Source organism: Bos grunniens, chromosome 7 (assembly GCF_055505025.1).
Source record: "Bos grunniens cultivar Pamir isolate PY7600 chromosome 7, Bosgru_T2T1.0, whole genome shotgun sequence".
Lineage (NCBI taxonomy): Eukaryota > Metazoa > Chordata > Mammalia > Artiodactyla > Bovidae > Bos > Bos grunniens.
In genome coordinates this window covers 106,793,289-107,829,778 of record NC_141171.1, presented here as the reverse complement: position 1 = coordinate 107,829,778, position 1,036,490 = coordinate 106,793,289, and the positions used below count along the sequence as shown (strand labels likewise).

Below are 1,036,490 nucleotides of genomic sequence, written 5' to 3'. Positions count from 1 at the left end.
CCTCTGTCGTCCCCTTCTCCTGCTGCCCTCAATCTTTCCCAGCATCAGGGTCTTTTCAAATGAGTCAGCTCTTCACATCAGGCGGCTAAAGTATTGGAGTTTCAGCTTCAGCATCAGTCCTTCCAATGAACATTCAGGACTGATCTCCTTTAGGATGGACTGGTTGGATCTCCTTGCAGTCCAAGGGGTCTCAAGAGTCTTCTCCAACACCACAGTTCAAAAGTATCAATTCCCAGGTGCTCAGCTTTCTTGATAGTTCAACTCTCACGTCCATACATGACCACTGAAAAAAACCACAGCCTTCATTAGATGGACCTTTGTTGGCAAAGTAATGTCTGCTTTTTAGTATACTATCTAGGTTGGTCAAAGCTTTTCTTCCAAGGAGCAAGCATCTTTTAATTTCATGGCTGCAATCACCATCTGCAGTGATTTTGGAGCCAAAAAAAATAAAGTCAGCCACTGTTTCCCCATCTATTTCCCATGCAGTGATGGGACTAGATGCCATGATCTTAGTATTCTGAATGTTGAGCTTTAAGCCAACTTTTTCACTCTCCTCTTTTACTTTCATCAAGAAGCTGTTTAGTTCTTCACTTCGTGCCATAAGGGTGGTGTCATCTGCATAGCTGAGATTATTGATATTTCTCCTGACAATCTTGATTCCAATTTGTGCTTCATCCAGCACATAATTTCGCATGATAAACTCCACATAAAAGTTAAATAAGCAGGGTGAAAAAATACAGCCTTGACGTACTCCCTTCCTGATTTGGAACCAGTTTGCTGTTCCATGTCCAGTTCTAACTGTTGCTTCTTGACCTGCCTACAGATTTCTCAGGAGGCAGGTCAGGTGGTCTGGTATTCCCATCTCTTGAAGAATTTTCCACAGTTTGTTGTGATCCACACAGTCAAAGGCTTTAGCGTTGTCAATAAAGCAGAAGTAGATGTTTTTCTGGAACTCTCTTGCTTTTTGTAAATCCAGTGGATGTTGGCAGTTTGATCTCTGGTTCCTCTGCCTTTTCTAAATCCAGTTTGAACATCTGAAATTTCACTGTTCATGTACTGTTGAGGCCTGGCCTGGAGAATTTTGAGCATTACTTTGCTCATATGTGAGATGAGAGCAATTGTGCGGTAGTTTGAGCATTGTTTGGCATTGCCTTTCCTTGGGATTGGAATGAAAACTGACCTTTTCCAGTCCTGTGGCCAGGACTGAAAAATTTGCTGGCATATTGAGTGCAGCACTTTCACAGCATCATCTTTTAGAATTTGAAATACATCAACTGGAATTCCATCACCTCCACTAACTTTGTTCGTAGTGATACTTCGTATAGCCCTCTTGACTTAGCATTCCAGGATGTCTGGCTCTAGGTGAGTGATCATACCATCGTGATTATCTGAGTTGTAAAGACCTTTTTTGTATAGTTCTCCTGTGTATTCTTGCCACCTCTTCTTAATATTTTCTGCTTCTGTTAGGTCCATACCATTTCTGTCCTTTATTGAGCCCATCTTTGCATGAAATGTTCCTTTGGTATCTCTAATTTTCTTGAAAAGATCTCTAATCTTCCCCATTGTATTTTTTCCCTCTATTTCTTTGCATCGATCACTGAGAAAGGCTTTCTTATCTCTCCTTTCTATTCTTTGGAACTCTGCATTCAGTTGGGTATATCTTTCCTTCTCTCCTTTGCCTTTTGCTTCTCTTCTTTTCACAGCTATTTTTAAGGCCTCCTTGGAAGAACAGACTGGTTCCAAATAGGAAAAGGAGTTCATCAAGGCTGTATATTGTCACCCTGCTTATTTAACTTATATGCAGAGTACATCATGAGAAACGCTGGACTGGAAGAAACACAAGCTGGAATCAAGATTGCCAGGAGAAATATCAATAACTTCAGATATGCAGATGACACCACCCTTATGGCAGAAAGTGAAGAGGAACTAAAAAGCCTTTTGATGAAAGTGAAAGAAGAGAGTGAAAAAGTTGGCTTAAAGCTCAACATTCAGAAAACGAAGATCACAGCATCCAGTCCCATCACTTCATGGGAAATAGATGGGGAAACAGTGGAAACAGTGTCAGACTTCATTTTTTGGGGCTCCAAAATCACTGCAGATGGTGACTGCAGCCATGAAATTAAAAGACACTTACTCCTTGGAAGCAAAGTTATGACCAACCTAGATAGCATATTCAAAAGCAGAGACATTACTTTGCCAACAAAGGTCCGTCTAGTCAAGGCTATGGTTTTTCCAGTGGTCATGTATGGATGTGAGAGTTGGACTGTGAAGAAGGCTGAGCGCCGAAGAATTGATGCTTTTGAAGTGTGGTGTTGGAGAAGACTCTTGAGAGTCCCTTGGACTGCAAAGAGATCCAACCAGTCCATTCTGAAGGAGTTCAGCCCTGAGATTTCTTTGGAAGGAATGATGCTAAAGCTGAAACTCCAGTACTTTGGCCACCTCATGCGAAGAGTTGACTCATTGGAAAAGACTCTGATGCTGGGAGGGATTGAGGGCCAGAGGAGAAGGGAAAGACAGAGGATGAGATGGCTGGATGGCATCAGTGACTCGATGGACATGAGTCTGAGTGAACTCTGGGAGTTGTTGATGGACAGGGAGACCTGGCGTGCTGCGATTCATGGGGTCACAAAGAGTCGGACATGACTGAGCGACTGATCTGATCTGATCTAGACAACCATTTTGCCTTTTTGCATTTCTTTTTCTTGGGGATGGTCTTGATCCCTGTCTCCTGTACAATGTACAATGTAACCTCCATCCATAGTTCATCAGGCACTCTGTCTATCAGATCTAGTCCTTTAAATCTATTTCTCACCTCCACTGTATAATCATAAGGGATTTGATTTAGGTCATACCTGAATAGTCTCATGGTTTTTGCTACTTTTTTCAATTTAAGTCTGAATTTGGCAATAAAAAGTTCATGAGTTGAACCACAGTCAGCTCCCGGTCTTGTTTTTGCTGACCGTAGAGAGCTTCTCCATCTTTGGCTGCAAAGAATATAATCAATCTGATTTCGGCATTGACCATCTGGTGATGTCTCTGTATACAGTCTTCTATTGTATTGTTAGAAGAGGGTGTTTGCTATGATCAGTGCATCCTCTTGACAAAACTCTATTAGCCTTTGCCCTGCTTCATTCTGTACTCCAAGGCCAAATTTGCCCATTGCTCCTGGTATTTCTTGACTTCCTACTTTTGCATTCCAGTCCCCTGTAATGAAAAGGACATCTTTTTTGGGTGTTAGATCTAGAAGGTCTTCATAGAACCGTTCACCTTCAGCTTGTTCAGCACACTGGTCAGGGCATAGACTTGGATTTCTGCGAGCGTGAGTGTGATGGATGCTGTTAAAAAACATACAGCAGTTCTGTGAGTGGTTCCATGTTGTAAGTTCTCACCTCTTCCAGAATCTGGAATGAGGGAAGAACTGAAGCTGGTTTGCTCCGCCTCTGAGGCACCCTTCCCCAAAAGAACTTAGTGGAAAATGAGTAATTGGAGCTGCAAAAAGACACCTGGGCGATCTGTAACTGTGTGACAGGTGTTATTAGTCACTGTTCCAGGGTGTGTTTCTGTGACCGACTCTTTAAAGCATTGTGTAGTAACACTGCATTGGCTGGACCACAATCTTTTTCTGGAGCAAATTTTAAGGTCAACCCAAACTCCATCTCCCCCTCCAAAATTTGTGTATTACATGGGAACCAGAGAACAGTGAATAATTAATTCATAGTTGATCACTTCTAAATAGTTCCTTATTTTACTGTAATGAACAGCCCTATACATAGAAAAACAAATTTTAGACTTAACATGTATACTCTGTTAAAAAACCAAAATGTGCTGTGAAGACAAAAAAAAAAATTTTTTTCTATTGTCTTTTGGGGGTTTTGTTTATTTGTATTTTTTCAAGACTAAAAGAGCTTTTATTCTTAAATTTTTCTATATTTGAGAAAGGTTAAGCAAAATTACGAAGGTTAGACATAACCAATTAGAATCAAAATGTAAAGACAGAAACTTTTAAAAAGTTGCTTAATTCACCCTACTGAAGCTAGAAGGTATTTCCCTTTCTTAGAATATTTGCTTTAGAAAATTGGTAATTGTTGTATGCTTTTTCATTGCTTTGAAATGTATACAAATTATTTTGAAGACTGGATAGGTCTTAGTCATTTTTTTTGTTAGCTTTATATCCCAGAAATGTCTTTATTAAGGACCTGGGACCTCTCTCTTTGAAATGCAAATATCGAGAAAAACAGTGCCAATGAACGGGTAAAGATGTTGTGGTTACATACATATACAGGGTAGAATATTATTCGGCCTAAAAAAAAATGAAATCTTACCATTTCAACAACATGGATAGACCTTGAGGGCATTATGCTTAGTGAAATAAAACAGAGAAGTACAAATGCCATGTAATCTCCCTTACACGCGGAGTTAAAAAGTAAAGAACTCATAGATCACAGATACAGAAAACAGAATGGGTGGTTGGCAGAGGCAAGGGGTGAGAGGTGGTTGAAATGTGTGAAAGTGGTCAAAAGGTACAAACTTCCAGATATAAAATGAATAATGGGGATGTAATAGACATCATGATAACTGCAGTTAATAATACTCTATTGTATATTTGAAAGTTGCTAAAAAAAAAAAAAAGTAGATCTTAAAAAGTTCTCTTCATAAGAAAAAAATTGTGTAATACATAATGGATGTTAACTACACTTATTGTGGTGATCAGTTAAAAATATATACAAATAAGGAATTATGTTGTACATCTCAAGCTAGTGTAATAGTTATACCTCAATTAAACAGATGGGGGAGAGAGAGCTATGTCACCTCTCTCCCAGTTTCTGTGGGATGGTAGGAGCCAAAATTCTTGGGCAAATTTTCCCAAATTGCAAAACTACCTTCTGTCATAAAAATGAAATGTTTGTTTTTCCTGTGGATAATGCTTATTAGCTAACACTGATGGTCATCCCAATTATGAAATAAAGGTAAGATGAATTATATGTGCCTTGTTATCAAGGCCTAGTACTTGATGACTAGTTATTGTTTAACTCGGAAACGTAATAGGTTGTATCTGCTGGGCTGTGTAAAGGATGCCTGCTGTCTTTGCAGTCACTTTGTGGATTGCCTGCATTGCCCATCACATTCTGGTCTAATGCTTATTCAATAAGAAAAGTGTTTTATTTCTCCACTACCTTTGTGAAGAGAATTTCTGGGTCAGGAGAACATTTTGTTTCTAATTATATTCTCCCCAAAATACCTATGCCCGAAATATTGAGACTATAAGTTAAAGAAAGTAATTAGTTTCTAGTTTTTTATTTATTCTTGAAAATGATGTCACATTGGGTAATAACATCACCGAAACTAAAGATACATTTTAATACAGTCAGAAATAATCAAATTAATGTTTGGTGTGTATTTTGTGATGACTGTTCACAAACTAAAGATAGGTGAATAAACCTCTTAAAATCGAAAATTTTCTGTGAATATTAAATTCTGTGGTATGTGTCAAATCAATATGAAAGAAATTGATGAATGTTTATGCGTGAAATGGTTAGACAAAGGCAAAATGCAACTTTGGGGATTGCTTCACCAAGGCACATCTTCTCCAAGAAACTTAGAATGCCTCTATCCTTATACAAAGAAAAATCTAAACCTGGAAAGATATGTTTGTTGAATTTGTGATTACGTATTTGCAGAGAGTAGCTTTAAGTAAAAGTCTGGTGTGAAAAATAGAACTATTTGCTATACACTGTGTCTTTGTGTGTGTGTGTGTGTATGTGTGTGTGTGTGTTTTAAGGAACTCAGATCTCTGAAAAGATTAAGAATCTTCATAGTTCTTCAACAATTCTCTCAGTTCTCACCTGTTCACGCCAACCTAAAAACTGCCTGCCATATGCCAAGCACTGTGCCAAGAAATGCAGTTTTGAGTGAATGTACTTGAAATAAATGAATGTGGCAAAAATCTATGCTATATTTTTGAAACTCAAAAAAACAATTATAGGAAATCCATTTAAAATGTTCCTTCTGTTATAATTATCACTGTGCATTGCAACACAATTAGCAAACACTTTGTTTCACTTGATTGCTGTGCAAATTTCCTTACATCTTGTAAATGTAGGGAGATTACAGAGGAAAAAAGGAAAATAATTTCCTGTCTTGATGATCTATGGGATCCATAAAATACTAGACACCCACAAAGGGCCTGAAGGGATATGTGTCTCAGTTGAAGTTGTTAGCATAAGACTTTAAAGATGCATCTTCTGTCATTAAAATTTAGATCTATACCAGGCACTGCAATGACTGTAGAAACGCCACAGTCTTTGCTAGCTATAGATGAGTTTTTGCTGTGTAGTCCATTTTCCCAAGTACCAACTTTTTACTGTTCTAGTGACATTACTTACCTGAACAAATGAATACGATAACATTGATGTTGAACCTTAGGTAGTAAAAAATGATTTAAAAATTTTTTCCTTACCCTGTGTCGCCACTCCCCCACTCCCATTTACCTGTGTAATTGTTTCTCACAATAGTCTTTAAGAGAAATTTTGGCCATGTGTCATCTTCGTTCAGTGGCTTCCACATCTATCCTTCCCTCTTTTCCCTAAATTTATATCTCCTCTTTTCCTCCTGCTCACCAACTCCTTTGCTTTGTACTTTCTCTAGTCCACAATTCACACCTAACAGCTTACACATATCACTCCTTAAATGAAGAGACTTGAGGCAAGGAATATGGAAATCATACCTACCTTTATGCTATACACACTTCAGTTTCTGTTTTCAGTGCGTACAAATGTCTTTGATTTTTAAATTGCTCTCTTGAATGAATCCTATCACTAGAGGTCATGTCTGTGTGGAACTTTATTTTGATATTTTTTTATTTTTGTTTTTCCTTTCTAAATGTCAGTTTCTTTTAAAATGGCTACGTGGTTTTGTTTTACAAATCTACCGCAAAAACCCCATGATCAGTATGAAAAGGCAAAAAGATATGACACCGGAAGATTAGCATCCTAGGTCAGAAGGTGTCCAATATGCTACTGGCGAAGAGCAGAGGGCGATTACTAATAGCTCCAGAAAGAATGAAGTGACCGGGCCAAAGCAGAAACAACACTCAGCTGTGGATGTGTCTGGTGGTAAAAGAAAAGTCCAATGCTATAAAAACGTTGTATATGAACCTGGAATGTTAGGTCTATGAACCAAGGTAAATTGGATGTGGAGAGGAGATGGAAGAATCTTCCAGGAGATGGAAAAATTGAACATCAACAACTTAAGGATCAGTAAAATAAAATGGCTGGGAATGGGAGAATTTAATTCAAATAACCATTATATCTACTACTGTGGGCAAGAATCCCTTAGAAGAAATGGAGTAGCCTATATAGTCAACAGAATAGTCCAAAATGCAGTAATTGGGTGCAACCTCAAAAATAACAGAAAGATCTGAGTTTATTTCCAAGGCAAACCATTTAACCTCAGAGTAATCCAAGTCTATATCCCAACCACTAGGCTGAAGAAGCTGAAGTTGACCGGTTCTGTGAAGACCTAAACACATTCTCGAACTAACACCAAAAAAAGATGTCCTCTTCCTCATAAAGGATTGGAATGTAAAAGTAGGAAGTCAAGAGATATAACAGGCTTAAATTGAAGAAAGTAGGGGAAACCAGTGGAGAAGGCAATGGCACCCCACTCCAGTACTCTTGCCTGGAAAATCCCATGGCCGGAGGAGCCTGGTAGGCTGCAGTCCATGGGGTCGCTGGGAGTCAGACACGACTGAGCGACTTCACTTTCACTTTTTGCTTTCATGCTTTGGAGAAGGAAATGGCAACCCACTCCAGTTTCTTGCCTGGAGAATCCCAGGGACGGGGGAGCCTGGTGGGCTGCCGTCTATGGGGTTGCACAGAGTCGGACACGACTGAAGCGACTTAGCAGCAGCAGCAGCAGCAGCAGGGAAAACCAGTAGGCCATTCAGGTATGGCCTAAATCAAATCCCCTATATATTGGAGGTAACGAATAAATTCAAGGGATTAGCTCTGGTAGACAGAGTGCCTGAAGAGCTACGGACAGAAGTTTGTAACATTGCACACAAGGCAGTGACCAAAATTATCCCAAACAGAAAGAAATGAAAGAAGGCAAAGTGGTTGTCTGAGGAGGTTTTACAAGATAGCTGAGAAAAGAAGAGAAGTGAAAGGCAAGGGAGAAAGGCAAGATATACCCAACTGAAAGCAGAGTTCCAGAGAGCAGGAAAGAGAGAAAGAAGGCTTTCCTCATGAACAGTGCAGAGAAATAGAGGAAAACAATAGAATGGGAAAAACTAGAGATCTCTTCAGGAAATTTGAGGTATCAAGGGAACATTTCATGCAAAGATGAGCAAGGACCTAACAGAAGCAGGAGAGGTGGCAAGAACACACAGAAGAACTATACAAAAAAGGTCTGAATGACCCAGATAATAACCATGGTGTGGTCACTCACCTACAGCCAGACAGTCTGGAGTGTGAAGTCAAGCGGGCCTTAGGAAGCATCACTACAAAGCTAGTGGAACTGACAGAATTCCAGTTGAGCTATTTAAAATCCAAAAAGATGATTTTGTTAAAGTGCTACACTCAATATGTCAGCAAAGTCAGAAAACTCAGCAGTGGCCACAGGACTGGAACAGGTGTTTTCATTTCAATCCCAATGAAGGACAATACCAAAGAATGTTCTAACTGCCATACAATTGTGTTCATTTCATATACTAGGAGGGTAATGCTCAAAATCCTTCAAGCAGAGTTCAGCAATATGTCAACTGAGAACTTCTAGATATACAAGCTGGGTTTCAAAGAGGCAGAGGAAGCAGAGATCAAATTGTCAATATTTGTTGGATCATGGAGAAAGTAAGAGAGTTTCAGAAAAACATCTACTTTGTTTCATTGACTATGCTAAAGCCTTTGACTGGGTAGATCACAAGAAACTGGAAAATTCTAAAGGGGATGGAAATACCAGACTACTTGACCTGCCTCCTGAGAAACCTGTATGCAGGTCAAGAAGCAACAGCTAGAACCAGACGGACTGGTTCAATGGACTGGTTCCAAATCAGGAAAGGAGTATGTCAAGGCTGTATATTATCACCTTGTTTATTTAACTTATATGCAGAGTACATCATGTGAAATGCCACGCTGGATGAATCACAAGCTGGAATCTAGATTGCCAGGAGAAATATCAATAACCTCAGATATGCAGGTGACACCATCCTAATGGCAGAAAGTGAAGAAGAACTAAAGAGCCTCTTGATGAGGGTGAAAGAGGAGAATGCAAAAGCTGGCTTGAAACTCAACAGCAAAAAAAAAAAAAAAATCCTGGTATCTGGTCCCATCACTTCATGACAAATAAAAGGGGAAAAAGTGGAAGCAGTGAGATTTTTTTCCCCTTGTGCTCAAAAATCACTCTGGATGGTGACTGCAGCCATGAAATTAAAAGACACTTGCTCCTTGGAAGGAAAACTATGACAAACCTAGATGGCATATTAAAAAGCAGAGACATCATTTTGTTGACAAAGGTCCATATAGTCAAAAGCTAGGGTTTTTCCAGCAGTCATGTATGCTGTGAGAACTGGACCATGAAAAAGTTTGAGCGCCGAAAAATTGATGCTTTTCAATTGCGGTGCTGGAGAAGACTCTTTCGAGTCCCTTGGACTGCCAGGAGATCAAATCAGTCAATCCCAAGGGAAATCAACACTGGATATTCATTGGAAGGACTGATGCTGAAGCTGAAGCTCCAATACTTTGACCATCTGATGGAAAGAGCCAACTCTTTGCATTGGAAAAAAACTCTGATGCTGGGAAAGATTGAAGGCAAAAGGAGAAGCAGGCAGCAGAGACTGAGATGGTTGGATAGCACCGACTCAATGGACATTAATTTGAGCAAAGTCTGGGAGATAGTGAAGGAGCGGGAAGCCTGGCATGCTGCAGTCCATGGGGTTGCAAGAGTCAAAAGTGACTGAGTGATTGAGCACTCATTCACTATTCCCAAATAGGTGCTTCCTAGGTGGAGAAGGCACTGGCATCCCACTCCAGTACTCTTGCCTGGAAAATCCCATGGACGGAGGAGCCTGGTAGGCTGCAGTCCATGGGGTCCTTAAGAGTCGGACACAACTGAACGACTTCACTTTGACTTTTCACTTTCATGCATTGGAGAAGGAAATGGCAACCCACTCCAGTATTCTTGCCTAGAGAATCCCAGGGATGGGGGAGCCTGGTGGGCTGCCGTCTATGGGGTCGCACAGAGTCAGACACAACTGAAGCGACTTAGCAGCAGCAGGTGGCTCGGTGGTAAGGAATCTGCCTGCAAGCAGGAGACTCGGGTTAAATCTCTGGGTTGGGAAGATGCCCTAGAGAAGGGAATGGCAACCCAGTACAGTATTCTTGCCTGGGAAATCCCATGAACAGAGGAGCCTTCTCAGAGGGCTAGAGTCCATGGGATTACAGGAGTCCAACATGAGTTAGCAGCTAAACCACCACCACAACAATTCGTAAATAAACTTATTTTGCTGGTAATATAGCTGGTTGTTTTGTTTTTTAAGTCAACACTTTCTATGGAAACTGACTTGTCCATGGAAAAATACTTTTACAGATACTCTAGGGAGGGGAGAATCTTCCAACATTCAGATTCATTGCCTTATCACATCAAAAGTGAAGTCTGTCAATCCACAAGTTCAAGTAATGCAATTAACTTCTCTCATTCTTAAATTTGAGGAGACGTTGGGAATTACCACACTTTTGAGGAAACCACAGTCATGAAAATCAGACACTAAAACAAAAAAAATTACCAGAAGAGGTGAGAAAGATCTGAACAAAACCAAAGGTAAGAGCAGAAGAAAGTTTCAGAACTATGAGCAATACCATTAAAGAAAGAAATTCCATGAATAAAAAGAGGATGCCTTTTAAAAAAAGAAATATTCAGAGGAAAGAAATGAACTTTTGGAAATTAAAAAAATGAAAAGTCTTAACTTGGTAGTAAATGATAAAATGAAGTTGAGAAGTTTCAAGAGAAAAGCAAAAAGCCATTAGGAAAATATGAGATAAAAGAAAATTGAGGATCAATCCAGGAAGTTGTACAGGTAAACTAAGCAGTTACAAAAGGAGAAGGGGAGCAGGATGGAAGTTGTGTGGAATTATCAAAGAAAGGCATTTCCCCAGAACTAAAAGAAGTATGTTTCCAAATTGAAGTGGATCTAGTGACTGCCTGAAAAATAAATGAAAAAGATTCACAGAAAGGCACTTAATCCTAAAATATCAGAACAGCAGAGATAAAGAGAATTCCCTAAATGCTTCAAATAGAATAACAAACAGATTGCAGACAAAAGATCAGACATGATAACAGAGGATGACATTGGGCTTTTCAACAATAAAACTGGAAGCTAGAAGAAAACAGAGCAATCTCTTCAGATTCCAAAGGGCTATTACTTACAATTTACAATTTCCTATAAACTCAACCATCAATCAAGTCTAAGAACATAATAAGGGCATCCTCAGATATGCAAGATCTCAGAAAATTTTCTTGGAAAGGAACGTTTTATTAGGAGGACACTTGAAAATGTTTTCCACCAAAAAGAAGGACTGAAAAAGAGAGATGAAGAAATGAATCAATACTGCTACTGCTAAGTCACTTCAGTCGTGTCTGACTCTGTGCGACCCCATAGACGGCAGCCCACCAAGCACCGCCGTCCCTGGGATTCTCCAGGCAAGAACACTGGAGTGGGTTGCCATTTCCTTCTCCAATGCATGAAAGTGAAAAGTGAAAGTGAAATCGCTCAGTCGTGTCCAACTCTTAGGGACCCCATGGACTGCAGCCCACCAGGCTCCTCCATCCATGGGATTTTCCAGGCAAGAGTACTGGAGTGGGGTGCCATTGCCTTCTCCGTGAATCAATACCGGAAAAAGAAAATTCCCAGAATGATGATGAAAGAAATTTCCAGGATAATAACTATATGAGAGACCTAAAAAGCAGCCAGTACAGACTGAGGAAAGAGAATGGAAGTCTGAGAACTGATGTCTCCAAATAATGAAAACAATGACAGGATCAGTAGGTAACTTGATGTATTTCACTACCAAAAAAGATGCATTAGCATCATGACACAATTTGGAGATGACTTAAAGAGTAGGCATATAAGATATGAAGCAAATGAAAAATGACAGTTATGAGCCACAGGAATGTAACTTTATTAAAAAAAAACTTTACATTAAAAAATGTAACCATAGTGTACATGTGACTCAGCCTAAAAAGATAATTACACAGTCATCCTACTCTAAACACTGAATGCTGATTCAACAAAAAATTACAATATTGTAATTCTTGTAATACTGTAGGAATACAGTGAAGGAAACTCTTGAGTGGAAATAATTTGAGAGAACTAAATCTTCCTCTTTAATAGTAGGAAGCCAGCATATATTTGCTAATTCTGAAAAATCAAGACAGGGTATTGAAAGTCTGCCTCACGCTTGCAAGGATAAAGTCCAGTGTTTGGAAGTAGAGTTCAAGCATGGGGAGGAAGATGGGAGCTGCAGAGTAACAGGGGTTAGGGACAGAGGCTCCCTTATGTCATGAATCTCGGGCCATCGTTTCACTTGCATTGCTTTGCTAAACATAAACGTTAAGAAGAATATGTTGGTGAATCTGTTGCACAGCCAGATTTAAGAACTGGCACCCCACTCCAGTACTCTTGCCTGGAAAACCCCATGGACGGAGGAGCCTGGTGGGCTGCAGTGCATGGGGTCAAGAAGAGTTGGACACAACAGAGCGACTTTACTTTGACTTTTCACTTTCATGTATTGGAGAAGGAAATGGCAACCCACTCCAGTGTTCTTGCCTGGAGAATCCCAGGGATGGGGGAGCCTGGTGAGCTGCCATCTATGGGGTCACACAGAGTCGGACACAACTGAAGTGACTTAGCAGCAGCAGCAGAATGAAGAACTGGTGGCTCAGATGGTGAAGAATCTGCCTGTAACTCGGGAGACTCGGGTTCGATCCCTGGGTCGGGAAGATCCCCTGGAGATCAGATCAGTCCCTCAGTCGTGTCCGACTCTTTGCGACCCCATGAATCGCAGCACGCCAGGCCTCCCTGTCCATCACCAACTCCCGGAGTTCACTGAGACTCATGTCCATCAAGTCAGTGATGCCATCCAGCCATCTCATCCTCTGGCGTCCCCTTCTCCTCCTGCCTCCAATCCCTCCCAGCATCAGAGTCTTTTCCAATGAGTCAAGTCTTCGCATGAGGTGGCCTAAGTACTGGAGTTTCAGCTTTAGCATCATTCCTTCCAAAGAAATCCCAGGGCTGGTCTCCTTCAGAATGGACTGGTTGGATCTCCTGGAGAAGGGAATGGCAACTCACTCCAGTATTCTGGCCTGGAGAATCCCATGAACAGAGGAGCCTTGTGGGCTACAGTCTTTGGGGTCACAAAGAGTCAGACACAACTGAGGGAGAAACACTTTCAGGGTAAAGAACAGGACAAGGAGCACCTGTCTCTATCACTGCACATAGCACACACGGTTAAAAGAATCGTGCCAGACGTAATCTGCTTTCTAACTTGGATGGCTATTCACTCAGATATTTCCTGAGCACCTATCTCATGTCAAACACCGTGAGCAGCTCGGAGGATATGACAGGAGACTGCAGGGCAAGCCTCTTCATCTGAATGCAAGTCGGAGATGCAGACAATAAGCCAGAAACCTGCGGACCATCGAAAGAGATCAGGCTAGGAAGGAAATGAATAAAATGGGAGAAGACAAAGAGAACTGGAAAGAATCAAACAGCTGAGACTCGGGTCTCGGCTTCGGATCTCTACTTCACAGTATACTGTGAACGCAAACAAAACCCTTAGCCATTCTGAGCCTCCATTTCTATGCCTATTAATTGCACATAGTAATTCTATCTTCACTGATCCTTATGATAATCGAGATAGAGTAAATGAATGAATTTTCAATAAATAAATTCCTATTCAGATGTAAGTTTTTTTACCCTTGGAGAGCCCTTATCAGTTCTTAATTGGTTTCTTGGTCTGCTTCCCTAGTGTTCTACAGTACACATTGTCAACAGATTAAGCCACCTAACCATCCTTTTCACTTTGATATTTCCAGATTCAAATGCTTTAGCTTGCACGCAAATCTAGTCTCCTAACCTCGACTTCAGCCTTGGCAAATGTACAAGCAATCTGACTATCCACACTTCTCTCCACCTCACTGTTGCCTCTCCCCATTCACCTTCACCGACAGAATACGTTATGCCTCCACATGTAGTTTAATTTATTTTTAATTTCTATAGTTATTAAACTATAATAACTATAGACACTGTTATAGACACTGTTTTGGTGTACAGTTCCATGAGTTTTGAGCATGGCATAGCCATGGAACCACTACCCTGATCAAGATGCAGAGCAGCTCTGAGCCTCTCCTGCCCTCGCACCGCCCCTCAACACAGAGTCTCTTTACGTTACCCCTCTGAAGTCGATGCTGCCTCACACAGCCCCTCATCTGTTCTCCCTCCATCTGTTCTCATAGTTTCGCCTTTTCCGAAATGTCATTTAAATGCAGCCTAAGAGTATGCAGCATTTGAGTCTGACACCTTCGCTTAGAATAATGCGTTTGAGAATCGTCTATGTTTCAGCATGCCTTAGTAGTTTTTTCCATTTTATTGTAGCGGAGTATGTCATTGTTCAGCAGTTTCCCAGTTGAGGGACATTTGGGTTTTGTTTTGCAGTTGTCAGGTATTATGAAAAATGTTGCCATAAACATTCACATAGAGGTTTCACGGTGGGAACACAAAGACTTATTTCACTTGGGAGAATATGAAAGAGTGAGATCGCTGTGCCCTGTGCTCAGGGCGGATTTGCAGGAAACTGCCAAACTTCCTCCAGTCCTGCCACATGGATTTACACTCCCACCGGTAATGCATGACAGTTCCACTTTTGCCTCATTTCCACCCACACTTGGTGTTGTCAAGTGTTTTTTTGAGGAGGGGGATGAGGATTAGTGGTTTGTTTTCTCATTCTGATAGGTGTATAGTGGTATCTTGTTATGGATTTAATTTACATTTCCCTATGGACTAATAGTGTTGAGTATCTTTTCATGTGCTTATTTTCTATCCACGTATCTTCTTCGGTGAAGTATCTGTTCAAAGCTTTCGCCAATTTGAAAAACTAGATTGTTGTTTTGAAAAGAAAGAACAAAGTCAAAGGGCTATTACGATCTGATTTTAAGACGTATTATAAACAACAGAGTGAGGTATCAGTGAAAACATAGATATACAGATCAATGGAATGGATAAAGAAACCAAAAATATCCCCATGTAAATACGATTAGTTGACTACTGGCAAACATGCAAAGACAGTTCAGCAGAGGAAGGAACTGCTTTTCAACAAGTAATGCTGTAACTCTTGGACACTCACCTGCAAGTTTTTCTGGTGGCTTGTTTTTTACCCTTATCTCTCACCTTACACAAAAAACTAACTCAAAATGAACCAAAGACCTAAATATAAAATGAAAAACAAAAAAAAGCAGGAGAAAATCTTTGTGATCTTCAGTTAACAAAACAGTACTTCGATAAAACGCCAAAAGCACGACACGTGGAAGGAAAAACTTGGTAAGTTGGCCTTGATTAAAATTAGGGAAAAATTGATCTATGAACCTATGGGCAGGAGAATGACAAACCACAGAAAATATTTTCAAATCACACATCTGATGAAGGGCATGTAGGCAGCATATAACTCTCTGATTTTAAAGAAATGCTTTTCATTCTTTCAAGCTGAACTCCAATTTCATCTCTGTGAAAAATTCAAAGACCAGATGAACTGGAATTCATATGTCTAGACCACTAGTGGATGAATGAATGAACATTTCTCAGCCATTATTACTTTTCTGTAAAACAGTACACACTAGTAAATATACTCTTATATTCTGGTCTCTTTTTAAACTGAAAACTTAAATGTATTTGCCAGACACTTGATATACTGCAATGTGTTCCCATGGAATGAAATGAAACTTTATTGACTGAAATAACAAGTACTATGGATGGATCGCATGATCTTACAGATTTCAAATTGGTCACATTATGTATTAGCCTTAGGGAGGTTATATCTAAGGAGGGCAGGTCTTGCAAGTATATTCTGAAGGTATATATAGTCTTATATGGATTCGTGAATATGTATTTGTCTAAGTATATAGTTATAGAAAGTTAAGAAAATGGAAAAACTCTGTCATATATTTTACCTATTTTGTTGAAATAGCAATTCCCTTCAGTTTTGATTTTTGCCAAATATACTGTTGTATTATTATTTTCTTTGAAAATCAGAAGCTTTGGTCTCTTCTAGTGGCCATTTAGCCTAACTGCATTTGTCAAAAGGTCATGATTTGCTAAATTTAAATGCAGCCTCTTTGCTAGGCCTAGAATTAGTGCTAAGAACCAAACAAGGAGCCCATAACAAATTAGTATCCCAGGCAGCACTATCCTAGGAATCAGGAAAGTAGTAGGATTGATATTTCCCCCAGATATTTTAAGACCAGAGGCTTATGGTAAACAGGGCTTTCTAAGGGAAGAGTGGGCCCAGCCAGCAGAGTGAGCACAGGCGAATGCTGGCACAGGTGCCCCCACTCAGGAGACCCTGTCCTTCATTGAATGCTCCCCTTGGCAGGCTTGGGATGCTTCGTAACTGTATCTTTGACCCTGTGCCTTGGACTTTGAGTCGGAAGGAACGATGGAATGTGCTGTGCACAGAGAAGATGCGCTCGGTGCGGGTTTGCCCTGTTCCTTGCCACTGGGCTCAGCAGTGCGCCCTGCGCCCCGGCGTCCCGCCCCCTGGGGACCCACGTGCTGAGGGCTCGGCCATCCACAGTGTGCACAAGGCCAGTGCGTCACGCCTATGACGGAGTCACCAGGGACACCGACAGCCCTAAAGGCTAGGCTTTCCGTCCAAGTCAGAACTCGCTTCAAATGCAGGAAGAAGGCAATGGCATCCTTCGAAACGTGAGCCAATAGGAATCCTATCCTATTCTTTCTTATTTGTGTTCCTGCCTGTATTGGCCAACTACTCATATTACCAGACCACCTGACCTGCCTCTTGAGAAATCTGTATGCAGGTCAGGAAGCAACAGTTAGAACTGGACATGGAACAACAGACTGGTTCCAAACAGGAAAAGGAGTTTGTCAAGGCTGTATATTGTCACCCTGTTTATTTAACTTATATGCAGAGTACATCATGAGAAACGCTGGACTGGAAGAAACACATGGAATCAAGATTGCCAGGAGAAATATCAATAACTTCAGATATGCAGATGACACCACCCTTATGGCAGAAAGTGAAGAGGAACTAAAAAGCCTCTTGATGAAAGTGAAAGAAGAGAGTGAAGAAGTTGGCTTAAAGCTCAACATTCAGAAAATGAAGATCATGGTACCTGGTCCCATCACTTCATGGGAAATAGATGGGGAAACAGTGGAAACAGTGTCAGACTTTATTTTTTGGGTTCCAAAATCACTGCAGATGGTGACTGCAGGCATGAAATTAAAAGACGCTTACTCCTTGGAAGGAAAGTTATGACCAACCTAGATAGCGTATTGAAAAGCAGAGACATTACTTTGCCAACAAAGGTCCGTCTAGTCAAGGCAATGGTTTTTCCAGTGGTCATGTATGGATGTGAGAGTTGGACTGTGAAGAAGGCTGAGCACCGAAGAATTGATGCTTTTGAACTGTGGTGTTGGAGAAGAGTCTTGAGAGTCCCTTGGACTGCAAGGAGATCCAACCAGTCCATTCTGAAGGAGTTCAGCCCTGAGATTTCTTTGGAAGGAATGATGCTAAAGCTGAAACTCCAGTACTTTGGCCACCTCATGCGAAGAGTTGACTCATTGGAAAAGACTCTGATGCTGGGAGGGATTGAGGGCCAGAGGAGAAGGGGAAGACAGAGGATGAGATGGCTGGATGGCATCAGTGACTCGATGGACATGAGTCTGAGTGAACTCTGGGAGTTGTTGATGGACAGGGAGGCCTGTCGTGCTGTGATTCATGGGGTCACAAAGAGTCGGACACGACTGAGCGACTGAACTGAACTGAACTCATATTAAAATGATGGCACATGAGGACACACCATACATGAGAACAGATGACATAAAGTGAGGACAGATTTCCTTTTTTGTCCTTTCTTACTCATTAGTAAGCTAAAGCTAGAGGGAGTTGATAGATGTGCAAACATCAAAAAGTGAACTTTTAAAACCTGAATTTAAAAAAAAACTGAGTTAGTTTTGTGTAGTTTACACTGTTCTGGTAAGAATGAAATACATACTCATATATGAACTATGTAATATGAATTCTGTAGTTTTTGGTGACTATACAAGTTAAATATTCTTATATAGGCACTTAAAATTGCTAACACATCATAGAAAGATGAATAGTAAAATAATTTAAAATTAAAGATTCTATCTAGTGGCAAATAAAAAACCTATCTCAATAGAGCCAGAGAAAGAAAAAGAGGCTGCAGAAGAAAGGTGGGGAAAAGCCTTCGATTTTAGCAGCTTTAACATTTTTTTCCCTGCTTTAATGAGCACAGTTTGATTGATATAAAAAGGCATTCTTTAAAAAATCCTTTCCTTGCAGAGTGAGCCTGGGATTTTGTTGCCTATTTAATGATATTAATAATGTCCAAATTTAGTAAGAACTCTTTAATACTCAGTCCATTACCAGTGGCATAAACTACACAGGAATTGTTTTTCTTGTAGCAGTTATAGATTGCATTTATTCACTGATAAATTTATATTTCATCTCCTCTTCCCCAGGCCTGAGTGAACTACTCACAAGCCCAAAGGGGCCTAAAGGTAAAGGTTTTACTGTCTTCTTCTTCAACTGGGCTTCTGAGTATCAAATGTTGTTGTTCAGTCACTCAGTCCAACACTTTGCAACCCCATGGACTGCAGCATGCCAGGGTTCCCTGTCTACTATTTCCCAGAGTTGGCTCAAACTCATGTCCATTGAGTCAGTGATGCCATACAATCATCTTGTTCTCTGTTGTCCCCTTCTCCTCCTGCCTTCAATCTTTCCAGCATCAGGGTCTTTTCCAATGAATCAGCTCTTCGCATCATGTGTGCAAAGTATTGGAGCATCAGCTTCAGCATCAGTCCTTCCAATGAATATTCAGGGTTGACTCCTTTAGGATTGACAGCTTTGATTTCCTTGCAGTCCAAGGGACTCTCAAGAGTCTTCTCCAACACCACAGTTCAAATGCATCAGTTCTTCACTGCTCAGCCTTTTTTACTGTCCAGCTCTCACATCCATACACGACTACTGGAAAAAGCATAGCTTTCACTAGATGGACCTTTGTCAGCAAAGTAATGTCTCTGCTTTTTAATACACTGTCTGAGTTTGTCATAGCTTTCCTTCCAAAGACCAAGTGTCTTTTAATTTCATGGCTGCAGTCACCATCTGCAGTGATTTTGGAGCCCAAAAAAGTAAAGTCTGACACTGTTTCCCTTCTTTCCCCATCTATTTCCCATGAAGTGATGGGACCAGATGCCATGATCTTAGTTTTCTGAATGTTGAGCTTTAAGCCAACTTTTTCACTCTTCACTTTCACTTTCATCAAGAGGCTTTTTGCCTCTTTCTGCCAAAGGGTGGTGTCATCTGCATATCTGAGTTATTTATATTTTCCCCGGCAATCTTGATTCCAGCTTGTGCTTCATCCAGCCCAGCATTTTGCATGATGTACTCTGAGTATAAGTTAAATAAGCAGGGGGGCAATATACAGCCTTGATGTACTCCTTTCCCGATTTGGAACCAGTCTGTTGCTCCATGTCCAGTTCTAACTGTTGCTTCTTGACCTGCATACAGGTTTCTCAAGAGGCAGGTAAGGTGGTCTGGTATTCCCCTCTCTTTCAGAATTTTCCAGTTTGTTGTGATCCACACAAAGGCTTTAGTGAAGTCAATCAAGCAGATGTAGATGTTTTTCTGGAAATCTCTTGCTTTTTCAGTGATCCAGCGAATGTTGGCAATTTGATCTCTGGTTTCTCTGCCTTTTCTAAATCCAGCTTGAACATCTGGAAGTTCTCATACTGCTGTTCTCATACTGCTGAAGCCTAATTTGAAGGATTTTGAGCATTACCTTGCTAGCATGTGAAATGAGTGCAATTGTACAGGACTATGAACAACATTGGTATTGTCCTTCTTTGAGATTGGAATGATTTTTTTTTTAAGTCACTCAGTCGTGTCTGACTCTTTGTGACCCCATGGACTACACAGTCTGGAATTCTCTAGGCCAGAATACTGGAGTGGGTAGCCTTTCCCTTCTCCAGGGGATCTTCCCAACCCAGGGACTGAACCCAGGTCTCCCACATTGCAGGTGGATTCTTTACTAGCTGAGTCACCAGGGAAGTCCTGAGATTGGAATGAAAACTGAGCTTTTCCAGTCCTGTGGCCACTGCTGAGTTTTCCAAATTTGCTGGCATATTGAGTGCAGCGCTTTCACAGCATCATCTTTTAGGATTTCAAATAGCTGAGCTGCAATTCTATCACCCCCACTAGCTCTGTTCCTAGTGATGCTTCCTAAGGCCCACTTGACTTCAAATTCCAGGATGTCTAGCTCTAGGTGAGTGATCAAACCATCATGGCTATCCAGGTACTGAAGACCTTTTTTTGTATAATTCTTCTGTGTATTCTTGCCACCTCTTCTTAATCTCTTCTGCTTCTGTTAGGTCCATACAGTTTCTGTCCTTTATTGAGCCCATCTTTGGATGAAACGTTCCCTTGGTATCTCTAATTTTCTTGAAGAGATCTCTAGTCTTTCCCATTCTGTTAGTTTAATCTACATCTTTGCATTGTTCACTTAAAAAGGCTTTCTTATCTCTCCTTGCTATTCCTTGGAACTCTGCATTCAGATGGGTGTATTTTTCCTTTTCTCCTTTGCTTTTCACTTCTCTTATTTTCTCAGCCATTTGTAAGACCCCCTCAGACAACCATTTTGCATTTCTTTTTCTTGGGGATGGTTTGATCACTGCCTCCTATATAATGTTATGAACCTCCGTCCATAGTTCTTCAGGCACTCTGTCTATGAGATCTAATGCCTTGAATCTATTTGTCACTTCCACTGTATAATCATAAGGTTAGAGGATGTTTTTATATGCAGTATTGGGTTCCAATAAAAATAACACACTGAGTATTTGTTATACACTTAGATATGTACCAAGTGCTTTTATACTCACTGTATCATTTTAAGTCTTATAAAAAACCCTATGGGATAGGCACTAATATTATCCCAATTTGCAGAGGCTAAAACAAGAAGAAGAAAAGAGAGTTAAATATATGATTTGTAGTCTCACAATTTGTTAGTATAGATACTGTGATTTGAATCCAGAAGACCTAATGCAAGAACCATTTAACTGTTCTCTACGCTGCTTTGCCAGTCAAGTCTATTTATTCAGAAGCAGGGGAGTGATTTTGAGAGGAAAGAAGGATGATCAACATCCAAGCAAAGTGACAAAATGGTAGGGGATATCAGATTTTTAAATAGCATGCTATTTTTTTAATAGCACAGCTAATATGAAAATCTCTTTAAATAAAATATCTAGGAATAAACCTACCTAAGGAGACAAAAGACCCGTACTCTGAAAACTATAAGATGCTGATGAAAGAAATCGAAGAAGGCATAAACAGGTAGAAAAATATACCATGTTCATAGACTGGAAGAATCAGTATTGTCAGAATAACTATACTACTAACTATAAGGTAGTCTACAAATTCAATGCAATCTCTATCAAATTACCAATGGCATTTTTCACAGAACTAGAACAAAAAGTTCTCAAAATTTGTATGGAGACACAAAAGACCCTGAATAGCCAAAGCAATCTTGATAAAGAAAAAATGGAGCTGGAGAAATCAGGTTTCCTGACTTCAGACTATACTACAAAGCTACAGTGATCAAAAGAGTATGGTACTGGCACAAAAATAGAAATACTGACCAATGGAACAGGATAGAAAACCAAGAAATAAGCGCATGCACCCATGGTAAATTAATCTATGACAAAGGAGGCAAGATTACACAGTGTTGAAAAGACAGTCTCTTTAATAAGTGATGTTGGAAAAACTGGGCAGATACAAGTAAAAAAATGAAATTAGATCATTCTTTCACTCCATACACAAAAATAAGCTCAACGTGGATTAAAGAGCTAAATGTGAGACTGAACACTATAAAACTCCTTGAGGAAAACATGTGTGTGTATGTTAGTTCCTCAGTCATATCTGACTCTTTGTGACCCCATGGGCTGTAGAGCACCAGTGTCCTCTGTCCATGGGATTCTCCAGGCAAGAATAATGGAGTGGGTTGCCAGTCCCTTCCCTAAGGGATCTTCCCAACTAAGGGATCAAACCTGGGTCTCCTGCATTGCAGGTGGATTCTTTACCAACTGAACCACCAGGGAAGCCCAAGAATACTGGAATGGGTAGCCTAGTCCTTCTCCAGGGGATCTTCCCAACCTAGGAATCAAACTGGGGTCTCCTGCATTGCAGGCAGACTCTTTACCAGCTGAGCTACCAGGGAAGCCCAATAAGGGATTAGTCTCCAAAACTTACAAATGGCTCATGACATTTAACAGCATCAAAACAAATGACCCACACTAAAAAAATGGGCAGAAGACCTAAATAGACAATTCTCCAAAAAGACATATAGATGGCAAGTAGGAACATGAAGAGATGTTTAACATCACTAATTATTAGGGAAATGCAAATCAAAGCTACAATAAATTATCACCTTACACCAGCCAGAATGGCTATCATCACAAGCAATAAATGCTGGAGAAGGTGTTGAGAGAAGCAAACCCTCCTACACTGTTGGTAGGAATGTAAATCGGTACAGCCACTATGGAGAACAGTACGGAAGTTCCTTAAAAATCTAAAAATAGGGCTACCATATGACCCTGCAATCTCACTTCTGGGCATGAAAAGTAAATTAGTCCCTCAGTCATGTCTGACTCTTTGAGACCCCTAGCCTGCCAGGCTTCTCTGTCTACGGGATTCTGCAGGCAAGAATAGTGGAGTAGGTAGCCATTCCCTTTTCCAGGGAATCCTCTCAACCCACAGATCGAACCTGGGTGTCCTGCATTGCAGGTAGATTCTGGACATCTGAGCCATCAGGGAAGCCATATTCCTGGGCATATATCTGGAGAAAACATGATCTGTAAAGATACATACATTGCAATGTTCATAGTAGCACTGTTTACAATAGCCATGACATGGAAGCAATCTAAATGTCCATCAATAGGGTCATGGATAAAGAAGAAGTGGTACACATATACAACAGAATATTACTCAGCCACGAAAAAGAATGAAATAATGCCATTTTCAGCAATATGGATGGACCTAGACAGTGTCATATTGAGTGAAGTAAGTCAGAGAAGGAGAAATATCTTATGACACACCTTACATGTGGAGTCTAAAAAGAAATTAACAAACAGAAAGAGATTCACAGACTTCAAGAACAAGCTTATGGTTGCTGGTGGGGGGTGGGGCTAGTTTGGGGGAAAGGAATAGTCAGAGAGTTTGAGATGGACATGTACATACTGCCTTATTTAAAATGGATAACCAACAATGACTTTCTGTATGCACGTGGAACTCTGCTCCATGTTATGTGGCAGCCTGGATGGGAGGAGAGTGTGAGGGGAGAATGGATACATGTATATGTAGAGCTGAGTCCCTTCACTGTTCACTTGAAACCATCACAACATTGTTTGTTAATCAGCTATAACCCAACACAAAATAAAATTTTTTTAAAGATCTCTTTATTGCTCTAAAAGCACAATAAACCTAGGCTTGAGAACCTGCTCCATGATTTCCCAGCTTTGTGCCTTAGGTAAATTATTTACCTAAAGCTTAATGCTCTCACTTGTCAAAATGAGGACAGCAGTAGTGGCAACTTCACAGCATTGTTGTGAGGATTAAATGGCATTACGCACAGAAAATGCTTATCATGAGGATCAAATGGCATTACGCACATAAAATGCTTATCATGAGGATCAAATGGCATTACGCACAGAAAATGCTTATCATGGCGCCTGGTAACTGCTTTACAAGTGTTAGCTACTGGTACTGTTATTTTTAGTATTTTACTTACTTGAGTTTCTTATCTTCAAACACCCCTTTTCCTTCTGTCTTTGTAGTCTGAGTCATTCTTCCTACAATTTAAGCAGGAGTTGACCCCTACCCATTAAATCTCCAGGCAATCAGAATCTTCACTTTCTTCTTGCAATTTTATTTGCCACCCACTAGGTCTCAACTGATTTAGTTCCAGATTATAGATTTTCATCCACACATTTTAATGCAGAACCTTCGTTTTTCTCTGGCTTTGAAGCACATTGTGTTAAATTCCCAAATGGTACCTTCAGAGTTCATGGCAAAGTCCTTATCATAACTCTCAGAAAACTTAAAGTTGTTCTCAGGGGAACAATCATTGCTTTGCATTTCATTATTGAATAAAAAATCTGGAAGGACAATATCAACTTTTAAATGAAATTATACACCTGGAAGGGGAGTACAAATGTAAAAAAAGAGATCACCTCATTATCACTCTTTCAAGATGCTAGAGTGAAACTTGAGTCATTGTATATTCCAACTTCAAAAACTCTCTGGGATATACTAAAGAACATCATGATGCACACAGCAATAAAATGAGGTTATCAGAGGGAGCCACTAAAAATAAAAGATTGCCAAGACAGTTTCTTAAAATGGATACTACAATAAGCTCATTAATAAGTATTCTGAAATAGCTCTAAGATTTTCCAAATGAAACTGAATTCCTTAGAGTTCTTAACTAGTCAAAGGAATCAAATTTATTGCTATTTTTTTCTGTTTGGTTAAATCATCTATACCTTTTTGCTGATCCAGGCAAGAATGTATCTACCTGTATCTATCTAAACACGAAGAAACATTTGACTTGGGGATTGGTATTTATTAGAGTGCTGCTGCTGCTAAGTCGCTTCAGTCGTGTCCGACTCTGTGCGACCCCATAGACGGCAGCCCACCAGGCTCCCCCGTCCCTGGGATGCTCCAGGCAAGAACACTGGAGTGGGTTGCCATTTCCTTCTCCAATGCATGAAAGTGAAAAGTGAAAGTGAAGTCGTCCAGTCGTGTCCGACTCTTAGCGACCCCAGGGACTGTAGCCTATCAGGCTCCTCCGTCCATGGAATTCTCCAGGCAAGAGTACCGGAGTGGGTCACCATTGCCTTCTCCTATTTATTAGAGTACTCATGTGAAAATGAGTGGAATTAGGCTTATTTTTAAAGACCTGGGTTACTGACAAAAGCCTTTTGAATGAAGAATTAGGGTATGAAAGGAGTCACTCCTCACCATCTTGCTAAAGTCCTCTAAACTGCCTTCATAAGGTAGAAAGTCTTCTAATTGCAGAATATCTAGAAATTAGTGCATGTTTCTTCAACAAACCGGCATAAAAGACTTATTTTTGATTGATAAGCCTACATTTATAGATACATATACCAAGCACTTCATTTCTCCCTTTTCCTTTTATCTCATACAGAATAAGCCAAGTTTCAAACGGGATCTAAGGCACGCTTTCAGTACTTTCGGCTCTGTGAACTTCTCATCTTTAATGTTTGAGGTTCTATTAAAATCATTTTCCCCCCTTTCCTTGGTACTTATAACAAAGAACGTTGTTAGTTCTATATGGGGTACGGGGCGGGGCGGGGCGGGGGGAGTCCTGATCCCATTCTCTGCCCAATGCTTAGGCTATCGCTGTGAGGGGCTCCTTTCATCCGCATCCTCCACATGGAGCTGCTTTAGCAGAATTAGAAACAAAGAAATGCACAAGAAGTCGTTTGAAAATAATAAAGACAAACTAAGAAACACTAGGGTTTTTTTTTCCCCCACGCAGCAAAGAGAGGTGGAATTGTGGGCTAAAATTGACCACGGTTGTTCTCTGAGATTTTTAGAAATCAGAGATCTTCCAGAGAAAGCCAGCCCGCCCGTGGAAGCAGAGCACCGGCCGGAGCGTCCCGCTCTTCCAACCTTCCTACAATTCCTGGCCCCGCGCGCTCTCAGGAGCATTAGCCCCGGGCCTGTGTCTCGCGCACGAGCCGGGTCGACACACGCCCGAAAGTGGGCGGTCCCGGCGGGGGTCGGCCCGGCCCCAACCACAGAGCGGCGGAGCCTCCGGCGTCCTAGAGCGGCCGCGGGCAGCCGGCGCTGGGCCGGGGTCCTGGGGCTAGTCTCGCGGGTCCTGAGCTCCGCCGCCCGCTTCCGGTCCTGGAAGATGCCGGCCGTCTTTCGCTCGGGGGCGCTGGCCCCGAGTCCTCTCGTCAGGTGGCGACGCCCAGGCGGGGCGGCTTCCTCTGAGGAGTCGGGTTCCGCCTGTTAGGCCCCCGCGGCCTCCGCCTCGAGCCTCCTCCAGCCGCGGAGACGAGCTTGTCTGCGGCGGGCCGGCGGGCGGAGGGCGCGCCTGTGGGCCGCCGCGTGGGTAACGAGGCCCCGCGCCCAGGAGGGCCGGCTCCCGGGCCGGGCGCGCTCCCTCTCGTGTCGCCTGACTTCGGGCGGCCTGGTGAGCCTTCCCGAGTTTTCTGAACGTGAACGTGAAGTCGCTCAGTCGTGTCCGACTTTTTGCGACCCCATGGACTGTAGCCTATCAGGCTCCTCTGTCCATGGGATTTTCCAGGCAAGAGTACTGGAGTGGGTTGCCATTGCCTTCCCCAAGGGATCTTCCCAACCCAGGGATCGAACCCGGGTCTCCCGCATCGTAGACAAACGCTTTACTGTCTGAGCCGCCAGGGAAGTTTTCTAGACCCCTCAATACCGGCTTCCATACGTAGCGGGCTTTGTGAGAAAGAACTGAAAAAATAGGTGTGGACGTGAGTCAGTGCTGTTTACTTCTTGACCGCTTCCTGTGGGCCTGGTATTATTAACCGCTAAACACGGAAACACTTCTTTTCAGTAAATGCTTGGAGATTGCGTGCTGTGCGGCAATCAACACTGCAAGGCGCCTGCAATGCTGCGAGGTGAGAACACTCACCCCTTGGTGAGGAAAACTGTCAGGGCGCGCCCTTCTGAAGCTTATTTGAAGATGAGCGGGTGGTTGGCATATGAAAGACGAAGTGTGTTAGTCACTCAGTCGTGTCCGGACTCTTTGCGACCCTGTGGACTGTAGCCCACAAGGCTCTTCTGCCCATGGAGTTCTCCAGGCAAGAATACTGGAGTGGGTCGCCATGCCCTTCTCCATATGAAAGAGGAAACGGCAACAGATTCTAAATAATTAACCCCCAAAACACATAATTTTAATTATGGCGTTGAGGATTTATAGCAGGGAGATTCCTATGGGACGGAGGTGGAGATGGGGAAGAGACCTGAAAGGTGAGGAAGCATCAGCCAGATTCTGCTAGTATTGCACGCCTAGGGATGAGTAACTGTGAGGATTGACGCTGGAAGGATTTGCAAAGCACCAACAGTGGGCTTTACTCCTGTTTTCTCTTCCTCTTTTATGTCTTTCCCGTCTCCATGGTAAAAGGCGATGAAGCGGGCAGCTGATTTTGGCCCTGATCGGTTTTTACTTATACTAAAGCACCACGCAGTTTCTGTCTCCTGTTGGATCAAAACAAGATGTTTTTGAGAAGCCAAATAAAACAGTATCCTGTCTCTGGTTTCTCATTGCCTTCAAATGCCATCAGCCAACGTGCCCACCTAGTCCTCAGTTAACCCTACTCAGTTCCAGCTTTTGCTCTGCTGCATCTTCCGCTGTTTTCTTCAGTTGATGTTGGCTTCCTTTGGAGTCGAGTCTTCATCTCAAATTTTTCTAATCTAAAAGCTGTTCAAAGCATTACACATTATGAAGCAGTTGTGTTCTTATTGGGACACTGATTCCTGGTATCTGAAATATTTAACTGTAGAAAATGTTTATCCTTTAACCACTGTTTGCTAGCACAATAGAACAATACTATTTTATATAGTTGCAATTATTGATATAGGCACACTTTATGTGTAAGAATTCTATCCAAGTCCAACATATAAATTGTTTACTGTGCCTGGATTCCTTTTTTCCCCACTCCGGAACTTTTCACCTCGGAGTCCTCCACCCCAGAGGCCAGCCAAGAGTTCCAGAACCATTTGAGACTTCCAGGATGGAGGCTGGCTCACCTCATCCCACCATCTACTTTCCTGCCTGACTGGATGTTGTGTATATATCTTATTCTTTAATTTCCTTTGTTTATTGCAGCTCACAGTACCATAATTCTACTTTAGGCATCTTCTCTATGGTCATAAGTTTTATTTGTGAACTAAAAGAGATCTGATTGTAAGATAGCATAGTCACAATACTGTAGGATGTTAATACTAGGTGGTGTCAGCTAGCATAGCCAACTGTTCCTCCTCTCTGCTTCCACAGTATCCAGTGAATATGTCCAAGACCGGATTATCACATTATGACTAGTTTTTTGCATTATTCTCCACTCACTAATTAAACTTCCCTACTGACAGACTGAGTCTTTCTTTGGTAGAAACCAAAATTTGTATTTTTCTTACTGTTCAAGTAATATAATGACCAATAGAAAAAATTAGAAATTCCAGGTAAGCAAAGCAAAACAAAGCAGAAGGAAATAAAATTCACCCATGATTTCATCATTCAGGGCCGACAGTTTTATGCATTATGTAAATATACTGCACACACATTACATACAGAGGCAATCACACTTTTTCTTAATAAAAATGGAATCACACAAGTTTAGCCCTTTGTAATCTTTTTTGCTTAACAATATGTGATAACTTTTTTCTCTTGATTCACTTTTTCAAGAGTTTTTTTCAGCCTCAGAGTTATTGATAGTTGGGCCAGATAATTCTTTGGGGAGAGAAGGGAAGGCAGGGCTTCTCTATTTTAAGGTGTTGAGCAGCATCACTTTTACCCACTAGATATTCCTCACTTTGGCGTGACTAGCAAAAATGTCTCCAGACATCGACAAATATCCCCGCTGTTGCTAAGTCGCTTCAGTCGTGTCGGACTTTGTGCGACCCCACAGACGGCAGCCCACCAGGCTCCGCCATCTCTGGGATCCTCCAGGCAAGAACACTGGAGTGGGTTGCCATTTCCTTCTCCAATGCATGAAAGTGAAAAGTGAAAGGGAAGTCACTCAGTCGTGTCCGACTCCTAGCGACCCCATGGACTGCAGCTACCAGGCTCCTCTGTATCCCTAGGGGGACAAAATCAGTTAATTTATATAATCATATGTTATAGCATATAATGTTAATCATTTTTCATGACACCTGTCTACCAACTATTAGAAATCAATAGTAAATGCTTTTCAAATTTTTTTGTTGTTGTTGTCTGCACCTTATGGCTTTCGGGGATCTTAGTTCCCTGCCCAGGGATTGAACCAAGGCTCCGGCAGTGAAAGCCCTGAGTCCTAACCACTGGACCACCAGGAAATTCCTGTAAATGCTTTTCTTTTGCTTTTCACAGTTTGCTTTAGAAATAGTTAGCATCAAATGAATACTAGAAATTTTTAAAACATTAGATGTTTTAAATTCTTTATTAAACTGCAGTAATGCCACCAGACTCATGAATTTTTTCTCATCTTAAAATGTGCCTTCTTTTTAACTCTCAAGTTTGTTATTGTTCAAAATTTAAAAGGTGACTTTGAATGACTAAAGCCGAAGTTATCTCAAAGCAAAGCTATCGTAGCATTGTGAGAAAAGCATTAGAACTTCATAGCCTTTGAGAGGAGTGAATTGCCAAATGAGTGATCTTGATAAAGGTTTCATGCACAGATATAATGCATTTGATGATTATTGTCATTGTAACCTCTTCTAGATTTTTCCTTTTCAAAAGATTTTTAAAAGCATTCTTAAACTAAAAATTTATTAACATCTCTCAAAGGCTATTTTAAAAATTCAAGGGAAGTTTTGGAATCTGTTACATAGTTTAAAAGTTTGTTATTGTTAAGGATATATAGAACATGCACATTGCATAAAATATAAACATGCAGTTTAATGAATGACTACAATTTGAACATCGTGTAATCAATTCAGGTAAAGCGGCAGATCACTGGCGAAACTCAAAGAGTACCCTACTTCCAGGCCCATTCCCAACCAGCTCTTCTGAAGTGTAGTCCACTCCTGGCATTTGTGGGAGTGTCACGGGGTTGCTTCTTGTCAGTCTTACTCTGTAAGTATCAATCTGTTTGCATTAGTTTAGCTCTGCTTGTTTTTGAAGTTACATAAATGGAATCACACAGTAATCCTTCAGAGTGTAGTCTTTTTAGAACGGCGTTATGTTCATGAGATATCTCTGTGTCATTGCTTACACTATAATGTATTTATTTGCATTGTTGCATTGTTTTACATGCTGTAAATTTATCATTACCCTTGACAGACATTTAATTGTTTCTGGGTTTTGGCCGATGAGCATTCTTATACATGTCTGCTGGAACGTGTATGTCCACATTCCTAATGAGTATATATCTAGAAATTGAATGGCTGCTTCATGGAGAACACATTCTTCAACCTAATGGCGTAACAAGTTGTCTTCCAGAGTGGTTCTATCAGTTTGTACCCCCACCGGCAGTGTATGAGACTTCCCAATTCTTTATCCTCACTGACACTTGGGGTTTTTTAGTCTTTCTAATATTTAGCCATTCCAGTGGGTTTGTAGCAGTATTAATTTCTTTTTTTCTTTTGACTTGAAGACTATCACACTGCTTGAAGTAAGTCAGACAAAGCCAAATATCACAAATATCATTTACATGTGGATTCTTTGAAAAATGATACAAATAAACTTATTTATAAAACAGACACAGTCAATAAACTTATGGTTAGAAAAACAGAAAGGTGAGGGAGGGATAAATTAGGACCTTGAGATTAACAGATACACACTGCTATATACAAAATGGATTAACAGCAAGGACCTACCATGCAGCACAGCGAACTCTATCCTGTCTTCTAACAACCCGCTGCCGCCTCCCTGGAGCGGCTTTAATTCCTGAGCCGCAGTGAGGTAGAGCACCATTCCACACGTTCGTGAGAAATGTGATCTTTAACAATCTGCTCAAGCTTCTGGCCTGCTCGTCCACTGTTTTCCTTCGGTCTTCTTTTTAATATTTTATAGAAGTATTTTCTCCATCTTATTTATGTTTCACTCTGTGACTTGCTTCTGTACTTTTTAATGCTTAATATTTTAAAATAGTTTGTATTAGGAATATATCTTATATATAGCATTTAATTCGATTTTGTTTTACAATCCTTTTGAGAGTCATTTTGTTTTCATAGGTAAATGTATTGATATGATAGATATCCCTTCTGTTTTCTAGCTTTTATTTTTTTTTACTAAATATGCACCATATACTTTTATATTTGTATTTTGTATTTTGTACATGTGTTTCTCCTGAATATGTGAAAAAAATTAGTACTCTCAGTTGCTTTAAGCTCAAAGTTACCATAACTTTATATAACATACTTTATTCTCTATTTCTTTAAAAAAAAGATATTAGTATACATAATTAAAAAATTTTTATATATATATATTTATATCACCACCATGAATAGTATCCAGTTTCTGCTTCCTACCCTCTAAAACCTAATTTCAATTAACTGCATTATTTTTCTATTTTTTCTAATGTTTGCTTTTATATCTTGAAATGTGGTTTTACAATGATGACTTGATCTGTCAGCTTTAAAACATACCTTTACAACTTCATCTGTAACACAGCAAATCAACAGCTTACACACATCCCATCTTTGCACCTGCTTCTCCTTTCCTCTTTTTTAATTATATTATGTCTACATTGTCACAATTCATAAACTTTACATTATATTCCATAACCATAATTTTCATGGTGGTTTTCATCTTAAATTAAATGGATTCACTGCTTTCCTCCAGCACTGTTGGAAATATTACTAGCTCCACAGTGTTGTTAAGAAGATCAAGTGAAAATACTGAGTCAACATCCATTAAACTTAACTGAGGGTTTGCATGCCCTGTGCCAAGTGCCTGAAAATATAGAGGGCAACACTGTTTCCTCTGCCTTTAGGGCACTCCATGTCTATGGAATACACAAACCATTTCAATGCAGTGTGATGAGAGCTATGTCAGACATGAGAACGATGTGCTCCAGACATGGGGATGGGGCAGAGAGAGGATTCCTGGAAGAGTGGTAACTGGGTTGCATCATGGAGGATGAATACGATAGGGCCTCCTGAGGACAGGGTGAAAAGCATTCCTGGCTTGCTGCTGCTGCTGCTGCTAAGTCGCTTCAGTCGTGTCTGACTCTGTGCGACCCTGCAGACGGCAGCCCATGAGGCTCCCCTGTCCCTGGGATTCTCCAAGCAAGAACACTGGAGTGGGTTGCCATTTCCTTCTCCAATGCAGGAAAGTGGAAAGTGAAAGTGAAGTGGCTCAGTCGTGTCTGACTCTAAGCGACCCCATAGACTGCAGCCCACCAAGCTCCTCCGTCCATGGGATTTTCCAGACAAGAGTACTGCAGTGGGGTGCCATTGCTTTCTCCGATTCCTGGCCTAGGAAACAGCAAAGGCAGAGGCCTGAGAAAGAATCCAAGGTCAGGGATTTGTAGGAACTCTGAATGTTCGAATGTGAGCTCAGCGATTAGGTGAGGACAGGAGAAGGGATGGGGCTGCAGAGATAAGCAGAGGGAGTGCCGAGGCCTGCGTGGGGTCACTATGGCGTCTTAAGAAGTGACCAGATCTGCCTTTCTGAGGAACACAGGCAGCAGGGAAGGAGGTAATTCGATAAGACTGGGCCAGAAGAAGGAGATTAGTTGGAAAGTCATCTTGGTCATAACCAGGTGATTCTTGGTGAGACTGATTTCGAGGTTTTAAATGTTTCATGAGACTGAAAATAAACTAGAATAAGGTTGGTGCAGCCAAACAGCTTCGCTAGGTTGCTGACCGCCCATGAGAGATTATTTTAAGAGTGAGTTATCCAGGCTCTGACAAATCGGCTGAAATTGGCAGGATTCTGATAGTATTATTTGGGGACTGGGTCATATCCTTCCATGTAAGGGGTGTGGTGAAGTTTTGTCTACAAGGAATTTAAATTCAAATGGGGGGAAAACTACCCTTTTTCTGGTAGCAGAGTCAGTTCGGAATGGACTGACTGAATTGAATTGAATTGAAAGCAATTCTGGCCCTGCTGCTGCTGCTAAGTCACTTCAGTCGTGTCTGACTCAGTGCGACCCCTGAGCAAGTTGTAACTACCTCATTGTATATCCTTTTTTAAAATCCCTAAGTATGCATAAAAATTTGTTAAAACTGACAGTCTGGACTCTACACCATGGGGGAAATCAGGAAATGCTCTTCCTGTGCTGCAGAAAGAGACCCAAAGGGGTTTGCAGTATACCTCCTCCTTGAGACCAGTCTGCAGTAAGCCATGCCCAGCCAAGTCATCAGTGTGATCTTAAAGAAGACACAGCAGCATTCAAACCTTAGCAAGGGCGAGAACCCTGTGGACCTGCTCAGGAGACCACAGGGCAGAATCCTGGGAGGTCTCAGAAGCAGCTCGAAGATAATTTGACAAGATGATTTCTGGGGGTTAGTCAGAATTGAGACTATTATAGTTTGTGTACTAAGAAAAAGGTGTTTCCTTCTTGTATAGCCGCAGGCTGGTGTGATCTTGGACAATGAGGTCACATGGTAATCCGGGAAACAAGGATAAGGCCAAACTAAGGCAGTGGTATGAGGGCAGCGAGAGTGACAGGAAATAGTGAGGACAGAAAGTCAGGATGCGGTAACATTGCAGCCTGGGCTAGAGATAAATATTTGAAACTCATAGAGATGAAAGTTGAGGCTGTGGGCATAGATAATATTGCCATGGAGAGACTGTTGAGAAAGAATTTTGTAAATGGTAAATCATTGTTGAAATGTTAGCGATTAATTTCACACACTATCAGAGTGGTTTCATTACTTTATAAGCATGTGTCACATATGTATATTCAGTATAAATTATATCCATGTATATGTTTTAAAAGAACATTTTACCTTTCTTCATATACTAAACTAATAGGGACAAAAGTCTTCAGTGAGTTCATCAGAGCTGTTGGTACCTTTAGTTTCCACTAGAGCAGTATCTCAGCCCTGGTGCGGTTAATCACTTGCTCTGGGGTCAGGTAATTCTTTACTCTGGGGGACGGGTCGGTGCACTACAGGCTGTCTAGAGGCAGCCTTGGCCTCTCTAACCACTAAACACGCTCACTGCTAGTAGCAGCCACCCTCGTCCACCCGTGTGGCAAATAAACATGCCCCAGATATTGCCAAATGGCCCTTGTGGGCGAAATCAGGCCTGTTTGGGCACAACCCTGGGAATGTATATATCCAACGAACTTCATGAGTGAGAAATAGGAGAGTGAGGTTTTGTAAAATAACAGATTCTTTAATGTGGTCCTTCATTCATTCTAGCTGTCAGTTCATTCAGTCATTTCAGTCGCTCAGTCACGTCCAACTCTTTGCGACCCCATGAATTGCAGAACGCCAGGCCTCCCTGAACATCACCAACTCCTGGAGTTCACCAAAACTCATGTGCATCAAGTCGATGATGCCATCCAGCCATCTCATCCTCTGTTGTCCCCTTCTACTCCTGCCCCCAATCCCTCCTAGCATCAGAGTCTTTTCCAATGAGTCAACTCTTCGCATGAGTTGGCCAGAGTACTGGAGTTTCAGCTTTAGCATCATTCCTTCCAAAGAAATCCCAGGGCTGATCTCCTTCAGAATGGACTGGTTGGACTCCTTGCAGTCCAAGGGACTCTCAAGAGTCTTCTCCAACACCACAGTTCAAAAGCATCAATTCTTTGGCACTCAGCCTTCTTCATAGTCCAACTCTCACATCTGTACTTTTTTCTAATTGCATATGTTCTGTGTACAAGGCTCAGGCATTCATAAAATCAAAGCTGTGTTTCCCACAGAACATATCAAAGACAGCCTCAGTAGAACAATTAATTTGCATCAAACCAATTTGGAAACTTGTCAGTATCCATATGAAATGTACATGGAAGTACAGACTAGACACACTGCATCCATGGCTCCCCGTGGTTTCAGGCTCTCTTAGTCAATAAGGGCCCAGCAGGAGATCACGGAGAAGGAGGACAGTGCGAGCAGGGTAATATCAACTACTCTAGCTACTACAAGGCTGTCTTGGGTTGGTTGAGGGTTACTTCTTTTCTGAAAGTGGTACACTCCCTTTACAAGTCACTCCCTGCATCCCTTTGGGTAAAGACTGATAATAGCTTCTTACAGAATAAAGAAGAACACTACAAGGAATAAAACATTAAGGACTGTATAAGGTTTGTGCGTATAAGGATTCAAAAATGCTCCGACTTCGACGGACTGCGCAGAAGCCTGGTGGAGAAGAGCTACCCCTCACCCAAGGTCAGGGGTTGTGACGGCACAGGAGCGGCCTAGAGGAGCTACCCCACGCGCGAGGTGAGGGGTGGCGGCTGAGACGAGATACCACACGCCAGAGGTCAGGGCAGTGGCCAAGAGGAGCAACCCCACGTCCAACAAACAGTGGCTCTGCGGGCACAGGAGGGACTAGAGGAGCTACTCCATGTTCAAGGTCAGGAGGGGCAGCCATGAAGAGATAGCCCACGTCCAAGGTAAGAGAAACCCAAGTAAGATGGTAGGTGTTGCAAGAGAGCATCAGAGGGCAGACACACTGAAACCATACTCACAGAAAACTAGTCAATCTAATCACACGGACCACAGCCTTGTCTAACTCAATGAAACTAAGTCATGCCATGTGGGGCCACCCAAAATGGGAGGGTCATGGTGGAGAGGTCTGACAGAATGTGGTCCACTGGAGAAGGGGATGGCAAACCACTTCAGTATTCTTGCCTTGAGAACCCCATGAACAGTATGAAAAGACAAAATGATAGGATACTGAAAGAGGAATTCCCGAGGTCAGTACGTGCCCAATGTGCTACTGGAGATCAGTGGAGAAATAACTCCAGAAAGAATGAAGGGATGGAGCCAAAGCAAAAACAATACCCAGCTGTGGATGTGACTGGTGATAGAAGCAAGGTCCGATGCTGTAAAGAGCAATATTGCATAGGAACCTGGAATGTCAGGTCCATGAATGAAGGCAAATTGGAAGTGGTCAAACAAGAGATAGCAAGAGTGAATGTTGACATTCTAGGAATCAGTGAACTGAAATGGACTGGAATGGGTGAATTTAACTCAGATGACCATTATATCTACTACTGTGGGCAGGAATCCCTTAGAAGAAATGGAGTAGCCATCATGGTCAACAAATGAGTCTGAAATGCAGTACTTGGATGCAATCTCAAAAATGACAGAATGACCTCTGTTCATTTCCAAGGCAAACCATTCAATATCACAGTAATCCAAGTCTATGCCCCAACCAGTAATGCTGAAGAAGCTGAAGTTGAACAGTTCTGTGAAGACTACAAGATCTTTTAGAACTAACACCCAAAAAAGATGCCCTTTTCATTATAGGGGACTGGAATGCAAAAGTAGGAAGTCAAGAAACACCTGGAGTAACAGGCAAATTTGGCCTTGGAATATGGAATGTAGCAGGGCAAAAGCTAATAGAGTATTGCCAAGAAAATGCACTGGTCATAGCAAACACCCTCTTCCAACAACACAAGAGAAGACTCTACACGTGGACATCACCAGATGGTCAACACCGAAATCAGATTGACTATATTCTTTGCAGCCAAAGATAGAGAAGCTCTATACAGTCAGCAAAAACAAGACCAGGAGCTGACTGTGGCTCAGACCATGAACTCCTTATTGCCAAATTCAGACTTAAATTGAAGAAAGTAGGGAAAACCACTAGACCATTCAGGTGTGACCTAAATCAAACCCCTTATGATTATGCAGTGGAAGTGAGAAATAGATTTAAGGGACTAGATCTGATAGACAGAGTGCCTGATGAACTATGGACTGAGGTTCGTGACATTGTACAGGAGACAGGGATCAAGACCATCCCCATGGAAAAGAAATGCAAAAAAGCAAAATGACTGTCTGAGGAGGCCTTACAAATAGCTGTGAAAAGAAGAGACACGAAAAGCAGAGGAGAAAAGGAAAGACATAAGCATCTGAATGCAGAGTTCCAAAGAATAGCAAGGAGAGATAAGAAAGCCTTCCTCAGCGATCAATGCAAAGAAATAGAGGAAAACAACAGAATGGGAAAGACTAGAGATCTCTTCAAGAAAATTAGAGATACCAAGGGAACATTTCATGCAAAGATGTGCTCAATAAAGGACAGAAATGGTGTGGACCTAACAAAATCAAAAGATACAAAGAAGAGGTGGCAAGAATACACAGAAGAACTATACAAAAAACATCTTCATGATCCAGATAATCACGATGGTGTGATCACTGACCTAGAGCCGGACATCCTGGAATGTGAAGTCAAGTGGGCCTTAGAAAGCATCACTACGAACAAAGCTAGTGGAGGTGATGGAATTCCAGTTGAGCTATTTCAAGTCCTAAAAGATGATGCTGTGAAAGTGCTGCACTCAATATGCCAGCAAATTTGGAAAACTCAGCAGTGGCCACAGACTGGAAAAGGTCAGTTTTCATTCCAATCCCAAAGAAAGGCAATACCAAAGAATGCTCAAACTACCGCACAATTGCACTCATCTCACATGCTAGTAAAGTAATGCTCAAAATTTTCTAAGCCAGGCTTCAGCAGTACGTGAACCATGAACTTCCAGATTTTCAAGCTGGTTTTAGAAAAGGCAGAGGAACCAGAGATCAAATTGCCAACATCCGCTGGATCATGGAAAAAGGAAGAGAGTTCCAGAAAAACATCTATTTCTGCTATATTGACTATGCCAAAGCCTTTGACTGTGTGGATCACAATCAACTGTGGAAAATTCTGAAAGAGATGGGAATACCAGACCACCTGACCTGCCTCTTGAGAAACCTATATGCAGGTCAGGAAGCAACAGTTAGAACTGGACATGGAGCAACAGACTGGTTCCATATAGGAAAAGGAGTACATCAAGGTGTATATTGTCACCCTGCTTATTTAACTTATACTCAGAGTACATCATGTGAAATGCTGGGCTGGAAGAAGCACAAACTGGAATCAAGATTGCTGGGAGAAATATCAATAACCTCAGATATGCAGATGATACCACCCTTATGCAGAAAGTGAAGAGGAACTAAAGAGCCTCTTGATGAAAGTGAAAGAGGAGAGTGAAAAAGTTGGCTTAAAGTTCAACATTCAGAAAACGAAGATCATGGCATCTGGTCCCATCACTTCATGGCAGATATTTCGGGAAACAGTGGAAACAGTGTCAGACTTATTTTGGGGGCTCCAGAATCACTGCAGATGGTGATTGCAGCCATGAAATTAAAAGACACTTACTCCTTGGAAGGAAAGTTATGACCAATCTAGATACCATGTTCAAAAGCAGAGACATTACTTTGCCAACAAAGGTCTGTCTAGTCAAGGCTGTGGTGTTTCCAGTGGTCATGTATGGATGTGAGAGTTGGACTGTGAAGAAGGCTGAGCGCCAAAGAATTGATGCTTTTGAACTGTGGTGTTGGAGAAGACTCTTAAGAGTCCCTTGGACTGCAAGGAGATCCAACCAGTCCATCCTAAAGGAGATCAATCCTGGGTGTTCATTGGAAGGACTGATGCTAAAGCTGAAACTCCAATCCTTTGGCCACCTCATGAGAAGAGTTGACTCATTTGAAAAGACTCTGATGCTGGGAGGGATTGGGAGCAGGAAGAGAAGGGGACAACAGAGGATGAGATGGCTGGATGGCATCACCGACTCGATGGACATGAGTTTATAGTGAGCTCCAGGAGTTGGTGATGGACAGGGAGACCTGGCGTGCTGCAATTCATGGGGTTGCAAAGAGTCGGACACAACTGAGCAACTGAACTGAACTGAAGGTTTGTGCCCTAGAAGAAGAAAGAAAACATTTTTAGTATGTACAATAACCATGATGGTGTGATCACTCACCTAAATCAGACATCCTGGAGTGTTAAGTCAAGTGGGCCTGAGGAAGCATGACTACATGCAAAGCTAATGGAGGTGATGGAACTCCAGCTGTGCTATTTTAAATCCTAAAAAATGATGCTGTGAAAGTGCTGCTCTCAATATGACAGTGAATCTGGAAACTCAGCAATGGCCATGGCACTGGAAAAGGTCAGTTTTCATTCCAGTCCCAAAGAAAGGCAATGACAAAGAATGTTCAAACTACCACACAATTGCACTCATCTAACATGCTAGCAAAGTAATGCTCAAAATCCTTCAAGCTAGTCTTCAGCAGTATGAGAACTTCTAGATGTACAAACTGGATTTAGAAAAGGCAGAGGAACCAGAGAACAAATTGCCAACATCTATTGGATCATAGATAAAGCAAGAGAATTCCAGAAAGACATCTGCTTCATTGACTATGCTAAAGCTTTTGACTGTGGATCACAGCAAAGTTAGAACTGGACATGGAACAACAGACTGGTTCCAAATTGGGAAAAGAGTACGTCAAGGCTTATATTGTCACCCTGTTTATTTAATTTATATGCTGAGTACATCATGCGAAATGCAGGGATGGATGAAGCACAAGCTGGAATCAAGATTGGCGGGAGAAATATCAATAGCCTCAGATATGCAGATGACACCACCCTTATGGCAGAAAATGAAGAAGAACTAAAGAGCCTCTTGATGAAAGTGAAAGAGGAGAGTGAAAAAGTTGGCTTAAAGCTCAACATTCAGAAAACTAAGATCATGGTATCTGGTCCCATCACTTCATGGCAAATAGAAGGGGAAAAAGCGGAAACAGTGACAGATTTTATCTTCTTGGGCTCCAAAATCACTGCAGAGAATGACTGCAGCCATGAAATAAAAAAAAAAAAAAAAAAGCTAGCTCCTTGGAAGAAAAGCTATGACAAGCCTACAAAGCATATTAAAAAGCAAGACATTACTTTGCCAACAAAGGTCCATATAGTCAAAGCTCTGGTTTTTCCAGTAGTTATGTATGGATGTGAGAGCTGGACAATAAAAAAGGCTGAGCACCAAAGAATTGATGCTTTTCAACTGTGGTGTTGGAGAAGACTCTTGAGAGTCCCTTGGACTGCAAGGAGATCCAACCAGTCCATCCTAAAGGAAACCCTGAATATTCATTGAAAGGACCGATGCTGAAGCTAAATACTTTGGCCACCTGATTTGAAGAGCTGACTCATGGGAAAAGACTCTGAAGCTGGGAAAGATTGAAGGTGGGAGGAGAACGGGATGACAGAGGATGAGATGGCTGGTTCTCATCACTGACTCAACAGACATGAGTTTTAGCAAACTCTGGGAGATAGGGAAGGACAGGGAAGCCTGACATGCTATAGTTCATGGGGTCACAAAGGGTCAGACTTGACTTAGTGACTGAACAACAGCAAATAGAAATGTCAGGTGAAATAAAGAGTGTAAAAAGCCTTTTAAAAATAATCATGAGGGTGTTGAGTGTCACTTCTGTGTTTTGCCTGTAATAGGTTCTTTAGACATTTTCTCTCAATCCTTGTGGTAATCTTATGAGATGAATTTATTATCCTGATTTCTCAGAGAAGGTTCTAAAAAATTCTTCTTCAAAGTCACAGGCCTAGTTACTATGTAATGGAATCAGAATTTTGACCCAGGTTTTCTGACTTCAAAGCTCATCCTACTAAGTGCCATGCTATTCCGTCTACATGTTACCAGTAAATTAACAATCGGGGAAATACGTTCTCTTAGAACGTAGTCTACATGGCTTCCCTGGTGGTCCAGATGGTAAAGAATCTTCCCGCAACGCAGGTAGACCTGGGTTCAATCCCGGTTTTGGGAAGATCCCCTAGAGAAGGGAACTGCAACCCACTCCAATGTTCTTGCCTGGAGAATCTCATGAACAGAGGAGCCTGGGGGGCTACAGTCCATGGGGTCGCAAAGACCTGGACATGACTGAGCAACTAACACTCATTTCAAAGCTCATTGTACTAACTCCCTTGCTGTTCTGTCAATATTTTACCATTAACAATCAGGAGATTATGTTCTCTTAGAATGTAGTTTCAGTTAAGTGATCAGAATGTGTCATAGTTTCAGAGGAGTGATGAAGCTCGATGCGATCATCGATGAAGATCATCTGATCTCGAGAGGTTAAGGAATGAAATGTCAAGGATATAAACATGGCAGTGGCATACCAGCTATTTCATAAGTCTAGTAGTAACAGCTTGGAGATGAGTAGTATTGATTGCTAAAATGTTTTGTTTTATTTTTTTCCTAAAAATTCGGTGTCACACAAAGTCTGACCTTTCTCATTCTGAGATGTGTCCACTACATTATTCCAATAATGATGCCTCAATTCCAGAAGTCTTTCCTATCCTCACAGGAAAAAGAATCTCAGACAAGTTCCCTGAGGCAGAGCGTCTCGTTTGTTTCTGCATTCCAACCACAAAGCCTGGTGCGCTTTGAACCAGACATTGTGATCTGGGTTCCACAGTCTGAGTCTTCCTGTAGGGCGTGTTTATCCTCATTAACAAGCCTGTGACTGTCTTCCAGGTCACCTTGTCCCCGCAGCACAGAAAAAGATATTTATGTCTGCTATCCTCCTAGCTTTTCTTCCTAATAGCTTTGCTACCTATTATTTAAGCACAGACAGGTGCCATTTAATAAAACATTTGTAAGAAGGTTGAGGGAATGTAAAGTTTAACCTTGGATCAGCAACTCTCCAAAGACAGGGACCATTGCAATCACTGGAAACAAAATAATTTCTCTGAGGATAGTAGTAAAAATGTAGAATGAAAACTAATGCCCAGATTCCTGGTGAATAGGTAATGGAATAGGTAACTAAAAGCCATTTTTCCTCCCCATCATAAGCAAAAATCAAGAAGATTTATCTCAGGTCTCATAAGAAAGATGTGGAATTTCCTAAACAGAAGAGCACTGTTCAGCTAACTTAAACTTTGCTTCTTTTCATATGTCTTTCATATTGCATTTTTACTTCCTTCAACTCGCATATTTTATGCTATTAAAATGTGTTTCTTAAAAAACCCTTTACCATAAAAGTCACCATTATTAAATCATAGAACACAATAAATGCTCTTCAAATAATTAGGTCAATAAATGCGGGAAAGAAGGGTGGTAAAGGCTACAGCATAATCCTCTTAGTCAAAAATCAAATACATCTAACTAGCCTGGAGGGGAGGGCGTCAGCAGAACACAAGCTGTCCTTACAAAAGACTAACAATAGTAATAATAATGACGATAATTACAGTAAAGCTCCAATTTGAAAATTTAATTAAATTGGAAGCCAAGGAAAATTGCTAAGTATAGAGCAAATATCTACTATTTCTGGTTTAAACTTTAGAGAGTGAGTTAAAAAGGTATAAAAAGAGTGCTTTACCACAGGACCACAGGGTGACTTCCCTGGCGGCTCAGACGGTAAAGCGTCCGCCTACAGTGCGGGAGAGCCGGGTTCAATCCCTGGGTCGGGAAGATCTCCTGGAGAAGGCAGTGGCACCCCACTCCAGTACTCTTGCCTGGAAAATCCCATGGGCGGAGGAGCCTGGTGGGCTACAGTCCATGGGGTCGCGAAGAGTTGGACATGACTGAGCGGCTTCACGTTCGCTTTACTACAGTACAGATGAGGAAAAGCGACACTTTGAACAAGAGTTCCACGGGGCCTTCCTGACCCAGGGATCAAACCCAGGTCTGCACTGCAGGCAGCTTCTTCACTGTCTGAGCCACCAGGGAAGCTGTAGATTTACTCTTAAGTGTACACAACGTGATTGTGCCGAACTCAAGGAACCTTCGCTTTTACAACGGGGTGGGGGTGGGGCGTGGAGGGGGAAGAGAATATACGCCGCCAAGTGGAAATATTTCACCAAGCATTTGACTGCTTTTCATTGTTGATGCAAAATAACATTTGCATTAAGGCAGCACAGGGCACCTCTAATGACGCTCAGTGGCATCAAGTTATACACAAGGTCCTTGGTTGCCCTCTCACCAGCTTGTTCTTTGAAGGTGAATCTGCTGTCTAAAATAATTTGGCTGTGCGATATTTTTTAAAAATATGCCATCTCTAATCTCTACAATGGAGAAGGCAATGGCACCCCACTCCAGTACTCTTGCCTGGAAAACCCCATGGGCGGAGGAGCCTGGTAGGCTGCAGTCCATGGGGTCGCTAAGAGTTGAACAGGACTGAGCGACTTCACTTTCACTTTTCACTTTCATGCATTGGAGAAGGAAATGGCAACCCACTCCAGTGTTCTTGTCTGGAGCATCCCAGGGACGGGGGAGCCTGGTGGGCTGCTGTCTATGGGGTCGCACAGAGTCGGACACGACTGAAGCGACTTAGCAGCAGCAGCAGCAATCTGTACAAATGTATAAAGTGCAATTTATAATCTTTATTAAGAGACCTGGGTTTGATCCCTGGGTTGGGAAGATCCCCTGGAGGAGGGCATGGCAACCCACTCCAGTATTCTTGCCTGGAGAATCCCATGGACAGAGGAGCCTGGTGGGCTACAGTCCAGGGAGTCACTAAGATTCGGACATGACTGAGCAACTGAACTGAACTGAATTATCTAATATTTGACAATTATTAAAGTCTGATTTGTTCTTTTGAAGAAATATTCAGCAGCCATATTATGAATATTATGTAAACACAAAGGGAAAGTTTTAGAAGAATAAGACAGCATGGCTTACTGATTAAAACAGTGGGCATCTGAACCAGATTGAGTACGTTTTAAAAACACCTGCTTTTTAATAGCTAAATATCTTGATAACCTTTTGGATTCCCAGCTTTCGTAGTTGAGGAATAATGCTAAGTCACTTCAGTCATGTCCAACTCTGTGCGACCCCATAAACGGCAGCCCATCAGGCTCCCCGTCCCTGGGATTCTCCAGGCAAGAACACTGGAGTGGGTTGCCATTTCCTTCTCCAGTGCATGAAAGTGAAAAGTGAAAGTGAAGTCGCTCAGTCCTGTCCGACTCCTATCGACCCCATGGACTGCAGCCTACCAGGCTCCTCTGTCCATGGGATTTTCCAGGCAAGGGTACTGGAGTGGGGTGCCATTGCCTTCTCAGTGAGGAATAATAGAATTGACTTAAAGCTTTTCTGAGACTCAAAAGGATTGTGTCTCATCTATTCTTTTTTTTTTTTAACTTTACAATATTGTACTAGTTTTGCCAAATATCGAAATGAATCCGCCACAGGTATACATGTGTTCCGCATTCTGAACCCTCCTCCCTCCTCCCTCCCCATACCATCCCTCTGGGTCATCCCAGTGCACCAGCCCCAAGCATCCAGTATCGTGCATCGAACCTGGACTGGCAACTTGTTTCATACATGATATTATACATGTTTCAATGCCATTCTCCCAAATCTTCCCACCCTCTCCCTCTCCCACAGAGTCCATAAGACTGTTCTATACATCAGTGTCTCTTTTGCTGTCTCGTACACTGGGTTATTGTTACCATCTTTCTAAATTCCATATATATGCGTTAATATACTGTATTGGTGTTTTTCTTTCTGGCTTACTTCACTCTGTATAGTAGGCTCCAGTTTCATCCACCTCATTAGAACTGATTCAAATTTATTCTTTTTAGTGGCTGAGTAGTACTCCATTGTGTATATGTACCACAGCTTTCTTATCCATTCATCTGCTGGTGGGCATCTAGGTTGCTTCCATGTCCTGGCTATTATAAACAGTGCTGCGATGAACATTGGGGTACACGTGTCTCTTTCCCTTCTGGTTTCCTCAGTGTGTATGCCCAGCAGTGGGATTGCTGGATCATAAGGCAGTTCTATTTCCAGTTTTTTAAGGAATCTCCACACTGTTCTCCATAGTGGCTGTACTAGTTTGCATTCCCACCAACAGTGTAAGAGGGTTCCCTTTTCTCCACACCCTCTCCAGCATTTATTGCTTGTAGACTTTTGGATCGCAGCCATTCTGACTGGTGTGAAATGGTACCTCATAGTGGTTTTGATTTGCATTTCTCTGATAATGAGTGATGTTGAGCATCTTTTCATGTGTTTTTTAGCCATCTGTATGTCTTCTTTGGAGAAATGTCTATTTAGTTCTTTGGCCCATTTTTTGATTGGGTCATTTATTTTTCTGGAGTTGAGCTGTAGGAGTTGCTTGTATATTCTTGAGATTAGTTGTTTGTCAGTTGCTTCATTTGCTATTATTTTCTCCCATTCTGAAGGCTGCCTTTTCACCTTGCTAATAGTTTCCTTAGTTGTGCAGAGGCTTTTAATTTTAATTAGGTCCCCTTTGTTTATTTTTGCTTTTATTTCCAATATTCTGGGAGGTGGGTCATAGAGGATCCTGCTGTGATGTATGTCGGAGAGTGTTTTGCCTATGTTCTCCTCTAGGAGTTTTATAGTTTCTGGTCTTACGTTGAGATCTTTAATCCATTTTGAGTTTATTTTTGTGTATGATGTTAGAAAGTGTTCTAGTTTCATTCTTTTACAAGTGGTTGACCAGTTTTCCTAGCACCACTTGTTAAAGAGATTGTCTTTAATCCATTGTATATTCTTGCCTCCTTTGTCAAAGATAAGGTGTCCATATGTGCGTGGATTTATCTCTGGGCTTTCTATTTTGTTCCATTGATCTATATTTATGTCTTTGTGCCAGTACCATACTGTCTTGATAACTGTGGCTTTGTAGTAGAGCCTGAAGTCAGGTAGGTTGATTCCTCCAGTTCCATTCTTCTTTCTCAAGATCGCTTTGGCTATTCGAGGTTTTTTGTATTTCCATACAAATTGTGAAATTATTTGTTCTAGCTCTGTGAAGAATACTGTTGGTAGCTTGATAGGGATTGCATTGAATCTATAAATTGCTTTGGGTAGTATACTCATTTTCACTATATTGATTCTTCCAATCCATGAACATGGTATATTTCTCCATCTATTAGTGTCCTCTTTGATTTCTTTCACCAGTGTTTTATAGTTTTCTATATATAGGTCTTTAGTTTCTTTAGGTAGATATATTCCTAAGTATTTGTCTCATCTATTCTAAGGAGAATATTTTTCACACATCTCTGATACTGGACTGTGACTTACCATTGAAGGTGTCCTACAATCACAGAGTTGCTGTTGCTTACGAATGTAAACCAGGCCATCAGTGTTCATGTGATTGTCACAGCAGCTGAACTATGTACATTGTAGTAGCACACAATTTGAATTTAATTGCCATTTTAAGTCCCTTATAGTCACACTATGATCAACATGGAAATCAAAGTTATTGTGTATGGAAAAGGCAGACTAACAGAGCAGGAGGACTTACCTGTGATTCTTGCAAACAAATATTTGTCCCTAAAGGAACTCAGTCCTGAATATTCACTGGAAGGACTGATGCTGAAGCTGAAACTTCAATACTTTGGCCACCTGATGCGAAGAGCTTACTCCTTGGAAAAGACCCTGATGCTGGGAAAGATTGAAGGTGGGAGGAGAAGAGGGTGACAGAGGATGAGATGGTTGGATGGCATCACCAATTCGATGGACATGAGTTTGAGTAAACTCTGGGAGTTGGTGATGGACAGGGAGGCCTGGCATGCTGCAGTCCATGGGGTCACAAAGAGTCAGGCATGACTGAGCGACTGAAATGAACTAAACTGAAAGGAAAGACTGCAGTTCCACATAGTCGTGCAAAGCAGCCTTGAAGAGGAGGCTGTGTTATGTTTTGTTGCTGTGAGATGAGCTTGTCATATACCAACCAGTGCCACAGAGGGCAAGAGAAACCATGAAATAGCTTGAAATTGATGAAAGCAATCTCAAAGGAATGAGAGGGTGGTCTGAGCAACTCATGCCTTCTGTAGAGCCATCATCGGTGGTAGAGTCAGTGGGTCAGGAATGCCCTATTGCCTCTAGACAGAGGCTGCCTGACCTCTAGACACACCTGGCTCATTTGAAGGGGAAGGTCCATGTGTTGTCTGTGTAACAATTTAGCAGGCAGTTTTTTTAAGTTCTTTCTTAATTATACATAAGGTAGAGATTCATCTTAAGTCAATAACACTTTAATTCCCATGAAATATGATTTGAGGAAATTTATAATCATATGAAAAGTATTTATTTCCTGAGTTACATATAAGAAAAACAAAATCAAAGACAAACCAAGCAAACAAAAATAAAACCAGACTATAAACTAGGGTGTGTGTATATTTTGCTACAAGAATTTAATAAAGATGGATTTAGAGAAAATGTACACCAAAAAACCTATAATAATAGGTTGGCAGGTGTTAATTAGTATTTTTTTTTTCTTTCTGTTTAATAACTGTTACAAAACTTGCCACTTTCTTATAATTAAAAGATGTTTTTAATTGAAAAAAATGTATTTAATGAACCTAGCAAAAATTTTAAAAAGTCAACAGGTTAAGGGGTATATATAAAGCAAACATAAAGCTCTTTCCGATCCAAGACTCCACTTTTGTCTTTCCAGAAGCAATTACTGATTTCATTTTCTTATATGAACTTCTCAAATTTTCCTATGTATGAACAAACATATACATATATGGTGTAAAATATTAATAAACAGAATGTGTAATAAACAGAAATTACATGAGTTGGAGACCAGAATGGGGAGCTCTGTCGACCTGTGAGGTAACAGAGTTCAAAAGGAAGCAGACGCTTCTTTCCTGGCAGGGACTCAACCAATGAAAAGCCTCGGCCTCTGTGTCCCTATAGCCTCCCAACTTCCTCTCCCGCTCTGTAAAAGGCTTCTTTTCCCCTGCCGGGTGGTGGCTTGCTGTGGTTGCAGACACCCAACTGTGATTCTCTCTGACCCCAAATAAACCCATCCTTGCTGGACAAATGTATGGCTACTTGTTTCAGGTCAACAATATAACTAAATATACACACGTGTAGTTTTTACACGAATGAAAATACACTTTACATACTATTCTCGACTTTTATTATTTAGTCTAATGCTATAACTTGAATATTGTTCTACAGCCCATAGAGATTTTAATTCTTCTTGACATCCATATCATATTTTTATCTGTCAGGATTCAGTGCATGAAACAGAAATCAATCCAAGAACTTCAGATAGGAAGGGATTTAAATATGGTACTTACAGAGTTGTAGGCTGGTTCAAGGAGCAGAAGACGGCAATGTGCTACCAAATACCAATTTCAAGGGCAGGGGTCAGCCGACTGCTGCTGTTTTTTCACTGCTAGAGCCCACAGCGGCCTCGGAGCCCCCGAGGCTGGTGACCAGGCTCTGACTGCCACATCTGGGCTGTGGCCTCTGGATAATGACAAGGCTGATAACTAGACTTTGGAATGTTGAGACTGGCTGCAAACACTAATGAGCTGGCGGCTCGTTACAAGGGAGGCCTTCCTCTAACTTCCAGCTTCCAAATCTCACACACACACACTGCCTGGTGGAAGCGAATTCTCATTGAGAACGCCAGCCGCAAGACAGTTTGAGAAAAATAATTTCTTCTTCTGGAAAAGAATGGATGCCAAATGCTGATTGACCGTAAGCCGCACAGTGTCCCACAGCAGGCACCCACTGCGGATCACTCAATCAGTCCTCCGCTGTGTGTGCTCCGTGTGTACGACGCGTAGGGCTCTCAGAGCATTCTGCTGTCACAAACAAGGCACCAACACACGTCGATCTAAATATGTCTTTGAGCACCTTTGAAATTCTAAGAATAAAGTCTAAGAATTTAATTCTAAATTCTGCAGTAAATTCTAAGAATTAAAATAGGAGGGGCTACCTTTGGTTTGTTGATTAAAAAAAAAAAACTAATAATCAGTCAATCTAAGAAAGAAATTGAAATTTTCATTCATGACAAATTGAGGATTATGACCTGGGGACAGCCTCTCAGCTCTAAGAACTGTTCTGCTAAAGGTCAAAGCACACTTATACATGAGATTTTGAGACAGAAGGCTGTACACTAAATGACGTATTATCAACATTTGGCACAATCCTGATCTAAGTGTACGAAGCGAGTAGAGGGTCATGTGTTGCTGTGGACCCTTCCAAGATTAAGCAGAAAGGTTATCTCCTGAGGAATTACCTTGTTGACGCTAGGAGACTGTTGCTCTTAATGGCTGAGCAGCTATTTCCGTGGATGGCTTGGTTTGGTCAATAAATGATGAGGTCACACAACGTACCGTAGAAGGGAGAGAGGAGATCAAAGGGCAGGGGAAATTTTCTTGTTTAAATTTTCCTTGCCTTAGACGACAAACTTTTATTTCATCAATAAAAATTGATGAAAAAATTGTACACATCTCTACATGGTGAGATGGGAGAAAAACTTATTCCACACTGCCTGAAATACAAATGACATTAGTAGCTCAATTGTGACCCCAAAGATAGGTTAAATTATTTTTAAAAACGCTAATCGTGTGACATTTTAATCATACAGAAGAACATCCCACACCTCCACTTGTTCTCCTAGCTCTGTGATATGAATGAAACCCCGCCATCCCCCCGGCTTAAAACCTGCAGTGGAGCTGGGTTTCTAGGCTCAGGCTTCTCACCAAATCCCCAGCCCCAGTGAATTCACGGTGTTTACCAATCCTGCCCTGAGGTCAGCACAGGAATGGGTGTGGCTGACCAGCCGGCCACCGGGGAGGGAACCTAGAGTTCACTGGTGTCGCATTCTGACCACCTACGCCACACCCAGGCAGAAGAACAGCGACGGGTGCCGTCTCTGGGGTCGCACAGAGGCAGACATGACTGAAGCGACTTAGCAGCAGCAGCAGCAGCAGCATTCTTGGAGTGCTTGCCAGAGACCGGGTTCCTTCTTTCAATTCCTAGGATGATCCTTAGAGGAGTAGAAGAACTTGCCCAAGGTCAGAGGCTGCCCTTGCCACCCTCCTAGGGTGTGAATTTGTTCTGTGGTTCATGACTAAGCAGGAACTCCTGACATATGAGTCTGGCAGAGGCAAAGGAACTAATATTCGGTGTAGCCAAACAAGATGTAGAATCCCAGTCTCAGGAAAACCCACAGAGGGCTCTACAGCCGCAGACTCCACCTCATACCAGCGGTTCTTATTACGATGATGAGCAAGAAAGTGACTGCAAATTGAAATAAATCTATTACTGGAAAAGCAATGCATAGTGCATGTATATATTCATTTAGTCCATCAGCCAGGATACCTTCATTAACTGCTATTTACAGAATACTGGAGGTCTGTGGGGCCAAGAAAATAAGACAAGCCTTATGCTCTCAAGGAATTTACAATCACTTTCAGTCAGTTCAGTCGCTCAGTCGTGTACGACTCTTTGCAACCCCATGAATCGCAGCACGCCAGGCCTCCCTGTCCATCACCAACTCCCAGAGTTCACTCAGACTCATGTCCATCGAGTCGGTGATGCCATCCAACCATCTCATTCTCTGTCGTCCCCTTCTCCTCCTGCCCCCAATCCCTCCCAGCATCAGGGTCTTTCAAATGAGTCAACTCTTCGCATGAGGTGGCCAAAGTACTGGAGTTTCAGCTTTAGCATCATTCCTTCCAAAGAAACCCCAGGGCTGATCTCTTTCAGAATGGACTGGTTGGATCTTTGGTGATTAGAATAGATAAATACACACCAAACATTGGAGTAACAAGTAGAGTTCAAGACAACATAGTATCTTTGTAGTGGCCTTAAGAAATTTAAAAAAATTTACACTTTAAGTTTCTATTTTAAATATAATTTGTTCCTATCATACAATCCTATCAAAATCACAACTGTAACTTTATTAACCTACTACTGTGGGGTGTACGAAAGGGAAGCAAAACTCTTAAAGGGCTCTAACAGTGAACATGTTAAGGGCTTTCAGCACAGCTACGGGAACTTTAGTGCTCTATCATTATGTGCGCCATTCAATTTTCAACTCCATGAGAATTACATGTCCTTTTGGAGGGGTGCTGGAAATTTTTATTTACTTATTTTGTTGAAGTATAGTTGATTTACAATATTGTGTTAATTTCAGGTGTACAGCAAACTGATTCAGTCATATATATATATATATATGCATTTTGGGGATTATTTTCCATTATATATTATTCCAAGATACTGAATACAGTTCCCTGTGTTATAAAGCCTTGTTGCTTATCTATCTTATGTGTAGTAGTTTGTATCTGCTAATCTCACACTCCTAATGTATTCCTGCACCCTCCCCTTTCCCTTCGGTAACTATAGATCTGTTTTCTGTGTCTGTGAGCCTGTTTCTGGTTTGTATATACATTTGTATTAATGTTTAGACTTCACATGTAAGTGGTATTGTATTTGCCTTTGTCTGACGTCACTTAGTATGATAGTCTCTATGTCCATTGATGTTGCTGCAAATGGCAATGTCTTACCCCCCTTTTGTGGCCGAGTAATATCCCACTCTATACACGTACCACACCTTCTTTATCCACCCTCTATCGATGGCGTTTAGTTTGTTTCCATGTCTTGGCTACTGTGAACGGTGCTTCTGTGAACACTGTGATGCAGGTATGTTTTCAAATTAGAGTTTTCTTCATCTTTTCCTGATAAATACCCAGAAGTGGGATTGCTGGACTATATAGTTAATTTCTAGTTTTTTAAGGAACCTTCATTCTGTTCTCCATACTGACAGTACCAATTTCCATTCCTACCAACAGTGTAGGAGGGTTCACTTTTCTCCACCCTCTCTGGCATTTATTATTTGTGGACTTTTTGGTGACGGCCATTCTGACTGGAGTAAGGTGGTAGATTCTTCACTGTGGTTTTGATTTGCATTTCTCTGCTTATTAGCAATGTTGAGAATCTTTTCATGTGCCTATTGGCTATCTGTACGTCTTCTTAGGAGAAATGTCTATTGAGGTCTTCTGCCAATTCTTTGATTGGGTTGTTTTTTCTAAATTAAGTTGTATGAGCTGTTTATGTAGTTTGGATTGTTGTTGTTCAGTCACTCAGTGGTGTCTGACTCTTTGCTACCCCTTGAAGAGCAGCACACAGGCTTCAGGCTTCCCTGTCCTTCACCATCTCCTGGAGCTTGCTCAGACTCATGTCCATTGGGTCGGTGATGCCATCCGACCATCTCATCCTCGGTCGTCCCCTTCTCCTCCTGCCCTCAATCTTTCCCAGCATCAGGGTCTTTTCCAGTGAGTCAGCTTTTTGCATCAGGTGGCCAAAGTATTGGAGCTTCAGCTTTAGCATCAGTCCTTCCAATTTTGGATATTAACTCCTTATCAGTTGGACTGTTTACAAATATTCTCTTCCATTCTGCAGCTTGTCTTTGTGTGTTGTTTATGGTTTCCTTTGCTGTGCAAAATCTTCTAAGTTTAATCGGATCCCCTCGTTTAGTTCTTCTTTTCTTTCCTTGGGATACTGGTCCAAGAAAGTATTGCTATGATATATGTCAGAGAACATTTTGCCTATATTCTCTTCCAGGAGTGTTATGGGGTCCTGTCTTATATTTAGGACTTTAAACCATTTTGAGTTTATTTTTGTGTATGGTGTGGAGTGTTCTAACTTCAGTGATTTACATGTAGCTTTCCAGCGTTCCCAGCATCACTCGCTGGAGAGACTGGCGTTTCCCTGTGGTACACTCGTCTCCTTGGTTGGAGAGACTGGCGTTTCCCTGTGGTACTCTCGTCTCCTTGGTTGGAGAGACTGGCGTTTCCCTGTGGTACACTCGTCTCCTTGTTGGAGAGACTGGTGTTTCCCTGTGGTACACTCGTCTCCTTGTTGGAGAGACTGGCGTTTCCCTGTGGTACACTCGTCTCCTTGGTTGGAGAGAGTTTATTGACCGTAACCGTGCGGCTCAGCTTCAGGACTCTGTGCTGTCCCGGGAGCCACATGCTGCTTTCCTGCCAATAACACTCTGTTTTGATTGCTGCACCTCTTAGCGTTGTCGGGACTCTGGGAGGCTTATGCCTTCGAATTTGTTCTGTTTCCTCATGATTGCTTTGGCAATTCTGCATCTTTTGTGGTTCCATATACATTTTAGGATTATTTGATCTAGTTCTGTGAAAAAGATCATGAGTATTTTGATATGGATTGCATTAAATCTATAGATTGCTTTGGGTAGTATGGCCATTTGAATAGTATTAATTCTTCTAATCCAAGAGTAGGAAATTACATGTATTTTTAATCCTAGTTCTAATTTCTACCAAAGTCAATGATTTTGTTGAGATGTATTCGTAAAAACTTCCCATAGAAATCATTAAAAAAAAAAAAAAAGCCCTGTCTCCTGTGAATAAAACTGAAGTAGCAAATAGTCCCTCTCTCATCAGCTAAAGCACTTGGGGAGGGAAGGTGTGTGTGTATACACCAGTCTTGGCCAGCTGGATGTGCCTTTGTGGGGTGCGGGTCAAGGCATAGCCTGAGATGGGTTCTGCATGGCAGCCAGCACTCGTGCCATCCTGCCGGAGGGTGGAGCCTGGTGGGATGGCATGAGCGCCCGTCCAGTGGTCACAGACTAGTACTGGGATGTGATTTTGACTGTGGGTTGGCCCCGCTGGCTCCCGGCCCCTGTTTAGTTCACATTCTAGCTCAATGGACTGGCTACCCAATAGCCTAACAGTAAGTTCATGTTGTTTGTCTAAATTAGATGGACTCAGTAGTTGCTTTTTGCCATCAGGAATACAGAGGAATAAGAGCCTGGGGAGCTTGGGGCCGGGGCTTGAGGGCACTGAGTGTGTACACGGGCGGTAGTGGGTGCTGCTGCAGAAAGAACATGCCGGGGCCTCTGTTATCGACACCAGTGGCAAGAATACGTCAGCCTGCTGCTTACTTAAAAAGCGAGAGGCAGCTTGGGCCCCTACTTTTGCCACCTGCTGTGTGGCCTTTTAAAGCCTATGTTTATCATTCACCCTTTACAGTGAGGAGGACAAAGAATCTGTAAGAGCCCTTCCTACATTAAGACTCTGGAAGGGTTGTCTCTGGTCGGTCTAGGCATCCAAGCTTCTGATTTTCAAAATGTATTTATTCTTTGTTCAATAAATACCTATAAGTTATATGTTTCCAGTAACAAAACAAGAAGTTATTAAACTGAGTAACCATAACTAACACTCACTGAGTATGTGTCAGGCACTGTATTACACTACATTATTAAATACTATACTGTATGCACAGTCTTCCCAGGTGGCTCACTGGCTAAAGAACCCACCCACCAGTGCAGGACTTGATCCCTGGATCAGGGAGATCCCCTGGAGATGAAAATGGCACCCCACTCCAGTATTCTTGCCTGGGAACCCCACGGACAGAGGAGCCTGGGGGCTAGAGCCTGTGGGGTCACAATGCGTCAGACACGACAGAGACGGAGAACGCGCGCATCGTGTGCCTGTGTGCCCATTTTATTGTGTTTCACTTTGCTGCACTTTGCAGACACTGCATCTTTTACAAATTGAAGGTTCTGGCAACACCGGTTTGAGGAAGTCCATATTTTCAGTAGTATTTGCTCAGTTTGCTTCTCTGGGCCCCATTTTGGTAATTCTCGCAATATTTCAAAGTTTTTCGTTATTATTATATTTGTTATGGGGGCTTGTGATCCGTGATCTTCGATGTTACTGTTGTGATCGCTCTGGGGCACCACAAACCACAGCCATATCCAAGAGTAAACATAGATTTAAATGTTTGTTCTGACTTCTCCACTGATGGCCGTTTCCACATCTCTCACCTTCTCCTTGGGCCTCCCTATTCCTTAAGACACAATGAGTTGAAATTAGGCTAATTAAGAGGCCAACAGTGGCCTCCAAGTGTTCAAGTGAAAGAAAGAGTCCTGCATCTTGCACTTTAAATCAAAACAGAGAAACGGTTAAGCTTGGTGAGGAAAGTACGTCAAAGGGCAAGACAGGTCCAAAAGCAGGCCTCTGACACCAAGCAGTTAGCCAAGTTGTGAATGCAAAGGAAAAATTCTTGAGAGACGTGAAAAGTGCTACTCCAGTAAACACAGGAATGATGTGGGGGAGGGGACAAAAAACAGCAAAACAGCCTTACTGTTGATGTGGAGCAAGTTTTAGTGGTCTGGGTGGAAGATCAAAACTGCCACCACGTTCCCGAAGCAAAACCTGGTCCAGAGCGAGGTCCTGAGTCTTCATTCTGGGAAGGCTGACGGGTGACGAGGCCACAGAAGGCAAGTTTGAAGGTGGCAGAAGCCAGCTCTTCAGAAGATCTGCCCAAGGTAATGAATGAAAGTGTCTGCACTAAACAACAGGTTTTCCGTGTAGACAGAACAGCCTTTTCTTGGAGGAAGATGTCTTCTTGGGCTTTCATAGCTGGAGAGGAGAAGTTAATGCCGGATTTCAAACTTTTCAAGCATAGGCTGATTCTCTAATTAGGGGCAACAGCAGCTGATGACTTGCGGTTGAAGACAATGCTCATTTTACATTCCCCAAGTTCTAGAGTCCTTAAGAATTATGAGAAAGCTACTCTGCCTGTGCTCCATAAACAGGGAGAAATGCTGAATGACGGGACCTCCGCACACAACACGGTTTCCTGAATATTTCAAGCCCACATTTGAGATCTACTGCTCAGAAAAAAAAATTCTTTTCAAAGTAAGACTGCCCGTGGACAATGGTCACCCAAGAGCTCTGATGGAGAGGTACAGTGAGGTTTTTGCTGTTTTCATGCCTGCTAATACAACTTCCATTCTGAGGCCCATGACTCAAGTAGTAATTCTGAATTTCAAGTCTTATTATTTAAGAAATATGTTTTATAAGGGTACAGCTGCCATCAACAGTGATTCTTCTTATGGATCTAAGCAAATTAAACTGAAAACCTTCTGGAAAGAATTCACCATTTTATATGCCATGAAAAACATTTGTGATTCCTGGGAAGAGGTCAAAATATCAATATTAATAGGAGTTTGGAAGAAGTCAATTCCAACCCTCTCGGATGACATTGAGGGGTTCAAGATTTCAGTGGAAGAAGTAACTTCAAATATGATAGAAATAGCATGAGAACTAGAATTAAAGTGGAACCTGAAGCTACAAATGAATCGCTGTAACCTTATGATAAAACTTTAATGAACGAGAGCTTCCTTCCTATGGAAGGAGTTTCTTGAGGTGCAATCTACTCGCGGTAAACATGCTGTGAAGCTTGTTGAAGTGGAAACAAAGGATTCTATTACATAAACCTAGTTGATAAAACAGCAGCAGGGTTTGAGAGGATTGACTCCAAATGTGGAAGTTCTACTGTGGGTAAGATGCTATCAAACAGCATTGCATGCTTCAGAGAAACTGCTAACGGAAAATTGCCTAGATGAGGCTAACTTGGAGAAGGTGATGGCACCCCACTCCAGTACTCTTGCCTGGAAAACCCATGGATGGAGGAGCCTGGTAGGCTGCAGTCCATGGGGTCGCAAAGAGTCAGACACGACTGAGCGACTTCACTTTCACTTTTCACTTTCATGCATTGGAGAAAGAAATGGCAACCCACTCCAGTGTTCTTGCCTGGAGAATCCCAGGGATGGGGGAGCCTGGTGGGCTGCCGTCTCTGGGGTCGCACAGAGTCGGACACGACTGAAGCAACTTAGCAGCAGCAGCAGCAGAGGCTAACTTAATTGTTGTCTTATCTTAAGGAATTACTGCAACCACTCCAGCCTTCAGCAGCCAACCCCTGATCAGTTAGCAGCCATCAGCATCAAGGAGAGATCTTCTACCAGAGAAGATTACAGCTCACTGAAGGCTCAGGTGATGTTTAGCATTTTTTAGCCATAAAATATTTTTCAAATAAGGTAGGTACATTGTTTTCTAGGCATAACGCTATTGTGTACTTAATCAGATCAGATCAATCGCTCAGTCGTGTCCGACTCTTTGCGACCCCATGAATCGCAGCACGCCAGACCTCCCTGTCCATCACCAACTCCCAGAGTTCACTCAGACTCATGTCCATCAAGTCAGTGAAGCCATCCAGCCATCTCATCCTCTGTCGTCCTCTTCTCCTCTTGCCCCCAATCCCTCCCAGCATCAGAGTCTTTTCAAATGAGTCAGCTCTTCGAATGAGGTAGCCAAAGTACTGGAGTTTCAGCTTTAGCATCATTCCCTCCAAAGAAATCCCAGGGCTCATCTCCTTCAGAATGGACTGGTTGGATCACCTTGCAGTCCAAGGGACTCTCAAGAGTCTTCTCCAACACCACAGTTCAAAAGCATCAACTCTTCGGCACTCAGCCTTCTTCACAGTCCAACTCTCACATCCATACATGACCACAGGAAAAACCATAGCCTTGACTAGACGAACCTTTGTTGGCAAAGTAATGTCTCTGCTTTTGAATATGCTATCTAGGTTGGTCATAACTTTCCTTCCAAGGACGAAGCGTCTTTTAATTTCATGGCTGCAGTCACCATCTGTGGTGATTTTGGAGCCCAGAAACATAAAGTCTGACACTGTTTCCCCTGTTTCCCCATGTATTTCCCATGAAGTGATGGGGCCAGATGCCATGATCTTCGTTTTCTGAATGTTGAGCTTTAAGCCAACTTTTTCACTCTCCTCTTTCACTTTCATCAAGAGGCTTTTGAGTTCCTCTTCACTTTCTGCCATAAGGGTGGTGTCATCTGCGTATCTGAGGTTATTGATATTTCTTCCGACAATCTTGATTCCAGCTTGTGTTTCTTCCAGTCCAGGGTTTCTCATGATGTACTCTGCATATAAGTTAAATAAGCAGGGTGACAATATACAGCCTTGATGCACTCCTTTCCCTATTTGGAACCAGTCTGTTGTTCCATGTCCAGTTCTAACTGTTGCTTCCTGACCTGCACACAAATTTCTCAAGAGGCAGATCAGGTGGTCTGGTATTCCCATCTCTTTCAGAATTTTCCACAGTTTATTGTGATCCACACAGTCAAAGGCTTTGGCATAGTCAATAAAGCAGAAATAGATGCTTTTCTGGAACTCTCTTGTTTTTTCCATGATCCAGTGGATGTTGGCAATTTGATCTCTGGTTCCTCTGCCTTTTCTAAAACCAGCTTGAACATCAGGAAGTTCACGGTTCACATATTGCTGAAGCCTGGCTTGGAGAATTTTGAGCATTACTTTACCAGCGTTTGAGATGAGTGCAATTGTGTGGTAGTCTGAGCATTCTTTGGCGTTGCCTTTCTTTGGGATTGGAATGAAAACTGACCTTTTCCAGTCCTATGGCCACTGCTGAGTTTTCCAAATTTGCTGGCATATTGAGTGCAGCACTTTCACAGCATCATCTATCAGGATTTGGAATAGCTCAACTGGAATTCTATCACCTCCACTAGCTTTGTTCGTAGTGATGCTTTCTAAGGCCCACTTGACTTCACATTCCAGGATGTCTGGCTCTAGGTGAGTGATCACACCATCGTGATTATCTGGGTCGTGAAGCTCTTGTTTGTACAGTTCTTCTGTGTAGTCTTGCCATCTCTTCTTAATATCTTCTGCTTCTGTTAGGTCCATACCATTTCTGTCCTTTATTGAGCCCATCTTTGCATGAAATGTTCCTTTCGTATCTCTGATTTTCTTGAAGAGATCTCTAGTCTTTCCCATTCTGTTGTTTTCCTCTATTTCTTTGCATTTATTGCTGAAGAAGGCTTTCTTATCTCTTCTTGCCATTCTTTGGAACTCTGCATTCAGATGTTTATATCTTTCTTTTTCTCCTTTGCTTTTCACTTCTCTTCTTTTCACAGCTATTTGTAAGGCCTCCCCAGACAGCCATTTTGCTTTTTTGCATTTCTTTTCCATGGGGATTGTCTTGATCCCTGTCTCCTGTACAATGTCACGAACCTCATTCCATAGTTCATCAGGCACTCTATCGGATCTAGGCCCTTAAATCTATTTCTCACTTCCACTGTATAATCATAAGGGATTTGATTTAGGTCATACCTGAATGGTCTAGTGGTTTTCCCTACTTTCTTCAATTTAAGTCTGAATTTGGCAATAAGGAGTTCATGGTCTGAGCCACAGCCAGCTCCTGGTCTTGTTTTTGCTGACTGTATAGAGCTTCTCCATCTTTGGCTGCAAAGAATATAATCAATCTGATTTCAGTGTTGACCATCTGGTGATGTCCATGTGTAGAGTCTTCTCTTGTGTTGTTGGAAGAGGGTGTACTATATAAACGTAACTCTTATATGCTGGGAAGCCCCCCAATTCTTGTGACCTGTTTGATTACAATATCTGGATTATTGCGTTGGTCTAGAACCAAACCTGCAATGTCTCCAAGGTATGTCTACATTAGGCAGTATAAGTATTACACTACAAAGAGAGTATTATTTCATTCCATAGACATAAGGCACAATACGTTAGAATAGGAGCTGTTAGTATTGATGCTCCTTAGATAACGGAGGGCTTCCCAGGTGGTGCCCGCCAATGCAGGAGACGCAAGAGAAGCAGGGTCGATCCCTGGGTGGGGAAAATCCCGAGAAGAGCATGGCAACCCACTCCAGTATTCTCAGCTGGAGGATCCCAAGCACAGAGAGCCTGGTGGGCTACAGTCCATGGGGTTGCAAAGAGTAGGACACAACTGAAGTGACTTAGCACGTGTAGATACAGAAGACTGGAGCTCACAAAAGTTAAGCAGCTTGTCCAAATTACCCAGCTAATTAGAGGAGAAGTCAGGATTTAAATCTAGGCCTGCTTGTTGGAAAAGCATGTGATTTTAACCTCTTAATTAGATGTAAAAAAGAAACAAAATAGTGCCACCAAAATAAGGAACTACTAATTCTGTGAATTTATCTTAGCTTGGATTCCCCTCCGAGGGAATCTGAGACAAGGCTTTGAATGTATGTGAGGTCATCTGAGAGGGGATCTTGGGAGGCCCAGGGTGAGGAGGTCAGGCGGAGAAAGGAGGGGGGCTGATGAAGGATGCATTAACAAACACATTTCTGTGCGGGGTCGGTCCCCTTGGGAACTTTGAGACACTGTAGAACACAGCTCAAAACGGACTGACCAAGGAGAAAGGAGGCTGGCATATTTACTTGCCAATTCTCATCCTTTATTGACTGATTGAGGTTCCTAAAGGGATGAATTCCCAGGCATGTCTGGTCTGCAGCATACACGTGCTGAGCCAGAGGCGCAGATGTTTAAGCAAGGATGTCTTCGGTGTACGTGGGAACCACCAGTGAAACACAGGAGATCTTTGGGTTAGGCCCATGACATATGAGTGGGACGCTGACAGCATCTGCTACAGGACACGGATTAATTCAGAACAATCACCAGACATTTTACTAATTGTATTAGAACAGCTTACTTCATAAATAAGTGAATTTCTGCTTTAGTCAAATTGTAACAAAATAAATTAACTTTCAGCTTTAATTCTCAGTTTAAGGAAGTTTTATAATATAAAAACAAAGTAAGTAAATGATGTTCATTTCCAAGACCATAGTACAACTGATTACAGGTGGAATTACATATTAAAAAACATTTGCAGCATTAACTGGGCCAACCCAGCATTGCTTTGGAGTATCACTAACCATTGTCAAATAAATAACTGCTGCTTTCACATGGAATATGTAAGTACGTGTGATCGAACTGCCCCTGCAAGTCTGAAAGTCTACAGGTGTTCTGGAGGATTCGGTCTTGTTTCATTGAGATGCCATCCTAATGACTTTTTAAAATAAATCTTGTGTATACCCTTGTGACCTAATTTTTATTTGCTTTTGTTACATCAAACCGCTCTAAAATCTGTTCAGCTACTTTTTCATCCTATAGCAGTAAGCAAGCAAAGACTCCATTTTATTTAAGAAACCCCATTTTCTTTATATAGGTAACAAATTGCATTTCATAACTGAAATAGACACAGATAGTAAACAGTCAAATTGAAATTTCCCCAGAGTTCAGAACTGTTTTAAAAATTGTTTGCTTCCTTCTCATATAGTTTTTAATTGGTTCTAAATCATGAGTGTCAATAAATGCTTTTCCTATGCTTCTCGTAGTAGAGGAAGAGGAGCCCAAACACTTTCCTTTTAACATTTTGATTGCTGTGTGTTGATTTTGTAATTGATGAGTTTGCTGCTGCTGCTGCTAAGTCACTTCAGTTGTGTCCGACTCTGTGTGACCCCATAGACGGCAGCCCACCAGGCTCCCCCGTCCCTGGGATTCTCCAGGCAAGAACACCGGAGTGGGTTGCCATTTCCTTCTCCAATGCATGAAAGTGAAGAGTGAAAGTGAAGTCGCTCAGTGGTGTCCGACTCTTAGCGACCCCATGTACTGCAGCCTACCAGGCTCCTCCGTCCATGGGATTTTCCAGGCAAGAGTACTGGAGTGGGGTGCCATTGCCTTCTCCGTGATGAGTTTGCAGGAAGGTTAAAGACTGGTAGTTTAAAAATTAAGCATTTCTTATGGAGAAATGAGAAATTAATTACAGAATTTTTAGATTTACCCTCTAAATCTAATTTTTAGATTTACCCTCTGAATCTAACTTCTTCACTGACTCCCTAATGTGGAGGGAGTCAGTGAAGAAGTTCTTGAAGAAAAATGGAAAGGGGGAGAGAGATGCCAATTCAGTATAACAGTTAACTTGAGGGTGTACTCCTGGAAATACTCAATTATCATCAAATCCTAGGCTAAAAAACCCTCTAGCTTTTTAGCTTTGAGTTTATTTCCTATAAATACCTCAGCCACTGAGTTTATTTAGTGGAGGCTGCAGTTATTGCCTCATAGAAAGAAAGGACCCACAACACATCTCCTTAAGGAGAGAGGGAGAGAGACTGATATAAATCCAGAGGCGGGTCAAAGAGGATTAAATATCCCCGGAGTTTGAAAAGCTGAAAACTTGTTGATGGGAAATCTTTAGTCATTCTAAAAAAAATTTTTTGGCCTTCTAATAAAGCATGGCAGAAAAATCCAAATGTGGCTTGGGATTATAATATTTATTTAATATATTTAATATGTGGCTATTACCATCAATATTTTCTTTAAATCTAGAAAAGTGTTTCAAAGGATAATTAGACTGAATAACAACTTAAAAATGAAATGATTTCCATCATAATCAAAGTCTTGTTTCTAATTTAACATTCAGTATTTGAACCCATCTAGGTGGCTAAGCTGGTAAAGAATCTGCCTGCAATGTGGGAGACCTGGGTTCGATCCCTAGGTTGGAAAGATCCCCTGGAGAAGGGAAAGGCTACTCACTGCAGTATTCTTGGGCTTCCCTTGTGGCTCAGATGATAAAAAATCTGCCTGCGATGCAGGAGACCTCGGTTCAATCCCTGGGTTGGGAAGATCCTTTGGAGAACCCTAACCCTAACCCTAACCCTAACTCCAATATTCTGGCCTGGAGAATCCCATGGATTCCATCAAGTCACAAAGAATCGGACACAATTTAGTGACTTTCACAGGTGGCCAAACTTGGGAATTTGGAGAATTTTTTTTTTTTTTTACTACAGTTCAGCAGGCAAAAGCTTAATCTAAAACTGCCAGACCTTGTACTCTATGAATACGAAGTTACCCTTGTAAAATTCTCTGCCTTTTTGCTTTGTCTGCAATGATTTCTCAGGTCTCAGTTGTAATTTACATTGATAATTTGCTTGTGTTAGGACACGGGGAATACAGAACATGTATTACCTGTCCTTTCCAACTGTTATCACCAGTCTTACCATTAGAATTATTATATGGGATTATCTTGTTATTGATATCTGCTCACAGATATAGATAAATATTTGAGGTTAAAAAAAAAACGTGAAATGATAAAATATAACCACTTCTAAGACATGATATCTTATCACTGCAGATGGTGATTGCAGCCATGAAATTAAAAGATGATTACTCCTTGGAAGGAAAGTTATGACCAACCTAGATAGCATATTGAAAAGCAGAGACATTACTTTGCCAACAAAGATCCATCTAATCAAGGCTATGGTTTTTTCCAGTGGTCATGTATGGATGTGAGAGTTGGACTATAAAAAAAGCTGAGCACCGAAGAATTGATGCTTTTGAACTGTGGTGTTGGAGAAGACTCTTGAGAGTGCCTTGGACTGCAAGGAGATCCAACCAGTCCATCCTAAAGGAGATCAGTCCTGGGTGTTCATTGGAAGGACTGATGCTGAAGCTGAAGGAGAAGGGGGACGACAGAGGATGAGATGGTTGGATGGCATCACCGACTCAATGGATGTGAGTTTGAGCAAGCTTCAGGAGTTGGTGATGGACAGGGAGGCCTGGAGTGCTGTGGTTCACAGGGTCGCAGAGTCAGACACGACTGAGCCGAACTGAACTGAACTGAAGACATGATATAAAAATTTTAAATCCTACATATAGAGTAGTAAAAATAGCTGGTCTCAGATTTTCTTAATTGTTTTCAAAAATGAGAAAACAGAACCTGACTACCATGGACTGGATAGGAATGCAGGACTTCATTTCTTATCGTACTATGTCTATATTAATGGAAAAATAACCTCAGCATATAGACTTCTGGATATTACATTTTCATAAACACAAGCACAAATAAAGTCACACAGTGCCTGCCATGAGTGCCTATTTATAGATAACAAAATTACTGTATTCCTGTCTTCTGTTATCTTTCTTCATTTTCAATTTTAAGTACAAATATTTTTGTTGCTGTGTTTTAATCCATACATTCTCTTTGAATTAACCGTCTTCCTCTATCTTTAGCAGCATCTCTCTCTCTCTTCCAAGGATTTCCAAATGTTTATTAAATTCTGCACACTCCACTCTGTCATTAAGACAGTGGTTGCTAGGAGAACTGCTCGCTGCCTTGTAACCCAACTGGAATTGCACAATGCCACTTTCTGGAGGTTTACAGTTTGAAGATACTTAGTGCATAAATTAAATCAGATGACAAATTTAAAATGTTTCTGAATGTTCAGTTATCCTCTTGAAGGTCAAGACACACCAGCGCCATGAACCTCTTCCCGCATCTCTGAAGTGAAGTGGGCAGAACACAGTCTACAGGGTTTCTTAACTCTCACATCTGTATCTCGGCTGTGGGATTGGAAGGCCTGGGTCTGAATCCTGGGATACTTCTTTACCGCCACAGGAAAATCACTTAAGCTATCAATTAATGAGGATAATAATACCTGCCTAAGAGGGATTACTATTACAAAGTCCACCAGGACTACTTCCCTGGTGGCTCAGACGGTAAAAGTGTCTGCCTGCAATGCAGGAGACCCGGGTTCAATCCCTGGGGTGGGGAAGATCCCCTGGAGAAGGAAATGGCAACCCACTCCAGTGTTCTTGCCTGGAGAATCCGATGGATGGAGGAGCCTGGTGGGCTACAATCCATGGGGTCACAAAGAGTCGGACAGAAATGAGTGACTTCACTTTCACTTTTCACTTTAATAGGGATTACTAGCAAATCAAAAAAGTTAATGCATGTAAAGCACATTGGACAGTACTTGGCATATAAGTATCCTTTAATAATTATTCAAGTTAATTTTATAATATCTTTATTTTATAAGTATTCATTTAACTCATGTGTTTAACAATTATTTATTCAGTACCTTACTTTGTATAGGTACGGGGAAAGACATTATCACTAGCGTCTGGGATCCTAGGGTCTCATGGAGAAGAAAATCAAGTAAACCTATGATTACAGTTCGGTGCAGTAAGAGCCTTAATAGCAGAAAGAAGGCTGGGCCTGGGTGGGGTGGGCTGAGGGATGGCTTTGGGGCTGGATTAGATCATGTCTCAGTTAAATTCCCACACTTGAACTAGAGTTAAGCAGAGTCAGCATGGGCAGAGGGCAGTAGCCAGCGCAGGGGCCGAGGGACGAAAGGAGCAAGGAGGGCCATACAGGTGGAACGTCTTGGCCGAAGAGCCAGCCCAGAGCGTTCAGGATGGTAGCTGGTTCTGCGCGTCTGGGGAGGAGGATGTATGCATGTGGCAGGCAAGCTAGTGAGGTAGAGAGGACCACATCTAAGAGGCAGAGAGACCTGGGGAGGAGACTGAGAAGGGTCAGTCGGAGGGGCAGGGGGAGAGTCAAGGGTAACTCAGTTACACGCACTCAGTTACACAAGCTGGAGCAGACGCATCGCTACTTTATTCCCCTTTGTCTGGCTTCCTTTGAATTAAGTATTTTTTTCATGCTTCTGTTTTATCTGCACTATTGATTTATTAGCTATACTCCTTTGTTTTGTTGGTTTTCCAGTGGTTATTCTGAAGCATGCTTGACAGATTTTACTCTCTAGGTCCAGAGAGTAAATCTTTTAGGCTCTGTGGACCACACAGATATGAAAATAAAGGGCTTGGCTGTGGTCCAATAAAACTTTATTTATAAGGCATGGCAGGTCAGATTTGGCTCACAGGCTACAGTTTGCTAACTCCTGCTCTAGGGTTTACAACATACGTCTGGAACTTACCGCAATATGCCTGCAGATAGTATTGCACCAGTTCAAAGTATCTTTTAGAACGATGCTACAGTTCATTCCAGTTCTGCTCCTCTCTTCCTTTGTGCTGTTATTGTCATACGTTAAATGTTTCCCGTGCGTTCTATAGCCTCCACAACACAGTTACTATTTTTGCTTAATGTCCATTATCTTTTTTTAAGGATTTTTTAAATGAGAAAAATTATTATTTTTCCTGCACATGTTTACCATTTCCACTGCTCTTTATTTCTTTACCTAGGCTCCAATTTCCATCCAGTATCCCTTTCTTCTGCCTCAGCCAAGATGGAGATGGTTGGAACCGTGAGGAGGCTGGTCAGACACTTGTCTCTTTCTCCGTGTGCCCCCTTCACTTGGCTAGCTTGGCTTCCTCACCGCATAGCAGTCGCAGGGTAGTCAGAATTTTTATATGAAGTCTGGCCCTCCCAAGACTGGGTCGTTTCAGGGACCCAGAAAGAAGCTACCAGATATTCTATTGCCTAGGCTTAGAAGTTATGCAGTTCCATTTCTACTGCATCCCCCTGGTCAAAAAGTGAGTTACAGAGTCAGCCCAGATGAGAGGTATGCAGGTGTGCTGTTTGTAGGGTCCTTGAGGGTGAGGGGAGTGAAATACCCTTAAAGACAAGGACCGGTAGCCCAATGCCTGTACACTGAGGAGCTTTCCCTTCTTCCTGCACACCGACATACACACAAGGCCAGACCCAGGGGAGACAGAGATTCTCCTTCTGACACAGCTCCTGGGCAAAGCAGGCCGCCTACTGGGCGACATTCTTCTTTCCGATCCGGGAAAAGTCATGGGAGGAGTTTGGCAGCGAGGACATACATATGGTTAATCACATCTCCCCTTTTCTCCCAGGAGAGCACCTAGCTAATGCTAGCCTATATAAAAGGGTGCCATTGAACACATCAGAGATGTAGACCGCATTACATTGTTTTCCAGGGATGCAGACACCTGGAAAACTGGCACTTTCAGAATAAAAACGGGCACGTGTTGGCTCTTCTGCCTTGAGTATGTATCATTATTAGAGCTCATTTTTTCTTCTACACACCCATGTTTCTCCCCAGCTGATCACAAATTTGCTAAACTCTGACAGAAAGCAGCTGCATGAGGAAAGTCATAGTGGGTTATTAGAAAGTAGAGGGAAACCTAAATATTGCTAAACAGATCATAAATGAAGCTTTAAATGAGGAGTTAGATAGTCTGAGTACTGATTAGAGAAATTAAAAGGATTTAGTTCCATGTGACATTGGGTTAAAAAAATTAAACTATTTAATGAATTTAGCCACACCCCATAGATATGAACATGTTTTAAAGAAGAAATCCTTTTTGTGTCTCTAGTGAGTTTGAGGTTTTTTTTCATTTTATGAACTAACCAGCCAAAATCAGTTTCTTCCCTGTAATAATTGCCTTTCCACCCAAACTAGAATGATAATCAAACAAAAAGTATTTATAACTAATGTTTTAAAACAACTGCTTGTCCTCAAATTTCAATTAAGAAAACAGTAAGGAAAAGCAGCCACAGACAAGGTAGACAAGGTGCAGATGCTGAACACAAGTGACTAAAAACTGCTTATGTGAAAATATGTTCAACCCTCTCAACAAAGACTCAAACTGATATCATAACGTGGTACTATTATTTTCCATCACAGCAATGAAAAGTTTCTAAAAGATGGTATTTGATAAGAGTAAGTGCTCAGTTGCTCAGTCGTGTCTGACTCTTCACGGCCCCATGGACTGTAGCCTGCCAGGCTCCTCTGTCCAAGGGGTTCCCAGGCAAGAACACTCGAGTGGGTTGCCATTTCCTTCTCCAGGGGATGCTAGTAAAGGTACATTGAAATAGTCACTCATACATTGCTGATGGGAGTGTAAAATGATGCGGCCTTTCTCAGAATGAATTTGGCAATACATACGAAGAATAGTAAACATGTTCCTACCTTTTGACCTAGGATTTTCTCTTCAGGGAATCTACTCTAGGAAATAATCTGAGGGGTAGACAAAGATTATGCACCAAGTTTGTTGTAACGGCAAAATTTATAAAATACTTTTTGTCAGAATAATTTTAACTGCAAGTACCAGAAACCCTGATACGAGCTTACTTGAAGAAAAGAGAAATGTATCTCATATAAAAGGAAGGGGGGAGGAAGGTAGGTTTCAGGGTTGCGATTCAGTGGTTCATCAACATCATTGGAAAACTAGGTTTCATTAACCTCTTCTGCAGCCTTCAGAGCTGGAAGAAAGTAAGATGGTTGTCCATCCACAATTCACAGTGGTCCCAAGAAGAAGAGAGTCTATTACTTCTTGTGACTGTGTCTTAGATGAGAGAAAACTTCCTCAAATCTCTCCATCAGAACTTCCCTGCACATCTTACTGGCTGGAAGCAGCCACATACCATTTCTGAACCAATCACTGGGAAAGAAAGTTGTATTATTCTTAGACCAATCAGGTCTGGGAAAAAGTTCCAGGCACACCTTGGAATTGTTGAAAAATAATTTGGGGAGATTTCATATTGCTTTTTTTTCTTTTCTGTTTTCTTATCAGACTCTATTTTGGAGTACTCCAAGCTGTTTCCGTTGCACCACCAAGTAATGAAACTTGTGTGTGTGCCACTTTGCAACCTCCAGTCAAAGGAAGCAGAGAGACTCAGGGGGCTGGGTGCAGTGGCAGCGTCAAAAAACCTTTAGGAGGCAAAGGGATAAGCGCTTTGCCCAGGGATTCTTGCAGGAACCCTTCCATTGGAAAATTTCTTTTTAAAAAAGTAAAGGTTTGATCATAATCAAATGAGGTCTGCAACCCAAAGTCTCATTCAACTTTATTCTCACTTTTCATGTTCTTGAGATCTGTTGTCATGGCAACATCATGACCTGAGTAGTTCAACCTGCATGCTTGTCCATGTCTGCTCTGCTATTTAAAACCGCAAGCTTTTCTAAAAATGGAAGTCTTCATATTTTATCTCCCAACCATCTCTTCGGAAATCTTTCTGTGGACTTATGATGCGTCTTCCTGATGTGGACACCAGATCCATGTTCAACACATAAACAGTCTCTAAGAATTGTATCACAGGCTTCATTCTCATGCATAGAGATTATGTATAAAATGACATCTTATTTTTGCAGAATTATACAAATAGATGCATTCTGTGTTGTATGTTATACACTGTTCTATACTTTTTTCACTAAATGTGATTATCAGAAAGTTCAAAAAAAGAAGAAAAAAATCTTAAAATGTGAAAATCCTTATATAGCTAACAAAAGCACACAACCAAAAACTTTCAAAAATATGAGAGTGAAAAATACATTTAAAAACAAATGATTGGTATGTTTTCCAATACTGGGTGCTATTGAAAAAAATGTATATATTTAATATTTAAATTTACTGCTCCAATCTTGACAAGTTCTTTGAATGCTACAGAAACTACACTGAAAGCATGATTCAACTCCCTCTAAAGACTTTAGGCTAATGAGATGCATTTTCTTTGTTTTCTTAAATTAGCATGTGAAGGCACCACATTAGCATCTGAATGCTTTCGTGTACGTTGACTGAATCAGCCTATCTAGGATGTGCAGCAGGAAAGTATGTTTGAGAAATGAACCGTTATCTTTCTTTTCATTTCTTCTTCTGCCTTTCTCTCCATCAGGCTATGTATTATTTCAATCAGATGGGGAATGGGGCAGGGTGAACTATCCTGGCTATCAGGCAGACTGCTCACACGCCACTTCCGAGTGCAATTCTTGTGCTCCAAATGATGCCCAGGAACAGCAGAGAGCCGCTGGCCTTGCAGGAGCCGTGCTGACCAGCACAGTGGACCATAAACTGGGCTTGTGGGCAACTGACACTCCAAGAGCTGTCTGGAACCACAACCCAGCTGATGAGAGGCAGCCAGGGGTTGGAACAAATCCTAGAATTGGGATACAAAGCTCTCCAAAGAGACCATGTTTACATTTTTTGAAGGTAAGCAAAATGGGGGCTGACCAAGATGGCCTAAATATTTCCCTCAGCTTGACAAAGCTTTAGAGGAACTTGTTCTTGACCAAGGGCGTCCCAGGTGGCGCAGTGATAAAGAATCTACCTGCCAATGCAGGCAAGGCAGGAGACGTGAGGTTGGGAAGATCCCCCGGAGAAGGAAATGGCAACCCACTCCAGCCTTCTTGCCTGGAAAACCCCATGGACAGAGGAGCCTGGCGGGCTGCAGTCCACGGGTTCACAAAAAATCCTTGATAATAGGCTCCTGACCACCTCTTTCCTGGAGCACTCACTTTAGAAAACCTGCAGTTGTAAATTATTGTTCTCTTTGAAATGTAAATTTTATGCAACCCAGAAATGTTTTTCTCAGGGACAAAGGGAGCCATCCTTTTGAAATTTAATCATCAAGAAAGATAGAGGCCTTGTCTCCTAGACTCTGGCAGAAATTAGGAACCTAACTTTGGTAAGTGACAATTAGTAAATATGGATAGCCTAATCACATTGACAGACTGCTCCCATAATTTTCCACTAGCTCATCTCAGCATTTAAAAATCTTCCCACTTTTCATGTCAATGGAACTGAATTCAATTTCTCTCCCCTATTGCAATCATCTTGAATAAAGTTTTCCCTGACTATTTTACTGGTCTGGCACAATATTCCTTTTATAGGACTCAGAAGTAAACAATTAAGCTGTCATATAAAAATTTAAAAATTTTATTTATTGTACAGTTCAGTTTGTGTCATAAGAGTTAAAAATAGAAACATTTCTGCTCTGTAGCTGGCTGAAAGCCTGGTTATTTTGTATATTGGAGTCAGATTAAAAAATGAACTGTTTCCTTATATACCTGCTTCCTTTTTGGAATGATGTTTGCCTATTCCTCTTACCACCAAAGATGGTTACTATTTCTTCCCCAACTTGATCATTTATATTCTTTTCTGGAACATAAAATTATTCTCAAGATTGAAAGTAGGGTCTGTAAACTAAATAGCCTTGTCCCTGATAGACATTCAGCCAATGCAAAGAGAGTTGTATCCTTTCATCAAAAGGCCAATACATACAATGCATGTAAATTGCTTCAATTGTGTCCAACTCTTTGTGACCCTATGGACCATAGCCCGCCAGGCTCTTCTGTCCATCGGGTTCTCCGGGCAAGAACACTGGAGTGGGTTACCACGCCCTCCTTCAGGGGATATTTCCAATCCAAGGATCAAACCCATATCTCCTGTGTGTCCTGCACTGGCAGGCAGGGTCTTTACCACTGGTGCCACCTGGGAAGCCCCATACACAGAACAGTCCCTTAGTCAAGAAGGGAAAGTTCTAATCTCAAGATTTATTTTCACAGCTTGAGAAGCAGATATAATTATTTTTTGAGCTATAAATAACAAAGGTTTTAAATCCCACATAACAAGAGGGAGCACTCTAATAGTTTTACTGCTGCTGTAAATAATGACCACAAACACAGTTCCATAGATTAGAAGTCTGCACACAGCCTCTCTCAACGGGGTCTGCTACTGAGGGCCTTCCTAAACTGAAATCAAGAAATCAAGGTATCAGCTGTGTTGGGCTCTTATCTGGAGACTCTGGGGAAGATCCTGCTTTCTGTCTCATTCAGATTATTGGCAGAATTCAGTTCTCTGGGGCTTTGCAGGACTAAGCTTCCATTTCCTTGATATGGCCTCCTCCATCTTTAAGTCAATAGTGGTCAAATCCTTCTGATGCTTTGACTATCTGCCTTCATCTCCTGCTAACAGCTAGAGAAATCTCTCGTCCTTAAAGAGCTCATGTGACTACATTGGGCCTACCAGGATAATCCAGAGTAACCTTCCTATTCTAAAGTCATCTGATTAGTGACCTTAATTACACCTGCAAAGTCCATTCTGCCATGTAAAGTAACATATCCACAGGAGAGACATCACAAAGTAAAGATCAAGGGGACCAAAATTCTGCCTACCATGGATGAGTTTGGAATATATTTTGGAGGTGCAGGTGAAAAGATGTGCTTCAAAAAATATTTCATGTTTTATCTAATGAGACATTTACCCCTTCTTTAGAAACTTCTTACAGGTCCCCATCATTTCCTTGAGTACATGGCATGGATTAGTCTACAAATATCCTGCCTGAGGGCTTTCTATGTGCAAAAACAGGGGAAAGGCCACTCTCATTCAAGAAAAATTTGAATGTGATCATAAGAATTGTGGTTTGTGAGGCAAAGACAGGATGAAATTAAGAATTTATCAGTGTGGAAGTTACTTTCTCCACTGTTCTTCAATATGGGTATGGTGGTATAAACAACAGTAGAATAAATGAAGAGGAAGGTAATCTCAGCCTTGAGCTCACATACAACATGTGATGTGTTTGTCATAGTAAAGAAGGGAAAATGGGAAAAGACCCAGAAAGTCCTAAATAGGAAGAGGCCAGATAAAGGCAGAAACAGCAGTAGGTCCACGCATCACTGATTAGCTAACCACTTTGGAAGAAAAATGATCAAGGTTCGTACACTTTAAAAAGAAACCGTTTTCATGTAAGTCAAATCTCACTAGCTGAATTAATCTGGTCATTTCCTAATGATAATGCATTACTAATGAAATGCATCGAGATCCTTCACAAGTACATTATATATACATACACGCATACATTTGTACATATTCTTTGACAGCAGGACTCCTGTTGTGGGGACAAAAAGTCCAAATGGAGATCAAGCAGACAGCTTCATGAACCTAAGACAGGAAAATATGGAGAACCTGTCGACATTCTAGGAATCAGCAAACTGAAATGGACTGGAATGGGTGAATTTAATTCAGATGACCATTATATTTACTACTACGGGCAGGAATCCCTCAGAAGAAATGGAGTGGTCATCATGGTCAACAAAAGAGTCTGATATGCAGTACTTGGATGCAATCTCAAAAACGACAGAACAATCTCTGTTCGTTTCCAAGGCAAACCACTCAATATCACAGTAATCCAAGTCTATGCCCCAACCAGTAATGCTGAAGAAACTGAAGTTGAACAGTTCTATGAAGACCTACAAGACCTTTTAGAACTAACACCCAAAACAGATGTCCTTTTCATTATAGGGGACTGGAATGCAAAAGTAGGAAGTCAAGAAACACCTGGAGTAACAGGCAAATTTGGCCTTGGAATACGGAATGAAGCAGGGCAAAGACTAATAGAGTTTTGCCAAGAAAATGCACTGGTCATAACAAACACCCTCTTCCAACAACACAAGAGAAGAGTCTATACATGGACATCACCAGATAGTCAACACCGAAATCAGATTGATAATATTCTTTGCAGCCAAAGATGGAAAAGCTCTATACAGTCAGCAAAAACAAGACCAGGAGCTGACTGTGGCTCAGACCATGAACTCCTTATTGCCAAATTCAGACTTAAATTGAAGAAAGTAGGGAAAACCACTAGACCATTCAGGTATGACCTAAATCAAATCCCTTATGATTATACAGTGGAAGTGAGAAATAGATTTAAGGGCCTAGATCTGATAGATAGAGTGCCTGATGAACTATGGAATGAGGTTTGTGACATTGTACAGGAGACAGGGATCAAGACCATCCTCATGGAAAAGAAATGCAAAAAAGCAAAATGGCTGTCTGGGGAGGCCTTACAAATAGCTGTGAAAAGAAGAGACACGAAAAGCAAAGGAGAAAAGGAAAGATATAAACATCTGAATGCAGAGTTCCAAAGAATAGCAAGAAGAGATAAGAAAGCCTTCTTCAGTGATCAATGCAAAGAAATAGAGGAAAACAACAGAATGGGAAAGACTAGAGATCTCTTCAAGAAAATCAGAGATACCAAAGGAACATTTCATGCAAAGACGGGCTTGATAAAGGACAGAAATGATATGGGCCTAACAGAAGCAGAAGATATTAAGAAGAGGTGGCAAGAATACACAGAAGAACTGTACGAACAAGATCTTCACGACCCAGATAATCACGATGGTGTGATCACTCACCTAGAGCCAGACATCCTGGAATGTGAAGTCAAGTGGGCCTTAGAAAGCATCAATACGAACAAAGCTAGAGGAGGTGATGGAATTCCAGTTGAGCTATTCCAAATCCTGAAAGATGATGCTGTGAAAGTGCTGCACTCAATATGCCAGCAAATTTGGAAAACTCAGCAGTGGCCACAGGACTGGAAAAGGTCAGTTTTCATTCCAATCCCAAAGAAAGGCAATGCCAAATAATGCTCAAACTACCACACAATTGCACTCATCTCACACACTAGTAAAGTAATGCTCAAAATTCTCCAAGCCAGGCTTCAGCAATATGTGAACCGTGAACTTCCTGATGTTCAAGCTGGTTTTACAAAAGGCAGAGGCACCAGAGATCAAATTGCCAACATCCGCTGGATCATGGAAAAATCAAGAGAGTTCCAGAAAGGCATCTATTTCTGCTTTATTGACTATGCCAAAGCCTTTGACTGTGTGGATCACAATAAACTGTGGAAAATTCTGAAAGAGATGGGAATACCAGAACACCTGATCTGCCTCTTGAGAAATTTGCATGCAGGTCAGGAAGCAACAGTTAGAACTGGACATGGAACAACAGACTGGTTCCAAATAGGAAAAGGAGTACGTCAAGGCTGTATATTGTCACCCTGCTTATTTAACTTATATGCAGAGTACATCATGAGAAACTCTGGACTGGAAGAAACACAAGCTGGAATCAAGATTGCCAGGAGAAATATCAATAACCTCAGATATGCAGATGACACCACCCTTATGGCAGAAAGTGCAGAGGAACTAATAAAGCCTCTTGATGAAAGTGAAAGAGGAGAGTGAAAAAGTTGGCTTAAAGCTCAACATTCAGAAAACAAACATCATGGCATCCGGTCCCATCACTTCATGGGAAATAGATGGGGAAACAGTGGAAACAGTGTCAGACTTTATTTTGGGGGGCTCCAAAATCACCACAGATGGTGACTGCAGCCATGAAATTAAAAGACGCTTCCTCCTTGGAAGGAAAGTTATGACCAACCTAGATAGCATATTCAAAAGCAGAGACATTACTTTGCCAACAAAGGTTCATCTAGTCAAGGCTATGGTTTTTCCTGTGGTCATGTATGGATGTGAGAGTTGGACTGTGAAGAAGGCTGAGCGCCGAAGAATTGATGCTTTTGAACTGTGGTGTTGGAGAAGACTCTTGAGAGTCCCTTGGACTGCAAGGAGATCCAAGCAGTCCATTCTGAAGGAGATCAGCCCTGGGATTTCTTTGGAGGGAATGATGCTGAAGCTGAAACTCCAGTACTTTGGCCACCTCATGCGAAGAGTTGACTCGTTGGAAAAGACTCTGATGCTGGGAGGGATTGGGGCAGGAGAAGAAGGGTACGACAGAGGATGAGATGGCAGGATGGCGTCACTGATTCGATGGACGTTAGTCTGAGTGAACTCCAGGAGTTTGTGATGGACAGGGAGGCCTGGTGTGCTGCGATTCATGGGGTCGCAAAGAGTCGGACACGACTGAGTGACTGATCTGATCTGATCTGAAAGGGCCCCTTGGAGGGTGGTCCACTTACTCTCACAAGCCCAAGGCCTCTGCAAGAAACGCCTACAACAACCATAGAAAATGCACGTTTTATTCTGCTGCTCCTTCTTGCAGATACTGACTTGGATTTTTAATGAAAAACAAGCCTGCACTCATGATCCAAAATTTAAAGCCTCTAGGTCCTTGTATGAGAATCAGATGAATAGATTTTGCTTTTCCTTGCTTTGGATCAGCTATAGCAATCATGCCCTCTAGCCTCTGAAATCTGTACTGCAACGGCCATTTTAACAGCAGTTTTTTCGGCGTTATCCTCCTCAGCTTTGGTTCTTGAACTCAAAAGTCAGTAAAAATGTGATTCAGATGCACAAAGACTCCTCCAGGTGAAAGTAAAGCAAGCAAGTAATCTCATCTGGCTGCACAAATATGGCTGTTGAGCAGTTCATTTGCCTTCCTAGCTCTATTTTTTAAAAAAGAATTTTAAGTGGCATTTAGGCTATATACTTTCATATTACAGGAAGAATACTCCCTAAAATATTGCCAAGTAGGAAGTTATCCATCAATTCCTAATAAAGGCACACAGCTAAACTCATAATGACAAATTATGAAAGTTGCCTGCCTGACCTTCATTAACCATCTGGCATTTAGAATGCTAATCTTTAAAAAGCCACTTTGGCATCTATAAAAAAAGACTTGCAGTTGATTTCTTTCTACTGCTTTGAGATCATCGAACAGGAGGTCTGGGCACACTTTCTGTTTGCTCACTGGTTCCTGTGACACCTTCACGCCCTGTCTGCATGCCAGGGCACACCTCCCCCGACAGAGCTCGGCAGCAGTTCTCAGGAGCAAAAGTGTCAGTCAGTGCCATCATCTCGGGCCACCTTTAAGAGAACTTCATCCTTTTTCTCCTTGATTTAGAACAGGGCACACATGTGTACACACTGAAGCCATTCTGGCAATGGATTTGGAATTCAGATCGGTTGTCAGGCTTTTGAAAATGCCTTCCTACCTGAATTGGATCACGGCTAATTGCTCTGATCAAGTGTAATACATACTTAGGAGAAGAAAAAAGAATAATGAGAAGAGACTTCAGTCAATATAGTTTTCTTTCATGGACAGAGACAAATGACTGGTTTATTTGGGTGAGGAAATGTTAGAGTTGGACTGTGAAGAAAGCTGAGCACCGAAGAATTGATGCTTTTGAACTGTGGTGCTGGAGAAGACTCTTGAGAGTCCCCTGGACTGCAAGGAGATCCAACCAGTCCATTCTGAAGGAGATCAGCCCTGGGATTTCTTTGGAAGGAATGATGCTAAAGCTGAAACTCCAGTACTTTGGCCACCTCATGTGAAGAGTTGACTCATTGGCAAAGACCCTGATGCTGGGAGGGATTGGGGGCAGGAGGAAAAGGGGACAGAGGATGAGATGGCTGGATGGCATCACGGACTTGATGGACGTGGATTTGGGTGAACTCTGAGAGTTGGTGATGGACAGGGAGGCCTGGCGTGCTGCGATTCATAGGGTCGCAAAGAGTCGGACACGACTGAGCAACTGAACTGAACTGAAATGTTAAAGATTAAATGCTTCCAGCAGTCGGTTTCTGGGTCTCCAAGCACAAATGACTGATCTCATTTGGTTATTTTAAAGGCTACTCAGAAATAAAATGAGAGCAGTTTGAGAGATCTTCCCTGGTATAGAGAGTATTTGATTCAAAGCAATAGCTATGTGTAGGGATTCCCTGGTAGCTCAGCTGGTAAAAAATCCGTCTGCCAATACAGGAGACACAGGAGACCTGGGTTCGATCCCTGGGTAGGGAAGATCCCCTGGAGAAGGGAAAGGCTACCCACTCCAGTATTCTGGTCTGGAGAATTCCATGGACTGTAGAGTCCAAGGGCTCACAAAGAGTTGGACACGACTGAGCAACTTTCACTTCACATACTTCAGTGGCTCTGTGCACAGAGCATTTTCTATTACACTAACTTCTTTGTTTGACAGCTCCATCAGAGAGCAGAAATAAACAACCCAACATCACCTTGGAACTTTGAGAGCTGAAACCATCTTGGAACTTCAAAAGGTGTCACTTCAGAAATGGAGGAGTTGGGGGTGGTATGCTCAGGAGCTAGTGCAGCTGAACGGATCCCCCAAAGCCCAGGGCTTTTCCTCACATTTTCATTGTTTCACATTGCTTACAGTTCTCATTAGGAGGCCTTCGTCTCTGGTATGGGCTTCCATGGGGGCTCAGATGGTAAAGAATCTGCCTGCAGTGCAGGAGCCTTGGGTTCAATCTCTGGATTGAACCACTCCAGTATTCTTGTCTGGGAAATCCCACGGGCCGAGGAGCCTGGTAGCCTATGGTTCATGGGGTTGCAAAGAGTTGGACATGACTGAGCGATTGAGTCTCTCTGGTACTATGTAAGATCCCAGGTGGCCAGAATCCCCAGAATTCTGATGAGCCTGGTGCTGAGCTCATCTGAATTGAACTGAGACACCCAAGATTTGTGATTATGTGGTTTTCTGCTGATCCTTGTATCCACTGCCTCTGCACCAAGTCAGCCACTGGGCACAACTGTCAAGCCCACCACCTCTCCACTTCTTCTAGGTTCTAGAAGGCAACTGTATTCAATACTTAGAGCTGGGTTCTACCCCTCTTATTCAATTAACAGAGGCCTCACACACTATACAATCTTGCTGTTAAAAAATCAGTACTTTGAAAATAAAAAGTCATTAACCTTCCCCTGAGCAAGTAAGGCTCTAGACCTTCAGGATATTACTCTTTTGAGCACTTGTGCTCTTCATGGCCCTGCTCTGTAACTAAGAATTAGGTAGAATTTCTCTAAGCTTCTTCACTCATAGCTCAGTTGGCAAAGAATCCGCCTGCAATGCAGGAGACTCCAGTTTGATTCCTGGGTCAGGAAGATCCCCTGGAGAAGGGATAGGCTACCCACTCCAGTATTCTTGGGCTTCCCCTGTGGCTCAGCTGGTAAAAATCTGCCTGCAATGTGGGAGACCTGGGTTTGACCCCTGGGTTGGGAAGGTCCCCTGGAGAAGGAATGGCTACCCACTCCAGTATTCTGGCCTGGAGAATTCCATGGAAGGTATAGTCCATGGGGTCACAAAGAGTCAACATGACTGAGCGCCTCCCACTCTCACTTTCTCTAAGCTTTGTGTCTTTCCTCTCAAATGCCACAGCCCCTCACAGGATGCAGAGCACAGACTGGCCCTGCCAGGGTAGACTAGCTCCACGCGGGCTACCTCTGGGCCTCCATTCTTTCATCATGAAATGAACAGCCTTGCCGGATCAGCTCTCCAAAGGATTGGGTATCTAAAGCTCCTTACCATGATGAGTCTGACCCATATTGGTTCTGTAGCAGCATTTTTTTTTTTTTCTTTAGCAAGATGTCTCAAGCTCTGAACTACTCACTTATGAAAAATTAGAAACAAATCCATTGTAATCTGGGTATTACTTGCAATGAGCAAGGGTCTTAGCACATTAACATTGATTCAGAATCAACTTGTAGCACAAATTCGTTCTGGCACTCCTACTGACCTTTTTTTTTTTCTTTTAAACAATTCATAAACTTCCCAAAGATCTGATTCATTTTGGATTTTTAAAATACTATTTTAGTAAAATTTCTCCTTAATGAAGTGGTTATACATTACACATAATTCAGTGCATTATCTCTTTCAGCTCCAGTAAGAAAACACCAGGAAAGTAATTTCGTTTCCTCTTCTGTATATAATGAATCTTTTCATGTTTCTTCTAGTTAATTCCTTAAAAAATTAAAACGAATGACAGCCTGAACCATTTTCTCCACATTCATCTGTGATGTTGTGTGGTTAATAGTCCAGTCTCATATTTGCTTGGGACCAGCTGTCAAAGATGGCACCGTGGGGAATGCACTATAATTTTAAGACCCGTTGCAGAGTCACATATGTCCATAAATCTGCATCACTAGAATGCTTATGGGAAGACAGTCATCACCAGATTTGAAAATAAATCCTTTATTGCTTTCATTTTGAACTTCACTCTTTACTTGACTCAAATTATCTTTATCAGATAATGGATGAGGGGCCCTCATAATGAGTGAACAAGTTTTTAGAAGCCATCTCATTTGCACAACTTCTTAACGTTCTTGCCAGAGCCCATTTTGAACACAGCCAGTGCAATTATCTCCATTCCCTTGGAGAGATATCTTCTTGACCTAGTCAAATCCACATCTTGGGTGAGTTTTTCAATACACAGAACTTTGAGGGAAAATATTGGGCATGTTCTACAAACCTCTCTGAGCCTCCAGGACTTCATCTGTGGGCAGAAAATACTTTCATGTGGGAAAATTAGACAAGATACAGGAAGAAAGGTGGTCAGTTTATTATCCCTTCAGCGTGAGTTCCTTCTCCAAGCGTGGCCGTGGTATCGCTGTTTAAAATCGGTCACCGGCAGCCTCCTCTCACTCGCTGGCTTCCGCCCCACGGCCCTCCTCAGAGGCTGCTTCCCCTCGCTGTGTCAGCACAGCGGTCTACCGTCTCCAGTTCTCCACAGGGCCCCTCAGGGAGGCTGAAGACACCCCCGGGCTGGAGTTCCAGGCGCCTTGTGCTGGCCTCAGGACAGCCCCTCCTGTCAGCCTTCCGCCCGGCGCAGAGTGCTCTGTGGCCGTTCGCCGTGGGGCTGGTTCCCGCATTCCCCTCACGGTCTCTACCATCCCTCACCAGCCTTTCTCTCTCTCAGCAGACGGCCTTTCCTCCCACGACGCTAAAACCTAGAGACTCCAGGCAGCGCTCACCGTCTCAGCTGCTCCTCCGCGCTCATCCACCCGTACTCCGCGTCGGGGACCTGCAGTCTTGCCCTCCTCACTGACTTCTCCTCAGCACAGAAACGTGGCCACGCCCTTCCAGCTCCGGAAGAACTGTCTGTCGTGCTTTCTCCTTAGTTGCCTTCACCCCCCAGTCCTGCTAAAATTTCTCTTTCGCTGCCAGTGTTTCTGAAAGCGTACCCGGCCTTATTGCCCTCTTTTCCATCCAGTCTGGGTGGCTCTCCTGCCGCGTTGTCGATGCCGCCGTGCTTAAGGAGTGCCCTGACTGACTCAGTTCCTAGGAATGGTGCAGGGCACCGGGACATAGCAGCAAACAAGGCAGGTATGAGTCCCGCCTTCATGGAGCACAAAGTATGGTGGGTGCATCTTTCAGGACTTCTGAAAAAAAAGTCGCTGAAACAGGATTAGACACGCAAGAGATCCGTTGGGGGAAGTGCCCGTGCAGGGTCGGGAGCTGGTGTAGGCAGGGAGAGCTCCTGGACACCATCAAAGGAGAAGAGGACGGAAGGGTGGGATGGGAGAAGTCACAGGCTAGAGCGAAGCTCCAAGAAAGTCTCAGCTGCGCTGATGGGACCTGACCCAGCACAAGTTTCCTGTTGGAGAAGCCGTGGAGCAGGGCTGGGTGGCTCTCCAACTCCCGCTGTGCTCAGCCAGTGAGGGCAGGCGGCCTGAGGGAAGCGTGGCCTAGTGCTCCTCCGAGCAGCAGGAGGATAACGTGCCTTTATTCCTGGCGGGAGGCTTGGAAGAGGGAGGTGTGAGACATGAACTGTGCCTCCTGTGGCTACATTAGGTCTCACGGCCTCAGTGATAACCGTGCTTTCCCTCCTTCCACTCTCAGCCCTCTTCACTCCCAGACACCCTCTTTGCTGGCTTACCTATGGGGTAACCCAAACCCTCCTACCCGAGGGGTCTGATACGTTGAAGATCACAGCCTTCTCAGTCCAGGGTTGCTGCCCACGTCCGTTCACAGTTACAGCTGGGTAAGGAGTGCCAAGGAGCACCCAGCTGGGCCATCCTGCTGCCACACAGCTTCTTTCCTGCCCTCATCTTGTCGAAACAGCCCTTCCTTCCTTCTGTTGGTTGGGGTAAAGGATCTCTGCCAAGATGCTGACTCCTCTTCTCACTTGCTGGTCCTTGGATTGGAGGGGTCTGAGTGGTTGGGCAGCAGTCCTAGCTTGTAGTTCAAGGGACTCTTGCCATCCTTCCACACAAGAGTGTGACCCCATTGGTGACCAGGCCCTCCAGCCCTGCAGAGTCCAGAACTGAAGGAAGAAGATGCCCAGAGCGCCCCAAGAGGTCCCTGAGAGTGGTGATAAGTGGGCTACTTCTGTGCCTACTCCTGGCTCCCAGGTGCTCGTATTCTTCCTGCATGCATGCGTGCTAAGTCACTTCAGTCGTGTAGACTTTTTGCGACCCCCATGGATTGTAGCCAAGCAGTCTCCTTTGTCCATGGGGTTCTCCAGGTGAGAATACTGGAGTGGGTTACCGTGCCCTCCTCCAGAGAATCTGATGCAGGGGGTTTCAACCCACATTTCTTACATCTCCTGCATCAGCATGCAGGTTCTTTACCACGAGTGCCACCTGGGAAACCCCATGTATTCTTCCTACTGAGACATTTAGAGGCCCTCTGATGCCAGCCCATTGCTGGTAGCCTGCTGGGCCTAAAGATGGTGCTTCAGATGTATCTTCATAGGTTGTTCCAGTATTCTGTGAGGCTGACTGATTCTGGAGGGGGCAGTGGGTGATACCAACTGTGTTCTTGGCTGGGAAGTGGTCCCCTGATTGGATGCCATGTTACGTGGATTCTGTCCTGCAGCTCGAGCATTCTGTAAGCCTCCAGACAGGGACACTGCCTGAGCATCTGTGAAGAGGAAAGGCAAATGCGTATCCAGAACAGGGATCGATTCCTCTGAGGGTGGGCTACCGGCCCTTCTAAAGTAGGAGGGGCTCAGTGTTGTTCGCCTGCCGCCACACAGACGGTTTGGTTTGCTCAGTGAGTAATGCCAGAGCATGGAATCACACCCGTTTGTGTCTGTGGTTCACAGGCTAACTATTCGGAGGCAGTGGCAGCTAGATCAGCCTTAGCAAACGGAAGTGCACGTCGTAGAGTCCCATGTAGCGGTCATCTCTGCTCCTGGCTCAGTATTCCCACCCTGCCGTGACAATAGTGAAAGCTGGCTTGTGCCAACTGTCATTTTCGTTTACTTGATTGCTCACCATCTCTTCCACAGTAGAGGCTTTCTGCCGGGTGTCACCGTGGGAAATAAAAATTCTTCATACTCTGTGCACATAACAACTTGCCATCTGTTTGCTTCTGTCCCAGAACTTCTTGTCCCTAGTCTTCCAGTGTTTTACCTTCTAGGTTCTGGGTTAATGGTCTGGGTAGGTCATCGGTCCCTGCCCAGGAATCTATATGTATATTCTTGCCTAGGGTCTCTTTTTGTTACACACAAAAGTAATTATGAGACACATCACTTGCTCTTTGGGGAGCTTTCTGCTCTCCACTTGCCTGGAAACTCCCATGGACAGAGCAGCCTGGTGGGCTGCAGTCCACGGGGTCTCGAAGAGTCGGACACTGAGCGACTTCACTTTCACTTTTCACTTTCATGCATTGGAGAAGGAAATGGCAACCCACTCCAGCATTCTTGCCTGGAGAATCCCAGGGACGGGGGAGCCTGGTAGGCTGCCATCTATGGAGTCGCACAGAGTCAGACACGACTGAAGGGAATTAGCAGCAACTGTGTTACAAAGCCATTTCTGAATATAGCTATATACAATTACCATACACTTTTAGTTTCCACTCACATATTGACCTGATCCATAGGCACACCAAGCTTAGGCTTTTTTTCCCTCCTACAGCTGGTCATAAAAGGCCCCACAGATAGTCCTAGATGTGATCTGGGACAGAGGCTACCTGTTCATGAAGCTGATTCTTGCCCTCTGGTCTTGCTCCTGCTTGTAAACGTTAAGCAGCACTGGCCACTTTTGCCCGTTGGTTTACCATACTCTTTTAATTTTCTCTACAACTTCCTGGATCAAGCATCCTTGGCCACCACCCTGTCCTCACTGTTGTTATGATAACTGTGGCCTTCTGGCTGTTAGTGGCTGAGCTGCACCGACTAGCGTCTCTTACTTCCCATCCTGAGTGCAGTTCTGTGAACTGCCTGGCCTGCAGACAAGGCCACCCTGAACTCCTTCGTGTTATCAGTGACCCTCTCACCAGCACATTCCCAGTGGCTTTGGAATCTTCTGGGCCCCTCATGGAACATACGATCCCTCAGTAGGCCTCCTAGCATCAATAATATATCTACTCCAGCATCCCAGTCTCTTTAGCTTTTTTATTCCCTGGCATTTCCACTTTGTCCAGCCTAGGACATTGTGTTTTCCAGGCTTCTAAGAGCCATCATAGCTGAAGGTTTATCCCATCCCCTTGGGTCCTTGCCAGGGTAGTAAATCCCATGTCCTGAGAAAGTTGTCTCAGGTTATGAATTTTTTCTCATCCAGTTTTATTTTTTAACTCCCTTGATCAAGTGCTGTGTCCCCAGAATTCAGTCCCAGAGGCACTCTCCAGCTCATGTCCTCATATAACACATGATGATTCTTGCAGCTTCTTCAGCGGAAATCCGTTTCCTTCCTTCTCAGGTACAGCAAGTCTTCAGTCAGGTAATGCGGGGTTAATCCTAGTAATTAGCTTGGCAGTCAGACATGTGGGTAGAATTAGTTCCTGAGGGGTTATCTGGTGTTTTGTGGGAAAAGAACTCAGCAGAATCTTCCTTCTTGGAGCTGCTAGTTCTTTCTCCAGGGAGGCAGGCCGCTTCTCCAAGCTCTGGTGATTCAGGGGCTCCGCAAAGAAGCACCCAGCCAGATTTTCCCGTTTCCGTGCCCCAGGTTTTCCCAGTTCCAGCCCTTCACTTATCACACAGACCTCCTGTGGCTGAGTACTTAAGTATCACTGATGTTCAGATCTTGATGCTCTCCCTCTGCAGGAGATAAGGGCCTCTTTGTAAACTAGTTAAGCGCTCACCTTGAGCCTTGGTTTCTAATTATCCCTCTGTGAGGCTTCGGTATAACTTAGTAGTAACCAGCCAACATCACTGCAGGCTGTGTTCTCCGCATGGTCTTCATACGCCTGCATCATCTCATCAACCGTGAGGGCATTTCCCTCCCCTGGATGCCTCCCAGATCATCGCTTTCCCAACATCATTCCAAACTCCTTTTCCAGTCTCATCTCCCGCCACCCCTCTTCTCCCACCAGCATATTAGCCTCCTCGCCCTTCTCCAGGCATTTTTTTTTTTTGGCCACACCGTGCCTACACTGCACACCTTGACCTGTGGTATTCCCTGTGCCTACAGTTGCCACGTTTCTGCACCTCTGTGACCCATTGGTCAAACCCAGCTCAAGCATCATCTGAGAAGGTCATGGAGTAGACATGCATTTGCTTTAAGGTCAAACAGACTTGGGTTGTAATTCCAGTTTTATCACTTCCTGCTGCAAGAATCCAGCAGCTTCCCTGGTATGTAACTCTTCTGTTGGTGCTCAGACAGCGGGGAGGATGGGTCTCCTGGTGCAGCGTGGAGTGCAGCTCCAGGCAATGGTGAGGGTGCAGTAACGTCTGCCCATGTGGGGTGCAAATGGAGCGGGGCTGGCGTTTTTTAAATGCATCCAAGGATTTCTAAATGTCAAACCACCTCCGCAGGCCATGGGAACCCTACACCAGTTAGAAGAGTCAAGGCAGTGATTGCTGGAGTGGGTGCTGAGAGGTGTGAGCTGACTTAGCAGTTAAGATTCTGGAGCCAAACGGGTCTACACTCAAGCCCTAACTCTGGTGCTCAGTGGTGTGACTGTGGGCGATTTACCCAGGCTCTCTGGGCCTCAGTTCCCTGGGAAACCTGGAAACTGTAAGGGTATCTCATAGCATGGTCGTGTGGTTAACTGAGGGAATGCATAGAAAGCATCCAGTGTTCTGCTCAGAGCTCTACAGGCTTGGCTGGATGTAAAGGTGACACTGACTGGGCCCCATTCCCGTCCCAGGTGAGGGTCTCTCTAGGACAGAGAACCTGTCTCAGGTGGGGAAAGGCATCTTCCAGGCAGCCTGCGGCCTGTGGCCTGATGAGCCTGCTGGCCTCCTCTGGTCGTTAAGTTTCCTTGCCCCTCCTTCTCTCCTGGCTCTCTCCTTTGTTTTCGGGGCCCCATTTCTGCCCAGATTCCTGAGCCCCCTTCTTCCCAGGCTGTGCCCAGTGCTTTGAATCTCGTTTACTCCCTCACCAGCATCAACATTTACCTGTTCTGTCCTCGTTCAATTAGGGCCTTGCTGGGGAGCCACCTAATTAATCTGGTGAAGCAATTAAGGGCAGGGCATTAGTGGCTGGTAATGCTGCATTCCTCCTGGGGTGTCTGCCGTTCCCTTTAATAGGGGTCTCCTTAACTTGATGCAAAGGAATTACTGATGGGCTCATTTCAGGGCCCTTGCAAGGTCAGCATCACTGGAACGCCGGCTTTCACAAAATCTAGCCGGAGGGCTGAACAGGAGCGTGAGGCTGAGGGCAAGGCTCTCCTGCTCCTTGATGTCAGTTCTCGTCGCTGGGGGCACAGAGATGCTTCAGGGGGCATTTCTGAGCCCCTGCGTGGATCTGGGCCTTTCTTGCCAGGACTGGTGGAGAAGCACTGTCTCAGAGCTTCCTGCCTCCTTGAATAAGTCTCTCTCTAACCTTTTCCCAAACCACCAGTGAGGGACGTTAGACCATACCTTTCTAAGGGTGTCATCCTCTTGCTTAAAACCGGTTGCTGGGTCCCCATGACCTTCGGGTCAAGCCTGAACTCTTTGGTCTGACACCCCCTCCTGCTGGCACCTCTGCTTCCTCCCCCAGGGTCAGTTCCTGCCACCCTCGTCACACCAGCCACGTTCCAGGCCAACTGAACGACTTGCTGCTCCTCGAGTCCCGGGGACCTGGTGTTTGCAGTCCCCACACCCACGCCACAGCACTTCCACACCACCCCCGTCTCTCTCTCTTCCTCCTGTAGATGGCCCCATGAGCGCCTATTAATTTTTTCACAACTCGTCTATTATTCAGTCAGTTCAGTCGCTCAGTCGTGTCTGACTCTTTGCGACCCCATGAATTGCAGCACGCCAGGCCTCCCTGTCCAACACCAACTCCCGGAGTTCACCCAGACTCATGTCCATCGAGTCAGTGATGCCATCCAGCCATCTCATCCTCTGTCGTCCCCTTCTCCTTCTGCCCCCAATCCCTCCCAGCATCAGAGTCTTTTCCAATGAGTCAACTCGTCACATGAGGTGGCCCAAGGATTGGAGTTTCAGCTTCAATATCAGTTCTTCCAATGAACACCCAGGACTGATCTCCTTTAGGATGGACTTGCTGGACCTCCTTGCAGTCCAAGGGACTCTCAAGAGTCTTCTCCAACACCACAGCTCAAAAGCATCAATTCTTTGGCGCTCAGCCTTCTTCACAGTCCAACTCTCACATCCATACATGACCACTGGAAAAACCATAGCCTTGACTAGATGGACCTTTGTTGGCAAAGTAATGTCTCTGCTTTTTAATATGCTGTCTAGGTTGGTCATAGCTTTCCTTCTGGTAAAGTCTTCACTATCCCTTCACTATTCCACCTTGGCAGAATGAGCCATTTTCTCTTCTGTCCTACCAAGTGTGAGAAAAGTGAAAAGTGTTACTCACTCAGTCATGCCCAACTCTTTGTGACCCCATGGACTGTAGCCCGCCAGGCTCCTCTGTGCATGGGATTCTCCAGGCAAGAAAACTGGAGTGGGTTGCCATGCCCTCCTCCAGGGGATCTTCCTGACCCAGGGATCGAACCTGGGTCTCCCACATTGCAGGCAGATTCTTTACGGTAGGAACCACTCAGGAAGCCTACCAAGTGTACCTCCATGATGATATTCCCACTTTCAAGAAGGTCCTTGTTTTATATGTATCATCCCACATTAAGTGAAAGCTCTTTGGGTATTTGGAGCATGTCCTGTTTGAATCCTCAGCCTCAGGGATTCCAGGTGATCAATAAATGTGTTCTGAATGAGATGAATATGGCTATGGATGAACAAAACTTAATTTGCATTCTGTATCTATCATACATTATCAAGCAATTTATTTAATCTCCGAGTGCTCCCGTTTCCTATTTTGGCAAACGGGAACAAAAGACTAACCTATGGAGACAGAAAGGAGATTTTCTGTACATGAGAGCTCTGCGCCATGCAGGGCACAGACCAGGCTGTCAAGTTGGGCTGCTCCTCTCTGCCTGACCCACCTGGGGACATATCTGAGTTGAGCTGAGTCACGGTACTTTTGAAGACACATGCCCGGATTCACAGGAGAGATTGAGACCCTTAGGGGAAACCCAGTGTTTGCTGAGCACCTTTTGTGGGTGTAGCCTTGCGCTTGACATTTGCACGCTTTTCCCAAAGTTCTTTCTTCGGGTGTCCAGCTTGCCGACTGCGTTGTACTTAGAGAGTAACGGTGGTTGCTCAGTGAACATTTTAATTTAAATAAATTGAACAGTCTTTTCTACATCGATTCAGAGTTTGAGGACCATTTTCTTCTGCTGCACCTTCTCGGTAATTAAGCTACAGATTTGCCTTGAACAACTACTATTATGCTGACAGATTTATATGCTGTTACTGCTGATGGCTTGAAAGAGACTAGTCCTTCAGAATGGAATAAACGTGTTTGGCTTGCAGTTTCTGCCCAATTCATGAATAAAGAATTTTAAGAAATAAATCTCAACTGTAAATTGACATTTTTGTCCACCAATAACATACAGATAATGAGAGAGAGGGATAGAAAGGGAGATTCCTATGTGTTTATGAACATGAGGAGATAAAGTTTCCTCCTTTGGTAGCTATTCAGAGCCTAGCTTGGAATTCTGGAATAGCTTACTTGTTAAATGCTAGGATAATCAAATAATTGCAAGTTGTTCAGATTGCTATAGAATGTCAGTCTTTGAGATGTATTGTCTATAAAGACTGACAAGAAAATCTTTCAGGAGCCAGAACCCGAAGACTTTCTAGATATAAGAGGAAAAAAAATCCTACAATGAGCTTTCGGTTACAAAACAGTTTCAGACAAAGGGAGGCGACAATGAAACATAATTTCCTGGGCTTTGCACAAACTGTCTGTCAGCGCCTGGGTGAGACTCTCAGCCCTTCCCTGTCAGACACGGATCCTACTGCATGCCTACAGAGTATTGTCTCCTAAGAACTGTGTACCCAGAGGGGTACACAGGTAATGGTATTTTGCTGATGTCTGATGAGTATGTATTTATTTATGATGAAGCAGTTATTTATAGGATACCTCATAAATGCCAGATAGTTCTTTAGGCACTGGGAAAATGGCAAAGAGCAAAATAATGTCTGCTCTCACAGAGTTTAGCTTCTGAAGACTGGGGCTATGGGTAGGTGGAGAAAACATGGCTGCCAAATAAACTAATGAACAAGAAAAATATCAGCGTGAAAAATGATAAGCGTAGGGGAACATTAACGTCCCTACAGTGGGAATGGGGTTGGCATGCTGCAGGAACAAAAGGCAGGTCGCCGTGGGTGGAGAGAGGAGATGAGGGCAAGGTGGGAGCCGCGCTGGAGCAGCAGATGGAGGTCTAGGCGCTGGGTTTGGATCTTACTCAGCGCGGTGGGAAGCTGCCGGGGGATTTTAACCTGAGCAGTGACAGACTCCAAAGAACATCTAGAAATGTGGGCAGAGAACAGATCCCAGTGCGCTGAGAGTGGATGCGAGGTTTCTAATGAGAAGGTGCAGTTCTGGCTCAGGAAAAACACGGTGGTGTCACAGACCAGGGAGACACTAGTAAAGACGGAACGGGGAAAATAGCCTACGTACGATTTGCGTCCGGCTCCTGTTTATTAACTGCTCACGAAACTTTTCCAAATGAAATTTCAGGCAGGAAAACAAACTCCCATGAGAAACTAATGTAATTCTGTCAAAGAAGTGGCAAAGGAACTAGACTGTCTTAGCCTTTTTGACATTTAAACACTAAATGTAAGCCAAGATCTGTGGTTTATGCTTTATCTTATTTAATCATTTCAATTCTAAGAAGGAGATATTACAATTATTTCTATTTTATGATATGAGGAAACTGAGGCTAAGAGACCCAAGCTCACACAGCTAATAAACAGTATAGTTAACAAACAATACAATTTTTAAATGGGCATATAGTTAACAAACAGTATAATTTGAAAAACAGGCATTTTTCCAAAGAAAACATTCCGATGGCCAATAGGCAAATGGAAAAATGTTCAACATCACTAATTATCAGGGAACTGTAAATCAAAGCCACAATGATATCACCTCAGACCTGTCAGGATGGCTATCATCAAAAAACCAACAAACTGTAAGTGTTGGCGAGGATGTGGAGAAAAGGGGAGGCTTTGGGTAAAGCCTTTGGAATGTAAATTGGTGCAGCCACCATGGAAATCAGTATGGAGGTTTCCCTCCAAGTTACAAATAGCACTATCATACGGTCCAGCGATTCCATTCCTGGGTATTTATACAAGGAAAGTAGAAACACCAATTAGAAAATATATATGCACCTCAATGTTTATAGCAGCATTGTTAACAGTAGCCTAGATACAAAAGAAATCGAAGTGTCTACCAACAGATAAAGAAAATATGCTGTACACACACACACACACACACACACACACTGAAATACCAGTCATAGAAAAGAACGAATCTTGCCATTTGTGATAACATGAATGGACCTGAAAGTGAAATTTGCTCAGTCATGTCCGACTCTTTGAGACTCCATGGAGAATTCTCCAGGCTGGAATACTGGAGGGAGTAGCTTTTCCCTTTCCAGGGGATCTTCCCAACCCAGGGATCGAACCGGGGTCTCCTGCATTGCAGGTGGATTCTTTACCAGCTGAGCCACCAGGGAAGCCCTAAGTCAAACAAAGAAAGACAAATATTGTATGCTTTCCCTTACACGTGGACTCTAAAAAACAAACAAGTATAACACAACAGAAACAAGAGCTGCAGATACAGAGAACAAACTCGTGGTGATGAGAAGCGAGAAGGGTGCGGGCAGGGGTGAGATAAATGAAGGGGATTAAGAGGCACAAATTTCCAGTTATCCAGTAAAGCTCACAGTGCTGCAACGTGCAGCTGCCAACCCTCTCCCTAGATGGCTGGATCCTGATAACAGTTCCAGCAGGGTGTTATTCCACCAAGGGGAGTTGTGCATTATTCCTGTACCAAACAAGTCTGGAACAGTATCCTGGTTGCCCACCACACCCCTGACTATCTCACAAGCACTGAGTACAATCTCAACACACCCAGAAAAAATTTTGGCTTCAGAATCTGTACGAGCTGCTGTGAATGGACATATCAGAGGACACCCAGAAAACATTAATGCCTCCCTGCACCAGGCGCAATGCTTCCTCCCAGCTGGCATTGTAGCGGTCCTGAAGACCACCCCAGACGGGTGCTTGCCGGAGTCCAGGCATTTCACCTCCGGGACCCCACTGAAATATAAAAAATGACATCGGTCACTTTCACTGAATGTCTATATGCACAGTTGGTGCAACAAAAGTTTGTGCCAGACCAGCGGAGTGGACACAAGCTGACTCCTCTGTCTCATCCCCAGTCCTGAGCCCATGAATTGGGCATGAAGTGGGCTCGTGGATCTGAGATCTTATGCTCCAAATGTAGCACATTTTTCTGACTCCAAGAAATGCTTTGTGACTGCCTCACCATTCTGGGCTGGCTTCCTTGAAAGTCTGAAAAAGAGTGATCACTTCAAGGGATTGATAGAAGGTTCTGCTTAGTGCCAGGAAAGGCTAGAGATGGCAAAGAGCTGCTTCCGGCTCTCTCTAAAGCGGCCAGAAAGTATACACGCAGAAAGAATCTGCCTACCATTGCAGGAGATCCCTGGATCCAGAAAGATCCCCTGGAGGAGGAGGAAATGGCAACCCACTCCAGTATTCTTGCCTGGGGAATCCCATGGACAAAGGAACCTGGTGAGCTGCAGTTCATGAGGTCGCAAAGAGTCAGACAGGACAGAGCACCACCACCACCACCACCAAGTAGGGAGTACAGTCAGTATTTTATAATAACCTTGTCCTGTGTTGTGGCTCAGCTAGTAAAGAATCTGCTTGCAATGCGGGAGACCTGGGTTTGATCCCTGGGTTGGGAAGATCCCCTGGAGAAGGGAAAGGCTATGCACTCCAGTATTCTGGCCTGGAGAATCCCCTGGACTCTAAATTCCATGGGGTCACAAAGAGTTGGAGACGACTCAGTGATTTTCACTTTCATCAAACTATACTTTTCAAGAATGAAATATATGTGATTTTCGGTAAACATGCAGGACATTTCTTCGCTTTACCAAGGGCGCTCTCTGAAGCAACCACTGAATATATGTCAGGGCCAAGAGCACACGGCTTGAGTCTGCGGCTGTGACTTTGGAACAAGATCTAAAGAGGGCCAAGGACTTGCCAGGTGGGTTGTACGTTTCCTGTGAAGTTCTAATGTAGGGGCACGTACCTCACCAAGCACTTATGGGACAGTCTTGACCAGTGGAGAGCTGCTCATGATGCAAGTTTATGTTCTAATTTCGAAACCCTGTTGATTCTACCTCAGTGCCTCCTAACACCGTAGCCCCTTTTCTATGGCCTCTTTCAATATTTTCCTTAGGCCCTTATCTCCCGGTAGTTAATCAGAACAATATTACTTCTGACACATCTTTTCACATTATTACCTCGACTCTTATGGCATTGTGAGACAGATATTATGTTTTGTCAGTTTCTTGATACATAAACCTTTTTTCACATTGTAACGTCTTTGAAATCGTAATAGGTTTTATTCTCAATGGCCACTTGCACTTACTCTCCGTGTAGCAGCAGTGCCGTATTAACAGGAAGGTATCAGTAGCGGTGTATTTGTCATTGCCTAAGCTAGCTCTGTCTGACATATTTTTCCTGGTGAAATAAATGGAATTCATTGTTGTCAACTGCTAGCTCCTAACAGACTATTCAAGGAAGGAATATGAGTCTTGGTTATTGCCTTAAAACCTTCTATTGAACAAACTGGGATATTTTCCAGCAACAATACTTTCAGAATGAATGGGGCTTTAAAATCGCAGAAACAGTAGCGCAGCATTCTTTAAACGTGGCACGCCACCAGGGCATCCATGGCACAGAGGGTGTTTCCGAGCAGATGAAACGTGGGTGCAGACTGCTGTGAAACTGAGAGGGACCCAGGAAATGTGCATTGTGAATGTGAACAAACTTCAGGAATACCCAGAGATTCTCCAACTTTATTGGTTCATGACATTTCCAAGGTCTGAGTTCTTCTTCATAGCACATCTAGGCTAAAAGAAATATCCAACAGTTTCATTTTTAAAATCCTTTGATCCAACAACTTAATAGCCATTTGTAAAATTAACTTTTGGGGCTTCCCTGATGGCAATGCAGGGGACACCGGTTTGATCCCGAGTCCGAGAAGATTCCACATGCACAGAACGACTAAGCTATTGAATCAGTGCTCCAGGGCCCGCGAGCCCCAACCCCTGAGCCGAGCCTTTGAGCCGCGGCTGCGGAAGCCCGTGCAGCTACAGACTGTGCTCTGCCGCTGGAGAGGCACCGCGATGAGACGCCCTCGCCCCGGACGGAGGGGAGCCCCGCTCACGGCCAGAGAAGGCCCATGCCAGCAACAAGACCCAGGACAGCCAAAAACAGAAATAAACAAAGACAGAAGTAAGCTCGTAAAAACCCCTTTGAATTTCACGCTTAGATAGCTAGAATACTCACTACTGGAACGGGTGTGCCTTTGGGGCGCTACACACCTTTTCAAACCGTGGAATCAACTTGGACACTGGCACCTTCCCTTCCTGACCCACGTTGTTTTTTCAGTACTGGCTTTCTTTTATCACAGCAATTGCCAATAACCCAACTTGACAAAATACAGCGTCATCGAAGTGTAGTCTGATCCCACGTTGAATTTATGAATAACTTGGAGCTCATAGTTGGCACCATGTCTAACATACGTCAAACATTATTGTGTTTCCCCTGAAAATATAAACCATCCCATGGTACCCCCTTTAGTTCACTGGCTCCTTGAGGTGGCTTGGTGCATATTTTGGGAACCATGACCTTAACCAATTCATTTGGCTCATGGTTTATTTTTATGAATGCATAAGGGTAATACATAATAAAAAAGTTATGTCTAAGTAAGTATATGAGACCAATTCAATACATATAAAATAAACACTCCAAAGTGATAAATCATTTTGTCATAGTTGTAGTGACAGAAATTTTTCTTTCTTTGAGGAACATAAGTGCTTCTTATAACTGATGGCATCTTATGTTCTATGCTGCTGCTGCTAAGTCACGTCAGTCGTGTCCAACTCTGTGCGACCCCATAGACAGCAGCCCACCAGGCTCCGCTGTCCCTGGGATTCTCCAGGCAAGAACACTGGAGTGGGTTGCCATTTCCTTCTCTAATGCAGGAAAGTGAAAAGTGAAAGTGAAGTTGCTCAGTCATGTCCGACTCACCCCATGGACTGAAGCCTACCAGGCTCCTCTGTCCATGGGATTTGCCAGGCAAGAGTACTGGAGTGGGGTGCCATTGCCTTAGATCAAGCTAATAAGGCATTAGATTCTGAATTGATCTCCCAGCCTCCAGCACTTAATGCTATGCTCTTTTGCCAGATTCGTTTCAACTTTTCCTTATCAGAATATTCAAAATTTGCCTTTGCCTGTATGATAAAACCTAGGTTTCTCAATGTGACAAGCAATGCTTTCTGCAGCATATTCTAATCTACCTACCTCTGTTAGCCTTATTCGTTACCTTTCAGGGCCAAGAGATGCTCAGCTTGCATCTTCTAGTAACTGGTAAAGCACTTCTCCACTCCAGGCTTCAGTCTCGCCATCTATAAATTGAAAGGTTGGGTCACTTCTGCAGTTTAGCTTTTTTGAAAAAAAAAAAAAATATGGAGACTGACATTGGGTTCCCAACGTTTTAGTCTATGATTAAATTTGGTGTTCATATAGTTGGCCTATTGTAATAGGACTGTGTTGCAAAAAAAGTGAACTATAACAACATAAATGAAAAAGCTGAATGAAGTTAGCTATATAAAAACTCAGCAACTGGAGTTTGAAGAGCGTCTGGGTTGGGGTGTTGGGAGGGAGGCATACCTTTCAGGGTGTGGAAACTGCATCCCTTCTCCCACACCTTGCCCTGACAGCACCTGTTCCATCTGGCTCTTCCCAGTGGTGTCCTTTTATGGTGAACCAGCAATCTAGTAAATAGAAAAAGAAAAAAAAACCTCAGTGCATCATCTTTATTGTCTTCACCGAGCTCTGTGGACCTTACAGGCCACTGAGTCTTAGTTCTTAGACCAGCGTTCGGGCCCATCTAGATTCTTACTACTCAGATTGAACTCAGACCAGGAGCATCACGTCACCTGGAAATTTGTCAGAAATGCCGGATCTCAGGACTGGTGGAATCAGTCTGCAGTTTGAACATGACCCCCGGGTGATTCACAGACACACTGAGTGTGAGAAGCCCTTGGACCCCGTGCTGTCGAGCAGGAGCGCTCAGTATCTGTGGTTCCCGGGTACAGACTTGACCGGCTGCCAACCCCTGGCTTGCGGTCTGATTTGCATCTGACTATCTGCTCTTGTGTTTCTGCATTTCTTTCCCCGTGGCACCTCCATGCCCTCCTCCTACTGACTCTTCAGGTTCATCTTTGCTTCCCTGTCCTTTAGCTCTGCCAGACTTTAGTCAAGTTGGTTTTCCAGCCTAAGTCACCATTTCCTCAGCTATGAAATGGGAATGATAGTATCGATTTCGTTAGGTTGATGAGCTAAGATATGGAAACTTGGTGCCACAGGGCTTGCGTAGCTGCTAGTGTTGTTGTTCTGTCTGGAATGGTGACAGCAGTGTATGGCACACACAAAGCCCCCTGCCTGGGGTGTGGGCGCTGCTACATCAGCGCCTGTTGGTGCTGGAGCCTCATCTTGACTTGCCAGGCAGCTCCTCACAGGCCCAGTGGGTCCTGGAGATTGTCAGAAAGCTGACCGTGAGATTTCTGTACGTGTGTGACATTGCATTTTTGCATCATACAGGTTTTTCTCGCACATCCAATGCCAAGCGCCTCGTTTCTGTGTTTGGGCCTCTGGCACTTGGCCCTTGCCAAGCAGGCGTGGAGGGTGGAAGGCTTTCCGGAAGCCTCCCTCTCAGAGCCTCTCCTGTCCTTCCCTGTGATGTCGCTGTGGTGCAGGGTGTCGCAGCAGCCAGCCAGGGTGAAGGTGTCCTGGTTCCAATCAGACGCTCTCTCTGCATCACACTGCTTGTCTCAGCTGTTCAACGCGGACGTCTGCATTCCAGGCTCACTCTCTCACAGCTGTCTTGTCACAGATGCTGATGGCTTTAGGGAACACGTCTGTCTAGAAGGAAACAACGACAACCCACAGGCTGGTACTGGTGCTTTGTCCACTGTAGTACAACAGACATCCTTTCTCCCTGACTTCCTGTAGTGTCAAACGCTATTGTAAAAATATCTTGAAAACTTTTGATTTAAATGTTAGAGCAATTTCAGGGAAATAGAGATCCGTCACATGGTTCCTTTGGGCCTTTTCCACCCCCAGCTCTAACTGATGCTCATTCTTTTTTGGTTAAATCACCAAATTTATTTTGGCAAATCTAAAGTAAACACACTTCACCCTCTTTCTTACTACTCCCCTTTGGTAAGGTCAGGGCTGGTGTTTGTGTGAATCAGTTTCCTGAAACCAGGTCAACATGAGCAGAGAGGGCTTAGAAACCAAGGACCTCTGGCATTCACTGGAACAGCTTAAGATCACTTCTAAACTGAGGCCATCATCCTCACTGGGATTTCATCACCATTTTCCTGATCAGCTTCTCTTTCTATTACAAGCCCTAATAAAGCTGTATGTCTCACTGGAAACACCCAGGTTCTCTGCACCCTCAAACCTACCATTTAAATCCAAGATGCTCAGGGAGATCATTAATTCAGACATTCGACTGAACAGAGCCCTTTGCCCTTTTTTCCCCCCAAGTAGCAAGTTATGCTAAGTGCAGGAGAAGAAAACTCAATAACTCATGGAAAAGGCATTCATTTTACTTTTAAATTTCAATCACCAGAGTGAAGGGTCAGGAAAGGCCACGACAGAAATTCTTGCAGAAGAAAATCTCCCTGTTGCCCCACAGCCAGTCATCTTCCTGCTGCATAAATCATTGCATTCCATGCTGTGTCAGCTCCGTCTGTAATCCGAGTGCCAAAGAGAAGGGCTTTCTTCAGGGCTTCCGAATGTGATGGTTGTATTTATTTTGGGTCAGCCTGATGGATGAAGGGCCCTTTCAAAATAGCATGATTCATGAAAGGGTCGTTCCTACATATGCTCTTGGTGCTGGCCCAGTCCTGCTCTGGGAACGAGGGATCTGCAGTGCTATGTACGACCCCACCTGCAGCACACACAGGCCTCCTGTCCCTTCTGGGGCCACCAGCGCTGCTCTCCACATCCTCCTGCTTCACTCTTTCGGTTGGATACCAAAATACATAAAGATAAGGAAGGTGTATATATTTTTTTTTCTTTTTTTTTTTAAATTTTATTTTATTTTTAAACTTTACATAATTGTATTAGTTTTGCCAAATATCAAAATGAATCCGCCACAGGCATACATGTGTTCCCCATCCTGAACCCTCCTCCCTCCTCCCTCTTCCCTCCCCACACCATCCCTCTGGGTCATCCCAGTGCACCAGCCCCAAGCATCCAGTATCGTGCATCGAACCTGGACTGGCAACTCGTTTCTTACATGATATTCTACATGTTTCAATGTCACTCTCCCAAATCTTCCCACCCTCTCCCTCTCCCACAGAGTCCATAAGACTGTTCTATACATCAGTGTCTCTTTTGCTGTCTCGCATATAGGGTTATCATCACCATCTTTCTAAATTCCATATATATGCGTTAGTATACTGTATTTATGTTTTTCCTTCTGGCTTACTTCAGTCTGTATAATAGGCTCCAGTTTCATCCACCTCATTAGAACTGATTCAAATGTATTCTTTTTAAGGGCTGAGTAATACTCCATTGTGTATATGTACCACAGCTTTCTTATCCATTCATCTGCTGATGGACATCTAGGTTGCTTCCATGTCCTGGCTATTATAAACAGTGCTGCGATGAACATTGGGGTACACGTGTCTCTTTCCCTTCTGGTTTCCTCAGTGTGTATGCCCAGCAGTGGGATTGCTGGATCATAAGGCAGTTCTATTTCCAGTTTTTTAAGGAATCTCCACACTGTTCTCCATAGTGGCTGTACTAGTTTGCATTCCCACCAACAGTGTAAGAGGGTTCCCTTTTCTCCACACCGTCTCCAGCATTTATTATTTGTAGACTTTTGGATCGCAGCCATTCTGAGTGGTGTGAAATGGTACCTCATAGTGGTTTTGATTTGCATTTCTCTGATAATGAGTGATGTTGAGCATCTTTTCATGTGTTTGTTAGCCATCTGTATGTCTTCTTTGGAGAAATGTCTATTTAGTTCTTTGGCCCATTTTTTGATTGGGTCATTTATTTTTCTGGAGTTGAGCTGTAGGAGTTGCTTGTATATTCTTGAGATTAGTTGTTTGTCAGTTGCTTCATTTGCTATTATTTTCTCCCATTCTGAAGGCTGCCTTTTCACCTTGCTAATAGTTTCCTTTGATGTGCAGAAGCTTTTAAGGTTAATTAGGTCCCATTTGTTTATTTTTGCTTTTATTTCCAATATTCTGGGAGGTGGGTCATAGAGGATCCTGCTGTGATGTATGTCAGAGAGTGTTTTGCCTATGTTCTCCTCTAGGAGTTTTATAGTTTCTGGTCTTACGTTTAGATCTTTAATCCATTTTGAGTTTATTTTTGTGTATGGTGTTAGAAAGTGGTCTAGTTTCATTCTTTTACACGTGCTTGACCAGATTTCCCAGCACCACTTGTTAAAGAGATTGTCTTTAATCCATTGTATATTCTTACCTCCTTTGTCAAAGATAAGGTGTCCATATGTGCTTGGATTTATCTCTGGGCTTTCTATTTTATTCCACTGATCTATATTTATGTCTTTGTGCCAGTACCATACTGTCTTGATAACTGTGGCTTTGTAGTAGAGCCTGAAGTCAGGTAGGTTGATTCCTCCAGTTCCATTCTTCTTTCTCAAGATCGCTTTGGCTATTCGAGGTTTTTTGTTTTTCCATACAAATTGTGAAATTATTTGTTCTAGCTCTGTGAGGAATACTGTTGGTAGCTTGATAGGGATTGTGTTGAATCTATAAATTGCTTTGGGTAGTATACTCATTTTTACTATATTGATTCTTCCAATCCATGAACATGGTATATTTCTCCCTCTATTAGTGTCCTCTTTGATTTCTTTCACCAGTGTTTTATAGTTTTCTATATATAGGTCTTTAGTTTCTTTAGGTAGATATATTCCTAAGTATTTTATTCTTTCCATTGCAATGGTGAATGGAATTGTTTCCTTAATTTCTCTCTCTGTTTCCTCATTATTAGTGTATAGGAATGCAAGGGATTTCTGTGTGTTGATTTTATATCCTGCAACTTTACTATAGTCATTGATTATTTCTAGTAATTTTCTGGTGGAATCTTTAGGGTTTTCTATGTAGAGGATCATGTCATCTGCAAATAGTGAGAGTTTTACTTCTTCTTTTCCAATTTGGATTCCTTTTATTTCTTTTTCTGCTCTGATTGCTGTGGCCAAAACTTCCAAAACTATGTTGAATAGTAATGGTGAAAGTGGGCACCCTTGTCTTGTTCCTGACTTTAGAGGAAATGCTTTCAATTTTTCACCATTGAGGATAATGTTTGCTGTGGGTTTGTCATATATAGCTTTTATTATGTTGAGGTATGTTCCTTCTATTCCTGCTTTCTGGAGAGTTTTTATCATAAATGGATGTTGAATTTTGTCAAAGGCTTTCTCTGCATCTATTGAGATAATCATATGGTTTTTATTTTTCAATTTGTTAATGTGGTGTATTACATTGATTGATTTGCTGATATTGAAGAATCCTTGCATCCCTGGGATAAAGCCCACTTGATCATGGTGTATGATCTTTTTAATGTGTTGTTGGATTCTGATTGCTAGAATTTTGTTAAGGATTTTTGCATCTATGTTCATCAGTGATATTGGCCTGTAGTTTTCTTTTTTTGTGGCATCTTTGTCAGGTTTTGGTATTAGGGTGATGGTGGCCTCATAGAATGAGTTTGGAAGTTTACCTTCCTCTGCAATTTTTTGGAAGAGTTTGAGCAGGATAGGTGTCAGCTCTTCTCTAAATTTTTGGTAGAATTCAGCTGTGAAGCCGTCTGGACCGGGGCTTTTGTTTGCTGGAAGATTTTTGATTACAGTTTCAATTTCCATGCTTGTGATGGGTCTGTTAAGATTTTCTATTTCTTCCTGGTTGAGTTTTGGAAAGTTGTACTTTTCTAAGAATTTGTCCATTTCTTCCACGTTGTCCATTTTATTGGCATATAATTGTTGATAGTAGTCTCTTATGATCCTTTGTATTTCTGTGTTGTCTGTTGTGATCTCTCCATTTTCATTTCTAATTTTGTTGATTTGAGGGAAGGTGTATATTAAAAAATGGAGATGTTACTTTGTCAACAAAGGTCTATCTAGTCAAGGCTATGATTTCTCCAGTAGTCACGTATGGATGTGAGAGTTGGACTATAAAGAAAGCTGAGCACCAAAGAATTGATGCTTTTGAACTACGGTGTTGGAGAAGACTCTTGAGAGTCCCTTGGACTGCAAGGAGATCCAACCAGTCCATCCTAAAGGAGATCAGTCCTGGGTGTTCATTGGAAGAACTGATGTTGAAGCTGAAACTCCAATACTTTGGCCACATGATGTTAAGAGCTGACTCACTGGAAAAGACCCTGATGGTGGGAAAGATTGAAGGCAGGAGGAGAAGGGGATGACAGAGGATGAGATGGTTGGATGGCATCACCAACTCAGTGGACATGAGTTTGGGGAAACTCCTGGAGTTAGTGATGGACAAGGAAGCCTGGTGTGCTGCCATCTATGGGGTCACAAAGAGTCAGACACAACTGAGCTACTGAATTGAACTGAACTGATGTTCTTTTAAAAAAATTATGTTATTTATTTTAAAATTGATTTTCCCTGTGCTGGGTCTTCACTGTTATACATGGGCTTTACCCTAGTGGCGGAGAGTTGGGGCCACTCTCTGCCTGCAGTGCCCAGGCTTCGCGTTGCCGCGGCTTCTCTTGTTGGTGAACACGGCTCTAGGGCAGGTGGGCTCAGTACTTGCAGTTCCCGGGCTCTAGAGCTCAAGGGCTGTGGTACATGGGCTTCGTTGCTCCATGGGCGGTGGGATCTTCCTAGATCAGGGATCGAACCTGTGTCTCCTGCATTACCACTGAGCCACGAGGGAAGTCCAGGCTCTTGACTCTAATCGGTAGCAAATGAACAAAGTAGAAAATCTGGCAAAGCTAGTTTTCTAAACTAGATATTCCTGGGCTTCTTAACCCTTCAGATTCTTCCCCACCCTCTGCACAGTAAGAGGTTAGAGGCTGGACTCGAGCACACAGAGAAGAGCACGATCCTTGGCTTTGGCAACCTTGCCTTGCCTGTTGGTCTCTCCCACATGGCACCGTTTCCTTCTCACCACCTGTCTTCTCAGCTCACCTGCCAGTCTGTGCTCGTAGCCCTGTCCTGCTCCTTTCCCCCTTACTGGATCATGCCAGCCTCTTGCCCACCATCTCTCGTGACAACGTACCTTCACCCCCCACTCACCCCTAAGCCCTCACTTGGGTTGGAATGAATGTTAGCGGTGTTCTGGTTTATTTGTGAAGGAGGAGACCGCAGCTCAGAGGCTTGGAAGCTGCCTCCGCCCTCCCCTGCCCCTGCACACCCAGGGCCGTGAGTGCCTCTGCCATGCCAGCAGCCTCACTGTGCTCTTGGCGAAGGTGAAGCCTTCCTCCATAGGTTCACCGTCCTTCACCATCCTCCGTAGGCTCTGTGACCTGTGCAGCTGAGGGCTGTCTGCGGGGGTCTCAGACTGAAATTGTCCATGTGCTTCCAGGAGGGGAGCACGAAGGAGGGTGCAGTGAGGAGTGGAGTAAAACAGTTCGAGAGCAGGACGATGGAGTTCTTATCCAGATTAAAACTCCTGTCTTGCAAATTACTTTTCACTAGGACATACAACTCGGTACGTTAAACACACCGTTATTGCTTCTGCACCACACGTATTTTACTTACCTTCACAGCAACCCTATAAAGTAGGTATGGTTACTATTTTTTTTCAGGTGAGGAAATGGAGGTTTCAGAAGATCAATACTTTGGCCACAGTCACACGGTGACTCTGCTCCAGAGCAAAGATCTTAGTCCTGCGCTGGAATGCTGCTTTCACAAGAGCTGTTGGAATGGATGTGACAGAGACGAGAGGAGCGGATGATCCACAGAGGAGTTATTTTGAGAGCAGTTAACTAGAGACTTGGGGATAGAAAGATTGTGCGGACCTGCTAACAGCCTTGGAGAGTCAGAATATACATGAGGAATGAGAAGACAGTGGAAGGAAGAAATGAGAACTTTCAATTATTAGGGAAGAGACCAAGAAACAAATCAGCTGCTCACACCATCTGCTCTGTGAGCCTTCCTGGTGCCTATCCACTGAGACCGCCTGGGCGAAACCCCAGGCTCTGGACTGCTCTTCAGTACCTCCTGGGACGGTCACACAACCGATGGATGCAAACACAGAAGCCAGCTCGAATGGTCATCTGCCCCAGGATCACTCTTGCTCTGGGCCTCCGTTACTGTCTCCTGGGATGACCTTGATGTTTCCCCTTTACCTGTATGCACCTGGCTCTGCTTCTGGATTGTACTGACTTCCCTTTCCAGCTGCCTGATGAAAATCTCCACTGGGAGCATCACTGTCCTCAAACTCAGCACTGCCAAGCTCAACTAATTTCACCCCCAAACTACTCCTCCTAACTCCCTGTTTCTCCAGTTGACCAGGTTTGCAAAAAAACAATCATCTTTGATGACTCATTTTCTTTCTCTTCCACAGAATTCAGCTGATCACCAAGTTGATGCAACTTCCATCTCTAATCCATCACCTTCACATTAGGACTACAATTCTAGTTTGGACCCTCATTTTCTTTTTCAGAAATGATTATTGATAAGATTATTGATAAAAGAGCCTCTTATCTCTCAACTCTCTTATTTTTTCCTTCATCTTGGGGTCAGATCATTCTGGAACAGCTTCCATCATTCTGCTTCTCTGCATTAAAATATTTGATGACTCTCCTCAGCCGAATCAAGTGCATATTCTTCAGCTTGGTTTCAGAACCCCCAGGTTATGTATGGCCCCTTGTGGGGACACCTGCTGTTTTTCCATCCCAGAAGCCAGCTCTTGTTGTGGTGGTGTCTTTAAGATTCCTTATGGGGACTCATTCCCTCGTCCATATGAATTGACTGGCACTGACCCCTCTTTTTGGCTCCAGGAGTGGACATAAGACACAGTAATTGGTTCAGGGAGAGGCAGAAATGACTTAGATCAGAGGATCTCTATTCTGAGTCTTGGCTGAGCAGTTGAGAAAAAGAAGCTCGTTTTCAGTTGAGACTGCTAGAATTGGTATGAGACTGAAGCTGCCAGGAGTTAACAACTAAAACATGATAATGAAACCAACAGGGAGAAAAGAGGAGACATTTACAGGGCAAGGTGGGAGTCCCCAGATCCAGCTTTGGTTGAAGCCAGAGCTCCCCTTGACTCTGCAGTGAAGTGGGCCAATTCTTGTATTTCTGAGCTTAAAGAATCCTGAACCTAAAGAATTGTAATACAGCCTTCGCCTACCCTTTCAACTGTCTCCTCCTACCCCTCTACAATTACGCCAAACTATTTGCTCTTGTCTCTGAGCCTGATGATCTTGTATGCTCAGGCTTGTGCTGTTCTTCCAACATGGAACGCAGCCTGTTGCCATCTCCACCTTCCCGGTCCTTTTAGGTCTGTTTCGGATGTTCCTTCCCATCTCGTGTCTTTTCTGCCCTGTGGCCCCCATTTGAATCCCACTCTCCACACTGAGGCTTCCCTGTCATTCAGGATCCGGCATCTTTCACCAGTGGCCCATACTAGATGCTCAATAAACCAGTGTGACTTGGACCAAAGAGAACAGGAAAATAAAGGGTTTCCCGTGTAAAAATAAAGCTAACATTTGTTGCAGAAAGCTGACTTGAGGTCCTAAGAAAAACAACAGGAAATAACTTTTATCCTTTCTACTTCTTACCTATTCCAGAAGACACGTAGGCATTTCCGCTGTACTTCCTTAATCACACAAGTGACGGTAAACTATAATTTTGTGGCACAAAAGCGCTTTGAACCTGTGGGAGGCAGCAGGACTTCTGGCTACAGGAAGACATTTTATTTACTTTGATATCGGCTGCTTCCTTTTAAATATAGACTTTGTTGTTGTTTTGTTGTTGCTTTAGTGTTGGGTTTTTTTCCTTCTCAAAGTCAATACTGTAGATTTATTTTACTAGCAATGTCAGTATTTCTGAGGCTATTGTATTGCTTTCTTCTTCAGAGTACTGCAAATTCTTTGAGCCTTGTGGGTTTTACCATGACACTATTTGAAAGGAATGTTCAGTTGTATTCAGTGTTTATATAACACCTGCCAGTTTATCCTCTAAGTGATTTATGGCTCCTCTATGGAGGAGGAAAATAATGACACTGCAGTCTGGCAGAAGAGGGGCTCTTTCTGTAAATGCCAACTGAAGAGCTTACACAACAACAAGCCTTGAGTCTCTTGTCTATGTGGTGTCAAAGACTCCCTTTTCACCCCACACGTTAAAATAGTTACTTTGATATCATATAAACACAACCTATGGAATCAGACATTGAATTCAATAGGAATCCTAGGGCTGAAATCCAGACCTTTCCCCGCTGTATTTCTTGAAGAGCTTCTTTATAGCTTAGCAGAAAAGATATCAGGGAGGTTGTGTTTTCATTAGTAAGTAGCTTAGAAAAGGAACTTCAGGTAGTCTGTGCTTTTTTCCCACCTTCCTGCACTGATATTTTTAGTGTATGAGACTGTTATTTTCATGAAAGGTAAAAAGCCAGAAAAGCATGCTGACCAAGGCTGTCCTCCTTAAAAAGGATTCCCCAAGGCCCTGTCTGATTCCACTGGCCTTCATCTACTTCCTGTTTCTGCTTTTCCTGCTCCTGCTCTTTCCCTCTTCCCCTCTTTGGTACGGCTTCTATTTATCGTCGCTCATTACTCCTGATTATTCATGACTTTGATGTCTTACTTTCTCTCCTTGGGTATTTCACTTAATTCCCCAAATGGATGGTTCATTCTAACGCCTTAAATTCAGAACTCTTGAGAGGGATCTATCTAAGGAAAACTCACCTGTTGGCTCTCCTAAATTGGGTTGGAGATCACATGCAATAGTGAGATTTTGGGAACGATCGTGTCTGAAAAGGGCTGTGGGCATGGCAGGTATTCCCAAGCTTGGCCCGTCCAAGACGAGGCAGCTCATAACTCACCACTGATGTGTATGGCTACATTGCCTAGAAGAGCATATAAACAATAAAGGATTTCCACATCCTTATGGTATCAGGGGACATTATCAACATTTTAGAAAACTGTTTAAAGGCTACTCAAAGGAAAAATTTTTTTGAAAGGATAAAAGAAAGGAAGAGTGTCGCATATTACCATCATTTATCCCTCTTTGGGTATCTTGACTGTCATTCCTTTGGGATATGGAGGAAGAAAAAATAAACACAGGTTTTCAGTCAAGTTTCTGAACCGGAACCTGGCTTCTGCATTTTGATGGGCTTAAAGTTCACTTTAATATCATTTGCATCCTTAAAAGCAACATACTTTCACCAAGTAAACCTTCTCACTGCTTTCTTATTACAGCAGCATCATAGTGAGCAGAAAACATTAAAAGAGGTGAATCTTAGGGAAGGAAAAGTTCAACCACCAGCAGACAACTGAGTCGATGGACTAATTATGAACGTCGTTGTCTGGGAGGGACTCATCTCATGGGAACTTTGCTGTGATGGACCATCCGTGGGTTTTTCCTGATATGCTTTGTGCCTGGGAAAGAAAGGAAGAAAACTAATTTCTCGAGGTCTGAATCTTATTTTCAGGATGCAGTGAAGTTGGTAAGAAAAATCTAGAGGCTCAACTCAGATGGGCCAGCAAGTAACATTTGTTGTCTGGTTGACAGTCTTTTTTTTTTAAGTCAGCAAGTGGTAATGATGACATCATACAAAACCATGAAACAAGAATCAGCAAAATTCTCAACACAAAAGATCTGTAGTGAATGCTTCTTTTCCTCATTTTTTATTGACATTTTTCTTTTCCTCAATGGTGTGACAGACCACCCACTGTTGGGGTAAAGCTCAGCACTCACTCAGCTCATCTGTGCTCTAATAGATGGCACGTTTATCAAACACTTAGCAGAGGGTACATTTTTAGCCTTTGGTCAAGGGATAGTAATTTCATAAATAACCTATTTGATATTGAAACATATGATCTTGCCTATAATCCTTGGGCTTAAGCAACTGATAAAAATCAAACAGGCTGCCTAGACTTATTTACCTATTTAGACATTTACTTACTATTAATTTCTGTTGCAGCCATGAAATTAAAAGACAGTTGCTTCTTGGAAGAAAAGCTATGACAAACCTAGACAGCATATTAAAAGCAGAGACATTACTTTGCCGACAAAGGTCCGTCTAGTCAAAGCTATGGTTCTCCAGTGGTCATGTATGGAAGTGAGAGTTGGACCATAAAGAAAGCTGACTGCTGAAGAATTGATGCTTTTGAACTGTGGTGTTGGAGAAGACTCTTAAGAGTCCCTTGGACTGCAAGGATATCCAGCCAGTCCATCCTAAAGGAAATCAGTCCTGAATATTCACTGGAAGGACTGATGCTGAGGCTGAAACTTCAATACTTTGGCCACCTGATGTGAAGAACTGACTCATTGGAAAAGACTCTGATGCTGGGAAAGATTGAAGGCAGGAGAAGGGGATGTGATGGCTGGATGGCATCACCAACTCAACAGATGTGAGTTTGAGTAAACTCCAGGAGTTGGTGATGGACAGGGAGGCCTGGCATGCTGCAGTCCATGGGGTCGCAAAGAGTCGGACGTGACTGAGCGACTGAACTGAACTGAATTTCTGTTGTGTATTCTGTATTATGATGTATTTTAGGAATAGGGGATGGGTTGGGATCAGCAATCTTAAAGTAGAAACCCCAAATACTAACTGGGAGTCTTTGAAACCCCAAATATTAACTGGGGATCTAGTTGAGTATATAAAATACATGTGGGGCAAGTTGTAAGGTAGAATCCCAGTGGTGCTCAGTCTGAACTCTACCTTATAATCACTTGGGGAGTTTTAAAAATTACTGATGCTGAGTCCTTCCTCCAGAGATCCTGATCATACAAGGTACTGGATTGTCTGGTGAAGACTGTAAGTCCTAGTGTTTGATTCTTGACCTTGGGAGCACATCTAGAGTCATAGGGAGGACTTTTAAAGGTCCTTGCTCATAGTTCAGTAACGTCAGAATCTCTAGGGATAGGAGCTAGTCTGCAGTATCTCTTGGGTTGACAAGCATGTCTTTAAAGACATTCACAGCAAGGGAAGAGAAATGATGTCTGGTATAGTCAAGAAGATCCCGTGGAGAAGAGCACAGCATGGTTTGACCCAGAAGGTGGCAGGCTTTCATGTGAGGAAAAACAAGGGCACAGACCTGGAACCAAGGCTGGTGGAGGCTCAGTTGGAACACAGGCTGGACAACAGTAGGATGTTCTTATTTGCAAAAACGGCAAACACATTTGGAGAGACAAGGTAAATAGAATCAGGATTTAAAAGTCAGGCTGCAACACTTACAGAATGGCAAAAATCCCAAACACTGGCCACACCAAGTGCTGGCAAGCAAGTGAAGCAGTAGGAACTCTGATTCGTTGCTAGTGGGAATGCAAAGAGGAACCGCCACTTTGGAAGATAATTCAGCAGCTTCTTACAAAATTAAACATATTCTTACCATACAATCCAGCAATTGCACTTCTTGGGATTTACCCAAATGAGATGAAAACTGTGTCCACACAAAAACCTGCACTCGAATGTTTATTGCAGCTTTATTCATAATTGCTGAAACCTGGAAGCAAATGGGAATCCCTTCAGTAGGTGCAGAGAAAAACAAACTTTGGTACATCCAGACAGTGGGATAGTATTCAATGCTAAAGAGAATGGAAAGCCATGGAGCGATCTTAAATGTATATTACTAAGTGAAAAAAGCACATCTGAAATGGCTGTCCAACAATATGGCATTCTGGAAAAGGCAAAACTATGGAGACAGCAAGATTGATGGTTGCCAGGGGTTGGAGAAGAAAGAGGGATGGACAGGCAGAGCACACAGGATTTAGAGGAGTGAAACCATTCTGTGTGGACCACAGGGGTGGGGACAGGTCACTGTACATCTGTCAAAACCCAAAATAGCACAGCAAGAGTTAACCCTAACGTAAGTAAGGACTTTGGATGATAATCAGGCCCAGCGATTGTAACAAATGTACCACTCTAGTCCAGGAGGCTGATGATGAGGGAAGCTGTGTGTCTTAGGGTGGCGTGGGGGGAAGGAATATATGGGAATTCTTCATTTTCTGCTCAGCTTTGCTCTGATCTTAAAAAATACTCTAAAAAGAAAGTTGTTTTTTTTTTTAATAGGGGCAAAAAAGCCAGTATGGAAAGTTTAGACTGGAGGCAGCAAGGTGCTTTTATTTCTTGAGCAGGGAATAAAGTGATAAGAGCAATGTCTTAAGAAGACGACCTTGGCCACAAATGTACGGAGTGGATCAAAACAGCAAGGAGCTGTGGCAACAGAACAGACGCTAGATGATGACAGAGCTTGAAGATCTGGCGACGATCTGAGACTCAACGCGAAAGCAGCCTTCATGACTGACATCTCGTCTTGAGCCCTATGCTTCTCTTTCCATTATTCTGATAAATGAAAGCAGCGTTGAAGCTACCTAAAAGGGAAAGGTATGAAAAAAAGAGTTGAAATGTGCACTCTGCTCTGAAATATCTGGCTCCGGAATGAGGCTCGAAGGCGGCATATGGGAAGCACTTGAGTGCATTAAAAAGCCACCGTGTGAATTATTTTAAAAATCTAATTTGCAAAGGCCATTGGCATTGCTTGGGTGCATTTGTAAATCAGGCAGTCGCTGTAGTCATCTTGAACAGCTAGAGCTATAATTTCCATGAAAAGCTTCAAAATATTAAAACATTAATTGAAAAAGAGCACTTTGAAAACCCTGTTTGCAAAGTTCAGTCCGCTGGGCAGGATAGGGTCAGGCCAGTTTTTCATCTGCAAGATAGGCTAAGCCTTTTTGCATGATTGCCCTGGAAAACAAATCCTTCATAGGGTAAATGAATGGCTCCTTGGTCTGTTTGCTTTATTAAAGGCGAGCGCAGTCCTTTTTATTTATCATGCTCTCAGTTTCTGCTAAACTCTCAAACTCGAATATAAAATATCCTGCGTTATTTAATCTGCAAGCTATTGTTTATTCCCCCATCATGTGAAGCCAGGGCTGGCAGACTCCGCTTTTATCCTAATAGCTGTGAAGTGTCAGGGGCATCTGTGATGAGCAGCCTAGCAGGACCGGGGTCTGCTGTCCCCTGCTCTTCTCCTGCCGGCTGGCAATCTGGGGTGGTGGGCGCAGGCGCTCCCCAACGTGCTCCGTCCTGCCAAGCCTTCGATCACCTTCACAGAAGAGAGGGCGGCTCAATGTCGGCAGCTCACACAGCCTCATCTTTCCTCTGAGGCAGCTGCCAGAAGCCGCTGAGAACAGAAGGGTGAGTGCGGGCTTGTCTCTGAAGGTCTTTGCTGGTTTCAAGGTCAGGTAGTGAAGGCACGTGGAGGCTGGATCAGAGGAGACGCGCGCCCGAGCCTGGAAGGACGGAGGAGGAGGAGGAGGAGGAGGAAGTCGGACTCGCGCTTCCTGGCGCAGGGAGTTTGCATTAGCACGTTTTATGCTCTTTCCGTCTTATGAGAGGAGAAACGTTCTTCCCACCAGCAAGCGGCCGAGTGGGCGCTGAGCCCCGACTGCCCAGCTTCTCAGCCCGAGCGCTCCCCAGCTCCGCTGCTTTTTGCCCTGGGCCTTCGGCCAGCCCTTCCGGGACCCCGAGGGTTCTCTGCTCCCCCGTCTGCGTGACCCCACCTGCACTACTTCTGAGGTCCTTGGCCGGATGGCCGAGCCTCAGGGGCCCCCCGTGGAGAGCCGCTGCTCCGCACTCCAGACGGCAGGCCAGCTGAGGAGCGCTCATTGGCGTCACACACCCGGTTTCTGTGAGCGGCGGGATTAATGCAGCCCGTGAAGCACCTTCCCATTAGGCTTGCGGCTTAAGTGAGGCGTCAGAATGTGGTGTCTAACGTCTCATGAATAACACTGATGTGCTGCTGCTTTGATCCCTTTTCACAGCCGGTGTTATGACCATCTGGACACTTCCTTCTCTTGGAGTTTCTTGGCTGGTGGCCAAAGCAAGTACAGAATGCTGAACAGATCGATATAGTTAAGCACATTACCATAATCCGCAGACATTAAAACGTGAAGACCTCATTCCCCTGACAAAGCTTATATCAAGCAGAAGGTTCTTTGGCACAGGAGATAGATTCATTAGGACATCACCTTTGGGGACGGGTTTCCGCACAGCTTAGGTCACTTGGGAAGAGTTTCGTGGTGTGGACTTTGCCAAACTTTGTTTATTGGCACTAGGGCTCCAGTCACAATCTGACCACGCTAGCAGCCTTTCCTTACAAAAGGGGCACTTCCCACGTTTGTCACCTAAACACTTGGCGTTGGCACAGGAATTCATTTGAGCTCTGTGTGGTGGATATCCTGGTCTAGTGAAAAAAAAACACCTTTTTTTAAATGTTTACACTGTGAAGTTTCACGTGTAATCCTTTCAGTATGTGAAGTCAAGATAGGAAGGCTTTTAAAAATCAATGAATATTTCTCGAGCATTTACTGTGTGCCCAGTGCTGTTCCAGGCACTGGAGTTGCAGAGACGCTGTGTCACAGACTAGGGGCTTTCCCTTCACCGAGACAGACAGGCAAACATAGAAGGTAATTTCAGGTGCCTGGAGATGCTGTGAAGAAAGGCGATGTGGAAATGGAAAGCTGGACAGGAAGGCAGTGTAGTGAGATAAGAAGTGCAGAGAAGCTAGGGCCATTATGTGCAGAGAGAAGTCATGCAGAAGTCAGGAAGTCAGGGGAGAAGTAGCCTAAATAGAAAGAATACCAAGGGCAGTGTCCTGTGTGAGAATGCGCTTAATTTATAGGGGGAATAGCAGTAAAGCCACTGGGAGCTTCAAGGTGAGAGAAATTGGCAGAGCTAGATCATGCAGAGCCTTCCTGGACATACGGAAGACTTGGGGAGTCAGCGGAGGGTTTAAAGTAGGGAGGTGACATTAGTTTTATTATTTTATCTTAATATTTATTATCATTATCTGTGAGTTGTTGTTTTAATAAAAACTGCTTTGGCTATGGCAGTAATTCTTGACAGGGGACGATTGTGCCCCCCAGGAGATACCCAGCGTCCGAGGTCAGGGGCGGCGGCTGGGAGGAGCTACCCCACGCCCCCATGCCCGAGGCCAGGGGCAGTGGTTGGGAGGACCAACCCCACATCCAAGGAGCCATGGCTGCAAGGGCGCAGGAGGGCCTAGAGGAGCTATCCCACGTTGAAGGTCAGGAAGGGCGGCAGTGAGGAGATAACCCTCATCCAAGGTAAGGAGCAGTGGCTGCACTTTGCTGGAGCAGCCGTGAAGAGATATCCCACGCCCAAGGTAAGGGAAACCCAAGTAAGACAGGAGGTGTTGCAAGAGGGCATCAGAGGGCAAACACACTGAAACCATACTCACAGAAAACTAGTCAATCTAATCACACTAGAACCTCAGCCTTGTCTAACTCTGTGAAACTAAGCCATGCCCGTGGGGCAACCCAAGATGGGCGGGTCATGGTGGAGAGATCTGACAGAATGTGGTCCACTGGAGAAGGGAATGGCAAACCACTTCAGTATTCTTGCCTTGAGAACCCCATGAACAGTATGAAAAGACAAAATGATAGGATACTGAAAGAGAAACTCCCCAGGTCAGTAGGTGCCCAATATGCTACTGGAGCTCAGTGGAGAAATAACTCCAGAAAGAATGAAGGGATGGAGCCAAAGCAAAAAGAATACCCAGCTGTGGATGTGACTGGTGATAGAAGCAAGGTCCGATGCTGTAAAGAGCAATATTGCATAGGAACCTGGAATGTCAGGTCCATGAATGAAGGCAAATTGGAAGTGGTCAAACAAGAGATGGCAAGAGTGAATGTTGACATTCTAGGAATCAGCAAACTGAAATGGACTGGAATGGGTGAATTTAACTCAGATGACCATTATATCTACTACTGCGGGCAGGAATCCCTCAGAAGAAATGGAGTAGCCATTATGGTCAACAAAAGAGTCTGAAATGCAGTACTTGGATGCAATCTCAAAAACGACAGAATGATCTCTGTTCGTTTCCAAGGCAAACCATTCAATATCACAGTAATCCAAGTCTATGCCCCAACCAGTAACGCTGAAGAAGCTGAACGGTTCTATGAAGACCTACAAGACCTTTTAGAACCAACAACCAAAAAAGATGTCCTTTTCATTATAGGGGACTGGAATGCAAAAGTAGGAAGTCAAGAAACACCTGGAGTAACAGGCAAATTTGGCCTTGGAATACGGAATGAAGCAGGGCAAAGACTAATAGAGTTTTGCCAAGAAAATGCACTGGTCATAACAAACACCCTCTTCCAACAACACAAGAGAAGAGTCTATACATGGACATCACCAGAGGGTCAACACTGAAATCAGATTGATTATATTCTTTGCAGCCAAAGATGGACAAGCTCTATACAGTCAGCAAAAAAAAAGACCAGGAGCTGACTGTGGCTCAGACCATGAACTCCTTATTGCCAAATTCAGACTTAAATTGAAGAAAGTAGGGAAAACCACTAGACCATTCAGGTATGACCTAAATCAAATCCCTTATGATTATACAGTGGAAGTGAGAAATAGATTTAAGGGACTAGATCTGATAGATAGAGTGCCTGATGAACTATGGAATGAGGTTCATGACACTGTACAGGAGACAGGGATCAAGACCATCCCCATGGAAAAGAAATGCAGAAAAGCAAAATGGCTGTCTGGGGAGGCCTTACTAATAGCTGTGAAAAGAAGAGACACGAAAAGCAGAGGAGAAACGGAAAGATATAAACATCTGAATGCAGAGTTCCAAAGAATAGCAAGAAGAGATAAGAAAGCCTTCCTCAGCGATCAATGCAAAGAAATAGAGGAAAACAACAGAATGGGAAAGACTAGGGATCTCTTCAAGAAAATCAGAGATACCAAAGGAACATTTCATGCAAAGATGGGCTCGATAAAGGACAGAAATGGTATGGACCTAACAGAAGCAGAAGATATGAAGAAGAGGTGGCAAGAATACACAGAAGAACTGTACAAAAAAGAGCTTCATGACCCAGATAATCACGATGGTGTGATCACTCACCTAGAGCCAGACATCCTGGAATGTGAAGTCAAGTGGGCCTTAGAAAGCATCACTAAGAACGAAGCTAGTGGAGGTGATAGAATTCCAGTTGAGCTATTCCAAATCCTGAAAGATGATGCTGTGAAAGTGCTGCACTCAATATGCCAGCAAATTTGGAAAACTCAGCAGTGGCCACAGGACTGGAAAAGGTCAGTTTTCATTCCAATTCCAAAGAAAGGCAATGCCAAAGAATGCTCAAACTACCACACAATTGCACTCATCTCACACGCTAGTAAAGTAATGCTCAAAATTCTCCAAGCCAGGCTTCAGCAATATGTGAACCATGAACTTCCTGATGTTCAAGCTGGTTTTAGAAAAGGCAGAGGAACCAGAGATCAAATTGCCAACATCTGCTGGATCATGGAAAAAGCAAGAGAGTTCCAGAAAGGCATCTATTTCTGCTTTATTGACTATGCCAAAGCCTTTGACTGTGTGGATCACAATCAACCATGGAAAATTCTGAAAGAGATGGGAATACCAGAACACCTGATCTGCCTCTTAAGAAATTTGTATGCAGGTCAGGAAGCAACAGTTAGAACTGGCCATGGAACAACAGACTGGTTCCAAATAGGAAAAGGAGTACGTCAAGGCTGTATATTGTCACCCTGTTTATTTAACTTATATGCAGAGTACATCATGAGAAACGCTGGACTGGAAGAAACACAAGCTGGAATCAAGATTGCCAGGAGAAATATCCATAACCTCAGATATGCAGATGACACCACCCTTATGGCAGAAAGTGCAGAGGAACTCAAAAGCCTCTTGATGAAAGTCAAAGTGGAGAGTGAAAAAGTTGGCTTAAAGCTCAACATTCAGAAAACAAAGATCATGGCATCTGGCCCCATCACTTCATGGGAAATAGATGGGGAAACAGTGGAAACAGTGTCAGACTTAATTTTTCTGGGCTCCAAAATCACTACAGATGATGACTGCAGCCATGAAATTAACAGACGCTTACTCCTTGGAAAGAAAGTTATGACCAACCTAGATAGCATATCCTAAAGCAGAGACATTACTTTGCCAACAAAGGTTCGTCTAGTCAAGGCTATGGTTTTTCCCGTGGTCATGTATGGATGTGAGAGTTGGACTGTGAAGAAGGCTGAGTGCCGAAGAATTGATGCTTTTGAACTGTGGTGTTGGAGAAGACTCCTGAGAGTCCCTTGGACTGCAAGGAGATCCAACCAGTCCATTCTGAAGGAGATCAGCCCTCGGATTTCTTTGGAAGGAATGATGCTAAAGCTGAAACTCCAGTACTTTGGCCATCTCATGGGAATCGTTGACTCATTGGAAAAGACTCTGATGCTGGGAGGGATTGGGGGCAGGAGGAGAAGGGGAAGACAGAGGATGAGATGGCTGGATGGCATCACTGACTCGATGGACGTGAGTCTCAGTGAACTCCGGGAGTTGGTGATGGACAGGGAGGCCTGGCATGCTGTGATTCATGGGGTCATGAGAGTCGGACACGACTGAGCGACTGATCTGACCTGATCTGGACCTTTATCACTGTCTGGAGGCATTTCTGGTTGTCACAAGTGGAAAGTGCTACTGACATCTAGTGGGCAGAGGCCAGGCACACTGCTAAACACCCTATGATCCCCGGGATAGTTCCCACAGCAAACAGATCAACAGCCTAAAATGTCAAGAAACTCTGAGCTTTGGTGTAAAGATCTGATATTTTAGGAAGGAGGAAAGAGTGGAAGTAGAAGCCTGGGGCAGGAACCCGGGAGAAATGACAGTTATTTGGACTAAAATGGTGGCAACAACGCTGGAGACAGGTGGAGTGATTGATTCAGGGTAAGTTGGATGAGTTGGCTGCAGGACGTTAAGGAAGGGGGTCAAGGGTGACTCCCACGTTTCTAGTCTGAGCAACTGGATAGATGAAGACATTTTCCAAGGTGGGAAAGAACAGGTCAGAACTAGATTGAGAAGGGAAAGTTCAAGAGTTTTGCTCTGGGCGTCTTAAATATGACATCTGTTAGACCGTGGAGAGATGGCGTGAGTTGCGTGAGCAACTGAATGTGAATCTGAAACTGAATGTCAGGGTTAGGAACGAAACCATGGGTGATCATTAGTCAAATCCATTTCACCTGAGTTCACTAATCAACGTTCTCTCAAAAGACTTGCATGTCCCCCAAGCTGCAGTTAACTAAACAATAAGGTACTTGTAACTCAGCTGTGTCTCGTTCCAGCTGAGCTGGTTAAGACCGGTTAGAACTGGTTTTTGTGATGTCAGAGGGCCAAAGTTCCACCCTCAGAGCGTGCTGAGTGCCTGCAGAGACCTGGCGCTAGTTATGCCTGTGCAGGATAATCAGCACGCCTTTTCCAATCACCTTTCCCCACGCTCCCCATGCCTGCTTCTCTGTTCTTTATCCTGTAATTACTCTCAGCCCATTGCTTTTGGAGAGGCAGATCTGAGACCTCTCGCCTCTCCTTGCTTGACCGCCTTGCAAATATATCCTCTCTTTGCTTCAAATTTCGGCGTGTCAGGGCTTTGGCAAAGTGAAACTAGTTCAGTTGACAGTTTAGTTCAGTCGCTCAGCCGTGTCCGACTCTTTGTAACCCCAAGGACCGCAGCACCGTCCTGCCCATCACCAACTCCTGGAGTTCACTCAAACTCATGTCCATTGAGTCGGGGATGCCATCCGGCCATCTCATCCTCTGTCCTCCCCGTCTCCTCCAGCCTTCAATCTTTCCCAGCATCAGGGTCTTTTCCAATGAGTCAGTTCTTCGCATCAGGTGGCCAAAGGATTGGAGTTTCAGCTTCAACATCAGTCCTTCCAATGAATATTCAGGACTGATCTCCTTTAGGATGGACTGGTTGGATCTCCTTGCAGTCCAAGGGACTCTCAAGAGCCTTCTGCAACACCACAGTTCAAAAGAATCAATTCTTCTGTGCTCAGCTGTCTTTATAGTCCAACTCTCATATCCATACATGACCACTGGAAAAACCATAGCTTTGACTAGACAGACCTTTGTTGGTTAAGTATTGTCTCTGCTTTTTAATATGCTGTCTAAGTTGGTCATAGCTTTTCTTCCAAGGAGCAAGTGTCTTTTAATTTCATGGCTGCAATCACCATCTGCAGTGATTTTGGAACCCAAGAAAATACAGTCGGACACTGTTTCCACTGTTTCCCCATCTATTTGCCATGAAGTGATGGGACCAGATGCCACAATCTTAGTTTTTTGAATGTTGAGCTTTAAGCCAACTTTTTCACTCTCCTCTTTCACTTTCATCAAGAGGCTCTTTAGTTCCTCTTCCCTTTCTGCCATAAGAGTGGTGTCATCTGCATATCTGAGGTTGTTGATATTTCTCCCGGCAATCTTGATTCCAGCTTGTGCTGCCAGTTACCAGCATGTAGGTAGTGTGTAAACCCCTGAGACTGGATTAGATAGCCTAAAGAGAGGGTTACTGGGAGGAGCAGAGGGGAGAGTGCTGATCTCCCCAGTATTTAGGGGCCAAATAAAGGTAGAAGATGCAGTGCTGGGCATCGTGAGGGATGTCAGGGAAGAAGGGAAGCTAGACATATGTGGCATCCTGGAAGACATGAGGGGAGGTGGAAGAGGTTTGGAGAATGGAGCTGTCATCTATATTGAATGTTTCTAAGAGGTCACATAAAATCAGAGCCAAAAAAAAAAAAGACCCCAAATTTGTCCGGCTTAATTTGGCCAAGGCAGTGTTGGCACAGGCTAGGGTAGGCTTCTGTGAAGTGGATGGGACTGAACCCCGACTGGAGTGGGTTGATGGGAACATGGAGGTTTAGGAGATGTAAGAACAAATAGTAATTCTTTCAATAGATATTGCTGAAAAGAGAAGCAAAGAAATGCGATGGTGACACAATTCCAAATGTAGAATAACAATTATTTTAATAGAATCCCCTTGTTTTTGCAAGTCCTAATTTGTAACATTTACTTATGACATTAACCAATAAGAATTCAAATGAATAATTTCATGGTTTCCTAGGTGTTGGTATATAAGACATGTATTTTATTAAAATAGAACTCTATTTCATGAATGAAGTTAAAGTAAAATATTCTGAAACCACTGAAGAACCACTAAAACTTCAGAGCAGTAGTTTTTCTAAGAATGTATTTGGAAAACCACTACACAAAATTAATTTTAACAACCAAACTTCCTGTACCAGCAAGGGCAATAAATTTTTACTCTCAATAAGTCCTCTCTTCTGAGCCTGAAATTATAGCAAGATTTTAACCTTGGCACTGTCACTTCTTAGCTCTTTGAACAAGTTGCTTCATCTCTTGAAACACAAGATTTCTCATTTACAAATCAGTAGGGGTTACTGTGAAGATTAAAGGAAATAATATATGCAAATTGTGTGTGTCCTACATGGGCCCGTCTCCTTTTTTCTGGAACGTTTTCTCCAGGACTCTGGCTGAGGGTGGTGGTGCCGTGACCTTGTGCTGCAGTGTTATATGTAATAGTGCTGATCATCGTAGGGAGCTCCGCTTTTTTCTCTTATCTCACCTCTGCTGTCTTTTCATCTTAGCAAGTACAAAGCCCACAGGGCGACAGACTGCATCCACTTGCTTCCGGTTACCCCTGAAGCATCTAAGTGACATTAAAAATAAGGCAAGATTTGTTTCTGAGACCCTGTAGATAACCAAATATGGAAGCTGTGACAACTTCAAGGGAAGATCACCAAATTTTTGGTTTAGGATTTTGATACAGCCAGAACCATAAACAATTAGGTTTCCCCAATGCTCCTAACATAAATGGAAGGTTCTTCTAAGAAAGGAAAACCAAAAAAGACCAAAAAAAAAAATTAAAATGAGAGCTCTTGAATTATTTATACAAGTAGAAGTGAGAAAGTTTCTGCTGACTTAACCTTGAGAGTGTTGAAGGGACCTGTGAGAGGAGTATTGATGAGTCAGAGTGCTGGGGGAGGATCATGCCCTTTGTACATACAGACCGTGTATCAAGTCATGGTTTGAACCCTCCGGATAGACTGAAGGGTGTGTGTGATCTCCGTGCCAGCTACAGCTGTAAGAACTTTCACATGTTTGTCTCTTCCAGACCCCAGTTCCCCACTACTGCACTGCATTCCCTTAGGTTGCAGCCTCAACTTCCTAAAACACCACTGATGTGAACATTCTGAGATGTGCCTAGCGGACAGGAGATAATACCCCTGCATCAGAGTAGAGAACTGTCTTTGACTCTGGCCTATGTCTAACACCCTTCCTGGGGCAGCTTCCATGATGAATGAACCCTGTCTTCAAACATGGAGCTCATCTGGGCTTTTGAAAACATGAAGAGCTTTCACCATCACACCAGTCAGCACCAGTGAGGACTAACCTGGCCTGGTGGTGGTTTCCACCATGCAGATATCTTTTACATAAACTGTCTTGTTGAGACCTTTACAACTCAGGGGAGTGAGGGGTTGCTTACGGAAAGTCCATGATCCCTCCCACATTATCAGTATCTTCAGTACCAGATTTCTGATACAGAAAAGCTCCAAGAAAGACTGCATTCATTCTTCAGAGGATTTCTCCATTTCTGTCTTATTTCATTTTCCCTTAATATCATTGTATTTGTCTCAGCATCATTTTATTTTATATAATGTTTTTATATATATATTTTATATAATGTTTCAGTTTGTGTGGATCAGCTTTTAGCTTTGAGATAAAAATCAATTCATAGCACCTTAGCAGGGTCTAGTGATTCTCAGGGTTTTCACAGTTAAGATCCTTTAACAGTTAAACATGTTTCCTGATCCCCACGTTGTAAGAGCAGATCTTTCTTGTCCATTGACTGAGAAATTACATAACGACAAAATTAGAAGCATGTGAATACCTTGCAGTGGAAACTGAACGAGTTCACAAGTCCGAAGGGCAGCAGTGCCCCGTCCTTGAGTTGTGTCAGCCCTCGCTTCCAGGGAGCAGATCCTCTCCTTCAGCGGCCACTCAGGAGTCTGTGCCCCTTTCCCACAATCCCCCGCATCCCCACACAGACTTCCGTGAGGAGAAACTGAGCAGCTTCCTGAGGCGCCTTCCTGGAGACAGACTCCCTCACCCGCCAGGTCCCACATCTGCCTCTCATTTGTAGGAAACCTCTAGCCTCCTAGGCCTTCTCCAAGTTCCAGAGAGCAAATTTAATCAGAGAAGTGAGAAAATGCAGAAACAGAGGGAAACAGTCAAGCAAGACAAAAAATAATAATAGTCACCCTGCTTATTTAACTTATATGCAGAGTACATCATGAGAAATGCTGGACTGGATGAAGCAGAAGCTGAAATCAGGATTGCTGAGAGAAATATCAATAACCTCAGATATGCAGATGCACCACCCTTATGGCAGAAAGTAAAGAAGAACTAAAGAGCTTCTTGATGAAAGTGAAAGAGGAGAGTGAAAAAGTTGGCTCAAAGCTCAACATTCAGAAGACTAAGATCATGACATCTGGTTCCATCACTTCATGGCAAATAGATGAGGAAACAATGGAAATAGTGAGAGACTTTATTTTTCTGGGCTCCAGAATCACTGCAAATGGTGACTGCAGCCATGAAATTAAAAGACGCTTACTCCTGGAATAAAAGTCATGACCAACCTAGACAGCATATTAGAAAGCAGAGGTATTACTTTGCCAGCAAAGGTCCGTCTAGTCAAGGCTATGGTTTTTCCAGTGGTCATGTATGGATGTGAGAGTTGGACTGTGAAGAAGGCTGAGCGCCGAAGAATTGATGCTTTTAAACTGTAGTGTTGAAGAGAGTTGTTGTAGTGTTGTAGTGTTGAAGGGACTCTTGAGAGTCCCTTGGACTGCAAGGAGATCCAACCAGTCCATCCTAAAGGAGATCAGTCCTGGGTGTTCATTGGAAGGACTGATGTTGAAGCTGAAGTTCCAATACTTTAGCCACTTGATACAAAGAACTGACTGTCTCATTTGAAAGGACCCTAATGATGGGAAAGATTGAAGGCGGGAGGAGAAGAGGACAACAGAAGATGAGATGGTTGGATGGCATCACCAACTCGATGGACATGAGTTTGAGTAAACTCCAGGAGTTGGTGATGGACAGGGAGGCCTGGCATGCTGCAGTCCATGGGGTTGCAAAGAGTTGGACATGGCTGAGCGACTGAAGACAAAATACAAAGTCAAGGATCTTTGGTTCCTCCTCGAGGACTATAGATAATATCCTGAGCAATATCCTCAAGTTGTTTTGTAGACACTAAAACCCCCACCAGGTGGAAGAAGCTAACTGCATGATGACCATGAGCACGCACCCCCAGACCAGCTGGCGCCTGAGAATTGGTAATTGTGAGACTGAGACCTCACCATCAGCCAATCAGAGAATCATTCACAAACTGATCAAGCTGTGACCCTCTCCCTCACTTTGTCTTTAAAAACCTTCCCCAAAAGCCATCAGGCTTCCCAGGTGGTGCTAATGGTAAAAACAAACAAAAAAAAACAAAACAAAACAAACAAACAAAAACCTGCCTGCCAATGCAGGAGATGCCAGACACATCGGTTTGATCCCTGGGTCAGGAAGATCTCCTGGAGGAGGGCATAGCAACCCACTCCAGTGTTCTTGCCTGGAGAATCCCATGGACAGAGGAGCCTGGTGGGCTACAGTCCATGGGGTCACAGAGTCAGACATGACTGAGGCAACTTAACATGCATGCTTGCAAAAGCCATCAGAGAGAGTTCATGTCTTTGAGCATGAGCTGTTCGTTCTCCTGGCTTCGTCCCACTTTGGACAACTTGCACTAAATACTGTTCTTTATTTCACCAAAAACGAATGTCAGTCAATTGACTTTGCTGCACATCAGGCAAATAGACCCAAGTTTGGTTTGGTAACAGAAGTACCTGTATCTTTCTTAAGCAGCCTCCCAACTCAGAACACTCACTTGGTTTTGGCCAGTATGCAACATAAACCTTCTGGTTTGACTTTATTAGATCCTAAGATAAAACCTTACCATTTTGGAGCTAGGAGTGATGGTAGCGGTCCTCTACTTTTATCACTTTAATTTCCAAATAAGAAACTTAAGGCCACGGTAAAGGACCGGCTGGCCCAGGGGAGGGAGAGGAGGACAGAACTAAGTCCTCAGAGCATTTGACCCCTGTCCCTGCCTGGGCCCTGTGTGGGGACAGGCGGGCCTGTGTCCTGAACACTGGCTACTCCCTGTGGCCAGGAGGTTCTCCAATGTGTCGGGCTATGCCCTGCTCTTAGCACTCTACTCATGTAACTTTTACCCAGAATCTATTCCTCCCCACAATTACCTGGCAGAGATTTAATTTATTTTCAAGACTCAGCTAGAGGAAAGACTTTCCATGAAGCATTTTTCGGTTCAGTTCAGTTGCTCAGTCGTGTCCAACTCTTTGCAACCTCATGCACTGCAGCACGCCAGGCCTCCTTGTCCATCACCAACTTCTGGAGTTCACCCAAACTCATGTCTTTTCAGTCGGTATGCCATCCAGCCATCTCATCCTCTGTCGTCCCCTTCTCCTCCTGCCCTCAATCTTTCTCAGCATCAGGGTCTTTTCCACTGAGTCAGCTCTTCACATCAGGTGGCCAAAGTACTGGAATTTCAGCTTCAGCATCAGTCCTTCCAGTGTACATTCAGGACTGATATCCTTTAGGATGGACTGGTTGGATCTCCTTGCAGTCCAAGGGACTCTCAAGAGTCTTCTCCAACACCACAGTTCAAAAGCATCATTTCTTCAGCCCTCAATTTTCTTTATAGTCCCAACTCTCACATCCATTCATGACAACTGGAAAAACCATAGCCTTAACTAAATGGACCTTTGTTAGCAAAGTAATACCTCTGCTATTTAATATGCTGTCGAGTTTGGTCATATCTTTTCTTCCAAGGAGCAAGCATCTTTTAATTTCATGGCTGCAGTCACCATCTGCAGTGATTCTGGAGCCCAAAAACATAAAGTCTGTCACTGTTTCCACTGTTTCCGCATCTATGTGCCATGAAGTGATGGAAAGCATCTTTAGACCTTCACAAGCCAAATAAAGCAGGTTTTTCATCTCTACTGTAGAAAGAGCAGTAACCATGGCTAACCGTTATGAGCACCTACTCTAAGCCAGTCCTGTTTACATGTTTTATCTCAGTTAACCTTCCTAACAACGTATGCCATAAAAACTAATTTTTATTTACAGCTTAAAAGGGAGGAAACTGAAGCTCAGAGAGATCGAGTCGTTTTTCAGAAGTACCGGAAGTGAGAGGCTCCCCGGCAGTGTGTCGGCTAACCACTGCGCTGAATTACTGTACTGTATTGTACAGCAGTTGCAGTGTCGCGGCCATAAGGTGGATGCGCTTGTGTTTAATGTAAATCTGCCTTTCTGACTGGACTATCAGCCTCTAAGCAAAGGGATTTCTCTCTCCCCATACCTAGCAGTTTCTGGCAGAGGAACTTCTCAGTACGTGTTTGCTGAATGAATGCATGAATGAAAGAAAGTGCAGTTCCCGAACAGTCCATGAGTCGTGGTCATTTATAAGTGAGAGGGCTGGACTGGTGATTTATCAACCTGAAGATGATTTCCCAAATCGATACTACAGATTATTGGCAAAAATGTCACATAATTAAAAGGCTTTATGTGTTAGGTCAGTATGAGAACTTCTGATTTCTCTCTCTTTGTCTCTCTCTTTCTTGCTTGCTGAGGAAGAAACCGAGAGCTAGAGAAGTAGGGGCAGTGGGAGCAGTATTAGGGTGGTGGTCAGGACAGCTGGGCCCTCCGCCTCCTCATGGCTTCCTCTGAGACTCCTGCAGCTGAGAGAGCCTGCTCTTTCTGAGCAGGGCATGCACGCGTGCTCAGTCGCTTCAGTCGTGACCGACTCTCTGGGACCCCATGGACTGTAGCCCACCAGGCTTCTCTATCCATGGGGTCCTCTAGCTAAGAACACTGGAGTGGGTTACCATGCCCTCCTCTGGGCGATCTTTCCGACCCAGGGATCGAACCTGAGTCTCATGTCTCCTGCACTGGCAGGCGAGCTCTTTACCACTAGCACTCCTTAGACCTTTTCATTGTAAACCTTCTAGAATTCTAAGATTCGCCAGGTGGCGTGTGAGTGGATCCAAAACGCAAGTCAAATAAAAAAGCTCTGCCACTTTGGACTTCCCTAGAATACATATATTCTGTGTTGCAAATTTGAAGCTGCTTTTTATAAGACAGAAAATGGAGACTTAAAAAAATGAAATTTAACCTATGCTTCTTTTCCAGGGACAAGGCCCTCAACGATCTTGTGTTTGTGATGGTGAGACTAGAGAAACTCACCTGAAAGTTGTCTTCAGACAGAAAGAGCTGGAAAGATGCTGCGACTTTAAGCTAATCCCCCAGCCCATCCTCTGCATATCAGATGGAAGGGCAGGCCTCACTGAAGGGCTTCTTCAAGGGCAAATGTTCCATGATTTCATACTTCTGGAATCAACTCATGATCTTTCTTCACGCCACCAACACGTGTGGGCCCTGGATCGAATACCCCGGGACAACACGTGACCACTTCTGCCGCGTCTTTCTGTTAGCGCTCCAGCTTTGGCCACATCTATCACCACTCTGTGACTGTGGTCAGTTCAAAGTCATTGCTTCTTTTTCTTTTTTTTTAAATTTGATCACTGTTTACAATTTTTTTTTATGATTGTGAATTATCTAAGTAAATACCAATTCTCACTATGTCATCCTCTAGCCATGAATCTTGGGTTCACACTCATCTCTTACGATAAGAGAAACACAATATGTTTGTGTTTGATATGTGACTTCTTTTGGGAAGAATATCCTTAATATCATAAATAGATAGTTTATTTGTTCTGACATTTAAAATTTTCTTGATTTTTAATCTTCATAATCTCTTGAAATGCATTTTGCTTTTAAAAAGACACAAGTAATAAAGATTAAGTGTTTGAAATTGACTCTGAGTGCCCATCATTCAATTAATAAGAGAGAGTGACATTTTCAGTGGTAAGTTATGAAGCCCACTGCATACAAGTTTCTGATAGATATTTCTGGACAAGTCACATCAGCTGTTCTTAATACCATGAGCTTCCTTTTATCCTCTACCACTTTCCTTTTTAAACTTGCTAGATATATTTACAGAGCATCACATTTTCCCCACAAGCTGTTTTAATTTGCATTTTTCTCAATGACTAATCTGACATACCAGAGAGGAGATTTTTATTTTTTTCCAACTCAGTGAATGTTAACCGAGTATCTTGTTTTGTTTTTGTGAATTCTGAGAAATCTAGCAATGACAGATGAGAAATAGGGTCCAGCGTCTTCACGCTCTCACTCTCACGATAGCCGTGTTTTTGAGATTACCCTTTTTGCGCAAGGCAGTCCCCGTTTCCACTTCAGTAACTTTGCTGTAATGGAGAGTCATACAAGTGTTGCCAGAATCAATGTTTTAGATTCTTGTGTCTGTCTCAGAGGGTTCATGGTGGCAATGCTGTGACCGTGGCTTCTCTTTGAAATTATCTGAGTTTCTTATTTGTAGTTATGCTGCACAACGGTGTGATTCTGACGCTACTTTTCTTCCGAAGCAATACGTAATTGTATTACCTCGTTTTTCAGAAGAACGCACTTTCTTATTTCTCAGACATTGAGAGATTGTTCCATTTCTCTGTATTCGTACCAAGAAGAAGGAAGCAATTATCCCTTTCTATTTCTTCTCTGTTACATTAGTTGCCAAGCTAATCCTCCTGGTGCTTCCAGTGGACATTTGCTTCCTGGTTATTTATAGTCAACTAAAGATCACTCTTGAGGAACTCTTGTCTGTGTTCCACATGTTTGATTGTAATAAGGCAATCAGCTGGCAAGAGAGTTCAATGAGGAACCGCGCAGAGACTGGCTTCAGGATTTTCCACATTTATTGCTGATTAGAGATAGGACTTGGGAAGTGTAGCCGCACCGCATTTTATTGCACTGTGCTTTATCGTGCTTTGCAGGTACTGCATTTTTTACAAATTGGAGGTTTGTAGCAATTCTGTCTCAGGTAACTCTATTTCCAACAGCATTTTCTTACTGTGTCACAGTTTGGTAATTCGCACAAAATTTCAAATCTTTTTCTTATTATTAAATCTGTTATGGTGATTTGTGATGTTACTATTGTAAAAAGATTACAGCTCACAAAAGGCTGGATGATGGTTAGCCTTTTTTAGCAATGAAGCATTCTTTAATTAAGGCATGTACATACTAGAGTATGCAGGGCTTCCCAGGGGGTGCTGGTGAGAAAGGACCTGCCTGCCAGCAGAAGATACGAGAGACATGGATTCAATCCCTGGGTTAGGAAGGTCCCCTGGAGGAGGGCATGGCAACCATTTCATTTTTTTTTGCCTGGAGAATCCCATGGATAGAGGAGTCTGGTGGGCTTCAGTTCATAGGGTCGCAAAGAGTCAGGGACAACTGACTGTCCACTAAAGATTGCAATGCCGATGTGGCTTAACACATACTACAGTCTACACTACTGTATAAACACAACTTTTATACACCCACTTGGAAATCAAAAATTTCCCATGACATGGTTTGTTGCAGTATTTGCTTTGTTATGGTGGTCTGGGACTGAACGCACACGATCGCCTGGTATGCCAGCATTCATTCTGCCCTTGTCACCAACAGCACATCAGGGGTTACCATACACGGAGGCATCCCCATGGGAGCAATAGTCTAGGTCCCTAAATATAGACTGTGTGTGATCGTGCTTTTGCCAATGGTGTTTGCATACCTTAAATCTTGCATCTAGATGACGGGATGATTCTTTTCAGAAACACCATGACTGTGGCTATAGAAGCCACTAAGTTCAAACAAGAGCCAGGAGTTGAGGCTGAGGGATAGCAAAGATTGAGAAGGAAACACTATTTCAATTTTCAAAAGGATTGAGGGAAGTAAATGGCCTGACAGAGTGCTAGCTTTACTTGTGGAAAAATCATCAGGTCCCTTGAGAAGTTAGGTAGAAGGACCCCAGATTGACAATAGGGATGAGACAGGTTAAACAGAAATCTCTAGACAGAGAAATGAGTAAAATCTGTTTCTAAAGCTAGAGAACTCAAGACTAACTTATCTATTCAGTAGCACTGACCGAAGATCTAGAGCAGGTGAGTCAGCAGTCACTACATGACTTGTCCACTTCACCACCAAACAAACGGTTCCTTTGCTGGCATTGCGATCTTTAGTGGACAGGCATTATTGAGTCTACCTAGAACGGCACCCCCGCCCTTCTTCCGGGAAGTGTTCCTCACTCATTTCGACCACGGAACTCCGTAGAGGCCTGCAGGGCTCTATCTATCAGGAAAAGCGGGCACTTGCCCAGGCTGGTCAAATCTTTGATCACTTCCTCTGGGCCACAATGACTGTGGGATGGTTTGTGACCTATGTCAAGCCAGTGAGAGTATTTATAGCTTATATCATCCCTCAAGATTTTCCTGGAGGTGGCAGGGCAGAGCTCTCATTCATACTGGGTCAGGAAGTTACCAGGATGTAAACCTAAATCTGGCCATTCCCAGAGCCTTGTGAGGACAGCTGGCCTGGAAGACCAAAGCTGACATATGGAAAGAAGCAGAGAAGAAGCTTGAAAAGACACAGAGAGAGAGACTGTTTTGTTCAGCTTTTGAGTCCTATATCCAATCATCCCTGGGATCAGATCCCAGCTTTTCCATGGTGTGTTTTATAAACTAATTCATTTCTTCTTTAAATAGTTGGAACTGTGTTTCTACACCTTACCACTGAGATCTTGAGAATCCATGGAAATCTCTGCTTTAATTAAGAATATGGAAAACACTATCCAATTCTTGTCACGACCATCCTAGGATGGAGTTTTAGGGGCAAAAAAGGGCTGGAAGGGCTTCCCTGGTGGTCCAGTGGCTAAGATTTGCATCCCAATGTAGCGCCGGGGGTGATCCCTGCTCAGGGAGCTAGGTCCTCCATGCCGCAACTAAAGATTCTTGGGGCCACAGCTAAGACCGAGTTCAGCCAAATAAATAAATAAATATTTTTAAAAGTTTTAAAAGTCTTTTTTTTTTTTTTTTGAGAGATCACTTATACATTGGGAAGTTGGAGGCAGAGGAGGTGTGGAGAACTACATTCCCAAGGCTTGGCTCCAGAAGAAATCAAGCCCGCAGTAGAAAGGCAGGGAGCAAGCTATCAACAAACATCAACAAGAGACCACTTGTTCATTCAGACACCAGATTTGTCCAGAGCTACCTCATTGTCTTATCAAGGAACCACTGCTAAAGCACACACTCAGGTTTATTTTCCAAATCCTGATCTAATATCATGTAGTTCAAGAGTCACCCTACTCTAATAGCATGGCGTTTAGTTTATCTGTCTTTTAGGATTATGCAGAAGCCAAGCACTCAGAAAATAATTTTCAAATCTTGGGAGAGGCAGGACAATACAATGGAATAAAGGTTAAAAAGCAACAACAACACATTTTAGGCTTTATTGTACTGATTTAAAGAAAGCAACTAAAGGGAAATAAAACTTCAATGGAAGATAAGTTACAGTGTGCTAAGTTGCTTCAGTCGTGTCTGACTCTCTGCAAGCCTACGGACTGTAGCCCGCCAGGCTTCTGTGTCCATGAAACTCTCCAGGCAAGAATACTGGAGTGGGTTGCCATTTCCTTCTCCAGGGGATCTTCTCCACCCAGAGATAGAACTCGCGTCTTTTATGTCTGATATATTGGCAGGAAGGTTCTTTACCACCAGCACCACCTGTCTCCCAGACAACTTAGTTTTCTAAGTTATACAAGCTGGAATCAAGATTGCTGGGAGAAATATCAATAACCTCAGATATACAGATGACACCACCCTTATGGCAGAAAGTGAAGAACTGAAGAGCCTCTTGACGAAAGTGAAAGAGGAGAGAGAACAAGCTGGCTTAAAACTCAACATTCAGAAAATTAAGATCATGGCGTCTGGTCCCATCACTGCATGGCAAATAGATGGGGAAACAGTGGAAACAGTGACAGACTTTACTTTTGGGGGCTCCAAAATCACTGCAGATGGTGACTGCAGCCATGAAATTAAAAGATGCTTGCTCCTTTGAAGAAAAGCTATGACCAACCTAGAGAGCATATTCAAAAGTAGAGACATTACTTTGCCAGCAAAGGTCCATCTAGTTAAAGCGGTGGTTTTTCCTGTAGTCATGTATGGATGTGAGAGTTGGACTATAAAGAAAGCTGAGTCTGGATGGCATGACATGGACATGAGTTTGAGCAAGCTCCGGGAGTTGGTGATGGACAGGGAGGCCTGGCATGCTGTGGTCCGTGGGGTCACAAAGTCGGACAAGACTGAGCAACTGAACTGAGCTGAACTGATAGATAACTAAAACTCCAACTCAAGCTTGGAAGGGGATGTACAGCTTATATCATCTATGGCTGGGGCTTCAGGTGAGCTTTGATCAGGGTTTTGTGTCTATCTCTGTCATTCTCTTAGCTTTCCCAGCACTGCAGATGCAGGCTTCCAGAGAAGGCCTCTCTTAGAAAACATGCACTTTCTTCTTTGTTTTTGTACAAGCCCTCTTACCCCTAAGCTTGCCTTTTTACTTTAGGATCTTAGTGAAGACCATAAAGCAGTCTAACCCACTGAATTTTTCTCACCAGTGTTTCTAGTGCTATATCCTTTTTAGTCACATGACCACCATTCTTAGGCTTAACTGTTTTGCTATCATATGACAATGGTTGCCAGTTTTCCACTTTAGAATAAAGTGTGTTCAATACCTAATTTCCATTCAATAGCTCTCACATTTTATAGTCTGTTACTTTAGGCACCGTATTTCAGGGAATAAATTCTGTGTCTGTTAGGATGCATTTGGCTGAAGGGATTAGAATAGAGAAAGTGGTTTAAAAACCTGACAAGTGCTTTATTGGTTGTGTGGTGGAAGGGAGGCTTCAGGCATGGTTTGATCAGGGCTTTGGCTCCATTTCATGCAGTGCTGGCTCTGCCCTCCTGCTGGGTTGGTTCGACCTTCAGCCTGGCTTCCTTCAGGTAGTGAGATGGCTGCTGATGACTAACAAGGCTACCTGTTTCTTGTTTACAAATAATGAATTTCTCTCTAAATTTCAGTTTTCTGGCACATTAATAGAAAGACAGCAGCTCCGGTTCATGATGAATCTGTACTAAACAGTTCCCACATCTCCATGTATTAACTCAATATGTACTCCTAACAAAACGTAATCCCCTCATTCAATACGGAGAGAGGAAATCTTGGCCCACCTATTTTCACAATCATTTTATTTCAGAATACTTTATTCTAAGCAGCTTTTTCTCTTATCAGGCTCAGAACCTATTTTTCTTTTCCTCTTGTCATCAAATAGAACAATTTTCTTATGTCCAGATTGATGTCTGAGAGCAAGGAGGATACCTGGTTGTCGGCAAAAATGGGAAAACGCTGGAAAAGAGGCTGCACCAAGAAAATAACACTATTATGCTACTTCTTCCTGATGACTCTCTTCCTGTTTATAGAGGTGTCATAGAAAGAGATAATGTTGCCATTCCCCGTATACACACAGCCTGGAATTTAGAGATCCTGTTGCACTTTCGTGCCACCTCTGCAGGGATCCGTGGATACCACTTTGTACGAAGCACAGTTGTATTTTAGACTCTTCAGTTCAGTTCAGTCACTCAGTTGTGTCTGACTCTTTGCGACCCCATAGACTGCAGCATGCCAGGCCTCCCTGTCCATCACCAACTCCCAGAGTTTATTCTAATTCAAGTCCACTGAGTCAGTGATGCCATCCAACCATCTCATGCTCTGTCATCCCCTTTTCCTCCTGCCTTCAATCTTTCCCAGCATCAGGGCCTTTTCTAATGGCCAAAGTATTGTAGTTTCAGCTTCAGCATCAATCCTTCCAATGAACACTCAGGACTAATTTCCTTTAGGATGGACTGGTTAGATCGCCTTGTAGTCTCAAGAGTCTTCTCCAACACCACAGTTCAAAAGCATCAATTCTTCGGTGCTCAGCTTCCTTTATAGTCCAACTCTCATATCCATATGTGACTATTGGAAAAACCATAGCTTTGACTAGATAGACCTTTGTTGGTAAAGTAATGTCTCTGCTTTTGAATATGCTGTCTAGGTTGGTCATAGCTTTTCTTCCAAGGAGCAAGCATCTTTTAATTTCATAGCTGCAGTAGCCCTTGCTATTTTATTCCTTGTTGCTAAGGCATAGCCCAACACATTATGATTTTCAAGTAGAATTCAAACCACTTCCTCGAGAATGAACTCAGTAAAAAGAACTCAGTAGTAGAGTAGCTCATATATAAACCTGGCTTTACTTAGAATGTAAAACCATATGTTAAACTAAAAAGAAAAGTGGTTATGAGGAAGATGTGGTCACAGTGGCACCTGCTAACCTGCCAAGGCAGGAATCCAGCTGTCCTGCCTTGTGTCTGGGAAATGTGCAGAGGTGTACAGAAAACAGCCTGTGGAAAGTCAGGCGGGAAATGCTCCCTCCTTCTTAAAAGAGGTTTTGGGAAATTCCCAAAGAGAAAGAGCAGAAGAAGAGAAATTTGAAAGGGAGACAGAAAGAACTCAGAATCTGCAGGAAACTTCCCTGGTGGCTCAGCTCGTAAAGAATCCGCCCGAAATGCAGGAGACCTGGGTTCAATCCCTGAGTGGGGAAGATCCCCTGGAGAAGGGCCTGGCAACCCACTCCAGTATTCCTGCCTGGAGAGTCCCCATGGACAGAGGAGCCTGGTGGACTACAGTCTTTGGGGTTGCAAGGAGTTGGACATGACTGAGAGACTAAGCACAAACATTGGATCTGGTGGTTCGAGCTTATAATTCCTCCCCCAGTGCCATTCTTTGGGACTGTACATGGAACTGTATCTTAAAACCTAGACTTTTCCATCACAATGCCCTTTGTGAATTTAGATGTCACAACCAGAGTACAATCTGACACTACCTTAGTCATGTCAGCAGATTAAGACCATATGTTTATAACCTGAACTAATCTGAATCTGCTTGTGGGAGGGCTCTGCTGGATTGGAGACTGTTGGGGTTCAGTCAGTGGACAACTGGTCTGAATCACGCAGGGCTCTGGCTCAAGGGCACCTGGTTCTCTCAGAACAGCTCTCACTTCTCTTTCAGGCAGCTACCCTGTCCTGAAGCTGCTCAAAAGCCTAGCAATTCGACCATGTGGTGATAAATACACATACAAAAACTTTTGGCTGTTCTCTCTTTATTATGAGCCCTGAAGGGGAGTCCATTTAAGGGAATAAGCATTCAAGGGCAGAAACGGTTATCGTGTTATCACTGTGCAAAAAAACAGGTGGATGTAAATTCCTCACTTTATTGTTTTGCTTCATTTCCATCCAGCCAGACCTTCTTCCTCTTCACATCACCTGCTTTGTATTCCGCTGGTAGAACTCGCGCCTCCTCACCAAAGAAAGCAAGCTAAATTGTTTTTAGATAAAAATGTCATCTGCCTCCCTCCAAATGGGAAATTCAATCATACAAATGACTGTACAAACGCCTGTGGAGGCCGGTTCTCCGTTTCCAACGTGGTGTCACTTAGGTGGAGATGTTCTTCGGCAGCTGTTGCGCGTTATTACAGAGGCTGAAAGCCCGTCCCACCAATCACGGCAGAGGTTACCCAGAGCTGCGCTGCCTCCCTCAAACAGATGACTTCAGGCTATAAAATCGTAATTGTCAAAAGCAACCAAGAGAGCAGACTGCATTTGGGAAGTTCAATGCATCAAGCTTAGAGTACAGGCCAGAGACAGAAACATAGGCTCAGGGATTCGCTGCGCGGTCTAGGAACAAACAAGGACCAATCACAACTGGGACGGCCCCTGTGACACTGGGAGTAGAAGGTCTGAGAGCCTTCGGCGCGGAAGGGGCTGCAAAGCTTGGCGACCTGTCAGCTGGCTTCAACCAGATTTCTCTTTGCTCATTCCAACAGAATACTTGCCTGCTATTGCCGCTCTTCTCTGCCGAATAGAGCTCTTAGGTATATTCAGAGCACGTTTTTAAGATCTATTCATTTCATTAGATGCAACTTAAAGAAAACTTTAGATTATGTAATGCATGTATTTGGAGGGCAAAAGGCTACTTATTAAAGACATCTAACAGGAAACAAGGGCTTCCCTGATAGCTCAGTTGGTAAAGAATCTGCCTGCAATGAAGGAGACCCCAGTTCGATTCCTGGGTCAGGAAGATCTGCTGGAGAAGGGATAGGCTACCCACTGCCGGGAGCCAGCGTGAGGAACTCCGCCCGTGGCAAAGGTCATGAGGAAGGAGGCTCCACATACGCAAAGGTGGGATCGAGCCTCAGGAGTCCCCCTGGAAATTCTCGAGCATCTGCCCCCAAAACCAGAGTCTGCCTACTTTACTGTTTTGTGCTCTCACCTACACCTCTGACTTTACGGGGGGGGGGGGGGCTGTCCCCCACAACCTCTCTCTGAAAAAGAGTTAACTTACAGCTCCAGTTAATAAAATGCCTTGGCGTGACAGGAGTGTTCAACCTACAAACTCCTCTGAAGGTTCTCTAGCCTGCCTGACAAGCTTGTCCGGCCACATGTGATTGTTCACAGCCTCCCAACCGTGAGAGGCACGAGATGCTCTAAACTTTCTAAAAACAGATTCTTTTGAGAAGTTAGAAAATTATTAGTACAGTGGGCTGATTACAAATTGTATTGGTGAAGGATTTTTCATTTGTTGAGCCAATGTTTGCTGCTAAGTCTCCACATCCCCTGCCCTTATACACATTAATGAATATATAGAAGAAATAAGTATTAACCTTTGATATTAATCACGTTAGGCCTTAGGCTAAGCAAATTCTTTCCTTAATTAAAACCCACTGCACCCTCACCCTATAAAAATGTAACCATTCTGGTACCTTCGGAAGGTGGTGTCTGTTTTAAGAATAATCACCCCTGGAGAAATAAGTGTTGTGGTTGACTGACGGCTGTCACATGGAGAGGGTCATAAATTGTCAGCAGGCCCCCTGGCCAGAAGATGATGTAACACCCCTAAGACCTTTGTATGAAGCACCTGATTTTGATAGAATCAGGACTGCTGACCCCGTGTGACTTTTGTATAACATCTCAGTGTATAAAAGTGGACCCTGGAAAATAAAGAATGGGATCAGTTCCTTGAAAGACTGGTCTCCCCGTGTCGTTCTTTCTCTCACCTTCTGGCTGAATTTCCATCTGGAACGTGGAGGCTCATCAAGCCTACTAATTATGTCTGGGCTTCTAAGATCTGACCAGGGAGGCCTTAGTGTCTCCTCTCCTTCGGGAGAATGGGAGGATGCCTGCGGCCTACGTAGGTGATGTAAATTCCTTGCCTTGGAATTTTATTAGCTTTCCACGTAAACCAAGTTATTCAGCCTCTTTTCTCCACTGAGTTTTCTCACTGAGCTATCCTCATTCTATTACTCTTTATATCTTTGATTAATATTTAATTAAAGCCAGTGTATTCACCGACGCTGTATCTCCTTCAAATTTCCCTGGACCCACTGGGGCTGGACCCCGGCAACCCACTCCAGTATTCTTGGGCTTCCCTTGTGGCTCAGCTGGTAAAGAAGACACCTGCAATGGAGGAGATCTGGGTTTGATCCCTGGGTTGAGAAGACCCCCTGCATAAGGGAAAGGCTACCTACTCCAGTATTCTGACCTGGAGAATTCCATAGACTGTAGAGTCCATGGGGTTGCAAAGCGTTGGGCACAACTGAGCAAATTTCACTTCACTTTCACTTCAGTAGGAAACAAGTCAGTGAAAATGTACAACAAACCCATTCTAGTCAGACAACTGTTATCCCCAAAAGAATGGGAGCAATACATTAACATGCCTTAGCTTCTTCATAGCATCACCAACTCAATGGACATGCGTTTGAACAAACAATGGGAGACAGTGGAGGACAGAGGAGTCGGAGAGCTGCAGTCCACAGGGTCACCAAGAGCTGGACACAATTTAGCAACTGAACAACAACAACTGACTTCTTATCTGGCATCCACCAAGACGGAGAAAGGAGGGAGCAGGGATGCACCACGGGCCCACTTGGGGCTAGGCTTCTGCGTGAGGGAATTTCATGTACATTGTCTCAGACAGTCCTAGTAAACCCTGTTAGATAGGAATTATTATTTCCATATTTTCCAGCAAGGATATTGAGGCTGACAGTATCTAAATTGCCCAGGTTTCTACACAGAGTGAGTGAACTAAAATTTGACCACAATCATGGGAATTTTCAGCAGAGTAAAGCATCAATCCTCGGAGAAGGCAACGGCACCCCACTCCAGTACTCTTGCCTGGAAAATCCCATGGACGGAGGAGCCTGATAGGCTTCAGTCCATAGGGTCACTAAGAGTCAGACATGACGGAGCGACTTCACTTTGACTTTTCACTTTCATGCATTGGAGAAGGAAATGGCAACCCACTCCAGTGTTCTTGCCTGGAGAATCCCAGGGACGGCGGAGCCTGGTGGGCTGCCGTCTATGGGGTCACACAGAGTCGGACATGACTGAAAGTGACTTAGCAGCAGCAGCAAAGCATCAATCCTAGGAAAAATGTGATCAGATCCCTCTAAAAACTACTAAAGTTACAGTCCAGAACAATCCATATAATTTCTCCCTCATCAAAACTCACCCTTCCAAAAAACAAATACCAACCAACCAACAAACAAAACCAGACAAGAAAATACACACACACATCCCACAGAAAAATTATGCCTGTGTCTTATGGCCTGGCTGGTGAGCTTATTATGTAAAGAAATCATTGGCCTTAGACCTGGTTGTCAACTCAGGACCTCTGATGGGAAGTGAATGGTGGTTTGGCTGGCTTGGCACTGCACACTGTGTCCGTCTGAGGGTTTGTCCAGAGAATTCAGAGAGGGAAGGGACAAAGCAGGTCAGCAGACTCCCTTCAAGAGAAGGGAAGACAAACGGTCAAAGGCAGGACGAAAGTTGAAGGCTCCAGAGCCAAGATGTTAATCTGGTAGAAGCAGAGAGTTAGACAAGGGAGGATAGGAAAAGAGCAAAGACAACTACCATGAACAACATTGATCAGTCCAGTTCAGTTCAGTTGCTCAGTCATGTCCAACTCTCTGTGACCCCATGAACCGCAGCACGCCAAGCCCCGATGTCCATCACCAACTCCTGGAGTTCACCCAAACTCATGTCCATCAAGTTGGTGACGCCATCCAACCATCTCATCCTCTGTCATCCCCTTCTCCTCCTGCCCTCAATCTTTCCAAGCATCAGGGTCTTTTCAGATGAGTCAGCTCTTCGCATCAGGTGGCCAAAGTATTGGAGTTTCAGCTTCAACATCAGTCCTTCCAATGAACACCCAGGACTGATCTCCTTTAGGATGGACTGGTTGGATCTCCTTGCAGTCCAAGGGACTCTTAAGAGTCTTCTCCAACACCACAGTTCAAAAGCACCAATTCTTCTGCGCTCAGCTTTCTTTATAGTCCAGCTCTCACATCCATACATGACTGCTGGAAACACCATAGCCTTGATGAGACAGGCCTTTGTTGGCAAAGTAATATCTCTGCTTTTTAATATGCTGTCTAGGTTGGTCATAATTTTCCTTCCAAGGAGTAAGCGTCTTTTAATTTCATGGCTGCAATCAACATCTGCAGTGATTTTGGAGCCCCAAAAAATAGAGTCAGCCACTGTTTCCACTGTTTCCCCATCTATTTGCCATGAAGTGATGGGACCAGATGCCATGATCTTAGTTTTCTGAATGTTGAACTTTCAGCCAACTTTTTTACTCTCCTCTTTCACTTTCATCAAGAGGCTCTTTAGTTCTTCTTCACTCTCTGCCAGAAGGGTGGTGTCATCTGCATATCTGAGGTTAGTGATATTTCTCCTGGCAATCTTAATTCCAGCTTGTGCTTCATCCAGCCCAGTGTTTCTCATGATGTACTCTGAGTATAAGTTAAATAAGCAAGGTGACAATATATAGCCTTGAAGTACTCCTTTTCCTATTTGGAACCAGTTGTTTTTCCATGTCCAGTTCTAACTGTTGCCTCCTGACCTGCATACAGGTTTCTCAAGAGGCAGGTCAGGTGGTCTGGTCTTCCCATCTCTTTCAGAATTTTCCAGTTTGTTGTGATCCACACAGTCAAAGCCTTTGGCATAGTCAATAAAGCAGAACAATCTTGAAGAATCTGTAAACCTTCCATTTCGAGATTGCTCAGTTTTTAAAGTATAGGACATGTGAGGTGGGTGTTATATGGTAGAGTAGACAAGAATCCAGGATGGAGATTCATAAAAATTATCCATGAAATAGATTTGGGTTTCATTGTTGTTCTTATCATATTATTTTAGATCAACTCTCCCCAACCCCAGCAACTACTAGCTTCATTCTCTCCCTGAGGAAGCATCGTGTCTGTCTTTCTGGACCTCTTCCTGATGCGTGTATTGTTGTGCTTCTTTCTTGCTTGTTTTCTTACCTCCCATTTCTTGCCATGTTTTCTATTATCTATATTATCCTAAATATGACTTGCAAGTTTTTACATTTCCTGCTTAATTCTATAGTTGTTTACTTGGATTTTTTTCACAAAACCCCCTGAAAAAAAAATGTTACAGTCCATGGAAACAGAGTATTATTGCCTGTAAATTAAAATAGAGATGCTCAGAATATCAGCATTCAGTTAACTTTCTCGCCATACAAACAGCCCCCTTTAGTGTTCCACAAAGAAGAATCTGGTACTTAAAGAATCCCCCTGGAAAATATGTAAGCATATTTATAAACTTGCTTTTCAATACCTGCATAAGGGACATTGTCATTCAACCTTGAATAATAAGACACTGAAGTACAAAATGTTGTTGGGAGTTCTGTGATTAAAATAAAACTGATGCAATTCTCAAGCTGGATAATCCCAGAGACAGAGGAGCCTGGTGGGCTACAGTCCATGGGGTCACAAAGAGTCAGATGTGACTGAGCCATTTAGCAAGCACACAGAGGAGAGGAGTACTTGGAGCTTTTTCTTGGCCAATACCCTCATGCTCTTCCAAGAGAAAGAAAAATTCTTTAAATAAATGTATTCAGAAGGGTGTATCAGAAAGCAGGACAGTCTTTCAATCACTCTATTCCTTCTGCACACACTTCTTCAGAGAATGAAGGAGGTGTCAAGACCCTGCCACCAGGTTGGTCCCAGCAAGTCTCTCAAACGACTCTTGAGCTCCATTCGGGCAGCCACCATGGAGTGGTATTTTCTTCTCTCTGTGACTCTGGAGTTTGCTTTGACTGAACATTTCAAATCAATACGAGACACATCAGACTCAAGTTTTGTCAGGGTTGAAATGTGTCTGAGAATAGGTGGCTAGCATACTGAGCCAAAATTCAAAACATTGTCTTCTTTTGAATTCAGAAACCCTCCCAGGGTCTCTTCTGCACATCGTCACACAGTCTCCTTTGTGGGCCCATGGTTAGGTCCCTTAAAAGCAAATCCAAAAGCTATTTGCCTTAATGTATCTGCTCTAGGCTGAGAGACTAACTTAGTATTTGTTGTATTTCCAGATCTTTTTGGTCTCTAACGGTTTGGAAATGGGAACGCACAGCTGCAATGTGGCAATCAAAGTGGGGGAGGTGATCATTTACATTCTCACACACAGAGATTTCCTAGTCAAGGTTACTTATAAATCAAATAGATGTCATTTCATAAACACCCCACCAAACAACTGTACTCCATTACCGAAATGGGAAGCAGGGCTGTTAATGGGTATCTAAGGACTAAAATCAATTTAACTTACAGGCACTCAGCTGCTACAACAGTTGTGAACATGTCTGAATGTTAATAAACACTGATTAGTATTAATATCATACAAGATTTTAAATGTGGCTGGCATGAAATTCTCATTCTAATGGACAGAGAAGCCTGTTGACACAGATTTATTCTATGTCCTTTATCCAAAGAAATTTCCCACAGGTTTGACAGTATTATTATCAGTTTCACAAAGATATTATGGCACTTCTTGAGTTTTAGAGACCGTAACGTTCTCATGAAAAGAGAGGAAGTTGAACGTTCATTTGTCACTTGAAGACAACACTGAAATGATACACCATGAGCTGCAAGTGGAATGTGGAAATTAGGAGAAAGACAGAGTGCATATACGCAGACCATGATAGTGCAGAACAGCTGGGAGTGAGGGGCTGCTCCTCAGAGAAGCTGACAGCAGCCAGGACCTGCATAACAAGTGGGAGGGCTTGGACAAGGCTCTACTTTTGTTTCCTTTCAACATGAGTGTAAAGGAACAAAATGAAGGGAAGTGAATTGGCTCGATTGGAATTTCAAAGTGGTCTGATTTTAGCAAGTTTCATGTGAACTCTGAGAACTCTAATTTCTTTCTATTTTTTTCCATCATTATCTGCCTTGTCTACCCTGTGATGTGAAATGATTAGACTCAGAGTGGAGAGTTAGGATTAATATGAATCAGTGGATTTTACTTGAATGGCATCTATTATCTAGGATTGCTATGTATTTGAATAGCTTTATTGAGGTATAATTGACAAATGAAATTTGTATACATTTAAGGTACACATCATGACATCTGGTCCCATCACTTCATGGGAAATAGATGGGGAAACAGTGGAAACAGTGTCAGACTTTATTTTTCTGGGCTCCAAAATCACTGCAGATGGTGACTGCAGCCATGAAATTAAAAGACGCTTACTCCTTGGAAGGAAAGTTATGACCAACCTAGATAGCATATTGAAAAGCAGAGACATTATTTTGCCAACAAAGGTTCATCTAGTCAAGGCTATGGTTTATCCAGTGGTCATGTATGGATGTGACAGTTGGACTGTGAAGAAGGCTGAGCGCCGAAGAATTGATGCTTTTGAACTGTGGTGTTGGAGAAGACTCTTGAGAGTCCCTTGGACTACAAGGAGATCCAACCAGTCCATTCTGAAGGTGATCAGCCCTGGGATTTCTTTGGAAGGAATGATGCTAAAGCTGAAACTCCAGTACTTTGGCCACCTCATGTGAAGAGTTAACTCACTGGAAAAGACCTGATGCTGGGAGGGATTGGGGGCAGGAGGAGAAGGGGAGGATGAGATGGCTGGATGGCATCACTGACTCAATGGGCGTGAGTCTGAGTGAACTCCGGGAGCTGGTAATGGACAGGGAGGCCTGGTGTGCTGCGATTCATGGGGAAAGAGTTGGACACGACTGAGTGACTGAACTGAACCGACTGAAGGTACACAACTTGACCTTTTGAAATATGTGTACACTGTTAAATGATCACCACAATCAAGGTAACAGCATATCCATCATCTCACATAGTTACCATTTTTCCTTTTTTGTGGTGAGAACACAAGCAAATTTCAACTATGCAATAGAGTTTTGTTAATTGTATTCACCATGCTGTACATTAGCTCTCTAGAAATTATTCATCACAGAGATAACGATGCAGTGCAGTGGGGGAAAGAAATATCTTTTCAGCAATTAGTGCTGGGTAAATTGGATGTCTGTACAGAGGAAAAAAGAATTTGTATCCCCCTAAGGATATATATAAAAATAAATTCTAAGGGGGTTGCAGATTCTAATTGGTGAAAGGTTAACATTTTAGGAGAAAAAACAGGAGAATATCTTCATGACTGTGGCACAGGCAAAAAAAATCTTTAACAAGACATGCAAGGCATTTAAGTATATTGAGAAAAATTGATAAATTGGACTATAAGATTAAAAACTGTATATCAAAAGATACTATTACAAGAGTAAAACTACAGCTCATGGTGTGAGGAAAGATATTCGTGATACAGATATCCAGCCAAAGACTTGGAAACATGTTGTGTTAAGAAAAACACAGACAATACAAAATTTTACTTGAATAGAGAATGTCCAAATGGTCAATAAACATATGAAAATGTACTCAACTTCATTGGTCACCAAAAAAATTCGCAACACTGAAATCAATAAAATAAGCTTGTCAAAAAGTATAGTTACCTAACAAACTTATGATTACCAGGGGGTAAGGAGAAGAGGGATAAGCTGGGGGATTGGAATTGACATATACACACTGCTAGGCATAAAATAGATAATTAGGACCTACTGCATAGCACAGGGAACCCTACTCAATATTCTGTGATGACTCAGATGGGGAAAGAATCTTAAAAAAAAAGAGTGGATATATGTATAAGAAAATGGATTCACTTTGCTGTACACCTGAAACTAATACAACACTGCAAATCAACTGTCAGATCAGATCAGATCAGTCGCTCAGTCGTGTCTGACTCTTTGTGACCCCATGAATCACAGCATGCCATGCCTACCTATCCATCACCAGCTCCCAGAGTTCACTGAGACATCACGTCAGTGATGCCATCCAGCCATCTCATCCTCTGTCATCCCCTTCTCCTCCTGCCCCCAATCCCTCCCAGCATCAGAGTCTTTTCCAATGAGTCATCTCTTCACATGAGGTGGCCTAAGTACTGGAGTTTCAGCTTCAGCGTCATTCCTTCCAAAGAAATCCCAGGGCTGATCTCCTTCAGAATGGACTGGTTGGATCTCTTTGCAGTCCAAGGGACTCTCAAGAGTCTTCTCCAACACCACAGTTCAAAAGCATCAATTCTTCAGTGCTCAGCCTTCTTCACAGTCCAACTTTCACATCCATACATGACCACTGGAAAAACCATAGCCTTGACTAGACGGACCTTTGTTGGCAAAGTCATGTCTCTGCTTTTGAATATGCTATCTAGGTGGGTCATAACTTTCCTTCCAAGGAGGAAGCGTCTTTTAATTTCATGGCTGCAGTCACCATCTGTAGTGATTTTGGAGCCCAGAAACATAAAGTCTGACACTGTTTCCACTGTTTCCCCATCTATTTCCCATGAAGTGATGGCACCGGATGCCATGATCTTCACTTTCTGAATGTTGAGTTTAAGCCAATTTTTTCACTCTCCACTTTCACTTTCATCAAGAGGCTTTTGAGTTCCTCTTCACTTTCTGCCATAAGGGTGGTGTCATCTGCATATCTGAGGTTATTGATATTTCTCCCGGCAATCTTGATTCCAGCTTGTGTTTCTTCCAGTCCAGCGTTTCTCATGATGTACTCTGCATATAAGTTAAATAAACAGGGTGACAATATACAGCCTTGACGTACTCCTTTTCCTATTTGGAACCAGTCTGTTGTTCCATGTCCAGTTCTAACTGTTGCTTCCTGACCTGCATACAAATTTATCAAGAGGCAGATCAGGTGGTCTGGTATTCCCATCTCTTTCAGAATTTTCCACAGTTTATTGTGATCCACACAGTCAAAGGCTTTGGCATAGGCAATAAAGCAGAAATAGATGCTTTTCTGGAACGCTCTTGCTTTTTCCATGATCCAGGGGATGTTGACAATTTGATCTCTGGTTCCTCTGCCTTTTCTAAAACCAGCTTGAACATCAGGAACTTCAGGGTTCACATATTGCTGAAGCCTGGCTTGGAGAATTTTGAGCATTACTTCACTAGCGTGTGAGATGGGTGCAATTGTGCGGTAGTTTGAGCATTCTTTGGCATTGCCTTTCTTTGGGATTGGAATGAAAACTGACCTTTTCCAGTCCTGTGGCCACTGCTGAGTTTTCCAAATTTGCTGGCCTATTGAGTGCAGCACTTTCACAGCATCATCTTTCAGGATTTGGAATAGCTCAACTGGAATTCCATCACCTTCACTAGCTTTTTTCATAGTGATGCTTTCTAAGGCCCACTTGACTTCACATTCCAGGATGTCTGGCTGTAGGTCAGTGATCACACCATTGTGATTATCTGGGTCATGAAGATCTTTTTTGTATAGTTCTTCTGTGTATTCTTGCCACCTCTTCTTCATATCTTCTGCTTCTGTTAGGTCCATACCATTTCTGTCCTTTATCGAGCCCATCTTTGCCTGAAATGTTGCTTTGGTATCTCTGATTTTCTTGAAGAGATCCCTAGTCTTTCCCAATCTGTTGTTTTCTTCTATTTCTTTGCACTGATCGCTGAAGAAGGCTTTCTTATCTCTTCTTGCTATTCTTTGGAACTCTGCATTCAGATGTTTATATCTTTCCTTTTCTCCTTTGCTTTTTGCTTCTCTTCTTTTCACAGCTATTTGTAAGGCCTCCCCAGACAGCCATTTTGCTTTTCTGCATTTCTTTTCCATGGGGATGGTCTTGATCCCTGTCTCCTGTACAGTGTCACGAACCTCATTCCATAGTACATCAGGCACTCTATCTTTTAGATCTAGGCCCTTAAATCTATTTCTCACTTCCACTGTATAATCATAAGGGATTTGATTTAGGTCATACCTGAATGGTCTAGTGGTTTTCCCTACTTTCTTCAATTTAAGTCTGAATTTGGCAGTAAGGAGTTCATGGTCTGAGCCACAGTCAGCTCCTGGTCAACTATACTCCAGTGAAATAATTTTAAGTATTTTTTCACCTCTTAGGATATTTAGTTATTGATGTTCTTTCTCCTGTGTCTCTGTGTTTGTTTAGTTCAGTTCAGTCGCTCAGTCATGTCCAACTCTTTGCAACCCCATGGACTGCAGCACGCCAGGCCTCCCTGTCCATCACCAACTCCCGGAGTTTACTCAAACTCATGTCCGTGGAGTCAGTGATGCCATCCAACCATCTCATCCTCTGTCGTCCCCTTCTCCTCCCGCATCAATCTTTCCCAGCATCAGGGTCTTTTCTAATGAGTCAACTCTTCACATTAGGTGGCCAAAGTATTGAAGTTTCTGTGTTTGTACATACAGCCAATTAGCCAATGGTAACAGGTAGGTCTCATGTTAGTATCTACATGTACTACCCAGACAGGTGAAGAGAGTTGAGTTTATCTTCTTTTTGTATCACGTGTATAACTATTACTCCCACACAGTCTGCTGACTCAAAGCATAGGGTCTACATAGTACATACGTCTTTGCTTTATATGTGGGCTTATATGTAGGACACAAGGTGTCTTTATCTGGGCGTTGATTATATGAGGGGCTCAATTTATAACTATGCATCCAACTGTGCACTCCTAATTTGTTTACACTTCTGTGTAAATGTTGTACATCTGTTATAACTGTTATACTTCAGTAAAAAAGTTGTAAAACTCAAATAACACCTGAACTAGAGTGTTTGCTACACCCTACAGAAAAGGGCTTCCCAAGTGGTGCTAGTGGAAAAGAATGTGGCTGCCAATGCCAGAGACGCCAGAGACTTGGGTTCGATCCCTGAGTCAGGAAGATCCCCTGGAGAAGTAAATGGCAACCCACTCCAGTATTCTTGCCTGGAGAATCCCATGGACAGAGGAGCCTGGCAGGCTACAGTTCATGGGGTCGCAAAGAGTTGGACATGACTGAGCACACGTCACACACACACACACAGAAAAGTTAAAAGATTATAACTGGACAAACGTGTGTGCTAAGCAGCTTCAGTCATGTTGGAGTCTTTGTGATCCCGTGGACTGTAGCCCCCCAGGCTCCTCTGTCCCTGGGATTCTCCAGGCAAGAATACTGGAGTGGGTTGCCATGCCTCCTCCAGGGGACCTTCCTGACTCAGGGATCAAACTCGTGTCTCTGGCGTCTCCTACTTTGGTAAGCAGGTTCTCTTCCACCAGGGTCACCAGGGAAGACCACAGTTGGACATGCGTATACTCCACATCTATATCCACTAGTCATTAAAATTTTGCTGCAATTGTTCTCTCTTTCTCTCTCCTCCTCTCTCTATTCACACACACACACACATTTTATTTATGCCAAGCAAAAGCTGTAGACATTACTATAGTCCACTTCTGAATTCTTTGGTGTGTATCTCCTAAGAACACGGTCATGAACCACATTTAAGTACTACATAACTGCAATTCTACTATCATACTGAAAAAAATTGTTTCTTATGTAAATTCTGTATTCAAATGAGCTCAATTGTCCCCCAAATGCCATAAAATTTGTCTGTTTCAAGAGCCAGTTCTCCTCAGGGGCGGTTGCCCCGCTCTTCCCAGCTGCCCCAGGAGTGAGGCTATCCACTGTCTCCACCCACGGCCCCCGGGGGTCTGTGAGAAGCCTGGAAGTGCCAGGGCGGCCTGTGTGTGAGGCGCCCAGAGGCTGTGTGTTCTTGTGCTCGCGGGCCCTCATCTTTTGGCAATTCATTAGGAGACCTGAAATCCTCCCACTTCCATCTCCCTTGGTGCCCTGCCTCAGGCAAACCAGGGTTCATTCCCTCTCCCTTCTTGAAGGCATCTATTTTTAACTCAGACTTCATGATGGTTGGATGCACTTAGCTCTTAGATGGGTTGAAGAAAGCAGTTATACAATATACAGCCTGTGCCTGTCCCTAGGATGGGAATGACACTTTTTCTAACTTTCCCAATCCTAGGGGGAAGCCCAAAGCTCACTCTATTGTTACAATTCAATGTCTTGTCTTCCACAGTTATTCTTTCTGATGCTCAAGTTGTCCCAAATTCCCAATTTGGCTGGTACGATGCCCTCAAGCTGGCCCTTGTGACCTTTTCTTGGCTTGTCATTTGTCCTTGAGCAATCTTCTTCTAGCATAACATCGTCCAGGCTTGCTTTGTGTTTTCGTTGCCTGAGGCCTGGGGTCACATCGTTTCTCCATGGACATTTGGTTCCTTTTACTGGGGAGTAGCAATGAGAAAGCCGAGCACTAAATGTGCTCATTGCCACATGCGTCATTATTTCTAGACCATTTCAGTGACAAAGAGAAAAAATATGAGCTTCTTTTTCTTAATCATCAGTTCATATGGACATTGTCTATTCCATTTCAACACCACCTCCATTTTTTATGGTGTTTTCACTCCCACAGTGAGAACTTGGGTTCCAAACATTGATGAATTTAATTATTTATTCTATAATAAAAATAAAATCATTTTAGAGTCCTTCTCCAGGGGATCTTCCTGACCCAGGGATCACGTTGGGTCTCGTGCATTTCAGACAGCTTCTTTACCATCTGAGCCACCATACTTATACTACTACCAATAATAAACCAGCTAAGTAAAACCCCAGATTCCTTTGCAGTTCTGAGCACATAATTGTGTACGTACAATAGACCGTGTTCAGATGGTCCTTGAATTGATGCATTTTTGTGTTCATGTTGCAAATTTGATATGAAAAATTTTAGGTTCACTTGTTTCTGTTTATATCCCATTTTAGGTTTTTCCCCTCCTTGTTGTTATAATTATACTGGTTTAAATATATAAAACACTGATTTGATTCAAAGGTAAGACTTATATTAAAAGATATACTCAAAAGGTCTCACTCCTTCCCTATTCCTTCCATTCTGTTCTCATCCATCACTTGTGGGTAATCAGTTCAATTCTACTAGTCACACACCCTACCCACCTAGCCACATGCACATTTTCCCTTCTTTACTTGAACTAAAGATCATCAGGGTATTCAAGAGGATTTTCTAGCAGTTAACTTGGTTTACAGCGCAAGTTCATTTGTAGGAGAGGAAGAAAATTCTAAAAAGCTTTTTTTCCCATAAGGGTGACAACTGCCTTGAGAGATCAAAAGCTTATTGAAAATAAAATCTGTGTGCAGAGAACTGTATTTTCTTGCATCATTTGTCAAATATAAATGTTGGTTGTCTAAAAGTATAATAGGAAATGTAATTGCTAGATTAGAACTGTAATAAATCTCAGTTAATTTCTTCCACTCTTGCTCCTATTTTTTCCTTCTCCTCTTTCTTCCTCCTTTTTTCCTTTCCATTCTTTCTTTATTGCATGGATACTGGACATCCTTCTTTGCATGGGGGTACAGAGATGGACAACAAAGATGAAATCTCTGCCCTTAAGAAACTATTCTATTTGGAGAGACAGACAGTGCGTGAATTATAATAAAGTAGTGCAGTTGGCCATTTCTGCACTGTACTGTTGGGTGGTAACAGGGGTTAAGGTGATAGTTAAACAACAATAGTTGCATTGTGTAAAATATCTCAGTAGCCATGGAATTCAAGGAAAGGTAATTAAGGGTATGAAATTTTCCTCCTTCCCTGTGTTTAACTGACCAAATTTGCTTTGACATGATGTGTTGGAGATAGGAGTATTGGGGATAAAGACAGTAAAACAGCAGCTCTTCTACAAACCAACTTTCACTTAGGAATCTGGAGAGATTAAGCTAAGTTGCATGCTTGTGCAAGAGTGTCAGATCCGCCCCCTCTGTAGACAAATGGGGTCAGCGGCTGTCTGCTGACACAGTGCTGATCATTAGCAAGTTCGTCTCATTTGTGCTCTGTTTCCAGATCGATTACAAACCCTGTCAAATTCCCTAAGTGCAAAAACATAATAGTATTCACTGTGTTTAGAAAAACAGGTGCGTGTTTATGATGGAAACCAAAGTAATTGTGTCTACACAAATATTCACACATTGTCCATACACGCGTTGGCCTTATAGATAAATGGACTTAGTATCGAACTTGGGATTCACTCAAATTTAACTCAGATGACCATTATATCTACTACTGTGGGCAAGAATCCCTTAGAAGAAATGGAGTAGCCATCATAGTCAACAAAAGAGTCCAAAATGCAGTAGTTGGGTGCAATCTCAAAAACAACAGAATGATCTCTGTTCGTTTCCAAGGCAAACCATTCAATATCACAATAATTCAAGTCTATGCCCCGACCAGAAGCTGTGGGTCAACAGTTCTATCAAGAGCTACAAGACTTTCTAGAATTAACACTCCAAAAAGATGTCCTTTTCATTATAGGGGACTGGAATGCAAAAGTAGGAAATCAAGAGATACATGGATTAACAGGCAACTTTGGCCTTGGGGTACAAAACAAAGCAGGGCAAAGGCTAACAGAGTTTTTGTCAAGAGAACGCACTGGTCATAGCAAACAGCCTCTTCCAACAACACAAGAGAATACTCTACACATGGACATCACCTGATGATCAACACCAAAATCAGATTGATTATATTCTTTGCAGCCAAAGATGGAGAAGCTCTATACAGTCAACAAAAACAAGACCAGGAACTGACTGTGGCTCAGATCATGAACTCCTTATTGCCAAATTCAGACTTAAATTAAAGAAAGTAGGGAAAACCATGAGACCATTCAGGTATGGCCTAAATCAAATCCCTTATGATTTTACAGTGGAAGTAACCAATAGATTCAAGGGATTAGATCTGATAGACAGAGTGCCTGAAGAACTATGGATGGAGGTTTGTGACATTGTACAGGAGGCAGGGATCAAGACCATCCCCAGGAAAAAGAAATGCAAAAAGGCAAAATGGTTATCTGAGGAGGCCTTAAAAATAGCTATAAAAAGAAGAGAAGTGAAAGGCAAAGGAGAAAAGGAAAGATACACCCATTTGAATGCAGAGTTCCAAAGAATAGCAAGGAGAGATAAGAAAGCCTTCCTCAGTGATCAGTGCAAAGAAATAGAGGAAAACAATAGAATGGGAAAGACTAGAGATCTCTTCAAGAAAATTAGAGATACCAAGGGAACATTTCATGCAAAGATGGGCTCAATAAAGGACAGAAATGTTATGGACCTAACAGAATCAAAAGATACAAAGAAGAGGTGGCAAGAATACACAGAACTATACAAAAAAGATCTTCATAACACAGATAACCATGATGGTGTGATCACTGACCTAGAGCCAGACATCCTGGAATGTGAAGTCAAGTGGGCCTTAGAAAGCATCACTACAAACAAAGCTAGTGGAGGTGATGGAATTCCAGTTGAGCTATTCCAAATCCTGAAAGATGATGCTGTGAAAGTGCTGCACTCAATATGCCAGCAAATTTGGAAAACTCAGAATTGGCCACAGGACTAGAAAAGGTCAGTTTTCATTCCAATCCCAAAGAAAGGCAATGCAAAAGAATGTTAAAACTACCATACAATTGCATTCATCTCACACGCTAGTAAAGTAATGCTCAAAATTGTCCAAGCCAGGCTTCAACAGTATCTGAACCATGAAATTCCAAATGTTCAAGCTGTATTTAGAAAAGGCAGAGGAACCAGAGATCAAATTGCTGACATCTGTTGGATCATTGAAAAAGCGAGAGAGTTCCAGAAAAACATCTATTTCTGCTTTACTGACTATGCCAAAGCCTTTGACTGTGTGGTTCACAACAAACTGTGGAAAATTCTTCAAGAGATGGGATTACAAGACCACCTGACCTGCCTCCTGAGACTCTGTATGCAGGTCAAGAAGCAACAGTTAGAACTGGACAGGGAACAACAGACTGGTTCCAAATCAGGAAAGGAATACGTCAAGGCTGTATATTGTCACCCTGCTTATTTAACTTATATGCAGAATACATTATGCAAAATGTGGGGCTGGATGAAGCACAAGCTGGAATCAAGATTGCTGGGAGAAATATCAATAACCTCATGTATGCAGATGACACCACCCTTCTGGCAAAAAGTGAAGAAGAACTAAAGAGCCTCTTGATGAAAGTGAAAGAGGAGAGTGAAAAAATTGGCTTAAAACTCCACATTCAGAAAACTAAGATCATGGCATCTGGTCCCATCAGTCCAAGGTAAATAGATGGAGAAAAAATGGAAACAGTGACAGACTTTTTGGACTCCAAAATCACTGCAGATGGTGAGTGCAGCCATGAAATTAAAAGACCCTGCTCCTTGGAGGAAAAGCTATGACCAAACTAGACAGCATATTAAAAAGCAGAGGTATTAGTGTGCCAACAAAGGTCCGTCTAGTCAAAGATACGCTTTTTCCAGTGGTCATGTACGGATGTGAGAGTTGAACTATAAAGAAAGCTGAGTGCCGAAGTACTGATGTGTTTGAACTGTGGTGATGGAGAAGACTCTTGAGAGTCCCTTGGACTGCAAGGAGATCCAACCAGTCCATCCTAAAGGAAATCAGTCCTGGATATTCATTGGAAGGACTGATGCTGAAGCTGAAACTCCAATCCTTTGGCCACCTGATGCAAAGAACTGACTCTTTGGCAAAGACCCTGATTCTGGGAAAGACTGAAAGCAGGAGAAGGGAATGACAGAGGATGAGATGGTTGAATGGCATCACCGACTCGATGAACATGAATCTGAGTTAACTCTGTGAGTTGGTGATGGACAGGGAGGCCTGGCATGCAAAGAGTCGGACACGACTGAGCAACTGAACTGAACAGATCGACCTTGGAAATCTAAACTGTACATAAGTGTAGGAGTTTCTGAGCTTTAAAATATGAGACTCAATCCTATGTGTTTTAAATTATACATATTCCCTTAGCATTGACTTCTAAAATTTGTGTGTAAGTCAAAAATCCTTTGTACTGTGGAATATTGGGGCAAGACCCTAGCAGCTGCCGGGACCATTTGTCCTGAGGTTCTTCCCTTTAAGTTTCCCTGAAGCAGCACAGGCTGCCCCCAGCGCTTGGCAGTTGAAGCTAGGAACAGACAAACTTCTATGAGTCAACAGACTCAAAAAGAAAAAAAAGGAAATCCCTTGTAGTCAAAATAGTCTTTGAAATTTTCTAAAATGGCTTGTGTATGCAACTTTAGATAGTAATTCTAAAATTTGAGCACTACTGATTTAGTCTTTTTAAAAAGGTGGGAAGTGGGGGACAAAAGTAAGCTCTCAATGCTGATGTCTTATCATTAAAACCATTCAACCTTTAAGACAATCATCAAATTTCTGAGTGTAATGGAGGAAGGAAGAGGATTCTAAACTGCTTTTGGGTATCCTTCGACTGATTTCCTGTTTCAAAAGCAATAGGCACGGTTATTTTTCACACGTGATAATGTGTGTGTTGTTTTGAGGACTAAATGCACTGTGTATGTGAGAGCAGTTGGTTCAGGGCTCAGCACATGGTTGGTTCTCAATAAATAAATCGGAACTGATTTGGGGCCTAGGATTTGCTTGATCAGATTCAGATGCAAATGACTTTAAAGAGTAATAGAGAAATACTCAGCAGCCTGCTGCCTGTCATTGCAAATATGCTTTTCTCCAGGCTCTGTAAACTGCTGTCATAGTAATGCGGTAGGGAATTGGTCTCAGAGCCCCTTAAGTGGGGTCATGCTTACCCAGGCGGTCGATTCTCAAATCAGTATGAAAACCAAGCGCCTTTGGACAGCGAAAGTCAGGTCTAAGTGTCTCCTTACCTGCCGGTCAGTGCACGACTGCCCCCTCCGCTGCTCCTGAGCCTCTGGCCCCTTCCCATCCTCCCGCCTCGCGCCCATCAGAGCCCACGGGAACTTGCCGCCCAGTGCTCCAGTGCTTTTCCTCAGCAGCCACGTGCAGTCTCTGCGAGAAATTCCTTGGTCACTATTTTAATTCTCAGTAATGAGATAGAAAAAAATCAATAACACCTTCTCTTAATGTTACTTGAGTATCAATTAATTTGGAAGGCAGTGTGTATTTTTCTCTGTACACATTTGGGGCTAAACTAAAATTAACCCCTAAGAGGAAATATAGACTGTTTAGAGAAGTGCTCTTCTTTAAATATTTTACTATCAATTTTTTACAAGGAAATTGCAAATATAGTCCTCTTATTAAAAACAGACAGTACAGAAGAATCTAAAGTGAAGATCATAATCCTTACTACTCCCTGCTAGTTCCAATCCAGTCTCCAGAGACAACCAAGTGCTCTTAACAGTTCTGTGTGTATCTTTCTGGATTTTTTAAATTTATATATGTATTGATATGGAATCCCTTGGACAGCAAGGAGATCAAACCAATCCATCTTACAGGAAGTCAGTCCTGAATATTCACTGGAAGGACTGATGCTGAAGTTCTAATACTTTGGCCACCTGATGCGAAGAGCCAACTCATTAGAAAAGACCCTGATGCTGGGAAAGATTGAAGGCGGGAGGAGAAGGAAACAACAGAGGATGAGATGATTGGATGGCATCACTGTTAATGGACATGAGTTTGATCTAGCTCCGGGATATGGTGAAGGATAGGGAATCCTGACCTGCTGCAGTCTATGGGGTCGCAAAGAGTCAGACACGACTGAGTGACTGAACAACAACAAAAATTGATATGTAAGTATATGATATTGATGTAGGAACACATAAAAATATCTAGGGTTGTTTTCTTTATGTTTTACAAAACTGAAGTTAAATAACAATGCGTCATAGTTTAATTTGCTTTTTCCAGTTTATGATGTCTCGTGGGAAGCTTGCCTATGATTGATCGCACTGTTTTAAACTTTGCCCTATTTCATAGTAATGCATGGGCCATATAACCTACTGATGTACACTTCCTTATGGACAACATGAGTAAGAAACCACTCAGTAGCAGTTTTCACTACTAAAAATAATGTTCCAAGCAATGTGATTGCTCCATGATTGTGCATATTTGTGCTTGCCTAGAGCAGATGTTTGAGAGTGAACTTTCTGGGTCATAGGTAAAATCAAAAGACTTTGCTAGATGCTACAAAACTGTTCTCTAGTAAAGGCTTGGTCACTGTTCACCAAGAATGCAAGAGAATACCTGCTTACCTTACACCCTTGCCCTCAGCAGCTAGTGTCCTCATTTTGAAAATAAGATAGAGAATAAATTACACCTATTTACTTCGTATGCTTTGTTCTCATATCTAAAGAAGTAAACCATTTTTAAATTACCTTTATTAGGTTATTTATATATTTTCTTCTATGTATTATTCTTTGTATGCATTTTAATGTTTGAATGTCATTTTCTTGATGAGCTTTAAGAATTCATTATATAATCTTGACATTGTTTTAGGTCTAATACTTCTGTAGGTTTTTATTTTATATAAATAATTTCTTAATCATAGGAATTTCTTTTGGTGTACAGAGTAGTCATCGGATTTTTTTCTTTTTTCAAATAGATAAGTAGTTAATCCAACTATTACTAAATACTCTATTCTTTTCTCACACACTTGAAACACTTCCTTTATCTTACACTGCTGCTGCTGCTAAGTCGCTTCAGTCGTGTCCGACTCTGTGCGACCCCATAGACGGAAGCCCACCAGGCTCCCCCGTCCCGGGGATTCTCCAGGCAAGAACACTGGAGTGGGTTGCCATTGCCTTCTCCGACTAAACAATATACACATTTTTTATATCAGATGGAGTATGTGCCACACTGTTCTCAGTTTGTGGGTTTCAAAATTCTTTGTATAGCTATTAGATCATACTTGCTAACGTTGTTATTTAAATAGCATTGCTTATTTTTCATCTATTTTGTCAACTATTTATGAGAGGAGTAAGTTGACATCTTCTATTAAAATTTTTTTTAACTTTTCTTTGTAAACATAATGATAAATTTACATATCTGTGATTGTCAGCATATTTCAAATCTATTATTTCAGATGCATAAAACTTCTTGACTGTTACGAGGAGTTGGTGAATAATAATGTCTGTTAAATTTAAACATCATTCTCTTTTTCTTTTAATACATTTTATCTTTCAAATCTACTGTCACATTTGTTTTCTTTTATAGCCTTTGTTTAGAATATCTGTATTTTTCTTTTACTTTTTAAATTTCTTGTGTCATTTTCAGCTTGTATCTTGGTTAATAGCATATAGCTGGATATTTTTTTCTGTAACCTGGGGTTATTTTATTTGGAGTTCAACTCATTCTCAAATACTACTGTTCCCACTGTGTTTATCCACTGTGAAGAAGTTGATTTGCTTGAAATTTCTGGCTGTACTGTATGCACAGCAAAGGCTGTAATAATGCCTCTGCATTGTTAATGGATTCTCTCCCCACCTGAATACCCAATGCATGGATAACCAAGGCAATTTCACTGCCTTCAAATGACTAGAACATTTTGATGAAATAGATTTTGTAAAGAAGCCATCAGATGCAAAAAGAGAGTGAAATCAGGTTAGCAGCTGCTCTTCGGGAACTGATGTGGAAACCCTGAGAGAGGACAACTGCACAGGGAGTGATGGAGCTTCCTGACTGGATAGTGAAGTGCAGAATGTCTCATCCAGAGATAACACAGCGTAGGTTAGCCCACGATTTAAGGGAGAGATTTTAAAGAATCAGACTTTGAAAAGGGCATGGAAGTATGAAGTCAAACAACATATACAACATTTACATACCTATACAAGTTGACTGGCCCAACTCACAGGTGGTCAGATTTGAACTCAATTTATAGGCGCCTGTACGCTAAATGCATATAAGAGACCAGGGCATAAATTCCGATCCTGAGAGAGTAATAGTAACTGACATATAGGACAGGCGAGAGCCATTTCACATGTTCTTTCAGCAGAAAGGATAGTAAAGGCAATCAGAGGAAAGGTGTTTTAGAGAAAGCCAGGGCTTGCAAAATGGGCCAGGTGGAAAGAATACTAATTGTAATACAGAAGGCAAGCATTCAAGGGTGAAGGACTCAAGACTGTAATCCATCCTTTTCTATACCAGACTGAGTGCCATCCACACCAAGCCAGGAAAACCTTCTATTTAGGGCCAGGAACTCAGTGGAAAATTGAGGAGCAACTATAAATTCTATTCACTTCCTTTTCCAGTTCATTAAAGATATTAAACTGGACCAGACCCAACATGGACCTTTGCAACAGCCCACTACACATTGCCCTAGACTTAATTATGCGATCATTAATCATTGCAGATTGTTTATAATCACCCAGGCATTTTAGGTATAACTAGATTCTTACTCAAGCCTGTTTTGAATTAATTTTGTCAATAAGATTTGGAGGCTCAGATACAATGATCCATTGGCACCCACATTCATCAGTTAGGCAGCGTTCTCCCTCTCTCTGCCTTGGGAGTTGTTCTGGTGAGTTCTGCCTGCCCCCTATGCAGAGCCAGCTTTCTGTGAGACACGGTTCTTCTGTGCTCTGGCTGCTTGTAAGTCTTCTCTTTCAATAGCTGCACTACAACTTTTTAATCTGTTGACATAAGAACAACCAGATGACGCTCACCCAAATCATACTTGCTTCTTAAAAATGGATTACACATCTGTTTTGTGTCCTGTTCACTTTTGCACCCGCCATGCTCCTGTTTTCAGCAATATCTTTGTTTTCCACTGGAAATAACTTGATGTATTTCTTTAACATTTAGATCCTTTTATGGTCTGTGGTGTTGGAGAAGACTCTTGAGAGTCCCTTGGACTTCAAGGAGATCCAACCAGTCCATTCTAAAGGTGATCAGTCCTGGGTGTTCATTGGAAGGACTGATGCTAAAGCTGAAACGCCCATACTTTGGCCACCTGATGTGAAGAACTGACTCATTTAAAAAGACCCTGATGCTGGGAAAGACTGAAGGCGGAAGGAGAAGGGGACGACAGAGGGTGAGATGGCTGGATGGCATCACTGACTCAGTGGACATGAGTTTGACTGAACTCCGGGAGATGGTGATGGACAGGGAGGCCTGGTGTACTGCCATCCATGGGGTCGCAAAGAATCAGACACGACTGAGCGACTGAACTGAACTGACGGTTGGATGTGTGTCACATACATAGCCAATGTGTTTTTTCTCTTTTAAAAAAACTTTATAGGAGTATAGTTGATTTTGTTGTGGAGGACAGAGGATCCTGGCAAGCCGCAGTCCATAGGGTTGCAAAGAGTCAGACATGAATTAGTGACTGAACAACAAAATAGTTGATTTAAAGTGCTGCATTAGTTTCTACTATAAAGCAAAGTGAATCAGTCATACATATACACACATCCACTCTTTTTTAGATTCTTTTCCCATATAGGTCATTACAGAGTATTTAGAAGAGTTTCCTATGCTACTCAGTGGGGCTTTATTAGCTGCCTATTTTACATATTGGCATTTTGGATGTATTAAATGTTTTATAACTTTCTTAGACTACATTTTGAAAAGAGCTATTTTTCTTAATTTTTCTACAGACTTAAATTTTTTCTACAGACTTAAAAGCTTCTATACTTCCTTTAAAAATAAGTTACACATCTCTGCATTTGTTAACAGGTTCTGTTTTTCTGGACTAAATTCTTTTCTAGCTCTCAGTATCTTTCCCTATTTTTAACTAATAAAACCCAAGTTTTACATGTACATACTATAGAATCAAATAGTTCTACAAGGTTTATAATGAAAAAAAGTAGTTCTCCATTCTCACTTCAGCATTTACCTCTCCAAGAGACAATAGATTTCAACTCTTAGCTGAGTTTTGGCATTTCCTTCCAAGACTTCAAAGAAGGTGCTTGAATTTTTATCATTAACTTTTGCTTTAGACATTATCCATTGCCTTCCCATTATAAAAATTAGAGTTGGCTCCTTTTCTTTCCCTGATCCTACCATACATGTGTTCCCTTTCTTTTACCTTATCCTCCTAATATGATTGCATCATATTTTTTATTATTATAATTAATAAATTATTAATAGAATTAATAAAAAACAGGATTTATTTTGATTATGTAAGTGCTATCTATAGCTGGAATGGTAAATTCTGATATAAACTTTTGTATAAACTGTTATTCTTTCTTGCACAATTATCTTTTCTCTGGAGTTAATAATTGTCTTAGTTTTTTATTTTCTTGATTTTTTAATTTACTTATCACTAATTTATCCCCCCTGGGCTTCCCTCAGAGCTCAGTTGGTAAAGAATCTGCCTGCACTGCAGGAGATCCAGGTGTGACTCCTGGGTCAGGAAGATCCCCTGGAGAAGGAAACGGCAACCCACTCTGGTACTCTTGCCTGGAAAATCCCATGGATGGAGGAGCCTGGCAGGCTGCAGTCCACGGGGTCACAAGAGTCTGACAAAACTCAGCGACTAACCCACCACCAGCCAATTTATCCCCTGACTTGCCATCAGTTGTCAAAAGTTCCTCTCAATACTGTCATGCTCATTAGCATTCCCTCCATCTTACCCTTCTAAAGAAAGGCCTTACAGAAGCTTCTGCCGTGATCCGTCTGGAACGCTGGGTCTCCAGGTTGAAGTGTGGCTCGCGTCTCGGGGCCTCCTTTCTCCATCGGGCTGGCATTCCTCTCATCTTCTAGTCCGTCTCCAGGGTGAAGTGTGGCTCGCGTCTCGGGACCTCCTTTCTCCGTCAGGCTGGCATTCCTCTCATCTTCTAGTCCGTCTCCAGGGTGAAGTGTGGCTCGCGTCTCGGGACCTCCTTTCTCCGTCAGGCTGGCATTCCTCTCATCTTCTAGTCCGTCTCCAGGTCGAAGTGTGGCTCGCGTCTCGGGACCTCCTTTCCCCGTCATCCTGGCACTCCTCTCATCTTCTAGTCCGTTGCCTCTCCTGGTCCCTCTCTTCTGTTTTCCTCTTTCCTGACTTGATCTCCAAGAGCCCTGAAAACACAGAAATGGGAGGGGATATTTTGGGAAACTTGAATGTCTGAAGACACTTTATGTAGGTCTTACACACTGATTGGCTGGGAACAGATATCTGGATTTGGACCATTTTCTTTAAGGCATGACTCTGCCACCTCCAAGCTTTCAAAGTTGCTGGTGAGAATCCTGAACTTTCCTGATTCAATTTGTGTAATATTTGGCCAGTGTCTTTTTCTTTTTCTCTTCGTGTCCTGTGTCTTGAAATTTCACAGGGATGCACATCAATGTGGATCTCTTTCCATCCACACGCGCTGCATACATGGTGCAGCCTTTCAACCCGGAAGCAAACTGTGTGATTCCAGGAGTTCCTTCCTCAGTTCCTTTGTTGATTATTTCTTCCTTTCTATTTTTCTTTCTTTCTTCTTTCTGAAACCCCAGTTATTTGAACATTAAGACTTACTAAATTAATATTCTAATTTTATTTTCATTTTGATTTTTTATTTTCCATTTTTTGTTCTTCTCTACTTTCCGGGATATTTCCTTAATGTCTTTCAATTCTTCTATTAATCTGTTCGCTTCTATTATATTTTCAGCTTCTACTGGGTTTCCAGTTTCTAATTTTTTTTTTCAAATAAGTTTAGTTTCAGGTTCTAATAGAACTTGAATTCAGTCTGGTTTCACATTTGAACTGTTTTCATTATCTAAGCGTGTTTCCTCCAACATTTTATTACAAAAAATTTCAAACATACATACATGGTAAAAGAATCAGTTAATTCAGTCACTCTGAAAATATAATAGAAGTGAATAGATTAATGAATAATGAAAGAATAGTATGATAATAATCATGTGCACACTATTCAAATAACTGTTAACATTTTACTATAATCTGTTTTATCTATCTCTATATACAATATATGTGCATATATGTTTTGCCAAGCCATTTGAAAATCAATTGCAGATATCACGTCACTTCACCCCTAAATTCATTGGTGGGTATAGCAGAGAAGGAAATGGCAACCCACTCCAGTATTCTTGCCTAGAGAATCCTGTGGGCAGAGGAGCCTGGTGGGCTGCTGTCCATGGGGTCGCACAGAGTCGGACACGACTGAAGCGACTTAGCAGCAGCAGCATAGGGTGATAAGGTCATCCTTATCTGCCCAGGATTTTCCTGGTTTTTAAAGTGACTGTCTGTGTCGTGAGGACCCCTCCAGTCCTGGACAAACCAGTACCCTTGATCAGCCTAAGTGGGTGACTCTAGTGAGGACATTCTCCTACAGAACCATAATAGCATCATCACACCTAAGAAAAATGCTAACACCATCACGAGATCATCTTAGTTTTGCTCTACATTATATTTATCCAACTGTCTTTTATAGTGTCTATATGTGTGTATGTGTTTAGGTCTCCACTCTCTGTTTCTGTTTGCTTTTTAAGAAGTTAAACCAGTCATCTCACAGAATAATGTTTTATCATATTTTGGATTTGTTTGATCCCTTCTTCTTGACGTCTTACTCCTCTTTTAAAACTATATCCTATATATTAACGGTAAGACTGGAAGTTTAATTGGATTGAGGTAAAATGTATTTGGCAAGAACGTTCTGTAGGTTACAGCATGCACCTCAGGGTGCATCACTTTAGGAGGCACAAAGTGTCGAGTTTTCTCCATTGTTAGTGATGCTAAGTTTGAATTCTCAGGTAAGCTGATGATTCCCAGATCTCTCCATTAGGAAGACACATTACTTCCTTTGCAATTAGCAAACAATCCATGGGATGATATTTTAGGACCCTTCATGTATTCTGCTCCTCACAGTCTTTCATCTCATGATTTTAGCACGCATTGATTATTTTTATCTGGAACATTCTTTCAAATGGTGTTGCAAATGGTGTCATTTTTAAATTCACTTATTTGTTCTACATTTATTAGCTGATATTCTTCTCTAATTATGAAATTTCCCTGAACTTGGGATAAACTATATTTTCTCCTAAGAAGACGTAGTAAATTTTAGTCTTTAGTCTTTCATTGCAATTTTCAGAGTGAAGAATGGTACTATTGTCCCTCCCAAGGTGGAAAATAAGGTCTCTCTCTCTTTCTCTCCTTCTTTCTCTTGTCCAATGTGGACTTCTGGCTTTTGTTGTTGATGTTAATGTAAGAGATTTAAAAGTTTGTTTACTGAGCCTTTTTCAAGTTATACTGTATAAGAAGCTTGACGGTTACTTTGGTTTTAAAATGAACCACATGCTTCATCACTTTACCATTGCAGTGGTGTTTAATAAAGTGCTTCTTGCTCATTTTTAAAAAACAAAATTTAGTTTCTCAAATTACGTTATATATTTATCAGCATATCTTCCCCAGTGGAATGTAATCCTCAGGAAGACTCTGTGTTGATCTCGAGACACTCTGTACAGCTACTGCATTAACCAATAACCGGGATCCAGAACAAAGACACAAAGAATGGAATAAATGCATTTAAAAAGAGAACTAACATCAACACAGCACCTAACACACAGCAGTCTCTCAACAAATAATGTTATTACATTTCAAAAGATATTTAACTTCCAATACTGTAAAAATCTCATTGAGAGTACTCTCAAATCAAGATAAATGGCATTAAAAAAAAGTATATTCAATGAAAGAATAGTCTTTTCAATAAATGGTGTTAGAACAACTAGGCATCCACATGCAAAAAAAATGAAGACCCCCTATCTTACACCATATATAAAAATTAACTCAAAATGATCAAAGACCTAAAGGCAAGAGCTAAAACAAAACCATACAATTCTTAGAAGAAAATGCAAATGTAAGTTTTAGGGACCTTGGAATAGACAGCGGTTTCTTAGATATGGCACCAAAGCATAAGCCACCAAAAAATAAAGAAATTGGATTTCACAAAAATTTCATATTTCTGTGCTTCAGATCAGATCAGATCAGATCAGTCGCTCAGTCGTGTCCGACTCTCTGTGACCACATGAATCGCAGCACACCAGGCCTCCCTGTCCGTCCCAACTCCTGGAGTTCACTCAGACTCACGTCCATCGAGTCAGTGATGTCATCCAGCCATCTCATCCTCTATCATCCCCTTCTCCTCCTGCCCCCAATCCCTCCCAGCATCAGAGTCTTTTCCAATGAGTCAACTCTTCGCATGAGGTGGCCAAAGTACTGGGGTTTCAGCTTTAGCATCAGTCCTTCCAAAGAAATCCCAGGGCTGATCTCCTTCAGAATGGACTGGTTGGATCTCCTTGTAGTCCAAGGGACTCTCAAGAGTCTTCTCCAACACCACAGTTCAAAGGCATCAATTCTTCGGCGCTCAGCCTTCTTCACAGTCCAACTCTCACATCCATACATGACCACAGGAAAAACCATAGCCTTGACTAGACGAACCTTTGTTGGCAAAGTAATTTCTCTGCTTTTGAATATGCTGCTTCAAAGGATAGTTAAAAAAAAAATTAAATGACAGTCCACAGTATGGGAGAAGATATTTTCAAATCATATATTTGAAAAGGATCAAGTGTTTATAATATATAAAGAACTATTAATACTCAATAATAAAAACTCTTTTTAATGAGAAAGAATCTGAATCCACATTTCTCCAGTGGATATGAACACATGGTGAATGAGAACATGAAAATATGCACAATATCTTTAGTCACTAAGAAAAGGAAAACCAAAACCACAATGAGATACACTTAACACCTACTGGGATGGACGCTGTAGCCAAAAAATAAAAGGAAAGTGATCATGGCTGAGGATATGGAGAACAGTGCAGCCGTTGTGGAAAGAGTTTGGTGGTTCCTTGAAATGTTCAAATGTAGAGTTACCATCTGACCCAACAATTTCACTCTTACGTATACACCCAAGATATCTGAAAACATACGTCCAAACAAAAGTTTGAAAAAGATAAATACAAATTATGAGCACATTAAAAATATCCTGATAGGGAGGGAGATGGGTGGGAGGTTCAAAAAGGAAGGGGTATATGTATATCTATGGCTGATTCATCTTGAGGTTTGACAGAAAACAACAAAAGTCTGTAAAGCAATTATCCGTCAATAAAAAATAAATAAATTTTAAAAAATATCCTGATACAAGGAAGAGTGTTATTAGTTTTCTCAATCTGAGCTGTAATTTTCCATTTTTAATTTTTAAAAAAGCTTTGAATGAAAGGCAATCATTAAAAAATTTCAGTGAAACAAAGCTAAGGTGCGAATCAGAAGGAAAGAATTTAAAGCAGCACGTGGTCATTTAGTTCTTTCCGTGTGGTCATTGTGTACGTGAGGAGAGCTGCTCCGGGGCCAGATGACTTCCCAGATTCTGCACCTGTTTCTGTGATATCCTACGGTACTATGGTTTGTATTTCTGGAAATTCATATGAATCTCTTTGTAGCTAAATTAATCCTCCTTTAATTGGACTGACATGACTAAGTTACTGAAATTAGTTGTCATACAAACCTGATGAGAACTAGTATTTATCTTCTGTTTTGTAACTTTTTCACTTAATCATATAGTATGAAAAATCTTTTCAGTGTCAACAAACATACATATGGATCATTTAAAATGACTGCATAGTATTCCATTGTGTGACTGACATAAAATTTCATAAGTCTTCTATGATTAGACTTTTAAAGACATGACTGTCCTCCCCACTTGCCTGATTTTTGTTCCATTTTAAAAATTTTATTTCCCAAATAGGTTTTTTATTAGACAGATCCTAGAAAATAGTCTTTAGATAAAACAAAAACAAAAATCTCAAAAGATGAAAGATCTGTAATGAAAGGATTAAAGCTATTATTCTGGGACTTCCCTGGTAGGGCAGTCTCCACATTTCCACTGCAGGGGTCACAGGTTTGATCTCTGGTCAAGGCACTAGGATCCCACAGGCTGCATGGTGCGGCCAAAAAATAGAAAAAATAAAAGCAAACAAATAAATAAAACTAATATCCTAACATTTATTTCTCAACAACATGGCTGAACATGAACCGGAATTAAAGATTTCAAAAGAGAGAGCTGGGGTCAGAGAGTTGATGGCACAGAGCCTGTGTCCTGACTGCCATAAAAGACAGAATCGAACAATGACTGGTCTCCCGTCTCTGGCAGAGGAATGTGCTTCTAAAAGCCAGATTTTAAAACTTGGGTACGATTCAGGCTGAGTTTTCTGGCTCTGGAAACACCAACCAGCTGCGTTCTTTACAGAGTCTGAGGTCTGAGTGCCCTGGCAGTCACAGCAGAGCAGTAAGTTACCACCCTCAGATAAAGACATCCTTTTCTTACTTACGGTTAGCTAATGTTGAAGGGTTGTGTGTATCTGTGGATGGCAAGCAGAAATTTCAGAAAAAATCATTTCTCTCCCAAGAACACATTTCAAGTTTTTATTTTTCCTCTCAGTGTAGTTTTGTCTAAATCTCAAACATTTTGATTTGTGATTTAACTGGTATCATTTTAAATGTCTTTACCAAGCAGATATTTTTAATGAAGCACATCCATTTGGAATTTCATTTCTTGAAATTTAAGATACATAGTTAGTTCACAAATGGCATTCATCTTAGGAATAACTGACAATGGAGGCTGTATGGATCCACATGACTCTCCTCTTCCCATAGAGTTAGAGCTCTAAGAGATGGTTGGCATATTTTCCCCAAATAAAAATAGAGTCAGCTTTCATGCACTTCAGTATGCATTTCTAGATGGGACATGAAAAAAAAAAAAAAAAAACTTGGGTACAATTCATCCATAATGAGGACCCTTCTTTTGCAATCATATATTCAGGAAGCAACTGTTAGAACTGGACATGGAACAAAAGACTGGTTCCAAATAGGAAAAGGAGTACGTCAAGGCTGTATATTGTCACCCTGTTTATTTAACTTATATGCAGAGTACATCATGAGAAACGCTGGACTGGAAGAAACACAAGCTGGAATCAAGATTGCCGGGAGAAATATCCATAACCTCAGACATGCAGATGACACCACCCTTATGGCACAAAGTGCAGAGGAACTAAAAAGCCTCCTGATGAAATTGAAAGTGGAGAGTGAAAAAGTTCGCTTAAAGCTCAACATTCAGAAAACGAAGATCATGGCATCCTGTCCCATCACTTCATGGGAAATAGATGGGGAAACAGTGGAAACAGTGTCAGACTTTATTTTTCTGGGCTCCAAAATCACTGCAGATGGTGACTGCAGCCATGAAATTAAAAGACGCTTACTCCTTGGAAGGAAAGTTATGACCCACCTAGATAGCATATTCAAAAGCAGAGACATGACTTTGCCAACAAAGGTTCGTCTAGTCAAGGCTATGGTTTTTCCTGTGGTCATGTATGGATGTGAGAGTTGGACTGTGAAGAAGGCTGAGCGCCGGAGAATTGATGCCTTTGAACTGTGGTGTTGGAGAAGACTCTTGAGAGTCCCTTGGACTGCAAAGAGATCCAACCAGTCCATCCTGAAGGAGATCAGCCCTGGGTGTTCTTTGGAAGGAATAATGCTAAAGCTGAAACTCCAGTACTTTGGCCACCTCATGCGAAGAGTTGACTCATTGGAAAAGACTCTGATGCTGGGAGGGATGGGGGCAAGAGGAGAAGGGGACAACAGAGGATGAGATGGCTGGATGACATCACTGACTCGATGGACGTGAGTCTGAGTGAACTCTGGGAGTTAGTGATGGACGGGGAGGCCTGGCATGCTGCGATTCATGGGGTCGCAAACAGTCAGACACGACTCAGCGACTGATCTGATCTGATCTGATTTGAAAAATGCTTTACTAAAATGATCTGTTCCCTAAAACTAATTTTGTTTTTAGCTTTCTTTTCAGTCAACCCTAACCAAGTTATAGGAAATTAGATTCAGATAAGTGTGGATGGTACTAGAATTGTTTATTCTTCTTTCTTAGCTCACTTACTTCAATTATTATTTTAAGCATAATAGATTCTAATGAGCTGACTCATTGGAAAAGACCCTGATGCTGGGAAAGACTGAAGGCAGGAGGAGAAGGGGACAACAGAGAATGAAATGCTTGGACGGCATCACCGACTCAATGGACACGACTCTGAGCCAGCAGGTTTGAGATGGTAAAGGACAGGGAAGTCTGGGGTGCTGCAGTCCGTGGCATTGCAGAGTCGGACATGACTGAGCGACTGAACTGAACTGAACTGAACCGAACTGAATAGCTCAGAGTGTTTGACCAAATTGCTTATTCCAGACACACTGGGTTTTCAGGGGTTAAATTTATTTCAGAGGAAAGATGACAGAAAGGGGTGGGTGGGTTTATAAGGACAGAATGATGAGCCTAAAGGAAAGGACTGGCTGGCTGTTCTTTAATATCTCCTTAAACTCCAGATTTCTTGACCCAGTTATCCTAGTGATAATTCAAAACCCTTTTCCCTAAAATTCTTCTCATTTACAAAATGGATTGTGATAGCTTCAGTTTGTAGGTTTAACATTTTGAAAAAAAATTATTCTCTGAGTCATTCCCAAAGGATAGTTTTTACCCTGATTTGCAGTAGGGGATTAATTCTGCTTCACAGTGAGTATATTCAGGAATTTCTAGGTGTGTGGAAGTAAAACTCTGCTCAAGGATGGGCCAGTTTTCTGGACATTGTTACACACTCCTTCATGAGTCCAGTTCAGTTCAGTTGCTCAGTCGTGTCCGAATCTTTGCGACCCCATGAATCACAGCACTCAAGGCCTCCCTGTCCATCAACAACTCCCGGAGTTCACTCTTGTCCATCGAGTCGGTGATGCCATCCAGCCATCTCATCCTCTGTCGTCCCCTTCTCCTCCTGCCCCCAATCCCTTCCAGCATCAAGGTCTTTTACAATGAGTCAACTCTTCGCATGAGGTGGCCAAAGTATTGGAGTCTCAGTTTCAGCATCAGTCCTTCCAATGAACACCCAGGAATGATCTCCTTTAGGATGGACTGGTTGGATCTCCTTGCAGTCCAAGGGACTCTGAAGAGTCTTCTCCAACACCACAATTCAAAAGCATGAATTCCTCGGTGCTCAGCTTTCTTCACAGTCCAACTCTCACATCCATACATGACCACAGGAAAAACCATAGCCTTGACTAGACGGACCTTTGTTGGCAAAGTAATGTCTCTGTTTTTCAATATGCTATCTAGGTTGGTCATAACTTTCCTTCCAAGGAGTAAGCGTCTTTTAATTTCATGGCTGCAATCACCATCTGAGTGATTTTGGAGCCCAAAAAAATAAAGTCTGACACTGTTTCCCCATCTATTTCCCATGAAGTGATGGGACCAGATGCCATGATCTTAGTTCTTTGAATGTTGAGCTTTAAGCCAACCTTTTCACTCTCCTCTTTTACTTTCATCAAGAGGCTTTTTAATTCCTCTTCACTTTCTGCCATAAGGGTGGTGTCATCTGCATATCTGAGGTTATTGATATATCTCCCAGCAATCTTGATTCCAGCTTGTGCTTCTTCCAGCCCAGCATTTCTCATGATGTACTCTGCGGAGAAGTTAAATAAGCTGCTGCTGCTGCTGCCAAGTCTCGTCAGTCATGTCCGACTCTGTGCGACCCCATACACGGCAGCCCACCAGGCTTCTCTGTCCCTGGGATTCTCCAGGCAAGAACACTGGAGTGGGGTGCCATTGCCTTCTCCAATGCAGGAAAGCAAAAAATGAAAGTGAAGTTGCTCAGTCGTGTCCGACTCCTAGCGACCCCATGGACTGCAGCGCACCAGGCTTCTCCATCCATGGGATTTTCCAGGCAAGAGTAATGGAGTAGGGTGCCATTGTCTTCTCCAGTTAAATAAGCATGGTGACAATATATAGCCTTGATGTATTCCTTTTCCAATTTGGAACCAGTCTATTGTTCCATGTCCAGTTCTAACTGTTGCTTCCTGACCTGCGTTTAGGTTTCTCAAGAGGCAGATCAGGTGGTCTGGTATTCCCATCTCTTTCAGAATTTTCCACAGTTTATTGTGATCCACACAGTCAAAGGCTTTGGCATAGTCAATAAAGCAGAAATAGATGTTTTTCTGGAACTCTCTTGCTTTTTCCATGATCCAGCAGATGTTGGCAATTTGATCTCTGGTTCCTCTGCCTTTTCTAAAACCAGCTTGAACATCAGGAAGTTCACGGTTCACATATTGCTGAAGCCTGGCTTGGAGAATTTTGAGCATTACTTCACTAGCGTGTGAGATGAGTGCAATTGTGCGGTAGTTTGAGCATTCTTTGGCATTGCCTTTCTTTGGAATTGGAATGAAAACTGACCTTTTCCAGTCCTGTGGCCACTGCTGAGTTTTCCAAATTTGCTGGCGTATTGAGTGCAGCACTTTCACAGCATCATCTTTTAGGATTTGGAATAGCTCAACTGGAATTCCATCACCTCCACTAGCTTTGTTCATAGTGATGCTTTCTAAGGCCCACTTGACTTCACATTCCAGGATGTCTGGCTCTAGGTGAGTGATCACACCATCGTGATTATCTAGGTTGTGAAGATCTTTTTTGTACAGTTCTTCTGTGTATTCTTGCCACCTCTTCTTAATATCTTCTGCTTCTGTTAGGTCCATACCATTTCTGTCCTTTATTGAGCCCATCTTTGCATGAAATGTTCCTTTGATATCTCTGATTTTCTTGAAGAGATCCCTAGTCTTTCCCATTCTGTTGTTTTCCTCTATTTCTTTGCATTGATTGCTGAGGAAGGCTTTCTTATCTCTCCTTGCTATTCTTTGGAACTCTGCATTCAGATGCTTAATCTTTCCTTTTCTCCTTTGCTTTTCATTTCTCTTCTTTTCACAGCTATTTGTAAGGCCTCCCCAGACAGCCACTTTGCTTTTTTGCATTTCTTTTCCATGGGGATGGTCTTGATCCCTGTCTCCTGTACAATGTCACAAACCTCCGTCCATAGTTCATCAGGCACTCTATCAGATCTAGTCCCTTAAATCTATTTCTCACTTCCACTGTATAATCATAAGGGATTTGATTTAGGTCATACCTGAATGGTCTAGTGGTTTTCCCTACTTTCTTCAATTTCAGTCTGAATTTGGCACTAAGGAGTTCATGATCTGAGCCACAGTCAATTCCTAGTCTTGTTTTTGCTGACCTTATAGAGTTTCTCCATCTTTGGCTACAAAGAATATAATCAATCTGATTTCATTGTTGACCATCTGGTGATGTCCATGTATAGAGTCTTTTCTTGTGTTGTTGGAAGAGGGTGTTTGTTATGACCAGTGCATTCTCTTGGCAAAACTCTATTAGCCTTTGCCCTGCTTCATTCCGTATTCCAAGGCCAAATTTGCCTGTTACTCCAGGTGTTTCTTGACTTCCTACTTTTGCATTCCAGTCCCGTATAACGAAAAGGATATCTTTTTTGAGTGTTAGTTCTAAAAGGTCTTGTAGGTCTTCATAGACCCATTCAACTTCAGCTTCTTCAGCGTTACTGGTTGGGGCATAGACTTGGATTACTGTGATATTGAATGGTTTGCCTTGGAAACGAACAGAGATCATTCTGTCGTTTTTGAGATTGCATCCAAGTACTGCATTTCGGACTCTTTTGTTGACCATGATGGCTACTCCATTTCTTCTGAGGGATTCCTGCCCACAGTAGTAGATATAATGGTCATCTGAGTTAAATTCACCCATTCCAGTCCATTTCAGTTCGCTGATTCCTAGAATGTCAACATTCACTCTTGCCATCTCTTGTTTGACCACTTCCAATTTGCCTTCATTCATGGACCTGACATTCCAGGTTCCTATGCAATACTGCTCTTTATAGCATCAGACCTTGCTTCTATCACCAGTCACATCCACAACTGGGTACTGGTTTTGCTTTGGCTCCATCCCTTCATTCTTTCTGGAGTTATTTCTCCACTGAGCTCCAGTAGCATATTGGGCACCTACTGACCTGGGGAGTTTCTCTTTCAGTATCCTATCATTTTGCCTTTTCATACTGTTCATGGGGTTCTCAAGGCAAGAATACTGAAGTGGTTTGCCATTCCCTTCTCCAGTGGACCACATTCTGTCAGACCTCTCCATCATGACTGCCCGTTGTGGGTGGCCCCACACGGCATGGCTTAGTTTCATTGAGTTAGACAAGGCTGTGGTCCTTGTGATTAGATTGACTAGTTTTCTGTGATTATGGTTTCAGTGTGTCTGCCTTCTAATGCCCTCTCGCAACACCTACCATCTTACTTGGGTTTCTCTTACCTTGGACGTGGGGTATCTCTTCACGGCTGCTCCAGCAAAGCACAGCTGCTGCTCCTTACCTTGGATGAGGGGTATCTCCTCACGGCTGCCCCTCCTGACCTTGAACGTGGAGTAGCTCCTCTCAGCCCTCCTGCGCCTACGCAGCTGCCGCTCCTTGGACGTGGGGTAGCTCCTGCCAGGTGCAGCCCCTGACGTCTGATGTGGGGGTAGCTCCTCTCGGCAGCTCCTGTGCTGACGCAGCTACACACTACTTCATACATCAAGGAATAATAATTCTCTCGGATTTTCTTACTCCCTGATTTTGCACCTCAGTCTTTTCCATTCACAATCAAATATTTGATCCACTATCGAGCCAACTCTAGGACCCTTGGGTTCCCTGGAAGGTTTACCAGTCTTTTTAATTTTAATACAGAAAGATTTTTAGTGGGAAGTCCTTTTTTCCTCCATATTGAGGAAGCATGTTGAAGTTGCTAAGTGATGGGAAGTTACATTTGAATTCACCATGGGTCCGCACTTCTCTCCGAGATGAGCGTGAGTCTGTAGGTGTCGTGACAAACCTTACGGTCAACATCTTTGCCATCTGCGTGGTTTTTACACTCAGGCTGATTGCTTTTCTCAGCTTCACAGTTCATCCTTCCCTTTAAATGGGCAATGCAAAGCTATGAGTCACTGTGATTTGAATAATGGCCCCTCAGATTGGATGTCTGGGCAGTCTCTGGTTGAGCAGTGTCTTTCCTGACTGTAATGGACATGTAGACTTTGCCCTGTGATGTCAAGAACCTGAGGGGAGTTTGAGAAACAGAGAGGTTAGATTTGAATCTTGGTGGTCTTCTCTTGAAGGGGGTTGTGACCTCACAAGGAGAACGGTCTCAGCCTGATGGTCTGTGAGTTAGTGCAGTTTTGCTGTTTTCAATAATTTGACTGAGTTTAATACCAAGTGTTCAATTTAACACAAAACTGAGTCCACAGTCTCTCCTAGACACTGTAGGCCTAGGATGCTGTGGGTTACAGACAGCCTCTGCCTTGCGTTCATCCAGGTGACCAGGTGAACTTGGGCCCGGCTCAGAGACCTCTCTGGTTGTTCGCTCTCGTCATCCATGGATGTCTTGGGGACCATGAAGTGGTCTATGGGACTATGTGGAAGTTGAGCTCCTTGGAGTTCCAAGGGAACAAACAAATAAGAAGAATGTATAAGTCAGACTACAGACGAGTAACTTGAATCTCTTTTCAAAATTTTTTCCACTGTTTCTGGAGCAGGGGAGCAATTGTCCAAGTTCCTGAAATTGTCCAAGCACTGAAAGCTCCAGTGCTCCACGTTTCCGGTACGCTTGGGGGTCCAGATTATTCCCGCTGTTACACTGCTTCACTGTCCCTTGCAGTGAAGTGGCTTTATGCATAATTAGCCCGATCCTGGCATCTTGCATGCAGTAGTTTCTGTGAGAAACATACCATCCTCAAAGTCAGCCTTGGCCTTCATAAACCCTAAATACACATTTTTTTCTTCTTTTTCAGCAGTGCTGCATGGTATGTAGGGTCTTTATGCCCCAACTAGGGATCAAACCTGTGCAGCCTTAGTGGAAGCATGGAGTCCTAACCATTGGACCACCGGGGAATTTAAAATCCTATATGCACATTTTTGATGGGCATGAGTCACTTTTCCAAAATTTACAAATGTCACCAAGGAATAACATTTTCTTTTAAAATGTAAATTTTGAATATACATGGGCTGAACACAAATTTGAACTATGTTCTTTACGCAGTGGGCACTGGTGGGAAGTTTTCCAACATATACAGTATCCTTTATTTCCTTTTGGTGTACTGTACAAGTCAGAGCTTTGCTGGGCTTCTTTTTAGGTTATGTATCTGATTTTCACTTTGGCTCACTGATTACCTGATCAGCCTGGCAGCCCTTGCCCTGCCTCACACATCCTTTCCTTAATAGCCAGTGTCAAAAACACACCTATTCTTGTGTGCACCCAACAAACCTCATGACGGTTCATTGATTCAACTTTTTCAATCATAAATTATAATTATCCTTCTTTCACTAAAGTCTCAAATTTCATCAATGGGAACCCCTTCAGGCTGGTTTTTGTGTTCTTTAAATAGAGTTCCATTAATCGTTACTGATTTGCTTTTTGGCAAAACGGCTTGTTCTTTATCTGCCCTACACCTAGAATCAACCATTTCTCCAAGGAGTCCTGATTCTGTGAGTGGGGAATAATACAGAAACCACAATCTTTCAGAAAATCATAATAGCTGCATAGTATCCCCAACAGGCCCCTTTGGAAAATGCATGGAAAAACAGATAGAGAAACCCACATAACTCCCTTAAGCATACCTAAATGCACAGAGTGAGAAATCTGGAAGGAATTATCTGTCAGAAAAATACACTGTCACAGTTTTCCCTCATGTTAAGGAAACTCTTCTTTTTCCCCTTATCATCTGTGGTAGTTTCAAAATATGTCTACAATTTTTTAGACCCACCTCTTTTCAAAGATGAGCTCTAATTCCTCTCTCCCTGAAAGCAGGCACTACTTAACTTCTAACAAAATGTGGCGGAAGTAACGCTCTGTGATTTCTGTCTGGTCTGTCTCTCGGGACACTCGCCATTGGAACTCAGCCACTGTGTTATGAGCGAGCTCAAGGCGCACAGAGAGGCCACATGTGGGTGTTTTGCCCTGCAGTCTCCGCCAGGTCCTCAGCCAGCAGCCGGGATTAACAGAGACCTGGGAATGAAGACGCTTTCATGAGATTTCTGCCCCCGAACACTGTGGAGCAGGAATGAGTCATCCCTACTCCACAAACCGTGAGAAATAAGAAAGGATCCTTGTTGCTCGAGGTCTAGTCTCTTCGGTGAGCCTGAAATGGAAAAACACTTAACTTACTCCTGAGAGATGTGCTCAAGCTTTCAAAAGCATTCTGCTGACCTTCTTTTCAGGAGTAAGGACAAGAGAGAAAGCACACCAGTTGGCTTTTTATTTCCTAACAAAGCATCATGCTGTTCAGCTGATCATCTCTACCTCTCTTGGTTGCAAGTTTTGGAAAATTTAACCAAAAGTAGCCTAGCACATAAGGATTTCTTGCTTCATGCATCTGATGGGTCCAAGTGTGGATCTGGATTCAGAAGCAGCTGAAGTAAGGAAACGGAACAGCGTCATGGGGACCCAGTGTGTCCCCTGCTTTCTGTGACTCTGAGGCTTTCCCATTTCTTCACTCTTAGATGACACATGGTGATAAGAAGGCACCAGTAATTTCATACTAACAACCTTCCGGGTTTAAATCTAACAACGACAACTAATTGCCTTTTCCTCAGCATACCTAGCAAATAGTCTTATTATATTTCACTGGCTCTGATAGAGTGTGTGTGCATCTCTGAACCAATAACTACAAATTAGGGGATACAAGTTCTGACTGGCTAGATGAGTTACCTGAACTTCCCGAGGTACTGGAAATGAAAACGGAGAAGCTGATTTTGAGAGGAAATCAGGCGTTAGTAACCAAAATATAGATGGGTAGATAAAGATAATCATATAGCAAAGTTAAGTTAAATGTACCATATGGATAAGCTGAAATTTTCTAGTACACATTAACAAAACACCTTTTGGAATTTCTTCCCTCCTGCCTCCTCAGTCCAATGAACAAGTGCAAAGAACAGCATACTGTTCATTGAGGTGCTGTAGCAATTTCATCTTTCCAAAGAAAAATGAATTTCCCATCGATTTTTTTCCCATCAATTTTTAAACGCTATTTACAAAAAGCATCACTTACTGCTTCTACTTTTAAATACTTTGAGCACTTCTAAATATCCGGAAATCCTAGCTATAAGAATTTATTTGTCCACTATGTACGCAGCACTGCTAAATAAAATTGCTGATTACAGGGGCTTTCCAGGTGAAAGGGATTCCCTGGTGGCTCAGACGGTAAAGCGTCTGTCCGCAATACAGGAGATCTGGGTTCAACCCCTAGATTGGGAAGATCCCCTGGAGAAGGAAATGGCAACCCACTCCAGTACTCTTGCCTAGAAAATTCCATGGATGGAGGAGCCTGGTGGGCTACAGTCCATGGGGTTGCAGAGAGTTGGACATGACTGAGTGACTTCACTTTCCAGGTGAAGAATCCACCTGGCAATGCAGGAGATGTAAGAGATGTGGGTTTGATCCCTGGGTCAGGAAGATCCCTTGGAGAATAGAATGGCTACCCAATCTGGTATTCTTGCCTGGAAAATTCCATGGATAGAGGAGCCTGGTGAGCTACAGTCCATGGGACTGCAGAGTCAGACGCAACTGAGCACAATAATGGTGATAATCTGAGGTACCTTTCAAATACGACCATTCGGGCCTTAAACCATTCCCTCCTCATTTCCTATTCCTCACCACCAATCCGGTGGACAAGTGCAGGCATGTGTAAGGCCTGGAGGTGAATTCAGACACATTCATATCTGAGAGTCATTTACAGAGGACAAGCTTTCCCATGAATTTCAACACAAAGTGTACAATATGTACTAACATTACCAAATACTTCATCATATACTGGCAACTTCTTTAACAACCAGAGATTAGATGTTGCAAAATGAGGACTCATTTTTCAAGTGTGAGCACATTAACCTATAACATTTTGCAATTTTTTTCCTCCCACTTCCTGCAAACCAATAAAAAGTATAGATAATAATGTACCGCTCACAGAGGTGATTTAATAATTCTAGTCTCCAAAGGCAATATTTCCTATGAATTTTAGCAAAAAAAGATATTTACAAAGCATATTTTTCTACCTCTACATTTTACATATACCAGGCATTTCTAAATTATTGATGGACTAGATGTTTCAAATAAGGGGTTAATTTGTCCACTATATATGTATGTATGTATATATATATATATATATGTATGTCCACTTTCTGCAATTAGGGCGGTGTCATCTGCATATCTTAGGCTACTGATATTTCTCCCGGCAATCGTGATTTCAGCTTGAGCTTCATCCAGAAGGTGAAGAGGAACTAAACAGCCTCTTGATGAACGTGAAAGAGGAGAGTGAAAAAGCTGGCTTTTTAAAACTCAACATACAAAAAACAAAGATCATGGCATCAGGTCCCATTACTTCATGGCAAATGGCAAACAGGGAAACAATGGAAACTGTGACAGATTTTATTTTCTTGGGCTCCAAAATCACTGAGGATGGTGACTGCATCCATGAAATTAAAAGGTGCCTGCTCCTTGGAAGAAAAGCCATGACAAACGTAGACAACATACTAAAAAGCAGAGACATCGCTTTGCCAACAAAGGTCTGTGTAGTCAAAGCTACGGTTTTACCAGTAGTCATGTATGGATGTGAGAGTTGGACCATAAAGAAGGCTGAGCCGCTGAAAAGTTGATGCTTTCAAACTGTGGTGCTGGAGAAGACTCTTGAGAGTCCCTTGGAGGCAAGGAGGTCCAACCAGTCAGTCTGTTCAGTCGCTCAGTCGTGTCCGACTCTTTGCGACCCCATGGACTGCAGCACGCCAGGCCTCCCTGTCCATCACCAATTTCCAGAGTTTACTCAAACTCATGTCCATCAAGTCGGTGATGCCATCCAGCCATCTCATCCTCTGTCGTCCCCTTCTCCTTGATAGTGAAAGACAGGGAAGCCTGGAGTGCTACAGTCCATGAGGTCACAAAGAGTCAGACACAACTGAGTGACTGAACAAAAAAAGCATATATATATGTGTGTGTGTGTGTGTAATATATAAACAAGCATATATATACACATATATATATATATATATATATCTCCACAGTCTTGAATAAACTACACACATGTAGCAACAGCTATAATCTAAAAGTGTCTTCAAAATGTAAATATTCTTAAAACCCTTCCCTCCTCTCATCCCTCTGTCAGTCTAGGGGTCTATAATGCTCAAATTTTCAGAAGATGATCTTTTCCCAGAAATTTTTGTGCAAAACGCACCAAATTTACCTGTTTACTAACTCAACTTTTTTCATACACTGCAACCTCTTTAATGTCTAGAAAGACTGCTGCTGCTGCTGCTGCTAAGTCGCTTCCGTCGTGTCCGACTCTGTGCGACCCCATAGACGGCAGCCCACCACTAGATGTTGTCAATTAGGACTCATTTGTCCATTGTACACACAACAAAAAACAGGAACACGAGAGACAGCGGTAAGTTCTCGCATTGGTAAAAATACACTGGCACAGGGCTCTCTAGTTCCTTCTCCTCTGCCCTCCCCTGTATACTGCTTAAAGACGTTTTTGGTTATTCCTCTCAAAAAAACATTTCATACGAATTTTAACAAAAATATACTTAAAAAATGTGATGTATCATTACTTCTACTTTTAATATGTATCAGGTATTTTATAACATCTGGAAAGATTAGATCTTCAAAAAAGCACTTAAAATTGGCAACTATACACACAGTTAGTAAGAATAAAACGCACTTAACAGCATTAGTGAGACTGTCAGTCACGCAGTCGTGTCTGACTCTTTGTTACCCCATGGACTGTAGCCCACTGTGCTCCCCTGTCCATGGAATTCTCCAGGCAAGAATCCTGGAGTGGGTTGCCACTTCCTTCTCTGGGGGATCTTTTTGACCCAGGGATCGAACTCGGGTCTCTTGCATTGCAGGCAGCATGAAAATGCCCTCTATATTTGACCTGTCTGGCCCAGAATATTTTTCTTTCCATCTCATGGAAGCAACATGCGTATTCTAACTCTCCTCTGTCTTACCCTTCTTGCTCAGCGTGTAACCTGCCTGTGACAGATGTCATCGATTATCAGAGCTTTTGTGCTTAGCTCCCGTTCTGAATTCTTGGCCTTTCTTTGGTGCCCTTCCATTAACCTACTGGCCCTTCCACAAGGCTTCACTGTTTTGGCTCCCAGCTAAGTCCCAATTTTCAATATAACATCGCAATGGAAATCTCTATGGCCTTTAAATTTCCCTAAGTCCCAGACAATATGCTTGCTTAGTTTGCTTTTTTACAAGTTGAAAGCTGAATTCTAGTGTAAGTATAGAATTGAGTTAGTCCTTGAAGGCCACCCTACTTGGATTTGACTCAATTCTTATAATAAAAATCAATCAACCAGATCTTTTAGTCTCTGAAATTCTTAACCTTATAGGAGGATGAGAGGAAGCCAGAAGTATAAATTCAATGACACTTTTTTATTTTAACAGCAAGAAAAATGAAAAGCAATCTGAAAATTGGAAGTTTCTTATCTTCATCACACAATCTTTTCTCCTAAGAATCTGTAGTATGTGGCTAAATTTTAATTCATGACATTATATACTTCAATTCATCAGAGATTATTTGAAAGAAAGGAGGGGTTTAATATTAATTTTCATTAATATTATAAAAGTTATTTATAATGAAGCAATCTCTATTTTATGATTTTGAGTCAAAAAAAGCAATGCCTTTTTTTTTTTACTTTGGAGTCTTTACTATGTTAGTTCTGTAATCACACTTAAAAAATTTTATCCTCTTCCCCATTTTGGGGGAGAATTTTACTAAATAGATCATAGGATGTTTTATCAAACATACAGAAATAACTAGCCAAGGATTCTGTTACATGTAATCATAAGTGATATGATACTTATATAAATATCTACCCTCGTCTGAACTACAAATATGCTTTGCCCAGTACAGTGATAAAAATATGATTCTGGATCTATAGTGTAAAAAGCCTTATATTTATATGCATTATTCTTTAGGAATTACATAAAATGCAGTTATAGAAATGTATTTAGAATTATTTACTTTTCTTTGTAGTAACATTTTAAAAATGCATATTTTTTCAATAAGTTTTGTGCACAAATTTTAATCATTTTAATTATTAATTTTTGCTGTCAGGAGACTGTTCCATCATCTACTAGTTTTGGAACCCAAAGGACACTGAGCTACAGCCATGAAAAGGAACAAATCTGAGTCAGTTGTAGTAAGGTGGATGAACCTAGAGACTGTTATACAGAGTGAAGTAAGTCAGAAAGAGAAAAATGAATATCATATATTAATGCATACATATATGGTATCTAGAAAAACAGTACTGACAAAGCTATGTACAGAGAGGAGATGGAGGCATAGACATAGAGAAAGAACTTGTGGACACACAAGTGTCCTTTCTGACACCACATCCAGAAACGTTTGATGATCAATTAAGACACGTATTTCTAGTCTCTGTCTAACCCTAATGACATCCATGCAATCATTGAATCTGCCACATAAAATATCAGCTCCAGAAAGAATAGAAAGAAGAGGCCTACTTAGACTTGAACCTTACTTTCCACTATTCTTCAAGAGTTGCTAGATTCCCTGCATAATTTGGCAGTCATCAGCCCAGCTCTAGACCTTATGAACCCCATTGTGTGGGTACCAAGGCTACATGTCCCACTTTGTGGAGGACCTACACATGGAGAACAAAAGGAAACTCGTCAACAGACATTAGTAGAAAGGCCAGGAGAAAGTAGCATTGTCATATAGACACTATCATATTTAAAACAGAGCTAGCAGGAAGCTGCTGCATAACACGTGGAGCCCAGCCTGGCATTCTGTGATGACCTAGAGTGGTGGAATGGGAGGGGCAGGGAGGCTAAAGGGGGAGGAGGTTATATGTATATAGTTATGACTGACTCGTGTTGACATACAGCAGAGACCACCACAGTATTAGAAGCAGTTATCCTCAAAAAAAAAAAAAAAGAACTCTGAACTAGATAAACTGAGGCTTTGAGCTCTACATTTAAACTATGCAAAATTCTCTTTTAACAAGAAGAAAGGGATTTTTATACACTGATCAGTTGGCTGATGTTATTTATGCTTCATGAAGGTAGAACATGGGTTTAGCCCTAGATAGGGTAACTTCTTTTATCAGTTTTATCAGTTAGCAAAACCAAAAGATTCTAAACTGAATATTGTGTGTGTCTGTTCAAGATCCAGTATTGCTGTTATTATTATTGCTGACACACTCCGGGTCACTGCCCCCTGCAGCATCTGCTGGTCATCCTCTTTTTGTTCTCCACGTGTTGGTTCTCCACAAAGTAAGACATGGAGCATTTGTCCCCACACCTTGGGGCTCACAAGGTCAATCACTGGGCTGACGACTACCAAATCATGCAGGAAGTCTAGCAACTCTTGAAGAATAGTGGAGTGTAAGGTTCAAGTCAAAGCAGGCCTCTTATTCCTATCCTTCCTAGAACTGATATTTTATTGGGTGGGTCCAATGATTCCATAGATGTCATAAAGGTTAGGCAGAGACCAGAAACGTGTGCCTTAACTGCTCATCAAACATTACTGGATACAAATGTCAGAGAGAAATTGTGTAACAAAGATGAGTGGCCTCTCCTGGCCATGCAGGTGGGTCTGTTTCTTTGCGGGCTCCATTTTGGTTCATGTGCTAATTATCCTTCAGAAATTAAAAGACAGTGCTAATTATCCCTCAGATTCATTCTCCTTTGTTCCTTTTACTTAAAAAAAAAAAATGCCCACCGTTTTGGCTTGACACATCACTGACTGGCTGGAGATTGCTCTTCTCAGCTTGTGTTGTGGCTCCATGAGGCCAGCTGGGATGCAGGTCACTGGGAGCAGAGCATAAGGAATGTGGGAACCTCTGGTCATGTCCATAAAGGCAAGTCCTTCTCCTCGGTCTCTCTCTCTGCCTCCTCCCATCATCCATGGGGAAATGGCAACAGCAAGAGGTGCTGCCTTGGATGGAGATGGAAGTTGCCTAGCAAGGATGCTTGGGCCAACACGGTACCCTGCTCTTTGGCTGAGAATGTGGTAACAGATTGCTTACTTCTGAGCTGTTACATGAAAAGGAAGGAAACTTCTAATTTAAGTTACATTATTCGGGGTCTCTTTGTCCTAATTAATGGAACAATGTAGAAAATCTTAAGTGCTGTAGGATCCAGCATAGCCGTTACCATTTTTGATAATGACTAATGAAACATAATTGACCTAATGATATATAATATGACCACCTAATGTATTCACTGATTAACTTCTCAAGTCAAGATTAGCATATTTAAAAATCCGCAATGACAACGTATAGCATAATAGGTACAACACAACACCCTGTGAAGACACAATGACAGTCGCAAAAATACACCCTGAGGGGTGTTTCCATGCCGAGCGGTGTGCGTGTGCGGGCTTCACACCACCTCACCAGAGACTGGAGTGTCAGACAGGAGGTGACATGCCTACAGATCCTTTGGAAAAGGCAAGAGTGTAACTGAGAAATGGGAACAGAGAGATGTAGCTAAAATATGGAACCACAAGTTGTGTTTCTCTTGGAAACACGTTTGCTGCTAAATAACTGGTACTAAAATACATTTTGAAACCAAAATTGACAGTTTCAGTGAAACTTTAGGGCAAATATACCACTCACAGAGGGCAGAACAGCAGAGGAATAACATGCCTATCCAATTTGTGCCTTTAGGTAAAATCTATCACCTCTTTAGACTGCCACGTAACAGGCCTGCTTTCTGCCACTCACCCCTTTATCCTCAAGAGATAAGGCTGGCTAAGCAGACACTCAGGGCAGCTGCAGGCTGACAGAAATTCCTGGCAGTGAAGCTGTCTTTAGGTTTCTCCGTATAATTAGAATTCTATTTCCAAAGGTTTTTAATGCAACAATGAGATAAATGAGAATACTTGCTTTATTCACTAGTCTTGCTTAGCTACATACTAAAGAATTTATTCTAGATTCAGGGCAATGTCTCTGGGTCTTAGAAGTCTCATAGACTTGTGTAGTCCTTTGAATATTCCGCAAGAGGCCAATGTGAGCATTTCTCCTTGCAAGATAAAACAGCCTCAAGCATCTGAGACCTTGGTGCCACAAATTTACCCTCCCCTGAGAAGCTCAAATCTCCTCTCCAAATGGATGGATATGTATAGAGGATCTTGCCTTTCATGCCTGACTACATGGGGGCATGTACTGCTGAAAATCTCTGAAAAATAGACTTAATTAATACAAGAATATGCCTGAAAACATTCCTATAGAGACAAATCAAATGACTCTTTATAAAGCTCAGCAAACAATGTTTCTTGCCCAGAAATCTTGAAAACACAAGTTATTCATTTTAAGTGGTCATATTTATAATTCAGATTAGTGAGATTATCATATTCCTGCAAAGTCACCAAAATCTGCACTACTGTGACCCCTCTGTTGTGTGTCCCCTCGTTCATTCAATGCTTTAAGTCACTTGAGGGCAAGACACTGTGATGGGTCCCTGCAAGGTGAACGCATTCCCCGTTTTCACCACACAGCTGACTGTTTCCGTGTGTTAGATGTTGCATTGACTGTAAAGAATAATGACAACTCGTCACTGTTTTTATAAAACCTAGAATCTAGCTGAGGAATGTGACTGGTTTAACTCTTTTTCAGGTAGTTCAAGGCCAACTGTAATTAGCTGCTAAGCAGAATGAGCGGTATAATAAAGTAGGCAAAATTCTTAACAAAGTGCCCAGCCCTGGGCCAAGGACTTTCCACTTACTGTTCCACCAATTTTCTTTATCACCGCTGAGTGACTGTTCCCATTAGAGGAAACTGAAGTTTAGAGAGGGAAAATAATTTGATAAAATCCATGTAAACTAGTAACGGAGGGGGTCAAGGACTAAAATCCAGACCCCTCTCCTCCAATGACCTGAGTTTTTAGGGAGAGAAGTGATCTGACTTGAGCAGAGTCTTGAAGGAAGGAAGCTTTGGCAGGGGGAAGAACAAGGGCCTCCTGAGCTGGGCTCTGAGGGAACCAGGGACTGGGAGGACTGCCTGCCCAGGAAATGCCCGCGATCCTGGGGTCGATCACCTCTTCCTCTTGTTATACAGAGAGCTAAGTAGCTGGCTGTCTCTTCTATACTCACTTTCTAACTGAGTTAGTCTGGGGTATAGAAAAACCTGCACTCTATAATTCAAATAAAAAGCCCCAGTTTCTTTATAGAGAAGGGCATCTGGATATTAGCATTTCCAATTGTGCCTTGGAGCCAGGGAGTAGATAAACACATCAGAACGTTGACTTTTCATTATGTCCTTGAGCAGATCACTGCAATGGAAACTTTAGCCCAATTAAGGTTTATGCCACAGACCTAAGGTTCCAATAAAGCCACTAAATTTGTAAAGAAGATTCTGTTTTAAACCTGCTGCAAATTTCAAGCTGGTATCTCCCAGGGTTTCTAAGATACAGTCGCCTCCAAATTGGCCTTTGTGTTGTGCCCTAGGGCAGCTCAGCAGTGCTGCAATTGTGTCTAATTAACCTCCTGCTAAACCCGAAATGTCAGAAAGGCGAAGCATCAAGCTAGAGCTAGATGCTGGGTTGTTGTTATTTTCAACAGGAATAGAACTAGCTGTTTTCATTTTTGAGGCAACTGTTCTGGAGTCAAAGTGTCGGACACGACTGGGCGACTTTCACTTTTCCTTCTGAAAGTTGGCAGGATATTAGCACTTTGTATCAGGATATTTGCATGTTAAATATGAGATCTGAATCTGTCTTAACTTTGATACAGTCACATTTTAAAACCAGTAGTGGGGAAAGACAGAGATAATTATAGCTTGATATTGATTTAGCAGGACGATTTTTAAACTACTTTTGATTCAATGTAAAATTCTGTTTTCTACATAACTTGAGGTAACTAATATAGCTGGATATTTTTTTCCTTATTTAAAAAATCTGGTAGCCAGGTGGGGAGAGCAAAAGACTGCATTATGATTCAGTTGGGATAGGCTAAACTATGCTGGAGTAACAACTCCAGAATCATAGTGGCTTTAAATATCACAGCTTTATTTTTCAATCATACTACTTGTTCATTAGGTCAGCTAAGACCTAGCTGAGAGCAGATTGTATCTCTGTGCTGCCACAATTGCCAACCACTCCTCTGTTTCTGTGTACCAAATTATCATAAATTAGCAGCTGAAAATAACACGCACTATTATCTTACAGATTCTGTAGGCCAGAAATCTAGGTACCAGTTAGCTGGGTCCTTGGACTTGCAGTCTCTCACAGGGCTTCAGTCACGATTTCCGGGCTAGGAGTCTCATCTGAATGTTTGACTGGGGAAGGATTCGCTTCTAAGTTCATGTAGTCGTTGGCAAGAATCAGTGCCTTGCAGGTTGTGGGATGGGGACCTGTGTTTCTTACCATGTGGGCCTCACCACAGCAACTCAAAATACGGCACCTTGCTTCAGTAAAGCCCACAAGGGCAAGAACAGGCCTGCAAGACAGAACTTACAATCTTATATAATAATGGAAATGACATCCCATTCACCTTTGCATTATTCAATACTGGTTAGTATTGAGTCATCAGACCAGTTTATACTCAAAAGGCCTGCCCAAGGATATGAATTCCAAGATGTAGAGGTCTTTGGGGATCATCTTAGGCTCTGTCCAGTACTCGCCAAGACAGAGAAAAGCAAACGTGAGGGGCCATGCACTGAACCTTAAAGACACATCACTTCACTTATATTTCACTGGTCACACCAAGTCACATGCTCATAACTATCTTGGGAGATGTGTGTGCTGGTGGTCAGTCATGTCTGACTCTTTGCAATCCCATGGACTGTACCCGCCAGGTTCTTTTGTTCATGGGGATTCTCCAGGCAAGAATACTGGAGTGGGTTGCCATTTCCTTCTCCAGGGCATCTTCCCAACCCAAGGATTGAACCCATGTCTCCTGCATTGACAAGCAGATTCTTTACCACTGTGCCACTTGGGAAATTAATGAAACTAATATCTTGGAATGGGGAGATGCAATTCTACATATGCCTGGGAAGAGAAGAAACAATATACTTGCCAACACTCCCAACGACAGCCATGTCTGTCTACGAAATAAAAGTACTTTAGGCTCTGTAGAGGAATTCACCAGTTACAGACAGATCAATGCACAAAATAACAGATTAAAAAGTAACTAAATAAATTAGGTGCTCAGTCACTTTAGTCATGTCCAACTCTTTGTGACCCCATGGACTGTAGCCCACCAGACTCCTCTATCCATGGGATTCTCCAGGCAAGAATACTGGAGTGGGTTGCCATGCCCTGCTCCAGGAAATAAATTATACCATTGTACAATTGTCTTAGCTTAGGCTTCCCTAGAAGCAAACCCCGAGATAAGAAATTGAGTAGAAGTAATTTATTTTAGAATTAACAAATTAATTTATTTAGATCATAGTGGATAACGATGTCAAAGAATAAGGAAAGAAAGCTAAAAATGAGTGTGTGATAATAGTTGCTACTGTGGGCAACTGGGGCTCAAACCCTCTGACAGTACTCCAAAGAAGATGTCTCATCTGTAGGATAAGTCAAGTAGGATATTTTCCCTTGAACACCTGTCTGTCTTCGGCTCAGGACTGTTCCCAGGGGAACAGCTAGCCTGTACTTCATTGGGCTGAAAGAAAGGTCTCAGGTAAAGAGTTCTGAGTGCTTGCAATATCTAAGTCGACCAGCATGGTGAGTGATAAAGCTTTTATGGGCCAGATCCAAGAGCATCTTCTACAAACCATTAGACTTGTCTTGTGTGTAAGCTGAAAGTCCAGGGAACTGGTTTCAGAATCAGGTTGTTATGCTAAGTGACTTGATAACTGTGTCATTGAAAGTCTGTGCTTCTCTCCTACCCTGAGCTCAACTTCTAAGTGTGTTTAGGGAAAAAAAGTAATAAGAAGGAAACTCTAAGCTTCTTAGCTGTGTATAATCAGACCACTTCTTCATTACTATTATTAGTAATAGTGATGCCTAATAATAATGAAGGGTTTGATAGGCCATGTTTGCTTTTATTAATAGTACTGGAGGATTGTAGAGGAAGAGGAAAGAGGGGGGCAGTTTGCTATCATTACCAACAACTTTCCTAACTTCTTATCCACTGACGGTTGCTGCTGAAGTGCCATGGAAATGGTAGGGTTGAAGGCATCAGAGGGTGGGGGGCTCTGGAGGTTGTGGGGACACAGGAATAGGAAGGTAACCTCGTGGCTTATGGTAACTTCTGTCTCTGTGCATTAATGTGCTAGGGCTCTAATAATGCGTGTTCAGTTGCTCAGTTTTGTCCGTCTCTTTGCAGTCCCAAGGATTGCAGCCCACCAGACTCCTCTATCCTTGGATTTCCCAGGTAGGAATACTGGAGTGGGTTCCCCTTTGCTCTTTAGCGGGATCTTCCCAACCCAGGGATTGAATCCATGTCTCCTGTATTGGCAGGAGACCACCTGGGAAGCCCCAGGGCTGTAATAATAAAGTACCACAAAGTAGGTGGCCCAAACAGCAGAAATGCTTTGTCTCACCGTTCTGGAGGCTGGAAGGCTGGGAGCGAGTTGATTGGATTGTTTTCTCCTGAGGGTTGTGAGGAAGACTCCATTCCAGTCCTCTCACCTAGCTTCATATGCTGGCAATCTTTAACATTTCTTGGCATGTAGAAGAAACACCCCGACCCCTCCCTTCATCTTCATATGGCCCTGGCTTTGGATACATGTCTGTATCCAAGTTTCCTTTTTTTTTTAATGACACCAGTTGTATTTGATTGAATGACCACATCTTAGCTAATTATACTAATATCTGCAGCAACCAACCCTATTCCAAATCAGGTCACATTCCAAGGTCCTGGGGGTTAAGAATTCAAACTATTAATTTGAACAGGGGGACATTATTCAACCCATAATATCACATAATTCAGAATATATTGTTTCTCTATAGGTTCAAAATTCAGCTTTTCACCTAAATCCTAAAGACTCCATGAAGATCCTCTCTTTGTAAACATATAGATGTCTGCCTTCACAACCTAACAACCTGCAACTGATTTTAGATAAGCTTGCATTTTCCCCTGTTACACATGTGCAAATATCTCCAAGTCAAGTTCCTCAAAGACTGGGATCTTAGGAAACATAAGTCCAAGATAGGACACATTTTACATTGCTTTAATATGTGCTGACAGAACATCAGGTAACTTGAAACCTTTTTCAAAGTAAGTTCTAGAAAGGCAGAGGATCCAGAGACCGAATTGCCAACATCCATTGGATCATAGAAAAAGCAAAGGAATTCCAAAAAAACATCTACTTCTGCTTCATTGACTACGCTAAAGTCTTTGACTCTGTGGATCATAACAAACTGTGGAAAACTCTTCAAGAGATGGGAATACCAGACCACCTGACCAGCCTCTTGAGAAACCTGGACGCAGGTCAGGAAGCAACAGTCAGAACTGGACATGAAGCAACGGACTGATTTCAAATTGAGAAAGTAGTACATCAAGGCTGTACATTGTCACCCCCTGTTTATTTAACTTTCATGCAGAGTACTCATGAAATTCTGGGCTGGATGAAACTCAAGCTGGAATCAAGATTGCTGGGAGAGATATCAATAACCTCAGATATGCAGATGACACCACCCTAATGGCAGAAAGAGAAGAAGTACTAAAATGCCTCTTCATGAAAGTAAAAGAGAAGAGTGAAAAAGCTGGCTTAAAACTCAACATTCAAAACACCAAGATTATGGCATCTGGTCCCATCACTTCATGGCAAATAGATGGGGAAGCAATGGAAACAGTAACAGACTTTATTTTCTTGGGTTCCAATCACTGCAGATGGTGACTGCAGCCATGAAATTAAAAGATGCTTGCTCCTTGGAAGGAAAGCTATGACAAACCTAGACAGTGTATTAAAAAGCAGAGACATTACTTTGCTGACAAAGATCTGTATAGTCAAAGCTATGGTTTTTCCAGTAGTCATGGTATAGATGTGAGAGTTGGACCATAAAGAAGGCTAAGCACTGAAGAACTGATGCTTTCAAACTGCTAGAGAAGACTCTTGATAGTCCCTTGAATAACGAGGAGATCGAGCCAGTCAATCCTAAAGGCAATGAACTGAATACTCACTGGAAAGACTGAAGCTGAAGCTTCAATACGCTTGCTACCTGATGTGAGGAGCTGACTCACTGAAAAGACCTTTATGCTGGCAGAGAATGAGGGCAGAAGGGGCACCAGAGGATGAGATGGTTGAATGGCATCACTGATTTAATGGACATGAGTTTGAGCAAGCTTCAGGAGATACTGAAGGACATGGAAGCCTGGAGTGCTGCAGTCCATGGGGTCACAAAGAGTTGGACACGACTGAGCTACTGAACAACTCTAAATGAGCAGTAGTTCACAGCCTTACAGAACTTTACGAATACACATTCCTGAGCCGCATACCGATCTGGAGAATCATATTTGAGGATAAAATCAAAAAGGCTGCATGCTCACAAGTTCCTTTTGTGATTTTGATCAATACTTGGGAACCTCTAGGATAGAGTTCAGTTCCCACTGAGCCTTTGACCACTGCTTTCAAGGCTAATGTCAGTTTTATATATTTCTAATTCTTCTGGGGCAACAAAGTATAGAGCTTTATTTCTTAAAGCTCACAGGCGTGATATTGGCAGAGATCCATGATCAAATATGGGAAGTTAAGAGTTAATCAGAGTGAAATAAATGTACTTACTGTAGGACTTTTCAAAAATTTTAATAGGATAATGTACATTGTGAACTGGGGTAAAGAGGATAATACAAAACTCTTCTTACCTTCTTTTTAAATTTTGTTTATTTATTTTGGCCGCATCAAGCGGCTTGTGGAATCTCAGTTCCCCAACCAGTGACTGAGCCACAAGTTCACCAGGGAACTCCCTCTTCCAGCTCTTTCATTAAAGAAACTTTTTTTTTCGCCCTAGAACATCTCCCAAGACAATTCCTTTTAAGGACATTTTTTGGAAAGTGAAGCTATTTTCAGGAGGCCTAACTTTCAGCTCCAATATATTATTCACAGAAGATAAGACCTCTTTGACTTTTTTTTTTTTTTCATCTAGAAAGTTGAGGAAATTTGCTCCGACATATTTCTAGATCTTTTAAAAATAGCTTACTGATTTGGGGCTCACGATTTGTCATGATGTTATTTAATATAAAGCCTGCTTTACTGTGGTGCCTTTGCTTCTTTCTATCACATTAGGGAGAAACTGAGTTTCTGCTGTTACAAGGTGCTCCGCTAGGCACTTCTGGGGAGATGAATGAGAAAGAACAATGACCCTTCTCTTCAAGGAAGTTTCAGTCATGTTGGCGAGTCAGGCACATATACCTTCATTTCTCTCTTCCCTGTGTTCCCTCTCTCTTCATATCACCTATGTCTGTCTTTGGTATCCAGAAGAAATACATGCAGCCGAAGAGGCAGTACAGAGCTATGTTATTTCTCTATTTGTCTTCATTATCTCCAGAAAGAAGATATGCCAACATAAAAATTAGGAAAGATCAACTGTCCCTTCTCCTAATATGGGAAGTGTTTCAAATGGTTTCTTAGAAGAAATGGGTGTTGGATCCCTTTGTGACTTCCTTTAAATTAAAGTGAGCAAGGAGAGGGATTTCCCTGGTGCTCCAGTGGTTAAGACTCCAGACTCCCACTGCACGGGCACGGGTTCCATCCCTGGTGGGGGAAGTAAGATCTCACATGATCCAAAAAAAGAAAAATAAATAAGCAAAATAAAACAACTAGTTTCTTCTAAAAGAATAGTGAATGATTATTTTTAAAAATAAAAATAAAGTTATCACAGAGAACAAGCAGAATGACAAGTAAACCCAATGCCATAGGTGAGTTTGGACTGAACCCCAAAACAGTTTCTGATACGAGAGGACTCCTGCGTGCTGAGCGGGCGACGCGGAGGGGAAGCAACCGTGGGCTCGCCCCTGCTGCCTGCCTCTCCTCCTCGCGAAATGCTGCCGCGTGCCCGGGGTCATGATTCCAGATGCTGGATGTTTGGTTTGAGGTCTTGAGGGTAGCCTGCTGAGCAGTGGTTCTCAAGAGATCAGTACCTCCTTCTAGGGTGTGGTGGCCAGGGTTAGCAAGTAAAAATACAGGATGCCTAGTAAAATATAGATTTCAAATACATAAATTTCCTTCATTGGAAGTATGTCCCAAATATTGCACAGGACAAATTTATATTGAGAAATATTTTGCTGTTTCTCTGAAGTTCAAATATAACAAAGCATCCTGGATTTAATCAGATAAGCCTACTCTAGAGAGGTTTTTTTTTGTTTTTTGTTTTGTAATTTGTGGCAGGAATTTTGTCACCATGGTGATGAAGGGAGGAGGGATACAAGATATTGTGCACATGTTGACCACTCTTACAGGACAGGGAATTGTCCCAAAGCCATGTGACTTCTGAATATCCCACTGGACACTCATGAAAACAAAGTAGGAGTCGTTTTAATCTATAATGAATTTAGCATGTAATGGAGTCTTAAAAATCAGAAGGCAGCAACTATGTAAATTAAAGGATGACTCTATTAATACCGTTTCATTTCGTGTATTACCAGCAGTCATTCCAGAAACCGCACCACCTGTGGCGCCAGTGCGCGTGGTATTGAGTCACCAATACGTCACACAAATTATCTGCGGCTGTCACCATCATAGTGGTTCTATATGTGTGTGCCCACGTACTGGATTATTCACTATTCTTACAATACTGAGCCCAGATTCTTACGTATGAAAAAAGGAATCTATTTCTCTTTTTCATTAAAATTAGGACATGAAATATTTTGTTTAAAATATTTGTGGAGATAGATCACATTATCTATGAACTCATTTTAGGAGAGGAAGGGGGACTTGGGTTTGATAGGTTCAACACCCACTGGTAGAGGGGCTTTGGACCTGTTTTGTCTACAAGGCAATGTGGATAGGCTCCAGTGAAAAAAAAGAACTTTGAAAGAAGAAAGGGTCTAAAATTTTAGAAGAAAAATCAAAACGGCATGACTGTGCAAACGATTCAACCTTTTCACCTTTTCTTTTCTCATCTTTCTAAATCCCCCTGAGAAACACAGAATTCCAAAGTTGATTCTGCTTTGAATATTTTTTAAATGTTATTTTTTTCCTCTAAGTTTTTAGACACTAATTACATCACTGCAGGTTAGATATATTTCTTTGCATTAATTCAGGTTGTGCTTTATGAATTCTGACAGATCTGAATGGAAAAGAAAGTCAAACCTTGAGGCCCCATAGGGCTCAGTAATACCAATACTTCCATGAGCATAAGTAACTATAATGTTGATTAGAGCTTTTAAAAACTCTATTTCCGAGTGAATACATTGTCTCACCATGTAGAAGACAGACCTAAATCCTGAAGATATCCAAACATAATGATTACAATCCACATTCTAGTCTATTAAGCAATTTGTCTAGCAATTAACTTTCTATATTGTTCTCTGAACCACTGTTATCATAATAAATAACATTTGGGTAAAGCCAAAGTTGGGGAGGCTATGAGGCTGTCCTGGGAAGAAGAAGGGGAAAAAATAGATGCTAGTGACAAGGAGAGACGCCAAAGAGGAGGAACAGCAATGAACTAGGGTGCCCCGTTGTCATCGCTGTGAAATAAATTCCCCTCATGGCAGCAGCTAAAAACAACAGCCACATTAACTGTATTTCACAATTTGGGGGTCAGGAATTAATACAGGGTTCAGGTATGCAATTCTTCTGCTCCACGTGGTATCCACTGGAGTCGCTCAGGTATTTGGCTGGAGGATGGGCTGGCCTGCAAGGTTCAAGATGACCCATCTCAACGGGCTCAGTGCCTTGACAAAGAGGTGGGAAGCCTCAGCTTGCCTGGGCCCTTCGTGCTCTCCACATCACCTTTTCTGCAGAGTAACCGAGCTGTTTACGTGGTGGCTCAGGAGTGCTTCCCGTGAAGAGGAAGCAGAAGCGGCCCAGAAGCCGGTGCAGCGTCGCTTCTGCTGTATTCTCTTGGTCACCGTCACAGGCAGTGGATAAATTGAGAGGGAAGGAAAATAAACATGCCCCGTCAATGGAAAGAGATCGAGGAATTTTGGGCCACTTAATCCACCAAATCTGAAGGGAAAAAAAGAGGCTGATGACACACATTACACCACCCCAAGATGCAAACTCTTATGTCCATGCAGAAAAAACAGTGAGAAGAGAGACAGAGGGAAACAGCCCAGGGAAAAATGAATAGGAAGGTCAGCAGAGGCACTGGTACTGTGCTTCCGGAGGAGTCTGACAATGAGTTACATTTACATCATGAAAGATCACAGCATCTGTAATGTGAAAACGTCATATAACTAGTTAAAAAAGTATACCAGGCTAATATTTTGAAGCATTTTATTACCCGTATTTTATTCCTATAAGATTACTTCTCAAAGGCCCTCTTCAGAGTGATGAAAGAACACAGCAAAGACGAAAGTTTATATGTTCCCATTTGGCCTTCCTCATTAAGTTCATCAAGCCCATTACACACAACAGTGTGAGAGTCTCAGGTTGTTTACCGCCAGTAAGGACTTGTAGTTTTAAATGAGCCCGAACTTATGGGGAATCAGAAATCAAAGTTGTAAAAGGGACCACGAAGAGGAAGGATAAAGACACAATTGTTTTCTCAAGAACTGTGAAGTGTTATGCCATCTGCACAGTTACCGTTTATATGTGAACACTGCAGAGGCAGGAAGCATGTGGGCCAGAGGAGAGCTCCTTATTGGCACGACCAGATCAACAACCAGCATACCTTTGCAGCACGAGTCCCTCACATCTAGAACCCAGGCTTCTTGATGAGAGCCATGGAATCTTTTCAGTTCTGTTGGCGGGTGGGGGTTGAAGAATAATGGATTTTCTGTTTATGCTCAGGAGAGAAGCTGCCTCCACTCACCTCCCAAAATAAGAGAAGAAAGAGAGGAAAAAACCTTTTGTTGCTTTCCGATGAAGATGGAAAGGATGCTAGGTTTTACCCTAACCATCTGGATTGTAAATCAAATCTCTCCAGGAGTCAGCCAGCCCAGAGTGTTCCACCTACAGAGGTCTCTGGCTTCACATCTTTTTATAGATATATTCCTAGGAGCCAACCTGGGTGCTTATCTCCGGATGTTTGGTTTGGGGAGAGATAAGAAAGTTTTATTATCCTTTCAGATCAGAGCAATTAGCTGTATCATTAGGGAAACAAATGGCTCCAGATCTAATCCTTATGGTATGTGAAAATGTGTCCAGGGGAAATGAAAGCCAATATTCTCTATCTTTGTATCATTTACATTTCTATGTCTCGGGAGACTCAGGCTTTTTATGATAGCACTAAGGAATCCAGGGAAGTTTTATTTCCCCACCATGATGTAATAGCGGTTTCCTGACATGCAGCGTGGCAATAAAAAAACCCTCGCTAATCTGGGGGGTGCAGGTGGAGGTATATTTACGGTCAGCAAGACTAAGGTAAATATGCTGCTCAAGTCAGTCAATTTCTTTTGTTTTTACCTTCAAGTAATCTGATCACAAAGGTGTAAGTAAATAGGGCTTTCTTTTTTCCCCTCTAACAAGTGGTTGTTAGAGGGGAAAATGGTTAAAGATAAGTGAATAGATGAGTAGTTAAATCTGTACTCAATCATCAAGGGTCCTCAATCACCAAGGCCGCCTCCGAGCTTCTCACTGCCGCCGGTATGTGTCTTGCTGGTTGCAAGAAGGCTGCTCTACTTCCTGGCATTACTTGCGCATTCTAATCAGCAAGGAAGGGGTGAGACAAAGGCTAGAGGCTTTTTCTCTTCTTTCTCTTGGAAACAGTAACTTCTGAAAAACTTACCCAGTAATTTTCACTTATATCTTACTGCCATCCCTAGCGAAAGGAAGTCTGAAAAGGTAAATATTGTACTAATCACTTTGATACCCTGAATATAACTCGGTTTCTTGTAGCAAGGAGGATGGAAGGAAGAGCTAACAGAATCACTACCAGTAATGTCCCCCATCCCCTGATTGTAAGGAAGACTGAAAATCCCAGGTGGCTTGGGAGTAGCCTGAAAGCAGAAGAGGTTTCTGTCCCATTTCCTGTCTGGAACTGTGGAAGGAGACTTCTCAGTTGGCATTGTCTCAGGATGGATGGGTAGGACGGTGTGTTTAGGCAGAGAGAAGACCTGACCATGCAGAGGCTCCAGGAGGGGGAAGAGGATGCAGAAGATGGATCTGGTTGCCAGAGGCTCTGGCCGAAACAGCAGCATCAGCATCATTTCTTGTCCAAGCCCCCCAGCCAAATGTGATCTGGTACCTCAGCAGCAGATGAAGTGCTACAAAGACTGGTCTCTAAGGAGCCGGTGGAGGTTGGCAAAGAGCTGAGGCCAGCCGGTAGACCACATATACCGCCCCAACACAAGTGATGGTATGTATGCTCCCCCGGGACCCCAGAGACCTCCCCCCCCACAGGACCATGGAGAGGATGGAAAGGCTATAAACTTCGAATTGCGTGACTGACTCTAAATCCTGAACTGAACCTAATTAACTGAGAGACTAATTTTTAAACTGAATGTGCCTAAATTATCCTTAATCTGCAAGGTCAAAATTATTTTTCCCCACCATCTTTGTCAGGTTTTGGTATTAGGGTGATGGCTTCATAGAATGAGTTTGGAAGTTTACCTTCCTCTGCAATTTTCTGGAAGAGTTTGAGTAGGATAGGTGTTAGCTCTTCTCTAAATTTTTGGTAGAATTCAGCTGTGAAGCCATCTGGACCTGGGCTTTTGTTTGCTGGAAGATTTCTGATTACAGTTTCAATTTCCGTGCTTGTGATGGGTCTGTTAAGATTTTCTATTTCTTCCTGGTTCAGTTTTGGAAAGTTGTACTTTTCTAAGAATTTTTCCATTTCTTCCATGTTGTCCATTTTATTGGCATATAATTGCTGATAGTAGTCTCTTATGATCCTTTGTATTTCTGTGTGGTCTGTTGTGATCTCTCCTTTTTCATTTCTAATTTTATTGATTTGATTTTTCTCCCTTTGTTTCTTGATGAGTCTGGCTAATGGTTTGTCAATTTTATTTATCCTTTCAAAGAACCAGCTTTTGGCTTTGTTGATTTAGGAAATGGTGAGTGGGGATAGGGTGAGGTCCTGAGTCAGCTGAATTCAATCATGAAGATATGAAAAAGTTACATTTCTACAGACTTCAGTAGTACATACTTTTTAAAGCTATAGTCATGGGTAAGTCTATGCTTTTGGTGGGAAAGGCATTCATCATTAGAAATAAGTGTCTGACCATTTTTGATACACAAGCAAAGAAGTTCCTTTATTCAGACAACAGTGACAAAGCCTCCCGTGAACAGATGCTTGCATCATTCGAACGGCTAGATTTCAACTAGTAAAGTGGGAGTACAGACTGTCTCTGGGGCTCTCTGAGCACAGAAGAGGGGGCCCCACAAAGACAGCTTCTGCATGTTCAGGTTCTGAATAAGGTGACTTATACGGTGTGCATAAGGCTGAGGAAGTCTCAGCAACCTCGGGAGAGAGACTGGGCACTATCTCTGCCTCAGTACCTAGGTCACTCCTAGAGAAAGCAAGAAAGAGAACGTTTTCCAGGACTTAGCTGTCACTGCAAGGAATTCTTAGGAGGAAGTGATAGAAGTGGAAGATGATCAGAAAATAATAATGATGACACACACTTATAAGAGCTATTATTGGCTGCCGGGAGCCGGCATATTGCATACTGAGTGCATATTGCATATTGAGTGCAGCACCTTCACAGCATGATCTTTCAGGGTCTGGAATAGCTCAACTGGAAGTCTATCACTGCCAGGAGCCGGCGTGAGGAACTCCTCCCGTGGCAAAGGTCATGAGGAAGGAGGCTCGGCATACGCAAAGGCGTGATCGAGCCTCAGGAGTCCCCCTGGAAATTCTCGAGCATCTACTCCCAAAACCAGAGTCTGCCTACTTTCTGCTTTGTGCTCTCACCTACACCTCTGACTTTATGGGGGCGGGGGGCGGTCCCCCACTACCTGTGTCTGAAAAAAGAGTTAACTTATAGCTCCAGTTAATAAAGTTCCTGGGTGTGATAGTGTTTCAACCTACAAACTCCTTTGGAAGTCCTCTAGCCTGCCTGAATAGGTTTTTCCAGCCACATGTGATCGCTCAGAGCCTCCCAACTGTGAGAGGCAGGAGATGTTCTAAACTGTCTAAATACAGAGTCCTTTGAGCAGTTAAAAGATTGATTAGAAATTGTATTGGTGAAGGGTTTTCCACTTGTTGGGCCAATGTTTGCTGCTAAGTCTCCATATCCCTTACCTGCTGTGTCCCTGGCAGTGTACTGATTAATATAATTGGTGTAAGTAGTAGCTTTAATGTTTGTAACCTTGGACCCTTGAGTTAATTCTTTTCTTGATTGAGCCCACCTCACCTTTGCCCTATAGGAATGCAGCTTTGTCCAATGCTTTTTTGGAGGCTGGTGCCTGACTTTGGAATAATCACCTTTAGAGAAAAGTAAGTTTCTTAAAATGTTAACAGGCTTCCTGGCCAGAAGATGATGTAAATCACCTGAACTTTTGCATATGTTAAGTTTGAAAGCCTGGCTTCGATTAGAACCAGGAACTGCTGTCCTTGCATGACACCACCCCTTCCCGCATTATCCTCTATGCATAACTTAAGGTATAAAAACTACTTCGGAAAATAAAGTGCGGGCCTTGTTCACCGAAATTTGGTCTCCCCATGTCGCTCTCTCTCTCAAATTCTGGCTGAGTCTCCATCTGGAGCGCGGAACCAGCCATGCTTACTAATTATGCCTGGGCTTCTAAGATCCGACCAGGGAGGCCTCAGTGTCTCCTCTCCTTCGGGAGAACGGAAGGATGCCTGCGGCCTACGTAAGTGGTGCAAACTTCTTGTCTTGAAGTTTTATTGGTCTCCCGCGTAAACCAAGCTACTCAGCCTCTTTTCTCCACTGAATTTCCTCACTGAGCTATCCTCATTCTATTACTTTTTATATCCTTAATTAACGTTTAATTAAGCAATTGTTTCCTGATCCTTGCCTACGCCGTCTCTCCTTCGAATACCCTGGATCAGCCAGGGCTGAACCCCGGCAATTGGCTATAAATTTCTACTCCATAGGAAACATGAAAATAATAGTTACTTATCATCTTCAGTTCTCACAATGATTCTTGTGAGGTAGGTATTTTTATCCCCACATTTGCATATGAGGAAACAGGGGGATTAAGGCACTTTAAGCTGATGGTGGCCGGGGAGTCCCATGTCAAAGCAGGGTGCTTTTCACTAAGCCAGTATATAGGTGGCTACTGCACAGAACCAGGAAAACAGTCTTTGGTCATTTATCCCAATCCTCTCACTCTGAACGTGGGGAGAGGTTGTCAGAGACAAGGAGTGGGGTTTACCCTTTGTCCCTGGATGCCCCACCTCCCACTCTTCTCAAAAAGGCAGTGCCTGAAGCTCCCTGTGCTTCCGTCTAGGTCCCTAACCAAGAAAATATGGGTCCATAAGTGGGAGGACTAGGATCTTACACAGACAGTTTTGTGGTAACAGCAATAGACTCCTGATTCCTAAAAGATGCAGTCAGTGTTCCTGGTATAAACACAGAGAACTTTCTGGAATTCATAACCAATTACATGTGCATTTGGGATTTTTCCATTACATTCTTTGAGATACTCCCTCTCAACCTCAAAATAAGTGATGTCACCCCTGGATGGCCACCAGGGAGCACAGGGATTTCATGTGTCTTAAATCTGTGTCCAAATTATAATAGCATAACTAAGTCACATTATAGTATTTATAAATATTCAACTTGTTATTTTCTTTGACTCACTGGAGTATAGCACTAAAAAAAAAAAAAAAAAATCCAAACATCAATTTTTGGTTTATTTCTCAGAATAAAACTCATTACATCCAGAGTTTTATGAGTCCCTTTGGGAAGATAAGGACAGATCGAATCTTACTCATAACAAAGGAAAACAACCATTACAGCTACTCTGTGGCTTTCAGCTCTTAGATCTAACTTCCTCCTTTTGCCCAAACTTCTAACGGTTCTGTGGGGTGAAAAGATAAGGGGGTTTGGATGGGTAGGACAGAATTACAGTGTGTCCTTCCCTGACTCAGGATAAGAGGATCTGATGCTTGGAAATTGATATTCCAAATATTTTGAGCTTTTCATATATATAAAAAAGTGGAAAGAATATGGTATTTATTGACATATTTCATGGACTAAATTTAAAACTTTGCTGTCAGAGGCTCTTGAAGTAATTTATAACCCGGCCCACACTGTGAAAAGTCCACAAATACAGATCTATAATGGGATAATGTCATCTCTTGTGTTGCCCTTAAAAGTGATCTTGCAAGAAGAAGGGAATAAGTCCAAGATGGCAGGATCAAGGCTGGTCTTGATTCCACAGCAGGCCAAGCCACAATGTCTTAGGGGACTTGATCTGGGTTGGATATGGCAGATGAGTTTTGCTACAAAGAATGTCTAGAGTAGACTAAAGCAAACTTAGCTTAATGGGACAAGACCAGAGCCAAATGTTGGGGTAGAACCTCAAGGATGTTTACAAATAATAGATTCCAGTCCCCTAGAAAAGAGAATGAAAGTGCTGGGTGGGTTTTGGGCAGGGTTCTAGTACCAGCAGGACAAAACACTTTAAGAAACCAAAGCAAAAGCCCAGTTATAAGCAGTATGTACCATCAGGGAAAAGGGGAAATTCTGCAGCCTGGTAAGCCCAAGATGCCCAGAAACCGTTCTCTAGGTACCACAGGCCAAGTCACAGGTGGGAAAGAGACATTTAATAGGTTCATGAGATTGGCTCATGGATGAAGGAGCACAGAGGTTTGCTTCATTCCACAGATCGGAGGAGCATGTGGATGGCACCTCTTGGCACTGCCCAGGATGCAGGCTTCAAAGGGAATGCGATGTGAATAGTATCCACTGGAGTCCTCCCACAGGGTGGCCGTGAGTGGGGGATATTTAGTCCAAACATTTAGGTCTTTACAACTCTTAGCCTGGTACAAATAGAGCAGAAGGTACTGACTGTAAATTCATATTTATCTGTGCACATTTAGACTGATTTATAAGTTTCCCAGGTGGCACTAGTGGTAAAGAACCTGCCTGCCAGTGTAGGAGACATAAGAGATGCGGGTTCATCCCTGATTGGGGAAGATCCCATGGAGGGGGGCATGACAACACACTCCAGTATTCCTGCCTGGAGAATCCCATGGATGGAGGAGTCTGGTAGGCTATAGCCCATGGGGTCTCATGACTGACAGTTGGACACGACTGAGGTGACTTAGTATACACAGCACAGACCTGTTCAGATGTAATTTTAAAACCTCTTGCTCCATGTTGTATACTATACATTGCTGGATGTGAAGAGCGAGGGAAGCAGTTCTGCTGAGGCAAAATTTGCTTGTTGGAGATAAGAATCAGAGATTTTTTTTATTACTAAAGTGCTTTGATTCTCATCTTTATGAGAATCATTTATAAGAACCATTTTTAAAGTCTTTATTGAATTTGTTCGGAGAAGGCAATGGCACCCCACTCCAGTACTCTTGCCTGGAAAATCCCATGGACGGAGGAGCCTGGTGAGCTGCAGTCCATGGGGTCGCTAAGAGTCAGGCATGACTAAGCGACTTCACTTTCACTTTTCACTTTCATGCATTGGAGAAGGAAATGGCAACCCACTCCAGTGTTCTTGCCTAGAGAATCCCAGGGACGGCAGAGCCTGGTGGGCTGCCGTCTATGGGGTCGCACAGAGCTGGACACGACTGAAGTGACTTAGCAGCAGCAGCAGCATTGATTTTTGTTATGATGTTGTTTTTGTTTTCTGTTTTGAGTTTTTGGCTGTAAGGCATGTGGGATCTTAGCTCTCCAACCGGGGATGGAACCCACACCCTCTGCATTGGAAGGTGAAGTCTTAACCCCCGGAGTGCCAGGGAAGTCCCTGATTCTCATCTTTAAATTGACTTATACAAGTTTCTCACACGAGCCTGGAAATTTTTACACAAGGAAAATCAGCAAACAGCTAAGCAGTGAAACCAAACAGGCCTGAAAATTTGAACCCAGGGCATTTCCTTGCCAGAGACCACAATTTCTGGTTAATAGAGCACATTTATTTCCCTCCAATGCTGTGTCTTCAGAGAGTGCCCAGCTGTTACTCCTTACGTCAATATTCTGGTGTCCAAACCACCTTCCGCTCAGGCTGGAATGGCAAACTACAATCTGAAGAGTTGTAAATGTTTGCCTGGAAAATCATTCACTCATATTTTCTTCGGGCATTTTGTTTGGCCCAGATCTGAGGCCATAACTGATTAAGGTCGGTCATGATAGCACCAAGCTAGAGCTGTGATCACTCAATGTCCCTTCATCTGAGAAAATAAACCAAGGGGAGCAGTACCATGTGGCCGGGAAGTGAGGTATCTCAGGGTTGTTTCTGCGGCAGGCTGGGAGAACGAGTCAGTTTCCCACGGAGCTTGAGTCTCTCAATTTCATTTTCTTGATCAGCTTAGCTGCTTTTCAAAGACGCACCGTGACACTCACGTGGGGGGAAAGCTTGTGTTACTTGGCTCGGATAAATATGCTGACAGTGAAAGGGTTAGGAAGCACTTCCCCCTTTTTCCCCTTAGTGAATTAAAAGGCACTTTGAAATTATATTTGGTGTCTTTGAACTTTTCTGTGCTCACTGCTGGTAGCATTTATAGAAGCCACATGGTGATAGAGAAGTCTGAGTCTCAAAAGCAAGCTGAGATGAGTGAAAATAATGATCTAAATAAATATTCTGTCCTGGTTTGGATGACAAAGCAGGTTGAGATGACAGCAGGATCCCAGTTACCAGAAGCCTAGACTCCCCGATGAGGCCTCCTCTTCCTCTCTTCCCCTTCAAATCCTTCATGCAGCCCTATTGATGGTACCTCCTAAATAGCTCTTGAATCTATCTGCTGTTTCCATCTCCACCAAGAACACCTGACCTTCAGCTTTCACCAGGGTGGACAGACACGTGCACATACACACACACACCCACACACCATTCCCAATCCATGGTCTCCTTCCTTTCATTACTGTGCTCTCATAGTCCATCCCTCCCCGCTTCCTCACAGAGCTGAAGGGATCTTTCTATAATGAGGTCTTTTTATAACATCAATCAAGGTATGTCACTCTTCTGAATTAAATCCCTTTCTGGGCTTCCTCTCCCACTCCAAATAAAATCCAAACTCTTTACCAAGGCTTTCAAGTCCCCCAGTTATCTACCTCTCTCTCCATGTTCATTTCCTACAACTCTCCCATCATCCATACTGCTCCAAACACACTGCCCTTTATCCTGCTCCTTCAACTTGGCACTTCTGTCTCTTTCTAGAATGTGCTTCCTTACCATCTTGATTCCTTAGTAACAGGTAATCTGATTAAATGTCCACTCCATAGTCTTTCTTGATTACCTATAGATTTTCACTCCCTGCCAAATCTGTCATGTTTTGTAATTACTTAATCATTTACCCATTTGTTGCTGCCTTCCAACAGACTACAGGACCCATGAGAACAAGTATTTGTTCAGACAAGTATCTCTCACTGGTACCTCTTACTCTGGCTTATTTCTCTAAAAAATCAGATCAAACTGCTAAGGGATGACCTCCTTTCCTATGGGCAGAAGAGTTGCTACCACCCTGTTAAGGAAGCTGAAAATTTGGCATTTGGTCAGCTAATCACTATGTAGACTCCGCCAAGTTCAGGCTTTAGTAAGTTCTAAGGGAAAGGAATGTCTGTCCCCTGGAAGGTCAATTCAAGTTCAGGCTATGCTTTTAGACAACACAGTGGCTACCATAAAAACCTGTCACATGCTAAATCCTGCCATCCTGCTACCCACAGAAATAGGTTCCTTGAGGCATGATTGTATAGAAACCGTTGTTGTTGTTTAGTTGCCAGGTCGTGTCTGACTCTCTGTGAGCTCATGGACTGTAGCCCACCAGTCTCCTCTGTCTATGGAATTTTCCAGCCAATAGTCATGATCTCTTCCAGTCACCTGACCTAGGAAGTAAACCTCTCCCAAATGCCAAAGAGGAATGGTTCATAGACAGAAGCAGTTTTATGAGTGAGGGGAAAAGGCTGGTGGGATACCCAGTAACCTTCCAGATGCAAGTCACAGAGACAAGAAGCCTACTCCCAGGGACTTCTGCCCAAAGACCGAGCTGAGAGCCCTCACCTGAGCTTTAGAGCTCAAGGCAGGAAAGATCTTACATAGACTCCAGGTACACATATGTCATCCTATACTGACACTTGGCTATTTAGAAGGAAAGAGGTATGCTTACTGCAAAGAATGAAGCAATGAAACACAGCTGAAACATACTGAGAGTCCTAGAAGCAGTGCAGCTTCCCAAAAGTGCAGCAGTGACTTATCATAGGGATCACCCACAGAGGGATGCAGAGGTGATCAGGGGAAATGACAGAACTGACACAGCTGTCTACAGGGCAGTCCTGGAATCGCTAAATTGGCAACACCTCTCATACTCCAAGGTCAAATCCAGTGGCTCCCCAATCTAAACAAAGGACGAATTAGACAAATTCCAAAAATGGGGCTCCAGTGGAGATCTAGGAGGCCATGTGTGGCTAGTTAATGAACATGGGCAATAGTTCTTTCCTCAAACTACAGCTTATCAAGCCATCAGAAAGGCTCATCCAGGAACACAGGAGACAAGCCCTATGTAAGTGGTCAGCCGAGGAAATGGTAATTCCTGGCATGAAAAGTAAAATCAGTCAAATAGTGAGACATGTCCCATCTGCACAATAAACAACTCTAAAACTATAGCACTCCAGAGGTCCCCAGATAAGGCCCAACCAGACCAGATGAATATATCCTGGGGAAGACTGGCAGATTAATTTTACTGTCATGTCAAGCGTACCAGGAAATTTCAGGTATCTCTTGTTGTTTGTGGACACAGAACTGAAACAGCAGCTGAAGTGGCCAAAACATTAATGAAAGAAATAGTCCCCAAGTTTGGGCTTCCAGGATCTCTACAAAGTGATAATGACCTAGTATGTGTGTCTGAAGTGACAGAGGGGATAATGAATGTCCTGGCATAGAAGGACCTTACACTCAGCTTGGAGACTTCAATCATCCAGGCAAGGAGAGAAATTCAGTGAGAACTTGACACAGACCTTACCAGAGTTATATCAGGAAACCCAAGAAAACTGAATTAAGTTGCTTTCAACTGTTTGGCCCTGAAGATAAGTTAAGTGCATTTGAACTCCATTCCCCGATGCCCCAGAGAAGAGACCCTTTAAGCCCCTTGAAGTGAACAACTCAACTATGCCCTCAGGTAGAAGAAACCAAGAAAGATTTCATTGAACGTGGTAACCAAGGGGCCTTCCCTGGTGGTCCAGTGGTAAGATTTCACCTTGCAGTGCAAGGGACACGGGTTCAAGCCCTGGTCTGGGAAGATCCCACATGCCACGGAGCAACTAACCCTGTGCGCCACAACTGCTGGGCCCATGTTCTAAATCCCGCGAACAGCAGCCACTGGGCCCGTGAGCCTAGGGCTCCTGCTCCCAACAAGAGAAGCCACCGCAGTGGGAAGCCCACACCCCACAACAAAGAGCAGCCCCGGCGCCCCGCAACTAGAGAAAGCCTGCACAAGAACGAAGACCCAGCACAGTCAAAAATGAGTAAATAAATCTCACAGTCAAAAATGAATAAATATACCTCTTTCAAAAATATGGTAACCAGGTGCTGTCTGCACCCACTGACCTGGCTCTCCACCCTTTCAGGCCACGAGACTGGGTGCACATAAAACGTGGAAAACCAGCAACCCGAAAGACCCCCTCCCAGCTAAGTGGAGTGGACCCCACTGGGTGACCCTAACCACGCAAGCTGCCCTGAAGTTGCAGGGATCACTCCGTGGGCACATCACACCTGAGCAAAGAGGGCCCCAAGCCCCACAGCTGCCCTTGACTATTTCTGTCTGATCTGAAGTTTCTCTTCTTGGAAAACAAGTGTGACCAGGGAGGCTCAGGTCATGGCAGTAAGCCTCAACATCAGGGCACACTTATGCCTACAGACTAAAGACCTAGATAACTTCATTTTTAGGAAAACACGGACACATGACCACTTTTCTCTTGCTAATATTTTGGCCATGTATCTTAAATTGCCTGGCGTCCTTTGTCACCAAAACTTTAGACAAATGGTGGCCGCTCAGGGGCATGAACCGTCAACCCTGAGGCCTGGTGACATCACCCATATTTAAAACAGGCTGGGAGAAGTCCTGCTTCTCCACCAGGGGACAGGACGAGGCCCAGACTCAGTAGGAAAGAGTTTCAGAAGAGGAACCTCACCCCTCAGAGCCCCTCCAGAATGAGGAGTGGGACAAAAGATGGAAGAGGGATTTGTCACCATTAACAATTCTTGGGAAATAAAAATAGAGCCTGGGTAATAAAGTCTTCATGTTTTTGAACTGTGGTGCTGAAGAAAACTCTTGAGAGTCCCTTGGACTGCAAGGAGATCCAACCAGTCCATCCAAAAGGAGATCAGTCCTGAATATTCATTGAAAGGACTGATGCTGAAGCTGAAACCCCAATACTTTGGCCACCTGATGTGAAGAACGGACTCATTGGGAAAGACACTGATGCTCGGAAAGATTGAAGGCGGGAGCAGGAGACGGCAGAAGATGAGATGGTTGGATGGCATCACCGACTGGATGGACATGAGTTTGAGTAAACTGCGGGATTTGGTGATGGACAGGGAGGCCTGGCATCCTGCAGTCCATGGGGTCGCAAAGAACCGACACAACTGAGCGACTGAACTGACCTGACTGAACCTTTCTTTGCTCAGTTTCACTCGCTCACGGGGCACTGCGTGCGGAGGCCTTTCCATTGTCTCAGACTGGAGCTCCGGCCGTCAAAGAGCTGCTCCTGACGCCTCAGCTCCACCGCGCGTGCGCGCAAGCGCCGCCCTGAGCTTCAAGATGGCGGCGGGGAGTCCGGGGCTGAACGAGAGGAGCAGCGCGCAGCAGGAGCGCGGTGTGCCTGACGGTGAGAACTCTGCCCCCTCGTTTCTGGAGGACAGGAACCCTACAAAGTAGCCCCATCGGAGGGCTGTCGGGGAGTGTGCGCTCTAGTGCAGAACTTAAGTGCAGGCCTGCGTGCTCAGCCGCAGGGTCCTGTCAACTCTTTGCGACCCCATGAGCCCGCCAGGCTCCTCTGTCCAGAGGATTCCCCAGGCGAGAAGGCCAGAGTGGGTTGCCATTCCTTCCTCCAGGGGGGTCCTCTCACACCTCTCCGTTAAAGCTTCCTTTTGCTCCTGAACCGAACTTGGTCTCGTTCTGTTGTCTGGAGCAACACGGGGCAGGAGGACCCTTGTGGGGAACAGACTCCAGAGGCTTAGTAATGGTAACACTGTGCCGGTATCTGGGGCCTGGGCCTTAAGGAGCTGGGGGCTTTCGCTTCCCGCGCTGGGGAACACACTCTTAGAGCCCTGAGCCACCAGGTAGGAAGTTCAACCACCCGGTGGAAAGAGCACGTGGAAAAGCCCTGCAACTACAAGAGAGGGTCAGGGGCCCCGCAGCCCAGACGTCAGTCAACACAGATGAGGCACCAGACATGTGAACGAACCCCTCTTGGACCCTCCAAATCTAAATGGCCACCAAACAAATACAACTGAGTGACCCCAGTCAATGCCCCACGAGGCAGGAGAATGGCCTAGCTAACGTTCCTAACCTAAAGATTTTGAGCTTAATGAAATGACTCTTGTTATAAGGGAGTAAGTTTTGGCTGGTTTGTGAAGTGACAAGCAGGTAGATTGACTTTTATCCTTCAAAGAAGGCATGACTCTCTACTCCTTAAAAAAAAAAAAAAAAAAAGGTTATAATCACTTAATGATATGATTGATATGCAAAGAAACTATAATCAATACTTAAGAATGAGGATGATGGGGAAAAAAAAATGAGGGTGCTGAATGCTGGCTTCACAGGTTCAGAAGCAGATTTCTGGCTGTTTTCTAAGATAGTCTAAACCACAATAATATCAAGAATATCTCCTCTTATAAATAAAAAATACCATCATACTGTCCAATTTAATTCCAATACAGTTTCCCTCCAGGCCTATCGAATGAGTCTACCCCAATAGTGTGTAATGTAGTAATTATAGGTTCACTTTATCAGATACTGATACAGGATCCAATCAAAATTTTAGATTTGTTTGAGGATGTACAGCATTTTCAGAACTGAATCCCAAAGAACCTTCCGTACCCTCTACCAACCCATCTACCAATCCCACTAACAGCAGATAAGAGAAAATATCTAGCGATTTTCTTGATATTGTCTGAATCTGATATGCAGGAGAATATAGTTTCTGTTGGTTTTAATCACATATGTTATCTCCAATGCCTGGAATAGGTCCTGTGACATAGTAGAAACTCAATAAATACTATTAATAAAATACATCACTGAATTAGAAAAAAACTAAAAATACAATTCTGGGAGAAGAGTTCACTTTCTCAGGTTATCAGACCACCAGTACCTCTTCAGGACCTTAGGAATGAATAGCTGCTATTCAAAAGATTACAATACCAATGTATTTCATTTTAAATTTAAGAAATTACAAAAGGGGAATGAAGAATAACATAACTAATACCTATGTACTCTTACCAGCTTAAGTGACAATATATTGCCAACAGTGTTCAATTCACCCAGTATGGCCCTCCCTAGGAGACTTCCCCACTCTCCCCTGCAGTGTAATCACTGGGCTTAATTCGGCGTTTATCTTTCTCATATTTTTTTGGTAATTATATTATATGGATATGCATCTTTGAGTAACAGTAGTTTTATGTTGCATGTTTTTTTTAATTATCAATTGAAGTAAAGTTGATGTGTAATATTATGTTAGTTTCAGGTATACAACATAGTGGTTTGACATTTGCATATATTATTAAATGATCACCACAATAAGCCTACAAACCATCTGTCCCCATATAAAGTTACTACAGTATTATTGATTGTATTCCTTATGCTGTATATTACATCCCATGGTTTATTATTGTGTTGCATATTTTAAATTGTGTGTTATGCTCTGAATTCTTCTGCCATTTACCTTTGTATTTAAATATACATCCTTCTAGAAGTCCTACACACATGCCTGTGCACACACATACAGATACATGCTAGTTGGTAGCCTCAGTTTTTCTTTACAGTTTTTCATTCTAAAATATTTCACAAATACAAGAAGTAATATAACAAACTCATTTGGACATCCCTCAAGATAGAAAACGTTGCAAATATACTAGAAACCTATGTGCGCCCTTCACTGCGTTTGCCTCCTCCACGCCCACTCCTGTCCTCCTCCCATAACCAGAATCTGGCGTTATTTTATATCCCCTCAAAATATCTAATATTTGTTCTTATTATTTTAAAGCTTTATATAGCATCCTCTTCTAGAAAGAAAAATACTGACTTTCTGAGAGTCTGGGGTTTCTACAGGGGTGTCAGTTCCAACACCCCACCTGATAAGCGTCCCATGCCTAATTTCAAGCCCTGTTTACAGCCTAGCTTCCAGATTCCTCAGGACTTGAGATGCCCCAGGGCAGCCTGTAGGCATCACCACCATCAGGTTTTATCTCTTCATTTTTGACACTGGCAGATTTTCATTGTTTTATTGTGAGCTCATTTATGCATTTAAAATATGTTTATTTTACTTTATACAGCAGAGAGTTTTTCAAAATATCAAAGTTGCTAAATTTCTGGAAGTAAAAGTCTCTAAAGTTTTTCCTAAATATTCTAAATATACGGCAGTCAACACAAGCATACTGTCATCTCCCATAAGAATCTTACAGTTTAAATAGCTGACAGGTACTTATGAAACACCTGCTGGAATTTTTTTTTTTAGAGATGTGTCAATTTCTTTAAACAACTCACTTTGTTTCAGTGTTAATGTATTGATATGATAATTTTTGTTTACATAAATGCGTTTTTAAATAGAGAATAACAATATATGCCTAAGAGGTTAAAAAACTAGCAGACGTTTCCTTTGTTAGAGTAAAAAGAGAGGGAAATCTTTCAGAGGCAATTGGTAGAGTGTTTTGTAAAAAATGTAAGGCAAAAACAAAAAAAGCAAGACAGTCTCCAAAACGGTTAGACCAAGTTTAGTGACAGAACATTTCTGAATTGAATTGATTAACTCAAGTATGAGGAGGGGCCTATTGTCTAGTAAAAGGGGGTTCGGTGATAACAGTAAAGCAAGAATAACTCTGGTCACCACCAGTGGAACTCTGTAAAAAGTCTGTGTAATAAAAACTATATACAGCACAACAGATAGACCGGTATTCCAAGTGAGGTTCAAGTTTGATTATCTTTCTATGGGCTATATGAGTTAGTCTTTGTTTTGCTTTGATACTCTTTCTGCATTTGAAAATCCTCCCTGATTCAGTAAGCACCCCCCATCTTCGTTGGCCCCTCCCCTGTCTAAACTTGTCTACCCTGCTCTAGCCTCTGGAGGCTGATTCACTGTCACAGCGGTCACTTTTGGACCCTTGACTTTCAGTTGATGCAGCTCATGAGCGAGGCCCTGGGCTGGGAACAGAGGGTGGAAAGAGAATGCACCTGGTTGTTGATTTCCCCAGCACCCTCCCTGACAGGTCACGGAGTATCTGCATCCCTCTACCCAGGGCCCCGGCTCCAGCCAGATAATATTTCTATCACTTACCATCTCCTCATCATGATAATTCTCCCACTCGTGCCCCTCTGGCATTGGGTGGTCCTTTTACCTCTTACTAGTATCCCCATAGTCCATTAACACTGCCCATATCTTTATTAAACTCTTTACAAATTATCCAGCTGGATTATACCATGTAATTTTTGCTGGAACCCTGACTGATACAGATGGATGATTTTAGTATGCTAACACGATCAGATACATTTTTAAAAAAGATTTCTCTGGCTGTAATACTGAAAACAAATGTAAGAAAGCCAGAATGGATGTGGGTATGTCAATTAGGACATTTTGTCAGCTGCCCAAGAGAGACTAATTGTGCTTGTCATGGATAAGATGAGATAATGAAGATTACTCCTAGGTTTCCAGCTTGCATAACCAGATGGCTTTAACATGGAAAATGCTGGAAAAAAAAAAAAAACCAACAGGCTTTCCAAGTCAAGCAAGTGAGCACAGTGAGGAGCTCCTTTAGTTTGATTCAGAGTATATTTGCTATGAGGGGCTTTTGCAGCACTTAGGATGAAGGCAGGTAACCAGCTGGATATATGGTTTTGGAGCTGGGAAGAGAGTATCTAAAGATGTAAATTTGTGAGACGTTGACCTAAGGACAGAGTAAAGAATGAAAAGAGGAGTGGGCTAGGAATGAGATTTGAGGAATCCCATCATTTAACGACTGGTTAGAGGCAAAGTACGCGAGCAGACTAAAAAGGAACAGCCAGAGAGAAAAGAGGAAATCCACCTATAGAAATAAGTCTGTGTAATAAAAATAGCTGACAGTCTGACTGATAAGAGTTTTTAACACGCAGACCCGTCTCACCTGGTGATGGCAGCCTAGGGTGGCAAAGTCTCTTTCCAACTTTGGAAAACTAGAGACAGCACAGCTAAAAGCAGGGTTAGGAATACTGGTTTCAGACTCAGACAACCCAGATTGGCATCCTTGCTTTGGCATCTATCAAGTATAACCTCAGGCAAGTTGCTTCACCTGTCTCATTGATAAAATGGGGATAAATTATTTTTTCACTTTAAGATTTTATGAAAATTAGATAAAATAAATGTATTCAAAGTCTGTATAGCACAGTTCATGACAGAGTACATGTTGGATATCTTTCTTATTTCTCATGGAAAATTAGAAAATAACACTAGGAAAGCAAACAAAATAAAAAACATAAGAAAAATGAGTAAAACTTAATAAAATGCCTGGATGCACTTCATTCAAAAGGTTGGAGGGATTGGGGAGTGAGGAAAAAGCAGGGTCAGAACACCAGGAGTAGCCTCACCCTGCAGAACCGAGCTTTCCCACCAGCTTCAATGCCCCTTCTAGTGCTCTTGCAAAAAGAAAAAGTAGTGAAAAGATCAAAAAGGAAGGAGAGTGGGAAAATGAGGGAAGAGACTGGCCTTCCACCAACTACATGATAAAGTTCCAAATGACCAGGAGAGAATACTGCATATTTTTTTTTCCTGAAGTTTTGTCCTTTACTGTAAGCAAACAACTCATAAATGCACTTTTGTAAATCAGTGAAAAATAGTATATGTGGTTCACATTGAAGTTTCTGATTCCAGACATTTTAAAGATGTAGAGAGTCATTTCATTTTGTGAAGTGACTGCCTTGTGAGGGTAATCAACTTGTCATGGTTGCCTAGAACCTTCCTGGCCTTAGACCTGAAAGGCCATGTCCCAGAAAACCAACTGTCTTGGAAAAATTGGGATGGTTGGTCATCTGACTGATATTTGCCTCTTTGCAGAAGAAAGAGACTTCCACCCGAATCAGTTTCACAGCAGGGGACATAACCAGCTTGCTGTTTGTGTAGGGAGAGGAGGTAATCTGTACAGGATCTAATTTGAAGGGTTATCAAAAACCTTGTGCTTCCGGGGGTCTTCTCTGGTGGTCCAGTATTTAAGACTCACTGCAGGAGGTATGGGTTTGATCCCTGGTCGGAGAACTAAGATCCTACAGGCTGCATGGCCACAGTGTAAGATTAAACAGCAACAAAAAAAAACCCTTATGCTTCCAAACCAAACTGTTCGTTATCCTCAGCCCTGTTTATGCTTCCATTGAAATTCTGAATTGTCTGACTCGAGCTGGGGCTACCTGAAACTTCTTTTCAATGCCAAGGTAGGCTGGGAAAGTAAGAAAGCTCTTATTGGGTCCTCACATTTTCAGTTCAGTTCAGCTCAGTCACTCAGTGTGTCCTACGCTTTGCGACCCCATGGACTGCAGCACGCCAGGCCTCCCTGTCCCTCACCACTCCCAGAGTTTACCCAAACTCATGTCCATTGAGTCAGTGATGCCATCCAACCATCTCATCCTCTGTCGTCCCCTTCTCCTCCTGCCTTCAATCTTTCCCAGCATCAGGGTCTTTTCAAATGAGTCAGCTCTTTGCATCAGGTGGCCAAAGTATTGGAGTTTCAACTTCAACATCAGTCCTTCCAATGAATATTCAGGACTGATCTCCTTTAGCATGGACTGGTTGGATCTCCTTGCAGTCCAAGGGACTCTCAAGAGTCTTCTCCAACACCACAGTTCAAAAGCATCAATTCTTTGGCTTTAAGCCAACTTTTTCACTCTTTCACTTTCATCAAGAGGCTCATTTTACCTCCAGAGGCCTAACATTTTACCTCAATATAATTTATCAGACTAGTCAGTTCCCTGGCAGACTCTGGTGAAAATGGGTTAAAATCACACATTTTGATGGAGTATGGAACAGATCGAGAGATTCAGATCATGAAAGGACTTTACTTGTGTTGAATTTAGATAGAGTAAAATTGCGGAAACTGAAACTGTGGGTAATTATTAGTCAAACCCATTTCACATGCTGTCACAAAAATTTTAATTGTTTCCACAAAAGACTTGCATGGGGACTTTACCGGTGGTCCAGTGGTCAAAACTGTGCTCTCAAGGCCAGAGGTGCAGTTCAATCTCTAGTCTGGGAACTGAGATCCTAAACGCCTCTGGGTGCGTCTAAAAAAAAAAAAAAAAAAAAAAGACTTGCGTGTCCTCCAGTCAGCATGTAACTGAAATATTAAGATGTTTGCCAGAGCTGTTTCCCATGAACTTGGGGGTCAGCTGGGTCTAGTTCGACCTGAGCTGGTTAAGACTGGTTGGGACCACTAACCCTCCAAGTGGTCCTGTGTGTGTCTGCTTGGTGGCTTGGTGATGTTTTGATGTTGGAAGGCTGAAAGCTCCACCCTCAGATCCTGCTAAACACCTCCGTGTCTGTACCCGCAAGAGGCCCGTAGCCTAATTACATCCGCTCAGGGCAGTGACTACCACACCTTTTTCCAATCACCTTTCCCCTCGCTCCCCACACTCCTCAGGCCTCAGACCGCATGCTGCTTTATTCTTTATCCCATAAATACCCAAGACTCTGGCCTTCGGGGTGGTGGTTCTAATACTTGATTTTCTGTTTCCTTGCCTGTCTGCCTTGTGAATTAACCCTCTGCTGAAAATCCTAGCATCTCAGCATTTTGGCTTGTTACACATTGGGCCACAAAACATCTAGAGAAGAATTTCCAGATTTTTTTCCTTGAAATACTTGGTCCAAGTTTCTCTGTATAAAAGTGCTCCATGGCAAATCGATTTTGGAAAATCCCATTTGCTCTTTGCTTTCTCTGGAGACTCTACATGATTATAGCATGTTAAGAGCTCTGAGAAGTCCAGCATCAAAGAATCCTTTTCATTTCTGTTTGACTCATCATTTCTCCACTTTATTTTATTACTTAATCTTTTTGTGATAGCATCTTGAAGAAATAATTATCATAGAATGCTTTGGGGGAAAGATGTTACAATTTTGAAGGAGGAAAACATTTTTTTTCCTTTAGCACATTTGAAGTAAACAGGTTCTAAAGGAATAAACTGACAACCCAACCAGATGGGGGTTTCTGTAAAGAAATTTTTTTCATGTGCTTCACAACATAATGGTGCACATACCTGTCCATTCATTTATTGCACAAGTATTTATGAATATTGAGCATTTAGGATTGCCCACTATATGGCAGGCAGAGTTCCAGATGCTGGAGGTATAAGCAAGAGTTAGGCGGAGACCCTGCCTTCAGTGAAGTGTCAGTCTCGTGGGAGAATATAACACTGAATCAGGTCCACCACAGCTTGAAACATGTTTGTAAAATCAACCTCCAGGCTGCGAAGTAAGATGCCCGACTGGTGTCTGGACAATTACCTCGCCATCTCCTGACTTCACAAACCTGGCTCTGAACTCCTAGCTCTACAAGCCCCCTCCCCCTCTTCAACTCTTCTGTCAATGTCCTTGAACTTCAGCTTTCTCCTGTGGAATTGTCTCTCCGGATGTCAGCAGGGTGCGGTATCTTCCTCAGAGTAACACGCTCCAGCTCTTACCTGCAGTTCCCAGCCCTGACGCTGCTGATGGATCAGCCCTAAATCTTCAGGGGGCAGGTCGTGGTGAGGCGGTAGTGCTGAAGGAGGTGTTCAGAAAGAATGGGTCCCACACAGTGTATATGCAACTGCGTGTATACCGGATACACTGCGTACTTGAAAAGTCACATAAATTTGATAAAACGCTCCATTTTGTTAAACAGCAAGGGGGAGAATTACTCTAAAACTTAAACATGACTATTAATAGACATATAAAGTACTTGTGTCCAAAAGCAAGGATTCAGTCATGTCTATCATAGACCTTTTCAGATGTTTCACATTTATTGCTTTTGAGACAGAACATCTGAAGCTCTGTTATTCAGTTATATAAATCTAAAGAAAGGCAAGAGGAGTTAGAAAATTAATGCTCTGGTATGTACTTGAATTTGTAAGATGAAATCATTACCCAAGTCTTCTGGCCAGTGGCCCAGGTAGCATGTCTGTTGCAAAAAGTGAGGGTAGGGGCTTCCTTGGTGGGCCAGTGGTTAAGGATCCTGCTTGCAGTGCAGGGGACACCGGTTCAATCCCTGGCCTGGGAAGATCTCACGTCTGTGGAGCAGCGAAGCTGAGTGCCACAACCACTGAGCACACAGGCCCCGGAGCCCAGGCTCACGACTAGAGAAGCCACCGCAGCGGGAAGCCTGCTCTCGGAAACTAGGGAAAGCCCAGGATGGCCAAAACACAACACAAGTAAACGAGAGTAAACCCATTTTCAGTACTTCCTCTGATGCGGGACTAAGTTAACATCCTAGTTAACTCTGATGACATCTGAAAAGCTTAATTTTACTTTTCAATGTCCTAAATGCAAAATGCCCGTGAAAAAGAAACACGGAGCTAATGATTTCCTAAAACAACACCATTCTCTTCCATTTTAAATTACTAAAATATTAAGACACTTGTCCCTATTTTATAACTTTAGACAGTAATGTGCTGGTAACTGTTTACCAGCTGGCCCTTTGCAGGGAAAATATTCTGGTTTGTAACATTCACCAGTTTCTACAGTGTAAATTCGCACACCATGGCTGATTCCAAGCCACCAACGTGACAAAGACTGCTGAGTTGAGAAGAGATACAGGTAATCAGACCTGGAGTCAGTGACAGTGGTCCACCGAGCACCACTGACTCTAAGCTGACAAGTTCTTGGAAGAAATTTTTTTTTTAAGATTCTTCTTTTACAATGAGGGGAACTGCCACCAAAGATACTCTGATTTTGTTTATGTTTCCAGAAACACAGATAAATCCATATCACCAATCTTGTATTTTCAAAGTCTACCTGAAAGAAAAACAAAACCTCAAGCTGTAACTCTTTATTAGAATTTCTAAATCACAAAGATATATTTAACATTTTCCTTAAGAGGTATATAGCACAGTGTGCTAGGGAGTCAGAGTCCTGATTTTGAGTTCAGGCCTTACCCCTCTGTCTGTGATGTGGGCTCATTATTTTCTCTCTCTCTCTGACATCATTTCATTACCTGTGAATGAATAGGACTAATTATCACATTGGGAGCTTCCCTGGCAGCTCAGTTGTTAAAGAATCTGCCTGCAGTGTAGGAGACTCAGGTTCGATCCCTGGGTTAGAAAGATCCCCTGGAGAAGGGAATGGCAACCCACTTCAACATTAACGAATAGAGTTATTGTGAAAGTCAAATGCAAAAGTGCTTTGCAACAGTGCAGAGCACAGAGTGAGGATATAGTAAATATTAATGTTTTTGTATACTTGGCTGCTGCTGCTGCTAGGTTGCTTCAGTCGTGTCCGACTCTGTGCAACCCCAGAGACAGCAGCCCACCAGGCTCCCCATCCCTGGGATTGTCCAGGAAAGAACACTGGAGTGGGTTGCCATTTCCTTCTCCAATGCATCAAAGTGAAAAGTGAAAGTAAAGTCGCTCAGTCATGTCCGACTCCTAGCGACCCCATGGACTGCAGCCCACCAGGCTCCTCCATCCATGGGATTTTCCAGGCAACAGTACTGGAGTGGGGTGCAATTGCCTTCTCCAATACTTGGCTACTTCTAGTGAAGTAAACACATAGTTAATTTGGGGGATGGCTCAGCAGCAAAGGGTGAAGGGACTTTGCACTTGGCAAGTGAAGAGAGTGGGTTGGGGTCATGCAGAGGCTTGGCTTGGTCTCCTTGGCCCACAGCTTACTAACTTTACTTCTGTAAGGCTGAACTTTCTTATATGGAAAACAGGCATGACAATAGCACCTAACTCATGGCATTGTGGGGAAGTTCAGTATCCATACATAATAAAGCGCTGAGAACAGCATCCTAGCATGTAGTAAGAACTGAATATCAGCTACCATGGTTGAAGTACAGGCTGCGTTGAGTAGGAAGGGTGCTATAGCTGTAACTTGGCCAGAAGCACAAGCCTAGGACTCTAAGCATTGTTACCACCTCCCACTGGTATGGACTCAGGACATGGCGTGGAATTGCACATAAGGGCAGTTACTTGAATTAACTCATGGGAAAGAAGAAAAACAAGGAAATGAGCTACTGTCTGAAAAAAGATAACTTGATAACTTTTCCAATAATAATTTCTATATTGTTTTGATAACAGCTTAATATTACTCTGGCTAATTCTCCATGTTGTATTAATAATTGCCTTCTAACTTGTTTGAACTTGTCTCTGGGAGACATATTGCTCCTAGAAACTTCACTGTACATACAACCACCTGGAGTAATTATAAAACACTCTGATGCCTACGAACCAGTTCAGTTGTTCTCAGGTAGGACCTGGACACCTGTAATTTTTTTCAACTGGCCCATATTATTTCAGTGTTTAGCCAGGGCTGAGAATTTCTATCCTAGAAAAAGTGTTTCAGAATTAAATCAATTTTCATCAAAAACCTTTTTCTCACAGCTGCTAATTCTGAGTACTTCAACATGATGAATAATTGCTGACTGTCCCTTTTTCTAACACTCTACTGAATTCAGAATTTAATTTCTCTTTATCCCACTAAGCAAAGTGAGAAAGGAAAAAGAAAAAATAAGCTTCAATCAATCAATGTTTTTGTCTTTATTCAACCAATATTTATTGAATTAATTTTTGCATGTAGTGTAAGGTAAGGGCCCAGCTTCATCCTCTTGCATATGGATATTCAGTTTTTCCAGCACTATTTGTTGATAAGACTGTCCTTTCCTTCATTGAACGATCTTGCCACCCTGCTTAAAAATCATTTAACTGTATTTGCAAGGGGTTACTTCTGGCTGTATGTTCTGTTCCATGCTCTCTGTCTGTTTTTATGCCCGCTCTTCAGGTGAAATTTTGATAAGTGAAAGGTAACTGGAGTGTCAATAAAGGATCAAAGAAAATATCAGAGCTAGAGAAATCTGGGCCAATATTTTATTTTTAGGCTGGAAACATATAAGCCATATATACCCATTATAACACAGGTCTAGCCAACTCCAGTTTGTTTCTAATTTGGTCTCTGGAGGAAGCAGAAACGGTAGAACCGTCCAGAAGCCTCTGAGAGTCTCTTCTCATCGCCCTTCTTCCTGCGAGCCTCTGTGATCCTGCTTTATCTGCTCTTCTCCCAATTCCAACACAAAGGCTGAGAGAAGGGGGTTTCAGGATTTGAACTTACTTGGTGTGGGGTGAATTAACATGCCTGGTTGTCAGTCGTTTATACTTTAATATAAAATACAGAATGCTGATAACTCTGGGATGCTTAGAGACCACCGAGATGTAAAGATGAACATTTAATCTGACATCTACTCTATAGAGTCAGGCCTGTAGAAACTCAGATACACATTCAGGGTTTTCTTTGCTCCTATTGCCTCTTCAAGGTGGAAACAAGAACAGGAGTTTTAGAAGTGCGACCAAGGAAAGCTCAGTGCTTTGGGTTGGGTTATGAGTGTTAACAGTGTGGAACAGGATACAGAAAAGGAAGGTAGAAATGAAAGGCATTGCCGGCTTTTGTATTTTGCTGAGTCCTAGTTCTTGATCAGTTTGACCGTCGGAGATGAGTTGGGTATTTTGGAATTCTGGACTAGCCTCAGAAAAGCTGATACGTGTGCCATTCCTACTGAAGTTTGCAAGATGCTCAGAGCTCCTCAGAGCACGCATGCAGAGCACATATTTGAATATCAACCATGAGAATAAAGCTATTTTTGTCCTGGGGTTGAATGGAGGATTTCCATTTCCCACTGTTTCACATTCTGCTTATTACGAAAAGAGAGAGTGAACTTCTTTCACAGCAGGTGAAGCTCTTTCCTCGTCATTAGAAATCCTCAGGGACGTTGTGGCTTCCAGTTATTCTCTTAATCTCTGCTGTCTTGATTTTGACTTCACCGTATACAAAGGATAAGACATTTGTAAATGTCTTATACAAAGGACATCCCTCATAATGACAGTTTAGAATAATGCTATACAAGAAAAGAGTCTTCGATGTGTTTTCTGTGTAAACAGGCAAAATTTACACAATTAGTACATTTTCTTCATTATTCCCCAGGGGTTCAGCCAAAGCCCAAATTCAGATCAAATCTAGGCTGAAAGACAGTCTACTTGTGCTGCCTGACTTTGTAGCTTTTATGTTCCTCCCTTGTGATTTTCATGGGCTACCAACCTGATACAAAGTTGAGTACTTCTAAAATCCATGTTAAGTGTGAAGATTTGCTCTTAAAAATGAAGGTGAGACAGGAAGACAATATACAATTGCACCATTTTGAAATTATGACTGGACTGGATGGCATTTGTTCAAAAAAGATTTGTTCTGATATCACTCCTAATAGCTATCAGGTATGGTCTAGGGCCAAACTTTATAAATGCCTTTAAAAATTAAGATATTTTAAAAAGGTATTTTTGATGCTACATGTTTAGTCTTGAAATCATTTGCTTGGGTGTTGCTGCCCCAGGTTCTCAGTGCTGTATTTGGAGAGAAGTTTCAATGGACAGTCACTTAGAACATTTAGAGTACTCAGAGGAAATAAGCATTTGAATGAATCATTGACTCAAACAAGAGAAGTGTCTATATTATTTTAAATGTGTCATGCATGCTCAGTCATTCAGTCACATCAGACCCCATGGACTGTAGCCCGCTAGGCTCCTCTGTCCATGCAATTTTCCAGGCTCAGTGGAACATCCCTGAAGCCCAAACGCATTAGAGACCCTAAGATAAGTAGTAGCAAATGTGAGTAGAGTGGAACGTCCCTAGATCTTTGCTCCAAGACTAGAGGGGTGAATGATCATTCTGGGGCCCATCTAAAATGAACATTCTTCAAGACTCCCTTCATAGCACTTAATACAGAATGTTTCACTTCATCAGAGAAGAGTATGAGTAAGCTGGTATTAAAATGTATAGTCCAGCCGGGAAAAAAAAAGTTATTCCTTACAATTTTGTTTTTCTGTGAAAAGAAACTTTTGATATTATCCAAAACAAAATCACTGCAGATGGTGACCACAGCCATGAAATTAAAAGACACCTGCTCCTTGGAAGAAAAGCTATGACAAACCTAGACTGTATTAGAAAGCAGAGAAATCACTTTGCCGACAAAGATCCATACAGTCAAAACTATGGTTTTTCCAGTAGTCACGTATGAATGTGAGAGTTGTACCATAAATAAGGCTGAGCACTGAAGAATTGATGCTTTCAAACTGCTGGAGAAGACTCTTGAGAGAGTCCCTTGGACAGCAAGAAGATCAAACCAGTCAATCCTAAAGGACATCAACTCTGAATATTCATTGGAAGGATTGATGCTGAAGCCGAATCTCCAAAAATTTGGCCATCTGATGCGAAGAGCCTACTCATTGGAAAAGACCTTAATGCTGGGAAAGATTGAAGGCAGGAGAAGGGGCAGCAGAGGATGAGATGGCTGGTTGGCATCACCGATTCAGCGGACATGAGTCTGAGCAAACTCCGGGAGACAGTGATGGACAGGGAGGCCTGGCGTGCTGCAGTCCATGGGGTTGCAAAGAGTCGGACACGACTGAGTGGCCGAACAACAACAGCAATATCCAAAACAACTCTACTAAATAAACAATAAAAATTAAAATGTTAATTGGCTATACTCTCTTATCTGTACAAACTGACACGTAGACAAGGGTGTTTGTAGCAGTATTGCTCACAAGAGCAGAAGATAGGAAACAATCGACATATCTACTGGTAGTTGACTGATTAAATAATGGTACAGTCATACAATTACATATTCTTAACCCCAGAAAAGAACGGTAATGTTCTTTATGAGTTGCTGTGGAAGTATCTCCAAGATCTACTACAGGTGAAAGATAAAAATAGAATGAAGGACAGTGTGTGCAGTATACCATCTTTCACACAGGAGGGGGACAATGTGTATTAGGATTTGCTTGTATAGGCACAAAATATGCCTGGAAAGACATGCCAGAAACTCATGTCATTGATTTCCCAGCAAGGGAAACTGAATGGCTTGAGAATAAAGATTCAAGGAGAACTTTTCACCATCTCGCTTTTTGAACATTTTAAGTATTGGAGTGAATGTGTTGTTTCCAAAATAAAAGGAGAAATTTTTAAAAACATGTCTATGAATAATTTCTGTCTTTTCGAGTAATTCTTGCAGACTGGACTAACTGGGTGCACAGGGTGATCTAATCTTGCTTTAAGGACTCAGTAGGAGAGACAGTCAATGTATGGGGTACATTTATGTGAAAGTTCCAGCAACTTGTTTTGTGGTATGTGATGATTTTTCGTGACTGTGTTCCCAAGTTGCCTTTGTTAGTAAAAAGGTAATTGCTAAAAAACTACTCGAGGTAAAAATTGTGGAAGGTAATAATACAGTCTCTTTCAATATTGGTTCCATTACTCTAAGAAATTCCAGTAAAGAATGTGGTTCAAATTCAAATTCAATTCTATATTTGCTGAAATGTCACTTATTTTTTTGGAAGAATGTCTTTGATGGAATGCCCTAAACAGAAGCTGTAGGACACAAGAAAAGACAGTGTTGGCATCAAGACCACCAGCTTGCTGGGTTGGTGTCATGTCTCATTGTATATTCAGCAGGCATCCAACATTCTGAAAATAATCACAACAGGCTTTGGCAGTTAATTATCAAATGGCAGGGCTGTGCAGCCGGTCTGACTGACTGTGCCAACACTGACCATTGAAATTAAAGCAGCTGAAAAAAATCAGACCACATGTAGCAATGGCCTTAATTACCCCATGGTGGTAAGATATATGCTTAGGGAAATTATGTAAATCTTTCATTCTATTAGGGGTGACAGGAAATTTTGTAGTGATCACATTTTGCTTTCTACGTGGCACAGAAATCACACATTGAGGAGAGGTGAATCTAGCTTTCAAACCAATTTTTAGCCAGCATTAAAAGACCAATTTTTCCCACCACAATACTTTTATGTAAGCTATTACCAGTATTGCATTTTGCCAGCTGACCTACAGCACTTTTTCCTCCTGCAATACAGGCTGAATCTAGTTTGGGATAATTGCAGATAACTGTCATGCCTCTAACCTCTTTTAATCTGAAACATTTCCATAGCCTTCCCCCGCCCCCCCCACAACACTGACATTTTTAAAGAAAGCTATCCCTTCTAGAGCTTGGCTTCCCAGGTAGCACAATGGTAAAGAACTCATCTGCTAATGCAAGAGTTGCAGGAGATGTGGGTTCGATCCATGGGTCAGGAAGATCCCCTGGAGTAGGAAACGGCAACCCCCTCCTGCATTCTTGCCTGGAAAACCTCATGGATAGAGGAGCCTGGCAGGTGGCGAGCTACAGTTCACGGGGTCACAAAGAGTCAAGCATGTAGGCACACACATCCCTCTAGAAGTTTCTTCCTCTTGTGCTTGTCCAATATTTTCTCTTACTTAAAGTTTTGCATTCTTGGGTGGAGGTTTGCACAGGACAGAGATGTTGAGTTCTTAGAATGTGTCATCTGGAAGCACACATGAATTTTTCCCACATGGACAATGCTAGTTTTGATCACCTGGTTCAAGTGTTGCCCAGTTTCTCCCCTCTTTAATTTCTGGGGTGTGTCCATTACCTGCAATAAGCAGTCTGTGGGGAGCTACTTTAAAGCGATGCAAATATCCTGCTCTGCTCTTCTAGGTCTACCATGCATTGATGATTCTTGTATAATCCAGTCTTTACCATTACGGTAGTAAATGATGACTTCCTGAGTCCAGCACTCTCTCTACATGTACCAGAAAGGCCTAGTCTTTCAACTTTAAGCAAGAGAAGTCATCCGCCTATCCATCACCAGTAAAATTTCATGAATACATATTGTTCCATTGATTTAAAACTCATTTGTGCTTGGTAGTGTCCAATTCTTTGCAACCCCATGAACTGTATTAGCCCACCAGGCTTCTCTGTCCATGGAATTATCTCGGCAAGAATACTGGAGTGGGTTGCCATTTCCTTCTCCAAGGGATCTTCCCGACCCAGGGATGCAACCTTTGTCTCCTGGAGATCCTAAATTGTCAGGTGGGTTATTTACCACTGAGCCACTTGGGAAACTCATTATTAAGACATTATTTTACTTACTTGCAAATGGAAATTCCTTCAACTGGTTTCTATGTCTTTGTGACATATCTCTATCATGTTTTTGAGTACTTCTTTAGTTTCTGGAATAACATAGTGATCCCGTATCATCTTTTAACTACCCTGCCCCAACCCTGGAATCAGTTATTTCTCTGAGAAAACTTAGTTGTTTTTAGTGATGCTTATATTAAAGATAAAAATCTGGATGCTAGGTACACTGATTGCTGCTAGCATGTCTTTTCCTTTTGGCCCTTTCTGCAGACAGTGCTAGAAAATATACACCTTTATATCCACAGATTCATATACATACACAGAAATAAATGTACATACATGCACATATACACATGCACATACACACATGTTTTATGATAGCCATGCCAGCTTCCAAGATGGCCTACAGTGATCCTCGCCTCCTGGTGGTCATACCTTGCTGTGCATACAACATTGTGTTTAATATAAGATTTGGTCTGAGTTTGGGCTTCCAAAGAAGCCCAATAAAGAATTTTTCAATAAAGAATCCACCTGTGATGCAGAAGATGTCAGGATGATCCCCTGGGAGAAGTAATGGCTACCCACTCCAGTAATGCTTGCCTGGAGAATTCCATGGACTGAGGAGTCTGGCAGGCTACAGTCCATGGTATTACAAAAAGCAGGACATGACTGAGAAACTAACACTTGGACCTTCTCACTTCGGTCTGTGGGACCAACAGGACATGGCAGAAGTGATGCTGTGTTTACTGCTGAGATTAGTTACTAACCACACTGTGGCTTCCATTTTGGTTCCTCTCTCTTTCCTTTTCTCCCTCTTCTTTCTCTGGGGGATGTCAACTGCCACGAGCAACGTATGGAGAGGCCAATATGGAGAAGAACTGAATTTTCTACAACAAGCAAATCGATGAGTTTGGAAATGGTCCTCCAGCCTCAACCAACTGTTTAGATGACTGTAGCCTTAGTCAACAGCTTGATTGATATGTCACTAGAGACAGTGACTCAGAACCACCCTGTCAAGTCATTCCCTGGTTTTTAGCCCACAGAAACTGTAACATAATAGATGTTTGTTGTGTCAAGCTGCTGAGTTTTAAGATAATTTGTTAGGCAGCAATGGATAACTGAAAGGTGCCTATACACCTGCATATATACATTTTCACGTTCATATATACATTATACAGTTCATATCTCCAACTCCAGTCCATTCCCATAGTGCATATTTATATATCCCTTCTTCCTCACTGGAAACTCATGTGCCCAGCATCAGCATATTAATTTATTTGCTCAACTCTATTATACATCCAGAGTTCTTTTGAAACTGTAAGAGTCCACCTCTCTTCATGTCCTCCCTTTAGACTCATAGCCTTTTATTTAAATAAAATATATGTCATACATTAAACAGTTAAATTTCTTGGCATATTCGTTGATGTTAAACATGTATTTCCTTTACAAAGACTATATTACTTTTCTATTGCTGCATTAAAAAATTACCACAAAATTAACAGCTTAAAATAAAACACCTTTATTTTCTCAGTTTCTCTGGGTCAAGATATTGGATATGAATTAGCAGGGTCCTTTGCTCAGGGATTCACCAAGCTGAAATTAAGCTGTCAACTAGTGATGAGGGTGTCATCTGATGTTTGAAGTCCTCTTCCCATGTTCATTCAGGTTGTGGGCAGAATTCGGTTTCTTGCAGGTGTAGGTCTGAGAACCTCAGGTTCTGGGGACACCTCTGTGTGTAGGCAATTCACAGCATGCCTAGTTTTTTTAAGATGCACAGGAAGGTATTTGCTGTTGTTTCTTGACTCTTTCAGGGTTTTCCTAACTAGGGTTAGCCCACCCAGCTGTTCTCCTTTTGATTAAGTCACAGTCAACTATCCAGGGACCTTGTTGTGTCTATAATATCTCTTGCCATAACATAACATAATCATGAGGGTGTCATTCATTATACTCACAGGTTCAGCCCACACTTGAGAAGGGAGATTATACAGGGATTATATTGTACAACAGGGAAAGGTGGAATTTCCCTGGGCCATCTTGGATTTCTGCCACAGATATCAGAGATGCTTTAGGGGAAAAAATTCCCTAAAATATCCCACTTTTTTGGGAGTACACTGAAGTGACTACAAAAGCTAGCCAAGTGACATAAATGAGTAACCTAAGGTAGGCTGCAGTCCGTGGGGTCGCTAAGAGTCGGATACGACTGAAGTGATTTAGCAGCTTAGCAGCAGCAAGCCAAGCATAGCTCTGTTTAGCAATGCGGCAGCTACCTATCCCCAAACAAATGTCACTCAAGGATGTGGAACTATTATCAGATTACCTGATTTTTTTTTCAAGAGAATTTAGAAATCTGAATTTGTATATGTAATCTACCTTTTAAAGCATGTTGCAAACTAGCTCAAATTAAAAAAAAAGAGTTGTGTGGACCAATGGTTGCTAGTTGGGACTCCATTCAGACTGCTGTCTACCATTTTATGAAATGAGTGATCCCATGATTGTGTGAGTAAATAACAGGTTAGGAGGCCTGCTTGAGTATCCCAGAAATACTTGTGTCAGACTTTCAATTAGAACTCAATTCTTGTGATCCTTAGCATTCCCTTTATCCTTAGTAATCATTGAACTTACTCCACTGTTAAACGTATTCAAATAATCCACTTGTAATTCAAAATGCTTTAAATAGGTTAATCATTTCTCAAGACATTTACCTTTCAAACTAAAAAGAAAAAAAAGAATCATTTCCCCTTCCTTTATCTTGAAATCAAATACCACTGGGCAGATTTTTATCAAAAGTTCCTCTACAAAGACAAGGTATAATTTATCAAGCTTTAGTAACATATTGATGTATCACTTTTGAAAAAAAATCTGCCAAGAGATTAGTGATGTGATATCTGAAAAACAGTTGCCTGCAAGTTGAAAAACAAAGGTTCTTCTCAATTACTTTATATCACATTAGACATTTATGTCAAGTGGGTGCTTCATGGAGTTTGACATCAGGACAAATATTATTAGTAATAAATCAATCTTTCAGGTGTTTTGTAAAGTATAATTAGTTACTATCTGAAGAGTGCTTTGTATGTAGAAAATGCTTTATAAATCCCAAGTATGAGTTCTCATTAATAACCTTGAATGCATTTCACATTAATCAAATGTGAGTTAATATGACATGAATCAAAATTGCCCATGACCCAAGAGTGGTATAAATGGTATAATTATAAAACTCAATGAGTCTAACCAAGTTCAAAGGAATGAAAAGTGGAAAGAGATATAGTTAAACACAATTCCAAAACAGTTTTAAGAATCCAAGGAAAATTGTTGTATAGGGGAACAGCATAAGCTTTAGCTATTTGACTATTGCTTTGAATTAAAGTGAGATTCTCTTCTTTTTAGAATTGATCATTTGACTTCATGTGAAAACCTTAAAGGGATCAAATCAAGGAATAATTACCTGCCATAAATCCTTGCAGTACTGGAAGACATAAAAACATTCTAGGATTTACAGATTGGAATCTTTTCTGAAATGAAGAGTTCCTTTTCAAAATGTTGCCCAGTAATTTGGAATTAAAACTATTCCTATTAGAACTTTACAACTTAATAATAAAAAGACAAATAAACCAATTAAAAATGGGCAAAGGATCTAAATACACATTTCTCCAAAAGAAAAGTATAAGTGTTAGTCGCGCAGTCATTTCTGACTCTGCAATTCCATGAACTGTAGCCTGCCAGGCTCCTCTGTCCATGGAATTCCCCAGGCAAGTATGCTGGAGTGGGTAGCCATTCCCTTCTCCAGGAGATCTTCCCAAGTCAGGTATCGAACCCAGGTCTCCTGCATTGCAGGCAGAATCTTTACCATCTGAGCCAACAGGGAAAGCTTTCCTTGAAGGAAGACATTCAAATGACCAGTGAACCCGTTAAAAAAAAAAAAAAAGCTATTGCTGTTTAAGTCCCAGATACTTCTTAAATATCATTTTCATGCAAGCACACAAATAAATGTATTTGTATATAGCATCTCTGATGCTGATCTCAAGCAAGCTCCTGAGCACCTCTCTTCCCATCAGTTAATCCCATGATTTTCTTTCACAGCACTTACATCATGATTGAAAATTTCTGCCCTACTGTATTGGTTTTGATTCACTCATTTCATAGTGCCCGGCACAGTGTCTGGCACACAATTGGTGTTGAATGAATGAATGATTGGGGTCAGGGTTTGCATGAATAGCTGTGGGTTTTATCAGTTAGTAAAGTAACACTTGCAGAATCGATGGGTTGAAAAGCACAAAGAGAGTTCATATAAGGCAGTGAATGGCATATGATTCTCAAAGTTGCCTTAGGAGTCCACCCCAGGAGACCTACTATAAGCATTATTGAATACAGGGTATGCATCTGTCAAAGAAAAGTTCACCCAATTGTGATTTTAAAGTGATGAAAGGGGTTTCACCACCTAATGGTTAGGGTGGTACTTTGTATTTGGATAAAAGATTGACTTATCCATTATGTGAAAATTGAATTGGGGAGATAAAATGGTAAAAGAACCTTAAATCCTAGAAATAAACCCGAAAAGGTGCCGATATTAGAAAGAAACTACCAGAAAGAGCTCAGGAGATCTGAATTTATTTAGATGAAAGAAATGACATTTCAGGTAGAAAAACACTTTTAAAAATAGTGGCTAACTAAGAGGAAAGCAGACTTTAGACCGAAGAGACCTGAAGAACAGCAAAACCAGAAGAGCAAAGGGCAACCTCAAACTGACATGAGGAAAATATTCCTGGAGCTAATTGCAGTCGGAAAGAGGCACCATTTCCCTAAAGAAGTGATGATGGTAAGCTCAGTAGTGATGTTCAAATGGAAATTAAATGTTTACAGAAAAATGTGTTCCCTCCTGATACAGGAAGTTCTGCCCGCCGCCTCAGGAGTTCGTCGTCCTCTTCCACACTCTCCTCCTCTCCTTGTGCTTCCTGTGAGGTTTCCGATTTCATTCGAGGAGGGGCCTGATGTGTGTTTACACCTGTGTGCTTAGGTAGCATCTTATGACTGACTGATTTCCGGCCGCGCTGGGTCTTCCTTGCTGCACTCAGCCTTTCTCTAGCTGCAGGGGGCAGGGCTACTCTTCGTTGCAGAGTGCTGGCTGCTCGTTGCGGTGACTTCCCTTGTTGGGTGCTAGACCATGTGGATCAGTAGTTGTGGTGCTTGGGCTTAGTTTCCCCAAGGCATGTGGAATCTTCCCAGACCAGCGATAAGGCCCGTGTCCCCTGCCTTGGCAGGAGGGTTCTCAACTGCGAAACCATCAGGGAAATCAAAGAGGCACTTACTTGAACGCCATATTTTAAATCTCACCTGAAAGACTAGGCCAGTGAAGGTTATACAATATGGTTTTCTCAGCTTGGTTTCAGTGCAAGAAATGCTATCTTGGGCCAAAACTTCCAAACCTAAATGCCATTGTCCATTAGTAAGCGATTCAAAATATCTTAGACAGTTAACTTTCTACAGAAATATGATATATTTGTGGATTTCCCTGGTGGCTCAGACAGTAAAGCATCTGCTTACAATGCAGGAGACCCAGATTCGACCCCTGGGTCAGGAAGATGTCCTGGAGAAGGAAATGACAGCCCACTCCAGTATTCTTGCCTGGAGCATCCCATGGACAGAGGAGCCTGGTGGGCTACAGTCCCTGGGGTCTGAAAGAGTCGGACACAACTGAGCAACTTCACTATTCACTTATGATATATTTATTGGATATAGATACAAATTGGAATTTGTGGTTCAAGCAGCAAATTTATAACATATACTTATTTCCTCTTTCTTCCTAGACCCCAGTAATATGGCAGTAAAGAAATAAGCCCATATTATATTTTGAGTAACTTCTGGAAGATAAAAAGGAGGCCACCCTGTTCACAGATTAAACAAAGCAAAGACAGGACAACTCCAAGGATGGTGTGGCACTGAGAGGGGAATTCTGGTCTTTCCAGCAGAAACTCAGGGGAAGCAGGTTCCATGGGGAGGTAGGGGTGCAAAGGGGAAACAAGAGAGAGGCTGAGGCCTGCTCACCCTGTGAACAACTCCACCCTACAGCCTCCTCCCCTTTCTCTCCCCACTGTGCAGGCCCCCAAACCTTCAGTTCAGTCGCTCAGTCGTGTCCGACTCTTTGCGACCCTATAGACTGCAGCACTCCAGGCCTCCCTGTCCATCACCAACTCCCAGAGTTTACCCAAATTCATGTCCATTGAGTCCGTGATGCCATCCAACCATCTCGTCCTCTGTCGTCCCCTTCTCCTCCAGCCTTCAATCTTTCCCAGCATCAGGGTCTTTTCTAATGAGTCAGTTCTTTGCATCAGGTAGCCAAAGTATTGGAGTTTCAGCTTCAGCATCAGTCCTTCCAATGAACGCCTAGGACTGATCTCCTTTAGGATGGACTGGTTGGATTTCCTTGCAGTCCAAGGGACTCTCAAGAGTCTCCTCCAACACCACAGTTCAAAAGCATCAATTCTTCAGCACTCAGCTTTCTTTATAGTCCAACTCTCACATCCATACATGACCACTGGAAAAACCATAGCCTTGACTAAATGGACCTTTGTTGGCAAAGTAATGTCTCTGTTTTTTAATATGCTGTCTAGGTTCTTCCAAGGAGCAAGCGTGTCCACGACATCTAGTGCGTCAAATCCCCAAGGATTATCACCCCCAGCCACAGCACTCGCATATTCTGTAGGGACTCCTGCAGTAGCTCTTCTGTGGCCTTCGGTATTCACTTCCATTATACTCTTCCCTGTAGCATGTAAAAATGCAAGAGAGTGTGTCAATCTCTCCCTAGATTAGAACCATCTAGTGACTTCCCAGTGCTCTCAGGATGAGGACTACAATAATTAGCTTGGCCGGAGATGCCCTGCGGGCTTCTTCGGTGGCTCAGAGGTAAAGAATCTGCCTGCAACTAAGGAGATGCGGGTTTGATCCCGGAGTCGGGAAGGTCCCCTGGAGGAGGGCATGGCAACCCACTCCAGTGTTCTTGCCTGGAGAATCCTATGGACAGAGGAGCCTGGCGGGCAGTAGTCCACGGGGTCACAAAGAAGCGGAACCAGCTTACGTGACTTAACGCGCAGGCATGCACGGAAGAGGCCCTGCAAGGTCTGGGCCCGCCAGCCTCTTGGGCTCATCTTGCACGCTCTCACCTTTGTTCTCTGCACTCCATTCACAAAGACCTTTCTCTGGATGGAAAAGCAGTTTTCGTTCTCCTGCCCCAGGTTTCGGGCGTCTGCTGCCCTGCTTGTATGTCATCCCTTTAGCAGGCTGTATTTTCTTGAACCTTCAGATTTCATTTCAAATGTCACTTCCTCAGGGGAAGCTTTCTTGATTAGGTCAGCCCTAGGTCTATCATTTCTTGTACTTTTTCCTCCACATCAATCTCTTCAGTTTTCCGACAGCAGGAACAATGTGTATTTTACTTACACCCCCAGAACTTGACAACAGTGCCCGGCATACAATAGTGCGTCAGCAAAGCAGACCTTTTCCTCTCAAGGCCCTGGCTGTCTCTCAGTTCCTGGCCTTGCCTCAGAGTGTTTAACCTTTTCTTTCACAGGAAGGACAAAATGAGCTGTGCCAGGCTTCTCCTTGGCCAGAGAAATGAAGCAGGTCACTGTTCCCTAGAATGGGGGTAACGAGAAGGGGTGGGCCGTCAGCGCAGCGGGATCTTGCCTGTCTCACCCTGGCTGCCTTTATGGCCCTCTGCACACTGGTCTGCAGACCAGAGGTGATAAATGCAAGCCACAGAAGAGAGTTCTGCCTGGGAGAGTAAACCCTGACACTGATAACCTTGGGTTCACTGGTGGTGAAAGACTAGCCCTGAGGCAAGACTGCCAGCACAAGGGGCAGAGCTCCCACTGCTCGAAGGATGGGGCAGGGGTGGTGGTGATGAGTATGAGAGGCCATTCAAAAGTCTTTTAAATGACTTCTATTACAGTAATACTATTTATCAATCATTTTTCATGAGATGGGCACTGAGCCAAGCATTTTAAACATATTACCTTATTTAATCCCGTCAACAACCTGTGAGCTAGGAAGTATTATTTTACCCATTTTACAAATGAGGAAAGACCTTTGGAGAGCTCAGTAACTTGCAGTCATCTCACAGCTAAATAACTGGCAGAACCCACTTTCCAGTGCAAACCACTGTGCTGTGTACTGCATCATCGTTGGCACCATGAACCTTCTAATGGTAAAAGTGGTACAAACAACTGCAATTTACCAAAGCCAAGACATTGACGAGGCAGTCAAGACATGCTGTTAGGCAATTTTTCTAGCAAATGTAGCCTGCTTCTGCTGCTGCTGCTGCTAAGTCACTTCAGTCGTGTCCAACTCTGTGTGACCCCATAGACGGCAGCCCACCAGGCTCCCCCGTCCCTGGGATTCTCCAGGCAAGAACACTGGAGTGGGTTGCCATTTCCTTCTCCAATGCATGAAAGTGAAAAGTGAAAGTGAAGTCGCTCAGTTGTGTCCGACTCTTCACGACCCCATGGACTGAAGCCTACCAGGCTCCTCTGTCCATGGGATTTGCCAGGCAAGAGTACTGGAGTGGGGTGCCATCACCTTCTCCAAAATGTAGCCTAGTGTAACTTTTTTTAAATGACCGACTCAGTATCTTTGCCTCAAGTATATTCATGGTCGCGTTAAAGCACAATATGCATGATTTTAGATGTGCTGGGTACTGCCATAAAAATTGTTATTCCAAGGCATAGGAGCTATAAATGGTTAGAGACGACATAATATGTTCCATTATTGAAAAGTTTGCCTTGAAGTCTTTAGGTCAGTAAACCCTACAGTTGGGTCTGTTTGGACCATTCTGAACAACTTGCTATCAAGCATTTTACCTGTGGCTATAGTATGTTGAAACTTCCAGCTGTGGGTGTGTGTGCATATCTACTTCCTAAAATTAGACAATTGCAGAAGCAAAAAGAACTTCCTGTTTTTCAGATATAAAAACCAAGATTTGGAGAGATTAAGTGAATTTGCTTTAAAAAAAAAAAAAAACACATTTTTCCAAAGAAATTTCCAGAATTGGAAATGATTCTTAATTCATCAGAATAAAAATGGTTCAGTGGATGGGGAGAGCACTTAGACATTTCTTTTATAGCTTGGTTCAAATGAGATCTTTTAGGACAAGAAGACCTCTTCCTGGGTTCCTTTTCTCTGTGCCTCACCTGTCTACGGCTCTAGGTATTAGTTTATGCCATACAAAAGCTCTAGGCTTTTAAAATCTGTCCAAAAAAAACCTCCCCTACCCCCCTTGTTACATAAGGTACCCTGAGAATTGAACAGAAGTGATACTGGGCAGTTAGATGACCAAAGTATGAGATGAGGACTATCGAATAGAGAAAATCAATTGCTTTCCTGTCCTCCCCAGAAAGTGTCCTGTAGGGGCTAGATAAGTGCCCACTGTAATAGTTTATTACTTGGTGGTTCTTCCTAATGGCAGGCAGCCCTGAAGCTGACCAAGTAACAAGTGGTCACTCAGCCAAAGGTCACTTTTTCTGGCCCAGCAGCCTTTCCAATTGGAAATACCATCCGGGTCTAATGTTGATTTGAAAGGAGAGGTCATTATACCACAGAGCTCCAGGCATCAACGTTCTGAAGGTTTTTAAATTGTGCTTCTTTTAAAAATGAACTCAAACCTGTGGCATTTGTGCTTTATTGCTAGTGAAAAGAGCTGATTACCATGGTTAGCGTAACTGCTTTTATTGAGATGTGGAAGCCAAGTAGTGGAAAATAAATCCTGTAGCTCTATGTAGGAAGTCTGAAATATAATTCATCGCTTCAGTTAGCTTTCAGAAATAAAAGGCCTGGGGACGGGGCTCTGGTTTCTTTTGATTACCACTGTCCATGAAATCAGATGAGGGGGCTGAGTAGGGTCTACAGAAGGTCACTAGGGGTTTCCAGGCAGAGAGAGGGCCCTCCAGACAGCAGAGACTCAGGTCCAGTAGCAAAAGGTGAGTTCTGGGTCACCGTGCTCTGGGCGGAAAGGCCAGAAACCCCACAGACAACTGGATTTACATTTACAGTTAAAAAAAAAAAAAAACAAACCTGCCCTTGAGGCTAAATCTAAGCAGTTCTACTGGAATTGGGAGAGTGGTGGTGGGTACTTTAGTTGCTCAGTCATGTTCAACTCTTTTGCGACCCCATGGACTATAGCCTGTCAGGCTCCTCTGTCCATGGGATTTCCCAGGCAAGAATAGTAGAGTGGCTTGCCATTTGCAGAGGATCTAGTGGAACCTACATTTAAAGATGCAATTTTTATTTCCATTCAGGGAGCACATTCTTCCCCTTTTGGAGTCACGGATTGTATCAGCCGTGTTGGCCATGGCCAGTTCAGGTTCACTCATTTGGCATTGATTCAGGTTTGGCTCTTTTGGGGCCAGTTAGCTCCAAGTTGAATAATATTGATTATTACACATGCTGTGTTTTCCTGATTACATCCCCTGTTTAATCTCTAACACTATATACACATTTACAATTTTTTTGGCTTATGACATTATGTTTCATGTGTATAACAGAATTTGACTTCTGTATACACTACTGAAGTGTGTATATATATGCTGCTAAGTCGCTTCAGTCGTGTCCAACTCAGTGCGACCCCATAGATGGCAGCCCACCAGGCTCCACCGTCCCTGGGATTCTCCAGGCAAGAACACGAGTGGGTTGCCATTTCCTTCTCCAATACGTGAAAGTGAAGTCGCTCAGTCGTGTCCGACTCTTCGAGACCCCATGGACTGTATCCTACCAGGCTCCTCCATCCATGGGATTTTCCAGGCAACAGTACTGGAGTGGGGTGCCATTGCCTTCTCCAGTATACATAGATCAGATCAGATCAGTTGCTCAGTCATGTCCGACTCTTTGCGACCCCATGAATCACAGCACTCCAGGCCTCCCTGTCCATCACCAACTCCCGGAGTTCACTCAGACTCGCATCCATCGAGTCAGTGATGCCATCCAGCCATCTCATCCTCTTTCGTCCCCTTCTCCTCCTGCCCCCAATCCCTTCCAGCATCAGGGTCTTTTCCAATGAGTCAACTCTTCGCATGAGGTGGCCAAAGTACTGGAGTTTCAGCTTTAGCATCATTCCTTCCAAAGAACACCCAGGGCTGATCTCCTTCAGAATGGACTGGGTGGATCTCCTTGCAGTCCAAGGGACTCTCAAGAGTCTTCGCCAACACCACAGTTCAAAAGCATCAATTCTTTGGCGCTCAGCCTTCTTCACAGTCCAACTCTCACAACCATACATGACCACAGGAAAAACCATAGCCTTGACTAGACGAACCTTTGTTGGCAAAGTAATGTCTCTGCTTTTGAATATGCTATCTAGGTTGGTCATAACTTTCCTTCCAAGGAGTAAGTGTCTTTTAATTTCATGGCTGCAGTCACCATCTGTAGTGATTTTGGAGCCCAGAAAAATAAAGTCTGACACTGTTTCCCCATCTATTTCCCATGAAGTGGTGGGACCGGATGCCATAATCTTTGTTTTCTGAATGTTGAGCTTTAAGCCAACTTTTTCACTCTCCACTTTCACTTTCATCAAGAGACTTTTGAGTTCCTCTTCACTTTCTGCCATAAGGGTGGTGTCATCTGCATATCTGAAGTTATTGATATTTCTCCCGGCAATCTTGAGTCCAGTTTGTGTTTCTTCCAATCCAGCGTTTCTCATGATGTACTCTGCATATAAGTTAAATAAACAGGGTGACAAAATACAGCCTTGACAAACTCCTTTTCCTATTTGGAACCAGTCTGTTGTTCCATGTCCAGTTCTAACTGTTGCTTCCTGACCTGCATACAAATTTCTCAAGAGGCAGATCAGGTGGTCTGGTATTCCCATCTCTTTCAGAATTTTCCACAGTTTATTGTGATCCACACAGTCAAAGGCTTTGGCATAGTCAATAAAGCAGAAATAGGTGTTTTTCTGGAACTCTCTTGCTTTTTCCATGATCCAGTGGATGTTGGCAATTTGATCTCTGGTTCCTCTGCCTTGTCTAAAACCAGCTTGAACATCAGGAAGTTCACGGTTCACGTATTGCTGAAGCCTGGCTTGGAGAATTTTGAACATTACTTTACTAGCGTGTGAGATGAGTGCAATTGTGCAGTAGTTTGAGCATTCTTTGGCATTGCCTTTCTTTGGGATTGGAATGAAAACTGACCTTCTCCAGTCCTGTGGCCACTGCTGAGTTTTCCAGATTTGCTGGCATATTGAGTGCAGCACTTTCACAGCATCATCTTTCAGGATTTGGAATAGCTCAACTGGAATTCCATCACCTCCACTAGCTTTGTTCATAGTGATGCTTTCTAAGGCCCACTGGACTTCACATTCCAGGATGTCTGGCTCTAGGTCAGTGACCACACCATCGTGATTATCTGGGTCGTGAAGATCTTTTTTGTACAGTTCTTCTGTGTATTCTTGCCATCTCTTCTTATATACTCACCATCAAAAGTCTAGTCTCAATTCATCACCATACAGTTAACCCCCTTTAGCATTCAGCCTTTCCTCCCAAGGGCCCCTTTCCCTGCTGGTAACAACCGATCTGTTCTCTGTATCTGTGTGCTTATTTTTGTTTTGTTTGCTTGTCATATTTCCATGTATGAGTGAAATCATACAGTACTTGTCTTTCTCCATCTGACTTATTTCACTTAGCATAGTACCCTCAAGGTCCATCCATATGGTTGCAAATGGCAAGATTATAGTCACAAATTTCATAACACCTGCTTGAATATATTTCCCAAATCTCTGAGTCTATGCAGTCACTCTTAGAACTAGACTAACTGCATATTTCATAATTCAGCCCATATTACTTGAAAAGGGACAATGACTCAGCCACAGTGTATACACATTTCTGTGGTTTACATTTTGAAACCTAACTGTTAGCAGGTTATTCAGCATGTCTAATAATTTCTTTGGGAATGTCTCTTGAGTATGTGAATATACTTTAGACGTGAGCTATTGAAGCTAGCTTGAATTGTGTGCTGACCTTGTGGTAACCTCATACTATACTGGCCATGGTTCTTTCACTTGGGCAGCCCCGACTTGTCCCACCCAGTAGCACTGTAGCTTTATCAAGGGGCCCTCTCTGCTGCAACCCTCAGTTGGACCGCACTACAGGCCATTTTGACTCACATGGAGCTGAAATCAGAGCGTTGGTTCCTATTATATTTCCATGAAGAAAATGCATTCTCAGAATTAAGCTGACTAAAATGAACAAGACTTACTTGAGGTCCAGTGGTTAAGACTCTGTCTTTCAGGACTTCTTTGGTGGTCCAGTGTGTAAGAATCCACTCGCAGTGCAGGGGATATGGATTTGACCCCTGGTTGGGGAACTAAGACCCCATAGGTCAAGGAGCAAGTAGGACCACACAGCACAACCGCAGAGTCTGTGCACTTCCACAGAAGGTCCTGCGTGACACAACGAAGGCCTCATTGCCACAGCTAAGAGCTGACCCAGCCAAACAATTTTTTTTTAAAAAAGGGGGATGCTGGGGATGTGGATTCGATCCCTGGTTGGGGAACTAAGATACCACATGCCTCAGGGTGCAGCCAAAACTTAGATGAATGAAATGAACAAGGGATTTTATTTCAAAGAAAATAGATGCATTCGTGACAGTTTATAGATTAATCAAATCATAAGTGAAAGTGAAGTCGCTCAGTTGTGTCTGACTCTTTGAGACCCCATGGACTGTAGCCTACCAGGCCCTCCGTCCATGGGATTTTCCAGGCAAGAGTACTGGAGTGGGTTGCCATTTCCCGGATCGAACCCGGGTCTCCCACATTGCAGGCAGATGCTTTACCATCTCAGCCACCAGGGAAGCCCAAGATCCTAATAAATGAAGTGCAAAATGCACAGAGACAATCCTCAAAGAGTAAATACAGCCAGTAAACAAGCTTGAAGAAATGTTCAGTCCTTATGTCCCTACCAGTAATCCAAGAAATGCAAATTCTTAAATGAAGATATTGCCTTCATTCTTTAAGTCAGCAAAAAATTAAATGAAATTAAAATAACCAGCACTGCTTAAGTGACAGAGTCTGTCACTTTGATCCAGGCTGTCTTTTTATTGGCTCCTTCTTTTAAAGACTATTTTGACAATAAATACTGAGAGCATTAAAGCCAGGTATACTTTTGGTTCAATCCCTTCTAAGAAAATAATCTAAAATGAAACAAAATCGCTTGTGCATAAAGATATTCACTTCAAAATTATTTACATTAGCAGAGATTTGAAACAAGTTCAGTAGTGAAAAATAGGAAAACGTTAAACATAAATTAATGTAATCATGAATAATTATTCATATAAAAAACTTTATAGACTTATGGTCAGTATGATAAGTTTGATATTTCTTCTCCACCTCAAGTACATTAAAATTTCACTTAAAAAATTTACATTTATAAATAAGCTCAATTTAAAAAAATGTTAAGCCTCAAAGCACACGTTGAACAGTGGCCTAAATACAACCAAAAATGAGGTATTGAATTGGGAAACCTAGAGAATACACTGAGAATTCCAAAACAAGATGAAAAGATAGAAAACATGAACAAGATATTGAGACATAGAGACTAGAAAAATCAGGTATAACATATAGCCAACTGAAGTTTCAGGAGTAGAGGAATAGAGAGAATGGGAAGAGGCAACATGTAATTAAAAAATGACTTAGATTCTCCAATTGTAAGGAGAAAATAAAAAGGACATGCCAAAATAAGAGTAAAACCAGTGCACATCTAACCACATCACAGTAAGGCTGCAAGCATCAAAATTACAAAGAAAATCCTGAAAGCTACCAGAGAGAAATTCTGATTACCTTCCTAAAAAAGAACAATAACAGCCTTGGGTAACTCACTTCTAAGGCATATTCACATAATACAGAAAAATCTCAGTGGTATTACTGGAAATGCTGAGCCTCTACCAGTAGTTGGATTTCTCAATGTTGCCTGTTCTTTGTATCTACAAAGATTATGTATTTCTATATAATTTTGTACTCTGATGCCTTACTGAATTTTCTCAGGGTTTACATAGTGTTCTAGTTGATTCTCTTATTTTATTCATCTATATAATTTTATCATCTAAAAATAATAATACACCTTCTTTTACTAATGTGTATTCATTTTGTTTCTTGGTCTTGTCTAATGCTGTTAACCAGAACTTCTGGAACAATGTGAGTTAGCTATGACATTTTATCTTGCTCATTACTCTCCAAGGGCCATTTCCAGTACAAGCTTAAATTATTTGAGGGTGGATTCATCTTTCCTGCTTTATTTATAGATTCCTTATGAAGAATAAATGTTGAGCATTATTAAATACATTTTCAGCATGTGTAAAGATGATCATGTGATTTTCCATTTTGCTTTATTAATATGATAAGTTATGTTATGGGGATCGTCCTCTATGCACCGTCCTTGACCCTCAATGCAGGTGAGGAGTCACAGTCCCTGGCTCCCAGCCACTGCAGGCTAGGGAAAACCTTTGGGAGGGGCAGGTGGAGGAAAGAATGCAGAAAAGAACCAAACCTTGACCAAGGAATTATTCCACTCTGGGCCCTTGGCTGGTCTTCACTAGAGGTGGAAAGCTAATCAAACATTACCAGGCCCCATCTGAATTGGTTAATCAACACCTTTTGGTGGAGCTTTACAAACCCTTTTTTTTTTTTTTTTTCATTGTGGTAAATGATTTATTTCATCCTTGGCCATGGTTTATTATCTTTTTAATGTGCTGCTGAGTCTTGTTTGTTAATGTCTTATTTAGATTTATTACATGGATATTCATAAGAAAGATTGATCTGTCATTTACTTTTTATTCCTTTTTGGTTTTTTGTTGTCATATTTGGGTTCTGGTATTTCTATTTTGTCACTTTATGAAAAGAATTTGGAAGCTTAATTTGTTTCATATGTTCTGTAACAATTTACATAGCACTGGAATTATCTGTCTTTTAGGAGCTAAGTAGAATTCTCCTGTGAGAACATCTGGATCTGATGATACTTGAGGGGTTGCTTTTTGACAACTTTTCATATTTCTTCTCTGGTAATGGCTGCTTGTATTTTCAAATCTCTTCTGAGATCTTTTATTTTTTGTAATTTAAATTTTTTGTGTAGTAAATTAATTATTTAATGACATGTCCATCTTTCTTCATCTGAATCCCTCTTTGGAGGAATAGTGTCTTAATTATTTATTAATTAACAATGCTTAGCAAATAATTCTTGATGCCCAATATATGTTTATAAAATGAATGAACTAGTGGACTGTGTCCATCACAAACCGACTCTACCCTGTATAACACATAGGTCTTACCTCTTCCTGTGGTTTTATTTTCTATGCCATGCAAATTCAAAATTGAGATTTTTTTTTCCCCCTCAGAGTATGGAGAGAATGTAGTATTTTAGACTTGATACATTATGAGACATCATTAAAGTGCTATTTCTCCCAAAGTAGTTCTGAGAGTGTGGCTGCTCTTCTTGGCTTGACCGACCCTCCCGGCGCCTCTGCTTGGTGGACATCCAAGACGCCACGCTGCGCACCCTCGTCAGCACTGGGTGTGCTTGCAGACCTCACAGTCTGTAGGCTTGCCGTCGGTATCCAAACTCTTCTAGCTGGGCAAGAAGGATTTCTCTCTGGGTATAAAAACCAAGGATATTTTTCAAAAAAGTAACTTTTAGCCAAAACCCACTGAACACTGTGTGTGTTTATCACAATCACATTCCTCCACTCTAGTTTTTACATCTTCCCTCTAAAACCTCAACTTGAACTCAGAGTGAGTTCTTAAAGCTTCAGAAAAATACAGTGCTTTCTGACATTTTCCTGGTTTGCTTTTTCCAGGAGAAGAGTTGCTCAATTTCAGTGAGATGTGAGAAGGTGAAGGAGGAAATTGTTAAAGATAAAGGGAAGAGCCACAGAATGATCTGACCCAATATGTCTTTTTCCCCATGTTCACAAAAATAGCTTTATTTTTTAAATTAACTTTTTTTCTTTTTAAATTAATTTTTATTGGAGTATAGTTACTTTACAAGATTGTGTTAGTTTCTGCTGTACAGCAAAAATAAATCAGCCATACATATAAATATCCCCTCCCCTTTTGATCCAATCTAAGTCTTCAGAATGCCATCAGCCTTTCAGAATCAGTATTCTAGTGGTCATTCATCTCGCGATGGGCTTAATTTTTCAGAATATGGGTGAGGGAAATGTGTGGGGTGGGGATTGTGTGATGACAAAGGCCAGCTCATTTGGGTGCGGCTAAGCAGGTGGGAGACCTTCCGGGCCTTCTGATTGACTGGGGAAAGCCATTGCTTTTCACATGGCCTGAGGGAGGGGTATTACCACAGGAACTCTTGAGACAGGAAGGAGGGAACAACATTCCACTTTGTGCTGTGAGAAAATGGCTAAAGAGGAGACACCACAGGAAATAGTAGGACCTGCCACTGATGGCTAGAACTAGGCTGCAGGCAGCTAAAGGTAGCCCTTGTGTCTTATCTCTCGTATCTCTGAAAATATAGATGGCTGTTTCTTGTCCTGTATCAAAAAGGATTGAGAAATACTGCTTGACAGAGTCTTTGGGGCTGAACCTTCATCCTTATAATCTGGGGGAGAGTATTACATCTGTGATTTCCTAAATCAGTTTCATCTCTATTCAGAGTAAAAATACAATTAGGTTATGACAATTCTCTCCAAATATTAAGGTCTGGGTTTCCTGCTATTTTAGGGGGGGAAATGGTAAACAACTTAACAAATGATCCCAGCATGTATAATTATTTCTACAACTACTGTTTGAACAAAATTTACATTTTTAGTTCAAAGTGTGTAACATCGAGGTGAAAAATAATTTTCTGAAATCTAAGATATTTTAAATCCCTCCACATTTCAAAATGAGAAGCTAAAACTTTTCTTCAAATTCAGGCCATCACAAGAATTCTTAAAAAAACACACTTCAGGAGACTCATTTCTTTCTGAGGGCCATTTGCACAGTCTGTGATGACTAGAGGTCTTAAAGGCATTTAAGGTTGTTGTTTTCTAACTGTCTGATAATCTAAACTGTGTTGATCATAAGATTAAGTTATCATCTCCTTAACACTAAAACCAACATTTTTAATGTTAAAGTTCCATTGATAACTTTTGGCTAACTGAAAAAAAAAATTCACCCCATTGTCTCTTTTTAAAAAAAGTATGTATTTATTTAGCTGTGCAGGATCTTAGTTGTGTTATGTGAGATCTTTTAGTTGTGGCATACAGGATCCAGTTCCCTGACCAGGGATTAAACCCAGGCTCCCTGCACTGGAGCTTGGAATCTTAACCAGTAGACCACTAGGGAAGGTCCTGCCCAGTTGTCTTTTAAATTCTTGCAGCCATTCTCTTGGCTTTCCCTACAGCAGTAGAATTTATGATATTACAGAAAGAATGGCCATTTTCTTTGCTTCAGTCACTATGTTTTAGGACTGGGTTAACAAAAATATAAATAAGTCTACTTTAAAATATTAATACATAAAAGTGTCAAGAGATTGAAAACAAGCTTTAGAAGGGATCCACAACTATTCCTCCCTCTAACCTGAAGAGATGCAGAATATGCAAGAAAATCAAACAAATTCAGGATTAAAAAACCCCTGTGGTAACTACTGATCCACAAAAATCAAACAGGAAATCTCTGGCTGAATTCATGTGATTACTATGGTGCAAAACTCTAATATTAAATTATTTCTGTTTAGCACTACATAACCAATACTCTTGGTTGTGGGGAAACAGCTGAACGACCTTGCTAACTTAGAAACTCAACTTGTGACTTCAGTCATGGTACAGCCAGGGCTTCCTGGATAGCGCTAGTGGTAAAGAACTCACCTGCCAATGCAAGAGACGTAAGAGACTTCGGTTCAATCCCTGGGTTGAGAAGATCTCCTGGAGAAGGGAATGGCAACCCACTCCAGTATTTTTGCCTTGGAGAACCCCATTGACAGAGGAGCTGGGTGGGCTACAATCCATGGGGTCACAAAGAGTCAGACACAACTGAAGTGACTTAGCACACACCACAGCCAGCACTTCTACAATCAACAGCAGAAAATAAGAACATTCTCTTGTAATAAATATTAGCAAAGGGTGTATATATTTCTGTTCTTTAGATGACTGTGTCAGTTTAATCTAATTTCAATTCAAAGATCCATTTGTCTCTGGTTCTGCATCAGAGGCAAAAATTACTTTATTTGATTAACTCTGAGAACTGGGGAGAAGTCTTCTATATATCTTAATATTCAATTCTAATGCATTCATTAGGAAGAAACAATTCCATAACCTCAAGTAAATCGTTTCAAATTGGAATGGTCAAAACAGAAAAGTTAATATCCAAATAGAATTTGGTGTGTTACATAAGCGTGTGCAATCATCTAAAATTAAAACTAATCACTTCATATCAGAAGCCATAATAAAAGCCAAGGTTCTGCCTCATTGTTCTCCACTGAAGCATGAATAATTCATGATTCAGGTAAGCTTTTCTTCTCCCCTGAGTCTTCCATAAAATTTTACCAATTTTATTATTAAAACTGTCTCTACAGCATTTCAGCTTTACTAGAATTGAACTGATAATATGTGTTGTACCTTCTGATATTACTGTTTGTAGTTCTGTCCTTCAGCCCTCATGCAAAGCAGACTATGACCAGGTCTCATGTAACAAAACAAAATTTGAGGGCCTGGCCTTGCTTCAAGGCTTCTCATTCTCCCTGAATCTGACCTGCTTCCTCTCCATATTTTTCAGTGTTCTCTTTGAATCCAAATCTTTTCTTATTCAGAAATATCTTTTCCCATCTATCCTTCCCAGAAAGCTGCCAATAGTGAAAAATTAAAATTATCCTCTTCTAATAGTATGTTTTCGGGCTTCCCTGGTGGCTCAGAGGTTAAAGCATCTGCTTGCAATACAGGAGACCTGGGTTCTATCCCTGGGTCAGGAAGATCCCCTGGAGAAGGAAATGGCAACCCACTCCAGTATTCTTGCCTGGAGAATCCCATGGATGGAGGAGCCTGGTGGGCTACAGTCCACGGGGTCACAAAGAGTTGGACACGACTGAGCGACCTCACTTCAATAGTATGTTTTACTTCTCAATAAATGCCCCCATCAATAGTGTTCCTAGTTTCATCCATCAGATATATACATTTTTTAACATTAAACATTTATTGTGTTTCTACTGTGGGTGATGTGGTAAAGACAGAAAAAACTCAAACTCTGCCTCCAAGGAGGTGACAGATGGAGCAGGCTGGATATTGAAACACCAGCAGTAAGAGGTGCTATTTCACATAGAGCAGAAATGTGAAAATGACGAGCAGGGGTGGAGCAATTATCTCCACACAGACACAGCTGAATCACTCTGTGTCTTGGGGAAAACTGAAGAGGTTTCTGCCTGATTCTATTTCTCCATGAAGCCGGAGATGAGATCCTTTCTTGAGAGTCATGGTAGGTTGAAAGATATGAGGAGAGTAATAAAGGCTTGAAGTGGTTGCCAAAGTGATAGAGAAAGACAGCTACTTAGGAGAATTAGGACCAATTCCAGGTAACATGAAAGATGAGCATACATTTGGAGGTCACAAATCTGTGAAAGTCCCATAGCAGCCTGACTGAGTGGCTCTTCTCCATGGAGGCTACAGTGACAAGAAGGGGCCAGAGTGAACGGTGCTTATATGTCACAGATCTTTGCCAGAAGGAAGAAGGTGAAGCCAGGACAAGGCTGATAACCTGAGAGACGATGGATGGATGAAGGGGCAGGATACTACGGAGTAAGGCACTATGAGAACAAAATGATAGGATGTGCAGGGGTTTAATATTTCAGTGGGATCCAGTGTGGTTCAAGGATAAGTCATGGAGCAGGTGACTGAATGGAAGGACTTCAAGGGGGGAAGTATGCAATAATTCAGTGAAGTTTCACAAAGCCCAGCCTGGTGTCAGGTACTGTATTAAGTCATGAGTCAGACCCTATACAAACCAAAAAAGTTCAGAGTAAAACTGGTAAATATCCCATTTCGCATGTGATAAATAGTAACTGGGGCTTCCCAGGTGGATCCATGGTAAAGAACCTGCCTGCCAACACAGGAGATGCAGGTTCAATCCCTGGGTTGGGAAGATCCCTTAGAAAGGGAATGGCAACCCACTCCAGCATTCTTGACTGGATGGACAGAGGAGCCTGACGGACTACAGTTTATGGGGTCGCAAAAGGGTTGGACACAACTTAGCTACTAAACAACTACAACAAATAGTAACTGAGATGAAATGCCCAACTATACAAAGGAGCAAGTATAGTCCCCAGCTTGGCAAGTTCAGAGACGACTTTGGCAGTCATTTGAGGGAGTGCAGTATGAGGAAGCAGACATACGACAGTGATGAAGAGAAGCTAACAGCATCCAGTCTCATGACTGGCAATGAGGGCTGCAAGCCCCAAACATGTTCAAGAGGAAAATGATACCTCCCTTCCAACAGCTCTGGCTGCCCTCAATCCCACCTAAACATTTCAGCACATCATCACCTCCACTGCTGGCCTGAAGTACCACTTTCAACACCTCAGTTTCCTCTTTAAATCCTTCCATTTCTTCCCAGCTCCTTCACTATTAAAGAGCCTTAACTCTCACATCACAGACAAATGAGTGTTATGAGGGCCTTTGGCCTTCCTCTCCCCACACTCCCTGTCCAGCAGTATTTCTCCCCGCCTGCCCACCATGTGCTTCTGCAGTGTGTCACCTGCCTCCCCTCTCTCTGATTCATAAACACTCATGCTCATTTCCACGTTTTGCTCATCTGTAACATTTCTCCCTTGGTATCTCTAATTTTCTTGAAGAGATCTCTAGTCTTTCCCATTCTGTTGTTTTCCTCTATTTCTTTGCAACTGATCGCTGAGGAAGGCTTTCTTATCTCTTCTTGCTATTCTTTGGAACTCTGCATTCAGATGCTTATATTTTTCCTTTTCTCCTTTGCTTTTCGCTTCTCTTCTTTTCATAGCTATTTGTAAGGCCTCCCCAGACAGCCATTTTGCTTTTCTGCATTTCTTTTCCATGGGGATGGTCTTGATCCCTGTCTCCTGTACAATGTCATGAACTTCATTCCATAGTTCATCAGGCACTCTATCTATCAGATCTAGGCCCTTAAATCTATTTCTCACTTCCACTGTATAATCATAAGGGATTTGATTTAGGTCATACCTGAATGGTCTAGTGATTTTCCCTACTTTCTTCAATATAAGTCTGAATTTGGTAATAAGGAGTTCATGATCTGAGCCACAGTCAGCTCCCGGTCTTGTTTTTGTTGACTGTATAGAGCTTCTCCATCTTTGGCTGCAAAGAACATAATCAATCTGATTTTGGTGTTGACCATGTGGTGATGTCCATGTGTAGAGTCTTCTCTTGTGTTGTTGAAAGAGGGTGTTTGCTATGACCAGTGCATTTTCTTGGCAAAACTCTATTAGTCTTTGCCCTGCTTCATTCCATATTCCAAGGCCAAATTTGCCTGTTACTCCAGGTGTCTTCTTGACTTCCTAACAGAAGCAGAAGATATTAAGAAGAGGTGGCAAGAATACACAGAAGAACTGTATAAAAAAGATCTTCACGACCCAGATAATCACAATGGTGTGATCACTGACCTAGAGCCAGACATCCTGGAATGTGAAGTCAAGTGGGCCTTAGAAAGCATCACTACAAACAAAGCTAGTGGAGGTGATGGAATTCCAGTTGAGCTATTTCAAATCCCGAAAGATGATGCTGTGAAAGTGCTGCACTCAATATGCCAGCAAATCTGGAAAACTCAGCAGTGGCCACAGGACTGGAAAAGGTCAGTTTTCATTCCAATCCCAAAAAAGGCAATGCCAAAGAATGCTCAAACTACCACACAATTCCACTCATCTCACACGCTAGTAAAGTAATGCTCAAAATTCTCCAAGCCAGGCTTCAGCAATACGTGAACCGTGAACTTCCTGATGTTCAAGCTGGTTTTAGAAAAGGCAGAGGAACCAGAGATCAAATTGCCAACATCCGCTGGATCATAGAAAAAGCAAGAGAGTTTCAGAAAAACATCTATTTCTGCTTTATTGACTGCCAAAGCCTTTGACTGTGTGGATCACAATAAACTATGGAAAATACTGAAAGAGATGGAATACCAGACCACCTGACCTGCCTCTTGAGAAATCTGTATGCAGGTCAGGAAGCAACAGTTAGAACTGGACATGGAACAACAGACTGGTTCCAAATAGGAAAAGGAGTACATCAAGGTTGTATATTGTCACCCTGCTTATTTAACTTCTATGCAGAGTACATCGTGAGAAACGCTGGACTGGAAGAAACACAAGCTGGAATCAAGATTGCGGGGAGAAATATCAATAACCTCAGGTATGCAAATGACACCACCCTTATAGCAGATAGTGAAGAGGAACTAAAATACCTCGATGAAAGTGAAAGTGGAGAGTGAAAAAGTTGACTAAAAGCTCAACATTCAGAAAACGAAGATCATGGCATCCGATCCCATCACTTCATGGGAAATAGATGGGGAAACAGTGGAAACAGTGTCAGACTTTATTTTTTGGGGCTCCAAAATCACTGCAGATGGTGATTGCAGCCATGAAATTAAAAGACGCTTACTCCTTGGAAGGAAAGTTATGACCAACCTAGAGAGCATATTCAAAAGCAAAGACATTACTTTGCCAACAAAGGTCCATCTAGTCAAGGCTATGGTTTTTCCTGTGGTCATGTATGGATGTGAGAGTTGGACTGTGAAGAAGGCTGAGTGCTGAAGAATTGATGCTTTTGAACTGTGGTGTTGGAGAAGACTCTTGAGAGTCCCTTGGACTGTAAGGAGATCCAACCAGTCCATTCTGAAGGAGATCAGCCCTGGGATTTCTTTGGAGGGAGTGATGCTGAAGCTGAAACTCCAGTACTTTGGCCACCTCATGCAAAGAGCTGACTCATTGGAAAAGACTCTGATGCTGGGAGGGATTGGGGACAGGAGGAGAAGGGGATGACAGGGGATGAGATGGCTGGATGGCATCACTGACTCGATGGACATGAGTCTGAGTGAACTCCAGGAGTTGGTGATGGACAGGGAGGCCTGGTGTGCTGCGATTCATGGGGTCGCAAAGAGTCGGACACGACTGGGCAACTGAACTGAACTGAACATTTCTCCCGGAGAAGGCAGTGGCACCCCACTCCAGTACTCTTGCCTGGAAAATCCCATGGACGGAGGAGCCTGGAAGGCTGCAGCCCATGGGGTCACTGAGGGTCGGGCACGACTGAGCGACTTCACTTTCATTTCTCACTTTCCTGCATTGGAGAAGGAAATGGCAACCCACTCCAGTGTTCTTGCCTGAAGAATCCCAGGGACGGGGAAGCCTGGTGGGCTGCCGTCTATGGGGTTGCACAGAGTCAGAGACAACTGAAGTGACTTAGCAGTAGCAACATTTCTCCCAAACTTCGCTTCCAAGTTAAGTCACTTTTCACAGCCTGACTGGAGATCTGTGGCTCCCACGATGCCTTTCCTTGACTCTGAGTTATTTTACTGCATATTGTGGTCTTTAGAACTGTGTTATCTCCTGGTATTCTCCAGTAGTTCATCTTTTCAAATAAGGTCCCTGAAGTCTCGATGTGTACCTCTAGATTCCCACAGTGATTTGTAGAGAGTTGAACACATAATAGGTGTTTGAGAGGCAAATTAATCTGGTAGAAAGTACCCAAGTCAGGAGATCCCATTTTTTAATTCCAGCTCTACTCCTCAGGCTAAACTCTCTTTACTCGTGAATTGAGGAGCCTGACCCGTGATCACTCAGATGCTCTTCACCTGCTGCAGTCTGAGTCTAGAAATACTAATTATTTTATCTGACCAGAAGCTCTGATAATGCATACCATGCATTCTTCTTGCTCTTTTTCTAAGATACTATCACATAGCATGTACCATATTTAATAAGATTCAAACTAAATATTCAAAGTACACTTTAATTGTAAGAGTCCAGTGCAATGTATGACTTAATATAAATATTCAACAAATATCTATAAAATGTATTCATTCATTCAACATTTCAAGCACAATTCTAGACACTGTAGGATGAAGTGGTAAATAAGATAGACAAGAAGAACTTTTTTCTCTTGGAGCTTATATTCTAGTGGAAACAAATAGATGGTAATAAATATATTATTAATATAAGGGCTTCCCAATAGCACAGAGGTAAAGAATCCCCATAGCCGCAAGAGACAGGTGTTTGATCCCTGGGTCAGGAAGATCCTGTGGAGGAGAAAATGGTTACCCACTCCAGTGTTCTTGCCTGGGAAACCGCATGGACAAAGGAGCCTGGCAGGCTACAGTCCATGGGGTCACAGAGAGTCAGACACAGCTGAGTGACTGAGTGTACACACACACATATAATGTCACGTGCTATGTCATTCATGTCAATAACTGCTATGAAGTAAAATAGAGAGCAGAAAAAGGATAGAGGCATGGGTGATTTCTGAGGTAGTCATCTTAATTTCCATTCCATACAGTGATGACATGGGCCTTCTTGTAGACATGACATGTATAGATGTAAACACAGATACAGGCATAGATGTACAGAGAAATACGACGCTAATGTTCTGCACACAGCGCCATGTGCCACATAACGAGCTAAGGCGTGTCATACTCACTAGTTTATTTCATCTTCCCAACAGTCCTTTGAGATATACTACCTCATTTTATAAATGAGAAGACTCAGAGTCACTTCACTAAAAGTGCCAGTACTAGTACTGGAAACCACATTCTATTTGCATGTCATTTGCACAAACAAACATGTTACATTAGGTTTCTTGTACAAAAATATTCTAAACTAAAATAGGAAAATAAGCCATCATGTATGCTGGTTGCCATCTTTTTATTTTAAATATATCTTAAAAGGTCAGTCCTTTGCATATTCAAGAATTGTGATGGAGGGCCATATCACCATAAAAGCCAACAAAATAGCTGAATGTAGAGATCTCCAAGATATATTGGTATAAGAAAAGGCAAAGTGTACAGATGTAATACATTATGTGGCCATGTGTATATAAAAGTGGATGGATTTTTTCATGTCTGTGTATAAGCACAGGATATCTCTAGCAGGATAAAAAATATATTCGTATCAGTGGTTTCCCTAAAGATGAGTAAGAAGGAGGCTTATTTTTTTACTGTACATAATTCTTAAAACTCTATGTGCATGTATTACTTGTTGAAAAATTAGCTTGAAAATTTTAATGCAATCATTAATATCAAAAAGGCACCTGAGGACTTACTGGTGGCCCAGTAGTTAAGACTGCACTTTTCCACTGCAGGAGGGACGCTGATTCAACCCCTGGTCAGGGGAGTTCCACGTGCTGTACAGTGCAGACAAAAAAAAAGACACAAATTATTTAAAGAATAAGCTTTTGCAATTCGATCCTATTCTTAACAAGGCATACAAATTTTCCATGAGAGAGCTTTCACTAATGTGTAACCACAGTGAAAGTTAATGTTCTGAGAAGCTTGGCCTACTTCGTGATTGTTTATAGCCAAAGAATAAATGGACACTTGAACAGGTAGAGTAGGAAGTGATGACACTGGAGAGTAGGAAGTTACAACATAAATGATCTGAACACCACAGTTAGAAACAGTAATTCTCCACCAGACATCCATGCAATAACAGGATCCTAAAAGTTGCTTGTAAGTATAACAGAATAAAGATGTGGATTATTTTTTAATCCTTTACTCTTTTGTAACAGTTTCCTTCAAACTTTCACGTCTCCACTGAAAACTTACAAAGGAACATGTTATACACAAGAAAGTGGTGGGGAACAAGTGAGAAAATATCAGAAATCTCTGTATAAAATTTCAGGAATGTCAAATTCCAGGGTTATACTGTTATTTAATGTATTTAAAATATAAAATGTAGTTTATACTAATCATTTGCCCTTTTGAGTCATGAAATGCAAGTTTGTAGGTAATGAGCATGTAAGAAATTCTACCTAAATCAAATGCATGCCTCTGTTAAAACAGGTGGAGTCCAGGGTACAGCCTTACATGATCCACTGGGAATTCAGATCTGTAATCTCTCACTCTTGGGACTCACTACTTGCCATTCAATGTGAGTGCAACTGAGAAGGCATTTATCTGGAAATCAAAAGCTTTTTCTGTTATATGTGTCAGCTTTGCATAGTCAGTTAGCTCTGTAATTAACTCTCCTTTATAAAAATCTTTGGAGAAGGATGTAGGCATACAGGCAAAGAAATATGGCTGGTTGTTGCTTTGTGTCATTTTGTGAACTAGCTACAGCATCAGGAAGAGAAGGGTGCTGGGTCAACACAGGCTGGAACACAGCATCATATGGATATTTAATTTCTGATATTATTTAGAAATAAATGACTCTGGTTTGACATGGACCCTGCATCCACAGAAATGTGAGCTCCTCACTTTGGAACTTCACTCACAATGGTGAGGTTCCCACCCTGTTTTCTTCCTTACAGAGCAGGCGACTCACTGAGATCACTGTCTACACCAAAAAAAAGTGTACATATTTAGAACAGAAATTTCATCAGCATAAAACCACTTGGGCTGAAATAAGGCTCTTCTGACTTTATGTAATTAGCATCATGTTGTAACCAAACACCCCGGATAACTTTGAGTCTTTCACTGGGTTCCATAAATAATTAAGCAGGGACTCTGATGGCTTACCCAATTAATGATATAAATTTTATTTCCAAGAAAGATTTTATTCATCTCTAATAAGTGTTTACCATTTTATGAGATTTTTTTTTTTTTAAGAAATTTGGGTCAGGAAAACCCAAGGGATTTCTGTGACTCACTGACAAGTGATCAGAACAAGAGTAGAATAACCTGGAATGTACAAAATAAGTAGAGCAGATTTTCCATTAAAGTGGTTTCATAACAGAGAAAAACATATTGGAAAATATTTCCTTTGATAAAACATAGAGAGGATTATTTTAAAAATGTTTTTTTAATAGTTGGAAAAATGAGATGTTCACGATTAGAGAGTTCCATTAGTCACATATCTGGACCATATGCTTGAAACAAGAAATCTTCTATCTGGAAAAAAATGCCCTGAAATCACCTTCTGTCTACAGATGGCCCTTATCGCTCAGCTTTTGTGTATGCAACTAGATCTCTGAGGCCAAGTTTCCTTTAAATCCCCACACAGGTATATGTGGTAGACTGAGGAATCACTTTTCCTACCCACTGTGACATAGCATGACAGTACATTGACCCCTTTAAACAAACGAGGCTTGTGCCAGGAGAAGCAACGATGTGTACAAAGAAAGGCCAACAGTTTTGCTCAGATCTCTAGCCTTCTTGTGTTACTCCATCATCCCTGACTAAATAATGTCATTTCGTTTCTACCAGACACAAGACAAGATGATGGGAATAATACAAAAAGGGACATTAATAATATTCTTTTCTTCTCTATACTGAATAAGGAGCATGCAATTGCTCAGAGCAGATAATAACATAGTGATAATAAGCTTGCATTCTCCCAAACACAGAACAATAAGTAACAGTATTTGATCAGCTCTCCAATGCATGGGAACGACCGTACAGTTACAGACAGTTTGAATGGGGATTGATTCAGGTGGGCCAGAGTTAGAGACTGGAAACATTAGACTGTGAGATGACTTTGGACACATGAGAGAGTTGAGACAGGTAGGAAAATGTGCCTTAACTCAAAGCAACTATTTAAATATTGCATAAATGCAAGAACAAGCAAGGCAATTTCAGGAAACATTGATAAGGCCAATGATGGTCTTGGACTGGCTACAGAAAGAAGAGGGGGTCAATTTAGAAGAACAGCTACTACAAAATATAGACTATGGATTGGTCCCTCTTGACATCAAACACCCTCACTAAAAGGTCATGAACAAGATAGTAAGCAAGGGAAAATAAATTATGCATATGTGCAGAGCTTAGCTATATAAAAAGTCCCTGAAATTTTAAATTAGTTATAAAAGCACTTAACCAAAGGTCAAGTCCTCATCTGGACATGGTTGAGAAAACATGAAAGAAAGCAACAAGGAACCTTTGAATATCCAGAGGGGGAAAAAAACACAAACCCGTACACTAAGATTATTCAATTCTCCGTGAGAAAATTGACTCTCACTTAGAGGCTGTTCACTCTTATTTTAGAGAAAATCTAACTCCTCTCTTCATTGCAGATTAGAAGCAGGAAATTAAAAGGGGTAGCTTCTAGACTCAGGCATTCTGACCATTGTAATATTTGAGAGCTGACAGTCTGACAATAAGAAGGAGGTGGAAAAAGTATTAAAAACGGCCAGAAATTGAGAGATGTAGTAACTGTGTACTTGAAACTAAAATCAATTACCTCAGTTTAAAAAAAAAAAAAAGTCCTCACTAAATCATCTTACTGCTGTATTTTCACTTTCTAATAATTTTGTTTCTGTAATAGAAGCTCATATTGTACAATAGAAGCCAGAAGAGAATGGTTTAAAAATGTGCCCAAAAAGCCTAACTTTCTCTGATTTCCTGACCAATTACAGATGTTACATCCTTTACTTAATTTCCCATTACAACATGTGGTTGTACTTACACTAGACATCTATAACATTTGCTTCAAGGGAGCTAAATGAAGGCTATTGTACCTATTGAACTACAATGTCTTCCTTGTAATACTGTAATCCTAGCTTTGCCAGGAAGTAAAAAAATTTTAAGTAACAATGTTTAAAGGCATATGTGGTCTAAGAAAATGTCTTTTTTTTTTTTTTTTAACTAGGGAGAGTTCTTGCCAACAGAGTTTTCTTCTCATTGATTTCATATCATACAAAGTGTTCTAAGTGAACACATAAAAATGGAAATTTCTTCCAGGCTGAATAAAATCCTGATGCAGCAGTCATACTTTGTTGCTTTTCTGTATTAACCATTAACCTACAAGAAACTGAAAACGCTAAGGTCCAGCCTAGAGTCTTGTGTTTTGTACCTTGGGCTGTCAGATTGTGTCCAAATGGGGCTGAAGAAAAAAATGAGGGGCTTCCCTGGTGGCCCAGTGGCTAAGACTCCTTGCTTCCAGTGCGGGGGTGCCTGGGTTCAATCCCTGGTCAGGGAATTAGATCATACATGCAGCAACTAAGAGTTCTCAACTAGAAAGATTCTGCATGCTGCAAGGAAGATCAAAGATCCAGTGCACTTCACCCAAGACACAGGATAGCCAAATAAATAAATAAATATTTTTTAAAAAAGAAAGAAAGCAATAAGGATGGTATCATGATGTAAGAATCCAAGGACCTATTCTTGGGCCATAGGTTGTGATGCCTAGTATTAGAGCATTTTGAGTACTTCTTATACCCAAGCACTGTTACAAGCTTATGACCTACATTAACCCATTTAATTTTTTTTAAGCCCTATTAGGCAAGATTAGGGCTTCCCTGGTAGCTCAGCTGGTAAAGAATCTGCCTGCAATGCAAGAGACCTCAGTTCTATTCCTGGGTCGGGAAGATCCACTGTAGAAGGGATGGGCTACCCACTCTAGTATTTTGGGGCTTCCCTGGTGGCTCAGCTGGTAAAGAATCTGCCTGCAATACAAGACACCTGGATTCGATCCCTGGATTGGGAAGTTCCCAAGGTGAAGGGAAAGGCTACCCACTCCAGTGTTCTAGCCTGGAGAATTCCATGAACTGTACAGTCCATGAGATCGCAAAGAGTAGGACACGACTGAGTGACCTGCACTTTCAGGCAAGATTAATATTATTCCTATTTTAAATATGAAGTAACTGTGGGTGGGAGGCTAGTAAATTTGACCATGATCTGGGAAGCAAAACCTAAATTCAAAAAACTATTCATCACATAGGAACTCTTCTTTTTATTAATTACTGTACTTTTCAACCAAATACTAAGATTTGTTTCAAAATTATGGAGTTGACAAGATGATATAGCACCTGTGCTGATTATCAGCACCAGCTGGTTATAGCTCTCTGCCATGCCAGTTTTACAAAAAGAATAAAGGACAGTAAAGCAGAATTCCAAAACACAGCACCAGGAACCTGCAATACAGTTGCTGATCTTCAGGAATATGGCAACAGCTGATTTTGTGGAAAGAAAGTGAAAGTCGCTCGGTCATGTCTGACTCTTTGCAACCCCCTGAACTATACAGCCCATGGAATTCTCCAGGCCAGAATACTAGAGTGGGTAGCCATTCCCTTCTCCAGCAGATCTTCCCAACCCAGGGATCAAACCCGGGTCTCCCGAGTTGCAGGTGGATTCTTTACCAGCTGAGCCACCACGGAAGCCCTAATTTTGTGGGCTCCTCCTTAGTAGCTGAAGTCCTCAGTGTAACAGTACTTCCTTACAAAGGCAAATACAGCCATACAACTGCTCATGAGATTCAGTTTCTGGTCACTCCCATTGTGTTATTCAGGATTCTTTTCATTGCAAAGGGCAGAAACCAACTCAACTAACTTAAGCTAATGTAGTTTTAAGGGTTCACCACTGGCTTCAGCTGAAGCAGATCTAGGTGCCAAAACAACGTAGTTGGTATGTTCTCTGCCTCCCAGCCGGCTCACACCCCATGTTGCTGTCGTCCTCAGACTGACTGCAAGGGGAAGCAAAATGAGCATTAGAAGGTCTAGGCTTAGCATTCCCAGAAAACAATGCGAGTTTCTCTTTCCCAGTGCTTCTAACAGAAAGTTCTAAACTGATGTTTATGGCTCTGACTGGCATGCTTGGGTCACATGTCTGTCTCTAAACTAGTCTCTCTGGCCAGGGCATATAATGCTCTCATCTGTCATGTACCAACCACTGGCTTCAAAAGAAGGTTCAGCCCCAGCTGACTCACAGGCTGCGTCAGTGGAAGAGTGTGCCCCCCAAAAGGGGATGGCTTGACCTCGCTACAGGGAAACAGACGCTGAGCAGGGTAAGCCACAGATGTCCATTACATTCAGCCTGGCACGCCAGAAAAATAAGCTGCCATCTTACCATAACATTTTGAGGAGCTATAGGAGTCTCCATCAAAATGTCTTTCCTACAGTGAACTATCCTCTGGCGAGTTAAGGCAAGAGTGCGCCAAAGAACGTCAAACAAGGTTTCCCTGAATCAAATCTATGCAGATGTGTACACAGAGCCGCAGCTGTGCCAGCCAGCTGTGCCAACCTGAGATGGGCAGCTATTTAGGCAAAGGCAACCTGTAGCGTAGAGGGTAGAGAGGCATTGCTACTAAAGTACTTTGCCACACCACAGTCAACAGACTGAATTCACACGGATGATGATTCTTGTGAAAGTAACTGCAAGTCATGCATTCGTCAGACTCTGTGGCTTTGCAAATATGCTGAAAGCAATGTTGTCAGCAGTAATACCTTCAAATGCCAAGAATTCTATTTGGAAATAAAATATGAAAGAGTTTCTACATTTTCCTGTACACAAAGGTTATTCTGATTTAACTCAGTTTGTCATGCTGCATAGATTTCCATTCATTAGAAGTTGCAGTCACCCAATTCAGAGAGTTCTCTTCTTATAAATACATTGTATTAAAAAATTTCATTTGTAAGTCAATGCCTTTAAAGTTGGAATCTATTTTTCCATTGAAGATGTATTATAAATGGTGAGTGGGTTCCAGGGCTAACCCATGAGTATTAATTAAGTAATTTGAATATGCTAGGTACAACTGCTTGCTTGCATGCATGCTAAGTCACTTCAGTCATGTCTGACTCTCTGCCACCCAGTACACTACAGCCTGCCAGGCTCCTCTGTCCATGGGATTCTCCAGGCAAGAATAATGGAGTGGGTAGGCATTCCCCTTTCCAGGGGACCTCCCCAACCCAGGGACAGAGCCCAGGTCTCTAAGATGTCTTGCAGGCAGGCAGGCTCTTCACCACTGGCACCACTGGCAAGTCCAGGTGTACTGCCTATCACACTGTGAAACACGTAGTGGGTATAGCTATCATCATTAGCTATCGTGATGCGAACAAAATGATCAAATTAAAATTATTATTTAAAATAACAAGAATTAAGCTAATGAGCATTTAGAAAAATGATAGGGAGGACACTCAGTAAGTTACTATGAAAAAACATGTCCTACTTCTTTTAATTCCTAATTCTACTTCGAAGAAGATATTTAATAATATATTTTAACTTAAAATTATTTTTCTTACTCCAAAATCACTGCAGATGGTGACTGCAGCCACGAAATTAAAAGATGCTTACTCCTTGGAAGGAAAGTTATGACCAACCTAGAGAGCATATTGAAAAGCACAGACATTACTTTGCCAACAAAGGTCCGTCTAGTCAAGGCTATGGTTTTTCCAGTGGTCATGTATGGATGTGAGAGTTGGACTATGAAGAAAGCTGAGCATCGAAGAATTGATGCTTTTGAACTGTGGTGTTGGAGAAGACTCTTGAGAGTCCCTTGGACTGCAAGGAGATCCACCCAGTCCATTCTGAAGGAGATCAGCCCTGGGTGTTCTTTGGAAGGAATGATGCTAAAGCTGAAACTCCAGTACTTTGACCACCTCATGCGAAGAGTTGACTCATTGGAAAAGACTCTGATGCTGGGAGGAATTGGGGACAGGAGGAAAAGGGGACGACAGAGGATGAGATGGCTGGATGGCATCACCGACTCGATGGACATGGGTTTAGGTGGACTCCAGGAGTTGGTGAATGACAGGGAGGCCTGGAGTGCTGCGATTCATGGGGTCGCAAAGAGTCGGAGACGACTGAGCGACTGCACTGAACTGAAAAAAAGGTTTAGGATTTATCTTACTATTTTTCAATATAGAAAACTTTTTAAACATTGTATTATATTTTTATTTTGCTATTCTCTGTAGTTGCAAAACTGAATCAAATATTATGTGTATAACTAGGAATAATGTTTAATGAATTGCTTTTTATCTACTGAGAACTTTTCACAACTTCTCCTTCCACCCACTTGCCTCCAGATATAATTTCATTTATAAACTGAGGATGCAGGATATTTCTATCCCCTTAAAAAGAGCTGTAATGGGGATGACCATAATCGAATTTACATCTTAATTATTTACTCTTTTTTTTTTTTACAGCCTAAATATTGTATGCCTTAGAATTGTTTTGCAGATAAAATATCACCCATGATGAGTCACGCAGATACTCTTTTGACATAGGTGAAAAGTTCTCTTTGGTAACTCACATAATTTCTCATAAAAATTCACTTCATTTAAGAATGAATTCCACAGGAAAGGGAACGCTCCTGCACTGCTGGGAATGTGAGTTGGTGCAGCTACAATGGAGAACAGTATGGCAGTTCCTCAGAAAACTAAAAATACAATTAGCATATGGTCCAGTAATCCCACTCCTAGTCATATATCTAGACAAAACTATAATCCAAAAAGATACATGCATCCCTATGTTCATAGCACACTATTCACAATATCCAAGGCATGAAACATTGACAGAGGAATGGATAAAGAAGATGCATATACAATGGTATAAGAAAGAATGAAATAATAACACTTGCAGAACATGAATACAACTGGAGATTCTCATACTACAGGAAGTCAGAAAGACAAACACCGTATGAGATCACTTTTATGTGGAATCTAAAATATGACGCAAAGGAACCGAGAACTGGGAGGGGCCAGACCCTGCAGAGCATGCGGGTCATGGTAAGGAGGCTGGATTTCCTTGGGTTGCAGTGGGAAGCTATTGGGTAGTTGGGAACAGGCGAGGGACAAGATGTGAAGTTTGGGAAAGAGACTCAGAGAGACAAGCAGAAGGGCATTTCAGTAGCTCAAGCAAAGGCCGACACTAATGCGCTATTATAATATTCCTCTCTGCTGCCTAATTCCAAGATGAAAAATAAAAATCGTTTCTGCACAAGTGGTGTGTTGGGAACAGAGAAGTCAGCTACTTAGCTCGAATAGTACAAATGGAGCTAGAATAAAATACCTGTTTCTATAATGACTGTAGAGAAACTACTCACCCGAACTGTCAGTTTACAGTGGATAGTAAATTAGGGGAGAGTGTGAGAGGTCAGGATATTTTGAAACACATCTACCACCTTGTCTCCTTCCCCTCCTGCTAGCAACAGCACGACTCCCGGGTGCTGTTATGAATAGAAAAACGCCGAACACCTTTCAAAGTAAAACGCTGCCATCTTGAGGTTTCCAGAGCACAAAAATAATACAAAACACAAAAAATCTGTTTCAATTTGTGGGGGGGAATATAAATAATTATATATATATGTAAATAATTTGAAAGAAACAGAGTAACCTGACCAATTTCACTCCCGTGCTTTGCTTGGCCCAACCTCTGCTCTATCAAAATGGCCTGTTTGCAGCTGATTTTGCACACTTTCTTTTATGGTGGGCAACAGATTCATTAGTGTGTGTGCTCCTTAGGGCTTCCCCCACTCCCCAGCCTCTCTCTATAATAACATTAGGTCTGTTGCCTTTTCAAGTGGTAAATCTTTGGCTTCCCTTTCATGATTATTGGCCTATTCAAGTTTTATATTAAATTTTGATAATTCATATTCTTATACGAAAACTATTACTCCTAGATTTTCAAATTCATTGTCATAGAGTTGCATATAATATTCTTCTATAAAAGTTTTAGAGTCTCTCTTTGCGACCCCATGAATCACAGCACACCAGGCCTCCCTGTCCATCACCAACTCCTGGAGTTCACTCAGACTCACGTCCATTGAATCAGTGATGCCATCTAGCCATCTCATCCTCTGTCATCCCCTTTTCCTCCTGCCCCCAATTCCTCCCAGCATCAGGGTCTTTTCCAATGAGTCAACTCTTCACATCAGGTGGCCAAAGTATTGGAGTTTCAGCTTTAGCATCAGTCCTTCCAATGAACACCCAGGGCTGATATCCTTTAGGATGGACTGTTTGGACCTCCTTGCAGTCCAAGGGACTCTCAAGAGTCTTCTCCAACACCACAGTTCAAAAGCATCAATTCTTCGGCACCCAGCTTTCTTCACAGTCTGACTCTCACAACCATACATGACTGCTGGAAAAACCATAGCCTTGACTAGACGGACCTTTATTGGCAAAGTAATATCTCTGCTTTTCAATATGCTATCTAGGTTGGTCATAACTTTCCTTCCAAGGAGTAAGCGTCTTTTAATTTCATGGCTGCAAATCACCATCTGCAGTGATTTTGGAGCCCAGAAAAATAAAGTCTGACACTGTTTCCACTGTTTTCCCATATTTCCCACTGTAATTATATATAATTTTTCATACTTAATATTATATCTTTGTCAGTTCAGTTGCTCAGTCGTGTCTGACTCTTCACAGCCCCATGAACTGCAGCATGCCAGGCCTCCCTGTCTATCACCAACTCCCGGAGTTCACTCAGACTCACATCCATCGAGTCAGTGATGCCATCCAGCCATCTCATCCTCTGTCGTCCCCTTTTCCTCCTGTCCCCAATCCCTCCCAGCATCAGAGTCTTTTCCAATGAGTCAACTCTTCGCATGAGGTGGCCAAAGTACTGGAGTTTCAGCTTTAGCATCATTCCTTCCAAAGAACACCCAGGGCTGATCTCCTTTAGAATGGACTGGGTGGATCTCCTTGCAGTCCAAGGGACTCTCAAGAGTCTTCTCCAACACCACAGTTCAAAAGCATCAATTCTTCGATGCTCAGCTTTCTTCACAGTCCAACTCTCACATCCATACATAACCACTGGGAAAACCATAGCCTTGACTAGATGGACCTTTGTTGGCAAAGTCATGTCTCTGCTTTTCAATATGCTATCTAGGTTGGTCATAAGTTTTCTTCCAAGGAGTAAGCGTCTTTTAATTTCATGGCTGCGGTCACCATCTGTAGTGATTTTGGAGCCTAGAAAAATAAAGTCTGACACTGTTTCCACTGTTTCCCCATCTATTTCCCATGAAGTGATGGGACCAGATGCCATGATCTTTGTTTTCTGAATGTTGAGCTTTAAGCCAACTTTTTCACTCTCCTCTTTCACTTTCATCAAGAGCTTTTGAGTTCCTCTTCACTTTCTGCCATAAGGGTGGTGTCATCTGCATATCTGAGGTTATTGATATTTCTCCCGGCAATCTTGATTCCAGCTTGTGCTTCTTCCAGCCCAGCATTTCTCATGATGTATTCTGCATAGAAGTTAAATAAGCAGGGTGACAATATATCTTTGTATCTCTCCCTTTTATTGCAGAATTTTGAGCAGGAGAATGATACATTTGGACTCTGTAACAGGAAGGCAACACTGATGATAATGTACAGAATGGACTGAAAGAGAGAAGCTATGGAGAATACCATCTAGGAGGCATGTATTCCACCTCGAATTCATGGTAACCATAGGCGCAGTGGTAAAGAATCTGCCTGCCAAGGCAAGAGATGTAAGAGACACAGCTTCACTCCCTGGATCAGGAAGATCCCCTAGAGGAGGAAATGGAAAACCAATTCAGTGTTCTCGGGGGGATAATCCCATGAACAGAGGAGCCTGGTGGGCTACAGTTCGTGGGGTCACTAAGAGTTGGACACGACTGGGGGACTGTGCAACATGCACACAACCATCTGAAAGAGGGAAACGAGGATCTGAAGGGCCCACAAAACAAAACCAGCAGGATTGGTGACGACTGACCTGTGTTATAGAGAGGAAGAAGGCCAATGCGATGCTGCAGTTTCTAGCCTAGGATGATGGAAGTGTCCTTAACCAAAGTGGGGAAAATAATGATTTCCTCTGGGGACACTGGCGTTTGAAATAGTGGAAGGGTGGTCTGGATTCAGAAATATAAGTCAAAGCTGGAGATGATCACTGAAGATGTAAGAAAACTTGAGATCAGTTTAAAAAAAATCTACAGAGGGATAAGAAATAGTGTATTAAAATATGAATAATTAAGAATTTTTTGTAGACACTTATATTTTCAGGCAGCTGAACAAAATCAGAGAGTATATGAGAGAAGCCAAAAGAGTAACAGATTTATGGAGAAGGAAATGGCAACCCACTCCAGTAATCTTGCCTGGGAAATCCCATGGACAGAGGAACCTGGTGGGCAAAGAGTCAGACATGACTGAGGGAGGCTCAGGCGCTCGCTAGAGGCCCCAGAGCTTTTGATGGCAGAGCCAGCACTGTGGCTGAGGACTCCTGGCTCCCAGGCCTCTCTCACCAGATAGGAGCGTGGAAAACTAGTCTAAAATATGCCTGAGGGCTTTCCTGGCGGCTCAGTGGTAAAGAATCGCCCCCCTGCCAAAGCAGGGGACGCGAGTTCCACCCGTGGTCTGGGAAGACCACACGTGGCAGAGCAGCTGAGCCCATGCATCACAGCCACTGGGCCGGGCTCTCGAGCCCGGGAGCCGCAGAACTGAGGTCTGTGGGCACCAGAGCCCATGCTCCGCAACAAGAGGAGCCACAGCTAGAGAAAAGCCCACGCAGCATGAAGACCGTGCACAATCATAAATAAAATCATTAAAAAACAAACAAACAAAAAAAGAGTAACAGATTTAAAAAGAAGCAGAGAGTTTAGGAAAACCGTAGGACAAAACACTAATTAAAATGATGGAGAACTAGACTACACAAATAGAAACTTGGACATGGAACAAGGTACCATGAATAAACTAATAAAAAATTTGAAAAGTACTTCCAACACACCTGACACTCATGAGATGAATTTCTCTAATATATGAGCCCTTAAAAATCAATAAGACCATAAAAGAAAAAACGATAAACTGGACTTTATCAAAAATTAAAACATTTGCTCTGTGAAAGGCTCTCTTAAGAAGATGAAAAGACAATCTTCAGATCAGAGAAAAATAGTTGCAAACCACATATCTGAAGGAATTTTATCTAGAATATATAAAGAATTCTCATACCTTAACTGCAAAAAAACAGATCCAATTAGAAAATAGGTAAAAGGCACAAAGAGACTTTTTATCAAAGATGAAATATGAATGGTTAATAAATACAGGAAAAGCTGTTCAACATCATTAACTGTGAAGGAAATGCAAATTAAAGTCACCATGAGATATTGCACACCTATCAGAATGTGTGAAATTTTTAAAATGGTGATAATACCAAATACTGGAAAGTATGCAGAGAAACTGCATTATTCATAAATTACTGGTGAGGATGTAAAATCGCACAGCCACTCTGGAAAATAATTTTGCAGTTTATTATAAATGAAGCATGCCCCTGCCACACAGCCCGTAGTCACATCCCTGGGCCCTTATCCCAAGAAATGAAAGCATAACATTCACACAAACTTATGTATATGAATGCTCAAAACACCTTTGTTTTCAATGTCAAAATTGTAAACATCCAAATGAATAAACGAATGGTTAACAAACTCTGGTTTCTTCATCTAATGGAATATACTGTGTGCGTGCTCAGTCATGTCTGACTCTCTGTGACCCCATGGACTGTATAGCCTGCCAGGCTCCTCTGTCCATTGGATTTACCAGGCAAGAATATTGGAGTGGGTTGCCATTTCTTTCTCCAGATATAATGGAATACTACTCAGCAATAAAAAGGAACAAATTATTGATCTGCAAACAACTTGAATGAATGAAAAGGTCATTACACTTAGTGAATGATGCCAGTCTCAAATGGCTGTGTGTTAGATTGTACTTGTATACCACTCTTTTTTTTTAATTAATTAATTTGCTTGGCTGTGTCAGGTCTTGGCTGAGTGGGATCTTACAGCATGTGGACTCTCGGGTTGTGGTGTGTGGGCTCAGTGGTTTCAGCTCACGGGCTTAGTTGTCCCACGGCATGTGGGATCTGAGTTCCCTGACCAGGGATTGAACCTGAGTCCCCTGCATTGCAAGGTGGATTCTTAACCACTGGACCACCAGGGAACTCCCTTGTACCATTATTAAAATGACTAAACTATAGAGACGGAAAACAGATGAGTGGTTGGTAGGGGGCAGGAAGGAGGGTGGGCCCAACTCTAGATGAGTCATGTGACGGGGATCTTTGTGGAACTAAAAGAGCTCTGCATCTCCATTGTGTTGGTTACACACATCTATGTGTGGGATAAAACTGCATAGAAGTTTCTACACACAGACAGCCGGTAAGATGCATGAGAACACGACCTTATCTGCCTTGTTCCCTGCCGTCTTAGCTTGGTTTACTCCCTAAATAGACGGGTATCTGGTTACTAGGGAAGTAATCACAGGCCTAGGCAATCCTGGGAAGGAGCAGGCAGGGAAGAGAGACAGAGGAGGAAGAAAAGTCAATAAAAGCAATGACCAGTAATGGGCAGGTCAGCACTGGGATCACACTAGGTCTCAGTCCGCTGGAAAGGTAGGGAGGCTGGCGCATTCATCAGACACCTCCTGGGCCCATTGGTTAGAAAGACCTTCAGAAGCATTCAGTCATCTGTGAGCACACGCCCAGGCCTTAGGAGAGAGGGCTGAGGAGCCCCGGGCACCACGAGTGGCAACTGTGCGCAGGCCACCTCAGACAGGCTGGGCAGGAGCAAAGGCTCCGTCCGTGGGGGCCTCGGGTAGTAGTTACCTAGTTCTTCATAAACTGCACATAGTTTGTGTAGTTCTTCATGAAGAACTATGCAAGGTTACTACAGAACAGGGCAGACAAGATCCTGCTCGCACAGCTTACCACGTGTCTGTGTGTAGAGACTCCTATGCAGTTCTATCCCATGCATAGATTCGTGCAACCAACACCACAATCAAGAGGCAGAGCTCTTTTTAGCTCCACAAAGATCCCCGTCATATGACTCATCTAGAGGTGGACCCAGCCTCATTCCTGCCCTACCAACCATGGACCTGCGTTCCATCTCTAATGTAGTTCTAAACTACCTGTAGTTTATGCAGTTCTTCATAAACCACACTCAGTTCACAGTTCAGTCACTCAGTCGTGTGCGACTCTGCGACCCCATGAACCGCAGCCCACCAGGCCTCCCTGTCCATCACCAACTCCTGGAATCCACCCAAACTCATGTCCATCAAGTCGGTGATGCCATCCAGCCATCTCATCCTCTGTCGGCTCCTTGTCCTCCTGCCCTCAATCTTTCCCAGCATCATACAGTTACATAAATGGAGGATTGGGGATGAATGAATCAAAGAGGGGATGAAGTAAGTGATATGCCAGAGAAGACTGGTTTTTCTTTCTCGGTGTTGGCCTTGATTTTGACCCAAGAGCTTAGCCTCCATCTGCCGGTCTAAGAAAGGTCCATCAGACTTCTCCTGCCACGTGTTCTCTCCTGTTTGCCTCCTTGGATGCCGCTTCATACACCTCCTTGCTCAGAAAGAGGTGTTTCCTGGGCTGGTTCCACTCTCAGAAAAAAGACCTTTCTGACTGACTTCATTCTTGCTCAATTTGCAGTGAGAAAAGCACTGCTAGGTTTCTTGGAAATAAATATACATTACTTATTGATCCAGTTTTCCTGGTATGAAAGCTATTGCCTATAAATTAGTTGGCCTACTTTTAGAAGTTGCATTAATTCTTTTGGGCCAACTGAGTACCCTTTAGTGCACAAACAGCAGGAGAAGTTGAATTTACAGCGTTGCACACTGCAACCATTACTTTAGATCAATGCATACTAGGGACCACTTCCTGCGTTTCTCCTTTTTATGTAGTTTTCATCTGTGCTATGAATTGGACATCCTGTCCTGAAGAAAGAAATATCGTATCTTTGGGATATTTAAATTCTTGATTAATAATAGTCAAAAACCTTTTAACCTTAAGTGAATATTGCTGATGTGTGCATTCTTGTTTTCCTCCCAGAGATCTTGGTTCACATAAACTCAGCTTAATTCTGTTACATAGCAAATCCTCTGTGGGACTGAACTTTCTTTAACCATGTACACAGTAATAATGAATTTGAAGTTGCTAAATAGATCTGATTATATTTCTAATTGTTTTCTATAGGACCTTCTCTCTCATTTATCATACTCAATTGTTGTTTCTTTTTTTTTTTCTGGCTTCCTAATGACCTGCTACAATGCTCAATAATTAATGTAGCTTTCCTAGCAGAGGTCATCTAAGTAGTACTATTTGAACATAAAATTATTAAAGTAACTCACTTATCTTTATGGTTCCTGTGATGGTTAGTTTTTTGGTGTCAAGTTGGCTAGGCCCTGGTGCCCCAGTTGCTGGCCAAACACCAATGTAGACATTGCAGTGAAGATATTTTTTAGGTAGAACTAACAGTTAAACCCGGAGAAGGCAATGGCACCCGACTCCAGTACTCCTGCCTGGAAAATCCCATGGACAGAGGAACCTGGTAGGCTGCAGTCCATGGGGTTGCTAGGAGTCAGATACGACTGAGCGACTTCACTTTCACTTTTCGCTTTCATGCATTGGAGAAGGAAATGGCAACCCACTCCAGTGTTCTTGCCTGGAGAATCCCAGGGACGGGGGAGCCTGGTGGGCTGCCGTCTATGGGTTCGCACAGAGTCGGACACGACTGAAGTGACTCAGCAGCAGCAGCAACAGTTAAACCAGTAGACTATGAGTAAAGAAGATTACCTTCCATAATGCAGGTGGGCCTCTCCAATGAGGTGAAATCATTAAAGGAAAAGACTGAGGTCTCCCTAAGGAAGAAGGAATTCTGCTAGATCACCCTGAGACTTGAGACTGCAACATCCACTCTCCCCTGAGTTTCTAGCCTGCCAGCCTGTCTTGCAGATTTCAGACTTGCCAGCTCTCACAGTGGCATAAGCCAATTCCTTAAAATAAGTCTCTCCCACACACACACACACACACACACACACCCTTTCGGTTCTGTTTCTCTGAAGATCACTGATTAATCCAGTTCCTAAATCTTCAGAGGAAAGTCCTGTATGACTTTTTCCATGTATAGAAGTATTCTTTCTTTGCCTCTCCTCCATCCTTCTAGACATCATGTTGGGTATTAAGAACATGAATAAGGACGCCTGAAGTTTCAATATGAGATAACAAGAGAGAGAGGTGGGAGGGAGGCAGAGATACATACAGACAGGAAGGGAGGGATTACCCAATATCAGGAAAACCTGAGAGAGCATGACAGAAAAGTCACATTGAAGCTGGATCTTGGGAGATCAGTAGGAGTTAGCTAACTAGTATAGGAAGGAGGGCATCTTCTAAAGAGTTATGACATTGGGTTCAAAAACATGGCAGCCCCCTGCCGTTACTTAACTCATTAATTAATTAATGAATTAACTCATTCAAGAAATATTAATATTTATAGACTGCCTGTTGTATGACAGATGTGAGTTTTGTCCTTAATTTTGACTCACATCTTTTCAGCTGCGGAAGGTCCATCATAGTTCTCCTGCTGGGTGGCTGCCTCTCTGAGCTGTGTTACTGTCGGGTACTATAACAATTGCTGGGATAAAATTGGGAGCAAAAGCAAACAAATACATGAAAGATGTTTAGGATTACCTTTAGCATCTGGTGATGGAAACCCCCAAATAACAATGGCTTGAGCAGGAGAGATTTTTATTTTCCTCTCCTCCAAATGCCCGGCCCTGTAGCCTAGAGTTGGAACGCTAGCCTGAGGTTTCTTCAGTCTCGCAGCTCTGTCAGCCGTGATGATTCAAGATGGCGGCTCTGGCTCCACGCTCTTGTCTCCGTTAAGCCAATAGGAAAGAGGAACGGAGGGGGCGATGGCTGTTCATCTTCTCTTCACAGACACTTCTGGAAGTCACGTTCACCACTTTTTCATAAATACCCCCATTTTCCAGAGCTTAGTTATACAACTAGATTCATTGAAAGTAACAGTCGCTCAGTCGTGTCCGACTCTTTGTGACCCCATGGACGGTAGCCTGTCCGGCCCCTCTGTCCGTGGGATTCTCCAGGCAAGAAAACTGGAGTGGGTTGCCATTCCCTTCTCCAGAGGATCTTCCTGACCCAGGGATCGAACCCAGGTCTCACACATTCTTTACTGTCTGAGCCGCCTGGGAAGACCATTAGTGGTAGCCATATGCCCAGAGAAAAACTGAAGAAAGAGAGACTTCCCTGGAGGTTCCGTGGTTAAGACTCCAGCTTTCCAGTGCAGGGGGCATGGGTTCGCTCCTTAGTCGGGGAGCTAAGATTCCACATACCATGCAGCTGAAGAAAAAGGAAAGACAAACATGGAGAGCCAATGATCTCGGCTGCAGAAAGGAGAGAATACGAATGAATATGACTCTGCAGACTATACCCTGAAGCTGAGAAATAGAGTTAATAAGCAGGAGTTAATTGCTGTTTTAATGTCTTTTAAGATCTTTACTACATAATTACATTGTCTTGATGATAGCCATTTAGAGCTAGTGGTTTAAAAGTTGAATTTTTCAAAAAATCAGGAAACAAATTTATTGTTTTTGTGTGAGTCAATTGACCAATGGTTAAAGCAATTGGTTTTTAATAGTAAATCTATATCTATTAGATATATCTTCATTCTTTCATGTTTTGAATGCTTTATATAATACATATGAGAGGAAAAGACAGCCATTGAAAACACAAAATAGAATTCAACAACAGGACTTGTCACTGATAGCAGATGCCTGAAGTTTTTGGTTTTTTTATATTGCATTTAACCACATCTATGTGGTGGCCATGAAGGAGCACTGCTCACACTCACCCCTCTAAGAACTTACTATGAGGAGGATTATTGACTGACATGACATGTGTCTAAACCTTCAAAAGTTTCTCACTGAGGCAACACACCCTCCGGATGCTCCTGGCCAGAATGACTAAGCACAGTGGGAAAACTAGAGAAGGGACCCTTGGATTTCCAAGTCTGGTTCTCAAAGGATTTTCAGCTTCTGCTCTCAGTCTTCACCTTCCCATACCACACAAAGCCCAGGCATCTGCCTCAAAAATAAGAGACTAGTAAATAAGAGAGTGGCTTAATCAATTGCTGACACCAACCACCAAATCTGTGAAGACGTTTTAAAACATCGAGCTCCAGTCAAATTGCCAGATGACTTGCAGCCACGTGAATAATCCTAGGTAAGGCCTGTAGACGACAAAGGATGAGATGGCTAGATGGCATCACTGACTCGATGGACATGAGTCTGAGTGAACTCCGGGAGTTGATGATGGACAGGGAGGCCTGGCGTGTTGGAATTCATGGGGTCACAAAGAGTCGGACACGACTGAGCGACTGAACTGAACTGAACTGAAGACCTGTAGAAGAACCCCTTGCCTGAGTTCAGTTCACTTTGCTGAACCACAGAATCATGAGCAAGTCAAGTGGTTCCCCTAAAAAGCTTCTAAATTTGGGAACGGTATAATAGGCAGCAATAGATAAATTGTGTGTGTGTGTGTGTGTGTGTGTTAGTCGCTCAGTCATGTCCAACTCTTTGCGACCCCAGAGAATGTGGCCCACCAGGCTCCTATATCCCATAGGATTCTCCAGGTAAGAATACTTAAGTGGGTAGCCATTCCCTTCTGTAGACATAACTGATACACACCCAAAATAAAATGTACAGACTGGAGACTAATATATATAATATTATATTATATTATATATATATTAGTATATAGTAATAACATATCGCAAATACTAACAAGATGAAAGTTCAGCATTCTATATTAATACCAAACAATAGATTTTAAGACAAAAACTATTATTAAAGAGGGTCAATATAATTCTATGCTGCATACATCTAGTAAAATATTCTGAAAATAAAGTAGAAAAAAGAAAAAGATGGAACTACAAGAAGAAATAGGCAAATTCACAATCAGTACAATTATATTAAAGATTAAAATAGCTCAGTTGGTAAAGAATCCGCCTGGAATGCAGGAGACCTGGGTTCAATCCCTGGGTTAGGAAGATCCCCTGGAGAAGGGAAAGGCTACCCATTCCAGTATTCAGGCCAAGATAATTTCCATGAACGGAGGAGCCCGTTGGATGGCAGTGCATAGGACAGCAAAGAGTTGGCCAGGACTGAGCGACTAACACACACACCATGTGGGAAAGCTCAGGGCTAAGAGCAGAGTGGGCTTTAGGAGCTGAGAGCAAACCTGGGCCAGGACCCAGTAAGAAAGTGAGGCCTGAGGGTCTCAGCTGAGAAACGCAGGTCTACAACTGAAGGCAGCTGAAATCTACCAACAACCCAGTGAGCTTGGAAGAAGACACTGAGCTGCTGACGAGAACACTGCTGCTGTATACGTATATATGCCCTAAGCAGAGAACTCATGCCTGGACTTCTGACTTACAGAAACTGTGAGATATTAAAAATGGATGTTTTAAACCTCTAAATGTGTGTTAATCTGTTAAATAGATTATAACACCAATGTAGACTCAACCATTAGAGAAGCATATTCTTCTCAACCACACATTGAATATTTACTAAAATTGATCACAAGCAAGGTCTTAGGGCAAGTTCCAGGAAATTTCAAGTAACTAATGTTGCGTAAGCTATGTTCTTCGATCTCGGTACAATTAACACAACAGTCTATTCATGAGTTTAGGTGAATTTAAAGTTTTTGGTGAAGGAGGAAAGAGGAGAGTGAAATAGTTGGCTTAAAACTCAACATTCAGAAAACAAAGATCATGGCATCTGGTCCATCACTTCGTGGCAAATAGATGGGGGAACAATGGAAACAGTGACAGACTTTATTTTGAGGGGGCTCCAAAATTACTGCAGATAGTGACTGCAGCCATGAAATTAAAAGATGCTTACTCCTTGAAAGCAAAGCAAGAAAAGCTATGACCAACCTAGACAGCATGCTAAAAAGGAAAGACATTACTTTGCCAGCAAAGGTCTGTCTAGTCAAAGCTATGGTTTTTCCAGTAGTCATGTACGAATGTGAGAGTTGGACTATAAAGAAAGCTAAGCGCTGAATAATTGATGCTTTTGAACTGTGGTGTTGGAGAAGACTCTTGAGAGTCCCTTGGACTGCAAGGAGATCCAACCAGTCCATCCTAAAGGAGATCAGTCCTGGGTGTTCATTGGAAGAACTGATGTTGAAGCTGAAATTCCGATACTTTGGCCACCTGATGCGAAGAACTGACTCATTGGAAAAGACCTTGATGCTGGGAAAGACTGAAGGCAGGAGGAGAAGGGGGCGACAGAGGATGAGATGGTTGGATGGCATCGCTGATTCGATGGACATGAGTTTGGGTGAACTCCAGGAGTTGGTGATGGATGGGGAAGCCTGGCGTGCCGCAGTCCATGGGGTCACAAAGAGTCGGACACGACTGAGTGACTGAACTGAAAGTTTTCGGTGCCTTAGTGTAGCCTAAAAGTGCTAAGAGGGGTGGCTATATGCAAGCAGGCACTGAGGTCAGGAGACAGAGGCTCCAGGAGTGGACACTTTGGAGCCAGGAGCGCGTGACTGTAACCGTGGGCTCACCAGCAGTTCTGACTCATTGGAAAAGACCTTGATGCTGGGAAAGACTGAAGGCAGGAGGAGAAGGGGACGACAGAGGCCTGGTGGCTCCGTGGCAAAGAATCTGCCGGTCAGTGCACGAGACGGGGGTTCCATCCCTAATCTAGGAAGATCCCATATGCCTTGGAGCAACGACGCCTATGTGCCAAGACACTGGAGCCTGTGCCCTAGGACCTGGGAGCCGCAGCTCCTGACCCTGGGCGCTCTAGAGCCTGTGCTCTGCAGCAAGAGAAGGCGCCGCAATGGGAAGCCCGTTTACAGGAACTAGAGAAGAGCCCGCACAGCGAGGAAGACCCCGCACTGCCAAAAGTAAATAAACAAATAAAATCATTCAAAAGCTATAAAAGGTATTTTTTAAAAGAACATAATGCAGCACTGTAAAGCAAGTATTCATATACCACAATAAAGAGAAAATTAAAAATAAAAAAGAATGAGCCTTGAGCCCAAATAGAACGAATCTCCCCTTCGATGATGACAATGAAGACAACTAAAAGGGAGACAGATTAAGATACTAATCTGGCTTGTTTTAAAATTTGGTTGTTTTCTCTGCTATAGGACACAGGTAGCTGGTGAGGTGTTTTTTCCCCTGTACCCGAGAAATGTGTGATTAAGAATTTTTTTAAAACACATCACACATAATTTTCTTTAAAACTAATTTGAAAGAACAATACTTAAATTTTAAAACCACATCTAATGGCAAATATCTGCTTGACAGACCTATCTCTACATCAGCATCTGAAACTCAGATTCTTAACAAGGACCAAGAAGGTCACGTGCATGAAGGAAGTGGACGAAGTTTTAAAAATTAGGATATGGTGGAGCCGTTGGTAACTTGAGAGGCACATGCCCTGAATAAATAATCGTAAATTCTTAAATTTATTCCTTTAAATTCTTAAAAAATCTTAAATTCTATCCAGTGGAGCACCATCTTGCTTCTTTCATAATATGCACTATGTATCTATTAGTTTTCTGTAGTACGGCTTGATCAAATTGTATCATAGCTAAATATTTTTATATCAGTTTCCTCCACAGAGACATCTGCCAGATGCTGAACAAGTGTCCTATTCATCTTTCTATCCCCAGAATATATCCCCTAGCATACACCAAGCCTGCAGTAAACGCTTGTGGTGGAACTGGTGAATGAATGAACACATGAGCAGGGGCCCATCACAGCAGATCATCCAGATCAATGCATGAACTGAATGATGGCGAGATAATCAAATCACCGAGGAGAGCACGAGGCACCTCGAAAGGGTGCCATCCATAACGTGACTAGCAAACAGCTGACGCCCCTTGGCTTCATGACAGTCTGCAACCTGGGACGCTAGAAGCTCAGATTTGGAAAGACACTGATTTCTTTCATTTTTAATTAGGTGACCAGTGATTAGATTATTATTGCTAGAGACAGGCTGATTAAGAAGTCGCTGACGAGTCATCTGTCCTATGAGGAGGGCTGTCCTGCAGGCACATTTACATAAGGATAGCTTCCCACTGGGGCCTCTGCTCTCTGGTCCTGTCACTTCTGGATAAATGCTGGTCCCTCGCTGTTGGGGGCTTCAGGAACTTTCTCTGAGCAGGCATCCTTTAGAGGCCGTTTTAATTGAAAAACTTTAGAAATGGAAATGCAACCAAAATGAATTTGCTAGGGCTTCTAGGTGTGTCTTGGAGAAGGCAATGGCACCCCACTCCAGTACTCTTGCCTGGAAAATCCCGTGGACGGAGGAGCCTGGTAGGCTGCAGTCCATGGGGTCACTAAGAGACAGACACGACTGAGCAACTTCACTTTCATTTTTCACTTTCATGCATTGGAGAAGGAAATGGTAACCCACTCCAGTGTTCTTGCCTGAGGAATCCCAGGGACGGGGGAGCCTGGTGGGCTGCCGTCTATGGGGTTGCACAGAGTCGGACACGACTGAAGTGACTTAGCAGCAGGTGTCTTAAGGTGGCAGTGGTAAGACAGCCGAAGGAGGCAAGGGTTCCACCGGAGAAAGAGTGCTCTGGAGAAGTGGTTAAAAGAGCATCACGTGGTGGGGGAGAGAGAGAGAGTTTGGGTCGGGGGTTGGGAGTGGCCGGGGTAGGAGGTGGAGACTGGGGATGGTTGAGAGGGTCTCTCCTAAATATTGGTGTGTCTGAAAAGCAGAAAAACATCTTTTGCCCCTGGCAAAATTTTCAAACTACTGCCAGCCTCTACGCAACCTTGTTACTTCTCTTTTTTCAATTTTTAATTTTCAAAGGCCTTTCAAGGCTCATTTGTGTTTCTCCATTTTTACATAAACAGTTGATTATATGCATTAAGTCAAAGAGTCAATGAGATAAGACAAAGAGAGAAAGAGTGAGGGAGAAAAAGAGAAAACTCCACCTCTGATTATTTTAGATTAGTAAAGCCTTGGTTACTTTCTAAATGGAATGCCATTAATCAAGTCCCTGCTGCTGCTGCTAAGTCACTTCAGTCGTGTCCGACTCTGTGTGACCCCATAGATGGCAGCCCACCAGGCTCCCCCATCCCTGGGATTCTCCAGGCAAGAACACTGGAGTGGGTTGCCATTTCCTTCTCCAATGCATGAAAGTGAAAAGTCAAAGTGAAGTCGCTCAGTCGTGTCCGACCCTCAGCGACCCCATGGACTGCAGCCTACCGGGCTCCTCTGTCCATGGGATTTTCCAGGCAGGTGTACTGGAGTGGGGTGCCCTTGCCTTCTCCAATCAAGTCCCTAAGTTGAATCAAAACACACACACACACATACACAGCAAAAAGCCAAACAAACAAAAAAAAACTAAACTTCAAGTGAAGCCTTCAAAACATTTTGAAAAATACAACACATTTGGATTAAGGGTTCCAAATTTAAAAGTCTAATAGTGTGAAATAAAATTGGTTTTACAGTGGTGCCGGCCAGGAGTCCTTCTGAACTACCTAATGTGTTCTACCTATGTGTCTCAGATTTTCTGAAATAGGTGAGACATTTTTAAACATTTTCTAGCATTTTTCATTTGCTTGATAAATTTATTTTTCCATAAATGGTGATGGTTATGCTCAGTGCAGTGTCCAAATTATGGGACTGCATCAAGAGTTCTTAAAAAGGTATATTCCAAGAACACAAGGAATTTAACAACAGAAAATTAACAGATTAAAAAGGAAAAACATAGCAACACTCACTATTTATTTTGCTCAAGAATTTGTCATTTGGGTATGATTTGGTAGAGATAGTCCATCTCTGCTTCACACAGCTTTAGTTGGAGTGGCTTGATTGGGGCTCATAATTTAGCTGCCAAGAGAGCTCCTTTACAAGCAAGGCAGTACCAGCTGTTGTCCAGAAGCCCCGATGGGATGTTGGGGAGACTCAGTTCTTCTCCACAGAGCTGCTGGGGCTGCATGCAGCTGGGCTCCAAGAGCTGGCATTCCCAAAGACTTGGGTGGAAGCTGTAAGACTGCTTAGGAGTTAGACTTGGGAATTGTATAATACCATGACGCCTGCATTCTATTAGTTAAGCAAGTCTCCTAAGCCAGCCCAGGTTCAAGGGGAGAGGATGACCTAGTGTGGTTTGGAAGTGCTGGCTTTTGTAGGAGTTGTATGAGAATGCTAGCTGTGTGCACTCAGAGATGATGGGGTCTGTGGAAAGGAGCAGCTCCTCTTCTTTTAAGGGGCAGATATTCTCATCGACATGTTCAGTAGTTAGAATAGGAAACAGGAGCACAGAATGGAGGTGGCTAAAAGATAAGGAAGGGAAAAGCCCATGAAAATAGAGCAAAGGAACATCCGAGGACCGGAGTGAGGGCCTCAGGTAGAACAAACAGCACTCCTGGCTAGCCCAATTTACGTAGGGCAGGCCCAGGGGCGTGGGGTCGGGGGGCAGAAGTGTATAAAAAGAGGAGCCGAAGGGCCAGGGGTGTCTCTTTCCTCTTCGTGTCTTTTGGGTAGGCATGCCCTCATGCCTCAAGGATTTATTTTCCTTTACTTTCTAAATAAAAGTGAGCTGTAACACTGGTCCGTCACTTCAGATTTTTGTTGTGATGAGACAGAACCAAGGAAATCACACACTCCCCTACAAACACTTGTTGTTTGCCATCTTAAAACAAAATTACAGCCATTCTTACAGTAAGGGTGAAGTCATGTCTCAGGGTTTTGGTTAGCATTTCTCTAATGACTGGTGACATTGAGCCTCTTTTTCCTGTGGTTCTTGGCCATTTCTGTATCTTCCCTGGAAGTCCTGTTTTCTGCATTGGCTCTCCTCATATGCCTGGAAGTCCTTGGCTTTCTGCCCTTTGTTAGAGAGATCTGAAAAGCTACCTAGGAACACTTCACCTGTGAATGAAGCCTGTCCACTCTGAGGTTCTCTTTCGATTTATCTGGATGAGGCCATTTGACGTTGATATATTTAGGGATTTCCTCTTGGCCTGACCGTAGCTATAAGAGTCTTCGATGCTGACTGGAGGGCCAGAGTCTAGTTAACTGTTTCGGAAGCTCGTGAAGGATGTGGGTCTCTGCATTCAGCATTCAGTTAAGTATACAGTCGCTTATTCCCCGATTTTGGCTTTGTACCCATGCTCCCTCAATGTGGATGGATTCTCTCTACTATCACTGGCTGTACAGAGATCCTGTTTTACTTTCTCTAGAGATAAACCTCCATCTTCCTGCCTGGATGGACATTGGGCAGTTGGCCAGAGGCATGGAGAGGAGGAGGGAATTTTAAAATCTAGTCATATCACAAAAGATATTTACATTATTATTGTTGCTGTTGTTGTTCAGCCACTAATTTGTGTCTGACTCTTTGTGACATCCATGAACTGCAGAACGCCAGGCTCCTCTGTCCTCCACCCCCTTCCAGAGCTTGCTCAAATGCATGTCCATCAAGTCGGTGATGCCATCTAACCATCTCCTTCTCTGCCGCCCCGTTCTCCTTTTGCCTTGGAACCCCATGGACGGTATTTACCCTATACTCTTCATTATAGCTTGACCCCAGCACACACACTCATATCAAACACGCTTCACATCCAGTCCCAAAGGTGCCTGGAACTAACAGTTCCTGAGCCTTCTCAAGACTCTGGAATAAGCTGTGAACTGTGTTCATTCTCAGTCTCTCAGCTGTTAGCACAAGAGCTGGGCTTCTGGTCGGTTCACTCTCCACAACCCACTTTTCACCTTACAACATGGTGTTGCTGTTTTCGCCTCTCAACTTGGGACCATGTTGACAATTTTCAACTTTTTAAAAGCAGTATTCATTTATTTATTGTGACTGCACCAGGGCTTATTTGCAGCACTCGGGCTCTTCAGTTGCAGCACTCAGCTGTGGCATGTGGGACTGTTCCCTGACCAGGGATGGAGCCTGGGCGCCTGCACTGGGAGCGCCGAGTCTTGGCCGCTGGACCACCGGGGAAGTCCCGACTTGTTAAAGCGTACCTGGTCTGTGGTCAAAAGACATAAAACACTTTCCGCATGCTGACTAGAGTTAGTACTATAGTTAATACAATACTGTATTGTCTGTTTTAAAGTTGCTAAGAAAGTGGATCTTAGTTTTCACCACAAGAAACAAAATTTGTAGCTATATGAGGTGATTGATTTTAACTTATAGTTACTGTGGTGATCATTTTGCAATATATACATATACCAAATCATTATGTTGTACAGCTTAACTAATACAACGCTGTATGTCAATTATACCTCAATAAAACTGGGAAGGGGAAAAACCTTGCCTGAAGTTTTAGCATGGTTTGGGGAAGGAATGAAGTTATATACATCATTTTATTCCAGTCAGCATCTTAATGTAGAATCTTTGTTTTGCTATATATATATATATGCACATATACACATACACATTTGTACATATTCTTCTAGCTGCTGGATAATGTTTAAGTTTGTTCCCTACTGGAAATGTTAGCTCTGAAAGTGAGTAGGGAAGATGTAAACGGAGGGACTGTAACTTTCTGATGTATAACCAAGCTTGTAAAAGTACTCTGAAATGGCTAACTACTGTATATTCTTTGGTAGTTTAACATCTAAAAAATTCTAAGTTTATTGGTGTATAAAAGTTTATTGGATGGCACAGTGACTTCATGGGTTTGAAAAACAAGAACTTGGGTAGTTTATTGAATTCCTTTGAGGCTTATTTTGGTCAGTTCTAAAAACTAAATGATGAATATTGACCTTATAGGTTTATTGAGAGGATGAAGTGAGTTAAAACATAAAAAGTGCTTTCAATACTCCCTGGTATCAGGTAAGTACACAATAAATGTTAGAAGTGAAATGCAATTTAAAGTATTGACCTTAAATTTTTAAGTGTGCAAAACCTTAAGATAGGTTTCATTTAGTATTTACGAAATTAAATGACTTTACCTATCTTAAAAAGAGTGACCTTTGAAAAAGTTAGCACTTTTCTCTCTTTAACAGGACAATTTAAAACAATAATTTTTAGTTTGTACCTACCTTAGACTTCATCCATTCTGTTAAAACTTAGGAGAAAATAACCCTTTACATTTTTATTGTAACTTTATTGACATAAATTAAAAGTATGAAGTAGTCATAGTGTATGTCAACTTAATAAAGCCGGTGTATAATTAAGAGCAACCTAAGATAATCCCTTCATTCTTTAAGTGACATGTGTTTTAAAGAATTACTTCTTTTTTTTGGTAATTAAAGCCAAGTACATTTTTTTGTCTCCCTGCTATCAAAAATGAACTTCCTTTTAAGTCTTTTTGCTTAATTAGAGGATGTAAGGCTTCCCTGCTGATAAAACTATTTTACCACTTGAAAACCCACATTGCATTATCCCTTCTAGCTATTGGTTGCAATAAAGCATGAAGCAAGAGTGACATCTGGTGATCACATAGGTTCATTACATACAACTTGGAATTATTTCATTGGGGTTTTAAGGCTCCTTTTTATTAAACAAAGAAACAAAAATAAAAAACGTTTCACTGAGTACTTTCATTTTTTATGAACTTCAAAAGCTGTTTTGAGGTAAAACTTGTGCTCAGTAGCTTCAGTCATGTCCGAGTCTTTGAGACCCCATGGACTGTAGCCCACCAGGCTCCTCTGTCCATGGGGATTCTCCAGGCAAGAACAGTGGAGTGGGTTGCCATTTTCTTCTCCAGGATATGTTCTCAACCGAGGGATCGAACCTGCGTCTCTTATGTCTCCTGCATTGGCAGGCAGGTTCTTTACTACTAGCGCCACCTGGGAAGCCCAAAATTTACAGAAAACTTGTAGAAGATTACAAAAGTAATAAGGGATTTGCGTACAATGAAAATCAATTAGGGGATATTTTGAATTCCAAAAATACACACACAAAAAATGACAGCTAGATTTATCTTGTTTCATTGTTTTTAGGTTACAAAATACATACTGATTCAGAATTCTGGAAATATATAGGGATTTTGCAGATGATTCCTCCCACAAATCAATTTAAAAGACATCAAAACCAAAACCAAATATATACATATATATGTGCATATATAACAGCACACACACACAAAGACTTCCCTGGTGGCTCAGTTGGTAAAGAAACTGGCTGCAATGCAGGAGACCTAGGTTAGATCCCTAGGTTGGGAAGATCCCCTGGAGGAGGGCATGGCAACCCACTCCAGTATTCTTACTTGGAAAATCCCATGGATAGAGGAGCCTGGCAGGCTACAGTCCATGGGGTCACAAGATCAGACAAGATTTAGTGACTAAACTACAACCACAACAAAAAAAAAAATATAAGCAGAGCTAAAGACAATATTATCAACATGAAACGAAGGGGACATATGTAATCTTGTCTATAAACTTCACGAGGCTCCAATGAAGAATAACTCAGTTTTGAGCAGGGTAAGTGTAAGTGGCAGGGGCGAAGAGTAAAGGACAAGCACGCAGGGCAAGACACTGTGAAAAGCTTCTCACGCTGTCCAGTGTGGAAGTACCAGAGCTGGAACTGATGAGAGGAGCATACTGGGAAAACGACATGGCGTTTGGTCTTTGAAGCCCTTTAGCCCACATTCCAAGACAGAAGTTACAAGAGACAGCAAGCAGGAGAGCCGTTGTCTTTGACCCCTTACTAAATGGAGAAGGAATGGGACTAAATCCTGGGACTGCTATCTTTTTTTTTCTCCTAATTTATTTATTTTTAATTGAATGATAGTTGTTTTACAGTACTGTGTTGGTTTCTACCGAACAGCAACATGCGTCAGTCACAGGCTTACCCTTTTCCCCTCCCACCTGAACATCCCTCCCCCTTCCCTCCCCGTCCTCCCCCTGTAGGTTGTTACTGAGCCCTGGGTTGAGTCATACAGCAAATCCCCCTTGGCTGTCTATTTCACATACGGTAGTGTACGTTTCCATGTTGCTCTCTCCATACATCCCACGCTCTCTTTCCTCCCCCACCCTCAGCCTTGTCCGTAAGTCTGTCCCAATCTCTGCATCTCCACTGCTGCTCTGCAAATAGGTTCATCGGTACCACCTTTTTGGATTCCATGTGTAAGTGTTAAGTATATGATATTTGTTTTCTTTCTGACTTACTTCACTCTGTATAATAGGCTCCAGGTTCATCCAACTCATTAGACTGACTCAAATGTATTCCTTTTTATGACTGAGTAATATTCCATTGTATACATGTACCACCGCTTCTTTATCCATTCATCTGTCAAAGGACATCTAGGTTGCTTCCATGCCCTAGCTACTGTAAATAGAGCTGCAATGAGCAATGGGGTACCTGTTTCTTTTTTCAATTTTGTTTTCCTCAGGGTATATGCCTAGTAGTGGGATTGCTAGGTCATATGGTGGTTTTATTCCTAGTTTTTTAAGGAATCTCCATACTGTCTTCCACAATGGCTGTATCAGTTTACATTCCCACCAACAGTGCAAGAGGGTTCCCTTTTCTCCACACGCTCTCCAGGATTTTTTGTCTATAGATTTTTTGATGGTGGCCATTCTGACTGGTGTGAGGTGATAGCTCATTGTAGTTTTAATTTGTATTTCTCTAATAATGAGAGATGTTCAACATCTTTTCATGTATTTATCGGCCATTGGTATGTCTTCTTTGGAGAAATGTCTGTAAAGGTCTTTTGCTGGGACAACTATCTTGATCTCGAGTGATAGTGGCAAGTAAAGGCAGATAAGTGTGGAGAAGTAGGTGTAGCCACATACATACAGACACACACACACACACACACACACACGAGACAAAATATGAGATGACTGTTCCCCAAAGTGGTTCACTCATCCTAAAGAGAAGAGAAAACCACACTAAAGTAAAATGTCTTCACAACTGGTTAGGAAGTATCACCATCTCAATTCATCTAGCCTCAGGAGTGTGAATAGAATTATGAAGAAAGAGAAAGCAGAGATAAATTTCCCTGAAGACAGGTACCTATAGACATAGCTTCCTCCCTATTCGTCTCATGCAGCTACAGAAATGAACAGAGAATACAAACCATTTCATCTTCAGGCTCTAAAGATTCAAACAGTGCCCAGAGAAATAGGAAAATAACTCAGTACGAAGCCATAGGTGGTATTTCTAGGCAAATAATAACCGCAAATATTATTTTGATTCGAAGTTCAGAATAAAAGAGACAGTCAATCTTTAACAATATCTATAAAAGAGAAAAAGAAATCAAACACCAGCATCAAACAGCATACCCTAGACAAAGTTTACTCTTGCAAATAAAAATTGGGAAAAAAATTTATAAAATAATGTTTAACAATGTCAGAGAAAATTGATACGAGAATAAAATAAAAATAGCACAGAGTTCTATTGCCCTAAAGGTCTGGGAGTGAGCAACAAGAATGAAGACAGAACAGGAAATCTGGTGCAATGGGTCAGGGGACCTGCAGCCTCTACTGGACTGAGGGGCAGAGTCCACTCTGAGTCCAGCTTTTATTCCCGATTGCAGACTACAAGACTTTCTTTGATCTATCTTTCCCAAGACACTACACTGACATAGTCCAGATCTGCTTGTTTTTACCCCAGGTCATTCTCTTCTGGGATAGTCTCAGGAACAACCAGCACTGTTCATACCCAAAGCTGACCCAGTGTTCCAAGGTCCATGCTTTCATGATCCCAGTCATACTCCCTTCTGGGTCTGGCCCTGGAGTCTGTACAAGGCTATTATTCTAAGAAAAACATGAAAAATAATTATCAACACAGTTTCTTGATATACGTTGTTTTTCCAGATGCTATTTCTATGAAATTTCTCAAGGCTGTGAAAGTACATTATTAGAAATTCCCTCTACAGAGTTCAGTGTTTTAGGAGGGAGATAAGATTGCTGGATCTCAAATTCATTTGCAAAATTTACCCTACAGAAAAATGAAAAAATAGCATTGAGATATGTTTAAGATGTCCAAAAAATGCAGAAGAAAAAAATGGATCAAGATAATTTAGAAAAAAAGATTATTAGATATAGAAGAAAGACAATAAAAAATCAGACTATAAAGAATTGGTACAAATAAAAGGACAGGCTCTATAGAACATTAACAATTTTTTAAAACTTTCAATAAGTAGTTCAGTTCAATTCAGTCACTCAGTTGTGTCCAACTCTTTGCAACCCCATGAATTGCAGCACGCCAGGCCTCCCTGTCCATCACCAACTCCCGGAGTTCACTCAAACTCATGTCCATCGAGTCGGTGATGCCATCCAGCCATCTCATCCTCTGTCGTCCCCTTCTCCTCCTGTCCTCAATCCCTCCCAGCATCAGAGTCTTTTCCAATGAGTCAACTCTTCGAATCAGGTGGCCAAAGTATTGGAGTTTCAGCTTTAGCATCAGTCCTTCCAATGAACACCTAGGACTGATCTCCTTTAGAATGGACTGGTTGGATCTCTTTGCAGTCCAAGGGACTCTCAAGAGTCTTCTCCAATACCACAGTTCAAAAGCATCAATTCTTTGGCGCTCAGCTTTCTTCACAGTCCAACTCTCACATCCATACATAACCACTGGAAAAACCATAGCCTTGACTAGACGGACCTTTGTTGGCAAAGTAATGTCTCTGCTTTTGAATATGCTATCTAGGTTGGTCATAACTTTCCTTCCAAAGAGTAAGCGTCTTTTAATTTCATGGCTGCAATCACCATCTGCAGTGATTTTGGAGCCCCCAAAAATAAAGTCTGACACTGTTTCCACTGTTTCCCCACCTAATTCCCACGAAGTGATGGGACCAGATGTCATGATCTTAGTTTTCTGAATGTTGAGCTTTAGGCCAACTTTTTCACTCTCTTTCACTTTCATCAAGAGGCTTTTTAGTTCCTCTTCACTTTCTGCCATAAGGGTGGTGTCATCTGCATATCTGAGGTTATTGATATTTCTCCCAGGAACCTTGATTCCAGCTTGTGCTTCTTCCAGTCCAGCGTTTCTCATGATGTACTCTGCATATAAGTTAAATAAGCAGGGTGACAACATACAGCCTTGACGTACTCCTTTTCCTATTTGGAACCAGTCTGTTGTTCCATGTCCAGTTCTAACTGTTGCTTCCTGACCTGCATATAGGTTTCTCAAGAGGCAGGTCAGGTGGTCTGGTATTCCCATCTCTTTCAGAATTTTCCACAGTTTGTTGTGATCCACACAGTCAAAGGCTTTAGCATAGTCAGTAAGTAGAGGCTTACCTAAATCTACGGATTTAAAGGGATCATTAAACATAAATAAAATCAGATTTTGTATTAAAAAATAAAGGTATCATTACCACAGATAGAAATTAATTAACTGGAATAAACTGCTCTACAAAATCGTGTATAAATATGATTAACATCTTATTCATTTGATTTAATTATTCAGGTTCCCAGCTGCTTTATTAGCAGGAAGTCCAATTATCTCCCTCTTGAATCTCCATCCTCCTACAGAACTGTCCAAGCATTCTCAGTCTCCAAAAGGTCAAAAGGAGGCCACTCTGGCCTCCACCTCTATGCAGGAATAGAACTGCATCAAGATTTGTCCGCTCACATCAGTAGCCTCCACTGCAACCCAAGAGGTTACTGAAAATCAGTTCATATAGATGAGGCTAAAAGCAGGTCACCATTAAGCAAATAGAGTAAAAATGTGGCAGGCGAGAGCCATCCATGGATGCCAAAATGAGTCTCAAAGAATCTCCCTCCAAGATCTTTATTGATTGAAGAGAAAAAAATCAAAACACCATATTGGAAAAATGCTGCCAACACCAGTTTAACCAAGGGATCAAGGTTAATGTCCTCTCCAGCAATGGGACATCGTTACAGTTCATGGTAGGAGGCACTGATAAGAACATCTTCACTTCGGTGGGATTTTTTTTTTGCCAAAAATATGTAATTTCCTTCTAATCATGCATGATAAAATACCAGACAAACCTAAATTGAGGGAGATTCTAAAAAAATAACTGACCAGTAAGTGTACTTCAAAAGTGTCAAGGAGAAAGACCGAGGAGGACTGAGGACATGTGACAGACAGAGGGGGTGAAGGAAACGTGAACTAAATGCAGTGTGGCCTTCTGAATAGGATACTGGCCTGGGGAAAGGACACTAATAAGAACCCTGAACAGATGTGAATAAGCTCTGTGGATCAGTTTACTGTTTCCAAGTTAATTTCCTGGTTTGGGTAATTCTGTTAAGATTATGAAATCTGTTGTTAATTTTAGGGAAAGCTGAGTGAAGGGCAAATGGGAATTGTCTGTACAATTTTTGCAACTTTTCTGTAAGTCTAGAATTATTTCAAAATAGAAAGATTTTTCTAAGTCCATAGAATTCACCTAATCCTGACACAGACCCCTGTCAGGGGCATATTGTCCTTTGAAAGGGAGTGATCCTCAGAGCTGTCCAGCCAAGTTAGTCCCACTCTTGGGCTCCTCAGCGAGTAGCTTTTAGTGCTCAATTCTTTCCCTTTTTTTTTTTTTTTTTAAATATGCAGGTACATCTCAGGGTCCCTGTTGGGTCAGAAGTTCTGGGGTGGGACTGGTTTCTGATTGTGACTTCTTTGTGATGTTAAAGGGCACTCCCCAGGTGGCACTAATGAGAAATAACCAGCCTGCCAACGCAGGAGACTTAAGAGAGGCGGGTTTGACCCCTGGATCTAGAATATCCCCTGGGGGAGGGCATGGCAACCCACTCCAGTGTTCTTGCCTGGAGAATCCCACAGACAGAGGCGCCTGGTAGGCTACAGTCTATAGGATCGAAGAGTCAGACATGCCTGCAGCGACTTAGCAGCAGCATAATGTCAAAGCTATGTCTGCCTTTCACCACAGAAAAGCAGAGTTTTTATTTTCAATTCTTGAAACATGAAAGGTCAGATTATTGCCTTTTCCCTAAGGTATTTTCTCACCACTCACTCATCCCAGATGGAGCAGACATAGCTGGTTCCCGTCCCGCATCCCCTGACCCTGTGAGGTCATGTGCTCCTGCCATAGGCAGGCTCCAGTCTGCTGGGGTTGTCACTCACAGGGACTCCTCACCTGAGAGGAAGAGGCACTGAGGGGCCTTAGTCCTGGGCAGCAAGGAAACCTCCAGTGGCGGGAGGAGGTGGGATGGCTTTGTGAGACAAGAGAGCCAACTGCTCAGATCAATCCAGGGTTTAGGATTGAGTCCATTGATTACCAGTCTCCTCAGATGTGACTTTCATCAGGGCCCAACTAGCTGTGCTGGTGCAGACGTGAACAGCAGAGAGCTAGGTTCATCCAGGGTAAGGTTTTGCTAGACATGGAACAAAAGAGAAAAGGCACAGCAATTTAGGGAATAAGCAAAGGCATAGTTGAAATGATAAACCTTTTAATTTAAGCTGGAAAAAAAGAGAGGTGTTTACAAAAAGGCTAGCAAATGGGGAGAAAATGGAGAAATGAGTAAGTATATTTTTATGCATTTCCATCTTTATGCAGATGTTCTACATTTGCTGAATGAATTACTCCTTTAAAAGAGTGAGATTTTATTTTTATTCTTTATATTTTATATAATATATGTTATACACTCTTGTATCAGTTCAGTCACTCAATCGTGTCCGACTCTTTGGGATCCCATGGACTGGAGCACGCCAGGCTTCCCTGTCCATCACCAACTCCTGGAGCCTACTCAAACTCATGTCCATCGCATCTTGTATATTTTATGTTAATTATCAAATATTTTACATAAAAACACAATGCAGAGGTGAAAACACAAAAACTCTGTTATAAATCTCTTTACAAGGTAGATAATAAAGCTCAACCTTCCATTTACAAATTATGCAACTCATGCTTTGTTTCTCAGATAGAGGATTTCTTTTTGTTTTGAAAAAGAGTAGTCATGCTTAGTTGATAAAGGATTCGAAGTGCCTGTTTTCAGGGAGCTTCCAGTTGGGGCAAGAATTTCGTTCCAGGTAGAAGTGATAAAACATTGCTTTAGGAAGATTTTCTGACCACACCTGATCATTATATTCTAGCGTGTTTTCCTCACCATGTCAAGTAAGACCTGGCTCATGCAAACAAAACTCTCCAGCTGCCCTGGCCCAGCCAGCAAGGATGGTGGAGTCTACATGACAGTCCAGATGATGTTCGGTACTGGCTGCCACAATTTGGCACAACCCTGAGGGGGCTTCCCTCATTGCTCAGCTGGTAAAGAATCCGCCTGCAATGCAGGAGACCTCAGTTCCATCCCTGGGTCAGGAAGATCCCCTGGAGAAGGGAATGACTTCCCACTCCAGTATTCTGGCCCGGAGAGTCCATGGGATCTCAAACAGTCAACACGACTGAGCGACTCTCACTGAGGCGACAAGAAAATGCCTCATAGAGACTCCCCAAACGCCCTCGGATGCGCAGCCGGCCTCGCTGCAGCCGACACCGCACCTGTGAGGAGAGCCCGCTGAGACCGCAGGGCTTCCCTGTGACGCGGCTTTGGCCTCACGCTTGTCTGACCAGAGCCCTCTCCTGCCCTCTGGTGATCCTTAGCGGAAACGCACACCCCAAAGCTCCCTGAAGGTCTGCAGGAAGGAAATCTAGTTCCGGGTGAGAGATGACCCGGAAGTGAAGCTGCAGGCGCACCTCCCCGAAGGTCGCTGTGGCGAGAGGCTCAGTGACAGACGCAGAAGACCCACGGGTTCGACTTGTGCGCATCCTTTCCGACCCCGCTCCCGTCTATTCCCGACAGCTGGCGATTCTGACTAACAGCACGGCGGGCCCCAGGCCCGGCACCGCGTGCCCGCTGCACCTCAGAGGTGACAGCCAGGGGGCGGGAGCGGCCTTCCGAAGACTTTGACGCCAGCCCTCAAGACTTCCCTGGCGGCTCAGACGGTAAAGCGTCTGTCTACAATGCGGGAGACCCGGGTTCGATCCCTAGGTCGGGAAGATCCCCTGAAGAAGGAAATGGCAATCCATTCCAGTACTATTGCCTGGAAAATCCCATGGACAGAGGAGCCTGGTAGGCTGCAGTCCATGGGGTCGCAAAGAGTCAGACACGACTGAGCGACTTCCCTTTCTCAAGAGACCGCGACAGCCCTTGTCCAGTTCCTGTCAGTTCAGTCGCTCTGTGTATAGGACTCTTTGCTACCTCATGGACTGCAGCACGGCCAGGCCTCCCTGTCCATCACCAACTCCCGGATGATGCCATCCAACCAGCTCGTCCTCTGTCGTCCCCTTCTCCTCCTGCCTTCAATCTTTCCCAACATCAGAGCCTTTTCCAATGAGTCAGTTCTTCGCATCAGGGGGCCAAAGTATTAGAGTTTCAGCTTCAACATCAGTCCTTCCAATGAACACTCAGGACTGATCTCCTTTAGGAAGGACTGGTTGGATCTCCTTGCACTCCAAGGGACCCTCAAGAATCTTCTCCAACACCACAGTTCAAAAGTATCGATTCTTCAGTGCTTAGCTTTCTTTATGGTCCAACTCTCACATCCTTACATGACTACTGGAAAAACCATAGCTTTGACTATACAGTCCTTTGTTGGCAAAGTAATATCTCTGCTTTTAATAAGCTGTCTAGGTTGGAGAAGGCAATGGCAGCCCACTCCAGTACTCTTGCCTGGAAAATCCATGGGCAGAGGAGCCTGGTAGGCTGCAGTCCATGGGGTCGCTGAGGGTCAGACATGATTGAGCGACTTCACTTTCACTTTTCACTTTCATGCATTGGAGAAGGAAATGGCAACCCACTCTGGTTTTCTTGCCTGGAGAATCCCAGGGACAGGGGAGCCTGGTGGGCTCCCGTCTCTGGGGTCGCACAGAGTTGGACACGACCGAAGCGACTTAGCAGACAGGTTATGAAGCTATCTGGGGAGAGACTGCCCCTCCCAGGGATAGCCAGTTCTTAGAGATGGCAAAAACTGCACAGGAAGCACATCCTTCACAGACAAGGCAGCCAGTCCCAGATTTATAAACCCAACCACGTATTTGTCTTATTCTCACATATCAAACCATTATTCACCTGCCTTAAATCATCCCAGGGCCAGGTACCATCAGTTGAAGACCCATATCCCACTGGAATCACTCAGAGTATCTACTCCTCAACTTTTCTTTGCCCTCTGAAGCTCCAGTAAAGCTCCTTCCTCTTCCCTACTCACAAATAGAGGGGAGGGGAAAGGGGGTAGGTTTTGTAGGCAGCGCCAGTGCTGTTCTTCGGGAAAATTGTGAAGTGTATGTGTGTGTGTGTGGATTCCTCAGCACCCTTTCTGTGCTGCTCCCAAATTTCCCAAGGTCTCCCACCTTCCCCTGTCCTCTTGGTTTCTTGGAGAGAGACCCAAGTGCCTCTCTCCATTCTCTAGGGCAGTTGTCTTCATTTTTGTTCATTTTTGTTCACTTATGGTTTACAATAAGAAAATCTGTGTACCCTACTGCTCATTAAAAAAAAAAGAACTTTGTATTTAAGTGTAGCAGATTAAAAATGTTGTGATAGTTTTAGGTGAACAGAGAAGGGACTCAGCCACACACATATATATACATGTGTCCATTCTTCCTCAGACCCCTGTCTCATCCAGGCTGCCACACAACACTGAGCAGAGGTCCCTGTTGCTGTTCAGCAGGTCCTTGTCGCTTGTCCATTTTAAATATAGCAGTGTGTATGGCACCTCACTCCAGTACTCTTGCCTGGAAAATCCCATGGACAGAGGAGCCTGGAAGGCTGCAGTCCGTGGGGTCGCTGAGGGTTGGACCCGACTGAGCGACTTCGCTTTCACTTTTCACTTTGATGCATTGGAGAAGGAAATGGCAACCCACTCCAGTGTTCTTGCCTGGAGAATCCCAGGGACAGAGGAGCCTGGTGGGCTGCCGTCTATGGGGTCACACAGAGTCGGACACGACTGAAGTGACTTAGCAGCAGCAGCAGTGTGTACCTGTGCACCCCAAACTCTCTAACCATCCCTTACCTTCATCCTTCCCTGGGCAACCAGAGGTTTGTTCTCTATGTAAATAGAGTAAATAACTTCATTTGTATCATTTCTTTTTAGATTCCACGTGTAAGGGATGTCATATGATATTTCTCCTTCTCTGACTTACTGCACTCAGTATGACAATCTCTAGGCCTATCCATGTCGCGTAATAATAATGTGAATAATAATAATAATAATGTGAATGGCATTATTTCATTCTTTTTGATGGCTGCCTACTGCTCATTTTAAAATCACTAAAATTTTATCATACATTTGAATAAGTTTGTTTCTTGTTAATCGTGCTCATGTATACTTGCTCAATTGTGTCTGACTCTTTGTATCCTTATGGACTGTAGCCCGCCAGGCTTTACTGTCCACAGAATTCCCCAGGCAGGAATACTAGAGCATGTTGCTGTTTCCTGCTCCAGGGGATCTTCCCGACTCAGGGATTGAACCCACGTCTCCTGTGACTCCTGCATTCGCAAGTGGATTCTTTACTTTTGTGCCACCTGGAAAGCCTTCTTATTAATAGATCGTCCAAAATATTAAATATCTTATAATTTGAACTAGAATGACTGATTATAAGTGGAATCAATATTTTAAAATACATTTTGATGAAATAGGTCTTGACTACTCTGCTGAATGGGCTTCCCAGGTGGCACTAGTGGTTAAGAACCCACCTGCCAATGCAAGATATTTGAGAGACACAAGTTCAATCCCTGGGTTGTGGTCAGGAAGCTCCCCAACTGGAGGAGGGCCTGGCAACCCCCTCCAGTATTCTTGCCTAGAGAATTCCATGGACAGAGAAGCCTGCCAAGCCTGGCAAAGCCTGGCAAAGCATAGGGTCGCAAAGAGTCAGACATGGCTGAAGTGACTTAGCATATATGCAGCTTGCTGAATAAGCATAGCTCACCTAAAGAAGTGATATTGCACTTTATCTGTGAGTGTTATCCAGTGTATACATAATCGTTTTGGTAGCCTCACAAACCATTCGATTTATATTTAAAGGAATAAGCATCATTATCCATGCTTTTTACCCTGTTGTGAATTTAATGTTCCAACATGGGCCTAACACCCTATTTCTCAGGCTAAACTTCACTTTTAATAGAAATGTATGTAAGATACCTATGCTTTGTTTAATCATTGCAAAAGGGTTACTTGAACAAAAGCTTTGATACTTACTTGTTTTGCTCTCAGAGGTATGAGCCAAGCACTGTGGTGAGATCTGAAATAGGGTTGGAAGACAGGTATGCCATCATCTCATACCACTGGGGAGTGAGGCATTTCATGCAGATCAATTTTAGGGAAAAGTACACAGAAATGGTGACATCACTTACAACTATTCGTGTAAGTGCACACTTTGGAAAGTTTTCAGGTATCATCGTGGCTGTGAATGCCTATTGTTATCCTTTAAACCATAATTCTATTTCAGACTTTATATTAATGAACTAAAATCATTCATCCTGTTAAAAGAAACTGGATATCATGGAGCTAATTGTAAAACATATTTTGGAAGGTGGTGACTGCAGCCATGAAATTAAAAGATGTTTACCCCTTGGAAGGAAAGTTATGACCAACCTAGATAGCATATTCAAAAGCAGAGACATTACTTTGCCAACAAAGTTTCGTCTAGTCAAGGCTATGGTTTTTCCTGTGGTCATGTATGGATGTGAGAGTTGGACTGTGAGGAAGGCTGAGCGCTGAAGAATTGATGCTTTTGAACTGTGGTGTTGGAGAAGACTCTTGAGAGTCCCTTGGACTGCAAGGAGATCAGCCCTGGGATTTCTTTGGAAGGAATGATGCTAAAGCTGAAACTCCAGTACTTTGGCCATCTCATGCGAAGAGTTGACTCACTGGAAAAGACTCTGATGCTGGGAGGGATTGAGGGCAAGAGAAGAAGGGGACGACAGAGGATGAGATGGCTGGATGGCATCACTGATTCGATGGACGTGAGTCTGAGTGAACTCCGGGAGTTGGTGATGGACAGGGAGGCCTGGCGTGCTGCAATTCATGGGGTCGCAAAGAGTCAGAATTTGCCTGCAATGCAGGAGACCTAGGTTCAATCTTCCTGGGTCAGGAAGATCCTGTGGAGAAGGAAATGGCAACCCACTCCAGGACTCTTGCCTGGAGAATTCCATGGACAGAGGAGCCTGGTGGGCTACAGTCCATGGGGTCATAGAGTCAGACACGACTGAGCGACTGACAGACACACACGGTCGATTTACAATGTTGCATGTTTGTCTTCAATATATAAAATAACACATTACTTGAGACGTTTCAAATGGGATTGATTTTTTTTTTTTCCTTCTGCCACAAGTCCTCATTTCTTCTTTAAGTAGCCTAGAAATGAAAACCTATCTTTTTAGTAGTTGGGCTTTCCTGATTGCTCAGATGGTGAAGAGTATGCCTGCAATACAGAAAATGCGGGTTCGATCCCTGGGTTGGGAAGATCCCCTGGAGAAGGGGATGGCTACTCACTCCAGTATTCTTGCCTGGAGAATTCCATGGATAGAGGAGCCTGGTGGGCTTCAGGGATCACAAAGAGTTGGACACAACTGAGCAGCTTTGTAGTAATGTCAACTACAAATTGGCACATGCCAAAAGCATTGCCAGCAGCTGAACAACAAGGGCATCTGCCATCTGCCTCCATGGAGACTGAGCCCTGTGCTGCCGAAGCTATTGACTTTCAACATCCCCTGAGGGAGTTCAGGATGGACTGAGGCACTCTGTGCTCCATGGAATCTGGTGGGACAGGTTGTTAGATAGTTGGAAATTTTCAGGAACAGATTTTATGATCCTAATCCTTGCATCTCCTCTTATCTAGAAAGGCACTAAATCCCTTCATGATGACATCAGATCCTCATGATGTCTTTTCATGACTAGCAGAAAACCTCTGATAAAGTAAACACTTGATTGCATTGAAGTCCCCCTTCACTGAAAGCTTATATATTGACCTTCCTCCACTACATCTTTGGAGCAGTCTCTCAGAGCTATCTGGTGCTGCTTCCCAGGCAGAGCTGGACCATAAAGAGAGCTGAGCACTAAAGAATTGATGCTTTTGAACTGTGGTGTTGGAGAAGACTCTTGAGAGTCCCTTGGACTCCAAGGAGATTCAACCAGTCCATCCTAAATGAAATCAGTCCTGAATATTCATTGGAAGAACTAATGCTGAAGCTGAAACTCCAATACTTTGGCCACCTGATGCAAAGAACTAACTCCTTAGAAAATACCCTGATGCTGGGAAAGATTGAAGGCAGGAGGAGAAGGGGACGACAGAGGATGAGATGGTTGGATGGCATCACCGACTCAATGGACATGAGTTTGAGTAAACTCCAGGAATGGTGATGGACATGGAGGCCTGGCGTGCTGTAGTCCATGGGGTCGCAAAGAATTGGACATGACTGAAAAACTAAACTGAACTGAAGTCACATCCATACATGGCTACTGGAAAAACCATAGCTTTGACTAGATGGACCTTTGTTGGCAAAGTAATACCTCTGCTTTTTAATATGCTATCTAGGTTGATCATAGCTTTACTTCCAAGGAGCAAGCCTCTTTTAATTTCACGGCTGCAGTCACCATCTACAGTGATTTTAGAGCCCCCCCAAAATAAAGTCTGTTACTGTTTCCATTGTTTCCCCATCTATCTACCATGAAGTGATGGGACCAGACACCATGATCTTAATTTTCTGAATGTTGAGTTTTAAGCCTACTTTTGCACTCTCCTCTTTCACTTTCATCAAGAGGCTCTTTAGTTATTCTTCACTTTCTGCCATAAGGGTGGTGTCATCTAATATCTCAGGTTATTGATATTTCTGCGAGCAATCTTCATTCCAGCTTGTGCTTCATCCAGCCCAGCATTTCGCATGATGTACTCTGAGTCTAAGTTAAATAAGCAGGGTGACAATATACAGCCTTGACGTACTCCTTTTCCTGTTTGGAACCAGTCTGTTGCTCCATGTCCAGTTCTCACTGTTGCTTGGTGACCTGCATACAGATTTCTCAGGAGCAGGTCAGGTGGTCTGGTATTACCAACTCTTGAAGAATCTTCCACAGTTTGTTGTGATCCACACAGTCAAAGGCTTTGGCATAGTCAATAAAGCAGAAATAGATGTTTCTTTGGAACTCTTTTGCTTTTGTTGATGATACAACAGATGTTGGCAAATTTATCTCTGGTTCCTCTGCCTTTCCTAAATCTAGCTGGAACATCTGGAGGTTCATGGTTCACATACTGTTAAAGCCTGGCTTGGAGAATTTTGAGCATTACTTTACTAGCATGTGAGATGAGTGCACTTATGTGGTAGTTTGACCATTCTTTGGCATTGCCTTTCTTTGGGATTGGAATGAAAACTGACCTTTTCCAGTCCTGTGACCATACTGAGTTTTCCAGATTTGCTGGCATATTGAGTGCAGCACTTTTGCAGCATCATCTTTCAGGATTTGAAACAGCTCAACTGGAATTCCATCACCTCCACTAGCTTGTTCATAGTGATGCTTCCTAAGGCCCATGAGACTTCGCATTCCAGGATGTCTGGTTCTAGGTGAGTGATCACACCATTGTGATTATCTGGGTCATGAAGATCTTTTTTGTGTAGTTCTGTGTGTTTCTGCCACCTCTTCTTAATATCTTCCGCTTCTGTTAGGACCATACTATTTCTATCCTTTATTGTGCCTGTCTTTGTATGAAATATTCCCTTGGTATCTCTAATTTTCTTGAAGAGATCTCTAGTTTTTCCCATTCTATTATTTTCCTCTATTTCTTTGCATTAATCGCTGAGGAATGCTTTCTTATCTCTCCTTGCTATTATTTGGAACTCTGCATTCATATGGGTATATCTTTCCTTTTCTCCTTTGCCTTTCACTTCTCTTCTTTTCTCAGCTATTTGTAAGGCCTTCTCAGACAACTGTTTTGCCTTTTTGCATTTCTTTTTCTTGGGGGTGGTCTTGATACCTGTCTCCTGTACAATGTCATGAACATAGTTCTTCAGGCACTCTGTCTATCAGATCTAATCCCTTGAATCTATTTCTCACTTCCACTGTGTAATTTTAAGGGATTTGATTGAGGTCATACCTTAATGGTCTGGTGGTTTTCCTACTTTCTTCAATTTAAGTCTGAATTTGGCAATAAGGAGTTCATGATCTGAGCCACAATCAGCTCCCAGTCTTATTTTTGCTGACGGTATAGAGCTTCTCCATCTTTGGCTGCAAAGAATATAATCAATCTGATTTTCGTGTTGACCATCTGGTGATGTCCATGTGTAAAGTCTTCTCTGTGTTGTTGGAAGAGGGTGTTTGCTATGACCAGTGTGTTCTCTTGGCAAAACTCTGTTAGCCTTTGACCTGCTTCGTTTTGTACACCAAGGCAAAACTTGCCTGTTACTCCAGGTATGTCTTGACGTCCTACTTTTGCATTCCAGTCCCCTATAATGAAAAGGACATCTTTTTGGGGTGTTAGTTCTGGAAGGTCTTGTAGGTCTTCATAGAACTGTTCAGCTTCTTCAGCATTACTGGTCGGGGCCTAGACGTGGGTTACCATGCTATTGAATGGTTTGCCTTGGAAACAAGCAGAGGTCATTCTCTCATTTTTGAGATTGTATCTAAGTAATTGCAAAATGCAGTCCTCATTTTGCCCCAAATAAGACTTAATTCACAACTCTCAAGTTGTGCATCTTTTTTAGTCAACAGTAGTTACAGTTTAGATAAAGTTTGGCAAATTATAAACTGTGCACCAAATTGGATCCAATACATGTTTTGTATGGCCCCTAAGCTAAGAATGGTTTCTACATTTTTAAACTGTTGAAAAAAAATCAGAGAAAAGTAATGTTTTTTTAGAAGAAAAACTACATGAAATTCAAATATCAATGTCCATAAATAAAATTTTATTGGAACATGTGTACAATCTTTTAGCCACAGGTTGCTTATAGTGATGGGTATATAGTTCCTTGCAGTGACAAGGTTGAGTCAGATCAGATCAGTCGATCAGTCGCTCAGTCGTGTCCGACTCTTTGCGACCCCATGAATCCCAGCATGCCAGGCCTCCCTGTCCATCACCAACTCCTGGAGTTCACTGAGATTCACGTCCATCAAGTCAGTGATGCCATCCAGCCATTTCATCCTCTGTCGTCCCCTTCTCCTCCTGCCCCCAATCCCTCCCAGCATCAGAGTCTTTTCCAATGAGTCAACTCTTCGCATGAGATGGCCAAAGTACTGGAGTTTCAGCTTTAGCATCATTCCTTCCAAAGAAATCCCAGGGCTGATCTCCTTCAGAATAGACTGGTTGGATCTCCTTGCAGTCCAAGGGACTCTCAAGAGTCTTCTCCAACACCACAGTTCAAAAGCATCAATTCTTCAGCACTCAGCCTTCTTCACAGTCCAACTCTTACAACCATACATGACCACAGGAAAAATCATAGCCTTGACTAGACGAACCTTTGTTGGCAAAGTAATGTCTTTGCTTTTGAATATGCTATCTAGGTTGGTCATAACTTTCCTTCCAAGGGGTAAGCATCTTTTAATTTCATGGCTGCAGTCACCATCTGTAATGATTTTGGAGCCCAGAAAAATAAAGTTTGACACTGTTTCCACTGTTTCCCCATCTATTTCCCATGAAGTGGTGGGACCGGATGCCATGATCTTCGTTTTCTGAATGTTGAGCTTTAAGCCAACTTTTTCACTCTCCACTTTCACTTACATCAAGAGGCTTTTGAGTTCCTCTTCACTTTCTGCCATAAGGGTGGTGTCATCTGCATATCTGAGGTTATTGATATTTCTCCCGGCAATCTCGATTCCAGTTTGTGTTTCTTCCAGTCCAGCGTTTCTCATGATGTACTCTGCATATAAGTTAAATAAACAGGGCGACAATATACAGCCTTGATGTACTCCTTTCCCTATTTGGAACCAGTCTGTTGTTCCATGGCCAGTTCTAACTATTGCTTTCTGACATGCATACAGATTTCTCAAGAGGCAGATCAGGTGGTCTGGTATTCCCATCTCTTGAAGAATTTTTCCACAGTTTATTGTGATCCACACAGTCAAAGGCTTTGGCATAGTCAATAAAGCAGAAATAGATGTTTTTCTGGAACTCTCTTGCTTTTTCTATGATCCAGCGGATGTTGGCAATTTGATCTCTGGTGCCTCTGCCTTTTCTAAAACCAGCTTGAACATCAGGAAGTTCACGGTTCACATATTGCTGAAGCCTGGCTTGGAGAATTTTGAGACTTACTTTACTAGCATCTGAGATGAGTGCAATTGTGTGGTAGTTTGAGCATTCTTTGGCATTGCCTTTCTTTGGGATTGGAATGAAAACTGACATTTTCCAGTCCTGTGGCCACTGCTGAGTTTTCCAAATTTGCTGGCATATTGAGTGCAGCACTTTCACAGCATCATCTTTCAGGATTTGGAATAGCTCAACTGGAATTCCATCACCTCCACTAGCTTTGTTTGTAGTGATGCTTTCTAAGGCCCACTTGACTTCACATTCCAGGATGTCAGGCTCTAGGTCAGTGATCACACCATCGTGATTATCTGGGTCGTGAAGATCTTTTTTGTACAGTTCTTCTGTGTATTCTTGCCATCTTTTCTTAATATCTTCTGCTTCTGTTAGGTCCATACCATTTCTGTCCTTTATCGAGCTCATCTTTGCATGAAATGTTCCTTTGGTATCTCTGATTTTCTTGAAGAGATCTCTAGTCTTTCCCATTCTGTTGTTTTCCTCTCTTTCTTTGCATTGATCGCTGAAGAAGGCTTTCTTATCTCTTCTTGCTATTCTTTGGAACTCTGCATTCAGATGCTTATATCTTTCCTTTTCTCCTTTGCTTTTCATTTCTCTTCTTTTCACAGCTATTTGTAAGGCCTCCCCAGACAGCCATTTTGCTTTTTTGCATTTCTTTTCTATGGGAATGGTCTTGATCCCTGTCTCCTGTACAATGTCATGAACCTCATTCCATAGTTCACCAGGCACTCTATCTATCAGATCTAGGTCCTTAAATCTATTTCTCACTTCCACTGTATAATCATAAGGGATTTGATTTAGGTCATACCTGAATGGTCTAGTGGTTTTCCCTACTTTCTTCAATTTAAGTCTGAATTTGGCAATAAGGAGTTCATGGTCTGAGTCACAGTCAGCTCCTGGTCTTGTTTTTGCTGACTGTATAGAGCTTCTCCATCTTTGGCTGCAAAGAATATAATCAATCTGATTTCAGTGTTGACCATCTGGTGATGTCCATGTATAGAGTCTTCTCTTGTGTTGTTGGAAGAGGGTGTTTGTTATGACCAGTGCATTTTCTTCGCAAAACTCTATTAGTCTTTGCCCTGCTTCATTCCGTATTCCAAGGCCAAATTTGCCTGTTACTCCAGGTGTTTCTTGACTTCCTACTTCTGCATTCCAGTCCCCTATAATGAAAAGGACATCTTTTTTGGGTGTTAGTTCTAAAAGGTCTTGTAGGTCTTCATAGAACCATTCAACTTCAGCTCTTTCAGTGTTACTGGTTGGGGCATAGACTTGGATTACTGTGATATTGAATGGTTTGCCTTGGAAACGAACAGAGATCATTCTGTCGTTTTTGAGATCACATCCAAGTACTGCATTTCAGACTCTTTTGTTGACCATGATGGCTACTCCATTTCTTCTGAGGGATTCCTGCCCACAGTAGTAGATATAATGGCATCTGAGTTAAATTCACCCATTCCAGTCCATTTCAGTTCGCTGATTCCTAGAATGTCGACATTCACTCTTGCCATCTCCTGTTTGACCACTTCCAATTTGCCTTGATTCATGGACCTGACATTCCAGGTTCCTATGCAATATTGCTCTTTATAGCATCGGACCTTGCTTCTATCACCAGTCACATCCACAGCTGGGTATTCTTTTTGCTTTGGCTCCATCCCTTCATTCTTTCTGGAGTTATTTCTCCACTGATCTCCAGTAGCATATTGGGCACCTACTGACCTGGGGAGTTTCTCTTTCAGTATTCCCTTTTCATACTGTTCATGGGGTTCTCAAGGCAAGAATACTGAAGTGGTTTGCCATTCCCTTCTCCAGTGGACCACATTCTGTCAATCTCTGCACCATGAGCCGCCCGTCTTGGGTTGCCCCATGGGCATGGCTTAGTTTCATTGAGTTAGACAAGGCTGTGGTCCTAGTGTGATTAGATTGACTAGTTTTCTGTGAGTATGGTTTCAGTGTGTTTGCCCTCTGACGCCCTCTTGCAACACCTACCGTCTTACGTGGGTTTCTCTTACCTTGGGCGTGGGATATCTCTTTACAGCTGCTCCAGCAAAGCGCAGCCATTGCTCCTTACCTTGGACGAGGGGTATCTCCTCACCACCGCCCTTCCTGACCTTCAACGTGGGATAGCTCCTCTAGGTCCTCCTGCGCCCACGCAGCCACGGCTACTTTTAGTTGCAACAAAAACTGTATAGACAGAAATGTCAAAAATATTTACTATCTGGTCCTGTACATATGTTTTTCTTCTCTGCATCAGATAATTTTCATACAACTAAGAGTGTGCTCCAGGGTCAACATAAAGTAGTGTGCAGACTGAGTTGACTTTGCACATTGTTTTTAAAAGACCAGAAAAGCATGGTTTGAAATAGAATTCCATCTAGTGGTTTTCTATACCCTTCAGAATGAAGTCTAAGTTCATTATCATGGTCAAGAAGGTCATTCTTGATATTGTGCTTCCCTATTTCTGCTACACTCTGCCCTCAGTCACTCTGGCTCTCTGCTAAAAGTTGCTGGGAGGGATTGCGAGCAGAAGGAGAAGGGGATGACAGAGGATGAGATGGTTGGATGGCATCACTGACTCAATGGACATAAGTTTGGGTAAACTCCGGGAGTTGGTGATGGACAGGGAGGCCTGGTGTGTTGCGATTCATGGGGTGGCAAAGAGTCAGACACGACTGAGCGATCGAACTGAACTGCTGTTGTGGGACGCCCAACTCAGGGTCTTTGCACTGGACCTCCCTGCTCCACACCCCCCCGCCCCCACAGGTATCAGCATAACCTACTTGCTCATTGCATTTTTCATCCTGTTCGAATGTTATCTCACCAAGAGGCTTTCCTTAACATACTTTTATTTGCTAAAATATAAACCACTTGAGAGCAGGAACTTTAAGACAGTTTAATTCAATACTGTATTTTAGAAGTGCGGCTCAGAGTAGATGCTCAAGAGTATTTGTTGATTGAATGAATACATGATCCCCTGAAATGAATGTGTGAGTTACTACATCCAAGAGAGATTCATATTTAAAATACTGCAAGTTCCATTGACAGAGCACATGTGTGCACACACGGACTATCCTGCTTCATTAATGAAAAGATTTAGGGCAGAAAAGAAAAAAGTGAGTAAAACACCTTGGAACTCAGAAGACATTTGCGGATAAAACTGAACCACTGTCGGCCAGACTTCATAAACCCGCTATAGCCGTGGGCACTCAGAAGCTAGTTGCAGTGTGCTAGTCGCTCAGTCGTGTCCGACTCTTTGCAACCCCATGGACTGTAGCCCACCAGGTTCCTCCATCCATGGGGTTCTCCAGGCAAGAATACTGGAGTGGGTTGCCATTTCCTTCTCCAGGAGATCTTCTCGACCCAGGGGTTGAACCTAGGTCTCCCGCATTGTAGGCAGACGCTTTACCATCTGAGCCACCAGGGAAGATCCATTGTATTATTAGGGCCCCTGATAATTGTCTGTTAGTCATTAAAGGGGTCTGTGGTGTGGACCTTTTTAACGTTTAAGATTACTGACTCCCAGAGAAGTTATTTGCCTTAACTCTCACTTTCCTATGCAACTGAGCTAGTGGATTCTGTGAGTTTAAGGATTACCAATTGGAAAACCAATATGCAGGTGGTGTTTTGCAATATGAAAGTATGCCTAATTGAAACTCTTCGAAGCAGAAAATACATAGTTTTTATAACAATCCGCTATGGAAATAAGATAGGAAAATGGGTGGGATTTGTCCAAAACCGAAAGTTGGCCTGGAGACAGAATGCAAATAGAGGAAATAAGTGAGAATTGTGAAGAGTTGATGTCTTAAGAATTGGTGGTAAAATCCACCTTACTTAGCGTCTTTTTAAATGACCTGGAGGAAGCTCTATTAAAGAATTATCGGATTTAAATCGACTTTTTCATTGTTTGGCAGGAAGGGTTTAGATAAGAGATAGCAGTCATTCACATGTTAAGGAATCCTATCTCCACCTGAGGGATTTGAAAAGCTGACTTTGAGCTGATAAAATGCACTCTTACCACCCCAAAGAAATGTGGGTTAAAGAAAAAAAAAGTTTGTGTGCCCACTTGCAAATGCATGCCCTGTTGTTGGAGTCATGGGGGAAGTACTCATTACCTGAATTATTGACTGAACGTGGAATATAAACAAAAATTTTGGAAGACAAGGAGCCTGAGTGAGTTTTGGGTTAAAATAATATTTTTCTAAAAGGTAACTGAAACCTCCCTTGGAAATTCTGACACCACCTCCAACTACCACCACAAAACAACCAAAAAACCTTTTCCTACTCTTATGTAAAGGAATGGGGTTGATACAGTAGCAATATTGTGTAGTTTTTCTCTTTTGTTACTGGGGAAAACAGCATTTTTGAAGGGCAACTAAACTCACTGGAAAGACTGGGGCAGGCATGGGTAGGAGACAGCTGAGAGATCGTGAAAGTGCTATGAATAAGTTGAGAAGAAAGAGGAATGTAAGATAGAAGGTGAGAAGGTGATTTTTGCCCATTGTTTTGTTTTTTTTTTTCCACCAGTCAAGACCTGCCAAGGTTTGCATATCTATTGTTGGTTTCCCTAGGTGTAACTGAATACTTTACATAACCTGGATTCAAATTACCTTTCCAAAATCTTCTTTCCTTCCAGCCTCAGACCACCAGCAAGCAGCATTTAAGTGTACCTAACTAATGAATGTAAATTGTTGGCATTCTCATTTTTATTCTTGAAAACCCATTCAGCTGCCCTATTCTGTGAAAGTGAAAGAGAAGTCGCTCAGTCCTGTCCCACTCTTTGTGACCCCATGGACTGTAGCCCACCAGGCTCCTCGGTCCATGGGATTTTCCAGGCAAGAATACTGAAGTGGGTTGCCATTTCCTTCTCCAGGGGATCTTGCCAACCCAGGGATTGAACCCAGGTCTCCCGAATTGTAGGCAGACGCTTTACCATCTGACATTGCCCTCTTCTGTGACGCCGTCCCAAAAGGCCTCCCTGCCTCCTGTGTCAGGATTGCTGCTGCTGCTGCTGCTAAGTTGCTTCAGTTGTGTCTGACTCTGTGCAACCCCATAGACGGCAGCCCACCAGGCTCCCCCATCCCTGGGATTCTCCAGGCAAGAACACTGGAGTGGACTGCCATTTCCTTCTCCAATGCATGAAAGTGAAAAGTGAAAGTGAAGTCACTCATATCTGACTCTTAGCGACCCCGTGGACTGAAGCCTACCAGGCTCCTCTGTCCATGGGAGTTTCCAGGCAAGAGTACTGGAGTGGGGTGCCATCGCCTTCTCCGGCGTCAGGATTAGCTGATCCTTTTTTTTCTGGCCTCTCAAAGGAGTTCTCTTACTGCTGACCTCAGCACTTTTATTCTCACTCATTTCATAGCTAATTGTTTACTCCTCCCCACCCCCCAATCAGTGGCTCCTCTAATAAGTGAGGAAATCTTGTTATATCCAACTTCAAAATTTGCTCTGTGTCTTAAGATTTCTACCCAATGTACAAAGAAGGGAACATATTTTAAATGTTTTTCTAAGATAGAGCTGATCTCTTGCAACATTTGAGGCTCATTTAAAGGATCTGGGCAATGGTATAGATCGTGTGTGACATTTTGGCCCAGCCAGGGTGAATCATTAGTTCCTGTCAGAGGAAAGTGACTGTAAAATGATAAAAATTTGCTGGCCTACCCTTTGACTTATATCTTTGGTACTTCTTCACAGTGTTCTTAGAAACTTAACTCAGAGAAAGGAAAATGAGAACTTGAATTCTAACTGGTGATAGTAAATCATAAGGGTAGGGACTGGAGAGATGCTAAGATGAACACAAATTTTTATTGATTGTTTTCTCCCAAAAATGAGAATAATAAGAATCTTTCCCTAGACACTGTTAGCAGAAACACACTGACTGAAACTGCCTACCCTGGCCAAGCACCATAATAACCATTTTCATGAGTTATTTTACATTGGGAGGTCCTAGTAAGAACAGGGAACTAACAAGCCACCACCGGTAGGAAGAGTTCAGGAAAGATCAAAAGGAGACTCCACGTGTCTGACCACCTCCCAGAATCCTTCTCTCTGGCATCCATCTTGGCTGAGGAATGTGTTCACCACCAGGAAGGACTCTGGGTCAGAATGGTTGGCCAAGATCAAACCCAGGTCTCCTGCATTGCAGGCGGATTCTTAACTGTCTGAGCCACCAGGGATTGTAGGAAAATGGAAATTTATAGCCAAGGAGCAGAGTGGGATATCAGGGGATGGGAAATTACTAAGGAAAAAAAAAAAATCAGGGATCAGGAGATTTCTGGCAAAAAGTTAATCTAACCAGATTTTTGCTGAAGACAGGCCAGGGTATACAGACCTCTTCTGGGGGATGGTGGGGAGTGTTGGGCTTTCCTAGTGGCTCAGATGGTAAAGAATCTGCTTGCAATGCGGGAGACCTGGGTTGGGAAGATTCCCCTGGAGGAAGGCATGCAACCCGCTCCAGTATTCCTGCCTGGAGAATCCCCATGGACAGAGGAGCCTGGTGGGCTACAGCTCATGAGGCCTCAAAGAGTCGGACATGACTGACTGACTAAGCACAGAGGTTTTTGGAGGGGATTAGCAACCTGATTAGTTATCCTGGGTGATCAAATATCTAGGTGAAGGACTCTGGTTAAAGTGACTAGCAGGGTTCTTGATAAAATTAGATTTTACAGGGAAATTCATGGATGGTCCTAGGAGAAGGTTCAGGAGCCTGACTAAAGTTTGGTCAAGCAAAGAGTCTTTGTCACCATTATTTGCAGGAGAAAATACTGCAATAACTTAAAATAGACATGTGTAGTAAGTTTCAATAAATTCCACCGTGTTTAAAAACTGCATGAGATGTGAAGAAATGTGAAAATAAAAATAACGTTAAAGACTGTAACAGTAGAGCTTTAACTGTTTCAACTCTTCTTAATAAAAATAGGAAACATCAAATTTAAATGATCTAAATCACCACATTGAAGTATCTACTTTTGTTTTAAGTAAATAAAGTTCTGTGCTGTGCTTAGTCACTCAGTTCTGTCTGACTCTTTGTGACCCCGTGGTTTTTAGCCCTCCAGGCTCCTCTGTCCATGGGGATTCTCCAGACAAGAATACTGGAGTGGGTAGCCTTTCATTCCTCCAAGGAATCTTCCCAATCCAGGGACTGGACCCAGGTCTCCCTCATTGCAGGCAGATTCTTGAGCTTCCTTGAGCCACCAGGGAAGCCCAAGAATACTGGAGTGGGTAGCCTATCCCTTCTCCAGGGAATCTTCCTGACCCAGGAATCGAATCAGGGTCTCCGGCATTGCAGGGGGTTCTTTACCAGCTGAACTACCAGGGAAGCCCAAGTAATTAAAGTACTTCATAAAAATTATCCTACTTTTTGCAAAATGGAAAACACATTACTCACATTTTGTCACTATAAGTTGACTTACATGAGCAAAATGGTTTTAAATGACTACTAGAGCTTAGTCATTCACCCAATGATCATCGTCCCCTTCAAAAAACAGATGGGTACAGATTTCGAAACATGCCACTTATGCAAGTGCTTGTGTGCTCAGTGGCATCCAGCTCTTTGGGACCTCAAGGACTAGCCCGCCAGGCTCCTCCGTCCCTGGGGTTCTCCAGTGCTGAAGTGGGTTGCCATTTCCTCCTGCAGGGGATCTTCCCGACCCAGGGGTCAAACTCATGTCTCCTGTACCTCCTGCATTGCAGTCCGGTTCTTTACCTTGAGCCACTGGGGAAGCCTGCCACTTGTACAAGATCCACCAGTACATCCCGGCTGCTGCCGAGACCTGTTTGTTTCCCTGGCCGCTGGATTTCATATGACCTTTGCCGTGAGCTTGTCTATGAAAATAGAAGATCTGAAGATCAAGAACGGCTAGAGCTGGACTGCCTGTTTCCCTTGCATCAAATACTTATTCCCTATAAATGGTCTAAAGAATTTTTACTGTATTTTGCTACCCATTAAAAATACCTTCAGTTAGAGATCTCTTTTAGGACAACAAGCATCTTTACTATCGCTGTTAGGGTACCCACACCTTTGAGAAGATAAGGTGTAAAGGGCTGATAGCTTCTTAATATAAATTGTCATATTTAATAAATTAGTGCTTTTTCTCAACATTAATGGAGATGAACTAGATGGAGCCAAAGGTGAATGGACCTGGGATGAGGGAGGGGAAGCAAAGGGAAAGGGCAGGTCTCATCAGGCTGCCTTTGTGAGGACGGAGGGAAGGGGCGTGCTGAGAGCTGGAAAGTCATGTCAGGAGAAGTTGTGCAAGACTTTGAAAAATGGGAAAAAAGATTACTGAGTGTTCTGTGGAAGGTTAGGCATTATCCAGTCCAAGCTTCCTGGTTGCCCACGTCTTTCATGGTCTCAGAGATATCACTGTCCACTGAAGGAAAAGGTAACACGGTGGGGCTCAGGACACACTCTTCCAAAGTATGGCGCCGTAGAGCATTGAACGTCTGAGCCTGCAGGAGTCTGAGAAGCTACAGAAGCGAGAGGACGTCTCTGACACTTCCTTCCGCACCCCAATGCCTTCCCTTCTCCGCTGAACTCATAGGACCGTCCTATGAAAAGGCCTCTTCCCATCCCCGGAAGAAAGGGTCAATCCTGTCTCCAAGATGGAAGAACGTCTTGGATGGCATCCCTGGCTCGATGGACGTGAGTCTGAGCAAACTCTGGGAGATGGTGAAGGACACGGCAGCCTGATGTGCTGCAGGCCCCGGGGTCGCAACAGTCGGCCGGCTCAGCGACTGAGCCGCGAACCGCAGCCTCATACCCTTTGTCCCACAGTCTTTCTCCGCGACTGTCCACGCCTTGGCAGACCGCGCGGGAAAACGTTCAGGTTTAACCAGTTCTTTAGTTCTTCATTTCCTTATGAAGACTCTCATATCAGATAAAACTGAAATAAACTCACATGCTTTTCTCTCGTTCATTTTAATTTTCAGACTCAGCCAAGGACACTTAAGAGTATCAAGGAAAATGTTTTTCCTCTCCCACAAATACAAATAATTCTTGTGTGTAGAAACACAAACAAGTTTTTGCTAGTGGGGATGTAATTGATTATTGTGTTGGGAATATTGACCAGTTTGGCATCTGTTGCCAAATTCATTTTAACCTATCTGATTGCATGTATCTATGTTTGCTCTTTGAAGTCTCTTCTGACTTGTTTTTTTCAACACCTTCCATTTTTTCCAACACCTTCCTGGTTACACCATTAATTAACACATTTAAAAAATATCTTTGACATATATTCATTTTACATTTGATCAACAGCTATGATTTTCCTTTTTTAAAAAGGTTTAAATTTTAATAATTAAAGAGATCATCCTCGAACATGCCCAGTGGCTTTTCCTGGCAGAGCCAGGGAACACAGACCTGAGAGGCAGCCCCAGCACCTCGGCTGTGGCTTCAGGAGACGAATTCCAAGCAATAGCAGAATTTTAGTCTTTGTTGACTTTTCCCGCTGTTGATACAAACTTATATAGATCTCTGAGTTTTTATGTTTCTTTGTTTAATCTTAACTTGTGGCTGAAGCTATAGAACTGGAGTTATGAGTACTCAATGCATCTGTGTGTGTGTGTGCGTTTATAATTCAGAAAGGCCTTTTAAAGTGATAGTCACTCAGTTGCGTCTGACTCTTTGCAGCCCAATGGACAGTAGCTCTCTAGTCTCCTCCGTTCATGGGATTCTCCAGGCAAGAATACTGGAGTGGGTTGCCATTCCCTCCTCCAGGGGATCTCCCCGACTCAGGAATTGAACCTGGGCTTCCTGAATTGCAGGCAGATCCTTTACTGGCTGAGCCACCAGGGAAGAAAGGCCTTAACCTCTTGGTTTGGCCTTTATCTATTGGCCTAATCTATTATCCAAAGATTTTCCTATCTTTGGATAATATTAATATAGTAGTTAATAAAGTTATTTAAACAACTTTATTCTGATTGGTTTATGAAGAACTAAGAGTTTATATAAATTGTATGCAGAAAATAAAGAAGTTAAATATCCAATATTTTGAAAGTCTTGTACTTCAAAATAAATCTATCCTACAGAAAAAGTGAAGGTCAAACATTTTAAGAATTTAAATGTACATAATTTAGGTGAATCTTGGATAAAAGAGAATAGCTAAATAATTTTGGTTAAAAAAAGAGCATTCTTGTCTTCTCTTTGATTTCTCAGTGTTGAGAATAATATAAATGTATGTCATGGAAAAAAAACTTTTCCTCTACATTCTTAGGTTTAAGATTTGGGTGCTTCAAATTAAATTGACAAAAGACAGATTAGCAAGAGAAAAGATAGAGTTTTAGGTATGTACCTACATATATGTAACAGAATTTCACAGAAAAATGTGACTCAGAAGGGTGATTAGAGTTTGAGGCTTATATACCACTTCAAAAGGACTGGAGCAAAACAGAAGAGCATTTATGGAGAAACACATGACTTTTTGGAAAGATAAACGGGTCATGGGGGAGACAGAGTTTCGTCGCAATGTGTGTTTAGGTGTGGTGTGGAGTCTTCTCATTTCAGGTGATGGCTCAATCTTCCCTGGTTGCTCCCAGGGAGGGGAGTTATGACCATTAAGTTCTTCTGAGTTCTTTCGGAGGCTCTGCTTTAAGGCAGATAAGGGATTTCAGGCACTCAGATGCCTTCTGTTCAAAATAACTTCTGTGCTGCAGCAGCAAATTCTGGACCCCTTCCTGGACACTTTACTTTACTTGGATTTATTTCTCTTATGTTATAGGCATATTGATCAAATAAACTGACTTTGCTCTCACACAATGTTTAGGACTGTGGAAAATGTAAATTTTGTTAAATTAAGTCACTATTCTGATAAACTTTTTAAAAGACAGTTGCTTTTATTTTATTTATTCTATTGAAGCATAGTTCATTTACCATATTGTGTTAGTTTTAGGTGTACAGCGTAGTGACTCAGTATTTTGCAGATTATATTCCATTATATAGGTTGTTACAAGATAACGCGTGCAACTCCCTGTGCTGTACGGAGACCCTTGCTGCTCATCTCCTTTGCATTCAGTAGTGTGTGTCTGTGCTGTACGTAGGCCCTTGCTGCTCATCTCCTTTGCATTCAGTAGTGTGTGTCTGTGCTGTACGGAGGCCCTTGCTGCTCATCTCCTTTGCATTCAGTAGTGCGTGCCTGTCAGTCCCACTCCCTCCCTTTGTCCCTCCTCCTCCGTTCCTTCTCGCCTTGGTAACCACACGTTTGTCTTCTACGTCTGTGACTCTGTTTCCGTTTTGTATATGAATTCATCTGTATGATTTTTTAGATTCCACGGATAAGTGACATTATATCGTATTTGTCTTCCTTTTTCTGACTTATTTCACTAAGCATAATATTATCTAGGTTCATCCACACTGCTGCAAATGGCAGTTTTTTAATTCCTTTTTACGTTTGAGTAAAATTCTGTTATATGTACACATGGAAAGAAAAAAAGAAAGTGTTAATTGCTCAGCTGCATCCTACTGTTTGTAACTCCATGGACTGTAGCCTGCCAGGTTCCTCTGTTTACGGAATTCTCTAGGCATGAATGCTGGAGTGGGTGGCCATTCCCTTCTCCAGGGGATCTTCCCAACCCAGGGATCGAACCCAGGCGTCCTGCATTGCAGGCAGATTCTTATTGTCTGCGCCACCAGGGAAGCCCCTGTATGCCACATCTTCATAATATAATCATCTGCTGCTAAGGCGCTTAGGTTCTTTCCATGTCCTGGTATTCTGACAAACTGTTCATTTCAACAGCAATTATGTTTTATTATGTCAGATTTAAGATAAAATCAAGACCTTTAGTTACTTTAAAACCTTATACTGTTAGTAATTTGAACTACCTAATAGATAATCCCTGAATACCAGGATAATTCTAAGTAAATTAGAAGCGAAGTTTGAGGTTTATTAACTTTCCTTCTTATTTTATATACTACAGAAAGACTGTATCATTCAGTCATGTTAACGAATATGCTCATTTTTGCCATCTTAAGAGGGGTAAAAGAGATGTGCATTGCTGGAGAAACTTATGTGCGTCACAGGCTAGTTTGCTCAAGTGCTTATGTATGGTATCCAGTTCAATAATTGATCCTTTTGGGGAAGAAAACTTTTCCTTTATCCACTTAGGTTCAATTCTTTGGGGCCTTGTGAATTAACTGACAAATGAACAGGAGAAAAAAACAAAGTTTATTTGAATACACCAGGCTCCCAGAGTAATGAGTAACTCACTGAACAGCTGGGGGCAAAGGTTTATATACCAACTTAGCAAAAAAGAGGCAGGTTTAGGGTTTCACTGGAAAGTATGGAAAGTTCTACTGGGCATCAGGATGCTAATGAGTAGCTGAATTTGCACTGCCTGGGGTGAAGGGCCAGTCTCCTTCAAACAGGAAAATCTCTGAGAAGGGTCAATGGCAGTTCTGTTTTCAGGAGTATCTGCTTAAGTACAGATAATGTTTCTTTCTGGAGCAGCTGATTGTTCAGATGTTCTAAATTTAAAGATCTTGTAATTCCTTCACCCCCAGGCCATCCTCTTTTCTGTGAAATAAAAGTTACTTAGTTAAAAGTTAAAATTGTTAGGAGTAGTTGAAACCATAATAGGAGCAAGAGTTACTGAAATAAAATTGTGAGTGTGCTTTTGTTCATCAAAACAAGAGTAGGGTTTTTTCTTTTAAAATATATATTTTTTTATTCTCTGGACTCCTTTACATTTAAAAATGATTGAGGACTCCAGAAAGCTTTTGTTTGTACGAGAACTATACAAAATATTTATTTTTTGATCATTGGAAAGCAGCAATATTATAGGTGGTGGTGGTTTAGTCGCTAAGTCCTGTCTGAGTCTTGCGACCCCATGGACTGTAGCCTGCCAGGCTCCTCTATCCATGAGATTCTCCAGGCAAGAATCCTGGAATGGGTTACCATTTCCTTCTCCAGGGGATCTTCCCGACCCAGGGATCGAACCCAGGTCTCCAGCACTGCAGGCAGATTCTTTACCGACTGCGCTATGAGGGAAGCCATAGGAACCCAATGCATATTAAAATAATAATATATTTTTATGAAAAATATATTTTCTAAAGCCAAAAATATGAAAATGGTATTATGTTTCTGAAATCTCTTAAATGCCTGGCTTCCCAGAAAAAAGCTGGAGTCTCATGTCTCCTTTTGCATGTAATCAGTTGTAATATTACACATTCCATAGCATCTGTACTGTACACTTGTGAGAAAGTGAAATGAGAATGAGAAAGGCAAAAAACATTTTAATATTGTTATGAAAACAGTGTTTACTCCGTGCATCCCTGAAATGAGCTTTAGGGCTCTGTCCTTGCTATAAACTGAATGTTTGTGTCCTCTTAAAAATTCATATGTTGAACCTAATCCCCAATATATTGGTATTAGGAGGTGGAGCTTTTTGGAGGTGCTTAGGTCAGGAGAGCAGAGCCCTCATGAAAGAGGCTGGTGTTCTTACAAAACAGACCCCAGAGAGCCCTCTTACCAGCTTCCAATCCTAAGAGGACACAGTAAGATTCAGGCGTCCATGAACCAAGAAGCGGGGCTCCCACCAGACACTGAGTCTGCAGGACCTTGACCTTGGACCTCCTGGCCTGCAGAAATGTAAGAAATGTTTACTGTTTAAGCTGCCCGCTATGTGGTCTTCTGTTATAGCAACTGGTTGACAGAAGGAATCAGTAAACCAGTCTACAACAGGAATGGAGCAGAGTTTCATTTGAGCTAAACTGAGGACCATAGCCCGGGAGACACAGACTCAAGAAGATCTGAATTGTATTTCTCTGGACTACAAAATGGCGGAGGCTTTTTAAAGGCAAACCCCACAGAATTACATAAATTGTTTGTTAAGAATTAGGATTGGAGCTAGCAGGAAGTAAGTGTGCTTGTTGGCTTCCCCGCTGGCTCCGCGGTAAAGAATCCACCGGTGATGAGAGTTCCATCCCTGGGTGGGGAAGGTCCCCTGCGGGAGGGCACGGCAACCCCCTCCAGTATTCTTGCCTGGGGAATCCCATGGATGGAGGAGCCTGGCGGGCTACAGTCCATGGGGTCACAAAGAGTGAGACGTGACTGAAGCGACCTAGCGCGCAGGCACAAGGGTACGTGTTAAGCAAGGGTCCAAAATGGTTGCCTAGTTCCAAGGGGAGACATCGAGACCGTAAGACTGCAGCTGCCACGTGCTAGCAGGTATTGTTTTGAGAATGGCTAGTAGTGTCCTTGAGACTGATACAGTTCACAAAATCAGTTCTCACTGATGCAGGAATCCTTCTGAAACCACACCCGCAATGGCCACCTGGCTTCGTTTTGAATATCTGAACCACAGTAATTTCATTATGATTTTTAGCTGCATTCTTTTCTCTAATGGTTAAAGCAGATATAGGCCATAAAACAGGTTGTTTGAGTCAGCGTGAAGTTCAAGCCAAATCACATATAAGCCAGAATGACTTCCCTATACCTCTGTATGTGAAAATTTCTCCCATGAAGCCCAAATGGATTAATATGGTCTTTAGGAAAAGTGTCAGTTTACTCTAGAATATGAAACAGTATAATGGACAAAACTTGGAAAGTAAATTTTATTTTCTTTGGTTTTATAACACCTGAGTTTGAAACTAGGCTATAAAATATGTTAAATTTTAGCAAAGATGACTCCATTTTAATGGATTACTTCCTTGGTTCACTGATTAATAACCTTCAATTATAATACGAAAGCTCATTCTGTAACTTTTGTGTTATCTGCCTACATAGTCGAGATTCTGTGGCTTATCAGAATAATTTTATTTAAGAAAAAAATCTCACTTTTGAAAGGACTAAGGTTCTTTACATTCATGTTACCTTATATATTTACTTTTAAAATCTTTTATTGTCATTTTGATTAAATAAGTAACTGAGTATTGTTGCTCAGTAACCCATGATCCTACCTTAATTAAGCATCCATATATACTCTGCCAGTTCTTTCGGAGTTGCTCTCCCAAAATCAAAACACTAAATTTAGGGGAAAAAAAATATCAGGTTGTTCTTTACAGCTAAATGTGTCTTTGGATTTGGAAAAGGTTACTGGGAAAACCGCAATGATGTGGTTTCTCATCTTATAGATAGATGCTAAAAATAATGAGGTTCATTTGAGATGTTCCTATTTTGAGACTTGGATGGGAAGAGTCGTCATATCAGATGAGATATATCTCTTATCATATCAGATGAGACAAGATATCACTCTTGTCTACAATAGGTTCGGAAAGACAAATATTGAGATGACTTTCAGAGCTTGTATCTCTTTTTAAGAAACTGATTGTTAAAAACTCTGTTTATTTCTGTTTGGCTGAGCTGCGTCTTCGTGGCTGTGTGGGGTTTCTCCGGCTGCAGCGAGCAGAGGCTCCCCTCTAGCTGAGGTCCGCGGACTTCTCTCGCAGTGGCCTGTCTTGTGGTGTGGTGGTGCACGGGCTTAGCTGCTGCGCGGCATGTGGGATCTCCCCAGATCAGGGATGGACCCCGCATCTCCTGCACTGGCAGTTGGATTCTTGACCACTGAGCCTCCAGGGAAGCCACAGAGTTTTATTCTTTTCTGAATGTCCCTAGAGGTTTGCCAGTGCCCTTGCTGCGCATAATAGGTGTTTACTCTCAGGGGAAATCAGACGAAAACTTATGAAATACGTGTGCACCGTACCCCAGTAGAGTTTTCCTTTCTTTCATTCTGATGTTATTAGCCACAGTAATAAATGAACCACAGCCACTGAGTCTTTGAAACCTATCTCTACCTATTTCTTTCTATCTATATGGCTTCCCAAGTGACAAGGTGGTAAAGAACCCAAAGACTAGGGTTGGGAAAATCCCCAGGAGTAGGAAATGGCAACCCACTCCAGTATTCTTGCCTGGGAAATTCCATGGACAGAGGGGCCTGGCAGGCTACAGCCCACAGAGTCTCAAAGAGTTGGACACGACTGAGCCATTGAGCATGCATGCATACCTTTCTATCCATCATCTATAGCCTGTAATCCGATGTGTGCCTGAGGACTCTGCTGTAAGTTACAGCCCAGAGTCTGTGTCCTAACAAATAAGGATGGTCTCAGAAACTAGTGGGAAAAGACCATAACAGGCACTTCAAAGTGCTAGCATTTCTAAACCAAACTCTTGCCCACTTAGGTAACTTTCAGACCTTACCAGTAAGTGGAGTCAGAACTTCCGGAGCTCCTGTTAGTCCCAAGAGCGGACTGATGAAGAGCCAGCAAAGCAGACATTAATGACAGAGGCCTAATGGAGTGCAGGGGAGATGTGAGGATGACTACTTTTTTGGAATATTGTTCAGGAGCCCCCTGTTTGGAATATTGTTGATGCTGTGTTGTTGTTTCATTTTTTGGTTAGATGAAGGAGCCCTTTCTCTTTAGCAATCTATAACCCATACAGCTTAGTAGACTGCTTTTGTGAGCTAAAACATTTTTATATGGTATTTGATTCTCACTTGCTCTCCCAAATTCAGACACTTTCATGGTCTTGTTGCTTTTTATGATAATGTAGTTATTTGCATACATTCAATAAGAATCTATCTGCCTTTCTATCAGGATACAATTGGACAAACTGCCTGGAATTTATGATTTGAGAATAGCCCTTTTAATCAGCTAGGCAGGTCATTTTTATGGAAAAAGAAGATTGATTTTACATTGGGACCAATACCTGTTAAGCCCTCCTAGGAAAATTGCCTTTCAGAGTCCCAGGCCTACAAATGATAAGAAAACATTATTTACTGGCAAGCTAGGAAACTTAGTCAATTTTGAGGACCTCAGAAAGAGTGGATGTCATCAAATTTACAGGTACTGCAGAAGAAATCTGGTGGAGAGAGGTTTGGGAACTTGATTTCTTAGCCTCAGGGTAGCAAATAATAGCAGCATTTAAGATTCCAGTCCAAGATTCCTTACAGTATTTCCAAAAAAAAGATTCATTACAGTATTTCCCAATCAGAAGTTTATTTTGTGGGCTTAACGCTTAGTGGTTAAGTCTGAAAAGCAAACTCAAGGAAGCTTATATGGTTGGTTAACACTCTTGATCACAAACTTTTCTATGAAAGGCCAGTAGTAAATATTTTAAGCTTTGCAACAGGGCCAGGATCAGGGTGCGGTGAAATGCAGCAATTCCTTGCCAAGCCATATTGGAGCCTGAGGCTAAAGGGAGAAAAGGGAAGACATCAACATTACTGATCCTGTCTTCATTTAAGATTTTGACCTTGTGGTAAATTTGCGGGGGGGTGGGGGGTGGTGGGGGGAGGGGGCATTCTTTCGATTTTTAAAAAATATGCGTCAAAGTATTATTCATTCATTTCTTCATCACTTAGTTTTTGGTGCCCTCTTAAATCTTGTGCCCAGGGGATGCTCCTGAGCCGCTTCACCCCATCCTGGTCTTGTTCTGTGACGTTTCTCAGTTCTGCCAGTGTATCCAGAAAGCAGCAACAGACGTGTCACTGAACGAAGGTATTCCAGTGGATTTTTAGCTATGGGGACTGAAATTTGATTTGCATATAATTTTTATGTCACAGCAAATTATTCATCTTTTGGTGTTTTTTTTTCAACCGTTTAAAAATGTGAAAACCATTCCTAACTTGCAGGAGGTTTGGAGAGTCAGACCTTGTTTGCTGACAAGGCTGTCTTCTGCTGATTCCTGCCCTCGCTTCACCTATACAGACAATCAGGCCAAACCTAAGAAAACCGGTCTGTGTGTGTGTGTGTGTGTGTGTGTGTGATTAAGAATAACTTTTAGAATTATCCTTATTACAGGGAGAGGAGACTGCAAGGAAAAGTTGTGGAAGACTTTGAAATGACAAAAGGAAAAATATGAGAGGTGACCTATGAAATGCTTGGTCATGATTTGTAACTTGCACTCCCTCTGAGTAATTTTACCACTTCCTTACTTGTAGTCAACTGCTAGTAATGCTAATGATTTTTGCCGGTGAAGATGCAATTAATACCTTCCCTGTGACTTTTTGCCCATTTTTTCATCTGTTAAATTTATTTCGGTACTCCTGATTGCCATTATTTGTGTCTTATCTTCAGAATCTCCTTAAACTGGCTTTTTACAGTTCTCTAGTTTCCTCGATAATTGAGTTAAAGCATTCTTTAACACATGTCTATTTTATATTTGCACAAGGTTCATGATTTTATCTTACAAAAATATTCCCCTTAATAATAGGTTAGGACAAACATAAAATTATGAACATCCAGTTAGCTCTAGGATTACCCAGTCAACATCTGCTAATCACCAACTATGTGGCAGAGTGTTGGGGATACAAACACGAATAGGGAAGACCACTTCCTTCCTCTGAGAGTTCATGATCTAGAGAACATTCTGGTCCTTAATACTGGTTCACCCACTCACTTATTCTCACACTACAAGTATTTTTTGAGGCTGACTGTTACTACTATAGCTCAGTCACATTTGAGTTGAAAAAACTTTTCCAATCTGATCTTCAGGTGTTTTAACACTTTTACCATTGTTGCTGTGGGAAAAAAGTGTTATGCACCTCAAGCAACATTCTTTGATTAAATAAAAACTTTAATAAACTAACACAACATTGTTAACCAACTATATATATAAAAACATGCTAAGACGCTCAGTCATGTGCAGCTCTTTGTTGCCCCATGGACCGTAGCCCACCAGGCTCCTCTCGATGGAGGATTTCACAGGCAGGAATGCTGGAGTGGGTTGCCATTTCCCTCCCCAGGGGATCTTCCCTCCCCAGGGATTGAACCTGGGTCTCCTGCATTGCAGGTGGAGCCGCTATGTTCTTATATATATATATATATAAAAACACCTTAGTAACATTTCTACAGCTTTTAAAAATAGAGGTGGTAAAGGTCCTACTTTCATAATTTTTCATCACTAAAGATTAGTAGCAATTTATGAATTTTTAATTACTCTGTTATATTGGGAATTGCCTGTTTTATCTATGAACTACAGATACTTTTATGAATCATGCTGTTTTTGTTGCGAATGTTTTTCAGAATTCTTCTTTGGAATTGCCTTCAAATGTAGAAGTGCACTATTGTAGAAATTCATTTAAAAAGGATTTGATTTTAGAAAGCATCAAAAGTCTTTGGGGAAGAATTTTGGTCTTATTGTACAGATATGAGACTAAGGATTAAAAATGATAAAGTTTTAGATGACTTCCTTTCCACCTTGAGTCTTTTACTACAAGAAAAGTAAAAATCATCCAAAAACCTTTTTAAGTATAGAAGGCATTAACTGTAGAGTACTAAATGAAATTTCTACTTGAATTCTGATTCTGTACTTCATTTACCAGTGGGCACCATTAACAATATGATGGGTGTCATCACCAAATTATTTAGGAGTTGATAAAGACAGATGCAAATACACTAATCCCATATGTATTCTAAAAACCTTGAATTGTGTGATACATATTTGCCTACAATTTTCCTTTTACTCATAACACTCATGGGCATTTGATATATAATAGAGGTGGTGTTCTGTATCAGAGTTTTATCACTACACTGAAAAGACATTATGTGGTAAGATTCTTCCAGCTGGTTTCAATAATGGTCAGCACTTCTCATGTCTCCCTCCTGCCTTTTTTTTCTTTGCAGTACCGTTTGAAAGTAAGTTATAAATACCATGACATTTCACCTTAAATCTTTTAGCATACATCTCCTTAACAAAAATATGTAATCTTAATATTCTTTTAATGCCTAAGAGAATTGAAAATAATTATGTAGTATTATCTAATTTCCAGTCCATATTCAAATATCCCCAACTGTACAAAGATAGTTATCTTGGTTGTTTTGTTAGTTATTTTAAACTAGAATCCATTCTAGGTTCATAGATTTCATTTGATATTTTTGCTTTTTCAGTCTCTTTATATTTAGTTCAGATACCTACTTTCTTTTCTTTTTTTAAAATTAATGACTGAATTTTGGAAAGTCTGGTTTGTATGTCTTATAAATTACTGTTCTATATTCCTTTCTTTTAAACTCAGGTTTATTAAGATATAATTTATATAGTATGAAATTCATCCTTTTTAGTGGATAGTTCCATGAATTTTGACAAATTCGTTCGGTCGTGTAACCACTGCCAGGATCAAGATATAGAATACTTCTAACTCCCCTCACAGAATTCCATTCTGCCTCTTTGAAGTGAACCCTCCCCCCAGTGCCAGGTCCTGGCGACCACTGTTCTATTTTCTGTCCCTGCAGTCTTGCCTATTTGGGGAAAGTCATGTAAATGGAATCACACAGGATGAAGCCTTTAAGTCTGCCTTTTTTCACTGAGGCTAACGTGCCAAAGATTCGTTCATTGTGTAGATTTACCACAGATCATCTCTAAACCAGTGGAGAATGTTTGTGTGCAGGTTTTAACAGTTGTGAATAAAGTTGTTATAAGTATTTGCATACAGGCTTTTATATAAACATATGTTTTCATTTCTCTTTCATAAACACGTAGGATTAAGATCTCTGGCTCATATGGTAATTGCGTCTTTAATTTCATAAACACCTGGCAGAATGTTTTCCAAAACGACTGTTATCATTTTGCACTTCCACCATCCGTACGTGAGGGTGTAAGTTGTTCTGCATCCTTGCCAACATTTGCTGTGCCAATGTTTTAAATCTTAGCCATTCCAGTAGAGGTGTGATGGTATCTCAATGCGATTAATTTGAATTGCCTTAAGGAATGATGGTGTGCACCCCTACCTTTCAGGGGTCAGGAAAGCTTCTGGACTAAGTGCCATTAGAAATACACTAGCCCACCAAAACGTTAAAGTCATGTCTCTGTTGCCTGTTTGTTTGTTTCCTCCTTTCAAGTTTTCTCTCTTTGGGCTTAGATTATAAACCAGTCATGATACCTGTCTCAGTCTAGTCAGAAGGCTGCCAAAATGTTCCTGATATTTTTTACCTGCTTGTGTGCATCAGCTGGATCATGGAAAAAGCAAAAGAGTTCCAGAAAAACATCTATTTCTGCTTTATTGACTATGCCAAAGCCTTTGACTGTGTGGATCAGAATAAACTGTGGAAAATTCTTCAAGAGATGGGAATACCAGACCACCTGACCTGCCTCTTGAGAAACCTGTATGCAGGTCAGGAAGCCACAGTTAGAACTGGACATGGAACAACAGACTGGTTCCAAATAGGAAAAGGAGTACGTCAAAAATGCTGGACTGGAAGAAGCACAAGGTAGAATCAAGATTGCCGGGAGATATCTCAATAACCTCAGATATGCAGATGACACCACCCTTATGGCAGAAAGTGAAGAGGAACTCAAAAGCCTCTTGATGAAAGTGAAAGTGGAGAATGAAAAAGTTGGCTTAAAGCTCAACATTCAGAAAACGAAGATAATGGCATCTGGTCCCATCACTTCATGGGAAATACATGGGGAAACAGTGTCAGACTTTATTTTGGGGGGCTCCAAAATCACTGCAAATGGTGACTGCAGCCATGAAATTAAAAGACGCTTACTCCTTGGAAGGAAAGTTATGACCAACCTAGATAGCATATTGAAAAGCAGAGACATGACTTTGCCAACAAAGGTCTGTCTAGTAAAGGCTATGGTTTTTCCAGTGGTCATGTATGGATGTGAGAGTTGGACTGTGAAGAAGGCTGAGCGCCGAAGAATTGATGCTTTTGAACTGTGGTGTTGGAGAAGACTCTTGAGAGTCCCTTGGACTGCAAGGAGATCCAACCAGTCCATTCTGAAGGAGATCAGTCCTGGGATTTCTTTGGAGGGAATGAGGCTGAAGCTGAAACTCCAGTACTTTGGCCACCTCATGCGAAGAGCTGACTCATTGGAAAAGACTCTGATGCTGGGAGGGATTGGGGGCAGGAGGAGAAGGGGATGACAGAGGATGAGATGGCTGGATGGCATCACTGACTCGATGGACATGAGTCTGAGTGAACTCTGGGAGTTGGTGATGGACAGGGACACCTTGCGTGCTGCGATTCATGGGGTCACAAAGAGTCGGACACGACTGAGTGACTGAAATGACTGACTGACTGACTGTGTGAATCAGAGTTTCTCTACCAAAGTAAGAAAATAAAGTTAGGGATTGTTAGGTACTTCTTGGAAATCGTTATCAATGGGGGCACACACAAGTGGCTTTATCTCTCATTATCTCTCTCTTGCACAGAGACACACACCTACATGCATCTCACAAAGAACTGATGGCTTCACAGAAAATGTGTTCCACGCTCATACTTTCCTTTAGAAATGATTATTCCCCCGTTCACCCACCCTCTAGAATTTCTATTCAGTGTTATCATTCTCCAATGTGATCTTAGCAAATAGTCCTTATACTGTGTCTGAAAAGAATGATTCGTTTTCTCCGTAGACTATTCTCCAAAACTTGATCCATAAGAAGAGCCTCTGGGAGCGTACCTCAGTACTGCTGAGGTGTAGGCTGGAGTGGAGAGGCACGCTCAGAAATGAGGCATTTCGGGGGCAGGGGAGGCTGGTTGGTGATGAAAGCAGGTGAAACAGCATGACACAGGCAACACAATGTAAAGTAGGTTTTAGAGTTACTGTTCCTTAGAATTAAGTGTCTTTTGAAAGAACAAATCTTCTTGCAGTTCCTGTCCTTGTCACTTGACTATGTGCTCCACGCATCTTTTCAGTGAAGATTCTGAGACCCTTGACATGCCCGTAAGACCACAAAATAAATTTTCTTCTTTCATTTTTTAATTTATAAGAATGTATATGGTATGTTGGTCATAGAGAAATTGTTGTTTATCATGTTGTGGTTGACATGGAAAACAGCTATATTGAGTTTAAAAACAGAGTGCCTCTGGCCCACAGCACGTGAAAACATTACCTAGCACTATCTCAGTTTTGTTACCTGTCGGGAAGTAAACGCCTTTGATTTGTAGCCCAATAAAGATTCAAACTATTCCAGTTAGATCCAACTCATGAATGTTTAAGAATGTCAGTTTTTACAAATACGGAAGAAAATACATTGATTTGTCAGGGGAAATCACTGGCAGAGCAGTAGGAATTGGGAAGAAGTCCTCTTTCCCTGTATTCTTCCCCAAGATATACACACTCACACACACACTTACTTCCAATGTAAGGTTGAAATGAATATATAAAGTGAAAGGAAAAGAAGTCACAAAAAACAGCATGCTTCCTATAAGAGTTCAGTTCGGTTCGGTTCAGTCACTCAGTCATGTCTGACTCTTAGCGATCCGTGGAGTTGCAGCACGCCAGGCCTCCCAGTCCATCACCAACTCTGAGTTTACTCAAACTCATGTCCATTGAATTGGTGATGTCATCCAACCATCTCATCCTCTGTCCTCTCCTTCTCCTCCTGCCCTCAATCTTTCTCAGCATCAGGGTCCTTTCTAATGAGTCAGCTCTTTGCATTAGGTGGTCAAAGTATTGGAGTTTCAGCTTCAGCATCAGTCCTTCCAATGAACACCCAGGACTGATTTCCTTTAGGATGGACTGGTTGGATCTCCTTGCAGTCCAAGGGACTCTCAAGAGTCTTCTCCAACACCACAGTTCAAAAGCATCAATTCTTCAGCACTCAGCTTTCTTTATGGTCAAACTCCAACATCCATACATGACTACTAGAAAAACAGTGGTTCTCAGCTCTCTGGATCTATTCCCCTGGAGGGGGCAAAACGTCCTGGGACCCTATTTCCTCATTCCCATCGTTAGGTGGAGGTGGGAGGTGCGAGAGCTGACTCTGAATGACAAGCTTTGCTGCATAACCAAACTTAGAAGAGATTGTGTTTATCTCTGCCTTCACAGTTGGGTTATAGATGACATAATTTTTAATTCCTGTACCCTACTCTTAACATTTAATTAGTGGGAAATGATGGACTCCAAATGGGGTTGATTTGTTTGCTTCACAACATACTGTAGGCATAATTGAACAAACATACAAAAAACTAAACTAAACATCAGCAAACATTAATGTGCAATTCAAAAGCAAGTAGAACAGAATTGAAACCCAAAGCTACTCAGGATAACACAGGTGGTATACCGATAAAGTGTGTCCTTCCAGAAAGTTGAGGGAATTTATGTAGTTTATGAGGTTAAAGAGAACAGTTGCTAAAATCATTTCTTCCATTGTTTCATACTTAGGTATGACTCTAACTTTCTATCTTTGGAAAAAATAAAAAGTATTTTAGAAAAATAACTTTAAAAAGTACCTTATCATCCCTTTCTACATCTAAAGAGAAGTATCTACTCCCTGAATGGCAAAAAAGAACATCTTATCACTTGGCTAAGGAGGCAACATAAAACAAGAAAATCTCATAATCCAGTGGCTAATGAGCCAGCAGTGTCAGACAGAAGTCAGAGAAGAGGTGAGAGTCACCCCACATCACCTCTCCGGCCACCCTCCTGTCTCCCACCTGCCCCAGAAGGGGTTAAACCTTGAACGGTCCATTCAGTCCCTCTAGTGTGTGGATCCTGGTTATGACTGCCTTACCTCTGGAAGGAGAGATAAAACCCTTAGGAAAAAGGGAACAGGTTACGAAGGGGCAACTGGACACTCGTGATACGATTTGGGAATGCAGCAAACAAATATGGAGTGTAGACGCTTGGTTATTATACTGATACCACCAATTCTCAACGTTTAGAATTGTGGCTTGCCATTTCTGGGTCACTTAATAGTAATTATAATTATCTGTCATTTCTTTATTGTGAGCAACTGTATAACACTTCTAAATTTATATAATAAGAAACAAAAATGTTATTAAATTTAAGAGGGAAGAACATTAAATTGGTTAGGGAGTCACCCGTAACTTAATTCTTTCTAAAGGTCCTACTTTACCAGTTAACAGTAAAAACGTATTAGTTGTGATATAGAATCTGGGCACAGAATTGAGGGAATAAGGCTCAGCAGTGGAAACTACCTGACAATGCAGGAGATGGGGTTCATTCTGTGGGTGGGGAAGGTCTCCTGGAGAGGGGAAGGGCCGCCCACTCCAGAATGCTCGCCTGGGCACTCCCGTGGACAGTGGAGCCTGGTGGGCTACAGTCCATGGGGTTGCAGAGAGTCGGACATGACTTAGTGACTAAGCAGCAACAAGCGGTACAACGTCTCTGTGCTTTAGTGATTTCATTTAGGGCTTCCCCAGTGGCTCAAGTCGTTCAGAACCCGCCTGCAATGCAGGAGACGCAGGAGAACGGCTTTGATCACCGGGCAGAAGAAAAGATGAATATGTGATCTTAAGTTAAAAAAAGGAAAAGGAGCCCCTGCATTTGCCTCAATCACCACATTAACTTATATAAAAGTGGGAGAACAATGAATTTTCTGTTTTAAACTCGGTTAATTGCTTCCTTTCATGAGCCTGAATTATCTTTGGAGAGTTTTGGGTGATAATTGGTTGTTTTGCTTTCTTTTCCTCCCGTTAAGCTGCATGAAGGCTTAGTTGGTGAAAACATTTCTATTCCCTCGATAACAAATGATGACACATGGAGTGATTCACTGTTTCACAGCTCTGTAGTCAGGGGTCCTGGCCTGGGCGCATATCCCCAGGGGTCTGGAGTCCAGGTGTTCGCAGGGCCGGGCTCCCTGTTGCCCACGCCTTCTCCCAAGTCTGTCCGCAGAACCCCGAATTCCGCGGGATGGGAATTCCCGGCGCCCTCCTCCGCAAGGGAGACTGCATCTTCCAGGCCAACAGTGAAGCAACCGCTGCTGCTTTGAATCTCACCGTCTAACTGTCTGTAAAGATTTCCCACCATTACATCAGGCCACCCGGAATAGCTTCTCTTTAAAGTGCAACTGATTAGCGACTTCAGGTACTGGTGATTCAAGCATAAAGAAAAGAAAGTGAAAGTGAAGTCACTCAGTCATGTCCGACTCTGTGCGGCCCCGTGGACTGTAGCCCACCAGGCTCCTCCGTCCATGGGATTCTCCAGGCAAGAACTGGTTGCCATTTCCTTCTCCAGGGAATCTTCCCCACCGAGGAATCAAACCTAGGTCTCCCACATTGCAGGCAGATGCTTTACTGTCTGAGCCACCAGCGAAGCTCAGGATAAACAAAGGGCTTAATTCTGACAGGGGCGATGGTCAACAAATCCTGAAGGCCCCACAGCTGCCTGCTGTGGTGACTGCTGTAAAGGAGATGGACCGGGAGGTGTGACTCCAGGGAAGGGTCGCCTGGGCTGAGAGCTGCAGGTGAGCAGGACTCAGTCATGGGGTGAGCTGGGGGCAGACGGGGGAGGTAGCTGCTGCACTTATACTGTGCCTGAGACAGACCTACTGGAATAGACCCTGATCCTGGGCAAGATGGAAGGCAGGAGAAGGGGCCGACAGAGGACGAGACAGCTGGATGGCATCACCAGCTTGATGGACATGAGTTTGGGAAAACTCTGGGAGTTGGTGATGGACAGGGAGGCCTGGCGTGCTGCAGTCCATGGGGTCGCAAAGAGTCAGACACGACTGATCGACTGAACTGAACTGAACTGAACTGAACTGAAACAGACTCTTCAAGAGTACCGATCACTTCCTGAAGGAAATCCCCTGAAAGATGGCTGTTTCTCCATCTTTGGCTTTTAGTAGTGCACCCACTCCAGTGTTCTTGCCTGGAGAATTCCAGGGATGGAGGAGCCTGGTGGGCTGCCGTCTATGGGGTCGCACAGAGTCGGACACGACTGAAGCGACTTAGCAGCAGCAGCAGCAGTGCAGCAAAAACACAATTACGTCTGAGTGACTGAACTGAAACAGACTCTTCAAGAGTACAGATCACTTCCTGAAGGAAATCCCCTGAAAGCTGGCTGTTTCTCCATCTTTGGCTTTTAGTAGTGCAGCAAAAACACAATTGAGTAATGAATTAAGTTTATTGAACACTTGGGGTGTTGCATGATTTCCAGATGCATAAAACCATGTCTTCTGCCCCCCAGAGTGTCCTTGTAGGCCATCCAATGCCCCTGCTGCAACCAGAGAGACCAACAGTACATTGACTGAGCTCCACTTACATCGCTGGTGCCACAGAGTGCATTGACCATTTATAACAGCCATCGTTACCCAACTGCAAGCATGAGAAACTTATGTCTTTGGGTGTGTTTTTACAGGCAAACGTGAACTTCAAAGTGAGTACATATATTTTATATCACCAAAGAAGAAAGAAAAGGCTTTTTTTTAAAAACAGTTTTTAAACATTTTAAATTTAGATACTGGTTTTTAGTGTGAATTTGAGTATAACACATATATACCCCAAGTTTGAATTTTATTCAAATATGTAAATATTTTGTATTATAGAATCTATTAGTCATTATTACACTGAAATAAGACATATGATCCAGCCAGTCCATTCTAAAGGAGATCAGCCCTGGATGTTCTTTGGAAGGAATGATGGTGAAGCTGAAACTCCAGTACTTTGGCCACCTCATGCGAAGGGTTGACTCATTGGAAAAGACTCTGATGCTGGGAGGGATTGGGGGCAGGAGGAGAAGGGGACGACAGAGGATGAGATGGCTGGATGGCATCACTGACTCGATGGACATGAGTTGGGTGAACTCCAGGAGTTGGTGATGGACAGGGAGGCCTGGCGTGCTGCGATTCATGGGGTCACAAAGAGTCGGACATGACTGAGCGACTGAACTGAACTGAAAGCATATGAATGTACAAGTTGCTCTTCTGGGCCCTTCATTTCTTCCCTACCCATCATCCTCTCTCTACCTAATTCATAAATAAGTTACTAAATCCTCAAGACTCTGTTTCTCAATCCCACTCCACACTTTATTATCCCCACCATGATGGCCTTGATTCATGCTTTTAAAGTCCATCCACTGAACAATTCCTAACTGGTCTTACTGCTAAGAGCCTCTTCTTACTCTAGTTCATTTTCTACACAATTGCCAGATTATCTTCCTAAAAAACTGAACAAAATCCCAGTTCTCATGGAGTTTGCACTCTAGTGGGAGAGATTAAAAGTGAAAAAAGAAAAGACAAAATAAACATGTCCTAATGCAATATAAAGAAAGTAAAAGCATGATAAGAGGAAAAGTGGGTTTCCCAGGTGGCGCAGTGGTAAAGAATCCTCCTGCCAATGCAGGAGATGTGGGATCAGTCCTTGGCTCAGGAATATCACCTGGAGGAGGGCATGGCAACCCACTCCAGTATTCTTCCAGGGAAATCCCATGGACGGAGGAGCCTGGTGGGCTACAGTCCATGGGGTTAAAGAGAGCAGGACATGACTGAGCAGGCATGCAAGAGGAAAAGTAAAGGAGGGTGTAATTTATTTTATTTCAGTTTAATTGATAATTGACATACAGCATAAGCATAAACATGCAGCATAAGGAAGGAATAACTTTAGATACGGTAGTAACAGTTGATAAGGTGGTAACCAACGTTAATGCCCTCTAGCCAAAGACCAACAGGAACACATGCATAGTTAAATGAAGTTGGGTTTACTGACCTGTTGCAAAAGGCACACTATGAGGAACTGTAGAGAGTCTCAGTAAGAAGGCATAAAAGGTCTGCAGGATTGGGTTTGTGCTTGGTGATTTCTGAGGAAGGTTTAAGGCTTCTTTGCTCTGGATCGGATGCTTTCAGGAAGTAGAGGTTATTCTGTGATTGGGTATTTTAATAATTGCTAGCTAGAATGTAGGAAGAGTGAAGCAAGGCTCAGGTTGCAATTGTTCAAGAAAAAGTAATAATAATTCATATTAGGCAGAATGGTAGGTCATTTTTGTGGTTTGGAGCGTCCTTGTGTTTGTCGTCTTAGACACGATTATGGAGGCATCTTATTTTTTCTTCTCATAGTCACACAGAGTGGCCATGTCCAATGTTGATGTCTTGTGAGATTGTTTTGTTCAACAGAACACTCAAGTCCAGTTGAGAACACCAGTAACATCAAGCCCTGGCCAATAGTTCCAGGCCTGCTGGTTGTTCAGGCTGCTTTCCTTTTTTTCACTAACAAAGCCATCCAGTGCTATCACTGTCTCTAAATTGCAATTTGTTACTCTTGTTCATAATTCTGTTTCCTGAATATTTAAAATACTTGTCAGTGTTAGTGAGTGATGAATTCTAAAATTCAGTTATCTCTGGTGATGCTAGTAGTAGCTTAATACTTACTAAAACATAGAACCCCTCTGCTACATGCTGCGGGATAGCAGGCACCTGCTTGTGGCTGAGTGGCTGTGGAACTGGGAGGAAGAACCAGTGCTGTCAGTTTCAGAAACCCCTTCAGAAGTCTCAGAGTCACTTGCCTTCTCTCTGAAAACAAGAAGCTGTAGGTAGATCTTACGTGTAGTTCTGATAGGTCTGCATGGTGCCAGGCTGTCTCTATAGTCATCATGTGGGACCTTGTTAAAATCAGGAATTCTGGGCCTCCGATTCCAGAGTCTAATACAGCCAAAAGGTTATGAGATTCCTGCGTGTTGTTTACCTCCCTCACTTCAATTGTGAGTGGTATTCTATCAAATGAGTACACCAGTTCAGCCATTCTTTACTAATGGACATCCAGATTGTAGATTTTGATTGTTATGAATAAAGATGCTATGAATATTTTTGCACAAGTCTTTTTTTAGGTATATGCTTTTATTTTTCTTGGATAAATACCTGTAAGTGGGATTGCTGGGTTGTATGTTTAATTTATATGCAACTAGTGGGTCCACAATTTTAGAGAAATAGAGAAATAAAAAGCTTAAAATACCCTCTCCTTTTGCTCAAAGTGTAGTCTGGAAGAGATGCAAAGGATCGTGTTAAAAAGCCTCAGATAACCGTGTCACTCCTCACCTTTCTTCTGGAACCCTGAGAAATTCCTTTAAAGTCAGAGGGATGAAAGATGTGTGGATAATATCTGTAGGTGAATGCAGTTTGGGCAATACCTTGAAAGAAACCTATGTAAAACCCTTTGATGAATCTCTGCCTGTAGGTTTCTTGGAATTCCATCTCACTGTGATCAAGCTCAGAACGGGAGATCTTAAAATAAAAGTGAAAAAAAAAAAAAGAAAAAAAAAGTGAAAAAAAAAATAAAAGTGATTCCTCTCTATTAGCAAAAGTCTGATGGCAGGTCAGGTGAAGACTGGGTAAGGCTGGCCAGTGTGGTGGTAAAATCAGGAATGCTCAACAGTCTCTATGCAGATAGACCTTGAATGTTGCAACACTGTTTTCTCAGTCATCTTTGATCTATCCTTGCCTTCTTCCTTCCAATCACAATGAAGACTGTATCCATCCACAGGTAATTGCCATTTTATCTTCTCAAGGGCCTCGTTGTATTATCTCTTTTTATTTCTCTACCTCCTCCTTTATACTGGCTCATTCCCATCATCATTCCCATCAGCATGTCCAAGTCCTTGTGAAAGCCATTCCCAATTTCTCCCTTGTGAAAACTAACCTTCTTTCAACACCAGGTACCACTCCTAGTTACTGCTTTATGTCTCTGATCTCATTACAGTCAAATCTTCAAAAGGGCTGTCTGCAAAGACTATTTCCTAGTTTTCTGGGGAAATCTGAGTCTCCAAAGTCCAGCTAGAGCCCTTTGTCTCTGAGCAAGCAGTAAGCAATCATTTTTTAAAAGTCCTGCGAGTGATGGATGGAACAATGGGTACAGAGGATGGAGTCCTCCATAGCTTGTGCAGCCTGAGATGCTGCATGACTAATTGGGTTGAGAAAATGTTTATCTGTGTGTGTCTAAATAACCTGAAAATGTGAAAAAGTTGGCTTAAAACTCAACTAAGAAAGAAAACTAAGATCATGGCATCTGGTCCCATCACTTCATGGCAAATAGATGGGGAAACAGCGGGAACAGTGACAGACTCCAGTACTCTTGCCTGGAAAATTCCATGGATGGAGGAGCCTGGAAGGCTGCAGGCCATGGGGTCGCTGAGGGTCGGACACGACTGAGCGACTTCACTTTCACTTTTCACTTTCATGCATTGGAGAAATGGCAACCCACTCCAGTGTTCTTGCCTGGAGAATCCCAGAGATGGGGGAGCCTGGTGGGCTGCTGTCTATGGGGTTGCACAGAGTTGGACACGACTTAAGTGACTTAGCAGTAGCACCAAATCACTGCAGATGGTGACTGCAGCCATGAAATTAAAAGACGCTTGCTCCTTGGAAGAAAAGCTATGACCAACCTAGACAGCATATTAAAAAGCAGAGCCATCACTTTGCCAACCAAAGTCCGTCTAGTCAAAGCTATGGTTTTTCCAGTAGTCATGTATGGATGTGCGAGTTGGACCATAAAGAAAGCTGAGCGCCGAAGAATTGATGCTTTTGAACTGTGGTGTTGGAGAAGACTCTTGAGAGTCCCTTGGACTGCAAGGAGATCTAACGAGTGAATCCTAAAGGAAATCAGTCCTGAATATTCATGATGTTGAAGCTGAAACTCCAATACTCTGGTCACCTGAGTGAACAACTGACTCACTGGAAAAGAACCTGATGCTGGGAAAGACTGAAGGTGGGAGGAGAAGGGGACGACAGAGGATGAGATGGTTGGATGGCATCACCGACTCAATGGACATGGGTTTGGGTGAACTCGGGGAGTTGGTGATGGACAGGGAGGCCTGGCGTGCTGCGGTTCATGGGGTCGCAAAGAGTTGGACACGACTGAGCGACTGAACTGAAATCACCTGATAAGTGCGTTCATCCCTAAATGTACTTAGGGAAAACCTGTCCGTCCCTAGCAACAAGTGTCTGCAGACAAGCGAAGAAACACGGCAGAGCCGGTCCACCCGTGAGTCCCTCGCGGGAGAACCATTCTCGCAGGCCCAGGGCCGCGCTCCCGCCGGCGCAGCGGAGAGCCCGCCGGGCACCCGGGCTGGCCTCGGGCGGGACCGGGTCTCCTCAGCGGCCTCGGTGTCCTGGTCGGGCGGTGAGAGCGCCGGTTCCCGGCCAATGGCGGTTACCGAACGTGCGCCTAGCGACGTCAGCGCGGCTGTGCCCACGGACGTCACCCGGCGAGCTCGGAGGCGGCTCCCCCCAGCACCACGAAGGGGGCGTGGGCTCCGGGAAACCGCGGGCGACGGGGACAGAGAGCGGTGAGCCCGCACCCGTGACGGCTGGCCCGGCCGAGCGGCCGTCAGGCGTCGAGCAGCCGCGCGCGCCGCCGAGGCCCCGCCCACTTCCCGATCGGCCACACCCCCTTCCCGAGCGGGCCGCGCGCTTCTGAGCCGCCCCCCCGCCGCGCGCCGCTGAGACCCCGCCCCCTCCCCGATCGGGCCGCGCGCTCCCGCTTCGCCACACCGCCCGGGCCTCCGCCGCGGCCCCGCCCCCTTCCCGATCGGGCCGCGCGCTCCCGCTTCGCCACACCGCGCGGGCCTCCGCCGCGGCCCCGTCCCCTTCCCGATCGGGCCGCGCGCTCCCGGCGCGCCGAGCTGTGCCGCGGGCGCGCGCGCCGCCGCCGGCAGAGCCGCCGTTAAAGTGGTCTGAGGCGCGCCCCGCGCTTCCCCAGCCGCCGCCCTGACCAACTGAGGCGGCGGGCCAGGCTGCGAGCGGCCGCGCGGTCAGCAGGGTCGCCGGCCTCCGTCGCGTCCCCAGAGCTCGTGCCCCGCCGTGGTCTCTCGGCGTCCCGGGGCAGAGCATGTAGCCCCTCAGCGCCGCGTGTGTGCCCGTGTGTGTGTGTGTGTGCCCGCGTGTGCCCGCGGGCTCAAGGCCGACCCCCGCGCGGCCTGCCCCGGCCCGGCCCCTGCGCGGGGCCTCCCCTATGGGCCTCCTGCTCTCGAAGGAGCCGCGTCGCCGCCCGCGCCAGAAGCGGCCTCGCTGCGGCAGCTGGTGGCGCCGCCGCCGCCGCCGGCCTCTCCTCAGGTGGCCCCGTGGGGCCCCGGCCAAGGCGGCGGCGGCGCCCCGGGGCCGGGACTGCCTCTTCCGCGGGCCCTGCATGCTCTGCCTCGTCGTGCACGGCCCCGGCGCGCCCGCCCCCGCCGGCCCGGAGGAGGAGCCGCCGCTGTCGTCGCCGCGGCCGCTCGGGGCCTACGGCGCGGCCGCCTCCTCACAGCCCCCGGCGCGGCGCCGCGCGGGCCTGGCCGCTGAGGACGCAGCGCGCCGCCTCCTGCTCTCGGCCGCCGCTGCCGCCGCCGCGCCGCCCGCCCCCGGCCGCGGGGAGCTGGGGCCGGCCGCCGCCGCCGCCCGGGAGCGGCCGGCCCGGAGCCTCCTGTGGGCCCGCGCGGGGCCCGTGCGTCCGCCCGCGCCGCCCGCCGCCTCGCGGCCCTTCCGGGCGCCGCCGGCCGAGCCCCCCGCGCCCCCCGAGATGGTGTGCAAGCGGAAGGGGGCCGGGGTCCCCGCCTGCACCCCCTGTAAGCAGCCCCGCTGCGGCGGGGGCGCCTGCGGCGGCGGCGGCGGCGGCGGCGGGCCTGCGGGCGGCGGCCCCGAGCAGCACCCCCCGCCGCCGCTCCGCGCCCCGCGCTCCCCCGCCGCCCCGGGAGGGGCCCCAGCGGAGGCCGGCGGGGACGCGGTTCGAGCGGGGGGCGCCGCCCCCTCGGCCGCCCGGCAGCCGCAGCACGAGTGCGGCGACGCCGACTGTCCGGAGGGCCCCGAGCCGCCGTGCGACTGCCACAGGGAGCCGCCCCCCGACGCCCCGGACATCAACCAGCTGCCGCCCTCCATCCTACTCAAGGTGGGTCTGCGCGCCCCCCGCCGGGCCCGCTCGGGGGTCCTCTCTGCTGCACTCCCCGGGGCGGGGGGGCTCCCTGACAGCCGGTTATTTCAAGTGCAGGGGCTTGGAGTCCGCTGAAGGTCCTTTTAATCGCTTGAGTCTGCTGCGCGTAATCCCGGGTCCACCTAGGAGAGTCCCAAGCCCACTGTTGTAGAAACTGGAAACTGTAGGTTTTCTGTGAAATGTTTTTTTTTTTTTTTAATCCCTTGAGCGGTTTGCGCTTAATCGGGTAAAGACTTGTATATTAGTGTTAGAAAGTATTCAGACAGTAATTTCAGATTTGATAACTGCTAGCTGATGTTGAAAAACAGTTACCTTTTATCTATCGAGTACTTGACCAGGATGATCAGGCACAGTGCCAGAGCTTTATATACATAATATCTCACCGAATTCTTCACTTGACGCCGTGAAAGAAATATTGTTAACATCTTTACACAAGAAGAAACCGATGTATCAGCGCCCCATGCCTACAGTCGTAAGTCAGGCCGACGTGGTGTGTATTCCTATGGAGCTTACAGTCCAGCGGGGCTTGAAGGGGTTGAATGACTTGCCCAAGGTCACACACAGACAGATCTGCGGAGTTTAGGCCTGTCTGACTGGAAAACCCTTTTATTTATGCTATGTTCTATTATCTTAGGTAAAGCAGACAGATTACCAGACGGTAAGGACAAGTGTATTTTTTGTTGGGGGGATACGTGAGTGGGGAAGAGGTATCCCGTGGAAACCGTGTCCCACTTTCAGCTACCAAGTAAAATTTGCAGTTTTGTCAATGCTAGTGATAAACTTAATTATGTGATACTTTGTAGTAAGTTAGTATTAAAAAGTTTCTTTTCCGTTCATTTTCTCTCTTCTCTCTCACCCCCACACTCCAGCTTTCTGGAGCTTAATAAATACAAACCCCCTTTATCACTGAGGATGATATTTAAGACTAACTAGAAAAACCTAGATAAGAATTTGGCTAATTTTATTGTTACTGAAGTAGCTGTCATCAATTATAATTTTTATTCTCAACAATATACTTTCGACTTTTTGCATATAATCCTGTGTGTTTGGATTTGTTTTACTGTGATATTAATATTTTTGTAAATAATATAGCAAAGAACTGGGAAAGCTTAATTTTTCCACATGTCCAAGAGGATGAGATGGTTGGATGGCATCACTGACTCAAGGGACTTGAGTTTGGGTAAACTGCAGGAGTTGGTGATGGACAGGGAGGCCTGGCCTGCTGCGGTTCATGGGGTCACAGAGTCAGACACACTGAACTGAAGTTGTTTACCTTTCAGTGGTGTATTTTTGAAGGAGTAATTGCTGCCTCTGTATGTTCAGGCTGTGCGTTTTAGGGCAGAGGGAATGTTCTTGAATCTTTTAACTTAGTGGACAACATGGACAAATGAAATATCAACAAATATTTGGCATAGAGGTTTGATTGCTGTCTTGTTATTTGGTAAGTAAGACTGGTTAAAAACAAAGTAAAAAGCTGGTACCTCCCACTTTCTACCTAAACTATCATTATTTCATGAGGTAGAGGACATTTTAATACAAAAACAACAAGAAAAGAAAAAGATAAGAAGGGAGGAAGGACATGATTTCATAATTAAGAGAGTTCCATTACAATAAGTTTATTTTATTTACAACATTGTTCTTTTCCACATTTTTGGTAAGGACTGTCGAAAACTTGTTCTAGGGAACATTTGGGGAAATTATTCATTGGACTTCCCCTGTTGTGCTGCAGTATTTACACGTTACGTAGATTTCCATTACTCGTATAAGAAACAAGGATAGAGCTACTCTGTGTGGTTTTCATGGTCCCCGTGATGTTCAGCATAAGCATGAGTTGGACTGTCTAGAATGAATTGAAATTAGAGTTTTTTAGTGTTTAGCAAGCCAATTAACTTTTGGGGATCAAGCTTTGAAGGGCAGAGGCTCTTTCTATTTAAATATTGTTCATTGCTCTGTCTCCTCCCCTAAGTGCAGTGCCTGGCATTTAATAGCACTCAGTAAATATTGATGAAGGAGCGAATGACCAGGTGTTTAGGAAGTCTGGGTTGAGACTCTGCGTGAATACACACTATGCCAATAATGGAAGTCTCTAAGAAGTGTTTGTGCCCTGAGTTGTTTTGAGCCACAGTAGAGCCTTGCATGGTGACAAGTTTCTGGCTCTATTATGGCTTGAAGAAGGACTTAGGGAGCGATGACTTTTTTTTTTAACAGTACCAGAGGGTTGTGCTTATAGAGGCAGAAATCCATTACCCCCATTAGAAGGTATGCCCAACTTCCCTGATAATGGGCCATAACTTCTAAAATTGTACTGCTGAGTCCTTTGTACCAGAAGTTACTATAGTTACAGAGAATGGGAAGGTGGAGGGGAGAGAGTTTGGGAGAAAAATGTGACGAAATATGATTTAAAGATGTTTTTAGGGGAGTTGACTCAGACCACCATACTTGTTCAGTTTTTCCCAGGTCTGATAAAAGCAAAAGAGAAAAAACTCAATTCTTTTTACTCTACTTCAGTCAAATTTTTGACTCAATATCAATAGGTCTTTTTCAGTTTTGGTTTTATGTAAGTAGTGAGTATTACCTGCTTTAAGTTCCCATAATGCAGGGAAAGCAAAAGTTTGCCTTGGTTCCCCGCTACCCTCCATCTAGTTTTCTCTCCAGAGGTCACTAACCACCATTACCAGTTTAGATTTTTTTCGTAGACTTACTGTATTGTGGGGTACAGTAGTTTCTAGTCACATATTACTATTTATATGAGAGTCCCTTGGACAGCAAGGAGATCCAACCATCCGTTCTAAAGGAAATCAGTCCTGAATATTTATTGGAAGGACTGATGGAGAAGCTGAAACTCCAATACTTTGGCCGCCTGATGCGAAGAACTGACTCATTGGAAAAGACCCTGATGCTGGGAGGGATTGGGGGCGGGCAGGAGGAGAAGGGGACAACAGAGGATGAGATGGTTGGATGGCATCATCGACTCAATGGACATGAGTTTGAGTAAACTCCGGGAGTTGGTGATGGACAGGGAGGCCTAGCGTACTGCAGTCCATGGGGTCCCAAAGGGTTGGACATGACTGAGTGACTGAACTGACTGAACTGATTACTATTTAAAATAAAGTAGTTAAAATTAAGTAAAATTTAAAATTCAGCTTCTCAGTCACAATAACTGTATTTCAGAGATCAGTAGTCACGTGTGGCTGGTAGCTACCGTATTGGACTCTGCATATCCAGAATATTTTCTTCATTGTAGAAAGGCCTGTGTAAAACTTCATAGCCTTTTCCACAAATGGCATAAAAATGTACATGTTCTTCAATTTTTTTATTAACTGTATGAACTGGAGGTTTTTTGTTGTTAGTGTATGATTTCCTTCATTCTTTTTAGTTGTGTAGTATCCCATAGTATTATGCAACACTGTATTTATTTCAATATAGTGTGATTCAGTTCAGTTCAGTAGCTCAGTCGTGTCCAGCTCTCTGTGACCCCACGGACTGCAGCACGCCAGGCCTCCCTGTCCATCACCACCTCCCGAAGTTTACTCAAACTCATGTCCTTGGAGTCGGTGATGCCATCCAATCATCTCATCCTCTGTCTCCCCCTTCTCCTCCTGGGAGCTGTGTAAAAATGAATTCTTTACATGGTGAGCTTCACTGGCACTTGTAATTATGTAACTTCAGGAAGAGACCTTTGAGGTCATTTGATCACTCCCTACGCTATGCGTGAAAAGAAGCAGGCCTAGAGCAGTGAAATGGCTTACCCCGGGGCATTTCAGATAGTGAATGGCAGGCCCTGGGCTAGAACTCAGCTCAGTGTTTCCAGGTCGTGAGGTCTTTTCAACATACGGGGTAAAAGGGCTTGATTAACCTTCTCTCAGAGATTTTATGAAAGAAATTCCTTAATTGGAAGGCAGGTGGAAACTTAACACCAGTCAACTTCTAACCATTATGAGTCAGAGGCTAATTTTATAATTGGGTCTTTGGGGTTGAATTGTTTTAAATACAAAAAATTTGAGAAGCAGGGAATGGCCCTTCAAAGTTCAACTATGGGGATATAATTTTCTTAGGTATTGAACACTTAATTAAGCCCATTACGTTTGATCTTGAACTGGTTAATATATTGTTTTAGATCAGATAAGGTAGCCTCAGTCTTTGGTAACTGTTGCCTTTAAAACTTTAAGCAATCTTGCCTACTGATATCAGAATTAGGTTTTTATATAGTAGAATCACTATAACAATTTTATCAAATGACAGCAGTGGAATATTTTTAAGTAGTTGCTATTTGAGTAACTGGGTATTTTGAATCTATATTTAAATTTCAGAGGCTTTGTGTGCTATATATTTAGATACCTTGGTCTCTGTCAGCAGACTATTTCTTTTCCAAGCCAACCGGGTGAGAGATCCAAAATCCATCACCACCATTAGAAAACCACTTTACCATGAATGCGTCTCTGACAGTGTGTCAGTAGTTAATTAAATCTGTATTTTTATAGCTTTATTACCAACAGGTTGCTTTAGAGATCAAGGAAGAGTTTTATAAGAGAAATGTGTTTCGGAGGTAAGCTTATGTATTTGATCTGTTTTTTTTTCAGATATGAAAAAAGCAATGAAAATGGGAGTCAAAGAAAATGAGTAATACAACTTTTTAAAGCTTTGAATGTAGATTAGTAGTGGGTAAGAGGAACTAAGTTAATGTAGTTTTTCGTGAATGCTTTGACCTAGGTTCCAGTACCACATAAATTCTAGAAGGTACGTCTCTGGAGTTCCAGGGATGATCTTAGCCAGTGCTGAAATGAAGTGTCCTTAGGAAGTCAGGTTCAAGATATCTTTTGGCTGGAGAATGCCTAGAAATCTTGGATAACTTAATTAAATCAGATTACCAAAAGGTGAGACTTGTTTTCTTCTCATTTTGGGAAGTCTGTAAATTTTTGTGCCTTGTAATGAGTAGCTGTTCAAGGGAGTTAACCTTGAGCTGTTCTTTATCAGCTTAAGATATCAGGTTCTATAAATGATAGGGAATGTGAGGGAAGATACATGAAGGCAAATATGGAAGCATTTACTATTAAAATAATACTTTCTTAAAAAGTTATTTTCCTTTGGTTAAATATCCTATTTTATGCTTATCAAGAGTCTTGAAGCAATAAGCACATAGTGTCCAGCACAGGGAAATACAGCCATTATTTTGTATGACTTCAAATGGAGTATAATCTGTAAATATATTAAATCACTATGTTGTACACCTGAAGCTAACATAATATTGTGAATCAACCATACTTCAATTAGAAATAGAGAATCTTGCCCAAGTCTTGGCCAGTTTGGAGCCCAGGTGGCATGGTAAGGACACCCGTGTCGGGGGAGAAGCTAGGAGCGTGTCAGGAGATGGGCTGCATGTGTAAGGACACCCGTGTCGGGGGAGAAGCTAGGAACGTGTCGGGAGATGGGCTGCATGTATGCATTCATGGATGCAGTGCCTTCCTCTGCCCTGAGAGGATCTCTGAGCAGCAGTGCCCAAGACAGGGAGTATGCTTAGTGTCCGTATCTTAGCTTCTAAATACCATTCTCTGCGAAAAGGAATCAGTGTTCTTGGAGAAATGACTGATTCCAGAGTTGGGACAAGGAAGACACAAGATGAGCTTAGACTGTTTTGAGCTGGAACACAAGGAAGTGCTCAGAGAGTCCTGGAGGTGTGTCAGAGGACACATCGTTTATATCATAGTGTCTCCTCCCCGAATACTCAAAAAGGAGTCATGTTTTATTGAATTTGGTGACTTGCTTTAGAATAAAACTTATTCTTGTGTGAATACTTGACCATAGACTGACACTCTGTGTAGTTATAGTTGGGGTTTTATTGGCTTGCTGTGCTTTAAATTTTAAAGGTTAAACTATGGAAATTATTTTGATTATAGATTAGGAAGTAGTTTTAGAATCTATGACTTCCCTTTGGCTGTATGGTTAGAAAAATACCAGAAAGGGAATTCCCTGGAGGTCAGTGGTTAGGACTCCACGCTTTCACTGCCAGGCCCGGGTTCACTCCCTGGTCAGGGAACTCAGATCCCTGCAAGCTGCACGTGCAGGTTAAAAAAAAAAGGAAAAATACAAGAAATATATTCTGTGTCTCTGTTTTTCTAAGTGGTGCTTTATTCAACAGACTAGTTAGTAAATGTTTCTTTCAGGCTTTTGGCAAGTTGTTGTAAGCAGACTATTTAAGAAAGAGGCAGTATATGATGTTCATAGGAAAAAATTGAAAAGACCAGAAAAGTTGAACTGATACAGAGAAGATAGTCAATATGAAATTGCTACACAGATTTACTTCTTTTCTTTCTATAACTTGCATGCAACCTGCTTGCTTATAAACCTTATCTCCATCTTGTAGTAATGTCTGATAGCAGGTAAGATCTCTTCATTAAGAAAAGAAATGGCCAAATATAGGTGTCGGCATGGTTGATTTTTAAAGGTCTGTGGGATATGTATGCCCAAATGTTAAGCAACAGTACGGTCTCTGGAAGTTTCTTTAGTCTGAAGTATCTTTTGATGACTTATAGCCATGCCTTAGTCAAAAGTAGAATCTTCAAGGCTTGACAGTACTTGGGTATTGGCCTGGTAGTGGTTAGTTCAGATTGTATCAGTAATATGACTTGTACATTTTCTGGTAATTAATAGTTCAGTTGCGTTGTTCAGATCCGCCCCTTAAAGATCTAGGAATATTAAGCGTTTTCAACCCAGGTCTTGACTAGAAATCATCTCTGTTTCCTGATATCGTTCCCTCTATATTGTTGTTGGTAACAGAACCTACCGTGTTCTAGCTAGGCACATGGCCACCTAACCAGAGCCTGTTTCTTAACCTCTCATGGATAGGGGTGGCTGTGACTAAATATTAGGTAATAGGGTGGGAGTAGAAGCAATGTATACAACTTCCAAGTCATATTGTAAAAGGCAGCTGCTTGTCCTTTGCTTCCTCTTCTGTTTTCCAGGGCTTGTTGTTGTTCAGTCGCTCAGTCATGTCGGACTCCTTGTGGACATGGACTGCACCATGCCAGGCTTCCCTGTCCTTCATTATCTCCCGGAGCATGCTCAGACTCCTGTCCGTCGAGTCAGTGATGCCATCCAGCCATCTCATCCTCTGTCGTCCCTTTCTCCTGCCCTCAATCTTTCCCAGCATTAGAGTCTTTTCTAATGAGTCAGCTCTTCACCTTAGGTGGCCAGAGTCCTGGAGCTTCAGCTTCAGTCCTTCCAATGAACACCCAGGACTGATTTCCTTTAGGATGGACTGGTTGGATCTCCTTGCAGTCCAAGGGACTCTCAAGAGTCTTCTCCAAAACCACAGTTCAAAAGCATCAATTCTTCGGCACTCAGCTTTCTTTATAGTCCAACTCTCACATCCATACATGACTACTGGAAAAACCATAGCTTTGACTAGATGGACTTTTGTCAGCAAAGTAATGTCTCTGCTTTTTAATGTGCCGTTTGTCATATCTTTTCTTCCAAGGAACAAGCATCTTTGAATTTGATGGCTGCAGTCACCATCTGCAGTGATTTTGGAGCCCCCAAAAATAAAGTCTCTCACTGTTTGCCCATCTATTTGCCATGAAGTCATGGGACTGGATGCCATGATCTTAGTTTTTTGAATGTTGAGTTTTAAACCAGCCTTTTCACTCTCCTCTTTCACTTTCATCAAGAGGCTCTTTAGTTCCTCTTTGCCTTCTGCCATAAGAATGGTGTCATATGCATATCTGAGGTTGTTATTTCTCCTGGCAATCTTGATTCCAGCTTGTGCTTCATCCAGTCGGCATTTTGCATGATGTACTCTGCATATAAGTTAAATAAGCAGGCTGACAGTATACAGCCTTGATGTACACCTTTCCCAATTTGGAACCAGTCCATTGTTCCATGTCCAGTTCTAACTGTTCTTCTTGATCTGCATACAGGTTTTTCAGGAGGCAGGGCTAGATGACCTGGATTAAAAGAGTAACTCATTTTCCCCTGTATTTTAGGACAGTGAGCAGCAAATATAAGATGACCCATGCCTCTATCTTTTGCAGCCTTAGAATACCTTCTTGGTGTGGACTTCGGTCATACTCAAGCCGTTCTTAATAGGACTGTGTTAACGTAAGCAGCTTCCTGGCTTGATCCAAGTGCCATTTCAGTTTTTCCACTGTCATTTTTTCCTCTTTCTTAATTAACAAAAATGTTGGTCCAGGTCAGTCCTTTATGTTCTTTTTCTTCAAAGCAACCTTTGAAATGCTCTTTCTCTTCAATATCAGCTTATCCAAAGATAATTCAGACATGTCTTTGAATATATAATTTTGAGATCAGTGAGCAAATCTCCTACCTTAGTGTCTCCCATAGAAGCCCAGGTACATGTGCACAGATGTTTGTTAAATGAATTAAGAAAAACACCATGGGGCAGAGTCGTTATTTTCTGAGGAGTTAGGGAGTGGGCGAGATAGCATTTTAATGGCTGTTAAGAAAAGCTGGTATATTAAAGCATATGTTAGTTAATTATTTCTGTTTAACAAGTTTGGCAGTTTAAGACCACAAACATTTATTATTTCATGTTTTCTGTGGGAATCTTTTCATGGCTTTGCTGGGTCCCTCTGATCCAAGGTCTCTTATGAAGCTATGATCAAGGTGTCACTGGGGCTGCTCAGCTGGGGCTTAAGAGTTTTCACCCAGGCTTACACACGTGGTTGTTGGCAGGCCTCAGGTCTTGCTTGGCTGTTGGACAGATGTTGAAGTTCCTTGCCATGCCATTTCAGACTTCTCCAAAGGGCTAATCACATGCAACAGCAGAGTCAAGAACACCCAAAATAAGAAGCCGTGGTTTTCTTAACCCAATCTCTTCTGCCATACTCTTTTCATTAAAAGTGAGTCAATTAACCCCGCTTATACTTATGAGGAGAGGCTTACACAGGTGTAACTACCAGGAGGTGGGGTCAGTGAGGGCCATTTTATAGGTTGCCTACAACAAACCATATGCAGAGATCTATTGAATATGCACTGGTGTTTCAGCTTCGATTTTGCTTTTTTTTAATTCATCTTTGCTGGTACTGGTGTTATCTTCCCTTCACTCACTCATTGAATTTCCTTTCACCTGAATAAAATCTACCTAGATTTAGTCAATTATCTGTTGTGACAATCATCTTACTTTTGCAAAAGAACAAATTAAGGTCCAAAGAAGGTGCTATCCAAAGTCACACATATTTTAAACAAGGCGTTTCTTGGTTCCAGAATGTGCCACACAGCTTCTGTTTGCTAAGGGACAAATTAGCCCTTTAAAATCATGTAGTCCTTTAACCTTCAACAAATGATCTGATTTCTCGAAATCTTAATTTTCTTGTCTATGAAATGTGGAGGACAAGCATAAAAAAGTCCACCAGAGAGGAACCTCTGACTTTGGCTGCATGAAAACTTTGGTGAATCCTCTCTGCAAACAGGGCGTGTATATGTATATATACACAGACACACATATGTCATATATGTATATGCACACATACCAATACCCATATACATATATATGGAAATAACTGGGAAAAATTGCCCTGAACTATTTGGGCTTTGGGAATTGACCAAAGGCAGACAACAAATTGATATGTATTTATTCTTAGGAAAACTGCTAGAGCTTCAGGTAAGAACAGTGGAAGTCTGGCCGCCCCAGTGCTCTTGCCTGGAGAATCCTGTGGACGGAGGAGCCTGGTGGGCTGCAGTCCATGGGGTCGCGAAGAGTGGGACATGACTGGGTGACTTCACTTTCACTTTGATGCATTGGAGAAGGAGATGGCAACCCACTCCAGTGTTCTTGCCTGGAGAATCCCAGGGACGGGGGAGCCTGGTGGGCTGCCGTCTGTGGGGTTGCACAGAGTCGGACACGACTGAAGCGACTTAGCATACCACTCTTGAATTGAGACCTCTAACAGCAGTAGATCAAACCAGTCAATCCTAAAGGAAATCAGTCCTGAATATTCACTGGAGGGACTGATGCTGAGGCTCCAGCTCGGATACTTTGGCCACCTGATGTGAAGAACTGACTCATTGGAAAAGACCTTGATGCTGGGAAAGACTGAAGGCGGGAGGAGAAGGGGATGACAGAGGATGAGATGGTTGGATGGCATCACCGACTCAATACACATGAATTAGAGCAAACCCCAGGAGATAGTGAAGGACAGGGAAGCCTGGTGTGCTGCAGTCCATTGGGTCACAAAGAGTCAGGCACGACTTAGTGGCTGAATAGCAACAACTAGCTGTTTTGGTGTCTTAAGAGGGTAACTTAGTTACCCTCAGTTCAGTTCAGTTGCTCAGTTGTGTCTGACTCTTTGTGACCCCATAAATTGCAGCATGCAAGGCCTCTGTCCATCACCAACTCTTGGAGTTCACTCAAACTCATGTCCATTGAGTCGGTGATGCCATCACCAACTCAGTTAGCGGCAATGAATAACAACCTGTATCTGTCAGCTAAACGTGATGAACTTTGTAGGAAGAAAATGGTTAAAACCCACATATTTTCAGGTTTGATATTGTGGTGCCAGTTGGGATGAGGTGGGGATCAGCTAGGAATTTAACCAGCGGATCTTGGAAATGAGAGACCCATAAAGGGATAATACGCTCTTCACATATCCTTGGTTTACTCAAACTATGCACATGTCCTGGGGAGACTTGAGAGTATCTAGCAGAAAGCAGGCCAAAGCAACCTTGAGAATAAGCCTTGAATATGCTCTTCCCAACCCATGCACAGATTGAAGAGCAGGCTCGAGGTATTTGAGCATTTTTTTTTGGCCCAAATTTAGACACAGGGAAGCCACACTAAAGAAATATGAATAAGAATTAAAAGTTGAGCAGAGACATGCAAACAAACATTCAAACTTCAGATCCTACCATTTAAGGCCAGGGAGATTAAAGTTGAAACATTTCAGATAATCAAATTCCTGAGTTGCTACAAATGTTACCTAAAATGTCTGGTTTTGAATGAAAAATTATGAGACGTATAAAGAGACAGAGAAAAAGTGACCTGTACTGAGAGGAAACAAAACAGTTAATAGAAATTGAGTAAGCACAGATATTAGACTTAGGAGATAAAAACTTCAGACTATAATAAACATGTTAAAGAATGGAAGGAAACATTATTCAAATTATAAGAGATTATAACATTGACCCAAAGAATGGAAAGTTTCAATATAAAGACATGGAAACTGTAAAAAAGCATTTTCTGATGCTATTAAAAATAGCAGTGCTTTCCTTTTTACAATTGTATTTATTTATGATTGTATAGGCTGTCTCTGGTTGCAGTGAGTGGAGGCTTCTCTTGCAGAGCACAGGCTCTAGATTGAGTGTTGAGTAGTTGCGCTGCACGGGCTTAGTTACTTTTCAGTATGTGGAATCCTCCTGGGTCAGGGTTCAAACCCGTGTCTCCTGCATTGGAAGGTGGATTCTTACCCACTGCACCACCAGGGAAGTCCTTCCTTATTTTATTTCTGAGTTGTTCATTGATAGTGTATAGAAATATTTGTTTCTTAGCTCTAAATTTTTTTGTGTATGATTTTTCTATATAAGATCATGATAATTGTAACTATAGAACATTTTAGTTTTCTAATCCGAATGCCCTTTAATTCTTTTCCTTATGTAATTGCCCAGGCCAGAATCTCTAGTACGGTGTTGCGTAGAAGTGGAGACAGCAGAAATCTTTGTCTTGTTCCTCATTTCAGGGGAAAATATTCAGTCTTTCACTATTAAATGTAATAATAATGGCAGAATTTTTACACATGCCGTCTATCACATTAAGGAAGTTCCCTTCATTCCTAGTTTCCTGAGTATTTTTGCCAAGAGAGGGTATTGCATTTTGTCAAATGCTTTTTCTACATTAATTGAAATGGTTGAGTTTTCTAAACCTTTATTTTATTAATGTGGTGTGTTAAATGGATTCATTTTTGCCTGTTGAACCATTTTTCCTTTCTTGGGATAAATACCACTGGACCGTGGTATATGACCCTTTTAATACGCTGCTTGATTCACTTTGGTGATATGGTTGACTCTTGAATAGCATGGGTTTGAACTATGCAGGTCTTTTTACACTCAGGCTTCTTTTCGATAGTAAACACTATGATAGTACGTGGTCCTTGGTTGGTTCAATCTGTGGGTGATGAATTGCACATAGGGAGGGCCGACTATGAAGTTACACTTGGGTTTCAACTGCATGAAGGGTCAGCATCCCAATCCCTACATTGTTCAAGGGCTAAGTAGGCTTTTTAAGGATTTTTTGCATTTAAATTCATAAGAGACATTGGTGTATAGTTTTCTTGCGATGTCTTTGACTTTAGTGTCAGAGTAATGCTAACCTCATAGAGTTAGCAAGAGTTCCATTATACTTCAGTTTTGGGAATCATTTAAGAAGGATTTCTATTTGTTCTTTAAATGTATCACTATTAGGGCCCTCTGGTCCTTGGCCTTTCTTTGTTGGAAGTTTTTGATTACTGATTCAACATTTTCTCTTATTATAGGTCTATTGAAATTTTCTATTTCTTCTTGAATCAGTTTTTTGTAGTTTGTATATATCTACAAGTTTGTTTCGTTTAGATTATCTAATTTGTTGGCATACAATTGTTCATAATACTCCCCTATAATTCTTTCTTTTTTTGTAAGGTTGGCAATAATATCTCTTTGTATTCATGATTTTAGTAGATTGAGTGTTCTTTTTTTCCTTTCTCGGTTCTCACCTTAGCTACTCCCATATCATACTTCCTCTTTAGGACAGCCCATAATAGTGACTCTTTTAATAATGGTCACTTGTACTAAAATGGTTTTCTGTTTTAAAACGTTAATTTTTCATGGCTGGAAGGATGACCACCCCTCACCCATGTTTCTGTGGGGAACCTGGCGCTCAGCTGTTCAGACAGTGTGCTTGGGGTTTCTTATATAGTAGAGCAGCTCCCTTGCTGTGATCAGTCCTTGATACAAGGGATACATTTTTTAAAAAAGATTAATTTTTTCTAACTGGTAAAAACTTTTATTGCCTTTAAAATGTTTAACACATATTATGTGGTTCCTTTTTTATTCACAGATATTTTCCAATTTATCTCTGGATGAACGTTGCCTTTCTGCATCATTGGTTTGCAAGTACTGGCGTGACCTTTGTTTAGATTTCCAGTTTTGGAAGCAGCTGGATCTTAGCAGTCGTCAGCAGGTATGGATTCTGATTCTACAAAAACACTCAATTTGACCTACTCAAAAAATATCTTTTTTCTTCTTAGAAATTACTTCTTTCACACTGTAGTTTTTCAGGATAGTTCAAATGACTGAAATCTATAATTCTGTGCTTTAGTAATTTTTTTTTTCAAATTCAAGTTGAAGCTAGGTTTCTGTGATGGATATATCTTTTAGTTTGGATTGGCAATTTGGGGTTGCTTCTGAATCCTTTTTGTTGTAGTCCTCTTTGTTTCCCCCACCGTATTACTATTTTTTTCTACTACATTTGAAAAAGTTACTAAACTTTTCATTTTTTGGAGAGAGAATTAGTAGACAGCCATGGCAAACACTTAAATAGTGCTGCTGACTTGCCATGTAGGTACTGTTCTGTGAGTTTTATGTATATTCATTTGATCAACAGCCTTATGAGTTGATACTATCATTATCTCTATTAATATAATAATATACTTTTGATAATAGTATTCTTATAATGTTATTTTGTGTGAAGAAATGGAAGCAAAATGGAATAAGGTAACTTACTTTGTTTTAATTTTCACTTTGATGAGTTTTCCAATCCTCCCCATTGCCCAGCTGCCCATTATGTTTATATGGTGGTGTCATTTAAGAAAGAAAGTACTTTATATTGCCTTATTTCAGACAGTTGGTTGGACTTGTTAAATTCTTCCTTGGTTGTCAGTACTTGGCTTTGGAAACATAAAATATCCACTAAAAATAGGGTTTTATTAGAGTATTAAACCTGCTCAAAACCTCCCATGATCTTGTTAGTAGTGATGCGCTGGTGAGTGCTTTAACAGCTGGCCTCCAAAAACAAATGAACAAAGAAGAGGCCCTGATACTCTCCCCACAACCAATTTCAAGCTAAAAGTGTGATGTCACAGAATGTGATGCTATCACTGATGTGGAAAGTGATACATATTCCAGACTCTCTGATTTGGCACAAGCCAACTCCAGCATACCACTGGTAGCATATGTGTCTGTTTATAACACATGCACTGTAAAAAAAATAACTTCCTGAGCATTTGTTTTTAAGTTTCCTTTTTGTTTGCCTGCCTTATTGGTAAGGGTTAAGACAGTTATACAGTGTTTACCTGCCTGAGTTCATCAAGTTTGTATCCAGGGGGCATGGTGAATACTTGGTTAGTTGTGGCTGAGAGTGTAGAGAGCAGTAATGTGAAGTAATCCATGGGGTTTTAACTTCCTTAGTCTTGAATATCCCAGCTATTTGTTATAAGCTCAGACTATTAGCTTTTCTCCTCTGCTGGTAGTTAGGTTTGGAGGTTTAAAAAAAAAGAAAAGAAAATAGAGAAAGAGGCACACTGTTTCCAACAAGTAGAAACAAAGTGGTTTCAGCCTTTGTTCTTACACCTTGTACTCCTCAACATGCCCTGATTCTTTTCTTCTTCCTTTCTAACTTTAATCATATGTATTTTCTCTCATTATTTTTACTTAAAACACTTCAATAATGGTAACTCTTGGTGTTTTTTTTTTTTTTCTTTTTGGAAGTATGATTGGTCAGGGAATGTGAACAGGTTGGTTTTTAAAAATTGTTTAAAATATCAAGATGGTCCTGTGAGTTTTTCACTAGATGAATTTTAAGATTACTTATATTTAGCTCTGAGTCTTCTGAGATAAGTTTTTTTTTTTTTTAATGGCCTTTATATATAGTCTTTGGTGTCCTAATATCCAAGATGATATATAGTATAAGCTGTGGATTTAACTATATGTAATGTATTCTGATAGAAGTAGGAAAGCAATTGAAATTTATATACTTTGGTTCAGTTCAGTTCAGTCGCTCAGTCGTGTCCGACTCTTTGCGACCCCATGAATTGCAGCACGCCAGGCCTCCCTGTCCATCACCAACTCCCAGAGTTCACTCAGACTCACGTCCATCTAGTCGGTGATGCCATCCAGCCATCTCCTCCTCTGTCGTCCCCTTCTCCTGCCCTCAATCCCTCCCAGCATCAGGGTCTTTTCCAATGAGTCAACTCTTTGCATCAGGTGGCCAGAGTTTTGGAGTTTCAGCTTCAGCATCAGTCCTTGCAATGAACACCCAGGACTGATCTCCTTTAGGATGGACTGGTTGGATCTCCTTGCAGTCCAGGGGACTCTCAAGAGTCTTCTCCAACACCACAGTTCAAAAGCATCAATTCTTTGGCACTCAGCTTTCTTCACCGTCCAACTCTCAATATCCATACGTGACCACTGGAAAAACCATAGCCTTGACTAGACGGACCTTTGTTGGCAAAGTGATGTCTCTGCTTTTCAATATGTTGTCTGCTGCTGCTGCTGCTAAGTCACTTCAGTTGTGTCCAGCTCTGTGCGACCCCATAGACGGCAGCCCATCAGGCTCCACTGTCCCTGGGATTCTCCAGGCAAGAACACTGATGTCTAGGTTGGTCATACCTTTCCTTCCAAAGAGTAAGTGTCTTTTAATTTCATGGCTGAAATCACCATCTGCAGTGATTTTGGAGCCCCAAAAAATAAAGTCTGACACTATTTCCCCATCTATTTCCCATGAAGTGATGGGACCAGATGCCATGATCTTTGTTTTCTGAATGTTGAGCTTTAAGCCAACTTTTTCACTCTCTTTTTTCACTTTCATCAAGAGGCTTTTCAGTTCCTCTTCACTTTCTGCCATAGGGTGATGTCATCTGCATATCTGAGGTTATTGATATTTCTTCCGGCAGTCTTGATTCCAGCTTGTGCTTCTTCCAGCCCAGTGTCTCTCTAATGTACTCTGTTTATAAGTTAAATAAGCAGGGTGACAATATACAGCCTTGACATACTCCTTTTCCTATTTGGAACCAGTCTGTTGTTCCATGTCCAGTTCTAACTGTTGCTTCCTGACCTGCATATAGGTTTCTCAAGAGGCAGGTCAGGTGGTCTGGTATTCCCATCTCTTGAAGAATTTTCCAGTTTCTTGTGATCCACACGGTCAAAGGCTTTGGCATAGTCAATAAAGCAGAAATAGATGTTTTTCTGGAACTCTCTTGCTTTTTCTATGATCCAGTGGATGTTGGCAATTTGATCTCTGGTTCCTCTGCCTTTTCTAAAACCAGCTTGAACATCTGGAAGTTCACGGTTCACATATTGCTAAAGCCTGGCTTGGAGAATTTTGAGCGTTACTTTACTAGCATGTGAGATGAGTGCAATTGTGCGGTAGTTTGAGCATTCTTTGGCATTGCCTTTCTTTGGGATTGGAATGAAAACTGACCTTTTCCAGTCCTGTGGCCACTGCTGAGTTTTCCAAATTTGCTGGCATATTGAGTGCAGCACTTTCACAGCATCAGCTTTTAGGATTTGAAAGAGCTCAACTGGAATTCCATCACCTCCACTAGCTTTGTTCATAGTGATGCTTCCTAAGGCCCACTTGACTTCACATTCCAGGATGTCTGGCTCTAGGTGAGTGATCACACCATCGTGATTATCTGGGTCGTGAAGCTCTTTTTTGTACAGTTCTTCTGTGTATTCTTGCTACCTCTTCTTAATATCTTCTGCTTCTGTTAGGTCCATACCATTTCTGTCCTTTATCGAGCCTATCTTTGCATGAAAAGTTCCCTTGGTATCTCTAGTTTTCTTGAAGAGATCTCTAGTCTTTCCCATTCTGTTGTGTTCCTCTAATTCTTTGCATTGATTGCTGAGTTAGGTATCATCTAATATTATGTGTGAAAAGTCAAGATTTATGCATCATGTTGACTGATACATACCATTTGTTGTGTTAAGAACCAACTCAGAATTCTAATATAGTTTTGTTTGTGGGGAGTTTTTGGTGAGTTTAAAGGTTTAATTAAAGTGTGTTTTCCTAACAAGGATAGATTTTTAGGCTTTTATTGAAAGCCAGTACATTATATTATCACTTGCTGTTTCTGACACCAAATGTGTGCTTTTTTCCACGCTAACAAATTCTCTGACGCTAACTAGGTGTCCAACAGTTCAGTTCAATTCTGACACTAACTCCTGGAGTTAGTGCAGACCTTACAGTTTAAGGGCTCAGTCCCATGACTGTCCCTGCTTAGTATACCCGTCACAAATCCTGAAAGTGAAGTCGCTCAGTCATGTCCAACTCTTTGCGATCCCATGGACTGCAGCCTTCCAGGCTCCTTTGTCCATGGGATTTTCCAGGCAAGAGTACTAGAGTGGGTTGCCATCCCCTTCTCCAGAGGATCTTCTCAACCCAGGGATCGAACCCAGGTCTCCCGCATTGTAGGCAGACGCTTTACCATCTGAGCTACCAGGGAAGTCTGGAGCCACCTATACTTCTGACTGACCATCTTTAAAACTAGAAGTTCCCCATGTCCCCTGCTCAAGCTGATAATTTGCTAGAGTGATCAGAACTCAGGAAAATACTAATGTTTACTGTTTCAGTGTAGAGGATGTAACCCAAGACCAGATAAATGGAAAAGATGCCTAGGGCAAGGTTTCAGGGAGAGGGTATGGAGCTTCCCTGTCCTCTAAAGGCACATCACCCTCACAGCACTTTAATATTCACCAACTCAGAAGCCCTCCAGATCTCATTGTTCAAGAGGTTTTATACCCATCTTCAGCTTCCTCTCTTCCCAGAAAGTCAGAGGATGGGACTGGAAGTTTCCACACTCTAATCACATGGTGTCTGGTCTTTCTGGTGACCGGTGCCGTCCTAAAGCTCTCTAGGGCCCCCACTTGGGTCATTCCATTACTGTAAACTCAGTCGTGGTCACAAGGGGCTAGCTAAAAAGAGCAAAAGACATTCCCATCACTCAGGAATTTCCTAGGACTTCAGGAGCTCTGTTCTAGGAACTGCAGACAAAAGACCACATATAAATATATTTTTTAAATTGTATGACAGTTCTTATTATGCTTTAATATTAAGAAGCTTTTTGATTGTGGTTTTCATGCTATAATCTAATTGTTATATATTAGAAAAAATTTAATGAAAGAATAGAAAGTAAGTTTCCATTTTTAGCAAAGTTTTAAATTTATTGCTTTTTTTCTCCCCTCTCATAGGTCACTGATGAATTATTGGAAAAAATTGCATCAAGAAGTCAAAATATAATTGAAATCAACATTTCTGATTGTCGCAGTATGTCTGATACTGGCGTATGTGTTCTAGCATTTAAATGTCCTGGACTTCTTAGGTATACAGCTTACAGGTGTAAACAGCTTTCTGACACCTCTATTATTGCAGTTGCCTCTCACTGTCCTTTACTTCAGAAAGTTCATGTAGGCAACCAGGACAAACTGACTGATGAAGGACTCAAACAGGTAAATTTTAGAATCTATAAGATGGTTTTGCATGTATTAATGGGTTTTTTTGCAGCATCACTTTGAAAGATTTTTATGTTAAAAGTAATACTCAGAGAATGTCATTTTTTTATGTATTCATGAATATTTGGGTTCATGAACTAGAGTGCTGTGGCTGTAATGGACAAATTAACTTCTTTGGGTGTTTTAATAAGTGCTTGAACTTCTTTGACCAGCCATTTTATTTCTTTATTCTTTTGTTACTTAAATTTTGTACTAAATTTTGCTTTATGTAGGAGCTTCCCTGATAGCTCAGTTGTTAAAGAATCCACCTGCAATACAGGAGACCCTGGTTCAATTCCTGGGTCGGGAAGATCCTCTGGAGAAGGGATAACCTGTCCACTCCAGTATTCTTGGACTTCCCTTGTGGCTCAGCTGGTAAAGAATCCGCCTGCAACGCGGGAGACCTGGATTTGATCCCTGGGTTGGGAAGATCCCCTGGAGAAGGGAACAAGCTACCCACTCCAGTATTCTGGCCTGGAGAATTCCATGGACTGTATAGTCCATGGGGTCACTAAGAGTTGGACACAACTGAGCAACTTTCACTTGCTTTATGTAACAACAGTATGCAGTTTGGGTTAGCATGAGCTTTTAAAAATTAACTTTTAATTCCTCTTTTATGTTACTAGGTGAAATGCTTACATATTTTAAAATATCTTTTAAATGCAACTCTAGGTTGAGGAGTATAAAGTGAAGCAAAAGATGTTAACTACCTATATTAGGCACAGTAGTTGGGTTTAAATACAGTATCATGTATTTTCTGGTTGATGCACTTTCTTTGGAAATGGTGTTTAAAGTTTCTTGTCTCAGAGTGAATATTGAATGGATTCTATGTGCCAGTCCCTGAATTTGTGAATGTTTTGAATATTTAATAATAGTACCACTAATGTCCTGGTCACTTTTTGTGTTTTTTATATTTAACCCTTGAAGTAACTTTGTGGGAGTTGTTGATATTGAACTTTTTGTTTAATTTTCATTTTATAAAGGAAGAGATTAAGTCTTAGAGAGATTAAGAAACTTGGCTAATGTTTGGCAGACAGTGGACCTGGGACTGGAGCTTGGGTTCCCTAAAGCCCTGCTGCCTTATTATCTTTCTGGTTCTCCTTGCCAATCGACTGTACTCTCCTCGACCTTGAATAAGGCAGCGTCTCCATGAAGGCAGAAGCTGTGCACATTCACCACTCTACACACAGTGCCCAGGCAAACATTTGTTGAAAAAAAGAATTAATTATTAATAATTCCATTTAAGAACTTTGTCAGAACAGTTTTTTAAATTCAGAATTGAGATGTAGTCCCAATACTTCCTAGTAAAAGCAGAATATCAGTGAAGTCCTAGATTTAAGTCTCATCTTAGATGAAACCAGAAATAACATGTATATGCCTAAATTTAGGCACTATATACGGATTAACTGAAAACTGAGCACTAGAAGGAATTTGGAAAGTCTGTCCTAAATGGTACTGGGTTTGTCAGTCCGATTTACGCAGTAAGAACACTTCAGTTCCCTGGTGGCTCAGACGGTAAGCGTCTGCCTACAATGCCAGAGACCCGAGTTCCAACCCTGGGTCGGGAAGATCCCTGGAGAAGGGAATGGCAACCCACTCTAGTATTCTTGCCCGGAAAATCCCATGGACAGAGGAGCCTGGTGGGCTACAGTCCACGGGGTCGCAAAGAGTCAGACACGACTGAGCGAATTCATTCATTCGTTCATTCATTTTGTCTGCAAAGACTAATTGTGTAATAACAGTTTCTGCTATTTACAGGATTACTCACTAGCAAAGCATTTTACACAGTTAAGTCTATTAAAATAATCTTTATGGTAAACTATAAATTTTATAGACATGATGTGATTTTTTTGTGATTAGAAATTTCTCAGCAGATTATACTTTGCAGTGAAACATTTTAAAAAGTCTATATATTTATTAAGAAATGGATTAAGTTTGTTATATATTTAAATCTGATGTAACACAAATAGATGCCAGCTGAGCAGAGTGCCATGGTACACACCTTATAGTAAAGTCATATTTATGGTTGAAATAGAGGGAAACTAAAGAGTTCTTTAAGGAGCAAGATTTAATATGCCACTTAAGTACTATGAATTTATCTAATATTTACAGCTTTGAGACTAATTATGTAAATGTTTCCTAGAATGTGACATGTTTTGAAACCTGTTAATTTATGACAGATTAGAAGTTTGCTTCAGATTTTTATGGTTTCTGAATTATGAATTAGTTATATATGAAGAAATAACCTGATAAAAGTAATAAAATAGTTTAAATCTTTTTCATCCTAATTAAAAAATTTTTATATATTTTTCTTTTTTAAAAAGTTCATTTTTAGTATGCAGATAATTGCTTTATAGGGCTGCGTTAGTTTCTGCCATACATCAATGTGAATCAGCCATGGGTATCCATATATGTCCCCCCCTTGAACCTCCCTCCCGCCTCCCAACCCATCCCACCCCTCTGGGTTGTCACAGAGGGCTGGGCTGAGCTCCCTGCGTTACACAGCACCTTCCTGTTAGCAGTCTGTTTACACGTGATAAATGTATGCATTTCAGTACTGCTCTCTCGATTCTCTCACCCTCTCCTGCCCGCCCCCTGCGGCCCCCGCTGTGTATATGAATCTGTTCTCTTTCTGTTCATCCCAAGTAATTTTTCAAAGTAATTGCCTCTGAACCTCACTGCAATTCAGGGAGTAATCCTTTCCTGTGCTTAAGACTGTGCTGTGGCGGGGGTGTGTGTGTCCTCTTTTAGCCTCTTTGTTCTGATGGAATAGTGTTGTGGAGTAGAATAGTAGAGAATGGCTTTTCATGTATACATAAAATACAACTAAAGGTTTCATGAAATAATTTTCTATTCTATACTGTTATGTTAAATAAATATTGATCTTGATTCACTCAGTAAATTAATTTCTCATTGGTATCTGATAAGCTCTGCTGTGGAATGTATTACAGTTTTAGTGAATTAACAACTTAAAAATGTATAATAAAGTTTCAAAGGCCTAGGATGGAACTTTCATAATTGATAAATTTTCCTGGTATTTTTTTCTTTTCTACTCATAAACATAGCTATTAAATTGTTTATTCTACAGATCAAGTTAAAAGGTTTTAAGAATATTTTCCTGTTAGTAAAAACTGACAAATGTTTTAGAATGGTATACATGTATCTTATTGATAGTATCTTTAAAAATATATTTTTATCATAACTACTATAATTTTAGTTGACTTTAGCAAATACCATATGAATATGTTTTTTAAAAAAATTATTTTTAATTAGAGGATAATCGCTTTACAATATTATGTTAGTTTCTGCCACACATCAACATGTACATATGTCCCCTCAATCTTGAACCCGCCTCCCACCCCATCCCACGCCCGCGGGTTGTCTGTGAAACACAGAGTTTGAGCTCCTTACATCGTACAGCAGCCTCCACCGGCTGGCTGTCTCACACATGACAGTGTATGTGTCCCATCTTCTCCTTTAGGTCATCCCACCCGCCCCTCCCCCGCTGTGTCCACAAGTCTGCCTCCATCGCTGCCCTGCGACTAGGGTCAGCAGTGCATCTCTCTGGATTCCATATGTATGTGTTAATCTGTGACATCTGCTTTTCTCTTTCTGACTTACTTCGCTCTGTATAATTGGCTCTAGGTTCATCTACATCATTCGAACTGACTCCAGTGTCGTGGCTGAGTACTCCTCCACCCTGTTTATGCACTCATCTGCTGACGGACATCTAGGTTGCTCCCATGTCCTAGCTGCTGTAAATAGCGCTGCAGTGAACACTGGGGTACATGTGTCTCTTTCAGTTATGGTTTCCTCAGGGTATGTGCCCAGCAGTGGGACGGTTGGGTTATATGGTAGTTTTATTCCTGGAGTTTTAAGGAATCTCCATACTCTTCTCCATCGATTTGCATTCCCACCAACAGTGCAAGAGCACACACCCTCCTTAGTATTTATTGTTTGTAGAATTTTTGATGATAGCCATTCTGACCTGTGTGAGGTGATACCTCATTGTAGTTTTGATTCACAGTTCTCTAATACTGAGTGATGCTGAGCATCTTTTCATGTGTTTATTAGCTATCTGTATGTCTTTGTATAATGTCTATTTAGGTTTTTTGCCCACTTTTTGATTGGGTTGTTTGTTTTTTCTAGTGCTGCCTGAGCTGCTTGTAAATTTTGGAGATTAACCCTTTGTCAGTTGTTTTGTTTGCTATTATTTTCTCCCATCCTGAGGGTTATTTTTCTAACTTGTTTATAGTTTCCTTTGCTTTGCAAAAGCTTTTAAGTTTAATTAGATCCTACTTGTTTATTTTTGTTTTTATTTCCATAAATAGGAGGTGGGTCATAGAGGATCTTGCTGTGGTTTATGTCAAGCAGTATATTCCCTATGTTTTCCTCTAAGAGCTTATAGTTTCTGAACTTACATTTAAGCCTTTAGTCCATTTTGAGTTTACTTTTGTGTATGGTGTTAGGAGTTGTTCTTGTTTCATTTTTTAGATGCAGTTGTCCAGTTTTCCCAGCCCTACTTATTGAAGAGGGTGTCTTTTGTCCTTTGTATATTCTTGCACTATGTATTCTTACTGTATTCTCCGTTGTATATTCCTCCTTTGTCAAAGATAAGGTGCCCGTAGGGGTGTAGTTTATCTCTGGGCTTTCTGTCTTGTCTCATTGGTCTGCATTTCTGTTTTTGTGACAGTACCATACTGTCTAGATGACTGTATCTTTGAGGTATAGTCTGAAGTCGTGCTGTGTGATCAGTCTTGTCCAGCTCTTTGTGACCCCATGGACTGTAGCCTCCCAGGCCCCTCTGTCCATGGAGTTTTCCAGGCAGGAATACTGGAGTGGATTGCCATTTCCTTTTCCAGGAGATCTTCTGGACCCAGAGATCAAACCTGCGTCTTTTGCGTCTCCTACATTGGCAGGCAGGTTCTTTACCACTGAGCCACGTGGGCAGCCAAGGAAGTCAGGAAGATTATTTCCTCCAGCTCCTGTTTTCTTTCTCAAGATTGTTTTGGCTATTAAGGGTCTTTTGTGTTCTATACCAATTGTGAAATTATTTTTTTTTCTGGTCCTGTGAAAAAATACCATTGGTAGTTTGATAGGGATTGCCTTGGATCTGTAGGTTGCTTTGGGCACTGTAGTCATTTTCACAATATTGGTTCTTCCAGTCCAAGTAACTGTGTATTTCTCCATCTGTTTAATGTATTTTTTGACTTCAGTTTATAAAAGCAGTTACATAAATCATTTTAGTTTGGAGTTGTAATGGATCTAAAATTTAATACATTAAGTATTGCATTCACCTCACAGTGTTTCTTAAACTTTTGGAAAATACCTGATAGGCTGTTTTTGGCTGTATTCTCTGTTCTTTGTGAAATACCACCTTGAAATCCTGATATTCTTATTTCTATTAAAATTATCATTGCCATATTTCTGTTATTTATATGTATCTTGTGAAACTAAAATCACATATTTAGGGGGAAAAAGAGCTATTTAATTAAGAATAGTAGGCCGTGTATGTTTTTCTAGTATTTTACTACCATCTAGCACATCACAGCAAACAAGAGACAGCAGAGTAGTGAAAGTATTCAAAGACATCTAAGAAATTGTATCCATTAAGTTAATAATTTATGTGACTGCTCGTATTTGATTACAACAGTTTAACCCCTCAATCCAGTTAATGGATCTCTGTAGAAATTCTGGAAATAGCCACTGAAGGCATCTCCTAGATTAAAATGTACAAAATAATAGATGTTGCATTAGTAAATTTGGGTCTTGCTCTATTATGGGATTTTAGGCCTTTAAAAATAAATATGTAAAGTAAGATCAGCAGAATGATGGAGTGGACAGCTCCCAAACCCCATTCCTCCACAAAAACATTTGAAAACAAACAGAAATCATTAGAACCAACTTTGCCAGAACTCAGAAAAATAGTGTTTGACAGCAGAGTGAATGCTGGGGCAGGGGAAAGGCAGTTTAAGAACAGTGATAGAGCTTTGTGACACTTTACCTGTCTGTGCCTCCTGCCTTCCCCAGCTTGGCAGCAACACTGAAGAAGCAGCGTGTGCTCCCAGTGTATGTCCCTGCTTCCAGAGGGAGCAGAGCAGACTTTATTCCCAGTTTACTGGGTTTGTGTATTCTAACCTGCTTGGGAGCTTCTTAAAGGACTCATGTACGATGCTCATATTTATTTCACCTAATTCAAAATACATTCAGAGTGGATATTGTAAGCAAATACAAAAATCTGCAGTTGGGGCAAAAGATTATGGCTGAATCATGCACTGGATCACACAAGGCCTGAGGGGAAAAAGCCAGGGAGAGAATTTCTTTGGAAAGTTAGGATAATCAGCTTTCTTTATGGTCCAGCTCTCACATCCATACATGACTTCTGGAAAAACCATAGTTTTGATTATATGGACCTTTGTTGGCAAAGTGATATCTCTGCTTTGTAATAAGCCGTCTAGGTCTGTCATAGCTTTCCTTCCAAGGAGCAGGCATCTTTTAATTTCATGACTGCAGAACTTACTTTGATTATAATTGGATTAAGTTCTCTAATTAAAGGGCAAAGATTGGCAGAATAAAAAAAAAATCAGCCATGCATATAAAGTCTAAAAAAACATTCCTTTTAGATATTGACACAATGAGGTTGAAAGTTAATACAAATGGAAAGAATTATTCCACTCAAATTCTAATAACCAAGGAAAGCTGTAGTGCTCCTCAACTTATGGTGTTTTGCCTTAATAATTTTTTGACTTTATGATGGTGTGAAAGCCATATGCATTCAATAGGTGCTGTACTTCAGATTTTGAATTTTCATCTTTTCCTGGGCTGGCAGTATGTGATGCAACACTCAGGTTTCTGGATGGTGACAGTGGGCTGTGGTTCCCAGTCAGGCACACAGTCACGAGGGTAAACAGCTGTCACAGTGACAGCCATTCTGTACCCATACTGCGGTTCTCTCTTTCACTTTTGTTGAAATTATACAAGGTACTCAACACTTTATTATAAAGTAGGCTTCATGTTGGGTGGTTTTGCCCAACTATAGGCTAATATAAGGTTCTGAGCCTGTTTATGGTAGCCTAGGCTCTCCTGTGGTGTTCAGTAAATTAGGTGTATTAATGCATTTTTGACTTATGATATTTTCAACTTACAGGTTTATCAGGAATTAAGTCTGTTGTAAATTGAGAAGGATCTGTATTATTATGAAAAAAAATTTTAAGTAAAAAGGTTACTGGAAGCAATGAAGGTCATTATAGATTGATAAAAATTTCAATTCATCAGGAAGATGCAGCAGTTACAAGCATATGACCCAAACAACACAGCTCCTAAATATATAAAGGAAAAATGCTCTTAAATATATAAAGACTTAAAGGGAGGAAGAGACAGTTACACATTAATAGTTGGAGATTTTAATACCCTACTTTCACTAATGGAGAGAACAATGAGAAAAAGATCAACAGTAAACCAGAGGGCTTGCACAGTGCTGTAAACCAGTCACAGTAAGTGTCTGCTGACAGATGCATACAGTAGACTGCACTTAGCAACAAAAGCGAGAAGGCGATGGCACCCACTCCAGTGCTCTTGCCTGGCAAATCCCATGGACAGAGGGACCTGGTAGGCTTCAGTCCACGGGGTCGCTAAGAGTCAGATATGAGCGACTTCACTTTCACTTTTCACTTTCATGCATTGGAGAAGGAAATGGCAGCCCACTCCAGTGTTCTTGCCTGGAGAATCCCAGGGATGGGGGAGCCTGGTGGGCTGCCGTCTATGGGGTCCCACAGAGTCGGACACGACTGAAGCGACTTAGCAGCAGCAGCAGCAGCAGCAACAAAAGAGTGTGCGTGAAATAGTCTCAAAGTTAGACTGTATTTCCAATCACAAACAACTTTTAATAAATTTGGGAAGATTGAAGCCAAACAAGAATCTTTTTTGACCATAATGACATGAATCTAAGAATCAATAACATAAAACTGGAAAATACACAAGTATCTGTAAGGTAAATAATATTCTCTTACACAACCAATGGGACAATGAAGAAATCACAAGGAAAATTAGAAAATATATTGAATGAAAATGAAAATACAATATACCAAAATTATGACAACAAAAATAGTGTTCAGAAGGAAATTTATAGTGTAAAAGTTTATGTTTACAAAAGAAGAAAAATCTGAAATAAGTAACTTAATTGCACGCCTGGAGGACTTAATTGGACACCTGGCATGCTTGCTCAGTTGCTGAGTTGTGTCCAGCCCTTTGCCACCCTATGGACTCCCACTGGGCTCCTCTGTCCATCCCGGGAAGGATACTGAAGTGTGTAATTTAATACCTGGAGGCACTTGCAAAAGAAGACGAAACTAAATCCAAAGCTAACAGAAGGAAGGAAATGATGACCAGAGCACAGAAAAATGAGCTAGAAAGCAGACAAGTTATGGAGAAAATCAATGCAACCAAAACTGGTATCTGAAAATACCAGCAAAAATGACAAACCTTTAACTAGATTGACTTAAGTAAAAAAGAAGACTCAACTTACTAAATGGGAAATTTAAGAGCAGACATTACCACTAACTATAGAAATAAAAAGGATTATATAAGAAAATTATGAACAACTATATACAACAAAAACTGGATAGCCTAGATGAAATGGGCAAATTCCTAGAAATGTACAAGCTACAAAACTGATGCAGAGATAAGTAGAAAATCTGAATGCAGATTTGTAACAAGTAAGGAGATTGAATCAGTAGTAAAAATCCTTTCAACAAAGCAAAGTCTGGAATTTGGTCTAACGGGTAAGGAAGAAATAATACCAATCTGTCTCTCAAACTCTTTCAAAATATTTAAAATAAAGCAACTCTTGGTAATTCCTGTGAGGCCAGCATTACCCTGATTCTGAAGCCAGGGAAAGACACTGCAAGCAAAGACAACTGTAGACTAATGTGTTTAATGGCTATAGATGCAGAAATCTTCAACAAAATACAGCAAAGAGCATTCAACAGCATGTTAAAAGGATTATATACTATGACCAAGTATAATTTATCCCATGAATGGAAGGATGACTCAACATACAAAAATCAGTCAGTGTAATGTACTGCGTTACCAGAATGAAGGAAGAAGCACCCACATGATCATCTTAATTGGCTCAGAAAATGCATTTGGTGGTCAAGCTCCTTTCCTTGATAAAGCACACAATGGAATAGGAATAGAAAGGTAGAATAGAAAGGAATAGAAAGGTATCATGTTTCTCAACATGATAAAGGCTGTATGTGACTAACGTGCAGCTGATATACTCAATGGTGAATAGCTGAACAGTTTTCCCCTAAGATCAGGAACAGAAACAGTGTTGCGTGTGCTGTGGAAGAATTTGGTGGTTCATCAAAAGATTAAACATAGAACTATCATGTGACCCAGTAATTCTTCCCTAAATATATAACCCAGATGATTGGAAACAGTGACTCAAATAGATCCTTGTTTACTTGTTTTCACTTATCATTATTCTTAACAGCCAGAGGATAGGAACAACCCAAGTGCCCATTGAGATGAATGAGTGAATGAAATGTATGTATACGTGATGAAATACTATTAGGCCTTATAATGGAATGAAATGCTGTACCTGTTACCATGTGAGTGAATTTTGAAAACACATTCCAAGTTAAATAGGCCGGACACAAAGAAAAAATACTGTAAGGTTCTACTTACGTAAATTCCCTGTTAGTCGCTTCAGTCACGTCTGACTGTGCGACCCTGTGTAGCCTGCCAGGCTCCTCTGTCCTTGGGATTCTCCAGACCAGAGTACTGAAGTGGGTTGCCATGCCCTCCTCCATGGGATCTTCCCAACCCAGGGATTGAACCTGGGTCTCCTGGGTCTCGGGCATTGCAGGCATATTCTTTACTGCTGAGCCAACAGGGAAGCCCTATAAATTACCTACTAGAGGCAAATACATAGAGACAGATGTAGGTAGAGTGTTTCATGGGGTAGGAGAAGTGGAGAATGGGTACTCAGTTGGCTTCAGTCGTGTCCGACTCTTTGCGACCCCGTGAATGGTAGCCCACCAGTCTCCTCTGTCCATGGGATTCTCCAGGCAAGGATACTGGAGTGGGTTGCCATGTCCTCCTCCAGGGGATCTTCCTGACCCAGGAATCAAACCTGCATCTCCTGCATTGCAGGTGGATTCTTTACCACTGAGCCACTGGGGAAGCCCAGGGAATGGGTACTTATTGCTTAATGGGTAGGGAGTTTCTATTTGAGGTGATGAAAAAGTTTTGGAAATAGTGGGGATGGTTGCACAACACTATGGAAATAATGTCACTGAATTGTATACCTAAATGTGGTTAAAATAGCTATTTTTATGTTACATATATTTTACCACAATAAAGGAAAAAAGAAACATTACTTGTTTTTAGATGCTGAATTTCTATGAGATAAAGGAAACTCTAAGTCTCATCTAATCTATCTTTACATGTTGTAGTGATAGTTAAATAAAGAGCAGGTATGTAACCTTTATGGAGAAGGCGATGGCACCCCACTCCAGTACTCTTGTCTGGAAAATCCATGGACGGAGGAGCCTAGAAGGCTGCAGTCCATGGGGTTGCTAGGAGTTGGACACGACTGAGTAACTTCACTTTGACTTTTCACTTTCATGCATTGGAGAAGGAAATGGCAACCCCCTTCAGTGTTCTTGCCTGGAGAATCCCAGGGACGGGGGAGCCTGGTGGGCTGCTGTCTATGGGGTTGCACAGAGTCGGACACGACTGAAGTGACATAGCAGCAGCAGATGTAACCTTTATGTTGCTGTTCAGTGACTCAGTTGTGTCCAACTCTTTGTGACCCCATGGACTGCGGCACTCCAGCCCTCCCTGTCCTTTAGCATCTCGCGGGGTTTGCTCTGAATCACGTCCAGTGAGTTGGTGATGCCATCCAACCATCTCATCCTTTGTCGCTCCCTTCTCTTGCCCTCAGTGTTTCCAGCATCAGGGTCTTTTCCATTTCGTTGGCCCTTCGCATCCGGTGGTCAGCATATTGGAGCTTCAGCTTCAACATCAGTCCTTCCAATGAATATTCAAGATCGATTTATCTTAGGATTCACAAGTTTGATATCCTGGTAGTCCAAGGACCTCTCAAGAATCTTCTCGAGCGCAACAGTTCAAAGCATCAGTTCTTCGGCGCTCTGCCATGTGTTAGCCACTGTTCATATATTCTGACTGTATATTCATACATTTAATTTCTCTCTTGATTTACTGCCACTCTGTGAGGTTGGTATTGTTTCATTTTTATAGATGAGTAAGTTGTTACAGAGAGACTATCAGTAATTTATCTGAGATAAAGTAGTAAGTGATAGGGCTGGCATTCATATCCAGAGGTGCCTTGAGTTCATACTCAACCCATCTAGCTCATTTCCTCCCCTCTGCACATGGCATCCTTGTATGCCTGCTTAATCGTGTCTGACTCTTTGTGACCTCATGGACTGTAGCCTGCCAGACTCCTCTCTCCATAAGTTTTCCAGGCAAGAATACTGGAATGGGTTGCCATTTCTTTCTCCAGGGGATCTACCTGACTCAGGAATGGTACCTGTGTCTCCTGCATTGGCAGGCGGATTCTTTACCAACCGGTGCCACCTGGGAAGTCATAACACTCATTTTTTATCCCTGTAATGATAATTGTTACTTACAATGAGGCTGAGAAAGTAGAGATCTTGAAAAGCATTCTTTATCAAAATGTTTTATAGTTAAGTAGTTTAAGAGTGTTTTAAGCCGTCTGTCTCTAAATTAGCATCACAATTGACAATGGGAAGTAAATGTATTTTAGGTGCTTTTTATATGTGACAGGCATTGTATTTTGTGCTTTCATATTTTGTTATCCACTTTAAGCTTCACAGTAGCCCTGAAGTATTTCAGGATGAAAAATTGAATCTTTTGAAATTTAAGTAACTTACCCACGTTCACATAGTTGGGAAGTTATGGAGCCAATATTCTCTGTTTTGCTTGATTTCTGAATCTTGTCATTTGAGACCATATTCTAGGATTTTAAGCTGAGATGTACAATTCAATGACTATAGAAAATATTTTCCATCTGTAACTGGGAGTATTGAGGCTTCATATAATTCAAGAAGGCCTCTTCATGGGAATTTATCTTTATAGTACTTATAAAAACTTCTGTTCTCATGAATCCTAGTGAATAGTGTTCTAATAGCTTCCTTCTATACCCATTGATAGTAATTATAATGTATAAAATGTTTACTTAGTACTTTTATATGCTTTTCAGTGTGCCAGTAAGCATTTCTGATTGTTATTTTTAAAAAAATCTCCACAACCCAGTGAGGTACAGGTGTGCATTGTTAAAATTCAGTGTAAGTCTTCTCACCTAATGGGCCTGAGAATGGAAGTTGGTCAGTTAACTGAAATTCAGTTAAATGATAGAATCACAAAATCAATATGTATGATAAACATTTTAATTAAAAGTGTTATATAATTGTAGATTCATTTAGTGAATCTTTTGATATAGAGTCAAGGCCTTTTTCTTGAATTAGAGATAGAGTTTTACTTTATTTTACTTATATAGATTTACCGATGGCTCAGCGGTAAAGAATTTGCCTGCAATGCTGGGGACACAGGTTTGATTCCTGGGTCAGGAAGATCCCCTGGAGGAGGAAATGGCAGCCCACTCCAATATTCTTGCCTGGAGAATCTCATGGACGGAGGAGGCTGGTGGGCTGCAGTCCATCGGATCGCAAAGAGTCGGACGTGACTGAGCATGTGATGGATGGATAGATTTTATTTAAAGTATAACAATGATGTGGCACTGCTGATTTTCAGTTTTTATTAAAAATTGAAGTGGGACAGGAATATGGGTGCAGCTTCTTTGAAATTGTGATTTTCCCAATATTTTATAATTTTATAGTGTCCTACTGAAAACTAATTTATTGGCATGTTTTTATGGCTTGTTCTCATTGAATGTAGAACATTCAACCAACTTTTTATAGCATGAGCTTTCTTTTTCTTTCTCATTTAAGTCAGTTTATTTAATATCTAATGTAATTATGTTAAAATAATTATAATTAGAAAAACAGGTTTGGAAAGAAACATCATTTCCTGTTGACTTATTTATTTTTTTAATCTCAAGTTTTCCTGGCATTTGTTTTTTCAATGTGGTGGTGGTGTTTTTTTTTTTTTACTGTGGTAGAATCTTCTTAATATTTACTATTTTAGCAAGTTTTTCATTTTAACAGCTTTTAAGTGTGCGATTCAGTGGCATTACGTATGTTCACCATGTTGTGTAACCATCGTGGGCTCTATTCTGATTTCTGATTAGTGGACTTTCAGGACCTATTCTAGCTACCTCATGTAGGTGGACTCGTACACTCCTAATTCTTCTGCGTCTGGCTTATCACTTGCATAATGTTTTCAGTGTTTCATAAAGTCAAACAACATAAATCTAGGAAAAAGATTCAAATTTGAGTCCTTAAAGTGGGTCAGATGAGTGGCAGTTTGAAAAATTTGCTTTGCTTTCTTTCATATCTCGTTGTTTGTGTTCCTCTACTACCAATGAAACTACTGAATCAAATTATGACATTGTTATTTTTATGATTTCACAGACATGAGTATTTAGTGTAGTTGGGTGAAGTTACTATAAGATATGGATTAGGTTTTTTCACTGCTTTCTTGCATATGTATAATAGTGACAGTGGTGATATATCAGGAATGGAAAGAAGGAACAAATTTCCTCTTCTATTGAAGGCATACCTCATGTTTTAAAAATATGTTTTTACTACTGGTTTTGAAAAACTTTCCTGTGACCTTGGAAAACCTAATCTTACTTCTATCCCAGTGGTTCTGTGTTGTGGTTTCAGTTATCTAGATTCTTTGTCGAATTATACTCTTCCTAAGGTGTTTGTTTTGTTGTTATCTATAAAAATAACCCAGTAACAGCAAATAGCTTGTTAAAACATATTTTCTTCTGTAAATTCTTAAGGGTAGTGTGCAAAATTTTAATTAAATTTTGAGATTCAGGGAAAATCATCTCCAAGTATTTTATTTTTTATTTATTTATTTTTCATCTCCAAGTATTTTAGAGAAAATTTTGAAAAATACCTTTGGAGTTCTAGGGGCTTCCCTGGTGGCTCAGATGGTAAAGAATCTGCCTGCAATTCAGGAGACCTGGGTTCGATCCCTGAGTTGAAAAGACCCCCTGGAGAAAGTAATGGCTTCCCTCTCCAGTATTCCTGTCTGGAGAATTCCATGGACGGAGGAGCCCTGTGGTCTATATCCATGGGATCACAAAGAGTTGGACATGACTGAGTCACTAACACTCAAGGTTCTGGAGCAAAACTGTAAATAATCTTAAAGGAAAAGAATCTTAAATGACTGTTATAAAGAGGAAAAGAATAAGGATAATCCTTTTTATATTAATTTAGTCTATAGTTCTAATTGCTGTCATGTGCTAATATGAACTATGGATTAATAGGTGGCTTCATTTAAGTGATAATACCCTTTGTATTAAATGCTTTCCTTCAGAGTTGACTGATGGGTACCCTTGACACATTAGAGTTAGAGGAGAGTTTCTATTACTGTTCATTCAACGTGCACCTTTCCTAGGGAACCAGATATTGGACTTGACTTGATAGAGATTCATAGCCTCCTAAATGACATCCTGGGTTCTGTGTCTTAGGTGCCTAAGACCATTTACTGGAAGAATGAGAGTTCGGGTTGTGCCTGGCATGTCAGGTGCAAATAGCATTGAAGGGCAGGCTGGGTGTGAATATGTGTGTGCGTGTGTGTTTATTTCTGGGCTCTTTGTTCTGTCCCGTTGGTCTGTGCCTGTTTCTGTGCCAGTATCATACTGTTTTGATTACTGTAGCTTTCTAGTATAGCTTGAAATCAAGCATGTGATGCTTCCAGCTTTTTTATTTTTCCTAAGGATTGCTTTATTTGAAGTCTTTTGTGGTTTCATATAAATTTTATGATGATTTGTTTTAGTTCTGTGAAAAATGCCATTGGTATTTTGATAGCTATTGCACTGAATATGTAGACTGCTTTGGTTAGTATGGTCATTTTAACAATATTCTTCTAGTCCACGTGAATGGTTTATCTTTCCATTTATTTGTGTCATCTTCAGTTTCTTTCATCATTGTTCTATAGTTTTCAGAGTACAGATCTTTTACCTTCTTGATTAAATTTATTCCTGGAACTTTAGAACATTCATTTGGGGTAACGTGACTAGTACAGATGGACACCAATATGGATGCAGTCTTTCCTAGTATTTTCAATGAGGTTGTCTAAAATAGAACATCAGTTTCTTCAGTGAGACTAAATGATGGTGATTGTCCCTCGAGACGCTCTTCCCTAGTAAGTTATTAGGGTCCTGTGCTGCTCATATCTGTTGAGACCATTACCATGGTTCTTATGTATGTATGCCTGCCCATGTGGCTGTTTGCTCTATGGAAAGTCACAGTCACTTGTTTGTAGATAAAGGCATCAGAGCTACTTGCTAAGGTCAAAACACCATGTAATTGGTTTAAACATCTCTTCCAGACTGCAGCAGTATTCAGTTCAGTTCAGTCGCTCAGTTGTGTCCAACTCTTTGCGACCCCCCCATGAACCGCAGCACACCAGGCCTCCCTGTCCATCACCAACTCCCGGAGATTACCCAAATTCATATTCATCGCATCAGTGATGCCATCCAGCCATCTCATCCTCTGTCGTCCCCTTCTCCTCCTGCCCCCAATCCCTCCCAGCATCAGGGTCTTTTCCAATGAGTTAGTTCTGCACATCAGGTGGCCAAAGTATTGGAGTTTCAGCTTCAGCATCAATCCTTCCAGTGAATATTCAGGACTGTTTCCTTTAGGATGGACTGGTTGGATCTCCTTTAGAGGGGAGACTCCAGGGGACTCTCAAGAGTCTTCTCCAACACCACAGTTCAAAAACATCAGTTCTTCTGTGCTCAGCTTTCTTCACAGTCCAACTCTGACATCCAGACATGACTACTAGAAAAACCATAGCTTTGACTAAATGGACCTTTGCAGCAGTATAACTTACCTGTTTTAACATGAGACTCTACCAAGCTGTCCACAGACGTTGATGTCTAAGAGTCTTATAGACACCTGTTACTTCTTTTATCCAGATTCTCTTCTGTTTCTCAGTAATCCTGGCTGGTGCACTAAGTGTTGAGGTCTCTTTATTGCTCAGTATCTGAATAAATTGACAAATAAGACATTGGAATAGTGGCAGAGGGAAAACACCAGCTTTAATACACAGAAAGGCTAGATTGGGAATGTTGCTTACTAATAGAGTTGAATACATCTGTTAATGCAAATGCTATAGTTTGGTCAGTGGGCATAGTCATCGTTCACTAGGCTGAATCAGCAGTGTCCTGCAAATGTAGAAGTAGGGTGCTCCTTGTGGGCAGTTTATTCTCAAGGGGCAAAAGAACAGAGATGAACTGAACATATTCAGTTTATTAATGTAAGCTAATTAATAATCCGTGTAGAGACCAGGAGTTAGACCAGAGTTCACAGGAAGGACGCAATAGTAGAGAAGCATTTCCTGTCTGTTTCTGTGTCTGTTTTCTTGATTTATTCATTTTAGAACATTTGTGCTGTTTCCTTGCTATGGAAAGATGAGGATTTAGCTCACTTATCCTTTTCTATCTCCTATCCCTTCAGAGTATCAAAATAGTTCTAATTTTGATTAAATAAGTATTCAGTATTTACATTTTATAATTGTGTACTTACCTTTTTCCATTTGGAATTTTGTTTTTATCAAAATGAATAAATACCTTTTGTCCTCATTTACTTTACTAGTTTTTATATCTTAACAGTGATGGAGCCCACAGCTCCCCCCCACCTGTTTTAGTATCTATATATAGATGCTTAGTTAAATTTATTTTCTTAAAGCAGACAACAGTCTGGACTTCTTGAATGTATGCTGCTGCTGCTGCTGCTAAGTCACTTCAGTCATGTCCGACTCTGTGCAACCCCATAGACGGCAGCCCACCAGGCTCCCCTGTCCTACTTTTGCATTAATGGTCATCTTAGTGTCTTACCGTCACTGTTATTTTCAATGTTTTCTTCTTCTTGCTGTTCTGTGAGATGTCCTATTACCTAGACGTCATGCCTTGTTTCTCTGGATGTATTCTTATGTTTTATAGAGCACAGACTGTGATCACTTCCTGTATGGGATGTATGAATATATGGGACGTAAGTCTTTTTTGAGAATTTGCACGTGTGAAAATGTCTCTTTTCTACCCCTCACACTTAATAGAATCATAGATTTGAAATAATTTTCCTTCAGTATTTAATGGCGTTGCTCTATTGCTTTCTTTCAGTGTTGTCATTAAGAAGTTTGATGCTATTTTCATCTTTAACCCTCTGTATGAAATCTGTTTCTTACTAGCGATCTGCAGAATATTTTTTATACCCACAGTTACGAAACTTTATGATGATTTGCCTTGGCATAGATCTTCTTTTGTCATTTGTGGTTAGATGTACGGGTGAGTCCTTTTGGTCTGGAAGTCCGTATCCTCTCATCCTGGAACATTTTATGGAGTTATTTCTTTTAATTCCTCCATTTTCGCTTTGAAAACAATCATCCTCACATTTTCAGAAGTGTGCTGTTGCTCTCGTCTGCCAATGGCCTGCCCCCGTCGGAGGACGCTGTGGTGCACGGCCCTCTGTGGTGCACGACCCTCGGTGAACCCATCTTTCCCTGCTGTCTGAGCGGGGCAGGGGCGGGCTCTGCAGCAGTGGGCGGTGCTCTGAGGGGCTGACTGCTTTTTTACTGCACTTCTCAGGAACCCTGGTGTCTTCCACACCAGCCTTGCCCTCACTGCTGTACACATGTGACCTTGTTGGGTGTGTTGGTTGTGAGCTAAGATACTACTGCTCTGCTTTCTTCACTTACTGACTTTCAATTCAGCTCTCTGGTCTGAGTAACATGTATGTTTGTTCTAGAAATATATGTGCCTTTTTAATGTATTGTAAGATCTGGTAGCACATCTAACGAACGTGATGAAAATTGATGACAAAAATGCTATGTCACTGTATCTGCAACAGCAGTAACGGTACATGAGATTATTTTTGCTTCCTATTCTTTACAGAGTTATGCATACTGCTAAACTACTATGATTGTCTATTAATAAGTGAAGGAGAGGTTAAAGTTCATTAGAGAATAGCAAGTAAATAAAAATTTACCTTTTTTTTTCCCTTTTGCATTTACCTGGAATCCTTGATTTCCACCTGTGGACCCAATTTAGAACTGTTGAATTAAATAGAACACGGTAGTATATGGGACCATAATCATGGATCCCTTTATTTGTCCATTTTTCAAAAAGACTTCTTTACAATGAAAAACTCTGATCAGCCTTTTCAGTCATTCAACAAATATTTACTAAGTATCAGCTGACTATTAGACATGGGCACCAGGGCTACATTAGTGAAATCTCTGTCTTCATGGAGTTTATATTTCCAGTGGAATATATATTTGGTTATTGTGTTACCTAGATTAAAATAACATGCCTTGTGTATATCACCATTCCTAGAAAAATAGTTGAAATTGTGTATCTTTCTTACTTTATTTGAAACAAAACTTGGAAGTTTTTGTTTACAAATGATTTATTTGCAAAAAGATGTGAGAAGATTGGTAAAAAAGAAAAAAAAACAATACCCATTATTGTACCGATCAGAAATAACTACTGTAAACACGTGGGTGTATATTTCATCTCCTTTCTATACATATGTATATGTTTAAATATGTATGTGTATACATAAACATTCATAATTAGTAGAATTATATTATAAAAATATGTACAGTTTACATTTTATTTGTCAAGTGTTTACTTCAGTTTTTTTTTGTTGTTGTTGTTCAGTTACTCCGTCATGTCCGACTCTTTGTTACCCAATGGACTGCAGCACACAAGGCTTCCCTGTCTTTCACCATCTCCTGGAGCTTGCTCAAACTCATGTCCATTGAGTCAGTGATGTTATCCAACCATCTCATCCTCTGTCGTCCACTTCTCCTCCTGCCTTCAATCTTTCCCAGCATCAGGGTCCTTTCCAATGAGTCAGCTTTTCACATCAGATGGCCACAGTATTAGAGCTTCAGCTTCAGTATCAATCCTTCCAATGAATATTCAGGGTTGATTTCCTTTAGGACTGGCTGACTGATCTGCTTGCAGTCCAGAGGACTCTCAAGAGTCTTCTCCAACACCACAGTTCAAAAGCATCAATTCTTCAGCGCTCAGCCTTTTTATGGTCCAGTTCTCACATCCATACATGTCTACTGGAAAAACCATAGCTTTGACTCTACAGACCTTTGTCAGCATATTAATGTCTTTGTTTTTTAATATGTTGTCTAGGTTTGTCATAGCTTTTCTTCCAAGGAGCAAGTCTTTTAATTTCATAGCTGCAGTTACCATCTGCAGTGATTTTGGAGCCCCCAAAAATAAAGTCTGCCACTGTTTCCATTGTTTCACCATCTGTTTGCCATGAAGTAATGGGATGGGATGCCATAATCTTAGTTTTTTGAATGTTGAGTTTTAAGCCAGCTTTTTCACTCTCCTTTTTTACCTTCATCAAGATGTTCTTTAGTTCCTCTTCGCTTTCTGCCATAAGGGTGGTGTCATCTGCATATCTGAAGTTATTGATATTTCTCCCAGCGATCTTGATTCCAGCTTGTGCTGCATGCAGCCTGGCCTTTCTCATGATGTACTCTGCATATAAAGTAAGCAGGGTGACAATATACAGCCTTGATGTATTCCTTTCCCGATTTGGAACCAGTCTGTTGTGCCATGTCTGTTTCTAACTTGCTTCTTGACCCGCTTATAGGTTTCTCAAGAGGCAGGTCAGGTGGTCTGGTATTCCAATCTCTTTAAGACTTTTCCACAGTTTGTTGTGCTCCACAAAGTCAAAGGCTTTCAGTTCAGTCGCTCAGTCATGTCCGACTCTTTGCGACCCCATGGACTGCAGACGCCAGGCTTCCCTGTCCATCACCAACTCCTGAAGCTTGCTCAAACTCATGTCCATCTAGTCGGCGATGCCATTCAACCATTTCATCCTCTGTCATCCCCTTCTCTTGCCTTCAATCTTTCCCAGCATCAGGGCCTTTTCCACTGAGTCATTTCTTCCCATCAGATAGCCAGAGTATTGGAGCTTCCTTCAGCTTCAGCATCAGTCCTTTCAGTGAATATTCAGGACTGATTTCCTTTTGGATTCACTGGTAGAAATTATTAGTCAGTCAGTGTAGAACTGCCTGAAATCAAAGGCTTTAGTGTAGTCAATGAAGCAGAAGTAGCTGTTTTTCTGGAATTCGCTTGCTTTTTCTGTGATCCAGTGGATGTTGGCAATTTGATCTCTGGTTCCTCTGCCTTGTTGAAATAGCTTGTACATCTGGCAGTTCTCGGTTCATATACTGTTGAAGCCTAGCTTGATGGATTTTGAGCATTACTTTGCTGGCATGCGATATGAGTGCAATTGTGTGGTAGTTTGAGCATTCTTTGGCATTGCCTTTCTTTGGGATTGGAAGGGAAACTGACCTTTTCTAGTCCTGTGGCCTCTGCTGATTCTTCCAAATTTCCTGGCATATTTGGAAAAGTGTGGCACTTTCACAGCTTCATCTTTCAGGATTTCAAATAGCTCAGCTGGAATTCTTTCACCTTCACTAGCTTTGTTTGTCCTGATGCATCCTAAGGCCTACTTGGCTTCACATTCCAGGATATCTGGCTCTAGGTCAATGATCACACCATCTTGGATATCTAGGTCATTAAGATCTTTTTTTGTATAGTTCTGTGTATTCTGCTTCTGTCCATACTGTTTCTGTCCTTTATTGTGCTCATCTTTGCATGGAGTGTTCCCTTGGTATCTCTGATTTTCTTGAAGAGATCTCTAGTCTTTCCCATTCTATTGTTTTCCTCTATTTCTTTGCACTGATCACTGAGGAAGGCTTTCTTATCTTTCCTTGCTATTCTTTGGAACTCTGCATTCAAATGGGTATATCTTTCCTTTTCTCCTTTGCCTTTCACTTCTCTTCTTTCCTCAGCTATTTGTAAGGCCTCCTCAGACAACCGTTTTGTTTTTTGCCTTTCGTTTTTTGGGGATGGTTTTTATCACCGTCTCTTGTACAGTGTCACAAACCTCCGTCCATAGTTCTTCAGTCACTCTATCAGTTCTAATCCCTTGAATCTATTTCTCACTTCCGCTGTGTAATCTGAAGGGATTTGATTTAGGTCATACCTGTGCAGCTTAATAGTTTTCCCTTCTTTCTTCAATTTAAGTCTGAATTTGGCAATAAGGAGTTTATGATCTGAGCCACAGTCAGCTCCCGATCTTGATTTTGCTGACTTTATAGAGCTTCTCCATCTTTGACTGCAAAGAATATAGTCAGTCTGATTTCGGTATTGACCATCTGGTGATGTCCATGTGTAGTCTTTTGTGTTGTTGGAAGAGGGTGTTTGCTATGACCAGTGCATTCTCTTGGCAAAACTCTGTTAGCCTTTGACCTGCTTAATTTTGTACTCCAAGACCAAATTTGCCTGTTACTCCAGGTATCTCTTGACTTCCTACTTTTGCATTCCAGTCCCCTATGGTGAAAAGGACACCTTTTTTTTTGGCATTATTTCTAGAAGTAACTAGACCTACTTCTGGTAGGTATGCATAATAACTGTTCAGCTTCAGTTTTTTTGGCATTAGTGGTTGGGGCATAGACTTCGATTAATGTGATATTGAATGGTTTTCCTTGGAAATGAACCAAGATTATTTCAATTTAATGGTTATCTAATATTCAATTTTATGCAAACACCATAATTTATAACTTTAAGTTATTTTCTCTATTTTACTATTTAAAAAAGTCTTGTGCTAATTTCTTGTAGCTGTTACCAAACACCTTTAGTTAATTATTTCAATAATCTGTTATGAATAATTTTAAATACATGGAAAATTTGAAAGAATTTTAGAATGGACACCTGAATACCCACTATCTAGGTTGTATAATTAACTTTTAGTGTGTTGACTTTACTGTACATCTAGTCAGTTATCCATTCTTCTTACATTTTTTGGTAAATATTTAGATGCCGAGTCATATAATTTTCAGGCCTATTTTATAAAATTTAAAAAAGTTTCTAAATTCTCCATGATTTTTAGTAATAATTTATACACTTTGAACTCTTGTCAACACCGGGTTTCTTGTTTTAATGTAACTTTTTAGATAATTTTTGATTTATAGATTTTTACTAAATTTTCTCATTTTATCTAAGATGACTTTCTTCATATGTAACACTCATAAAACAATGTTTATTTATCGTTTGCTTTAATTATCTAATTTCTACTCTAGATTTTGGAAATAAATGTATATAATTTGTTCTATATGGTGCTTCATGTTTTTTAAGGGGGACATTATACTTGTTACTTTTTAATGTACACTTGAGGAAAGTAATCAGGAAATCACTAGTCCCTTTTCTTTTAGTGTTTGCAGTAAGTGTGTAAATAAGTGTTAACTGGAATATTGGCTCTAGCACATTCAGTCTTTTTTCTCTATCACAGTGTCAATGGGCCGATGGAGAAAAAGGACACATTGCGGGCAGTCAGAGCTGGAAGCAGAATCTCATGAACTAAGCACTCGTTCACTCACTCACTGCATCATGGTTCACTTCTTGGACTTTGGTTTTATCCCTTGGATCTCTATTCCTTTCAGTCTAACAGTATGACTGATAAAAAGACTTAAGAGTAACACAGATACAAATTTGAAGTGTTAAGGAACCTAGGCCTTTTGGTGGTTGGACAGTGTGAGGCAGTTGAAGCAAGGAAATGATTAGAAGGTCACAGGGCTTACACAGCAGTGTTTTAAATGAGAGATTGCCTGCATTCTATTTTAAGAGGAATTGATGATTATTTAACTTTGGTATAGCTATTTAAAAAGTTATTTGGAAATCCCTCTAGAAATATGTTGACTTTGTTATTTTTGGAGCATTCAGCGGAATCTCTTTATTTACAGCTGGGGTCGAAATGCAGAGAACTGAAAGATATTCATTTCGGCCAGTGTTACAAGATCTCAGATGAAGGCATGATCGTCATAGCTAAGGGCTGTCTGAAATTACAGAGAATATACATGCAGGAAAACAAATTAGTAAGTACTTCTTATCATCCTTCTGTTTTTCATTTAACTCTTGAATTCCTTATAACGCAGTGTTATCAGGTTTTTTCTGCTGATTTCTTTTGGTGGTTTAGAGGCAAATTCTACTTCAAAGCAAGAATCTTCTGAAAACAGTGATTTTTATAATTTGATTTTATAGTCATGTGGATGCTTGCTTATATGTGGTACTTACATGTTAAAAATTCTTCATTAGCATGTGTTAATGTGTTTTTTCCTAAACTGTGACGGTGGTAAAAATTAATTGGAAAAAATGAAATTTGGCTGCCAAACATGAGTATGTAGTTGTCATTCCTTCTGACTCCCCTAGGGGTTATAATAATTTTAGATAGTTAGGGATTTTTAACATTCAAGAAGATGTACATTTGTGAAATAGAGCCTTTCACTTAGTATGGCATAAAATGGGATTCAGTAAATTGAGACAGATAATCTTGGTAGTTACATAGGTTTTAGAGTGTTACATAGAATTTATATTATGTTTTAAGCACATGTGTAGATAATCATACACACTGTTTAAAACCATGTAATTTTCTCTTTTTGAGATATACTTTACATATCATAAAATATACCTTTTAAAAATGTACAATTCAGTATTTTTTAGTATATTCATAAAGTTATGCAGTCATCATCACTAGTTCTAAAATGGTTTTATTATCCCATAAAGAAACTTTGTGTCCATTAGCTGTCCCTCTTCATTCCGCCTTCTTCTAGCTCATGGCAACTGGTAGTCTACTTTTGGTTTCCATGGATTTGTCTGTTCCAGGCATTTCATATAAACAGAACACAATATGTGGTCTTTTGTATCTACCTTCTTTGCCTTACCATATTTTTTCAAAGTTCATTTGTGTTGTAGCATGTATCAGAGCTTCATTCCTTTTTATAGCAGAATAATATTCCAAATTCATTTAACTTTGATTTGATGAGTATGCAGTATAGAAAAAGAAAACTTTTTAACAGAAAAAGTTGTCACTGCAGAGGCATTAGTAGAGTTCTAGATGTCGAAAAAATACTCTACATTAAAATGTAGGCAAGATGGTCCTGACCGTGTATCAGATTTATAAAGAAGATGTGCTTTTTAACTCTATTTGCAAATGAAGAGATCTTTTTGTTGCTCCCCCCTCCTTAGAGTTAGTTTACAAAATTTAGTAATACCTCTCATGTATTAAGGTAAGTTTTGAAAAGTCTCTAAGAAACCTCAGCACTTCAAGTAAGATAATGCTTTTTTTTTTTTTTTTAAGATTATAGTAAGAAAAAAATTGAAACATTGAATTAAAAGTATATGCTTTTATTAACACATAGAATTATATGTTTCTCTAAAATTACATAATAAAAATACTTCCTATTCCTCTTTACATTTAATACAATTTTAATAATCACTCCCGAGTCTTTATGTTCTTTTGGAGACAGTAAGGTCTTCTGGGTCAGAGAGAGTGAATTTTTGAATCCTGCATTGTGACCCTGGTAAAGCTACTTAGGGTTTCTGAACGTCTTTTGCAAATTGGGTTATTAGTGTTTGTCTTTTTGCGGGTTGTGGTTTTGAGGATTAAATGACATAATGTCCTTAAATTGTGCAGTATTAATTTTGACTCATAGGAAACATAAAAAACTAGTGGTTGTTATGAGATCTTGACTGTGTGTGTCATCTGTTTCCACTTTACACTCAAGATAAATTAAAAGATGGTAATCCCGACTTACAGTTTTTAATATTTCTCATGTAATGGGAACATTATTGACTGATTAATATTTGTTTTCTTGTTGAGCAAAACCAGAGAAACATTTTTCTTTTTTTATTTGTCTTTAGGGTGAAAACCTTTTATTAATTAGAGAAAACAACATAAAGTGAAATTTAAAATTGACATTTAGAAAGGGCAAAACAAATCCTACCTGATCAAAGTCTTGTTTGTTTGGTTGTTCACTTTTAATGTCCCAAATCAACACTACAAAACACAAAGGTGGCGCCTCTGCACCCAAGCCAAGAGCGTTTCAGCCACCCAGAAGGTGACTGATCTACAGTTTGAAACCCTGCTCCGAGCATAGAATCCCACATACAGAAGATGCTCAAAACATCTTTGTTTCAGCAAAAAATTTTGGTCAGTGGTTTCTCAAAGGAATTAACCATGTTTTTTGACGGTTCTGAAGTGAAGTGAAGTCGCTCAGTCGTGTCCGACTCTTTGCGACCCCATGGGCTGCAGCCTACCAGGCTCCTTTGTCCATGGGATTTTCCAGGCAAGAGTATTGGAGTGGAGTGCCATTTCCTTCTCCAGGGGATCTTCCCAACCCAGGGATCGAACCCGGGTCTCCCGCATTGTAGACAGACACTTTACCATCTTAGCCACCAGGGAAGTCCAGTTATATTCAAATATCCTTGATATTATGGTCCATTAGAAAGATATTATGTACTTAGATGCTAAAGGAAATAAGTTTTTTATGTAGTGTTATTCAGTAAATATTTTGATTTCATTGTAAATTTGAAGTAATTTTTCCTATATTTTAGTTCAAAGAAATTCTTTCAATTTAGAAAGAGAAATTGAGAATCATTTGAACTCTTTCTGTTGGACAGTTAAGCTGTTGATAACTCATCTCCCATAGGAACTTTGGTATGTATTTTTAGGAATTATGAAATAAGGATAAATATTTGAATTACTTGCAAAGCTGTGACTTTAAGTAGTCTGGGTTTTTTTTGCTCTGAGATGTATTATCATTAGTCCCTTAGCAACAAATATTTTAAACAGGGTAAGTAGAAATAATAATCTGCTTAATGATAAATAATATTTATATATGCAGATATATAATTATACTGTATATTTAATTATATACAGGGATAATAAATGTCATTTAATAGAACAAACAACTAATACAGCTACTTAGGAGAATATTGTGTTTGAAAGGATGCTAGCAGAACTTTACCTGTACAGATAGATATTGATCATTAGCCAAATTATTTTGCTAATTGTCGTATCTATCTTCTTAAGAACCTTCTCCAGAGTGTTCGAGTTTCATTATGTGGCCTGAAAACAGTCACAGTGCAGTGCTTTTCTAAAGCGTAAAGCTTGCTGACTTTAGAATATCAAACTGTGTGCTTTTCTATACACTGAGTATCTGACTGTATCTTGGCCTTTAGATGGCAGCATTGTCTTTGTATATTTCAGTGACACAGCTTTTGTGTCCTTGATATAACTGTAAAGATAAGATGCTTGTACATGGGTTTTTGCAGATATTTATGGTTTATTTTTAATTTTGTTGTTTAAATGATTTTAGGGAAATTTTCTTTAAAAATATGAAATGCTTAGCTTTATCTTGAGTGTTAAATGGTAAACTTGCCATCTTACCCAAAGTAGCAGAATATTTGAGTGTGCTTATTTGTGGCACTGTAAGTAAGGTAGACGTTAGAATGAGGAAAGGGATGTGTTATTTACCAGAGGGAGCTTTATGCAGGCGTCAAGTGAGGACAATGACTGGACATTTTTGGATTCAGATGATTGATGGTGAAGCAAAGAATTGAGGACTTAGATGTAAAATCTCCGCCCCCCCCCCCCAAATAATGGGTTTTTGTTTTAGTCATTTTTTGAATGAGACAGGTGCCATGCACCTAGATTGGATGTATTTTGCATTTTCTATAAAATATCATATAGATTATAAAAACAGATCTGAGGAATACAACTATAATGGGTGTCTAGCATATTGTGTATAGCCGTCTGTTGTCTATTAGCTGTAGCATTAACATCACTTCTGTGCAGGACTGGCTAAAATTATTCTAAAGCCATGTTTAGTTTGTGTATATAGTTACTGATGATCTAGAAACTTCATTAAGTATATTTTCTCTGCTTTTTAATTTCCTTGCTCCAGATTCTGCTTTTCTACATTTTGGACAGAAGTTCTTTGGGCACCTTTTTATTTAATTTTAAAATGATGGGGTCAGTTAGATTATCTACATTTGCTATCCAACTTGATGTCTTGAAGTACTTATGTCTTAAAGATGTCTTAAAGTTTTATGATTTTGAAAATGGTTTCTATCCTAAGGCTTAGGGTCAGCATATTTGATATATATGTGTTATATTTATTTGGCCTATTTTTAGCATCTTGTACTTTGTAGAGTTATGAACTAGTATAGATTTCGGAGTTACCCAAGAAACTAGTAATATATTATGAATAGATTTTAGAAAGTTTTTGGGAAATGATGTATGTTTTCTGGTTAAAACTTGATTTCCTGTAAGTTAATTATGACTTTTTGTTTTTTTCAACCTCCTGGTGAATTATTTTACTAGTTTTATAATTCTGTACCATCTCCTTTGGCTCCTGCTGTAACATTATTTGTAACATTGTTTTTAATGTTGTTATCCTTTGGAGGCCTACATGTATGAAGTAGGATCTAAATTTACCTCTCTTGGTTTCCTTCTTCCAGGCTGGAAGCATTTTAGGGAATGAATGAAGCAAACACTTAAGTTTGAGTTGAAATGAATTCATCCTGTGATCCAACTGTTTCTTAATCATGTGATGCAGTTAATTATCTTAATTTTTGAACTTTGATCTCCTTGTTTGTAGAAAGGAGATAGTACTACCTCAGACTTGTTCTTAGGCAGATCAGACTAAAAGAGATTGAGGTGAAGTACAAAATGTTGTTCAGTCGCTCAGTTGTGTACAACTCGTTGCAACCCCATGGACTGCACACCAGGCCTCCCTGTCCATCACCAGCTCCTGGAGTTTACTCAGACTCATGTCCACTGAGTCAGTGACGCCATCCAACCATCTCATCCTCTGTCATCCCTTTCTCCTCCTGCCCTCAATCTTTCCCGGCATCAGGGTCTTTTCCAGTGAGTCAGCTTTTCACATCAGGTGGCCAGAGTATTAGAGCTTCAGCTTCAGCATCAGTCCTTCCAATGAATATTCAGGACTGATCTCCTTTAGGATGGGGTGGTTGGATCTCCTTGCAGTCCAAGGGACTCTTAAAGAGTTTTCTCCAACACCACAGTTCAAAAGCATCAATTCTTCAGCGATCAGCCTTCTTTATGGTCCAACTCTCACATCCATACATGACTACTGGAAAAACCATAGCTCTGACTAGATGGACCTTTGTTGGCAAAGTAATGTCTCTCCTTTTTAATATGCTGCATATAGTTCCAAATGTAGGAGTCTTTATTAAAAGCTTTTTTCTTCCTCTCCCGATCAGAGTTCACTTTCTGGAGTCTACCAGTTTGAACTGGCCATTGTCAGTGCCCGCTGTCGCTGACTGTTCTGATTTCATCTGTTAGTTACCCACACAGTTTAATTCTTTATTTTTGCTGCTTGCTGTAATTTGAGGTTGTTGAAGCAGTTAAGTGAGTAGACTGGTAGCCATATTATCATCAATTAGGGTAAGTAAGGTAAACATTTGCATCAAAGCTTAAATAGCAGTAACTAATTCAGCATTCTATTAAGGCTTGTCTTTTCCTGACTCTTCAACTTTGAGTGAATATATTAAGGGATTTGGTCCCCGCTACCCTCCAGTACCCCCACTACATTCTTGATATCTTATTCCTCAAATACTCCTTGAGAAGTGAGTTTACTTGTAATCCCAGACATAAGTGATGTACATTTATGAAGGATTGCATTTTGTAAGTACTCACTTTGGCTTCCAGAGTCTCCTAGGGTAGATACTCGTCTTCATTGCCTTTCCCCTCTGAATGGACAAAGCATTTACTTGCATCAAGAGTGGTAGTTCCCAGTAAACAGTGATGCACAAATATGGCATTCTAGAGAAGGTGACGTTAAGTTATTAAGCTTCATCTTGTCTTTGTTACTACATTTCAGAATTTTGCTTTCAGTTTTTGATGTTTAAAAAGACTTAGTAGTTGTTATCTCACTGAGTGTTTATCATGTACCCAGGTACAATGTAGTTTCACATAATTAATTTTCACTTATTCCATTTTACAGATGAGGAAATTGAGGCCCCGAAAGATTAAGTAACAATAGGTAAATGTCACAGTCAAGGTTTTAACCCAGATATGTCGGATTCCTGAGTATTTGTCTTCAAGACCTTTGATTGCCTGGATACATCACAGATGGAGCTAAATCTATATGCCTTTGAACCAAGCAGTAATTTCCAAAAGGCATTATCCCTCTTAAAACATTTGCCGACAGGTTCTGTAAGGCACCAAAGGAGGAAGTTAATTGTTAGCATGAGCAGAAGATCCTTTTGCTAGAATAATAACTTTTTTTTAGGGGGAGCTGCTAATACTAATAGAGATACACTGAACTCTTTTCTAGGAAAATTAGTAAAATTGTCAAAGAGAAGAAGTGTCTTCTGGAGAGTGTTTAATGTTGATATTAACCCTGTATAAATATAATTAATTTTATTAGAATTGCACTCATGCAACATTTTTTACTTTTCATAAACATAATGTATTTTTTATGAAGTTTGTATTTAGAAGCTAAATATTTTGTCTAATAGATTTAATAAAAATTCTAATGAGTTAATGAACTGATAGCTTTCCACTCTATCCCTTAACACTGTTTCAGATGTTGATTTGGTGCAGTTAAAAATGGAATACATACTGTGTGCCAGGCACTCAATAGTGTTAAGGAATTTAAAAAGTTATACTGCCAAAGAAAGGATATCCTTTTCTAGTGATAAGTGCTGTGGAAATGCCAGTCACAAAATAAGTACTTCTGTGAGAGGCCAGGGAGGAATCAGGAAATCCTGTTAATAATCGGTGGCGTTGGAACTGGGTCTTGATTGATACGTAGCGATGTGGTGACTATGATGCAAGCAGACATTTTGTGAGAAAAGTGCTGCTGTGGGAAATAGCGTTGACAAAAACAAGGCATTAGAAAAATATGTGGAACGTCCAGTTAGTAGTGGAGAAGGAAATGGCAACCCATTCCAGTGTTCTTGCCTGGAGAATCCCATGGACAGAGAAGCCTGGTAGGCTGCAGTCCATGGCGTCGCACAGAGTTGGACACGACTGAAGCGACTTAGCAGCAGCAGCAGCAGCTAGTTAGTAGTGGGTGTCCAAGTAAGATTAGGATTTTATCGTAGTTGGGGAAGTGTTCATAATTGGGTCTGTGAAGGAAGGTGGGGACCAGGTTGTTAAGTTTCTTGAGTGTTATGATAATAAATTTGTGTATCTCTTGGTAACTGGGATTGTAGTTTGAGATTTCTAATTTGAAATGTGGTCAAATATTTTAGTCTTGTATATTTTCTAATTTTAGGAAATTAAAAAAATTCAAAATACTGAAAAGAGTAGTAACATCTGTAATATAAGCCCGTCGTCACCTAGACATTGACAGTTGTTAGCCTTTTTGTCGGAGAAGGCAATGGCACCCCACTCCAGTACTCTTGCCTGGAAAATCCCATGGATGGAGGAGCCTGGTGGGCTGCAGTCCACGGGGTCGCTAAGAGTCGGACACGACAGAGCGACTTCACTTTCACTTTTCACTTTCATGCGTTGGAGAAGGAAATGGCAACCCACTCCAGTGTTGTTGCCTGGAGAATCCCAGGGACGGGGGAGCCTGGTGGGCTGCCGTCTATGGGGTCGCACAGAGTCAGACACGACTGAAGTGACTTAGCAGCAGCCTTTCTTTTAAATTTGTTTCTTCTTGAATTAATAAAGCAAATAAACTTGAAGTCTCTTGTCTTACATCCCATGTTACCACTGTCTCTTTCTAGAGGTAACTACTGTGATGATCTAAAATGCTTAAAAAACCAACAGCTTTAGCACACATAATGGACCACAAACAGCAGTGCAGTGTTGCTGAGTGTGTGGTCACAGTGGTTGTGTCTGACGTTACAGGGTTAGCTGCTGGTCTCACGTAGTTTGTCAGTCTGCAATCCCCTTTGTTTACTTTTAAGTTGTTTTTGGTATCTAGCTTAATGAATATGTAATTCCTTCTTTTAAACTTTTAGTGTTCTATAAATGTATGTATCTCGTGTTTATCCATTCACATTAAGGGACCCTTATATTGCTTCCATTGTTTTGCTTTATAGGTAAGGTTAACAATAAAAGCTTTGTGCAAGTCTGTTGGCTTATCCATGAGAATTTCTCTGGGAGCTAGTCTAGAAATGGAATTAAAGGGAGCTAAGATATCAGATACATTTTGAAAATTTTGATAGATGTCAAGTTGCTCTTCATGAGTAACTGAAATCATGGTTTACAGGTGTATCTTGCTGATGGGTTGTCAGCTCTTTTGAGGATAAAGAGTATCATGTTTCCTTTTTATCCCATCCACCCACATATTGGCACATAGTAGATATTCAATAAATGTTGGTTTAGTGACTAATGGCTTACTGTTGAATTGAATATACTTTTAAAGGTATTTCTTCTAGCATTTTGGGAACATGCTTTAAAAAGTGGGTGGACTTAAGCTTATAAATAAAAGCTTGAAGAATAGGTTAAAGATGGAGAGTCTGTGGCTTTCTGACTTTGCAGTATGTACATCTCTTTGATCTGGTTACTGTATCAATGATGCTGTTCTTCATGTATCAGGTTTACCCAGCCAGAGTCATTCATGTTCTCAAGGGTTATTTTCTGGGATAATATTTCTTAACAACATGCCATTCTGATGAACTAGAATAAAATTTTATCCTTGTAAAAATTACATTGACTCGTACCTTCTTACCATTTATAAAATTGGCTTTATTTTGTTCAGTGATATTCAGAAGATCTACTTTAATTAAAAGCTAGAGTTATTTGGCAAACCTGAAAAAAAGTTAAAATGTTATTTGGCATATTTTTCAATCTGCAGAATGAATGCATTTTTATTCATTATACATTCTTTGGTAGAGCTTACCATCTTTCTTTTAGAACTGTTTTTCTGTTTTCCTTCTGTAGGTATCTTTTTTGTCAGGTATCTTGGTAAGGACTTAACTGAATTGTATTCCTTCATTTTAAAGGCATAGAATACCGTGAAGAGTGAGTGCATGTGTGTGTGTGTCTGTCTTCTCCTGTGGACCGGTGTGGTAGAGGACAGGCAGTAGCTTCGATAATATCCAAATAATTTTTCTTTGGATTACGTCAGTTTTGTTTTTTGTTTCTTTTTTACCCAGCATGTTTATTTAACTAATTGTATTAATTTAATGACATTAAATTTAGTTCACAGATTTTTGGGGGCCCATCAGCTGATGATAGGAGTTCCTCAGATTCAAACAATCACAAGTTGAAGCAAGCTTGGTGTTGAAAACTGATACAGGTATTCCAGTGTTGATAATGAAGAATTTATTATAGCTAAAAGTTTTGTTGTTATTGTTGTTTAGTCGCTAAGTTGTGTCTGACTATTTAGCGACCCCATGGACTATAGTCTACCAGGCTCCTCTGTCCATGGGTTTCCCAAGCAAGAATACTGGAGTGGGTTGTCATTTCCTTCTCCAGGGGATCTTCCTGACCCGGGGATTGAACCTGAGGCTCCCGTCACGTTTCCTTACCACTCAGCCACTAGGGAAACTCGGAATAGGAGACTCAGATAGTATTTGCATATTGTTAATATTTTGTGGGGGGGGGGCTCAGATTCTAGATTACTGAAAATAAATTTATTCTGGGTTTAAAATTTATAGTTGATAGGTTATCCCTAGTATTGCAGTTCTTTTACTGGTGTTACTTTCCACTTACATACTCTGTAGTTTAGATCCTTTTTTTTTTTTTAATGTTTTTATTTTTTCTAGGAGTGCATATTAAAAAATCAGAGATTTGGAACAAATCAAATTATTTCTCAAATATAAATGTGAAAGTGCTGTCTTAGTCTCTGTGCTCAAGTGTTGGCAAGTGGGTTGAGATAAAGAGCCAAATGGTTAGACTTAGCAAATAGAAACTTTATAAGGTTAAATAAGAGTGGAATGCTGGGAGTACATTAAGTCTGCTGTTTATGAGCACACATTCTTCAACTGCCTATCTAGGCTGTCAGTCAACAAGTGAGATGTGTTGGTTAGATCTGGTGAGAAGTTTTGGCTTATAGCTGTCACAAGGCTGTTAGTGTATTAAGATATGCAAGACTTAATTCCATTTACTGTTTTCGTGATTAGGCTTTAGGGGAGAAGAATTTCTCGTTTTCTTTCTTTTTTAAGTTGTGCCTTTCAGAACGTCTTTTATAAACTATAGTTGAATCTGGCTACCAGGTGATAAGATGCTTCTTTCCAAGTATTTTATTGTAGTTATTATCAAAAGAGGCATTGTCATGAAAGTGCATCCAGACATCCTGTGGTGAGGACTGCTCCTATTTCTGCTGCAGACTTTGCTTATCCATATTGCCTATATTGTTTCTTTTTGCTGTCTTTCTTCATGTTCTTATTAAAGGTCTAGAATGAGTTTACAGATGAGAGTATTGTGGTAAAATCTTTCCCTTGGACTGTACCTTCTGGTTTTTAGTAGCTGAGAAATTGAGGCCAGATGAAATATATACTATTTTGATATTACTTATTTTTTAACCCTCCAATTGCTTCCTATTTTATGTAGCTACATAAAATTTAGGTTGCAGAAAAGACCAATATTGTATTTTTCTTTAATGAGTGCTCTACTTCACTATTTTTGGTTTCTAAACTGTGATAGACTCCAGGAGAGTCCTTGGGAGTAGAAAATTTGTTGAGTCTATTACCAGGTTTTCATTGACTATTTTTGATTTAAGCATAATATCTAGGTATTTATCATTCAGTGTAATGTGATACATAAATGAATATATTGAGAATTTGTAATCCGAAGATAAATAGTTATGTATCAGACTCCTAATTAAACTGTGTCTGGGTGATTATTCTTATCTTTTATTTTCCCCTTATTGAATATATATCTCTGAGAAAACAAAGAGGAAGGTATATATTTATATACATTGTTTTTAAAATGCCTATCAAACGACTACAGATTATAAAATTATCTTGATCATTTAATGCTGGATTTTTGCTTTGACTCCTCTGAGAACAAGGTATGATTAGGTTAAGCCATGACTTGTAGGTTCACTGAGTGGGAATCAAAATACAGTCCCATGCCTGCTTACTAGGTTAATGCTAACTTTAAATATTTGATGATACTTACGGATACTTTGGGGGCTTCCGTTGTAGCTCAGTCGTTAAAGAATCTGCCTGCAGTGCAGGAGACCCGGGTTCAATCCCTGGGTTGGGAAGATCCCCTGGAGAAGGAAATGGCAACCCATTCCAGTATCCTTGCCTGGAAAATCTAATGGACAGAGGAGCCTGGTGGGCTGCAGTCCATGGGGTTGCAAAGAGTTGGGCGTGACTAAGCGACTAGCACTTATAGATAGTTTGATATTTTTTATGTTTTAAGTTCTTGCAGGACACAATTTTATATACACACATATATTGATATATTAATAAGTACTTTTTAATCATATATAACTGTAGTCAATTCCATTGTGTAATCTATGATATATTTTCATAAACTACAATTGTGTCAAGCTTATGAGTGAAGAACTTAAAGGAAAACAGTGTGAAAGATAATGGTATATTGTATATTCCACTGGATTCTGTCATGGCCTAAGACATTTCTAAGATTGGCTTTGTTATTTTTTAAATCTACAACTCAGAAATACTCTTGCTAAACTACTGTATTCATCATTTCAGGAACTTGTAGTGGTTGACTACAAAAATTTCTCCAGTTACTTGTCTCTGTTCTCATTATGTTCTCAACTAGTCTATTTACTCTACATTTTCTGTTGTCATCTTGCTTTCTTCCAATATGTGTTCAAGCTGAGCGAAAGATGATTGTTTGGTTAAATATTCTTTAAGAATTCGACCACATTTATTACTTTCTAGTACTCTGTCAACTTCCTTTATTATTTCCTATTAATCCATTGATAATTTGTTGTAGGTTTCAAGGCTTCAGTCTAATCATGTAAGCTCCTTAAAAATAGGGATGTCTTTTTTTTTTTAATTTGTTTATAGTAACTGACTATATATTTGTTAATGTTTTGACTAAATGGTTAAAAATTAATCTTTTTATACTTAAAAATTATAAATTTTCTGAAAAGGACAGTTAGTTAAGATGAACCTTCTATTCTGAATTTTTCTTCTGGAAAAATTCTTTTTGTGCCCAAAAGAAAGATCTTAAAAATTAATATCTTTAATGAGGTACATGTCAGTCACTTTAAGTATGATTATGACCAACCTAGATAGCATATTCAAAAGCAGAGACATTACTTTGCCAACAAAGGTTCGTCTAGTCAAGGTTATGGTTTTTCCTGTGGTCATGTATGGATGTGAGAGTTGGACTGTGAAGAAGGCTGAGCACAGAAGAATTGATGCTTTTGAACTGTGGTGTTGGAGAAGACTCTTGAGAGTCCCTTGGACTGCAAGGAGATGCAACCAGTCCATTCTGAAGGAGATCAGCCCTGGGATTTCTTTGGAAGGAATGATGCTGAAGCTGAAACTCCAGTACTTTGGCCACCTCATGCGAAAAGTTGACTCATTGGAAAAGACTCTGATGCTGGGAGGGATTGGGGGCAGGAGGAGAAGGGGACGACAGAGGATGTGATGGCTGGATGGCATCACTGACTCGATGGACGTGAGTCTGAGTGAATTCCGGGAGTTTGTGATGGACAGGGAGGCTTGGCGTGCTGCGATTCAGGGTTGCAAAGAGTCGGACAAGACTGAGCGACTGATCTGATCTGATCTGATGTATATATAAGATACCTTTTAGTATAAAAGATTCAGTTTTTATTAACGGCTAAACTGGTGAAATATATTTATTCTATAGTGATGTCAAGTGATTTTCACTAGTGTTCTTCCCAGAAAAATGGCAGTCATACTTTGAGGAAGTAAAATCTTTCCTCGAAGATAAGAGAGAGGTATGTCCTCCTCAAGAATTAAGTAGCTTTTAAGAACTGATTTTTAAAAGCTGAATCAAGTCTTGTGACTTTAAAGCTGTTTTCTTTTTTATTGCAAATTACCTGTTAGATACTTGGTTTGCATTCCATTGAGGATATTTGAGTTGTTCCATTGCTTTCACCAGTGCATTTTCCTTCCTTGCTTTCAGAAAACTCTAACAAAAATCTCTTGAGCTTGCTTAGAATTGTGGTCCTTTTTCTGTTGTCATTTTTAATCACTTGATTTTTCTTAAAAAGATGAAAGTTAACATCTTGCATTTATGTTTGTTTGGAAGAGCTTGCTTTTATTGTTGCAGTTAGAAAGAGATAAGTATAATATTTGATACATATATTGATTGCATAGTACCCAGAAAATGTATCAAACATATCTGGCATTAAATTTAATTAGAACATCGACATTGCATGCTTATATACCATGATATACCATGCAGAAGATTACACTGGCAATTTTTAATACTTTATATTCTTATTTTTTAAGTATCATAAATTGGTTCCATTTATGTTATTATCTTTTGGTTCTTTAATATGTCCTAATAGTTTTATAGAATCAAAAATTAGGGAAAGAATACAGCAAAAGAAGCATAGATAGGTATCTAGTTAGAATAATGTAGTTTACTTCTTCATTTTCTTGGAGAATTAAGTGGCATTTGGAAAACTTAAGGAAAAAATTGGTCAAGTATTGGGTCAGCAAGCTGTATTGTTTATCCTTGGATTAAATTGTGCTTTTTCAGTTTAGAAGTGCTACCTTTTTCTGGTATACCTAGATGACTTTCTTCTGTAAAGTCACTCTGAGTGTGTATATAAGCATCATCTGTTTTTATATATTAGAGTCTATTTAAAACCATCACATTATAATGATATACTTTATGATACTTTTAGATTACAGTCAAGATAGACTTTTTTTTCAAGAAGAGTGAAATAGTGCTGACTGTTGGTCACTATTAGTATAGGAGATATTTCACATACAGTCTTCTTCAGAGGTATAAATCAGTATCAGTTGGTGTATGGATTTGCCCAGTGTCGCAGTTTCATTCTTCAGATGTGAGAGCCTTTCCCCTTTCTCTCCATCAAGGCATATCTTTCTTTAGCTGTTGTACATACTAATTTCTCCAGTTATTGGAATTAACTTGTAATCACCTTAATGCTTCCTCCTCACCTTTGAGATTTTGTATTTATCCATGTCTAAAGTTAGTTATTTGATTTTATGCATTATAATATTAAAAGTATATTAAGTTTGCATGGGTATATTATTGATCAAGTACTTCCTTCTTCTGACCTTTCCTTTCTTAAAAAAAAAAAAGTGACAACCTTGAAAGTGATCTTAGAAGGCCTCTAAACCTGCTTTCTGCAAATCCTTTTATTGCATGCCTGATGAGCTGTGTGTGTGTGTGTGTGTGTGTGTGTGAAGGTTATTTATTAATGAATATATAAGAACTCATGCAATATTCTAATGACAGTTGAAAATTTGTTAGTGAAATGGTATCAAAGTGGTATTTGACCAAATTTTTAAAATTTCTAGCATAAGGTTACATATACTCACCACATTGTTTAAACAAAACTGGAGGAACTTATTTTCAGTACTGATTAGCACCAAATTAGTGTGAGAATCTGCAATTTAACAATCTAAACCTTGCCTCTTCTGAATATGTACATTGTTTTAGGGGACGTTCCCATTTTAGGTGGTGTATGGTGCTAAGTAGTGGTCCTCTAAAACTTTTGTGGTTTCATTTACAATTAACATGCTCTTTGACAGCTGGCCTTTATTAATCTCACACCATGGGTTTGAAACTTTTTCCTTAAAGCTTTATAGTTGAATTACAATACATTGTGTCCTTTGTTTTCTCCTGGAAAAGGATTTAAACAAACTTTCTATTGCACCTGTTGAATATGTATTTCATAGTAACCACCATGAAGTTTGCAGCATTTAAGAAGATGAAGAAGCAGAGATAAAAGATACATATTCAAGAAGGCTTGGTTTCACAGTTGGTGCATAATCCTTTCTGCTGTCATTGGTACCCTAACCCTGTACCTACCAGAACAAAAGGAGCTGAATTGGAAATTGTGGGAGCTGGGGAGCATTCAGTTGGCAGCCCATCGCTTGGCCCATAGGCGTTGTCAGGTCTCAGTTTGATGCCCTTTATTCTTTCTGACAGATGTGAGGTAGGGTCTTCGAGGGGGAAGTCATTACTAGAGAGAGGGCAGTGTCAGATCAAAAGTAACCAGTGATCAAACAAGGTAAAGGGCTGTGGAAAATAGGCTCTCTTTCTGGCCTCAACACCTGCCTGATCACTGAAGGGGATAGTTTTTCTGTGTTAGGGCAAGTTGATTTTCTTTGATGTACAGTGAATTAGAAGTCAGAATGGAAGCTTAACTGGAGTACAGAAGATTTTTACATCCTAGTTCTTGAGCAGTTTAGGTGTTTAAACATTTTACTTTAATTATCTGGAGGTTATAGAGTCATTCTCTGTAGAGTAAAATATAAAGACTCACCCTGACTAACTTTGTTATCAATATTTCTTTAGAGATAGTATTAATGAAGAAGCAAATTTCAGTATAGTATACTACAGGCTGAGAAGTCATTGAACTCTGCCTTTCAAACATCTAACTAGAACTAATCAGAACATTTATATGATTATAATGATGTATAACAAATGCTAAGCATGGCACATAGTAGGACCCTTCAGTGGTAAAATTTCAAAAGTAACCTCACTAAATAATTTAAAAAAATGAATTAACTCTTTCTCCCTAGAGGGAAAATTATTACTGTTATTATTAGAAATTATTATTGTATTTTGTCTTAAGGTAACCTTTCCTAACCAAGTTATTTGAAAGAAGATTTACTGAGACAGTCTCACTGAGGTTTTACATGTGTGCTTCTTTTCCTTGCCCTTTCATCTTTGTAGGTATGTGACTAAAGTCTGGAAGACGATGATATTTTTATTTTCTGTTAGTTTTCTATGTGGATAAATTGACAATTGAGGCATATTTCTAAAAATTTCAGTTTTTCTTCACATTAAGGTTAAAGATTTGACTGCTACTAGATTTCACTGTCCAATTTTTGGCATTTTAAATACTGCTGAATTTCATCCAAGCTCATAGTTAGCAGTCATTTGTCTTCAAATGAGAATTTACAGCCTTTTAAAAATTATTTTTAATCTAATAATTTATCTGCTCATCTTTGCCAAAAGTTTCATTTTTGTCTGTTTTTGATAATTAGGTAACATAAATCTCCTTTCTTCATTCAGGGTCTCCTTTTTCAGTATGTAATTTGACTTAGGAATTCTAATATTGGCATTGAGTCAGGTGTCATAAATTTCTATTTGATTAATTTCATTTGGAATAAAATGTCTTATAAATTAATATTCTATTTCTATTTTTGAAACTTTAAAATTTAAGAAATCTTATTACAGACTCATTACACAATCTAAATTTTAACATTATCTAAGAGTGATATAATTTAGTAAATTATTATTTTTTTTTAATTAATTTTATTTTATTTTTAAACTCTACATAATTGTATTAGTTTTGCCAAATATCAAAATGAATCCGCCACAGGTATACATGTGTTCCCCATCCTGAACCCTCCTCCCTCCTCCCTCCCCATACCATCCCTCTGGGTCAATTAATCTAAGGAAAGTATGTTTCTAATCTTAAACTTGATACTATTTAAATCTAATTTTTAAAATATTCTCTGTTGCATTTGTATGTTCTTTTTAAATTGTTAGATTGAAGGTTCAGTGGCTCCATGTTGGTCTCTTGGATTTTGTAACTTCCCTTTATAAATTGTTTTCATAAATGTGGAAAATGAGGTCTTTTCTTCTTAGGTTTGATATACTGCAATTGTAGCAATTCCTATTACTTGATTTATGGGTTTAGAACATTTACTTTTTAAGTGGTAGTGGTAATTGGTCAGGATTATCTAACTAATTACTAATTTGATATGGAGGTAAGTGAATTTTAACCTTACCAAATGACCTTTATGTTTTATTTACCAGTTTAGAGTATATCACTGGTAGTTTAATAAATCCAACCACTGTCATCTTGCATAAGAATAAGATGATTGTACTAAATTTCTTTGACTGCTAGACATATTATGCGGAGAAGGCAATGGCACCCCACTCCAGTACTTTTGCCTGGAAGATCCCATGGACGGAGAAACCTGGTGGGCTGCAGTCCATGGGGTCGCTAGAGTTGGACACTACTGAGCGACTTCACTTTCACTTTTCACTTTCATGCGTTGGAGAAGGAAATGGCAACCCACTCCAGTGTTCTTGCCTGGAGAATCCCAGGGATGGGGAAGCCTGGTGGGCTGCCGTCTATGGGGTCCCACAGAGTCGGACACGACTGAAGCGACTTAGCAGCAGCAGCAGCATATTATGACTTTTTAATAACAACTTTTGGGGGAATAAAAACTCTGTTAAATATTTATATTGGTTTTAAGACTTTGATTTTGTGTTTAGTCGTGTCTAGACTCTTTGCGACCCTTTGGACTGTAGCCCAGCAGGTTCCTCTGTGCGTGGGATTTCCCAGGTAAGAATACTGAAATGGGTTGCCATTTCCTCCAAAGGATCTTCCTGACCCAGGAATCGAACCACATCCTGCATTGGCAGGTGGATTCTTTACCACTGTGCCATCAGGGAAGCCTCCTGTGATTTTAGAGCAACTTGATTGTAGAATGGCTTCCCTGATGGTGAAGATATATGTGTGTGTGTGTGTGTGTGTGTGTATTCATATCTGTCTTTATATTTTTGCAAATATGGTTGATTATACCTAGGAATAGTTCATACTCAGTACATAGGTATTTTCTGTATTCCTAGGAATAGTCAATTTAATGATATTTAAATATTGAGTGAGCTAACTAATAAAATGTTTTTGGAGATCACATTAGCACATTTCAACTTTGATTGCCACAGATTTTTTCCTTTGAAGAAGTTATAACCAATCATATCTGTAAGAATGTAGAATAGGGAATAAATTTATGTACCAGTTTCCACTTTTAGAGAGTTTCAGTCTAAATGGAGATCTCAAATGTGTGCGTGTATGTGTGCTTATACATAAATACATATGTAATATATATTTGTGTCTGTATATTCAAAATAATATAAGATAGTGAAGTAATTTCAAATTAATGTAATTTGAATTTAAAAGGGAGTTTTTTTGTTCCCTGGATTATGCTTTGCTTTATGAAGGAGTCTGAGGTGTCCACATTGAGTGTTGATTTGTCTTTCTTTGCTCTCTAAAGTATATCTTAGTGAGATTGCTTGAGTGATAAATACAGCTGGCATTAAGTATTTAGGGTTAGAGTTTGAAAAGCTGCATGCAGTTCATTCCATTGAAGTTTGTTCAATATTTTATATTGTGAGGCATACCTGAAGAAGTGGAGCAGTAGATCCCTTGCATGCTTCTTAGAAGTGTCAGACAGCTTCAGGAAGATTTGGTGGTTTAGTTTTGGTATAGTTCCTTTGGTTTTTCTCAGTGCAGACCAATCATTTAGGTAATTTATTGGAAAAAAATTATTAAATACATTGATTTATAATATTTGGGAGAAGAGAAGCTAAAATTAGAGGCAAAGATTAGAGGGTGGAATGACATTTTATACCCTAGAAAATGATATTGAAAGCCTGGAAATTAATAGGTTAATAGTGCTAAAGTTACAAGTGGTGTAATTCTGGAAAATGTGTTTTCCTTAGCTCCTTCATGGTTATATACTACATGGATCAATTATTTTCCATAAGTCCAATCTCTTCCCATCTACTTATTCATTCATTCATTGTTTATTGAGTAATAACCACATACATGGGCTTCCCTGGTGACTCAGTGGTAAAGAATCCACCTGCTGTTGCAGGAGACGTGGGTTCGATCCTTGGTTTGCAAAGATCCCCTGGAGAAATGGCAACCCACTCCAGTATTCTTGCTTGGAGAATCCCATGGACAGAGGAGCCTGGCGGGCTAAGGTCCATGGGGTCCCAAGGGTCAGACACAGCTTAGCAACCAAGCAACAGCAACAGCAGAACCACACACACAGCACTGTGCTTCTAGACCCAGGTTTCCTTGGGCTGTGCCAGTCCGCTTACTATAAAGAAACTGAATTAACATGAGCAGTTTCTTTCCATCCTGTAATTACCTGTGGATGAGTCCACTGGGGAGAACAGTAACATCGCCCTAGTAAGGCCATTGCGTTAGAGCTTGGACTCAGCCTTTCTTATATTGAAAACTACATTTTAAGAATATGAAAATAATGATGTCTAGATATTTTATTTGCTAATGATGATAACCTCTAAGTTAGTTACCAAACTAAGGTGAAATATTTTGAAGATTAAAATTAAAAGGAGCTGATATATGGTATGGGGTTCCCTGGTGGCTCAGAGGTTAAAGCGTCTGCCTGGAATGCAGGAGACCCAGGTTCAATCTCTGGGTCTGGAAGATCCCCTGGAGAAGGAAATGGCACCCCATTCCAGTACTCTTGCCTGGAGAATCCCATGGAGGGAGGAGTCTGGTGGGCTACAGTCCACGGGGTCGCAAAGAAAACATGGTATATTCATTAAAATGACTTGCTAGCTTTTAAAGAAGACTTTGCTGTTAAAGGTAGATTTGTCCCATTGAGCTGTAATAGTATATGGGTAGCAGTACTTGAATTGAGTTTTTGGCATTATTCTGTTTAATTATTATTAGTATATTTGTAAGGACTTTGCCATCTCTGTCACAGAGTTTTCCCTCATAAGAACCCTCAGTTATATAGTCTCTCTGGGCTTGGTGCTGGGGAAAGCTAGATTTCTGAGCAATTGCTTTCCTTTATGACTTAATACTGTGAATTTTATAAACTATATTGTGGTCTCATTTACCTCTTTTCTTTGATATCTTAGAAATTAAGAAACATAGTAATTGATGTAAAAACACTCAGAATTTCTCTCTTTACTATAGAATAACTTTTTCATTTTAACCCTTATTTTCCAGTGCCTCAGTTCCTACTTGTTTTTCTCCTGTAGGGTGAATTTCCATGACCTGTCTCAATTCCTTTTTTGGAAAGAGGAGGGATATACCTAAATACAAACTGAAGTACTTATATAAGTTTATTTTAACTTTAAAACACCTTTGTCTTTGAATAGGCAGTGTGGTGTAATGGAAAGTGCTTTGAGGTTTGAATTAGGGAGCTATAGGTTTATATATATATATATATATATATATAAAAAATGGGGCTTCCCTGGTGGCTCAGAGGTTAAAGCGTCTGCCTGCAATGCAGGAGACCCGAGTTCAATCCCTTGGTGGGGAAGATCCCCTGGAGAAGGCAATGGCACCCCACTCCAGTATTCTTGCCTGGAGAATCCCATGGACCAAGGAGCCTGGTGGGCTACGGTCCATGGGGTTGCAAAGAGTCGGACACGACTGAGCGACTTCACTTTCAGTTTCAGGTTTATATAAGGTTTCTGTATCCTAGTTGAGCCACTTTGGGAAAATCCCTGTGAGGTGTTTCCTCATTTGTACTAAGTACTCATGTGTACTGAGTTGCTTCAGTTGTGTCTGACTCTTTGCAGCCCTGTGGACCATAGCCTGCCAAGCCCCTATGGCCACGAGATTTCCCAGGCAAGAATACTGCATTGGGTTGCCATGCCCTCCTCCAGGGGATCTTCCCAACCCAGGGATTGAACCCGCGTCTCTTGTATCTCCTGTACTGGCAGATGGGTTCTTTACCGCTAGCGCCACCTGGGAAGCCCATTATCTCAGGCAGTTTATGTAAAAGTGGTAGTCTTGTATTAAGTGAATAGTGAGACTTTTCCTGTAGTCATTTATCTATTACACTATTAATAATATTGAAAGTGAACCATAATTAAAAGAGTATTTGAGAGGATCTTACAAAATACTAAGAAATATAAGAGGCTTAAATAACCCTTGTCAGAAAAAATCTTCATGCATGTTTAAAAAATTCTAAAAGTACAGAAAAGTACAAAAGGAAAACTTCCTGCTAATCCATCTGATGATTGTTTTGGGAAAGCTTTTAATGCACATGCAAATATGTATACATATATTTTTATTTGTCTATCATTCCTTTAAAATTTTTAATTTAAAAAATTAAATTGAAGAATAGTTGATTTACAATACTATTTTAATTTCAGAAACATAGTGATTCAGTGTTTTTCTTGATACATGGCATTCAAAGTTATGACAAAACAGTGGCTGTATATCCCTGTGCTGCACAGTGTATCCTTGTTACCCATTCATTCTATGCATGGTGGTTTGTATCTCATAAATCCTGTAGCCCTATCCCGTCCTTTCCCACACTGCCATCTTCACACTGCTAACAACTAGTTTCTTCTTTATATTTGTGAGTCTGCTTCTGTTTTGTTACAGGCATTTGTTTATATTTTTAGATTACACATGTAAGTGATAACATAGAGTATTTGTCTTTCTCTGTCTTATTTCACCAAGCAAAATAGCCCTTCTGGGGCCATCCTCATTGTAGCAACTGGCAGAATTCTATCCCTTTTCATGGCTGAGTAATATCCTAGAGTGGGCCTTAGGAAGCATCACTACAAACAAAGCTAGTGGAGGTGACGGAATTCCAGTTGAGCTATTCCTAAAATATTCAACTATTCCAGTTGAGCTAAATCTACTAAAAGATGATTCTGTGAAAGTGTTGCACTCAATATGTCAGCAAATTTGGAAAACTCAGCAGTGGCCACAGGACTGGAAAAGGTCAGTTTTCATTCCAATCCCAAAGAAAGGCAATGTCAAAGAACACTCAAACTACCGCACAATTGCACTCATCTCACACGCAAGTAACGTAATGCTCAAAATTCTCCAAGCTGGGCTTCAGCAATACATGAACCGTGAACTTCCAGATGTTCGAGCTGGTTTTAGAAAAGCAGAGGAACCAGACATCAAATTGCCAACATCTGTTGGATCATTGAAAAAGCAACAGAGTTCCAGAAAAACATCTATTTCTGTTTTATTGACTGCCAAAGCCTTTCACTGTGTGGATCATAATAAACTGTGGAAAATTCTGAAAGAGATGGGACTACCAGACCACCTGACCTACGTCTTGAGAAATTTGTATGCAGGTCAGGAAGCAGCAGTTAGAACTGGACATGGAACAACAGACTGGTTCCAAATAGGAAAAGGAGTATGTCAAGGTTGTATATTGTCACCCTGTTTATTTAACTTATATGCAGAGTACATCATGAGAAACGCTGGACTGGAAGAAACACAAGCTGGAATCAAGATTGCCGGGAGAAATATCAATAACTTCAGATATGCAGATGACACCACCCTTATGGCAGAAAGTGAAGAGGAACTAAAAAGCCTCTTGATGAAAGTGAGAGAGGAGAGTGAAAAAGTTGGCTTAAAGGTCAATTCAGAAAACGAAGATCATGGCATCCGGTCCCGTCATTTCATGGGAAATAGATGGGGAAACAGGGGAAACAGTGTCAGACTTTATTTTTCTGGGCTCCAAAATCACTGCAGATGGTGATTTCAGCCATGAAATTAAAAGACACTTACTCCTTGGAAGGAAAGTTGTGACCAACATAGACAGCATATTCAAAAGCAGAGACATTACTTTGTCAACAAAGGTCTGTCTAGCCAAGGCTGTGGTTTTTCCAGTTGTCATATATGGATTTGAGAGTTGGACTATAAAGAAAGCTGAGCGCTGAAGAATTGATGCTTTTGAACTGTGGTGTTGGAGAAGACTCTTGAGAGCCCCTTGGACTGCAAGGAGATCCAACCAGTCCATCCTATACGAAATCAGTCCTGAATATTCATTGGAAGGACTGTTGCTGAAGCTGAAACTCCAATACTTTGGCTGCCTGATGCAAAGAACTGACTCACTAGAAAAGACCCTAATGCTGGGAAAGATTGAAGGCAGGAGGAAAAGGGGACAACAGAGGATGAGATGGTTGGATGGCATCACCGACTCCATGGACATGAGTTTGAGTAAACTCTGGGAGATGGTGATGGACAGGGAAGCCTGGCGTGCTGCCGTCCATCAGGTCGCAGAGAGTCGGACATGACTGATAGACCAAAGTGAACTGAATGCCTAGCAGTGGAATTGCTGGATCATATGATAGTTCTGTTTTAGTTTTCTGAAGACATACATTTTAATTGAAAAAGGAACACCACATATTCTGTTCTACAGACTTCAATATTGGTGAATACTTTGGCTTTTTCCTTTTGTTCCCCATTAGAAATGATAATGCCTATAAATTTCAGTGGTTTTCTAGCAGAATATATTTTCATATGTACCCTTTTTATGATATATTGTTGATAACTTTCTCAAAACTAATAAGCATATCTTCTCTACATACTGTCCTTCATTTGTCTGCCAAGTGTTTTTGTTTTTCTTTCAAATAGTGACCATGTCCGCTGCTGGAGTTTTCTGAGAACATCAGATAGTTTTACACTTAGAGGTGGGATAAGAATAAACAACGTACTTTAGGAACTCCTTGATACTCCTATGTTCTGTTTTATCATTAAGGGACATGTTTTTCTAGTGAGAAGTGACTGATGCTTTCCCTTAGGACGACAGGTCAGACAAAGGAACCAGTGACACCTCTTAGTGCTTATTCTTGTCAAAAGGTTGAGCAAGATAGCTTCTGTGTCAGACAGGTATTGATTCCAATCCCTGCACGACCAATCACCAGGTCACAAGTTCTGGATTTCTTAAGCACTTGGATTTAAATTTCTTGAAGATTTGATTTCCTTAGGTTAAATGGACAGGAGTTTGAAGAAACTCTGGGAGATAGTGAAGACCTGGAAGCCTGGCATGCTGCAGTCCATGGGGTTGCAAAGAGCCTGACACAGTTTAGCAACTGAGCAACAACAGGTGTTTAAATTGGAGATGATACCATTTACTCTGCTTGACCTTTGATGAAGTTACATGGATTGAGATGGTGTATATGTATCATCCAACAAGGCATCTTGGCAAATAGCAGTTCGTAATTAAGTTAAACATTTTATGTAAAAGAGTTAAACGTTTCTGTCTTTTCTTGTTAACTTCCCAACTGCCATTTCACTTCTCTCTCTTTGTGACTAAAGAAAACCTGGAATGAAGTCACTGCCAGAAGTTTGCTGGTGGTGAACATTTTTGTTGTTGAGCAGCTTGGCAGGTGGTAGAAGTACTGTTGGTTGTTTTACACATGTGATAATGCCCAGTGAACCGTTCATCTTACGGGGAGTTTTTGGAAGCGTTATTTTAACCCCTAGTATTTGTGGTTTTCTCAAAACACTATGTATCTTTTTTTTTTCAATTTATTTTAATTGAAGGCTAATTACTTTACAATATTGTGGTGGTTTTTGCCATACATTCTATCTATGTTTCTTACTGCTTTTATATTTTTTACTCCTAGTAACTTATCCACAGTGGTTATTCCAGTCTGTTACTTTTTTTCAGGAATTCCTATCTTTTTCTTTGCCATAAGCTCCCATCATTAGCAGTTAAATCCTCCTACTGTTTAATGGGGAATATGGAAATCGATCTCACGATGGTGTGATCACTCTCCTAGAGCCAGACATTCTGGAATGTGAGGTCAAGTGGGCCTTAGAAAGCATCACTACAAACAAAGCTAGTGGAGGTGATGGAGTTCCAGTTGAGCTCTTTCAAATCCTAAAAAGCTGATGCTGTGAAAGTGCTGCACTCAATATGCCAGTACATTTTGATAACTCAGCAGTGGCCACAGGACTGGAAAAGGTCAGTTTTCATTCCAATCCCAAAGAAAGGCAATGCCAAAGAATGCTCAAACTACTGCACAATTGCACTCATCTCACATGCTGGTAAAGTCATGCTCAAAATTCTCCAAGCCAGGCTTCAGCAATACGTGAACCGTGAACTTCCTGATGTTCAAGCTGGTTTTAGAAAAGGCAGAGGAACCAGAGATCAAATTGCCAACATCCGCTGGATCATGGAAAAAGCAAGAGAGTTCCAGAAAAACATCTATTTCTGCTTTATTGACTATGCCAAAGCCTTTGACTGTGTGGATCACAAGAAACTGGAAAATTCTTCAAGAGATGGGAATACCAGACCACCTGACCTGCCTCTTGAGAAACCTATATGCGGGTCAGGAAGCAACAGTTAGGACTGGACATGGAACAATAGACTGGTTCCAAATAGGAAAAGGAGTATGTCAAGGCTGTATATTGTCACCCTGTTTATTTAACTTACATGCAGAGTACATCATGAGAAATGCTGGGCTGGAAGAAGCACAAGCTGGACTCAAGATTGCCTGGAGAAATATCAATAACCTCAGATATGTAGATGACACCACCCTTATGGCAGAAAGTGAAGAGGAACTAAAGAGCCTCTTGATGAAAGTGAAAGAGGAGAGTGAAAAAGTTGGCTTAAAGCTCAACATTCAGAAAACGAAGATCATGGCATCTGGTCCCATCACTTCATGGGAGATAGATGGGGAAACAGTGGAAACAGTGTCAGACTTTATTTTTCTGGGCTCCAAAATCACCGCAGATGGTGATTTCAGCCATGAAATTAAAAGACACTTACTCCTTGGAAGGAAAGTTATGATCAACCTAGTTAGCGTATTAAAAAGCAGAGACATTACTTTGCCAACAAAGGTCCATCTAGTCAAGGCTATGGTTTTTCTAGTGGTCATGAATGGGTGTGAGAGTTGGACTGTGAAGAAAGCTGAGTGCCAAAGAATTGATGTTTTTGAACTGTGGTGTTGGAGAAGACTCTTGAGAGTGTCTTGAACTGCAAGGAGATCCAACCAGTCCATCCTAGAGGAAATCAATTCTGAATGTTCATTGGAAGGACTGATGCTAAAGCTGAAACTCCAGTACTTTGGCCACCTCATGCAAAGAGTTGACTCATTGGAAAAGACTCTCATGCTGGGAGGGATTGGGGGCAGGAGGAGAAGGGGATGACAGAGGATGAGGTGGCTGGATGGCATCACCGACTCAATGGACATGAGTTTGAGTGAACTCTGGGAGTTGGTGATGGACAGGGAGGCCTGGCGTGCTGTGATTCATGGGGTCGCAAAGAGTCAGACACGACTGAGTGACTGAACTGAACTGAAATGAAGTATGAGCTACATCGTATCATCTATGATTCACTTTATTCCAAGTAACAGACAACCTGACTCAACCCGGTTAAACAGTAAGAAGTTTATTGGCTCATAACTGCTGTGTTATGGAGGTCGGTCAGGCTTTCGGATTGATCTGATTCAGTATCTTTTACTGTGTATATATGGAGCCTGTTCTTTCTGACTCTGCTTAGCTCTTTTCTAACTCATCTTCAGTCTTAAGTCTGGACCGTTTATAGTTCAGAGATTGCTGACAGTAGTTCCTAAGTACATGTTGTGCATTTCTGTAGTTAATTACTGTTTACTAGTACCGTTTACAATGTACCTAGTATGTTGTACTTAATTTGATATTTGGGTGCAAAGTATAAACACACAATAATTTTTTATCCATTTACCTGTTAATGGACATTTGGGTTGTTTCCAGTTTTTCAACTATTAAATATAAACCTTCCATAAATGTTCATGAACACATCTTTAATGGACAGAGGTTTTCATTTCTCTCGAGTGAATACCTAGGTTTGATATGGCTGGGTCATGTAGTTTGTATCACTTAAATGTCACTATTAATAACTGCCAAAGGATTTTACAGAACACTTGTAAAACACTCGTTTGTTTTACGCTCCTTCCAGTGGCGTCTCATAGCTCCATCTGTGCTCCATCTTCACTAGCAGTGGCAATGTCTGATTTTTAAATTTTAGCCCGTCTGAGTGGACGTGTGGTTGTATCTTACTGTGGTTTTCATTTGCTTTTCCCTGATGTCTAATGATGTTGAGCACCTTTTAATTGTGCACATTAGCCATTACTCAATTCTTTAGTGAAGTGTCTGTACAAATATTTTTAAAAATTTTGGATTTCAAAAAAAAAAATTTTGGATTTCTTCTTATCACTTTGTAAGTTCTTTATATATTTTAGGTGCAAGTTCTTGTACCAGATCTGTGCATTGTGGTTACTTGCTTGTCTGTGTCTTTCCTTTTCCTTTTATTTTCCCTTGAAGAACAGGTTTTAGTTTTGAGGACGTCAGATTTATCATTTCTCCTTAATGATGATTGCTTTTGTGTCTTGTGTAAAACTTCTGGCTAGTATCAGCTGTCTTTTCTTCATTACTGTTTGTGTATCATCTTCCTCTCCTAGAGTGTAAACTCCAGAGTAGGTAGCTCATAGATGTATCTTCTGTCTAGAAAATGTCAGGCACATAGAAGTTGTTCAAAAGCAATTTTTGAGTGAATGGATTTGTTTGTCTTATAGCCTTGAAAATTGTATACCAGTTAAGCAACAGAGCAGCCCCCATCCCCTGGGAGCCCCCGTTATCCATTGCTTGTCCTGCTCTCTCCCATGCCCTGTGCTTCACTTCCCCTTACCCTGTCTTGACTGGGCCTTGCTTCCCCAGTCCTGCTGCTCAGTCTTTGTTCGAGGCCCTTTAGTTTTGTGCCCATAGTGCAGTTATTTTCTTAAGCTTGTCAGATACCACCCTCTTCCCTTTAGGGTTTACCTATAAACCAATGTCAAACAAATCAGTAAGATATTTACTCTGTGTCTCAAAAGTGCTACTTTTTTTTGTTTGTTTGTTTTTTGCAAACTGACTAAAGTTTTATTGTGGATGATGAGGTAGAACCTGCCATCTTAATATTCGTCTTCCCCTTTGTTCTTACTTTTCATAGTGGTCACCTTTGTTTATTCTTCTCATCTCTGGAATACTGTTTCTTTCCCTCTTTCCAAAATAAATTCTACTTACTGTTTAGGACTTTTACTTATTCTTAAGATCACATTTTTGCCTAAATCCTCTTGCTGAGTGTTTCATGCTATCATGTTTTACCCTTCTGGGTTGTTTTACTTTGTTAAGAATTCTTATATTCTTCTTTGGTAAGGCTTTGGTCATAGAGGTGATGTATCTTGGTTGATCACTTTTTTTTTTCTTGAGTGAATTTGATGGTGACACTGCATGAGAAAGCATGCCTTCTATTAGCTTTTACCTCTTTTAAAAGTCATTTTATTTTTAATTTTAAAACATATGTAACATAGCATTTGCCATTTTAACCATTTTAACCATACAGATCAGTAGTGTTAAATACATTCAGATTGTTGTGCAACCATTCTCTAGAACTACTCATCTTGTAAAACTGAAATTTTATACCAGTTTAGCAACAAAGCAACCCCACGTTCCTGGGAGCCCCCATTATACTTTCTATCCCTATGAATTTGATTCCTTTATCTCATATAAGTGGAATCTGAAGGAATCCGTGTTTGTTTTTTGGTGTTAGCCATCTTAATGGATGTGATTTATTATCTCATTGTGCTTTTGATTTGTATGTCCATAATGAGCATCTTTTCATATGCTTATTGGCCATTTGTATATCTTTGGAGAAATGTCTTTTGAAGTCCTTTGCTCATTTTAAAATCGGGTTATTTTCTTGCTGTTGTTGAGCTATAGGAGTTCTTTATATGTTCTTTGATTATTAACATGTTATCAGATATATAATTCAAAAATATTTTCTCCCAACAAATAGGTTACTTTTTCACTCTGTTGATTGTTTCCTTTGATGCACAGCCTTTTAAATTTTTATGTAGCCCAACTTAGGTATTTTTACTTTTATTGCCTGTGCTTTTGGTGTCATATTCAAGAAATCATAGCCAAATCCAGTATCATGAAAGTTTCCCACTATGGTTTTTCCTGAGAGTTTTATAGTTTGAATTTTATGTTTAGGTCTTTGATCTATTTTGAGTTAACTTTTGGATATGATGTAAAGGAAGGGTCCAACTTAATTTTTTTTTGCATGTAGGTATCCAGTTTTCTCAGCACTGTTTGTTGAAATGACTGTCCTTCCCCCATTGAATGGTCTTGCCACATTGTTGAAAATCATTTGACTGTGTAAGTGAGGACTTATTTCTGGGTTTTCTGTTCTTTCCATTGATCTATATGTCTGTCTTCATGATGGTACTGTCTATACTTTTGTTTACTATAGCTTTATAATAATTTTTTTGAATCAGGGTGTGTGAGAGCTCCAACTTTGTTCTTTTTCAAAATTGCTTTGGCTGTTAGGGGTCCCTTGAAATTTCATGTGCATTTTAGGATAGATTTTTCTGTTTCTGCAAAAAGTGATGTAGGGATTTTGATTAAACCTGTATATATCCGTTTGAGTAGTATTGACATTTTAAATATTCCAGTCTGTGGACACAGGGTGTCTATTCATTTATTTGTGTCAACTTTAATTCTTTAAGCAATGTTTTGTAGTTTTCAGTATACAATTGTTAAAACCCCTTGGTTAACTTTATTTCTAAATATTTTCCATTTGTTGCTATTATAAATAGAGTTATTTTCTTAATTTCCTTCTCATATTTTTCACTATTAGCCTAGAGAAATAAAACTAATTTTTTTTTGGTTTTAATTTTGAGCATCTCTGCTATACTGAATTAATGTATTCTAATAGTTTATTTTTTTGTTTAATATTAGGGTACTCTATGTATAAGATCTTATACTCTACAGTTAATTTTGTTTCTTTCTAATTTGGATACTTTTAATTTCTTTTTCTTGCTAAATTGCTCTGACTTTGACTTCCAGTACTATATTAAATAGAAGTGGCAAAAAATGGACATCTTTGCCTGGTTCCTGATCTTCATAGAAAGGCTTTCTGTATATTCATTGCACTCTTGAATGGGACGCTATCTGTGGTGTGCCCAGTTTTATTGGACAGTATTGGTTACAACCAGTGTTCACTGCCTCTAGATGTAAACTCACCAAGCTTATTGGCATTAACATTTTAAACTTGGTCTTCTATTCCAGTAAGCACCTCAGTAATATATTTAATGACTTTACAGGTGTTTACATGGCTCTTGTGATCTTATCATTCTGTTTGGGAACATCTATTAAATAATTGATGGCAATTTTACAAGTGATATAAGAGAGCTAACGTAGTACTTTTTGCCACTAATATTTGGCAGGTCAGCCATTTTGATTTTAATTTTTGGAGAAGTTACTGGATCATAAATAACATACCAAGAAATCTTGCTTCTGTTCATTTCCATCTTCTCCCTTGCTCCCTATAGGTAACCTGTGTTTTTAATGAAAATATAAGAAAATAGAATACTATATTTTTCTTAAATAAAAAATAGATAGTACTTACATAAAGAATGGCATGCTATTTACATAAAAGTTAAATTAGTATATATATTGCACTTTTATTTTTTTCATTTCTTAGATCTCATAATAAAATAATCTCTTCCATAAGGTTGCTTTCATTGTTTTTTTCTCTCTTCTGTAACTGTGATATACCAGTTAATTTTTTTGGAAGTAGCATAATACATTCATTCATGTATGCACCTAATTTGTGCCAACTCTCTTGCTATTACAAGAATTATTAGGTCAGTTATGTATTTATAATTTTGTACAAGTTTAATTATATTTGTAGGAGAGATTATCAGAGTAAGATTGCTAGTTCAGTGGACACAAGACCTATGATATTGGTAGATATTCTTGGATTCCGCTCCTCAAGGGCTGAATCATTTTGCGTTTATGTAAGCAGTGGGTTTGCATCGAGAGTGATCATTTCCCACAGCCTTGCTAGTAGTGTATTGTCAATCCGCTGGATTTTTGCTGTTTTGATAGGTAAGAAGTGGTATCTGAGTTAGTTTTAATTTGTATCTATCCCTTTATGAGTCTGATTGGGCAGCTTTTCATATGTTTAAAAAGCCATTTGGATTTCTTTGTGATTATTCATCATTGGGGTATTTTGCCACCAAGTTGATGATCTTCCTCTCTTGTGTTCCTGGAGCACTTGTAATATATGTTATTAATTCTTGTAGGAGTTGTAAATGTTTTTTTTGTTTTTGTTTTTTTCCATTCTGTTGTTTTGCTTTAGCCTTTGCCTGTAGCACTTGTGCCATGCAGAAGTTTTATTTTTTAATGACTTTTAAAATCTGCATTAGTCTTCCACCTACCCCTTTTGGCCTCTGAATCTTGGGTTTCAGTTAAAAAGGCAGAAGCAGTACTTTCTTTGTGCATGGCCTGGGCTATGATCAGCCACTTACATTGTACACGCTAGTGGGTGGGAGGCACTGAGAGGCTTCCCGGACACTGGGATGCAGATGCAGTCTTGCCTGGTAGCGTCCAGCACCAGCTTGCACTTGTGCAAGGCAGAGCCCGCTGCACATGCGGACACAGTGTGGGAAGAGTGCGGCCATTCTTTCCAATCTGCATTAATACAAGACCTGCACTTAAATTGGAGAAGGCAGTGGCACCCCACTGCAGTACTCTTGCCTGGAAAATCCCATGGACGGAGGAGCCTGGTAGGCTGCAGTCCATGGGGTGGCTACAAGTCGGACACGACTGAGCAACTTCACTTTCACTTTTTAGTTTCATGCATTGGAGGAGGAAATGGCAACCCACTCTAGTATTCTTGCCTGGAGAATCCCAGGGACAGGGAAGCCTGATGGGCTGCCGTCTATGGGGTCGCACAGAGTTGGACACGATTGAAGCGACTTAGCAGCAGCAGCAGCACTTAAATTTGGCCAGCATTTGGGAACAAGCATCCTTCTTAACTCTTGTATCCCCAAAGGAGAAGCAGAATAAATATTATAAAGTCCTGAATATATCTCTAGACATAGTCATTTCAGTATCCATTTCTTTCAATTTAGTGCCTTATTGGTAATATATTCAGTAATTAGAGATTTTAAATGTGAGTATTGCTATAGATTTGAACATATTACAATAAGTGCATACATGCCACATAAGTGTAGTAATAATATTATATTTATTAGCAACAGCTGTTAGGCAACATGAAAATTACGCTCATTAAATATATCACTGAATGCATACTATTAGGACACCCTTGCTAAGTGAACCAATTGGTGATAATTTGTTTAACTTTAGATTTTTGTCATAAAGCTTTGTTTGCATAAATAGGGGTTAAACTTGTGCTTTTTCTTTAAATGAATTTGTATGATTGTTCTGAAATTAAAATCAGCATTATCTGTTGTTGCAAAGCTAATCTTTTTTTTAAAAAATTTTGAAAATAACCTAATTAAATATAATGATATGCTGAAAGTCAAAGTTTCAAAGGATTATGGAATTGATTTAGCTATTTATTTTTAATGCAAAATGTTGGATTTTCATTCTAGAATAAGCTAGAAATTACATATTTAGTAATTGACCCTCCATTAGTTCAAGCAGAAATTGTGAGAAGCAGAAAACAGTTTTGGCTTCTCTCAGATGTCAGTGTTTAATAAAAAATTGTCAAAACGTTTAAAGTCCTAGCTTATAAAGGTTTTGTTTAAAGGATTTTTGTGTTCAATAGACTTGTAAAAGTGATTGAATTATTATAGTCCAATTATTTTTTTTAGTCCTTTTTTTCTCGACAAGGGAGAAGAAATGAAAAAAAAAATTTGGATGCTTTCCAAGAACTCTATGTGTGTGCATGAGAAGTTCTAATCACTTGCTTCAGGTCTGAGTGTTATTGGACAGGCTTGTCTGGTGGGTTAAAATCCCCTCATGCTGTCGCAGATGATAACTAGCTTATTTTCCTCCCCTTAAAAATAGTAAGAGTTTATTTTTTATAGCTGTCTCCAACCTGGGGACATAAGCCACTTTGGCTTCAGATGATGCTGGCTTAAAGAAAAGAATGAAATATGAAAAGACAAAAACAAAGAAGGGCGTAAAAGACAAGGTAAGGAAAGGGACAAAGCTCAAGGTAAAAGAACAGGAAAATTGTGGAGATTAAAAAAGACGAAATAAGTTCAAAGTTAGTGGGGAGAGATAGGTATGCAATGCAAATGTTCTGAAGGAGGATCTCATTGTCATCTTAGAAAATGTTTTTTGAGGTGACGGAATGAAATTTTTTTAAAGAAAGTAATTTTTTTTTAAAAATTAGGGATATCAAAATTAAGTAATTTTTCATGGTGGATAAATAATACTCAAGGCCAACAGATCACTTTTGGACCTTAGGACACAATTTTAGATTATACTTGATAGACTTATTTTTCATTGCACACATTTCAGATACACATATTTGAGAAAAAATATTGCTGCTCACTTTTTGGTAGTGTCTAGCCTGGGTTTTAGAGGTAATTATTCTAGTTTTTATAATAATATTAATAGAAGTGACACATTTAGAAATAAATTGTTAAATTTAAAATGAAAATTGTCAAAAAATTAAATTACATTGTTTCTCTGAGATAATTTTATCTAATTAAAATAATTACTTTCAGAGTATTGATTTTTATTTAAAATATATAATTTTTAGGGGTGGTAATAATAATTATTTTCGGTATTAGTTTGCATTTATTTAAAAATGTTTAGGAAATAATTTAATGCTGATAAGAAAACGTCAAAATCTTCACATTATTTCAGATGTCTTATGAAGTAAATTCTGTTGAAAAATATTAGTAATTCAGATTTTTTCATTTGTTAATACTTTCTGTATGGCAGTGCACAGCTAACATTCATTAAATATAACTTCCCCCTAATGGTAGTTGCTTGTCCTGACAAAAATAGGAATGCTTTAATCCAGGAAATATGATACTTAGTTTTTGTTCCACTGTAGGTTTAATGCCACACTGATAATTTAAATATCCAGTACATCTTCTGTTTTAAAAAATGTCTTTATAGGAATTTTTCTTCTTTTTTTATGTTGATAATTCTGCTTGTTCTGCACTTAGATTGGTCCCTTTCAAGAATTAGATTGGTTATATAAATTTAACACTGTTACGTGGAAGAAAACTTAAGTGAATGCCTTGTAAAAAATCTCTTTTTTGTTATCTGTATGTATAGAATGAACCTGCTGGAAGGCGGCTCCGTTTGTCCCCACGTTGTGTCTTTCGGGAGCAGACGGAGCAGAATGTTCCAGCTGTGTCAAATCAGGCATGGTGTGTGTTGGCCTTGATTTTGGGATTTGCTGTAATTTGGTTTATAAATGAATATATAATTTCCACTGTTGATTTTTATAGCTGTAAAGTTAAAAGAATTTTTAAATTATTAATTAGTTGTCTTATCATAAATGTAATGGATGTTAGACAGTTGTTTTTGTAGCCATCACTTGTTTGGCTTATGATTTTAAATGCCATAGATGGGAATGCTGAATGTTTCACTATTTGAGAGCAGTCACATTGTATCTTTATCTTGTTGCTAGTGATTCTTTGTACTGGAAGTCTCTCAAGCCTGTGAAATTAGATTGCTGTTTTCTCTTTTCTATATCTGTTTGCATCCAGTGCCAGAAAAGCTTAATTAAGCAGTTTTGGTGAAGAAGAATGAAAATAATATTTTAAGAATTATATACAAATGGTAAAAGACATCAAATGCTATCCATCTTTAAAACTAGTTACCAGTTCTTGCATAAAATTTCATGTTCTTTTTGCATGTTGGTTATTGAAGAACATTTTTTTCGATATGCATTTATTCTTTTAGCAATATTGGATTATTTGGGACCTATTTAAAAATTGAAATAGAAATAACTCCAAATATATTAACATATAGCACATACCACAAATATATTAATACATAATTGCAAATATATTAAGATAGTAATAGGAGGTCGGTAAATATTTTTGCTTGATGTCTGTACGTCCTACCTGCTGTTTAGCAAAGCCATAGGAAGGGTATAAACCTGCTCATAATGCATTAAGTTACTGGATGTTGTATTCTATTTTTGAGTATGATATAGTCGGACACGACTGAAGTGACTTAGCATGCATGCGTGCATTGGAGAAGGAAATGGCAACCCACTCCAGTGTTCTTGCCTGGAGAATCCCAGGGACAGAGAAGCCTGGTGGGCTGCCGTCTATGGGGTCGCACAGAGTCGGACACCACTGACGCGACTTAGCAGCAGCAACATACTGGATATAGCTCTAAAATAATTAAGAATACTGGATATCGTTTTGTTTTGTGCATGGGTTTTTTATCTCTGTATTAGGGAATCTAACATTCGTTTGTTAGAAAGGAAAAATGTTTACAGTCTTTATATCTATCTCTTAGTCTGTTATTTTATTGTATGTACAGACATTGAATTGTTTTATGAACTGTTTCATAGAAGTCATTTTGGGCAAGAAGCATGTATTGAATTGTATAGTTACTTAGTGATCTTATTTTATTTGCTTTCATTTGGCAAATACAGTATCAATAAAAACAAGGCTTATGTGATTATATGCAGATAAAGGTACATACATTAAAAGCCTTTGCATTTAAATATCCATATTTGTTTATGGATATACAAATATCCATATTTGTTTATGTATATTTGTAAGATTCTTATTACTTTTACAGTGAACAGTACTCTCACTTGATTGACAACTGACACTTTGAGTAGATCTTGGAATACATGTTTAATCATTTTGTTTTGGAATAATATTTTTAATGTGACTGTAAGTAGTATGTACCTACTTGTATAATTTTTTTCATGAATCTGTCATGTTAAGATGTGTGGAAATGTTTTCTTACTGTACTTGAGGTAGTTAACCTTCAGCATAACATTTTAATTTTTATACCAAAATAGTTATGGCATGTTCTTTAGCAGGTTGCAGAAAAATTAATGTCATTATTAAAGGTGCTCTTTGTATCAGATTTTTTAAAAAGTTATGTCCATGGTTTTGGGAATATGATTTTTAACAAATAAATGAATATACATAGGTTTAATTGTTGGAGAACTAATGTGTCAGATTTACATATATTGAAAAAGACTTTACAATGGAAAATTTAATGAGAAGAAAGTTAACATTTACCAGCCCAACCATTCCACTTGAAACTTGATGGGATTTGACAGAAACATAGTATAGAACTAGATATTGAGACCATTATATATAATTTGAAATTATTATTATAAAGATTTTAAAATATGATGGATATATACACTAACAAATAGCTTTTAAAGAAGCTAATGAGGAAATTATATTGGCTTGACATTAAAACTGATACTTTATATAATTAGCTGGGTTTATAACTTACAAGGTCTCTAATAGTTTAATAATTTGCTATGAATTAATCACTACTGATCTCTAAAATATCAACAACATGATTTCCAATATGTATAATTTTTTGATCTCTTCTGCTGTGCTTTTACCTAGTTCATTATTTGTTTATTGTATTAGGCTATTATTGTACTATTTAAAAATGACTACTTGATTGTCTAATAATGAATAGATTACATTGAACACAGGCAATCAGTGTTGTCTTCTGAATTTGAAGATGTTACTTTTTGTTTTGACATTTTCATATTAAAAATTTTACAATTCTTTTTCAAAGGCAGTCATTTATAAAACTTTTGAATGTCTGCTAGCAGAATGATGACTAGTGCTTGCATTTTGAATGATAGGATTTTATTAATCATCTATTAAGTGTCTTTTTTAGATCTAATTTGTAATCTATGACAAATAATTTATTGTTATAGAGAATTATTTAATGAGAAATTAGAACTTAAATTTCATATTGCTGTATAAAAATGTTTTACATTTCAACTATAGTTCTTTTCTTGTTGTTTACCTTTTAAAAAATGTATTTGTCTAGCAGGTATTCACTAGTACATCACCAGACTTTTTCTCCTGTTAAGTTTTTAGAGGGTCAGGTAAGCAGGATGGACTTTACCGAGTCTTACTCTTTCTTAAGGATAGAATTTCATTGGATACATAATATAACATTTTTCATGGATCATAATACCTCATGTTTGAGATAATCTGTGTGGACCTCTTTCAAAGAGGTTACATTGCTGAAGACCCTTGTTAAATAGATATCCTGAGATGGCCTCATCAGCAAGGTGTGTGTGTTTGCAGGGCAACATTGCGATTAGACTCTAGTTATGTTTTGTACCCATTTTAGGATGTTTAAAAAATGATTACCTATTAGATGTACTCTATGTATCAAAGATGACTTTCTAACATTATAAATCTAAAGTATTATATAGATTTAGAGCATGTTAGTTTGTATTTTAAAATATTTGAAAGATACTAGATTTAATCCTAATTGCATTACCAATGATATATATTAGAAAGCATAATTTCAAGTTGTGTTTGAGGATTCTTTGAGTCTTTATGAGACTATGTTACTGAATTAAATAAGCATATGTTGATACTTAGTTACTTAAAGGTTCATATTTTGCGAAGAATATGAAAGGTCTCTTAGTTGTATTATAATTGGAAGAAAAATAGTGAAAGAGAACTGTTACCAGATTTAGCTAAAATTATGCACATTTGGGGTAACTTATAGTGTTTTTTCAGTTCATTGACATAAGAAAAATGTTTTGAAATTTAATGTGTTTAACATAATTAATTTATAGCAGTGCTACTAAAATTATAAATTACATAATTACATATTTTCTCATTATTGAAAAACAAAATATTAAATTATAAATGAGAGAATCTTCATGATCTCTTTCTCTGATCTCAATACTAAGATATTTCTATTTTTAACAACAAATTTTAAAAAAGTAAAACTGAGAATAAGTCACTCAAGCTGATTTTCTCTGTCGTCTTCTCTAGATCTCATAACTCTAGATAGATTCTGAAAAATATACATGAGAATTCTTTTTGTGAATTTATTTTTTTTACTTCAGTAATAAAGTAACCTTATTGATATATTATTTTTCTTCCTAAATTTCAATTATCTTCCCCTTACTCTCTGTAAACTGCATTTTTACAGCCTTGTTAGTTGATCAGTTTCAAAAATAATTAATCTGTCATCCTTGATTGATTTTTAGAAATAGTTCGCATAGTGAACATAGTGATATATTACATGGCATTTGTTGAGTATCTTTTTGTTTATGAAGCTATAAATAAAAATGGAAAAACTTTTAAAATATGAAAACAAGACAGTAAGTGATCTTAAATTTTATAATAGGTTATAAAACTTTTCTATTAGTAATATGATACCTATCTTACTTGGCATGCAATGTTATGAGACTAAAATATGATTGTAGATTTTAAGCATTTTATAAAGTATTAATGTTACATAAATATAGTAATTATCTTTTAGAACTGCAGTGATTTTAAAGTAATGAAATGAGGTTAAAATATTTCATTACTCTTGTAAGTAGTAATTTCAGAATCTGAATGTTAATTTTTACTATTTGTGTGTGTGTGTGTGTGTGTGTGTGTGTGTGTGCACGTATGCTTAATTTCTAGGCAGTATAGACAGACCATAACTATTGAACATTGTATTAAACTTAATTAAGTTTATAATGTAGAAGAAGAAATAAACTAAGAATAAAATTGAGGATTAAAGTAAATATTTCCTCAGTATGGCATTTGGAACACAACATGTGCTATCTATATGAATAGGATACTAAATTATACATTATTTTGCTTATTGCACTCATTTTTGAAATTCACCTGTGGAAAATCTTAAGAATGTGCTGTTTCACACCATTTTGACTTTGGCAGGCTATGCAAAATCTCTGATTAAATACAAATAAGGGTGTATTATATTCTGAAGAATATGGAAAATGTTAGCATTTAAGGCTGGTTGATTACTTTTAAAATATTGGTTGTACTAAAGACAGTGTTTCATATCTGATGTTTCTTGCCTTCATTTTAGGTGTTTAAATTGTTTTATTTTGAAATAATTTCAAAGTAAAGTGTTCCAAAAGTAGTACAGATATCTCACAAACCTTTTACCTGGATTCAGCAATTTTTTAAATTGAAGTATAGTTGATTTACAATATGGTTGTATTTTGATTTACAATATGGTATTTTGTTTGCTATTTGATTTATGGTATTTGATTTACAATATGTATTTTGATTTACAATATGGTTGTACACCCAAAACTACAGCGAAGTGATTCAGTTACACATATATATGTTGTTTTTTCAGATTATTTTCCACTATAGTTTTAAGACATTGAATATAATTCCCTGTGCTAAGCAGTGAATTCTTGTTTTTATCTGTTTTATGTATAGTAAGTTGTTAATCTGTTTATTAGATTTATTAATTTTTAATATTTTGATTATCAAAGCATACGTTTTTCTAGATGCTCATCTACTAAGAATTTTATTTTCAGATATTTAAATTAGGTTGCCTTCACTTTTGCTATTTAAATCTTTTGTTATATAAAATAAAGTGAACCGTGTAACATTGAATATCCAGAAATGGTTTTCATATATGCTTTGAGATTAAGACTTATAGGCATTAAATAACTGCAATGTATAGAATTGTGAGTGGTGATATTTGCCTACATATTTTGCAGAATATGTTGTCTTCTTTGTCATTGAGGCTGTTGAGTGAAATGATAACTTAGTAATGAGTAGAGAAGTAATATACATATATAATATATAAATATAAATAATTGAGGACAGTCACTAAGCCTGATACTGACCTATGTTTAATCTTTCTGTTGCTACTATCCAACTCTGACTGAAAGGTTAATGAGCAGAATAGTTTACTATTGCTACTAAGGGTATATTTTGCAGTTGTTATCTCGCTGTAATGACTGACAGAATTAGGTCTCTGTGTTTTAATTTTTCCCCAGATAACACAGTGATGGACTTGTATGTGGTGAAAGGTACAGCTCAAATTAAAGGGCCTAAAGTTTCTTTGTTTTGAAGATGCTTGGTCCACCGTTTTCAGATGGTCATATCTAGTCCCCAAGTGTATGTGTCCAGTCAGGTGCCCAAGGCGGGAAGTAAACGTAAGTGGCATGCAGGACTTACTCCAGAGGTGGTGTGGTCTCAGGTGCTTCTCTGAACAGAAGGGTCTATGTGTGAATCAGTATCGTTGGAAGGACTGCTCATCAGGCAGAACGCTGGAATAGATGAATTCTTTTTTCTAACGACTTTATACATCATCTTTTCTTAAAAATTCTCCTGTGTGTTCAATGGATCAGAAGAACTGAAAGTGGAAGATGGAAGGAGAAATAAAAGCAGCATGCACATTGGACAGTCAGATCTTTAGTAACTGAGATTTGGCTGTAAGTGAAATGTTTCATTTGAAAAGAGGACAGAAATCACCAGTTAAAGTTTGTAGTTAATTAAGTTTAAATTCATGTTGTATTTCATATGAGTAACTTGGGTCTGACTTAAAAGCACAGAGTTCAGAGTCTCTCCCGTTATTATGGTGAAATTAGGAATATGTTTTAACTACTGAACTGAGTATGCATTAGCTTAGAAATGGTCACTTTTGGAGCATTTTAATTAGAGGGTTCTGAAAAAATAATACATTTGTGAGTAGATTATATAGACTAATTAAGTTGATCTGCAAATAATAATGGAGTAAAAGTCATTCTTTTGTATTTCTACAAAGTAGTAAATTTACATGGTTGTATTTTAAAGGCTATATAAACATTTGCTACTTTACCTGTACTTTTAAAGTAACAAATGCAGAATTAGAACACCAGGCTTTTTTTCCCTCAAGTTTTAAGGGACTCTTCAACTGAAACTTAGGTTTATAAAAGTTAATTTCTTTGCTCACACTTTGGCATTTGGACAGTGTCATAACATGTGTGACTGCTTAAATAGAAGATACGTGTGAAATTACTCTCATCCTACTGTTGGATTGCCTTCCAGCAATGGCTTGGACTGCTACAATCAGGCAATCTGCTACTGAGGATATTTAAGTTTAGAAAAAGGAGATCCATTTTTTTATATATGTAAGAAGAAAGGAAATTGCTTTTCTACATGGGAATGTTGCTATACTAGCTTTGATTGCATCAGAAACATATAGGTAGTTCATGATATACAAATGAGCAGTGTTTTAAGAGTTGGTTTTTAAGGTTGTGTATTTTAGGAGTTGAACTAGGAACACATTTCCTTTCTAGGAGTGTTTTATGTAATGGGTCCCTAATCTGGTCTTTGGTAGCCTTTTACATGAACTGTGATGTTGATGTTATAATGGGATCCAGCCAACCTTTATAAGAATGTTTCTGTGGGAAAAAATCTTCAGAGCACTAGCTTATTTTAGGTGGTTCAAAGGACACATCTCTGTCTTCTGTTGTTGGCTCCATGGTGCCATTTGGGTGTGCAGGAGTGGATATTGGGGTCTAGAGAATGGGTTTTTTAGTTTGAAAGCCAAAGGGTCTGACTAGAACTCTTGCATTGGAAATACTGGAGCACACTCAACAGTTCCTGGCACTGAGCCTTCATCTCTTTTTTTCCTTTTTGTAACTAGGATTTCTTTCCTCTTCATTTATAAGACACAAAATAGTATTAGCATTTCTTCATTTTTTCTTGTCATCAGAGCAAGTCCTTTATCTTTTTGAGAAGTTTTCTAGAGTTTATACAGATATCAAACAAATAGGGATTTGGGAAAGGAATAAAAAGACTCCTAGGAAGGGATCAGTCCAAGAAAAGATACTAATGGTGAGTTTGGACGTGCCCAGAAACAAAGTCTGTATGTATTTGGAAGAATACTCAGACTTCCTTGGAGCATTCCTAAGGAGGAGTGTGAAGAGAATTAGTGATAGAAAGTACACGAGGAAAGGGTAGATAAGTTTCTCCAGTGGGGATCAGAGGCAAAAATGCAGTGATTTCAGTAGTGCTTATCTTACCTCCAGAAGTCATGACTTCCCTGGTGGCTCAGACGGTAAACCATCTGCCTACAATGCGGGAGACCCGGGTTCAATCCCTGGGTCCAGAATATCTCCTGGAGAAGGAAATGGCACCCCACTCCAGTATTCTTGCCTGGAAAATCCCATGGACGGAGGAGCCTGGTGGGCTACAAGTCCAAAGGGTCGCAAATAGTCGGACACGACTGAGCGACTTCACTTTCACTGTCTTGCCCTCACTCCCTTTCCCACTTCAGTCCTAAATTTAAATTATGTTGACTTGGTCTGGAATTATGCCTTATTCAAAACCAACATGGCATGGCTGAAGTTAACCTGAAGAAGTTTGCTGACAAGTTTAGCTTGGAGGTTAAACCTCAGCCAGCCAGCAGCAGATAGTGAAGGAAAATCATTGTGGACTTTTCATCCTTGGATTGTGTAGCACGTGTGTAAGTAAGGGATGCTTGTAAGTCACATATAACTTTTTGTTTAAAACCAAAGACTTAAATTCTACAGTATGATGCTTCAGTGATGGTTGTTTAATATGGCAGTTACAGAAGGGCCCTGCAGTAAAACTGAAGAAATTTCCTGACATACATAATTTGTTAATTGTGAGTAGATACTTCTAAATTGGTTTTTTGAAATAGTTTAAAAATATCACAAAGTTCTAATGGAAATTAATATTTTATTCTTTCAATTTATTAGAATATTTCAAATTATATATATTGTAACCACAGTTAGGTTATATATTTGAAGCTATAGAGTTTAAGTGGTCAGTTTCTGACATAATTAAACATTTAGAAATATAGATAGCCTGATGGGATCATTAAATGGAAATAAGGTAGTTAAATTTGGGGCAGAGAATTTTTAAAAAATGGTTTCTTAGAGTAAAAATAGCTTTCACATTTTGTAATGAAGAGATACTTGGATAGTCAAGGAATGATTAGGTCATAATATAAGGGTCAGGGTAAGTGGATATGTGGTAAGTGCTTTTTTCTTAACCTCACAGTCCTTTGGCAGCTATTAAAGAAGGTAGCCCACTCACATACTACCTGTTTTGTGAAACCTTGCAATTGTAAAACTGATTTTCTATAGGAAATTCTGTTTCAGAAAATCCCAGTCATGCTCAGGAAGACCTTGAATTTTCCTCAAACAGAATTATTTAAAAGTAGCCCTTAATGCACAGAAATTCACCTGCTTTAAAAAAAAAAACCCTTAAATATTTAATTTGTAGACTGATACTTTGCATTTTGATAGAAATTTTCAATTTTAGAAAAACTTTTTAGTGATTTTTAGCCATCTATTGTACATATTCTAAATAGAATAGAATACATTTGAAGTGTTGGATATAGAACTTGGTGTCTTAAGTATAAACGGTTAAGAGGCGAAGAATCCTTATATTTCTTTATTTTGTCTTTTCAAATTACAAAGTCAGTACGTCCTCGCTAGAGAAAGCCTGGAAACAGAAAGCACAAATGGGAGGAATCATGTTACCCACAATCCCTAACACAGAGGCAGATAAGCCACTGCTGATATCTGAGCGAATGTTCTGTTTTTTTATGTAAATAGAATTTCTATTTTCCAAGAAAGTTATACTTGATTTATGGCTTCACTGATTAATATATATTGAACATTATGCCACAACAAGAAATAGTCTTATAGAACATTACTTCTTCATGGCTGGGAGGTTGTTTATTTGGTATTTAAATTGTTTTGGTTTTTGCTCTTTATGGTGTGGTTCAATGAATGTCTTGGCACATGCATTTTCATAGGTACCTTGATTATGTCTTTTGTTTTTAAAGGATATAAATGCAAGAATATCTTGAAAATGGCCCCTTTTCTTATTATGAAAATAATACATGTTGATTGGAACTTAGTACAGAAAAGTGTTTCTTAAAGTATTTGTTTTCAGAGTTTTTGCAACTCCGTAATCTACTAGTAACAGTCTGGTCAACTCCATTTTAGACTTGTTAATGTACATAGGCAGCTGATATAAATATTAATTTTAATATAAAAATGGCTCATATTAAGTGTTGCTTTGTGTAATCTTTTTCCAGATTATCTCAAATGTATTTTTCTGTTAGTAGTTACAGGACTGTGCCGTTATTTGTGAAAGCTGTTTTTTCATCCACCGTGTCAATGTGCCGTGCTTTGTGTGTTACTTTTAGTGCATATTTAAATTGTTTCCTACTTCTCATTGTCGTCAACATCCCTGAAGTAACGAGCTATTGCTGTATAAGTTTCTTCTTTTTTCTTTCAATTTTGTAATTATATCCCAGGAATTTATTCTGAAAGTTAAAATTTGGAGTCTAGCGGGTATTTGTTTTTAAAAATTTGCTACCTGTTGGCAGAATATTCTTCAGGATGAATGGTTGTGTCAGTTTGTACTCTTACAGTATATCTAAGTGCTCATTTCCCTGTGTCTCTTCTAAACCATTTGTTATCCATCTTTTAATTCCTGAAAATCAGTTAATGAACAGTTGTGTTCATTAAAAATTAATGTTACCTATTTATTTTCTTTTCAAAGCAAAATAGTTTTCTCATCTATTAAGGGCAAAGGATGGAGGAAATGAGGACAAAGGTCACTGCTAAATAGCAGCAAGAGATGCCACACTGCTTGTTTAGATTCTTATAGGAGTTAAGCAGTTTTAAAGAATAATTGCTTACATATATTCCACAAGGGAGGTACCCCCAAAGTTAGATTAATATTTCTATTAAAATTTCTATAAAGCAAAAAATCTGTTTTGACTGCAGAACATTCTAGCAAGAGTCAGGATTATATGTAGTGTTAGGAGGCCAAGTTGGTTTGAATTTCTGTTCCATTGCTTACTAGCCATGTAATCTTGGGCAAGCTACATAAACCTCTCTGAACCATAAAATGGTAATAATATTTTCCTCATATAATTGTTTCATTGAGAATATGTGTGTGTGTGTGTGTGTGTGTGTGTGTGTATGTGTGTGTGTGTATAATATGCCTAGCATAGTGCCTATACATTCTAGGTACTCAAAAAATGAAAATCACCTTATTTGTTGTTGTTCCTATTCCTGTTACTATTATTTTTACTACTACTACAATCACCATTGTTACTTTTACTATTAGTACAAATGGTCTTTCTCAATCCTTAATTTTACTTGATATAAATTAAAAAATGAAAAGCAAGATAGTGAGAAATAGTTGTAGTAGCAATTTCCTTAGGCATATGGGGTAGAAAGGGGACAAAGTTGTGTTTCTGTCAATTTATAGGAATAAACAGAACTTAGAACATGAATTTTTAAGGCTGTATTCACTGATCAACTGATATTTAGGGAATGATATCTTGTTGTTAAGTCTTTCATAACACGTACTACTTAAATAGTTTTCTTGTAAACTGCATACACACAGACAAAACTTAAAGCAAACTAGAGGTCTCAGAACCCTTATAAAGGTCAATCTTTTCCTTATTCCTCGATATTTTATAACAACATATCTCAGTAGAAGCTACTCATTACAAAGAAGATACCTCCATGGGTCAAGATTAAAGGTAATTTGTTACATAGAGTATTTTGTCCAGTAAATCTTATTGTCTACATATCGGCCAGTTGCTTTCATTCAAGGATCACGTATAAGCAAATGGAAATACATATGTTTAACAGAATCAAGGGAGAAGGCAATGGCACCCCACTCCAGTACTGTTGCCCGTAAAATCCCATGGATGGAGGAGGCTGGTAGGCTGCAGTCCATGGGGTCACTAAGAGTCAGGCACGACTGAGCAACTTCACTTTCACGCGTTGGAGAAGGAAATGGCAAGCCACTCCAGTGTTCTTGCCTGGAGAATCCCATGGATGGAGAAGCCTGGTAGGCTGCAGTCCATGGGGTCGCACAGAGTCGGACACGACTGAAGCGACTTAGCAGCAGCAACAGAACCAAAGGTTGATGTTTATAGAGTAAAACGGGATTTTACTTATACTAAAAAGGAGTTAACATCTTAGACTAGATAACTGAAGGTCACTCATTACAATTTAAACCTTTTTTTAAAGGCAGTCTTTCTAAAATATCATGTTAAAGAGAATGTTTGAAGATACTTAGCCTTTTCTTGGTGGCTCGAGGTCGTCACTGTGACTATCAGTGACATTACTGTAACCTACAGTGACACGTGCAGGGATAATTGAAAGGTGTGGGGTACTTCACATGATAGTCAGTGGTTCCAGACCTATTACTTTTCAGGTATACTATCAAAAACGGAAAGTGTTAAGTCCTGAAAAATGACAGCTATTGAGAAAGGCACGGTCATTAAATGGTAAGGGGCAGTGACTAGTGCCAGTGTTTTGGATTTTTTATATACTCACAAGTGACAATTAGAGAAGAGAGTATGGAGGTTCAAGTTCTTTTTTATATAAGAACTTCAAATTGCACTTAAAATACTATGACTCAGCAGTCTGTGGACACTGTGATGGAAAAATGCCAGCTTTATTCGCTATACACAGGAAGATAAAATACTTGACAAACCACACAGTGGAAGCCCCTTCACTTAAAAGAAGTAAGAATCTAGCTGGATAAGTTAAATAATAATAATTTTTAACATTTCAGTCCAACACTCTGTGAAGCAGTGTATGTATATTCCTTTGATTTCTTTAATTCTCACATCAACCCTGTGAAGTAGGTACTGTTATTATCTCCGTTTTCCAGGAGAGGAAACTTGCAGCACAGAGATGATAGCTAGTAAATTTCAGGGCCGAGGTTGGAATCTGGGCAGTGTGACCCTAAAAATCCAATGCTCTCTGCTACCTGTATTATAGCAAATTGCTGAACCTAGTGAAAATACCTCTTTGAGACCTTTATCCATGAGTAATGTGAGTCAGACAGCTAACCACCAGTGTATCTGTCTCATTCATTTCACAGCATCACACATTAAATCTTTAGGTCTACTTGAGACACTGGAAGGCATATTCTCTCTGACTATTTAAGTGCTCACAGAATAAAAACAGTGATAAATATATCTATGTATACATTTTTCATGAAAATGCACAAAGACTTAACCCTCAAAAGGATCCTCTAACAATATACAAATTCATATATTCTTCTATATACATAGCTGTGAATAAGACTAAAAAATCCAAATCTAGTGGCTCCTAGATATAGGAGTCTGCTCTGAGTACTGCAAGAGTTCCTTAAATCATTATTCTGTCAGTGAAGCCTCTAGGAGTAGGTTTTGATATAAATTTATTGGACCCAATTTGACAGTTTTTTGAAATAGGAATGTAAGCTATCAGATGTATTACATAGTAAAGGTCAATATTGTTTTAAGAAACTTTAGTTTTAGAAGTTGATAGATAAATGTATGGATGTTTCTGTGGAGGTTGGTCTAAACAGTTCGAAAAGGACTAACAACTGCTTGAGTTCTGAATGTGAAGTCAAGTGGGCCTTAGAAAGCATCACTACAAACAAAGCTAGTGGAGGTGATGGAATTCCAGTTGAGCTATTTCAAATCTTGAAAGATGATGCTGTGAAAGTGCTGCACTCAATATGCCAGTACATTTGGAAAACTCAGCAGTGGCCACAGGACTGGAAAAGGTCAGTTTTCATTCCAATCCCAAAGAAAGGCAATGCCAAAGAATGCTCAAACTACTGCACAATTGCACTCATCTCACACGCTAGTAAAGTAATGCTCAAAATTCTCCAAGCCAGGCTTTAGCAACATGTGAACCATGAACTTCCTAATGTTCAAGTTGGTTTTAGAAAAGGCAGAGGAACCAGAGATCAAATTGCCAACACCCGTTGGATCATGGAAAAAGCAAGAGAGTTCCAGAAAAACATCTATTTCTGTTTTATTGACTATGCCAAAGCCTTTGACTGTGTGGATCACAATCAACTGTGGAAAATTCTTCAAGAGATGGGAATACCAGACCACCTGACCTGCCTCTTGAGAAATCTGTATGCAGGTCAGGAAGCAACAGCTAGAACTGGACATGGAACAACAGACTGGTTCCAAATAGGAAAAGGAGTACGTCAAGGCTGTGTATTGTCACCCTGCTTATTTAACTTACATAAGCAGAGTACATCATGAGAAATGCTGGGCTGGAAGAAGCACAAGCTGGACTCAAGATTGCCTGGAGAAATATCCCTAACCTCAGATATGCAGATGATACCACCCTTATGACAGAAAGTGAAGAGGAACTAAAAAGCCTCTTGATGAAGGTGAAAGTGGAGAGTGAAAAAATTGGCTTAAAGCTCAACATTCAGAAAACGAAGATCATGGCATCTGGTCCCATCTCTTCATGGGAAATACATGGGGAAACAGTGGAAACAGTGTCAGACTTTATTTTTTTGGGCTCCAAAATCACTGCAGATGGTGACTGCAGCCATGAAATTAAAAGACGCTTACTCCTCGGAAGAAAAGTTATGACCAACCTAGATAGCATATTGAAAAGCAGAGACATTACTTTGCCAATAAAGGTCCATCTAGTCAAGGCTATGGTTTTTCCTGTGGTCATGTATGGATGTGAGAGTTGGACTGTGAAGAAGGCTGAGCACCGAAGAATTGATGCTTTTGAACTATGGTATTGGAGAAGATTCTTGAGAGTCCCTTGGACTGCAAGGAGATCCAAGCAGTCCATTCTGAAGGAGATCAGCCCTGGGATTTCTTTGGAAGGAATGATGCTAAAGCTGAAACTCCAGTACTTTGGCCACCTCATGCGCAGAGTTGACTCATTGGAAAAGACTCTGATGCTGGGAGGGATTGGTGGCAGGAGGAGAAAGGGACGACAGGGGATGAGATGGCTGGATGGCATCACCGACTTGATGGACGTGAGTCTGAGTGAACTCTGGGAGTTGGTGATGGACAGGGACGCCTGGCGTGCTGCGATTCATGGGGTCGCAAAGAGTTGGACACGACTGAGCGACTGAACTGAACTGAACTGAACTGGAGTTCTGACATGAGCTGCACCCTGCATGCTAAAACTGCTGGTAATTCTCTTAGTCTTCTCTTTATAAACCATTATTTTCAGTTCAAATTAAGCATGCCAAAACTCAGTGGAACTAAACTCATTATCTTACCTACCTCCTTCTTCTCAGTCTATTTTTCTGTTGTGTTCTTACTCTGGGGTAAAATCCCGAAGTGTTTTTTCCTCTCATGTAGGGCAGAAACCCCACACTCTCTAAAATGGTCGTGAAAACCCCTCTTGGCTTGGTTTCTGCTAGGCACGCCTTGTTCCTGCTTTGTCCTCGCAAACCCACTCTGCCGTAGCTGAGTCTACATGTGGTTTGCAGAACACGCCATTCACACTGCTTCCTGCTCAAAATTCTCTTTCCCCCATTTCTCTCCAGACTCATCTTGTAAGACTTGTTGATTTATGACAGCTTTTTGAGGTGGGTGTTATTATCTCCCCATTTTTCAGAGAAGGAAATTGAAGCCTAGAGAGTTTGCCTAAGAACTGATCAAGGTTTTCTCTTGGGAATTAGAAATTGGAAAAGAAAAAATTGATCATTTTTTTCATAGAAAAATTCTATTGTAGATCCTCCAGTAGAGGATCAGTTTCAAATGGCAATGTTTTATTTTTTTACTTTATTATAAAGAAAGATTCAGGAGGTCTCACTGTGCACAGGGCAGGGAAATTGTTTTTTTTTTTTTTTTATCAAGCATGTATAAAGGGTGTGATATGAGGAAAGAAAATAAACAGAATGTGAGAGGCAGAAACAGCACCTAGAGAGGAGTTGAAGAGCTCTTCAGGTGCCCAAGTCTTTTCATTCTTGTGTTGATAAGTGTTGAGATTTCCTTTCTCTGGAGTTCATTTGAATTGATTTTTTGTTCTTGGCAACCCAAAGGGAAAAGTAAAGCAACATGTGTATTTGTGTGTACTTGCCAGTTAAGTTTCAATTAATTAGAGGAGCTCTTCACTGAAAAGTGATTGTATTCCATAGGTTTATTTATGAATTTGATTGGAATTTAGAAAGTGGTTTCTCATGAACACAATTATAAGTGCTAATAATGTTCTTTATAAATGTGGGGTTAACCGCTTAGATTTAACTACTAAAAGTTATAATGAAATAAAAATAGATAACACTACTGAAATGTAGTCACTAAAGCAGAATCAATAATTCAAATTAAGACTAAAATAGTTTTTCTTGAATGCTGGTAGTTGAAGAAAAACAGGTTTAATTAAAGAAGCATAAAGTAGTAGATATAAATTTGGGTGGAAATTGAGGCTGCTTTGTATTTATTTAAAATAGCTATATCGAGAGAGTGTTTAGTGTTCCTGATAAATTGTTTTGTGTTTAAAACCGCAGTACAATTAAAAGGGCTGGAGATAGATGTCTTGGGGCTGTGAGAGTGATCGAGGAAGGAACTCAGTGAATGATCTGCCCTCCGCTGAGAGCAGTTTTTCTGGGAACCAGCCCTCCTCGGGCCCCTGCGTGTGTTTCCCTGGCTGCTCCGGGCCTTCGCTGCTGCGCCTGGGTTCTCGCTCAGTTGTGTGGGGCGGGGCCTCGGCTTCGTTTGGCGGCGCTGCCTGCTTGCCGCGGCGATTGCTGTCGCTGCGGAGCACAGGCTCTCGGGTGCCGGGCTCGGCAGCTGTGGGTCACGGGTTCAGTCGTTACAGTACCTGGGCTTAGTTGTCCACAGCATGCGGGATCTTCCCCGACGAGGGATTGAACCCATGTCCTTTGCATTGCAAGGCGAATTCTTAACCAGGGAAGTCCCTGTTCAGTGGTTTTTAATCTCTTTGGTTTATGGACTTCTTGTTTACACTCCTAAAATTATTTAGGACTGTAAAGAGCTTTTTGTGTTTTGTTGACCTTTGAAATAAAAAATGAGAAAATTTGAATATACGATCGTATATTCGATCATTCATCCACTTAACTCATCACAGGTCATAGAATTTCTGAAGAACTTCACTGTATATTCAGAGAATGAGTGGATATAACAATTAATGTGTTAATATTATTATTAAAAGTTTGACATTGCAGATACCCAAAGCAGAGAATCCCTGGACCAAACTTTAGAAGTTGCTTCTATAGTTAAAACATTTCAGTTTTGAATTTCTTTATTGTAAATCAGAGAAGCCTTTAGTTGAAGTAAAAATGTGTATTTTATGTTGAGCAAACTCATATCTCTCAAATTCAGAGTTATTTTCCACAGTGAAATAAAGCAATTTGACTTGTCTTTCTTTGCATTTAGTCTTAAATTAGACCAAAATATGGAAAAAAGAATGGGTAGTATTGACTGTGGGAAGTGTGTGTGTGTGTGTGTGTGTGTGTGTGTGTGTGTGGTGGATGTGGTCTAGTCAGGTGTAATCGAGGTCATACTAGAATACTAAAAGTGTGTTCTGGGGGATCATTTTGCTCTGTCTTTAGCCATATGTTATGGTTCAGTGTATGGCTGTACTTATACACCTAGTTGTTTAGAGGCCACAATTAGTAAAGGGACTATATTTTGAAGCATTTCTTGTATATGAGAGAATCTCATGATCTTTCTAAAGCCTTACGGAGAGTGTTTATATTAAGATTTCATCATTTTATGTTGTTGCTACCACTAGTTGGATCTGAACTAGCTACTTGAATGTAATGGTTGAAGCTGTACAATTTCATGTACAACTGTTTTCTTGCAATGGTAGTATTTGTAGCTTTTGGATTCTCTCTTTTAAAAAATGAATGCAAATCTTGGTAACGTGTGTAGTTGTGACATTTTGGGCCTAAAATAATTACGTGACTTTTTTTTATAAAATGAAAACTTATTCTGAACAATGAATTATCACCGATTGGTCTTTCAGCATCAATTCTTTTTAAAAATAAAACATATCTATGAATTCCATAGGTTACCTTATAGAAAAAAAACTGTTAGTGCATATGCAAAAGATACATGTCAGTTTCTGAAAAAAAATTTTTTTGTATTAAAATACCCCACAAAATACAAGCATTTTATTCCTTAAAGTATTATTTAAACATAGTAGAGCATTTAAATTAAACATTTCTTAATGGTTCAGTTGGGTTTAAGGGTTTGATGAGGTAAATTATTGTCTTAATTGCAGTTTTAATTTTTTTTTTCAGTTTTAATAGATTTTATTTTTTTTAATATAAGTTTATTTTAATTGGAGGCTAATTACTTTACAGTATTGTATTGGTTTTGCCATACATTGACATGAATCCGCCACGGGTGTTCCCCATCCTGAACCCCCCTCCCACCTACTTCCCCATACCATCCCTCTGGGTCATCCCAGTGCACCAGCCCCAAGCTTCCTATATCATGCATTGAACCTGGACTGGCAATTCGTTTCACATATGATAATACACGTTTCAATGCCATTCTCCCAAATCATCCCACCCTCACCCTCTCCCACAGAATCCAGAAGACTGTTCTATACATCTGTGTCTCTCTTGCTGTCTCGCATACAGGGTTATTGTTACCATCTTTCTAAATTCCATATATATGCATTAGTATACTGTATTGGTGTTTTCCTTTCTGGCTTACTTCACTCTGTATAATAGCTCCAGTTTCATCCACTTCACTAGAACTGATTCAAATGTATTCTTTTTAATGGCTGAGTAATACTCCATTGTGTATATGTACCACAGCTTTCTTATCCATTTGTCTGCTGATGGACATCTAGGTTGCTTCCATGTCTTGGCTATTATAAACAGTGCTGCAATGAACATTGGGGTACACGTGTCTCTTTCAGTTCTGGTTTCCTTGATGTGTATGCCCAGCAGTGGGATTGCTGGGTTGTATAGCAGTTCTATTTCCAGTTTTTTAAGGAATCTCCACACTGTTCTCTGTAGTGGCTGTACTAGTTTGCATTCCAACCAACAGTGTAAGAGGGTTCCCTTTTCTCCACACCCTCTCCAGCATTTATTGCTTGTAGACTTTTGGATAGCAGCCATTCTAACTGGTGTGAAATGGTACCTCATTGTGGTTTTAATTTGTATTTCTCTGATAATGAGTGATGTTGAGCATCTTTTCATGTATTTGTTAGCCATCTGTATGTCTTCTTTGGAGAAATGTCTATTTAGTTCTTTGGCCCATTTTTTGATTGGGTCTTTTATTTTCCTGGAATTGAGCTGCAGGAGTTGCTTGTATATTTTTGAGATTAATTCTTTGTCGGCTGCTTCATTTGCTATTATTTTCTCCCATTCTGAAGGCTGTCTTTTCACCTTGCTTATGGTTTCCTTCATTGTCCAAAAGCTTTTAATTAGGTCCCATTTGTTTATTTTTGCTTTTATTTCCAATATTCTGGAGGTGGTTCATAGAGGATCTTGCTGTGATTTATGTCAGAGAGTGTTTTGTCTATGTTCTCCTCTAGGAATTTTATAGTTTCTGGTCTTACGTTTAGATCTTTAATCCATTTTGAGTTTGTTTCTGTGTATGGTGTTAGAAAGTGTTTTGCTGCTGCTGCTAAGTCACTTCAGTCATGTCCAACTCTGTGTGACCCCATAGATGGCAGCCCACCAGGCTCCCCCATCCCTGGGATTCTCCAGGCAAGAACACTGGAGTGGGTTGCCATTTCCTTCTCCAATGCATGAAAGTGAAAAATGAATTCTAGTTTCATTCTTTTACTAGTGGTTGACCAGTTTTCCCAGCACCACTTGTTAAAGAGATTGTCTTTTCTCCATTGTATATTCTTGCCTCCTTTGTCAAAGATAAGGTGTCCATAGGTGTGTGGATTTATCTCTGGGCTTTCTATTTTGTTCCATTGATCTATATTCCTGTCTTTGTGCCAGTACCATACTGTCTTGATGATTGGGGCTTTGTAGTATAGCTTGAAGTCAGGCAGGTTGATTCCTCCAGTTCCATTCTTCTTTTTCAAGATTGCTTTGGCTATTTGAGTTTTTTTTGCATTTCCATACAAATTGTGAAATTATTTGTTCTAGCTCTGTGAAAAATAGCGTTGGTAGCTTGATAGGGATTGCATTGAATCTGTAGATTGCTTTGGTAGTATACTCATTTTCACTATATTGATTCTTCTTAAAAATGAAACATATCTATGAATTCCATAGGTTACCTTATAGAAAAAAAAAAGTTAATGTATATGTAAAAGATACATGTCAGTTTCTGAAAAAAAATTTTTTTGTATTAAAATACCCCACAAAATAAAAGCATTTTATTCCTTGAAGTATTATTTAAACATAGAGCATTTAAATTAAAACATTTCTTAATGGTTCAGTTGGGTTTAAGGGTTTGATGAGGCAAATTATTATCATAAGTACAGTTGTTTAGTTAGAAGAAAATTTTTAGACTTTGTATGTAGGAATTATATTTTGCAAGCATCTTGATTTTTTCAACACTTCTCTCATCCTAAACAATGATAAGCTAATTTACTTTTTAAGAAGGGTTAATTTGAAAGTGATTGTTTCCTGAGGCTAACTCACTTTGGGAGGCTTCTAAGATTAGAAGCCTGATTAAGGTCAGGAAGCAGTATGTGTTTCCAAGTTTAATTTTGGAGTTTTGTTTGAAATGGTTATTCCATAAACCATAGGTGAATCCTCCATCCACCTTTTTGAGAGAAATTTCTCTTCAGTTAACATGAATTGATGTGTTCATAAAGTTATTTTTGACTGCTAATGACTTTAGAGTCATATAGGGATAATCATTACCCTATCTTTGTCTCTATTTTAGTGTAAACTTTTGTTTTTCCTGGGCTGTGTTTGTTTAGTTAAATTGACATTTGTATTTTCAGCTAAGTTAGCCTTGACCAACTGCTTTATTGATTGGTCCAAATTTATGGCATGTTTTTCAGAAAGACTTATGATGGGTTGGCGCAAAGAAATGTCATATTCCAATCACTACATGAGAAATGGTTGGATTCCCTGTCCTACTAGGAGGTATTAAAATTAGTTATCCTGTTATTGTATCTACCACTAAGAATGAGAAATACCTGGATTTTGTTATTAGCAGACTTAAAAACATGATAGATAATTGTAGATCCATGGAAATTATCTTCTAGAACTGATGTGCCAAAGATTTTTGGATCCCAAATTTTTTATGGTTCTCCTAAATAGAAAAATAGTGTCTCTTAGTTATTAACCCATTCCATTTATATTGATACCTAATACATATTTTCCAGGAATAATGCAGTTTTGTTGTTTATAATTCATGCAGGAATAAGTGTTATTTCTCCAGTGTTTGTCTGTTTTCTTGGGGTTGGATCTATGGTAATGCAATTAAAAATACAAAACTTACTACAACTAATTTCCATTGCATTCACATAGTAGTTAGTTAATACAGTGTTTACATTTCTGCCTGTTGGAATTGTAACTTAAAGTGCTGCATATGAAAGATATAAGAATTTTGCATCATGTACAAGCTGTAGTAATTGTGTGCTAAAAGAAATTTAGTAAAATTGCTGGCTTAGATTTGTTTTGCAATTCAAGTGATGTTAACAGTTTTCCATGAAAAGAACTGTTTTGTTCTTAAAATTTCCTTATTAATATGAATTTTTAAAGCTCTTAAACTCATCATAGATTTTTATCGCTTAATTTTTCTGTATAACTCTGTGCCCCCTCCATTTTAAGACAGGGTAATCAGAAAACTGAGCAACAAAGCCAAAGGTGACAATTAATAAGTGGTGGGAATAATAGAGTTCAAAGATCCCTGAGTTTTATCTGATTCTTTTCTTAAAAATCAGTAGACAAAAATCCAGTAAAGAGCTAAAATTAAAATGCTATAGTGGTTACTCCAGGAATCAATTTCATTTCAAAAAAAAAAAACACCTTAGTAGGTTGATTACTTTTTATTATGTTCATGTACATGTATACTACATTTTACTTTCTATAATCTGGCTACAGAATATATTTTAAACTATCAACATTTAAGCATATATACGTATTCTTTAATACTCATTTTATTTTACTAACTACTATCTTTTTTGTAAGTCATTTTGGGTCATCAGTTTTTTGGAACTAGGGGAATTTTACCCTTATATATGTAAAGCAATTGCATATTGACCTTCTTTATAAAAATTTGAGGTAATGAAAATGTAGCCAGAACTACAGATCTTTATTTTTCCTTTCTCTTTGTTGCCTGTTTTTGTGTAACAGAGGCTAGGTGAGTCATTTTATACTAATGAATCATTTTTAGGTCTAGGAGCTGCCCTCTAGGTTTTCTCAAATTGGTACCATAGCAAAATAAAACTAAGCAAAACTTGGTAGAATTAATACCTCTCTTCTGTATATAGAGCACTGTTAAACATACTTTACAGGGAAAAAAAGAACTCCATATGGAGATAATTAAGTAGTATAAAAGAAACAGCTCTTTTATAGTTATTAATTTTTTAACAACTGCCCTATAATACAGTAGATCATTTGGTCCACACACTTAATTAAAACCATTATCTTTCTTTTTGGAAGCATTTATTATACAGTTCCAAAATTGTTCATGAAAACAAAATCATGAATCTACTTGTCTCTAAATTGGGGCACTGAACAAGCAGTGTAAAGAATCCTTCATTTTAGATTGGACTATGTTTTAATTTTCAAATGAATTGAAATTTAATTTGCTGTAATTTTTTTCATCAAATAGAATTGTATCAATTGAGTGAAACTTTTGAAACTTATTTAAGTCCCTAAAAGTTTTTTGAATAAGAGATCTAAGCACTGAATCATTTAATTTAAATAGTAGCACAACCAATGAGTCATTTAAAATGTGTTTTAAAAATTAAAATGAGACACTGATAATATCTCTTTGTGGCTTTAAAAATTTTAAATTCTACTTTAAAAATTACACTAACTCAAAACAGTAATCAGAATTCTTTGTGAGAATGGACACATTCCTTTTGAGCTTTAAGAAATTCATTTTCTGAAACTTTAAATGTAGGGGGTAAATTTGGACGTTTAGGTTCATTTACCCATCACTTCAGATGTTCTGGGAAGAAATATCTAATGATTTTTCCATGACATCTACCCTTTTTTTCAGATTCTCGACTGACATTTTATCGTGTTATTGTGTTCCACGCTATTTAGTTCCTCCTGGATCCTTCCGAATTTCACATGCACTGCTTCAATCAGCTCCTGCAGAGCGGATAACATACCTAGGGACCCAGGTCTTACTGGACAAGCAGCCAATCATGCACAGGGGCAGACTTGGCCTTACATTTTAATTCTTATATTTTTTTGCATTTCAAAGTATAGATATTCATTTTATCTATTAAAAAGTAAAACCCAGTAAGTGTACTGTAGGGAATATTTATCTTACAAAGGAAGGATTATGTAGAAATGAGCCCACCTGCTGGTTTTACTTTCCTTTCCCAGTAATGTTTATATTGTAACTTAGACATTTTTCTGGCTCTACAAATTAGGTATGTCTTTGTTTTCTAGTGCATATTTCTGTTATGTAAACCTGCTTGTACACATGAAGAAAACCAATGTGAAACATTTCTGTTTATGCACAAAGTATACCTTAATGGTATCTTGGGCAGAGGGTAAGAATCTCACCTTTACAAGGGAAGTAGAAATGGTGGATTTGCTTACGGAACTTTAAATTATGTAACTGTAAATTGGGAATTTAGTCTGTATGTCAGAAAGATACAGCCAATTCTGCCATCCGTTTAAAAGAAAAATAAGATTTTGGTGAAATCTTGTCTAAGTGGCTTTAACACTATTAGAGAATTTAAAAAACTGTTATAATAAATCAGACTGTTTTAGAATAGCAAAATAAAGTTGGGGTTACTGTTTCAGATGTATATTCATGTAAAAATTAGGTTTCAGTATTGGCACTTAGGTAACAAAGGAAAATATGATATATTTGTATTTTAATGAAATACTGGCACTATATAAAATGTTAATTTTTAAATCAGTGAGCCAGAATTTCAGTGTGGATAAGGAAAAAGATTGTCATTTTATAAACTGCAAGAATAAATATATGTGTTTTAAATACTGAAGTATTCAGTTTGAAATTTTTGCTTCATTTTGAAAACATGTAAGAACTAAATTAGATTTTTACTTAGTGGTTAATAGCAGTGAATAAATAAACCTGTCTAAAAATTAAAGAATGAATGTAGATTAAGATTTCTGACACTTTAAAATTCTATAAGAGGAAGATTGTATGTTATCAAGGAACATAGTATATTTTGTGTTGATCATTGCTGTTTTAAAAATGTGTATGTTCTATGATTACAATGTTTCCCATACCTCAGACTGAATTTGAGTTGATGTCTTCTTAACGTGATTGGGTTAGTAACCAGTGGCATTTAATTTTTGTAATGCAAAACTTAAGGCTTTAGGTGTTCCCAATAAAACTTTTATATAAGCCTCTTGAAATTGTTTTGTTTAGATTTTAGTTTAAACCTATTTTTATCCTGCTTTATTGCACTCCCTTTCACTAGTAGAGTAGCCACACCCCCTCCTTTTTTTAAATGCAGTGTATACAAAAAGTAATTTTTCTTAGTGTCATAATTTCTTTTTTTTTGTTTTTGCATTTAGGAACCAAATACCATATGCCTTTTTCCTACCTTTGTATTAAGTAGCAAGAAGACTATTACATGAATAGATTAAATTTAGGTCATTTTCTATCATATATCCTATATTATTGCAAAATTTCTGTAGTACTTTGTGTTTCTTTCTCCCAAAGAAGAAAAGAAATTTAGCTATGTAACATAAGTTAAATTTTTATAAACCCCACTTGGGCATTTGTGGTATTGCAAAAGTGAAATTGTTTCATCATGGTTCAAATAAGAAGTAACATAATTGCTTTTGGTGAGAATAGCTTACATTTAGAATCTGCCAGAAAATTGAGTCTTAAGCTGTTTTTACAAATAAAGAATATAATGCCGTATAGAAACCTGAATTTTAAAAAATAGGCTGATTCTATTTTAGCCAAATATCTTAGTTTTTTGTTAGTTTTAAAAACTTTCTAGAAAAGTATAGAATGTTAAGTATTATACTTAATAAGAATTCTAAAGCATGATTTAAGCTGGTATAAAATGACTTTAGTTATTTCTTAATTTATCATGAATACCGGCTAAATTTTAAAAGTTTATTTCTGTGTAAAATTTTACAGTATTGAAAGTTACTTTTTAAAAGAAATGTTTCAGCAACATTTTAAAAACTTTTAACAAAATCTTTTGTGTATGAATGGCAGTCAGTATCAGTTCTAAAATCCTTTTGCAGTGTAACCAAAGTAATTTTGTTCTTCACAGTACAACATTTAAAATAAAGTTTATGCATTGGATTTTTGGACGTTTAAGTTTTAAAATGGCCACATAGTCTTAAACTGATTTCATTGTTTTGGATTCTTTACTGTTTGAGCCACGAGGGAAGCCCGTTTGGAAATACTTTGGGGAATATTTATTCTCTTTATAAATGGAGGTTGAGCACCACCTGTTGGTCAAACTAATGTATTTTAATTTGTGAATTCAGCAAAAATGTTTTTGGTTTAATTGAATGATTGTATTCCTTAACTGCTGATGTCTTGTATATTATATAATGCTGTCATAGTATAGATTTATGTCTAAAAGTTATATTCATGAAATTCATCAGAATGGCTTATTATAGATTATAAAATAATGCACTTTTACCACCTTTACTATTTGAGTCATCACTTTGCTCTTTGCCACTGAATTAGAAAGTTACCCTTTTTTAAGGAAGTGAGTGGTCTCAAGGCTGGGTTTGTTTATGAAGTTTTTTAAAGAAGGTGATTATTTTATGTGCCTCATGTGGAAATTATAATGAGAAAATCAGTTAGACAATTCCTGTGTTATTACCTATGTCTTGGCTTCCCAGGTGGTTCAATGGTAAAGAATCTACAAGAGATGTGGGTTTGATCCTTGGGTGAGGAAGATCCCCAGGAGGAGGAAATGGCAACCCACTCCAGTGTTCTTGCCTGAAAAGTCCCCTTGAAAGAGGAGCCTGGCAGAAAGAGTCAGACACGACTGAGCATGTACCTGTGTGTTAATTTTTAAGAAAATAAAGTCATCTGTTATCTGTTTTTCTTACTTAATAACAAGTTGAAGTTTAAAAACAATGAACTCTTGTATTGAAAATAGCAATTACTAATTTTATTTCAGTTTTATATCTTTTATAATTTAGACGATTGAATGTTTTATTTCATTTGAAATGGATGCTTATAACTAGTATACATTAATAAAGCAAGTTGGTTTTAATAGTTATTAATGTTAATTTTAATATATATTAATACAAAATTAAGAAATAAAGTATTACTCAGAGCAAAGCAGAAAATGTCAAAAGTGACATTTGATACCCCAAGGTATTAAAAATATATTTTCATTTAGACTAAGTATAGAAGGCAGCTGGGGTACTTCTACCACTACTGACATCAAAGTGAGTGCTACAGCTGTATCAAAGTCTTAACCTTCATACATTAATAATGTACAGTAAATAAATCAGTGCTTTTGGGTTTTAGGGAGGTTGATCTTTTTATTTTAGGTCATACTTTCTAAGAAGAAATTATTCCATACTTAGTTTAGATGTATTCATAACAAGAAAATGGTATAAATAAGGGTCAAAGAAAACAAGTTTCAGGAACTTACATTAGTATTTCATATATGGTAACAGAAAGCAGCTCATTTTTTAAAATATGAAAATCAAGACTTGTAGTGTCAGCTATATTGTTTGAAATCATGAATTATACCCCAGTTCCCCTCAATTTCTGTTGCTTTTTTCTGTATCCATTTAATGTTGTCACGTGTAAGTCTTTCAGTGCAGAAATTTCGGACTTGATCCTGTCTCTTATCTTTTCCATCAAACTCAATTTCTCTACTTTGAAAATGACTCTTCATTCTTTCTTCTCTATATTTTCTTTCTGACTACTCTAGAAGGTTTCTAACTAATGTTATTGTCTTCAACCGCTTTTCTTTTCCACCTGTCTTGAGTAACACTGAAGAGTATTTTTGCATTTTTCTTTTGAAACTGAAACACTTGGCTGGACAGAGGAAACAGCCTTTCACGCTCAGTTGCTTACACAGTTGAATCTAATATCCTTAGAACAGCATTCACTGGGACCTTAGCACTTGTTTCTAGTGTGCCTTTCTAGAGTTCCCCTTCACATTCCCACCCTTTGAAACCAGATGTCACCTGCTTTGTGAAGAGTCACTTTGTTGTTTCTGTTGTTCAGTCACCAAGTTGTGTCAAACTCTTTGCAATCCCGTGGACTGCAGCACGCCAGGCTTTCCTGTCCCCCACTATCTCCTGGAGTTTGCTCAAATTCATGTCCATTGAGTCAGTGATGCCATCCAACCATCTCATCCTTTGTTGCCCCATTCTCCTCCTGCACGCAATCTTTCGTAGCATCAGGGTCTTTTTCCAGTGAGTCAGCTCTTCGCATCAGGTGGCCAAAGTATTAGAACTTCAGCATCAGTCCTTCCAATGAATATTTCAATGAGTATTCAGGGTTGATTTCCTTTAGGTTTGATCTTCCTGCAGTCCAGGGGACTCTCAAGAGTCTCCTCCAGGATCACAGTTCAAAAGCATCAATTCTTTGGCACTCAGCTTTCTTTATAGTCCAACTCTCACATCCATACCTGACTACTGGAAAAACCATAACTTTTGACTGTGTGAATTTCTGTTGGCAAAGTGATGCTTCTGCTTTTTAATACACTGTCTAGGTTTGTCATAGCTTTTCTTTCAAGGAGCAAGCGTCTTTTAATTTCATGGCTTTAGTCACCATCTGCAGTGATTTTGGAGCCCAGGAAAGTAAAATCTGCCATTGTTTCTGCCTTTTCCCCATCTATTTGCCATGAAGGGATGGAACTGGATTCCATGATCTTAGTTTTTTTGAATTTTGGGTTTTAAAGCCACCTTTTTCACTCTCCTTCACCTTCATCAAGAGGGTCTTCAGTTCTTTTTCAGTTTCCATCATTAGATTGATATCCTCTGCGTATCTGAGGTTGTTGATATTTCTCCTGGCAATCCTGATTCCAGCTTGGATTCCATCCAGCCCAGCATTTCTCATGATGTACTCTGCATAGAAACTAAATAAGCAGGGTGACAATATATAGCCTTGCCATACTTCTTCCCCAATATTGAACCAGTCCATTGCTCCATGACTAGTTCTAACTATTTCTTCTTGACCTGCATACAGGTTTATCAGGGGACAGGTAAGGTGGGCTGGTATTCCCGTCTCTTTAAGAATTTTCCACAGCTTGTTGTGATCCACACAATCAAAGGCTTTGGCATAGTCAATGAAGCGGAAGTAGATGGTTTTCTGAAATTCCTTTGCTTTTTCTGTGGTCTGACAGATGTTGGCAATTTGATCTCTGGTTCATCTGTGTTTTCTAAATCCTTTGTACACCTGGAAGTGCTCAATTCATGTAATGCTGAAGCCTTGAAGAATTTTGAACATGACCTTACTAGCATGGGAGATGAGTACAATTGTCCAATTGAATATTTGAACAAATTGAATATTTGTTCAGTTCAGTCGCTCAGTTGTGTCCAACTCTTTGCGACCCCATGAATCCCAGTACTCCAGGCCTCCCTGTCCATCACCAACTCCCAGAGTTCACTCAAACTCATGTCCATCAAGTCGGTGATGCCATCCAGCCATCTCATCCTCTGTCGTCCCTTTCTCCTCCTGCCCCCAATCCCTCCCAGCATCAGAGTTTTTTCCAATGAGTCAACTCTTGGTGGCCAAAGTACTGGAGTTTCAGCTTTAGCATCATTCCTTCCAAAGAACACCCAGGACTGATCTCCTTTAGAATGGACTGGTTGGATCTCCTTGCAGTCCAAGGGACTCTCAAGAGTCTTCTCCAGCACCACAGTTCAAAAGCATCAATTCTTCGGCACTCAGCCTTCTTCACAGTCCAACTCTCACATCCATACATGACCACTGGAAAAACCATAGCCTTGACTAGACGGACCTTTGTTGGCAAAATAATGTCTCTGCTTTTGAATATGCTATGTAGGTTGGTCATAACTTTCCTTCCTTAAGGAAAGTTAGTACTGCCTTAGTACTGCCCTTTTTACGAATTTGGATGAGGATTGACCTTTTCTAGTCCTGTGGCTTCTACTCAGTTTTCCAAATTTGCTGGCATGTTGAGTACAGCACTTTCCCAGCATCCTCTTTTGGGATTTGAAATAGCTCAGGTGGAATTCCATCACCTGCTCTAGCTTTGTTTGTAGTGATGCTTCCTAAGGCACACTTGACTTCTCACTCCAGGATGTCTGGCTCTAGGTGAGTGATCACACCATCATGGTCCTCTGGGTCATTAAGATCTTTTTGGTACACTTCTTCTCTGTTCTTCCACCTCCTCTTAATCTCTTCTACTGCTGCTAGGGTCTTGCTGTTTCTATCCTTTGTTGTGCCATCTTTGGATGAAATGTTCTCATGACATGTCCAATTTTCTTTCTCTCTAGTTATAAACTTTTTTCCTATTTCTTTGTATTGTTCAGTTAAGAAGGCTCTCTTCTCTCTCCTTCCTCTTCTCTCAAACTCTGCATTTGGTTGTGTACATCTTTCCTTTCTCTTTTGCCTTCTCTTCTCTTCTTTTCTCAGTTATTTATAAGGTCTCTTCAGGCATCCACTTTGCATTCTTGCATTTCTTTTTCTTTGGGATGGTTTGGTCACCGCATCCTGCACAGGTAGGAACCTCTGTCCATAGTTCTTCAGGCGCTCTGTCTACCAGATCTAATCCCTTGAATCTATTTGTCACTTCCACTGTTTAATCATATGGGGTTTGATTTAGGTCATACCTGAATGGCCTAGTGGTTTTTCCTACTTTCTTCAATTTAAACCTGAATTTTGCTATAAGGAGCTCATGATCTGAGCCACTTTAAGAATTAATTACACCGATTTGAGCTCTTTGAGCAATTGGATCATATTACTAGAAGTCTCTCATAACTAGAAAAGTTATTGGCTTATGTGTGTATAGTTATGAACTCTTTGAAAGCAGTGACTGTGTGTTTTGTTTGTTTGTGTGAACTTTGAGTTGCAAGTCCCAGGTATAGACCTTGGCACAGAAGAGGCTGTAAATTTATAGTAAAGAGTATGAATTCTGGAGCAAGACTGCCTGTGTTCAAATCCCAGCTCTTCTGCTTTGTCCCCTGGAGAAATTTATTTTCTCAACCACTAAATAAATGTGTTTGTATATGTAATATTCTTAGAACAGCACCTGATACATAGTAAACTTACTAAATGCTAACAGTTTTTACTTTAAAAATGAAATAAGCTAGTTAGATAATATATTTTAAATTGAGAAAGTACACAAATTTGAAGCATAGTTCTTAAAGATCTTTTTTTTTGGCAATAAAATGCCACGTTTTATAACTAATTTAAAATATTTCTTTGAATATATGTAAACAATTTTGTTTGAAAATTTCTTAAGAATTGAATTGTGTTAAGTTTAGTAACCTTATACTTAAGACTTTGGAGAATATGCACATGTGTATAAATAACTGTTTAATCATTTATTAGAGTTGTTGCTATATTATGTTATCATAAAACACTCTAACTGTGAACTGTAATGGATATATAGAGAAGTATTGTTTGGAAATACAAGACAAAATTGGCACTTGGTATTTTTAGGTAGATTTTTAAATTAAAAAATGAAAATGTAGCATAGGCTTTTTCTTTTTTTTATCATAGGGTGAGTACAGTCAGTGTCTTCAATTTAATGTTTTGTTCTTATAACTTTTCTATCCTTGTTGAAGTGATGAATTTTTTTTTCATCACTTCTGGCCAAGTTGAAAGTAAAGGTTTTCCTGTTTTCTTTCCTTTGTTCCTGGGCGAGGGAGGGCAGGTGGGATGTAAGGAAATGTCGAGGAACTATTTTTCATACACACGTGCAGTGTTACAGTTAGATCAGATTTCTTCAGCTACTGATTTTTATTCACCATTTGGCATTGGTAAGATGAAGGTTAAAAGCATCCGTTGGGATCTGTGCTTCTGAATCAGACAGTTCTCCTCAAAAATTCATAAAAACATTCATAATGAATGAGAATCACTGAGTAGTGTTAATATTAACTTAGATTGTAAATGCAAAGTATTTTAAATGAGCTTACAACTTCTTGGAATTATAAAATGTATGTATTTCAGACAATAGAGTAAACAAATTTGATCTTCTGTTTGAATTGCATATTTTGCAATCTGGTACCATTGAGTATACACACTGCATAAGTTTTTTAAAATATTATTGATATGTATCATTTTTTTCTATGGTCGAATGCTTTTATTAGAAATAAGTATAAAATTGACCGTCTGTGTTTGCTTAATATTATGTGTGTCTTTATTCAATTATTTTTCGTAATGATTGATACACATTACTTCTGAGTGAGATCCTGTTATAGTGTTTCTAAGTAATGTGTACAGTTTAAGATGAATAATTTAACTGCAGATGGCTTTCTGCTTATTTTTGTATGTTTCATCATGTGGTTATAAAATATAAGGTGATTTAGAAAATATAATTTATTTAGGGGATTTAATTAAACATTTCTGTGTAAATTTAGTTTACAGAGTTTTAAAGTTATATTTTTTTTGTTCAGTAAATTGAAAATTATTCACTCCAGGTTGTATATTCAGAATCAAGTAGGGACATTACAAATTAGAGGAAACATTAATATTCCAGAATTATTTGCTGGGAACAAAATTATGCTCATCTTCATATATGAAAATAGCTTTTAATTATTGGATTTACAACTTTCACACTTAAAGATTAGAAAGATTTTAATCATTTTTAAATGAATAAGCCGCTTAAAATTATTATAAAATATTTCAACTTTATATATAAATCATATTTGTATTTCATTTTATAATGCAGATTCCTTATTGTAAGATGTAATGACTCCTACCCAGAAGTATTTTAATTTCAAAGTATCAGTGATAATTATATTTTCAGATTAATAAGAAGCTAATAGAAATACATAGTATTTATTCTGATGTTTTTTGATGACTGATGAATACTGACACTGTGTTATAAGTCCAGGTTAAATGTTATTTAGGAAGAGAAAGACATTAATAGAGAATTAAAATGCAGTGTTATATGTGCTATATAATAAGTCATGATTCAAAGGAAACTTTAGAGCAGTGCTTGTCTTCTTCAGGGTTCAGAGAAGGTCTTTGTGAGATGATGAGGCTTTGTTTTATCTGAAGAATATTTCCAGTTGGTCATAGAAAGTAAAAAAGGGATTTAGGTTAAGGGAACATTATGTGCAGAGGTGTGGAGGCATTTAGAGAGTACAGCTAGGAAGAGGAGGTTTTGGACCTGTGAGGCTGACTGGAAACGTGGGCTATAAAAGCTCTTTGGATGGTGTGCTAAGAATGTTGGGTTTTATCCTATAAGCATTGGTTGGGCATTAAAGAATTTTTGAGTGGGAGAGTAACATGTACCTATTTGTATTTTCAAAAGGTTTTCTGGTAGAGAGTGAAGGTGGAAAGACCACTCAGTTACTACAGTAGTTAGAGGAAAGATGATGAGTGCGTGATGCAGCCAGGGCGGTGAGCAGAGAGGAGGAAGACTGAGGCAGAGTCAGTCAGCGTGTCCATAACGTTCTGTGGGAGTGCCCGAGAGCAGCTGGCTTCTAGGTTCCCAGGTGGGCGCGCCACTCACTGGCGCAGGGACGGGTGGAGCGAGGACCTGGTTTTGGGAGTTGAGGAGGACTGCCCTAGTGAACAGGTCACGTCTGGGATGTCAGAGGACTCTAGTGTAGGAAACGTGCAGGTGGGGAGTCGGACGTCCAAGATTTGGAGCCCGAGAGAGAGATTTGGAAGTTAGCATGCTGGTTCCAAACTCGTTTCATCAGTTGTTTTTGTTTTTCTGCTAATGACTCTTAAATACAGAGAATAAAGACATTTTAGAAGTTGAATTAGAGAAATTTTGGGAGAATAGATGTCTGTGCATACTCCATTTCAGATCTTAAGGAGACTGTCTGGAATTCGTTTCTGCTGCCTCTTCTCTGCCACTAGCTGTCTCGTGTAGTCAGTGAAGTTGTCCTGAGGGAAAGGAGAGCAGATGATGACCCAGCTTTCCGGATGCTGATAAATTTAGGGAGAGGCCTGATTGTTTAGTGCACCTTCAACTCCCTTGGGTTGGTTATCTGTAGTTTTCTGTTGCACGCATCAGGGTATCTCTCTGTTGGTGAGGGCAGTTGAGAGTTGACTCCAGTAAAATCACTGAAGTGAGCAAGAATAATTGTTTTGATATCACACTACACTCCTGTCATTTATTTCAAGGTTTCAGAAATGAATCTCATCCAGTATTTGATAGCCCAACATTTTATAGGCATTGTATAATATTATACACGAATATGGGTCTTTTGGATGCTGTGTTCTTTCCAGGACAATTTAAGTCTGTACTTCACTTGTTTTAAATGAAATTACCTATGTTACCATCCTTATTTGGACTTTTGAAGTCTTAATATTCTGTGTATCTTGGAAGTGTTTTGTTAGATTTTAAATTATGATATGTGAAATATATAGAAAAGCAAGATTAAACATATTAACATTAATCTTATTATCATATATGCTTGAGATTACTAAATAGTCTATCAATTTACAGAACATAATTTAAATGCCATTTGCAATAAAAAAAATCCCCAACAATAAATACCGGGGACTAAATCCAACAAAAGATGTGTATGACCTTTATGGAAGAAATTATACAATTTCATTGAACCTAAGAAGCTAAATAAGAGCTACCTAAATAAGAGCAACCTAAGAGCTAAATAAATGGAGAGGGATACTATGCTTTTGAATGGGAAAGTATAAGAATAGAAATTTTCTCCCAAATAAATCTAATAAGTTCAGTAATGAAAGTCTGATCAAAATCCCACCTAGTATTTTTTTTTTTTTACAGCATTACATAGTCTAACTTTAAAATTGATATGGAAGGGGCAAGAAGAGCCAGATAATTTTGAAGAACAGTGTGAGTGAACTTACCCCATCACATACTAAGGTTTATGCTCTGTCCCACAAAGCAGTAGTTAATTCACTAGGGTGCTAATGGCCCAGGTAAACTAGTGGACTAGTTTGCCTTTGCGCCCTTGTTTCCTGGCTCCTCTTTGTACACAACTACGTGCCAGCCTACCTGAGCTATACATGCCACATTCATGCCTTGAGAATTTCAGTTCTGTGCCTTGGGTTGCCATTCTGTACAGAATTCCCTTCATCCTTGTCTACTCTACTTCACTGAATCTAAGAGCATTGTTATTTTACAGTGGCACCCCACTCCAGTACTCTTGCCTGGAAAATCCCATGGACGGAGGAGCCTGGTGGGCTGCAGTCCATGGGGTTGCTAAGAGTTGGACACAACTGAGCCACTTCACTTTCACTTTTCACTTTGATGCATTGGAGAAGGAAATGGCAACCCACTCCAGTGTTCTTGCCTGGAGAATCCCAGGGATGGGGGAGCCTGGTGGGCTGCCATCTATGGGGTCGCACAGAGTTGGACACAACTGAAGCGACTTAGCAGCAGCAGCAGCAAGAAAAAATGTTGTCTGTTAAACTGATACATCATCATTGCAGGATACATTGTTTCAGAGAATATTTAAAATGCCAGTGTCTCCACAAAACTTAATCCCTCATTTCTCTTGAGTGAAGTGAAGTGAAAGTCACTCAGTAGTGTCTGACTCTTTGTGACCCCATGGACTGTAGCCTGTCAGGCTCCTCTGTTCATGGAATTCTCCAGGTCAGAATACTGGTTCTGCAGTCTTAAACTCCAAGCTCCAGTCTCTTATATAAAAATCTGGATAACAGAAATTGCCTTACAGAGTTGCTTAAGGGTCAAGATAATATTCTTAAAGCAACTATCACATGATTCACTGTAGTGCTCAATATTTGGTAACTCTTGTTCATACTAGAATTGTAGAAAACACACACTTTCAGAAATGGAAAATTCAGTGGAAAAGCCTTCAGACATATCTGCCATTCTGTACAGCTTCTGCAAAAAAGATATAAATAAATGATGTACAAATTCTTAGGGAATTTACTTGCAGGTAAGAGAAATGGGCTTCCTAGTGGCTCAGATGGTAAAGAATCCACCTGCAATGTGGGAGACCTGGGTTCGATCCCTGGGTTGAGAAGATCCCCTGGAGGAGTGTATGGCAGCTCACTCCAGTGTTCTTGCCTGGAGCATCCCACAGGCAGAGGAGTCTGGCGGGCTGCAGTCCATGGGGTCACACAGAGTCGAACAGGACTCAGGCAGCTCAGTACACACATGTGCCAAACACTCCACCTGCAGCAGCTCACTTAATTCACAAAGTAACATAATCAGGTAGACACTGCTGTTACCCATATTTTTCACATGAAAAAATGGAGGTGAAGAGTCGGTAAGTCATTTGTACGTGGTGTCATTGCTGGTTAATAGAGAAGTTCCAGTTTGAAACAGATTCTGCACCCTTCCCTCTCTGTTTAGGATTTCTGTTTTTAAACTTGGTATAAATGATTATCAGTAGTTTGCAACTTTCTTTTCTACTCCCAATATCCTTTTTGTTATTTTGTCAGTGTTGATTCATGTGGTTCCACTTCATTCAATAATTTAAGAAATTTTTAGAAAACTCAGTGCACATAGTTTAAAAAGTCAAAATATGTTAGGTTTAGAATGAAAAATGGGCAGCTCCCTTTTCATTCCTTAGATGCACAGAGATAACTGCTTTCAATATTTTGTTTGTGTTTCTCCTTTTTATTTACCTCTATATCCTGAAATTCATACTACTATTTTCTGTTACTATTTGCAGTTTTAATTACATAGTGTCTTTCTACTATGAAAATTATTTAAAATATTTAGCATGTTATTATTATTTAGCATATTTCCCCCCTCTCCCCCGACTGTACTCTGCTTCCTTTTCTTCTCTGCTCCTCTTCCATTATATTTAGACCATGCTGTTATGACTATGAACATTCACAACACAGCTGTATAATGTACTGTGCTCACTTTTTGCCCTTGTGTAAATTTTCTTGAGTTACTGACTTCCCCCCCATTAGCTTGGTTTTCTTTGTACCAGTTACTAGTTCTTACCCTGAATTCTGACAGAACTATAAACTCTTTTCAATATGACGAAGCTGATAACATAAAGCAAGAGTGTGTCTGTGTGTTCTGGTTAGAGACATTGCTCCGGGAGTCCTAAGCCTGCTTCAGTGTAGAGTTCTCCTGTCTCTTCTGCGTTAGACCCATTTCCTGATTTCTGTGTTTTCCTTTTACCTTTTTTACTTCCTCAGTTTTAATTCCAGCAGTGGTTTCTTGAGAAAGCATGCGTGGAGTTTATATTCCCTACTTCCCCCACCCTGAAAGTTTAAGGTGATATTTTATGTAGAGTTAATTCTCTAAATCCAGTAAAATCTGATGTTTTTTCAAATTGCCCAATAGTAAATAAAAGTTGTTTATTCTTATCCTGTGGTTAAATAGTTTAGGAGGAAAAATGTTAGGAAGTGCTAGCTTGTGGAAACTTTGCCCCTCCAGTTAAGCACTATCAAAGATTTCAGGTTATTTGAGTTTAATAAGTGGATAAAATACATGGAGATTTAGAGAAGACATAGTTAATACAACTAATTATATAGAAGAGGTACTGTCAATTACAAAGCAGTGTCATGCCTCTGTTTTCATTGATACAATGGATTTAAGTAATTCTTGGCTTAAATGAAAACATTTAAATTGTAGTGTTTAGAGGCAGTTAGAAGCTAATTTCCATATGAAGATGTTCAAGGTACAGTCTAAATATAGATAAATTTTAAAATGTCTTTTCTAATTGCCTGAGGAAAAAATTTAACCAGAGTATGCATGTAGGCTTGTCTTTTATGGTTTTTAAGTGGAAGCTTTCTGTTTCTGACATTGTGGAGAAGCCTTTTCACATAAATAACCTCCCATAAGTCATTTCAAAATGTCTAAGTAAGGGCCTGAATAATTTTTTTCTTGAGTAGTCTGCAAATGACATCTCAGTCATTAACTACTTTAGGATAAAAGCATTTTGCTAACATTGAACTTCACTCAAAATTCTTAACTTGTTTAGATTGGCATCTGCTGTTTATAGTATTGTATTTGGCTTGTTTGTTAGATGTCTTTTTTTCTTTCCTTAGAAAGAAATTTTACTGTTAGTTTGTCAGACATCATTGTAAATAGGGGGATAAAAATCGTGGTGGTAGATTGCAGTGTTTTATACTGAGCATTATTGATCCATAAAGACTTACAATATATTATTCTAAGATTGTCATTGCTAGAAAGGCTTGAGGAAGGATTAAGAAACTACATTGACAGAAGTCATCATTTTAATGACAGGCAATTTAGTGTGAGGTAACTGAAGCAGGGAAAAAAGCAATCAATCATCACAGCAAGGATTTTCACAAATGTTTACCAGTCTATAATGAATGTTGTGTAGATCATCAAGGTCATTTGATAGCATCTCTGAAAGTAATGTTTTCATATTCTAACAAAGCAATTCAAATATTTAAAATAAGCTACTATGTCCACTTTATAAAGTTTTGTGGCACTATGAAGTGATGAAATAGAAAGGATTAAAAAGTTTGGAAATAGGAAAAAAAATCCAGTTAATTCATTAAGCATTTCATTTCATCCTTGAAAATAGACATGTTTTCTCTCCAAGTGATAGTTTACTCAAATCTTTGGCTGAAGAATACATACACATAAAAGATAGTTTTATATTGGATCACACTTACTTTCTTGTTTTTTTGTTTTCAAGTTTTAATGCTGTGTTAAAGTTTACATTTTAATATCTTCAAATTAATTTCCCTGGATTACTTTGAAGGGATAATCTGCATTCAGATGATCAGTATCAAGTCTCTTTTGTTTGGAGTCCTCATCCACAGTAGTTCTGGGATTGTAAATGGGAAGGAGTGCTGAGTTAGGACGGAGACTGGCCCAGAGAAGGAAGTCAGAGGAGGTGTTTTCCAGCGTGCATCCTGGGCTGCTTACGGAATCCCTGGTTGCTGAAGCCATGTAGTTAGTTTGGGGTTGAAATCTAGGCTCTGTCCTTAAGGTATGGGTGATCTAATCCAGAGCCATAAATCTTCCTTTGTCCTCATTTCTGTTTGTGCAGAATGGGAATAATACCTTGCCCAGGTGGTGGTTGTGGAGGTTAATCTCACAGCTTTTGTAGGGGGGTCGCAAAGAGTGGGGCGTGACTGAGCACCTGCACAGCAACAGCGTGGTTCTGGACGCAGGGTAGTGCTGCGGAGATGCTGGCTCACGCCTTCCTCCTCTGTCGGAGAGCAGAGAGAGCAAAGCACTGGTCTCTTTAGTGGTTACAGAGGCGGGCTGAAGGGAGGCATTGTTACTAGTCGACATTTCAGGAAAATAAGAGTGGATCACAGCGGCTTTACCATAGGCCACGCTGCCGAGAAGGTGAAAATTGTGATGCGTTTTTAAAGTTTTTCTTTTTTTTTTTTTAATAATGATTTCATATAACTGTTTGGATTTAAATTATACCCCCCACCTCCACCTAAACAAAAACTTGACTTTTAAAAAAGTAATATTTTAATTGAAGGATAATTGCTTTACAGAATTTTGTTGTTTTCTGTCAAACATCAGCATGAATCAGCCATAGGTATACATATGTCCCCTCTCTCCTGAACCTCCCTCCCATCTCCTTTGATCAAATGGTTTGTTGGAATCTTGGGTCTTAGGCACCACCTCCGCCAACCAGAACTCTTGTTGTAGTTTATGGGGCAGGACATATACTTGTCATCTACTTTGTGAGGTACACATTTGCATTTCGTTCAGCATTCTTGATAGGTCATCTTAAAGGTCTGCCTGTCTCTGTCCGTGTATATTTTATATATAAATTCCGAGTGAATTGATGATTGTGGATGTGGTGTTCATTCTGATGAGCAACTCCGATTTGGGGTTACAGAACCTGGACTTTAATTGTGATTTAGTCACTTCCCTTGTGTGGATTTGGGTGGCTATTTAACCTTTCTGTTCTTCCCTTATTTCCTTAATTAGGATGATAATAGTACTGGCATTTGTGGTGTCATTTTTAGATGACTTAGGTATCTTGAGACAGAAGAACAAAGCTGGAGTCCTCATGCTCCCTGATTTCAAGCTATATTACAAAGCAGTAGTAGTCAGATCAGTACGATGTTGGCATAAACACAGGCACAGATTTAATGGAACAGAGTTGAGAGAACCCAGAAGTCAACCTGCGTGTCTGTGGTCCATTGGGCCTCCCTGCTGGCTCAGTGGTGAAGAAGCCACCTGCTAATGCAGGAGGCGGACTTTCGATCCCTGGGTCAGCAGGTCTCCTGGCGAAGGAAATGACAACCCATTCTAATATTCTTGCCTGGGAAATCCCATGGACTGAGCTTGGCAGGCTACTGTCCATGGGGCTGCAAAAGAGCAGGACACGACTTGGTGACTAAACAGCACAGCAACATATGGTCCATTAATTTATGACAAGGAGCCAAGAATATAAAATGGAGAAAGGACAGTCACTTAAATAAATGGTGTTTGGAAAACTGGATCCCTTATCTTACACAGTACACAAAAACTAACTCAAAATGGATTAAAAGCTTGAAAAACATAGGCAATAAGCTTCTTGATACTGGTCTTGGCAATGATTTTTTGGATTTGACACTAAAAACCAGGGCAACCAAAGCAAAAATAAACAAATGGGAGAAGATCAAACTAAAAAGCTTCACAGCAGAGAAAACCATCAACAAAATGTAAAGACAACCTGTCTAATGGGAGAAAAATATTTGCAAATCACCTATCTGATAAGGGGTTAATAATATCCAAAATATATAAAGAGCTCATTCAACTCAGTACCAAAAAAATCCAGCTAAAATGGACAGAAGATATCTCAAGTATTAATAAGAAAGATATGAAAAAGTCGAGACACAGAAAGTGCTTCATATTTATTAATTATAATTATTTTTCCATACTGTATAGATTATTTTATTTTTATATACACATACACACATGTATAAAAATATTCATAACATTACTTTTTACAGTTAGGAGGCTCATGATATATGTAATAGGTTTTTGACAAAGAGAATATTGGTTTTTCTCCTAAGTATTTTGGAAGGATTTTTCCAACTGAGTGAAAGGATCTACATGAAATATTAAGATTTCACAAAAGGATACATGGTGCAACCTTGCATTTATAACTATCTCTCAGCATGTTATTTACAGTTGTTGTTTTATAGTGCATAATTTATTGGTAGGTATATCCCCAAGTCATAAACCACATACCAGAACACAGATGTGTTCTTAAGAAATTGGCTATAAAAAGAGTTTTTTTTTTGATAAAAAGAGTTTTATTTGTATTAGAAGCCCATCTTTCATAGTGAGTGGGTTGGTGCACCTTCCCATTTTTTCCTCCATAGTTTGAATCTGTGCTGTAATGAATAAAGAGAACTCTTGTGACCAGGTGTCGAGGGCTCACCAACTATCTTAACTTCCTTTGTTCTTCCGTGTGTGTGTGTGTGTGTGTGTGTGTGTGTGTGTTCCTCTCTGTTGTAGTTACTAGATTTCTGAATGAGTAGAGAGAGAACAGAAAAAGCCAGAGAGCCCATTTATATCATGGACTAAGTCTTGGGTTTGGAGCAAACTTCCTCCCTAATTTCAGCCCTCCTTACCCAGCAGTGATTCTTTCTAGCCCAGGCTTAGGGTCTGAAACAGAAGATGCTTGTGATGAATACAAATAAATGCACGGATGAGATGACCTTCCCTTTCTTTAGCTGTAGTTTTCTTTTCTCATTGCAAACAAATACTGGATGTAAAGTGAAGGGAGGAGAGGCCTCTCCCACCCGTGAACGCTACTTGGGCGTTTGTGGGGTTAATAGAGAAGACAGGTCTTTTAATAGGGAAGAAGGCTCCAGGTTTAACAGTTTATTTCAGTCGTTCACTAGGGAAAGTCAGAGTACCAGCTGGGTTTTTACCACGATTTGCTTAGGTATAGGTACTGATTTTCATTAACCACTTTCTTTCCTGTGCCATTCTTTGTTTTTTTGCACTGTTTTACTTACTAAATCATTTCTGTTTATCGTGTAATTATGTGGAAAGGAGATGAGTCCCATGAGTTCCTGTGCATGCCAGGCTATGAGCGGGGAGGGGGAGGGGAAGGAGGGGGAGAGGGGTGTGTACTGAGGATAGATAGACCTCGGCACCGAATTTCAGCAACCTATTATGCTTTATTTTATGTGATTTTTTGCCCCCTACTGATAATATTAAAATAAAATATTGTTAACAGAACTTTGTATAAAGTTAATACTGAGAGGAAATTTTAAGTGGCGTTCATTCTCAAGGTTAATGACTAATGAATGCTCTGTTTCTTTAGTTTTAATAGATGAATTTCCTTGGGGACATGAGGTTTTTTAAATAATCTAAAGTGTGACTCCTTTTCATTTTATTGTAATGGTTGTGCAATCCACAGTTTAGCTGCATTTGTAAATGTGCGCGGGGAGCACCCTTCTTGAGATCTGCCGGTGGAATGGAGTGTAAAGAAGTCATCACTTCTTTGTGGGATGTCTGCAGACACAGAGTTTCTCAGTATTCAAGGTGCCCTTTTTGTTCTTGTGAGCTCCTGCTGTTTCTTCCGAATCTTACCATTTATATGGCAGCATGCCTGGCAGCCCTTCTTTCTACCTCTCCTCAGATGTCTTCTAGGTTCTTGGAGATTGTTTACTTCTCTGTTTTTTAATCTATATGTTTGAAAACTCTATTTCAGAGTCGTTGAGGAAACCTTTCAGCTTTGGGTATTTGCCGGTGCTGCTTTTGCTTTTATTTTGCGGGGACCTGATGAGTCTGTTTCTGAGGGGGCTATAGCCATACCACTTTGCACTGAGATTTGTAGTAACAGAAGGAGGAATTGTGTTTTAGGGCCCTACCAAAGTTTTACTTGGTATTTCTAGTAATAATTTGTTGAGAAAAAACTCATCTAAAAGATTTCAGGAACATTTTTCTTTGAATATCTGTTTTTGTGGTAGTTTTGTCTTAGGTGCTGGAGATTCAGTGGTGAATAGTACATGGTCCTCTCTTTGTTTTTTTGGGGAGATATGAGTCTGGGTGGTGGAAGAGGGGCAGGGAAAGAGAGGAGATATAATACCCACATTTTCATATTCTTGCCTCACCCCAGATCGCTACAGGTTGGAGAATCAAGATTCTTCTTTTGTGCCCAGCTTTATGATGATAAGAAAAATACTTATAAATGAAAGGATTTAGAGGGGATGAATAGGCAGAGCACAGAGGATTTTTCAGGGCAGTAAAATACTCTCTGTGATACCATAATGATGGAGACGTCATTATACATTGTCTAAACACACGGGATGTGCTCCAGCACTAAGAGCGGGTCATAATTAAAATAAGAACTTAGGGCGACTGTGACGTGTCAGAGTAGGTTCATTACAGCACTAAGAGTGGGTCATAATTAAAATAAGAACTGTGGGCGATTGTGATGTGTCAGAGTAGGTTCATCAGCTGTAACAAATATATATATATATCAAAATACTCTGGTGGGCATGTTGATAATGGTGAAGACCACGCATATGTGTGAGGGCAGGAAATATACGGGAAACGTCTACACTTCCCTGTCAGGTTTTCTCTGAACCCCAAGCTATTCTTAAAAAATAAAGTCTCATCAAAAATAAAGGAATTCACATAGTTCTTCATTTGTATCCAATATAATTAAGTTTGACGAAGTTAGTCTTTCTGTGTACATTCTTCCTATTAAGTTCTTCAGATTATTCCTGTCTTGAATTATCTCTAGATAATGCTCTCAGTACTCATATAAGTTAAGGACTGAAAGCTTTCATAACAGTATAAGGAAAGTGTACGTTCCGAGATAATTTAATTTATACAGTCAATTGCAAAGTCCTTAAGTTAAAAACCTACAGAAAGAGTTATAACAAGCAACAATTTACATCAACTCTTGTTAGTAGTGTTTGTATATCTTTACAGAAGATGAATTTCTCCCCTCTAAAGTCATTTTTTCCCCCAAAGGTTGAATTCTGACTTTTTAGTTTGACACTTAAAAGTAAATTGAACATAGTTCTGATTGAACAGTTTATCAGGGAAGGAGTGAAGAATCAGGCTTTCTGCAGTGACTGAAGTATTGTGCCAAGTGGCTGATGCATCTCCGAAGAAAAACATGAGAATTTATATAATCTAAAGTTCTGGTCCTTTTCTGATAACGTTGAACCAGAGCCGTTTCATAGTTACAGATTTGCCTTTAAACCTTACACTTTGAGATAAAATGCTTTGAAAGCAAAAAGGGGAAAGTGCTGGGTGAAGTTTGGTATAAAAACCATGGCGCACACACGCCTGTGTGCAGAGACACACACCCCACTCCACTAAAATTCTTGCCTCTTTGGAGTAAAATGAGAATAGAAATGTCACTTACTCATGATTTATTCATGAACAGTTTATCCAGTTTACTGATCATTCAGATCCTTTATTTCTCTTTATTCTTCCCCTCTCCCCTGTTTCTCACCTCTAACTTCCTACCAGTAAACTTCTAGTTTTTCTTTTTCATTACTAACTCTTTACCTATCAGAGGGTGGAACATGCTTGGGACACACAATAATTTAAATTAGCCAGCTTTGTACCTTGTTAACAGCTCCTGAACTAAAAACCAGACCTTGGTGGGAACTGTTTTTGGCATATAGCTTTTTTTTGCCATCTCTGTTTATAATGGATAAATTAAAGTTAATTTTTCAATAATAACATTTAGAAAATATATTTGAAATGAAAAGGACATAATCAAGCATTTTAGGGATAGATCTCCACACAAATGTAGCTTTCTCAGATGGATCTTCCACAGTGATTTAGTCACCAAGTTGTGTCTGACTCTTATGACCCAATGGACCATAGCTCCTCAGGCTCCTGTGTCCATGGGATTCTCCAGGCAAGTATACTGGAGTGGGTTGGCATTTCCTTCTCCAGGGGATCTTCTTTCAGTTCAGTTCAGTTCAGTCTCTCAGTCGTGTCCAACTCTTTGTGACCTCATGAATTGTAGCACGCCAGGCCTCCCTGTCCATCACCAACTCCCAGAGTTCACTCAGACTCACGTCCATCGAGTTGGTGATGCCATCCAGCCATCTCATCCTCTGTCGTCCCCTTCTCCTCCTGCCCCCAATCCCTCCTAGCATCAGAGTCTTTTCCAATGAATCAACTCTTCGCATGAGGTGGCCAAAGTGCTGGAGTTTCAGCTTCAGCATCATTCCTTCCAAAGAAATCCCAAGGCTGATCTTCTTCAGAATGGACTGGTTGGATCTCGTTGCAGGCCAAGGAACTCTCAAGAGTCTTCTCCAACACCACAGTTCAAAAGCATCAATTCTTCGGCGCTCAGCTTTCTTCACAGTCCAACTCTCACATCCATACATGACCAGTGGAAAAACCATAGCCTTGACTAGATGGACCCTTTGTTGGCAAAGTAATGTCTCTGCTTTTCAATACACTTATCTAGGTTGATCATAACCTTTCTTCCAAGGAGTAAGCGTCTTTTAATTTCATGGCTGCGGTCACCATCTACAGTGATTTTGGAGCCCCAAAAAATAAAGTCTGACACTGTTTCCACTGTTTCCCCATCTATTTCCCATGAAGTGATGGGACCAGATGCCATGATCTTTGTTTTCTGAATGTTGAGCTTTAAGCCAACTTTTTCATTCTCTTTCACTTTCATCAAGAGGCTTTTTAGTTCCTCTTCACTTTCTGCCATAAGGGTGGTGTCATCTGCATATCTGAGGTTATTGATGTTTCTCCCGGCAATCTTGATTCCAGCTTGTGCTTCTTCCAACGCAGCGTTTCTCATGATGTACTCTGCATAGAAGTTAAATAAGCAGGGTGACAGTACACAGCCTTGATGTATTCCTTTTGCTATTTGGAACCAGTCTGTTGTTCCATGTCCAGTTCTATGTAGCCCTAATAGAGCAACCCAAGTCTTTCTTTATCTTTTCACTTAACTTTATCTTCATGGGACTGACTGACTGACCTGAGTCCCATGTTTATTAGGACTGACTGACTGACTGACCTGAGTCCCATGTTTATTAGGACTGACTGACTGACTGACTGACCTGTGTCCCATGTTTATTAGGACTGACTGACTGACCTGAGTCCCATGTTTATTAGGACTGACTGACTGACTGACCTGAGTCCCATGTTTATTAGGACTGACTGACTGACTGACCTGAGTCCCATGTTTATTAGGACTGACTGACTGACTGACCTGAGTCCCGTGTTTATTAGGACTGACTGACTGACTGTCCTGAGTCCCATGTTTATTAGGACTGACTGACTGACTGACCTGAGTCCCATGTTTATTAGGACTGACTGACTGACTGTCCTGAGTCCCGTGTTTATTAGGACTGACTGACTGACTGACCTGAGTCCCGTGTTTATTAGGACTGACTGACTGACTGTCCTGAGTCCCATGTTTATTAGGACTGACTGACTGACTGACTGTCCTGAGTCCCATGTTTATTAGGACTGACTGACTGACTGTCCTGAGTCCCATGTTTATTAGGACTGACTGACTGACCTGAGTCCCGTGTTTATTAGGACTGACTGACTGACTGACCTGAGTCCCACGTTTATTAGGACTGACTGACTGACTGTCCTGAGTCCCGTGTTTATTAGGACTGACTGACTGACTGACTGTCCTGAGTCCCATGTTTATTAGGACTGACTGACTGACTGTCCTGAGTGCCATGTTTATTAGGACTGACTGACTGACTAACCTGAGTCCCATGTTTATTAGGACTGACTGACTGACTGTCCTGAGTCCCGTGTTTATTAGGACTGACTGACTGACTGACCTGAGTCCCATGTTTATTAGGACTAACTGACTGACTGTCCTGAGTCCCGTGTTTATTAGGACTGACTGACTGACTGACCTGAGTCCCGTGTTTATTAGGACTGACTGACTGACTGTCCTGAGTCCCGTGTTTATTAGGACTGACTGACTGACTGACCTGAGTCCCGTGTTTATTAGGACGGACTGACTGACTGACCTGAGTCCCATGTTTATTAGGACTGACTGACTGACTGACCTGAGTCCCATGTTTATTAGGACTGACTGACTGACTGACCTGAGTCCCATGTTTATTAGGACTGACTGACTGACTGTCCTGAGTCCCGTGTTTATTAGGACTGACTGACTGACTGACCTGAGTCCCGTGTTTATTAGGACTGACTGACTGACTGTCCTGAGTCCCATGTTTATTAGGACTGACTGACTGACTGACTGTCCTGAGTCCCGTGTTTATTAGGACTGACTGACTGACTGTCCTGAGTCCCATGTTTATTAGGACTGACTGACTGTCCTTTGTCCCATGTTTATTAGGACTGACTGACTGACTGTCCTGAGTCCCATGTTTATTAGGACTGACTGACTGACTGACTGTCCTGAGTGCCATGTTTATTAGGACTGACTGACTGACTGTCCTGAGTCCCATGTTTATTAGGACTGACTGACTGACTGTCCTGAGTCCCATGTTTATTAGGACTGACTGACTGACTGTCCTGAGTCCCGTGTTTATTAGGACTGACTGACTGACTGACCTGAGTCCCATGTTTATTAGGACTGACTGACTGACTGTCCTGAGTCCCGTGTTTATTAGGACTGACTGACTGACCTGAGTCCCATGTTTATTAGGACTGACTGACTGACTGTCCTGAGTCCCGTGTTTATTAGGACTGACTGACTGACTGACCTGAGTCCCATGTTTATTAGGACTGACTGACTGACTGTCCTGTGTCCCATGTTTTTGTGACAGGTAGTTGTCCACTCTAGCACATTGCAGCCCCAGACTAGGCACGAAATATTTGTTGAACAAACCATCAGCAAGGGAAGCAACTTTCTCTGTTTTATAGAAATGGAAGTTAATACTAAAATATAATAATTTTACCAAGGTTACATTACTACTAGTAGGGGTAGGATTAAGTAACATTGTGAATCTTATAATGAATGTCTTGAATATTGACAATTCACATAATTAAGAGTTTCCAACCACTTAAATTTGTCTCTATATAAAGTCTGTATATATTAATAGTCTGTATATAAAGTAAAAATTGTTTTGTGGTTATATATCATTTCATAGTGGAACTTTTTGATTTTCAGTCTAGTAGTAAAAAATTGGGTCTAATTTATTCAGGTGTTGTGAAGTATGTCTTGGAAATGTTGTCTCTGCTATGTTTGTAGGATTCTGTGCATAGCCATTTCAGAAATACCAGGTATTCTGTTATACAGCAACTGGAGAGTCTATTGGAAAAAATAAGCTTGAACATTTGGATTCATGTGTGTAAATTTAGAAGCTTTTCAATAACAGAAGGGTACACATTTTAGAAAATATTAACATTTCCCAACTTAAACCTTTTTTCAAAGTGGTATTTGTAACTTTTGTTTAACAAACTTATAGCTCATATCAACCCAAAAAAATAAAATTAGGTAAACACATTATGAAGAATTTGATAGAAAAATTTGAATATCTAGATGCAAACATTGCTAGATATTTGATAGATTATATAACATAATGGCAAATATAAAATATAATATTATTGATAATAGTATTTGTTTTCCTTCAAGTTTTCTTTATTTTATTTAGGGAAACTGGTTCTGTAATGCCAACTAGATTTTTAATGATCCTCTAAAAAATTTCTAATGATATCTGTTACTGAAAAATCCTGAAAATATTATGCTAGTCTTTTAAAAATGTCAGTAATATCTAAATGTTAAATACTTTTAATGGTATTTTAAAATGGATTTTAAAATAATTTTTGTGGGAAATTTTAAATACTTGCAACTTATTATGCTATAGAATAAACATAAATTCCTCTGTCATTAATGTTATTAAAAGTTATTTCCCAGTTGTTGTTTAGTCACTCAGTCGTGTCCAGCTCTTTGCGACCCCATGGACTGTAGCCCTCCAGGCTTCTCTGTCCATGGGATTTCCCAGGCAAGAATACTGGAGTGGGGTGCCATTTCCTTCTCCAGGGGGATCTTCCCGACCCAGGCATCCAGTTGTGTCTCTTGCGTTGGCAGGTGGATTCTTTTAAGGGATTCTTGCCCACAGTAGTAGATACAATGATCATTTGAGTTAAATTTGCCCATTCCCATCCATTTTAGTTCACTGATTCCTAAAATGTCAATGTTCACTCTTACCATATCCTGTTTGACCACTTCCAAATTATTGATACATCATTTTTAATCATTCTGCCTCAGCACATATAGAAAACCCCTCCAAAGGACAGTTAAGGGGGCCCAAGTTTCTAGTGGTCTAAGTGCCAGAATGTGTGATACCGGTATTGGTGGAGTATCTAGAGCAAGCCTGTGCATCTCCTTTGCTGGAAGATCAGGGCGCTGCTGCTGCTGCTGCTGCTGCTAAGTCGCTTCAGTCATGTCCGACTCTGTGCGACCCCATAGATGGCAGCCCACCAGGCTCCCCCGTCCCCGGGATTCTCCAGGCAAGAACACTGGAGTGGGTTGCCATCAGGGCGCTGGTGGAGCCAAATCTGGTCTAGGGCTGGGTGCGGACCGCGCCCCCTAGTGGCCATTTACCCCCCGCCCCAACACCCCCGCGCTCCTTTCTCCGGCGCGGCTCAGTTAACTGCAGGACAGCCGCAGCGGCGCTTCTCCTTGTGGGCCTGACTGTAACACTTGAGAGAAATCGGGGAACCCACTTCCTCCCTGCCTGCTTGTAGAACTGGTTGCCTGGCATGACTTTGCCCTCTCCTCCACTTCCCATCTCCCATCTTTTCTTCACACCTATCAGAAAGGAAAGCCAATGTGCTTAGGGTTCTGTGTTGATTTAACTGTGGGTGTCCTTTATAGTCAGATTTCTAGATCTTTTCTCCTTCCCAGGACATAGCCTCTCTGTCTCTTAATGTGAACTGAGAAGGCTGAAGACCAGCCTCTGGTCATGATTAATCTTGCATAGTGAACTCCAGGCCCTGCTGATTTCCTGTGGATCACTCTTTGTCTCTTCACTAGCTAAGGGTTTTGCTTTCACCTCGTGAAAGTCTTTAAGCTGCCCCCCTTTACCCAGTTCATTTCAGTCGCTCAGTCGTGTCTGACTCTTTGTGACCCCATGGACTGCAGCATACCAGGCCCCCCTGTCCATCGCCATCTCGCGGAGTTTACTCAGACTCATGTCCACTAAGTCGGTGATGCATTTACTCAGACTCATGTCCACTGAGTCGGTGATGCCATCCAACCATCTCATCCTCTGCCGTCCCCTTCTCCTCCTGCCTTCAATCTTTCCCAGCATCAGGGTCTTTTCAAATGAGTCAGCTCTTCGCATCAGGTGGCCAAAGCACTGGAGTTTCAGCTTTACCCTGCTGACATCAGCAGCCGGGCCTCTGCTGCCCTGTCTCCGTGACAAGGTGACGGTGTGTCCATTTCACTCGTCTCCCGGGAGGCGCAGGAGCGGCCCTGCCGAGAGCCGGCTCCCCCGCCTGCCTGCAATGCACTGACTCCGGCGCGATTTTCTTTTTCCTTCTTTTTTTAAGTTCCTTGCACTGTTTCCCTTACTAAACTGTGGTTTCTCCTGAACTGATGTTTGTGGAGACAGCCAGTGCTGTAGGGAGTTTATCCATCTTGATAGGAAATATACTACCTTGTAAGTAGCTACAGAGCAAGTTTCATCTTCACCGAGGTTAAAAGACTAGTAGTCTCAAGTTAGAAAGTTTAAAAATGGTATTTTATCCCACCGCCTCTGGTATTCAGATTTTAATTTTACCAGATATTGAAATAATGTTTTTTTTTTTTTTTAGGGTACTGTTGGTATCCTCATATGATTCTTTTGCTTTGGGAAATCTTTTTTACCTTTTGCTTTGCTTTGTACTTTTTACGTCTCATACTGTCACATCTTTGACATGGGGAAATTGAGCGTGCCTTTGGGCTTCCTAAAAGCTCTCCCTTTTTTTCACAGCATCTTTATGCAGCCCTTTAACATCTGTTAGTCACATTACTTTCTAACTGATGCCATGTGGAGAAAGCCGTAAGGCTCAGAGAGGTCACTTTGCTGCCCACAGTGTCACAGTCAGGTTCAGTTCCAAGGCTCTGTCTCACGTGCTCCAACCGTGTGGCAAAGAATTACTTTACATTAGAATTCTCTCAGAGAAGGCAGTGGCACCCCACTCCAGTATTGTTGCCTGGAAAATCCCATGGACGGAGGAGCCTGGTAGGCTGCAGTCCGTGGGGTCTCGAAGAGTCAGACGTGACTTAGAGAGTTCACTTTCACTTTTCACTTTCATGCATTGGAGAAGGAAATGGCAGTCCACTCCAGTGTTCTTGCCTGGAGAATCCCAGGGACGGGGGAGCCTGGTGGGCTGCCGTCTCTGGGGTCTCACAGAGGCAGACACGACTGAAGCGACTTAGCAGCAGCAGCAGCAGAATTCTCTGGATTTTTTGATAACTATTCCTAATTCTATTTTTTTAATAGTAAAATGAGTTTCGCAGTTTTGGCTGTTTGGAAACTTTTAAGCCAAGGATTGCCACAAACCCATGTATTAAATGCTGATATGCATTTCTGATTGTATTTTCTTTAAACCAACATACTTGCTTTGTACCTGACTCCCTCCTATATCAAATCTCTTCAATTCCTGAATCTCACAGCTTGAAAAAGTGTTGTTTGTGCTTTCTTTTTCTCCGATTCAGATTATGCTGTGAAAATAGCTGATAGCAGCCAAGGACTTATTGTTGGGAGGAAAAACCTGCCACTTTTAAATCACAGAAACTTGTTATTTAAATGGAAATTATGTAATTGCTTTCATTATGATCTATAGACTGCCTTGGAAATATGTATACTCTGGATATAGCATATCACAGGTTTTTATTATGTTCAGTTTTTCTCCCGGTTACTGGGATCTAATTTGTGTCATTGGAATTTCTTTTAAATTCTCAGTGTGTTACTGCTTTAAGAATATATCCTGAGCAGACTCTTCTATTGACTAGTTTTTTACCGCCTACATTGTAGGATCCTAGGGTGTTTTAGCAGAAAAAACTTAGAGATCATCTCGCCTGACTTCTGTGATCATCTCTGGGCAAATGGAAAGATTAAATGATTTGGCCAAAGCCAGCTTGCAAATAAGGGCCCACGCCTCCTTATGAGCCAGGTTTTCTGATCCCAACTCTCTCGTTCTTTACACTGTTCCAGGTAATCTCCTTAGTGAATGGTAAACAGAAACTTTGTGTTTTTACTTGAATCTGTTCCTCTTGTGGGAACCACACTTAGGTTTTCTTTTCAACAGTTGACTGCCTCTTGCTGCCTGTTTTTAGGTCCAACATAGGAAAAGGTAGAAGGAGGAAGAAGAGAGAGCTAATATTATTAAATTTCTTCTAAAGTCTTGCTCTGTTATTAGTCTGTTTGGGCTGTACCATAGACCAGGTGGCTTAAACAACAGAAATTTATTTTCTCATAATTCTGGGGGCTGAAAAACCTAAGATCAAGATCCAGTCAAGTTCCTTTTCTGGTGAAAGCCCTGTTCTTGCCACTCTTGCTGTCTTTACATGGCACAGGGCAGGAAAGGAGCGAGAGGTCTCTGTCCTTTTTTTTCCCTTTCTTATAAGGGCACAGTCCTGTCCCATAAGGGCCCCTACCCTTGTGATTTCATTTAACTTGAATTACTTCCTAAAGACTATCTCCAGATGTAATCACAGGAGGTCAAGGTTTCAACATATGAATTTTGATGGTGCACAGTTCAGTCCATAGTATTCTCTATTATCATAACCCTGTGAAGTAGCTAGCACGCCTTATAGCTGCTGACAGGCCTGCCTCAGTGGCCTTAACGTGATCTGTCTTCAAGGTCAGGGTGTGACTGGTCTGAGGAGAGGCAGATGGATGCAAGCACAATTTCTCCTGCAACCTTTGGCAAAACAAACTCACGCACCTTATAGGATTGTTCCTAATTCTCCAGTTCAGGCACAAATAGGCCTGTGTTTAAAAAAGAAAAATCTCTGATGAGTTTAATATTATTTCATTGTTTACACTGCTGTTTAAACCTTCCTGGGAGGCATTATCAGATCATGACTGAAGGCACACATCCTTGTACTTTGGTATCAGAACACCTCTTAAGTCTGGACCCAGGCTCTGCCACCAAGTGGCTGTGAACCTGGGCTGGGTATTTGTCACTGCCTCAGCATCTCATCTGTAAACTGGACGAAATCCCCTCACAGCTGCTGGCAATGAGGGTTAAAGGAGAATAGGACCTGCTAAATAGTTGGTATTCAGTTAATAGTATGCAGATTATCATCATCTTCATTTGCTATTCTTCCTGACCATCAGGGCCCAAATGACTCAAACTTACTCTCTTTAGTCCTTGCTTTGTCATTTAGGGCCTTGGTAAGTAGACGAGGCTATGTTTTTTCCAGTGGTCATGTATGGATGTGAGAGTTGGACTGTGAAGAAGGCTGAGCGCCAAAGAATTGATGCTTTTGAACTGTGGTGTTGGAGAAGACTCTTGAGAGTCCCTTGGACTGCAAAGAGATCTAACCAGTCCATTCTGAAGGAGATCAGCCCTGGGATTTCTTTGGAAGGAATGATGCTAAAGCTGAAACTCCAGTACTTTGGCCACCTCATGCGAAGAGTTGATTCATTGGAAAAGACTCTGATGCTGGGAGGGATTGGGGGCAGGAGGAGAAGGGGACGACAGAGGATGAGATGGCTGGATGGCATCACCGACTCGATGGACGTGAGTTTGAGTGAACTCTGGGAGTTGGTGATGGACAGGGAGGCCTGGCGTGCTGCGATTCATGGGGTCGCAAAGAGTTGGACACGACTGAGTGACTGAACTGAACTGAGCTGAATTATTCCTGTAGGTGGAAAAATCAGAAATCAACTTACAATATTCCAATCATCTCTATTTTGTAGATAAAGAAACCGAGGCTCAGAGGAGTTAGACTTGTTCAGCTGGAGCGAGCCAGAAATCTCTCCCTGGTCTGCCTTCATATCTGTGCTGTTTCTATTTGTTGTTGTTGTTTAGTTGCTAAGTCATGTCTTGCGACCCCATCGACTGCAGCCCGTCAGGCTACCCTGGCCGTGGGATTCCCAGGCAAGGACACTGGAGTGAGTTGCCATCTTCCTGCTCCAGGGTATCATACTGCTGCTGCTGCTGCGTCGCTCCAGTCGCGTCTGACTCTGTGCGACCCCATAGACGGCAGCCCACCAGGCTCCCCCGTCCCCGGGATTCTCCAGGCAAGAACACTGGAGTGGGTTACCATTTCCCTCTCCAATGCATGAAAGTGAAAAGTGAAAGTGAAGGTGCTCAGTCATGTCTGACTCTTAGCAACCCCATGGACGGCAGCCCGCCAGGCTCCTCCGCCCATGGGATTTTCCAGGCAAGAGTACTGGAGTGGGGTGTCATTGCCTTCTCCTGGGGATCTTTCCAATCCAGGGATCAAACCTGCATCTCCTGCATTAGCAGGAGGGTTCTTTACTGCTGGGCCACCAAGGAAGCTGTTTCCACGATACCATATTAAAAACAATTTAACACTTTTGAGTGATGATCTGATTAGCATCAAGTTTTATAACATCTGAAATATCTGTGGCCCATATAGAGCCCAGGTAGTCTGTGACCCAGGCCTTGTGTAATCCTGTTCGCTGAAGCAGCATGTTAGTAACTGAAACACTGTGAAAAATAGCTTAAATGTTTGTGCTGTTCCTGAAAATGCCGAAGTTCTGCAACAGTCATAGTGAGCATCAAAACTTCTAAACGTTTTCTCTGGCAAGGAATTTGGTGTTGAAGTCACAATACACACTTTGATAACTAAGCAAGGAAGATACAGAACAACCACCACAACAAGCTCCAAGACATTGATGAACCTCACAGAAGTAATAATATCTCACTAAATGCTTTGGCTCCGGATACTGTTTGTTAGTCATAATTATACAAATGCCAATATGAATCTAACCAAAATTATAATATAACTAGGTAGCAAAGATTGTGTGTATATTGGATCTGGGTGGAGGAAATAGAACTCAACCCTTGTTTCATGTTGAAAAGTCAACAGAGAATGGCCTAAAACTTGAAATCAAGAAATAGAAACATAAGCATGGTGTTAATTCCAAAATCATCTTGTGAAAGAACTGGAAATGTTTATTACTTCTGGGAAGGGGGAAATTAGGATGGAGGAGAAGACCCTGTTGTTTTTTAAGATAAGAAACCTTCTGAAGTTATTTGCTAATTCAAGCCAGATGCATATATAATTTTAATAAAATGCAAGCTAAAAATAAGAAAGAAAGCAAAAAAAGCAAACTTTAGCCTAATGATAAATATTTTGACTTGAACTTAGTGGATGCTTTGTTTGAATGTCAAGATAGCATTGATTTTCTTTACAAGGCATCACATTTAATTAATTTGCCTAATATTAATTTAATATCTGCAAGGTACGAGGCATGGCAGGGAATGTAAATGTAGACAGTAATCCTTGCTTCCAAGGAAGTTGTGATCTAGTCACGAGATGAGATATATGCAAATAACCTGCATGGAGCATGGGCCAAAAACCTGCTGGGAGAGCAGCCTTTCCTCCCCAATCTGAGCTGCGCCTCAGGCCTTGGGTTAATCATGCAGCTCTTGTTTCCAGTGATCTTGGCCCCATTTATGCATTTGCAGAGTTGACTTTGTTCTAGACTTTAATCTGTTTCCACTCTTGATAGTTCTCACAGTTTCTCAGGACTTTTTTGAGTGGGCTTCACCTAGGAAGATTCTTGGCGGGTTAGAGAAAGCTGGTAGGCAGGAACTTCAGCAGCTCTACTTTTAGTTCTGATTTTACTTATATAAGAACAGATGTGTTTTGAGTATCTATGGTACGGCAGAGGCAAATGTTCTGGAGGTTGTTTATAATATTTATATGAGATCGGAGCCAGATGTCCTCTCTGATTTCCTTCCAGACTGCTCCTCTGAGTCAGAGACTCTTCTGACTGTAAGGGTTGGAATCCAGGAGCATGGCTTACACGTGAAAAAACAGGCGTAGAGAGGTGTAGTGGCTTGTCTCAGGGCAGGGAGTTGGCTGTTTTAGAGTCAACAGAGCAGTCAGTACTCAAAGTTGTGGCTTAAGGTTTTCCGTGCTTCCCCTGTGCCTGCTTTTCGCTAGCACTTGTGCAAGGCTCTCACTTCAGTACTGCTTTGTGCTTTAGGCATCATCTCCTGCCCCTAGCACTTGTGCAAGGCTCTCACTTCAGTACTGCTTTGTGCTTTAGGCATCATCTCCTGCCCCTCCCTGATAGCCAGAGAAAGAGTTTGAGATCTGCTTTTAGTAACATCTTCAAATGTGAGTTTTTCTAAGTGGCTTATCTAGGATTGCCAAGCTATAAAGAGGCTTTAGGAAAAAAAGTGATAATGTTGTTGGGAAAAATTGCATGATTTTGGATTTTAAGAACGCCATCATTTGATTTTCAACCAATTCAAAACAATGTAATATGTGAAAATAACAACGTGTGGAAATAAATTGACGTGTCTCACGTGTAAGAAATGACATCCTGGGAGGTAGAACCAAACCATGGTATGCACTTGGTCAGTCTTTCCCTGGACTCAAGCCCAGGATTCATTGGGGTTGAGCCTCCATATGAACCCAACACAGTTCTATCTCCAAGAGCCAGGGAAACCTGTTGCTGCTGAAGTAAAAGTCTGTTATTGGCTGCTTAAAAATATTCTGAAATCTGTTCTTTCTCCTTTATGAATTTACCTTTGAATCTGCCTAAGTGTAGGGATCAATGAGCGTATATTGAAAAGTGTATCATTTTCTAAATTTATGATTTTATGGAATACTACAAAAAAGGTAGTAACAACCAAATGAAAAAGTTAAGATCAAGTTTACAGTGTATATGTATTAAAATATGCTGCATATTAAGCTTTCAGGACCCTAGAACATAACTTATTTTATTGATAAAATAATTATCTTCTGCCACAATTATCCTCTGTCTTAACGTTTTTCAGGATTGTGGAAAAATATATTTCAGTATGTTAGAGAATAAACAACAAATGTGTGTTGAGGTACATGTATATGAATTTCCTTCCAGATTGATTAATCTCTTTGACAGAGATGCTACTCAACACTGTTCCATTGCATTGTATGAATTTATTGTGCACTCACTGAAGCCACACTAAATTATTTCTAATATCATAGATACGTGTGTAAAGTAATATAGTATGCAGGTTGCATAATATCCAACTTCGATAAATCTGTGAACCAGTAACTTGTAATGAGTCAATTTGAGGAGGATATTAAGATTAACATAAGCATTGATTCTGAATAATTTTCTTTTTTTAAAAAATTGAAGTGTAATTGATTTTACAAGATTATGTTATTTTCAGGTTTATAATATAGTGATAAATATTTTTATATGTTACAAAATGATCACCACGATTAAGTCTAGTTAGTGTCAGCATACAGAATTATTGGTGTTGTTGATTATATTCCCTGTGCTGTACCTTACATTCCTGAGACTTATTTTGTAACTGGAGGTTTGTGCCTCTTAATCCCTTACCTATTTCACCCATCCCACCCCGCCACCTCCTGTCTGGCAACCACCAGTTTGTTCTCTGAATCTGTGAAACTGGTTTTATGTTTCATCTTTGGTTTTATATTTTTAGATTCCACATATAAGTGAAATCATATGGTAGTCGTCTTTCTCTGTCTGACTTATTTCACTTAGTATAATACTCCCTAGGTCCATTCCTGTGTTCTGCATGATTTTCTGAAGGGCATAATTCAGTGCCTCTGACAGCCCTGTGTAGGGAGAGCAGAGAGTAGGCTTGTCTTCTGTCCTTTGTTTTTACCATTCTAACTTAACTCACCTTTGCGGGATAGAAACATATTTTTGTGAAATTATGGCTTTTGTTAATTGATTGAGTATTCTACAAGTTAGCATGTTGTGTTCTCCTTGGAGTACACTTAAGTAGGAATCCATTACTCTAACATTACAGAATTAATGGTGGAGAAATAATTAGAGGCATTTATGATTTCCATTTTCTCTTAGTATTCCGTTCATCCCTTGGGAATAAGTGATGTCTTTAGGATGTCTTAATGATTACTTAAAATTCATATTGGGTCATCAGACTTAGTCACATCAGTGATTTAAATAGTGGAGAGAAGGAAAGCATGAGGGCCGGTTTTCTCTTTAGGTGGGTACTGGATTCAGAAAGAAGCTGTATGTAGTCAGAGAGTTGAAAATTGGTAATTGATGTCTCCTCTGAAATACAAGCAACTATTTAATTTAGCCAATTCAAGCTCATTTGAGGGAATCTGCTTGAATATGTTGCAATTTTTTACCACTATTCTTCTCTATTTCTTAGAAGCAGAGTTTGGCATTTAAGAACTGATTCACCAATTATTTGTTGTAATGAACCTTGAAAATTCTTTACGTTGGAAGTTCTAGATTCTATAAATTGTATTCATATCTTAATTAGTTTTTTGCTTGAATTCAAAGCACAGATTTACCTAAGATACCAATATTGTAGGAAATGGTGATTTCATATTTATTATTACCTTCATGTAGATACTTGTTTATAGATTTTTTATTATTTGCCTAAATATTTCTTAAATTATTGCTCCTTCTAACTATCCTCAGTAGTTAATGCTGGATGTGAGAAGCAAGGAGGATGAGTATCAGCTGGTAGCAAAATCTGACCTACTGGGAGAGGGAGCCGGAAAGAAGAGGGAGAGGGGAATAGTGTTTCAGAAGTGATACTGGTGAGCCTTAGACACGAAGGAAGCCGTTGAACGGTGAGATGGTGCTCCTGCAATCCAAAGGACTGTAAGTGGAGAGGCGGCGGCTTATGCTTTAACAAGTGCAAAGATATTAGTAAAGATTTAAAGTAATACATTTAGCAGGTATGAATGATTTGAAAGCAATCTCAAAAGAACCATGAGTGAGTGAGTGAGTGAAGTTGCTCAGTCGTGTCCGACTCTTTGCGACCCCGTGGACTGTAGCCCCCCAGGCTCCTCCGTCCATGGGATTCTCCAGGCAAGAATACTGGAGTGGGTTGCCATTTCCTTCTCCATAAAAGAACCATTCCACATGCTTAAATGCAAGGATTACCATTAGAGACAACCTGCTGAGGCACAGAAATGAAGATTAAAAAACCTTGCTTTCTTAGAGTAGAATGTCCTTTCTGTAATTCATGTCAATTGTCTCTAAAGAGAAATTTCACAGACAGGCTAGGAAAGCTTTGCTTTTCTACATTAGCCTCAACATTGCTTTGAACATGCAGTAGCCATGTTGAATGTTGTTTTCTGAGAACGCTTGTACTTGCTGAGCTGATGCATGAATATAGGTTTTTGTTTGCTTGTTTTCTTGTGTTCTTTGGATGTGCTGCTTGGCATGTGGAATCTTAGCTCCCCAAGCAGGGATCCAAGCCAGGTGCCCTGCGTTGGGAACACAGAGTCTTAACCACTGGACTGCCGGGGAAGTCCCCTGTGAATGCCAGTGTAACGGGTTCATCTGATGGCGGCCCAGGTTCATTATGCATAAGCGAATTTGAGAATTTCCCAGTTGGAACGTAAGGAACAGCAGCAGTCCCTGTTACCCAGCTGTGGTGTGGATAGAATGGTGTTTGCCCTCTGCTGTCATGGAATCTGGTATCAGGAAAGCTCTCTTGGAGGCCTGGAGTTATTTCTATGACTTTTACCACATATCAAGTCAAGGCATTGTCTGATGTGTTTCATGTATCTTTCTGTATGTAGCATAGTATACTTAAATGGTATTTAAATTCTCAGACATGTGTACCACCAACTTTCAGAGAAGAAATGATCACTGGAATCCACACCAAATATGTTACTGCACTTTTCCTAGTTTTTGTAGTTTCACTTGTTCCAGAATTTCTGGAAACAGTTTGAAAATAGTGTTTTTTTAAGAATATTGTTTTTCCAAAATTTGTTATCAACAATGATTTTCTGATTTAGCAAAACACTTGCTGAGTTGACTTTGTACTTCTGATATTTTTAAATCTGTCAAGCACTATTCTTCAATCATATATTAGTATGTTTCCCGTTTTTGCTTAATTGCTCTGAATGCTATACAGCCTAAGCCAGTTTTATATCTGGTAACAAGAAAATCCAAACCCTTTGACTGCGTGGATCACAATCAACTGTGGAAAATTCTGAAAGAGGTGGGAATACCAGATCACCTGACCTGCCTTTTGAGAAACCTATATGCAGGTCAGGAAGCCACAGTTAGAACTGGACATGGAACAACAGACTGGCTCCAAATAGAAAAAGGAGTACGTCAAGGCTGTATATTGTCACCCTGCTTATTTAACTTATATGCAGAGTACATCATGAGAAACGCTGGGCTGGAAGAAGCACAAGCTGGAATCAGGATTGCTGGAGGAATATCAATAACCTCAGATATGCAGATGACACCACCCTTTTGGCAGAAAGTGAAGAGGAACTAAAAAGAGAAATATCAATAACCTCAGATATGCAGATGACACCACCCTTATGGCAGAAAGTGAAGAGGAACTAAAAAGCCTCTTGATGAAAGTGAAAGAGGAGAGTGAAAAAGTGGGCTTAAAGCTCAACATTCAGAAAACGAAGATCATGGCATCTGGTCCCATCACTTCATGGGAAATACATGGGGAAACAGTGGAAACAGTGTCAGACTTTTATTTTTTGGGGCTCCAAAATCACTGCAGATGGTGACTGCAGCCATGAAATTAAAAGACGCTTACTCCTTGGAAGGAAAGTTATGACCAACCTAGATAGCATAGTGAAAAGTAGAGACATTACTTTGCCAACAAAGGTCCGTCTAGTCAAGGCTATGGTTTTTCCAGTGGTCATGTATGGATGTGAGAGTTGGACTGTGAAGAAAGCTGAGCGCCGAAGAATTGATGGTTTTGAACTGTGGTGTTGGAGAAGACTCTTGAGAGTCCCTTGGACTGCAAGGAGATCCAACCAGTCCATTCTGAAGGAGGTTAGTCCTGGGTGTTCGTTGGAAGGACTGATGCTAAAGCTGAAACTCCAATACTTTAGCCACCTCATGCGAAGAGCTGACTCATTGGAAAAGACTCTGATGCTGGGAGGGATTGGGGGCAAGAGGAGAAGGGATGACAGAGGATGAGATGGCTGGATGGCATCACCAAGTCGATGGACGTGAGTCTGAGTGAACTCTGGGAGTTGGTGATGGACAGGGAGGCCTGGCGTGCTGCGATTCATGGGGTTGCAAAGAGTCGGACACGACTGAGCGACTGAACTGAACTGAACAAGAATATCTCCCAGTTATGAAATTATAGGAGTGGAAGAAATATAAGTAATAAACTAATAGGTGCAGATATAGAAACTTTAAAAATATGTCCAAATTGCTTTCCAAAATGCTTATGCCAATTTATACTCTCAACAATAATGGAAAGGTATTCTCTTTTTTAATATTATCTCCAACACTTGTGCAAATGGATTCAGCAATTTCACTTCTGGGTACACATATATGTGTATCTTGCAGAGGCTTTTGTACATATTTCAAAGAGATATGCAAGAATGTCCATTGCAACTTTGTTTGTAAGAATTTAAATATAAATTGATAATGTAATTGATAAATATATCACTGTTTAATAAAGAATTGGAAGTGGTTAAATTGATGGAGTAGATTTATGTATCAATATGTCTCCATCTCAACAACATAATGTTGAATGAAAAGCAAACTGTAGAAGGATATATAAAGTAGACTTTTATAGAAAGAATAAAACCTGTAAAATGCTACTTTATAGGATTGGTGTAATATCATTTAGCTTTTTAGAGGGTTTATATGGTATGGAGAAATGTGTGTTGTGTATAACAGGTAGATAGCCATCTATGATGTGGCTGTGGGAAAGCAACTGTGTGATGTATTTACCATTGTATGTCTTCTTGTTTGTAACCTACTTGTCTTGTAGTCTTGCCAACTTCTTTTTACTCAATCTCAAGAAACCTTGTGAATTTTGAAAACCAGATATTGGATTTTATCAGGGTAATAAAGTGTGGCTGTAGAAGGATTTCTTTTAAAGGGTCGTTTGATTCAACTGATAAGGGATCGGCATTTATTAAGTAGCTGTTATCAGACCCTAAACTAAAAGGGTCAGACTTGATTTTCGTGTTCTAACTAAATAAGGAAATAATAATAGCTAAGAACAACTATCTCTGAATAAACATGAGAAGATTTATTTCTTCCTTATTAATACTTAAAGACTTCTAAGAGAGAATACCTTGAGATCTTTTGTATCTTGCAGGTTGCTGAAAACAAGAGGTGTGATAATAGCTGGGGGTGCATATGAGTCATAGTGTTTCTAGAAGATACTGTAGCAAAGTCTCTCAGAATTAAAAAGAAAATGTTCTTTACCCAGAAATACTGCAGATAAGTTTCACATGTTTTTCAAAATATATATACAAGGATATTCAGTGAAGTACTGTTTGCAATAACAAAACAAAATAGACAACAAAACAATAAATAACATAAATATAAAACCGGTTAAATAAGTTTGCATTTTCATAGGATAGAGTACTTTGCAGTTATGTAATTGAAGTAAGCCTACACATGCTGATGTGGAAGATCTCCAAGATATTGTAAGTGAAAACAGGAAAGCTGCAAAACAATGTATCGAGCTTGAAACTGTTGGAGGAAATTAGAAAGAAAGACACGCAGGAACACATATTATACACGAGCATATACATTAAAATCTTTTTGGTAAGAAACTTGAGTGATTACTTTGGGAAATGAAAGTGAGGAGAAGATGGATTTTACTTTTCATTTGGTAGTTTTCAGTACCCTTTATATTTTCTAAACTAACACATGTCTAACTAGTGTTTTTTTTTAAATGCTAAGAGAATTCATCTCTGATTTTCTGTCTCTTCACCCACCACCCTTATTTCTGCTTTTATGATAAAACATACAGCTACAGCAAGGAAACAAGCAAAAATCAACAGAGTGATTATATAAAACACAAAAACAATAATGTTTTCAGTGAGTATAGATGGTCACTGAAAAATATTCTTCAGAATAGGTTGGTATTAGTAGTTATTTATATTCTTGGTAGTTTAAAACATGCTGTAAAGGGCAGGACAGTAATGTCTGAAGCCAATTGGTCATTAACTGTGTTAATCATTGACCTTAAAAAGAATCGGTCTTCTAAATGATTTTCCGAAGTTAATAACTATATTTGAAGATTAGCAGTTATATTGTGATGGTGACAAGCGTGCCAAAAGACATTGGCCCCATTCATATGAAAAATTATGTTTTTAGTGTGTAATTTGCAATGGCATTCATCAAAATTATTCATTCTTTCTAAAAGGAAAAAATTGATTGGGAGCAGTCACAGTGCCAAGGTTAGCATTAATGGTGCTAAAGCATCTAAATTTCCTGGCTTTTAAACCTTTTAAAAACATTTGAAAAGATTTATATGGCTTCTTGGATATGTAACAGTTCTTAAAAAATAATAAGGTCACTCTTTTCTTGCATGCAAAAATATGTGTTTCCCAGTTATAAAAGAGAGATGTCAGGCTTTTCTAACTAGTTTTACAATCTCTTCATTCATTGGGGTTTACTTTTGGGTAAAGGAAAGAGAAGTTGGTTTCTCTGCCCTCATGTGGCGGCCTCCAGTGGGGCCTTTCCCTGCGCTCATGTTTTGTTAGTATAGAATGTGTCTGATGGTGGGCAGGTGACCTCTAATAGTGTATTTCAGAAGGCATGGGTCACATGTGTTTTTCTCAGCTCTGCGCTGCTCCTCGGGGCATCTTGCCTGGGGTGGTGGACTGTGGACCGAGGCCACAGAGGGGAGGGCATTTCTGAATGCAGGGGCGCAGTGCTCCATCTTCATGCTGTGTCTGTAAGTTGCACTCTTAGGCAAGTTCATGGCTTTACAAAGATACTAGCAGACAACCAGCTTCACTATTTGAATAAGTTAAATATAGAATTCTCCCAGTAATAAAATATGCATGATAACTTTTTTAATATGGATTCACTCTGTTTCTGTAAATTAGCATGTTGGTACAGAATAAAGCAGTATATTTAGTAGTGTTTGGCCAGATTATAAGTAGGAATCAGCCTTTGCTGTTAATCATTTTTTTAAAATCATAGTTAAAATAATGTTCAGAGATCTTATATGAGATGCATTCCTGGCTTGTCTCACAGCGTCCCTAGCAGGGAAAGAGATGAAAGCCTCCTTTCTTAAAGTGGTAAGTGGGATAAAGCATGTCTAGACATATAGTGCAGGGTCAGGAAGGACTTAGGTCTCTAGGCCAAATGATGAAGATAGTGCATCCATTTGCTAGTTGAAAAAGAGAAAAGAATAGGGTGTGGGGAGGATTAGGATGGGTTGAAACCTGGCTTTGGATTTTTCTCAGCCCATCCTTGCTCAAATGTTTCAATATCAAATGTAATTTAGAAGACTCAAGAGGAAGAGTGAAGTTTATTGTATTAATCCAATTTTTTACTTTTTCTCTTCCTCTTTCTTACTTCCCAATGTTCCAAGAGTACTTTTATTGTTTATTTTCCTTTTCAAGAACTATTTGCTATTTTTTTAGGGTAGGTCTGCCGACAACAAATTTTGTAAGTTTTTCTTCATCTTTGAATGAATGTCTTGGTCTCCTAGTCATTTCTGAAGGATATTTTTGCTGGATATAGAATTCAGGCTTGACAGTTCTTTTCTTTCAGCACTTGAAAAATATTGTCCCATTTCCATCTAGTACTCTTGGTTTCTGAGGAGAAATCTGCTATAATATTGAATTGTTTTTCAAATTCCAGCTTTAAAGAGATTTTGCTGATTTCAAGATTTGTTTGCCTTAGTTTTAGAAATTTGATTATGATACGTTACAGCATGGGATTCTTTGTGCTAATCCTTTTTGGAGTTCACTCATTTATTTGAATTTGTAGGTTTATTTTTTTAACCAGGTTTGGGGAAATTTCCACCATTATTTCTTTGAGTACTGTTTTAGTTCCACATTCTTTCCCTTTTTTTTTTCTGGAATACTTATAGCATGAATGTTACTTTTTTCTCAGTCTGTTTTCTCTCTGTTTTCATATTGGGTACTTTGTATTTTTCTATCTTCCACTTACTGGCTCTTTCCTCTCTTATCTTCATTTTACTATTGATAGCATCCAGTGACATTTTTTCTTTTGGATTATTTCAGTTTTCAGTTCTAAAACTTCCAATTTTTTTTAATATATTTTCTATATCTTTCTGAGACATTTTAAAAATTCTGCTTCAAGAATGTCTGTACTTGTTTATTGGAACATTATTATGAGGTGTGATTTCACGTTTTTGTTGGATAATTTCAGCATCTCTTGCTCTTTCCCTGGGAACCTGAAGACAACATAGTGGTGAATTCTCTGTCTTATTTTTTTGCCTCACACATCCCTGATTGAGTGCTGGAGAAGCTGGCAGTCTGGAAACATTGGTGAACATAGGCAAGAAACCAAAAAAACAAAAAACAAAAAAAGCAAAACTCAAGAAAGCCCCACTGTTGCCCTTTTTCTGGCCAAAGTGTCAGAGTCTTCATGCATTTGTTTTATTTACATATAATGCCCACCTTTTTTTTTTTTTTGCTCTACTTCTCAGGAAGAGTAGGCTAATCCATTCTGTTCTGGAACTAGAAGAGAAACGCTGTGTGAATGTTAATCCCTGACATGTGGGAAATGTGAATCATGTCCCTTCCTAGCTTAATGTAGATGACGATACAAACCCCCGGAAGCCATGAATGCCCTGAAGATGTTCAGAAGGCAGTCCATGTTAAATGCCAAGAGTGAAAAATAAAATGTGTTCAGAACTGTAGGAAAAAACCCAACTTTGAATATCAAAAGTTTAGATATAGTAACTTTTAAGGAAATCTTGTTAAATTCAGACCTGACGTTAGAAGAAATAAGATAGCAGACTAAAACAAAGTTAACTGTAATTGTTTATACTTATAGGAGAATAACCTTATATATGACAAAACTCTAATCTGATAGTCTTATCTCCATTTGTACAGAATATAAAACTGAGGTAGAGAAGATTAAGAAATAATAAGAATTCTAAGGTGGCTACAAGTGCTGCCTAGGGCATAACCAGATTTTTGATGCTTGGATGTTTTCATTCTTACCGTGTATTCTGTACATTCACATCTCTGGGCCTTTGTACTGTGGTTCTAAGTGGTCCTAGCTCATGTCCTATGCCTGAAATGGTCTTTTAAAGGTCTCTCCTTCAGGATACCATTTGGTCCCCACACGAGTGCACAAAAGCAATTTTCATGTAACTATTTTAGCACTTATGTATGTTGTTATGGGTACCTGTGTAGACCATTCTCCACCACCACTGCATATACATATATCCTGTACAGAGCTTTCACATACTTGATGATGAACATTTGTAAATTGAGGTAAAATTAAAATCTGGCTCCCAGTTTGGTGCTTCCGTTGTCGTGTTTCAGTGCCTCCTCTAAATACAATGAATTCCACAATATTAGGCGAGGACAGATTTGCTTCAGATTTCGAAAGACCAAGCCTCTTCAACTAAGGAAACCAAAAATCTCATTGAACAAAGATATATTTCTTTTGATGCTTTAGTGTTTCTTTCTTTTTTTTTTAATGAGATTCCAAGAACTTGGTTTTCACCCAGATTAAGATATGATCTTTTCCCTCTTTTGCCAAATTAATGAATTCATTTGAAAGCAGCTGCATTGAGTTTGTAGTATGTGAATTCCTTACATGCGCTGTCTTTTTTAATCCCCACACAGCTCAGTGGCGTTGGGTACTGAAGTACCTGCAAAGAGAATATTGGAATCTGGAGAGGTTAATTATGCAGCTGGCAGGAGGCGAAATGAGTGACTCGGGTCTAGTCCTCGTGACTTCAAGCCTAGACCATGTGAAGCTGTAGAGACGCCGCCTGCCCATTCTTCTGTTTAGGTACATGCTCGTGCACATTAGATATGCCTATCTTGATGTCTTGAAAACGCGAGGAAGAGGGAGAGGTCCATGGGAGGGCAGTAAGCAAAGCTGCAGGCTGCACGGCGTCTGTTCCTCACCCGCCCTTGGTGCGCATGTGCTACGCCGTTTCAGTCGTGTCCAGCCAGGCTCCTCTGTCCATTGGATTCTCCATTAGGAATACCGGGCTCCCATGACCCGCCTCCAGGGGATCTTCCCGACCCCAGGATGGAGCCCACATCTCCTCTGACTCCTGCATTAGCAGGCGGGTCCTTTACCTCTAGCGCCGCCTGGGATGCCCGAAGCCTTGGCGCTCGGGTTTGATTCCTGTGGTTAGTTAGAGGAGAGGACCAGCACCGGAAGGAACGATGTACGGAGAGACAGGCATTGCGAGGTGGTGCGCCCCAAGCGGAAGGCTTTGGGGCTCAGGCGGTGAGGATGGGTACAGGACCAGAAGCTTCGGCCTTTGGGCGGAATCACGCAGGAGTAGTCACGAGAACAGGAAAAGCCGGGAGCTCTGCTGAATGGTACGGAGGCCACGGGAACCAGAGGTGGTGGCCAGAGCAGGGCAGCACCCTGGGCAGCCGCAGCTAGTAGGCAAGCGTCTGAGCAGGAACGAGGGCCTGCTTGGGCATCTCAGAAGCCTGGAGAGCATTGAGAGAGGCCGGTGCCCACCAGTCAGGCTGGTGGGGAACTCTGCTTCCCTCATTAGGTTCCTGAAAGCAAAGGAAACCCTGCTTTATGATTCCATGGTAGTGAGGTCTGGGATATATTTTATTATTATTTTCAGATAAAATACAGATGAGAAGCCGTGTAATGCAAGCACATTATCACCATGTCGCTAAAGCAGTTGATTTTGAGAATTCCTGGGTTGCATCTTTTCACTAAGCATCTCATATTTGTGTTCATTTGAAGTATTTTTTAGTACAGCCTTGTTTGTTATCCAGTTATATGTTGGATTTGGTGTTTACCATTTTTTTGCTCTTCATTTTCATTCTAAACTAGTGAACTGACTCTATATAGTATTTTTTATGTTTCTTAATATCTTTTTATATATGGGGAAATATATAAACGAATTTTCAAAAACTTGTTTTTTGGCTTACCCAAGCAAAGTGTACTTAGGTATATTGTTTATTGTTTTATAGTATATTTTCTTCTTATTGCGTGGAAGAATAATGACTAGGTAGAAATATGGTACTGATTTATAAATTAAAATATTTTATAGGTTAAAATAAGTTATATTCTCTTTTTCTAAATTCTAAGAAAATTTTCATTTTGTTTCTTAAAATTTCTAAAGTTGCAAGAAAATTATTTAGGTTTAAATAAGAGTAAATTGTATTTTATTTCTGTTATTATTTTTTAGAGATTGTGCAAGCTGTCTGTGTTTATTTCTTTAATGTACCTAAAATTCATCTTCTAGTTTCTTGTTGGGAAAAATGCCTCAAGTTCGTGGAGACTTTCAAAAGCCTTATCACATAGTTTTTTCCTTTTTTAAGCATTTGTTTTTTGTGATCATAAGAATATAAAAATATTGATGTAGAACTCTGGAAAATAAGAGGAACATAAAGAAAATTAAAACCACACTTAGTGCACTAGCAGGAGGCAGTTGACGTTTTATCACTTGAGTCTTTCCTTCTGCTTATATACTGAGCAGAGTGATGCTCAAACTCCTGACAATTGTATAGTCCTGTTTTAGCAGACTGTATTTTTCTGACTTCATGAGATGTTTAAAAAGGTATGATCTTTCATGGCTACATGGCAGTCTGTCAGAAATACGGACGTTAATTTAGCCACTATCCTATTTTAACACATCCGAGAGGCTTCTGTTCTTCTGTTGCTGTAAATGCTGCTGCGGTGAGTGTCCTGGCCCACAAAGCTGCCCACCTCTCTGCTGGGCCCGTTGCCCAGACGTCCCTAGACGTGCTCCTTCTGGGTAAAAATGGGTAAACACCTTTAAGACCTGTACACTGTAGTGTGCATAAATGTAAATAAAGTCAGCTGGGCCAGTGCCTGGAAATAGGCACTCAGCTACCGGCTCTCTCTTAGCAGTAGAAATTCTGCAGTATTGTTATTTCATTCTCAGTGAACTGGTGTTTCCAGTACCTGTCTTTCCCAGTTTGTTTCATCCCTTCACGCATTCAATAAATGTGCAGTGAACAGCTACTACCTACCAGGCCCAGTGAAGGTGTCTGTTGACTTGGACTTAGAGGGGATGTTTTGAAAATACCGAAAGACCTCTGTTGACCCCTTTTCCTAGAGAGATGAATCTGGATCTTGACATTGCTCATGAGCTCTGCTCTTTCTGAGCTTCTAATTTGAAAAATGAAATTAAACATATTTATACTATACATACTTTTTCCCCCTCTGCCAAAATTGACAAGGAAAATGCCTCCTTCATATTCTTGCTACTTAGCATGGCGTCTTTTGTGAAGGTTAAGTGTGCAGACCAAGTGGACTAGGTCAGTGTGGTTGGTGGACTTGCTGTCTTGCTTCTGGTTATTGTGGGAACCTCATCAAAGGAGGTGGGATTTTATGAGCTGTTTGAAATGTAAGAAAGCGAGCTATGAATGTATTTGTCTGACATGATGAAAAATGTATAACCTAATTTTAGGTTTTGTTTTTTGATAATAGGTTTTCTTGTTTAAAGAATGTTAAACATGAATATGTAAGAAATGTTCTATATTCATACATTAGGGTGTTGGTACATTTTTTCTTTTTAAACAGGAGATTATTGGCTTTCATTTATGATTAAAACACGAATTGTTAGGACTTTATACCTTGGTTAGATTTTATTCATCCTGGGAAGAGTTTTCTGTTGTTAAAATATTAAAACTTAATCTGAAATATTTTCACAAACACGAGTGACTCTTTGAAGGTTGTTCTCTTGATTCTATATATTTTCATTTTGCATATTATATATCACCCTCCTAGGGAGGAGGTAGTTCTTTCTTGTTATAGAATATTATACTTATAAATCAAACCTTCTCATATATTGATGAGTTCCTTAAAATCGCAGGAAAGAAACTTCGCTATTCTACTTACTATCTGACACGTTGTATATTTAGGAGCATCACAAAGCCCAGTTTTGGTGTAGATACTTGTGCTTTCCGAAAGCTGAAAGAATAGTAGTGATGTACTGTCATATCCAAGTGCTGTTAGACTAAAATAGTTTGCAAGTTAGAACATTAAAAATAGAGTCAATGTACCCTTAGAAAATAGAGAGTTGTTTGCATTGCTTCCTTTTATTACCGACATTTTTAGATGTATTACAAAGTATAGGTAAACCTGTGTACAATTAAACTTTCTACTGATATTTTACCAACTGAAAGTCTCATTTAACTTACATTTTTCTCCCAATATGTGACTTCAACCTGGTGAACAAGTATAGAACCATTCATGTATTGTTGTTTCTGTTTCTAATGACTTGGTGGTAGGTGGGACATATCATAACAGAGACTATCACTAAATGCTGCTTTATATATTTTATCAAGTACAATGATAGGGAAAGAAGTTAATTTTGTACAGTAACGTTCGGAGCACCAGCTGCACGGAATGGGGAAAGGAGGCACGCACACTGCGTGGTACACGTATGCAGTGTGTCCAGCACATGGGGATTTTCTTGGAATGCTCACAAGAAGCCTGTTAGGTTTCTATCTCATTTTCATATTTTTGGAAAGCAGATAAATTCTTTAAGGTTGGACAGCTAGGAAGACGAGGAGCTAGATTGCAATTCAGGCTGAGTCCAGTGACTTCAGATAATCTTACATTTCTTAGATAAAGGATAAGTTTAATGTCACTGATTTGAAATTAATACAATGATTATATTTAAAATCCTTCGTAAATTGCTCTTATTATGAACAGCCAGTTAAGAAAAGGTGTTCAGTTCAGTTCAGTTCAGTTCAGTCGCTCAGTCGTGTCAGACTCTTTGCGACCCCATGAATCGCAGCACACCAGGCCTCCCTGTCCATCACCAACTCCTGGAGTTCACTCAGACTCACGTCCATCAAGTCAGTGATGCCATCCAGCCATCTCATCCTCTGTCGTCCCCTTCTCCTCCTGTCCCAAATCCCTCACAGCATCAGAGTCTTTTCCAATGAGGCAACTCTTCGCATGAGGTGGCCAAAGTACTGGAGTTTCAGCTTTAGCATCATTCCTTCCAAAGAAAGGACAGAATGTGGTCCACTGGAGAAGGGAATGGCAAACCATTCAGTATTCTTGCCTTGAGAACCCCATGAACACTATGAAAAGGCAAAATGATAGGATACTGAAAGAGGAACTCCCCAGGTCAGTAGGTGCCCAATAAGCTACTGGAGATCAGTGGAGAAATAACTCCAGAAAGAATGAAGGGATGGAGCCAAAGCAAAAACAATACCCAGTTGTGGATGTGACTGGTGATAGAAGCAAGGTCCGATGCTGTAAAGAGCAATATTGCATAGGAACCTGGAATGTCAGGTCCTTGAATCAAGGGTAATTGGAAGTGGTCAAACAAGAGATGGCAAGAGTGAACGTCAACATTCTAGGAATCAGCAAACTAAAATGGACTGGAATGGGTGAATTTAACTCAGATGACCACTGTATCTACTACTGTGGGCAGGAATCCCTTAGAAGAAATGGAGTAGCCATCATGGTCAGCAAAAGAGTGCGAAATGCAGTACTTGGATGCAATCTCAAAAACGACAGAATGATCTCTGTTCGTTTCCAAGGCAAACCATTCAGTATCACAGTAATCCAAGTCTATGCCCCAACCAGTAACGCTGAAGAAGCTGAAGCTGAACGGTTCTATGAAGACCTACAAGACCTTTTAGAACTAACACCCAAAAAAGATGTCCTTTTCATCATAGGGGACTGGAATGCAAAAGTAGGAAGTCAAGAAACACCTGGAGTAACAGGCAAATTGGCCTTGGAATACGGAATGAAGCAGGGCAAAGACTAATAGAGTTTTGCCAAGAAAATGCACTGGTCATAGCAAACACCCTCTTCCAACAACACAAGAGAAGACTCTACACATGGACATCACCAGATGGTCAACACCGAAATCAGATTGATTATATTCTTTGCAGCCAAAGATGGAGAAGCTCTATACAGTCAGCAAAAACAAGACCAGGAGCTGACTATGGCTCAGATTGTGAACTCCTTATTGCCAAATTCAGACTGAAATTGAAGAAAGTAGGGAAAACCACTAGACCATTCAGGTATGACCTAAATCAAATCCTTTATGATTATACAGTGAAAGTGAGAGATAGATTTAAGGGCCTAGATCTGATAGATAGAGTGCCTGATGAACTATGGATGGAGGTTCATGACATTGTACAGGAGACAGAGATCAAGACCATCCCCGTGGAAAAGAAATGCAAAATATCAAAATGGCTGTCTGGGGAGGCCTTACAAATAGCTGTGAAAAGTAGAAAAGCGAAAAGCAAAAGAGAAAAGGAAAAATATAAGCATCTGAATGCAGAGTTCCAAAGAATAGCAAGAAGAGATAAGAAAGCCTTCTTCAGCGATCAATGCAAAGAAATAGAGGAAAACAACAGAATGGGAAAGACTAGAGATCTCTTCAAGAAAAGGTGTAATAGTGGGCATAAAGGGTTCAGAAGGAACACGAGGAAAAGGAAGGAGAAGAACCAGGGAGAGGTAAGGGAATTGGTGGAAATGGAAGAGAGGGCCGCACATGTCGGGCAGGGGAGGAGGTGTTTGGGCAGGGGCTGAGGAGGAGGCAGAGAACACCTGTTTTTGTAGATAAAGAGAGGCCTCGATGGTGTGGGAGTCTAAGGAAATTACCTTTATCGTGGTGGTTTTTCTCTTCCTCCGTGACTTTTAGCAAGCCTTTTGAAATACTAACTAGCTCTTCTGCTATTCCGAGCACTGTTCTTTGTGTGTGAGCTTTCTGGGACTTCAGTTCATTTTACCCTTTGTGATGAAACCCATTCAAAGTTACATGAGTCAGAATTCAAGTTGTGTATACTACTTCTATTTTTCCCTGTTTTCTTGCATAACACATGATGCATCCACATAGATTTTGGTAAGTGATCTGTCTGGTGGATTTAATTTAGCCTTCAGTCATATTCTTATGAGTTTCACTTTATACTCTTTGAAATATACTAACCATATCTGTTAATTTAAAAGTTGTGTTTAGAAATGAAATAAAGCTTGGCAGAATGGAAGACGCTTTACTTTCAGAGAATTGAAACATTTTTTTCTGTGATATGACCAAAGAATTAAATTAGTTGCATGTTTATGAAATAAGGACTTTTTTTTATCAGCTATGTTTATTTATTACTTAATGGGTCTCAAATTTAGCACTCATATAGATTCTTTGATTGTATTTTAAGTACATTATTGAGTATGTTGTAATGCACAGGGCACTGGGCTCACATATAAGGTGGGGCAGGTTACTTTAACTTCTGTGTTTCTTCATTTGTGAAATGAAATTTGCACCTGCCTGCTTATCTAACTGGGTGAGTGGACAGATGTGTATGTATACTAGAAAATGCCTTGTAAATATCATTGCTAAATACAACTATGATTGTTAGGTTTGGAGATTTCTCTTTAGATTTATTCCTTTCATTAATTAAAGGGTGAGCTGATGCAGAATAGACTAATTATTCTGTTTCATTTACATTACCCAAGTATTGAATTTCAATAAAATAAAGTATTAGTTAAAGAAACATGGTCAGCAAACTAGAGGGAAATGGTTGAGTCATAGCTGACTTAGCGTAAATCTTTTTAGTAGGGACACGTATCTGTGCCGCTAATTCTGGACCAGTGTCTTTCCCTTTCACAATACTTTAATGCATAACTTATAAATCTCTTTTTATCAGCCAATCTGACTTCTCTAAACCCAGACTAACATTAAGCAAGACAGAATGAGCAAAAATCAGGCAAGGTCAAACAAGCAATCAAATAATCAGATTCTCATTGGCCGCTAATGGAATTTTAGAGTTTTAGAAAATGATTAGTTATGAATCTCAGTGCCCTTGTTGACAAAGGGTCAGTTTTTATAAAATTGTTGTAAATTTTTAATGAGATTTTTAAATTACCATGTTGGATTATCTCCATAAAACTATACATAGTTCATTTTTCATATTAAGTCTCACATGAACATTTTTCCTGGGATGATAAGGGTATTATGGCTCTGATTTTTAAAAGATCCTATCTTTTAGAGATATACTGAAATATTTACTGATAAATGTGATGTTTTAGAGGTGGATAGGGCTATTAATAAAACAAAGTTGACAATGAGCTAGTAATTATTGAAGGTAGATGATTGGTAAATGGAGGTTTATTTTATTGTTTTTTCTACTTTTTTATGTTTTTGAATTTTTTCGTCGTAAAATGTTAAAGGCTTTTGCTGTCTTGTGCTTCTGATTTACCTAATGAGTAGTTGAGTCATGCTGATTAACAGCAGAGTTGTATTAGTTCTATTAGTAAGTATGAGTTCTTAAATAATCCTTGTTTTTTTCATGATTTATAAAAGCAATACATATTCTAGCCCTCTACTGAAATGATATTGGGCATATAATGATATCAGGCATACAATAACTTAAAGTATTTGAGAAGAATCTCATTTGTATAATTGAATATAATTTTTAGTCATACTTTTGACTTCTTTCCATGTGTTGTTGTTGTTTAGTTGCTAAGTTGTATACGACTCTTTTGTGACCCCATGGACTGCAGCCTGCCAGACCCTCTGTCCATAGGATTTCCTGGGCAAGAATACTGGAGTGGGCTGCCATTTCCTCCAGAGGACCTTCCTGACCCAAGGATCAAACCTGCATCTCCCACATTGCCAAGTGGGTTCCTAATCACTAGCCCAACCTCCTTTGTGTACCGTGTAATTATTGCACATATATAGAAAGGAGTAATTGGTAGGCTACTGCAAGTGATTAAAGGAGGGGTCACACTTATAATAACTTTCGCATTTACTCCTCTCACTGGATTGTCAGCTCTGTGAAGGTGGATTGTCTTGGTCGTGGTGTGTAGCGCAGCGCTTGAGCCGTGGTATTTACTCACTAAATGTTGTCTGACTGTAGTTTAAAAGAATACTATCTTTAAATAATGTTCTTTTAGATTTCTTTTTAAAAGTCACTAAAAATATGAAATTTTTATTACAGTAAGAGCATAGTGAAAAGGTCTTACTGAAATGATTCATAAGGCGAATCCGTACCAAGTACTTTGTCTCCATATTTAGCTATTTCCTTTTATATGGTCGGTATGATTCTCTTTTGTGTTTTTGTTACACTATTTAAAAGGAGGGTGCATTAATTGTAAGTGTTTTATAACCTGTGAAAAAATAGAATACAGAAAAGCAAAGGAGGTGAAAATGAAAAAGAAATTTTCATAGAGTTTGAAGACTCAATAAATGGAGAAATTTTATTGTATTTCATTTTAAAACTCCTGAAGTATCATGTATATTTGAAAGTGAAAGTCACTCAGTTGTGCCCGACTTTTTGTGACCCCATGGACTATACAGTCCATGGCATTCTGCAGGCCAGAATACTGGAGTTGGCAGCCTTTCCTTTCTCCAGGGGATCTTCTCAACCCAGGGATCGAACCCAGGTCTCCCGCATTGCAGGTGGTTCTTTTCCAGCTGAGCCACAAGGGAAGCCCATGTATATTACTCGGTATCTAAATCAGATTCTTCACTTGGGACTTGAGTCATTATAGCGCCTCACATAGTACTTGTTCGTCCGTTGTCAGATGTGGATGCTTACTGACTGGCTCGGCCTAGTGCTGAAGGCGCCCCTTGCTGTAGTATACTGCTCTTCTCACAGGGCAGGACCCTGCTGTAGGCGTGACCCACTGGCAGCCTCCCTGAGGCCAGAATATCCCTTTAGTTGGTCCTCAGTTTACCTGATGGGCCTTGAAGGACAGCTTCCCTTTATCACCCTTCCCTTAGAGCCTTTAATGAACGGCACCATGCGGTAGGTGCGTGCAGGAGGCTGGAACTCAAGGGGACCTCATAGTTTCTTTAACCCATGTATGTCTCACGTTATCAATAAAATAGATTCCTTCCAAACCAAATCACAACCGTTCTGCCAGACATCCAACCCTCCATAGCGGTGGTTACTTCTTCAGACTTGGTTTCAGACCTGGATAGGGGATGGTGGGATGATGAACGAGGTGGAAGAACTAGGGAGGAGGCAGATTGTGCAGGGCCTTGTAGATTATAGGAGTTTGGATTTTATACTTCGAGCAATTGGTATCACTGGAGGATTGTGAATGGCAGACTGACACGATGTGATTTGTACACGTTGAAAGATCGCTATGGCTCGATGGGTGGAGGATAGATTTGTGGAATCAAAAGTGGCAGAAGGACGTTCAGTGTGCAGGCTGCTGAAAATGCCCAGAAGGATGGCATGTCCTGGACCTTGGTGGTCTGTGGTGTCAGTATAGGTCAGCAAAGAGATAACCCCATGACGCCACGTGTGCCCAGGACCATCTTCAGTGCTAGCACTTGGAAAGGCTGGTTAGTTGTTAGATTTAGTTGTGAGTTGTTTATGACTTGACTCCATAAGAATCTTTAAGAGAACTTATTAGAAGTATGTATTTCCAAGTCTGAATTTGTAGGTTTGGGGTGAACTCTTTAAGAGAACTTATTAGAAGTATGTATTTCCAAGTCTGAATTTGTAGGTTTGGGGTGAACTCTAGCGAAAACTTTTTTCTAAGTGAAGTTGTGAAATACTTTATATTATTTAATACATTCATGTAGGATTATATGGAACAATTCTTTAATGTCCCAAGTGTAAAAATGTACAAAGATTTCTTGACCTTTTTAGAATTAATGATATAAATTTCTTTCTTCTATTGATACACTAGCATCATTCCCCAAATTTAATCTTTCAGCACAGATTACAAATCCCTTTTCATTGACTCAGTCTTATTCTGATAAAGATAGATCTCTCCACCCATGTTCTAAGGAAACTTTGTCTTAAAATAAGAAGAAGCTGCATCTCTTTGTTTAGAGTCCTGAAATTTAAGTAAAAGCTTTTCCCATCCATATTTTCTTAGTCTTTAATTTTAATCCTTTTTAGGTGAAAGTGCTTTCTTGGATTATCAGTTTCTACTTATGTGGTTTTATAATTCACTACCATTAACCCAGCTTCTTCATCACCTCTGAATTAGATAATCCCAACCCACTTTTGAGCTTCCCCAAAGGCTCAGCAGGTAAAGAATCCGCCTGCAATGCAGGAAACACAGGAGACATGGGTTCAGTCCCTGGGTTGGGAAGATCCCCTGGAGGAGGAAATGGTAACCCACTCCAATATTCTTGTCTGGAACACACCATGGACAGAGGAGCCTGAAGGGCTAATAGTCCATGGGGTCACAAAGAGCTGGACTCAACTGAATGCGTGCGCGCGCGCGCGCACACACACACACACCCCACTTTTACGCTTCTTGTTTTGGGAGGATTCTTAGGATATACAGGAAACTATCATGGCATTTCAGCACATCTATTCTATCCTTAGGAGATGAAAAAAGTAATCAAGGGTAGTGCTTCTCTCTAGAAAATTCTTTAAAAAATAGACCCATTGTGCCTTGATCCCTGCCACTCTACCTCTCTGGGGCCAGAGGGAGGGCCTTAAATTTGCTTTTGCATTTGAGTGGAAATTAGCACCACTAACTAAATGAATCACAGCCTAGTATATATAAGTTAAAGAACATGGATTATAAAATCTGAAAGACCAAAGTTTAAAGCCTGCTTGGCCATCTGTTAGTGGTTTGATTTGGGAGAAGCCAATCTCTGATAGGCTTATTTTAGTCACCTGTAAAATGGGGCTAGGTCTACTCTGGAAGAGGGCATGGCAACCCGCTCCAGTATTCTTGCCTAGAGAATCCCACGGCCAGAGGAGGTCCATGGGGTCACAAAGAGTCCGGCATGACTGAAGTGTCTTAGCACTAAAATGGGGCTAATATTGCCTGTCAAGGGTATTATAGGGATCCCCTGTTACAGAGAGGACTTAGCTTGGCCCACAGTAAGGCCTTAGTAAATACAGCCATTTTATTTTCTATTCCCTCTTAAGCTACTTTGGCTGCTGGTACCCAAACTTTGAGCTGTGTTCAAAGACTGAATCTCTAGATTCAGCAATTCAAAAATATTATGTAAACAATAATATAAATAATAATTTTATAACAGTTAACTCTTCAAGCAAGATTAGTGACCCTGTGCTGCCCACCTTCTGCTTTTTCTCTTCCTTCTGGTTAGAATATGTTCGTCATGTATGGACATTTCTTCCATAGTGGCCATTACATCTGCATTTTCTAGGCCTTGTATTTCTACCTCCCGGGGAGGGTTCTTCTTGTGCCCGCATTTGCTCTCATGAGAACCCACCCTCAAAGGATGTCTGGTTGAGTGCTGCTCAAGAGCTTTTGAGAACCAGTATCTTCTTTCTGCCTTTGCCTCTGTGTTTCTGGCTTCCGTTTGTTTGGGCTCCAGCAACTAGAGAGGGCCCCTTAGGATTCACAGTGGAGGCTCCACTAGAATCTTGCGTGTGTCTGTGCTATTGAGGCTCTTCATGGCCCTTGTGACTCTGAAGGCACGGGGCATTCCTTGTCACCAGTGCGTCTCCTCATCGTAACACTAAATGCACTGCGTCTTCTCCACGCTGGTATCAGAATGTCAGTTGGCTCTTAGAGTGTCAGCTTAAGGAGATGGTCCTCTCTGTCTCTGTCTTGTGAAGAGGTGACACTGTTGAATCTGAGGTTCGTCTTCTCTTTTTCTCCATCACAGCTTTGACTAAAAGGTCAAAATCTGCTTTGCCAGCTGGTCTCATTCCCCGCTAATTTTCTGATACCACTTTCCAAATCCTGAGCCACGTTTCTCTTTGCATATGAATTCTTATTTACTGGCTGGTTTTATCACAGTCTGTGAGTAAGTATGATCCCTCAAAATCAAACCATTCCAGATGGTCTTTTCAACAAATAGGACAATTCATGTGCAAACAGAATGAACCTTTCACCTTACTTCACACTGTTCACGAAAATTAACTCCAGGAGCACCATAGGCCTAAATGTTGGTTCTAAGACCACCATCAAGGAAATGAAAAGACAAAGCACAGAATGGAGGAAAAGATTTGTGAAACAGATACCTGATAAAGGACGTGTATTCAAGTTATATAAAGAACTCTTGCAATTTAATAAGAAAACAACTCACATTTAAAAATGTCTAAAAAAATAAGCTTATCATATGACTCAGTAATTCCAATCCTAGATATTTATGCAAAAGGAATGAAACATATGTCCAAACAAAGACTTGTATGTGAACTATCACAGAAGCATATTTATCAAAGCCCCACACTGTAAACAAAATGTTTATAACTGGTGAGTGGATAAACAAAATGTAATATAGTTATACCATGCAAATCTACCCAGAAGTAAAACGAGCCAACTACTGATACAGGTAATAGCAAGGGGGAACCTCAAACAAACAAACAAAAGAAATTACTAGCGAAAGAAGCTAGACACAAAAGACTTTATTGTAGAATCCTATTTACCTGAAGTTTCTAGAAAAGGCAGCTGTAGATGTGTAAAACAGATCACAGGTCATCTCGGGGCAGGAGCGGTGACTGACTGCATGTGGGCATCAGGGAGAAAGGGACTTTTAGGGCGGTGTGATGGAGGCGTTCTGTGACTGGATCGTGGTGTTGGTTGCACAGTTGTGGTAAGGTCACAGAGCGCCCCTGTCCCCCAGGCACTCCCTCTAGCCTTATTCGGCTCTTGGGGCTCTGTTGCTGCAGGAGGCACCTCCAACCTCTCATTTGACTCTTTGAGCTAAAAGAGGAAGACCCACAAAGCCAGTTTTAATACTTTGTCTCTGAAAGCTCTAACACCTTGGACCTGAGCTTTCCTGTGTCCTTCATCCTTATCTGAATTCCTCTTCCCCCTTTTGAAGATGGATCTGGGAGAAGCCTGATGTCAGATTAGGCAGGATGTTGAACCAAATGGCGATAGGTGTTGAACCTGTTTCCCTCTCCTTCCCGCCACCCTCTGAGGTTTTTTTTTTAAATGGAAATTGGTTTTCACTGAAGCTTCAGGCAATTTCAGTGCCTTAAATATTCTTTCTTGACATAATGTTTTTAGAAAGCTGAGTGTCAGGAAGGCCCATTTTTAATTTATCAGTGGCACCCTTAGTCTTAACATGCTGAAGCACACTTTACTTTTGAGGGCAGAATTAATCTTTTATCAGATGTACCATGGACGCTGTTGGTTTGATTATTTTAGGAAAACGTTCTTGTGTTGTTTCAGAATTAATGCTACCCACATAACTTTATTTTCCAATATCTGTTCAGAATAGATAAGGGAGAGACAAAGTAAGAGTCACCCATATTAAAGTTAATGCAAAGTAGGTGTAAGTCACTGCTGTTTGAAAAACTAACAGTGTTGTTTAACTTGTTGATTTCATCTTGACTGAGGAAAGTGAAGCTGAAATTAACCCTATCATAGAGACTATCTGGACCTCCTTTTATATGCTACAACTTGTAGAATAGTGGAGAAAATCTTAGCACAATTATAAGAAGATGATTTTATATATGGAAAGCTTTTGGAGGCTGGAGGAGACAAAAAGGAATTTCAGTTTGCCCTTTGTTTAAAGCAGGGCCATGCAGAAATGCCAAAAGCTGTCAATGTAACTTTTTTGCAGCTCTGGGGCTTCAAGTTTTCACATCCCTAAGAGTCACTTAGGGGCTTGTTAAAAATACAGATTCTTGGGTTACACCTATTTTGACTCTGAGGTTTTAATAAATTCCTCACGGGATTCTAATATGTATCACATTAGTTAGGGTTCTTCAGAGAGTCAGAATTAGTATGAGGGGTGTGTGTGTGTGTGTGTAGAAGAGATTATTGTAAGGAATTGGTTCCTGTAACTCTGGAGGCTGAGAAATCCCCAAATCAGCGATCTGGAGACCAAGGAGAGCAGATGGTGTAGTTCTAGGCTGAGTCTAAACGCAGAGGAACCCGGAGAGCTGATGATATAAGTTCCAGTCCAAAGTTGAGTCTAAAGGTGGGAAACTGGTGGCTAAATGTGAAGGTAGGCAGAGAACGAGAGAAGGAGGGAGAGAGAGAGGGAGAGGGCAGATCCTCCTTTACTCCCCTTTTTGTCCCATTCCTTCATCGGACTGGATGTGACTGAGGTTGAGTGGTCACCTCGGGGAGGCAATCTATTTTATTCAGTTTGCTGTTTCAAATGTTAATCTTACCCAGAAACCTTCACGAACACACCCAGAATAATTTTTAATCAAACATTTGGGCATCTCATGGTGTAGTCAAGATGACACATAAATTTAACCATCATACCCTCCAAATCTGAGAAGTTTGAAGCAGTGAGGGGCAAAACCAGATTTCTTAGAAGAAACACTTGTAGGGAGAAACCTTATAAAGAGACTGTTGTTGCCGTTTAGGAAACAGTTGTACAATTTCAGTTATCAAATATGTCGGGACTGAGCAAAGCTGTAGTGACAGAAAGCTGCCAGGACTTGGAGGCAGGGTTGGAACTGGGGAACGGCTGCTGATGGCATGGGGCTCCTTTCTGGGGTGAGAAGCATGTTCTGGAGTTAGACGTTGGTGATGGTGGCACGACTTGTGAATCTGATACAGACCACTGGACTGCTCCCTTTGAAATGGTGAATTTCATAGCACATGGAGTAAATGTCAGAATGCATACATGTCTATTGAGGGAGGCATGAAGAGGTGGAGGTGGATAATGTGACGTCTCTGAGACGTGAAGATGTAAACAAACATGGGCTGACAGAAGGGAATGTGGGGTTGAGGGCGGATTTAAAAAGCACAGGACGTCGTGCAGCATGTCTATGGATTCAAACGGCCCACTGGAAAAGGAAACGTTAACAATGCAAGGTAAGGCCGGGGGAGTTTGCAGTGGTGAAATCCTGCAGTGCTGTCCTGACTCTCTCTCTTCCCTGCTCTCCCCAGGTGACGGACCAGTCCGTGAAAGCGTTCGCTGAGCACTGTCCTGAGCTGCAGTACGTTGGCTTCATGGGTTGTTCGGTTACTTCTAAAGGAGTCATTCACCTAACCAAGGTAGGTTCCACGGCTACATCTCCTCGGTGTTTCCCAGCATCATTCATACCAATGCCCTCGCAGTGTTCCACATACTTGAATGAGGACTGGTCAGACCATAATAGAAGTGTAAGTAGTGTTTGGTATAATAAAAATCAGTTTAAGTCAACAATATAAAATCTATCCTTTCTGAAATGGGACATTCATTTAAACAAGAAGCTTGCTTTTTGGCATTTTTCCTTTGCTAATAACTGTGAATGTATACAGTAAAGAAACTGATATATATGACAAGAATTATTTAGATTTTAATGTTATGTATTGTTTTAGATACTTTAATGAAAGTTTTCACTGGTCAAGTATCATTAGATCTTCTGAGTATTTGGCTTTTAAGAAGTGCATATGGTCAGTTCATATGATTAAGCTGAACATACATGGTGAAAAGAGAAGTGAATGTATGCCAAAAATTAACTTCATAGTTCAGAGAATTTCCTTATATACAAATACAGGAAGTCTCATATTTTAGCGATAATGAAAACATCAGTTCCTTTGTAATCTCTCACTTGTCACGCATCATCTGTGCTGTTTTTCAGAGTTCTATAATAATTATGAACTAATTCTTACATACATGTTTTAGAAAACTGGCTACTATAAAATTTACTTGTGTCTTATTCAAAATTTGTCATGTCTCTTCAAGCTTACAGTTTAGGGAAAAGAATTTACAGTTTCTTTCCTCCTAGTGAAAGTGAAAGTCGCTCAGTCATATCCAACTCTTTGAGACCCTATGGACTATACAGTCCATGGAATTCTCCAGGCCAGAAGACTGGAGTGGGTAGCCTTTCCCTCCTCCAGGGGATCTTCCCAACCCAGGGATCAAACCCAGGTCTCCTGCATTGCAGGTTGATTCTTTACCAGTTGAGCCAACAGAGGAGCCCAAGAATACTGGAGTGGGTAGCCTATCCCTTCTCCAGCGGATCTTCCTGACCCAGGATTCGAACCAGGGTCTCCTGCATTGCAGGCGAATTCTTTACCAACTGAGCTACCAGGGAAGCCCTCTTCCCTCCTAGGAAAAGAGCAAATGTTTATAAATTACCTAGGACTGTGGCAATAAGGCCCAGAGGGTAGGAACCCAGGCTCTGTTGTCAGCTTGGGTTTGAATCTTGGCTCTGCCGTTAATCAGCTGAGTGAACAAATTATTTTTCAGGGAATTAAATTGAACTAGTATATGCAAGATGCTTTCCTCAGTATCAGGACCATGGTAAGTGCTAGGTAAACTTTAGCTGCTGCTAAGTTGCTTCAGTTGTCTCCGACTCTGTGTGACCCCATAGACGGCAGCCCACCAGGCTCCCCTGTCCCTGGGATTCTCCAGGCAAGAACACTGGAGTGGGTTGCCATTTCTTTCTCCAATAAACTTTAGCTACTATTATTAAAATTAGTGGTGGCTCAGATGGTAAAGAATGTGCCTACATTGCAGGAGACCCAGGTTTGATCCCTGGGCTAGGAAGATCCCCTGGAGTAGGGAATGGCAACCCACTCCAGTATTCTTCCCTGGAGAATTTCATGGACAGAGGAGCCTGGCAGGCTACAGTCCATGGGGTTGCACAGAGTTGAAGACAACTGAGCGACCAGTACTTTTACTCTCCTTGAAAGAACTGGTGCTTGCGCGCGTGCTCGGTTGTGTCTGAGTGTGTGCCACCCGGTGCACTGCAGCCCGCCAGGCTCCCCTGTCCAGGGGTTCTCCAGGCGAGAATGCTGGAGTGGGTGGCTGTTCTCTTCTCCAGGGCATCTTCCCGACCCAGGGACCGAACCGACGTCTCCTGTGCGTCCTGCACTGGTCAGCAATTATTTACCACTGTGCCACCAGGGAAGCCCAAAGAAGTGCCACCATAACTAAACCGCTAGAAGTTTAGAGCAAACCTTGAGGGAGAAATCAAATCACTGTTTTATTCTAGTGCGTTTGAAGCAGTGCCTGTAATTATTCTGTGTCTTCCGTGACTGATGGGCTTTAATTGTATTTGGAGGATTAGAACCTAAAACTGGCAGAGAGCACAGGCACGTTATCCTCTATTACTGCTCCATCAGAACATCTTCGTGTAACCAAGACCATATGTAACCGTAATTTTTTATTCATCTTCTATAACCTTGGCCTGAACATTTTCGTAGATGAATGCTTTTCCCATCACATCATCTACTGCTGTTTATAGTGCAGAGTAGAAATGCCTTTGGATGAACAGATTGTGCACAACAAGTGTTATAATGACCATATGTGGGCTTTTTACGATCACTTGAAATTGTACTCATTAAAGACAAAACAAGACTTATTAGATCAGTAAGCGCTTCCCTGAACATTCTGAGATGGCCAAAAATTATGGTACACTGGTGCTTAAAAGATCAGAATTATTCTCTGTGACAAAGTAGCAGCAACGGCAGATGTCAGCTTCGGAAGGCTTAATTTGCTGCGAAGAGTATTCTGAAGATTGTATTCCGGAATTGGGAGTTTGGCCTGTCAGCACTCGGAATCTACTGGATTCATATCAAAGCCGGTCCGCAGCGTTCTAGGCTCATCCCTGTGCTCAGCACAGTGTTTTGGTGAGAAGACCGGTCTGTGGCATGACATTGCTTAGTTCATGGATTCAGGTAACGGCAAGATAGCCTTTTAAACATACGTTACTTTGGTTGAACTAGTTTAGTTGTTTCAGCTTTTGAAAACCAAGGGTAGAACTCAAAGCTTTTTGTTAAATTCGTTCTGACAGTGTTTTTATACTAAGACATTATACAAAATGTAATTTACATTCACACAATGTTTGTAAATATATAAACGTTCCTAGAAAGTTGTGTTACCCTTATTGTCCTCACGGTGTATAGTTTTCAATATTTTTTTCTCAATATTTTATGTAATTTTTAAATAAATGATTAGAGGATGTGAAATGCAGAGTGTTATCAGGATAAATATATTTAATTTTATATGATTGAGAAAATCTCTCCAACTTCCTACTTTCCAGTCTGTGACTCTAAATTTGCTAAAGAGGCAAGTGCCATGAAAGCTCCGTGCCTTAGTTTCCTCCTGTGAAGAGGCATGTCTGTAATAGAGGATCTATCTCTAGGGTTTCTTATAGCCAGACAAATCTCTGAATTTAAGAATTGTTGGCCTGGAAGGGACTCTGAGTGGCTGTCCTTGAATGCAAGGAATGTCAAGTCCTTACTAAGTTAGAAGGGAAAATTGGGGATTTGTGACATCTTAGATTGTTAAATCAAGGGCAAGAAGACAGAAGATTGATAACAAGAGAAAGAATATTGATATTCTATTACTGTGGTCTCGTGGACTTAATTTTACTTTGGTGCTCTCCGTCTTGTCTGAACTCTATTGATGACACACCCTTAGTCTTCAGATACGTTCTGTTAATATCAAGCAGTAATGGACTTCCTTCTAAGCTGCTATGACTATGTAGATGAGAGTCCAGAAATAGCTAACAGCGCACGCACACAGGTTGAGAAGGTAGTCAGCTTTCCTGGAGTGGGTTTGGAAGCGGGGATGAGAGCTTCTGAGGCTTCTGTTTTGCCTCCGAAGTTGAGCACGTTAATGACGTGCCATGTCCGGCAGAATTGCGTCTCCTCCAACCCAGGACTTCTCTCAGGTGTTGGAAGCGTTTCCAGCTCATAGCACAGGGAAGGACAGCCCAGGCAAAGCCGAGCAGGCGACCTGAGTAGACACAGAACAGGAAGTCCAGGGAGACCGGGGTGGCCAGGGCTCAGGAGGACAGAGTACCAGAGCAGAGACAGCTGCATAGAAAACCCCGGAGATGAGTGTATGTTCTCCCATGCTTATCTGGTCCTAATAACCCACGAGTAAAGAAATCCCAAGAGAAACAAGGAAGTAGTAATATTTTGAACTGACGGAGAATAAAGACAAAACACACCAGATTTAGTGGGATGCTGCTAAAGTACTCACTTTGGTTAAATAGCACCAAACACCTACATACGAAAAAAAGAAAGGTCTCAGGTCAACGGCCGTAGCTTCTACCTTATGAAACTTGAGAAGAGTAAATTAAACTCAAAGTAAGCAGAGGGAAGGAAATAATAAACATCACAGCGGATATTAGTGAAATGGAAAACAAAAAGAAATATTAATGAAAGCGCAAAGCTGGTTCTTTGATAAACTAGATAAATCTGTATTCAGACTAATTAATAGAGAGAAGGAGACATTGCCAGTGCCATGACTCAGAGGGGCAGCATAACTGCAGAGTCTCCAGATATTAAAAGGGTAACAGGAACATCATGAGCATCTTCACACCTCTAAATTCAACAAGTTAGATGAAATGGAAAATATATTTGAATGTTGTGAATTTCCGAAGCTCGCTCAGGAAGAAATATTCAGTAGATAACCTGGATACCTCTTTTACTTAAAGAAATTACTTTTGTTGTTAAAAACCTTCCCTCAGTGATACTCCCTGCCCAGAGTGCTTCACTGGTGAATTCCACCAAATATTTGTTATATTTCAAAACTTTTTCGGACCTCCCTGGTGGCTCAGACGGTGAAGAATCTGCCTGCAACCCAAGAGACCCAGGTTCGATCCCTGGGTCGGGAAGATCCCCTGGAGAAGGGAATGACTACCCACTCCAGTATTCTTGCCTTGGAGAATCCCATGGACAGAGGAGCGAGATACGTACTTGAGTGATTTACTATTGGAATGATATAGCATTAGGGCTTTGTATCAAAATATCATACAGCAGATGAAAAAATAGAAAAGTGGATAGGCCAATAAAGGAAACAAAAATGGCAAAATATAGATAATTGAGGTAAGTTATAGGACAAGAAGGTTCATTATGTTATTCTCATTACTTTTGTTTATCCTTGAAAATTTCCGTAATAATGAAGCTTTTAAGAGGTTAAAATTGATATTAATATAACATGATAAGTCGTATTATTCAATCACATACTTTTTAAGAACTCAGTAACATGGAAAAAGCTCAGGATGATAATGAATACTCAAGTGCATTATATATAATATTAATTTAAAATCATTTGAACAAATAAGCCAAAGGAGTCTGAAATATCAAAGTGGCATGTTATATAGTACATGTAGTTGGTGTGCAAACTTTAGGTCTGCTCTGAGTTCATGAGCTTCATGCCACTGATCCATTGTGAATTGACTTCAGTCACTTCGAATGATTTCAACCAACAGTCAGGAAGATGGTATTTTTATTCATAAATGACTAAATACTCATTTAATGACTAGTCAATAAATGACTGTTAAAAAGATGAAGAATTTTTGAGAAAACTTCGTTTTTGTTTTATGCTATATAAAATTTATATTTGTCATACCTTAGGGATAGATGTTTTTCCTTTTTAGATTGTTGATATATTTTAAAGTTGTTAATTAATTAATGATATTAATTCTGATGCTGTGTATGCATGCTAAGTCACATCAGTCATGTCCGACTCTTTGTGACCCCATGGACTGTAGCCCTCCAGGCTCCTCTGTCCATGGGATTCTCCAGACAAGAATACAGGGGGGGGCGGGGGTTGCCATGCCCTCCTCCAGCGAATCTTCCTGACCCAGGAATTAAACCCATGTCTCTTATGTCTCCTGCACTGGCAAGGGGATTCTTTATCAGTAGCACCAGCTGGGAAGCCTGTCTTAGATATTATTGTTGTTTCAGTTTTCAGTTTAGAAGCACAAACTGAATTCTTGGGGTATGTCAGATATGGGTATGTTTGTTTGGTTTTGTTTTTAAGGAGAGGTGTTTTTTGGAAGGTAGCAGCTAAAAAAATTCAGATATTTTCTTGGACCATATCATATTTACAGAACTTTTGTAAAACACATAGTTTAAAAGTGCTTATGGCTGAAAATATGAAATGTTTTCTAAAGAAAAACAAAATTGATTTTTTTTCAGTTAATTTAACGTAAGTAAGTGAAAGAATGTTCATCCATGCAGCTAACTCAATTCTCATCTTCCTTGTCATGTTTATTCAGAGACTAGAAATGAAAGATGAACTTTCTTGCCTTCTAAATTTCAAAACAACTGATCAGTTTAGAATGTCTTATTCTAAAGATAGAACATATTATTTTGCTGCTTTTGGGGTGATATTGCTGTTAAGCTATAGATTATAATTTTGTTTGTTTCTGATTAATTTATAGGAACTTGAGTGGTATTTTGAGATGTGGAAAGTGTGTTCTTGAATTCATTCAGCTCTGAAATATTCCCTTCTGAGTAGACCAGTGATGACTCTGAAGAGGTGTTTGTAGGATGCTCTTGGTTTTTTTAGCTTTTGGGGAGTTAAGAGTTGAGCTAGAAAGCAAGTTTTGAGAATTTAGGCAATGATTCTCTAGGCCTGGTGTGATCCATTAATAGATTTTTTTTCTTAGAAGTTTAAAAGGGACAGCAAGCCACTTATTGCTGTCATCAAAGCTAATGGTGTGACTGTTGATCGTAAGACTGGCATTTCACGTAATCTCTTACTCTCAGTTTTCTCATCTGTAAAATGAGGATAATAATAGCATCTACCTATCTCTTGGGCTGTAGAGGAAGGGTGTTTGGCACATACTAAAGCAGCATTTGAAAAATAATATAAAGAAGTAATTGTAAAAATGTTCATTATTATGTACAAAGTCTGCTTATAACTCTTTAGTCCTAATCCATTCATGTTCTTTTATAAAAATAAAAATGTAAAATGATTTTCATGAAAATAAATCTCAGTTAAAAGCTTTATGACCCTTCATTCTACCTGAGTGCCGATTCAGAATATTAAGATGAATAACTGTCTGCTCTTCATGAGTTTGTTTTCTCTCCTTTAACCCACTGAACAACTAAAACAATATTTTAAATCATCAAAAAATTCCTACCATAGCAATGCACTGAATCAGAGGAATATAGTATTGTACCTCATTTAAATTTTTTCTTATTGAAATAGAGTGGATTTACATTGTTGTGCTAATTTCCACTACACTGCAGAGTGATTCAGTTACACGTACATGTGCGTTCTGCTTCAGCAATACCCTTGCACTGTGGTTCATCACCGCGCGTCGGGTCCCGTTCTCCGTGCTGTACGGCAGGGCCTTGTCGCTTGCCCGTTCTGCGTGTACTGCTGCGTCTCTGATTTCGCACTCCCAGTCCACCACCCCACCAGAGTCTGTTCTCTGTGTCTGTGATTCGCTTTCTTTTTCATAAAAGCTCATTTGTGTCGTATTTTAGATTCTACATACGAGTGGTATCGGCTGATATTTGTCCTCATTTCTGACTCACTTCACGTGGTGTGGTGGTAATCTTTAGTTACATCCACGTTGTTGCAGTGGCGATATTTCACTCTTTTTTATAATATTCCATTGTGTGTGTGTGTGTTGCATACCTACGTGTGTATACGTATAGGGCTTCCCCAGTGGCTCAGTGGTGAAGAATCCACCCGCAGTGCAGAAGACACAGGAGATGTGGGCTTGATCCCCGGGCTGGGAAGATCCCTGGAGGAGGGCATGGCAACCCACTCCAGCATTCTTGCGGGAGTGTCCCCTGAACACAGGAGCCTGATGGGGTGTCGTCCATGGAGTCACAAAGAGTTGGACGCGACTGAAGTGACTGAGCGTGCACGCACGTGTATGTGTATGCTGCGTCTTCTTTGTCCATTCACTTGTCATTGAACATTTTGGTTGTTTCTCTGTCTTGGTTATTGTGAATAGTGTTGCTATGAACATCGGGATGCATGTATCATTTTCAATTATATTGTTCTCTGGATATAGGCCCAGGAGTGGGATTGCTGGATCGTATGGTAGCTTCACTTTTTTGTTTTTAAGGGGCCTCTGTACTGTTTTCCATAGCGGTTGTGCTAATTTACATTCCCACCAGCAGTATAGGGGGTCCTCTTTTCTCTCCACCCTCTGCAGCATTTGTTATTTGTAGACTTCTTAATGATGGCCATTCTGACTGGCGTAAGGTATGTTATACCTTACTGCTATCACACAAATGAGTGACTTTGGTTTTTATTTTTCAAACTAGTGTAGGCAGTGTCTACATAAGCGGTAGCGTTTTATCACCTTTACTTTTTTCATTCTACTGAGCCAGTTATATCTGTTCAGTGAGGCTACTCTTTTTATATTTTACAACCCTATTACCCTCACTCTAGTTATAATGTCTGTTTGTGCTACATTTTCATTCCAGCAGCTGCCATAGCAGCATATATCAGTATGAGGCTAGTAAAATAATGAATGCATCTTTCAAATGACTCAGTTTGTGGAAGTCCTAACAAGTAAAATGAACGAATACATTTCTTTGTTGTATCTGTCCTTTGATAAAATGGTTTCTTCAGGCTTTAATGTAAATATATAAATATTAAATGAGGAAAGTTGGCTATCTGTCTTGAAAGGACCTTTCTTGGATCTTGGCTTTATACTTTATATGTCATTTCACCTTGCTCACGTGAGCCTCAGTTCACTCCTTGCGTTTTTATCACACACTTGTTGTTTATAAATACAGAGTACTTCTGTAGGCAAGGATTTCAACTTTACTTATCTGGTCTCTAACACATGAGGTCAGTCTTTATCCAGGAAAGATATTAGGAGATACTGCTCTCATGCTCTTTTTGACTTTCAGATTCATTCACACTGTGTAGTGACAGAAATTTTATTTAAGGATCAGTGTGAGTCTGCTTCATTCAGTCTTGTGGTTTATATATAAATACATAATGGTATCAGGCACAGATGGGGTCATGTCTCTAAGTCGACAGAACAGGCTGCCTGAATTAGAGAATGAGATCTGGGGCTTGGTAAGAATAAATTGTAATGAAACTTAAATGAGGAAATGTTCCACTGAGGGAAGAAAAGTGAGTGGATCTCATTTATTAATTAATTTTTATTGAAGTATAGTTAATTTACAATGTTGAGTTAGTTTCAGTTATACAGCAAAATGATTCATTTATCAATTATTAATTTAAAATAAACATGTATTGAAAATTACAGAGTCTGGTTAATTTAAAACATATTCAATTGATTAAAACATTGGGGGCAGGAGGAGAAGGGGACGACAGAGGATGAGATGGCTGGATGGCATCACTGACTCGATGGACCTGAGTCTGAGTGAACTCCAGGAGTTGGTGATGGACAGGGAGACCTGGCGTGCTGCGATTCATGGGGTCGCAAAGAGTCAGACACGACTGAGCGACTGATCTGATGTGATCTGATATTTACTTAATAGTTTTGAGTTCCTTGGACTCAAGGAGATCACACCAGTTAATCCTAAGGGAAATCAGCCATGAATACTCACTGGAAGGACTGATGCTGAAGCTGAAGCTCCAGTACTTTGGCCACTTGATGTAAAGAGCAACTCACTGGCAAAGACCCTGATGCTGGGAAAGATTCAAAGCAAAAGCAGAAGGGGATGACAGAGGATGACATGGTTAGATGGCATCACTGACTCAATGGACATAATTTTGAGCAAACTCCAGGAGGTAGTGAAGTACAGGGAAGCCTGGTGTGCTGCAGTCCATGGGGTTGCAAAGAGTTGGACACAAATTAGTGACTGAAAAAAAAAGTTTTTGAACATTTATAAAATATTTAATGGTGTTTTATTGTCAACTAATTCAGCTATCTTATTTAAACACTGTTTCCAGTGCACCTGGGCAGCTCCTGTTAGCCACAGGGAAGTCCCTGCATATGTGCAATATTATATATTCACTTACACACAAACACACGCTGTGTCGATCATTAATTATAGAGAATCCAGATAATCATATTTTTCTTTACAATTTTGTTTATCATTGTGCAGTGTTAATAATGATGGCCTAAGGCTCTCCTGGATGCTGAGGGAAAGATAAATTATGTTGCATCTTTATTGAAGTCACCGTCTTTGAAAACAGGGAATTCATTTCCATGGTAACTCACTATTAGTCAAACATAGAAGGTGTGTGTTCAAAAATTTTAGCTTGGAACCGCAATATTTATTTGGGTCTACATAATATTACTCATTACTTCCCATAATAATTTTTGGAATAGAGTTTGTTTGCGAGCTCCCTCTTCTCTGGGCACACTGGCCCAGCAAGAGAGTCCAGTAGCGTCCATTGACAAAGGCAGTTGAGCTCCTCATATGTCTGCTCTCCAGCCCAGAGGTATCACAGGTGGTTACACAAAAGCTGTTGATCACAGTGTATCTGCAAAACTGTCAGGAGCATCGCCACTTCCCTACTGTAGACTTCCTCACAATTGATTGTCTCCCAGTGGGATGATAGGCTATCCACATTTTTCTCCACGAAAAAAGCTGCCCACTGGAGCTTTCTCTGTTATATTCACTAGTGGAAATGCTTGGTTATTATGTTCAATCAGAGGTACTTTTCGACATGCAATTGGCTATCAATCTTGGATCTTTAAAAACGAAACAATATCCCTGTGCCTGAGGAAGCCGACAGCAGCTCCGGATACTTTTCCGCTTTCATCTGGCTCAGAGGAGAAAACAAAATCTGTGAGCACCCTGGGGTTCCCAGGCAAGGCGTGGGGCATACTCTGGGAGTTCCTCCTCCTTCTGGGCTATCACCATGAGCTCCCATTAGACTGACTGTTTCTTTTCATTTGGAAGCTGGCCCGCCTTTCTCCTTTCCCTCCTTCTGCTTCGAGCCGGTCCTAGGGCTGTTCGCCCTCCTATCCTCCCTTCTCTCCGAGCGTCTCTTCTGTGTCACAGGGGGCTTCTCTATGCAGGCTGCATTTAGTGGGAGGCAGGAAGGCTGAGGGAGGGAGTCCCTCTGGTGTTTCTTTCCCTCCTTCTCTGTCTCAGGTTGCGTTTCTGGCAACAGGCTTCATCTCCTCTGTGATTCCAGCCCTGGACAGACCTCCCGCAGCCCCAGCTTGCACTGGAAGACCAGGCATGTGGTTTTCATGAACACTGAGTCTTCTTTCTTGTCTCTCTAGCCTTGGGGTGCTCGTGGCGTCCTGCTGGTGGAAAATCTGTGGCTTACAGTAGCCTCTCTTCTCAGCTTCTACTTCATCAGAATAGCCTTTTTTTTTTTTTAAATGAAATTCCCTTCAGCTTATAGGGATTTGTTTTCCTAGTAAGATACTAGAACGTATTACATGAGAGCACCTGTAAGAGAATAGAACTGATATTTATCTCCCCTCTAAGAATCTTGTAACAATGAGATCAAAGCACAAAGCAGAGAATTGCGCACTGTATAACATTTAAATTAGACTTGACCTTTCCTTAGACTGGAGCTTCCCTCATAGCTCAGTTGGTAAAGAATACACCTGCAATGCAGGAGACCCCGGTTCAGTTCCTGGGTTGGGAAGATCTGCTGGAGAAGGGATAGGCTACCCACTCCAGTATTCTTGGGCTTTTCAGGTGGTTCAGTTGGTAAAGAATTGCCCTGCAATGTGGGAGACCTGGGTTTGATCCCTGGGTTGGGAAGATCTCCTGGAGAAGGGAAAGGCTACCCACTCCAGTATTCTGGCCTGGAGAATTCCATGGAAAGTCCATGGGGTTGCAAAGAGTCGGACACGACTGAGCGACTTTCACTTTCATTCCCTGGACTATCTGTAGCCATACTCTTGTCTTGGATCTAGATAAGCTAAAACTCGATAGATAGAAACAACTAGCTGTGTGACAATTAGGAATAATGAAGCTACAGCTCTTGGTAATTCCCAAGAGTAGGATGGAAAGCCAGATGCTTACTTATAAAAATAGTTTTTATGCATGCTCCTTTTGCTTTGTGGGCATGCTCAGTTGTGGCTGACTCCCTGTGAGCCCGTGGACTGAAGCCCACCAGGCTCCTCTGTCCATGGGATTCTCCAGGCAGGACACTGGAGTGGGCTGCCTTTCCCTTCTCCAGGGGATCTTCCCAACCCAGGGATCCAACCCAGGTCTCCCGCATTGGCAGGGATGTTCTTTACCACTGAGCCACCTGGGAAGCCATGTTCCTGGAACGGGTGAAATTTAAATGTTTCTCAGTGCTGTAATGTGTGCCAATTCACAGAGGCAAATGCAAAGAGAAATATTTCACTAAGTAAGTTAATTGTTGTGAACTAGTTATTTGAGTTATTATTAGTTACCAGTTAATTAAAGTTATATATTGGATGGTTTTGACTGACAATTAAAAATAACCTATTACCATATCAGTTGTTGTCGTTTAGTTGCTCAGTCGTGTCCGACTCTTTGCGATCCCATGGACTGCAGCACGCCAGGCCTCCCTATACATCACCAACTCCCAGAGTTTACTCAGACTCATGTCCATCGAGTTGGTGATGCCATCCAATCATCTCATCCTCTGTCATCCCTTTCTCCTCCTGCCCTCAGTGTTTCCTAGCATCAGGGTCTTTTCAATAGAGTCAACTCTTTGCATCAGCTGGTCAAAGTATTTGAACTTCAGCTTCAGCATCAGTCCTTCCAGTGAATATTCCATATCAGTACTTCTGTTTATTTTTTAACTTTTAGATCTTGGTCATGCTTTTTGTTGATGTAAGAAAGTATAAGTGACCCAAATTGCATAATATTGAAGTAAATCATAAATTTTGAAGTTTAAATTTAGTGCTGTTTAAAATTTCATCTCAATTACCTTTTCAACTCAAAGATGGAAGAAAGTGGTTGAGAGAAGAGAATTAGTTCTTTGTATCAGAAGGTCGTGCTTTAATATATAAATCAAACATATAATTTATGTGCTTTATTTTTGAAAATTTTGCATTATCTAATAATAGTTTCATGTTCTGTGTGATCTAATATCAAGGAAAACCTTGTAAAGGCTTTTCTGAGTGCCATTTCTTACTGTTAACTGATATACCGGGCTTCCCTTGTGGCCCAGCTGGTAAAGAATCCGCCTGCCACGCGGGAGACCTGGGTTCGATCCCTGGGTTGGGAAGATCCCCTGGAGAAGGGAAAGGCTCCCCACTCCAGTATTCTGGCCTGGAGAATCTATACAGTCCATGGGGTTGCAAAGAGTCGGAGGCGACTGAGTGACTTTCACCTTCACTGTACTGCCTGTAGCGTCGTCATTAACCTAGAATTTTAGATCATTCACTTCTGCCTCTTAACATTGAGTGTGATTTGTCAATTCCAAATTTAAACACATGTAAACCAAATGCTACTGCTTCTTACAACCTTTTTTTTTTTTAGGACAAAGGTAAAACTAAGTACAACAAATGGGACCTGAGTCAGTGTTTGTAGAGTTCTTGACTTGGGTTTTGAGTGTGAATCCTCACATGCTCTTTAGAAAGTTTGAGTTTTCTAAGATTTTCCTTAGAGAGTGTTCATTCTTTTATTATTATAGGTGATTTTGGCATTTAGATGATACCATGAATAATGAAATCAAGTACAATGCCAGCAGTGAAGATTGTGCAAGAAACAGTATTCTTCCTACGTGCATCCTGATATTTTTCTTTCTTACTTAGTAGGGGTGATCTGATTGATTCATTTTTAGATTGTTCTATCAGCCTGGTTTTCCCTCTGAAAGGGGTATCTGAGGCTTTATTGGGGAGGAGAGGGGGGAGGGGAGGAGTCATGTACACATTTGGGGATGTTTCTCCTCACACAGACAGCTGCTGAGGAATGCCTGGGTTAGCTGTGTCCCCCGAGGACGCAGGGTGCCCCAGACCCTGGGTGAGCCCGAGGAGAGCTGTACTGACGGAGCCACACGCTCTTCCTCCACGTGTTAGGAAATCTGTTTCTGGTTTATGGAGGTGGGAAAACGAGCAGTGACCCTGTTGGTAGCTACCGTCCCGGGTGCCCGGGTGCTCTGAACAGTACTCGGTCACAGATTGGAAGAAGTAGTGCCTGAATTAAGTTTTGGGCACTCTTCACTCTGAACTTTGACTTTATTCTGAGGCTCAGAGATGAGAGTGTAAGCCCAAGAGATTTTCCATGTGACCATGAATATTCAAAACCAGGAAGAAAGAAATCAGTTACATATCCTGAGTCAGAAAGAAAGAAATAAAAGATATTTCATTTTAGAGAGTAGGTATACCATTTCTGTAAATTTTTTTTTTGAATGCCAGGAAATGGCAATATATGCCAGAGTATTTTTTTTTAATTAAAAATTGTTATTGTCATTTCTTTGCTTTACAGTTTCACACATTTAACAATAAAGAATGGAATAATTTGACTCTTTGGCTTTGATAGTATAATATCAGGAAGTGAATGTACAGGTCACTTGGCATGGATATGATAAACTTTTGTCCCAGGCTAATGACATTTCGATTACTACTTTTAAAAATAAGATTGTAAAACTTTTATTTGGAATATATTTCCAACACTTTTGGCACATTGAAGTAGTATGATACATGGTTGCAAGTGATTGAAATGGGTTCAAAATCCCATGAATTGTCTTCTTTAAAAAAAAAGGATCTGTGAACTTGGTATGAGAAAATGAAAGAGAAGCGCACAGCCAGCCCGTCGGATGAAGCAGTCTCCCCTTGCTTGGCTCCTGTTTGATTTAATTTACCCTTAATTTATTTAAGCTGTGCTTTTCTTTTTCTTATTTAAGCGAAGCAGTATGAATATTTTATTTTTTAATTGAGGAGAAATTCTGCTTCCTCGCACCTGCAGACTGAGAAATCTGACAGGGCTTCTTAGTGCTGTTAACTGCAAGTGCTGTTTGTAGTTTGTTATGAGCTCTAGAAATCTTCCATGGAGAAAAGAAAGGGATTTGGTGAAAAGAAAAGTCCTAGGGAAAGAGTCAGTTAGAGAGTGTGCCGCCTGCCAGACTGGAAGAGGAGGAGCCGATCCGTTCCGAGTCTGTTTGGAGAAGCAGGGATGCAATTAACAAACGCACGTCTCTGAAGCAGCGATTAGAATTTTGGGTGAACTACTCAAAATTCCTGCCATACATATCAAAACTCTGTCAAATTACAGAGACTTCTTAAATGTTCTTCATTTTAAGAATAAATATGAAAAGAGATGATGCTTCTTGTTCTAAGATAACCTTTGATTGTGTGGAATGAGAATTTTTTTTTAATGTAATGCTTACATATTAGTGAAGTTTATGTTCAGATATATCACTTTTAGAAACATGTAGCTTCAGAGCTGCAGATCGTGCATTTGATACAGTTACAAGAACAGAATCCTGGTTTTGGGAAACCCGAACCCATGAAGTTATTTTTAAAATTTTGATCCTGATTCAAGCTCATTCTGCAATATAGACATTTGATAGTTTGGTTTGATGCACCTAGTTCTGTGTGAGGCCACTGCTGCCTGAGATGCGAGTAAGACATGGGCCCTGACCTGCACTAGCTTGCCTTGGACTCTGGTGGGGGAAACGCACGCTGAATTAGACTAAATTATAAAGCAGTGTGTGGTGGGAGAATGAGCCGCCTTGCTGGGTATACAAAGGGCAGAGTCCCCAACTCCGAATCCTGGGAGGTTTTACAAAGGGTGTGTGCTGGGGCTGTGAGCCTGAGTTGTGCTTTGATAGGAACTGAACCAGCCTGTAACTACTCCGGGTCACTTGGGACAATATGATGCTAATGCTTTGTTTTTAGAATCATGCTAGCTTGCTATTATTTTTTTTTTACTACTCTGGATATATATGCCCACACAGTAGTTTAATCAATTAATTAATATTTTTTTTACTCATTATAAATTGAAAGGCTAGTATGCTTGTACCTAGCCAACCTAATGAACTGAGCACATTGATATATAATTAAGACTTTTACGTATTAAATTTAGAAGTGTAAAAGCTGTCTGTGTGCTAATGAGCCCCACATCTATTTGGCATCTCTCCTCCGATATTCAGGCATCTCAAAGGTAGCATTTTCAAAACCAAACTCTCTCCCTACTTTCCCCAAAGCATCTTAATTAATTGCAATCATACCTTCCAGTTGCTCAAACAAAAAGCCTAGGCGTCATCTCTGATTCTTTCTTTTTCTCTCATGCTCCATAACTCAGTTGTCAGAAAATTCTGTCGATTCTAATTTCAAATATATCCAGAGTCTGGTCTCGGTATACCACCTCCAGGGGCTGTCACTGTGGCCCAGGTCCCTGCTACTGCCTGACTTCATTAATTCATTACAGCCTCTCTGCTCCTTTGCTTCTAGTCTAAGACTCACACAGGGGCTAGAATGATGCATTTAAAATGTAAGTTAGATCACGTCACATACCTGCTTAAAACCCACCGAGTCCCCACATTGAGCAGAGCAGAAGGTGAACTTTGTAACTTTGACCGACAAGGCACTGTACAGTCTTCTGTCTTTGCTCCTTTGTTTGGGCATGCCTCCAGTTAGTGTTCCTTCTGTTCACTCTGCTCCGGGAGCTCTGGCTGCTTACGAATGCTCTGACATCTTAGACCAGTTCCCACCGCAGGGCCTTTGCACTAGCTCTTGCCCCAGACATCAGGATGGTTTTGTTTGCTCCTTCACCTCCTTCAAACTTCTGCTCATGTATCTTTTCAGTGAGATCATTTTTGACTTTTTGTTTAAAATTACACTCCGTCTTCCTCCCTTCCACTGTTCTCCATCTACCTTGCCTTTAAAAATTTTTTTTCTTTATAGTATATACTTACTACCTTTTAACATAGGATATAATTTGCTTACTTATTATTTCCACTGTCCCCTTCCAACTAATAATATAAGCATGCTATGTACAGGGATTTTTGTCTGTTTTGTTCACTGCTGTATTTTTAGCAGCTGGAATGTTTTCTGGTATATAATAGGTGCCTAATAGTTACTGACTCTATGAATAATATTTTCAATGCTTTTTTTTTTTTAGTGATTAAAGAGGCTGAACTTTATAAATTATTTTTACACTTTCAGTGAAAGTGTAAGTGTTAGTCACTCAGTTGTGTCTGACTCTTTGTGACCCCATGGACGGTAGCCCACCAGACTCCTCTCTCCTTGGAATTCTCCGGGCAAGAATACTGGAGTGGGTTGCCACTTCCTTCTCCAGGGGATTTTCCCAATCCAGGGATCGAACACAGCTCTCCTGCATTGCAGGCAGACTCTTTACCCACTGAGTCACCAGGGAATAATACCCTTTCAGTAACTGGATTTAAATATCACTTGCTCTGCACTAGGGAAATGGTTCCCTGTTCAGGACGGATCAACTGGGTATCTTTTTCAGAAGTAGTGGTGTTTATTAGTATCTTTTAAAAGTTTCCCCCATATGATCCTAACGTGCACCAAGGTTGGAACCACGTGCTCACTAAAGTGTGAATTCACTAAGTGTGAATGAATGCATGAGAGTGAACTGTAGCAGAGATGTAGGAGAGATGTACATTTGGATTGGCTCAGGCATTAAGATCAGATGTCAGATGTTTGCAGTGAGAGGTTGGTCATGAGTAGCACAGCCCGGGGGGGCTGGTAGGAGAGGCGCTAGGGTGGGGTGAAAGGAGGCAGAGTAGATGGAGCAGACACAGGGCATGCCCAGTAGCTGTAGCAGGGAGGAAAGTGTGTTCCCCTGCTCCCTTGGCAGCTGTTGGCAGTTGCTTTCTGTCTAAAGGGCATAGTTCCAGTGGCGACTGCCTGGTTAGTAATTTGTGTTAAGGCAGGTATATTATATTTCTGAGACTCACTAATTTTTCTTCCCTCTGAAGTAATCAGGAAGTGAGCTCAGTTTTAAATAACAAGTCCAGCTCTTTGAGCACAATGAGAATAACTTCTTGCAACTTGGAGATTTGAGCTATTTTAACTTAACCTGTCAGGGAACGGTAGGGATGGCTTTGATAAGCACGCTCTGGAATTCCTGTCTGCAGTTGAAATGGTTTCTGTTTCCTCAAAGTTTCAGAGAAGGTGGGAGATATGATCAAAGTTATTTAAACAATATTTCTGTGGCTGGTAATGTGGCAAGGAGTTAGAAGGGATAGCTCTAAGGAGGAGCAGCGAGTAAAAATGTCCTGGAAAGCAAGACAGAGCGTGAATAAAATGGTGAGAGATGGCAGATCCAGCAGAAGGGCAGGAGAGCCAGCCAGCCTCGGATTTGGAAACAAAGCAAGGAGACCGCAGACCAGTGTGATTAAGAAGGCAGTGGCTGGAAGGACACCTGGAGAAGGGCCAGAGAGCTCACGTGGCAGCTCTTGCAGATGCGATGAGCGTTCCGGGCCTTGGAAGTCTCCTTTTCATGGTTAGGACTGGAAATTGTTATTGTCTCTGCCCGGCTCTTGGGCAATGAAAAGCTTTCAGTTACAGCCTGAGGGTCTCAGTTCTGTGAGGTGCTGGGAGGATTTCCCTGATGTCCTCAGTGTGACTTATTTAGCTTTTATTACTACTTCTGCTCTCGAGTGCCAGCCGTAACCAACCAAACTGAGGTTCGGCCTAGTTGATGAGCAGAACAGATGCCCCTCATCCTCCCCGTAGGACAACCAAGTTCTCCTCTAAGTGTAGACCCTGTCCACATGCGGAAGCCTTCCTTTGCCCGGGGGTAGAAATTCCCTCTGCCCCAGCCCGTGCCCAGCATCTCAGTGTCTTTACCTGTAGTTGTAGTTTGCCATGCGCACACCACACCTCCCTCCCTTTCTCCTGTGTCTCCCTCGTGGTTCCCAATAGGTGGCTCTCCCCAGGCCCCCCTCTCTCCCCCAAGCCTTTGGTCCCCTCTGCAGTCCCCGTCTTGGCAGCCTGACCTGTGACTGGCAGATGGGTGTGTGTTGCCGATCCACAGCATCGGCGGCCTGTCTTCACCTTGACGTTGCTCCCTGAAGATTGCAACTGATTGCTCTGAAACCCAGTCCCCGCGACGCCAACATCTGCAGGGCTGGCAGGAAGTAATTTAGGGACTAGTTGACATTTGAACATGGTTAACCATACAGAAGTTTTTATCCTTCGCGAAAGTTATCACCTCCAGCTGGCTTCACGTAAATTATCCTTGCTGGTCTGAACCAGTGGGACCCCCCCAGCCCCTGCCTTTGCCAAGGGCGCTCCGATTCCCTGTCCGTTGCTTCACCCGCTGGAGTCAACCTGCACAACAGGATTTTGTTTCAGTTTGTACTTTTCTAGTCTTAAGAAAATTTGGAAGCCATTTGAGGTCTTTTTATAATCCTCCAAGTCTGTGTTTCCTAGGTAACATTTTAATGCCTCATTTTGTTCTTAAATACATACACAGCCATACAGTCATTGACTGATTTTAGCCTTTAACCTGAATTGGCTATAAGTAATATTTTTTTCCTCAATAAAAGCGGTATTAAACTGAAAGTTGATTTACCTACAGTCTACATTCTGACTTGGGTTTCTTTTCAAATACCTTACTAAACTGTTTAAAAATGGGAACAAAGCCTGTCAAAGATCTTGGTTGTATGGCTTCGCTTATTCAAATCCTCTGTGATTTGTGTAACCCAAGACTACCAGTGAATTTGTAAGAAAAGTCAGTTTAATTAAAATGTCAGTTTCCTAAATGTAATTATTTGTTTCAGACTATGAAGGATTATGTTGGGTAGCTTTTAATGAAACACTGGAGGGCACTATTATGAAATTCCCTTAGCAAGGCAAGGAGTATGATGAATTTGACAGAGCTGTTTGTGGCATTCTGAATAAAAACACCACAGCCTGTAGAGGTGCTCTGGACGTGTCTTATAATGTTGCCGGTTCCCAGGGCTTAGCCTCCTGGAACTGCTTTGGGTGCTGTCATTTTCCAGGTTGAACTGGCCAATGTGGTCACAGGAAAGGCTTCATGAACGATGTCAGCGACTGTCAGCTCATGAAAAAATGGGCCTTAATTGAATCCGAGGGCAAAAATGCTCTTGATGATCTTAATAGACAGCTGGCATGTGAGAACCAAAGTAAACCTTTCTTTTCCTGTTTGAGTTTATGCTCCATTGGAAGAGGAAAAAACGCTTCATTTATGGACAGGAAACCCAGGGCAGTCACCATCTGACCCACCTTGCCCTGAGGAGTGGGCCTGGAGGCAGGACTTCTAAAAGCTTAGGAGTTAATCAACTAGAATGAGAGTTTTATCCTATGTAGATCAGATCAGATCAGATCAGTCACTCAGTCCTGTCGACTCTTTGCGACCACATGAATCGCAGCACGCCAGGCCTCTCTGTCCATCACCAACTCCCGGAGTTCACCCAGACCCACGTCCATCGAATCAGTGATGCCATCCAGCCATCTCATCCTCTGTCATCCCCTTCTCCTCCTGTCCCCAATCCCTCCCAGCATCAGAGTCTTTTCCAATGAGTCAAGTCTTCGCATGAGGTGGCCAAAGTACTGGAGTTTCAGCTTTAGCATCATTCCTTCCAAAGAAATCCCAGGGCTGATCTCCTTCAGAATGGACTGGTTGGATCTCCTTGCAGTCCAAGGGACTCTCAAGAGTCTTCTCCAACACCACAGTTAAAAAGCATCAATTCTTCGGTGCTCAACCTTCTTCACAGTCCAACTCTCACATCCATACATGACCACAGGAAAAACTGTAGCCTTGACTAGACGAACCTTTGTTGGCCAAGTAACGTCTCTGCTTTTGAATATGCTATCTAGGTTGGTCATAACTTTCCTTCCAAGGAGTAAGCGTCTTTTAATTTCATGGCTGCAGTCACCATCTGTAGTGATTTTGGAGCCCAGAAAAATAAAGTCTGACACTGTTTCCACTGTTTCCCCATCTATTTCCCATGAAATGGTGGGACCGGATGCCATGATCTTTGTTTTCTGAATGTTGAGCTTTAAGCCAAATTTTTCACTCTCCACTTTCACTTTCATCAAGAGGCTATTTTTATTTCCTCTTCACTTTCTGCCATACGGGTGGTGTCATCTGTATATCTGAGGTTATTGATATTTCTCCCAGCAATCTTGATTCCAACTTGTGTTTCTTCCAGTCCAGCGTTTCTCATGATGTACTCTGCATAGAAGTTAAATAAGCAGGGTGACAATATACAGCCTTGATGTACTCCTTTTCCTATTTGGAACCAGTCTGTTGTTCTATGTCCAGTTCTAACTGTTGCTTCCTGACCTGCATACAAATTTCTCAAGAGGCAGATCAGGTGGTCTGGTATTCCCATCTCTTTCAGAATTTTCCACAGTTTGTTGTGATCCACACAGTCAAAGGCTTTGGCATAGTCAATAAAGCAGAAATAGATGTTTTTCTGGAACTCTCTTGCTTTTTCCATGATCCAGAGGATGTTGGCAATTTGATCTCTGGTTCTTCTGCCTTTTCTAAAACCAGCTTGAACATCAGGAAGTTCACGGTTCACATATTGCTGAAGCCTGGCTTAGAGAATTTTGAGCACCACTTTACCAGCGTGTGAGATGAGTGCAATTGTGTGGTAGTTTGAGCATTCTTTGGCATTGCCTTACTTTGGGATTGGAATGAAAACTGACCTTTTCCAGTCCTGTGGCCACTGCTGAGTTTTCCAAATTTTCTGGCATATTGAGTGCAGCACTTTCACAGCATCATCTTTCAGGATTTGGAATAGCTCAACCGGAATTCCATCACCTCCAGTGGCTTTGTTCGCAGTGATGCTTTCTAAGGCCCACTTGACTTCACATTCCAGGATGTCTGGCTCTAGGTCAGTGATCACACCATCGTGATTATCTGGGCCGTGAAGCTCTTTTTTGTACAGTTCTTCTGTGTATTCTTGCCATCTCTTCTTAATATCTTCTGCTTCTGTTAGGTCCATACCATTTCTGTCCTTTATCAAGCTCATCTTTGCATGAAATGTTCCTTTGGTATCTCTGATTTTCTTGAAGAGATCCCTAGTCTTTCCCATTCTGTTGTTTTCCTCTATTTCTTTGCATTGATCGCTGAAGAAGGCTTTTCTTATCTCTTCTTGCTATTCTTTGGAACTCTGCATTCAGATGCTTATATCTTTCCTTTCCTCCTTGCTTTTCGCTTCTCTTCTTTTCACAGCTCTTTGTAAGGCCTCCCCAGACAGCCATTTTGCTTTTTTGCATTTCTTTTCTATGGGAATTGTCTTGATCCCTGTCTCCTGTACAGTGTCACGAACCTCATTTCATAGTTCATCAGGCACTCTATCAAATCTAGGCCCTTAAATGTATTTCTCACTACCACTGTATTATCATAAGGGATTTGATTTAGGTCATACCTGAATGGTCTAGTGGTTTTCCCTACTTTCTTCAATTTCAGTCTGAATTTGGCAATAAGGAGTTCATGGTCTGAGCCACAGTCAGCTCCTGGTCTTGTTTTTGTTGACTGTATAGAGCTTCTCCATCTTTGGCTGCAAAGAATATAATCAGTCTGATTTCGGTGTTGACCCTCTGGTAATGTCCATGTGTAGAGTCTTCTCTTGTGTTGTTGGAAGAGGGTGTTTGTTATGACCAGTGCATCTTCTTGGCAAAACTCTATTAGTCTTTGCCCTGCTTCATTCCATATTCCAAGGCCAAATTTGCCTGTTACTCCAGGTGTTTCTTGACTTCCTACTTTTGCATTCCAGTCCCCTATAATGAAAAGGACATCTTTTTTGGGTGTTAGTTCTAAAAGGTCTTGTAGGTCTTCATAGAACCGTTCAACTTCAGCTTCTTCAGCGTTACTGGTTGGGGTAACTATATGTACCCCATACATAACTATATGTACTATATGTAGACTATATGTAGATAGTTTTTTGAAATTGTGACTTCTTTCTGTCCTATTCATTCTAGAAGATTTTGAATTTTCCTAAGTCCGAAAAATAGGTTTCCTATTATCTCTCCCTGTTATCAGCACTTTAGGAAGTATTCAAACCTCAGTCACCTTCCCTAATTTGAGGGGCCCAACTGACACAAGTCAAGCTTTCTTTATTACAGACCTTGGTTGTATCTTCTCACTGTGTGCTGGTGGAGGCAATCATTTTTCTCCTGTGGAAAAATGTGCATGAGAAAAGTTTACCTTTCAAGCCATTATTAAGTGTACTCTTCTGTGGTAGCAAGCACATTCACAGAGTTGTGATGAGATATATTACCGTGAGGGAGGCTAAGGATAAAGTGATAATTCACATAGCAACTTTGTGTGAGAAGCTGTGCTAAACCCCAGAATATGTGTGTGTAGGAGGTATTTATGTGACTGGATAGAATTTTTATGATTTTGCATCTTCCTGGTGACAATAATGCGGGATAGTTGAGAAAATAAAGTGACGCTGTGTATGTATCATATGTGGCCATATTTAACAGTTCACACACGCACGTGGTTACAGCAAAATTCATCCTTCAAAATAGTTTTTAGCAGCCCTGTGGTTCCATTTCATGTATTTCTGATTTTGCTGAGGTACAGACACGAGGCTACTGTCAGGATATGAGCTCAGCAAGCCCCCCAGTGCCTGTTACTCACAGAGGCTACTTAATTCTATACATGTTCCCAGGACAGTAGTGATGAAAATTTTTGGAGTGTTGGGATCAAAAGTACCCTGTAAAGAAAGCTAACTATAAAAATAAAGTGGCTTAAGAAAAAAAATTTTTTTAATTAGATATAGTTGACAATATTAGATTATGGTAATATAACATAGTGTTTCAAAAGTTTAATGGATTGTACTCCACTTATAGTTGTAAGAAAAGGTGTTTTTTAAAAAATATAGAAAATAGAGTACATTACTGAGGGCAGTGTTTGAAGGATAACAAATGATTTAAGTGATGTCTGAAAGATTATGGGCTTCCCGGGTGACTCAGTGGTAAAGAATCTGCCTGCCAATGCAGGAGGCATGGATTTGATCCCTGGGTCAGGAAGATCCCCTGGATGAGGAAATGGCAACCCACTCCAGTATTCTTACCTGGGGAATCCCATGGACAGAGGAGCCTGGTGGGCTACAGTCCATGGGGTCACAAAGAGTCAGACACAACTTAGTGACTAAGTGAACAACAACTGAAGATTATGGAAACTTATATTGCTATCTATTTTGTATTTTATGTAGGTTTTTTTTTTTTAACCGTTCCTTTTGTTACTGAAGAAAAATTGTTTTGTTTAATGCCAGCCTGCTTTATTTATGGGGAGAGGTAAAGACTAGGGCCATGTTTCAGGTATAAAGTTAGAGCCCACGGGCCCCCCGTCCGGGCCCTGGCTGTGGTGTTGGCTGCAGTTTTCAGACCGTGAGTGAGGAGGCTCTCGGGGAAGGGAGACCACAGTCAGCCCCGGTTCCGACTGGTCATCTGCATGGACGTGCCGAGATAGAGCAGTCTGGGGTTTTGTTTTCTGTTTTTGACAAAGGTGAGTCTGTTCCCTTTCGTTATGCTTTGTTTGCCAAGTACTGGTGCAGTTCTGGTGTTGGCAAAGTCTGTGATGGCTTGAGGAGGAGCTTCGTGAGAACCGTTTCTCCTTTCCAGGTCCTGCCTCCATTCTCTGGTGTTGTCCTGAGCCCCACCCTGCAGGTGGCTTCTGTGAACATCTCTGAGAGGCCAGCTGCAGAGAGGTTTTCCTAAACCTCATTCTGAGTGCTCGGAGTTGAGCCCTTGTGACAGAGGCCTGCAGTCACTGAGAAAGTGTCCCCTGCCGCGGGGGCACTTTCCGTGTGTCCCGCCCCTCGCTCTTCGTGCTCGGGGCGGCAGTGAGTACGAGGCCTCTCTGAGAGCCGAGACCCTTTCCCTGTGTCCCGCCGCTCGCTCTCCGTGCCTCTCACGGGCGTCAGCGGCGGTACTACGCGGCCTCTCTGGGAGCCGGGGCCCTTTCCGTGTGTCCCGCCCCTCGCTCCGCGTGCTCCCGGTGGCTCTGACGGGCGTCCGTCAGTGGTGAGTACTAGGAGGCCTCTCTGGGAGCCGGGGCCCTTTCCATGTTTCCCGCCCCTCGCTCCTCGTGCTCCTCGTGGCTCTGACAGGCGGCAGCGGCAGCGGCAGCAGCGCGAGGCCTCTCTGAGAGCCGAGGTGGAAGGAGGGTTTCCCACGCCGCCCGGCTTTCCAGAGCGGCTCTGTCCAACCCTGGAGCCCCAGCCCACACGCAGACGTAGAATAGATGTTAGATGTAAACTAAATAGCACAAAATGAGATAACAAATTCAGGTCCTTCCACATACTGGTCCCGTTTCAGATACTCAGTGGCCTCGTGTGACGAGTGGTTACTGTGTTGGACGCTAGAGAGAGAAAACACGTCAGTCACTGCAGAAAGTTCTCCGTAGACTGTTGCTTGTGTTTTGTCCTGCAGCAGCGGGGATACCAGCGTCTTCTCTTGGGTTTGAAGCTCACCTGACTCACTTTTGAGGCCTTTGGCAGTTAGGTTATGCCCGCAAATCAGGAATCACTTGCTCCCCCTACAGAAGGACTTAGGGCGGCCTCGGGTAGACCGGCCTGTACTGGAGGGGCTCCCTGATGGCGCTGGAAATGCCTGCTGCTGCTGTGACAATTGACCGCACACACAGCAGCTTAAAACAGCACAGATCTGTTACCTCATGGTTTACTGGTGAGAAGATCAACACAGGTCCCATCAGACTAGAATCATCTGGCCTGTGTTCCTTTCTGGGAAATTTAGAGATGTTTTCTCATCCCTTCAGGTTTTTGAGGAAATTCGCTTCCTTAAGTTGGTAGGTCTGAAAGTCCCGATGTCTTGCCGGCAGCTCTAGAAGCTGCCCACATTCCTTGGCCCCTGGCCCTCTTCCTCCAGATGCAAAGCCAGAGAAGGCAGGTGGAACCCCTTTCACAGTTTAAATGTCCCCTGCATCTTCTTCAAACACATCTCTGACTTTAGCTGGGAGAGGTTCTCTGTTGCTCTGAATAATCCAGGACAGGCACTTTATCTCAGCAACTTTAATCATATCCACAAAATCTCTTTTGCCATATAAGTTGGCACATGAGAGCATAGGGAGTGGTGTTATTGGGTCTACCAGATGCATCCAAATTAATTCTTTGCATGTTATTAAGCAAAACAGCTTATTTGAGATATAGGTTATTTGAAGAAGATAATTAAGAGCCTGCCATCTTTATCCACCTTGATAAAATATCACCAAGATATCTCTGATTAATAATTTGTTCTTATTTTATCTTTTATAAAAAAGAAAACCTGTACAACAGTGGTATTATCATGAAGATAAATATCTGAAATCAATGTTAAAGAAAATAATCCTGTCAAATTGTAGGTAATTAATGTGATCGACTTAACAGCTTTCCCACATATTAGAATGCTAACTTTTGATTTTTATGATGCCTCAATAAAATCTGCTTGATTTTAATGTTTATTGCCATTCATTTGTTCACCTTAGATTTCTGACTCATTTCTTATTTATTATTAAAATATTATGTAACCATTTAGTTTAATAATTCTATAGTCTATTATTCAGTGCAGTGATATTCTGTAATCAACTGTTCTTAATAGTTTTTGAGGATGTAGTATTTATCTTTCTCATCTTTCATTTTATTTATCTCATTAGCTAAGAAACCTTTCCAGCTTGGACCTACGTCATATCACTGAACTGGATAATGAAACCGTGATGGAAATTGTCAAGAGGTGCAAAAATCTTAGCTCTCTCAATCTCTGCCTGAACTGGATTATAAATGACAGGTAACCACCTTAACATCTTAAAAATACTTTTTCAAAGGGAAGCATGTGTTCTGTGTACCAAGCACTGATTATCATTGTAATAAGGCATGTCTACTCTAAGGAAAATGTGATATAGCTGTGACTTTTAAAATAGATATTTTTAAGTTTTGAAAAACATTTAGAAGTATACTTTTAACCCATCCAGTTTTGGGGCTTCCCTAATGGCTCGGACAATAAAGAATCTGCCTGAAAGAGGAGACCCAGATTCAATCCCTGGGTGTGGAAGATCGCGTGAAGTAGGAAATGGCTACCCACTCTTGCCTGGAGTGGGTATTCTTGCCTGGAGAACTCCATGGACAGAGGAGTCTGGTGGGCTACAGTCCATGGGGTTGCAAACAGTTGGACACTACTGAGTGACTCACACTTGCTTATATTTGCAGCAAAGTTTATGTGTTAAGATTCATATGTTTGCCTAAAAGTCTATTGAATCTTCTCTTTGTCACTCATGCAAGACATATTGTTTATTTGTCACTTTAATAGTTTTGCAACTTTTTGTGGTTGATTTTACTGTTCATTTATCAAGGAAAATGGTTCTGAGAAACTATTTCAAACATCATGCATTCAGATCTTTTCTCTAGGATGACATTTTGTTTTCTGTATAAATAGAATTTGTTTTGAATGTTAAAGTCATGTGATGGATAGTTTAATACGTAGTGTAAAGATGTGTAAAATGTTTTAAAAATAAGCATTTAAAAATGTTTTAAAAATAGTTTTAAAAATAAACAGTGATAATGGATAGGTCAATTTTTCTCTGAAATATTGCATGAGGGGAAAAAAATGCAAGAACCCTTGAAAATAGACTTCTTTGTAGTGAAAACAACTGCAGAGTACCACTATTCTGTGCTTATTCTATGCTTGTCCAACTCTTTTTCACATCATGAACTGTATGTAGCCTGCCAGGCTCCTCTGTCCATGGGATTTTGCAGGCAAGAATACTGGGTGGGTTGCCACGCCCTCCCTCCTTCAGGAGATCTTTCCGACCCAGGAATGGAACCCACGTCTCCTGCATTGCATATGGATTCTTTACCATCTGAGCCACCAGGGAGTCCTACTGCTGATTAGTTTAGGTGGGTTCTTAAATATAGGCATGAGATAAAGTTCTTGCTTAGTAGCTTTTCAAGAATAAATAAGTTTTAAAAAAGGCCACCAAAAATATATTGTTTTCAAAATAGGAAGCCCTATTTCAGCTAAAATTAGAACCTATTTAGATTTAAATGTTTTTTATAAAACAGAGCAGTGATTTGTAAAGTTTGTGTCAGATAATGCTTTAAATTTAAGACATTTCCCCCTTTCATTTTTAATTTCCTTTTATCCTTTTAACAGTAAAACCATGTAGACTCCATTTTCCCCAAAAATGGCAAATTCTAGTGGCATTCCTGTAAATTACCAGCCTTGCCCTTTAAATTACGTGTGATAGCTTTTGACTTGGCTCTTTCTTAGTAACATTTTTCTTGAAAAATTTACTAGTCCAGAATTGGTCCATGGCCATCATTTATAAAAGGTGTTTATTGTTTCTGAATAATAGTCACTGTGTGATGTGTATCAAAATCTGAAGAAAATTGATGAACATTTAAAAAATTAAATTCTTTTCTATAATCTACATTCTTCCACATGATCAGTTATGTGACAAGTTTTAAAATAATCTTTTAAATGTTTTCCGTAACAACTGATAAAAAGAAGTACATGAAAAACGTCATCCTGTGGTTTTAGGTGTTTAGTATTAGCTTAATATTTAGGTAAACTTCTTAGTAATGCTTCAGATTGAAAGCTGAAAACTGTGCCACAAAATGGATATGAAAACGATGGAGAAGACTCAGTACTTGGAGCCTACAAAGGTAAGTAAGATGCAGTCCATATATGTTCATAAGGGTTATCTGCACAGTAAACAGGTTTTGCTTTTGCTTAGATTTGTATCATTTACACAAAGATACTCAAGGATTTCCCATCTTCTGGTGCTTGAAATGCTTATGTAGTCATAACTGGGTATTTACACATGAAAAAAAAGAGCAGCCTTCACCTTGCCTTTCCTTCCCTTTGTTAGGTTCCATCTGCTCAAATCCCTTTCCATAATATTTCAGTTGTTTTTTTTTTCCTATTTAACTATAATGATTATTTGGTGTTTGATCCTAAATGCTGTACTGTAGAGATTTATTTGCAAGGAATAAAAGGGTATTTTTATGTTTTTAATGGAAAAGTTTGAATTAATTGAGAAAACATGCATTTTAATGAGGTTGAGCGGTAGAGTTTTAAAGATCAGACTCTTTTAGGTTTTAATTACACCACTTGCACTTATCCTGTGTACTGTAATAGGAGTTTCAAACATTAAAACCCACTTTGCAGTGTCATCTAAATTAGTCAGCTCATTGTTCTTGCCATACTCTATCACTAAGCTAAGTAATATTTGTAATTATATTGGTATAAATCTAGGACTTCCCGTCAGACTTAATTATAATTTCAGCACTTAGCCGGGATGGGTTAGTAACCTTTCCCATGGAGGACACTAGAATGCACTAATGCATTTAGCCTATCAATTAGTGTCTGTTTTACATTTGTTCATTATTATTATCCTCTAGTAAATCAGGAAGCATTTATTAACCCCCTACTAAATACTTGGTGCTGTGCCTCAGACTGTGGGGCACTGAGTTCCTGCTGATCCCAAAGGCTTTCCTCTTTCGGTGATATAAGACTTAATGAGTGAGATAATAGTGAGCTTTGTAAGGATAGAGGGAAGGAAAGTAACCTTTATCATCCAGGTAATTGATAGGCACTTTACACGTGTTCTCATTTAATCCTTTCAACATCTTTTGTTCTGCTGAAGGTCATACTATTCCTATTAAATTTAGCCTATTAAATTTGTTTAATTTTTCTTTGACTTTTCCGATTGGATGTGTTTTTTCCATCTTTACTGTAGTAAAAATTGGATGGGGGCAAACATGAAAAAGCAAATGGCTAATGAGTCAATTTCCATTTCATAGTTGGAATTCACACACAATTGACATTTATACATAACATTCTTTTTTTTTAATACGTAACATTCTTAGTTTAAAAAAAACACAAATCTCATTATTTTCTTTCATAATAAAGTTATAATAGAACCTTTAGATACTATTTTATACCTAATGCCTATGAAAAGGATCTATGTTTAATGCTGCTAGCTTTAATAATGAATTCTTCACATGAAGATAAAGATTGATACTCTTCTCAGATCTTTAGATATAAAATTTATCCTGGATTTTAAAAGATTTTAACAATAAATGTTTTCGAAGTTCAAAATTTTAAAATATTTAGTAACTCAAGGTCTTTACTGTTAAGCGCACGGAACCTTTTAGCATTTTGTGGTTCTTGAATTGATCTGTGTGACTAAGACACGCTGTTCTTTATCTTTGTTTTTTAAAAAGCACTTTTTGTATTTAGAGAGTTAAACAGCATATTTTCTTGTATTCAGAAGGATGGTCTAGTAGTCATTTGACATTTACCATTGCTTTTGAATACAAATAAAATCCAAGTGGTTTATAAAAAGAGGACACTGACTATTTCTATTGATGATTTAAATTAAACATCTGGTTATTATTTCTCCTGTACTCTCTCTGACTGGAAGTTTGTTGGAATGTTTACTTGTATTTGATATAATTGTTTTGCTATTTCACATGCAATTTGGTCTTCACTGTTTTATTTTTTTTTTCTTTTTATGTTTGGTATAGAGTCCAGAAGCTGCATGACTTTTTAAAAGAACTAAATGGTTCTTACCTAGCTAGAGACGTATTCTTTGAATTTGCAGTTTAAAACAAAATTGAATGTATTGACTCTGTTGAACACAGATAGGACACTTTCTTTAAGGAGTAATTTGCTGCATGAGTCTTATATTTATGTAAAGGGAGCTGTTGCATCAGTGAACATCCTAAAATTTAAGGAGTTTTAAATCTGAGATTGTTGTGACCAGTTTCTTTTAAGTATAAAATAACATTTGCAATATGTTACTGTTTCTCTTTATATGTACTAGTGTTTAGAATAGTAACTATAAATGTTTTCTCATTAAATAGACTTTTAAATAACAACATTTTAAAATTGCAAATTGGCGAGCCAGAGTTGAGTCCAGTCCACAAAGCTGTTTTGTTTGGCCCATACAGTATTTAAAAAATTGAGTAAGTTGCCAACTTTAAAAAATTGGGTCCTTCACATAAAAATCTGAATTTGGGCCTTCTTTTGGGAAAGTTGCAGATCTAGCAACACTGGACCCACATTTTCTCATGTCAGCGATCTTTCCAGGATGAGTAATGGGCTTTTCTCATCGGCCATTCTTCAATTTCTCCATTATTCTCACCCAGCATGATCTAGTTTATAATATCCACCTGTCCCCACCTAGTCTACAAATTGAATTCTCCCTTATTGAAATTCAGAATATAAAGATTTTTAGGTAAGGATTTCTCATTTTAAATCAAATAGTTCTTTTTAAATTGAGTCTGATAAAATATATTAACAGATAATAGAGAGTTAATTAGTTTCCCTAAATTAGTTCTTTCTTATTTCAGACCTCAGAACTTTGGCCAACAGGTTGAAGTTACAGAGGGAGACAAAATTCAGCTTAAAATAAGTTAAAACCTTGGTTTTCATTGACTGCCTTCCAAAATAGAGAACTCATTCCCACTGACAGTTCTAACAGGGGTGTTACAGTTTCCCGAATAACAGAGTTGAATTAGTATACTAAACTACCTCCAACTTCAAGTCTGTGATTCAAAGTGAATTTATTTGCAGTGCTTAGTATTTGATTCACGATTCCTTTGTTTATAAAATTTAGAAAAGCCTTAAGACTTTTCTTTTCTTTCTCTTTTTCTCTTCTCTTTTTCCGCACAGAGCCCTTTTTAGTCTTTTAGGCACTCTGAGATTGAAGTCGTGGAGTGACAGATTACTCTACCGCCCCTTTCAGGGAGACTGACAGCACCCTGGCTCATGTAAAACTCAATGAGGCTTTCTATAAAGATTTTTCTAACTCCCTTGATCTTCTCTGGATGTTTATTCTGTTTCTTCTTTCAAATTTCCGTTGATTCAATAAAAAACGGTGACATTTAGAAATAAAGTTCAGAGAGGATTTGAGCAGGTGTTGGCGATATAAAATATTTGCTGAGTGCCCATTGTGTTTTATTTCCAAGAATTGTTTTGTGAACATATGCTATATATTGTTTTTATAAGTGTTCGAGGACTGGATGGATAATCTACCATCTTCCTGTGAATGTCATGTCACAGTGGACTTAGAATTTTATTTCATTTCAATCCCCTAATATTACTTAATTCTCCTAGAGACAGAGGTTTAAAGATTGCCCAAGCGGGGGACAAACCTATCCATTAAAATCCAGCAGGCATAGTTGAATTTGAGTCGGAGAATGTTTTGTTTTCTATTAAAGTTAAGTGGTCTGGAGGAGAGAAATACTTTTCACCTTGGAGTACTAAGTGTGAAGTTTGAACAGTTTTCTCCTATAAAAGCACGAAAACTTGGAAATCGAGAGGCAGTAAAAACAGCGCTGCCCATCAAAGTGGCTCCGCGGTGGCCTTCAGAGACTGTGGAGCCAGCAGAGACTGCAGAGGAGTCTGTCTGCATACCTTTGGTGCCTAATAATGTGGCTGGGCTGGTTGGGTGGACTTTTACTAAAACTGAATTTTATTTATTTCTCTAATTTTACTGCGTAGTTTTGAGTATGTTCTGTATGTATTCAGATTTTTTTAAATGAATAACTGTATTTTACTGACTTCCGGGAGAACTGCAGGGAGAGAACTGAGTGTTTCTGAGCTGGTGACACTTGTTTGAAGCTGGCTTAGATTTGACCCTCTCATTTATAGTCACGGTTACTTGTAAGGCCATCCCTAGGAGAATAGAATGATGCTGGGGTGAGTGTTCTTCCAGTCCCCTTTGCATGCGTGTGTGTTGAGTCACCTCAGTCGTGACCGGCTCTTTGTGACCCCGTGGACTGTAGCCTGCCAGTCTCCTCTGTCCATGGGACTCTCCAGGAAAGAATCCTGGAGAGGGCTGCCATGCCCTCCTCCAGGGGATCTTCCCGACCCAGGGATCTAACCCACGTCTCTTATGTCTCGTGCGTTGGCAAGTGGGTTCTTTACTAGTGGTGTCACCTGACAAGCCCTCAGGTCCCCTGACCATCTTTGAAAATGAGGCCTCTGGTGTCCTATCCATTAGACCCTCTCTTTACAACCACACTTGTTTTCCGTGGTGCTGCTAAAGTTGAAGGGTATGACACTTTCTCTCCTTTGTTTCTGAACCAGGGTTAATAATAGCAGGTAGTGACAGCTGCCGTTTACTGCTGTCTGTGCCGCACAGTGTGCAAAGTGTTCACACCTGTGTTTCATTTAACCTCTGCGGCCCTGAGGAAGAAACTAGCCTCACTTAAACGAAGGGACTAAGGTCCAGGAAGATTAGACCACTCTCGACTCCTAACTGGTGGAAACAGACTTGGAGCCCATTTTTCTGCCTCCAAAGCCCCAGCTCTGACCACGAGGGGCGCCCTGCCTGCCTCAGGCCTCCTGCCCTGTGTCCTGGTTTGCTTAGGCCAGTCTCCACCCCTCCCCATGGTTTTGGGGGGTCGTCAGGTTCCTGTTCATGCTGCTGCTGCCCCTTCTGCGATCCGCATGTCCTGCTTTGGATGGCAACTTCTGTGGTCATCCTATCTTCAGGCTATGCTTGATCTTTCTGAACATCAGTAGAGTGTTCCCTTTTCTTTTCCTTATGGGATATCTGAGAAGTTAGAGTTTTGGATAAAACCTGTTGTTGTTCAGTCTTTCAGTCACGTCCTTCTCTTTGTGCCCATGGACGGCAGCCCGCCAGGCTTCCCTGTCCATCACCATCTCCCAGAGTTTGCTCAAACTCATGTTCGTTGAGTCGGTGATGCCATCCAACCAATTCATCCTGTCACCCCCTTCTCCTCCTGACCTCATGGGAGCTCACTGTGTTTTTCAGTGAGTCGGCTCTTCGCATCAGGTGGCCAAAGGAATGGATTTTCTGCTTCCAGTGAATATTCAGGGTTGATTTCCTTTAGGATTGACTGACTTGATCTCCTTGTTGTCAAGGGACTTTCAAAGAGTCTTCTCCAGCATGACAGTTTGAAAGCATCAATTCTGACGTGCTCAGCCTTCTTTATGTTCCAACTCTCACAACCATACATGACGACTGGAAAAGCCATAGTTTTGAATATACAGACCTGTGTTGGCAAGTGATGGCTCTCCTTTTTAATACACTCTCTAGGTTTGTCATCAGATCAGATCACTCACTCAGTCGTGTCCAACTCTTTGCGACCCCATGAATCACAGCACGCCAGGCCTCCCTGTCCATCACCAACTCCCGGAGTTCACTCAGACTCACGTCCATCGAATCAGTGATGCCATCCAGCCATCTCATCCTCTGTCGTCCCCTTCTCCTCCTGCCCCCAATCCCTCCCAGCATCAGAGTCTTTTCCAATGAGTCAACTCTTTGCATGAGGTGGCCAAAGTATTGGAGTTTCAGCTTTAGCATCATTCCTTCCAAAGAAATCCCAGGGCTGATCTCCTTCAGAATGGACTGGTTGGCTCTCCTTGCAGTCCAAGGGACTCTCAAGAGTCTTCTCCAACACCACAGTTCAAAAGCATCAATTCTTCGGCGTTCAGCCTTCTTCACAGTCCAACCCTCACATCCATACGTGACCACAGGAAAAACCTTAGCCTTGATTAGACGGACCTTTGTTGGCAAAGTAATGTCTCTGCTTTTCAATATGCTATCTAGGTTGGTCATAACTTTCCTTCCAAGGAGGAAGTGTCTTTTAATTTCATGGCTGCAGTCACCATCTGTAGTGATTTTGGAGCCCAGAAAAATAAAGTCTGACACTGTTTCCACTGTTTCCCCATCTATTTCCCATGAAATGGTGGGACCGGATGCCATGATCTTCGTTTTCTGAATGTTGAGCTTTAAGCCAAATTTTTCACTCTCCACTTTCACTTTCATCAAGAGGCTTTTTAGTTCCTCTTCACTTTCTGCCATAAGGGTGGTATTGTCTGCATATCTGAGGTTATTGATATTTGTCCCGGCAATCTTGATTCCAGCTTGTGTTTCTTCCAGTCCAGCGTTTCTCATGATGTACTCTGCATAGAAGTTAAATAAACAGGGTGACAATATATAGCCTTGACGTACTCCTTTTCCTATTTGGAACCAGTCTGTTGTTCCATGTCCAGTTCTAACTGTTGCTTCCTGACCTGCATACAAATTTCTCAAGAGGCAAATCAGGTGGTCTGGTATTCCCATCTCTTTCAGGATTTCCCACAGTAGATTGTGATCCACACAGTCAAAGGCTTTGGCATAGTCAATAAAGCAGAAATAGATGTTTTTCTGGAACTCTCTTGCTTTTTCCATGATCCAGCGGATGTTGGCAATTTGATCTCTGGTTCCTCTGCCTTTTCTAAAACCAGCTTGAACATCAGGAAGTTCACGGTTCACATATTGCTAAAGCCTGGCTTGGAGAATTTTGAGCGTTACTTTACTAGCGTGTGAGATGAGTGCAATTGTGTGGTAGTTTGAGCATTCTTTGGCATTGCCTTTCTTTGGGATTGGAATGAAAACTGACCTTTTCCAGTTTGTGGCCACTGCTGAGTTTTCCAAATTTGCTGGCATATTGAGTGCAGCACTTTCACAGCATCATCTTTCAGGATTTGAAAGAGCTCAACTGGAATTCCATCACCTCCAGTAGCTTTGTTCGTAGTGATGCTTTCTAAGGCCCACTTGACTTCACATTCCAGGATGTTTGGCTCTAGGTCAGTGATCACACCATTGTGATTATCTGGGTCATGAAGATCTGTTTTGTACAGTTCTTCTGTGTATTCTTGCCATCTCTTCTTAATATCTTCTGCTTCTGTTAGGTCCATACCATTTCTGTCCTTTATTGAGCCCATCTTTGCATGAAATGTTCCTTTGGTATCTCTGATTTTCTTGAAGAGATCCCTAGTCTTTCCCATTTTGTTGTTTTCCTCTGTTTCTTTGCATTGATCGCTGAAGAAGGCTTTCTTATCTCTTCTTGCTATTCTTTGGAACTCTGCATTCAGATGTTTATATCTTTCCTTTTCTCCTTTGCTTTTCGCTTCTCTTCTTTTCACAGCTCTTTGTAAGGCCTCCCCAGACAGCTGTTTTGCTTTTTTGCATTTCTTTTCCATGGGGATGGTCTTGATCCCTGTCTCCTGTACAATGTCACGAACCTCATTCCATAGTTCATCAGGCATTCTATCTATCAGATCTAGGCCCTTAAATCTATTTCTCACTTCCACTGTATAATCATAAGGGATTTGATCTAGGTCATACCTGAATGGTAGCTTTTCTCTAAGGAGCAAGCGTCTTAATTTCATGAGTACAGTCACCATCCGCAGTGATTTTGGAGCCCAAGAAAATAAAGTCACAATGTTTCCATTGTTTCCCCATTTACTTGACATGAAGTGATGGAACCAGATGGCATGATCGTAGTTTTCTGAATGTTGAGTTGTAAGCCAGCTTTTTCACCCTCCTTTTTCACCTTCATCAAGAAGCTCTTTAGTTCCTCTTCAAGTTCTGCCATAATGGTGGTGTCATTTGCTTCTCTGAGGTTATTGATTTTTCTCCTGGAAATCTTGATTCCAGTTTGTGATTCATCCAGCCTGGGATTTCTTATGATGTACTCTGCATATAAGTTAAATGAGCAGGGTGACAATATACAGCTGACATACTCCTTTCCTGATTTGGAACCAGTCTGTTGTTCCATGTCTGGTTCTAACTGTTGCTTCTTGACCTGTGCACAGATTTCGCAGGAGGCAGGTCAGGTGGTCTGGTATTCCCATCTCTTGAAGAATTTTCCATAGTTTGTTGTGATCCACACAGTGAAAGGCTTTAGTGTAGTCAATGAAGCAGAGGTTTTCTGGAACTGTCTTGCTTTTTCTATGATCCAGCAGATGTTGGCAATTTGATCTCTTGTTCCTCTGTCTTTCCTAAATCCAGCGTGTACATGTGGACGTTCTTGTACTGTTGGACCCTGGCTTGAAGGATTTTGAGCGTCACTTTGCTAGCATGTGAAATGCGTGCAATTGTGCAGTAGTCTGAGCATTCTTTGGCATTGCTTTTCTTTGGGATTGGAATGAAAACTGACCTTTTCCAGTCCTGTGGCCACTGTTGAGTTTTCCAAATTTGCTGGCATATTGAGTGCAGCACTTTCACAGCATCATCTTTTAGAATTTGAAATAGCTCAGCTGGAATTCCATCACCTCCACTAGCTTTGTTTGACTAAGACCTATAGATTTTAAACATCTGAATTTTGTAACAAAAACATTTTTTCCCCCAACAATGCCATTTACAAATGCTCTTAATTTCTTCCTAATTTTATTGAGGAAAAGTAGAAAGTGTTGCTCATTTTTATGTCTAATATCACATCTGGCTCGTATTTGATACCAAAAAGAATTTCAAGATGAATTTAGAATAGATATTTACTTAAGCATGTGTTGATGCACATTTATTTTTGCAAATATTTTAGTTTCTATAGATGCTCTCTGTCAGTTGTAATAAATTAATCGTTGCAGAGTAAAGGAGAATACTAGGTGCTATATACTTGGAGTAAATATTACTGAGTTAAAAAGAAGGAAGTTAACTTCATTGAATGTTTTAGTACCTTTGGTAAAAAAATAACTGCCGTAACTAATCTGTACAGTATTATGTGATTTTTCAAATAGCTGATGATATTTTTCTATAGAACAGAAAGTTTCTCTGATGAAATGATGTGTGCATTTATCCTCAGATGAAATTCAAATTAAAGGTACTTTTTCATTGTTTGGTATGTAGTGATACTGGATATCAGTTCTGATATTGGTTTTTTGAGTAATTCTAATTATTGAATATCACTTACAGGAAATATTAATTAATATATAGCACTAAAGCATTTAACCTAGTACAGTTACTTGAAAGGAAAATCTGTATGAGATCATCTGTATCTTATCTGTGTCAGCCAGGTTTGATACTTAACTCCAGTTCTGAAGATGAGATGGAAGCTGGATTTGACGTAGATGAGTTTGTCTTATTGATTCTCCATGTTTGCATTATTTTGTCCTGTGGAATAATGTCAATTTTTATGACAGTTCCAACATACAGTGGTAATTTTTAATTTCTACTTTGGTTCCTAGTGAGTGATGATAATGTAAAAGTAAACATTTTTGTAAGTAATAATAATAGAGCTTTTATAGTATCATATTATTGGTATTCCTGGATGTGCTATTTAAATATTGTTACTGATTCTATGTTTTTAAGGCAATATAAAGATAAGTGAGTGTATATATTAAGCAGTTAGTTTGTAGGATTAAAAATCATGTTTTATATGTTATGAAATCAGAATTCATGATCAAGTTATGGGAAAGGATGGACACAATTTATATGATGAAGAATGAACTGCTGTGCATTGGGAGGCTTCCTAACCTCAAACCCATTTTAAAATTGCCAACATTGAACAAAATCTTCATCTCTTGATGAAAATGATAATAGTTTATTGACTGTTCAAATATATGACTTCCTGCCCTGCCTCCCCTTCCCTGAGTAGTTGTCTTATTCTTAATCCCCAACCAGAAATGGTAATTAAAATAACTCACTGTTGTCAAAATTTTAAAATGTATGATAAATGAAGCCCAGTAAATAGTGAAAATATGAGAAAGGTGATTAAATCTGACAATTTCCTTGTAAAAGGCTTGAGATGATAAATATCTCCTGTGATTAGTTATTAATTTTGTGCAAGAGATTTTGCTTCAGCCTAAAATATTTTATGAACAGTGGCGTAAAGAAATATCTTAGAAGATAGGTACACACATGTTTAACCAGAGGAAAAATTGCTGGAACTTGACTGGTAATAATTAAAAATGGCAGACTTGACATGTATGTGCCTGGGCCATTTTCTGTATGATGGCCCTTTTAGAAATTAAAAAAGAAGACACGACGACATGAAGAATGACACAGTACTTTCAGCTTGAACCTTTTTGCCTCATGAAGACGGAAAGGTTTTATGTATCTCATTCCTCAACTGATAAAATATTTAATTTAAGGTTGTATAAAATAACTCCTTGCTGACTGAAGTTCAAAAGTTATTGAGACTTGTTTCATTAACAGTTCTAGTTGCACTGCGAATAATTTGCCTTAAAAAGAATGTGAATTCCTTTATTGTTAAGGAAAAGAGGAAATAATAATGGTGGTTGTAATGAGTGCTGTATCCCATCACTGTCGGCTGAATCCGTAGCCCGTCGGTCGACTGGCGGCAGACGACATTATGTGGCTGTGTGATGTTTTGCTCATGCCTCTCTCCTTGTAAGGGGAACCTGCCTCTTTGTCTATGGCCCTCTGCCCCAACCTCAGCCCCCGGTACCTCGCATAGAACCCAGCTCAGAGGAGTAATTTAATGCCTGTGTGTTGAGGGAATTATAAATGCTGCTTTTGTAGGATGTATAAGTTTGTTTTTAAATTTGGCTTGAGCTCTGGTTAAAATCCAGGCAGTTGGCTCTCATGTCCTATTTTCCCCAGGCTTTATTTATTTCTGAATTAAATTGGTACTTACTAAAGTAAGGGCTCCTGTCCTCGTCTGGACTCAGGTAGAGCTTGCTTTCTGTAGTGCATACTTCCTGTCTGGAAGCGGTAGCTCCGCTTCTTGGACGGTGTGCTCTGTGCTTAGTCTCTCAGTCATGGCCGACTCTTTGCAGGCTCCTCTGTCCACGGGGATTCTCCAGGCAAGAATACTGGAGTGGGTTGCCGTGCCCTCCTCATAGGTTTTAATGTTGAATCATTGGCTTCTGTCTTTTGAATAGAATCTTTGGAATACTTTTAAATGAAGACCCAGTAACTGCTCTTCATATGTAATGATATCTTGTATTAATTGAAAAGAGGCAGAGGAGACAGGTACAGCATTTTTTTCTGTTTCTTGGTGAGAAGAGTATGGCTGTATGAGAAAATTGTTGCAAGTTTTTTCTTAATTCTTCCCGTAGCACTTTTGAGTGCTGCTATTTAAGTGTATGTTTAATATTTGGTTAATTGTTAGTATGAACCTAAGCATACTCATTAAGGGCAGGTTCACATTAGAACAATTATCTGGTTAATTGCTCTGGTGCAAAAATAGGCTAAAAAATCATCAGAACATCAACTTGTGAAAGCACTGGCAGGAGTTGCAAAACCACCAGGCATCCCTACTGCAAATCACATCAGCAAAGCAATTAATTTAGGCTAATTGCTTTTCTGTTTGTTCAAGATGCACTTTGGAACTGTCTTTTGAAATCATGGCAGTTAAGATTAGTAAGCAATATAACGACAGAATGTTAGAATTGCCACTATTTTTCAAAAATGGTGACTATTCCATATGAGCCTATATTGTAGATCTGTCACTCAGGTAGGACTTTGAGATAATTAAAGCAAAATTGGAATATGTTAGACACACAAGATTTCCTTTAAAAATAAATTGAGTAGATTATCTTTCCCGAATGGTAGCACAGGGTTATCTGTAATCTGTAATTATCGAGTCAAATTATCTAGTTTCAGTAATGCCCACTAAGGAGGCTTGTTCACATAGGAGGAATGTCCCTAACCACCAAAGATGGCATTGGCTGATGGCATTTTCTCTAGACAGATGTGTATTTGGCTTCTTGCATGGCTTCTCATAACGTAATCAGGATTTTTGAATGTCTTAAAAACCAGATTAGGCATCCCTCTGTTTTTAAAGTTTTCCTTTATTGAGTATTATAATTTTGGCAGCACCAATTTGTCTAAAATTGAAAACGACTTGAGTTTCCAACTGTTTCTTTATGAAGCCATGTTGTAAGTGAACCTCTGCTAAAAAAAATGTCAAGTTTAGGAAATTAACCATTCCCCAAACTGCTTCTCTGTTCACCATATTGTCAAACAGCAAGTAGCTATTTCCTTCATTTCTCTCCTTCCTTAAGGAGCAGTTCTTATCACACAGTGTGTTTAGTGGCATATCCTGCCCCATGAAATTACCCGAAGCAGATTGTATTGTATTGTATTAAGGACTGTGGCTCTTGAAATGAATCTTTTAGAGACATTCATGTTAAAGGAAGTTTTGGTAGCATTTATCATTTAGTGACTTTCTGTAGCTGTGACAAAAAATTTAGAAAGATAGTCATTAAAATGAGATTTGATACAATAAATTAAACTTCAAGTTTTGCTTTGGCATTCTACTTTTTGCTTGTTAGTGGCTCTAAAAATCTTGTTCTTTATTTCTGCTTAAATCTGTATGACTAGATCTCTAAAGCCTCGCTGATGAACTATAGACAAAATTATTTTTCTCTAGTGATCATTTTCATGGAGAAAAACAAAAGGATATTTAGTTTTTACAATGATATGTTTTTCTTTACTTTTTAAAATAAAAAGTCATAGTTTCTAGAAGTACAGCATACTGATCCAGATTTCTTGGTGATTCTATTCATTGTGAATTGTTTGACTAGAAAGCTACATGCTGAAGGTTAAAATATCAAATCAGATGAAAATAAATATACTGATTAGATTAAATAGAAAAATGTGGAGGACTCTTAGAACATAGAAAAACAAAGAAATCTAAATGATGATATCAGTCACCAGGTCTGGATGCTGGTCTTCTTTTAAGTCTGTCATTGAAGCGACAGAACAGTATTCTCTAGATTGGGGGGAACTCAAGCTAGTTCTTCTTTTTGGTTTTAAGACATGAATTCTGCAGTTATTTATAGTTGAAAGGTGGCATAGGTGTTACAAAAGTTGTCAGTATTTCGCAGGCTTTAGAAGATCGCAAACTGTAGCCACACACTTGGCCCACGGCTGTGTGCAGGCCTGTGTGCACTAGGGTGTAGCTATCCTACATCAAGAGGGCGTCTTTCCCTAGCCCCTCGCACCTGCCCTGGCTTTGTGACTTGCTCTAACTAAGAGGATGCAGTGGAAATTTTGTGGGAGGCCTTCAAAGGTTTGGCTTCAGGAGGCCTTGCAACTTTTGTTCTTGCCTTTCTGGAAGCTGCCCCACCTGAGGAAGCCCAGAGTTGTCTCTCTGGGAATGGGAGATCACCTGGAGATGGAGGTCTAGCCGGGGTCATCTGTCAGACATGTCCGTGAGGCCGGGTCAGACCATCCAGCCTCACTTTGCAGAACTTTGGATCCCTGCAGCCCTGTGAATAAAACCAGCAGGCCTGCACCGCTGAGCCCGGTCCAAGTTGTTGGTCCAGGGACCTATGAGCAGATAAGGGTGGTTGTTAAGCTACGAAGTGTTGGTGTGGTTTCTTACTCAGACAGTGATTTTGTAGCTGATCTATGTTGAAATTTTATAGTAAGTTGCCCAGAGTGTTTTATTCATTACCCTATTTAATTATCACATCAACTCTGTGACATAGGGATCACTGCATGCATGTGTGCTAAGTCAGTTCAGTTATGTCTGACTCTTTGCGACCCCTATGGACTGTAGGCCACGAGGCTTCTCTGTCCATGGGATTCTCCAGGCAAGAATACTGGAGTGGGTTGCCATTTCCTTCTTCAAAGGATCTGAGCCACCGGGGGAAGCCCTATAGGTATCATTATACTCTATTTTATAGATGAAGTTAAAAAAAAAAAGACTCAGAAAGGTAAAGGATCTTGTGGACAATCACAGCTAGTAAGTACAGTCAGGACTGAATGCAGATTTCCCTGACCTCAGTCCCGTCTACCAAACTTCTCACGAAAGCTTATTCCAAGTTTTAAAATACATTCAGTTGCAATAAGCAGTTAAACCTACCAGTAGAGTCTGTTGAATGTAAGTGCTAGCTAAATTGCATTGTAATAAAATAAATATCATTGATTAAATAAAATTAGAATAAAATAACATCCATTTGAAGTTTCTAGTGTTACTGTTTAATTTTGAGTATTCACCTAAAAAATGCAAGGGGAAAAAGTCAGGTCTTCTGAAAGGTATAGTGTGGATACAAACTTAAAAGTACATAAGTAAAGGGCCTTGATTTTAGATATATTTAAAACAGTTTTCCGTGTTTCATATTATTCAGAATAGAACCTTTTCTACCCTATTGTCAAGTTAGGGAGAAGTGGAAAGAAGGAGTCCACCTCTTAGAAGAATTATGGCTGAAACTTAATCACTGTTACATTTGTCTTTAACATCTGTGCTTTTTAATAATAAGTCTTGTAAGGACATAACTTCTATGGCATATAGTCAATAATGGTACTAACACCTATGACAAAAATACCACAAAAAATTCCACAAACAGAAGTGAACGTCTTTTCATGTTTTAAACACTTTTACGTTTAATTTTAAGTCTCACCTTAAAGACCATGCATCAGTAAACTAGTTGAGGCTAGTAGGTGGTTTTGATATGTATACCATAGCTCATCTTACCATTTACTACAGCAGCACACTAATCAAACCTGCCTCGGGGTTTTATTGCCTGTTAAATAAAGCCTGGAAACATTTCCCTCCGTGATTTATTATGGTATTTTGAGAAGTTGTTTCATTTGGGAAATACAATTTCCATTTGTTTTCCTTTTAACTTGAATTTAAACTCAGTTCTTATTTTTGGTTTTGATTAATCTTTTTTTTTGCAATAGCAAGTTACCAATATGTTTTAGTATTTTGATGTTTTGTTGTGTTACACACACAGAGAGAGATTAATATTTTGTGTGAATATGTACCTGTAGAATCTCACATTTGGAGAGAGAGTAGGTTGAATTTTTTTCTTTTAGTTTTAATTTATATTCAGATGGATTGTAAATTTCTTAGAATGTGACATTGATAACCACATAGGAATTAAAACTGTATCTGAGAATTTTGTCTTTTCCGTAGTCCTGGGCTTCTGACCAGAAGTTTAGTAAATGTGTGTTGATTGATTACATGGCAATACAAATAAACCCAGTGAGCATGAGCTAGTGTTCAAGGTGAAAGAAAAAGAAAGTGAACTGTTCATATTGGTCAAGAAATAGAGCAAATCAAAATAAGTCAGTCAAAATAGTCAAGTTCATGTAATGAGTGTAGACTTAGCCTTTAAAAATGCTTTATAAATGTAATTGAAAAGTTAAAGAGGCACAAACTGACTTCTCTAACAGAGTGGTGGTTTATGAGAGAGGTTCATGGATACGGTTTTAGTGTGACAACATGTTAACCTTGCTGAGTTAACAATACTGAGTGAAGGCAAGGGGAGAGAAACCTGAAAGAAACATGATATCCTTGCGGCAGCAATTTATTTGGAAAAGGGACAACAAAATATGTCATGACAATGCCCTGGCTTTCATCATTAAACTTAGTAAGGAATTTAAAAATGAGACGAAACAGAAGAGTTTTCTGTAACACTTTTTTCCTGCAGATTTATAGACATTTATTTGTTGGATAAGTATCTTCAAAGAAATACATATTACTTATCATACGGTTAATATTTTGCATACTGTGTTCTTATTGGAATTACCAGTGTTTAATAATTTGTAGCTTTATATAGTTGTCCATCTTCTTCTTGTTCCCAAGATTTTTCTTTTACAAATTTATTCCCAGTACCGAGACAGCATTGTTAGGTTATAGAGGAGTTTTTTTTTTTTTTTTTTTTCCTTTTTGGTGATGGCTTTTGGCATTTGTCTCCAAGTACAAATGTAACAAATAACAGTGAAGCTTGTTAGAGGGGGAGAAGTATGAGGTATCGCCGGGCAGGCTCCGACAGATGTTTAGATATCCGCACGGGCACTGCGGCTGCTTGATGCTGGCTTCCTGTTTTGAAATGTAGCTGTTTTAAAAGAGACAAGGTCAGCATAACTTGACACTCCTGTTGCTGCCTGTGTGCTTTCCCCACTGACAGTATCTTTCTAGAGCTGCATTTGAATGGTCACTAACTGCCCCTGTCAGTTGTATCTTACATTTCAGTCCTCTAAATAGGTTGTGTATGCACACTGTTCTCAGGTAAAAGAACTGAGTTTGTGGTGATCCACACTGGTGAGCTTGCCAGTACACGTGGGGGAGACCATGGAATAGTGAGTAATTCAAGGTAGCAGGAAATCCTAACATGTGCTCTCCATGTTTTTAGTATTAATTGGCATTGATTTCATTTCATTGTTGGGAGGATAGTGTCCTGTAAGCATTTAGGTGGAACAAAACTTCTAGGTTTAAACCTGGACTGATAATCTTCAGAGCAATTCATCCTCAGGCAGGTAATCAAAAATATGCACGCTATTTTGAAAGTTCTTAATAAAGCTGTTATTTAAAAGTGCTAATCATATACAGGTGAAAATTCCAGAATATACCCAAAATGTATTCTAATCATCAGTATCAAGCTGCGATCATTTATTTTGAGAATCACATTTGCAAGCTAAGTCCATTTAAAATAAATACTCAGTCTTAGTGTAAAAGTAATTCTTTTAAAAGTGAAATTACTTTTTTTAATTTCAAAAGAGTAGACACACCGAGCTGGGTTGTTTGATTTCAAGTATTTGTACAAGTGAAACTTAACTTCCAAAGACTTTAGAGTAGGAAAATTGACAGCTTTTGACTTTATATTTTAAAGGCTACGTAGTGGAAATTTTTGTTCAAATTAAATTTCTATGTAATTTGATGTGACTGCTTTTGACATTCACAAATTATGTCATTCATTTTAACCTGCAAATAAGAAACCCAATGACTTTGGGATTCAGCCCTGAAGAGCTCTCACAGGTGCTTAGGCATGTTGCCTCTGTCTCCACCAGGAATAATGAGATGATCCCTAAATGAGATGTTGCAGCTTTCCCAGAGGAGAAGGCAGTGGCACCCCACTCCAGTACTCTTGCCTGGCAAATCCCATGGATGGAGGAGCCTGGTAGGCTGCAGTTCATGGGGTCGCTAAGAGTCGGACACGACTGAGTGACTTCACTTTGACTTTTCACTTTCATGCATTGGAGAAGGAAATGGCAACCCACTCCAGTGTTCTTACCTGGAGAATCCCGGGGACGGGGGAGCCTGGCGGGCTGCCGTCTATGGGGTTGCACAGAGTTGGACACGACTGAAGCGACTTAGCAGCTGCAGCAGCAGCTTTCCCAGAAGCCCTTGTAGAAGGAGTCTTTTACCCTTTCTGATCCATGACAGAGCATTTGATTCCCAGGAAGTGTGCCCGCTTTACTTTGTGTCTTCTTTCCTTACTTAGAGCTGTGATCTCTTTTACTTTTTTGTGAATGTAGTCATTGGTGACATTCTCTCAGTTTTTCCCCATTAACTTAGATCTTCCCTTCCTTAAGTCTGTAGAATATTTTCTTTTATTGTTGTCAGTGTCACTGATGACATTTTCATCTGATTCTGGACATATTCATTTTATAAAACATGGCATTGTAAGGAGTTTTTTGGGCAGTGACATTTCGGCAAACACTTGCCAGTGGCTACCAGAGAAGGTCAGTTAGACGCAGAACAATGAAATACATTTCTCTGAAAGTCTTCTCTGTAGTACTAATGAATAGGGCTTGCGGAGGACTCTGGAAGTTGTTGTTATTGTTGGTCCAGACTTCACCATTGTCATTCACTATATAACCTTGGTAAACTTAAATAAGTTCTCTTTTATAAAAAAAAAGAAATAACAAACTTATTTAAGTTCTCTTTTATAAGATTGGGGTAATGAGAACCTACCATAGTGAAATGTTTGGAGGCTTAATCATGTTTCAAAAGCACCTTGAGTATGAACCATTAGTTCATTATTAGAATGGTGGCTTGGGTGGTATCATCCATCATCGATGCTTTATCACCATTGTAGCCTTATGGTTCCCTGCAAATTGACAGCAAAGGTCTTAAATCAAACGTTTTAAAGACACTAGCAGATTCTTGAAGGTTACTTACTGCTTATGGTGTGGTGACACTGCAGTGTTCATAATTACCTGAAGAAAATAAGGCATTTAGTGTATATTCACTTTTGTATATTTTCGTAAACATCTCTATTTTCAGATTAAATGGGTGAAGTGTTTTCAGATTCATAAATGGAGTTTGTTTTTTTTAAACAGTGATCCCTACTTTTGTTACCATAAAATAAAATGCCTTAATACATAGCTACTTTACCTCTGTGAATGTTTTCACTTGCAGTTTGCATCCAAATTTATTTTAATATTACATTTTTTAAAAAATATATTTTAAGATTTTCTACACATATGCACATACTCACACATGCATCATGGAATAAAGAGATTAAATGAAATTCAAAATATCTCAGGAAGCAGGGCTTTCAATTTCTAATTTCTATTTCAGTTGAAGAACTATAATGACTGAAAATTAAGGAAATTAACTGTTTACTTTGCGTGTTTATGTGTAATTCTGTGTCTGATATACTCCGTGAACCCTAGGCTCTGATCCAGACGTAGTCTGAAAGGACTCTAACTCAGCCGTCTACTGTGCGCTCCTGGCTCTTCATCTGGTGCATATGCATGCATATTCTTTCTTTTTTTTTTTCCTCCCATCTTCTTACCACTTCTTCCTTCATCTTTCATCTGAATCTATTTGGTTAACATATTAAATCACATTCTGGCTATATGACATTCAAGATGCTGCTTATAACTAAAAGATCAGCGCTTTCCAAAAGTATTCTAAAAATTAGGTTATTTATTCTCAGTTAAAAAAAAAAGTCTACAACATATCCCCGGAACTTTAGGGCCAGGCAGCTCTATGAGAGGTTTTAAAATACAGTGACATCTCCCTGAAGCTTGTGTTTTGCAGGAGTGCCCTGGGGAGGACACGGCGGACTGCCGGGGGCGAACCGCTAGAGGGAAGGCACTCAACACGCTCATTTCCCTTTGCTCTGTCTTGCTCTGTTTTTCCAGCCCTCTGGCTTGCAGGTTTATTAAAATGCTAATGATGTTTATTCTATTTTTATTGGCAGCTCTCCAGATTTGATTATTGATATATCTGAGTAACAGTGAAATGCAACATCAAGGTCTCACTTGACTCTTTTCCTGAGATTTTTGTCAGTAGAAATATAAATAACCATGATGTCAACTGGATCATATTGTAGTTTTTTATCTGTATAAGAGTGAAATGTTATAAGAGCACTGTCAGCTCTGGGAATGAGCATTTATAGGGTCGTGGGCTCCATCCTTAGGGGCGTGTTCTGTCCTGCTCTCTGAGGAATAATCATATTGCCAGTAACGAGTGCCTGCCTGGGTGCATGGGCTTTCATTGCCGTCCTCATTTTCTGGCCTTTGGGGTTTCACATCTTGTACAAACGGACTACCGTGTCCTGAGAGAGTATAGAGTAATCCACCGTGACTGGCAAGGGGGTGAGGAGTTGCCATGTTTCCCCCTGGTCTTTCTGCAGGTTTTTACCACAGAGCCTTGGGGTTCAGAAGGCTTCTGAGGATGCCTCCCGGGGCTCTCGTTTCGCTGTTTCGAAGCTGAGGCCCCAGGCTCACCCGTGGCTTGGCCAGGTCTGCGCAGCGTGCTTGTGCGGAGGGTGGGCCGGGAACTGGCTCCCCTGGGCTCTCAGGCTACTCGGTTCTGCGCTGAGCTTGTCCCTCACCTTCCATTGTAGCCACTTATTTGCCGTCAATGCTTGTTTTCTTTCATGGCCTAGAATGGAACTGGAGTGTCTCTTAGGTTGCGCGCTCTTGTATTTCTTTGATGCCCCTTTGTAAAAATAACGACACATACACAAGGAGGTTTTTAGTAATTTTTCTTTTTTTAAAGTGGAGACGACCTAAAATCTCACTATCGAAATCCTTCCATTGTTGACATTTTGGTGACTGTATTTTTTGATACGCACATGTGTCCATGTCTTCCCACCGCACTTTCTGGAATTATGTTGTGTTTGCTATTTTGCTCTCTGTATTTATGTCAACAATATACTATGGATTTACTTTTATTTTGATAAATACAGATCTGTGTCACCATTTCTCAAGAGTATATGGTAGGGTTTAACATATTGTACGAAACAGTGTCAGACTTTATTTTTCTGGGCTCCAAAATCACTGCAGATGGTGACTGCAGCCATGAAATTAAAAGGCGCTTACTCCTTGGAAGGAAAGTTATGACCAACCTAGATAGCATATTCAAAAGCAGAGACATTACTTTGCCAACAAAGGTTCGTCTAGTCAAGGCTAAGGTTTTTCCTGTGGTCATGTATGGATGTGAGAGTTGGACTGTGAAGAAGGCTGAGCACCGAAGAATTGATGCTTTTGAACTGTGGTATTGGAGAAGATTCTTGAGAGTCCCTGGGACTGCAAGGAGATCCAACCAGTCCATTCTGAAGGAGATCAGCCCTGGGATTTCTTTGGAAGGAATGATGCTAAAGCTGAAACTCCAGTACTTTGGCCACCTCATGCGAAGAGTTGACTCATTGGAAAAGACTCTGATGCTGGGAGGGATTGGGGGCAGGAGGAGAAGGGGACGACAGAGGATGAGATGGCTGGATGGCATCATTGACTCGATGGACATGAGTCTGAGTGAAATCTGGGAGTTGGTGATGGACAGGGAGGCCTGGCGTGCTGCAATTCATGGGGTTGCTAAGAGTCGAACACGACTGAGCGACTGACCTGGTCTGATCTGATCTGAATCTCTTATTGATAGATATTCTAATAATTTCTAGTATGATGAATATTCTTATACCTATGTCTTTGTATACTTTGAATTTTTGTCTACTTAGGGTTGAAATCTTGAAATGGAATTTCTGCATATAAGGATAAATATACATATAAACTTTTACATATCTTTCTCATTCCCCATAGAGTATATCAATATACAACTGTGTCCCTGGAGACGAATATCTGTTTCTCCATACCTGTGCCAACTCTGGATGTAATCATCACTTACTTTGGTGCATTTAAAAATAACTTTAATGTTTAATAACTGAAAACTTATAATAAATTATTTCAGCTTTAGTTCAGTCGCTCAGTTATGTCTGACTCTGCTACCCATGGACTGCAGCACACCAGGCCTCCTTGTCCACCACCAACTTCTAGAGCTTGCTCAAACTCATAACTGTCGTGTCGGTGATGGCATCCAACCATCTCATCCTCTTCTCCTCCTGCCTTCAGTCTTTCCCAGCATCAAGGGCTTTTTCAGTGAGTCAGTTCTTTGCATCAGGTGGCCAAAATATTTGCGTTTCAGCTTCAGCATCAGTCCTTCCAATGAATACCCAGGACTGATCTCCTTTAGGATGGACTGGTTGGATCTCCTTACAGTCCAAGGGACTCTCAAGAGTCTTCTCCAACACCACAGTTCAAAAGCATCAATTCTTCAATACTCTGCTTTCTTTATGGTCCAACTCTCACATCCATACATGACTACTGGAAAAAACTTAGCTTTGACTAGACAGACCTTTGTTGGCAAAGTAATGTCTCTGCTTTTTAATATGCTGTCTAGGTTGGTCATAACTTTTCTTCCAAGGAGCAGGCGTCTTTGAATTTCATGGCTGCAATCACCATCTGCAGTGATTTTGGAGCCCATAAAAATAAAATCTATCACTCTTTCCACTGTTTCCCCATCTGTTTGCCATGAAGTGATGGGACTGGATGCCATGATCTTAGTTTTCTGAATGTTGAGCTTTAAGCCAACTTTTACACTCTCCTCTTTCACTTTCATCAAGAGGCTCTTCATTTCTTCTTCACTTTCTGTCATAAGGGTGGTATGATCTGCATATCTGAGGTTATTTATATTTGTCCCAGCAGTCTTGATTCCAGCTTGTGCTTCTTCCTGCCCAGCGTTTCTCATGATGTATTCTGCATATAAGTTAAATAAGCAGGGTGACAATATGCAGCCTTGACATACTCCTTTTCATATTTGGAACCAGTCTGTTGTTCCATGTCCAGTTCTAACTATTGCTTCTTGCCCTGCATACAGATTTCTCAGGAGGCAGGTCAGGTGGTCTGATATTCCTGTTTAAGAATTTTCCACAGTTTATTGTGATCCACACAGTCAAAGGCTTTGGCATAGTCAATAAAGCAGAAGTAGATATTTTTCTGGAGTTTTCTTGCTTTTTCAGTGATCCAACGGATATGGCAATTTTATCTCTGGTTCCTCTGCCTTTTCGAAATCCAGCTTGAACATGTGGAAGTTCTCGGTTTACACACTAATGAAGCCTGACTTGGAGAATGTTGAGCATTACTTTGCTAGCGTGTGAGGTGAGTGCAGTAGTGCAGTGGTTTGAGCATTCTTTGCCATTGCCTTTCTTTGGGATTGGCTGGAAAACTGACCCTTTCCAGTCCTGTTGAATTATAATTAGATAAATTATTTAAGCATGTGTGTTTTCCACTAAGAGACAGTACCGCGCAGTAGTCATGTCTGGAGCCAGACAGTCTGGATCTGAGTCCTGACTCTGCCACTTGCTGCCTCTTTGTCACCGGGTGAGTTCCGCAGCCTCCCTCTGTCTCCTCATGTCTGTAAATGAAGATTGCAGTAATGCCCACTCCATCATGTTTCTGTCTGACTTCAATGTGGGTGAGCACATAAAGCGCTCAGGACAGGTCCTGGCACATCCTGCACTACCGCGCGTGTGCCTGCTGCGGTGCTTGTTACTATTGCTGTCAGTCAGTGGGCGTTTGGTTTCCCCCTGCAGTTCACGGGGCACAGTGCTGGAACGTGGGGTTTGAGACACAAGTACCCCAGTGATCAAAAAGACCCACCACATACCCAAAGAAGCAAGACAGAAATGAATGAAGAGTTTTGTAATCAAGTTAAATACCAGCACAAAACTACGCCATAAGAACAGACATGCACTAAAATATCATTAATCACCACAGGACGGGCATATTCCTGAAACAGGAAGAGCAGTCTCAAAGTTTATAATACTTGGAAGAGTGACACCAGATTCCTCTCCTGTTTTGTCTTCTTTTTTCCCAACTGCTTTGTGATTTAGAGTGAATTCCCTCTCCTGTTTTGTCTTCTTTTTTCCCAACTGCTTTGTGATTTAGAGTGAATTCCCTCTCCTGTTCTGTATTCTTTTTTCCCAACTGCTTTGTGATTTAGAGTGAATTCCCCCTCCTGTTTTGTCTTCTTTTTTCCCAACTGCTTTGTGATTTAGAGTGACTTCCCTCTCCTGTTTTGTCTTCTTTTTTCCCAACTGCTTTGTGATTTAGAGTGACTTCCCTCTCCTGTTTTGTCTTCTTTTTTCCCAACTGCTTTGTGATTTAGAGTGACTTCCCTCTCCTGTTCTGTCTTCTTTTTTCCCAACTGCTTTGTGATTTAGAGTGAATTCCCTCTCCTGTTCTGTCTTCTTTTTTCCCAACTGCTTTGTGATTTAGAGTGAATTCCCTCTCCTGTTCTGTCTTCTTTTTTTCCCAACTGCTTTGTGATTTAGAGTGAATTCCCTCTCCTGTTCTGTCTTCTTTTTTCCCAACTGCTTTGTGATTTAGAGTGAATTCCCTCTCCTGTTCTGTCTTCTTTTTCCCAACTGCTTTGTGATTTAGAGTGAATTCCCTCTCCTGTTTTGTCTTCTTTTTTCCCAACTGCTTTGTGATTTAGAGTGACTTCCCTCTCCTGTTTTGTCTCCTTTTTCCCAACTGCTTTGTGATTTAGAGTGACTTCCCTCTCCTGTTTTGTCTTCTTTTTTCCCAACTGCTTTGTGATTTAGAGTGACTTCCCTCTCCTGTTTTGTCTTCTTTTTTCCCAACTGCTTTGTGATTTAGAGTGACTTCCCTCTCCTGTTCTGTCTTCTTTTTTCCCAACTGCTTTGTGATTTAGAGTGAATTCCCTCTCCTGTTCTGTCTTCTTTTTTCCCAACTGCTTTGTGATTTAGAGTGAATTCCCTCTCCTGTTCTGTCTTCTTTTTTTCCCAACTGCTTTGTGATTTAGAGTGAATTCCCTCTCCTGTTCTGTCTTCTTTTTTCCCAACTGCTTTGTGATTTAGAGTGAATTCCCTCTCCTGTTCTGTCTTCTTTTTCCCAACTGCTTTGTGATTTAGAGTGAATTCCCTCTCCTGTTTTGTCTTCTTTTTTCCCAACTGCTTTGTGATTTAGAGTGACTTCCCTCTCCTGTTTTGTCTCCTTTTTCCCAACTGCTTTGTGATTTAGAGTGACTTCCCTCTCCTGTTTTGTCTTCTTTTTCCCAACTGCTTTGTGATTTAGAGTGAATTCCCTCTCCTGTTTTGTCTTCTTTTTCCCAACTGCTTTGTGATTTAGAGTGACTTCCCTCTCCTGTTTTGTCTTCTTTTTCCCAACTGCTTTGTGATTTAGAGTGAATTCCCTCTCCTGTTTTGTCTTCTTTTCCCCAACTGCTTTGTGATTTAGAGTGAATGTTATGTCTGAATCGGTGCAGCACAGTCTTGGTTTGTGTCTGGCTTAATGTCATTGTTGGTGATAAATGTCATGGTCACCCTTTTATCTGAATTATAACTTTCTGTGGGTGTCAGTGTGATGATGTGATGTCAAATTCTTGCTTTGGCCTGGGAGCTGTTTTGACCGTTATCTTTGCTTATTTCTTCTATATGATCAATTTTATAGTTTAATTTAGAGGACAGTCTTATTTCCAGGTACTCAGGGGAAAGCTCATTCTTAACTCTCAGTTACTGCTTAAAAATGTTAGAAGAGAAACTTGGTTTATTGCCAGAGAAAAATAGTTTATTGCCAGGTTATTGATGATCTGGCATGTTGCATCTAGGTATCAATTGAGACTTTATTTTTCTGAAACCAAAGGGAGAAATATTTCAGGGTGAATTATGGCAGTTAGGTGGAAAATTTTAAATTTATAAATAAAACAGATCCACACTTCCTTAGAATTCTAACATATTATTTTGCACACAAGTGTGCTTGTAATGCTAAACACATTTTCCAAATCTTCAGCAGATTTTTAAAAACATTTTAACGTCCTGCATTGTTGACATTTTAGCCCGTTTCCTAGTACTTGATTGTCAGTTGAACCTTCTTATCTGCCTTCTTTGCCATTGGTGTCACAATAATACATTTAAGGATGGAGAGTTTGGTTTTTGAATTGACGAATAAATGGTAAGGAGGGATATAAAGGAATAGAGGTTGACTATGCTGGACCCTGGCAAAAAGGAGACATTTTTAAGCTCTTTCATTGTAACTGTCCCTTAGTTAGGTAATATCAAGTGTTAAAGGGAGATGCTTATCACATTTGGATTTATTGTGTAGGAAATTCGTGTTCTGAATCATACTGTGTCTAGATGACTGCTTTTTCGGATCTAGATGAGAACACTGTAGTATTATAATATGAATGTTTAAGTCACTGTAATGTGTATTCCCTCCCCAACCCCACCCCCCGCCTTTTTTGACCGCTGATTGTGTGCCGGGCACTGAACTTAGTATTGGCAAGACATAGTTGAATAAGAAATGGTCTCTGCCTCTTGGAGGTGGCGAGAGGCTAATAAGACTAGTGAATAGGCATAAGATTCTAAAAACCTCCCTGCATGTCATTTTAGAATAAGAGCAGAAACCACTAACACTTACACAGAGCATTGACTCTGCTGCCACTGTTAAAGTGCGCTGCATATAGTAAGTTTCTAACAGCCCTGTGAGGCAGGCCCTACTATTGTTCCCATAGTTTTCAAATGAGGAAATCAAGGCATGAGAGATTAAGTTGCCCCTTGTCACGTAAATAAAATATAATTTTTCTATCCCAAGTGAACCCTGTAGAGAACCAGTATTCACATATTTCTTTTATGTCTGATGAACATTAGAAGAAGTAAGTGTTGCGTGACCCAAGAATTGGTGAGAGAAAATTCCAGAGCATGTTTTTTTTATCATTTATTCACTGGCCAGGTATTTGTCAGACACTTTCCATGACTGGACATTTGGGGAAGGACAGTTGGCAGAACCTCTGTGTTCCCTGCCTTCGTGGAGTGCTTGGCAGTGCGTGCCTCTAACACAGCCAGGCCACTTCTGGGTGGGTGTGACGCTTCTGCTGCTTTTCATTTTCATCAGTTCTATGTACTCTGCTGAACACGCTCTGAAACTCTGTTCGCTGTTCCTATCATCGAGGGAGTCAGCGTTCTCCAATTTGCACGAGCAGGTAGTTTTAATTACTGTACATTGCACTTGTGTGTAATCTGGAATGTTACATACTGTACAGTGACCTCCTTTAACTGCTGTTTATATATTAATACCAAATCTCATTGCTCTACTGATGAAAGATGGTGGTTCCTGGCTCTCATTTATATTTTCTAGCTTATTTTCAGTGACTAACAGGGATAGAAGTGAGATCGTATTCCTACTGCAATTATATTCCATTTTGCGTATTGGGGGATGAGTAAACTTTTCCTGTCCAAATGAGAAACTAATTCTGGGTGCCGAGTTGCCTTGTAATTGCCCGTGTGTGACTGCCAACCACGGCAGCCCTGGAGCGAGGGTGACCCACGTGGAGGCCTCGGGATGCTAGGGGGTAGTGCCTGGTGGTGGGAGCTCACCCACTGGTCAAGTTCGCACTGCTGTTTTTTATTTTCCTTTTAATATGCCAGGATTCTCCCCCCAGGGTCTCACAGAGAGCTGATCACTTAAGTGCAGTCTGGGCTGCTGAAAAAGAAATCTCCCACCTGTCCTTCAGGGACCTGGTGTCTCCCACCTTGGAGGCAAAACGGCGTAGGAGCTGGCTGACCTTCACCCGAGACCCAGGAACGGGGTGAGCAAAAGGGTGGGCTCTGCTTCCTTTCCAGCCTCTGCCAAGGGTCTTCTGGGAGGACTGACGCTGGCTGTTCCTTTGGGCCCCTGTCAAGACTCTTGCCTTCCTGCTGAATTATGTGGGCTGGGGAAGGCATCCCTGCAGGGACCACAATTAGGGATTTTAACGTGATTGTTTTTAGATCTCTCCTCCTGCTTTCCCTCCATGTGTCCCAAGTAACATCTTCATTCTTTTTTTTCTTTTTTTTACTTTCAAACTTGTTTTTAGGACTTTTTTTTTTAATGTTTGTAATTTTTATTTCAGCTTTATTGAGATGTAACTGTTAAAGGAAAATTATTTATATTTAAGGTGTACAATGAGCTTCCCTGGTGGTTCAGATGGTAAAAGCGTCTGCTTGCAATGTGGGAGACCTGGGTTCAATCCCTGGGTTGGGAAGATCCCCTAGAGAGGGGAATGGCAACCCACTCCAGTGTTCTTGCCTGGAGAATCCCATGGATGGAGGAGCCTGGCGGGCTACAGTCCATGGGGTTGTAAAGAGCTGGACACGATTGAGCGACTTCACTTTCTTTCAAGGTGTACAATGTGATAATAAACATTTACACTGTGAAAAAATCACCACAGTCAAGTTAACTAGCATGCTGATAACCTTACATCCTGAGCCCTATTGTGTGTGTGGTGAGAACACTTGAGACATATTCTCAAGTATATAGTACAGCTTTTTTTTGTTGTTGCTGTTATTTTCTTCTGCAAAAAGCATTTCTTTTCTCCCATTTGGTGCTGAGCTCGGGAGGGGGCTCCAGGGTGGTGGAAAAGCTGCGCGACGGCTCCAGGGAGAGGCTTCAGGAGCTCGACCCCAGAGCGGCTCTTCCCGGGCCATGGGCTCTCGGGCAGCCCTCCCAGAGGGACCCCCAGCCGCCTGCAGGGCGCGCGGTGGTCTCCCCGCTCACACGGGACGTGCTCCCCGGAAAGTCAGGCCGTCCAGGGCACTTCTCCAGGCTCCTCTCCTGGAGGACGCAGCTCCGGAGCGGCTGGGCTGGACGCGCCTGTGGTGAAGCAGCTTCTCCCGCCAGGGCAGAAGGCCCTGCCACCGGGCTGCTTTTGCATCAAGGGACGCCAGGCGCACTGGCCTCCCCCAGCCGGTGGGGGAGAAGGCCCAGGCCTGCCGGGGAGAGGAGGAGGTGTGCGGGGCCCGCCGCGGGTGTCATGGCCGCAGGGAGAGAGGCCTGCACGGAGGAGGTGTGCGGGGTCTGCGGGCTGCGCGTGGCCACCGGGGAGAGGCCTTCACAGAGGAGGTGTGCGGGGCCCGTGGCTGCAGCCTGGCTGCGTGGTGGACGGCGGCCTGCGGGCTGGCTTTATTCCCAGTGGAGCGCTGCCTCTCGGTAGAAGGAAAGGACTTTCCTCTGGTGTTTTCATCTTCAGTGCAGTCATCAACATAGAACGCAATTTATGGAAAACTGCTCTTCTTATTGGTGGCTCATTTTCCCCCAATAGAATGCCAACCGTTTTACTCTGCGTTTTCAAGGCTGGTTGACTGAGAGCCTTCTTCCTCTCTTTACTTCAGAAGTAGTGGTTTGTCTAATTACTGTACTGTAGTTACAATTATACAGAAAAGGTCAGTCTAGTCATTGCTAATTAAAGTCGGAAAAAGCTGCATTTATAACCACTAAGAGCCATTATGTCAATTTAATGCTGTTCATCAGTGTGTAACCCTTCTTCTAGGATATATAAATCTCATTTTGATATTATGGTACACTCACCCTTTTAAAGGCCTTTGGTGCTGCAGAGAAGAGATTATTGCAAGTGACTTATATTAATTGCACTTACTGTGTCTTTTCATGGATTTTAGGACTTGGGTTTTGTAAAACTTGATCATCATAGTAAGTAGGAATGGGCCTTCCAGTCACTGGTTGATCCTTTTATTTCTGATTATTTGACAAAATAACCTGTCGTGATGTAGGTTTTCTAACGTTTTCCGGTGACTAACACGGATACAGTGTTTAACTGAAATTCTCATTGCCATCATGTTTCATTTTAGATACAGGGAAAACCTAGAAACTGTTACTGTCCTGATGAGAAGATAATCCTAGGACCTAAGCTGATTTATCGTTGCTATTTTCTTTTCTTTGCTAGTTTCACTTTTATATCTGTGTAGCATTTAAGGATTTTCAACATCATGAATTTAGTATGTTAGGAAAACATGATTGAAAATGAAATATTTGTGTTAATTTTACCCCCTTATGAAAAGTTGGAACCCTTCTCAATATATCTTTATATCCTGGGCAGGGTGTTTCACAAATCACCAGGCTTTTGCAGATCTGAAATGTTATCTTAGGTAATCCTTTTTGCCTTATTAGTTTTTTTTTTTTTTTGAATAAAATTGCATAGTGTTTTGAATCAAGAAGAAGGGGGAAGTGGGAAATTTGAGTTTGTCTGGCCTTGACTTGTGAAAGCCCTGAGAACATACCTACAACTTAATACTCCAGAGTACACTTCTCTGTTTAGAGCAATTGTCTGTGATGTTAGCCGAGGACGTTCTTATGCTTATTCTTTGAGACTTTATAAATCTGAAAGATGGGATCATTAATTGAAATACCACCATTTACTTGCTAGGGACCTCCCTGCTATCTTGATTCCTTTTTCCCTGTTCCATTAAGGTTCAAGGTTTACCTTGAGGCCTATGAAACACCCCTTAGCTGTCTTTGCCTCTTTCAGTATTCTGCACCCAAGAGAAAACGTAAAACTGAGTAGACTTATCATGGCTCTCTTTTCTTGCTTTAGCTCTTAGAAGCTATTGTCTTGAATTCCTGAATCTGAATATGTCATAGTTGATTGCATTACTCTCCCCATCAAGTCTGCCTTGCTCTATGTCAAACTAGGGCTGAGACATTTCACTTTTCTTCAAAATAACTTTTTTCCTGACCCTCCAGAAATCACATTTTGGATGGAATTGATTTTATGGTCCTTGGTCTGGACGTCCGCTTGGATAGCCCCTGGCTCCTGTGCACACACACACTGTTAGAAGTTGGCTGTTATGCTGTATAGTCAAAGTTTTATTTGTGGAAATTTGATGTCTTTATTATAAAACATAGCACTTCCTATTTAAACCTCTCCTTTTTTGAGGATTACAGTGTTCTTATTATAGGTCCTATGTATTTCATATTAATTTAGTTTTATATATTTAGTGATTTTCTTGCTATAGTGAATGATATCAATTTGATCTTTTCTAATTGGTTATTCTTGGTCAATAAGAGTATACATTTTTGTATACTTTAAATACACTTTTGTATATAAATTTTATAACTGACCATGTTTCTGATTATATAGTTTCTAATGGTTTTATAGTTGATTCTCTTGGCTCATAAAGGTAGACAGTCACACCATTTGAAGATAATGGTAAATTTACCCTCTTTTTAAAAAGATTTTGACTTTTATTTCCTTTTATTGTATTCTATTCATTCATATATTTGATCATAATTTTAAAAAATCCTCTTGTTCTTCCTGTAAACTTTCTCTAGCTACCCCACCCCCCCTTTTTAAGAAAGCAGTTATATTAAGTGAAACAAAATGGTAACAAGTATTAATAGAAAATTACCTCTGGGTAATTAAGGTTGAAGGGTGATTTATAGAAATAATTGGTGCATCAATTTTATTTAACGCTGAACATTTAAAAGGCTAAACTGAATTTTACTTTTGTTTTTGAGTGAGTCCTATCAAGTATAAATTTATTGGCTTTCAGAGGCTTTTTTCTTTTATCTTTTCTTTTTCTTATGGAGCCATATTAAAGTTTGGCTCTTCTCAGTATCGTTATATAATTTATTTTGTCTGTAGTGTAGTGAAACTAATAAATGCATCTATGCCTTTTAGTTTTTTTTTTTTTAAGAAAAATCAAAGTTGAATTCACTGGTTATTTGGATATTCATTGACTACTCCTAAAACTCTATAGAACACAGCTAACATGATGTCTCAAATAAGGAAGTGTCATACTGGATTTTGTTGCATTTTCTCTTAAAAAGCTAACCTTCCTATAAGAGATACCTGGTCATATTTCCATGACTAGATCTATATAAAGCATACTTTATAGTAATGATTTAAAATTTTAGAATATTTGTTGATGGAATGTATTTTAATGATTCTAAACTGTACTGCAAAATAAATTGAATGGAAAAATCTTTTGAAAAAAATCTTCCCCTCTTAACTTACTTATTCTTTTAAAAATTCCTTTAATTATCTCACATTTGTATGTTGTTCTTAGCTTACTCTTTTTTTCCCAGTTAGTTCAGTGCCATTTATAGGAGTGCATGAAGTGAAAAATCGAATACTACATGATGCATAATCAGATGGTGGATATTTGCATATGTAACAGCTAGATCTAATTCTTACATTTTGATATAAAATAAATTTATTGAAACTCTTGTTTTTTAATTTGAATAATATAGATCATTTTAAGAATGCTTAAAAATATAATTATATTACTTAATAGATTGTTAGTTTAGTCATTTGTGTAACTAGTTATGCTGGTTCCCACTGTTTTAATTTTCTTCTTTTTTAGGGGGGTGTTTGTCATGCTTAAAAGCTAACATGTGTTAGAATCAAATTATTATTTTTGGAACTTCAGATAAGAGTAGAAGTGCTGCTGTTCTTCTTTGTGTGTTTTGATATATTTTAAGAAAAACTCCCATTTTAGACAGATACATTAAATGATTGTTAATACCTGTTTTAGGAACAGATGAAAATTTGCTGATACTAAGTGTTTTAATAATAACACATTTAAAATTCCTCCAAGTAAGGATAAACAAACTGTGTCAGTTGATTTAGAGTAATATGCTACCAGCAAGCTTTGATACTTTCTCTACTCCAGAAATTTTTAAATCCCCAAGTTGTTAAAATGCAATTATTCTTTTTTGTACTTTAGTATAGTATGTTTAGGATATACAAGTAGGACTTTGTAACCAGAATGACATTAATGTACATTTCTCCAGAAGTTTTTGATATCAAGTATATAAATTTTGTTCCTAGATTGAATATATTACACTATAATATATGAAATGAATTTTGTCCTGTTGCTTAATTGTTTGAACTCAAACATGCATGTATATGTTTGAGCACCTACTGTGTTCTGATTGGTACTGGGCACAAAAAGGTAAATAAATAATATGGTCTCTTAAGTTGCTCATCAGCATCAATAAGAAGAAAGACAGATTAATAGATGAATAACTATAGTATAGTATGATGCTTACTGTAAATCAAGAGAAATAAAAATCAATCCCTTAGTAGGGTCAAGGCAAATATTCACCCCAAATTTTAGTAGTTTATAATAGATAAGACTGTATGTGGTTAATGAGAACCATGCATAAGCTGCTTCTAGTTCTCAGACAGTATAGAATCTGCCTGCAGTGCAGGAGACCTCGGTTCCATCCCTGGGATGGAAAGATCCCCCTGGAGAAGGGAACGGCAACCCACTCTGGTATTCTTGTGTGGAGAAGCCCATGGATAGAGGAGCCTGGCAGGCTACGGTCCATGGGGTTGCAAAGAGTTGGACATGACTGAGCAATTTTCGCTTTCATAGAATTAAAATTAAATTTTGATTGGCGTCCCCTTTTTTGGCAAAAGGTACCTTCTTGATTTGTAATTCTCTGGTTGTCCAGACTGTCTCTCAGAATTCTGCGATTTTGATATGCTGTAAGTTCAATTGAAAACACCATGCAGAGGGATGTCCCTGGTGGCCCAGTGCCTGAGACTCCATGCTCCCAGTGTAGGAGGCCTGGGTTCAGTTCCTGGTCAGGGAGCTAGATCCCTCCCACATGCTGCAGCCAAACGACCCTGCATGTCCCAACTAAGTCCAGCAGAACCAAATAAGGAAATAAATAAACAAACAAACAAACGGCTGTACTGTATGACTAAGTGAAAGTGAAGTCGCTCAGTCGTTTCCAACTCATTGCAACCCCTTGGACTGTAGCCCACCAGGCTCCTCCGTCCATGGGATTTTCCAGGCAAGAATACTGGAGTGGTTTGCCATTTCCTTCTCCAGGAGATCTTCCCAACCCAGGGATTGAACCCAGGTCTCCTGCATTGTAGGCAGACTCTTTAACGTTTGAGCCAGAAGTTTTGAAAGAATGAATTCTTAAATCCAGTGAGCCACATTACAGCTACAGAAAAATGTTTAAAATGTGTCCCTGTGTACACTTATCAAAATATCCTTTCATATTTTGTATGACATGGAAAAAGTTGATACAAATTTTATAAAAAGTATGACTGTAAAGTATATTGCCTAGTCTGTTGGATACTCTGCTCAACCCTTATAACCCTTCTTGATGGTGAACAGCCTCATGGACTGGGAACTGATTGGAAATGACAGTTCCTGTTGCACAGCTAATACAGGGTCATAAAACAAGCAACAATGACTACCTTTGTGTAAAAATTTTATTTTTTGTTCATTGTAGATTTTTGCAATAATTTTTTTTTTTACATATTGCACCAAATGCTTACTGATCTTGATCATTAAGTATTTTTGGTACCCCTTTACATTTTGTGCTTCTAGTTTAATCTTTGGAGGGAATACAGTAGTTATTTTATTTTAGTATCTGCTTTTTAAAAAATATCAGTCACCTATGTATTCGGGTTCATAGAGGATTGTGAGTATAAAATCTTTAGAACTCATCGAGTCTAATCTCTTTTTTCATGGATGAAGAAACTGATCATAGTGGCCAAGTTGAGACTAGATTTCCTTATTCACTGTGGTTTCTGTCGGCCATTTAGGCTTTACTGTGGAACAATGCATCATTTAAGTCAAACATTTTGTTTTAACCTTTGATATTAAAGTTCCTGAGGAGAAAGAATGTCATTGGAGCATACTGTATTGTATTCATTACTGAAGGCATTAATGCATATTGCTCATCCCTAGACCACTTACTTTAAAAGTCTGCCAGGTTTTTCACAGAGGAAAAAATGTAAGTGGAAACATAAATGTCCTTATTTAAATTCCTTTTCCATTTTGCATAACAGAAAGATCAATTTTGATTTTTATGGGTGACATTTGAGCCTAGGTCACAGTTACTTTTTCAAAAAGTTCTCCTATTATAATTATCTGTCTTGGGAAAGTTTCTTTTAGGTGTCTTCAGATGGCTATGCTCTTCCTAGGATTGCCCTCTTGACTTCTGATTTGGGAATTAAGATTTTGATAGAAACCTTATCTCACCTTCCTATGTAGCTTGCTTCATTAGACCTGATAAAGTAAGGTCCACAGCAAATACAGAACACTGGTGATAGGACAGGCAACCCAATACAGATCTTTTAGGAGACAAGCTAAGAGTTTGATTGACAGATTGTCCTGTAATTTTGTGAAGCAAAGAAGATTTTCCTTATTAACCAATGAGACAACTGGGCTTGATTGGCTAAATTTAGTCCTACTTTTATTTTGATGACTTTTTTTTCTTTTTATAGAAAGTAAGGCAGTTTTTGTCCAGTATGAGCAAGGAGGTGACTACTATGCAAAATACTGTATTTGAACCTCTTATTCAAAGAAAATTCAAAAGGTTTAGAAAGAGGGAAAAAGGGACTCTTTACACTGAGAACATAAGCAAATTTATGTTAAAACTATTTTTGTTATTGTTTCTTATTTAGTTGCTAAGTCATGTCCGACTCTTTCGCAGCCCCATGGACTGTAACCCACCGTCTTCCTCTGTCCATGGGATTTCCCAGGCGAGAGTACTGGAGTGGAGTATGTTACTGTTTCCTTCTCCAGGGGATCTTCCCAGCCCAGGGATCAAACCCGTTTCTCCTGCATTGCAAGCAGATTCTTTCCATTGAGCCACCACTAAAGCCCAGTTAAAACTATAGGCTTCATGAAAAAGCCTTTTGGTATGTTCTTTAGATAAGCTTTCTGAGGAGAGTTTGGTTAATACAGCAATCATAGGGAGTGATGAGCCACATAAAAACCAAGGTTGTCATATTCACCAGTGATGCTAAAATTACTGTGCGAAAAGTTGTAGGGGAAAAAATAATTTTATACCATCAAAGATTATTAATTGTGAAGAGCAAAAGGTACCTTTACAATATTGAAATCCAACAGACATTATCTTAATCAAGTGATTAATCGGAACCACCAGTAGTGGGGAAAATAGAGATTATGTGCCTTCAGATGTGATCCTGTGGAAATTATAGAATCTCCTGTAGTATTCTTTACAAAAATCCTTAATCTGAAATTAACCGCAAAACAGCAATTAGACACATCAAATTATAGGACATCCTGTAAGACAGTTTGTATGGATCCTTTCTTAAAAAGTGTCCGTGTGACAGAGCCATAAGGAACAGGTAGAGGATGCACGATACTGGATGCTTGGGGCTGGTGCACTGGGACGACCCAGAGGGAGGGTATGGGGAGGGAGGAGGGAGGAGGGTTCAGGATGGGGAACACAGGTATACCTGTGGCGGATTCATTTCGATATTTGGCAAAACTAATACAATATTGTAAAGTTTAAAAATAAAATTAAAAAAAAATGACTATGAATAAAAAAAAAATGCAAAGCATGATTCACTGAATCCTGAATTGAGAAAAACATCTGTTAAGAACATGATTGGGACTAGTGGAGATAGTGTGTATAAGAAAAAAATGCTCGTATCAAAGTTAAGTTTCTTGGGTGTGATAATGATATATAATTTAATAGGAGAATGTCCCAGTTCTTTGATGTATTTATAGATAAAATGTTATGAGGTTTGCAACTTAATTTTTAAAAGATTCTACAATGAAAAAACTGTAATGAGAGAGCAATACAACAAATGTGGTTAAAAAGTTAATAAGTGATAAATCTAGGTGAGGGGATTTATGGGTATACATTCTACTCTTTTTTTCAGCGTGTTTGAAATTTTTCAAAATTACAAGTTAAAAACAAACATCAGATCCCTAACTATATACAAGGTTGAAAGTTAAGGGGATAGGATTAGGGGGAATCGGCCAAGAGTTTACTGCCAGCATTTTTCTCTCTTTTATGCATTGGAAAAAAACGATCAAGGTGAAAAAGACTTACTTTTTTAAGCACAAGCCATATGGTACATAAGAAAACAGAGAACCTGTGATATCTTAAAGTTAGGGTTGTTATTTTGTATTCATAATAAATTAATGGAAAATTAACTTGGATTTGAAATGAGATGGGATGAGTGTGACTTCCTGGAAGTCGGAAGAGTGTGGGCTGTGATGCCAGGGTCCCTGTATGGAATGGGCTGCAGCCACTGTCATGCACTGCCCCATGAGCCCCCGATTGCAGTTGCCAGCCTTGCCACGCGTCGTGGGCAGTCAGTGAAACTAGGACTAGAGCCCCCTCTTTAGTGCTTTATGCGTGCGTAGTGCACTTCAAAGTGGAATCTGAGGAGGCTTAAATGTAAGATCTGCTTGTATTTAAGCAATCCAAATGGGTGAAAACCAGGGTAATGAGGAAGCGAGTGCCAGTCAGAAACTGTCTTCAGCTAAGTCATTTTTCAAGTGACAGTATCTCTTAATGTTTGCATATAATGATACATATTATTCCGTTGTTTTACTGTTTTTGGCTATTTCATACAAGTCTCCTCCTTTTCCATTAAAGCCTGTGATGTGTACATTGTTACGTGAGTTACTCCAAGGCACTGATGGGTTCAGCGTGGTGGTGACACAGTTGGTTCTGAGCATGGACCATCTAACTCGGCAGTTCTTTATTTCAGTATGCCTCCTGCACACCCACTCAGAGATAGGAAAGAATCTGCCTGCAGTGCGGGAGCCCTGGGTTCGATCCCTGGGTTGGGAAGATCCCCTGGAGGAGGGCATGGCAACCCACTGCCGTATTCCTGCCTGGAGAATCCCCATGGACAGAGGAGCCTGGTGCACTGCTGTGCACCAGGGGGTGCACCAGGGGGTCTCAAAGAGTCGGACACGACCGAGCGACTAAGAACAGCACATATATAATAATAGTAATGGTACTGTTGTGGCCCATTTTCATATTCTGTGTTTTCTTCAGAATCTGTAGCACCACCTGCTGCTTGGTGGTAGTTATCAAAATTATATATAGTGATGCAGAGGATTGAGTAATTTGCCTGTTTGCCCATTGGAACCCCTCCCTGAGATCTGTCACCTTTGCATGAGGCTCTTCAGTTTTTCAGAGTCCTCTCAGCACGTTCTTAGTCTTGCACATTTCATCATAGGTTTATCGCCTATATATGTAATCCTATATGAATGACTTAGATCAGTCTGTATTTATTTCTTTATATAGATGAAACCATACTGTATAAATTCCCCTATGATTTGATTCTTTCACTCAGAATTATTTTTTCAACTCCATCCATTTTGGATGGAGATGGAGTTTACTGTTCAGGATTTGACTGAATGAGCCTAACAAAATTTATCTATTTTATTTTGTAGTATATTTGGATTGTTTCCAGTTTGGGGCTATTACCATGCTGCTGCAATGCTGCTCAAATAAATGAATATTCTTACACATGTCTCCTAAGCACATGTGCAAAAGTTTCTTGAGAGTATATCCCTGGGAGTGTGACAGGTGAATTGTATGTAGGATTGTGCATGTTCCACTTCCCAGTGGAATAGCAAACTGTTTTCAAAAGTGTTCAAATAAATTTACACTCAAAAGAGAAGTGAATCAGAGTTCTTTTGTTCCATATTCTCACAAACGCCTGTGAGAGCAGCTTCTTAATTATTGCTCACTCAGATGGTAAAAAATATGCCTGCAGTGCAGGAGACCCAGGTTTGATCCCTGGGTAGGGAAGATCCCTTGGAAAAGGGCATGGCTATCCACTCCAGTAGTCTTGCCTGTAAAATTCCCTGGACAGAGAAGTGTGGTGGGCTACAGTCCATGGGGTCGCAAAGAGTCAGACACAGTTGAGAGATCACTAGTGAGATTTAAAAAGAAATATCATTGTAGTTTTAATTTGCATTTTCTGGATTAGGTAGCATGGTTTTCCATTTATTTAGGCCTTTAAGGTCTTACAGTAAGATTTTATAATGTTCTTCCTCAAGAACTAGGACATATTTTATCTGTCTTAGATATGATATTGCTATTGTAAACTTTTAAAAAAATTTCCTGAGACTTGCTAGTATATAGAAATAAAATGAACTTTTAATGTTGATTTTTGTATCCAACAACTTTGTTATCTTCTCTTATTAATTTGTAAATTCTTTGGGGTTTTCTACATAGACAGTCACAACATTTGTCATTGATGACACTTTTTTTCTTATCTATTGCTGCTTAACTATTTGCTTTAGGCTCTGTTGCTAGGTTCTTGCAAGTTTAGAATTTCTATATTTTTCTGTTGAGAATGTTTTATTACTCTATCATGACCCTCTTTATCTCTGTTAATATTTTTGATTTCAGGTATTTTTTTGTCTGAATATATATCAGACATTGACTTTCTTTTACTGTAAATAGTCTAATTGTAGCTGCAGCGCGTCAGTCAGTCAGTTCAGTCACTCAGTGGTGTCCAGCTCTCTGTGACCCCATGAACCACAGCACGCCAGACCTCCCTGTCCATCACCACCTCCCGGAGTGTACTCAAACTCATGTCCTTTGAATCAGTGTTGTCATCCAGCCATCTCATATTCTGTCATTCCCTTCTCCTCCCGCCTTCAATCTTTCCCAGCATCAGTCTTTTCACATGAGTCAGTTCTTCGCATCAGGTGGTCAAAGTATTGGAATTTCAGCTTCAGCATCAGTCCTTTCAGTGAATATTCAGAATTGATTTCCTTTAGGGTTGACTGGTTTGATCTCCCTGCAGTCCAAGGGACTCTCAAGAATCTTCTCCAACACCACAGTTCAAAAGTATCTCTTCGGCGCTCAGCTTTCTTTATAGTCTAACTCTCACATTCATACGTGACTACTGGACATGTATGCATGTCCATACATGACTGCTACATGACATCTGTGTGATTTCTAATATACTGGATTTTTAGACCAAGTTATTATATTTTTTATCTAGTTCAATCTCCTAACCTTTCTCCCCGTATTCATTTTCACCTTCTTTTGAATTCACGGATTTATTTTTCTTTTTTAATCTCTTCAGAACTTGTATGCTCTGTTTGTTGTTTCAGCGGTTACTCTCTCTATTTTAAGACGAATACTCAACAAATATTAAAGTTAAGGAATACGTACTCTCTGGTCAAACTTACCGTTCCCTTTTCACATCGAAATTGTTGTGTTATACAATTGATGTTTACTTAGATTTACCTGTACGTTTACCAGTACTTTTTCTTACATTTCATTTTACGTTTCTCTCTTCCGTTTGGGATAATTTTTCTTCCTCTTCCAAGGTACCTAGAATTTTCTTTAATGAGAGGTTCTTCCAGGTTTTTTTTTTTTGAATATGTCTTTATTTTGTCTTTGTTCTTTTGAAAGATACTTTGGCCGAGTATGAAATTCAGTGAAGATGTATTTTACCATCTTTTGGCGTCCTTTGTGGTTGTTAGGAAGTGATTTTATGTCTAATTACTGTTCCTTTGTGGATAGCAGTCTTTACTTTCTGCTAGATTTTCACATCTCTTCGTTTTCTTTAGTATTGTGTGGTTTCATGATGATTTATCAAGCTGTGGATTTCTTTTTAATGTTATGCTTATAATTATTAGACTTTTTAGATCTGAAGATTGGGGCTTTCATTAGTTCAAAAATGTTTTCCATTTTCTGATTGAAAAATTCCCCTCTCTGATCTGCTGTGTAGAATTCTGCTTATGTTTAATGTTGTTTCCTCTGCTGTATCTCTTACTCAGTATTGCCTAACCTCTCTTCATATTTTGCTTCTCTTTATCTGTCTGTGCTAGATAATCTGTCTATGCTGAATAATTTCCTCATATCTATCTGGAATTTCTTGGTCTCAATATCAATTTTGTTTAAATTGTAAAGAATATAGTTAAGACAAGTGTGAAATTATTAGTGTAAAAATTTGGGCTTTCTGGTGGCTCAGTGGTAAAGAATCCATCTGCAATGCAAGAAATGTGGGTTCAGTCCCTGGGTGGGTAAGATCCCCTGGAGGAGGGCCTGGCAACCCACTCCAGTGTCCTTGCCTGGAGAATCCCATGGACAGAGGAGCCTGGAGGGGTGTGGTCCATGGGTCCGACAAAGAGTCGGATATGAAAAACGGTAGCGACTGAGCACCCATGCAACTGTAAGAATTCGAGGCATGAAAGTGAATTAATTTGCTGTTCTCTCAGAGGCTTGCTCCAATAGAATATTTACACAGTCTTATAGAAAAATGAACACTGTTATTTCTTACATAAATAATCACGTGAAGTGATATTTATATTTTTGTATCTAAAATATTTCCCAATTTCACAAATATGTGTTATTTCACTTTTTATCAAGTGCTTTTCTTTTCTGAGGTATGTTTTAATAATTTTAGGTAGTATCAAGGCTCACTACAAGGTTTTATGTGTATTTTTTACCTTTGATTTATCTGTTATTTGTGTCAAATTACTTTATTTGTGAGTTTAAAAGAAACCTCTTACTTTGAAAAGTGTTCCTCCATTTGGAGGTAAACTTGGCTGTATGTCAAATAATTTCTGAGTAGTAGTAGTCATTTAAATTAAAAATATCACAATTAATATATCCATTGATTTGCTATCATTGCATCAGTGAAACCGTTATAAAATTGAAAGCATGTTTATTTGAATTTGAGTTGCTGGATAATTTAATATTTCCTTTTAAATTTCAATTAAATTTCAAGAAAGTACATAATGAACAAAACAGAAAGGTACTTGAAAGAAAAATAAAGACTGGGATCATAGATTTTAAGGAAAATTATTTTAGAAAGAAAAAAAAAACTTTAACAGCACCATAATTGCAGATTGATAAAATTGGTTAAAGCATGTGTACACTATGAAAAAAATAGAAATAAGCCTTTAAAAGATGTAAATAGTTTGATAATGCCAAAAAGGAATATCAGTAAGGAAGATAGCTCCAGGAAGCATAAATGGAAAAATATAATTTGATAAATTATGAATGTTTGCAGTTTACTTTCATAAAGTAAGAATATGTGTTTTTTTTTTCCTTTTTTTGTGAAGAGTGGTTATCAAAATTATATTTTTGTCAGTTTTCTCTAAAAACAGTACTTCAGTTGATAGAGAGGAGAGAGGGTGTAGAAGGCGAGGAGGAGGAATGCTGTTGCTTTGTTGTTGCTGCTCAGTCTCTCAGTCGTGTCTGACTCTTGGCAGCCCCACGGACTGCAGCATGCCAGGGCTCCCTGTCTACTGTTTCCCAGAGTTTGCTCAAACTCATGTCCACTGAGTTGGTGATGCCATCCCACCATCTCATCCTCTTTTGTCCCCTTCTCCTCCCACCTTCAATCTTTCCCAGCATCAGGGTCTTTCTAATGAGTCAGTTCTTTGTATCAGGTGGCCAAAGTACTGGAACTTCAGCCTCAGTCTCAGTCCTTCCAATGAATATTCAGGATTGATCTCCTTTAGGATGGACTGTTTTGATCTCCTTGCAGTCCAAGGGATCCTCAAGAATCTTCTCCAACACCACAGTTCCAAAGCATCAGTTCTTCAGCACTCAGCCTTCTTTATGGTACAGGTCTCACATCCTTGCATGACTACTGGGAAAACCTTAGCTTTGACTATATGGACCTTTGTTGGCAAAGCAATGTCTCTACTTTTTAATACACCATCTAGGTTTGTCATAGGTTTTCTTCCAAGTTCTTAAAACTTCAATTTTAAGGTTGTTGCCTTAGCATATATTTTTTCTACTCCTATTTCATGCTTCATCTTATTGTGGGGAAATGCTAGTTGGAGGTAGGAGGAATGACTGATTCTTCAGTAGTTTTCTAGATATTTGATTGATGTTGTGAACCATTTAACTTCAACCTTTATGCCTTTTGAAGCTTAAAAACCATGTTATTACAACTCAAAAGCCTGGGTTTATGAAACTTAAAGAAGGGTTTGATTTTGGTTTTCCTGAGATTTCCTTGTCTAAGGCAGTGAGGTGCATTGTCCTAGCCACTTGGACTGGAGGATGAGGCATGGCCTACCAGGAGCTGTGCTGGAAGAGGGAACTCCTGTTACTAAGTCCTACTACAATGATAAACAGAAAGTAACTCCAGAGTTATCTTCAGTTCAGTTGCTCAGTTGTGCTCGACTCTTTGTGACCCTGTGGACTTCGGCACACCAGGCTTCCCTGTCTATCACCAACTCCAGGAGCTTGCTGAAACTCATGTCATTCAAGTTGGTGATGCCATCTAACCATTTCATCCTCTGTCATCCCCTTCTCCTCCTGCCTTCAATCTTTCCCAGCATCAGGGTATTTTCTAAGGAGTTAGTTCTTTGCATCAGGCGGCCAAAGTATTGGAGTTTCAGCTTCAGCATCAGTCCTTCCAATGAATATTCAGGACTGATTTCCTTTGGGATGGACTGTTTTGATCTCCTTGTAGTCCAAGGGACTGTCAAGAGTGTTCTCCAACACCACAGTTCAAAAGCATCAATTCTTTTGTGCTCAGCTTTCTTTATAGTTCAACTCTTGCATCCATACATGACTACTAGAAAAAAGTTATCTTAAAGGGTGTAAATTAAAATAATCCTCATTTAAATGGAATTTGTAAATCCCTCTTTTTGTGCCAAAGAGGTGACAGTTTAATTCAGATTCTAAGATTCTGGTTGCTTTGGTGATAAGAGGCTTAATAGCTTATTCTTACTACTGCTATCTTTGTGCATCTCTCTCTCAATGTTGATAGTAATTGTCTTCAAATTGTAAGAAAAAATTTTAAGGCAACAAATATACAGTGTTATATTCTATAAGAGTTTTTTCTTTGTCCTTTAAAAATGCTCTTTTGAAACTAACAGACACCGGAAGTTCTTCATTAAATAACTCTTTAAAACTGACTTCTCTGTTTTTTAAAGTAATTCTTTTTATTTGATTGTCACTTGACATATGCTAAGTCGCTTCAGTTGTGTCCGACTCTGTGCGATCCCGTAGACGGCAGCCCACCAGGCTCCCCCGTCCCTGGGATTCTCCAGGCAAGAACACTGGAGTGGGTTGCCATTTCCTTCTCCAATGCATGAAAGTGAAAAGTGAAAGTGAAGTCGCTCAGTCGTGCCCGACTCTTAGCGACCCCGTGGACTGCAGCCCACCAGGTTCCTTCATCCATGGGATTTTCCAGCCAAGAGTACTGGAGTGGGGTGCCATTGCCTAACCTCTTTCATATCCTTGACTTCCTCATAGTAATAAACATTGTAAGATACTTCTTAACTTTTGTATTAGTAAATGAAGTAAGTGGGAGAATGAAGGAAACTGATGAGCTTAATGGAGTGGTTGTTCAGTCGTTCAGTTGTGTCCAACTCTTGTGTCTTCGTGAACTGCCCCACTCCAGGCTCCCCTGTCCTTTACCATCTCTCTGAGTTTTCTCAGACTCACGTCCATCGAGTCAGTGACGCCATCCAGCCATCTCATCCTCTGTTGCCGCCTTCTCCTCTTGCTCTCAATCTTTCCCAGCATCAGGGTCTTTTCCAATGAATTGGCTGTGTGGGTGGCCAAAATATTGGAGCGTCATTTTCAGCATCATCCAGTAGGTATTTATTTAGGGAAAATTTTAAGTAAGCTGGTTTGGTGAGGAGTTAAAATGAAACTTGTTTTGACCTGCCTGAAGTTGGCTTATGTGGAATTTAAAAGTTCTGTCTCCCTCTGACAGTTCTGACACAGGGGATCTGAGATGCCAGTGTCCTTACAAAAATAGAAGTCTGTCTGTTGCCCGGTGATTCCCTACTCATTTGCTTTTATTGAGTTGATTGTTTTGTTCTTGATGTATTTATTGTACAAATACATCTTAATACACAATAACAGGGCTTTCCTGGTGGCTCGGCTGGTATAGAATCTACCTGCAGTGTGGGAGACCTGCTTTTGATCCTGGGTCAGGAAGATCCCCTGGAGAAGGGATAGGCTACTCACTCCAGTATTCTTGTGCCTCCCTTGTGGCTCAGCTGGTAAAGAATCTGCCTTCAATGTGGGAGACCTGGGTTCCATCCCTGCCTTGGGAAGATCCCCTGGAGAAGGGAAAGGCTGCCCACTACAGTGTTTGACCTGGAGAATTCCATGATCACAAAGAGTCAGACACGACTGAGTGACCTTCATGTCACACAATAACAGTATTAGAAAATGAATTGTCAAGTAAACTTCATGCATATTTTAAAATCATAAATCATGTTTCTCAGTTTATCTTTGTTTGGCAAGTGCTATAAATTAGAACTGATCAACGTATAGAAATAATTGGGTCAGTTTTTCTATTAAAAAAAAACTTTCATGAAACTGATAATTTAATGCACTGTTTGGTTTATTTAATACCATTAATTTCTTGGTTCTGGTGGGTTTAGAGTAAGAGTGCATATTTCTAAAACAATGCGTTTAAAATGTTACTGTGGTTTTCTCTCACATTTGCATTTTTAAATATGGAAACTACTTAAAATTATTGTCTGAGAGTTTAACTAAATTACTTAAATATTAGCATGTTTATTTTCAATATATATGGAGATTCAGAACCATGAATTCCATTTTACCAGTTTTTCCAGGTAAAACAGGCCAACTGAAAGATTTTTGTCAGTTTCATTCCTATTATGATTTAATTTAGTTTGAGAATTTCAGTAGATTATATATGTTTAAAAAGTTTCTGATAAGAAAAAGTATGCAAAATCTATTAGACATACTGTATGAGCAATGTTTATGAAATAGTTTAAAATATATTGGCAGTAGAGAATTGCTGGGTACAGTTTTTGCCTACAGCAATTGACTATCAAATGATTAGAAATGTTGGAATGCTTGGTACATCTTTAAAAGAGAAATCTGCAAAAGTCCATATCTATCCTTGGCAAGTGGCTAAATTCATGTATTATTGCATTTTAATATAATTTTATTCTTATATCAGATTTTAAAATAGTTTTAGCTGTGGGAAATTGCTTTCTCCATTTAACAAATGATTAAATAAGGGCCTTTTTATGTTAGAAATAATTCTAATATATATATGTGTGTATATATATATGTGTGTATAATTCTAATATATATATATGCATGAGAGAACATAAATTTGAGCCAAAATGATTTCACATTTATTATATCATTTTGAGTTCATATAGGATTAGCTTATTAAACACCTTTAAAGAATCACATGCATTAACTTTTGAGGGCATTAGAGTATAATCAGGTATACTAGATTACATCAATCTAATGAGGCAGAGTTTCCTCCTTTGTTTGAGAAATGGTTCAAATTAAAAAAAACTTTATTTTTTGATGCCTTTTAATTTCATCTAAGTGTGTCAGTTATATCAAAGTATTATAGAACCTGAAAGGTTTCCAGGGCTCTCACACATCCTTGGTTCTGCTCATCTTAGAGACTGTCATTGCTAATATATTTTCTGAAAGCGACAGATGAAGAGATGTTATAACATCTGTCTATAATTTTTCAGTCTTAAGTTTTTGTCCACTAGCTTAAGTTTTTTAAGAAAAATCAAGGTCTCTTTACCAGCTTCCTGGAACAGAAGTTAAAGATTTTAAGAATGTGAGCTGTACTTTTCCTGCCAAAATGGAGTTTTCTCCCACATTCACATGGAGGTAAATTTCAGAAGCACCCACGGGTGGGCGTGTCCATCTGAGAAAGGAGTCTTACTTTTTTTGTTTTCATAAAAAATGAAAGGGTACAGGTATGACACACAGTTCACTGCAGTTAAGAAGCCCAGTGGAGGCTTATTGGATGTGATCTTGTTAGAGCTGTCTGGGCTTCAAAATATAATCAGATCTTCACATACATAAACAAGGATGGAGGTATTTTAGACGCAGATGTTGGTAGAAGCAGAGGCTGGAGAGAGCATGATGTAGTCAGAAAGCTGAGTGTTTCATTGTGAGTGAATGTCTGTTGTAAGCAGTCTATGCATGAAGCAATGCCTGCTGCGGCACTTCAGATTCTTTATAAGATGCTGCAGCAGTGAATGAATACATGAATAGCGTGTTCGCTTCCCTAGTGGCTCAGACCGTAAAGACTGCCTGAAATGTAGGAGACCTGGGTTCAATTCCTGGGTCGGGAAGATCCCTTGGAGAAGGCATGGCAACCCACTCCAGTATTCTTGCCTGGGAAGTCCCATGGACAGACTGAGGAGCCTCACAGGCTACAGTCCATGGAGTCACAAAGAATCAGACACAACTGAGCAACTAACACTTTATCATACATACTTTTTCAATTATATGTGAATCCTGTTCTTCTGGTAAAACACATTAGTAATCTATGTTCATTTTATTTTATTGAAGAATGTTTTTAATAGTTGAAGAATTCTACATGTATCTGTAATGTGATACATTTCTTCCTTAAGCATTGAAATCCATCATGTAAGGACTTTTTACAGTTTAAAAAAATCCTGTCCAATTGCTCATCAACATTTTCTTCCTTATTGTGTTATTTGTTTCCAGCTAGTTTCTAGATGCAGTGATTAGTATTATTTATTAATATTACTTATGTCAGCTTCAGGGAAAAATCCGTTAACAAACATATATTTATAAACAGACAGCATTTTTGGACAGAGGTACTCTTATTAATGCCAGCGTGCTGTTGCTTTGAGTTGATTTAAGGAAAGTATGGAAATTCAAGCCCAACTGATTCACCGTTTACTGTTATCATTTTGGGTCTGTGCAGATTTAGCTCATTAAACACCTTTTAAGAATCTCCTTTTGCTGGAAGGAGTGGGAAAAAATTTCCAAAATAGTCTTTGAAAAATTACTGTTTGCAAAAAAGATTACAGGGGAAGCAAAACATTGAATTCAAAATAATTATAATTAGAGTGTAGCTTCCTATAGTTTCCAAAGTGCCAGTGGAAAAGTGATAAGAATAGAGGGAGCGAGCATTTTAAGTGTAGACAAATTAATGCCAACCAAAGCAAGCTGGAATGTTTGTGTTTTTGTATTTGTACATGCTTGGCTCGTCTTTTTACTTATCCTGCTAGCGCTTGAAACATAGGCTTTTATGTGTCACGAGATTTGAAAGTAAATGTAACTGTTCCTTCTCTGAAGTAGCTGCCATTCTCATAGGATGAAGCAAACTTTGAAACACATAATTAGTGTGAGATAAATGGAAAATAGAAAGCTGTGTTAAAGGTGGCAGGTGAATCCACTCAGCCTGGGATGAATGGTAAGGTCAGAAATGTTTCGTGGCGGTGTGAGGCCTACACACGGACTTTTTTTCATCCAGGCATAATGACGTGCAGGATGAGGGGAATTTTCCCATACAGCCCCTGGAGGAGTGTAGTACCTATGTGTACAGGCCAGGACGTGTAAACTGAGAAATAGTCCGATACTGCGGGGAGGTCTGATTTGAGGGTGATTGTGGCGGAGGTAGGACGGTTGAAGAAGGTCATGTGGTGGCTCGGATGCTGTCTCGAGGTGTTTGGAAATTCCCTCAGGGGTTTCTCATTGCTTTAGATTAGTTAGAGGCCCAACCTGTGCAGTCTGCTTTTAGAAATAGATCTCATCTAGTTGTGTAGAAGGAGAAGACTGATTGGAAAGAGGAACAGACCAGTCCCCCCCTTTTCCCTGAGAAAATATTGATTGGCCTCTACAGTGGCTGGAGCGTGACCTGAGACTCTGGAGTGACAAAGCTAAGGAAACCTGGCGGGCTCTGTTCACAGAATAACTGACAAGCAGACGTTCAACAAATCAGAAGGTGGTGTGGACAGAACTATAGTCATAGTGGTCATTACGACAAAAGGAAAAGGAATGTGAGAAAATGCCAGGTCTGTGTGTGTTCAGGGGAGTGGGTGGGGGAGACGTCCTGAGGATTAACTCACAAGGGATCTGTCACCAGGAAGCTGAGTGGAACCTGGTCGAGTGCTTTAGCATTCTGCCAGATAAAAAAGCTACTCTGAGGAGACCAAGGTAGAGCATAGGAGGTAGCACCACGTCTGGAGGAACAGAGATAGTTCATTGTTACGAGAGCATGAAATCTGGAAGAAGAGACAGGACAGGTAGACAGGGCCCGCCCTGAAGAAAACTGACTTGAGAGGTGATGTCATCACATTTCCACGTTAGGGCAAATAGGAAAAGTTCAAGGGCAGGGTTCAGGAAAATCGGTGAAAGGGAGACAGTTTGTGTGGTCCAGGTAGGAGATGATGCCTAGACTGAAGGCAGGAATGGGGAGAAAGTATTATGGGAGATACGTTTACGGAACAGGAGATGTCATCAGTGAGTCTTGCCATCTGGTTTGACGTGGAAAAAGGGATGGCTCAGGCTTCTTGTGGATTTCATTGGACAGTGCCTTTCACTGGATAAGGTAAGTAATCTCGAGTTTTCTGGGATCTCTTTGAGTTTATATATACTTTGCCATTGAATCTAGAGGGGAGAACTTGGGCGAGAAATCCAAGTCAGGTTTTGGAAGATGTCCGTACCATTTGGCAGCTGTTACAGCTGTGGGTGTGAATATGCTCTCCTAGGATTGCTGTGGTGTAAGGTCGCCTCAGCAAACACCATGGATAAAGCATGGGCAGAGAGTGATGAAACCCCAGAGAAAAGGAAAGGGAGGAGTCAGAAAAATAGGCCAAGTGGTTGTTACTTGAAGCCAAAGGCAGGGAAACTTTCTAGAAGGAGGTGTCAGGCGCCTTAGAGATGGTTGTGAAGTTGAGGGCTGAGGAGAGACCTGTGGATTTAGCATTTGTGAGGATCATGCTGGCTTTAGGGAAAGCTGTTTTACCAACGTGGTTGGGGGAAAACCCAGAGTACAGTAGACTGAGGAGTTTTGTCAATTTTTTTTTTAAGGTGGGTGAGATTTGAACTTGTTGAGACTCTGAGTCAAAGGAGATGAGAGACAGGTGAGTGGAGGAGGAAGTTCCCAGAGGGGGGTCTAAGAGGAATTCAGGGGACATGGTTAGGCACGCGGGAGGGTCAGGAGGAAGTAGCCATGAGAAGGGGAGAAATCCTCCAGCTCTGAGTAGAGAGGGGGTGCTGATTAAACATTCTCAGGGTTTGTGGAGCTTGGCTTCATGGCCCCTAATTGTTCTTTGAAGCCTAACTAGTTCTGAGATGAAAGCCTGAGGCTGTGAGGGAGGGCCCTGGGGATGGAGCTAAACTTTGGAAAGCTGCTGGGGGAAGGGGTAGAAGGAGCTGACCAGCAGAATGCAGAATTGCTGAGTGGTTTTGCGAGCTTGGAAACCATAAATTTGTAGTGGCACCAGTCCACACGGTTGTACTTCTTCCAGTGGAACTCAGCAGTCCAGTGATGCAAACTCAAAAAATGCTGATTAAAAATGAATCTGGAGGTGCTGCAAACCTAGAATGGTATCAGACAGGTGTCAGATTCCATACATTCAAATTTGTAGATGACAGTATACAGTCAGTCTTTTTATGAATTCTAGATTTAGCAAGTGTTATATCTCAGGTGCTAAATGGACATAATTTGTTTCTTATCTAGTGTTTTCTGCTTCGGAGTATCCTCAGTTACTTAAACACGAAACATTCACTCTACATGCTCCTCCCCTCACACTTTCTCCACCACACACACACACACACACACACACACACACACATACACACACAGTATGATGTGATTTTAATTCTTCTAGTGCCTATTTTATGCCTGGAAGCATCTGTATTTCAGTCAGATCACTTGTTCCAGGTATTAAAGATTTCTAAATTGGTCATTTAAGAATAGAAGCTTTTCCTTTGATGAATGATGTCCCTTGAAAAGAGAGAAATGCTCATTCCCAGTGAATTAGTAAATCTGAGGCACTTCTCACCTTAGAGTCTAGCTCACATGGGGTGCTCTCTATAAAATTTGCCCCGAAGGTCTTTTCCCGCTTTTAGCTAGACAACCTGAGTCCTTTTGCCTGCCAGTTCAAGCAGGCTTTTTCCCATGCCTTATCCAAAAGCACCTATCACAGAATTTCATGGCTTTCCCACACATTTTTGAGTTCTGTGAATGCAGAGAGTGATCTTTGTGTTTCCAGGGTCCTGGTACAAACAAGACAGTAAGCAGCAAATAAGTAATAAAGGCACAAATGAAATAATAAACGCATGCATGATTCATTATTTCCTCAGGGTAAAGGCTGTGAGTGAGAGAGACGAAGGCTTAAACTTTATTTGTGACGAGCTATAATTTCTCTCTGCCCCCTCACCTGATGCAGTTTACCTTTGCAATTCAAGAAGAGGTGTTTTACTTTCTGTTCGATGTCAAGCCCAGTTATTCTAAGCAATGAGATAGGCGGAAAGCATAAAATTGCATATGGTCCAAAAGCCCACACAGAATCTTTTACCAAAATTACTGCAAGACAAAAAAATTGGGAGTTTTAAAATTTTCTCTTTTACTCTGTGTGCTTAAGTTCTATGGATAATACATATTTAGAGTAAAGCCAATGAAAAATTTGCCAGACATGCCAGCAGACAGAGACAATGGGAAAGAAGTAAAGGTTTTCTATAAATGTCAGTAATCTTGGTGTTTGCAGTCTGGTTGCAGACATGTTCTCACTGTTGCTCATGAGACTCTTTCCCCCAGTTAGCTAGAGTCTTATTGTTGTTATTTTTTAAAAATAACTTTGGACAAGTTCCTTAACAATACATTATCTTGCCGACAGTCTTGTTGCCCTTTTGATTTTGGGTCTTTAAGTTATCTTTGCATTATAAACACCCTAGTCCTGAGAACAAAAAAATAGGCACAAAGGTCCTAGAAAACTAAGAAAAAGTAACTTAAAAGTCAAGTAGTAAGCCGTGGTGAGTAGCTTCAGTAGCTGTGAGCTTTTATCTTAGAAGTGGTATGCCCAAACTGTCAATAGTTCTAGCCATATGCAGTGTGATTTCCTGGCAACTCATCCAGTTTTCACTGAACCTAAGTTAACTCAATATTCCTCTCCTGTCATTTGAAGTTTCACAGTATTCAACAGATACTTTTTGAAATAAACGTTTAAGTGGTCATGTTAGACTATTTATTATCAGGGAGACAGGGGCACTAATAAGATACCTGTCCAGAAATTTTGATTATCGAACTGATTTCATGACTTTCACCGCAGATAGCTAGTTCACAAGTGTAGTGTGTTTTCTGAAGCGGATAACTGTTGGGCAGTGGTAAGCCCTGGGGTAATTAAAGACTCTCGTCGGTGTGTAGTTACATCTGGAGCAGCTTTTTTCAGAGGCACGCCACTTTTCTCTCATGCATGATTGCCAGCAGGTGGTCATGCCCGTTTTGAAACACACAGAAGCCGTGGGTGGTGGTCCCGGTTTTATGAACGTGGGTGAGGAGATGAGGAGCCACGTGTCCCTGAATGGAGACAAAGAGCAGGGAGGAGGCTTTGCCATGTAACGCAGCATAGGGTGGCGGCTGGTCGCCACAGCCTCCTGCTGCAAGAGGCCACCTCGGGCTCCAGCATGTGATACACAGCCAGCCAGCCTCTGTAGACCGAGTGACATAAACTGCACTTACAACAAGTTACACTGAGTAGCATCATCCTTCTTTAAATATGACGTTTCAAGATTTTTCCATATTTCATGATTTAGCATTACGATTTTCATCATGAGAGAGATGTATTTTGTTCACAGAGAATTTCAGTTGGTGGCAACTTTTTACGATACAGAATTTCTGATGACTAGTTTTTAATTTTTATTATTTTTTATTTAAAAGAGTGGTCATGTTATCTGATCCACAAAATTAGTTTCTTGGAATTTAAAGTAAATGTGGCCTTTTCTTTCTTTATGTCTGTCTGTCTATCTATCTAATTTAAAGTTATAACTTTAAAATAGTAACTTAAAACCTGATTTCAAAATCCTGGATTCATTATATTTTCTTTTTGTGCTATACTAAGAAAAACTGAAGTGATCAAAATAACTTTTTTCAGACTAATTTAAAAAGCATGAGAAGTTTCAAACTCCCTCTGAGTTTGAACCACATTTCTAATAGCTACTCACAGAAACTTCTAGGATTACCAAGTCCTGTAAATTTTCACCAGTTGGGCTCTACTAACAGTGCAAATTTAGTATCATTATAAACATTTTTTCTGAGGGGTTAGTTTTATATATTAGTGTGTGTATGTGTGTATATACTTATATATTTGCTGTGAGCAAAGTGCTATTAAATACTACATTGTGTGTGTTTGTGTAGATTGGCTCTTGCAGTTCTTGCAGCTACTTCTTTGTAATCGTTCATTCCATATTGCTTGTCTGGGCAAGAAAAACTAGTTCTTATATCCACAACCCACTTTAGGACCAGAAATACCATTGTTTAAACTTGATTACAGCATACCAAGAAACATGTTACTGAAACTTGCTATCACTGCAGCTTAGTGGTTTTGGATCTGATACATGAATACTTTTGTTTTTTTTTTTACATTTAGCAAGCTTAAAAGCCCATTTACCTTTTTGTGAGAATGAATGAAACTTAGAGGAAATGAGTGATTCAGGAAACATTGTGCTGTGCTAAGTAGCTTCAGTCGTGTCGGGCTCTTCACAACCCTATGGACTATAGCCTGCTAGGCTCCTCTGTCCATGGGATTCTCCAGGCAAGAAACGTTAGCCAGTAGTAATTTGAATTAATTCTAGAGTTGAGCTCATTAATAAAGGAGGGCCTTTCCATTTCCGTATCTAAGAGGTTTAACTGAGCTTAACAATATGAACAGTATTTTTCTTTTACTGATACACAGCACACATACATACATTTAGAGATGTATACATATGTATACAGTGTATACATGTATACATTTAGAGATGAAAACAAAATGTTTTCTTCAGAAGTAGTCTTACTTTTTTCTCCCTTGTTTGGAAATAGCAGCTGTCGTTGCTCACTGATGATTGAAATACCCCCTATCTTTGTTGTGCCTATGAAGTACTAACTGTGTTGGAGGCGCTGACAGCTGGATGGTTCGAGAGAAGAGGTGAATATTTTAGAACTTTTTTGCCTCCATCCTTCTGCCTCCTGAAATATTTCTTTTTCTGATAGATCAGAGATGTTCAACTTATTATAGAGATTAGAATGATTGATTAGAGAGGAAATAACCATCTTATTTTTCTATCCCTGAACCCCCAAATCCCAAATCCAAAATTGAAAGGAAAAGGAAATGCCAAATGCAAATGTTAATCTTTTGAAATAAAGACCTTCTTACCTGCTTCCTGTCTCTGGCTTCCTCAAAATTTCACATGTAGCCTAAGTTCCTTGCTGTTTAGTGGAAAAGAAATTTTTAACAGTGTAAAGAATTGTGAAGGAGATCGGAGAGGAGAAACATCTAGATTTGTCCACTACTGAGGAGTGCTTCAGGCATTAGCAGAGGACTGAGTCTCTTGCAAACGTGGTTTGAATCTCAGGGATGCGTGAAGTTGACCAAGTCCTTTTTCTCACTAAGATACAGATGTTGTGTAATTCTCACCCTCTTGAATGTCAGGGTAAAATTACCAGGCACAAAAATAGTGCACTGTCAGTGAGTATTCTCTGGACTCCCACCTTTGTTTCTACTCCGCATTGAGGCCATCCTCCCAAATATAAGAAGGCGCTGTGTCAAGGATTGAGTGGCTTGTGGGGATCTTTGGCTCTCCTCAGAACTACCACCAGCTTTCTCCGTCCATACCTATGCTAAATGAACAGATAGGGTGCAAAAACTACGGCTCATTTGTATAAAAACCCCAGTTAGAGGATTTCCGTAGACACACACTCCTCCCATCTGAGTGTTAGGGAGGTAGAATAGGGAGAGGGAGTCCGAAATGGCGGTGCCAAAAGACAAGGAAGCGAAAAGCCCACGGAAATAGAACAAAAGAAGGTCCGAGGACCAGAGTGAGGACCTCAGGTAAAACGAACAACACTCCTGGCTGGCCCAATGTACACAGGGCAGGCCCAGGGAGAGGTAAACATATAAAAAGAGGAGCCAAAGCTAGCTCTCTCTCTTTCCCCCTCGAGCTGGGGTGCTCTTCTCCTGGCGTCTTTGGATCGACGTGCCCTCACTCCTCAAAGATGGTTTTTCCTGCTATCTTCTAAATAAAATAGAGCTGTAACACTGAGCTGTAACACTGATTTGTCTAAGAGCTATAACATGGTCCATTCGAGACCTGAGAGCTATAACACGGTCTGTCCAAGACCTGAGAGCTGTGACACGCCGAGGGGGCTTTAATGTCCGTCACTCCAAATCTTTGTTGTGACGAGACAAAGAGCCGAGGAACATACACTCGCGTGACATGATTGATACTCCCAAACCCCTTTTCTAATGAAATCCTGAAGCTGCCACTAAATATATGGAATATATTAGGTGGTTGCCAATCTTTTTAAGTTTGTAAATGACTGATCACAAAGTGTTATTTTGGACCACAAGAGAGAGCACCAGTGCTTTCTATCTAAACATATGGTAACAAAAATATAGTTATATACTGCTGTGATTATTAAAGTGTGAATTCATAAAACACGTTTCTAAATCCATGACAGCTTTTCCTGTCAATAAGAAAGAAAGAAAAGGAAGTGCAGCGGAGGCTTAAGGTAGGGCAGAAGTGGAAGGTAAGGAGCCCGAGGACTTCTGCAGAAGAAGGTGCCAGCCTGTGGGTGACCTCAGAAGCCAGACGCTGCTGGGGTTGGGGTTGGGAGTCAGTGGGCCTGTCAGTGCAGTGCACGTTTTACGCATGTGGATGCTGTTAGAGTCTGCACCTTGGTGGGGACTGCCAGTGTTCACTCTTGCCACAGTGTTCACCTCCTGCGGGGCCTCTGTGGACACAGTTGTGCTTTGCTGTTCTTCACTGCACTGTGCCAGGCCCTCCTTGGAAAGAGAGCTCTGCTATTATCTTAGAAAGAGTGGCTCTGGTTCAGCTATGTGGTTTGAGGGGAAAATTAGTTTTTTTTTTTTTTTTATTGGTCATTTTCTGAAATTACATCTATCTGTTATTTTTAAATTTATAGGTGGACATAGAAGTAGGCCCCGGTTTAAGAAAACCTGATATATTAAATATAAAATAAAAAATTAGACAAATTTAAGAGGGAGTTATTTTCATCATAAAATGATTTCTCAAAACAGTCAAAAGAGATTTACTCTTTGACTCTGCTGATATATTTTCTATATTTATTATCGCATATTTGTTCATGTATTTGCTTCCGACTCTGATTCTCAGATGAAATACAAGAGTTTTTTTCTTTCTTCCATATAATTTCCCTCAGTGGACTATTATGGTCATGTAACAAATACTAGAATTGCTTGGCATTGGACTTAAGAATTGATATTTATTGTTTTTTGCCATTTTTGGAAAAAATGAAGTTAGATCTTTGGGCTTCTCTAAATGATGGTTGTATATCTTCGGAACAGCTAATAAGGGCGGCCAGTGTTCAGCCTGACTTTCTTGGCAGTAACACTACTTTACGGTATTAGAACATTAACAGTGATTTAAAAATACGTATTCTTCACTGTATATTGAGGCATTCATAAGACAGCAAATATGTCCTGCATACCTACCACGTGTTGGATTTCCACTAAACCTTCTACAGATGCCAACTCATTTGAGTCACATTTTAACTGATGAGGAAAAGGGAGCATAAAAATGTAAATATATTCAGGATTTTCAGTCAGAAAGAATTCAAGCTGACATGTTTGACTCTGAAACTTAAGCATTTCTTTACTCTTTTCGTATCGACATCCTCTTCCTTTTGTTTCACTTATTTTCATTTGCTGTGTGTAGACCACCTCCTTTCCCTTCCTTTCCCATAACCCCTCCATTTCTCTCTTTCTTCCTCTCTTCCAGTAAATCTCTACATGCTGTCTGAATCTCTGACACTGTGGTTGACACTGGGAATTCAGTGTTGCTGTCAGGGAACTCAACTTTCCTTCTCCAGAATGGGCTGTTCATTTGTCCTCTGAATGAATGTGGGAAAGAGTGAATGAATAGAGAAGATAAAATAGAAACTTTAAGATTTCTCTTATTTCAAATAGCTTATTTTTTGCTGTTAGTAAATAAAACTAACTCAGCAGATAGAATTTAAAATGAACTATTAGGAAATGTTAAAATATAGTGCAGTCAAATCTAGGGCAGGTGTCCACGTCCCCTAGGTATAGTGCTGGTTGCTGACCCCTCAAAGAAAGAACCAGATTTAATGTAAAATTTTTTACACATGGACAGACAGTGGGTAGTTCAGAGAGGAGATAGTTTATGTGAGTTTAAAATTTACTTTAAGAATTTCAGAATTTTAAGTGTTTGCACCCTAACTCTTTACTGTTAGTAATGGATGCTTTTTAATTACTGTAGTGCTTATAATTTCACCAGATTTGCCTGCATATTTCTCTGGACTCTTCAGAAGGATCATATTCGTCACTAGCTTGCTGCCAAATGTGCCTCTGAGTGCATGTTTACCACAATTTACTTAATCATTTACATTTCCCTCTTTGAAGGGAACATTTATTTATTTCTGGTTTTTCTCCCTGCTGACAATACTGTAGGCAGCCGTTTTTATGCATATAATATTCCTTTCTCTTGGTTCCACGTGTGTGTGCTGACTGTGAGGTAAACTAATCCAGCACACCTGGAGGGAGATGTTCTGTTCACATCTGAGATCACAGACTACGTGTGTGTGAGGCCCAGCAGTGTAAACGCAAATGCTTTTTGGTGGTGTTTACACAGGCTGGCCTGGGAAGTCAGTTTACCTTTTGTACTGTAAGAACATCATTGTTAAACATATTGTCAAAAGGAAGGAGTAATGAAGTTAAAGGTATTTTGTAGATCATTGTTTACTTGGATGAAAGGCTACTGAAATGTAAGCTTTTTAAACTTGCAGATCAAATCAATTAGAAAACAAAGTCCTTTTGAAATAATTCTTAAAGAGAGAACGTCATTTATATATATATATAGCCTTTGAATTGGAGAAGGAAATGGCAACCCACTCCGGTGTTCTTGCCTGGAGAATCCCAGGGACAGGGGAGCCTGGTGGGCTGCTGTCTATGGGGTCGCACAGAGTCGGACACGACTGAAGTGACGCAGCAGCAGCAGCAGCCTTTGAATATTTGTTATAAACACAGCGTATTACATGAAGCAAAAAAGTTTATTCACTAGTGTGTTAGCTAATTAGGGTTTTCAATTGTTTCGTGTTTAACATTAATAACAGTACACAGATTTCCATCTATTATGGTCATTGTTAAGTATATATAAGAGAGAATTTTCAAAGCTATGTGTAAACTGTTTATACTCTTCCTTTTCTTGAAAGAGATTTCCTTCAGTCAAAGGTAATAGAAAATAATTGTACTGTAAATAAAAGGATTCCATGAAAAAATTCCTTAAATTCAGCCTTGATATTTATTTAGATAATTTTAGATATTATAAGAGAAAATTGAAGGTTTAATGAAAATATAATTATGATAGCTATGTAATAATTGGCATTCATAATTATAATAACAAATATTATAATATTATTTTTTAACTAGCTAGCCAGTGTTCTAAATTCCCTCTGTGGTAACAATTTATATTTTGATAAAAATGTGGTCTCTTGTTTCTCTGGGAATCTAAGGGGATTCACACTGGTGATTAGCTTATAAGGAGGATATCTTCTTCCCCCACTTTTTTTTTCCCTAGTGGAATGTTTTATTAGGATTTTCCTTCAAAGGTATGGATTCTCATTATTAAAACCAATAATGCCCATGTTGCTAAGTCACTTCAGTCGTGTCCAACTCTGTGTGACCCCATAGACGGCAGCCCACCAGGCTCCCCCGTCCCTGGGATTCTCCAGGCAAGAACACTGGAGTGGGTTGCCATTTCCTTCTCCAATGCATGAAAGCGAAAAGTGAAAGTGAAGTCACTCAATCGTGTCTGACCCTTAGCAATCCCATGGACTGCAGCCCACCAGGCTCCTCCGTCCATAGGATTTTCTAGGCAAGAGTACTGGAGTGGGTTGCCATTGCCTTCTCCAGTGCCCATGTAAGTTGTAGTAAATTGCCTCACTACAATTTTAAATCATTTATAGTCATCCTATTAATGAGGACTCTGGAGGTCTCTTCATCTGTGATTTTGATACCTGAAGTTTTGGGTTGCTTGCAAATCTTTCACAGATCCCTCCTAAAGGAAAATATTACCAAATCGTCATGGACTTATTTATAATAGAATTCAGAACTTCCAGTGGTGAATAGTCAAAGAAACACATTTATTATTTAAGATTCATTAGATACTCAAGGAACCTTTTAATGTAACCGGTAACTAATAATTTAGTGGTGTCAGAAGTAACTTGAACCAAGAAGTTTGTGTCAGAATAGACATAAAATAGGAGTAGATCTAAACCTGTAAAATTTTTCCTTTTCCTGTTTGAAATATGTTATTTATTACAGTAGCAGAGTCAAGAACTACAAGGAGATTTATATGGATAGTATGTCTCTTGAGTTGTGCTGTTTTGCTAAAATTTGAAAGTTTAGAAAGATGAAAAATTTGGAGTAATGAAAAATATTGCTTATTCTATATTCATTTTTTAGAATCAAGTTCTAAATGGGAAATATATTAAAAATGAGGACTGTGACTTTAAAGTTAGTCTTTCGGGTTAGGTCAGAGCAATGTGGCGCTATTAACTGAATGTGTCCGAGCTGTCCTGCCCTCAGCACACTGCCTACCATGGCTGTGGCCATCTTTGAGTGCGTAAATCTTATGTAGTTGAAACACAATTGACAGTCTGTATTAAGTTTAAAAAAATACGGTGGGGTTTTAAAGTGGATTTTGTTTAACACTTTAAACCCTGCTACTGCTGCTGCTAAGTCGCTTCAGTCGTGTCCAACTCTGTGCGACCCCATAGACGGCAGCCCACCAGGCTCCCCCGTCCCTGGGATTCTCCAGGCAAGAACACTGGAGTGGGTTGCCATTTCCTTCTCCAATGCATGGAAGTGAAAAGTGAAAGTGAAGTCACTCAGTCGTGTCCAACTCTTAGTGACCCCATGAACTGCAGCCTACCAGGCTCCTCCGCCCGTGGGATTTTCCAGGCAAAAGTACTGGAGTGAGGCGCCATTGCCTTCTCCGCTTTAAACCCTAGTGGTTGATAAATGTACCCCTAAGGTAATAGTAGGAAATAATTGGTTTAAGAAATTTTCAGTATGCAGAAAAGTAGTCCTTACAAATGAAGTTGTTCTGAGTTTTTACATCTTACCACCTAGAGTAAAAATCTTGAACAGCTTTTTTTTTTTTTCCTTCATTCATGTGAATTGAATCCACATGTAATATCAACCCTTGAAATCCCATATATCGGCCTGATGACATTGAAACAATCATTTCATTGTAGTTTTAAAGGCCTCCCTCAAAATTATATGACTATAGCCAAATATTTATGAGTATCTTTTTTTTTTCACTCCCACCTACAGCTTCTTGATTACTAGTAGATATGTGATTTTTCTGCCAGTTTTAAGGTTTGTGATTTGTACATTAGAATGGCAATTTCCCATGTATATGAGAGAAAGAAATTGTTCTTCCTCTCATTTCTTTCCTATTCTGAGCTCAGTTTTGACTTCACAAAACCTTTTTAGTGTTTCTTTTCTTACCTATGATGAAAACTAAATATAAAATGTCAGTTATATTTAGTATATGTTCATGGATATATAATAATGTATGACAAAGGGAACCTAAAAATAATTTATGTATAAATATCCTTTTAAAACAATTTTTCTCCTATTAAAATATTGCTATTTAAAAATTATGAAGTATAGAATTGTTTACATGGACTTATCAGAACTTTTATTAATTCTTACCTTGCCTGGTCATTTTTATGAGATTTATTATGCATATGTGATTAAAGGCTTCCCCGGTGGCTCAGATGGTAAAGAATCTGCTTGCAATGCAGGAGACCTAGGTTCGATCCCTGGGTCAGGAAGATCTCCCCTGGAGGAGGGGATTGGCTACCCTCTTAAGTATTCTTGCCTGGAAAATCACATGGACAGAGGAACCTGGTGGGCTGCAGTCCATGGGACTGCAAAGAGTTAGAAATGACGGAACAACTAACATACACACACACGCACATAAGCACACATGCACACACACACGATTAAAAAGCATCGTTCAGTTAAAAGATTATGCAACGGCTTCTTTAAAAACCTAGCCAACAAATGGTAATTTAATGTAATTTTAAATTTAAAAGATCTTAGTGTACCTGCCAATAATTATTTTCACTTATTTTGAAAAATCTTTGTTCTAGTTAGGTTTTAGAATAGATTTTAGCAATCTATCATGATAATGAATTACTGCTTTAAGGACTGCTATTAATATATCCTCTGGAGTTACACAACTACCGTGACATATTTTTATTCAGTAATTTTCATCTCAGTAGAGACATATTTAAATAAGTAATGTTATTCAAAACTATTCGTGAAGTCTTTTGACTCCTTTTCACTGTATAGAAAATATTAAGGTGAAGACTGTAAAGTGATTGAAGCTAAATGGGAGCCTACTTTGATTATAAAGGAAAATGATATTCAATTAGACAATTTCATACCTGTGAGACTTTTCAACAGATAGTGGTAGGCTGTCTATTTTAAGAGCATAAATCAGCCTGTAAATGGATTCCTGAGAAATACGTGTACGTGGCTCTGCTTGAAGATGCATCTCCGTAATTTACAATACTGTCATCCTGTGACTGACAACCGGTGAACACATCGCACTGACTCCATAACACCCGACAGCGTATACAACCACAGAACAAATTGGTAAAATGCTGTTTGTGAAAAGACACTGCTCAACGAACCTTTCTTTTGGTTTTCTCTTAACTCATGTGTTCCGTCAGGATGCAATATAGGTAGATTGATTACTTACAGTTGAAAGAAAATATTTAAATTCAGATTTTCAGCTAGCAATAATCAAGACTGGAGTGCATTTTAAAGTCAATCTGTTTGATGCAATTCTCTGAGAATGCAATTCTCAGTAGCTATTGGTATCACATTTACTTAAAAATCACATCAACCAGAAAATTTCGTTTAAATAGCTGGGTGGGAAATGAATTCCTACAGTACCATGAACGTAAATGTAATAATTGAACTTGGTTGAGCTTGTTTTTATAGTGCAAATATTTAAATATCCAGATGTTTCTGCTGAAATTATATGTAATATTGAAAAGTTTATTTTCTTTACAGTTGGCATTATCTGCTGAGATATATGTTGGAAGTGGTACTCCCCAGTGTATCCCAGTTACTGTCTTTAGCCAGTGTTGCACGATCTATATCTCATTAAAATTTTAAAGTGCTTTGAAAAAAATTGTGCTATGGGTCTTCACATAATTTTTAACTGTGCTTTGTAGACTCTTGTTGACTTTGGTATTTTAATCATCTATCATGACAAGCCATCAGGAGTATTGTGTTAAGGGAAGCTTTCTTGGTTGTTTTTTTTTTTATCATAGAGCTTCTGTATGCCACAGGGCAAGTTATAATAAAGTGATAAATTATTATTGGTATATTAACCCTTTCACTCCATCTGTTTCATGGCTTTCTTTCTGATTGTAATAGTATTTTTAGCAGTGAAGCTGACACAGGCTAGTTGACTAAAGAACCCTTAGTAGCACAACTGACTGTTACTGGGGGAAACAATACCAGAAATGAAAAGTGTAAAACATTGCCCACCACTCATAATAGATAAAAATCCAGTGAAAGCAAAAAATTATGACTGAATGATGATTAGATTTTCTGGTTAATGGAAGATTATGGAGAAATTCTTAATAATGAATAAGTAGAGAAAGGAGAAAAAATTGTTCATGGAAATTTGCAGTTGAGATTTAAAATTCTCAATTGGGCTTATTATTCAAACATTTTCAATGTTTGGATGATTTTATACATAGCATATTTAAGGATAAGTTTTTAATCCATGCTTATTTTATTAGATTGATTTCATTAAAAGGAATTGGCGTTGGAAAAATTATTTTAAAAAGCTAAAAGCTGTAATCTTTAGTTCATACTGTACTAAACATAGTTTTCTGAGACAGAATTTTAAAAATAGATTTAACAAAGTTTGAGTTTTTATTTTTTGAAACAGTGGCTTGCTACAGAGTTTTACCCTTTCTAGTTTCTCACGTTTCTAAGCACCTCTTTCGTCGTCATCTTCCTAATGCTGAGCACCTCCCTCTCCGTGAGTATTCTGTGTCAGTAACCTTCCTTTGAAACTCAGAGTCCTGTTAGTTATGCTGACTCTGCATTTTACTTAGATGAGTTGAGTGAGCGTCGATGGCAGTTTTCAAAAGAGTCAAGATGCGCAGCCGCTTTGTGCCTACACAGCTCTTCTGCGCTGCTTTTCTTTATATTATAGTTTGGACAGACAACGGCAGCAGTTTGCTATTAGTCATCGTTGTTGTCAAGCATCAGAATTTATCACTGCAGCCTCACATGGCCCTAGTTAGTGCTGCAATAATGATGACAATTTGAAAGCTGCTTCTGCAAAGACAAATGTCTGACTTCCAAATTTATGATTATACTTTCTTAGCCAAAAATGACTTCTTAAATTTTATATTGTGTCTTTCTCGTTATTCGTATTGGCACAAGCCGAAGAGCAACAACAAAACGTACTACAGAGACAACGAGGTCAGGACCAAAAGTGTGTTGATTTGAAGAGTTTAGATACCCGAAGGCTTCTGGTGACTCAAAGTGGCATCTGTGTGATGTTTGTAATATTCTCTTCAGCGTCTCTCAGAGAACTAAAGAACAGACTAAACCTGGTTCTCTAAAATACTGTGCCTAATGGCTTTAAAGACAGAATTTTTTAAAAAATGCTTAGTGGTTTAACAAAAGAAATTGACTCTTAAATGAAAAGAGAGAGAAGTGAGTGAACCTAATCTAGTTTTACTTGTAAACCTCCAAAATAGTTTCTAAGAAAATATGCCCTTGAGCTGATATCTCATATACCAGGTTCTAGCCTAAGGGCCCAATTTTTTTCTGCCTGATTTTTAAACTGATCAAATTAGAGGCTAAATTATGCTCTCTATTTTAGTTAAGCCATGTGTTATTAGCAGGGTACTCTAGGCCTATCTCTGGTCTACAGCTGACCAGAAACGACTTCCTCTGCACCTCTCATAGCTGCACATGATGGCTCTAGAGAAAATTCTCAAAAGCCCAATTCCATCAGAGCAATCTAAATTAAGGAGTTGCGGAATAGGATTTTTACCCTTGTGGGCTCTTAGAATTTCTGTTGACTGTTTTGGGCTCTTTGCACCGTGAGAACATGCAGGTGTTTTGTTTCACTGGTTTCATTTCTCAGGGAGGTGGAAGAACGTATATGGACTAAGGAAAGGTTTTCACGTTGCCTCTGGGAACTCATTTACCTTGGAAAGGATCCATTGTCCCCCGTGCTCAAACTGTAACGTAGTTCTGGTAACATGATGAAAAGTATATGTAAATGTCAATCAGAAAGAATATCCTTTGACATAGCCAACCAGAGCTGTCACTGCTGATCAAAACTGTCTGCTGTTTTAGAAAAGGTTTCATAAAATTCCATAACCTACCCTCCCTCCCAAAGACTCTAATAGTTACTCATATACATAGATACAAATTCTGAGTATCTCATTGAGGAAATTCTTATTTCTGACTTAAATTCTAATTGGTATTTAAGTCTTTCTCATTTTGTTCAGTCTTGACCTTGACCTATTTTTATTGATTTTTCTGGAACTTCCACAAAACTTTCAATTTCTTTAAGTTTATTTTCATGTACATTAATCTTGTTATCTTCCTGTATAGTACAAGTAGAAAAGGCTTTAATATCTACTATTCTTTGTTTACGCTGTGTTACATTTTTTCCTTGTGCGTCGCTTAGATATGTATATCTGTGATTTTAAATGCATTCCTTTCAAAAAATATAATGTAGGATTGTGTGGCTTCTAGTACATTGATAGCAAGAAAAATATTATTGGCCAGGTTTCCAGCCTAGCATTCCTTCTCCTTGGGTAATTAGATAGATAATTTTAGGGATGGAGTTTTAGACTTAAGATACTGCCCTCATCGCTTTCCTTTCTTGAAAAGGGGATATTTGATTGCAGTTAAATTGTGAAGTTCTAAAGCTATGCTAGCTAAATTTCTTACTATGTCAGCAAGCAGAATATTGTTTGCACTTCTTTGCTTTTTAAATGCTGCTCAGGGAGCTGCGTAAGTTATAATTGATGCACAGAAGAGGTTTCGAATTTTATATGCCTGTAAATTGGCATTGCTACATAGACGAGAAAGATGAGATCGGAGAAGTTATTTTCCCGTGAGAATGATACAAATTACTGTCAAACTGTTTATGCTTGCTGTAAAAATATTTTCAATGTGCAGGTATTTGCTTACTAGCTGGGTAGTACTCTTATTAAAGTCGAATCACATTTTTAGCCAAAGTGAACGGTTTTCAGTACCGTTGCATCTTGTTGTAATAGGCCAGTTTAGTTATTCCAGTGCTTAAGTATCTGTAATTGTGTTCGTTCTCTAAAATTCAGATAAATTTGCTTAAGTTTGGAGTTTAAAATTTTTAAACAGCCGTAGAGTTTATCTGGGGCAGCCTTCTTATTTTACATATGATGAAACTGAGGCCTAGTGGGGTTAAGAAATATACCAAGGTCAGAGACCTAGAAATTAGCATAAATGTGACCAAAATTAGGTTTTCCTGTGTCACTTTGGCTCTTTTCTGATATACCTCATATCTAAGGAAATTGTTGTGATTAATATGTATTTATTTCAGGAATATAAATACATCTGTTCTTATCAGCTTAAGCTAACCTCTAGTTGACCTGAAATTGCAGTGTTGAAGGTAAATTGTAAGACTTATTTGGTGAAGTTGGCCAAAACTCTAAAACCATAGACTAAGTAAGCATAAGCAAATCCAGTGTTTATCTTACTTTGTCAAGGCAGTTTAGTAATGTCAACATCAGGCGTGTAAAGTGATTCTTTACCACAAATAGACAGTCACTGACTCAAGCTCAGTGGAAGCTTTAATATAATTTCAAAAAGACTCCTAGTTCTAGGGTAGGCGCTCTGTCGTTGAAACTTGGGGGAGGAATTCACAGCCCCAGGCACCCAGAAATTTCAGCTCATTTTGTGAGTGGCTGTTGCTAAGAATGATGTGATGTGTGTTGTATGTGCCATTTCAAAGTGTAGGTCCTTGGTTTTGCTTCCCCTTTACCAACTGCAGAGTCTGGGAAATCCTGTGTTCTGCGGTGGTTTCAGATCAGATCAGATCAGTCGCTCAGTCGTGTCCGACTCTTTGCGACCCCATGAATCGCAGCACGCCAGGCCTCCCTGTCCATCACCAACTCCCGGAGTTCACTCAGACTCACGTCCATCCAATCAGTGATGCCATCCAGCCATCTCATCCTCTGTCATCCCCTTCTCCTCCTGCCCCCAATCCGTCCCAGCATCAGAGTCTTTTCCAATGAGTCAGCTCTTCACATCAGGTGGCCAAAGTACTGGAGTTTCAGCTTTAGCATCATTCCTTCCAAAGAAATCCCAGTTTTCCTTATTGGTATGTAAAAGGGACATGGGAGTAGGGAGTGTCAGCTAATGAAAGGTGACAGCGAGGTGAAGGCGTGAGGTGTGCTGAGACAGGATGAAGCTGGGACTTGCTTTCACTCAGACTGCTATTTTATCTTTCATTCTAGAAGGTAAGCTCCCAGGAAAAGGTTCCGTGATACATCTCTTACTAAAAATTCAAAACACCAGAAAATGATTTGTTTCATTAAAATTGTCAATAGAAATGTAAACATAGTAGCTGAATATGTTTCAGTGCCCACAGTGATGTTTATTTTAAGATTTTTCTTTAGGAATTGGCAGTATAGACATGATTGTGGATCTTTAGGTAGCCTCCTTCAATTATTTTAAGAGTGCTCGATGTTTCTTTTTGGAGCTTTGCCTGTGTTGAGGGGAAAAAAACTATGAGGTTGAAGGAAGTAAACAGACTAATGCACTTCTCTCTGGAGAAAGCTATAATAAAATAGAGACATTTGAGTAATTCCGATAGAATCTTGATTCTCCTGTGGAAGGTTTTACCAAAACTGTGGTGGCCATAAAAAAAGAAAAAGGCAAAAATCTCAACCAAGCATATATATATATATATATATATACATACAGCAAGCAGTGCCACAGTGAAAACATCCTTTTCCCAAAAGATCTGTTACAGTGAAGTAGGAAATCTTATATGCAGCAAAAGAATACAGAGTAAAATTGCACTTGAAGATGAGAAATAATAAGGCTTGCATCCCGCAGCCTGGAGTAAGGTCATGTGTTGGCAGTCTTAGAGGCAAGCCCTCTAGTGAACTGAACGTTGGGCTCTTGAATGTGGTAGCCCCACCAATAACCAGGGTGACCGAGGGAGCTTGCTGTTGCTTTGCACGTGCTTTTCTGAAAGGCTGTCGGAAGGAGCAGCTCCTCGAGCGTTTTCTGTGAAGACTTCTGCCGACACGTAATGCCCTAGACACAGCTGAGAATCACTGGCATCTTCCTTGATGACTTTGACTATGTGGTACTCAGAGGTCTTGTTTTTATGTGAATACAAATTGGCACATAGTTTTAAATCCTATAATGTTGATTTTCTAATTTTAGACATTTCCCCCAGAAGTTATTTCTGTTTCTTTCCTCTTGTGTGTGCGTATACCTGCCATTTAAGGTGATGTAAAGGGGTGGCCAAGAGTTGAACGTGGCTGAGCAGCTAAGTGCGCACGCATGCAAGTTAGGCGCATAGTCTCAGGGAAATTCATAAGAGGGTTTATTAGAAGGCACTGCGGGCACTTTTCATTTTCTTACAATGCACTTAATTTGTGATGCTTTTACAAAAAAGTTGAAATCCATGTTTCTATGAAATACAGGGATTAAGACCATGAACTCAGGAGCCAGGCTGTCTGAATTTGAGTACTAGCTTTGTTACTTATTAGCTGTATGACTTTTTTTTTTTGGCCTAGTCTGGGGACATATGGGATCTTAGTTCTCTCACCAGGGATGGAACCCGTGCTCCCTGCAGTGGAAATGCAGAGTCTTAACCATTGAACTGCCAGAGAATGCCCTGAAGGCTTCTTTTTTTTTCTATATGACTAATTAGCAAGTTATTTAACCTCTGTGTGTCTCAGTTTCCTCATTTTGGAGTAGAAAAGATGGTATCTACCTCATACGATTTTTGGTAGGATCAAATATACTTGTATTTGTATATATAAGTATGGATATATATATGTGTGTGTGTGTGTGTATATATATATATTAGTTGGTATTTTATTTTAGAAGTTAAACGAATTATATAAAATTATCTGTATATATTATAGCTAGTACCTACCTAGTATATGATAAGTCCTTTATAAGAGTTGGCTATTACTATTGTTGATATTTGTATTCTGAGGACCCAATATAGTTTCAAAATTGGACATATAATTTTAGAGAATATTTTATTGCTCTTCAAAGGTGTTTCAGTATTTATTAATTTGCTTCCACCCTCTTCCAATGAGTGGAATTAAGAGTATTAGTTATCCAAAAAATGTAAGATGTTTAGGGTGGAATATGAAAATACAAAGTAACAAAGTGTCACTTTTCATCACTTATTTTCAAAAATAAGATGAAGAGAACCTTTAAATTCAAACCATATTTTTGTATCTGTTAGAGTTATATAGCCTTTGTCTTTTGTATAATGAACAGTTATGTTAAAATATGCAAAAGATCATTCTGTAAAACTTAAAAATGTTTCTTTTCTCATTTTCGTCAATCCTTTGTGTATGTGGGGGAGTCTGTCAATCTATCATCATTTTATATATTTCATTGCCAAAAAACATTAAGATTTTCTTAATAGTGTTAGTCTGTTTACTTAGAAATTCTTTAATAATGATGGACTAAATCTGAAATCTCTTTATTCTTTTGAGCTTTTGACTTATATAAAGAAACACGAAACAATGTGAAGAGGATAGCCTCATTCATTCTGTTAATCAATTAATCAATCAATCAACATCTGAGTGCCTAGAATACTACCTGCTACTGTTCTAGGCACTAAAGATACATTAGTGAAACTTTTGGATCAGACGATAAACCAGTAAGTTTTCTTTCCTCTATGGTATTGGAACTTAAAGGTTATAATTATTAATGACATACATATATATACACATTCAGGACAGAGTTCTTCTTTTACCTGTCATGGCAGTTAAAATGACTTTTCTCTCTTCCATAAGATCTTTAGTTACCATAGCAGTAGTTGAATCTGAAGATGATTTCTTAGCAAGGTGCGATTAAGCATGAGGCAGTTGTTCCTGTAACTCCCATCTTGATGTAAGCCACCTTTTCCATCAAATTTGGATAATAAGTGGTGGTGTGCTCTCTGGTTTAATTTTATTCAGCCTGTGGATTGACTGCTTTGTTCCCAGAGGCTCAGGACCCAGAAGAGGGATACTTTCTGTCCTTCTATTCTCTGCAGGGAGTTTGTATTCCTGTAATGAAGTGAAGCTGCGACTCTCAGGGACATTCCCTCCACTCGGCCCCTAGCTTTTGGGGTGGGAAGAAGTGGAGACGGGTGTTGGTCATAAAGGCGGTGCTAATAGCACTGACGCGGTGTAGCACCGCCGCAGCTCGTGGTGAACGCGCAGCGCGGAGTTCGCCAAATGCCAGGGCCTGAGGAGCAATGCCTAGAGCCAGCGGGCATCATCAGACACCACTGTTCTTGGGCCACCTTCTGAATTTCGACAGGTCCTGTACCATGGAAATCCAGTCACAGGTTAATTTTTTTAAATCGTGTTCTCCAGAATTGTTTGAAAACATAAAGAAACGATCAGGAGTTGCTGCTATTGTTACAGTGTTGGGAGGTTGAACAAATCTAAAGTGAGCAGGCCATGCTGACTTGTATCCTCATTACACAGAAACTTCTGCAGTGTCTGGGAGGAGGTTACTATGCAGTCAGCGCCTCATTAGAACATTAGAGGTACTCATTCAATTTTCTGACAAAAATGTGAATGTGGCAATTTCATGGATTCTAAAGGTCTACATTCCAGAAGTTTCCTCATGGAGTTTCGGAGAGTTGGGAAGTACATTCTTTCTAAAGTTGAGGCTCCTGCTTTTCTCAGTGTTAACAATGGACCCTATTATGCTGCTTCCAACTGAGCAGGGCTAGAAGAGCTTCACAGCTGGCTGGGCACCTGACGTGCCCAAGGCAGGTACTCTGACCTGCTCATTTGCCCTGGTTCCTCCCGGGGAGAAGAGCGGTTGCCTTCCCTGAAGGGCCTAATTTATTCCAGGCTATGAATAGAACAAGCTTGTTGACTTGGGACTAGTGGCATTCCCCTCACACCACCTCGGGACATGATTATCCTTGCCAGGGTCAGGTGGGAGCTGGGTGGGAGCCTCCCACCTGACCCCTTGCAGTCCTCACCCAGGGCACTTAGCAGGAGTGGTAAGAGGCTGTTGGAATAGCACATTCTGTCACATTTGTTTGTATTTTTAATGAGCCACTGACATCCTCTTTTGCTTTTATCCTAGCCTGACTTTCTAGTAACTTTTGATTACAAAAAGTGTGTTAATTCAGTGAACTGTTGATGAAAGATGTTAATACATGGATCAGGAAAATCGTACTCTTGGAATATTGCCTTTTAGAAGCCATGTGTTTTTATAGTTTGTAATATATGCAGAGCACTGCACTAGGTTCTATCAGCAACAACAGAAATAAAACAGGAAGCAATGCTTCTGTTCCCAAGGCAAGGGAAAACCTGGAGCCATGGAGAAGTTGAGAAGCAAGTAGAAGGAAACATACTAACCAATACATCCTCCTATACTGTGTTCTAACCAAATGCCTAAAGTTATATTTAAACACAAAGAACAGATCACTTTCTGGGATGAAGAAAGAGTTCTTGTAGATGGAAAACGGTGCTGCAAGTCCCGGAGTGTTTAAGCAGGGTCCAGGTAGTTTTTGTCATGAGTAGTTTTTGCCACGTAGAGGAAAACTGGAATCTTCCTAGTGGGGCTGCATCTCTCCTAACAGGGTGCCTTTTACTTTAATGGTTGCTCAGAGAATATTTGTTGAATTGAATCAGTTTTCTCCTTAGAGGAAGAGAGACTCAGGTCTCTGATGCTGTCAGCACAGTCAGCCCAAGCCCTTGAGATCCTCATACCCTTCAGGCTTATGAATTTGTGACCAAGAGAGACTTATGTTAGAATCCCGGTATATGAAACTTCTGTATATTCTGTGCTCTAGTTGTGGAAGACGGAAGGGGGCATTTATGGTTTACAGTGGGGGGAAAATGAGGGACTAGGCAAGGACGTAAGATAGGCATTCCTTCTGGAGTTTCTTAGAGGGTTAGAATAAGTGAGGAAGGAAATGGTCAAATTGCAAACTTAGAATTTTAAAAACGTGTAAAAAAAAAAAACGTGTAAGAAGTATTGGCTCAATTTAGGTACAAAACTAGAGACTTTAACAAACAACAGCAACTAGACAGCAATGCGTGCCGCCTCAGTGTTGGTGGGTAAGGCGGCTGTATAATGCAGATAATCGCAGCAATCTGAAGTGAGTGCCTTCTGTGTGTATGAGTGAAGTTCAGTGAATCAGCACAGAAAGGGAAGAATGCAAGGAATAGGTGAGGCTCCCCAGAGGAGGTGACATTTTCAGTTCCATTCAGTTCAGCCGCTCCATTGCGTCCGACTCTGCGACCCCATGAACTGCAGCACGCCAGGCTTCCCTGTCCATCACCAGCTCCTGGAGTTCACTCAAACTCATGTCCATCAAGTCAGTGATGCCATCCAGCCATCTCATCCTCAGTCATCCCCTTCTCCTCCCGCCTTTAATCTTTCCCAGCATCAGGGTGGTGACATTTTACTTGAATCTTAATGTATGAGTTAGGAGGTTTTTTGGAAGAGGAGAATAGTAAAGGCATTTCAGATTGAGGAAACCACATGTGTAAAGATAGATTTGAAGGGTCACATCCTGTACTAGGAAGTGCAAGACGTTGGAAGGGTCTAAAACACAGGATAAGTGTGGAGGTTGTAGCTGAGAGAGAGGTTTAGAGAGATGAATAGGAGCCACAACATGCGGGGCCATGGGTGTCTCACTAAGAAGGTGGGAAATTGCCATTATGGGTAATAGGAAGACATTGGATGGTTTCTACTGAAAAACAGAAAAACAGCCACACAGTGGAGCAGAGGGAGATCAGAAGCAGGGCAACCTGAGGAAGACTATTGCAGTGATCCAGGGGAAGAAGTTATGACATCCTGACCCTCAGGAAGTAGTGAGAAGCAGAATGGAAAGGAGAGGGTAAACCCGGGTCATTCAGGATGTGTGTAGGTCTTCTGTTTTAAAGGCCAAGGGGGAATGAGAGACCCTTGCATGTTACGAGTGTGTGCTCACTGTGTCCAACTCTTTGCAGCCCCAGGGACTGTAGCTGCCAGGTTCCTGTGTGCATGGAATTCTCCAGCAAGAATACTGCAGTTGGTTGCCATTTTCTATTCCAGGAGATTTAGCGTTTAGTTTTTAGCTTGGGCATCTGGGTAGGTGGGATGCTGTTACTAAATTGTAGAAAATTGGAATATAAACTAATTTCAGGTGGAAAAGAATGAACTCAGTATTGGACATGTTGAGTTTGAAGTTACCATGGTTGCCCAAGCAGAGATATTCCTTAGGTACCTAGAAAGTTTGGTCTGAATCTCAAGATAGAAATCAGGACAGGAGATAAAGATTTTGGGGCCATCAGGATATATATAGATCATAGTGAAAATCATCTATATACATGGGTAATAGAGAAAAGAAGAGGTTCAAGTTTAATACTCAGCAAAGCATAAATGGTGGTTTTGGACTCTGAGAATACATGAGCATCTCCTGAGACAGAGCTATCCTGTATCATTAAGGCAGACTGCCTGCCAGCTGTTGAGTGATGGTAGTGTTTTTTCCACCAAGTAATAGAAACTGATCATCTATAGCTGTTTTTCCCTTCCTTCTGCCAGCCTCCTGACAAAGAAGATGCCTTGAGAGAATTTTCCACAACTATTTAATATGGGGTTTCCCAAACTGTGTTCTATGAAGCACCTCCTGCAATTCTGCAGATGTTAATAAGCATTAAATAAACTCCTACACTAAAAAGAAAAGAAAGAAAAACTCCACCGAATGGAACATTTCTTTATTGCAGTTCTTCTCAAAACCTTTAATAATGTGCAAACATGTAGAAATTTCCAAGAGGGGTTAGCTCTTTCCTGAGCTTGTCTCTTTCTCAAGTAGAGACCTCTTTTTTTTCCAGGAATACCTATTAATATCTCAAGGTACTGCAAAAAAAAACCCCTCTTGATTGGAGATGTTAATGTCATCTCCATGAATCACTGGGCTTTTAATCTTTGAGAGTCATTTGAAAGGAATACTCACATTTCCTTTTATTTTTTTTCATTAATACTCAGTTTTTAAAGGTTTACAATATTAAAGCCGAGTTTTTATAAACCTTTAAGCTCAATTTATAAATCTCGTCATTTTTAAAGCTAGTAATTTTAGATTATAAACACTCTCTCATTTGTTCCTTGATTAATAGCCAATTAGCTCATAGATTTGACAGACTAAATTCTCCTAAACATTTCACACCATTTCAAACTTGATTAATTAAATTCCTTTAGACATTTCAAGTGATAATCCCCCCCCCCCCCATATACTTAATTTTCCCGAGCATTTTAAACCTTTAGCACGATAACCTTGAAAAACCTCCCCGAGCACTTAAATACAACTTACAAACTGGAAACCTAATGTATGTATTAGTCAATCAGTTTTCAAAAACTGTGTAAATGTAGTCATTCAGACTGTCCTAAAATAGTTTAAATTAAAATCTCAAGTTTACTCTTAGTCAACTTCTTTTAAATAGTTTAAATAAAAATCACAAGCCTAAAATGTCAGATTTCGTAATGTGTCAGATTCTCTTAAATATTTCAAATACCGTTAATATCAAACTAAACATTCCTAATCCTAGCAAAAGTATACAATTTATTGTTTTGAAACACTTCATTATTTTTGTATGTATCCCTTTCCTCTTTGGGATTGCAGAGTCACTTACCTGACAAAGTACAGAGAATCGTCATCCCAGCCTTGCCAAAGCGAAGGATTCAAGGATTCAAGGAATTGGAACCCTGAGTGTTCATTTCTGCAGGGACCTATTTCAGTTACTTTTCAGAGTGATGACATTTTTGATGCCCATGAGTTTTTCTTGAAAAATGGTCATGCATTTTTCATCCCCTTATTCTCTATCTTAAGTTTTTTTTTAATCTATTTTTATGTGTCTGATTTGGATTTATGATATTCTTTACCCCTCTGTGGATTCCTCCTAATTTCTCATCACCTGACCTGGTTCTGCGCTCACTTCCTCCTTTGCTTCCCTGTCTTTCTCCTAGACTTGACTCCAGGAGTCATTTTACTGACTTCAGGCCAAGGACCTTACTATATTTATTCTATATTATATGTTCCTACGACTTTAGGACTTTTCTCGTTTCTTTATACAGTCTTTCTGGTTTACTACATGCTTGCAAAGGAGATTTTGTTCAGTCATCTTTATTTCAAAATTTGTTACATCTTTTTGTCTTTTTTGAAGCCAGTCATTAGCAAAATATCTTAGCCAATGGTTATTTAGCTTAAAAACAAACAAAAAACCAGTTATAGAAGGTGATCAACCTATGTTTTGTTATTTAATTTCATTGTGACTGTGAACAATTTCATTTTAATCTCATTAAGGCTTGGCTGCCTCAGCTTTTAAACTAGATGAGTATCTTACCTGTCTGAAGGCAGGGGGCCACATGAGATGCTGTCTTGGGGCCTTCTCTATCTCTGATAGCTCTAATTACTCCTTTTCATCTTGCTCAGCTGCTCATTACTGGCATGGTCTATATATGTGGGCCGTTTTGTAGAATTACTCAGAGAAATAACTTTTTAACTTTGAATTAGCTGTAAAAATTTAAAAATTGGGAGATTTTCTTTTCTTTTTTCCTAAAAGTTGGAAGCAGTGTTACCACTGCTCTCCCAGCATCTTGAGAGGAATAATGACTACCATCTCTGGATGCTTTCCCGTGCCTTCCCGTTCGCCCCAGTCCCTCCCCGTATGTATGCTGTTACTTAAAAACGGGTCTAGAAAATGAGGCCAGTTCTAGAAGTTAAGGACTAATGTTTATATATATGATAGTATGTGCATTTTAAACAATTTTTTAGTTTACTATAAATATATTTTTCAGCATACACGCACACTAAATTCTCACATCTTAAAAGCTAATTTAGTTTTCATAGTCAGGGAATAAAGCCTATGGCATCTTCTGTTTTTTTGTTTTTTTTTTTCCCACTAGAAAAAACGTACTGATGTTACCACGGGTAACTGGAAAGGACAGATATTTTTCTTTGCATAACTTGAGCACTTATTGTTCTATCGAGTTCTTGCACCTGGACGTATCTTATTCAGTTATTCCTTAGTTTTTTTCTAATATATCTTGAATTTGCCCAATTGTCCGGTGATTGCACTTGCTTAAAAAAAATTGCTTGGAGATTGCAGTCTTGTGTACACTTAAAAAATGCATGGCTGTGTTTTTTGGATTACGTTTCTGCATAGGATTAGAGGCATTCTGTTAATATTCCGGGTAAGAAAAGAAATCTGCAACCTGTTTGTCATTTACCTTGGTGTTCTGGACTTGGGACATGAAATTCTATCCAGCAGCTTGAGAGCAATATTTAAAAATGATGTAGCTTCACAAGTCAATGATAAATATGTTCACCCTAAGAATTTCAATGTGGTGAGGAGTTGCAGCAGTGTGATTAGCATTCAGTGGCTGTCTCTAATTCTCTTTTCAGGCATTGAAAAGCCAACCAAGCTTGAAACATTTTGCAATGTGCCAAGCATTTGTGTGCTTCATTCAGTATCAGGGTAAATTTTGCCCATTTGAGTGTTTTTCTGATGATATACACAGTTTGAAAAACAAATGGCCACAGATAAGAATATAAAAGTCACTTAGTATCCTACACCATCACAAGCAAAGAATGGGGGCACCTGCACACACAACAACTTTATTTCTTATTGTAGGCTATAAAATTATTTTCCTGCCTAATTTGTTTCAGTCAGACATTTAGTGATGTGTACCTAATTGTCTTTCAATAACAATTGTACTCAATTAATATAAATGATGATTTATGCTTGATGTCATGCTGAATTTATAGTAATTTGGAAGCCAGAGACAACAACTTATAGGGAATTGAATGAAATGTGTTCACTAAGATACTAACAAATCAAAAGGACTTTAGGAGTAAACAAATTGTCACTATGCACAGTAAATCCATAAACAATTGTGAAGTTCTAGGAATTGTCGAGTGTGAACTCTGTACATGTTGCGTTCACAGAATGGCGTATAAACTCCTGGAGGATGTTTTCTGTTTATTACAGATAATGGTAACCAAGATTAGCTTTATGACCTTCATATACAGCCTGCTGTGTAATCCAAATTGACACTGCCACTGTTCTCTTTCCATAACTGGAAAAGATATAGAAAGGATTATCGTTTAAATGACTCATAAAATTAATAATTAAACATTTCTTCTGTTTGTAAAAGAACCAAAAAATAGAAGAAATCAAAATGTGTGTTTTTTCTTTTGAAAAACCAATTTTCTGAAGAATGAGTTTCACAGCTATATTCCTAGGATGGTTATTTCAAGTGTCGTGTTCAGAGATTATTTCAAGGCAGAAGGACTTCTTGTGTAGAGATTCTGGGAACAGACTTTCCAGGTCTTCCTTTCCTCCAAGAAGGCATCCTTAGTATTGAATCTTTTCAATTTGAGGAGTGTACTTCTGAGGCGACATTTTTCATATACTCATCAGTTTTTGAGGAGAAGGCAATGGCATCCCACTCCAGTACTCTTGCCTGGAGAATCCCATGGACGGAGGAGCCTGGTGGGCTGTGGTCCTTGGGGTCGCTAGGAGTCGGACACGACTGAGCGACTTCACTTTCACTTTTCACTTTCATGCATTGGAGAAGGAAATGGCAACCCACTCCAGTGTTCTTGCCTGGAGAATCCCAGGGACGGGGGAGCCTGGTGGGCTGCCGTCTATGGGGTCACACAGAGTCAGACGCGACTGAAGTGACGCAGCAGCAGCAGCAGTTTTTGATGGTGTCTGTTCTGAGAGACCTTCAGTAGTATTCCCATCTTTGAGAAAGACATCTCAGAAGTACTTTTTTCTTTCCACTTGTCAGTATTTTTCACTTTATTAGATTGATTCACATATATTATCTCCATTCATAATTCATCCTATCTTTGATATATTGAAAACAAAATTTAAGAAAATAGTTTTTCTAGCACATTTTATGTAACCTGAAATAGTTATTGACTTTATGTTCACTTTAGTCATTTTAAAATCGCCATGATTATTGGTAACAAATAACTTGATTAGCAATAAACTAGCCCATACGTAGGATCTGGATTAGGGCAATGTGGTAATAGTTTTCTGATTATCAGAGTATATCAGCATAAATTATTATTTGATACTAATAAACTAGGTTACGACTGCTCTAATGAAAGATAGAGTGCGGTTTCCCTCCCTCGTCTTTCCTCATAGAGCTCCTCAGGCACCTGGAGCCTTCTGAATTGAGATGAGCTGTCAGAGCCACTGTTAGTTCCCGCTATCTCAGACATATATCTGACCTGTAGCAGATGACTCAGTAAATACTTATAAATGAATGAGTAAGTAAATGTCACTGGAGATGACTGGTAGAGATAATGCAGTAGTTTGTATACCAGATGTCTGGGGCCAGTGGGGAGAGACTATGTGACGAGGAGGTTTCCCCCCCATCCTGTGCTCCTCTTCCAGTGTGCACGTATACACCCACTCCGGGAGCAGCCGAGCACGCCTGTCCTGCTTATTGGGCTCAAAGGGCTCAGCGGCTAAAATGTTTACAAACTGCCCACTGAGACCTTCCCTGGTGGTCCGGTGGTTAAGAGTCCATGCTTCCACTGCAGGGGCATGGGCCAGTCTCTGGCTGGGGAACTAAAATCCCATATGCTGCGTGGCACAGTGAAGAAAAAAGAAAAAAGAAACCATTGTCCATGAAGGTTAAAATGATCTACTCTTTTAATTTAAAAGATCCTGAGATCCAGGCACTTGCCCTCGAGGTTTTCACAGAGAAGCAGAACCGAGGTGGGAGCTGGTATCTCCTGGTGTATCTACAACACTACACAGCTAGAGGATAGATGTCTCAATGAAAGCTGACGTATGAGAGAAGTAGAGTGAGGCACTGACAGAATCTAGACTGCAATCTGCTGGATCACTGTACACTGTGTAATTTTAGAGGAGTAGCTTTCTACCTATAAATGGGGGTACAGTGATGAGGAATTAAATTAGAGAGTTTAGGACTATGAATGGCAGATTAAGAACCAATGAAGTGTGATTGGAACCAGTGAAGAGTGATGCAATTGCCTGCCCCTGCTTTACCCCTATTTCAGAGTTCACATATCAGAGGAAGTCAGAGAAAGAAACGAAAGGCTTATGAAAAGGTAATGTTTCTTAAACATAGGATATTTTACCTTAAAGTGTATCAGCAGATCATTTGATCTCTAGAAGTGTGGTTTGCATCTTTTTGTATCTTTCTGTATCTTTTGTACCTGTCTCTTGATCATGCTTTTGTTTTCCTCCTCCTTCTCTTTTTCTCCTGGCCCTTATTTTGCATCAGAAAGTGAAAGAGCTGGGGCTACAACAACTCTGGCTCCTGGGCCAACTCCATGGCCTCACTTGCCATGCTCCTCCTCCTTTATGAGCAGCAGTGCGGCCCTGTGGACTGTAGCCCACCAGGCTCCTCTGTCCATGGATTCTCCAGGCAAGAGTACTGGAGTGGGTTGCCATTTCCTTCTCTAGGGGATCTTCCCAACCCAGGGATCGAACCCAGGTCTCCTGCATTGCAGGCAGATGCTTTAACCTCTGAGCCACCAGGGAAGCCCAGTGTATTTATAATACCTGTTAAATATCCTTGTTCACTAATCCTATCATCTGTGCCATTTCTTTATTTTTATGGGTTGATTGTCTCCTGGGTATGGGATGTATTTTCATCTTCCTTTTTCATGACTGATCATTTTGATTGGATGCCAGACATTGTGAATATTAGGTTGTTGGGTGCTGACTTTTTTTCTTTTTGTATCCTTTTTTGTCTTGACTTTGTGCTGGGATGCAGTTAAGTTACTTGGACACAGTTTGATCATCTATGGCTTGCCTTTAAGCTTTCTTAGGTGGATCCAGAAAAGCTTTCAGTCAAGGGCTAATTTGGCCACACTAGTGGAACATTGTCCTTCTGAGGCCTTGAGTCGACGCCCTGTGGGTCAGCAGGGCTTTCTGTCCTGGCTTGTGGAAGTCTCAGGTCTTTCCAGGCCTGTGTGAGCTCCAGACGTTGTTGCACTTTCTCCTGAGTGATGATGCCTTCTCTAGCCTCATTTCTTTTATGCAGACCCAGACCAGTCTTTAGGTCAAGACTCTACTGGACACCTCACTTGCTCTGTGTAGCTCCCTCCTTACTGGTACTCTGTCCAGCAGATTCTAGCCTCCTTGGGGTTCTAGAACTCTGAACTGTGTCTCTTGAACTAAGCAAGTCTTTTGTGCTTGAGCTTTTGGGGTCTCCTTTCCCATGCAGTGGTCTGGAAGTACGCTCACCAGTGAGTATTTGAGGTGTAGGGCTCACTTGTTTCTCTCCTGCTGTCAGAGATCACTGCCCTGCATTGCTTGTTGTCAGTGTCTGAATACCAGTTTTCAATATCTTGTCTTGCTTAGTGATTTTCTGAGGTAGAGTGTAAATCTGGTTCCTGTTCTCATCGTGGCTGGAAGCATAAGTTTCAGAGTCTGTTGAAAATTTATTAATATTAAAAAAATCTTTAACTCTTGATGTACCTAAGATTCTTGGTCATATTAATATAATCAGAGCTTGAAGTCAGAATCTCTGGGTCAGTTCAGGTATGCTATTGGGCCCTCGGTTTATGACCCAGAGCTCTAATGTGAGTGACGAGGGGGTTCTCTGTGGCCACTGCCTGAGCTTTCATAAGCTTCTCAAGGGCTGAGACTTAAGTAATCAATCCATTTGGCAAATATTCATTGAGAGTTCATTACGTGATAGGATTTTGTTAGTCACTGGGAATATAGAAATGAATAAAGCATGATCCCATATTCTAATGGAAAAAGCTGACATGTACAATTTTATACAATGACTGAAAGATTATAAGAATGGCAAGGCTCTTTCTGAGAGACCGGAGGTCTTAGAAAACTGTGTTTGCAGGACATAACATATAATTAGATCTTGTGTGCAGTAGTGTTCAATAAATGTGTGTGGGTGAAGAATATTGCAACTAATTTATAGGCATAGTCTACTTAGAAATATATTAACATGTTCTTCTCTTAGGTGTCTAGAAAGGACAGCTTAAACATATACACAATAAAAACATGAGGATATGTGTTTTAAGAAAAAGTTAACTTGGTTTAGCTTGTACTCTCATGAATAGTATATATTGACAGTTTCTAAGACTTTAAGTATAGCATTGATAGCTAAGTTATGTAGATATGCTGTTTTTAATTGTCATATCAAACAGTTGAAAAATACCAATTCAAAAAAAAGAAAAATACCAATTCAATCAAATCTTCATTTTTAACTATAGCTCCCCCCACTTTTTTTTTTTTTTTTTTTGCTTATGCCTGTTCATATTTTGAAAAGCAGCATCTGCAGATAGTTATTTATATGTATGAATTCACTGGTTCATTCTAGTGCGAAATAGGTCATTCTGGAACAGTGAGAAATGTGATTGCTGAATTTCAAGCAGTTTTTGATGCTCAGCTGGATCTGCAGAAAAAGAAAAGGGGTCAGGCCAACACTTGTTGAAGATTTCTTCTTGCCATTGTCCTGATGAAAGAGACTTGGTGCTGGTAATACGGACTCTTCAGTGTACTGGCAAGAGGGAGAAGGAGGCTTAGACCCCAGGTTTAATAACTATTAAGGTATTTTATTTGACTTGCTAATCAGAATCAAGGAAACACATAAAATGCCATCCTAATTAAAGTGTGTGGGGCTTTTTCTTCATGAAAGAATTAAGGCATAGCCAATAATACTGTGATATTTTTCAGGCACAAATCTGCTTTTTTCTTTTTTAAAGCATGCTAATGTACTACAAGGAAAGAAAGCATAGTGTAGCAGGGTTGACAAATGGTGAATGTCATTAAATTCTTAAGTATTAAAATATAGAATACTTTGAAAAAAATTCTACATTACTCAGCATTTGAAAATTGAAATTGTTTAAAGCCTTTTTCTTTTTCCTCTGTGTGGAAATTAGGGGTCTACGTAGGAAACTGCTCTCAAGCAGTAAACTTTATTTACAAACTTGAAACAGGGCCCATTAATTAAAATCTACTTCCTACAGTCAAGTGGCAGTTCTGTTTATGATACATGTATTAGCTCATTTGTTCCTTTGTCTTTTTTGAATGGCGTAGCTATAATGCACTGTAATTATTTCTATTAATATCCAGTTAAGAAATCTGAGAGATTCTGTACTTGGAAATAACATACTTTAGTCGATTTCAAGTGTTACTATAAACAGTTTGCATTACTGAAGAGTTTGTTTCAAATTAAACTTGAAAAGAGGATTTTGCAAGAGATTAATCAAGAATTATGGTTCGAGTTCTGCTTGGGTGTTCTTGGACCCAGGGAGTTTCTTCAGTACATTTGAAAGCAACCGAATAAGGCCGAGGACCACCAGAGCCCTGAGGGCTCTGTCAGGCTGGTCTGAGAGCCGGAGTGAGCTCGAGCACACCCATCCCGCGCGGGACTTGGGCGAGGGGCGACAACCAGGCCTTAGCCTGTGCATTGTAGTGTTAACCGCTTTATTAGCTCTCGAGCTGGAGGAGAAGACAGGCATTTGACCCTGTTATGTGACAGACATGACAAAGAAGAGAAACTCTCCGAGTTTTACTGCGTGGATGTAGTTTACTTCCCAGCCCCGCCCCTCCTCCGTCTCCTTTGGACTTAGTGTATTTGATGTGTGAAGACTGACTGAGGTATAATGTAGCAGCGTAACGGAGCGCCTGAGCACCGCCCTTGGCCGGCAGCCTGTGCTGGGCGCCGTTACCACGCCCCTGTTACCAGGAGGAGTTGCGGTCCTGCTCTGCCATTGGTCGGCCCTCGGCCCTGCCCACAAGCTGCCCCTGCCCGGAAGCCGCCCCTGGTTAGTGAGGCGATGTCAGCCATGTCAGCTGGCGGAGCCTGCGGGAAGAGGCAAGCCCGGTCCTTCTCTCCAGGTCTTGGGCCAGTATGTGAACTGGGGGCCCAGGAACAGGCCGGGGGCCGTGTGCCCAGGGCTCCAGCGCCCTCGCCAAGGCCACCCGCCGGCCGGGCCCAGGCCTCCCGTCCCCACCAGTGCAGCCATCTGCCTGGGATGCAGCCTGGGGGACCTGGGCCCCACCTCGCAGGTGGCCTGAGAAGCCTGCGGCGATGACCGTGGAGCAGGGTCTGGGGACCTGGCCCTGCGGGAGCCGCCCACCTTGCTTAGCCAGCTCTGCGACCTCGCCTTTTCTCGTCAGGAGGAGAAGAACATCCGTTAGATAGAGATTCACAGGAACCTTGTGACCAGACCATAACCTGATCTCTGGGGCAAAGGATCTGACACCAAAAAGTTTACAACTAACCCCCCTGCACCCCCCTCACCTTTCCTAGAAAAGGCCTCTGCTGAAAGCTTTCGGGGAGTTTGGGGCATTTAAGGCATGAGCTGCTCCTCTCTTTCCGTGGCCCTCAGTAAACCTGTCTCTGCTCCAGACTCCCAACCTTTTGGCATTGTTTCAAGTCACTGTGCCTCAGGCACATGTGCCTGGGTTTCGGTAACAGTACTACTATAAAAAATTACAAAGCATCTTAATCATGTATCGCTCTTGTATTGCTATATGTTGTTTATATTCAGTCAGTTCAGTTCAGTCACTCAGTCGTGTCCGACTCTGCGACCCCATGAACTGCAGCACGCCAGGCCTCCCTGTCCATCCCCAACTCCCGGAGTCCACCCAAACCCATGTCCATTGGGTTGGTGATGCCATCCAACCATCTCATTCTCTGTCGTCCCCGTCTCCTCCCGCCTTCAATCTTTGCCAACATCAGGGTCTTTTCAAATGAGTCAGCTCCTCGAATCAAGTGGCCAAAATACTGGAATTTCAGCTTCAACATCAGTCCTTCCAATGCATATGTAATAAAAATAATGAAAGCTCATAGGATTTCACGTTTGGGAATCCTGGGAGGGGAACATGGCCACTATCCCAGTCTCTCCATTACTCCTTGCCTTTGCTTTTGCAAAGCTCAGGTATTTTCCTGCCTACTGTAATTTTTACTTTCCCAATAGGTCTTTGTCTGAGGGTGTGACTCTTTTGGCACGCTGGGGAACCTGATCTAATGGGGTGCTTTCTCCCCCAGTTTGTCTTGTTCCAGGTAAGAACACAAATTCAGGCTATCTAAGGAGTGTTCTACTTGGTGCTGAAAAAAATGGAGAGGGTAATAAAAATAACTTTTTTTAGTAGTCTCTCATATCTTCATTTCAAATATATGAATGAATATATTCACTCATATCTTCATTTGAATACATAGGCCTCACCTAACCTGATTATTCTTAAATACAACTTCATTCATTCATGAATCCATCTGTCATACTGTAATCAGTCATTCATGGATTCATCCTTCAAATTTTCTAGGTGCTCAGCCCTAAGGGTGCAAAGATGACTGCTATATCTGAAGAGCACATAATATTTCATAGTCTCCTAAGCACTTTCCCTGAGATTCTTGTGATTATTTATTCAACAAATACTTGCTGGGCTCTCCCTATTCTTGGCACTGGAGTTACAACAGTGAACAAACAGACCCTGCCTTCGTGGATTTTCATTCCAGGAGGAAGGATGGATAATGAACAAATAAAAATATTCTTCAGATAGTGGTAAGAAGAGTATTACTATGACAGCTTAAGTGGTCTAGGGAGCAGGATGTGTGCTTGGGGATTATGGTTTGCAGTTTCCTCCAGCTGGTGAAAGGGTCTGCCTCACTGGAGAGCTGGCACTGGAGCAGAGACTGGAGTGAAGTCAAGGGGTGAGCCATGGGAATCACTGAGGAAAGAGCAAATACACAGTCCTTGAATCAGAACCACACTGGTGTGTTTGAGAAGCAGAAAGAGCAGTGTACCCAGAGCAAAGTCCGTGAAGGAAGCAGGGAGAGGGTATAAGGTTGAGGTGCTCAGCAGCAGGCAGATTATGTGGGGCCTTGTAGGTCATGTGAAGAGGTCTGGGTTTCTACATGTGCTGAAAAGCTATTGGAAGGTTTTAATTGAGAGAGTGACCTGATCTCATTTATGGTTTAAAATAATCCTGCTGGCTGGTGAGCAGTGAATACACAGTGCCAGGGAAAGGAAGGGGAGAAGTTAGTTAGGCAGTCTTCTATTAGCTTCAGGAAGACATGATTATGGTGTGGATCTGAATGATAGGAGTGGAGATTAGCATATAGTCTAAGGTTATAGTCAGTTTGGATTATATGTGGGAACTAGAAAGAGGAGAGACTGTCCTCCCTTGATGACTGGTCTTGGCCCACATAAAACCCCGTGTTGCTGTACTGAACTGTAGCTAAGGAATGGAGTTTCCAAGGTGTTGAGTGTTTTTGAAAGCTTGTTCTTTTTCTAGTCCATTGCCTTTTCCATTTCCTCCTGTTCAGAAAACTGAGACCTTCCTATATTTAGGCAAGGAGGCAATATTCCGTATATCAGCATTGTGTATGTAATGAACAAATTTTATTATTTTATCACCATAAAGGCTACAGAAATTTTCATTGCATTTTTGTGAAAGGACATACTCAATATTCTAGGTCAGTTTCCTTAAGATTGATTTCTCCTTTCCATTCCGAGTGACCTTTCTTAAGTAGTACAGCAATGAATGATCGTCATGTGTAATTTTAGAGGGAGAAAGAAATACTTAAAAGGCTCTTATAAATCAGGAACAGGATAGAAAATGGAGGCAACAAGTAGTAAAAAGGAACATTGGGAATTAAAATAGCTCATTTATGGATAGGATTATCTTCGGGGATATCGCTGTCTTTCTGTAGTGATGGTCCCAACACTCCTTCTCTCTGATACGGAGCCACAGGGTGCTTTCTGTGAAGTGGGCGGGCCAGGGAACAGAGGCAGCCGTCCTGCGCATGTGCTGCGCTCTCTGAGCCTAGATGCCCAGCAGGGCCAAGGCTGACCCTAGTGTAAGCTGCAGATAAAGGGAGGGACTGCAGATTGTTCCTGTTTTCATTGCTAAGGAATGAGCTGACTCTTAGGCTGTGCTATTGCCATGTCATGTACACAGCACTGATCAAAGTGCTTTATATATGTGTATTTATTAATTCATTTAATCTTCACATAAGCTTGCAAGGAAGTTATGATTACTTTCCTGCTTAAAATGAGGAACCTGACCCCAGACAGGTCAAGTGACTTACTTACCTTGGGCTCATAGAGCCATAACTAATCAGTTGCAGAGCCAGGATTAGAACTCAGGAAGCCTGGCTCTCCTGTTCTGCACTTCCCTCTACACCATACTTCTCTAGAGGAGTAAGCATGTGTGTAAAAATGAAATAGGATAGTATTATTTACATTTCATAGGATAGATTCTCAAGTTTTAGAAAAATAGAAATAAAGACTTAGAAAAATTTTTTATTTTATTCCCTAGGATATAATTAATTCAATTTCAATAAAAACAGAATCAAAATAAGTGTATTTTGGCAGGCATCTGTTAGGATACATGTCAGAGAAAGATGAGCAGAAAGAAGATGTGGGACGGACTTACCTGAGTCAGTCCTAAGCAAGTGTGTGCCCACCCTTGCCTGTCAGAGTCCTTTGGGCCCCAAGAGGCGTATTTACTTCGTGTATGTGTCACCTGTCCCTTTAAAAGTGTCTTCTGCTTTATCCGCTCCTGCATATTCATTCAAATGAAGTATTTCATAAAGGCAGCTTGAATTCACCTTTTTATTTCTCTGTCTTTAAGACTTGTGGAGGGAAAAGAATGTTTTAAAGAAGCTTAGTGAAATGACATTTTCAAGCCGCAGAGGAAACTGAATTGTTTTATATAATAGATAATAATAGTTTAAAAACTTTGATTTTTTTAATCTCAGTGAACAAAAGATATCAAATAATACAGTTTTATAGTTGTGTTTAAAGTGCAGAGGTTGTTAGGGAAAAATTCTATATAATTTATTTTTGTAAAAATTCCTATTTTTAAAAATTTTTCTGCTTTTAATTCTTCCAGCTCTTAAAAATGGCACATTTATTGGATGTATATCACATATCTTGAAATTCACCATCTTAAGGTGTATTTATTATATTACAACCATCACCACAAGCTAATTGTAGGATATTTCATCAGCCCTGTAACTAATAGCAGTCACTCCCAATTATCCCTTTTCCACAGCCCCTGGCAATTATTCATCTCCTTTCTGTCTCTACAGACTTCCCTGTGCTGGACAGGTCATATCAGTGGACTCATAGTATGTGCCCTTCCTTTTGTGTCTGGCTTCTTTTGCTTACCACAGTGCTTTCAGTGCTCTTCCATGTTGTAGCACCTTGTACTTCATTTTTTATTGTCAGATAATATTCCATTGAATGGATATATATCCCACATTTTGTCCATTCATTAGTTAATAGACATTTGAGTTTCTACTTTGTGGCTATCTGGAATAATGCTGTTATGAACATTTGTGTGTAAGGTTTTATGTGGGTAGATGTTTTCATTTCCCTTGGAAATTTTTTATGTATTTATTGTTAGTTGCCCAGTTATATCCAACTCTTTGCAACCTCATGACCTGCAGCACTCCAGGCCTCATCTGGCCCTCACCATCTCGCAAAGTTTGCCCAAGTTCGTGTCCATTGCACTGGTATTCTGGTCATCTGATGCCAACAGCTAATTCATTGGAAAAGTCTGATCCTGGGAAAGACTGAGGGCAGAAATAGTAGAGGGCATCAGAGGGTGAGATGACTGGATGGCATCTCTGATGCAATGGAGATATATATATATATATAATATTCTATAGGTGTGCTTAAATTGTGTTTATAATGTATAAAATATACATACTGTATATGTCCTCTTTGTTTCTATCCATCTATTTGTCTGTCTGTCTGGAAGTGGAATGACTGGGTCATTGATAGCTTCAAGTATAATACTTGGAGGAACTCTAGACCATTTTCCATGGTGGCTGTACCATTCGATAGTCCTACCAGCAGTGTATGAAGCCCCCAGTTTCTCCACATTTTTGCTAGCACTTGTTATTGTCTGTCTTTTAAGTTGTATTTTATTTTCACATTTAGGAGAAGTAGAATCCTCTCCTGCTTTGGTTATTCTACACTTTCAGTTTTCCCCTACTACATTTTGTCGTGGAGGCTTCCCTGGTGGGCCACTGGTAAAGAAGGCACGTGCCGATGCAGAAGCCAGTAGTTTGATCCCTGGGAAAAGGAAATAGCAACCCACTCCAGTATTCTTGCCTGGGAAATCCCACGGAGGATTTCCCACAGAGGAGCCTGGTGGGCTACAGTCCACGGGGTTGCAGGAGTCTGACACAACTAGTGACTCAACAGCAGCGTCCTGCGGTGGAGCGGTGGCAGTGACGTGGTAGACAGAGCCCTCCAATCGGAGCTGGGCTGCGACCCAGCTTCTTACGTACTACTTGACGGTGGAGTGGTGGCAGTGACGTAGTAGACAGAGCCCTCCAATCGGAGCTGGGCTTCGACCCAGCTTCTTACGTACTACTTGAGTGACCTTGAGAAGTGAGTCACTCCACTTCTGTGAGCCTCCGGTTCCCACTACTTCAAGTAGGATTAATCCCTTACTTTCTCACAGTGGTTCAGTAAGACCATAGGTAAAGGTAATTTGCAAATTGTGAAGCATCAGACTCTTCTCATTCCTTCTCTGTCACTGTCACTGTTCCTTTTTTGGGGATGTGTATTCTTAAGCAAATAAATGGAGATATTAAGGATTTTTTTTCTTTTCCCCCGCTTTAATGGCCTTTTTTTAATAGAATATAAACTCTGTGAAAGTTAAATTTTCTTTTTTTGTCTGTGTAATTGTTAACTTTAGTTATATCAGCAAAAATATTGAAAGCAAAGCTTGTTTTCTGTCCAGTTCCTTTTGGGAAGAATATGATGATTTGTCTAGGATAAGAAGTGAAGCAGATAATTTACATATACAGATAATCAAGAGTTAAATGTAACTCTCTTTCCTAGTTTTTTAAATTTCTTCCCGCATTTTTCCTATTTGTGTTTGTAACTTGGTTATGTATCCAGAGAAAGCTGTTTTCTCCTTTACTTTCTTTATGGTTACAAGCAGCTTTGAGAAACATATGCAAGATGTAATGGCTTAATAACAGGATTATCTAAAAGCCTTCACCAGTTTACAACAGTCCAACTTTTCTGCTACAGTTTTACCTGAATCACCTCCTGAAGACAAACTGGCACAATTACAACCTTTTGCAAGTACTAACAGCTTTTCTTTCACAGTGCTGTGTGCTTTCTCTGCCTGCCCACATCATGTTCTGCCTTTTCCAAGAAGCCTTCTTTTCTCTTCACCCATCTGAATCTATTTTATTTTTAGTTGGTTCTTTGTTAGTTCATACTTTAAAAAAAAACAAACACAACATCCAAATTGTGAGAAGAAAAAGGTAAAATTCTTTTTACTTACAGAGTTCTATCTTTCCAGTAATTTTTAATATGTTTCTAATAGAAACGGGCCATCCTATGCGTGTTGTTTTGTGACACGTGCTCTGTCACAAAACCATGAGTCGCGTATTACACTCGGTGGATGAACCCTTTGACTCTTCATATCTGTTTTTAATATTTTCATGTGTGTTAGTCCTACTTGTGCAGCTAAAGTGAGGAGCTCCTCAGAGGACAGAGACTATATCTTAAGCTTTTGTTCTTCCTTATCAGGAATTCACAGGGGTCTGCCCTGTAGGAGATACTCAGTAAGTACTGTTGATTGAATTGGACATTTTGAACCTCTGTCTTAGTGTGATCCTTGTAAAATTCAGGAGTCTTAGAGGACTGATAAATTTCTCTATTTTTGTTGTAGGTAACCTTTCTAATAGAACATTTAGAAATGTAATCGAATGTAAAATTAGTATTTGGGTAATGGAGAGAACAAAATTGATGAAGGAAATTTGAGAATGTCCTGCATACAGCTTAGAATCTGGCAGTTTTTTCCATGGAAGCAGAAAAGAGGGTTTAACTTGAGGGGAATAAAACGGGAAAATCAGTAAAAAAAAAAAAAAAGTGTAATTCGCTTGGTTGTGAACTGAGAAAAAGGATGAATGAAGGGAAACTTTCTGAGAAGTGAAATAAAGTCAGTACACAAACTGCAGAAGAGACCTGTTATCCTTCTAACTATAAAAGACCAACTAGCTTCCAAAACATCCCTTCCATCAGAATGAAAGCAATATACGCATTGTGGTAAATGAAAGAGAAAGTATCTTTCCTGTGAAACAGTTGACAAAGTTTTACTGCAGGAGTATGAGACTTCCTGATAAAATGTGTGACATGAAGTGAAAGCTCAAAATTAATCTCTCACATGATTTCTTTAGTTTTAGTGTTCACAAACCTCTGCTGACCAGTGCTGTGTTTTATTGCTTCTTAAATTCCTAGGGCAGATTTACATGGAAAATATCAGATGATAGGCTCCCCTGACCAAATGATCATTTAAGCAACAAAAACAACAAATTACTATTTTTGAAGCAGAGACAATGCCCAGCTTTGTACGTTTTTCTAAGGAATGCTGTTTGAAAGTTCTTCGTGCCACTGGAAAACAAAATGACTGCAGCTTAAAAGCATAAGCTGCAGGAAGTTTTCAGAATTTTAGAAATTGAATTACTGAATACACGTTACCTTCTGCATAATTATATAAAGCTGATGAAATGGGTCTTCTTTGCTCTGATTGTTTTCCAAATTCTATCAAAGTGAAGTCACAGCTGATGGTTTTAAGCAGAGTAAGGACAGATTAACTGGCTCACATAGAATAAAACCTTTAGACAGAAAAATTAGATAGTTCCATAGTTTCACAAGATGGTATACGTATTTGCAGAGTACCCACTAATTCCGATGGCAAATACCCTTTCTTCCCCCCTCTGATTGGCTTTACTGTGGGGTTTATCATATGTCTGACTTTTCCTACTAGTTAATATAATGGCAACCCACTCCAGTGTTCTTGCCTGGAGAATCCCAGGGACGGGGGAGCCTGGTGGGCTGCCATCTATGGGGTCACACAGAGTCGGACACGACTGAAGTGACTTAGCAGCAGCAGCAGTCTCTCAACTCTGACTTTACATTGTTTAGAATAGTATATATTATTGGTAGAAAAAAAATGCCATGAGAAAATTGCTTTCTCATAAGATATCCCATCTTATAAATGATGTAATTTAAATATTTCTTCTGCCAGGAATTCTTTAGACAGTCAAGCATGAGACACATGCGGAAGATTACAACACTGTGTTGTGTCTGCAGCAGTATCTTCTCATGGAGGCTTTTTGTCTTGTGCTTTCTATTGTTGGTGTCGTGTGTACAGTTGTGAACGTAAAGGAGAGCAGAACCGTAGGGAAGTCCGGCAGTAAGACAGGTCAACAGTGTGGACCAAGCTGAAATGGAAAGGCATCTCTTCACCACACACACACCAAATACAAAGCTACAATGTAGGCATTGTTTCCATTTACAAATGAGGGACTTGTAACTAGAATGATTAAATAATTTGTCTAAGATCCCCGTTAGTGGTGAAATCAGGATTAGACCTCAGCTCTGAGTTCCATCTCTTTAATCACCATACTCTTGATTTTGTTCCCTCAGTTCTAAAAATTTGCTAAGATAGAGCTACCAAATGGAGATTAAAACTTTCAATAAATTATTTTCCCAATTTGAGACAGATTCGGCATTAAACTTTCGGTATTTAAAAATAGTACAGTGTCACTTAGGAGTCTGTGTGGGAGGTGATCAGCTTCTCTGGGCTTCCCGGGTGGTGTGGTGGCAGAGAGCCTGCCTGCCAGTCAGCAACTCAAGAGATGTGGGTTTGATCCCTGGGTCGGGAAGATCCCTGGAGTAGGAAACGGCAACCCACTCCAACATTCTCGCCAGGAGAATTCCATGGACAGAGGAGCCTGGTGGGCTACTGTTCGTGGGGTCTCGAAGAGTCAGAAACACAGTGTCTGAGCACATACACAGCTTCGCTGATGACCCCTCTATCTCTCCATATTTCATTTCTATGAATCTCACTCTTTGGAGACAGAAACCCGGTAGTTCGTAATGGGAGTTGAAAGAATGCCTTGAGGACAGGCTGCCGAGACTGACTGAACTCATCTCATTTGAGTCCCAGCCACTCACACCCTGCACTGAATGGGCGCCTCCGGCCTGGAGTGCAGCTGCCCTGGGAACTGGGGAACCCATTCACACAGGCCTGTCGAGCACACCGTTTTCTCAAGGTGGTTGTTGTTTTTTTTTGTCTCTGTGATGTCTATTTTGAAATTTTTATCAAATGTATCCTTACCATTTCTCCCAACTGAAGTGGCATCCTTTGTACATTCTATTCTATATTTTAGTGTTTTTGAAGATTTTTTTAATTAAAATAAAAACAAAACATAGTATAGACGATGATTAAGAGTTGGTACTTCTTGTCCAGTTTCCCTGTCCATGTGCCGCTGCAAAGCGTGGGAGAAGATTGCTTGGAAAATGACTATCACAGAGTGTGTTTTAAAATGGCTAATTACAAACAGTCTCTCCTTTTTGTGTCAGAAGGGTCGCAAAGAGCTGGACATGACTGAGCAACTAAACATACAGTGTTAAAATACAGCAGAGAGGTAACTCAATTTAGTTCAAAAGCCATTTTCTGAGGGAGAAGAATTAGCTGGGAACAGTGTCACATTAATAGACACTGCCAGCGGCTGGATTCTGCGTACAAAACACTTGTTCATGTTTTCCTTGAAGTCTTTTGATTGGGCCCAGCACTAAGTTTATCCTGAATGGGCTCAGTCTGGTTGGTCCTTGGCAAGCATCAGGGAGTAATGAATAGTGGAACATCGAAAGATTAAATGTCCTGGCACAGGCTCTGTGTCGGTATGATGAGCTAACCATGGCATTGTTCGATGAGAAGGCCCTGTGTCCTTTTGGAAATAAAATCTTGGCCTGTGGACAGAGCTCTGTGTACACACATGGAATTTCTCTGTCTTCCTGCTATGCTATTCCGTTCATAATTAAGCTTTGAAAGCGAAGTTCTGAAGAGGTTCTTGAATGCCTTCCTAGCATGCCCAGAAACAAGCGGTTGATGTAAAAATGACATAGCCTTACCCTTTCATGTGGTAGCTCTCCGAAATTCACATCAAAGACTTGGAGAATAAACTCTTCAAGCTAGAGAGCAGTGTAGAGATTCACTGTTTTCTACTCCCCACCCCACCCTAAAAGTTCTTCCTTCTGAAAACTGTGGTAATTTACCACAAATTTTTGCTATGGAATTTCTGATGTTCTGATCTTTTATTTTTACGGCTCCATCTATATTTGTAGTGAAATGTCTAAATTTGTCTCAGTACATCTAAATTCTAAGAATGAATTGGTCTTCTTATGAGTATTTTTGCCTTGAAAGCAAAGCAAAGAAAAATTGAGCTCTACTGATTGATTAAAACTATGGCATTATAACTTGCCTTTCCTTTCTAATTTTTATTCTTAAAAACAGAATACAAATTCTGTAATCAGAGCCTGCCAGAAGGTACCTGAAGAAGCCAGGAATTAAAAAAAAAACACAGTATTTTTAGCTGTGTTAAAACTGCTGTTGATGTTATAAATTATCAAGAGGAACCTACTAAGAGTCCTTTTAAGACATGTTTTAATTTTGTGTTATGAAACCAACTCCTGATAAAGTATAAACAGTTTAATAAAACCACGAAAACCCTGTATTATGTAAATATTTAAAACCTGAGGATCTACTAAAGATAATTTTTAAAATACAAATATGATAACATAAGTTCTGAGATTCTCTTAAAAGCAGTTCCCAGTGGGAGGGAGATGGGAGTGTCCCCAGTGAATGACAGAAGCGTGACCGTGAGCCGGTCATTGCTGACCTCCAGGGGTGCATGTGTGAATGCTCCTTGAAATTATTTCCTCTACTTTTTCCTAATTAGAGATTTTTCATAATAAAAAGTTAAAATAATTTCTGGTGGTTATTAAGATGGCATCATGTCATCTTCAAATGAAAATGTTTTCTTGCTAAAGAAAACCTAGAAATTAAAGATATCTTAAAAAAACTTTACAAGGACTTATAATATGTAAACAGAACTCTGATATGTAAATAATTTTTCCTTTAGTGATTCCATTTAGATTACTAATGGTGGGGATATGGATATAAAAATCATGCTGTGAATAGTGTGTTACCTAAAATGCTAGCATCCTTGAGATAAGGAAGATTGTTAAATTAGTCTCTAATATAGATTATCCACAGATGAACAGTATTCATTCAGTAATAATTCATTCATTATAATTCAACATTAATATATTGCAGTGCAAGGAGTAAAGCCATACCAGGTGTAACTTACTCTCTGTAAGGTAACTGAGAAAGTGGTTGCATTTCTGTGGTATAACTTACCATACCATTGTAGACATGGGACAATTTTAGATTACAGAATATCAGTTAAGAGAATGAAAGATGTTCTGTGTACCAAAATTAATTGATAAGTGAACAACAGACTGGTTCCAAATAGGAAAAGGAGTACGTGAAGGCTGCATATTGTCACCCTGCTTATTTAACTTATATGAAGAGTATATCACGAGAAATTCCGGGCTGGAAGAAGCACAAGCTGGAATCAAGATTGCTGGGAGAAATATCAATAACCTCAGATATGCAGATATGCAGACACCACCCTTATGGCAGAAAGTGAAGAGGAACTAAAAAGCCTCTTGATGAAAGTGAAAGAGGAGAGTGAAAAAGTTGGCTTAAAGCTCAACATTCAGAAAATGAAGATCATGGCATCTGGTCCCATCACTTCATGGAAAATAGATTGGGAAATAGTGGGAACTGTCAGAATTTATATTTTTGGGCTCCAAAATCACTGCAGATGGTGATTGCAGCCTCAAAATTAAAAGACGCTTACTACTTGGAAGGAAAGTTATGACCAACCTAGATAGCATATTGAAAAGCAGAGACATTACTTTGCCAATAAAGGTCCGTCTAGTCAAGGCTATGGTTTTTCCTGTGGTCATGTATGGATATGAGAATGAAGAAAGCTGACCGCTGAAGAATTGATGCTTTTGAACTGTGGTGTTGGAGAAGACTCTTGAGAGTCCCTTGGACTGCAAGGAGAGCCAACCAGTCCATTCTGAAGGAGATCAGCCCTGGGATTTCTTTGGAAGGAATGATGCTAAAGCTGAAACTCCAGTACTTTGGCCACCTCATGCAAAGAGTTGACTCATTGGAAAAGACTCTGATGCTGGGGGGGATTGGGGGCAGGAGGAGAAGGGGATGACAGAGGATGAGATGGCTGGATGGCATCACCGACTTGATGGACATGAGTTTGTGTAAACTCTGGGAGTTGGTGATGGATACGGAGGCCTGGTGTGCTGCTATTCATGGGGTCGCAAAGAGTCGGACCCGACTGAGCGACTGAACTGAATTGATGCCAATGTCTATTCATATCACATAACAAACTACTTTATACTTCATTTTTGTTTGGCTTGGTTTGGCAACTTACCAACTATTTGATTGGAGTATAGTTCTTTTTTTAAAAAAATATTTATTTATTTGGTTGCGTTGGGTTGCAGCACACAGGATCTTCAGTCTTCATGGCAGCATGTGATGTCTAGTTCCCTGACCAGGAATCAAACCCAGGCCCCCTGCATTAGGAGCTCAGAGTCTTAGCCACTGGACCACAGGGAAGTCCCATAAAGTTGAGTTTTAAAACTGTGTTTCTCGTATTGCCTAGTTTAGGGACAGATATATTTTGTTGCATTCCTGATGGGAAAGTTTTATTCCAGTTAGGCTGTTATATTTGATATCAGTGGCAAAGGAAACATCAGGGAAATGCTGATAACTGTCAGTTCAGTTCAGTCACTCAGTCATGTCCGACTCTTTGCGACCCCATGAGCCGCAGCATGCCAGGCCTCTCTGTCCACCACCAGCTCCTGGACTTTACTCAAACTCATGTCCATTGAGTCGGTGATGCCATCCAACCATCTCATCCTCTGTTGTTCCCTTCTCCTCCTGCCCTCAATCTTTCCCAGCATTAGGGTCTTTTCCAGTGAGTCAGCTCTTCACATCAGGGGGCCAAAATATAGGAGTTTTTGAAGTCAGCTTCAGCATCTGTCCTTCAAATGAACATTCAGGACTGATCTCCTTTAGGATGTACTGGTTGGATCTCCTTGCAGTCCAAGGGATTCTCAAGAGTCTTCTCTGACACCACAGTTCCAAAGCATCAATTCTTTGGCGCTCAGCTTTCTTTATAGTCCAACTCTCACATCCATACATGACCACTGGGAAAACTATAGCTTTGACTTTGATTACTGTCAGGTAGACATGATTAGTCTTTGCCGTCTCTGTTTTCATTTAGTGCTACTCTTAGCATTTCCTTGAGTGAAGTACGTAAGAGTCCAGGTAACTGGTCATTTGTTCTTAGAATAATGCTACATCCTTCTTGTATTCATGTTTATTATCTTTTACTCTGTCTCTCTCTTTTTTTAAGTTATTATTTTTTCCCTTTGGAATGTTTGACAGCATTCTGTTTGAGAAATATTTTTTAAAATGTTGTTTTCTATGGCAGTTTAGCTCCAAATTAAAATGGATAGTAGGTGACTGCTCAGAGATCAAAGCCTTAATTAAAAAAAAATTAATCTGCTATATCATCATTTATTTCTATAGATAAGTGAGAATCTGGGCTTCCCTGATAGCTCGGTGGGTAAAGAATCCACCTGCAATGCAGGAGACACAGGAGACAAAGGTTTGATCCCTGCATTGGGAAGATCCCCTGGAGAAGGAAATGGCAACCCACTCCAGAATTCTTGGCTGAAATATCCCATGGACAGAGGAGCCTGGTGGGCTGTATTCTAAAGGGTTGACAGGGTTGGACACAAATGAGCGACTAAGCGCACACACACACAGCAGTTGGATTAAACCTCTGGCCTGTAAAGAGTAAAATCTTTAGTTATCAAGTATTTATTTATTGAGGACTTAATTAAACAATTATATTTTCAGTCATCTGTCCATATACTTGTCAGTTTATTCATTCACCGTGTATTCACTCAGTGTCTACTAGTATGATGGTCAGTAAGATTCAGTTTTCAATAAGATAGGCAGATTTCCTGTTCTCAGGAAACTTTTATTTTTGGACTTGTGGTAGATAATTAAGAAACTTATCAGATAGTGTAAAGTGATATTTACAGAATTAGAGTAGTTAATGTGATGGAGAGAAATTTTGGCTGCTCAGGGGGGCCATCTCTGAAGATATAATCTTGACCCTGGGATGAGAATGTCACAAAGAGCCCTTCATGCAAAGATCAGTTTCTTAGTTCTTTGTGTCAAAAACGAAAGTCTTCCAGCTGTGCCTCACTTTCTTAGGAGTAGGGTTTTATCTGAATAGTATACGTACTTTGATTCCACTTGATCAATCAGTGGACTGGCTAAGTATCCCGTGGAGGAGCATTTAACCCGCACCAGTCTGTCGTCACTGAGTCTGTAGGTTGACTTTTGTTCTCGTGTCCTTTCTATGAGGCTCTTCAGCTTCCAGCATGGAGCTCAGGCAGGACACTGGGTGTGCCGTGCTTCTGCTGGGCTTCCAGCGTTTGTCCTGGGGCCTGCCTGCTCTAACCCGGAAGGTCACAGCGCCTCCTGCTTGCTTGGACAGCTCCTCACCTCCTGGTCTTTGCCTTTCCATTCCTACTGGCCTTCTAGGCCCGGTATTGCTGCCTGAACCCCTACCCCCAAATAAGGGAAGCCTGTTTCATTGTCTGTTTGCTCGATGCCAAACTCACTCTTCCAAGAGCTTGCTGCCTGGTCTTCTGATTTCCGGCTCTGGGCCAGTGTGTGGGCTGTCCTCTGCTTCTCTGCCTCCTGCTCCACTCTCCCCTGCCCCTTTGCTCTCTATCACACTTTCACCCTCCAGAGCAACGCAAGCAGTTTCTGGTGGTGTTTTGGGACAAACATTTCCCCATAAACTTGGTGTTAATTTTGAGCTACCACTAAAGACATTCTGGAGGATATCCTATGTGAGTAACTGTCTGAATTACAAAGCTGTTTCTGCTCATGTCTGAAAAACACCGTATTTTCCATTTGCACAGGAGCTGTGTTACTGATAGTGAATAATGGTTTCTTACTGAGCTGAAAAATCATTTTGCTAGTTCTTCCTATGTAGGCTGTCAATGCCTAAATAAATTGTGGCACATATGCAAAGGATAACTAACATTTATAAACAAAATCATAGGATATTTTGTGTTGGAGTAATCGATCATGTTTTCTGGAGTCTTTAACTTTACGAAATTGCTAACAAGCATAACCATTCTAAGACACCTTGAGTGTATATCTAGGAAGATAACTAGATTGATATGGTAATCATACTGTTTAAACAGACCCAGAGTGTATTCAGCTGTTAAGAATTTTAAACTTTTATACAACAATTTTATCTTTATTTTTAAAAGTTATATTTTGGCAGAGACAGCATGTCCATGTTCAGCATTGATTTTACCTGTCTGGGAAATTGATTTATCAGTTTTTCATATTTCTAAGAAGACAGTTCTCTTCATAAAATTCCTAGTTCTTTTCAAATAATTGAATTTGTGTCATTGTGTTCTGGCATCTGACTTAAAGGTGAAAACTCTATGAATGATGCCGTTTATCATTACATCAGCCCTTATTGTGAATGAAATGTAACTACATTTGCCATTTATTACCTCTGGCCTAATATTAACAATGATAAATTGTACATAAAGGTTCCTAACACAACAAATACTAAGATTTGTTGGAGAGAAAAATGACCTCAGTTGTCAGGAAGTTATCAAATCAGTTCGATGTTAGATTTCATCTCATTAATTTGAATAGCTACCGAGTTGATTTATTCTCTGTACTATGTAGGGGGAAAGCTGGAGGAGACTTCTGTTCTCCAGTTTCTTTGTTAATAGCTTACTAAAATAATTTATTTAAATTTTATGTAGCCTGAGTTTTCCCACATAATGGGCATAAATATCATCCTTTCTCCTCCTTCATAACAGTATGGTAAAGGTTAAATAAATACCACATATTAAGTGAGAAAGCGTCTGAGGTTCCCACTGATTTCTGTTCCCAGTTCTTGCTTCATTTTCATATTATAGGTAAACAGGTTTGCCATCTGATGGTATTTATAAAAGTTGCTTAGAGATCTTCCAAAGTAGATTATGAGCACATGTAAAATACTTAATAGGGAAGAAAAATACATGTCTTCATGCCCTTCTGAATGTACGCATGTGACATGTTAAGATTTTTAAATGAATGTATAAATGACACATTTTCTTTCTAAGAGGGACTCCTTATATGTAAAATAGAAAAGCTTAATTTTTCACTTACCGTATTTGCCTAGAGAAGCAAGTTTTTTCCCTTGGAGTGATGGTTGGTAGTATTGGTTCCCTACCAATTTTGAAATGTACTGATAAAATGCATAATAAATAGGCCTGCCCAGACAAATATTAAGTTGATTTCTCATAGGAGCTCACTCACTGGTTTATTTTTTTGTACCCTGGTTTCTATCAGTTTTGATATGAGCCTTTTAAAACTTAGGCTTTTATAATAATTTTTTTTTGTTTCACCTTCCATAACATTTCTAATCAGAGTGAATCATGTGATAATTAGTCCTGAGAAATGCTTTAGACACTAATGTTTTTAGAACAAAATATGAGAGCCCTTACAGATTTTGAAAGTAATATTTTTTCAATTACAAAAAGACCTTTCTCCCATAAAGCAGTAGGAGCACATTGGCAGCTTTTGTTTTTTGTTGTTTAATCACAGACACGTTTTTATGCATGAATGAGAAATTTCTAAATATTCATTGTCCATGTGAATGGACAACATGGAATTTAGAAATAGTTTTGATGTTCTTTAAAGATACAGGAGAGAAATAGGATGAGTGAGTAGGGAGAGGTTTCCTGGATTTTTTTCTCCAAGCAGCATATACTGTTACACTTGTCCTGCTGGCATTTGTGTTACAGAAATTTGATCATATGAAAGTGAAATTGCCAAGTTTACCAGGGTTTGGACAAGTTTCTGGATATGAGATACACAGAGATACTTAATTAATTTTATCCATTTTATCAGAAAGATGACTTTGTAACTTGTTTGTGCAGAAGAGCTTTCCCCTCGTGTTTTGCCCTTGCTTCTTGATTAACTAGCTAACTGGTCGCAGGGAGCATAATTTGCACGAAATAATGACTGAAGTAGCACACGCTGCTAAGTGCCACAGATTGTGCTTTATATCTGAGCTCTAGTAATCATTTTAAGAGCCCAAGGCTCTTTGCAAGCTTCAGGGAGCATACTATGTGCAAGTACAAATTTTGATGTTTAAACCGTAGGCTGTATGCTGCTATTTTGGAACATTGAATGCATGAGGAATTACAAAGGAGGAGAATATGGGCATCTAAAATTAAAGATTATCGTACTCACAGATGTGTTCTTCCCCAGCATCCTGAATTTATGGCTTTCTAAGTACATTAACGGCTTTGATTTTTAAAAATCATGCTCTGTTTCTTTCCAGTTATCATACATTTACTTACATCTTGAAGTAAAGTTAGGTATTAGAATAAAACATAAACACCCTACTGAGTTAAAAATTTTGAATCTCATTCTATTGTCATTACCCTTAGACAGAGCTACTCAACACTCACTCAGGTCTGCGTATAATCTTTGCAAATATAAATGCAGTGAAATTACTAAATCAAAAGCTGTTAAAAATGGTCAGCGTAGGACTGTGCACCTTTACTACCTATTCAGGGCAGTAAAGAAGATCTTTTTGAGACACTCAGATGCTAAACACTGCATACTTTAATATTTTTTCATTAGTGACCCTTAGGGAATATCTAGCAGTATATAAATTACCTTTTTAGCTTTTGGATACATTTCAAGACGGAGTTTCTTATTAAGAATTCAGAGGAAATCTCCTTTGGTGATCATTTTCATGCTTTACATCAGTGGATTCACCTTTGCTTTCTTAAAAAGTTTTGCTCTTTCTTAGTAAATTACTGACAAGATAGGGGGAGACGAGATGTTGCAAGACTAAATTTTCGTATGAAACTCAGGGGTGCTCTAGTTCCAGTGGGAGATAATTGTCTGCCCTAAACTACAGCATTTTACTTTGTTAAAGTAGATTAAGATTTTTAGTGGGACTATTATTATAAGAATGCACTATAAAATATAGAAAAGGTGATTTTTTTTCAAAAGGGAAATATTTACCAATTGTAATAAATCATAAAATATGGCATGTAAAATACAGAAAAGGTGGTATTTTTTGATAGGGAAATATTTGTCAATTTTAATAAATCATAAAAATTGCATTTTAATTGACTGTCCATAGAAGCATACCTGGAAATATGTATGATGCTTGGTATTTTGGGATAGGGACAGGGAGAGAGGAGTGAAGGGGTGTGAAGAAGTCTATGTATGTATAAGGTTAAAATTTTAATTGAATATTTTAGTATGTATCTACAGTAAATGGTTTAGAAATGTTTTATTCTTGTCTCCTTTGCGGATTCTCTGGATAATTATCTCACAGATTAATGATATATTTAATTTGGAGACTGAAGAGAGCATACTATAATTAGCCCTTCAATTCATTGTCCTTTTTTCCTTCAAAACAGAAATAGCTAAATTCTCTAAAATACATAATACATCTTAACAGTGTGCACAAATCCAGTACTTACTGCTTATTTTCCTTCTCTTCCCTTTGGGAAACATTCATACCTCTGGTATTTAATTGAAAAGACCTATTTGTGTACTCATTTCAGGAAAGCCTTTAATGAGACCTATAGACAGTTTCTTTGTAAGTTTTCTTATTTGTGTAAATACAGACCCGCTCAGCTCAGCCTCACTCTGGTTTCTCCAGGTTGAGTCTTGGTGTCATTCAGCTCCTGTCATTGTGTTCACCTTTCCTTGGCATGTGACAGGTCATTAGGAAAAGTTCAGCTGTGGACTGGTCCACGTGTACGAGCTGGAGGCTTTGTAGAGATACGCTGATCGTTAATCCCAGCAAATATGCTAGTTAATTTTTGTTGGCAAATTCAAATACATTTTAGTGTGTAAAGTAATACATGGAACTTGATGTCTGAAGTCACAATTTTTCTCAGCCTAGCAGATGCCAAGGCTAAAGCCAGAATATAAACAGAAGAGGGATACTGTGTTTTCCAGACAGAGGAGTTAGACACATAGATTAGCAAAAGAAGCAGGAACTCATGGCACAACAGTAGCACTTCTGACTCCAGATTAACAAAAAAGCATGATTATTTTTTACTACTACTAAAGCTAAATTTTTTCTTTTGCTACCAGAGACTATTCTAATCTGCAGTGTAGTATAGGGATTAGAGTTTATTAAATATTTACAGGAACAATTACATGCACCTCAATTTAATTGAAATGCATTTTAAGCAAATGGAGATTTGTGGAGCTCACAGATTAAGTTAAAAGTTCACTTTTATAAGTAGCAGTCCATTTCTTGGAAGGGTCCTTTGGCCTGAGCCCTGTTTTAGGAGAGTGTATAGGATATTTCGAACTCTTTTGTTGACCATGATGGCTACTCCATTTCTTCGGAGGGATTCCTGCCCGCAGTGGTAGATATAATGGTCATCTGAGTTAAATTCACCCATTCCAGTCCATTTGTGTTCGCTGATTCCTAGAATGTCGACATTCACTCTTGCCATCTCTTGTTTGACCACTTCCAATTTGCCTTAATTCATGGACCTGACATTCCAGGTTCCTATGCAATATTGCTCTTTACAGCATCGGACCTTGCTTCTATCACCAGTCACATCCACAGCTGGATATTGTTTTTGCTTTGGCTCCATCCCTTCATTCTTTCTGGAGTTACTTCTCCACTGATCTCCAGTAGCATATTGGGCACCTACTGACCTGGGGAGTTCCTCTTTCAGTATCCTATCATTTTGCCTTTTCTTACTGTTCATGGGGTTCTCAAGGCAAGAATACTGAATGGTTTGCCATTCCCTTCTCCAGTGGACCACATTCTGTCAGACCTCTCCACCATGACCTGCCTGTCTTAGGTGGCCCCACGGGCATGGCTTAGTTTCACTGAGTTAGACAAGGCTGTGGTCCTAGTGTGATTAGATTGACTAGTTTTCTGTGATTATGGTTTCAGTGTGTCTGCCCTCTGATGCCCTCTTGCAACACCTACCGTCTTACTTGGGTTTCTCTTACCTTGGACATGGGGTATCTCTTCACGGCTGCTAACAGAAGCAGAAGCAGAAGATATTAAGAAGAGGTGGCAAGAATACATAGAAGAACTGTACAAAAAAGATCTTCACAACCCAGATAATCACGATGGTGTGATCACTCACCTAGAGCCAGATGTCCTGGAATGTGAAGTCAAGTGGGCCTTAGAAAGCATCACTACGAACAAAGCTAGTGGAGGTGATGGAATTCTAGTTGAGCTATTTCAAATCCTGAAAGATGATGCTGTGAAAGTGCTGCACTCAATATGCCAGCAAATTTGGAAAACTCAGCAGTGGCCACAGGACTGGAAAAGGTCAGTTTTCATTCCAATCCCAAAGAAAGGCAATGCCAAAGAATGCTCAAACTACCACACAATTGCACTTATCTCACATGCTAGTAAAGTAATGCTCAAAATTCTCCAAGCCAGGCTTCAGCAATACGTGAACAGTGAACTTCCAGTTGTTCAAGCTGGTTCTCAGAGGAACCAGAGATGAAATTGCCAACATCCGCTGGATCATCGAAAAAGCAAGCGAGTTCCAGAAAAACATCTATTTCTGTTTTATTGACTATGCCAAAGCCTTTGACTGTGTGGATCACAAAAAACTGGAAAATTCTGAAAGAGATGGGAATACCAGACCATCTGACCTGCTTCTTGAGAAATTTGTATGCAGGTCAGGAAGCAACAGTTAGAACTAGACATGGAACAACAGACTGGCTCCAAATAGGAAAAGGAGTACGTCAAGGCTGTATATTGTCACCCTGCTTATTTAACTTCTATGCAGAGTACATCATGAGAAATGCTGGGCTGGAAGAAGCACAGCTGGAATCAAGATTGCCGGGAGAAATATCACTAACCTCAGATATGCAGATGACACCACCCTTATGGCAGAAAGTGAAGAGGAACTAAAAAGCCTCTTGATGAAGGTGAAAGAGGATAGTGAAAAAGTTGACTTAAAGCTCAACATTCAGCAAACGAAGATCATGGCATCTGGTCCCATCACTTCATGGGAAATAGATGGGAAAACAGGGGAAACAGTGTCAGACTTTATTTTTTTGGGCTCCAAAATCACTACAGATGGTGACTGCAGCCATGAAATTAAAAGACGCTTACTCCTTGGAAGAAAAGTTCTGACCAATCTAGATAGCATAATGAAAAGCAGAGACATTACTTTGCCAACAAAGGTCCATCTAGTCAAGGCTACGGTTTTTCCTGTGGTCATGTATGGATGTGAGAGTTGGACTGTGAAGAAAGCTGAGTGCTGAAGAATTGATGCTTTTGAACTGTGGTGTTAGAGAAGACTCTTTAGAGTCCCTTGGACTTGCAAGGAGATCCAACCGGTCCATTCTGAAGGAGATCAGCCCTGGGATTTCTTTGGAAGGAATGATGCTAAAGCTGAAACTCGAGTACTTTGGCCACCTCATGCGAAGAGTTGACTCATTGGAAAAGACTCTGATGCTGGGAGGGATTGGGGGCAGGAGGAGAAGGGGATGACAGAGGGAAGATGGCTGGATGGCATCACGGACTCGATGGACCAGAGTCTGAGTGAACCCCGGAGTTGGTGATGGACAGGGAGGCCTGGCGTGCTGCAATTCATGGGATCACGAAGAGTTGGACATGACTGAGCGACTGAACTGAACTGAACTGAAATAGGATATTTATTTTGTATTTAAGAAGTAGGAGAAATGGCATAAGGTCTGATGCCTGACCTCAAGGAGCGTACTTAACAGCCTGCCTATAGAAGAAAGTTTCACAGAAAATGGGCAGTAGAGTAGCTAACCGTAACAGAATATGCAATAAAATGCCCAAGTGGGTGGTGTATTAAAGGAGAAATAAAAATCAATCTCCTTTTCCAAATGAAATTGTATACAAATTCCAACCTAGAAAACAGAGAAATGTGATTTTTTAAAACTGTAATTTTGTCATACGAGCTCAAATGTATGTAATATTTACTCAAGAAATAATTCGAAATGCAAAGGGGCTGGTCTATAGTAAGCAAGCAGTAAATGTTCTTTACTTTTGTTATTATTACCATTAGTTGAGTTGCAAAACAACATTAGCCTTAGCTTTCAATCCATTTCTATATTTTGTTTAGGTTGTACATTTCAGAGAATTCCGAATTCATACAAATAAGTAGTTGTATGTGGAAGGTTTTGTTTGGTTTTAGTAGTTTGCTTTGTCTCATGTGATAGTCTTCATTTTAATCAAGATGGCAAGAGAAGTGATTCTTTTAAGCACAGCCAGTCTCCCCAAAGGTGGGGGCGGGGGGCGGCGCTCGGAACTCGGTGGCACAAGTTAATTCACTGGTTATTTTAGTGTACACCACCCTCCCCACCAAAATGGTGTGTGTGTGTGTATGTGTCATGTTCATGTATAACAATCCACAAAGTAAAATAGGACCAGACGTCTGAGAACCCGTTAAAATATCGTGAAGTGATGCAAGCGTAGAAAGGTGTACAGTTTGTTTCTTATAAGATCTGGGTCATCCACCCACAGCATGGAGTTCCGCTCTGAGGCACCACCTGTTTTTGTGTGGCCCATGAGCTAAAACGGGCTGTACATTTCAGTAGTTGAAGAAATAAATAAAAAGAAGAGTTTATCTTGACACATAAGTTTGGAGGCAGAACTAACAGGACTTGATGGATTTGGATTTGAGGAATAAGGAGTGAGATGTCGCTGAGACTTTTCAGTTGGTTTTTTAGTATAGGATGAAGAGCAAAGCCATTCTCTGAGACGGGTAATCTGGGAGAAGGGCTGTCGAGTTCTGCCGTTGGCATGTGGAGTTGGAGGTGCCTTTGAGGCTTTCATCTCAAGTGTTCTGAGCGGTCTGTGTGTGAGTGGATTTTTGTGTCTGTGTATTAGTAATCTGTGGGACGGTGCTGCTTTAGAACCGTAGGTATGGTTGTGAGCACTAGAGACTGCTTATAGACTAACAAGGGAAGGGGGCCTTGACCAAGTGTTAAGGGATGTCTTTTAATGACCAGGTGGGAGACAATGAGCCGGAAAGTACAAAAAAGTGAGAGTAAAAAGAGGAAAAGAGTGTTGTGTGTTAGGAGTCAAAGGAATAAGAGTGTCCAGAGAATGATAGAGTTTTAGAGAAGTTAGCAAAACGGGATGGATGAGTGTCCATGGATTTTGGGATATGAACATCTCTCAAGGCTAGAACGGAGAAGGCAATGGCACCCCACTCCAGTACTCTTGCCTGGAAAATCCCATGGATGGAAGAGCCTGGTGGGCTGCAGTCCATGGAGTCGCTTAGAGTCGGACACGACTGAGCAACTTCACTTTCACTTTACACGTTCATGCATTGGAGAAGGAAATGGCAACCCACTCCAGTGTTTTTGCCTGGAGAATGGCCAGGGACAAGGGAGCCTGGTGGGCTGCCATCTATGGGGTCTCACAGAGTCGGACACGACTGAAGCGACTTGGCAGCAAGGCTAGAAAGCAAGAACTGTGATGAGGAAACAAGAATAGAATCCCTAAATTATTGTTTTATCAAAGTTATTTATACTTTTAACTAGATTAGTTTAAAGAAAACCTGCATTCCCAGGTGTGATCTTTTTATTGTTCAGTTGCTCTCCAACTTTATGATGGCAGTTAATTAAAAAGTAGGGTTCATGTAAGTTTGCTTCACAGCATATTTTGATAGAAAACATATTTTCCCTATCACCTATACTTAAAATCTTACTTAGATTATACAGCAAATCCCCTTTAATAAAAAAGTGCAGTAATGAGAAAAAGTTGTTGCAACATTCACAGTGACTTTGAAAAAAAGCAAAATTGGTGACTTTTGGGAAATATCACTTTGCTCACAGGCCTTGTCAATTTTCAGTAGGTTCTCAGCCAACTTAATTGTATTACTCTGATTTGTTAAATAATTCCTTCCTCCTCTACCAAGATTTCTATATGTGGTGGATGGAAACTGTTATCAAAGAAAGGTTAGAAAAGCAGAATGCTGGGTCGAGTAGAAGAAAATCTGCTGTGCCTTTGGTTTGTAGGAATTCAGGTGAGGATTTCCCACATGTGGTTTCATATATATATATTTCTTCTGTTTTCTTATTTTCTTATGGTGTGTTTTAATGTGAAAGGTGATACTGTTGGGTTCTTTGGCAGCAGACACTGAGAGGGAGGTTGGTTGGGGTCTAAGATGTTTGTTAGGGATCAACTGCTGTGAAAGCAAGTGTGAAGGGGGGATTGGGCAGAGGGGAAATTCAGAGCGTGATGCTGGTGCTGCCAAGGCCTCCGCGCAGCCCATGGAGCTGGATTGCTGTCCGGGGTCCTGCTCAGGGCTGAAGTGGAGATGGGTCTTTCTGTCCCAGCGGACGGCTTCTGCTTGGGTGAGCCAGCTCCCTGTAGCCAAGGCTGGCCTGAAAGACCAGGTCCACGCAGGGCAGGTGCTGACCCCACTCCATATTTGGCAGCAAGTCCTGGCTTGGACGGGGATCCGAGCGGCATACTTCATCTCTAACATGCCGTCTTATAATTTTCCGTGTGATTGAGTTGTATACCCTCTATACGTTTATATTGGTTTGGCTGCTTTGCGTTACCGGGAAGAACAGCCACTCACACTTATTCAGTCAGGAACATTCTGGCCCGTGGAAACAGAGCCCCAGAGGAGGGGTGGGCTTCCGAGTGTCCTTCATCCCGCAGCCCCTGCTGCCTTCCCCGGGATTCTCCTGACTTTGTCGTCTTGGGTGTCTCGCAGGCTTCCCCCCGCCCCGTCCCCCGGCTGACCTCTGCACCCACGTGGGCCAGAGCCGGAAAGGGCCTCTGGGGAGGCTGCACAGAGCTTGCGCGCTCCTGAGCCGACCCCTGCACCGCGGAGCTGCGTGGGGGCAGAGGTGGAGAAGGCGCTGACTGAGGAGCCGAGGATCGGGGGCCGGGCCGGGAGCTCCGGATGGAATCTATTTCTAGAACCCGTGGATTCCCAGGAGAAGTCGAGGGCTATTGAAAAAGGAGGGCGAGCCACTAACAAGTGATGACACGTGGGGTTTTGATGAATGTGCTGTATGTTGCCTGATAGAAGTAATCGGTTTTCCTAACCTCGGTGTGCTTAACTGCAGACCAAGTTATATACCAGAAACTTCGTTCCTGAAAACCCAGTTTCCCTTGTTCTTTGAACTGTTACCTGGGAGATAAATTAAACTTGTAAACAGTAAAACTGCCCTAGAGTCGGAACATTCCAGTGCAGGGAAGGAAGATGGAAGGACTGTGCAGATAAGGTAATCAGTGTTCGGAATGGATATGTTGAGTTTGTCCTGTCTTTTTTGCTCTGGTTGACCTCTGGGTGGAGATGATAATGGGAGATTTGGGGGTGAAAGAATCAAAGACTTAGAAAATTAAAAAATGTAAACCCAGTTAAATCACTGAATGCTGACTTGTGGGTCAAGCTGAAACTCTGAAGAGAAAGAAAAATGAATAAAACTGGCATATAGGAATTGTCAGTGTTAAAATATTTATCCATTTAACAATTGCCTAGTTCCATCTGGGACACCTATTGTATAGATAGGAAACAGAGGCTATAAAAATTTCATTTTCGTGGAGATTTTGTTGGAGTTTTTATAGAACATCAGCATTTGATTTCTCTGCCTTTACTAAGTGGTTGAGATTGCAGACTGACACTTATTAATTATACCAGATTTCTAGTTTTAATTAGAGAGTCTCTTCTGAGACTAAACCTTTTTACCATTAGACTGTTTGAAACCTATGAGATAAAAAGGGAGAGTTCTTTCAGAAAATTATTTACATGATTTTAATTAATGATTATAATCTCCATGGTCATTTTTGCAAAAGAGCATTTAATCCCTCAACCAGTTTTCATGATTTGCATTTTGCAAAAACATGTCAGCCCTGCAGGCTTATTATCTCAGAGTTGTGTTTTTTTCCAGATGAAACTTATTTGGGGGTGAGTTTTAGTGTGCTACTGCTCTGAGCCCCGTTTCATACCATAACACCTGTTTCTCATGCAGAGCAAACCGATTGGTAGAAAAGTAAAGTTTGCTTCTTTTTGCCAAGACATAGCCCTTGGCAAGGTTACCTTTGAAAACAGTTTTTCATGCAGAGACCGTATACAAGTAGCATCGCTGTTGCCAAGATTCTCTGACTAATGAAGGGTCGGGGAGATGGTGTATTCTTTTTCATTGCTCGCGGCACGTATATGTAGCATTTCTTCTGAGAAAAGGCACTCTAGCGTTTCAAACAGAAGTTAGAAGTTTAACCTTCCAGGAGGAAGGTCAGTGTTAGTTTTTATTGATAACACAGAAGAAAGCCACTTTATAAGAATATAAAAGATAAATTCTTTGCTAAGTAGAAACGATTAAACAGTGAGTTTCCCACCTTTCTTATGAAAATCAGTCTGAAACTCTTTTCCATTTTCAAAGTTGCTTTTTTCTTTTTCCTAGCTGAGGTGTGGAACAGATCTTTCATACCGATAATGCTAAGCGCTGCTGTCCAAACCCAGATGTCTGTATAGGACTGCCTGCTCTGTTTTGGTACAATTCTGCCATATATATTTTTGCTCCTGTTTAATTATATTTAATGAGAACATTTACATTTCCCATATACTTTAAGCTACCTGTAGGTGAATGGTTTCATCAACTCTGATGAAACTGATGTTTTGCTTCACAAGTGGGAAAATCCTGGAAAGCAATGTTTTATAAGTATACACAGAGCTAGGGAAGGAATGCAAAATGTGTATCCCTGTAGGTATGATCAAAATAGTTGCTGTCTTAACTCTGTGCGTGAGTGTGCAGCCTTAGAGAGAGGGGTCTAGTGTTTCTTTACTTTACTCCAGAAACAGTCGTAGGTGCACGTTTGCTCCCGTTTAATGAAGTTTCGTATTTTATACCTTCTTAGATACTGATCATTTGTAGGTTATATTTTTCGAAAATTGTTTTTCCTTTAAGTCATGGACGAGGAAAAATAAGGCATTAATTCCATAAAATTTCTGCAATATTGGTGCATGGTATTGCCTTCCCGAACAAGTGCAGGTAGCTGATTGACAACATTTCTTTAAATAAGAAATTTTGTTACGGAGATACTGCCAAAAGGCTTTGCTTACCCCCTCAGTATTGCAAGAATTCAACTTTTTTCACTTTAGTTTTACAATCTTTTCTTATTACTTTTGGTCAAAGACAGTTGGACACAGCATTATTCAGTTGTTCATCAAAAGCTGGGAAATAAATTCTACAAAAGGAACTGAAGACAAAACACTAATACTCATTACAGTTCTCGTTTTCATTAATATTACTAGTTGAAGTTTTACAGAAAGGAACTCATGGATCACTCGGGGCTGTCATTGTAGCTCATGTTCTAGCACACTGCAAATTATAAAGGAATATTGCCAGGAAGTGAGAAAACTTGAATAAACAGAATAGTTTGCTACTGTGTGAAATTTTATCTATTCTGAACAGAGGCAGTGTGTTGGGTGGCTCTGTACACATATCTGTAGTTGGAATATTTTAGAATGACCATGAGAGCAACTAACACATACTGAACATTTGATATGTGCCGAGGGTTATTCTCGGCACTTATTGATAGTATTGAATACTTTAGTTTTCATAGCAATGCTATGAGGTGTACCACCATTTTAAAGATGAGAAGCCAGGCACTTACTGCTAGGAAATGACCCAGCTGACGTTTGAACCAGGCAGTCTGAGCCCATAGTCCCTGCTTGACCCGCTGCTCTTTCTGCGTCACAGTTGTAGTGCTTTAGTGCTTTGATTTCCTGAAGGAACTTGGAGAGATCTTCTGTAACCCTTCTTATTTTTCATATGTCCGCGAGTGTAAGGATGTACCAGGCCGGGAGACACTCAGGTCCCAAGGTCAGAGAGCAGAGGCCGAGGGGGAGTTACAGCTGTGCTTCCTGCTTCCAGTTTTTTTGCCTCTGGGGCCCTGTGCTGGTAACTCAGAGATCTGGTCCACCAGGAAGTCACTTTGCCTCAATTTGTCTGTAGAATTGAGAGTTTGGCTTATGCTTTTTCTTCCTAATGAACTTGCAGCCCAGAGGGTGCTAGAGCATGGTGAAGTAGGCAGAGTGGAGAGTTACTGGAGAAGAGAGAGAAAAGGGAAAGGAAGCTGGATGGGTTCAGACTGAGTGGGGCTGAGGGAAGCAACTTGGACCTCACTTGCCAGTACTGTCTGAACCTGAGATTATACGGTTACTCTACATGTTACTGTCCCATGCCCTTTGTCTTAGAGGAGATAGGGCCCTAATTTCTCAGAATGCACGGGCCTTTTGTATGTGACTCAGCTGATTGCAGATTTGGCCTCTAATACCTAAGTGGGTGATTTCTCCTTAAAAGAATCAGATCAGATCAGATCAGTCGCTCAGTCGTGTCAGACTCTTTGCGACCCTGTGAATCGCAGCACGCCAGGCCTCCCTGTCCAACACCAACTCCCGGAGTTCACTGAGACTCACATCCATTGAGTCAGTGATGCCATCCAGCCATCTCATCCTCTCTCATCCCCTTCTCCTCCTACGCCCAATCCCTCCCAGCATCAGAGTCTTTTCCAATAAGTCAACTCTTTGCATGAGGTGGGCAAAGTACTGGAGCTTTAGCTTTAGCATCATTCCTTCCAAAGAAATCCTAGGGCTGATCTCCTTCAGAATGGACTGGTTGGATCTCCTTGCAGTCCAAGGGACTCTCAAGAGTCTTATCCAACACACAGTTCAAAAGCATCAATTCTTCGGCACTCAGCCTTCTTCACAGTCCAACTCTCACATCCATACATGACCACTGGAAAAACCATAGCCTTGACTAGACGAACCTTTGTTGGCAAAGTAATGTCTCTGCTTTTCAATATGCTATCTAGGTTGGTCATAACTTTCCTTCCAAGGAGTGAGCGTCTTTTAATTTCATGGCTGCAGTCACCATCTGCAGTGATTTTGGAGCCCAAAAAAATAAAGTCTGACACTGTTTCCACTGTTTTCCCATCTATTTCCCATGAAGTGATGGGACCAGATGCCATGATCTTCGTTTTCTGAATGTTGAGCTTTAAGCCAACTTTTTCACTCTCCTCTTTCACTTTCATCAACAGGCTTTTTAGTTCCTCTTCACTTTCTGCCATAAGAGTGGTGTCATCTTAAAAGAATGGGAAATGCAAATCCTTGTGAAAACTTAAGGATGATTCCCCCTGCCAATGGAGAAACAGTGGTTGGAAACATCTCATGGAAGAGGAGAATTCTCCTTTCATTACATACCAGAATAATCCATAAGCCAGATTATTATCCTTTGTATTTCTATGAGAAAATTAAGTTTTCGCTTTAGTTAGGCTTTTGTGGTAAAGAGTACCTCTTAAGTTAAATTTGTCTGGTTTTAATTCTCCTCTAAGATATTTACTGTAAAGCCGGTTCAGCTCCATCCACCATGCCCCCAGTGTCACAGGGATGCACTGAATAAATCAAGAGCCTGCAGACAGTAGGTGGTGGTGTTCAGTCCCGGATGAAAGTGCTGTGTGATAGAGTCTGCCTCCCTGCCTTGTTTCTTAATTGGATCTGTGCTCTAGGGGGCATTAGGTTGAAGTGAACAACAATGCAGAAACAACGTTGCATTCCTGAAGCCAAGTCAATTAATCACGCAATGCATTTCAGAGGAGTTACTTCTAAGTAATTGTTGTGTAAATGAGGCCCATTGCAATTGCTGGATAGTAAACAAGAGACCAGCCTGCTTTACCCAACCAGAAATGCAAGGTGAGTTGGCTGCTTCTAAATCCCCTGGGAGGCGATCCTCCAAACCTCACTGCTTGCACCCACACAGTAACCATACCAATGTTTATAACCACTTTGGTTATGTTTTCCTGGTGAGTCTATAATTACACATTGAACTTTTCCAGTCAGGTTAATAATGATGGAAGTTTTTAATTTGAGGGCATTGTGTATTTTTCAAATGAATTTCTCTGGTCCTTTTATATTGTTGAGGATTAAAACATAGGTAAGGAATGTCTTGTCTTTAAAAGCATTGGAACTTTGCCCTGTGGCTTCTAGAACATCAGACACCAAATACATTATTTATATTTTTAATTGGGAGTCAATAATTATATATTGAGACTTACTATATCAGGAGTATGTACAAAATTCTGAAAAGGCGCTTGTGGAGAGAGTTTTAGGATCACTTTGCCCCATCATTGCACATATTATTTTTTAGCAATATAATTAAGGTGGTCAGTAAAGTTTCCCTCCAGCCTCACTAGGAGGCACCCGGAGGTGCTTTTATTCTAGTGAAGCATGCCCAGGAAGTGCAGTTCCTGCTGAAACAGGACTGGGGGTTTACTTGCTAAGTTGCGTCTGACTCTTGCAACCCCATAGACTCTAGCCCGCCAGGCTCCCCTGTCCATGGGATTCTCCAGGCAGGAATATTGGAGTGGGGTGCCATTTCCTGCGCCATCATCTTCTCAGACATCAGAAGGGTTTGACTTCAGACCTCTGAGGTAGTGTTCCTGAGAGGGCCTGTTCAGTGATCTGGATCAACTGTAAACACAGCTCCCAGTTGCCAGTGACACCTGGGAAGGTGTCAATCCTGGAGCTTCCTCAGCTGCGGTTCTGAGTTTGCAGAAAATTATTCTGAAAGCCAATGAATGTACAGAGAGAAGTGGAAAGAAACACAAAGAAAGGAGGACTTCATTGGCCCTGCTTCCAGTTATTCCTGAATGCAGCTTCCTCTTCTGTGGAACCCAGGCGATTGGCATTTTATCCAAACCTAATTCTAATTGTGTTAGAATTCTAATTCCAGTCTTTCACATTAAACAGAAGAAGCCTGCTGGGTTAGGTATATCTCCCCTAGGCTTCCAGAGCACCCCACAAGCCTCTGTGATCACACTCACCAGGCTGCTGGGTTTTTGTCTGTTTCTGTAAAGAGAGGACTGTCCTTGTAACTACTTAGCACAGTCTAGCAGTTAATGGGCAATAGGCAAATGTTGGGTGAAGAGTGAATGAGCCTCCATATAGCTTTGTGTCCTCCTCCTTTTCTGGCAAGAAAAGGTTTTAATCTTGGCTTTGCGTGATCTAGTCATACAGCGTCTTATTCTAAGACAGGTATAGAAGCTGTAATAGTGTCATTCCCCCAGCCCCCTGGGTTTTTTTCCCTTCTTCCGTAGGTAAAAACTCCTGGAGCCTGATTTCATTAGGATTGAATTAATCCTTAAGAAGAATTTATACCTATGTTATTCCATTATATTTCATTATAGAAAATGCTTTATAAATATAGTACTGAATGCTTTCTGTAATAAGGCCTTAACATGTTGCATTTTAGGAAAACTAGCTTATGCCAAAAAGTTTTGCTATATTGTTTCCTTATCTTCCTCTGCCAAGTCTTCCACATAGAACACGTTAATGACTTCATTTTTACGTTTTGATTGTTCTTCATTTTCTCTTGTGTACTGTTTTTCATGGTAGGTTTTGTCTTCAGTTTAGATCCCTGTAGATAATATCTTATCACTGAAAGTAGTTAAAGTCATGAGTAACACTTTCTTTCCTATAGCTTATGTCTCACGTCTTCATAGATGCTTCAGGAAGTAGGCAAGGTGGTCACCAATTTTAAAATACTCTTCTGTTCCCCCCTTTACCCACTTTAGCTCTGAAATTTCGAAACCAATGCCGTTCAGTCTTTATCCATTAAGCATGATTTCTCCCTAGGTTTTGTGTTCCAAATGTAGTGATACAGACACAAAATTTTTCATTTTTTATTTTGTCCTTTTTACTCTGCCATTTAACCAGCTATTGCTATGAAATTGCATTAAAATATAGCCTTACTGGTATTTCTGGCTTTAATAACTTGACTTAGGGCTACAAGTTTTCTTCCTGAACTAAAAATATCTGTAAATGAAGAAAGGGCTCTCATAAAAGGAGCACATGTTTTTCAGGAATTTTTAATGTGATTTTACCTTTTTGAAAAGTCTTTTTCACTTCAGGTATGGTTCTTTTTTTGTCTAGCTCTATAATATTTTTCTGCTGAAAGCAACATATTTCGTGTCGAGAAGGTTGAGTGCCCCTTAGTTTGCCTCTAAGACATCTGAAATGTTTCTAACGCAAAAGAGTTAATGGGAAATGAGTTGGCGGTTAAGATTAAGATATGGCTGAAGACTCTTTGTCATCCTCTCTAGGAATATTTCTGCAGATCATGACATTGTAACTGTTCTTGACTTGTTTTTGCTCCTACTTGAATTTGCAGTAATAACTCTCTCATTTACATCATATTTTGGGAGGGCTTAGGGGGTGTCAGTAAGAATTCTTTTAGTGCTCTTACTTTTATGTTTTGTCAAATGAGCTCTCTTAAACTCCAGTTTGGTAAAATCAGGTATGAGGGAATATAGATGATGACTGTTTTTAGACACGTTAGATCTCAGTTGAAGTTTATTTAGAGAAGCGTCACAGGCATAAAGATTACGGATAAAGATCAGGGCCAAGGAGGCATTTGGGAATCACTCAGGAAGAACGATATACACATCACTTGGGATAAATGAGGTTACCCCATTCAAGGGAGCTGAGGGAATTCCTTTAACACATGTTGGGAGGCTAAGAAACAGTCAGAAAGACAGGAGAACCAATCTGATGCTGCCAGAGAGAAGACGGCTTCATGAATGGGGTGTTTCACAAAACTAGATGTTGCAGAAGCTGTTTGGGAGATCCTGAGATAGACTCGGAGACTGTATGACTTAGGTAGTTCTGCTGGAGTATAATCTAATATGTGAAGGATGGAAGCTAGATTATGATGTACCAATGAGTAAGTGAAAGATGAGACAGAAAGGACAGCAAGTTTAAATGCTTTGGCCTGTATTCAAGAAGGTGAAAGGAAAATGTGACAATGACTTTGGGGTAAAATAGAATAAGGGAGGTGCCTTTTAGAATTGGAGAATCTTGAGCAGGGAGAAACACACAGAGAGAGGTCAACTGAAACTGGGAGACGGGAGTAAGAAGGAAACAACGGACAAGTTTGGGATGAGGTAGGTAAGGATTCTGATCACTGGTTCCAACATGTGGAGATACTTTCCCATGCCAAAAACAAGCTCTGACACCTGCAGCTGGGCATCCTGCAGTTCAACTCGATTCTGACACTGTCTGCCCAGAGTAGCATCAGATTCCAAAGTGAAGGATTTGGTCCTAGAAGACCACCCTGTCTTTAGCTGCCAGTTGCAGCCCAGGCTGTACCCGTGTTCCTCAGTGACTTGGCTACGTATTGGAGGTTCTAATGTCCCCCCTCAGTGGGTTCAGTTAATTAGCTAGATCGGCTCACAGAGCTCAGAGAAACATTCTACCTACTAGATTACTGGTTTATTATAAAAGAATGTAACTTGGAAACAGCCAGATGGAAGAGACGCACAGGGCGGGGGGTGGGGAGAGGCCGAGGCGCTCCCATACCATCCAGCCACTTTCCCCAGACCTCCCCGTGCTCAGCACCCAGAAGCTCTACTGACACCATCCTTTCGGATTTTACGGGGCTTCATTACTTTGGTACCACTGACTAAATCATCAGTTAGACCTTCAGCCCCTCCCCGCTTCTGGAGCTGGTAGGGGAAAGCGGTTGGTCCAGAACGTTCCAGTCCTCTAATGACAGGGTTGGTTCTCCTGGCCATCAGCCCTTTCCTTAAATGGGATCCAAAAGTCACCTTACGAACATAACAAAAGACAAAATTGTATCGCTCAGTGCTTTGGGAATTCTAAGGATTTTAGGAGCTCTGTGCCAGAACGAGGGAGGAGGATGAAGTGTTTGTTTCCTACTGTGCACCGCAGGGGCCCTGGGGGCTGGGGAGATGAGGCATGGGGAGCTGTCCCCCCTGCGGCTCCAGGGCCAGCTCGGAGGGGGCGGGCTGGTTCCCAGCGCACTGCACCACGGGCGCTGTGGATGCAGACGGTGGCCTGGTATCCGGTTGGTGTCAGTCTGGATCTCCGTTGAAACTGGCCCAAAGCAGAATCCATGCATTTCAATGAAGTGAGCCTGACAACTGAAGATGCCGGCCGCAATGTGAAGGGTTCTGATTTCAAGCAGACGCCTGAGATACATGACACGGATGGGTTTTGTTTTTCAAATGTTATCAAGTCCTGAAGCCCATCCTTCCTGTCACAGATTTTGCTCCCTTGTCTTTCACCTGAGAACTTCACACAGATTGAGTATAATCGAATCATAAAAATCTGAATGCCTATCAGTTCAGTTCAGTTCAGTCTCTCAGTCGTGTCCAACTCTTTGCAACCCCATGAATCACAGCACGCCAGGCCTCCCTGTCCATCACCAACTCCCGGAGTTCACTCAAACTCACGTCCATTGAGTCAGTGATGCCATCCAGCCATCTCATCCTCTGTCGTCCCCTTCTCCTCCTGCCCCCAATCCCTCCCAGCATCAGAGTCTTTTCCAGTGAGTCAACTCTTCGCATGAGGTGGCCAAAGTACTCGAGTTTCAGCTTTAGCATCAGTCCTTCCAATGAACACCCAGGACTGATCTCCTTTAGGATGGACTGGTTGGATCTCCTTGCAGTCCAAGGGACTCTCAAGAGTCTTCTCTAACACCACAGTTCAAAAGCATCAATTCTTCAGCGCTCAGCCTTCTTCAGAGTCCAACTCTCACATCCATACATGACCACTGGAAAAACCATAGCCTTGACTAGACGAACCTTTGTTGGCAAAGTAATGTCTCTGCTTTTCAATATGCTATCTAGGTTGCTCATAACTTTCCTTCCAAAGAGTAAGCGTCTTTTAATTTCATGGCTGCAGTCACCATCTGTAGTGATTTTGGAGCCCCAAAAAATAAAGTCTGACACTGTTTCCCCATTTATTTCCCATGAAGTGGTAGGACCAGATGCCATGATTAAGCCAACTTTTTCACTCTCCACTTTCACTTTCATCAAGAGGCTTTTGAGTTCCTCTTCCCTTTCTGCCACGAGGGTGGTGTCATCTGCATATCTCAGGTTATTGATATTTCTCCCGGCAGTCTTGATTCAAGCTTGTGCTTCTTCCAGCCCAGTGTTTCTCATGATGTACTCTGCATAGAAGTTAAATAAACAGGGTGACAATATACAGCCTTGACATACTCCTTTTCCTATTTGGAACCAGTTTGTTGTTCCATGTCCAGTTCTAACTTGCTTCCTGACCTGCATATAGGTTTCTCAAGAGGCGGGTCAGGTGGTCTGGTATTCCCATCTCTTGAAGAATTTTCCACAGTTTATTGTGATCCACACAAAGGCTTTGGCATAGTCAATAAAGCACAAATAAGATGTTTTTCTGGAACTCTCTTGCTTTTTCCGTCATCCAGCAGATGTTGGCAATTTGATCTCTGGTTCCTCTGCCTTTTCTAAAACCAGTTTGAACATCTGGAAGTTCACAGTTCACATATTGCTGAAGCCTGGCTTGGAGAATTTTGAGCATTACTTTACTAGTTGTGTGAGATGAGTGCCGTTGTGTGACAGTTTGAGCATTCTTTGGCATTGCCTTTCTTTGGGATTGGAATGAAAACTGACCTTTTCCAGTCCTGTGGCCACTGCTGAGTTTTCCAAATTTGCTGGCATATTGAGTGCAGCACTTTCACAGCATCATCTTTCAGGATTTGGAATAGCTCAACTGGAATTCCATCACCTCCACTAGCTTTGTTCGTAGTGATGCTTTCTAAGGCCCACTTGACTTCACATTGCAGGATGTCTGGCTCTAGGTCAGTGATCACACCATCGTGATTACCTGGGTCGTGAAGATCTTTTTTGTACAGTTCTTCTGTGTATTCTTGCTACCTCTTCTTAATATCTTCTGCTTCTGTTAGGGCCCTACCATTTCTGTCCTTTATCGAGCCCATCTTTGCATGAAATGTTCCTTTGGTATCTCTGATTTTCTTGAAGAGATCTCTAGTCTTTCCTATTGTGTTGTTTTCCTCTCTTTCTTTGCTTTGATGGCTGAGGAAGGCTTTCTTATCTCTCCTTGCTATTCTTTGGAACTCTGCATTCAGATGCTTATATCTTTCCTTTTCTCCTTTGCTTTTCGCTTCTCTTCTTTTCACAGCTATTTGTAAGGCCTCCCCAGACAACCATTTTGCTTTTTTGCATTTCTTTTCCATGGGGATGGTCTTGATTCCTGTCTCCTGTACAGTGTCACGAATCTCCGTCCATAGTTCATCAGGTACTCTGTCTATCAGATCTAGCCCCTTAAATCTACTTCTCACTTCCACTATATAATCATAAGGGATTTGATTTAGGTCATACCTGAATGGTCTAGTGGTTTTCCCTACTTTTTTCAATTCAAGTCTGAATTTGGCAATGAGGAGTTCATGATCTGAGCCACAGTCAGTAGTCCTACTTAAATAAAAACAGGATGTTTATTAAAATGCAGGTTTTAGCAATCCAGCCGTAAGTTACACCTTGGGAACTTGAGTGGGAGGCCTGAGTCTGTCCTCGCAGTGCCATCTATGGATGGTAATGCATTTTATCTTAGCAACATAAAAGAATTTCACAAATTGGTGTTTTATTTTATTAAATTTTATCTCAAGGTGCTTTGCATTCTAATTAGCTCAGAGAACTGTTTGCAGTCAACAGCATTTGGTTGGTTTTAAAAGAACAGTGTTGTGGCAATGCCTTATCTGCTCCGTCTGCAGAATCACTGAATTGCTTTCGTTGTTGTCAGGATTCACTTTCATTTACAGTGAAGTTTCCTTAAAATCCTCCTGCAAATTAAAATTGCATTTCCCAGTGGTAGTTATATGGTAGTGGGTATCCTGGATTTGGGCCTCTCTGTTTTAGAAGGCCTTTATGCTCTGCTGCACTTGAACTGTTCAGCCCTAAATTATCTTAATCTCACGAGTCTGGATAATAAGGACCAAGGTTAGTAAAAACTGTCCAGAGTAAACTCTATATTTTTAATTAAGTGACATTAACTTGGATATCTTTATATCTATGTTTCCAGAAATGCTGAGATCCTTGCCACTGAGATTTGGTTTACCCTAATGACTTTATACTAATGAGTACTCTTATGATTTATGCAGTGCAAATGACAGGAGGCGAAGCAGATGCAGCTGGTGAATGGGTTGAAAGCGATGAAGTGTACCCTTGCTGAATAAACCCTGTTCAGGTGCAGTTTTTCAGTTTTCATGTTAACGGCAATTTCTTTCTTTACGCTCTTATGAAAAGCTCTTTGCCGTTAACTAGCACGAAAAGTAAGATTTTTAGTAATAGGGAAGACCTGTTAAAAGTACTTTTAAAAGTTAATGTCTCTGAACCTAATAGTGGTTTTTCAAAGACACCTACACTTTGTGAAGATGAATGCAGTTCTGAAGGAAACTACATTAACCTGATCGGAGCCTTAAGATTAGATGTGTTATTGAATCTTTTGCAGAATTTGCCTTTGCAGGGCCTAATTGGATATAAGAGAAAGATATAGTGAATAGAGTAATTTGTGATTAGATTTCCAGTATTGATAGATTCACTTATAAATCTGTTATAAGGAGAAAAACTTGTACTTAACCTGCTGTTTTAATGCATAATATTTTAATTTGAAATGTATGCCGTGTGTCCCAAGAATTACCTTAGGACAGCAACAGAGAAAGAATCAAGCAGCTTATTTAGGTGGGTCGTTCTAAGAGTAGTCTGCAAATTAGTTTTGTTGTTTGACCACTGGAGTGCTATCTAGCTTTGAAATAATATCTAGCGGTCTAGAATATGAAATGGAAAAAAATCATTTATCAGCCCTTGGTTTCAGTCATCTGCATGAAGAAGGTTTTGAAATTAGAAAGATATGTGTGGGAGTCCTCAGCTCTCATTTCTTCCTCCAGCTGTGTGGGGCATGGCACACTTTGAAACCAAGAAAAGGAAGACAGCTTTCTTCACTGATTCGAACCACTGGGGCAGGATGAGGGGAAGGAGCAGGAAAAATAAAGTAATCTTCCTTTTGTCCATGTATCAGCAGGAAGTTCAGTTTACCTCTGTGATTTTCCGACTTACCGGTTATAGAATCTGGCTTTTTAATGAGGATGATTTAATTTGCAGCTGTCTCCTATGAGTTCTTGTTTTCTGTTTAGGCCTACTGTTGGTATGGTGCATATATATGAAAACACAGTGAGAAGAGATAACACAGGATTATCCATTTAAAATTGATTTTCCCTGGTTTCTTTGCAAACAGCCATCACTCATATACTGTATTTTCTTGACATCAAAAAGTATTTCCTTAGTGTTTATATTTTCAAAATGAAATAAGCATTCTAGAGTAGCCTTCCTGCAAGTCAAACTAAGTCCTATCCTCCTCAGTCTTCAGTATCCACCTTTTAAAATAGATACTCTACAAAATAAGGTAGGTATAACATAAGAAAGGAAAGCAAACGATATAGCAGTTGTAATAAGCATGATTCAGTTGTAAATTTTAGAATATGTTCTCCATATATTTTTTTCCTATTTCTCTTACCTTCTGCCTCCAAAATAACAAAATTCCTATGAAAAGTATCAAAATATTTCTTGCTGTAGACCATGGTGTGTGTGTGTGTGTGTGTATGTGTGTGTCTGTGTATGTGTCTAAGTAATATCACACTCAACACCTTCAGGCATTTGTTTTAACAAAAATCTTATGATCTTGTTTTCAGCAGAATCAGATATTCTTTAAATGTTTTCTTACATCATTCCAAGGCCAAGAGTATTCTAACTGCCCCTTTAAGCTACCACGGATATATGTTTAAATTTTTTTTGGTGAAAACAGTGTCAGGGTTTCCATGTAAATGCTATTCTCCAGGCATCCATTACTCAGCATAGGTTGTAAACATTCATTTTGGGTGAACACTTGTCAAAAAAAAAATCTGTTAGCAATTAGGAATATTTGTATTTCACTTGTGTAAAGAAAACTTACTTTTTTTTTCTGGCTTTAACAAAAACTTCGTTGACTCAAAGTATTTCGTGGTGCTTTCATGATGGTTGACTTTTGATATTTTGGTAGAATAAGTATGTCAAAATATTTAACTGAAAATTGAATGTTATATATATATTGTAATTACTGCACATTTTTTAATGAGACATGTTAGATTACACAGGCAAAAACAGCAACTTGATGATATTTTATATGCTGAATGAATCATAAAGCATTGAAAAAGTAATATCAGAGTGCTGGTTTCCTCAAGCACCTTAGGCTATCTGAAAATATGAGTTAAATGTGAAATGTCAACATGAAGTAAAATAAGTGAAGTAGTACAGCAGCTGTTAACTGTCAGTAAATGTCCAAGAATAATTACTAGAAATGAAAATTGCAATTTGAGAAAATGTGCTCCTACCTAATGGAAATCTCACCACATGATTTGTTAGATGATAAACTGTTTTTCAGAGTAATGTGCTAGCCCATAACTTAGAACTGGCTGTATTTTGATTTTTTAACAAGAAATGACACATATTTGTAAGTGCAAACCAAGTCTTTGTTCCTTGTCCAAATGTTGGTTTACTTTTCATTCCTGTGTGCAGGTATCCTCAGTATAATGAACTCTAGAGGAGCAGATCCAAGTTTGTGGAGCCTACCACTCTTATAATTTTCCCTCTATGCCTTAAGAAATCAATCACAAAATTACAAGTGAAAAATTAGGCTCTAAATGTGCAGCAGTCTAAATAACTGTTAAAATATCTTACGAAAACTTGGGACCGCGCAACTATAATGCTAGGACCGCTCCCAGGCCTTGGAAGGGCTCGTGCACTCTAGAGCCCCTCAGTCGTACAGATGAGAGAAACTGACATTCTTGTCAATATAATTATTCTGTTAGGTTTTTGTTTTCCTGTGTATAATAGTAATTTTTCTCATTTTACCACTTACTTTGAGTGCTTTAGCATTTTTAACTGAAAATTTAATGTTATAGTCAATTAATTCATTCAGTATTCACTGAGTGATCAGTTACTGAACTAATATTTATGAAGTGCAGTGCTTACTAATAGGAATGTAATGATATATATGTTCCTGGAGAGAACATAAAAGAAGGACAAATATAACAATAAATTGATATGAGGTAGATATTATCTACTTAATGTGACTGAAATATACCATAGTTAGTACCTAAAAAACAAACAGCTATATCAGGGAAGGCGCACAGCCCCGCCCATCAGCAGACAATTGGATTAAAGCTTTACTGAGCATGGCCCCGCCTACCAGAGCAAGACCCAGTTTTCCCTATAGCCAGTCCCTCCTGTTAGGAAGCTTGCACAAGTCTCTTACCCTCATCCATCAGAGAGCAGAGAGAAGACGCAAGAACTACAATTCTACAGCCTCCAGAACAAAAACCAGAATCACCAAAGGCTAACCAAAATGATCACATGGACCACAGCCTAGTGTAACTCAGTGAAACTGAGCCATGCCACGTAGGGCCACCCAAGACGGACGGGTCACCATGGAGAGTTCTGACAAAACGTGGTCCGCTGGAGAAGGGAATGCCAAAGCATTTCAGTGTTCTTGCCTTGAGAACCCCATGAACAGTATGAAAAGGCAAAATGACAGGACACTGAAAGAGGAACTCCCCAGGTTGGTAGGTGCCCAATATGCTACTGGAGATCAGTGGAGAAATAACTCCAGAAAGAATGAAGAGTCTGGGCCAAAGCGCAAATAATGCTCAGCTGTGGATGTGTCTGGTGGTGAAACTAAAGCTTGATGCTGTGAAGAACAGTATTGCATAAGAACCTGAAATATTAGGTCCATGAATCAAGGTAAATTGGAAGTGGTAAAGCAGGAGATGGCAAGAGTGAACATAGACATTTTAGGAATCAGCGAACTAAATAAAATGGACTGGAATGGGCGAATTTAATTCAGATGACCATTATATCTACTACTGTGGGCAAGAATCCCTTAGAAGTAGTGGAATAGCCTTCATAGCCAACAAAAGAAAGTCTGAAATGCAGTACTTGGGTGCAATCTCAAAAACAACAGGATAATCTCAGTTCATTTCCAAGGCAAACCATTCAATATCATAGTAATCCAAGTCTCTGCCCCAACCAATACTACTGAAGAAGCTAAAATTGAACGGTCTAGAAGGCTGTAAGTCCTTCTAGAACTAATGCCAAAGAAATGTCCTTTCCATCATAGGGGATTGGAATGTAAAAGTAGGAAGTCAGGAGATAAGTGAAGTAACAGGCAAGTTTGGCCTTGGTATACAGAATGAAGCAGGGCAAAGGCTAACAGAGCTTTGCCAAGAGAACTCACTGGTTTGAAGAAAGTAGGGGAAACCTCTAGGGCATTCAGATATGACCTAAATGAAATCCCTTATGCTTATACAGTTGAGGTGCTGAATAGATTCTAGGAATTAGATCTGATTCTAGGAATTAGACAGAGTGCCTGAAGAACTATGGATGGAGTTTCATAACATTGTACTGGAGGCAGTGACCAAAACCACCCCAAAGGAAAAAAAATGCAAGAAGGCAAAGGAATGGTCTGAGGAGGCCTTAAAAATAGCTGAAAGAAGAGAAGTGAAAGGCCAAGGAGAAAGGGAAAAATATACCCAACTGAATGCAGAGTTCCAGAGAATAGCAAGGAGAATTAAGAAATCCTTCTTAAGTGAACAATGCAAAGAAATAAAGGAAATCAAGAATGGGAAAGACTAGAGATCTCTCCAGAAAATTGAAGCTACCAAGGGAAAATTCCATGCAAAAACGGGCACGATAAAGGACAGAACAGTAAGGAAGTAACAGAAGCAGAAGAGATTAAGAAGAGGTGGCAAGAATTCACAGAACTATACATAAAAGGTCTTAATGACTCAGATAACCACAGTGGTGTGGTCACTTACCCAGAGCCAGACATCTGGAGTATGAAGTCAAGTGGGCCTTAGGAAGCATTAATACACACAAAGCTAGTGGAGGTGATGGAGGTGCAGCCAAGCTATTTCAAATCCCAAAAGATGCTGCTCTTTTAAAGTGCTATATTCAGTATGCCATGAAATTTGGAAAACTCAGCAGTGGCTGCAAGACTGGAAAAGGTCAGTTTTCATTCCAATCCCAAAGAAGAGCAATGCCAACAAATGTTCAAACTACCATGCAATTGCACTCATCTCACATTAGCAAGGTACTGCTCAAAATCCTCCAGGTTAGGCTTCAGCAGTCTGTGAACTGAGAACTTCCAAATGTTCAAGCTGGATTTAGAAAAGGCAGAGGAACCAGAGATCAAATTGCCAACATCTGTTGGAATATAGAAAAAGCAAGAGAATTCCAGAGAGAAATCTACTTCTGCTTCATTGACTGTGCCTTTGACTGTGTGGGTCACAACAAACTGTGGAAAATTCTTCAAGAGATGGGAATACCAGACCACCTGACATGTGTCTTGAGAAAAAAATCTTTATGCAGGTCAAGAAGCACCAGTTAAAACTGGACATGGAACAACAGACTGGTTCCAAACTGGGAAAAGAGTACGTTCAAGGCTGAATATTGTCACCCTGCTTATTTAACTTATATGCAGAGTACCTCATGAGAAACACTGGGCTGGATGAAGCACAGCTGGAATCAAAATTGCCAGGAGAAATATCAATAACCTCAGAAATGAAGATGATGCTACTCTAATGGCAGAAAGTGAAGAGGAACTGAAGGGCCTCTTGATGAAGGTTAAAGAGGAAAGTGAAAAAAATGGCTTAAAAGTCAATATTAAAAAAAAAACAACAACTAAAATCATGGCGTCTGTCCCATTATTTCATGGCTAATAGATGGATGGCGTCTGGTCCCATTATTTCATGGCTAATAGATGGGGAAAGAGTGAAAACAGTGACAGACTTCATCTTGGACTCCAAAGTCACTGCAGACGGTGACTGCAGCCACAACATTAAAAGGTGCTTGCCTCTTGGGAAAAAAGCTTTGAGAAAAGTGAGAGTGCAAGTCGCTCAGTCGTGTCTGACTCTTTGCAATCCGTGGACTATACAGTCTGTGGATTTCTCCAAGCCAGCTATGAGACACCTAGACAGCATATTAAAAAGGTGAGACATCACTTTGCTGACAAAGGCCCAAATAGTCAAAACTGTGGTTTGATGCTGAAACTGAAGCTCCAATTCTTTGACCACCTGATATGAAAAGCAAACTCATTGGAAAAGACCCTGATGCTGGGAAACATTGAGGGCAGGAGAAAGGGACAACAGAGGATGAGATGGTTGGATGGCATCACTGACTCAGTGGACATGAATTGAGTAAACTCCATGAAACAGTGAACGACAGGGAAGCCTGGAGTGCTTCAGTCCATGGGGTCACAAAGAGCTGGACACAACTTAGTGACTGAACAAAACAGTAATCTAAAAAATCCACATTCATATGTTAATGATAACAGACTTTTCTGTTATGTAAATTATTAATGGTATCATCACATTTCTTTTAGAGTATTTATTCAACAAACATGAGATAAGTCTAGATCATGTATTTTAAGACACCTATTTAAAACATTGTGTAGATTCAGTTATATGGTATTGTGACCTTTATTGTAGATACAAGATTAAAATTAATAATTCATTTCAGAGAATGAACGGAACAGTTTCACTTGTAAAATATATTTTTTGCTTTGACCTATTATTTAACTTTTAAGTTTAAATGCTTCTTGCTCATTTTCAGGATTCAAATGTTCCATTTAATTTCAGATAATTCTCATTTGCTTTCAGATAGTAATCAGAAAATATAAAGGAATTTTTGTTGTGTTTTGAATAGTTGAGGATAATAGTGAGAAATTCTTAAATCCCTCTTCAGATAAATCATAAAATAAGAGATAGTTTTGTGAAAATGCGCAAGTTTGTATAAATCATAATAAAATGGTGGAAAATTGTAATTGAGTCCCTTCCAAAATGATACATAATTAAAAGAACACTTTAATAGTTTGACACTGTCCTTAAATTTTAGATGTAAATTATATGCTTAAACCTATTTTATATTCTGCTATATTCAGGAAAATTAATATATAGGTAATTTTAAAAAATTATATTATAGTCCTCTAGAATTATATGTTTTTTGAAGTCACTTTAGGATGGAAATTATAATTATTATGATGGATCCTTTTATTTATCTTCTGATAAAGCAGTGGGAGTCATATGCATGTGTAAGGTCATGCCAAGTATTTATATCCCAGACTTTTTAAGTTAAAAAATATCAAAAAGGTAATCTATATATTTAGTTTTTATGTTAAAAAACAACTTTAACATTTATTAAATCTTGGATATTAAAAGTATGTTTCTGTAGCCCAGCATAGTGACTTCTCAACAGTGTGAGAATGATTAGTAGAGTGTGAATGATCTCGGAGATTTCACGTCCTTCCTTTAATCAGTGTCGTGATAGCTCTCTTACCCTCAGTAGAGACATTTTGGGTTTGGAGTCCGAAGATCCATAACTTGGTCTGCCCAGTTTCTCTTCCTCCCTTCCCCTTGTTAGCATTTGGACAGATTTCTTTCCAGTAAGGATATCAATGAAAATTCCTTCCAGAAACCTGATCTTCAGTCCTCCCCAGTCCGCTTATGAATCCTTTCTTCCCCAGGTTCCCTCAGTATTTGCCTTGACAAACATTCCTTCCTCATATGAGACTCTATATGTAATGTTAGAATTTCCAGTTCAGAGAGCCTGGTAGTTTTATTTCACTTTTCTCACTTTAAAAAAAAATTTATTCTCATCACCTCTTGTTTAAGAGGAGTTTTGCCCTGAAACTCCACAAAGTTACTAGAAAACGGAACCCTTTAAACCCTAAGTTTAAAATCTTTTCTTTCATGTTCGATCCAATTATTTTTCTTGCTTTCCCATCTATCAAGCAGTATACTTCATGTAATTGATGGCCTGTTTTCTAGGGTTCAGTAGCCAATCATATACCTTGAATTATTACCTTGGAGAATGAGAGGGTAATTAGAAGCAAAATTTATCAAATTTGAATTGTTTTTCCCATCTGTAAAAATTCACAATAAATCATTTTATGGTTACAACATGCGAGGAGTTAATCACCATGTTGTGTTTTTGAATTCCAACTTTTAACCATTATAAAATATTACCAAAAATTAGCAGTACTTTCCAAACTAAAAATGTGAATATTTTTTGACCCAGAATTCCATTTCAAGGTATTTATCTAACAGATAAACTCTCATGTAGGTGAAATTATATTTAAGAATATTTGCTGTATGTGTTATTTGTATGTCCAGTGTACACTTTAAAAAGTTCTATATATGGAAAGTTTTAAAATAAAATGCCAAAACAGCATATGGTATTTATAGGCAGACAAATTGCATATATACACATACGTATGTATATGTGTGTGTGTATATATACATGTAGGAGACACATATATGTATACGCACATATGGCATATATTTATAAATGCATAGATTATCTCTGGAGGGCTACTCAGGAAATTGCTAGTAGCACAGCTGGCCTTCGGGGAAGGATACTGGGCATCTAGGGTTAGAAGAGGGAGGTAGACTTCATTTTCACTGTCTTATTGTTGTATCATCGAAATGTAATGCCTATCTGGTAGTAAACAGAATGTTTAAAATTAAAATTATGTTTAGAAAGTTAAAAGGAAGCAGCCCAGTTGAGAACCTCTGACAAAAGGAAGACTTCTCTGAACAGGTTAAGCCTAGGAAGCCTGAGATAAAAACCATCAACCTTTACGTCTTAACTGGGTCTACAGAGCCGATGCTGTACTGGAAGTTTCCATGCAGATGAGAGTGCAGTAAATCTGACAGAGCTCAGAAACACAGCTTGCATTACAGTAATGTGTTATGCTATTCTAAATTAATAACTTACATTATATAGAAACTTGATTTCCATGGGTTTATCCCAAAGACACTTTTCAGTTTTACTCTAAGTACAGAATCATTTCTCAAGTGCTAAAGTTGGGGCTGGGTCCAAGCTGTAGTGATCCAGATGAAGTGTTGCCCTGGGGGACCCCGCCAGACCTCCGCTGAGCACCCTCAAGGGCCCCTCTCCTCCATGACCATAACCAGGGCTCCCTTGTCTTGGATTTTCATTTCAGTTCTTCTGTTTTGACTTCATAGACCAGACTGAGCTCAGTTCCCAAGAGACACAGGAAAATGAGTGCTCATTATCTACACTACGAATTGTGAAATTATTTCTCAGACAGTGAAACTTGATGGACTCATAAAAGAATATTATGTCTATGCAGACTACCTCAGAATAGAATGAAAAGCGCAGTAAATGATTGACATCAATATAGGTGTGTCTACAGTATATATTAGTAAACAGGACTACAGTATTAGGGGCTAGAAGCAATCTAGTTCATATTTAAAATATCAAGTAAAAATTATCTTCACAATTATGAATCTTTAAACAGTATTATTGCTTCTCAATATATGACATGCAAACATACCACATCATTTTTATTGCCAAAAAGGAAAAAAATAATTAAAACTATAAAAAGCTGTTCTTAGTGTCATTTTAATGTGTCTTTGTTATTGCCATTTATCTCTGAGAGATAATAAGAAAAATAAATTGAGAAATAATACATCAGTAGATGATAAATTTTGTTCATAGCAAACTGTTTTTTAAAAAAATCCCTATTGTTTTTCATCCAAAACAACAGAGAAAGCAAAGACACATCTGTTATAAATGTCTGTTTTGATTTTACATCATTTTAAAAGTAAATATTTGGGGTTTTCCCCCCAAATTTTCAAGTTAGCCTTCCTCTTTGTGTGGTTTTCATCTTACCTAATTTTCATAAATGTAGGGAAGAATTTTACTCATTTTAATGAATGCACATATGAAGGAATTTCTCTCCTGTTCGTACTTACGTGTTCACACACAGATCCTTCACGGTTAATCTGACAGACTGGGAATAGTAGTTCTAAGACTGGGCTTCTTATTTCCTTGTACGTTAACAGCAGTAAGCCAAGGGCACCCAGACAGCGGATGAGCTGCTGAAAAGAAAGAGTGGCAGCTCACATCTTTAAACACCAACTCAAGCCAAGGTCACTGAATAGCTTTTACCTTATACGTAACCTCCTTTGCCTCATGCTTTGTTGTAAATGAGATATGAGGCTAAATCCTTGCATGGTTGACTAGGTGAAACGCTGGACCCTCTACTTTTACATACCAGTGCGCTCTGGCGTCTGCTTTCCTTGGAGTGCTCCAGGTAACACCATCACCATCCTTGGAGTGCTCCAAGTAACATCATCACCATCATTTGTCAAGCCGTTGAGGGACAGTCTGTAGAACAAGTGACGAGAGTTTTAGGGAATGTCAGCTTTCCATTTTGATAGATGAAGCAACTTTTTTTTTTTTAAAGGAAAAATGAACTTTAAATAGAAAATAAACACACACCCTGCGTGTAAAATGCAGCTTGACATGTTAACGGAAAAGAGCCTGGTATAACAGTGTGTCTCCACTGTAACAGTATATGAGATACAAGCAAAACATGTGCAAACAGAAAAGGCGGGTATTGGAAGATAGTAAAGGAAATACAAAAGAAGTGACCACGGACTGCATGAGACTTAGAGGACTCTTCTTTTTTCACTGTACTTTCCTGAACTCTCAATTTTTTTATGAACCTGTATTGCTTACATAATAATGAAGTGAAAGGAAAGCCCTGTCCTTTGGAAACTTGGTAATTTTAAGATATTTATGTTTTTGCAATTACTTTGTTGTCTGTTCTCTTAATATTCTGTAAATTTATGTTTTGTATGTCAAAAAGAAAAATGAGAGAGGGAATTAAACCATAGAAAGGAATAAATGCTTTATTGATAATGAAAATATTTATTAAATGCTTTATTGTCCCCCCAAAAATGTTGGTATAAAAATTTCCTCAGTATTTTAAATCTTAGATGGAGAGTGTTGAGTTTCATTAAGCTGGGAGCTTATCTATTTAATGTTTCCTATAGCACAGAATGTGGCTCACGCCCAGCTAGTGAAGAGCTTGTAATTATTTGTGGCTCTTTTTATTGATTCTCTCCTCATTCTTTTCTTTTTCATCCCTTATGGAATAGCTGAGTTTGTTGTTAGAGAAGTTTGTATTCTTTTTAATTGATACCTATAGTATTGTAAATATGAATTTTATATGGATGGATTTCTGTTAATAACTTTATGTTGGATAGCCTCGTATCCATGGCCACATGAGCATGATGTCTGTATGCTAATATGCTTGCTTAATCTTTAATATATTTTAATAATATAGGAATGCCAGGCTATGGAAGAGCAAATGAAAAGGTCATTTTTTATTCATGTACTACTGGATGTACCTTCTGCTTGTAGCTCATTATACATGCAGTGAAGCCCAATTTTTTAAAAGTGGAAAGCATACCAAATTAAACCACAAGTTTTGCAACTGATGTTCCTTTTGTAAAAGGAGTGCTCTCAATCTTTTCAGTTTTATTTATTCTGACTGCTTGTTACTCATTTGTGCTTCTCTCTTCTCCGTTATAGTCAGAATTTCTAATCCCATTGCAAGCAGAAGGCTGCCACTTTTCATCAGAGAAGAGGCGATAAACACGCATCACACTTATATACTTGGGCTTTCATCTGGGGCGCTCAGAGTGTTTTATGCATGAGTAGTGTTTCCCCCGGCTTTTTTTTTTTTTTTAGGTAGGAAAAATAAAACCTAGAGAGCTTAAATGACTGAAGGAAGCCCGCACCTGCAACAGTGAAGGCCATGATTTTCATTAAATATGTATCTGTGAGAATACTCAGGATTTCTTGACTTGGATACCAGTTTGTATGCCATGCTTGATGAGGGACACAATTGTGCAGAGTGAAAGCTGGTGTGAGAACATGTTTGTCACGGCCCTGTTAGGGTGCCCGTGACACAGCCAGAGTGAGTCCTGACGTAGGGAAACTTGAGCGTGACTGTTCACTTAATGTCTTTAAATATCAAAATTATAAAAAGAACTCAACTGGAAAGAAAAAGTGGTGTTTTTGTTGTTTCAGATTCCCACTGTTTAGAGTTGTGTGACTGTGGCTGAGTGGGCCGATGGCCGGGGTCTTGTTGGTGCAGCGGGAAGTCCTGGTTCTCAGGAAGGAGCCCCTTTCTCAGTTAATCTCTGTCTCCTCCCCCGCCCCCGCCCCCAAGACATAAATTATCTCAACGGAATTCAGATGTGTATTATTAGTTATAAGAGCATGAGTAAGAGATTAATAGAAAATAAGCAACCTTTTAAAATATTAATTTAAAAAGACCATCTTGTTCCAAAAGATTTCTGAATGTACATCTGTGATTCTTAACTTGCTTTGCCCTGGATCTGTGGGGCAGGGCCTTGAGGATGCAGAAAATCAAAGGAGTGAGGACTCACAAGGTGTTTTTTTTGATCTCCTGCACTTTTGGTGGTGGTGTTCAGGTTAGTGTATAATACGTGCCTGTGGGGTTGGGGGCAGCCTGGACCCAGGACGCTGGGCTTACATTGAGAAGGAAGGTGTAAGGTGTGGAGGCACCCGTAGGAGGAAACTTAAAATCGAGGAAGCTGTGTCTTTGAGAGAGTGATCGTGAAATTTAGAGATTTCAATGTAGAGGTTAGAAGTTGTTGCTTTCTGTGATGAGTGGGACTTTGGGAAGACAGATTTCTGGAAAGGATTTCCTGAAGTGAGAGACTAGTAGCTAAAAGTGCCACTGGGTAAGGGGTGACTAAACTCACCAGCCTGTGATACTTTCTACCAGGTGAAAAAGTATATCCAGAAAGCGCTGTACTGCCCACGTTCATGTCAGTGATGGGTGGCTGAGGGCTAAGAATAGCGAAGAATGGATTGGCTGAACAGTAGAGGAATGTCCACCTCATCTCACCGTACCTCTTACCATTTGTGACGCAGACCAGATTAAATTTTTAAATAAATTAGTTACTGAGTCAGTTCTAATAAAGACTCTCCAAAACTGTATGAAGCAGAACTTACTAGCCAAGATATTTTTTAGCTGTAGTTTATATATGCACATATATGGGTATAAAGATACATTTAGATAAAATGTAGATGTATACTTAGCATGTGCGTGCTCAGCCGCTCAGCCATGTCCAGCTCCTTGTGACCGCTGTGGACTGGAGCCCGCTAGACTCCTCTGTCCTTGGAATTTTCCAGGCAAGAACACTGGAGTGGGTTGCCATTTTCTACTCCAGGGGATAGTATAACTACATATATAGAAACTTAGGATTTCCTACTGTATTCCTACTGAATATATATATACACATATACTGAATATATATATACACATGTATATACACACATATACTGAATATATATACACATATATACACACATACACATATATACTCTTCACCATATCTATATAGGGAATGTTTTAAAGTGGTTTTCTAGGGTAAATATATATGTGTATATATATATTTTATATATATATCTAAGATCTATATATATATCTATTATATATAATAAATATTATATATATATAAGATCTATACACATATTGTATATATATTATAAATATATATATATACACACATATATATTTACCCTAGAAAACCACTTTAAAACATTCCCTATATAGATATGGTGAAGAGTACTTATTTTTTCCTCAATTTATCCTTATAAAATTTAGAAGTACGCTTGGGTATTGTAAGTGCCCATCTGTACAGTAGTTGGGGAGAAATTGTGGATCTATTAGCCTGGAAGCAAACATCTGATGGCAAGCACCTGTCTGATAATACCCATTGCGAACATTTCATGCTCAGATGGCAAATGACGTTCCTTAGAGAACAAAGCAGCAAGGCGAGAAGGTAGAACAACTCCTTCGCCTTTCTCCCTGTCAGTCCTGGACCAGACCAACCGAAAACCCCAAGGTGTGACGGCGAGCATCTGACTTGCCACGCGGCTGCGGTACTAGACTTGTCCTCTTGAGGGGAAGCCATTTCTCATGAGCAGAGCAGCTGCTTTCCAGGGTCCTCGGTTCTTGGAGCAGGGTCTCCATCCCTCTGGGCTCTATGTAAATGAAGAGATGATAAGACCCTTAAGGGCCTGCCAGTTCTAATATCCTGAGATTACACCTTTTAGTTTCATCTGCCCTGGAGCTATTTCTTGTCTATACCTTTAGGATAATGTGCTATATACGTCTGTACCTTGTAGATAATGCCCTAAAATTTCACTCTGTAGTAATTGTCTAAGAGAAAAGCACAGTGTTTTTCAAACTCAGATTATTTTCAGAATCAAGTCTGAAATATCAGAAGCTGTTCCCTAGAATATTAATAGGTCTTATGCTTGAGAATTACTTGGCCAAGCCAAGTGAAATAGGCCTTTGGTCTGCAGTACCGCTCAAAGCTTTTTCTGTGCTTAAATTTATTGTGACCCAAGGCTCTGGGGTTCCGTGATGCAGTCTTTTTCCAACCGGTTTGAGTGAAGTCTCCCTTTTTGTGTGGACAGTCTCTGTACTCTGAGAAACAATGTTTTTTGACTGTTTTCAATCTCTCCACAGACATATTCAACTAAACAAAGGTTAGACAAGGTGAGTGGTCCTCTTCCTGAAGTCTGGCTCTCTGGTTTTGGCCTCCAGAAGCAACTGCTGCAGAAGTGCCTGAAGGCATTGGGCTCTGAGTTCAGGGTTAGACAGAAGTGTAAGAGTGTCAAAACTCGAAGAGTTTGCAGACCCGCCTAAATTTACCAGTGTTTTGAATTCATTCCCCTCTCCCCTTTCTCATATAAGGAAGTGTTTATGTAGACAAGTAGTAGGGAAGGAGTGCTTATCTTAGTTTCTGGTTATTTCTAGCTTTAAGTTCTTTCTCTTAGGGAAAAAGCATGAACTTTTTAATTGTAATCATGCTGACTTTAACTCAGATCTGCCACTTAACTCCGTCGATCAGACTGAGCCATTATTCTGCATGGTAAAAATGGATATGGTAAAATGGTTGAATGGAGTTGTATTTTACAGAACTGAGTAAGCTAATATTTAGCAAATTACTAGCTCCTGAATGCTCACTGATGCTAGCTGTGTTTATTCTTTGACTGTCTGGCAGAGAGGTCCTGGATGTAGGAACAGGTAATCTGGCCTCATTACATTGCTAACTCACTACTAACTACCCCAGTATATTGTTGACCCTTCAATTTAATGTCTCTGTAACTCAGTCCTCTCACTTATCAAGTGAAGATAAAACTAACTTACATAATGTTTTAAAGTATAAACTGAGATAATAGACCTGTAATTAATTTGAGAAGATTTTTTAAAGTACTAATTAATATTATTTTTAGTAGTGGTAAAATTATTATTGACTTTCAGTCTGACCATAACTTTTCTGTTCCCAGTGTTATAGCTATTGTAATGGGATTGCTGGAGGAGCATACTATTTTAATAGAATCCCTTAGGATGGATTTAAGAAAGAGCACTGAGCCTCTTGTTTTCCATCTTACATAGGAAGGTTTATATTCTTTCAAACATTTGTATATACGTTCTTTTATCTTCAGCTGCACAACTGTAAAAGATTTAGAGTTTTTGAAGATTGTGCATTTAATTTTTAGCTGAATTGTATATAGATCAAATCCACGCATCAGAAAGTCTACAAAAAGAGAATTCATAGAGCTTGGGGAGATGGAGTTAAAAATGTATAAGTCTTTGGGGCCCTTAAATGAGAAAGATATGAAAAATCTGGTTTTGACTTAAAAACTGCATTTTAGAACTGTGGGAAACTAGTGCTATGAACTCTTCCTTGGAAACCGTGCTGTTGGTTTCTTCTGTCACAGGTATGATGCGTCATCATTGAGCCTTTAATTTCATAGAACAAAGATTTGATTTGGCATTGAAATCTTGTTCAGGTTTTTTTTTTTTTAAATCAGTTTCTTTTGAAACTAATTTCTGATGGGAAATTTTGATAGTTTATTACAAAAATCTTGGGCCTTTTTTAAAAAAAAACCAACAGCAACACTAGGTTTTAAATTTTGTTGTGAGACATACGATGTTTATCTCACATTATGTCACTTTTTTGCCTAAGTTTTTCATTTGTGTTTCTGACCTCTGAATAGACTACTGATTTGAAGACATTTGCAGAATGCTTGGGGTAACAGATGGCTTCCCTGTCTTTTTTGATAAATCTCCATTTCCTTATTTGATATTTAGGAAGGAGATCTAGATTACCAGATATGCCTCTAAAGCCCTTGCTGCTTCCTCTGTCTCTTGCAGCTATGTTTTCATAATTCACTTTCCAAGTGCCAATAGTTAGGTTGGCATTTTGTAATCTCCTGTAGGAGTTAAGTGTGTAGACAGAAAAAGTCTTAAACTCGCATTGTGAAGAAACGACTTCAGAACATGTAAATCGTTGGTAACACTGTGTCCCGTCTAAAATGTGCTTAAATTGGTGACAGTTCCCAAGATCAGGGACCACGTGCCTATTTCCATACTGTGGTTGATGGCAAAGAGTGCTTCTTGGAGGTTTTTCTAGGAGCGTATTGTAGAGTGTATGAGGCCCTGAGTTCTGTAAGTTCTGTTTCTGGGTATAGCTCTATCAACACCATGGTATGCGAAACTCTGCTTAGCACCCAGTCACGAGAGTTGATTAAGCATGAGCCTCCGTTGTTGGAAGGAGGAACATTCTCAGTTAGAGACTTTTAATATATAATACTAAAGAAAAAAATCGTAAAACGCTCTACAAGTATGTATTTTCTGACTTGGAAGTATTTAATAATAGCTAGCAATTAAAATAATAACTGAGCATCTATGAATATAAAGCACCGTACATATATTGTCCCATTTCATCATTATGATAACCCTGTGAAGTCATTCCCTCCCTTTTGTTATCAAGGTTAATAATAACCACATTTAGTCTCATGCGTCACATGTACTAATACATTGCGATTTTTTAAATAGCTGCTTTATTGCCCCAAATATCTAATCCATAGCACTCCTACATTACCAAGTTTGTATTCTGCCTTTATGTTCTTGAATATGTGACGTCTGTGGGTAAACTTCCTTGGTAAAAACCTCACAAAGCCTCAGATATTATCACCTCATTCCTACAAATCATTTGACAATTAACTTACTGTTTTAAAAGAAAGATACTGACTCCAAACTGATACAAGAATATGTCAGAAATACAAAGTAATTGTGTAGAAAGGGTCATTCATCATGCTGCTCCGTGACTTTATTTTACTTCCGCGTTACTTCATGCAATCTTTATATCTCAAGGAAAATACCATCTTATCACGTCTCTGCGTCTGAATACCATAATTTATTTAACCTTTCCTGTTTGTGTTTGCAATGATAGGATTTCTATATCATAGGGCTTATTCACTGAAAGCTTTATTAGTTTTGTTCGTCTTGTATTCCTGGGATCCAAAAGACCCCTAGGCGCATAGGATGACCCATAATATATAAATGAAGGAATGAATAATCCCAGACTACACTCCAGAACGGTTTTGCTAACTTGTGTTGCTGCCACATGTATATCTGTTTCCCCTCAGCAAGGTGTGAAAGTTGACAATTAGGTCCCCAGTTACCGTTTTATAAGTAAGCTTCTCTCAGAGTGAGAGTCGAAGCTCCAAACGGTCAGAGGCGTGTGGTGGCGGCTGTGTTTCAGTTGGCTTCTAAAGGGCAGTCGTACAGTCCACTGGTTTGGAAAGTGGTATTGGTCTGATTCCCAAGTATATATCTGTCATTCAAGATTTTATTATATGTAAACATAAAATTTTTATTATTTTGAAACTTTGGTTTAGAGCCAAACTTTGGTTTAGATTCTCCAGGGGATCTTCCCAACCCAGGGATCGAATCAAGGTCTCCCACATTACAGGTGGATTCTTTACCAGCTGAGCCACCAGGGAAGCCCAAGAATACTGTAGTGGGTAGCCTATCCCTTCTCCAGTGGTCTTCCGACCCAGGAATGGAACCCAGGTCTCCCTCATTGCAGGTGGATTCTTTACCAACTGAGCTATCAGGGAAGCCCAGTTTAGAGCCACTGTAATATTAATATAAAGTTCTCTTTTTTGTTTCCCAAGATGTAATATGCTTCAACATTTGTCCTGTTTTTAAATAAACAATCAAATAATGTCATTTTTAAATCTGTGATGATGAGGAATGATGCCAGCATGGGACTTTAGGCACTAATTATGCTTTTATTTTATGCTGATTTGATGCTTTGTCACATTTTCCAACAGCTTTGGGATAGGGGCTATATTTCAATCAAATCTATAACAATTTTTTAATTGGGATCCATTTTTTTTTCTACTTCAGCCTATTAGAACACACAGACCAGGATTTGGGGTAGCTTTCTGGAATTATGGGGCTTCCCTTGTGGCTCAGCTGGTAAAAATCTGCCCGCAATGTGGGAAACCTGGGTTCAGTCCTTGGGTTGGGAAGATCCCCTGAAGAAGGGAAAGGCTACCACTCCAGTGTTCTGGCCTGGAGAAGCCCATGGCCTGTACAGTCGCAAAGAGTCAGACAAGACTGAGCGCCTTTCACGTTCACTTTCTGTCTGTGATTATACTATTATCCCCAGTGTGTATGAATCAAACTCACAATTATGCTTGTGTTGTTATTCAACTGTATTAATGGACAATGATAATTTTTTTTAAAGAGAAAAGATATTTAAATTCTGGAAACTTGATAATAGTGAGTTTGAACATTTTACATAACGTGGCTTTTGGAAGGAAGACTATTTTAAGCATTGTTTTTTGTTTTTAGAGCAAAGTTCAGAGTCATCTTATTGTCTTACAACTAGCTAATGTGAACATTTTCTTTCATTTTAAGCTTGCCAATTGTTTTGTCAAATAGGGATAATATAAATTCACAGGTGTAGCATTTACTAAGTATCATTGATATCAGTACATTTTATTGTATAGTTTGGTCAAATGCAAAACACAGCCTTTTGCAATTTGGAAAGGCCTTCTAGCTTCCAGATTGTATTTAATGAGGCCATAGTTGGGCAATATGATTTTCATTATTCAAACTGTAAAACATCATATCATTTTCTCAGCTTATACCACTTTAATCTTATATTGTGAATTGATCAATTAACCTAAATAGCTGAAGTAATAACAGGATTTTAAAACACAGGTAACTTTTGGACTCTTTTAACTGTACAGGGGATCCAAAACTTTTATTGAAGAACAGCAAAGCAGACTTGTAGCTCAGGGAAGCCCCTCTTTTCTCCCCTCACAGAGATTAGTATACATTTATTCAAAGAGTCAAGACAGGAGTACTGTAAAATAAAATACCCAAGGAATTTGCATGATTTAAAATTATATAAATGCCCATTTATTTATGAATCTCCTGAAGGACCAGGGCAGTTTATTTGTATAATAGCATGCTGATGGGAGTTTCAGATCATCTTTCTTCTACAGACCCCACCCCAACTGTATCATCAGAGATTTCCAGTTTTCAGTACTTTAAAGTAGGGTGAGAAAGACACTTGTGAAACAGTGTAAGTAGAATCCTTCTCAATTTTACAGACTTTCCCATAAATATTTTTAAGTTTTCACATTTGTCTGCTTGCTTAATGAATTAACGAGTGACATTTTACATATATATGAAATGATCAGTATCATAAAGCCTAGTAACCGTCTGTCCCCACACAAAGTTATTACATTATTATTGACTATTTCTCATGTTTTGTGTTACATTCTCATTGTTTCATCTATTTTATAACTGGAGATTTGTACCTCTTAATTCCCTTCACCTATTTCTCCCCACTTCGCATCTCTCTGGCCACCGCAGGTTTGATTTCTGCGTCTGTGTTTTTGTTTTGTGTGAGTGAGAACACAACGGCATTTATCGTCTCTGTCCGCTTTATCTCGCTGAGCACGACACACTGTACATTCAATCATGTCAACACAAGTGACAGTTTTTTAAAAAATATTTATTTATTTGGCTGTGCCAGGGCTTGTTGCATCATGTGGGATCCAGCTCCCTGACCAGGGACCGAACCCGAGTCCCTTGCATGGAGAGCGCAGAGTTCTAGCCACTGAACCTCCAGGGAAGTCCCAGGATTTATTTTTTAATGGCTGAATGATATTCTGTTTTATGTGTACCACATATTCTTTATCTATGTGTCTTTTGATGGACGTAGGTTATTTCCATTTCTTACTATTTGTAAATAGCACTGCAGTTAACAAGTGGGTGAACGCATCTTTTTGAATTAGTGTTATTATTTTCTTCAAGTAAATACTCAGAAGTGAAATTGCTAAATTACATGGCAGTTTTGTTCTTAATTTTTTGTGTAATCTCCATGCTCTTTTCCAAAATGGTTGTTGTGATCTGTGCGCGAGGGGCCCTTTCCTCTAAGTCCTCTGCGACACTTTCTGTTAGGCGTCTTGTGATCATTGTGGTAGGTGTGAGGTGACACTGTACTTGTGATTTCATTTCCCTGATGATTAGCGATGTTATAGACATCTTTTCCACGTATACATTGGCCATCTGTCTTTGGGGGAAAATACGTCTATTCGGGTCCTCTGCCCATTTTTAAAGTCAGGTCATTTGTTTTCTTGATATTGAGTTGTATGAGTCTTTTGTATATTCAGATATTAACCTGTTATTGGATATATCATTTGCAGCTTTGGTAGAGGGCCTTTCTGTCTTCCTGATAGTTTGCTTCATTGTATGAAAAGCTTTTTAGTTTTGTGTAGTTCCATTTGTTTATTTTTGCCTGAGGAAACGGATCCAAAAAATATTTCTAAGACCAATGTCAAAGAACATAATAGTGCCAGTGTTTCTTACAGTTTTAAGGTTTCCAGTCTTACATTTAAGTCTTTTATCCATTTTACATTTATTTTTTGTGTATGGTGTGAGAAAGTAGTCCAGATTCATTCGTTTGCATAAGCTGTACAGTATGTCCAGTGACATCTGTGGAGGGTGCTGTCTTTTCCCCATTTTATGTTCTTGTCTCTTTGACACAGATCAGTTGGCCTCATGAGTGTGGGTTTCCTTCTGAGCTCTCTATTCTGTTCTGTTGATACACATGTCTGGTTTTGTGCCAGTACCATGCTGCTTTTGACTACTGTAGCTTTGTAGTATAATTTGAAATTAGGGAGTGTGACACTTCCAGTTTTGTTCTTCTTTCTCAAGATCATTTTGGCTATTGGGGTATTTATGTTTACATACAAATTTTAGAATTATTTGTTCTCGTTCTGTGCAAAATGCCCTTTGTATTTTGATAGAAATTGCGCTGAATTTGTAGATTGATTGCCTTCGGTAGTGTGGTAGTTTTAACAATATTAATTTCTCCAATTCATGAACACATTTATTTGTGTTGTCTTCAGTGTCTTTTTATCAGTGCTTACACTTTTAGAGGGTAAGTCTTTTACCTCCGTAGATTCATTCCTGTGTATGTTACTCTTTTAGATGTTGTTGTAAATAGTGCTGTTTCCTTTATTTCTCTTTCTGATAGTATGTAATTCTGTACACTGATAACAAGCTATCTGAAGCTTCTGTGTCTTAACTTTGGATCCTGCCACATTCTGAATTCATCTATGGGTTCTAATCATTTTTAGGATTTTCGACACATAGAATCATGTCACCTGCAAACAGCAGCAGTTTTACTTCTTTTCCAATTTGGATTCCTTTTATTTCTTTTTTCTTTTCTGATTACCATGGCTAGGACTTCCAATCCTATGTTGAATAAAAGTGGCAAGAATGAGCGTCCTTGTCCTGTTTCTGATCTTAGAGGAAATGCTTTCAGCTTTTCACTGAAAAAAATGTTGGCTGTAGGTTTGTCAATATGTGGCCTTTTATGTTGAGGAATGTTCCTTCTATATCCACCTTGTTGAGAGTGGTTGATTTGTTGTTTTATCATAAGTGGATGCTAAATTTTGTCATCTACTGAGATGATCATATGAGTTTTACTCTTCAATTCATTAATATTGTGTATCACATTGATTTGCGGATAGTGAACCATTCTTGCATTTCTGACATAAATTCCACTTGATTACGGTGTATACGCCTTTTAGAGTATTGTTAATTCAGTTTGCTAACATTTTGTTGAATATTTTCCCATTTATGTTCATCAGGGATATTGGCCTGTGATTTTCTTTTCTCTTTTCCTTTGTGCTGTATTAGTCTGGTTTTGGTTTTGATGTGATGCTGACCTTGTAAAATTAGTTTGAAAGCATTTCTTCCTCTTCAGTAGCTTGAAAAAGTTTGAGAAAGATAGGCATTAACTCATCTCTAAATGTTTGATAGAACTCACCAGTGAAGCCATCTAGTCCTGAGCTTTTATTTGTTGGGAGTTTTTAATTACTGATTCAGTTTCGTTACTGGTAATGTTTTCTATTTCTTCCTGGTTCAGTCTCAGGAGATTGTACATTTCCAGGAATTAATGAATTTCTTCCAGGTTGTCTATTTTAGTGGCATTATAATTGCTCATAATAATTTCTTTTGAGCCTTTGCATTTTTGTGGTATCAGTCATAACTTCTCCTTTTTCGTTTCTGATTTTATTTATTTGGGCCCTCCCTGTTTGTTTTTTTACCCCCTTGGTGAGTCTTGATAATGGCTTATCAATTTTATCTTTTTTAAAACCCAAATCTTAGTTTCATGGATCTTTGCTATTTTTTTAGGCTCTATTTTATTTCTGCTCTGATCTTTGTTATTATTTTCTACCAACTTTGAACTTTGTTTGTTCTTTTTCTAGTTCCTTTTGGAGTAAGGTTAGATTGAGATTTTTTTGTTTCCTGAGGTAGGCTATAAATCAATTTGTATCTATAAATTGATAAATTGGATTCTGATTTACATTTAGGTTCCCAGTTTTGGGACAATATGCTATATAGGTCGTGCTGGATATGTTACACCAAGAGACACATGTTATCTGGAGGTGATGGAAATTTTACGTAAAGTTATATAAGCTGTGTCATTTAATTTGCACAAGGCACTATTCTAAACACTTTGCATTTCCTTTCATCTTTATCAAAGTTCTTTAACGTAGGTGGTCTTATTATACCCACTGTATGGATAAGGAAAGTGAAGTGCAGGGAGTCTACAGGACCTGCTGAGGTTCCAAGGCTAGGTTTGATCTGGTCTCTGGGACTGAGACTCCCGAGTCTGTGCTCCAGAGCACCCTGCCGGTCTGCCTTTTGAAGACAGTGACATTTCTCAATTGCATTCAAAAGAGTTGGTGTGTACCAGAACCCTCCAGTAAACATAGTGTCTTAATTCTATAAGCAAATAAATGTTTTAAGGGTGTGTATTTTAAATAAAAAATACTTTTGAACTGTGTTGTTTACCACATCTACTTTGTTTGGAAATAATACCTTGTAAAATACATACTTATTTTCTTACTGTGGTACTTTCTCTCACATTGACAAGCTATAATATTTTCCTTTTCCTATAGTGGAACTTTTCATAGATAGCAAATTTACTTCCCTTAGGTCAATAGATAAATATTTCTTTTGCATCATCAAGAAATATAAGGTGAGTTCCTTGAAATTAATGGCTATTTGTAATTTTCAATAGCCATACCATTTACAAAAGAAATTGTTAGTTTTTATTGCTTCTTTTGCTTATGTGAGAATCAATATTGTAGAGTCTTCTCAATTAGTTTGGTTTATCTGTTGTAGAAGATATATTTACTGAAGGAAATTCAGCAGGATCCACTTTCGGTTTCCATTACACATCCTTATCCTATTATTTACGTTTTAAAATCTGCCTGTCATCACGTACAGTTTTTCTGACTTTAAGACTCTCTGTATTTTAATACATGCTCTTTATCCTTTTTATTAGACAGATTTTACATAGATAATTCTCTTTACAACTGCAAGTAACTCATTCCTTGTGCCTATAAATAATGTTCTCCTTTGTTGACATATGTTTTATAAGTGGTGCATTTGCTGTTTTTAATTCAGAATTCTAAGTATACACAGCCGCATGACTTGTCCTTTCAGTGTGCTTCAAACCTTCACACATTCATTCAACAAACCTATCCTGAGCATCTCATCAAAGATGAGTAAAACACAGGCCCCATGTCAGGGTGATGACATACACTTCATACAGTGGTCACAACAGAGGGAGGAAGAGCTAGGAGTCAGGAGGAACTGTCCGTCTGAGAAGAGTCCATTGCTGGAGTCTGACCAGACATAGAATATAAGTGAGTCAAATGGATTAAATGTAGTCATTTCTAGAGATTTGTGGAACTGTTGCAACTGGAGACTGCATGTCTGATCCAGGGACAGTCATGGCTGGGATGCCTATCTGTGACCTTGGTGAGGCCTAAGTACATGAAAAGTTGAGTGTTTTGAGAAACTATTTGTATAACAACTGTGTTTAGTGGGCCAGGTCAGATAGACTTATGTAGAATTTGGGGGCCAGAAGTTATTACCTAGGGTTTCAAACTACATTGAAAGAAACAGATTTGGGACAAAATTTGAGCAAAAAAAAAAAAGGCAGCAAAATGATGAACCAAGGGCACAGAGGCCCCAGCGAAGCTGCGGGAGGCTGGCACCGAGCCGGGCACCCCGCTGGGCTCACCCGTGAGCACGCCAAGCACTCGCCTGCAGTGGTGCCACCCACGCGTAGCAGAAACAGTCTGAAAAAGTGCTAAAATTAGACTTTGGCCTTTCTCTCATGAATTGTGCAGTTTCGTGGATCTTTAAATGATTATTATGAAATTAGAGATCATGTTTTTTCCCAGGATTTATGACCTCTATGTGCCTTAATCTGGTGTGGATAAGCCAATAAAATTAAAGATTCCAGGCACAGAGGAATTAAGTGTTTGGCTGAAGACCAGACTCAGGATAACTGGGCATGGATGTTGGAGGCTAGGCTCAATAGCAAATGTGGTGTGGCCATATGCAGTTCGTATGACTACACGCCTGCTGGCTGTTAAAACTGTTTTCTCCCCAAATAATGTTGAATGTCTTTATAATTAATGTTTGACATTAATTGTACTAGCTATTAAGAGAGATTTACAAACTCACAGATTTGGGCTCTGTATTAATTTTTGCAATAAACATGCATTTATTCTCCCTTTGTATGGATTGATAGACATTGATTCTAATCAGTGTTTAAAGTTTACTTTGAAAAGAATTAGACTGAATGTCTTAAAAGTTACATGGTATAATTGAGTAATACAAAAATGTAAAATGACTTTTAAAAGCTTTCATACAGTTAATAACTTTGCAGTTTTTCTTAGTGGTTTCCATTTTAAATATTAATCTTCTGAAAAATAATTTAATAGTTATATAATCCTTACTATATTTTTATGTATTTTGAAATGAAGGTGTAATATCTTTTCTCTCATTGTATACCAGGCTTTGGTCATGTGAGGTTTATATTAATAGTAAATGCCTAATGTTATTAATATCTTCATTATTTTTATATTATATATCAAAAGATCTTTCATATCTAATAGATTTCCTCAAATATAGAAATCTAGACTGTGCTTGGCAATCTTACTATGGCTGTTCACAAACTTTTGTTATGTCTTGAACTTAAACTGGATGCTGTAAAAAAACAGCATCTCTTAAACTGGATGCTGTAAAAAAACAGGATCTCATTCCTTGATCCTGTTTGGAGGCCGTGTTTACAAAGAGTTCTTGAAATGCCTGATGTTTGGTTGCTTAGCACAAATCATCTAGATCCCAGGTGAATCATTTTATGTGAGACAAGAAATAAAATTTACAATGGAGTGAAGAAAAACTGTCAGGCTAAATTTTTTGATCTGTTTTGTACTATGTTTACTTATAATTAAAGAAAAACATTAACCTTGAATCTTCAGCAGTACTAAGCATTCTTGTGTTCGTTTGCAACTTCCACGGTTTCCAGCGTGTTTTGGTGAAGTCTTTTATGGACAATATCTATAGCTGTGTAAATCAGCAGACTTCATGTTACTTCAAGTTGGGCATTTCATTTAGATAATTAGTAAAAGAAATGAAATTTCATTATTTGTTTCCACGGATTGAGGAAAATTTTGCTGAGACGTCCATGCTGTTTACTATTTGCTGCATAATACTAGAATCCTAATCCAGTTTCTGGCAACACATTTTTAAAATGCTCTTAGTGATTGGATAAGCAATCTACCTTTTAAGGCACAACCTTATATAATGATGCTTATTGAGGAGATCGTAGTTTGGGGCTGGTTTTATATTGGTTTTTAACTTTTAGTCCAGTTGATAAGATATAATGTGGAAGACAGCATGATATTGAGGGCTAAGAATATCTGAGATCCCTTTCGCGAAGTTATCTAGTTATTGTTGGGTAGTTAGGTTCCTTGGAAAAAAAGATGATAGAAGAGAGAGAATTAGATATCTGTTGAAGATATTCCAGAGAACTAACAGATGGAACACTGACTCTGGGCCAGAAAGCTATTACAAAGAGTCTGCAGCAAGCAATGTCTGGTTTCATTAATAAATTATGTCATATATGTATACTGTTATGTAGTGTACATTACAAATTTCTGGAAATAAACAAATTTTAAAATATTGATCAGTTTCCAGGAATCTTTTATTATTGCATATTTTCTTAACAGATAAAAATAGAATTATTATGATGGGATCTTTGAATTTTTTAATGTAGAACTGGCCTTAATTATATACTCACTTGAATGGCTAAAAGTCTGTTAACATCAACATTGGTGAGGATATGAGGAAACCATAATTCTTATAAATGTTGTCGGGCATTTATAACGGTATAGCAACTTTGGAAAGAAATTCATTTATCTACTACATACATACTACTAATACTCTGTGACTTAGCAGTCTACTCCTTGATTTTCACCCATGAGAAATGAAAGCATATGTCCACAAGAAGGCTGTATGAAAATGTTCCTAGCACTGTTATTAGTGATTTCCCCCAAAACTGCAAACAGTTCACATAGCTTCAAGATAAGAATGGATAAAGAAACTGTGCTATATTCATTTAATGGAATAGTTGGCAATTGAAAGATACAATCAGGATAAACTAATGAAATATAAAATAAAATAGATGAACCTCAAACTCTGACACTGAGTAAAAATAAGTTATTCAAAAGAGTACATATTGTATGATTCTATTTTTATGACATTCCTGAACAGAGAAAACTAGGCTATAGTAAAACTTAGTAACAAAAAGACCTACAATGGCAGTTGCCTTTGTGGGTGGGCATGAGCAATGGCTGGAAGGGAGGCAGAATAGTCTGGATTTGATAGGGGTCAAGATAGACACTTAGGAGAAGGAAATGGCAACCCTCTGCAGTATTCTTGCCTAGAGGATCCTGTGGACAGAGGAGCCTGGTGGGCTGCCGTCTATGGGGTTGCACAGAGTTGGACACGACTGAAGTGACTTAGCATGCATGCTTGCATTGGAGGAGGAAATCACAACCCACTCCAGTGTTCTTGCCTGGAGAATCCCAGGGATGGAGGAGCCTGGTGGGCTGCCATCTATGGGGTCACACAGAGTCGGACACGACTGAAGCGACTTAGCAGCAGCAGCAGCAGCAAGATAGACACATATAGGCTGATATCATTGGAGATTTGTGCATTTCACAGAGGGTATATCTTTTTATTTTGTTAAAGAGAGAACTATTATAAACATTGAACTCTAGTTAATGATGTATATGCTAAAGTATTAATATTTATGCGTGAAATGTACTGATGTCTGCACTTACTTTGAAATGTGTTAAAAAGTAAGAATGGATAGATAGATACCTAGGGGGATAGAGAAATAGATGGGATACATCTGAGATGATGTAGAAGAATGTTAATTATGGAATCTAGGTGGTGATTAATGGCTTTTCAGTGAACAATTCCTTTAACTTTTTGCTATGCTTGAAATTTTCCATAATAAAATTTTGTACAAAGATGAGTGTTTATTCTAAAAAAGTTTAGAAGACATACCTTTTTGGAATTTATTCTAATTCAGGATGAATATTTGATAGAATTATTTAAGGTTTTCTTTTTTATCCCCTTCACAACTTAAAATTTTGTCTTATCCAATTATAATATGTCATCTTAATTGCAATTGGTTTGTTACCTTTATAAATCATACTTCTTGGTGCCCTATGTGTGATTAGTTTAATGCCATTTATTAGGCACTGTATTCATTTCCTGTGGCCTCTGAAACAAATTACCACACATGTGGTAGCTTAAAAGCAACTAATATTTATTCTCTCACAGTTGTGGAGGTCACATGTCCAAAATCAGTTTCACTGAGCCAAAATCAAGACGTCAGTGTCGAGGGCCCACTCAGATAATCTAGGATAACCTCCCTATCCAAATCTTTAATCACATCTGCAAAGACCTTTTTTTTTTTTCTATTAAAGCAAGTATACTGTTGCCAAAGCCTTTGACTGTGTGGATCACAATAAACTGTGGAAGATTCTGAAAGAGATGGGAATACCAGACCACCTGACCTGCCTCTTGAGAAATCTGTATGCAGGTCAGGAAGCAACAGTTAGAACTGGACATGGAACAACAGACTGGTTCCAAATAGGAAAAGGAGTATGTCAAGGCTGTATATTGTCACCCTGTTTATTTAACTTATATGCAGAGTACATCATCATAAATGCTGGGCTGGGAGAAGCACAAGCTGGAATCAAGATTGCCGGGAGAAATATGAATAACCTCAGATATGCAGATGACACCACCCTTATGGCAGAAAGTGAAGAGGAACTAAAAAGCCTCTTGATGAAGGTGAAAGAAGAGAGTGAAAAAGTTGGCTTAAAGCTCAACATTCAGAAAACTGAGATCATGGCATCTGGTCCCATCACTTCATGGAAATAGATGGGGAAACAGTGGAAACAGTGTCAGACTTTATTTTTTTGGGCTCCAAAATCACTGCAGATGGTGATTGTAGCCATAAAATTAAAAGACACTCGCTCCTTGGAAGGAAAGTTATGACCAACCTAGATAGCATATTCAAAAGCAGAGACATTACTTTGCCAACAAAGGTCCGTCTAGTCAAGGCTATGGTTTTTCCAGTGGTCATGTATGGATGTGAGAGTTGGACAGTGAAGAAAGCTGAGCACCGAAGAATTGATGCTTCTGAACTGTGGTGTTGGAGAAGACTCTTGAGAGTCTCTTGGACTGCAAGGAGATCCAACCAGTCCATTCTGAAGGAGATCAGCCCTGGGATTTCTTTGGAAGGAATGATGCTAAAGCTGAAACTCCAGTACTTTGGCCACCTCATGTGAAGAGCTGACTCATTGGAAAAGACTCTGATGCTGGGAGGGATTGGGGGCAGGAGGAGAAGGGGACGACAGAGGATGAGATGGCTGGATGGCATCACAGACTCGATGGACATGAGTTTGGGAAAACTCTGGGAGTTGGTGATGGACAGGGAGGCCTGGCGTGCTGCGATTCATGGGGTTGCAAAGAGTCAGACACGACTGAGCAACTAACTGAGTGAACTGATACTGTATACATAAAGTAACAGTTACCGGCTGCATGGATTAGGGCCTGATATCTTCGGGAGCCATTACTCAGCCTACCACAGGCGTTTGTTTTTAATGTGCCAGGTTCTGTGCTAGGGCCTCGGTAACAATAATTAGCAGTAAATCGCTTACTCTTTGCTAGATGCTGTCCTATGTGCTTTACATTCTTTTTTTTTTAACTAAGGAAAAAATTGATTTGGTTTAACATAAACTTACTGGAGCATACATTTCTTCCTTGTATATGTCAACTAGTGAAGCCCTAAAGTGTTAGTTTTCTGAGAAACATACTTTAGAAAATTCTATTCAGTCCTAAATAACCCTGTCTTATTTGTGTGGAAGATAAACTGACAAGACTGTGAATTCTCTTTGTGAAGAGATTTGTGTTCTCCATCTTTGTATCCATATAGTTAGGGGCAGAATAAGGGTTAATAAATGTTTATTGAGTAACAAAAAGCACTTTTGCAAACATTATGAAATGTAACTTTTACAAAATCCATGGAAGTAGGTATTGTAATTTCCAGAATTTTCCTGAAAAGACTTAGGGAAGTTGAATTACATTCCCAACCCTAAGACTGTCTCTTATACACACATACACAAAAACTGTGACATTCTGAGCATGTGAAACATATTTCGACTGTCCATAACTGATTTTGTATAATAAACATTAAGTTTTTGTAAAATTTTAATACAGCTATGTATCATGTTTTATTATTGCATTATCAGTCATGTGTAATATACTTTAAAACTTTTAACTCTTTTTTTAACCATTCCAGTATTAATTTTTAAATTTTTATCATGTGTAATAAACTTTTAAACTTAAGTCTTTTTTTACCATTCCATTATTTATTTTTTAAACTTTTATCTTGCTTTGGAGAATAGCCAGTTAACAATGTTGGATAGTTTCAGGTAGACAGCAGAGGGACTCGGCCATATGTGTACATGTAGAGGCCATTTTCATGTGAATTAAGTCCACAGTGGTATTAAGAAATGGGAGGAAATTTTCTAAATAATACAGACTATTTTAACACGTTCTCAAAACTTTGCCCTTTCCCCAGAAATATGTCATGTCTGTCTAGTCTTTTTGTAGCTTCTTTTGAACATCAGATTTTTAAAAACTCACTGATATTACAAATTGTATAAATAACCATACCTTCCTCTTTACTTTTGCTCCTTGAAAGTTTCTTCCAAAATCTTGTTCTAGTCCCAGAGGCTAACGTGTCCCTGACTTCATCACTTTGCGGTCCGCGTTTCCCACCTTCTTGCTCCTCTCAAATATTTCTTTGCATTTCCATGTGCATTTCAAGAGAAATGAGGCTGTTTATGAGTGAACAGATAACATGAACTCAGGCTCCTTAGTGATTACTGAATATACGAATATATTATTGCATATGTTACGTATAACAACTGGTTACATTATAGAGATATGGCTATATGTTGTATATATTGTTTTCTTTTTTTCCTCTTTATAATATTTTTTGAACAACCTTAAATCAAGCCCATACTTCAACTGACTTACCCCTGAGTATATATTATATTCACTGCTTTGCTTATCCTGTTACCCTTTATATTTTCTTTCACCTTTTTCAAAGTATGATGCAGTACTGAATCAATACTAATTTTCTCAAAGCCCCCAGTTTTGCCAAATGGCCTAAGAGTGTTGTGTGTGTGATGAGCGCGCGCTTACCTTTCAATAATGGATCACAAAAAGGAATTCGTTCTCTAACTTCTCTCATTCCCAGGACAGCACCTCCGATACCCTCAGTAACCGCAGGAACACACAGGAATCTACTGGCCCCAAGCTCATTTACCTGGCATCCCTTTCAAATGTCTAGCAGCGTTCTCGACTCTTTACTGCCCTAAGGACCTTTGAAAACAATCAGCTATCCCCTTTTCACCTCTCAATCTTCCTGTGAATACCAGAATATATTTCTTTATTTCCTTGGGTACTTAAGAAAAGTTTTTTTCTGTATAGAGCAGAAATATTAATGCTGTTACTGCATTTTGCTGCATGGTTTGTTGATTATGCAGACAGAACAGTAACTATAGTAAGCAAAGGAGCATTTAGAAGCTCGCCAGAGATGGATGTGCTGTTCACTCTGATTTACCTTTTCAAGTAACATGAAGCTGAGGGTAGGATTGGGGGTGTTGCTTGTTCCTGCTCGCTGTCAGACATGATGTTGCCTGCAAGGTGCCCGCTGTCTGAAACAAATAGTGAAATGTGCTGTCTTCCTTCTCCATGCTTCCTTCCTGTCTTGGTTTGCAACTTTCTGCTAGGAGAAAGCGGGTGATGCTTCCCCTTCCGGTTCCCATCAGTCTCAGCACTGGTTTCACCAGCTTCCCACCACTTTCTCCAAGAGCAGAGAGATGTGTTTTCCCTCCGTACGGAACAGACTGAGGACTAGTCCAAGCAAAGCAATCTGAATTTTAGTGATCACAGCACTTCAGGGGCTAGGCTGCTAAAATTCCTTCAAGAAGTGCATTTATAGCAATGAGATATTTGTTAATTGGGAATGGAAAAAATGATATATTAAGAATTGTATTTATAAGTGTTTATATACATGTGTGCATCTATATTACACTATACTACTTTGAATATAAATTAAATTGTTGATAATCAGTTGTTGTCATTGATGGATAAATTAAAGCATTAAGAAAGAATTGTCTAGAAGTATATTTTACAGGCAAATGGACTGTGATTTATTCAAGAATCATTGAAGTGGGCAAGTAAAACTAAGGTTCAGTAGGCTTCCTCTGGAATTTAAAAATCTCATTCTGTTGTATTTAGCTGAATATTATTTGAGAAGGAAATGGGGAGGACTTTGTTTCTCTTATCCTTTAGATAAGTAAAAATGAACAGAAATCAATCGTCATTTTGGGGATTAAACATGTAAACTTTTCATGAGAGGGTTCTAGGTTAATACCTCTTAGTGTCATTTGTAGAAAGACGGGAATTGTTTCTTTTTTATTTTTAAAGAAGTGTAAATGTTATTTCTTTTTCTAAGTGAGAAAGTTGTCTCTCTGTGTAAACATGATCACCAAAAGCTCTAAACGTGATCCACTGCTTCCTCCCCGTGAATCTTACAACAAAGCTTATTTCACCCCTGACATCGCGTCAGTATGTAATGATACGGAAGAAAATAGGAATAAAGCAGTGGCCGTCCCAGAGCTTTGGAAGTAGGTTTTACGAATTCAGCGCTGATGGGATTTAAGCTTCAAAGGGTTCAGAGTTCAATGCAGCTAAGCATCAATAAAGTCCAATTGATGTAGTGCCCTTGTCTTCATCAAGGCCACGTGGTCTTTCCCTTGGTCTCTGAGTGAATATTTGGTAACTTTACTCCCACTCCCCTAGCCCAGAACTCCTTCCTCATACCTTCTTTGTCAGAAACTAAGAAGAAGCCTTCACCATTTTCTTCTCCCAAATTGCAGGATTAATTAGTTTTCTCTAATTGTACTTAAATTAACTATACAGTTATTTTATTGGCTTTTGATCGGGCCAGAAATTTGCTAAGCTTAAACATTAAGGACAAGGTACAGACTTCCCGAGTATGAATGCTTAAAGCACGTGGGAAACAGTTGTAAAGGAGAAGCTTAACCTGCCTTCTTTGAGTCTTCCTACAGCTATCTAATGATGTAAGCTTTCAAAGATATCCAGTTAGGTACCCTCTTCATTGCATTTTAAAGTAAATATGTATTTTTTTCATATTACTAAAACCATTTTCTCAAACAGAATTTTGAGTGGTACATTGGAAGGTTGGGAAATATTGTCAGGAGCAGTAAAACCATTCTTTATCTTCCAGACAGTCTTTACCTGCTTTGTCTCAGTCTTCTGGGAATTTGGCTGATCCAAAAAGGGATTCTGTGCCTTCCCAAGTCAGAAGGAGACCTTTTGTCAGCATCTTGTCTGAGTTGACTCCAGGGCTACACAGGTCATAGGAGGTCTGTGTTGAACATCAGTCTTTGGCTCTATCACAAAACTGGTATTGAAGTGCAGGCCAGCTCCCCGAGTGCAGAGGTTAAAGAGGCAATTAGTCACTACAAAGCCTTGTGGCATCTTCTGGTAAGGAAGTATTTAACTCTTTCCTGAATGATGCCTAAAATCGCATCTTCAGAATACTCTTCAGAATACTCCACGCAAATAATTTTGTCTTCTTCATTTTAAATTAAAGGTGCGCTTAATGTTTGTGGAATTGAGGCTTTCTCATCAGTAGTGAAAGCAGTAAGGGCGATGGAGGTGGAGACGGGCAGGGAGATTATCCACTGGATGTTTTATATTCCATCTAAATTTCATATTAGCCGTTTGGAAGCCTAGCAAGTCTCTCTGGAATATTTCTAGCTTTACCACTGACGTTCTTATTTATTGTTGCAGGAGGCAGGTAGGAGTTGGAACTTGCCAGAATTTTGCCTGGCTTCTTTTCAGAAAAGGAATGGCCTCTAATGAACCACACGCCACTGAACTGGACTAACCATAGTTTAACCTATAAAAACTATAGTTTTTACATTCCTGTTTTCTTTTTAAGGCCCGGGCTTTTGCTTCCACACAGTAAATGTTTGTAACATATAGGAGAATAGAATCTTCTCTTCCATCCTTTATCTTAAAATATGCCAGAATACCATAAACATAGCACCAGTTTTAACTGTATGAACATTGTGCCCAAACTCCCCCAGAGATATTGGCTGTAAATTCATGGAAACTCAAAAACCTTTAAGGATGGAGGAGATCTCTTAACTTTTCTCATTTTAAAGTAAATGCGTTTTTCCCCCCATCGAGGAATGACTAAACTGCTGAATTAGGAAACCTTACCTTTAAAGTTTCCCCTTCGCTTCTAACATTTCCTTCAGTCCTGAAATATGACTCTTTCCACTTGATTTTCAGTAGATACAGAGATAGTGATAAGGTTTTTCTGCTGCTGGGGATGAACATTAATATCAGCCATAGCAGCAAAAATAAATAGTAGTTGATCTATCAAGGTTATAAGTATTATGTCCATCATTTTATAATCATGTGGCTTTCTGATTAGATCTTTTAACATTTCTATCACATAGTTTGCACTTAATAAAACCTTGTTGAAATAAATAGGTAAGTACTTAGAAATTTTTTTCTGCTTCTTGAATATTTGGAGGCATGCTTAGAAAAAGTTAGCTCGAGTTATTATATAAAGGTCTAGTGTAGCTGCAGTTAAAGGATGGAACAATGACTAAAATTAAAAACAAGACGTTTGGATGAGTGGATCTGAAGTATTAAAGCCAGAGCCAAGTTTATCCAAATGTGTTCGTTTGCTTCCCTCTCCCCCACCCTCTTGCTTTGGGAAGACGTTTAACCATTTTGTTTCTCAGCAGCTTAAGGACAATGTGCTTTTAAAAAAAACCACAGGCTTTATTCTATTTGAAAAACATTTTTGAAGTTCTCTGGACACATTCCTATTACATTAAACATGTCTTGCTATATAAATGAGGAAACAAAATAGTCCCGTAAGAGCTGGTTTGTGATGGTCACTCCTCAATACGTTAGAAGTATTCTTTTGTTCTCTTACTGTTCCTCTTTCAGTGCTGTCTCCTGGGCTCTTACTCTCCAGTTAGGAAACCTTCCCGACGCTGGGGGTGGCTGGAGAAGAGTGGCCCAGAAAGGACCTGCAGGTGTCGGCATCTGCTGTGCCCCCTTCTCAGGCGCAACAGCACCTCTTTCAGCAGAGTTGCAGACCCATAGAACTTAACACTGCAGTAACATTTCAGTTTACAGGCTGCTTACTGTGGTAATTAAAAACAAGCAAACTACTCTCCTCATTTTGTAACCTTTCACTGTCTCTGTGTGACCAAATAGGCATCAGTTTTCCACTGTTTAAATAGCAAATTTCTAAATTAATCTTAGATTCACTAATCAGATATTGGCTTTCCAGAGAATAACATTTGGTAAGTGAGAACTTAATGAATATCCCAAGATAATTGTTGTAACTGGTGAGCTGGTGACATTTTTCATGTGGCTCCCAGTCTTCGCCCCTGAGGTATATTAGGAATGTGTTTTGAGCAAACGCTTTAGTGTTTTAATTGCAAGTCAGCTTTAAAAAAAAAAATCTCTCTTGCAATAAACGTCTCTTCTGTGAGATTATCTTTAGATGTTTGTATGAAAAATTGACTTAAATATATATCTGATACTGTGCTGTTAAAGGATAAAACAGAAGGACATTTACAAGAAAATGTACCATAAAATACACAGGGTACTCAGCGCACCACTTGACGCCATGTGTCACTTTCCCAAAATAGTCTTCCATTTGCCCTTATGTGCATTTCTTTAAAGATAAAATAACCATTTCGTGCTCCGTAAAGTTAAGGTGTTGTGTTACTGGAAAATGTGCCTGTTAATGGAATGTTTATAAATGAAATTATATTCACATATAAGTAGAAAGGTACTATTTGTTAATTCTTGAATTGATTCATCTTGTAAATGTTTAACTGTAAATTTATCTTCTTTAACATAGAAATATTTTATATCATACACATTCTGAAAGCAGGATATACCTGTAAATCATGCCCATTCATTCACTGCACTGAGATTGGATTATTCCCCAGTAAAACTTGATTTGAGGCTTTAGAAAAAATCAATCAAATATCATTATTCTTTGTGTAAGATGCCAAATTGTGTTTTGGTGACCTCTGCTACCGTTTAAACGACCCGTATGTGAGTGAGTTGGGACGAGCTTCATAGCACAGAATTGGACCAGATTCACTCCCCTGTTTCTCTTTTTAGATTTCGTGCCTCCTTTTTATTCCTTTTTCTTTTGTTTGTGTGTGTGTTGCAGCCTCGTCTGCTACCCCACTTACAGTAAATATAATCCAGGGTGGCTTGTTGGCTTGTCTAGTTTCAGGAAATGATGAAACTGGAGTTCTATTCCTGAAGCCCCCAAATAGATCGCTTTTTGATGTGTTTGCATTTCAGGAGTTTCCAGGTTTGATCTACATGTTTATTCAGCTTGAAGCTTACCTAGCTCCCTGTCGCACTTACTCGCCAATGGCTTTACAGCACTATTCGTACTTTTTGTTTTAATCCGTAGGGTGGTTTTTGTCTTGTTGCATTTTTTCTTCTGCTTGCAGATATGTCTATTATTCAAATATAAAAGTGACTTAGGAAAGAACATCCTAAAGTTTACTTAGAAATTCACCAAGCCACATGCTAATGCATCTCTAATGGGGACATTTCTTTTCACACCTCTGAGGTGATTGAGCCTGTCCTTTAAAGTGAGATTTGCAAACCAGTGTCTGGCAGCTCCAATTAGCTTCTTTTGGATGTGAAGCACATCACAAACAGTAACAAGGTCTCCTAGGACGCTCCTCTTGCAAGCAGCGTAGTCATATTTCCTCATTAGTTCTTTCCAATTGTCACTAATGCCACGCTCCAGCTTTTGAGTGGGAGACAAAAAACATAAAAATTTGGTATGTATGTAGAATGGGCCATTGTCTTCCATAATTCGAGGCTCTTTTGAATTCCTTTGATAGTTTTGAAGCTTATACAGCTTAATTCATTAACCTTTACCCTTCACATAAATCAGGTGATTAAGAATCTATTGCTAAGGAGACAGCGTTTTCCTGAAACTAAGTAATGCCTTCTCTTCTTTTAAGGAAAAACCTATATTGCTCACAAAAGTAACCTTTTTGTTGTTTTTCATATTTCATCAAATGTTTCAAGTGTATTTTAGAACATTATCAAAAGCAAGTGAGCATAAAATCACATTATTATAAAAAATTATTCTGAGTGCTTTGGGTAGCTGGGAGCAGGTTTTCTGGCCCTTTTCAGTATTCTAACAGAGTTTATATATATATGTACTCAACAGCTGTTACTCAAGAATTTACAATGGGTGCAATTTTTTTATTCTATTCAGAACCCTGCCAAAACGTAAAAGCAAGAAAATAATCTGAGAGGAGGCAATTCAGAAGGAGCTAAAATGTATGTAAATGAACCTAGGACGTTTGATTGGAGAAGCTTCTCAGAGAGGCCCTCATTTTTACGAAGAACGGTACTGTGGGACTCTGAAGAAGATAGGGGTGTCTGTGGTTTCGTGGAGCTGAGAACAGAATGTACGTCTTCCCGTTCTTCATTCACTCTTGTTAAGACGTGCCTCCTCTTACTTCTCAGAACTCAGGGAGATGGTTTAGTAGGCTCGTGTTTGATGTTCACGGGCTCCTTTAACGGTATTTGATACTCTTCTGCATCTTCCACTTGGCATATTCCTATATTAGGAATTTTTCTTGGTAATGTTAGAGATTATTCCTTTCTCGAAGGACCTTGTTCTTTCCCCAAGTTTTATAATTCCTTGGGTTGTCGTGCATGTAGTAGGGTCTTTGAATGCATTGACCCATAGAGAATGGTGGTCATGTGGTATTCTGAGGTTCATCCTTAGGGAGGGCAGGGACGGGGTGGGTGAGTGGGCAGATTTTGAATTCTGAATTCTGAGTTTAGGAATTCATGGCTTACCCCTGGGGACAAACTATGATTTATCACTGAGATTAATGAATCTTCTCCGTTTCATTATCTGTGAATAGGCAAGGGGATTGTGAAGCAAAGGTTTTAAACGTGGTCTTTGGTTCTTTTGTGTTCCTGCACACAGACTGTGACTCTGCAAACAGTTCTCTCTCTTTTTGGTGTCATTTTAAACACCTCTTAAAATGTACATGAATACCTGCAGTCAGAATGTTTAAGTAATTACTAAAGCTTTGTCTCCTTTTTTTGTTGCCTGCATACAGTCTATACAGTGAGCTGGGAAATGCTCTGATGTTAAGTCCTGACTAAAGAGCATGACTGGGCTTCCCTGCTGACTCAGGGTAAAGAATCCGCCTGCAATGTAGGAGACTCCAGTTTGACTCCTGAGTCGGGAAGATTCCCTGGAGAAGGGAATGGCAATCCACTCCAGTATTCTTGCCTGGAGAATCCCATGGACAGAGGAGCCTGGTTAGCTACAGTCCATGGGGTTGTGAAGAGTCGGACACGACCGAGCAAGAACCCTTCACTTCAGACACTAGCCAGGAACCAGACGTGGGGTTCCATTTTCCACCAGTTTGCACTAACAGGATAACACGAACCACTTCCATTTCCAACTGTCAAAAAAAATAGCTATTTTACCTATTTATTTGAACCATCAATTTGCTGTTAGTATGATACTGAGCTTCAGTCCAGGTTCACAAGAACTTGGGACTTCTCAAAGATCACATCTGTGAAATATGTGATATTTAATTTAAAAAATAACAAATTTTGCTAAAAATCTTCCAAGGAACATTTTATTTTCCCTCTATGAATTCCTTTTTGAGGAACAGCTTTATGTTGCACATAACTTTTAGCACTGGTTGTGATTACAGGATAATTAAAAGTATTTGGAAAACCTTATGTAGCTGAACTTTTTAAAACAGAGCAAAAATCCTATGTGATCCTTTGTAAAAGTAAAATGCTCTTCTCTTATATTTCTCTGAAACATATATACTCTTTATTTCTTAATCATGTGTTTTCTCTTGGCTGTTGCCTCTTGAGTAAGCTAAATATATTTGTGTTATCTATTCATAATAACTTTTCTCTCTCACATAGGGAGGAAACCTGATGCTCGTGGCCTTTCATCATGTTTAGGACAGTTTCTATCCAGTGATTGATTATCTTATTTTATGTGAATACCAGTTCTTGTTGCCTATGAAATAGCATTTGATCTGCTTGTACAGGGAAATCAATTTGTGTTATTTGCCGTCTGTAGTCTGCCCTGTGTGTCTGTTATGGTCACGTGTGCTCGTAGCATATCTGATACAGGATCAGCTGCTGAGAACACAGATAGGACATTGTGTTTGTTTAGATTTTTTTTCCATAATCAGGTGTTTTGAACTATTTGAAAAGACCGTGCAAACAAAATAAATGATGGGAACACATTTCTGCACTAATGTTTCATTTTGTGGTCATACAACATGTTGGATCTGCTAACTTTTTTGGAAGGTGATGGAGACAGACAGAGAGCTATGCGTGGCAGAAAGTAGACTTTTTAAATTAACTGTTTATGGTATTATAACCAAGCAGGGCCTTTATTTTTATCCTTAGGATATGAAAATCAGTTTTTAAAGTCATATGTAAAACATGATTGTTGCCTGTAGTTTCATTTCTGCTTTTATTTTTCTTTTTTAAGACTTTATTCAAATATTACATTAAAGTCAAATGATGTAGAATTAGGTTTAAAAATTTCCCTTCATAATAAGCTATATCAATCATAATTACATTGTTACTGTTTTAAGTTTTCTATTGTAACCATGGAACAGCTTACCCATTTTTTATAATAAATCTTTTTTTTTTTTAATAGCCAAAAAAAATGTTTATTCAGTTAGTCTGAGGAACTTAGAAATGTTTATCATTCTATTAAGACAATATTCTATAAAAATATTTTTAAAAGAAAAATATGTCTTCTCTATAACTAATTTAACCTTCAGTAATGAATTATGTGAAGTAAAATTGTATAAAATTTCCTGACATTTTACGAAGATACCTACAAATAAGCCAGACAGCAAATAAAATATCTGAAAGACAGAGATGGATACTCAGTAATTTTTTGATGGATTATACACATAGGTATCAAATTACTTGATCCTTAACTTCCTAGAAAAGGTTAATGACTCTTTTTGCTTTTACCCTTTTACTTAACTGTTGTTTATAAAGATTAAAACTGGGACTGCATTGAAGGACGCACATGCTTATGTGTCAGTTTGATTGTACAGGGTTTTCTGATATTACAGGGGACTGAATCATCAGATAGATAGTGTTTTTAATCATTGTTTATAAAGTTCATTGAGTTTTGTGTTACATGTTCCACTGTGGACATTAGAGCAGGGTGCACCGCTCAAAATTTTAACATTTAAGAAACCAGAAGAGACTTTAAATCTTACATATCTATATTATCTATATTATTTAAATGGCCTGTATATATGCAACAATTCATCTAAAACATTAATAGTAAAACTAGGGAAAATATTTTAATATTCTTCTTTAATCAGTGTCACAGATTTTTAAAACATTTTTATGTTGAATAAAATTTCACAAATGTATATCAGTGTGATCAAACTCCACCATTAAAAATTAAACCATGAGCAATATTACATTCACTTATAATGAGCCAGTTCCCTTCGCAGGAATCGAACTGGGGTCTCCTGCATTGCTAGTGGATTCTTTACCAGCTGAGCTACCAGGGAATCCCTTATAATGAGCATCCATGTTTCACAGTTTCATTACTTTTTTTAATGTAATTGATAAATATTCATTATATAGCATATGTTTACTAATCTTTTATTACCAAATGTAACAGTGCTGTTAGAGGAATATCTCTTTTTCATCAGTTTAGCTTTACAAGATGCACTAGTCATAAATGTATTTAATTAAGGTCATTTAAGTATTAAAGCACTTGAGTTTAAAAAGCGGGGAATATAATACCTTTTCCCAAAACACCTTGAAAGCGGTTTGTGGAAAGAAGAGAGCTATGGCATTCATCAGACGCTGGCCTCTTCCTGTTACAGCCGTGGCCAAACTCTTGCTAATTTAACTTGAAACACATTAGTGTAACTCGCCACTTTCTTGTGTGTGTTTCAGGTGTGTGGAGGTCATCGCAAAGGAAGGACAAAACCTGAAAGAGCTGTATTTGGTGTCCTGTAAAATCACAGATTATGGTATGTAATGAGCCATTGTCCTAATCGTCTTCAAGAATAAAAAGGTACAAGATCTTTGAAAGCTTTTTAAAAAAAAAAATCAAAAGCTACTATCTCATAGACACTGAGCTATATCTTTACTGAGGCAAACTCTGATCATACTGCCCCAAATCAAGAAATCTTGAAATTAGAGCCAGAGTAAAATGAGTATATATATATCAGTTTTGTCACCACATGAAATCATATATGTACTTGCATAATCACATAGAATTAAAAAGTATGGCTAAAATTTCTATATGATGAAAATATTAGGATAATGAAATATTTGATATAAAGTAATTATTGTGTTGATTTGCTTAATTTATGTCATGTCGAATGCACGCTTGCTCACATTCCAAATGCCAGCCTTCTTAATGCCTTAAATTCTTTAAAACATTGGAAACTTCCAATAGGAAGTTTAGATATATAGGAAGTAAAAGGTATACATTTGTTTGTAAAAGTTTAAATATGTTAATTTTAAATATTCCTTTCAAGTGGAGAAAAACAAGTTATTATATAAAAATATGAAAAGTATGAAATTGTCCTATTGGAGTAATAAAATAACCCACCTAGGCTTTCCTCTTTTGTTCAGTGCATTATAAATATTTTTTACTATTAATTTGCATATTTAATCTAAATACAGAGTTTTAACTAGATGTTTTTAAATGATTTCCATTTCTCTTTTCTGATTTTTAAATTTGTTTCTTTACATTGGAGAATATGATTTCTACCTTGAAGGAAACTAATAATTCATTATATTGGTTTTTTTTTAACTGTTAATCCAACATATGCTGATAATTGACTCCAATCCTAAGATATCATACTGGCCTGGATGGGAGAGTTGTATTTTATCAGCTACTAAATTCATCCTTTGGAAAAACTCCATGAAAGCTATAACAAAAAAATAAAAAAGTAACATAAAGGATTTGGCTTAAAGATAACCCTAATTTCTTTTCAGAGTTTATTTTTTGAGAATGGTAAATTTCTTACATGGATTTATCCATACTGTTTCTGGGTTATTGTCTTTTTTCATAATTATACCATGAGAAAGGAGTGTTTTGGTGTTTTCTTTTTGCTTGTAGTTTGTTTTCTGGTTTGGCATATTAGAGTGCCTCTAAGATACGGTATCTAAAACTTTCAATGCCTCCCTTTTGTCTAGACCTTAGAGTGTTCTCTCTGCCCCAAACCGGGCAGATCCTCAATACCTGTAGATTTGGTAATTAACTAGTACATTCATTCATTCCAAACGCTTTACTTGGCATTCAAAATCCTTTACCAGTAGTCCCCTACCTGCCTCTCCAATCTTACTAATTGCCAGGAGAAGGGTGGACTAAGTTCTTTAGAATGGACCCTTCAAGGCCCGCAATGGAAACTGTTCCTAAAATTACACTTTGTCGCAGTACCAGTAAGTTAGCCAGTGCGAACAAATGTTCCGGAAGTTATGGAAAAGAGGAAACGCTTTAGACCTGGGACAGATGTGGAATCAAGTTCGGTCTTTGTGCCTTGGCCTTCGGGAAGTTCCCTCACGTCTCTGAGGCTGTCTCCTCCCATGTAAACTGACTTCTTGCTCCCGCGTGTTCCTGTCTAATGAGAGTGCAGTGTGTACTGCTGAGCGAACTTGCTTTCCTGCAGGAGAGGGACAGAGGGAAGACTCACACACGATTCTTCGACCTCCTTTTCTTTCTTGGAAGGAAGGCCTTGGGAGAGGCCTTTGTTGTTGCTGTTGCTGTTATGTACTGTTATTGTTTATTGCTATTGTTCAGTGATGTTCTCTTGTTCTGGTGTTCTGAGATTTTAGGTTTTGTTTTTTCCTCCTGGTAAGGTGAAAATTGTGTTAATCCTTTGCCCATGTGGTCTGCCTTTATCCATCTCTCTGAATTATTTAGGTCAGCTCTTGTCAACCCCCTCTGCAGGTTAGGATTACCTGGGGAAGTTGTAAAGCATCATGGTGCTTGAATCTTACACAGGGATTTCAAAATTTCCAGGAGGTGGTGCCCAGGCAATAAAATGTGCCTAGATGATGTCAATGTCAGCCAAAATTGAGAACCACTGACCTAGTCTAGTTGAGAGAAACTAGAAGTGAAAATTTTGAGGATTGTCTCCCTCCATGGAGAAATCTATCATGGTTTTTTTTTCATACCCTCCAGCTCTCAAGCCCTCTGCCCAGCTTGTCTCCCTTCCTTCTCCCTGGGGTTTTAGGTCCTCAGAGGATTTGTGGTGAAAGCCTCTGTGCATCCGTTCTGTTCTTCAAAATGTTGGGGCACGGTTGAGGTAGAAGGGTAAAGGTCAATAGTTTATGAGATTGTGCCATAATTGCTACTTGATTGTAAAATTTAAAAAAAGTACTTAACATTCAGCTCATCTCCCTTCCTCCTTGTACCCTGCCAATAACACATGCACAGTTTTGTCAAAAAGACAGCAGAAATGATTATTCATTGTAACCAGAGAAACGGCATGTTTTTGGAAGTAACTGCTCTACTAGGGGAGGGTGTGATCCTTTGCCCTGTGTTAATTATAAATTTTAAGAAAGAAAAGCAGATGCTGTTTTTCTTCTTTAACTGAATATATATTCTGTAGGATTTTTTTTTTTTTTTTGAAGCTACTTAGAAATAGTACAATTTGATGTGCCTGATACCAGGGGAATCTCATCCTTCAAGAGACTACCCAAATTCTCCTTCCTGTTGGTTTGCACATATTCCAGCCTGTCTCCTCCTCACCTCCTTTCCCCTTGGTGTGTTTGTACATGCTCCCAGTACAGTATCCTGAGATTTGTGAAGTTCTTTGCAGGTTGCATCAATTCAGAAACAGCAGCTCGCCTGGCTTATCATTTGTAATTTTTGTCGAGATTCTCACAGGTGTTGAATGTGGTATTTTAGTACTTAGCGACACCTGGCCAGGCTGGTAGGCAGTTATGTTCATTTTAATTGATATATGATATACTTATTGTGCAGGAAAGTATCATTCTAATAGGCTTCCTATTCCCCAGATTGAACATAGATCTTTATGGTAAAGGATAACAATTATAAACAAATCAATAATTCAGGCACAGCTGAATGGAAAATACAGTCTTGGGGAATCGCTCCCTAAAGACAAAATAATATTGTCACTCTTCTGTCACTAAACAAATAAATGTTATGGGCTGTTATCACGGGAAAAAAATTCAAACTAAGGTGTCAGGGAGTGAGGTTAGAATTTGTCTCACCTTTCTTTAATGATCTGGACTAAGTTGCTTAAGCTTCGAGCTTGTCGTCTGTTAAGCGCATGACAGTGCAGGCCACGAGAGGTGGTGAAAACGGATAAGAAGCGTCTGTGTTTGGCCTGGTGGCGTAGTGGACACCCACTAACTAGCAGTTCTTCCAACTCTAGAATTGTAAGAACTCTCTTTCTGTTTTTCTGAAGAAGAATCAGGCCTCTTCCTCCTCCAAGGGTGGCTTTCTGTTTGTGGGAATCGTTCTTTATAAGTTTGACCTTTATTAGTCCACGCATGCCTAACTGGCTGCCACACGTGAGCTGTCTAAACCATATTGTTCTTTGTAGGGAATGAAAAGAAAGATGCACCAGAAAGTTGAAAATCTTTGTCTCCCTGTCTTAGGCGTCTTCCCTTTGCTTTCTCTGGATTACCTTCATTTTTGTTTGGCTAATTTGGCTCCCCTTATGCTTTTTTTTGTTCTTATAATAATTTGTCATTGAAGAATTTCCAACCTGCCTTTCCGCTTGCCTTCAAATACTTTTCTGTTGAAAAATTCTCCTCCTTCAGAAAGGTATGTCCTTAGGATTAGCGGGAACAGGAGAAGTCAGCGTGTATCATTCATGCCTGCGGAGGTCAGAGCCAGTCTTGGGCAGTAAGGCGGAGACCCTATGGTCTAATAAACGAGATGGATGAAGAAAACCCTTCTCTCAGTTCCAGTCTTGGCAGTGGAGGTCACCAGTGTGACCCCGTGTCAGGGAGCAGATGTAAAAAGGACCCTGGTTTGTGGGTTGTTAGCACATTTCCTTTGACTTCAGCACTCCTGAGAGCACTGCAAATGCACTCTAAGGGATATCTTTTTGCTTCCTGTCTCAAGTTGTCAAATAACCTTTTAATTAAAGAGGACTGGAAACACTCAACTTCTGACCTCGCCGTCTGGGGCCTCCAGGGTCCCTGCTGCCCCCAGGACAGCCCTTGGCCGCCCCTCCTGTGCTCGCCCGGCCCTCTTCCTGCTCCGGGATTGAGAGCCCAACCGCAGGCCTGCCGCGGAAGCTTTTGGGTTACTCTGGGCCAAAGTCACCTCCCAGAAAAGCAGGTGTTCCCGCGATTATCACGTGAGATGCCGTTTCAGCTGGCCTGCCGCGCGACGGACACGATGTGTATATGCATCCTGTCCACAGACACTGCCTCAGTGCCTGCTGTGTGTGGGCCGGGTGCTCGAGCGGCCTGCTGGTGTGTGTGCGCCCGGGCCTTCAGTCCTGCGCGGCCCGGAGCACAGCGCCGCCTGCTGATTCCAGAAGGAGGAAAGGAAAAACGGTCATGCGCCTCCTCCTCCTGGACAAGAGAAGTGGCCGGGAGCGCCCGCTGCCCTTCGTCTCCGCCCGGGTCTAAGCCTCGCCTCACCCCAGCCTTGCTGACCTTCTAGCGCTCTGGAAAGGTTAATAGGTGGTACGTTCACTACCTTTTCCTGGGATACCAGACCTCTTCAGCTATGAGTTAACCCAAATTAGATCCTGGATACATGATCAAAATAAGCAGCCTAAAGGAACAAAAAGAGATCCCAACAAGCATTCTGGGTTGCACTAGTATCGGAGTGTTTCTTTTTCTGTTTTTTTCTTGCCAAACCAGTGCTGATTCAAGAAGAAAATCTTTACGTGAAAGATAGTTTGGTCCTTTCTTATGCCATCTTATTTTTCATATTATTAGGTATGCATTACATACAGTGATGTTCCATTTAAAATTAAATTCTTGTGTTTTTTCTTTTATGTTTTGTTTCATTTTCAAATTGTAATTCAGACTACTCCAAGATTGCGGGGGTAAGATTCAACTCCTTTTGTCAGCAGGAATGACTCTAATAGTTGTAAAGTGACAGAGACAAACTTTAGAAAATAGATTTGCAAGTCAAAAAGAATGCCTTATTGTTTCCTGTTGACTATTCACATTTTCTCTCCATTCTATCATTTAAATATAGATAGCTTTTACTGATTCTAACAAAATAATACTAAAATGCTAAATCTTCTTTTGTTGCAAATTCTCCTTGTTTGTGTGCCCATCTTAAAAGTCATTTCTCTTCACTTGTAATTCTTTTATTCCTGGAGTTCCTCACCGTTGGATTTGTATGTCTACTTTTGTACTTAACAACTGTTATTGTCCTTTTTCTTTCTTTTCAGTAATGGTCATGATTTTTCACCAAAAATTTGGTAATTATAATTTTTAAGAATTATAATTAAAAGAAGCACTTCTTAAGACATTTAAGAAAAGTCTCCCATAACCAATTCAAAGGCCAACTCTAGCTTTGTATGTAATAGAGTTTTTTTAATTAAGAAGTCTTCTAACTTATATTTAAAAGACAAATGGACCAATCTCTATGCTTGCCCTGAACTTTCTTATACCTCCAAATACACTAATGTTGTTGATTCAATTAATTTATTAATTTTTATAGCCAAATACTAAATTTCCATATACAACTTAATTGTTAACTGAAATATTTACTTTTCCACTTTCCTTTTCTCAATTACTTATTAGCATTTTTAAAATAGAAAGCTTGATTTAATTTTAATTAACTTTTAACTTTAATCTCATGAAGGAGTTCTGTTATAGATAAAAGAAATTTGTTCCAAATCACATAAAAAGTCATTTTTTCAGAGTGCCTACTTTAGTACCCTTAGTACCCTTCAATATTCAGACTAAGCATTTATTTTCCTTGAACTGTGCTGTAATATGGTCATTATTGATTATTATCGGTATTATATCAGTAATTAGTAAATCTAAAGGGGACTGCAATAAACACCAAGATAACTGCTGTAATACTAGATTTCTCGTTGCCCACACAAAAAACCAATTTCCTAATGTTTAAGACTTATTGAAACCAGATGTCTTAAGTGGTAGTGAGCTCTTTCTTACAAGAGTTATTCAAACTGAGATAATCTCTTGAAAAGAAGGTGGAAAGTTGGAAGCACTGGGGTAAGGAATTGACCTACATAATGTTTAAATTTCTTTCTAATCCTGGGATGTGTACTGGGCTGGCTCCAATTTTGTTTCATTCAGCAGATGTTTACTGGCTGTGTGCTGGCTGGGCGCTGTAGAGTATACAGAGATGAGTGAGAAGTATATACTCTTACATAGGGAAAGCAGATATAAGCAGTGAGAGTGTTTCGAGCAACATGATGGTGTCAAATTAAAAAAAAAAAAAAAGGCCCTATGAGGTGTAGGGACTCTGGAGGACAGGGCCATAAGAGACTGAAGTCTTCGGTGGAGGAGGCGTGGAGGACAGATAGGAGAAGGGAGGGCGTTTGAGGTGGTGCAGTCCTAAGGAAGGCTCGGAGCGCGAGCAGGTGTCGGAATGGGTGAGTTTGCGTGCGTTGGTTAATCTAAAGAAAGACCAGAAATCATCCAAAGTGATTACGTGCACACACGGGCAAATTTTGAAGAAACCTTATGAAAATATTCTAGTTGAAAATTCAGAGTAACTTCCAATTTTCATTTCGACTTTTCCTGTCTTATTCACCATTCCCATGGTAACAACTTCTCTTAACATATATAAAAGGAAACACTACTTTGGGTTCTAACTACTAATCAAGTACCCAGTTCAAATGAAAGAAAATGAAATGTTAATTTTCATAACGATAGAATAGTTAACATTTATTGGATGTTTTCATTCATTTAATTAAATGTATTCATTTAATTCCCTGAGCACCCTGTTTTAGATATGGACTGTTGGTATTCCAGGTTACAGATGTGGAGACTCAGGTTCACATAATTTGTGAGTAACCGTATAATACTGTGTTGTCGTTCAACCACTAAGTCGTGTCCGACTCTTCGCGACCCCATGGACTCAGCACTTCAGGCTTCCCTGTTCTTCACTATCTCCCGGAGTTTGCTCACATTCATGTCCATTGAGTTGGTGATGCCATCCACCCATTTCATCCTCTGTCATCTCCTTCTCCTCCTGCTGTCAATCTTTCCCAGCATCAGGGTCTTTTCCATTGAGTCAGTTCTTCCCATCAGGTGGCCAAAGTATTGGAGTCTCAGTTTCAACATCAGTCCTTCCAATGAATATTCAGGACTGATCTCCTTTAGGATGGACTGGTTGGATCTCCTTGCAGTCCAAGGGACTGTCAAGAGTCTTCTGCCACACCACAGTTCGAAAGTATCAATTCTTTGGCGCTCAGCCTGGATTCAATAATAAATCAGTCTCTTGGATAACCAGTCATAGGTCAGTGATGTGCTTAGGAGTATTTATTACTAGAAAGCTTTGTTGGACTGTCCCAGTTGTCAAAGCTTAAATGATGTAACTGAAATTCATGATACCGTGTTTTTTTCCATCTTTGTATAAAAAAAACAATATCAAAAAGCAACTACCCAGTGAGATTTGATTATATAGTTACTAACTTGGTAGGTTCAGCGTGCTGACCCACTACAGCTTGTTGTGCTGACCCTGAGCGTTAGCTGCCTTCTGTGGGTAGGCGTTCCTGCGCCAGGAGGTGGAGGCTCTCATGATACTCAGTGTGCGTTCACATATCCAGCAAATGTTCTTAATTTCAAAGTTGTATATAATTCTTCATGAGTTACATTTTTTCTTGCACTCTTTCTAAATTTTTACCAAAAGTTTATGAAGGAAGCATAAATATTATTACTCTTTTTTAATGGATGAGGAAATCGAGCCTATGTAGGTTTTCATTAATTAGCAAAACTGGAACTATAATCTCCCTCTAAATCGTTTACTGGATTATGTGCAGATAACTTCTTAAATTTCCCAGCTTTTCTTATAGAAATGATTTATTTATTTAAATGATCCTTTAAAAGCAATCCAGCTAATATTAAGTGACGTGATTTCACAGCAGTGTTTAAAGTACAGGTATTGCTAAAGACACACAGTTTTGTGCCATTCCCTGAGGCATCAGCGGTTGCCCTCTTCTTCAGGTTCTTTCTTGAGCCCGAGCTCAGAAGTTCCTGGGATCTCAGTGTCATCACCTGAGTCAGCGCCTCTCAATTCTCTTCGCTCGGGAGAGCCGCTCCCAGGAATGTCCTCTGAGGAGTGAAGGTGGAGCCTCTTCAGTATGGCTCTGCTGTCTGCCTCCTTACGCTCTTCAGCATCGGTTCCGGTCAGTCGCTGAGTCATGTCTGACTCTGTGACCCCACGGACTGCAGCACGCCAGGCCTCCCTGTCCATCACCAACTCCCGGGTTCAGCCAAACCCGTGTCCATTGGGTGGGTGATGCCAGCCAGCCATCTCATCCTCTGGTGTCCCCCTTCTCCTCATGCCTTCAGCCTTTCCCGGAGTCAGGGTCTTTAGCATCAGTGCTCCTCATCTGCTGAGACAGTTCTCGGCGAGCAGGAGCAGACGGGGCAAAGCCCAGGGCCCCACCCTCCCTGCTGCAGTGAACTGGGTCTTCGAGGCCCTCAGGGCCTCCCCTTCCCTTTAACGTGATCTAAGACATTTTACCTCCCTAGCTGTGTTTTTGACTAAACCTCCTTCCCTCTTTCCTGGTTAATTAGCCTATGTAAGACACTTGGCATCTGATATTTATTTGGAAAAAATAAAGTAAAACAAAAACTTCTGCCAGTTTTCCCACTAGAAAACGATAGTAACACTTGTAGCAACATAGAAATTAAACATTAAACTAATTGATTTTACTGTTTGTCATTCACTAATTAGACTCACATTGTTACACCCATGGATACTGGTAGGATTAAGCCTTACCCGGTCTTTCTCATTTATTAGCAAGATTTCCTTATATTAAGAGCAACTTTCCTTTATTAACTTCTTGGTTTACTTGAGTTCAATTTATATAGGAAAGGAAGGAATAATACATGATTTTTTTCTGTTTATTTACCATTTTAAAAATGCTAATTTGGTTTCCAGTGTTCTCCAAGGTGACCAACGAGGAGTTGTTATTTTTGTGTAGGTGTTATTATAATCTCAACGATCCCTTGCAGTTATTCTTTTAATTGTTACTCAGATTGGCCTTCTTTTGGTAGTAGACGCTTCTTTGGGTTGGTTCCCCTGTCCTTTTGACACTGACTCATTATGTCAAGATGTGCCGGGCTCATCTTGTGCATTTCACGCTGGAGACCTGGCATCACTCGTTTTTCTGAAGAACTTTGGTTCTTTGAATGAATTGGGCTTTTTAAAGAAATTTATCTTCTATGTCTGTGCTGCTCTCTGAGTCTTATATCACTGCATTTTCTGCCTTTCATTCCTCCAGCCTAAAACCTATTTTAGTTGCCATCACAAGTCCAACCTTTCCATTATAAACACAGCAAGTTCAGCCCCGCTGGGTTTTAGAGAATCCTCATTTAGGGATTCTCAACACACTAGGAACTTCTAGTTCTATATACAGGAACACCTCATTTTATTTTGCTTAGCTTTATTGCATGTTGTAGACACTGAAGTTTTTACACACGGGAGGTTTGTGGCAACCCTCTGTAGAGCAAGTCTGTGGGTGCCATTCCTCCAGCAGCATCTGCTCATTTTGTGTCTCTGTGTCACATTTTGGTAATTCTCAAAATGTTTCGAGCTTTTCTTTTATTACTGTATTTCTTTGTGATCTGTGATTAGTAGTCTTGATGTTACTACTATGACATACTGAAAGCTCATATAATAGTATTTTTTAGCAATAATCAAAATACTATATACATTCTTTTAAAAAAATAATGCTATCACACACAGACTACAATACAGTATAAACATAACTTTTATATGCGCTGGGAGACCAAAAAGATCCGTGTGACTCACTTTATTGTCACTTTACTGTGGTGATCTGGAACCAGCCCTACAAAGCTCCTAGGTATCCCTGTATCCAGCACTCTCTTAACTCTATCTTACTTTCTGCTTTTGGAGAAATTAGGAGTGGAACTTAGGAAAGAGAAGTATTTTTATATTTTAGCTGCCCCATGAATTCTCTGGGAATTTCCTTCCGATTTTGTCTCAGATGTTCTGCATTTAAGTGCTAAAATATGACCTCTTGGACCCATTTGGAAATAAGTAGAAAAAGTGTTCCAACTGTAAGGTGTGACATCATCTCATTTCAGGGCTCTTAAACTCCCTTGTTCTACAGTGAAAAATACATTTTGCCTTTAAGGTGCTTGTTGGATGTTCACTGAAGTGATTGTATCACTGACTAGAATGACTAGCAATTTGAGAAACACTGCTCTGGTTCATCTCCTTCCAAGGATAGGTAAGAACTAGATCAGGCGGTCAGTGACCCTCTTGAGTAGAAAGCTGGTAGATTTCCGTGGTACACTGTGGACCGTGGTTCTGGAGATGGATAGTGCCAACCTTCTCAAGTTCTTCAAACCCAATGTGTTGATCTTATGCATGAGTAAGTGTTAATATTCCTTTCTGTCATATCTTTGGGAGTAAGAGAATCGAACAGATTCTCTTTATGATTTTACTTAGAATAGATATTAAATGGGACTTTGAGGCAGAAAGGTAGTTTGGTTAATTTAATTTCCTAATTAAGTCAAACTTACTTTTACTAATAACTTAAATATTAAACTGTTCATTTTAACTCTTATCCTAAATCATTCTCTTGGCTTTCTTAAGACTCAGTCAATTAGAATTTACCTGTCAAATGTATTCCTTTTCTTGGGTTTATCTGCATGACATTAAATAAATAGTTTGAACTTTTCAACTTTTCAAACAATTGTGTTGAGTTTGACGCGGCTGATCCAGCCTATGTGCTTCTGTATGCAGTGCGTGCCGAATCCCTGAAAGCAACTTGTCTTTCATGGAGAATGACTGCGTGTGGGCGCAGAAAAGGAGATTTTAAAAATTGGAAATCAGGAGTAAACAAAAAAGAATTCTGTCTTCAGGGAGTTAGGACTTTGCTATTATGGTACTTTTCTATTTCTATTATGGCTCTTTAGAATGAACTACCTTCAAACTGATGTAATGTAAGTTTTGCTTGCCTAAATACTTTTATATAATAAATAATTCTTAGAAGCAGAAAAAAAAGATACAGAAAATAGCTAAGTACTGTTTGATTGATACTTGTAATATATTTTTAATCATCTCTTTCTTAGGTTAAATTTCCAATTTTTTTTCTTCCTACTATCTCTTTCCTCACATATGGCTCTAGGAGTTTCTCCAAGAAAGCAGTTTTGCTTTGAAGATATTTCATTTCCTCTCATGAAGGATTCTTCTGTTCTTTTAGATTTGAAATCACAATAATGCCCTCAAAGACCCAGCCCCTTCCTGCCCTCTGTTAGTAAATCTTTCCAAAGTCAGCCTTGGGAATCCAGTTTGGAGGTTTCAAGTCCGGAGATGCCTCTCTGGGGTACCGAGGATGAGACAGTCATGCAGGGAGCTGCTCATGACCAGGAGAAACCGTCTAGAATGACACGTTCTGAAACTCCTTGAGGAGGAGGATTATATTTGAAATTTAAAATCATTTATGTCCTATAGTAACCAAAAGCTTCTTTGAATGAGAAGACTGTGTGTTAAGTTGCTTCAGTCTGGTCTGACTCTTTGCGACCCCATGGACTGTAGCCGACCAGGCTCCTCTGTCCACGGGATTCTCCAGGTAGGAGTACTGGGGTGGGCTGCCATTTCCTTCTCCAGGGGATCTTCCCGACCCTGGGATCGAATCCATGTCTTTTACATCTCCAGCATTGGCAGGTGGGTTCTTTACCACTAGCACCACCTGGGAAGCCAGTCTCCCCTATTCATGATTTCATTTACCCACAGTCAACCGTGGTCCAAAAATATTAAGTAGAAAATTCCAGAAATAAGCAATTCGAAAGTTTCACATCGTGTGCCTTTCTGACCAGTGTGCTGAACCCTCGTGCCATGCACGCCATCCCGCCTGGAGGGTGAATTCCTCCTGTGCCCGTGAGTCCAGGCTGCTGGCTCTGCCTGTCCCCGAGTAGTCCTCGCAGGTCCCGGGTTGATCATTGCAGTGGCACGGCGCTTGTGTTCACGTGGCCCTTATTTTACTTAGTAAGGGTCCCAAAGGTGCAAGAATAGTGATGCTGACAGTCTGGATATTCTCTCACTTCGCCTAACTTATAAATTAAGCTTTATCATAGGCATGTGTGTATAGGAAAAAACATGGTATACATAGGGTTCAGTGCTATCCAAGTTTCAGGAGTCCTCCAGGAGTCTTGGAAAGTATCCCCCACAGATAAAGAGGGGCTACTGTTTTATATATGTGTGTGTATTGATAATAATATACATATTAAATAGCATGTATATGAAATACATTATATATATATATCATAATAAATAAGACTCAAGCCAATTTTGAACAGCAATAAGGAACTTAACATTTCAGCTCTACAAAATAAATGAAGAGTTTGAAATTCAATCAGTCCTATTTTATGTTGAGGCAAATGTACTTGGCTTTTTACGAGAATCATACCTTCTGCTCTGGTTTACATAAGAAATTGGGTGAAATCCTCTAAAGCATTCATTTTCAACTTTGCCATTACAGCATACCTTACAATCAAGGTTTGCAAACCATTTTCTTTGTAAAAATTTCTAAATTAGACTAGATTTGGTAGGGTTTCTTACTTTCACGCGCTTGGATTTTGGTAATACTTTCTTGAGTGGCAGAAAGAGAGATGAATTTAGCAGGCATGCTGAAATTTGCACATAATCTGTGGCTTTTTTGTTGTCAGAGGTGCCTACCAGCATACCGTTATTTATTTTCTTGCTTATAAATTGTTTTATTAGGAAGGCCAGTCCTTTACTCCATAAATGCATATCCCCCTAAAACGTATATCATGATCTTTTACTTCCACACTATTGTGGGGGTAGAGCAAATTCAGGGAATGCACACGAGTATGTGCTACACGTGTCCTTATTACCTATCACATTCATCAGTCTGTGAAAGAAAACACGGAATATGGCGCTGGGGGCACTGAGGACAAATAGGGCACCAGACCCAGCAGAGGCCTGAAGAAAGGCCCCCCACACGTGACACAGAAAGGCGGATCACGTGATTGCAGCAGAGGCCTGAAGAAAGGTTCCCCAACACACGTGACACAGAAGGCGGATCGCGCACAAAGGCCTTTCAGTGACTGCAGCAGAGGCCTGAAGAAAGGCTCCCCACACACATGACACAGGAAGTGGGATTGCTCGGAAAGACCTTTCAGTGACTGCAGCAGAGGCCTGAAGAAAGGCTTCCCCACACGTGACACAGGAAGGCAGATCGCACGGAAAGGCCTTTCAGTGATTGCGCTGCTTTGCTCACAGCTCACGCTTCATCTTTTTGTTAAACGGAATGTGGATTTGAAACCTATTCTAGTCTCTGGATTTATGAAAAAAATAGAAATTTTAACTTTTTATTAAAAAAAGATTTTTATTTTTAATAGCCTATATAGTATATACTTTTATATTAGTTATTTTAAGGCAACATTTAAATTAGACGCCTACTGTAATTTCTTACGATTTCCTGGTATGTCTCAAGGCTCTTTAAAACCTGTTTTATGTGCAGTGGGTTCTACAAATATTTACCTCTTTTTTGTCAACTTCAGGAAACCAGTTGAAAATTTTTAGAATTAGACTTTGGAGCTGTGTAGTGTATTTTCAGACTATTACAAATCTATCTAAATCTACAACCTGCTAGGCAAGATCGAATCCCTTCCAGCTTGTGATTGTAATATGTGACTTGTGCGGCCTTGAGCCTGTCTCACAAATGCGTTTAGTGTTTTCTGCACTGAGTTCCGCTTCTGTGCCAGGCAGGTCTCTAACTGTGTGTGTTCAGTCCACTGGTTGCCTGACTGAGAGCTAAATTATTCTCGCCAACACATCCTCAGTTCCCAGCTACTACAGAAAAGATGGGCTCCGGGGCCAGAATTGGACCCGCACCACACGCTTGCCTTCTGCCGCTAGTCATCCTTAGGCAGTGAATGGAATCCAGTGACCTATATTCTCCCATTTAAATCCTTAAAAATTTAAATTAAAACTTTGTCAACAGTGATTCTAACCATACTGAAGCAAAAAGAGCGGTCCCTACAATCTGGCAGCGCTGAATGTAATTCATAACTATCAAAAATCCGTTTTCTCTGCATAACTTTTAAGAACGCTCCTGAAGTCTTGAAAATTCCATGCAATTTTCTTTAAAAGTTGGTTTGGAATGCCACTGTGCATCTTGAAGCCCACATACAGTGAGTTAAATTACAGCAATAGCATATTTCTCAAGCACCATATAGTTGCAAATCCTTTATCCTGAAGTACCTAGTAAAGGATTTTCTCCTTGAACAGTGAAGGAAGTTGAACTTTGGGGTTGTTTCAATTTAACACATGATGTGCTTGCAGACTTAAAGATGTGTTTTGCCTTTCCTCCTTTTTCTTCTTTATTCGTTCCTGCTTCTTGTAAAAGGAATTAAGTATGTAATTCTGATTATAAAGCTGGATCCTTATCATCACTATTCTCAAAGCCTCATTTCCCCACATGGCTTATGTAAGTCCTCACTCTTCAGAGGGTTAATCTAAATGCAGAGTGGAAGGCTGTCACTGCTGGTCTTCTCTGTCTCAGAATGGCATCCCTGTTCACTTAGTTCCACTCCAGTGTTCTTGCCTGGGAAATCCCATAGACAGAGGAGCCCGGGGGTTACGGTCCATGGGGTCACAGAGAGGTGGACGCCACTCAACGACCGGACGTTCCACTCCAGTATTCTTACCTGGGAAATCCCATAGACCGAGGAGCCCGGGGGTTACGGTCCATGGGGCCACAGAGACTGGACGCCACTCAACGACTGGACAACAGCAGTTTACTCAGTTACTCCAGCCGAAACGTAAACATCCCTGATGCCTCACTTCTCCTCACACCTCTCATCAGTATCCGTTAACAAGTCAGGTCAACTCCACCCTCAAAATGGACCTGGAGTGTCGCCACTGGTGACTGCCCTAGCCACTGAGTTGCATTCTCTGTCTTCCTCTTACTTTATCACAGAGCAGCCACAACGAACCCCCTAAAATAATATGAATACACGAAGATGTTATTAGAGTAATTTGTTCATGATTTTAGCAGTATTGTTATTTACCCTGGGTTACATACAGGCTTAAACCCAAAAGAAATACTAAAAGTTACACATTTAGGTGCCTTGCCTACCACGAGGTCGTATTGTCCTTGCATGCTGAGTCGCTTCAGTTGTTTCTGACTCTTTGCGACCCTGTGGACTGTAGCCCACCAGGCTCCTCTGTCCGTGGAATTCTCCAGGCTAGAATATTGGGGTGGGCTGCCATGCCCTCCTCCAGGGGCTCTTCCCAAGCTGGGGATTGAACCTGCATATCTTGCCTCTACTGAACTGTAGGTAGGTTCTTCACTGCTGAGCCACCAGGGAAGCCCTGAGATATACTAGGTTCAACTCAACGTTGAGCTGTTTAGCTCTCATAGGATACACTTGACACAGTCTAACTCGGAAGGGTGACGGGTGGGAACCTCCCTTGCCGCAGGGTGGTGAAGGAGGTCCTCTTCTGTAGGAGGCCTCGCAGCAGCCCAGGCCACAGCTCACCCAGCAACAGTCAGGAGACATCTTTCACTGCCAGATGATGGCTCGAGTACAAGGAGATGAGCTCCACGTAGAACGTGTGTGGGCGCTACCCTGGCTTAGAAGCGTCAACCCCCGGAACTGGTAACTTGTAAAGGAATCAATCGGCACAGCATCTAGTATCCCTAGAAGTTACACGCCCGGTTGTAAGAAGGAGTGTACTCAGGGAGTCTGAGCATTACGGTCCTCACCAGGCTGTCTGCAGTTCTCTTAGACCAGACAGATGCTATCTACCAAAAGGGAATCGCTGATACTCTAAGCGGTGGTGCATGTACCATTTTTGGAGAACACATCTAGGAAGTTAACCAGAGGTCACATTTTCACTCAGAAAAGGAAGGTTTTTGCTTGTTTATAGTTTGTTTTTGATTTTATTCTGGGACACAGGAAAGCCATCCTTTGAGAGAGCTAATCCCAAGAAACCTCTTTTCTGTGCTTTCATCGAAAGAGGTAGAAAGAAACACACTTAATTTACTCAAATATTTAAAATCAGATTACTTAAATTCTACTTTTGTTATTATAATGATAATTAAAATTTGTAATGATGAAGTCATTTAATTAGAAATTACTTCCGTTTTAGAGACTTGGTTTTCACTTGTCATGCTTTCATTAAAAACATAAAAACATCCATACATACCGTCCTTATTGCTGTTTGGGGTTTTCTTTTCTCTTTTTGGATCATAGCTAGTAAATAGTTACAGTTGTTATATATAAAAATAGGGCAAAACTAACAAAGACTACTACTATGTATGAAGTAGACTTTTGTTACTACTTCTCTACTACTATACATGAAGAGAATTCTTCTTCTTTCTGCTCTCAGGTTATTTAGGGCAGTGAGGACAGCATTCAAATGTTGTTAGTTGCTTTGAGGTTTTATTATCTGCAGATCAGCTTATGGGCATCCGCTATTTCATAGTTCATGTTTCAGTGGTAAATGTAAGTGAGCACAGATGTTTTTGATTACCCATCACCTATGACTCTTTTGAGATTCTTTTGAGGGCTTAGGTTATATTCCACCTACTCAATTATGTTATCCACTAGCCAAATGCTTTAAAATAATTTATTGTATTATTATATTTTTCTACACCAAACTCATTTTTGTGAGATCTTTCTAAATGGATATTGTCTTTGTTCATGGAAAATTTCAAGAACATAAGTTTGATTTAAATGCTTTTAACCAATCACTTGTCATTAATGCACTGAATCGTCATGGAGACGCTGAAAGCAATTTAAAGTTCTGCTATTGGATACCCTCTAGTGAGACTTTATTGTCTTGAGATTCCGGCTTATTTATCTAAATAGAAAGTTGAGGATAGAGTCTTTATTCAGTGTATGGATAACATTAGTATAGGATGTTACAAAATTTACTTTTCCATCAAGCACGTGTATTAAATTTTAGCAGTAATCACACATCCATTGTCATTTCTGAAGTATGTTATTGTGCTTCTGAGTGTGCCACTTAAAAAAAGAGACTTGATTTTTCCTGGTAGTCTCTCTGGGGAAAAGACCATCAAACAGAAAGATAATGAACATATCAGATCAGATCAGATCAGATCAGTCGCTCAGTCATGTCCGACTCTTTGCGACCCCATGAATTGCAGCACGCCAGGCCTCCCTGTCCATCACCAACTCCCGGAGTTCACTCAGACTCACGTCCATCGAGTCCGTGATGCCATCCAGCCATCTCATCCTCTGTCGTCCCCTTCTCCTCCTGCCCCCAATCCCTCCCAGCATCAGAGTCTTTTCCAGTGAGTCAACACTTCACATGAGGTGGCCAAAGTACTGGAGTTTCAGTTTTAGCATCATTCCTTCCAAAGAAATCCCAGGGCTGATCTCCTTTAGAATGGACTGGTTGTATCTCCTTGCAGTCCAAGGGACTCTCAAGAGTCTTCTCCAACACCACAGTTCAAAAGCATCTATTCATCTGTGCTCAGCCTTCTTCACAGTCCAACTCTCACATCCATACATGACCACAGGAAAAACCATAGCCTTGACTAGATGAACCTTTGTTGGCAAAGTAATGTCTCTGCTTTTGAATATGCTGTCTAGGTTAGTCATAACTTTCCTTCCAAGGAGGAAGCGTCTTTTAGGTGCAGGTAGAATCCTGCCTTTTACAGTGCGTCTAGAAGGGGAGAGTCCTCACGTCCTCCCCACATACTCTCCGTCACCAAGAGGCAGCACCCTGCTTCTTTCTGTGTCCACCCTGGTCTGGGGAAGCCTCAGCAGTAAGCGTGTAAGAAGCTTCTGGTTAAAGCAGAAGTTGGCCTCCTCTTCACGGTTGCCATAGTGATGTTGTTATTATTATCCCCACACACATACCCGGTGATCATAAAGCAGCTTCCGTTTATAGAGCATACCATGCTGCTGCTGCTGCTAAGTCACTTCAGTCGTGTCCGACTCTGTGTGACCCCATAGACGGCAGCCCACCAGGCTCACCCGTCCCTGGGATTCTCCAGGCAAGAACACTGGAGTGGGTTGCCATTTCCTTCTCCAATGGATGAAAGTGAAAAGTGAAAGATAAGTCGCTCAGTCGTGTCCTACTCTCAGCGACCCCATGGACTTCAGCCTACCAGGCTCCTCAGTCCACAGGATTTTCCAGGCAAGAGTACTGGAGTGGGGTGGCATCGCCTTCTCCGAGAGCATACCATACACTTACAGCAAATCCAGAAGGGAAGGGGCATCATCCCCATTTTATAGATAAGAAAATTAAGACCCAGGAAAGTTCTGTAACTTTTCCAAGGCTATTCAGCTAGAAGGCAAATCTAAATTTATCTGAACCTGAATTTCATTCACATTCTATTATGTGATTTCCTGTTTTCCACCCACCTAGTCTTGCCTTTCATTATCTCCTTCCTACTACATCTTGACACTGCATTTTAACTTGTTCCTTCACTCTGACTGTGGTATATGAATGCATCTCTGCTTCAGACTGTTGAGTAATGTGTGCTCAAGCCGCAAAATGCATGAATATTCACTTACTCATTAATTTAATCCACCAACAAGTGTTTACTGAGTATGTTATGTGTAAAGTATTCTACCAGATATTTTAGTTAGCATGAAGTTTGAGATGGACCTGCCTTCTCTTGCTTATGTTCTCCTTGAAAACAAGGAATGCCTTGGAAATGTAAGAATGAGGAAAAAATTTAAAAAAGAAGACCTAAACAGTTGGAAGTAGTTGATTTCAGGAAGTAGGGTTTGGAAATAACATAGATGTACAGCATGAGACTGCGTGTTATAGCATTTAACTTTTTCTTCTAACAGTAAATGTGTATTGTTCTGATAGAACTGAACCCAACAGTAAACAAATTTCAAAAAGAAAAGCATTCCAGGCTGTGGTGGGACAGTAGGGGTATAGAAAAGTGCTAGATGTTTTAGAAACATGAGAGTCTTGTGTGGCTTTAGATGGTAGATGAAAAAACCATAATTGTTGCAACCAGTATATTTATCGAACCCCTTGATTGAGTCCGTCACTGCACTAGACTCTGGGGCCACAAAGGTGAACTATCAGTGGCCTTCTCTTCATCCTATCCCCTCTCAAAGTGGTCTTGGGAGGGCCTCGAGATGTGCACCCTGGAGGGTGGTGGGTGGCGTGGATGACGGCGTCCAGGCAGCACATGCCTTGGAGGTCCCCGGGGTCGCACTGAGGCAGCTCTGCAGCCGCCGGAGGGAGGTGGGCCGCGGAGCTGCGCAGGCGCGCTGGGATTGGCCAGGCCGGGCTTTTGCCCGCGGTGGACAGTTCTGAGATGAGTGGAGACTTAGTCCAGAGGGAGATGGTGGCTAGCTTTAACCTAAAGAATTTAGACTTTATGCCACCAATGGTGGGAGTTGTTGGAGGGTGTTTGAGGAGGAAGGTGACAAAATCTAATTTATCTTCCAAAACAGAACTCTTACCGCGGTGTGCAGGATGAGTTGCACTGAGAACAGATCAGTGAAGAGACTGGTAACAAGACAGATATTGGAGGAGTTTAGGAAAGAAATGGCACACCTCAGTTTTCTCAGGGTTTTTGTCTCTGATTTTCTGACCTCAAAAATTATATATATATATATATACACACACACACTTGTATATATATGAACTCCATATTCCAGTGACATCTGTATTGTTTAGAATTTATATTTACATATTAGAATTTATATGTATAATATATACTTAGAATTAAGTTCTTTAAATCTCAGCTCTGTAGATCATAATCTTAAAGAGCAGAAATGTTTCAGGGACCAATGTAACATGCTAAATACTGTATAAAATCACATCAGCATCTGTGACTCAAGAAACAGTTTGCAAATGGAATCTTAATGAAGTTCAGGCCCTTTTGTTTGAGTTGGAGAGAGTATTTTTCATGTATTGTCACTTGACTGAATTTCAAGTATCTTTGATTCTCATTCTAGGCCAGTATTGTCCAATACAAAATGTAATGAAAGCCATAAATGTGAGCTACATATGTAATTTAAAGTTTTCTAGTAGAGTATTGAAAGACGTGAAAAGGAACTGGTGGAATTCCTTTTAATGATATGCTATATTTAATAAAAGTGGATCTAAAATATTACCATTGCATCATGTAATCAATTAAAAATATTACTGCTGAGATGTTTTACATTCTTTTTACATTCCTTTTTTATCTGAAATCTTTGAAATCTGGTGTGTATTTTCCCTTTAAGCATGTCTCAATTCGTACTCTGCATGTTTCAAGTACTAAGGAGCTATGTGCGCTAATTTCTGTAGTGGCTATGGTATTGGATAGTGCTGCTTGAGATTAACCATCTTTAATGTAAACCTCCATTTCTGAATTCATTCTAAATTAGTGAAATATGAGAAAAATGGATATCAGTTTGACTACTGTTTTTCTTTTCTTTCTGGCAAAGACGCCATCAGTCACTGAAAATGGATTTTATTTATTTTATTGCCTCAGTGACTCAGGATGTTAATTCATCCATCTAGTTAATAGGCCTTACATTTACCTCCTCCTTCATCTTTCTGAGGCTTTTACTTTCTTTTTATAATCTCATCCTTTGTTCTCAGCTGTAGTTTCATTTATAAATAAAGCAGACTATTCATCTGACATCTTGGAAGACAGGAACAAAGCAGGCAGAAATAAAAAAAAGGAAACCATCTCCTTCATAACTCCTTTCTCTCTTGTAATGAAACCTGTATCATTTGATATAATAATCAATTCTTGAAATTGTTTTCAAGGTGCCGTCTCCTTAACGTTCTTGGGTAATGAATAACAAGAAGTATTGCTCTCTCATTAGGGTGCCTGGAGAGGTCCCGGAGGCCCTGGAGTGGATGCCCTGTAGAGGACATCGTCTGATTTGTAGGCTGTGCTTTTTGATGAACCCTTGGAAATGATGTGTCAGTGGAATACCAGAGTTCAGCATTTTAATATTACATATAAGTTGGGAGGGGCAGAAACTAGCTCTGAGTATTTTATTAGTAATTTAACACATGCTGGATCCCTTAGTCTTCACATTATAGACCTTCAGTATCTATATTATTATTGTTGTACTGATAAGGAAATCTACTTAGGATATTTGCAAATGTTGCCTGAGGATATAAATTAATAGTAGAGAAAGGATTTAAACCCACATGTCTCTGACCGTGAATCTGGCATTCTTTTCACTGAAGTGCGCTGCCTGCTTGGGTATGTTCTTTCCCCTGAACACTCTGTCATGAGGGTTGAGTGGAACGTGGTACAGGGGACCCCGGGGACAGTTTCTAGTTCCTGTCTTGCCACTTAGAATGTGTACGAACACGTGCGAATTCTTTATCTTTCTTCTAACATTTTGTATCTACATCTGTCTCAGGTAATGTGCTAGGAGTTGTGAAATTAGTAATGCAGTCCATTTTCTAGGAGTGGTATCGTGGTGAAATATAATGCTGTCTGTCTTCTAGAATCACCATCTGCTTGAAGGCAGAGGCTTTAATACGTTGGAGTCAAGCAGGCCCGGATGCAGAACCCAATCTTGCCTCTTAATATCCGTGTGAAGACAAGTAGATTAGTCTCCCTGAGACCCAATTTCTTGTCTGTGAATTGGACTGTTGTAAAGATTTGAAGAGAAAATGTAGTAGATAGAATTTGTCCTTCCTTTACTTTTCCCATTAGAAAAAAATGAGAGTCTCATTCATAAAACACTGCTTACACAGGAGTTAAGCTGTGTCAAGGAATTCAGAGAAGGAAGAACGTAATTGAACACTGGACTGTGATCAGGGAAAATTGCAGAGAGGATGAAGATTACAGATTGGACGGGAACCCTAGGCAACAGAGTAAGCGGTGTCCTGTGAAAAAAGGCGAAACTGGCATGGCAGACGGGAGCTTTCAGAGTGGGTAATGGCTGTGAGCGTTTGACCACGGTTCAGGTTGTTGAGTTTTTGGTCATCAGCTAACCATTAAATGAAGTAGCTTCTTCTGAGTGTCTAACTGTCACTGAAAGAATAAATCTGTTTTGCTGGGCTGTCTCTTCCAGACTCAGCTACCCCCCTGTACTTCATCAGCCACAGATTTCAACTGTTGACTCCTTGAATGCCTGCATTTTTCCATGTCTGCATTTTTTTCATTTTTCATGTTCCATGTCTAGAACTTTCACCTTCTTTTAGAATAGCAGTTTTATGAATTTACTAGTTTTCACAAAACTAAGTTAAATGCTCATTGATTTAATGCTATTTATTTAATTTATTTAATATTATTTATTTTTATTTGATAATATTATTAAATTAAACTTTAGAGACTACTTGAATTTCTTACGTCTCATATTATTTTTCAAATATAATTTAAAGATCTTGAATAATTTATAAACCCCATGGAAATTTGAGATCATTAGGCTTTTGGTTACATTCATACAAACATGTACAAACTCTTAAGGGACAAATGATTTTTTCCCTTAAAGTGAAGGGAAGTGTTGTAGTGTCTAAAATAAGGCCTGCTGGAACTGATGAGGAATATATCCCTGTTTTTTGGTTATTGGGATTCACCTGATATACTGTAAATATCCTATACTAGAGAATTTATTTGGCCATCTTTACTCTTTAATTGAGGCTTACGTCACATTCAGAATTATTCATAGTACCTCAAAGGTGCGTGTATTTTAAATAAACCAGGTTAAATACGAAATAATTGGCCTTGGACACCACTGAATTAGAAGAACCACGTCTATATGTCTTATACACATGTATGTGAAAGTATTTAATAAATAAAATTCAGAACTAGCAAATGCTGCAGGTGATGTAGTATGAAAATAGTCTAATACCATTTTAATTCATTTTCTGTTTTTTTAGAAAACCTCTAAGTGCAGTGTAACGTGAACATATAAGTGTAGTGAGTCTTCACGTCCAGATGAAGAAACAAACATTTTCAGCACCCCAAAATCCTCACCCCAACATTACCTTTTTCAATCATTACCCTCCCCCAAGAGTAATCAGTATCATTCCTTCTGACAGCAGAGATTAATTTTTCCTGCTTTTCTACTTAAAAACCACTTTTCTTTAAACATATGTAACACTATAGAAATTTCTAAATGAGCTTGTGGTATGCTTATTGTCTTTTATGTTTATTTTTTAAATATTCAATTTGAAATGCTGTCTTCAGTATGAAGATGAACGGTTCATAAATTAATTATCTGTGGCCTCAGAGGGAGGCAGGGAGGCTAACACATGCATGAACACACACACATACAAAGATTTTGCCCTACCACAAATTTTTATGACATAAAAGCAATGTAATATTCAGAAAACACACTATTTGATTGATTTTTTTGGGTAACATTTGGAATTATTTGGCATCAAAATGAAAGATTTTCTTTTTAAAAACAATTTTTTTAAGTGATCTCATGTCACTAGCCTTTATTGGAATTAATTCTGAAACCTCCTTGTAGAGTCAGAAAAACAATCTAGCTTTATGAATCAGTGTTTATTTATGATTCAGTGTTGTTCTGTCTGTTCCAAACCTTCTTGGTTATTCACTTTTACCTTTAAAATTTGTTTTAAAATATGTGGAATTAATCATAATGATGACTGTGGTGTAATTCTAACATAATTTTGAAAATCTCTGCTGGCTAATTCTTACCCTCCAGCCTGCACCACAGCCCTGCCTGGGGCACTGAGGGGCCGTTGCTTCTGAGCGGAAGGGCGTTAGTCTGAAGGGAGCCTGAGCCAGGAGGGGGAGCTCTCTTCCAAAATCGGTTGGCTCCGGTATTATTGGAATTAAATTTCAGTTCATTGCTACATTGTGTTTTTTGCCATAAGTTATCTATTCAGGATATGCTATAATACAAAGGAGTATGATTTAAAGGAAGATTCCTGAAGAACAATAACATACCCACTTTTTAAACATATGCATTATATAAAAGAATATATTACCTATAAAAATGGAACTGCCTAGGAAAAATGTTAGAATATATATTAGATTAAATTAATGAAAATATAAGAAATTTTCCTATTTAGAGGGCTTCCCACATAGTTCAGACAGTAAAGCATCGGCCTGCAATGCGGGAGACCTGGGTTCAATCCTTGGGCTGGGAAGTTCCCCTGGAGAAGGAAATGGCAACCCACTCCAGGATTCTTGCCTGGAGAATCCCACAAACGAAGTCTGGTGGGCTACAGTTCATGGGGTCACAAGAGTCGGACACGACTTAGCGCATTCTTTTCCTATTTATGCAGGCCTTGACTTTTAGATACATGAAAAACATCTGCCCAGACTATTTATTGCTTAGTCAAATGAATGTAAAAGTAGAGGCTGCACTGACGCTAAACTTTCCTGATGTATCAAAAATGTCAGAAAACTACATGTGTTTAATAGCTCTGTTCAGAACATATTTGCAAATGGGAGTTTAGAAAACCCCTGCATCTCCGGTTTCTTACCGGATGATCTGTTCTGATAGAGCCACTGATCACGTCAGAAATATACATGGCTAAAGAATGGTCACTCATCATTCTACCATGTCAGTCTAAGAAGCTTTTTGTTTAGGCAAGCTTATTAAAGCATTAAGACAGAAGAGAAAAAAGATTTGGAATGACGAAAATATAAGAGTTATGCCTTGAAAAAGAAAACAAAATCATAGCTATTCAGGTGCTGGTTAATGGCTTGATGAAACGCCAGCACCCCCCTGACCCCACAGTGACGTGTCATATTGTTCGGCATTTGCTTTAAAACAATTCAGTCAGTGCGCCCATCAGGGTGGGGAAGTAGGCAGGGGTGTACATGAACCCAGTTGTTGGAAATATATCACATTAAGCCTGTGGGTTAATTGTTGAAGCTGAAGTGATGGATACACGGAAGGTCATTATACTGGGTTTTTTTTTTGTTTGTTTTTTGTTTTTACTTTTGTATGTGTTGAAAATTTTCCATGATAAGAAAGTTTCAAAAATTTGTCCCCCAAACACTCTTAGAACTGACCTGAACAATTATTCTTGTTGCAAAATCTTCATAATGGCAAGACTTTTATCATTAAAAAAATGATAAAAATTGAAAGAGTCATAGCTTTGTTTATACATCTTTCTCAAGGTCAGCAGTTTCTGGATTCTAGTTCCAGTCTCAAGGAGACACAGTATTGTCCGATGTACAGGCCGAGAGAATGTCGCTGTGCTCTGCATTTAACACCGTACTTTTCACGTTAGTGCAGGAGTTAGTGTGATATATTTCCATAAGAGAAAGTTACTTTCTTCCGAGTTGGACTAGATCTGTCGATCATCAAACTACATAAGGAGAGAGGGTTTGTACTTACTTCCTTCTAGCTCTTGTTTGGAGAAGGCAATGGCACCGCACTCCAGTACTCTTGTCTGGAAACTCCCACGGACGGAGGAGCCTGGGAGGCTGCAGTCCATGGGGTCGCTGGGAGTCGGACACGACTGAGCGACTTCCCTTCACTTCACATACTGCCTACATGGTTATATACCTGTCCCAATTTTATATTTTCAAAAGTCATTGTCCACGTATATATAACTTTTATTGCAGTGTTTTTAGATGTAAACAGGTAAAGTCATGCTTCGTTACTCCTTTCACTTCATTGGATAGAAGTTCTAATTTAGTTTCCATTTCATTAAATACTGTGGTGAAATCTCCCTCCCCTAAGCAATGGAATGATTTGCTTAGGTATGTTAAAGTGTGTTTTATATAAGGTGCCCCTGAAAATAAATTATGTTGATGCCTCATTTTCCAAGCCAATGACAAGATACTGTAAAACAGCAGATAAACCATGCAAGGACAGGTTTTCTCCCAGCACAGGCAGTATCTAAATACCACAGACTGAAAGAGAGAAACCAGAGAGAGAGACTTAGATCTGAAAGAGCAGCCTGCGCGTCCCTTCTGGGGAAGTGGATGAAGGTTACGCAGCACGCTGGTCATCCTGGAGTTTACTTTTTCTTTTTCAGTTTTTAATCTTATCTGTTATTTGACTTCATCGCTGGTTGGAGTGTAACAGGTTACGGTTGTGTCTTCCCTCAGCGCTTGGCTTGTGCGGGGTAAGAGCAAGGGATGCCTTCTGGTAATGACAAGGGCACATGGTCTCCGCTTTGAAGCGCAGAAGCCGCATCCAGTTTTGTAATATGCCCAGCAGGAAAGCATCACACTAGCGGCCCTGGCACACGGCTCAGACTGTACCTCAGGACACTGGGAAGTGCTTTCTAAGACCCCAGCACCAGGCCCCACCTCAGACCTCTGAAACCAAGGTCTCTGTGGGAGCTGGGGACTAATAGAGGATTCTAAAGATCAGACTGAGATGAGTGCATCCAGTTCTGGTACTGCCTTCAAACATGCGGAGCAGCTTTGCAGGGAGTGGGGCAACGGGCAAGTACAAATTACCATCCCTGTATCAGACCTACTAAGATTTGACTGCAGCAGTGTCGTGAGGGTGCAGGGGTGGTAGGCTTTGTAGCTTACCACCAGGCAGGTCTGTAGCTTTCTGTTAATGTTATTTAGTGTTTTATTGATGGGTTTTATGATTAGTTAAAGTATCACTGCTCCAGAGACCACTATCCTCTTTTAAATTAAAAAAAAAAAGTGGGTTTAACAACATCGTCTATATGTATAGTATTTGCTTTCCACATTGCTTCCCGGGCCTCCAGGATTACAAACCATGACGCCTCAGCCTTGTTCCTTAAACTCAGCCTCTTGTAGTCTCTACTTGCAGATGCTGTGTAGTTATGTTAGAGAAAACGGACAGAGACTTTTTAGAAGAGGAGCCCCCATGATTGAAGATGGGCATAAAGGAGCCAAGAATAAAGGCTGATGTTCTTTGTGTTTTAGCTTCTGGTTATCTACAGTCACGTACATTTCCAGTCATCTTCAGAAGTCTTACTTTCACATGCCTGTTAATATTACCACTTTTTAAATCTCACATTAATAAGTCAAGTTTGAAGTACAAAATTGGGCTTCTTCAAATGTAAACAAGATTTTAACCACTAACCCTCAGATTTGATCCTGGCTTCCTTATGAAAGTTGATGTTTGTTATAGAGCTAAAATTACGTGGTTATTTTGACGGCACCTCACCTCAGGAATCTGACTCAGACAGATCCTAGCAGTCCCTAAGAGGAGGCTGCCCAGCAGTGTCCCTGGCGGGGACCTTGTTCTCCATGTTTGTCTGCATCCCGCCTTGTTTAGCTGCTTGTCAGCAAGACTTAGCGTCATTCATATTTCTTATATTAAAAAATGTTTATTGACCACTTATGTGTGAGGCCTATTTTAAGGGTTGGCACATTTATTAACTTAATTCTCACAACAGTCCTACTAGGGAGTTACTATTACAGATGAGAAAACTAAGACACAAAGAAATTAAATAGCTTCCCCAACGCTTTGCAGGTATTAAGTGATAAGAGCTGAAATTCAGACTTACAGAGACTGACCCCAGAGTTTGCACCCTTATCTGTTACTCACCTGATCATCGTTAAGCCAGTGAATGATGACTGGTTTCAGTGAATGATGACTGGTTTCAGCGAATGATGACTGGTTTTGGCCCCAAACCTAACCCAGAACTGTAATGAAAAAAATAGCATACTGTTCCTTTCGTCTATGTTTCCTTCCTGGCGGAAGGACCAATGGGTTCCTACCACCGAACCAATTTTAGACTTAGTAACTTCCTTGAATCAAAAGGCACGCCCGTCCGCAGCCCTGCAGGCCCTTCCTGCATGTCTGCGTGGTCTGCCCGTGCGCGCTGTGCGCAGAGCCTCGCGGGAGGAGGGCAGCGTGGAGCGGCCCCCGCAGTGGTGCCCGAAAGCCCTGTGCCTGCTCTGAAAGTTTCTTCTGGGAACACACTGCTCAGTTACCATCCTGGAATCCATCTTCAGGTCCACACTCCTCCCCCACAGAGAGACGAGAAGAGGCTAGGAAACCAACAGACAGGAACTTCAAAGCTTTATGCTGGAGTGATGTGCTGGTCGTTCTTGAGTAGAGATCGCTGGATAGTGTTAACAGGAAGAACCTGGTGGAGAAATTAATTCAAGGAATCACCTATGACCTTACTATTTATCTAGAAATATTCCTGCAGACTGCAAGTATAGCAAATACGCTGTTATTTGTATGTTCAGATGACAACGTGTCCACGGGTACATGGTCACGAGCCCTTTGGGATTTTCCTCTTTATTATCAGGTATAATCAAGAGTTAAGTCCTTGGCACAGAATTTTTCCTTTTCCACTGCTGTCTAAGAGAAGATTTAGCTTAAATTCCAGGTGGGCAGTTAACTACATTATACTAAATAAAAGATCAGATCATCAGGCTATTTTTCAATGTAATTAATGGGTCAAAAATTCAAATATAGTGCCATATCTAGATGAGAAATGTTGTTCTTTTAATCCCTTGAAGCCAAATTTTTACATTTAAAAAATAAAAAATTTGGTCTAATGTCAACAGCACTGGTTATCTGTATATAGGAAATGGTCATATATAGGAAATGCTGTTTAAATGCATTGCTTTGTTTTTATAAAGTCATTCCTTTGGTTCTCTGCCAGAATGCTACTCTTTAAATTACTCAGGAAAGGACTGTGTGTAGCAGCCTGTATTTTCAGCTCACATCAATTTTTCAGTGCTCTAAAGGTGTTGATTGTGCTTACGAAAGCGTTAGCACCCTGTATGACATCTTCAGAAGAAAACGATTGAACGTTCTTTTTTTTAATTGCGAAAGTGGAAGAACTGTCTGACCAGTAAGTTCTCAGATTAATCTATTTCTGCAGCGGAGAAGGTGGTGATGGGTTGAAAGGTGATATCTTGCTAGACTCCTAGATACAGAATTACTTGGTTTCAGACTGATCATAGAATTCTAATCATAGAATTCAGGACATTATAGCTAAATATATATATATATATATCTCTCATATATTATGAAGAGGACATTTGCACTTTTTGTAATTTGATCTTTTAAAATTATTTTTCTTATAGAATAAAAAAAATATATTAGAATTGCTGCTGTTCACTAAAATAAGCTGGTGATATTTGTGATTATTTTGGTGATTTAAAATTGTTAGTTAATTTTTATTTTCCAACATATATGTACAGACATATAAGTCCAACAGAGTTCCCTTTTAGCTAATATTTATACAAAAAGATTTAATTCATTTAGGAAATAATTCTCTTAGCTATGAGCATCAGTTCAACTTCACCTAATCCATCCGTGATGAATTCAGTTCAGTTCAGTTCAGTCGCTCAGTCGTGTCCATCTCTCTGCGACCCCATGAATCGCAGCACACCAGGCCTTCCTGTCCATCACCATCTCCCGGAGTTCACTCAAATTCATGTCCATTGACTCGGTGATGCCATCCAGCCATCTCATCCTCTGTCGTCCCCTTTTCCTCTTGCCCCCAGTCCCTCCCAGCATCAGTCTTTTCCAGTGAGTCAACACTTCGCATGAGGTGGCCAAAGTACTGGAGTTTCAGCTTTAGCATCAAAATGTTGTCTTTATCATTAAAATAGGTATAGATTTAGTCATTGTTGGGCCTGACCACAGAGCTTCTTAATCATTCCTAAGGATGCGCCAATCTGTTTTGCAATCTTCCTGAACCCAGCCATTGTTGCAGAGCATCTGTCCAACATGCGTTATGCTAGATTTCTTGGTTTTGCATTTATTTGTAGACATTACTTAATAACAAGATGCCCACTGTAGACGACTTTTATTTTCTGGACACACAGTATGCAAAGAGCAGGGACAAACTTCAGGCCCAGTCACTGCCAGTTTCTTGTTAGGTGTCTGTCTCGGGCTACTAAATTTACACGAGCCTTTTCTCTCACCTGAAAAAAAAGAAAGTGAGGAATTTAGGAAGAAGGGCATAAAAGAACTTACACAAAGCCCCTGGCTTATGATAGATTTCATTCTGTAATTAATTGTTGTTTTTGTTTTAAAATGAATATCTTTTTTCGGGATGGATTTTAGCACCTGGAGAAAAATATTTAACTTACCTGTCTGACCATTGTGAATCTGATATTGTTTTCTTTTAAGAAAAGATGAGTGTTTGTTAAAAAACAAGCAGTAGCAGATTCGAAAAGCTGGAATTCTACACTGTATGGTTTTGGCTTTTATTTTCACTTAGAAAATATCTTCCTCCTAATGGCACTGTTTTTTCCAAATAACCAAGTATCATACAGACAAAATATATAAAACATATGAGCTGTCATGTATTTTAGATTTGACTTCTGTGTTTTTCCATGTCTCTCTTCTTAAAGGAGCAAATCATATCCAGCCATCCTTTTATAAATGCTGTTGCTAAAAAATGTGCCTAAAAAAGTTTCAGTTATGACATTTTTGGCTTATGTTTATTAGTAATTTTCAACCTAAAATGTCAATAAATTTGTGTAAGCATTTGAAAAATTTAGTAGCTTTTATATTAGAAAACAGAGGAGGCAATGGCACCCCAGTCCAGTACTCTTGCCTGGAAAATCCCATGGACGAGGAGCCCAGTGGGCTGCAGTCCATGGGGTCGCTGAGAGTCGGGCACAACTGAGCGACTTCACTTTCACTTTTCACTTTCATGCATTGGAGAAGGAAATGGCAACCCACTCCAGTGTTCTTGCCTGGAGAATCCCAGGGACGGGGGAGCCTGGTGGGCTGCCGTCTATGGGGTCGCACAGAATCGGACACGACTGAAGAGACTTAGCAGCAGCAGCAGCACATTAGAAAAAGTATTGTTCAAACATATATAAGCATAGTTTTCCCATAATTGACTTTACAGTAAGGTTAACATGGTATTATTTGTTGGATATTTCTGCCCTCAAATATGATTATTGGAATATTTGTTAAATTTTGAGTGACTGATAGTTTTCAAAATTGTCATTATAAATAGGGCTGCCAATTTTAAATATTGTCACTCTATTAATGAGAACATTTATTGTGTTAATGTCTAATATGCTTTATTTTTTAATGAAAATAATTATCAAGTTGTCAAAATTATTCTGATAGAATATAATTTAAGAAAATATTCTAAGCGATTTAAGTCTGTTTGAAACAGTTTACTTGATTTCAGTATGTATTCCTGTTACATTCAAAAAAGCTATTACAATATAAGATTGAAGTTTGGCTTCTTTTAATATAGATAAGGATACTTCTTGCAACCTTATTCACATTGCAGGTAAAATGATAAATATATCTAAATCAGTGTTAGGCTTGTGTTATGTTGTTCTGACATTTGAATAAACTGCTTGGTGTTTAATCTTACAATTTTTCTTAGCCCTAGAAAAGGTTAATTTGAGAGCATTGCCATCTTTTGTAATTAGAAGTTAAGCATGCCAGCAAAAAACTTCTCTATTAAAATAATTATTTCAGGTTTCTGTGCGTTATCTTAGTTATGGTTGGTTTCAAGGCAAGAAGTAGATTTATCAGTATAAAAACATATATCTATATTAGACATTGAAATATATACTCCAGGTATGGATAAATTTTATCTCATAAATTTATTATGGTTACTGTGTAAAATAGATTCATAACAGGTGATTCAGTAGATTATATTTCTATTCTGTAAATTTATTGGACCCACATTAGATAATTTCATAATCTTCTAAACTTGCTAGGTTTTGTCTTTTTAAAATGTTCTTATCATGGAAAATTTTAAACGTTAACAAAAGTCTCTACAAAAAGCAATACTGAAACCCTAGATGCATATTCCTCAGCTTCAACAGCTATCAGCAGCCAGCCAACCTTGTTTCATCTGTGCATAGCTCACCTCGTCTGCTGTCTTCCCACACACAGAATTATTTGGAAGCAAATCCAGGAGAAATTGTGATGCGTTTACGATTAGCAGTTTGTATGACATTTAATCACATAGTAACTTTCTTGGCGGTGTTATTTAATACTCAGCTGTATTTTGGCTAGCTGCACACCTCTTGCATAGTGTCATTGTTTTCAGACAGATGGAAAATACTGAGTTTGGTATTAGCTGCCATAGTTTCATTGTGATCATTATTATGTATAAATCATAATAAAGGTGGGAAAAGATAATGTGGATATAGATGGCCACATTAAAAATGCCTGGTTACTTTATTATGTTTCTTAGCAGTATGGCAGAGTGAATAAAGACAAGAGGCCAATTTACAAAGGTCCACTTGGGGCAGTCTGAACACATCACAGGCACAGAGAGAACAGATCTCACTCTCTGACAGGCCTTCAGCAGAAAAGCCAGAGTGTCCTCCGAGGGAATCCTGGAATCGCTGCACAGTCTGCACCACCTCCACTGAACTCCTAGCTTTCTCTCGAGACCCTTGGCAACACGCCACATCAGCCCAGTGCCAGCGGTACAGGACTAATCATCCTTAGACGCGGCGTGCTCTGAAGGTGCATGTAATTCTTTCAAAGCCTGAAAGAGGATCACAAGACTGAGGCGTCTATTTCCAATTAATTTGGTCACAGGAGTCTCTCTGTCATCCTTGCTCTGTCATAGCAGTTTGTGGTAAGCCTGCCTCACGTGGATCGTCAAATACTAAGGACAGGGATTGCAGGGCCCCAGTCGGTGCCGGTTTTGTCACTTTGGGTGTGAAGTGGATGAAACTAGCCACGGGCTTAAAAGTGAACTTGACGTTTTCAAACTTCCATGAAAAGGAGTTGGTCAAACTTCTGGCACGATGACATAGTAGGTTATCGTATACACTGTGCTAATTCATTCTGATTTTCTACAAAAGGTTGGTATAAACTTTTTACTCTAGAAAAGTACATACAACTTTAGCAGCAAAAATACTTTCTTCTTTTTGTCCAAGAACGAAATATGGAGATTCTATGCATAATATCCTTATAGTGTGCTGAAATGAATACTAATTTTCTGAATAATATCTTTCAATATTTATGTATCTTTTATCTACCTTAAAAGCATAAAAAATTATTTCCCTCTCTACAATCATAGAGTTCCACTGCCAAACAAGTAAGAAATTAGATGGTGTGTCGTTATTCAGTGGCTCAGTCGTATCTGACTCTTTGCGATCCCATGGGTTGGAGTATGCCAAGCCTCCCTGTCCATCACCAACTCCCGGAGTTCACTCAGACTCACATCCACCGAGTCAGTGATGCCATCCAGCCATCTCATCCTCTGTCGTCCCCTTCTCCTCCTGTCTTCAGTCTTTCCCAACATCGGGTAACCAAAGTACTGGAGCTTCAGCATCAGCATCAGTCCTTCCAATGAATATTCAGGGTTGATTTCCTTTAGGATGGACTGGTTTGATCTGAAGATGGTGTGTCAGCCGTTTAAAATTTTTATTTAACTTTAACTCAACAGTTTTAGGCTCTTTTGGTGCAAGTAAGACAATCTTGCCCGGGTTTGAGCAAAGGAATCGGTCATTAGAGAAGAAAGCAGTGTGTTTTACAGCAAGTGGCTGCCAGGAACTCACAGGCACCTGGGAACTGAAGCTGTGTGGCTGTTTTCCTCTACCCTGGAATTAAAGATACCCTGAGTACCTCTGGAGACCTCATAGAATGGGGGAGTGGACTCTTGTTAATATTGTTACTACAACAACGTATGCTCACTTGTTAGTAGTCAATATACTATTACTGAATTTTGTAAAAATAAGAAGTATACCTTATGTTACAAATTTACAAAATTAAATAGCTTGAAATTTCATAATAGGAGATAGAAATGTGACTGTGACGCCTTGAAAATGTTTTAAATATCTCAGTGTGCCTTCATAATAGCTCTGGGTAGTTAATAGTCTTATTTTCCCCGGTGACTTGTCCAGTTTGACGCAACCAGCTCATAAGGAGGGAAACCGAGAATGAAAAGCGTCACCTGTACAAACCCCAAGGCTGTCCTTGCTCGTGAGACAACGCGTTCTGCCTGTGATGGAAAGAGCAAGACATTTTACCAGCTGCTTGTGTGTGAGGGGCAGGGTTGGCCTCTCCATTGCTTCCCTTCAGGTTCTCAGCTTTTTGTTCACCTTCTTCATCACTGCGCCTTCCCCTTTCTCCTGAGCGCCCCTCAACGTTTGTTTTCGCTGTGCTGCCCCGTCTTTCCCATTGCCGTTTCTGATCTGTGTTAATGCAGGTGGGCTGTGGTGCATCCACACAGAAGAACTTGGGGAACTTGCAGCCATCAGCTTCCAGTCCTCCGCAGCTCTGCCCTTCTCTTTGGACTTAGCTGTTCTGACACTTACTGTCAGAAGCACTGCTTTGCTGTGGGCCTTAGAGGCTGTAGTTTCATCCTCTGAATGTTTTGGTAATTCATGTTTGTTGTGTGGAGAGAGGGTCCCCATCAACCTCATTTCCCTCGCCAGTGGCCGTCTTGGTGTTGGCTTTCACTATGAAGTCCCTTCATTGTTATTCAAAAGGCAAAGAAGGCTGACCCTGCAGCTCAGGTGCAGGGCAGCCAGATTTCTTCCAGAGCAAACAGCGGGCCAGCAACCCAGTGTGGGAAAGGAATGGCATCGGAGAGGGGTCATCCGGCCCAGCGCTGGTGACGGGGACAGGATGCTCACGAGAAGGGGAGACGCAGAGCCTGAGAGAGGGCGAGCAAGCGAGGAAAGAAAGGGAGCGACTTGGTGAAAATGGCCGTGGCTAATAATCACACAGCCGGCATCCCACACTTTTCTGAGTCAGGCCTCAGAGGTGTGTCCCCCCAAGACCCCAGCTGGTAGCGGGGCCTGACGGAGCCCTGTGGGAACATGCAAACCACTGCTTCTGTTTCCTCCCTGCAAAGAGTCTTGATTATAATGGAAATCCTGCCAGACCCTTCATTAGGAAAGTACAACAGGGCAGTAATGTAATTCATCACCTGTTAGAAGGCGCGCTTGTGGGCTATTTACTAGAAATCTATTAAGTATGACACGAAGACAGATTGCAGTCCATTTCTTAACGTGACATTATAATCAGGATGTATGCTCACTGAAATGGTTTATAGAACCCTTGTCGGTGAGTCCTATCTATTAACCTAAAATCTGCATAAATGAAATGTAGCCAGTGTACCACCCTGAGACTATGGATGCATTTTTCCTCTGGTTCTCAACAGAGAAAAGTTTCATCTTTAAATAGAAGTGTTGTGTTCGTGGCAAGTTCATTGCCATATATTTTGCTCATCAGTGCTTTGAATGAAAGGATTATAAACAGAGTACCCACTTCATCATTCCATTACTGAATGTTGAAGGACTTAGTCTTTATGTGAACCTGTACCTTTCCTTGACATCCTAATATAAAAATTTTTTGTATAAATAAGGTCAATATTGATGGCCCCGTACTCTAATTCTGTAAAGTGTGCCCTGATGTACTCACTGTACAGGTATCCTTTTAAGCCTTTGTGTTTATGAATGAAAGAAAATTTCATCTGTGTGTCATCTCCAAACCAGTTAAAGATGAGAATCTCTTTGACTTTAATTCAGAGGGATGACTTTAAGAATACGTGTTTTTGAATGTAATCAAAATACATTCCCTTGTGCTCAGGGTTCATTTTCCCCTTTTTTTCCTTCACCTGAAGAGTACTGTATGACTTCTTATTAAGTTATCATTATAGTTAGGACTCCACTCTGTGTTGCTCTAAAATTACTTTAGAAATGCTGCGCAATGACCAAGAAGTCAGGTTTAACGTTTTCATGATCAGCCTTGGTTCAGTCTCTGTGCATTTCTGTAATAAAGTTACATGCAAGCGCAGCTTTATCTATAGGGAGGCCTTGGGTTCTTGGTTTCAGTGAAGGAAAGGAGAGCAGGAGGTCCACCAACCTGGAAGAGTGAAAAAGTCATCTGGGTGTGGCCGGAGAATAGGCATTTGCTTTTACTTAGCACGTTTATTTGTTGGTTTTTCTCCCTTTGCCGTGCTGGCAGAAGTATCAGGGAGCAGAATCTCGTCTGCCGTCTAACGTCCCTGCCCTGGTCCCGGATTGTGTTATGCTTTAGTGTAGAAGCTGCCACTGCCAATCCAGATTTCTTTGAAGAGCACATAGTTTCTTCTGGCTGGAGCAGAGCTAGTGTTCAGTAGACCAGCGGGACACGTAAAGTCCAGAGGAGCAGCTGAGAAAAACCTCAGTCAGTCCTTGACTCCTGCTTTCCCTGCCCTGACTCAGCAGCTCTCCCCCGCTCCTCCTTCTGTCTGCTTATAGCAAGGGGCTCCTCCACTCGTCAGACCTCTCTCCCTGCGGAGACAGAGAAGAAGCCAAGCCGTGGCTCCTCATCAGCGTCTTCTAGGTACGTCTGTGACCTGCACGGGGGTGCAGAAACAGGACAAACGAATGCTGTGCTGACGTCAGGATTCGGCTAAGACGCCTTTCGCTAGGGATGGGCCAGTCAGATCCAAAAAACTCATTTTCAGCCCTGGCTCTCCTTCTTTTTCACCTCATCTCCTGCTTCCCTCCAGCAGGAACTCTCCAAGCCAAGCCGGCTGCTTCCATTCGAGGCCTCGGTCCCGTCTCTGTGATCTTGCCCGCACCTCAGATGCATTCCCTTTCCCACTCACTGTCATGTATCATCTCCTGTTTGAATGATCAGTTCCCTGATAACAGTCAAGTACTTACTCGCTTTTATATCTCTTCCAGAATTTAATACAGTATATTTTACTAAGGAGACATAGACTTGAAAATGTTTCATTAGGTAAAATTTCTGTGTAGTTTTAGGTCTCTTACATCTTTAGAATTAAGGTTAAGGATTTGTGAGAGCATGAAGATGCATTAACATTTAAAACTGTTCTTATTAAAATTGATTTCTTCATTTTTAAATCTCTTTTCCTTTTCTTTGTACATCTCCAGTATAAGTAAACAGGATATATTCCTTGAAACCTAAAGGCATGAAAATAAGCTTTCATTGACTTCCTTGTATCTCATACATCTAAAATGAATGTTCTCCGAGGGATAGTTCAGGGTTCACGATGAATACTTGTTAAAATGAACAATTGAAGTCCTTAGTTAGCTGTTAGCCCCAAAATAGCAATGGTCATTATCAATAATCAAGCCCCTATAATAGATTCTTACCCTTTCAGAGGGGACCACGGTGTTTGCCGCCTCAGTTCCAGAGGAGGCTTGTGAGGGAACCACTGCCTGAAGTCACAGCTGTCAGACTGTGGAGTCTCAGCAAGGCACGCTGGGTTGGAAAACCATCTTTCCAAAGGGTCGAGGAAGCAGAAACTGATTTCTCACACACCATTACACAGTTTAACTAACATAACAAATGCCAAAGAATTGCTGGCACTAATGGGTAGGTGGATGTCTGCTTTGTGTGGTTACCATGGATTCCCTCAGCCTCGGTGGGCCTGCTGTGAGTGACATGCTGCAAATTTAAGGAAATAGCAGCGATATGATTAGCTTGACTCAACAACTTGAAAAGGGTTTGTTTATTTGAAAGACAAAAAACTAGATCATATTCCGTTGGCTTTGGTTTAACATATTGTCCATGGGAGTTGTTTCAGCATTACATCGTTTTCTTTAATCCAGGTATGTACGTGTATGTGTTGACTGTAACTTTTATTATATACCTAGTGTGTCATGCACGGAATAAACACTTGTCAGGCACTGTCCTATTAAATTTCATTAAGTATAATCATCTCCACTTTACAGATTAGAAAACCAAGGGATAGAGAGGTTAGGTAACTTGTTAACGATCCCATAGTAGTAACTAGTAGACAAAGGATTTAAACCCCGTTGGGTCCCAGAGCCTTATATGCCTTATGAGCCGTATATGCCTTATAGAGCCTTATGCCTGAAGCCTTATATGTACTTAATCGACATTAACTGGACACTTGTCAGAAATGCAGGTTGTCGGACCCACCGCAGCCCTGCAGAATCAGAAGCCCTGGGGGTTCAGTTCAGGTCAGTCGCTCAGTCGTGTCCGATTCTCTGCGACCCCAGGGACCGCAGCACGCCAGGCCTCGTGTCCGCCGCCAGCCCCCAGAGGCCAGCCAGGCTGACGTCCGTGGGGTCGGTGCCGCCGTCTGTGGCCGCCCCTGCAGGTGACTGTGGTCATGCTGAAGGTGCACAGGCACGGCCTCCCCCCGCCTCCGGCCTGCGCCCCCAGCCTCGCCTGCCCAGCCCCCGCGCCTGCTGCTGTCCTCCCACTGCCCCTGCAGCCCCGCTGCCCATCACCCTGCCGGCTTTCGTGAATCCAGCCGTGCAAAGGATATTCCTTAAGGGTATTGAAAGCAAACTATGTGCTAGCCTTCTTCCTTGAACAACTACTGTATCTCATTATCTGATTAAAGGTATGAATGTCCTGCCCAGAGAAATGCACGTATGCATGTCCGTGCAGAACTTGTCAGCGTGTTGGGGTGACTGTGAAGTTCAGCTGAGCTCTTTCAGGCAGCAGCTATAAAGTATCGTCGAGGTTACGTGAAGGCCCTGGAATGCCCTCACAAAACCGTAATAGGCAGTTCATCTCTGTCTAACAGTATTTTTTATTTTAAAAAAGCATGACCTCTGTGTTCTGTAGTGTATTTTCTTTAAAAAAATAAAAAAGTCTGATCTCTGACAGTTGTCTCTGTGTGAACTTAGACAGTGCTCGCTTTCTCGGGGCCTACCTGGAAGCCGGGGGTCACAGCACGCCGTGCAGACCCTTGAGCATTTAGAGCAGTGAGTGTGAAGCTCCTCGCAGCGTAAGGGCGCTCACTAAACTGTGTGTGTGTGTTCCTTGCCATTTGGAAAACATGCACAAAACTGCAAAGAAGTGATAACCCATAAATAAAACAAGTAATACTCAGGAGTAACCGCAGTTGCTTGTCATTTTTAAATTGTATTTGGAATATGCGCAGTTTAGTAAATTCCATTTTTACTGAACAATATACTATGACTCTTTGCGAACCTGCTTGGAAAGAATTATCTCCAGTGAAGAATCTAGTATAATAGGTGAAGACTTAGCCTGCCTACATCCAACTAAAAATTCTTTGTCCTATAATAGTGGTGAGGGATAAGCATTTTTAAAAATTTTAATTCAGTACTTAAATAGCAAACATCCTTAAAATTTCCAGCCCCTTTCTACAGTCAATCCCCAGTGATAATCAGCTTGGAAAGAGGGAAGGCAGTGAAGGTGAATGTGGATTTGTCTCTCATTTTTTCTCAGTGTATTCTAATGCTTATAATTCTCCCCCAGCAAGGCTGGAATCAATTGTGTTTTACCTCTGGATATTATAGCTTCAGACCTCAGTTCAAATAGTCTATTTATATTGAAGTCTGTTCCATGATCTCTTTTACTGTCTTATTCTTTTCCCCCCTCCAGTTGCTTGCCATAACGTGAAATGTCTCAAAGAATAAGAGAAACAGTGTCATTAAAGCATTTTTGAAGTAAAATGTCTGCTTTTCTGCTCGCACGTTATCTCCCACGGTTGTTTCTTCTCTGTTGTCTGGAATCGTGTGTTGGGCGTGTGTGCTCAGTTCTGTCTGTCTCTCTGAGGCCCTGTAGACTGTCCCCTGTCCATGGGATTCTCCAGGCAAGAAGCCTGGAATGGGTTGCCACTTCCTCCTCCAGGGGATCTCCTGGACCCAGCGATCAAACCCCTGTCTCCTGTCTCCTGCATCGGCAGGCGGACTTTTGACCACAGGGCCTCCTGGGAAGTCTGCAAAGAGTCATAGCGAAAGCCCAGACTCGCAGTACAGGAAAGCCTGGGCAGCCCGCTCCTGCCGTCAGACACCTGCCACCGGTGTCAGCCCCACCTCATCTTTGTGTTTGTACATTTGCCACCGAGAAGGACAGGGTAGGCCTTTTTCCTTCATTTTTGTTAATTGTCTAGTACTGCCTAAAATTAGCTATTTACCCATTGACCCTTTGTTGGCTGAATGCTATGTGTTACCTTCAAATAAGCACGCACCATTCAGATATCCTTTTCCCTCTGTATTTCAAACATTTTTATATCAATCAGCTTCGATAATTATGGGTTTAAGGGAAGTTCAACGATGAGAAGAAAACTGCAGATGGAGAATCTTAGATTCTTCTTCTTCCTCAGCACTTAAAAATGTTCTTTATACTTGTAACCAGTAAAGGTAGACTGTTTAAATAAAGTCATCATCCTTTCAAGTGGCCGCATGTCAGCCCTGAGAGAAGTCAGATTGTATCGTATATAATGTATCATATATAACGTCTGAAGACTTAGGATCCCTTGGAGAATGCTAGCAGAAATCTTCCTGCCTTCTCACAGTTGTATTTAGCTTTTAAACTTTTTTATATTAATACCTTTTTATTTGCCTGTAAACATAGTATCTATTCACTGTCAAATACTTGAAAGATATAGAAATTAGGGCAAAAAGATCACCATCAAACCATCCCACCATCAGACATACAAACCACTCTAACCTTTGTTGAATTGCCTGTTTCACATTTGTTAAATGTATTATAAAGCGAAGGGTTGGAGCAAACTAATATTTATATTTGTTGTGATATTATACAACCACTTTATATATAACGTGCCCATTATTATACATGACTTAGTAACTTACACTTCCACTTTCTTTCACTTTGTGTATTACCTAAGAAAATAGTAAGCTCAACCCATTTCAATTCGTAAGTCAAATTCCACTAGTCCTATTGCCATTCAAATGTAAAAAGTACACAAATCTCTGGCAATGACACATTTTTTCAATTTCTCTTTATCGAAATTATGAGTGCTCAGTCACTTCAGTTGTGTCTGACTCTTTGTGACCCCATGGATTGTAGCCCACCAGACTCCTCTGTCCATGGGATTCTCCAGGCAAGAATACTGGAGTGGGTTGCCATTCCCTCCTCCAGGGGATCTTCCCACATTTCCTGAGTCTCCTGCATTGCAGGCAGATTCTTTACCCACTGAGCCACCTGGGAAGCCCTTTTAATGGAATAGATTGTTCCAAATTTTTTTTTAAATGTATTAATTTTAAAAGGGTTCACTTATATACTATATAAAAAGTGCAAAGATCAGATAGTATTTAGTAAGAATACATTGTAAGTTGATAATATATTAGAATTGAAATTGTATAGTATGATATTCGCAAGTGGCTCAGTGATAAAGAATTCACCTGCCAATGCAGGAAATGCAAGAGACCCAGGTCATGAGGATCTCCTGGAGAAGGAAACGGCAACCCACACGTATTCTTGCCAGGGAAATCCCATGGACAGGGCAGCCTGGAAGGCCGCAGTCCATGGGGTCTCAAAGAGTCAGCATGATTGAGCACTGAGCACACAAGTTGGATATTATTTCTTTATGTGATCTGTTTTCCTGACTTTAGACTTAATCCCTCCCTGGTTGCTCAGTTGGTAAAGAATCCGTCTGCAATGCACAAGTCCCCAGTTCGATTCCTGGGTCTGGAAGACCCGCTGGAGAAGGGAGAGGCTACCCAGTCCAGTATTCTGGCCTGGAGAATTCCATGGACGATACAGTCCATGGGGTAGCAAAGAGTTGGACAGGACTGAGTGACTCTCACTTTCAGACTTAATCCTGTTAATTAAGCATATTTCAAGACCTGTAATGAAAAATAAGATTACTGTAGAGAAGTGAATTTCCATAAGTTTTGGTGAGGCTTTTAAATTGATAGATTTGTATCAACCCGTCTGTCCTGTCCTGGATGTGCTAATGAGCAGTCAAAGCCAATACCTGAAAAAAAGGAAGAGAAGAAGTATTTGAGCACATTTATAGGCAATCCATAGCTCAGTGACTAGACACTGAATATCTGAGAACTGATTTTATAAAATGGCATATTTTAAGAATGGGAATTTTCTCAAGTTCTTTTACTCCCAGAACAAAGACTGTTATCTTACTCCATTTTTAGGACGATTGTCTAGGGCAGGCTTTTGATATAAATAAATGATGCATTAACATTATATGCAGACAGAGTGTATATGCCAGCAGAAAACTCAGTGGGGGAGAATTGTATGTTTGTACAATACTGTTCCAAGGTCAGCTCAGTAACTCTTGGCCGAACATCACAGTTCAGATTTTTTTTCTCTTTTTTGATATAGTTTCCTTTTTCTGTTAACAGCAGATATCCCTTTATCAAAGATTCCATAAATCTGAGTCTAGTGAGAGAATTTTCTGTAATTCTCCCTCGACCTACTTTTGTGCATCCAGTGTTGTAAAATCTAACAAACAACTGCACGAAACAACCTACTCGTCTGAAATGACTGAGCCCGGACCTGAAAGAAATTAGGAAATAATCGAGAAAGGGGTTCTGTATAGTAGTCAGATTTTCAGTCAGTAAATGTTTTTGATTAACTGACTGAGCACTGCTCTTTAAGGACATTATTGTTTATTGTCTTCAGTCTTTTGACAGTTGTAGCAACAGTGGCAGAAATGATGATTGATGGAAATTGCTCCAGGATCAAATATTTTTGAGTGGAATATTAAATTTACTTATCCAGTTAAAAATTACCAATGAAGAGTCTTTACAATTACTGACATAATTTTGTTACTGTTTAACTGGGTATCTAGTTTGAAGTTTAGGGTATCTAGTTTGAAGCTTAGGGTATCTAGTTTGAAGTTTAGAAGCTAACAGTCATGTTAGCTGAATGCATTTAATTTTAGTTATTTTCACTAGATTTTGCTTCTCTCTAGTTACAGTTGAATCATTCAGCAACTTGATCTCATGATAATACCGCTGTCACAGTTACCTAGATTGATCAAATTTCTACCTTTAGTTTCTTGTATTAACTTAAAAATATTTTTACATTTTACATTTTTGATAGTAATTAATTTGATATTGATTTTAAGTTGCACAGTGACAATAGCCAGGATAATAAAGATCATTACGGTAAAACCTTGGTTATAATTTTATTGCTCTGCTTTGCAAGTTGCACATCTACCCACAGTGGTACAGCTTCCTTCTGTGCTGAAATATTAACCCTACAGGCCAGAGGAAAGCAAGGCACAGAGCCATTATCTGTTCACTATCACCTTTGATTCCACCCCATAACTGGCTACTTTTTATCGATAAATAAGATTTGTCTAAGTAGATCCCAGGGTCATCAATATCAGGTAAACGTGCCTTTTGGTAAGGAGATTACCTTCTGAAGTCCTTACTATAAGCTGTGAGGGCCTGGTAATTGAAGATGTAGAAGAGTCCGTCCTGGTGCCCATGATAGATTCCGTTCTGCATTCTCATTATTTCCTGGGCGACAGACTAAAAGGCATTCCAACCAAGTTTGGAGATTACACTAAGCTAACAGGGGTTGCAGTGCTCGGAAAGCTAGAACTAGAATTTGACATGACCTTAATAAATTATATAAGTCACATTTCACAAATATGGAACAAATTCAAGGTTGTTTCCTAAGAAAGAAAAGTAAATATACTGTCAGCAGAGGAAGGAAGGTTGTCTAAGCACAGAGAGAATAAGAAAAGGACCGTGAGCTCCAGGTGACTCAGCAGAGTGGCGCCCACCCTGAAACAAGACTGCGGGGGCCAGCCCTGCTCCACCAGAGGCGTGTGTAGCTCTTTCATGGCCAGAACCACAGAAAATTAAGATGAGATCCACCTGGAACCAGCTGCACGCCCCAAAGTCTAGTCCAGCAAGCTAGGGCAGAAAGAGGGTGTAGCATGTGCCCAGGGCACCTCCGAACCACCATCCACAGGGAGAGAGTGGGGTGCCAGGCCCCCCGCACGCCCCAGGTTTCAGGGCGTACAGGAGCGTCAGCAGCCATGGAGAGGCGGTAAGGACTTGTTGGCTTTGAGCAAAGCAAGCTACACAGCTCCTGTGATAGTGGGATTCAGGGGGTTGGAAAGTAATCCTTTGCTATGTTTAGTGTTGTATGAGCTCTTATTAAACTCTTTGGTTGACTTTGGATTCCTACCTTTTAAAAGGAAGTGTAAAAATTGGAAAAGGTCTATGGCAAAACAACAGAAATGCTTAATGGAATGTAAAATAAGCCATGTGGGGAAAGATTAAAGGAGTTTGGTTGCTTAGCCAGGAAAATAGAAAGCTCAGAGATGACTTAATAACTGTCTTATAGTATGTAGAGGTTTATCATAAGGATGCAAACCAGCGCTCTATCCCTACAGAAGAATGAACAAAAGAAACTAGTTTAAAGTAGCAAGAGGGGGATTGCTTTTACATTAGAAGGGGTTTTTTGATTATAAAATATCAATAAGCATTGTCTAAGGTTACCAAGCAGTAGAATATAATCTGAAGATGTTCAAAATGGAATGAACACCCACGTGGTTGGAAGGCTTCAGAGTTGACCTGCTTGATGGTAGAACTGAGCCAGACAACTGTTTTGAGGAATTCAACAGTTCTGTCGTGAACATAAAATATCGTAGTCATCTTCCTTCCCTGTTCTTCTATAAAGATAAGTTTACCTTATTACTAGGAAGGCTTTGTTTGACGATTTCACGGGATGACTTTGCTCACCGTTTTTCCTGGCCCTGAATAAGTGCAGTTCTTTTTTGTTCCCTTTCCTTTCATTTAACAGTGTCTGTTGAGGGCCTGCTCTGTGTGAAGCACTGCTCAGGGCTGTGAATGATACAGATAACCGAACGCTGCTTTCTTCTTGCCTTCACAAGCATTTGATGGGCATCTCCACTGTGCTAGACACTGCATGACATGCTTAGAATCCAGATACAGGCGCAAAGATGGCTCTCAGGAGCCCACAGGCCAGTGAATGAGAATCATAAGTAAACAGAGTTGCAGTGTGAGGTGATGGGGCCTGTGCCAAAGGTATGAGCAGGTGGCTCGGGAACGTACGAGACATGGTGGATGAATCTGATACAGAGCAGGGTAGGGTCTCGAGTTTGCTGGAGGAAATGCCGTCTGAGCTGAACTGGGCTGTGGTGAGAAGGGAGTCCATTCTGCTCTATAATACCAACTGTTTTAGACAGTCGCAAAAACTGATTGTATGTAGCAAGGTACATAACAGCATTTGTTTCTTTTCGTCAACTGAAACGTTATTGATTCTGTCCTCTGCCCTTTCTTTGATACTTAATAAGACAATGAAATCTGATTTACAGTCAGTTTTCTGTTAAGAAGTGACATACATGTTTCTAAATTCATCATGCTGCACAGAAAATTGCAGCTCTAAAGGAAAATGGGGTTGGGGCAAACACTCAGAAACTTCATCAAGGGGACACACAATTGTTCAAGGAGAGGGACTTCTGAAAATGGTAGCGTGGTTTACACACTTTGAATATTTAAGGAGTCCGTAGTAATACTACAGCACTACACAGCTTGTGCAAGAAACGTGGCACTGTACCTCGAAAGAGACCTGAAGTTTACTTGTGGCGGTCAAGGCAGAGGGTGAAGTGGTGGGGGCGGTCGTCTGAAATCGGAGGGAAACATGATGGGAGATGAGGAGGGATATGGCTCCCCTCCGAGTCATAACGCAGGAAGTGAGGTGAGAAGTGTGCGATGCTGCTTGAGTGTGTTTTGCAGATTCCTCCACAGTTCAGTTCAGCTGGGTACACTTTTCTGCGCTCACCTAGTCTCTCTCACCAAGAACTTGGCATAAGCAAACGTGAAGTTCTCGTTACGTTCCAGTTGTTCCCTCGTATATCAACTCTGTTGGAGCAGATCTGCAATTTTGAAACAAACCTTATTGCGGAACTGACTGTATATTGTTGCAAATTAAGTTCATAATTTTTTTTTTTCACATTATCTCCCGAAATCTCTCAGTGTATAGAGATTCTGTTGGACATATCAAGATTCCTCATAAATCCAGTCCCCTACTTAATGAGGATAGAAGGGACTTCCGTGTTCTCCAGAACTACCTTTTCTCTCAGCTTCTCTAACGGGAGCGTCTGCAGGGAACTTGGAGAAACAGGTGAGGGCCATGAGAGTGCAAACAGTGTTTCTCAGTCTGAGCCTCTGTATCTGCAGCAATTCTTAGGGAGATGCCATCGCAAGGACAGCAGGTCTTTTTTCACTCTGACAAGGTTAGGCCAGAAATGCAAAGGAAAATCTCAGGTGAGTAGGGCTTTGGCCATGGATCAGCCTCCACAACCAGACTTGCAGAGAGAGTGATGCCGACAGCAGTGTGCTAACTTTTAGCAGGAAGACCGTACGTCCAAAGAACTGAGCTCCTTTTGTGCTCTCGCCTTTGTCGGTGGGCACAGATTCTGACCTGGAGGAAGAGGAGCACCTCACTGGAGGAAATTCATTAAGGACAGAGGAGGCAGCAGCTGGGGAGGCAGCTCAGCAGCATCCCTCATTGGGCTTCCGTCTCCTTTTGAAATATTTTCCCCCACAAAAGACATAAAAAGGATGCTTTGTTTTGCTATTTCTGCAATGTAGTTGTGTTTTTTTCCACCTAATTCCAGAGTTTCTGCAACAGTGTCACTCCATGTTACACTATCTGAGGTCAGGGAAGAAACAGTTTTGGATTTGGATTGTGTAGCAGAGTCATCAGAGACACTTGAGGGTGTTCTTGAAGTGGCCAGTGTTCTCTTGTTCACGCTGAGCCCGAGTCACAGGCCCAGAGACGGGGAAAGCTTCTGTCTGTCCACAGGTAATTCCCATGTGAAAATCGGGAGCTGAAGGGTTATGTTACAGCAGATGATAAAATCCTTCAAGCAAACATTCAGCTGACAAAAATGTTATTGTATGTTCTCTCTTGAAAGCTTTAAGATATGCTTGGGTTAATTAGATTTCCAAATATGCAAATATGCCCTGGTGAGTTTTTTTCTGAAATGCACCATTTTAAAATTATGTAGCTTGGCATTAGTGTTCAAAATACTGAATTGTAAGACTTAGCTTGAATAGCTTACTAACATATCATATAAATTCATAATTGATCAAACCCATTTATTCCCCACTGTCCACATTATACTGTTCAAATTGGGTTAGAAAGTTTTATGGAAATTAGGTTCTCTTGCATGCTTTGGGGGCAGATCAAGGCGTAGTTTAAATTACAGCAGTAGTTCTTCAAAAAGTGCCAATTCACTTGTCTGATATCAGTGTTTCCACTGTGCTCAGTTTAGGGAACAAAGGTTTCCGGAGTCCAGAAACTGTGGATCACCTGAAGGAAATTAGAACACAAACTTTGATCTTAAGGGGAAAAAATACTTTAGCAAATACATCTGAAATGATTTCATTTTGCTCACCTGCTTGTGCCAGCTAATAATTCTAAGATTTCAGCTTCTAAATAGTTTTTTTTTTTTTTTAATTAGATTTTCTTTTAGAAATGTCATCTATTTGGGCATTCTTTATAATCAGATTTCTGGTTACCTGAAATGTTTGATCTGTGTTGGTTAAAAAATAATCATTTTGGGGGGGAAAGTGAAAGTGAAGTCGCTCAGTTGTGTCCGACTCTGCGACCCCTGGACTGTAGCCTACCAGGCTCCTCTGTCCATGGGATCGCACAGAGTCGGACACGACTGAAGTGACTTAGCAGCAGCAGGTAGGAAACATTTTAAGTTTTGTAGGCCAGGTACTCTCTGCTGCCCCTCAGCTGCCCCTGCTTTACGAAGGCAGTCTTGGCGAATCGTTAGTGAAACGACCAGAACTGATTTCCAGTGAGACTTTGTCGTTGCATCAGCAGTGGTTGAATTTGGCTTCCAGGCTGTGGTTTGACAACCTCTGACCTCAACTACTGTCTTTCTCTAGTAATTTATTAGAAGTTCATTATTGTTATTTCTTGGTGTTCTGGTGTTCTTCTATTTCCTTCCTTCAGCAGCATCTCACCCTTTTCTGTTTATTGCTTTTGATATGGCTTGGCCTACATTAAAAAAAAAAAATAGCTTGTTAGATTTGTACCTAAAATAAGAATCATTAGACAAGGGATGGGCAAGAGGCTTTCTAGTAAAGACGGCGCAGGGTACATTTACTCTGGCTTTCCTTCTCCAGCCTTGCTCAGGGGCCCTTTTATTTATTTCTAGGTTCTTGAACAAATTGTTAATGTGGAAAATAAGTTTTCTGTTAAAAGAATCTTGTTGTAGATCAATAGGCTTTTATAACTATACATCACATTGGTGTGAAAGTAAGAACAAATTTTTCAGCTACATTTTCATGGACATGATTTACTGTGTCTCATCCCATGTTTTCCATATTGATGAATAGTTTATCAAGAGTACCAGATGTGTCTTCTCTAAAAGAAGAGATTAAATTGCCTTTCAAATGAGAAGAAATTGCCCTGCCCTCGCCATGATCAGTGTACTATAGTACTTTGTGCTTACTCTAGACTACTTTATTCGCATGACTACACTTTGTTTCTGAGTTCCTGGGAGACTTTCAGCGGCCACGTGGCTGAGTTGTTGAGAGCGCTGGGTTTGGATTCAGACTGTGGCTCTGTCACTTACAGCTGTGTGGTTCTGGTTACGTTACTTAACTTTTCTGAGCCGTGGCTCTTTCATCTCTAGAGTAGGGATGACAAGGATACCTACCTGAGAACAGAGTTGCTCCGTTTCTTTGATGCTGTTTGCCTTATTATTCCTCCTCTTTTCCTCCTCCTTCCCTCTGCTGCTGCTGCTGCTGCTGCTGCTAAGTGGCTTCAGTCCTGTCCGACTCTGTGTGACCCCATAGATGGCAGCCCACCAGGCTCCCCCGTCCCTGGGATGCTCCAGGCAAGAACACTGGAGTGGGTTGCCATTTCCTTCTCCAATGCATGAAGGTGACATTAAAATCAACCAAAGGTTCAAATCTTACCGTGCTATTTAAGTTACACTATCCTGTTCAGTTCAGTTCAGATCAGTCGCTCAGTCGTGTCAGACTCTTTGCGAACCCATGAATCGCAGCACGCCAGGCCTCCTTGTCCATCACCAACTCCTGGAGTTCACTCAGACTCATGTCCATTGAGTCAGTGATGCCATCCAGCCATCTCATCCTCTGTCGTCCCCTTCTCCTCCTGCCCCCAATCCCTCCCAGCATCAGAGTCTTTTCCAATGAGTCAACTCTTCGCATGAGGTGGCCAAAGTACTGGAGTTTCAGCTTTAGCATCATTCCTTTAGGAATCAGTCTAAAGGACTGATCTTCTTTAGGATGGACTGGTTGGATCTCCTTGCAGTCCAAGGGACTCTCAAGAGTCTTCTCCAACACCACAGTTCAAAAGCATCAATTCTTCGGTGCTCAGCCTTCTTCACAGTCCAACTCTCACATCCATACATGACCACTGGAAAAACCATAGCCAAGCAGATGATGTCTGCTTCATAATTTAACGTGTCACACGCTAAAATGGTGGCCACAGAGGTACATGAAATACAGAGGGTGAGAATTTATGACATAAAAAGCCACATCCAAGTACAGAAAATGTTATTCTTTGATTTTTGCTATTACGTCACTAGATATTTAAGGTATAATCTACATCTGGGTTGGGATGCATGCTCAGCAAAATGTTGAAACTTTTGTATTAAACAGGCCCTAAAATGAAGCCTCCCAGCTCTAGGAGGGGACGCGTCTAGCTGTCTGCGTTGCTCGGCAGCCCCTCCGTGAGTCTGCGTTCAGAGTGCCCCAGGGGTCTCATTCTGTTACTCAGTTTCCTATTGCTGTCACCACAGGGATCTGGGAAGATCTGCTTCCCTGAGCATCAGCTGTTCAGCAGTTGCTGTTCTAATAATTTCTGCATAAACACCATTCTCAATCTCTTTGTTACAGCCAGTGTTTTGTGTGTGTTCCCCCACAGAATGATCGGAACTCATAACAACCCCAGGAATGAAATGAGTAGTCCAGTGGATGGAAAGTGCCATGCTGGGTAATTAGGCAAACCACACTGGCACCCAGAGCAAAACTGCTTTTTGTTTTCAGGCAAGAGTTGTCCCATCTTCAAAATAAGGAGATGAAAATTTAGGGTTTACAATGACAGAATAAAAACATTTTTGCACGTTTTTCTTAAAAATCACACCCACAACTAGAAAAAAAAGAAGTGCAAACATAAAGTTTGCTATGATTAGAGAGCCATCCACCATTGCCCGAGAATATAGCCTTTGCAGTTGGAAGGCAGATGGGAGAATGGTGAATGGCTAGAGTAATGAAAAAGTGTGGGGACAGTGCTGATGCTTGTTGAATACTGTGAGTATTTGTCGCCACTGAAAAGTGCCTTTAAAATAGTTAAAATGGCACAATTTTTGTTTTTTTTTTACCACAGTAAATATTTTTAAAGGAATGATAAGTGATTTAGTAGAGAGAAGGGAGGTCAAACAAAAATGCTTGCAGGTTGAGAGTACCAAACAACAGCTGACCAGTTTGCCTCCCAGAAAGATCTGAGAACTGGAGGGCGTTGTAGTAATAGTGAGGGTAATGAAAACAGGGATTGCTCAAAAATGTGTGCAAGTCACAACTAGACCTCCCGGTTACCTCCACTCTCCTTGGTCAGATGACCTCTCCACTTCCATCCAGGCAGGAGATGATGCTCTGGGGAAGATGGAATCAGACCGCACAGGACTTGGAGGCTACAAGGACTGAAGAGGTGGGGGACCGCGCCGGAAACACGGGCGGTCCAGTGGAATTGAAGCTGAGCCTTTAGCCTCCCCTCCTGAGGACTCCAGAAGGCAGATGGTCACAGCTGAGTCCTGTAAGCCAGCTCACTGCAGTCATAGCTGACTTTAACATATGAGCCGAAGAAGAGCCACAGCAATGACTAAAACAGTTGAAAGTCATTTCCTCTGGGGAGGAGGAGGTAAGGAAATGGGAAATTACTCTTAAGTTTTTGATTGGCCTTTCATGATTATTTGACTTCTAAACTGTTGCCAAGAGAAGGCACTGGTCATAGCAAACACCCTCTTCCAACAACACAAGAGATGACTCTACACATGGACATCACCAGATGGTCAACACCAAAATCAAATTGATTATATACTTTGCAGCCGAAGATGGAGAAGCTCTGTACAGTCAGCAGAAATAAGACCAGGAGCTGACTGTAACTTAGACCATGGACTCCTTACTGCCAAATTCAGAGTTAAATTGAAGAAAGTCGGGAAAACCAGTAGACCATTCAGGTATGATCTAAATCAAATCCCTGTGGTTATACAGTAGGAGTGAGAAATAGATTCAAGGGATTAGATCTGATAGACAGTGCCTGAAGAACTATGGACAGAGGTTCATGACATTGTACAGGAGTCATTGATCAAGACCATCTCCAAGAAAAAGAAATGCAAAAAGACAAAATGGTTGTCTGAAGAGGCCTTACAAATAGCTGAGAAAATAAGAGAAGCAAAAGCAAAGGAGAAAACACAAGATACACCCATTTGAATGCAGAATTCCAAAGAATAGCAAGGAGAGATAAGAAAGCCTTCCTCATCAATCAATGCAAAGAAATAGAGGAAAACAACAGAATGGGAAAGATGAGAGATCTCTTCAAGAAAATTAGAGATACCAAGGGAACATTTAATGCAAGATGGGCACAATAAAGGACAGAAATGGTATGGACCTAACAGAAGCAGAAGGTATTAAGAAGAGGTGGCAAGAATACACAGAAGTACTGTACAAAAAAGATCTTAATGACCCAGATAATCACGATGGTGTGATCACTGACCTAGAGCCAGACATCCTGCAATGTGAAGTCAAGTGGGCCTTAGAAAGCATCACTAGGAACAAAGCTAGTGGAGGTGATGGAATTCCAGTTGAGCTATTCCAAATCCTGAAAGATGATGCTGTGAAAGTGCTGCACTCAATATGCCAGCACATCTGGAAAACTCAGCAGTGGCCACAGGACTGGAAAAGGTCAGTTTTCATTCCAATCCCAAAGAAAGGCAATGCCAAAGAATGCTCAAACTGTCACACAACTGCACTCATTTCACACACTAGCAAAGTAATGCTCAAAATTCTCTGAGTCAGGCTTCAACAGTACCTGAACTGTGAACTTCCATATGTTCAAGCTGGATTTAGAAAAGCCAGAGGAACCAGAGATCAAATTGCCAACATCCGCTGGATCATCAAAAAAGCGAGAGAGTTCCAGAAAAACATCTACTTCTGCTTTATTGACTACTACAAAGCTTTTGACTGTGTGGATCACAATAAACTGTGGAAAATTCTTCAAGAGATGGGAATACCAGACCACCTGACCCGCCTCCTGATAAATCTGTATGCAGGTCAAGAAGCAACAGTTAGAACTGGACATGGAACAACAGACTGGTTCCAAATCGGGAAAGGAGTACGTCAAGGCTGTACACTGTCACCCTGCTTATTTAACTTCTGTGCAGAGTACATCATGCGAAATGCTGGGCTGGATGAAGCACAAGCTGGAATCAAGATTGTCGGGGGAAATATCAGTAATCTCAGGTATGCAGGTGACACCACCCTTGGCAGAAAGCAAAGAACTAGAGCCTCTTGATGAAAGTGAAAGAGGAGAGTGAAAATTTTGGCTTAAAACTCAACATTCAGAAAACTAAGCTCATGGCATCCAGTCCCATCACTTCATGGCAAATAGATGGGGAAACAATGCAAACAGTGAGAGACTTTATTTTTTTGAGGCTCCAAAATCGCTATAGATCGTGACTGCAGCCATGAAATTAAAAGATGCTTACTCCTTGGAAGAAAAACTATGACCGACCTAGACAGCATATTAAAAAGCAGAGACATTACTTTGCCAACAAAGGTCTGTTTAGTCAAAGCTATGGTTTTTCCAGTGGTCATGTATGGATGTGAGAGTTGGACTATAAAGAAAGCTGAGTGCTGAAAAAGTGATGCTTTTGAAGTGTGATGTTGGAGAAGACTCTTGAGAGTCCCTTGGACTGCAAAGAGATCCAACCAGTCCATCCTAAAGGAAATCAGTCCTGAATATTCATTGGAAGGACTGATGCTGAAGCTGAAACTCCAATACTTTGGCCACCTGACAAAAAGGTGGCCTGACTTTTCCTGACTCATTGGAAAAGACCCTGATGCTGGGGAAGATTGAAGGTGGGAGGAGAAGGGGACGACAGAGGATGAGATGGCTGGATGGCGTCACTGACCTGATGGACATGAGTTTGAGTAAACTCCGGGAGTTGGTGACAGACAGGGAGGCCTGGCGTGCTGCAGTCTATGGGGTCACTGGGAGTCAGACATGACTGAGCGGCTGAACTGAACTGAACTGAAACTGTGTGCATGCGATATTTTTGGGTTTTTAAATGATTAAAAGACATAAAATAAGATAAGATTTCTCAGAGTCCCTCTTGCCCTTTGTTTGCTTTAGTCACATTCAGTCATACTGTCCTTTAGAGAAAGGCTCTTGTTTCTAGATTGTTTCTATACTTGTTTCTAGATTCTTAACTTCGTTACATAAGGGAAAAAAAAATTTTTTAACCAAAATATTTTTTGTAAGTAGTGCTAATTGGCAACATCACATTTTTTGTGTATTGTATGTTTGTATTTAGGTAGATATTTTCCTCCTAGTAATTGTATGTTTGTACAGTGTACCCCAGTATTCTTCCCTGGAAAATCCCACCGTCAGAGGAGCCTGGTGGGGTCGCAAAGAGTCAGACATGATTAGCAACTAACTAACATAACACACTGGACCATGTACACTTAAAGATCAGTAAATTGGTCTTGATTCAGAATGTCTAACAATATAACATGAACTGGGCTAGCTTCCATTATCTTTCTTTTTTCTTATGAGGAAACTGTACTAAGTGATGAAATAGGGTCTGTTTAAAAACATATTTGAGGGAAAGGTATCCTAGCTTAATATCCAGTTGCTTCACATTTGCATAGGAAATGTGTGCTAATTTAAAAGATCGTTATCTATATCTTAGAGAAGGAATGGGATTTTATATTTTGCAGCATCTTATTCCCATATAGAGATATCTTTTTGGTCTATCCACTAACAGGCTTATGTTTTAATTCATTTTTAGGAATCTAAACAATGAGTTGATTTAACAGACGTTGTTATAATAGGTATTTTCCAGCAGACTACTGCAGTTGATTTATGCAGTTCTTTATGTTTGCTCCTATGAAAAGACCATTTTCATCTTTTGTTTTTATTTTCCAAACATACAAGGGTCACTAAACCTCTTTAGAAATTGCTTCTGAATAGTCATTCTTTGTATGGAAAAACTACAGTATATTCCTTAAGTGAAATTCAATCAACTACTTTTATGGTAGCTAGGCTTAAAAGACATCAGTGAAAATACCCACACAAGCTCTTAAGATCAAGGCATTTGTTTCAGCTGACTTTAGTATGTACTTAGCCATTGTGCATCAAATAATGAGCAAAATAGGCAGACTTCTAATAAGCAAGTACAATATAGACAAAAGAGAACACTGATTTAAGGTCCTGGTGTCAAATGCAGTAAAACACTCTGTTTATAGCAGGTCAGGCTTGGGTTTACAATTAGCACTAATTACTGGGAAAAAAATCAAAACCACAGCTTTAAGGAAGGACACTTTTCACTGCAAGATCAAAGCCAGTCTCTGCAGAATAGGGAAGCCTCTACCACTTAATTGCACTGAAGTGCTAATTGGATTGTAAGGAACTTTCATGAGTTCCTCCAATTAGCCAGCCATCCCTGACGAAATCCAAAAGCAGAGATTATGAGTTCTTAGAGCTTCTGTCTATATGGCGCCATTTGTATAGCTGAGTGAATGTAGCCTTGCCTCCTTTTTATGCAAGTTGAGGTCTTTGGGTGTCTTAGTTATTAACTTCCTATAAATAGCCTTGGAGGTAAAGCTATCCATTGGATATAACGTCTTAACAGCGTGCAAATGCTAATGGGACAGCACTGAATGGGAACTGGCATTTTAGTAAGATGCCTCACTTAAAGCGTGAGGACTGGGCATGCTTCTTGGCTCAGGCTTGTCATCTTATGCAGTTAGGCTCCAGTAAGGGTGTTTCTATTACATTTGATGTTTGTATCACATTTAAGTACTCTCCATTTTGGGTAACTTCTTTTTGAAAGAAATGGATAATCAGTAATCTCATGGTGTGTATTCTCTAAGTAATAATTTTTTATCCAAGAGAATTATTCATGGTTCTAATTGTGCTTTTCCCATACACTGCATCCCCTGTGATTTTTATTGTTATTGTTTGATCATGTAAGGCAGCAAAAAATTTGCCATCTCACCACATGAAAGCTTCTATGACACAGTGATTTCTTTGGGCAAAACTATCCATTTGGATAAAGAAAACGGGAACCTTTGCTTAATGCCAGGTCCATCCTACATCGAGTGAAATAAAAATTTGGCAGCTGTGGCATGAGTTCACCTGTCTATATTTGACTGAGTCTGTGGTAAATCTTAAAAAGCTCTCACTGACAGTATATAATGTAATATGTATTATGTTGTATTTACATTCCTCAGACGTTGTTTATGTGGGCATTTGCCCATGTGATAAGTGTGCTAGGTCTCCTTTGTATTGGCAAAGGAAGACAAACCTAGGCATTTATCCGGGATTTCAGATGTTCCGAATTATGATTAACTAGAAAAGAATCTAGTTTCCACACTTTACTTTCTATTATATAAACCCTGGAGTGAGTCTTCAAGTAGTAAAACTGTTGATTTGCATCTCAAAAATGTGAGTATGCTAAGGATAACAGAACAACAGTGTCAGAGAATAGTAACGTGATTTTCCGTGCTCTCAAAGTCAAATGTGTTTTCTGCTCAGTTTTTATATTTTATAATAAATAGAGGTATTAAGACAAAGGTACCTACTGTGTGCAGTTGGTACTTTTAGACATTTTACATACTTGGTCTCATTTTCCAGATAAGAAAACTGAAGCTTAGAAAGACTCAGTAACATAGCTATTAAGTAATCCAACTGGAAAAGCCAGGATTGAAATCCAGTTTTTCTGACTTCAGAGCCTTTGCTCTCAGCTTATTGCCATTAGTGGCAAAGTTGACTCCTCCCTTGCCTTTGGTCTTAGCTCTTTATGCGCCGCTCATGAGGGACTCACAGCTCATGTGTGCTCCCTGCTTGTCAAGTTCTTGCTCCCCTTTTGGAAGCACGGGGCCCCGCCTGCAGTGGGGACCCGGCGCCACGAGCCGGCCACCCACAGTGGGCTCTCGGGCAGCAGGGCCGGCAGAGCCCCGCCTCTCGCAGGTCCTCCAGGTGTTCCAGTCAAGCCCCAGGAGCTACACGGGGTTTGTAGCTTAATAAAAGATGAGGACTTGAGAATCCTACAAGTAATAAGAAGAAAATACTTTATTCTTTTCTAGTGTATGACTACTTCTTCCAAATATTTTAAGTTTTTCCTTTCCTTCTCGTCATGAATACATAATTTTCTATTATAGATAAAAACTTCCCTAAAGGAGGGTGGGTTTTGTACCATGAAATTATTCAGATAGGTTTTTAGAATTAGATTAATGGGTGGCATGCGTTGTTTAAAATAACTGTTTTATCTGTAAAATTTTATGCTTTTGCTAAATTCTCGCCTATCTGAGGAATCCTCTGTGAGTCCTGAAATTAGTTAAGTTGTTAAAAGAAATTTATCCTTAATGTAAATTTGTTGATATCTACTTCTCTGTTCGACTTTATGAACAAAATAATTAGCTTATAGTTAGACAGTTTCCTTAAAATGGAAAGTCGTTCATTTCTAAGAAACTAATGTTTGCTCTGTTATTTACAACAAATTATCTCACTCATATCTTCTAAACTACATTTAATAATGTAAGAAAAAAATTTAAAAATCCCATTTGACATGCAGGGTAGCATCAATAACTTCTTTGTAATGGCCTTTTGATTTTTGCATTAAATGGTGTTTCTTATCCTTGTCTATATTTGGCAGTAATACCAATATCAAAGGGCGTGTGTTGTGTGTTGTGTACGGGGCCTGACAGAGTAGATGGTTAATAATTAGTAACTGTTCACATAGTGGAATGCTAGTCACAGTGAAAGCAGGGGTCACTGAGTAATGTCGTTACTGCTGTACCGCCCTACATGAAGGGTTTTCTACTGTAAGTCCTAACTTTTAGATACAGTTGGCCCTTGAACAATGCAGGGATTTGGGGCCCCAACCCTCCTTGCAGTTAAAAATCTTTATAACTTTATTGTTGTCCTTCTCTACATGGTTCTGCATCCCTGAGTTCAACAAAGCAGCGATCATGAAGTAGTGTCGTACATATTTATTGGAAAAATCCACATGTAAGTGGACTCATCCAGTTCAAATTCATTGTTGGTCAACTGTACTTATAATACATAACTTTACGTATTTTAAACTTTTTTGTAAAGCACACGTAACACGTGCTGTCGTAGCCATCGTAAGTGCACAGCGCAGTGGCGTCGAGTGCTTTCACCGCGTGGCACAGCCGTCATCCCTCTGTTTCCAGAACTTTTCAAACAGAAACCGTTACATCTTTTACCTTAAAATTTAAGATATTATCCACTTGAAGAAAACTAGACAACAACAGTGTGTTTATCAGATCTATAGTGAACATTTATTTATTATGTTCTCTTTTATTCCAAAAGCATTTCACTCTTCAATGAGTCACATTACTCTAATGAATTAATGAATAAAAGACATCATCTCCAAAACCTCTTGGTCTTTTCTTACCCAGACTCCAAGAACCCACCTCCTACTTTTTGTTCCCGCCCACTCATCGCCAGCTTCCCACCTGTGATCACTTGAAATCAAGTGTAGCTGAGAAAGCTGTTCAACCGAGAGAGGTGTTTTCATATCCAACTAAAAGCATTCTCCAGCCAGGTGTCTTTCAAGACATATTTATCAGGAAACACATTTGACATTAGTTCTGTTTTACCCACGGCGGGCTGGGTTTTGACTGGTTTTGGCTCACCAATGAGTTTAAATCATCTCTGCTGATCTCCCCTGGCTTTGTCCTGTCTTGGTGAAGACTCCCCCGCCAGCCCCTTAGTTGGCAAGCGTTGATCAGGCTTGACGGCCCCCAGTCTAGGCCTCGTACCTGGGTTGCCTTTCCTTCCAGAGTGCCCCTCCCCAACTCGAACCCCCACTTCTCTGCAGCCAGCTGGTCATTGCTGTCACTATGTGCTCGGCTCAGACTCGCCTTCTCAAGGAAGGCGCCCAGCCACCTGCCTCTGCCCTGTGCTTCCGCAACTTCCTGTGCAAAACCGCTGCTCACCTGCGTCCCATTCTGCTGAGAATAAGGACTCACTGGCCTTCTCGCCCTCTAATTCAGGAACTCTCTAAGGTTTGGCAGGGTGACTTGTAAATATGTGTAACCCTATTTCCTAGTACAGCACCTGGCACAGAGGAGGCAGTCAGTAAATCAGTTCAGTTCAGTTGCTCAGTTGTGTCCAACTCTTTGTGACCCCATGAACCACAGCACAGCAGGCCTCCCTGTCCATCACCAACTCCCGGAGTCCACCCAAACCCTTGTCCATCGAGTCGGTGATGCCATCCAACCATCTCATCCTTTGTCGTCCCCTTCTCCTCCTGCCCTCAATCTTTCCCAGCACCAGGATCTTTTCCAATGGGTCAGCTCTTCGCATCAGGTGGCCAAAGTATTGGAGTTTCAGCTTCAGTGCTTCCAATGAATAGTCAGGACTGATCTCCTTTAGGATGGACTGGTTGGATCTCCTTGCAGTCCAAGGGATTCTCAAGAGTCTTCTCCAACACCGCAGTTCAAAAGCATCAAATAGTAAATAGTTATTAAATATATGTTACAGTTTTAGAACTTTTCCCATTGTTGTCAGCCTGTCAGACCCAAGTACAGTGGAGTCCTGTGTTTGTATTTTCAGCCTATGAGGACCCTCTGGGGGCTCCTCTTAAGATGAAAGTGGATGACTGAGCACCTGTGACTGTGTCTATCAGGAGGACAAGTCGAGTCTCAGAGCCGTGGATCCGTGAATGTGCTCTGGCCACAGGAAAAGCAAGGTGCCAAAGGAGCCAAAGTAAAAAGGGACCAAGAGCCGTCAGGAACCACGAGGTCCCCCGTTTCCCTCCTGCCTGTAGTGTCCCTGTTCTTGGTTAATCTGAATATCAGTTTCCACGACAGAACAAGGGCCCAGGACTAGTGCGTGATGTGAGACGCAAAGTACACAGATTAGTGTTAGTCACTGAGAACAGGTCTACTGAGACGGCCCCTGCGACGAAATGAAATGCATTTTATTACTAAGTGCCGAATAAACCTCACGGAGCTTTTCTTGCCTTTTTGAGACCATGTTAGTTCCAAAGACCAAAAAAGAAAAAGTATCAAAGAAACAGGGAACTCGGAGGCCATTTCTTGTCCCAACTTGAGCAAACCACTTGAAGCTCTGGTCTGTGTCAATTGAGACCACATTGGAAGGGACCTGAAACTGGTGTTTTAGGTAAAATTCAGCAGACTTAGTCCCCATGTTACAAGAACCGTTGTAACAAAACTTTGTACATCCATCAGGCATGTGAACTGTTTTGTATAATAAAAGCCACTCCTACTAAAATACAACATATGATGGAGTGATTAGCATGCTTTTCACATTGTGATCATTGAAACGTAGCAGCCAAATAAGCTAGTGAATTTGATGAGTGAGTCAAAGCAGGTATGACGTTGATGAGAACCAGGTGAAAGGCAGGTGAGGCATATCACAAAATGCACACAGAAATAAAATCCACCTCAATAACAAAGAGTTGCCTGTGCGCATGTGAGTGTCCTGTGATTATTTTGCAGCCCTGCATATTAAATAACGATTGTGGCTCAGGATGCTTGAATTTTCTGTGTAACAGTAAAAAGTAAGTTGAAAATACATGAGGTTCTTCTCAAGGATTCCTGAGCGTTTTTCTTTTATATAAAGTGGTCTTTGTACTTGGCTAGACCCAGGGTTCGGTGAAGAGAATTTCACCCATCAGCATCTGAACTAAACTTAGTGATCGGTCCTGAATGCAGAAGGCCCCCACCTAAGAGGAGAACAATCCCGTGGCCCAAGCACTCGTCAGAAATATCACGGGCATTGTGCATGTAGGAGAAGGCCCTTTGATGTAAGCACCAAGGCTGTTACCATGGAGACCACATTCCAGTCCCTTCCTGACGCTGGAGCACCTGATCTTCATGTCTCCACTAATTTCCACAGAACCTTGACCAGACTTGACATTTTTAACTCTAATGTGACAGACTTTATTTTAAGAAAAATGTGTGATCACTCCATCATTCTTAAAACCGAGGAGGCCAAAATTTGAAAGGTGTGCAATAATCCCTGTAAAATTTGGAACCCAAGACAAATTTTCCTCCATTGTCCCATTTCTTAGCCTTGTGACCGGATTGTTTTCTGTGCAATTTTGGGTGTTTTACTGTTTTACTCTGGGAAAAAGCACAGGTCTGTCTAATGTGGGGAAAACGGGCCACAGAGTGTTAGCTCGCGGCCAGATGCTTTGAGGAGGGACAAGGACTAGGAGAAGCGACTGCTGTTTCGAAGTGTGCCAGGAACACCCAGCAGGGTTCGTTTTTGAGCCTTTCTCCATTCCTTGGGGAAGGGAGGGCAGAGTTGGGGTGATCCCGAGCCTCCGTCAGATGGCCCCGTCGCAGTCCACTGATGGGGGACCCCCAGCCGGGCAGGAGCCGTGGCTGCTGAAGAGGGAGCGGCCGAAGGGTGGGGGTTCTGGTGGTTTGAGGATGGGAAGGAGCTTCTAACGATACACTTTCTGAGGTGGACACAATGCAGACAGGCTGCAGGTCACGTTTTAAAGTAAGGGATGTGGTTTCTTGTGAATTCTCGCTAATTTGCCACGTTTTTAACTGAACTGAGTTGTGGGACATCAGCTTGAAATAAAATTAAGACATAGATGGTATCTTTTGGCCATAGGACAGAGAAGCACCTTGTCCGTGTCTCTGCATTAAAGAGCTCAGCATTTGCACTTTGGTCCTTGTTAACGACAGGTTACCTTGTAGCTGACCTGGCTGTAGAGGGATAAACAATGTAGGCTTTCCTTTCTTCACAGAAGGAGACAGAAGAGCATCTATTGGATGCTGATTCACAAATTTTTAGCTGGCTGAGGTGACCTCACTCTGAGGTCTATACAGCGTACCTTTTGTTATGAGAATAAAGATTTGATCTCAGTCAATAGGAGTCTTAAAACTAAAGAAGCGGAAATGGTGCTAGCCTATGAAGGGAAGGGAGATACTTAAACTTACCCCAAAATAAAGGAACAGTTCTGTATCTCTATGTGCTGAGAACAACTGACAAAAAAAAAAAAAAATCTGGCCTATATTTTCTCCTTCTAATTTTACTCACAATTCACTTTTTAAAAGCCACTTCATCTCTGGGTACCAGAGTTGACTCACAATCTTTAGGGAGGTAATTATGCCCTCCACCTGGATTACACGGCCCTTGTACCATTTCAGCTTAGACATTTCCCCTGCCGCATCAGCGGCTAAGAGTTTGTTTCATGGACACAGGGCCTCATGCCCTGCATGCACAGAGCGCCTGGTTCACAAACCGCTGTTTAAAGATGATTCTACAAGTCACTGTCGTCACCCTCTGGAATCAACTAGGCCACTTGAAACTGTTCAGTGAGAATGGTAATGGAGCTTCATTTTGAATCATTTTTTGTTTTTCCTCAATCCAAGGGAATCATCAGGAAGTTCCCACCACAAGTATAAGTATTTGCGAACTATATTGTCTGTAGTTAAAATGCCATTCAGGGTGCTAGCTTTGTTGTATGTGTGCTTTAAGTGTGTGTGTGAGCTGTGTTTGAGCGTGCACAGCAGCTTAGGTGACACCTGAATAGATGTGGACAGAAAGTTATACAGTTATGTTAGGTGGAGGAAAGGAACATGCTCCAGGTTGAAGAATCCAATGTAGTCAAGTGAGACAAAATCTGTAGGAGGCTCTGAAAAACAGCGTACACAATTTCTTCACTAATACCAATTTTAAGCATAGTACTTTTTCGTAATGTATTTCTAAATGTGTATTCCAAGTAGGAATTAAAGATTCTCTTCGTCGTAATTTTTTTTTTTTTTTTTGACACTTTGGCCTGAAGCCCTTTTTTTTTTTTTAAACCAGTGAAAAAATCCTGTTTCCTTTCTCTCCTCTCCAGTGCGAGAACTGTTTATTAGCGTGTGACTTCCTGAGCACGCTAATTGGCTGGGTCTCGGGGAGCAGCTGGTGGAAGCAGATGTTGTTTATGCCCGCTCTTCCTGGTCCCGTCCGGTTTTCCTCACCTGTGCTCCTTACAAAGCCAGCGCCCTTCATCCTCTTAGCTCTGTGCTTCTGGCCCCAGGATTTCTAATCAGTGACACTGGAGGGTTGAGAAAGCACACGGGAGAGAAACTGGTAGTCAAGCAATGATATATTAAAGCCGTGAAACCATGTAAATTTAAAACGAAAGGAATCAACCTCACACTTCTGAAGGTGACACATCATAGCCTCATTTTAAATGTGAACTCAATGCAAATCCATTCGCCACCTTCCCAACGCTATCGATGCTGAGATTTGGGCACAGAGCAACTACAAATTTATCTTTGTTTTGGAGCCGTTTTCTTTTTCGGTGCTTCTCTTGACTTTCCCTGAACTGTCCAGCGGGCAGTCTCTCTTCTGCCCACTCTTACAAGGTTAATTTTGTGAAGAGCTGGTGAAACTTGTCAGAGTCTCATCAGATCACTTCATCTTAGAGACTTAGCAGCACCTCACCTGGAACAGTCAGTCTCTCTTCTTGGCTGCTGTTTTGAGGTGCGTCCTGTGGGCCTGCGGCAGGACGAGTTAATTGTCACTGTGGGGACTGAACTAATAATGCAATCTTTGGGAGCCTCCTGTGTTCGAGGGGTTTTCTTTTCTCCCACAGCATCTCTATGTGAGATTAAAATCCTTATTTTCAAGGTGGGGAACCCAAATCACAGAGAGTTGAAGTCACTTCCATGACTTGGAGCCTCAGTCTACCTGCCCTCTGCCACTACACCTTCTGACTGTGGAAGGAAAGCTAGAGATTACCAGCGCCACACTACTCAGCGAAGGGGGCACGTCCAAAGCAGCCGTTGTGAAGCCTGACTGTACAAAGTGATCACTTGGGGAACGTGGTGGGCGTGCAGATTCCTTGCTGTATCTGCAGAGGAATCTGAATATTCCTCTAGGAATCTGAATTTTTAACAAACCCAGGAAATTCTGAGGCAGGTGTCTGCTTTGAGGATTGCTTTTCTGTAGGTATTAACAAAATACCTGTCAATAAATATCCACCTGTCCATCCATGCCTCTCATCATGTGCATGTGTACATGGGAGAGTTTCTGTAATAGTTTTTACTTTAAGGGGGGAAAAAGAAACTGACTTGCCACATGATGTTTACGTGTTTCATAGTTTCAATGGCAACCCCTTTTTTATCAGCACCCCTCCTCTGTCCACTTTCTTCCTCCCAAGAAAGCTAAAGAGTTGGTTTTGCTTTCTTCAAATTTATTCAAGAGTTCATTAATTTTGGAGTTAAGTCTTTTTAAGTATTGCTTTTCATTTTGATAGGGTCAAATTTTATTTGAGATTGATGTCCCTTAGTGTTCTGAGAAAGATTTCTTTGACACTTTTAACCACAGAGATTGATTTGAACTACTGGACATAACTTACTTGTTAAAAGATTTTTGGGAGATGGGCTATTCTGAACCCAGATATAAGTGTAGACTACCTTGAGAATCTATGTCTCTGAAATAATAATGAATTGGGGAAAAGCAGGTATAGCAGCAAATCTTTTGTTATGAGAAATTTTTAATTGAAAAAATTAGTTTTCTATAAGCCAGTGCATTTTTCATGGAGAAAGGCTATTGGTGACACTTACTAAAGTACTGCAACATTTTGCTAATTTAAAAAAGGTCTACTTCAGATCGATCGTGACCTTATCAATAGGATGATCTCATTCATCTCCTTTGGAGACTCTTGTCACAGGGAGCTACAATAGCTCTGAGCTGCGCCTACTCTGATTGCAAAATCAACATTAAGGAGGGTTGCAGAATCAGTTTGTGGTAAAGTGAAGCATCTCTGTGATCTTTCTTAGTTATTAGTTTTTAAAACATAAAACATCTTTGTAATCTTTCTTAGTTATTTGTTTAAAAAAAATCACCAGCCCACACTACTGATAATCACTCTGATTTCTTTTTTTGTTCTTAAGACCGAGAGCTATTTAGATAAGAGGGAGAATGAGTTTTTGGTATTTATTGAATTTGTGATTCTTTTAGATCAGTACTTCCTCCTGCTTAATGTATTATTTTGTTCATATAAATTATTCTCTTCATTAGAAACAAATGTCAAATATCAGCAACTGTGATAAAAAGTATAATTACTTATGTTTTACTAGTTTTCAGCGTTTACTTCTAAAAAATGTTTTATTATTTGAAAGAATAATTTTGTTTCCTTGAAGTTGGGTAAAATTTAGAATGGATTTTCAAAATGCATTACATATTCCATACTGAACATATCTAAAGGACTGTCAGTAAATTAATGAGATTGAATTTCCTGTGTGGACTTTGAAGTAAATTTCTGGCTTTAAAGTTGCTTTTTGTATCAGAGCAGAAATTGTGCAATCTGTAGTTCCTTGAGCCTAATTTTATAGATAATAAGGAAAAGGGGAAAGTCAGTTTTCCTATAGTTAACCTTTCATTTCTGCTTTTTACTTTTATTAATTTTGTACTAACCATTTCAGCTTTCTCCTATTAGTTTATCAACTTTCCTTCATTTCTAGTTTTCTGTGATCAAAACTGTTTTCTCTCCATCTGCTATCTTTTCATTCATATCTCCTTTTCAAATCTGTTTCCTCTCCTGAAGACTCATGAATATGCCATGGTATGTCAACTGTCTTTGACTAATTAGAAGGGGGAAAAGAATTTTTTACTTCTGAGATTTCATTCTCCCTGTGTACCAGTGGAACAATTGAAATCAACTGTCTTTGCCTACTAATGACTCCACAAGTTAGACGTGGGAAATTGAGATAGGATGTTTTCCTCGAGGACCCCTGCACTCTGTAACAGCCCACCATCCCCTGCACTCATTGCAGGCGGTGGACGGCTGTTCAGGGTATATTGTTCAGCATGCTTTCCCAACTGATCTGTCCTAAGACAGTACTGACTCCTTAAAGCTGTTGCTGTTTTACGTTATTTTTGTTTCATGTATGTGCCAGGAAAAACATGATTGAAATGGTCATATTTTGGTAATATCTATAATACTTAATGAGTTATTTTATATTAATTTTATTTTGTGTATACCTGTTTATCTTAATTCTCACTTATAAATATTATGTTAAATGAGATGCTCTTTTAAGAAGAATATTTAGTTAGCACTTAATTTTTTCATTTAATATTCAAGCTATCAGAAAATATTTGCAGATATCTTGTTCATGTTTTAGAGCTACATCAGCCAAGTTGCACTGGTCCTAGCAAACACCCTCTTCCAACAACACAAGAGAGGACCCTACACATGTACATCACCAGATGGTCAATACCAAAATCAGATCAATTATATTCTTGGCAGCCGAAGGTGGAGAAGCTCTATACAGTCAGCAAAAACAAGCCTGGGAGCTGACTGTGGCTCAAATCTTGAACTCCTTATTGTAAAATTCAGACTTAAATTGAAGAAAGTAGGGAAAACCATGAGACCATTCAAAGTGAAAGTGAAGTCGCTCAGTCGTGTCCGACCCTTAGTGACCCCATGGACTGCAGCCTACCAGGCTCCTCCGTCCATGGGATTTTCCAGGCAAGAGTACTGGAGTGGGGCGCCATTGCCTTCTCCAGAGATCATTCAGGTATGACCTAAATCAAATCCCTTACAATTATACAGTGGAAGTGACAAATAGATTCAAGGGATTAGATCTGTTAGTGCCTGAAGAACTATGGATGTAGGTTTGTGACATTGTACAGGAGGCAGGGATCAAGATCATCCCCAAGAAAAAGAAATGCAAAAAGGCAAAATGGCTGTCTGAGGAGGCCTTAAAAATAGCTGAGAAAAGAAGAGAAGTGAAAGGCAAAGGAGAAAAGACAAGATATACCCATTAGAATGCAGAGTTCCAAAGAATAGCAAGGAGAGATAAGAAAGCCTTCCTCAGTGATCAATGCAAAGAAATAGAGGAAAACAATAGAATGGGAAAGACTAGAGATCTCTTCAAGAAAATTAGAGATACCAAGGGAACATTTCATGCAAAGATGGGCTCAATAAAGGACAGACATGTTAAGAAAAGGTGGCAAGAATACACAGAAAAACTGTACATAAAAGATCTTCATGACCCAAATAACCATGATGGTGTGATCACTCACTTAGAGTCAGACATGCTAGACTGCAAAGTCAAGGGGGCCTTAGGAAGCATCACTATGAACAAAGCTAGTGGAGGGGATGGAATTCCAGCTGACCTGTTTCAAATCCTAAAAGATGATGCTGTGAAAGTGCTGCACTCAGTATGCCAGCAAATTTGGAAAACTCAAATTTGGCCACTCCTGTGCCCACAGGACTGGAAAAGGTCAGTTTTCATTCCAATCCCAAAGGCAATGCCAAAGAATGCTCAAACTACCACACAATTGCACACACCTCACACGCTAGCAAAGTAATGCTCAAAATTCTCCAAGCCAGGTTCAACAGTACATGAACTGTGAACTTCTAGATGTTCAAGCTGGATTTAGAAAAGCCAGAGGAACCAGAGATCAAATTGCCAACATTCGTTGGATCATCGAAAAACCAAGGTTGTTCCAGAAAAACATCTACTTCTGCTGTATTGACCACGCCAAAGCCTTTCACTGGATCACAATAAACTGTGGAGAATTCTGAAAGAGATGGGAATACCAGACCACCTGACCTCCTGAGAAATCTGTATGTAGGTCAAGAAGCAACAGTTAGAACTGGACATGGAACAACAGACTGGTTCCAATCAAGAAAGGAGTACATCAAGGCTGCATATTGTCACCCTGCTTATTTAACTCATATACAGAGTACATCATGAGAAATGCTGGGCTGGAAGAAGCACAAGGTGGAATCAAGATTGCCAGGAGAAATATCAATAACCTCAGATATGCAGATGTCACCATCCTTATGGCAGAAAGTGAAGAGGAACTAAAGAGCCTCTTGATGAAAGTGAAAGAGGAGAGTGAAAAAGTTGGCTGAAAACTCAACATTTAGAAATTAAGATCATGGCATCCAGTCCCATCACTTCATGGCAAATAGATGGGGAAACAATGGAAACAGTAACAGACTTCATTTGGGGGGCCAACAAAATCACTGCAGATGGGGACTGCAGCCATGAAATTAAAATGGCTACTCCTTGGAAGAAAAGCTATGACCAACCTAGCTAGCATATTAAAATGCAGAGACATTACTTTACCAACAAAGGTCCATCTAGTCAAAGCTATGGTTTTTCCAGTAGTCATGTACTGATGTGAGAGTTGGACTCTAAAGAAAGCTGAGTGCCGAAGAATTGATGTGAACTGTGGTGTTGGAGAAGACTCTTGAGAGTCCCTTGGACTGCAAGGAGATCCAACCAGTCCATCCTAAAGGAGATCAGTCCTGAATGTTCTTTGGAAGGACTGATGTTGAAGCTGAGACTCCAATTCTTTGGCCACCTGATGCGAAGAGCTGACTCATTTGGAAAGACCCTGATGCTGGGAAAGATTGAGGGCAGGAGGAGAAGGGGATGACAGAGGGTGAGATGGTTGGATGGCATCACTGACTCAATGACTTGAGTTTGAGTAGACTTCAGGAGTTGGTGATGGACAAGGAGGCCTGGCATTCTGCAGTCCATGGGGTCACAAAGTGTCAGACACGACTGAGCTACTGAACTGAACAGCCTGGAACATGTTACAAAAAATACGATTGAACACAATGAGAATTTACTCAGTACCTACTGTATGTATAAAATTTTCTAGTTGTTATAAGAATTAACAAAAAAATTTAAAATTTGCCAGTTAGTGACACAGCATGATTAATTATCAAAATAATTTTAGACTCAATCAGTGGTCTGTGAGTTCAGAGGAAAGTGATATCACTATGAATTGATGACTTTGGACAGGTTGGTTGAAAAGATAGTATATACACTTGTCCTTCAAAGATTGGTATATTTCAATGTCATGTCCGTATCAAAGACCTTTTACTTATTATTTTATATTTAGAAGATTAAAGGAAGGAATCAGAGGTGATTTTAAGATTTCATGCTGGGATAACCTGAAGAGTGAAATGACATTAGTGGGGTATCTTGGGAACTGGCTTGGGAGAGAAGTTGACAAATTCTGGTTTGGGACACTGGAAGTATGAGATCCAGTAGGAGGAAGATAGAGATAGAAGAGACCACACGGTGTGCCAAGGACAGAAACGGGGGTGGTTTTGTGTAGTCAGAAGCAGACAGCTGGAAGGGCGGAGACCTGTGTTCTGGTTAGTGCCCTCCCTGAGCCCAGCTAGGCAGGTTAAGTTTAACCAAGAAACTTAATGGCTCCTAGCTCCCATTGTCTTATACATAAGAGTCTTGAAATTCCTTGCGTGTTAACATTCCATAAAGAAACATTTCAGAGTTTGCCACACACAGGTAATCACTGAGTCCATAAAAGTACATTTGACCTTTTACGGTCAGAGGAGTATTCAGTGAGAGTAAAGGAAGGAGGTTGACCCTGGAGGAGCACTGCAGCTTCGTGGCGGATGAGGACAGATTGGAGGGGAATGTGTTGTCCTGGGTGGATGAGTGGCACGGAGAGAAGAGAGGCAGCGTGGGCAATGACAGCACAGGCGTGCGTCAGTTGCAGCTCACTTCCTGCCTGGCCCTCTGCTGAGCCGCTGGAGGCTGTCTCTCAGAGGCTCTGGTCACTAATCACAAGATCCAGATTTCCCCTGGTGTTGAATATTTGTATTTTTTGCATCAGGAAAGTCAAATTACCTTATTGACTGTTCTAAGCAAAACTGGACTTGTTTAGGCCGAATCATATGTGCGTACACAGTCAAGTACACAGCATAGTTTAGGCAGAAGATGTAGGGTGTATGAGAGTGCCATATGCCATTTAAATAGTTCAAATAGCCTTGCTTTCATCTCTGACTAGTTACTTCAGGTCTGTATTCTAGAAACACGCCAATGTGTTAAACAGAACCACTGCAGACGTCATTTGATTATCTTAGTTATTTGATGGGATATTAAAATAACACACACACATTTGTGAACCGAGAAGTTGACACGTATCAGAAAAATCATCATTTGAAGAAGTCTTTGAAGGCCTAACAGTTTCTTTCTTTCAAATTTAACCCTTCAGTAAAAAATGATTGTGTTAAATTACTCATAATTTATAACCAATTCTGTGACTGGAGTCTCAAATAACTAATTAGTTCTTTATCCCCAGAGATAATACTAAGAAAGTTTGAGTCCTGTTGGAAGGAGATGTGGAAAATTGCCAACATCTAAAATACCTACTTTAATTTTAAAAGTATTAGCAATGCAAATCAAAATCCAAATTTTATTCTGCCAAAAGAGATAAAACCATAGAAAGGGGATTTTATGGAGAAAACCAAAGAGTAAATATAAAAATATTTGAAAGAGATGAACCATCAATTATTTCATGTATCTACACTTAAATTGGCGGATATAGTCATATTTAAGCTTAGACTAAAACCTGTTTATTTTAATATATGCGTATTCCTGTCCGTGCAGTCCTACAAGTATTAAGATGTCCAGATTTTAAGAAATTTGTTGAGATAAAATGAGAATAAGAAACATTAATTCTAAATTCTATTCACTCTCATGAGAATTTATTGTTTTGAGACAGACTTTCTCTTTGAACCATTGTATGAACAATGATAAAAAGCCAATTATACTTAAAAAAAAAAAAACTACTTTGGACAAGTAGAGGTTATTTGTATTCACCTCATGGAGTGCTGTGCTGAGAACTTTTGTTGCCCACTTTGATCTATGAAAAATGACTATCTTGAACTTTTTTTCTGTTTCCTCTTGTCTCATGCATCCTAGGCAGCTTTCATCCTTAAAATGTATTTGATGCAATAATCTGCCATTTTTTAAAAGCACGAGTGTGTATTAGATATTTTAATATACCACTTAATACCCACGCTGTTTTTCGTTTTTGCAGCAAGAAACTGAGACTTAGCTGCAGTAAGCTGCCCGGGGCCACATAAGCGAGCTCACGGCAGAGCCAAGATTCGGAGCCTGTCTGCTTACCTCTCTTCTATGCTGTCCTTAACTCCTTGGCTCTCCGATCCAGGCCCCTGATCAGTGCCAGGGAGGCAAAGATGAGAGAGAGCTTCGCCCCCACCTCTCTGGCCTCATGGCCCTCAGTCTAGCGGGGGTCAGGGGTGGGGGTCGCTGCCTGGCCCTGTTTGTTCCCCCCGGCAGTCCTGGGCCTGCCCGAGGTGGTTCTCCCTAGTATCAAGTGACATCAGCCACAGCCTCTGTTCTCCCAAGATCTTCGGGCAATTTTCTGTCTCAGCTGTGAGGTGACTGTTGCCTAAAGCAAACTCTCTTTGTGACACTACCAAGTGTTTGCCAAGACTTCTGGTATTCTCTCAACAGGAAAACAGGGCAGACAGGTTACAGAAGAGTCAGGAAGGAGTGTTGTTACCTCTATGCACCGAAAATGTGCTTGTGCAGCAGTAGGGATCAGAATTCCTGGGCACATCGAGCCCTGAGCCCAGACCGGTAACGAGACTGCCTTTATTCCAGCCCCGTGTGACCCGCTGCCGGTCTGGTCCATCGGGACCGTGGCAGCAGTGAGTCTGTGCCGCTCACCACGTGGTGACGGCCTCTCCAGCACGTGTCTCCTGCTCACCAGGACGTTAGTGGCTGGCCAGCATCCAGAGGCCTGGCTGTGACTGTCGCACGAAGGAAACGTTCCCTTTCTTGGATGTCGCTGTTATAATTCGAAAATTTGTTCTGCCTTCGTGGCTGCGTCGCGTTTGGAATCTCTCTTTGGTGTTGTTATTAGTTTGAGCTTGTGGTGCTTGTGATAGCTGTCACACATGACTCACATCCATCGTGTGATTCTTAATTTGCTCCATTATGACAAATGGATTTAGACACAAACTTGCAATTACCTATTTTGAGGTTAATAGCAGATTGGGGGTTGTAATTGGTTCCCAAATATTCAATTTAGGGAAATTATTTCTCACCCGGCTCAAAAACATGTTCTAAATGAGTAAATTGTATTTTTTCCTATCACTGCAAAATTGTGCCAGATGAGACCAGACGAGTCATCTAGGCATAGTGATACACCCAAAAGTTTTTACCAGACGAGAATATCTGTGCATGCTGTGGAGTGTTCTGCTCTCTGCCATTATCTGACTTATCCACTTGAGTTTTGTACGGATCTCAAATTATCGCTGAAGGTTTTACTCTATAAACTCTCTCCTTATAGGGATATTGTATGGTGGTTATTCTGTTTTCAGAATGTTAGCAGTCTTAATAACTTCCTGCAGTTATCACTTTTTAATCTAATGGCAAGACAATATTTGTAAAGGTTGCTACACCTTTTGATTTTTCTCTTGGATCTTTTTGATAAGTATGACATATTTTAAATGATTGTATATCTAAAACCATCTCAGAACGTGTCTTTCTAAATGAGCAGAGGTCCTCTCATAGGGTACTTTTTGAGTACAGGGACTTTTTCTTTGGTGAGTTTGAAGATTAGAGTTCTCTTTCTGTACAACTCTCTCTCCTTACATGTGCATTCTTGTACATCTCTGAGAAATGGTACACATTCATCTATTTCAGAAAAACTTCCTTTTCCTTACAAATCTTAGAAACAGGAAATCACAGGCCTACTGGACATTAGAGGTAAAGAAGATTCAGAAAACAGCTAGATTAGAAGTTGGCTGATGAGAGGGCTGAGAATCCAGGTTCTGGAGTCTTGCAGCTTGGATTTGACTCGTGTTCAGCTATTTTTTGTTGGACCGTGGGCAATTTCCTCATCAGAAAATTGGTAGTGTCTACCTGATAGAGTTGTTGTGAGCACTGAGTAATTCTGTAAAGCTCTTGGCACATCCCTAAGTGCTCAGGAAAAGTTAGCTATTAATATTGTTATCTAGTCCTTGCTTTTATCCAAAAAGGAATCTCTTTCCATGTGGTTCTTTGAGGATGATCATTCAACCTGTACTTAAAACTTTTCCTATGCAGAGACATTTGTTCCTTTCCCAAATATTCCCACCCACCTCCCCCCCACCACCACCACCATTTTTGAATAGTTCTAATAGTGAAAACTGAAGTTTCCTTCCTTGTAACTTCTACATTTTGGGTCCACATCTGCCTGCCAGGAGGTTTGTAGTGTGCTTTCTATAACAAGTCTTTTCAAATATTTGAAATATCTTTTCCATCCTCTCTTCCAAGCTTTTTCTTCCCAAGGATGATGACTCCAATTCTCTGAACTATCTTATATATAACATTGTTGGCAGGACTGTTACCTTCCTACTTTCCTAAATTGGTCCTTCATTCACATGTTAATGTCACTAAAATATGGTCCCTAGAATAAAACCAGATGTTATCTGACCAGTGTAACATGTGACTTCTCTTGCTTTCCATATAAATAGTATCATTGTCTAAGTTGTTTTTAGCTTTTTTTCTGTGTGCTCATTGGGGTAGGTAGGTGGTATTGAATGCACTCTGCTTTTTTCTCTTAGATACTAAAATCCTAAACCACCTAAAATCCTTAGATTCTCTTCACATTAACTGTGAAGTGCCCTAAGCCATTTTTGGTGCTATTGATATTTTAACCCAAGTGTAAGACTTTATATGTTATTTACAAAGACTTTTTATTTTATTTATTTTTATTATACACACACACATATATATATGTACATGTATATATTTAACTTTTATAAAAATGTTAAATGTAGTAATCCCCTTGTTGACATAGCAATGAGGAAAGGGTATATATTGGAAGAAGCATTAGAAATGGTTCATTAGATTTTTTAAGCACCTAGCTTAGTGTGGTACACAGAATAGATACTCTGTCTTTATTGACTATAAAATATTCAAATAGTGACCACTCCTTGAGTACTTGCTGTGTACCAAGAACTGTCCCAAGCACTTGATAGGCCGGTTCTACTTCTTAGCTGCATTTTTTTTTTTTTTTTTCTTTTTCAGAAATGTCTTGGTTGTTGTATTTTTTTTTAATTTTTTAAAATTTTATTTTATTTTTAAACTTTACAATATTGTATTAGTTTTGCCAAATATCGAAATGAATCCACCACAGGTATACCTTTAGCTGCATTTTTATAGCATAAACTTTACAATGTAAAGAGAGATCTGAGAATTTGCAGAAGCTCACACAGCTAGTTAATGATGGGAAGGTAGACAGAAACCAAATCCTGTGTGTCCTGAAGACGAGGGAAAGGGTGTAGATTCGATTCAAAAGCCATTGGTAGGACCTTGAAGGGTGCTTCCTGGGGACTGATGGAGCTAGGTGTGTGGCTTTCAAAGGATTGCTCATGCTGCCCTGCAGAGAGAAGATTGGAGAATGGCCAGAGGGCAAAGAGGCCCCAGGTCGGCTGTTTGCGTTTCAGCAGGCGTGGCTTGGAGGGCAGAGGAGTGGCAGAGAAGTGGAAGGGGGGCTCTGTTCTGGATTGGGGTCCTCAGAATGTGGTGGGTGGGTTGGGTGTATGGGCAAGGGATGACTGATGATTAAAAATGTTGATGCAAATTAAAGAGACCTAATTACAGGACTTTCTGCTCAGAATATATCTTAGTGGGTGACTGAATGAATGGATGACACATGGTAAAGTTTAAAGACTCCTTTCTGGAGGTTCACTTCTCTATTACCTCATATTATTGAGGAAAATTTTATAAGACAATGTCCTTAGAAAGTGGAGCCTTTTTTTTGATAACCTTAGTACCTCAAGAGATTTTTCTCTCTAGAAGAAAATGCCTTTTTTTTTTTTCCACAAGAACAGTTGGCAGGCAGCAATTCCCATTTGTTCCTTTATGTTTCCAAGCTTTTTAGTCTTCTCTGTTTCTAGGAGATTAAGTCATGGGTACATGTGTCTAAACACCTCGGTTCAGGGTATGTTTCAAACGTGGAGGTGAGAGAAGGGGTGGAGCTGGAGGAAGGTACAAGCGAGGAGCAGAAAGAGGAGGACCACAGGGTTTTAGGGCTGTGAGGACCCTCACAGACAGCGCCTCCTGAGCGGCTCGTTTCAGCGTGGAGGAACCTAAGGGCCAGAGGAGTTGGGCTTCGTCCAACGCGGCGCCTTCGATCCTCAAGCTCGGGTTCTCTCGACTGCCTTGGTTTTCCCTGAAGCTCTGTTTTAGAACCCATCTCTTTAGAAAGCAACTGTAGAACAAGAACCAAATTCTAAGTTCAGGAAGAAGTAGCTTCCACCTGATGGTTGGAAACAGTCATAGAAAAACGTATATTAGTGAGAACTCCAGATTTTAGTGATCAACAGATGAGATGTGTGAGAAGAGAAGAGAAAAGAGCTTAGCGTAGATACCTGAGTAAGAGCCAATGGCACAGCATCAAAGTCAGATGTCAGGACAGTGGGAGTCAGTGGGCACCTCGAGCCCAGGTGTCAGCGCGTGATGAGCTGTGAAGGGGGCCAGGAGGCATAGGTTAGACCCGAGACAGAGCTGAGCATCGTACAGCCCAGGGAGAGGTGACTACTTCCCGAAGGTCTCCTTCTGTATTACCTCACGGTCTTGAGGAAGCATTTATAAGACAGTGCCCTTAGGAGAAAAGCTGAAGACCTACAGGAGCTTGAGACCAGAGCTTTAAGTAGAGAGCAACAGGCATGAGTCACTTCCACCGGGGAGCTAAAACAGGAACCTTGGTGCAGAAGAAGCTGAGCCTTTGAAGCTGGGGGCCATCAGCTATGCCAGGGTAATGGCCATTGTACTCTGCCTGTCGGACCCGGACCGTATGCTCTGATTTTCCTGATCAGTCCGTGATAATGGGTGGGGAGCTGGAGTTCACTGAGAGCAATGGAGGAGGAAAACCACGTGTGTTTTGTAACAGAAGAGTTATAAAAGGTGTACGGGGAAGAGTCACCGTCACAGTCCTGGTGCTCCCAGCACCAGCCCTGCTAACAGCGGGCCCCTGTGCTGATGCAGCCCGTATGGGTGCTTTTCTGCATGTGCAAGCTGAGCAGATACAGTGTCCCTGTACCTTCGTGTTTCACAGAGCAGCGCCACGTTACGCACACTGTTCTTTCTGCTCCTTACCATTTTCATCTGGTAAAGAATTATTTCATACCACAGGAGCCATTCAAATCCAGGATGCAGCCGGGGGTTTCTGTCCCTAATGAAAGTCTCAAGATACGTATTTGTGACTCGGGATTCAGTCAGATTGATGAGAGTAACACTGGGAGAACGCTGGACCTTGTGTTTGAAAAGGCCGCTATGTGATTTTACCCCGTGTCCAGGCTGCGTGGCCGCGCTGGTGCAGACCCCCTGTCTCAGCCCTGTCACTCCCAGTCTGACAGTGCTGAGTAACTGAGTTACTCCTGCCACGGCCTTCCTTGTAAACAGAAGAGGGCTAGACTGACCGAACTTTGAGGTAAATCCTAATTCAAGAACTGATAACACTGTCTGAGGAGTTTAAAATCTCACCAGTCTGCTGTCAGATACTGGAACATGTCTGGCTATTGAATTTATCATCGTGGCGGTGCATGTTATGGCAACTTCCTTCAGCAAGAATTGTCTTCAAAGTGATTGACTTTTTAAACTGTGAAAATTCTAGATATTCAGAAAAGCATAGAGAATAATGTACACACTTCAGTATGGGTGCGTGGGTGCTAAGTCGCTTCAGTTGTGTCCAGCTCTTTACGACCCCATGGACCGTAGCCCACCAGGCTCCTCTGTCCATGGGATTCCCCAGGCAGGAACGCTGGAGTGGGCTGCCTTACCTTCCCCCATGGGAAGCATCAGTATACCTTAGGTTAAAAAAAAGCCAGATGATTACAGCAGAATTAAAGTCCATACTTGACATCTCATCTTTCCCCTCCAAAAGTAACCACTCTCCTGATTTTGGTATTCATCAGCCCCACACACATCTATTTATTTTGACTTCATTTGTATGTGTCTGCGAACAATGTAGATCATTCCTTTGCAGGTTTTAAAATTTTATGTAGGTGATACTTTACGATATGCATTTTTTTCTGCTCACTTTTTTGTTGTTGTTGTTCAGCATTATGCGTTTTTGACTTATCCACGTTGGTACGTGTGTCCTAGTTAATTCGTTTTTGCAATCTTGTAAACAGTGCCAATTTAATTATTCATTCTCCAATTGAAGGACATTTAGGTGATTTTTCTCTTTTTCTATTACAAATGGTGCTGCAGTGAATATCCTTGGATATGTTTCTTTGTGTCTAAGAATAAATCTAGGAGTGCATCTCCAATTTTGCTAGATGTTGCCAATTTGCTCTCCAAAGTTGTGCTAATTTACACTCCCACCATCAGGTATAAGATTTCTCATTGCTCGACGTCCCTGCCAACGTTTGGTGTTGCCAGACTTTTTCATGTTTGTCAATCTGATTCGTGTGAAGTGGTATCTCATTATGGCTTTAATTTGTATTTACTTGGTTTTTTCATGAGGTAGAGAATTTTTAGATATGTTTATTGGACCTTCTTATTTTAGATTGCCTGTTGGTATCTTTTTGTTTGTCTGTCTAGGAGATTGTTTTTATCTTACTGATTTGAGGCATTCTTAGACAATCTGGATGCTAAGCTTCTGTCAGTTACATGCTTTGTAAACATCTTCTCCATCTATGGCTTGACTCTAATTTGTTTATGGTATCTTCATGAACATGTCTCATTTTAATGTAGTTGTATTTATCATTTTTTGCCGTTTTGTTCCTTCTATTTTGCCTTTTAGAGGCCTTTTCTATTCAAAATTATACTTAGATGTTATCCGTCCAAATCCATTTTTTAAAAGTGTGTTAACCATTTGTTGAGTATTCCATCCTTTACACAGTGTCCTTTAATTAATTAAAAAATGCATTCCAAACCATATAACACTCCCATCAGACTTAATATCCTAACAAAAGTATTTCTCTCAAGATGGCTGCCCTTGCTCTTGGAAATTTATCTTTTTAAAATTACATTCAAAGTCTGCTATAAATTATTTAATAGCCATCATCATTGGTAAATTTTTCTTTAAGGGTAGATTTAATTTTGAGCAAGGATTAGAATTTCTATAGAATAAGCTTAGTAATGAAACTAGAGAATGATTTTTTTTTATTTAACTTGAAATGAGATGTACCTCCAAACTCTTAAGACTACTTTTTTGGTGTGAACATAAAATGTCTCTGAAGCAGACTTCTAGAAAAACTCTCAAACTTGTTTGAAATAACAGTAATTTCAATATAAATACAGGCAGAAAATTGCCATTATGTTTATTTGCAAGTTTCATCCTGGTACATTTAAGCCAATTCCTTGTGACTTAGCAAGGCAACCAGTTCTGCAAATAGATGAATGAATGAAATCCTGAGCAATACATGCAAAATTGAAAAATATATAAAGTGCTGTGAAACTGAAGAAGGTGTGTAGGATCTGACCATTGAGAGGAGTCAAAGGCTACGTGATAATAAAAACGACATTTGCACTGAACCGGGGAGGATGAACAGAAAGCCTTCAGACGAAGGGCATGCTGTGCAGAACACGCAGCATAGCACAGGAGGGTAAAGTTGGCATTAATGTGCAAGGCACCTTCAAGATCAGGAGTTTATTTACTGTGGTCGGAAGTACTACATTCGGCACCCACAGTGTGGGCCCTCACACCTGATACAGCCACCAAAGCCTTCCAAGCACGGGCCCAGCACGATCGGATCTATACTTTGGATCAAACCATCCGGACAACAGTGTAGTTGGAGAACTGTTTCTGTAAGGGGCCAGGGTGTAAATAGTTCAGGTTTTGTGAGCCGGACGATCTCTCTCCACCGCCGTGGCCTGAAAGCAGCCATTGATAAAACAGAAGTGGATGCGCGTGGCCGTGTTCCGATTAAACTCTGTATACAGAAACAAGCAGGGCTGCCCTGGTAGTCCAGGAGTCAAGAACCTGCCCGCCCGTGCTGGGCGCAAGGGTTCCGTCCCTGGTCCTTGAGGGTCCCATACTCCACAGGGCACCCCAGCCCATGGGCCGTAAGTAAGGAAGCCCCACGCCAACAGCCTGCTTGCGGCAGCCAGCGGAAGCCCTTATGCAGCAACCGGCACCGCCCAAAGCAAATAAGCAAGCAGCTCTTTAAAGAAAGAAGACAGGCGGCGGGCAGGGTTTGGTCCTCGGCTGTACTTTCCTGATCTCTGCGGTAGACGGTATATTTAGAAGGAGATGCACGGCTGACAAGATCAGCTGAGTGATCGGTCTGAATTGGGTCAAAGGAACTGAAAACTTGGGCTCCCAGCCAGGACTGTGAGCGCACCGGTGGGGAGGACGGAACGCTGAGGGACTGTTGAGGAGTGTCCGTGGGCAGTTGTGGTGCTCTGGGATGGGGCGGGGTCGCTCGTGAGGGAAGACCTGCTCTGGGACCTGCCTCCGGGAGCCTTGCGTGTCCTTGGACACCCCTCCGCCTTGTCTCTGAGCTCTCCAGGAGGACAGAGTCTTGGATTTTTATAGACATCTCGGACTGGGGAGCCTGGTGGGCTGCCGTCTATGGGGTCGCACAGAGTTGGACACGACTGAAGTGACTTAGCAGCAGCAGGTAATGGAAAGGCATCCCAGGAGACTCAGTAGTAAAGAAGCCACCCGCCAAGCAGGAGACTCAGGTTCAATTCCTGGGCCAGGAAGATCCGCTGGAGAAGGCAACCCACTCCGGTATTCTCGCCTGGAAAATTCCACAGACAGAGGAGCTGGTGGGGTGCAGTCCATGCGGTCGTAAAGAAGGGGACCTGACTTACCGACTAAACAGCAACAGCTAATGCCAAAGTCCTGATGCCGACGTTAGTGCTTGGGAGCACTGACTAGGTTTAGAGCGTACCCTGTGTGAATTGCGGGCCCACTGGGGTGGGCACGGGCCCTGCGAGGGAATGTCAGGCTCCCATGAATGATCACGGGGCTTGGTAGGTTTGTGGCATTGCCTCCCTCCAGGCTTCATTCAGCCTTGTGCCCAGAGGAGGACGCTCCCCGCCAGAGCACCTGCGTGCAGAGGTCTTACACGTGCACAGATGCCTTGCACGCGCAGTGCCCACCGCGGCACCTCCAAGCTGGCCGCAGACATTTTCATGCGCAGCTGCCGCCCTGAGCTGCTTGAGAACACGGAGCCTTCAGGGCCTGCAGCTCGGCACTGTGCAGCAGTGCTTCCCATCACGCAGTGCCGGGAGGACGCCCCTGAAGTCCTTCTCTCCTCTAACAGCTGAGATAATTTAGCTGTATTCTGCCACTTGAGCCCCACAGAGGGGAAGGGCGCTGGGTAAGATGCTGAACTAAGTTCCACCTGAATTCTTCAGTCCTCTCGACCCTGAAAGGTTCTTATCTTTTGAAACGTGAGTGCTAACTTGAAGACGGTGAGGAGTTTTTCTTTCTCTATCTCTAACGTGGGATCAGGATTATATCCTTCCTCAGCCACCAAGTCTTGTGTTAATGGAACTGAAACTCTCCGGGGAAGCATCCCAAACCTATTTAATGCTCCCAAGCACTGAAGTTTGCATTAGGACTTTGACAGTAGCTGAGGTGTCTATAAAAATATGCGCTTGCAGCCAGATCCCCCGTGGCCTCACCGAGGAAGAAACTCTGGGGCACTCTCATCTACCCAGGAGCTGGAGCAAGGTTCACTACTGCGGGGGTGTCCATTCTGCAACTCAGCTGAGCATCATCTGCAGTTCTTGGCGGAGTTTAGCCCTGCCTCTGTCCCAACAGTGGAAAAATACATTTGATTTTTAAACTATTGTTACCCAACATGCATTGAGAAAGAACTGTGGAATTTTAAGAAAAGAGTTTTTTAAGATGAGTGGTTGATTTTCTGTTTACTTCTTTACATGTCATTTTCCCTACTATTTCATCACCTTGTGCTGTAACATAACCCCTCAGCATTCTGGCTCATGTCTTGCCAGCAAACTTATCTTTAGCATGCAATCACAAGCAAAGTGGTTTTTTTTTTTTAATTTTTCACTTGATTTAGCAATGATTTTTCTTTGAGACAGTATTTAGAATCCTCTTAGGTGAAATCTTCTGAATTGGTGGCTATGTTTTGCTGTTTGTGTGGCAAGTATTAACCAAAGTACCTTTTTCAGTTTTGTGAATGAGACACCAGAAGCCAGGAGGCGTCCTTCTCAGCCTGGATGGCATGTTTGGATCACCCAGGGATCTTTTAACAGTACTGATGCCCAGGCCCTCCCTCAGATTAATTGAGTTTCATTCTCTGGGAGTGGGGTCAGGGCTCCAGTATTTCCTTAAAAGATCCCCTGATGATTCTAACGTGCGGCCGGGTTTGAGGAGCCTGGCTTTTTAAAACGACATCCCAGTTGTGCGCCTCCACACTTGAAAGCCCTTTGTCAACAGAGAACAGCCTAACTGCATATCCAGGCTCCTTGCGCCAAGGACCGCAGTCCTCGTGCGGAGAAGCCCGCGCTGGTGTGCTGTATGTGCACACCCTCCGGTGACGCCATGGCTTTCCAGTTTTACTGAGATATAGTTTTATTGATATTGCTATGGAGTGCTGTGTAAGTGTAAAAGGTACAGCATAATTATTTAACACACATACGTAAGTGTTTACGACAATAATGCTCCACATTTTCTCGAACAGGCAGTCCCATGCATTTAGCTATACGACCCCTCCCACACACACATAAAACACGGAGGTGTTGGAGGGCTGGGCCCATCCCTTGCTGGTCTGTGTCATACTCTGCAGTGCTAAAACATAGTGAGGACTCAGCGTATGAATGAGTGAAATTTATTATAAAAAATCGTTCTGTGGGGCGCCATAGCACGGGTTAGAGACAGCCTGCCTGGCTTCAAGTGGCAGCTCGACCACTATATAGGCTTGAGCGAGTTATTCGGTGTTTCTAAGCCATTTCATTTTCCGGTAGGTGAGAATAGCACCGCTTCCCACTCCATGGCGTGTGAGGATTAAGTGAGGTGCTGCATTTGCATGGTGGCTAACATTGTGCCTAGTGGTCTGTGCCTCTTCACTCAGTTGTGTCCGATCCCCGGGACTGTGCCCACCAGGATCCTCTGTCCGTGGGATTTTTCAGGCAAGAATAAACAGATGTTCACTGTTAGTATTACCTTCTAACTGTTTTTCATCTGGATATAAGTCTAAGTATTTTCTGAGATAGAGATCAGAGCATGAAATGGGTCAAACATGGTTAGTGAAGTTTGCCTGAGTCTGATCTAGGTTGACTGGGCCTTCCCGCCCTTCTCGTCCAAGGCCTCATTGGCTGGCGCTGGGAAAGGAGTACACAGAGCTACATGGAATCAGCTGGTAGAAGACTCTGCAAGATAAAGAGATGATCCTGGATTTTGAAAGGATGTGCTGTAGCAAGACAGTGAAATAATTCAAAATGTGTATGAGCAGAATTATTCTGTACGATTTTACTGATTAGAAATAGTAGATACTAGAAACAGGTTGATCCCCCACAAAATCAGACATGAAATAATGAAACTCTGCTGAGGGTAGGGCCTGACTCTGAATTTCCTACTTTAAAACAGCCTAAGTAAAAAATTGCATACACACTAATACTTGATGGGCACAGTCATCCACCCAGAGGTCTTTGATGAAACCTGCTCATCATAGCCCTTTCTGCTCGTGGAGGTTCTAGTAGTTAGAAGGCTAGAGGAAAGAAGACAAATAAAAGAGATCAAGCAAGGAGTCAGGTTATTTATTTCTCATGTTGTATGCCCTAAAAGTACCAGGATTTTTTACAGTCTCATATATGCAAAATCACCATAGTGATAACTGGAAATTACAGTGAGTACAACCTGAAAATAATATAGCTATAAACATCATTACTCCATTTTTATCTACACTTTACTTGTAGGTAAAATGAAAAGTGACATGCAGTATCTCATAGCACAGTACTCACACATCATCTGAATTCTGTAACCATGAACTGTTGCTGATATCACGGGGTTGATGATGATCATCCCTGACTCATTCATCAATAGAGGAGGAGCCTCCACTTCCAGATCATACTTGGGAACACTGGCTGGGAAGATGCATTAAAATTCAAGCTAAATTATGTTTGACCTAAATGTAAATAGTGATTCTTATCTTGGATATTCAAGCTTGGGAATTTTAGTATTATAGGAAAGAAGTTTGTAGGTCCTAGAAATGCAGGGCTATGCATAACAGAGATTATATTCCTCTGATTTGAAAATATTTCTTTTCATATATAGTTCCAATAAATATTTCAAAATCCACAGAAGAGATAACAACCAAAGGATAAGGAAGGGCCACTATTACTCAGGTATAAAAATGAAGCATATGGCTGTTTTCTAGAAGATATGTTTATGGTAATATAACATATGGGTAGCATATGGAGAAAGTCAAGTTGAAGCCCTCTGGAGATTGGACTAATATATCACCACTAAGCAGATGTAAATTGCAATGCCTTAGCCACCCACTGACTGTCTCTCTCAGAATTAAAGGAGCTTTTTAATAGCTGAAAGTGAGGTTGTTTTTAAAAGTAAAAATCATTTAGATACATATTTACATACAGTGTATTTATTTTTGTCTTTAGTATTGTAAATGATCTGACTACCATTTGTGAAGGCTGATGTAGGTAACAGACAGCTAAGTGACTAATAACCCTTTCCACCCTAGATTCACAGAAACTAGTGACTTTGATGGCTGGAATCATGTTTTCCCACACAGTTTTTCTCAGTAGGAGCTGTCTCATTTCCTGATTACTGATAACCAGATTCATCTCAGCTTCTCTGTTTTCCCAGAACTATTTTTTTTTTTTTTTTAACAGCTTGGCTGTATCGTTTTGAATGATACTTCACTGGGTTCTTTAAAGACTTTCTAACACTCATCCGGCTTACGTTAATCCCATTTTGGGTCACCATGAAGCAGTTGTTTTCCTGTCTCCCCGGCAGGCTTGCGTAATCCACTGGAAGCCTGTTGTCAAGCGCACTTCTTCAACCCGGTGAATTTGCGGTGGTCGAGGTTGTGTTATCTGGGCTCCTCTCCCATTGTTTGTCTTTAGCCCACGCATTGCTCACAGGTGATGCTGACGAAATGGCAGATAATCAGATGTGGCCAGTCCGGGTCCCTGGCCATGTCCCGAAAGGTTGGACATTCGTCACTTTGATCTTGACCTTGTTGCTGCAGTGAGTGCGCACCCTGTCTGCCCATCTCAAAGGTCTTGCCGGCCTTCTTGATTTGATTTTCTACCCTGTCAGTCAGCACACCATCAGGCAGAGTGCCGCCAGCGACCCCTGCAATCTCAGTATTGCAGGGAGCGGTGTATGGGGTTCTGCGGACGGGGGCAAGTATGTGATCGCGTGCTGTAATTCAGTTCAACATCTATTTACTGCACGCCTGCCGTTGGCTTAGAAATACGCAAGGCGCCACAGGAGAGCAAGAAATACAGGGACATTTTCCCCCTTCAAGGGGCTTACAGTATTATTGCCTGCCGACAAAAATCCGTCTCACAATTAGGAGAGACAGACGAGAAGTGCCGTGGGAGGTCAGTGTGAGCTTTTCAGGACCTCGGCCACTGGATTTATTCTGCAAAAAGATCTATAACCATGAGCTGCTTTTCTGTGTGTGCATTTTGAAAGCTCCCACGTCAGCCTACGGCAGCAGCCCTTGAGTGACTGTCTCACAGGCTGTTAATGACATTCAGAGCTGTTAAGTGGAGTTTCCCAGAAGATGAAAATCAGCCTAACACTGGCTTCTGAGCGCTTTATTCTGCTCTCTGAGAATCACTGCACACAATAGATTGAATAAGATGGTGCTGATCGACATCTCCGCCTCACCAACTGGTGACTGAGTATCTCAGCCTATTTATGTTTCAGTGATATGGGATGTTTCATATACATCATGTAATTTTTTTTTAATCTCTAAGTTAATTCATGCCATTTTATGTTTATGAGAACATGGCATTTTTGCCTAAAATAATAGGACTTATTTGTTAACCCAAGTTTTATCTTGTTTTTTTTTAAAAACTTAAACATTTTCATATGCTCACATTGGCTGTCGTATTTTTTTCTCAGATGTTTTTCTTACCCATGGTTATCTGCAGTGATGAATTGTTTAGGCCAGTTTTTGTTCCTCTTCGAGTTTCTGTGCACTGCTAAATTCCTGCTAGCCTGCTTAATATAATAGAAAAGTAAGTGTTGAATACAAGTTCATGGTGGGGAAAGATGATCATCTTATTTCTCTTGTAATTTATAACCTGGAGAGTTTACCACTGTGAAATATTTAGGAAAGTGGCCTTGCCACCCAGCCTCCTATTTACACATGGGATTTACTGGTCCGGTGTTAGGTCAGAAGTCAACACAAAACAGGAATGGAGGCTCTCGTGTCTTGTCCCTTGGAAATGTTTGCAGAAAATTCTACAGGCAGATGACTGTGCTGTGAAAATAATGGGCTTCTTAGCACATCTCGAGACGTCACCTACATCGGGGCCTTTGTGTAACACATCAGTCAGACTTCTCGTGTGAAGTCATCAATAGTTCCGAATTCAGGAGAGCAGGACTAAAGAATACTTGTCAGATCTTCCAAGGTAGAGGGTGGCACAGGGGAGGTGGGGTGGTTAGCCAGAGGCGGAAGGAAAGCAGCAGTCCTCAGAGGACTCCCAGCCTCCAGGAATGATTTTAGAGGAAATAAATAGTAAATTAAATGACCTACAAGCTCCTCTGACCCCATTCAGCAATAGGTTGAATAATCTTGTTACGTAAAACAAGGAAAGGATTTATACATTGATGTTTTCTGTATTAAGAACAAGAGTGTAAAACAGTTACATAAACACCGAAGCTACCGAATGTCTTAATGAGAGATTATAAAATACTGCACTTGAAAAATCAAGTTCATTCTCAGACTCATCCAACAGTGCAATTAATGCAAACTAAAAGGAAAAATATCAATGCAGCTTTTTAAACAGCAATCACATGTACAGTGGTGATAAGACTTTTTTGGAGCAGATGGCGTAGCAAAGTGGCTGGTATGGACTATAGTATTGTTAACATATGGGTGTTAAAAGTATAAGTGAGTGTTTTAAGTTCAAAAGAGAATTCCCAATTACATTTTCTGTGTTCCTTGACTCTTGACTATAGTGGTGTCTACAGCCCCAGAGCCTCCAGGACTTCTCGAGCTTGCAAACAGGCCTCCTAATTGATTAGCAGGTGGCATGTGGTGTCCTGTGCCTTCCCCCCACTCCCCTGCTCCCCACTGTTGCTGCAGCGATACGATCTCAGCTCCCCCTCCCTAGCTTCTTCCCCTGTTCAGTCTGATTTGCAGAATGAGATCTTGAAAACCTATTGGACAAACTGGTGCTGGCATTTCAGCTCAGATATGTTACTTAGCATTCTTCTTTGGCTTCGTAAATGGAAAATGGCCCTTTATGCCAGCTTACACGTTTACATCTTTCAAAAGTATGGAAGGAAAAGTGGTATATGTAATTCTATTTGATAGAATTATACAATAAAAAAGACATTCTTTTTATTGTATCATTCCTTCTAAAGTACTCCTAGGGTATAAAATGTTTTTAAGGCAAACCATGTGAATACATATCACCTTCTTTTGTAAAGACCCCTAACTATCACTGGAAAGTCTTCTGTTATGACTGACAACACTTGTTAAGAGAGATGTTGTACAGTATTTTGAAATGAGAGGTGTGTGTATGTATGTGTATATATAGAGAGACAGAGAAATGTGTGTGTGTGTGTGTGTGTGTTCATATGCCTCTTCAGAGAATCAAGAACATTGTTTTGTTTGTTTTAGTTTTGTTTTTACAGAAAAGCTAAGGCAAGTCAATAATATTTATATACGTTTGCCAAGGTCTCCTACCAATGTAGAATGATGGCAGTTACTTTCAAATCAGTTCTTAAGAGTCCTTGATTTTTGAAGGCTGCTATTCATACATGGCAAACAGAGTCTAATCTAGGCATCCTTGTATCTTCTCAAAGGAAATAGGCATGTAAGTAACATATATAAAGTACCACTTTCTATTTAAATAGCACCTCGTGTGAACTAAGTACAGTGGAACATCTTGTTGATCTACTGACCATTCTTTTCTGTAGACAGATGACAGTGACAACCTCCTTGGAATAAGTCTCACAGATCACCTGACTTGACAGCCATACCTTCAGAGCACATTGTATTTCCAGTCATACCAGTGCTATGTTTTAAGCCAAGATTTGGTACCTGGCTTTTTAACACTGCCTTATGCACTGACATCCCTCGTAGCTCAGACAGCAGAGCATCTGCCTACAATGCGGGAGACCCGGGTTCAATCCCTGGGTCGGGAAGATCCACTGGAGAAGGAAGTGGCACCCCACTCCAGTATTCATGCCTGGAAAATCCCATAGACAGAGGAGCCTGATGGGCTACAGTCCATGGGGTTGCGAAGAGTCAGACACGACTGAGCGACTTCATTTATGCCCTGACTAAGAACATTGAAGTATGTGATAAAATGTGTATAAGTAGTTCAAAATGCATTTTCGTGCTTTTATAGGAAATATAATCCATGAAGATTCCAGCTCTAAGACTCCTAAAGTCAGGGGCCTGTCTGAAATGCACTCACTAGCAGTGGCTGGGATTCCCCATTTCCCCTTCCCCCAGGATGGATGCTGGAGGCTACATTTCAGATACAGTTAACTAGAGCCAGTCTGTAGACAGAGTGTGTAGTGAAAGAAGAGAAGAAAATCAAAGAAAGAAAACAAAATAGGAAAGAAAATAATAAAGCAACCTTTAACAATATGAGTATGCAACTAGTTTCAAAGAAAAACACACTAGGGCCTGTTTAATACAAAAGTTTCAGTATTTTGCTGAGCATGTATCCCAACCCAGATGTGGATTATACCTTAAATATCTTGTGACGTAGTAGCAAAAATGAAAGAATAACGTTTTCTGTACTTGGATGTGGCTTTTTATGTCATAAATTCTCACCCTCTGTATTCCGTGTACCTCTGTGGCCGCCATTTTAGCGTGTGACATGTTAAATTATGAAGCAGATATCATCTGCTTGGCTATGGTTTTTCCAGTGGCCATGAATGGATGTGAGAGTTGGACTGTGAAGAAGGCTGAGCGCCAAAGAATTGATGCTTTTGAACTGTGGTGTTGGAGAAGACTCTTGAGAGTCCCTTGGAGTGCCGGGAGATCCAACCAGTCCATTCTGAAGGAGATCAGCCCTGGGTGTTCTTTGGAAGGAATGATGCTAAAGCTGAAACTCCAGTACTTTGGCACCTCATGCAAAGAGCTGACTCATTGGAAAAGACTCTGATGCTGGGAGGGATTGGGGGCAGGAGGAGAAGGGGACGACAGAGGATGAGATGGCTGGATGGCATCACCGACTCGATGGACATGAGTCTGAGTGAACTCCAGGAATTGGTGATGGACAGGGAGGCCTGGCGTGCTGCGATTCATGGGGTCGCAAAGAGTCGGACACGACTGAGCGACTGAACTGAACTGAACTGAAGGCTTGACTGAACTCAATAACTTCAGTGTAGGCGTAGAAATTTTGAAGTGTTTTTTGGGTGTCAGAATATTGTGTCTGTTTATTCTGTCATATTGACTATTTTGAAATTAAGAAAAAGATTCATTTAGTTTATACAAAATGCTCATTTAATATATTGGGTGACTGAAAAAATGATTAGACTTGTTCTCATTGAAATCTGCAGTGCAATGTACATAATTAAATATGTCATTTGAAATAGCTTTTTTTCCCCTCAAAATTCGCTTTGGTATTATTATTATTCTACAATAAAAGTAATTCTTTTCCCAAGCCTATATCTGTCATGGAAAGTAAAAGAGGTGGAGCAAATCTGAGTCAGAGAGAGAAGAATGTCAGAAACCGCAAAGGAGTCGGCAGTTTTTCGGGTCTCACGGTGGTGCTTTGACCCCTGAGTCCTAGTTATGTGGAAGCGCAGTCACGGGCCCTTGAGTCTGAGAGCAGCCACAGTCCTCGTCTCACCTGAGAATCCAGATGTCTTCCTTTGTATGATCCTGGTATGAAGCTGATTATGTGGGATGAGAGTTCACCTCCTTTACTCTTCTCTGATTCCCATCATTTTTTTTTTTTCAGAGTTTCTCAAATGAAAATAAATGGAATGGTCTAAGTCAGACAGTTAGGGAGAAATGTATCCTGAAATAAATCATCAATTTTTAACTTTTAACCCTGCCTTACACTTTGCTAAAGGGAGAATAGCAAGTCAAGATGAAAACCCCAAGCAGAATCTAATCAACACAGTGAAATGTAAGAAAATAGTATTGGATACATGTCAGAGACTGTGTTGGAACCCTGTCTGGGGAATGGGATATTGTTAAAGTCTGTATACTCACTACAGATTCCTTATATATTTAAAATAATTAGGAAAACCAGAAGGGCTTTAGAATTTCTGTTTTTTTTTAGTTCTAATTAACCTGATGTGACGAATCCTTGAGAAGTTAAGTCACATTATCTTAGGTATAACTGAAGTGACTGTTCATTGTTGGTAAGTCAGCCACTGTGATGCATCTTCCCAGACTGTGTGTGCCGAGTGATCGGAGAGGGGCTCCATTTTGCACAAACTGGTGAAATTGGATAAAATGGCAAATGTAGGTATCTTCCAAGTCCTGTTTCATTCTTTATCTGTTTTTCTTGTTTCTGTGGCTCTGTAATGGTAATCCCATAATGACAGTCAGCCATTTACAAGGCACTCATAACGGAAGTCGTGGTGTGTCCCAGAGTAAGCTGACGATTCATTTCTTCCCTCAAATAGGAAAGCTGAGTCTTCTTTAAAGTGACTTGGCCAAGGCCACGCTGCTGGCCCTCAGGCCCGTGTCTTCTGACTCCCAGTCCCGTGCTTTCTTCACCGCCGCCTCTTCCTGTCTTTTGATTCCATCCAGTTTTTCCTCTTCGAACTTGTAGCTCAGTTTTTGTAGTAACCATGACCTTACACTCAACCCCCAGGATTTCTAGTTTATCCCCACAGTCAGCACTGAGCTAGACTTCCTGTGTCATCCTTTGCAGGCTTCTTGCTTTTCCGGTTTAAAAGTAATGGATTTTAAATGCTGTTTTAGGGATAGTTTCTGAGTTTCCACCTTCTGGTATTCTTTCCAGTTTCTCTTTAAACTTATTTTTAACAAATATCTCTTATTTTTAAATAAATCACGTCCTATTCAAATATTTTAAGATTGTCTTTGATCTTTAAAAATCTTTTGCCATATATTAGAGAAAAGAGACCGTGTTATGTCTTCACTGAGTTAAGATATAATAATGCTTTTGGTGGTGGTTTAGTCGCTCGGTCATGTCCAACTCTTTGCAACTCCATGGACTGTAGAGCCTGCCAGACTCCTCTGTCCATGGGATTCTCCAGGTAAAAATACTGGAGTGTGTTGCCGTTTCCTTCTCCAATCCATGCTTTTAAAACAAATCAAATTTGTTTAATTAAGTATATTTAGGACTGAGAGTTCAGTAGACAACAGTCAGCACTTTATTTCAAACCATTTAATGGAATTGAAGTAGTAAAGAGCTCTTTTCTTTTGTATTCTTCACAGTAATCCCACATGCTGTTAGCCACATGGAGGTCATTAAAATATTCAATCTCATTGTATTCATAGATAGTTATAAACATAAACATATTCCTTAAATGTGGTCCTTTTAGAAAAAAAAAACTTAGTATCATTTGCTATTACTATTCAAAAGATATACCAATGAGAATATTTCATTAGATGTTTCATAAAGTCATAAAATAAACTTTCTAATCTCATGAACAATTCATTCAGTGAAAATTTATTAATGCCTGCAATATGCCAGATGATGTGCAAAGTGTGACGGGGACCTTAGAAAGCGCACGGTGGAAGCCCTGCTAAGGAAAAAAGCCTGCGTCAGTGACCTTGAGCACAGGTGCCCCTTTGCATCAGTGTCCAGACCACCTGCAGCGTTTGTTAAAAATGCAGATTCCTGTACCCTACCTCAGACCTATGGAGCCATAATCTGCAGATAGGATCCAGGAGTCTGCACTTTTGAATAACTTACCCAGTGATTCTGAGGCTCACTAATTTGAAAGGCATCTGGGTAACAAGAGGTTGGACCCGGAAAGAAAGAAGTTGCAACACCGGGTAGTAATCATAATGATAGGATTGGCATTGATGAACACTTTATGTTTATGTTTCTAATGAGTGTAAAATGTGGACATGTGACCTGTTGTGATGTGAGCACATGGACAAATATTTATCCAAAATTCCATGCCTGTGGTGCTCTTAAACCTTCACAGAAATTAATTAAATATAGTGTTCTAGAGATTCTGTTTTGAAGTAAAAATGTCAGAATGAAGTCTGTTTGCAAGGAGTAGAAATAAATCTTCCTTGCAGTAAAGTAGAAAGATACCTGTTTAAATTAGTCAATTAAAAAAAAAAAAAGCTCAAAAGTGCTAAAGAGATCTTGGCTTCATAGGCATTTCATAGCAAAAGCAGTATCAAGTGGCTCTGCTTGAAGTCAGCACTACTGACTTCTGTCTAGCTGTGCAGGCAGCGAAGTCTCAGAAGTATTTATCCATAGCATACTTGGGTTCTCCTGTTCTGCTCAGTTCAACCAACTGTTCAACTCAAACAGAAGTGGTTGTTCACAAAGACTGTATATAGAGCCCCGAGGAAAAATGTCCGTATTTACCAGCACTACAAAGTGATACATAGAGGTAAATTCCAAGACGCTGGTGCAGTCTTGAAAATGTTTGAAAATGTCAAGGTAGGAAACATTGACAAACTAGTGTAAATAAAACTCCCCCCTCCAAAAAAAGGATCTAGCTTTCTATTATTTATTAATGAGGTGCTCAGTTTTTAAATCAGCCGCCTTTCATAGACGAGCATGAAGTAGCCGTGCAGCAGGACATAATTATATATAAACAGGTAATACTGTGCGGTGAAACAGAGAAGAACTTAGGATGCTGCTGTATTTGCTGTCCGCCTCACTCCCTTCTGCTGTGTTCATGCGTTTAACAAATGCTTATTGAGTGATAGTGCTGGGTACTGTCCCAGGCCCTGGGACTGCAGCCTGGGGTAACATACAGGATCACTCCTGCTGCTTGCTGTTTGTATACCCGTTGGAGAGTCGTCCATGAAAACATGAACAAGCCAAATGATAAAATAGTTCTGAAAGAAACTTGCCAGACTCGATGACAGAACAGTGCAGAGCAGAGCAGAGGTCCAGCCTGCCGCAGCATTAGCAGAGAAGGCCGTCCCTAGAAGGAAACACCTCAGCCCCAGCGCGAAGGGCTAGAAGGGACTAGGCACCAACGCGCGGGACGAAGAAGCCGAGCAAGGACACACAGACCCTGCACAGGGCAAGTCTGGTGAGTTGCGGTTACTGCTGGAAGGCTGGCACAACCTGGACGACAGGGTGAATACACGAGAGGAAGTCCGGTAGACAGATGCAGTTCCCCTGTGGGCAGGGCACTTAGCTGTTACTGGTACTAGACGCAGAGGGAAGCCAACCAAGAGTGTTAGGCAGAGGAATGTGATCAGAAGAATGTTGGTTTACTTTGGCTGCTGTGCACAGAGTGGACTGGGGCTGGGGGCAGCGAGGCAGAGAGGTGACTGCTGCTGAGGTCCAAGGACAAACGACGGTGGCCATGGGGATGGACAGAAGGGAGCAGACTCGAGGTGTATTTTGGTGGTGAGATAAACAGACTTTGCTGATGGACTGGATTTTCTTCTGGAATTTATGTGAAATTACTAGAGCATTATTTTCAGGAAGAATATGTATAAATCCAGACTTATGGAAATGTAGGGAAATAGGGAGTAAAAATTTCACAGCTGCCAACTGCCATCCTTCCTTCACCTTGGACTTTGTCCTCTGGGGGGTGGTCTCCACGGAACACTTTGTGTACACAGAGCGGGGAGGAGATAGAACAAGGGAACAAGTCACTTTCCTGCAGTGTTTCTGTGACTCCTCCCGCAAAGCTCTGTAAGCATTATGGGGCCAAATGCTTGATTATATTGGCAAATGGTTCTCAGCATCATTGTGTTTCACAGATACCTGATTACAACTGCTGTTTTTCACTTTTATGCCATGTTCATAACATTCTATTCTTTTAATTTTAAAGATATTTTTATTATTAAAGGGTAGTTGATTTAACATGTGTTAATTTCAGGTGTACAGCAAAATGAGTCGGTCATATACACGTGTGTGGATGCGTGCTGAATCGCTTCAGTTGTGGCCGAGTCTCTGTGACCCTGTGGACTGTAGCCCACCAGGCTCCTTTGTCCATGGGTTTCTCCAGGCAGGAACACTGGAGTGGGTTGCCATTCCCTCCAGGGGATCTTCCCAACCCAGGGACGGAACCAGCATCTCTTACATCTCCTACATTGCCAAGAGTGCTTTGGGGAGCCCAACATATATTCTTTTTCATAGTCTTTCTCTTCCAGATGGATTACGAGATGCTGTAGTACGTAATCGTTGGTTATCTTTTATGAGTGTGGGTGCTAAGTCAGCTCAGTCGTGTCCGACTCTGCGCGTCCCCATGAACCGCAGCACGCCAGGCCTCCCTGTCCATCAGCAGCTCCTGAGCTTGCTCACTCACGTCCATTCGGTGATGCTGTCCAACCGTCTCACCCTCTGTCTTCACCGCTAGCGCCACCGTAACAGTGAGTGCGTGTTACTTCCGAACTCCAGATTGAGCCCCGCAGCCCTGCTTGCTTTTCCCCTTTGGTCACTGTGTTTGTTTTCTATGTTTGTGAGTCTATTTCTGTTTTGCAAATAAATCAACATTTTAGATTGAGAGTAAAATCCAAGAAAATCTGCTGAAGCATTTAGAAATCAGGAAAAAAATTTGTTAATATTTTTATTTTTGCTAGCAGACACATATACACTTATATACCCTCTCATAGTTATATATTATTTTTATAATAATATGTTTTCCCACTAAGTAGTAGTAAAGGTAATTTTATAGCATTTAGGTTAATTTATCAGATTTAATAATGCCAAACAAATGTGGCTCATTTTAAGTAATGAGACTAGAGAAGGAAGCAAAGCATCAGGAAAAATTGGAAATTACAGAATAATTAGATTTAGGCTTTCAAAAGCACTTGGCTCCATATCCTCCACCCCTGCCCAAAGGAAATAAAAGGGCAGGCCATTTAAAAGTGAATTTTTTTCTGAAGACTTTTTCCCTATTGTGTCTGTTTAGTCTAAACAGTCTTCAGTATTGACAGGGAGTTTCTTTTCACACCACCATGGCAAGTTCCTTTGAGGCAGAGAGAGAGTTCACCTTTCATTGCCTTGTGTTATTTCCCCTCTACTGAACTATGGAAATAAAGGTAAATGGTAAAACGGCAGAGCCTTAGACTAGTCAGTCCTGTACGAGGGGAGAGATTCTTTTCTCTTTCCTGGCATCAATGTATGTTTGGGCAGGGGGTAGGGGGGAATCTGCTTTAGCAAGAAATTCTTCTTCCAGAGAGGTAATTAGGAAATACATCACTTCTGTTTTAAGAGCACGTTTTCTACAAACCGGATGCACGCACCCTCAGTGACGACTGTGTAACCCCAGGCAGGCCTACAGCAGCATAACAGATGAAGAGCCTCACTGGGAAGATGAGGGACACGTGCGTCTTGCTCTTCCGGTAATAATGTGTTAGGAATTCATCCTGTTAAAACCACTACCTCTTTCACTTCAGACTCTTGTCTCTTCCCCAAAAATAAAATTTTGTAGCTATTGATCAGTGAACTAAGTGTGCAAGCTATATGTCTTCCTTAAATCTGAGTATGTAAGGTCATTTAGAAGCAATAGTAATTGTGGAGTTTGTGTATGTAAAGTGAAAAATGTGATGTTTCTAAATGCAGTATAATCTCTTCAAAAGGAATATCTGGCAGGTATTTTGGGGGAGGTCATCTTTGCTAACTTTTAAAAAAATCAAAGTAGCATTTTGTCTCTTAGAATCCTAGAGCTAAACTCACTTAAGTAAATAAAGGTTTAAAAGAATAAATGTTTCACAACCAAGAGTGTGATGGATTGCTACTGTATATGTATTTTCCTGAAAAGCTAGTCAAACTCTTTTTTTCCCACTGCCTCTTTAATCTTCGTGAAAAGCTTTCCTTGGAGCCTGAGCGGGCCCCATAGGAGCCCTGTTTTCTCTTTATGTGTTTCTGCGTGCTGCTTCTCTTTACCAAATTTTAACGTACACTCACGTTTCCTTCACCAGTGCTCAAAGAGCAATCATATTTTCTCATATTAATTATTGTTTAGAATTTCCTTTATTATGGTTGAGAGGAACTCTCCAAGAGCTTCTTTACCCAGGGTAGCTTTAATATTTTTAAAGGCTCTGTAGGTGGATGGTAAGAAATTAATCATTTTGTAATATTATCTACCATCCTTAAAATATTTGGATATTTAATATCTCCCTGCCAAATGAGGTCAGTTATAAGAATAGGTGAATTGAAAAGAGTAATTGCTAACATGATATGAAAAAAGGTCAAGTGCAATCTCTTTTATTCCTGTGTCTTAACTTCTTGGAATACGTGCAGAATACCAATCAGCGTGTGTCAAGAAAGAGAGTTCGTTATGTTGGGTGTCAGTGTATTACCATAATTTTTTAAAAGACTGAGGGGCTTTTTCTCCCCTTGAAGCATACTTCTTTGAAATTATAGAATCTTTTCTTCAGAAGAAAATTACTGTGTTAGAGAAAACCATAACCTTGTGGTAGATAATATGCTCTTTTGTATCCAGTTTTATTTACTAGAGAATCATTGTGTGTTCATAGTTAAAATCTTATGAGAGCTTATTAACTGAAGAAGTTCTTCTCTGTACGTTTCAGTTTTCACATTTGGCTCATAATCTTTTGTATAAAAGGAAGTGGTTGTTCTTAGCTGTTGGGCAGATGGGATGCTCAAGAATCAAAGACTTCAGTGCTTTGCAAAGAGCCATACATACATCCTTGCTCTTCCCTGAAATCTTGGGTAACATAACTGTGTAGTAGGAGTTATTGTTGCATTTTTTCCTCATATGGCTAGTTGCTGACAGCATGCAATGTGACTCTGAACCGTTATTTAAATACTGCTGTTATATAATGTTACAGTTATCATTATATAATGTTACAGTTGTTATTAGAGGCCGTTTATTATTTACAACATTTCACTCTGTCATGGCTAATTCAGCAACATAGATTAACCTTTAACATTTTAAATATTTGAAGAGAAATTGACTTAGCATTTGTTTATCTATTTGGTGTCTTTTTATTAAAAGTCAATGGACTTAGAGACCATCATTTTTAATAACCACTGAAGGCCAGTTCTATAGATAACAAAGTTTAACATATTTTTTACATGGCTTATTCATCTATGTAATTTACAATTATCATTTTTAGGTACTTACTTGTTGTTGCTGTATTTTCTTTCAGTGTTTCATCAGTCACTTTATTGTGCTTTGTTTTCAAACAAAATTCAAGTCAGTAGTCCAACAAAAATAAGTAGGTTTCCAGTTCTCCATTAACTTATCAGAGAGAAGTCAGTTATAGACAACTCAAAAATGTTCATTAGTAACTGAAAAAAATTTTTTCTTAAAAGTACCAAATGTTCCTAATTTATCTTGAAGTGGAAAAAATATTGCCACGACTATCTTGTCTACCTGCTTCATCATGGTAACAATAAAGGAGAGACTTCTTTACGTAACTCGAATAGACTAGTTATTTTGCTTCCTTTGACTTGAGAGGTGGCTGTTAGACATTGACTGGAGATCATGACACATTAATCACCAAATTACACACTGGAATAGTCTCACCATATCCAAGGGAGGCACATGAATTTACTTATTCATAAAATGAAGGAGGAAGAGCAGGGAAGGATGCAGGTAGCCAGAGGAATTATGACTATAAACAGTAAGTGAAGTCGCTCAGTTGTGTCTGACTCTTTGCGACCCCACGGACTGTAGCCTGCCAGGCTCCTCTGTCCATGGGATTCTCCAGGCAAGAGTATTGGAGTGGACTGCCATGCCCTCCTCCAGGGGATCTTCCCAACCCAGGGATCAAACCCAGGTCTGCTGCACTGCGGGCAGATTCTCTACCATCTGAGCCGCCAGGGGAGCTCAGTGAACGCTAAATGAAGATGCAAATAGTGCAGATTATTTTTTTGATGTGACAGCAAATGTATTAGTAACCCACATCGTTCTTCATCTCTCCACAATCCAGAGCAAATAAATATTAAGTGGACTCCCTACTCCTCATCTTCCGGTATAGTGGAGGATTAAGAGGTTGAACTCTGGAATCCTCTCTGTCATTTACAGCAGAACCGTTGACAAGTTGCTTACCTTTCTAAGTCACTCTTACGTCTTGTGTAAAATTGGATTTTTGCAACAGGTATTTAATGAGCGCCTGATATGTTTTAGATACTGTTGTACGACCTGAGGCTTCACAGTAAAGTTAGGATGCCATAATAACAGCCTGTCTGTTCTAGATAAAAAAATAAATGTCTCTCCTTTATCATCATCATCATCATCATCAACAAAAGGTAACCGTGTGAAGGGAGGCAGCCGCGGGCATAGTAGTGTTAGTGTTTGTTTCTGCTTCAGAACATTAGGGACGCTTTACTCCTGTGAGCAGGAAGTGATGAAGCGAAGTCCCTACCTTTAGTAATAGCCTCCCTCACAGGGCCGTGGAGGGTCAGTGGGGTAGAAAGTAGGGCCCCGTGCCTGACGCAGAGCTGTGCTTTCCCCATCATCATTGCCATTTTGTATACAAAGCGGTGAGTGCAGGTGTTATAAGCAATGCAAAAAAAAATTGGGGGGCTGGATCTATCCTTTATCACTAATAGTCTCTTTACATATTTGAGATGTAGATTACTTTAGGTTATAATTCCCCAGGGTAGACTTCTGAGGCAAGGACTTGAATAAAATATCTAAGAGGCTGTCTGGGGGAGCAGGGATGAGGGTCACGGATGGAGACAGGGCAGGACGAGAAAGCCCTGAGAGGGTGGACTTAAGAACACGGGACTGCAGGGGCCGCTGGGACCCAGGCCCTCTGAGGGCTTCTGGGAGGTGACGGAGAAGTTGCCTCTGAGTTGTCTCCTCAAGGAGAGAAGAAAATGAGGTATTTGTCACCCTTTGCCTTTCTCTTGTTGGCCAAGGGCTGCTTCTGGGGAGTTGATTCCTCAGTATTTTCAACCAGCACTGTGTGCTGCCCAGGCGTGCTCTGGGGTCTGAGCACTCTCGCAGCGGGGTCTCAGGTGCATCACAGATCCACACTGCACAGCTGCAACATGCGGCTGTGTGTGACAAGCTCAGAGGACATAGACGCACAAGAGGAGGGATAAGATATATGTCCATAAGGTCCAGATACATCCATAAAATACAGATATGTCCGTAAGATAGAGATATGTCCCTAAGATGGAGATACCTCCATAAGATGCAGATATGTGCATAAGATATAAATATATCCATTATGGATGTATTATGTATCCTATGGATCTGTATATCTTATGGATATATATATGTATATATTTCCAGCATTTGTATATATGTGTGTGTTATAAACATTAGTATGGAAACACAGCACCTGAATTATATACATAGAGGAAAATATACTTGAGAGTTTTCTTTCTGAAAGCATTACAAGTAATTGTTTGGCAAGGAGGAACGTTTTAGAATGGCCACCACTTTTTGATCAGTTCTTTTATCAAATTAGAACTTAATTACATAACATCCATATGAAAAATCAATCTTTTTTTCCTCCTCAGTTGCTGAAGCACTTCGACACTCCAAAGTAAATTGAATCTTTACATCAATTTTCCAGGAAAAGAAACGATAAAATCTTTGTCCTTGAGGTTCCACTTGACAGGGTCAAAAGCATTCCTTTCATTGTATTATACTGTAACACAAATCAGAAAATGCAAAGATTTCAGAATTGCTCTCTTTACGTATTATCTTTGTAGCTTTCCTCTGCAGCTGAGCAAGGTGTTATTAGGCACAAGGAGTTTTGTTGAATTCTTAAATTGGTTTCAAGAGTTTTGTGATGGATGGTTTACTCAATTTAAAACAGATCATCTGGTGAAATTGCTTTTAGGTTAAAAGGAGGGTTCCTCAGCTTCTTTTCAGGGCAGATCCTTTCAATTACTTAGTTAAATCCAGAATTGCTAAGCGGTAAAGTATGTAGACGCCAGGTACACTGGTGGTGAGTATGATGAAAAGAGAATTCTAGGAGACTAGGGCAACCTCAAGACCCAACCTTGTCTGCTTGAAAGTTTTATAAACAGTTAAATCCTGACCTGTTTTTTTTTTTTTAATCAATCCTGCTTATTCTGAATATGCTAACCCTTAATTAATGATTATTAATTTGACATGAAGCACTATGCAGATACCCGGACGCCCTCTGGAATATTCTACCCAGTTATGTGTGATAAATACTTCTCTAAGATGACTCCTTGTACCTGATTAGAAATTATGTGACTCTCCACTATGGAGGTTAGCTTTTAGTTGAAACTAAGCCACATAAACAGAGAAGATGATGGCACCCCACTCCAGTACTCTTGCCTGGAAAATCCCATGGTGGGCTGCAAACCATGGGGTCGCTAAGAGTCGGACACGACTGAGTGACTTCACTTTCACTTTTCACTTTCATGCACTGGAGAAGGAAATGGCAACCCACTCCAGTGTTCTTGCTTGTAGAATCCCAGGGACGGGGGAGCCTGGTGGCTGCCATCTATGGGGTCGCACAAAGTCAGACACGACTAAAGCGACTTAGCAGCAGTAGCAGTAGCAAGCCACATAAATGCAGAAAAATAGAAAGATATTTTGTGTACTTCCTTCATATTTTTGGTATTTTCTGGTGTAGGCTACATACAGACTGAAGTCTAGGGGAACACTTTCTCAGGTCTCGTCTCACGGACTTGGATGTCACCTCCTCAGGTGGAAGGTCTCTGGTTATCCCATCCAGAATAGCCCTCTGTCCCAGGCCCTCATCTGCTTCAGCCCGCCCCGCTTACTTTTTTCAGCACATTCCTCACTATCTTGCGTTCTGTATGTATTCTTGTTCCTTTATTTGTTTGTATGTTTGTTTGACTTCTCCCACTGGAACATTCCCGCCATGGAGGAGGAGAATTTATCTGTCTTATTCATCATTATACCCCAATGTCAAGGACAGTGCTTCCCACAGAGTAGGCGCTCAATAAATTTCTGTTGAATGAATCAATGAAAGAATGGATATTAAGAATCCTGTGTCCTTGAAAATAAACGTAGCATATCAAATACTTTAGTGTTGTCGGAAAGAACCTTAACTCTTTCCAGCTTAAAACAAGGCATTTTCCTTCACTGTAGCAGTGATATAAAGATCTGAAAAGGAGGCCTGTGCTCAGCAGTAGAGTACTGAGCTGTTGACAGTGGACTTTCTGACAGAGGAGTACTAGTTGTTGGGGTTTGGAGGACGCTCACGAGCAGACACTCTTTGTCAATGCACCAGGCAGCTGGGGAAATATAATTGGTAGGTACCTGGGAGTTAAGAGGACACGTTGCCGCCTAGAAACAGGAGGAGTCGGAGGCTTAATAAATCTCCACTTGCTTATGGCTCAAACAACCCAGTCCTCCCCTGGTTCCAGGGACCTGTTTACCGAGGCCAGAATGAAGATGAAAACGCCACCATAGGCCTGAGAGGCAAGCACAAGCCGGGTGTATTTGAGGTGAACACACCGTGGGATCTCAGAGCAGGCCAGTCTGTCCTGTCCTGAAATGATAGATCATTTAGTCTTCTCACAAGTACTGATCAAACATCTTCTATGCTCCAGCGCCATTTAGACCCTACCTCCTTGCTTCCTGCTCCTCCCACCCCCAACACAACTTGGACACCCATTGCCACGGTGGTGCTCCACCTTTGGTTTCAGTATGGTTGTGGCTTTTCTTGTAAAATTTTGTTTGGACAGAGGGCTTTGCCGCTGTAACAGGCCCGCCAAGCCTTCTCTGCACACCTTATTAACACCAGTAGGGAGTGCTTCGGGCATGAGATAGAACACAGCTGTTCTGAAACACAGAAGGGATGCTCTGTGTCCCGCTAGAATATTCCTTTCTGCCCCCTAAGAAATTGGGAAGTCTCCAAGGCTGTTCTTGATACTGCATCATCTTTGTGCAGGGCTAGTTTTTCGAAGGTGGCAGATGACCTTGAGCCTTTGGGTAATTGAGATTGAAAGTTAGGTTTCTGCCTGTGGTATTAAACTGACTTGAGTTTCTTATTTGACTGAATACGAAGAAGCTAGGCTTTTAGGATTGCTTCTGTTATATTTCCCAAGATGTGAATGTGACAGGAAATTTTATTTTAAAACAATTCTGTGATCCATGTACTTACTGACAGAAGACATTCGTTTAAAAAAAAAAAAAAAAAAGCCCACGTCAGTCTTGAGTTGGGTTCAGCTAGACTGTTAAACAGACAAGTCAATTTGCCGAAGGTACCTCATCTTCATTCATTGAGCTCTCAGGGAGAGTTTTATTAACCTACTGTGTTTTCAGGGGTCTATACCGCTTTTGCCCAGTGGGCCATTACCCAGTGGGATTGAACCGGTTGAGATCCTTGCATAGACTCAACATCTTCTTAATGAAAAATGAAAACAGTATCATATTGCCTTTTGAATCCATTTGAAAAGAGAAATATTTTTAGAAAAAAAAAAAGATAATTGAAAAGCTCTGTATTCATCTTTGTGTGCCGTAGGACATTGATTTTTCCCACGTTGTAATGTATTACATGGTGAAATAGTCCTGTGGACTTCCATACATATTAGTGACTCTGGAGCCCAGAGCACACACTGCAAACCTTCCACACTCAGAGATCCAGCGTGTCTTGTGGTGTTTCTGTCTGACCTCAACCCATTTGGGAAATAAAATGTTCCATACGCTAAAGGGAAAACATATCTGACAGGCTTCTCCCTGTCGTTCCTGCCTTCACTGGGTATCCGTGTAAGGAAGCTGGTGCAGGCATCCTTGCTCAGAACCTGCCTGGGGATGCCCCAAGCGTCTGCCACAATCTTTGACGTCCTCAGCAGAACTGTCCCACCTGCCCGGTCACAGGCAGGGTGAGCTTTGTATGAACAGGCGCTGTAGATACTGAAATTGAGTTGAGTCAGAACTCAGCAAGTCCGGGCCAAGTCAGCTTGAGTCCTGTGCCTTTGTCTCCCTGGAAAGCAGAAGGTGGACGGAGGAGCAGCGGGGACAGCAGGAGAGGGGAGAGGAATCGGATATTTTATTTCAGTGTCAAGTGTGGGCGGCCCCGACATCACTGAGAAGGGGTCTTCGTAGGTTGGGGAGGGGGCGTCCCTCTCCGCCCTCCTCCGTCATGGCCGCGGGTCCCGGCCTTGTCTCTGGCCCACGCTTGGTTTCTTCTCATCTCACCTCTCCGTTGCCCTGCTTCATGGCTGAGGTCGTGGACGTGATGCCTCGTTGCTCCTGGACCCCTCCGGGTTCACAGGAGGCCGACCCAGCCGCCATGACCCCCTGGCCGGTGCAGAAACAGGAGTTTTGGGCCATTCAGCCCGGCAGCTCTGCCTGCCGCTCCCTGCTGTTAAGCATCCACGATGAGAGCCAGCTGGCGCGTAGCTCCTCGGGTTCTGCGTGGGGTTGTGTAATAAGGATGAGAAGCGTGGCTCGCTGTCTCCTGTTTCACACTCCTGCCTGTGACCAGCGCCTTCCTCGGGCACTGCTCTCCTCTTCGGTGGCTGATTTCTGCTGTGAAGCATCCATCATGAGGCTCATTGGAACCAAGTTTGTGTCACTGGTACCTTAGTGCTGTATGTGAAAATATGTGGAATATATGGGGATGTATGCGAATGTGGGAATATGTGTGCCCAGCGTGTGCCCCCTGCATCCTATAGGGTACCTAACACGGGGATGAAGGAGACGGGAGACAAATCAGATTCCATTTTGGAAGGAAGCACTTGCTGGCAAAAAGCTGAAACTATAATCAAAAGTCGGGGGTAAATGTTTAGGATTTTCTAAAACCAGCACCAGACCTCCTCCTAACACTTTACACTAAAACTCTGCCAAAGGATGCTCTGAGATGAAATCTGAGAAATGCTCCAGTTTATCATTAATGATAGAAAGCTCCCTAGACCTTACCACTTGTCTCCTATTAGTTAACTCAGATCAGATCAGTTGCTAAGTCATGTCCGACTCTTTGCCACCCCATGAATCGCAGCACGCCAGGCCTCCCTGTCCATCACCAACTCCCGGAGTTCACTCAGACTCACGTCCATCGAGTCAGTGAGGCCATCCAGCCATCTCATCCTCTGTCGTCCCCTTCTCCTCTTGCCCCCAGTCCGTCCCAGCATCAGAGTCTTTTCCAATGAGTCAACTCTTCGCATGAGGTGGCCAAAGTACTGGAGTTTCAGCTTTAGCATCATTCCTTCCAAAGAAATCCCAGGGCTGATCTCCTTCAGAATGGACTGGTTGGATCTCCTTGCAGTCCAAGGGACTCTCAAGAGTCTTCACCAACACCACAGTTCAAAAGCATCAATTCTTGGCACTCAGCCTTCTTCACAGTCCAACTCTCACATCCATACGTGAACACACAAAAACCATAGCCTTGACTAGATGAACCTTTGTTGGCAAAGTATTGTCTCTGCTTTTGAATATGCTATCTAGGTTGGTCATAACTTTCCTTCCAAGGAGTAAGCATCTTTTAATTTCATGGCTGCAGTCACCATCTGTAGTGATTTTGGAGCCCAGAAAAATAAAGTCTGACACTGTTTCCATTGTTTCTCCATCTATTTCCCATGAAGTGATGGGACTGGATGCCATGATCTTCGTTTTCTGAATGTTGAGCTTTAAGCCAACTTTTTCACTCTCCACTTTCACTTTCATCAAGAGGCTTTTGAGTTCCTCTTCACTTTCTGCCATAAGGGTGGTGTCATCTGCATATCTGAGGTTATTGATATTTCTCCCGGCAATCTTGAGTCCAGCTTGTGTTTCTTCCAGTCCAGCGTTTCTCATGATGTACTCTGCACATAAGTTAAATAAACAGGGTGACAACATACAGCCTTGACGAACTCCTTTTCCTTTTTGGAACCAGTCTGTTGTTCCATGTCCAGTTCTAACTGTTGCTTCCTGACCTGCATACAAATTTCTCAAGAGGCAGATCAGGTGGTCTGGTATTCCCATCTCTTTCAGAATCTTCCACAGTTTATTGTGATCCACATAGTCAAAGGCTTTGGCATACTCAATAAATCAGAAATAGATGCTTTTCTGGAACTCTCTTGCTTTTTCCATGATCCGGCAGATGTTGGCAATTTGATCTCTGGTTCCTCTGCCTTTTCTAAAACCAGCTTGAACATCAGGAAGTTCACGGTTCACATACTGCTGAAGCCTGGCTTGGAGAATTTTGAGCCTTACTTTACTAGCGTGTGAAATGAGTGCAATTGTGTGGTAGTTTGAGCATTCTTTGGCATTGCCTTTCTTTGGGATTGGAATGAAAGCTGACCTTTTCCAGTCCTGTGGCCACTGCTGAGTTTTCCAAATTTGCTGGCATATTGAGTGCAGCACTTTCACAGCATCATCTTTCAGGATTTGGAGTAGCTCAACTGGAATTCCATCACCTCCACTAGCTTTGTTCGTAGTGATGCTTTCTAAGGCCCACTTGACTTCACATTGCAGGATGTCTGGCTCTAGGTCAGTGATCACACCATCGTGATTACCTGGGTCATGAAGATCTTTTTTGTACAGTTCTTCTGTGTATTCTTGCCACCTCTTCTTAATATCTTCTGCTTCTGTTAGGTCCATATCATTTCTGTCCTTTATTGAGCCCATCTTTGCATGAAATGTTCCTTTGGTATCTGTGATGTTCCTGAAGAGATCCCTAGTCTTTCCCATTTTGTTGTTTTCCTCTGTTTTTTTGCATTGATCGCTGAAGAAGGCTTTCTTATCTCTTCTTGCTATTCTTTGGAACTCTGCATTCAGATGTTTATATCTTTCCTTTTCTCCTTTGCTTTTCGCTTCTCTTCTTTTCACAGCTATTTGTAAGGCCTTCCCAGACAGCCATTTTGCTTTTTTGCATTTCTTTTCCATGGGGATGGTCTTGATCCCTGTCTCCTGTACAATGTCACAAACCTCATTCCATAGTTCATCAGGCACTCTATCTATCAGATCTAGGCCCTTAAATCTATTTCTCACTTCCACTGTATAATCATAAGGGATTTGATTTAGGTCATACCTGAATGGTCTAGTGGTTTTCCCTACTTTCTTCAATTTAAGTCTGAATTTGGCAATAAGGAGTTCATGGTCTGAGCCACAGTCAGCTCCTGGTCTTGTTTTTGCTGACTGCATAGAGCTTCTCCATCTTTGGCTGCAAAGAATATAATCAATCTGATTTTGGTGTTGACCATCTGGTGATGTCCATGTGTAGAGTCTTCTCTTGTGTTGTTGGAAGAGGGTGTTTGTTATGACCAGTGCATTTTCTTGGCAAAACTCTATTAGTCTTTGCCCTGCTTCATTCCGTATTCCAAGGCCAAATTTGCCTGTTACTCCAAGGTGTTTCTTGACTTCCTACTTTTGCATTCCAGTCCCGTACAATGAAAAGGACATTAGTTAACTAGTACTGTTATAAAGTGTTTTCCTGAAAATGGGCCTTGGCACCAAATTAGTATGTGTGTGCATATAGACTTACACAATTTAAAAAATTGGTTTCTTTTTAAAGCAGAATGAATGGAAATAAGTCTTTGCCAACTGTGTATGTATTTATTCTTTTTATATATTTGCCATGTAAACATAAAAATGTTCTCTTTAGCAACCTTACCGTTGAACACTGTTACACATGGTAAATTTAGCACACATTTTTTTTAACAACTAGTGTGATGAAAAGAACCCAGGGATGTTTAGCCTTCAGAATTCCTGAATAAATTACATGGACTCTAAGGTTGTGCTAACAGTGTGTGGATAATTAACTTCTGACGAGGTTGGAAATAAAAATTTAGTGACCACCTCCATCTTTCCTATTTAAATCTGAAATCTATTCAAATTATTGTGCCTTGTTTTTACTCAATTTATTATCGTCAAGCAGTATATTTTACCCTTTGAATTTTCATGTGATTACATCCTGTGGCTTTGAAGTGCATATAATAGCATATATTTTTTTCATCAAGCAATAAACAAAGAAGTGCTATGAAAATAGGAACGAATTGTAAACTGTGATCCTGATATGAGCAACTTAGTTCCTGGTGGGATTAGGGAGCAATTTTTATGGCTTTGAAAGCAAAGCAAAAAGTTGTAGTAGTGATAAATTATACTATGGAAACCTCTTAAACACTTAGCCTTGGTGAACATTAAACCTGTCTCTTCAACAGGTTTATTGCAGGATTAGGCACTTCCTGGAGAAAGATTCACTCTGCCTTTGGCATTGATGTAAATTTGGTTTCTGCTAGATTTATAAAAGGTGCTAGACAGAAGTCATTCGATTTTCTCAAAAGTTCACTCCAGAATTTGGGGTTGGATTTATTCATATCCCACATGTCATTTCACAGTCCCTTAAAGTTGACCATCCAAAAAATCTCAGATTCATATTGAGCTAAGTTGTCCCAATCCTCTGTAATAATTCATATTCATCTAAAAATTCAGTTAACTCTTGCTGGCCACCAGAGTGTTGTTGCTTAGGTAACAAAGTCCGTGCTGCAGAGCTTTCTGTGGGCCATGTATTCAGACTCATGCCCACGGTTTAGATACGAGTGCAGCAGGCCCAGACACTTTGCTTCTCAATCTGCCAACTTGTCAAAAAAGAACTCATTTTGAAGTATATCTAAAGACTGAAAAAGAGTCACAAAACTAAATAATTTTGCTGTTTGGGCTTAAGTTTGGAGTATGCATTATGCAATTCTGGCATAAACTAGATCCTCAAAGTTTGCTTGGTTATACTATTGAGCCATCTTTCAGTTCATTTATTCTTTAAGTATTTATTGAGCACCGTACCCCAGGCTTGTCATAGGTACGGGAGATAAAGCAGTGAAAGAAACAGGCCAAAACTCTTGACCTGGGGGCTTCCGATCTACTGTATGGGACGAAGTAGAATCAGCTGATACGTAAGACCAGGCCGGGGAGCTTGGGAAGGGCAGGGAGTGGTGCCACTTATCAGCCAGCAGAGCCGCGCTGTATGATGCGGGGCACTCTGTGCAGCACTTGGAAATAACCTGGACGGTGAAGAATAGATGTGTATGTGTAAATGGATCACATTGCTGTATACCCGACAGGAACGCAGCATTATTAATTGACTATATGCCAACATAAAATAAAAAGTTTAAAAACAATGACAAGGAGATTGAGGGAGGATCTCACTGAGAAAGGAACTCTGAAAGGTCTGAGGCAGGTGAGGGTGCCAGGCGCGAAGATTTGGGAGCCGGGGGCCTTGAGTGAATCTGCGCGGAGGGAACTCTGGTGTTTCAAGGCCGTGAGAAGGGAGAGTGATTTGTCCTTTGGTCCACCAGTGAGGAGGGCAGTGTGAGTGAAGTAGAGCGAGCAGAGCAGAGGCAGGAAGAGAGACGACGGCGAGGTAGCGGGGACCAGAACGTTAAAGCCTTTATTTTAGGACGTTACTCTGAGTGAGGCTGACTCGAGAGACTGCCCTTGCGAGGAGGAGGGGGGACTCGATCTGATTCGCTGGTACAAGATCCCGGTGGCCGTTTGTGAGAGTGGTTTCTAGGAAGCCAAAGGCAGATGGAGAGGAGCCGATTAGATGCTGTTGGAGTCATCCATGATTCAGATGGAGAGGAGGTTGGCTTGGACTGGAGTGGCGGCAGAGGCAGTCGGAGAGGCACTTGGCTTCTGGATCAGCGGAAAGCAGCGCCAGCAAGACTTGTTGATGGAGCAGACGCGGATGCGGGAGCCCGCCAGTGCTGGAGCCCCGCTTGTGTGCTATGTAGTAGCCAAAGCAAGAAAGCCCATTTCCATTTACTTAGGACCCTTCAGGCTTTTTCTCTTTCTGATTCAGGGGAAATCTGTGTTTCTGTGTCCAAAAAGAACAACAACACGATGCAAGTAGTATTTGTTGCAAGGTAACCGAAGTGTTCGGAGAAGGCAATGGCACCCCACTCCAGCGACTTCACTTTCACTTTTCACTTGGATGCATTGAAGGGAATGGCAACCCACTCCATCGACTTCACTTTCACTTTTCATTGTCATGCATTGGAGAAGGAAATGGCAACCCACTCCACCGACTTCACTTTCACTTTTCACTGTCATGCATTGGAGAAGGAAATGGCAACCCACCCCAGTGTTCTTGCCTGGAGAATCCCAGGGACAGAGGAGCCTGGTGGGCTGCCATCTATGGGGTCGCACAGAGTCAGACACAACTGAAGTGACTTAGCAGCAGCAGCAGCAGCAGCAACCAAAGTGTTACTATGGTGGAACATGAGAAAGACATGCGGCTTGAAAATTAAGTTACCAAACACTTAGGTTCTGTACTACACCCCGCCCCCCCACCCCAATATAATCCATGAGTAATGTAAGCAGATAGAGGGTCAAGTTTAAGATATAAGCAGCACAAAAACAAGAGCTCATGCGTGGCTTCCCTGAATCCGAGGACAAAATCCAGAGGCCGGCTGCGCACCCCTCGGTTGGTGAAGTTATGCAGCAAGGTTAAGCGCGGAAATCTGTGGAGGAACGTGACACGTCCTCATCTCTGAGGGGCTGGACGCCTAATGAAACCACTTTGCCGCCCATAACTCGGTGGAGCACTGGGGTTTTATTTATATCATTTACAGAGGTGCATGTCAGCCATGTAACTCTTTCAAACATAAATATAGATTCAATAGAGATCTATATACATAGATATTTCAATGTTTGTATGTTATGTATACATCAACGAGCAGTACAGTTATGTGAGTGCAAACGTGTGTTTATTTCCTTGTTACAAACCTTTTAGTCTTCAGAATTTGCTTGTCTGTTGTGATCAGTACGAGCAATAGTAAAGTGAGAGGTCATATAAGTTACACAAAGCTTTTTGCCCAAAGAGAAAAAAAATAAATTAGTTGGTAAAGTTAGTACTCAAATTTTAATGAAAGCGTGCTGATGCAGATGCCTTGAAAAAACACACGTGTTGAATAACAGATTCAGACGCGCTCGCCGCAGCAGCTCTCTCCTCGCTGTGTCCACGGCCGCTCCTGCCCCTCCAGGCCCCTCTGCCCTGCAGGCGGCCGTGTGCGCTCACTGAGCCCCCGGCTGTGCCTGCCTGCGGGTTCCCCTCACAGGGAGACCTGCCCCCTCTTCTCCAGAGCAGAGCCCTGGCTGGTCCCGCTCTTCTCCCATCAAGGAACCGAGAGAGCGGTTTGCTTTCCCGCGTGGCAGTAGGTCTGCCTCGACCCTCGCTGAAGGGCTCCCTCACCAAGGCCTGAGCGGAGGGCCCCTGCAAAGCCAAGTGAGGAGGAGGACACGGGCCGGAAAGTGAAAGTGACGTCGCTCAGGCTTGTCCGACTCTCTGCGACCCGGTGGACTGTGCCCAAACAGGCTCCTCCGTCCATGGGGTTCTCCAGGCGGGGATACTGGAGGGGGTTGCCATTTCCTTCTCCAGGGGCTCTTCCCGAGCCAGGGATCGAACCCCGGGCCCCCGGATTGCAGGCAGATAGGGCCGTCGTTAATGTCTCTAGGACCCTGTGCTAAATAGAAATAAACTCAAGCTGTTAGTCCTCACTCTGCCCAGTGGAGGTTAAGTCAGTAATCTACGTGTTTCAGAGTTTTGCTTGTGAAATTTTCTGTTTTAACTGGTATAAGTTCTTGAGGTGTTTTTTTTTTTTCCCCCTTCCCCCTCCCCCTTGTAGTTCCTAAGCTTCTTTTAACTCATTTTGGAATAAGCTGAAATGAAACAAAATCATACATTCTAAATGGAGTGCTTAAAACGGAACTGAGTTCATTGATTAAATATGAAAGGGAGCATCTTTTCGCAAAATGCAAGCCAAGCCTTTTAAATCTTCCTGAACATTGGTTAATCTTAAACCGGCTTGGCACTAGCTTTTTCATGCGATTTTGCATATCAGGTGTTTACAGACCAAATAGTAGAAGAGCTCCAAGTACAGGATGTCACTTAATGTCAATGAGTTAACCCAGTTTATTCGGCTCTGCGTTTAGCAAGTGAAATAATCTGCATAAAAGTGCTCAGTATGCTACAATTAAGAAGTGTGCTTGTGGAAGGCACACGCTTGGTTCATTTTTTTAAAAGACCGTCTGTTTCTTGGTATGCTACTTGTGCAGGTTTTCCTTTCATCTTTCACCTTAAAAAAAAAAAAAAGAAAACCCCACAGCTTTCTAAAGCTTTTGATATTATTTCCTCTTTAGGTTTTACAGAATGCTCAGGCTGTAGATTTTCAGCTGTGGTTTTACCAGCATCCTCACAAGATCATTTTAAATCCTCAGGAATCTTAGAAATTAGAAAAAGAAAATAGGGGGTTTTACAGAATGCTCAGGCTGTAGATTTTCAGCTGTGGTTTTACCAGCATCCTCACAAGATCATTTTAAATCCTCAGGAATCTTAGAAATTAGAAAAAGAAAATAGGGAAATCTGCCCCCCACACTATATTTATTCCCTTCTAGGAAGCTGACAGTTTCTGTCGGCAGCCGGGAACCATAGTTGTAATACGCGTGGTGGTCCTGGTGGTCCCAATCTACTGATATTTGCAAGTTCACAGGGTTAAATATATCTTGCGTTAATATATTCAAGAAACTTTTACTCATTTCTTTGAAGTGCCCTAAGGAAAGGAGAGGAATGCCCTGACAGGCTGTGAAATAGGAAATCCTAAATAGGATTCTTAGACCCAAAGTTGCTCTGTCTTAGTGACACAACCTTTGATCATGCTCAAAGACTAAAATTTTAGCATGTTGAGAAAATGGTTTCATATTCTGAGGATTTTTAATTCAGAAAACAAACTTATTTGACCACATGTTGAAGGCATTTTCTCATTCAGTCTATGCTGAAGGTGAAAAATGTACATTATTTTGTGAGAGATGAACAGGATAAAGAGAAAAGGTAAAATATTCTTGAGGTAAATGGCACATTTTGTGCCCAGCAGCCAGGGGAAATAGGATAGCTCAGTTAAGAAGTTTATTTTCTTCTATAAGAAAGAAGAAAGACGTTCCTATAGCCTGTGCTCTGGAATAAAAATAGCAGATTTTAGAGTTGACTTCATTTGAAATGATTAAACATAATGCCTATTTATTGTTGAATTTCTTGGAGGAAAGAACAGTCTTGTCAGAAATCGTATATTCTCAAATCTATTTGGTGTCATTTTTATCTCATGAAACTACATTAAAAAAAAGGTAAGCAGGAAGCGATGGAGCTTTAAGGAAAGTTAGAGAGTCAGAAAAGAGGCTGAAGTAATTGGGGTGACCCTGTTCACCTCTGTGCTCGACTACGGTGTGGATCCAGGGGGTTCTCACAGCACCTTCAGCCACTACCAAGAGCCTCCCCATCTCCAGGGTACACTTGTTTTAGATTTTAAAAGCTTGACACTAAACTACATTTAGGTGGTCTTACTTTTTATAAAACCTTGTGGAACAAGGGATTTGATGATTGTAGTCCCAAACCACCTAGTCTTTATAGAGTAAATACGGACAAATACCTGGGATCTGTGTCTGGTGTTTACTGTGCCAGCTACACCATCAGCGGGACACAGGTGAGGTCTGCTCTACCCAGAAGCAGCGGCCAGCTTAGGGTCTTAGCAGACTTCCCCCCAACACCCACCCAGGAAGAAAAATCTATTGCCTGAGAAAGAAAGTATTAAATGAGCTTTTATATAATAAGAGAAACTCTCTGCAAAACGCCAAGAGTGAGAAGTCAAGAGGTACCTATGGGTTAGCATGGATAGCTGGCATCAGGCATTCTTTGTCTGCTGGCAGATGTGTAAAGTTCTTTGAGCCAGTAGGTGTCAGGCTGATTGAACACAGATGGGAGACCGCGAGAACTAGCAATAACGATGAAATGTTAGGGAAGGCAGGCTTGGATGAGGCATTTGGTTCTAGGATGAAATGTTAGGGAAGGCAGGTTTGGAAGAAGGCATTTGGTTCTAGGATGAAGTGTTGGGGAAGGCAGGCTTGGATGAGGCATTTGGTTCTAGGATGAAGTGTTGGGGAAGGCAGGCTTGGATGAGGCATTTGGTTCTAGGATGAAGTGTTGGGGAAGGCAGGCTTGGATGAGGCATTTGGTTCTAGGATGAAGTGTTGGGGAAGGCAGGCTTGGATGAGGCATTTGGTTCTAGGATGAAGTGTTGGGGAAGGCAGGCTTGGATGAGGCTTTTGGTTCTAGCAGCTGAACAAGGCAGCAGACAAGGCTAGAGGAAACACAGCTCTCCTGTTTAGCTGCTGATTTATCATAAGCACCAAAATTACTTTTATTTTTACATGCAGAAAGGTACATTCGGGTTCTAAAATTATATGTCCCAAGACTAGATTACCCAAGAACAATGCGGTTCACTGTAAATTTCTTAGAAGCTAAGGAGGGAAAAAAAAATCTCATTACTTTCTTAAGTTCTTGCAGAAAAGACGGTTGCATATTTTTTCCAGACTATTGGTGGAAATTTTTCTTCACAGATAAAGAATAAACCATCCTGCCCCCCATGTCCCCTCCAGCCCCTACTCAATCTGGGAAACCGCTCTTATGAAATAGCAGTTCACTAAAATAAAAACACCAAAGACATATTAACTAGGGTTCTTTTTTTTATTGTTGGCATTGAATACAAATCAACATTAAATCTGAGACCATTTTTAGTGTCAGATTCCCAGATCTAAAATAGGGTATACAAATAAAATTTTAAAAATTGGCAAAAATGTTTTACTTATGTTTCATGCAGCTTGTAATGGTTGAGACTCTTCATTTAGAATTCAAACATCCCCCTCCAGATTCCATATGGCATAAATTTTAGGAAGTTCTAAAAATAATGAAGGGACGCTTGGGTCTAAGCAAATAATATATTTTAAACTTTCAATTATAGTAAGAAACTAGTTTTTCTCTACACAAAAGATAAGTTTATTAGCCTCTCCATCAATGACTAAAATGTAGTTCAGGGTTCTATCCACATTTATTTTTAAAACCATTTATCAAACACATGGAATACGGTCAGGAATCTTTGGGTTGCAATTAATAAAAAACCCCAGCTCAACTGGTTTGAACAGAAAAAGGAGGGGTGGGCTTGACTGGTTCATGGCCCTGAAGACCCTGAAGGTCTGGACAGTCCCAGTTAGCCATGAAGTTTGGACCAGCAGTTCACATTCTCAGGCTCTAGCTCTGTTTTCCGCATTGCTTTCCATTTGCCTCCCTCAGTCTATTGATGTTGTCCTTAGGCAGATTCTCCTTGTGGTAGTAGAAAGAGTACCTCATAAATACCATCCTGAGTGAAGTAAGAATCTGCGGATGGAATTCAAACGTGTTAAGTTCCTCATAGCCTAACTCCAGGGCTAAAGATGGGTTCTATCAAACCAACTGGGGATCGGTTGGTTCTAAAAGGAAATCCAAACTTCTGCGGAGAATAGAGTGGGATAATGGACAAGATGAACTTCCTCCAGCTGATTCAAGCCTAGGTATTCAAATCTGGACCCTTGTTACTGTCGCAGGGGATATATGTTGGCTGCTTCCTGATTATTTCTCATCCTCCTTCCCTTGTCCTGGGAAGATCCCCGGGAGAAGGAAATGGCAACCCACTCTGGTACTCTTGCCTGGAAAATCCCATGGACGCATAGCCTCCCCTGGTAGGCTACAGTCCATGGAGTCGCAAAGAGTCGGACAGTCCCCAGTACTTAGCTGTCCTTTGGTTGGATAGTCTCCCGGATGTGGTGTGATGAAAAGTTTAATGGATCTACTTCACTTAAGGATCAAAGATTCTCAGGGGAGTTCTCAACCGTTCTTATCTAAGTAGTTTTCCAAGAGGATCAAGGAAACCTGCAAGGTGATGTCCTCATCATTGTGGTCATCACTGTCATCACCGCCGACTCTCTGTGGATCTTCTTTCCTTTGCTCCCGCCCCAGAAGAAAATGTCTGTTCTCTCAACCCAGCACACGTGCTTCTCTCTTCCCGTTGCCTCTGCCCTACGCCAAGACTTGATGCCACTTCTGTACCTCTGCCTCCTCAGGAGATAACAAAGGCAGCCACACAAACCTCTCTTCCAGCTGCCAGTCCCACACAAAGGACACCTCCCCTTTTTCCTCCATGGCTTGTCTCTTGGGAGTGACATCACAGTCCAGGTCAGCTTCCTGAAACTCCTTCGGAAACGCCTCCTCACCCTCCCACTCAAACACACAGCCTTCTGAAGTCTCTAATTCAGGAAGTATTTATTGTGAGCCTACTGTGTGAAAAGCTAATGACTGTTATGATTCAAAATGTGCCCTTGTCTTTTAAACCACTTACAATCCTTTTTAAAATCTATTTTTATTGAAGTCTGGTTGATTTACAATATTATGTTAATTTTTGCAGTATAGCAAAATGATTCAGTTACACACATATATATACATTTTTAAAAATTAATATATTCTTTTCCTTTATGGTTTATCTCAGGATATTGAATATAGCTCCCTGTACTGTACAGCAGGACCCTGTTTATTCATTCTATATGTAATGGTTTGCAACCTCCCAGTCCAACCCCTGCCAACGGCCTTCCCCTTGGAAACCACAAATCTGTTACCTATGTCTGTGATTCTGTTTCTCTTTCGTAGATAGGCTCATTTGTGTCATATTTTAGATTTCACAAATAAGTGATATCATATGGTATTTGTCTTTCTCTTTCTGACTTACTTAGTATGAGAATCTCTAATTCCATCTATGTTGCTGCGTATGGCATTATTTTGTTATTTTTTAATGGTTGAGTAGTATTCCATTGTATATATTGAGTTGGCCAAAGAGTTCATTTGGGTTTTTCCATATGGAAAAGTCTAAACAAACTTTTTGGCCAACCCAGTATATATACAGTGTCTTCTTTACCCCGCCCATCTGTTGATGGACCTGTGGGCTGTCTCCATGTCTTCTTTATGCCGCCCATCTGTTGATGGACCTGTGGGCTGTCTCCATGTCTTCTTTACGCCGCCCATCTGTTGATGGGCGTGTGGGCTGTCTCCATGTCTTCTTTACCCCGCCCATCTGTTGATGGACCTGTGGGCTGTCTCCATGTCTTCTTTATGCCGCCCATCTGTTGATGGGCGTGTGGGCTGTCTCCATGTCTTCTTTACGCCGCCCATCTATTGATGGACCTGTGGGCTGTCTCCATGTCTTCTTTACACCGCCCATCTGTTGATGGGCGTGTGGGCTGTCTCCATGTCTTCTTTACGCCGCCCATCTGTTGATGGACCTGTGGGCTGTCTCCATGTCTTCTTTATGCCGCCCATCTGTTGATGGACCTGTGGGCTGTCTCCATGTCTTCTTTACGCCGCCCATCTGTTGATGGGCGTGTGGGCTGTCTCCATGTCTTCTTTACACCTCCCATCTGTTGATGGGCGTGTGGGCTGTCTCCATGTCTTCTTTATGCCGCCCATCTGTTGATGGGCGTGTGGGCTGTCTCCATGTCTTCTTTACGCCGCCCATCTATTGATGGACCTGTGGGCTGTCTCCATGTCTTCTTTATGCCGCCCATCTGTTGATGGGCGTGTGGGCTGTCTCCATGTCTTCTTTACGCCGCCCATCTATTGATGGATCTGTGGGCTGTCTCCATGTCTTCTTTACGCCGCCCATCTGTTGATGGGCGTGTGAGCTGTCTCCATGTCTTCTTTATGCCGCCCATCTGTTGATGGACCTGTGGGCTGTCTCCATGTCTTCTTTACGCCGCCCATCTGTTAATGGACCTGTGGGCTGTCTCCATGTCTTCTTTACCCCGCCCATCTGTTGATGGGCGTGTGGGCTGTCTCCATGTCTTCTTTATGCCGCCCATCTGTTGATGGACCTGTGGGCTGTCTCCATGTCTTCTTTACGCCGCCCATCTGTTGATGGGCGTGTGGGCTGTCTCCATGTCTTCTTTACCCCGCCCATCTGTTGATGGGCGTGTAGGCTGTCTCCATGTCTTGGCTACTGTGAATGGTGCTGCTGTGGACATAGGGGTGCATGGATCTTATTGAATTAGAGTTTCATCCAGATATGTGCCCAGGGGTGGGATTGCTGGACCATATGTAAATGCATTTTTAGTTTTTTGAGGAACTTCCATATTATTTTCCATAGTGGCTGCACCAACTTACATTCTCACCAACACTGTAGGAGGATTCTCTTTTCTCTACACCCTCATTTATAGACTCTTTAATGATGGTACTTTTGACTGGTGTGAGGCCGGACCTCATTATGTAGTTTTGATTTGCATTTCTCTAATTTGGAAAAGACTCTGATGCTGGGAGGGATTGGGGGCTGGAGGAGAAGGGGATGACAGGGAGATGGCTGGATGGCATCACCAAATCCATGGACATGAGTTTGAGTAAACTCCAGAAGTTGGTGATGGACAGGGAGGCCTGGTGTGCTGCGATTCATGGGGTCTCAAAGAGTTGGACACGACTGAGCGACTGAACTGAACTGAATAATTAGAAACAATGGAAACAGTGAGAGACTTTACTTTTGGGGGCTCTAAAATCACTGCAGATGGTGATTGCAGCCATGATATTAAAAGATGCTTGCTCCTTGGAAGAAAAGCTATGACAAACCTAAACAGCATGTTAAAAAGCACAGACATTAGTTTGCCAACAAAGGTCCATCTAGTCAAGGCTATGGTTTTTCCACTCATCATGTACGGATGTGAGAGTTGGACCATAAAGAAAACTGAGCACCAAAGAATTGATGCTTTTGAACTGTGGTGTTGGAGAAGACTCTTGAGAGTCCCTTGGACTGCAAGGAGATCCAGCCTGTCCATCCTAAAGGAAATCAGTCCTTGGATTTCAGTTCATTGGAAGGACTGATGTTGACGCTGAAACTGCAATACTTTGGCCACCTGATATGAAGAGCTGACTCATTTGAAAAGACCCTGATGCTGGGAAGGATTGAAGGCTGGAGGAGAAGGGGATGACAGAGGATGAGATGGTTGGATGGCATCACCGACTCAATGGACATGAGTCTGAGTGAACTCCAGGAGTTGGTGATGGACAGGGAGGCCTGGCATGCTGCGATCCATGGGATCACAAAGAGTCTGACACCACTGAGAGACTGAACTGAATAATTAGTGATGTTGAGCATCTTTTCATGTGTCTGTTGGCCATCTGTATGTCTTCTTTGGAGAAATGTCTATTTATATCTTCCATCCATTTTTCGTTTGAGTTGTTTGCTTTCTTGTTAAGTTGTATTCGCTGTTTGTGTATTTTGGAAATTAAGCTCATCACATTTTTTGCAAATATTTTCTCCCATTCTGTACGTTGTCTTCTCATTTTGTTTATGGTTTTATTTGCTGTGCCAAAACTTGTGTTTTGATTAGATTCCATTTGTTTGTTTTGCTTTTATTTCTGTTGCCTTGGGAGAGTGTCCTAAGAAAACATATGTACGATTTATGTCAGAGAATGTTTTGCTTGCATAAACCACTTACAATCTTACAATAGCTATTTGCCACCCTGGTTAAGCCACTGAAACTCCTTCAGGAATGGTCCTCATGGTATCTGGTCCCATCACTTCATGGCAGATAGATGGGGATACAGTGGAAACAGGGAGAAACTTTATTTTCTTGGGCTCCAAAATCACTGCAGATGGTGACTGCCACCATGAAATTAAAAGACACTTGCTCCTTGGAAGAAAGGCTCTGACCAACCTAGCTAAGTCACTTCAATCGTGTCTGACTCTGTGCGACCCCATAGACGGCAGCCCACCAGGCTCTCCCATCCCTGGGATTCTCCAGGCTAGAACACTGGAGTGGGTTGCCATTTCCTTCTCCAGTGCATGAAAGTGAAAAGTGAAAGTGAAGTCACTCAGTTGTGTCCAACTCTTAGCAACCCCATGGATTGCACCCTACCAGGCTCCTCCTCCCATGGATTTTCCAGGCAAGAGTACTGGAGTGGGCTACCATTGCCTTCTCCAACCTAGATAGCTTATTAAAAGCAGAGATATTACTTTGCTTACAAAGGTCCGTCTAGTCAAGGCTATGATTTTTCTTTCTTTTTTTTTTTTATTTTTATTTTTTTTCTAATTTTATTTTATTTTTAAACTTTACATAATTGTATTAGTTTTGCCAAATATCAAAATGAATCCGCCACAGGTATACATGTGTTCCCCATCCCGAACCCTCCTCCCTCCTCCCTCCCCATACTATCCCTCTGGGTCGTCCCAGTGCACCAGCCCCAAGCATCCAGCATCGTGCATCGAACCTGGACTGGCAACTCGTTTCCTACATGATATTTTACATGTTTCATTGCCATTCTCCCAAATCTTCCCACCCTCTCCCTCTCCCACAGAGTCCATAAGACTGTCTATACATCAGTGTCTCTTCTGCTGTCTCGTACACCGGGTTATTGTTACCATCTTTCTAAATTCCATATATATGCGTTAGTATACTGTATTTATGTTTTTCCTTCTGGCTTACTTCACTCTGTATAATAGGCTCCAGTTTCATCCACCTCATTAGAACTGATTCAAATGTACTCTTTTTAATGGCTGAGTAATACTCCATTGTGTATATGTACCACAGCTTTCTTATCCATTCATCTGCTGATGGACATCTAGGTTGCTTCCATGTCTTGGCTATTATAAACAGTGCTGCGATGAACATTGGGGTACACGTGTCTCTTTCCCTTCTGGTTTCCTCAGTGTGTATGCCCAGCAGTGGGATTGCTGGATCATAAGGCAGTTCTATTTCCAGTTTTTTAAGGAATCTCCACACTGTTCTCCATAGTGGCTGTACTAGTTTGCATTCCCACCAACAGTGTAAGAGGGTTCCCTTTTCTCCACACCCTCTCCAGCATTTATTATTTGTAGACTTTTGGATCGCAGCCATTCTGACTGGTGTGAAATGGTACCTCATAGTGGTTTTGATTTGCATTTCTCTGATAATGAGTGATGTTGAGCATCTTTTCATGTGTTTGTTAGCCATCTGTATGTCTTCTTTGGAGAAATGTCTATTTAGTTCTTTGGCCCATTTTTTGATTGGGTCGTTTATTTTTCTGGAGTTGAGCTGTAGAAGTTGCTTGTATATTTTTGAGATTAGTTGTTTGTCGGTTGCTTCATTTGCTATTATTTTCTCCCATTCTGAAGGCTGTCTTTTCACCTTGCTAATAGTTTCCTTTGATGTGCAGAAGCTTTTAAGGTTAATTAGGTCCCATTTGTTTATTTTTGCTTTTATTTCCAATATTCTGGGAGGGGGTCATAGAGGATCCTGCTGTGATGTGTGTCGGAGAGTGTTTTGCCTATGCCCCAACCAAAAGACAAAGCCTGGCTGAATGGATACAAAAACAAGACACCTACGTATGTTGTCTACAGGAGACCCACCTCAAAACAGGGGACACATACAGACTGAAAGTGAAGGGCTGGAAAAAGATTTTCCATGCAAATAGGGACCAAAAGAAAGCAGGAGTAGCAATACTTTTATCAGATAAAATAGACTTTAAAACAAAGGCTGTGAAAAGAGACAAAGAAGGTCACTACATAATGATCAAAGGATCAATCCAAGAAGAAGATATAACAATTATAAATATATATGCACCCAACACGGGAGCACCACAGTATGTAAGACAAATGCTAACAAGTATGAAAGGAGAAATTAACAATAACACAATAATAGTGGGAGGACTTTAATACCCCACTTACACCTATGGATAGATCAACTAAACAGAAAATTAACAAGGAAACACAAACTTTAAATGATACAATAGACCAGTTAGACCTAATTGATATCTATAGGACATTTCATCCCAAAACAATGAATTTCACCTTTTTCTCAAGCGCACATGGAACCTTCTCCAGGATAGATCACATCCTGGGCCATAAAGCTAGCCTTGGTAAATTCAAAAAAATAGAAATCATTCCAAGCATTTTTTCTGACCACAGTGCAGTAAGATTAGATCTCAATTACAGGAGAAAAACTATGATTTTTCTAGTAGTCATATATGGATGTGAGAGTTGGACCATAAAGAAAGCTGAGCACTGAAGAATTGATACTTTTGAACTGTGGTGTTGGAGAAGACCCTTGAGAGTCCCTTGGACTGCAAGGAGATCCAACCAGTTAATCCTAAAGGAAATCAGTCCTTGGATTTCAGTTCACTGGAAGGACCGATGCTGAAGCTGAAACTCCAGTACTTTGGCCACCTGATGCAAAGAACTGACTCATCGGAAAAGACCCTGATGCTGGGAAAGATTGAAGGCAGGAGGAGAAGGGGACGACAGAGGATGAGATGGTTGGATGGCATCACCGACTCAGTGGACATAAGTTTGGGTGGTCTCCGGGAGTTGGTGATGGATAGGGAGGCTTGGGGTGCTGCAGTCCATGGGATCACAAAGAGTCAGACGTGACTTAGAGACTGAACTGAACTGAACTGATGTGAACTTTATTATTACATTTTCCTTGCACTGGTAATATATGAGTACTGTGTCCTTTAAAACCTGTACGGAGTTACAGATAAATCTGAACCTCCTTCCAGCAACTGCTCCTCTTCCCTAATGGAAAGCTTTGTGACAGGTACACTGCTTGCAGACTATTTTATACACGTTCATACATATATACCCATATAAAATCCTTGTGAGATACATCTATGTTGATACTTACAGAGCTGCTGCTGCTGCTGCTGAGTCGCTTCAGTCTTGTCTGATTTCTGTGCGACCCCATAGACCGCAGCCCACCAGACTTCCCTGTCCCTGGGATTCTCCAGGCAAGAACACTGGAGTGGGTTGCCATTTCCTTGTCCAATGCATGAAAGTGAAAAGTGAAGGTGAAGTCGCGCAGTCGTGTCTGACTCTTCAAGGCCCTGTGGACGGCAGCCCACCAGGCTCCTCCGTCCATGGGATTTCCCAGGCAGGAGCACTGGGGTGGGTGCCGTTGCCTTCTCCCACTTACAGAGCTAGCTCGCTCTTTTACTTTGTGAGTCACATGAAATGCGCACGTCGTGTTGTATTCATCTGTTCCCCTATTGATGAACTTAAGCTTTTTCATTTTTTACCATTACAAATTCCTCTTTGTGGACCTCTTTGCATGCAGCAAAGCAGTATATTTTGCTGGTTAATTCCCAGCTCTCTACTTAGTAGCTGTGGGCTTACTAGTTGCCTAAACAATCTGAGCTTCATTCTCCTCATCACAGAGTTGTTATAAGGATTAGATGAGTTAATATATATCACGTGCTAAGTTACAGGTCAGAACATAGTAAGCGCTCCATAATGTGAGCGTAATGTGAACCCTGAGTTACACTCATTTTTTAGTTTAATTGATATTGCCAGTGTGTCCTCCAAAGTAGCCACACAGACTGATAATTCCTCAGCAGTACTAAGAGTACTCATTGTCCTAATTCATCCCAACACCTTATATTATCAAACTATTTTATTTCCTCTTTTGTCCAATAAGAAAATCCAGTGGTATTTTAATTTGCATTTCCTTGATTAGTAGTGAATATGAATAGTTTTACATACTTATTAGCCACTTTGATTTCTCCTCTAAATTATCTGTAGCCATTGTTCATTTCTATTTTTTAAAAAAATGTATTCTTGATACTAATTCTTTGTTACATGCTGCAAATATTTTCTCTCAGTCTGCTGCTTGTTTACCGTAGCTTAAAATATCTGTCTTTAAGAGATTGAATTTTATGGCCCACATTCATCAGTCTGTTCTTTTATGTGCTCAGGCCTTGAGACAAGATCTGAAACCCAGCTGTGCCGCTTACTGACCCTAAGATCGTAGACAACTTGCATAACCTCTGAGTGCCTTCATTTCCTCAGCTGTAAAATGAGGGTAGCAATACCATCTGCCTCATAGGTTGTTGTGAAGTGGATGAGTTAATACATGCAAAGTGTCTGGCACAGAGGAAACACCGTTTTCTATTTTGTATTATTTTTTATCTTTTCCATTATTAAGTAATCTTTCCTCAACGCAAAGTCAAAAAGATATCTTTTATGGTATTACAATTATTTTCATTTTATTTTCTTTTGTTTAGGTCTCTAACTGACTTGGAATTTTTTTTTAACATGTAAGATTGTTATCTTCCGGGCTTCCCTGGTGGCTCAGATGGTAAAGTGCCTGCTTACAGTGAATGAGACCTGGGTTCGGTCCCTGGGTCGGGAAGGTCCCCTGGAGAAGGGAATGGAAACCCACTGCAGAATTCCTGTCTGGAAAATCCCATGGACAGAGGAGCCTGGTGGGCTACAGTCCATGGGGTCACAAAGAGTCGGACACGACTGAGCGACTTCACTTTGGTATCTACCAGTTTTTATGTAATGATGCTGTGCTGCCTCTGAATCACTTATAGATGACTTTCTCCTCTGATTTGACATGTGCTTCTCTCTACACAGATGTTTCGTGTGTTTGGGAACCTGTTTCTGGGGTCTCGCTGTCACCATTCTGTCACCAGCACTGTACTGTCTTAGTTAGTGTAACTTTATTCTGACAAGAAGCCTCGTAGATTTAGTCCCCATTAATTCTTTCTCAGAGTTGCCTTTCGCATTCTTTGATATCAATTTTACAATCAATTTCTTAGTTTTTGTTTAAAAACAGTGTTGGATTTTGGAGGATTGCGCTGAATGTATAGGTTTTTCTGAAGAGATGATATATTTCATAACATTGAATTCTCCCATCTATAAATTTGATGAAACTCTCCATTTCTGGTCTTCTTCTTTACCCTTTAATAAGCTCTAATGATTTTCTCCACAAAGATGTTTCCTATTTTATTAGGTTTATTCCTACAGAACATTGTTTTTGTGTGGGTTACTATTGTCGGTAGAATCCTTTTCTCTTTTAGATTCTAGCTGATTGAAGTTGGGGATTTTGAGCATAGCCACGATTCTGCCCCCTCAAGGATCACAGGCTTGTTGGTGTGAAGCGGCTCGTGTAACTCGGTAAAGCCATGAGCCATGCCACGTAGGGCTGCCCGAGATGGACGGGGAATAGTCAGAGTTCTGACAAAAGGTGGTCCTCTGGAGGGGGAACTGGCAACCCACTCCAGCATTTCTGCCTCAAGAACTCCATGAAGGGTATAAAAAGGCAGAAAGATTCGACACTGCAAGATGAGCCTCCCGGGTCAGAAGGTGTCCAGTATGATACTGGGGAAGAGTGGACAGTTACTAACAGCTCCAGAAAGAACAAAGTGGCGGGGCAGAAGCGGAAACAGCACTCAGCTGCGAATGTGTCTGGTGGTGAGAGTAAAGTCCGATGCTGGAAAGAACAGGACTGCGTAGGAACCTGGAATGTTAGGTCCATGAACCAAGGTAAACTGGATGTGGGCAAGCAGGAGATGGCAAGATTGGACATCAGTGTCTTAGGAATCAGTGATCTAAAATGGATGGGAATGGGCGAATTTAGTTCAGATGACCATTATATCTACTTCTGTGGGCAAGAATCCCATAGAACAAATGAAGTAGCCCTCATACTCAACAGAAGAGTCCAAAATGCAGTACTTGGGTGCAATCTCAAAATGACAGAATGATCTCCGTTTGTTTCCAAGGCAAACCACTCAACATCACAGTAATCCAAGTCTGTTCCCCGACCACTGATGCCAAAGAAGGTGAAGTTGAATGGCTCTATGAAGACCTACAGGCCATCAGGAACTCACACCAAAATAAAGACGTCCTTTTCATCACAGGGGACTGGAACACAAAAGCAGGAAGTCAGGAGATACCCAGAGTAACAGGCAAGTTCGGCCTTTGAGTACCAAATGAAGCAGGGCAAAGGCTAACAGTTTTGTCAAGGGAACACAGTGGTCATAGCAAACACCCTTTTCCAACAACGCAGGAGGCAGTTCTACGGACATCGCCAAAGGCAAATACTGAAATCAGATTATGTTCTTTGCAGCTAAAGATGGAGAAGCTCTATACAGTCAGTGAAAACAAGACCTGGAGCTGAGTGTGACTGAGATCATGAGCTCTTTATTGCAAAATTCATGCGTAACATGAGGAAAGTAGGAAGAACCACTAGGCCATCCAGGTTTGACCTGAAGCAAATCCCTTATGATTTTACAGTGGAAGTGAGAAATAGATTCCAGGGATTAGATCTGATAGACAGAGTGCCTAAAGAACTATGGATGGACGTTCATAATATTGTACAGGAAGCAGTGACCAAAACTACCCCAAAGAAAAAGAAATGCAAGGAGACAAAGTGGTTGACTAAGGAGGCTTTACAAGTAGCTGAGGAAAAAGAGAAGCAAAAGGCAAAGGAGAAAAGGAAAGATATACCCAACTGAATGCAGAGTTCCAGTCAATAGCAAAGAGAGATAAGAAAGACTTCTTAGGTGAACAATGCAATGAAATAGAGGAAAACAATAGGATGAGAAAGACTAGAGGTCTTGTCAAGAAAATTGGAGATTATCAAGGGAACATTTCATGCAAAGATGGGCACGATAAAGGACAGAAATGGTAAGAGCCTAACAGGAGCAGAAGAGATTAAGAAGAGGTGGCAAGAATACACAGAACTATACAAAAATGGTCTTAATGACCCAGATGACCATGATGGTATGGTCACTTACCTAGAGCCAGTCATCATGGAGTATGAAGTCAAGTGGGCCTTAGGAAGCATCATTATGAACAAAGCTAGTGGAGGTGATGGAATTCCAGCTGAGCTATTTCCAATCCTGAAAGATGATGCTGTGAAAGTGCTGCACTCAATATGCCAGCAAATTTGGAAAACTCAGCAGTGGCCACAGGACTGGAAAAGGTCAGTTTTCATTCTAATCCCAAAGAAAGGCAATGCCAAAGAGTGTTAAAACTAACATTTAACATTCATGCTCTCATTTCACCTGCTAGCAAGGTTATGCTCAGGGTCCTTCAAGCTCAGGTTCATCAGTTAAGTTCAGCACAGTCACTCAGTTGTGTCCAACTCTTTGCGACCCCATGGACTGCAGCGTGCCAGGCCTCCCTGTCCATCACCAACTCCCAGAGCTTACTCAAACTCACGTCCATGGAGTCGGTGATGCCATCCAACCATCGCATCCTCTGTCATCCCCTTCTCCTCCTACCTTCAATCTTTCCCAGCATCGGGGTCTTTTCCAGTGAGTCAGTTCTTCACATCAAGTGGCCAGAGTATTGGAGTTTCAGCTTCAGCATCAGTCCTTCCAATGAACATTCAGGACTGATCCTTTACAATAAACTGGTTGGATCTCCTTGCAGTCCAAGGGACTCTCAAGAGTCTTCTCCAACACCACAGTTCAAAAGCATCAATTCTTCGGTGCTCAGCTTTCTTTATAGTCCAACTCTCACATCCATACATGACTGCTGGAAAAACCGTATCAGTATGTGAATCAAAAACTTCCAGATATGCAATCTGGATTTACAAAAGGCAGACGAACCAAAGATCAAATTACCAACATTTGTTGGATTATAGAGAAAGTAAGGGAGTTCTAGAAAAACATCTACTTCTGCTTCATTGACTATGCTAAAGCGTTTTGCTGGGTAGATCACAACAATTTGTGGAAAATTCTTAAAGAGATAGGAATGAATACAGACCACCTTACCTGTCTCCTGAGAAACCTGGATGCAGGTGAAGAAGCAACAGTTAGAACTGGACATGTAACAACAGACTGGTTCAAAATTGGAAAAGGAGTAGGTCAAGGCTGTATATTGTCACTTGGCTTATTTAACTTCTCTGCAGAGTACATTTAACTTCTCTGCAGAGTACCAGGCTGGCTGGAGCACAAGCTGGAATGAAGATTGTCAGGAGGAATGGCAACAGCCTCAGATATGTGGATGATACCTGTCTAATGGCAGAAAGTGAAGAGGAACTAAAGAGTCTCTTGATGAGGGCTGACAGAGGAGAGTGCAAAAGCTGACTTAAAACTCAATATTCATAAAACTAAGATGATGGAGTCTGGTCCCATCACTTCATGACAAATAGAAGGGTAAAAGGGGAAGCAGTGACAGATTTTATTTTCTTGGGCTCCAAAATCACTGTGGACAGTGATTGCAGCCATAAATTTAAAAGACCCTTTCCATGGAAGAAAAGCAAACCTAGACAGCATATCAAAAGCAGAGACATCATTTTGCTGAGAAAGCTTTATATAGTCAAAACTATGTTTTTTCCAGTAGTCATGTATGGATGTGAGAGTTGGACCGTAAAGAAGGCTGAGCCGCTGAAGAATGATGTCTTCAAACTGTGGTGTTGGAGAAGACTCTTGAGAGTCCCTTGGACTCCTAGAAGATCAAGCCAGTTAATCCTAAAGGAAATCAATCCTGAATGTTCATTGGAAGGACTGATGCTGAAACTGAAACTCCAGTCCTTTGGCCACCTGATGAGAAGAGCCAACTCATTGGAAAAAACTCTGATGCTGGGAAAGATTGAGGGCCAAAGGAGAACTGGGCAGCAGAGGACGGGATGGTTGGGTAGCATCACTGACTCAGTGGACATGCGTTTGGGCAAACACAGGAGACGGTAGAGGTCAGAGGATCGCTGTGTGTCACTGTCCGTGGTGTCACAGAGCGTCAGACTCGACTTCGTGACTCACCACCAACAAGGATACCTGTTCTCCATACGTGGTCCTGCAGTAAACCTTCTCTGTTAAACAAAGGAAAAAGCCCAACTGATGGTTGTTACTATATTGAAAAGCCGTTTTTTTAAATGCATCTTGTAACTGGCCACCTTACTCAACAGTCTCAATGGTTTTAATATTTTGCCAGTTTGAATCTCTTGAGTTTTTTAGGTAAATAATTGTATCTTCTGAAAATCCTGATCATTTTGTCTCCTTCCAGCTTTTCTGCTTCACGTTTCTTCTTGTTTTACTGCCCTTGTCCAGGACCATATATACCCTGGATACTAGCAATGCCAGAGACATCTCTGGCTCCATCCTGACTTTAATGGACAGTAACTTATTGTACCTTCCTGTCTGATGTTTGCTGTGGGTTTTGTTTTTTTCTAATTTGTAGAAGTTAATAATTTTTGGCTGCCCTGGGTCTTCGTTGCTGTGCACAGCTCTGTCGAATTGCTGGGAGTGGGGACTGCTCTCTGATTGCAGTGCTGGGCTCCCGGCGCAGCGGAGTCGCTCGTTGCGAAGCGCAGGCTCGGGTGTGCAGACTTCAGTAGCTGTGGCGCACAGGCTTAGTTGTTCCCCGGCGTGTGGGATGTTCCCTCACCAGGGATGGAGTTGGTATCTCCTGCATCGCAAGGCAGATTCTTCGCCACTGGACCACCAGGGAAGCCCCCGCCGTGGGTTTTAGCTGAACACTCTTGGTGGGACTCTACTACACCATGCTGTTTCCCATAAGAAACAGTCAGCCTTAAAATTGCTTGTCAGCCTTCTTCATCTGTAAAGCAGAAGTCCTAATATATTTACTTGTAATTTATCACTGATTGAGTTTTTAAGAACGTGAGAATTTTAATTTACTTCATTCCCTTCTTCGTTACTTTTCAAGAGAGCCAGGCCCAACTCCTCATTACTTTTCTTCCTGTAATGGGTGTTTTTTTGAATTCTTAAATAGTTTATCCCCGATTACCCCTTGGCTAGACCTTCACCCACTCTGGGACATGGCTCCCCACAACCCCCATCCCGTACTGTGAGCAGATGACAGTGGAGATTCTGAACTGCGTTTATTTGAGTGGCTTATGGTGAAGTCACTTTAGTTCAGTGTAGCTCTCCAAAAAGACTGTCGTGAACTTACTTATCTAAAAAAGCAGATTCTTGGAATGCAACCAATGTATACCCTGTATGTTAAGCCATTTAGCTTCAGTAACAGTGAGGTAAATACAAACATATTTATTCACTTTCATCCAGATTGAATTTTATCCCTGAAATGTTTAAGCCTTGAAGGAGAAGACAGCTCTGCCCTGGTCCCAAGCCCTGAAGTGTGCGGCTCACTGAATTCTGAAGGAGATTCTTCAGGGACGGCTAGCCTGAGCATCTGTTCACGTCAGTAGCCTTCCCCGCCTCTGTACGCAGGACACCCACGCGCCTCTCTTTGGGCAAGGATCCAAGGGGGCGCTGCCAATTGTATGTTGTTTTCTTGAACAATCCCTGAGGCACAGAGGCCTCAATTAGTGAGGGAAGGAAGACTGTGCCACTTAAGCTTACGGTGCAGGACCGGCTAGAGCCATGTTTTACTTCAGGGCCGGGGGAGGGGAGGTTTCGAAAGCCTTTGGAACTAATAGCTATTCTTCGTACTTCCATCATCCCCATTGTTACTTAAGGATTTTAAAGACCATTACGTTCGACCACCTTGCTAAAGTTTCCTGTGCTCATTAGGCAAGGCAGCTAATTATGGTCTGAAGCTCTGTTAGCCTACAGAACATGCAAGTTATGTGTAGCCACTGAGCAATAAACACTGGTCCCATACAGTAGGTGTCATTATTTGAACTAATTTGACAGTCTTGAGACACTGTGCACAAATTGTGGTTCTTTTCATGGAAACTCGGTGCCATTGTTCTTCCTAAGTACTCAGGATCCACTTAAAGAAGTTAATAATGAGTCTTCAGAATAGTCTGACTGAAAATACGCCCTTTGCTGTGTTTTTAACTCAGTCTGCATTGACTCAAAGTATAGAATTTTCTGTTTAATTCTGTTCATTTATCCACCCTGCCCCCACTCCAGAATCTCAGGATAAATTGCTCTAAACATCTATTTATGTTCATTTAAGTGTACAAGTGGGAGCATCACAGGTGTGTGGATCATAATCACCACGGGGCAGGGTCCGTCCCTGTGGGTGCTTGCTGTGCTGGAGTCAGAAAGAACATTTCATCAGGAGATCGCTGTCCTAGAACCGCAAGTCTACAGCTGCTGGGGACTTTGAGTATACTGCAGCTTCCCAAACTAGCATTTCAGACCCTCATAGGAAGAGCCTCATCTGCACTGGCCGCCTGGACACCCACAGTGTGTTTCCGTAGACCCACATGCTCAGGGGTGGATTTGCTGAGCTCCATCCTACCGTGCATACCCCCCCAAGTAGCCTTAGCGCCCCCGACCACTTTCCAGGGCACCCTCTCATCACTCAGCCTGTTTATGCTTTGTGGTCCAGCTCTCAGCCCACTTCTGTGAAGTCTTTTGGATTATTCCAGCACCTGTGGGATTCTCTTACTTGGAACTGTGGCTCTTTACAGGGAATTAATTGTTTACAAAGTTTTGGTCATATATCTCAGTTTTATATATATCATCTTCTTGAATGAAACCAGGGTTCCTTTGAAATTTGAATGTATGGACATATTTGGCTTTAAAACCATATATTTTTCGTCTGTCTTTCACCCAATCCATACTTTCATTTTCTAGTACATAAGAAGTATGCCTGGAACTTACTAGGCACTTAAAAATCATTTGTTGAATAAATGAATGGGTTTTTCTGTATGCAGAAGACAGTATTTTGAATATTCATAAAACTAGCAAAAAAATCTAATCATAGCTGCTGCTGCTGCTAAGTCACTTCAGTCGTGTTCGGACTCTGTGCGACCCCATAGATGGCTGCCCACCAGGCTCCCCCATCCCTGGGATTCTCCAGGCAAGAACACTGGAGTGGGTTGCCATATCATAGCAAAGTAACCAAAATACATGAGGATTAGTTCTTAGCCTAATACTAAGTACAGGAGAATAACAAGTAGAGTCCTGTTGGGTATTTGTTTGCTCGGTTGGTTTTTTGTTTGTTTTGCTTTGATTTGAAAAGACATTAGTTTGCAGCTATTCTGATTTGGCACTGAGCTGAAACGACAGGGTTTGGTCCTGAGCTCACACGTGCATACTGGTACTGTGGCTATTGCATATGGAACTGCTCAGTAGCAGTGCCCAAAGGATGTCTGTAAAGTAATGTGGCTGATCTTTAATCAACATACCGGAATTTTCCTATTTAAATCACTGTGATCTCCTACAAATGAGTCATCTTTTGAGACTATTCCTTATTCATCGCGCTGTAGTCACACTTCGTTGATCTTTACAAGGTGTGCATGTGAGGTGTAAATGGGTGATGTGGCCGAGGAGAGGCAGAGGACATCAGGTGGGAAGGTGCAGATTAGCTAGTAAGATTGTGCTCCGTTTATCAAAGAATTACTGTATATGTCATGGAAGTTTTATCTGTTTTACTAAGATATTAATTGTGATTCAGAAGTTGACTGTATTTCCAAATCTGACTGGAAGTGTCTTCCATGAAGTCTAATAGCACATTACTTTCCATGCAGAATATGGAAACTGCTTTAGAGATATGCCTCATTAAAAAAAAGTTAATATACCAGTAGTGTTATAAGTGACCGAACTATTACCTAATATTTATGACTGTGTGGTTTCTCTGTCTTGTTCAAACTGTTTAAGTGAGAGTCCTTAGCTGCTTTTGAATCTCTTTGGTTACGCCAGTTTACTATTTATGACAATTCACATTTATTAGTCACGCTCCTAGATATGTTCTGCCCACCAGAATCCTGTTGCCTTCTTGCCTTTATGCGTTGTATCTAATTACTCAGTGGGAGGAGAGGCGATGTCGGAGTTTGGGACTGTCAGCAGATCTGGGCTCCAGTCCTGTTCCCACCTCTTATTAGCTAGGGTCCTTAAGTCATAGAACCTTGTCTGAAATGTAGCCCCTCGTTTATATGACACAAGCAACATTTACATCACAAGAACGGGACAAGGATTAACTGGCTAAATGCAGACAGCACGTTTTCATAAACGGTCAGTCCTTTAGCTATTACTGTGTTATTCACAGTCTGTTTGGTGGGTGCTGTATCGCTTTCCTTTGTTTTTACATTAATTTTGATTGGAGTATAGTTGATTCACAGTGTTGTTAATTTCTGCTGTACAGAAAAGTGGATTGATTGTACGTACACATACATCCACCCTTTTGTAGGTTATTTTTCTATACAGGCCATTGTACAGTCTGCTTTGTCTTTTATTTTGCTTTCACTTGAAGTAGTTTCTACCCATTATGCTGTAGTGTATGAAGCCTGAAGTATTATAGCAAATTTTGGATGTATGTGCTAAATATAATGTATCTTGAATACCTTTGATGTTTAAGGAACATGCTTTCACAAATATGTATTAATTACTTCTATGTATTAATAGAAATTATGCTCACTATTTGATTGGCCTGTCACCTAGTTTCCAAGAAAAGGTAAAAATGCATATTTAGATGTAGGGAGTTTAACCAGAGTTGCTAAACTCTCCTAGAGAAAAGGGGATGTCTGCTTGATGCATGCAGCCGCCCTCTTCTCTTCTGTTTCTTCGGGCCTAGTATTAGCTTGGCTCCTGGCGTGGTCGCGTCCTGCTTAGTTTGTTGCAGTTCCAGACATCATTCTCAAGAAAGGGTGCTAGAGGCGTGAGGTAGACCCGCAAATTACCATGAGCTGCCCAAGGCAAGTTAGGCCCAGAGAAGATATGAAACACGTGGGCTGTGCTAAAAGAACAGTCTCCACTCAGATAGTGTGATATGAACTTTCACTGTGACAATAATTCTAGATGGACAGAGGCTTGAAGGTAACCTTCTAGTTTGTAGATAAGTTATAACTTGAACGATATATCCAAAGACAAGAGACGCATCCTTACGTGTACGTCTGCTGTACGCATGTACATAAGTTGTGTGTTGTGTGTATCTGTATGTGCGTATGTACATATGTTGTCATTGTATGTTCAGATTTACCTATAACTGGCTGTATTTAACTAAAAGTATCTGCAGGTATGCATATTTGATGTATTTTAAGGTCTCATTTTTCATAGAAGGGACTAAGTATGCATTATTCCACAAATAGTAAGCAAATAGAAATCTCGAGATATTCCACATACCTTGTTTTAAGGGGATACTTGCTTAGTAATCGGGGGGCTTCCCTGGTGGTTCAGATGGTAAAGAATCTGTCTGCAATGCAGGAGACCCGGGTTCATCCCTGGGCCGGGAAGATCCCCCTGGAGAAGGACATGGCAACCCACTCCAGTATTCTTGCCTGGAGAATCCCATGGATAGCGGAGCCTGGCGGGCTTCACGGGGTCGCAAAGAGTCCATGCAGTCACAAAGAGCAGGACACAGCTGAAGCAACTGAGCAGGCATGTGGACTGATAATATGTCAGCACTGAAGGCGTTGTTTTATACCGTTGATCCTTCAGTAACTTTATTTGGGGAATACGCTTTGGTTTCTGTTATCACAGTTGATTACTGCCATTATAAACTTTCTGTTAAGAACTTAATTGTACAGGTCCAGCTTTGTTGTCAATGGGGGTTCTTTACCTGTCAAAAAATTGAGATTCTATTTTGTCCCTGCTTTGGGGTGCAAGCCCTGAACTGGGTTTTGTAAGTAAATAACATTTTTTTCATCTTTTCAGTATGCTTAATATGACTGGAAACCAGAAAGCTCTATTCCTGTGAAGGCTAGATTAAGGCAGGGCAGAAGGAGGGGCAGAGAAACCAACTGACCTGGGTCATTGGTCAGCAGGTGATGGTGAGGGTCCGAGGAAGTGCAGAGGCGGTGGGTATGCAGAGTCTGGGGGAGGCTGAGAGCGGCTTAGGGATGGAATCAATGGTAAGTCACTCATTGAATAGGACAGCCAGGAAGCAGAGTCAAGGATGCCTCTCCTGGCTCTGATCCGGGCAACTCATCAGTGCCATCTCCTGGTGGGGAGGCAGAGGAATCGTAGGTCTGGCGTCAAGAGTGGTGAGTTTATTTTGAACACTTGTAGAACATCTAGATGAGGTCCCAGGCGCAAAAATGCAATGTGGAGCTCTGAGAAGAGGGACTAGGCTTGGAGTCATTAATGTTTTAAAAGTTCATTCTTGTATGGTGAATTGCACTGATATCAAAGTCAAAATGTTTTTCTTATAAACATGCAATTACAGGTGGATTCGGGAAGGCTGCCCTTGTAGTCCTTGTATCATATGACCAAGGCTTCCCTCCTCCCAGCTTATGACATGTGCTTTGATGGCCTCAAGAAAGCCAATCTAGGGGTGGGTGGATGAAGATGGACAGGGAGAAATTGCTTGGAAAGGTGTACTAGTCAAGTTCGGATCACGGTGTGAAAGTGAATGTCCCATCATTTTGCAGTTTGTGCTATGATGATTTCTGCTTTTCTTGGTTAGTTTTGATATGATTATTTCTCCCCAAGAAAACTGTAAACCCCTCATAGTTACAGAACTGTCTTCCACCTCTTCCCCTTGCTCTGTCCTCACCTATCATCACACCACATCACCTATGTTCCCCACTACAGCTGTTTAATATAAGAACACAGGCTTCGAGACCAGGTCCAGCTGGCTGTGAATCCTAGCTCTGCTGTTAACTGGCCACGTGACCCGGGATAAGTCCATCCAAGGCCATGCACACCTCTCTCTGCTCCGTGCTCTTTCCTGTAACATGAGGACTGTGCTGATACTACTATGGGTTGGTTCGTTTGCAGTTGCAGGTGTTTAGTCTACAGAGAAGACAGTCCAGTCTTTTGATTTGGTCCAGTCCAGTTCTGTGCAGCGTTACAGTGAGGATGAGATACTATGTCTGTGGTATCTTGAGAGTGCTCAATAAATAAATTTTTCAGTAACTGTTATGTGATTGACTACCACTACCATAAATATGCCTCAATTAACTATTTTCAAAATGATATCAAGGAAAGTTCAGTTCAGTTCAGTTGCTCAGTCATGTCTGACTCTTTGTGATACCGTGAACCGCAGCACACCAGGCCTCCCTGTCCATCACCAGCTCCTGGAGTCCACCCAAACCCATGTCCATTGAGTTGGTGATGCCATCCAACCATCTCATCCTCTGTCATCCCCTTCTCCTCTCGCCCTCAATCTTTCCCAGCATCAGGGTCTTTTCCAATGAGTCAGCTCTTTGCATCAGGTGGCCAAAGTATTGGAGTTTCAGCTTGAACATCAGTCCTTCCAATGAATACCCAGGACTGATCTCCTTTAGAATGGACTGGTTGGATCTCCTTGCAGCCCAAGGGACTCTCAAGAGTCTTCTCCCAACACCACAGTTCAAAAGCATCAATTCTTTGGCACTCGGCTTTCTTTATAGTCCAACTCTCACATCCATACATTGCTTAAATTGAAAATCTAAAGTGAAATACATATAGGAAGAAATGTCTTTACAATAAGATCTGTGAAATAATGAAGTATTTTCCAGAAGTATGTTTCCTAAATCTTTTTGCTTAAAATTACAAATCAAGTTATATTTAAAAAGACAAAATCAAAATGATTTAATGATTTTCATTTTTATTATATAGAGGTTGATGAAATGCACATGAAAATTCTTCAGTCTTGTAAGTTACTGAGATAAAACATATTTCTGTTCTCTTCAATTTTTATTCAGTCAATGCCATGAATGATGATTTTTATTATACAAACTACAGTGAAATTTCAATTGTCTGGAGATCAATTATCAACCAACTTCAACTTGAACACAAACCCAAAAGCCTGCAAGTTATTTAAAAAAGAAACCTGTGCAATTAAAATAGATACCAGAAAGTACGTGCATAAAATCTCTGTAATTTTGTTTTTAAATTTCCATAATAAGAACTTTTAAAAAATAAAGGCAGATGAGAAGAAAGTACAAAAAGATTTTTTTAGATGGTCTTGAAGATGTATCACCTTCAGATAGCTGCTTTACTTTATGGAAAAAGGAAAACAACCTTTGAGGTACCAGACTTTGCTTAGTTAGTGAAGGATAATGCTTGCTTAGCTTTTTGAAACCTTGAAGTGTTAATGACTTTGACTGTTCCTCCTATCCTAACAGGGTGATGGTGTGAGACTGTAGTAACCCATGGACCCACTCTTCTTGCCGGTCCCGCTGGTCATTCTAGTTGCATTAGTACTGTACCAATAGTAAATATTTCTTTAAAACCCACTCTGTGATGTCATGTTGGAATCAGTAAAAGTAAATTTAAAAATTTTCCAAGAACCCTCTTGTCCTTTCCTCCTGCCAAACCCATTCATTCCAACTTTATATATTGTTGTGACAAGTGAGATTATCTGATTTCTCAAGCTGTCCAACAACCTGGAGTTGCTGAAAAAATAGCTGTGACAACAGGAAGAGAGAGAAATACATAGAAGGATGTGAAACCAGGCAGCATAATGTGGGAACAATTAGAGCAGGGATTCCAAACCAGTGCTTCAGGCTGCGTCCGTCTCACGAACGTGTTTAGCTTAACTCCCAATCTGTCCATCTGCACTGTATTTTTGTTTGTGTTTGTTGATTATTTTCAGTTTGTAACGCTCAAGTATCAGGTGATTCACATTTTACAAAATTGATTTTAAGTCTCCCATGAAGACCCAGAAGCACCGACTCTACGTTCCTAAAAGGGACTAGTCCTGGAGAGTTTGGACAGACTGTAGTGATTTGACCGCAGACGGTGGTGTCCAGTTCTCCGCTGCCCCCATCTCAGGGAGGGCATTTCAGTACTCACAATGCCCGCCCATCCTCTTCTCTCCCCAGCCCTGAGGCTCCGTGTTGGTTGTATTTATCTACAGTCTGGCTAAAACGAAGCTGAAGAAAACATTTGTTCATCCGAGTCTCCATCAAAAGTGAGGAATAGAAAGGTAGGCTTAATGGGCTGAGCGTTATTGAAAGAAAGGAAGCAAGTGAATTTTTTTTTATAGAGGAGAAAAATGTTTCAGTGTATAATATGCAAACAGTGTGGGTCCGTGTCAGAATAGTGCACTAAAAGCAGCTTTGCTCATTCACTTGATCTGCATGGCCCTTAGGCACTGGACTTGGTGAAGAGTCCAGAGCTTGGAGCACAGCTTCTAATTACAGTGAAGCATAGTACTCGGGGAGAGTTTTGCTAGGTCTGATAAATGCCATGTAAAAAGATAAAGAAGTAGATAAAACTTTCCAGAACTATTTCAATCTAAAATAGTCGAAATAAGAAACTTTGAGTGTATATGTTGAAGCATTTGAAATTGCCAATATTTAATAATTTTGACCCAGAAAAAATGGCAGCTTCACATTGATTAACCTGCTATAAAGCAGTTTCTGCTACCTGCTTATTTCACTTACGTGGAATTCCTTGTTTTCCCACAGTATCAAAAATGTGATGGTGATTTATCCTGGTTAATAAAATTCATAATACATTGAAGAACAGTTACAGATATTATGTGAAGCTTATAAAAGCAATTAAAACATACAGTACCATGCTTCATTACAGTCTGAAATACAGCTTATGTTCATGGATGAGATCATATACTTGCAGTGTAATGATTGAAACATTTTGCAGTTGATAAGCCCTTCATTATGAGAGGACAGTAGCTTCACAAATCTTCTAATCCCCTGAGATATAATGCTTTCTCTAGAGAGGCTCCTCTATTTATCATCTAATAAATATGTTCTGGAAGTTAACTGCATTGCACTTTGTTGGTTCTTCTCTACGGGTACAGGTTTCTCCTTTCATAGGCTTTATCTTAAAAAGAAATCATCACCTGAAATTCAGTAGATTTTATAAGAATCTTCAGTAAATGCAAAGGATTTAAATCGAAGCTTTGGGGGATGCAGTTTTATTTAAACTCTTTCATTTCTTAGCACCTGAACAGTTCTTCCAAATACCGTATTTAGTGCACACAAATAATTTTTAAGCTCATAGTGGTTACACTAAACTGCATGCATATCCTAAAAAAATTGGAGTAATAATTAGTAGAGAACTACATTATCTGATATTCCTTTGTTTTTGTATAAAGCATAAAATTCTAAAGAACTAAAATGTTTAAATTCTGCTTTTTAACTTTCAAACCTATTATCACTGAGGATAAATTGCATTTCTTAAACTAATAATAGTTTGTTTATAACTGTATATATAAATATTTATGATATTACTGATTTAAGGGAGCTGTCAATCATAGTCTGTTTTCTTGAAGACATCTTCCTCTGGACCTGAAAAACAGTTGGCTGAATTTAATGACTATTACATATTTTGTGGCTAGATGATGGAATGAATTAAATGGAAGCACAATACTATTTCATCAGGTTTGCTGCAATTAAATAGAGGAGAATTCTCCTACTAAAAACATACGGAATGAAGTCATGTTAATGCATTTATTTTAGCAAAAATAGTCCCTTCACTGAGAATATCCTTTTACATAACATGATAGGTGTTTACTTGTTTATTTTCAAATATCTTGAAGTAAAAACAGTTCTTAAGGCTTTTGGTGAAATCGGAAAAAGCGTTTCAAATATGTTATGGAGGAAAGATTTAAGTTATAGAAGCTATTCCTTGAGAATATATGGAGAATTTTCAAGCATCTGGGATTCTATTTCAAATATTGTTTTACTCAGTGGTAAATATTGATATAATACTGCGGCTGATAAAATAAAGTATATCCCAATAGATTTTTAAAATAATCTATTTGCCCACATAGATAAACCTAAATATAGAGCAGAGTAATAGTGTGGGAATGAGGAATAACTAAGAAGATATTATTGTTTAATTAGGTTTAATTATATTTTCAGGATATACTGCTCACCCTGGATGCTAACCCGTCCTGCTTTTACTCTACCTTTAATTTTTGCTTTTTATAGACTGTGTATTGGCAGCCCACTCCAGTGTTTTCCTGGAGAATCCCATGGACAGAGAAGCCTGGTGGTCTGTAGTCCATAGGGTCACAGAGAGTCGGACATGACTGAAGTGACCCAGCATGCATGTAACACATATACATATAAAGAGACTGACCTTTCCTTTATTTATATATTTCATTCAAGTCCCAAAAAGCAATTTTTAATGAATGCCTAAAATTGAAAACAATTAGGAAAGGCCATGTTCTTTCTTAATAATTGAAATAGCTAATAATCCACATGCATTTATCTTCTCTTCCTCCTAAAATCTTGCTAAAGTGACATTAAAGGGATTTTTTTTTGAGAGAGAGAGTAGGAAAGGATATGAGAATGAGAGATGGCAACACATTTTTAGAAAACACAAATCAGTCTTAACAAAGCAGTGAAACTCATAGCCTCAGTGCTCCCAGAGAAGCGCTCCATGACAGATAAGCTAGTGCAAGTGAGCCTGTTAGCCTGCAGAACCCCTGCAAGTCTCAGCTCTTAGAAGCATCTGAGAAATTAGAAAGCCCTCATGATATGGTGAAAGATCTGCAAGTGACCAGACATTTGAAAGAAGCTTCTGACATAAGAGAGATGAAAACAAACAGGAAAACCAAGCTGAAAGGAAACAGAGGCAACGCAAATAGCAAAAGAAAGCATCAAAAGCCTCAAGCACTGTTCTCAGAGACAAGAAAAGCAAATACATCCTTGAAGAAGAACGACTGCCCTGAAAGAAAGGAGAGGGCGAGTTTCCAGACTGATGGGCCCACCAAACGCCCAGCGCCATGTATGAAAGTGGATCTACGTGAAGGCACGTCACCCGGAAGGCTTACATTGCTAAGGATGAAAAGGAGATTCTAGAAGTTACTCAAGAAAGAAGACAGGATTCATGCTCCAGTTCTTTTAAAAGCCAAATCTCTTAATTACCACCATGTAGGTGGTAATTATTTTGCCACTATTTGGCTCAGCAGTGAACATATATAAACAGTCGTAATAATTTAAGTATCTTATCTTTTGTTTATTCTCCATAACCACACTGAAAGCAAAGCAACAAGGATTTTCTTTTCTTTCATATTTGATTCCCTTTGTCATTTTGCATGCAGTAATCATACAACTCTATACAGTCAGCAAAAACAAGACCAGGAGCTGACTGTGGCTCAGACCATGAACTCCTTATTGCCACATTCAGACTTAAATTGAAGAAAGTAGAGAAAACGACTAGACCATTCAGGTATGACCTAAATCAAATCCCTTACGATTATACAGTGGAAGTGAGAAATAGATTTAAGGGCCTAGATCTGATAGATAGAGTGCCTGATGAACTATGGAATGAGGTTCATGACATTGTACAGGAGACAGGGATCAAGACCATCCCCATGGAAAAGAAATGCAAAAAAGCAAAATGGCTGTCTGGGAAGGCCTTACAAATAGCTGTGAAAAGAACAGAAGTGAAAAGCAAAGGAGAAAAGGAAAGATATAAACATCTGAATGCAGAGTTCCAAAGAATAGCAAGAAGAGATAAGAAAGCCTTCTTCAGCGATCAATGCAAAGAAATAGAGGAAAACAACAGAATGGGAAAGACTAGGGATCTCTTCAAGAAAATCAGAGATACCAAAGGAACATTTCATGCAAAGATGAACTCAATAAAGGACAGAAATGGTATGGACCTAACAGAAGCAGAAGATATTAAGAAGAGATGGCAAGAATACACAGAAGAACTGTACAAAAAAGATCTTCACGACCCAGGTAATCATGATGGTGTGATCACTGACCTAGGGCCAGACATCCTGGAATGTGAAGTCAAGTGGGCCTTAGAAAGCATCACTAGGAACAAAGCTAGTGGAGGTGATGGAATTCCAGTTGAGCTATTCCAAATCCTGAAAGATGATGCTGTGAAAGTGCTGCACTCAATATGCCAGCAAATTTGGAAAACTCAGCAGTGGCCACAGGACTGGAAAAGGTCAGTTTTCATTCTAGTCCCAAAGAAAGGCAATGCCAAAGAATGCTCAAACTACTGCACAATTGCACTCATCTCACACGCTAGTAAAGTAATGCTCAAAATTCCCCAAGCCAGGCTTCAGCAATATGTGAACCCTGAACTTCCTGATGTTCAAGCTGGTTTTAGAAAAGGCAGAGGAACCAGAGATCAAATTGTCAAAATCCTCTGGATCCTGGAAAAAGCAAGGGAGTTCCAGAAAAGCATCTATTTCTGCTTTATTGACTATGCCAAAGCCTTTGACTGTGTGGATCACAATCAACTGTGGAAAATTCTGAAAGAGATGGGAATACCAGACCACCTGATCTGCCTCTTGAGAAACCTGTATGCAAGTCAGGAAGCAACAGTTAGAACTGGACATGGAACAACAGACTGGTTCCAAATAGGAAAAGGAGTACGTCAAGGCTGTATATTGTCACCCTGTTTATTTAACTTATATGCAGAGTACATCATGAGAAACGCTGGACTGGAAGAAACACAAACTGGAATTAAGATTGCCGGGAGAAATATCAATAACCTCAGATATGCAGATGACACCACCCTTATGGCAGAAAGTGAAGAGGAACTCAAAAGCCTCTTGATGAAAGTGAAACTGGAGAGTGAAAAAGTTGGCTTAAAGCTCAACATTCAGAAAATGAAGATCATGGCATCCGGTCCCATCACTTCATGGGAAATACATGGGGAAACAGTGTCAGACTTTATTTTGGGGGGCTCCAAAATCACTGCAGATGGTGACTGCCGCCATGAAATTAAAAGACACTTACTCCTTGGAAGGAAAGTTATGACCAACCTAGATAGCATGTTCAAAAGCAGAGACATTACTTTGCCAACAAAGGTTCATCTAGTCAAGGCTATGGTTTTTCCTGTGGTCATGTATGGATGTGAGAGTTGGACTGTGAAGAAGGCTGAGCGCCGAAGAATTGATGCTTTTGAACTGTGGTGTTGGAGAAGACTCTTGAGAGTCCCTTGGACTGCAAGGAGATCCAACCAGTCCATTCTGAAGGAGATCAGCCCTGGGATTTCTTTGGAAGGGCTGACGTTGAAGCTGAAACTCTAATACTTTGGCCACCTCATGGGAAGAGTTGACTCATTGGAAGAGACTCTGATGCTGGGAGGGATTGGGGGCAGGAGGAGAAGGGGACGACAGAGGGAAGATGGCTGGATGGCATCAAGGACTCAATGGACCAGAGTCTGAGTGAACCCTGGAGTTGGTGATGGACAAGGAGGCCTGGCGTGCTGCAATTCATGGGGTCTCAAAGAGTCGGACACGACTGAGCAACTGATCTGATCTGATCTGAATCATACAACAAATATTAATCAAGTTACCCTAGAGTTCAACAGTTCTCTATGTAATTTGTTATTTCTCAATATTATCAAACTCTCTTTAACTTCATCCTCCCCACACACACAAAAAAATCTTGGGGAATACTTCTGATTAACATGAAATTGGTATCCCCATTCAGAAAGGCACATCCAGCAGTTTTCCTATTAGAGCCGTGAATTGCCAAGTCCCTAGAGGTGGGACTGCCAATCAGAGCCCCAATTTCACATTCCAGAAATACTGAGGATGAGGTCACTAAAGCAGAAATCACGTGGATGAGGCATCTCTCTCGTCCACCGGCTGGCCCTGGAATGGGGCATACAGATAGAAGTGAAGTGGATGAGTCACAAGGGAGACAGGCGGGAAGTTCCACACTGCAACACAGAAATGGTCCAGACGGTTGTTATTAGTGATGCGGAGCATCCTGAACATAGAAACCTGAACAGATAAAGGAGACTTGTGGTGACTCTACCGGCCATGCTGACTCCCAAGGAGTTGCCGCAGACAGGTCTAGCTCGTGATCCACATCCCCACAAAGAAGGTTTTGAAAGGAACAGGTCTTTGCCTATCGTTTTATTTGAGCAAACTGTTTGCAAGATGGAGGTGGGAGGCAGGGGATGGAAGGAGGTTAGGCCACCAGAGCAAGAGTGAAACACGTGGATCTTGTGTCTGAAGAGTTTTGCGAAAATGTCAGAAGGATCTGACAGGTTCCAAGAAGATAAATCACTACAGAATAATCAAGACCTGCCCTGATAAAAGTATCGATCCTGAGAAATAAATCATATGACTTCTAGACATTAAAAGCAAGACACGTATGAAGGGGAAGAATCAGGTTGCACTTGGGTTTCTCCACAGCAGAAGCGAAACACTTGTCTTTGAAAGCTCTGAACATAAAAATAAGTGTGACCAGCAAATTGAATACTTAGCCATGTTGTTCCTTAAATGTAAGAGTAATAGTCTTTTTTAAGCATTCAAGAATTTAGGAATATACGATGAATCTTTCTTTGAAAAAACAAAAAACAAAACTACTTAAAGATGCTGCTACCTAACCACCCAGGAGAACTAAAGAGCCTCTTGATGAAAGTGAAAGAGGATAGTGAAAAAGTTGGCTTAAAGCTGAACATTCAGAAAACTAAGATCATGGCATCTGGTCCCATCACTTCATGGCAAATAGATGGGGAAACAGTGGAGACAGTGGCTGACTTGATTTTTTTGGCTCCAAAATCACTGTAGATGGTGACTACAGACGTGAAATTAAAAGACGCTTACTCCTTGGAAGGAAAGTTATAACAAACCTAGACAGCATATTAAAAAACGTAGACATTACTTTGCCAACAAAGGTCCATCTAGTCAAGGCTATGGTTTTTCCAGTGGTAATGTATGGATGTGAGAGTTGGACCATAAAGAAAGCTGAGCGCCGATGAATTGCTGCTTTTGAACTGTTGTTGGAGAAGACTCTTGAGAGTCCCTTGGACTGCAAGGAGATCCAACCAGTCCATCCTAAAGGAGATCAGTCCTGGGTGTTCATTGGAAGGGCTGACATTGAAGCTGAAACTCTAATACTTTGGCCACCTGATGCGAAGAGCTGATTCATTGGAAAAGACCCTGATGCTGGGAAAGATTGAAGGCAGGAGGAGAAGGGGACGACAGAGAAAGAGATGGTTGGATGGCATCACCGACTCAATGGACATGGGTTTGGGTGAACTCCAGGAGTTGGTGATGGACAGGGAGGCCTGGCGTGCTGCAGTTCATGGGTCGCAAAGACTTGGACACGACTGTGTGACTAAACTGAACTGAACTGAACCACCCAGGAGATTAAAGTAAAAAAAAAAAAAATCTCAGGAATAAAAAAAATTATAGAAAAGCTCATGGTATTTCACCCATTTAATATAGAACCAGAGCAAAACAACCATGAAAATTGTGGTTAGAAAAGCATATGGAAATGTTGAAACCTGACAATGTAAAAATAATAACATACCTAACAAATAAGAGAGGAAGAAGAAAGAGGAAGAAATATTTGCCAGTTTTCTTATCTTTCCAAGAAAAGATTCAATAGATTCTGTCCAACATTAAAGTGTAGAATTTTAAAAATAGCTCAGAATTTTATTTTTGTAAACTTTTTAAAGAATTGCTGTCTTTGGTGGTAAAGAAATGTTTAGTTGAATTTCTATGATTCTTTTAATCTCAATTCAGTTTCTTTTCATTAAATTCAAGTAAAACTGATTACTTTTAAAAATCATGTATAATAATATATACTTCTGAAATTATTTTTATTTCACCTGGCTATATGCAGAAGATGTTGGAAGAATGCTTACCAAAGTTAGTGGTGGTATTTCTGGATAGAGGGGTTTCGGGTAATTTTTAAGCTTTCTTGGACTTTCCTTTATTGATTCAATTTTTATGATAAGTTGTGCCATTTTTACCGAGTCAATAGAGTCATTGATTAAAAATCAAGGAACTGAATAAAGTTATTTTGACTGGACTGCTAAAAAAGTATATACAGATATTTCAGTAACATCTACCAACAAAACACATGTTTAGTAACTGAGCCATATTCATATTTTCTGCTGGTGTGACTCAGCTGAGCACTGTTGAGAACCGTTTGGGGGCTTTTTGTGTAATTGCAGAAAATAACTGAGCCATCCTGTGCAGTTTTCTGTGTCAGTTAAGATTCTTTGGTTGCAAGTAACAGAAACCAACAGAGGCTACTTTAAACAAAAACAAAACAAAAGAACAAAGGCAAAGACAGTACTGAAAGAAAATGGGATAACTCCCAGAACAAAAACCAAAACTCAATAAAATAGGTCTTGGGCCAGATAAGAACGTGGGACCTCTAAGGCTGGGACTAAGGAGTGTGCCTTCAGGGAAGCTGCCCCAGGATGCGTGATCTCTAGCTCTTTTCCTAAGCCATTGCAGGCAGAATGCAGATCCCTGCTGGGGAGTGTGTTCAGTCAAGTTTGGGACTCATGCCCTGGAGAAGGGAGGGGACCTTTGATTTCAAAGTACATCCATGGAAAGGAAAATGGAAGGGTTGTTTCCAGAAACTGCAGATGAATGGACACTGGGCAGAGAAAATTACCAGTGCCCCCTATCTTTGTCTCACTTTAAGCTTGCAGAAAAGTAAGCCTCTCTCGCTCAGTATGCCTCGAGAGGAATTAGCTGATTTAGTTTCTTTATCAGATCTGTTCCTTCATTCCTTTCAAAGTAATTACAGGCTGCTTCTTCCCTGTCTCATGACACTGATTATTAGCTAAAGCTAATTCATCAGCTAGATATAGGTGAAACACCTTTAGCTATCTTTCAGGAAAAGCTTAGTAAATTATTTGTCATTCTCCAGCCCAAGAAACGTTCTCCCTGTAAGTAAAAGTTTATTAGATACCGTGAGAGGTCTCTGGGTTCAGCCATTTTCTGTCCTAGCTATAATTAGAAAGCTAGACAAATTATATCAACTCCTAGGGAAAAAAATCCACACACATACTCTTTTTAATAAATCCAATTTACTCTATTTGCTTGGTATTAACAACTGTTAATGTTATGTCCAAATTCCCTTCCTTCCTCGTTGAAAAGAACTCTGTCACTACAGCCAGGACATACAAATGGATAGTTAATTACTCGGCACAGAGGGTTATGTGATTCATCACTGCAGTGTGGAAGCGAATGTTGCCAGTTGTCAGCTTTTTCCAGACTGCGTAGTGTTACATGGTTTACATCCCAATCAATGGTGGCAAAGCTCCAGAAAGAAATACTACCTGGAAGTCAGAGACTCATTAAACTGATCAGTCTGTAGCCCTTCGTCAGTGATTTCCAAACCTAGCTGTGCATCAGAATCACTTGGTGACATGAAAAAAAAAGGAGAAGCAGGAAAAGACACAGCTTCCTGGCATCCACCCTGAAGCGATGGGTCAGGAGGAAAGTCAGGATTTTCCAGGGCCTGGGGTTTATGCAATTTGGGGTGTCTCTTTAAGAAGATGAATGCAAAGCATCTTGCTTTAACAGATTTTACAAAAGTACTTTACCATGTGGATGTATCTCTAGGATCCTGGCCCTGGTAAAGGTCCATGTTAATGACGGACCCTGAAGCTTAACTTCATTAGCTTCAAGGTGGGCCACGTGTAGACTAGGACTGGGGAATAAATGTGTGTTTGCCTGTCTGCGTCTGTGTGTGTGTGTGTGTGTGTGTCCGCGTGAGCGTGCGCTCCTGTGTGCCTGATGCAAGGTCCCAAGTGAGAGGACCCAGAGCTGGGACTCTGCCTTCTCCCTTGAAAACAAAAACGAGTAGAGAAAGTGTAGTGTTCTCTACATTTTAATCCAGTCCTGCACTACACTCTGAACTCTCAGGCTGAAACACTTTGAATTTCATATTTTATTGACTTTGCCCTTCTTGGGGCAGAAGTGCCCATCGGCAGGAGTTATTGCCGGTTTCTAAACTAGTTCACACTCAGGACAACAGCCCCCGAGTTACAGCTGCACTGGTTACAGTCAGGGAGGAGTCACTGCACTCCACTTTCTGTCTTTCGTTTTGGTTTACAAATAGCCTTTTGCTTTTTTCCCATAATTTCCCGTGATTTTAGATATTGAATTTCGGCGCCAGTAAGTGTGTTTGTTTGCCTTAAGGAGTGCTGAGTGGGAGAGAAATGACATTATAGGAAATGTCAAGTTCTTCACTTTACTCTGGTAGAATTGAATGATCTGTCCAATAGAGCTCCAAAAAAATAAAAAGTGTTTAATCCGTTGTGAAAGTAAAACATGCTTCATGTTGAACATCTGAAAATGAACAAATATTTAAGGAAAAATACGTTACCCACAGTCTCCTCCAAAGATACCTGCAGTCATCACAGCAATTAATATACTGTGGCTACTCAATACATATTTTTAGAACAAAAGAAAACTATGAACTCCAGAGAATACAAGCAAAACCTTTTTCTAAGTTTTTTCCCTAAGTGCCTGTGATTACGATATCTAACATAACATATACTTAAATGAACATGTATCGAGTCCTCACAAGTCAAGGCCCTGTGCTCGATGATGATGATGTAAAGATGAAGCACGGTGGTCCTCACTCCTCGCAGTGGAATTTGTATCCAGTAGAAGAAGCCCAGTAAATCCCCGCCAAAGCAAGGATACCTAGAGCCGCTGTGTAAAATCACATGCAGGGAGTTTCCTTCAAATCCAAGTGCGCCTAGCGATTTCTTTTCTCTCGACGTTCTTGACTGTTCTCCTTCTCTCATTCCATATCCAGTCCCTCAGCAGATGCTGTTGGTCCTGTCTTTAAAATCGATTCACAACTCGACTCCTCTCCCTCTCTTATTATGCTACCCTGAGCCAAGCCACCATCACTTCTTATCTAGATGATAGCAGTGGCCTGCTCATTGATCTGCCTGATTCTGTTCTTGCCCCTATACGGTCTGTTCTCCATCCAGAAGCTGGAGAAGTCCTTTGAAAATTTTTCAGCTCATAACAACAGCCTTCTGCCACAAATTCTCCAGTGTATTCTCACCTTATTTAGAGTAAAAGCCCCAATGTCATTACATCGGCCTAAAAGAAGATTGTGTCCAACCCCCTTTTCCGCCAACTCCTCAGTGTAAAATCTCCTGTTCACCGTCTTGCTCTTCTGCTCACTCTAGAGCAAGCCAGGAACCTGCCTCCCTCATGGGCTTGGCACGAGGCCTTCTCTATGCAGTGCCTTTCCCTGGGACATCTGCCTGCAGGACTTGATGTCCCCCCTTCAGATCCTTGCTCAGATGCCACTCTCTCTGTGAGGCCTTTCCTGTACGTCCTTGTTCGGATGCCACTCTCTCTGGGAGGCCTTTCCTGTTCGTCCTTGTTCGGATGCCACTGTCTCTGGGAGGCCTTTCCTGTTCGTCCTTGTTCGGATGCCACTCTCTCTGGGAGGCCTTTCCTGTTCGTCCTGATTAAAACCCGAGCACTCCTGCCCCTGGTCCCTGCTTTATTTTTCTCCAAAGCACTGTCACCACTCAAAATACCATGCATGCTCATCATTTATTTACTTTCATAATACAAGCTTCACAAGGGCAGGATCTGCTCTCTTTACCCCCAGCCCCTGAAACATTCCTGGTGCCTCGTAGGTGCTCAGTTAGCATTTGCTGAAAGAAGGAGGATGATGTACTCAGGCTGCTGACATGCCTCCACGTTCTCTCCTCCTGTGGTTTTCTTCCGTTCAGTGTCAAGACGCTTCACAGTGCTGACCGGGCGGCTCAGCAGCACCTATGTCGTCAGCAGCCTTTGTGTTTCTTAAATGATAGTTGCTGAAATCTCATCGTGCTTTTCTGCACTCCAGGGCAGATAGATGTTAGTAGCCGATGGCTGCTTGAAACTGATGCTCTGTCTTTACAGTGGTCTGGAAAATTCAGTTCAGAAAGGGGCCTACAAAGAGAGACGACAGAAACACCACTGTACTTTTCCATATCTACGAACCAACAGATTTAAGCCCAGAATTTGCTTCTCATAAAGTGAGGAAATCTAATATAATGTCAGGATTTTGAAAAGGATGCATAATTCTTTGATAAGTAATGTATGTATTTATGCAGGCTGGAATAAAAAAGAATCATTGAACCAGAGACTTTAGGTTGTCCACTAATTTAGAGTGGTAAGGTTTTGTTTTTTTTTTTCTTCCTCATCTCAAATTCTAAATTTAATAAGGAGATTGTCAGGGGAACCTAACATTCCATTCAGAGGGTTAGTTACCAGCAAATACAGCACCACTGAAAACCAGAGTCGTGGGTCAGATTCCTGTTCAGCGAAGGCTAGTTCTGAATGCGGCCCTTGTTCCTTGCATTTTTGGAAGCCTCACATTCAGAAGCAGTTTCTATCTGCTCAATCACATTTGTGTCTTTCTGCATTAAAATAAAAATAGTCAAGAAGGGATAAAGGGGAGAAATATTTATTCTTGCTCCTGATGCATATAAAGACCTTTATAATTTTAAAACTCCTTCATTTGAAGTCTGTCTTTTCCACTAGCTTGTTTATCTCATAGGAAGGAAAGCAGGCACAGCCTATAAATAATGCTTGCGTTTCCATTTCAGGATGTGTAGGGCAGGAGAGCCTCTCCCTGAAAGGTCAAGGGCCATAGCCAGCTCGCTCCCTTCCTGAGTCAGACAGTTCCCCCGTGTTACTGTTCGGAACTCGGTAAATCAGAGTCATGTAAAATAATGCCCTGTGTGCAGCAGCCTGAAAATTCTAGCACAAGGCAGAGTCTCCACTCTAATGTTCCCACCGTTGGAAGACAGTTTTTGTTTAAGATTTATTTTTCAGTCGATTTTTAGAGGTGTAGAGTTCCTAAAGTGAAGCGTACTCCACAGTCTTTGAAATTTCCACAAGGAAATGAGCATTTGGAAAGTTCTTTATTTCTTCCCTTGAATTTGTTTTCATATTTTAAGAAACTTTAAGACTTTTCATGTCTCCAGAGGATAGATTAAGTTTATTTTACTGGGAGTTTTCTTCAAATTACATGGAAAATTATATGTTGTCTAGAAAGCTATTCTCTGCTATAGCCTAATAATAGAAAAAATATGTATGTGCTTTTCTTCTTCAGCAATTTAATAGTTATTATAGCTTACTGAGTGATTGCAAGGAGAGAGGCACTGAGCTAGGGCTTTGTGGAAGCGTGTGGCGTGGGAAAAGGGAAGAGCACCATTAGCCCTTAGGGAAATGCAAGTGGAGCCCACGGGGAGGCACCGCTTCATGGCCGCTGGAGCGTCTGTAATCGGAGAGACAGATACTACCAGGTGTCGGCACGGCTGTGGGCCCACTGGAGCGTTCATACGTTACTGGTGGGAATGTAAACCGGCAGACCCACTTTAGAAAACGCTGTGGCAGTTTCGTAGGAAATGAAGCACACACTTAACTGTATGACCCATTAATCCCATGTCAGGTATTTACCCAAATGAAATGAGAGCACGTGTTCCCACACAGACACCTACGGTGGTGTCCACAGAAGCATGTACCTAATGCCCAGAAAGCAGAGACAACCCAAAGGCCCGTCTGTACTGGAGTGGATGGCTTTTCAGCATTGAGAATGAACAGACTTCCAGTACACACAGCAATAGAGATGAATCTCAGGAACATAACGGACAGCTGAAAAGCCAGAAACAAGTGTGTTGAGTGTTTGACATCCGAAAATAAGAATACTGATCCAGGCAATTGGAAGTCAAGATCGTGGTTGTCCTTCCGGGGGAATGGTAATGACTGGTGTTGGGGATGAGGGTGCTTTAGGGGTTCTGGCCACGCTGTGTGTCTCATCCAGATGCCGTTACACAGCTGTGGCAGCTTGGTCAGAATTCGTCAAGTTGTTCCCTGAGGACTTGTGCAGTTTTCTGCCTGCAGGTTATACTTCCAAAAACTATACTAAGACTATAAGAAAACTGAGTGACGCTTGGTTTCCACAGATTGAGGGGTTCTAGGAAACACTCTCCACATTCATTGCTACAAAGACTTTACCGTCTAGTGGGAAGACAGGCTTGTTGATAAATAATTCTAATATGAAACCAACTCTTAGCAGTGCTGCATTAGAGATATATATAAGTGCAGCGAAGTAAAGGAAAACACCTAACAAAAAAAGGAGACTGGCAAAAACGTTATAGGCTGTAGTCACCGTTGGGTTTGCTTCATAATACTGTGCTGCTGCTGCTGCTGCTAAGTCGCTTCAGTCGTGTCCAGCTCTGTGCGACCCCATAGAGGGCAGCCCACCAGGCTCCCCTGTCCCTGGGATTCTCCAGGCAAGAACACTGGAGTGGGAGGAACAGAATAATGTTTAAAAGTGGAAGACAGGCTACACATTAGAAGGGAAGTGAAAGTGAAGTCGCTCAGTCATGTCCGACTCTTTGCGACCCCCTGGACTGTAGCCCACCACAGTCCTCCGTCGATGGGATTCTCCAGGCAAGAGTGCTGGAGTGGGTTGCCATTCCCTTCTCCATACATTACAAACAAAGGAATTAAAGCTTTGGATTATGTACAAGGAGTTGGGACTGTTGGAGAGACAAAGTTGGTTTCAAATATCAGAACACAGAAGTTGTTTATATCCTTCAAGATAAGTTCCTCTGTTTTCAGTTGACTGCCTTTGCCTGAGTTGTAGGTTATTTTGTTCCAGAGGTTCTCAGCCGTGAGTGCATGTTGGGATCACAGGAGCTTTTATAGCTGCTCCCGAGTCAGAATCTCCAGGGCTGGGACTCGGGTGTCTGTCCTCTTTCTAGGCGCCTGTGAGTCTCCTGGACCGCGGGGCTGGAGCCCCTGCTGGAGTCCTGCAGGGCAGAGGGAGCCTCCACTGGGACCATCACACAACAGAACGGCCTCTCTTTGTTTTGGGAGCTACTGTGGCTTTCACAAAGAAGAGCACTTTTCATATTTATCTCTTTGTACCTGTGCCAAGAAATTTCTTTGCAAATGGCTTTTATCCAAGTATGACATGAAAGATGTTAATCCTACTGTTAAATTTTAACCTTAATTCTTTCCAGCACTGGGGCATTGCTTCTGATTTTATTACAGGTACATAGATCCATAGCAGACGATAGAACTGCAAAGGACAAAATGGCACGTGTGGGTCACTTGTTAATGCACTCACATGACTAATCTTTCTCCTGTGGGGGAAAGATGTATTTTTAGTCCTAACATTTTTATATCAGATCTTTCAATGTAAAAATAATACCTGCTTTCCCTTAGAAAATGTTAGTCCTCTCCCTAGTTCATTCACTTGATGTCGCTTGTTAACTTATCCATTTTCTGTCTCTTTGTTTTCAGATAAATTTTAGAATCACAGAAAGGTTGCAGAAATAGTAAAGGGTTCATATGTATTCTTCACCCAGCTACCTCTAATGTTGACAGCTTATATAACCATAGTGCAATTATCAAACAAGGAAATTAACTTGAAACGATAAGACTCACTGAGCTACAAATCTTATTTGAATTTTACCAAATTTTCCCTGGATTTCCGTGTCTGGTCCAGGATTCAATCCAGGATATCACACTGTGCTGATACCTGGTTGTCAGGTCTCCTTACACCCCTCCAGTCTGTGACAGTTCCTCATTCTTTTCTGACCCTTCATTATCTTGACCCTTCTGTTGACTACTGGTGAATCATTTATAGAATGTTTCTCACTTGGGTTTGTGTGGTGTTCTCTTATGAGTAGATTGAAATTATTTATTTTGGTGAATAATTATTTGCAGAAATAATTAGATGATACATTATGTCTGTATATGTTATTACTAGTGTTGTCAATTTTGATTATTTGGGTAAGATGGTATCTGCTAAGTCTCTCCACTATAAAGTTACAACCCTTGATAGTTGATAAATACCTTTGGTGGCTCACACAGTAAAGAATCCGCCTGCAAAGTAGGAGACCTGGGTTCAATCCCTGGGTGGTGAGGAAGATCCCTTGGAGAAGGGAATGGCAACCCATCCCAGTAATCTTGCCTGGAAAATTCCATGGACAGAGGAGTCTGGCAGGCTACAGTCCATGGGATCACGAAGAGTTGGACACGACTGAGCAACTAACACACACACAGGTATCTTTAGCACTCTGCCAATATCATGTTTCACCTCAAAACTTTCATTCACTGATTTCTGCATCCACTGGTATATCTTGCCTGCAGTAATTAATACTGTGGTCTTCACCTGATGACATTTCTTCATTTCCCTTATTCCTTATATGTTTATTAATTGGAGTTCTTCTATAACATGCCTTCCCCGGCTGTTTGTTTGTATCAGTATGAAGCTGTGAATGTTTGTTCAATTTTCTGAATCATAATCCAGTATTATCATTGTTTATTTTGCTGCTCAAATTGTTCTAGCTGCAGCCATTGGCAACTCCTGATTGAATCCACTGTCCTTTCGATACACCCTCACTCTTTCGTAAGCACGTCTTTTTTTCTACAATCACAAGATACCGCAGAATCGGCTTCTATTTTACCTGTCCCAGGTCTGGAATTTTTCTAAGAAACTCTGATTCATTTTATTCAATTTACTGGAGAATGATATTTAGATCTGGGTGCTTGTAGACCATTGTTACTGAGGTGTCCTTGGTCCTATTTCCACTCAGCAGAATAAGCTAGGAAATATAAGTATGTATACTAAACCATGCATACATGAACATATACCATATTTATTAGTTATTTCTATATGTATTTATCTATCATGTGTGTCCAAAAAAGCATGAGTTCATCTCATATCCCTGATTCCAATTCAGTACCACAAGGCTTATTAAGGCTCCCCCCTTTTCTTAGTGGTAACTTCTTTAATAGTGAAAAGACTGGCTCTCATTATTTATAATCTTGGATTGTGAATAAAGTGGTTACTGAATCACTAACTCATACCCCTGCAAGAAATAGATTTTCTAACTAGAGTGCAGTAATTTGCTGACAGTTCTGTTTGGTTTTCACTTTACAACATTCAGTCACAATCGTGTTTCCAAAGTGACTTACTTCTTAGTTCCATCCCCTTCAGCATGGCCATATTACTGGTCCTGGTCACGGTGTTCATCTGTAACAGTTAGGTTCACTTCTTCCTATAGGTATTCTGCTTGGGCAGAATATCCTGGTTGGTTTTATTTTCTTTATTTTGGGAGATATATAAAACATTACTCTGGTTTAGAGAGTCAAGTTCAGTTCAGTTCAGTCACTCAGTCGTGTCTGACTCTTTGTGACCCCATGAACTGCAGCACGCCAGGCCTCCCTGTCCATCACCAACTCCCAGACTCCACCCAAACCCATGTCCATTGAGTCGGTGATGCCATCCAGCCATCTCATCCTCTGTTGTCCCCTTCTCCTACCACCGTCAATCTTTCCCAGCATCAGGGTCTTTTCAAATGAATTAGTTCTTTGCATCAGGTGCCAAAGTACTGGAGTTTCAGCTTCAACGTCAGTCCTTCCAATGAATATTCAGGACTAATTTCCTTGAGGATGGACTGGTTGGATCTGCTTGCAGTCCAAGGGACTCTCAAGAGTCTTCTCCAACACCACAGTTCAAAAGCATCAATTCTTCAGTGCTCAGCTTTCATTATGGTCCAACTCTCACATCCATACATGACCACTGAAAAAACCATAGCCTTGACTAGATGGACCTTTGTTGGCAAAGTAATGTCTCTGCTTTTTAATATGCTGTCTAGACTGGTCATAGCTTTTCTTCTAAGGAGTAGGCGTCTTTTAATTTCATGGCTGCAATCATCATCTGCAGTGATTTTGGAGCCCAGAAAAATAAAGTCTGCCACTGTTTCCCCATCTATTTGCCATGAAGTGACAGGACCGGAAGCCATGGTCTTAGTTTTCTGAATGTTGAGCTTTAAGCCAACTTTTCACTGTGCTCTTTCACTTTCATCAAGAGGCTTTTTAGCTCTTCTTCGCTTTCTGCCATAAGGGTGGTGTCAAAGCTAGAGCCAAAGAGATATTCCAAGCAGTATGTGCTCCTCCTCACCCCACCCCACATTCCATACCCTGTCCTTTTCTGCCCTTCCCCACCAGCCCCCTACAGTTAAACAGTCTCTGTAGTTTCTGCTATGTCTTTCCCATACTCCTTTCATACAAAGGAGCAGATTCCTGTTTTTAATTCTGTTATGCTTTGCATGGTGGTAGCACATCATGGTGGAGAAGGCAATGACAAGCCACACCAGTACTCTTGCCTAGAAAATCCCATGGACAGAGGAGCCTGGTGGGCTACAGTCCATGGGGTCACCACGAGTCGGTCTCGACTGGGCGACTTCACTTTCACTTTTCACTTTCATGCAATGGAGAAGGAAATGGCAACCCACTCCAGTGTTCTTGCCTGGAGAATCCCAGGGACGGCAGAGCCTGGTGGGCCGCCGTCTATGGGGTCGCACAGAGTCAGACACAACTGAAGCGACTTAGCAGCAGCAGCAGCAGCAGCAGCAGCACATCATGGAAACTCTTTTGTAGTTGATTTTTTCACTGAATGACTTGAAAGTTCCTAGTGATCTTCCCCATTTAACGTTTTTAAAGCCGCCTGGTGTTCCGTTGTGAGGCTGTGGCACAGCTTGTGTAACCACTCTCCTGTGTGTGGGCATTATGCCATTTCCATTATTTTGGAACAATCAGTTCTTTAATGAATAAACTTGTACTTGTATAATTTTGTGTAATTAGAAGTATATATTCTTGGAAGGAAAGTTATGACCAACCTAGACAGCATGTTAAAAAGCAGAGACATTACTTTGCCAACAAAGGTTCGTCTAGTCAAGGCTATGGTTTTTCCAGTGGTCATGTATGGATGTGAGAGTTGGACTATAAAGAAAGCTGAGCACTGAAGAACTGATGCTTTTGAACTGTGGTGTTGGAGAAGACTCTTGAGAGTCTCTTGGACTGCAAGGAGATCCAACCAATCCATCCTAAAGGAGATCAATTCTGAATGTTCATTGGAGGGACTGATGTTGAAGCTGAAATTCCAGTACTTTGGCCACCTGATGCGAAGAGCTGACTCATTTGAAAAGACTCTGATGCTGGGAAAGATTGAGGGCAGGAGGAGAAGGGGATGACAGGAGGAGATGGCTGGATGGCATCACTGACTCAATGGACATGGGTTTGGGTGGACTCCGGGAGTTGGTGATGGACAGGGAGGCCTGGCGTGCTGCAGTTCATGGGGTCACAAAGAGTTGGACATGATTGAGCAACTGAGCTGAACTGATTCAGGGTAGATTCGTAGAAATGGTGTTCCTTTGTCAAAATTGACTACATACATGCTCATGTCATTCAGTTACTCTGTTTGCCTATGGAAACACCTTTCAGTGAGTTCATGTATTACCTTGATCATCATATGTTTCTGAATTACAGCTTTGAATTTGTGTGACTTTTTAAAATTTAACTTTATTAGTTATACTTAGCATGTTAAAACGTATTAAAATTGCATTTGGGATACGGAATTAGTCTTGCATAATTCATGCTTTGCCAAGGCTTAATAAGTGCCATTGTAATGTGTCAGCAGCCCCTCGTGAAGACAGTAATCGTGCATGCCACGTACCCTGTCCTCCCTGGCACAGTCTACGAGTTCACGATCACTGGCGCAGAGGAGAATTCAAGAACTCCAGCAGGGACATAGTGACAAAGCATTTACGTAATGCTGTCATTTGCCCAGAGCTTTTCATGTTTCAAAGCTCGTTCAAGTCCTCATCTTTCGTCCACTGGACCACTGTAGAATGGTGTGGGGAAATGTCTAATCAGTCACTGTGTTTATGTAGTGCAAAGTCCTCTACACGTATTTTCTCACTTGAACCTCAGACCAACCCTGTGAAGTAGGCAGAACAATTAGTCATCCTCCCTATTGTGCAGGTAAGGGAGCTGAGACACAGGAAAGTTACAATGTTATTCTAAGTTCAACATCTACTAAGTAGTAAGGCCAGAAGTGAATTTGAGACCATACCACAATACTGGTTTAGCAGCTCGTGGAAAATGAAAAAATATCCAAAGGTAGGACATATTCACAGAGAGGTAAATTACTCAGTATATACTTTGGGATTTAAGGATTGTCTTGGACCCTGTTTTACAGATACAGGGCAAATTCTTGGCTACCCTGAGCTGTAACGTCTCAGTCCTGAATGGTGGCAAGGGAAAGTATGTTCTGAGTAGACACAGCCTCCTCCGCCCCTGGCGCTGCCGCCAGGACAGTGGGCCCTTGCCCTGGAGCCACACCGTCTCCATTTGCACCCTCGTTTTGCCACTCCGTAGGCGTGGGCCTTGGAGAGGCACTCAGCCCGTTTTCTTACCTCTACTGTGCCTGTCTTTTTGTAGGTCTATTTGTCACTGTTGTCCAGTTGCTCAGGCTTGTCCGCCACTTTGTGACCCCATGGACTGCAGCATGCCAGGTTTCCCTTCTTTCACCATCTCCCAGAATTTGCTCAAACTCGTGTCCATTGAGTCGGTGATGCCATCCAACCTTCTCATCCTCTGTCGTCCCCTTCTCCTCCTGCCTTCAATCTTGCCCAGCATCAGGGTCTTTTCCAATGAGTCAGCTCTTCGTATCAGGTGGCCAAAGTTTTGGAGTTTCAGCTTCAGCATCAGTCCTTCCAGTGAACACTCAAGACTGATTTCCTTTAGGATGGACTGGCTGGATCTCCCTGCTGACCAAGGGACTCTCAGGAGTCTTCTCCAACACCACAATTCAAAAGCATCAATTCTTAAGCTTTACAGTCCAACTCTCACATCCATACATGACTACTTTTGGGTCACTGGAAGGATTAAAAGTAACTTTATCAGAAAGACTCCCTGGTGCCATCTAGACATCACTCTGACAGTGATCATTCCATTTCCTTCAAAGCGCTTTTACAGTTTAGAATTATGTGTACTTCTGCGTTTGCTTCACATCTATGTCTCCTCCTAGAATATGGGCTTCTTGGCATCTAGGACTCTGCTTAGCTTTCCTCCTCTTTGTATCTCTTAGGCCCAGTGCTCCTAATCACTGAATGAACATGTCTTGCCTCCATCCACCACTTCCTTGGCCCTGTTTTCATTTCAGCCACGCAGGATGACCTGCAGCTCCCCCATCCCTTCACGTCTCTCTACCCTTCCACGTGCTATTTCCTTAGCCTGCCACGCCAGCCCTCACGCCTGTGTTTTTCTGGAGAATCCTTTCTCAAGATCCTTCAAGACCTAGCTCAGCTCTTCCAGGAGGGCTCCCATGACCCCTCTCGTCCCTTGAAGACTGAGGGGCTGCCCTGTCCCTTGGCATGTCTCTGAAATAGAGCTGGCCACGTTGCAGTCATTGGTATGTTCAGCGAATATTTTTAAGAACTGACTCTGTAGTGGGCACATGCTAGGTGCTGAGGATACAGCAGTGGATAGATCTGTCATTCCAATGGGAAAAGTGAACAACAACAGCGAAAAAAGCACATAAGTAAGCAAACAAGTAATAGCGAGAAAATGATGGAGTAATTGGTTCTGATACACTGACCTTTGCCTTGAGATCTGGAAAGTGAGAAGTTTGGGGGTGAAAACGATGGGGGTGAGCCCTGTGTTGTGACTGTTTACCTGGCTGTTCCCCTCCCCGCCCCCCGCCCCTCCTGACCGGCCCTCCGAGCTCTGTGACCCGGTGTGGCCCCTGGTGCCCCGCCCTGGCCCTGCAGCCTGCGGCCTCGCCGGGGCGGGCCAGGGTTCCGGGCTCCCGGCGCTGAGTGCACCCGGGGCAGGCTGCCGGCCGCCGCGCAGCTCGCCGGCTCCAGCCTGCTACCTCGTGATGACGGGAAGGCTCTCCCGGCATTCTGCGACCCAGTTCCCTGGTCTTTAAAAAGGAACTAATACTAAGACTTTGTGGAGTTGCTGTCAGGATTAAATGAGAAAGCGCGCCTGAAATTCCTAGCCCCGAGCGCAGCACCTGGTCGTCAGTAAGTGCCGGAGAAAAGGCTATAGCGTGATCCCAAGGTTTTTGTTGCATCAGCGAATGAGTTAAGGAAAAGGAAAATTTAATTCTTACCTCAGTAAACAGAACCATGGCAAAACAGAGACTGAATACCTTGATGGTATCTTCAGCTGTCTTATTTATGGTGTGTTTTAATTCAGACAAAAAAGAAGGGAAAAAAAGGAAATTGCCATTCACTAGTGATTTCAGCCCCTAGAACCAGTAGTTGGTAACTGTTCGTGTGCTCACCAAGCGGCCTCAGGAAACTCCGCTGGTCATTTGATTGACTCTGTCTGCAGAGTGCGGAGCTTTCACGTTCCAGCCCCAAGCCTCGACAGAAATACACACTCCACCCGTGTGGGGTCGCCTTGCATCTGGCGCTCCTTCTTTTGAGATCATAATTCGAGTACTTTGTAGTGAAAGGGATTTCTTTTCGTGCCTTCTACTTCTTCTGTCATAAGAGAGCCTGAGGATATCATAACCAATGAATTTTATGACACTACCAGAGATAGCACCAGCTTTCTTAGGTCAGGAACACCGATAGGATTAGCCTGAGGTGCTGCTTATACCACACAAAAAAATCACTCTGACCGCACAGCACACCTTGGGCAGATGGCTCCTGCCCTGTCCCGCCTCCTCGGAAAACTAAATGCCAGAGTAGCATGTACACAGTTGAGAACATCAGCGAATTGATATGCTGAGGAACTTCTGGGAATTTTTTTTTCTTCCTTATATTAATAGCATTTTCACTGGAAACACTGGGATCATGATTATTGTTTTTATAAACTGCAAATATCTGACTCATTAGGAATGCTTTGATACTTGAATACATAGGCATGAGTTTTCTAGTTTAAAAAATTACTGAGATAATTAGCAAAGAGATTTTTGCTATGTGTTTTTTTCCCTGCAAGCTTTAAGAGTTAACATTTATTTACACGAGTACTTCACTCTGCTCTTATCATTCTAATCAATGGGAAAATATCGGCTGCTTTTAATGTCACAGGAATCAACTCATCCTATCTTAGAATGAGAAATAATTAGCAAACAATTATTATTCCTTTTTAATATTTGTGGCATTGTTTTCAGAGTTTTCCTTTACAAACCAAGGCACCGTAAACGTTTTCTGGCTGGAGGTATTGAAATCTGTTTTGCTGTGCTGCGAGGGTAGAGGTGTGTATGTTTCACTAGAAGTCTGTAGGCAAGAGCCACACTCTCCGGCTGGACGCTCTGACAGGGTGACAGGTTATGGAGCCCTGCAGTGATGTGTGGTGTGCATCACAGACTGTGGGGTAAACTCTGTGCGTCAGTAGAGGTACAGGCTGAAGAGTCGAGTAAACTAGGGCAGGGATGGTGTTTGTGTGACAGGCTCCTTCCCTATGTCAGTAGGAGGAACACTTCCCATATGGTGAGGACATTCACCATAAAAATGCTGCTGCTGCTGCTGCTAAGTCGCTTCAGTCGTGTCCGACTCTGTGCGACCCCAGAGACGGCAGCCCGCCAGGCTTCCCCGTCCCTGGGATTCTCCAGGCAAGAACGCTGGAGTGGGTTGCCATTTCCTTCTCCAATGCATGCAAGTGAAAAGTCAAAGTGAAGTCACTCAGTCATGTCCGACTCTCAGCAACCTCATGGACTGCAGCCCACCAGGCTCTTCCATCCATGGGATTTTCCAGGCAAGAGGACTGGAGTGGGGTATCATTGCCTTCTCCGTAACAAATGCTAGCACCAGCTAAATTCAACTGTATGTGTAATGTCCTCTTAATTCCCAGCTGTCTCAAGAAGGACTAATGTGAAAAATATTATATTCTCTTACATTTTACAGATCATGAACAGATGGGGAAAAAAATGTGCCAATTGGTAAAGAAATTCATATGCAGAATCACACACCTCAAAATGGTGTTTCTGAAGGTTTTTCTTTTTAAAAATTATTAAATTTCTCTTGGGTAAAATTTAATTACTCCTTGGGGGTTTACTGTAATGTTATATGCGTAATTCATTTGAGTGTATGCCCTCTACAGATATGAATGTTTGGAAGTACAGGTAACCTTGTAATGAATTAAACTGATAAAAGGTTGTGTTCCAATAAAGGGGAAATTATGGAATGATTATTCACTTTGTGAAAGGCTCTGTCATAGGGCACGCTTTCCTAAAGCATTTTAAATTGGATTTCGTTTACGAAACATTCGTTTATACACAACATTTCAGGAACAAATGTAGTGAGGAAATGAGAGAAATAGTCATAATAAGATAGAGATCCCTTATGCTGCTGACATTTGTGCTTCCTGTCTTCCTCTGTCTCCCTTTGCAGCTCTGATAGCCATTGGGCGATACAGCATGACAATAGAGACCGTGGACGTTGGATGGTGTAAGGAGATTACAGACCAAGGAGCCACCCTGATTGCACAGAGCAGCAAGTCTTTAAGATACTTGGGGCTGATGAGATGTGATAAAGTGAGTTGCCTGTCAAACTCCTTTCCTACATGTTAGTGTCGTTTACAGCTTGATATTAGATTCTTCTCTCCCTGGGTATATATGTATACATGCACGTACTTATGTTATTACGTTGACCTATCCCACGTTGAAGGTCAGGAAGGGCGGCGGTGAGGAGATACCCCTCGTCCAAGGTAAGGAGCAATGGCTGCGCTTTGCTGGAGCAGCCATGAAGAGATACCCCACGCCCAAGGTAAGAGAAACCCACGTAAGACCGTAGGTGTTGCAAGAGGGCATCAGAGGGCAAACACACTGAAACCATACTCACAGAAAACTAGTCAGTCTAATCACACTAGGACCACAGCCTTGTCTAACTCAATGAAACTAAGCCATGCCCGTGGGGAAACCCAAGATGGGCAGGTCATGGTGGAGAGATCTGACAGAATGTGGTCCACTGGAGAAGGGAATGGCAAACCACTTCAGTATTCTTGCCTTGAGAACCCCATGAACAGTATGAAAAGGCAAAATGATAGGATACTGAAAGGGGAACTCCCCAGGTCAGTAGGTGCCCAATATGCTACTGGAGATCAGTGGAGAAATAACTCCAGAAAGAATGAAGGGACAGAGCCAAAGCAAAAAGAATACCCAGCTGTGGATGTGACTGGTGATAGAAGCAAGGTCCGATGCTGTAAAGAGCAATATTGCATAGGAACCTGGAATGTCAGGTCCATGAATCAAGGCAAATTGGAAGTGGTCAAACAAGAGATGGCAAGAGTGAATGTCGACATTCTAGGAATCAGCGAACTGAAATGGACTGGAATAGGTGAATTTAACTCAGATGACCATTATATCTACTACTGCGGGCAGGAATCCCTCAGAAGAAATGCAGTGGCCATCATGGTCAACAAAAGAGTCCGAAATGCAGTACTTGGATGCAGTCTCAAAAACGACAGAATGATCTCTGTTCGTTTCCAAGGCAAACCATTCAGTATCACAGTAATCCAAGTCTATGCCCCAATCAGTAACACTGAAGAAGCTGAAGTTGAACGGTTCTATGAAGACCTACAAGACCTTTTAGAACTAACACCCCAAAAAGATGTCCTTTTCATTATAGGTGACTGGAATGCAAAAGTAGGAAGTCAAGAAACACCTGGAGTAACAGGCAAATTTGGCCTAGGAATATGAAATGAAGCAGGGCAAAGACTAATAGAGTTTTGCCAAGAAAATGCACTGGTCATAACAAACACCCTCTTCCAACAACACAAGAGAAGACTCTATACATGGACATCACCAGATGGTCAACACTGAAATCAGATTGATTATATTCTTTGCAGCCAAAGATGGAGAAGCTCTATACAGTCAGCAAAAACAAGACCAGGAGCTGACTGTGGCTCAGACCATGAACTCCTTATTGCCAAATTCAGACTTAAATTGAAGAAAGTAGGGAAAACCACTAGACCATTCAGGTATGACCTAAATCAAATCCCTTATGATTATACAGTGGAAGTGAGAAATAGATTTAAGGGCCTAGATCTGATAGATAGAGTGCCTGATGAACTATGGAATGAGGTTTGTGACATTGTACAGGAGACAGGGATCAAGACCATCCCCATGGAAAAGAAATGCAAAAAAGCAAAATGGCTGTCTGAGGAGGCCTCACAAATAGCTGTGAAAGGAAGAGAAGTGAAAAGCAAAGGAGAAAAGGAAAGATATAAACATCTGAATGCAGAGTTCCAAAGAATAGCAAGAAGAGATAAGAAAGCCTTCTTCAGCAATCAATGCAAAGAAATAGAGGAAAACAACAGAATAGGAAAGATGAGAGATCTCTTCAAGAAAATCAGAGATACCAAAGGAACATTTCATGCAAAGATGGGCTCGATAAAGGACAGAAATGGTATGGACCTAACAGAAGCAGAAGATATTAAGAAGAGATGGCAAGAATACACAGAAGAACTGTACAAAAAAGATCTTCACGACCCAGATAATCAGGATGGTGTGATCACTGACCTAGAGCCAAACATCCTGGAATGTGAAGTCAAGTGGGCCTTAGAAAGCATCACTATGAACAAAGCTAGTGGAGGTGATGGAATTCCAGTTGAGCTATTCCAAATTCTGAAAGATGATGCTGTGAAAGTGCTGCACTCAATATGCCAGCAAATTTGGAAAACTCAGCAGTGGCCACAGGACTGGAAAAGGTCAGTTTTCATTCCAGTCCCAAAGAAAGGCAATGCCAAAGAATGCTCAAACTACCGCACAATTGCACTCATCTCACACGCTAGTAAAGTAATACTCAAAATTCTCCAAGCCAGGCTTCAGCAATATGTGAACCGTGAACTTCCTGATGTTCAAGCTGGTTTTAGAAAAGGCAGAGGAACTAGAGATCAAATTGCCAACATCCTCTGGATCATGGAAAAAGCAAGAGAGTTCCAGAAAAGCATCTATTTCTGCTTTATTGACTATGCCAAAGCCTTTGACTACTGTGTGGATCACAATCAACTGTGGAAAATTCTGAAAGAGATGGGAATACCAGACCACCTGATCTGCCTCTTGAGAAACCTGTATGCAGGTCAGGAAGCAACAGTTAGAACTGGACATGGAACAACAGACTGGTTCCAAATAGAAAAAAGGAGTACGTCAAGGCTGTATATTGTCACCCTGTTTATTTAACTTATGTGCAGAGTACATCATGAGAAACGCTGGACTGGAAGAAACACAAGTTGGAATCAAGATTGCCGGGAGAAATATCCATAACCTCAGATATGCATATGACACCACCCTTATGGCAGAAAGTGAAGAGGAACTCAAAAGCCTCTTGATAAAAGTGAAAGTGGAGAGTGAAAAAGTTGGCTTAAAGCTCAACATTCAGAAAACAAAGATCATGGCATCCAGTCCCATCACTTCATGGGAAATAGATGGGGAAACAGTGTCAGACTTTATTTTTCTGGGCTCCAAAATCACTACAGATGGTGACTGCAGCCATGAAATTAAAAGACGCTTACTCCTTGGAAGGAAAGTTATGACCAACCTAGATAGCATATTCAAAAGCAGAGACATTACTTTGCCAACAAAGGTTCGTCTAGTCAAGGCTATGGTTTTTCCTGTGGTCATGTATGGATGTGAGAGTTGGACTGTGAAGAAGGCTGAGCACCGAAGAATTGATGCTTTTGAACTGTGGTGTTGGAGAAGACTCTTGAGAGTCCCTTGGACTGCAAGGAGATCCAACCAGTCCATTCTGAAGGAGATCAGCCCTGGGATTTCTTTGGAAGGAATGATGCTAAAGCTGAAGTTCCAGTACTTTGGCCACCTCATGCGAAGAGTTGACTCATTGGAAAAGACTCCGATGCTGGGAGGAATTGGGGGCAGGAGGAGAAGGGGACAACAGAGGATGAGATGGCTGGATGGCATCACTGACTCGATGGACGTGAGTCTGAGTGAACTCCGGGAGTTGGTGATGGACAGGGAGGCCTGGCGTGCTGCGATTCATGGGGTCGCAAAGAGTCGGACACGACTGAGTGACTGATCTGATCTGATCTGATCTGATGTTATTACAGGTATGCATGGTAAGCTGCCTGGTTTTCTAAAGTAATCTGAGATGATTTTTGAATATCTGTGTTTAAAAATGAATGTTTGTGCTTATGCAGAAAGGAAACAGCAATCACACTCAACTTAGATTTTGGCTTCCTGTCCATAAGTCCGTGGACCACGATTAAACGTGTTTGCACGGCACCCTGCAGTGTGTATGGCTTAACAGTGAAATTCCACTCAGGGTTCCGAGTTTCCTGCAGCAGTAAGTTGGAAAGCCCACTACCAGATGATTCTGTCGCAGTCTGAAGTGTGCGATTCCACTGCTCAACGTCTTTGTGTTCTGGCCCTCGGGGGGCAAGAAGGGGCCAGTGAGGCAGTGTTAGGTGGGAATCTCCACACTTCAGATGCTGCTTTTCACACGTGTTGAGAAGCAGTCCCAGAGGCCCCACCGAAAGTCAGTGGAGCTGGCCAGAGGCGTGAGCCTGAGTTTGAGAAGTTGGGCTGCATCTAATAAAGATGATCAAAAGCTGACCTGATAACCAGGCGTTGGAGAGGCGCTCTCCCCTTTGCCTCTTTTACGTTTTCCCTGGTAACAGATCTAGGAGACGGTCGTTTGTACTGTGAAGGGGAGAAAACGGAGCTCAGAAGGACCAGGCACTGGCCCTAGACCCCTCATCCAGGGTGGTGCCCCAGATCTTCAAGTCTGTGTCCAGTGCCAGGGGCTGTCTCCAGGGAAGGGGTGCTTCCTTGAAAAAGACCCACCTCAGCTACTGGCTCTGAAAATGTTGGCAGCTTGTAACAATTTATACACGTGTGCTACTTTTTGTGATTGGTGATTAGGGACAATGAAGCAAAAGAGCCTGAAGCTAAATATAGATGCCTCTCAAAGGACGTGTATTTTCTAAATGTAGCAAATCTGGGGACAAATAAGAATGGCCCAAATTCTCTGTGCGCTTTGTCAGTTTTGTTAATTGACCTAGTTCTTTTTTCCAGATGTTTTACAATCCAAACTTACACCAGACCTCTCCAGTTAGTTATGATTAGAGAGATTTTATATACTCAGCCCAGCCTAGAAAGCTGACTGAGTTTATTACTGAGCAACAGTGGAGACCCCAGGGTGGCAAGTCTCTCTTAAATTTCACTACTAACTAACTTAACACTGCTACTAACCCTGTCACTTCAAAATGACTCCTTTTAAAACAAGTGAAAGAATCCATAGCAGGCAGAGTATTCTAGAAACCCTGAACAGTGACAGCAGAACTCTTTGGCTTCTGCCTGAAGGAATTGCTGCACATGAATTCCCTAAGCAAGGAGAGGGAAAGGTAAGCATTTAAAACTGGATCCACGTGCCCACAACCTTTGGCGAAAGTCACCGTGTTTCTAGCCCGGGCTCTTTAGACCTGTTGAGATCAGCACCCTCTTCGGAGCTGAATTTATACTCCAGTTAGTTCAGAAGATCCTTTCAGACATATTTGCTGACCAGCATTTTGCCAATTTTCAGTAAGTGGAAGGATCCTTTTCTGCATAAATCCAAATTCGTCCAAATTAGGGCTGTCACAGTCCAGCCCACTGTAGCCAGCCCAGCCCAGCCGGCTGGTGTCCTCAGGCTTAAGGCAAAACACAGGAGGTTCTGTGAGGACGCAAGAAGTTTCCACACCACACACAAAGCACACGTAGAGCCTCGCACTTAAAAGCCTGCTGCTTGATTTAAGTCAGTAAGTGTTAGTCGCTCAGTCGTGCCCAATTCTTTGCAACCCCATGGACTGTAGCCCACCAGGCTTCTCTGTCCCTGGGATTTCCTAGGTAAGAGTACTGGAGTGGGTTGTCATTTCCTTCTCCGGGGGATCTTCCTGACCCAGGGATGGAACGCAGCTCGCCTGCACTGAAGGCAGACTCTTTACCGACTGAGCTGAGCCTGCTGGTTGGTTTAGTTGGATGGAAATCCAGTGTGAGTGTTCTGTCTTCCGCATTTCTATTATACTGTCCATCTCCAGATTCTAAATTTCTATCAGGACTCAAAGGAGTATGTGAGTAGCAAAGAACCAAAGGTAGCAGTTGAGGACGTGGACTCTGGAGCCAGAGATGAGGTGCAGGTCTGGGCTCCGCACTTAGCTGTGTCGGCTCGGACAGGTTAACCTCTGAGTGCTTCCGTCTCCTCCTTTGTAAAACAAGGATAATAACTGTACCGTCTTGTGGAAATGCTGTAATTACATAAGTGGACATATATCAAGCCCTCAGAGTAATGCTTGTCATATATAAAATGCTTAATGTTAATTATTCTTAACAATATTATACTAACCTGGGTCGTGATTTTTGAATTTGCAAATGAGAAAAAATTGCATTGCCTGCTATCCCGTTGTTGAAAGGATATCTTTAGAAAGAGGAAAGACATGAACTCAAAGATGTTGCCATTTCACTTTTCCCTCACTTAATTTTAAGATTATTATTTCTACATAAATAGATCAATAATTGCATATTAAACACACTCTATGAAGGGAAACTGATGCCTCTGAGGGATAGTGTATTTGGAATCAACTTACTGATCCAGGCATAAGGCTAAAGATAGATTTGCAGTGGGGGACAAAGGTGAGTTAAAGATGAAACAATTCAAACAGGCAGGAAAGCAAAAAGAAGGAAAGAAGAAAAATGGTGAAGGAAAGGATATTAGAACCGAAACCGGAAACAGTGAAGTTCTGTTGAGGATGCAACGAACCACTGTCCATCTCTGCATGGGCCTCTGTGCCAGCAAAGACAGGAGGAAGGAAGTTCATGTGGGCCTCTCACTCGTCTCCATGTACCTTAATCTAAGCTGCTAGCCCCTGGAAGCTTCTTCAGTTCTCTGTCCCCTCTCTGCATACCAACTGGAACCAAAGGCGGGGGCAGAGAGACGCCCCTGGCCTCCACAGCCAGCCCCGCTGGCAGGCCTGCGGTCGGTGGGCTTCCTGATCTGGAGACGGATGGGCTTCATCACGTCTGTGCGTCCCAGGGCTGGTGCTCTGCAATCCTGGGCTTTTCTGAAATGCTGAAACCCGATTCTATTTTCTTTCACTCGGGGCCACTTATATTTGATTCGGAAGCTATACTTTAAAAATGTCTGCTTTTTTTGCCCCCTCACTTGAGCTTTTGAAGAATTAAATAACAAAATGCACTGTTACCTGTTGTAGGGGGGAAAAAGTGTTTCTCTTCCTTACGCTTTCATTAGATAAAGAACAGATGAGAAAATGTATCCTTTGCAGATGAAAGCAGTCTAAACTCAACAGCAGTAAATTTGTCTGGCAGCAATGGGTGACTCCTAGGAAGCAGTCCTCCGGTCGTTAGACAAATGCAGCTTTCCCCTTGTGCTTGTAAAATTAGGAAGCACATTAAGAAGCCCCTGTGTGAGTAGCTTTTCTGATTGCTGGATGGATAAGCACGTTAGAGGCATTACTTTGGGTTTGAAGCCGACGCCACTTAATCCCTTAAACTTCAGTGCATTGTAAGAGCGCAGAGAAGAAAACGCTGTGTGAGACGGCTTTGATGAATTGGGGTGAACTTATATTCTTAAAGACTGTTCAAAGGCTTACTTGACCTTGGGAATTAGAGTTGACCCGAAATCACCTATCAACTTAACACGCATTTATTTGGTGATTTAGTTAAAACTACTTGTATAACCAACGGGACTCTCTAATAAGAGCAATATGTTTTTTTCTGCTTTCCGCAATTATAGACAGTCAGTGGCTTTGGTCATAGAAGTCGTTTTCACAACTTCAGTGAATTCTAGATTCTATTCAGATCTGTGTCTTCTAATAATGTGGTATTTTCCTCACTTCTTACATGGCAGTTTGGATGGAGAACAAAACTAAGAAGGACCGAAAAAAAAAAAAAGTTCCTGGGAAAGCTGTAGGGCCAATGGAAATGCAGTGTTCAAGGTTAATGAAAAATGTTTGGGGTAACAAGGTTGATGAAAAGCAAGGGAGCCCAGTGGCGTGGCGTTGGCTGAGAAACCAGACCTGGCCAGAGGCAGGCCGGCTGGTTTGGGAAACCTCCGTGATAAAATGTCGCGGTGGAAACCTCTGCAACGTGTGTTAATACAGAAGTTTGGAGACAGAGGGCCTGAATTATGAGCAGCGAATAACATCATAAATGTAGCAATTCTCAAATGCCAAACCCTTGTGAAAAGCAGTTGGATGAAGAAATTCTGGAGCTTTTAAAAGCTCCCTTTCACTTTCTATATTTTTTTTCTTTTTCTGTAACTTCATGCAGAACTAATTTTATACACTGTTCATTTGATTTGAAAATGCCAGCGTCTGGGGTAGCATTAAAGAACATTATTGAGGGAGCCACTCTTGGCAAAGCGCTTGGCTGGAAATGCTTGTTGGCGCTCACGTGTCTGCGGAGTCCTCGATGGGGGTGGGGAGCCCCCGTTCACCCCACTGTGCGCTTCTGCCCAGAGCAGGTAGCAGCCCTTCTGCAGGGAAGCCGCCTCGCCTCGGCCCATAGGGGCGCCAGGAGGGCCGCGGGGGCCACCCGACTTAAGGAGCAGACATAAATAGATTCTGAAAGGTCCACCCCGATGTCCTCTGACCAAAGCCTCTTGGAATTTCTTTGATTTCTAGTTGACATAAATTAGAATTACACAGGCGTGAAGAGTCCGCCCAAAAAAAGATCAGAGAGGCTGCTGGGGGAGGAGAGTTGCCTCTGTGATCCTATTGATTATCCAGCTGCCTTGAGGCCAGAGGCTGACTATTATTGATCCACACACCATGGAAATAATCAAATTAATTCATTTCTCATCAAACTGCCACTGCCAAGACCTTTCTCCTCACCTGCCCTCATTCCTGAAGTGCTTAGTTGAGGAGCGAAACAGATGATCTCTTTTAATAAGGGATGATTTCTTCAGGTCATAAGAAATCCTTGTTTTCACACAGGGTTTCTCTCATTGAAATTGTGGAGAGATTTAATCAAATCAATGAGCAGTCAATGCAGGAAGAAAGTAAGGGAGACCAGTCAGCTTCTTAAAGCCAGGAATCTGCTTTGCAACCTTAAAATATCAAGAGCCAAGTTTTGCATGGCCAATGTAATGTAAAAATATTCAGGAGGAATTGACCACTACGTTGTTTTTTTTTCAGGAAGTAATTATGGTAAGAGAAAGCCTCAACAGCCTAAAGATTTCTGCAGAGAAAATGGAGTTTTCATCAGCTTATTTAGGAGCCATGAGCAGGAAAGCCCTACGGGGAAAATAATATAGGACTCTGTAACTAATACACAGAACTAACTGGAAAAATCAGTTTAGGGGAAAAATGATTTGCGGGGCCCTGTGTCCAGGACTGTTTGGGTAGCAGTCCAGCCGTGAAACAGCGTGTACCTGCGGGCGCTGCCCTTGCCCACGCGTGTCCACAGCTGTCTCCAGGTTGCCGGGAGCCAGGATTTTAAGATCGCAAATGGATGCCTTATCAAAGAAAACAAAACAAAGTGCTCCCCTGACAAGGCGGGAGCGGTCTGACGGTATCAGATGGGGTGGTCATGGGAGACGTATCTGTTCCCCAAGCTGCCCGCCGGGCCATGTGCTCCAAGAGCGGATGTGAAAATCGGAGAGTTGTGTGTGGTTGGGGCTCTAAAATCCGAACTCGAGTCCTTCGCTTGAAGTATCAGCATCTTGTTCCTTTTGCTGATAAAACAGTTTCTCCCAGTGATTTCCACACAGGAGCACTTTAAAACACATTTTTACAGCCCTCTCCTGATTATCCCTGGTAATTGAAACGGGGAAAAAACATCAGCTGAAATTCAGAGGTTATCTCTCCACTCATTTTAGCCAAGGCCCCATCTCCGCCTCTCCCAGCCCTCCTCGCCTGAAGTTCTCCCGAGCAGTCACTGAAGGCCTTTCTGGTGTTTAATAAAGCAGGAGAGCCTGCTGCAGGACCTCACAGAGGTCACACTGGTGAGCGCTGGAGGCAGCCCGCTAGGTTTCCAAATTCTTCACCCTTCGCTTGACTGTCTGTGGGGCTTCCGACAGCTTAAGCTCTAAAAGCCTGTTTTACCATCTGAAAAATGGGATCGTGTTTGCCCCACGGGATGGTTATGAGATTATATGAGATACTTCAATGAAGGACTTAGCCTAAGGTCATGCAGTCTGTAAGTGTGTAATGTCAGCTACCATGACTGTTACTATTGACTCGCGTATGTACATGGCTGCCCTGGAATCGGATATTTAACCATGATGTGAACTGCCCAGTTCATATATTCTAGCCATGAATATAAATTCACATGCTCAGATCTTACAAAGAAAACCTAGGCCCCTGAGATTCAGACAACAACTTTTTTTTTTTTTAATTTGTTTTGTGAATAGCTGCTGCTGCTGCTAGTTAGGATCCATTAAATGACGGTCAAACATATGGAGGACGAAACCTCGAGACCTTCAGGGCTAAGTCCTTTCTTGTGAACAGAGAGAGTAAGGGCTCGGCAAGTCAGACCGCCCGTCAGTTCCAGGCTGGTGTGTTTCTTCAGGGAAGACCGCGTGTCCCTGGAATCTTTTGGGGGGTGGGCAAGTAGCTGCGGTGTCTTACTTACTCCTTTTGTGGGACTGATGCATGGTGAAATGTTTCCTTAAAGGAGGAAAGAGGAGGCCTGCTGTTCCCCAAAGGCTGCGGGGTAAATAGAACGTTATGTTGGAGTTTGCCTGAAGCATCATTGCTTTGCAGTAAATAATCTCCTTGGAACTCTGATTTGGCTTAAGTAATTACAAGAAAGAGTTAAGGTTGGAGGATCATACTGGTTTTTTCTGATGTAGAAATAAAAAAGATTAACAGGGAGTTCCTACAGGAACTCTGACCCCAGCACTCCTAAGCCTCTCACTTCGAAAAGTAGAAATGAGGGCCGCCTGCCGACACTCCAGAGACTGGGGGGTCTGCGGGTCCCTGGAAGGGGGCCCCCAACCTGCCTCCCGAAACCCAGCCACTCGGCGCCAGGCTACCGGGGCCTACCATGTCTGGGCAAGTAGTTTTTCAGGAGAAAGCCTCAGTTTCCTCCCCCAGCTTCCAATGTTTATTATATTATTTTATCAGTGCATTCAAAAAGCATCTGTTGGGCTCCTTACTATGTTCCAGTAACTGTAACAGGGGACAGGTCAGAAAAAAACAATGAACGAGGTCAGAGTTCCTGGCCCATGGAGCCTGCAGCCCGCTGGGGAAGACAGACAAGTAAATGGGCAGGCAGAGTGGCATCCGGGTGCCAGAAATTCTGTTTCTTCTGCGCGAAGAACCTCGCTTTGGTCTCTCGTGGCTTTCGGCGACGCTCCTTGCAGTTTTGTCTTTCCGGCACTCGATGGTTCAGTTCCCGGAAAGGACCGACTGTGGACACTTTTCACCACCCCCGACAGGTCTTTCCACACCACAGGCGCGACAGTGACTTCCATCTCACTGACTCCGCTCTCTGCCTGCCTGTCCACAGCTCGCTCCATCCCCGAGCAGCTGCACCCACGTGGCGCCAGGCTCCTGCTGCCTCCTCCCAGGCTGCCTCTCTGCGCCTGCATTCCCCTATCCGTAAAGTGGGCATGAGAGCAGCACCCATCTGAGGGCCGTTGGGAGGATTAAGGGAGTCGGTGCCTGTAGGTTCCTTCCATGAAGAAAGTCATGCGTGTTAGCCCTTGCTTCTGGTGGTGGTGGGTTCTTCCACCCTCATCCCCAGGATGCCCTCCTCCTAAGGATGGAAGGACCGTGTGGTCCTAGCCTGTGCTGTAAGCCAGGCTCTGCCACAGTGGCTGGTGCGTAGCAGATGCTAAACGAACACGCAGTGGACGGCAGACAGGTGCCTTGCGGTTGTCCCCCCCCTGTGCTCTGTGCGGCCCCAGGGTCCCGAGGAGGTGCCTGCGAGCCTCTTAGGGATGACAGGGTGGCTAGGAGGCCAGAGGGCCTGTCCCGGCACCTAACAGCAGCCCCAGTGACCCCAGTTTGACTGCTTTATCTGCTTGGCTTATCTATTTGATTTGTTTACTTATTTACTACTTTGGTTTGCAGAAAAGTATCATACAACCAAAAGCAAGTTTGAAAACCATTAGATCCCATTGCTTCTGAATCATTTGACAGAAAATGAAAAAGTATCTATTTCACTTTCACTTTTCAGACAGGGGAATAAATAAGTGAGTAAGAAAGATGACACCTTGGATTTAGTACCAGTTCCCTGTAGCTGGGGGGTTCTGAGGGCTGCCCCGGGGGCCCAGGTCAGTCAAGGATGGAGTTCAGACATCTGCGGTATGATGAGACTCACACCTGTCAGAGCCTAACCCTGAACTGCTCTGATTCAGGTAGAGCCTCTCTTCTGAAAGGCAAAACTGTCGCTTGTTTATGCAGAAGAAATTTTTGCTGCTAATAAATTTATTTTAGGAAACAGGTCAAATCCATAAATTCTACCTCCTGGAAATTCAGTTTTAGAAAGATTTCTTATTTTTAATCAGGTGTCCACTAGTGATTACCATCACCCTAAAGCTTTATGTAAGAAAATAAAAATTGAAATCAAGAAAGCCGTTAAGCACAAAAGAAAACATAATTTTAGGTTCTGAGCATTTTCTCTCTCAATTGTGTTTTTCAGCTTAACTTGTGCAAGTTTAATTTAGAAACACACAGATGTGTTCCCGTAAATATGTTACACTCACTGCTCCCTCAGTGATGATGTTTATTAATTATCCTCTTAGGACCCAGGTTTTCTCAAGTAGTCTTTTAGGGGGCCACCAAGTCTTCCCCAGTGGCTTTGTCCATCCAGGCGTCCCACACATGTCAGGATTGTTCTTACGTGTGCCGCATGTGCAAATCTGTACAAACGATGCACAGCCTTGCACAATGGGTCAGTACCATAGGTTTGCAGCCTCAGGACATCCTATCCCAGACTACACCTGAAGTCTCCACTTGGTTTGAAACATGCTTCTGGGTGGAGGCTCGCTCGGTGGAACAGGGAATGAAAACGCCGCTGCTGTTTCTCTCTGACGATCTAGTTGCTGGACGCCCGTCGCCCTGGTCTCTAATCAGAGGCTTCAGGTCGGTGAGCCCCCATTCTCACTTAGCGCTGCAGGCGTTTCTGTGATCCCCGCTCTTCCAGATACCTTGTAGCTTTCTCGCCGTGCTAACTCAGGTGAGTGGAAGCAACGCTAGTGTTGACAGGCAACCCACATTTCCCGAGAAAGAGACAGCATGAAGCCAGGCCTGTTGTGATACTGACTGAGCAGAGCACTTCCGACCGTCGCAGATTCTGGGTGGAGAGACTGCATCTGGCCGAGCTGAGTGAATCTGTGAGCCTGCCTGTCAGGCTCATCGCATCCTCAGTGTCTCTCTTTCTATGCTTTGGGATTTGGGGATGAGTTTTTTTGCCACCCAAGAGTAATATTTCTTACCTCTGTATAAAAAAATACATCCTCGAAGGCCTTGGGCTCTTGGCATGAGGTTCGTGCATGAGGCTAGTGCATTAAGGGTGGCCTGTAAACACATGTATTTAGCGGGTGGTTTTTAGACTCCAATAAGATAGTCATTTTCTCCTTAAGATTATATCAGACGCTCAGGCATGTGCGCCCTCTCCTCCCGCCTCGTGCGTGGTCCTTGAGAAAGCTCTGGGTGCTTGTGTGAGCTGGGTGTAGGGAACTCTTTCCCTCCATGAGATGTTGGGAAGGTCAGGTGGCCACCTCCTGTGTCTCTGGGATCTCGTCAATCAACCTGAGCTTTTCACCCTGAAATCTTCCAGGGGCTTTAAAACATACTTATGCCAGGGTCCCATTCCTCCAAGACTGGCATGCATTTGGTCTGGGATATGATTGGGCCACTGAGACTTTTTCAAAGGTTCCCTAGGTAGTTCTAATCAGCACTTGGACTGGGAACCACTGTATTCTTGTTTGTATTCTTGGTTGCAGACACAGTTTAATTTCTTTTTTTAACTTAAAAATTTTTGTGAGTTAAACCTGAGACATTTTGACTTCGTAGGAAATCCACTGAGAAATGTTTTTTCTCGGCTGAACACCTGTTTCCCCTTAGTCTCCGCGGACAGAACGTGTTCATGTTAATTACTTTGATTTAGCATGCCTCCGCTATGAGTTACATAACAAGATCGCCCAAGCAGTGTGTGCGGTATTCTGGATGTTCTTAGTTATCCCCTAGTTTCAGTAACTGCACGAGACTTTCTGGGATAAAACTGTCCCTGGAGTTCTTTGGCGGCTGCTGAGGCTGAAGCCCAGAGACCTCTTAAATGAATTCTCTTTTGGGGGGGATCATTGACATAGTTGAATCCATCACACGTCGGGAAACACAGATTGATATTTGTTATGTATGAGTCGCCATGGGGTTCGGAGAGAGACCTTGGTTTGGCTGAGAAAGGAAGCGGAGTGGAAAGGCACGTGACTGCCTGCAGACGCGGGCACCGTCTGCTCATGCTCAGAGTCCTCCCGCAGTCCTCCCCAGCCTCTCCCTTCGCTGCGGGTCCTCCCACAGCCTTCTCCTGTCTGTTGAGCTGCTGGACTGCTGGGAAGCTCGGCTTGCAGCCCCAGGGAAACAGATGAGGGGAGAGACCGTAGAAGCAGCGTCCAGTTCCTGGCGTCCCAGGCCTCCCTGCCCTGGTCATAGGTGGCGCCGGCCAGAAGTGGCGAGTCACCCAGACAGGGCCATGGGTGTCCTGCTGCAAAGGAGGGAAACAGAATCATGAGAACACCCACCGCCCTGCGGAGAGCCGGTACACATGGTCGGCAGTGCAGGTCCTGAAGAGAAAAATCACTGTGTGGCCCGCCCTCTCATTCTGTCCTTAGTGGCCGATGTAAAGTATTCTACACTGCACTTAGATGACTCATCTCACTGACATGCAAATTTGAAGTATTACTAAATTCCCGTCCCCCTTATTTTATCCATTTTAGTACATGCCTATCTTGGGGCCAGTGGGCACTTGGCAAAAGAGCAACTGGGTCTCATTTGCATTTGCATCACCCACGAGGATTTCTGCTGGCACCCGGCGAACGCCAGGCCGCAGGGAGAGCCGGCACGTGTCCCAGGAGCTGAGCCGCTCCTGACTGCCTGGGAGACCACACGCTGCCTCCAGGCTGCTGGGAGTCAGCCTGCGGGGCTGTGAGCAGTGAGGGGCAATGCCCGGGGAGTCTGCAGGGATGGCAGACCAGCATGAGGGGGAGAGCCGGAGTTAGGAGGCAGGAGGCCCCTGTGCTGTTTGCCACGCTTTCCCGAGCTCCCTGGGGGCTCCTTACTCTTCGGCCTACAGAAACGGGGGGCAGGGGGGCCTATTTTCTCCCCCACCACCACATCAAGCTCAGAGCAGTGCCATCGTAGAGAAGAACCTGCTTCAGTTACCCCGTCGAATTTGTGAGACAGGCTGGAGAAGCGTTGCCTTACAAAGTGAAGGACAGATGAGTGTGCCCTTCTCACTCTTGAGCACATGTCCTTTCTCCCCTGAATGATACACGTGTATTTCATGCATGTAGCATCAAAGCTGATACCTCTGTGTCCTTCCGAAGTTCACTCAGACACCCCCGATTTTGGAAAGCCCTTTCCAGCCCTCCTGGCGGAAGTCAGGGCCTGCCCAGTTCTGCCCACAGCCGCCTCTCCACGCCCTGGAACGCATTTCTTAGGCCTTGCCCTCCCTGTTGTCCATCTTTTCTGCTCAGGAGGGCGGGGGTCTGTCCCTGCCAGGCTGGCCCCTCTGCCTCTGGGACCCACAGGGACAGGAGACTGCAGAGAGAGAATGCCGGGTTATGGTGTGGGGTGGTCACTGGCCTTCTCAAAGGCCCATGGCAGTCCTACAGCTTCATCATGCTTCCTCCATGTCTCAGGGTCTCACGCAACCACAGTTCCGTAACAGGATGTTCTGCAGGCCAGCGGAGAGCCATTAGAATTAAGGAGATCCGTTAGAATTAAGGAGATCCGTTAGAATTCACATTCCTGCAGAGCAGCCGTTTTGAAGAGGTCGTAAAGGACTTTGAAACGTGTTCCAGTAGCCCGCAGTCATCCCATGTCACCTGGAAAATGAACGTCCGTGACCATTTACTAGGAGGGTGCTCAGCGAGGCTCTGGTGAGACGGTTGGTGCACCCACCGCGTGGCATGCAGGGCGGGGCGGCCCAAGGGCCCAGAGTGCCTGCGTTGCGGGTCCGGATTCCCATCCTGGCTGCGTTCACCAGCCATGACCCCACGTGAAATGCTGATTTTGTCTGAGGCGCGATTCATCTGTAACCAGCAGTGTTCATGCATAGATGCTTGGAAAACGGTAGATGCTCACTGAACATTTTTCCTCTTTCCTTACTAGGATGGGGATGTACTTTCATTTTGCCTTATTGGTCATTAGGATGAAAAATAAATTATTTTCAGGTATTTTGTCTAAATAAACCAGGAAGAAAAAAATGTTCTCGGTTTCTATCCTACCTCATGAGCACCTAATCTGGGAGAATACAGTGTTTCTCTTTGGGGAGCGTGCGGCAGTTTCAGTGGGAGAATTTTTCCCTGTTTGGGACTGTACTGCCCATGGCAATAGCTCAGAGGTCCCCAACTTCCAGGATATAATGCCCGATGCTCTGAGGTGGAGCCGATATGACAGTAGGAGAAATAAGTGCGGAGTAAATGGACCGCGCTTCAACCAGCCTGAAGCCTTCCCCCACGCCCAGGCCGTGGAAACACTGTCACCCATGAAACCAGCCACAAAGGATGGGGATCGCTGGACAGCTGAGACGTTAAGTGCCAAATATGACTGTGACAATGAAACCAACCAACCACCAACAACCCCCCAAAAAGAGCCCCAAGTAACAGTGAAGGCGTGCAGAGGTACTGAAGCCCAAGCAATGAGAAGGTGGAAATAGCATTGCTCTGAGTCAGACACTGTCCACGGTTCCCCTGTCACCAGACAACTGTGACCTCAGAAGGAGCCTTAAATGTCCCAAGATTTCAGAGTCTTCTGTGGGGCCCTCCCGAGTCTGCTACCCTGAGCAGGGTGGCCCTGGTGCTGCAAACTGAAGTGTGAACCCTTGTGAATCGTGGGTTTCTGCAAAACTTTGGGAACCTGCACATAGCCAGGCACCAAGAGCGTGCTTCTCAGCACTGTCTCCCCAGTGTACTGAGCCACACATCCCTAATAGGAAGGGCTGCCATCAGTCCATCTGAAGTACAGCCTAAGGCTTCCCTGGCAGCTTAGATGGTAGAGAATCTGCCTGCGATGTGGGAGACCCGGGTTGGATCCCAGGGTCGTGAAAATCCCCTGGAGGAAGGCATGGCAACCTGCTCCAGTGTTCTTGCCTGGAGAATCCCATGGACAGAGGAGCCTGGTGGGCTACAGTCCATGGGGTCTCAAAGAGTCAGACACGACTGAGCGACTGATGCACTATATCCCCGGCACTTCCTTGGTACCGCTTGGGGGCCACATGGCCAGCAAGCAGCAGCTCGTGATGCTGAACCGCCATCACGAGCTGCTTTGGTCTCCTTGCAAAAGCGTTGGGAAGCCCGGGCAAAGTGTGTCAGGACAGAGGTACCCAGTGGAGTCAGATGGCAAGAAGAGAAAGGAGAGGAGCACCAGGAATCACCTTGTGTGTGAGGAGTTTGGAGCTGCCGTAATGTCAAGCTCCTAGAGCCTGCCCCCACTGTAGCCAAACAGTCTGGGTACAAGGTGAGCTTATCGCTACCATTTCTGAGGCGGTATTGTTCCGTGCCTCTCTAGTTACTCAGGACACACTCATGGAGCAACACTCAGCCAGCCAGTTATCACTGAGTACTCACTACATGCCAGGCGCTTGCCCGCTGCTGGGGGCTTGGCAGTGAGGAGAAGCAGGAGCTTATATTCTGATGGGACGGGAATGTGCCAGATAGGGCTGAAAACAAGGAGATGACTGACGTGCTCCTTGCTGTCAAGGAGCTTACGATCTAGGAAAAATGCAACACATTTATTGTTGGGGTGCTTTGGACTAATGTTCGCTTTTTTCAGGGAAACTTTCTCCATTAAAACAATGATTTTAAGTAAGTCGTCATATTCTTAAGCGTAGTTTTAATATACTCCGGTGCCAAATATTTCCCCTCAACACACGAAGTACATTCTATTTTACAACATGACTCAAAGAGGAAATGAGAATAACTTAAAATGAATGGTTTCTTCAACAGATTTCATCAGATATTGTATTTTTTTAACAATAGGTATCATTGGGGAGATAATTTAGGCCTAATCTTACACTTTCTAGAATTTTCTTGGGATAAGCGTCAATAAGGAGGTGAAGGAACAGGTGATAGTTTAGGTAAATAGGTTAAACTGAATCTCAGAAACCCTGACCAGTCTCTTCTCACCCTTCTCTAGTAGCAGCAGCGATAGGATGAAACTGTGGTATGATTTACCTTAATTAGCACAGCAATTTGCCTCACATTTTCAAAAAGTGCTAATAGATGTTAACTCAAAATAGATTAAAATACCAGACAAATTGCTACTACCTTAAAAAGAGTTATAATAATTTTAAAAATGTAAATTATGGTTATACAGTCTTTGGAGAGAACTATAAAATCCAATTTTTCTTACATTTAAAAAAAAAACTCTGTAGTACATGCTTTTTTTCCCCCTTTAATCACAGTAATTTCTCCAAATGACACTGCTGAGTATTTCTCTGAGACAATCCACTGCATTTCTCAAATCTTATGTGTAATATAGAAATTGCCATTGATAGTTTGCAGCAGAGGAAAAAGAAATTAAGAACAGACAACCAAGGATCATGGGAAAATTTTTTTTAATTCATCTTCATGTTCCGTTTTTATGTTACATACATTTTATGAGTTGGAACAGAGAATAGTTCTCTTCATTCCAGCAAGTGGAGCTGTGCATGACAAAGTGTCTACAGAAACACATATGTAGGCCTGAGGAGCTGAAATGATTTGGACCGCCCCAGTGTCTTACACCCAACTTTTTCTCTAAGGCACCAAACTGCTTTTGGAGTCTATACAAAGAGGTGAGCATAGTGTATACTTGTGAGGAGTAAATGAAAATAGCTTCAGTATAAAATGTGTCACACCTTATCGCCAGGAGACACTATAAGTAAAAGATAGAACCCTCCCTAGTGGGAACACATGTATTTCCCCAGGATAGCGTCTACCAACAAAGCCCTGAAATGGAGGATTTGCATTTCCCCTACTGCTTTATTTTCTGGAGTTTACAGAGCACAGCAAACGGACTGCTTTGAAGACACATTATGTCCACAGAGGATTACCTGTAGCATTTTTTATACAGCTACACAAAACCAGATGACTATCCTTTTTTAACCCACAACCTATGAAAGCCAGAAATCTAGCCCACTGTGTATTCTCAGCTATAGGTGGGCCTTGCTTTATGCAACAGAAGAAGGTAGGCTGAATTTCAGTAAGTCAGGGATATAAAAACACATTAAGAGAGCTGACTGACTAAATTAACCCTACCATGAGTCTTTGCTAGAGTCGACAGTTAACCCCTAACTGAAGCTAATTCACGTACTTCATAAATCGGTATCTTCATGTATCAAGTTCGCTTAAGGTGAATTTTCTCTCTCTTCATGCAAAGCAGCTGTCACACAGTGATACTTTATCTTTATAAAACTTGGGCCTCCAGAACAAAATGCCTGTCAGTCCTTGGTGTAAAACTTTGTACAGGCCTATGATTAGAAAAGATGTATTGTAGAAGACAAGCCCATCTTTATGGTGGGTTTAGAGGTTTTCTCTCCTGCCTCTGTTTTTCAGCTATTTTCAGTTAGTTGTTTCTTGAATGCTAGGTGATTTGGGCCACATTTACTTTCTCTGCCATTTGAGGGAGATTTTCTGAAAATCCTTCGGCCAGGTGACTTCAGCTCTCCCTGAGTGAGACCGGCCTCCTTCTAAGTTTATTTGTGGAAGCAGGGAAGAAAGTAACCTCACCCACAGCCTGGGGGGAACATCAGGTAAAGGAAAGGGAGGGTTTCCTAAAAGTGGCTGTTGAAAACCCAGACTGTGTTACTAAGAAAAGTTTTGGACTCTTCTCCAGAGAGCATTAAGATAGATTCTTCTTATATATGAAGTATATTATCAAGGTTGCTTCTTACCCTGTGGTGATAGCTAATGTTCAGTTCAGTTCAGTCGCTCAGTCGTGTCCGACTCTTTGCAACCCCATGAATCGAAGCACGCCAGGCCTCCCTGTCCATCACCAACTCCCGGAGTTCACTTAGACTCATGTCCATCGAGTCAGTGATGCCATCCAGCCATCTCATCCTCTGTCATCCCCTTCTCCTCCTGCCCCCAATCCCTCCCAGCATCAGAGTCTTTTCCAATGAGTCAACTCTTTGCATGAGGTGGCCAAAGTACTGGAGTTTCAGCTTTAGCATCATTCCTTCCAAAGAACACCCAGAGCTGATCTCCTTTAGCATGGACTGGGTGGATCTCCTTGCAGTCCAAGGGACTCTCAGGAGTCTTCTCCAACACCACAGTTCAAAAGCATCAATTCTTCGGTGCTCAGCTTTCTTCACAGTCCAACTCTCACATCCATACATGACCACTGGAAAAACCATATCCTTGACTAGCTGGACCTTTGTTGGCAAAGTAATGTCTCTGCTTTTCAATATGCTGTCTAGGTTGGTCATAACTTTTCTTCCAAGGAGTAAGTTATCAAGGTTTATTTCTGAAATATCTCAGAAGTTGAACAATATTGAACATCACTGTAGAGAACTGGTCACCCTGCCATAGCATTAATTGATTCAGTAAATGATCATTTATTGAACATCAGCTCTACTATAGGAACCAGCATTTGAGGACTTTTTATGTCAGTCACACTGTTAGGCATATTATTTTATCCTTGTAACATCCTATGACATCGGTACTTTTATCCTGTTTTTACAGTTGAGGAAACCAAATTTTGAAGTGAAACCAGGATTCTGACCTGTGCCTGGTTGACTCCAAGGTCAACTATAGTCGCCACGTTGCTTCTCTGCTTTGTACACAACTCTGTAGTCTTATTAAAGACAAAAGGCAGTGTCTGGTACCCAGACTTTGGTTCAGGTAGAGGAGAGTCGAGTGGAGAGATGACTGGAGCAGTGTGAGGGCACTGAAGCTAGAGGCCTGCAGGTGCTGCCATGGGTTCAGAGCAGGAGTGCCCAGCGCACCTGCGCCGAGGGTTGGCGTGGCCAGGGGATGCTCCCTGAAGGAGCGAGTCCCTGCGCTGAGGATGGTTCTTGGGGAAGTTGCTGGTCTTGGTCAGTAGTGCATTAGTGTCTGGCAGCGCTTTGCTCTTGGGTTTCTGTTTTTCGTTTGTAGTTATTGTTTTCTCCTTCGTTCACTAAGAAGTTAGTCTGGCTCATGAATGACAAAACAATCATGGTTCTTGTGGATCTTACATTGGAACAGGAGCAGACATTAAATAAAGCAATTATAAACTGACTTTTGAAGGTACTATGAAGAAAAAGTAGGCAGTGTTGGAAGAGAGAATAACCTGGAAGCCTCGCCTGATTTGAGGAGGGAAGCAGGCTGAGGGCAACGATCGAAGCTCCTTGGGGAAATGACACTGACCTGAGAATGAGGAGGACTAGCCATGGGAAGGGGGTTCTTAAGGGGGAGGTGGCTTTAAAAGTATTCCAGATAAAGAGAATGGCAGGTGCAAAGGTCCTGAGGCCAGAAAGGACTTGGACAGCTTGATAACTTGACATTAGGTCAGGTGATTGGATAATATCAAAGATGTACCGGAGAGACGAGCACAGCTAGGTGACACAAGACTTTGTCAGTTACTGATCCAAGCAGACTCAGCTCAAGCTAGACTTAGGTAGAATTCAATTTTTAAAAAAGTTACATTGCTTAGAAATCCTTATAAGGTCAGCAGTTGATATTCTCAATTCTGATTTGTATATCAGTGTTTCTTTTTATTCAAAATCATTTTCTTCATGTTTTTGTAAACAAAAGTCATACATTGTAACACAGATTGAACTGCATAGCTTGGTTAAATTTGGAATGACAGTTGATTTCAGTACAAGAAAGTCTTGAATAGAAATTCTGACAAAAAATAAGCATCATCAGTGCAATGTGGAAATATCAACTCTGAATTTAACAAATACTACATGTAACATAGTTTAACAAAACACCATGTTATTTTAGAAAAGTGCAGAGGACTTAATGTCATGGTCAGCATACTCCCAAGCTGGCTTTCAAAGCAAATTGCAAGGGTCTGATATTGTTTGAGGTTTTTCCTGATGGTCCTGATCTGTTCAGTAGTGGACAGACATGGAAAGGAAGCACAAAAACGTGTCTCAGCAGAACCTTCTTGCAGACCAGCTTATTCAATATAAATGAAACATTATTGTATTTGAAAATGCCGAAGTGTTCGATAAAGATTTTAAATAAAGCAAGCTAAAAGTTGCGGTTCTTAGGTTAATCATTTATTTATCTGAAGGATGAAGGGAGCTGTCTGCTTTTGTGATATGAACTGCAATCAGCTTAAAAATAATTGACAAATTAATCCCTTCACAGCACAGCAATTGAAAAGGTGTTAGTTTTAATTAGGCCTGTCTGATTGCCTTGTCTAATCAAGAATCAAGGTGGTGTCTTTGATGGTTAAGGTCTATTGGGGCCATCTCTGACCTGCCAGCCATGTATGTTTTAGTGATTGATTCCTCACATTTTCAGCCCTTTTCCACGAAGGGACCTGAGGTTTGCCAGGACCTTAACATTTAAGGGGAAGAAAAATAAACATTTTGCCCAGCACTCCTATTCAGAGTCCCGTGCATCCTCTCCGGCAGTCTATGGTTCTCTCCTAAAAAAGCTGCCAGGTGGGTGGCAGAGTCAGAGGTACATGAGAGTGTCTCATGCTGCCTCCCCTCCCAGGCACTCACCCTTCAACGGACACACTTCAGCTCATTTATACTCCTAGAAAGCGCTAACCTCCCGATACCTTACATCTTTAAAAAAAAAAAAAAAAACGTAGGGGGAACATAGTACTTAGTACTACGTGGAACTTAGTACTACATAGAACTTAGTATTACTTAGTTAGTACTTAGTACTACTTAGTACTACACAGAACTTAGTAGTGCTTAGTACTACGTAGAACTTAGTACTACCTAGCACCACGTAGAATGTAGTACTTAGGGCAGGTCTTCCCAGCAAACACTTGCTGGAGCTGCTGAGAAGGACGAGGGGCGGTCCTGGTGCCTGTGTGTGACGGCAGCTCTTGTTCACTTGCAGGTCAACGAGGTGACGGTGGAGCAGCTGGTGCAGCAGTACCCGCACATCACCTTCAGCACCGTCCTGCAGGACTGCAAGAGGACGCTGGAGAGGGCCTACCAGATGGGCTGGACACCCGGCGTGTCGGCCGCCTCCTCCTAGGGTGCGGAGCTGGGGCAGGTGCCCCGGCCGAGGTCGCGACTGTGCTGTGTCCCCGCTGTGTACCCCCGCCTGTGTGTATCCGCGTCTCGTTTGCATACTGCATAGCGTCAGTGCAGTTGCTATTTGTTCCCAGGTGAGCTGGTCTTTTTGTCTTAAAAATGAAAGATTTTGACAGGCACAGACCTTTAGTTTTTAAGTTCAAAGGCTTATTTCTCTAATTTTGTTTAACTGTAGAATAAACAAAAACAAAAAGGATCCATTATTTTGAGCTTCTAATTACTGCCACTGGAGATGCCCCCAAATGAAGGCAACTGCCTTCTTATTTGATGAGAAAGAATTGTGCAGTTCTGCGGATGGTGACCAGAGGGGAGTGAGGTGGCACTAATTAGAAGCCTGAGAACTAGTGCGTTTCAGGATTTCAAGCACATCCACGGGTGTCGGTTCTCATCCTGTCTCACACGTGCACACACACACATGCACGCACTTCCTCCCTGGTCATTTTCTGACACGGGCCCTTCTCCAGGCCCCGCCCTCCCCTGCCACTCCCCCTAGCACACCGTCCCCAGGGGCTCCCCACCTGCCGTCCAGTGGGCAGCTTAGGGACTAGAGAGAGCAGGGCCTTCTGTGAAGTTTCCGTGTGGAGTCCGCGATCTGAAACCCGCTGGCCAGCTCACAAAAGTTAATTATTCACTATTCTACCAAATTCTCTGGAGTACTGAGTATTTTGAGTTTTACGTTAACATTGTATTAGCTTTTATTTCACGGATAGTAACTGGTCCAGATATTTTAATGATATTTGGAACTAATCTTAGCATTATTCACATTAAAGTCACCAGTGTAATTAATAGTGTGCAGTTATTTAAAAAAAAAACTGTACAGATCATTTAATTATTTTTGTTAATTTGGTAATTATGAAAGTATATTTCTGAGATTCGGGGCTAGTCACATTAATAGAAGATTAATGAATGAGATATAAGTAGACAATCTTTCTATTGATTTTTTTTTTTTCTTTTTGCTTTGCTTTGGGCTTTAGAACAGGTTTTTTGGAGATGTGCATGTTATATTTTTCAATAGTTCTTATGCTATTGCAAAGATCTATTGCTGGTTAATGTATGAGTTTAGAAGAAAAATTAGAAAATCTTTTCATTAAGATTCTGTTTACACTTGTCAGAAATAAGCATTTCTTTGTTTAATTAAAGATGTCCAGCTTTCAGTTTAGGCAATACCTATTAGTAAATGAATATACGTTTTGATTTCACACATCTTTACAATTAATTCATAGTAGGGACTCAGGCTCATAATAACCTTTCCTATGTCTTGATTTATAATCAAGACAGCAGGGAGCCTTTTTAAGCTAAAGCGTGATTATCTTTCACAGTAGTTAGATATACAAAACCCTGACTTGTGAGTTTGCTATTTATTCTTTCTCAATGTGGACATAATTGTTTTTTTTTTTTTTTTTTTGGTCTTTAACAGATATACTCAGATTTGAATTTCACTTTATAGAAGTCCCAGTGTTGCTAAAATGATACTAGCTGTAAGAAGTGAAAAATAGCTTTACATTCAAGTACCATTCACTTATTTATAATAACTCTTTTTATGTAAACAACTATTTCCTTTGATCATGTCAACATGTTTCTGATGTGGCATGTTTTTGCTTTTAATTCCAGTCAGTTTGGAAAATCTAGTCGCTAAGCACCAAAAGTATTTTTTCCATCACTAAATGGGTTACTAATTTAATTTGAAGGGAATAAAATTTATGTAATAAAAAAAGCTGTTTGCTATTAATAAATTGTAATTCTTCTTACACATCCAACTGTATCGTCTTCATATTCATTTCCCCACCACTGAAAAATATCTTAATTCACAATATTTTAACTGGTTTTTAATCCAAAACTAATTTATAAGACGACATGTATAGTAATAGCTTGAGTGAATAAGCAAAAGTTTAATTTTTATATATGTCACACTATATTTTAAATAGTTAAAAAGACAGAAGAGGGGAGAGCCATCAATGATATAGATGGTGCCATTTCAGTTCAAAGTTGTAATAATCTTGGGAGTGTTACAGTTTGGTTGTCAAATGGTTTTGAAAGTGTATAATTGATTTTGTTGAAATGTTGCATTGTTTGAATCTGAAGTACAGCACTATAACATGCTTTAGCCTGGGGGGTGGGGTGGGGTGGGGGCTTGCACTTATTCTTTAAGATGGCGATGAATCCGGAAAGCCAGATGCATCATACCCTGGAAAACTGCTTTGGTGCATTTGTAGGAATCTGTAGAAATACCATATCCAGCCTCAAAGCACTAATCTCAAAAGCAACCAAGAAAACATCACCTTGAATGATCCTGTGATGGTTGTTGAATGTGTTCTCATTAGATACTTTGAAATAAGGCTTAAAATGAACTTTTTCCTGGGCAATCTAAAGTTTCTTTTTTTGCTTAGAATGTCATAAATATATGTGAACATGTTTAACGCAGGGCTTTTTATCCTCTCTAAAATGTCAACAGTATTTTCAGAATAAAGACTATATGAAATATATTGTGGTAGTGGAAAATTCTGGTCTTTTGTCTTTAATGTCTTTTTGAGTGGATAAAGGAAATTCATCCAGTTTGTAGTTTCTATATTTCTGTGAATCTTTTGACCTTCAACGGGTTGCAATAAAAGAGAAAGAAAACACAGTGTCTTTTGTTTTCTTTTAGAGACAATAAATGGCCTCCCTCATGCTGGCTGGGTGTGGGGCCTGAAGCAGTCTGTGTCCTTGTGTGTTTCACTGTAGACTTTATGGAGATTCAACTAACTCAGAATAATAAACAAGACTGAATTTAGGAGGTTCTCAGTTGGCCAGTGAGTACTGAGATAAGATTGAAAACCTCAAGGATTTAAATAATAGGTTTGTTTAAAATACCATTTTCTAAACACTCATTCATTTACTTAGCTTTTTTTTTTTTCTCAAAGTAAATAAATTTATTGAGTTAAAAACATGTGTCAAGCACTGGGCATTTAAAAATAAATAAAACTCCTTGCCATCTTGAAATTGCTCATAGCCTCGCAAGAAGATATTCTTAAAAACTAGCCATAGCAGTGGAGCACAGTGGATGTAATAATTAGAGGGAGCACAACTCAGAAAGGCAATGCCCTTTTCCAAAGAGTGAACTAAAATAAAACAAGGAAAAACAGAAGTTGAAGAGGCAGACAGTAAGAAAAATTACCATTTTCAGCCTTGGCTATTTATAGGTTGTTTTCTAAAAGAGTCTCCTGAAAATTGGTATCACTGGCTACCATTCACGTGGGCTCATCTGAAACTACAGTATTTGCATCATTTGTATTGCATAACTGTATTTCTAAAAGGACTCATTACAGGAGTTCCCACTGCCCAACAAAAGCAGACAGAAATCATCCCAACCAACAAACAGCATGCCAGCAAACATGAACTCACTATCTAAATCATAGAGGACAGCAGGAATAAGCCAGCATTACACAAATCCATAGGGGAAAAAAAAAAGACTAGACTCCCATCCTCAAAGGCTTCAATGTTAAAGGCTAAGATACATAATTCAGAATAGATGTTTGAAATATTAAAATATATTAAAAATTATTTATAACACGTATAAGAAAAAAAACTACCAAAAGATGAACAAAAATATTTTTTAAATAAATAAAATTTCTAGAAATGAAAACATAATTGAATGTTAAAATGGAAAGGCATTAGAAGAAAGGATTCAGCTGTAGAGAGAATTCATAAACTGAAAGGTAGAGCTGAGTAAAAGAAAACTTTAAACAAAACCATATTTTTTTTTCCTTCGTGTGGATAATTTCCATATGGATGGCTGAGAGGTTAAGACACACGGGACATATTATGAGGCTCTCCCACATATCTATCTAATCTTGCAGAGGGAAAAAAAAAACAGAACAAAGGAATTGCATTGTTTAAAATTATAATGGTGTTTAATTTGTTTATGAAGAAGAAAAGAAAGATTTTAGGGAAGAATATCAAAGGCTTAATTTCAGGTTAATTTTGAGATGCTTATTAGACACCCAAATGAGTACACTGAGTTACGCAGTTTGATACAGGAGCTCTGTTCCAAGGAGAGGTATACAGATGGCATTTTAAACCATGAGTCTGTCTGAAATTATCATCTGTGGTCATCGTCCATTACTTTAAATAGAAAATGAAGTCTAAGGACTGTGTTTTTGATCACTCCAAAATGTGGAAGGCAGGAAGAGGAAGCAAATCCTTCAAAGGAAACTGAGGCAGAATAACCTGAAAGGAAGGCAGACGACCAAGTATGTTCTATCCTAGAATCAACTGAAAGCCAGCAAAATTAAATCCGCCACTGCTCAGGGAGACAGTTCATTAATAAGAACGGAAAGGGGAAAAAGGAAAGGTAATACTTGCAAAGGTTTAGAGTGCTGGTGACACTTGGCAGGCAGGCGTGGGACCCACGGAGCCTTCCACTGAATCCGAAGTTCTGCTCCGTAAGGGGAAGAGTGGATTCACCAGCGCTTGTTTTATTAAGGTGCTTCGCAATGCGCCTCTGTGGCAGGCTACTCTGTATCGAATACTTTGTCAGATGTTACGAGAAAGTTCCGTACTTGTGTAAGTTGGTCGACTGGTGGTCCAGAATTGCTAACCCTAGATTCGAGCTTCCCTGCCTGTGTCGGGGTGAGGCTAGCTCTGTGTGAAGCAGAGTTTACCAGGACCCCCGTCTAAGCAGGTGGCAAAACCGGAAGAAGATGCTGGTCCAACCCCTCTTCGCTGCTGTGCTGGGAGCAGAGCGTTTCCTGTCTCTCTGTGACCATCACTGGCACTTCAAGCGGAACAGCTGTCCACGGCGTGTCTGCCGCGTCATTCCCCACGCAGAAGCACTGTGCTGCTCTGTAGTGCACGGGGCCCTTTTATTATCACTTCCTCTTCAATTGCACAGTCAAATCTGGTATTGAAACCTTTTTAGTAACACAGAGGCTTGTCTGATAATGTGAAAATCTATAGCTGAAAAGAACAGTCAGGGTAAAGTCTATCCATTTCGTTATACAAACAAACCGCGATTTATTTACGGATCCTACCATCACTGAATATTAGGCTGTATCCCGTGTGGGTATTATGCTTGCTAAAACTCATCCCCGGTTTCTTGAGATACTTAGTAGAAACACAGGTAGCAGTATTATTTCCTCAGTCCTTGAAATGCAACCTTCTATCACCAAGAATTAAACTTTGGAAAACTAACATCATCTCATAAAGAGCATTTCCTTTCCTATGATTTTGCCTGGCTAATAAAAGTTGGTCATAACTTTCTTTCCAAGGAGTAAGCGTCTTTTAATTTCATGGCTGCAGTCACCATCTGTAGTGATTTTGGAGCCCAGAAAAATAAAGTCTGACACTGTTTCCCCTGTTTCCCCATCTATTTCCCATGAAGTGATGGGACCGGATGCCATGATCTTCGTTTTCTGAATGTTGAGCTTTAAGCCAACTTTTTCACTCTCCACTTTCACTTTCATCAAGAGGCTTTTGAGTTCCTCTTCACTTTCTGCCATAAGGGTGGTGTCATCTGCATATCTGAGGTTATTGATATTTCTCCCGGCAATCTTGATTCCAGCTTGTGCTTCTTCCAGTCCAGCGTTTCTCATGATGTACTCTGCACATAAGTTAAATAAACAGGGTGACAATATACAGCCTTGACGAACTCCTTTTCCTATTTGGAACCAGTCTGTTGTTCATGTCCAGTTCTTACTGTTGCTTCCTGACCTGCATTCAAATTTCTCAAGAGGCAGATCAGGTGGTCTGGTATTCCCATCTCTTTCAGAATTTTCCACAATTTATTGTGATCCACACAGTCAAAGGCTTTGGCATAGTCAATAAAGCAGAAATAGATGTTTTTCTGGAACTCTCTTGCTTTTTCCAGGATCCAGAGGATGTTGGCAATTTGATCTCTGCTTCCTCTGCCTTTTCTAAAACCAGCTTGAACATCAGGAAGTTCATGGTTCACATATTGCTGAAGCCTGGCTTGGAGAATTTTGAGCATTACTTTATTAGCATGTGAGATGAGTGCAATTGTGCAGTAGTTTGAGCATTCTTTGGCATTGCCTTTCTTTGCGATTGGAATGAAAACTGACCTTTTCCAGTCCCATGGCCACTGCTGAGTTTTCCAAATTTGCTGGCGTATTGAGTGCAGCACTTTCACAGCATCATCTTTCAGGATTTGGAATAGCTCAACTGGAATTCCATCACCTCCACTAGCTTGTTCCTAGTGATGCTTTCTAAGGCCCACTTGACTTCACATTCCAGGATGTCTGGCTCTAGGTCAGTGATCACACCATCCTGATTATCTGGGTCGTGAAGATCTTTTTTGTACAGTTCTTCTGTGTATTCTTGCCATCTCTTCTTAATATCTTCTGCTTCTGTTAGGTCCATACCATTTCTGTCCTTTATCGAGCCCATCTTTGCATGAAATGTTCCCTTGGTGTCTCTCATTTTCTTGAGATCTCTAGTCTTTCCCATTCTGTTGTTTTCCTCTATTTCTTTGCATTGATCATTGAAGAAGGCTGTCTTATCTCTTCTTGCTATTCTTTGGAACTCTGCATTCAGATATTTATATCTTTCCTTTTCTCCTTTGCTTTTCGCTTCTCTTCTTTTCACAGCTATTTGTAAGGCCTCCCCAGACAGCCACCTTTGGCCACCTCATGCGAAGAGTTGACTCATTGGAAAAGACTCTGATGCTGGGAGGGACTGGGGGCAGGAGGAGAAGGGGACAACAGAGGATGAGATGGCTGGATGGCATCACTGACTCGATGGACGTGGGTCTGAGTGAACTCCGGGAGTTGTTGATGGACAGGGAGGCCTGGCATGCTGCGATTCATGGGGTCGCGAAGAGTCGGACACGACTGAGTGACTGATCTGATCTGATCTGAATAAAACTTTCAGCTCTTTTATTCACCATGTGATAGGTGGGTGTTTCTTATACTTTTTTCAGTTTGGCCTCAGATCAAGTGGCAGGAGAATTCATGGCTAGATCAGGCTGGTGGGCGCTCCACTGAGTTACTTTCTATAACCTGAAATTTCCCAGTGGGGTGGCTGTGTGTGTGCTCATGCGCTGATATGCACCATACAATAGAAAACAATGTCAACTGAATGCAATCTATTTAGTCTTCTTTGTTTCTTGAAGTTTTTAGTGAGTAACATAATGGAAAATGAAAAATTAGTGAACTAAAGGGCTTTTTAAAAGCATTGTTTAAAAAGAAATAGATGCTGCTTTGGTGGGCCTGGGTGGCTACTTAAAATGATAATTTTTATAAATAATACCAAAATGGTAAAAGCTCAGCAAGCTTGATTCTGTTAGAAAATAATTCTACTGTAATTTAAGCAGCATCTTGCAACTGACTCACTTATTGGCTTAAGTGGAAAAAAGACATCTTGATAATTGGATTTCAATGAAGCTTGTATTAGTGTTTCTTCGATTCCAAACCAAAAGATGGATTGCTATTCAGGGCCCATGGATGACTATAGAGAGGCAAATACTTGGAAACACACTCATAGATAACTGAACTAACTGGGTTTAATGTGAAAATTAAGTTACTGGCACCCCTCATTATTAGATAACATAGATGACTGAATTTGCTCAACTGCGTCTTAATGGATGTTTAGTCCATATCCTTTCTCTTTCCCTGTGGCTGCTGTTGAATGTTACTGCCCCCATTTCTTCCTTTTTACGCTTCATCTGTGGAGCTAACCGGAGTCGAAGAATATTAGTGATCAGAGTCTTCGTTGCCTCCAAGGATGAATGATACATTTGAAAGTGATCCCCTAACATGGAATTGGGGGGAGGCAGGGAGAATTAAGTAAACTATATAAGACACTCCGTGTTTTAAAATATCTTGTGAATATAATGGAGAAAAGCAGATGTGTTTGATACAGTTTATTAAAATCACAGAGCAAACGCCACTTAATACATAGAACAAGGCTGGCACCCCCAGAAGACCCTATCCCAGATTCCCCTTTCCAAGCCCAGACACTTACTCCTTCCAGATAAAATCACTCTCCTGGCCTCTATAGAAGTCATTTTCTTGCTTTTGTTTTTGTTCATTGAAAAGAAAGGAAAGAAAATGTGTGTGTGGCCAGTGAAAAAGGAGGTGAAAGAGATTCAGGGTTTGCCATCTGAGTAATCTTAAAGTGTCTTCTAGCTACCACTGAAGCTTAAAAGAGTGAGTGAGAAATTAATGAAACAAACGTGGGGAAGTATTAAAGATGGGTCATTTTTTAATAAAGAGCACTCCAGGAAACCTGCATTTTGATATAAAAAAATACCACCTATTTGAATCCTTGTAGTTTGGTTTTGAACTTTACACGGAAGAATCACATGGTGCGTATGGCTTTGTGGCTTTCTTTTTTTACATGATAGTGTTCGTAGGGTCCATGCATTTTATTGTGTGGACATGCTATTCTACTACTGAAAAGCGTTTGGTTTGTTTGCAAACCAAACATGTCCTTGTACAGGTATCACAGTGCAGACACGCACGCAGGATGTGTATTCGGAGAAAAACTGCTACGCCGTGCATATCTTCCATTTCGTTGGGTGAATCCACACCACTTCCCAAAACTGTTGAAGGAATTCCCATTTCCACCAGCAGTGTATGGAAGTTCTTACTTGATCACTATTTGCTTCCAGTTGCCCTGCAGTCGTGTCTTATTATGGTTTAGTCTGCATCCTCCAGAATATCAGGAAGCTGGCTACTGTTTCATCTGTTTATTGACCACTTAGGAAATAATGGTTGTAAAGGCCTTTAAACCAATGTTTGCCTTCCCGTTTCAAATAACAGAAGGAACCTAGACAGGAAAGGCCTGAGAGGATTGCCAGGGTTTCACTGTGGATCTTAGCTCTGGGGGCAGAAGCTGAGCAAGGTAGGCGAGGGAGCTGAGAGGCCCTGTAAGAGCTTTCAGACTAACAGGACAGGGCTTTCTTTCCCTTCATCTCCCCGTCACTCTAGTCCCGCATCTTCCTCTGACTTCATTACATCCTTTTGTATGGAAGGAGGCCATTATCTTGGATTTAAATGAGAAATTATGGGGATATGAGCATTGCCTAAATGCAAAATTGTATGGTTATTGTGATGATGTAATTAAATGTCATGTAAACCAATGAAATAAGAATGGGAAAAAAGAGAGTAGTCACTTCTCTGCTATAAAAACAAAGTTGAATGCTTTGAAAAAAATTCAGATGAAAAGATAGGGACAAGAAAAATCTTTCAGGTTAGTTATAGGGCACACAAGGTGTAGAATGTGGAAAACATTATAAAGACCTGAGGGATTTTGTGTTGTTTGCTTCAAAAATGAATTTAATTTCTGACTCTTTTTTAAAGAAATTGAAGCTAGAAAGCATAGATGATGTGTTATAGTTTATTCAAGAATGACAATGTAGAACACAAAGAAAATCGGTCTTGTCTATACATCGAAAGATTGCAAATGAATGCATATATGTGCTTTTATATGAAAAATAAAATATTGAAAAATATATATACTTAAATGATTTTTAATAAACTTCTAAAATTAAGTAACCAGCTAGCTGTCCTTGCCATGCTGATAAGAGGGATTTCACTGTTCTTGCTTAGACCGAAACATACCCTACTGATGGGAACTCATATTTTATAAAGTAATATTTTTTCAATTGAAATACAATTTGCCTACAATAAAATGCACATGTGTTAAGTTACAGTTCTTTGTAACTTTGAAAAATACGTAGACTTTTGTAATACCTCAAGCTGTACAATATATATAAAACAAGCTATATAGTATACGTGTGTGTGTGTGTGTGTGTAAATACGTGTGTGTGTGTGTGTGTGTAAATACGTGTGTGTGTGTATACCACCCTAGACATTTTCCCTGTCACCTCACTCCTCAATCACTGTTGTGATTTCTGTCGCATATTATTTCTGCCTGTTATTGAATATCTCACAAGTGGAATCACAGGGCACATATTCTTTGTGTCTAACGTCTTTCCCTCACACGATTGTTTTTGAGACTTATCTTATTGGGTGTGTCAGTCGCTGCTGAGTGTGTATGAATATGCCACAATTTATCTGTGTTACTTTTAATAGACACTTGGGATATTACCAGTTTTTGACCAATATATAGTGATTTAGTGGCTAAGGCGTGTCCAACTCTTGCAACCCCATGGACTGCAGCCCACCAGGCTCCTCTGTCCATGGGCTTTCCCCGGCAAGAACACTGGACTGGGTTGCCATTTCCTCCTCCAGGGGATCTTCCCTGCCCAGGACTCAAACCCGGGTCTCCTGCATCGCAGGTGGATTCTTTGCTGACTGAATCACCAGGAAAGCCCTGTTTGACCAATGTATATAAAGAGCTATAAATATTTTAGTAACTTTTTTATGGGGCATATTCCTAGGAGTGGAATCTCCTGGGTAAATGCCTAGGAGTGGCATTGCTGAGTCATAGGATATGTTATAAACATAGTCCTTATAAGAAAAGTCTCAAACTGGCTTCTAAAGTGTATGTTCCACTGCTGCCAGTACCAATGAGCGGAAGGTTCAGTGAATTACTGTACCTCCTCACCGACTGTTGATATTGTCAACAAATTTAGCCATTTTAGGGACCCATTAGAACTTTAAATGGGCTTTTGTTTTAATATTTGGATAAATGTAAGGATAATTGATATCTTAACAATGTTGAATCTTCTAGTCCACTAACATGGAACATTTCTCTATTTTTACAGTTTTTGGTAATTACTTTCAGCAACTCAGAGTTGCTTTCAGAGTAGAGATCTTGACTGCTTTCCTTAAATTATTCCTATGTACATTATGCCTCGATGTCGTTATAAATGGAATCTACATTTTTTCATTTTTATATTGTTTGCTACTAGTATGTAGAAGTGCTACTTCGTTTTGCACGCTGCCTTTGTATCCAGCAGCCTTGCTAAATTCACTTATTAGTTCTTATTAGTTGTCTTGCAGATCCCTGGGATTTTTTTAATAATAAAAAAAAATCTGCAGTAATAAAAACAATGCTGTTTCTTTCTGATCTTTATAACTTTCATTTCCTTTGCTTAATTTATTGTACTGGCTTATGAACTCCAATACAATATTACATACACATCATGAGAGATGACCTCCTTTTTCCTGATCTTAGGGGAAATTGTTTCATCTTTGATAATTATGATCTTAGTTATATGGTTTTGTATGTGCAAATAGTAAGATTGGAAAGATTCATTGCTATTTTTAGTTTGCTTAGAATGTTTATTACAAATGAATATTGAATTTTGTCAGGTGTTTTGCTTAATATTTTAATATCTAGTCATATCTATTGTTTCTCCTAATATCATTTTTCTTCATCCTGAAGAACATTTTTAGTATTTCTTGAAACTGATTGATAATGATCATATAGATTCTTTCATTTATTTTCTTCCGTTATATTCTAGCCTCTTAATGTCCTTCTATTTTCTGAAAGAGGATGTGAAAGTCATATTGTTTATTTCTTAAATGGTTAAAATAATTCTCCAGTGAAATTATTTTTGTGTTGAAACAACACGGGGGTTTTTTCATTACACTTGGGTTTTAGAATATTGGTGTCACGTTGTTGTCTGTGATTCCCTGTAACCTTTTTAATGTTTATAAGATCTATAAAGATACCCCTCTTCAGTCCTGCTTTTGGTGATTTATATTTTCTCTCTAACAAAGAGATTTATGTTTCCTTCTAACCAAGCCTCCACAAGTTCAAGGTCATTAGCCAATAATTTAACTAATGGAATAAAGTAAAAAAAATCAACAGAGAAGATAACAGAGGCCAGAATCTCTACAACACATGGTCTCTCATGGCTTGTGTCCAATCAAAAACTAACAGATACAAGAAGACAAAAGGAAAATCTGACCAGCACTCAAGAAAAAAATAAGCGAGTTGAAATAGACCTGATGTGATCCACATATTGGAGCAAAGTTTCTTTTTTTAAATAAACTATTATAAATACGCCCAAGTATCGTGAGGGGGAAAACGTCATAATGAGTGAACAGATAAGGAATCTCAACAGAGAAATGCTATGCTATGCTATGCTAAGTCACTTCAGTTGTGTCCGACTCTGTGCGACCCCATAGACAGCAGCCCACCAGGCTCCCCCGTCCCTGGGATTCTCCAGGCAAGAACACTGGAGTGGGTTGCCATTTCCTTCTCCAATGCAGGAAAGTGAAAAGTGAAAGCGAAGTCGCTCAGTCGTGTCCGACTCCTAGCGGCCCCATGGACTGCAGCCCACCAGGCTCCTCCGTCCACGGGATTTTCCAGGCAAGAGTACTGGAGTGGGGTGCCACTGCCTTCTCCGCAACAGAGAAATAGAAATTGTATTTAAAAAATGGAAGTTCTAGAACTGAAAAGTACAATACCTGAAATAGAAAATCCGTTGAATATGGGTTTAAGAGCAAATGGAGTAGGAGAAGTCAGTGGATGTGAGTATATAGCAATAGAAATGATCTAATCTGGAAATGGAGAGGGGAAAGGCTGGGCGGAGAAAAACAGAAACACGACCCTGCGCCATGTAGCCCGGGTGGCCTAATGCACAATGCAATTGGAACCCCAGACAAAGAGGAAGAAGAGAATAGAGGTGAAAATTATTCTTTAAAAAACAGTCACGTGCCTCTAACTTGGAAGGACTTAAACTCTAAGCTCTTTCTTGTCTGTGTTGGCAGAACTGAAATATCTTTCATCTTTTCAGCGTTCCGATTGTTGCTTTCGCGGAACTCTTTAATAGGCTCCCCCACGCATGCGCGGAACACGAGTTGGCCAGGGCTCGGCGTCGGGTTTATATGCCGATTCCGACGGGTCTCTTTCATTCCCAGGACTTCCCATTCAAATTCCAACCTCTTGGACACTTCCCTGACCCTTCAGGTCTAGAGATGGCAGCTTTCTGCTCGAACCTGGACGGTCTCCAGCCTCCCTGGTGCCACGCAGACTGAGGCGTCCTCTCAGGGGAAAAGCTGTGTCGCGCAATGAGTGCGCTTCCTCTTTAAAGGGCTGAGTCCCCTTTAATAGCTGCCTGCTTTGGGTTGTTGTGCAGTGACTTCAAGAGGTTTTATGTTTCTGTTTTTTTCCTACAGTTTAATTGTTATCTGTGGGAGGGTTAATCCAACACGAACTGCTGTGCCACTCTCAACCCCACGACTCCTTATGTATTGATATTTAAAAAAGCCAAATTTAGACTGGAGAACTGCCGTCAGTGCCACGAATATACTTTGTACAGTTGCAGAGACAGCTTGTTGCCTCTAATACCCATATTCTCTTTCTTCTTCAGGAATAGTGAAAGTCGCTTAGTCGTGTCCAGCTCTTTGCGACCCCATGGGCTGTAGCCCACCAGGCTCCTCCGTCCATGGGGATTCTCCAGGCCAGAATACTGGAGCGGGCTGCCATGCCCTCCTCCAGGGGATCTCCCCAACCCAGGGATCAAACCCGGGTCTCCTGCATGGCAGGCAGATTCTTTACCATCCGAGCCACCAGGGAAGACCTCTTCAGGAAAACCCAGTTGGATGGAAAGCCACATTTCCCAATTTCCTCTGTGGCAATATCGATTCTGCTGCATATAAGCAGACTCTATTGGGAGGAATTGTGCAGACATCACTTTAAGAGAGAAAGAGACAGCAGAACGCCCCTTGCTCTCCTTTTCTCCCCTCCCGCCATGTAGTGTCCACGACGCAACAGGTGGGGTTTCCGCATCTGCCTTGGGTCATGAATTGGTAATAGACCGATGGAGGAGAGTTCACGCATCCCCCAGGAGCGTGGTCCCTAGTCCCCGTGCAATCCCCACACCAGATCTGCCTGCCAGCAGGGTTCTATGAAATGAGGGAAATACAAGTTTTCATCTTGTTCTAGCTTAGTAGCAGCTGATGCTCATCCTCACTGACGTGGGCGCAGGAGGCTCATGTGAGTGATGCACCAGTTATTAATGGTCAAGCATTTGTGTTGTATGAGAACTTTTGTCAAGAAAGTATGTGAAATGGGAGGGCATTGGCTGCAAACCAGGAGATCTGAATTCTAGTCCTGCCTCTTCCCACTGTAGCTACATATTTTTAAGCAAGTCTCCCTTCCAGGGCACAGTTTGCTATTCTCTGAAAATGTCTCACTAAACTAAACGATCCCTAATTTTCCTCCCCCATTCCACTGGAACTCTACAGTGTAGATTACGTTTTTACCATTTTACATAGTTTTGGAGGTTTTATTCATTTTTTATTTAATTTGACCGTGAATTTTTACTTCCAAACAAAAGTCCCTTTAGCCCTGATTTTCCAAGATCATTTGGTGATCAGAGTCAGAATCCATGTTCCCGTGGATCTTAGTCTGTTGACCTCAGGTTTTGAATGGAAAGCATACTTTTTTGCAGGGCACCTCTCTGCTCACAAATATTTCCCTAATTTTTTAAAAGGGTAGAATCCATCAGTGGCACAAATCAAACAAATAAAACATCTTTTCAATAGCACGGAGGCTCAGGACTGCGGCTGAGCCGATGAAATGGCTTTTATTTTCTAGATGACTATTTTTCAAACTAGAAATATGTTTTGCATCAGTGATGTGTTAAGGTCAAGTCAAGAAAGAGACAATATGTCCCATGTCACGGCGAGCAGGATAATGAGAGTGTTCTCTGGGAGCTGGCTCAGAGGCTGTTCATTTCACCGGCAAAAGGTTATACCAGACAGATTGCTTCTCATTTGATGCCTTAAATTAAACTGCTGACATGGCCTGCCTCTAAGTAAGACGCATACGTGTTTGCCAAACAGACCCTAAAGAAAAGCCCTGTTTGAGAGAGGTGGTTCCTTCAGCTGCAGCCTTTCAGGCTTTTCTGTTTTTAAGGCAGGCTTAGGAATTGAACCAGGTTTTCAACAGCAGCGTACTCCTAGTGTGGTCATCAGGTAGGCCCGGGGGCTGGGGGCTGGGGGCTTATCAGAGTGCTCTGGGATAGAGGTTAGAGGAGGACCTGCTTCTCAAATACTGCTTGGACATGTCACAATTCCAGATGCACGTGAGATCAAGGGGAATAACTGAGGCTAGAGAAATCCCGATCACAGGCTCCTTTCCGCTCCTCCCGCCCCGCCAATTCTGGCCTCGCCTTACCTCTCCCTCCAGCCAGCTCCACCCACCGCCACGTCAGAGCTAAAGGAAAACCGAACCTCATGGCGAGGGGTCCCCTGATCAGCCATAGGGGTGTCACAGATGCTACCCCCGGGCATCAGAATCTGCATCTGAACCAGATTCCTCGGGTCATTCAGAAGTCCTGGCCCAGACGTTTCACATAGGATGAGGCAAGGGCGATGCGCCAGGCACAGTTCGAGGTTCGGAGGGTACAGCAACAGACGAATCTTCTTGCACTGAGCTTACATTGTGATGGAGGAAGGGGGCATGATCCGTAAACAAGCAAGTGAGTGCTGGTGTTTCTGCTGGTGATGGGTCTAAGGGAAGGGAAAGGGGTGAGGGACTGAGACGGTAAAATCTGAGCAGAGATAAAGGAAGCAAACGCTTCCCTGATAGCTCAGTCGGTAAAGAATCCGCCTGCAATGCGGGAGACCCTGGGTCAGTTCCTGGGTGGGGAAGATCCCCTGGAGAAGTGATAGGCTCCCCACTGCAGTGTTCTGGCCTGGAGAATCCCATGGACTGTTAGTGCATGGGGACACAAAGAGTCGGACACGACTGAGCGACTTTTACTTTCACTTTCTTTCAAAGGAAACAAGGAAGGAAACATGTGGGTGAGTGGCCAGGAGACCCGAACCCCAGTCCAGGGCCTCCCTCTCTTTGCCAAGCAGAACATTTTGAAGATGCTCAGACTTCCTGGCACTTATTCTTCTCATCTGCCAATTAGGAGTAAAAATACTAATTTTTGATGAATTTAAGGTGACTTCAAGGACCAGAAGTAATGAACACAGGCTTGAATGCCAGGATCGAGGCTCCTTGACCCCCTGCCTCTAACTCGCGGGGGAAACTGCGTGATGTGAGTTACAAATGGAAGTGTAATGACTGAGCTCTGGCCGGTTGTTGTTGTCCAGACGCTCAGTCGCGTCCAACTCTCTGAGACCCCATAGACCGCAGCACGCCAGGCCTCCCTGTCCTTCGCTATCTCCCAGAGCTTGCTCAAACTGACATCCATTGAGTTGGTGATACCGTCCAACCATCTCATCCTCTGTCATCCCCTTCTCCTCCTGCCCTCAATCTTTCCCAGCATCAGGGTCTTTTCAGATGAGTCAGCTCTTCGCATCAGGTGGCCAAAATATTGGAGTCTCAGCTTCAACATCAGTCCTTCCAATGAATATTCAGAACGATGGACTGGTTGGATCTCCTTGCAGTCCAAGGGACTCTCAAGAGTCTTCTCCAACACCACAGTTCAAAAGCATCAATTCTTCAGCGCTCAGCCTTCTTTATGGTCCAACTCTCACATCCATACCTGACTACTGGAAAAAACAAAGCTTTGACTATACAGAATTTTGTCAAGAAAGTAATGTCTCTATTTTTTAATATGCTGTCTAGGTTGCTTATAACTTTCCTTCCAAGGAGCAAGCGTCTTTTAATTTCATGGCTGCACTCACTATCTGCAGTGATTTTGGAGCCCCCCAAAATGAAGTCAGTCACTGTTTCCACTGTTTCACCATCTATTTGCCATGAAGTGATGGGACCAGATGCCATGATCTTAGTTTTTTGAATGTTGAGTTTTAAGCCAACTTTTTCACTCTCCTCTTTCACTTTCATCAAGAGGTTCTTCTTCACTTTCTGCCATTAGGGTGGTGTCATCTGCATATCTGAGGTTACTAATATTTCTCCAGGCAATCTTGAGTCCAGCTTGTGCTTCTTCCAGCCCAGCATTTCTCATGATGTACTCTGCATAGAAGTTAAATAAGCAGGGTGACAATATACAGCCTTGACGTACTCCTTTCCCAGTTTGGAACCAGTCCATTGTTCCATGTCTAGTTCCAACTGTTGCTTCTTGACCTGCATACAGGTTTCTCAGAAGATACATAAGGGGGTCTGGTATTCCCATCTCTTTAGGAATTTCCCACAGTTTGTTGTTAAAGGCCTTAGCAGAGTCAATGAAGCAGAAATAGATGTTTTTCTGGAACTCTCTTTCTTTTTTGATGATCCAGTGGATGTTGGCAGTTTGATCTCTGGTTCTTCTGCCTTTTCTAAACCCAGCTTGAAATCTGGAAGTTCTTGGTTCACGTAGTGTTGAAGCCTGGCTTGAAGGATTTTGAGCATTACTTTGCTAGCATGTGAGATGAATGCAATTGTGTGGTAGTTTGAACATTCTTTGGCATTTTCTTTGGGCTTGGAATGAAAACTGACCTTTTTCATTCCTGTGACCGCTGCTGATTATTCCAAATTTGCTGGCATATTGAGTGCAGCACTTTAACAGAATCATCTTTTAGGATTTGAAATAGCTCAACTGGAATTCCATCACCTCCATTAGCTTTGTTCGTAGTGATGTTTCCTAAGCTCACTTGACTTTGCGTTCCAGGATGTCTGGCTCTAGGTGAATGATCACACCATCGTGGTTATCTTAGTCATGAGATCTTTTTTGTTCAGTTCTTCTGTGTATTCTTGCCACCTCTTCTTAATATCTTCTGCTTCTGTGAGGTCCATACCATTTCTGTCCTTTATCGAGCCCATCTTTGCATGAAATGTTCCCTTGGTGTCTCTAATTTTCTTGAAGAGATCTCTAGTCTTTCCCATTCTGTTGTTTTCCTCTATTTCTTTGCACTGTTTACTTAGGAAGTCTTTCTTATCTCTTCTCGCTGTTCTCTGGAACTCTGTGCAGATGAGTGCATCTTTGCCCTTCTCCTCTGCCTTCTGTTTCTCTTCTTTTCTCAGCGGTTTGTGAGGCCTCCTTAGACAACCATCTCACCTTGTTGCGTTTCTTTTGCTTTTGGATGGTTTTGATCACCGCCTCTTGTACTCTCTTAGGAACCTCTGTCCATAGTTCTTCAGGCAGTCTGTCTATCAGATCTAATCCCTTGAATCTATTGTCACTTCTACTGTACAATCATAAGAGATTTGATTTAGGTCGTATCTGAATGACCTAATGTTTTCCCTGCATGTGTGCTGTCACTTCAGTCGTGTCCAACTCTTGAGACCCTGTGGACTGTGGCCCACCAGGCTCCTCTGTCCATGGGCTTCTCCAGGCAGGACTCCTGGAGGGGGGTGCCATGCCCTTCCCCAGGGGATCTTCCTGGCCCAGGGATCACACATGCATCTCTTACATCTCCCGCATTGGCAGGCGGGCTCTTTCACCTCCAGCCCCACCTGGGAAGCCCAGTGTTTTCCCTGCTTTCAGTGTAAGTCTGAATTTGGCAGTAAGGAGTTCATGATCTGAGCCACGGTCAGCTCCCACTTTTTTGTTTTTTTGTTTTTTTTTTAATGACTGTACAGAGCTTCTCCACCTTCGGCTGCAAAGAATATAATCAATCTGATTTCGGTGTTGACCATCTGGTGATGTCCATGTGTAGAGTCTTCCCTTGTGTTGTTGGAAGAGGGTGTTTGCTGTGACCAGCAGGTTCTCTTCCAAAACTCTGTTAGCCTTTGCCCTGCTTCATTCTGTCCTCCAAGACCAAACTTGCCTGTTACTCCAGGTATCTCCTGACTTCCTACTTTTGCATTCCAGTCCTCTATGATGAAAAGGACATCTTTTTTTGGTGTTGGGCGGTTCCTCTAAGTCTTCCCAGAGAACAGGACCCAAGCTGTGGTCTCACTTCCCAGAAGGGAAGTGCCTTCACGTGACCTCCACTCACTGATTTCCTTCCTGACATTCTCCCCACCCCACGTCCTCCTCACCAGCTCATCTCCACGCCCAGACCTCTATCATCTGCTGTCCTCTGGCATCTCTGAGTCACCTTTCCCCAGATGATGGTCCTTCCCCAGGCAGGGGCTGCTTCCACGTTGCCCTGGCAACAAGGATTTCTCTCCAACTCGCTAGCTCTTGCCGAGTCTACATTCCCTCCTCCCTTGCCTTCATCTTGGACTGTGCCTCGTGTAGCATCTGGCTGCTTTGTGACCCTCGTCACTACAGTGTAAGTCCTGTTCCATGAACTTAAAGCCGGGATGTTCAACCTCTTCGTCCTGTTTGCTAGGTAATCAGGGACCATGGGGCTGACCCACCTGGAAAGTGCCCAGCCAGTGTGACATCTGGTGAAAGTGAGCCCAGGGCAGTGGCCGTGCAGCAGCTTACGTAGTTTATTCCTCACCAGCAATCAGTTCTTCCTGGATAATTTGAGAGAATGTCTGTATTTAGTGTGTCTGTAATTTTATTTTGCGTTTCAGTTGAGTAAGTGTTGCTGAATATCTGTAGAATGTGTGATAATTTTTTTTGTAAAAAACTCAATAAAAGAAACATTAGCATAGGAAAATATTTTATGTTGTGTAAAACACTTGGCTGAGGAAATGTTTTAATGCATTATATCAAAATGCTACAGACGCTCAGCAGCTAGACTCCAGGAGCGAGCTGTGTTTGGCACTAACGGAGCTGGAACTTGGCATTGCCAGATTTGTAGAAGGGCACTGGGGAGGCCGCGATCTGGAAAAGAGCTGAGCGTCAGAGGTTCCTCTCTGACTGAACCAGCATTTATTTGCTACCATCCAACGCGAAGCACTAAATGTAGGCTCTTTGGAAAATACCAATGGAAAATGCTTCCAACCTACCCTCCTGGGACTTACAAACTAGAGATGGTCTGGGTATAAACAGGAGCTCATTTGGCCCATTTTTAGGGCAGTACTGTGAACAAAGTACTGTACGGTATGCAGGAAATGAAGACAGAACAGAGGTAAGCTCTGCTGTCGGTGCTAACAGGAGTGAGGAAACCAATTCAAGAATTGTCGTAAAAAATGTGAAATGTGATGAATGGTAGAGTTTGACACTGATGATTTTATATTTTATTTTTAAACCCAGCATCTCATAGCACTTCACAGTCCTGCTTAATGGGCTTTTTGTTGTAGAATTTTGGTGACTTACAGAGTCCCCAGTAGTCATGTACGAATGTGAGAGTTGGACCATGAAGAAAGCTGAGCACCAATAAACTGATGCTTTGGAACTGTGGTGTTGGAGAAGACTCTTGAGAGTCCCGTGGACTGCAAGGAGATCCAACCAGTCCATCCTAAAGGAGATCAACTCTGAATATTCACTGGAAGGACTCATGCTGAAGCTCCAATACTTTGGCCACCAGATGAGAAGAGCCGATTCATTGGAAAAGACCCTGATGCTGGGAAAGATTGAAGGTGGGAAGAGAAGGGGACGACAGAGGATGAGGTGGTTGGATGGCATCACTGACTCGATGGGCGTGAGTTTGAGCAAACTCTAGTAGTAGTGGTGTTGGTTGCTCATCGTGTCTGACTCTCCGCGACCCCATGGACTGTACTCCAGCAGGCTCCTCCATCCATGGGATTCTCCAGGCAAGAGTACTGGAGTGGGCTGCCACTTCCTCCTCCCCTCTGAGCTAACTCCGCTGCTGCGGCTGCTGCTAAGTTGCTTCAGTCGTGTCCGACTCTGTGCAACCCCATAGATGGCAGCCCACCAGGCTCCCCTGTCCCTGGGATTCTCCAGGCAAGAACACTGGCATGGGTTGCCATTTCCTTCTCCAATGCATGAAAGTGAAAAAAAAGTGAAGTCACTCAGTCGTGTCTGACTCCTAGCGACCCCATGGACTGCAGCCCACCAGGCCCTTCCATCCATGGGATTTTCCAGGCAAGAGCACTGGAGTGGGGTGCCATTGCCTTCTCCAAGGACAGGGAAGCCTGGCGTGCAGTCCCACAGGGTCACAAAGAGTCGGACACAGCTCAGTGGCTAAGCAACAGAGGGGCAGAAGTCCATGCTTCCCTTCTGCTGTTCATGTGGTCGGTGATCACCAGATGCCCTCGCGCTTCTCCGTGCGTCTGACCTCCTGGGCCCCTCACACAGTAAATGGTCAATAAACCTGTGAGCGCTGAGTGAACTGGGCCTGCTGCGTGCTTGCCGATTTTACCCTGGTGGCCTCCTCCACTTAACGCACATAATGCATATGACTTTAATCATAACTTGAGCTTGCCTAAAGTCCACAGTATGGAGAAGAGTCTTTTAATAATGGCACTCCTTCTGCCTATGAGGATATATTGCCCAATAATTCTGATTTCCGTTCAGAGTCTCAAGGATTCCCTTGCAGAGGCTGCAGACTTGCAGAATCCAGACCACTGACATCAGACATGTTTGCAAATACTTGGCTTTGAATGGCGGGGCATTTAACAGTAACTCCACCGCTGGTACTGTCTTCCAGTCCTGCCATTATATTACCTGATTAGAAACGTAACTCACTTCAGCTGTCAACCCCTGTGGGACAGAAATCTCACCTCAACCCATCGTGAAAAGTCATGCCATCTGAATTTTTAGGGGCATGTAGATTGTTGCAGCTCCACGTCCATACCATTCCAACACCATGAAATGTAGCTCGATAATAACCTCTACTCCCGGCTCCTTGCAGAAGAAAACTGAACATCTTAGCCGACTTGTAAAGGCTGCTGACCCCCTGACCTCTACAAATGCAACCATCATTGAGGAAGTGTCAGGAGAGACACCAGAATGGAGGTCTAGGATACTGGAGCCTTAACACGCTGCAACTGGGGCTTTAAAACAAAGAGTCATATGACTTAAAGAACCAGGTTTTTTTTTTTCCATTTTGCATAAAAACAATCTAACATTGGAATAAAAGAAATAGGAAGTATATAAATTTTTAATAAATACAAGCCACAAAATAAATTTAATAAATTATAAATGATAAAATTATTGAAAAATTAAATATTAAACATTCCCACATAAAAATGTAGAACATTTATTAATTAGGGAGCATTTTCAGAGTAATACTTGCACTTTAAATTGCTCATAACTTTTTAAACACGCAGGGTTGTAGACCTCTAAAAAGTGGTCTCAGTACATTTGCACGGCTGATCATCTCAAAGGGACGCCCTAGGTCGGTTCCCTGCGGATGGTCAGTGTGGGGTGAACACAGATGGCCGAGGAGAGTGTGGGCAATGGGGCCGACAGTGGAATTCCTAGGACTCGAGTTTATGAAGAAGATAAGAGGTCTCTCTTTCCCTATTTGGACACCCGAATACAAAGAAGAGCAGTCACCGTTTGATTGAACATTTCTGGCAGAAGCCTGGAAGAAAGGTCCATGCAAACATGCCTGGCTCTTTGCCAGCAGCTTTAAGGAAACTCCCAGTCCAGGGGCTTTGTTTCTGGGTCTTAGACTGGAATCCAAGGGGATGAAAACAGTGAATGAGGGTATCTGAGGAGAGACCAGCTTTCATTTTTCTTTTCCTCACCTCATGCGATGCTTTTCTCTCCTTTTGCCTCCTAATTGGCACACAGTTATTCCTCGGGTCATCCCTGCCCTCTTCCCCCTTCTTCCACGACAGCAGGTTGAAGGGCTCACTCTGCAGAACCCCTGAGCAGGAATCTCAGTGCACCTTGGGGCCCATGTCTTCCTGGGGCCCTGTGCAATGCCACCGCCCTCTCCCGGGGGCTCTGATTGTTGGAGGAGAGCTCGGGGGTAGGCATGGGGGTGCGCTGTGCAAAGCCCCCTTCGTGGAGGGCCCTCCCGCCCAGCTGCAGGAAGCGGGTGCAGCTAGCAGGCAGGGGGCTGGCATTGGCTCCTTCAACAGAAGCCACGTGGCCGTCACTGCTGCAGGGCCAGAGCACTGGGGCCTGTCGCCGACGCCCCCTGCACAGCCCCGCGCTGGGTTGGCCAGCACTTCCTCAGGCCTGCCTCCAAGGCCAGCTTCTGCGTGGGGCCCGTCCTGCCTTTTCCTCCGTTCCCTTCTAGGTACATTCATCTGTAATGGCCGTCTCGCTCCCCAACTGTCTCAGCTTGAAGAACCAGCCTTGCCACAACGGGTACTGAGAGCCATCTGAGACAGCAGAGGGTAAGATGGAGTTTTAGTGCTGCATCCTTCACTGTCTACCCGGCAATAAAGACCCGTTTTCCAGCACCAGGCGGCGGGCCTGTTGTTAGAACTTTGCTTGGTGGTGAATTGGGCTGGTGTGTTGTAACAGCGAACGTACCAGTGAAGCAGCGTACGAAGCCCGGAAACGTTGGGAAGATACAACCCTGCAGGGGACTGGGTGCTCTCGCCAAGGGCTGCTGCTACTCCACGGAAGATGGGGAACACCCAAGGAGGGCTGAAGGTCAGAGAAGAAAGCTGGAGGCCTCTTTGCCCGCTCACAATGAAGTGCTCATCGTCTCTAGCTGGAGAGTGTGGCCGGCCAAGGACCAAGCCGGGACTTCAAGTCAGAGGAGATCAACCAGCCAAGACAGGTGTGCTAACCCGAGGTCAGCACCCGGGCTGGGAAACCTGGGACCCTGACAGAAGCAATCAGAACGTCGGGGTGGATTTCCTCTCAGAGTCATGGCAAGTCCCAGTGGGAGAACCACAAAGCCGGCTCCGGGGGTTCCGGAACAAAGCCATGCTACCTTCAGGGGAGAATTAGACACCTTTTGAAATACAAATCTGACGTATTAGTGGGGCCCTCCTGGAGGCAGAGTGCCTGGCCTGGGGTAGGATGGGGAACACAGCATCTCAGTTTGCCCCAGACCTTCCCAGGTTTTAACACTGAAAGTCTTTCATCCTGGGAAATCCCACAACCCTGTGTAAACAGACGGTCATACTAAGTCAGCGGGCAGCCTGCAGTCTCCATCCAAGTTTGGGTCCTGTCTGACCTGCCGCATCAGAAGGTTGGGTGGGCCCTGAAGCACTTTATCGTGAGATGGACACGCTCCATCTGGGATCAGACGTGAGCAGGACCTAGCACACAAGCCAGCTCTGTGAACAGGTAGCCCAGACCCAGAGCATCTGCCTTCTTTCCATGTTCCCTCGCCTCAGCGCTAGCTGATGCATGTGAAGGACATCTCGTATGACCAGCTGAGAACAGGGAAATGCCTGAGTTCAGTACACAGATGGACTGGCTCAGTATGCGGGTTTAAGCCAAAAATGGGCGGCAGCCTCAGCAGAGGCTTGAGAGTGGACTCGAGAGACCGTGCCAAGGGATCGTGGGCCATTCCCGATGTCTTTGGTCTTCAAACTACGAAAAGAGAAATGACCCTAGATTTGAATATATGTTTATTTTTTGGGCTGTGGGCTATTGTGCTTACTTCGTCAGCACATACGCCAGAATATATATGTGGGCCAGATATAGCAAATGTCCTGGCTCCCTGGTTAGCTGCTCAGTAGAAGAAAGGTTAGAAGTTTGGGTAAAAGGCAAAGTCTGGGGAAGAGGCATGCAGATGAGCACGGCCAGTGACATCGCCACGCGGAAGCCTCCAGAGAGTCACCGCTGCAGAAAGCAGTGAGCAGCCCACCGACATCAGCCAGCCTCAGTCATCATCACGCCGGGGATGGCACAGTGGGCACGTGACATAGTGGCCACAGCAACAGAGTCACACGCAGGAAGCCCGCTTCCCGAGGCTGACTTTCCGTTTCCTCTGCTGGTGGGCCCACCCTCCAGCGACGGTGACACTGAGCGCCCACCATGGCCTCAGTCCAGAGGAGGTCAGCTGGTCACTTGGTGGGGCGCTCCTCACATCGAACCTCTTCCCTTCTGGAAGGGCTGCAGTTTGTTGTCATAGGAACAGACCCAAGTGTAACTTCCCCTCCGCCCCAGGGCATAGCTGGTCACTTGGTGGGGAGCTCCTTACTCTGAGCCTCTTCCCTTCTGGAAGGGCTGGCAGATTGTTGCTATAAGAACAGACCCAAGTGTGACTTGCCCACCACTCCAGGGCATAGCGGGCCCTGCTCTCCAAGGGGCTCATGCAGCATTTCACCCATGGGCATAGGATTCTATGTCACACGGACCCCATCAGGGGACCCACTTTCCAGCAAAGATGTGAGGAGTGGCTGCACTACCGTGGGACCCCTGGTTGGTGGTGTCGCCTTCCCCGCTGCTCCAAAGGATACAATGCATGCACTGAACCAAAGGCCTTTCCCAGGCACTGCGTCCCCAGGGCGCCCCGCTCTCACGGGAAGCTACCGGGGTCTGGGGACCAGCAGGTAGAGGTGGGCGTGACCCCCGCCCCCATCCCATGATGCACCGGGGGACCTTCTGCTTTTATGTCCCTATGACCCAGAGTCGCCCCACAGGGGCAGGCATCCTCGGGGGGCACAGCAGAGTCCCAGTAAGTTCGCACTGCGGTCGCTGCTCGGGACTTGTAGGATCTTTGTTTCCAGGGACAAGATGGGTGCAGATGGAGCCGAGCTCATCCGTCAAGGGGAGGGTGGGGCGGGCTCCTGCGACAGGCTGGGGCCCTCAAGGAATATGCATGGGACCAAACGGGTGCCCCTTTCTCCTTCCTCGGCCGCTGGTGACCACAGATGGGCAGATTCAGCAACTCTGTCGGGGCGCGAGGTGGCGCGAGGTGGCCTTGGGAAAGCGTGGTCCGGGTGAGCTGAGCTGGTCCCCAGGAGGGGCGGGGCAGCAGCATGAGCTGTGAGCCCGGAAGGCACGCGCCTCGCTTGCTTGGACGGCCCCAGTGGGGGGCGGTGGAGCCCGCCATCTCCCCCTTCCCCAAGGGGCTCATGGAGCCCCCAGAGGGGCTGCTCGCCAAGCTCATGTGCAGAAGGGGCTCTGAGAAGCGCTGAGGGTGGGCAGCAGTGGACTCCCGCGGGGTCAGCCCGCTCTCCTCCGGGGCGGGACATGCCGCCCCACCACGGGGACCCGGCAGACACAGCTCCAGCGGGCACCTCGCTCGGGGTCTGCCCGGCTGCGGGGGTCCTTGCTCAGGGTCACGGTCTCCCTGGAGCCCCTCTCGTGGGTGACTGGGCGAGGAGGGGCAGAATGGAGACCTGGCCACGTTAGCCCAGCGCGGTGCTCGGGGTGGGCAGAGGTTGGTCGGTCTGGTCCCAACCCTTCCCTTCTTCCTCTGCTAATTCCGCCTTCTTCTACATTTTACTCACAGCTCTTCCACTCTAAAAAAAATCTTGTATCCCCAAGTCAGCTTCTGGAGAACCCATTCCATTTCAAGCTCTGAACGGACCTTTGGTCCAGACATGAAAGAACAGAGATGAATGCCACCTTCCAATCCCTGTGATGACGCCTGGGAGGCCACTTTCCAGGCGAGGGACAGTCCGATGGCCCTAGAACAACTGCTGGTTAGAGGTGGGGAATGTAGGGATGCAATGTGGTAAGAGGGGGATGAAAGGAAAGTTCTAAACCACCTCTGGGCCTCAGTCTCTGCAGAGCCAAGCCCTTTGAGGGCCTGACCATCCTTGGCGGAGGAGGTTGGGGGTGCAGGACGGGCCAGCGGCTGACGTGAGTGACCAGCGCTGGGCACAGAGGGCGTCGGCAGACCAGGGTCCAGAGGAGAGCGTGGTGGGCACCTGGCGGCCCACAGCGCACAGCGGCAGCCCTGTACTCAGCGGGCCTCCAGTTGGTCTGTCTCACCTCTCTGCCCAGGCTCCGTCTCTTTTTCACAGCAGTTAGCGATGTGCTGTTCCCTGAGGTCACTAGGGAGTGCTCCGCAGGGAGCTTATAATACAGGAAACATGCTTGTAGACAGAGTCCATTTAAAAAAACTGAAAGCAGCCAAGAAAGAGGCCCTATAGCTCAGATGACCCTCAGCTCTCCAGGGATACCTTAAGAATCTCTACCGGCTCCTGGAGGTGGTCCTCAGCTCTCCAGGGATACCTTAAGAATCTCTACCGGCTCCTGGAGGTGGTCCCCAGTAAGAGCAGTGCCAGTGATCCCCGGGTGATGCTGTGGAGCCAGCGTCTGGAGAATCTGTGTAGAAGGCTTTGGTTTAAACTGTGGCGATCTTTCACTGTGTTTTGTTTTCTATGGCTATACTGTGGCCTGAAAAATAAATGATGTATCTGTTTGTCGTATAGACGGATAGATGGATGGACGGAGACAAAAATGATACAGAAAGGAGAAAGGCAGATAACCTCTTCTGTAGTGTTTCAGTTAGGATGCTTGTGACTACAGATAACATTATCTGATTGAAAGTGGCACCAAAATGAGATGTTTATTATTTCACATAAGAAGCCTGGTGACTTCTAGGTTCATGCTGTGGTTCAGTGATGTTGTTGTCAAGAGCCTGGCTCCTTGAGATTTTTATGTGTTGGCATCCTTCTCTGAAATGAATTGATCCAGTGTCATTTCTTACAAAATAGTCTCCAGCATAGGAAAAGAAGCTCTTTCTTATTGCATCTTCTGTCTGTTTCTCCAGAGAAAGAAAAGCTATATCAGTCATGATAGAATAAATTATATGGCAGTAACAACCTCCCAATCTTGGTGGCTTAAAAACAATAAAAATACATTGCTTGCTCCTGCTCCGTGTCTTACCGAAATTTTCTGGCTTTGTCTAATGGGCCCAGACTGATTGAAGTTCTCATTTTAAAAGGAATTTCGGAATTCATGGTGGCAAGGAAAGAGGAGGCTGCTGTTAAATCTTTTGGCCTGAAATGACTTCCTCTTAGAGTTCACCATAACTTCCTCTTTGATTCCATTGGCCGGAAATCAGCCATGGCCCTGCCTCACTGCAAGGGAACAGGGAGGCACAATCTTCCAGGTATTCAGAAGTAAAGGAAAACCAGATATTCGTGAATGTTGCCTGTATTGTTCAGCTTTCTGCAAAAGTTCTAAGCCTCTTGTATCTTTGTCCAGAACTGGGCCACACGATCATGACTACCTTGGAACCCTACCCACGTGGAATGGGCACCCTACCCAATGTCAACCCTCTGGTGCAAAGAAACATTTGTGCCAGCAAGTCAGGAGGCGACTGATTTGGATAAGCAAACATCAGTACCCACTGCTTGCTATAAAAGGACTCTTACTGCCAAATGCAATACCTGTGAGTCAATTTTAAAGGTCCCTCATGGAGGGTTTCCTTTTAGATTTAGAGAATCATGTCTTCCATGGGCCACGACCTCGCTCACTGACTGATCCTCAGTCACCATCATCGGATGAGACCAGCAGCGGGTACCCTGAAGGCTTCTGCCCTCATCCGCTAACAGCTTGGACCGATCCATGAGGAATTTTAGACAATTAGGAAAGCTCTGGCTTGTTAGTTCTTCCAGAAAAATTAATTCAAGCAAGCAAACAGCCAAAGTCTCTGAAAGAAACTGATTAGTCCTCTTCCTCGGTTAACGAGGGACAGTTGAATTCAGAAGGTTCTTTTAGTCTCTTCCCTCTTTCTACCATCCGTCCCTCTTGTAAAATAAAACACCATAAAGCACATTACCCTATCTTGCCACAGTTTTAGCCCTCAGATGCTTATGATTCTGCTGCAGCATGGGGGCACTTTACGTGAATGGCTGCAAGGGGAGAGGGAGGCTGCAGCAGATGGCTGAAATTCCAGACAAGCCAGCCGCAGCACCCCCACCAGGACTGAAAATGAGCCATTTCTGGGCGGGTGCAAACCTGGAGGCTTTTCACCTGGAGCCTCCTTGAAAGGAAAAGCAGAGGGTGGAAGAGGGGCCCAAATCTCTAGTACCAACCCAATCCCAGCCCCTGGCAAGTATGGTGCGCTTGTGTGTGTGTGTGTGACATATGGCAGTTTGAAACAGTTAAACATATGAAGAATGTTTTTCATTCACAGATGGTTAAAAAAAAAAAAAGGCATTTATTTTTTCATATAACATGTTCCCAGGGTTTGGACCAACCGCCTCCAGGGAGGGTCACAAATGCACTCAGTGCCGGGATGACTCGAGCTGATGTTTGAAGGTCTGCTTCGGCTGAAAGATGAGTAAAAACGTGGTTAAGTCAGACATTCCCCAGTGGCCCTGGAGCCTAGGGCCACTGGTTATTTCAACAAGGCTGTAGGACAAAGCCCAGCTCGTCACATTTGCTTGAGATGATTCCACCTGCTCCAGGCAGCCGAAGGAACAAAATTTATCCACGGGGCTAACTCCTTCTCGTGGCACGTAGCCGGCACCTAGCACCACGGCTCTTCTGGGGCCGCGGAGGGGAGGAAGGGGGCGGCAACAATGCCGTCCGTTTCCACAGTGAATAAAGCACTACCGCCTTCCAAGCTTCTTCCTGCCGCTAGGACAGCAAGTCGGGTGTCTGGAGCGTCCAATCAGGGCGCTGAGATTCTGCGCGCGGTGCCAAGACCATTATTCCACTGAGGCTCCTGACAGTGGGAAAGGAGAGTTAATTAAATCTCATTGTAAGATGAAATAGCATAACTATATATTCTAGAACTAGTGCAATTATGCCTTATCTTGGAGCGCTGTAAATGCTTTGTGACCGGGATGTGTTATCAGAAATTTTCGTTAACTTCTAGAACTCAAGGGGTTTTAGAGACCATGAAGAAGAGCGATTTCCTTGTATAAAGATGGGAACAAAGCCGGAGAGGTTAGGCGACAGACTAAGACCCACAATAAGCCTCCTGACCCCAAACCCAGCACTCTTGCCATTTCCTTCGATTTGCACTTTTGCAGAGACGAAACCTACCGCAGGTGAAAACAGCAGGTGGTCCAAATAGCCTCTGGAAATCTCTTAGAGAGGCAGCATGCTAGAAACGAACACGTCTTCCGTTGAGTCCAGCACGGCCAAGTTAACAGTTGTTCTTACATTATGCATCAAGTGAAGCAGAGGGTTGGAGTTTAGAGACCCTGTTGTATAGGAAATAGGTCTTTTAAAGTCAAGAGTCACAACCCAGAAAGATGCTCCCACCACGAGAGCCCAGAACTGAGACCAACTCATGGATCAAAGAGTCCCCACTGTGGCAACCAGTGATCTTGGAGCTTTCTGTGAGCTCCCACCTCTCTGCTACTTTGCCCTGTGAATTCCTGGCCTCAGAATTCTGAATGCTGTCTCCTCAGCTTAGCAAGGCTGTGGGTTCTTTCGCCTCCCTGGGCGGGAACCTGACTCTCTCCAGGCGGGCGACTGTAGCAACCGCAGGCTCACCTTGTCTGTTTCTTTCCTCTCTGCGCTCACTGTTGTATTAGTCAGGGTTCTCCAGAAAGAAATGAAACTAACAGAGCAGGGATAACAGATTTAGTGTAAGGAGGTGGTTCATGCAATTATGGAGGCTGACAGGTCCCAAGATCCTTAGTCAACAAGCTAGAGACCCAGGAGAGCTGATGGTGTCGTTTTGGTTTAAGACCAAAGGCCTGAGAACCAGGGTGGTCTAGTTCCGGTCTGAAGGCTGGCAGACTTGAGCCCCAGGAAGAGCCAATGTTTCAGTCTGTGCCTGAAAACAGGCAACGAACAAACAAACAAACAGAAACCAACCCAGTGTTACAGCTTGAAGGCAGTCAGTAAGGAGGAATTCCCTCGTACTCACAGTGGGGTCGGACTTTTGGTTCTTCTCAGACCTTCAACGGTAAGATGAGCCCCGCCCCCACCCCACCCACGCTAGGGAGTGAACTCTGCCTGATTCAGTTTATCAAGTTAAATGTTAATCTCATCTAGAAACATCTTCACAGGCACACCCAGAATAATGGTTGGCCAAATGTTTGCACACAGCATGGCCCAGTCAAGTTGACAAGTAAAATTAGCCATCAAAACTATCCTGGGCTGCTTGTGGTCCAAGGTCTAAAAGCTTTTGCTTCAAATGTTTCTTCCTTTCTCTTGCTGTCGCTGTTTGAGATGCGAGAGCAAATTTGGATTTTCTTACTCCATCATGGCTGGAAGCCGAAGTCTGGCAGCTGCATTCTTTTTCTGAAGGTTACTGACAAATTATCTACCTCCGAATTTGCCGTTTTGCACTCTGACCGGCAGCGAATGAGAGTTCCTCTTTTCCTGCCTCACCAACTGAATGTTTTGTCCTACTTTTGGATTTTTGTCAATCTCATAGGGAAAAATAATATCTTGGTAGAGTTTCAGTTTGCCTTTCTCTTGTAATGAGTGACACTGATAATCCTGATACATGTTTTGCCTTTGTGTTTCTTTTTCTACAAACTGTTAGCTCATGTCATTTGCTCATTTTTATATTTTGGGTTTGTTAGCCTCTTTTTCTTTTCTAGGAACTCTTTATATAGAGAAATTATCATTTTGTCTATATATGAGTTGCAATTATTTTTTCTCTTTGCCAATTCTACTTTTGCATGGAGAAAGCTTTGTGTTTTTTGTAGCTGAATTTATCAATCTCTTTTTTTATGGATTCTAAATTTTTAGTCATAGTTAAAAAGGACTTTTCTATACCAAGATTATAAAAGAATTCTCCGTGTTTCCTTCTGGTACTTTTATGGTTTAATTTTGCACATTTAAATCATTAATTTTGCTGTACAGTGTAAAGTATGGATCCAGTTTTCTCCTTTAGTATATGATACTCAGTTGTCCCAACACCCAGCAGAAAAAGTCCATTTTTATCATTACTAAATTCTATATGTGTTTTATTCTCCTATAATTTCTATTCTCTTCCAAGGGTCTGTCTTTCTATGTGGCAGTGTCCCACCTTTCAAATACTGAGACTTTTCATTATATTCTAATATCTACTAGAGCTGGTTTCTAGCCCCCCTGTCCTCTAAAAACAGCTTGTTTAGGCACAGAAAAGAACTGTTAGTACTTCTTCTGAGGTCATGTCAAATTCATAACTTAGGAAGAATTGGGATATTCATGATGAAAAGACTTTTTGGTCAAGAACACTTTGGGTCCATCATTCGTGAAAGGCCCATGGGGATTCTGAAGGCTTCTGAACGCCGCCTTACAGGCCCTGCCACGAGCTCGCCGGGGCAGGCGGTAGAAGTATATTTCACTCGGAGGCTGCGCAGCCCAGAAGCCAGAGCCGAGAAGGCCAAGTGTCTGTAGGCTGCTCCAGTGGGAGTTCTCCCTACATCCATGTTAATAACGGGGAACACATTAGAACTCCCAACTGCTAGACTCTTCCACATGACCCTTCCACATGGCTCAGCAAAGCCATTTCATTGCTTCTGAGTAAGACAGGCCCCCTGGAAAATTATGAAGGGATAAGCTTTTGGCAATCTCACCTTTCCCGTTTTTCATCATTTCCCCCGACACAGTATTTCCTCCCTCCCCCAAGGCACTCCTCCAGCCATCAATAATAGCTCCACATTCTTTCTTAGTTTCCTCTTATCAAAACCCATCCTTGGGAAAGAATATGCTATCAGTCACCTACACCTTACTGTGAAATTCTTTGTATCTAACAGTGGCAAGAAAGGCTGGATTTATCTAGGAGGGTTCTCAGCAGCTGGCAGCAATTGGAGGAGGCAGGCAAGGGGCCCTCCGGGTGTCACTGAAATATTAGCAGGTAGATCGCAGCTTCTGGGGCTCCGCTCTCAGGTTTAAGGGGACCCCGTAGACCCCAGGAGATGCTCCTGTCGTCTTTCTCCCCACACTCGAGAGAGGAACCCCGAGGCAGCACGAGTGATTTCACCGCGCCCGCAGACTGCAGGGATAGCATTTCCCTTATCTGGCTGGCCTGGAAGCGTGCATCCGGCCCAGCACGCTCCCCTGCGAGCCGGAGAGGGTGGGATTAGAAGCAAAAAACAGGAAATGCCTCGCCATGCAGCTTCTCCCGCAGCACATGCGAAGGAGTCCGTCTTCACCTCTGGCAGCCACGCCAGGGAGCCTGGCTGTCCCTTTTTTATTTATTGACTTGCCCTTGGCCAGCCCCCTTAACGTATTTGTTTTTGTCGTTCCAAGGTTTTTTGCTTAAAATTCAGCCAGTCCTGTTTCCTTGCTGGGATTCGGATGGTTTGTGTCAGCTTCCTCCAGCGCCAGTGACCGACCCCCAGGACGCCGTGTAGTAGAGCCCGCGTTACTGGGACTTAGTGACCTGGAGTCTCTTCGGCTTCGCTGTTCAGTGTTTCAATGAGCATAGCCTCCTCTTTGTTCCCAGGCTCCCTCTGGCTCTGCTCACAGGGTCTAAGCCCCTAGGAGGATGCCTCCTGGAGGCCCAGACCTCCCTCGGGACCTGGCAAGCGAGGCTGGTCTGGCCTGGGGCTCCATCCTCCACCGCTGCAGATTTGGAAGGGAAACCTGGTGCCCGTCTCAAACAAGGGCATTTTTGAACAGCTGGAAAAAACCCCGAGCTTCAGACGTAAGGGGAGCCTTCGGAACAAATGAGAGAGGAACGTGAGCTTACCGAAGCTCCTGAACGTATGGGAACTGCGCTTCATTTCTAAGCACTTTGCCAGAGCGGCTCTGCTTCAGGAACTGACCGCAGTGCCGGGTACGAAGGGCCTCCGACCCCTCTGCGGGGCCTTCTCGTCTTTCAGCCTCAACCCTGAGTCAGAGGAGACGGCAAGGAGCCCCAGGATGCTCCTCCGACCGGCGCGTCCCACCCCTTCTTCTGCGGCCCGTCTGTCTCAGCAGCTAAGCTAGTCTCACCTCCGGACTGTTTGTTTGAAAATTAGGTTTTCATAAGGCTGCTCATCACAGATCAGGTATCGTTTTTTTTCTGTGAAAGTGAAGTCGCTCAGTCGTGTCCGACTCTTTGCGACCCCATAGACAGGCTCTTCTATCCATGGGATTCTCCAGGTAAGAGTACTGGAGTGCGTGGCCATTTCCTTCTCCAGGGGATCTTCCCGACCCAGGGATCGAACCCACGTCTTCCACACTGCGGGCAGACGCTTTACCCTCTGAGCCACCAGGGAAGCCCCTGCTATTTTTCTGTAACACTGGTTAATTTTGCATCAAGTCCTGGCTCTGCCGGGGTGGAGGAAAACCCCGCTCTGTCCATCCAGGCTCCTAGCTGCCCTGCTCTCTGGGGCCACCGCCCAGAGGCCCAGGGGGCCGCGCGGAGGCACGGTGACCGGGGTGCTCCTGGTCCGCGCCGCCTCCTCCGCCCTGGTCTCTGCTCAGTGGTCCACGCGCCGGCCGCTCCTGCGCAGCTGGACCCCGAGGCCGGCCCCTCTCCGCCTCTCGCCTCTCGGGGCCGCGCTCCGTGTCCGAGGCGTCACGGGCTCTTTTCAAGCCCCGAGCCTGGCCAAGGCCCGGAAATCTCTGCGAGACGTTCGGCGACCCTGCCCTGCGGCCCGGAGTCACCGCAGCCCTTTCCGCCCCGGGGAACGGGCTCAGCCCTCCCGTCTCAGGGTTTAGGAAGGGCCTCGGGTTTCCCTGCTTCCACAGCGTTCAGCCCAGGAGGCGCGGACAAAGGGCCGGTTTGTCCAGGAGCTGCCAGCGTCCATATTCTCGAGGAATCCTCCCTGGATCTCTTCTGTCTTCTCCAGCCCAGGGAGTTTCCTCTCGTCTGAGGACTCGGATGTGGGCAAGACTGCATTTCCACGTTTTCCCACTCGCATCCTCAGCGCTCAAGCTTTCGGGCACTTCCTCTCAGGACACTCAGGGCCCCGGCTCTTGGATGACAACGGCCAGAAGGCAATTTTAGCTTTGATCCTGTTGCAGCAGCCTCACCTTGAAGCACGGGCCCTAAAAGTGGCCCAGCTGCTTGAAGGGGTTAAGATGGGCGGATTAAAATTTCAAGCATATTCTGCCACAAGGATAAAAGAGCGTAGGAAACAATAATCTCTCCCGAGAGGGTCTCTCCGAGGCAGCCCTTGCCGCCTGCTTGCTAAAGGCTGGCGCGCGGCTCATCAGGATGGAGGCCCTGGGCAAACATGGTGCCGCTGGGTTTTCAATATGGCTGCTCTCCGGCGCGCCGGTGTCCGTCTCCGCTTGCTTGCTCAAACACTTGTGTTCTGAGGTCCGGCTTAAACAAAGGCGTGCAGACACTTCGTAAGGCCGTATTACCAGGAGCCTGTCTGGCATGATCTGTCTTGTTCCCTTCCTGCCCTTTTTCTTCCCGGGAAAACATCCTGAGGGCAAAATTCCTATGAAAATGGAGCCTGGCGCCCTCAGTAATGTTTTTATCTTTCTTTCCTCCACCATCTCTTCTAGTATTTCATTTTAAATCCATCCCATGTAGAAGTCAATATTTTTTTAGTATGTGAGTAAATCTATAATAGACACCCTTTTTACATTTTTCAGTATATTGTCAGATACTCAAGTAAATAGAACTCATTTAGACTTTCTGTTTTAATTACAAGTCCTTTTTACGTATGTTGGTGTCAGAAATCCCATTTTCAAAAGGAGTATTTCTTTTAATTGATTGTACCAGTTAGAAATTAAAATAGCTATTAAAACTTTTAAAGCACCTATATTGAATCATATAAAAAGGAACTTACTTTGAAATTCCTAAAGGTAATGTGCGGGAAGAAAATCACTGTTGGGCTTAATATTCAATGGTATTAATATAAAGGCATAAATCCATACATATGCATGAACACTTATAAATGTACAGATATACTCAAGAGTGTGATAATATGGAGATGAGCAGTGGTGACTCATGAAGCAAAAAAGGAAAATGGTGCCTACCAGGGAAGAAAAAAGAGTAAATTGACTTATAGGGGGTACCTGCTTTGTGCTCAGGACTTCTCAAGCCTGCGATGCAGACATCATCACCTCCATTTTACAACGAAGGAAACCAAGGCATAGAAGGTTAGGAAGCTTGCCCCGAGGTGACATGTCTGCTTAGCAACAGAGCTTGGCTTTGAATCTAGGTCTGTGAGACTCCAAAACTTCCTCTTGTCACAGAATGCCAATATTAGTGCTTAGATACTTACCTGGTATTTTTTATACTTGTAAAAATCCATTCCAAAGGATTAGCTCCAAGGAGTACGATGGAAAGAGACAGCCAACTCTGTGTTCTTAAGCATACTGCACCCACTGCACACACTGAAATGAAGTTGGCTACAACAGGTCTTGCTGAAGGTACTGATTTGATCAGTGCAATCTTTCAAGATATGATCCAGGTCTTTAGCAAGAGCTACACTATTTTTGCAATCCATTGAGTGGTGACAGGAGTTCACTTCACACCGTCACAAATTTCCCATGAGAGCTCACACAAGCTTGCAGCTTGGTAACATGTGGGAAAGTGTAATATTCTATTCACAGAGTAAAAGTAATATGTCACCATCACAGGGTACAGTAATCAACTACGTGTGTATTCTGAGTAAAATGGAGTTGGGCGGAGGGGGCGAGGGCAGGTCTTCACACAGAAGACGGATTGTGGGCTCAAAAATAGCAGGCGATACAGCATTTCTCACTACAGATTTGCTTCTGACACTCAACCTAGCAATATGTGGCCTAACAGCTTCGTTTCCTTATCTTCCGCACAAGACTGAAATTCAGACATTCTGATTTTAAAATCAGTTTTTCCAAGTGTCACTCAGTTTGTGGCACTTTGGGTCCCCGTAAGTAGAAAAGCTACTTAGGTCTGATTTTCTTGAAGAATCTACCTTTTGCATAAGATGCTTAATAAAATGTGCATTCTTTGTACAGCTAATGCCTTGATAACTGACTTTACATTTTTTAAAAAATTCCTTCATCTAAGAAATAAATAAAAATTAAGGTGACTCATGTCCAAAGACCAAATCGTCTTTACAAACATTTCATTTTAGCAGCAGCTCCTTTCTTTCTTTTCTAATGAATCAGTATGTTGATTTCTAAACCTAAAAAATTAAGGGGAAAAATTTTTTAAATATTTTCATTATCTAGAAATGGAACCCAAAACTGACTAGTAAGCCAAGTAAACTGTGGCTAACCAGTTGCTCATTCTCTGCCAGAAAAATGGCTTCAGGAGAGATTCATTCTTTCCTCTTCCCCAAGGTATATATTTACTCCTCAGAGTCACAAGGAAGAAATCAAATGGACCAGGAGCATCAGAAGTTCTAGGTGAATATTTTATTTTTAATTTAATTTCTAAATACAGTTCGGCGTCTTGGTGCAACAGCTTGTATGACCCCAGAGGTCTCTGAAGACACTCTCAGCCAGGATAAAGAACACCGGCTCTCGCGTCAGGAAGCACTCAGTGCTGGGCCCAGCACTTCGTGACCAGGTGACCCTTAGACAGTTCCTTGGCCCCACCGAGCCTGGTTTCCTAATTTATAGTAACTGAGATCACTAAGCCTCTGATCTCATGGGGTCAGCGAGGTAATATTTGAAAGTAGTTTCTAGGCTATGAAAGTTAGTACAGACTCTTTTAAAACCAGGAAACTCATATCTGAAATGGTCCACATTTATAGCAGCAGTTTCCTTTCATTGCAGTTTTCTTTGGCATCGAAGGGAATTTCAACTAAGTTGAATTAACACTAAGAGTTAAACTGTTGGAGAAGACTCTTAGAGTCCCTTGGACTGCAAGGAGATCCAACCAGTCCATCCTAAAGGAGATCAGTCCTGGGTGTTCATTGGAAGGACTGATGCTGAAGCTGAAACTCCAATACTTTGGCCACCTCATGCGAAGAGTTGACTCATTGGAAAAGACCCTGATGCTGGGAGGGATTGGGGGCAGGAGGAGATGGGGATGACAGAGGATGAGATGGTTGGATGGCATCACCGACTCAGTGGACATGAGTTTGAGCAAACTCTGGGAGTTGGTGATGGACAGGGAGGCCTGGCATGCTGAGGTTCATGCGGTCACAAAGAGTCGGACACGACTGAGTGACTGAACTGAACTGAAGAGTTAAACAAGCATCCATACGCATAGCCATGTAACCGCTGCCACTGTCGTGAATATTCTTTCTCAAAGAAAAAAAAAATGTGACTTGATTTCCAGTCAAAACATGAGCACTCCCCACCCCCCACCACCTTTTTAAAAAAAGAAAACAAAGCCTACTTGTTAGTTTTGGGATTCACTTATTTTATTCTGCTCCTTGCTGCCTGGAATTCAGGGCCCTTCTATGAAGGACTTCAAGGGACTCATCATTCCATAAATTTGTTGAGAGTAGGGGACACTTTTGCATCTCTAGCGCATAGCACAGTGCTTGGCACAGAGAAAATTGAGTACGTGTAGGCTAAACTCAGCTGTTGAACTGAATGAACTGACGAGACAGATGCATAGGACAGGGCAGTAAAGCCGGGAGCTGACAGGCGTTGAACAGAAACTCGCCCATCGGAAGGAGGGAGGCCAGCGGTGGAGGTGTGGCTGTGACGTGTGTGTGAAGGCAAAGTGCGGTTCTGCTTCCTCTGGGAGGCTGTGTGTGCTTCCTTGTGTCTGTGTATATGGAGAGATGACGGTAAATGGAAAGAATACAGGTCAGAATTGCCATGGCTTGCTACGCGTGCAAGTCCATTTAAGCAACATTTGAGTAAAATTTGTTCTTTAAAAACAATCAAGAACCTCTTCCTTCCTCTAATCGTAAAAGGTTATCTACCTTGTCTTTTTTTTTTCCGACTTTCCAATTTGGCTTTCCAACCAACAAGTAATATTACTTAGTTTATCGTTTTACCGTGACTTCTAAATATATATATAAAAGGAACAAGTTATGGATGAAGAAAAAATCAGTCTATTTATAAATATATTAATGTGTTTTATTCCACTCAAGATGCCTCCCTGGTCTGAATTAGGCTGTAATGGAGCCAAACATGGAGCTTAGCGCTGGTTTCATGGGGAGAAGCCGAGTAGTCAATTTTAATTACTTGTTGCCATATCCTTAAACAATGCACCAAGCGTGGAAGTGTTCAAAATATCTTTCCTTCTGTCTGATTTCACTTTAGTCAATCCAAATTTGGCATCACTGCTTTCTGAAATATTTTTGATTGTAGAGCAGTTGGTGATTTTAATAATTTAGTATAGAGGAGAGAATGAAGAGAAAGAAACTGGAATTTAAAGCACAATGGCAAAAAAGTTAATTTAAAGTGATGTTTGGTTTTTTTTTTAAAAGGGTCCCTTTGAGATGCTGTTGTGTAATTGCACGGATTAAGGGAGCTGACGGGAACTTCACGGGCGTCTCAGTGGAGGTCTCTGGGGTCAGCCCTTGGCTCTCACGCCTCACGTTAAACAACTTTGTCAATTTTCCGTCAGATTGATTTTTCTCACAGGTCTGAAGGCCTTGTCTTATTTCGCCTTATTTCCACAGGGGTTCTTAGCATTGCAAACTTCCCTTTACCTTTTGTTCAAATCGTGAAGAGTGGTTTCTGTCTCCGAGAGATGACCTGAGGAGAAGCCTGTGGATCTGGAGCGCTCTGTTTAATATGGAGACCGTGTGGAGTGGCGACCGTTTTTCCTTCATTCTTTTTTTTTTCCCTCTTGGAATGAATCACTCTTTAAGGATAACCATGTTCATATAGTTCACCTAGAGCCATATTTTGCATTTGATGTTTTAAAATTTCTATTTACAACAGTTTTGAAGGAGATCAGATAGGTTGGCATTTTCAAAATAAGTAACCACGAGAAAATTCCAAATAGACCCCCCTGAGAAACACAGAGGCCTTAATATTTAGGAGCTGACCTACTTGCCCCAGTGACTTCTGTGAGAATGCAAGCAGTGCATAAAGAAGCTAGTTCCTGGCTCTTAATATTGAGTTCCTTTGTGTTGAATATTGGATCCCTCAGGGTTTTTTTTTTTTTTTTTTGAAAGTTGTTGTTAGTTCCAAAAAAGAAAAATCACTTTTACTCCAATTTACCAAAAAAAAAAGTTCCTTAAAATGACTTTAGTCTTATGACTTCCTTTGAGTTTTTTGGAAAGCATGTAAGAAAAACACCACATTTACATAAGCAGAATCAATTATGTTTCCCATTGCTGTCCTTACATGTGCTTGACTATTTCTTATTTAAAAGGAAACCACAAAAATATACACATCGTGCATTTCTGTTTTCTAAAACTTTCAAATATTGTCTTCCCATACATGCTCCCATTTGCTCCTCCCTCCTGTGACTTCGTGAGAATGTACAGATGGCAGGAGTGTGTCCTGCCCTGAGTGAACGAAAGAAAGTAAAGTCGCTCATTTGTGTCCGAGTCTTTGCAACCCCATAGACTATAACCTACCATAGACTGTAGCCTACAGGCTTCTCCATCCATGGGATTTTCCAGGCAAGAGTACCGTAGTGGGTTGCCATTTCCTTCTCCGGGGAATCTTCCCAACCCAGGGATCAAACCCGCGTCTCCTGCATTGCAGGCTGATGCTTTACCCTCTGAGCCACCAGGAAAGCCCCTGAGACACACCAGTAAATGCAGAGTTGAACCGGTCCCCAGCCTCCTCAGCCTAGGCCCTTTCTACTGCCTCCTGCTGCTTGAAAGAGCTTGTCAAAGATCAGGGGCTTCTCAAATTGATTCCCTGGCAATTTTTCTTTCAGAAAAGGAAATGGTTTCTTCATCTTCAAGCTATAATCACTTTGTCACATTAATAGGGAATATCTTCTCATTTCCAGACTCTTGACAAATAGGTCCCAGTGAATAAATGAACCCTGCTCTTTCTGCTACCTGCTAATTTATTAGCTGTTTTCATATTAATATCCAGGGCCAACCTTAGGAGGAGGCAAACCAGGTGTCCAATGCCTGAAATTCTACCACTGTAACATCTATGTCTTTGCCAACCTTTGTCCCCAGTGGAAGTGCAAAGGGTTTTCAAAGGATCATGAGGCACGAATTGAAATTTTACTTTGTGCTAGTCTCCGCGGCTAGAGAGGCAAATAATAACAACATGAATTGAACCCTTATAACCACGAGGCAGTATGCTCAGCACATTTCACTATCTCACTTAACTATGACAGTGAAAATATTAGTCGTTCAGTCGTGTCCGACTCTCTGTGACCCCACGGACTGTAGCCCACCAGGCTCCTCTGTCCATGGGATTCTCCAGGCAAGAATACTGGGGTGGGTTGCCATTTCCTTCTCCACGGGATCTCCCTGACCCAGGAATTGAACCCAGGTCTTCCGCATTGAGGGCGGATTCTATGAAACAACCCAATACACAGGTCCCATTATTATCCTCATTTTACAGATTAGAATATTGAGAGTTAGGTTAGAAAATTTGCCCAAGGCTTGCAGCTAAGTAAAGACAGAGGGAGAGGATGTTGAACCCAGTCAGTTTGGCTCCCAATCCTTTGCTTTTGAAGGTTATTCTCTATGAAACACGTTTCCTATGTGTGAGAAGCCGTGCCGCATTCAGAAAGAGTGGGGTAATGGGAGCAGAGCACTGTGGGAAGTGGAGGGGTGGGTGCTGGGCTTTGCCTGGCACAGAGAGCGCTTTGCACAGGAGGAGGCTGGGGCCTGAGGCTTGAGGACGGGTAGGAGCTTTCCAGGAGGCCAAGGGGTGAGGTGGGGAGGGAACACCAGGCTGAGGACACAGCCAGGACAGAACAGAGGGCCATGACGGCACGCAGTGTGCTTGGGAATTGCAAGGGATTTGGTGTAGTTGGAACAGAGACATCTCGGAGTTGGATCACTGATAGGAAACAGGTTGAGAAGCTGCAGGTAAATGCCAGATTACAGAGGACCCAGGGTGTTCTCTGCCAGATTTTTAGAAATTTCTTCTGGAGCAACAATAGCGCTTAAAACATGTTTAGTGAGATGACTATGATTGGATTTATGGTGGAAAAAAATTGAAGTCTGGAGCAAGAATGCCATTTATCTCACTGTTAGAATGCCTGAGAAAACGCAGAATGGACTGTGTGTTATCCATACAGTGTAACAGATTACCCCAAAACTTAGCAGTGTAACAGCTTCCCTGGTGGCTCAGAGGATAAAGCATCTGCCTGCATTGCAGGAGACTGGGGTTGGATCCCTGAGTCGGGAAGATCCTCTGGAGAAGGGAATGGCAACTCACCCCAGTACTCGTGCCTGGAGAATCCTATGGATGGAGGAGCCTGGCGGGCTATAGTCCATGGGGTTGCAAAGAGCTGGACACGACTGAGCGACTTCACTTTCCCTTTAGCCGTGTAAGACAATAAGCATTTATTATCTTATTTTACAGGTCAGGAACCCAGGCATGGCTTAGCTTGATGTCCCTGACTCAGGGTCTCTCACAAGGCTGCAGGTCCCTCAAGGTCTGCCTGAAGGAGGCTCTATGTCTAAACTCCCTCATGTGCTTCTGGGAAGGTCTCCACAGTCTGCTCTCAAGCTTATTTATGTGATGGCTATGGGAGGCTGCAGGTCCTTTTTGGTTCTTGGCCAAAAAAATCAGGTCCTTGCCCCATGGGCCTCTCCACAGGGCTGCTCACAGCAGAGCAGCTTGCTTTCCCCAAAGCTCGCCACCGGCTCTGAGAGGGAGTGACCAACCGAGAGATGGAGAGGTTCAGGGAGGTGGAGAGGGTGAGCAAGACAGATGCCGAAGTCTTTGAGGAACCGGACCTCACAGTCAGCATCCCAGAATTTTGGTTAGATTCCGTCTGTAAGAAGCGAGTCACCAAGTTCAGCCCATTCAAGGGAGGGGATTACACAAGGACACGCCGCCAGGGGAGCCAGTGGGAGCCAGTTTAAGAGCTGCCTACCAATGCCTGATACGAACTGACTCATTGGAAGAGACCCTGATGCTGGGAAAGATTCAGGGAAGGAGGAGAAGGGGACGACAGAGGATGGGATGGCTGGATGGCATCACCAACTCAATAGACATGAGTTTGAGTAAACCCCAGGAGTTGGTGATGGACAGGGAGGCCTGGCGTGCTGCGGTCCATGCGGTCACAGAGAGTTGGACAAGACTGAGTGACTGAACTGAACTGAACCAATGCCAACTTTTTGGAATGTTGGTTTTGAGCTGTCTGTGGGGCCTTAAGGTACTAATGGCAATTGACTAGTTGAAAATATAGATTTGAAGTTGAAAAGGAAAAGTGGGATAGTATGTAAAGCAACTTTTTAGACAGCTCTTTGGCAGCTGTGTTTTAATAGGGGGCACACCATGTTCTAGCTTACTTAGGAAACATTCATGCCTCCTCTGTACAGAAGACACCCTGCTAGGCCTTCAGCTAATACTTTGGTAGGCTGCTCTTCCGTTTCTTAATGGGGTTCATCTTGTGGCTTCGTAGCACTTAAAGCCTTTATAATGGTGTTAAAATGCAGTTACAAGACCTCATACACTCCTGTTCAGTTCAGTCACTCAGTCGTGTCCGACTCTTTGTGACCCCATGGACTGCAGCACGCCAGGCCTCACTGTCCATCACCAACTCCCGGAGTTTACTCAAACTCATGTCCATCGAGTCGGTGATGCCATCCAACCACCTCATCCTCTGTCATCCCCTTCTCCTCCCACCTTCAATCTTTCCCAGCATCATGGCCTTTTCAAATGAGTCAGTTATTTGTATCAGATGGCCAAAGTACTGGAGCTTCAGCTTCAGCATCAGTCCTTCCAATGAATATTCAGGACTGATTTCCTTTAGGATAGAGTGGTTGGGTCTCCTTGCAGTTCAAGGGACTCTCAAGAGTCTTCTCCAACACCACAGTTCAAAAGCATCAATTCTTTGGCGCTCAGCCTTCTTTATGGTCCAACTCTATATGGAATTGGAAATGACTCCTGGAAAAACCATAACTTTGACTAGACAGACCTTTGTTGGCAAAGTAATGTTTCTGTTTTTTGATATGCTGTCTAGGTTGGTCATAGCATTTCTTCCAAGGAGCAATCATCTCTTAATTTCATGGCTATAGTCACCGTCTGCAATGATTTTGGAGCCCAAGAAAATGAAGTCTGTCACTGTTTCCATTGTTTCCCCATCTATTTGCCATGAAGTGATGGGACTGGATGCCTTGATCTTTGTTTTTTGAACGTTGAGTATTACTTAAACACGGCCAGGGAGTGATGACCTTGGCAAATGAAATAGCTCACACAACTAGCCCATGTGAAGGACCAGACTAAGGAACAACAATACCCAGAAACAACTGAACTAAACCACGTGCAAGCTGATCTACAGAAGTAGCTTGGGATGCGAAACTGACAAGGACCCGAAGCCCACTGCTGCCTTTATTCCAGTGAACTCAGAATAAATTGTGTTGTAAGAACTATAATTTGACTGTGGCGGAGTTCATGGTCTGCAAATCCAAGTACATTACTGATAAGGGTATTTTCTGCTTGTCTCTACTCAAGGTGAATTACATACTTTTACAAAAATGAAGTGATAATTTAAGGCCATTTTCTAGATAATTCAAGCGGGTTAAATCTAATTATCCCAGACACCATTACAGCGATAACAGCCTATACAACAGAGATCTAATGCCCAAATGATGAGTCACTTCTGGTAAACAGTATTCAACATTCAAAGTAATTAGGACAGTGCCTTAAAGTTTGTTGAAATTGGATTTTCCTTATATCCAGATAATTAAGATGAGTCAGTGATTTTCCTGAAATCTCCAGATAATTGCTTCACTTACCCTCTTGGGGTACCTGTGAAGAGCTGAATCCCTGTGTGACTTCAGGCAGAGTCCCTGGTGTTTCAGAGAAGCTGTAAGTACCTCACACTTTGTTACAGAATCCAGTTTGTTATTCACGAAGCAAAGAAAGTGCAGCAGCCCCCCAGATAATTAAATATCCATCCTGTCAACACTCAGTGTGATACATTAACATGTGAGAGACTACAGTGCATTACAACTTTCTGGAGATGCGTGACTAAAACTATATAGCCAAGCTTTGGGGAAAAAATATTGCTAAACCAGGAAAATAGCATCATTGTTCCACCCAAATACGACTCAGGGCCTTCCACGAGGCTGATGTATGTCTTGTCAAATTATCCTTTGTTTCCTCACTCAAGACTGCTGAGTTTGTGGACTGTGATGGAGCTCTGACAAAATGTGGTCCACTGGAGAAGGGAATGGCAAACCGCTTCACTATGCCTGCTTTGCAAACCCCATGAACAGTATGAAAAGGCAAAAATATAGGATACTGAAAGATGAACTCCTCAGGTCAGTAGGTGCCCAATATGCTACTGGAGAACAGTGGAGAAATAACTTCAGAAAGAATGAAGAGACAGAGCCAAAGCAAAAACAACACCCAGTTGTGGATGTGACTGGTGATGGGAGCAAGGTTCAATGCTGTAAAGAGCAATATTGCATAGGAACCTGGGATGTTAGGTCCATGAATCAAGGCAAATTGGAAGTGGTCAAACAGGAGATGGCAAGAGTGAATGTCGACATTCTAGGAATCAGCGAACTAAAATGGACTGGAATGGGTGAATTTAACTCAGATGCCATTATATCTACTACTGTGGGCAGGAATCCCTTAGAAGAAATGGAGTAGCCATCATAGTCAACAAAAGAGTCTGAAATACAGTACTTGGATGCAGTCTCAAAAACGACAGGATAATCTGTTCGTTTCCAAGGCAAACCATTCAATATCAGAGTAATCCAAGTCTATGCCCCAACCAGTAACGCTGAAGAAGCTGAAGTTGAACGGGTCTATGAAGACCTACAAGACCTTCTAGAATTAACACCCCAAAAGGATGTCCTTTTCATTATAGGGGACTGGAATGCAAAAGTAGGAAGTCAAGAAACACCTGGAGTAACAGGCAAATTTGGCCTTGGAGTACAGAATGAAGCAGGGATGAAGAGTTCTGCCAAGAGAAGGCACTGGTCATAGCAAATACCCTCTCCCAACAACACAAGAGAAGACTCTACACATGGATATCACCAGATGGTCAAAATCAGATTGATTATATTCTTTGCAGCCAAAGATGGAGAAGCTCTATACAGTCAGCAAAAACAAGACCAGGAGCTGACTGTGGCTCAGATCATGAACTCCTTATTGCCAAATTCAGACTTAAATTGACGAAAGTGGAGAAAACCACTAGACCATTCAGGCATGACCTAAATCAAATCGCTAACAATTACACAGTGGAAGTGAGAGATAGATTTAAGGGACGAGACCTGATAGACAGAGTGCATGATGAACCATGGACAGAGATTCATGACACTGTACAGGAGACAGGAAGCAAGACCATCCCCAAGAAAAAGAAATGCAAAAAAGCAAAATGGCTGTCTGAGGAGGCCTTAAAAATAGCTGTGAAAAGAAGAGAAGCCAAAAGCAAAGGAGAAAATGCAAGATATACCCATTTGAATGCAGAGTTCCAAAGAATAGCAAGGAGAGGCAAGAAAGCCTTCCTCGGTGATCAATGCAAAGAAACAGAGGAAAACAATAGAATGGGAAAGACTAGAGATCTCTTTAGGAAAATTAGAGATACCAAGGGAACATTTCATGCAAAGATGGGCTTAATAAAGGACAGAAATGGTATAGACCTAACAGAAGCAGAAGATATTAAGAAAAAGTGGGAAGAATACACAGAAGAACTGTACAAAAAAGAGCTTCACAACTCAGATAATCATGATGGTGTGATCACTCACCTAGAGCCAGATATCCTAGAATGTGAAGTCAAGTGGGTCTTAGGAAGCATTACTATGAACAAAGCTAGTGCAGGCGATGGAATTCCAGTTGAGCTATTTCAAATCCTCAAAGATGATGCTGTGAAAGTGCTGCACTCAATATGCCAGCAAATTTGGAAAACTCAGCAGTGGCCACAGGACTGGAGAAGGTCAGTTTTCATTCCAATCCCAAAGAAAGGCAATTGCATTCATCTCACATGCTAGCAAAGTAATGCTCAGAATTCTCCAAGCCAGGCTTCAACAATAAATGAACCGTGAACTTCCAGATGTTCAAGGTGGTTTTAGAAAAGGCAAAGGAACCAGAGATCACATTGTCAACATCCACTGGATCATCAAAAAGGCAAGAGAGTTCCAGAAAAACATCTATTTCTGCTTTATTGACTATGTCAAAGCCTTTGACTGTGTGGATCACAATCAACTATGGAAAATTCTGAAAGAGATGGGAATACCAGACCACCTGACCTGCCTCTTGAGAAACCTATATGCAGGTCAGGAAGCAACTGTTAGAACTAGACATGGAACAACAGACTGGTTACAAATAGGAAAAGGAGTACATTGAGGCTGTATATTGTCACCCTCCTTATTTAACTTATATGCAGAGTACATCATGAGAAACACTGGGCTGGAGGAAGCACAAGCTGGAATCAAGATTGCTGGGAGAAATTTCTATAACCTTAGATATGCATATGACACCACCCTTATGGCAGAAAGTGAAGAACTAAAGAGCCTCTTGATGAAAGTGAAGGAGGAGAGTGAAAAAGTTGGCTTAAAGCTCAACATTCAGAAAACTAAGATCATGGCATCTGGTCCCATCACTTCACGGCTAATAGATGGAGAAACAGTGGAAACAGTGTCAGACTTTATTTTTGGGGGGCTCCAAAATCTCTGCAGATGGTGACTGCAGCCATGAAATAACAAGATGCTTACTCCTTGGAAGAAAAGTTATGACCAACCTAGACAACATATTAAAAAGCAGAGACATTACTGTGTCAACAAAGGTCCGTCTAGTCAAGGCTATGGTTTTTCCAGTAGTCATGTATGGACGTGCGAGTTGGACTATAAAGAAAGCTGAGCACCAAAGAATCGATGGTTTTGAACTGTGGTGTTGGAGAAGACTCTTGAGAGTCCCTTGGACTGCAAGGAGATCCAACCAGTCCATCCTAAAGGAAATCATCCGTGAATATTCATTGGAAGGACTGATGTTGAAGCTGAAACTCCAATACTTTGGCCACCTGATGTGAAGAGCTGACTCACTGGAAAAGGCTGTGATGCTGGGAAAGATTGAGAGCAGGAGGAGAAGGGGACGACAGAGGATGAGATGGTTGGATGGCATCACCGACTTGATGGACATGAGTTTGTGTAAACTCCGGGAGTTGGTGAGGGACACGGAGGCCTGGCGTGCTGCAGTCCATGAGGTCAAAAGAGTCAGACATGACTGAGCGACTGACCTGAACTGAATGTACATCTTGTTAAATTATCCTCTGTTTCCTCACTCAAGACTGCTGAGTTTGTGGCCTGTGATGGAGCTGTGTCTCCAGTGAAAGTGAAGTCATTGAGTCATGTCCAACTCTTTGCAACCCTAGGCACTGCATCCCACTGGGCTCCTCTGTCCATGGGATTTTCCAGGCAAGAGTACTGGAGTGAGCGGCTCCGGTAGGGCGGTGGAAGCCCTGCCTATGCAGTGCTTTCCTCCATCACCCCTGTTCTTTGGCTTCACGGAACCATCCAGATGTCTGGCCTTGCTTCTATCCCCTAGTCTCCTCTCTTCTTTTTTCATGTACCTCTTTGTCCAGCTTGACTTATAACATGCCAATGGTTGAGGTTATTGTCACGACTGATGCTCTAGATCACTTGTGTTTCACAAAAATCCATCAGGTAGTTGAAGCCGTTGTCCCATTGGCTTCCCACCAGTATCTATGTATTTACTAGCATATTTGGAATGAGAAGGGAATGGCAACCCACTCTAGTACCCTTGCCTGGAAAATCCTATGGACAGAGGAGCCTGAGGGGCTACAGTCCATGGGGTCACAAAGAGTCAGACACGACTGAGTGATTTCACTTTCTTTGGAATGTTTGAACCAAGAACCCTGTCTGAGTTCATGGGGATCCTAATCACTACCTTATATTTTTAAAACATATTTCACGTTTCCAGGCCTCCAAATATTTATACAATTTTAATTTTTCATTGATACATAAGGCAAGTATTATTGAGTTTATGTTTGCAATGAAGAGAAGGACACGGAAATTTGGGTCACTTATCTACCTTCATAGAGATTTGGTGATAGGACTGGGACGATATTATATTATATATTACATATGCTGCTGCTGCTAAGTTGCTTCAGTCATGTCCAACTCAGTGCGACCCCGCAGAGGGCAGGCCATCAGGCTCCCCTGTCCCTGGGATTCTCCAGGCAAGAACACTGGAGTGGGTTGCCATTTCCTTCTCCAATGCGTGAAAGTGAAAAGTGAAAGTGAAGTTGCTCAGTCGTGTCCACCCCTAGTGACCCCCTGGACTGCAGCCTACCAGGCTCCTCCGTCCATGGGACTTTCCAGGCAAGAGTACTGGAGTGGGGTGCCATCGCCTTCTCCGTATATTACATACATGTGCTATTGTATTATAGCATCCTGCTGAACTGCTTCATCACCTGTTTTCTTCCTGGCCCCTGACCCGGTCCTCAACACAACAGTGTCCACGCTTCCGCCTTGCTGTCTAGAGTTGCCATAATCCAGGAAACCTGGTCTATAATCTTTCATCAGAGTACTCTCTTTAACTCAGTCTCTTAATTGAAACTTGTGTCTTTCCCCCATATTTTGCATCCCCTGAAGCTCTTTCATGTTGTAACTCAAACCTTTCCCGTCCAGTAAGCCTCAAAGCTGCAAAAGCGTTCAGAATCAGTCCGCTTTGCTTCTTGCTGTTACTGCTTTCTATATGACTCCCTGGCCTTCTTTCCCTGCAAGCCAGCTCCACTGGCTTGTTACATTCAGCTCCATCTCCCTCTCCCCTCTCCTGCTGCCTTCATCCACTATGGGTTCCTCCAGTTCACCTTTCTTCTTTTTTTAAATCTAGCTTAGACTCCTTGACACATCTTTTCAAAACTATATTTTTTCAGGTACCCTCAGCTATCTATTGGAGAAGGCAATGGCACCCCACTCCAGTACTCTTGCCTGGAAAGTCCCATGGACGGAGGAGCCTGGTAGGCTGCAGTCCATGGGGTCACTAGGAGTCGGACACAACTGAGCAACTTCACTTTCACTTTTCACTTTCATGCATTGGAGAAGGAAATGGCAACCCACTCCAGTGTTCTTGCCTGGAGAATCCCAGGGACAGGGGAGCCTGGTGGGCTGCCGTCTCTTGGGTTGCACAGAATCAGACATGACTGAAGCGACTTAGCAGCAGCAGCAACTATCTATACCTCGGTGTTTTCCTTCACGGGAACCTTCCTGATCATCTGAGCGCATAGACACTTTTTCCTGAGTGTCCCCATCAGCTGCCATCATTAACATTATGACTATCACCACCACCTCTTCCAGGAGCACTACTATTACAAAGCTACTACTTGTATTATTGCCATCATTTATTGAGTGGATACCCTGCACCAGACCTGGGCTAAGTGCCTCATGTGAATTCACAGCAACCTTGCAAAGTAGGTAGTTTTATTATCTCTGTATTACACATGGGATTGGGGCCTTAGCAAGACTGACTGCCTGCAGCCCTTGGTATGTACCTACGTGAATTTTTAATACAGTGGCTCACTCGATAGCTCAATTAGTTGTCATCAATAGTGACTTCAGAATAATTCATCACATTTCTAGGAGGATCAGCTATACACCAGGTTTATGCCAAACACTGAGGTTACAATGATAAACAAAGCAAACAACAGCCCCTTCAAAGTTTATGGTAACGTGGTGAAGACAGATAATTAGACATGCAGTTACAACCCAGCAGGCTTATATTTGGGGGGGCAGACAAGAGTACAAATAGAGGCCCACATACCATATGTCTAAATATTTAAAGCTAATAAACTGTTAAACAAAATATGTTCTATTTTCCTTCCTTGAAAAACATATTTCATAGAGACAAAACTGAAAAACATGAGTATAATTATAGCCTTTATATGACTTAAAGTTGGCAAAATGTCAAAACTGACTGAATTAATTGTTATTGCATATGTCTTGAGTGTTATGTTGATGAGCTAGAGATATTTGAATGAATAAAAAATAAGATGTACCTAATTCATAAAAATCATAATTTATTCCATAAAATGTATTATTTGCCTTCATTTCACCAAATCACTAATTAAGTGCTACAGTCAAGATTTTTCATATAATTTGTGTTCTCTTGTAAGTAATGTCTAAAGAATTAAAATAATAAGATATAATTTTATTAAAATACATACAGTTTGAATGTATTTTTATAAAAGTATAAATGAAAGTAAAGCTTAAAAATGAAGAAGTTAAAATTATATTTTAAAATAAAATTTTCTCTAGCAGAAAGGTGAACGGTAGCTGCCAGGGGCTGGGGACAGGGAAAAGGGGACTGTCGTTGTCCAGTGGATATAGGGATTCGGTTGTGCAAGATGAAGGATTTCTAGAGATTTGTCGTGCAACAAGATGCACGTAGCTAGCACTGCTGTGTTGTTTTCCAGTTGTGTCCAACTCCTTTGCAACCCCATGGACTGTAGCCCGCCAGGCTCTCTGTCCATGGAATTTCCTAGGCAAGAACACTGGAGTGGGTCGCCATTTCCTTGTCCAGGGAATCTTCCTGACCCGGGGATCGAACCCAGGTCTCCTGCTCTGGGAGGCAGATTCTTCACCACGGAGCCCCCAGGGAAGCCCAGCACTGTTACACTGTACACTTAAAAGTGGGTGAGATGGTAAATTTTATTGTTACGTGGTTTTATTTGTTTCTTTTAAAATGCCCAAACTCTATTTAAAGTTTAAACATTTTTAATGTACATTATTTAAAGGCTAGATTTTTATTTACCTTTTAAAACATGTCTTGTTACATATTTTTGTTAAAAAAACTATTTGCAGCTCCATTGTAAATGTCCATCAGCTGTCAATGTAAAGAAGCAGTATCATACATCCCCCCCCCGTGACACAGAGACACGCAGAGACAAATTCCAGGGCGGTGCACGGTAGCAGCCACGTGTAGCTGTCCTGAATGCCATCTTGGTGGGTGAGTACCTTTGGTATCTCCAGTTAGAGAAAGGAGAGAAACAAGTAAATGGAAACTTGGCACTGCTGGGAAATGGTGCCTTGTTATGTAAAAATCGATCGCATCTGAACTTTATGAAGGGAAGGATTTGACAAGTGAATTAATTTGTCGCCTCTCTTACCTAAGAGCTTCGACTGATGAAATCCTCCTGTACTCCAAGGTGGAGTCCTGCCCCTCCAGCTCCCTGCTCAGCCACTGACCGGTGTGGCATTTGGATGTGCTTGCCGTTTGCGTTGAGGATCTAGGACAAGAAGACTGAATGTGGGTTTCCCTGGGGCTTAGAGGATGCCCTCAGGAGGAACAGCATCTGGGGTCACAGCTACCAGCCCTGAGGTTAGGATCGCAAATGAGGAAAGGGTCCACAGAGCTGCCTACTAACTAAAATGTAGCATCTCCTGGCTTCCCCAGCCCTGGAGCTCCTTCCTGCAGCACTGGGGATTCCACCCTCTCTTTCGGGGGCCCCACGTTCTCCCCTTTCCCTTCCTCTCAACTTTACTTGTGACTTCTTCCAAGTGCTGTAAAAACCCACTTTTCCTGAAAGTAGATGACTTAGGCAGGTTCCCTCCCACAGGACACTCTTGAGTTTGGTGCTTCTTGGATCCAGTGCCTTTTCCTCCTGAAGACCATTTTCAGTTTTCTGAATTTGGGTCACTGGATCCTGAAATTGGGGGACACATTTGGGGAAAGATGGATGGGATTTAGCATCTCCAAAACACTCCTTATTAAAATGTCACAATTTTGATTTCTTTCCGAATCCAAATATTTTAAACTATGTTAATTAATTCCATCCCCTTTAACCACTTTCCCCGTATGGTTGGTCTTACTTTAATTTTTTAAAGTTCAGATTGACACTGCTTTTAACACCTCACAAGGAAGTTCCCCGTGTTTGGGGTCCCTTCCTGCTTAACAGCTGACCCTTCAGAGACATAAAGGAAGCCAAGAAAATGGTTGGGTCTTTAATTCACTCCCATATTCTGATTCATAAATTTGATAAATTATATTTGGACAAGCTCAGATCATCATATGTCTCATGTTCTTTAAAGTCAGACTTCGTAAGACACTCTACCTTATATGCTAGTGACCTTGTATGACAGCAATAGCAACATTAGTGACTGGTGAAAATGCCATTTAACAACAGCAAAAAAACTAAAAATCTTTATGAAAGGTAATAAAAGTTAATTTTCACAGACACTTTTCAAAATTAAGCAGTTGAGACACCTTACATTTTCCTCATAATTCTAAAAATAATTAGATCACAATGTGGATTAATTTCTTGTCACATTTAATTTCTTAGACAAAAACTGTTTAAAAAAAAATCCCCAAATGAAACTGTTCAGACAACGTTGCCCCATCCCCCTCCCTTTTCCCCCTGCATTTTTCTCTATAAAGATAAAGATTAGGCCTGCTAGAATTAGGATTGCAAACCAAGATGGGGTTTTTTTCATCTGGTAGCTCATTTTCTTTAGAGAAAAGGTCATTAAACAATCAAACTTTTGATTAAGAAAGAAATCCTCACATTGACTCCTTATGATATTTTGGTTAATAGACCTGACTTGCTCAAAAATCTTATTTTCAAGAGCCCCAAATGGAAAAACATTATAGTATCCTGGCAGCCATAATGGGCTCTTAAACCATAGCACCCTGGTGGTCATTTAGAAAGACCCAGGTTCTGATCCAGCTCCACCATCCACTCCCTGGTGACTAAGTGCCCTCGTTGCTCTGAGCCTTGGTTTCTTCGACTATAAACGTGAGATGCTCACACCTCCTCCTCGGTTGCTGTGAGGATGAAATGAGACAATCGATGTAAAGCAAGTAGCACAGGTCAGCGTCCGGTATTTAAGAAAACCACCCTGAGGATGCCAGCTTGACTTTCAGGACAGGACAAAACGTTGTCCACTTGGCATCAAATGAAGACTTTGAGGTAATGAAATGGCTTTCAAACAGAGAAGGATTCAGACTTTGGGGGACCCTTTGAACCCCAGGCTCAGGGAGGGTTATGGGACACTTGAGGCTCAAGCAGGTGGTGACAGTTTCCGAGTCCTCTCCTGAATTTCCTGGGAACTGTGTGACCCTTGACCCCTGCACCTGGCCTCTCACCTGTGTGGAGATGCTCCTCCCAACAGGGCCTGGGTCAGAGGCGAGAGTGAGGAGCCTGTGTGGGGGCCTGGAGGGGCCTGGTGCTGAGGGGCACCTGGGGAAAGCCTCAGAAGCTTGAAGTGGGCAGCGCGGGGCTGGAGAGGGTGGTCGGGAGGCGGGCACCACCTTGGAGGACGTCCAGCCTTATCACGGACCGAAGTCGGGAGCTGGGCATAAAGCCAGAAGCCCGGGTCGCTCGAGCCTAAAGGAAAGAAAGGATTTCATACCCCGCTCACTCCTTGTCCACCACCTTCCCCGCCTCCCCTTCTCGGGAGGTGGTGGAGGGGTGAGAGTATATTAGGAAGGGCTGGGAGGGCTTCCTGTAGAGCATGACGGCTTGTGTGTGTGAACCCAGGAGGGAGGCCTGGCCCAGCATTAGCTGGACCAGAACTTGTATCTACTTTATGAAGGGAGTGTCCATCACGGGACACATGCCTATACGTTCCCAGTGAAAATGGGGGTGTTCTGGGAAATGATACTCATGGGGCCCCGGTGCAAGGATGACTCCTCCATAGGAGATCTAAGCTAGGAGAGAGGTAAATATTCTGGTTAGCCTACGTGAGGGTGAAGCAGAGAGTGGGAGGATTCTTCAGGTGACAATCGAGAGCTATAAATTCGGCATTAATCTGCGGCTACCACATGCCTGGTGCAAAGGCTTCATTGTCCTGCATTTATAGTCCCCTTCCCCAGGCCATGCCAACCAGTCTCCCCACCAGTCCCCCGGGGCATCAGTGGATCCACTTGCTGTTTCTCAGACGTACTGAAAACGCCCTGGTCTCTGTAGCTTAGACGGCACCGTGTCCTCTCTGGACACTTCCCAAACTCTCCTTTGTGCTCAGTTATGTCCAACCCTTTGTGACCCCATGGGCTGAGCATGCCAGGCCTCCCTGTCCATCACCAACTCCTGGAGTTTGTTCAAACTCAAGGTCCATCAAGTTGATGAACTTTCTTTACCAAAAGCAGAATTGGCTGCTGGATGGTCTACCTCCTCTGCCAGCCCGGCCCTTGTCCAGCTATCTCAGCAGGCCAGGGCCAATGGAGGCCAGGAGTTATCTCCTTGCATTCCTTGTGCCCGGGAATACAGTGGCACTCAATTAATTTCTGCAAAGTGATTTGACTCTCTTTGACCATTCCTGTATCTCCAATACTGTGTAAAGTAAAGCCCGAGTTTTCTTTTCTTTTTTCTTTTAAGATGATTTTTAGGAAGAAAATACCTTCTGTTATATTACCTCCTTCTGCTAAGACTGGCTTCTAAATCTTTAACTGGTAACATATTTTCCTTATCCTAAACCCTCCCCTTGTCTGAACTCTGAATACATTCTTGGCACTTTGTAGAGGTCAATAATGCCCTGGTCCCAAACTCTTCCCGTCTATGTTTGTGTGTAGACAGGTGTAGAACAGCCCCACGGATCTTTAGAACTGTTTGACTCACTTCGGAATGATTTTTGAGATTTTTTTTTGCAGGGTCAGCCATCTGGCCCCCTGGTACCATGGGCAGTCTGGTGTCTCCCAGCCTCCCATCCCCTCTTTTAGCTGGGTGACCACTTGCTCCTGTGGTCACGTCCAGGAGAAGGAGTGGAAGGGGCTCCCAGCGGGGGGGTACCGCTGGAGTCAGGAGGTGTGAGCAGGACCACTCACCTCTGGATGGTTACAGTGGAGGATGGAGAAGGAGGCAGCCCCCAGCGGCAGGCCGTCGGGGCTTCTGAGGGTGCTGCTGGAGTCAGGAGGTGCGAGCAGGACAGCTGCTCGGTGGCTATTTCTGACTTCCCCACCACCAGATGGGGCCGCCGTGCCTGGCCGGCAGAAGCCGGGGGGCGGCGCACCGAGCGGGCTCCCTATTTAGCTTCGTGACACACACGCAGCCCAACTGTGAGAGCCCACTCTGCGTGGGGACACCTGGTCACGTCTGCCTCCGCCAGACGGCGGGGAGAACACTGGCATTCCTCAATGGGAGTGGAAAACGGCAGCAGGCTTGAGGTTTCCGCCGGAGCAATGAACGGTTTCTCCCTGCTTCTCGTCCTTTGCTCAACCTCCAGGGCCTCCCATCAGAGCAGCTGGTGTCGCCCCGCCCCAGCCCTGCACCCCGTGTCCAGGCCTGATTGCCGTGAGGCCTTAGAGGGAAGAACAAAACAGAGGCGGGCTCTTCTCCCAGCCCGGCAGCAGCAAAGACTGGAGATTCTTTTCTTTTTTTTTTTTTTAAACTGAGGGTGAGAATGCAAAGTGGTACGGCCTCTATGGAGGTTCCTTAAAAAACTGGAAATAGAACTGCCATGCGACCCAGCAATCCCATTCCTGGGCATACACCCGAGGAAACCAGAATGGAAAAACTGGAGATTCTTACAAGACCCGCTAAGCAGCAGGAAACAGCGCCGGCCAGTCTCTCGGAGGGGAGGGAGGTTAATAGTGTGGTGCCTTTAGGGGTCCGTTTGGGGACCACTGTTATTTAATGTGTTTATTATTGATTCGGAGGAGCGAGTGGAGAGTAAGTTAGTGAAGGCTGCGGAGGGCACCAAGTTATTTCACTTAGTAAACACTGCGGAGACTTGTGGAGAATTCAGGAAGGATTTTCCTCGGAGTTAAAAGAAATTAGAAATGAATACGTCTTGTTAGATGATGTACTCCATCCCAGTGGGCCAGCATGGATTGGTTGCCAACAATAGAAAATATTTCCCAGAGTTTAATTCAACCTCAATTTTCAAATGCCCTGAGTGTGTTCACCTTCCCCCACCCAGGAACATGGAAATTCGGTTTCCTCTCTAATGCCTGTCTCAAATTTCATTTTTAAAAATTCTGTCTATTACTCCTCACAGCTCTAGCAGGGGGGTGGGTGTGCCTTGTTGGATTCTCAGTATTTTACCTCCTACACAGCACGATAAAATTGGACCCTTAACATTCCTCCTAGCCATTTCTGCTACAAAGTAATTCTTTTATCTTTTCTTCAGCCATTTTGCCCTTATTCACTTTTCCTGGTCCCCAAATCTTGGTAGCTACTTCATCTCCTAATTTCCCTTTCAGGCCCCCAAAGTAGTCTGGTTGCAGGCCTGGCAGGTTGTCCTGATAGCCCCATTTCTTCCAGCTCCAGAGGAAGAAATTATGGAAATTTTATACAAATATGTATTTATGCAAATATTTGTTTATATATCTGTCCAATAAAATGGCCTGTGGTTGAAGCTCAAAGTCCTAGAAGCCAAGTAAGTATATTGAAAATTCATTTCCAACTTGCCATCTAGGTTCTTAAGTTCCCAGTATTTTTCTAGCTCTCTTTGTGTGTTTGCATACTCTCCCCCAGTGAACTGGTTTACAGTTTTCCATTCCCAGAGCGGGGATCTCTAGGCCCCAGTGAGGTTGCATGGAGCATTTCTTGTTGTTTAAAATATTCTTGAACATGTTGAGAGATAGAGCAGCTTTGATGAGACGTGGCTCTTAAAATGAAAGTTAATTTTTTAAAAATTTGACACAGCAAATTGTTTGGCTACATTAGGAACACGGGTAAACATGATTTGAGGAAGAGGATGAACTCTAATGGACAATGCCCACCAAGGCAAGGAAGGAGACTCTAACTTTTTACCCCATTTTCAATCAATTTTTTCCCATTTCGTAGAATCTTCCTATTTGCCCCCCCTCCTGCCCTTGTGTATAATCACTTACTGAATTGCCTGCTCCACAGTGTAGACAAGGAAGAAACAGCACTGGAGAAGCTGCATGGAAAAAATCTTCCAACTATGTTATTATTTAGAGGCTTTTTATAAAGCTTTAATTCTAGCAAAGCAGGCTTCTACTTGGAGGTATCCTTGTATTGCCTGCTCTTGTCTGAGCGAAAATATTGTCTTCCCAGCCCAGGGTAAATACTTGGATCATCAGAGAAGGTTAAAGCCAGAGAAATCTTAAAGGTCATTTTATTTTTTGTGTGCTTTTAAAATCATTTATTAATTTTCATATTACAATTATTTTCCCCAAGCACAAGTTGGTACATATATGATTTGCAGAAAATCTAACCCAGATTTCAGTTTAAGAAATTATAGATGGTTTCCAATTTCTGATGGTTTTTGCTTTTATGATGGTGCACATTCAATATGCATCCGTTAAAGACAACATCACATTTTGAATTTTGCTCTTTTCCATGGTGTCTGAGGACAGAGGGAACAAAACTTGCCCACTGCACTGAGGAGGTACCTTGAGACTGAAGAATGAGGCAGGCAGCTCCCTGTAATCAGTGGATCCATTTATTACATGGTAACTTACAGAGTAGAATCAGGTGCATGGTGACCCAGAGCTGTACTTCACATCTCCAAGGGGCCATTGTGACAATTGTATAGTTAACCTAGGCTGTGGGGAATGTGCTTGCAGGCAGCAGGTGCATTCCTAAGTCAAGATTTATGATGGAGACCCGTCTCATGGGTGCCAGGAATATATCAGTGAAGGTCTTAAAGGTCATTTTAATTAACCCTTTGGTTTCTCAGTGCTGGAATGGAGAAGCACAGGTTTAAACTCCCTGCTTGAATGGGTGAAACAATTTCAGCAACTCATTCTTGAGTAGGGGAATCAAGAAAAAATTTGACACATGTGAATTAAAAAATGACCACCTTTTAAATGTAAGTGGAACTTGCAAGCTTGTTGAAAGTGTGCAGCAAGAGACCTCAGGTCATTTATGTCTCTTACCAAGTCAGTTCTCTTCTCCCTGGAAGTGTACCTTCTCTCTCTCTTTAATTTTATTATATATTGGAGTACAGTTGATTGACAGTGTTGTGCTCAATTCAAGCGCACAGCAAAGTCACTGCTGTACATACACACTTATCTGTTCTTTTTGAATTCTTTCCCACTTAGGTTATTACAGAATATTGAGCAGAGGTCCCTGCGCTATGCAGTAGGTCCTTGTTGAGTATCTCTTTTAAATATAGTAGTGTCTACATGTCAATCCCAAACTTCCCATCTATCCCTTCTCTCCTCCCCTCCCCTCAGTAATCATAAGTTCATTCTATAAGACTGTGAGTCTATTTGTTTTGTAAATAAGTTCATTTGTATCATTTTTTAAATACTCCACATATAAGTCATATCATATGATATTTATCTTTCTCTGACTTACTTCACTCAGTTTGATAATCTCTAGGTTCATCCATGTTGCTTCAAATGGCATTATTTCTTTATGTTTAATGGCTGAGTAATATTTCCTTGTATATATGCACCACGTCTTCTTTATCCATTCATCTGTTGATGGCCATTTAGGTCGCTTCTGTGTCTTGGCTATTGTAAATATTGCTGGAATGAACATTGGGGTGCATTTGTCTTTTCGAATTATGGTTTTCTCAGGTATGTGCCTAAGAGTGGGCTTGCTGGGTCATATGGTAGTTCCACTTTTAGTTTTTAAGGAACTTCCGTGCTCTTCTCTGTCGTGACTGCACCAGTTTACATTCTCACCAACAGGTAGGAGGGTTCCCTTTCCTCCACACTCTCTCCAGCATTTATTATTCTTTTTTTTTTTTTTTTTTTTGCTGGGTTGGGTCGAATGGGGGAATCTTTGGGGGAGTGTCCAGCATTTATTATTCGTAGACTTTTTGATGATGCCCACTTCTGACTGGTGTGAGGTGATATTGCATTTTAATTTCGATTTGCATTTCTCTAATAATTAGTAGTTGCACTCATCTCACACGCTAGTAAATGCTCAAAATTCTCCAAGTCAGGCTTCAACAATACGTGAACTGTGAACTTTCAGATGTTCAAGCTGGTTTTAGAAAAGGCAGAGGAACCAGAGATCAAGTTGCCAACATCCGCTGGATCATGGAAAAAGCAAGAGAGTTCCAGAAAAACATCTATTTCTGCTTTATTGACTATGCCAAAGCCTTTGACTGTGTGGATCACAATCAACTGTGGAAAATTCTGAAAGAGGTGGGAATACCATCTGACCTGCCTCTTGAGAAACCTATATGCAGGTCAGGAAGCAACAGTTAGAACTGGACATGGAACAACAGACTGGTTCCAAATAGGAAAAGGAGTATGTCAAGGCTGTATATTGTCACCCTGCTTAACTTATATGCAGAGTACATCATGAGAAACCCTGGACTGGAAGAAACACAAGCTGGAATCAAGATTGCCAGGAGAAATATCAATAACCTCAGATATGCAGATGACACCACCCTTATGGCAGAAAGTGAAGAGGAACTAAAAAGCCTCTTGATGAAAGTGAAAGTGGAGAGTGAAAAAGTTGGCTTAAAGCTCAACATTCAGAAAACAAATATCATGGCATCTGGTCCCATCACTTCATGGCAAATAGATGGAGAAACAGTGGAAACAGTGTCAGACTTTATTTTTTTGGGCTCCAGAATCACTGCAGATGGTGACTGCAGCCATGAAATTAAAAGACGCTTACTCCTTGGAAGAAAAGTTATGACCAACCTAGATAGCATATTCAAAAGCAGAGACATTACTTTGCCAACAAAGGTCCGTCTAGTCAAGGCTATCGTTTTTCCAGTGGTCATGTATGGATGTGAGAGTTGGACTGTGAAGAAAGCTGAGTGCCGAAGAATTGATGCTTTTGAACTGTGTGTTGGATAAGACTCTTGAGAGTCCCTTGGACTGCAAGGAGATCCAACCAGTCCATTCTGAAGGAGATCAGCCCTGGGATTTCTTTGGAGGGAATGATGCTGAAGCTGAAACTCCAGTACTTTGGCCACCTCATGGGAAGGGTTGACTCATTGGAAAAGACTCTGATGCTGGGAGGGATTGGGGGCTAGAAGGAGAAGAGTGGGGCAGAGGATGAGATGGCTGGATGGCATCACTGACTCGATGGACCTGTGTCTGAGTGAACTCCGGGAGTTGGTGATGGACAGGGAGGCCTGGCGTGCTGCGGTTCATGGGGTCGCAAAGAGTCATGACGACTGAGCGACTGAACTGAACTGAATAATTAGCAACGTTGAACGTCTTTTCATGTGCCTTTTGGCATCTGTGTGTCTTCTGTGGAGAACCGTCTATTTAGGTCTTCTGCTCATTTTTTAATTGTGTTTGCTTTTTACAAACAGGCACTTGAGCTGTTTGTAAATTTTGAAGATTAATCCTTGTTGGTCACATTGTTTGCAAATGTTTTCTCCCATTCTGTGGGCTGTCTTTTCCTTTTGTTTCCTTCTCAATCTGAGTGTGTAGGTTTAAGAGGGGACACATGAGGAGCTTTGCGGGAAGCATAGGGGGCTAGCCCAGCCAGCTGGCTCAGCCTAATCAGCAAGGGTAATTATGGGGTAAGACATCACATCAGGTCATTCTCACATCAAAAGTGAATAAAATTAAAAAGCCATTGTCAAGAGTAAGTTTGGTGATGGGTTAATAATAGAAAATGAGTCTTCTTATCTCCTGAAGTACTTCCCAGTTTCCGCCTCAGTATCTGTCTCTGTAGGAAACATCGACTCTGCTAGATGCTGTGACATGCCTCTCCTATCCTGCTCCAGGACGGAGGTCCTCACTCCTCCGGCTAGTGGGAGTACAGGCTGAGGTGGTGGCTGACCGCTGTCCTCTGCCTCAAGCCAGGAACTAGCCTGGGCTGGAGAGTGCTGCCTTGCCCCGAGCCACATCCCAAGATGACCTATCCTGAGAGCGCTCCCCAGTAAACTCCCTCCACGCTGCTTCTCACAGAGTCTGCTTCCCCGGGGAACCTGGCCAAGGCAGGTGTTTAGGACAATGTCATCCCCACTACAAAAGCATAGGACTGGAAGCTCAGATCGGCCAAGCACTCATGTATGTTGTTTAGTTATATATCTCGGCCACTCCAATCAACAACCATCAGAATCCCTGAAACACTTTTAAAAAACTTGTATGCCCAGGGTCATACCCAGCTCTATCGACTCTGGGCTGTAATTCTCAGTGAATATGTTTTGAAAAGCTTCCCAGGTGACTCTAAGGGATGTCCTTGTTTGAGAATACCTGGGAAGAAAGATCCAGTGTTTCTTACGTGTTATTTCCCATCCCACCCCCCAGCATCTAAGACAATGCCTGACATCTGACAGCACTCCATAAATGCTAAGTTAATGAATGAATTCCCCAGAGTTACAGAGGGGCTCATCACAAAGCCCTGGGACTCGTGACCCATTGCTTCCAGTGCTGGAAGGTTTTCTTTCTTTCTTTCTTTTCAACCACACTGTCTTAGCAATATCTTAATCATAACTCCTTTGGCAATTGTTTGTTGAACTTAAAATTCCTCTTGGCCATGGCAACAAAAATAAAACCACACAGGAAGCTGCATACTAATGGGCTCTGTTAATAATTTGACCACCAAATTATATCATACCCTCTCCACCGCCATCCCCCACTTAAGAGTCAACGTGCTGGAAAGATGATGGATACGCATATTAGTCTCTGGTTGTAATGAACACATCCATTATAACAGCAACTGCAACTGCAACGGGGATTATGTGCTTGGTGAAAACATCTCCAGAGCCTTGTAAACACCTCAACCTTCTGGAAGCCCCCCTGTGGGCCTATTTACTGCCTCTACGATGCAAGGTAGCTACCGTCTAATTATACACAACTGGCTTGGTTAATCCTGTATAATAATAATTAAAAACAATTCATATATTTTTTTCTTTTTCTCTCTTTATTAACTTTAAACTTTTAAAAGCCTCCGAGGTCCCTGTAGAATCAAAAGCTTATTAAAATATCAAGACACGCGAGCCTTTTCAAGTGCATATTATTACATTTGTTTTTGTTAACATGACAAGGCCCGAAAGAAACTCAGCAGACTTTTGTAGATCAAAACAAAGGCAGTTGTGAGAGAAACTGGAGCGCCTGTGCAATGTCACCCAGAGTCATAAAGAAAACAGCCGGCCCCAGGAGCCTGCCTCCGCAGTGGGCCAGGTGGCCGCGGCCGTCAGGGGACAGGACCGGCAGCTGGGAGAGAGTCCCAGCTCACTGCCAGGAACCCACGGCCTGTGGGGACAATTCCCCGGGGAGGCCTCCTGGGCTCCGGGGGCTCCTGGCCACCTTGGCTACCTGACCCATGGATCCCTGGAGTCAGATCCAGCCTGTGCAAGAGAGGCTGCTGCAAAGTCCCAGTGAACAGGGGGAGGAGGCCGCTGCTTGGCCCATGGGAAAATGAAAAGGTGGGTTGCATCCGTAAGCCCGCGTGCACGTCCTGGGGCCATCGATAAGATGAATGAGCTCCAGCCTCCCATGGGCCTGCTCTCCAGGCCACAGGCTCCCCTTCCTTGATTCTTTTCCCCTTCGGAAACCACCCTTTGCCTTAAGTTGTGTTCTCAGTGTGACTGACTGGGTCGCTGGCCTCCCTGGGGTGGCCTGGGGCCCCAAAGACTCTTGCCTTAGCCAAGGTAAGACCAATTACTAATTCCTGAAGTGGCCCCCTCTTATTCCCCAACCAAGAAAGAAGTGCATATGTTCTGTGGAGTACCTGAGCATTAGAGGGAGAGGGTTGGAGTTGTGGGGAAGGGAGAGACTCCCTTGCTTATCCAAACTCACTAATTAGCACTAAGTAATTTTAATTGGTCTCAAGAAGCAGAGGAGAGTGAGAATCCACACAGGCCATACACAGGCAATTGCTATTCTTACCCGAGCAGTGGTGTTATCTGTCTGAGCACCTTCTGGGGTCAGGCCCTGTGCTGGGTGTTTTACAAATGGTAACCTCCCACTCGAGGCAGGGAACCGTATGTAGCACAAATCCACGTCCCCAGTATAGCAGGTATGCTTAGTACATGTTTATTAAATGGATTAACTCACTTATAATCCTCACAGTAACTTCAAGGAGACATTAGAAGTCCCATTTAGCAGATGCAGAAAGTGAGGCTTGGCAGTTTGCCCAGGCCCCGCTTCAGTGACTTTCTTCCCTTGGGTCTCACATCGTCACCCTCTCTGGGTTTCTGTCCCCCACCCTCCTTGACCCATCCCTCCTCTTCTGCCTGACCTCTTCATTTCGGAGTACCTTCTTTTCTAAATGTGCTCCATTGGAAATCTCACTGAACCCCGTGGCTTGAAATACTGACAACTCCTCCCTTTCTATTTCTAGGCCAGACGTCTCCCACACTCCAGACTTGGATCTCCAACTGCTGTGCGGCACCTCTTCATCTCCGTTTGGAGGTCTTTGAGATATTTCAATCTCAGTGTGTTGAAAATTAAAGTCCTGATTCTCCTCCATCAACTTTACTCTGCGTGATGCCCTCCCCAACCCAGGGATGGCAGCTCCACTCTTCCTGTGACTCAGGCATCCTCCCTGGCTCCTCTCCTTGTCTTGTACCCTGTCCACCCTCTGTCCTCAGCTCTTTAGTGTTGACCCTCTGGTCTGAGCCTTCAGTATCTCTTGCCTGAATTATTATAGCAGCTACTGCTCTCCTTGCATCTAGCCTTGCCCCCACCCCAATACTGCAGCTCGAGCATGCCAGTCCTTTGCTCACAATCCTACAACACACACCATTTAATCCCCAAATGCAAAATCTTTCAAAAACCTACAGTGTCCAACATGACCTACTACCCTCCCTTAGCTGCTAGATCATCTCTAAGTTCTCCCTGGATGCCTTCAACTCTAGCCATCCCATCCCCGATCTTTGTTCTGGCTGTTCCCTCTACCTAAAATACACTTCATCCAGAAATTCCCAAGGCTAACTCATGCGCCTTAACTCCGAGTGCAGATCCCACTTTCTTGGCGATGCCGCCAGGACAGTGCAGCTTAGTCGATAAATCCGGAAGTTGGGAGTGTATAGGAATTTTTTTATAGCAGCTTGTCATTGTCACGATGTCCATGTATGGGGTCTCTTGAGAGAATGTCGGGAAGCCCAGGTACTGCTGCTCTTGGGGGTGAGTCACATGTGTGTTCCAGCTTGCTCCCTAGTTCTGCACAGTAGAGCCAAGCACCCACCCACCACATATTGGAATATAAAAGGCTACTTCCCTGTCACAGTAAATTTGGGAAGAACTGGCTGTTCCAGAGAGTACATGAGTGTCAGGGAGACGGTTCAGTGTTACGCTGGGACTTCAGGCTGGGAAAGAATTCTCTCTGTTGTCTCCAGATGACCTGACAAGGTGACTTTCAAGCACCTACAGGCTTCTCCTTCTCTCACTTTATCCAAGACTTTTATTCTCATTTTCCCCTGGAAGGTTGTATGTGATCCACTCGGTTAACTTGGAGAGAGAAAGGAGAGAGACAGAGCTAGGGAGACAAAGAACACAGCTGCTGAGCTTGACAGCTGCTGCCTCTGTTACTGAAACTGGGAATTAACCGAATTGGAGAGATTGGATGGAATTAGCAAGCTGTTGGATGGATCTCCTGGGAGCTGCCTCCCTTTGAGCTGGTGGGGGTGGGGGGTTGGGGGAAGGAGGACCCGGGTAGGAAGCTCCCTGAAGACCCCGTGGGTGAGCGCTCTGCCTGGTTCAGCCTGAGCAGCAATCACCCCCCACCAGTGAACTCAGGGGGCTCAGTCTCCCCAGCTTTACCCCCTTCTCAGACTCTGCAGCTCCCTTCCTCCACCACGAACATTTTCTGCTTTGCCTTTCTATCACCTGTGGTAAAGCAGTTATCTTGATCAGGGAAGCATGAAGGGCTCTGACATTTTAATTATCGTCTGTCTCCTTGAACAACACGAATAAGAGGAAAAACAAATCCCCTAAGAGCCACCCGCTGGAGGGCTTTGCTGGGCCTCGTTTTACCCCACCCCTCGTTGTATGCAGCTAAGTAGGGTCCAGGCCAAGAGTCACAGGAAGAAAGAGGGCGAGGGAAACGCAAGGCCATGTGGGGCCTACAGAGCAGAGCTGAACTGGCCCGGGAGGCTGGGTGCGCTGGGGTGACGAGTGAGCACCACCTCGGCCCCCTCGCCGGGCATTTGTGCGGGTCTTAAGCAAGTCGCATGATCTCTCTCTGCCTCTGCTTCCCAGGCAGGGAAGTGCTCAGACCACAGGCAGTGGGCAGCAGGTGCCTTCAGTGGACTATGCTTACGTGCATCTTACCAGCGTCCGTACATCTTTTACTCTCTTCCTCTCTCTGTGTGGTCCCAGAATTATCTCCTTTTCTCCTCCCAAGAGGTTCTACAGCCCCATCCCTGTGACTATTATGTCACACTGCAAAGGGACATTAAGGTGCAGATGAAATTACGATGGCTAGTCACCAGTTCAGTTCAGTTCTATCACTCGGTCATGTCCGACTCTTTGCCACCCCATGGAGCACAGCACACCAGGCCTCCCTGTCCATCACCAACTCCCAGAGTTTACTCAAACTCATGTCCATCAAGTCAGTGGTGCCATCCAACCATCTCATCCTCTGTCATCCCCTTCTCCTCCTGCCCTCCATCTTTCCCAGCATCAGGGTCTTTTCTAATGAGTCAGCTCTTCACATCAGGTGGCCAAAGAATTGGAGTTTCAGCTTCAGCATCAGTCCTTCCAATGAATATTCAGGGCTGATCTCCTTTAGGATGGACTGGTTGGATCTCCTTGCAGTCCAAGGGACTCTCAAGAGTCTTCTCCAACACCGCTTTTGATGCTTTTGAGCATCAATTCTTTGGTGCTCAGCTTTCTTTATAGTCCAACTCTCACATCCATACATGACCACTGGAAAAACCATGGCCTTGACTAGTCACCAAGGGTCATCAAAAGTGGCAGAGGGAGGCAGGAGAGAAGGTCAGAGGGCACAGTGTGAGGCTTCAACCCCCCAGGCTGGCTTTGAAAATGGTAGAGAGAAGTCACGGGGTGGCAAGGCATACAGGCAGTCCCAAGAAACCAGAAAAAGCCAGGAAAGGATTGTTTGTTTGTTTTCAGGATTCTTTCCCACAGCTTCCAGCAGGCATGTCCTGCCAGCCCCTTGGTTTCAGCCCCAGGAAGCTTATGTCAAACTTCTGGACTCCATAACTGTAAGATAATAAATGTGTGCTGTTTCAAGTCGCTGGATTTGTGGTCATATGTTACAGCAGCAGTAGGAAGCTGAAACACATCTCGCTCTGTCTGGTACTTACAGAGCTGTGTGAAGGCCAGGCTCTTAGTTAATCGTCACTGGACGTCCAGCACATTCTCACTCAGCTCCTGTTGTGTATTTAGCATTGTTCCAGGGTCTTCGGAAGAGTGGGAGGAAGGCAGGACTCTGTTTGCTGGGACTTACCATCTAATTGGAGAAAACAGACACATATGTATGAAATTCATGATATGAAGTGGGTGACAAGCTACAGGAAAGAAGGGGGTGTTTGCTATGTGGACACAGGTTTGAAGGGCTGGCTAGAATCTGGATATTTCACAGACTTGACATTCATATGAAAGAATTATGCATGTTTCATGATGTGCAGTTGAAAGAACGCAGGTGGTTTGACTTTCTGCCTTTATGACTGGCAGAGAAAGACAGTAGTAGAACTGAAATTGTTTTCTAACTCTGTTGCTTCTTAACTATCAACTCTAGGATACATCACTTTATCCTCTTCATCTATAAAATGTGGAATATACCCGGATTTTATATGGATTAAGTAAGACATGACCTATGAAAGCAGTTTGTAAACTATCAAAATACATAAAAATTAGCTTTTTCCCCTCTGATCTCTTTTGTAAAAGTTGGTAGCTTATATTACCATCTTCAAGAGTTAGGCATAAAAACTGATGCCAGCAACTTTGGGCTTTATCCAGGGACTGTCAGATAAAGACTTAGGGGTGCTTTTGGAAAATTGTTAACTACAAACGAATAGCTCCTCTCCTAAATGCAAGGCGTCTCTGTAAACACCAGAACAGGGTAGCTTCTGGAAGAGAACTTTGGGGAAGTAAGAACTATATTCAATATCCTGTAATAAGCCATAAGGAAAAGAATGTCTGTATATGTATAACTGAATCACTGTGCTGCACAGCAGAAATTAACACAACATTCTTAATCAACTATACTCTAATACCATACCCCTAAGAATGAAAGAAACCGTTTGCTTAGGATCACAGGGTAAGTGATGTACAGTACAAAGTAGGAAAAGGCAAGGTTCATGATTCTGTCTAGTTCTAAGAGACCCACTTCCTGGGTTCTGGGACTTCAGGACAACATCCACTGTACATAAAAGCTCTCTGGGAGGTGCATGCATATATCCAGTATTAGAAGATTAGCATGGGTTTTGACAAGGAAGTACCCAGGAATCCCCAGGGACTCGACTCCAAGACAGTGTCTGGTCTGACATTTATTTCTAATTTTCCCTGGTCTGAGACCATCCAGCTCCACAGACCAACAGTCATCCTCTGACCTTCCCGGGGGTCCCAGCCCACTCCTCATCACGAGGAGCAAATGAGCAGGGGCTGCAGAAAAGCTTTGCAAACTGGAAAGCAAGGCCTCTCAAAGCGTGATTCCAAACCAGCAGCAGCAGCGTGACCTGATAGAAATGCGGGTCCTCTGTGTTTCCACCCCACACCACTGAGTCGGCAACTCTGGGGGTGGGATCTAGCACTCTGTGCTTCAATAAGCCCTCCAGGGCATGCCGGTGCCTGCGGGTGGTTTTAGAACCACCTCTGCCCACTTGCAGGGCCTCCCTGGTGGCTCAGACAGTAAAGACTCTGCCTCCAATGAGGGAGACAGGTTTGATCACTGAGTCAGGAAGATTCCCTGCAGGAGGGCATGACAATCCACTCTAGTTTTCTTGCCTGGAGAATCCCATGGACAGAGGAGCCTGGTGGGCTACAGTCCATGGGGTCGCAAAGAGTCAGACACAACTGAAGTAACTAACCCTCACTCACTGCCCACTCACAGCATGGCTTCTTTTCCTGTGTGTTTCCTGTGACTTCTAGCTTGGAATATGCGACTCTTCCGTCTTAGGAGAAGTTAACAGTCCTGCTTTGCCTGGAACTGTCCCAGTTTTACCACTGGAAGTTTCTTGTTCCTAGAAAGCCCCTTACTTCCAGGACAATCAGGGTGTTTGGTCTCCCTAGAAATGATTTCTCTAATGCTGCCTGGAGCTCACTGCCTCCTCTCCAGCCAAGTCCTCCATCCACTCTCAGCACCACAACCTGACTTCCAACCTTCACTGAGCCTGTTCCTGCCTATGGAATCGCATCTAGCCGGTGGAAGGCTTAGTACGAGGCCGTACTGACTTAAAGTCGACCCGAGCCCGCCCGCCATTTGTTTGCTCGCGCATTTGTCTATTTTGTCTGCACCCATACAACAAGCACTGGGCAAGATGTTAAGGGCACAGAGATTGAGAGCTCGGCAATGTACTTAAGCAGCTGTGTCTAAGCTTTCCCCTCTGAAATTACAACAAAAAGTCCTAGCAGCCTGTTCATCAGACTGTGAGGATAAAATGAAACCATAGATACAAAGCGCGTACTTTGGTCTGGCACGCTCGACACATGAGCGCTCCTTTTCACGGTGTCTCTCCTCTCCGGTTCCTCCTGCTGGGTCACCGCAGTCCAGCTCTGGCCGTGTCTCTCTGCAGCCCAGAGGGCTCTCGTGTTTACGTGTCTCAGTGCCCACCGCTCGGCCCTGCTTGCCCATCCTCCCTGTGGCCTCAGACTCACCGATCCCTAAATGCTTATCTGGTTTCTATCTCTTCCTTTTGGGACCATGTCCTCTGCCTTATTTGTCCTGCGGAAACCTTCACAAAGGACTTTCTATGTCAGTTGCTCCAAGCAGCCCTTCTTGACCTCCTTAAGTGAACAAGGAATATGGCCCTTAATCTATTTCTTCGTCTGTCTTTTCATGTATTTGGGGGAATATGTGATGCTTATTCTAGTATCCTTCCAGGACCTGGCAGAGCGTACGGCGGGAATCACACTAACCTGTCATTGTGAGGTAACATGACAAGTGCAGTGGCAGGGAAAGGCGCAGGCCCCCATGGGCAGAGAAAGGAGCCTAGGATCAGCTTTAGAGGAGACACTGAAGGTCCTCATCCAGGCGCTCCTGCATGATGGTGCCTAGCGCCACGTAGAATTTTACCAGGTGAAATGCATTGGATCACATGTTCTGGAAGCCAGAAAGTGAAAGTGAAGTCGCTCAGTTGTGTCCAACTCTTTGCGACCCCATGGACTGTAGCCTACCAGGCTCCTCCGTCCATGGGATTTCCCAGGCAAGAGTACTGGAGTGGGTCACCATTCTCTTCTCCAGGGAATCTTCCTGACCCAGGAATCAAGCCCAGCTCTCCTGCATTGCAAGCAGACGCTTTACCATCTGAGCCACCAGGGAAGCCAGAACCAACTCAAATGCCTACAGGTTTGAGGAAGGTAATGTGTGAGGGAGACAGGCAATGTGTGAGCAGCCCTGCAGACAGAATGAGCACTGTTGAAAGTCTAAGGGAAGCAGGCTCCAGCCCAGCGTTTCCTGGTGGACGTGCATGCCTGGTGTTGTCAACTTGTCTGCTTTTGCAAGAGGATCCATGACTTCTGACTAGTTTCCCTCAAAGACGTTCTTCCCCACCCACACTTGGGCCTCCACGGCTCCATTGCCTGCTTTCTTGGTGCTGGTTATGAGGATTGGTGTGGCTCTCTGCTGAGTTTCTAGAAGGATTTACCCTGAAGTAACAAGGAATTGTAGAAATACAGCAGATTCCATCGCCAAGGGATGGTGAGTATGTCAATTCTCCTTATTACCTGTGATAACGATAGATTTACTTCTTGCTTGTGGCAAAGGATGGGATGGTTTTAGTGATTCTGGTAGATGTACAGGGAATACACATACTTAATTTAAACGTGTGAATATTAAGATGAAGACCAGGCTAGAGGAATTCTTTTCCAAGCAATGCTGTGCATTAAAAAAAGTGGTACTATCCTCAAGACCTTCCATCCAAATGCAGAAGAATACATCTTCTCAAGTGCACATGGAACATTCTCCAGGATGGACCACGTTTTGGGTCACAAATCAACCCTCAGTAAATTTAAGAAGATTGAAATGGTATCAAGCATCTTCTCTGACCACAATGCTATGAGACTAGATATTAATTACAAGAAAAAAAACTGTAAGAAACACAAACACATGGAGATTAAACAACACGTTTCTAAATAACCAACAGGTTACTGAAGAAATCAAAAGGGAAATCAAAAAATTTCTAGAAACAAATGACAATGAAAATATGACAACTCAAAACCTCTGGGATGTGGCAAAAGCAGTTCTAAGAGGGAAGTTTATAGCAATACAACCCTACCTCAAGAAACAAGAAAAACATCAAATAGACAACCTAACTTTACACCTAAGGCAACTGGAAAAAGAAGAAGAAAGAAACCCCCAAAATTAATAGAAGGAAAGAAATTATAAGAGCCGAGCAAAAAGAAATGAAAGAAACAATAGTAAAGATTAATAAAACTAAAAGCTGGTTCTTTGAGAAGCTAAACAAAACTGACAAACCCGTAGCCAAACTCATCAAGAAAAAAAGAGAGAAGAATCAGATCAACAAAATTAGAAATGAAAAAGGAGAGGTTACAATAGATAATGCAGAAATACAAAGGATTATAAGAGACTATTATGAACAACTATATGGCAACCTAGACAGCATATTAAAAAGCAGAGACATTATTTTGCCAACAAAGGTCTGTCCAGTCAAAGCTTTGGTTTTTCTAATAGTCATCTATGGATGTGAGAGTTAGACTATAAAGAAAGCTGAGCACTGAAGAATTGATGCTTTTGAACTGTGGTATTGGAGAAGACTCTTGAGAGCCCCTTGGACTGGAAGGAGATCCAACCAGTCCATCCTAAAGGAGATCAGTCCTGGGTGTTCATTGGAAGGACTGATGCTGAAGCTGAAACTCCAATACTTTGGCCACCTGATGCGAAGAGCTGACTCATTTGAAAAGACCCTGATGCCGGGAAAGATTGAGGGCAGGAGGAGAAGGGGATGACAGGATAAGATGGTTGGATGGCATCACTGACTCAATGGACATGGGTTTGGGTAAACTCTGGGAGTTGGTGATGGACAGGGAGGCCTGACGTGCTGCAGTTCATGAGGTCACAAAGAGTCGGACATGACTGAGTGACTGAACTGAACTGAACTGATATGGCAATAAAATAGATAACCTGGAAGAAATGGACAGATTCTTAGAAGAGTTCAATCTTTCTAGACTGAACCAAGAAGAAATAGAAATTATGAACAATCCAATTACAAGCACTGAAATTGAAGCTGTGATAAAAAAAGATCTCCCAAAAAACAAAAGCCCAGGACCAGATGGCTTCACAGGAGAATTCTATCAAACATTTAGAGGAGAGCTAATGCCTATCCTTCTAAAAATCTTTCAAAACATTGCAAAGGAAGGAATACTTCCAAACTCATTCTATGAGGCCACCATCACCCTGATACCAAAACCAAACAAAAAACACACACACACACACACAAAAACTACAGGCCAATATCACTAATGAAAATAGATGCAAAAATCCTCAACAGAATTTTAGCAAACAGAATTCAGCAACACATCCGAAAGCTCATACACCATGATCAAATTGGGTTTATTCCAGGGATGCAAGGATTCTTCAACATCAATCAATGTGATATACCATATTAACAAATTGAAAGATAAAAACCATATGATAATCTCAATAGATGCAGAAAAAGCCTTTGACAAAATTCAGCACCTATTTATGATTAAAACTCTTCAAAAAAAAAAAAATGGGCATAGAAGGAACCTGCCTCAACATAGTAAATGCCATATATGATAAGCCTACAACAAACATTATTCTCAATGGTAAAAAACTGAAAGCATCCCCCCTAAGATCAGGAACAAGACAAGGGTGTCCACTTTCCCCACTATTATTCAAAATAGTTATGGAAGTCCTAGCTACAGCAATCAGAGAAGAAAAAGAAATAAAAGGAATCCAGATCAGGAAAGAAGAAGTAAAGTTCTCACTGTTTGCAGATGACATGATACTGTAATAGAAAGCCCTAAAGAGAGTACCAGAAAATTACTAGAGATAATAAGTGAATTTAGCAAAGTTGCAGGATACAAAATCAACACACAGAAATCACCGTCATTTCTATACACTAACAATGAAAAATCAGAAAGAGCAATTAAGGAATCAATCCCATTCACCACTGCAACAAAAAGAATTAAATATCTAGGAATAAACTTATCTAAGGAGACAGAAGAACTGTATACAAAAAATTATAAGACACTAATCAAAGGCTGGATGAAGAGATATTCCATGTTCCTAGGTAGGAAGAATCAATATTGTGAAAATGACTATACTACCAAATGCAATCTACAGATTTAATGCAATCCTTATCAAATTACCAATCGCATTTTTCACAGAACTAGAACAAAAAATTTCACAGTTCATATGGAAACATAAAAGACCCCGAATAGCCAAAGCAGTCTTGAGAAAGAAGAATGGAGCTGGAGGAATCAACGTTCCTTAATTCAGATTATACTACAAAGCTACAGTCATCAAGACAGTATGGTACTGGCACAAAAACAGAAATATAGACCAATGGAACAAGATAGAAAGCCCAGAAATAAATCCATGCACCTATGGGTATCTTATTTTTGACAAAGGAGGCAAGAATATTAAATGGGCAAAGACAGCCTCTTCAATAAATGGTGCTGGGAAAACTGGACAGCTACATGTAAAAGAATGAAATTATAACACTCCTTAACACCATACACATAGATAAACTCAAAATGGATTAAAGACCTAAATGTAAGACCAGAGACTATAAAACTCTTAGAAGAAAACGTAGGCAGAACAGTCGATGACATAAATCAAAGCAAGATCCTTTATGAACCACCTCCTAGAGTAACAGAAATAAAACAAAAGTAAACAAGTAGAACATGATTAAACTTAAAAGCTTTTGCACAGCAAAGGAAACTATAAGCAAGGTGAAAAGACAACCCTCAGAATGGGAGAAAATAATAGCAAATGAAACAAGTGACAAAGGATTAATTTCCAAAATACACAAGCAGCACATACAACTCAATGCCAGCAAAACAAACAACCCAATCAAAAAGTGGGAAAAAGACCTAAACAGACATTTCTCCAAAGAAGACATACAGATGGCTAACAAACACATAAAAGATGCTCAGCATCGCTTTATTATTAGACAAATGCAAATCAAAACTACCATAAGCTATCACCTCACACCAGTCAGAATGGCCCTCATCAAAAAGTCTACCAACAAGAAATGCTGGAGAGGGTGTGGAGAAGAGGGAACACGGTTGCACTGTTGGTGGGAATGTGAACTGATACAGCCACTATGGAAGACGGTATGGAGATTCCTTAAAAAACTAGGAATAAAACCACCATATGACCCAGCAACCCCTCTCCCAGGCATATACCCTGAGGAAACCAAAATTTAAAGATACACATGTATCCCATTGTTCATTGCAGCACTATTTACAATAGAACATGGAAGCAACCTAGATATCTGTCCTTCAACAGATGAATGGATAAAGAAGTTCTGGAACATATATGCAATGGAATATTACTCAGCCATAAAAGGAACACATCTGAGTCAGTTCTACTGAGGTGGATGAACCTAGAACCTATAATACAGAGAGAAGTGAGTCAGAAAGAGAAAGATAAACACCATATTCTAACACATATATATGGAATCTAGAAAAATGGTCCTGAAGAATTTGTTTACAAGGCAACAATGGAGAAGCAAACATAGAGAATAGACTCATGGGCATGGGGAGAGGGGTGGAGAGGGTGAGACGTATGGAAAGAGTAACAGGGAAACTTACATTACCATATGTAAAATAGATGGCCAACCGGAATTTGCTGTATATCTCAGGAAACTCAAACAGGGGCTCTGTATCAACCTAGAGGTGTGGGAGGGGGAGGGGGATGGAAGGGAGGTTCAAAAGGGAGGGGTTATAGGTATACCTATGGCTGATTCATGTTGAGGTTTGACAGAAAAACAACAAAATTCTGTAAAGAAATTATCCTTCAATAAAAAATAATTTTTAAAAAAGGTGGTACTGCTGCTGCTGCTAAGTCACTTCAGTCCTGTCTGACTCTGTGCGACCCCATGACAGCAGCCCATCAGGCTCCGCCGTCCCTGGGATTCTCCAGGCAAGAACACTGGAGTGGGTTGCCATTTCCTTCTTCAATGCATGAAAATGAAGTCACTCAGTCATATCTGACTCTTAGCAACCCATGGACTGCAGCCTACCAGGCTCCTCCACCCATGGGATATTCCAGGCAAGAGTACTAGAGTGGGGTGCCGTTACCTTCTCCGAAAGGTGGTACTATTACTAACTAAAAGACAGAACTATTGCTAAGATTGAATTTCTCAAATTTTCACCTTTAATCTTGTTTTGCTTCAAGAAGGACATCTTGGGAGAATTAAAACTTACTCTAAAACGGACCTTGCATGCACAAACACACACTCACAAGCCTAAACGTGTGCATGAAGAAGCCATGGGTTCCGCTTGCCTGAGATTATTTCACCCTGTTATTTTGATTGGCTTGTCTTGCTTTCCAAGGTAACAATCAACACTCTATGTTTATTAAGTGATTAAAATGACTTCATAATAGAACTAGTACAATTTTCACCTTGATAGCTATGAATATTAATTAATGTAATTTTTGAAAGGTAGTATGAAAATTTTTGTTCAAAAAATAGTACAAAAGGGTATTTATCCCCATGAAAATTTTAGGCTGTGTTGATTGAAATATCAGAAACCATGTAAGGTGTATACAAATAAAAGTTGCTTTAAATTCTGGTCTGTTTATTGTTCTCAGCTACATTGCTTCTCTACAGAGAATGCTACTGACAAAAAGGTGAAACTAGGCCAAGAAGCACTGTGGAAATTAACAAAAACCCAGAGTGCTCTTCTTAATAGAAACTATCTTCTATGTGTCCAGGATGTTCAAAAGTGAATGAACCCAGTGTTGCATAAAACGCTCCCATGCAGTCTTTAGCTTCATGAGAATTTCTGCATAGCAAATATTTTCTGATTATTTTAGTGAAATCGTCACTCATGTATCGACTTTGAACTAGTTAACTCCTGGGTAGGGAAGAAAAAAAAATGCAGATTTATTTTGAAGGACAGGAAAAAAGCCAAACCAGTTGCAAGCCACAATTACTTCTCTCCAGTTCTGAAAGATTTTTCAGCTTTTTAAGAAAAGAGAATTAGCATAAAGTATTTCCTGGGCAAATCTTAAGGCTGAAAACTGAAGAAAATTGAAATAATGGCCCCCGTGTTTGGCTTCCTTCCTCCATAACTGAGAACTCTTCCATATGCTTGCTGTCGTACCCCGCCTCACCCTGTACTCAATCTCTTTTTGATTTCCGGAATGGTTGATCTCGTTTTCCTGCTTCTCTGTTTCGGCGCTATTATTTGAGAACAGCAGGACGTCCACGGGAATCGCTCTCTGATGAAGCAGAATCTTTCTCCTGGTTGCGTGTTGGGTCCTTGTGTCAGTGATGGGAACACTAGAATCTCAGGGGTTCCAGCTATTTACAAGGGTACAATGTGCGTTTTGTCATTCGCATCCTGAGGTCTAAATCCCTCTTCAGATTTCAAACGAGTGAAAAAAAAAAAAAAAAAGAGCCCGTTCTTTGGCCGTGGGCAGCAACAAATGTGGCTCCATGCAGGAAACAGCACCAGACCCATGCAGGGCCAGACCCCGGCAGGGCCGCTAATTACCATTAGCAATAAGGCATTGACCGTGGCTTCTTCGGGCTTAGAAACATGGATATGCCATCCGGGCGAGTTGAGTACAGGGAGGTGACCGTGCCTGAGCACCTGGCCCCAATTAGAGTTTGTTAAGGGGCATCTGGGAACCACATTGAATGGACTTGCCTCATACCAAGGATGATTTAACACTGAAACCCATATGAACTCTTTATTTCGCCCTGAGTCAGGACATACATTAGCATTTAAAACCCTATCAAGCTCACCGTGTCAACCCCTTTAGGAGAGCAAAGACCATCCCTCCAACTTCACATCCCCATAGCACTCCAGACTCAGGTGTCATTCATGCATTTAAAAACAAACTGTTTAAATGTTATACTCTTGCATTTTCTGTACTTGTTCCCTACTGACTTTTCCAGCTAGTTGATTTTCTTTGCTCCGCTGTGTTCACCTCTGCTCTTAGGTTCGGTGTTCTCTTTCCTCTCTTTAAAACTGGGTTCTTCAGGAACCATCTTGAGTCAGGCATTTTTACCTTACTGAGAATGAGAGTGTGGGCTCATGTGTGTGTATGTGTGTGTATTGATGAATATGTGTATACAGAAATGGGTGTGCACGTGTTATCACTTTTCCCAGATGTTTCTACTTATCTCTAATAACAAGTGAAGCATACAAACGTAAACTCTAATAATAAGGTCTAACATTCGAACAAGACTGGAGTGAACTTAGATGAATCATAACCATTTTGTCCATAGTTCTCTCTCCACAGCCATTCTCAGTTAGGAGCCTGACACCTTCTTCTCTCGGTAGAACAGCCTGGAGTGGCCAGTCATTAGTGTGAAGGCTCTCCTGCTATTTCCAGCTCACCATTTAGAAGTTCTATTTCTTACATCCTCCATAGGAATCTTCTCCCCTGCAATGTACAAGTTAGGTAACTTACGCTCTTCAAAAGCACAGAATAAAACTTAAAGAGGCCTGAAGGTCAAGGAGCTAAGATAAGATTCACAAATCTCTTCACCTGCCTTTGTAGCTTGTGGGTTGCCATGGTGATAGGAGCATGGGAATTAGGAAAAGATGAGGAGAAGCTGTAAAACTTTTGTAAAGGCTTCCTTCTCTGAGTCTAGCCTGGACCAAGATATTGCTTGATGCTCATTATGTGATGAAGGGTGAACACTCCTGAATTCTGTCTCTTATCACCTCTGCATTCTCCATGCTTCCCCAAGACCTTAACAGGACCAGAGGACGGTGTTTCTGCACCTTGCATTTTGAGCCTTATTTTTAACTGTGGAGCGAGAGACTGTTGGAATTTCAAGCCTCATCAAGAGTATGGGTGATTTTGTAAGGGTCTTGGAGGAGGGTGTGTGCTTGAGGTTATTTTTCAAAATGGGCAAGGTGGACCTTCCGGCACTCTCCTCAGGATCTGTGGCAGAAAGAAGGCCTTTTGAAATATTTGTCTTTGACTAAGCACTCTCATTTGAGGGCCTCTTACCTCTTGTGTAGAAAGAGATGGTCAGAGCCCCCGGGCACCATGCCTTTGACCATTGATTTATAGACATTCCAGGTTTACAAGGGAAACTCTAAACAAATGCACATTTCGTGACTAGAGGAATTTGGCCCAGAGGCCTCCCTGGAGGCCTGGCCCTGGAGAGCTGGGGGCAGTGGGGCCAAAGCTGGTGACTCAAGTCGGTCGCCTGGAACTTCTTCCTAGTGTCGGCCCTCCGGGTCTTCCCCATCGGAAGGCAAGAAAAGGCAGAAAATGGTAGTCACAAAAGCAAGAGAGCGCAGTCTTCCCCCCCAAAGCCTAGGGCACGTGGCCTCTGCCTCCCAGTCCACGGTTCTGAGTGCTGGAAGCCCAGCTGGGACCCTCCACAGGAGAGACGCAGTCTTCCTCGAGAGCTGGAGGAGGCCTGGTGTCCTTGAGCAGACCACCGCAGGAGAGAGGACAGAGAGCCTGAGGGAGGGAGACAGACGTGCCCGTAGAGAAACTAAGAGCAGGGGAGTTATTTAGACAAAAGAGCTTTAAACTTCTTTGTCTGCGTGAGCACCCCGGTCAGAGGGTAACGGCCTAGTGGAATGGTCTGTGTGGTCTGGACCCGCAGTGGGGCTCCTCTTCCAGCTCAGGACTCCCCCTGGACTAGGGCCGTTTCTTAAACCCTAATGTGGGTGCGGTCTAGGGAAATAGTGTCAACATATGAACGTGGCCATTGGGGACTGGGGGGAACTGGAGGACACGATATCTACTCACTTCCAGCTGATGGTTACCATGAGAAAATGTATGGCCAACTTTCTGATTTTTTTTTTAAGTGAGACTAACTAGGAATTCAGATTTTTATGTGCATCTCTTGTTCTTAGAATGCTAGTTCAGTTTTCACAAAAACAAAAAAGCTTTATACCAGATATAGCCTGTGGATGCTAAGTCACCCATCTTTGCCCGGAGGCTTAGACATTAAAACTACATTTTCGAAGATTCATCATAGTGAGTGTTCTATGAAAAAGCACGTTTGGGAAATTCAAGATAGAGTGAGTCATTCACACGTGGTGAAGGCCATGCAGCAGCTCACACTTTAGGACACTCAAATATAACTAAAGAGGACAGTCTCAAAAGAACACGTCTAGAATCCGCTTGCTTCTTCCGCCCTTCCTCCGGTGGTCCAAGCCACCATCATCTCTCCCTTGCATCCCTGTGCTCACCTCCTAAGCCCTCTGCCTGTCTATAACTGCCCCTTATTGCAACACTGCAATCAGAGAGAGCTCTTCAAAATACATCAGATCATGTCCCTTCTCTACTCAGAACAGAGCCAAGGTTCCAATTCACTTGGACTCAAAGTCAAAGCCCCTGAAAGGGTCTCTAAGATCCTCGGGGCCCTGGCCCTATTCTTCTCTGACCTCATTCCCTACTGTTCCCTCCTTTGCTCACTCTGCTCATGAACCTCCCACTGCTGGACTTTTGCACTGACTGTTGCCACTGCCTTAAATGCCCTGCCCCCTGATATCCATGCATGCCCTTTAATGAAGCAGACTTCCATGACTACTCCATTTAAAACTGTCATGCACATCCAGCCCTGGCATGCCCCTTTACTCTGCTCCCCTTTTTCTTTTCATCCAGAGCACATATCCCTTCCATCATAGTGTATAATTTATTTGTCATGACTATTGTTTGTGGATTATCTTCTCCCACTGGAAGGTAAGCTCCATGAGGGCAGGAGTATTTGTTTTGCTCACTGATACATTTCCTATAGGTAGCCTTGCTGCTGCTGCTGCTGCTAAGTCGCTTCAGTTGTGTCCGACTCTGTGTGACCCCATAGATGGCAGCCCACCAGGCTTCCCCGTCCCTGGGATTCTCCAGGCAAGAATACTGGAGTGGGTTGCCATTTCCTTCTCCAATGTATGCAAGTGAAAAGTGAAAGTGAAGTCACTCAGTTGTGTCCGACTCTTAGCGACCCCATGGACTCCAGCCCACCAGGCTCCTCCATCCATGGGATTTTCCAGGCAAGAGTACTGGAGTGGGGTGCCATTGCTTTCTCAGATAGGTAGCCTTGGGCTTGCACAAAGTACAATGGGAGGGAGCACTACTGTATCTTTTTTAATGATTATTACTATTAACAATGGATTGTGGCCACGATGCTTGGCATGTGGGATCTTACTTCCCTGACCAGGAATGGAACCTGCACCCCAGCAGTGAAAGGCCAGAGTCTTAATCACTGGTCCGCCGGGAAAGTCCCCTCCGCGTATCTTTGACCTAACTTAGTGAAGGAGCAGAATGATGCTCAGAAACCCATCTCTGTAGAAGCCTCAGTGCCCTCACGGGTCCTTGTGTTGTGAAGATTAACCAGCACAGCCCGAGGCTTGTTTCGACCCTGGATTGCATCTGGAGGTTCGGCGGCTCATAACATGTCAGGGGCCACAGGGTGTGGGGGCCAAGAGGAAACCACAGGCTCCTTAAGTTTGGCTTTCCTAAAGATGCTCCAGGCACTAGCAAGCCTGGAAGGGGTGGGTCTGAAGCTGTGTGTAGGGGGCAGAGCCCACACTTGCCCTGCCTCACTGAAATCTGGTCTGGGATGACGTCTCCTTGGCACAAGCCTGCTCCCCCACAACCCTGACTGATGTTCCATTAAGACCTCAAGGTAGCGAGCCCGTTTCCCCCAAAGCTTGGATGGAACACTGGCAGAAAGACAGACCGGCCGTCCCTGAGTGTTGGCAACTGGTCTACCCTCAACATCTGTTCCTTCCCTTCTTCCTGTTACCACACGCGCACCGGTTAATTTTGCCACCGGTTAATTTTTGACTCTGTGAACGTACATCCTGCCACCCCGCCCACCATCCTCGCTTTCTTTGCGGTGACCTTCCCTCCACACCCACTCTCAAGGGATGGACTGTCCTCAAGACATGGTCCCAAGTGAAGCTAACAGACGGCGCTGATGTGCCAGAGGGATCTTATTTCAGCCGTAGGCCCCCCCCAACACACACATGTTTTAAATGAACACTGCACACACCGCAAGATACCACACAGCTTACTGTCGGGATTTTTAACTTGAAAACATGACTTGCTTACCAGACTGGGAGGTCCTGATCTTGGCTGAAATTCCCTTCCCATCACCGACAGCCTAGTCCTACCTCGAGAAGGCCTGGGATGGATGGCCACTTGGGGATGGGCCTGAAAGCCAGCCAGAGGCTCCAGAGCTCAGGAAAGAGGCTCGCAAGGAGCTGGGCTGTGAGAACTATGGACAGTCCTCAGTTACCCTGACAGATGAGACCCGAGAGGCAGCTTTCAGCCTCTGAAGCTCCAGACAGCTAGGAAAGGAACAGGATCGAATCACTTTAGTGGCCTAATGGGAGAAAGGTCAAGAGCTTCAGGGCTGGCCTGGGTTGGGTCTTCCAGCTGGGCTGGTCCTACATTTTCCCCCATTTTGATCACATTTAATCCTCCCTCCAGGCCTTCATCACTTTATGCTTCCACCTCCCAACCCAATTCCATCCATTTGAGAAGCCAGCCACATTCTCCCTCTTCTGTAGACCCTTCCTAGTCCAAAAAGTCCATTATCTTTTTGCCTTGATCCCTAACCCCCTTGACACACAGCTTAGCATTCCACTGCTTTGGACTATATCCTACATATAGATTCTTTCTCCTTCTATCTTTTCAAAGAATAACTCTTTACAATTCAATGTTGTTGACATAATATTAAAGTGAGGACCTCAGAGAGGTCCTGGCTGACCAGGACAGTGTGACGTAAAGGAATCAGGTTGTGGTTCTGATATGGAGAATAAAGATATCTACATGGGAGGCATGTACCCCAAGGGTTTCACAAGATGATCTGCTCAAGTAAAGGAAGAGAGACAGTATTAGAGCTTCTAGTTGCGTTTACTTTTCGGTTTCATCTTCTTAAGATTTCTGTTGAGTATGTGTAAGTTATCATACTTACTATAGCAGTATCAGTTCAGTTCAGTGACTCAGTCATGTCCAACTCTATGTGACCCCATGGACTGTGGCATGCCAGGCCTTGCTGTCCATCACCAACTCCTGGAGTTTACTCAAACCCATGTCCATTGAGTCCGTGATGCCATCCAACCATCTTATCCTCTGTTGGCCCCTTTTCCTCCTGCCTTCAATCTTTCCCAGCATCAGGGTCTTTTCAAATGAGTCAGCTCTTCGCATCACGTGGCCAAAGTATTGGAGTTTCAGCTTCAACATCAGTCCTTCCAATGAATAGTCAGGACTGATTTCCTTTAGGATGGACTGGTGGGATCTCTTTGCAGTCCAAGGGACTCTCAAGAGTCTTCACCAACACCACAGTTCAAAACCATCAATCCTTCAGTGCTCAGCTTTCTTTATAGTCCAACTCTCACATCCATACATGACAACTGGAAAAATGATAGCTTTGACTAGACAGACCTTTGCTGGCAAAGTAATGTCTCTGCTTTTTAATATGTTGTCTAGGTTGGTTATAACTTTCCTTCCAAGGAGTAAGCATCTTTTAATTTCATGGCTGCCGTCACCATCTGCAGTAATTTTGGAGCACCCCAAAATAAAGTCAGCCACTGTTTCCACTGTTTCCCCATCTATTTGCCATGAAGTGATGGGACTAGATGCCATGATCTTAGTTTTCTGAATGTTGAGCTTTAAGCCAACTTTTTCACTCTCCTCTTTTACTTTCATCAAGAGCCTCTTTAGTTATTATATTGCAGTATGCTGCTGCTAAGTCACTCCAGTCGTGTCTGACTCTGTGCAACCCCATAGATGGCAGCCCACCAGGCTTCCCCATCCCTGGGATTCTCCAGGCAAGAACACTGGAGTGGGTTGCCATTTCCCTCTCCAATGCATGAAAGTGAAAAGTGAAAGTGAAGTCGCTCAGTCGTGTCCACCTCTTAGCGACCCCATGGACTGCAGCCCACCAGGCTCCTCTGTCCATGGGGGTGCATGCAATTTATGATTAAAACACACAAATTGGAGGGGATAGATCAAAGTTATTTTAGAAGTATGTGTGCAATGAAAAATCTTTGAGATACTGGCATAGAACTACAAATGGAAAAATAACTATCTTGATTTGTCTACATATTTCTGAATAAAATGAAAAGAGATAATCTGATTTTAAAAGGAACTAGTCTGATGTGTTGTCTTAAAGTCTAATCCCAAACCATTGGTATTTCCTACTATGATACCTGCCATGACTTTTGAGGAATCTTCCCTTATAAAAGTGCTTGTTTCTGAGATTTCAAAATACAGCAATTTATTGATGTCTATGAGTTGTGGGACCAGGGATAGTGAATATTGATCTGTGAATAATCAATGAGTTGAAACTGGATAGATTCTCTTAAGTCTTTAATTGCTAAATGCCACTTTCTGGCTGTGAAGATGGGGATGAAAAGGAGAGAACTGAGTGACTGCCATGACACAATTGTTGCAGATTACATATTACACATTTAATGTAATCTGATTATACACCAAAGGGTTAACAAGCAGACCTGGGTTGTTCAAACCCTCCATCCTCCAAAGAAAGGATTGGCTCTTCTCTGGCTTCTGGGAAGTAATGTCTAAATCCTCAGAATATCCCACTTGATAAGAGTGACTTTCCATAGCTGGGGCCTTGGGTGACCCCAGATAACTTACATCAATGATGTCACTGATGGTGGAAGCCTTGAGCCACCCTCCATCAGTCTGTCCTTAGTGGGAGTTGGAGCCTGAGTGACTATGGTCAGGCATGGGGGCTTTCCATGCCTACGTTACCAACCCCAGCAGCAGCCCTGGACACCAAGACTGAGATAAGCATCCCAGGTTGGCAATGCTTGGTACATAGAGATCCACATCATTGCTGGGAGGGCTAAGCATTGTCTGTAGACTCCGACTGAGGGAGGGTATTGGAAGCTTATATCTGCACTATACTCTTTCCTGATTTTAATGTTTATCTGTTCATCATAATAAACTATAACCATAAGTGAAACAGCTTTTCTAAGTCCCGAGTCCTTTTAGTGAAGACTCATAGGGTGGTCTTGGGGAGCTCGAGGACAAGGATGAGCATATCCATGAAGCTGATCATACTCTGTCATCCGATCTCATTGCACAGAGGAGGAACATGAAGCTTGAAGAGGTGGAAGTGACTTGCTCAAGATCACACAGCTGGAAAATAACAGAGGCAGGTATCCAAATCCAGGACTCAGTTCTGTTCAGTTCAGTTGCTCAGTCATGTCCGACTCTGGGACCCCATGGACAGCAGCACGTGAGGCCTCCCTGTCCATCACCAACTCCTGGAGGTTACTCAAACTCATGTCCATCGAGTCAGTGATGCCATCCAACCATCTCATCCTCTGTCATCCCCTTCTCCCACCTTCAATCTTTCCCAGCATCAGCATCCAGGACTGTTTAAAACTAAAACTTGTATTTAAAGTGAAAGTCACACAGTTGTGTCCGACTCTTTGTGAACCTATGAACTGTATAGTCCGTGGGATTCTCCAGGCCAGAATACTGGAGTGGGGAGCCTTTCCCTTCTCCAGGGGATCTTCCCAACCCAGGAATCAAACCCAGGTCTCCCTCATTGCAGGTGGATTGTTTACCAGCTGAGCCACAAGGGCAGCTCAAGTATACTGGAGTGGGTAGCCTATCCCTTCTCCAACAGATCTTCCTGATCCAGGAATCGAACTGGGGTCTCCTGCATTGCAGGCAGATTCTTTTCCTGCAATCAAATATCAGCTCTGCTACTTACTAGCTATGTGACTTTATCCAAGTTACTTAATATTTCTCTGCCTTTAGTTGCTTCCTCTGTAAAGCAGGGATGATAAAAACAGCCTCAAAGGGCCGTTACAGTGAGGATTTAATGAGATAGCTCATGTACAGATATTTAGAAGAATGCCTGGCATATGGTAGACACTTAGCAGTTATTAGTTTATGTAATTATGATGATGAAAGTTGTGCTGGAGACTATATTTACTCTAAACTGAAGAAATAGGCCACTAGGTACATAGATGTGTGTGTGCACGCACATATATGTAGTGTGTGCACACGCACGGATGTAGTGTGTGTGTGTGTGCGTGTATGTACATACCAGCTCTTCCCAAAGCCTGTCCCTGCTGCTCCTCCACACGTCTTCTTTTTCACATGTTATTGGTCCAGGTTGACCCTATCAAACCGGAGGGAAGCCTGGGCTTCTGCACGCTTTCTCTCTCCTCTTAGGTGTAGCTTCCACTGCTGGGGGCAGCCATCTTTGCCTTAGGCTGAAGTTGATGCTGATGGCAGGGTGGAGAGGCAGAAAGAATCTCATTTCATGATGATGTGCTTGAGCTGCTGAATTCTTGGGTGCTGCCCTACTTATAGATTTCTTGCTAGAAGAGATCATACGTGTCATTATTGTTTAGTCACTTTGAGTTTGGGATTTTTTTGTTTGTTTGGAACTTATAGCCAAAAGCATCTTAACTAATACAACCAACCCCCTTCATTTTCAACTTTGTGTGTGTCAGTCGCTCCGTCACATCTGACTCTTTGCGACCCCACAGACTGTAGCACACCAGGCTCTTCTGTCCATGGAATTCTCCAGGCAAGAATACTAGAGTGGGTTTCCATTCTCTTCTCTAGGGGATCTTCCCAAGTCAGGGATCGAACCCTGGTCTCCTGCATTGCAGGCACATTCTTTAAAGTCTGAGCCACCAGAGAAGCCCAAGTAGTTCAACTTTAGAAAGTCTAAAGAACAATGGACCTCTCTTTCCTTCGGTTAACTGGAATTCTTCAGATGCAAGAATAAGAAAACCGATTAAGACTTACAGGACTGCCAAAGGGTTACATCAGTTCACGTAACAGAAGATGCAAAGCCTGAATGTTGTGGGTGTGGTCGGGGCTCTGGCTCTGGTTCTGTTTTCCCAGCTCTGTCTTTCTCCCTGTGTCAACTCCGTGCTCAGGCTGGCCCCTCTAGACGCCCTGTCCCACCTCTTGGGACCACCCCACGAGGTGAAGCTCTACTTTTGTTTTGTGTGTAATAGAGATTCCCTGATGCCAGGGAAGGCGGGGCCAGGGTCTCGTTTAGACGTTGGTATGTAACCCCGTCGTGGCTCCCCGGGTCTGAGAACGACACTCACGCATGCGCAGTGGGAGGAGGGCAGGGCAGCACGTGAGGAGCGGCAGTGCCCCAGGCCGGGTGCTCTTTCGCCCTTGCCGCTGAATGTGGGTGTGCGAGGATGGAGCTGCTGCAGTCAGGAGGCCAAGAGCTTCGTGGAGATGACGTTCACGCACAAGCACCCACCTGAGGCCAGCCACCTTGCCGCTCTGGTCCTCTTCTTCTGTAACCCTGACAAACTGCTTCAGTGGAGGGGTTTTGGATACTTTCAGCTGACACCTTTCTTGACTAACCCGGCCGCCACTGGGTTATGTGCTTCCTTGTCCATACTCAAGGAGAGAGGAACCATACAAACCCCACGCACGGAATCAGAGGCTACAGTTCATTCTGATGGAGCCATCCGAGCACCACGGTGACCTTGGACGACCTATCCCGGACGGCCTTAGTCCAAAATGGAATCAGTCTTTCCCAAGCCTAAAATCGGGGGTGTGAGAATTTGAAGAAAATAACTACAATGTTTACCACACACCTCAAATCGTACATGGGCACGTATTGTAAGCACGCTCAGACATTTCTTCAGAAGAACTTTCCGTGAGGCGTGTGTTCAGCAGACAGCCTCCAGCACGGACACCTGTGGACCCAGCAGGATGCTCGTGCCAAGGTGGGGTGTTAGGCTCTACTGTCAGGCTTGCTCTTGGGTTCCACTTGGGCCAGTGCTGGGTCAGAACAGCTCCCTGCTAAAGGCTCCCCTGACAGGTCTTCTGTCCCTCTCTCCTGTCACAGGGGTCTGAAGACTCCCCTCCCCAACACAGACCTCCTCCTGCTGCTTCTTCCTCCTTCGCTTCACAGGCCTTGCCTCCAGCAGGTCTCCGACTCGTCCAGCTCTCCCACTGCGTGTTGCTCAGAGGCCCAGACTCAAGCAGGCAGCTCCTGCACAGGACGATGTTGCTTGTATCTGAGGCCATCGTTGCCCCAGCAGGCAGCACCCCTCTCCTGAGAGCGCATCCTGGGGGCCTGTTTGCCTCTCTAGTCCTCGCCTGGTGACAGAGTGAATATTTTAGGCTTTGCAAGCTATCCGGTCTCTGTCTGAACTATTCGGCTCTGCCCTAGAGCAAAGCGGCCACAGACAATATACAAACAAGTCGGCCTGACCGTGCTCCAGCAGGACTTTAAGGACAAAACAGGCAGCATCCCAACTGCTGACTCCTGATGCAGAAGATGAATGGGAGTTGGAGAGAAAGAAAAGAGTCAGCCAAAACAGAGAGATAATGACGGGCTGATGATAGTAGAGAAAATGAAATGAAGGGGAAACTTCATGTTATGAACTTAATACATGTTAATATCTAAAAGTAAACTTTTATAGAAAACTTCAGGAAAAAAAAAAGCCATAAAACCATGGCCACTTTTCCACTCTGTGCTTATTTCCTTTCAGTAATTTTCTACTCATTATCTGGTGATTTTCAGTGATTTTCATTCGCTTTCAGTGATATTGCCAAATTCTCTATAGTTACATATTATTTTTACTCAATATTGTTATATCATTAGCATGTTCCCATACCATTAAAATATTTTTTAAAATTATTTCTAATGGCTCTATAACATTCTACATTGTATTTCATAATTTATTTCTTAATTCTTTAATTGATTTAAGATTGACTTCAGTATCTTGACAGAAAAGGAATTTGGATATTTACCCAATACAACCTGTTTTCATTTTTTAAAAAATACATTGAAAGACTTCATGGTTTCCAATATTTGAGAAAAGTTTTACAGTTCTTGGCATTTTCAGAAAGTCACAGTACATACCAACATTTCAAAATCCTTGAGAATTCTATAGTAAAGAAGTAAAAACACCTTTCCTTATCTTAACTCAGAATTTCCCAAATATACTTGCTAATTAAATCCTTCAGTTCAGTTCAGTTTAGTCGCTCAGTCATGTCCAACTCTTTGTGATCCCATGGACTGCAGCACACCAGACCTCCCTGTCCATCACCAGCTCCAGGAGTTTACTCAAACCCATGTCCATTGTGTTGGTGATGCCATCCAGCCATCTCATCCTCTGTCGTCCCCTTTTCCTCCTGCCTTCAATCTTTCCCAGTATCAGGGTCTTTTCAAATGAGTCAGTTCTTTGCATCAGGTGACCAACGTATTGGAGTTTCAGCTTCAGCATCAGTCCTTCCAGTGAATATTCAGGACTGATTTCCTTTAGGATGGACTGGTGGGATCTCTGTGCAGTCCAATTAAATCCTGCTTCACTTTATTTTGGCTCAAGACGTACAGTATCCTGCAAGACTCACATACGTTATGAAATACACTTTGGAAAAAGCTGCTACAGGGTTTTCGCATCACAAAATGAGCGAGAGGGAAACACTGTCAGCAGAATACAGTTCTATTAAAGTTCAGATGACTTGGTGGCTTTAATAGGTAGGCCTTACAGAATATAATCAGTGAATGCAAATACAATACACTTATTTTGTCTTTATTGTTTCTTAAAAACCTTTTTATTGAAATTAGGGAGGGGATTAAAATATGTCAAATAGAGATTATAGATGGCCACTGAACTGAGGCAAGAAGTGAATTTATTAATCCTGCTAGAATCACAGTCTCAAAGTAAATGAAAGAGTTAGAACTTGTCAGTTTAAGAGTTATAGATTTCTTTAGTTAGAAAAGAATGATAAATGATAAGAATTGGTAGGATAATTTCAGCATGGAACATAACAGCTGAATATTATTTATATTTTATTATATATCAAGGGTATTGCAGTGTTAAAATTTCATCTCGAAATATAAATCTAAAGACATAGTAATCTGCACCTGTATTTCTGAAGTAGTGAAGTCCTCAGATGAAATTGGCACTCTGCTCATTTGTCAGTTCATTAATGCTCTTGTCATTTTGTGGAAACAGAGAAAAGACAGAGAATATTTTCTATTTTCCAAGGAGTTCTGCTTCATTTTTTTCATGAATTTACTTTAGCAAGAACCCGTTGAATATTCTTTCGTTAGGTATAGTGATTTCAGCAGCCATTTGTGAAAGGGAATTACTGTCTTATAGCCAGTGGCAATAATTACATTGTCCCTTCTAAACACAGGGAAGCTACAAAGCACTTTCAGAGCCATTCCGAGGGCGAGCTCCAGACCATATCCTATTGAAGCAACTTTTCAGACTGTCATATTAGAAAGCTGAGTATGGTTTTACAAAGAGTATGAGTTAAATGTCTTAAGTCTTACAAGCAGGACCAAAAAGCTCATATAACATCTCAATTTCTTAAACTAGTCACCAATACCATAAAAAGTTGGAAAGGATACATAAATAAAAATATAGGCACTCCACACACAAGGAGAAAATATTTGCCTTATATATATATTTGGCCAAGTGCTTGTATTCACATTATGTAAAGAATATCTGTAATTCAATAACAAAGAAAGTTCAGTTAAAGGGGACACGCCCAGTACTCACTAAATTACAGGGCCTAAGGGCAGAATTTTCCAAAGACCACCCTCACTTCTGACACCAAGTTCAAGGTCAATCAGGGGTTTCCAAAACTACCTTCAGATTCAGTAATTCTCTGGAAGTACTCACAGAACTCACTGAAAGCTATTATATTCATGGCTACCGTTTATTAGAAGAAATTCAGAAGATCAGCCAGAGGAAGAGACTTCCAGGACAGAGTCTGCTCGGGTTCCAAACGTGCAGTTTCTGCTTTACCTCCAACACCGCCGTGTAGCAGTGCACACAGAGTATTGCCAACTCGTGTGTTCAGTTCCTGTCTGAAGTTTTGCACCCCCATCGACTGTAGCCCACCAGGATCCTCTGTCCATGGAGTTTTCCAGGCAAGAATACTAGAGTGGGTTGCCATTTCCTACTCCAGGAGATCTTCCCAACCCAGGATCATCAATGTCTCTTGCGTCTCCCGCGTTGACAGGCAGATTCTTTACCACTGCACCATCTGGGAAGCCCATTGCCAAACTAGGAAGCTCATCTAAGCTCTGTGGTCCATGGTGTTTACTGGGGACTCACTACATTGGCAGGATGGATTGATTGCCCATTCGACTAATTGCAGCCTCTAGGTCATCCTCATAGAGCAGAGGACAGACAGAATGGAAACCACAGTCACAGAAAACTAAGCAGACAGATCACATGGATCACAACCTTGCCTAACTCAATGAAACTGTGAGCCATGCCGTGTAGGACCACCCAAGACGGACGGGTCATGGTGGAGAGTTCTGACAAAACGTGGTCCACTGGAGAAGGGAACGGCAAACCACTTCAGCATTCTTATCTTCAGAACCCCATTAACAGTATGAAAAAGCAAAAAGATATGATGCTGAAAGCTGAACCTCTCCCCCTAGGTTGGTAGGTTTCCAGATACTATTAGAGAAGGGCAGAAAAATAGCTAAAGAAGGAAGAAGAGGCTGAGCCAAAGTGAGAACAACGCCCAGTTGTGGATGTGTCTGGTGGTAAAAGTCCGATGCTGTAAAGAACAGTAATGTATAGGAACCTAAAATATTAGCTCCACCAATCAAGGTCAATTGGAAGTGGTCAAACAAGAGATGGCAAGAGTGACTAAAGACATTTTGGGAATCTGTGAACTGAAATAGACATGAATGGGTGAATTTAATGCACATGACTATTTTATCTACTACTGTGGGCAAGAATCCCTTAGAAGAAATGCAGTAGCCCTTCATAGTCAACAAAAGAGTCTGAAATGCTTGGGTTTAATCTCAAAAGTGACAGAATTGCCTTGGTTTGTTTCCAAGGCAAACCATTCAATATCACAGTAATCCAAGTCTAGGCTTCCCTGGTGGATCAGATGGTAAAGAATCTGCCTACAATGTGAAGGACCTGGGTTCAATCCCCGGACTGGTGAGATCACCTGGAGAAGGGCATGGCCGTCCAGTACAGTATTCTTGCCTGGAGAATCCCCATGGACAGAGGCACCTGAGGGGCTACAGTCCATGGGGTCACAAAGAGTCCCACATGCCTGAGCGACTAAGCACATGCCCTGACCAGTAACACTGAAGAAGCTGAGGTTGAACGGTTCTGTGAAGACCTACAAAACCTTCTAGAACTAACACCAAAGAAAAATGTCCTTTTCATCATAGGGGACTGGAATGCAAAAGTAGAAAGTGAAGAGATACCTGGAGTAACAGGCAAATTTGGCCGTGGAGTACGGAATGAAGCAGGGCAAAGGTTAATAGAGTTTTGCCAAGAGAACGCACTGCTCATAGCAAACACCCTCTTCCAACAACACAAGAGAAGACTCTACACATGGACATCACCAGATGGTCAACACTGAAATCAGATTGATTATATTCTTTGCAGCCAAAAATGGAGAAGCTCTATGCAGTCGGCAAAAACCAGACTGGGAGCTGACTGTGGCTCAGATCATGAGCTCCTTATTGCCAAATTCATACTTAAATTGAAGAAAGTGGGAAAAACCACTAGACCATTCAGGTATGGCCTGAATCAATTCCCTTGCGATTATACAGTGAAAGTGACACATAGATTAAAGGGATGCGATCGGATAGACAGAGTGCCTGAAGAATTATGCATGGTGGTTTGCAACATTGTACAGGAGGCAGGGATTAAAACCATCCCCAAGAAAAAGAAATGCAAAAAGGCAAAATGGTTGTCTGAGGAAGCCCTACAAATATTGAAAAAAGGAAAGAAATGAAAGGCAAAAGAGAAAAGGAAAGATATACCCATCTGAATGCAGAATTCCAGAGAATAGCAATGAGAGGTAAGAAAGCCTTTTAAAGTGAACAATGCAGAGAAGTAGAGGAAAACAATAGAATGGGAAAGACTAGAGATTTCTTTAAGAAAATTAGAGACACCAAGAGACTATCTTATGGAAAGATGGGCACAATAAAGGACAGAAATGGTATGGACCTAACAGAAGCAGAAGATGTTAAGAAGAGGTGGCAAGAATACACAGAACTATCAAAAAAAGATCTTAATGACCCAGATAACCATGAGGGTGTAATCACTCACCTAGATCCAGACATCCTGGACTGTGCAATCAAGTGGGCCTTAGGAAACATCACTATGAACAAAGCTAGTGGAGGTAATGGAATTTGAGCTGAAAGAAAGTGAAAGTGAAAGTCGCTCAACTGCTCCGACTTTTTTCGACCCCATGGACTGTATAGTCCATGTAATTCTCCAGGCCAGAATACTGGAGTGCTTAGCCATTCCCTTCTCCAGGGGACCTTCCCAACCCAGGAATTGAACCAGGGTCTCCTGCACTGCAGGAAGATTCTTTACAGAGAAGCAATTCCAGCTGAGCTATTTCAAATCCTAAAAGATGATGCTATTAAAGTGCTGCACTCAATATGCTGGCAAATTTGGAAAACTCAGTGGTGGCCACAGGACTGGAAAAGGTCAGTTTTCATTCCAATCCCAAAGAAGGGAAATGCCAAAGAATGTTCAAACTATTGCACAATTGCACTCATTTCACATGCTAGCAAAATAAAGCTCAAAATCCTTCAAGCTAGGCTTCAACAGTATGTGAATCAAGAACTTCCAGATGTACAAGCTGGATTTATAAAGGCAGAGGAACCAGAGATCAAATTGTTAACATCTCTTGGGTCATCAAAAAGTTAGCGAATTCCAGAAAACATCTACTTCTGCTTCACTGACTATGCTAAAGCCTGTGGCTATGTAAAATTTACAACTAACTGGGAAATTAAGAGATGGGGATATCAGACCGCCTTGCCTATCTCCTGCGAAACCTGTATGCAGCACAAGAAGGAACAGTTGGAACTAGACATGGAACAACAGACTAGTTCAAAACTGGGTAAAGAGTATATCAATTATATGCAGAGTACATCTTGTGAAATTCTGAGCTGGATGAAGCACAAGCAATAATCAAGATTGTGGGGAGAAATAGCAACAACCTCAGATATGTAGATAACACCACCCTTATGGCAGAAAGCAAAGAGGAATTAAAGAGCCTCTTTAATTAAAGATAAAGGTGAAAGAGGAAATTGAAAAAGTTCCCTTTAAACTCAACATTCAAAAAACAAAGATCATAGCATCTGGCCCCATCACTTCATGGCAAATAGATGTGGCAACAATGGGAACAGTGAGAGACTTTTATTTTCTTGGGTTCTAAATCTCTGTGTACAGTGACTGCAGCCATGATAATTAAAACATGCTTGCTCTTGGAAGAAAGCAATGACAAACCCAGATAGTATATTAAAAAGTAGAGACATTACTTTGCCTACAAAGGTCAGTATAGTCAAAGATTTGGCTTTTCCAGTAGTCATGTATAGATGTGAGAGCTGGACAATAAAAAAGGCTGGGCACCAAAGAATTGCCTTTGAACTGTGGTGTTGGAGAAGACTCTTGAGAGTCCCTTGAACTGCAAGGAGATCAAACCAGTCAATCCTAGAGGAAACCAACCCTGAATATTCATTGGAAGGACTGATGCTGAAGCTGAAACTACAATTCTTTGGCCACCTGATGTGAAGAGCCAGCTCATTGGAAAAGACCCTGATGCTGGGAAAGATTGAAGGCAGGAGAAGGGGACAGTAGAGGATGAGATAGTTGGATGGCATCATTGATTCAATGGACATGAGTTTGAGCAAACTGGGAGACGGTGAAGGACTGTGATACCTGGTGTGCTGCAGTCCATGGGGTTGCAAAGAGTCGGACATGACTGAGTGACAGAACAACAATTACAAGGTTACTCGACCCCCTGTGACCTGAAGCACCTACTCTCTATTCATATGGTTAATCTTTTGGTGGCCAGCCTCTGACCTAAATAGAGACAATCCAATGAGATATAATATAGATTACCTTTCAGAAGACAAAAGCAAAGGCCAGAACTTCTCTTTGGCAGGAGTAACTTTTTTTTTTTTTTTTTACTACAAAGGGCAAAGGAACCTCTGTAGTGGAAGATATATGATTGATCAAAGTGTTCAGAAAATGTTGTACAGCATATCACTACAGCCTATGAAAATGGATGAAATTAAAATGACTTCATAAGATGAAGTATTGATGAGAATGTGGAATTCTCATATATTTCCAGTGCAGATATAAAATTGTACAACTTTGACTGATATATAAAGTTAAAAATACATCTATTGATGACGCAGCTTTCCACTCCCAGGTATTTCCCCAAGATTAATACATTTCTGTATTAAAATACAGGCACAAGAATTTTCATACCAGTTTTAGGCATAATAATCAAGACTAGGAAGAACTCAAACATCCACCAACAAGAGACAACTTGTGGTATAATCTTACACTGAAACCCTATTCATCAATAAAAAAGAATGAACTATTGTTTCACCCAACAACAGGAATTAAGCTCAAATTTTTCAGAGTGAAAGAAGCCATATACAAAGAGTACATGATATGTGATTCCACTTATATGAAATCATAGGCCTGGCAAAACTATAGTGATAAAAATCAGAATAGCATTTGACATGCAAGATAATGAAAGTGGGAAGGGGTATTGATTGACAGGTAAGAAACTTTACTGTGTGATGAAATGTCCCATAACTTGATATGGCTGGGGTTTACAAGGTATGAGCAGTTGTCAATTCATCAACTTGAACACTTAAGATTAGTGCATTTCACTGTATATAAATTATACTTCACTTTTAAATGCATTTCCTAAAGGTGAGAGGCATTCGGAAACAGACAAGCCGTATATACTTTGAAATGATGAGTGGCAGCTTTGTGTGGCCTTCTACTGGGCCAATTTTGATTTGGAGAAAAAGAGGAAGCTATAAAATTAAATAGTTGGTATGGGAAAATTCAACTCATTTAGTGATAAGAAATAAGGAATAGGCCCAGCATCAATACAGAGATTCCTTTTTTTTCAATGGCAGAAAATGAAAACAAAAGTTACTGACCATTATGGACTGAACTATAATGGCCTCCCCAGAGTTCATATGTTGAAACCCCAAGCCTCCAGGTGACTGTATTTGGAGACAGGTCTTTAAAGAAGTAGTTAAGGTTAAATGAGATCATAAGGAAGGGATCTTTACCCAATAGGACTGTTGTCCTTTTAAGAGGTGGAAGAGACACCACGGGTGTATACAGAGGAGAGTCCAGGTAAGAACACCATGAGAAGGTCAAGGTCATTGGCAAAGCTTGAAGGGAAGCTGTAAGAGAAACTGAAGATGCCCAAAACCCTGATCTTGAAATTCCAGGCTCAGAACTGTAAGATACGTTTCTGTTGCGGAAGCCACCTGGTTTATGGCATTTTGATATGACAGGAACAACAAACAAACCATGATAAATAACACTCTCGCCCATGGAATGTGTTTCCACAGAGAAAACGAGTATAGTTATAAAATATTTCTCCATTATTTTTTGAATTAAAAGATTACCTCCAGGGACATCACAATATAGAATTATAAAAATAATAGGAAGAGATGAGCCAGCAGGAGAGACGAAATACGAACCAGGAGAACCAAGGAAAGAATTAGAAGAGAACAAAAGTGTCCTAGAACTAAGAATAGAACTGGAAGCATTCTGAGGAAGAAAAGTCAGTAAGAGAATACAAGTCAGTAATGTAGGGGGAAAAGAAATAGAAATTTTAAGAATTGAATATATTTGGAAAGAAAAATTGTAGGCACAGACAGACACTGGCAAAGGAGATGCAACATTCACATAATTAGAGGCCACAAAATTATGACGTCAAAATAATGGAAAAATATTTAATGATATAATTTAATACATTTTTTATCTTTAAAAAGTGTATTTAATACTACAAGTTGAATGGATATACTGTGTATCAGAGAAAACTGAGACCGAAATGTGGACTTATTGTTAAAAAGATATTTATCCTTAAAATTAAAGAAACTTCTGCACAGAAACAAAGCCTTCAAATACATGAAGTAAAAAAAAATCACAAAAGTGAGGGGAGAAATAGAAAATTCAACCATAATTGGGAACTAAAATACTTCATGTTAAATAAAAGATAGAACACCTAAGCAGAAGATGGAAGACTTGAGGAAAATAGAAGACTTGAACAATACTATATGTTAAACCATAAAATAAGACTTGACATTTTTTAAAAGTTGAAATCATATAAAATATGTACTCTAACCACAATGGAATTAGATTAGAAATCAACACCAAGGAAATTCTGGAAATTCCCAAATATATGGAAATAAAACAACAACCACCCCCACTCCAAAGCAAAGTGCCAAATAAAAATTCCACAAGGGAAATCAGAAAATAATTTGAGATGAAAAATGAATATATAGCATATCAAAAATTATGAAATAAAGCTAAAGTAGTGCTTAGATGGAAATTATAACTGTGTCTATATTAAAAAGGGGGGAAAGACCTCAAATTTATGACCTAACCTTGCATTTTAAGAAAGTAGAAAATGAGGAGCAAATCAATCCCAAACTGAAAAGAAAGAAGAAAATGAAAATTAGGCAGAAATAAATGAAACAAGAGAATAGGAAAATCATGGAAATAACTCAGTGGAATCAAAAGTCATTTCCTTGAAATAATTTTTTAAAAATTAATAAAACTTTAGCTAGAATGGACAAGAAAAAAAGGTGGAAAACCTCAAATTATTAAAATTAGAAATCAGAGAAAAGACATCCTTCACACCCTACAGAAATACAAAGCATTGTAAGAGATACTGTGAACAATCACATAGACTAGACAAACTAGCCCAGAAAAATTCCTAACAGACAATTCTATCAGAACTGACACAAGAAGAAACGGAAAATCTGAAAAGGACTCTTAACAAGTTAAAAAAAAAGAATTAGTAATTAAAATTTTCCAAAAGTCCAGCAAAACATGGCTTCACTGGTAAAATAATACCAAATGCTCAAGCAAGAGTTAATATGAAATCTTTCCCCCTCAAAAAATGAAGAGGAGGGAAAACTTTCCAACTCATTCTATGAGGCCAGAATTACCCTGATACCAAGATCAGACAAAGACATCACAAAAAAAGAAAACCACAGTCAATACTCTTTATATAGAGAAAAAAAATCATCAATAAATTCATAGCAAAAAAACCCCAGCAACATATATGAAGAGGATTATGCATCATGACTAAATGGGATTTATCTCAGAAGTATAATGTTGGTTTAATATCTGAAAATCAGCAACACAATATTATGTATTGTAATATTATGTATATATTACAATATTATGTAATACATAATGTTATGTATTATGTATGTAGATACATACATACATGTGCAACTACACAATAATATGTAGTTTTACATATTAACTACATATCATCTGAATAGTTAATAGATGCAGAAAAAAAATTTTGGCAAAATCTATCTCATTTCATGAAATAATGCTACAAAAAACAGCTAGGAATGGAAGAAACTTTCCTCAACCTAGTCAAGGTCACCTATGAAAAACCATGTCTAACATCTTAATTGTGAAAGATGAAATGCTTTTTACCTAAAATCAAGAAGAAGACAAGGAGTTATGCTTTTGCCATTTCTGTTCAGCATTGTACAAGAGATTCTAATCAGGGCAATTGTTGTCATTCAATCACAAAGTCGTGTCCAACTCTTTGCGGCACCACGAACTGCAACACTCCAGGCTTCCGTATCCTTCACTATCTCCTGGTGTTTGCTCAAACTCATGTTGATTGAATGAGTGATGCCATCCAACCATCTCATCCTCTGTCGTCCCCTTCTCTTCTTGCCCTCAGTCTTTCCCAGCATCACAGTGTTTTCCAATGAGTTGACTCTTCACATCAGGTGGCCAAAATATTGGAGCTTCAGCTTTAGCACCAGTCCTTCCAATGAATACTCAGGGTCGATTTCCTTTAGGACTGACTGGTTTGATCTGCTTGTGGTCCAAGGGACTCTCAAGAGTCTTCTACAGCACCACAGTTCAAAAGCATCCTTCTTTATGGTCCAACTCTCACATCCATACATGACTACTGAAAAAATCATAGCTTTGAAAGTACAGACTCTTGTTGGCAAAGTGATGCCTCTGCTTTTTAATAAGCTATCTAGGTTTGTTATGAGAAATGCTGGGTTGGAAGAAGCACAAGCTAGAATCAAGATTGCCGGGAGAAATATCAATAACCTGAGATATGCAGATGCCACCACCCTTATGGTAGAAAGTGAAGAGGAACTGAAAAGCCTCTTGATGAAAGTGAAAGAGGAGAGTGAAAAAGTTGGTTTAAAGCTCAACATTCAGAAAATGAAGATCATGGCATCCAGTCCAATCACTTCATGGGAAATAGATGGGGAAACAGTGGAAACAGTGCCAGACTTTATTTTTTGGGGCTCCAAAATCACTGCAGATGGTGACTGCAGCCATGAAATTAAAAGATGCTTACTCCTTGGAAGGAAAGTTATGACCAACCTAGACAGCATATTGAAAAGCAAAGACATTACTTTGCCAACAAAGGTCCATCTAGTCAAGGCTATGGTTTTTCCAGTGGTCATGTATGTATGTGAGAGTTGGACTGTGAAGAAGGCTGAGTGCCAAAGAATTGATGCTTTTGAACTGTGGTGTTGGAGAAGGCTCTTGAGAGTCCCTGGGACTGCAAGGAGATCCAACCAGTCCATTCTAAAGGAGATCAGTCCTTTGAAAGCTGAAACTCCAATCCTTTGGCCACCTGATGCGAAGAGTTGAGTCACTGGAAAAGACTCTGATGCTGGGAGGGATTGGGGGCAGGAGGAGAAGGGGACAACAGAGGATGAGATGGCTGGATGGCATCACCAACTCTACGGACATGAGTTTGAGTGAACTCTGGGAGTTGGTGATGGACAGGGAGGCCTGGTGTGCTGCAATTCATGGGGTTGCAAAGAGTTGGACATGACTGAGTGACTGAACTGAACTGAACTGAACTGAGGTTTGTCATAGCTTTTCTTCCAAGAAGCAAGCATCTTTTAATTTCATGCCTGCAGTCACCAACCACAGTAATTTCGGAGCCCATGAAAATAAAATCTGTCACTGTTTCCACTTCTTCCCCATCAATTTGCCATGAAGTGATGGAACCGGATGCCACGATCTCTGCTTTTTGAATGTTGAGGTTTAAGCCAGTCTTTTCATTCTCCTCTTTCACCCTCAGCAAGAAAAATAAGTTTTAGCATCCAGATTGGAAAATGAAAAGTAAAATTATCTCTATTTGCAGATGATATGATCTTGTATATAGAAAATCCTAAGGAATACAAATATACACCCCCACACACAACACTATTAGAACTGCTAAATGACATCTGCAATGTTTTGGATATAAAATTCGACTATACTTTTTACATATAGCAATGAAGAATTGAAATTAAATTTTAAAAAATAAGTCTGTTTACAGTAGCACCAGAAAGAAAAAAGTAGCAGTAAATTCAACAAAAGAAGAGCAAGCTCTTTGGACATGGAAAACTACAAAACATTGTTGAACAAAATTAAAGACCTAAATCAATGGAATGATGTCTCATCTTTATGAATCAGGAAACCTAATATAGTAAAAATATAGTAGTAAAACAATAATAATCCCCAAATTCATCTACATATTCAATATGGTTCTTGTAAAAATTTCAGATGCCTTTATTGAAGAAATTGGAAAGCCAATCCTAAAATTCATATGAAAGTACAAGTTACCCAGAGTAGCCAACACAATTTTCAATAACAAAACGTTTGAAGACATTTACATCATAATTTCAGATTTTCCTATAGTGCCGTAGTAATCAAGACAGTGTGATAATGGCATAAGGATAGGCATATAAACTCATGGAATACCACTGAGATCCAAAACACACTCTTTCTCTTTCCTGCCAGAATATTTTTGACAAGGGTGTCATGAATGTTGAATGGGTAAAAGAATAATCCTTTGAACAAACAATACTGAGACAACTGTATATCCATATGCAAAAGAATAAAGTTGGACTCCTTCTTTACACCGTATACAAAATTAACTTAAAAATGGGTCAGAGATCTAAACATAAGAGCTAAAACTATAAAATGTGGAACAAAGCGCTGGAGTAAATCTTCACGACCTTGGGTTAGGCAGTGGATTCTTAGATATGACATAGAGACAGGCAACAAAAGAAAAATATATAGATAAGTTAGATAAATTGGACTTCATTAAAATTAAAAACTTTTGTGCTTCAAAAGATACTATCAATAAAGTGAAAAGATAGCCACAACATGGGAAAAGTATTTGTAAATCTTATATGTGATAAAAGGCTTGAATGTATAAAAATTATCATAGTTCAACAGTAGAAAGACAAATAACTCAATATTTTAAGTGGGCAAAGGATTTGAGGAGACGTTTTTCCAAAGGAGATACACAAATAGCACCTTTTCATGCGTTCCACGTCATTAATCATGAGAAAAATGCATATCAAAACCACAAGGATATACAAGGAAAAATAGACTGAAGTCCTAGACGTGGAAGATTTTAATTCTCTTGAGTTTGCAACAGATCAAGTAGGTCAAAACCTCAAAAAAGAGATGGACCTAACAAACGAAATTAGTATAGTTGATCTGATTGATAAGCAGTTTCACTTATCAATTAAGGGACCCTGGGGCTCTGTAATTTAAAGGACTCTGAATTTTGCAAACACATAAAATTGATTAAATAATACACAGGAGCCTCCTTCTCTCTGAATCTGATGCTCAGCATTGGCACAGAGTGACTAGAATCCCTGAACATTCATCTTTTCATTAACACCATTGAGACCCCAGAGAAACGCTTTTCCGCATTTCTTGCCCTCTGTCTTTGCAACAAAAGGGAACTAGGTCCAAGGGACCTGAAGCTCTGGGGCTGGCGCTTCCCTCTGCATCACAGAGGGAGACTGCTTCTGAATCCCAAGGAGGATGCTTGGGCATAAGAAAAGACAAATTAAGTCACTTCTCAAGTTCTGATCTCAGATAGGGTGAATGTTACAAATCCTGTCTAACCGAGTATCATCTCCCACGGTGACAAGTAGCGGAGTCCTGGAGCCTACTCATGCCAGCTCCCAAGAGCCAATGGTTTAAGAGGCAGGAATTTTTGCAAGCCAAGTTTTAAGTCACTGGTGGCCTTAAATGAAAATAGTAAACGCTACTAATCAGGACACATCCCCTCACTCCTCATGCTGGTTCAGCACCACAGCACTGGCGCGAAGTTTCCTTGTTGTTTTTTTTTCAGTCATGTCCCTTTACATGGTACCCACATCTTAGCATGATATTAGCAAGTTTCATGCAGTAGCTGAGGAATGATTTGCACTATAAAATAATATTAATTTTAAATTTGTATATATGTTGGTATTATACTATAAATGAACACTGCATTAAAATTGTTTTTATTTTTGCAAAAAAGAATACAACTTTTGAAAAGCTCATTTAAAAGTCAACTTTAGTTTTGAAAACTTATGAAAAGTTTATGTAGTCAATAATTGTAATTTATTATGTTTTGCTTTAAAATTTTAATGTATAATTTTAATGTTGTAGATGAGAAATCACTTTTTGGAAAAATAGATGAAAATTAATGATAAATTTTTGACTTTAGTCCTTTTTGTTTGTTCGCTCTGTGCTTGTCTCGGCGGTTTCCAGCCACACAGCATCGTTCGCGCCCACTGTTCTGAGTGCTGAGCCTAGACACAGCCGCGTCCTGTCTGCCCCCAAGATCACAGGTGCAGCAGGGTGGGTGCAGCCACGGGGCCAGTGGATCCAGCGTCTGCAGGGCAGCGCGCCATCCCTCCCACACGGTGGTTCAGGTTTTTGATGAAAATGCATTTGAGTTTCATATATTTGGTGACTAGTACCTTTCATATTGGGCTTTCCTGGCGGTGCAGATGGTAAAGAATCTGCCTGCAGTGTGGGAGACCCAGGTTCAATCCCTGAGTCGGGAAGATCCCCTGGAGGAGGGCATGGCAACCCACTCCAGTATTCTTACCTGGAGAATCCCATGGATGGAGGAGCCTGGCGGGCAACAGTCCATGGGGTCACAGAGTCAGACACGACTGAACAACTAACACACACACACACACACACCCCTTTCATATTTAATGCTTCCAGTGATTTTTGGCAGTAGAACAAAAATTTATGAAAAAAAGATCTTAAGCATTACAATATAATTTTATTCATGATTGCTGGGGTTGTGGGAGTGAGAAATGGAGAGTAAGTACTTAAAGGGTATGGGGTTTCCTTCTGAGGTCATGAAAGTGTTTGGGAAATAGATTCCATAACATTGTGACTATAGTAAGTGCCACTGATTGTTCACTTTAAAATGGTAAAATTTTATGTGAATTTCACCTAAATAAAAATTTTAAGAGCAAATAAACATAATTTGCTAGACATAATTTCACTAAAAGGAAGGCAAGAAAAAAATTTAGGGGATAAATATATAATAGCTTATGAATTATATATGTCTTATTTTATTATTCATCCAAACATCAGCTGCACATCAACAAAACATCCAAATATATGCAAAAGTAACTGAATTCTGTCATCTTTTATGTTCTGGTGACTTTCAGTCATATAAAAATTCTGCTTCTTTTAATGCATTGCTCAGTTTCGTTACTATGAACACATATTTATCAAGGTAGAAGACTAAACACATTGAGTGCTAGTTTTAAAACTATTTTATTTATTTATTTGGCTGCACCGGCTCTTGGTGATGACACACAGGAGTTCTCGTGGCAGCCTGTGAACTCTTAGTTGCAACATCTGGGACCTGGGTCCCTGACCAGCGATCAAACCTGGGGCTCCTGGATTAGGAGTGCAGAGCCTTAGCCACTGGCCCACCAGGAAGTCCCAAGCGCTACTTTAAATGTGTAACATATCATTTTTAGATGTCATGCATAATTCTTGAATATTTAGACGTGATATAAGGGCCTGTATGCATGCTTCTGCCTCAGACCCCACCTACCAGAGCCACATCTAGGTCCGTCCTACAGCACGTGAGTATCAAGTCAGTGAGAAGGCCAAACTCCGCACAGCTCTGGAAGCAGTTTATCCAGTGATGCAGGGGAGCGTGCTGGATGACATGCGATACTTACCAAGTGCTGTATGGGGGAAGTGATGAGATTTTCAAATGCAGATTAATTTTCTATCTGATTTCATGTTTAATGTGCATGATTCATTCTGTGATATTTCAGTAGATAATTTACATAGAGAATGAAATTTTAGGGGTATATTCCATCATCAGTGTCATCCAAAGGACGTTGCCATTCTCTGAAAAACATGCATTATGAAATACAGAATATCTGAGTATCAGTACTTGAAATAGATAATTGTTGATCCATCAGTAGAGGCTTACCTATTTACTGATCTCTTAAGTGTACCCAATAAGATATAGTTGGAGAAACTACAAGAAAAGCAGAAAAGAGGATTTTACTTGCGAGCATGCGTGTACCTTCCATTAATAGGCAAAGCAGGACAAAGGCTTAAATACTGCATGGCTGCCACCGATGAGCTGAATGATCACCGGGTGAGTTTTATCTAGAGTTGCGGGTGCTATTAAGAATGATACTTTGAAATGACAGTAACCAAAATAACATCCCCCCCCCATCTTTACCCTCAGTTTTGCCATCATGAAATAACCTTAAACACATGGCAAATATCCTCCGTTGGCACCAACTCGAAGTAATTGTTATGCTCAGTCCTTAACAGAAAGTTAGAGCCTGCAAACATTTTGAAAGTCGGGGACATGACCTCCATTTCTTTCGTAGCTAACTTTCAGCATTCATGACTCCGGCTGTACTGAGGGCGGATGGCACGCTACAATCCTAGGAGGGTTTGATTGACAATGCTGCATGATAGCCCATCCAAAAAATTAATCTGTGTTGGAAACAGTGAGATGCCCTCAAGACACTCAGTCCGTTGGTTCTTTTTCACTTTTTTCTTAGAGATAGTAAGGATTACAGCGATTCTCCTCTGTCCTTGAGAAAAGGTCCCACGCAGACATCAGAGCAGCATCTTATGTCTGTATTTTCAGCAGGTCAGCTAACTGATCTGGGAGCTTTAGTCTTCTTCACAATCATACTGAAATGTCAGTTTTGTCAAAAGATAGCATCATATCCGTGCCAAATGTCTGGGTGGTGGGGCCACGTTGGGCCACGGCAGCACTGCCTATGATGAGGGGAGAGCTTAAAAGGTGATCACAGAGGCATTGCTGCTGTGTCCAAAGCATCTTCCTTTGTCAGTGCTTCAGAAACTCCTTCGTAACCATGGAGTTCGAAACAATCTTTCATGTGAAACATTTCAAAATGTCACATTACAATTGTCATTCTTCCAGTAAGGGTTGAGTTTTCGTGGAGCAAAAAGAGCAAAGAGGAGAAGTGCTTTTGAACATCAGCCCTGAGAAGGCAGAGGCCAGTCCCTCTTCATGATCTGATGGCTATTTCAGTTCTCAGAGATGCCTAGGAAGATCCAAGCTTAGGCATGAAATAACTCTGTAGTTCCCATACCCCAAAGACTGTCATGGCCTTGAAGGTGAGATCTCACCTCCCACCCTCGTGCCTCCTGTTTATTTCCTCCATCCTTGTCACCCTGCAGCTACAGTCCACACTCTCTGACTTAATGGTTTTCGTCATTGAACTGGGTTTTACATGAAACCAGAGTTAGGACTCTCAGTCATTCTACTGCTACTCCTCCGACTAACTCTGAGATCTCTGAGAATGGCAGGCGTACCTTGTCTCTTGCAAAACACAACGGAAAATAGATAGCTTTGAGAGTAGCAATCTATACTTATATATATAAAACCTATATATGTAATCTATATGTAAATACATATATAGTAAACGTCACTCAGTCGTGTCCGACTCTTTGCGACCCCATGGACTGTATGTAGCCCACCAGGCTCCTCTGTCCATGGGATTTTCCAGGCAAGAATACTGGAGTGGGTTGCCATTTCCTTCTCCAGGAGATCTTCCCAACCCAGGGATCAAACCCGGGTCTCCCACGTTATAGGCAGATGCTTTATCGTCTGAGCCACTGGGGAAGTTTTATATATATATATAAACTTATGTATATATATATGTATGTATGTGTGTATATACCAGCCCTGGTGGCTCAGATGTTAAAGCATCTGCCTACAACGCGGGAGACCCGGGTTTGATCCCTGGGTTGGGAAGATCTCCTGGAGAAGGAAATGGCAACCCACTCCAGTATTCTTGCCTGGAAAATCCCATGGACAGAGGAGCCTGGTGAGTTACAGTCCATGGGGTCGCAAAGAGTCGGACACGACTGAGCAACTTCACTCACTTACTATGTGTGTATGTATATGTAGGTGTGTGTATATATATGTAGCAAATAGTGTGTGTGTATATATAGATATATGTATATAGCAAATAGAGTGTTAAAAAGGGCAAATGACCAGAAGAGTTCCGTTCACTTCCCCCCTAACTTTCAGCTAACAGACCCTGAACACAATCCCTTTGGTTGCAAGGCAGACCTTACACTCTGCCATCAGAGTTGTGCCTTGTCTTGAAGGAAAAGATCCGGGCTCTTTTACTCAGCAAGAGACAGAAACACCACGTGGGGGAGAGCAAGGCCTGAGAGCTGTCGTTTCCCCTCTGACTTCTGCTCACTGCTGTCTGCTGAAAGATGTCATGGCTGACCGACCCTCAAAAACAGACGCTCTGATGGTGATGTATTGTGGCCCTTGAAGAATTTAATTGTCAAATTGACATTTATCAAAAGCTTTCGTGCATTTGAAAGATAAATGGTGAAAGTTTGGTTGAGATCAAAGAGCCCCCGTCCTTCTCCATTCACAGCGCCGGCTGGCTTCAGCGGGCAAGTCATGTGTGAACAATGATGCCCTTCCACTCACAGACCCTGTAAGCACCACCCTGGTGACAGACAATCACACATTTAAACGCTAGCCTCCTCTTCGGAAAGTTCTGAAAAGAATGGAGAACCCATTGAGACCATTTGTATTTGAAAGGAATGCTAAATAATTTAGAGTTCCAGTGCAGGATGCGCTGTGCTGGGCAGATAAATGATGAAACCCCAGCACAGACTCTCTTCAGCAGTTGCCACACTAATTACAGATCAATTACTTCCCAGTTGCTTGCAACCTTATCAAAGAATGGTAAATTTACTGAGAACAAAGTGTGATAAGATGACTTTTCATTATTACAGTAGATTTGTTGAAATAGCTCTGACACTGAGATTAATAAGAGCTCTCCCAGAGGTAATAGGATCCGTGTGCATATAGGGAATATTTAAGGGCTGAAAATCGGATGCTAGACACTATCATTAAAACCCTTCCTCTCGTTAATTGTTATCATGCGTGTGTTCGCCGTGCAGAAGTAAGGCAGCCAGGTGCCCCATTCACTGAAACTTGCCTCAAACAAAGTAGCTCTCCACTCCCAAAAAGGCAGGCTGGAAATCAAAGAGAAGTAAACGCAGTTGGGTTTGGAAGCAGGAGAATCTGTGTATGTGAAGGGGGGAGGGCATTGTGTGTGTGTGTGTGTGTGTGTATTCTAGCTGAATTCCATTTTCATTAAGACAATCACAAAGAGATGGTCCGTCCAACATCTCTATAAAAGGAAGCGCCCAAGTTTTTGAGGTGGACATCCGTGGAATCACTCAGGTCCTGAGACCAATAAAGATTTGGGGTGGCTGTTAGTGACACCCTAGCAGGGTTCCTCGGGGGAGCAGAGGCCTAGGAGGGAAAACCAAGGGTTCCTAGAGGCCCCAGAGCAGTTCAGGTTGGAATAAATAATGCGTAATGTTCTTAGCACACAGCCCCATAGCACTGGGCTCTGTTTTTATTTTTTAAATTGAGAAATAGCTCATGGAGGAACTCGTGAAGTCGCTCAGTCGTGTCCGACTCTTTGTGACCCCGTGAACTGTAGCCCACCAGGCTCCTCTGTCCATGGGATTTCCCAGGCAACAGTACTGGAATGGGGTGCCATTTCCTTCTCCAGGGGATCTTCCCAACCCAGGAATTGAACCCGGATCTCCCACATTGTAGGCAGACGCTTTTACCGACTGAGCCACCAGGGAAGACTCTTTGGTTAATTCTAACAGCACTGTGCCAATCTCCCACCCTTTCAGAGGCCATCTCCACCTCTCCTGCTAAGTGTGTAGGCACGGAGACACATGCGGAGTTGTTCATTCAACCTTGCAAGCTATCGCTATTTTAAATATATGCTCCTGTTGCAGGAAGGCGGACCCCTTCCAGTGCCCGAAACTGGGCTCTTGTCTAACACTCGGAAATGAATTGTCCGAGGAGACACATGTGCTGACAAAGCAAGAGATTTTATTGGGAAAGGGCACCCGGGTGGAGAGCAGTAGGGGAAGGGAATCCAGGAGAACTGCTCTGCCACGTGGCTCGCAGTCTCGGGGTTTATGGTGATGGGATTAGTTTCCAGGTGGTCTTTGGCCAATCATTCTAATTCGGAGTCTTCCCTGGTGGCTCACGCATGGCTCAGCCAAGATGGATGCTAGCGAGAGGGATTCTGGGAAGTGGATGGACACGCGGTGTCTCCTTTTGACCTTTCCCGAACTCTTCCGGTTGGTGGTGGCTAATTAGTTCCATATTCCTTATCAGGATCTGTCATAAAACAACTCGTGCAAATGGTTACTATGGTGCCTGGCCAGGGTGGGTGGTTTCAATCAGTGTGCTTCCCCTAACACTCCGACCAGAGGAACCCGTGAGAAATAGAGACGTGTCCTCTTGACTTAGGAAACTCCAGTCATGTTTCAGATCCCCATGGAGACGGACGAAGAGAAAAGCTGAGCGGCAAGAGCCAGCTTTTAAGAAATGGATGGTCTTTTATAGCTCATTTTCATAAACTCCTATTTCTTTTCCTGACTTTTAAAGGAAATAAGAAGCCCTAGGGTAAAGACCAGATCTCCTTGTGAATCAAAAATCAGTTAGGGAAGGGAATGACTCACTGGCTTGGCGAGGTGGCCCCTGGTGGTAGGCCACCCATCCTCACGCCCTCATGGAGCGTTGCTGACAGGATTTCGAAATGAATATGGTTTGCCATAAATTATGTTTACCGTACATCTCAGAAACTGCATTCAATTACACTCTGTACCATTAACCTTGTTTTGTGAACAGACTCAAATAAGTAAACTAATGTTCAAAGACAGAAGGTGATTCTGCCCAGATTACTTTCAGAACCAAACTTGAAGCCTTGTTGGAGAAGTTCAGTGCCGGTCGTTCTATTCCTTTGAGGATGCTGCTGCTGCTGCTGCTGCTGCTAAGTCGCTTCAGTCGTGTCCGACTCTGTGCAACCCTAGAGACAGCAGCCCACCAGGCTCCCCCGTCCCTGGGATTCTCCAGGCAAGAACACTGGAGTGGGTTGCCATTTCCTTCTCCAATGCGTGAAAGTGAAAAGTGAAAGTGAAGTCGCTCAGTCGTGTCTGACTCTTCACCACCCCATGGACTGCAGCCTACCAAGCTCCTCTGTCCATGGGATTTTCTAGGCAAAAGTACTGGAGTGGGGTGCCATCGCCTTCTCCATTCCTTTGAGGATAAGCCATAGTAAATTTGAAGACTTTTCAGATACAACCAAGCAAATTAGGAAAGAGGCCAGGGGGAAGCATGCAGTATTTAATTTGTACAAATGAAAGGAAAGATGATAATGACCAGGGAAAGCTAACGTAAACTTTGTCTACTTCAGACTTAATCCTTAAACATACAAACTTAATTCATACACATCCCTGTGGACCGGTCTTAGGAATAATTGTCGACCAATCAACACGTCGCTTCTAGCACCCTGAGCCACACACACCAAGAAAAGATGAAAAAGTAAGGCAGTGTGGCATCGGGAGTGCTGTTTGTTTTTACCTGTTCACTTGTGTCCTTATCACCCCTTCAAATAAACAAAACAAAAAGTATCCCAGAGGAATGAAATATCCTCTTTCACATTTTTCTCCATCTTCTAGAAGAAGGTAGCAAGAAGGCCAGAACAAATATCTGCATCCTCTTTGGCTCAACAGGCTGTTTGTAAGGTGATAATAGAAAAGAGAAAGCTCAGAAAAGCCTTTGAAAACCACATGATGAATTTCCAGCCTAAGTCTCTCTCCTCCCCACCCTCTCCAGCTCCCAACTCTCCTCTCACTGGCTGAATTTGATGTATTTCTCTCTTGATGCTTATTTGGACAAAGCAACATAGCGCTTTTCAGATTCCTGTAACAAATTTGTTTCCCTGCATTTTAAGAGTCAGGCTAGGAAAGCTCTAGCGTGCGTGTGTGTGCTGCTGTTGCGTGAAGCGGAGACAAGAGGAAGGGGGCTGGCGTGGAGTATGAATTACACATGGTGAGGATACTTGGCGCGGACTGTCTAGAAGCAGATGTGTTTGATGTATTCAAACACGTGCATATTCAAAACTCACGAGAGGTGTTAGGAGAGCGGATCAGTTCCCTCCACACTTCCTGCCCAGAATGTCAGAACAAAGGCTCGCTTGATGAAATTGAAGGGCAGAGATTTATGAGGGGAGGGGTCACAAAAGGAAAGGAAATTCCACTTCACGTTGCCTTCATTCCGCCTTCTGAATCGGCTTCCATGGAAATCCCTCACATCATGCTGCGGTTGGGTTTTAATACGGTTAATCTTTCTCACTGATGGTAGCGCCGTGTACAGGGTTTCGCTGAGATGATGATAAACGTAAGAAAATCTCCCGCTTTGGGTTGTAAACCGTCCTTGGAATGATGAACTTGATTCTGCACACAGCGCTGGCAGAGTTATCCGAGGAAAGGCCTGAGTTTGCTTCCCCTGCTCAGAAGCAGGGCTTTTGGATCATCACTGCACGGGATGAGCCTTTACCAGCCACTTGTGACAACCTGAGATCCACTTTGTTGAAGAGGCTGCTTCGTTTTGGTGTTAGCTGTCATTTTCCAAAGCGTTAGGGCTAAGCCCCATTTTTAAATGTACACTTTTTTCATTATACAAGTAATACGTGCTCATTTAAGAAAATGCAGAAAGTTATGGAAAGAAGAGAAAAACTGGTATCACCTCAGACAGTGCTACTCTTAATTTTTCAATGATTTCCCTCAATCCTGTATTTCCTGTACAAAGAGTTTTTTTTTTCTTTTGCTCTCTAGTTGACTGGTTTATGTAATACATAATCACACTTGTTTAGAATTTTGCATCTAGCCTTTCTGACAACATCTTAGCGTAAGTATTTTTGATGTTATTGCATAGTCTTTATAATCATTGCAGTGGTTATATAACATTTCACTGCGATCATAAACTGTGGTTTACTTAGCCATTCCCCTATTATTGAATATTTAACTTGTTTTCTATTTTTTGCTATTGTTTAGAATTGTTTCTTTGGAATAAATTCCTGCAAGTGGTGTTACCGAGTCAAAGAGCATGAATATTTTAAAAGACCTCACTAATTTGAAATGCAAATAACTGGGAGAAATAGATTGATAGGTTTGTTTGACTCCATGTTTCAATATTCAAATAATGAGCTGCTGCTTTAGGTAGGAGAATAGCAGAGGCATCCGTTGTGAGCCATTTTGAGTGCACTGACGTCTGCCCTGTGGTAAAGCTGGGGCTGAGGTCTCCGCTGTGAACCAGGGCCCGTGATGGCACCCATACGGTGCCAACTGGCCATCGTTTTTCTGGGACATCAGCTCCCAAGCTGGCTTGTTGACGCTTGTTAACAACATTTTGTCATTTTTACGAAGCATGTCTCAAATTCCCCTGGTGCAAACATTCTACCAGTGCTGCCCTGAAGCTTCAATTTTGCTTATGGAAAATTGAATTTGCTTTCTTTTGCCTCTTAGGTGACAGAGTAAACTCACCCACAGCAAGTACACTAACACAAACAAAGGCAGTTGGGCTGGGTTTCAGAAAGAGCATTTGAGAATGGAGGAGAAGCTTTTCGGCCGTCCTCAGTGGATTTCTTAAGAAGGATATTTAGACCATTTCCAGATCTCTTACCATCATGCCCTGGCTACCCCCGCAGGAAGGGGTATTCCAGCAGAAAGAACAGGCTCCTTCTGGGGCAGTGGGCACCATCCTAGCCCGTACTCCTGATGTCCCGTTACTTCATCACTGTAGCATAACCAGGAGGTCAGAACGCCACTTTCTGTCTGTGACAAGAATGGCAACGTCCTCAGTGTGTGCCTGCTCCAAGGCCCTGCCTGTCTCCTGCTCTGGGGGTGCTTACCTTTGTGCTGTGATATCATGCCCGCGTCTGTGCCCGCCAGCTGCATCAGACGGGCTTCCTGCTGGCAAAGAGGTGGGCTGGGGGCCGTCTGATCTAGAGTGCAGAGAAGCCACGGCTCGCACGTCAAGCTAAGATGATAGTTGTCTTCCTCTGCTGCTGCTGCTGCCGCTGATAAGTCGCTTCAGTCGTGTCCGACTCTGTGTGACCCCATAGACGGCAGCCCACCAGGCTCCCCCGTCCCTGGGATTCTCCAGGCAAGAACACTGGAGTGGGTTGCCATGTCCTTCTCCAATGCATGAAAGTGAAAAGTGAAAGTGAAGTCGCTCAGTCATGTCTGACTCCTAGCAACCCCACGGACTGCAGCCCACCAGGCTCCTCCGTCCATGAGATTTTCCAGGCAAGAGTACTGGAGTGGAGTGCCATCGCCTTCTCCATTGTCTTCCACAAGGGAGCTTTTACAGAAGAAAAAAAGGCTTCACTCCAAGGCAGCCAATCGGCAAGGTTAGTTAGCCCTGTGCAGTTATTATTATTTTGTTAAAACAAATTGCCAGTCATAAAAATTGGGCAAATTCACATGAACAGGTAGGTTTCTTATTTCTCACTAAAAATCAAAAGGGTCGCCTGAGGCTGCCTTTCCGCAAAGCCCCAGTCTGAGCGGCAGCCCCCTCACACCCTGAGACATCTTTTCCTCTTCACCACGGTCCCTGTCTGTCCCTGTGTGCTCCTTAACCTTCCCATTGAGTCGCTCAGTTGCTTCTCCTGGCCAAGGGCACAGCCGACTTTGCAACTTTGGGATTGCAGGAGGGTGCCCGGGAAGAATCGCGGGCTGCGGTGTCGTGTACCTTGCCTTTCTCATGGATGCCACGTGAGAGTATGGCATCTCTCATGCCGTCTCTCACTCCTTTGACTGGAATAAGACTCTCCAGGGCTCTTTGCACTTACCTGTGCAAATCCTCGGTTGTTCACCTGTACCATCACGTAAATAATTCAGTTGACATTAACAGCGGAATTAACTTCACATCATCTTTGGAGTACGGTGTGGGAACTTGCCATTTTTCATTGATTAACACTCTGTGGGATGTTTCGTCCAATGCCTTAGTGTGATGCTAATTTAGAAAGACATAGTAGCCCAGCCCCTAAAAGCTGATGTCTGTGAGAAACTGTGACCATGCTTGCCTCACCCTAGGAAGTAAGACTGAGGTCTGTAACGAGGAAGCGTCTTCCTCTCCGTCATCACATTTTGCAGTGTATTTTTTTCTCTACTGTATAAAGGTGTAATTTTCATTTACAAAAAGCTAATGGTCATTTTAAAATCACACATGGGAGAAGGGCTTTGACTTGGAACAAAAAGTCAAAATGTACAGTATTATATATGCAGCAGGATCCCAATTTTATAAAAAGATCATCTTATGTACATACAAAAAGTCTGAACAGGAATAGCTCACAATGTTAATTGTGATTATCTCTAGGTGGTGAGATACAAGTAAATTTTCTTCCTTTAACTATATTTTTTTATTCCTTTTGAGGCAGGTCTATTTTGTAGAGGAACATTATCTAGAAACTCTTACAGTGAAATAATTTGAAGTAGCATTCTGAAATCTTTCTTTAAAAGATATCAGCTGTTAGTATAGACATGAGACTATACTCTTTATCAATGGAATTCAATGTTCATCTGAAACAATGAGATAAATCTCTTTCTTTCTCCCTTTAGTAAAGGAATCATACACTTCCTTTCATACCTACAGGTCTGATGTGGGACCAGCCCATTTCACAGACAACACAACTTAGGAAATCCCAAGGAATAGGGACAAGGGGGTGGCAATGCATCTGGTACATATTAGCCCGTGACACCTTTCAGTTAAATGGTGATTTTGCCTCACTCTCTCCCTTCTGGGTTTCAGGGAAGAGGGATGCGTAAAAACGGCTAAAGGAGTGCAATGTGCAAAAATCATTCCTTGCTACAGAAGCTTGGGAGCTAAGCCGTGGCTCTTCTCTTTGTTGCTTGCGTCGTGTGACGAAACCTTTCTAACAACATAGTGAGGAGCTGACGTGCAATTTCTCACTGCATCTCGAAGCGCGACCAGGCTTATATAGAACACTTCTAGATTTTGTTTTATGAGAAAAGATGGGCATTGCACTAGCAAAGTTTTTCACTTTGAACTTTTTATTAATAGATGAAAGTGAAAGCCGCTCACTCATGTCTGACACTTTGTGACCCCATGAACTCCTCTCTCCATGGGATTCTCCAGGCAAGAATACTGGAGTGGGGTGCCATTTCCTTCTCCAGGGGATCTTCCAGACCCAGGGACTGAACCCAGATCTCCTACAGGAGATCCTCTACCATCTGTGTCACCAGGGAATAGATAGCAAAGCCTTTGACTGTGTGGATCACAATAAACTGTGGAAAATTCTTCAAGAGGTGAGAATACCAGACCACCTGACCTGCATCTTGAGAAATTTGTATGCAGGTCTGGAAGCAACAGTTAGAACTGGACATGGAACAACAGACTGGTTCCAAATAGGAAAAGGAGTTCATCAAGGCTGTATATTGTCACCCTGTTTATTTAACTTATATGCAGAGTACTTCATGAGAAACGCTGGGCTGGAAGAAGCACAAGCTGGAATCAAGATTGCCGGGAGAAATATCAATAACCTCAGATATGCAGATGACACCACCCTTATGGCAGAAAGTGAAGAGGAACTCAAAAGCCTCTTGATGAAAGTGAAAGACGAGAGTGAAAAAGTTGGTTTAAAGCTCAACATTCAGAAAACGAAGATCATGGCATCCGGTCCCATCACTTCATGGGAAATAGATGGGGAAACAGTGGAAACAGTGTCAGACTTTATTTTTCTGGGCTCCAAAATCACTGCAGATGGTGATTGCAGCCATGAAATTAAAAGATGCTTACTCCTTGGAAGGAAAATTATGATCAACCTAGATAGCATATTGAAAAGCAGAGACATTACTTTGTCAACAAAGGTTTGTCTAGTCAAGGCTATGGTTTTTCCTGTGGTCATGTATGGATGTGAGAGTTGGACTGTGAAGAAGGCTGAGTGCTGAAGAATTGATGCTTTTGAACTGTGGTGTTGGAGAAGACTCTTGAGAGTCCCTGGGACTGCAAGGAGATCCAACCAGTCCATTCTGAAGGAGATCAGCCCTGGGATTTCTTTGGAAAGAATAATGCTAAAGCTGAAACTCCTGTACTTTGGCCACCTCATGCGAAGAGTTGACTCATTGGAAGAGACTCTGATGCTGGGAGGGATTGGGGGCAGGAGGAGAAGGGGACGACAGAGGATGAGATGGCTGGATGGCATCACTGACTCGATGGACGTGAGTCTGAGTGAACTCCAGCAGTTGGTGATGGACAGGGAGGCCTGAAATGCTGTGATTCAAGGGGTCGCAAAGAGTCGGACATGACTGAGCGACTGATCTGATCTGATCTGATTATTTATTGGGCTTCCCATGTGGCTCAGAGATAAAGAATACACCTACCAATGCAGGAGACACAGGAGACTTGGGTTTGATCCCTGCATCAGGAAGATCTCCTGGAGGAGGAAATGACAACCCACTCCAGTCTTCTTGCCTGGGAAATCCCATGCACAAAGAAGCCTGGCAGGCTACAGTCCATGAGGTCACAAAGAATCGGACATGACTGAACTGATCATGCATGCACGCATGGTATTTTTTTTTATTATTATTAACAGGAAAACCAGATTGGAGGTTAAAAAAAAAAATACATCGGATTTAACAATATGCATTGAAAGAATTCAGCTTGATATTAATGGCAGGGGTCTCAAAGGGGAGAGTATTCCAGAACCTTTCGTTGATTTATTTATTTTACTGAGAAAAAGCACTGCATTGGATCAAAGTTAAGCTAATTACCAGAATGTATTTAGACATCCCTAAACAGAGGCTAGGATCTTTATAAACACCTCTCGCACTCTTGTCTGGAGATGAAACAGGGCTATACCATTTAGAAGACCATGTAAATGATTCTCGCCGAATCGCCGAGCGAGTCTGTAATGACTTTACAGGCAAGTTTCTCCCTCAGGTACCAATTGTGTCCCGGTGCCCACAGCGCTCTGTTCGCAGGATCAGCCCTCTGGGTCCTCTCTCCCTGGCTTCATCTCTTTCTCAACCCCTACTTCAAAAAACAGATGATAAAGGCCATTCTCCCAGGCATATTTTCTAGCTGCAACTATTAGCATTTTCTTCTCATTTTCTTTTTTTCTTTTGCAATTAAAAAAAAATAGGTAGAGCTCTTTTCCAAATCGTTGCATTCCTCTTGGCTTCAGATGGGGCCACCTGCAAGTCATTCTGCTCTCTCCATCTCCACAGAGGGGGAAAAAAGGCAGGCGCTGTGCTTTCTGCCCCTGCCCCCCACGTCTTATCCTTGTGTCTCTCGAAGGATGCCCCAGAAACACGATTGTCACATTTCAAGCAAGTGAGTGGAAAGTGAGAATTAGCAATTTCCAATCTTCCCCCCCCTCCCCCAGTCAAGGAGCACTCGGTTTTGGCAGCTCTCCTCTGGTGGAAGAGGCCTTTGGGGCCTGAGCAGCGTCTGCCCGTTTGTGGCAGGGAGGCCCAGCATGACGCGGAATTAGAAAGAGGTGGACCAGGCTGGCTTGTTCTTTCGTTAATTCAATGACCATGAAAAGTAAACTTTTCCTGACACAGTTTTGCGGTTCACTGCTTTTATTCCCCAGTCCTCTCTGGGCACAGAACAACTTTTAACTTTACCTCAGTAATTAGCCAGCCTCAGACAGCTGAAATATAAGTCCCTCTCAGAGGTGGTAAAGCATTTTTAAAGAGCTATGACTGAAAACCATTAGCCTACACCACATTTTTAGAAGCTTCTGGGACCTCTTCATTTTCTTTCAATATTCTTCATCTTCAAATCTGGAGAAACTGGAGCCTGGGCAGCGTAATAAATACTTAATTCTCGATAGATGGCTCCTAATTTGCCCAGGCCCATCTGTACATAATCCAGCCAGTGAAGAAAAATGAACCCCCCCCCCGCCCCCGATCCATTTACTGTCCTGTTAACAGTCTAATTCCTAGAAACATCGGACTTTCAATACTTTAAGAATCTATTGCTCTTGGGCAAAACGCCAGTCACCCTATTATAAATCCTGAAAAACAGACTGGTGATTAAGACACAAACCAAGTTCTACATTTGGAACCAGCATCTGACTTTCCACTTGCGCCCTTCCCTGCCTCCACACACACACACACACACACGAGCTGAAGACTGGCTCAACGCAGTCCACCACGCTCGCCTTAAATGAACTGGCTCATCTCCTGGGTCTCTTTCCCTAAGTCAGCACCCAGCACCACAGGGCTCCCTGTCAGTCTTGACCCCCTGACCCAGACCCGAGCGCTTTTCCCTCCCGATTGCTGGTGAGCGCTCAGCCTCCCCACTCCCTCTTGAAGCAAATCCAGGTTTCCTGCTACCCTCTTAATACAAACCACAAATCTAAGATGCCGACCCTCATTCATGTTCTAGGAGAGCGTCTGACAGAATCTGCTGATCTCCTCTGTCTTCAAGAGTCTCCTGGAGACAATACCCTGTCTTTACCTAAATCCTAGAAATGAGTCTAATAGTAGAGATTCCTTACCAGCCCAATCATGAGAAGAAGGTGGCTGCCAATTTCCCCCATGCGGTGGGCTGGCCCTGATCATAACACACGTGTGGGGAGCTGAATAGAAGTGAGTAAACCCAGTATTTACCCTGACCTAAAATTATTTACTTGGAGGTCTTGTAAGCCTTCTTTTCCATCACGCTTTATAAACACAATTCTCTAAACTTATTTATGCTTTTCCTTTTTCAGCTTCAAAGCTATTCTCAACTGCCCTCTCACTTCACACAGGTGTGTCCTGATCAGTTGTGAGATGTCACAAGAAATTTGTTACCAGTAATAGTTTTTCTGAAGCCTGCAAAGTATTTGCTTTCTTTTTCTGAGAAGAGAGTTTTCCAGGCTATAGCAACCATCTCACAGTCTTGTTACAGCTAGAATAACCCTGACAGCACCCTTGAGAGTGTGCTGTACATGTGAAAGTCATCTACCATGGATGATAAGGAAGGGGAAAAAAAACATTGACAAACTCCATGCTACGGCACTGGATCCGGTAACTGAATATAAGGGAGATGATTGGATCATTATTCCAATGGACTTCTATTCAATTAAACCATATGCCTAGAACAGCAAGGCAGATAATTCACAGGAAGGAAGAAGGCACCATGGCGACCCTGACCCTATAGAACAGGCCAGATCCAGAGACACGGCAGCTCCTCTACTCCGGCCAAACGCTGTCGTGAGATGAAGCAAACCCGGTGAGGCCAGGACGCCCAGCTTTTCCAAAGAAACCAGAAGTGCAGATTTTAATGTGAAATCTCTCAGTCTGTAAATGTAAGCATGTAGGTAAAACATAAAACCTAGTTGATGACTTGCTAAACTTTGTATCAGGGCTTTCCTGGTGGCTTAGTGGTGAAGAATCCATCTGCCAATGCAGGAGATCTGGGTCAGGAAGATCCCCTGGAGGAGGAAATGGCAACCCACTCCAGTATTCTTGCCTGAAGAATCCCATGGACAGAGGAGCCTGGCGGGCTATGGTCCATAGGGTTGCAAAAGAGTCAGATGTGATTTAGTGACTAAAGAACCACAAACTTTGTGTTGAATGATACACAAGTAGCCAGGTTGGTGTACAGGCCCCAGCTTGCAGTTTCTGGATTAAACAAAATATTAACCCAAGAGACTCAGTTCAGTTCAGTCGCTCAGTCGTGTCCAATTCTTTGCGACCCCCTGGACTGCAGCACGCTAGGCCTCCCTGTCGTTGGGTTCTATTTATGGCATCCAAAGATGAGTGAGACCTACTTTCTGATGGCAAGGGACGGATAAGGGAGAGAAGGAAGCACGGGACTTGGACACCATTAGGCTAACACGGTCACCTTCCTTGGGAAAAGCACAAAGTACTATTCAGCAGGAAGCAGGGCCACCAGAGTTGGGAGATTTTGCAGTCTCATCCCAGGGCCAGTCCACATCCCAGGCAGCCTTTTGACGGGGGCCGTGCAAAGTTTGGACCCAAGCCCCCCACCACCACAAAGAGCCAGCCCCCAACAGAGTCACCGCACCAGGCGGTGGAGACCAGACACAGGGCTTCTTAAGCAGGGCCCCATCCGCCTGTGGGGTGACTGGCGAGACACGGCCCGCCATGCACAGGCGGATAGCATATTTGCCGAGTGGGAAAGAAAGGCCTCTTCCTCTAGGCAGCTGAGGGTCAGCGTGGCCAGCAGATCCCGGGATGGATTTCATCCCCCAGCCTTGTCTTTGGCTGGGCTTCCCTTAGTAGGACCAAAATTGCAGGGTATACGTACCAAGCAGCCCAGTTCTTTACCAACTTAGGGGTGCGTCTCCAGACGTGCCTTTCCGGAACCTGGTAACACGCAGACCGTGTTGCGAATCATTTTCCTACAGCATTTCTACCTGCCGTGTGGATGGAAATCAGGAGCCCTTGGGACGTGGAGCTATTTAAAAATAAATGTGGCATATGTAATCATAGCAAGCGATTATATCAATTCTAAATGGACTTTGCCCTAAGAAAACTTTTAAAAAAGGCCAAGCTTTGGGGTTTTATTTCATTTACCAGAACCCAAGTGAATCGAGCATGATTGAAGTGCCTGTGTTTGGCTGGGCTCCTCTCTGTGATGCTGGCTTGTCGGGCGGGTTTGAGTGGACCCAGCTGTAAAACTAAGAAGCCCCTCTGGACACAATCTCTTCCCAGATGCCAAAAATACCTCCTCTTTGAGAAGCTGGAGGAATAACTCTCCTCCAACAATAGGACATTCTTTTCTTCTTGGAGGTTTTATTTTTGCAGGGAATGGCAATGAGCAGGAGGTTACTCTCTGCCACAAGGCAATGCCCAGAGCTGGGACCAAGTTCTAACTTAGTTAGGAGACTGGGAATTTGATCCAGCATCCCAAGGAGAAAAGCGTTCTGTGTTTCTCTTTAGACACAGCACCCTTGTCCTGCACGTGTGTGTGTGTGTGTGTGCGCACACTCACACGTGCACACTGGTCAGCGTTACCAGCTGGGGACAAGAATCACTAAAGCTTCTTGGAACCCGACTTTGTTTTTATGTCTGAAGGCATCTCACTCACAAGAGTTCTTTCAAAAGCCCCAGTGCTGAAATATTTCACCAAGCCATATTACAGCAACTTGGATTATGCTGCAGAAGGTATGTGCATGCTCTTCCTTCACACTGCTTTGTGGATTATTGTGTGGCCATAACGTCTTATGGAAACCTTGCCCCCTGCTTTATTTTTCTCTCAGGGTGTACTCAGCACTTCTCCCAGACAGCCTTGTAGAATGACTGTCTCCCCATTTTATTTCAGCTCACCACTTAGTTTGAAATTCTTGCTTCTTGATTCAATTTGAACAACTGTGAGAGTTCGGATTGAAACAAAACAAAAAAGCATTACCTCTCTGTCTGATGTTGACTTTCAAATTGGAGAGAAGACTCCTGGGATTAAACAATGTGTGGTATCTTCTTGGAAGGAGCATTTTCTTTCTTTCTTTCTTTCTTTTTAATAGATAATTTCTGACTCAGACAAAGAGGCCAGGGGAGTCTGTTGAAAAAATCAGAACATCTCATGTGGCTATTCCAATGGAAAGTTAAAAAAAAAAATAAAGAAATACAAATCATGTACAACACCTCAGTCCCAATGCGGAAACCATGAACTGATGGAGTTAGGGGTGGTAATATACCTCACTGGGGATCCAAAGCAATTAAACAGTGTTGCAAACCCAAACTCGGAGTGGATTTAAGCCCTCATAGGGAAGTACAGTCCCTTCTTCGGGAAGAAAGTGAAACTAGGCATTCTGATGGCAAACAAGAAAGCTTTCCATTTGATTCTCTCCTTCTTTATAGCGTCTGCTTTATAGCATCTTCTTGCTGTCTGTCACATTTGAGCTTATCTTCCTTATTCCGACAATAAGGAAGCAATGTTATAGCTTGTTATGTCAAAGCTGCGAGGGAAGCATGGACCTAGCTGAAGAAAGCACGTCGTTATTTTTCTTAATTATTTCAGAAATGTCATCTCCGATACCACTCAGCCTTTTGTAACTATGAGGAGAAAATTGAATAACCGCCCGTTCTCCCTAGAATCGCTTTAAAAAGTTTGCAGTCAATTTTTTCAGACGGCCAGGAAACAATCTGATGATACAGGTAAGCTTTGCAGGATGATAGGAGGGTCATTACATGCAATCAGGAAAAAAAAAATATTATGGTATATACAGGCAGACTGTATCACGTCGTCCAGTTAGTTTAGGTTAAGAAATGTTTTCTCTCAGGAAATGCCTTTAAACCAGGGCTACGTTTTATTTAATGATGTGGAAAAATTCCACAAAATATCCTTATGAGAAATGTATTTAATTTTCTCTTTTTAAGCCAGTCAGCAGGTAAAGTGAGCTGCGCATTGCTCACATGACTAGCACCGCCTGGCAGAGCACGCTGAAATATGCCTGGTCATGCACATTCGGAGGTAATGTTAGTTGGGAGCTGTTGGTACGGTTGCTTAGCACTTTCCAGAACCTGATTGACTTCAGCTGCTGAAAGGTTCTGCAAGGATGCTGACAGATGTTGGAACCCAGGGCAAACTCCCCTTGCCTATTTCTGTCCTCATACGAAGGAATCAACAGAAGTGCAACTTGGCATCCCGAAAGGAGATCCTCACCTTCTCCCGGCTTTAATGACTACCCTGAGGAAAGAGCATTTATGCCCTGCTCTGAAAGAGCAGTTAGCAACCTTGGCGTCATCGGGTGTGCAGGGCAAGGGAGCTGAAGAAGCTCGGGAAATATGCCTGCGCCCCCGGGTGCATCGTCCTTGGCTCTCACTCTGCCGACTCTCCTCACTCAGTGAACTCATTCAGCGTTTAATCACAAACAAGTCACACTCTGTCCTTCCCCAGGTCATTCGGCTTCTCTCTCTGACCTTCGGTGGAGATGGGCTTGTTCCACTCTGCTCTCCACACACAGTAAGGCAGTCATGACATTCTCAGAGTATGTGGGATTCAGTTATGAGAACCACTGGGTTGGTGGTGATAAAACTGTGCACTAAAATTATCTTTCCCCCTATGTTTACAATTTGCAAACTCTAATTTTGACTCCAGGTAAAAAGTAAACTGGAAAGATAGGCTGATTTTTTCGACAGAGGTAAATGTGATAGAAAATCCTTGTGCAAGATGAAATGTATCTGATTCATTTCGGATTTTCTCCCTTGTTTGACCTTCACTCTTGCTTCCAGCTCAAGGCTACTTGCTTCAGCACTACAAAGAGAAAGTGTGTTTTTCAGAAGTCAGATATGCAAAGGAAGAATTGGATCGGCAGGGCTGCTTAGGCATTTTAATTCTAGGAAAGGTGTCACAGGATAGTGTTTTTTAGAGGATCAACTTCTACACATTTTAAATATGTACACTGAGACTGAAGTCCATATCTGATCAGCAAATTAATAGAAAATCTATGTACTAACAAGGGTATGAGCACAATGAAATGATAGTCTTCGACCGTGGTAAAGACATTAATCGCAATTCTTTTCCCGCCAAGGTTAATTGTTGGGAGTTTTCAGTGTGCTAATTGCTCTTAAGGAGGATGTCAGCCATCAGTCAAAATGAAGTATTGTTGCCACATAGGAAGAGTTTCCGCCCTCCAGACTGCTGACTGACATCAGGCCACGGGGAAACTTTGGGGTATAAGACTGGTACAGACAGTCACTTGAAGCCAAGTGTCTGACTTTATCGTAACCTAAAAGGAACCGGTGTCCTGAAACACAGTATATCATCTCTTTGACCCGGAGACAGATGGTATCTCATGCATAATAGAGGTTATTTTACACAGAGCTTTCAGTTCCCTGGAAACAAACTAGTCTTCCTAAGACCAAGAGCTTCCAGTAAAAAAAAATCTTATAAGAGAAATAAAGATCTCCCATAAATGATCAATTGTTGGCCCCATCCGCTCACCAGGTATCCTGTATCATTAGTAGCTAACGTCTGCTAATACCAAAATAAGTTGGCCATTGACCCCATTATATGATAACCAATGGGTATGTGTGATATTGCTGAGCACGGAAAATAAATGTAACTTCTTCTGTAGGTAATCAACTGATGCCTTATTGCTTTTAATAGCTCCACATTACCTACAAGAGAGATTGATAGAATACTATTTTTATACTGGTGGAGACAAATATAATTGACGATCATAAAATATATATCTCCATAATTTCCCCACTAACATCTTCAACACAATATTCTATGTTTTAGCTCTACATAAAGTAAAAAATTAATTCATGTTTTTACTAATTTTCCTGTTTATGAACTTCATACAATGTCCCTTTTCTTCCCTTGGCACATGGGTGAAATGTGGAGTTGCTTAGATTTCACTGAGTGTTTAAACAGCTCCAAAAAGTCTCTAATTATTTTTTCTCTATTCGAGAATAAAGTAATGTTAGACTGTTCAATTTCATGCCATGCACTGGACCATCCATCTTGTATTCTGCATTGGAGTCTTTATCCAGAGTGGTTGCCTTAACTCTTATTATGCTTGGCTATGGCTATCCTAAATCTTTTTGAGTAGAGCTACCACAATTTAAGAAATGTTTTAATACTAGTATATTATAGTTCTTTGTTTCAACCATTTTTCCTGGTTATGGATGTGATACATATTCATGAGACAAAATTTAGGGCAAAAAACCCCAGAAAAATATAAATCACTTTTAGAAAGTAATGTTGGATTATTTTTCTCCCCATTTTGTTGTCCTTCCCCAGAAAGAATTTAAATTGAATATTGATTTTATTTTTTTACTTCAGAATATATCACGATTATAAGGGCATATTGATTCAATTAATCTTTGAAGAAAGTGTTTTAGAATTTAAGAGGCTCAGGGTTTTTAAATTTCTTGTATCTCCTGAGGATAAGACACCTTTCTAATTTCCAGAAATAATTCCTCTGCAGGAATAGATGATGGGACCCAATTCTCAAACCTTTATTCAAGAAAAAGACTCCCAGTGGAGTCTGATGTTTAGGTAAGAACATAACGTTGAGACTGTATTTTATGTCCTGACCAATACTATGGCCATTCACATGTGGGTCCTCCTGGGACCCCCACAATGAATACCATCTGGCTTTGGAGAGTTGGAACACTTACGTGTCTTAAGTGCTACGTAATGACTTCCTGGACGACTTTAGTCTCCATCAACATTTTACTAAAAATGATTTCAGGAGAAATTTTTGTTTTACCTTAAACTTCTTTTGTTGAAATTGTTTCTCTCAGATTCTCTATTCTTTGTTAAATTTATCTTCAGCAACAGTTTTTTCATCCAGCTTCTAAACTACAATATGTAGCTTTCACAAAGATTCTTGACAATCTACTGTACCATCTGTTTATCTACCCCATCCAATCAGAATTTAATGCATATATTTAACACCTCATTGGCTATTATCCTTGCCAGGTAGACTTTGATCTTTTAGATTATATTTTACTTTAAAGACTTTCTGTTTTCTTTCTGAAGAAGTCATTTCTCTGCTTCATCACACAGGGATTGCTCTTTCTTGCCCTCATGCTTTACTTCTCAAAAGCAAAGTGACCCTCAGTGCTTTCAACTCAACATGTTATACAAACTCAAGGCTGATTCTAGGCTGCTGGAGGGCCAGGGCTGGGCGGGGGGCGGGGGGGGCGGTTGTTGTTCTTCAGGATTTCTTCAGTTTCGATTTTGTCTGTTCTCTGTACTATATTTATCCACAGGACTGTTGCTACTGCTACTTACCAAGCCAAGAATTGCCAAACTGTAGATTCTCACTCAGTATTGAAAGACTTCTCTTAGGTTTATTTCACAGAGTGGTTCTTAAGCTTTTGTACCTTATTTCTGGCCAGTGTGACTGAATCATAAACTCCTTGAAGGCCAGGTACTGTAGCGTATGAACACTGTATAAATATGGCCAGTGCCTGACGTATCAGTGACTCGACAAACGCTGAATGAAAGGGTGAATGTGTTTCTGCGTCTCATCTAATTCGAAATGCTCACTTTTTCTCAGGATTGACTGTTATTAGTTTGTGAAAACATGTGAATCATCTACACACAGTTTGAAAGATATTAAAATTGTGGAAGTATCCATGGCAGTGAGCTATGGTGCTTTCACTAAAGCAAAAACAACATTCAGAATAGAGTAGTCATGATGCCATTGTGAGTGGAGACAGAGATTGTGGAGAATTAAACTTTGGTAGTTTTTCTGAAATCCTTTGTCCACCTAGAGCTTAAAACATCAACCCGTGTCACGGCCCTCCAGCCGCCGCTTCCTCTCTCCTTGATTTCCCACCTACCTGTGCATCTCTGCTCGGACAACCCCTGAGGGGACACACTACTACTGCTCAAGCCTGTTCTTCTGTGGATACCTCTGTCAGTAACAAGAATGAAAGTGAAAAGTGAAGTGAAGTTGCTCAGTCGTGTCCGACTCTTTGTGACCCCATGGACTGTAGCCCACCAGGCTCCTCCATCCATAGAATTTTCCAGGCAAGAGTACTGGAGTGGTTTGCCATTTCCTTCTCCAGGGGATCTTCAACAACTATAACCCTTGGTATGTGCCAGACAATGCCTAAGCATTTTGGATCTATTTGCTCTTTAATCTCACCACAGATATTATTCTTGACATCACTTTGCCGAGAACTGAGAGAACTGGGGCACCCAGAGGGTAACTCATTTGTCTGAGGTTACCTCAGGACCTTCAGACCTAAGCAGCTTTGCTCCAAACTCCAGGCTCCTAAGTCCTCAGGCTGTTCTACTTTCTAGAAAGTTCCTTATGATATGTCCGACTTGAAAATCTTTTTCCTGTAACAGCTACCCATCCACACATGCTTCATCCCCTGGCACATGACAGACTTCTAAGTACTGACCATTGCACCCCCTGTATTGCCTCTTTTTGAGGCTCAGCTGCATTGTTTTTTCCTGTTAGATCTCAGACTGTGTAAGAGATGGCCCTTTGATCCTCTGAATCCTACCCTCTCCCCCCATTTTAATATCTTTACCATAAACTGAACCTAGTCTGCTGGAGGAATGGGTTAGACTGTAGAAGCCTGGTATTTTGGTGATGATGTCTCTCTCAGAACGTCCTGGAACTGGCTCACTTCAACGCGTCTTTGGCCCCACTTGAGTTGAATGCCTTCTAAAACTCTGACGTAGCTCACAAGTATACTCTAGTTTGGCCCTTTCTCTGTCACTGTGTGTAATTCTCCCTATCTAAATTTTCTTAGCTCATGTAAGAATCTCTCTGGATTATGATCAATCATCTAACAAGCTGAGTTTCCTGCTCACCATAGCCTTTGTCATGGGCCCCACAGGTCATGCTGTGTGCCTCTTGCTGCAAACTAATTCGATCCTCAGACCCTTGTTCATCCCATCTGTTCTCCTCTTGTGGGCACAGGAACAGCCCAGCTATTCTCCTGCATCCATCTCAGGGAGGCTTGGGGAAGTAAATCGGTACTCACCTTGTAGACATATCAACTACTCTGTTCCCCCGTCATGGTGCCACAGAGACATCTCCAAGACCCCCACAATCTCAAGGTTTAGGGGGAAGGAGGAGAGTTCAAAGCAGCTCCTTCTCATGGGATTCAGTTCAGTTCAGTCGCTAAGTCGTGTCCGACTCTTTGCGACCCCATGAATCGCAGCACGCCAGGCCTCCCTGTCCATCACCAACTCCCGGAGTTCACTCAGACTCACGATAGGCATCCTAAATTCAACGGCCCTAAAGCCCTGCAATCCAGGATGGGAGGCTGTGGTGTGTGCACAGTTGGCTTCTTTGTCCATGGGATTCTCCAGGCAAGAATACTGGAGTGGGTTCCCATTTCCTTCTCCAGGAAGGACTACAGTTCCTGATTAATCTGGGTCGTTTGCAGTAGATTCTGTTGTTGAAGTGTTGCAGAACTGAGGAAGAGCTAAATTTTACATGAAAAACTGTCACCAGTTTCTAGGAGAGGCCGTGGTACCACCAGGGTCTCTGGTAGACCGGCATCTACTGTGGGGACTTTGATAGGTCATCATCACTCCATGCTTGCTTATTCAACCTTCCAGGAATACCTGGGCTGGCTTCTCGGGAGGGTAAAATGATTCACTGATGTAAAACAGCTCCACAAGGCAGCCGAGACGTGGAGAGAGGCGCAGCAGTGGTTTTTCATTTTTGTGTGTCACCACGGTTTGCGGACAGAGGCAGCCCTGGGACTCGGGTAAGTCGGAGTTTGCTTTCTTAAAAACGACCCAGCCTTGAAATTGTCCAAAATTTGTATAGGTTGAAGAGTAAACAGGAAGGATCTGTCTACCAAGAAAGGGAGAAGGATGTGAAGGCTGTGTGATGCAGTCCTTTATTCCCAGTGTAAGTGGTCCCCCCTGACGGGCGAGGCCTGCCCAAGAAGCTGACTGGGCGGCTGGGGGGAGGGCTAGTGTGGTACCTCTTCTTCTCTGCCTTCTCAGTGGCCCTCAAACTGTGGTCCCTGAAACGGCAGCACTGGCGTCACCTGGGATCTGATTAGAAATTCAAATCACCAGGCCCACCCATGCCTATTGTATCAGAAACTCTGGAGGTGGGGCTCAGCAATCTGTTTGAACAAGCTGTCCGGGGGACTGTGGTGTGCACCATAGTTGAAAGCTAACAGTTTACATCAGGTAGAAGTATAGAAATCGTCCTTCCCTAACCCAGCACTGTATTCCAACAGGCTGATATTCGGTGAGAAAGCCAAGCCGTAATCCCTAAACTGGGGTTAAAAACACATGGCCCGATATTCCCTGAATGCTTCTTGAAGCTTCTGGCCTATCGTTTTGTCCCTCCTGCCTCTCTTTTATCTCCTTTATTTGCATGGGAAGATTCCTATTCGCCCTTCAGAGTCTTGTTTCATTGACATTTCCTTTGTGAAAATTTTCTTGCGTCCTCTTCTTCTCATCCCCAAAGCCCGAACAGAGTTCTTTGTTTTCTTCTCTATATGAAGTTTGCTCTCAGTGCTTTTGAGACCTACAAACATTGCTCTACGTCGTTCCTCCTTGGCCTTCTCTGCTTGCGCCTCTTCCTTGGAACGTGAAAGTGTTAGTCGCTCAGTCGTGTCCAACTCTTTGTGACCCCACGGACTGTAGCCCGCCAGGCTCCTCTGTCCATGGAATTCTCCAGGCAAGGATACTGGAGTGGGCTCCCATTCCCTTCTCCAGGGAGTCTTCCCAACCTATGGATGGAACCCAGGTCTCCTGGAGTGCCCGCACATTCTTTACCGTCTGAGCCACCAGGGAAGCCCCTCAGGCCTCGTTCACTTACGTTCTCCCCCCTGGGCCTTCTCATCCACTGGCGCAACGTCAGCTATCATCATTTAGCTGATGATATCACAATCCGTATCTCCAACCTAGACTTCTCCTCTGAGCTCTTGACCGTTATGACTAGCTCCCCCTGGACATCATCACCTCAGAGAACCATAGAGAACCTCAAAACCAGCATGTGTGATGTGGAATGAAGCATCTTTTCTCACCCACTGCCCCCAACCCCTCATTTGCTTCGTCTCCATTTCCGCCAGAGACTGTCGGGCCTCTCCCTCTATGAGCAACACAGGACACCGGTGTGCCATCTTGGACTGCTTCCGGCCTCCTCCCCCGCTAAGTAACCGTTGCCTGTGGCAATTCTATAGACCTTACCTGGCTTCCCGGGCGGCTCCACTGATAGAGAATCCGCCTGCATGCTGGAGACCCAGGTTTGATCCCTGGGCTGGGAAGATCCCCTGGAGAAGGGCATCCACTCCAGTGTTCAGGCCTGGAGAATTCCATGGACTGGGTAGTCCATGGGGCTGCAAAGGGTTGGACACGACTGAGTGCCTTTCACTTTCACTTTACCCTGTCAAACATCTCAGGTGCGCAGCTGGAGTAGTTTTCTCACTGGTCTCCTAGGCTGAACCTAATGCCTCTCATTCTGCCTGCGATTCACCCTGTATGCGAGGGGTCCCCAGCACCCAGGCCTCCAGCCTGTGGCCTGTTAGGGACTGGGCTGCACAGCAGGAGGTAAGTGGTGGGCGAGGGAGCCAAGCGTCGTCTGTATTCACAACCGCTCCCCACTGCTTGTATTACCACCTGAACCCCACCTCCTGTCAGGTCAGCGGCAGGATTAGATTTTCACAGGAGAGCAAACTCTACTGTGACCTGCACATGCAAGGGGTCTCTGTTGCACACTTCTTATGGGGATCTAATGCCTGACGATCTGAGGTGGAGCTGAGGCAGTGATGCTCAGTAAGTGGAATGTGCTTGAAGCATCCTCAAACCACCTCCACCCCCGTCTCAGTCCATGGAAAAATTGTCTTCCATGAAGCCAGTCCCTGGTGCCAATAAGGCTGGAGGCTGCCCCTGTACACCTCAGGCAGAGGAATGATGCTAAAGTGTAAATCTGCTCATAGAACTACCCTGCTTGAAACCTTCCTTGCTCTTCTGTTCTGCCTGCTGCAGGAGATGACCAGACTCACTCCTCTGGGTCTTGGCTACCCATTCAGCCTTAACTTTTTTCTCCAATATTTTATTATAAAAATGTTCAAACACCGGAAAAGTTGAAAGAATTCTAAGGTGAACATACACACCCGGACTGTGCCACTAACATTTTACTGCACCTAATTTATCACATTAACAATCCATCTATCTGTCCCTCAATGTATCTATCAATCCATCTTATTTTTTGATGTATTTCAAAGCCAGTTCAAACATCAGTACACTTGCCCACAACATGCATATTATTAACTACAGTTCAATATTTGTTTATTGTGTTGGTTTTATTTGAAGTAAAATTTATACATAATGAAATGCACAAATCTTAAAGAAATATTCCAGAGTTTTGACACTTGTATAACCCAAACCCCTATTCAAATATAGAACATCACCCACACTCCAGAAAGTTCCCACGTATCCCTTCCCAGACAATTATTGTCCCCTCAGGCACTCACTGTTCTGACATTTCCACCATAAATTATTTTTGCCTCTCTAAGATTTCTGTAAGTAGAATCTTTGTGTAAGGATTCTTTACTCAGCATTGTTTTTGAGATTTGTTCATATTGTTGTCTGTAGTCAGTATGAGTTTCCCTCTTTGTATTGCAGTATTTCATTGCATAAATAGAGCAGAGTTTATTTCTACATTATCCTGTTGATGGGCTTTTTCTGGTTTTTCAGCTATTATGAATAAATCTGCTATGAACATTACTGTATAAGCCTTTTTAGACACATGTTTTTAATTTATCTTGGGTAAATACTACCAGGGGATCTTTAACATCCCCTGGAGAAAGGAAAGGCTACCCACTCCAGTGTTCTGGCCTGGAGAATTCCATGGGCTGTATAGTCCATGGGATTGAAGAATCGGACACAACTGAGTGACTTTCACTCAATCAAATGCCTAGGAATAGAGTTTCTGGGTCATAAAGTAGGTTGTACCTGCTTTAAGCGGTACTGTTTTTTCACTCCTATCAATAATGTTTTCAAGTTCTAAACAATCTACATCCTTGTCAGATTTTGAGGTTGTCAGTCTTTTTATTTTAGCCTTCCTCATGGATACATATGACTGGTACTTCATTGTAGGTTTAATTTGCATTTCCTTGATGATTATTGTTAAGCATCTTCTCGTGGACTTAATGCCCATTCATAAATCTTCTTTTGGACAGTATCTTCAAATCTTTTGCCCCCTTTATTTTTTAATTATTTGACTTTATATTCAGTTCAGTTCAGTTCAGCTCAGTCACTCAGTCGTGTCTGACTCTTTGTGACCCCATGAATTACAGCACACCAGGCCTCCATGTCCATCACCAACTCCCAGAGACTACTCAAACTCATGTCCATCGAGTTGGTGATGCTATCCAGCCATCTCATCCTCTGTCATCCCCTTCTCCTACTCCCAATCCCTCCCAGCATCAGGGTCTTTTCCAATGAGTCAACTCTTTAAATGAGGTGGCCAAAGTAATTGGAGTTTCAGCTTTAGCATCATTCCTTCCAATGAACACCCAGGACTGATCTCCTTTAGAATGGACTGGTTGGATCTCCTTGCAGTCCAAGGGACTCTCAAGAGTCTTCTCCAACACCACAGTTCAAAAGCATCAATTCTTTGGTGCTCAGCTTTCTTCACAGTCCAACTCTCACATCCATACATGACCACTGGAAAAACCATAGCCTTGACTAGACAGACGTTTGTTGGAAAAGTAATGTCTCTGCTTTTAATATGCTATCTAGTTTCCAGACCACCTGACCTGCCTCTTGAGAAACCTATATGCAGGTCAGGAAGCAACAGTTAGAACTGAACATGATGGAACTACAGACTGATTCCAAATAGGAAAAGGAGTATGTCAAGACTGTATATTGTCACCCTGCTTATTTAACTTATATGCAGAGTACATCATCATAAATGCTGGGCTGGGAGAAGCACAAGCTGGACTCAAGATTGCCGGGAGAAATATCAATAACCTCAGATATGCAGATGACACCACCCTTATGGCAGAAAGTGAAGAGGAACTAAAAAGCCTCTTGATGAAAGTGAAAGAGGAGAGTGAAAAAGTTGGCTTAAAGCTCAACATTCAGAAAACGAAGATCATGGCATCTGGTCCATCACTTCATGGGAAATAGATGAGGAAACAGTGGAAACAGTGTCAGACTTTATTTTTTTGGGCTCCAGAATCACTGCAGATGGTGACTGCAGCCATGAAATTAAAAGACGCTTACTCCTTGGAAGAAAAGTTATGACCAACCTAGATAGCATATTGAAAAGCAGAGACATTACTTTGCCAACAAACATCTGTCTAGTCAAGGCTATGGTTTTTCCAGTGGTCATGTATGGATGTGAGAGTTGGACTGTGAAGAAAGCTGAGCGCCGAAGAATTGATGCTTTGAACTGTGGTGTTGGAGAAGACTCTTGAGAGTCCCTTGGACTGCAAGGAGATCCAACCAGTCCATTCTAAAGGAGATCAGTCCTGGGTGTTCATTGGAAGGAATGATGCTAAAGCTGAAACTCCAATACTTTGGCCACCTCATTTAAAGAGTTGACTCATTGGAAAAGACCCTGATACTGGGAGGGATTGGGGGCGGGAGGAAAAAGGGACGACAGAGGATGAGATGGCTGGATGGCATCACCAACTCGATGGACATGAGTTTGAGTAGTCTCTGGGAGTTGGTGATGGACAGGGAGGCCTGGCATGCTGCAATTCATGGGGTCGCAAAGAGTTGGACAAGACTGAGTGACTGAGCTGAACTGAGGTTGGTCATAACTTTCCTTCCAAGGAGTAAGCATCTTTTAATGTCATGGCTACAGTCACCATCTGCAGTGATTTTAGAGCCCAGAAATATAAAGTCAGCCACTGTTTCCACTGTTTCCCCATCTATTTCCCATGAAGTGATGGGACCAGATGCCATGATCTTTGTTTTCTGAATGTTGAGCTTTAAGCCAACTTTTTCACTCTCCTCTTTCACTTTCATCAAGAGGCTTTTGAGTTCCTCTTCACTTTCTGCCATAAGGGTGGTGTCATCTGCATATCCGAAGTTATTGATATTTCTCCCGGCAATCTTGAGTCCAGCTTGTGCTTCTCCCAGCCCAGCATTTATGATGATGTACTCTGCATATAAGTTAAATAAACAGGGTGACAATATACAGTCTTGACGTACTCCTTTTCCTATTTGGAACCAGTCTGTTGTTCCATGTCCAGTTCTAACTGTTGCTTCCTGACCTGCATATAGGTTTCTCAAGAGGCAGGTCAGGTGGTCTCGTATTCCCATCTCTTTCAGAATTTTCCACAGTTTATTGTGATCCACACAGTCAAAGGCTTTGGCATAGTCAATAAAGCAGAAATAAATGTTTTTCTGGAACTCTCTTGCATTTTCTATGATCCAGCGGATGTTGGCAATTTGATTTCTGGTTCCTCTGCCTTTTCTAAAACCAGCTTGAACATCTGGAAGTTCACGGTTCAGGTATTGCTGAAGCCTGGCTTGGAGAATTTTGAGCATTACTTTACTAGCGTGTGAGATGAGTGCAATTGTGCAGTAGTTTGAGCATTCTTTGGCATTGCCTTTCTTTGGGATTGGAATGAAAACTGACCTTTTCCAGTCCTGTGGCCACTGCTGAATTTTCCAAATTTGCTGACACATTGAGTGCAGCAGTTTCAGAGCATCATCTTTTAGGATTTGAAATAGCTCAACTGGAATTCCATCATCTCCACTAGCTTTGTCCATAGTAATGCTTTCTAGGGTCCACTTGACTTCACATTCCAGGATGTCTGGCTCTAGGTGAGTGATCACACCATCGTGATTATCTGGGTTGTGAAGATCTTTTTTTGTACAGTTCTTCTGTGTATTCTTGCCACCTCTTCTTAATATCTTCTGCATCTATTAGGTCCATATTATTTCTGTCCTTTATTAAGCCCATCTTTGCATGAAATGTTCCCTTGGTATCTCTAATTTTCTTGAAGAGATCTCTAGTCTTCCCCATTCTGTTGTTTTCCTCTATTGCTTTGCATTGATCACCGAGAAAAGCTTTCTTATCTCTCCTTGTTATTCTTTGGAACTCTGCATTCAGATGCTTGTATCTTTCCTTTTCTCCTTTGCTTTTCACTTCCCTTCTTTCCACAGCTATTTATAAGGCCTCCTCAGACAGCCATTTTGCTTTTTTGCATTTCTTTTTCTTGGGGATGGTCTTGATCCCTGTCTCCTGTACAGTGTCATGAACCTCCATCCATAGTTCATCAGGCACTCTATCTATCAGATCTAGTCCCTTAAATCTATTTCTCACTTCCACTGTATAATCATAAGGGATTTGATTTAGGTCATGCCTGAATGGTCTAGTGGTTTTCCCCACTTTCTTCAATTTAAGTCTGAATTTGGCAATAAGGAGTTCATGATCTGAGCCATAGTTAGCTCCCGGTCTTGTTTTTGCTGAGTGTATAGAGCTTTTCCATCTTTGGCTGCAAAGAATATAATCAATCTGATTTTGGTGTTGACCACCTGGTGATGTCCATTGTAGAGTCTTCTCTTGTGTTGTTGGAAGAGGGTGTTTGCTATGAGCAGTGTGTTCTCTTGGCAAAACTCTATTATCCTTTGCCCTGCTTCATTCCGTACTCCAAGGCCAAATTTGCCTGTTACTCCAGGTGTTTCTTGACTTCCTACTTTTGCATTCCAGTCCTCTATAATGAAAAAGACATCTTTTTGGGGTGTTAGTTATAAAAGGTCTTGTAGGTCTTTGTAGAACCATTCAACTTCAGCTTCTTCAGCGTTACTGGTTGGGGCATATGCTTGGGTTACTGGGATATTGAATGGTTTGCCTTGGAATGAACAGAGATCATTCTGTCGTTTTTGAGATTGCATCCAAGTACTGCATTTCGGACTCTTTTGTTGACCATGATGGCTACTCCATTTCTCCTAAGGGATCCCTGCCCACAGTAGTAGATTTAATGGTCATCTGAGTTAAATTCACCCATTCCAGTTCATTGTAGTTCGCTGATTCCTAGAATGTTGACGTTCACTCTTGCCATCTCCTGTTTGACCACTTCCAATTTGCCTTTATATTACTGAGTTGTAAAAGTTCCTCAGATCATGGGTACCAGTCTTTTGTCAGATATGTATTTTACAAACATTTTCTCCCAGTCTTCAGTGTGCTTATTTATTTTCTTAGAAGTGTCTTTTGATGACAGAAAAACTTTTCATTTAATGAAGTCTAATTTATCAAAACAATTTTGATGGTTACTGTTTCTTTGTCCTATTACATAAGAAGAAACCCTTAGCCTACCCAAATCATGAAGATATTCTCTGACGTTTTCTTCTAAAAGTTTATGGTGTTAGCTTTCATGTTTAGGTCTATTAGTATGTGTATAATGTGAGGTGGAGGTCAAGGTTCAGTTTTTTTCCTTATGGATATCCAGTTTATTGATACTTATTTCCTTTTATTTACTGTACCATTTATGGATAAGAACTTCCTTTTCCTATTGGATTACTTTGACCCCCTGCCAAAAATCAAATGGCCACCCGAGTGGGCATCTCCTGCTCTGTGGATCCCATTGCTCTGTGAATCTTCATGCCACTGTCACACTGCCTTGATTATCACAGCTTTCCAGAATACTTAAATCAGGTAATGTAAATCCTCCAACTTCGCTATTCCTGTTCAAGATCGCTCCAAATATTTGAAGTGTTTTGCATTTTCATATAAATATTAGGATCAGCTTATCAATTTGAAGAACTCCTGCTCATTGCATCTTGACTTTTGATGTGCAACACTCCATCTCCACTGTCCCTGAAGACTAGGAAGAGTGAAGAAATTGCTCCTTCATAAACTCTTAGCTGTATAGGGATTTAGCCAAGGAAAGAATTTTTAATAGCCTGTTTAAGGTTTGTTCTTAATTCTAGGTGAAAAAAATTCCTCTTTCCATCTGACAAAAGTCATACAACCCCATTTCAATTTTACAATGAATATTCTCCTACAAGGACAGGTAAAGGATTGCACCTAAATCCTTCACTAAAATATAATTTACCCTTAGAAGGAGAGGATTCTCACACTTCATCATCAATTACTTCTGCTAGAAAGTCTCTTTTAAAAAGGGTTTATAGATGCAGAATCTGGCTGATTTCCTTCTCCATTTTCCTCCTCTTCATCTTCTTCATTATATTTCACCTCATTATCAACACTATAGCTGACAATTTACTGAGTCCTTCCTCTCCCCGACTCTATGCTAAGAACTTTATTCATAGCTCACTTAAACTTCACATCGGCCCTGTTTGGTCCGCCTTTACAGATGAGGAAGCTAAAACTCAGTGAGGTCAAGGACTTTCTCAAGGACCAGTGGAGATTAAGGGGTGATACTGGGGCTCGAACTTGAATGGTTCTTACTCCAGAGACTGACGTTTTAGGTTATCTGCTATAAAAAGATATTTTATTAAACCTGTGCAATAGTATTCCCTTTGTCCATCTTAAGATCATTTAAAACTTTTGTCATTGTTACTGTTGTTTCTGTAACAAAGTGTCAGGCATCCCTGAAATCATCTTCCTATACTCCTCCAACTTCTGCGATAATGCAGTGCTGAAGACATCTGGAAAACAAAGTTGGTTCAGTTGGTTTTTGCATTACACGGAGTTTTATAGCCAAAGTAATTTAACCTTCCCCTTTTCTCTTCACAGTGGTGAACTGTTTTCATAGTGTCTAAGGATTCCTTTATACATCATGCATGCCTCATTCCAGTCCTAAGCTATCTTTATGTATAACTCAAAGTAAAGATTGCCATGCCCCACTGATTTCCATCATTCAAACATGTTGCTGAATTCCAATTATGATGACTCTTTCTGACTCAGCCATAGAAATCCAACTGTGCAGTTTGGATTTTTAGATTTCACTATTAATGAAGAGAAAGCCATTAGTATACCTTTGCATGGAGCTATATATAAAACACTTTGTACTGAACTCTTCGTTCCTGAGAATCCAAGTGAAAGTGTGAAAGTGTACACACTCACACACAATCTAATACAACTGCATAGATAACTTCAGTATTCTGTGCTTTTGAACTGACTCTCAAATGGGGAATTGAAACCTTACCAGGTGCCTATATTGATATACAATAACTACTGTCAAGATCAGAATGTTGATCTCTTCCCTTGATATAAACAGAGAAGAGTTAAAGGATTCACACCCAGGGAACCTTGAGAAAATTGGCTTTTTCTGAAGCTAAATGGCAGAGGAAGAAAGAAGCAATGACCCAGAGGGAAATATGCTTTGTGTATTAACTACTGGCTACAAATAAACCTTCTATCACAAGTTGATCAAATGGTGAGAAATGCGTTATAGCTCAGATCAAACATGAATACATTTATTGGTATAAATACCATTTTGAACATGTGAAATTAAATACAGGAATTTTCTTTCTTGCATCCATTCATTTTATTAAACAGATACCATATTTGTAAGCTTGATGGCTTTGGTAGAAAGCATGGAGAACAAAGGCTGGTGCCCTCTCAGTGTAACTTTATAAAGATCACGCACTAACGGTGACAGGTGGAAGCATGTCGGGGTAAAGGCAAATGGGCCTTCTGTCCCCGACGTCAAAGACGTGCTGCAGACATCAGGGAAATGCCTCGTGGTTGGCAAAGGTGAGGAAACTCAGCAGGCTGGTCTTTGATGCCTAGGGCTTTCATTTTTAATTAAAGAACATAACTCTGGTGAAAAGTCATCATAGCATCTCTTTTATATAGGACTTGGATGATTGCTCTGTAAAGCAGATAATGATTGGGAATATGCCTAAAATCATACCTGGAAAGGGAGCCGTGCTAGGCATTACTGACAGGGCCACATATCTAATCAAGTAACACACATTTAGCATTTCTTGAGCATCCCTTCAGAGACTACTCATGCCTCTGTAATAGAGGAGAAGCCGTTATCTCCACTTTGCGGATGAGAAAACTGATTCTCGGAACTGTTCAGTAAGTTTTCCAGGGTCACGGTGCTAGGAAGTGGGCGACCCAGGAAAAGCAAACGTCACTTCTGTGATGGCATCCGCCCACACTGTCACGTTCTCAGAACACTTCTTCCTTCCTTGAGTATAGATTGATAATCCTAACTTACATTTTCTGAAAGGACTTTCTCATATACTGGGTGATGAAGAATCATTCCTCTCTATGGATGACTTCATCAGAATAAAACCCCATAAATAGCCTTATCTCCAGTATCCTTTCTTTCAGCCAGGGCCTCACCCTGACCCCAGTGTGGAACGAGGTCTCTCCTCCTTTTTTTTGACAACATGTTATCATACCCCACAATTTTATCAACTTTATAGTCTAGAGACTTATCCCACTGTCTCTTTGTAATCTCTCATGCAATAACCCAAGCCATTTGTCCTCCTCTGTGTGGGAACATGGAACAGCTGCTCATGTAACAGTTTCTTAGACACTCAGAGACTAATAACTAACATTTCCTGCCCCTACCTTTTCTGAGTCAAGTACTGCAGCCTCCTTTGCCTCCTGCTCCTCCTTCCTCTTCTTCGTATATAAATTACTTCCACCTAGGGCCTATTTCCAAAATTGCTGATCATTTTAGTCCCTGTCCTCCAGCGTCTTTTCAGCATCTGGATGGATGCTCAGCGGGTGTCATGAAGACATTGCCAAACAGGACTGAGATTATGGCATCTGGGGAAAATTTGAAACATGTCTACAGGAATATTTTCTGTTGTGTTACAAATTATAGGCAAAACATTAAAGAAAATTGCGGTTTTCCCAGTTCTCACGTGGTGCGTCTTGTGTAAACTAATGCAAGACGAGAAAGATAGAGTCTTTTATATTGTTTTCCTTGTGTGAGAAAGATGCAACCGCTTTGGAAAGACATCATGCTCTCTAAATTTAGTAATTATTCACATATGTGTATTTGCATGTATAGCATAAGGGATGCCGAAAGGCTATAGAAGTTGAAAGGAGAAAGAAGTCACTCATTTAATAGAATCGGGCAAGACTTTGTAGAAGTCTTTGAAGAAGTAGCATTTGTGAGAGGTTTTAGAGAATAAGGAGCACTGTGACATAACGAACTAGGGAGGAAGAGAACTGCAAAGTGGAAAAACATCACAATCAGAGGCTTGAAGAAATAAACGCCTTTTGCTTGGAGAAGAGGGAAATAGTTCCATGCTGTGTCATCCACTTTGGTTGTCGGTATGTCAAGAAACAGGCAACCAGCCTGGAAATGGATGTTGGGGCTAGAATATTTAAGATATTTAAGCAAATTTGAAATTTCTCCCCCCCCTTTTTTAAAGGTCATTCTGGCAGTAGAATGTACAATTAATAGATTTTCAGTAGCGAGATCAGTTTGGAAGCTGATGCCAGTATGACAAGACTGATCTATATTGAGGACTTATGTGCCCAGTGGAGAGTCAAGAGTACAGAATATAACATGTAAAGTCTGTGGTTCCAAGAAGAATAAAAAATGAGAAAAAGCTTGTGAATTTGATGGTTAGGAGATCACTTGCTCAACTTTGGAAAGTTCTCAGGAGAGTGGAGAAAAGTGAGCTGAGATGGCTCGACAGGGGTCAAGCAAAGGAAAACGAAGTGATGGCAGTTTGAGGGTCTAGGGCTGCTTTCTTGTTGACTGGTTTATAGGATATGAGACTAAACCTTTTTTTTTTTTTTTTTTTTTTTGGCTAATGAAAGGGGCCTAATGGAGAGAAACATATTAAGGAGGCAAAAGAAATGAAAGTCCCATAGAGAATGAGAAAAGATGGCAAAGATGGAGGCATGATCTTAGCAAACATAAGTGGTACGTTTTCTGAGATAATAACAGGGAGAATGTAAAAGAATGAAATTATGGGAGATTTTGCAATCAAGAGGGGGGAAGTTGAGGGAGCTCATATTGAATAACATTAATTCTTTAGTTAAATGGATGAGGAGTCATCTATGAGTAATAATGGGAATAAAAGGTGCCCAGATTTTAAGGGGTGAAAAAGAGTTGGCGTAAGCTCCACGGAGAAGCAATAAAGAGCAGTTAAGAGGTCAGTTGCTAAGCAGCAGTGAGTGGCAAACCAGGAGAAGTGAGTAGTTCATACACAGACTGAGCATCTGTAGGATATTCAGCATAGTGACAGCAGGGCGTCCGAAAAGTTCTTCACTTGTTTTGTTGATGATTTCATCTCTCAGATGTAGAGGACTTGATCAGGAAATTAGTAATTGATTCTTATTTCTGATCAACAAGAAGGAAAAATCCTAGGAGTACTGGCAGCAGCGATGATTTAACCTAAGAGTATGTAGCGTAGTTGGACAGATCGTCTAGATATTAGGCCAGTGAATGTCTGGAAAGTCCCATGAGCTCAGCAATGTACGAACAGAATAAGCTAGGAGTGCCACCTGTCCGTGGTAAACACGAAGAGAACCCTAGGTCAGCTTTAAAACTGACACAAGGACCAACTAAGAAGGAATCTGGGAAGATGTGACTTAAGAGGAACATGAGGGAAAATCACTTACGGAAGTTGACAATACATCCCAATGCTGGGATGTGGCCAGTGTGATCTTGGATTGCATTGCTAGAAGCAGCATGCAGAACAAAGGACACTCACTCGGCAGAACTGAGTTTCAGTTGCCTTGTCCAAAAAGACGTTAAATAGAACTCTGCTGTTGTCTTGGGTTTTTGCGGTAGACTCCAAAGGACACGAATAGCAGTGCAAGAGTGATCAGAGTCCTCCCATGTCCAACGGGGTGTGCTGGGTCACTTTCATGGAACATGTTAGCAGATCATAACTCCAGTTTGGTCAGCATGAGCTCATCATCCACCTCAAAGGAGGTTAAGGAGAGGGGCATAGCCTGTTCCTGAAGCTGAGACAGGGAGGCTTCAAGAGAGCACCTTACTAGCTTGGCTCTTAACCCCTGAAGTTTGGGACACAGAGACATCCCATCTATATGTCCCTGGAAATCTAAGACGGGCAATCTCGGTGCAGGGATCCCTGAGGGGTACAGCAGTGAGAAGACATGTTGGAAGGGACACTTGCTGCCTTTAGCTGCAGAGAAAGGGTAGTTTCCAGGGATTTATTTGTGGACTCAGCTCAGCAGGAGAGCACAGATGTGCAGACGTGATGTGCCCCGACACCCAGAGCATGGAAAAGATTGTCAGTGACCAGCAAAAAAGAGGAAATTTGTTTAGATCACATTGCTCAAACTGTAACCTTCATCAGAAACACCTAGTGAAAGTGAAGTCGCTCAGTCGTGTCCGACTGTTTGCAACCCCATGGACTGTATAGCCTCCCAAGCTCCTCTGTCCATGGAATTCTCCATGCAATAATACTGGAGTGGCTTGCTATTTCCTTTTCCAGGGGATCTTCCCAACCCAGGCATTGAACCCAGGTCTCCTGCATTGCAGGCAGACACTTTACCGTCTGAGCCACCAGGGAAATCGAAACACCTGGAGGACTTGTTAAAACAGACCACTGGTCCGTACTCCTGGAGACTCTGACTCCTTAGGAAAGAAGGGCCCCCAGATGTGGACTTCCGACAAGCTCCCAGGTGGTGATAATGTCATCAATCTGCGGACCACAGTTTGAGAAGCAGCGGCTCAGAGGTCATCAGCTGAGCATCTCAGAGGAACAGGCAAAGTTGCCACATAAGAGGAAGAATCACCTTTGCACATCTCTTAGGCCCAGAGGACACCAGCAGGTCTAACTGGAAGGCCAGGTTCTCCTGGTCTCTTCTCCTCCAGCCCAGCCCACGGGTGCTTAGGAACAGCAGCTGGCAAGGGGGAGAGCTCTGAAACAGGTAACCACACTCTCCCCAGCTCCAGGCTTCACAGACTGGGGCAGATCTGAGCAGGGCCAGGGGATAAGCTCTCAACTGGACGTGTATTTGGAATGTGGACTAATCTAGGGTGAGTTGGACTGGAGTTACCAAGTTCTTAGATTTTTTCGTGCCTAAACAAAGGGACTAATCATCTTTCTCATGGTGGAAAAGCTACGGGAGTCTGTTTCAAATTTTGCACGCAGACAGAAAAAGAACTGCTTGGAAAAGAATGGATACAAGGATAACGCTGAGCGAGCCCAGCTTGTTTAACCAGCCAATCACAATGTCTCAAGAGGAGTATTTTTCAAACTCTTGTCTAGTTCAGAGAAGTACAGCCAAGCCAACAGGTCCCACGCAAGGAAACAGGGAGCCTTAGCTTGGGGAGGATGGAGGAGACGTAACAACACCCTTGAAGTACTAAAGGGCCGCCTTGTCGAGGACGGATTCCCCTTCTATGAGGTGGCAGGGCCACTGTTAGCTTAAGTTAGTGGAAGTGGTGGGAGAAGTCTGCTTAGGCTCCATGTAAGGAAGATGTAACAATTAAAGCCATGTTACCAACACCAAGTGATGGGCGCTTGCCCTTGAAGAGAGTTTTTCACGTGGTGGAGGGTAGGTTTTGGATGCTCCCTAAGCACATTAGCTCAACAGCAACATTTCACAGCAGGTGTGGTGAAAGGTCAGTTCTCCAGGCTGCGGTCATCAGTACCTGCCTGTACCTGGTTCCCTGTCCTCCAGGAACTTCAGCGGGTTCCCCCAGCCCCACACTGCAGCTCACCCCTCCTCGGGGTCCTGGGCAGCTCCCGCCTCAACCTAGGGGAAGAACAGGGGTCTGGGGAGGGTACTTTGCACACTCATGGTTTTAGTCCGGGTTATTTGAAATGGACATGGGTTTGAGTAAACTCCGGGAGTTGGTGATGGACAGGGAGGCCTGGCGTACTGCGGTTCATGGGGTCGCAGAGAGTCAGACACAACTGAACTGAACTGAACTGAGTTGAAATTTGGGAAGCGGGCTTTTACAATCAGGCCTTTCTGCAATAAAGTTGAAAAACAGAATGCCTGCAACCCGCCTGGTACCCAAGCGGACGCCTTCTCTTGCCAGCCTCTCCCTGCTGTCCTCAGTCACACAGCTCAGCAAGGGGACCACTGAAACGACTCTCTGGGGAGCCTGGGGCTGATGAGAAACCAGAGGGAGCCAGAGACAGGGTAAGCCACATGGAGAGTCACAACGCCAAAGGGTGACCGGAAAGGTGATGTGCGTCTGCAAGGACAGAGGCAGACCCAGGAGGAGGGTAATGTGACCTTGTGCCCGACTGTAAGATGCAGAAGTTTGTTTGGGAGGCCTTGTTTGTGCCATCACAGGCAAGCACGGTGATTAGTTATGCCCATCAAAACTCTGCGCGGACAGAAAGGCGTTGTGTCTCTAGCCCAAACGTTGACATAATCGGGTAGTAATCTGGGATCAAGAAATTCTTAAGCCTCCACCTCAAATAGCTTCCAAATGTCCACAGGGATGCCGAAAAATATGAGTGGGGTCAGGTGACCACAGGAAAGTCATTGTGACAGCTGCAAGCCTTAGCATTTACTTCATGAAACAATGGCTTTTAGACAACTGTCTTTCCAATTTGTTTTCAACACCGCAGCCAGAGTGTTCTTTTCAAAACACACATCTGATCGTGTCAGCAACCTGCTTAAAACCCTTGAATGGCTTCCCACTGCTCTTGGAATAAAGACCAAATCCTTAACTAGGAGCTGCACCGCCAGGCCCCTCTAGGGGTTGTGCGTGGCGGGGGTGGGGGGGGTCCACCTTTGCGCGGGCTCTTCTCTGGGTATCAGAGGCTCCTTCCCCCCTCGCCCCCCAATTCCTTGGTTAGCTTTAACTCAACCTGGTGCTTTAGATCTCAGCTCAAACAAACCTTTCTCAGGGAAGATTTGCTGTCCCCCACCCCACCCCCTCTCACTACTGCCCCCCACCCCACCCAGTTCTTTGTTCTTTGCTTTTCAGAGGGCTCCAGTCCTGTCTTCTAAAGCACTTATCTCAGTTTGTAATTACACATTCATCAGCATCGTTTCCTGCCCTCCCCCTCCCCCGCCAGCCTCTCAGCTCCAGGAGTGAGAAAGTCTTTTTTGTTCACCGCCTTGTCCTGAACCCTAACATTGTGCCTGGTTCAGGGGATGCCCTCAATACATTTATTTTTATTTTTACTTTTTTTGCTGTTGTTGAATGGGTAAAGGGATGGCAGAAACTGGGCTTTCCTTCCTAAATCTTCAATTGTCTAAAGAGTGGAAAGTGTTAACCAGCCATCAGAACAAAATTCTTAGTCATATTTCCTGTGCCTCCATGCAGTGATTTATTTTAAAATGCAGAACCCTACGAGCTCTAATCTTCCTTCACATTATATAGAAATCAGTTCATCAAAATAACCCTCTAACTCTACCTGGTATTCTCATTTATTCTCCATTTTCTCTGGAATGAATTTAAGTAGTCCTTCTTAGGATTCATCTTCTTCTGGGAGCTCGTATAGAGAACATTTTACTTTAGGTTAATTCAGTTGAGATTTTATTTAAAGGCACCCTAAGTTACAGACACTGACAGGTAAATGTTTATGAAAAGATAATATATATGCACTCTGTATGTGTGTATGTCTATCAATCCACCTAAAAATATGTGTTTTCATGACTTGAATTAGAAAAGATTGGATTTAGGCAAGGAAATCATTACAGTGTCGAAGTTTCCACCCCCAGATTCTTACCAGCTCCAGCTAAATTCTGCAGGATTTGGTGGAATAAGCAGACAGTCGTGATTTCCTTCTGACTGGCTGAAGGACGTGTCCTTTCCCTCCTGATGAAATCCTTCAATGGTGAGTCATAACGCCAGAGGCACTGTTCTTCTCCAAGACTCCATCTCTGCCTATTTCTGATCCAAATTCTGAAAAAGAGCACGCATCTAGATCCAGCCCTTCAGATCTCTGTGGGACTGAAATGTACATTTCCTTTCTAATTTATTGCTCTCTTTCTTGTATCTTCTGCAGTGAATCGACAGCCACTGGGCAGGAGTGGTCGACTTCAGTGGCCACAATGACAACAGAGAATAAAGAGCCTGCTGTCATTCACCGACTGGGCTGTGGTGGTGAATGTCTCTTTCAGAAAGCCACAAAAATGGACATTTAATCATTTGCTGAGTCATGGTAGAGCCTAAGCCAAGTCATCTAGGCAAACAAATTCCTCTATAACTATCTACAAATGACAAAATGTTATAAAAATCTGTTGATTTCCTTAAACAGTTTCCATCTGATACTTGTGCCCCTCAGAAAAGATATTTTCCTGAAGTACATGGAAAGAAGAAACAATTCTTCCATTTATTCTCTAACAGTTCAGTTCAGTCGCTCAGTCGTGTCCGACTCTTTGTGACCCCATGGACCGCAGCACGCCAGGCCTCCCTGTCCATCACCAACTCCTGCAGCTTGCTCAAATTCATGTCCATCGACTCAGTTATGGATACAGCTATCTCATCCTCTGTCGTCTCCTTCTCCTCCTGCCCTCGATCTTTCCCAGCATCAGGGTCTTTTCCAATGAGTCAGCTCTTCACATCAGGTGGCCAAAGTATTGGAGTTTCAGCCTCAGCTTCAGTCCTTCCAATGAACACCCAGGACTGATCTCCTTTAGGATATACTGGTTGGATCTCCTTGCAGTCCAAGGAACTCTCAAGAGTCTTCTCCAACACCACAGTTCAAAAGCATCAATTCTTTGGCGCTCAGCTTTATAGTCCAACTCTCACATCCATACATGACTACTGGAAAAACCAAGCCTTGACTAGACGGACCTTTGTTAGCAAAGTAATGTCTCTGCTTTTTAATATGCTGTCTAGGTTGGTCATAACTTTTCTTCCAAGGAGTAAGTGTCTTTTAATTTCATGGCTGCAATCACCATCTGCAGTGATTTTGGAGCCCCCAAAATAAAGTCAGCCATTGTTTCCACTGTTTCCCCAACTATTTGCCATGATATGCTGGGACCAGATGCCATGATCTTAGTTTTCTGAATGTTGAGCTTTAAGCCAACTTTCTGTAACACCCTCTAGTTATTGTCCTATTTCTTTCTTTTTTTTTCCCCTTAATTTTTTATTGGAGTATAGTTGCTTTACAATGCTATGTTTGTTTCTCCTGTACTGCAAAGTAAATCAGATATTTGTATACTGGTTCCAAATAGGAAAAGGAGTTTGTCAAGGCCGTATATTGTCACCCTGCTTATTTAACTTATATGCAGAGTACATCATGAGAAACTCTGGGTTGGGAGAAGCACAAGCTGGAATCAAGATTGCTGGGAGAAATATCAATAACCTCAGATATGCAGATGACACCACCCTTATGGCAGAAAGTGAAGAAGAACTAAAAAGCCTCTTGATGAAAGTGAAAGAGGAGAGTGAAAAAGTTGGCTTAAAGCTCAACATTCAGAAAACAAAGATCATGGCATCCGGTCTCATCACTTCATGGGAAACAGATGGGGAAACAGTGGAAACAGTGTCAGACTTTATTTTTTGGGGCTCCCAAATCACTGCAGATGGTGATTGCAGCCATAAAATTTAAAAATGCATACTCCTTGGAAGGAAAGCTATGACCAACCTAGACAACATATTAAAAAGCAGAGACATTACTTTGCCAACAAAGATCCGTCTAGTCAAGGCTATGGTTTTTCCAGTAGTCATGTATGGATGTGAGAGTTGGACTATAAAGAAAGCTGAGCGCCGAAGAATTGATGCTTTTGAACTGTGGTGTTGGAGAAGACTCTTGAGAGTTCCTTGGACTGCAAAGAGATCCAACCAGTATATCCTAAAGGAGATCAGTCCTGGGTGTTCATTGGAAGAACTGATGTTGAAGCTGAAACTCCAATCCTTTGGCCACCTGATGCAAAGAGCTGACTCATTTGAAAAGATACTGATGCTGGGAAAGATTGAAGGTGGGAGGAAAAGGGGACGACAGAGGATGAGATGGTTGGATGGCATCACGGACTCAGTGGACATGGGTTTGGGTGGACTCCGGGCATTGGTGATGGACAGGGAGGCCTGGCGTGCTGTGGTTCATGGGGTCGCAAAGAGTCAGACACGACTGAGTGACTGAACTGAACTGATCCCTTCTTTCTTGGATTTCCTTCCCATTTAGGTCACCACAAAGCAATGAGTAGAGTTGCTTGTGCTGAATAGTAGGTTCTCATTAGTCTTCTGTTTTATACATTGTAGGGTGTACATGTTAATCCCCAAATCCCAATTCATCCCACCCCACTTCCCCCTTTGCAATCCATACATTTGTTCTCTGTGTCTGCGTCTCTACTTATGTTTTGCAAATAGGTTCAGCTGTACCATTTTTCTAGATTCTATATATACCTGTTAATATATGGTACTTGTTTCTTTCTTACTTCACTCTGTGCGACACTCTCTAGGTCCATCCATGTCTCTGCAAATGGCACACATTTGTTCCTCTTTATGCCTGAGTGATATTCCGTTGTGTATATGTACCACATCTTCTTTATTCATTCCTCTGTTGATGGACATTTAGATTGCTTCCATGTCCTGGCTATTGTATATATTGCTGCAGGGAACGTTGGGGTGCATATATCTTTTCAAATTATGGCCTTCTCCAGGTATATGGCCAGGTGGGGGGTTGCTGGATCATACGGTAGTTCTATATTCAGATTTTTAAGGATCCTTCATATTGTTCTTCATAGTGGCTGTATCAATTTACATTCCCACCAAAGATGTAAGAGGGATCCCTTTTCTTCAGACCCTCTCTAGAGTTTATTGTTTGTAAATTTTTGGATGATGGCCACAATGTAGTTTTGATTTGCATTTTTCTAACAACTGCGGATGTTGAGCATTTTTTCACGTGCCTCTTAGCCATCTGTATGTCTTCCTTGCAGAAATGTATATTTAGGTCTTCTGACTACTTTTTGATTGGATTTCTTTCTTCTTTTTTTTTTTTTTTAGCTGCATGAGCTCTTTGTATATTTTGGAGATGAATCCCTTGTCAATTGCTTTGTTTGCAAATATTTCTCCCATTCCGAGGGTTACCTTTTTACTTTGTTTATGGTTTCCTTTGCTGTGCAGATGCTTTGAAGTTTAATTAGATCCCATTTGCTTATTTTTGTTTTTATTTTCATTGATCTGGAGGTGGGTCAAAAAAGATCTTGCTGTGATTTATGTCAGAGTGTTCTGCCTGTGTTTCTCTCTAAGAGTTTTAGAGTGTCTAGCAAAATGGCAACCTACTCCAGTGTTCTTGCCTGGAGAATCCCAGGGACGGGGGAGCCTGGTGGGCTGCCGTCTATGGGGTCGCACAGAGTCAGACATGACTGAAGCGACTTAGCAACAGCAGCAATAGCCTTACATTTGTCTTTAATCCATGTAGAGTTTATTTTTGTGTATGATGTTAGGGAGTGTTCTAATTTCATCCTATTTCTCACCATAGTTCCACAGCCAGATTTCGTAAAGAAAATGGGTCTGTAACCCCTGTGTCCTTTTTTTACCACCTAGTTTTTCCTGAACTCCTTGTTTGTCTTTCCACTAAATAACTAAGTCTTTTTCTCACAAAAATACTAGAAATCTACTCCAATAACTGTTTAAAATTTACTTATTTTTAATTGGAGGATAATTTCCAGTATCTTTTAACATTAGTTTCTAGCTTAATCTAAAAGACGTGGCCACTCTTCCTGTCCTTTCTAAGACTTGCAGTTTTCATTGACCCTGATGAGACCCGGAGGCTTCAGGGACAGAGCTCTGAAGAGAGCATCTTCCTTTTCATGAGACAAGTTCTGGGTTCTAGCTACCGGTGCCAAACACCGGTAAACACTAGGGTCCCGCCTGTCTTGGTCTCCTCTCCTTCTCTTTCAGAGTTCTCATTCCTCTTCAGATTTTCAACTATCACCTTTTTCAAGTGAGCCCCAAATTTTCTTCCCTAGCCCTTACCCCTTTTCCAGAATTTCAACCTCTCAACTTATCTCACATTGCTGACTATCTTGGTAACACTTTCACATCATCGTGCTCCCTGTTTCCCCTTCCTTATCTCTCCATGTCAATATTTTCCACTCCCTAAGACTTGAAAGCTCACATTTGTCTTTGACTCCTCCTTCTCATATAATTTCTGTATCTAGTCAGTGATAAAAGCCTTCTCTAAAGACCTCTAATGTCTGTCCTGCGTCCCGTGTCCGCCGCCACCACTAAAGTCCAGGGTCTTTCACGTCAGGTCTAGGTTTTGGCAATATGCTTCTAACTGGTTTCCCAATAATGTGCTCCATTCTCCATCCATCTTTCACCCTGCTCTCAGAAGATTCATTTCACCACTTAAAGCATCGTTGTCTAGAAGAAAAATTCCAAATACCCAGGTGTGGCAGGAAAGCACTATGAAATATTCTTTAATGAGAGATCTCCTCACCTGTTTCTCCCTACCCCATTCCACAAGGCAGCCCAGCTTTTCAGCGCTCTTCTTCCTTGGAAGGAAATTTGTATTGACTGATACCTTGCAAGGCACTTTCTTGAAACCTGAGTTCCCTGAAGACTTCGAAGTTAGCCGTTGGAGAGAGAGGGATTCCTGCAGATTCAGAGACAGGCTTAGAGCTCACGGTCATAGAGAACTGAGGGTGTTCCTTATGGTGATGCCCCCCCTGCCCGACCCCGCCACCAAAAACACAACCTCACACACCTTGGCTTTAGGGTCTACCCAGGGGGTGGGACCATGTTCAGAGCCTTAGCAGAGATTCCTTCATGCCACTGTGTCTCAGGACAGCAAAGTCGCAAGACATCAGAGGGCTGTCATGGACTCAGTAAATGAGAACAGTCAGCATCTTCAGACTGGAGTAGTTAGATCCTGTATTTCTGGGACCCATGTAAGCTCCCAGATTCTGGTGTGATCTTGGAATGCCTGTGTGCATGCACTTCAGTCATGTCTGACTCTTTGCAACCCTATGGACTGTATCTTGCCAGGTTTTTCTGTCCCTGGGATTCTATGGGGGACAGCAAAATAAGGCCTGGGTTACCCTCCAGTTTTGGGTCAGCTGGTTAGAGATTATCTGCAAGTTGCCTGGAACATCTCATTGGCCATGCTCTGAGCAGTACTCTGCTGAGATCTCCAGAAAAATACATGTTCAGTTACAGAAAACACAGCCTTTTAACTTACCAAGAGCATTCCCCTTTGGATTTCTTCATGCAAAACTCCAACAGCACATCTCAGTTGGGAGGATGTTTCAGTGACACCATAGGTGAGTGCAAAGCCCAAAGATGACCTTGTCCTTTTCTTTACACTTCAGTTCAAAGATTAACTCACCCACTTAGCATCTCTGCACGTAGCTTGGCAAGTACTATCATCACACATCGACCCTGACTATTTAGCTCATGTGTATGTGCTTTGAGTAAGTCGGAGATGATATGTACCTGGAATCGTGTCTTCTATACCTTTCCTAGCTCTGGCTCTCATTACACCTTTGTACTTTAGTGCTCAGTGGAAAACTTTTGAGCCAAAGTGAACGGAACTGAACTCTTGACAATGGCACATGTCGGTGATTCCGTGTAGCTCTGAGGCAGATGAACATCTCGGCACCCTCTTCCTTGCAGAACTCTGTTCTCTCCACGTCTCCCTAGAAGCACAGAGAATGCTGATAGCCTCAAAGAGTTCAGAAAGCATCAGGAGTAAAAGCCATGCAGCCAACCATGTTTTTTTTTTTTTTTTTTAAATCCTTAGTGGGCACTACTGATTGTTTGACCCCACATAAAACATAGGTGTTAAGGCAGTTCCCTGCAAGCTTTTTATTTGTGCCAAGTGAAAGCTTTCCAAGAACGTCCATTTAGAATCCAGGAAGTTTTATTAGATATGTACGTGTCACCGTCAGAAAAATTAAATTCCAAAGAAAATCATTTATTATGTAATATGGAAAAAGGATAACTCTAAAGACAAAAGTCAACTGTATTTGAATGAATTATCCATTCATGTCGGGCTCTGTCTCCCTATTCTTCATTAAGAATTTATTGATTTCTTAGAAGGAAAACCTACTATACAGTGACTCCACATCAATATTTAATGCAACAGTGCCTGGAGCACTGGATTTCTTATTGTGAAAGTGGGGAAGGAAATTAAGATTCTGCCCTATTTTCTAATGGTGAGACCTTCAGATACATTACAATTTTGTTGCTCTTTACATCCTAGGAGTGATAATGATCAGGTTCTTTGTGTTTGTTGATATGTTCTTGCTAGTTTCATTCTGTCAGACTTATCTGCAGCATTTAATGTTATTGATCAGTCTGGAAAGTGCTAGGATTCCCCCAAACTGCTACAGTTACATGGTTGGCTCTAATTGTCAAAAACATGGGAGTTATGTGTCTTCTCTATTGGATTTCTAAGATATCCACTGTTTCCCTACATTTTCTGAGGGCGGTCCCCTCATGTACTAATATGCACAGCATAGCAGCAAAATTCCCAACAGATTTTTGCTTTCATTCTTAAATCTACTACCTTCAGGAAAAGCTTAATATATTCCTGACAATTGACAAGCCTCTTGCTATTTCTCTGCTGCCAGCCTATCGTTCAGTATAAGAAAGGTATGGTGATTCTACTGCTGCCTCGATATTGACTCTGATAACATCAAGTTTGTCTAACACAAAAGACAGGACATTTGTAAAACATGAACAGGAAAGAAGCAGACACTACCCAAAATGTATAGAGGTTTACAGTCCTAGCCAGGGCCTTGTATTGTTTGGGTGGTCAAGTGGGGGGCAGTGGGCAGGGAGCAGTGGGATCTTGCCTTTGTTGCCGTTGGTTTTCATTCTAGAATGCCTAACAGCATAGAAATGAGAAAGCTTCTTATCAGGCAGTCAGACCTGAAATGTCCTTATTTAGTCCTTGAGTCTGGTTATAAATGATTCTAGAACAACTCCATGAAATAAAAGTTGCCAAGATTATCCCCGGCAAGAGCAGCCCCTTAGAGTGTTCCCACACAGCATTTTCCCCACTTCTCACCACTGGACTCATTAGCAGATTTGCACAAGTGAGTGAGACTTCTCCATGGACTTGAATGCAGTTGGAACAAATAAAATTAAGTACACAGAAAAGTACCTTGGTGACAAAACCAGTTAGATCATTAAGTGCCTTCAGAGAATCCGTCTCTGAAAAAGCCATTCAACCCAAATTGTAATAGATATGTTAAAGCCAAAGCAGAATTTCTCCTTCTTATAGTTTTCACCCCTGGTATTTCCTGTTGCTTAAAGACCACTGTATTTTGGATCACATACTACTGTTGCCATCCAAATGAATCAGCACCAAGAAACGAGCTCTTCATTTTAAGACAGCTCACCACAAATACACGATACCATCACCCCTCATCTGTGGCCACTCCCTTGCCAGATTTCTGCGGTGGCTGGGTTTGAAGTCAGCCAGCCAGCTGCAGAATGGAGAGCACTCATTAAGTCGTCCCTATGGAAATAGACTTCTAATGATATTCTGTTTATCCAAATACGGTATTGCTTCCAACTGTGTAACAGTTGGATATACATACGTACATACATACATAGTTCAATATATATATATTCCATGTGTGTCTGTGAACATATGTGTAAAATAATTGCTTATATAAATGTAGGTATAATGTGAGTAATCCTTGCGTTGTGAGGCTCCTGAGAAGATACTTTGGAGCCTACATTGAGGGCCAAGATATTTTTATCGGGTATAGAAAATATCCATTCATTCTTCTTTCGATAGCATTCTCTTTTTTTACATTTATTTTTCAGTTGGAGTATGATTGCTTTACACTGTTATGTCCGTTTCTGCTGTGCAACAACATGGATCAGTTCTAAATACACATAGCTCCCCCCTCTTACGCCCCCCTCCCACCCCCCACATCCCACTCTGCTCGATTTTCTCAGAGCTGATAGCACTGTTATCTTTGACATTTTCTCAGGTTCTGTAATTTGGGTGAAGCAGAGTCCAGCTCCAGCTTCAAGAGTAGGCGTGTGACCCAGGCTGGCTCCTCAGGTCTTTCCATCTCTTCGGGTTTGTCTTCGAGATGGGCTCATGCTCCTGTCAGAGACGCTGAGAGGCACTTCCGGGACGTTACAGTAACTGCTGGGGGAAAGCCCCCGGTTCCCGGTAGCCATCTTGATTCCGGGAGTGCGGAGACGAGGAACGGACGGAGCCAGCCCTGCGCATGGCAGAGCCACGGAGAGAGAGAGCCAGTGCTTTCGTGGTATACAAGTTAGGCGAATTGATAAGTGATCTCTTTTACTTATTCTAGCTTGAATTGGAGTTCTGTCATTTGAAACCTGAGTAGAACTGAATAATACATGGGTTTACTAATCCGGTAGGTCGAGGAAACGCTTTGCACACCGTGTGTGAGTATTTCAGCAAGGAATCTGACAGTGTCTCAGGAGAGCCTTGTGTATAATGTGCAGAAATATGGGGTAGATACGAGTGCAGTCAGGTGACTTCATCAATAATTGAAGAGTCATGTCCAAGAATGCTAATTCCATGTCAACCTGAAGGAAATTTTATGGTGGTGTGCCTCAGGGTTCCTCCCTGGCCCTGTCCCTTTTGACATATTTATCAAAGGTTTGGATGAGCACACTGATGGCCTTCCTATCAAATTCCACAGATGACATGATGATTGGAGCAATAGATAGTATGTTGGGTAACAGAAATCAATTTCTAAAAATCTTCATAAGCTAGAGTGACAAAATAGAATTTTAGGAACAAATGTAAAATCTTTGAATTAGATCCAAAAGCTGATTATACAAATAACTGGGTAACACTAGAAGCTAAGTGAACTGTAATTTCAAAATGAATCAGCAGTGTGATGGAGCTGCCTACATAAATAAATAAAGCCATATTACACTGCATAAATAGGTCACAATGGTGATGGAAGCAGATGTCATATTAAACAAATTGTGGTTAGAATTATAGGGCATAGAGATAGAGAGCCAAAGAAACTAAAGTTTCCAAATATTTCTACCTGAAGATCCAATAATCCGCCTCAATGTGCCAAGTCATGTAAGCAGAAAGAATAAAAATTAGCAATGAAAATGTTCACAGCCCTCTTTCTGCATCCATTTGCCATTTGGATAGTCTATTTTCCTCTTCCCAAAGAGGAAGGGTTGTTTTCTCCAGGGAAAAAAATTTAAACTACATAATAAAGTGGGAAAGGAGGACCTCTAAGAGGAAAAGACGGAAGCTAGTGAACACATATCAAGAAAGAGTATGAGGTGTTTAAAGACAGAGGGGCTCCAGAGTATAAGGCATGAGAGAAGAGGGAGAAAATAAAGGAAGGGGACTTATTTTGTATTATAGTCATCACTGAAGTATAAACTCCAAATGTGTCTTTACCATAATTACCCAGCCTTTGGAATAACGAGTCCTGGCCTTATAAGTGTTATCTAAGACTTTTCATATATTTCCTTTTTAGCCAGGCTCTGCCCCATTCCTTTCCCTCACCCCAGAAAGATAAGAGCCTTACAGAAAAACTACACCAAGAAAGTATGGCTGTGGGTTTCACAACCACAATATGATTGGGTCAGGAAGCAGACATGGCTAATTTCTTCAAATGCTACTAATCAATAGAGTACTGTAGGTTTTGGCCAATGCAATCAGACAATCAATTGAAATAAGTGGGATAAAATTGGAAGGGAGAAGACAGAATTGCCCTTGTTTGTAGACTATATAATAATTTACATAAAAATACAAGAGAACTAATAAACTATGAAAAGTAATAAAGGAATTTGAGGTCAACAACTTTGAAAAATAAAATATTAAGCAAAGATAAATAACATTCTCTTATACCAGCAGCAACCAATTAGAAAATACAGTAGAAAATAAAACATCGTTTGTAATAACACAAAAGCTAAAAACTATCTAGGAACTGATCTGATGAACATCTTTATAGAGAAATTTTAAAATTCTATTAAAAGAGGAGCAACGACTTAAATAAATGGAAAGTCACATCATGTAAATGGATTGATATCTGTACAATTCAAAGATATAGATTTCTACAAATTGATCTATAAATTTAATACAATTTCAATAAAAATTCCAGCAGAATATTTTGGAAGAACTAGATAAAGTGCTTCTAAGATTAAATGGAACAATACAAGCCCATAAGCAGCTAAGACTATTTCAAAAAGGAAGCACAAATAAAGAGCTTGACCTAAAAGATATTAAGAAATATTGTGGATATTAATTAAAACTATAATAATTGAAACAATGTGTAACTGGGGAAAGAACAAATAATAAGTAAAAATAAAGTTATGAAACAGACCCTGCTGGAGAACCTTTGGGATCTCAGGGCAGAAAAGGGTGTTTTGAAATAGACCCTCAAAGTAAAATCCCTAAGAAGAGTAAGGATGGAATTTGACTACATCAGAATAATTTAAGGTTTCTATTGAGCAAAGAACACTATGCACAATATTAAAAAGTAACTCACGCACTGGAAGATCTTCACAACGTCTATAACAGGCAAATATTAACTTCCAGAATATATAAGGGATTCTCAAAGATCTTCAAGGAAAAACAGAAGCCCAACAGAAAAATGGGCAAAGGCTATGAATAGTCAATTCACTAAAAACTGAATGATGAAAAACCATTTAAAGAGATAACCAATCTCATTCACATCAGAGAAGTGTCAGTTAAGACAATCAGGAAGCATGGAAGTGGACATGTTAGTTGCTCAGTCATGTCCAACTCTTTGCAACCCCATGGACTGTAGCCAACCAGGCTTCTCTGTCCATGGAATTTTCTAGCAAGAATACTGGAGTGGGTTGCCACTCCCTTCTCCAGGGGACCTTCCTGACACAGGGAGTGAACCCCGGTCTCCTGCATTGCAAGCAGAGTCTTTACCATCTGAGCCACCAGGGAAGCCCATCAGGAAATATACCTTGATACTATTCATATTGGCAAAGTTCAAGGCACTGTTCAGCTGCTAGCAAGAATATGGGGAAATACGAACTCTCTGGCAAACCAGGTTGGAGCAGAATCTGGTATGATTGTTTTGGGTTGCAGTGTGGTGAGATTTGTGACACTAGGTACGTGTATATGCTGTGATTCAGGGCCTCCACTCCTGGTGCAGTGATGCATGAGGGGACACAGGAGGAGCAGGGCACCATTATTTCGGGCAGTGGGAGTTGGGGGAAGTGTGTATCCCTCTCTAGAGGAATAGGTAAGTGTAGTAGACCGCTTGCCTAAGATGGAATGATACACAGCAGTCAAAACAAATGAATTAGATCCTCATCTAGTAGGACAGCCAGTCTCGCAATGGCATACACATACAATCCAGCCCTTAACAAGGAGTAAATTCTGCAACGTGTGACAGCATGGATGACCCTTGAGGACGTTACACTAAGTGAAATGTCCGTCATAGAAAGACAAGAACTGCAGGGCTCCAATAATATGAGGTATCTCAAGTTTATAGAATCAAGGAGTAGAATGGTGGTTTCCAGGGACTGAAGGAAGAGAGAAGTAGGGAGCTGTTAATCAACAGGCATAAACTTTTAGGTAAGCAGGATGAATACCTCTGGAGATCTGCTGCACAACACACTGCACCTCTAATCAGCAACACTGTATCGTACACTGAATGTTAAGAAGGCAGATCTCATGCAAGTGTTCTTACCACATGAAATAAAGTGAAAACGTACTGCTAGGTGAAACAACTGAAATTTATAGCACAATAACAACTGTGTAAATGGCAAACATTTCATGCACACGAAACACCATTTTCCCGGATACACATATACACACACGTACAGAAGGGAGACTGGAAGAATCCCCATTGCACACACAAGTATAGGGACAAGTGAGGTTGGGAAATGCGATCAGGGTGGAGATGAAGGAGGAGAATGAATTAAAAGGGGCATCATACGGACCAGTGAAACGCTATGAACTGAAGAGGAGAATTCACTCAATTCTGTATAGGCAAAGACTCTGAAAAATGTGAAAATAGAGGCAGGAAAAGTGAAAAAAAAAAAAAGACTACTCATGGGATGCCATCTCAGGATTTCCTTCTCCCTAAATCATTTAAATGAGGTTTAATTACCTAGATGTCAGGTGATAGGCGCTTTGAAATGATCTGTAGAGGGAGTATCCTTTTGTTCCTAAGGTCCTAAAGTTCAAACTGTTTACAGAGAAAACAAATCATCTTGATTTATAAATTATACATTCTTTCTTCCTTTCATATGTCTATCCATTTAGGTACATCCTAAGGCATAACCATTTATATGATGCCATAGTATATAAAACATTTTCATGTGAACTACACATGAAATGTATATATTTGATCTTCACAAAAATATGTAAAAGTATTATCAAAGGTGAGTCAGGTTTATTATTTTTGTTATTGCTATTGTTATTGTTGGATTCCCCTTTTACTATAAGGCTTACATTTGCCCAAGCTATGTCAGCAAAAAGGACCAGAGCCAGGGACTGAATTCAGGTCACATGTAAAAACTCTGAATTAATTCTGCAGAGCTGAATGCACTCAATACACTATTTTCCCTAATAATGGAAAATTTCTCTGGGAGGCAGAATTGTTACAAAATGAGGAAACTGTTTTTTTACCCCACATCAGGCAATAGCAGTTGCAGGGCCAGGGCTCACACTCCACGTCTGTGTGCTTTAATCAACAAAAGCCCATCACTGCAACAGCAGCAGACCAACAGAAGCAAAGATTTAAATATGTAACTAGCAGCTCTGAGTCCTTCTGGGGGCCCACTGGGCCTTAGAAGCTCTTGAAGTCTCTAAAGCTGAGCTACAGTTTGCAGGGAAATGCTGCAGGTGGTGGAGCCAGACTCACTGCTAGAGTCACCTCCAGGTCCATCTGATAGAGGCCACCCAGCTCTCTGCTCTGAGAGCCAGAAATCGGAGATGAGGTTTTTCCTTTATTGTGACTGACCACATTTATTGGACAAGCAGGAGTTTAGACAGAAAGTGTGTGCTCGTTCCTTTGTATTAATGCTTACCACATCCCTGCCTGGGTCAGTGAAAGCTTCTGAAAAGGTCTTAACTCCTGAAACCATCTTGGAGGATCTGTGATCAGACTCTGGAACTGTGGTTATCAGCCCCAGCTGGGCATTAGAATTGCTTGAGGAACTCATATAAACACTGATGTCTTTACCTAGTAAACCAGTTAAATCAGAATCCCTGAGAGTAGGACCCACGTATCAGAACTTTGTTTAAAAATCTCCGTAGATGTTGATGTAAATGTTCTAGAATTTGATACTAATGATGGTTTTACAACTTTGTAAATAAATAAGAACCATTGACTTGTACACTTTGAAGGGGTCATTTTTATAGCATGTCAACTACAGCTTAATTTTTAAAAACATTATCCCAAGGGCTTCCCTGATAGCTCAGTTGGTAAAGAATCCACCTTCAATGCAGGAGAACCCGGTTCGATTCTTGGGTCAGGAAGATCTGCTGGAGAAGGGACAGGCTACCCACTCCAGTATTCTTGGACTTGTGGCTCAGTTGGTGAAGAATCTACCTGCAATGCAGGAGACCTGCGTTTGATCCCTGGGTCGGGAAGATCCCCTGGAAAAGGGAACGGCTACCCATTCCAGCACTCTGGCCTGGAGAATTCCATGGACTGTATAGTCCATGGGGTCACAAAGAGTCGGACATGACTGAGCACCTTTCGCTTTAACTTTTCATCCCAAGTTACTCTAACGTACAGCCTGGACTCAGCACCACTGTGAGGCCAGACAGTGTTTCTCAGTTCAAGCTGTACATTGGAATCTACTAGGGAGCTTTAAAAAATACCAAAGCCTGGTCACAAACCCCTGGAAAAGGCAATGGCACCCCACTCCAGTACTCTTGCCTGGAAAATTCCATGGATGGAGGAGCCCGGTAGGCTGCGGTCCATGGGATCGCTAAGAGTTGGACACGACTGAGCGACTTCACTTTCACTTTTCACTTTCATGCACTGGAGAAGGAAATGGCAACCCACTCCAGTGTTCTTGCCTGGAGAATCCCAGGGATGGAGGAGCCTGGTGGGCTGCCATCTATGGGATCACACAGAGTTGGACATGACTGAAGCGACTTAGCAGCAGCAGCAGCAGCAGTCACAACCCCCATAGATTCTGACATTACTGGTCTGGTTAATAATCTGGGCATTGAGAACTTCAAAACAAAACAGAAACTCCCCAGGTGGTTGTCATGCGCAACCATGGTTGAAACCACTATTCTAGAACAGTGGCCCTCGAGCTGTGCTCCCCAGATGAGCACCAGGGAACTTGTTAGCAGGCTCTTCATTCCCATCCTAGACCTACGGAGTCAAAAACTCCAGAGGTGGGTCCAGCAAACTCTGTTTTAACAAGTCCTCTGGGTAGTGCGCTCCCCAGTTTGAGAACCACCGCTCTAGCACTCAGGGAAACTGCCTTCCAACCCAGTCGTCATCCTTCAATACCCCTGATGCCTAAATACTTGTGGAGGGCGTGTTCCAGGGGCAGGGAACTTTGTGGTACCCAGCACCACGCTCAACAACCACTGAGGGTCCAGCTGGAGAGTGAGGCGCCTGGAACCAATTAAGGAGGAGGAGACTGTGTAGGATGCTGGGTTATAATGTTTCTCTTACATAGAGGGGTGTGCATTTCAGCTCTCACACCAAACCTTTGAAATCAGCATTACAAAATACTACCTACTTGGTCTCTTATTTCTTTACTTCCTGCATTTTGAAACTCAAATACATTTTGTAACTTCAAATCTTTCTTTAACCTTGGCCTTTTGAGTCAGTGATTCTCTCTCTCTCTTTTTTTTTTCGGCTTTGATCAATACGTGATCCTTAATTCCCCCTTCTGCTGTGAACTTCTGTGGCCATTTGAGAACGTTACTGGGATGGCTTTGACATTTTAGAAAAGACATGGCTTAGAATTTTGCTTTCTGAAAGTTTCTGATGAAAAACCTAGATTGAAATCTGTATTGAAGATACTGAGGGGTTTTTTTTTTTGGCTACATGGCAGCCCACAGCTGTGAAGTGGTTACTGCATCATTAATTATTGCCTCAATTAAAAGACACTTACTCCTTGGTGGGAAAGTTATGACCAACCTAGATAGCATATTCAAAAGCAGAGACATTACTTTGCCAACAAAGGTCCATCTAGTCAAGGCTATGGTTTTTCCAGTAGTCATGTATGGATGTGAGAGTTGGACTGTGAAGAAAGCTGAGTGCTGAAGAATCGATGCTTTTGAACTGTGGTGTTGAAGAAGACTCTTGAGAGTCCCTTGGACTGCAAGGAGATCCAACCGGTCCATCCTAAAGGAGATCAGTCCTGGGTGTTCATTGGAAGGACTGATGCTAATGCTGAAACTCCAGTACTTTGACCACCTCATGCGAAGAGTTGACTCATTGGAAAAGACTCTGATGCTGGGAGGGATTGGGGGCAGGAGGAGAAGGGGACAACAAAGGATGAAATGGCTGGATGGCATCACCGATTCAATGGACGTGAGTTTGGGTAAACTCCAGAAGTTGGTGATGGGCAGGGAGGCCTGGTATGCTGCGATTTATGGGGTCGCAAAGAGTCAGACAAGACTGAGCGACTGAACTGAACTGAGCTGAAAGGAAGCAGGTTTCCCCTGATGTTCAGCATTTGTGGGGACATCTCTGAACAACAGAGATCTAATATCAGCCAGTGAAGAAATGGCTGGATTATTTGTCCAATGTTGGGGCACTTTGATATAACAAGGTTGCTGATTGTTATTTCCCCAACACTATTTGTACCCAAACCACGTCTACGAACAGAAGACTCTGAACCTGATGTTTAGCTTAGCTTGTTTGAGAGCACTATAGTATCACACCGGGTCTTCCCTGGTAGCTCAGTCAGTAAAGAATCTGACTACAATGCAGGAGACCCTGGTTCAATCCCTGGGTTGGGAAGATCCCCTGGAGGAGGAAATGGCAACCCACTCCAGTATTCCTGGCTGGAAAATCCCACGGACAGAGGAGCCTGGCGGGCTACAGCCCATGGCATCTCAAGAGTCCGACACAGCTTAGTGACTAAACCACCATAGACACTCACATGCACACACAGAACACACCGACACACACACCTTTCAGGTTCATTAACACAGAGATGACAGTAACATTTTGGGGCCTGAATTTTGACTGCCCTTGCATTTGCAAAGAGAGAGAAGTTGCTAAATCAAGATGTAGTTCCTTGAAATAGTGAATTGGATTTCCAAGGCCTGTGAGCATCAGAATATAGCTTTATGTACCTCTGTCGACCTCTTATTCTCTCCCAACTAAGAGAACTTAAAGTCACTCTCCCAGACATAGGCCCCAGCTCTCGAGCCCTATCCCTGTCCCAGGAGGGCCTTGCATGGTACCCTATCACCATGGTGACGTTTAGACATCTCTCAAGAGGCCCGAGCAGGTGAGGCAAAGCATGGAGCTCATTATCCCTACAGAGTCAGAAAAGAGAATAATGCATAGAAGAGTACCTGGAAATCATGGAAAAAAGTAAAACATAGCTATTTAGGGCCATTTATAGGAATTCTTCAGAGAGTAGATGATTAAGTAAAATCAGAGAAGAATGAGGTTGGAAGTAATTGGAAGTAAGGTCAGTAAATTTGGTAGGAAGGAAATACTCTCCAGGAGAGAATGAAGTCTTAAAACATCAGATGGCCATTTCTATAAATATTTGGGGAGTTACTTAAAGAAAAAAAATCATATGTGAAAAAATTCTCAGTGCGTCTATAGAAACTTTCTGCCTTCAAGACCCTGGGAGGTCTTTTTAAATATGTTCCCCACTGGTTCTCAGGATTCCCCAAGTCTTGAGAATTGATTTCCCCTCATTCTTCATTGGAGTTCATCGTCCAAATATTATTGGTAACATTTTTAAAAAGTTAGAGTCACACATAGTGACTAATCCATTATCTTTTGTTCATAACATCAATAATCTCCCAAAGTAAATAATTATTTCATTATATGAAATGATCTCTGAATGAAACATGAATATGGCACAGACTAGACGACAGCAAAATATCTGCTCAGGGATGAATGCTTTTTTAAAAAATTGCCTAGTTCTTCATCAACATTAACACCTGAAAATAATCAGAAAATATACCCAATAGTCTATATTTGGCTCCATTCTTCTTCTAGTATGTAAATGACTTCCTCTGTAATAAAAAAAAGTCACATTGAAAACCATTCTTTCAATTATAACCAATCTAAACATGATACGTATTAGAGTTAAAGTGAAATTACATATGTGTTCATATTCATGCTAACCTAAATAAGAGCTTAATAAAGAAATTATTAGCATATCTGTAGAGCCTCAGCAGAAACACCAACAAGCTATTTTTAAGAGAGCTAATGAAATATTTTTCTCTATAAAATTCTAAAAATCATAAAGAATTAGATTAAAATATGAAATGGAGGTCTTTTATAGTATACTCTCAAGTAGTATGAGAAAAGGAGAATTTTTCTTTATTTCTGCCATGAAAAGAAGCCTTGCCTCAAGGCTCAAAAAATAAGAGCCCTAAGTGGTGTCAATGATTCTAAAAGCAATTGAGTAAAGTCGTCTCTAGTCTTCACAGTTCCCTGTGGAAGGAAATTCTAAATACGTGTGAGAAAATGGGCATAAGTCTTATGAACCTACTTTTTTAAAAATTAGCAGCCTTTACCTTTTAGAGCAACTTTGTGTTCACAGCAAACTTGAGCATCAGATAGGGTTCCAACTGGGCCCTTGCTCCTGTGAATCACAACCTCCCCAGATATGGTCAACATTCTGTCCCAGAGTGGAACGTTTGTTACAACTGGTAAGGCTACATCGACACGTCATTATCACCCGAGGCCCATAACTTACACTAGGATTCACTCTTGGAGTTGTATGTTTTATGGGTTTGGACAAACGTATAAGGACAAGCGTTCATTATGGTACCACGCAGAGACGTTTCACTGTCCTAAAAATGGCTCTACGCTTGCCCTATTCATTCCTGCTTCCTTCCTAACCTCTATAACCACCGATCTTTCAGTCTCTTTACTTCCAGGAAAGTTTTGCCTTTTCCAGAATGTCAGTCGTATAATTGGCATCATACAGTATGTAACCTTTTCAGATTGGTTTCCTTTGCACAGTAATAGACTTTTACGCTTCCTCCATGTCTTTTTACAGCGTGATAGCCCATTTCATTTAGTGCAGAATGATAGTTGGTCATCTGGGTGGACCAGTGTTTGTTTATCCATTCACCTCCTGAAGGGCATCATGGATGCTTCTAGGTTTTGATAATTTTAAATAAAGCTGCTGCAAATGTCCATGTGCAGGTTTTTGTGTGAATATAAGGTTTCAGTTCATTTGGGTAAACGCTACTACTGCTAAGTCGCTTCAGTCGTGTCCGACTCTGTGTGACCGCATAGACCGCAGCCCACCAGGCTCCCCCGTCCCTGGGATTCTCCAGGCAAGAACACTGGAGTGGGTTGCCATTTCCTTCTCCATGGGTAAACACTAAGGAGACCAATTGCCTTCCTTAGCAAAGGAGATATTATGGTGAAATAAGTTTAGTTTTCTAAGAAACCCCCAAATTGTCTTCCAAAGTGCCTGAACCATTCTGCATTCCCACCAGCAATGGAGAAGAGTTCCTATTGCTTCACATCCTTGATGTTGTCTGTGTTCCAGACTCTGGCCATTCTGATGGGTAGGTAGTACTATCTCCTTGTTTTAATTTGAATTGTTCCTGATCTTAGTCAAAAGGCTCTCAGTTTCTCACCATTAAGTATAATGTTAGCTGTAGGGGTTTTTTGTAGATATTCTCTACCAAGTTGAAGAAGGTCCCCTCCATTCCTAATTTGCCAAAAATTTTGTCATTTGTATGTGTTGGATTTTGACAAATGCTTTTTCTGCATCAATTAATATGATCATGTGACTTTCTTTCTTTAGCCTGTGGATTTGATGGATTACCTCAATTGATTTTCAAATATTGACCAACCTTGCATCCTGGTATAAATCCCACTTCATCATGGTGTATAATTTTTTAAAATACATTGTTGGATTTGATTTGCTAATGTTTTGTTGAGGATTTTTGCATCTATATGCATGAAAGATATTGATCTATAGCTTTCTTATAATGTCTTTGGCTGATTTTATCAGGCTAATGCTGGTCTCTCAGAAGAGTTAGGAAGTATTTTTTCTGCTTTTATTTTCTGGAAGAAATTGTAGAGAAGTAGCGTACATTCTTCCTTAAATATCTGGTGTAAGTGAAAGTCGCTCAGTTATGTGTGACTCTTAGCGACCACATGGACTGTAGCCTGCTAAGCTCCTCTGTCCACTGGAGTTCTCCAGGCCAGAATGCTAGAGTGGGTAGCCATTCCCTTCTCCAGGGTATCTTCCAGACCCAGCAATTGAACCCAGGTCTCCCACATTGCAGGGGATTCTTTACTGTCTGAGCCACCAGGGAAGCCCAAGAATACTGGAGTGGGTAGCTTAATCCATTCTGCAGTGGATCTTCCTGACCCAGGAATCTAATCAGGGTTTCTTGTATTGCAGGCGGATTCTTTACCAGCTGAGCTACCAGGGAAGCCCAACTATCTGATATAACTCACCAGTAAATTCATCCAGTTTTGATGATTTCTATTTTGGAAGATTAATTATTGATTCAATTTCTTTAATAGATATAGGCCTATTGAGATTGTCTATTTATCCTTGTGTAGGCTTTGGCAGATTGTATATTTCAAACAAGGGGATCGTTTCATGAAGGTTATCAAGTTTGTAGGGTAGAGTTGTTCCTAGGATTTCTTTATCTTCCTTTTAATGTTCATGTGATCCATAATGGTGTTCCCACTTTCACTTCTAACATCATCTGGTATCAGTCGTGTCTTCTCTCTCACTCTCCCTGTTTTTTTTTTTTTTTAGTTAGCATGAGTAGTAGAGGCTTACTAATTTTTGCTTATCTCTTCTAAAGAACTAGCTTTTGGTTTTAGTGATTTTATCTATTGATTTCCTGTTTTCAATTTCATTATTGCTCTAATTTTTATTATTTATTTTGTTCTGCTTACTCTGGATTACTTTTCTCTTTGTTTTGTAGTCCCCTAAGATTGAAGCTTAGATTATAGGTTATAAATCTTTCTAGTTTTCTGATACCTGCCTTTAACGCTATAGATATTGTTTTAGCACTGCTTTTGCTGCATCCCATAGATACTGATGGGTTGTGTTTTCATTTCATTCAAAATATTTTTTAACTTATCTTGAGGCTTCTTCTTTGAGCTGGATATTATTTAGGTGTATGTTGCTTAATCTCCAAATACTTTGGGATTTTCCAGTTAGCCTTTGGTTAATGATTTCTAGTTTGATTCCGTGGTAGTTGAGAGAAGAGAATTTATGATTCTGTTCTTTAAATGTGTTCACGTGTGTTCTTCGGCTTCCCTAGTGGCTCAGATGGTAAAGAATCCGCCGGCAATGTGGGAGACCTGGGTTCGATCCCTGGATCGGGAAGATCCCCTGGAGGAGGGCGTGGCACCCCACTCCAGTATTCTTGCCTGGAGAATCCCGTGGACAGAGGAGCCTGGTGCACTACAGCGCACGGGGTCATACAGAGTCGGACACGACTGAGTGACTGAGCACAGCACACAGGTGTGCTTCATGGCCCAGGATGTGCTGTATTCTGGCGGATGTTTCATGTGAGCTTGAGAAGAGTGTGCAACATTAGTAATTGGATGCATTAGTCTACAGCTGTCAACAATGCTGTTGAGTCCAGTTTTATCCTTACTGATTTTCTGCCTGTTGGATCTATTTCTGACAAAAGTGTATCACAGTCTCCAGCTACAATAGCGGATTCATCTGTCTCTCCTTGTGGATCTTTCAGTTTTGCCTCAGGTATTTTAAAGCTTTGTTACTAGGTATATATACATTAGAATTGCTCTGTCTTCTTTGAAGTATTATTTTGCAGTGTCCCTTTTGATCCCCAGTAACTTTTCTTGTTTGATATCGGTTCTATCTGAAATTTGAAACATACTCCCACTTTCTTTTAATCTTTCTCCATTCGTTTAGTTTTGATATGTACATGCCTTTATACTGAAAGCGGATTTTCTGAGAAATGTTTTTTGATCCATCTTGACAGTCTTTTAGTTGGTGTATTTAGACTATTGATGTTCAATTATTGATAAGGTAGATCCATATCTACTATTTTTGTTACTTTCTTTTTGTTGCCTTTGTTCTTTGTTCCTATTATTGTTTTCCAGGCTTTTCTTGCCTTTTGTGGTTTTAATTGAGCACTTTAATTCCATTTCTCTCCATTCTTAGCATATGAGTTATACATTTTAAAAGCTTTATCCAGTGGTTATCCTAGAATTCACAATACATACTTAAAACTAATCCAAATATACTTTCAAATAACACTATACTACTCCCTGCATAGTGTGTGTGCTTTATAATAAAAAATGTTCCTAATATCTCCTTGCCCATTGTCTCCTGTCCCTTGCTTCATTGCTGTCGTTCTTTTCATATTTACATAAGTATACAGAGTCATGCTGCTGCTGCTGCCAAGTCGCTTCAGTCATGTCTGACTCTGTGTGACCCCATAAACGGCAGCCCACCAGGCTCCCCCATCCCTGGGATTCTCCAGGCAAGAACACTGGAGTGGGTTGCCATTTCCTTCCCCAATACATGAAAGTGAAAAGTGAAAGTGAAGTCACTCAGTCATGTCCAACTCTTAGCAACCCCATGGACTGCAGTTCACCAGGCTCCTCTGTCCATGGGATTTTCCAGGCAAGAATACTGGAGTGGGGTGCCATTGCCTTCTCCGATACAGAGTCATATATGTACACAAATATAATTATGGATTACATATGGTTATATATAATTATGTATTATTATGTATATCTAAATACATTATTGTTATTATTATTTTGAATAAACTATTATCTATTAGATGAATTAAGAATGAGAATTTTTTTTATTTTAGTTTCACTTATTCTTTCTTTCTTTATGTAGATCCAAATTTCTGACCTATATAATTTTTGTTCTTTTAGAAGAAAAATTCTAAAACTTTAAAAGAGCTTCTTTTAACATTTCTTATAAGGCAGGTCTACTGGCAAAATTTTTCTTTCACTTTTGTTTGTCAGAGAAAGTCTTTATTTCTTATTCAGTTTGAAAGATAATTTAGCAGGGTATGGAATTTTGTGGTGGTGGATTTTTTTCTCTCAACCTTAAATATTTTACTTAAATATTCTTCTCGCCTTCATGATTTTTGAGAAGTTGGATGTAATTATACTTGCTCCTCTATCAACTAGGCATATTCCTCCTTCTGGCTTCTTTCAAGATTTTTTTCTTCATCTTTAATTTTCTGAAGCTTCAACATGACATGCACAGATGTAGGGTTTTTTAGTATTTATCTTTCTTAGTATTCTCTGAATTTCTTGGATTTGTGGTTTGGTGTCTTAGTCATATCTTCTTTCCCTTTTTCTTTTTCTTCTCCTTCTGATAATCTTATGCATATATTGTACATTTTTTAGTTTTCCTAGAATCCTTGGATATTTTATTCTAATTGAGTTTTTTTTTTCTGTTTGATTTTCAGTGTTAGAAGTTTCTATTGTCATATCATCAAGCTCAGAGATTCTTTCCTCAGCCACATCTAGCCTACTAATGAGCCGATCAAAAGCATTCTTAATTTGTGTTGTAGTATTTTTAATCTCTAGCATTTAAAGAATTCTTTCTTAGAATTTCTCTTTGATCACATTATCTATCTGTTCTTACATGTTGTCTACTCTTTCCATTAAATCCCTTAGCATATTAATCATAATTGTAAAAAAAAAAATTCCTGTCTGATAATTCTAACATTCTCACCATATCTGACTCTGGTTCTAACACTTGTTCAGTTTCTTCCAATTGATTTTTTTTGTCTTTTAGTATGCCTTATAATTTTTTTGTTGAATGTTGTCCAAGATGTACTGGGAAGCAGAACTGCAGTAATTAAGCCTTTAATAATGTAGTGGCAAGGCAAGGGTGGAGGAAAGCATTTCCTAGTTTTACGATTAGATCTTAGCCTTTGGTGAGCCTGTGTTTCTGGACTGTGTGCTTCACCAGTGCACCTCTCTCTCCCTCCCTGCCTCCCCCTCTTCCTTTCTTTGATGAATCTGAATGGGTACAGGGGGCTGCACTTAGCTATGTCACTTCCCCCAGGTAGGCTATGCTCTGATAACAGTGGCTCAGGTAAAATAGTTTCTACGAGGGCAAGGCCATATTAAGAAAAACAGAATGTTCTGCTGTATTTCAAAATGGTTTCTTTTCCTCTCCCCTTGACAGAAGCACAAGGAGAGATTTTTCTCTAATAGTCGATATGAAGACCTGGTAGGTACAACCAATGAAAATATTGTACCTTCTATGACTGGGCCCAGACTTGTCCACACTGAGCCTCCAGCAATTCTTCAATTAGGTTTTCTAACCCTGGCGCTGGTTCTTCTGAAGTTCCGCCTTCAGCAAGTTGGGAGTCTCTGAACTTGCCTGTCTCCATTTTGGGGGGCAGGGGTTTACCTATGACCTCATTTCTCTGGCAGATCTAGAAAGAGTTTTAATTTTTCAGTTTTGTTCACCTTTATACTTGATGTTAGGATCAAACGGCATCTTCTAAGCTCCTTACATTAATGAGAAACACAAAGTCCCTGTACCTAATTTTATAGGTAAATCTAGAATTGTCTCTGCTGCTAAGTCGCTTCAGTCGTGTCTGACTCTGTGCGACCCCATAGACGGCAGCCCACCAGGCTCTGCCGTCCCTGGCATTCTCCAGGCAAGAACACTGGAGTGGGTTGCCATTTCCTTCTCCAATGCATGAAAGTGAAAAGTGAAAGTGAAGTCGCTCAGTCGTGTCCGAGTCTTAGTGACCCCACGGACTGCAGCCTACCAGGCTCCTCTGTCCATGGGATTCTCCAGGCAAGAGTACTGGAGTGGGTTGCCATTGCCTTCTCTAGAATTGTCTCTAGATGATGTTAAAGGAAGCCATGTTCATCTTTAGCAAAGGTCAGTAAGAAAACTTTTGTCAGTCTTTGTAGGTCTAATACGAAATACGTACTTTAAAAGCTGCCAATTTTTTTCAGCCTGTTGAATGTGACAGTTGACAGCCCCAAAGCCTAATTATTTCTTTCATTTGCAAATATATATTTGCTTTTAAAGACAATACTACAACAAGGACATTTTTTAAATTTATCTTTTTTTCTTCCTATGTGATGCTCAATTGAATATATTTCATTAACATGCAAATCATATACATTTCAGTGCATTTTTGCTAAGATGTCATAATTTATGTAAAAATCTTGATCATAGTTTATCACACACAGAAACAAAATGCACAGATCATAACTGCACAAGCTGAATGAATTTTCACAGAGTAAATATATCAATTTTGTGTATCTGTATGCTCAGTTGCTTGGTCATGTCTGTCTTTTTGTGACCCCATGGACTGTAGCCTACAAGGCTCCTATACATGGAATTTTTCAGACAAGAATTCTGGAGCAGGTTGCTGTTTCCTGCTCCAAGAGATCTTTCTGACCCAGGGATAGAACTTGCACCTCTTACATCTCCTGCATTGGCATGCGGGTCTTTTACCACTGTGCCACCTGGGAAGCTCAAATATATCAATTTAACTAGCCCCCAAGTCAGGAAACAAAACATTACCAGAAGCCTAGAAGTCCTCCTATGTCTCTTCCAGTCATTAACCTCTCCACCCTGCAATGGGTCATCTTTCAGTTCAGTTCAGTTCAGTTGCTCAGTCGTGTCCTACTCTTTGCGACCCCATGGACTACAGCACGCCAGGCTTCCCTGTCCATCACCAAGTCCTGGAGTTTACCCAAACTCATGTTCATTGAGTTGGTGATGCCATCCAACCATCTCACCCTCTGTCATCCCCTTCTCCTCCCACCTTTAATCTTTCCCAGCATCAGGGTCTTTTCTAAGGAGTCAGTTCTTTGCATCAGGTGGCCAAAGTATTGGAGTTTCAGCCTCAGCATCAGTCCTTCCAATGAATATTCAGGACTGATCTCCTTTAGGATGGACTGGTTGGATCTCCTTGCAGTCCAGGGGACCCTCAAGAATCTTCTCCAACATCACAGTTCAAAAGCATCAATTCTTAGGCAGTCAGCTTTCTTTATAGGTCATCTTTGGCTACTTCCATCTCTATGGGTATGAGGAATAGCTGCTCACCAAGTCCTGTCAAATATTGCTCCTAATGAGTTAAAAAATGTGTCTGCTTATCTTCATCCCCACAGCCATTAAGTAGTCATATAAAAATTATTGCAACATCTCTTTAGTCATCAACCCTCCAGACTTGCATACTGAAGTTTGTGAAATCTTGAAAAATACTATAAATTTGATTATTTGCCTCACCCCTTGCCTAAACCCTTCAATAGTGCCCCCTTGCAATATGGATACCTTCCAAAGCTCCCACTTATAAGGTATTTCCTGATCTGGTCCCATCTATTTTCACTTCTCCCCGCTTCCCCTTTGTCATCATCCCTCTATTCTAGGAGGCGGAAGGATGTCTTCCTAAGGGATGTTTAAGAGTTTGGGGGATGGGGTAGTATGTATTTTGAAAGCTTGTAACTTTCTGATACATATTTCTTCATTTATCTCTACCCCTCTGTGTAGAAATCACCAATCTAAGTCATAAGTTTCTTGGGGGCAAAAATTGTCATTCATCAGGACATCGTGCTTATCACATTACATGGCATAATCAGCAAAATAATGAATAAACATAAATTAATGAATAGATGACTGCTGACTGATTGTATCTGCTCTAGTTGTGAAAGACAAACTACCGACTGTCTCAGAAATGTGTTTAAAGCAAGAGCAGTTAGGCACTGAATGAGAACCTGAGGTACTCGCCAATGAGTAGAATGAATTACTGTTAGTGCATGGATTTTTGTGATATGTAGTTTGGCTGCTAAGAGTTCTAATTCGCTTCCTCTCTGACAATCGTCTATATAAGGTTAAGCACGAGGATGAGCGGAAAACATGGTTTTGAAAACACTTTTTAAACAGTTAAACTCACTGACAGTTGCAAACTCCATGCACAGAGTTCTGTGAGCCCTTCATCCAGTCTCCCCCAAAGGCGACATGTGACACAGCTGTGGCCCAACAGCAGCACCAAGACACTGACCTGAGTGTGTTAGCTCAGCAGCTGCAGATTGTGTTCGGTCTCACCGGGTTTTATGTGTACTTATTGCTCTGTGAGTGTGTATAGTTCTTGCAGTTTTGTCCCGTGTATGGATTTCTGTAACTTCTGCCACAATCAAGATATGGTGCAAAGAAACTCCCTTCTGCTGTCCCTTTGTTAGCCACACCCACCGCCCCCCATCCCTCAACAACCCCTAATCTCTTCTCCAAGCCCATGGTTTGTCAGTTCAAGGATGCTGCATAAATAGAATCATAAAGTGTATAACTTTTGCGACTGACTTTTTTTATACTCAGCCTAACACCCTTGAGATCCTTCAGAACAGTTGCATGCAATACTGTTTTTCAAACCAGAAAATGTGAAAGAGATATAATGAAACTTCTTTTATCTGAAATACATTGACTTGGATCTTTTAAAAGACATTGTGTTTATTGATCTTAGTTAGGGGTTAAAATTGCACCTTAAAATTCAGGTGAGACTATTTTTTATATTGTTGGAGAAATGGTAACAAAAGTCTCAAGTATCATTTGGAAAGAAATATAAACTCAGATTGTGTCATTTTGAAATTACACTCTGCAACTTGATACAAACTTTGCAATATAAAAATTCACAAGGTAAACCCAGTTTTCCATTGCTACAGACTACCAGGGGCCAATAAGTGTTTTATTGACTGCTAGGTTTGGTGGGAATATAAGTCTGGTGAGACTGATTTGGGAGCTTATTCAATTTGAAGGACGTTTTCTTGATTTCCCTATTCCTGAGAATTTTTCGTGTCTGCCACAACCTCTTATTATCATCACCTCTCTATGAAATGCTGTTATAGTTCCCACATTCAGATTCATTTTCAATTTTATTCATATTTTTGAGCTACTGACAACTATCAGTCTTGTGACAGGTAGCATTTATGATAATATATTAACAAATTGTTTGAAAGAAAAGTGAGTGATTTGTGTCTTGGGTTGAGGAGGTTAAATTTGATTTTATTGTAATAAGATACTTTGAGACAGACTTAGTTTGGCTGCTGTGGGCCTACTGGAGTTATTACACCATACTGAGCAAAAGCTTTTGCCTACGTCTAGCCAAAAGACTTGCTCATTCTGCAAAAGAAAGATTTCTATCATCATCTAAAGATTTGGCTTCCAGAAGATTTTGAGAGAACCTTTATCCCACTAATCCTCCACTAATGTAATAAAAATAACATGGAAAACTCCTGAAAGTACATCTTATCCATGACAACTGCTTGCTTCTGACCTTCTTTTCCTTCTGGACTTACTGCTGCCGTCTTTGACGATGTCCACGCTTAAGGCAGCATGAACTGTTGACTCCTCTGACCCTTGTTCTTCTACTTACCGTCCCATCACACATGTTCCTTCATACAGATGTGCATAATTTGCCAAACAAAAACAACAGCAAAAGAGAAAAAAAGCATTTGAAAATTATTGGTCTTAGCCTTGACTTATTAAAGCTCTTAGAGCTTTCCAGGTGCCTCAGTGGCAAAGAATCCACCTGCCAAGCAGGAGACACAGGTTGGAACCCTGGGTTGGGAAGATCCCCTGGAGAAGGAAATGGTGACCCATTCCAGGTTTCTTGCTTGGGGAATCCCAAGAACTGAGGAGCCTGGCGGGCTACAGTCTTCGGGGTCACAAAGAGTCGGACACAACTTAGTGACTAAGCAGCAGCAACAGCATGATGGCTCTTACACTTTAATAAGAAAAAAGAAGAAAAATCAAATCAATCAAAACTTGGGGAAAAAAAGGAAATTAGAATGCCAGCAATCATATGAAGAGATGTTCAATAATATTAGAAACATAGACATTCAGATTTAAAAAGCAATGTTACCTTTTTTTTTTCTATTTTAATGTTGAGGATTTTATAAAAATGAAAATTTCTGGATTTGGCTCAAGCTCAGTGAACCTGGCACTTTCTGCTGTGTCTGGTATAAGTGTAAATTTAGGTAACATTTCTCAAGGCATTTTGGCAATAAGAATTAGATTCCTTTAACATGTACAAATATTTTATATCATTGTTATGATTTGTATCACTTGTAATATTTTAAAACTGAAACAAACTAAATGACAACACGATAATGGTACATAAATCATGGACCATCATATTGTGAAATATTATTAATTAAAGGTGATTGTATACTTAGGAAAATGTCCACAGTATTATTTTTTAATAAAAATAGTATTTAATTATAAGCATTCAGAATGTCAGCAAAACAGCTGCAACTTTTTTCTTTTTTTCAATTACAGAATGGTATTCAATTAACAGAAGAAAAATTATTCATATAAGCTTCATCAGAGACAACTGAAGATGAAAAAACTACCGTCCCCATATGTAACTAATTCGTACTGCACACCACCAAGAACGAGCTCTAAAGCTCCATGTACACTGCGCCAGGCAAGGTGCTATGGAAAATACGGCAAGGACAGGGCTATCTCAAGACACACTTGGTAGTGTGTTAACTATACAAAAAAAGACACTGTACAGTTTAAAAACAAATCTTAGCACAGCCTTACATTTCAGTTTTTTCCTTTAAAAGGAGTGAGTTGATTATGGGGGGTTAAATGTTTTATAGACAATGAAAAAAAGCAATTGCAGGAGCACCAACTTATTCACCATCTTCTTCCTCTTCGTCTTCTTCCTCCCCCTGGTCCTCCCCCTGGTCCTCCTCTTCCTCCTCTCCCCAACTTTTTTCAGCCCTGAGGACTCTCCTCCACTCCCCTCCTCCCGCCCCTCCTTTTTTTTTTTTTTGCTGTGTCCGGTTTCCCTTTAGCTCCGTAGGCAGCAATGTCCTTTTCGACTTTTCCTTCAGGTTTGCAGCCTTTTTCTCATAAGGCTGCTTGTCATCTGTCAGTATCAGCATCAGTTCAGTCACTCAGTCGTGTCTGACTCCCTGCGACCCCATGAACTGCAGCACGCCAGGCCTCCCTGTCCATCACCAACTCCCGGAGTTCACTCAGACTCACGTCCATCGAGTCAGTGATGCCATCCAGCCATCTCATCCTCTGTCATCCCCTTCTCCTCCTGCCTTCAGTCTTTCCCAGCATCAGGGTCTTTTCCAACGAGTCCGCTCTTGGCATCAGGTGGCCAAGGTGTTGGAGCTTCAGCTTCAGCATCAGCCCTTCCATCTGCAGCAGTGTTATTCCACATTTTCCCCCGTTTCTTTGCAACGCCACCAATGGCGTTGCAAAGATGTTCTCCTTTGCTTTTTGGATGATGCTCAGAACAAAAAAAAAAAAGGCTGAAGGAGGCCTCTTGGGTGCACCGGGATCCTGAACTTCTTCTCCGTTCCCCTTTTAGCAGGGTATACATTTTCTTTTCTCTTGTAACCGGCCTGGGCTGCCTTTGCCACGTCTTCGAATTTTCCCTTCTCTTTAGCAGACGCTGTCTTCCGCCTCCTGAGCACTTCTCAGAAGACTCCGGGACGCTGACTGAAGCCTCTGGATGCTTCTCTTGTGCTCCTCCCGGCCAGTTTGCACAAAGAATGCATATGATGGCATTTTGCCCCCGGGCTTCTTAGCGCGTGTTTATTGTTGCTCTGCGAGGTACGGAGCTGCCAGGTGCCCGCAGGCCCTTGCTTGCCCCTCCGCTGGAGCTATGGCGCTCAGTGTGCTGCCGCGGCGCCAAAATGTATTATTTCCTTTACACATAGTTCAGTCTTGCTTGCACGATAAAGCTTGATTTTATCCCCCTTGATTTTGGCGCCAAAAATGTATTATAATTTCATATTATATATTATTATATATTTACAAATAGTCCAGTCTTGTTTGGATGATAAAGCTTGATTTTTATCTTGTTTGTATGATAAAGTTTTATCTTTATATATAGAGATATATCAATATAGATATATATATTGAGATAAATCAATATATTTATATATATATATATATGTATGTATAGTAAGAGAGAAGAAAGACAACAAGGATTTTAAACTAAGTCTCAATCAATAGGGATTATCTGTATGCAGAAGGATCCTCGTTGATTTTTCTGTGTTTTCACTGTATTATCCAAATTTTCTAGAATGTACATTATTTAAGAGAAGAGAAAAGCAGAAATGATTTTCAAATGATAACATACACTGCTCTCACATGGATAAATACACAGGGTTGACTGATAACTGGAATATAGCAAAAGGTCAGTGTTCAACTATTCCCACCTCTCTTATTATTTTGTTGCTGTTGGGACAATATTTGTTATTTTCCCCCTCTCATATAGACCTATTGTTTTGAAATGTTTCCTCTCCCGAACAAACTGAAATAAAGATTAATGAATCTGCTTCGTCAATTGTCTTCGAAATGTTGTATTTGCCAATCACAGCTGAGGAAATAGTTGTGAGCATGCCGAGTTAATATAATTTCACAAAAAATCAAACATACTCTGTTGAAGTCACCGTGCAGCTTGTTGCAGGAAAATATTTCCAGGATGTCCCAAGGTCAGACTGAAATCATGAAGGCCACGTCCTGAGATGAGCATTTTTGTCTGGAGTAACTAAATTGTTTAAAAACCTGGTAACTTCTATTGACTATCTCCCAACATTTTATTCTGCTTTCTAGATAATTTCTTCCACTTTATTTTCTATGGAATTTTTACATTTTATCCCCTCCCCAGCCCCACCCCCACCCCCCCCGACCAAAGAAACCTATTTCTTTTTTTCTGTTTTTTGTTTTATGGTTTTAACTCCTCTGCTTTCTATTTCATGAATGTATGTAAATCCCATTGACTTTCTGGAAAAAATGATAGCTTTGTTTCATTTTTTTTTTTTTAATCTCTCAGTCATGTCCCACTCTTTGGGACCCCACGGACTATACAGTCCATGGAATTCTCCAGGCCAGAATACTGGAGTGGAGATTCCCTTCTCCAGGGGATCTTCCCAACCCAGGGATCAAACCCAGGTCTCCTATATTGCAGGCAGATTCTTGACCAACTGAGCCACAAGGGAAGCCCAAGGTTCTATTTTAAAGGTTTCTTCACATATGTTGTGATCCTAGCTGACCTTGTTTTTAGCCTTTTAAAAGTGTTCCTTGAGAATAGTGTATATTCAGTAATGTGCACTGATAGTAAATATACGTGATGAATTTTTACACATGTAAGAACTCAAGTAACCAACAGATGGCCAAGATAACATCATAGCATTGCAAATAAGACCCCCAGAGAGGTGATCACTATTGTAACTTCAATGCCATAAATGTATGTGTGGCCTGTACTTAAACCTCATGTAAATTGAATTACGTAGTATATATGTTTTTACACCTGCCTTTCACTAAAATACTGCCTGGCAGATTTATCCATGTTGTTGTACACAGTAGTAGTTTATTCTTTTTTAAAACTTAAAAAAAAAGAATGTTTGCTATTCCACCATGTAAATATACTACACTTTCTTTATCCATTTTCCCACTGATGGATATCCTGATTATTTCCAACTTGAAGCTATTATATATAAAGTTATTGTTAATATTTTTTACATATGTTTTGGTATACATATAAACTCATTTCTCTTGAGTATACATCTAGGACTAGAATTGCTGACTTGTACAATAGTTATGTATTTAGACTTAGCAGATACTGCCAAGCAGTTCTCCCAAGTGGTTACATCAATTTCTACTCACATCAACTAGCAATATATGAGTTTAAATTGCTCATAAGTCTCACCCAAATTTAATATAGTCACTCTTCTTAATTTTAGCCATTCTGGAAGTTTACCAGTGATATCCCATTGTCATTTTAAATTATGTATCCTTGATGTCTAGTGATGTTGACTTTTTTTTCTCCTATGCTTATTGGACATTTGGGGCTTCGCTGGTGGCTCAGACAGTAAAGAATCTGCCTGCAATGCAGGAGACCTGGGTTCGATCCCTGGATCAGGAACGTCCCCTGGAGAAGGGAATGGCAACCCACTACCCACTCCAGTATTCTTGCCTAAAGAATTTCATGGACAGTAGAGCCTGGTGGGCTACAGTCTGTGGGGTCACAAAGAGTCAGACATGATTGGACATGTGGATACACTCTTTTGCGTTGCTTATTTTCAAGTATTTCAGTTAATTTTTACAAGTTGGGTTGTCTTGTCTCTTGTTTATTTCAAGGAATGCTTTTCATATTCTCATAAGTATTTTGTCATTTATCTGTAGTATAGATTTATATTGCATTTTCTGTTTGTATCTTTATCTTTCAGTTTCTTAATGTTGCATTTTGTGAACCAAGTTCCTTAATTTTGATGAAATCCAGTGTATCCGTTTGCCCTTTTATGACAGAGCGTTTTGTGCCCCTTGAGAAAGCTCTGCTACTTTAAGGTCCTGAGGATATTTTCCTGTGATTTCTTCTAAAAGCTTTATCGTTTTATATTTGGGTCTATGATCCATATTTATAATTTTGTGTATGGGGTAAGGTAGAAGTCAAGGTTCTTTTTTAAAATATGGATATTCAGATGAAATTTTCAAGTCTCCATTGGTCTTCTGCACACACTGGCATTCAGTGAAAAATGAGACACAGAGAAAGCAAGGGAAACGCAACCTATTGGTAAGAGATAAAGCAGTCAGTAGAAACAGATATCAAGAAAGAGGCAGTAAAACCTGATTTTAAGCACTTTGCTTACGTGGGTAACTGATAAACAGGCATCACTGTGTGGGGGTTTGTTGGCTCTCTGGCTTTTTTGTGGGAACCCATAAGGCCAGGTGTTGTGAGTATTTTTTCAAGGACACTCACTTTCCACCACAAAGCCTCCTCCAATCTTCTGATCCACTTGGATGTTTAGCATCTCCTTTCATCTGATGTGACAGAGGGGAGACTGTGGCCTAAGGTCGTTCTCGATGGTCTGTCACGTATCATTCAGGCCTCCTGCTCACTCCCTCTCCCACCGAGCTTCTGAGGGGGTCGTGTGGGGCAGTTTGCCCTGCTCGTCCCTGGTATTCCCCTCTCGCAGCTGCGGGAGTGAGATTCTCCGGGTTAACTTACAAGTTTCTGTCACTTAACAGCTCCCTAACTAACCTATCACATCAGAAGCATCACCTGTTACATGGAGATAGCAATACTACTCAACTTTATAGCATTGTTGTGAGAGCTTCCTGAATTAAACTATGCGGAACTTTTATGTTGATACTTAACACATAATAAATGCTCAAAAATCATTAGCTATTGTTAGCTTCCTCCATTCAAATCACTCAGTTACTGCCGTATTTGCTCTCATCTTCAAAAGCAATCTGCATAGCCAAGGAATGTCTCCTTGGCTACTCTCTTTTCTTACATTCTCTGTTCTTTTAAACTTCTTTCTTGTAATTTTCACAAGATTTATGGAGGTGCTTGATGTAAAAGCATGTTCAATCCACATAGTTAAAACTCACCCAACTGACATTCAAAAGTTTAATTTGCTGCACAGACTCTCTTTACAATTTTTCTAGACCATGACTGTATAATCACTGAGCTAGCTGATTCTAGCTCAAAGATTCCTAGCTCTAAGACTCTTTTCAGCTCAAAATTTCATGAACTGATGGCATCAAAAACTGTGCCCACAGAAACAGTAGATTCCGTCTCTTTAAAGAAAGCGCAAGTTATTTTTTTCTCGTTTTCCCAGGGTACTCATTTTCCTACCTGATTGGATATTGGTTGGTTGATTGACAGGTGTGAAAAATACTTTAGGGCAGCTCTTTGGAAAGGACATGGAAAGCTATATAAAATCCTTGATCAAATTTAAATACCCTTAAGCAACCTCCATTAACCTTGAACACCCCAAGCTGTTCCCCTAGGCCCTACAACTTACTCAAATCTCAAACCAAATTTAGTGTTGGAATGAGCCCATCTACATAGAAAGTATGAATCCCCTATTGTTTGAATGGATGAAAAAAAATGTTTGAATAAAATGATTTCTATAAATTTACTTATGGCATTAGCACCATATTGCATATCTGTATCCTTTATACTGAATAAGCTATAGTGAGCACTATATTAGAAGATCGTATTATTTTACTCATGTACAATAAATATAATTTTCACAAAGTGAAGGAGCACTTAGGTTTATAGTTTGTTGCTCCTCTGTCAGTTGAAAAGCAGTAGGTTATTGAGTTTTCACATTGTTTTATCAGTGAATGACATAAAATGTAAGGATCTTTATTAATTGTTTCCCATAAATACACTGTGACTGTGTCATGAGCTCGTGTGTGTGTGTGTGTGTGTGTGTGTGTGTGTGTGTGTATACTTGTGTGTATGTGTGAAAGAGAGAGAGAGAGTCAGCCTATCCAAAAAGACCCAGACTCAGCTGGGTTTAATCATTTAAATGTAGGTTGTACCCATTTAAAATTAAATTCAGACAGTTTTAAGGTGGATTGGGGACGCACAGAACAGAATCATGGAAAAAGGACATATGTATACGCAGGGGCTTCCCTAGCTGTTAGCTGTTTCAGACTGTGAAGGGATATCCCAAGAGAAGCGAAGGAGGCCCCATCACTTGAATCATTTAAAATTGGACTGGACTAAGCTCGGGAGAATATCCCGTGGGGAGTAATCATGCTTTGACAGAGAAAGACTGAGAGAACTTTTCCAATTCTAATTGCCATGATCCTGTGTAATTCAATTTGAAATGGTCTTGCTATTCTAATTCACAAAGATCCTATTTTTACTAACTCTTTCTTTTTCATAATCCTGCTTCTGATATCACTACTCCTTTAAACAGAAAAAGAAACCCTCAAGCTCGGTTCCTAAGTATTCATTGAATTACACTCCTTATTTCCTTTTTTTCCTCCCCTCCAGACAGACTATTTTGCAGACGCAGGCAATGCACTCAGGGCAGGGCAGACAGTGATTATCATCACCCCCTGCTTTCATCCATTAGAGCTGGGCGTTAGCAGGTAAGGGTGAGGGGCTGACAAAGAGGTTTTCAAAACTGGTCAGCATAAATGCTTCCAGGAGGCCAATTCAGGATAATCTATTGAAATATGGATCAGAAATATGGCCAGCCAAGGCTGAATACCTCTATCTGTTGCATTTAAGCCAAAGCAATAGAAAGCTTTCATGGGAGAAAAATAACAAAAGCCATAATTACATGTGGAGAATTGTCTGTTCACATCATCTGGGGGTTAATTTTGTGAAATGGTTGCCATTCTGTCTGGGTCCAGCATCTGTCTCAGTCATTTTATTTGTTTTGAGATGCTGCAGGGGTGAGATCCCTGGAGACTCGAGTCCAGGAGGCCTTCTGGTTTCCAGGAGCCAATTTGTGACAAGATCAAAGGGGTCCATGGTCCCAAGAGACCAAGTTACACTTTGGAATTTACAGGTGTACCTCATTTTACGCAGCCCTTCTACGCTGGAAACACACTGGAAAGTAACTTTTAGTGAATTGAATTTTATTAACCCACTAATCCTTTTAATTGGTAGTGGCCCCTGATCATTTAATTGATCAAAATTGAAGTGGAGCCATAAAATAAATCTTGTTAAAAGTTAAGAATGCTTTGCTGATGTAACTATCAGTGTTTTATGGCAGGTTTTTTTTTCCCCCATGTAATTTTTATTCGATAATTTGGGAAGTGGAGAAGTAAAACAAACAAAAAAATCATTTTGAAAGCTTGAAGTAAAATTTCCAAACACTTAGAAAACAGTAATTACAATGCCTTAAAATTCAAATACATAGATAATGCTTAAATTATGAGTGATAAAAATTGCCCCACTCTGCTTTATTTGGGGATAGTTCAAGCAAACAGACAAGTATAAAGAGTAAGACAGTAAGCATTCACCACCAGCACTCAGAATTTTAAGATACTAACAGGTTTTCTTTATTGTTCAAAAATAAACGTAGGTACATACACTCAAAGAAGGTTTAAACCACTTTCCGGTGTTACTTCCCTCTGTTGCTCTCTGAGATAGCTTCTACCCCAAAGCAGGCATATACCCTGCCCATCCATTGTCTGTGTTTTTACTAAATGTATATTTTACCAATTTTTACTTACTTATTTTTGTAAGTTCTTAAAATGTTCATAATTGATATCACGTGTCAGTCTTGCTTCTTTCACTCACTATTTTGTTTTGGGTTCTTTCTGTATCAGTCCATGTAGATCAAGGTTTAAATAAATGTAATCGGTATGGGACATGCCATAGCTATTTACTTATTCATTTTTCTATTGATGTGCATTTATGTGGCTTCCAATATTTCACTTGTATAGGCTATGCAGACTGTCTCCTTTTGTATAAATGTTCACGTTTCTTTCAAGTCTATCACAGCAATTGGAGTTTCTGAGTCTGGAAAACGTGCATCTTTATGAACACCACCAGATTGCTCGTCAAGTCTGTATTCTCACCAGTAATTTATATTCTCATTGTAATAAGGCGGTCAGATTCATCAACCTTTTTCTTTACAACTTTGACTTGCTGAGCTTGGTTTAAGAATTTCTTCCCTCTCTGCATCATAAAAAGGTATAGTTAGTTGTGTGTTCACATTTGTGTCTTTAATTCATTTGGATTTTTTTTTGAAGTATGATGTAAGGTCGGGTTCTAATTATATAGTTTTCCATGGGCAGTGAAGCCACTTACAATGCCTCCTGGTTTCTAAGGTCACCTCTGCTTACACTGAGGTCTTATGTAGGAGTAGGTATTTCCATTAAGTGATAGGTCTGGCTTCTTTTCCGTTCGCTGCTATGTTGACCTTCCCCTAACACCACATTGTTTTACTCGATACAGTGTACACTGTAGTAATTCATGATATCTAATGAGGCAAGTCTTTCCTTCATATTTCCTTCTTCAAATTTGTCTTGGTTATCCTTGGAACTTTATGCTCTTATATGAATTTTATAGTCAGTTTTTGGAAATCTTTAATATGATGAAGTGGTAATTAAAATGTGTGATATAATCCATTCTACTTATATCAAATCACTAAATCTAATTTATTGCTCATTAGTCAATATTAAAGATCTCCTGCCATGTCTTGACACTTAACTTCTTTGAAAAATTAGCTTATCATGTTCCCTTTCTTCTACAAATAATTACTTTCCCTCACTTTCAGTAATTTTCATGTTATTGTCCCAACTCATGGGCTCTTAATATCCATTCCTGCACCAGGTTAACTGATGTAATTCCCTTCCCGTTGTCCTGCTGTGACAGTATTTTGTAAACATAACTCTTTCTCTGACTTGATCCTCCTCTATTTTCCTCTCCAGTAAATTCTAGAAAGAGCTTGTAGAGCAACTGTTTTCCTGCTTTAATCATGCCTCTTGTATGCCAAAGGACTTAGACTCTTATTTGCCACCGTCTTGAGTGACCCTCTGAACCCATGGATCCATTTCACAGGTGAACAACTTAAGTCCCAAAGAGGCCTTGTCCTGCCCAGAGTCACTCAGTTAGCTAGCAGAGGAATTGGGACTCTAAAGGTAAAAACGTAATTTAGAGCCCAGGTTCACTGACTCCTGAACCCACTGTCTTTCTGTCATCTGCTCTCCTCCCACAAACCTTCAGATAGTATTCCCTAACTGATATTACACTGCATTAATTTTACTTCATGTAAATCTCCCAAGGGAACTTCCCTATCTTAGTCAAAATGTGCCTCGTTCTTTCCCACTACTTTGGAAACACCAGCTTTCACCTTGAAACCCAGTCTCCCTACTTTTCACTGAGGTATCTCACCTTCTTGGAAACAAGTCTCTTTTTCAGACTGTATAACTACAGCTACTACTAAGTGAAAGTGTTAGTCAGTCAGTCGTGCCTGACTCTGTGACCCCATGGACTGTAGCCCACCGGGCTGCTCTGCCTGTGGGATTCTCCAGGCAAGAACACTGGAGTGGGTTGCCATTCCCTTCTCCAGGAGATCTTCCTGACCCAGGGGTCAAACCCGGGTCTCATGCATTGCAAGTGGATTCTTTACCACTGAGTCAGCAGGGAAGCCCTACTACTATGCTGTTGCTATTACCACTCTTAACGGCAGTGATGAAACCATCACTTACTGCACTCTTACCATGAATCTAGCTCTTGAACGACGTGACCTCTCCTTTCTTCACTCCACAGATGCAAGATTGGAAACCCAGAGACATGAAGCAACCTGTCTGGGATTCTACAGTCTGGAGTAGAACCCAAGTCTCTAGGACTCCAAAGCCCACGAGTTTTGCACTTCGTTCTGTTCCCCCCAACTCTAAGTATTTGCTGCTTTTCAGCACAGCTGTCGTTCAGTAGTTAAGTCACGTCTGACTCTTTCTAACCCTGCGGACTGCAGCAGTCCAGGCTTCCCCGTCCTTCACTATTGCCCGGAGTTTGCTCAAAGTCAACTCATGTCCACTGAGTCAACGATGCCATCCAACCATCTCATCCTCTGTTGTCCCCTTCTCCTCCTGCCCTCAATCTTTCCCAGCATCAGGGTCTTTTCCAGTGAGCTGGCTCTTCGAATCAGGTGGCCAGAGTACTGGCGCTTCAGCATCAGTCCTTCCAATGAATATTCAAGACTGATTTCCTTTAGGATGGACTGGTTGGATCTCCCTGCTGTCCAGGGGACTCTTGGGAGTATTTTCCAGCACTAGCTTTCTCTTACATCCAATTGCACTTACTCTTGGCTGCGCTGAGTATTTTTAATGTGGTCATAAAAGTAGGTTCTGTCCTTTCAACCACATGTGTATCCTCTGAATAAAGGACCATTTAAGACTTTCTTTAGATTGCTCTTTCCCCTCAGAGCCTCTAGTATGAAGTTCTGCTCTGAGTCTTCCCATGACAGATGACATCTAATTAGCCTGGAGAATCTCTGACAACCATCCAAGAAGCTTCTGTGTTGAAAAACGTCCCACTGTTGCAGAGATTAGAACTGGGACCAATAGTCTTTATGACAGGGTGAATAGAATGCCACTGAGAAAACAAATTTACTATATTTCAACACAACAGCTTGTTTGCTGTTGCATAGATAAAGTCCAACAAAAAGCTCTTTGATTCATCATAACTGCTTTTCTAGTGAGTACTATATGTCGTTAACCAGAAATAAATTTGGCCTGTCACGGAGAATGTATTATAAACATTGTGAGTGAATTTTACTTCAAAAGTTATTTCATGAAGGAAAAACGTAAAGGCATGTGAAATCGCTGACAAGAAGAGAATGCATAAATATAATGCAATTTGAGGTCCACCGTTCACAGCACTTAGACAGTACTTGCCAGGAGTTTGGATGAGAGTGGTCATTGGCCACGCTCAAACAAGGCAGGAAGTCCTTTCTCTCCCCTACTTCATCCTGAGCAATTATCTTCCAGCAGTAAATAAGCAAGTAGCAGAACGATACTCAAAAGTCCTATTTAAAAGACATTTACAGAATTTTAACTGTCTCGGGGCTTTTATTATAAAATTTACAAAACAGATTTTCAAATTTAGTAAACCTTGTCTTTATAGCAGTTTAAAGTTTACAAGGACAGTTCGCAGAAAATACAGAGTTCCCTCACGCCCCCTCTGCCCACACCCCTCCACTCCATCCTATTATTAACATCTTGCGTTAGTGTGGAGTATACGATACAACCGATGACTCAATATTGATACACTATTGTTAACTAAACCATCCTTTACGTTGGTGCTCATTCTGTGTGCTGTACCTTCCACAGCTTTTGACAGATGCAGAGTGATACGTACCCACCAGTACATTACCATCCCTATTTTAAGGTAACAAACCATGAAAAGACTAGGGGGTGCCGTTTTGAAACATCTAACATGAAACAAATTATATGAACTAAAACTCAACCAAAAACTTAGTGAACTTATTCTTTACAGTTCCTCCCAGACAGAAAAGCAATAGAGTAAAAATTAAGTAGTCTTGTCTTTGAAAATTGTTAGTTATTTTGATAAACAGTGCTGTCAAAAACAGCAAATGCAAACCGCACATTCTCTAGCTCATTCTCTTTCATGTACTGCGCTCATGGTTTGGTGTGAATACTTCATGGTTAAAGTATGTCTTCCCTTGAGGCTCACAGAGCCATTTAATTTCTGTTCTGGCATTTGGCCTGTTGTGTTTATGAGGTTCTATTGAGAAATGGAATTGATGATTTCTTCCATAACCACAAAGAAAAAAAAATCGAGATTTACTGATTTCAAACCACTATTATAACCTTTCATGTTTTTCTGGAAAAATGTTTTCTCTCCAAAATGGGGGGGAAAAAAAAAGAAAGAAAGGATTTCCTATTAAATGTCTAACTGGTTGGTATCATCCCGTTCTTCAAGATGTTGAAAATTCGCCTCACACTTGGCCAGATGAAGGCTGGAGGTCCCCACAAGTAGTCTGGGATCTACCAGATGTTGCTGCCTGGCCTGACAGGTCTCTGTTGGTTCCTGCTTGTCGCGGCATCGTTGTCAAGAAGAGTGGATTTCACATCCAGGGTTGACCCCTCTTGCCCCCGCCCCCAGCAACTTCCTTGTCAGTGCGCATTCACTGCTCTTGCCTCAAAGACCTCTCTCCCCAAGCCCCACTGAAGTGCCCGGAGGACTTAGATGAAATCAGTGGTGATGCTTTTCCCCTTTGTGTGAAATGCCATTTTAAGATTTTCATAGAATCAGAATCCAAGTTGTGATGTACATTTCCTCTTGAGCAATGGTTCTTAATCGGGGGCAAATTTGGTGGTGTCTGGAAATACTTTTTTGTTTTTACGAGCTGGGGCGGGTACTGCTGGCATCTAGCGGGTAGAGGTCACGGGTGCTGCAAAACAGACCACAGTGCACAGGACAACCCCCTACACACACTTACGCACACACACACACTCACACACGCATCAAAAGATAATGGGACTCAAAACGTCAGCTGCATACACTTAGGTTGAGAAACCCCCCTCTAGCATTTCACTCAGTTGAACCATTTTTGCCATCCCACGTTGAAATACTTTGCATTTCAACGTATTACATTTGTTGAAGTGTTAAAGCATGGCATCCTGATTTCTTTGAAAGAAAAAATAATGTCCAGTAATAGAGGAAAATAATATGCTTTCCTCTCACCTTGCTCAAAAATAAAGCTACAGTATTTGCAAAGTAGATAACCTTAGTCGTCACTCAAAATGTAAACTCCATAAGGGATAAGAGATTAACTGATGTCCCTGCTAACTTTCAGAGTGTTTTTATTTTTCCCTCTAACTGCCTCCTCAGAATCTTCGCTGACAAAGATATTTTAAAATGCAAGACAATTAGAGGGTTTTTGTTTATGAAAAATGAAGTGTTCAGGCACAAAAGCATGCACAGTGGACCTCTTAAAGAATGCTTAAAATCTCCTTTCGGTAAAAGATTTTCTTAAGTGGCTATCTGTCACTTACTAGGAATTTCTGTTGTTGCTACTGACACTTTTAAGCATAAACAGCAGCATCTGTAGATTTCCAGGGTATCCTTTAGCATTTCACACCCCTTGACCCTGGGTTGTCTCAGAGGATTTTTCAATCTGGAAATCGTGTTTAAAATTATGTAAAAATTTGTCTGAGAATACACTAGAAAAGCCATTGCCAACTGGCAGCCAGAAAACCAGATCTTACTCACACCGAGTTTTAAGGATGAAATTTAAATGTTTTAAAATCAGGCATTAATATTTATCCCCCCTCAAAATAATAGATTTTTCATAAGAATCCAGGTGTCTCTTTTTCTGGAAAGCTGGAAAGGTCTAGCATTTGGAGGCGGCATCCCTTCCTGGCAGCACTGCACCGACAAAGAACAGCAGTTAGACCCTTTGTCCAGGGCAGGCACCCGCCAGATGCTCTGGTTCCCACCCAGCCGGCTTCATCCAGGCAGCCTGCCTTCTGCCCCCAGGGGTCATCTGAATCTGCCACCCGCCCTTATGGGACAACTCAGTTCTGTAACTGTCAGTGTTGGTAGTTGGCTTATGAACCAAAAGCTGATTCATCGACTCATTTAGCAACTCACATGCAAAGTGAGATGGAGAGTTGAGACATCGTAGGAGGGTGGTAGGGAAGATGATGAGACTTCCCTGTAGCTCAGACGGCAAAGAATCTGCCTGCAAGGCAGGAGACCAGAGTTCGATCCCTGGGTCAGGAAGATCCTCTGGAGAAGGCAATGGCGACCCACTCCAGTACTCTTGCCTGGAGAATCCCATGGACAGAGGAGCCTGGTGGGCTACAGTCCATGGGGTCGCAAAGAGTCGAACACAACTGAGCGGCTAACACAGTCCACACAGGGAATGTGATGAGGAGAGCAGAGAGCCTGGGATGGGACTGGATGGTGGGGAGGGGCGTGAGGAGAATCACAATTCAACACCGAAACAGTTCAGGGGCTCCGTCTGCTTTGTAGCGTCTGTGGAGAAATCTCAGTTTTGGAGAGAAGGCAGTGAACACGACCATGTTGTTTGTGACCATGTCAGGCTCTCTGCCGCTGACGTGGCCTCTGTGTCATCTCTGAGATAGCGCCTAGTCCTGGCCTGGGTTTTTGGAGAAGCATCAGAATGAGAAGCCAAACCCAGGAAGGGCTCCCACAAGGTGAGTACCAGCCAAAGATGAGCGGGGTGGAGGGGATTATAATGTCCTGGAATCAGGGGGCCAAAGGTGGAGGAAAAAGCAACCTGCGTACCAGAGCAGAAGGAGCCTCAGATACAAAAATTAGGATAAGTTCAGGGCCTCCCCAGGAGAGAGGCCAGAGTGTCAGATCTGGGAATCAGGACCCTGAGTTCAGGGTGTCCCCAGGAGAGAGGCCAGAGCATCAGATGCAGCAATCAGGACCCTGAGTTCAGGGCCTCCCCAGGAGAGAGGCCAGAGTGTCAGATCTGGGAATCAGGACCCTGAGTTCAGGGTGTCCCCAGGAGAGAGGCCAGAGCATCAGATGCGGCAATCAGGACCCTGAGTTCAGGGCCTCCCCAGGAGAGAGGCCAGAGTGTCAGATCTGGGAATCAGGACCCTGAGTTCAGGGCCTCCCCAGGAGAGAGGTTAGATGAGAAAGACGCAGAGGCCAGTGCTTTCCTCTGTGGGAAGTCCGTGGTGTGGGCGAATCTGGAAAACCCCCACTCCTCTTCCTTCTATCTGCAGGAGCCCGGGGTCCACACTTGGGTGACGGCCCCTCGTCAGCTTCAGGAAGTCCTGGTGGGCGCCGTGCTCCACAGACCTTTCTTTCGAGTGATCCGAGGTCCGCGGGAAAGCCAGGCCCGTCCGGCTGACACAGGGCTTCAGGCTACTTGCCTCTCTGTTGGCGCTGGAACGGGAACCAGCGGGATCCCGTCTCTTACCTGCAGCGCCCTCCTGAACTCTCCCCAAGAGGAGGTGAGGCGGAAGCTCCCAGGGGTGTGGGGTGGGTAAGGAGTGAGAGGGTGGGCTGTCCGGGCTGTGCAAGCCTTATCTGATGAAAAAGAAGGAAGAAAGGGCTGGAAAGAAAGACGTCTGAGGAAGGAAGAGAGTGAAGGAATATTAAAACTGCTGCTGGAAAGAATCCCAGGAAAATACTACGCTAGGCGAGGCTGGGTTTCCCCTGTTTGATATGTGTGGAGGGACCATATAATTTACCATCCAAACCTGGAGCTCTTTTAAGAGAGAAAGAGGAGCTGTTAGTAATTTTCCCAAGATGCCAGCCTGACCCAGGACGGGCCAGCCAGCCAAGGCATCGGGTCTCGATCGTCAGGAACCGCCCCTCAGAGGCACACTGGGGCTCCTGAGCCAGCCGTCGGGGCCTGCAGGCTCGCCTGCAACTTCTGGGATGGGCGTAGCAAGCGAAGACTCGGGCTTGAGCTGGGCGAGGAGCAAAGGCAGAGGGATTCCCAGCTCTTAACCTGGTGTCCGAATGACCCAGGAATTTAAAAAAAATTACAGAGGCCCAGGAATTCAGTTTTGATTATCCTGGACTGGGCCCAAACACGATTCTGGTTGATTCTGTTGTGCCACTTGCCCAGAACTCTGTGGTTTGTCCCGGGTTTCCAGACAACCCACCCTGTCCGCCCTCCCCGGGGACTGCGCCGTGCTGACCCTGAGACAGGGGGATGACCCTGCAGCTAGGGAGTCTGTGGCAGGAGGGGGCGGCTGTGGTCAAGGGACCCGTGTTTTCAAACTGAGAAGGTGTATTTATTGTCACGGGCAACTGACTATTAAGACAACCAAACCAGACAAACAGGAAACCAGTAAACCAGGCCTGTCCTAGCTCTTGGGCTCATGCACAGAAAAGATGAGCAGTCGTGCCTGGGGCAGTACATACCTTCCTCCAGCTGCACAGCCAGGTTTATTCAGTCGGTTGCCATACCTTTTCTGTTTAAGCCGTATCTCTGGAGCGTCTGCTGGTGAGGGTGCTAGAGACGGCCACAGTGGTTGCTGTGTGTGCATAGGGGCTCGGGACAGCCTCCGCTTCCTGGATGGAGCTCCTGAAATGTGACCAGGAACCCAGAGAGAGCCGGGCGACTCTTTGCGACCCCGTGGACCACACAGTCCATGGGATTCTCCAGGCCAGGATACTGGAGTGGGCAGCCTTTCCCTTCTCCAGGGGACCTTCCCAACCCAGGGATCGACCCAGGTCTCCTGCATTGCGGGCAGATTCTTTACCAGCTGAGCCACCAGGGGAGCTCTTAAAAGATAAACTGAGGTATAACAAAAAATTTTAAGAGGTTGAGCAAAAAGCCATCTGCAATAGGGCAGCACCAAACCGGAAACGGTAGGCCCACAGGAGCTCAGGAAAGACCCAGGCAAAGAAAGCCAAGAAAGGAAATTATCTGACCGGCCGTGGTTTAAAGCCGAGTTGGCTGTTTGTGGTCTGTGTCTTTAGCATTCTGATTCCTAAGTTGGAGGGATTTTTGGGCTTAGATTTAGGTTTGCCTACTGGCTGCCAAAGCATTAGAGCCCCATCCAGTCTAAAGGCCTCCTTGTTTAATTAACTTAACCCAGCTGCTCTCACCAGTGTGAATAGTTGCAAAGCCAGTAGAAACACCAGTCAGATAGGCAGGAATTAATGAACGCATTTTAAATCCTCATTGCCGCCTCTCAGAAAATCACTAAGGGATCTCATAACTTTCAGCAAGCCATCCTGGGGTCTTCTCGCCTCTGCTCATCCTGCCTTCATTTCTGTTCTCTCAGAACCTCGTCCCTTATCAATAGCTCAGCATTTCAATTTCATCTCAAGTCTCAGTATCTTTTACGGCTCGCCATGGTAACTGTTTCCTTTCTCTCTCTCTCTCCCCTCACTCCCCCAAACTCCGCTTCCCAACTCTGGCTCCTGGAAGCCTTTCCTTTTCTCTCCTCCTCCTTCCGGGCGGGATCGGTTTCTGGGGCCCGGGCTCTGTTTCCTTTAACATGTAAATCTTGCGGCTCAGCTCAATTCTAATCAGCACGACAAAAGGCCTGGCGGAGCCAGAGCTGGGCTCCTTCCTCTGAGAGCCTGGGGTGGGGATGGCCAGGGGCTGGTGAAGCTATGATTACTCCAGAATGAAGGTCTTTGCTCTGCATATTTGTATTGAAATGGGTTTGTATACGCATGTATACAAGCATGACTGCATAGGTGGTCCGAAATACTGTGGAAGGATCCAGGAATGATTTTGTGTGAGAATGATATGTATGATCCAACCAGCCCTAAAGGAGATCAGTCCTGAATGTTCATTGGAAGGACTGAGGCTGAAGCTAAAACTCCCAAACTTTGGCCATCTGATGGGAAGAACTGACTCATGTGAGAAGACCTTGACGGTGGGAAAGATTGAAGGTGGGAGGAGAAGGGGACAACAGAGGATGAGACGGATGGTATCACCGACTCAATGGGCATGAGTTTGAGTAAACTCTGGGAGTTGGTGATGGACAGGGAGGCCTGGCGTGCTGCAGTCCATGGGGTCGCAAAGAATCGGACACGACTGAGTGACTGAACTGAACTGAACTGATATGCATAATATAGAAATATATGCCAGATGAGTGCTTCTAAATTAATTTCCGTTACTGAGCAACTATGCAATGTACTAGCCAGTGACATTTTTGACAAAGGAACTAAAACGGCCTTTCAATGTCCCGTTGCCGTTCATTCTCACAAGGACAAAACAGAAATCAGGTTAATAAGGGTCAGATTTGGAGAGCCGTGTCCACACTCTTTGAAAGAAAATTAGAACATAGTATCTTTAAGGTCAACAATGTGAAAGACAAAATGTAAAAGCTTGCAAAATTTTTTCTTGTTCTTAATTCTCATTAGACTGAGCACTCCAGGACGGAACGGATGGCTTCGTCCATCACTAGCTGTAGCACCTAGCATGGTGCCTGAAGTAGGGGACGTGATCATGAAGCAGACACTGCTGAGGCGGGAGCTGGGGCGCCCCAGTCTGGAGGGCTGGTTTCCCCGCAGTGAAGACAGGGACCCAGAGAGGAAGTCACCCTGCCCAGATAACAGATAGAGATCGCATCGTTCTCCTTCTTGAAGTGAGAGACCTTCCCTACTAGACTCATGCAGAAAGGCTCTGTCTCAGAGGTCAGAAGGGAGGGGGTGTCACCTCACAGTAAGAGATGCCGGCTCCCCCTGAGGCCCCCTTCGCTAGAATCCATCTTGTGGGAGAGATGCTGTGCACACGCCTGGACTCTGAGATCCAGCAAACATGAGCTCAGGGCCAGGAGAAGCAAGACGGCGGGCGGAAGGAAACCTGGAGGAAGCGCCCCATTCAAGTGTCAGACTGCCACAAGGGCAGGGCTCTCAGCGAGCCTCTCCGTGGGTCTACCCACACATACTCTTCCTCCCTGCTTCACACTTCCCTTGTTTCACTGCTTCCTGTCTTTGCGGGAGTTCATTTCCTCACAGCCGGGTGCACCAGGGCCTTGCCACTGGCCACTGGTCCCTGCGGCTCGAGTGGCTAGGATGCAGCACTCCCATGCCTCAGCCTGACTTTCATCTCTGCCGCGAACCGAAACCTTGCTTCCAGGCCCCGCAGGCCGAGGCCACTTGAGATCAGTACACACTGGCATTTGCTAAGTGGCTGGCAGGGTGCTGTAAGCACAGCATCTCAGGCTCCCAGATTTTTTTTTGTCATTGGTGTTATGTGGAGGAAGGGTTGTTCCATTCTCTGATCTTTTAAGGCTTATATCTTTTAGTTCTTGAAGATCCTTTTTATTTCCTTCCTTCTTTCCTCCCCCTTACCTCCCTTCCTCTCCTCCACTCTTTTCCTCCTTTCTTTCTGTATTTAAATATTTAGATAAGTGCTGCCCAATGGAAACATAATTGTAGCCACAAATGTGAGCAACGAAATTTAAAGTTTCCCCATAGCCATATATCTAAAAAAGTAAAAAGAAACATAAAATTCATTTTAAGAATTTAATATTTTATACAGTATAAATTATAAATATAAATATTTATAAATATAAATGCAGTTATAAAATATTATCATTTCAACATGTGAGCAAAATGAAAAAAATTGTAATGAGATATTTTGCAGTCTTTTTCTTTATCCTAAGTTTTCAAAATCTGGAGCATATTTTATGTATTCAGTATATCTCAATTTAAAATTGTCACATTTCAAGCACTCAAGAGTCAGGTGTGGCTATTGGCTATTGCATGGACAACACAGTTGTAGACCATCTGAGTTAGAGTTCAAAATTGCTAACCACTTTCTGAATAATCCATCCTTTCTTTACTTATTAAGACATCCAAAAGGACTCATTTAGTTATATACTGATATTTTGTAAGTATGCCTGGCACTCAATACACATTGGTAGAATGAGTGAATGATGGAATGACATTGTGATTTATTTCCGATGGATAAGATGTTAAAGAACTTGAAGGAGGGGGAGGATTTAACATGAATAATACCTGCAATATTGAACATGTGTTGAATCCCTGTCGGGAGACCAGATACTTGATAAACATTATCTCCTGTACTGCTCACAGCATATTTTATGAGATTGACATGATTACACTCACTTGTACAAAGCAACTGAAGCTTAGCAACATTTAGTAAGTTGCTCAAGGTTAGCATCATAGTAAATTGTTGAACAGGATTTGAAGCTATGTTTGACTCCAGAGAGAACTCTTTCCCCACACCACACTGCCTTTGTAAGATAAGACCATCAGGGTAAAGAAATAGCCTAGAGATGATGTACTCATTCTATCAAGTTAGGGAAAAAAAAACAACTACCATTGCTTACTATAGTTGCTGAAATTTTCTTTGTCATTTTAATAGAAAGAATAACTTAGTAGATAGGAGCAAATATGCTTTCATTTTCACAAGTTCTACAATATATGTCCAGACCATTTATTGGAAAGGCATTTAGGAGATTATTTTATACTTATTAAAAAAAACAGAATATGACATATTGTATGACTTTAAACAGCAACTAAATAGTTTCATCAGGATAGTAGGCAAACCAAGAAGTCAGCATTATTACATTCCTTTTCTGCTGCTACTGCTACTGCTGCTAAGTCGAGTCAGTCGTGTCCGACTCTGTGCGACCCCATAGATGGCAGCCCACCAGGCTCCTCCGTCCCTGGGATTCTCCAGGCAAGAACACTGGAGTGGGTTGCCATTTCCTCCTCCAATGCATGAAAGTGAAAAGTGAAAGTGAAGTCGCTCAGTCGTGTCCGACTCTTAGCGACCCCATGGACTGCAGCCTACCAGGCTCCTCCATCCATGGAATTTTCCGGGCAAGAGTACTGGAGTGGGGTGCCATTTCCTTCTGGACCTCCTCTAATTACCAAAAAAATGTCCTCTTTAGATTGAGTTTAAAATTAGGATGCTACATTAGGTAAGTCTCTTCCTTACCTTTTCGTAGGGTTGGCTGCCTGTTGAAAGCAGAAAATAATGCATTTTGTGCATATGTAATTATACAGATAATTGCCTCTATCATTTAAAAATATCATTTGCCAAAATGGTGTCTATGATTAATTATGTACATTTATCACAGAGTCGACTGGGGTATATTATAAAACCCTTTCCCTAAGCTCA

The 1,036,490-nt window shown here is 41.4% G+C and overlaps 1 protein-coding gene and 4 long non-coding RNA genes across 19 annotated transcripts; 3 read left to right on the top strand and 2 right to left on the bottom strand.

Moving 5' to 3' along the window:
• Nucleotides 1-26,148: 26,148 nt before the first annotated feature.
• On the top strand, nt 26,149-63,234 carry LOC147370086 (uncharacterized). Of its 7 annotated transcripts, none has more exons than XR_015168394.1 (5): nt 26,149-26,520; nt 26,911-26,974; nt 29,991-30,126; nt 56,394-56,505; nt 62,502-63,234. It is a non-coding gene; the product is annotated as an uncharacterized LOC147370086 (long non-coding RNA). The 7 variants fall into 7 exon arrangements; XR_015168391.1 differs by lacking the exon at nt 56,394-56,505 and adding an exon at nt 35,192-35,560 and having other exon boundaries at nt 26,152-26,520; nt 62,641-63,234; XR_015168395.1 differs by lacking the exons at nt 26,149-26,520; nt 26,911-26,974 and adding exons at nt 28,015-28,146; nt 35,192-35,560.
• Nucleotides 63,235-278,472: 215,238 nt separating this feature from the next.
• Nucleotides 278,473-296,002, top strand: LOC147370085 (uncharacterized). The gene is made up of 2 exons (XR_015168388.1): nt 278,473-278,743; nt 295,730-296,002. It is a non-coding gene; the product is annotated as an uncharacterized LOC147370085 (long non-coding RNA).
• Nucleotides 296,003-320,459: 24,457 nt separating this feature from the next.
• FBXL17 (F-box and leucine rich repeat protein 17) lies at nt 320,460-847,576 on the top strand. 8 transcript variants are annotated; one of them, XM_086413344.1, is made up of 9 exons: nt 320,472-321,509; nt 334,588-334,710; nt 339,717-339,974; nt 362,982-363,113; nt 476,985-477,092; nt 503,217-503,347; nt 663,819-663,895; nt 821,974-822,116; nt 844,756-847,576. In XM_086413344.1, exons 1-9 carry the CDS (start codon nt 320,601-320,603, stop codon nt 844,894-844,896), a joined length of 2,022 nt encoding a protein of 673 aa, XP_086269470.1. In that variant the 5' UTR covers nt 320,472-320,600; the 3' UTR covers nt 844,897-847,576. The 8 variants fall into 8 exon arrangements, 7 of the variants coding, with proteins under 7 accessions (XP_086269473.1, XP_086269476.1, XP_086269477.1 ...); XM_086413345.1 differs by lacking the exon at nt 362,982-363,113 and having other exon boundaries at nt 320,467-321,509; XM_086413346.1 differs by lacking the exons at nt 821,974-822,116; nt 844,756-847,576 and adding an exon at nt 714,167-729,528 and having other exon boundaries at nt 320,468-321,509.
• A 25,899-nt stretch (nt 847,577-873,475) lies between these two features.
• On the bottom strand, nt 873,476-873,874 carry LOC147370083 (uncharacterized). Its single transcript, XR_015168663.1, has 2 exons — nt 873,735-873,874; nt 873,476-873,605 (listed from the first exon to the last, which is right to left on the bottom strand). It is a non-coding gene; the product is annotated as an uncharacterized LOC147370083 (long non-coding RNA).
• A 21,907-nt stretch (nt 873,875-895,781) lies between these two features.
• Nucleotides 895,782-900,363, bottom strand: LOC147370082 (uncharacterized). Of its 2 annotated transcripts, XR_015168661.1 has the most exons (5): nt 899,911-900,363; nt 898,234-898,474; nt 896,666-896,794; nt 896,258-896,377; nt 895,782-896,114 (listed from the first exon to the last, which is right to left on the bottom strand). It is a non-coding gene; the product is annotated as an uncharacterized LOC147370082 (long non-coding RNA). The 2 variants fall into 2 exon arrangements; XR_015168662.1 differs by lacking the exon at nt 896,666-896,794 and having other exon boundaries at nt 899,911-900,347.
• Nucleotides 900,364-1,036,490: the final 136,127 nt, after the last annotated feature.

Coding starts and splice junctions, on each gene's coding strand:
- FBXL17 (XM_086413344.1), top strand. CDS start 320,601: ATGGGCCTCCTGCTCTCGAAGGAGCCGCGTCGCCGCCCGCGCCAGAAG. Junction 663,896..821,973: donor CTGTAAAATCACAGATTATG/GTATGTAATGAG, acceptor CTCCCTTTGCAG/CTCTGATAGCCATTGGGCGA. Junction 822,117..844,755: donor GGCTGATGAGATGTGATAAA/GTGAGTTGCCTG, acceptor GTTCACTTGCAG/GTCAACGAGGTGACGGTGGA.